The sequence below is a fragment of the Hypanus sabinus genome, chromosome 12, assembly GCF_030144855.1.
Source record: "Hypanus sabinus isolate sHypSab1 chromosome 12, sHypSab1.hap1, whole genome shotgun sequence".
Taxonomy (NCBI): Eukaryota; Metazoa; Chordata; class Chondrichthyes; order Myliobatiformes; family Dasyatidae; genus Hypanus; species Hypanus sabinus.
The window spans coordinates 61799134-62846316 of record NC_082717.1 but is presented as its reverse complement, the minus strand read 5'-3'; the positions used below and the strand labels follow the sequence as shown (position 1 = coordinate 62846316).

Below are 1047183 nucleotides of genomic sequence, written 5' to 3'. Positions count from 1 at the left end.
GTAAGCACCTTGACTTATTACTAAATGGTCTGAAATGGTATAAATTGATATATCAGTGCACTGTTTGTAAATCAATACCATTACTTGAAAATCTGTCGGCTTGTTGCTCTTACTGTTTGCAGAAGAGAAACTTACAATTCTGGTTCCTTATTATCCAAACAATCTTCCAAACTAGGAAGTTCACCTTATGTAGTTTGAATAGCCTCTGAAATTTCTTTTGTTATTTGCCTTAGCTTTGGATCTTTGGACTGTTGAAACCTAACATTTCTTTTGGCAATTAAAATTCTTTTTTTTAAATAGCAGGACTTTGATAAATGATGGTCATGGTGATGCCAAGAACTGACTGAACTGGTCTCATCAGTGTGATTCAGACTCAGGTTTATAGACTTGAACTGCGCGAGTTCTCTGACTGTGAACTGCAGCTAAACAGATGATTGTGGTGAACCAAATTCTCCAGTATTATTGGGTGAAGTTGTTATCAATGCAGGAATTTGACAAGAACGTTTGAATGTCAGGTTTTACAAGTTCAAAAGTTTTGACTGACTTTGTTCATCTGCACAAACCTAGCTTGCGGGGCGCAATCCAAAAAGGCACCAGAACTGCAATGCAAGAATAAGTTCTTTAATGAAATCCTGTACTTTCTGGCTGCCTCACCCTGTTTCTGGCTCCTTGTCACTAGTATGTCTGATGGCCTTAGATCAAAATAATCTTTCTGTTTCTGCACAGCATCTTTAAACAAGACATCCTTGGTCTTGCATGGCATGCAAAATTTTGTAAGCATGCCAAATACTTCTGGCCCAAATTTTGTAAGGGGTATTGCAGTTTTATACTCACATTTCCACAGCAATTTGGAACACCGACTACTTCAGCATTTAGGAAATCATTCACTTTAAAATACATGCCCACTTTTATTCAATGTATGAGTTGAATGCTTCTCAAGCATGCTTGGCAAGGTGCTGCCAAGACTCTCAATTTGAAAATTTTTAAAAAATCTGTAGATGCTGGAAACCTATAATAAAAACAGAAAATGTCAGGAACAGTGAGCAGTTCAGGCAGCATCTGTAGAAGGAGAAACAGTTAATATTTCAGGGACTTTTCAGTACAGACAACCCCTAATTTATGGCAGTTTAGGTCATGAAAATTTTACCCTACAGAATTCCCAAGAATTTTGAGATGTAAAATGAAAATTCACTCATGAATGTAGGAAGAATGTTTTTCTTCTACTCTCATTTCTTGACACATTACAAAATGACATAGCTTTGTGTTGCAGTAAAATTGGGGGGGGGGGGGTGCTGCATTTTTTAGGAAGATTGTTTGTATCACATTGTATCACAAATGATGATACAAAAAAACTCTGCATGGGCAGCCATATTGCGCAGTCCCATTCAGCACTGACACAACTAATTTGGCATAGAGAAAGTACTGTATATCCATGGATCAACACTGTTTTCCTTCCATCCGCATGTTGTTGTGATTACACCCTCATTGCAACATCCTAAATATTCTGATTTGGTTCTATAAACTCACCTTATAAACTTGCCATGTGAGAATCATTAATAATTTACAATACACTCAATGAACCCTCATCACCAATTTGTAATAACAGTGAGACTTAGGAAATATATAGGGGACTATTCTCAAAATAGCACGCAAGTTATTTGTATGTTGAGTTACAAAGCTCTTGCTACAAAATGAACATCTGTGAAACTGTTACATCGTTGAGAAGTATCCATACCACATGACTTTGCCGTCCAATGGAATCACAACACAAATATGCAGATAGACACAGAGAAAAGAGCGTGTTCCATGCTTAAAGAGGCATAATATACTGAACCAGTCAGTGTTCAATATAGGTCTGTGTCCACATAGGTAGCAAGCAAAGAAGGGCTGGTCCAATTAAGATGTATGCAGCAGATATTTGGATGAATGAGAGGACACTGGAATACTTAAGTCCAGTGGTTCAAAAACAAGGATAAGTGTTTCAGCAACAGATGGGCTGAGGCAAATACGTAGACAATTGATACTCCAAAGGTGTATGAAACCAATCAGTTAAGGATTAAATAAGACGCCACAGTTGCAAACGATTGAGTTCAAATTTAGATCACTTACATGGAACTCCTGGTTAGTTTGTTGTTAATTTTTATTTTATTTATTTGGAGATACAGGCCCTTCTGGCCCAACAACCCACACCACTTAGCAGCCCACCTATTTAACTCCAGCCTAAATTACTGGACAATTTACAATGACCTGCTAACCGCTGTGTCTTTGGACTGTGGGAGGAAAGCGGAGCACCCAGGGGAAACCCACACAGTCACGGGGAAAACATACACAGAGAAAGCCAGAATTAGAGTCCAAACTCTGCAGTACCTCGAGCTGTAATAGTGTCTCACTAACTGCCACACTACCATCGTACTTTCGAGAGTTAAATATCCTGTCTGCTTTTTATATGAATATTTTATTCCCAATCATTTTATGTAAAACTTTTCACCCCATTTTCTTTTTCATCCCAGGAATAAGATTTAATTCCTTCCCTTCTCACAGAACATAAAATAGTACAACTCAGGAACAGGCCCTTTCAATCAATAGGTACATTTAATGTCAGAGAAATGTATACAATATACATCCTGAAATTCTTTTTCTTTGCAAACATCCACAAAAGCAGAGGAGTGCCCTGAAGAATGAATGCCAGTTAAATGTTAGAACCCCAAAGCCCCCCTACTCCCCCTCCCAACATAAGCAGCAGAAAAGCAACAATACCTCCCCCCAACACCAACAAAAAGTTTTGGCGCCCCCACCAAGCACTCAAGCGTGCATGATGTTGTGGTGAACTAATTAAGCTAGTAAGTAAATACCTAATTTCTTCTACCTACACATTGTCCATATCCCTCCATCTTCCGCACACCCATGTTCAGACTGGTGTGCCTAAGAGCCTTTTAAACTTATCAATTATATGTCCCTTTACTATCACCACACGCTGTGCATTTCAGGCAGCCGCTACTTTCTGCATAAAAGGTTTGCCTTGCACATCTCTCTTGTACTTGCCTCCTCTCACGGTACATGCATGACCTCTAGTATTAGATATTTCAATCATGGGAAAAAAGATGCTGGCTCTATCTGTTGGTTGGTTGTTGTATCCAACAATGACAGGGTGTACAGGAGAGTTTTTAAAGTGGGAAAGCCGTACACAGGCGCAATTCCACTCTCTTGACCTCGGAACTCCAGTGGTACTAACAGTCTTCACTAATTGGGGTCTTCCTTGGCTGCAGTAGCTGACCATGGATTCTTCTGTGCCAGTTGCTCCCCACGAAGCGTTGTAGAACCACCTTCCTAGCTTTTGGATCTCACCTGCCCAGTCCACTGGAGCTGTCCTCACATGCTAGGACGGGCGTGTTCCCATGTCGCCAGGGTATGAGACCCACTGGCTACCCTCACCTGGCTTAGCCCATTTGTTAAATCAGTGTACCGGGGTGTGGCCAGTGTTGCATGTAAACAGGTACATGGTGCCACAGGTGAGAGCCCAGTGTCCAGTGGGGACCAAAGGTGAGTGAGATGCCCCAGAATAGAACAATAAGCCCCTTCACCAGAGGTGCTACCCCACTCTGGATACTCCATACATCCCCTGTGCTATCTGTGCCTTTCAGAATCTTATATCTCCCAACAGCTCCAGAGAAAACAGGCCAGGTTTGTCCAAACTCTCCTTACACTGCATGCCCTCTAATCTCGGCAGCATCCTGGTAAACCTCCTCTGCACCCTCTCCAAAGCCTCCATTTCCTTCATAATGCTATAATCCAGATGTGGCTTAACACGAGTTTTATAAAGCTGAAACATAAAGCTCAATATCTCAACTAATAAAAACGAGCACGCGATGAACATTCTTTAGCACACCGGAGCAGCCTCTTTCAGGGAGCCATGGATATGCACCTCAAGATCCCTCTACACATCAACACTGTTAAAAGTCTTGCCATTAACAGTGTACTGTCCTTTTATAATTGACCTCCCAAGTTTGGTTTAGATTAGCAGGATGTGGATGTCACCGGGAATGGCACCATTCATTACACATCCTCTTTGCCCCTGAACTGAGAAACAGTCAACTACACTGATGTATCTAGAGTCACATCGAGATAAGTACAGCAGAGTTAATTTCCTGAAGGACATTAAGGACTCAGATGGGATTTTACAACAATTCAATGTTCCATGCTGAGCTTGTCTGAGATTAAACTTCCAAAATTATTTATATTGAAATTAAATTCCCCAGTTGTCACGGTACTACTCAAATTCACATTTCTGGATGAATGGTCCACAACCTCAATGCTTCCATTCTGTTTAGGACCCTGAATATCAACAGTTGCTCTCACAAATTCCCCCTTTTTAACGATATACTGTACAGTAAACGATTTTATTTCTCAAGTAAAAGAAAATCAAACAATGAATTATAAACTGACATTGGCCTTGAGTGGAAACCATGTCATTGACCAGAAAGAGATCAAATTCATCATGGATTAACATGAGATCAATCAAAAGGATTTTAGTTTACTGCTTAGGTAAATCAATATTGTATTAGTACTTCATTTAGTATTTTAAACTTAAATATATTATGCAGTTTCTGAATAAATTTACAGGAGATTTTCAATAGACATTTTTTGGCATATTGAAAAACAGTAATGAAACCTTCAGGCTCAAAATGATCACCCGATCCTACAAGTATAAAATGTTTTAGACGATGACTCGTATTACATAGAAAATATATATTATGAAATCAGATATTTGAGTTTTCATCACTCTTGAAATACGTGCATTTTTAATAATAGAAATACATTGACCTAAATCTCCCTACAATAGCCCAAATCTTTTCTGGAAATGAGTTAAGATTTTATCATAAAGACCATGAGTTCTAAACATCAATTGACAGCAGAAGGAACTAACAAGTAAGCCAAGAATTCTGCCAGTTTCTGAATCCGATTGCACTCCACAACTGAACATCAGTTGAGAAGTTAAGACTGCAACCCATAGAATCTAAGACTGTAACTTTAAAGTTAAAAGTTTCCTTTAACCTTATGGAGCCAACTTGACCCTTATAATTTCAGGCATTTCCATAAATTCTTCAATATCCATCTGCCATGTCAGAAATGTCAGTTTGAAATAAAATAGTACAGTATGCATGATAGTAGCACAGAAAGCAGTCAACCATAATCTTCTGAGAAAGTATTTTGGTGCTGTTTTAAAAATTAGTTTCATATAATGTTTATCAATGAACCAATTTCCATCTTTCTCCTCTTTTTTTGAAGGGAGAGACTTTTACCAGATTACAATTATTGAAGGAACTGTTGGACCATTTTCCTTGCTCTTGACTTGGTATTGCAAATGAATCTTATATTGTTTTTCATTAATAAATATAAACATGCAATTTTCCTTCAGATCTTAATACTGAGTGGAAGGAGCAGAACAGACTTTGTCTGGCTTGTTCTTTATAGGTCCAAGATCCCTAACCATTTTTCTTTCTGAGTTCAACTAATTTGTCAAATCTGAGAAATTCTCGCTTTGCAAATATAGGGTCACATCAAATGGTGTAGCGATATACATAGTATTCAAGGATGTAGATAAAAAGTGCAAGAAGATCATACTTTTGAGATACTCTAAAAAGATAAATATTTTGAATGTTACAACAGACACCCATTTTATATGAACTCTTATTTGTGAGAACCATTAAGGTTCGGTTAGTTCGTGTGCTCCACAATCAGCTTTGCCTTCTGAGGATGACTGCCTTTAGCAGAATTAATTTCATCATTTAAAGCAAGTTAGGATCTGTCAGGATTTCCTCTAATAACCATCCCACCACAACCCCTCAAACAGTGCAGTACATTTTACTTTTTGAGACATTTAGATAATTATATTATCAAGACAAAGTATTTTGTTTCATAAAGAATGATAAGATTTTAAAAGGATTTGAACAATATCAATGATTACAGTGGAATCTCTAGCAGGAGTTGCTGCATACATAAGTAAATAACATATATGGAGTCAATAATTAAAGTTTCTTTATTGAAGGCAGTCAACTCCCAACTAATAACTGTGGCTGGTACAATGTTTCAAAATACATACTATTTTGTATATTTTATATTTAATAAATACATCAGATTCATATAACTAACATTACGTTGGTTCCCCTTATAAATGTAATAAACCCTTATGAACTATTGGTCATTATATAATCAACTACTTATTGTACCAAAATTAATACTCATGGAGATATGTATACACACAGTTATAAATCTAATCTGACATAAACTGACTCAGGTTTTGAGTATTCTCAACTACAGAACTTTACATATAAGCTGCTCTTCGTATCCCTTAAACGTCTGATAATTTCAGAAGCTCATTTTTCCAGATAAACCTAATGTACAGCTGATCATGCATCATGTTCTGCAGTTGTTTTCCTTACATAAATGTCTCCATAACAATGTATAATCATAAATATATTGTATTACATAATCAAAACATAAGATATTTCCATTAAACTTAGCTGGAGCTCATGACAATGATAACGTAGCCACAGTTATGTACGTATTGTATTTAGCACATTGCTGAATACCATGAATTCAATCACTTCAATTTCTACTTGGCTGCTTCTTGAAGTCCTCCTTTTATATCATTTGACATCCTGTCTCCTACTCTGACTTCTTGTACACACTGGACTTTTCATCTTTCCTGCTGTCCATTTTGATGCTACAAAGTCATTCAGCCTGACTCTCTCGCCAGTGTGTCTCCAAAGCTCTCAATTTTGTCAACGTTATTTTCAGAATCTCTTGTCATGCTCTAACAAGGCTGTATTGGGCCGATATCAGTAAATCCATACCTATTATGACATTCCTGATAGGCTCTTCAGAGATTTTCAACTGCCTGTACAATGCCTCTATTAGAGTATCTCACTTGAGTCAGTCCTTTCGGCAACAGTGATGCAGTGAGTAAAGCCACTACATCAGAGTACTAGAGACCCAGGCCCGGTCTGATGCTGTCTGTGTGGAGTCTGCACATTCTCCCTGTGGCTGCATCAGTCTCCTCTGGGTATCCTGCTTTCACATCCCAAAGGTGTGTGGGTTGGCAGGTTAGTGATGGAACGGAGGGCAGGTGATGAAAATGAGGGGATAATAACAAATGGGAGTAATGTGGGTGAGATTCAAATAAGTGGAAGGTTAATGGTTGGTGAGGACTCAGTGGTACTGTAAGTTCCTCCCCGTGCTCACTCAGTTTCATCCTCCTCATTAATATTGTCTGTGCCAGGCTCCCTACAGCACAATGCCAGATCCCCTACAGCGCAATGCCAGACCCCCTACAGCACTATGCCAGGCTCCCCGCAGCGCTATGCCAGGCTCCCTGCAGCGCAATGCCAGATCCCCTACAGCGCAATGCCAGGCTCCCTACAGCGCAATGCCAGACCCCCTACAGCACTATGCCAGGCTCCCCGCAGCGCTATGCCAGGCTCCCTGCAGCGCAATGCCAGATCCCCTACGGCGCAATGCCAGGCTCCCTACAGCGCAATGCCAGATCCCCTACAGCGCAATGTCAGATCCCCTACAGCACTATGCCAGGCTCCCTACAGCACAATGCCAGATCCCCTACAGCGCAATGCCAGACCCCCTACAGCACTATGCCAGGCTCCCCGCAGCGCTATGCCAGGCTCCCTGCAGCGCAATGCCAGATCCCCTACAGCGCAATGCCAGACCCCCTACAGCACTATGCCAGGCTCCCTACAGCGCTATGCCAGGCTCCCTACAGCGCAATGCCAGATCCCCTACAGCGCAATGCCAGACCCCCTACAGCACTATGCCAGGCTCCCCGCAGCGCTATGCCAGGCTCCCTGCAGCGCAATGCCAGATCCCCTACAGCGCAATGCCAGACCCCCTACAACACTATGCCAGGCTCCCCACAGCGCTATGCCAGGCTCCCTGCAGCGCTATGCCAGATCCCCTACAGCGCTATGCCAGGCTCCCCACAGCGCTATGCCAGGCTCCCCACAGCGCCATGCCAGACTCCCTACAGCGCTATGCCAGATCCCCTACAGCGCAATGCCAGACCCCCTACAGCACTATGCCAGGCTCCCCGCAGCGCTATGCCAGGCTCCCTGCAGCACTATGCCAGGCTCCCTACAACGTTATGCCAGACGTCCTACTGCACTATACCAGGACTCCCCACAGCGCTATGCCAGGCTCCCTACAGTGCTATGCCAGGTTCCTTACAGTGCTATGCCAGGACTCCCTACAGCGCTATGCCAGGACTCCCCACAGTGCAATGCCAGGCTCCCCACAGCACTGTGCCAGGCTCCTTACAGCGCTATGCCAGGCTCCCCACAGCACTGTGCCAGGCTCCCCACAGCGCTATGCCAGGCTCTCCACAGCGCTATGCCAGGCCTTTTCCCTTGTTTGTGGATTTTCTGATTGGCACGTAATATCTGGACTCTCTGGTGAATCAGCTCTCACATACCATGTAGCCAGATAATTAAATCTTCTAAATTGCTTTCTATTGTTTTAGACTTGGGCTGTTTATTACAGAATGACATTCACCCTGGTCTGATTTCAAGACCAGCTTGTTGCCTTGCTTTACAGGTTTGTTTCTCAACCTCGTGGTGACCTCTATCAATACTCTGCAATCAACACCTTCTGCCGTCGTAACTCACTGCCATCACAATCTAACGTACGCTTCACTTGCAAAACAACATTGAGGTAGGCACAAGCTCAACCCTCACTAGCAGAGACCAGAACAACCAACACTGCAAATCCATCGTTTGAAGCAGGCTTTTGATATTCTCTTGATTTTATACAATATATGTTCTCTGTTAATACTGACAACTTGTATTACAATCCCACTTTTGGGTACATCATATTCCCATTTAGTGCCACATGGTTTCAGCATAGCCTTTTGCTCCAGATTAGTCAACTCTTTCTCCATCTCCTTAGTATGCAGACTTTGTATGCATTGTTCAGACAATTGCCCAACCTTCACTCAGGAAGGTCTAACTTCGAGTTGCTTAGCTCCCTCTCCAGTAACTTTGCACATTTCTGTTCAGGTTCTAATTGGCTAATTACATTGCACTCTCTTCCGGGTTCTGCTTTCTGCTGCTGACTCTGGCAGCAGTGGGCCAGGAAAACGATTTCTCAGTTTTGTGAATGTTTTGTTGGAGCTGTAATCACTCTGGTCTGCCATTTTCTGTGGGTATTGAACCCATTGGCGTATCTCTAGCCCACCTAACAACTGATTAGTTTGGGTCTACACTGTACCTGATAGCACATACATCTCTTCATGACCCAGTGCTGATTGATATTGACACACACCCTCAACCTGATCTGTGCCTGTGAACACTGATGTACCCTCAGACCAATCATAATGATAGGTAAATGGTCACCAGAAACCTAATAGTTTACTTTCTACATAACTCAGAGTCTCTCTGTAGGTATAGGTGCCCAATACCATTTGCTCTCTCTCAATGGAAGGTGTTAATGTATTATTCACACATATCCTGACCTGGAAGAGACCAACATGAATCAGTTAGTATGCTTATCATTGATTTAATGAGATGGCATTAAATAAACTGTCCTTACTATACATTGTGTAATGGATTTTACACAATGATGATTCCAGGCTATAAATGATATCCCAGGAAACATACATACCCAAATTCACTAGAGTATGCATGAGGCAAATGGAAAATCAGATTCAGAATTGGAATCAAATTCAGAATCAGGATCAGATTTAATATCACTGACATATGTCACAAAATTTGTTGTTTTCACAGCAGCAGTACAATACAATACATAGTAATAAAAACTGTAAATTACAGTGTGTGTGTGTGTGTGTGTGTGTATATATATATATATATATATATATAATAGTTATATTACTAAGTAGTGCAGAAAATGGTGAGTTAATGTTCACGGGTTCAATGTCCATTCAGAAATCGGATGGCAGAGGGTAAGAAGCTGTTCCTGAATTGTTGAGTGTGTGCATTCAGGCTCCTGTACCTCCGCCCTGATGGTAACAATGAGAAGAGGGTATGTCCCAAAATGGTGGATGCCACCTTTTTGAGGCATTGCTGCTTGAAGATGTCCTGGATACTGGGGAGGCTAGTGCCCATGTTGGAACTGACTGAGTTCACAACTTTCTGCAGCTTTTTTCATCCCTATGAAATAGCCCCTCCCATGTAAGATGGTGACGCAGCCAGTTAGAAAGCTCTCCACAGTACATCTATAGAATTTTTTATGTCTTTGGTGACATAACAAATCTCTTCAAACTCTTAATGAAATATAGCTGCTGTTGTGCTTTCTTTGTAACTGCATCGATATATTGGTTACAGGATAGATCCTTGACATGCAAGATGTTGACATGCAAGAACTTGGAATTGCTCACTTTTCCACTTCTGATCCCTCTATGAGGGTTGGTGTCTGTTCCCTCGACTTACGCTTTCTGAAGTCCACAATCAGTTCTTTGCTCTGACATTGAGCGCAAGGTTATTGCTGTGACTCCACTTAGCTAGCTGATATATCTTGCTTCTGTACGTCTTCTCGTCACCAACAATAGTTGTGTCATCAACAAGCTTATAGATGACATTTGAGCTGTGCCTAGCCACACAGTATGGATGCAATTGCTTTCTTCAGGGGTTACACCTCAGTGAAAAGTGTCCTACCCTTTTAAAATTACATACAGCACAGGGCCTGCTGGAATCAGCATTCTGAACCTGGGTGGCCCATCTTTAACAACCACTTTATCTCACCAAGCCTGTTTGTGATGACAACTGACTTGGCAACCATGCTGCTTTCACCATTTCTGTGGGCTCATTCCATACTTGCACCTTAGATGCACACCCCAGGTGAAAACTGCCTTAACTAGTTAAGTCCCTTCTCCATTTTAGGCGCTATTTTGCATGGTGCTTCAAATTGTCTGTCATATCAAAAGTAATTTTGTCTAAATCTTTTCATTTGACAGCCTGCATATTAAACATTCGGTGTTCAATGTCAAATGGTCAGGAAATTATATACTTATTCCCATGGTCGTCAACTTGACCATATATATAACAGCCATTTCCTCTCTTCATTGATTGATCACATCAAACTTGTGATATTTAAAAATCTTGAATAGCTTTGAATTAAAATATTCTTTCAAGGTTTTTACAATATCCCAACTTGAGATCTCCTCTGTGGGGTTCATGATGCTCAAAGACTCAACACCATGTTATTCATCCATACCAGCGGCAAAGTTTTCTTTTTTTCATGCGTTGCTCAATTTTGTAACCTTCTCGTCATCATTCCCTGCTTTCAGAACATTTCCACTCAGGGCAAATGCTGAGATAGTTCATATCTTTCAAGCTCTCTGATCTCTCTGCCACAGCAACTGCATGGAGAATCCAATCTGTATTAACTGTGCACAAGTAGCAAATTTTCAAACACAACACCAACATAACATTTGTAAACTCACTGGTTGTCGCTGTTTCCAAATTACTAGGCAAAGAAAAGAAACAGATCATCAGATCTCACCAACAGCAATGTCTGATGTAACAATGCAATCAAGGGCACATTACAGCGAACTCTCAACTTTTAAAGGTGTATTCACTTGCATGTACACTAAATCAACAAACTCCCCCAAAGTCAAAAAGGGACTTAAATTGTCTGGGTACAATTTCCATTACTTCACAAAGGACAATCACTTCCTTCATGCAGTGTCTTGAGCAATCCTCTAGCCACAGTTAATTTATTACCATGATAGTCTAAAGACAATTTATTAAATGAGCTGGAAAAATTGTACATGGATTTCCACACTTTGCTTGTCATACGATTGCTTAGAGTTCTTTGCCTTCTGGCCAAATGTTATCTGTATCAACTTTTATATAGCTGGCTTTGACATATTGGGGTTAAATACTCAACAGCGGTCCATATACAAGCTTCCATCATCCCTTTTATTTGAAAGTTCTCTTTTGGGACACTGGCTTCAATAATAAATATCTTTGCACTGATGGGAGAGGAATACATTGGGCTGGGATTAAAATCTTGAAAATCAAAACCCTGCTCTAATGTTAACAGCAGTGACACTTCTGTTAAAAGGAGTCAGAGACTAACTTGAGATTTAAAAGTTTTAACCCAATTACATCATCAGTTCAGCAACTTAATGTCAAACTAGAGAGGGCATTGCTGTTTGCTGCAAAGCAGCGGCGTCTAAGTGGGAGGAGTCAATTGTTCTGAAGAAACCCCGTAAAGTTTGAAAGTGTCCACCTCTTTGAATAATCTGAGGACTTCAAGAAACAGTATTTATCCCCAATGTACGTGAGATCCTTGGACTTTTCAAGTCCAGATCTCAGATCCTGCACAGCAAAAGAATATTCAGTCTTCCAGCAAAAGGATTACTGGCAGTTCTTCATGATGGAGCCAGCTTTCCTGATCCAACCAATATCCAGGGATCTGGTTGTGTTCTCCTGATGCCACATTCTTATATTACTAAGTTGTGAATTTGCAAAGCTACCATGCTGGACTCCAGGAAATCATCGAATGTAACATTGTCATTAATGCTCTTTGACATCCCAATCTATATGGACATGTCACTTGAAGCTAAATATTTTAACTGATATTTTTCCATTCCTAATAATAATTGAGGTCAATAGCTAAATTGCCACTAAAGTTGGGGAGTTATTGACTATAAATCACACATATATTAGTGATCTGCCCTAGTACATTGTGTGCTCGGTCTGTGCCATAACACATTGTGAGTCCAGAACTGAGGATGACTCCCCAAATAGAGAAACAGGCAATCAATTGTAATTTCACAATTATGTAAATATCAGAAAATCACCTCACAAGATGTTGGCCTTAAGTGAAAATAATTGAGAAAAACATTATTATTGAAGTCATCTTCAAGCAGCAGTAAAAGTGGTCAGTATATGAAGCTGAATGTGAACTTTATAATTCTACTACCATTTTTTTCTTAAATAATAGAATGTAACAGGCTATTTCCACATCTGTTTTTAACAGTTGCATTAATGGTGGTGGGAGGCCAGTGAAGAGTGCTGTGTGTGCATCCAATTATGCATGCATGAAGCTCCGCTTTCCCCAATTTCATAAAAATGTGAACAGCTTGTGAAAACTAACCACCTTTCCTCTGCGTTAAAAATACAGGCTTTTAAAGGCCTTTCATGAGGTATAGTAACTACATCTTTTCTTTCTGCTTTGTTTAATTTTTGCCTTTTTTATTTTTGAATTTCCTGTCATTTTACTACTCCATTTTCTGTTCATCATTAATTCTCTCATTCATTGCCTGCCAGTCTGTAAGCAATATGGTCGGACTGCTGTCAATATAAGAGTCCCTTGCTTGGTGGAGGGGATTGTTCCTGTGCCAATCTCACCCAAACTCAACAGCGCAAGTTTGGACATAAGAGAAGTGTGCTTGGTGTGTAAACACATCTTCCATACTTTCTGTACAGGCTCTTTGTTATCTAATAGAAACCTGATCGATGATAGCATTAAAGTAAGCATTTCCTGATTTAAGCTGCACCTTTAGACAACGTTTTATGCAGGAACAAAATCTTCTGTCAAGTTCCTTGAGCTATGTGCTTCATGTTGTGGAATAATCTAGTTTGTGACAACACATTATTTTCAAACCAGGGTTCTAATTGTTTCTTTATCTGGCAATATTTTTAAATTGGACAAAATGTGTTCAAAATATAGCTAAATGAAAATCATATCTGAAAAATAACTAGAATTACTTTTTATTTACTAGTGAGTGGTAATACAGTAAATAAATTGGCTATAATGTAATAATTTTTGCAATGCAGCAGACCAAAGAGAAAGGTAATCCAGTCCCCCTGGTGGTGATATTCCAAAACTTTATTTTCTACCAATTATTTTCTGACAATTTTCTCATCTTCTCTGAGTGTACTGATTTATTGCTGGAAAATTGCTCTTCAGATCTAAGGGCCTAAAAATATTAAACAAGGAGTAAAAAGAGAGGTGGGTCAAGTCAGGCAGTTGACATGGCACAAATGTACGGAAAATGGACGATTTGCATAACTCATGCATATAAAGTGTTTTACATCTTTATGCCTGCTATTTCCTGTTGCGTTCCCGCCCATCAGGAAATTAGATTGGGCACATCTTGTCACAATTTACTCAAATGCAAGTTTTCCATTTGGTATTTTCTTGGACATGATGATGTCATCAATACATGTACTGTAGCTATATAAGCTGCAGAATCTGGATAAAAAGGTTGGCCTTACATAAGTAACTTTCAATAAAAGTCACACTGAAATTAGTGAACTGTGTTTGAATGAAACCACTCCCTCCTTGAACAATTAAGTTAAATATCACCAGAAGTTGAATGGAAAAATAGATTCTAATATATTAACTCAGAATAAAATTTAAGCATTATGCTATTAGTGAATTGTATGTGAATTAATGTTATGGCTTTTAATATGTAAAAAAGTCTTCTCTCATTTTTGTTGAAAATATTGTTGCCAACAGCCTTCTGTTAAGATTGAGAGATCAGTGCACAGTTATCCCCACTTTCTACCTCCCATCCCATTTTTTGCTATTCTGTTTCCAGACTTGTGGCAATCATGGACATATTGGCAACCCACTTCTCATTGATCAGCTGTGAGCCTAGCACCAACTCTTGTCTGTAAAATACATGGGCTGGATGTTAAAATTAGTTAAAAGGAGCAAACTGTGATAACCATTTCTTAGAGAAGGTATATCTCAATTTTATGAATTTTTAGTGACATCCAATTTGGGGATAACAAGATACACAACATCTTTTAATGCATCAAATGTACCCAAAGTTTAAATTGTTTGGAATAATGGTTATTTACCAAGGAAAATAATTGCAATTTTGGGCTAAAATTTGATAAAGGAGATTCTAGAAGGGTTGCAAGCACATACGATAGATCAATCAACTGAAGCAGATGGGCTGCATTCTTGATTGCCAAGAGAATTAAAGATGGAAGTTACGGAGGAATTGGCCATAATGTTCCAGATATCTGAAACTGTGCAAATACTCCCTCAGGACTGGAGAACTTACGAGGTTACATCATGATCAAAAGGCATAAATGCAGCAAATGTGATTGATGAAATTGATCCTATCCAGGGATGGGGTTAGCAATCATCAGGAGAAGGATCAATGGTTAGAGAAACCTCGCATGGATGTTCAGAATCAGAATCAGAATCAGGTTCACTATCACTGGCATGTGACGTGAAATTTGTTAACTTAGCAGCAGCGGTTCAATATAATCTAGCAGAGGGAGAGAAAAAAATAATAATAATAAAATAAAACATAATAATAAATAAACAAGAAAATCAATTATGTCTATTGAATAGATTTTTTTAAAATGTGCAAAAAACAGAAATACTGTATACTAAAAAGAGTGAGGTAGTGTTCATGGGTTCAATGTCCAGTTAGGAATCGGATGGCAAAGGGGAAGAAGCTGTTCCTGAATCGCTGAGTGTGTGCCTTCAGGCTTCTGTACCTCCTACCTGATGGTAATAGTGAGAAAAGGGCATGCCCTGGGTGCTGGAGGTCCTTAATAAAGGACACTGCCTTTCTGAGACACCTAAAGATGTCCTGAATACTTTGTAGGCTCATGTACAAGATGGAACTGGCTAGATTTACAACCTTCTGCAGCTTCTTTCGGTCCTGTGCAGTAGCCCCTCCATACCAGACAGCGATGCAGCCTGTCAGAATGCTCTCCACAGTACAACTATAGAGGTTTTTGAGTGTATTTGTAGACATACCAAATCTCTTCAAATTCCTAATAAAGTATAGCCACTATCTTGCCTTCTTTATGACTACATCAATATGTTCAAAAGTCAAATTGTATTCAAGTAACATGACCAAGGTTTTTGTGATGTAACACAGAGGGCAACGTGGTTCCAAAAGGCATTTTATATAGGGCTGCATATTGGCCATCATCAAGACTGAAGCACGTGGAATAAGAGAGACAGGAACAGCATTGATTAAAAATGAATTTAGTGACAAGACAAAGATGAGTACAATCAGTCACAGATCACAGAAACTGGCTATTGGGTCCAAGCTGATAATCAGTAATTATCAAAACTAATCCCATTTTTCGACACTCAGCCCGTAACTTACTATTCCTTGTTATTTTAACTAAATTCTTCCTAAACGTTGTGAGAGTGCCTGCCTCCATTACCTCTTCGGGCAATGGCAGTAAACGGGTTTTGTTTTCAACAGGAGGGAAGTGGACAGTGCTTTTCTTCAGGTTCTTTGCTCTCGTGAGGATAAAGCAATGACTTGAATGGGGCAATTTTCAAAATTGCAGATTCACAAAAAGAAGCTTTGTGAACTCTGAGGACCAGAGTGGTGGAATTTATAGAGATATAGACAGGCTAGTGAAATGACTGGGGGCAGTGCCAGATGAAATTTAATGCAGAAAAATATGATGCATTGCATTTCCATGGGCAGAACAGGGAGAGGTAATTAACAATTCTTAAAGAAGAGAGATCTGCAGGTACATATGGATAATTGTTGAATGTGGCAGGACAACCTGAAAAAGCAACTGAAAAATCACACAGGATCCTGGACTTTATAACTTAGCGGCCCATAGGATAAGAGCAAGGAAGCCATGATGAACTTTTATAAAGCACTCATTCAGTTACAACTGCAGTAATGCCTTTGGTCCAGTCACTACACTTCAGAACAGGTGGAAAAACTTTTGAGGAGAAATTTATTAAAATAATTCCAGGAATGAGGGACTTTAGTTCTGTGATAGACTGAAGAAAGTGAGAGGCAATAGAACTATTGAGAATCATAAAGGATCGAGATAGAGTAGAAAGAGAGAAACTGTGCCCATTGATGAAGTGACAAGCACCAGAATAACAATGAATAACTGAAGGTTTATTTTTAATCACATTAAATGATCAGGTCTGGAATACACTACTGGGTAATTTTATGGATTATGTTCAGTCATGACTTTCAAAATGGAACCAGATAAATACTTGAAAGGAAAAAGTTCCCTTCAACAGAATCAGGCCATGTGACCTCCTTTTCCTCTGCAGCTTGACCATTATTCTGTAATTCCTAAGGCTTGGTTGGGCTAGCTAACAGCAATCCTGCTTCTGGTTCAGAAGGTGTACGTTCATGCTCCTGGACAGGATGCTGGCATTTCATCTGTGCTGATAACTCAATGGACAGTAGATATCCAATAAAAATGAATACCTGGGACTTTGTTGTTACCAGTCTGGCAGATTCTCCAGACTACTCTAATTATTACAAGAAAACACATTCATTCACATAATATAAATATTACACAGTGTAGAGTATTATAATTTTTCTAGTGAGGAGTGTGAGGAATGGAGTTTCAAGGAAGCAAAGCAACCAGGCTTCTGGTATGTGAGAGGAAGCAGGGGAACTGGGCCATGATGTGTTTATGTGGAAATCAGGCCCTAGCGAGCTTAAAAAGGAGTGCAAGAAACATTAATTGGTGAGCCAAATGCCAAACAATTCGGATTTCTGAAAAACTGGATAATGTATTTATGGAGTTTTACTGTAGGACTAAAGGATTGTTGCCAGCTCTCGGAAGTGATATAAAACAAAGGCTTTTAGATTAAGAAGATATCACAGCATGGCCCGAGATTATCATCATAAAGTCAAAGAGCACCACAGAAAATGTCTATGCCAAACTATTATAGTGCCTAGTCCCATCAACCCACACCTGTCCATATCACTCAGAAATGGAACTGGCATCCACCACTTCCCCGGCATCTCATTCCACACTCTCACCACCATCTGAATGAAGTAGATCCCCTTCAGGTTCCCCTTAAATGCAAGATTCTTCTTTTTTGTCCTGTATTACCTCTTCAAGAATGAGCTGTAATAGTGAGTGTCAGGATGCAGTTCCATTATGCCAGTGCAGGTAATCGAACTCTCTTTTGCAGAGACAGCTAGACCAAGCTAAGGAACAGGGTTCTGTAGACATTTTCCTCTACCTAATTCGGAACGTTGGAGATCATTGTAACAGCAGTATCACTGACCAGCTTATTAATGAAGCACAAAAGATGCCTTACATTTGGAGGGTCACTCATCTGTGTGTGGTGGGGGTGGGGTGGTGTATAGGATCTGGAGTCAAACCGCAGTTTAAATTGCTGCAACAAACAAACCGGGAGTGAAACGTGCCTGGAACCTGTTTAAATCCGTTTTAATGTTTGTATCACAGGGGAGGACAGCTAATCTGTTTGCAAGAACTAGTTTGAGATAGTACCATGAAAATGTCTGTTTCATTTTCAAGAGTAGATTTATTTTGAAAACAACTGTTGACTTGATTTTCCTGGCTAGGGGAGCTTGGCAGATGAGAGTAAATAAGTTGAAATTGAATCACCAGGCAGCCATTGTCTGGTGAGCCACTAAAGGAGGGAAACTTCTTCCAGGTCCAACAATCTTACCCTGTAAATCCCAACCTCATTCCTGTAGTCTATCCTCTCTTCCCAAACTCCAATTTGGTCCCAACTCTGGCAACTGAAAAATGCCAGAGTAACTAATTTCGTTAATCTAACCCATGATCTGGACTCCATGTTAGACCCAGACATCTGATCTCTTCTTAACCCACCACTTTTTCAAAGACACTTCAGACTTCTTGTTACTCACAGGTTTTATTTACAGCCCATAGAACAGATTTACTGCCTTCCAAGACCTCAGTACGTCCATAGTCTTCCTAAAGCTTAGAACCCAATTTTAAGGATGCCTGTAATTAGATATGCGGGAAATATGTTTCACTGAGTTACTCTGACCTTCTGCCTGCCCCCATCAAAAATATACAAACAGTTCAAGGGTTTTTCTTTCACTTTAGATAATCCATCATTCAGTTGGTTCTGTGGCATCTCTCCATTCCACTAGCTCACCAAACCGAACCCCAGACAAATTTTCTCTCTGGTCTTGCGCTGTACTCACATTTTACTCTAGTGAATTTAATCTACTAATCTCATGTCATCCATGAACTTCCACAACTTTTCTCAGTTTAAGCAGGCTAAATCCCAATAACATTCAGACTAGAGGGCCTATGATTAGCAGCACCAAGCAGATATCGGTGCTGGGTTAATTGTTGTTGTTTGTCATTTATATAAGCAATTTTGATGAGAATGTACAAGGCATGGTTAATAAGTTTGTAGATGACACATTTTGGCAAGTCAAACCAAGGTAGGACTACTACAGTGAACAGTGGGGCCCTGGGGAGTACTGTGCAGCAGAGGGACATTGGAACAAGTACATAGTTCCCCAAAAGTGGGGTTACTGGTAGGCTGGGTAGTGAAGAAGGCATTTGGCACATTGGCTTTCATTAGTCAGGGCACTGATTTTTGGAGTTGGGATATTATGTTGCAGTTGTCCAAGATGTTAGTGAGGCTGCTCCTGCAATATTGTGTACAATTTTGGTTACCCAGTAATAAGACGGATGTCATTAAAATGGGAAGAGTGCAAGGAAGGTTTATGAAAATGTTGCCAGGACTTAAGATCCTGAATTACAGGGAAATATTGGGCAGCTAGGACTTTATTTCTGGGAGCATAGGAGGCTGAGCGGTTGTATAAAATTAGGGTGATGTGTAAATGGAGCAAACTGCCAGAGGATGTGGTTCAGGCAGCGACAACAACAACATGTAAAAGACGTTTGTACAGGTACGTAGACAGGAAGGTTTAAGTTCAAAATTATTACCATTGGTGTGCACATGCAGGTATAAATGCTGTGAAAAATTTGCTTTTTATCAGTAGCAGCAGCACAGTGCATTACAAATATGACAAACATAAAGTTAAATTAACATATATTGTACATAACATACACAACTAAATAAACATGGCACCAGTGCAAGTTGAAAAAAAGAAAAATAAATATAGTCGGACATTGTGTGAGGGTTCTTAGGTTGGTTCAAGAACCAAAATGAAGTGGGAGAGAAGCTGTTGTTGAACCTTGAAGTATGGGTCTTCATGCCCTCTCGAAGAGGACATGCTGGGATGGTTCAAATTCCTGATGATGATATGGGCTAAATACAGTCAAGAAGGACGAGCTTAGACGGCCATCTTGGTCAGCATGGATGAGTTGGGCTGACAGGCCTGTTGCCGTGCTGTATTACTCTGACTTTAAAACAAATTCCTATGATCTCTCACTGGATTTTATGCCAAAAATAATTTAAGTTGTGGCCATTACCTACAGATTACTGGGCTTGTTTACTGAAAGTAATAATTTGTCCTCTTACATACTCTGTCATAACCTCTCATCTTCTTACAAATCTCCATCAGGTCACCTTAACCTTCACTATTACAAATAACAGCGTTTCAGTCCCTTGTCATTTCAGTCACTTAGCTGGGTTACCTCCTCTATCTCCTCGATCAAGCATTTATATTTTCCCTGAACCATGATGCCTGGAAATTGTCCACAATACAGTATTGCAGTTGATCTTTAACAAATGATTTAGAAAGTTTTAACATGATCTGCTTACATCTCTATTCCATAATGAATAGTGATCAAACATCTCTATTCTATGTTTCTATTTCTTAAATAACAAGTAATCCTTATACTTTTTAAAGTCACATCATAAAACACTTTGTCTCCATTAAGGGCCATCAAGGTCTTGTTGATCGCCTGTACTTTTCAAAATGGTACCATCGTGTACTCACTGTCTATATTACCCCTCCCAAAGAGCATCACAGCATGTCAGCTCTCTTGAAATCTCCCTGTGCCTTTCCATCCTATCTATGATCCCCTGAAGGTTATAACAGTGCTCAAAGTTGTTTATCATGTTAAGTTTCACATCCTTTGCAAACTGCAAAATGTGGTTCTCTGCACCTAATTCTATATTGTTTAGAAATCATGGATACAAATATGTAAGAAAATAAGAGTTGGAGATGGCCCTCTATCCCCTCAAACCTGCCCCACCGTTCAATGTAATCATGGCTGATCCATGCTGGCCTCAACTCCTCCTCTTCGCCAGTTCCTCATAATTTTGGGGCGGCATGGTAGCATAGTGGTTAGCACAATGCTTTACAGTACAGGCAACCCTGGTTCAATTCCCGCCACTGCCTGTAAGGAGTTTGTATGTTCTCCCTGTGATGCAAACATTTCCTGTTTCCTCCCACAGTCTGAGGATGTACCAGTTGGTAGGCTGATTGGTCATTGCGAAATTATCCAGTGATTGGGCTAGCATTGAACTGGGAGATTGCTGGGTGGTGTGGCTCAGAGGGCCTTGAACCCCAATAACCAAACAAACAATCCCTAATTTCTTATTCAAGCAAATATTTATCTATCAATATGTATATTTAATAATTTGGCATCCACCACCCTTAGGAACAGGTAATTCCAAATATTCATTATCCTCTGGGGTAAGAAATTTCTACACACCTTAGTTTTAAATTACCTGCTCCTTATTTTATGGCTCTATCCCGTTGTCTGCAACTCTCCCATTAGTGGAAACATCTCAACATCTAACCTGTCAAGCCACCTTAGAATTGTGCATGTCACCCCTCATTCTTCCAAACTCCAAGGTATACAGGCTCAAACTGTCAAGTCCCCCTCACCCCAGGGATGAGTCCTGATGTATCTTCTTTGGAGACTCTCCAATGCTACTATATACATTTTTTAGGTAAGAATACCAAAAGTGTGCAACTGTAACTTCTCAATTTTTAAACTCCAACCGTTTGCAATAAAATTCACTATTCTGTTTGGTTTTTTGTTGGACCTGTCTGACAACTTTATGTGATTCATGCATTGGAACATCTAGATCTCTTCAAACTTATCTCATTTGCAGTCTCTATACTTTCAGATAAGATTGCACCTTTTAATTCCTCCTCTCAAAAGTACATGACTTCTCACTTCCTTGATTTAAACTCCATTTGCCAGTTTTCTTTTGCCCTGTCAATCAATCTATCTCCATTCCATTGCAGAATCACATTTCAATGTGTCCTTCCACCTATTTTCATAGCATCGGCAAACTTGGAAATATTACGTTACTTTTGCCTAGTTATTAACGTAAATAGCAAATAATTGGAGCGGTTGGAAAGTACTTTCAATGAGGTCTCAAGGATAGCGTTTGAAGGGGACACATTAGCCACGTATAAAAGCCGTGGATGGGAGAGATTTCAAGAACGATGGGACTAACACAGGCAGCTGGGACAAGCTCACTGAGCAACACGTTCAGCTTTGAGTTGGGCTAAAGACCCAGTCTCCATGCTCTATGACTCTGTGACTCTGGGGGTGTGAATTCATAGGATCCAGGTTAACAATTTGGTAAAAATTCCAGCAGAATGAAAGGTAGCAACTTTGACATTATCGTTCAAGAAAGTGGGACAGTGAAAAGGAGCAAAAGACAGCACTTCATCTTAGCATTTGAAACCTGTTTAAAGTGACGAATTAAATTAAATAAAACCTTTTATTGTTGTTAAGATTCATTAAGTAAATGTTCATTAACTTGAATTGGATTAAAGATAGGCTTTGCAGAAGAAGCCAGAGACTAGTTGTAGATGGTTGCCTCTCCGACTGGAGGCCTGTGACTAGTTGTGTGCCACAGAAATTGGTGCTAAATCTCTTTCTGTTTGTTGTCTAAATCAACAATCTGGATAATAATGTAGTAAGCCAAATTTTTGGATGACAGTAAGATTGGGGATGTCATCAAGACTATCAAAGCTTGCAGGAAGATCTGGACCAGCTAGAAAAAGGGCAGATGGAATTTAATGCAGACAAGTGTGAGTTATTGCACTTTGGAAGGACCAACCAGGGTAGTTCATATAGGGCACTGAGGAATAAGGCCATAAGACATAGGAGCAGAACTAGGTCATTCAGCCCATTGAGTCTGCTCCACCATTCCATCATGGCTGATCCTGGATCCCACTCAACCCCCATACACTTGCCTTCTCACTATATCCTTTGATACTCTGACCGATCAGGAAATGGTCAACTTCCGCCTTAGATATACCCACGGAATTGGCCTCTTCCACAGTCTGTGCAGAGCATTCCACAGATTCACCACACTCTGGCAAAAAAAAAGTCCTCCTTTCCTCCATTCTAAAAGCTTGCCCCTCAGTTTTGAGGCTGAGCCCTCTAGTTCTGGATAACCCCACCATAGGAAACACCCTCTCCACATCCACACTATCTAGTCCTTTCAACATTTGGTAGGTTTCAGTGAGATTCCCCCGCAGTCTTCTAAATTACAGTGAGTACAGGTCCAAAGATGCCAAATGCTGTTCATATGTTAACACCTTCATTCCCAGAATCATCCTTGTGTACCTCCTCTAGAGTCTTTCCAATGACAACACATCCTTTCTGAGATATGGGACCCAAAACTGAAACAAATGCCTATATTGCATTTGCCTTCTTTACCACAGACTCAACCTGCGAATTAACCTTCTGGGAGTCTTGCACGAGGATCCCTAAGTCCCTCTGCACCTCTGATGTTTGAACCTTCTCTCCATTTAGGTAATAGTCTGCACTATTGTTCCTTTTACCAAAATGCATTATCATACATTGCCCAACACTGTATTCCATCTGCCAATTTTTGCCCATATTTCCAATTTGTCTAAGTCCTGCTGCAATCGCATTGCTTCCTTAGCACTATCTACCCCTCCACCTATCTTCGTATCATCAGCAAATTTTTACCATTAATTCCATTATCCAGATCATTGGCAAACAAAGTGAAAAATAGCTGCCCCAATACTGAATCCTGAGGAACACCACTAGTCACTAGCAGTCAACTAGAAAAGGCCCCTTTTATTCCCACTCATTGCCTCCTGCCTGTCACCCATTCCTTTATTCATACCAGTATCTTTCTTGTAATGCCATAGGATTTTATCTTGTTAAGCAGCCTCATGTGTGGCACTTTATCAAATGCCCTCTGACAATCCAAGTAAATGACATCCACTACCTCTTCTTTGTCTACCCTGCTTGTTACTTCCTTGAAGAACTCTAACAGATCTGTCAGGTAAGATTTCCCTTTACAGAAACCATGCTGACTTTGACTTATTTTATCATTAATCTTCCTTTCTTTTTCCTTACTCCATTCTTAAGGAGTGGAGTGACATGTGCAATTTTCCAGTCCTCTGGGACCATGCCAGAATCAAGTGATTCTTGAAAGATCATAACCAATGCATCTGTTATCTCTTCAGCAACCTCCCTCAGAACTCCGGGACGTAGTACATCTGGTCCAGGTAACTTAGCCACCTTAACATCTTTCAGTTTGTGCCTAGCACGCTTTCACACTATCCTTTGTTATAGCAATGGCACTTACTCCTGATCTCTGACACTCACAGACCTCTGGCACAATGAAGACTGATGCAAAGTACCAATTTAGTTCATCTGTCATTTATTTGGCCCCCATTACTACCTCACCAGCATCATTTTCCAGAGGTCCAATATCAACTCTCACCTCCCTTTTACTCGCTGTATAACTGAAAAACTTTTAAAATCCTGCTTTATATTCATTGGCTAGTTTGCTCTCATATTTAATCTTTTCCCTTCTTATAGCTTTTAAAATTGCATTTTGTTAGAGTTTAAAGGCTTCCCAATCATTCAACTTCCCACTCACTTTTGCCACCTTATATGCCCTTTCCTTGGCTTTTACGCTCAGAAGTCAGTCATGGTTGCCTACTCCTGCCATTTCAGAACAACTTCTGTGGGACATATCTATTCTTCACCTTGTGAACTATTCCCAGAAACTTCAGCTACCTCTGCTCTGCCATCATCCCCGCCAGTATCCTCCTCCAATCCACCTGGGCAAGCTCTTCTCTCATGCCTCTGTAATTCCTTTTATTCCTTTGCGACATAACAGAGATATCTGGGAATACTGATCCATAATTCCTTGAAAGTGGAGTCACAGGCGGATAGAGTTGTAAAAAAAAGTTTTAGGCACATTGGTCTTCATAAATCAATGTATTAAATAGAGGAATTGGGATGTCATGTTGAAATTGTATCATATGCTGGTGAGGCATAATTTGGAATATTATGACCAATTTTGTTCACCTTCCTACAGGAAAGATGTAAATAATATTAAAAGGGTGCAGAGAACATTTACAAGGATGTTGCCAGAACTTGAGGATATGAGTTGTAGGGAAAGGTTGAACAGGTTAGGACTTTATTCCCTAGAACCTAGAAGACTGAGAGGAATTCTATAGATGTATACAAAATTATGAGGGGGTGTAGATGGGGCAAATGCAAGCAGGCTTTTTCCTCTGAGATTGGGTGAGACTAGAACTAGAGGGCATGGATTAAGGGTGAAAGGTGAAAAGTTTAAGGGGAACATGAGGGGGAACTTTTTCACTCAAGAAGGCATGGAACTGCCAATGCAAGTGGTGGATGAGGGGTCGATTACAACATATATGAAAAATTTGGATAGGTACATGGATGGGAGGGGTATGGAGGGCTACAGTCTGGGTGCAGGTCAATGGAACTAGGCAGATTAATAGTTTGCCACAGACTAGATGGGCCAAAGGGCCTGTTTCTGTGCGTTAGTATTCTATGACTCTATGACTTTAACTCTGGGAGAACTCTACATAAGTAAATAGAGACAGTTCTGCAATATGAAAGAAAAGTTGACTTGACAAATTAAATAAGAGTTTTTGAGTATAGAATAAACAGAGCAAGAGTACATGTGATTTATCTGGATGAGAAAGACCATGTGAATGTAAGACACAGGAGTAAAAGTTAGGCCATTTTTCCATCAAGCCACTAATTTATTGTTATCATCTTCATTTTCCCACCATCTCCCCATAACCTTTAACTCATACTGTATTACCAAGAAATAGCCAAGAAATAACTTACATTTTCATAGAGTCATTCACCATCTCAGGGAGTTCAAAACACCTTCTTAAATTCTTCTGGTAAAGGTGGCACCTGTGTAAAATGTTCCTTTGGTTGACATCTCCTGGATAGATTATGAAACCATATATTTCACTTCTTTTTGTCTTTTACTTTGTTTTTCATCTTGAATGTAATTCTGGAACTGTTGGAAACCTGTGATTTGCAGTTTGGAGATCGTTTGGGTGTTTCAGCACTCTGCAGTCTCTGAGGGGATTCCAGGAGGCAGAGGCAGTGTGCAGGAACCTCATGGCAAGAAGGCTGCAAGCTGATGTTTGACTCCATTTTCCTGTTTAAAGTGATGAGTGAGATTGAAGTGCTGGCTGCCTACCGTTTTTTATCGCTGGGAGAATCACTCTGCTGCCAGAGAGGGGAGACTGCTTTTTTATCACTGGCGAGATCACTCTGCAACACATATTGCTCTGCTATGGAGAGGGAGAATATTGCCCAGGTTTTCTGTGTTTTGGATGTGGACTTGGACTGTGGACTTATTTTCTGTCTTATGGTTTTTTTTTGTATTCTTTATTTTTTGCCAATCTTTCTCTTCCTTTTGTGTGCAGGGGAGAGAATTTGGGGGTCGATGTGCCTGTTCTGTTTTTGTTCATTTATTTTTGCAGGGAGGAGGGATTTGGCGGTTGATAATCATGCTGCCTTTCTTTTTTTTCTTGGCTATCCGGAGAAGAAGAATTTCAGAGTTGTGTACTTCGATAATAAATGAACCTTTGAACCTATCTCCTTTTATTTATTCTGCAACACGCAAGGAAGAAACTATGATTTTCCTTGGAAGTGATTGCCATTATAGTATCATTATATTCACCTTTCTGGAAAACTGTCTCTCTGAAGTTACTTCCATTTATTAAGATCTGTCTGAAGGTGAGATACACTATATTGCCCTCTCACATACTGTTTCAACCAACATGTAGACGCTAAGGCCTGACAAGCCCTGAACATTGGAGATCTCACGTCACTATGATAAGGAAAGCACCGTGGGAGGAGGCAATCTGTGGTCATCTTCTTCAGGTTGACAATTTGATTGGTCAAAAGCACCTGGAAGTACAAAGCTGGATGTAGCAGCTATCAATGGATATTCTGTAGGTTGTTCTGGGTACCCTGCTAGCTTTCATCAACTTCTATTAGATCACTATTGATCTATATTTTAATTGAACATGTGCCTGCCTCGATCCTTTGCCCGTCAAGCCTCTTAAAAGAAAATCTGACCTGTATTTCTTCACTAGTTGGTGACCATATATGGATTGACAATTAGTTTTGTCTGGTAAGTGATTTGAAAATGGATAGCTAAATTGCTTAAACTGTATCAAACTTTAAAACTTCTCAGGAATACAAGTAATTTGTTTGGACATCTTTAAACGGCGATAAGTGTAAATAGGAAGCTGGGAAAGGAGTCCCATGGACACTTTAATGCAGGGGTTCCCAAACTTTTTTAATGTCATAGACCCCTACCAATAACCAAGGGGTCTATGGACTTTAATGCTATACATGTTGTTTTTGAGTTTTGAATGCCTGAATTATGGACACTGCTCCATATGATTGAGCTCCATATCATTATTAAATTTGGAAGTCCAACATGTGTATATATTTTTGTTCATAAGAATGGCAGAAATAGCTTTCTCTCTGTTACCACATTAAATAATTATTCTTTCTTATTAGTCTTAGTTGTTTTGATGTAATTTATTATGAAACTGTTGGGGTATGGTTACCACAAAGTGATCTTTGTATATTTTCTGACTTAGGCACAAAATCAACTGTATAAAGTAAACCTTTTCATTGCTCAGTCTTGGCTACAGCTTCATTAATGGGAAAACAAGCAGCCCAAATATGATAATCCTCATTTTATATTAGTCAAACAGCCTTTTGAAACCCAAAATAAATGATAAATGTTTCATCCCTCCCAGCTGTTGTTTCACAAAACTTTGCAGAAATGTCACAGTCAAAACCAAAAGTAATGCTTATGTGACCATATCATAAGTGCTCATGTGGACTGAGTCACATTGAAAGAGTAGCACATTTTCACTCTGGAAGCCAGATCACAAGAACACTCTGGAGACAAATTTTTGGCAGTGTATCACAGAGCATGTGAACTTGTTCTCGAGACTGTAGGAGTTGGAAAGAAATTCACGGTTGAACAGTGTGCCAAAAATTTGGCAGAAATATTACTGTAAAGTAAGAGTAAAATGTGTATGTGCAGTGGTATTTTTATAAAGATTTAAACAGAGATGCCACTTTCACATTAGACAAATTTAAAAAGGGTAAATTACGCATTAATATGGACTTAAAAGGAAATAAACAAAATTGATTAAATAAAAGCTGTTTTAAAATATTGAAACAATAAATAATAATTTTAATACCTCTAATTCTGCTTTAATACAAAACGTAGGATCAGAAAGTAATTGGCTGGAACAATGGTGGACTCCTCAGACTGAGAGAAATGCAATTCTCATTGAAAAAAATGTACTGATTGTTCACAAGGAACGTCTTAAAGGTGGTCAGCCCAAAGAAAGAGAATTCATCGAAAGCTGTATCATATTCTATCATCATTTCTTGCACAGTTTGCTCCAATGTGCTCTCTTTTCAAAGCAAGGAAGCAATCATTTATTGTAATGTTAAGTTGGGGCACAACAGTTACAACTGCACAAGCCATCACCATACAAAACCAAAGTAAACTCAAGTAAAAATTCAGATAGCTTGAGTGAAAATTCAGTTGCACAATGCAGTTTTCAGTGCCATGAGTCTACATTCTGGCACAAACTTGACTGTGAGCCACAGTGGTAGGTTATACTATGTCTGCATATTTGATCATACTTTTTGAACATGCCTCATCAAGATAATGCAACAGTTTGGGACAGCTTTCCTGAAGTGAAAACTTTTGCTTATTAACAAAAGTTGTTATTGCACTGGGTCTTTGGTCATCAAAGACAGTTGTAATGCACTCAACCATCCACCATCACCTCTTGGGTGCTCGAAGCCTGCATCTTTCTCCCACTCCACAACACCTCAACACTCCCTCTCCTCTGGTGCCATCAACTCTCTTCTCCCTTCTGATCCCAGCTCTAATCTATGCTGTCTTTGCTATTCCCTCTGACCTTCCCCAGTCTGAGGCAGAACGTTCTGTCCTTAGCAAAGGCCTTACTTTTGTCGGCCTTTGCCTGTGCCTCAGCAAGTTCCGTGCCTGCAGTGACACCGAGCTCTTCTTCCATTGCCTCTGTCTCTGAGCCCATTTCTTTGGCAGGAATTCCACAACCTGCACTGATGACCCCATCCTCTCATCTCCAACCCTTCTCTTCTTCTTGGACACCCCGCTCTGGCTCTCTGCCTGTTCTGGATCTTTTCATCTTAAATTGCCAACAAGACATCAACTGTCTCAACTTCAGCACTCCTCTCTCCTCCTTGAAGCTTGCCTCCTCTGAACACACTGCCCTTCACTATCTCCACACCAGTCCCAACCCAAAGACAAAGAGCTGTTATAGTGTGGTGGACTGACCTCTACCTTGCAGAGGACAGACAGCAACTCTCAGACGCCTCCCCATACCTCCCCCTTGAAGAGGACACCACTCCAGACCATCGGAAAACTGTCCCCAACTCCATCACTGACCTCATCCGCTCTGGAGAACTCCCCACCACTGCCTCTAAGCTCACAGTTCTTTTACCTTCCACTACAAACTTCTTATTCCTACCCAAGATCTACAAACTGGACTGTCCAGGGAGACCCACTGTCTGTGCCTGCTCCTGCTCCACTGAACTCATGTCCTCATACCTTGACTTGCTTCTGTCCCGTTTGATTCAGTCCCTTCCCACCTACATCCTCGACACTTCTCATGCTCAGGATCTTCTCAGTAACTTTCAGTTCCCTGGCCCTGACTGCCTCATTTTCACCACGGTAGTCCAGTCCTTATACACTTCTAACCCCCCATCAAGAAGGCCTTATAGTTCTCCATTTCTTTCTCAAAAAACGAACCAACCAGTTCCCCTCCTCCATCTGGCCGAACTGGTCCTCACCCTCAACAATTTTTTTTTGCTCCTCCTACTTTCTCCAGACTTTAGGCATAGCCATGGGCACCCACAGGGGCTCCAGCTATGCCTGCCTTTTCGCTGGCTACGTAGAACAGTCCATGCTCCAAGCCTTCCCTGGTAATGCTCCCCAACTCTTTTTCCACTACTTTGACGACTGCATTGGTGCTACTTCATACATCCATGCTGAGCTCACCAAACACATCAACTTTGCCACTAACTTTGACCCTGAATTTAAATTCACTTGCTCCATTTCTGACACTTCCCTCTCCTTTCTCAATCTCTCTGCCTCCATCTCTGGAGATAAACTGGCGATTGACATCTTTTATAAACCTACCAATTCCCATGTCCTACTTGATGATCTCTCTTCCCACCCTATCTCCTGTAAATTTGCCTTTTCTCAGTCCCTTCATCTCTGCTGCCTTCCTTTCTAGGACATCAGAGATTTTCTTCAAAGTACAGGGTTTTCCTTCCTCCACCATTGATGCTGCTCTCTCCTCCATTTCTTGAACATCCACACTCATCCTATCTTCCCACTGCCTTAACAGTGATAGAGTTCCTCATTCATTCCTACCAGCCCATGAGCGTCCTCATCCAAAGCATCATTCTTCACAACTTCTGGCATTTCCAAAAGGATCCTACCACCAATATATCTTTACCAACCCCCCCACTCTCTGTTTTTTGTAGAGATTGCTCCCTCTGTGATTCCCATCCATTTGTCCCTCTCCATTAACCTCCCTCCCAGCCCTTATCCCTGTAAGCAGTTGAGGTGCTACACCTGCCCATTCACCTCCTCCATCACTTCCTCTCAGGGTTTCAAACAGTCTTTCTAGATGATGCCATGCTTCACCTTTGAACCTGCTGGGGTCGCCTATTGTGTCCACTGCTCCCAATGTGGCCTCTGCATTGGTGAGACCCATTGTAAATTGAGGGACTGCTTCATCAAGCACCTCTGTTCCATCCACCAAAAGTAGAACTTCCCAGTGGCCAAGCATTTTAATTCTGATTCCCATTCCCATCCCAATATGTTGGTTCATGGTCTCTTCTTGTTCTATGATGAGGCCACTCTCAGGGCGGAGGAGCAACACCTTATATTACATCTGGCTATCCTCCAAACTGATGGCATGAATATCAATTTCTCCATCTAGTAAAAAAATAACTCCCTCCCCCCCCTCTCTTATTCTATTCCCCACTTTGGCCTCTTACTTCTTCTCACTTGCCTATCACCTCCCTCTGGGTCCCCACCTCCTTCCCTTCTTCCTTTACTATTAAGGTACCTTCCTCTCCAGTCCTTTACCTTTCCTACCCACCTGGCTTCACCTATCACCTTCTAGCTATCCTCTTACTCTTCCACCCACCTTTTTATTCTGGAGTCTTCCCCCTTTCTTTCCAGTCCTGAAGGAGGGTCTTGGCCTGAAACATCGACTGTTTATTCATTTCCACAGAATCTGCTTGACCTGCTGAGTTTCATCAGGACTTTGTGTGTGTTGCTTTGTAATTGCACTTGGTCTTGGGTGTAGGTGAGGGCAAGGGTTCTTCATCAAAGAAGGGAGAAGGGGAGAATGGTTCTTATGAAGACAGTCCATTCCCAGGAGGCTTTGGGAGCAGAACACCTGGTAGGGGCCGTCTGCAGAGAGTTACATTTGGGGCTGTGATTTTTCAAAGGCTTGGAAAAAGATCTGTAGCAATGGGAGGTCCAACTATACACTGAGTTCTGGACTACTTTGTCAGTGTTGGTGAAGATTGCTGGTAGACAAGTAAAGTAATGTGCCTTAATGGCAACTGCCCAGTGGCTCAGACATTCATCATGATGATGTGTTTTGAGAAGCAGGTCAAGTCACATATTAACTTCAGCCTTCCAGACAACCTCAACCTATTGCAATTCACCTACTGCTGAAACAAGTCTACAGCGGATGCCATCTCCCTGGCCATACACTCATCTCTGGAGCATCTGGACAGTAAAGACACTTACATTAGACAATTGTTTATTGACTACAACTTTGCCTTCAGTGCTGTAATTCCAAGCAAACTCATCACCAAATGCTGAAACCTGGCAGTCAACACCTCCCTCTGCAACTAGACCCTCAAGTTCCTGACCAACAGTCCATAAGCAGTAAGGACAGGCAGCAACATATTCACTATGATTATTCTCAACGCTGGTGTTCCACATCTCCCTGCTCTACTCCCCATATACTCATGACAGATTCCACTCTAACTCCATATATAAATTTGCAGATGATACCACTGGAGTGAGCATTACCTCAAATAACAATGAACCAGAGTACATGAAGGAGATCAAGATCGTAATAACAGAGTATCGTGACAACAGCATCTTCCTTCCCTTTCTTCCATGTCCACTGTCCTCTCCTAGCAGGTTTTTTTTTCTCCAGTTCTTTATCTTTTCTACCTATCCTCTCCCAGCTTCTTTGATTATTCCCAAGACCTACCAACTTGAATTCCTTCCCCTCCCACCAACTTCTTTATTTTGGCTTCTGCCCCCTTACTTTCCAGTCTTGATGCAGGGTCTTAGTCTGAAACATCAACTATTTATTTCCTTCCACAGCTGCTGCCTGACCTATGGAGTTCCTCCAGCAGTTTGTGTGTGTTGCTTGAGATTTCCAGCATCTGCAAAATCTCGTGTTTATGATGACATTCTTTTCCCCGATGTCAGCAAAACAAAAGAGGTGCCATTGACCTCAGGATAGGGCTCAGTGCACATGCTCTTGTCTACATTAATGATATTGAGGTTGAGAAGATTAAGAGCTTCAAGTTCCTTGGAGTGAACATCATCAACAGCCTATCATGGTCCAACCACGTTGATGTCTTGTTCAAGAAAGCTCACTAATGTCTCTACTTTCTCAAAAGCAAAATAAATGTGGCATGTTCCTGTTGACCTTTAACAATTTTCATCAATGTACCATAGAAAGCATTCTAAATGGATGCACAACGGTTTGTTATTGCAACTGCTCTGCACGTGATTGCAAAGAACTGTGGCGCATCACAGAAATACCCTCCCCTCCATGGATCCTGCCTGTACTTCTCACAGCCTCAGTAAAGCAACCAGTACAATCAGACAGCCCACCTACTCCAGACTCTTCTCCCCTATCCCAGCATGTACAACCAACTCAGGGACACCTATCCTGTTATAGGACTGTTGCATGGTTCCCTAGTACAATAAGATAGACCCTTAACCATATATCTATCTTGTTCTGATCTTGCACCTTATTTTTCACCTGCACTACACTTTCTCTGTAGCTTTTAAACTTTATTGTGCATTTTGTTATTGTTTTACCTTGTAATACCTCAATGCACTGTGTAATCGATGAATTGATCTATGTGACAAATATGGAAAATAAGCTTTTCACTGTACATATAACAATGATAAACCAATTCCATTTCCAGCCTATGGAAATGGAATTTCCACTTTTCATAGTCTGCAGCTTTCCAAGTTACCTATAACATCACAAATTCTCTCCTCTCCAGAGAGAGGTCTTGATCTCCACCTCCCTCTGTTGAACAAAGCCCAGGCACATGAATTTGGGAAGCTTTCCGTAGGTGATTCCACACTGGACATGGACTTCTGAACCACATTTTTATGATCAAAGCTCTGTAGCTGGACACTCTGTGTGACTCATTCTGGGTCAGTCAGCTGTGCCAGCTGAAGCTCAGTCACCATACCAGTCAGAGTGACATTCCACCCATCACTACCAACGACAGTCCATATGTCCCCAGCTACCCTCATCAGCCTACTACACATTTTGCCCAATATATCCACATCATCCCCGGAAAATGGATTACATCTACAGCCACAAAATTATTTATGGAAATTGCCACGAGGCCCTTAATTTTCATTTGTTTGCCTGAACCCACGAGGAGGTACCCTGCAGTATTCTCTGCATAATGACAGCACAATCTTTATCCACTGTGCAGCAGCAGGAAGAAGGAAGATTTTCATGCGGGGATACCATTGTCGTCGCTCACAGATTCAGGCATACAGCTTTAGGTCAGAGTGTTGATTATTCACAACTGTTGTTACTGGTGTACATGTTCAGTAAAAAATGTAGTGGCTGTGGGCTTTCTTGCTATGTTCACAGGTTTTAACCACATTTTTGTGGTCATTATTTTTTTTTCACTGGCACTGGAATGCACAGAAAATATAAGCAGGCTCCTCAAGCTTGCCCTGCGATTCAATATGATCATGATCAATTTGCTTCAGGCCTCAATCGCTTTTAGTCCTTGGCACATTACTCCTGTCACTGACCTCTCTGATTCTCTCCTGCTGGCTCCGCCCTTCTGGGACCACAAGAAATGCAGAATCTTACTCCTTTTGCTCAGCTCTTCAGCTATGTTGTTGAAGTCAGTGTCTGTAAAATGGAATGTGTGCTTCCAGGTCTGTTTTAGCATCTCTGAGTACAAAATGCTCCCCCTCATGCTGTTACTTCCAATCACGGCTGGACTTAATGATTACTGATCATTTAAGAGGTACAGGCATGATGTCGATCAGCACTGGTTAATTCTACTTGTTACATGAGATTTATAAAATTATTCTTGAAACTATGCATTATGACTTTGGAACAAAGCAGCTTTGTGCCCCAAGCAGTGCTATCTTAGTGCATGCTTTTGTGTTATTGAATTTCGACACCTTCTGGTCAAATAAGAATTAAGGTACACAAGGGAATGTACAGGTACCGGTGATGATGTAGAACAAGCAGTGTAGAGACTGATAATGTTCAAGTGCAGAAGTCAGTTCTGTCCTGCTCTCATGAGAAAGATTGACTCAATGTGCTTCCTATTGGACAATGTCAGAACACAGAGCCTTTGTTAAATGACTCCGTGTTTCCTTACTTTCTGTACATGCAGAATGGAAGCGGATATATATAATTTGGTAAGCTGTACTTGACCTTGCCTCAATTGCAGAATGCTGGAGATAATCATAAAGGAAGGATTCAGAGAACTCAAACCTGCTTTACATTTACAGAGATCAGCTGAGATCACTTCCAGTTGTTTCATGTGTACAGTAGTCACCTGACATTTGTACTTTAAAGGATGAAATATCCAAGAACAGCAAGCCTGAATCAAGGACTTGCTGTCCCATGTAGTGGTTGAAACGCATATTATTGATCGGTTTAGGGAGACTCGATGCAGGCGGGACTGTAAAAGAATAAAAGAATGCAGGATCAAATTGGAAAAAAAGGTTATTTATAAAAAGATCATTCTCTAGCAATGGACATCACTGGTAAAGCTGGCAACTGTGGAGCATTTATAATGAAGCAACTGAATGTCTTGCCAGGCCACGTCAGTCATCAGTTAATAATCAGCCGTGCTGCTGCATGTCTTCATTCACCTATAGGCCAGAATGAGTAAACACTACAGGGTTTCTTCCTTGAAAGATCTGGACCACTGTGCAAACTCACTGTTTACGCTGACTGCATGCTGCCTCTCTCCTCTTTTCGATATGGAGGGTTGGTCAAACTGCCCCTTGTACCGCAGAGGTGTCCTATAAAGTGGAACTGGCTCTGTGCTCCCTCCCATTGTCAAAAGCTTTTGGAATATGCATTTGTAGATAGACAGATATGCATTAACAGTCAGAAACAGTTTAAAACTGTGTAAAGCGATTGATATAATTTACAAAAAGGTTTCAAACATTAAAAAATTACAACTTCTTAAATATTAAGAAATATTTAAAGATATTAAAATAATGTGAAAGCAGAAACCCCCTAAGCAATGGCACAAGAACACAAGAAAATTCATGCAGGAATAGGCCCCAGGCTATCTCACCATTCAATATGATCATGGGTGTTTTATGCTGTCCTCAAGTTCTCTTCTGTGTCTGTACCCCATAACCCTCAATTCTTCAATTTTCAATTATTTATTTATCTCCACTTAAATATATATTTGAGTACTTGGCCTCCACCATCCTCAAGGGCAGTGAATTCCAGAAAGTCAATTCCCTCTGACAGAAGAAATCTCTACACACCTCAGTTTTAAATGACTGGCTTTTTCATTTATACCTACAATTCCTTCTTGTGGCTCTCCCACTAGTGGTGACATCTGTGCATCTACCCTGTCAAGTCCCCTCAGGATATCATGTGTTTTAATACGTCACCCTCATTCTTCTCAACTTCAAGGAATACAGACTGTCAGCAACCTCATTAAAAGTGAATGGGACTTGATGTGATGCACCTTCTTCTCAGCATCCCAGTCCTTTGGGGCTGGACTCAGTGTTGAGCCTGGTATGGGATGAAAGGTCACTTAAGCCTGCATCTGACTTTCTTGTTTGACCATTCATGCTTAAAACTCTGAGACATATTGAGCTGTGGACTGCACATATAGCTGCTGGAAAAGGTGGACTAGAACCAGTCCAGAGCAATAAAGGTTTTCACAACAATCCAACAGCTCTTTATTTGCCTTTACAGATATAATTCATTATTTCACATTTTTAGAGTTTCTTGAAAAGTAAATTCAGATTCTCAAATCACCATCCAGGATTTTGAATTAATTTTTTTTGGATTATTACCTGAACTTTTGGATTAGCAACATACAAATGAAGCTTGTGTAGAGTATTAACCCAGTTTACAGATCAGTTGAACTCAAAGACCTGAGCTTTAAATATTTTGTATTGTCAGTGATAGTTCCTAGTTATATTTCATGTTTTTAATGACATAGGTTTCCATCTGGCCCATCCAAGTCCATACTAGCACTCAAAGCAATCCCATTAATCACATTCTGCCATTTATTTCTCTGTAATCTATACTCTCACACATGGCTATCAGTTCCACTCTGATTCCCATGCCACTCTCTGAGGCTGGGAGCAATTTGAGATGTTTGAGGAATGAGGACCTCCCAGGGAAAACCACATATTCTCAGGGAGAATATGCAAATTCCACATAGACTCTGAAGAGCCCAATATGGAGTGATGAGACAGTGGCACTACCTATGTTGCCCATAGTCTATTGGAATCGGTTTTCCATTTTTCTTAAATTTTATAATGACCATTCTTTGTACTCCTCTTCTGTTTGAAATATTGCTTTTGAATACATTCATTCTGTGAAATTGAAACTTTCCTGTGCTATTTAAGACTGTAAGACATAGGAGCAGAATTGGACACCTTGGCCCATCGAGTCCATTGCTTCACAACCTTAATTCAACAAGGCTAGATCACCCTTATCTTGTCCTTCACGTGACTGGCCTGCTACGAGTCTTAGCCGTTGTAACAGATAATATACCTTGTTATTTTCATTTCCCACTTTGAATTGAGAATTGGTGAATCTGTGGAATTCTCTGCCACAGGAAACAGTTGAGGCCAGTTCATTGGCTATATTTAAGAGGAAGTTAGATATGGCCCTTGTGGCTAAAGGGATCAGGGGGTATGGAGAGAAAGCAGGTACAGGGTTCTGAGTTGGATGATCAGCCATGATCATACTGAATGGTAGTGCGGGCTCGAAGGACCGAATGGCCTACTCCTGCACCTATTTTCTATGTTTCTATGAGAGACTCAGAATAATGATAAGGATATATAAAAACTTTCATTAACATTATGTTTTAATGTTGTTCCACTGTTTACGTGCCTCTTTTGTCTAATCAATTAAAACAACTCCCCAAATTCCCCCAGGCATCTCTCTGTTGCAAAATAACGCCCCTCCTGTCTTGGCAGAAAGACATCCAATGTGCCATTCTAACTGTAACTTCTGGTTACTCAGGCCCACTGTGGAAAGTGGGTCATTGGGATTGGCTCCCTGTATTTTCCTTTCTGAGTCTGGCTCCTGTTATCCAATGGCACATTCAGAGACTCACCTCTTTGAAGCTTTGCAAATCTATTGGTTCCTAATGTTTTCCCCGCTAAGAGTTTGTCTGGTCAGAGGGGAGTTGTATATCTCTAGTTGGCTGAAAATCTGTACGGTAAAAGTGCCTAAAGTAACTGATCGAGGTTGCGAATTCATATCCTGTAATGACTAGACTGAGACTGTGAAAGCTTATTTCACTTCTGACTATCTGCTATTAGAAAAGGTTACCTGACAGGGGATTGTCTTTGAACTCAAGTTTATTGAGACATGCAGAGGAAGCATTAAGAGAATATTAACAGGCTTTACTCTCCCTCTTCTCCTCCCCCCTACTTCAATTATGTAACATATGCACCTGAGGAATTCTGTAAAAATATACATAATATACAAAAAGCTAACATTTGAAACTCAGAAGGAAAATTAGGAAATTGCTTTTATTCTTTCCATCCACCCATTTCCACAGTAGCCTCCACTGTGGCTCTTCCCAGAGTAATTACTGGAAATATAGCCAGAGGCTATTGCCCTAAACCAAAATAAAGGGTGGCTGTGCGGAGAACTTCAATTTATTTCCCCAAAGGCAACAACTATTTGAGAGTCTAAAAAAAAACACAAGTGTAGCATGCAGCGTAAAGTATTAACAAATATATAATGTACATGTCACCACACCCTTTTACATACCAACTCGATCATTTGTCGCAAATAGTAATTTAATGATTTAATGGCAATTTCCTGACATCAGCCTGCTTCAGTAATGTGTGGGTGAATGAGGTCCATGATCCATTGCAAAGCAAATGGTTACCTAATTGCTCTTATCCTGGCCTTGGTTGTAGGCCTGGCTTTGGCATAGGCTCTAGTTTCACCAGTAAGTGACTGTTTTATATTAGGATGTTAGTATTTTAGGTGCTTGACATTAGCAGCTTCGTGACTCCTGAATCAGAAGGCTGTGGGTTAGATTCCGTTTTAGAGATACAGGCCAACATTCAAAGTGGATTAGTGAAGGAGAGCTGCATTTTTGAAGTTTTCTTCTTTTGGGGTCAAATGAAATGGACGTCCCACTCGTCCTTGCAGGAAGACGTGTCAAAGAAGATCAAGAAGCTCTTCTGGGACTCCATTCATGTCCCAATGAATGCACAAAGCTACCGATAGCATTACTTACATTATTGCTGTTATGGCCCTTATACATATAACCTTGTCTCTGCCTCTTAGCAAAGGCAGACAGCAATGATCAAATCTGATAAAGCAACGTCAATATACACTCAGAGGCTACTTTATTAAGTACCTACTGTACCTAATGAAGTGGCCACTAAGTGTATGTTCATGATCGTCTGGTGCTGTAGCCCATCCACTTCAAACTTTGACATGTGCATTCAGAGATGCTGCTCTGCACACCACTGCTGTAATGTGTGGTTACCTGAGTTACTGTTGTCTTCCTGTCAACTTGAACCAGTCTGACCTTTCAAGGAGTTTTCACCCCCGGAACTGCTGCTCAGTGGATGTTTTTTTTTTGCTTCTCACTGCATTCTCTATAAACTCTGGAGACTGTTGTGTGTGAAAATCCTGGGAGATCAATAGTTTCTGAGATACTCAAGCCAGCTGTTCTGGTGCCAACAATCATTCTACAGTCAAAATCACTTCAATCCTATATCTGATGTTTGGTCAGAACAACAACTGAATCCCTTGACCACGTCTGCAATGCTTTTATACGTAGAAATGCTGCAACATGATTGGCTGATTAGAATTTTCACTAATGAGCAAGTGTACAGGCGTACTTAGTAAAGTAGACGTTGAATGTATATTTCTAAATCTGTTCCAGGATGACCATCATTCTGACTTTGAAACATAGTCTGAAACAGGTGTAGATTCAGATTTCACCTATAGGGAGAAGGACTGTCGATGTTTCGGGCCGAGACTCTTCGTCAGGACTAACTGAAAGGAAAGACAGTAAGAGATTTGAAAGTAGGAGGGGGAGGTCCAAAATGATAGGAGAAGACTGAAGGGGGTGGGGTGGAGCTGAAAGCCGGAAAGGTAATTGGTAAAAGGGATACAGAGCTGGAGAAAGGAAAGGATCATGGGACGGGAGGCCTCGGGAGAAAGAAAGGGGGAGGGGAGCACCAGAGGGAGATGGAGAACAAGCAGGGTGATGGGCAGAAAGAGAGAAAAAAAAGGAGGGGGAAATAAACTAAATATATCAGGGATGGGGTAAGAAGGGGAGGAGGGGCTTTAACAGAAGTTAGAGAAGTCAATGTTCAGGCCATCAGGTTGGAGGCTACCCAGCCGGTATATAAGGTGTTGTTCCTCCAACCTGAGTGTGGCTTCATCTTGACAGTAGAGGAGTCCATGGGCCTCCCATCCCATGATCCTTTCCCTTCTCCAGCTCTGTATCCCTTTTACCAATTACCTTTCCGGCTCTCAGCTCCACCCCTCCCCCTTCGGTCTTCTCCTATCATGTTGCATTTTCCCCTCCCCCTCCTACTTTCAAATCTCTTGCTATCTTTCCTTTCAGTTAGTCCTGACGAAGAGTTAGCCCAAAACATCGACAGTGCTTCTCCCTATAGATGCTGCCTGGTCTGCTGCATTCCACCAGCATTTTTTGTGTGTTCCTTGAATTTCCAGCATCTGCAGATTCAAATTTATTGTATTTCTCACCTATACCTTGAAATATACAGTGAAAATGTTATTTGTGTTAACAACCAACACACCCGAAGGATGTGCTAGGGCAGTTCGCAAGTGGTGTAACAGGAAGTGTTTCTATCTCCCAGTTCAACAGAAAAGGTTCAGTACCAGCCCCCACTACTGTTCGTCACTTGGTAAATCACAGAATAACACAGTACAAGAGAGTGGGGGGGGGGGGTAGAAATTATTGTGGTTGGCAGACAGGAAGCAAAGAGTGGGAGTAAACGGGACCTTTTCAGAATGGCAGGCAGTGACTAGTGGGGTAACGCAAGGCTCAGTGCTGGGACCCCAGTTGTTTACTATATATATTAATGATTTAGACGAGGGAATTAAATGCAGCATCTCCAAGTTTGCGGATGACACGAAGCTGGGCGGTGGTGTTAGCTGTGAGGAGGATGCTAAGAGGATGCAGGGTGACTTGGATAGGTTAGGTGAGTGGGCAAATTCATGGCAGATGCAATTTAATGTGGATAAATGTGAGGTTACCCACTTTGGTTGCAAGAACAGGGAAACAGATTATTATCTGAACAGTGGCCGATTAGGAAAAGGGGAGGTGCAATGAGACCTGGGTGTCATTGTACACCAGTCATTGAAGGTGGGCATGCAGGTACAGCAGGCGGTGAAAAAAACAAATGGTATGTTGGCATTCATAGCTAAAGGATTTGAGTACAGGAGCAGGGAGATTCTACTGCAGTTGTACACGGCCTTGGTGAGACCGCACCTAGAGTATTGTGTGCAGTTTTGGTCCCCTAATCTGAGGAAAGACATTCTTGCCATAGGAGTACAGAGAAGGTTCACCAGATTGATTCCTGGGATGGCAGGACCTTCATTTGAAGAAAGACTGGATCGACTAGGCTTATACTCACTAGAATTTAGAAGATTGGGAGGGGGGGGGAAGCTTATTGAAACGTATAAAATTCTAAAGGGATTGGACAGGCTAGATGCAGGAAGATTGTTTCCAATGTTGGGGAAGTCCAGAACAAGGGGTCACAGTTTAAGGATAAAGGGGAAGCCTTTTAGGACAGAGATGAGGAAAAACTTCTTCACACAGAGAGTGGTGAATCTGTGGAATTCCCTGCCACAGGAAACAGTTGAGGCCAGTTCATTGGCTATATTTAAGAGGAAGTTAGATATGGCCCTTGTGGCTAAAGGGATCAGGGGGTATGGAGAGAAAGCAGGTACAGGGTTTTGAGCTGTATGATCAGCCATGATCATACTGAATGGCGGTGCAGGCTCGAAGGGCTGATTGGCCTACTCCTGCACCTATTTTCTATGTTTCTATGTTAGAGAAATCGATGTTCACGTCGCCAGGAAATGCTGCTTGTTGTGGACAGAAGGACAGATCTTTGCTTTAACAGCAGGGATTCCTGGTGGCCAACCATCTTAATTCCAATGCCATTCCAATTCTGACCTGTCCCTCCATGGCTCCCTCTGCTGCCATGATGAGGCCACTCCCAAGCTGGGGGAGATACACCTTATACTCTGTCTGGTTAGTCTCCACCCTGCCAGCATACACATTGATTTCTCTAACTTCTAGTGATTTCTTCCCCATCCGCTCCTTTTTTTCAGTCCCCATTCTGGCTCCCCCTTACCTCTTTCCTTCTCCTCACCTGCCTATCACCTCCCTCTGGTGCCGGGGTTCCTAACCTCTTTTATGCCATTAAGCAAGGAGTCCATGGACCCCAGGTTAAGAATCCCTGCTCTGATGCCCCTCCTCCTTCGCTTTCTCCCAAGGTCCACTCTCCTCTCCTATCAGATTCCTTCCTTTTCAGCCCTATAAATTACCCCCCAATCACTTTCCAGCTTTTCACTTCATTCCTGGCTTCACCTATCACCTACCAGCTTGTACATCTTCCCCTCCCCCCACCCGCATCTTCTTATTCGGGATTCTTCCCCTTCCTTTTCGGTCCTGGCGAAGGGTCTCAGCCTGAAACGTCAGCACTTTAATCATTTCTGTAGATGCTGCCTGACCTACTGAGTTCCTGTAGCATTTTGTGTGTGTCTCTGGATTTCCAGCATCTGCAGCATCTTTGTGTTTACAACGAAAACTGATTACAATACTCCAAATGCAGCCTCAGCATTTGTACAATTTTAACATAGCCTCCCAACTTCTATACTCAATGTTTGACTGGTGAAGGCTAATTTTACTTCTTCACCCTTCCTACCTGTGACTCCATGTTAATTGGTAACTGTTACTTACCTGATGTGGGTGGGTGGTGAGTAAATCAGGTTGGAGTTTACGAATACATGTGAGAGAATGGGTTGCCAAGAGATCAGTGTGGTAGTAGCCTGATGGGATTGCTCTGAGAACTAGTATAGACTCAGTGTGTAGAGTGGCCTCCTTTGGTCTCTAAAGAAAATATCAAGTTTGAGAAATATTGTCATTCCTACATCCTGGAATATCACCCCTGACAGCACCGAGGGAGTATCTTCACCTGAGGTCTGCAGTAGCTCAAGGAAGTGATTAATCACCATCTATTGAAGGCCGTTTGGGGTGGATAGTAAATGCTTACAATGGAGTGATACTCAGATCCTGGAATGAGAACATAAGAAACCTGGTGCCAGCTCTATGGGTTTTTAAATTAGGGTCTAGAACAGTGGTTCTCAACGTGGGGCATACACCCCACAGGGGGGTAATTTGATTTTTAAGGGGGGCAATTCGAGAATGAGTTATTAACAGTGAATTTTTTCTAGTAAGTCTCTGTGAGTATGAGTGTGTGTGCAAGTTAATACATATGTGTATATACAGTATGCATACATAAAAATACTTGTGTGTATGTACATGTGTAATTGCGTATGTACTGTATATATAGTATATCGCCATCATTACCACCATCAAATGGCTTTCATAATTAAATTAATGAATTGACTGATGTAGGAAGGAACGAATGAACAAGTCCAAACGAGTAAGAAACTCGTACGAGGTCACGCCAATGCTGCTTTTTGCAGTAGCTTTCGGTTCTTGGTGGTGTGAAGGTGTGTACATTGCATCATCTCTTTTAAACGGTGTATCTGTCTTTGTATGCTGTAGAAACGAATCGGCATCGCTTTATCTATCTATTTATTTATTTATTTATTATTTTAATATCACTTAATGTTCTTTTTTTTACTATTTCTTAGTAATTTCTTCCTCAGAACTTTAACAGTCCTTTGGTTCTTTTATTTTTCTCTTTCATTAATGCCATGTTCTTTGGAAGCTTGTTTAAACCAAGTTAATGGTCTTTTAGGCTTCCTCCAGGTGAATAAGAGTTCACTTTTTGAATAATAAGGATTATATATCACCACAGGGGGCATCAGGATTTTAGAGGTGATTAGGTGGGGCATGGGCAAAAAAAGGTTGGGAACCACTGGTCTAGAAGAAACTGTAGAATAGTATTCTACAGTAGTTTCAGAGGAAAATTATTTTATGTTAGTTGCGTTATGTAGTCATACAATTTATTGTTGTGGTTCAGTCGATAGGGTTTTCATGTCAAGATGCGGAAGTGGATTCTGTGCAGTGCAGATACTGCTGCTGCCCAGATTGGGACCCAGCTGGGTTTGAACTCAGGACCTCCTGCCTTGAAGTCCAGTTCTGATGCCACTACACCACCAGCCGCCACATAAGATACAGTACAGTTAGTAAAATTAGCTGCACCTATATTCAGATTTTTAGGAAGGGAATTACACAGCCAAAAAAGACAGACAGACAAATCTAAGTCAAAGTAAAGAAAATTTACACCAGCCCTGACGTTTCACGAGGCAAACATGTTGCTAATGTGCTGTGTTGTTATGTTTAAAGCACCCAACAGAGGGAGCATAATGGAACAGGTGTTAGGCTACATCAGAAGAAAGTAACGTGATCTATAAGTTATGGAATTACTTGGTAGCAGGAGAGGGAAACCTCAAAGGAATTGAGCATGAGCAGGCTGGAGAGTAGTGCAGACCAACTGATATGTATCATATTAATCACACGTTCCATCATTCAGACTGTATGTTATTTCAATATATCCATATCATTGATTGATTATAAGTGCTTAATAGTTCATGTAATGACAATACAGTGACTAAGTGTGCTACATGCTTAAAGTGCCCTATCATTCATAGAATTAAGAACCAGGTTTAGCATTCACAGTAATCAAACAGCAGTATTCCCAAAGCACCTACCATCATGTCACTCTCTGACATTATAAAGCAGAGAAGATACTGTAACCTTCCAACAATTAATTATTCGTGCAATGAGAAAACATGGCATTCTGGTGATAAAAAAAATAACAGCATTAGGATTGATGAGGAGCCAAAAGGAAGAGCTCCTGAATGTAATTACAGTGCTGTATACAAATACAAATTATTCTGTAACACTGTAATAGAATGGTATTGAAACATGAAACCTGATTGATCCAACTGGTATATATTGATTCTTTAATTTCAATTGATTCAAATCCTATTGATAATTCTTAATTGTAACACGATCCTCGCTTTGATCGTAAATTTAGGGATATTGCACAACTGCACAGCTCTCTCTGTGGGATGGCTTTTTCATCTTTGTGCTCGACCTCTTGCAGTCAGTAGTATATATAAACAATATTTCTATTCTGCTCTATGCCTGTCTTTTTAATCATATCATCTCAATCTTCACTATAATAACTTTCAAAACATTCATGTGCTTTTCACAACAGGTGTAACCCAGTAAATCTCTATCGCATCAATATCCTTCCTGGAGCTCAGTGTCTAAAAAAAATGCCATACTTTAATTCTTCCTCAGGTTTTATATTACACAACATTTTATATCTCTTGCCATAAAACTTACTTTTCTAAGTCTTTAAAAATCACCTTTTCTACTTAGTGGGTATCTTTATAGCAGCTCCAAACCCAAAATCCCTTTCCTTTTACTCAACTGCCAACTTTTCTGCGTTTTAGAACTCACTTGCCTTCATAATCAGAACTGCTGAAAGTGGTGTCACTGACAGGGAAGCAGTAGCTATGGCATCTCTAGTTATGGTGTCACTGGGTATGATCATAATCATAATAGGAACCCTCATGTCTCCTCTCCATCTCAGGGTTCTTGCCAGGCTAAATTCCAAGTGCTGACACAATAAGCTTTAACCTGCACAGAAAGATCTATATACAAGAAGAGAACCGTTAGTGTATTCTACTTTAAGACAAATTAATAGGGACTATGAGGAAATAGCTTTCAGCAGTGATGTGCATGATAGGGCACAGGAGAGGTTGATGTGCAGACATGTTTTCAAGCAATAGTGGGTAAGGAAAGGCAAGTATTTCTATTAGAAGTAAGGCAACCACAACAAAGGACATTCCTACAACCAGTACAACAGGATAGTTTGCAGATGATGGGTCTGAGCCTCCCAAATTCTTCAGTACCTAAAAGTTGGCTGAGAAATGCCCTACCCCCACTAATTCCTCAGCTTGGGAAATTCTTGAAAATAGTAGTAGACGCTACGTGGCTTCTGCAGATATTCTAAATTTCAATGGTATCACGAGCTGTATGATTTTTGTTGAAATTAATGGAAACAAATACCAGATAGGATATAAAGTGATCTTTTTACTTATTGCCAATTCTTATCACACCCATCTATCACCAATTTTATCCCCATCATCTTAAACTCATGTTCACTAAAATTACTGGAGGGAAAGAACAGAGTTAATCCGATGGCTATAAAACTGAGGAATTTGATTACCATCAAATGTTGTTATATTTTTGGAAAAATAAACACATGCAGTTAATAGCTTTTTGGAATTCTGCAGCTACCCTGATAGCCAACAATATTCCTTTCTGAATCTGCTGTTTTCTATGTTCTTGTTTTATATTGAGACGATAACGAATCCATCTTTGTAAATAGCTTATTTTCTGGAGAAGAGCACACAATAATTGCAACAATTGTTAATCAGGAAGCTCTTTCATTAATAAATATTGTCAATGGTATTTTATTTTATTGAGGCTACAGCAGATATATAAAAATAATAGAAATAAAAGTGAGTAAAAGGTATGCAATAATTAGAGGATGATAATGTCTATAAAACACTCAAACTTCACTGAGGACTGCTAATGTCCTCTGAAACCTTCAATTAAATTAAAGCCTAATTACTTGCATTATTGTTTCCATCTCCCCAGTGATTCCCATTCTCCCCAATTAGAATGATATGGGATTGATTCCCTACAAAGAGCTTCAATGGGCTTTTAATTAATTAGGTGTTTGCCTACATAATAACAGTCACTGCAAATCACAGTAATTTATTTTGTGATTCGTTTTAATGCACATTTGAGACATGACAATACACATAAAAGCAAATCCTTTTATTGGCCAATAACCTTCAAAAATAGTTAAGATGCTCTACTTTACATAAATTTCAACTTTTCCCACTCTAATTGTCTTGATTCCTTTCCTGAAGGGGCAGTCCCATAGGTCCAAGCTTCCCTCCTTCATCTTCTACAACTGCTCTTCACGTGTATGCTTAAACAGGATCTGTGATGCTAAGGGGCATCACGAGTTCAGTACTCGCACATTTCCCACCAGCAGTCGATGAGTAGAGATCAGGAGTCTTAAATTTTCCCTCCATTCCTATGGGTCCTAACATCAATTATAACCCTTCTGTTTGCCCATGAGAAGTCAATCAACTGAGCATGGATTCTGAATTTAGGTTGGATTCCTTACAATTGTTTATGCATTTACTGAATAGGCCATGAAAGGAACACACCAATGTTCTTTGAAAAATACATGGACATATTTTCCAATCCCAAACCCTGCACTTGAAAATATTAGATGTATAGGAAGACCATATACTCATAACAACTTTAATTAATCTAGAACTATTAACATAGAAAGAAAAATGCTTTGTTAAAATATAAAAACAGGATTACGTGAAATTGCCCCTTCAAACTGATCCTCGTCTGTAACTTCCTTCCTCTGCTGGTTCCAACCATCAGCCCTTGGAACATAATTGTCACACCACAACTCCGAGAGAATAGCATGCTGATAGCCTTCCGTTCACATTTGACCTTACATCAGCCTCCAACTCTATCAACCCAGAGGAATCATGAAGAATTCTTATCATATTTGCTTTTCTTCGGATGTTAATATCCATTCTATGTCTGCTGCGTTATGGTTCTAACCAGTAAGTTCATTACAGATTCTATGTGAACTGGGATCGAAAAATAATTTGTCAACTGACCACCTTTCTTCTTCATCCTCCTTGCTATTACAGAGGACCTCACTTCTAGGAAGTTTCCAGCTGAAGTACAGAATGAGTTGAAAATAGTTGAACATTTGTTGCTTTCACTCTACATCAAGATTGTCCCAACCTCAGTTATCGTTTTAGAGTACACGCGACTTGAATATGTGTGTAATCATAGACTAAGTTCCAGACGATCATTGACTCCTTCACTGAAAGGCACAAAGGCATAGACTTTGCAGCAACAACCAAAAGCCAAAACCCTCCCCTGCCATACAATTCAGATTCATGACAAAACCCTGGAAAATGTTGATCATTTGATAGGGTAGTTAAGAAAGCCTATGGGATGCTAGGCTTCATTAACAGGGGGATTGAATTCAAGAGTAGAGAGGTCATGTTGCAACTCTACAAATCTCTGGTGAGACCGCACTTAAGAGTATTGTGTTCAATTCTGGTCACTTCATCGTAGGAAGGATGAGGAAGCTATGGAGAGGGTGCAGAGGAGATTTACCAGGATGTTGCCTGGTTTGGAGAACAAGTCATATGAAGCAAGGTTAGCAGAGCTGGAACTTTTCTCTTTGGAGCGTAGAAGAATAAGAGGGGACTTGATAGAGGTCTACAAGATTATGAGAGGCATAGATAGGGTGGATAGTCAGTACCTGTTTCCCAGGGCACCAATAGCAAACACCAGAGGGCACAAAATTAAGGGAGGGAAGTTTAGGGGCGACATCAGGGGTAAGTTTTTTACACAGAGGGTTGTGAGTGCCTGGAATGACTTGCCAGGGATGGTGGTGGAGGCTAAAACATTACGGGTATTTAAGAACCTCTTGGACAGGCACATGGATGAAAGACAAATGGAGGGTTATGGGGTAGTGTGGGTTTAGTACTTTTTTTTAAAGGATTATATGGGTCGGCACAACATGGAGGGCTGAAGGGCCTGTACTGTGCTGTAGTGTTCTATGGTTCTATTTTCCATATCTTGGGCACCACCACTCAGCAAAGGCAGATATCAATGACAAAACTTATTGAAGGAATGGCAGCATATGCCTAAGACACACCATTTGACTCGAAAATTTATTGCAGCTTGTCCATTGGTGTTGGGTCAAAATCATGGAACATCCTCCTGAACAATATTATGAGAGTACCTTCACCAGAACTGCAGTGGTTTGAGGCATTAGCTCTCCATCACCTTCTCAGAGCCAATTAAGGATGGGCAATATATTCTGGTCTTGCTGAAAAATGAATAAATAAAAGTCAGAATGGTGCTTAATTTAGACTTGGAGAGCAGATGTTAGTGCTTCTCTGTCCTTGGTCTCTGCATTCTTGTTAGTGATAGACTGGAAAATTGCAAGGTGCTGTTAGAGATGGACAAGCTTGTAACTTCATGAATTTTGTACATGATATGTGCAGTAGTCCTTTTGCTGGTAATGAAGGGACTGAATATTTGGTGGGATGGGTGGGGTACTATTCAAATGGGTTGCTTCATCCTGAATGGTCATAAGTCATCCAGTGTGAAAATTGGATTGCCATTAATAATCATTTACGCTCATCCTACATTATTTACCCTGCACTCACATTGAACTCTTGAGATTACATAGACATTGTGGACAACTTATAGAGGTCAATTAACCTACCATGCTACATGTTTTTGGGATGAGAGAGGAGACCAGAGCACCTGAGGTAAATTGTGTAAACTCTACACAGAGAGAACCAGAGATTAAGACTAAAGCTGGTCGCTGGATGTGTGGGGCAGCAGTTATATTGTCTGGAGCTTTAAAGAACAAACTGATGGAGGAATTCAGTGGCTCAGGCAGCATCTGTGCAGGAAAGTAGACAGTCAAAACTTTGTATTGAGATCCTTCATTGGGACCCTTTCAGATTCACCATCTGCAGTCTCTGCTATCTCCATCTCTACCATCTGCATCACTTTGCATTATATCAAGATTATTATGAGTTGTTGGAGTTGTACTCATACAAATAAATGGAGAGTGAGATACACCTTGTGGCTGGAAAACTTCTGGGGTATCAGAAGGTGAGCCACCTTCTCCGGAGTATCCAATCTCTGACCTGATTTCATAATGCCATGTTTATGCGTTGATCTACCCCATCAAAGATTTACAAATGATTATTTTTCCAGTGAGATCACGGTGAGCTTTTTTGAACATGAGACTATGGGCCTCACTCACTCTCCTCATTCTCCCTTCATACAGCCTCATCTCTGGAGTCAATCCAATGTCGAGAAAATAAACGACAGGAACTGGAAAGAGTATTAAAAGGAAAACAACAAGGAAGAATTAAACACCTATTTAGACAAAGGAAAATCAAAGAGTGCAAGATAGAATTACAAAACCAGTACTTATACCTGAAGCACAGTATTTATAAAATCTTGTGACAGAATTCATTCTGCAGTTTGAGAGAGAGAGAAGCTAAAATCGAATGTATTGGTATTACAGTAGCGTAAAGGCATGAGAGAGGGACTGGCCCCAATGTTGATGGGAAGGGGACACTAGCAAGGATGACAGTAGAACAGCAATGGCTAGAGTTTCTGGGAGCAATTTGGAAAACAAAGGATAGATTCATCCCAAAAAAGAAGAGGAATTTTAAAGGGAGTATGATGCAATCGTGGCTGGCAAGGAAAGTCAAAGACAGCATAAAAGAAAAAGGGAGGTTATACATTTTAGGAAAAATTAGTGGAAAGCTAGATGACTGGGAAGTTTTTAAAACCAACAAAAAGTAACTGAAAAAGCAATAGGAGAGAAAAGATAAAATATGAAGGTGAGCTAGCCAATAATATAAAATAGTACAGTATATCAGAAGTTTTTTTTAGATATATAAAGAGTAAAAGAGAGGCAAAAGAGGCACAGGCATTCAAGTCTGGTGACCAAGAAAGTTTTTCAAGGTACAGGTCCAATCTCTGGAAAGCCATCTCACAGGCAAAATGTCAAATCTGGAATAAACAAATCAATGTAGGATGCTCGACAGTTGTGGCAGAGTTTGAATGCTATCACTTCTTATAAAGTGACATAGGCGACAACAGGACTTCACTTTCAAATGAGCTCAATGCCTTCAATGCTTACTTTGACCATCAAAACATGGAGGAACCATCATAAAATCCCATAGCCACTGATGAAACTATGATTTCAATCTTCAAGGCCAATGTACCAGCAGCCTTCAGGAGGGTTAACCCATGAAAAGCATTTGGCCCAGATGGGGTAACTGACAAAGTACTAAAAACTTGTGTTGACCAGCTGGATGGAGTGTTCACTGAGATCTTTAACCTCTCTCTTCAGCAATCTGAGGTACCAAACTGCTTCAAATAGGCTTCAATTGTACTGGTGCCCAAGAGCATAGTGACCTGCATCAATGACTATAGAAACATAGAAAATAGGTGCAGGAGTAGGCCATTTGGCCCCTCGAGCCTGCACAGCCATTCAGTATGATCATGGCTGATCATCCAACTCAGAACCCTGTACCTGCTTTCTCTCCATACCCCCTGATCCCTTTAGCCACAAGGGCCATATCTAACTTCCTCTTAAATATAGCCAATGAACCGGCCTCAACTGTTTTCTGTGGCAGGGAATTCCACAGATTCACTACTCTCTGTGTGAAGAAGTTTTTCCTCATCTCAGTCCTAAAAGGCTTCCCCATTATCCTTAAACTGTGACCCCTCGTTCTAGACTTCCCCAACATCGGAAACAATCTTCCTGCATCTAGCCTGTCCAATCCCTTTAGAATTTTATACGTTTCAATAAGATCCCCCCTCAATCTTCTAAATTCCAGTGAGTATAAGCCTGGTTGATCCAGTCTTTATTCATATGAAAGTCCTGCCATCCCAGGAATCAATCTGGTGAACTTTCTCTGTACTCCCTCTATGGCAAGAATGTCTTTCCTCAGATTAGGGGACCAAAACTGCACACAATACTCTAGGTGCAGTCTCACCAAGGCCTTGTACAACTGCAGTAGAACCTCCCAGCTCCTGTACTCAAATCCTTTTGCTATGAATGCCAACATACCATTTGCCTTTTTCACTGCCTGCTGTACCTGCATGCCCACCTTCAATGACTGGTGTACAATGACACCCAGGTCTTGTTGCATCTCCCCTTTTCCTAATCGTCTACCGTTCAGATAATAATCTGTTTTCCTGTTCTTGCAACCAAAGTGGATAACCTGACATTTATCCACATTAAATTGCATCTGCCATGAATTTGCCCACTCACCTAACCTATCCAAGTCACCCTGCATCCTCTTAGCATCCTCCTCACAGCTAACACCACCGCCCAGCTTCGTGTCATCCGCAAACTTGGAGATGCTGCATTTAATTCCCTCGTCTAAATCATTAATATATATTGTAAACAACTGGGGTCCCAGCACTGAGCCTTGCGGTACCCCACCAGTCACTGCCTGCCATTCTGAAAAGGTTCCGTTTACTCCCACTCTTTGCTTCCTGTCTGCCAACCAATTCTCTATCCACATCAATACCATACTCCCAATACCGTGTGCTTTAAGTTTGCACACTAATCTCCTGTGTGGGACCTTGTCAAAAGCCTTTTGAAAATCTAAATATACCAAATTCACTGGCTCTCCCCTATCCACTCTACTAGTTACATCTTCAAAAAATTCTATAAGATTCGTCAGACATGATTTTCCTTTCACAAATCCATGCTGACTTTGTCCGATGATTTCACCTCTTTCCAAATGTGCTGTTATCACATCTTTGATAACCGACTCTAGCATTTTCCCCACCACCGATGTCAGACTAACCGGTCTATAATTCCCTGGTTTCTCTCTCCCTTCTTTTTTAAAAAGTGGGGTTACATTAGCCACCCTCCAATCCTCAGGAACTCATCCAGAATCTAAGGAGTTTTGAAAAATTATCACTAATGCATCCACTATTTCTTGGGCTACTTCCTTAAGCATTCTGGGATGCAGACCATCTGGCCCTGAGGATTTATCTGCCTTTAATCCCTTCAATTTACCTAACACCACTTCCCTACTAACATGTATTTCCCTCAGTTCCTCCATCTCACTAGACCCTTGGTCCCTTACTATTTCCGGAAGATTATTTATGTCCTCCTTAGTGAAGACAGAACCAAAGTAGTTATTCAATTGGTCTGCCATGTCTTTGTTCCCTATGATCAATTCATCTGTTTCTGACTGTAAAAGACCTACATTTGTCTTGACCAATCTTTTTCTTTTCATGTATCTATAAAAGCTTTTACAGTCAGTTTATATGTTCCCTGCCAGCTTTCTCTCATAATCTTTTCTCCCTTTCCTAATTAAGCCCTTTGTCTTCCTCTGCTGGTCTCTGAATTTCTCCCAGTCCTCAGGTGTGCCGCTTTTTTTTTTGCTAATTTATATGTTTCTTCTTTGGACTTGATACTATCCCTAATTTCCCTTGTCAGCCACGGGTGCACTACCTTCCCTGGTTTATTCTTTTTCCAAACTGGGATGAACAATTGTTGTAGTTCATCCATGCGATCTTTAAATGCTTGCCATTGCATATCCACCATCAACCCTTTAAGTATCATTTGCCAGTCAATCTTAGCTAATTCACGTCTCATACCTTCAAAGTTACCCTTCTTTAAGTTCAGAACCTTTGTTTCTGAATTAACTATGTCACTCTCCATCTTAATGAAGAATTCCACACTATTATGGTCACTCTTACCCAAGGGGCCTCACATGACAAGATTGCTAACTAACCCTTCCTCATTGCTCAATACCCAATCTAGAATGGCCTGCTCTCTAGTTGGTTTCTCAACAGGTTGGTTCTGAAAACCATCCCGCATACATTCCAAGAAATCCTATTCCTCAGCACCCTTACCAATTTGGTTCACCCAATCTATATGTAGATTGAAGTCACCCATTATAACTACTGTTCCTTTATTACACTCATTTCTAATTTCCTGTTTAATGCCATCCCCAACCTCACTATTACTGTTAGGTGGCCTGTACACAACTCCCACCAGCGTTTTCTGCCCCTTAGTGTTACGCAGCTCTACCCATATCGATTCCACATCCTCCAGGCTAATGTCCTTCCTTCCTATTGTGTTAATCTCCTCTCTAAACAGCAATGCTACCCCACCTCCTTTTCTTTCTTGTCTATCCTTCCTGAATATTGAATATCCCTGGATGTTGAGCTCCCATCCTTGGTCACCCTGGAGCCATGTCTCTGTGATCCCAACTATATCATATTCATTAATAACTATCTGCACATTCAATTCATCCACCTTGTTACGAATGCTCCTCGCATTGACACACAAAGCCTTCAGGCTTGTTTCTACAACACTCTTAGCCCTTATACAATTATGTTGAAAAGTGGCTCTTTTTGCTTTTTGCCCTGGATTTGCCTGCCTGCCACTTTTACTTTTCACCTTACTACTTTTTGCTTCTACCCTCATTTTACACCCCCTACTATCGCCCAGCAGTACTTACATCCACAGTGATGAAGTGTTTTGAGATGTTGGTAATGAAACTTATCAACTGCTACATGAGAAGCGACTTAGATCCACTCCAATTTGCCTACTGGAGCACCAGGCCCACTTCACTGCTATCTGATTGGCTTTTCACTCAACCTTGGAACATCTGGACCATAAAGATGCATACATCAGGATGCTCTTAATTGATTACAGCTCAGCACTCAATACCATTATCCACTCAAAATGAATCAATAAGCTTCAAGACCTTGGCCTCAATAACTCCTTCTGCAATTGGATCCTTGATTTCCTTACTTGCAGACCCCAGTCTGTTTGGATTGGCAACAACATCTCCTCCATGATCTCCATCAGCAAAAGTGCAGCACAAGCTGTGCACATAGCCCCCTGATCTGCTTGTTTTACACTTATGACTGTGTGGCTAAACACAGCTCCAATGTCATATTTAAATTTGCTGACAACACCACTGCCGTAGACAAAATCAAAGGTGGTGATGAATCAGCATATAGGAGGGAGATTGAAAATCTGGTTGAGTGGTCCCACAACAACAAACTCTTACTGAATGTGAGCAAGACCAAGGAGCTGATTACTGACTTCAGGAAGAGGCAACCAGAGGTCCATGAGGCAGTCCTCATCAGAGGATCAGAAATGGAGAGGGCACCTTCATGAAACTTCTTCACAGGAAAGCAGCATCCATCATCAGGGATCCTCACAACACAGAACATGCTCTCTTTTTGCCACTGCCATCAGGAAGAAGGTACAGGGGCCTCAGGACTCACAACTCTGGGTTCAGGAACAGTTATTACCCCTCAGCCATCAAGCTCTTGAACCAGAGGAGATAACTTCACTCAATTTCACTTGCCACATCATTGAAATGTTCCCAAACCAATGGACTCTCTTTCAAGGATTCTTCATCTCATGTTCTCAATATTTATTGCTTATTTATTTATAATTATTATTATTTCTTTTTGTATTTGCACAGTTGGTATCTTCTGTACTCTTACACTCAAGTTGGGCAGTTTTTCATTGATTATTAATATTATGGTTATTATTCTATAGATTTATTGAGTATTTCCACAAGAAAATGAATCTCAGGGTTGTCTATGGTGACATAGATGTACTTTGATAAAACATGTAATTTGAACTTTGGAAAATGGTGCTGGAGAGATAGTAATGTGGAACAAAGAACTGGCAGACGAATGAAATTTGTATTTTGTATTATTGTTTGCTGTGGAAGACACCAGCAACATGCTAGAAATTTGAGAGTGTCAGGAGGCAGAAGTGAGTGTCGTAAGGAGAAGTTGCTCGGAAAGTTGAAAAGTCACCTTGACCAAATGGACTTCTCCCCATGATTCCTTTAAGAATGTCCAGATTCTGGAATACTTCCAGAGTACTGGAAAATCACAAATGGCACTCCACATTTTATGAAGTGAGGGAGGCAAAGGACAGGAAATTATAGACCTGTGAGCCCGATTTCAGTGGCTGGCAAGAGGAAAATTGCAAATATTATTCTGTATTTACACAGTAGAGATAAACAGCCATTAATTGCTGGATTCAAGCAAACTATAGACATCCAAGTGACAAAATGACTCAGTATTTGGACAAGCACAAGCTGATCAAAGAAAGTCAGCACAAATTTGTGAAAGAATAGTAAACTAAAAACTGCTGCCTGTGCCCTAACTAATCGCACATCATCCCTCTGTTCTGGGTCCAACAGTATCTCAATTTTACATTCTGATTCTTGTATTCAGTTCCCTCCAGCATCTCATCTCTTCCGTTCTCTTATAGTAACAACCCAGATCCTCCAAGATCTCTGATTTTGATTTATTGCAAGTGCCTTATTGTATTGCTTCAATATTGACAACCATACTCTTACTTCCTTTGGTTTAAGGCCTGGAATTTTCTTCCTAAATCTGTCTCTTCATCCACTTAATTCCACTATGATATTCATTCTCTCTTTAACAAACTTTTGGTCAATTGCCTGAGTACCTCTTCATGTTTTATGCCAAATTTCATGTGATATTGATATTATAATATACTTTATGTTAAGCATATTGTAGAAATAAAGTTTAAACTTTAATTCCATCTACTCTCACATTCACAGTCCCTGTGCTTTCATCGTCACATTACCTATCCATCTCTGCACTTACTATTGATGATAAGCAACACATGAAAATGAATTGCTCATGACACATAGCATTCAGGCGCCATTTGTAACATTCTTAATTCAATGTGCTAAGTCAAACTGACCATGGCCAATCCAAACTTGAGCTGAGCCTGATGACAAAATTTGTTTGATACCTGATCCATACATGGAGTCAAGTTTCATCGGGATGCTACTGGGTAGCCAGCTTCTGATCTGTTGGTTGTCAATATTATAGCCACGGACAGAAGCTCTTCCAGTAAGAATATTGAGCGAAGGACCTAAACATATTGATTATATCACAAGTAGATATGTGAAAATCTGATATGTGATTGTGGTGGTGAAAATATTCAGGGAAGTCATAAAATACAGGGGAAATATAAATATGAATTGTAATACAAAGCAAGGGAATAATCATTATCTGCAAACATTACAGAAACTCAGAGCCATTCACATTCCTCCACATTACTTGTTTACCAATCAGTAATAAATTCCTCTCCTGCACTTTAATTTGTTCAGGTCATTTGCAATAAACCGGTTTTCATGCAAGCTCACTTCACACCTGGCTCAGGCTTGAATTGCTCCATCAGCAGTCTCATAAATCGCTAGCATGTGACTGTCTGTGGTAATATAAATAATCCTTTAGTCAGCTTTCACCTTACTGCGGAACTACTTCTAGTCTCTCCTTTCTTCTTTCAACCTGTATCTGTCTTTTGATTCACCTTCATTTCCTGTTTCTTTCACAATTAATTCTGCCATTATTTTATTACATTTCTTTCAAATAAACCGACAGAATATCCTCCTAATATCATGGAGCATTTTGATATTCAGCACAATTTAAAAATATTTTACGCACATGAACTACAGTTAAAAATTTGCGATTCACCAGAATTTGAAAGAAGGCAAGACCTTTTCACCTGGCAACCTGGCAGTTCTATTTTAGACTGCATTTAACGCTAATTAAAATGAAGAACTTGTGAAAACACATAAAAAGCAACATTGGTGTATAAGTATTAGAAAAATAAGAGTTTTAAGATATTCATAATTTAACTGATTGTGCAAGAAACGGGCACACAGACAAGAATTCTTCAAAAGACTTGGCTGAGACGGTAGACTGGCAACAAGGGACTCTGCAGGTCAGCTAATCAATCTGTCCGGAGCTGGATGATCTCATTGGTGATAGTCCTGCTTCTAATCAATGTCTAGTGACCTCTGCTGGAAAGTACATGCACACAACTGTCAAGTGGGGCAGATCCAGGCCAAGCTGAGGGATCTCATTATAGAAATTGTTAATATCTGAAGCCCAGAGTTCATTGAGTGGAAACAAAAACCTGCTTTGTGAAGGTCGCCGAAAGTGCTGGACGCAAGTTGCTGACTTCTGGAGAAAATAGGGGGATAAAAATAACAACCAATACAATTGAACATGTAGGTGATGGAAGTTTCTGAGGTTTTGTGGTAAAATAAATTTCTTTTTGCAGCTTGGTACATACAGATCAAATTTAGTTTATTGAATTTTCATTTACCTTGGTCTTGTGTGTGAGATTATTCTCAGCATTTCTGACCTGGGGCTCAGGCACTTGTTCTGTGATGATTCTTACTGAAGTTCAAAGTGAATTTATTACCTAAGTACATATATGTCACCACATGCTACCCTGAGATTCATTTTCCTGTGGACATTCACAGTAAGTACAAAGAAATAGAGTGGAATCAATTAAATACCATATACAGCAAGACAAACAAACAACCAATGTGCAAAAGACAACTACGAAAATACAAAAAGAAAAAAAATAATAAATAAGCGATAAAAATCGAGAATATGAAATGAAGAGTCCTTGAAAGTGAGTCCCACAGGTTGTGGGAACACTTCAATATTGGGGTGAGTGAAGTTGAGGGAATTTATCTCGTCTGGTTCAAGAGCCTGATGGTTGAGGAATAATAACTGTTTCTGAAACTGGTGGTGTGGGTCCCAAGGCTCTGGTACCACCTCCCTGATGGCAGCAGTGTGAAGAGAGAATGGACTGTGTCCTTGACGAAGGATGCTGCTTTCCTGCGACAATGCTTTTTGTAGATGTGCTCAATGGTGGGGAGCACTTTCCCTAGGAAGGACTGTGCTGTATCCACTACCTTTTGTAGGCTTTACCATTCAAAGGCACTTGTGTTTCCATACCAGGCCGTGATGCAATTAGTCAGCATCTATAGCAGTTTGTCAAAGTTTTAGATGGCATGCTGAATCTTCACAAACTTCGAAGAGTTTCCAGTAGCTTCCAGTAGAAGTGGTAGAAGCAGGTTTGGTGTTGTCACTTAAAGTAAAATTGGATAGGTATATGGACAGGATAGGAATGAAGGGTTATGGGCTGAGTGCGGGTTGGTGGGACTAGGTGAGAGTAAGTGTTTGGCATGGACTAGAAGGGCTGAGATGGCCTGTTTTAACGCTATAATTGTTATATGGTTGTAAGAAGTTTGCTTTCTTTGTAATGGGACTTATCTGCTGGACCCAGGACAGATCCCTTGAAATGACACCAAGGAATTTAAAGTTGCTGACCCTCTCCAACTCTGCGCTCCAGATGACGATTGGCTCATGGACCTCGGGTTTCTTCATCCTGATGTCAATAATCAGCTCTTTGGTTTTGCTGAACAACGAAGATACAGGTACAGAATTCAGTTGTCTATAGTGAAGGTCCCTATGCACAAAAATCCTGCTAAATAACACAGGGGCTACTGAATCGCTAAAGGTGTCATATTCCAGCTAAAACAATAAAATTAAGTCCATGACTTCATTTCAGGTGAGTGTAAACAGTTTCTGCGCTGCTTGAGGAAAAATAATGAGATTTCCTCATGACCTGACCTGACCTGGAATTTTTGCTTAACTATTATCACTGAAACAGGTTTTCAGGTTATTTATCTATTTAATGTTGACAAATTGGTTCCCATATTGACCTATATACCATGATCTAGTTTCAAAAGTAATTAACTGATGTGAATCAGAATCGGACTCTGATTTACTGATTTTAGATAAAACATGAAAATCCAGGCAGCGTCTGTGGTGAGTAAAACAGAGTTAGCATTTCAGGTCAGTGACCTTTCACTGGAAAAATGAACAGATTACTGTGCTGCAGCTTGAAGATAGGTGGTCCAGTTGACAGAACAAAGGGACTGTCTGTGGTAGGATGTTGACCATTGTTGTCCTGGTGACACAATTGCTTTTGGTGTGACTGTATTGATCATAACTGACCTACCTGGGACAGCTTAAAGAGAAGGAGATGAATGAGGGTGGAGAGAGACACATAGACAGAGACAAGTGTGGAACGCAAAACACAGCCAACACTGAAAATCTGAAATAACAGTGAATAGCAAAAAAACCTTCAATAGATCAAGAGACATCTGCAGAGAAGGAAAAACAGAACTAATTTTACAGGTGGATGACCTTTCATAAGAACGATCAGTTTTGACATCAGTAGAAAGGGAGGTGATCTGAAGTTGTTGATTTCAATACTGAGTTGCAAAGGTTGCAAAGTGTGCACATAGCAGATGGAATCAAAGCTACAGGATGGAACCAGACCTTTTTACCTGAGTTATGTTGACCATCAACCAACCACTTACATTAATCCCATCTTCATCTTCCCCCTGGATTCCAGTCTAGGAGCAATTTAAGATAGCCAGATAACGTAACGGCATGTTTTTGGGATGGGGAGGAAACCGGGACATCAGGAGTAAACCCATATGCTCACAGGCAGAAGGTTCTAAGTCCCAAGATCAGGATTCAACTAGGGTCACTGGCACTGTTGGGTAGTGGGCCTACTAGCTGTGACACTCTGCTGCCATGAGCTTATGTTTCTCTTTGTAAGAGGCCAAAAAAGCTCTGAAAGGAAGTGGGACAGAGAATTAAAGTGAAAGGAGAATGGAACACAGGGCTGTCCTGGTGGACTGATGGTAGTGTTTTGCAAAGCGATCTCTTTATCTGCATTTTATTTTCCCCACTCTGAGACTAGAACCATAAGAAAGGAGTACAATGCACTGGACTGGAAGAACGTTGCATCTCCTGTGGTTGCTTTGAATGTGCTGAAAGGAGGACTGTGACGAAAGAGTGAACCAGGAGTTAGAAACGGAATAGTCCCTATGAAACACTGAAAGTTGAGGGAAAATGTGTCTGCTGATAGAAATGACAGAGGATAATAGAATGACTACAGAAGCTGATAGGATGAAAGCAGAGCATTTCCAGCATTCCAATTTAGTTCAGGTTTCCAGCAACCGTTGTCATCCATATCTCACAGTTCCAGCATCTCCCTGGAGTGGACACTGAGTCTGAGTCCTGTTTTGATGCAGGGTCCTTGATCTGAATTGTTAATGCTGATTTTCTTCTGCTGAATGACACTTTCATTGAGTATCTCCAGCATTTTTTGTGCTGATCCACAGAATGGTGGTTCAGCTCCATCTGGAAGAGTGGTGTTCACAATGCTGCACTAACCTTAGAGGGGCAGTGGCACAGATTCCACAAAGGATAGCAGGGATAAAAGTTTAAATTACAAGGACAAGTTGTAAATACAAGGTTTATATTCCCTTGAGCATTAGGGCAGAATTAATTAATCAGTTTAAAGGGTTTGAAGGATTTGACAAGTTGAATGGGATAATCTGAAACAGAAGGCCATAAATGTAAAATTGGAACTTGACGAATTCATTCAGTCATTCTCATAGAATATCACAGCTTAGAAACAGGCCACAAACAAGAGAAAATCTGCAGATGCTGGAAGTACCAGCAACACACACAAAATGCTGGAGGAACTCAGCAGGCCAGGGAACATCTATGGAAAAAAAGTACATTGATGTTTTGTGCCGAAACCCTTTGGCAGGACTGAAATAGGACAGTCAGTTCCTCACCAACCATCAGGACAGTAATCTCATTTTATTGTCTCCACATTCTCCTCAATTTCTGCCAGGTTCAATCACTCACCTACCCAATGACGAATTAATCAACCAACCTGCACAGCTTTGGAATGTGGGGGGAAACTCCGGCGTTCACAGGAAGCTGCTGCAGAGTGACAAGCAGCACCTGCTGAACTCAGGTTGCCAGAGACACCAGGAAGCAGTTACACTGTGCGAGTTCAAGAGTGATGTTGAAAAGCAAAGGAAATATGACATCCTCTGCAGAAAAAAAAAGCTGTGGAGGAAAGACATATTGTTTTGTAAGAGTAGTTTCATACACAAGGAAGGTCGATGAAATTTAAGTAGAACAGGTTTAAGAGGATGACTAACTTACCTCTGCTCCTTTGCACTAAAGCTACAAGCTCTGGCAAGTTGCAGGAGGTTGGGTTGGTTAAAACCTGAATTGCAACACAAAGGTCCATTTAACACCTGTGGAGACAGCACCTGTTGCATTTCAAAAGGAAACAGATTTTCCCATTAAAATAAGATTTTCCACTAAGTAATTTACAGATTTAATAACCACTTTTCAAATTGTTTGTTATTATTACTGGAATCTCTGAGATGCCTGGATAGAAAAGAATTATTTTGAAGTACAGTTGCATCTCAGAGTTTTCATTTATTTCATCTCCATTAAATTCACCCTTTACCTTCCTCTTGAATGGGCAAGATCTGTGTAAGGATCACAATGATTTTTATACCACAATTATCTCTTGATTAAAAGAGCATTTATCCTTAATCTGTAGTTTTTTATTGCATATCAAAGGGGTTGTCTTGAAAATAATAAGCTCTGAAAACAAATGGTACAGAAATTTTATTGAGTGAAAGTTAATAAAAGTAATGGATGTAACATACACTACACGTTACATATAATAAGCTTGAATGCATTTCATTGTAAGTTTTATATGGCTATAGGTGAGGCTTCCCCATCAATGTCATTATATCAAAGGGATTTCATAATAGCTAACAAAAAGAAAAATTACAGCTAACCCCAAGCCCCAACTCTGCCTAGGTTTGAGTCAGAGTGTTAGACTGTCTTGAGATTGTCATCCAAACTGATAGATAGTTCAGTGCTGCCTTGGTATGGGTTAGAAATACACAAGGGGTGAGGTGCACACAGCCTCTGTCTGTTAACATTGTCTCAGATCACATGCAGTATTCCTGCTGCCTGCTTATTATCAATGCTTTTGAATGGAGCAGCACTGCCCTTGTTGACGACCATAGCTCCACATCTGTTTTAGGAGGCAGGCACTGGAGTTCCCTGCCATGACTTCAATGCAGTTAGCACCACTTAAAGGAGAAGCGCATTCTCGGTGCGGAAGGAGGTTTAATGAAGAAGTGGTTACTAGATGTCCTGATTTACCCCTCGGTGTGTTTTATTGATTTAGCTCAGGCAATTGACAATTGATAGGCAATGTTTATGGGTAGAGATGGCAGAGGAGCTTATTCCAGGGTTTGACACAATGCCAGAAAACATCCTGGAACTGTCTAGATAATAATACTGCTCTTTTACCTCGTTCATCTCCAGTCACAATATTCCCAAATAAGTTTACCATGGCATCTTCATACTCCTTTCTTACATTTACTTTACACTTACTCTCACTAAAGTGTTTCCACTACCTGCCATTCCTCTTTGCTTTCTTTCACACTAAATGCTAATTCTTGTCCCTCTTCACCACTGGCACTGAAGAAATGGACATGTGGACTCCTCCCAAAGAGACAGTTTCATGCAATAAGACTCTGTCAAATGGTGCCACCACGTCTACTAATCCAGAAATGTCTGTATATGTTATGAATTGAATTGAATTGACTTTATTACTTACATCCTTCATATACGTAAGGAGTAAAAATCTTTACGTTATATCTCCATCTAAATGTTTTATGTGCAATTTATAGTAATTTATAATAAATATGTACAACAGGATAGTCAATATAACATAGAAATACTGTAGCATCAACATGAATTAATCAGTCCGATGGCCTGGTGGAAGAAGCTGTCCCACAGCCTGTTGGTCCTGGCTTTTATGCTGCAGTACCATTTCCCAGATGGTAGCAGCTGGTACAGTTTGTGGTTGGGGTGACTCAGGTCTCCAATGATCCTTTGGGCCTTTTTACACACCTGTCTCTGTAAATGCCCTAAATAGTGGGAAGTTCACAACTACAGGTGCGCTGGGCTGTCCGCACCACTCTCTGCAGAGTCCTGTAATTGAGTGAAGTACAGTTCCCATACCAGGCAGTGATGCAGCCAGTTAGGATGTTCTCAATTGTGCCCCTGTAGAAAGTTCTTAGAATCTGGGGGCCCTCTCCAAACTTCTTCAACCGTCTGAGGTGAAAGAGGCACTGTCGTGCCTTTTACACCACACAGTCGGTATGTACAGACCATGTGAGATCCTCAATGATGTTTATACTGAGGATGTTAAGTCAAGTCATTGGATGTAAACCTGCAAAGGCTACAGATATCAGAGGACAAGACCATAAACTACCTATGTTGCAGAGAAATGGATGTTGCCTTTGTGTTTAGTTTTCTGAAAAAAGTTAATGGATATTTTTCCCCGTACATCAGATAGTCCATCAAAAAACTTGCATCACTATTAAAGAATGTGGAGAATTCATGGCTCTACATGTTTTACACAGATAATGTGGTGAGGTAGTGCTGGGGTAGTACTGTGGCTTCACTGTTCCTGGGTCCCAGGTTTGACCCTGATCTCAGGTGCTGTCTGTAAGGAACTTGTTTGTTCTCCTGGTGATTGTGTGGATTCCTCCAAGGTGTTCTGGTTTCCTCTGACATAAACTCTGGGAGGATAATTGGCTTTTGTAAATGATCCCTTATTGTAGGTTAATGGCAGATGAACCAAAGGAGAGTTGGTGGGCATGCCTTCACCAAACAAGGAGGCCATATGGTCCATACTAATCCCATTAGTTTCACTACCTCTCTTCTTACTCCCCGAACTCCTCCAATTTGTTCTCAATTATACAGTCCCTATCAACCTGCCATGGAATGCAACCCGGCAATTCTCGCAGCTGCCACTTGAGTTCTTTTTTTAAAAAGGCGGTATGGTGTTTTAGACCTTCAATTTAGATCTTCCTTTCACTCACCCTTTGTTCTTCCATAGAGCTGTAGGAGCGCTGAAGTACCTGGACGATTTAGGAGAGGCACCTGCTGTCACTTCTCAGGTGGATGAATTATCTGCACCACCATTGGTTAGTGCCTAACTTTGGTTAGTGTCCTAACCAAAGTGTTAAATCTGGCTGGGCCTATGCCACACTCAAAGCCAACTGCGATTTGAGGTTGCCCTCAAATTTTATTGAAGTGTGTAACTCAGCACAGCTTTCCCAATCCCAGTAAAGGAAGAGTTTCTTAGTTCTTGCCATTACCTAAGGATCATCACGTGTGAATGTCAAGTGTATGTCCGGTTAGCTGCACTTCTTTAAATATTGTTGGTAATTGATCCTTCCTGCTGACCACTAGACGTGTGCTATCATTGGCTCTGGGGTAATCCAAAATGTGGAAAAGAGGACCACACATAATATTGGATCCTAATTCAAATAACTTTGACATGTGCTCCTGAGATGCCCAATCCAACGTGGCAATGAGAACATGTCATACATGAAAACAGGTTTCTTTCTCAATTTGTTGTTTTAGTAGTCTTGCTGTATCCAAAGAAGTTGCAGCTTTTGTTTTAATGTAGAAAGAGTAATAATACTTTGGAATGTTCTCAGAACAGCTTCATAAATCTTGTGCTAATCAGGATGATGATGGACAAGTTTAATTGTCATTCTCAAGTCAGATCCAACATTGACTAAATGCAATTTAAAGATGACTTCATTTTGGAAGAAAGAGACATAGATAGATAGGTTGGGCAAGGGTGTGGCAGATGGAGTACAATATTGGCAAATGGAAGGTTCACTTATTTTGGAAGGAAAACTAGAAGATAAGATTATTATTTACATGGTGAAAAATTGCTGTTGTGCAGAGGGCCTTGGGAGTGCTTGTGCATGAATTGCAGAAGAGTGGTTGGCAGGTGCAACAGGTTATCAAGAAGACAACTAAAATGTAGGCCTTCATTGCCAGAGGGATTGAGCTTAAGAGCAGGGAATATATGTTGCAACTGTACAGGGTATTGGTGAGGCCACACATGGAGAATTGTATGCAATTCTGGTCTTCTTGAGGAAAGATACACTGGCTTTGGAGGTGGTGTAGAGGAGATACATAAAGTTGATTCTGGAGATGAAGGAGTTAACCTATGAGGAACGATCGAGTCACCTGGGACTATACTTGCTGAAATTCAGAAGATGAGAGGAGATCTTACAGAAACATCAAATTATGAAAAGGATAGATAAGATAGAGGCAGAGAAGTTGTTTCCATTGATAACTGAGAAGAGAACTAGGGGACATTGACAAGATTCGTGGGAATAGATTCAGGACGGAGATGAGGAGAAACTCCATTTCCCAGAAAATGGTGAATCTGTGGCGTCCTCTGCCCAGGGAAGAAGTAGAGACTACCTCATTAAATATACTTAAGACACATTTAGATGGATTTTTGCATAGCAGGGCAATTAAGAGTACAGAGAAAAGGCAGATAGGTGGAGCTGAGTCCACGGTCAGATCAGCCATGATCTTATTGAATGGCAGAGCAGGCACAATGGGCCAGGTGGTCCACTCCTGCTCTTATTTCTTGTGATCTTTTAGATAGCACCTACTTGGATCTCCAAAGACATCACAAAGAACTTCACATTCCAGTAACTTATTGTAAAATGCAGCAACTTTTTAGACCAGAATACAACAGTTTTACACACAACAACATTCTAATAGTGGGCAAGGAGTGAATCATCTTTTCTTGGTGGTCAGAGAAATATTGACCGAGGCACCAGAATTCCTTTATTCCTTTAAGTAACGCAACAAACATTTTGAAGAATATTAATTTGTGACAGTGGTTTAACTCAAAGCATTGAACCACTGCCAAAGATTAGTATTCATAACTTGCTACTGAAGACATTTGGATGTCTTTGATATATGACTCAATGAATATCACCTCTGAGAAGGCAACATTCACTTGTTATTCAATTGCAATATCTACTTAGGTCAGTGTTAAAATTCTGGCCTGGGACTTGGATCTGATTTCTAAATCAGATTCAAGAAAGTTACAAAGACAAGCTAATGCTTCTAATTACTTGCATTAATTTTAGTCTCATAACTTCATTAGTATGATTTCCTTTTTCTTCCCAATTATCCTAGTGAGCGTTTGTGTGAGACTGGCAAGTTGTAAAGCAGATTTGAAAAGTTGTGGACAATTCTGTAATGTCTTGTACTTATTTGGTACTGGAATGAGTCTATGTAAATTAGTTAAAATCAAACAGACGAATTCCAACAAATGTTGAAATACAGCCCCTACAGAATTTAATTACAACACTCCAATACTTTTATCTGTGTCTTCAGTATGAAATATCCTAAAATGATTAATGAACAATATGTAAATTGTTCACTTCATTTTTCCCTAATGCTGGTAATATTACCAATATTAGCCTCAAAATTAGATTCCACAGTGCTCACTCTTGAGATATCAATCAGAAAAAATTCAGACAAATCAGAAGTAGATCATTTCCCGAAGAAATCTCAGTAATTGTGAAATTGAACAAGGTCCTTCGATATGTGATCCACGTTAAAGTATCTGATGTCATCGGTGGCTAACATAACTTGGGATTCAAGGCTTCATAGTTTGACCGTCTTGGAACAAACTCATATAGATAGGAGCACATTTTGCTAGTTTATTGCTATTTAGAAGCACACACTGCTGATATTGGATGACCTCAGCAGGTAGATTCAGAACTGCCACCAGGTTGCTCTGACGTTCAATCATGACTGATTTTACTTTAACCTCATTCCTCTGCCTTCTCGCTGTAGTTCTTAACTCCTTTACCAGTCAATAACTTATCAATCTCTGCACGCAGTGGCTTGGCCTCCACAGCCTCTGTGACAAGTTCCACAGATTCACCACCCTATGTCTGAAGAAATTCTTCCTCATCTCCATTTTAAAGGGATGTCCCCTTATTCTGAGGCATTGCTCCAGCATTTCTCAATTGGGTTACACATTTTATGGATTTATTGGTAATGATATCACTACAGTGGTACCATTTCAGGAGGCTTTGTGATGGCACTATGCATTCTAAATACAACAATGTTTTAGCACATCAAAATAGGTGCAAAGCAATTTCTAGTTAACTAATCTGATTTGCCTGATAGTTGTTCTTTGCAATGGGCAACAGAGCTACTTTGCATTCATCTCCTGTTTTCGCTGTCAAGTGGAAGACAAACACTTCCTCAAGGTGTTCTGCAAACTGCAATGACCCAGGAGAAATGGAATTCCTCTTCCTCAACCGGAAGAATAGGGGGTTACAAGCAGAAAGCAAACTGTAGAGGAAAAGGGCATCCATTCAGACTGGCACAAGGTTGCAAGAGGACCATTGCTGAAATCATTATTATATACTACTGATGTTCACAATGAAGACCTCAGAATCAAAACTGGCACCACCAACTTGGGGGAAGTAGTTAAACAGTGAGGGTCTGAAACAAAATACAAGAAGACTCTAATAAATTATATACAATTGGCAAATGATTTCAACAGTAATGAATGAGGTGTTACACTTAGGCACTGACATATTATTTAGAAGATAGGGATTTCAAGAGCTGCAATAAAAGTTAACAAACACTTCGGTTTATTTCCAGAGTGATGCAATAGAGAAATTATGCAAAGTGCATAGAATCTTACATTACACTAAGTACTGTGCACAGCTCTGGTTGGCATGTTAGAAAGAAGGCAAGAAGGCGCTGGAGAGACTGTAAAGGAAGATTTACAAGGATGAAACCAAAACTGTGAGATCATATTACTGTGAAAGAATAAAAAGATCAGATTTTTTAACTCTGAAAGAGAGATGGCTAATGGATAACCCACTGTAAGTTTTAATTTGTGGCAGAAGGCACATCACTAAATAAGCTGGATGAAGAAATCACAAGTCTTGCTTGACTTGCAAAGAATGCTGAGCTTGCTACTGCAGCTTTAGGATGGAATAGTATTTAAGGTGAAGTGGATAATCAAATGAGGGAGAGGGAATAGAGGGCTCTACAATTAGAAATAAAAACAGAAAACATCTGTTGAGGCACTGCAGTTAGAATCAGCTGAGGAATAATGGGAAGATTGGGGAGGCTGTATGGACTGTTCCACGCTGTAGATTTATGTAATCAGGTTCTGGAAACAGTTGTCTTATATTCAGAATCAGGTTTATTATCACCGGAATATGTCAAGAAATGTGTAAACGTAGCAGCAGCAGTACAATCCAATACATGATAATATTAAAAAAAGTAAATCAATTACGGAATTATATATATGTGTGTGTATTAAATAGTTAAATTAAAAAGTGTAAAAACAGAAATAATAAAAAAAAGTGAGGCAGTGTTCATGGGTTCAATGTTCATTTAGAAATTGGAAGGCAGAGGGGAAGAAACTGTTCCTGAATTGCTGAGTGTGTGCCTTCAGGCTTCTGTACCTCCTACCTGACAGTAACAATGGGAAGAGGACATGTCCTGGGTGATGTGGTTTGTAATAATGGACATCACCTTTCTGAGGTACTGCTCCTTGAAGATGTCTTATATATTACAGAGGCTAGTACCCAAGATGGAACTGACTAATTTTACAGCTTCTGGTAGCTTCTTTAGATCCTGTGCAGTCGTGCCACCGCCTTCCCATACCAGACAGTGATGTGGCCTGTCTGAATGCTCTCCACAGTTACATCTGTAGAAGTTTTTGAGTGTTTTAGATGACAAGCCAAATCTCCTCAATCTCCTAATGAAATCTCGTTGCTGCATTTTTGTCTTTATAGTTGCATCAGTATGTTGGGACCAGGTAGATCCTCAGAGATCTTGACATCCAGGAACTTGAAATTGCTTGCTCTCTCCACTTCTGATCCCTCTATGAGGATCAGTTTGTGTTCCCTTGTCCAACCCTTCCTGTAGGCCACAATCAACTCTTTGGTCTCACTGACATTGAGTGCAAGGTTGTTGCTGCAATACCACTCAACTAGCTGGTATTACTTGCTCCTGTACGCCCTCTCGTCTCCATCTGAGTTTCGGCCAACAATGGTTGTATGATCAGCAATGGTATTTGAGCTATGCCTAGCCACACCGTCATGGTTATAGAGAGAGTAGAGCAGTGGGTTAAACAGACATCCCTGAGATGCGTCAGTGTTGATCATCAGTGAGGAGGAGATATTATTAGAAATCCACACAGATTGTGGTCTTCCGGTTAGGGAGTTGAGGATTTATTTGCAGAGGGAGGTACAGGGGCCCAGGTTTTGTAGGTTATCGATCAGGACTGTGCGAGTGCTGAGCTTTAGTCTCGAACAGCATCCTGACATAGGTTTGTGTTGTCTAGGTGACCTAAGGCAAGTGAAGGGCCATTGAGATTGCGTCTGCCATTGACCTATTGCGGCAAAAGGCAAATTACAGTGGGTCCAGCTCCTTGCTGAAGCAGGAATTGATTCTAGCTATAACCAAACTCTCGGAGCATTTCATCACCGTAGATGTGAGTGCTACTGGGTGATAGCTATTATGGTAGCTCACATTATTCTTTTTAGGCTCTGCTATAATTATTGCCTTTTTGAAGCAGGTGGGAATTTCTGAGCATAACAGTGACAGGTTGAAAATGTCCTTGAGTACACCCTCCAGTTGGTTGGCATAGGTTTTCAGAGCCTTACAAGGTACTCCACTGGGCCTGCCTCCTTGTGAGGGTTCACTCTTTTTAAAGACAGTCTAACATCAGCCTCAGATCACAGGAACATCAGGTGCAGCAGGCATCTTCTCAGCTGTAGATATATTCTCCCTTTCAAAGCAAGCATAAAATATATTATGCTCATCATATGAAGCATCTCTCCTGTTCATGCTACTGGGTTTTGTTTTGTAGGATGTAATGTCCTGCAAACCCTACCAGAGTTGACGTGCATCTGATGTCACCTCCAACCTCGCTTGGAATTGTCTCTTCACTCTTCAAGTGGCCCTCCACAAATCATACCTGGTTTTCTTGTACAGACCTGGGTCGCCAAATTAATTGGCAGAGACCTAGCCCTCAGCAGATGATGAACCTCCTGGTTCATCCATGGCTTTTGGTTTGGGAAAGCACAGCAAGTTTTCGTAGGCATACAGGTTTTAATGAAGTCAGTATCAATGGCAGCATACTCAGCTAGATTCGAAGATGATGCCCTGAATACAGTCCAGACCATCGATTCAAAGCAGTCCTGTAAGTGCTCCTGTCAGTACCCTTGTCAGTACCTTCTTGGTCCTCACTGCTGGTGCTGCAGTCTTTAGTCTCTGCCTGTACTCAGGGAGTAGAAGTACAGCCAGATGATCAGACTTTCCGAAGTGAAGGCATGGAATAGCACGGTAGACGTTCTTGATGGTGGTGTAACAGTAGTCCTGTGTGTTGTTTTCTCTAATACTACAAGTGATTTGTTGTTGATTATTATTTAGTGGCCTGGTTAAAATCCCCCAGGATGAAGGGGAAGGCATCCGGACGTGCTGTTTAGTGATGTTGATCACATCGTTCAGATCACATTCAGATATGTTGCTGTCAAGTTGGGAAATGAATAATCCAACAAGGATTGATGAGAAGTTCTGGGTAAAAGTGAGACCAGAATTAGAGGTCATAGGTTAAGGGTGAAAGGTGAAATACTTAAGGGGAACTTTTCACTCGGAAGGTGATGCAAGTGTGGAACAAGCTCCTAGTTGAAGTGATAGATAAAAGTTTGATTGCAACATCCAGAAGATGTTTGGATAAGTACATACATAGATGGTTGGGTTATGGAGGGCTATGTTCCTGGTGCGGGTCAATGGGAACAGGCGGAATAACAGTTCAGCATGAACAAGGTAGGGTGCAGAGTTTCGTGCTGCAGTGCTCTATGACTCTATGAACACAATGAAACAAAGGGTTTAAGATTTTTAATTTCACCACCAGTGATCCTTCTTCCCACAGCAGCAGAATGTTTCAATGCAGATTCCTGCTAACTCAATGTCAAGCAGAAAGCAGATTAGTTACCATGAATAATGTAGCAGATGTCTCAGGTCCAGAGCACCCATGGCAGCTTGCACAGCCACTTCACGCCTTCTTGAAAGGGGCAGGCTCATTAATTCCTGTACGATGTCGGCAGCACCTCTTTGCACATGCCCATCTCCTTAACAGGATGTGTTAGCCTGCATTGCCCACTCTTAGGTCCATGGTACCTAGACACACTCCCCCAGCTTTTCAATATTGCTGGATCCCATGTTTGCTATAGCTGGTACATGCTACTTCTGAAATTATTCATGCTTAAAATATGCCAATGTGACTAGCATTGGTTCTTCCCAAACACTAAAGTTCTTGCACAAGATTTGCACATTAAAGTCCACATTAATGGAGCAAGCTTTCTCTAGTCTCTCCACTGCACCATCTGATTTTTGTAGGTGATTGAGTTTCTATGCTGATGTCTTCAGACAAATTTCCAATCAGTGCTGCTTTTATAAGCATTAATGAATATCTTGGAGTTATATGAATTAATGATCCTGCCCTTTTCAACTCATTAGGTAAACTGTTTCAAACTCTTGGCAATTAATGTGGCAACTGCATCTGATTTGTAAAAATGTTGGTGAATTAGATTAGGAGAACAGGTTGGATAAACTTGGCTTGCATTTGTTTTGGCTTAGTGCAGAGGCTGCCATTGACCAGTACCGCTAAGCAAGTGGACTGTGGGCCTAGGTTGGGAAACCCTGGTTTAGTGGATTGAGGATTGAGCTCATCAGGTTTTTACAAAAAAAAATAGCACAGGCGTTCCAAAAACTATTTTCTCTAGTAAGGAATCAAGAACAAAGAAACAAGACATTTGAAACACAAGCAAGTTCATTCAGGAGAAAAGTCAGGGAGCATTCCGTCACAGAGGCTTGTAGAAATCACTCTCTCGCAATGAGCTATTGCTCCAGGGTCGTTTGGAGCTTTCTCGGCTGGGATTAATAGATTTTTCTTTGGTAAAGAGACCAGGAGCAAAGGAAAGAAAGAGGTTGAGGTGCAAACCAGCTGTGATCTAATTGAAGGATGGAACTACCCTAAAGCACAGCACAGATTCCTCATGTTCATTATACCCCGCTGTTCAAAACAACACCTCTCACGATGAACTGAAACAATTTCCCATTAATCACCGGTGTTTATTGATTGATATCACTCATCTGCTAGTAAAGGTCATTCTTGTTAATGATGTGAGACAACTTATTTAAAGCATTTAAAGTCCATTTTTAAGAGGTTTTCTGAATCATTGTGGGAATATAATCCACATTATGAAAATAATTTGGGTCTTCTATTACAACCATCCAATAGCCTCACAGCACCATTAAAGTAAACCTGTTTGCATTCCGATATTAGCTTTAAAAAACACATTGGAATTGTAAAATTAACAAGATCACTATTTGTCATTGCTAAGGTACTGAAGGTGTGCAGTGTCACTGCTACCAGGCCCAATAAACTCCTCATAAATACAAAGTACACTGCAGATGCTATGGTCAAATCAATACGTACAAACAAGCTGGATGAACTCAGCAGGTCGGGCAGCATCCGTTGAAATGAGCAGTCAACATTTCGGGCCGGGACCCTTCATCAGCACTGACGAAGGGTCTCAGCCGGAAAAGTTGACTGCTCGTTTCAATGGATGCTGCCCGACCTGCTGAGTTCATCCAGCTTGTTTGTACCAATAAACTCCTTACAGTCTTTCATGAGGAGTGAGCTGTGTGGCAGTGGTGGAACAAAATTAGCAGAGTGAAAAGTATTAAAATTTCTATCAAGGACTGCAGGGCATCTCCCTCCCACTCCTTTAACTCCTGGGATATGAAGAGTATAGTTTTATCGCTCCTGCCTTCCTGTTCCTAGCAAGTATACATATTGGAACATTCTGGTGGCTAATGCTGAGCATGAATAAGGTTGCTTTTGACACTGGTACTATTTCTAAGAGAAATTGTTGACTGCAGTCTGGAGCTGGACTCTGGGTATATTATTGGCTCTGACCCAGGAGGACTGGGGTCAATTGTAATTTCCTTTCTCCTACTGCACTATCAGCGATTTCAGCACAGGCAAAGGTTTGACCTCAAGGACCTCCTACACAGGGATTACATATTTCCACCGAGAGCAAAGAGATGATTGAATAGTTTGGGGTTTGTGATCAGCAAGATGTTTGTCTTTTACCTTAAAAAATGCCTTCAAGAATTTATTGATACATGCGGCATGAAACTCCTCTTTTCCAAAGTCAATGTCATCAGACATTCATTCAAAGGATTTCCTGGTACATAGCAACTGTGATGTGATCAAGCTGATGTGTTGCCAACTGCACAAATTTTTTTGCAGGTAGGAGGAAATATTATATTTAGCAAACATTTTAGGCATTGATAAATAAAGCTAGGAACATAGATACCTGAAATAACAAAAGCAAGTTTTAAAAATAAAAATTCTATATGTTTAAAAAATATATATTTTAAAAATTACTGTCAACAAATAATACTTCTCACATGTGATGTTAGTTTATTTGAACTAGACTATTTACTAAACACATTTACTATTGACAGCATTGTTAAAAAGGTATATGCTCAGACAAAACTAATATTTTTACAACATGTGCTGAGGCAAAACTAGTTAGTCAGTGAGCTTGGTCCGATATTGCCACAACACCACTTGCAACAGGAACACAGACAGATTTCCATCTATAGTAATGTGTTTTTCAATAGTGTGCCTGATTTACTGAATTTTGTCAATTCAGCTGATTTCTTTGATTGCCGTGGAAATTGTTGCAAACATTGGAGATCTTGTGAACTGCAATTGACTTACTTGGACACAGAGTGAGGCCATTGGCTCATTAGGTCTATTGCATCTCCCAGATGAATAATCAGATCAGTGCCTGATCTCTCTACTTACCTCCCTACGGTCCTGCAATTTGTTCTCTCTCACATATCCATCAGCTCCCCTTTAATTCTTTATCTACTTATCTACACTCTGGTTAATTAAGCTACCAGCCATTTTCTGGGATGTGAGAGGAGAGGAGCATGCCGAGGGAATATAGTCACATGGTGAATGTACAAACTTCACATGTTCAGCACCCCAGGAGACGTTTACACTGTGTCCCTGGAGCTTTGAGCCAGTGGCGCCAACTGCTGCACCAGCACGATACCTGGGCTGCTGGAATGGGTGGAAGAGTGAAGGATGAAATATACTGCAGAGATATGTTGTGTTTATTTTGTTAGGAAGAACAAAAATAAGACAAAATAAAACAGAGGGTGTATTTCTACAGTGGGTATCAGGAGGATCTGGGGATATGTGCATATATGGGGATATACATTGGAAGTGACAGAACAGGCGGACAAAACTCTAATGCATCAAGGCCAAAGGAGATTTTTGGCTTTATAGATCGAGGCACTGGGTGCAAGAGAAAAGATGCGATGATGAAACTTTATAAAAACACTCCATGATTTAGGAACAGTATTGTGTTTAAAAAAAATTTCAGGGATGAGGAATGTAGGTTTGAGGATAAATTACATGAACTTCAACTGAGGAGCTGCCATCAGATCCGACTGGTGTATTCAGCATCATGGAGGACGGAGAGAGATGAAAAAGAAAGGAAATGTTCACACTGGAAGAGGGTTACAAGCAAGGAAGCATAGGATAGAGGTGAATGGCAAAAGAAAAAAAAAAGTGGCAAGAGGATTATTTTTTCAATGAATGTTTCGGATCTGGATTGTATTGCAGCATTTAAAAGACAAGTTGGAGAAGTATCTAAAACAGACAATTTTGTAATGCTATGGGGAGAGGAGACAGTGCTAGCAGAAAGCCAACACTTGATGGGCAGTATGGCCTCCTTCCCATTGTGATCTTACCATCCTGTAAAGCAAACCTGAATTACTGCATGGTTTGTAATTTGTGTTATACTGTGCATGCACAGTTACTGCCTAATTAAAATAAACTGCAAACTCTGGGTCAATTAACTTTAAAATAACTAAACCCATGATATCTGAAGTAAAGAACGTATACAGGTACATTCTTACAAACACTCCTCCAAATCTATCCAGCAAAACTATAATTTTAATGTTTTTGTATACACCAGATGGCGCTGTGCAGTGCATGGGAAGATGCTAAAAGGGAGTTGTCAATAATGCAATCACCGGTGTTCCAAATCACCAAAGCAAAGTTCAGTCAGTAATTCAACTGTCTACTTACTTTTCAACTCCTTTCCATTAACCATCTGCTCCAGTGCTCCGTGTAGAAACAATGCCTTTAATTATGACCCAGAATCCCTTAATACTTTGTATTTGGGAAAGGAAGAGAAAGGATATTTATCAAATGTATCAACTGTTCTTTGGAAGAAATTCCATGGCTATTTTTAACAATAGCATCAATTTATTTTGCCACAGCTATAGAAATATCATGTAAAGAAATAACTTAAATATGAAATAGAGAAAGATTAAAATGGCAATATTATAGCATTCATTGGAAAACCATGAATTTGTGAACCTGGTGAAACTGAGGACACTACCATAATGAGAATCGCTGAGATCTGAAAGCCCAGGTAAATCCTGTGTGATGTGTGATTCATGTTGGATGTCACTGCAGGCCTCTGTTCCGAGCACAGCAAGACAGATCTGGCCTTTTGTGCAGAAGCAGTCAATCACAATACGGGAATTTTACTCAACCATATACAACCTTGAATTAAGGGGAGGACATACCATTTCATGGAATCCAGTCCTGGGAGTTGGCATGGGTAGGACTCTGGTAAGATATTTGCCTTTGTGTGGCTCTCTCTTATGACCCTGGCATTGTAACCTGGTCACAAATTGTCCTGCTTGGCCAATTATTGAAAGTATGCACACCCACCTGATTGTGAACCACATTTGAACTTGAGCCCAGTCCTCTTCAACCCACAAACTAAACCATCACCATTCCCCTGTTAAGAGCAGGGCCCCAGCCAAACATTATGATCTCCAGTATGCCTAGTAATATCCCATTCCTGATCACTCACTGGAGCCCCTCCACCAAACCCTGCACTGATCTCCAGTCTGAAACACACCCTCAACCTTAAGGTGGGCCCACCATCATACTCATCTCCATCACTAGGATCTTGCTTTGCTCACACTGACCAGATCACTAAGCACAACTTTTTCATCCCGTTCACACAGTTTACCAGTCATAAACACCGACCATCACCAGGTCCAATCTATATAAAACAGAAGACGTTGGAGAAGAATTAGGCCATTCAGCTCATTGAGTCTGCTCTGCCTTTCCATCATGGCTGATTTATTTGAAGAGCCTTCACTTCAAGAGGACTAGAATATAAAAATGAGGATATAATTCTGAGACCTTACATAGCAATGGTGAGGCCTCACTTTGAGAATTGTGAGGTGTTCTGCGCCCCTTATTTCAAAAGGACACGCTGAAACTGGAGAGGATTCAAAGGAGATTCACAAAAATGATTCCAGGATTGAACAGCTTGTCATATGAAGAGTGTTTGATGGCTCTGGGCCTGTATTCACTAGAATTCAGAAGAATGAGGGATGACCTAATAGAAACTTATCGAATGGTGAAAGGCCTTGATAGAGTGGATGTGGAGAGGATGTTTCCTGTGATGGGACAGTCTAAGAACAGAGGACACAGCCTCAGAATAGAGGGGCATCCTTTTAGACTAGAGATGAAGAGGAATTTCTTTAGCCAGAGAGTGGTGAATCTGTGATGTTCATTGCCACAGGCAGCTGTGGAGGCCAAGTCTTTATGTATATTTAAGGCAGAGGTTGATAGATTCTTGATAGATCAGGGCATGAAGGGATACGGGGAGAAGTTGGGAGATTGAGGCTGAGAGGAAAATTGGATCGGCCATGATGAAATGACAGAGCAGGTGATAGGCTAAGTGGCCTAATTCTGCTCCTATACCCTATGGTCTTATTATCCCTCTCAACCCCATTCTCCTGCCTTCTGTCCTTTGCCTTTACTAATCAGGAACCTCTCAACTTCAACTTTAAATATACCCAATGACTTGGCCTTTCTATGGCAATGAATTTCACAAATTCACCAGCCTCTTGGATGCCTGATTTGGACTTACAGTAGTGTCATTAAGAAGGCAACTTGTGCGAGGAGCTCCAATCGAAATCTTCAAATATTCCTGTTTTAGAGTGCTACAGCTGAAATACACAGCTACAGCCATGGACAATACTGTAAACAACATTGTTTTAATGCTCTTAAAAAATCCTATTGCTACTCAAAGTTGACGAATCTTGGACGACATTCTCCGGTCGCAAGTGCAGTTCCCCTTCCAGACAGCAGAAGAAAGGATGCCATACTGGATTAAAAATTAGTTCATGGAGATGAGTGTTCCAACCTCCACTACCATCTATTTTGCCGGCAAATTAGAGTCTTTGGAAAATAGAATCAAAGACCTCAGAGTAAGATTGCTGTGCCAGAGGGACATCAGGGACTGTTGTATTTTTTGTTTCGCAGAGACTTGGTATTTCCTGCCATTCCCGACTCTGTGATACAGCTCGCAAGCTTCAGGATTCACCATTAAGATAGGATTGCTGAGTCTTTCAAAGGCAGTGACGGTGGATTATGGTTTGTCATTAAGTTCTTGTGGTGCACAAACATGGCAGTTCTGTCCCAGTCCTGCTCCAACGACCTGGAACATCTAGTGATCAAGTGTCGTCCATTTTACCTGCTGCAGGGGTTTTCAGCCACCATTTTGGTAGCAATGTGCCTCTGTCAAACAGGCTCTAGATGAACTGAGTAACATAATCAATAGGCATGAAACAATGCATCTTGATGCCTGCCCCATCATTTTGGGAGATTTTAACCAGACCAGCTTGAAAAAGTCTCTAAATAATATGACTAACATATCACTTGTGGAACCAGAGGAGCCAACACACTGGACCACTGTTATACTACCACCAAAAGCACTTACCATGCTATCCCACGCCCACACATCGGGAAGTCTGATCACCATTTCTACTCCCTGAGTATAGGTGGAGACTGAAGACTGCAGCACCAATAGAGAGGACCAATTAAAAAATGGACAAGGGAGGTAGAGGAGTGCTTACAGGATTGCTTTGCATTGATCGACTGAACAGTATTCAGGGATTCATCTTCAAGTCTGCATGAGTATGCCACAGTTGCCAAATACTTCTGTAACTCCCTGGGTCGCCTCAGGCTCGCTCAGCTCGTTCTTGTCTAGGGGGAGCAGCCTTCGGCCCCGCCAAACTGGGTAATCAGCTGGTGTGGATGCTGTGTGATGTCCCCGCCTCGCCCAAAACCAGACAGTACACCATATGCGATTAAATGAGTACAATTTATAAAGGTTACTATAACTAAGTGATTAATAACGATACAGTATATATGAAGAGAAAATTAAAGAAAAGGCGCCAAACTTATCAAAGTCCAAACCACTTCGTGCACAACCGTTGGAGGTCAATTACTGATGTCTTCTGGCCACCATTCGATCCCCTCCGAACTCCTTGACTCGCAGCTCAGGACCCTCCGAACTCCTCGACTCTCCAAACAGCTCAGGACCCTCCGAGTGGTCAACCAAGCACATCTAGCTTCATCCCCCCCCCCCTCGGAGAATCTCCCAGCCTCGGACCCCCCTTTGGGGTCCGATCCTCGCCCAGCTTAGAGCATTGCGTCCTCTCTCTCGACCCCCTCGCGCCGATCTGCCCAAAAGCCTGTTAACAAAAGTTTACAGACTCAGAAGAAAGAACATTAATCCCCATTTGGTTTACAAAGGAATACCATTCTCGTTATCAGTAAATTAGCATTCCTGCTAGTTAACAAAAGGAAACCCTTTCCCAACAGTAACAAAGAAAAAAAAAGAAACCCCTTTACACTTCATTAAAACTTATGTGGCTGAGTGTGTGCCTACGAGAACATACCGTAATACCCAAATCAGAAGCAGTGGATGATGCAAGGGATTCAAAGTCTGCTGATGGTTGCACCTGTGGCATTCAAGTCTGGTGATCCAGGACTATACAAGAAGGCCAGGTACAGTGGAGCACTCTCAGGAGCAAAAGAACAGTTCTGATTGAAGTTAGAGTTAGAATCGGATGCCTGTCAGCTCTGGCAGGGTTGGCAGGCCATTACTTCCTCCAAAGCAAAACCTAGCATCATGAAAGGCAGCGATGCTTCACTCCCAGACGAGCTTTCACCTCACTCTCCACTTTTCTGTTGCCAGGACCACTGTCCAGGTACATCATCTGACCATCAGGCTGACCACTGACCCTGTTCATTGCCCTCCAATCACTGGCCCCTCTGACTGTTGAGCTGCATCCCCTTCCCCAAACCGTGTTCCAACAAAACAAACAAACGAGTTTTTGCATACCGCAGTCTGAATTGCTTGGAGGGAGAGAAAGTTTAAAACCAGCAAGCGGGAACATCAGCAGTCCTGAGGAGATATCAGATTGCACATAATTAGGCAATTGGTCAGGGCCAATGAAAGAAAGTTAGGTTTAAGTGAAATGGCCACTGTAGGAGTGGCTATTGTGTGAGTGGGCCGGTGTTAGAGGGTGTGTTGAGTCTTTGGTTCATCAAGGCTTTGGCGAGGAGAGATGGGTAGATTTTTAAAAATTATTTATTCATTCTTTATTTCTTATAGCACATTTAGAGCAGAGGGGGAAGTCAGACAGGATGGTGGAATGCTTCTCTTGCAGATGTGGGGAGACAGGGAGGCATCCAGTGTTGCTGATGACCACACCTGCAAGAAGTGCATCCAGCTGCAGCTTCGAACAGACCATGTTAAGGAGTCAGAGCTGGCACTGGATTAACTCTGGATTATTCAGGATACTGAGGGGTTGATAGACAGGGTATGCAGGGAGGTAGGTAGTTGCACCCAAGGTGCAAGACACAGCTAACTGGGTGACCCCCAGGAGGGAGAAGGGGAATAGGCAGCCAGTGCAGGGTACCCTGTGGCCATTCCCCTCATCAACAGCTATACTGCTTTGCATACCGTTGGGAGTGGCCTAGCAGAAGAGAGCCATGGCGGTCAGGTCTTTGGCACTGAATTTGGCTCTGTGGCTCAGAAGTGAAGAGTGGAGAAGAGATGAGCTGTGGTGATGGGGCATTCAATGTTTAGGGGAACAGAAAGGAGGTTTCTGTGGATGAGAATGAGATTCCCAGATGGATTATTGCCCCTTGGGTGCCAGGGTCAGGGACATCTTGGATCAAGTCCACAGCATTCCTAAGTAGGAGGGTGAGCATCCAGAGGTCATGGTCCACGTCGGTACCAAGACATGGGTGACGAGGTCTTGCAAAGTGAGTTCAGGGAGTTAGATGCTAAAGTAGAGGGCAGGACCTCCAGGGCCGTGACCGGATTGCTACTCATGTCACATTCTAGTGAGGTCAGAAATAGGAAGATCATACAGTTTAACACGTGGCTATGGAATTTGTGTAGGAGGGAGCAGCACACTGGGCTCTCTTCCAGGGAAGGAAGCATTTATACATAAGAGACTGTTTGCACCTGAACTGGAGGGGGACTAATATCCTAATAGGAAGTTTTGCTAATTCTGCACAGGGATGGGGGGCAGGGTTTAAACTAGAGTTGGAGGTGGATGGGAAGCAGAGCACCAGAGCAGACAGAGGAGTGGATGTAGAAAAAGATGTTGTTAAGCCTACACACAAAGTCAGGAATTGAAAGGTTGAACATGGTGGGACTAATGTTCTGAACTACGCATATTTCAACACAAGGACTATTACAGGAAAGGCAAAAGAGCTTAAGGCATGGATCACCATGCTGAGTTATGACATTGGAGCCATTAGTGAGACTTGGCTGCAGGAGGGGCAGGACAGGCAGCTCAATATTCCGGGGCTCCATTGTTTCAGATGTGATGGAGCAGGAGGGGCTAAAGGGGGAGGGGTGCCATTACTAGTTGAGGAAAATGTCACAGCAGTACTCAGTCACATCATACAAGAGAGCTTATCAATGAGGTTTTGGGTGTAGAATTGAGGAATGACCACGTTAATGGGATTGTATTACAGACCAACCAAAGGCCCATGGGATTTAGAGAAGCAAATTTGTAGAGAGATCACAGACTATTGCAAGAAACATAAGGTTGTGATATTAGGTGATTTTAACTTTCCACACATTGACTCCTATACCGTAAAAGGGCTAAATGGGAAAGAGTTTCAGAATGTTTCCTTAATCAGTGCACAGAAGTTCCAACTAGAGAGAGTGCAATACAGGAGTTCACGTAGGGGAAGATTTTACATTTAGTGATCATAATGTCATTAGTTTCAAGGTAATTATGGAAAATGATAGGTCTGATCGGGTTGAGATTCTAAATTGGAGAAAGGCCAATTTTGATGCTATCAGAAGGAATCTGGCACGTGTGGATTGGAACAGGTTGTTTTCTGGTCAATGTGCATTTGGTAAGAGAGCTCAAGTTAAAAGGACCATGAAGGAAAAGTAATCAAAATATGATTGAACTCACTCTGAAAACTGAGAATGAGAAGCAAAGTCAGATATGTCAGTATTACAGTAGAGTAAAGGGAATTACAGATGCACAAGAGAGGAGTTGGACAAAATTGCATAGAAAAGAACACTGGCAGGGGTGATGGCAGAGCAGCAATGGCTGGAATTTCTGGAAGCAATTCAGAAAACACAGGATCCATACATCCCAAAGAGGAAGAAGTACTCTAAAGGCAAAGTGACACAACTGTGGCTAACAAGAGAAGTCAAAGCCAACATAAAAGCCGAAGAGATGGCATAAAATAGAACAAAAATTAGTGGCAAGTTAAAGAATTGAGAAGCTTTTAAAAACCAACAGAAGGCTATGACAAAAAATTATTAAGAAGGAAAAGATAGAATATAAAAGTAAGCTAGCCAATAATATTAAAAAGGATACAAGAAGTTTCTTCAGATACATAAAGTGTAACAGAGAGGTGATGATGGATATTGGTCCACAGGAAAAAAATGCTGGAGAGGTAGTAATGGGGACAGGGAGATGGTCGGTGAGCAAAATAAGTATTTTGCATCAGCCTTCACTGTTGTAGACACTAGCAATATAGTGAAAGTTCCAGAATGTCGGGGGTCAGAAGTGTGTGAAGTTGCCATTACAAAGGAGTAAGTTCTAGGTAAGCTGAAAAGTCTGAAGATAGATAAATCACCTGGACCAGGTGGTGTCAACTGCAGGGTTCTGAAGAAGGTGGGTGAAGAGATTGTGGAATCATTAGTAATGATCTTTCAAGAATTACCAGATTCTGGAATGGTTCTGGAAGACTAGAAAATTGCAACTGTCACTCCACTCTTCAAGAAGGGAGAGAGGCAGAAGAAAGGAAATTATAGGCCAGTTAGTCTGACTTCAGTGGTTGGGAAGATGTTGGAGTCGATTGTTAAGGATGTAGTTTTGGGGTACTTGGAGGCACATGGTAAAATAGGCTGAAGTCAGCATGGTCTCCTCAAGGGAAAATCTTGCCTGACAAATCTGTTGGAATTCTCTGAAGAACTAACAAGCAGGATTGACAAAGGAGAATCAGTTGATACTATGTTCTTGGATTTTCAGAAGGCCTTTGACAAGGTGCCACACTTGAGGCTACTTAACAAGCTAAGAGCCCATGGTAATATAGGAAAGATACTAGCATAGATAAAACAGCAGTTCATTGACAGGAGGCGAAGAGTGGGGAAAAAGAGGCCTTTTTGGTGGAGGAGAGGCATAGTGCAGTTGTGGCGACTGAAGATTTAAAATGGACTATATTTGTTTGTCTGTGTTTTTACTAATCTATATGGGCATGCATCTGTGAGGACTGGTCCTCAAAGCCGCTGATTTGGCCAGTGGAAACTGAGGGCCGGGCCTCAATGTCCTGGTGTTACTTAACGGGCTTTGAGACTCTTTTTGTGATCTGGTGTGTGTTTATTGTGTGTGACAGTTGGTACTGTGTCTTTACATCTTGACCCTGTAGTAATGCTGTCTCATTTGGCTGGATTCGTGAGTATTCATGTATGGCTAAATCACAGTTCATCTTGAATTGAATTGAAAACGGTGAAACATCTTGATAAAGTTGATGTGGAGAGGGTGTTTCCTATGATGGGAAAGTCTAGGACCAGAGGGTGCAGCCTCAGAATAGAGGGGCGTTCTTTTAGAACAGAGTTGCCGAGGAATTTCGTTAGCCAGAGTGGTGAATCTGTGGAATTCATTGCCACAAGCAGCTGTGGAGGCCAAGTCTGTACAAATATTTAAGGCAGAGGTTGATAGATTTTTGATTGGTCAAGGCAAAAGGGGATACAGGGAGGCAGGAGACTGGGGCTGAGACGAACAAAGGATCAGCCATGATGAAATGGCAGAGCAGACTCGATGGGCCAAATGGCCTAATTATGTCTCCTACATCTTATGATCTTATGTAAGTGGGAGGCCTTCAAAAGTGAAATTTTGAGAATATAGAGTTTGTATGCTCTTATCAGAAAAAAGGCAAGGGTAACAGGCTTAGGAAACCTTGGTTTTTGAGAGATATTAGGGCCCTAGTTAAGAAAAAGAATGTGGTACATAGCAGGTATAGGCGGGAGGAACAAATGAGGTGCTTGAGGAGTATAAGAAATGCAAGAGAACACAAGGAGGAAATAGGGAGGGCTAAAAGAACACATCAGATTGCTCTAGCTGACAAGGTGAAATAGAATCCTAAGGGCTTCTACAGATATAATCAGAGCAAAAGAATGGAAAGGCACAAATTTGGTCTTCTGGAAGGTCAGCTTGCTAACCTATGTGTGGAGCCATATGAAATGAAATGAAGGAGGTCTTATGCATTTTATGCATCTGTATTTACTTGGGATATGGACACAGTCTATAGATGTGAGGCAATATAGCAGTGAGGCTGGATTCAGAACCATTTATTATCACCAACATGTGTTGTGAAATTTGTTAACTTGGCAGTAGCCATTCAATGCAACACATAATATCGAAGGAAAAAAATAATACAGTAAATAAATCAATTCCGGTATGTGTATATTGAATAGATTAAAAATCGTGCAAAAACAGAAACAATACATATTTAAGAAGTGAGGTAGTGTACACGGGTTCAATGTCCATTTAGGAATTGAAGGCAGAGGGGAAGAAGCTGTTCCTGAATTGCTGAGTGTGTGCCTTCAGGCTTCTGTACCTCTTACCTAAGAAAAGGGCATGTCCTGGGTGTTGAGGGTCCTTAATAATGGACGCTGCCTTTCTGAGACACTGCTCTTTGAAGATGTCCTGGGTACTTTGTAGGCTACTACCCAAGATGGAGGCAACTAAATTTTTTGACGCTCTGCAGCTTCTTTCAGTCCTGTGCAGTAGCATTCCCCCCCCACCTCCGCAATGCCATGGAACCCCTACAGATGCTAGAGGAGGAGGTGCTTGCTGACATGAGGCAAATCAGGATGGATAAGTTCCCAGGGCCTGACAAGGTGTTCCCTTGGACCCTGTGGGAGGCAAGTACAGAAACTGCAGGGGCCCTAGCAGAGACATTTAAAACATCCTTAGACACAGGTGAGGTGTTGGAAAATTGGACATTCACTAATGTTGTTCCACTGTTTAAAAAACACTCTAAAAATAAACCAGGAAATTATAGGCTGATGAGCCTGACATCAGCAGAGGGAAAGTTATTGGAGGTATTCTAAGGGACTGGATATACAAGTACTTGGATAGACTGGGACTGATTCAGGATAGCCAACATGGCTTTGTGTGTAGTTATTCATGTTTAACCAATTTTATAGAGTTTTTGAGGAAGTTATCAGGAAAGTTGATGAAGGTAAGCGAGTGGACCTTGTCTACATGGACATCAGCAAGGCCTCTGACACACTCTCGCATGGGAGGTTGATTAAGAAGGTTCAGTCGCTTGGATTGGACATCAGCTTTGTGGGAGAAGCCAGAGAGTGGTCATAGATGGTTGTCTCTGACTGGAGACCAGTGATTAGTTGTGTGCCGAGGGATTGGTGCTTGGTCTGTTGTTGTTTATCATCTGTATCAATGAACGTAGTAAACTGGATCAGCAAATTTGTGGATGACACCAAGATTGGGGGTGTAGTGGACAGCGAGGAAAACTGTCAAAGCTTGCAGCAGGATCTGGACCAACTGGAAAAATGAGTGGAAAAATAGCACCTGGAATATAATGTACTGAAGTGTGAGGAGTTACACTTTGTGAGGGTCAACCAGGGTAGGTCTTACACGATCAGCAAAAGAGCAATGAGGAGTGCAGTAGAACAGAGGGATCTGGGAATACAGATTCATAGTTCCTTGAAAATGGTGTCACAGGAATGTTTTTGGCACATTGGCTTTCATAAATCAATGTATTGAATATAGGAGATGGGATGTTATGTTGAATTGTACAAGATGTTGGTGAGGCCTATTTGGAGTATTGTGTTCAGTTTTGGTCACCCACCTACAGGAAAGAGGTCAATAAGATTGAAAGCGTGCAGAGGAATTTTACAGGATGTTGCTGGGACTTGAGGAACAGAATTATAGGAAAAAGTTGAATAGGTTCAGACTTTATTCTGTAGAACATAGAAGATTGACGTGAGATTTGGTAGAATTATACAAAATTTGAGGGGTATGGATGTGGTAAACACAAGCAAGCTTTTTCCACAGAGGTTGGGTGAGACTAGTACTAGAGGTCATGGGTTAAGTGTGAAAGGTGAAACATTTAAGGGGAACACAAGGAGAAACTTCTTCACTCAGGGAGTGGTGAGAATGTGGAATGAACTTCCAGTAAAAGTCATGGACACAAGGTTAATTTCAATATTGAAGAGAAATTTAGATGGCAGGCGATGGCAGGAGTATGGAGGCTATGGTCTGGGTGCAGTTCAATGGGATTAGGCAGATTATTGGTTCAGCACGCACGGGCTGTACTCAAGGACCTGCTTCTGTGCTGCAGTGCTCATTGACTATGACTAATAGAATTTAGAAACATAGGAAACCTACAGCACAATACAAACCCACGCAACCAACGCGAGAAAAAGAACAAGTTATGCAAACAATAAATAAAAGCAAACTAACAATCTACATAATATGAGCTGCAGAGTGCTGATGGGTGCAGGCTGTGTAACAGTTTCCTGCTCAGAGCAATGGTTGGTCCGTGCATCAGAGAGAATATTGCAACACACACACACACACACACACACACACACACACACACACACACACACACACACACACACACACACACACACACACACACACACACACACACACACACACACACACACACACACACACACACACAAATCAGGCATCCAACCCCTCAACCCCCATCATAAACCTGACCAGAACCGCATTACAAGTCAATCACTGGCTCCCTCTCTTGTGTCTCACATCACAAGCCCAATGTCAGGGGTAAGTGTTTTTTTAATGCAGAGAGTGGTGAGTGTGTGGAATGGGATGCCAGCAATGGTGGTGGAGGCAGATACGATAGGGTCTTTGAGGAGACTCCTGGACAGGTACGTGGAGCTCAGAAATATAGAGGGCTATGGGTAACCCTAGGTAATTTCTAAGGTAAGGACATGTTCGGCACTTGTATTGTGCTGCAGGTTTTCTATGTTTCTACAAGGGACTGCAGATGCTGGAACATGGAGCGCAAAAACACCAAGCAGTCAAAATAACTCAGAGGTCCAGACATCATCTACAGAGGCAAAGGGATAGTTGATGTTATAGTCTGATATTAGGACTGAGAGTCTAAAGGGGTGATAAGCGGTGATCTAGGGGGTTTGGGGAAGGGTGAGGTTGGTGCTGACTAATGATAGGTGGATCCAGATGAGGAGAGTTTGATAGGCAGATGGACCCAGGTGGGAGAGGGCAGGGTGGACATAACGTCCAAGGTTGGAAGGTGATTGGTGGAGGCCATAAAGGGCTGCAGATATGGAATCTGACCAAAAACAGGTGATGAGTGGAACCAGATGGTAGGCACATTGGAACAATGGCAGGGTATTCGGGAACGAAGGGGGTGTGGGGGAGTGGGAGAGTGGGGGAGCAGGGGAGTAAAGATGTAAAGAAACTATGCAACAGGGTGTGTACAAAAGGACCTGGGTGGATCAGAGAAGAGAGGGATGACTAGAGTACAAATGGGTTACCTGAAATTCAGGAATTGAAAGTGGATTCCATCAGGTTGTTGCCTACCCGGGCAGAATCTGAGCTGCTGCTCTGCTTTATGAGCTTGGTTTCACCCTGGCAGTGGAGGAGAACAAGGAAGGGAAGGTCAGTGTGGGAATGAGAGGAGGAGTTGGAATGGCAGGCAGCTGGGAGCTCAGGATGACCACTGTAAATGGAACACAAGTGCCCTGTGAACTGGTGACTTGGTCTTGCTAACGTAGTGGAGACATCTTTGAGAGCACTGAATGCAGTTGACGAGGTTGAGGGAAATGTGTGTGGATCTCTGCCTCACCCGAGTCTCTGGCTCAGGCAGTGAGGGAGGAGGTGTAGGAACAAGAGATGCATCTTCTGCCATTGCAGGGGAAGGGACGGGTAGGTGGAGAGGAATATGTGGACCACAGCATCATGGAGAGAGTGGTCCCTGTTGAAGGCAGGTAGGCATGGGGAAGGAAAGATGTGGCTGGAAGTAGAATCAAGGTGCAGCTGGTAGAAATGATGAGAATGATGTTCTGGAGTTAGAGGCTGGTCAGCTGAAAAGTGAGGACCAAGAGACTATTGTTGTTCTATCTGAAGGGAGGAAGTCTGGAAAATGGATACAGGTGAAGCATCACAAGACTGATACTAATTTAAAAGTGTTTAATCGGATGTGAACTTCAATAGAGCGATTATCAGTTGATTTCATTTGGCAGTCTGGTAGATTTAGTGTCAGTATTCCTGATACCATGACACCATTTTGGGCTGATAATAACTTAACTGAGTGAATTTAACTTTTGGGAACTGAAGTCAGAAATGTGAATCATTAATCCTGGTCCCTGATTGCACTTCCAATAGCATAACCACTATGCTACAATTCCCCTTAAATCCTGAACAAAGATAATGGAGTAGAAATTAGTCTGGCTGCTAGTGCTGAAAGAATGATTTTTTCCCCCTCAGTGCTAAGCAATCCAATCTTGTTAGTGACCATTTCCAAGCAAATTCATGCAAATTGCGAAATTGGACCAGGCAGCTCCAGTCACGATCCATGTCAGCACATCCACCATTTCCCCAGCACCAGGCACACACCTAATGATATCAATTATCTGCAAAGCACATTTCAACACCATGTGACATAAATTGGAGCTCCCAGCTCCAGGAAACGACTGTCATTGAACTGTCATCAAATAACAAGGAGTGCAATGCACTGTGATCTTCATTTAGACATCATTTAAAGTGCCTCTCTGCTGACATCAGAGCAGTTTGTAAGGCAGCTCCAGACCTGATTGTAGGCTGAAGAAACTTAAAAGTCCACAGAATGTATTCACATCAACACAAAATGGTTGTTGAAAAATTAAACTTCAGAGGAAATTGTGAATGCCTCAATTGGCATAATGGAAAATGAGACTGCTGATGGAAAGTGTTGGGCGTTAACTGCAGGCAATCCAGACGGTGTTGGGGAATCTGACAGCCAGGGACACAATAAAGCACGGGTGGGAAGACTTCATCCACTGAGAGTTTTCAGAGACACAATATCTTATTTTAACCTCTCCAAAGAGCATTGTTGATGCAATCTCAGACTATTAAAGACTGTAATTACTGTGACACACACATTCTGTGGGAAGACCTTCAGATGTGTTCTCAAGCCTGAGCTGCTTTCACTCTTAAGGTTATGAACATAGAACATAGCAACAGCACAGACCCTTCAGCCCCCGATGTTGTACTGACCCTCTAACTTATGTTAATTCTCAAATTCCTGGTCGGAGTCATTCCAGATGACCACCACTCCCCTCTGCCACATCTCAGAGTTGGTACACACTGTGCCATTGGAGGCCACCCAGGATTAGGCATGATGGCATGACATTGTGTACTTCGAGTAACACATGGCATTACTTACACAGGGATTGCTGACATCCCCAAGGTCAAGGCTGTCATTACTGTACCAAATGTCCCACGAGCGCTTCTAGAGCTCCTCTATTCCTTTGACACTTAGGCAGCTGTTACTTGTGGCAAGAACTTTCTCATGCCAATGTCTTGTTTCCTGGGGGCTCACATAATCCCTTCATTCTTTACCAGAGCATGCTAAAATGAGGGATGCATCTTTGGAGGTAAGAGCTACCTACTGCTGTTAATACCTCTAACACTTATATGCATTCCCACCACTCACACAGTCAAAGAATTACACAGCACAGAAACAGGCCCTCTGGCCCAAGTGGTCCATGAAACCAAGAGATCCTTCGAGGCTCATTTCATTTGCCAGTGTTTGGACCTTAACCTTCTAAATCTTAGTATTTCATGAACCTGCCCAACTGTCTTTTAAAGTTGTTATTGTACCTGGTTCAATCACTTCCTCAAGCAGCTTATTCCACACACTATAGATACATACACAAGGTTGTCATGGCCGGAGTGGTGGTGGGGATAAGCTCCCAGTACCAATAAAGTGCTCCAAATGATGTGCGACTCTAAAAGCTTCTGACAACCAAGTCCAACTCTTGGCCTTCACATGTGGCTTAGCTACTAGGCCTGGCAGTACTGTTTCTATCGACAAGAGAAGGGGCAAAGGTGGACCACTGGTGCCTCAAAACCAGTTGCTTCAGCAAGGTGGGGCTCGTCAGCCTTGGATGGCAGCCAGCCTAGAAGAAAGAAAACTCCGATTTTAAACCCCCTCTGCCATACGGCCATACCCACCCATGGGAAAGGCTTCGGGAGTAAACTCCAAGGGAGAAATCTGGAGCTGGGGTCTGTAGGGCAGTTTTGATGTTCTTTACAACTTCACTCTGGCAACCTCTGCGATGACACTGGTGCCAAGCTGTATTGGCGCTTGCCCTTCCCTTGGACGACATCAGTGACGTGGAGAGGGGGAGCCACTGCATGGGCAGCAGCTGGTTCTTCAAATCTTCCTGCCCAGGCTTATGCCCTGAAGAGGACACAGTCCACAAGAGGTGCAAACCCATGATACCCTGGGATCAACAGCTGCTTACTACTAGATACATACCATTTATCTTGTCTATACCCCTCATGATTTCTCACACCTCTATTAGATCATCTCTCAGTCTCCTATGCTCCAAAGAATAAAATCTTACCCTGTCCACCCTCCCCAACTACTCTCAAATCCTGGCAACATCCTTGTAAGTAATTTCTCCACTCTTTCTAGTTAATAATGTCTTTCCTATAATGGAGTGCCCAAAACAGAACACAGTACTCTTGGTGTGCTCACCAGCATCCTGTGTAACTGCAGCATAACCTCCACTGCAATCAGAATCAGATTTAACAACGCTGGCGAATGTTGTGAAATTCGTTAATTTAATGGCAGCAGTACAACAAAATCCATGATAGATAAATAAATATAGACAGAATAAAACTGAATTACAGTAAGCATATATGTGTGATGAGAATGCCATCTGGCTGCTGAAGATGTGGTTCCTTTGGTCCCAGAGGGTGGGTGATGGTGAAGAATTCACTGCAGCTTATGCCAAATTGATGTTCAGACATGATTGTTGTTTTCTGAATGCTGCATAACTTGGTTAGAACTGGGCACAAGCAGTGTCTGTGGAAAATTAGCCAGGAGACCAGGGGCATGAGATTCAAGAGATGCAAGATGACGACCTGCAATAGCAAGACTCTAAGAAAGAAAACCCATTGGAAACTCATGAGCTGCATTGTCACTCCCGGAAGAGCAGGGAGGCAATGCCCGGGTGTGCTCCTCCAGCTTTCTGTTGGATTAAGAACTAAGTGTAATTTTTCTTATAGTTTAACCATCTTTGTTTGCTTATATGTTTGTATAATCACCTGCTTGCAAATGCTTGGCTGATTTTCAGTAATTTCTTTGTCTGCAACTTGGTCTCACAATAAAGTGAACTCTCATTGGCTGTACACGTGAAAAGAATTTTCTTATCTTTCTAGTTTGAACTCATTTTCAGTATAAATTTGACCATGAGCTGGTTTTGTTTTCTTTGTCTTCTTACTTAGTTTTTATTTACAGTAGAGTGAGTTGGTTACTGTTCTCTTTTTTATTATGAACACCTTATAAAAGGCTGTTATCTCAAGATTTATATATCATTCTTTGAGAGGGAGTAGATAAAGTCAGTATTACAGTAGAATAAAGGGAATTACAGAGGCAGGAGAGAGGAGCTGTCCAAAGTTGATTGGAAGGGGACACCAGCAAGGATGATGGCAGAACAGCAATAGCTGGAGTTTCTGGGTACAAATCTGAAGCTATTGGATAGATACATTCCAAAGGTGAAAAAGTATTCTAAAGCAAGGATGAGGTAACTGTGGCTGACAATGGAATACAAAAGGAAAAGAGAGGGCATATAATATAGCAAAAACTAGTGGGAAGTTAGAGGATTGGGAAGCTTTTATAAACCAACAGAGGACAACTAAAAACACCATTAGGGGAGAAAAGATGAAGGTAAGCAAGCCAATAATATAAAAAAGAATATCAAATGTTTATTTAAGATGTATAAAGAGTAAAAGAGAGGTGAGGGTGGACATCAGACAACTGAAAAATGACACTGGGGAGGTAGTAATGAGGGACAAAGAACTGGAAGACAAACTTTCAAGTATTTTGCATCAGTCTTCACTGTGGATGACACTAGCCATATGCCAGGAATTTGAGATTGTCAGGGGGTAGAAGTGAGCTTAATTGCTATTACCAAGGAGAAGGTGCTTGGGAAGCTGAAAAGTCTGAAGATAGATATGCCACCTGACTCAGGTGGACTATATCCCGGGGTTCTGAAAGAGGTAGCTGAAGAGACTGTAGAGGCGTTAGAAGCATTTTTCAAGAATCGCGAGATTCTGGAATCGTTCCGGACAACTGGAAAACTGCAAATATCACTCCACTCTTTAAGAAGACTGGGAGACAGAAGAAAGGAAATAGGTCAGTTAACCTGACTTCAGTGATTGTGAAAACGTTGCAGTCCATTGTTAAGGATGAGTTTTGGGGTACTTGGAGGCACGTGATAAATTAGGCCTAAATCAGTATGGTCTCCTTAAAGGGAAATCTTGCCTGACAAATCAGTTGGAATTCTTTAAGGAAATAACAGGCAGGATAGACAAAGAAGAGTCAGTGTATGTTGTTTACTTTGATTTTCAGAAGGACCACGGTACCAAACATGAGGCTGCTTAACAAGGTAAGAACCCACGGTATTACAGAAAAGACATTAGCATTGATAGAAGATTGGCTGATGGGAAGGAGGCAAAGAGTGGGCATAAAGGGGGCCTATTCTGTTTGACTGCTGGTGACGGGTGATGATCTGCAGGGGTTGGGGCTGCCACTGCTCCATTTCATGTTGTATGTCAATGTTTCAGGTGATTGAATTGATGGCTTTTTGGTCAAGTCTGTGGATAGGTGGAAAGGCAGATAGTGTGAAGAAGAAGGTATTCTGCAGAAGGACTTAGACAGATGAGGACAATGGGCAAGAAAGTGGCAGATGGGATATAGTGTAGGGAAGTGTATGCTCATGCATGTTGGCAAAAGGATAAAGGCAGAGACTATTTTCTAAATATGGATAAAATTCAAAAATCAGAGGTGCAAAGGGGCTTGGGAGTCCTGCAGGATTCTCTAAAGGTTAACTTGCAGGCTGAGTTGGTGGTAAGGCAATGTTAGCATTCATTTCAAGAGGAGTAGAAACAAATATCACTGTGATGATTGTACGCTCTAGTATCAATTGTTTGGTGACAATGAAGTATTTGTATCGTATTTTGTAATACTGTGAATTTATAAGGTATTGGTTAGACCGCACTTGGTGTATTGTGAGCAGTTTTGCACCCCTACCTGGAGTGGGTCCAGAGGAGATCCCTGAGAATGATTCCAAGAAGTAAAGGGTTAACATATGAGGAACATTTCATGGTTCTGGGCCTGTACTTGTTTAGTACAGTAAGGTAAACAGCTTAGTAGGGTAAACAGCTTTAAGTTCCTTGGCATCTACATCACCGAGGGCCTCATGTAGTTTGTACACACCAGCTGTGTGGTGAAAAAGGCATAACAGCACCTCTTTCACCTCAGACAGTTGAAGAAGTTTGGTGTGGGCGCCCAAATCCCAAGAACTTCCTACAGGAACACAACTGAGAGCATCCTCACCGGCTGCATCACTGCCTGGTATGGGAACTGTACCTCCCTTAATCTCAGGATTCTGCAGAGAGTGGTGTGGACAGCCCAGTGCATCTGTGGTTAGCCCAGTGCATCTGTGGTTGTGTACTTTCCATGATTCAGAACATTTACAAAGACAGGTGTGAGAAAAGAACCCAAAGGATCATTGGGGACCCGTCACCCCAACCACAATCTGTTCCAGCAGCTACCATCCGGGTTACGGTACCACAGCACAGTGCAGGACCAACAGGCTCCAGGACAGCTTCTTCCACCAGGCCATCAGACTGATTAACTCACACTGATTTGAGTGTATTTCTATGTTACATTGACTGTTCTATTTATTATAAATTCCTAAGATTGCACTTTTCACATTTAGGCAGGGATGTAATGAAAAGATTTTTACTCCTCAGGTATGTGAAGGATGTAAGAAATAAGGTCAATTCAATTCAAATCTCCTTGAAAATATATTGAATATTGAACATATAGAATGGAAGAAGAGAGAATGTTTCCTATAGTGGGTGTGTCTAGGATTAGAGAATGCAGCCTCACAATGGAGGAATACCCACTTAGAACAGAGATGAGGAAGAATTCCTTTAGCTAGAGGGTTGTGAATCTGCAGAATTCATCGTCACAGTCAGCTATGGAGGCTAAGTCATTGGGTTTCTTGATTAATAGGTTCTTGATTAATCTGGGCATCAAAGGTTACAGGGAGATGGCAGGAGAATGGGGTAGAGAATAAATCAGCCATGATGGAATGCTGGAGCAGGATTGATGGACTGAATGGCCTAATTCTGCTCCTATGTTGTATGGTCTTGTGATCTAACAATCAACAGTTGAGAGCAACAGTGGTGAATCCCCACCAGATCTCCTTCACCTGGTACCAGACTGCCACTTGCACTTGCCCAGAGTGTCTTGTCTAACCCCAGTTGTCTTGTAGTGTCTGTCTCCAGGGTGGAGTGAGAGCTGTCCAGTTCCCCACTCTGTAACCCAGACTTATGGTGGGTGTTAATAGAAAGGGGGACCTCCTCATTCCTTGCAAAGACAAAACAGAAGAGAGATGCATGTACTCATTATGCCCAACCCTTCTGCTGATGCAGCAGCATAGTGTTCATGCTACCCCCAGGGTACAAACACCAGACTTATGGACACACGTACATATGGTCCCAGCTCCCATAATGTTACCAGATTAAAAGTCTGACATGCATACACATGTTTATTCTTACAAATGACAGAGCTAAATTTTCTCTGTCCACTTTTAGTAATTTATTTTTCATATCAGTCTTTTGTACTTTTGATTGCATTCATTACAATTCTGTGGAAGTATAGTTACAACATTGAATGATTTTTGTGTATTTTCTGACTTATGGACATCAGTAAAAACTGATTCAGTTTGTTACCCAGGAATGCCTGCAGTGATAAACATGCACACTTTAATCAATTCAAAGGAAAGCACTGGGTCACAGTAACAAGTTGTAAATGACCATACTGGATTTTGTGCAGCTCTTGCCTATGAGAGCCTCTTATTATGCAGCCTGGTAAGCCCCAGTACTCCAGATGGCACTGCTAACTTTGGCTTCCCTCTCATTCCTTGCAGTTATAACCTAAATGGGGGAGATCAAGTACATTAATTAACCAACACTACCCCCCCACCACTCCAACATAGATCCATAATCGCTCCTAGCATCTACCATGATTAGAGTACATCAATGCCTGACCTGGTCCTACATGGGTGGAGAATACACTTTATCTTTCATCAATATCACAATCCTTCTGAAAGACCCAATTTGCACCACTGTTGTATGCAAATAAAAAATGTTTTAGAGCATCAAAGATGGTGAAATCCAATTTTTAGACACTAGTTTCACTGACCATTGTCTTTCTTTTACCAGATGTTTCTCAATCCCAAATGATTTCTGAAAGATGAATCAGAGTTTCTTGAATTTTGGAGAATTGGAGAATATACTGCATATATTATATTATAATATAATATTACAAATTATTTATATATATAAATAAAATTTTATGGACCCTTGGGCCCATAATGTTATACCAACCTTTTAACCTACTCTAAGATCAATCTAACCCTTTATTCCAATTTAACCCTCCACTTTTCCATCATCTTGGTGCCTATAGAAGAGTTTCTTAAATGTCTCTAATGTATTTGCCTCTGCTACAAACCCTGGTGGTGCATTCCACACACCCACCACTCTCTATGTAAAAACCTTACCTCTGACATCTGTCTATATTTTCTTCCAATCAGCTTAAAATCGTGTCCCTCTCCTTCCTTCCTTATTTCTTTATGGATTCCCGGACATTCAGATTTACTTGCTGTTTTTGCACTTACTTGGTGAAACATGGCGTAACCTTTTCATGTCAGTCGATATTCCTTTTCCAATCAAATAGATTAAAACTGAGACATAAACCTGATTTACCGTTTTCTGGCCTATCTAGCAACAGTTGTCAAAACATTTATCTCACCCCACTCCCAGTAGCACTTAACTTTTTATTGTTATCTTTTACTCTCTTTCTAAATTAAAATTGTAACTTTTCTTGCCACTTACGTACCTTTACTACACTCCTGTCAGGGTTTTGGTATTGAATAAAAACATCCTTCAACATTACTGACAAATCCAGATTGTCAGGAACATTTCTACGAAGTGGCTTGAACAATTTAATTGAATTGCCTTCCCCTCCCTGTTAATTGTTTTATTGATGGCAATCTTGCCAACATTGGCATTTTCCCTTCTGCTGAGTGTTCATTGGCAGGTGACCTATCTGTTCCAGCAATCAGCAGCATTTCATTCACAGTTATGCTTTAACATTTTTGTTGTTATTTGAGATGATCATGAGCACATATTCACAAATGCTTTGTGATGAAATGTTATGTCAAGTCTGATTGACACACACTAATAAAACTATTTCATGATTTTTAATTTACGATGCTGGCTTCTGTCATAAATGTGAGGAATCACAGATAAGTTGACATTGAAGGGTGACTAAAATAGTTGCAACAATCAGTACGGACTACAGATAGGAACAGCACATAATAACACAAATCACACTGACAGAGCTGCCTATTCCAAAGAGAGCACTTGACTGGCAACTGTGTGCCACGACATGTTCCGGATTTCTCCAGATGAGGTGTGGAGGGCAGTATTCTGAGATGTACTGGAAGGTGTCCGAGCTGCTGCTGGGTTCACCATTGGGTCTGGTGACAGAACATTTCTATGCTCAACATGGAATCTGGATGAACTTGTTCCCTATCCTTTTAAGTATACTGATACCGGTTCTGTGGAAAAAGTTACTTGGTTGCTTATTCTTTTTCAGATCGGGGAATTGCCCATCCCTGAATAGCCTTTGAGGTGTTGGAGGTTTCTTGGACTGTTTCTGGACAAGGAGCTCCAGGATGTGGACCCAGCAATGATAACGGACTGGTAATACTGAAGTTTATATGGCATGTGATGAGAGGGAACCTGTTGGTGGCGCTGTTCCTATGGGCCTAATGCCTGGTATGTCTTGGTGGTGAAGGTTGCAGGTTTTGTTGATGCCATTATCAGAATAGGCTGGGTGAGTAACTGCACCACACTTTGTAGATGGTGCATACTGTACCCAATCTGCACTGATGGAGACGGGAAAGAAAATTCTGGGTTGTGGAGCTTGTTCCCAGTTAGTCTTTACAATGCCTCCTGAGATGGTGATGTGCCTCTCCTGTGAGATGTGGCAGACTTGGGGGATCACCCCTCTCCCGCAGAGTCACATCTGTCAGAAGTGCTTGCGGCTGGGTGATCTGGAAGACCGTGTGAGGAATCTGGAGCAGCAGCTGGATGACCTTCGACTCATAAGGGAGAATGAGGCAGTCATAGATGAGAGCTACAGGGAGGTAGTCACACCTAGGCTGCCAGAAGCAGGTCGTTGGGTGATAGTCAGAGGGGGGAAAGCGAAGGTGAATAGACAGGTAGTGCAGAGCACCCCTGTAGCCATTCCCATGAATAATGTTTACCATCCTGGATGCTGTTGGTGAGGACGACTGACCAGGTGTGAGCCACAGTGGCAGGGCCTCTGGCACTGAGTCTGACCCTGTGGTGCAGAAGGGTGGGATGGAGAAGAGGAGAGCTGTCGTCATTGGAGACTCTATAGTCAGGGGAGCAGACAGGAGATTTTGTGGACGTGAGAAAGACACCCGCATGGTTTGTTGCCTCCCGGGTGCCAGGGTCCGGGGATGTCTCTGACTGGGTGCATGACATCTTGGTATGAGAGGGAAAGCAACCAGAAGTCGTGATACATGTTGGTAGCAATGACATAGGCAGGAAGAGAGATGAGGTCCTGAAGTGTGAGTTTTGGGAACTAGGCAGAAGGCTGAAGAACAGGACCTCAAGGGTGGTGTTCTTAGGATTGCTCTCAGTACCACGTGATAGTGATGGTAAGAATTGGAGGAGTTGATGCAGCGGGCAGGGTTTTAGATTTTTGGATCATTGGGATCTCTTCTGGGGAAGGTGGGACCTGTACAGATTGGATGGGTTGCACCTGAACTCGAAGGGGAGCAATATCCTTGCAGGTAGGTTTGCTAGCATGATTCAAGAGGGTTTAAACTAATTTGCAAGGGGGTTGGCACCTGGAGTGATAGAGCAGTGAAAAAAGTGCATGGAGTAAAGCCAGATCTGACATATAGAGAGGCTTTGAGGAAAGAGAAGCAGAATAACGGGTGTAAAGGTAGTAAGGTAGAAGGGCTGAAGTGTGTGTACTTCAATGCAAGAAGTATCAGGAACAAAGGTGATGAACTGAGAGCTTGGATACATACATGGAATTATGATGTAGTGGCCATTACAGAGACTTGGCTGACACCAGGGCAGGAATGGATTCTCAATATTCCTGGATTTCAGTCCTTTAAAAGGGATAGAGAGGGGGGAGAAAGGGGAGGAGGGGTGGCATTACTGGTCAGGGATACTATTATAGCTAAAGAAAGGGTGGGTAATGTAGCAGGATCCTCTTTTGAGTCAGTATGGGTGGAAGTCAGGACAGGAAGGGAGCAGTTACTCTACTGGGGATATTCTATAGGCCCCCTGGTAGCAGCAGAGATACTGAGGAGCAGTTTGGGAGGCAGACTTTGGAAAGGTGCAAAAATAACAGGGTTGTTATCATGGGTGACTTTAACTTCCCTAATATTGATTGGCATTTGATTAGTTCCAAGGGTTTGGATGGGGCAGAGTTTGTTAAGTGTGTCCAGGATGGATTCCTGTCACAGTATGTTGACAGGCCGACTAGGGGGAATGCCATACTAGATCTAGTATTAGGTAATGAACTGGGTCAGGTCACAGATCTCTCAGTGGGTGAGCATCTGGGGGACAGTGATCACCGCTCCCTGGCCTTTAACATTATCATGGAAAAGGATAGAATCAGAGAGGACAGGAAAATTTTTTACTGGGGAAGGGCAAATTATGAGGCTATAAGGCTAGAACTTGTGGGTGTGAATTGGGATGATGTTTTTGCAGGGAAATGTACTATGGACATGTGGTTGATGTTTAAGGATCGTTTGCAGGATGTTAGGGATAAATTTGTCCTGGTGAGGAAGATAAAGAATGGTAGGGTGAAGGAACCATGGGTGACAAGTGAGGTGGAAAACCTAGTCAGGTCTTAGAAGGCAGCATACATGAGGTTTAGGAAGCAAGGAGCAGATGGGTCTATTGAGGAATATAGGGTAGCAAGAAAGGAGCTTAAGAAGGGGCTGAGAAGAGCAAGAGCATGAGAAGGCCTTGGCGAGTAGGGTAAAGGAAAACCCCAAGGCATTCTTCAATTATGTGAAGAACAAAAGGATGACAGGAGTGAAAGTAGGACTGGTTAGAGATAAAGGTGTGAAGATGTGCCTGGAGGCTGTGGAAGTGAGCGAGGTCTTCAATGAATACTTCTCTTCGGTATTCACCAATGAGAGGCAACCAGATGACGATGAGGACAAAATGTGTGAGGTTGATGGTTCTGGAGCATGTTATAATTAAGGGAGAGGAGGTGTTGGAGTTGTTAAAATACATTAGGACAGTTAAGTCCCCGGGACCTGATGGAATATTCCCCAGGCTGCTCCACAAGGCAAGGGAAGAGATTGCTGAGCTTCTGGATAGGATCTTTATGTCCTCGTTGTCCACGGGAATGGTACCAGAGGATTGGAGGGAGGTGAATGTTGTCCCCTTGTTCAAAAAAGGTAGTAGGGATGGTCTGGGTAATTATAGACCAGTGAGCCTTACATCTGTGGTGGGAAAGCTGTTGGAAAAGGTTCTTAGAGATAGGATCTATGGGCATTTAGAGAATCATGGTCTGATCAGGGACAGTCAGTATGGCTTTGTAAAGGGCAGATCATGTTTAACAAGCCTGATAGAGTTCTTCGAGGAGGTGATCAGGCATATAGATGAGGGTAGTGCAGTGGATGTGATCTACGTGGATTTTAGTAAAGCATTTGACAAGATTCCACACAATAGGCTTATTCAGAAAATCAGAAGGCTTGGATCCAGGGAAGTTTGGCCAGGTGGATTCAGAATTGGCTTGCCTGCAGAAGGCAGAGGGTCATGGTGGAGGGAGTACATTCAGATTGGAGGGTTGTGACTAGTGGTGTCCACAAAGATCTGTTCTGGGACGTCTACTTTTCGTGATTTTTATTAACAACCTGGATGTGGGGGTAGAAGGTTGGGTTGGCAAGTTTGCAGAGGACACAAAGGTTGGTAGTGTTGTAGATAGTGTAGGGGATTGTCAAAGATTGCAGAGAGACATTCATAGGATGCAGAAGTGGGCTGAGAAATGGCAGATGGAGTTCAACCTGGAGAAGTGTGAGGGGGTACACTTCGGAAGGACAAACTCCAAGGCAGAGTACAAAGTGAATGGCAGGATACTTGGAAGTGTGGAGGAGCAGAGGGATCTGGGGATACATGTCCAGAGATCCCTGAAAGTTGCCTCACAGGTAGACAGGGTAGTTAAGAAAGCTTATGGAGTGTTAGCTTTCATAAGTTGAAGGATAGAGTTTAAGAGTCGCGATGTAACGATGCAGCTCTATAAAACTCTGGTTAGACCACACTTGGAGTACTGTGTCCAGTTCTGGTCGCCTCACTTTAGGAAGGATGTGGACGTATTGGAAAGGGTACAGAGGAGATTTTCCAGGATGCTGCCTGGTTTAGAGAGTATGGATTATGATCAGAGATTTAGGGAGCTAGGGCTTTACTCTTTGGAGAGAAGGAGGATGAGAGGAGACATGATAGAGGTGTACAAGATATTAAGTGGAATAGACAGAGTGGACAGCCAGCGCCTCTTCCCCAGGGCACCACTGCTCAATACAAGAGGACCTGGCTTTAAGGTAAGGGGAGGGAAGTTCAAGGGGGATATTAGCGGAAGGTTTTTTACTCAGAGAGTGGTTGGTGCGTGGACTGCACTGCCTGAGTCAGTGGTGGAGGCAGATACACTAGTGAAATTTAAGAGTCTACTAGACAGGAAAATGGAGGAATTTAAGGTGGGGGTTTATATGGGAGGCAGGGTTTGAGAGTTGGCACAACATTGTGGGCCAAAGGGCCTGTAATGTGCTGTACTATTCTATGTTCTATGTACCAGTCAAGCAAGCTGCTTTGTCTTGGACGGTGCTGAGCTTCTTGGGTGTTATTGGTATTGTTGCTGTTGCACTTATCTAGGGTTTTTGGAGTGGATTCCTTCAAGCTCCCCTGGGGTATTAGGAAGTAAGTAATTCATCATGGGATACTCAGCCTCCGAGATGATCTTGTAGCCATAGTATCCATGAGGTCTGATTACCCCATGAGTACTGAGTTTCTGATTAATGGTGCCCTCCAGGATGTTGATGATGAGAAACGGGGAAGCTAATGTGACTGAAAATGAAGGTTATGTAGTGAGATTCCCTCTTGTTGGAGATGGTTGTGACTTGTCAGTGTTGCAATGGAATCACCAGTAACATCTGTATTTCTGATCTTGTGATGAAAGGAAGGTCATTGATGAAGATGGTGATGATGCTCAAGCCCAGGACCCTGTCCGAGGAACTTGGGGCTGGGAGGTTTGACCTCCAACAACTACTGTCATCACCCTTCATGTGAGATATGACTCAACTCATTGGAGTTTTGGTTTCAATTTCGTAAGTTTTTTACTCTGAAAAACTTTTTTCTTGATAGCCCTATCTTACTTAACTTTTTTTTTAAACCTTCTTTAACAGATCAAGCTTTTAACATATGGAAAAGGAAAGGTATAATATGTTTTCGTGATCTTTTTTCTGAAGGTAGTTTGATGTCTTTTGACCAACTTTCCAACAAATTTAAGTTACCTAAATCTAATTTTTTTAGATATTTACAAATTAGAAATTTTTTATATAAGGTTTTACCATCCTTTCCCAATTCAACTTTGATAGATTTTTCAGATATGATTTTTACTTTGAATCCCTGTCAGAAGGGATTAGTGGCTCTTACTTATAATATGATTATGAAGATACAACCAGAGGTATCGGGTAGAATTAAACAAGAGTGGGAAAAAGAACTTCAATATAATATTTCAACAGAAAAATGGGAAAAAATTTTACAAATGGTTAATTCTTCTTCTATATGTGCTAAACATGCTTTAATACAATTTAAGGTCGTACATAGAGCTCATATGTCTAAAGATAAGCTTGCTCGATTTTATTCTCATATTAGCCTTCAATGTGACAGATGTCATTCAGATGTGTCCTCATTGACCCACATGTTTTGGTCATGTCCTACCTTACATAACTATTGGAAGGACATATTTGCTACCATTTCCTCAATTTGGAATACTGATTTACAACCTCATTTTATCACTGCAATTTTTGGTATACCAAATGAGGATGGTATTCAGTTTTCCCCTTCAATTAGACGAATGATCGCCTTTGTAACATTAATGGCCAGAAGGTCTATATTACAAAATTGGAAAGAAGTAAATCCTCCTACCACGTTTCAGTGGTTCTCTCAAACTATCTCTTGTCTGAGCTTAGAAAAAATTAGAAGTACTATTTTCGATTCATCAATTAAATTTGAAGAAACTTGGGGACCGTTCATTCGACACTTTCATATGAATTAATTTGGCCTCTTCCAGACCTTTTCTCTTTTTATTCTTGTTCTGGTATGGAGTTCCGGAGTTTTTGACACTATCATATACATATAAACTATTATTATTGCCCATGTTAGTTTAGGTTTATTTTTTTTAATATACATTTTTTCTTGCATTTTTATATATTTTTTTCTTTTGATGACTATTCTTATTCTTTTTCATGTATAATCAATATTGGTTTGATTGATTATTGTATGATTTTTTTTGCTGATATTTTAATAAGATATTGTTATCTTATTACTAATTTAACTTTAAGTCTAATGTATTCATAACCTATTTGATACAATATTATGTTATGTTTTTTTATATATGAAATTTAATAAAAAGATTGAAAAGAAATCATTGGAGTTGTTTCCTTTCAATGTCCATTGACTTCAACTGCACCGGAGCTCGGTGATGCCACTCTCGGTGAAATATAATCAAAGACAGTCACTGCCACCTCAAAGTAATTTCATTTTTTGAAATCATTGAGTAGCTTTAAAACATTTCTGAACAGGACCCATTTAAAAACTCTGAAAAAGCTTTTGCCAGTGGTGAACTGTGGGGCCTCAATGAGATACTCTGAGGCTGACCTGCTGTTTGGAGCCCGTTTCACCCTGCCTGGCCCTCCTTCTTCATTTGGAAAATATACAGATGAACTGAAATCGCCAGAAGTCCAACATGATTCAGCCCAAGTTGTCTTTTTTTCTCAAAGGGAGATTTGGGATGATTTGTGATTTCACAAAGTTTCAACCTGGAATGTATTCATGGTTCTCTAAGAAATAATGATGAATGAGCTTCTAACAAGTGTTTTTTTTATATTTACTTTGGATCTTTTCCCATTGGTCTGCTGTAAGGAAGGATCATAGTTCTGTTAAACCTGCAATGATTTACAAAGACCCAATGTGGTGTGGAGTTGTTTATCACAGTGTTCTATTGCACTTCTAATGACTCCAATCCAATAAAGAGTGAAAATAAGGTGGAAAGATTGCTGACTAACAACCATCTACTGGTTTAATTATGTAAGAACCTGTTCACTCAAATAAGTGTCACAGAACCTCACTGCAGGAGAGATTACGAAGAGCACTTATGCTAATAAGCTTGAATGCACGATAAAAATGTGGAAATGACAGCAGAACAATAGAATTAAAATAGCTTGTAAATTGTGTCATCTGTCACATCCAGGCAGAACGGTAACTGGGTGTGCATCTCATTGCCCACAGAATTTGTGCATTCCATCAAGGTAATGTTGATGCCAAAGGTTATATTGGCATGTACTGTGAGAAATGATGATGAAATTTATTTTCATTCTCAGGACGTGAGTGTTGCTGGCAAGAGAAGCATTTATTGCCCAATCCTGGCTGCCCTTCAGATGGTGACGGTGAGTCATTTTAATTGCTCTCATCTATGTAGTGAATGTACCACTCATGTAATTGAGTTGGAAATTCCAAAAATTGCATTCAATAACTGAGGAAGAAGTGATATATTCCCAAATCAAGATGTTATGTCTCTTGGAGAGTAACTTGGATGTGGTGATATTCCCACTGACCTGCTGCCCTGTTGTATTTCTAAATAGTCGATATTGTTGGTTTAGCAGATGCTGCTATAAATACCTTTAGGCATTGCTTCAGTGAGCTTTGTGTGTAACATATTCTGCAGCCACAATATCCCAGTGGTGGATGATTTACACCACTGGATCAGAATAAGAATCAGGTTTAATATCACTGGCATATGCCATGAAATTTGTTGTCTTGCGGCAGCAGTACATTGCACTACTAAATAAAAAGCACTATAAATCACAATAAGAAATATAAAGTTAAATTAAGTAAGTCATCCAGAAAGGGAGGGGGAAATAGTCAGGTAGTGTGTTTAGGTTCATTGACCATTCAGAAAAATGTTCCTAAAAATGCTGAGTGTGTGTATTCAGGGCCCTGTACCTTCCCCTTCATGGTAGCAATGAGAAGCGGGCATGTCCTGGGTGATGGGGATCCTAAATGATGGATGCTGACTTTTTGAGTCATCAGCTTTGAAGATGTCCTCGATACTGGGGAAGCGAGTGCTCATAATAGGGTTGGGTGAGTTTGCAACTTTCAGCAGCTTTTTCCAATCCTGTGCGAAGGCCCCTCCATACTGGAGAGCAATGCAACCAGTTAGAATGCTCTCTGTGGTACATCCGTAGAAATTTGCTGGAGTCTTTGGTGACATAGCAAATCTCCTCGAACTCCTAATGAAAAATAGCCTCTGATATGACTTCTTTGTAATTGCATCAGTACGTTGGGCTCAGGGTAGACATTCAGAAATATTGACAGCCAGGAACTCGAAGCTGCTCACCCTTTCCACTGCCTATCATTCAATGAGGACTGGAGGGTGTTCTCTCAACTTCTCCATCCTGAAGTCCACAATCAATTCCTTGGTCTTACTGACATTGCATTCAAGGTTGTTGCTGTAACACCATTTAACCAGCTGATCTATCTCACTCCTGTATCCCTCCTTGTCACCATCTGAAATTCTGCAAACAATAGTTGAATCATTGGCAAATTAATAGATGGTGTTTGAGCTGTGTCTAGCCACACAGTCATGGTTAGGAGTGAGCACAGCAGTGGGCTAAGCACACATCCTGGAAGTGCGCCTGTGCAGATTGTCAGTGAGGAGGAGATGTTATTTCTGATCTGCACTGACTGTGGTTTCCCAGTGAAGAAGTCAAGGTTCCAGATGCAGAGGGAGGTACAGAGGCCCAGGCTTTGGAGCTTGTTTAGTATTGAGGATATGATTGTGTTTTAATTAGTGAACAGCAGCCTGACACAGGTATTGCTATTTTCCAGGTGATCCAAGGCCAAGTGGATAGCCAGTGAGATTGCATCCACTGTAGACCTATTGTGGCGATAGGCCAGTCACAGTGGATCAATGTCCTTGCTTGGACAGGAGTTGATTCTGGCCATGACCAGGCTCTCAAACACTTTATCACAGTAGATGTGAGTGCAAACGGGAAATGGTTTTTGAGGCAGTTCACCCTGCTCTTCTTGGACACTGCTATGATTGTTGCCCTTTTTGCAGTAGGTGGGAACCATCAACTGCAGCGGTGAGAGATTGAAGATGCCCTTGAATACCCCTGCCAGTTGGTTGGCAAAGGCTTTAAATTCCGTATCAGGTACATGACCAGGGCCTGAGGCCTTGCAAAGGTTCACGCTCTTGAAAGATGTTCAGACGTCGGCCTCCAAGACAGAGATCACAAGGTCACCAGATACTGTATAGTTTTATCCTCCCTTCCAAAAGTGCATATGAAAGATGTTGAGCTCATCTGGAGCTCATCTCATCTGGCATCACAAGCATTCATGATATTAGGTTTTGCCTTGTAGGAAGCAACTCGTACTTGAGCTGACATGCATTCGATTCCATCACTGACTTCAACTGGAATTGTTTTTCTTTCCTCTTAAAAAGTCTTTTGTCGGTCACACTGGGCTTCTTGTACAGCTCTGCTTTACTGATCTTAAATGCTGCAGATCTAGCCCTCAGCTGACTGTGAATCTCTTGGTTTATGGTTTGGGTATGTCCGGTATGTTGGCAAGGCACACACTCATCCACACAGATCTCGATGAAGCCGGTAATGACTGTGGCATATTCATTCAGATTCGAAAATGAATCCTGGAATATTGTCCAGTCCACCGATTCAAAGCAGTCCTGTGCGCGCTCCTCTGCCTCACTTGACCATACCTTTGTGGTCCTCACCACTGGTACAGTGATCCTCGGTCTCTGTCTGTGTGCTGGAAGCAGGAGTACAGCCAGCTGATTGGACTGTCCAAAGAGTGTGTGGGGAATGGCAAGATGGGGGAAGCATTCTTGATGGTGGTGAAACAGTGGTCAAGTGTATTGGCTCCGCTGGTTCTGCAGGTGATATGCTGGTGGTAGTTGTTCAAGTTGGCTTGATATCATGGTATTGTCACTGGATATCATATAAAAATCATGAGATAAGCAGACTGGTCAAATGTCAGAGTGACAGGAATGACTGGGAAATGGTCATTTTTGAGGGACATTCTGAGGAAAATGTAATTTTCAACTGTGTAATTCCATGCCAGAGCGGTGTTGTGCAAGTGAATTTTCAGGCCCTAATACCTTAATAGTAAAATTATGGCTTTTAATTGCTGAAATTAGCTGTCATCACAATGTGCCATAGAACAGGGTTCCTTTTGAACCTCGGGAAGACAACAGCTAATCTATTGCTTATTTAGTCCAGAACAGCTGGACAATAACATTGGAATGAAACAGATTAAGATGCATCTAATGAAAAGGAACTTCCATTTCCTTAAAAATGCAGTAACATCCCTGTCAGTTTTGAAGTTGTACATTTAGATTTAGGAGGATAACAAATACTTCACATTACCTTTGCAAGTTGAACATTAAGATAAATTTTCAAATATATAGACAAAGCAATATGAGCAGTAATAGCTCTGGAGATATTACATCTTTTTTTATCTACTTGGTAATTTCATGGCATGAAAGAGCTTGGAATAGAATGCCTGCTTCTACAGTCTGGTATCAGCCTAATACAGTTAGGATGCAGCATCCTAATACAGCTCCCCCCACCACTTGTAAGGAGTTTGTATGTCCTCCCCGTGACCTTGTGGGTTTCCTCCAGGTGCTGCGGTTTCCTCCCACAATCCAAAGACATACAGGTTGGTCGGTTAGTTGGTCATTGTAAGTTATCCTGTGATTAGGGTGGGGTTAAATCATGAGATCGCTGGGCGGCATGGCTCAAAGGGCCCGAAAGGCCTACTCCATGCTGTATCGGAACAAGAAGGCAGCAGGAGAGCACCTAAGGATTTCCAGCAGATTTTGAGTTTTTGGGGGAAGAGAGAGGACAGACTGCACAGGCGCATGACGTCAGCCAGTTGAGAGCAAACAGTTTAAAAAGAAGGCAGCCATATCCAGCGGGCAGCGGAGTGCGAGGCAGCAGAGTGAAAGGGCTTTGGCTGAACGGGCTTCGGCGGTAACGGGACGAGGTGAGGCAGTTGTTGATTGCAAAAGGAGGTAGTATGTGTGTGAGGCCGGTTTTCTGTGGTCGGTGTCAGATGTGGGAGGTCCTGGAGTCTCCTAGCATCCTGGACGGCCACATCTGCACCCGGTGCATCGAGATGCAACTCCTAAGGGACCATGTTAGGGAACTGGAGATGCAGCTTGATGACCTTCATCTGATCAGGGAGAGTGAGGAGGTGATAGAAAGGAGCTACAGGCAGGTGGTCACTCCAGGGCCACGGGGGATAGAGAAATGGGTCACAGTCAGGAGAGGGAAGGGGAAGAGTCAGGTACTAGAGAGTACCCCTGTGGCTGTACCACTTGACAATAAGTACTCCTGTTTGCGTACTGTTGGGGGGGGACAGCCTACCTGGGGGAAGCAACAGTGGCCGTGCCTCTGGCACAGAGTCCGGCCCTGTAGCTCAGAAGGGTAGGGAAAGGAAGAGGAAGGCAGTAGTGATAGGGGACTCTATAGTCAGGGGGGTCAGATAGGTGATTCTGTGGATGCAGGACAGAAACTCGGATGGTAGTTTGCCTCCCAGGTGCCAGGTTCTGGGATGTTTCTGATCGCGTCCAAGATATCCTGTGGTGGGAGGGAGAACAGCTTGAGGTTGTGGTACATATTGGTACCAATGACATAGGTAGGAAAAGGGAAGAGGTCCTGAAAGAAGACTACAGGGAGTTAAGAAGGAATTTGAAAAGCAGGACCTCAAAGGTAGTAATCTTTGCCTGTGCCACACAACAGTGAGAATAGGAATAGAATGAGGTGGAGGATAAATTCGTGGCTGAGGGAATGGAGCAGGGGGCAGGGATCCAGATTTCTGGATCATTGGAACCTCTTTTGGGGCGGGTGTGACCTGTACAAAAAGGACAGGTTGTACTTGAATCCGAGCTCGTGGGCGGGCATGTTTGATAGAGCTGTTGGGGAGGGTTTAAACTAGTTTGGTGGGGGGTGGGAATCAGAATGTGAGTGCAGGGATTAAGGTAGAAGGACAAGGGCATGATGTGAAAGAGCTCTGAGTTGATGAGGAAGGACAGGCAGGGGTCGAAACATAATTGCAGCCAGTTAAAGGGGTTGAAATGTGTCTATTTCAATGCTAGGAGTGTTAGGAACAAGGAGGATGAACTTAGAGCATGGATTAGTACATGGAACTATGATATTGTGGCCGTTACTGAAACTTGGTTGGAGGAAGGGCAGGATTGGATGATGCAGGTCCCAGGGTTCAGGTGTTTTAAAAGGAATAGGATGGGAGGTAGAAAAGGGGGGGGGGAGTGGCATTGCTGGTCAGGGATAGTATCACGGCTATAGAAAGGGAGGACGCTGCAGAGGGAATGTCCATAGTCTGGGTGGAAGTCAGAAATAGGAAGGGATCAATCACTGTGCTGGGAGTAGTCTACAGGCCCCCAAATAGCCCTCGGGACACCGAGGAGCCGATAAGTAGGCAGATTTTAGAATGGTGCAGGAAATACAGGGTAGTAGTTATGGGTGATTTCAACTTCCTTCATATTGACTGGCACCTCCTGAGTGCAAGGGGGATAGATGGGGCTGAATTTGTCAGGTGTGTTCAAGAAGGATTCCTGACACAGTATGTGGACCGGCCGACGAGAGGAGAGGCCATACTGGATCTAGTTCTGGGTAATGAGCCTGGTCAGGTGACAGACCTCTTGGTGGGGCAGCATTTTGGTGAGAGTGACCACAACTCCCTTAGCTTCAGCATAGCTATGGAAAAGGATAAAATCAGACAAAATGGTAAAGTGCTTAACTGGGGAAGGGCTAACTTTGAAGGGATGTGGCAGGAACTAGCAAGAGCAAATTGGAAACAGATGTTCAAAGGAGAAAGCACAGAAGTAATGTGGGAGAAGTTTAGGGACCACTTGAGCTGGGTTCAGGATAGGTTTGTCCCACTGAGGCAAGGAAAAAATGGTAGGAAAAGGGAACTGTGGCTGACGAAACATGTGAGGCAACTCGTCAAGAGGAAAAAGGAAGCATATGTTAGATATGAGAAGCAGGAAGTAGGAGGGGCTCATGAGAAATATAGGGTAGCCAGGAAGGAGCTAAGAAAAGGACTTAGGAGAGCTCGAAGGGGACATGAGAGGGCCTTGGCATGTAGGATTAAGGAGCACTCCAAGGCGTTCTATGCATATGTGAAGGATAGGAGGATGATGAGAACAAAGGTGGGACCACTAAAGGATAAAGAGGGCAACGTGCCTGGAGGCAGAGGAGGTTGGGGAGGCCCTAAATGAATACTTTACTTAAGTATTCACAAGTGAAAAGCATCTTGATCAGGGTGAGGTCGAAATAGAGCAGGCCTGTGTGCTGGACAATGTGGAGATTACGGAAGAAGTGCTGGATCTTCATAAAAACATCAAGATTGATAAATCCCCAGGGCCGGATATGATACACCCCAGGTTGTTGTGGGAATTGAGAGAAGAGATCGCTGGAGCATTAGCTGTGATCTTTGAATCCTCTTTGGCTACAGGGGAAGTGCTGGAGGACTGGAGAATGGCAAATGTAGTTCCCTTGTTTAAAAAAGGCAATAGGGAGAAACCTGGGAACTACAGACCGGTGAGTCTTACATCAGTGGTCTGCAAACTACTGGAAAGGATTCTTAAGGATAGGATCTACGAGCATTTGGAGAAGTATAGTCTACTCATGGATAGTCAACATGGTTTTGTGAAGGGAAGATCATGCCTCATGTGCCTGATTGAGTTTTTTGAAGAGGTAACAGAAGAAATTGATGAGGGTGGATGTGGTCTACATGGACTTTAGCAAGGTATTTGACAAGGTCCCTCAGAGACTCATCCAGAAAGTCATGAGGCATGGGATAAGTGGAACCTTGGCTGTTTGGTTAAAAAATTGGTTTAAAGAAAGAAAGCAGAGGGTAGTTGTGGAAGGAAAGTATTCTGCCTGGAGGTCAGTGACTAGTGGAGTGCCACAGGGATCTGTTCTGGGACCCCTGCTATTTGTGATTTTTATAAATGACCTGGGTGTAAAGGCGGAAGGATGGGTGAGTAAGTTTGCAGATGACACAAAGATTGGAGGAGTTGTGGATGGAGCTGCAGGTTGTCAAAGATTACAAGAGGATATTGACAGCCTGCAGCGTTGGGCAGAAAAATGGCGGATGGAGTTCAATCTGGATAAGTGTGAGGTGATGCATTTTGGAAGAACAAACCAGAAGACTGAGAACAGGATTAATGGTCAGTTACTTAAGAGTGTGGATGAACAAAGGGACCTTGGGGTTCAAATCCATACATCCCTAAAGGTCGCTGCATAGGTTAATAGGGTAGTTAAGAAGACCCCTGGGATGCTAGGCTTCATTAACGGGGGATTGAGTTCAAGAGTAGAGAGGTCATGTTGCAACTCTACAAATCTCTGGTGAGACCGCACTTAGAGTATTGTGTTCAGTTCTGGTCACCTCATTATAGGAAGGATGTGGAAGCTTTGGAGAGGGTGCAGAGGAGATTTACCTGGTTTGGAGAACAAGTCATATGAAGCAAAGTTAGCAGAGCTGGGACTTTTCTCTTTGGAGCGTAGAAGAATGAGAGGGGAATTGATAGAGGTCTACAAGATTATGAGAGGCATAGATAGGGTGGATAGTCAGTACATGTTTCCCAGGGCACCAATAGAAAACACCAGAGGGCATATGTACAAAATTAAGGGAGGGAAGTTTAGGGGAGACATCAGGGGTAGGTTTTTTTTACACAGAGGGTTGTGAGTGCCTGGAATGACTTGTCAGGGGTGGTGGTGGAGACTAAAACATTAGTGGTATTTAAGAACCTGTTGGACAGGCACATGGATGAAAGAAAAATAGAGTGCTATGGGGTAGTGTGGGTTTAGTACTTTTTTTTAAGGATTATATGGGAGGCACAACATGGAGGGCTGAAGGGCCTGTACTGTGCTGTAATGTTCTATGGTTCTATCTCAACAAATAAAAGATAAATAGATGAATGTAATTTTGGTTGAGGATATTGTTTTGTTTACCCTGCTAATGGATTTGGAGGAATTTGTGGCAGAAGTATTGTTGGGATCTCTCCTGAGCCATGTGGAGCATTCTGTAGATGGTCCATACCTCTGATGAAGAACTTGCTGCCTGAATTGCCCTAATTTTGAAGTCCTAATGTTCAAGTATATTTCTCCTCAGATGGCCAATCGCTGTGGCACTATACTGAAGGCAAAGGTAGATTTAATCATTGATATTTGTCTGCATTGAAAGGTGGCTTTCCCAAAAGCCGTTAACATTTTCCGGTCTTTTGACGTTGACTTGAGAGTTGTAAAGTAGGGGCAGTTTGGTAGAGGATCTTAGTTTTGCATGTTTTGGGTGTAAAATTGACTCACTCATATTTTTCAAAGCAGAGTTGATAATGCCTTTGATTTTGGCCTCCAAGCATATGCCATTGCCATCTATGTACCATAATTCAGTAATGTTAGACAGGAAGGTGGAGGAATTGATGCCGTTTGTTCACAAGCTTGGATTTGGAACGAAAACTGCACTGACCGAAGGATTTCCCATTGGTCCTATAATTAAGTTCCAATCCAGTGGAAAGTTTATTGCAGATCAGACAAGGCACTGCAACAACAAAGAGAAATAAAATGTTGGAGCAATCAAACTGCCTAGCTTGGCATCAGTTGCATAGAGGATGTTGAGGAGCTCTTACAGAAGCCACTTGATATGGTTCCATGCTAAGAGGTTATTAAACAACACGAGAGAATAGAAACTGCATGGTTTCATAATTATTATGAAATGAGAGTTCGAACCCAGGGATCACAGAAACGTTCTCTGATTGATGGGATGAGGCAACTGTGTTCATTAGGAATCTACAATAGAACCTGAGCTATTCACAATATATTTGATGATAAAGGCTCAGAGATTTGCATGTCCAAGCTGCACTGCAAATACCATAGACAGCATAAATAGGTCCTTAAGTGAGATTTGAGGAGATTCCGTATGTTACCAAAAATCAAGCAAGTGTCTATAAATGTACTATGGTGAGCATTTTGACTGATTGCTGTTGTGTCTGTGCACAACTATGTATCAATTAAATAAAAGGATGCATGTGGGAGATGGCTTTAATTGGTGTGTTCACGTTGCAGCACAAAAGAGAGACAGAACAATGCACATGTGTAGACAACAGCATATGCATAGACAATAGATCAATATGTAGTGCTAAGGGGTCCTTGCTCTAAAAGAAATAGATCCATCTACACCCTATCCTCGTTATATGTGGGGGATATGTTCCTTGCAGTTGACGCATAATGTGAAAATGCATAATGTGAATAATTATTTAAATGGAGAAAATACAGATGCATTCCAGAGGGCTTCCTGAATATGTTTTATCTGTAATTTATTCACATTTTCAGACCAATACGACTCAAAAGCAGTACCACAAGGCAACATTCGTATTATATTTTATCAATTTAAGGTAACATTCAATGTAATAAATCATAGAAAGTTAACATACTAGGGTGTACAGTACTCACCAACAGTGGCAGTGTTACACAGGGGTGATGGAGGAGAACCCAAGTGCAGGACACTGGCATGTTGACTCAGTTGGGGAGACTGGCGTAGACCTGAACGTAGAGCAGGAAACCAGCGGGATCTTGACAAGGAGATGGGATTCACAGGAAAGTTCTAGAAACTAGAGCAGAACTTAGAACTAACGGTTTTAATCGGAACAGGGAACCAAGTATCACACGAGAATTGACCAATGAACTGGCAACCTGTGGTAGAGTCGTCCTCGCATTTATTTCCCAGTCTCTGATGAAAGCCAGGTATACGATTATTGGGTAACTAGCAGCAATTGACTGAAATTGGGGCATGATCAGGGAGAAAGAAGTGTTAAAGGGGAACGGCCAACCGGAACCAGGACAGGCAGGTGTGTTCGCTCTGGGAGATGAGTGGTTGTTGTGGTGTCGAGCTGCTTTTTATGGATAAGGTGGATGGTTGTGGTGTTGGGATCATATCAAGCACAGCAAGGGGTGAAGGAAGACTCACAGAACTCTTAGAACTGCCAGCAGCAGGAGTTGACACTGGTTTGAAGAAAATGGTGAGGGTTGTTTGCTTGGCAACATTTTGTTTTTCAGCATAAATTTGCTTGTAGGGAAGAAGGATTGATGGCAGGGAGCAACTGAAATGCTGACTCCGTCCTAAACTTGGGTCCATGTTCATCGCCATTTGTGCCAAGTGTTCCGACTTGCACCATTCCCTCACTGTTGGTAAACTCCTGGGATTTTCAAAATTCTCTGTTGCTTATAGCATCTGAGAGATAGTTCGCTGTCAAAAAAAATGCCTTGAATGTGGATCACACCTTGGTCGAGTGGTTGAATCAGCGATGTTGTGTTAGGTGGCAGGAAACGCACTGTTATGTTAGGGTGAATGCTGTCCAAATGTTTAGGATGGGCTGGCACATTGTCAAGCAACAAAAGAACTTTAAAGGTAAGATTCTGTTCCCGGCAGTAGCGTCCCAGAGCTGTGTTACCTTCAGCTGATGCTGCGCTGTTTATAATTTCCAGCTTTTTTTCAATTATTAAAGCGGTTCTCTGCCGCTCGGCTGATGGCCCAGGACATGACATTAGAGGTGGTTGCCTTCATTGGTATAACCTCTGGCCACTTTGAATGAGCATCCACAGCAATCAGAAACATGGAGTCCAGGAATGGCCCAGCAAGGTCAATATGGACTCTTTGCCATGGTGAAGATGGTCACTCCCATGGTATGACAGTGCCCATGGGGGTGCATTTTGAACTTTTTGGCATCCCGAACAGCTTTCAGCCAAATCTTCAGTCTGTTTATCTATTCCCAGCCACCACACGTAGCTCTGGGTGAGAATCTTTATCTTGACTGTACCAGGTGTTTTTCATGCAGATTTTCTAACACTCTGGTGCACAGTTCAGAGGGAACCACAACACGAGATACACACATCAGCATTCTTTGACATATGTACAGTTGGTCTTGTTTCGCTGAAAACTGGAAGCATAGGGTTACTATGAACTGGCCATCCTTGCATGGTGATTTCATAGACTTTTGACAATGTTGGGTCATTCCTTGTTTCACTTTGTATTTTGCAATTTGTTTCCGCCAATGCAGTATGGAACACTTCTGCTGGGTCATAGAATGAAGACTTCTCTTCTTCAGTTGCCAACAGTCGAAGACATGACAAGCCATCAGCATTGCTGGATTGTTTGGTATCTTTGAACTCTATGTCATACAGTTGAGCTCTTCGGAATACTGCCAACATTGTAACCAGGTGGCAGACGTTATTGGAATTCCTTTCCTGGGATTGAAAATGGACACTAGGGACTGGTGATCTGTCACTAGTGTAAACTTCTGTCTGTAGAGGTAGTGGTGAAACTTCCCAATTCCCCATACGTGGCTAAGGACCTCTTAATTGATTGGTGCTTAGTTCTATTCTGCGCTCGTCAGTGATATTGAAGCAAACACAATCGTGAGTTCAGATCCATCTTTCATAGTGTGTAACAAAATGGCTCCAATGTCTTAAGGGGATGCACTGCATTCCAGTCTGATGGGCAGGGATGGGTCATAATGGGTGAGCAGTTCATCAGATGTTATTAGTTTTTTTGTTTCCGGGAATGATTTTTCACATCTTTCTGACTATTCCCACTTTGCTCTGGTCTGTAACAGTGTGCTCAATGGATGCAGTATTGTAGCAATGTTTGGTAGAAAGCAGTGGTTGTAGATTACAAGGCCCAAGTATGACATGAGTTAGGGCACATTATCCAGTTTGGGTGCCTGTAGCACTGCTTCAATCTCCTCTTGTGACTTACATGAGCCATGCTTGTCAAAGACATGCCCACAAAATGAGATTTCATTCTTGAAAAACTCACATTGCTCTCTCTTTGCATGCTTTACCAAGGTTCTTCAGGTGCCCTCATCATTCTAGCCAGTCACAACGATGTCAACAAGGTAACACTGTGTTGTTGGGATACCTCGGAACACTTGGTCCATTGCTCTTCGCCAAATTTGCTGGAGCTGATGTGATGTCAAAGATGAGACAATTATACTGGAATAGTCCCTTGTGAGTGTTGATTGAGAGGAACTTCCTGCTTGCCTCCTCAATCTCTATCTGCAGATAGGCTTGTGACATGCCAATCTTTGGAAAGCTCTCTCCACCTGCCAAAGCTGCAAAAATGCCTTCTATTCATTTCTGGGGATACAGCACTGTACACAGCACTGGGTTGATGCTCACCTTGAAATCCCTACATATGTGATTGGCTCTGGCCTTCCCTTTCTTGGTCACTGGGACAATGGGCATGGCCCAATTGCTCTGCTCAACATTGAAGAAAATTCCAGATGCTTCCAAGCTCTGCAGTTCAGCATCCACTTTAGGACATAGTGTGTCGTGTCGATAAACACTGGACATGCTTGATAGAATCTTGGTGTTGCTTTTTCATCCAGTTCAATTCTGGCCTTCATGCCTTTGAGTTTATCGAACCCTTTTCAAACACTCTCTTATTAGTATTAAGCAGCTGTGCCAGTTTCTGGTTAGTGCTACCATTTGGGCTGCCTTTGCCTGTTGATGTCACACTGAGAGCTTTGACTGAGTGCCAGTCTAGTTGGATTTTTCTCAAACACTTACACCCGAAAAGTGCTGGCCCTCCATTTCTCAATGCATAGAGCTCTAACTGCTGTGTTTGGCCTCCATGTGTCACAGTTATTTTCAGTTTGTGTTAGGGAGACACTTTCCACCTGTGTAAGTTTTAGCATCATAGAGGTCTTCTCTAATGGTATCTTAGAAAACAGTCTGTTGTTGTCAGCCTCTGGAATTACGGACAAAGCTGACCTTGTATACAGCTCCATTTTCAGCTTTATACCAGACACATCTGTCATGATCCTGATGATTTTGAGATCTGCTTCAGTTATGCTATGCAGTTCAGGCATGACAATTCATATTTGTCAGACTTTATGTTGTCTGATTCTGTTTTATAATCAGTAACTTTATATATCTGCATAGTCTTGTGTTTGAGACTTCACTCAGTTGTGCTTTTCTCTGCCTTGTACGTTTGCTTTATGTGACCTTGTCTGCGATACTTTCTGTAGACTTTTTCTTTGAACCAATAGTCATCTGCATCTTGCGAAGATTTGCCACATCGATACCATCCTTGTCTTTTTGTACTACTCAGGAATAATTTGTGCATTTCACATTCTAACCTCCTTTTCTGTAGCACTGTTGCATCCTTTGCTGCAGTTTCTAACAATATTGAAATGGTTAATATCCATCCTAATTTTTGGTCTCTTCCGGGCAGTAGCCTCTTTTGTGTGCTTTGACTGTGCATGCCACATACATGTCTGTCTCTTAATGCATCAGAAAGTCCACCTCCAAAGCCACACTACTGGGAAAGTTTGCGCAGTTCTGCGAAGTATTCAGTAATGCTTTCATTGTTTAACTGGTTCTTTTGTAAAATCTAAATCTCTCAGCTATTACCAGTGGTTTAGGGCTCAAGTGAATTTGTAAGATTGTAACAGTTTTGTTGAATGTCAGGTACAAAAACTTGAAGTCTTACACTCAATATTTTAGGAAATGCATCTTCCCCTCTGCTGTCAGACATCAGAATGGCCCACGAACCCATGAACACTACCTCATTATTCCCCTTTTGTACTGTTTATTTATTTATCTTCATTGTAACATAATTATTTTTATGTCTTGCACTGTACCACTGCCAAGAAAAAACAAAAGATTTTCCAACAAATATCAGAGATAATAAACCTGATTCTGATTCTGTCAGGAATGGGGAGGTGATATTCTACGGCATTGGAAACATATGTTACTATTTACATAATTACTGGAATTTCTGAATTGGGAGTTTAAAAACTGAGGTTGGTATTAATTTGGAAAGTTTAGTTAATACATAGGAAAACTAACAAAATTTGAAAACATTTGCTGAAGGGACAACTAAAAGGAGCATTTTCAATTTTGGGAAGTATAAGTTGTTAAGTTTAAGTGAAAATATGTATGAATGTGAAATTTAGTTTTGAAGAGTACGGGAGTACAGTGTGCAGTTCCGGTCTCCATACTTGAGAGAGGAGGTTCACCAAGTTGATTCCAGAGATGAAGGGCTTAACCTATTAGGAGCAATCGAGTTGCCTGGGACTATACTCTCTGGAATTCAGAAGAATGAGAGGGGATCTTATAGAAGCATACAACACTTTGAAAGGGATAGGTAAGATAGAAGCAGGAAAACTGGTAGGTGAGACTAGAACTAGGGGACATTGCCTCAAGATTCAGGGGAGAAGATTTAGGACAGAGTTGAGGAGAAACTGTTTTTCCCAGAGATTGGTGAATCTGTGGAATTCTCTGCCCAGGGAAGCAGTGGATGCTTCTTCACTAAATATATTTAAGAAACAGTTAGATAGATTTTTACATAGCAGGGGAACTAAGAGTTGTGGGGAAAAGGCAGGTAGGTGGAGCTGAGTTTACGGACAGATCATTCATGATCTTATTGAATGGCGGGGCAGGCTCGATGGGCCTGATAGCCTACTCCTGATCCTATTTCTTATGTTCTTATGTGAGAGGCTGGTGGAGCAAATATAATAAAATTAAAATTGCTGGAGGCAGTTAGCAAGTCAGGCAACAGTAGTGGATTGAAAAAGAGTTCTTGTTTTAGATCAATCACTTTTCATTGATAATATTTCAAAACTAGTTTTGTAATTCTGGCATCTGATATCCTTCGCCTTGTCTTGGTTGTTATTTTGATAGCAGTGTGGACTCACCTGTTTTAAAATGATCATTGCCTCTGTTGAAAAGCAAGAACTATGTTTAGAATCTTCATGTTCCTCATGCACCCAATAAAAGGCTTTTTTTGCGAATCAAACCCACTCTTTCTAATGATTTGAGTCCAACAGCTATCACATAATCATTTGAGATATACAAATATTCAGGGGAAATTACTTTAATAGATCCCTGCCACTCCATCTTCTGACTTTCAGCACTGGTTTTGTGAGCATATTTATATTTGGGCTCTCTGTACAGATTTGAATGAGTACCCAGGCTCCTGCCAAGGTGTTTTGTTTAACTGCTGCAATAACTGCCCAGTGAAACTTCAGTGAATCACTTAAGTTGCAATGATGACCAATAGCATTGTTTGAATAAGCAGAGCATCAGTGAGCAGGAGGCAAATATAAGCTCCTAATAGAAGAATCTGACAACAGAATTATTACTCCTACCAAACAAATAGGGATGAACGACAGTAGTTTTATTCTTGGCAAACAGATTCCTGAAAAATAATCTATAATATACTTCCATTTTTGGCACTTTAGGAATCATGGACAGAAAAATCTCAAAATGTGTACACCATTATGTAATTTGGTTTGTGTTTCATAACGTAATTGTAATTTACTTAAATGTTGCTTCTCAAATTTACACTGGCGATAGAAACAATAGGAGGCGATGCTCTAATCTCAGTCAGTGCATACGGTATCAGCCTAAAAATCTGAGGCTCCAAGCCCTTGCATTCTGTGATCTATGTAATGATCTGAACTGGAAGTGCCTGCAGCATTTAAGTTTGTTGGCCTGCTGTGTAGTAGACTCCGCAAGGTCTGGATTTTATGTAGATTAGGTGGACATTGCCCTGGCAACTCCCAGGAAATTGTCTCAACTTTTGTGGCTGTTGAACATTTCTTTCTGGTGTGCTGATGATGGCATCCATCTGTCTCGAAGGACAATGGAGCATGCGCAGTGGTTCAGTCTGTTGAAGCGCTGCCACACCTGCTTTGGTTGCACAGTCCAATTTTGGAGCAGCAGGTCTTGCTGCAGTTGTTGTGCCAGCCCGTGGACGTGCTGATGGTGGTGCTTCCCTTAGCTGCCTGTTCCCCTCTCTCTCTCTCCCCCTCTCTCCCTCCCTCCCCCCCTTCCCACTGCTCTTCTATCTTCTGCTCGCTCCTCTTTACACCTGCCTTGATGATCTGTCTCCAGCTGCTGAGGTCAGCTACAATGACTTCCCAGGTTGTTTGGCCAATGTCTCCTGCTTTCGTATCACACATACAGATATCTCTATAATGCAGGGCTGGTCTTCCAGACCGGCGGCAAGCTCCCCGTACAATATGGGGTCCTCCATGTGGCTGACGTGATCAAGCGACATTGAGTGAGGAGGGTGAGCATGCATGTGATGCAGGCTTGTTCTAGAATGTCCTTGCTTGGAACGCGATCCTTCCATGTGATGCCCAGGATTCCTCTGAGGCAGCGAAGGTGGAATGTGTTTAGGCTGCGGTCTAGGTGAGAGTAGCTCGTCCACGTTTCACTGCCCTGCAGGAGTGCGTTGAGCCTGGGAGACCTTCATCTTGGTATTCTTGGTCAGCATGGAAGTCTCCCAGACTTTTGTTGCCAGGTGAGATATTGTTGTTGATGTTCTGCTGATCTGCTTGTTGTGTTTGACGTTGAGGGAGAGGTTGCTTGAGACAGTGGAGCTGAGGCGGGTGTGCTCACCCACCATGTTGCAGGTGTAGTTGGCTATGCAGATGTTTGGTAACTTGTTGACATCTTGCTACATGACGGTTGTCTTCTTGAGGCTGATAGTCAAACCAAGGTCTCTGCAGGCAAGTGCGAAGCAGTTGATGAGTCTATGGAGGGCTTCCTCTGAGTCTGAGATCAGGGCGGCAGCGTCTGCAAACAGCAACTCCCTTCCCAGTACCAGCTGCACCTTGGCCTTTGCTCTTGGACGTGCAAGGTTGAACAGCCTGCCGTCACTTCTGGTGTGGAGGCGTACACTGTCTTCTGATGAACTGAAGGCATGGAACAGCAGCAGGGAGAAGAGCGTAGGTGCCAATATGCAGCCCTGCTTCACACGGCTCCTAATTAGGAGGGATTCAAGGATGAGCCATCAAACTGGACAGTGCCTTGCATGTTTTTGTGGAAAGATATGATCATCTTGAGGAGATTGTGGGGACATCCAATCTTTTGGAGCAGTGTGAAGAAGTCCTTTCTGCTTTCAGGTCGAAGGCCTTTGTCAGGTCGATGAAGGCAATGTACAATGTCTCTGCTCTTGGCATTTCTTTTGGAGCTGGTGTACTGAGAAGATCATGTCAATCGTTAACTGTCCCATTTAGAACCCGCGCTGTGATTCTGGGTATACGTGAGCAGTCAGTACTTGCAGCCTGTTGTGTACCACACGAGCAAATATCTTGCCGATGATGCTGAGAACTGAGATGCCTTGGTCATTACTGCAGTCAGTACGGTCACCTTGGTTCTTATAGATGGTGACAAGGATAGAGTTGCACATGTCCAGAGGTTCTGACCACACTGGAAGAGAAGCTCATGCATCTGGTGTAGCAAAGCAGACGTCTTACCAGCCTTTCTGGTGTCAAGTGGCATACCGTCTTTTCCAGGAACCTTAACTCTTCCGTGGCAATTGATTACTTTACTGAGTTCGTCAACAGACGGCAACTGGTCAAGTTCTTCCATGACAGGCAGACTCAGGATGCTTTCGAGTGTGACATCTGTGATGACATTCTCTCTTGGGTACGGTCCTGGTAGTGTTCAGCTCATCTTTCCATCTGTTTTCCACGCATAATGATGACATTGCCAGTGGAGGATTTGAGAGGAGTGGTCTTTGAGTCGGTTGGTCCGAGGGCCTTCCTTATGCCCTCATACGTGCTGCAGATGTTGCTGGAGTCAGCAGAGCATTGGATGCTCAGTCAGAGGTTCAGCCAGTGGTCATCGGCACAGCGATGAGCGAAACTCTGGGCATCACCCCCGGCTTTCTTGAGAACAATGAGAGACTTCTCGGAAGGGTCCTTCTTGTGCTGGATGAGGGCTCGTCATTTTGCTTCTATGACAGGCTCTAGATCTGCGATTCCAGCTCTGAACCAGTCTGGGTTTTGCCTGCCAAAGGTAGTCATGGTTGTGCTGTGGACAATGTCACGGAGGTGACTCTCTCTCTGTTCGATGCTCCTTGCAGGGAGGTTCTGGAGAGCTTGCTGGTGGTGTTGGCAGAGATTGGGGAGAGAGGTTCTGGCGATGTTGATGCGTGAATAGTGGATTTGTCCGGGCTGGTGATGCACTTTACTGCTGACAAGGGAGACGTTGGTGAACAGTCAGCACTGTGGTAGCTGTGAGTGTTGGAGGTACAGTTTAGTGATCTTCTCCTTGTGATGACAAGGTCCAGCAAGGTGCCAGTGATGAGATCTAGGGTGCCACCAGGACTCTCAATGGTGTGGTTTGGTTGAGAAGAACGTGTTGGTTATGCAGTGGTCACAGTAGGAGTAAAGCTCTTGTAGCCTCCGTCTGTCTTGCCAATGACAAAATGTCCAGTGCAGCTAGGCCAGGAGTCGTGGTCAAATCCCACTTGGGCTTTGAAGTCTCTGAGTAGGTACAGGTGGCCTTTTGATGGTGGAGTCGAGGTCTTTTTAGAACTGGTCCTTCATTTCCGCAGTGGCACAGAGGGCTGGTGCACAGATGCTCAGACCGTTCACTGTGTTGGAGGAAGTGGTAAGGTGGAGAGACAGAATGTGCTCTGTGCCTCTGGATGGGGGTTCCTGTGAGGAAAGCACCGCAAGTCCAGTGCAATGCCGCCATGGTCCATCTGGTTTCTTGCCCGGCCTGGAGAAGGCGTTGTCCTGTTCTCTGAGGCTGCAGTCTGAGAGGAGCCTGGTCTCCAACACTGCAGCAATGTCACTGACCTCACGGTCGATGATGGCCGTCTTCCTGTTGTTCATGTCATTGGAGAGGCCATGCCACGTGGTCCTGATGTTCCAACCTGCCAATCGTAGGATTGGAGATTTGTTATATTTTCTTCTTGGCTGTTCTTTGCCTGGTACGAGGTTGGCAGTCTGCTTGCCAAGTTGATCCTCTGAGCTCCAAGCACCCATTGAAACAGGTCAGCACCTTAATAGCTGGGGGCTGCCCAGCTTGAGGTGGGTGGTAGCTGACCAGTGGGACACAAAGATCCCTACTACCATCGTAGACAGTCCATAATGCCCGTTACCTATGCCAATCGGTGAGGGTTTATCAGTCGTAACTGCTGCCTCTCGTGTTGGTTCTGTTGCTGAGAACAGTGGCACAGGAGGGACCTCTCCAGGGTACAGAAGGCATAGAGATCTTGGGATGCCAGTTGTCTAGATCCCCCCTCTTGGCCTCACCAGTGTAGTCCAAAGGAAAGTGAAGCAGTGTTGGCACCCACCTTGGCTGAGGGAGCTGCCAGAAGGATGGTTGATGCACCATCAATAACTCACACTGAGACGTAAGGCGAGATATCGGCTTTTATTGACTGGAAGAAGAAACCAGGAGTGAGTGTCCATCATACTATGTCCTGGAGACTGAGGCCGAGCGTCAGGCCTCAGATCGCCTTTATACAGGGGCCTGCGGGAGGAGCCACAGGAGCATTCAGCAGGGGGCGTGTCCAGACAGGCACATAGTTCACCACATTCACCCCCCCTTTGTTTGAAAGAGTCCCCATGCGGCGAAGTTTCTTACAAGTCAAGTCTATCAGGTGGTCGAATCTGTCGCTGCGATCTACGTAGCACCGGCTGTGATCGCATGGATGCCGGCGACATTGGTGATTGCACAGGGGACGGAGGTTGCGCTTGTTCCTGCCCACTAGGCGCCGGTGATCCCTCACGCCTGGTATAAATGCGTACGAAACGCCCGGTATACAAGTGTCGTGAGGAGTCTGTGTAGGGCCTGGTGAGTACGGTGTCACCTCTGGTGCAGGGTTCATAGTTACCGGAGAGCCTTCAGGGTAGTGGTCTGCTGCACCTGCGGGTGCCAGGTCGCGGATGGAGACCGTGTCCTCCCGCCCATCAGGTAAGACCACGTAAGCATACTGGGGGTTCGCATGTAGAAGGTGAACCCTCTCTACCAGCGGGGAGTATTTATTGCTCCTCACATGTTTCCGGAGCAGCACTGGCCCCGGGGATGTCAGCCAAACTGGTAGGGTGGTCCCAGTGACAGACTTCCTGGGAAAAGAGAATAGGCGTTCGTGAGGGGTGGCATTGGTGGACGTACATAACAGAGAGCGGATAGAGTGCAGTGCCTCAGGGAGGACCTCCTGCCATCGAGAGACCGGCAACCCTTTTGACTTAAGGGCTAAAAGTGTGGCCTTCCACACTGTGGCATTCTCCCTCTCCACCTGGCCATTACCCCGGGGATTATAACTCGTGGTCCAACTGGTAGCAATGCCCCTAGCTAGCAAGTACTGGCGCAGCTCCTCACTCATAAAGGAGGACCCTCTATCGCTGTGGATATAGCAGGGATACCCGAACAGAGTGAAGAGCTGGCGCAGGGCTTTTATGACGGACGTGGCAGTGGTGTCGGGGCAGGGGATGGCAAAGGGGAACCATAAGTACTCGTCAATAACACTGAGAAAATAGACATTGGGGTCAGTGGAGGGAAGGGGGCCCTTAAAGTCAACACTCAGTCGTTCAAAAGGGCGGGTGGCCTTGACAAGTTGTGCCGTGTCAGGACGGTAGAAGTGCGGTTTGCACTCAGCGCAAATTTGGCAGTCCCTGGTCATCGTCCTGATGTCCTCCAGGGAGTATGGCAGGTTCCGAGCTTTCACAAAATGGTAAAATCGGGTGACCCCCGGATGGCAAAGTTGTGCATGAAGGGTGTACAGCTGGTCAAGCTGTGTGCTAGCACATGTTCCCCGGGATAGGGCATCAGGGGGCTCATTGAGTCTGCCAGGCCGGTACAGGATATCATAGGTGTAGGTGGAGAGTTCTATTCTCCACCGCAAAATCTTATCATTTTTGATTTTACCCCGCTGTTGGTTGCTGAACAGGAACGCAACCGAGCGCTGGTCGGTCAGCAAGGTGAACCTTTTGCTGGTGAGATAGTGCCTCCAGTGCCTAACAGCCTCCACTATGGCCTGGGCTTCTTTCTCCACCGCGGAGTGCCGAATTTCAGAGCCTTGGAGGGTGCGAGAAAAGGATGCTACTGGTCTGCCTTCCTGATTGAGGGTAGCAGCCAGAGCAAAATCGGAGGCATCACACTCCACTTGGAAGGGAGCGGTCTCGTCCACGGCATGCATCGTAGCTTTGGCAATGTCCTCTTTATTGCAGCTGAAGGCCGCGCGGGCCTCAGCAGAGAGGGGAAACGAGGTAGACTTGACCAGGGGGCGTGCCTTGTCTGCGTACTGGGGGACCCATTGGGCGTAATAGGAAAAAAAACCCAGGCACCGTCTGAGGGCCTTGAGAGTGGTGGGAAGAGGGAGTTCTAACAGGGGGCGCATACGTTCGGGATCAGGGCCAATAACCCCGTTTTCCACAACATACCCAAGTATAGCAAGGCGGGTGGTTCCAAACACACACTTGTCCCTGTTATAAGTAAGGTTCAGAGCTGCGGCCACTTGGAGAAACCGTTGGAGGTTGGCGTCGTGATCTGGCCTGTTGTGACCACAGATGGTGATGTTATCCAGATAGGGAAATGTGGCCTGCAGTTGGTACTGGTCCACCATCCGGTCCATTTCCCTCTGGAAGACAGAGACACCATTCGTGACACCGAAAGGGACGCGCAGGAAGTGATAGACACTGAGACGTAAGGCGAGATATCGGCTTTTATTGACTGGAAGAAGGAACCAGGAGTGAGTGTCCATCATACTATGCCCTGGAGACTGAGGCCGAGTGTCAGGCCTCAGATCGCCTTTATACAGGGGCCTGTGGGAGGAGCCACAGGAGCAGTCAGCAGGGGGCGTGTCCAGACAGGCACATAGTTCACCACATTGGTGAATGAGGTTTTGCCACCTTAGGGGCTCCACTCCAGATTTTCTGTCTGGGTTTACTCCTGTAGCCTTTATCTCTCACAAGGCTGCCCACAAAGCAGTAGGGCTATTTACCCATAGCTGGGGAACTGGCGTGTCTTCGCACTGGTGGGCTTATGTGCTCCATGTGCAGGGGCCAAACTTCCTCTGTCCTCTGTAGCTCAGCCCAAGTCTGAAGGGTACAGTGTTCAGTTTCCTTATGCCACCAACGAAGAGGCTTGCTGTTGAGAGGCTATGTACTGGCATGGACAGACTTATGCAGTCAGCTCTCCTTTTTGTGAGGCTGCTAGTCGGCGGTGGAAGCTGGAAATGAGAGTGACAAGCACTACCCACTGCACTAGACGTGTCACAACGACCATTTGACCCATATTTCTGGTGCAAAACTCACCAAATGACCAAAACGCCATGCAACATGCAAATATTTGTCTGCTATGACTTTTTTTTAAGCTTGTTAGTTTGGAAAAGAAACATTAGTATTTTGGACTGTATAGCACCTGTTCATTTACAAGCTACATGATCCAATTTTGATTTTATCCCAAGTATATTACGCTGGAAGTAACTTCTGGATGAAATTGCAGGAAATGAAGATCAGGCACTCATGGGCGTAATCCATGCCTGGCAACAACCCACACCGAGAACATCACCGGAGAGGCAAAGGCCATTTCTGTCCTCAATATAAGCTGGCTGAGAAAGCACAGCTCTGCTTCTGTGATGGAATGGTTTCAGCTGTGCCTGGATCTTGCGATGCCAGTCTGTTCTTCTTCTTGCTGATGGAGTGGAGGGACCTGACTGATCACTTTCAGCTATGATGACTTCTCACGAAATCCAAAGTCCACAGGGTGCACTGAAATGGAAGTGAGTGATTTTCCCAGCAGCCTCTGAGGGGTGATGCTGCATACAGAACTCTCTCCCTCCGTCCGGCTGGACATGCAGGGAAGGTGGGGAGCTCTAAAGCAGCAAGCAAAGACCAACCCATCAGACTCGAGTCCACCCCACAATCTTCACAGGCACCACCTCGTGCTGCACAATGCATTCCTAAATATACTTTCCTTGAGGCAATGCTACTTTACAGGACCAAAGATTGGTTAGGATTCTGAATTCTTTGAAGTGTTGTTAAACCTATTTGTAGGCACGTTATCTAAGGCTGTCACCTCACAATTTCCTCACCAAAGGAACGTAGCCTGTCTCAGTTGTGTCCACTGATTGGCTGCTCAGCGCTGCATCAGAAAGCTCACACAGGAACTGATCACATCGACTTTGATTTCATAAAGGAGTATGTCATGTCACTGGTACTGGGACCTGGGAGTACTTTGGCTTCTCATCAGCATCGGTTGATAGTAAGCACACTCACATCCTGAACTCTTAATAATCTGGAAACTTTTATGAAGAGAAAAGTTTTTCACTCCCTCCATGAGCAGATTGTTGTCAATCACAAGAAGAGTTTTGTGGTTGTGAATATTGCTCAAACTGAAAGAGTCTACAATAACAGATATTTTCAGCAGCTGACATTGCCCAGGGGGCTGGATCATGAGGGACAAGAGCAATTCCACTTTCCTGGCTACTCACAGCCGTGTGTTTTCCAATGACAACAGCTGAGCCTCTCAAGCATCAGGAAAGTGCCACTGATCTCCCGAAGATAGGTTTTATTTGCCAGCATAAGTCTGGTGGCACTTAGTAGATGAGTAGATACAGTCACCTGCTGTTCAATGTTGCAAGACAGCTGCTGCTTCCGAAAGAAGAGGTGCCTCAGGTCCACGAGGCACCGAGTGGAGAGCAACAACAGCAAGAGCAGCAGTAGGTTCCTGCCCAGCATTCAAAGCCAAGTTGCCCCACTGATTTGAAGAAGCAGACACTGGCCATCAAGGGTATTGAAAGAAAGGCTTTCATAAGAAGCTGGCAAAATGAAAACTTCCCTCCGCTGGACAACACTGGTGAGCAAGGAGCTTGTAGGGTATCTGTTTTAGTCGGTGAGCAATTGATGACATGCAGTAGCTCTCGGTTCATGGAGAATGGCGAGCTCCTCTCGCACCTGGAGGATTACAATCAGCTCATGAGAGTAGCAAGCTTCTCACAAGTAGCACCTTTCTGCTCAGAGGCAGCTTCAAGCTGCTTCCATTTGGCAGAGAGCAATCCTCCAAAGGATCCGATTGAAATGGAATAAAAGCAGAAAGACTTCATACTGTCTCAATGTGCAACAGCTGGCACCTGTAGCAGTAGATAACAGGATGTTGCTGAGTTCTTGCAGAGAAATGTTCATGGCCTCTGGAACTTCATGCCTCTGCAGCACCCCGAGAGGGAGAATCTCAGGCATTTGGCCAGTATTTGGTCTGACTGTGTGTGAATCATCTCTGTGGGCAACATTACCAACCTTTGTCACATGGGAGTATGTCAAAGGACTGTAAAGCTGTTTAATTTAACCAGAGTAAAGCAAAATGGATCAAATTAGGATATCGTTGAATTTACAAGGAAGTAATCCATTTAAAGAAGAGAAGTGGTAAAGGAAAGAGTATATGTGGCATGTTCAAGTGGCTTTGACTGTTAATCAAGCAGTCCTGGGCTGCATAAGGATTCCATTCCTTTGAAAAGCCCATAAACTGGTTTCCCTGGAAGTCGGAAACATCTTTCTTTATAGTAACTCATATCATATCACAATATATACACTCACTATAATTATTTTTATTTCAATGAATCATCACCTAACACTACCCATAATTAAACTAATGGAATATATATGGTACCTGTCAATAAAGAATACAACATTATAATATTATTGCTATTATTATTATTAATACCAGTTTGAAAAATACTTTTAAAGTGCATGGTTAAATATGTGTAAATTCGAATTTCCACAAGTCAGGTCATTCATAACCCAAGCAGTCCCTGTATTACAAGCACATTATAGCACACTATAAAATGAAAGAGTTGACATTTATTGGTTCTTTACCCACAACTAATAGCAGGGAGAATCCTTTGAATCTTTCTTAATGGAGCTAAAATTGTTAGCAGGTAATTGCAATTTTGCGGTTTGAATTATTGGTGGAATCCAGGAATCCAGCCTGAGGGAACATCCACTACATGAGAGAGGTAACGTGAGAAAATTGCATGCAGATGTGCATAGATACAGAGCCGCTTCAGGAAGGTTATAATGTGGGATGACCAGTAGTAGAAAGTACATAGAGTGAAGTGTGAGACACAATGCAGGGGAGGGATTGTCTGGGCATGAAAGATGTTGCAAGAATTGTTGATGACAACGTGAGCAGCTGAACATTTGCCCTATATATGTTGACTGGAAAATCATCTCCACAAACAGTGTATAATGGGCACAGCTAGTGGAACTGTTACTTCACAGTACCAGATATCTGACCTTGGGTGCACAGCCTCCTTATACCTCTTGGGTTTCCTTCACAGCGTAACTTGGAATGCCTGCCAAAGATTGGCAATCAATCTCGGGCAGGTGCAATGTATTTTGTGATGTTGCTGCCCAATGAAACTTGCTGGATGACTCTCATGGAAAGTGGACAGCTGAAAGAACCAAGACTAAAATAATATGGATTTCACTGTAGCAGACCAGAAGATGTTATGTTGCATTACTTCAGATGGAACTGATAAAGGACACTGAGATAAAATCATGAAGATTAACTTAAGGCAAAAAAATCACCTCTGTTACACAATTCACAGCTCCATTGTTCATGGAAGTGGGAAACCTGAAGTGAACGAGAGCATTGGAAAGCAGCTGAAGGAAACTAAAAAATAAGGACAGACCGTGACTGTTAATAGCTGGAGAAACAGGCCTAAATTAAGCTAATGTCACACGTGTCAGAAGCCAGTGGTGACTCAGCACACAGCAGCCCTACCTCAACAGGCTTAAGGACAGCTTCCCTGCAGTTATATAGCTGTGGAATGGTTCCCGGTATGATGAAGATGGACTCTTTGCTTCTTATGACCTTACTCTCTATCTGCACTGTGCTTTCTTTATAGCTATTGTACTTTATTCTGCATTCTGTTATTGTTTTACCTTACTACCTCAAAAGTAACAATTGAACTATATGAATGAATGCAAGAAAAAGCTTTTCACTGCATCTTGACACACGGGATCAAAATAAACCAGTTCCAGTTCTAATTCATACATGGTGCCCCATTTTGGAGGAACTGGTATAACCTGAGGAAAACGACCAAAGAAGCTGCATTAATGGAAGCAGACGTGGAGATGCTGCTCATCAACAGGCCATGAGAGACTGTTCCAAATTTAGAAGTACTCTCTGTTGATCCGTATCCTGAAAACATGACAAAAATATAAAGCACAACGACTCAACACTTAATTTGAATGCTTAGTTTCTATTTTATAGAAAATAATATAGTACAGCACAGCACAGGCCCTTTAGCCCATAATGCTGTGCCACCCTCTTAACCTTTGTAAGATCAACCTAACCCTTTACCGCCCACACAGCTCTCCATTCCTCATTCATCCACGGTAGCACAGTGGTTAGTGCAACGCTTTATAGTACAGGCAACCAGGGTTCAATTCCCGCCGAAGCCTGTGAGGAGACTATATGTTCTCCCCATTACTGCGCGGGTTTCCTCAAGGTGCTCTGGTTTCGGTTAGTCGGTTAATTGATCATCGTAAATTGTCTTATGACTAGGCCAGGATTGCAGAGCAGCACAGCTCGAGGGGCCGAAAAGGCCTTTCTCTCGCTGTATCTCAATAAATAAATAAAATCAATAACAGCCTCAGACACTATCCCTGACAGTGTGTTCTGTGCACTTATCTCTCCCTCTGACATCCATCCTACTCTTTCATTCCATCACCTAACAGTATGCCTTTGATATAATTTTGAAGAAGGCGGGCCAGCAGCTTTACTTCATTAGGAGTTTGAAGAGATTAGGCATGCTACCAAAGACGCTCACAAGTTTCTGCAGATGTGTGATGGAGAACTTTCTGACCAGTCACACTGCATATGGTATGGAGACTCCAGTGCACAGGAAGCTGTAGACTCAGCCAGCTCCACCACAGTGTAATCCTTCCAGCCGTTGGGGACATCTTCAAAAAGGCGGCATCCTTTACTGAGGACCAAAACCACTTGGGACATGCCCGCTTTGTGTTAATAGCATTGGAGAGGAGGTTCTGATGACTGAAGACCCACACTGTACAATTTAGGAAGTTTTTTTCCCTTCACTGTCAGATTTCTGAAAGGTCCATGAACACTGCCCTGTTATTCCTTTAATTGCACTATTTATTTATTTTGTAATTTACTGCAATATTCTGCTGCAAAACAACACAAGACCATCAGAAACAGGAGCAGAATTAGGCCATTCAGCCCATTGAATCTGCTCTGCCATTCCATTATGGCTAATTCCAGATCCAAGTCAACCCCATACACCTGCCTTCTTGCCATATCCTTTGATGCCCTGACCGATCAGGAAGCTATCAACTTCTGCCTTAAATATACCCACGGACTTGGCTTTCACTGCAGTCTGTGGCAGAGCATTCCAAAGATTCACTACTCTTTGGCTAAAAAAAGTCCTCCTTTCCTCCATTCTAAAAGCTTGCCCCTCAGTTTTGAGGCTGAGCCCTCTAGTTCTGGATACCCCCACCCGAGGAAACATCCTCTCCACGTCCACCCTATCTAGTCTTTTCAACATTTGATAGGTTTCAGTGAGATACCTGATGCACCATCGTTAACTCACTCTGAGACGTAAAGGTGAGATATCGGCTTTTATTGACTGGAAGAAGGAACAAGCAGTGAGTGACCACCATACTACATCCTGGAGACTGAGAGGCTGGGCTCAGGCCTTGATCGCCTTTATACAGGGGTCTGTGGGAGGAGCCACAGGAGCAGTCAGCAGGGGGGTGTGTCCAGACAGGTATATGTAGTTCACCACAATACCCCCGCATTGTTTAAAATTCCAGGGAGTACAGGCCCAAAGCTCCCAAACGCTCCTCATATGTTAACCCCTTCATTCCCAGGATCATCCTCGTGAACCTCCTCTCGACTCTCTCCAATAACAACACATCCTTTCTGAGCTATGGGGCCAAAAACTGTTGGCATACTCCAAGTACAGCCTGATTAGTGTCTTACAAAGGCTCAGCATTATCTCTTTGCTCAAAAGAGATTCTGCAGATGCAGGACATCCAGAGTTACACACACAAAATGCTGGAGGAACCCAGCTGGTCAGGCCACATCCCTGGAAAAGATAAAGCAGTTGTCGTTTCAGGCTAAGACCTTTCAGGGCCCACAGGTGCTAATGAAGGGTCTTGGCCCGAAAAGTCGTTGAATGTTTATTCCTTTAAAATAGGTGCTGCTTGACCTGCTGAGTTCCTCCAGAATTTTGTGTGTTACAACATTCCTAATGCTTCCAAAGTATTTAACTAGCTGTAAATTGCTTTGAGACCTCTGAAAAATGATGTAATGTGCTAAAGAAATTCAAGTCCCTCTAAACAATGATTGGTAATGTTAACAGTCTGTGCAAAATTCACAAAAATATTAATGAATTCTCCCCCTATGAAGTGAATTGGCAGCATAAGAAATTAGATTTATTTTAAAGAAAGGAAGTTTTGCTAGGTCCCCAAACAGTAGTGATTTCATCAGTTGTAGTAAAAATTTAAATGCTCATGAAATATAGGTAATACAGTAATCACATGAGACTTTAGTCTACATGTAGACTGGCAAAAAAACCTGTAATATGGTGAAGATAAATTCATGCAGTGCTAAAGAGGTGGCCCCAGGAACAGAACATTGAAGAACCAATGCAAATACAAAAGTAGATATTTCTTGCTGTAATTAGATTGGAATCAGTGAGAACATATCTGTGAAATTGTGTAGAGCTCTGACTTCACAACAGCCAGATAAAGGGAATGTTACAAACATTCATCAGATTGGGATTGAGTGGTGGGGGTGGGGTGGCCTTGTCATACGAGGAAAAGATGATGCACACTGGCCCTGAAGTCTCTTGAGTTTAGGAGAAAGAGAGGTGCTCTCAATAAAACATACAACATTCTTACAGGGCTTGACCGGGGAGCTGCACAGATGGAGTTTTCCCTGGTTTTAGTGTGTGGAATGAGAGATAGCAGTCTCAAAATAAGGGATTAGCCATTCAGGAGGAGAAATTTCTTTTTGTAAATCTTTGGAATACTTAACTCATGTTTTTGGAGGCTAAGGCACTGAGTGTATTCAAAGAAGAGATGAACAAACTTAAAATAATAGGGAAGTCAAGGGATATAGGACTAGGGCTGTAAAGTGACACTGAGGTAAAAGACTGACCAGGTCCTATAGAATGGCAGAACTGGTGGTTGAAGTACACATTCCCACATGTGGGAGTGACACACAGTTCATTGGAGAAGCTTGGCAGGAGGCCCAGACTTGTTTGGGTAAGCATGACTCCTGCCAAAAGCTCTCCAGGCGTGTCCTGGGTCAATCAGCCGAGAGGATACATTGAAGTGCGTAAATTGAAAAATACAACAGAGCAGCGCATGCGATTCATTGAAGCATGTTTTCTAACTGATGGCAATGCTCTGGAAAAGATGTAATGATGGTGATGCTGTGAAAAATGACTGCACAAAATAAGCCCATCACCCTGGCAACAAGGCTGATCCAATTGTAAATTATTTCAATTTTCTGTAGAGGTAAATTTGAAAGACAAATGGGCCAAAGCACTTCTCGACATATAAAAGGTTGAAACTGGATTATTCAATGTCTGTGCTGTTGGCATAAGCAATCTATATTTTCAAGCACTGAGGCCTGTTTTGCAACTACTGCAGTAGGGAAATGTATCATGTTTGCGCTCTTTTTAAGGTTCAAAAGTGTTAATAAGTTTCTTCACCAACTATCAGTCCAAATGCCCGAACCCAAAGTGAACCGTAAAGGGCAATCTGCTTGGTAGTTTCATCAGAAGTCCATTGAACTAGAAATTGTGAATTTTTGGTATCATTTCTTGACATTACTGATCTATTGTATTTATCTAAAGCTGTGCCTCATCTGATATCTATGGATGTTGGGGAATGGAAAGTGATCTGAAATTGGATCAAACAGCACCAACTTCACATGAAAATATCAATATACTTTCTGCCAATTACTACGAGATGCTCCCTTACACATCCATGCTTGAGCTATTGCTTCCTTTTCTTGACATTGCAACTTCAATCTCAGAGGATAAATTAGTGACTATTTAGGCCACCCAGACTTTCTATTATCCTTATATCTCCTTCTGCCCTGTTTCAGCAAGGAATCCATTCCATTCTCCTAGTTTATGTATCATCTGCTCTGATGATGAGATTTTCCAAACTAGTGCCTTTAAGATGTCATCCTTAACATGGATTCCTCTTAAATATAACTGACAAAGCTCTCAGCCATTTCTCCTCTATTTCTGCTCTTACCCTTTCTCCTCTGGTCCAGAACAAAGATACAGTTTCCCTTGTCTTAATTTCCCTACCACCAGCCTCAGTGGATTATCCTCCATAAACTCTGCCACAATTCCACTGGAACTCCACTGCCTGATGTATCACCCTCCTCCCACCATCACTTCTGAGTAATCCACAAGGACCTGATACTCTCTTCCATTTCCACCAATTACTCCCCTCCTCACTGCATTTTCCCATTACCTTGTCTATTTAACCTTCCAGCTAAGTAACAAGTCACTTCCAAAATCTTCCAGTTCATTACCGTACACTCACATCTGGCTATATGATCTGCTCTCCACTGTAGAAACTGAACACAGGTTGGGCCTGGGTTCAAACTGGGCCTCTGTCAAGACTGCATTGTCTGTATGGTGTTTGCATGTTCTCTCTGTGACTGTGTGGTTGTCTCTGGGTTCTCTGGCTTCCTCCCACATCGAAAAGGTGTAGGTTAGATACCCAAAGTAAATTCACCCTCGCATGAAGGTGTGTGGTAAAATCTGAGGGGATCTGATGGGAATATGGGAGAATAGACTGGAATGAGGTAAGTATGGATAGGAGTTTTGTGGTAGTTGTGGACACAGTGAGCTGAAAGGCCAGTTTCTCTACACGTTGCTTTGTAGCTGGAAAGCCTTCCTGAGTTTCAGGTCACCTGTCACTTTAGTCCTCGTTGCATCCCCTCTCTGAGCTCCTTGTCTTTTGCTTTTCAGGTGATGCCCAATGTAACCACAAGGAGCAGCACATCATAATTAGTCTGGGAACATTACTACCCTCGGGACTTAATATTCGGCTTGCGATTTAATGTAAACACTTTTTCATATATGTCTTCATAGTTGTACTTATTCTTTCAATTTGTTTATTTTTCATATATTTTGCCTCCATATGTCTTTTTTTTAAGTATTTGTTACCTTGGCAACTTTGGTCTGCACCCTATTACAGACACTTCCTCTGGTCTCTTCGCCCTCCCCCCCCCTTTGCAGTTTTAAACACCCTTGTTTTTCCACTTTTCTAGTTCTAATGAAGGGTCCTTGACCTGATATATCTACTCTATTTCTCTTCTTACTGATGATGCTCAACCTGCTGAGAGGTTTGTCTATTTTCTATTTTTGTTTCCAGCATTTGCAGTTTTTCGTCCCCATTTGACAATGGGCTGACCCACTAAGCAACAAATATTAAAGTAAGCATGATCTTATGGATTTCTGGCTGAAATTATGTTGTCCTCTTTCATACTGGGTGGAGGTGTGGGTGGAGGGATAGGGATTGTGAAGAATTTGGAGACATAACAGCTTCCTTATCTTTTCACATATTTCCCTCTACCTTGACTGTGACTCAGATTCACCAGTTCTGCTCTTGTAACCCACAAATTCAGATTTATTTGTACTCCATGCTACAGCTCCCTCTTGGACTTCAGGCTTTGTGCCGGGTCATTACTGGAAAGGGGAAGGGGAAGGGGAAGGGCCCTCTGACAGGAACCAGAGTTGATCTTTTTTAGTCATTCCAGCTGGTCTGCTTCGCTCAGTAAATTTATTACCACTGTGGGGAAAAATAATTAAACTGGAGGAATCTAAGCTATCCTGATATTTTTAAGCTTTGTATCTGCAATTTCTGCATTTTTGTAGCACTTCACAGATGGTAGCGGGTCATCTGCTCTAAGTCTCTGCAGGAGGTTCTGTTGTAGTGGGCGGCTGAGGAAGCAGACACAGGCATGGAGACTTGACACGGAGACGGATTTGGACATGACTTGGACTTGGAGCCAGGACTTGACTTGGACATGAAGCCTTGACTGGACACAAAACATTGACTGGACACAGAACCTCGACTGGGACTGATACTCGGAGCCTTGACTTGGACTGGGACTCGGGGAGACAGAATACCCAACTCTGAGTAGCGGCAAACAGCTGAATCTACTCAGCTGGAAAACGAGACGACTAAACCAAACAACAACAGACAACACACTTCTAGACATGGAGCAGCTCATGAAGTGGCAAACGGCTGGCAATTACTTAGCTGGACACAAAGAGACAGAATTCCCACTCAGAGTAGTGGCAAATGGCCAGACCTACTCAGCTGGAAACGAGATGACTAAAACAAACAACAACAGACAATTCTTATCACGGCTCGGAGCAGCGGCAAACAGCCGGCAAAACTCAGCTGGACACAAAACAACAAAGACAATCGACGATAGTCCATTCGTATCTCGACTCTGGGTAGCACATGAAGTGGCAAATGGCCAGCAAAACTCTGCTGGACGGCAGGCTTTCGACTTGACCCAGGAACAATGGATGGCAAACTCTCAACTCAAGCCGGGAACTGTGAACGGCAGGCTCTCGACTCATTCTCGGCAACCAGGAACAACACAGCTGCACTGCTGAGGTGACGAGCCAGCAGCAAGTGGACGTAAGCCGGCGGCCTTATGCTGACCCGTTTGAATAAGGATTGGGTGCCCTAATCAAGGAGCCCAGTGGAACACGGAGAAAAGGAAATTAACTGAAACAAAGAGTCATCGGACCGGACCATGACAGGTTCTTCACTCTCTCTGCAGTGCTGCTTCCCCATAACTCTACATTGGAACCCCTATCCAGATAACAGGTGAATTACCTCAAAGTCAGTGGACCTACAGTCTTATACTTGTAATTAAGCTGCATAATATTTGTTCCATGGATGTTACTTTAAGTGTATGGCTGAGATTAGCACTTCTCTCAGTTGAGCCACATTTCCACATTGGACTGCATTACAACTTCAATGTGTAATATTTACCAGTCACAAGTAACTGCAGTTTTAAAAAGTCACATATTTATAATGAAGAACAAATCATGCAAGATTGCACATTTGGCTCCATGATGTGTTTATATTTGGTGGAAACAAACTGAAAGAAAAGTCAATCCAATGGGTAGTTTAGTCTAAGAGGAATGGAGGATTAAACTAAAGCATTTCTGGATTTCCTGCATAGAGCTCTGAAGAACAATAAGGAAAATAACTGTTGGCCTTCGGGTGAGGACACAGCAGACTGACTGCTGTCTTTGCAGGCCAGGTGTACAAGTACCCACCGAGAGTCACAATGAGATAAAACGATAAAAATGGCTTGGTGGTCAAATGTGTTCTGTTTTAGCATTATCTCAGTTTCTGACCCATTTTGACCACATTTTACAGAGCTGTAAAATGTGAATTAATTCAATTTATTCTATGTATATTCCCAAAGTTGAATAGGTACACACCACCCAAGATACAGTAGATTGTTTCCTACTGACGTTCTACAGACTGTTTCCAGCGGACTTTTTTTGTTGTCTACCAAGCACCTGGAATCGATTCTTCACGCAGCAAATTATTTGGCCCAGCTACCTATCAAGTAATTCTGCATATTACATTAAAAGTTCCAACTTGGTTTTTAACTAAATATTTTTCTTTGTGATCATTTATCTATCAGCAGAATAAAGGAAAGTGGATACACTACACACCATCATTTTGGGGTGAATGATGTTCGTCCCTTCTCCACAAAATCTTGCAGCTGTCCAACCATCTTCCCCTACAATTTCTATTTGAGAGCCATGTCTAGACATTTTGATTCATCTTGTCTTCTCCCTGCCTTTTTCAAAATTTCCTGTTGTCTTGTGCTACAGACTAAACACCCAATTTTCTGAAATAATATCACAAACAACTGTTCTGCAATTTAACATCTATGAAGTAATTTGAAATACTTGCTTATGATCCCATTTGACAACAGCAGATGCAGGAAGGCATCAATTTTTTGACATTTTTAGTGAAAAATGAGAATTAAAAGTACTTGAGTCAATTTTTCTTGCCTTACCACATCTGCAGTTAAGTAAAGTGAGCACCTAACTTCTGTCAAAAGTAACTGTTGACAACGCTTTTGACTCCTGTTGATTACTCAATACAAAAACCTTTGTGTAAATTGCACATTGGCAGAAGCCCAAACAAACAGCTATAAAATTATGACAGACTACAATGAAACAATTTTTAAGATAAATATGTTTGAACAGCACAGATAATAGTTCTGAACTTCTGGGCAATCTTAGAGTTTTACAAGGGATTCAGTGCTGATTAGTGGTAAGTTGTTATCAACTGGCATATTCCACTGAAAATAAGAAATTGGTCAGACAGCACTTGGAGAATTGTTCTGCATTCCTTATTGAAGAGGAGCTTCACAAGAATGATCCTGGGAATGAAAGGGTTAATGTATGAGTAGCATTTGAAGGCTCTGGGCCTGTACTTGTTGGTGTTTAGAAGAATGAGGAGGATCTCAATGAAGCCAATCGAAAATTGAAAGGCCTAGATAGAGAGAGTGAATGTGGAGAGGATGTTTCGTCTCATAGGGGAGTCTAGGAGCAGAGAGTACAGCCTTAGATTAGAGGGATGTCCTTTAGAACAGAGGTGAGAAGGAATTTCTTTAGCCAAAGAGTAGTGTATCTCTGGAATTCATTGCCTCCGACAGCAGTGGGGGCCAAGTCGTTGGGTATATCCAAAGTGAGGTTAGTAGGTTCTTGATTAGTAAGGCTATGGGGAGAAGGAAAGAGAAGGGAGTCAGGAATAATAAATCAGCCATGATGTAATAGCAGAGCAGACTTGATGGGCCAAGTGGCCTAATACTGCTTCAATGTATCATGGTCTGAAATGAATGAGGTTTGTCAAGTAAAGACTGTTGGGTACCAATTAAAATCAAACCAAGGCTCTTTGAATCACAATGACTGAAAAACCACTGTATTCAGTGATAGCAATGAAATATTATTAAAATTAATATTACTTGTAATTCTGAAAGAAGCCATTTTTGACTATTGTTAGCATATCCAGGTGGTTTGTTTTGCTCATTGAATTTAAACTATACTTTTTTTTATGATACTATGGAAATAAAAGTAAATCAGAGAAATTTATCAGGGTCTATTACCTTTAAGTTTGGCATTTGGATCTTGTCTTCCATTCTGTAGCCTTCAAAGACACTAGTGGGTCACTTGCTGCAAGTCTCTGCAAAAGGGTCCTAAAAGCCCATACACGAAGTTGGAAACTGTGCCCAATTGCCTTCCTCCTTGATGTTGTATCCCTGGACCTGAGGAAGTGCTTGGTATGCTATGGTGTTTTCCCTGTAACTCCAGAAATGAACAAGTCAAATCACAACTGGTTGCTGTCTATAGAGAGCAGAGAATAGTTGTTTATTCAGGCACAGTTAGCATTTGATTGGCTTCTCTCAAGAGAATAAAATGACATTTTTGTCTGAAAGATCTACAGATTCCTAACCAATATGTTACTCAGAGTAATACATTGAACTGATAGATTTACATTAAGCATGTAATCCTGCTTTACAGTAACTAATTTTCCAGTGTGTTATGTAGTAAGCTAAATGGCCCAGAAGTTGTTCTGCACCATGGTGATGTGCTCAGTGGTTGCAGAAATGGCAAGCTAATGCCTACCTTGGTTATTGCAGATTTCAATGGCATCTGAAGCCTTGAGCTTGGGTACTGTAGCTGTCAGCGATCAAAGCAAGATTCTGAGTCTGAGGGTTGGATTTGGGCAGGGAAAGAGGAGAGGTGACAGCCTGAATGGGGGAATAAATGTTGGGTGTGCGCGAAAAACATCCAGGAGTCAAGGGGATCGAGGATCTGAAAGCAAGACTGGAATTAGGGGAGATTCTGCAGCAACTGGTTAGAGTGGGGATCAAGGCCTCCATCTTGGGCCTTGGCTGGTTGGTGGGAGAGAGGGAGGTCATGGACCTTGACCAGTCAGGATGGGTTCAAGAGATGGGATAGAATGGGTGGTCAGGAGTGATATCAATGGGACAAAACCAAGATTAGTATATTGTTAGTCAGATTAGAATGGAAAGATAGGAGTTGGGGAGAGGTGTAAGGACAGTGGTCGGTGCAATATTCATCAGTAGCTCTGAAGGTTTGAAGACAAGCATCCGACTTACCTTAGTATATCCCAATCCAGTGACCACTCTGAGGGTATGATTGCTCTGGGAGTACCCTTTTATGATCACTCCTGGGCAAAATTGTTCTAATTCCCAAATTTATGTTCCAAAAACCAAACCATACTAGAATGATGTGAAAATATGTCAGGTGTGGAAGGGTGAATTGTACTTCAAAGTGGGTGGTCACGAATTCTCAGTGGTGAGATTCAACCCTAAAATAGGGATAACCACATTCTATTCTGAAAAAGTAAATTTCATACTTGGATGCTTACTCAGAAAAGCTGGTTCCCGACTTGTAGGAACAGGAGTTTTCCCACTGACATGCTCACAAAGAGCTATCTTCAGATTGTCAGACACATGGCAGCTGCATCCCAGTTTCTTGGAGGTGAAGCTGACAAATTTTGGCTTGCAGAGAAGGGAAAGCTGGTGCTATATTGGTAAATAAGTGCTTATCATGTACATAAATCAAGTACCAAATCATACCCTTTTCTTTCCAGTCCTGATGATGATAGGTCTTGCCCCAAAATGTCGACAGCTTGTTTCCCCTTCTTAGATGCTAACTGACTTGTTGCATTCCTCCAGCCCCGTGTATATGTGTTGCTCAAGTACCACATGTCTGCAACAGGCTCTCACCCAGAAACAGCAAAAATTCGATACTGTCTGACTTCTCAAGTAGTAACCCAGGAATGGCTACTCTCATCTCTTTGGAAAAAGCAGGCAGATCTTTCCACATTCTGTAGAGCTGGGAGGTGGGCGATTACATCTCTTGGCCTCAGAGCACTATCTTAACCCATCTCTAAAGGAGGCAACTGACCCAAATTGGTGGTACAGTAAGCAGTCTCTGGAGCTGTAAAAGGGATGGTAGCCCACTGTACAATTTACAAGGCTGATGACCCGCTTCCTGCTGAGTCTCAATCCTGCAGTCTGTGTGCATCCTGAGGATGCACCGTAACTTATAATTGCAATAAGAGGTCATGTTGAATTCTTGGGCAATGTTTCTTTACATCAGAATTAGAATCATGTTTAATATGTTACTAGTGGCAGTGGTACATTGCAATATATAATAATAAAAACTGTAAATTACAGTAAGTATATGTATGTGTGTATATATATATATATATATATACCTTCTTACTGTAATATATATAAAATAAGTTAAGAGATTTTAAAAAAGTAGTGAGATAATGTTCATGGATTCAATATCCACTCAGTAGTTGGATCGCAGAGGGGAAGAAGCTATTCTTCAAACATTGAGTGTGTGTCTTCAGGCTCCTGTACCTTCTCCCTGATGCTGGTAGTGAGCAGAGTGCCTGTCCTGGGTGATGTGGGTCCTTAATGATGGATGCTGCCCTTTTGCGGCATTGTACTTTTGAAGATATCATTGATGCTGGGAAGCTAGTGCCTAAGGTGGAGCTGACTGAGTTTACAACTTACTGCAGCTTATTTCAACCTTCTGCAGTAAACCACCCCCCATACCAGATGGTGCTGCAGCCAGTTAAAATGTTCTCCATGGTATACCTGTAGAAGTTTGAGAGTCTTTAGTGACATACTAAGTCTCCTCAAACTCCTAATGAAAGCTGTCATGCTTTCTTTGCAACTACATCAATATGCGGGGCCCAGGATAGATCCTCAGGGATACTGACAGCCAGAAATTTGAGTTTGCTCACCCTTTCCATTTCTGATCCCTCGATGAGGACTGGTGTCCTCGTCTTACCCTTTCAGAAGTTCACGTTCAATTCTTTGGTCTCACTGACATTGAGCGCAAGGTTGTTGCTGCGGCACCACTCAACCAGCTGATCTATCTCATTCCGTACATGTCCTTGTCACCATCTGAAACTCTGTCAACAATAGTTGTGTCATCAGCAGATTTATAGATGGTGTTTATGCTGTGCCGAGCCACATAGTCATGGGTGTAGAGACAGTAGGGCAGTGGGCTAAGCATACACATCATTGAGGTGTACCAGCGTTGATGGTCAGCCAGGTTGAGATGTTATTTCCAATCTGCTCATACTATGGTCTTCCAGTGAGGAAGTTGACGACCCAGTTGCAGAGGGAGGTACGGAGGCCTAGGTTTTGGAGCTTTCTGATCAGAACTGTAGGGATGATTGTGTTAAATGCTGAGGTGTAATCAATAGACAGTAGCCTGACATAAGTAATAATATTGTGCAGGTGATCCAAAAACCACCTATCTTAAAGGCTTAGACAAAATCTCACATCTAAGCTGGAAAGCATTTCTTATTGATATCAGCTACAGTAAATTTGCTGTTGCAATTTGAGCATGGTTGTTCTTAAGCCAACCGTACGTATTGAAGAGAGTTCTGAGGACCAATGGTAAATTTTTTCTCCTAATGGTCTACTTGCTTTTCATGAATTTGCTTTTGAGTAGCATATTCTAACCTATCTTGATAACCCAATTTTTGAAAATTTGACTGGGTGGGTTGACATTAGTGGGAGTGATGGTATGTCATTGACCTTGAGGTTAAATTCTATTGTTGGGCTGGTAGTTAAAGTGCTCTTGATCAATTTAAAGTTTGACTTCTTGACAATTATTATTGCAGCACAACTCCACTGCATTTGGAAATATGTTAGAAGAGCTACTTAACTGCCTATAATTTTGGCCATTAGTCTCTGTGGTATCCTGTGAAGTGCTGAGAATGATTCACATTTGTACCACCTATTCATGCCCTGTTAATTACAGATACAGTAATCATTAAATATAAATGCTATTTCAGCACCATTCCTGTAATTTATGGATTTTTATTCAGCTTTCCCCCATCTTCAGTTTTCCACTTATACCTTTAATGAAATCCTGTAAGTTTCCTGGTATTCACAACAGGAATTAGCAACTTCAGTGGACTGAGAAGATTTCAGTGGCGGTGCATTTACAGACTAGTTGCAAAACTTGAAAGATTAGAACTCATTTTTATTTTGACACTTAAACTTCCAAAATTTGTCTGCATATTTGTGAAACAAATTAACTGATGGATGTCAGATTGAACAAGTTGTCTAGTGAACAGTTTTAGGAAGTGTGTAGAAAATGACATCAATCACGGTGTGTGTGTTACTATCTTGGAGATCAGTGTTCCAAAGAATGCTCTGTCCCTTCCCTGCCACATCTCATTAACTTCACTCAGCTGAACACAGGGAGAACCCATAACTGGCACTGCTAATGGGTGAGCTGTAGACTTTCTACTGGTTACTGTTGCAGCTTCACAAATTCTCATTGCTTTCTATAATTGTTAATGTCTTTGAAAAGTGTTTTGGCTGGTGCAAAAGGGTAATGTGGCATAGCAGCTGAAAGTCCAAAGGCCTGGATTAATAACCTTGAATTCAAATCTCTCCACAGCAGGTTGGGAGAAGTCTGGAAGATACTTCCCGAATACAGAGCACTGAAATACAGCCTGTATGACTGTACCATAGCACACAGAACAGGAATGGAGAAATAGTTCCTAGAATCACATGAACACATTACGTTTGCTGACCACAGAAGGAGTGCAATAGCAAACTGATAGAAAGTACACTTTATATCAATGTCAAGAAATAAAAAGGAAACAAAAGGATAGATGCATTTCCACTGCACTTTTCATCATCTTAGGATGCTTCAGAGTGCTTTACAGCCACTGAAATACTTCTAAATTGCTGTCATTGTTGTTACATTAGAAGGGCAGCAGACAATCTGGCCAGGCAAACTCAAAAATAGCAAAGAGAAAGTGACCAGATGATCTGTTGTCGTGACATTTATTGAGTGATACATATTGGCCAAGTGTGAATAAATCAATAGCAGCAAAATGAGCTGATTTTGTTCTTTCTACTCTATTACTTTTTTCCATATGGGTCCTAATTTGGGTGTTATGCTAGTGTAGCTGTGATAGCATCACCTTAACCACTCAGGGTGTCAGAGTTCAGAGTTCAATTCCACTCGGAGTGTCAGAGTTCGGAGTTCAGTTCCAATGTCACTTGTAAGGAGTCTGTATGTCCTCCTCAGGGAATGCGTGGGTTTCCTCCGGGTGCTCCAGTTTCCTCCCACAGTCCAAAGATGTACCAGTTAGTAAGTTAATTGGTCATTGTAAATTCTCCCCTGAGTAGGCGAGGGTTAAATTGGGCGGTGTGACTCCAAAGGACAGAAAGTCCTATTCCATGCAATATCCCAATGAATAAATAAATAATTCATGCACAGTTTTCATCATAAATTGCCCTGGAACACTCGAAACATTGAATAATGTTGTGTGGATGTAAAACAGATGCATACCTGGTGATGTCAATCCTCAAGCAATGCTCATGTGATGCTTTGCTTAACCATGTTATATGCCTAAATGCATTTATCTTAGTGCAAGCATCTCACTCCCCCGTGCACTACCTAAAGAGATCATTTAATTCCTTCTTCATTCTCAGGACACAGATTTCAATGATGCAGATTCAGTGAGACTTTTCAGGAGTTCAAGGAGAATTTATTTCATTTTACTGACTGTGCTGAAGTAAAGTTTCTTCCACAACATATCTTCATTCCCCTCCCACCCCCAAACCTGGTGCGACCATAAAACATAAGAGCAGAATTAGACCATTCCGTCCATCAAGTCTGCTCTGCCGTTCCATCCTGGCTGATTTAATAATCCTCTCAACCCTTTTGTCCTGCTTTCTGCCTGTAAACATTTACACCCTGATTAACTAATAACCTATCAACCTCTGCTTTAAATATATAGAGTCATAGAGCCATAGAATAGTACATCGCAGAAACAGGCCCTTTGGCCCATCTAATCCATGCCAAGCTATTTAAACTGCCTTTTCCCATCAACCTGCACAGGGAGCACAGCCCTCCATTCCCGCACCATCCATGTACCTATCCAAACTTCTCTTAAACGTTGAAACTGAGCTCGCATGCACCTCTTGCACTGACAACTCGCTCCACACTCTCACAATCCAATATCCAATGACTTCACCTACAAAGCCTTCTTTGTCTTTGAATTCCACAGACTTACCACCCTCTGGATAAAGAAATTCCACCTCATATTTGTTCTAAAAGGACATTCCTCTATTCTCAGGCTATACCCTTTAGTCCGAGACTCATCCACTATAGAAAACATTCTCTCCACATCCACTCTATCTAGGCCTTTCAATATTCGTTAAGTTTCAGTGAGATTCCACCCCCCATTCTTCTAAACTCTAGAGAATACCATCAAACGCTCTTTATATGGTAACCCTTTAATTCCCTTAATCATTCTTGTAAACCTCCTCTGCACACCTCCATTGCCAGCATATCTTTTCTTAGATAAGGGGGCCAAAACTGCTCACAACATTCAAACAGTGAACTGACCAGTGCCTTATAAGTTTCAGCATTTCATACTTGCTTTTATACTCTAGTCCTCTCAAAATGAATGCTAATATTGCATCTGCCTTCCTTACCATTGATTCAACCTGCAAGTTAACCTTTAGGGAATCCCGCACAAGGACTCCCAAATCCCTTTGAACCTCGGATTTTTAAATTTTCTCCCTATTTAGAAAATAATCGACACCTTTATTCCTTCTACTAAAATGCATTACAACACACTTCCTACACTATATTCTGAAGGCTGGAGGAGCCTATACTGTGCCATTTCACAATAGTAAGTAAATAAACAGATCTGCTACTTCCTTGACAATTCTTCCAAGCTAGCTAAGTCTCCTTCTGCAAACTCCCTGCTTCTTTAACTTTATCTGTCCCTCCACCTTTCTCTTTATCAATCACAAACTTGGCCACAAAGCTATCAATTCCATCATCCAATCATTGACATGTAACGTGAAAATAAGCGGTCCTAATTCCAACCCCTGAGGAACATCACTAGTCACCAGCAGCCAACTAGAAAAGGCCTCCTTTTTCCCACTCTTTCTCTCCTGCCTGTCAGTGAACGTTCTATCTATACTAGTATCTTTCCTGTAATACCATGGGCTCTTATCTTGATAAGCAGCCTCACATGTGGCACCTTGTCAAAGGCCTTCCAAAATCCAAGTAAACTACATCCACTGACTCTCCATTGTTTATCCTGCCTGATATTTCCTCAAAGAATTCCAACAGATTTGTCAGGTAAAATTTCCTTGAAGGAAACCATGCTGACTTTGCCTTATTTTATCATGCGCTTCCAAGTACTCTAAAACATCATCCTTAATAATTGACTTTAACATCTTCACAAACACTAAAGTCAGGCTAACTGGCTTATCATTTCCTTTTTTCTGCATGCCTCCCTTTTTAATGTATGGACTGACATTTGCAATTTTCCAGTCTTCTGGAACCATTCCAGAATCTAGTGATACTCAAAGTTCAAAGTAAATTTGTTATCAAATTACATACAAGGGGTGATTGATACATTTGTGGCCTAAGGGAGAAGGAGTCAATTTTAGAAAACCTAGCACATTTATTTTTCAACATAGTCCCCTCCTACATTTACACACTTAGTCCAGCGGTCGTGGAGCATATGGATCTTGGACCTCCAGAAAGTGTCCACAGATGGGTGATTGATAAGTTTGTGGCCTAAGGTAGAAGGAGATGTTATTAATTTCAAACTTTCTGTATAATCACTCAAAGAATTGACTTGTATGTGCATGTAACGAGAGCTGTGTAAGTCATTTCCTTCTACATTGGGCCACAAACTTATCAATCACCCCTGCTGTGGACGCTTTCTGGAGGTCCAAGATCCGTATGCTCCACAACCACTGGTGTGACTAAGTGTGTAAATGTAGGAGGGGACTATGTTGAAAAATAAATGTGCTAGCTTTTCTAAAATTGACTCCTTCTAATTTAGGCCACAAACTTATCAATCACCCCTCGTATATGTCACCATAAGAACCCTGAGCTTCATTTTCTTGCAGGCATTAGGGAAACACAATGGAATCAAAGAAAGACCACTCCCAAACAATGTGCAAAAGGCAAAAAAACTGTGCCAACACAAAAAGGGAAAAAATAATCATAACAATAAATAAATAAGCAATAAATATTGAGAACATGAAATGAAGTGAGTCCATAGGTTGCGGGGACAGTTCATTGATGGGGTGAGTGAAGTTGAGTGATTCTTCAATGATCATTAATAATGCCTTCACAATCTCTTCAGCTCCCTCCCTGGGATGTAGTCTACCTGGTTCAGGTGATTTATCTAACTTCAGACCATTTGGGTCATAAGCACCACTGTGCGTTTGGCGGTGAAGGTCACAGTAGCCTTGAACCTATTACCTCTCACCCCCTCCCATCTCCCCAGGTCATTGCAGATGGAGGCAGTACATGTAAATCTCACGCCTAGGTTCTAGCACTATGTTGCATTTGTGACCTGGTAGAAGCGCTCTATTCAAGGCAAGTTGAATCCATCTCCTGTTCCTCAGGTACAGTACTTCACAGATAATCAGGCTCCTTAATGTTCAGGGGGCCATCAACTGCATGTGTGGCTTGTGAGTAGATATGTGAACCTAAACTGTTCACTCATAGAATGTTAGTTCATCAGTTATTGTAATTTATAGTCATTTTTATGCTTTGCATTGTCCTGCTGCCACAAACCAACACATTTCATTATGTATTAGTGACAAGAAAACTGATTCTGAACCTACAAATACTGTAAATGAATGGGATTATGCTGAGGTGCCAATTATGAAGTGCATCAGCTCCATGGCTCTATAAGTAGTGGAATATCTCTGGAATTAAATTGTGCACAAAGAACAGAACGATCAGATGTGCCTGAATCTGACCTTTAGCGTTTGCTGCTGATGGCGTACAGGTCTTGAACAAGTTGGTGCCCCTAATTCAGAGAGCTAGAATCTCTCTCTTGAGCATAATCTACCCATTAGCCTATTACAGTCACGCCCCAAGATACACAATGACTTCCAGCAGTGAGCATTGCCACTTTATAAGTGCAGACAAGGTTTCAATCTGTTTCAGCTGCTGCATTGCCTTGGTGAAATAACTGTATACTTCTGCGCACTAATGGGAAAAGTAGTTTGATTGGCGGTGGTTAAATGCTATAATTATTTCATGTGGGGGAGGGGGAAGCACATACATTTTGTATGAGACCAGCACAAATCATGGGGTTTGCTCCGTGCCATTTTGGTGTATCTTTTCTGAAGCAAATAGATTTCAGGGCCTCACAATTCCCTGTGTTCTTTATCTTTTCTATTTAAGCCTTTACTACTTGTATTGAGCCTGGCTTTACAGCTTTTATTTTAGAGAAAAAAGAGCCTTCATTATTAATAGTACAGTACTCATTTAAAATAAGCCAACACTGACATCTGATGTACTTTGATGGATTTTCTGGTGCGTTTTGAATGGCTCTGAGGCAATTATTTACTCAAGTACTCAGTAATAATAGCCCTCTAAATGGAATGGCTTTCATTAGCTCTTTTCTGAAATAGAGGGCAGGATGCCTTCGGAAATGGGAGGATCTTGGCTCCTGATAAGAACTTGACTTCTGTCAGCTTGCTGTTGACTCAGACTTTATTTACACTGGTGCCAGTTATTTTAGGGAAATCCATGTCTGTTCCCCATCCCCCTCTCCCCATCTACAACTGTGACACTTCCTACAGAATAAAAAGCTTCCAAATATTTGAACTTTTACATTAAATTAATGCAAGTCATCTATTGTACCTCCCAGGCCTTAAACGAGTAACACCTGCAGGCAGTTCCTGAGCCAGAGGACAGACATGAATCATTTCCTCAGCCAAGTAAATAACTAGAATGTCCTAATCATACCTCTGTGGCCAATTCAGCCTCCGGGGAAACCAGCTTCAGGTGCTTACCTCGTAAGTAATGGCAAGCTGCAGGTTTGGGAAGAAGAGAACTGGTGATAATGACACCTGCTGTGTCTGGGAAACACACCTGCTCTTTGTACCCTTAACAGTCAGGTTTGAAATTTAGCTTGAATTGGTGGATGAGGGAGCACTGAAGACTTCAGAACGTAACTGCTGACCGATTTGTCAAATGGATCCTTCAAAAGGGACTGTTCCGGTTTAATTTACATGTTTCGGTGACCTGACATTTGTTTTCATCAACTGCCTAGAAATTTGTTAAAAAAAGCTTCAGACTTGACGAGCAACTAACGACTGAGTTCCTTCAATAAAACATCAGCAAATAATGGTGGGCGTGTTGACTAACAGTACCCATGATCTCTGAGCTAGAAATTTGATCCCAAAACAAAAAATAATGCTGAGCTGTTGAAGATTGGGTTGGTCCACTTCTACTGTAGCAGCTGCTAGGATATTCACCTCTTCAGTTCTGAGTGCGATTTCTCTTCTATCAAGCAAACTGTGTCAAAAATATGACAAGTATGTACATGTGCGCCTATCAATTGATTGGTCGATAGATCGATAGTGGTCTTCTATGTACGGACATTTGTCTTTGCCAAACTTTCGCTTCCCTCTAACAGGAAGGAACATACTCGCCCTGCACTCTCCCTATCTCATTTGCCAGATTCTCTTTACCTGTTAATCTTTCTCAATCAAATGCCGTCAAAATTAGCCTTGCCAACTTATGGACCAATCCTATCTTTTCCCATAACTATTTAAAAGCTATAAAATTATCATCACTGCTCCCTCAGTGCCCACCTCCTATCCCACACAGGCATTTCAGCCACTCTCCCAGCTTCATTTTGCAAGAGGAAGTCCAATATTACTCCAGATATATGTTGTTTGCGGACCTTTACAAAGGCACTTTGCAAATTCTTCAGCAGTATGGCAGTCCCAGTCAGTGCATTAGCAAAGTTAAAATTACTTACTATTAAAACCCTGTTTGCAACCTCCTATCATATTTGCTCATCTAATTGCCACTGACTATTGAGCAGACTTGGAGTTCAATCCCATTATTTTTAAGTTCTCTCCATAAAGGCTCAGTGGATGATTTCTTAGGATGTCCTCTCCCAGCACTACTAAGAATTTCTCCTGAATCAAAAATGCAAATCTCGCCTCTCTTGCCTCCATCTCTATCATGGGCGCACCATCTATATCTCTTTGAACATTGAGCTGCAGTCTTCCTCATTCTTGGAACAAGGGAAATTATTGGGTGTTGGTTAGTAGCATGCACTTGATAAAAAAAGATGAATACATTTTTCCTTGGAAAAGGTTATTAACAGAGGGATCAGCAGCAACAGTAGTAGATGTTGCAGCTATTTAGTGTTAATTGTTAAACATTATGCTTGTTTTGGCTTTCTCTGAACTGATTATTCCAACAGTCTTCTGAGCAGCTTCCTACATCCTGCGAACATGAAATGAGCCAAAATTCAGCAGCATGTGAACTAACTTTCACCAAGGCCCATTCATCCATTGCTTTCAGATCCTCAGTGGCTTCTGTTTGCATGTACTCCATTTTTACAAATTTTCCCAGTCTGGCCAGTTAGCCCCCCTCTGTGTTGATCACTCAACGAATGGCCACCTTGCCTTCGCCTGTCTGGAACTGAAACTTTGGAATACCATCCAAAACTCATCCAAACCTCTTAAAGGTAGAAATCGAGCTCACATGCACCACCCGTGCTGGAAGCTCATTCCACACTGAGACGACCCTGAGTGAAGAAGTTTTCCCTCATGTTCCCCTTAACGTTTTCACATTTCACCCTTAACCCATGATCTCTAGTTACAGTCACACCCAACCTCGGAGGAAAAAACCTGCTTGAATTACCCTATCTATACCCCTCATAATTTGGAATACCACTATCAAATCTCCTCCACCACTCTCACCTGCCTTGATCTCTTGAAGGACATCCCCGAGAAGCAACCATGATGTAGCATCCAGACTCCAGGCTCTGCTGCAGAAGCAGCTAACCAGCCTCGGAGGAAAAAACCTGCTTGAATTACCCTATCTATACCCCTCATAATTTGGAATACCACTATCAAATCTCCTCCACCACTCTCACCTGCCTTGATCTCTTGAAGGACATCCCCGAGAAGCAACCATGATGTAGCATCCAGATCCCAGGCTCTGCTGCAGAAGCAGCTAACCAGCCTGGGCGTTGCATGGGCAGTTCCACAATAGTTCTGCATATTGACGTTCAAAGAGACCTCCAGGGTGTCACCACAGTCAAAGAGTGGTGGAGACTGCAGCAATGGGGGTGACAGTGGAGCAGGTGAAGGTTGAATTAGACCCAAGCCAATTGCAAGGAGCAGAGGTAGGAGTAGACCTGGGGGAACTTGAGCTACAGGTAGAGAATGAATCCTTGACTTAGTCTGAGGAGCAGTGGAAGAAGATGTGGGACAGATGGTCAGTGATTAGTTGATGATTATTACAGCTTTTATTGTCCCTCTCTAAATTAGAGCACTAGATACAATTATGTGCTGGGAATTATTAGAACATAGAAAACCTACAGCACAATACAGGCCCTTCAGCCCACAAAGTTGTGCTGAACATGTCCCTACCTTAGAAATTACTAGGCTTACCTACAGCCCTCTATTTTACAAAGCTCCATGTATCTATCTAAAAGTATCTTAAAAGACCCTATCGTATCCGCCTCCGCCACCGTTGCTGGCAGCCCATTCCACGCACTCACCACTCTCTGAGTAAAAAACTTACCCCTGACATCTCCTCTGCACCTACTCCCCAGCACCTTAAACCTGTGTCCTCTTGTGGCAACTATTTCAGCCCTGGGAAAAAAGCCTCTGACTATGCACATGATCAGTGCCTCTCATCATCTTACACACCTCTACCAGGTCACTTCTCATCCTCCATTGCTCCAAGGAGAAAAGGCCGAGTTCACTCAACCTATTCTCATAAGGCATTCTCATAAGTGGTTGTTCTTTTATTGAATTAAAGATCTAATTAATAAAATTAAATTAATGATCAGCTATACAAACAAAATGTTGGAGGAACTCAACATCTTAGGACAGAGCACAAAAGCAGCATCTCCATGTCAAACAAGAGAAAATCTGCAGATGCTGAAAATCAGAGCAACACACACAAAATGCTGGAGGAACTCAGCAGGCCAGACAGCATCTATGGAAAAGAGTACAGTCGATGTTTCAGTTCTGCCCAACTCCCTTCTCTCTTTTACCGTTCACTCTGGTTTTCCTCTCACCCCTGCCTTGCCTGGAACCTTCACTCTATCCAACACAAAAGGCAAGATACTCTGTTGGCTACACATTTCAATTTGACTTCCCAGATGGGCAGGTCCACTGGTGTCATCAGGAAAGACTTAAAATGGTCTGGTAGGGACAGGAGAATTTGAGAGTTTAAGAGGGAAAACAAAGCTGTAATGGAAGGCACAGGATCAGTAAGCAGTTTGAGAAGATGTGTAGAAATGAATGCAAGATAAACAATAATGAAGACAGTATTACTTACTAGTATTCACAGTGAAATACAGAATCAGCAAATGCAGTATAGACCTGTCAAAGGTTAGAAGAAGACAAAAATGCAGACAAATGTCTGAAAAATACAAAAACAACTGGGGGCGTAAAAGAGAAAGATTTCAACTATTTGAAAATTGATTCAATCTTGGAGAATGAACAAGAGGCCGATGTTAGACTGTCTTTAAAGAGAGTGAACCCTCACAGGGCGGAAGGTCCCGACGGAGTACCTGGTAAGGCTCTGAAAACCTGTGCCAACCAACTAGCGGGAGTATTCAAGGACATTTTCAATCTCTCACTGCTACGGGCAGAAGTTCCCACTTGCTTCAAAAAGGCAACAATCATATCAATGCCTAAGAAGAATAATGTGGGCTGCCTTAATACCTAGCACCTGGTAGCACTCACATCGACAGTGATGAAATGCTTTGAGAGGTTGGTTATGACTAGACTGAACTCCTGCCTCAGCGAGGACCTGGACCCACTGCAATTTGCCTGTCACCACAATAGGTCAACACCAGATGCAATCTCAATGGCTCTCCACGTGGCTTTAGACCACCTAGACAACTCAAACACCCATGTCAGGATGCTGTTCATCGACTATAGCTCAGCATTTAATACCATCATTCCCACAATCCTGATTGAGAAGTTGCAGAACGTGGGTCTCAGTACCTCCCTCTGCAATTGGATCCTCAACTTCCTAATTGGAAGACCACAATCTTTGTGGATTGGTGATAACATCTCCTCCTCTCCTACGATCAACACTGGCGCACCTCAGGGGTGTTTGCTTAGCACACTGCTCTACTCTCTGAATACACATGACTGTGTGGCTAGGCATAGCTCAAGTACCATCTATAAATTTGCTGATGATACAACCATTGTTGGTAGAATCTCAGGTGGTGACGAGAGGGCGTACAGGAGTGAGATATGCCAACTAGTGGAGTGGTGCTGCAGCAACAACCTGGCATTCAACATCATTAAGATGAAAGAGCTGATTGTGGACTTCAGGAAGGGTAAGACAAAGGAGCACATACCAATCCTCATAGAGGGATCAGAAGTGGAGAGAGTGAGCAACTTCAAGTTCCTGGGTGTCAAGATCTCTGAGGATCTAACCTGGTCCCAACATATCGATGTAGTTATAAAGAAAGCAAGACAGTGGCTATACTTCATTAGAAGAGATTTGGCATGTCAACAAATACACTCAAAAACTTCTATAGTTGTACTGTGGAGAGCATTCTGATAGGCTGTATCGCTGTCTGGTATGGAGGAGCTACTGCACAGGACTGAAAGAAGCTGCAGAAGGTTGTAAATCTAGTCAGCTCCATCTTTGGCACTAGCCTATAACGTACCCAGGACATCTTTAGGGAGCAGTGTCTCAGAAAGGCAGCATCCATTATTAAGGACCTCCAGCACTCAGGGCATGTCCTTTTCTCACTGTTACCATCAGGTAGGAGGTACAGAAGCCTGAAGGCACCCACTCAGTGATTCAGGAACAGCTTCTTTTCCTCTGCCATCTGATTCCTAAATGAACATTGAAGCTTTGGACACTACCTCGCTTTTTTAATATTCAGTATTTCTGTTTTTGCACATTCTTTTAAATCTATTCAATATACACAATTGATTTACTTGTTTATTTATTATTGTTTTATTTTATTTTATTTATTATTTTTTTTTTCTCTCTCTGCTCGATTATGTATTGCATTGAACTGCTGCTGTTAAGTTAACAAATTTCACATCACATGCCAGTGATAATAAACCTGATTCTGATTCTGATTCTGAGGAGGTAAGAGTGCGAAATTATTTTGGTCAAAGTGGTCATATTTGCATAGCTATGGAGAAAGACAAAGACAGAACAAAAGTAAAAATGTGGAACTGTACAGCATAGGTAAGGCCTTTTAATCCACTTTTTCTGCAATATCGAAACTAATCCTATGTTTCTGCAGATAATCTGCACACTTCCATTCTCTTCCTGCTGATGTGTCTGTCTAAATGCCACTTCTACCTTGTTCCCAAATATGCTATTCCTGGCAGCATGTCCCTGGCATCCTCCACTCTGTGTAAAAACATTCTTCTTCTCACATTCAACCGAGTCCATCTTGTATTTGACATTTCTACCCAAGGACAAAGAGTCTGACTATGCATCTTTCCTATGGCTCTCGTAACTTTATATAACTCTAACAGGTTATCCCTCCATCTCCAAAGCTCCTGAGAAAACAATCCAAGTTTGTTCAACCTCTCCTGATAGCTAAAACTCTCTAACCAAGGCAGCATCCTGGTACATCTCTTCTGCACTCTCTCCAAAGCCTCCACATTCTTCCTATAGTATGGCAAACAGAACTGCACATGATACTTCAAATGTGGTCTAACCAAAATTATCTAAAACTGCCACATAACCCTTTATGCTCAATGCCCCAAACAATAAAGGCTACCACACTGTATGCCTTCTTTACCGCCCTATCACCTTGGGCTACCACTTTAAAGGAGCTATAGACTTGCAATGTAAGATCTCTCTGTATATTTTCCCTAAGAGTCCTGCCATTCAATGTACATTTTCCCCTGAGATTCGACCTTGCAAAATGCATCTCCTCACAACTACCTAGTCTGCTACTTCTCCCTCCAAATTTTCAACTGATCAATATTCTGTTGTATCCTTTGGCAACATTCTTCACAATCCAAAACTCCACCAATTCTTGTGTTACTTGTAAACTTACTAATCATGCTACATTTTCATCCAGATCATTAATATATATTTCAAACAGAGATCCCAGAAGGAATTAATGCAGAACACCACTGGTCACAGTCTTCCAGGCAGAGAAATACCTGTCTACCACTAACCCCACCACTCCCCTCTCCACCCCCATCTTCTGTGATCAAGCTAACTTTGAATCCAATTTACCAACTCACCATGGTCACTTCACCTCCTGGATGATTCCATCCGGGGTGGGAGGGGATAAGATATGGCAAGTTAATGTTGCAGCAATATACAGAAGTGAAGACTGAAATTTTAAAAATTAGGGAAGCAAAGAAAATCCATGAAAAAAACAAAGAAACAAAAAACCCTCAGAAAACAATACATTGAAAACAAGGGAATAGTTTATTGCATGTTGCTGGAACAACATTCAATCTGAATTGAGACTATTTAGAGAGGGGTTTACCTCAAAGACATCTCCACCAAATGTGTCAAGAGCAGCGTGTGACAAAATGGTGCATTATTTGATGTGACTGCCAAAATGTCAAGCAGAGAAGAGTCTGATTTGCTATTACACAATCCATGATCATGTGAAGAACTACTCATGTCCTTCAAAGCAGGTAAAAAACGTCAGGGAGCCTTGTTGCTGCATCCTATATTCACTCTTAATCGTGCACAGTGTTTTCAATCCAGGCTTTACTGTTGAATCTGGAGATGAGACTACAGATGCTGTCATCTGAAGCAAAAACACCAGATCCCGACAGTTTTGCTTTTTTTTACTGTTGAACTTGATGAGGTGTTAATTATTACTTCATGACTGTCTTCACAGACATTGCAATTAAGCAGGAGGAGCAGGCAATATTGGATGAGATAAACATGGTGAGAAAGGAAACGCTATGAGGTTCAGAATCTTTGAAAGTAAATACATTGCCAGACTTGTATAAAATGTACGGCAGACTCTTAAGGAAAACAAAAGAAGGAAAAGAGGCTCTGACCATCACTTTCCAGTCCTCTTGTGGAAGGCTCTTAACATGACCCTCTTGTTTAAAAAGAAAGAATTATAGGCTTATGAGCTCAATATCAAGAGCAGCTTTTTTTTCAGCTGGCAGACACCTGTGAGGAGGCAACTATATTCCTTCTTGCTATAGATAGATTGGTTTTTGACTCATGCTTCATCCACTCAAGTCTAACAGTGAATTCACTCATTTTATAGCCGAAACTGATCAGGTTCACCGAGTTCCACAGCCTCAAACGATATTCGTGGTTCTAAACAGGATGTGCACAGAATTCCTTTAAACTAACACAGACACATTGCTCACATCTAAGTGTGATTTGGCTCATTCTCTTGGAGTTGCTGGAACTATGTGTTCCTGAAACATTTCGAGACTACACAGAAGGAATAAGCTGCCACAGGGACTCACACTGTTTTGTTTGTCCCAGTCTATGTGAAAATTAATGTCTCTCATTATAATCACACTGATTTACCAAAATGCTCCACTGATCTCTGTGTTTATGCACTCTCCTAATTTATCACTGCTGTCAGGGTTCATGTAGTTGGCTCCCAACAAATTCTTGCATAATTTTTGTTCCTTAGTTTTTACCCAGTGAATTTTCATTGCTTATAGATTGTCGCAATATCCCTTTTTAATTTATGCCATTACAGTCTCTTAGTGTATCCTTCCCTGGTTTCCAGGGCCCCTTTCCTTTCTAGCGATTTGAATTGATTTGGCATGTCAGCAAATACACTCAGAGACTTCTATGGTTGTACCGTGGAGAGCATTCTGACAGGCTGTCTGATATGGAGGGGCTACTGCACAGGACCGAAAGAAGCTGCAGCAGGTTGTAAATCTAGTCAACTCCATCTTGGGCACTAGCCTACAAAGTACCCAAGACATCTTCAAGGAGAGGTGTCTCAGAAAGGCAGTGTTCATTATTAAGGACCTCCAACAGCCAGGGCATGCTCTTTTCTCACTGTTACCATCAGGTAAGAGGTACAGAAGCCTGAAGGTACACGTTCAGTGGTTCAGGAACAGCTTCTTTCCCTCTGCCATCTGATTCCTGAATGGACTTTGAAACTTTGGACACTCCCTCACTTTTTTCAATGCACAGTATTTCTGTTTTTACACATTTTAAAAAATTTATTCAATAGACATAATTGCTTTACTTGTTTATTATTTATCTATCTATTTATTTATTATGGACTTGTTTTAAATTTTATTTATTATTTATTAATAGATAATCGATATTATCTATCTATTTATTTATTATTTTTTTCTCTCTCTGCTAGATTATGTATTGCATTGAACTGCTGCTATTAAGTTAACAGATTTCACGTCACTTGCCGATGATAAACCTGATTCTGATTCTGATAAAGGACTAATTACCTGGAATGTTTAATTCAGTCACACTACAAGGTCTTCCACTTGAGCGCTTGAACCTGTAAAGATAATGAACATGCTAGTCTTCAGGATTTAATGTTACCATTGGATCTTCAGCAGTCCTACAGGTTACAACCTGCCTGATTTTAAAATCCCTGGCATGTCCAGTCAAATATATATGAATTTTGCCAAATTAATCTTTTTTATTAAATGGCAGATTTCCAAATGAATTTTGAGGAAACTCCAATTTGTAACACTATATCGGCAAGCTGAAGGACCTCTCTGACGTAGAACAATAACCATGTCATGAGAATTGTTCTACAATGAAGGACTTGTATCTTTAAGAATAACAAAAACAAGCAGAAAGTCTTACCTTATTGATTATGTCACCTATATTTTTCATATTTATGTAATGTAGCTGTTAAAAATAGCACTTGCAGGAAAAATGGTTTGAATATGTATAACAATCCAATAATAGCTAAGTCAGAAAGGTTAGGAATATGGACTGAAGATGAAGGGGACCTCTGACAGCTCCATGCACACTTTTACATCGAAATCAAAAGAAACCTTGCATCCTGGCTCATGAGAATCTTTCCCTTCCCTTTTTTGGCTATTTAAACTACTTTATCTTTTTTCTGTGGATTTATAAGTTTTCTCATAAAAGCATAAAGATTCTACAAGTAAAAGCAGGATAGCACCTGTGCCTGCTGTGAAATGGTTAGCACTAACGGGTTCCTCCTATTTGTTCATTGCTGGAAGAAGGGCAACACAAATAGGGGAACAGCTTTGGTGAACCACGTGACAGCGTGCCCCTTCTCAAGATCACCCACTTGAATATCCACATCAACCTCCTTTTCTACAGGCACAGCATACTTTTAGTAATTGGAACCTTTCCAATGATTGCTCTTAGAGCCATACAGTCAGTTGATTCTTTAGTGCCTTCTTGAATACTTGACAAATTTCAGTTCCTCATTCAACACCTCTCCCTTTGTTACTTCAGTCTTTAGCATCTCATTTACACTTTCAAGAGCAACCATACACCCAACTCTCCATTGCCTTGCAAATTCAGTTTTCACTGTTGCATTTCATTTTGAGCAATCTCAGATATTTTGATCCAATAATTTTTTTCAAATTTATCATATCCCTTACTTGTTCTTTTTTCAAGAACAAGAATACCAAGAACATGAAGTCTTAAGCGACAGACAGTACAAAAAACAGGCCATTCGGCCCACATCTTCTATCATTTATCCCACATCCTTCTGGTGTTTGAACTGTACAGCTAAATATTTCTTAAATGCCATGAGTGTTCCTGTCTTCAAAGGCCCAGATTTCACTCATGCCTTTCGGTGAAATCTCCACTAAATCTCCAGAGTTTTCTGCTTATTGACCCCTTGTTTCTCACTATCTACTCCATCTATGCTCCTCAAAATTCTGTGTAGATCAATCGGGCTTTCCCACTTCATCTCAGGAAACCTCCTGGTGAACATCTGCTGCACTTTCCCCAGCAAATCGCATCTTTCCTCTCATATTGCATCCAGAACTGTACAGAGTGCTCAAGCTGTGGCACAACTAATGTTTTATATAGTTGAATGATAACCTCCCTAATTCTATACACTTCTGATAAAGGCAAGGGTCCCCTATGCTTTATTACCTATCCCTGCTGCTGAATTCAGGGGCCCTTGGATATGCATAGTGCATTAGTTATGGCATCCCATATCTCCTTATAGCATAAAAGGAAGCCACTTTTATCAACTCTCTCACCTACCCAAAGGTAGAGTTGCAGAGTACTGCATTATGTAAATAAGCCCTCAGCTTAACCCATCCATGCTAAAATGGTTGACCACCCCAGTTAGTCCCATTTGCCCATGCTTGGCCCACAGTTCTCTGAACAATTCCTAACTATGAACCTGGCTAAATGTCTTTTAAATGTTGCCATTGTACCCATGTCTACCACTTCCTTGTTCCAGCTACATAGCACCTTGTGTGGGTGAAGTTGTCTTGAAAATTTTCCCCTTTCACTAGAAATCTGAAATCACCAATGATTATTGCCCAGTTACACTCACATCCACCATGATGAAGTGCTCTGAGGTTGGTCATGGCCAGAATCAACTACCTAAGCAAAGGCCTGGTCTCACAGCAATTTGCCCATCACCACAATAGGTCTACAATGGATGCAGTCTCACTCGCTCTCCACTTAGCCTTGGATCACCTGGACAACAGCAATACCTACGTCAGACGGCTGTTTATAAATTGCAGGTCAGCTTTCAACACAATCATATCCTCACTTCTAATCAACAAGCTCCAAAGCCTAGGCCTCTGTACCTCTCTCTGCCAGGCTATCTCATCAGGAGACCACAGTCAGTGTGGATTGGAAATCAATCTCCTCCTTGTTGACAATCAACACTAGTGCACCTCAAAGATATGCTTAGACTACTCTGCTACCCTCTGTATATTTATGACTGTGTGGCTAGGCACAGCTCAAATGCCATCTACTGTATAAATATGCTGATGACAAGATTATTGTTGGCAGAATTTCAGATGGTGATGAGAAGGTATACAGGACTGAGACAGATTAGTTGATAGACTGGTGTCACAGAAACAAACTTGTATTTAATGTCAGTAAGACCAAGAAACTGATTAGACCATAAGAGAATAAGACATAGAAACAGAATTAGACCACTCAGCCCATCAAGTCTGCTCTGTTATTCCATCATTGCTTATTTATTATCCCTCTCAACCCCATTCTCCTGCCTTCTCTCCATAACCTTTGACACAGATTAATAAAGAACCTATCAACCTCCGCTTTAAATATACTCAATGACTTGGACTCCACAACTGTCTGTGGCAATGAATTCCACAGATTCACCACCCTCTGGTTAAAGAAATTCCTCCTCATCTCTGTTCTAAATGGACACCCCTCTATTCTGAGGCTGTGCCCACCAGCCCTAGACTCACCCACATCCACTCTACCTAGGCCTTTCAATATTCAAAAGCTTTCAATGAGATCTCCCCTCATTCTTCTAAACTCCAGCAAGTTCAAGCCCAGAGTCATCAATCGCTCCTCATACATCAACCCTTTCATTGCCAAATCATTCTAGTGAACCTCTTCTGGACTGTCTCCAATGCCAACATATCTTTCATTTGTAAAGGGGCCCAAGACTACTCACAGTGCCCTATGCAACCTGACCAATGCCTTAGAAAGACTCAGCATTACATCCTTGTTCCTGTGTTCTAGTTCTCTCAAAATAAATGCTAACATTGCATTTGACTTCCTCACTACCAACTCAACCTGCAGGCTAATCTTTACGGCATCCTGCACTGGGACTTCAATGGCCCTTTGCCCCTCTGATTTTAGATCAATACATTTAGAAAATAGTTCATGTTTTTAATCCTTCTATAAAAGTGCATGACCATACACTTCCCTACACTATATTCCATCTGCCACTTTTTTGCCCATTTTCCCAATCTGAGTCCTTCTCCAGACTCTCTGCTTCCTTAGCACTGCCTTCTCCTCCACCTATCTTTGTATCATCTGCAAATTTGGCCTCAAAGCCATCACTTCAATCACATAACGTGAAAGAAGCTGTCCCAATACCAACCCCTGCAGAATGCAAATCGTCAGCAGCAGTCTACCAAAATAGGCCCCTTCTATTCCCACTCATGCCTATGGCCAGTCAGCCAATCTTCTATACGTGCTCGTATCTTGTCTGTAATACCATGGATTCTAATCTTGTCAATTTTGTATCAAATTGGCTTGCTCACCCTGGATCTCATGTAACCTTCCAGATTACACAGAATCTTGTCAGAGGTCTTGCTTAAATCCATATTGATAATGTCTGCCGTCCTGCCCACTAATTTTGACTTTGAAGAGGTGAGCAAGTGACATTGTGAGATATGGTTTCCCATGCACAAAGCCTTGTGACCATCTCTAATCAATCCTTACTTTTCCTCTCTTGGAATACCTTACAGTAACATTCCCACCACTGATGCGAGGCTCACCAGTCGGTGGCCCCCTGGTTTGTCATTGCCCTTTTAAATAGAAAGCTTGCTGGACCTAACTGTCTCGGTATTTATCACAACTCATCCACCTCTATGTATTTGGATATGGGATGGAAGTGAAGCACGTGAGGCAATTACGGGGAGGGCATGCAAACCCTACACTGGCAGCCTGGGTCTTTGAAACTGTGCAGCATTAGATCCATCAGTTTCCCCCCTGTGTCAACATGCACACTGAGGCCTGTTACACTGAACTATGAAAGAATCACTTTCCTTGTTTTTTTGCTGGTTTGCTGAGAAAATCACTCACTTCTGGCACCAATCAAATTCATAAAACCATAAATATCTGTACTTTCCGCACCCTTATTAGCCAAGTGCTCATTGATGTTCTCAAATGTCACCCATTTTAGTGCACAATATAATTGCTAAAAGTGAAACTTTATGAGAAAGCCACAGAATATTAAAAAAAAATCATTTTAGATTTCTGGATAGTTCACCGGGTTTTTTGAAAGATTTTTAGTTTCTGTCTTCTCTTACTAATTAGATACAGTTTGATATTCTTGATGTAGCACTTTAATTCTATATGAAGAAATACAATTTTTAACCTCTTGTTTATGTATTTTATCAATCACAAAAAACATATTAGTGAGTGTGAACCCATCCATACTTACATGTAGTTGGTTCACTGAATGGAAATGTGGATGCCTTCTGTTCCACCTGCTCCCAGACCACTCAGGGTTGCCATGGCAATCTTTGGTGGGCTCCTTCACCACCACCTATCACATTCATATTGGAATGCCTGAGTTTCTCGGTTATTGAAATTTGACATTTTTCAACCAGCCACCTGCTTTTCACATTGTCTTCAAAATGATAGAAACTAGTTTAGTCCAGAGTTCAGGTAAAGGCTGCCCCGTTAGACCTGGCATCTGCCCAACACTCACCAGTAAGTTGTAGCCATAACCTCCCATCATTTCATCTTTTTGTCAACAGGCCAATCAGATCATGATTGAATCCAGCAGACTCCCCGTGATGGACCCTCCACCACTTAAGACTCAGCGGCTGTGGGAAGGGATCATGTGACCAGCTCTCCCAATCCTGAGATTAGCAATTCCAACATCCTCAATGCCCACAAGTAAATGTTGTCATTGATCCACTACACCAACAACTGTAAGTGGGATTCAGTCAACAGAATCAACAAATTGGCAGCCCTTGGACTGCAATAAAATGATTATATCTGAACTAAGTGTAGTGTATTTAATGGTTCAAATACATTTAAGTAATATTGTCAATATTACTCATCAACATTCAGGGCCCCAGACAGTCCTTCCAGGTGAGGTGACACTTCACCTGTGAGTCGGCTGGTGTGGTATACTGCGTCCGGCGCTCCCGGTGTGGCCTTTTATATACTGGTGAGACCCGACGCAGACTGGGAGACTGTTTCACTGAACACCTACGCTCGGTCCGCCAGAGAAAGCAGGATATCCCAGTGGCCACACATTTTAATTCCACGTCCCATTCCCATTCTGATATGTCTATCCATGGCCTCCTCTATTGTCAAAATGAATCGAAACTCAGGTTGGAGGAACAACACCTTATATACCGGCTGGGTAGCCTCCAACCTGATGGCATGAACATTGACTTCTCTAATTTCTGTTAATGCCCCTCCTCCCCTTCTTACCCCATCCCTGACATATTTAGTTGTTTGCCTGTTCTCCATCTCCCTCTGGTGCTCCCCCCACTTTCTTACTCCTGAGGCCTCCTGTCATTGATCCTTTCCCTTCTCCAGCTCTGTATCACTTTCGCCAATTGCTTTTCCAGCTCTTAGCTTCATCCCACCCCCTCCGGTCTACTCCTATCATTTCGCATTTTCCCCTCCCTCTCCTACTTTCAAATCTCTTACTATCTTTCCTTTCGGTTAGTCCTGACGAAGGGTCTCGGCCTGAAACGTCGACAGCACTTCTCCCTATAGATGCTGTCTGGCCTGCTGTGTTCCACCAGCATTTTGTGTGTGTTGTTGTTTGAATTTCCAGCATCTGCAGATTTCCTCGTGTTTGTCAATATTTTGTTTGATTAAGCCTTCTTTGTTTGTTACCCAGTCCTGCCGAAGGGTTTTGGCCCGAAATATCGACTATACTTTTTTCCATAGATGCTGCCTGGCTGCTGAGTTCCTCTGGCATTTTGGGTGTGTTGCTCGGATTTCCGGCATCCACGGATTTTCTCTTGTTTGCTTTTTGTTTGTTGCATAATTCATTACGGGTTAGATGTAAGAAGTATGTGAATGGCATATATAATTTTGTTACCATATCATATGTGTTCGCCTCACAAAAGCAAAATTAAGTAGACATGTTTTCCAGGGCTCCCATGTTTCTCTTTTGATTAATTTCTGGGGTTACAAAACATAACAGTGTCACTGAGGGAGTTTTAAAATGAACCTGAGATGGCTACCTACCATAAGGTTTATCTACCACAAAGTGTGAGAAAGTTTGTGAACCCTGTAGAACTTTCCCTACTTCTGCATAAATATGACCTAAAACGTGATCAGATTTTCATGTAAGTCCTAAAACCAGATAAAGAGAACCCAATTAAATAAATAATACAAAATGTGATACTTGTTCATTTATTTATTGAAAAAAATGATCCAATATTACATGTATTTGTTGGAAAAAGTATGTGAACCTCTGGGGTAATGCCTTCTACAAAAGCTATTTGGAGTCCGGTGTTTTAAACAATGAGTTGAAATTGGAGGTGTCGGTTGTAGAGGTGCCCTGCCTGATAAAAAAGACACACAAAGTCAAGTTACTGACAGAGACTGCTGTTTTCAAGAAAGATTTGTTTATGTGCACCTTGCCTTGATCGAAAAATCTTTCAGAGGTCCTTAGAAGAAGAATTGTAGAAATGCATGAAGCTGAAGAGGGCTAAAAAGCATTTCTGAAGACCTGAGTGTTCATCAGTCCACAGCAAGAGAAATTGTCTCTGAATGGAGGAAATTTAGTACAGTTGCTACTTTCCCCAGGAATGGACATCCTGCAAAGAGCACAATGTGCAATGGTGAAGGAAGCAAAAAAGAACCCAAGGGTAACAGCTCAAGACCTGCAGAAATCTTTAGAACTTGTTTGTGTATCCATTACAAGAAAAACACTGAACGAGAATGGTGTTCATGGAAGGACACCACAGAGGAAATCAGTGCTCTACAAAAAAAAACATTGCTGCATGTCTCAAGTTTTCAAGTCTGAAGCGGGATAATATGGCTTTGGTTCAAACAGGGCTTTAGCAAGAACAGGCAGAGGCAAGGTAAGTGGGTAAGTTCATTCCTTATTTCTTAATTAAATCTTGAGAGACTAGAGGGTATATCTGCAGAGCCAGTGTTCTGTTCTGGGAATCAGATGTGGGATTTCCAGGAGATTCCAGCCTCTCCAGTGGCTAGCTCCGTACCAGGTGCATCAAGATGCAGCTCCTAAGGGACTGCATTAGGGAACTGCGGCTGCAGCTCGATAACTTTCGGCTTGTTAGGGAGAGTGGGGAGGTGATAGACAGGAGCTACAGGGAGGTAGTCACTCCAAGGCTACAGGAGACAAATAAATGGGTGACTGTCAGGAGAGGGAAGGGAGAACGTCAGATAATGGAGAGCACCTCTTTGGTTGCCCCCCTCAAAAATAAGTACTCCATTTTGAATACTGTTGGGGTTTTGTATTATTAATTTAATTGGGTTCTCTTTATCTGGTTTTTGGACTTACATGAAAATCTGATCACGTTTTAGGTCATATTTATGCAGAAACAGGGAAAGTTCTACAGGGTTCACAGACTTTCTCACACTTTTTGGCGGGGGGGGGGGGGAGCAACAGCGATCATGGTTCTGGCACTGAGGCCGGCCCTGTGGCTCAGAAAGGTAGGGAACTGAAGATGCTGAAAGCAGTACAGTCTGAGGGACAGACAGGCGATTCTGTGGACACAAAAAGGAAACACAGATGGTAGTTTGCCTCATAGGTGCCAAGGTTCACTATGTTTCTGGATGCGTCCACAATATCTTGAAAAGGAAGGGTTAACAGACAGAAGTCATGATACATATTGGTACCAAGGACTTAAGAAGAGAAAGGTTGGAGGTCCTGAAAAACGAATACAGGGAGTTATGGAAGGAAGCTGAGAAGCAGGACCTCAAAGGTAGAAATCTCGGGATTGCTGCCTGTGCAATGCAACAGAGAAGATCTGAATAGAATGAGGTGGCAGAAAAATGTGAGGCTGAAGAATTGGAGCGGGGGGGTGCAGGGATTCAGGTTTCTGGATAATTGGGACCTCTTCTGGGGCAGATGTGACCTGTACAACTCACATGCATCAGCATTACAATGGAATAAAGGGAGTTATAGAGGCACGAGAGAGGAGCTTGCCCAGGTGGATTGGAGAAGGATACTGGTGGGGATGACGGCAGAGCAGAGATGGCTGAAGTTACTGGGAATAGTTCACAAGGCACAGGATAGCTATGTCTCACAAAGGAAGAAATTCTCAAAAGTCAGGGTTAGGCCATTATGGCTGACAACAGAAGTTAAGGACTGCTGAGGAAAGCACATATAAGGTAGCAAAAGTAAATGGGAAGTTGGATGATTGTGAAGCTTTTAAAATTCAACAAAAGGCAACTAAAAAAGCTCTAAGAAGAGAAAAGATTAAATATGAAGGCAGACTAGCCAATAATATAAAGCAGGATACCAAAAGATTTTTTTTCAGTTAAATAAAGATAAGAGGGAGATGAGAGTTGATATTGGACCACTGGAAAATGATGTTGGTGAGGTAGTAATGGGGGATGAAGAAATGGCAGATGAACTTGATGGGTACTTTGCATCTGTCTTTACTGTGGAAGACACTAGCAGTGTGCCAGAGGTCCGTGAGTGTCAGGATACACGGGTGAGTGCCATTGCTATTATAAAGGAAAAAGTGCTAAGCAAACTGAAAGGTCTGAAGGTGGATAAATCACCTGGGCCAGATGGGCTACATCCCAGAGTCCTGAGAGAGGTTGCTGAAGAGATAAGGGATGCATTGGTCATGATCTTTCAAGAATTACTTAATTCTGGCATGGTAACAGAGGACTGGAAAATTTCAAATGTCACTCCACTCTTTTAAGAAGGGAGGAAGGCAAAAGAAAGGAAATTATAGGCCAGTTGGCCTAACCTCAGTGGTTGGGAAAGTCTTGGAGTCTATTATTAAGGATGAGGGTTTGAGATGCTTGGAGACCAATGATGAAATAAGTCATAGTCAGCATTATTTCTGTTAGGGGAATCTTGCCTGACAACTCTGTTAGAGTTCTTTGAGGAAGTAACAAGCAGATTGGACAAAGGAGAGGAAGTGGATTTCATTTAGTTGGATTACAGAAAGTGTTACAGGAAGCATATTGGCAATGATAGTGGAATGGCTGACAGGCAGGAGGGAGTGAGTTGGAAAAAAGGGGGTCTTTTCTGGTTGGCTGCCATTGACTAGTGGTGTTCCTCAGTGGTCAGTATTGGGACAGCTACTTGTTTACATTTCACATTGTTTGTCAGTTATTTAGAAAATGGAATTGATGGCTTTCTGGCAAAGTTTGTGGATGGTACTAAGATAGGTGGAGGGGTAGGTAGTGCTGAGGAAGCAATGCAATTGCAGCAGGACTTTTGAGGGGTGATTGATAAGTTCATGGCCTAAGATAGAAGGAGTCAATCTTAGAAAACCTAGCACATTTAGTTTTCAACATAGTCCCCTCCTACATGTACACACTTAGTCCAGTGGTCGTGGAGCATACGGATCCCTTCTTTGTAGAAGTGATCCACAGCAGGGGTGATTGATAAGTTCGTGGCCTAAGGTAGAAGAAGTTATTAACTTCAAGCTCTGCATAATCACTCAAAGAGTTGAACTGCATGTGCATGTAACAAGAGCGTCTTGGACCTCCAGAAAGTGTCCACAGCAGGGGTGATTGATGTTCATGGCTTAAGGTAGAAGGAAATGAGTTATACAGCTCTCTTTGCATGCACGTGCAGTTCAACTCTGAGTAAAAATGCAGAAAATTTGAAGTTAATAACATCTCCTACCTTAGGCCACAAACTTATCAATCCCCCATGCTGTGGACCACTTCTGGAGGTCCAAGACACAGACTTCCACAAAGAAGGGATCTGCATGCTCCAAGACTGCTGGACTAAGTCTGTAAATGTAGGAAAAATAAATGTGCTGGGTTTTCTAAAACTGACTCCTTCTACCCTAGGCCACGAACTTATCAACCACTCCTTGTAGGTAAATTGGAAGAATGGGCAAAAAAGTGGCAGATAGAATATAGTGCTGGGAAATGTATGATAATGCATTTTGGTAAAAGGAACAACAGTGCAGACTATTATCTAATTGGGGAGAAGGTTCAAACATCAGAGGTGCAGAGGGACTTAGGAGTCATTGTACAGGGTTAACTTACAGATTGAGTCTGTGGTAAAGAAGGCAAACGCAGTGTTGGCTTTTATTTCAAGGGGATAGAATATAAAAGCAGGGGAGCTAATGCTGAGCCTTTATAAGACACTAGTCAGGCTGCACTTGGAGTATTGTCAACAGTTTTGGGCCCCATATCTCAGAAAGGATGTGTTGTTATTGGAGAGAGTCCAGAGGAGGTTCTTGAGCTTGATTCCAGGAATGAAAGAGTTAATATATGAGGAGCATTTAACAACATTGGGCCTGTACTCACTGGAATTTAGAAGAATGTGGCAGGGATCTCATGGAAACCTACTGAATGTTGAAAGGATTAGATAAGGTGGATGTGGAGAGGATCCAAAACTGGAGGGAACAGCCTCAAAATTGAGGGGTGACCCTTTAGAACAGAGGCAAGGAGGGATTTTTCAGCCAGAGAGTAATGAATCTGTGGAATGCTCTGCCACAGGCTGTGGTGGAGGCCAAGTCCATGGGTATATTTAAGGCAAAAGTTGATAGTTTCCTGTTCATTCAAGGCATCAAAGGATATGTTGAGAAGGCATTTGGGGTTTAGTGGGATCTGGGATCAGCCATAATGGTGGAGCAGACTTGATGGGCTGAATGGCCTAATCCTGCTCCTATGTCTTATGGTCTTAACAGATGACCTGGATGTTCTACAACTCTTCAGGGACAACGTTCTGTGGACAGGTGAGATAAAAGTTGAACTTTTTGACAGAGTGTACATTATTATGTTTGGAGGAAAATGGACACTGCACACCAACACCAAACCTTCATCCTAACTGTGAAACATGGTAGAGGGAGCATCATGGTTTGGGTCTGCTTTGCTGCCTCAGGGCCTGGTCAGCTTGCAATCTTTGAAGGAACAATAAATTTAAAATTGTATCAAGACATTTTACAGGAGAATGTCAGGTTAGCAGTCCGTCACCTGAAGCTTAATAGAAGCTGGATAGTGCAACAAGACAATGATACGAAAGACAAGAGTAAATTAACAACAGAATAGTTTAAAAAGAAGAAAATTTATGTTGGAAATGCTGAGTCAAAGTCCAGACCTTAATCCTACAGAAATGTGGAAGGACCTGAAGCAAGCAGTTCATGCAAGGAAGCCCACCAACATCACAGAGCTGAAGCAGTTTTGAAAGGAGTAATGGCCAAAGATTCCTCCAAGCCAATGTGCAGGACTGATCAACAGTTACTGGAAATGTTTGGTCGAAGTCATTGCTGTACAAGGTGGTCACATCAGTTACTAACTTCAATAGTTCACATACTTTTTCCAACAAATACATGTAATATTGGATTATTTTTCTCAATAAATAAATGAACAAGTATCATGTTTTTGTGTTATTTATTTATTTATTTGGGTTCCCTTTATCTAGGTTTAGGATTTGCATGAAGATCCAGTCACATTTTAGGTCACATTTTTGCAGAAGTAAAGAAAATTCTACAGGGTTCACAGACTTTCTAGCACCACTGCAACTGTTGAAGTGCAGCGAGACATTCAAGTTTTAAAAATGCGCAGCGCACTTTTTTCTTTGCAAGCAGAGAGAGAGACATTAGAGTTGAAAAGAAGGCATAAAATGGATGAAATTCATGGGTTCATAAACAATAAGTACTGGGTGTAAATAATAAAAAAACTGAAACGACTGACTACATCAGAAAGATAGACATGTTTGATTGCACAATAGACAACTGGATGATGTTTACTGATTGAATTGAGCAGTATTTTGAAGAAAATGAAATAGCCAGTGAGAAATCAGTACCAGTTTTGCTGAGTGTGGTTGGTGGAAAAGCATACAGTTTGCTTAGAAGTTTAGCTGCTCCAACCAAACCAGCTGAAATGAACTTTGATTTTAGATTTTCCAAGCATTGTCAGTTCAGTGATGGGCTTAATGATACACTGAATGATTGTTTTGTTTGTGGAATCTTACAGAAAGCATTCAGAAACGGCATCTAACTGAAGCATGGCTTACATTTAAAAGCGCTGGGATGAACTTGCCCTCGATGGGGGTTGTCTTGATTGAGAGTTGTTGTACCATCCAAGTTGAGAGCTAAAGTGTTGGAGGAGCTACATGCCAGTTATCTAGGTGTTGTCAAAATGAAAGTGTTGGCTTGAAGCTTTGTCTGGTGACCAGGGATAAATCAGCAGATCAAGCAGATTGCCATCCACTGTTCAGGATGCCAACACGTCCAGAAGATGCCAAGAGCAATGCCACTCCATCTCTAGGAATGCCCTTCCTTCCCCTGGCAGAAGGTTCATGTGGAATATGCCAGGCCATTCATGGGCACAGATTTCTTGGCAGTAGAGGATGCAGCTACAAAGTGGCCAGTAGTGTTCCCAATAGCCTCCACTACAGCCTCGCACACTGTTCTAGTGTTGAGAGGCCTCTTGTCAAGGATTGGTGTTGCAGAATATCACAATGCAGCACACTCCACCAGCAACACCTCACCTGCTGTGCTGTTCCTGGGCCTTCCCTTGCGCTTATGCTTGGCTCTCCTCAAACCCAATCCCAGAAGGAGTATGGAGGACAAACAGCCAAGACAAATCGAGGGGTCCTCAAACAAAGAGGTTCAGTGTTTCACTCCTGGTCATGCAGTCCCTGCAAGGAACTACAGAAGTGATCAAAAGTGGGTACTTGGAAAGATTAAGGACAGAACTGGACCACTCTCCTACACAGTGCAGAGAGCATCTGATGTCATCTGGAGATGCCCCATCAATCAGTTGAGGAGAGCAGAGACAAATGTTAAAGAAGGGTGTCTGAGCAGTCAGAACCACTTCCTGCAGTCCCAGAGTCAACTCTTACAACTACCATGGAGAAGGCCTCAGAATCTGAGGTTGTTTCACGGCACAGATCTCTCTTGCAAAGTAGAGTAACCCCACCCTCCACCCCCATCAGGAAGGACGTTATTCATAAGAGTAAATCCTCCACAGCAAGTAAATCTTTAGGCCTGAATTGGACAATTTGAACATTTACTCTGCTGTGGATGTCTATATCGTAGTTGTATTATATAGTGTACTGTATGTGTACTGTATATCTAAAAATGACCAGAGAGCAATACCGTACATATCTGAGCTGAGATGCATTCTATATTGAGTTGAAGTTTACAGCTAAGCAGCGAGAAGTTTTGTGTATTTAATGCTCCTGTAATATTGTAAATATATTGTTTGATTAAATTATTGTTTGTTTACATAATTATGGGTTATATATAAGAGGTACATGAAAGGCATATGTCATTATGCCACTCTGTCAAACGTGAGCGTTTCACTGAAGTAAAAAGAAACTCTTTTTACTTCACATTTTCCTGGGCTCTTGTGTTTTCCTTTTGATTAATTTCTGGAGTTATAAAACATAACACTAAGTATTAAACCAGCTCTGACTATTTATTTCAGCAATTACTTCAGTAAAAATTCACAACATCATGTGACAGATTTGCATGAATGTTCACCATGGGAACCAGAAATGTCTATAATAAAAACAAATTATCAATTCAATGTATGGCAGATTGCTTGCCATATCTAACTCTTTTGAAGGACTAACTTTCCACAGGAGGGTGAAATAATAATTTTATGGACTATCTTGGTCTAAATCCAAAGCTGTTGCAGCATTCTCACATGAACAGATAGGCTCCTTTGTGTGTAATGTAAAATCAGCAGGAAAAGCTATGAAATAGTTAACATAAAATAAGTTTAATGGGGTTCATTAATGTTGATTTAATTAAGCAGATTGCATTTCATATAAGCTAAAACTGCATTCAAGTGTGTATCTTGCAGCACCAAGCCAGTGATCCTGTATCTTTCTGGGGTCTGTCTAAACTGAAGACCTCCTGATATTCAGCAAGGCAGGTGTACTAAACATTCTTGGCAGAGCATGGATCACTAGAAGAGAAGGGCACTGCTAGCATGAGGGCTGGGCGATTCAGATGTCAGTAATGTGACGTGGAATATTGATGGTTTAGCCATCATCAGGAGTCCACATGCCTCTCAACTGTAAAACAGAGGTACTTAGAGGCATTTTTCTAGGTATGACAATAGAGTCCTATTTTTGTAAAGTTTCCTTTTATCTTTTTTATTTGACTACAACTGAAACCCATCTTCCAGAGACAGGAATTTAGCAAGTCTGAGTTTAACCATTAACTTTAAATTGTCACTGTCTGTTCTGAAAAATATTATTTTAAGAGATATTGTACTTATTCTCCTGACCCTGTGTGACTTATTCCTTCTTCATTGGTAATGCTTTCTGCTGATGTTAACAGATTCCCATTTGTAGCTTTTTAATATTAGCTCGAACCCAAGTTTTGTCTCTCAGCAAATCAGAGTACCCAACCTGGTTACTGAGAACCATCTTTCTCTGGCATCTTGTAAATAACAAGATGAGAAGTACATTTGACATTGTTAAGTGATGAGCATTCCCATTTTCTTGCAGATAGCTGAAGGCACTAGCAAAGAAATAGGAAGTTATTCTATTTAAATATTTATCCAATAGGGAAGTTGTAGTCCCAACTTGGAGAACGGGTTGTAGCATTCACCATTTTACTATTAATGAAAATGTAATAAGAATGCGTAATTTCAACATTTATACAACACAGACAAATGACAAAGCTCATAGATATCATTGTATAGTTAAGTTACCTGAAAATATCTATTAAATTGATTCCAAGAGTATCTAATAAAGATTTTAAAAGGATGTTTGGTCTTGATTACTTACATTTTCCAGGGTTTGGTATTGAATCCAAGGTAGATGAAAGTGAATGATTCAAGCTGTTTGAAAGGGACATGGTTAAAATTAGTGTCAACAAATTCCTAACTCAGTCAAAAGGAGCAATCATAAAAAAACCTGAAAACCTGCAAACAGTAAGTTTCAGTCAAAACACTGCTGTGAACAGCAGACCAATTCATAGGTTTGGACAGAGGGAACACTTCAGTGGTTGGGCCACGGGAGTGTTTGCAGCTTTGTTCTTTACTCAGCTGCTCCACACCTGTCTGGAGGTGTCTGAACATATCAAACAAGTGCTCATTGCCAGGTAATGAAACTGTCCTCCTTGAGAGTAAATATTTAGTCATGAAATCAACACACAAAGTAAAGCAATACTTCAAAATAGTGAGTAGTGTGTTTACATATTGATACTGGAATGGTCATTATTTTAAGTTTAATGCACATTTTTTCTGCAATTTGCTTGTTACTTTATCTTTTTCACCACTTGCTTTTGTCACATGAAACTATTCCAGGGTGTGAACAAATTGCTGCAGATGTAGTAAGTCACGGGTAAATGTGTAATGGCAATACCAAGACCATGTTTGCTTCTAATTTTTCCTCACTCACTCTGGTTTTCAAAGGGAACATGGTAAAATTTGGGAAGAAGGGAGAGAATGGTTACTTCTTAAGTAATTCTGCTTGCATAAAATTCCTATATGTACTTTAACACAAACCTGTGTTATCCAATCTTGATAACTTAAACCACTTGATGTTATTAGATAACACTAGAATCTTATAATTGTTTAACAATTATATCATTCATAAGTTGATTCTTTTGGCAATGTAGCTTAATACAATAATCCTTCCTCTTTGCAAATATACAAAAAGGGACCCTTGTGAAAAAGCAAGGAATTAAATAAATTGAATAGAGTTGGCACAATTGGTTGGATGAAGAACTTCTGTGCTCAATCATTGTGTGAATTTAAACAGATGGAAAATATGGGAGATTACTTTTGATAACTTAATGTACATAGTGGGTGGGTAAGACTCATCATGTGTATAGATCAAAACTGTTCAAGCATTAAAATAATCAGTTATAAAAGCAAGTCAATGGACAGTCAGATGCATTCTAAGAAGTTGGCAAAAACATTGTGTTGTGGCGACCCATTTCCTGGCACATCCGAACCGGCTCACAATTACATAGCCTACGGGGGTTTGCGAGCACAGAGCTTTGGAGCCTCTGCGCCACGGGGAGCAGGTTGAGGAAGGCTTAAAAATGAGGCTGAGGATTTTGAATAAAGTTTTTCCTTCGACTGCAGTTACCGACTCCATGTCGTAATTTTAGCGCTGCATGTAGCACACCACTACAATTGGTGACCCCGACGGTCCAAACGATTTTTGGACCAGAAATGACCGACGCCGCCTCTGTTCATGCGGTTTCGTTGAAACTGCCGGGTTTCTGGACACAGCGACCGAACCTATGGTTCCAGCAAGCCGAAGCCCAATTCCACGTTCGCCAGATCACCTCAGAAGACACCCGCTACTACTACGTGGTGAGCTCTCTCCACCAGGACACAGCGCCCCAGGAGTTCGTACAGTCGCCCCCGGTAGACGGCAAGTACACGGAATTCAAAGCCCTGCTCCTCAGGACTTTCGGACTCTCACGGCGCGAGCAGACTGCCCGTTTACTGCACCTGGATGGCTTGGGAGACAGACCTCCATCGGCTTTAATGAATGAGATGTTGTCTCTGGCCGGAGGACACAAGCCCTCCCTCATGTTTGAGCAGGCGTTCCTGGAGCAGCTGCCCGAGGACATACGCCTGCTGCTGTCCGACGCGGATTTCAGTGACCCCCCGGAAGGTGGCAGCCCAGGCGGACTTGCTGTGGAACGCCAAAAAGGTGAGCGGGGCGTCCATCGCACGGATCTCCCAGCCACGCTCCCAGCAGCAAAGCAGTCCAGGCCCAGCCGCAGAGCCCGCCAACCCCAGGGGCAGGGGTGGGGGGCCCAACCAACACTGGTGCTTCTACCACCAGCGGTGGGGTGCAGAAGCCCGCCATTGTCGCCCGCCCTGCAAGTTCCCGGGAAACGCCAGGGCCAGCCGCCGCTGATGGCTACGGCGGCTGGCCATCGGGATAGCCTCCTGTATGTGTGGGATAGAAGGTCGGGACGCCGGTTTTTGGTCGATACTGGTGCCGAGGTCAGCGTTTTACCTCTGACCAGTTATGACACCCGCAGCAGGGCACTGGGTCCCCCCCTGAGGGCCGTGAACGGTAGCACAGTAAGGACCTATGGCACCCGTCAGGTGCAGCTACAGTTCGGCTCCAGCCCGTTCACGTGGGACTTTACACTGGCTGCCGTAGCCCAACCGCTTCTGGGTGCGGATTTTTTGCGGGCTCATAGCCTACTGGTCGACCTGCCCAGGAAGAGACTGGTACACGCCGAGACCTTTCAGACGTTCTCCCTGGGTGCAGCCCAGTTGCCAGCCCCTCACCTCGGCTCCATCACGCTGTCCGACAACGACTTCACCAGGGTCCTGGCGGATTTCCCATCGGTTCTGGCACCGCAGTTCACAGCGGCCATGCCCCGACACGGCGTACAGCACCACATCCCGACCCAGGGACCACCCCTCCACGCCTGCGCTCGGCGGCTTCCCCCGGACAAGCTCTGACTGGCGAAGGAGGAGTTCCAGAGGATGGAGGAATTGGGGATCATCCGGCAGTCCGACAGCCCATGGGCCTCCCCCCTGCACACGGTGCCCAAAGCGACGGGAGGCTGGAGACCGTGCGGCAACTACCGCAGGCTGAATGAGGCTACCACTCCGGAACGCTACCCTGTGCCACACATTCAGGACTTTGCAGCAAACCTGCACGGCGCACGGATCTTCTCCAAGGTAGACCTCATCCGAGGGTACCATCAAATCCCGATGCATCCTGATAACGTCCCCAAAATGGCTCTCATCACCCCGTTTGGCCTTTTCCTCCGCATGCCGTTCGGCCTGAAGAATGCCGCACAGACGTTCCAGTGGCTAATGGACACGGTGGGACGGGACCTGGACTTCGCGTTCATCTATTTGGATGACATCCTCATAGCCAGCAGCAGTCGTCAGGAGCACCTGTCCCACCTCCGTTAACTCTGCGCCCGACTGAGTGAGTACGGTCTTACAATCAACCCGCCAAATGCCAGTTTGGACTCGATGCCATTGACTTCCTGGGCCACAGGATTACTAAAGACGGAGCAAGCCCTCTGCCCGCTAAGGTAGATGCAGTCCGCCACTTCCCCCGACCCACCACGATCAAAGGCCTTCAGGAATTCGTAGGTATGGTCAATTTCTACCACCGCTTCCTCCCTTCAGCTGCCCGGATCATGCGCCCCCTGTTCGCCCTGATGTTGGTTCCGAGCAAGGACATTACCTGGGACGAGGAGTCCGCTGCCGCTTTCGTTCAAACGAGGGAAGCTTTGGCGAATGCCGCAATGCTAGTACATCCCAGAATGGACGCCCCTACCGCCCTCACAGTGGACGCATCTAACATGGCAGTCGGTGGGGTGCTGGAGCAACTCATCGCAGGTCGCTGGCAACCCCTGGCGTTTCTCAGCAAACACCTGCGGCCACCCGAGCTCAAGTACAGTGCTTTCGACCGGGAACTGTTGGCGCTCTACCTGGCAATCCGGCATTTCAGGTACTTCCTAGAAGGTCGGCCCTTCACCGCGTTCACGGACCACAAACCGCTTACCTTTGCGTTTACAAAAGCGTCCGACCCCTGGTCGTCCCGCCAGCAACGCCACCCATCCTACATCTCTGAATACACGACGGATGTCCGGCACGTCTCGGGTAAGGACAATGTCGTGGCTGATGTGCTCTCTCGCCCTACCGTTCATGCCCTTTCCCAAGGGGTAGACTTTGAGGCACTGGCAGAGGCACAGCAGGCAGATGAGGAGATTCCGAGTTACAGAACCGCAGTCTCCGGTTTGCAGCTCCAGGACCTCCCCGTAGGCCCGGGTGAGAGGACCCTACTCTGTGACGTCGCCACCGGCCAGCCCCGTCCAGTCGTCCCGACAGTCTGGCGGCGCCGTGCTTTCGACTCCATTCATAACTTGGCGCATCCCTCCATCCGGACGACTGTCCGGATGGTTTCCAGCAGGTTCGTTTGGCATGGACTCCGCAAACAGGTCAGTGAATTGGCCAAAACGTGCATGCACTGCCAGACGGCCAAGGTGCAGCGGCACACCAAAGCCCCAACGCAGCAGTTCCATCCCGCCCACCGGCGTTTCGACCACATTCATGTGGATATCGTGGGCCCCCCTGCCAGTGTCGCACGGAGCGCGGCACCTCCTGACTATCGTGGACCGGTTCACAAGATGGCCAGAGGCGGTCCCGCTCACCGACACCACCTCCGAATCTTGCGCCCGAGCCCTGATCACCACCTGGATATCTCGCTTTGGTGTACCGGCCCACATTACCTCCGACAGAGGCGCCCAGTTCACCTCCAGCCTGTGGTCAGCTATGGCCAGCCTTTTGGGGACTCAGCTGCACCACACAACTGCCTACCACCCACAGTCGAACAGGCTAGTGGAGCGTTTCCACCGTCACCTGAAGTCGGCCCTCATGGCCCGCCTGCGAGGAGCCAACTGGGTGGACGAGCTTCCCTGGGTCCTACTCGGCATCTGCACAGCGCCCAAGGACGACCTGCACGCCTCGTTGGCCGAGTTGGTATACGGCGCGCCCCTGGTCGTCCCCGGGGAGTTCCTACCAGCCCCAAGGGGGTAAGATGAAGATCCCGCAGCAGTCCTGGGCAGACTACGCGAGAAGCTCGGTAACCTGGCCCCCATACCCACTTCACAGCACGGGCGGCACCCGACCTGCGTACCCAAAGACTTGCAGAACTGTAAGTTTGTGTTTGTACGACGGGGCGGGATTCGGCCACCGCTGCAGCAGCCATACGAGGGGCCGTTTATGGTGCTTCGGAACAACGGGTCCACGTTCGTGCTGGACGTTGGGGGGAAAGAGGAGGTTTTCACAGTGGATCGCCTCAAACCGGCCCATGTGGACCTGGCGCAACCGGCCGAGTTTCCGGCACCTCGGCGCAGAGGCCGACCTCCCAAGCAGGTTCCGGCCCAGACTGTGGACATTGGGGGGTGTATCGCCGGTTCTGTGGGGGGGTTATGTGGCGACCCATTTCCTGGCACATCCGAACCGGCTCACAATTAGATAGCCTGCAGGGGTTTGCGAGCACAGAGCTTTGGAGCCTCTGCGCCACGGGGGGCAGGTTGAGGGAGGCTTAAAAGTGAGGCTGAGGATTTCGAATAAAGTTTTTCCTTCGACTGCAGTTACCGACTCCGTGTCGTAATTTTAGCGCTGCATGTAGCACACCGCTACAGTGTTCAAAATGAACTAAAAATTACGGGTTCATAGTATCTCATGAAATACCAACAATTAATTTATTATATGGGTATCTGAAACTTATTCTTAAAGATGTTAACCCAATGTTTTCCAACTCTTTTTAGCTCAACGCCCTCCTAAAGCAAATGCTTGCAAATGCCCCTCTTACTTGCCAATTTCAATCAAGATGGTGCCTCCGTATAACACTCCTTTGGTTGACATCTTCTGGATAGATCACGAAACCATTTTTTCCACTTCTTTTATGTCCTTAATGTTTGTTTCTCATCTTGAATGTGATTCCGGAACTATCAGAGTATGTGTTTTGCTGTTTGGAAATCATTTGGATGCTTCAGTGCTCCACGGTGTGGAAGAGGCAGTGTGATTGAACCTCGTGGCGAGCAGGCTGCAGGATGGTGCGTGAGCCAATGTTTGACCCCATTTCGCTGATCCCATTGTTCACCAATTAAAGCGACAAGGGAGTGAAACATCAAGGTGAGTGCAGAAGTTGGGAGATCATTTCGGTGTTCCAGTGCTCTGCAGTCTTCGAGAGGATTCCAAGAGGCAGCTTGCACAAACCTTGTAATGGACAGCCTGAAGGATGGGGGCAAATGTTTGGCTCCATTGCACCGAGTAAAGCTCCCATTATTCGCTGATTAAAATGATGAGGGAAATTGAAGCATTGAAGCAAGTGCAGAGGGTGAGCGCTGGCTGCCTGCCTTTCTGAGCTGAGTCCAGGCCTGGAGACCATTGCCCATGTTTTTTTGAGTTTTGGATTTGGACTTTGGACTATAGACTATATCTTACTGTCTTGTAGTTTTTATATTCTGTGTTTTTTTTGCCCAATCTTGTTTTTTTGTGGAGGGGCAGGGGAATTTGATCCGTTTCGTTTGTTTTTTATGTGTGGGAGGAGGGATTTAGAGGTTGATGTGCCTCTTTCAACAGGGTATGAGGATGAAAATGCAATGAAGAGCAGTTTGGCTCTGCTCTAAAGACCAAGACTCTTCATATGACAGTGTAGCCACATACCACAAAAGCCAACATTTTTGCCTTTTCATCATTCTGAACCGATAATTCCTTTTTGCAAGCTATTTTCCTGTTCTTCCATCTTACAAAGAAATGAGTTAAGTAGCCAGTTTGGAATTTCCAGATCATTGAAACGTTTGAATTAATTCTGAAAATCCTTCTTCAGTGACTGTAGGTGTAAGCAGTACTCTTGCAAATCACCATACTTACCATGCAGGGTAACTGTGAGAACATTCTTCTCCTAATGTTTTGCTTGCTTTTCCAATTTTACAATAAAAGAGGACACAACACATTTTGTCTGGATTAAATTGAAATTCTCACCCTACAGTTTCATATTTGGAATACTCATTTTGTTATACAGATCAAAATGTATACCACATCTCCACTTAGAAGTTCAATCTTGTTTCCCAAGTTCTTGCTGACTTTGAGCAAAATTTCAACCACAGTGTCAGTGTCGAAAACATCAAAGAAACATCTTAAGCAGCTGAGGTCTGCAGCATGAAGAAGCAGGTGTTTGAACTTTTCATCATTATCCTAGCATAACGTGGGAAATATAGTTAATGATCTTTAATTTTGCTGATAGCAGAAATTATAAGAGTCATGCTTGGAAAAAAATTGCTGACTGATGTTTTTGGCTCCAAGATATTTGTGATAAATTACACAATCGACTGCAAACAGACTTGGAATTTCTTTTTTCACAAATGCCACTAAACCAGCATGGTGATCTCTCATATGTAGTGCTCCATCTGTTGCACAAGAAATCATGTTCCTAATCGGAATACTTTTATCCTCAATATAGCTATTCATAGATTGATTCTCTGTAAATAATTGTTTTTAACTTTTTGCAAAAGAGAACACCTTCATAATCTTTTCCATTTTTGACAAACCGGACATATGCCATTAGCAATGCCTTATTGTCTTGCATAGTGGACTCATCTAGTTGTATCAGAAATTCTTTTTTTTGTGGTTCTGTGCATAGTTGATATCAGTGTCTTCACTCATTTCATCAATACAATGAGCTACAGAGTTATTACTCAGGGGAATTGATTTTAAAATACTGGTATCTATTTTGAGAACAGTGGTGAGCACTTCTGATGCAGCAGGCATTATTAATCTTTCACCAATTGTATGAGATTTTCCACACTTTTCTATCATTTTGGAAATGCTATCAAGGTAATTTTTAGTTTTCTTGGCAAATAACTCAAGTTTGCAACGCTTTTCAAATGCTTCTTTCATCTTCTAGAACTGAGTAATACCTTAACTAGCCTTTTCAGGGTGTCTTTTATGGAAGTGTTCCTGTAATCTTGATGGTTTCATAGCTTCATTAGACAGTACAGTATTACAAATAAGATGCATGGGGTGTTGCTGATCTGAGGGAATGGAATAAAACTGAACTCCAGGTATGTACCATTGTATTGATACACTTTCTGTAATTTCTGTTTCTTGGCAGGATTATACTGTAATTCAAGGCGTCACTACCTTCAGATTCATAGAGATTGTGCCATAGGTATTTATCCATCATTAATGGGGCTAAATTAAAATAAAAAGTTAACACAAACTGGGAATGCCTATCAGCTGTTGACAATAGCAGCCAGTTGACATGGTTGGTCAGGTCTCATGCCTCAATTTAAGGTGTGCCTACCACCCTTCCCTCCCAAGAATCTTGAATACTCCTTGATGATTTCTATTTCTCCTAATGCCCTCTTAGGACACGTAACCTCCCCCTTAGGGTACAGCCACCATTAGGATTCACATTAGGATAAACCATCTCATGCTTTTGTAGCAGATAAGAGTTTCTTGTAAATTTGTTCTTGAAGTAACAAGGCACTTTTTAAAGAATGTGTAGGAAAGTTTATAAGGATTTTCACTCCCAAATTCATGTCCAATCTTAATATGTACAGCAGAGTTCATAAAACATTGGGAAACTAGTCCTGGAAGCTCAAGGCCATATTTAAATTCAGTCAAGTTGACTAGTCACTTTTGACTAAATGAACATCCTGTATATTGTATTGCAATCATAATTGTTTCTCTCAATAAATTTCTGAAAAAATATTGACATAAACATTGAAACAAAACTGATATAATGTTTATGTTCAAACAGATAAAATATTTTATTAACAGGATTGAGATTAAGTCACTCTCAAGTTACCAGATATTTTCATAAATATTTTTATGTACAGATAACCTGCAAGGAACTCCTTATAGTTCGTGACTTGATGAAGGAGAAGGATTATTATAAAGTTATACAGAAGCCTTTTTAGTTACCCATTCCTTTTGTCTGTCAGTGACTTGTCTGCACAGGTCATCACCTGTTTGGTGCTTGCCTTCAGATTCGACCAGCTCGGCAAGGATTAAGCAGCCATCTGCAGGAAGTGCAGTCGACTGCCCTGCAGCACCAACTGTCGGGAGCTGCATTTCAGAAAGTAATTGTTGTCTGCACATAAACAAAACTCCACTTATCTCTCTTGCAGTGCAAATGAGAGTCCTGTGAAGCACACTGCTCCCACACTCTGTGCTGTGCACAACATAATGGGGATCCTGCCGTTGACTGCAGCCTACAGCTGCTTTGTTTAGAGATGTCTTTTCAGTGTCTATTATGATGAACAGTATAAGCAGCCAATTTTACCTGTCTTTTAATTTTTTTCTTTCAATGTGATATTTTCCCACTGTAAAACACTTTAAGGTTTGTACTGCATCTTGCATGACAAATCCATGCAAAGTCTCAATTGATACCAGAAGCACTGGGAATCCTGACACATTATTCCACGCACAGTGAGCATCCCAGTGTCACATATACTGTCATTATTCACAGTAGTTGGAAACTGGGTCGCCTGCAGCTGATTTCGCCACTGGATAAAATGGTTTAATACCAGTGGTGTATTCATTAGACTATGTGGTACAATTTAGTGCTTTATAAAACCATTTAAATCTTAGATGGGACATCATAAAATTGTCAATTGGCACATTCTTACCCCTGATCCTCCCCTCCTCACCCCCAGCAAACCTTCACGCAATGTGGAAAGGTTTGCTTGCAAAAACCAAAATGGTTTGGTATGAAAATTAAAAAAAAAAATCTGCAGCTGATAGAAATTTGAAATAAAAACAGAAAATGCTGGAAACTGAGGTGAGGCAGCATCTGCAAAAACAGTTAATATTATTGTATAAGGTTGAACTGGGACAGAGAGGAAACAATCTTGAATTAAACCAATGGGACAAAATTAATATCGGAATCAAAATAGGTAATACATTCTCAAAAGCAACACACACAAAGTGCTAGACAGGCAGCATCTATAGAAATGAATAAGCAGTCGATATTTCAGGCCGAGACCAGGACCTAGGAGGAAGGGGAAAGATGCCAAAACAAAAAGGTTGGGGAGGGGAAAGAGGCTAACTGGAAGATGATAGGTAAAGCCTGGTGGGTGGGAAAGGATAAGGGCTGAAGAAGAAAGAATATGATAGGAGAGGGGAGTGGACCATGGGAGAAAGGGAAGAAATAGGCAGATGAGAAGAGGTCAGAGGTCAGAGTGGGGAAGAGTAGAGTGTTTATTTTTACCGGAAGAAGAAATCGATATTCATGTCATCACATTGGAGGCTACCCAGATGGAATACAAGGTGTTGCTCCTCCACCCTGAGGGTGGCCTCATCTTGGCAGAAGAAGAGGTCATGGCTTGACATGTCGGAATGGGAATGGGAATCAGAATTAAAATGCTCGGCCACCAGGAAGTTCCACTTATGGCAGATGGAAGGGAGGTGCTCGACAAAGCGTTCCCCAATATACAGGTCTCTTAATATAGAGGAGGCCACATTGGGAGCACCGGATACAATTGATGACCACAGCAGATTCGTAGGTGAAGTGTTGCTTCAACTGGAAGGACTGCTTTGGACCCTGAATGGAGGTGAGGGATAATTAGATTTTTGAAGCTTGATATTTGATTCATTAAGTTGTATATGAGCAGTATAAGGTAATAAAACAATGTGCTTCGGCATTCTTACTGTGGTTGCACAGTTTACCATTTTCAAGATTTTTTGTGGGTTTTCAGATTTGTTGCATAAATATGAAAATTGTTTTTATTTACAGCTTAATCATTCCGACAAGACAATTCAGCATATCAAATTCACCTTTTTCATATTCTGTTCTACCCAGTGCATGCTTGTAAAGTGAAGTGCATCTGACTCATAATGAGAAAAAAATGAAATTAATTTTCTTTTCAAAGGAGATTTTTGAAGCAATATTAAAAAAAATCCTCAACACATGGGCATTGAAGACAGGAGCATTCTTAATTTCCCGGGAACTTTCTGGTGAGCCATTGCCATGTGTGATGCAGGTATTCCCTCAGCTCTTCTAGGCAGGGACTCCCAGGATTTTGACTCATTTATCAGTCAGTATAAAAGTTGTGAACATATTTAAAATGTGTAAGTGATGAATGATACCCAGAGGGGATGGAAATTCTGAGTTGACTGTACATTTAAAGGCCACATTAATAAATTATCTGGGACATAACTTCCCAGAAATACCCCAAGTCTTCGTCAGTTTTGGACTTCGATGTGGCAGAAGGCTTCTTCACTAAGATACTAGAGGGCTGCTATCAAACAGACCTTTGGAGATAATGAGTTGCCATATTCATGCCCCTCCTTTCAGATCTCCTTAACAATATCCTGTCGAGATGGTGAGAGAAAAACGGGTTTCCCATTTGTGCACCTCCTACACAGTCTGATGGTGCATGGAGATGAAAGGAAGCGCTGGGGGCAAAGAATAGAACTGGAAAAGTGTCTCACCTGCAAAATAAACATTAATCATTGTAATGTCTGATCAAGGAAACCACATCTAAGGAAAGAGGAAAACCATCAGCATTAAATATATCATCCAAAGGAAGAAGCAGATGAAAGGGTGATTTTGGTAAAAGCCAGAAACCCGACACTTAAGGAATGTGCCTGGTGCCAAATTTAACAACTGAACTCTCTTGGAGGCTGTGCACAATCTGTAGGGGGCCACTTACACCTCTTTATTTTAGGCAAAGTCAGTAAATTGATGCTGATGGCCATTTTCACTTATTCAATCGATTTGCAGTGTAATGAAACAGGCTGTGCCGGATGTTTCTTTTCAAGGAAACTTACCTCTAAAAGAGTGGTTGATCATTCAGTCAGGTCCCTGATCACTTCTGTTATAACAGTTCTGAAGGCAAAGATAAAGGCAGATGTGATCGCACCTGGAATGCTGGCATCCACACTACTTCATTACTTGAGTCAGGCTATTAAATATAATCACATCTGCAACGGTGACCTGTTTATGCTTTATGAAGATAATTATTGTGTAATTTTGACATTTCTGAACCCACTTCCCAGAGAGGATTCGTACAAGCGCTGTTCCATTTACGCCTATAGAGATTATGGAACGTTTCAATGGTTCTGCAAGTCATTTGACTTGAAACATTAACTGTTTCCCACCCCACAGATGTTACCATTTCAGCTTTTTCAGTTTTTATCCCAATTCAACCCTGAACCATACAGAGAGCATTAGATTTTCTGAAAGAATTACAAAGTCCTCCATTCTTTCACTTTGCCTCTGCAGGCTGTTTGATAAATGTAGAACCCTTGGCCTGTACAATAAACACCTTTATCATATTATTTCTAATATCGTCTCAATTTACTTCCCTGTACTCTTTATCTATTGATCTGCTTAGCCTAACATAGATGTATTTTGGTTGGTGCCCTTGCACTCTGAAATATGGTTGGAATAGCTTCTTTGTCCTGTTTGGGGTACTTTCACAGTTGGAAGCCACATTAGGGGGCCAAATAGGACCAAATGCTTGCATGACCCCTCCCTGAAATGAGGCTGTTGCAAAATCTCAGTCCTGTTCAAGTGGTGCCAGTCATATCTGTTACATAGTGAGCCTGAGGCTGATGTAAGCAAAGAAAGGAATCTTGTGATGTTGGGCTGCCACCACCTACTTCCTTGCCTGCATCCTGAATTGCCTTAGCTCTATAATTTGAAGGGCTGTTCCCCGATACACTTACGAATTGGAAGGTTGACAAGTTTGCTGCTGAATTCCATTAGGTTTCTGTGGTTACGCACAACCTTTTTCCTTAAAAGCAGACAAAACACAGCTACAGCGAGGAAGGATCCAGAGCACAACATAAATCAGCCTTGCCTGAGTCCATATCAAAATAGAAAACGGGTAAGGTCAAAAGGCATTTTAATTTGTTGGGACAATAAGCCCTTCACAACATTATCAACTGAAAAGTTTTAAAGCAATATAGAAAAGCAAGTGTGAAGTACAAGAAAGATTTTGCCTTGTGGTTTTATGCTCAATTAATATTACAGCAATATTTTTGAGCACACTGCTTGTGCATTTAATACATGATAGACTCCACAAATGGGTAATGTTAGGATGCCATCTTCTGCAGCCTTGAGAAATATCTACTTCAATGAGCAATGGATATGGGCGACTGCAATCATTTTACCAGTTCTTCAATGCAGCAGACAGAGCAAAGTTGAAACAAAGCAACAACCCTTTCAGAGCCGCTGTCATCAATGCTTCACCTTATGTGTTTGTGCAAAAGATACAGAGAATACATTTAATTATAACAGAGACCTTCTTCAACCAATGGAGTCCACCTCGCCTTTCTAATACAGCACAAGAGTATAATTCCAGACTTACTTCCGGTTGCTCTGTTTAATTGGTTCTCATTGCCCTCTTTAACTGTAAGCAAGCACTAATCTCTGTGCTGTATCATGATTCTGTAGTTGCAGACATGCCTTCTGCAATTCCACTATCACCAATCAAAATCAAGTAACAAATTGCAATATAACCAGAGCTCTGATATACTAAAAGAACAAAATAATCTGTACATCTGGAAAGAAACTGCGATATTTTAACTGCTATTCCTAAAGGCGATTAATAAAGAAACAATAACTTTAATCCTTTCATTGCTCTTTGCTTCATTTTGTTTCATTTCTTAGCAGAGATTGATTCCATGTAGAAAGCAGACTTTTTTTTTACAGAAATGGCCAGCATTTCTAATTTATTCCTCAAATCCTGAAAAGGGTGAAAAACTGCCTAAATTTCTAAAATCCTTAGTTTCCATGATAATTATGATTTACAGCCAACTGTGACAAATATTATAATGGTAAATTTGAAGAATATTGCAAAATAATGATTGACAAAATAGTTAAGGGTTACAGGGGTGGGAGAATGGGGTTGAAAAAGAATTAGACCTGGTTGAATGGCAGAACAGACTTGATGGACAGAATAGCCTAAATCTGCTCTTGTATCTTATGGTCATATACAAATACAGTAAACTGTGACAGGACGAATAAATATTTTGTTGTTTTGAATTCTTTCAGAGGTCACTTATCATAAATGAACTGAATATAATTAAGAAATAGCAACTAAATATGGAAGTAAATGAAATATATGATTTATTTTCTATTACAGTTATCTTCAGAGCCAATCAGATTACTGGTAGATTATATTAGTTAAGATATTAAATAATAAGAAAAGCATTTTATATAATAATGACTTCATTCAGAATATTAAAATTTTTGTTTGCTTAGAGCAATTTGATATTGAATTTAAAAAGATCTCAATCTCTTCTTTTACTGCCTATTAGACAACCAAAGGATATATGATTAACATAATATGACCCATCTTCACCAGTACACCTCAGATAGCAGATTGCATTTACTAAAATACTTCAAGGTGAACAGGAGAATCATTATTGTTTCAGTGAATAGAGAATCTTAGGGCAATTCAAGGTTATTTACATCAATATATTGCATTTATAATTGGTACAATGATCTTTTAATGCTCTACCATTTAAATATTATGGATTTTTTACATTGTATAGTATCTTCAAAATTATAATTTGTGTTGTGTTCTTTATACGTACTGTGGGCTACTCATAAAGACACATACAGTATTCTGGAAGAACTTAACTAGAACTTCTATTTAACAGCAAACAGCAACCACGTTTTAACATACAAGCTTCTAGATCATTCTGTCAGTTCTGCACATGCTCATAGCTCCGTCCAATCACGTTCTTACACATGGCATGTGATATCACCACAATTTGGAAGGAAAGGAAGCTATTCGACAATGGCAAACACTCCAGCCTTGTGAACATGCTATGCTGGGGTCAGAAAGGGTGGCAATACTTGCGAGTTTGCTCCCAACACATCCTAAAAGTGCAAACTATACATGTTAGTGTAAATATTGATGTACAGTACATGTGATAAATATAATAATAAAAAAATCTGAATCTGAACCCATTTTTGAAAAGATGTTTAATATTCCTGTTTAAAAAATTTCCTTTAGATTGTTCACAAAGTTTTAGAGGATTGCTGGGGCGAGGGTGGTACCTGCAGAAATTGGGCAAGGGCACTGTGCTGATTGGTTAATATGTGTTTGACTATTTAGGTAGGGCACAGATTTTCAGCTGGGGCTAACTCTACTGCTGCTTTAGCAGGGGGACCAGTTTCATGAGCAGCTAACACCAATTCAAAGACATGTATTGTGACTACATTGGTGAGGGGAATTGGGGATGGTCAAGATAATTATGGAGGTGTTTGTGATTTAGAAGAATCATAGCATACCACAGAATAAAAGAGGCTCCATGACTTTTGAAACACTCTGTTGGAAGACATGGTGAGGTGGAAAGAGTCCCGGAGACTCTCCAGGTATACACTTTGAAAGAGTGTGAGGAGACAGCTGGGTTTTAAATCCCAAGGATCTGATTGAAACACAACTCTTCAATGCACCACAGCTTATCAGATTCCAGACATCATCTCAGGAAAAATGGATGTTGACATTCAATGGAACATCACACACCTCCCAGGTGAACATTAACCAAAAGCTGAACATATACATCTTGTAATTACTAGAGTAAGTGGTTCACTGGACATTTTATGGGAAGTGGCCCATTCCTCACACCCAATAGTCTACACGCAAACCTATTTTCCACCTAACAGAAGTGGATTTGTTGAAACAAGCAGGAATTTCAAATGAACAAAATCATTTGATTTGGCACTTCACTCACAGTCCAGATATCCACACCAATGAGTCTATCATGGATAGAGGGCACACTATCTACAAGATGAACTGTTAATTTTTGGGGAGAAAACAAGGGCAGTAAGTGCTAAGAATAGTTTTGCCTTCAAATACACTTCCAAGTCTATTGGAAGTCTTGACATCATCACTGAAGGAAGTGCTTCTGCCAAACAAACAAATAAAACACCCAATGTATCCTGTGCTCATATTGCTGAATGTAATATTGAGATCCTTTCTAACATCAATTCTCTACATTTTAACTGACATCCTAAGCTAAATTCTGATGAAATATTTAGGCATTAATTACCAAAAATACACTTTGCTTTAAAGAACTGGGTCATAGAGGTAAAGAGGTCCAAAACTGGTATTTGCAGACACATTCAAGGATCCTAAATGAAAAGCCCATGTTGGAATTTCAAATAGCATCAATTTAACAAATGACGTGATAAGCCTGACTGGGCATTGGTATCAATTGGGTAGCAGTGAGTTGGCAGCCCATTTTACATCCTATTTTTACTTCCATTGATTTGGATGGAATTACAGAATCCTTTAAGTGTGACATTCAAATTACCTTTAAACCTGACATTCAAATATGAAGAAGAATATAATGTAAGAAAAGCTTTTGAATCTACTGTTGGGCACGGGAAAAGGGAATGGAACAAATAAATGTTGTCGGGGATTATCACTGCCACAAGCATGACATGTATCATATCTACTTTATGTAAATTGATATGATTTCTTTATTGATTTACAGAACATCATATGATTCAATTGAAAATGATTTGCAGACAGCTAACTCATAATCTCAGGGTACATCCCAGAAACATTACATATGAATTACTTTGACATTTTGTTTCTACATAATGGAGGTTCACAAAAATGATTTCAGGATTGAATGGCTTGTTTTATGGCTTTGGGCCTGTATTTATTGGAATTCAGAAGATCGAGGGGTGACCTGATTGAAACCTACTGAATGGCAAAAGGCCTTGATTGAGTTTGATGTGGAGAGGATGTTTCCTATGGCAGGAGAGTCTAGGACCAGATGACCCAGCCTCAGAATAGAGGGGCATCCTTTTAGAATGGAGTTGAGGAAGAATTTCTTTAGCCAGAGAGTGGTGAATCTGTGGAATTGTTTGTGACAGGCAGCTATGGAGGCCAAGTCTTTATGTACATTTAAGGGAGGGGCTGATAGATTCTTGATAGTCAGGGCATGAAGAGATATAGGGAGAAGGCAGGAGATCAGGGCCAAGAGGAAAAATGGATCAGCCATGATGAAATGGCAAAGTGGACATGATGGGCCAAATAGCCTAATTCTGCTCCTATATCTTATGGCCTTTTAACTGTTAAGCTTCCAAATAACTTTAAATTCAAAAAGTTGCTGATGCTTGAAATCGGAAGCAAAAACAGAAACACCTAGCAGGTCAGGATAAAGAAACCGAGTTAATGCTTCAGGTATGAGACTTTCTGAATTCTGATGAAGGACCTGGGCCTGAAACGTTTTTCTGTTTCTCTTTCCACAGTTGCTGAGTTTTTTCTGTGTTTTCTGTTTTCATTCAAGTTACACTGTGGTACTCTATTCAATATGGAGAAGTATTGATACATCAGCTGAGGGCAGACGGTAATTGATAATCAACAGGAAGTTTCCTACCCCATATCTGACCTATGCTGGGAGCTTTACAGGGTCAATGCCAAGGGCTCTCAGGCTCATTCACTCCATCCTCTCCAACAACCAACAAAGTCAGGATGCACAACTGCTTCTTCCTCCCCAACACGGGTGCTCCCGAGTGCTGTGAGCTAAGCCCATTGCTATACATTCTGCTCGCACATGACTGCACGACAAATACCCGAGTAATCACATTGTTAAATTCACTGATGACACGACAGTGATGGGGCTCATCACCAACAATGATGAGATGGTCTACAGAAAGGAGGTGGAAGAGCTCAAGGTCTGGTACCAGGCAAATAATCTCTTTCTCAATGTCAACAAGACAAAGGAGATGGTATTGACTTTGGGAGAACTTGTACAGTACCACTCTCACCCCTCTTTACTTTGGCAGCACAGCAGTGGATACTGCAAGAAGTTACAAGTTCCTGGGAGTGCACATCTCACCCAAATTCTCATGGTCACAGAACACATTCTATGCAATCAGGAAAGATCACCAAATCCTCTACTTTTTAAGGACACTGAAGAGAGCTGGACTATGCACATCTGTACTCATGTCATTCTACAGATATGCAGTTGAGAGCATCCTAACATTCTGTATCGCTGCATGGTATAGAAACTGCACTATGGAGGACAGGAAGGCTCTACAGCGAGAAGTTAAACCGCTCAATGCATCAGCGTACCAGCCTACCCACAATATTGGACATATGTACAGAAAGTTTCTGAAAAAGGGCCAGTAGTATCCGATGTACCATCAATAACTCTCGGAGACTGGAAGTGAACGATAGGCTTTTATTAACAGCAAAAAGGGAGCATGACATGTCGAAGACTGAGGGAGGAGCAGTGCCCCAATCGCCTTTATACAGGGGTCTGTGGGAGGAGCCACAGGAGCAGTCAGCAGAGGGGCGTGCCCAGACAGGTTTACATAGTTTACCACAGTATCATAAAGGATCCACCCACCCTTTTTATCCCTGCCCTCATTAGGGAGGAGGCTATGTAGCATCCATGTTAGGACCAGCAGACTCAAAAACAAGCAGTAAGGCTGATCAACCTCCCCGCACCCCACCCCCATCACTATTATTTTATCATTTCCTGTCAGAGTCACCTTATGCACAGACACTCCAGTAATGCCTCACATCAAATTATGGACATACAATCAATGTATATAAGCTATCTTATGTATTTATATTTCTTGATGTGTTTTTATTATTGTGTTCTTTATCTTATTGCTTTTGTGCTGCAATAGATTGTGAGTAATAATGATTTTTCCTTTACTCTTGTGTACTTGAAATGACATTAAACAATCTTGAATTCTTGAGGCTCCCTGACCTTCCATGGCCAGTGACTAATGGACTCTTAGCTGTCTGGCTACCTGTTTTCTCTGTCTCATTACTTTTCTAATGAAAAATGTTCATTAAATGGAAATCATCTGCTTTTGCAGTCAGTCATGGAGCCATAGGGTTCACGGCCGACCTCAGAGAAAGTTGCCAACAAGTCCTGCTGTCACTTCAAGAGGGATTCCAGCTTTTCCCATGGGGGTTGCTGTCAGTGAGATTTCCCATACTTAATCAGTGATGTCAGCAAGCAGGCTGAGTCACAGAGCAAAACAGAAAATAAAAAGCATAATATTTATTTCATATCTATTTTACAGAAACTAAATAAATAAAACATAAAACTGACAATACATACCATTGGGGGAAATGGAATGATAGTATGCAAGGCAGTATTTTAAAAGACACAGTTTTGAAATAACGAGTGGTAAGAAGTTACACATTTAAAGCTAGTTTATAGGGCCACGCAAAGATACTGCACCTTGTAAAATCAGTTTCTTATGAGATCATTGAGTTCTGAAAAGTATGCTGGAGAGGAAAATCTATAAATGAGAATAGATGAGCTGGGAATTACTCACAACAACTTCTAGATGTCTGTACTTCTCTACAAATGTGCTAATTCCAAAGTTGTGAGTTTCACCGTGAAGTAATGAAAATACAACCACAAAGTCCCAGCTATTGTTTTAATGCCCCTACAATTTTCTCCCGGGTTGCTGGCGCCAGCATCTGGGAGATTATTCTTTCTTTCCTGAAGGGGTAGTAACCATACACCTGCCTTTCATAGGCCTTTCAGCTAAGTCTGATCTTTGCAGTTAAAGGAGCAGCTCATGTGAAAAATGTAGGGCTTGTCATCCTTACTGAAGGATAATTTTAACCACCGCCTGACAGTCAGATTAGCAGGTTAGAATTTGCTCTAATTTTTCTCCTATGAATAAAAGGTTAAATGTGAGGATAAACAAAAAATAGATTTTTATGTGCTGAAGAAGAGGAGGCCCCAGGAGCAATATTCTATCACACCCTAGGCCAATGGCATCATGGTTTTGTGTGCTAAAACACATGCAGTCTATTAGATCGGCCACAACAATCCGGTAGGTTAGTTTAAGAGGGGGTAAGGGGTGTGGAATAGGAGTCATGGGCATCAAAGAGAGGGGTAATAGGAGGAAATGGACTTCTGACAACAGTCAGAAGGAATTAGTGAATTTGCTATGTAATTAGGTTGCGGGGGAGGATACAATTGGTTAAGGATTGGAGCTGAGACTGGGCATTAGTAGCAAGGACAGGGAGTGGAAAAGGAAGATTCTTAAAGAACCTCTGTGTCATAAGATCAATGCCCTGGGCATCCTGGCCACAGACCTGGTAAGCATAGTCTTCGCTGAAGGAGGTTAGTTTAAGATGACAAAATCACTTTTACATCCAAGGTCTCCAAACAGTAAGGGCTTCTTGGTGTGAGTGGCATGTGCATCTGGTGAACATTGAATGAGCAAAGGAAGTTTATGTAAATGACATCAGGATATGCAGACCATGCCCACTGACACTAGGGTCAGATTCAGATTTATTTATCACATGTACAGCAAACATACAGTGAAATGCTTTGTTTGTGTTAACACCCAGCACCCTGAAGATGTACTGAGATCAGTCTGCATGTGTCACCACATATTCTGGTGCCAAAATAACATGCCCATAATGTTCAACATCATAACGACCATACATAACACAGAACAACACAAGACAACACAGTAAGTTAAGTCCCTTTCCGACTCCCCACCTCCCTCACACACATAAGCCTCTAATCCCAGGATAGACCACCTCGAGATCGCCAAGCCTTGACCCTGGACTTTCAGTCTCACAGACGTCCTGCCTCCAACATCCATTCTCTAGCCTGGACTCGCTCTCTACCTCGTCTTTGACCTTTCGGGCTTTTTACATCTGAACTCACCAAGCTCTGGACTTTGGCCTTTGCCCTCCAGACTTCACTGACCTCTGGGTATTGATCCCAGGACTTGCTAATTATGGGTTTCATGATTTGGCCTTTGGGCCTCAATCCTGGGACTCATCAAACACAGGTTTGGCCTACGAGCCTCAACTGCCGGACTTGCCAATCCCAGGTTTGATCTTTTTGCCTCAACCCCAGGACTCACCAGTCACAAGTTTGACCAAGAGGCCTTGACCCCAGGACTCAACAATCAATGCTGCCTGTATTCCTTCCTCAGTGTTTAACTTTGCTCTTCTTCATCCATATGAGGGTTACAAATGCATTTCAGGTCCACCAGTAGCATGTGGAACAGATGCATCATGGTATCATGCTAGCACTGCCAATTTGGACTCAGCTCTACAGCTGATGACTTTTATTGCATTAATTAGTAGGCCTAACCACCGCTTACAAATGAAAAGAGATCGTGAAATGAAGGAGAAATAGGATGCAGGGAGGGGGACAGGGACAGGGAGGGGGACAAGGACAAGGAGAGGGAGAGGGACGGGGACAGGGAGAGGGAGGGGGAGGGAGGGAGAGGGAAAGGGAGAGGGAAAGGGAAGGGGACAAGGACAGGGAGGGGTACAGGGAGGGGGACAGGGACAGGGAGGGGTACAGGGACAAGGGTGGGGACAGGGAGGGGGACAGTGACAGGGACGGGGAGAGGGAGGGGGACAGGGAGAGAGATGGAGATGGGGACAGGGTGGGGGAGGGGGACAGGGACAGGGGTGCTGCCATCTCCATACAGAGCTGAATAAAAGACTGAAATTGATAAATAACTTGCAAAGAGCAGCCAGCAAGTTTGGGACATGACCATTTAAATGGAATTCTTAAATCTACATGGAAATATGCCTTTTATCCTCATGGTATGATCTAATATATACAATACTGTGCAAAATTCTTAGGCACCCAGCACCCTAGCTCTATGTGTATACACACACACACACAGACAGACAGACACACACACGCACACACACACACACACACTCTTTTGCACAGTCATGTAAATCACTTCTATTTGATCGATTAATCACAAGGTTGTATACAGTTTACATTCTTTGATAATAAACGTACTTTGAACTTCAAACTTTGTTGATGGTAGAATCACTATAAGTTTAAAATTAACTCATGAGGTCACCTTTAATGAAATAAGTCAGAAGGTCAACTTGCCAAATTTTAGTCAGTCACAGTGCGTCACTTAAAGTACCTGATATAATAATTTCAGTGAATGAAGTATTTTAATTTGTTAATGATGAGCTCAGCATGTGCTAGCTTCACCTTCAGGGATACATGTCTGCTCTCTGGCAGATAATCCTGTGTCTAATTCTGGATGCATTTTGTACCAAGTAATTTCAGAACAAATTTTATTTTTCCATTTCATCATATCCCTATAGGTACAAAGTACAAAAAAATGATTACTACAAAAGATGAACATATTTTAAAGAAACAGAAACTAATATGTTAATTCACATTAGAATAAAAAAGGGAAGATATTGCATTTCTGGCATTTAATTCATTGCAGAGCATTAAACAAGTCAGATAAAATGATCTCCAACTGGTTTATAAGTGGAATGATTTATTGGTTTTTCTATAAAGGAGATTATAGAAATTGAAATTTAAGAATATTAGCTGTAGTGTCTTGTTTCTCATTTTCATTGTAAAATAGAAATTCTAAGAGGATCCAAAAGGAAGTTTATAAAATTACTGTGGGCCTTAGTTAAAATAATTCAGACAAATGTTGAATAAAATGTTTGGAGGTGGAATGGCAAAGGTTTATAGTCAATGGGGATTTTAGTGAGGGTATCTACCATGGGGTTCTGCAGGGCTCTTATTTATAAAAATTACTGGTGTCTTGAATGATAAAAGGTAATGAGGTTGTAAATTCCAGGATGATGCTTATAGATTTGATGGATGTAAAGATAACAAATGGAATTCAGACAAAAACGCTGGAGGCAAAGTACTTGTGGAGGGCAAATAAAGTAAGGGAATAAATGAAAAACAGTGAGGTATGAAAAGGAGTGGACGAACGAAGGCATACTTTTAATACCTCAGTGTTTATCATTTACCCCTAAGTACAAGTCTATGAAGGTAGCAGAACAATGATTCAGATGGTTGTGAAAAAGACACAAGGGAGACTTGTCTTTATTGATCAAGGCACTGCTTATAAGAGCAGTGAGGCTTTGCTAGAGCTGTAGAAAGCATTAGTTATACAGTTCTGGTCACCACAGGAGAACGTATACATTTTCAGTCACCACTGTGAGGGTAGAGAGGGAATTCTGATGAAGTATGGTTATTAGGAGTGACTGCCTAGACCGGGAATAGTTTCTTTGGAACAAAGGAGATGGAGGGGAAATTGGATTTGGTGTGTATAAAATTATGAGAGATATGGAGAGCAGTGCTTACTGTGAATTCTGAAAAAAGCATTTCATTTAACAAGTGGTAGAATCAAAAACTCTATCTGAAGGGACAGACTTGATAGAGGTATTTAAAATTATGAGGGGGATAGATAGAGTTGACGTGGATAGGCTTTTTCCATTGAGAGTAGGGGAGATTCAAACAAGAGGACATGAGTTGAGAGGTACGGGGCAAAAGTTTAGGGGTCACACGAGGGGGAATTTCTTTACTCAGAGAGTGGTAGCTGTGTGGAACGAGCTTCCAGTAGAAGTGGTAGAGGCAGGTTTGGTATTGTCATTTAAAGTAAAATTGGATAGGTAAATGGACAGAAAAGGAATGGAGGGTTATGGGCTGAGTGCGGGTTGGTGGGATCAGGTGAGAGTAAGTATTCGGCATGGACTAGAAGGGCCGAGATGGCATGTTTCCGTGCTGTAATTGTTATTTGGCTATATGATAGTGGATGAAGAAACTCTCAGCATATGTAAAAACATCTGAATACTATAGCTCCACTTCAAATAACATAATTCCAAACAAACCCATCTCCAAACTCCTTACCCGGGACCCAACACAACCCTTTCCAATTAGATCCTTGACTTCCTGACAATCAGACCAAAGTTAGCAAGGAAAGGCAGTAACATCACTGCCATGATTATCCTCAACAAAAAATCCCACAAGACTGCACCCTCAGCTCCCTATTTCACTCTCTATATTCTCACAACTGCCTGGTCACATTCTCTACAAACTCCATCTGCAAGATTGCAAGTGAAACCATGGTAATGGACAAATCTCAGATAACAATGAGTTGGAGTAGAGGAAGGAGATAGAGGGCCTGCTTACATCAATGGCATTGAGATCAATAAGATCAAGAGCTTCAAGTTGCTAGGATGAACATCACTAATAGCTGGTCCTGGTCCATCCATGTTGAGACCATGTGTAATAAAGTTCAGCAGCACCTCTACTTCCTCAGGAGGCTAAGGAAATTTGACATGCCCTCACCAAATTTTACAGATGCAACATAGAAAGCACTCTATCTGGACACGGCACAGGTTGGTATGGCAATTGCTCTGCCCGAGACTTCAAAAAACTGCAGAAAGTTGTGAACCCAGCTTAGCAGATCAGGGAAAACATCCTCCAGTCAAGGGATTTTGTCGACACTTCATTCTGCCTCAGTAAAACAGCCAAATTTATCGAAGACCTTACAAACCCCAGATATTCTCTCTCGCCCACTCCTACCCCGCTGCCAAGCAAAAGCCGAAAAGCATGTGAACCAAGCTAAAGGGTGCTGATGAAAGGTCTCAGCTGAAACGTTGACTGTTTATTTCCCTTCACAGGTTTTGCCTAACCTGCTGAGTCCCTCCAGCATTCTCTGGGTGCTTCAAGGTCAGCTTCCCTCCTGCTGTTAGAAAGCTATTGGACGTTCCCTTAGTTCAATAAGGCGGACTCCTGACCTCACAATCTACTTCGTTATGCCCTTGCACCTTATTGTCTATTGTGCACAGCACTTTCTCTGTAACTGCAACACAATTCTACATTCTGTTATTGTTGGCCCTAGTGTGTTGGTGAGTGGTAATATCTAGGGGTAGTTGGTGGGAAATTGGAGAGAATAAAATGGGATTAGTCTCTGGTTAGTGTACATGGCTGATTAATGGTTGGTTTTAACTTGGTATGCCAAAGATCCATGCTGTACATCTCTATAACCTCGGCTAAAGCTGGTGCAGCTGAGAGAGTGCTGCTCTGTCTGAGGTCTATCATTCAGATGAGGCATTTTAGCAAGGGTCAGTTTCTCTTTCCAGTGGAATTTTCCAAGTAGAAGCAGAGGATGAAGGTCTATCAGATGTCCTATCTGATTTATTTTTGAAATAATATCAGTTGTCAGAAAAGCCTGTGCTGTCTACCATGATTTTTATCCCTAACACAATGAAATATTTTTTTTCTGTACAACTGAACTGAAAAAAAATCATACCATGGCCAAAAATACTATTCTCATGTCAATTGTATTTAGTTTGGGGTAGGAATAAGAAGCATGAACATCACAATCAAATGACCTACCACATGCAGTGGTTAGAAGAACACAGTTGTAAACTCATATTTTAAGGTTCATTCAGTTCTGTCTGAAGGCAGTAAATAGTCATGGCAGCTGGAAAGGAGACGTGCCAGATCGTCATTGTAAAAGAACTGCATGATGCAATAATAAATCATTCAGAGTATAAAGTTCTAGATTTATTTCTGACTGTTTTCAAGCAGCTGATCCCTGGGAACATAGATCAGGGCATAGTTTCCATATTTGAAGAGGCAGAACTACCTCTGTAAATATACTCACAGTAAAGGTCAGACTGAAGGGAGAAAAGCCAGAAATAATGGGCTCTTTTCACACAATGAAATATATTTGATTTACTGCCACATCTTTTTCTGTGCAGTTCAAGGCACCATTTCCATTCATAAAAAAAGGCTTCCTATTAACCAAAATACTTAAATTATGAACATAGTTATCTGGAAGGCAATTTGACACATGCTGAATAACAACCTGGGGTACACTAAAAATAACTCTTCAGCTGCTGGCCAAATAGCATAAATCAACAATTCTTTTCCCATTCAAAGATGCTGCTCAACTCATTGAGTTCCTCCAGCAGATTGTTACAACAGTCAGAAGAGTAAGTACATCCTATTTAATTTGAAGATTTGTTATAAAAGAAAATATACTGAATATCTCAAAATTACTTTATATTTATAAGTAATTACTTATAAATATAAGTAATAAAAATTACTTATATTACTTTTGGTAACTTTACTTGGAATAGTCTATCCATATTACACATAAGATGTTCATGTTTAAAATACCAGGGCAGATAAAGTGATCAGAATTGCTTTTGGAAAAATATCCACCACTTAAAGCTCCACACAAAATGGGTACATCAGTAACATAGAAACATAGAAAATAGGTGCAGGAGTAGGCCATTCGGCCCCTCGAGCCTGCACCGCCATTCAGTATGATCATGACTGATCATCCAACTGAGAACCCTGTATCTGCTTTCTCTCCATACCCCCTGATCCCTTTAGCCACAAGGGCCATATCTAACTTCCTCTTAAATATAGCCAATGAACTGGCCTCAACTGTTTCCTGTGGCAGAGAATTCCACAGATTCACCACTCTCTGTGTGAAGACGTTTTTCCTCATCTCGGTCCTAAAAGGCTTCCCCTTTATCCTTAAACTGTGACCCCTCATTCTGGACTTCCCCAACATCGGAAACAATCTTCCTGCATCTAGCCTGTCCAATCCCTTTAGAATTTTATACGTTTCAATAAGATCCCCCCTCAATCTTCTAAATTCCAGTGAGTATAAGCCTAGTGGATCCAGTCTTTCTTCATATGAAAGTCCTGCCATCCCAGGAATCAATCTGGTGAACCTTCTCTGCACTCCCTCTATGGCAAGAATGTCTTTCCTCAGATTAGGGGACCAAAACTGCACACAATACTCTAGGTGCGGTCTCACCAAGGCCTTGTACAACTGCAGTAGAACCTCCCTGCTCCTGTACTCAAATCCTTTTGCTATGAATGCCAACATACCATTTGCCTTTTTCACTGCCTGCTGTACCTGCATGCCCACCTTCAATGACTGGTGTACAATGACACCCAGGTCTCGTTGCATCTCCCCTTTTCCTAATCGGCTACCGTTCAGATAATAATCTGTTTTCCTGTTCTTGCAACCAAAGTGGATAACCTCACATTTATCCACATTAAATTGCATCTGCCATGAATTTGCCCACTCGCCTAACCTATCCAAGTCACCCTGCATCCTCTTAGCATCCTCCTTACAGCTATCACCGCCGCCCAGCTTCGTGTCATCCGCAAACTTGGAGATGCTGTACTTAATTCCCTCGTCTAAATCATTAATATATATTGTAAACAACTGAGGTCCCAGCACTGAGCCTTGTGGTACCCCACTAGTCACTGCCTGCCATTCCCGTTTACTCCCACTCTTTGCTTCCTGTCTGCCAACCAATTCTCTATCCACATCAATACCATACCCCCAATACCGTGTGCTTTAAGTTTGCACACTAATCTCCTGTGTGAGACCTTGTCAAAAGCCTTTTGAAAATCTAAATATACCACATCCACTGGCTTCCCCATCCACTCTACTAGTTACATCTTCAAAAAATTCTATAAGATTCGTCAGACATGATTTTCCTTTCACAAATCCATGCTGACTTTGTCCGATGATTTCACCTCTTTCCAAATGTGCTGTTATCACATCTTTGATAACCGACTATAGCATTTTCCCCACCAGCGATGTCAGACTAACCGGTCTATAGTTCCCCGGTTTCTCTCTCGCTCCTTTTTTAAAAAGTGGGGTTACATTAGCCACCCTCCAATCCTCAGGAACTAATCCAGAATCACTAATTATCACTAATGCATCCACTATTTCTTGGGCTACTTCCTTAAGCACTCTGGGATGCAGACCATCTAGCCCTGGGGATTTATCTGCCTTCAATCCCTTCAATTTACCTAACACCACTTCCCTACTAACATGTATTTCCCTTGGCTCCTCCATCTCACTAGACCCTCGGTCCCTTACTATTTCTGGAAGATTATTTATGTCCTCCTTAGTGAAGACAGAACCAAAGTAGTTATTCAATTGGTCTGCCATGTCTTTGTTCTCTATGATCAATTCACCTGTTTCTGACTGTAAAGGACCTACATTTGTCTTGACCAATCTTTTTCTTTTCACGTATCTATAAAAGCTTTTACAGTCAGTTTTTATGTTCCCTGCCAGCTTTCTCTCATCTTTTTTCCCTTTCCTAATTAAGCCTTTTGTCTTCCTCTGCTGGTCTGAATTTCTCCCAGTCCTCAGGTGTGCCGCTTTTTTTTGCTAATTTATATGTTTCTTCTTTGGACTTGATACTAGCCCTAATTTCCCTTGTCAGCCACGGGTGCACTACCTTCCCTGGTTTATTCTTTTTCCAAACTGGGATGAACAATTGTTGTAGTTCATCCATGTGATCTTTAAATGCTTGCCATTGCATATCCATCATCAACCCTTTAAGTATCATTTGCCAGTCAATCTTAGCTAATTCACGTCTCATACCTTCAAAGTTACCCTTCTTTAAGTTCAGAACCTTTGTTTCTGAATTAACTATGTCACTCTCCATCTTAATGAAGAATTCCACCATATTATGGTCACTCTTACCCAAGGAGCCTCGCACGACAAGTTTGCTAACTAACCCTTCCTCATTTCTCAATATCCAATCTAGAATGGCCTGCTCTCTAGTTGGTTCCTCAACATGTTGGTTCAGAAAACCATCCCGCATACATTCCAAGAAATCCTCTTCCTCAGCTCCATTACCAATTTGGTTCACCCAATCTATATGTAGAATGATGTCACCCATTATAACTAATGTTCTTTATTGCACACATTTCTAATTTCCTGTTTAATGCCATCCCCAACCTCATTACTACTGTTAGGTGGCCTGTACACAATTCCCACCAGCGTTTTCTGCCCCTTAGTGTTATGCTGCTCTACCCATATTGATTCCACATCCTCCAGGCTAATGTCTTTCCTTTCTATTGCGTTAATCTCCTCTCTAACCAGCAATGCTACCCCACCTCCTTTTCTTTCCTGTCTATCCCTCCTGAATATTGAATATCTCTGGATGTTGTGCTCCCATCCTTGGTCACCCTGGAGCCATGTCTCTGTGATCCCAACTATATCATATTCATTAATAACTATCTGCACATTCAATTCATCCACCTTGTTACGAATGCTCCTCGCATTGACACACAAAGCCTTCAGGCTAGTTTCTACAACACTCTTAGCCCTTATACAATTATAGTGAAAAGTGGCTCTTTTTGCTTTTTGCCCTGGATTTGCCTGCCTGCCACTTTTACTTTTCACCTTACTACTTTTTGCTTCTACCCTCATCTTACACCCCTCTGTCTCTCTGCACTTGTTCCCATCCCCCTGCCACATTAGTTTAAAGCTTCCTGAACAGCAGTAGCAAACGCTCCCCCTAGGACATTGGTTCCAGTCCAGCCCAGGTGCAGACCATCCTGTTTATACCAGTCCCACCTCCCCCAGAACTAGTTCCAATGCCCCAGAAATTTGAATCCCTACCCTTTGCACCATTTTTCAAGCCACGTATTCATCTGAAATATCCTCCTATTTCTACTCTGACTAGCACGTGGCACTGGTAGTAATCCAGAGATTATTACCTTTGTGGTCCTACTTTTTAGTTTATCTCCTAACTCCCTAAATTCACCTTGTAGAACCTCATCCTGTTTTTTTACCTATATTGTTGGTACCTACGTGCACCAAGACCATTGGCTGTTCACCCTCCCATTCCAGAATGTCCTGCAGCCGCTCAGAGACATCCTTGACCCTTGCACCAGGGAGGCAACATACCATCCTGGAGTCTCGTTTGCAGCCACAGAAACGCCTATCTATTCTCCTTACAATCGAATCCCCTATCACTATAGCTCTCCCACTCCTTTTCCTTCCCTCCTGTGCCGCTGAGCCACCCATGGTGCAATGAACTTGGCTGCTGCTGCCTTCCCCTGATGAGATATCTCCCCCAACAGTATCCAAAACAGTATATCTGTTTAGGAGGGAGATGACCTCAGGGGACTCCTGCACTACCTGCCTACCGCTACGCTGTCTAGTGGCCACCCCTTCCCTTTTGGCCTGTGTAGCCTTTACCTGCGGTGTGGCCAACTCACTGAACGTGCTATTCACGACTTTCTCAGCATCGCGGATGCTCCAGTATGAATCCAATATGCTCCAGACACTCAATGCGGTCTGCCAGAAGCTGCAGTTGGACACACTTCCTGCACACATAGTCGTCAAGGACACTGGAAGTATCCCTGATTTCCTACATGCTGCAGGTTGAACAAACCACGGGGCCGGTCTCAGCTGCTATGACCTACCCAATACTTGCCTCAACTTTGAAACTTGCTCCTTTTAAAGGAACTTACCCGGCCTTACCCCACTAGGAGTGAAGCTCATCCTCAGCCTCTTCTCGTCAAAGTAACAAACAGGTACAGAAGTTTACTTAATTCCTATTTTTCAATAACAAATCTTTCAATATTTATATCAATCCTGACTGAAATTGAAGGAGATTTACAAGGATGTTGCCTGAATTGGGGAGCATGCCTTATGAAAATAGATTGAGTGAGCTTGGCCTTTTCTCCTTGGAGCGAAGGAGGACGAGAGGTGACCTGATAGAGGTGTATAAGATGATGAGAGGCATTGATCGTGTGGATAGCCAGAGGCTTTTTCCCAGGGTTGAAGTGGCTAACACAGTTTTAAGGGGCTTGAAAGCAGGTACAGAGGAGATGTCAGGGTTAAGTTTTTTACACAGAGAGTGGTGAGTGCATGGAATGAGCTGCTGGTGACTGTGGTGGAGGTGGTTATGATAGGGTCTTTTAAGAGACTTAGATAGGTACATGGAGAAAAATAGAGGGCTATGGGTAACCCTAGGTAATTTCTGAAGTAAGTACATGTTTGGCACGGCATTGTGGGCTGAAGGGCCTGGATTTGCTGTAGGTTTTCTATGTTTTACATTCTATTCTTTATTATTTCTATTGTTTACTCTCTCCAATAGCAGAAAAAAAGCATGTCTTTTAGAAACTGCAAACCTTAAACTACCAGACTTAATGAGATGATGCAATAACAGACTAAATCTGGTTAACTGCATTGCCTCTTGGGTGTCTGAATGGACAAAAGTAAACGATGTAAGCTGTTAAGAAGAAAACAACATGGTTTGCAGTTCTTAATACATCCTCAGCTCCTTCGACCTCACACTGGTGTAATGACAAAACCTATTGACTGCCACTTTACTGTTGCTCAGGAAAATCTCTCATTGTTAGTAGACACTAATTTACCTATCTCTGGTTACTGCCAAAATTATTATTTTGTGGAGAGAAAGAAGTGATTTTTTTTGCAGATCAAAATCCAGATTTCTTTTCTCAGCATCATTATTGCCTATAATGAATAAACCTGTATATAGCATCCTGCTTTAACAAGTTATAAAAATGTCTGATGTAAATATCGTTTTGAGTGAAGGTCAGAATTTCAGAATATTCTATTATAATTCATGCTTTCCTCAGACATACTGTACCTTCTTGTCCTCCTACATTCTTTATATCTGCTGTAAAGTTGGAACATTTAAAGTTCACTGTAGATATTGCCTAATCCGCTCATCTACTGAGCACATAATCCGGATTAAAATCCTGAAGTATAGAAGAGTGCTGTATTGGTCACTCGGTTGATGTTGCAGTACAGCAGAAAAATACATTTTCATGTTCTTAAATAAATGATTGAATCTCACTCTCTGAAGAAAGCAGGAGGCTCTTCCAACATTCAACCCTTATCGGTAAAAACAAATTGACATTGAATTTCCACTGTGATTTACAACTTTGGGAAATGTGACTGAACTCATCAGAAATGGAGGGCTTTGTCTGCATTGTTTCTTCCATATTTTCAGAATTTCAGTCAGCATTTTGTAAAATGAGGTCTTGAGACCAAGTTCAAAAGGAGGCACTTGTGCTAGAGAATTCTTTTATAGGCAGGCCCCACTACCCCACCTCTCCATGGGATGTGGCTCAGAATTTGGGATTGGACCCCATGTGCTGAGACATTCCAGCTGCTGGAAGGCCAAAAATGAAATGTGTTTGGAGAATGTGGATGGATCAATGCTGGCAAGTGAACATTGAAGACAAAGGCAGGACTGCATTCACCCCCATACACAAATAGCTGAGAATACATTGCCACAGGTGGCTGTGGAGGCCAACTCTTTACAAATACATACTGTGTTTAAGGTGGAGATTGATAGATTCTTGATTGGACAGGGCAGGAAGGGACACAGGAAAAAGGCAGGAAACTGGAGCTGAGAGGAAAATTGGATCATCCGTGATAAAATGGTGGAGAAGACTCAATGGGCCAAATGGCCCAATTCTACTCATACCTTGTGGTCTTATGACCTAATACTGCAAGAATTTTCAATGTAGTCTTAAGATTAGGTCTAGGGGCTATGTTGTGGGGCATAAGATAACTAGAGCTGGAGCTGCCCCATCCCCAGTGATAGTTGTTGCTTGGATGGGGTGACAAGGGGTTTCCAAAGATGTAACTGGATCTGTGTAAGTTAGATCCATATAATGATAATGATCACGCTAGAATGTAACAAATAATCTCTTCCTTTCTCTACCGCAAACCATCTTTTATAGCCTCCTCTATCCTGCTTCTTGTCCCTGTTGAGATCAGTGAGGTCTGCCAGTATCCTCCAACTCAATTACTGGAGATTGTTGCTAAATATTCCCAGCTGTGGCTTCCTGCCTTTCACTCACACCCCCTGGCTCCTGGCCACTCTGTTTATTTGGCCAGCTTCAGCTTGTGAGAAAAGGTTTCATGAAGGGATTCAGGGTTCCTCACCAGTTGTCAGCATTTCTCGTCCTCCCCTCAAATTTCAGGACTGATCTGCCGTAATAACATTCTTAATCTACTCTCATATTGTAGCTGCTTTTGTCATCACCATGAGCATTGAAACTCATTCCCAGCACAAGTGTGGCTTGTAATCACTGACTCTTCCACAAAAAATGGCACTATTTATAAGCATGTTCTTTTGGTAAAAGTGGTCCTCTTACCTATCCCAGGCAAAGGGCTGCTTCACCTTCTTTGGGTACATGTGTGTGAATTCTGCTCAAACTACACCTATTCTCCTCAAAATGCTTATCCCAGTCAGAAGGCAGCAAAGTGATTTACAGTTCTGAAACCTTAAGTAGTATACATTTAAGTGCTTTTAAGTTACTTGTACTTAGATTAAGTTATTGAAATTAAATGGATGGAATATAAAAGTTTCCCATTTTCTGGGGTTTCTAAGTTCAAAGATGCACTGATACAAATCTTAATACAAACATAAGACTTCTCATATGAAGAGTGTTTGATGGCTCAGGGCCTGTATTCATTGGAATTCAGAAAAATGAAGGGTGACATCATTGAAACCTATCCAATGGTGAAAGATCTTGAAAGAGTGGAAGTGGAGAGGGTGTTTCATATAGTGGGAGAGCTGAAGGCCAGAGAACACAGCCTCAGAATAACGGAGATGCCGAGGAATTTCTTTAGCCAGAAAATGGTGAATCTGTGGAATTCTTTGCCACAGGCAGCTGTGGAGGCCAAGCCTTTATGTATATTTAAGGCAGAGATTGATAGATTCTTGATTAGTCAAGGCATGAAGGGATACAGGGAGAAGGCAGGAGACTGGGGCTGAGAGAAAAAAAGGATCAGCCATGATGAAATGGCAGAACAGAATTGATTGGCCAAATGGCCTAATTCTGCTCCAATTTCTTATGGTCTGTAACATTTCTTGAGAAACTTGTCAACTGTTTTTCTATTTAACCACTCAGTGAAACACTCTCCTTTGCCTGCTTGTATGGTCCATTTTCCCTTTTTTTGGCTCCAATGTACAGGACAACTAAGTCTTATTTAACACATTCTCTAGTACAGCACCAGCCCAGTATTTAAATTTGCTGACGGTACCATCGTTAGCGGTAGTGTGCACAAAAATGAGACAGACCGTATGAAAGAAATCAAGAACCTTACCGCAGGGTGTCAAAACAACAACTAAGATCTTAATATCAGCAGGAGTTGGTTGCTAACCTAAGAGGTCATGAAGGGGGACACGGGTGATTAAGACCCTGTCCTCATCAAAAGAGCTGCCATAGAGATATCTGACAACTTCAACTCCCGTGCATCCATGTCAGCAGCAATCTCTGATGGGTTGCATCTCAGCCTGGCATGGCAGTTCTTTTGTTTTTGACGGACTGAACCTACAGAGAGTGGTAAACACTACTGAGTTCATCACACGCTTGTCACTTCCTTCTACTGAGCCCATCCTTGCGACGTGTTGCTTCAGGAAGGCTATAAGTATGGTCAAGGTTGGCTGCCACCCTGGATGCTCTATTCTCTCTGTTCAATCTTCTTGGAAACAATCCCTGTCCTCAATACATGAATACATGAAAACCCACGCATCTGGACTTAATAACAGTTGCTTCATCTCTGTTATCAGACTTCCGAACCTCTTTCACACCCTCCTTTCCCAGAGGTGTTGCCAACACTCTCGGACTCTCGTCTCAGTTATTCTGTTATTGTCACTTCAGAAACTTTTTTTCGCATCCCTTCTGATTTCATAGCACTCACTGCTGTGATTAATTCATTATTACCATGTATAGTGTTTCCTCGATGAACAATTAAATTCTCTGCATTCTGGTGTATACGACAATAAACTCATCGAATATATATATAATAATCTAACTCCTCTTCCTACACAGGTACTAATCATTTTGAAGTACAGTTCCGTTTTCCGTGAAAAACAATCATCTCACACCATGCCTTTCGTTCACATGGCAGGCCAATCTAATCGTTCTGAGGTGACATCACAGCCATGTTTGACCCAGTTTTCAGCAGCCTTCCTCAGAAAGTTGTTGACGAGTTGGGGAATAGAAACATTAGCTTCCTGGATGGGGATTGCCTGACTAGCTGCTGCATTTTTCCTTCTGTCCTAATTGAAACCAGAAAATCAGATAACCAAGCTTGGTCTAAATATCTATAGTATCTTAGATAAACTATGGGAAACATTTCTGGACATGTGTTTAATTGACTGAGTTCTCCCTGTAAATTTCTAAGTGCATTATTTAAAAGAAAACTTCATGTGGTTTGGGACAGTCATTAAAGATGAGTTCATCTTTGGAACTGAGAGCTACTCTTCCTGACAAGGCTCAAAATGATGATGATGACAACCATATATTTGAAAAGATCTCCTAAACTTACAGACGTATTCTGTGTTTTCATTAATATATGAGACTAATTCTAACTTTTAACCTTAAGAATTTGTTAAATCATTAAAGATGCATTTGTTCTGTTCCCACCTGATCAGTAACATATTTTATTACAGTTCACAGTTTTAAGAGTTGATATTTTAAAGTTTAATATCTTTGTGTGTTTGTTCAACGCTCAACATTTAAATTTAATGCAGTTGAACTTTATTGCTAAATTCAAAATAAATAAAATGAAGACATCCTCTGAATTCTAAAAGGTTCTGCAGTTGGAAAAACATTTGTCTGACAGTCTTCTTAAATGTCTGGATTGAAGGACTTTAGTTATGGGGAGAGATTGGACAGGGTGGGCTTCTTTTCACTGGAATGAAGGAGACTGTACAGCAACTTGACAGAAGTATGCATGATCGTGAGAGGCAGAGATAGGGTAGGGTGACAAATTTTTTTCCTCTTGTAGGGATATCAAAAACAAGAAGGTATAGATTTAAGGTGAGAGGACAGAGTTTTAAAGGGATCTGAGAGGAATCTTTTCAACACAGAGAACGATTTATATCAGGAATACTCTGCCAGTGGAGGCAAAGGATTGAGATACAGTTGACACATTTATAAGACATTTAGATGGACAGTTATTATAAGTAAGGCAAAAGAATAGAAGTTGGTGTGGGCCTCTGTGCTGTAAAACCCTATGCCTCTTTATCTACATACTATCTAAATTAAAAGTATTATATATGAATGCACAAAGTATAATGGATTAAAAGTATTATATATGAATGCACGAAGTATAAGAAATAAAGTGGATGAGCTTGAAGCTCAGTTGGAAGTTGATGTTGTATGATGTATGATGTATGTAAGTTGTATGATGTTGCAGGAATAAAAGAGACATGGCTGCAAGAGGACCAGGGCTGGGAAATGAATATTCAAGGTACACATCCTATCGAAAGAAGTTACGAAGAAGAAGTTACGAGGAATGTTGACGACGGTAAGGCAGTGGATGTAGTCTATATGGACTTCAGCAAAGCCTTTGACAAAGTTCCACATGGAAGGTTAGTTAAGAAGGTTCAGTCGTTAGTTATTAATGCTGGAATAATAAAATGGATTCAACAGTGGCTAGATGGGAGATGCCCGAGGCCGGTGACTAGCGGGGTGCCTCAGGGATCTGTTTTGGGCCCAATGTTGTTTGTAATATACATAAATGATCTGGATGATGGGGTGGTAAATTGGATTAGTAAGTATGCCGATGATACTAAGGTAGGAGGTGTTGTGGATAACGAGGTAGGTTTTCAAAGCTTGCAGGGAGATTTATGCCGGTTAGAAGAATGGGCTGAACATTGGCAGATGGAGTTTAATGCTGAGAAGTGTGAGGTTCTACATTTTGGCAGGAATAATCCAAATAGAACATACAGGGTAAATGGTAGGGCATTGAGGAATGCAGTGGAACAGAGAGATCTAGGAATAACAGTGCATAGTTCCCTGAAGGTGGAGTCTCATGTAGATAGGGTGGTGAAGAAGGCTTTTGGAACGCTGGCCTTTATAAATCAAAGCATTGAGTACAGAAGTTGGGATGTAATGTTATAATTGTACTAGGCATTGGTAAGGCCAAATTTGGAATATTATGTACAGTTCTGGTCACCAAATCATAGGAAAGATATCAATAAATTAGAGAGAGTACAGAGAAGATTTACTAGAATGTTACCTGGGTTTCAGCACCTAAGTTACAGGGAAAGTTTGAACAAGTTAGGTCTCTATTCATTGGAGCGTAGAAGGTTGAGGGGGGATTTGATCGAGGTATTTAAAATTTTGAAAGGGATAGATAGATACAGTGAATAAGCTGTTTCCATTGAGAGTAGGGGAGATTCAAATGAGAGGACATGATTTGAGAGTTAGGGGGCAGAAGTTTAAGGGAAACACGAGGGGGTATTTCTTTACTCAGAGAGTGATAGCTGTGTGGAATGAGCTTCCTGTAGAAGTAGTAGAGGCCAGTTCAGTTGTGTCATTTAAGGTAAAATTGGATAGGTATATGGACAGGAAAGGAGTGGAGGGTTATGGGCTGAGTGCGGGTAGGTGGGACTAGGTGAGATTAAGAGTTCGGCACGGACTAGGAGGGCCGAGATGGCCTGTTTCCGTGCTGTGATTGTTATATGGTTATATGGTTATATGAAAGGACAGACAGTTGGGCAGAGGGGGTGGTGTGGCTCTGCTGGTGAGGAATGAAATGCAGTCCCTTGTGAGGGGTGACATAGAATCAGGAGATGTGGAGTCAGTATGGATAGAACTGAGAAATTGTAAGGGCAAAAAGACCCTAATGGGATTTATCTATAGGCCCCCAAATAGTAGCCTGGATATAGGGTGCAAGTTGAATCAAGAGCTAAAATTAGCATGTTGCAAAGGTAATACTACGGTTGTAATTTCAACATGCAGGTAGACTGGGAAAATCAGGTTGGTACTGGACCCCAAGAAAGGGAGTTTGTGGAGTGCCTCCGAGATGGATTCTTAGTGCAGCTTGTACTGGAGCCTACCAGGGAGAAGGCAATTCTAGATTCAGTGTTGTGCAATGAACCGGATTTGATAAGGGAACTCAAGGTAAAGGAGCCATTAGGAGGTAGTGACCATGATATGTTAAGTTTTAATCTACAATTTGAGAGGGAGAAAGGAAAATTGGAAGTGTCAGTATTACAGTTGAACAAAGGGGACTATGGAGCCATGAGGGAGGAGCTAGCCAAAGTTGACTGGAAGGATACCCTAGCAGGGATGACAGTGGAACAAAAGTGGCAGCTATTTCTGGGAATAATACAGAAGGTGCAGGATCAGTTCATTCCAAAGAGGAAGAAAGTTTCTAAGGGGAGTAGGGGGCGACTGTGGCTAACAAGGGAAGTCAAGGACAGTATAAAAATAAAAGAGAAGAAGTATAACAGCAAAGATGAGCAGGAAGCCAGAGGATTGTAAAACTTTTAAAGAGCAACAGAAGATTACTAAAAAGGGGAGAAAAGATGAGGTACGAAGGTAAGCTAGCCAAGAATATTAAGGAGGATAGTAAAAGCTTCTTTAGGTATGTGAAGAGGAAAAAGTTAGTTAAGACCAAAGTTGGGCCCTTGAAGGCAGAAACAGGTGAATTTATTATGGGGAACAAGGAAATGGCAAATGAGTTGAACAGGTACTTTGGATCTGTCTTCACTAGGGAGGACACAGACAATCTCCCAGATGTAATAGTGGCCAGAGGACCTTGGGTAACGGAGGAACTGAAGGAAATTCACATTGGGCAGAAAATGTTGTTGGGTAGACTGATGGGACTGAAGGCTGATAAATCCCCAGGGCCTGATGGTCTGCATCCCAGGGTACTTAAGTAGATGGCTCTAGAAATCATGGAAGCATTGGTAATCATTTTCCAATGTTCTACAGATTCAGGATCAGTTCCTGAGGATTGGAGGATAGCTAATGTTATCCCACTTTTTAAGAAAGGAGGGAGAGAGAAAACAGGGAATTATAGACCAGTTAGCCTGACATCAGTGGTGGGGAAGATGCTGGAGTCAATTATAAAAGATGAAATAACTGCACATTTGGATAACAGTTATAGGGTCAGTCCGAGTCAGCATGGATTTACGAAGGGGAAATCATGCTTGACTAATCTTCTGGAATTTTTTGAGGATGTAACTATGAAAATGGACAAGGGAGAGGCAGTGGATGTAGTATCCCTGGAGTTTCAGAAAGCCTTTGTTAAGGTCCCACATAGGAAATTAGTGGGCAAAATTAAAGCACATGGCATTGGGGGCAGGGTACTCACATGGATAGAAAATTGGTTGGCAGACAGGAAACAGAGTAGGGATTAACAGGTCCTTTTCAGAATGGCAGGTAGTGACTAGTGGGGTACTGCAAGGCTCGGTGCTGGGACCGCAGCTATTTACAACATACATTAATGATTTAGATGAAGGGAGTAAAAGTAACATAGCAATTTTACAGATGGCACAAAGCTGGGTGGCAGTGTGAAATATGAGGAGGATGTTGGGAGAATGCAGGGTGATTTGGACTGGTTGGGTGAGTGGGCAGTTGCATGGCAGATGCAGTTTAATGTGGATAAATGAGAGGTTATCCACTTTAGTGGCAAGAACAGGAAGGCAGATTACTATCTGAATGGTGTCAAGGTAGGAAAAGGGGAAGTTCAACGAGATCTAGGTGTCCTTGTTCATCAGTCTCTGAAAATAAGCATGCAGGTACAGCAGGCAGTGAAGAAAGCTAATGGCATGTTGGCCTTCATAACAAGGGGAGTTGAGTATAGGAGAAAAGAGGTCCTTCTGCATTTGTACAGGGCCCTGGTGAGACCACACCTGGAGTATTGTGTTCAGTTTTGGTCTCCAAATTTGTGGAAGGACATTCTTGCTATTGAGGGAGTGCAGTGTAGGTTCACAAAGTTAATTCCCAGGATGGCAGGACTGTCATATGTTGAAAGACTGGAGCGAATGGGCTTGTATACACTGGAATTTAGAAGGATGAGAGGGGATCTGATTAAAACATATAAGATTATTAAGGGATTAGACACGCTAGAGGTAGGAAAAATGTTCCCGATGTTAGGGGAGTCCAGAACCAGAGGCCACAGTTTAAGAGTAAGGGGTAGGTCATTTCGAACAGAGTTGAGGAAAAACTTTTTCACCCAGAGAGTTGTGGACCTATGGAATGCTCTGCCTCCGAAGGCAGTGGAGGCCAATTCTCTGGATGCTTTCAAGAAAGAGTTAGATAGAGCTATTAAAGATAGCGGAGTCAAGGGATATGGGGAGAAGGCAGGAACGGGGGACTGATTGTGGACGATCAGCCATGATCATATTGAATGGCGGTGCTGGCTCTAAGGGCCGAATGGCCTACTCCTGCACCTATTGTCTATCTCAAGATACAAACTGATCTTCAGGCAATGTTGCTGGCTGCAGTTTACCAGGAACATCTTAGGAACAAACAGGATTCTAAGTGTCCAGATTGTTGGCCATGGATGGCTCACTTGCATTTAACCACTGGCTTCACCATTCAAACAAAATCCCGTTTCTCATCCAGATATTTATTTAGAGATACAGCATCTGGCCCACCAAACCCAGCTGCCCAGCAACCCACCCTAGTCAAAGGACAATTTACAATGAGTGATTAACATACTAACCAGTGCATCTTTGGACCGTGGGAGAAAATGGAGCATCTGGAGGAAACACTCGCGCATACGGGAAGAATGTAAGAACTGTCTTACAGAGGACACTGGAATTGAACTCTGAAGTCTGATCCCCCAAGCTGTAATAGCGTCTTGCTAACCGCTACACTACCGTGGCACCCCAGATCTTCAGTGATGTTTGGTCCAGAAGGGGAACACACAAACCACTTAAATCTCACACTATAGATAATATTTTAGTTATTATTTCATAATCTTTGTTGAAAGGGAGGGATTGGCTAGGAGCTGAAACATGATGCCTCAAAGACTAAATAGACCAAAAAAACACCAATAAAAAAATCACAAGAGGTGATCGAGTTTTCAGGTCTAAGTTCTGCATCAGCTCTGACTGTGCAGAGGGAAGTTGGCCAGTAAATAGAAGTGAAAGGGAAGGGTGAGATTGTGGGTTGTTGATGATCGGTAGAATCGGGTAAGGGACAGATGGAACCTGGTGGGAGAAGCTGATAACTGTAAGTAACAAGTTGTACAGTCAGGGCACATGGATGGAAAAGATGAATAATGAAACATCTGAATTCAACCATAATATTTATGATGTAGACTGGGTGTATGTGCGAATGGCCCATCAGCTCCACTCTTGACATTGACAGAGGAATGGTGACTTTAAGAACATGATAGAAAGTGATGATAGGACTTCACCAGAGCTGAAACCAAGATCTCCAAGTATGTAAACAACAACACACACAAAATGCTGGTAGAGCACAGCAGGCCAGGCAGCATCAATAGGGAGAAGCGCTGTCGATGTTTCGGGCTGAGACCCTTCGTCAGGTCTCGGCCCGAAATGTCGACAGCGCTTCTCCCTATAGATGCTGCCTGGCCTGCTGTGTTCCACTAGCATTTTGTGTGTGTTGTTGTTTGAATTTCCAGCATCTGCAGATTTCCTCGTGTTTGCTCTCCGAGTATGTCGTTTGGTAGGAAGAAAACAATCAGTTCATTTAATGACAACAATAACTAATCATTGTGAGTACAAAATTGACAGCAAGTTTGGATCGGTGACTAAATGCTTAGGCAAAGAGTTGTGATTTAAGGGCTGCCTTTAGGGGGGATGAAACACTGGTGAAATGAATTCCAGGGAGGGAAGTCCTGAATTTAGGGCCCAGTTGGCTAAAGGCACCAATGATTCGTTGAAGAAAGTCTCACATGCAAGACAGAATCTGAAATGGAGGATCAAAGTTTTTAGTGTCTCGAGTAACTGAACAATTGAATACAGTGATTGGGAATTTTAAGTTTAAACCATTAAAAGACTAAGAACCAATGCACACCAGAAACAAAGAATAATGAATGAACAAATTTGCTGCAAATAAAGATGCAGAATATAGGTTGCTGACTGAAGCAATTTAGGAAGGGTAGAAGAATGAAGGCAGCTACATTCATGTGGGCACTTGGCTGTACGTAAGTGTTTTTTGCCCATTGGATGCATATCAATGAAAATGTACAAGTAAACATGTCACAACGTTGATCAATATAATAGGCAAAGAGCATTAACATTTTACAGTAACCTTCAAAAAGAAACAAGGGAGATAGATATGTGAAAGTGGTAATCATATATTTATATAACTGTAATTAAAGATGATAATTGATTATTTGTAAGTGCCTACATGAACAGCAAGTGTCAGGCTAAATGGTTCATTTCCTGAACCCAAATAAAAGACCATCCAAATCAAGATGCCCTTGGAAGAAGCACAGACTGGGAGAATCTTAATATATTGCTATAATTAAATTGTCTATTCTCAAGGCTACTGATGTCATGAATATTCAAGGAAAGCTGCAGGCCATCATTTTTTGGAATAATTAAAATGATTCTTTCAGTTACTTGAACCCTCAAATTTCTTGAATGCATGACCCCATCAGGCGTTCTGTTGAATCCCGAGCTTAGATTTAGTTTTCACACAGCTACGATGCCCTGCTATCTGACAATGATTCCCATATAAAAACCTACTTTCTGATCTCATCAAGATACTTTCCCTAACCTCTTGCCAAATGGGATATTCTGCTAATCTGATTTAAACAGAGGACAATTTTCTATCTATACACTTCAAGCAGATATGTAATCTTCAATCAGAGCAATTTCTAACAGCTTTTGGTTTGTGATAAACACTGCTGGATAATTTATCCCATATCAAATGCTCCTTAATATTTGGCCTTCTGATACATTATGAAACTGCTCATTTAACCTCAATTAGATATCAGCATTGATTAAATCCAAGCGGTACATGCAAAATGCTGGAGGAACTCAGCAGGCCAGGCAGCATCTATTGAAAAGAGTTCAATCAATGTTTCGGGCTGAGACTCTTCAGAAGGACTGGAGGAAAAAAATGTGAGGAGTAGATTTAAAAGGTGGGCGAGGGGTGGGAGAAAGACAAGGTGATAGGTGGACTGGAGGGGAGAGGGGTGGGAGAAAGACAAGGTGATAGGTGGACTGGAGGGGAGAGGGGTGGGAGAAACACAAGGTGATAGGTGGACTGGAGGGGAGAGGGGTGGGAGAAACACAAGGTGATAGGTGGACTGGAGGGGAGAGGGGTGGGAGAAACACAAGGTGATAGGTGGACTGGAGGGGAGAGGGGTGGGAGAAACACAAGGTGATAGGTGGACTGGAGGGGAGAGGGGTGGGAGAAACACAAGGTGATAGGTGGACTGGAGGGGAGAGGGGTGGGAGAAACACAAGGTGATAGGTGGACTGGAGGGGAGAGGGGTGGGAGAAACACAAGGTGATAGGTGGACTGGAGGGGAGAGGGGTGGGAGAAACACAAGGTGATAGGTGGACTGGGGGGACTGTTGTGTGCAACAGGTATTTGACCGATGCTTCAGATCTGAGCCAATTACGTGATATTCCACAGTATGAGTACAAGAATGAATACACCGGTGATGGGGAAGTGAGTTCTCCATACTGAATTTACAAGTGATGTGTGCAAATGGAGCTCAAGGTGAGATGGCATAAATAGGGTCATCAGGAATTTCAGTAACATAGAGAAGTTTCATATGAAGTTGTGAAAGAACAAATTACAGCGCTCCCTGAGCAAAACAAACCCCTAGGATTAGAATTTGGAAGCTGTGACGAGATAATGGATACCCAGCGATCTGTCTGTTCAGTGGATATCGGGAGCACCAATGAAATATTGAAGGATTGCTAAGTTACTGGGCATTGAGGAGGAGAGCTATAGAGTCACTGGGATTCAGAAGAAGGGATACTGGCACACAGGAGATCCAGGGAAGGGGTTGCTGAAACACAAGGTATCCAAGGGGGAGGGCTGCCTAGACACTCTCAGGCGGGAGAGTTGAGGAGAGTCAACATATCTGGAGGGCAGGTATGAGAGTAAAGATCAGGAAGGCAGTAGAGGCAACACTTACAGCTACCTACCCAACTTCCAATAAGCAGCTGTGAGAGGGTGGCCAGAAGGACTTTGTTGACCCAAAAACCGAGACTGTGGGGAGGAGATCCTATGTGTGAGCTTCTGTCTCCAACAAACCCAGCCTACCATGAACACAGCCCAAATCCAGTTTCCTATTCTTGGAACACACAATCCTGCCAAAGGGTCTTGGCCCGAAATGTTGACTGTATTCTTTGGCCTACTGAGTTCCTCCAGCATTTTGCGTGTGTTGCTTGGATTTCCAGCATCTGCAGAATTTCTCTTGTTCCTTATTCTTGGTCCTGCTGAAGGGTCTCGGCCCGAAACGTTGACTGTACTCTTTTCCATAGGTTCTGCCTGGCTTGCTGAGTTCATCCAGTGTTTTGTGTGAGATCCTTATTCTTGGGATGCACTGTCAATAATATTAAAAAACAGCTAATTTGTTAGGATTGCAGACTTGTAATATCCTGCTCACAAAGTGACCCTTCTGAGAGACACAATGAAATTTTACAATTTTACACTTTCCCTGTACTGTGCAGTGAAGTAGAGATTATTATGCAGATTAACTGACGAATGACTAATGACCAAGAAAATTAAAATACCAGACTTTTATTTTTGAATTGGCACTGTTGAATGTGAAAGAGTTCTGGTCAGCTCACAATGCAGAAATGAAACCATTGTGCAAGTTGCATGATCAGTAATCTGGCTTGGACTGTGATCATGGTGTCATGGAAGGCTGGGGTGGCTTTGATGGGAAGTCCACAAGCTACATGGTTCCAAATGGAGGAAAATAGTGGGAGTCCCCACTATTAATGCCAGGGAAATAAAACAGTCTGCTTGCTTGTTCAGCCAACTTGACAGTTGACGGTTGAGATCCAGAGCATCTTGCACAAGTTTGCGGAGGCAGACAGAATATTTCAAACCCTGAAAACTACAGGCCATTTATGTCTTTCAGGCAGGGAACCACATATGCAGATCGACAAATGAACCTTGAGTACAGAGGAAGTAATAGAGATTATGGAAGAATACACGCTAAGTGGCATTTACACTACAGACGATGACAGGAGAGGAGACTGCAGTGTATTTAAACACAGGAAGCTTGGATGACAAGATATTGTAATTAGTCAAAAAGAAAAAGGAAGCATATGTAAGGCTTAGGAAACAAATCGGACAAGACCCTTGAAGAATATAAAGAAAGCAGAAAATATTTAAAGAAAGAAATTAGGCAGGCTAAAATAGGCCATGACATGACTTTGGCAAGTCAGATTAAGAAGAACCTCAAGGATAGTATACTACACATATACTCAGAAGCTGAATGTGGCCAGCAAAGGGTATAGGTCCATGAAAGGACAAAAGGGGGGGGGGGGATTTATACCAGAAGAAGTAGGTGGAGTCCTCAGCAAATACTTCACTTCAATACTTACCAAGGAGAAAGACATGGATCTTGATGACATTTGGGAGGTTGGTATGTTAATATTCTAAGGCATGTTGATATTGAAGAGGAGGAAGCATTAAGTGTTGTGAAAAATATAGAACATAGAATAGTACAGCACAGTGCAGGCCCTTCGGCCCAAAATGTTGTGCCGACCCTTAAACCCTGCCTCCCATATAACCCTCCACCTTAAATTCCTCCATATACCTGTCTAGTAGTTTCTTAAATTTCACTAGTGTATCTGCCTCCACCACTGTCATAGGCAGTGCATTCCATGCACCAACCACCCATTGAGTAAAAAACCTTCCTCTAATATCTCCCTTGAACTTCCCACCCCTTACCTTAAAGCTTTAAAGCCATGTCCTCTTTTGCTACCCTGGGGAAGAGGTGCTCTATCTATTCCTTTTAATATCTTGTATACCTCTATCATGTCTCCTCTCATCCTTCTTCTCTTCAAAGAGTAAAGCCCTAGCTCCCTTAATCTCTGATCATAATGCATACTCTCTAAACCAGGCAGCATCCTGGAAAATCTCCTCTGTACCCTTTCCAATGCTTCCATATCCATCCTACAGTGAGGCAACCAGAACTGGACACAATACTCCAAATACTGTGATAGTGAAATGGATAAGACCCCAGGGCCTGATAGGAACTACTTTTGGATACTGACAGTGGCAAGTTTGGATAATGACAAAGATCTTTACATTTTGAATTATTTACAGGCAAGATGCCAAAAGCCTGGATAATAGTCCATGCCCTTCCTATGTTTAAAAAGGGCAAGAGGGACAAACTAGGATATTTTTGGTCAGTGATGGTAGGGAAATTACTGGAGAAGGTTCTCAGGGACAATGTTTACTTGAATTTGGAAAAGCACAGACTTATTAGTGATAGTCAGCATGACCTTGTGTTGTGGAGGTATTGGCTCATGAATTTAATTGAGTTTTTCAGGCAGGGACAAAGATAATTGGTGAGGGCAGGGCAATAGATATTGTATGCACAGACCTTCGTAAAGGATTTGACAGGATCTCTCATGAATAGGCTGCTTCAGGGATCCACAGGGAGCTGGCAAATTGGGTCAAAAATGTCATAGAAGACAGAGGGGAGTGATAGTGGAGATTTTTTCTGACAGGAGATCCATGAACAGTGGTGTTCCACAAGGATCAATGCTGGCACCTCTATTGTTCATGATATAATTGAAAGTAGTCTCATTGCTAAGTTTGTGGATGACACAAAATATCAAGGAATATTGTCAAAGCATATAGCAGGCCATAGAATAGTTGGAAACTCGGGAAGGGATTGCTGGCCAGAAAAATGACAGACAGAGTTTAATCTTCACAAGGATAAGGTCCTGCCAGAGGGTTTCAGCCCAAAACGTCGACAGTACTTTCTTCCATAGATGCTGCCTGGCCTGCTGAGTTCCTCCAGCATTTTGTGTGTGATGATTGGATTTCCAGCATCTGCAGACTTTGATTTGCTTTGGAAGGTCAAACGCAAGAGAGAAGAATACAGTAAACAGTAGGACCCTTTAGGACATTGATATACAATGGATGCAGATTTGTAGCTCCCTCAAAGTGGAAAAAAGGTGAATAAAGTGGCAAAGAAGGAGTATGACATGTTTGCTTTCATCAGTCAGTGCGTTGAGTATAAAAGTTGGGAAGTTGGGAAGTCTTACTTTGAGAGTAGAAGCATTAGAATTCTGTAGATCAGAACACCGGGATGTGTAACAAAAACAAGAAATGCTGGAAAGTCAGAGAACATCAAAGGGAAAAGAAACAGACTGCTCTGGGTCTGTAGCCCTTTGAATGAACTGGGAAAGAGAGATACAAGCAGACTGTCAGGAGGAGGGAAAGTGCTGAGGAATGTGTAGAACAAAGGGACTGTGAGGTAGGATGAGATGAAATGCTTTTGTGAGTACATTGGGCTGTTGCTAGGCTTGTGTAATGAGTTGTTAATGGTGGGGTTTCCAGTGCACTGGAGAAGATGTTCGAAAGCAGGTAGGCCAACATCTACAATTGTTCTTTGAATTTTGGTACCAGAATTTTAATGTCTCAGAGAAATTTTGTCAGATTATCCCAAATCTGACAATTTTATTTGAACCATTACAATGGTACTTCTGAGTGAAATCCACATGGAATTGGTCTAGTTTGGAATGAGGCTGCTAGGTTTTAGCCAATTCCGCCAGGCTGGAATAATATGACGATAATAATTCCTCCAGGACCTCAAATGGATTGGACATGTTACAAGAAGAATGATAGCAATAGACTCAGGATCTGGACTAGGTCAAAGATACGGAGACTGATGAAGCCTGCTCTGCAATGCAGACACTGCAGCCAGCAGATCCAGACCAAATAAGGCACTTTTGAGAAGGTTTACTGTTGAAAATCTCAGATATGTTGACTTTTACCCCTCTCTTTTGTGTATTAAATGTTGGTCTTTTATTTTCATTCCTTTGTTTTCCCTAACAGGGTTCTTTTGGGTTTCTTGTTTTGTGGCTACCTGTGAGCAAGCAAATATCAAAGTTGTATACATCCTTTGATAATAAATGAATCTTGAATATCAAGACAGATAATCAATAGCTTGGGCAGAACTGAGTTTTCAGGAAAGTTAAAAATAAAGCTGCAAATGTAGAAAATCTGAAATTAAAACAGAATGCAGTAGCTCTGCTGAGATTATAATAAATCTGTGGGAATGGACACAGGGTTAACAGCTCAGCTCTGTGACCCTTTGTCAGAACTAGGGAAGAGAGAAAACAAGCTAATTTTCAGGAGCAGTAAGATGGAGGGAGGGATGTGGAGGGCCTATGTGAGAACATATGAGTTATATCAGGCATGGTCAACAGGCCAGAGCATGCTAACGAAAAGAGAAAAACTGAGACAAAATCACAGATAGCGGTCTGACAGAAATGGCCATATCTGACACAGACAGAAAGAAAGAGCTAGCTACCTGAAGTGGAGAATTGAATGCTAGGTCTGGAAGGCTATGAGGAACACAGAGAAAATAAGGTCTTGTTCTTCTCTGTAACTGTGCAAGGGGCAACAAGCAAGTAGGTCAGAGTGGAAATGGGACAAAATAGCTGGCAACAGGAAGTTCAGGGTCAACCATGCGGACTAAATACAAGTTCTCCATAAAGTGATCAAACAATCTGGACTTGATTTCTATAATGCAGATGAGATCACATTACTTACACCAGGCTGGAAGAAATGCAAGAGGATGGCTGCTTCACCTGGGAAAGCTGTGACCCTGGGTGGCAGGAAGAGACAAGGTGAAAGTACAGGTGTTATATGTCCTGGGTAAGTAAGATTCAAATTCAGATTTATTTATCATATGTACCTGTCAACGTATAGCAAAATGAATCATTTGCCTCAACAACCAATCTAGTTCAAATTCAAGTTTAATTGCCTTTTAACCATACACATGAAATTTGTAATGGGCAGAGCTGAGCTGCGGAGAATTAAAAACAAAGCTGCAGATTTTGGAAATCTGAATTTAGAACAGAGAATCAATACAAATGAGGCACTTGAGGAGTATAAGAAATGCATGCAAGCACTTAGGAAGGAAATCAGGAGGGCTAAAAGAAGGCATGTGGTTGTTCTATAGACAAGGTGAAGGAGAATCCTAAAGGCTTCTATAGATATATTAAGAGCATAAGGATAGCAAGGCACAAAATTAATGCTCTAGAATATCAGAATGGTAATCTATGTGTGAAGCCGAAAGAGATGGGGGCGATCTTAGAAAAGATTTTTTGCACCTATATTTACTCAGGAGATGGACAGGGGCAGCAATGTCATAGACCCGATACAGGTTACAGAGGAGGCCGCATTTGCTGTTTTGAGGCAAATTAGGATGGATAAATCCCCAGGGCCTGACAATGTGTTCCCTTGAACTCTGTGGAATGCTAGTGCAGAAATTGCAGGGACCCCAGCAGAGATATTTAAAACATCCTTAGACACGGGTGAGGTGCTGGAGATTGAAGGATTGCTATTATTGTTCCATTGTTGAAGAAAGGCTCTGAGAATAAGCCAGGAAATTACAGGCTGGTAACATGACATCAGTAGTGGGAAAGTTATTGGAAGGTATTCTAAGGGACTGGATATATGAGTATTTGGACAGACAAAGACTGATTAGGGATAGTCAACATAGCTTTGTGTGTGGAAGGTAATGTCTAACCAAACTTATAGAGTTTTTCAGGGAAGTTACCAGGAAAGTTGATGAAGGCAAGGCAATGGATGTTGTCTACATGGACTTTAGTAAGGCCTTTGACAAAGTCCTACACAGGAGATTGTCAAAGACCTTGCTAAGGTCCGTGCTAGAGACCTTGATAAATGTTCAGTTGCTTGGCGTTCAAGATGAGGTAGTAAATTGGATTAGAAATTGGCTTTGTGGAAGAAGCCAGAGAGTGGTAGTACATGGTTGCCTCTCTGACTGGAGGCTGTGTGTGCTACAGTGCTGGGTCTGTTGTTGTTTTGTCATCTACAATCAATGATCTGGGTGAAAATGTCGTAAACTGGATTAGCGAATGTGTGGATGACACCAAGATTGTGAGTGTAGTGGACAGTGAGGAAGATATCAAAGCTTGCAGCAGGATCTGAACCAACTGGTAAAATGAGCTGAAAAATGGCAAATGAAATATAAAAGAGATAAGTGTGAGGTTTTGCATTTTGGAAGGACCAACCAGAGTAGGTCTTACATGGTGAGTAGCAGGGTACTCAGAAGTGCGGTAGATAGGGTCATAAAGAAAGTTATTGGCATATTGGCCTTCATAAATCAATGGGATAAATTAATGTACAGGAGTTGGGATGTTATGTTGAAATTGTATACGATGTTGGTGAGGCCTAATTTAGAGGACTGTGTGTAGCTTTGGTCACCTACCTACAGGAAATATGTTAATAAGATTGAAAGATTGCAGACAAAACTTACAAGGATATTGCCAGGACTGGAGGAGCTGAGTTATAGAAAAGTTTCAATAGGTTAAGACTGTATTCCCTTGAATGTAGAAGACTGAGGGGAGATTTGACAGCGCTGTATAAAAAGATGATGGGTATAGATAGGATAAATGAAGCAGGCTTTTTCCACTGAGGGTGGATGAGACCAGAACTAGTGGTCATGGGTTAAGGGTGAAAGATGAAATGTTTAAGGGGAATATGAGGGGGACCATTTTCACTCAGAGTGTGGTGAAGGTGTGGAATGAGCAGCCTGTGCAAGTGTTGGATGCGGGTTTGATTTCACCATTTAGAGAAATTTGAATAGGTACTGGATGGTAGGGGTATGGAAGGCTATGGAGCCAGTCAATCGGACAAAGCAAATTAATGACTCAGCACAGATTAGATAGGCCGAAGGATCTATTTCTGTGCTGTAGATTTGTATGACTCTATGGCTCTATGAATACAGTTAAACAAAGCAGTGTTCCTCTGGGCCCAAGCTGTAAAACATGGTACCATCAGCACACAGCACATAACACACAATACACAGCACACAACACACAGCAAATAGCACACAACACACAGCACACAACACAATACACAGCACACAGCACACACTAAACACACAGCACACAGCAAACAGCATACAACACACAACACAATACACAGCAGACAGCAAACAGCACACAACACACAACATGCATTGTGGATAATGAAGTAGGTTTTCAAAGCTTGCAGAGAGATTTAGGCCAGTTAGGAGAGTGGGCTGAAAGATGGCAGATGGAGTAAGTGTGAGGTGCTACATTTTGGTAGGAATAATCAAAGTAGGACATACATGGTAAATGGTAGGGCATTGAAGAATGCAGTAGAACAGAGTGATCTAGGAATAATGGTGCACAGTTCCCTGAAGGTGGAATTTCATGTGGATAGGGTGGTGAAGAAAGCTTTTGGTATGCTGGCCTTTATAAATCAGAGCCTTGAGTATAGGAGTTGGGATGTAATGTTAAAATTGTACAAGGCATTGGTAAGGCCGAATTTGGAGTATTGTGTACAGTTCTGGTCACTGAATTAGAGGAAAGATGTCAACGAAATAGAGAGAGTACAGAGAAGATTTACTAGAATGTTACCTGGGTTTCAGCACCTAAGTTACAGAGGAAGGTTGAACAAGTTAGGTCTTTATTCTTTGGAGCGTAGAAGGTTGAGGGGGACTTGATAGAGGTATTTAAAATTATGAGGGGGATAGATAGAGTTGACGTGGATAGGCTTTTTCCATTGAGAGTAGGGGGAGATTCAAACAAGAGGACATGAGTTGAGAGTTAGGGGGCAAATGTTTAGGGGTAACACAAGGGGGAACTTCTTTACTCAGAGAGTGGTAGTTGTGTGGAACGAGCTTCCAGTAGAAGTGGCAGAGGCAGGTTCAGTATTGTCATCTAAAGTAAAATTGGATGGGTATATGGACAGGAAAGGAATGGAGGTTTATGAGCTGAGTGCAGGTTGGTGTGACTAGGTGAGAGTAAGCGCTCGGCATGGACTAGAAGGGCTGTTTCCGTGCTGTAATTGTTATATGGTTATAATACACAGCAAGTAGCACATAGCACATGTAGTTGCAATAGCAGAAAAACAAACATGCATTCTCAAAAAAATACAGTACAGTACTGTGCAAAGGTCTTCAGCATACAGTATATGTATAGCTAGCGTGCCTAAGGCTTTTACACAGTACTGTACATTGGTTTGAATAGGAAGGTACCAGGGAAATAGAAGTAAGAGTACTTAGCTCAGTATTATTGAGTGTTATTTGGAACTAAAAAGACATAATATACACTATACTGTATACTGTCTCTGTGTACCCATGACTGAGTCACCACCCAGCTCCAATCTGCTAACTAAATTTGCTGATGACACTGCACTGATTGGCCTAATTTCAAATAACAATGAGGCAGCCTACAGAGAAGTCATCACCCTGACACAGTGGTGTCAAGAAAACAACCTCTCCCTCAATGTCGCAAAAACAAAGTAGCTGGTTGTGGATTACAGGAGGAATGGAGATAGGCCAACCCCTATTGACATCAATGGATCTGAGGTTGAGAGGGTGAACAGCTTTAGGTTACTCGGCATAAATATCACCAAAGATCTCACTGGTCTGTACATACCAGCTGTGTGGTGAAAAACACACAATAGTGTCCCTTTCACCTCAGACGGTTGAAAAAGTTTGACATCAGTCCCCAAATCCTAAGGACTTTCTATAGGAACACAATTGAGAGCATCCTGACTGGCTGCATCACTGCCTGGTACAGGAACTGTACTTCCCTCAGTCGCAGGACTTTGCAGAGAGTGGTGCAGACAGCCCAGTGCATCTGCAGATGTGAACTTCCCACTATTCAGGACATTTACAAAGACAGGTGTGCATAAAGGGCCCAAAGGATTATTGGGGACTTGAATCATCCCAACCACAAACTGTTCCAGCTGCTACCATTTGAGAAATGGTACCGCAGCATAAAAGCCAGGGCTGACAGCTTCTTCCACCAGGCCATTAAACTGATTAATTCATGCGGATACAATTGTATTTCTATGCAATATTGACTGTCCTGGTGTACATACTATTTATTACAAATTACTATAAATTGCACATTGCACTTTCAGATGGAGGTGTGATTAAAGATTTTCACTCGTCATGAATGTGAAGTATGTAAGACATAAAGTCAATTCAATTCAATGATATAGTCCAAGTTGCTGAGTGGCATGGCCTGCAGATTGACGGTGCATGGGATGTTGTCCTGGTCCAGCATGTCTTTCACCAAGCGAACACTGGAGGGCAGCACTGATGGGAGGAGTTTCAGCATGCCCACAGACGCTTCTGCTCTTTCACACTGTCTCCAGCATATCCTTGGCATGGACGCCTGGTCTACATAGCAACCAAGGCAATGCAGCTCCCTCGCCATTGGTCTCACCAATGAACCGGTGAATCGGACCTGCAGGCCATGCTACTCAGGAACTTGGTCTATATTACTAATGTCCAACAGGACTTTGCAACATAAAAAATTAGATCACAATGCGCCTGCGGATGTGCTGGAGCAGCCCACAGTTATACAACACATTCCATCACCAACATAGTGTGCTCTCTGCTCAGTCGAACAACTCAGAACACAACAAGCAATAAAACAGCAACAGGGAAACAAACCCCTTTCCTCCTTACCCCTCCCCACACACTTAAGATGGAGACAGAAGAGCAGACCAGGGGAGCTGAGGGTAAGAGGTGAGGCAGGACCACATTCGATTTAGTGAAGTCTGAATGAAACATGGACATGGTGAGGCTTTCAACAGCAGATGAGCTGAGGCCCTAGCTCATGCCATCAAATGAAACAACAGTGTTACAAGTGGCATGATTCAAAGTTAGACATTACCAAAGAGGACAGAGTCAATGGTCAGGGCATGGAGCTTGTGGTGGGGAGCAATGATAATATTTTTTTCATTTAATGACATTTTTATTTATTCAGTGGTAGATATCAATCAGTCTGTCAGGTTGGAAATACAGGGCAGTTAGACATATGGTGTTGAGGTGGACCAGATTTTTTGGTGATGTTCTTTAATATCACAAATGAAATGGGGCCCAAGAAGATCCACAGCTCACAGTGAGGAGAGGGAGCAGCAAAAGAAGTGAACAAACAGAACCCCCTGGCTGTGAGTGGTGCGATTCAGAACATAGCAAGGAGAGGGAAGAAGGGAGGAGAGGTGCTGGAGGAAGCAGATGTGCTCATCTGTGTGTGTTGTTACAGAAAGAACGGGAAGAATGAAGGGAGCCATGTTTCCATGGTCATGGTCATGGTCTCATGGGATTTCATCTGCAACTTTGGCAAAGCTGTCAGAACTCTGACAAACTGAAGGGATTCAGATATGGAAATGTTGGAAAGAGGCACAGGTTTGGGAAACATCTCTTTAAATGACTTCCTTTTAGTGACACCAAAAGAGTCCATTCTACCATCAATCCCATATAAATTACACATTCCATCAGTATCATTCCCAATCTCTTTATTTTCTTAAGACCCTACAACTTATCCCCTCACACATGCTCACAGTGATTTTTTTTTGTCACTTATACATTCCAGAGAAGCCAGTAAGCCTGTTTTGGATATGGGAGGGAACTGGAGCACACGACAGGAACCCAGGCAGTCCCAGGGAATGTAAATTCCACATGGAAACACTGGGCTCAGGACTGAACACAGCTCTTCAGAGCAAGCTGGTGATAAGGTAATGATCTGTGGGGAAAAAAAGAGGGTCAAGGCTGCAGAGTTTTGATGAGGGTTGTTGATGATAGATTTGAGGGGTCAAGTCAAATTCATTTTCACGGGCACTAGTTCAATGAAGTACAGGGAGAATGAAAAACTTGCTTGTTGCAGCATCTCACACACCACACACACACACACACACACACACACACACACACACACACACCACACACACACACACACCACACACACACACACACACACACACACACACACACACACACACACACACACACACACACACACACACACACCTGCCTCTTGAGGAAACAAGTAATTCACCAAGATATATTAACAGTGGGGCCAATAAAGGAAGCTGCATCATCAGCACAAGCTTTGAAATAAACAGAAAATTACTTCATCACTGGCAGTCCACTCCCTACAGAGTTTCCAAGTTTAGCTCCAAAACATGTTTAACTTTACCAGTAGTCAGAGGATATAATTTAGTAACAAACTCAGAAGACAATCATGACTCCTTTGAATAGCTAGCTGGTGGGGGCAGTCACTCTTTCATTCTTTTTTAAAGCTGAGTTCCACTCTGTGAGGTTAACACAGGGAATTAACAGAAGTGTTGCACTCAAAAGCAAAGTGGAAGTGCTCTTTCACTCAGATCGGCATCACATTCTGCCAGCTCTGCAAGGTGCATGGAGCTGGTAGGGGGCAATGGTCAGACTCTGCTTTCCTCTCATCAGAACAATACCTTACACTCTCAGTGTTAAATTGCTACATGTTTGAAAATTAAGACCCTTTGCTGAAAATAGTCCCCATTACAAACCTGGTATTACTTCTGGTAGAAATTTCTGAGAGCAAAAATTTGAATGGGATGTTGTGATGGTCTGGGAAAAATTCAATGGAAAACTCTTCTCAATAGCTGTGGACAGTGCTGAAATTTCACAGCATTGCTAGGTTACAAAAAAGATTTTATTAAAACGCTGTTCCATCTAACTCCCTAGCATCATTACTGAGTTACAAAAAATGATTTTTTTAAAAATGTTATTTCTTCCAACTTGCCAGCATCATTACCTGCATTGTTATGATTTCTTCTGTAAACAAGAAAACATCCTGATTGTAATTAACGCAACTGTTTTTACAGGAAATAGATCTCTGCAAGTCCTTTAAACTTTTGCTGAATTTCTCTATTATTTCCCTTTAGAAACATAACTCTTGAACTCTTCCTTTTAATGCTTATCCTGGCTATTAGTCTGCAAATCTTTTATACTTCAGTGAAATTATACAACAATGTTCCCTTCTTACTCCTAATTTCTTCAATTTCAACTTATGCTTCCTGGTTTTTGAACCTTTCACCATAGTAACCAGTGTTCTTCAATTCATTTTGTCTTTTAGTTGAACAACAACCTTGAAAAGTTCAAGTGGGTCAATATGAAACCAGCTATTTATAAAGAAAGCATTCAATTGTAGTATTCTGAGGTTGAGAGTTCAAATTTAGCCCACACTAACAGGCTGAGAGTCTCCACTGTTCTCTGTGTATTAGAACTCTGTGTGAAAGGTGTTTGTGATGGCCTCAGTTCAGTTCCTTGCAGGCATGGGCTGAGAATTTTTCCTGTAAAAGTGTGTTGAAATTGTTTCAGTTTCAGCACCAATGAACATCATGCTGGAGTGAACTAATCCATGGGCTTAATGGAAACTATACAACTCACAGCGACTACACTTCAGAACCAAGGTTATCTGAACCTCTGTAGTCAAGGTGCAGGATTCAGATCATGTTTGTTCAAGGGTTGAGTTCCCTGCCATTCCTCAAATCTGTCAGGGCAACATTGGAGGAGTTGGACCTTACACTCCACACCTGTAAGGCAATGCTCCTCAACTGACTGGTCCACACTACATGACATACCCCTGCTGTAACAAAAGCTTCCACTGAGACCCTGGAAATCATGGACTTTCCTGTTTCTCAGGAGTCAGCTCTCAATGAAAGTATGACATCGATGAAATTCACCTGCGCCAACAACGATTGCCTGATTTAGAAGAAGGGTGTTTGAAGATCGAGACCTCAGATCTGGCACAAAACCCATGATCTACTGAGTAGCAGAGGTCTGTGTTCTGCCATTTGCTCTGACTGCTGGACAACTTATACAGGTCACATAAAAACACTGGGATTTATCACCAATAGACTTGCCACAAAATCTTCCAAATTCACTGTGAGAAACAGCAAACCAAATCTCAGTTTTGTTTCTGGTGCCATCAACCCCAACACAGATTGCACTCTGTTGACTCCACGAGGCAGACTTTGACATTTGTGTAGCTGATACCAGATTCAAGAAACAGATACTACAGTCTGACTATTGTCACGGGGAATTGCCAGGTAGATAGAGGGAAAAAAAAATCAAAGCTGTGCTTAAATCCTCTTTGCAAGGTCTCTTGTTGTTCCTGGGAACCTCTGTCCCATGACTGCTGAAAGAGGAGAAGGAGTATTCTGGGTGTTACTGAGAATCTCATGTCCCTGCTACAGGAGCTTACAGAAGCCCTGTGTTAAAGCACACCACCTCCCAAATGGTATCTCTCTCTATCCCATTAGTACCTTCTGCTCCAGCTGTGAAGAATCTGCAGATCCCACATTAATTACATCAGTCTCCTAAAACCTAAAGAACGAAAGGAGAATTCTTTCTGCAGCTGGGGTACTGCCAAAGAAGGCAAAGAAGTCATACATACACAATACTGGCATTGTTTATGAACACATGATTTTCTTTTGTGAACAGCCAGTCAGAAGTGGCAATAATGTAAAGTGTAGTTTGGCATAAACAAATATATTTGAGGGAGGGACCAAAAATCTCATCACTAGTTGTCTTGAGATAATTAGACACTGCTTCTTAATAATGATACTATTCACCTGTGTTTAAAATAGCCACAGTGTTAAAAATACACAGTGTACTTTGAGATAAGTTTTAGATAAAACAACTGAATACTTCTGATTGTGATTATAATAAAAGGCAGAAATCTCTTGAAAATCACATGAAAATTCTAAAATCAACTCACTACTCAGTCGGTTGGGGTGCCACAGTAGGGTAGCAGTTAGCATGGGTGTGCTGCCTGTAAGAGGTTTGTCCCATGAAGCACTTGGGTTTCTCCTATATGCTCCAGTTTCCTTCCACATTCCAAAGACATACTAACAGGTTCATTGGTCATTGTCCTGTGAATTGACCTGTAAATAGGTGGGTTGCTGGGCGGTGAAGCTTGTTGTTTTGAAAGGGGCTTTTCCGCACAGTAGTACCAAATAAATAATAAATAAATAAACAGAAGTAAGTTTTCAGACTGTGCTCTTTGTGAAAGCCTTTTTGTTTCCATAAGACCATAAGATATACTGTAGGAGAAGAATTAGGCCATTTAGCTCATCGAGTCTGCTCTGCCATTTCATCATGGTTGATCCAATTATCCTCTCAGTCCTAATCTCCAGCCTTCTCCCTCTATTCCTTCATGCCCTGACCAATCAAGAATCTAACAACCTCTCCCTTAAATATATCTTAAGACTTGGCCTCCACAGCTGTCTGTGGCGAAGAATTCCACAGATTCACCACTCTATAGCTAAAGAAATTCCTTCTCATCTCTGTTCTAAAAGGATGCCCCTCTATTCTGAGGCTGTGTTGTCTGATCGTAGACTCTCCCATCGTAGGAAACATCCTTTCCACAACCACTCCATCAGGGCCTTTCAGCATTCGATAAGTTTTAATGAGGTCTCCCCACATTCTTCTGAATTCTAGTGAATACAGGCCCAGAGCCATCAAACACTCTTCATATGATAAACCATTCAATCCTGGAATCATTTTTGTGAACCTCCTTTGAACCCTCTTCAGTTTCAGCACATCCTGTCTAAGAGAAGGGACCCAAAACTACTCACAGTACTCCAAGTGAGGCCTCACCAGTGCTTTATGAAGTCTCAACATTACAACTTTGCTTTTATATTTGAGTCTTCTTGAAATGGATGCTAACATCACATTTGCCTTCCTCACCACAGACTCAATCAGCAAATTAACCTTGAGAGAATCCTATACAGGGACTCCCAAGACCTTTTGTACCTCAGTTTTTTGTATTTTCTCTTCATTTAGAAAATAGTCAACTCTTTCATTTCTTCTACCAAAGTACATGACCATACGCTTCCTAACACTGTATTCCATCTTCCATTTCTTCACCCATTCTCCTAATCTTTCTCAATTCTTCTATAGCATCTCTACTTCCTCAAAACTATCTGCCTCTCCACCTATCTTTACATTGTTTGCAAACTTTGCAACAAAGCCACAAATTCCACATTCAAATCATTATCATATAATGTAAGAAGAAGCGGTCCCAACACAGATCCCTTTGGAACACCACTCTTCACCTGCAGCCAACCAGAAAAGACTCCCTTTATTCCCACACTTTGTCTCCTGCCAATCAGCCACTGCTTTATCCATGCTAGTCTTTCCTGCAATATCATGGGCTTGTCGCTTGTTAAGCAGCCTTATGTGTGGCACCTTACCATGTTGACTAGGGCCTATTTTGTCATATACCTCCAAGTACCCTGAGACCTCATCCTTAATAATCGTCTCCAACATCTTCCCAACCACCAAGGTTAGTCTAACTGGCCTATAGTTTCCTTTCTTCTACCTCTCTCCCTTCTTAAAGAGTGGAGTGACATCTGCAATTTTCCAGTCTTCCAGATCCATTCCAGAATCTAGTGATTCTTGAAAGATCATTACTAATGCTTCCCAAATGTCTTCAGCCACCTCTTTTAGAACACTGGGGTGTACACCATCTGGTCCAGGTGACTTATCTACCTTCAGACCTTCCACTTTCTCAAGAACGTTCTCTCTAGTAATGGTAACTTCACACACTTCATGACCATTGATACCTGGAATGTTCACCATACTGCTAATGTCTTCCACAGTGAAGACTGATGCAAAATACTTAATCAGTTCATTCGCCATTTTCTTGACCCCGTTACTACCTTTCCGGCAAAGTTTCCAGTGGTCCGATATCCACTCTCGCCTCTCTTTTACACTTTACGTATCTGAAGAAACTTTTGGTGTTCTCTTTAATATTACTGGCTAGCTTACATTTGTATTTCATCTTTCCCCTCTTAATTAATTTTTATTAGTTGCCTTCTATTGGCTTTTAAAAGCTTCCAAATCCTCTAATGTCCCACTAATTTTTGCTCAATTATATGGTCACTCTTTGGATTTTATGTTGGCTTTGACTTCTCGTTAGCCATGGCTGTGTCATCTTGCCTTTAGAGCACTTCTTCCTCTTTGAGATGTATATATCTTGTTCCATCTGAATTGCTTCCAGAAGTTCCAGCCATTGATGCTCTGCCATCGATCCTGCCAGTGTTCTTTTCCATTCAATTCTGACCAACTTCTCTCTCAGGCCTCTGTAATTTCCTCAAATCCACTGTAATACTGATACATCTGGCTTTAGCTTCACCTTCTCAGATTTCAGGGTGAATTTGATCATATTATAATCACTTGCCCTGAGGGTTCCTTTATCTTTAGCTCTCTAATCAATTCTGGTTCATTGCACAATACCCAATCCAGAATAGCTGATCCCCTAGTGGGCTCAACCACGAGCTGCTCTAAAAAGCCATCTCATAGGCACCCTGGAAATGCCCCCCTCCTGAAACCAGCACCAACCTGATTTTCCCAATCTACCTGCATATTGAAATCCCCCATAATTACTGTATTGTTTCATGTTAGTGGGAGTTGATACCATGGGATCTTTAAAGGGAGTTCTCCAAATGAGGAATACCATATTTCTTCCCCTTATTGAGGTTGGGCACATACATACATTAAATACATTCAAAGAAGAGCAATGGCATGACCCAGGTGATCAGGAAACTTGATGACAGATGCTGCCTCCTCTAGATGCTCTCGATTTTGGAGGACTGTGCCCATGCTGCTTTGCAGCATCTTAGCATCACGTGTTTGCTTGAGAATCATATTCTTATAATTGAATACTGTCCTTTTAATATGCATATCACAGATTCTACAGTGTCATTTCCAACTTGTACCACACACTAGTCTTCAGCAGCTTCAGATCTGTGGCAAAACCCCTGACTGCAGCTGCTATACTTAACAGTTGCACAATGATAATGGAATCTGGCGCTTATGCTGTTCAAGGTCTTATCTTCTGATCTGGCACTAGCCAGCAGCTTTTGCCAACATGTATAGTATGTCATAGCATCTTTAGAAATGAGGAAAATGGGTTTCTTCTTTTCTTCTACAATGTTTTTTTGTGTGACAAGTGTTCCTTCTTTTCTATGTACTAGATGGACAATTTCATTTCAACATTGAAGCTAAGGGATCAGCTTTGCCTATCTCAACCTTAATGTTGGGTTTAATCTAATGTGGCAGGGGGTGGGAACTGGAATGATAGAGCTGAGGATGGAGTTGTCAGTAAAACGTAGATGTTGTGTATATGAGAGTGTCAGGAAGGACAGGCAGATATTAAGACAAAGCTGAATGTCAATAGGGTGAGTTGGAGTGTAATGTGGGGCAAATTGAAAAGGATGATGAATACAGGACTGAAGGAGTTATATTTTGAATGCACATCGTCAACAGAATAAGATAGATGAGCTCGTCGCGCACTTGGAGATTGGCAGGTATGACACTGTGGGCATCACTGAGTCGTGGCTGAAAGATCATCGTTGTGAGCTTAACGTCCAAGGATATAACTTGTATCAAAAGGACAGACAGGTTGTTGGATGGGGTGGGGTGGCTCTGTTGGTAACAAATGAAATCAAAACCTTTGAGACAGGTGACACAGGATCAGATGATGTAGAATACTTGTGGGTAGAATTAAGAATCTGCAAGGGTAAAAAGACCCTAATGGGAGTTATATACAGGTCTTCAAATAGTAACTAGGGTATGGGATACAAATTACAGTGGGAGGTAGAAAGGGCAATGTTCTGATAGTAATGGAGGATTTCAATTTGCAGATAGATTTGGAATATTGGGTTGGTGCTGGATTCCAAGAGAGGGAATTTGTAGAATGCCTACAAGATGGCTTTTTTGACCCCCTGGTGGTTGAGCCCACTGGGAGAATGGCAATTCTGGACTGGGTTTTGTGAAATGAACCAGATTTGATTAGGGAGCTCAAGGTAAAGGAAATCTTATGAGGCAGTGATCATAATATGGTGGAATTCACTGTACAGTTTGAGAGGGAGAAGATAAATTCAGATGTATCAGTATTACAATGGAATAAAGGAAATTACAGAGGCATGAGAGAGGAGCAGGCCAAAGTTGATTGGAAGGATGATGGCAGAACAATAATGGTTGGAGTTTCTGAGGGCAAGACAGAAGGTGCAAGATAGATACATCCCAAAGACGAAGATGTACTTTAAAGGGAAGATGAGGCAACTGTGGCTGACAAATGAAGTCAAAGACAGCATAAATGTAAAAGGGAGGGCATATAATATAACAAAAATTCGTGGGAAGTTAGAGGATTAGGAAAATTTTAAAAACCAACAAAAGGCAACTAATTTAGCCATAAGGAGAGAAAAGATCAAATACAAAGGTAACAAACACAACGCTGGAAGAACTCAGCAGGTCAGGCAGCATCCGTGGGAAAAGAGTAGCCAACGTTTTGAGCCGATGAAGGATCTCAGCCGAAACATTGGCTACTCTTTTCTCACGGATGCTGCCTGACCTGCTGAGTTCTTGCAGCGTTGTGTTCGTTACCTTTGATCCACAGCATCTGCAGTCGTATTTTTGTGTTTTAAATACAAAGGTAAGCTAGCCAATAATACAAAAGAGGATATCAAAAGGTTTTTTTTTCAAATACACAGCACTGTGCTAATTCACGAGACCATATGACCATAAGATATAGGAGCAGAAGTAGACCATTCAGCACATCGAGTCTGCTCCGCCATTCAATCATGGGCTGATCCAATTCTTCCAGTCATCCCCACTACCCTGCTTTCACCCCATACCCTTTGATGCACTGCCTAATCAAGAACATATCTATCTTTGCCTTAAATACACCCAATGACTTGGCCTCCACAGCTGCTTGAGGCAACAAATTCCACAGATTTGCCACTCTCTGACTAAAGTAATTTCTCCACATCTGAGTACAATAAGTACATAGAAACATAGAAAACCTAGAGCACAATACAGGTCCTTCGGCCCACATAGCTGTGCCAAACATGTCCTTACCTTAGAACTACCTAGGCTTTCTCATAGCCCTCTATTTTTCTAAGCTCCATGTACCTATCCAGGAGTCTCTTGAAAGACCCTATCGTTTCCGCCTCCACCGCTGCCTTCGGCAGCCCATTCAACGCACTCACCGCTCTCTGCCTAAAAAAACTTCCCCCTGACATCTCCTTTGTACCTACTTCCAAGCATCTTAAAACTATGCCTTCTCGAGCTAGCCCGGGAAAAAGCTTCTGACCATCCATATGATCAATGCCTCTCATTATCTTGTATCCTCTGTCAGGTCACCTCTCATCCTCCGTCTCTCCAGGGAGAAAAGGCCAAGTTCACTCAACCTATTCTCATAAGGCATGCTCCTCAATCCAGGCAACATCCTTATAAATCTCCTCTGCATCCTTTCTATGGTTTCCACGTCCTTCCTGTAGTGAGGCGACCAGAATTCAGCACAGTACTCCAAGTGGGGTCAGACCAGGGTCCTATATAGCCGCATCATTACCTCTCAGCTCTTAAACTCAATCCCACGTTTGATGAAAGCCAATGCACTGTATGCCTTCTTAACCACAGAGTCAACCTGTGTAGCAGCTTTGAGTGTCCTATGGACTCAGACCCCAACATCCTTCTGATCCTCCACACTTCCAAGAGACTATTTTTCTATGATAGGTTCTTGATTAGCCAGGGCATCAAAGGGTATGGGGTGAAAGCAGGGGAGTGGGGAAGACTGGAAGAATTGGATCAGCCCATGATTGAATGGCGGAGCAGACTCAATGGGCTGAACGGACTACTTCTGTTCCTATATCTTATGGTCTTATGGTCTTATGGTCTATTTTCTGGTTGGCTGCTGGTGATGAGTAGTGTGTCACAGGAGTCTCTGTTGTGACCAATTTTTTTTTACGTTATATGTCATTGATTTGGATGATGGAATTGATGGCTTTGTTGTAAAGTTTGCAAATGATATGAAGATCGTTGGAGGGGCAGGTAGTTTTGAGGAAATTGAGAGGCTACAAGACTTTGACAGATTAGGACAACGGGCAAAGTAATGGCAGATGGAATACAGTGTTGAGAAGTGTATGGTCATGCACTTTGGTAGAAGAAATGAAGGAGGTGACTATTTTCTAAATGGAGAGAAAATGCAAAAAATTGAGGTGTCAAGGCATTTGAGAGCCCTTGTGCAGGATTTTGAGTCTGTGGTGAGGAAGGCAAATACAATGTTAGAACTCATTTCAAGAGGACTAGAATATAAAAGCAAGCAAAGATAATGTTGAGACTTTGTAAAGAACTGGTGAGGCCTCACTTGGAGTACTGTGAGCAGTTTTGGGCCCCTTATCTTAGAAAGGATGTGTTGAAACTGGTGAGGGTTCAGAAGAGTTTCATGAAAATGGTTCCAGGATGAAACAGCTTGTCGTATGAAGAGTGTTTAATGGCTCTGGGCCTGAACTCACTGGAATTCAGAAGAATGAGGAATGAGGTAATTGAATGGTGATGGAGTGGATAGAGTGATAGAGTGGATGTGTCCAATAGTAGATTTAAGACCGAGGATACAGCCTTAGAATAGAGGGGCATCCTTTTAGAACAGAGATGTGGAGGGATTTCTTTAGCCAGAGGGTGGTGAATCTGTGGAATTCTTTGCCACAGGCACTGTGGAAGCCAAGACTTTATGTAGATGTAAGGCAGGGGTTGATAGATTCTTGATTGGTCAGGGAATGAAGGGATATAGGGAGAAGGCAGGAGACGGGGGCTGAGAGGAATAATGGATCAGCCAAGATGAAATGGCAGAGCAGACTTGAAGGGCCAAAAGGCCCAATTCCACTCCTATATGTTACGGTATTATGGTCTTATAGGTGGCTGTGGAGGCCAAGTCATTGAGTAAATTTAAAGTGGAGATTGATAGATTCTTGATTAATCACGTCATCAAAGATTGCAGAGAGGAGGCAGGAGAATGGGGTTGAGAGGGATAATAAACAGCCATAACGGAGTCACCTAATTTTGCTCCTATGTAATATAGTCTTATGTTCTTAATGTTGTGACAACGCTGTATGAAACTTTTCATACTTGCACAGTGACACAAGTTTGAAAATTTAAATCTGGGAAATCCAAGTTGATTTCAGAAAACCAGAGCTACAAAAGGAGAAATAAAACAATATTTCATGAAAGTCATATAATATCCACTTTTGAAACCTGGTTATTATCATCCTATTTTTGTTATCATTTATAGTCATGGCAATGTTCAATGTGGAAACATTTAATTAAAGCACTCACGTTTGAACAGCTTTCACCCTATGCTTCTCACTGTGGGGAATCATTTAAACATTTGTCATCATCCTTTGACTAGAATAAACTTACATCAAAAGAATCACATCAGCTCTTAGTGGACTGAATGGAACTGCCTTGCAAAGGTGTCATCCTATATAGATCACATGGTAAGCATCAAGCGCAGGATGCTAAGTAGGAAGAAGTGCCAGAGAATTGCTGTTTTGCCTGGAAGGATTCTTGGATAGCAAGAAGAGACAAAGCAAAGTGCAGGCACTACATTTCCCATGTTTGTTGGGGAAAGTGCTGTGAGAAGTCAAATGGTTGGTAGAGGTGGAAGAATAACCAGAGAGTGATGAAGGGACTGAGAACAGGAGATTGAGATGTTTGGTGAAATTTTGTTGAAAGTGGCTCTATAAATGACTGTTGAATGTGGAGGCTGGTGGTGTGGAAGGTGAGAAGGGAAGGAACCATTTCTCATTCAGTCTGGTAGGAAGGGAGTAAAAATAGAGATGGAGGTGATAGTGCAGCTTTGGCTCTGACCCTGTTAACTCTGGTAGATAGGAATCTATGGTTAAGGATGAAAAAGTCTTAGGGCACTGATGTGGAAAATCTCATCATCAGAGCAAGTAGAGTAGAGATGGAGAAAGTGAGAGCATGGAATGGAATCCTCATAGGAAGCAGAGTGAGACAAGGTGTGTTTAAGATAGCCATGGTTGTGAATTAATTAAAAGAAAAATAACTGACCGTGGCCAGTTATTGGACACTGGGCAAATCAATTAACTTAGCACAGATAAAACTGGGATAAAACTGGATTGTTTTCCCATTCACCCTGAATATTTCATTATTGGCCATTTAACCACAGGAACATCACCTCAAGAAAATAATGTCTCATTTTGATAAATGAGGAGCTCTTATTAAATAAGATTCCTGTTTCAAATTTTATGATGATTGCATCATTAACTGAGGAGAGAAAATCCAATTCAGAAGATGTTCCATACACTTATGATTTGCAATTAATTCAGAACAGTTTGTTAACTAGGAAACACAAAATGCTGGCAGAACTCAGCAGGCCAGACAGCATCTATGGGAGGAGGTAATAACGACGTTTCGGGTTGAAACCCTTCATCAGGAGTGAAGTAACATGGGATGGTCGAGGGGGGATAAGAAGTGGGGGGAGGGATAAAGTAGAGAGCTGGGAAGTGATAGGCTGGAGGGAAATGGGCTGGGGGAAGGTGGAGAATTATGGGAAATAAAAGAGAAAGAAATGCAGGGCTGGGGGGAGATTGTAGTGAGGGGGGAAAAAGAGAGAGAAAGAGAACCGGACTAAAATAATAGATAGGGATGGGGGTAAGGGTGGGGGACAGGGGTATCAACGGAGGTCAGTGAGTTGGATGTTCATGCCGGCAGGAAGGAAGCTACCTAGGCGGGAGATAAGGTGTTGCTCCATCGACCTGCGTGTGGCCTCATCTTGACGGTAGAGGAGGCCATGAACAGACATGTCGGAGTGGGAGTGGTCTGTGGAATTGAAGTGTTTGGCCACAGTGAGATCGTGCCACTGCTGGAGGACTGAGCGCCGGTGTTTGGCAAAACGGTCCCCAGTCTGCGGCGGGTCTCCCCAATGTATAAATGGCCACATCGGGTGCACCGGATACAGTGTATCACCCCAGTTGACTCACAGGTGAAGTGGTGCCTCACCTGAAAGGACTGTCTGGGGCCTGGGATGGTGGTGAGGGAAGAAGTGTGGGGGCAGGTGTAGCACTTCTTCCGTTTGCAGGGATGAGTGACCGGAGGGAGGTCCGTGGGGAGGGATGGGGGGGATGAATGGACAAGGGAGTTGCTTAGGGAGCGATCCCTGCGGAGAGCCGAGAGTGGGGGGGGGGGGAGGGGAAGATGTGGTTGGTGGTGGGATCACGTAGGGGTGGCGGAAGTTACGGAGGATTATACGTTGGATCTGTAGGCTAGTAGCGTGATAAGTGAGGACCAGGGGGACTCCATCCCTGGTGGGCTGGCGGGGGGATGGGGTGAGGGCGGAGGTGCGTAAAATACAGGAGACGCGATGGAGGGCAGAGTTGATAGTGGATAAAGGGAAGCCCCTTTCTTTAAAAAAGGAAGACATCTCCTTTGTCCTAGAATGAAAGGCCTCATCCTGAGAGCAGATGCGGCGGAGGCAGAGGAATTGAGTGAAAGGGATAGCAATTTTGCAGGAGACAGGGTGGGAGCAGGAATAGTCTAGGTAGCTGTGCGAGTTAGTAGGTTTGTAGTAGACGTCAGTGTCTCCAGAGATAGAAACAGAAAGATCTAGAAAGGGGAGGGAGGTGTTGGAAATAGACCAGGTGAATTTGAGGTGAATTTGATAACTAGGAATAGCTTTTAATATCCCTAACATATACGGAACACCAGTGCAGTACCTCCTTCAGTTTAATTTGAAGTACCTGCTAATGTCAAAGAATAGACCATATTTTGCTGCATTATTCAATAGAATCTGCTGTTAGTGAGACTTGTTGAATTTTTTTTTGTAAATTGTCTGCACAACAAGCTATTGAAAGTGTGAGCTGGTATCAGTGCAATGAGCATCAAAAGCCATCGAGTGTCTGAGTGACCAGTTGTGCAGTTCCTTGCCTGATCGGTTGAGCTGAGAAGAAAGTGTAGATTGGAGTGTGTGAAAGATAGGCAGGACTGAAACAGGGAAAACAAAAGAGACAGAAAGGGAACAAAAATATTTCAATATGTAATTCTACAGCAAAATCTGAAACCTTACACACCAAGCCACTCGGTTTAACTTCCAGTGCCTTTGAGAGAGATTGGCACCAGATAATGTTTATGTGTTGTTTAAAAGGATAATCAGACTAAGATGGACATGTTCACAAAGATGAAGACTGTTACAGGAAGGTAATAAAATAACTGACTAGCTGAGGCTGAGGTCTTGATCTCTTCCCCTTGTCCTGAGCTTTCTGTGAACCGGGCCCAGCAGATCCACATCTGAATCAAACATCATCTTCTGAGATTTTAAAAAGAATCAATACAGTATTATTTTCTGACTATTTGTAATCTATTACTCCAGACCAAAAGATCTTTCAACATGGATGAAATTGAGTTGGAGGCCATAAAGGCTGACTTTGTGTCATTTCTTTATTCATATACATTGAATTAATTGGAGCTTTACCCAAGTCAACCAGAAGCTGAGCAGTGTTATGTTTTGATGTACAAACTAGCTGGATGAACTCAGCAGGTTGGGCAGCATCCGTTGAAATGAGCAGTCCAGTCCATGAGCAGTGTTATGTTTAGCCTGTACAAATTAACTTATACCTTCTCCCTCATTACTTATCCCTGCAAGCAGAACAAAAGCCATGCCTACCCCTACACCTTCTCCCTCACTACCATTCAGGCCCCCAAGTAGTCCTTTTAGGTGAGGCGACACATCACCTGCGAGTCTGTTGGGGCCATCAACTGCATCTGGTGCTCCTGGTATTGCCTCCTGATCCAGTGAGACATGATTTAGATTGAGAGACCAATTTGCCGAGCACCTACTCTCCACTTGCCAGAAAAATCAGAATCTCCTCGTGGCAACCCATTTCGATTCTCACTATTCCTATTCTGACAAGTCAGTCCATGGCCTTATCTACTGCTGCAATGAGGACTCACTTAGGTTTGAAGGAGCAACACCTCATATTCCGAATGGATAGCATCCAACCTGATGGCATGAACATCAATTTCTCAAATTTCCAGCAATGGTCCCCCAGACCTCTCCTTCACCATTCCCCATCCCTGCTTCCTTCTCTCACCTTATCTCCCATTACCTCCTTGTGGTGCTCCTCCCCCTTTTTTCCATGGCTTTCTGTCCTTACCTATCAGATTCCCCCTTTCTTCAGCCCTTTATTTATTTCACCAATCAACTTCTTTATTTATTTCACCAATCAACTTCCCAGCTCTTTTCCCAACTTCCCAACCCTCTCCCAACTTCCCAACCCTCTCCCAGTTTCACCTGTCACCTACCACCTTGTACTTCTTTCCAAACCCCAACGTCTTACGCTGACTTTTCATCTTCCTCTCCAGTCCTGATGAAGCATCTCAGCCTGAAATGTTGACTGTTTACTCTTTTCCATAGACACTGCCTGACTATGTATCCACTGTTTCTCCAGCATTTTGTGTGTGCTGTTTTGGAAATCAGCAGATTTTCTTGTGTTTGTAACCAGGAGTGTGATTTCGATTTGTCAGGAGATTCAGTACCACATTGCCTGGGATGGAGCATTTTAGTTATGAAGAGAAGCTTGAGAGGCTAACACGAGGAAATCTGCAGATGCTGGAAATTCAAGCAACACACTCAGGTTGGAGGAACAACATCTTATATACTGGCTGTGTAGCCTCCAACCTGATGGCATAAACATTGACTTCTCTAACTTCCGTTAATGCCCCTCCTCCCCTTCTTACTCCATCCCTGATATATTTTGCTTTTATCCTCCCTCCTCCTTTTTTTTCTCTCTTTCTGCCCATCTCTCTGCCTGTTCTCCATCTCCCTCTAGTGCTCCCCTCCCCCTTTCTTTCTCCCTGGGCCTCCCATCCCATGATCCTTTCCCTTCTCCAGCTCTGTATCCCTTTTGCCAATCACCCTTCCGGCTCTCAGTTCCACCCCACCCCCTCCGGTCTTCTCCTATCATTTCAGATTTTCCCCTCCCCCTCCTACTTTCAAATCTCTTACTATCTTTCCTTTCAGATAGTCCTGACGAAGGGTCTCAGCCTGAAATGTTGACTGTACTTCTTCCTATAGAAGCTGCCTGGCCTGCTGCGTTCCACCAGCATTTTGTGTCTGCAGCTTGAGAGGCTAGGTCAGTTTTCCTTGGGGTGGAGAATGTTAAGAGAGGACATAATTGAGGTTGGTAAAGTTATGAGGTGTTAAGATAGGGTAGAATGCAAGAATCTTTTCCTCTTATCAGAAGTGAATAAAATGAGAGGACATAGACTTAGAGATTCAAAGGGTACTTGAGGAGGTGAGGAGGAACTTTTTCATCCAGAGACTGGTGAGTACAAAGATTGCTTTGCTGGAGAGAGTGGTGGAAGTATATTTCCTGTCAAAATTTAAGAGTTGTCTAAATGAGCACTTGGAACACCTAGAAATTGAAGGATACAGTGCAAATGATGAAAGGGAGGGTTAATATGGATGGGAACCTACTGGTCAGCATGACTATGCTAGGTTGAATGGCCTGATTCCATGCTGCGCATGCAGTACCTCGATCACTCTACCTTCGGATCTACAAGACTACTGCTGGGTTCATGCTCATAACTGCAAAATAGATCCTTAGCCCTTCTGCATCCATTTAGTTTTCATTGTGTGAAGGCTACTGCAGTGAACTTCTTTTGATGATCTTTAAACTACATGACCACAGATATAATTCACTTTTAGTATTATTTATGTTCAAGTCATTGGTACCGACACATTGTCATAGACAGGTCAAACTGCTGGGATTAACACAGTGATTCTCCCACCTTTGACATCAGCTCTCAAAAGGTTGCAACTGCATATTCTACCATGACAAGTTGCAAAATTAGGTCAATACATCTGTTAATATATCAAAAGTTTCAAAAACATATAAAAATCCTTCAAAGATAGAGATATACCATCTTTTTACATTACTTGAATTACTGCAATGAATGGGATGGGCATGAAACGTTCCCTTATAACCACAAAAAGGAATATAATTTTAATAAGTACAGCAATCTCTTCAACTCTTTTGTCCCAACAACAACAGTAGTAAATCATTAACACAAGAAAGTCTGCAAATGCTGGAAATCCAAAGCAACACACACACAAAAAAATGCTGGAGAAACTCAACAGGTCAGGCAGTATCCGATGCAGCAAATGAATAGATAGTGTACGTTTCGGGCTGAGACCCCTCTTCAGGACAACAGCAGTAGATTGTTTAGGCCAATTTAGGTGATAGTATTCTAATGTGCTGATTAGGAGGGTCTGGTTAATGGTTGCACAACTCATCCACTCCACATGTAGTAACAGCTCTCTACTTCACTCTTAAGTAAATATTTTTGATGGTGTCTTATAGCAACCCCTGGAAAGATTGCTGTTCAGGCTGAGTGCAAAGGTGGTTTTCCTGGCTCCACTCAACCAGCATCAGCAAGGCTTAGGGCTCAGCTGCCTTGATAAAGGAATCTGCAGAAGGCGTTTCAACTCCATGTGTATGTTTATTTGGCTAAGTACCTATCTCATGCATGGCCCTAAGCTCTCTTTCTTCCTGGCTTCAACAATACCATGGAGTGCGCATCTTACATCAAATACTTAATGCACTGACTGCTTAGGAGCTGTTTCTCTTCTTGTTTTAGTTGTATTGCTGCCAACATCATCTTCACTGAAGTTCTGAGAATATAAGAGATCTAATCATTGCAGACATCCCGGATGCTCTTCACCCTTTTGCCAATGTGCTCTCATTATTCTTTGAGACCAATTTCTGATCTTCAAGGTGAGGTCCCCCAGATGGAATTAGTTTTGAACATTACAACGCAATGGGAAATCCTGGGGGAAATTGTTTGGGCTATCTGTGTGAGCAGAATGGCTACCTCTCCACGTTTCAATCAGTCATTAGATTCATAACCTTGATGACAGGTATGGTAAATAGAACTGAAAACATGAAGTAAAAGCTTTCCTTATTAATCTATGGCATTGTTAGCTTCAGATGAGCAATATTCATAAAGGAATGGTTAAGTGCCTACCTGCATTTATGATATTCATTGTTAATCTTCCACATTTATCAGCCAAGTTTTATTATTTATGGAGCTACTACCCGACTTACATAACAAATTCCTTGCAGCTCTGTGAACTGTTGCTAAACACTGACATCCATTTCAACACAATATTTGAAATGTAACAGTGTAGAACAGAAAGGAAATGGTGAGATCATGTTGAATTATATTTCAAACAAATTGGAGCTGTCAATGATTTGGAATACTCTTGAGATGAGCACCATAATAATGAATCTTGGCACCTTTGCAAGAAAGACACAACAGCTAACATGAGGACTGTATCCTTTGTATTATTGTATAATACCTGACCCATCAATTAATATAATAGACAGTGACATCGTGATTACGGCTTCAATTTAGAGACTAGTCACACAGGTCAGGATTTTAAAAAATAATTCCTAGAAAGAACTTAGTGCAGCATGCTGTTTTCTAATCCCTTTTTGGATTGCCCATTGGATTGCTAGTGGGATCTCAAATGCAGGTTTAATTTTGGTATCAAGCATCAAAGCAATTTTTTAACAGGTGGATGCTGGATCAATCCCTTCCTGGATTGCATTAAGCTTTCAGTATTTGTTACTTATTTGAATATCCAACAGACTTTAGTTAACCCCTGAACTTTATACTATTTTCCATATGTGGAATTACATTCAGGAGAGTCTGTGTTACTCCTGAGACTGCCAATCTTGTGGAACCAATTTCATTTATGATATGTGGTAAATTCCTCATGGAAAAATCAGCAAAGACATCTGCAGATCCTTCAATATTCCAGATAAAAATCTATTTCTAGTCAATGGAAGGCACTTCCATTTGAGGTAGAAGAGGGGGTGGTAAAAGTTTCTACAACTAAAAATTGGAAATATGGCATTTTATCTCTTGACAATTTGTGAAAAATTGCTGGTTAGGGTTATCTAAAATGTTTTGTTGCAACATTTAATAATAAAAATGTAGAATCTTAAAAGATTTACAAAACACTTTTGAACAATTAAATTATTCAAGTAAATGGAATTACTGAAAACAGCGTAACTCAACAACGCTGAAGTCAGAGGATCTGTCAAGTAAAGGGGCAACAGATGTTACTTTTGTTTAAATGATCTGATGATAACTCAAGTTGCTTGATAAATATAATGGCTGGAAAAGGTTGTCTGAAGTGGACCCTGATCTTTTTAATGCAAGGGTTCACCACTGCAAAATTCTATGGCAAATGCATCAAATGGCTGTGAGTATTTAGTTCATATTGAAACCAGTCCTCCAGTAGTGTAGTAAGCAGGGAATGTCAAGGAGTTCATGGGAACAAGTCAAAGATAAGAGGTCATGGACCAAAAATATAACCCTGTTTCTCATTCTTTATATGGCAGCTATCACAGTGAGCACTGGTAATGACTGAACCCAGGTGCGAGGAATGGCAGACTCCTATGTCGAGATGGAAACTAAAGGTTATACGTAGGAATTCCAACAGAGTATCGGTGGCACAACCAAGCAACACTGCGAGACAAGTGATCTGAGCTAATCAGGAGTCCAACTTAAATGATCACAGAAAGCAGAAAACCCATGCAAGTCACAATTAACTTGACAAGATCAAACAGAAAGCATGAAGGCTTAATGACTCCAGCTAAGACAACAATTAGTAAACACAGGTGCTGGAGAAACGCAGAAGCCCAACTCTCCGCAGCACACTGCAGAGGTGACGAGAGATATATTTTAGGGTAGGGCAAAAGATGTTGTCTGCTTGGATTTTAGTAAGACTTTTGACAAAGTCTCTCATGGGAGGTTAATCCAGAAGATTAAGATGCATGGGATCCATGGAAAACTGGCTGTTTTGATTCAGAACTGGCTTGCACATAGACAGAGGGTTGTGGTTGAAGGGACTTATTTGAGCTGGAGGTCTGTAATTAGTTGTGGTCCACAGGGATCTGTGCTGGGACCTCTGGATGAAAATGTTTATGGGTGGGTTAGTAAATTTGCAGATGATTACTTTCTGGGCCTTTGACAAGGTGCCACACATGAGGCTGCTTAACAAGATACAAGCTCATGGTATTAGCATGGGAAAGATACTAGCATGGGTAAAGCAGTGGCTGATTGGCAGGAGACAAAGAATGGGAATAAAGGAATTATTTTCCGGTCGGTTACCAGTAACTAGTAGTGTTCCATAGGGATCTGTGTTGGAACTGACTCTTTTTACATTGTATGTCAATGATTTGGAGGTTGGAATTAATGGCTATGTTGCAAAGTTTGCAGTTAATACAAAGACAGGTGGAGGGGCAGGTAGTTTTGAGGAAATAGAGAGGCTACAAAAGGATCAGGAAAACGGGTAAAGAAGTGGCAACACACACAAAATGCTGGTGGAACGCAGCAGGACAGGCAGCATCTATAGGGAGAAGCACCTTTGACATTTCGGGCCGAGACCCTTCATCAGGACTAACTGAAAGGAAAGATAGTAAGAGATTTGAAAGTAGGAGGGGAGGGGAAAATGTGATGCACCATCAATAACTCACTCTGAGACGTAAGGCGAGATATTGGCTTTTATTGACTGGAAGAAGGAACAAGCAGTGAGTGACCACCATACTAAATCCTGGAGACTGAGAGGTCGAGCTCAGGCCTTGATCGCCTTTATACGGGGGTCTGTGGGAGGAGCCACAGGAGCAGTCAGCAGGGGGCGTGTCCAGACAGGTCTATGTAGTTCACCACAAAATGCGAAATGATAGAAAACCGGAGGGGGTGGGGTGAAGCTAAGAGCTGGAAAGGTGATTGGCAAAAGGGATACACAGCTGGAGAAGGGAAAGGATCATGGGACAGGAGGCCTAGGGAGAAAGAAAGGGGGAGAGGAGCACCAGAGGGAGATGGAGAACAGTAGAGGAGGCCCATAGATAGGCATATCAGAATGGGAATGGGACGTGGAATTAAAACGTGTGGCCACTGGGAGATCCTGCTTTCTCTAGCGGACAGAGCACAGGTGTTCAGTGAAATGGTCTCCTGGTCTCCCCTACTGTCAATATGAAGCCACACCTAATTTGGAACAACAACACCTTATATACCAGCATATATACCAGCGTTCCACCAGCATTTTGTGTGTTTTGCTTGAATTTCCAGCATCCGTAGATTTCCTCATGTTTGTTAAAGAAGTGGCAGATGGACTACAGTGTCAAGAAGTGTATGGTCATGCACTTTGGTAGAAGAAATGAAATAAGCAGAGAGAAAATACAAAAATTTGAGTTGCAAAGGGATTTGGGAGTCGTTATGCAGGACTCCCTAAAGGGTAATTTGCAGGTTGAGTCTGTGGTGAAGAAGGCAAATGCGATATTAAATTCATTTCAAGAGGACTAGACTATAAAAACAAGGATGGAATGCTGAGGCTTCATAAAGCACTGGTGAGGACTTACTTGGACCTCTTAATCTTAGAAAGGATGTGCTGAAACCGGAGAGGATTCAAAGGAGGTTCACGAAAATGATTCCAGGATTAAATGGCTTGCTATATAAAGACCGTTTGATGGCTCTGGGCCTGTATTCACTGGAATTCAGCAGAAGGAGGGGTCACCTAATTGGAACCTATCGAATGGTGATGGAGTGGATGTGGAGAGCATGTTTCCTATTGTGGTAGTGCTTAAGACCAAAGGACACAGCTATAGAATAGAAGGCCGTCCTTTTAGACAAGAGGTAAGGAGGAATTTTTTTAGCCAGAGACTAGTGAAGGAATATGGGGAGAAGGCAGGAGACTGGGGGTGAGAGGAAAAATAGATTAGCCATGATGAAATGACGGAACAAACTCAAATGGTCAAATAGCCTAATTCTGCTCCTACATCTTATGACATCAAGATTGATGGAATTTTGGAAGCTTTTAGCAGATATTTAGATAGGCACACAGATGTAAGGAAAATAGAGGGATATGCACCTGGTATAGGTAGGAGAGATTAGGGTTTGGATGTTTTTGATTTGTTTTTTAGCTGGGTTGGCTCAATGTTATGGGCTGAATGGCCTGTTCCTGTACTGTTCTACTGTTCTATGTACTATGTTTGAAGTATATATCTATCTATATATAAATATACATATATATATATGTGTGTGTGTGTGTGTGTGTGTGTGTGTGTGTGTGTGTGTGTGAGTGTATGTCACCAGTTACAGCCCTGAGACTGATTTTCCTGTGGGCTTATTCAGCAAATCTAGAGAGTAGTAACTATAACAGGATCAATGCAAGATCAAGTAGAGTGTAGAAGACAAGAAAATAAGAACATGAGTTAACAAGATGAAGAGACCTTAAAGTGAGATCATTAGTTGTGGGATCATTTCAAAGGATGGGCAAGTGAGTGTAATTATCGCCATTTGTGCAAGAGCCTGATGATTGTGGGGTAGTAACTGTTCTTGATCTTAGTAGTCCTAAGTCCTAAGGCTTTTGTACCTTCTACCTGATGGCAGCAGAGAGAAAAAAGCATGGTGGGGTTCTCTGATAATGGAAGCTGCTTTCCTACAACAACATTTCAAGTAGATATTCTCAATGAGTGGAAGGGCTTTACCTGTAAAGGACTGGGCTGAATCTGTAACCTTTTGTAGGATTTTCCATTCAAGGGCATTGGTGTTGCTATAACAGGCCTTGATGCAGCCAATCAATACACTCCCCACTACACATCCATAGATATTAGTCAAAGTTTTAGATGTCATGCCGAATCTCTGAGACTACAAAGGAAGTAGACGCACTACAGTGTTTTCTTCACAATTTCTGGGTCCAGAACAGAAATAGTAACACCCAGGTATTTAAAATGGCTAATCCTCTCCACCTCTGATCCTCTGATGAGGACTCGCTCATAGAACTTTGGTTTCCCTCTCTTGAAGTCTACAAGCAGCTCCTTGGTCTTGTGTGACACCACTCAGCCAAATTTTCAATCTCTCTCCTGCTTACTGATTCATTGCCACCTTTGATTTGGCCCTCAACAGTGGTGTCATCAGCAAACTAGAATATGGTATTGGAGCTATGCTTAGCTCCACAGTCATAGATGTAAAGCAAGGAGCTAAGCACACAGCCCTCTGGTGCACCTGTGCTGACGGAGATCATGGAGATGTTGTCGCCAATCCAAAGTGACTGGGGTCTACAAGTGAAGAAAGCAAAGCCAATTTCTTGGAGTTTGTTTTTTAGTTTTGAGGGGATGATGGTATTTGATGGTGAGCTGTAATCGATAAAGAGCATCCTGATGTATGTATCTTTGCTGTCCAGATGTTCTAGGATTGAGTGAAGAGCCAATAAGATGACATTTGCTGTGGACTTGTTGCTCTGGTTGGAAAATTGGAGCAGATCCAAGTCACGCCTCGGGCAGGAGTTGATATGTTTCATCACCAACCTCCCAAAACACTTCATCACTGTGGACGTAAATGCAACTGGGTGATAGTCACCACACTCTTCTCACCGGTATAATCGAAGCCTGCTGGAAACAGGTGACTACCTCAGACTGTCGAAGCGAAAGGTTAAGGATCTCAATGAACACACCAGCCAGTTGGTTAGCACAGGTCTTTAGTACATGGCTATTAGAAGTCTGAAACAGACTTGATGCTCGAGACAGGGCTGGAAAATTTGAAATAGACCATATAACTTGGGAACACTGTGAATATACATAACTTGGGGACATTGTGCATATAATTCAGGAGCTTTATGCATATAACTTGGAAGCATTGCACATGGCTTGGAAGCATTGAATACCATGGGAGACCTTACAAACTTGGTTGATCCAGAGGACCTCAGAGAAAATCTTGAACGTAGACCGGAGAAGCTCGGAACATAGACTTGGGGCATAAACTGAATAAAGAAAGCATTCCTTCCTCCAGCCGACCAATGTCCAAACCACTGTTGTACCACCGCTGGGTCCATTGGAATGGCTAAGTTCTTCTGTCATGGCGATGCTGGCAATGACTGAACCAAGGTGCGGGGGAACAGCAGACTCTATGTGGTGAACTACATATACCTGTCTGGACACGCCCCCCCCCCCCCCCCCCCCGCTGACTGCTCCTGTGGCTCCTCCCACAGACCCCTGTATAAAGGTGATTGGAGGCACTGCTCCTCCCTCAGTCTCCAGGATGTTGTGTGGTGGGCTCTTGGTGCTGACGGTGCTTTCTTCCAGCTAATAATGCTTTCTTCCAGCTAATTAAAGCCTATCTCAACTCATGTCTCCGAGAGTTATTGATGGTGCATCACTCTATCACAGTGAGCACTGGCAATGACTGATCTGAGGTGCAGAGGGACAGCAGACTCCCATGTAGAGAAGGAAACAAGAGGTTATACACAGGAAAATCGGTGGCACATCCGAGCAACACTGTTAGACACATTATTCTCAAGGGAAGAAGTCTGCAATCCAAACTAACCAAGTGTCCAAATTAAATAATCATAGGAAGTGGAAAAATCATGCCTGTCACAATTAACTTGACGAGATTAAACAGAAAGCACAAGATTTAACAACACTTGCTCATACAATAATCAGTGAACACAGGTGCTCGAGAAACCCAAAGCTCAACACTCAATGGCACGCCGCAGAGCTTTATGACAGGCACCTGATCTATTGTATATTTCCAATATTGTTTATATTTATGATGTAATAATGCCCATTTTTAGGTTCACAAAATCTTTCCATTAACTTCACAGGTCAAGTTATTTCCCAATATTTGAGAACTGATTACAAAAAAAATGACTCCCCATAACTTATATCCTTCCTTTTCCAAACCTTCCTTGACTGTATTTATTACTCTTCAATACACTATGCACATAATTTTCCCCATATTTCCCTTTATACAGCTGAAAGGACAGAAGATTCTAAGCTGTAGCATCCCAATTTACTCCTGACTGGTAATAAACTGCTTCCTGGTAGCATCCACAACTATTCTAAAGTGTGTGTGAGTTGGTGCTGAGCAAGGGAAGCAGCAACAGTGGACGAGTAGAAGGTAGGCAGAAGTGGGGAGATGCTGCTGGTTATGTGTGGTAAAGCAATAACCTTTTGGGAAAGTTTAATATCTCTGGGAAGCTCAAGTAGTTCTAGTAAAAGGGGAGGGTGGAAATTGGTATCATTGATACAGTCATCCAATCTCTTTATAGTTCAGTGTCAAATTTTCTTTGATAAAACTAATATGAACTACTTTGTGCCATCTTTTTGTGTTCAAACTGTTACATATAAGCCAAGTTTGTGTTCTTGAATGAAAAATCCATTCATACACAATTTTCTATCAAGCATATATTATTGTATTTGGCATGGAACTTGCTGAAAAGTACAAACTGAACTTTCATGCTTCAAAAATTAATTCGGTTTTCTTGAATGCCTTTAATTGTTTAAAGGTGTTGAGAATTCCTTTTAAATTTTAATTTTTTAGATTATCAACATTTCAGAATAATTCTTTAAAAATTCTTCACTGTTTCATTGATTTTGTTTGCGCTTTGAGTGTTTCTGAGTAGCGGTGCTTGCTTTAGCTAACTGAGAGATTCCCTAGCAACACACACAAAATGCTGGGGGAACTCAGCAGGTTAGGCTGCAGCTCTGGAGGGGAATGAATAGTCAACTTATCAGGTCAAGACCTTTAATTGGGACTGGAGAGGAAAAGGAATGAAGCTAGAATAAGAAGTGTTGGGTGGGCAGAAAGAGGAGTATAAACTGGCAGGTGACACCTGGTGAAGGTGTAGTTGGGGAATGATGTGAGAAGCTGGGAGGTGATAGGTGGAAGAGATAAAGGGCTGAAGAAGGCGTAATCTGATAGGAGAGGACAGTGGAACATAGAATAAAGGGAAGGAGGTTGGGAACTGGAGGGAGAGAATGAATAGATCTCAAGGGTAGGGGAGGAGAAAGTAAGACATGAGAGGACCACCACTGTCTTCTTTCAGTGTGTGTTCTGAGTCATTGCATAATTACATCATTCACATTCCAGCTGTGATGATGGGTTCAGCATATACCAATCAATCAATACTGGCACTGAAGGAAATTTCTGGCCCATGGTATCATACAGAGTCTGGGACTCAGTACAAATGACAGCATTTTCCACCATTTGGATCGTCACTTTACATAAAGATCAGCAGTCATTATTCCTGTGCTCTTATAGCTTGCTGTAGGGATCAAGACCCATTTTGGTGGGCTAACAGTAAGTGCAAATATTTGACCAATGTTATCATGCAAAACCAAGGGAAAGTGGCACTGTTAGATGAAGTGTTCAAAGAACTCCTGTCTTAAACAAAATGCTGGTGAATTCAATAGGTCAGGTACTATCTGTGACGGGAAACAGATAACCAAATTAGGGCACCAATGTAGCAATACAGTTAGCGCAATGCTCTTACAGTCGGAGTTCGGAATTCAATTCTATAATGACTTTGTATTTTCTCCCTGTGATTGTGTGGGTTTCCTCCCACAGCCCAAAGACATACCAGTTAATAGGTATAGTAAATTGTCCTGTGATTAAGCTATTGTTAAGTAGATGGGTTGTTTGGCAGAGTGGCTCGTTGAGCCAGAAGGCCTGTTCCTTGCTCTATCTCTGGATAAATAGATAAAAATATCTTGGGTTGAGACCTTTCATTTCTCCTGTCTGCCAGGGGGTGTAAAAGACCCCGTCATACTAATTCATTGAAGAATACTGAAACTATTCCAAGGTCAAAAGCAGAAAATTACTCAAATGCTGCATGGGTCAGGCAGTATCTGTGGAGTGATAGCAATTGGCTTAATATTTCTTGTCAATGGCCCTTCACAATAATTGGAAAGCAAAGGAAATAAAAGCATGTTTTATGTTGTAGAGAAGAGAGAATATCTGTGGTAGTGTGGAGAGCTGAGATTGGACTGTACCCTATCATAGACATTCCCTTTGTCTTTGTCCTCTCAATCCAACTCCCCACTTGTTTGGTCACATTTCCAGTTCTAGCGGAAGGTCAATAATTTGAACTGTTGACGCTTGTTTCTCATTATTCTTGATAATGTTCAACTTCTGTTCAGTCAGTAGAACATGTATTGTGATTAAGTTTTAGTACCCTAGATCATTTTACATTTCATTCAGCATCTTTCATTATTAGTGGTTGGAGAACTTCATCTTCCACCAAATGTAATTCACGCCAATTAAAACTAGACAAAACCTGAATTACATGGCAGTTAAAAGAATCTGGTTTATGGTAGTTGCTGCAATGCTTGTTTTGCACATTTTTACACAAAGAATTCATCAGGTTTCTAGCTCTGTACTGAAAAAGCTTCATGAAATTTCATATAAACTGGAATCTGCCACAGTGCATGAGGTGGAACATTTTTCAGAGAAAAGATTAAAGATTGTTCTCACTGAAAGTATTCGGGTATTGATTTGATTGGTATGATCTTTTGGCAATCAGATATGAGCATGCATTTACTTAGGAGACAGCTACCAAAGTCTCTCACCCCAGAATTCCATTCCTACACATATCCACCTTTATGTCGCTTGTTCCATCTTGAAGGCATTTTGTAAAACCTCAGCCTTTAACAAAATACTTAGTCACCAGCCCCCTCGACCTCCATGGCCCAGAATCAATCTTTGTTTCACTCCTTTGAAGTGCTTTGGAGTGTTTTGCTACATTATATTAAAGGGAAGTGTATTAAAGACATCAACTAGGTTCTCAAACTCGCATGTGAATGTTTCCTGCAAATATCTTCTCGTGCTTGGCTGTTTAAAACAAAACTACCCAAGGAGCTGATCCGAGCTTTGCTTTCCAGTTCAGTAAGCAGTCGGTGGGATGGAGTAGGTGCAAGATAATATCGAGAAATTAATATATGGCTCTTAAAATGCCATTTCAAGGAACTTTTTAAGATAATGGATTTGAAAAGATATGAAAATCACTCTGCATGAACTTAAGACTCATTCCTTATCCACTATTGCAGAACTTTTCTGGTGTGTACATAGGGTTCTAAAGAGGCGCAGCTACTAAAACTGCTGCCTCCCAGCATCAGAGCTCTGGGCTCAGTCTTGACCTTGAGTTATATCTGTGTGCAGTTTGCATATTCTCCCTCACTGCATAGATTTTCTAAGTGTGCTCCAATATCCCCCCACATCCTGAAGCCATGCAGGTTGTAGGTTAATTGGCCACTGTGAGTTGTGTGGGTGAGTGGTAGAATCTGGGAGGAATTGATGAGAATGTGGAGAGAATAGAAGCAAATGGAATTCATGCGGAATCACAATAGATAGGTTGCTACTGCACTATAGAGTGGTTGGCTTGTTTCTGTTCTGTATCTCTGTATCGCTCTGTGAAGTAGGAACAGGAATATGCATTTGACCAGGGCTCATCTTCTTCAAACACCTTTTTCCTCCAACATCCCCATGTCCTTTTATTCCTTTAGCATCTGTTTATCAGTTATTCTCTTCCATTTGTTCATAGCGAGCGAATCAGAGGGAACAGAATTTATGTCCAGAGCCCAAAGCTTAGAAATGATCCATTCTTTCTCATCAGTTTTGGGGTGGTGCTTAACGTGAAATTTCATTTTTTAAAAACTGATTATCCACCAATTTTGAGATGGAAAAGGGCATAAGAGAGCCAGTTGATAAGCAGGATCCCAATGTTTTGCTGGGTTATTCTTCAGCATGTTATCCTTTTCCAATTTTCACTCATTTGCAGTTCTTCTAGCCTGCTTCAAGGGAGGCACCAATTGTAACTTTGAGGTTTTATAGCCTTAGTCGGAGTACTGGTGACTCAACAAATCATCAAATAGATCAGCAGGCAATCCTTACGTTGCAGACTTCACCTCACTCTATTTGCACCTTTGTGGGAGGAACCTCACTTTGTGGGGTTTTAAACTCCCTATACCGATGACCTTGCTGGTGAACATGCAGTCTCTGGTGAATAAAATCGATGATCTCAGAGTTAGGGCGCTGAATCAGAGGAATATTAGGACCGTGTGTGTCCTTTGGTTCATGGAATCCTGGTCAACCCCTTCCGTACCGGATGCAGCGATTCAGATTGACGGGTTTACTATACACTGTCAGGACAGATCTATAGTCTCTCAAAAGCAGAGGTGGAGGAGTATGCCTCATGATCAACTCTTATTGGTGCACAAATATATCAGTGCTGTCCCAGATCTGCTCACCAGACCTGGAATATCCAGCAGTAAAATATCCTCCTTTTTATCTACCATGCGAGTTCTCCGGGGTCATTCTGGTAGCAGTTTTCATTCCACCTCAGGCAGGCTTTAGATGATCTGAGCAATAGGATCAACATGCACAACACAGCGCACCCTAACACTTTCACCATTGTTTTGGGAGATTTTAACAAGGCCAGTCTGAGAAAATCACAAAGCGATTACCATCAACAGATCACTTGCAATACCAGAGGAAACAACACATTGGACTAGTGCTACACCACCATCAAGAACGCCTACAGTGTTATTCCACACCCTCACTTCGGGAAGTCTGATCACCTGGCTGTACTTCTATTCCCTGAGTAGAGGCAGAGACTGAAGACTGCAGCACCAGTCGTGTGGACCAAGAAGGTTTGGACAAGGGAAGCACAGGAATGCTTACAGGACTGCTTTGAATCGGTACACTGGACTGGATTCAGGGATTCATCTTTAAATTTGGATGAATATGCTGCAGTTGTTACTGACTTCAGCAAAGACTACAAAGACTTACTGTGCATTCCCAAACCAAAAGCTATGGATGAACCAGGAGGTATGTCATCTGCTGAAGGCTAGGTCTGTGGCATTCAAGTCTGGCAACCCAGGTCTGTAGCAGAAAACCAGGTATGATTTGCAGAGATCTACTTCAAGGGTGAAGAGACAATTTCGAACGAGGTTGGAGGCAATATCAGGTGCACAGCAACTCTGGCACGGACAGCAAGACATTACTTCCTACAAAGCGAAACCCAATAGTATGAATGGCAGCAATGTTTCACTACCAGATGAACTCAACGTCTTTCTATGCCCACATTGAAAGGGAGAACACAACTACAGATGTGAAGATTCCTGCTGCACCTGATGACCCTGTGATCTCTGTCTCAGAGGCCGATGTTAGGCTGTCTTAAAGAGAGTGAACCCTCGCAAGGCAGAAGGTCCTGATGGATTACCTGGTAAGATTCTGAAAACCTGAGCCAACAAACTGGCAGGAGTATTCAAGGACATTTTCAACCGCTCACTGCTACGGGCAGAAGCTCCCACTTGCTTCAAAAAGGCAACAATTACACCAGTGCCAAAGAAGAATAATGTGGGCTGCCTTAATGATTATCACCCAGTAGCACTCACAACGACAGCGATGAAATGCTTTGAGAGGTTGGTTACGACTAGACTAAACTCCTGCCTCAGCGAGGACCTGGACCCACTGCAATTTGCCTATTGCCACAATAGGTCAATGGCAGATGCAATCTCAATGGCTCTCCATAGGGCTTTAGATCACTTAGACAACACAAACACCCATGTCAGGATGCCGTTCATCAACTATAGCTCAGCATTTAATACCATCATTCCCACAATCCTGATTGAGAAGTTGCAGAACCTGGGCCTCTGTACCTCCCTCTGCAACTGGATCCTCGACTTCCTAACCAGAAGACCACAATCTGTGCTGTTTGGTGGTAACATATCCTCCTCACTGACGATCAACACTGGCGCACCTCAGGGGTGTGTGCTTAGCCCACGGCTCTACTCTCTGTATACATGACTACGTGGCTATGCACAGCTCAAATACCATCAGTAAATTTGCTGACGATACAACCATTGTTGGTAGAGTCTCAGGTGCTGACGAGAGTGCGCACGGGAATGAGATATGCCAACTAGTGGAGTGGTACCGCAGCAACAACCTGGCACTCAGCATCAGTAAGATGAAAGAGCTGATTGTAGACTTCAGGAAGGGTAAGATGAAGGAACACATACCAATCCTCATAGAGGGATCAGAAGTGGAGAGAGTGAACATCTTCAAGTTCCTGGGGTCAAGATCTCTGAGGATTTAACCTGGTCCCAACATATCGATGTAGTTATAAAGTAGGCAAGACAGTGGCTATACTTTACTAGGAGTTTGAAGAGATTTGGTATGTCAACAAATACACTCAAAAACTTCTATAGTTGTACTGTGGAGAGCATTCTGACAGGCTGCATCACTGTCTGGTATGGAGGGGCTACTGCACAGGACCGAAAGAAGCTACAGAGGGTTGTAAATCTAGTCAACTCCATCTTGGGTACCAGCCTATAAAGTACCCAGGACATCTTTAGGGAACGGTGTCTCAGAAAGGCAGCGTCTGTTATTAAGGACGTCCAGCACCCAGGGCATGCCCTTTTCTCACTGTTACCATCAGATAGGAGATACAGAAGCCTGAAGGCACACACTCAGCGATTCAGGAACAGCTACTTCCCCTCTGCCATCCGATTCCTAAATGGACATTGAAGCTTTGGACACTACCTCACTCTTTTTAATATACAGTATTTCTGTTTTTGCACATTTTAAAAATCCATTCAATATACATAATTGATTTACTTGTTTACTTACTATTATGTTTTATTTTTTTTCTCTCTCTCTGCTAGATTATGTATTGCATTGAACTGCTGCTGCTAATTTAACAAATTTCACATCACATGCCGGTGATAATAAACCTGATTCTGATTCTGAACAGGGCTGCTGAATAGTACTAGGTCCCCACTGCACTTGATTCTTTTACCCCCAGGGGCAATACAGCTGACAATAACCTCACATTTGCAGCCATTACTTTGAGAATTATAAACCTCACAAATGGTATGGCCTGGAGGACCATTTGGTCCGTTGAGGTTATGTTGACTTCCTCATTGCTACATTCCCTCCAATCTTCTCCTATGATCCCAAGTGCTCTTCGAATTCCCTTTTGAAAGCTCTGATTATTTCCACCTCTATTACAGGCAGTGGGTTCCAGACAATAACTACTTTCAGCGTGTCCTTCAAGATGCCTGTCTATTTTCAAGGATCAGCAGAAAAAGCCCTAATTGCCCTTCAGAGGGGCTGCCTCATCCATATGTTCTGGACCAAAATAATCAGGGCACTGTGTTCCTGCAAACTCTTCAAAATTGCACTATTTGGTCTACATTTGCCTAGAAATTGGATTTTGCTGTATGCCACGATTGGCCACATTATCCAAAGTTAGTTTTTTTCTGGAATGGTGCATAATAAATAATCATTTAACTTCTATCTGGGTGACAGTGTGCTGTTGTGGAACTGAACACAGAGACTGGATAGTTCCAGTCTCAATCTGCAGTTACCCTCCTGACCTTTTCCCAGCCCCAGACTTGTACCTAATGATATCTATCACCACATGAAACATGTTGTAGTCCATTCTTACAAACACCGGAGCCCAGGCTCCAGTCAAAATCATCAATGAGTAATCACAGGAAAACTAGGAGCATAGCTGGTTAACATGAGAACCTACTAACTTGAAAGGAGGCCAGATTCAGAAAATACCGCAGCTCCACTATTGGAGAGTATTTGTTAAGTGTGGCTCAGTGATAACAACACTGATTGTCGGAAGCCTCAGGAAAGGTACCACAGACAACTGAAAAAGGTCAGAGATGACAGCACAGGAGACACAGAAATGTCCATCAGTGAGGACCCTGTACACAGAGAGTCTTTCAAGACACCAGATGGTACCCTCTAAGGCAGTACTAAGAAAAAAACAGTGTCAGTCTGTTAGATGACCTTTTCCTGTCTGCATTATACTCCTTCTGAAGCTGAAGACAACATTAACTCTCAGCTTACTGGCTACTGGATTATCCAAAGTGACTACTACATCTCTGTCAAATTTCTTTCTTTGCTTTAGAAAAGTAACCAAAGCCAGGAACTCCTGGAGGAATACTGATAGATTTCCAGGAAGTGAAGGTTCTATACTGGGGTCTGGCCTATCTCAACATTCCTAGCTTCAGATGATGGCAGGCAGGCTTTGAGGCTTCCCTAACAAATCTGGATCCTGCAGGAATAGGAATAGAAAAGTTTCCTAATCCCTAAATATCTAAGTCATTGTGGAGCATGGGAAGATCCTTATGATGCCCAATGCAATATTTTCCAACAGCTCCCATGTCTCCTTTATCCTTGGGGAGTCTGCTCAGACTGTCCTGTGAGATCGGTCATAGGCAAGCCTCTCCTTCTGTGGGTCTGACAACCTGATCACACTCCAACTACAGCACAGATACAATGTGCAGGTGTGTGAATTTTGGCAGAGAACACCACCAGGTCCTAAAGATGAGACTCTGTTATCTTCATCAGTCTGAGATGCACTGCCATACAAGCCAAGTGGATACGGAGATCTCACTGGAGAATGGAGCTACTGTGTGACATGACAAACAGAAAGCAAAAGTCAGCACTTGATGGCGTGCAACCAAGAGGGGCAGGACATGCAGAAGTTCAATAGAAGCTGGAGCACTATCAGTGACGTGAAGTGTATGTTCCTGCTCTTCAATCTGAGTTCAGGAGGGATGGGTTTAAGCAGTACCCTGTGAGAGATGTTTCTTCTGGATAGCCCCAATGAAAGCCGAGTGACCCTTTCCACACTTCAATATTTTCCACCATCACAAGACACCAGCAAGTAGCCAAGAGAGTGTATTCCATCACATCCTGCTTTGCCAGTGCACTGCTTAAAATAAATCCATAAATTCATCCCTGCTTGCTTCAATGTCTTACTACAACATCTCTGTTCTTCCTGATGAACAGGCCTTGTTTAAACAAGACACACAAAATTCTGGAGGAGCTCAGCAGGCCAGGCAACATCTGTGGAAAAAAGTAGTCGGCGTTTCGGGTGTGTTGCATTTTGTGTGTGCTGCTCAGATTTCCAGCACCTGCAGATTTTCTCTTGTTTGGGCCTTGTTTAAAAGCAGTCCAACCCTACAGAATACACTTTTCTCAGAGGAATTCCTCTCTGCTGCTGTTAGCAATAATCAACAGCTTTTATACTTTAGCTTGCTGAATAACACTTGCAGTTAATATTCACAATAGTTAATGGAGTTAAAGGTGACGTGTATCTCTGATTGGCCAGGGAAATGCATTGAAGAGCCTTGCTACTTTGCAAGTCAAGGAGATCTGCACGTTCAGAGATGTGAAAACCCAATGCAACTCTGAGTGAGGTTCACTTTAACTCATTGAACTCATTATCCTTTCCAAGATTTAACAATGTGGAAAAAATAATGATGCCCAAATGGTGGGCACACAACATTTCATATCTGTTCATATCAACAGTGATTGTTGCATGCCATGCTCAAGCAAACATCTTTGCCTCATGCTAACTCACTTGTTCCCGTCAGCTTGAATCTCAATCATAATACGGGGTTTCTAGGCAACAGATGTTAATATCCTTCAGCCACACACAAGACACCCTCTCTTAGAGATTGCCCTGTAAAGTACAGAAAGAGTACACCAAGCAGGACAGTAGAATTGTGCAGTGGGAAACAACTTCACCTTTTCAGGCCATGCTCATTCACTGCCGATGATATGGCAGAATGGCAATGAATTAACCATCATTTGCTATGCTGCTTTATTGCAAGTGTTTTCATTGGAAATGTGCCCGTCACTGCCTGATGTAAATTAAGGGTGAGATAACCTGATATGGCATCCTGACTTAACAGGTATCACAAGGGTGAACAACAGTGCAAGCTGCCAGACCAGTAAATCCTCTTTGCCTACATACTGTAAGGTGCTATATCGCCAAAGTGAGAACATATTTGAGTGTTACATATACAGGTAAATCAATTGCAATGGTGTCGAATTAAATAACACATACAATGGAAAAGGGAATCAAGGACACATGCCATTCTGCAGATGCTGGAAATTCAGAACAACACACTCAAGATGCTGGAGGAACTCACTAGGTCAGGCAGCATGTATGCTGGAGAACAAACAGTCAAAGTTTTGGGCTGAGACCCTTCTTTGGGATGGGAAAGGAAGGAAGTCGAAGCCAGAATAAGAAGATGAAGGGAGAGAAAGGAGTACAAGCTGGCAGGTGACAGCTGAGACCAGGTGAGTGGGTGGGGCAGGGGGATAGAGCGAGAAGCTGGAAGGTGATAGGTGGTAAAGCTAAACACTTTGATCTCTAAAATTGTCAGCTGCCATTTTTAAAGCTTGGCAAAAAAGAAGAGGTCCCCAGCTTAGGAGGTGAATATCCACCTGATTCCTTTTGAGTTCCTGCTGCTGCCCATTATGATCTACAAAGCTGTTTCCAAAGATCTGCCCCAGCCCAATTAGAGGGGCAGACTGGGATAAATAGGGGTGGGTCACATGAGTTGCCAGTGGTATCAGGATGATGATCAATGTTCATAAGCTACAGTCCATGCCACCTCTCCAGGGACCAACCAGACGGTCAATTGTGCATTAAATATTTCAACCTTCAGAGAAGGACTGGGCCTGATAGAGAGGTCCCACATCACAGAGGCCTGGTGTCTAGGGTTGTCACTCCCCTTCATCCTATGCAATCTGAGTAGGATTCTTCTCCAAATGAAGAGGTGTGACAGTTGAGATACTTTTGTCTTCCTTCAAAAGAAGAGACGTGTTCACTGATGCCATTATCGCTGTTTGATTAGTTGAACACTTGCTCATCAATTGCATCTGCCCACTTTTTGTAAGGTTACCAAATTGCTTTAGTAGAGACTCTCTCTGAAGGAAGCAACTTGAGTCACTTCCACCTTCCAGGATATTCTTGTGCTTATCTAACTGCTTTGCCGTCTCTTGTTGTGAACGACAGAACTTCTGTCCTGGCATGTAGCTTACTGTGAGTACGTTAATGCCCTTGATAAAATCTACCAGCTGCTCCTTTTCCCTTGCAGCCCCTCACACCTCCATTGCAGTGATACTGTGCTGCTGGGAAAGCAGACCAGCAAAGTGTCAGTCAGCTGCACTGTGCTTACTGTGGTGCCATTAGAATCTGCAGGCTGCATTGCAGCACTTAGTTCTAAATGTGTGTCACATTACCACAATTGCACATTTTTTTGAACAATTTCACCATTTTTGGGTAACCTAGTGCAGTGTTAATCGTTCCATGGAGGCGTGCCATTTCATACTTCTCCATCCATTGGCTTTTAGCCTCCCATTCTGCTGGCTTACCGCCCATTACAGCTTCTTCACTGTTTATATCATGTTTCCAAACTTTATGAACAAACAGATTAGAAAATTTTATTCTCAACTTCGTTATTTAGTCCACTAATATTTATATCCCCAAAGTCTCAAAAGTACCTAAAAAAAACTTAGCATTGACAACTAAGTCAATAGTAGTGACTAACAGTATGGTAGTATGATAAAGGTAATAAAGTTTTAACAAGGCATTCATTTTCTTGGGGCTCCAGGAATAAGCAAAAAACATCACAACTCACATCAGACCGTACTCGCCCATTACCACAATGCTCAGTGACTGATATTGTCTGCTAACTGAGCAATATCTTTGTTTTAAAATTTCACAATCAGTCACATTAAAATGCCTAGAGCATTTTTTAAAGAAGAAGTACTGAGATTTGAAACACACAATGGAATTTATGGATGAAACAAATTTTCTGAAGGTACTGTATGTTAACATAACACCTTAATGCAATAAAGCATCTCAAAGGACTTTATTAGTGTGCCTTGATACATTAACAATTTGAAACATTGTTCTACCTTGGGAGCAGAACTTTAACATCGCTATAAACTGTTCAGAGCTAAAGACTAAATTGCTGAACACCTCATATTACTTTCATGATGGAAATCCACATAGTAGATTTGAAAGCACAAACTGCATTTATCTGCGGCATCTCAGCCTTATACGCTATGATGTATATTGGTGATAATCTGACTATAATTACTATAGCTGTTTCCAGTGGTTTGTATCCTGGACTTCTCTATGAAAATGAGATGTAAACTCAAGGTTCTGGATCTTCAACACACCATTCTCTCCTAAAATCTTCTTCAAAAGAACCCAGAAACTATGATTTCTGTACGGTAACAATCCAATTCATTATCCCAGCAGAGACAGCCATTGGATTGTTCTGCAATCTATAGATACATTCTATTTCCCAATCCCAAGTAGAGCCATAGAGTCATACAGCAGGGAAATGTGCTTTTGTCCAAATGATCCATACCCACCAAGATTCCCATCGAAGCTAGGAGTGTCGACAAAAATCAACACCAGTGTAGTTACATTGTAATTACATACAATTTATTCCACCTACAAACAAAATGGTGACATTGTATATATAAGAAAAAGCCCCACCTGAAAATGTAATAATGTACAACTTAGCATGTAATATATATGGCGAACTTAGCCTTTAATAGTGATATTTCTCTAATGAATTAAGGACCTCCTATACCTGCACCTGCCCCCCCCCCCCAGAATTCACCCTCGCAGACAATGTCAAATGAGCAGAGGCCTGCAAAACCCAGCCGAACCTACTCCTGCCTTCACAGGCAGGAATAACAGTCAATGTCAGAAGGTCTAGAGGTGGGTGGCTGTCTCCTCCGCGGGGGTTGTGCCACTTCCACTGGAGGATCCAGGTCCAACTGGGCAGGCTTGAGACGATCCACAGAAACACTGTTCGGGATACCTCCAAAGTCCAGTGTAAAAAACTTACCCCCACTTCCAACAGGCCCAACATGACCCACAGCAGTCTGTCCACTCAACAACTGTCAAGGAGGCACGCATGGAGAGCGGCTTTAATTGAATGGTGGAACCACCCGAACAGACCGTTGGCCTGAGGGTGATAAGCCGTGGTCTGGTTCAGTTTGACCCCCAGATCATGGGCAACTGCACACCAAAGCGTCCCTCGGTCTGAAGAGATATCTGATGGGATGCCAAACTGAGCAATCAATGACCCAACGAATGCTCGTACCACCTCCACGGCTGAAATGGACAACAGTGGCACTGCTTCTGGCCAGTGTGTGGTCCTATCAATGATAGTGAGGAGGTGAGTAAATCTGCAGGATGTGGACATTGGACCAACCAAGTCCACATTCATGTGGTCGAAATGCCACTAAGGGATTGCAAAAGGAGCCTTGGCAAGTCAAAGCACCTTCGCACTTTGATACGCCAAACAAGCACAAGCCCAGTCCCTGACGTTCTTCTTACACCCGTGCCACACAAGCTTTTCTGTCACCAGTTTCTGCGATGCCCTTTGACTGCATTGAAGATGTGCCCCCACCAACTCGCTGGCACAATCAACCTGGGTCGCCCTGTTGACACATCACACACTGGTGAAACACCACTGTCGCTGAAAGCAACGTCCACCAATTCCAACCCTGAGTCTGCCTGCATGCTCAGGTCCGAAACCTGGTCTGCTGCCATTTGAGCGTAGTCCACACCCAAATAGACAGCACCAGTGAAGGATCAGGAAAGGCAGTCAGCCATGAGGTTATGCTTCTCTGCGACATGCTGGATGTCCGTGGTGAACGCTGAAATAAAAGAAAGATGGCGCTGCCGTTGAGCAGACCAAGGTTCAGAGTCCTTAGCCATGGCAAATGTTAGAGGCTTACGATCCACAAAAGCCATTAACAAACGGCGCTCTAGGAGAAAACGAAAATGCCGCAGTGCCAAGCTTATGGTTGAATGTGCTGTACTTGCAACAGGGGCAAAACTGATGGCTAAAAAAGGCAAGAGGCTGCCAAATGCTGTCGACCATCTGCTCATGCAATGCGCCGGCCGTGCAATCCAACACGTCTGTGGTGAGAGCAAGCAGCGTGTCTGTGAGGAGGTGTGCCAACAGCATTGCGTTAGACAATGCCTGTTTAGTGTCCATGAACGTTTTGGACCTTTCCTCTGCCCAGTCCATGACGTGCTTGGCAGCTTTGCCCTTAAGGGCCTCATAGAGGGGGTGCATGATAACTGTGATAAAAATTCACCATGCCCAAAAACTCCAGCAGGGCCTTAATGGTGACTGGCTGAGGGAAGCACTTAAAGGCCTCAACTTTAGCCAGCGGGGAACTGCCCCTGCTGCACTGACACTGTGTCTGAGGAAATTGATCACGGTCAGTCCAAACTGGCACTTTGCCGGATTGATGATAAGACTGTGCTGACTAAGGCATTCAAAAAGGATTCTCAAGTGTAAGACATCTTTGTCCCTCGAAGAGCTGGCTACCAAAATGCCATCAAGGTAAACAAACAGGAAAGGCAAATCCCTGAGAACACTGACAATGAGGCGCTGAAATGTCTGGGCCACATTCTTCAGCACGAATGGCATTCAAAGGAACTCAAACAAACCAAACGGTGTAATAACAGCAGTCTTAGGAATGTCACCCGGATGGACAGGGTCCTGGTGATAACCGTGAATGAGGTCCACCTTCGAGAAAATAATTTTCCCTGCCAGGTGGGCAGAGAAATCCTGGATGTGTGGGATTGTGTATCGGTCAGGGGTCGTGGCATCAATGAGGCAGCGGTAATATCCACGTGCATGCCACCCGCCCCCTGGTTTTTGCACAATGCTGAGAGAGGAAGCCCACGGACTACTGGACCACCTGACAGTGCCAGGGCACTCCATTGTGTCAAACTCAGCCTTGGCGGCAGCAGCTTCTCCAGATCGAGGCACCTGGCGTGGGCGTGAACAAGTGGGCCGGTGGCAAGGATCTGGTGCTCCACCCCATGTTTAGCAGTGGAGGAGGAGAAAGTGGCCTCGGTCAGGCCTGGGAACTTAACGAGGAGGCGGATGAAGTTGTCGGAGGCGGAAAGGGCGCTGGACAACTTGGAGGTTCCGGTGTCGCTGAGTGTGCTGGAGAGGGAGTAGAAAGTCTCTGTGTTGACAAGGCGCCAGTTCAGGGCATCAACTAGAAGGCTGTTGGCACAGAGGAAGTCAGCCCTCAGCAAGGGTGTAGACAATGCCACCAACACAAAATTCCAGTGGAACTTCTGCCCACTGAAGCACAATGCCATGTCAGGCTTACCAAAAGTCCAGATGGTGCTGCCACTTGCAACCTCAAGAGATGCTCCATATTCCCCAGTTTGTATGTCCAAGTTAGACGTGCGCAGGATGCTCATCTGAGTGCCTGTGTCACAAAGGAAATAGAGTCTGAAACAAACAACAAATTGCCTGACCTGCTGATGCCCATAGCAGCTAACGGGCACTGGTGGTTCCTTTTCCTGGCTCCTTGAACCTACATGTTGGGCAGCACTACTTAGCTCTCAGGCCAAACCTCACATGGTAGAAACACAGGGCGCGAGAGCATCGTTGAGCTGCAGTGATTGTCGTCCAACCGCATGGTCTCACAGGCCCTCTTGGTGATGGAAAACACCTTGTCAGCCTCTCTGGTAGAGCCCGGAGGTCTTTGAGGAGACAGCCAGCCAGAGCCAACTGCACCTCACCTGGCGGTTGTTGCAGGAAAAGCTCTCTGAAGATGAAACAGAACTAATGTCCACCAAGGAGGGACAACATGTGGCCCATCAACTGCAACAGCTTGGAGTCGCCTAAGCCGGGCAGTGAGAGGAGTCAATGGGTGAGTTCAGCTCAGAAAGTCTGAAAGTCTCTAGAAGGAGTTGTTTAAGAATCTCGTACCCGACAACTTCCAGGGCGTGCTGCAGGATGCTCATCGCCTTAGGGCTATCTAACGCTGTGACAACATAAAATACTCCATGTCGTTTTGTGAGATTCCCCACACTGCGAACTGGGCTTCTGTTTGAGCAAACCAAATGGTGATATGTTCCTGACAGAATTCAGGGAGCTTGAGAGCAACGGCATTTGCAGTCATGATTGTAAAATGAGCAAAATCACTCAAGAATCTTCCAGAGAAGCATCGGGCATCCTATATATAAATAAGGAAAAAGCCCACCTCCAAAATGTAATAACATACAATGTAACACGAAACACACACGGCATACTTAACCCTTAACAGTCTGGGTGAATCTGCCTAATGAAATTAAGGAGACCCTACTCTTGTCCCGTTTGCCTGCACTTGGCTCATATCCCTCAAAACCTATGCTATCCATTGTATCGGTACAAGTGCCTTTAAAATGTTTTCAATGTATCTGCCTCAACCACTTTTTCTGGCAGATCATTCCGTTTTTGACCACCCCATGAGTGAAAATGTTGCCCCTCAGATTCAATTTAAATTCCTCCTCTCCCACTTTAAATCTATGTGCTCCAATGCATGATTCCATGAATCTGGAAAAAAGACTATACATAATCAACCCTAATAATCCCCGTTAATGTCTTTAAACACTTCTGTAAGATCACTCCTAACTTTCCTGTACTTCAATGAGAAAAGCCCATATCTACCCAACCTCTCCATAACTAAAGTCCCTTGATTCCCAGCAACATCTTTGTAAATCTCCTCTGCAGGTTTTTCAGCTGATGGCATCTTTGTTATACAGGGTGGACAAAAAAGAACACAACATTTCAAATCCAAATGCAGCCTCATTAGCATCTTGTACAAGTGCAACACAAAATCAGATTTCTATACTCAGTGCCCTGTCTGAAGAAGGTCAGCAAGAGAAAAGACTTCTTCACTCTGTCTAATTGTGATGTCACTTTAAGGGAACCATGCACTCGTACTCCCAGGTCCTTCAACAACAATATTCATATCGAACCATTTACTTCAGTATTTTTGCCTCACATTGAAGAGATATTAAAAATCTAACAAATTATTGAAGGCTATCATTGACTTCCAGACATTTTAGATGGCTGTGATGTTACTCCCGTCAGCTGGTGAAGGATAATAGAAAATGAAGGCTTGACAGAGTCAGCTATAAAGACAGAGACAGGGAAAAAGATTAACAAGAGTGTTCTAACACCACAAAGTTTATCCAAGTCTTTTTTTGTATTTGTTGGTTCATTTAGATTGAAACTCCACTGAAAAGATCGTTCCAGAACTCAGTCCATGCATTGGAAACTCATGTTTGTAATTGTCAAGCCTTTTCCATTTAAATAGCTCCTACTAACTGCAATCTCTTTAGTCATGAATTCATATTTCTCAAAAAATGTTCAGGAACCCCTTGAACTCTGTCTTTGTAATTGGAGGATTCAGTGAAGATGAAGGTACAATTCTAGGGCAGGTCTCCATAAATAAAGAGGAGGTACTTGATGTCTTAACAAGCTTAAAGGTGGAGAAATCTCCAGGACGAGGTGAGATTCATCTCAGTCAGCTTTGGGAGAAAGGGAAGAGATAGCTGAGGCTCCGGCTGAGATTTTTAAATCTTCATTGGCCACAAGAGAGTGCATAGATGACTGGATGACAGCATATATAATTCCCCCTATTCAAAAAAGGCTGCAGGGAAAAGCCTTCCTATTTATAAAACTAACATCAAAAGTAGGAAAGTCATTAGAAAAAATTCTGAAAGACAGGGTTAATGATCAGGAGGAAAGGTAGGGACTAGTTTGAGAAAGCCAGCGAAATCTTAGCTGACAAACTTGATTTTTTTGTAGAGGAAGCAAACTTTATTAACAGAGGCAGGCAGAAGATGTGGTTTACTTGGATAATTCCCATATGGGTGACTGGTCCAAAAGGTTAGGGGCATGAGATCCAGGGAAAGATGATAGATTGGCTCTGACACTGACTTGGCAACAGGTGACAGAGGTGATGTTAGAAGGCTGATTTTGTGATTGGATTTCTAAAAAATGATTCAGGTAAGGTTTATTCCTTCTAAGATCACTCAGTGGGCTTGGGCCCCTCTGGGCTTGCTTTCCTGTTAATCACCCAGATTGTCAAATGTGTGCTGCATGGCAAACAACATTACTGTTGCACATAAAATACCTTTCATACACTGACACAACGTTCACACAGAAGGATGGAATTTGAAAACACATTTTGTTGAACATACCATGAAACCTGATCACCATCAGCAATTGTTTGCACTTTAGTTCAATCACCAGCACATAACAGCACTCTATGGAATTGATTTTCTAGACCAATGTGTCACATTGAGTTACGTGCCTCATATATTCCATGTCATATCTTTGATCTTGACTGTGCAATTGTGGACAGAGATTATGTGACCAGGTGTTTTCCCCACAGGAAAGGAAGGTGAAATTGGGTCAGATCTTTTATCTGCCTCCTAACAAGAAACGTCATTGGACAATGGGAACTACACATTAACTGGCCACTTACAGAGGAAGATACAGAAAATGTGATGCATATTGAGGATTGTTCACATTGAAGTTCTACCACAATTATTTGGAATCAGAAATGCTATTAGTCACGAAATAATTAGTGTAGTGTTTGTTGGTTGGGCAGTATTGGTATCAAGTTGAATCTGTGTGGGCATGAATATTTGTTATTCAAGTTATATAGGGAGGTGTGCTACCATGACACTTAATACTGTCTGCAGTGCTTATTTTACACCAGCATTCCAGATTATAGCTAATGCCATCTGTATGAGGGGCCATAGAAAGTGAACAGTCAATAACTTGTGGTTTTGGATGCTCTTCAGGATGTTGTCTTGAATAGAGTTTTTTCAAACTTCTCCAAGTGTGTTAAGTTAGCAGGTTAAGAAATCCAGAACAGGAGTGCTCCATTCTTCTCAAGGGGCAGTGTGACGGCAGAATGTGGAGAGAGCACAGGGGGCTGGAAGTGAGAGGAAAGGCAGGGAGGTGAAGGGTGTTCAGTAACGAGGATGTACCGGGAGGAAAGCCTCCTTGGTAAGTCATAGTGAGAAATAAGGTCTGGGGCTTCCAACATTCAATATAAAAGTCATGTGGTACTCAAGGTTGAAATCATTTGGGTTTCAGTTCTCAAAGAAGGAGATACTTATTGAAAGGCAAAAAGGGTGTGGGAGAGTGTACTATGAGGTGAGATACAGAGGTCTTTCTGAAATTCAGCTGCTTCCCATCTGGAACCATCACTATCTACCTTATTCCCAGATGGGAAAACTGGAAGCAGAGGTCTACAGCCTTGACACGTCGAGAGTGCAATCCAATGTAAAATTGTGCCAGTGTGTGAACCACACTCATCCCTACCTGCTTCCTTTCCCTCAGTTACATTGTGGGATTGTAAAAATGGCCCCATATTCCAAGTGGAAAGACTGAAAATGGCAGAAGAATCATGGAGGAATTTTTTGGATGCAATTATAATATCTTCTAATAAGACTGCACTGCCAGATCAAGTTCAAACCAAATTAAGTTCGCTGATGACATAGCAGTGGTTGGTCTTGTCAACAACAACGACAAGTCACAGAGGAGGAAGGGCATTTGGAGAATGGTGTGAGAACAACTTGAGTCTCAACGTGGACAAAATCAAGAAGATAATGGTGGACCTTAGGAAGGTGCAGTTGACCCTTCCTCACTGCACATACATGGCTCCTCTGTGGAGAGAGAGAGAGGAGCACAAATTCCTGGGAGTGCACCGAAACGTCGATCTCACCTGGCCGTTCAACGCCACCTGCTTGGTCAAGAAGCCACAGCAGTATTTCCACTTCCTGAGGGGATTGAGGTGAGTGAGGCTTCTACCCCCCCCCCCCACCCTCCAGTCTCACCAATTTTTACAGGAACACCATTGAGAGTGTCCTGTCCAGCCACATCACCTTCTGGTACGGGAATTGCAGGGCATCTGAACACAAGTTGGTACAAAGGATTGTGAGGACAATTGAGAGGATCATCAAGGTGTCTCTTCCTCCCATTAGAGATACTTAGCAGGAGTGCTGCATTCCCATCCATCCAATAATCTCTTTGACCACCCCCCCCCACCGCCACCATCAAGTAGGAGGCACTGTAACATTAGGACAAGAACTGGCATGATGAGGTACAGGTTCTTTCTCCCAGGACATAAGACTATTGAATTCTCTGCCACCATCCAGCTCTCATCACACAGGAAGTGCCAGCAGACCTTAAGCCATAGGAACAGAATTAAGCCATTTTTGACCCATCGAGCCTGCTCTGCAATTCAATCATTTGGATTTCAATTCTCAAAGAAGGAGATGGCTGATCCTTTCTTTTTCCTTCCTGATCCCCACTTCCCAGCCTTCTCCCTGTAACCTTTGATGCTATGGCCAATCAAGAACCTATCAATCTTTGCTTTAAGTACACCCAACGCCTGGCCCCTACCGCTGCCTGTGTAACAAAATCCACAAATCCAGTATCCTCTGGCTAAAGAAATTTCTCCACATACTGGTGGCAATGTTACTATATGTGCTATGTATGTGAGATATATGCACTGTATTGTGCACTTCTTTCCAGAGAAACATTGTTTCATTTAGCAGTATACATGTGTATGGTTGAATGACAATAAACAAAACCTTCAATTGAGAGATACTTTACAATGGATGTAATTTGGGGAACTAATGGGTTCTTTCATGGTAAAACAGTGTCATTTGTATCATAAATGATTTCCACTTATTCAATATTCTCTATATTCTAGAAATTCCTTAATCTTTTAAACCATTATCATTAAGTACTTAACCACTTTAGGCCACTACCTGGTTGTTGGTGGCTAAACAGGTCCAATTTAAGAAATGCCTGTCTATTATATTGTATTAATATCCACTGGTTTTAAACTGAATGCAGCTGTGTCAGAAACCCCTTTCCAGGGATTCATCAAACAGGTGTATTATCCCTTACATGGAAATGCCAGTTTCAGTTATGGACCCAGGGTACTTACTTACTTATTTACTTCCACCATTATGGCTTGGGTTTTTAGGCTCAGGATCTTGCCACATTGTGAGAACAAATGTACACTTTAGGTAATGTTGTGTCCAATCAATAGAGGACACTTTGGGAGCCCTCTGTCTGCCTTGAGGGATTCAGAAATACCAGGAAAACTGGGGCCACAGTGCAAACACGACCAAAATTGAGCGTGTTTACTCTTTTCCGTCAATGCCGCCTGGCCTGCTGAGTTTGTATTTTGTATGTGTTGCTTGGATTTTCAGCATCTGCAGATTTTCTCTTTTTTTGTTATCTGATTCTGATGTGGCCTTGTCTGCACCTACATTTAATGAGATTAAAGTTGATGAAGCAGATATTATTCATATAATCTGTAGTGCTTTTATTTCCATTTAAAAATGGATTGTCAAATAGCAAGCAGAACCACCACAGTCTGAAAGGCATGTAGATTGCTCTCTCTAAGTTCTTCTTGTCAAAAAACACTTTATTCTTCAACAATCAATATTAAATATTTACTGGAATGGTAAGCAGCAACATGTAAGGGGATGATTGCTGTTATGGAAAGCCGGACCTTCATGTGAAGAAACTTAATTTGAGTCCTGGTGTAGTCAGTGTGAAGATGCATTAATCCTGAGGCCAATTCATTATTCATAATGCACCAGCTGCACTTGCAAACAAGGACAAGGGAAGAGTATCTTTCCATGCAGCTTCACTGGGAGCTTGCGGGGTTAGGCTGTGGATTAAAACATTCATCTATAGTAAAAAAGTTTGTACAGAACCAAAAATTAATAAGATTCATATTAAAAACAAAAAATGGTGAAAACCCACAGTGGAAACGATGGATTGGAAAAGGTTATGCTTAGAAAAATAGGTTGCACAGTGCTTGATTTCTCAGTGCTCAGTGAATCTACTCCAAGTGAATTGCATTAACAATCATTGGATGATACTGTGACACCCCTGAAGTTGGACAGGGAACTTCTGATCAGGATGCATGCTATCATCTGTGGAGCCAGAGGATCCAACATACTTGACCACTGTTATTCCACCATCAAGAACGGTTTCCATGTCATCCCACACCCACACTTTGGAAGGTCCGATCACCTGCCTGTACTTCTACTCCCAGTGCATTGGCAGAGACTAAAGACTGCAGCACCAGTGGTGAACAGCAAGAAGGTATGGTCAAAGGAGATGGAGGAGCACTTACAAGACTGCTTTGAGTCAGTGGACTGGACAATACTCAGGAATTCATCTTCGAATTTGAATGAATGTGCCACTGTTGTCATTGATTTCATCATGACCTATGTGGATGAATGTGTGCTTTTGAGAACATTGTGGACATACCCAAACTAAAAGCCGTGGATGAACCAAGAGATTTGTATGTAGCCTGCTGAGGGCTAGATCATTGGCATTCAAGACAGGTATGTCCAGAACTGTACAAGAAGTCCAGGTACAGCCTAAGAACTAAAAAAAAAACAATTCCAATTGAGATTAGACAGGGAATCGGATGTACTTTAGCTCTGGAAGGGTATGCAGACCATTACTTCCTACAAAGCTAAACCTAACATCATGAATGGCTGTGATGCTTCACTCCCAGATGAGCTCAACCTCTCAAAACATGCTTTGAAAGGGAGAATAAAAATACACTTGTGTGAATCCCTGCAACATCTGGGATCTCTGAAAACCTGTGCCAACCAACTGTCTGGAGTGTTCCAGGACATCTTCAATCCCTCACTGCTGCAGGTTGAGGTTCCCACTTGCTTCAAAAAGGTGACCATCATATAAGTGTCCAAGCAGAGCAGTGTGGGCTGCCTCAATGACTATCACTCTGTGGCACTCATATCTACTGTGATGAGGTGCTTTGAGAGGTTGTTCATGGCCAGGTTCAACTCTTGCCTAAGCAAGGACTTGGACCTGCTGCAATTTGCCTTTCGCCACAATAGGCAATACAAGCTCACTGGATCTCCACTTGGCCCTGGATCACCTGGACCATAGTAATATCTATGTCAGGCTGCCGTTTATTGATTACAGCTCAGCATTCAACACAGTCATTACCTCAGTTTTAATCAATATGCTCCAAAACATGGGCCCCTGCAAATGGATCCTTAACATCCTCACTGGGAGACCTCAGTCTGTGAGGATCAGAAATAGCATCTCCTCCTCACTGACAATCAACACTGGCACACCTCAAGGGTCCATGATTAGCTCACTGCTCTATTCTCTCTACACCCACAACTGTGTGGCTAGGCACAGCTCAACGTCAACTTTAAGTTTGCTGATGACACAACTATTGTTGGCAGGATTTCAGGAGGCGTACAGGAGTGACACAGATCAGCTGGTTGAGAAGTGACACAACAACAACCTTCTGCGCAACATCAGTAAGACCAAGGAATGGATTGAGGACTTCATGAAGGGAGAGTACCAGTCCTCATTGAGGGATCATCAGTGGAAAGGGAGAGCATTTTCAAGTTCCTGGGTGTCAACATCTCTGAAGATCTATCCTGAGCCCAATACGTTGATGCAATTACAAAGAAGGCACGAAAGTGGCTATATTTCATTAGGAGTTTGATGAGATGTCACCACTGACACTTGCAAATTTCTGCAGATGTACCATGAAGAGCATTCTAACTGGTTGTATAACCATCTGTTTTGGAAGAATCACTGCAGAGAATTGGAAAAAAGCTGCAGAAAGTTCTGAATTCAGTCAGCTCCATGTTGGGCACCAGCCTCCCCAGCATTGATTCCATTTTTAAAAGGTGATCCCTCAAAAAGGTGACATCCATCATTGGGGACCTCCATGCCCTCTTCTCATTGCTACCATCAAGGAGGAGGTACAGGAGCCTGAAGATACAGTCAATGTTTCAGAAAAGAGCTTCTTCCCCTTCACCATTAGATTCCTGAATGGAAAATGAATTAACCCATGAACACTACCTCACTATTTTTTCTCCTCTCTTTTTGCATTACTTATTTGATTTGATATATATATGTAACTCTTATTGTAATTTAGAGTTTTTTATTATGTTGAAATGTGCTGCTGCCACTTAACAACAATTTCATGACATATGCCAATGATATTTCACCTGCTTCTGATTCTGAACTGAGTGATATCCCATTGCAGTGCACCTTTGATCTCCCTCCAAACGAAACTGCATCTCCCACAAAACACACAACCTGCTCAGATCTGCTCATGTTCTCTGTTATACTTCGATGTTTTGATTACAGCATTGGATGCATGTATTCTGATGGTCGAAGTACTTGTGCAAAAATTGTTCCTTCCTCTATCAGGGAATATTGTGACTACTTTCTGCACCTGCATACAATATTCTGTCTCACTAATCAGCCCAAAACTCGCAGTGGTCTGGGGTTATTTGCAGCACAGGACTCTTCAGGGCAGATGGACAACATGGGGAAGGGGAGCCACACACAATGAATCAACTCTGCCCTCTATTTTGCCTCACTGCCTTGCCACTTCTATATTGTTCCATGGCCATGGGTCTTTAAGGTGACTAACTTTTTCTGTGCATTGTTCAGCAAAGATACGGCAATCATGATGTATTGTATCTCTGCATCTCCCACACTCCTCTGTGGTAAGAACTTGGACAAATGCTTCCCAATTTTACAAGGATAAACTGGCACTAGTGTGTAGTGTAACAAGTTACTGGCATACCTCAATGGGTCCAATCCAATTTTTGGGCATTTAGGTTTCACTAATGCCCTTTCATTCAGTGCAGTAGATGTTGGAAGTGAACAGCTTTCAAGTCATTGTGAAGTTGGGGAGGGGCCAGTGAAGGAACTAAAGAAAGTGAAAAATCAGTGATATAGCAGCCAACCAAGTGACCACCAATGTTGCAAATGTGACAGGCCAACTCTGGTGATAATAGGGCAACGTATTGATAAAGAGATTGCAAAATGTCATGAGAAAGTGGGACTGGAGTTACAATCACTCAGGTCTGAATTTTTAGTGGGCGGAAGATGGTCATGGTGATAGAGAAAGGTTGGGAAGGAAAATGAGGTGTAAGGGGGGAGTGGAAGATTTAAAAGGGTTGAATTTTAATGTAACGACTTTCTAGGCACCTGACTGACTACATGTGGAAAATGCTGAAATACGTGTAGCACTCTATGAGTGGCCTTAATTTTGACACCTTACAGTCGACTTCATTAGTGGGCCTGATTTCAACTCTACCTCCCTGGATGAGCAGCTGGGCGAAATAGAGACCTTGGAGGAAACACCAGGAACAAAATGCTGTATGCTGACATGGAAAAGGAATGGTTGGACTTTGCCAAGGAGATTAGCAGTGGCAGCTCCTGAACCTAATGAAGAATGTGCTTAAAAATCTCAGGATAAGAAGGAAAAGTGAGATCCATCACATATTGTTCATAAACTCAAGAGATTCTGCAGGTTCCAGAGACCCGGAGCAACACGGAGAAAATCCTGGAATAAATCGAAAAGTCGAGACTCACTTAGGGAGGGGAATAAAGAGTTGATGATTTGGATAGAGACCCTTCATTAGGACTGGAAAGGAAGGGAGAAGAGGCCAAAATAAGAAGGTGAGGGGAGAGGATGAAGTTAAAGCTGGAAGCTGAATTGTGAGGTGAGATGAGGAGGAAGATGTATACATTGGGGAGAGAGAATGAAGTGAGAAGCTAGAAGGTGACATGATGAAGTCAGCATGAGCATTATCAGAATACCCTTACTCTGTTCTCCTGGGGCCCCTCCAGAGTCATCTCACCCCAACCCACCTCATTGCTAAAGGGTCCCTCTCTAGTCATGAACTCACTTGCACTCCTGTTTATTTATTCAGCAGTGACTCTCAAATTCCATATTATTCAATATTCCTCTCGTGGACACTCTCAATAAATTTTCCTGCATCCTTTGGGTCAGCTTACTTGTTATTCCTAAACCATTTTGAGCCCATCTTGCAGGTGAATGGAGTGTAAGACTGACGGCCAGAGGTAGCCCTCCACAGAACTGTCACGTCATACCGATGAAGGAGGCTGGACTGGTGACATGCAATTGACAATATATCAGAAAGCACGAGATGGGCCTGTCCCCCAAACGTATGGCAGAATGGCTTTCCTGGCAGACACATAGCAGAGATCATTCAGTAGGATGACTGATGAGTCTGGATGGAACTGTCAGCTACTTACAATGGGCTGGACTTCTGGGGTGTGTAAGTATAGAGCATACTGGAGGTTTGGTCTTATCTTGACCTCATCAGTCCTAAGTCACTGTAAAAACACAAGCCGGGATTGGATGACTCTATGTCTGGTTCTCCTAGTCATGACTAGTGCAGAGAGCCAACCTTCAACAAAAAGTGAAGTCACGAACAACATAAAAAACAGAAAACATGTGGGATAGAATCAGAGTCAACATTTCAGGCCATGACTGGCAAGACTAAAACAGCTCAACACAATGAGCTGTCAGTGGGCCGTCTGGAGGCTCTGCGGGCGAGGGCTTAGTTTCTGTTGCCAGAGGCTAGTTGCCACTTGAACCTTGTTTCACTACAAGGAAAAGCTCAATGGCATATCCTCAATATCTTTGGGAATGATGCTCCCACTGGTAAGTTCACAGGGGCTACACCAGATAGTGTGCTGAGTCTCACCCAGCCCAGCATATTTATTTTCTCATGTTTCATATCAGAGTTCCTTCCATCTATGCCAGCTTTGAAACATCCAATCAGTCAGATTCGTCCAGTTACTTCCCTGGAACTCATTCTCTCTCACATGCCCATCAACTCTGCTAACCTCCAGAGTTCTCCCACAAGGGGTGATTGACATGTCCTTAGATGCAAGAGGAAATTGGAGCACACAGGAGAAATCCAAGCAGTCACTGGAAGAACATGCAAACTCCACATGATGCAGAAACTGGGTACTTGGGAGCTGCTTTACATACTACACATCTGTGTCTCCCCAGTAGTAATTTATGTATGATGACATAAATATGGTGGCATTAAGCGTTCTTTTATCTCCCAAAAGGTCTTTATATATCCCGTGGGAGATATTTAACCCCTCTCCCCTTCCCCTCTAGGAAGACAGTAAATCCAGTCTGGAGTTGACTCCCTTTGAAGAGCTGTCATCATCTCAAGGAGACTTAACACCAGCTAAGATTCTTGCAAATTGGCATCAGACTAAAGGAAATCTTACAACTATAAAGTGTCTTTTATGTCCTCAAAGCACATTACTGTAAATGGAGTAAACATTGAACCATTGCCACTGTTGCAATATACAGTGTGAGCTCCATCAAAGTGCTATGCTAATTACCGGATGGTTTGATATTTTGTATTTCAAAGATAAGCTTTATGAAAAGAGATGTATACAGAAAATACAATACAATCAGTATATTTTTCTCCTTACTTTCAGTGTGTACCTTCGATTCCAATTCTTCCTTACCAAGAGTTTGTGTTGGAGGTACCTAGTATATGTGTTCTTAATAAAGACAAACAGCATGGGTAAAAACACAAGCATGTATTAATTTACAGAACACTCCAGTCATGGATTCAGCCGACACCTGCTCGTGTGACCAGCTCGCCAACTTCACTTCCGGTCCTGGGTGAACCGCCCATGTTGCACACTAGAAACTGAAGTTCTTTATTCTGTACGCACATAATAACACAGTACCAACACTCATTGCATCCCTTAATATGAGACCTGGCATGAGTCAGTTGGCAGCATTCTCATCTCTTTGTACCTAAATACCAACAAGTTTCAGGCAGACCAAACTGCACCTTTTCACCAAGCTGACGAATTTTCAGCAACATTTCATGTTTGCCCCAGTAAGCATCCCGTGGAATCCCCTGTCGATCAGAGAGTCCTCTCTTAGGCGTCTATAGGAACGACTATTGCATTATTTTCCAGGCATGTCAAATGCACAGCGCACAAAAAAGATCATTTCGTCTTGAGGGCTGTGTGAATGTGGACTAGCCTCCAACCATACAGGAAGAATGTGACAGGGAGGGTCTCTGTCACTGCCAAACAAGAGAGGTCTCAGAGCTTGTGGGTGAGTTTAGGCAGTCAGGTGTTGTTCTGTAAAATGTCAACAGTCTGCTCAGGGAACCAATCTACAGGATCCAGCGTGTCCTTGTCCCACAGGGCTTACAGGATGTTCTAAGCTGACCATAGCCTGATGGACTTATGGTCAAAGATGCTTATCTGCAGACAGATTTCTTTACAAAGGACAGATATTTCCACAAGGTCCCACTATTTCACAACAATATCAGGACAGGCGGGACCTCAGCAGATAGTGACCTGAGTTGATTTTGCATTTCATTTCTAAGCACTGCTTGCCATATCCACACACAAAGCTGGTCACCAAGATAAGTCAAATTTGGATATGCCTCCGTGGATAGGCCTCTTTTTCCTGGAGACCCATCAGATTCACTCCATCTCGGGTCTCCAGATGAAACACAAGATGGCTCAGCTGATACCACACTGCAGCACTGTGAGGTATGTTGCTCAGGAGCTGAAGGTAACTCCACTGCTCTTCTTCAATACACCGGTACTTTACTTCTGCCTGAGAACACCAGTGCCACCCCTATTTAACACCGCATCAATCAACTGGCATTTAATCTGTGCATAATTACACTTGCTTTAGGCAATACATGAGAGAGGATTCTTCCTGCCCTAAATGTAACTTTAACACACAGCATCAGTGATATGGCTGAAGCTGAATTGCTTGAATACTTATGCCGATAACTAAGCACAGATATTCCAAAAATATAAACAATGCATTCAAGCGCAAAAGAAAGAAACGGGCTGTTTCTTTTTATAAACTGCAGTGGATTCTTCAATTGCAGTGCATCATCTGACTACCATGATTTACAACTTCATTTTCTATTCATTACAACATAAACAATATTATGCAGTATATTCCAGACAAATTGTTATAACATAGGAAATGGAATTAAGTACATAGGATAGTAACATTTTCCAGTTAGTTTCCTACCCCTCACCCCACCTTTCTATTCTGGCATTTTCCCCCTTCCTTCTCAGTCCTGATGAAGGGTCTCAGCTCGAAACGTCGACTGTTTATTCATTTTCGTAGAACCTGCCTGACCTGCTGAGTTCCTCCAGCATTTAATGTGCATTGCTTTGGATTTCCAGCATCTGCAGACTTACTTGTGTTTAGTATAAACATGTGGCTATCGGGAAGAATCAAAAGATTAGAGTATTTTCTAGAAGTTGGAAAGTTGTACAATGAGGTCAAGATATGTTGAACAAGAGTAATTGAGTTACCCTACATGACCAAACCAATAATTTGTCCGTCTATCACGAACACAAATCACCAGCCCATTATCCAAGTGCTGATATCATGAGCAGATTTGATAAGATAGGTGCTGTGAAAATGCTTCCACACTGTCATTGAACAAAACTAGGGATCATAGATATAGTAAAATTAATTCAAAAAGGAATTCAGGTGAAGTTCTTTATCCAGAAATTAGCTGGTGTAGAACTCAAACCAAAAGCTTTTGTTAAGGGTTGAAAGATGCCCCAGATCATACTACTACCTCACAGACCCAGTGATCTGAGTTGATTCTGAGATTGTGTGGAGATAGCATTTCCCCCTGTGACCTTTGAGTGCTCTCACATTCCAATGATATGCAGGTAGGTAGATCAGTTAATTACTGTCGATTGCCCCTTGTGTAGTTGATCGGCATGGAAGGAGAGTAAGGTATATGCCATCCATGGCAGAATGGGATTCGTGCAATGCTTCGGAGGCCAGCATTGACTTGAAGGCTGAGTGGTCCTTTCTAGAGTTTTGCAGTATGGAGAAAGAACAGTATCTGTATCAACCATCAAACACTTGTTTATATTAATCCTACACTAATCCCATTTTATTTTCCCCATATTCCCATTAATTGGCTCCAGATACAACTGCTCACCTACACACTGAGGGCAAGTTACAGTGGTCTATTATGTTGCCAACATGCATGACTTTCAGATATGGAAGAAATCCCATATGTTCATAGGGAAAACATGCAAACTTCACATGGACAGCCTCTGAATTCAGATTCAAACTCTGGTTCCTGAAGCTGAGAGGCAGAAGCTCTCCCAGCTGCTCCACAGTGCTATCCTGTGATTACATGCTGTACATACAATATAATTCTATGCAATAAACTAGGAGAGTTCTTTCACCTTGACCTTCCTGGGTTTCTGTGGGTGAGGAGCTTTTCTACATTGAAACAGATGATCTTAAGGTCATTTTTTAGTCCAATCAGCTGGACTGTGTAATTTTTATTTTATTTTATAAATAAACTCAGAAAATGAGGCAAATTATACATTGATAGAAAATAATTATGTATATGAAGGAAATATTTCATTTAAAAGCTGGAAAATGATTTTATATTAAATTCATGAGAGTGACTTTCAGAACTCACTCATCTTCCCTCATACAGGATTCACCTTCATTTACAAGCCTTTGAGGTTGGCCTCTGAGTATTCTCCAGAAAAGTCAAAGGAAATGGAACTGAATACAAATGAAATCAGAACAAAACGAACTGATGGCTTGGTGGGTAAATGTAGCACAGTGGCTGTGGAGGCAGGGTTATATTGATAGCAGATATGCAAAAAATGCAACAGCAGGGGAATGGGAAAAGGAATTGAAAGGACAAAGCAATGAATTCAATTAAAAAGGGGAGAAGCAAAGCAAGTAATTTCCAATTTAAAGCATGAGGTAAAGAAAAGGGCACCTTGTGGAGCTTTTCAATTAGCTGTCCTGACCAGGGCAATAAAATATTGATATAGCTCTCAAATGGTCATCCATTCTTTGGGGAGAGTTTTATCTTTAAAACCAATGGAAATAAATGTATGTGCAGAGGTGGCTACAACCAGTGGCTGACATTCAGAAACGCATATAGTGCCAGCAATCAAAGACAGACTTCTGCCCCCACAGGTCTTCCAAGGCTGAAGGACTCTGACCCACAGAAATAGTTTCTGCAGGATCAATTGATTGTGAGCTACCACCTGCAGAAAATGTCAATCAGTTTCTGAAAGGTTGATGGTGAAATCTGTAAAGCCCATGAAAAGCACTCAGAGAATCGAGCCTATGCACATGGCGTCAGTTTACTTCATTGTCAGAAGGGCTTTTTTTTGGTCTTGTACCTTGTGCAAAAAGACAAGAACTTAGAACTCACAAATCACACACCAGATGCTACTAATTTACTGAATACCATAGTCTTGCAGAATGAATCATTGCTGATTGCTATCAGGACAGGGGCTCTTAAAGGGGAGTTGACCCCTCAGTCGCACCATTGCCTGAGTGATTGAGTCTGTGGTTCAGCACTGAGTGATGCCTGCAAAGGGATGGGAGCAGGCTCCCAGGTTCACAGATGCTGACCTGGTCATTTTGGTCGATAAGGTCTATACCCATTGTCGGAGGATGTATGCAAGAAGCCATAAAAGTGAGACCCTTTCACTTTGAGAGCAAATGAAGGAATTTACAGTGCACCTGGCTGCAGAGCGAAAAGTTTCATTGTCTCACTCTTCTGGTCAAAGTTCATGGAATTGGCCACAAATCCCATTTTATAATACAGGAATTATCATACACTACACCCTTCACATCTCTCAGGTCTCAAATACACATGCTGCTGTTCAAATATGCCATCAATTTCATTCGTATAGACAGAACATGCTCATGAGTACTTTGGCTTCTCTTTTGCAGGAGAAGACTGCTCATAGGCAGACAGCCAGTGTGGAACCCCTGTAATCTGAAACACTTTTATCATTTAAAAAGTGTTCCTGCAAACAATGACCCTACAACCAGGCAATAGTGCCCAGAGGAGGACCAGAAACCATAGTACCTGACCATAGACCCAAAGCATTACATACCTGTTAGCAAAAATATTTCTACTGTATCTGCTTTCCATTATACTTTGCCTCCATTTTCCAATTACACCCTGTTCTTGACTTACAATCATCATCCTCTAGCTGAACCTACCATTTCACCTCTCCCTACTGCATCCAGTGGGTTAGAAAGGTTGAAGGCATTTTGTCAGTGCACTCCTATTCCTAATAACTTTTCACTGACTATGTAAACCAAAGGCAGAATCTCCCTTACAGAGAAGCAAGGGATACTGCAGATGCTGGAGTCTGGAGTGAAAAAATAAATGACTGGAGGAACTTGGTGGGTCAATCAGCATCTGTGGAGAGCATGAAATTGTCAATGTTTTGGGTCGAAGCTCTGCATCAGGACTGAGAGTAGAGAGGGAAGATAAGCAGTATAACGAGGAGGGGGAAGGGTGAGACAGGATAGGTGGACCAAGGAAGGGTGAAGGACAGTGGGCAGAAGGAGTCAGGTAGGGGGAGGAGAGGTGGTGGAGAGCTGAGAGACGAAGGCTAGTGGATGTATGGTGGAAGCAGACAAGGAAACAGATAGAAATATGGGGGGGTGAAGGTGGATTCAGATGTTGGAGGGCAATAAGCCTTCCATTTCTGTTCCCTTTCCCATTTTCCCCTAGAGACTCGCACCACTCGTTTTATTTTCCTCTGCCGTCCGTCTATTACCCACATAACTCACCATTGGATCCACTCTCCCATCTAGTTCAATATGCCAGGTAGGGGGAGGAGAAGGGAGTGGGGAGTTGAGAGATGGAGGCTGGTGGAAGCAGACAACAAATAGATAGAGATTTGGGGGGAGGGAAGGGTGAGGTGGAAACAGAGGCTGAAGGGTGATAAGCTTCCCTCTTCTGTTCCTTTTCCCATTCTCTCCTACAGTCTCACACTACTTGTTTCATTTTCCTCTGCCTCTATCCATCTATTACCCACATAACTCATCCATTGGACCTACTCTCCCATCTCATTCGGTATGCGCTTCAGCTGTTCCTTCATGGCTCCCATTATCACCTCCCTTCCTTATCACACTCCAGCAATGTGCTGTCTCCACCTTCACTCTTTTCTTCCCACCTTCTGGCTCCATCTGCATTTACCTATCACCCATCTGCTTCTGTTTTCAAGCTCCCCTCCTCCAACTGCTTCCATCTGACCGTCATCCTTCACCTCTCCTCACTCCACCTACCAGACAAATCCCCCTTTCCTTTCCCACTTTGAACTGGATACTTTCCCTTTCCACTCTCAGTGCTGATGCAAGGCCTTGACCTGAAGTGTTGACAACTTTTTGCGCCCTCTTCCACCACAGCCCACCCCACCCCACCCAAGATGCTGCTCAATGTGCTGAGTTCCTTGAGTGGTTTGTATCCTTCTCCTTTCTTACAGGGAAGTGGCAGCCCTCGCTATTATCACCGGGAGTAAACTAAATGGGTCTTTTTTATCTTCAGACCCATCAGGCAGAAGACAATTTGGTCCAGTGGAATGGAAGGCCAGCAGGAACATCGATTCCAATCAGCAAACACTGAATTGTGAAGTGCCGATGGTTTGAATCTGTGCCTAATGCTACAGTTACTAGCATGTTTCACTCATGGCTCATTTCCAATTTCCCACAGTAAAACATGAACCAATATTACAGTCACTTACTGTAAAAGAAACCATCTTGGTCCCCCAGAGAATCATATAAATAACAAACATGGTAAAGATTTTATTCAAATCAAATGATTCATCAGTATTATGGAATGAATGTCAGCACTGGCCCTCATTGGGTGTTAATTATTGAATATATTTAAATATATGGACCAAAAAATGCTCCCAGATATATTAGGAGACCTAACATAAGTTTAATGCTTTTAAGCTTTGCTCTCTTTCTCTTTCATAATTCATCATGAATTAATTGTACATTTATTTCTCAAGATTCAAGAATATTAAAAAAGCAATATTTATTTTAGGCATACATACAAAAATAAATATGATTCAACATTGAGTAATATTTATACACGAGTTTTAAAAGTAACTTTCCCTATGGACATTATTTTGTATTCTGTGTGTTTCCTCACTCATACAATCACATAGTTTTTCTTCAGTATTTTTGTATAATTCATTCCAGTAAGTCACTTCCTAGTATTGCCAAGATACTTACAATTTGCCCTGTCCACTCTTGATGGATTTGTTCTAACATTTATGAGAATCCAGATTTCTGAAGAGTGTAAGAGTGGATCTGTTGAACAGCTTCTATCATTTATCAGTTGCCATCCCTCCGGGCTCTGTCCTTGGCCTACTTTCTTTTGTACCGTACATAAATGATTTCCCTAACGTTTGATCCAGAGCTAGTGCCTTTAGACTTACAGATGACGTTGTGTGATTTTTCATCTCTATGTTACGCTGGGCACCTTCTCAAATGGAATGTCATATTTCTCAGTGAAAGCTTTCTCCTATTTGCCTTATCGAAAGAAATAACAATGCCCACAATAAATGATTTAAGTTGCCTGCTGAGTCTTTGAAAATTTATATAAATCCTTTCACAAAATTTTCAGACTTTATACCATATAGTGAAATTCTGTAAAATCAACTTGCTCTAGATATTTTTGACTTGTGTTCCAGACTATTTTTGTAGGAATGTCCTTACTTCCAATGACCTTGGAAGTATTTATACTTGGCGCTATACAAGTGTAAAATGCTGTGGTGCCTGATATAATGAACACACAGTCCATTTCAGATTAGTTCAGCAATTGGTTCGATTTTGCATTTCCATGGTACATTTGCCCATTGGTTAAGTTGCAAAGAAGCTGTAATAATTTTGAAATCCTTGTATTACTTCATGCTAATGGCAATGATTTATTTTTATCAAATTAAATATATCATTTTTATCAGCTTCTGAGACCTTGTAGCTTGCTCAAAGGGTTAAACTGCTGTCTCTTGGCTGCATGCTCTAAACTTCACCTTGCAATTATAATTTTCAAATGCTTTCATAAGCCTAGACCTGATTAATAAATTAATTACCTTATTAATAACTCACACGTCGTTCATCTGTTCATATTACAAAATTAGATCCAGCTCCAGCCTTAATTGCCTTCTTTCTAAAGTGTATAATAATAATTATAGAAAAATTAACCTTTACATCTTTTACTGCTGGTCTCTGGGACTCACTGCCCACTGGCATCAAGCCACTTCCATCTTTATCAATATTTAATGTTCCATACTGGTCACTGTTCAAATCCATATGCAATGATGATTGCGCTTTTGGCGCTTTTCCCATGCCGTTTAGTCTGCTTTATCAGCCCGCTCCATTTGTACCTGGCCTATAGTATTTTACTGGCTTTGAATTGTGCTTTGTTTATGTGCCAGTCATGTTCTCTCTAATGTTGCCAACAAAGGCTTGGTGTAATTTATTTGTTTTCTGCTAAATGGAGCTATCCTTTGGAAACTTTCACATAAATCAACAGGATATTGTTGCCAAGGGAGAAGTGTTGACAGTGGAGCACACGAATACGTGTCAGACAACTTTCTGACTGTCAGAACATGGCCCCCTGTTGTGGGCTGCACTCCACTCAGATACTTCCAGTATGATTAGTTATGCCAGTTGCCAGCTGAGCTGCTAAATTTCCTCACTCACGGTGAACTGCATCAATATGAATTGTACTTTACATAGAGCTTATAGACAATGAAATTGCTTGGCATGAGAGGGGACTGTAAATCATTGGCAGATTATATTTTGAATTGTTTGGGAAGCAGCCATCCAGTGGCTGAAGTACCTTTCCCTGAATTCCAGTGAGAATTCTGTCCTCCAGAGACACAATGAGCATAGTCTTTAACACAAAACTCCAAAGTAAAATATTGGGAGCAGAACTAGCCATTATTCAGGAGCTTTTTCAACCTTATTAAAGCCTTTGACTCCATTAACTGGGAGTGAGTGAAGTTCTCCATTTCTCAATGGAATGTGTGGTGAACTATGTGCCTGTCTGGACACGCCCCCTGCTGACTGCTCCTGTGGCTCCTCCCACAGGCCCCTGTATAAAGGCGATCTGAGGCCTGACGCTCGGCCTCAGTCTCCAGGACATAGTATGATGGACACTCACTCCTGGTTCCTTCTTCCAGTCAATAAAAGCCGATATCTCGCCTTACGTCTCAGTGTGAGTTATTGATGGTGCATCAGAATGCAAGCCATAATTCTATTGAAGAGATCTACAAAAGAGCTACTCTCTGTGAAGAGCAATATCAACAAAGGCTATTGCATTGCTGTGATACTTTTTTCAGTGTTTCTTGCTGCCTTGCTGCACCTCTACTCTGCATCTTACTGGGAGAGAAGTTAATCATTAAAACAAGTGGAAGACTGTTCAGCCTCTGTGACTACACTCCAGAACCAAGGTCATCCCAACCCCAAAGTCAAGCTGTAACATGCTTAAAACATTTGTGTTTGATGATGGTTAAAGGCCATGTCCCAAGCCATCATCAACTCGTTCACTGAAACATCCGAGAGGATGGCCTTACAGCTGACATTGGTGAGTCAAGGTTCTCTAATAACCTAACCCAACTGTATGGCACTGACTCCCAGAGAAAAGGTCCGTAGTGAGAACTTGGAAAATGTGGGCTATTTCTCACAACTTGGTGGCTATCTCTAGTAAAGAAATTCACAATAATCTTCTATGATTGATTGATTGTTTAATGATCAATATCTTAATCATGGTGAAAACTCAGCAGTTGGATCTGTCCGCTTACATGCTTCAAGACCTAGATTATCCATAGCAGGCATCTTAATGTGCATTCTAATGAAGTAACACACAAAGTGATGGAGGAACTCAGTAATTCAGGTTGCATCTATGGAGGGAAATTGGCAGTCAATATTTCAGGTTGAAATCCTTTATCTGGACTAGTCTATGGAACCAATGAAGCCCCCCAGTCTGATTCTAGGATGTGGTCACATTATGAGTATTTAAACACTAAGGGTACTGCATGTCAAGATTCCACTGGTCCCCAATGTTGAGAAATTGATGCATCATCTATCCCTTGTAGGTAAGCTTCTAGAGAGAAACAGCTTTAGAAAATGTTAATCAGCCAGTGGTTTGGACAAAATGTCCTTGGGGTCCACTGGAGAAAAAGAAATATTGAAGCCTCTGGAATATTCCCCCGAGCAAACTGCCAGAGTAATTTGATAGAATACCTGATTGTCAGAACATTCCAACAAGAACCAAGACTTTGTTGGCTGGAAGTGAGATGTTCTTTTTCTATCATATCCTTCACACACAGCATAAGACTCAAAGAAAATGCAAGCTGCTGCTGTAATGGGATGAAACTGTAGTCCATCTCCTGCAGGGATGAGTATTTGCCAAGGTCATGAATAGGATATAATGGTCTTTGTTTAGGTTTATTATCATCAAAGGCACCTCTCCAATGCTTACCAATCCATTTTCCCTCCCACACCGACAACCTCCCTAAAGCTCTTTCCGTTGCAAAGCATGTAAAGGAAAGGCCTTTCAGTGCACCATGGGAATTAGTTTCATTTATAACTTCAAATACCTTTGTCTTCGCAAGCTATAGATATGCAGTGGGAACAGATGAAGAAATGTTCCCTGTCCATGGTCACATCACCACATTTACAGAGGGTGAAGAATTTTCAGGCAAGCAAAATTGATTGGCACTTATTCATAATTATCTCATCACTAATAGGTTGCTTATGATGTTAATTACAAAGCTCAACTTTCTGGAGCAGTAATATTGTGCAAGTACCAGAAATATTGCAGCATCATGAAACACAGAGAGGTAGGGACAAAATATTGCTTCCACATGATTGTAATAGTGCAGGATTGGAACTTTGGATGCCAGGATTTCCCAAGCTTCTGAGAGCTTATGAATAAAATTAACTTGAAAGCACAGTGCCATGTAATGGGGATTTAAGATTTGCCAGGAAAGTCAGGCAAGAAATACTGAAGGTGCTGTCCTGGGTGCCTCAATGTACGACACTTTTGTCCTCCAAGTGCCTTTGTCTGACCTCAAGTTGTGCAGTGTCTGGAGTGGTCTGGCTGGGAAGTACACATTTTAACATGGGTGGAGGAAGCCTGGGCTGGCTGACTGCTTGCTAGCACTGATGGCACTGTTGGACTGTGACAGTGAGATCAGAAATGCTGGGCAGAGCTCGTGGGGTCATTGTCACTACCTAGGAAGGTGTTAGGTGCTGTGTTAATTCAAATTGCTGAATACTTGAATAAAGGAAGAATTTGAGGTTGTTGAGATTGATCATCTCAGTCCGAGATAACCTAGTTATCTTCTGTTGTTTCAGCTGGTCAGAAGTGGGCATGTTTGCGGATGATTGAAGCAGTTAATTCCTGCATACTGCAAGATTTAGGCAATATTTGGGCATAGCCTGAGAAGCTGCAAATAACATTCAGGCCACAAACGTGCCACATGGTGATTACTTCCAAAAGTAAGAGTCCAGTCCTGGATATTTGATGGCATTACACTGAATTGCACGGCATTGCCATCCTGTTCATTATTGATGAGAAATTCAAGCAGACCACCCACATACAAAGCAACACACACAAAATGCTGGAGGAACTCAGCAAGTCAGCATCTATGGAGGGTTCTTCCATATCTATGCTGAGTTCCTCTAGCATTTCGTGTGTATTTCCAAACATTTCTAGCAGCTACAGTATCTTTGTGCTTATGGTCAGTCACATAGTGTAGCTCTGAGAGAAGGTCAGAGGCTGTGTATCATGTGACAACTGACTAACTTACTGACATCCTGAAACTTTTCCACTATTTACAAGACACGAATCAGGCGTGTGATAGTGTACTTAGTGTACTTTCCATTAGTCTAGATGAATTTAGCTCCAACTACAGTCAAGAAATCAACACTGATAAGAACAAACCAGTTCGTTTGATTGGTTTTTCATCCAACACTGTAATTATCCATTTCCTTCACTAGCAGTCCAAAGTGGCTGCAATGTGTATAAACTACAGACTCCACTCCAAATAACTGTCCAATCCATCCCAATTTCATCTCCCAAACAGCAAACAGTTCCACCAAGGACAAGGGCAACAGACGCAAGGGAACACCACCATCTTGGGTTTCCCTTCCGAGTCACATTCACTGTCACTGGGTGTTCTCCTTACCCACAGCACTGTGGGAGTAACTTCACCAGAAGGACTGCAGTTCCTTTAGATGGTTTAATGGAAATTAGATAGGCAAAAATTGTTAGCTTTATCAGATCCTAAAAATTTGTGACTTCTGTATACGTCATTTATGCTATAACTTAGGGAAAAAACGGTCTTTTTCATTTCTAGATCTTTGCTTTCTGTTTAAAAACATTGAAAGCTTTGCATGAGTGTCATGGGGTGGGGTGGAGAGAAAAAGGTCACCATCACATTTCCTGAAATTATGTCCATATAACTTGCTTAATGAAACAAAAAAATGTAGCTTAAACTAATTAGTTTCATCTTACATGTATTTCAAGTCCATGCTTGCTAATAGCTAAACTCCACATAAATCAAAATTCTTTCAAGGATTCTTAACAAGATGAAGAGACCCTGATGAAGGGTTTCAGACCGAAATGTTGACTGTACTCTTTTCCTTGACAGATGCTGTCTGTCCTGCTGAATTATCCTGGCATTGTGTGTGTGTGTGTTGTTTGAATTTCCAGCATCTGCAGACTTTCTCTTGTTTGGGAAAAGAGGCACAAGTTTCAGCTATAGTTTAAAGCTTCGGCATTCTTGACATATCTGTGGCAGCTTTGGGCCATTTAGGATCAAAATAGAATGCTTCTAACAATGAGTCACAGAACTGAGAATCCAGGTTTTCTGACATGAAAACATGAAAGGGTAAAATGGCTTTAAAGTCAAAGTTTTGATGTTGTAAAGAATTATGACCTAGAAATTCAGGAAAGAAGTGCTGATTTTCCAGCACAAATCTGAAAATTGTTCATCTTGATGGTGGAATGTGCAGAATGTGCAGGAAACTTCATCCAAGTAGGCTGCTTTAACATATTACACAATGGGGCTCTCTTCCACCCCACACCCTCCCCCCCCCAACTGTGCTAGCTCAAACCACTTGATGAAACTCTAGGCTACACCATCCAATCACACCCTACTTTTTTCAGCTTGTACCTCCAAGTTTGCTGCATCCCCTGCTTTGTCTCCCACAACAATGAGTTCTGAACTTTTGGTTGGCATACAGGGCAATGACCCTTTTACATACATTCAATGACACTGAAGATCTTCAAAATCTATGCATAGCTACTGTTCCAATTCTACTGAAGCAGTGAACACATCACGGCTATGTTAACATGATAAAATGCAAGAACTATTATAATAAATATTCTAATTATGACCTACTGTGTTTCAATTCTGTGCATCTGTCAAAACCCAATTTCAAAATTACTTCACATTCCTTTTTGTTGATATCAAGCTCCAATCCAAGTTCCTTAAATTATTTTTATGCTTTGTTCCATCTGAGGGACTGATACACCCTCATAATGGAGACCTTCAAGACTCTGGCTGCTCACTGTAAGAGGTAATTGCAAAAAACAGCAGATGCCTCATGTCCAAAATACAAGCAAAAAATGCTGAAATGTAACACCAGATCAGGCAGCACCCTGTAGACAGAAAAGGAGCTCACAGTTTGGCTTCACAAGTTTTCATAAATCTTCCGTGTGCAGATACTGCTTGACCTGCTGAATATTTCTGCCATGTACTGTTTTTAATTGGTTAGCTGAAAATTTATATTAAAAAATAATGAGTAAGAGCTTATTAAGTAAGAGTAAACTTATTTTAATTTTATACCCTAATAACAGTAATTAGTTATTAGCATCATGTAAATGTACTAGGCTGATCCATATTTTTCACTTTATGTGAAGCACACATTTTTTTTGTCAGATACATGAACTGCCAATGATCAAGTAACTGTTCAACAATGAGCTGCCAATGGCCATTTTTGGATTGGAACCTTGTTCAAAACTTCAGTTGTGTTTTGTCCTCAAGACCTCTACAGAACTTGAGCCTGGTGACTAACAGTTAAGTACTTAGCTTGTGTGCCTAAGTACAGCTCCAACCCATATGAAAGTTTGTTGATGACACCACTGTTGTAGACTGCATCAAAGGTGGTGATGAGTCAGCATGAGACTGAATATTTGGCTGAGTGGTATAATAACGACAACCTTTCACTTAATGTCAATAAGACCAAGGAACTGATAGTAGATTTCAGAAGAGGGAAACTGGAGGTCCATGAGACAGTAATCATCATCAGAGGATCAGAGGTGCAGAAAGTCAGTGACTTTAAATTTCTGGGTGCTACTATCTCAGAAGACCTGTCCTGCACCCATCATATAAATATAATTACCAAGAAAGCACAACAGTGCCTCTACTTCCTCAAGAGTCTGCAGAGATTTGGCATGTCATCAAAAAACTTGGAAAACTTCTATAGATGTGTGGTGGAAAGTGTGCTGACTGGCTGCATCACGGCCTGGTATGAGACACCATTGCCATTGAGTGGAAAATCCTACAAAAGGTAGTGGATTCAGCCCAGTACATCTTGGGTAAAACCTTTCCAATCTTTGAGCACATCCACATGAAACTTTGTTGTTTTAAAGCAACATCCATCATCAAAGATTCTCACCACCAGGTTCAAGAACACAAGAACAGTTACTGCCCTCAACCATCAAGCTCTTGAACAAAAGGGGATTACTATACTCATTTAAGGACTCTTATATTTTGTTGTGACATGTTTGTTATTTATTGATATTTATTTATTATCTGCATTTGCTCAGTTTGTTTACAGTTTTACAGTTCTTGATACTTACAGTTTACAAATCCTGTTTACAGTTATTGTTCTATAAATTAACCAAGTATGCCTGCAGAAAAAGAATCTCAGGGTTGCATGTGGTGACGTGCATGTACTCTGATAATAAATTTTACTTTGAACTTTGATGGTCTAGGACAGGGTTGTGGGTGGGGACCAAATGTTCAGAGTCCCACATTGAAAGACACCTGTAGACTAGTGATTGATTTTCATGGAGGGAAACATTGGAGCTTTGTAAAAAGTGATCAAGGCTCAGGTGGAAGGAGGGGTTGATATTGGAGTCATATGATAAAAGGACAGTTGGGGTGGAAGCATTGGAGACTTGTGACGAAACGTTTGAGTACGGGATGGTGACAAAAGATAAGCCAACATTACTGCACCTTGGGCAGCCCAGTGGTCCAGTAGTTGATGCTAGTGCTGCATTCCCCAGTGCCCTAGGTTCAAACTTGACCTTTGATGCTGTCTTTGTGGAGTTTGTGCATTCTAGGAACCTTTGGGTTTTTCCCCTGGTGCTTGCATTTCCTTGCACAAGCTAATGACATGCAAGATGGTAGGTTGTTGATTGGCTGAAAGGGAGAGAGGTGAGAAAGAATGGTTACAGGAAAATAACTGGGAGAATGAGACTGATGAAAATGCTCTCAAAATTGTCAGCAACTCAGAGGGCCAAACAACCTCCTTCACTGTTATAAAAAATATGAAAATATAATTATAAAAATAGATGCCCTTCCTACAACAGAAATATATCCACTATACAAGAGTAAATCACTTCAAAAATGCCCAGCTAAATTTCTGCAGTGATATGAAACGATACTGGAAATGGACATCACTTGTGAAAAATCAATTTTCAATCACCTATCACAGAAAAAAATAGTGTTCCATGATCAAATTTATATCCAATGTCTCTTTTCCTTCCCGACCACTTGTTAAGGCAGTTACATTGAGTGATTAGAAACATCCCAGAGGAGCTCCATTAATTTTCATGGACTAGACTGGGAATTGATTTGAAGCTGAGTGATTCCAGGAAAGCATTTCACCAGTTTTGTTATCTGCCTCACTGATGAGAATTCACCCACATTATATGCAGATCATCGTCAGATCACTATAATCACATCATACCCTAATACTGTCATAATTTACAAAAGTATTTAATTAAGCTATGTATGATAAAACCCTTATTAAGAAAGCTGCAATATTATACAAGTGATAGTCTAACCAAATGTTTCTCAATTTGCAGTGTCTAGTTGATTTCAGTTCAAAAAGTTGACTTCAGGTACATATACAGATGGAATTTTGGTTTGTTTTATATAACTAAACTCTTCATTGATCTGCAACATTTTCATTATATGAGATAGCACGTATCAAAACATATTTAAAAATAATGTATAATTTGAATTTTAATTCCACCTACTCTTGACACTACTGTGTTGTAATCTGTCAAGATGCTGATGCTATCACATGTAATCATAGTAACTTTTAAAATTGATTTATGAGTAGTGTAAGTGAATGCACAAATTTTTCCTGCCCCCTTACTCCACTGCAAATGATCATCGAAGTTCTTCTATCTCAAGAACTTACAACTTACACATTAAATGTCAACCAAAGAATTAGTTATCAGTTACATGAGCAATTTTAGATCTGATGATCAAAGACTTTAGCCAAAGAAGTCGGCTATAAAGAACATCTCAAGTTTGAAAATAAAAGAAATGAAAGTTGGACTCAGCAGAAAATTTAAGAATTTGAGAACTTAAGGGCTTTTGCATCTGATAATATGGTTGTGAGAAATTCTTGGCTTTAACGGCATTGAAATTGAGAATGACTGGTCAGCCTGCTTGCTGCCTCTTGTCTTTCTTTGAGTCTACTTGGCTGAGTTTCCTGGGCTCCCTCCAGCCTTACTCTTTGGCTTGTATATTTCCCCGTCACTCTTCTGTCTCTCTGCATGCCATCTTTGTTTACTGTGTCTATGAGATCCATCATTTGCTCTTTTGATCTAACTCTCACTAACCTGCTAACAATATTTTCAGACTTCCATGACGGCCAACAATGCTAATTGCTCACAACCGCCCATAGTCACCTCACTCCTCAATAATTCAACCTTTGACCTATCTGTGCCTGAACTGCTGATCACAATCCTCCCTCATCCGTCCAAAGTTCTTGAACATACCGCAGTTTCAGAAATCGCTGTCATCAGACTTCTGTCTTTGCTACAGTACTGAAATGGCTACAAATAAAAACCACTAATTTTATCTTTTGTGATGGCTTCAAAGCACAACGTTTGCAATCTCTGACACAGCTTATCTTCCATTTATTTCACAAACTCAACATAGGGAAAATGCTAGTAATGATAACAACAACATCAAACTAATAGAGCACTGCAAATAACTGTAAAGGTAAAATAAAATTTATAACTGTTGTCAACTAATATGGAAACAATTCAGCATTTTATCAGCTTTACTTTGTGGTGCTCAAGATCGTGTTTCTGGTTTGAACTTGTTTATTACTTAATATCATTTTACAGTCCTAGAGACATACAACATGGAAACAAGCCTTTCAGCCCAACTCATTCCTGTTGACCAAGATGTTGACATAAGCTAATCCCATTTACATGCATTTGGCCCATATCCCTCTAAACCTTTGCTGTTCATGTACCTGTCTAAATGTCTGTTATTATGCATGTCCTCTGAAAGCTCTTTCCATATACACACTACCCTCTGTGCGAAAAACTTGTCTCTCTGATCCCCTCCAATTCTTTCTCCTCTCAATTATGACCTACACCCTCTGGTTTTAAACTCAGCTGTCCTGGGAAAAAGACTACCTATGCCCCTTGTAATTTTATAAACTTCTAAAATGTTACCCCTCAGCTCCGTCACCCGAGGAAAAACAGTCCCAGTGTATCCAATCTCTTAACACAAGACCTGTCATCCAGGCAGTACCTTAGTAAAACTTTACTGCACTCTCTTACTTATTTTATCACATTCCTCAATACTGTGACAATTAGAACTGCACAGAATACTCAGAATGAATAATTATTTCATCAATATTCACAAATAAATCAATCTTGTGGTTGAAGAATTCAGTGAAGGCGTAGGTGAAAATCCAATGCAGGTCTCCATAAATAAAAAGGAGGTACTCGATGCAACACACACAAAACGCTGGAGGAACTCAGCAGGCCAGGCAGCATCTATGGAAAACTGTGAACAGTCGATGCTTTGAGCTGAGACACTTCATCAAGACTGGCCTGAATTGTTGACCTTTTACTCTTTTCCATAATTGCTGCCTGAACTGCTAAGTTCCTCCAGCATTTTGCGTGTGTTGCTTTGGATTTCCAGTATCAGCAGATTTTCTCATGTTTGGAAGTACTCAATACCTGGGCAGGTTTAAACCCCCAGGGCTAGATGAGATTTTTTTCTCAGTCTGACACAAGGAAGGTACCAGATGATTGGAGGGCAGCAAACAAGGTCTTCCTTTTCAAGAAAGCAGGAGAAAGCCTGGTAACTAGAGTCCTGTGAGCCTGACATCAGTAATAGGGAAGATACTAGAAACAATTCCAAGGTAGAGGATTAATCATTATTTGTAAGGGTAGGGACTTTAACAAGCCCAGTTCCTGTGTGATCAATTTGATTGAATTCTTTGAAGAGGCAATAAAGTGTGAGCATGAGGATATGAGAGTCAATATAATTTGCAAGATTCTTGAAGGTGGCATAACAGGTTAACGATATAGCTAGAAAGGCATCTGGGATACTGCCCTTAAGCAATACACACAAAATGCTTTAGGAACTCAACAAGTCAGGCAGGATCAAAGGAGGGAAATAAACAGTTGTTTCAGGCCAAGACCTTTCAGGAAGATTGGAAATTTAGGAGGAACAATACAGAACAAGAAGGTGGAGGGAAGTTGGCAGGTGATAGGTGATGGGGTGGGGGTGATAAAGTAAGAAACTGGGAGGTGATAGGTGGAAAAGGTCAGGGATTGAAGAAGGAGGAATCTTATAGGCGAGGACAGTGAACCATAGGAAAAATGGATTGAGGAAGGGCACCAGAGGGAGGTGATGAAAAGAAGAGAAGGGGTGAGAGGGAAAAAAGAATGGGGAGTGAAGAAAGAGAGTATGAAAAGGGGGAGAAATTATCAGAAGTGAGAAAAATCAATGTTCATGCCATCAAATTGGAGAGGCTGCCCAGAAAGAATATAAAGTGTTGGTTCTCCAACCTGTGTGATCTCATCATCACAGTAGATGAGGTCATGGGCCAACATTTCGAAATGGGAATGGGACATCAAGTTGAAATGGGTGGACATCAGGAAATCTTGCCTTCAGTGGCAGTCAGAGCAAAGGTGCTTGACGAAGCAGTCTCCTAATTTACAATGGGTCTCAGCAAAGTCAAGGAGGCCATACTTGGAGCACTGGAGTCGATGACCCCAACAGACTCGCTGATGAAGTGTGTCACTTCACCTGGAAGGACTGTATGGGGACTTGAATGGTGGTGAAGGAGGTGGTGCAGTGGCAGTTGTAGCACATCCCACTTGCAGACATTAGTACCAGGAGGGAGATCAGTAGACAGGGGAGTCACACCATCTCTGTACTGCATTCCTAGCTCTCATGCAGATAGCCTTGTGGTCAGCATAATTGAGATTGACAAACCAGAGCAGACCTTTTCATCAATTAAATTAAGATCAGAAGTGGATGTAACCAGCCACAAAAATGCAGCTATTGTTAATTCTGGATCTCTGTCCATTTAGTGCACCACTTAATTACCTGCTCAGGTTTTCAAGTGACGGTGGAAGTGGATTCATTGTTACATAGTTCAAATCATACAATATGACATGATTTAAATGTACAATTTTCCAGACATTGTACAGCAATTGCCTGAAGTCATAAACATTTCTTATTGATTTTTGATCTCTTCTCAAAGACACTCAGTTGCTTCCGAGGCTTTGTGGCAAATGCTCTGGTGTATTCACCTGTTTAGAGTGTCAACAATATTTGCACAAAGCATTGTGCAATGAGATTCCTCCTTATGGGCTTTGAAAGAACTAAAGGATATGCACAAGGATACGCAGCAGGTCAAGCTGCACTAGAGGCATTCAGTGAGGTTGCCTAGCAACAAACCCACATACACAACCACAAGCACATGGATTTGTCAGTGGAGCTCTGCTTGCAGATAATCCAAATCATTGGCAATGAGTTCTGTCTGGGGCTGGGGCTCAATGGTGATAGTACTCTAAGGACACCTGTAGGTAATGTATACTATAGCACTGATGCTGCCTGCAGCAATACGATCAGCTACAGGTTGAGTTAATCTCTTTCTTATTCTTTCACTAACTCCATTTCATCGGGCATCAGGTACGGACTGGAGGACCATGTCACATAATACACACCTGATTTCCAAACTCCAAGTATGTTCTGCCAGAAACACCCTTGTCTAATCTTCTGGAAATATTGCACCTTTGTTAAATCTACTTTAAACATATTTTTGTTTTGTCAGCTCTAATTAGGCTTGACAGCTGCTCCACATTTCAGAAATTAAACTCACATTGTCAATCCAAAATTGTCAATACAGCAATGGCTAGGTAATTAAGTTATTACAACACCATCCAACTTACATTTAATCAAAGGCTCCATTGGAAAAGTTGTTCCCTCTTGCCAAATGGTGAATAATTTTGTGTCGTGTCTTCAAGACTTAGAATAGTTAACTGTATACTACCAAGCATATTAAGGAATTGATCTTTTTGATAGGAATAGAGGCAGGTCTTTTGGTCAAATTGCTTCCAGTCAAGATGTCAGTGAGGTGCCATTTTCGTCAAAAGTTAGTGTGCTATTTTTAAGTTTGTAGGGATGGCTTTGGGGACAGAGAGGGTAGTTGGGGGTCAGATTAGTGTTAAATGTGGATTAGTTAGAGGTCAGTGATGTTGATGGATGATGAAGAACATCTGTGGATGTCGGGCTGTCCCAGGATCAAATATCCATGTGAGTCAGAGGCATGAGGAGGCACGAGGGTCAGGCAGTCATAGAGCTCGGAGTTCTGGGTTTTGTTATTGGCCAGTCTGGGGGTCGATGCCAAAGACCACATAAAGTCGATTGGAAGTTCAGAAGTTGAAGCCCGATGGCTGAAGCCTAGAGAATGGAGCCCTGTCCTGGAGTTGGAAGACCCTTTGTGGGTGGAAGGGAAGAAAGGGGCCTGTTTTGCTGTTTGTGGTATTCTCTCTTTTTGTGTTTTGTGTTGTTCTGCACACTCACACAAAGAATTTCCCTGTATATTTCAATGTACATGTGATAAATTAATGAATCTGGTTCCAAGGTTATCCAAAATGTCTTCCACCATTTGTGCAAAAAGTACTTCTTCATCATACTCATGAGTCATCAAGCTTTATTCATGATATCCACCTTTGCCCTTCACTCCTCACCAGAATAAATTGTTTCCATGTATCTACCTTATTAGCTCTGATTACCATTTTAAATACCTTGACAAGACAACCATCAATCTCCAAACTCAAAGGACTACAAACCAAGTGTGTGCAACTTACTTCCATTAATTATTCTAATGGGCCTAGCAACTTCATTCCTTGCTGTCATATGATCATAGACATAGGAGCAGAATTAGGCCATTCTGCGCATCGACTTTGCACTGCCATTCAGTCACCGCTGATTTATTTTTCCTCTCAAACCTGCTCTGCTGCCTTCTTCCACAGATTACCTCCATGTTCACTCCAATATATAATCTTAATCCACTGACCGGCTCTTAGAGTGCAAGCAAGGGTTCCGGTATCATTGAGGATTTGCATCAGATGGTGAGTTGGGTTTGAAATTAATGAATTTTAGTATTGGTTGTTTCTTTAGCATTGTTTGTAAGACCAGAATGTGAGAATCCAGAGCCTCTTCAGCCTCTCCTGGCAAGTTCAACAGAAGCAATTTTTGAAGACAAATTTTTGAATTTGTGATTCGGCATGGTGAGAGTAAGCAGTCGGCACGGACTAGAAGGGCCAAGATGGCCTGTTTCCGTGCTGTGATTATTATATGGTTATAAGACAGGCGGACAAGATTAGATGCTCCTCCAACCAGCTTTCAGATTAATTTTCCACATATGCCCAAAATAGCAAGCGTGCCCAGCATTTATTTTTGAATATATTGACTCTTCCAAATACTAACAAACAAACCTCAGAATTTATGCTAGTTGAGCAATTCTTTGTACAGTAATTTTAAAAAGGTTAATAGGTTCAGATCTTACTTCTCCATGTAGCCAGATGTACTTTATCACCACACTTCAAACTCAAGGAAAGAATTGGCATTAATATTGCTCGTTAAAATAAGTTTGGAGATATAAGAAAAGTAATTTCTATATATCTTAGAAATTACTAATACAAGACATTAATCAATCACTGATTTTTTTTTCTTTTTGATAAAGAAATAAACTTTAAAACACTTAAGGAGGCTATACATAATTCAGTATGGAAGATATTTCATCAGCTGACCTGTAAGTGTATTTTTCGGCTCATTAATGTGTGTGTATTTGATTTTTCAGATATGTAATGATTCTGCAGATGAAGAAGAAAAGTGTCATTTTTTAATAGAACAGTTAAAGCATCGGGTTTGTGATATGCTGTACAAACAAAACACTAAATGGGAACATTTTTTTTAAAAATGAGGTGAGAATTCCTCATATGCAGCAATATCTTAAACAAATATATTAATATTTCCTTTTTAGCAAAATCAGATAGATCCAGGGCTGTGTGCTCAGTCCACTGCTGTTCACTCTGCTGACCCACAACTGTGCTGCAACACACAGCTCGAACCACATCATCAAGTTTGCCGATGACACGACCGTGGTGGGTCTCATCAGCAAGAATGACGAGTCAGCATACAGAGAGGAGGTGCAGCGGCTAACGGACTGGTACAGTGCCAACAACCTGTCTCTTAATGTGAACAAAACAAAAGAGATGGTTGTTGACTTCAGGAGGGCACGGAGCAACCACTCCAATCTGAACATCAACGGCTCCTCAGTAGAGATCGTTAAGAGCACCAAATTTCTTGGTGTTCACCTGGTCCCTCAACACCAGCTCCATAGCAAAGAAAGCCTAGCAGTGTCTCTACTTTCTGCGAAGGCTGAGGAAAGTCCATCTCCCACCCCCCATCCTCATCACATTCTACAGGGGACGTATTGAAAATACCCTGAGCAGCTGCATCACTGCCTGGTTCGGAAATGACACCATCTCGGATCGCAAGACCTTGCAGCGGATAGTGAGGTCAGCTGAGAAGATCATCAGGGTCTCTCTTCCCGCCATCACAGACATTTACACTACACGCTGCTTCCACAAAGCAAACAGCGTTATGAAGGACCCCACGCACCCCTCATACAAACTCTTCTCCCTCCTGCCATCTGGGAAAAGGCACCGAAGAATTCGGGCTCGCATGACCAGACTATGTAACTGTTTCTTCCCCCAAGCTATCAGACTCCTCAATACTCAGAGGCTGGACTGACACCTTACTGCCCTATTACTTTGTTTATTGTTTATTGTAATGCCTGCACTGTTTTTGTGCACATTATGCAGTGCTGTGTGGGTCTGTAGTCTAGTGTAGTTTTTTTTCTGTGTTGTTTTTTCTGTAGTTCAGTCTAGTTTTTGTACTGTGTCATATAACACCATGGTCCTGAAAAAACATTTGTCTCATTTTTACATGTATTATACCAGCAGATATGGTCGAAATGACAATAAAAAGTGACTTGACTAACTTCAGTTTCAGTTCCAGGCAGTATATCTACAAGTTTCAATTCAAATTCAAAAATTATATATGTACTATTTAACTCTTCTTATGACAATTCTCCAACATCACAACCCTTTAACAAAGTATATCTCATTTAGTACATGGAAAGTCAATTCACAAGCTTGTAAAAAACTTGACCAAATGCCTTGGTATAATTTTGCAGAACTAATTCCCGACTACACAGTAGGGATTTTGGACACTGGTCTCTACCAATATTGTCTCGTTATAGCTACTGCATGTTATAGCTGTAGCTTCAATAAATCTTTTATTGCTATTGTCTCTCCTCCAGGGGTTTCAGCTTGAGGGTTTCAAGTTAGAAGGGTAAAGGTATTCACTACTAATTCCACTCTTAACAGTCATGTCTTCAGCTTCTAATCATTGCTGTGTTTCTCTCCTTATCTGTCCTGTGTCCAACCCACCCCTCCCTTGCATAGAGCTTTTTCTCCCAAATTCTTTTTTTTTTAAATCAGTAAACGTTGTTTTCATCTGTCCGCAGGTAGAACTTTCTAACATTACAATTTTGGGTTTAATTAACCTGGGTTACATTATCTTATTCCAAGATCAGTTATTTGAGAGTGATCTCCTCATTCACTCTGTGGGCTGCCTAATGATGAGTAACTTGACTTCAATGGTGCAAATATTATTTTATGTGCTATATGTGCTATATGCACTGTGTTTTGCACCTCGATCAATGAGGAATATTGTTTTGTTTAGCTGTATATATGTGTACAGTTGAATGACAATAAACTTGAACCTGATTGAGGATTAGCAGTTGAAAGGATGAGCAGCTTCAAGTTCCTGGGCGTCAATATCAGAAACTTTCCTTCATCAGACCCTGAGGTGATTTGGTATGTCCAAAGGCGCCAGCAAATTTTTATAATGCGTGATGGAGAGCATTCTGACTGGTATGGAGCCTCAAATGCACAAGAGACTGCAGGCAGCTATGGGCTCAGCCAGCTCCATCAAAAGCACAACCACCCCAAACCATCCAGCACCTCCTCAAGGGGTGGCCTCTCAAGAAGGTGGAATCCATCATTAAGCATCCTCATCAGCCATGGCAAAGCCTCTTCTTATTACAAACACCACGGAGAACATATAGGAGCATGAAGACCCTCACTCAATGATTCAGTAAGAGCTTCTTTCCCTCTGTAGCAGATTTTTGGAATGGCCCTTGAATGCATGAACATATCATTATTCCTTTTTTTGCATCACTTGTGTTTTGTAACGTATAGATTTTATGGCTTGCATTGTACTGCTGCCACAAAACACCAAATTTTATGTCCTATTTCAGTGGTGATAAATCTGTTTCTGATATTCAGAGCCTTAAAACTTTCAACTGCTGATGTTAGCTGCTTCATCAATACTCTCCCTTCAATCATAACATTAGAAGTCAGGACTGATTATTACTCAATGTACAACACCATTTAGGACTGGTTAGATAATTAGGTAGTCACGTGAAAGTGCGGCAAGATCTGGATGCAAAAAGTCTGGGCAACTAAAACATGCACATGCACACGCACACACACACCATGCAATGACAATATCCAACAAGAGAAAATCCAGCTACACCCCCTGACATTCAATGGCATTACCACCTCTGTATCTCCCACTATTAATATCCTGGACACTACCATTGATCAGAAGCTGAACTGAATGCTGTATAAACAGTGTGGCTACAAGAGCAGGTCAAAGCTAGAAACCTTGTTGTAGGTAATTCATCTCCTAACTCCACCAAAACCTGTCTACCACCAACAAGGCTCAGATCAAGGCGCGATGATTTAGATTTAGACTTGCCTGGTTAAGTGCTGCTTTAACAACACTAAAAAACTTGACACCATATAGGACATAATAGCCGTTTGACAGACACCTCCTTCACAAGCGATCACTCAGTTCAGCACCAATTTATTAGAAATTTGTACAACCTACAGTATGTACTAATCAACTCACTGAGACACTTTGGACAGCACCTTCCAAACCCACAACCTCTGCAAGCTAGAAGGAAAAGCATGAGAACACCACCTCCTGGAAGTTCTCACACCACCCTGACTTGGGAAATATATCACCATTCCTTCATCGTGACTGAGTCAAAATCCTTGAACTCTCTCCTAAACACCTCAAAGACTACAGCGATCAAGCAGTTTCCTACCACCTTCACAAGAGGAATGAGGGCCAGGCAATTAAATGCTCACATCTCTTCAAATCAAAATACCGCTTCAGAGTCGATGACAATGGGATTCAAATATTTCCAGAGTTACAGTGAATGTCCAGAGCAGACCCCACAAAATTACAAGTTCAAGATTGCCTTCCCAATGCCACTGTCTCAGCTCTGACAAAGAAAATGGCTGTGGTTGTATCAATGGGAGCTGTGAATGCAAGATACATTGGTTTTCTACTCACCGTAGAACCCATCCAATTTTCACTTGGTTTATTTCCACATGAGGCTGTTGATCTGAACTGTCAGGTTATCGTGCAGGCGGCAAAGGTGAAAATTATTTGCTGTGAAGTTAAATATTTGTCAAAAAAGTCTTAAAGAACATGCTTGAGATTACTTAAAGCTAGGTGAACAAATTATAGCTGATGTGGAAAAGCAGTAACTCAAATAGAGCAAGGGAACTAGCAATCCTTCCCCGGAAGATTGAAAGGGTACGAATTATACCTCAATGCCTATGTACTTTATTTTCAGAACTTTTTGTGTTTTTATATGAAAAACATAGTTATGCCATGGCTATTAGAATTTCAACAATGTTTCCTTTAATAGAAAAATTCCTTCTGTTCTGTTCCAATACTGTCCTTCATTCTGTACCTCAGAAGGGTTATACCAGTGTGAATTCTTCCACTCTGTATAATAGCCATATTACTGTTTCTCTGGAAAGATTGCCAATTTAATGCTAATTAGAACCAAATTAAGGCTAGGCTCAGGGGTATGCTTATGCCCATTAGAAACTAGATTAAAGTGACCCAAATTAATTTTGTTCAGGATCGTAACAACCACCAGACAGAAGAAATTTTCATTCCATCGTTAAGAAACTTGAACCCAAATCTGAACCGGGAGTGAGAAAAAAAACAAGATTTAAATTCCTCAAATGTCCTTTTATCTCCTGGCACAAGTAAAATCCAAGCAGATCATGAAAGTGTAAATGTAACGGAGGTAAATAAACAGAAAACCACATTGTCATACAGAAATAGAAAATTAAGGGAAACATTTTAAAACCTGTTCAAAAGAGTTCAGGAGAAATATATTTTGATGAAAATCTAAAAACAACCCGTTCAGTACTATTGGTGAACAAAGAAACAGAGAAAAAGTATGCAGTAAATATAAGACAGACAAACAATTGCAAAGAGATGAGGGAAAAGGTTGAAAACTTTTGTGAAAGTATGACATGAAATTAAAGAACAGCATTAGCTAAAGTAAATTATTTCACAGTCACATAACTAACAAAAGGACAATCAGGATAGATTTCCTAAATGTAGAAACATAATAGTAATGATGGGGACAAAAATAGTGTGTATATGACATTAGAAAGGAAACAAAAATTCAGGACATTTAACATAGTAAGATAAAAATAACTGGTAAACTAGTTCAAAAAGATGAGAAGTCCCTGCTGTGGAAGGATTATATTTGTGTTGACAAAGAGAAGTTTGGAAAGAGACAGAAGGCGGACTACTGTTACAAATTCATTAGGTAGTGACATAATATTTTATTGTTGACAATATAAGAAATAAGCATAAAGCAAGCTAAAATATGAAACAAAGAAGGGAGTTAAGGGTAGTTACTTAGATCGGTGACAGGCAAAAAGAGGTGCAAACAGCGATTGATGTTGGGGCATTGTGACACATTAACATAAATAATTTGGATATAAGAGTTACAACTAAAATGATATGATGTGCAAATTTAGAAATTAAAACCATCAGGAAACACCAAAAGCTCAAAGATTCTTTTTTCTATAAATGTCTAGACTGAAGGATGCCGTTATGAATTATAAATAAGGTTGGCCTACAGAGATACTTTATCATGTGAGTGAAAGTAAAATTAGAAGACAAAAATGTCAGCTGATCATAAACACAGTTGAAAAAGAATTCAGGAGAAATGCCTTTATTCGAATAATGTTTAGAACACGCAACTTCTTCCTGCAACAAAAACTTAACCAGATAAAATAGTGTCTGGTATCCTTTGGCAGCTTTGGGCTGGACTCACTGGAATTTAGAAGAATGTGTGGGGATCTTATTGAAACCTACCAAATGTTGAAAGGACTAGATAAAGTGGATGTGGAGAGGATGTTCCCTCTGATGAGGTTATCCAGAACTAGAGGGCACAGTCTCGAAACTGAGGTGCGACCTTTTAGAACAGATGTAAGGAGGAATTCTTTTAGCCAAAGAGTGGTGAATCTGCAGAATGCTCTGCTTGAGAATGCGGTGGAAGCCAAGTTCATGAGTATACTTAAAGCAGAAGTTGACAGGTTCCTGATTGGTCAGAGTATTAAGGGATATAGTAAGACGGCAGGTGTGATGAAATGGCAGAGTGGGCTTGATGGGTTGAATGGCCTGATTCTGCTCCTAAGCCTTATGGGGTCATGGCTTTATGGTTTTCTAAATTCAAAGTAAATTTATTATTAAAGTACATATACGTCATCATATACTACCCTGAGACTCATTTTCATGTGGGCATTCACAGTAAGCACAAAGAAACACAAAAATCAATGAAAAAGTGCACACAGTGGACAACCGATGTGCAAAAGACTATAAATTGTACAATACAAAAAGAAGAAAAAAATAATAACGACAACAAAGTGAGCTAATATTTTCACACACCTTCTATATACGGACATTGGAAATTATATGCTTCTTCATCAGTTAAGCAAAAGCAATTAATTCAAATAGTAGAACTATTTTTCAAAAGATATAAACATGAATTTTGACTGGATAATTGCAGAACATTAAACACAAAGAAAGGCGCAATAGAGCTAATAGAATATAAAACAGAGCAGCAGGATACAATACAACCGATGGATGAATATGAAACATGTAAGTATCTGGGATATCAACAAGCAAATAAAATAGATCCTATTGTGATAAAGGAAAATCCTTTGACAGAATTTACCTCAAGGCTTAAGAAAATCTGCCAAACAGAGCTCAACAGTAAAAATATAACAAAGGCAATGAACATTTTTGCTGTACCAATATTAACATATTCTTTTGGCATAATATCTTGGTCTAAAACTGATCTGGAAAAATTATAAAGAAAAATAAATGAAATGACAAATTTCAGAAAACATTATGTATATTCAAATGGGCTTAGGTTTACACTACCTAGGACAGAAGGGGGAAGGCGAATAGCAAACATTAAAAATCTACACAACAGTTAGTAAAGATATATTTTCATCAACAAAAATAAGAATCAGCACTCCACGGGAGCATATGCAATTCTGATGAGAAGTACACACCACTAAACTTAACTGAGAGCACAACCCAGAAAAATGAAGACCTGATCACTACTGAAGAAAAGGGTGACCCTCCATGGAAGTCATCCCCATGATCTGAGCACAAGATGTTGACAAGGAAGCACCAAATGTCTGGCTCAGAGCTGGAGATTTTTCCCCTGAAATAGAAATATTCCTTGTGGTGATACAGGACCAGGTGGTTAACACATAAATATTAAAAATATATAATGAAAGACTATCAAATTAAAGATGATAAATACAGAAAATGCAGAAAAAAATAGAAACAATCCAACATTATAGGATCCTGTAGCAGTTTAACACAATCTGATTACTTACGTACACACAAACAAATGGCAAACATCATTCAGCAAAATCTTGCTTTAAAATGCACTCATAAATTAAATTACTCCTTACTATAAATACAAGCCTGAGCCAGAATACCACAAAATATATTATGACCAATCAGCTATTACAGATAGGACAAGCCATAAAAACGATTCGGATATAATAATACAGAATAAACAAGCAAGAACAACTTACTTTATAGATATAGCCATTCCAAGCACACGTAACTTACAAAAATAAATAAGTAAGAAACACCAGAAATGTAGAATGTAAGAAGTAGAAATCTACAGCACATTACAGGCCCTTCAGCCCACAATGTTGTGCAGATCAGGTAACCTACTCTAGAAACTGCCTTGAATTACCCTACCACATAGCCCTCTATTTTTCTAAGCTCCATATACCTATCTAAGAGTCTCTTAAAAGACCCCATTGTATCCTCCTCTACCACCTTTGCTGGCAGTGCACTCTATGCACCCACCACTCTGTGTGAAAAACTTACCTCTGATATTCCCCTTGTGTCTACTTCCAAGCACCTTAAAACAATGCCCTCTTGTGATAGCCATTTCAAGAAAGAGTACCTCCATTACATCCTCAGTCTCCATGCACACATCTCCACTATCACTCCTGATTGGTTGATTCTCGTACGGCTCATCCTCTTGCTCTTCAAACTTGTAGAATGCTTTGGGGTTTTCCTTAATCTTGCTCGCCAAGGTCTTCTCATGGTCCCTTCTAGTTCTAATTTTCTTCTTAATCTCCTTCAATATGCTGATTTAAAAGGGGAAATTAAAAGACTTTGGAACATGAACAAGGTACACATTGTCCTGATAGTAATATCTACAACTGGTATCATCCCAAAGGCATTGTACAATAGCATTAAATAACTAGGGCTACAGGTAAAATCGATGTAAATCTTCAGAAAGCCATGATACTAAGCACCACTAGTATAGTCTGAAAGTTCCTAACAATTGACAAATGAGTGTGCTTGGCTATGCTTGTACCTCAGGTTTTACCTGCTTGAGCTCAGAAAAAATAAATAAAAATAATCATAGTAATATTAATAATAATAATAATAATAATAATAATAATAATAATAATAATAAAATAACCAGTTACATTAAAATTCATAAATAATAAATATTGAGAGAATGAATTGTAGAGTACTTGAAAGCAAGTCCATAGATTGTGAAATCAGTTCAGTGTTGGGGTGAGTGAAGTTATCCATGCTGGTTCAGGAGCCTGATGATTGATGGGTAATAACTGTTTCTGAACCTGGTGGTGCGAGACCTAAGACTCTTGTAACTCCATCCTGATGGCAGCAGCGAGAAGGGAGTATGGCCTGGATGGTAGGGGTCCTTGATGATCGTGTTGCTTTCCTGCAACAGCATGCCTTGTAGAGGTACCCAATGATAGGGAGGGCTTTGTTTGTGAAGGACTGAGCTGTATCCACTACTTTTTGTAGGATTCTCCATTCAAAGGCATTGATGTCTGCATGCCAGGCCATGATGCAATCTGTCAATATACTCTCCACTGTGCATCTGCAGATGTTTGTCAAAGTTTTAGATGACATGCTGAATCTTCACAAACTTCTATGAAAGTAAAGACATTGCTGTGCCTTCATTGTAATGGCACTTGCATGCTGGACATAGGACAGATCCTCTGAAATTATAATGCTGATGAATTTCAAGTTACTGACTGACCCTCTCCACTTCTGATCCCTGGTTTCCTCTTCTGTAGGCGATAATCAACTCTTTGGTTTTGCTGATGTTGAGTGAAAGGTTGCTGTGGCACCATTCAGCCAGATTTTCCATCTCCCTATTATATGTTGACTTAAATATGGAGCCATACTTAGCCTCGCATGTATAAGTATAAAGCAAGTAGAGCAGGGGATTAAGTATAAAGCCTTGAGGTGCATCTGTGCTGATGATAACTGGGGGATGGTAGATGTTGTTGCCAATCTGAACTGGGAAACAATCTAATAAAAAGTGACAGAAGCCACAGAATGAAACTTAGACAGTTCACTAATTTTAAAACATCCTCTTAAACAGGGTAAAGAAAATTGAGGAGACAAGCTGTAGAAACAGCGCGGTTTAGGGAGGGAAATTTAAAGTTTAGGACCTACTCTTCAATGGTGAATCAATTAAATTTCCGCTTGCACTGGAGCGCTGAGATGGATCATCATTGAATTGGAGGAGACAGACAAATAGGGAGGCTAAGAGATATGAAGAGATAACACTATGGAGTATTCTTAAAGCTAGTTGAGAATTGTGTAATTAGTGTTTTCAGACCAGAAGCTAATGAAGGTCAGTGTGTGAACAGATTCAGTGAGAATTGGGATACAGGCAGCAGAGGTTTGAATGAGCTCAGAAGAGTTGTAATAGAAGGTCAGATACTTGAAATGCAAAGTGACAAATTTGGGATAGTGAAAGGATCACAAGTAGCAGAGATAATGGTAAAACTGAGTTCCACCAATATACAAAAGAAACCTTTGCCCTTGTGAATTCTGCCCCTACGTGACTGGGCCAGGTATTTTGAATACCGAGAATGGAAAAATCATGGAAATCCAAAAATCCTAATTAAAAAAACAAAATTACTTTAAAAAGAAATAATTCATCACGGACATTAATTAAAGTAATACTATTTGGTAAGATGAAGTACAGTTTTAAAATAAACAGGCAGTTAAAATTGCAAATAAAAACAGATTCAAATTCATTTGCAACACAAAACAAAGTTGATAACATTTCAATAATTAAAAGATGAATTAAATCTTCTCGTAAAGTATATATAAATGAACTCCATGAATATGATTAAAAATCTTGTATCCAAGGTGCATGAATAACTTGATACATTTGGAACACAGTCTTAAAATACTATTTTTGAAGTTCATTTCGGGTGTTCCAATTCCACAGGAAAAAAATGCTTACTGTTCAGATTTGTCTGTTAAATTACCCATTAAATTATCCCAACTGATTTAACTGAACAAATGAAGGTATCATTTATTCAGCAAGAAAGCAAAACTGAACAGTTTGTCATCTCAGCTTGGTTTTCAAAATCACTATTCACTACTGAGAAAATAATGCAGAATCAACTCAATTGTTGCAACAATTCTTTACAAGCTTTCACTTTCCATTCAAAAGAATGTATATGGAAGCAATGGAACTTTTTCCAAAGTTCAAAGTGCCAAGTAAATTTATTATCAAAGTATATACATGTCACTCTACACAACCCTGAGAAACATTTTCTTGCAGGCATTCACAGTAAATACCAAGAAACACAATAGAATCAGTGAAAAACTGCATACAACAAATGGACAACCAATGTACAGAAAACAACACACTGCAAATACTAAAACAAAATAATAATTAATAAATATACAGTAAATATCATGAAGATGTGATGGAGTGCCCTTGAAAGTAAGTCCATGAGTTGTGGGAATAGTTCTGTGTCGAGATAAGTGAAGTTGAGTAAAGTTATCCTCTCTGGTTCTGGAACCTGATGGTTGAGGAGTGATAGCTATTCCTGAACCTGGTGATGTGGGTCCTGAGGATTCTGTACTTCTGCAGCAGTGACAAGGAAGCATTGCTGGATAGTGGGGTTCTTTGATGCTGAATGCTGCTTTCTTGCAACAGCACTCCTTGCAGATGTGCTCTATCCGTGATGGACTGTGCTGCATGCAGTACTTTTCGTAGGATTTTCCATTCAAAGGCACTGGAGTTTCCATTCCAGGCCATGATGCAACTAGTCAATATACTCTCCACCACACATCTATATAACTTTGTTAAAGTTTTAGATGACATTCTGAATCTTTGCAAACTCGTACGAAAGTAGAGGCTCTGCTGTGCTTTTGTTTTCGCAATGGCAGTTACTTGCTGGGCCCAGGACAGATCCTCTGATATGATAATGCCAAGGAATTGAAAGTTGCTGACCCTCTCCACCTCTGATCCCCTGATGAGGACTGCCTCATGGATCTCCAGTCCCCTTCTCCTAAAGTCAACAATCAGCTCTTTGGTTTTGCAGACACTGAATGAGAAGTTGTTGTTGTGGCACTTTTCAATCTCCTTCCTATATGCTAATTCATCACCACCTTTCATATGGCCAACAACAATTCACATCATCAGCAAACTTAAATATGGCTTTGGAGCTGTGTTTAGCCTCGTAGTCATAAGTATAAAGTGAGTGGAGCAGGGGACTAAGCACTTGTGCACCTGCGCTGATGGTGATCATGGAGATATTTTGACAGACATCAAAAATACTTAATCTGGTTTACAACAAGGGCCCATATGAGGGTTTCAGCAAAAGACAAGTTCAGACAAAGGCAACATAATGAAATGTTATAGAGATAGGAAAAATATTGCATGATGCTTTAGCTATTTAGTCTGAGGTCATCTAGGTCAACGTGACAATAAAATTGCAAATGGTCTGATTCAAGCACACACAATCATTAGTGGGAAGAATGGAGCTAACAGGAAGAAATCATAGTTTAGTGGAGAGACTGAAATGAATCAAATGGATTTTCCTGGCACTGGCCAGTGAATCCTGTTGAAATACCCAGCATTCAGCCATTTTAATGGCAGACAGCCATTGATTAATGTGCACCCACTCTAAGTTCGATACTTACTGACCAATGCTGTATCTAGCAGAATTCTCCATTGCTCAACTTGATATTAAATGCAGGACTGAACCCCAGTCTGAGTGAGATTTTGTTGGTGTAATATAGGGGAATTGACACTCTGATCCCGTATCCAGAGTTCTTGATCATTTTCAACAGGAATTATAACCTTGGGAGCAGAAAAGAAAAGGTAAGAAAAGCAACTTTTCAAAGGTATTTTAATTTTAGTTTAATGCTTTTAATTGTTTCAAATGTTTTAACAACATTAACTATATAGTTTTAACTATATTTTCTTCTGTTTCATTTTCCTTCAGTTTAACTAACTCAATTTTGTTTAATGTCAAACACATTTAAAATGGAATTAAAGCATTACCATAGTTTTACCTTAAGATCAAACTGTCCCACCTCCGTCAGCTCTACTCCCGCCTGAGTGATTTCGGCCTCACGATCAACCCGGCCAAATGCCAGTTCAGTCTCGATACCATCGACTTCCTGGGCCACAGGATTACCAAAGACGGGGCAACGCCTCTGCCCGCCAAGGTAGACACGATCCGCCACTTTGCCCGGCCCAACACGGTCAAAGGCTTACAGGAGTTCGTTGGTATGGTGAACTTCTACCACCGTTTCCTCCCCTCAGCAGCCCGTATCATGCGCCGTTTGTACACCCTGATGTCGGGTAAAGGCAAGGACATTACTTGGGACAAGGAGGCCGTGGCCGCTTTCCTTAAAGCCAAGGAAGCCTTGGCAGATGCCGCGATGCTGGTGCACCCCAGAGCGGACGTTCCGACCGCACTCACGGTTGACGCATCCGACACAGCAGTCAATGGGGTGCTGGAGCAGCTCATTGAGGGGTGCTGGCAACCCTTGGCGTTCTTCAGCAAGCACCTACGACCAACCAAACTCAAGTACAGTGCTTTCAACTGGGAGCTGTTGGTACTGTATCTGGCAATCCGGCATTTCAGGTACTTCTTAGAAAGCAGGCCGTTCACAGCGTTCACGGACCACAAACCGTTGACCTTCGCGTTCATGAAGGTGTCCGATCCCTGGTTGGCTCGCCAGCAGCGACATCTGTCCTGCATCTCCGAGTACACGACGGACATCCAGCATGTCTCAGGAAAGGACAACGTTGTGGCGGACGCACTCTCCAGACCAGCTGTCCAGGCCCTGTCCCTGGGGGTGGACTATGCAGCACTGGCGGAGGCACAGCAGGCAGACGACGAGATGCCCAGCTACAGGACTGCAGTCTCAGGTTTGCAGCTGCAAGACTTTCTCGTAGGCCCAGGTGAGAGGACCCTCCTGTGTGACGTGGCTACTGGCCAACCTCGCCCCATCATTCTGGCAGCCTGGAGGCTGCGAGTTTTCGGCTCCATACACGGTTTGGCGCACCCATCTATCAGGACAACCGTCCGGCTGGTCTCCAGCAAGTTCACGTGGCACGGACTTCACAAGCAGGTCAGTGAATGGGCCAGAACGTGCGCACAGTGCCAAACAGCCAAGGTGCAGCGGCACACTAAAGCCCTGCCACAGCAGTTCAAACCCACCCACCGGAGGTTCGACCACATTCATGTGGATATCGTGGGCTCCCTACAAGTGTCCCGAGGAGCACGGTACCTCCTAATTATGGTAGACTGGTTCATGAGGTGGTCAGAGGCGGTCCCGCTCACCGACACATATGCTGATTCCTGCGCCCGAGCACTGATCACAACCTGGGTAGCACGCTTCAGGGTACTGGCCCACATTACCTCCGACAGAGGCACCCAGTTCACCTCCAGCTTGTGGTCAGCCTGCTGGGAAGCAGCTACACCACACTACTGCCCACAGTCAAACAGACTAGTGGAACGCTTCCACCATCACTTGAAGTCAGCTCTCATGGCCTGCCTGAGAGGACCTAACTGGGTGGACGAGCTTCCCTGGGTCCTGCTTAGAATTTGCACAGCGCCCAAAGAGGATCTGCATGCCTCGTCAGACGAGTTGGTGTACGGCGCACCCCTGGCCGTCCCGGGAGAGTTCATACCAGCCCCAAGGGGGCAAGAGGAAGAACCCGCAGCAGTCCTGGACAGACTATGTGAAAGGCTCGGCAACCTGGCCCCCGTACCGACTTCACAGCACGGACGGACCCCGACCCATGTACCCAAAGACCTGCAGGACTGTAAGTTTGTGTTTGTATGAAAGGGCAGTCACCGGGCACCGCTACAGCGGCCGTATGAGGGGCCGTTCAAGGTGATCAACAACAACGGGTCCACATACGTTCTGGATATTGGGGGGGAAAAGGAGGTTTTCACGGTTGACCAACTCAAACCAGCCCAAGTGGACGGTGCAGCCGGTCGAGGTTCAGGCACCGCGGCGCAGAGGCTGATCCAGACTGTGGACACTGGGGGGTGTATCGCCGGTTCTGGGGGGGGGGGGGGTTATGTGGCGACCCACTTTCTGCACAGGTGAACCGGCTCACAAATAGCCAGCACGCAGGGGGAGACTTTGGTAATGCACCTCTGATGTCATTTCCACCCGGAGAGGGCGGGCGCTAGGGATTAAATGCCAGCGCCGCGAAGTTTGAATAAACTAGTCTCGAAACAACTTACCGATTGCGTGTCGTTATTACAGCGCTGTGTGTAGCACATCGCTACAGTGGGCCAGTTTAAGGCAATCTACCGAAATACATTCAGGTTTAAACTCTTATCTATGCTAAAGTTCTTTTCTTTCCGTTCTAAAATGTGGAACGGACCATCATAAGGGGGCCTCAGGGGAAGCTGGTTTGCAGCATGGCAGACAAAAACAAGTGAGATGGAATGTAGGTCAACAGGTACCTTAGAGTGCTATATGCCATGAACTGAATTTACAGAGGAAGGTGGAACGCTGTTGAGAGGCTGACCAGGTGGTTCTGGCATCAGGAATGAAATCACCTGGCAACTCAGCCACGGGTGACTGCAGGTCCTCTTTTAGAGCAGTTCTGAGCCCCAGCGGGTCCCATGGGAGCCGGTCAGGGAAGTCCACAGACTGGCCTTTAAAGTGCGGTGAAACCACTCACTCCCTGGCCAGAGGAAATATCAGATGGGGATGCCAAACTGAGCAACCCAGGTGCTGATGAACGCCTGAGACATGTCTGCGGCTGCCATTGATGCTAAAGGGACAACCTCTGGCCACCTGGTGGTACAGTCCACCGCGGTAAGGAGGTGCATGAAACTGCACGAGGGGGGAAAGGGCCAATAAGGACCACATTAATGTGGTCAAACCACTGCTCAGGGACATCAACAGGTGCCAGTGGTGCCTGAACTGGACAGTTAATTTTTGCCTGCTGTCACTCCACACAAGCTGCAGACCAATCACACACGTCCTTTCTGAGGCTGTGCCACACAAACTTGAGTTCAACCCATTTCTGTGAGGCCTTCCAGCTTGGATGTGAGAATCGAAAACAGTCCATCTCCAGTTCGTGTGCACAACGGGGCGAGGGGAACTGTGAGACATCGCACAGGAGAGAAACTCCAGCCTCCTTGAACTTAATGTTAGCCAGCTGCAGGCCTGACTGCTGTTCGGTGAACCTGGATCTCTGGGTCAGTAACTTGGTCGGCTGCCATAATCAACCCCGATATTTATGGCCTCAGCGGCTGGCCATGAGAAGCAATTGGCCACGGCACTATTCTTCCCCTTGATATGTTATATATCCGTTGTGAAATAGGCCAAGTGGTGTTGCTGCCACGCAGACCAAGGGTCAGACATTTTGGCCATTATGTGCACAAGGGGTTTGTGGTCAATGAACACTGTGAAATGGTGACCCTCAAGAAGAAAAGGAAAATGGCGGCCATCAAGAAGCTCATGATCAAATGTGCTGTAGTTCCTTTCAGGGGGACGGAGCTCCTGAATGAAAAAGGAAAGCAGCTGCCCCATGCCTCCGACCAGCTGTGTCCAGCATCCACAGCATAGTCCGAGGCATCTATTGTGATGGCCATGGGTGCTTTGGGGAATAGGTGCACCAGTAGAGCACCATATCATCAAATGCCTTGGTCATGTCTGCTGACCAGTCAAGCACTTGATTAGGGGTATTAACTTTAAGTTCACTACAGAGGGGGAGTAAAAGTTCAGCACCTCGCAGAATGAAGCTGTGATAGAAATTCACCATGCCTAAAAACTCCCATAGTTTTCTTTGTACAACAGGGCAGTAGGAAATCCATAGTAGCAGCTACCTTTGAAAGAGGGGGTTTTGAACCTGCTGTGGAGATACGATGGCCAATAAGGTCAATGGTTGACAACCCAAACTAGTATTTAGCAGGGTTAATAATCAAACCGCATTGGTTTAAGCACTCAAAAAGTATGCAGAGATGAGATATGTGTTTGGATTTGGACACACCGGTGACAAATATGTCATCAATATGTAAACAATATGTAAACAAAAAGAAAACCTAAGTCTCTAATTTAGAATCCATCAACCATTGAAAAGTCTACTGCGTTTTTCAGTCCAAATGGCTTGCACAAAAACTCAAAAAGGCCAAACAGGGTTATCATAGCTGTTTTGGGAATGTCCTCCGAGCACACAGGCACCTGATGCTAGCCCCTAACTAGACTAACTTTGGAAAAAGTTAACTTTCTGGCTGAATGTGCCAAAAAGTCTTGGATGTGTGGCATCAGGCAACGAATAGGTGTGGTGGCCTCGTTAGGGTGTCAGTAATCACCATATGGAGGGGTGAAACCCAAGGGGCTATTCGATCGGCGTATAATTCTGAGTCTTTCTAACTTGGCAAACTCAGCCTTCTGCAGTTGCCAGCTTTTCTGGGTCCAGTTTATGCATGTAGGCATGAACTAGCAGGCCAGTTGAGGGGATGTGGTGCTCGAACCCATGTTTTGTGACTGTCATGGAGAATATGGGCTTGGTGAGGTCTGGGAATTCGCCCAGAAGTTGAGTAAACTGAAATGCAATGATGCATGCGCACAGCAGAGTCGTTGTGGGGAACTTACTGGGGGAGTAGGGTAAAGACCCAAAGTCCTTAAGATCGACGAACAGTCCTTGGGCACACAGAAAATCTGCACGAGCAGAGGTCTAGCCAGGACGAAGTCCCATGTGTAAAGTTGCCCACTGTGTAGGTTTTCACAAATAAATCAAAGTGAGCTGTTTTATATTTAATGAAACCCGTAACACATTTACTGACCTCCAGAACCTGAACACAAAAGGACGCTAAAAACCTTTTTTGTAAAATACATCATCATGTCAGACCAGCCTCTTAAAGCAAAACCCCAAGTCAACGTCGGTGGTTGTGAATTACGTACAGTTTTCTCAATTATGTTACCCTACACAGCCACCCCCCAGAATTCACTAAAATCAGCTTTGTGAGCTGTCTGGAGATTGGACTAGCTCCCCGGCTCAGGTCCTGCATTCCATGGGTGAGAGCGCCTCTGGCTCGTGCACAGGTGCGTTGATACACTCATGGTCATGTTGTGACGCCAGGGGCATTGCAGTAGAATACACCATATCTTGGAAGGCTGGTCTAAGAGAATCTACCGAAATACATTCAGGTAAAAGTCTTTTCTCCCCATTCCAAAACACCAACAGGCCAGTTCAGGGGACCTTAGGGGATGTTGGTGTGCATCATGGCAGACATGTAGGTCCACAGAAACCCAGGAATCCTGAATGCCATGATGGGAAGCAGGAATAGGTGAAAAGGAATTGAATTTACTGAGGGCTGTTGAGAGGCTGGCCAAATGGTCGTAGCAGGAATGAAATCATCTGGCACTTCTAACGGCTGCCTATATATCAGTACAGCCACAGATAACTGCAGGTCCTCTTTTGCATCAGTTCTGAGACCCTGCAGGACCCATGGGAGCCCATCATGGCAAAAGCCCTCAGAGCAGCTGTTCAGATAGGCCATTGGACTGCAGGTGATACACCACGGTACATTGTATGCTAACACTGAGGTTCTGGGCCATCACAACCCAGAGGTCTGAAATGAATTGGGCACTGTGGTCAAAGGAAATATCAGATGGGGTTCACAACTAATATCAGGTGCTGATGAATGCCCGAGCCACATCTGTGGCCGCTGTTGATGCTAGAGGGATGACCTCTGGCCACCTGGTTGTACAGTCCACCATGGTAAGAAGGTGCAAGAAACTGTGGGGGGGGTGCAGAGGACCAACAATGTCCTGCATGCAGACTATTAGCCATTTTATCAAGCTCCCTATAATCGATCAAGGTTGCATTAGCAAGGACTACGTGAAATGAATCAGGCATTTGCTGCATGAAGAGTTCTTTAAAAATAAAACAAGGATTGTAGTTTCCCAAGAGAGACAGCATGTAGTCCATTAGCTCTGAAGGCATACCTTTGCCGAGACTGGGTAAGGAGAGGAACCATTTGGTTTGCACAGACTCCAATAATCCAGAAGTCTGTAAAAGATGAATTTTCAGTGATTGGTACTTCTTGTGTTCAAACAGATTCACCACTCTCACAGCCACAGAATTGCTGAGCAACACTAACTACCATATAGAAATATTTGGAATTGTTGGCAGAGATTTCTTGCAGAGCGAACTGGGCCTCCACGTATACGAACCAAGTGACAGCATCTTGCTCCCAAATCTCCGGCAGTTTCAAAACAACTGCGTTGTCCAGTATATTCAATAACTCCGGAATCATCCTACAGCATCAGCATCACCAATGTAGGTTTCCGCAGATAAACTGAAGCAAGGTGTTTTATGTTTAATGAAACTCATAACACAGTTTATTGAACTCCCAAAACCTATACAACAAAAGTGCGAGAATAACCTTTTACACAATAACATCATTACACCAGACCAGCCTCTTAAAGCAAAACCCCAACTCAATGTTGGTAGTTGTGAATTATGTACATTTCTCCCAACTACATTACCCTACAAAACCAATATTCTCTAGGGACAGGGTGACAGTCCATTGCCTCTCAAGGCACTGTTGAACTTGCTGCCTTTTGCAACCTGACCAGGTGAGTGTAGGCAGACAGAAGTTGCAGGACAATGCACTGGGTCTAAACAGAACTGGTTCGATGTTCATGCTTGGTTTTCCCTTTAATCTTTAGAGAAAATTGCTGCTCTACTGGTAAGGAATTTGGGACAAGGGGAAGGTTTCTCTGAATCAAAATCCTACACACTCATAAAATGAGTTTGATTTGTTACTCTAAACAAAATCAATTGGAAGATAAAGTAAATGAATAGATGAAGTAAATAAAGTGGATAATGAAATTGATTGCTGTGTTTCTTTGGAGAGAAGGAGTAGATTTGCTTAAACAAAATTAAGTTTTAATTGAAAAACAAACATTCTAGGATAGCAACACACACAAAAGGCTGGAGGAACTCAGCAGGCCAGCCAACATCTATGGAAAAGAGTACAGTTGATGTTTTGGACTATTACAGAGTGTTGTTAGCGTTATTTAAAATGTTATAATCACTCTGAGCCCTATCTTGCTACCCACCAATGACCCAGTTATCCCACTGCTCCCAATTCAGGTTTCCAGCAATTCACAATGCAAACATTTCGAGTGAAGAAAAGAATCTGTCAGAGAGTGCACAATGCATATTTTCATTCTTTATTAAGTTTTGACCTCACAGATTCTAACTTCAACAAAAAGTAGTGGGATTTTAACTTGGTAGTAAGATGTAGGAAATCATTCAATGAAGTGAGACACCCCAAGTGGCTACACTGTGAGAAGATGAAATTTCAGTTAATTGTTTTCTGAGTGGGAAGAAAGGAAAATTGGGTACATTGAAAGAGCTACCTGTTTATTTCAAGAAGGAGAAAACCACCAGCCAAAGTATGGAATGTATACCACAGACCTGTATTCCTTCTTACATTGAAAGAACATCGATCAATGTCTTATTAACTGTTGCTGGAAATGGATGTTGGCAAAAATCTCATTGATACAGTGACAGGGAGCTGAATAATTTTGTTTTTTGCTATCTTGGAAATGATCATGAAGGGAATATAAACAGTTTCAGTTCTGGCACTTGGTAAAAGATTCATGTCAAATGCAGTTTACTGCAGTAAGCTGACCATTAACTGCACAGATAAAAAGCCTATACTGAAAACAACATTAATTGTTGGCTTCTAATGCTACAAGAAAACATACAATATGTTCTTCATTGGTTTGGATTTTATCTATTTGATAAAAGGTCTTTAAGTGGTATGTTGGTGATCCAAATCTTCAAAAATTACTATCTTCCAAGACAGGAGACTGAATTTCTACCTGTTGGTTGGTAACTATTCCAGTAAAAACTCTGTTACATTCCAGTGTTTCACTTCATTTGGCACTGGTGTCAGGACTCATTGTCAGTGACTAGTCCTTATTGCTGAGCATCCAAGGTAGCTCAACTGAAAATAGAACACCAGGATTGTTAACTGAAGCACTGATCTGCAGGATGTGCTGTTCAAGGTACACGTCAGCTGACAACAAGGAAGTGAACTCTTTTGTTATTGGCATTGCCCAACACCAAGGGGAAGATTGCAGTACTGTACTTGCAAAATCAGGTTCTATCTCTGATGGCTGCTATTATTATTATTCTCAACTAATCCACATTATTTTATTTCACTTCACTGTCTCTACAATGTTAAACTAGTCAGAATTAATTTAACATCGAAAGAATACTTCAGGTTAAGTGAATATTTTCTTCGGTGTGTGTGTGTGTGTGTGTGTGTGTGTGTGTGTGTGTGTGTGTGTGTGTGTGTGTGTGTGTGTGTGTGTGTGTGTGTGTGTGTGTGTGTGTGTGTGTGTGTGTGTGTGTGTAAATTCTAAACATCTTTATGATGAACAGCAATATTTTTAGGGAAGATTGTTCTTACCATAATCGATCAAAAGACAAAATTAATCTGGTGTTTAGTTTACATCTAAATAATTGTCCAAGAATCTCAGTTAGATTTATTGGATCACTGGTGACGTTGGTTGACAAAAACTTCACTCGGTTCTGCCGTTTCTGCCAGTGAGAACCTCCCTAGCAACGAGGCCCTGAAAGAACTTCCATATTGAGTGAAAGCAGCTGAACAATCCTAGTTACAAAAGAGAAATCTGTTTGGCCGCCGACCAAGTTCCACTATCTGACTGAGCCAAAACTGCCCATCACGACATTCAAAGGACTTCAGAATATTTTAGCAAAACTTAAAAACCTTCAGAAAAATTCCAAAGTTTCTAAAAACAAATGCAGTAAAAGAAAAAAAATAAATACTTTAAACACTAAAAGACATAAACATCTGAATACGTGCTCAAATACTTTAATGCATAATTAAGAACTGTAAAGAAATCTAAATTACACATTAAAGACATTTTTCAAAAAGATTTATAGTAGCCTTTTTCTAAACCAAAAGCCCATTTTTGGTCTGTTTAAAGTTAAAAACACTTGCCTGAGGCTTCTGCAGCTTTCCTTTCAATTTAAAGCAAGTTGAAGAGGAAATGTCCACTTTCTGAGACTGGGTACAGAATTCCTGGGTGAGTCCATAATTTCCCAAAGTTACTGTTCCAACATTGAAGACTCGCAGACAGCGATTTACAGATTTTCACATTCACGTGCAAAAATGCATAATTACTATCAATCACATAAAGTTGTTGAGTGCTGTGAGCATTGTCAGCCATTACCTGCAAAACCCGAACCTTTGTTCTCCTGATAGGAACTGGATGAACTGGATGAGTTGCTGCATGTGTTTCCATCACTTGCTAATTTTCTTTCTTGCAAATGCAGTTGTTTGTTTTTCTGGAAAATGGTTGAGACCACGTTGTTCTAGATCCCTGATATGTGTAAATTTTCCGTTGGGTCTTTGTTTGGATAAAAAGTTTATCCACTCCTTTTAAAGTCAATGGGAATAGTTCTGACTGAGGCCAGGATTTTCTAGCCATACTACTGATTATACAAATGCAGACTGAAAACTAATTCAAAATTTTTCAGAATTGCTTCAGAAGGCTAAACAGAAAAACTGATTTAACCATTAATTAATTTAAAATTTGATGCATCTGTGCAACTCAGAATGCCAGGTTTATGCTCAGGAAGAACTCAACATCCAAAAACCTCTAAATCAGGTGTTCCCAACCCTTTTTATGCCATGGACTGTTTCTAATAACTGAGGGATCTGTGGACCTCAAGTTAGGAATCCCTGCTCTAAATGAATAACTTAAGGCAGAGAATGGCTGCTCTAGATGGTTGAAATGGGAGGTGTCTGACAGAACAATTGTGCAGGAGGCAAGAAAGTCGCAAAGGTGTTTCATCCGTAACAGATCATTTGCACTTACAGATCATGCTTTATCACTTCTACCCAATGCATTGTTGTAATGATTTGATCTGTATAAATGACAAGATTTTCACTGTACCTCGGTACAGGTGACAGTAATAAACCAACTTACCAATCTAATTTACCCCTATCTCTTTCTAACATTTATCTGAACACTCCGAAGTCTTCTCAGTGAAGACCAATATTCCCTCTCTCCTTCATCACTACCTTACTGTGTCAGCAGTAAATGAGATATATCACTGAAACTTTTACTTTAACTTACTGATTGTCCAGATACTTATTTATATTATTTCACAAACTGCATTCGCTTTTCACATTTGTCTGCACAGAACTGTAAAATCAAAAGCAATTGAATTCCCCCTTCTGAGAAACATTTCCATTTAGTTCCAACATGTGACTTGAATACCTATTTGCTTGTTTCATTAATTCTCTGCCTCACAATAGTTCTGCATTCCTCCTCTGTTCTAATATAAATTTGATGAAAAGAGCATCTGCATTTTAGTCACTAAAATGTTCTAGACTCAGCAATGACTTCAACAAGTTGGTACATTGATTCTGTCATTCTTATTTATTTTCCCTCTAGACTTCTGATTCTTTCCTTAACCAATAGCCGACTATTTTGCTGTGCATCACCATCTCTCCCTTCTTTAACTCTTTCATGGACCTTTTGTATTTACACCTTAAAAAAAAACTACTAAAACAGAATGGATATTGGATCACTATCAGACCCCAGAGTTTTGAAAGATGTTCAAACATTAACAGCAAAGTGAATTCAACACAAATACAAAGAATTGTTATCTCACAAATATCAATGAAAAGTAAACTGAAACAAGTTTGAAGGATTACTCAGTGGAATTCATATCCTCTGCTAGTGCTTTCAGCTTCTCCAAAACAATTTTTTTTAAATGTGCCTTCATCTTCGGATATTGTTCAAGTGTTTCATTAAAGTCTGTCTTTGAAATTGTATAGAATTTACATGGTGTTATAGCTGTTACTGTGGCTTCCCTCTTCACATCAGTTAGAATGCTCATTTCTGTAAAAGTAGAGATGAAAACAAAGAAGAAAGAGCTTGGAATTGGAATCAAACAAAAAATTAAAATGACTGATCAGATGCCCAGATGAGATGACATGCCTGGAGCTAATGTTGGGCAAGTCTGGACTAACATAGAAGCCTGAAGACAGAAACAAAAGTGAAATGGAGAATTAAAATAACAGACAACTGGACCTTCAGGGTCACCCTTGAAGACTGAACAGAGGCGGTAAGCAAGGCATCACCCAATCTGTGTTTCGTTCTCCAATGCAATGGAGGCAATATTGCAAGCATTGAATGCAATTCTCTAAGTTGGAAGAAGAGTAATCACATTGCTATTTCACCATGAAGAACTGTACGGGACCCTGGATGGTGGACATGGAAGAGGGAAATGGACAAGAGTTGCATCTCGTGCAGTTGCACAGAAAATTTTGAGAAAAGGGGAGGTATCTGGTGGTTGAACTTAGAACCCTGTTGAAGGTAACAAAAGGATGGGTTATCAGATGTGGTGGTTAGTAGAGGAGAATGTGAGGGAACCTTATCTTTATTATGTTTGGAAGGAAAGTAGTGAATTCAGAATTGAGGGAAATAGAAAAGTCATGGTTGGGAGTCTTCTCAGCATTAAAGGGAAGGAAAGAAATGATGAAGGTAAAACAAAAACATTGAATTAGAAAATCGCATCAGGAGGAATTGGGAGAATTGAATGAAATCTTTCCAGGAAGCAAGATAGGAAGAGGTTGTGTTTAGATAACTGAGGGAACTAGTGTCTTTATTATGGAAATTGATTACCAACTTATTCCAAGGCTGAGTTTGGAGATTGGCAAAATCTTCAAACCTGCTTACAAGATCATTATTGTTGTGGCTCAACAAAAGGCCCCATCTCTCTCCCCAAATCAGAAAGTAGCAGAGAAGAGGCTTCAGCTTCATTCCCCTAAAATATATTTTGAGCTGAACATGAAGCTGATATCTTCTTATCTGTTTTAGCTTTTGTGTCAATTTCTTTGTCCTCACCCTAGACTATAGATACTTCCACTCAGCTCCAGAATTCCCAATCTAAATAGAACCCTCTCAATAAACACTAACCCTCTTAATATTATCTGTTACCAACTGCCAACATAACATGGCTCTCTGAGTTTTTTTCCACAATCTTACCCATCCACTATCCTCAGAACTTTAAATCACTTTGTTCACTAGGGACCAAGTCTGATATCTTCATGAAAGGGTGGTGCTGTTGTGATTTTTCAAAGCGATCTCCACCTTGCAGAAACTCTCAGATACTTTTTCATTTCTCAGACCTGACCATGATCTTTCCATTGAATATCAGATCATTTTCTCCCAAACAGCAACTGACCTTACTTCCTCAGGAAACCTCTTCATAACCTTTAGCCTCATAGCCCACAGTTCTGCACACCCCATTTCTCCTTCCTAGAATTCACAATCAGGAATGCATGCTGTTGTCACAGAAAAAATATTTCTTCCTACCTTGACTGTCCTTTTTCATTTTTCTTCCAGTCCCTTTCCACTTACATTCATGACACCTCTGAGGTTCCCCATCAGTTAAGTTTCCAGTTTCCTGATCTCAACAGGAATCGCTATGGACGTCTTATCACTTTACACCTTCACTCCTTACCAAGATAATCTGAGGCTCCTTTACTTAATTCTTGAACAGGAACCCATCTAATCTCATAGAAATAGAATCTAGAGCAGATTAGCCCATCCAGTCTTTATAGCCTGCTCTGCCATTCTATACGTTCTTGCATTGAACAGCTTTTTCAACTCTACTTATCGTTCCCAGATCAATAGTGTATCTACAGGAATTTTCATGGGGCCAAGCTTTGCCTGTTTTTTCACTGGACAACAGAAAAAAATTCTTGCTTCAGTTTTATTAGACAAGAAAGACTGGTTCCTGCGCTCATTCAAAACTTAAACATTTTCTCTATCTTTGCTGTTAATTTCTATTTTGCTTTCAAATTCACTGGTCCACTAATCCTTCCTTTCCTTATTTTGACAACTTCATTTGGATCTTAAGATTAGCAACCAATTTCATTAAAAGCCAACGGACTCACAATTATTTTAATCATTTCTCCATTCCGCTTGCTTTCTGTATGGACTCCATAACATTCTCCCAGTTTGTTCATCTTCATTATTTTCACTGAGTTGAGATTTTCCACTTCAGTACCTTTAAGATGTCCTGATGTAGAGTCACAGCCCAAAAAGTCAACCAATCTAATCCCTCCACAGATGCTGCTTGGCCCAATGAATTTTTCCAACAGTTTGTTTTTGGTCCATGTTACATCTGTAGTTACATTAACAGACTTCTAGCACCTTAAATCGGTGAGTTGTTTGGAATGTCTCCCTTCTCACTGAGACGGGGACACCTTTTTCCTTCCTTAAGGGGGGGAGGGAGGGAGGGAGGGAGGGGGAAGAGAGAGAGAGAGAGAGAGAGAGAGAGAGAGAGAGACAGAGGGAGGGAGAGGGAGAGGGAGGGAGAGAGAGAGAGAGAGAGAGAGAGAGAGAGAGAGAGAGAAGGAGAGAGAGAGACACACACTATGGTATGCTGAATTACCAGGTGAATGAGTAGTCTTTGGGGTACTGCAAGTCTGTGTATTTTTGATGTTTTGCTGCACGCTTGAGTGCTTGGTTGGGGAGGGATGCCATTGCTTTTTTGTTGGTGGGGGAGGTGTTCATTGCTTTGTTGCTACTTATGCATGGGAGGGGGAGGTGGGGATGTTTGCAGTTCTAACATTTAACTGCCATTCATTCCTTGGGGCACTGCTCTGTTTTTGTGGATGTTTGCAAAGAAAAAGAATTGCAGGATATATATTGTATAGATTTCTCTGACATTAAATGCACCTATTGAAATGTATTGCAGGTCCTTTCAGATGTTTTCCTTTTGCTGTTGTCATCACTTGACTGATACCATGGATGACAGCACTCTCAACTGTTTTACCATGTCTTTGTTTTCATCAACTCTCCTCCCAGACGGAATAAAGTAAAGCTTCCACTTGCCCTCATCTTCTGTATCACCAGCTTCCACATTCTTTCTTGACAAAACAACAACTCACTTGCTGTTGCAAGGACGTGGCTGGGGATGAACCCAAGTGCAGGACACAGACGCAGAGACAGAGTTGGGAGGCATTATGAGATAGGTCTCCAGGAGTGCCTTTACACATAGAAGAGTCAACCAACGAACTGGCAGCTCCTTGTTGTGATTCTAGGGTTTTTATCCTGCATTTACTGTTGGAAAGCAGGTGTGTGTAATTAGTGGAACTGGGAATGATCGGAAAGTAGACAAGGGGATTGAGGCCCAGTTACTGAAGTAATAGCAAGGTGGGGAATTGCCAGACGAGACCATGACACTTGCACTCTTCCACTTAGAAGTATTACATTCAGTACTTGTAATATTATTTCTTCTGTACTGGAGAGACTGGGTACAGATTTGATGACCCTGAACTTCCCCATCCCACTCCTATTCTGACCTTTCTGTCTTAACCCGTTACATTACTCCAGTAATGTCCAGTGTAAGCACATCATCTTCCATCTGGGGCAACTGACAGCCTTTAGGATTCAATATTGAATTTAACAATTATAACAGAAAATACTTGAAACACTCACCAGATCAGAAATAGAGTAAATATTTTAGGTTTCACTTTCTACTAGTATAGTCCAAGACACTACATGTTTCCATTGTTTTCTGCTTTTACAGCATTAACAGTTTTTTTAAAATTGAATTTTACATAACCGCCCTTTTTCTTTCTCAGGAGAGGCATCTGTACATCAGTGCAGATACAACTCTGCCTTTTTCTTTCAGTCTTTCTATTTCCATCATTCCTGCTTGCCTCTGCAACTCAATATTTCTCCAGCTCAGACTAGAAACATCAGCTCCTCATAGATACTGCTTGAGTTGCCTGGTGCTTCCAACATTTTCAATTTTTGCTCAGAAATTCAACCTCATACAGTAATGCAAAACACATTTTATAGGATACACAACTAGTTGTATTCTGTCTTTAAAGTTTATTTCTTTAACCTTGTGTTTTTCACTAGGAATAACATTTAAGCAATATTTGCCTCTCATTCTTAACTTCATTGCCAATCTTCAACAATCAGTTTCTCTGTTTTACATGTGATTAGATAGATAGATACTTTATTGATCCTAAAGGAAATTACAGTGTCAGTGGTATTACAAGTGCACAGAAATACAAATATAAGAAAAGAAATAAAAATAAGTTACCTCAAACAGTCTAACAGGAGGGGGTTATCACTTCCACAGCTATAGGTTGACTCATTATAGAGGCTAATGGCTGAGGGTAAGAATGACCTCATATAGTGCTCTTTGGAGCAGCGCAATTGTCTTCATCTATAACTAAAAGTGCTCATCTATTCAGCCAAGGTGGTATGCAGAGGACAAGAAACATAGTAGGGAATTGCCAGGATTTTCCGTAAGGTCCTTTGTTCTACCACATCCTCCAGTGTGTCCAGTTTGACTCCTATAACAGAGCCAACCTTTCTAATCAGTTTATTGAGCTTTTTGACATCACCCGTGTTGACACCACCACATAGAAGATTGGACTGGCGTCAACAGACTGGTAGAACATGGGAAGGAGAGGCCTGCATAGTCCAAAGGACTTCAGTCTCTTTTACATATCATTTGTAATCTTCTGCTGCACTCCACCTGTCCTTTTTCCTTAATTACACTAAATACAGTAAATATTTTCAGAATTAAGTTTATCTAATAAAGAAATTAATTTGCAGTTAAATTGTCTGAGTTGACCTAAAGAAATGTAAGGTGTTACTTGAACACAAATTGTTTCAATCTTTATTTTCTCTACTTTAAACACAGGCAGCAGCCTTGTGCAGGAAATGCAAGTTAAATTTTATAAAAGAGGTTCTTGTCTGGAAGTGACTATGCTCTCTAATATTTTCTAGCAGATATGTCAAATGAGCTTTATGAATATGATCATTGTTAACTAATAGCACTATTGTTTATGTTCAATAACCTGCTAGCAAGTTTGAGACTTTTGGGTTTGTAGAAAATACTGTTGCGTCACCAATGTGCAAAATGTATTTTAGGCCTGCAACTTGGATTTGCAAGGTTTCTTATTTTGCTTATGCGTGACCACTATCAAATCAAATTTCACTTCCAAAATGTTTAAGTAGGACACCTTTCTTTCTAATTTAGCATGAAACATTTGGAGGCACATTTGATTAGTTGTTGTTCATGTTGGGTCTAGGTTGAGAAATTAGTCTATTAGTAACAATTATACCAGTGCCCGGAGGACCACAATCTGTACGTGATGCACCATTAATAACTCTCGGAGACGTGAGGTGAGAGATAGGTTTTTATTAGCTGGAGGAGAAAGCACTATCAGCAGCAATAGACCATTGCACAACATCCTGGAGACTGAGGGAGGAGCAGTGCCTCCAATCGCCTTTATACAGGGGTCTGTGGGAGGAGCCACAGGAGCAGTCAGCAGAGGGCGTGTCCAGACAGGTCTATGTAGTTCACTACAGTACGGATCAGAAGTAACATCCCCACTTCACTGACAATCAACACTGGCACACTTCAGGGATGTGTGCTTAGCTCACTGCTCTACTCTCTCTGCACACATGACTGTGTGGTGTGGCACAGTTCAAATGCCATCTATAAATTTGCTGACAATACAACTATTGTTAACAGAATTTCAGATGGTGATGAGAGGGTATTCTGGAGCGAGATGTATCAGCTAGTTGAGCGGTGTTGCAGCAACAACCTTGCACTTGATGTAAGAAAGACCAAAGAAATGGTTGTGGACTTCAGAAACGGTGATACACTAGTCCTCGTAAGGGATCAAAAGTGAAAAGGGTGAGCAATTTCAAGTTCCTGGGAGTCAAGATCTGTGAGGATCTAATCTGGACCCAACGTATCTTTGCAGCTACAAAGAAAGCATGACAGTGACTATATTTCATTTGGAGTTTGAGGAGATTTGGTATGTCACCAAAAACATTTGTAAATTTCTACAAATGTACCGTGGAGAACATTCTAACTAGCTGCATCACTGTTTGGTATGGGGTTGGGCTACTGCACAGGAACAAAATAAGCTGCAGAGAGCTGTAAAATTAGTCAGCTCCATCACGGGCACTGGCCTCCATAGTATCCGGGACATCTTCATGGAGCAATGCCTCAAAAAAGCGGTGTCCATCACCCCCATCACCCAGGGAATGCCTTGCACTCATTGTTACCATTAGGTAGGAGGTACAGAAGCCTGTATCACACACTCAGCGATTCAGGAACAACTTCTTCCCCCTGCCAACTGACTTCTGAATGGACAGTGAACCCATGAGCATTGCCTCACTACTTTTTTATTTCTATTTTTGCACTACTTATATTTAACTACTAGTTAAATATATATGTGTACTTACAGTAAATATATATACACACTCGCATGTATATATGTACTTACTGTAATTCATAGTTTTTTTCTATTATTATGTATTGCATAGTACTGCTGCTGTAAAGTCTATAATTTTCACGATCTATCACAATGATATTAAATCTGATTCCGATTCTGATAGGAAAAAGGTTCCCTCTCTCGATGCCCATACTTACAAATTAGAATTGGAAATCCCTGATCACAATTTCTGAAGGTCCTGCACACCAGTAAAAACAGAATACTAACCACAATGTGACAATCATAATAAAAAAGAATGAACTATCAGATAGTTTATTTTTTACAAACCTATGCAACCGGATTTAAGATTAGAAATTTAGTCTTCCACTCTGGGAAAACGGATTCAAATATAGCCCAGGTAAAGAGAGGAATTCTTCAGTGTGTGTCAGCCTTTACAAATCTCTGGGAGATGTAACATTTTAAATTAATCTGTAGTAGATTTGGCCCAAGTATAAAGATACTTCAATTTAACTGTTTCTTTGACAATCATACAAGTTGTGACAGCATATAAATTAATCACAATATAACTTCAGAATTAAAGTTTTAATTAATATTTTTGAGTTATTATTATACACTGGCTTATTCCAATATATTTGTATGTTGGTTCTTGGCGTTATGCTGAACAATATGTGACAGTCAAAAATAAGAACTATCAATAAACTGCAGTAAAGAGTTATTAATATGGGTAAATGCTACTGAGCACTTGTTTAGTGAACAGTTTCTGCAGATGAACCCCTGAAGACAGAAATGTCTGACCAGGCACTGTAATCTTTGTGGGAAATATTCAGGGAGTGAGAGGTACAGATTATATTGGACTAATTGATATTCCTGCCTGAAGTGTTTGATGTGGCAGGCGTGTGAAGAGATTGTCAAAAAGAACTGCAGGGGCCAGCAAGATATTACAAAAAAGATGTCAGATCTGAAGAATCTGCTAAGGTAAGCTAATAACACCACATTGCATTATAAGCATTGCTACAAATAGATATGCAAGATTAACATTTTAATACTTTTATTTGGGAAGACTGGAAGAAGACAGGGTTGACCATTTGCAAAGCTGTCATAGAAGAACTAGGACATGGAATGATTTATTTGGAAGAGAACACTTCCCATTAGGATACCTGCTATTGTTACGATTAGAAAGTGTACATGACAACCCAAATGCAGACCAACACTTTTTAAATCAAAACCATATAAAATACGGTATACATTTTCAATTTGTAATATCTTGTATGTGTCTCAAACTGCAGTTGCAGCATCATGTCCTGATTACTTTCAGTATTTCTGTAATATCATTTGAAATAGAACAATTCAAGGCTCCACGATGAAACCATTTTGTAAACAACAGACCCAGAATGTATTGATGGAATAACGTTTATGAAACTGGACACTTTCTATATAGTTTTCATGCCATGTAATTTCTATTTGGAGTTAATGGAATGTTCTTTGTTTTGTGTTGTGGGAACTCTGAGAGACCTCCAGTCTGCACAAAATGCATCGAGCTGCAGCTCCTTAGAGACTATGTTAAGGAACTGGTGCTGCAGCTCGATGACCTTCGGCTCATACAGGTTAATGAGGAGATGATAGGAGTTACAGGAAGGTAGTCACCCCGAGGTTGCAGGAGGCAGGTACCTGGGTGACAGTCAGGGTGGAGAAAGGGAACAGACAGCTAGTGCAGAGTATCCCTGTAGCTGTTCCCCTCAATAAAAGGTAGACTGCTTTGGATACTGTTTGGGGTGGGGGTTGTCCAGAAGGCAAGGGGAGAGAAGAAAACTGCAGTAGTGAAAGGCGATTCCTTAGTCAGGGGAGCAGACAGAAGATTCTATGGACATGAAGAGAAACGTGGATAGATAATATTTGTCTCCCAGGTGCCAGGGTCAGCAATGTCTCAGATAAGGTCCACAGCAATCTAAAGGTGGAGAGTAAGCAGTCAGAAGTCGTGGTACACCTTGGTACCAACAACGTAGGTAGGAAAAGGCAGGAGTTCTTTAAGAGAGAATATAGGGAGTTAGGTAGAAAGCTGAAAAGCAGGATCTCCAGAGCAGTAATCTCTGGATTGCTGCCTGTACCATAGGCAAGTGAAGGTAAGAATAGGATGAATTGGCAGATGAATGTGTGGCTGAGGAATTGGTGCAGGTCTCTGGATAATTGGGATCTCTTCTGGGGAAGGTAAGGCCAGTTCAAAATGGATGGGTTACACCGAACCTGAGGGGAAAGTATCTTTGCAGATAGATTTGCTGGAGCTTTTGGGGAAGATTTAAACTAATTTGGCAGGGGATGGGAACCAGAGTGATCAGGTTGAAGATGGAACAGTTGGTAGACAAGTTGATGCAGTGTGTAATGGGACTGTGAGGAAGGACAGACAGGTGAAAGGGCAAAATTGCAGCCAATAGGATGAGCTGGTGTAACATGGGGGCAAAGTTGAAAAAGTTGATGTATACAGGACTGAAGATCTTATATTTGAATGCACACAGTACAAGGAATAAGGCACAGTAGATGGTCGTTTTGCACAGTTAGAGATAGGCAGTGCAGCATTGTAGGCATCGCTGAGTGGTGGCTGAAAGAAGATCATAGCTGGGAGCTTAACATCCAAGGATACACTTTGTAACAAAAGGTAGATGGAGGGGATGGGATGGCTCTGTTAATAAAAAATGAAATCAAATCCTTAGAAAGAGATGACAGTTCATCATCACTGGAAGATGTAGAACACTTATGGGTAGAGTTAAGACACTGCAAGGGTAAAAAAAAGGGCATGATGGCAGTTATATAAAGGCCTCTGACTAGTGGCCAGGATGTGGAATACAAATTACAATGAGAAATAGAAAAGCCATGTTAAAAGGGCAACATTATGATTGTATAGGGGATTTCAAAATGCAGGATGACTGGGAAAATCAGGTTAGTGCAGGATCTCAACAGAGGGAATTTGTAGAATGCCTATGAGATCGCTTTATGGAGCTCCTCGTGGTTGAGCCCACTAGGGAAAAGGCAATTCTAGATTGGGTATTGTAGAATGTCAGTTTTGATTATGGAGCTTAAGGTAAAAGAACCCTGGGAGAGAGTCATCATAATATGATAGAATTCACCCTGCAGTTGGGTGGGTGGGGGGGAGTTGGGAAGATAAAGTCAGATGTATCAATATTGCAATGGAGTAAAGGGAATTACAGAAGCGTGAATGAGGAGAAGGCCAAAGTTGATTTGAAGGGGGCACTAGCAGGGATGATGGCAAAACAACAATGGCTGCAATTTCCAGGGGCAATTTGGAAGGTGCAGAATAGATACATCACAAAGATGAACAATTATTCTAAAGGGAGAGTGAGGCAGCCCTGTGTGACAAGGGAAGTCAAAGTCAGCATAAAAGAAAAAGAGAGTGACAGTAAAAACTAGTGGGAAGCTAGAGAATTGGGAAGCTTTTAAAAACCAACAGAAGGCAGGTAAAAAGGCATCAGAAGAGAAAAAATGCAATATGAAGATAAGGTAGCCAATAATATAAAAGAGGATACCAGAAGTTTTTTTTCAGATATATGCAGTAAAGAGTAAAAGAGAGGAAAGAGTGGATATTGGACCACTGGAAAATTAAGCTGGAGAGGTTGTAATTGGGGTCAAAGAAATGGCGGACGAACTGAATCTGAACTTTGCACCATTCTTCACTGTAGAAGACACTAGCTGTATGATAGAAATTCAAGCATATCAGGGGGCATAAGTAAGTGTAGTTGCTATTACTAAGAGAAAGGAGTTTGGGAAGTTGAAAGGTCTTAAGGTAGATAAGTCACTTGGACCAGATGGACTACACCACAGGGTTCTGAAAGAGGTGGCTGAAGTGATTCTGGAGGCATTAGTCATGATCTTTCAAGAATCCCTAGATTCTGAAATGGTTCTGGAGGATTGGAAAACTGCAAAAGTCACTTCACTCTTTAAGAAGAGAAGAGGGCAGAAGGAAGGAAATTATAGGCCAGTTCAAGTGTTTGGGAAGATGTTGGTCTATTATTAAGGATGAGGTTTCGGGGGTACTTAGAAGCACATGAAAAAGCAGATCAAAGTCAGCATGGTTTCCTTGAGAGGAAATCTTGCCTGACAAATCTGTTGGAGATCTTTGAGAAAATAACAGGAAGGATAGACAGAGGAGAGTCAGTGAATGTTGCTTAATTGGATTCTCAGAAGACCTTTGATAAGGTGCCACACAAAGCTGCATAACAAAATAAGAGCCCATGGTATCATAGGAAAGATACCAGCATGGACAGAAAATTGGCTGACTGGTAGGAGGCAAAGAGTGGGAATAAAGGGGGCCTGTTCTGGTTGGCTGCCAGAGATTAGTGGGGTTTCTCAGGGGTCGGTGTTGACCACTTTTTTCATGTTATATTTCAATGATTTGTACGACAGAATTGACAGCTTTGTGGCCAAGTTTACAGACCCACAGCCTGTGATTCAGAGACATGATGCCACTGATTGAGTCTTAGCTGTACAGATGAAAGGTGCAGTAACTGTTCCATCCTTCCAAAACAGTTTAGTCCACCAATTATTTCAAGGCTGTGCAAATAATGGGATGTCTATTTCTGCAGGTACGTGCAGAGAGTCTGCAGAAGGACTTAGACAGATTGGGAGAATGAACAAAGAAGTATCAGATGGTATAAAATGTAGGGAAGTGTATGGTCATGGACTTTGATAGAAGTAATACAAGAGTAGTTTCTTTTTGAAATGGGTAGAAAATTCAAAACACAGAGGTGCAAAGGAGCTTGTGTGTCTTCATGCAGGATTTCCTAAAAGTTAACTTGACAGTAAGGAAGGCAAATGCAATGCATTCTTTTCAAGAAAACTAGATTAAAAGAGCAAGAATGTAATGCTGAGGCTTTATAAGGCATTAGACTGCATTATTTGCAGTTTTGGGCCCCTTATTTCAGAAAAGATATGCTGTCATTGGAGAGGGTCCAGGCACGTTTCACAAGAATGATTCTGAGAATAAAAGGTTTAACAAATGACGAGCGCTTGATGGCTCTGGGCTTACACTCACTGGAGTTTAGAAGAATGAGCAGGATCTGATTGAAACATTTTGAATATTGAGAAGCCTCGATAGGGTGAATGTAGGGAGGGTATTTCCTACAGTGAGTGAGTCTAGGACCAGAGGGCACAGCCTCAGAATAGCGGGATGTCCATTTAGAAAAGAGATGAAGAGGAATTTCTTTAGCCAGAGAGTGGTGAAAGCAAGGAATTCACTGCTACAGATAGCTGTGGAAATCACATCATTGAGTATACATATTTAAAGCAGAGGTTGTTTGGCTCTTAATTACTCAGGGCATCAAAGGTTATCGAGAGAATGCGGGAGAATGGGATTGAGAGAGATAATAAATTAACTATGATGGAATGGTGGAGCAAACTCAATGAGACTGAATGTTGAATGTCCTAATTCTGCTCCTATGTCTTCTGGTTTTATCACAGAAAGCATCATGAATAAAAACATAGCTTAATCCTGATCAAATGTCAGCTGTGCCTCAGTTAGTAGCATTCTTGCCTGAATATGTTATTGCGTTCCAGTGCCATTCTAGACATTTGAATGACTTAGACAAAATAAGAGAGTGGGGAAAGAATTGGCAGATGGAATAGAGTGTCCGAAAGTGTATGGTCATGCACTTTGGTAGAAGAAATGAAAGGGTCGACTGTTTTCTAAATGGAGAGTAAATACAAAAAACTGAGGCATAAAGTGCCTTGGGAGTTCTTGTGCAGGATTTCCTAAAGGTTAACTTGCTGTTTGAGTCTGTGGTAAGGAAGGTAAGTGCATGTAAGCATTCATTTCAGGAGGAGTCCCTGTGTAGGATTCTCTCAAGGTTAATTTGCTGATTGAGTCTGTGGTGAGGAAGGCAAATGTGATATTAGCATTCATTTCAAGAGGATGAGAATATAAAAGCAAGGATGTAATGTTGAGACTTTATAAAGCACTGGTGAGGCCTCACTTGGAGTATTGTGAACAGTTTTGGGCCCCTTAGAAAGGATGTGCTGAAACTGGAGAAGGTTCAAAGGAGGTTCATGAAAATGTTTCGAGGATTGAATGGCTTGCCATATGAAGAGTGCTCGATGGCTCTGGGTCTGTATTCACTAGAATTCAGAAGAATGAGACCTTATTGAAACCTATCGCATGGTGAAAGGCCTTGACAGTGAATATGGAGAGGATGTTTCCTATGGTGGGAGAATCAGACCCGAGGACACAGCCTCAGAAAAGAGGGGCATCCTTTCAGAAAAAAGATGAGAAGGAATTTCTTTAGCCAGAGAGTGATGAATCTGTGGAATTCTTTGCCACAGGCAGCTGTGGAGACCAAGTCTTTATGTATATTTAAGGCAGAGGTTGATAGATTCTTGATTGGTCAGGGCATGAAGGGATACAGGGAGAAGGTTTAAAATAGGGGCTGAGAGGAAAATTGGATCAGTCATGATGAAATGGTGGAGCAGACTCGATGAGCTAAATGGCCTAATGGTCAAATGGTAATACTGAGGAGATGTTATGCTATTGTAGGTATAATATTTCAGATGAGATATTAAAAAAGGCTCTTATAAGTGAATGGAATAGGTCCTTGGCTCAGTTCTAAACACAAACACCTATGTCAGAATGTTGTTCATTGACTATAGCTCAACATTTAATACCATCATTCCCACAATCCTGATTGAGAAGTTGCAGAACCTGGGCCTTCTGTACCTCCCACTGCAATTGGATCCTCACCTTCCTAACCCGAAGACCGCCGTCTGTGCGGATTGGTGATAACATATCCTCATCGTTGATGATCAATGTTGGTGCACCTCAGGGGTGTGTGCTTAGCCCACTGCTTTACTCTCTATATACACATGACTGTATAAATTTGCTGATGATACAACCATTGTTGGTAGAATCTCAGATGGTGATGAGAGGGCATACAGGAGTGAGATATGTCAACTAGTAGAGTGGTGCTGCAGTAATAACCTGGCACTCAATGTCAGCAAGATGAAAGAGCTGATTGTGGACTTCAGGAAGGGTAAGACAAAGGTACAGATAACAATCCTCATAGAGGGATCAGAAGTGGCGAGAGTGAGCAGTTTTAAGTTCCTGGTCCCAACATATCGATGTCATTATAAAGAAGGCAAGACAGTGGATATACTTTATTAGGAGTTTGAAGAGATTTGGCTCGTCAACGAATACATTCAAAAACTTCTATAGATGTACTGTGGAAAGTATTCTGCCAGGCTGCATCACTGTCTCATATGGGTGGGGGGGGGGGGTGCTACTGCACAGGACCAAAAGAAGCAGCAGAGGGTTGTAAATCTAGTCAGCTCCATCTTGGGTACTTGCCTACAAAGTACCCAGGACATCTTCAGGGAGCAGTGTCTGACAAAAGCATTGTCCATTATTAAGAACCTCCAGCACCCAGGGCATGCCCTTTTCTCACTGTTACCATCAGGTAGGAGGTACAGAAGCCTGAAGGCACACACTCAGCCATTCAGGAACAGCTTCTTCCCCTCTGCCATCCAATTCCTAAATGGACATTGAACCCTTGGAAGCTACCTCACTTTTTAAATATACAGATTTTCTGTTTTTGCATGTTTTAATTTATTCAATACATGTATACTGTAATTGATTTACTTATTTAATATTTTTATTCTCTTCTATATTATGTATTGCATTGAACTGCTGCTGGTAAGTTAACAAATTTCATGTCACATGCCGTTGATAATAAACCTGATTCTGATAAAGAAGAGTAGAGAAGATATCCCTTTTTTTTGCCAGAATGCATCCCTCTTTCAGTTATCTTATCACTATAACATTTCTGTTTTTGGGAGCTGGTAGTGGTCAAATTAGCTACAGCGTTCCCTGCATGAAAACAGTATTGCATTTCAAAATAACTCTATAAATGAGAAAGTAGAGGTTTTGCTACATTCTTTCATCCATTACAAGGATTTCCCAGTGTGCTTTCCATACAATTATCTATGTTGATTTTTTTTTTCTGTTGTAGTGCAAGGAAAAGAAGGACAGTCTTCATGTAGAAGCCGAACTCAAATGCAAGCCTACAGTTACAACTTCGAGTAATGGAGTCATAGACCAAAACAGCACTGAAGTGGGCCTTTCAGGCCAACTGGTCCATGCTGACCAGAATTCCCAGCTAAGCTAACTTGTATACCTCTATTTGACCCATGTACCCCAAAACATTTCCTATCCAAGTATCATTGAAATATTGTTAATGTACCTGTCTCTACCACTTTCTCTTGCAGCTCATTCCATACACTGGCCATATTCTAGGTGAACATTTTGTTTTTGGTTCCCAATAAGTCTCTTCCCTCTCAACATAAACCTAATTCTTGATTCCCTGGCCTTGGAGAAAAGACTGTCTGCACTGACCTTATATATGCTCCTCATGATTTTATACATCACTGTAAGCTGGTGCATATGTGATGCTATTAAAGCTCAGGGTGTCAGAGTTCAGAAGTTCAAATCTGACATCCTCTGTGAGGAGTCTGTACATCCTTCCCAGAGAACGCATCGGTTTTCTCCAGGTCCTCTGATTTCCTCCCATAGTCCAAAAATGTACAGGTTAACAGGTTAATTGGTCATTGTAAATGGTCCCATGATTAGACTAGGATATTATGCAGTATTTTGTCTCATTCTAGGATTGGCAGAAAGATATTTTGACCTGTTTATTCCTCAGTGGAAAAATTGTATTTACATCACATTTTCACAACCTCAAGCCATCCCAAATTGCTTTACAACCAAAACAAATACAGTAGTAATGCTACAAAATAAGGCAGCCAATTGTCAGATGGTAAATTGGCACTCATCCATGTTGAACATCATCTGAAAGGTGCACTGAGAAAAACAAGCACACTGGAAATGGACTTCAATATCAGTTGCCAAGAGCACAGAATCTACCCATAAATATAAAACTGAGAATGTCAATGATAATATTCAATTGAAAAATAAATTGGATTATAAAAATAGTACGTAAAATAATTATGCTTTTGTTAACTAGTATGGCATAAGTTAGAAGACTATTAAGGATCATTTAAGACTAATAATTATCAAATTGTGGTCAAGACATTTTAAAATATAACTTTTTAAAATAGGCATACTAATCTAATTGAGTTCACCTGTTGAATGGAGCTTTCAACTGCCAGTTCTTTGCCTCCATCACATCCAGGAAGGAACAGAATATCGCCAGACTCCAGACCGCAGTCCCTGCTGCCTCAGCTCAAGACATTGACTTGATCAGATGATTCCAGTCCCCAGATCCTGCCATCTATAACTCTGGTTCCAACAGCCGTGGATGCCTTGAGGCCATAGATACCTCCAGCTCCAACAACTCTGAACAGCTCCAGACTGGATCCCACTGTTGCCAACTCCAGCTCCAATGACCCTTGTTGCTTTCAAACCACAAATTATGTTTCTTCCAGCTCTGGCTCTAGCCCTGACCGACCACCCCTAGACTTTTCCAACTGCCACTGAACCCCTGGGCTCCACTGCCCCCACCATTACTTCCCAACCCCAAGTCTGTCAGGCTCCCTCGTCACCTCTTGGGTCCTTAGAGACACCATCTTCCTCTCACACTACTTTTTCTGAACAAAACAACGCTTCCCTTTCCTCTGATGCCACCAACTCTCTTCCTCCCTCTGATCCCAGCTCTAATCTTTGCCATGTCTTCACCATTTCCTCTGACCTTCCCCTCTTTGAGGTCGAATGTTTTGTCTTCAGCAAGTGCCTTAGGTTTGTCCCCCTTTGCCCGCATCCCAGGAGTTCCATGCCCACCATGAAGCTGAGCTGTAATGTTGCTTCTGTCTCCGAGCCCACTTCTGTGGCAAGAATTCTCCACCCCCAACCAATGACCCTTTCTTCCATCTCCAACCCTCTTTGTCTCTTGCACTCCCCACTATGGTTCTCGGCCTGCTCTGAATCTTTTCATCTCTAAATTCCAATGAGACATCAACCAGCTCAACTTCAGCCCTTCTATCTCCTCTTCCAACTGAGTACACTGCCCTCCACTCTCTCCACACTAATCCGAACCATCAAGTCTGCAGACAAAGAGGGTGCTGTTGTGATGCGTTGGTCTAACCTCTACCTTGCTAAAGCCAAGTGGCAACTCTCAGCCACCTCCTCTTACTTATCTTTTCAAAACAACCCTGCTCAGGTCTTTCAGAAAATTGTCTCCAACACATTCACCAACCTCATCCACTCTGGAGATCTCTCATCCACAACCACCAACCTCATAGTTACTTTACCACACACTACTAGATTCTACCTTCACAAGATCCACAAACCTACCTGCCTGGGTAGGGCCATTGTTTCTCCCTGAATAGTGTTTGCCTCACTGAAATTGTGTCCTCATACATTGGGTCCATTTTATCCCCCTTGGTTCAGTTCCTCCCCACCTAGTAAATGCATGACATGACCTTGATCTCCTGAACAACCCAGATGGTGCTGGAGAACCATCAAGATGTTCTGCACTCTATATACAATACTCCTAAGTGCACCTCTTTTGAATGACGATCATTGCAACTGCAGCATGTAATTTCCCTTTAAGCAACGTACTTTCAAATCAAGTAAATGATCTACAGATTTCACGATCTTCTGAAGGACTCAGCAGACCAAGCTGGTAAGGAACCTTTAAGCACATGAAGGTTCATCACCATGGCTGGAAGTGAGGCAGAAGAGATCCAAGACAGGCTGAAACACAGAGGGATGTGGCTCCTTCTACCCAACATCTTGTTAGCAAAGGTGCAGTCGCTGGAGAACAAAATTGAGGACCTGAGGGCAAGATCGCTGTTTCAGAAGGAAATGAGAGATTGTCGAGTTTGAATGAGATGTGGCTTTCTTCCAGCATGCCAGATACAGTGATCAGACCCAAAGGCTTCTCGATTCACAGAATGTACCAAACTGCTGATTCAGAAAAGGCAAAAGGTGGAAGTGTGTGTTTCATGATAAACCTTCAGTGGTGATCCGATGTGGCTACTTTGTTGAACTCATATTTCCCCGACCTTGAACACCTAATGGTCAAATGCCATCCATTCTATTTACTTAGGGAGTCCTCCTGCATAATCCTGACTGCAGTTTACATACCATCGGCAGCTTACTGTAATCAAGTGCTTGAAATACTGCATGATGCCATCTCCAAAGATGAAACAGTCCATCCTGACACATTTCAAATCATAGTTGGAGACTTCAACCAAGCTTGTTTGAAAAAACCCTACCCAATTACCATCAGAATATAACCTGTATCATCAGAGGTTCTCCCAATACACGAGACCACAGTTATATTAAGATAAGGAATGCCTACTGTTCCATGACCAGGCTGTATTTCAGTAAATCTGATCACTTGCCTGTCCTTCTCCTACCTGCACACAGGCAGACACTAAGGAACAAAGGTCCAGAGATTAGGACAAAAAGAGGTGGTTGTGGAAAGCAAAGGAGCAGCTATAGGATTGCTTTGAGTCGGTCGACTGGACCATGTTCAAGGACTCTTCTGAGTATCTGAATGAAAACACTATGGTTGTCACAGACTTTATTAAAACAGTTGTAGATGAATATGTCCCCTCAAAATCATTCAGTCTTCTCCAACCTGAAGCCCTGGATGAGCCATGAAATCCACAGTCTGCTGGGGAAGATCAGAGGCATTCAAGTCCGACAACCAAAATAGTTATAAGAGTTCCAGGTACAATCTCTGGAGAGCCATCTCACAGGTAAGGTGGCAATTTCGTCCTAAACCTGAATCAACAAAGAATGCTCAACAATTGTGGCAGGGCGTAAATATGTTCAGTTCTTATAAGATTAAATCAAGCAATATAGGTGACAGCAGGACTTCACTTCCAGTTGAGCTCAATGCCTTCTATGCTCACTTTGACTGTCAAAACACAGAGGAACCATCATTAACTCCTATAGCCACTGATGATCCTGTTATTTCAGTCTCTGAGACTGTCTTGCAGAAGTGTGAATCCATGAAAAGCATCTGACCTAGATGGGGAATCTGGCCATGCACTAAAGACCTGTGCTGATCAACTGGCTGGAGTGGTCACTTCGATCTTTAACCTCTCGCTTCAGCAGATTGAGGTACCCATCTGCTTCAGGCAGGTTTCAATTATACTGGTGCCCAAGAAGAGGGCAGTGAGCTTTCTCAATGACTAACATCCAGTAGCATATCCACTGTGTTGAAGTGTTTTGAGAAATTGGTGATGGAAAATGTCAACTCCAGCCTGAGAAGCAACTTGGATACGCTCCAATTTGCTTACCAGAGCAACAGGTCCATAGCAGATGCGATATCATTGGCTCTTCACTCTACCCTAGAACATTTGGACAGCAAATGTGCATACATCAGAATGTTCTTTATTGACTACAGCATGGCATTCAATATCGTCATCCCCTCTAAACTAATCAATCAACTCCAAGACCATGGCCTCAATACCTCCTCGTGCAATTGGACCCTCGATTTCCTCATTTAGAGACCTTGGTCAGTTCAGATAAGCAAGAACATCTCCTCCCACAGGTGCACCATAAATTATGTGGTTAGCCCCCTGCTCTACTTGTTTTATATCTATGATTCATTCAGCCCATTGAGTCCTCTCCACCATTCCATCATGCCTGATCCTGGATCCCACTCAACCCCATGCACCTGCCTTCTCACCATATCCTTTGATGCCCTGACTGATCCGAAAGTGATCAACTTCCACCTTAAATATACTTGCCCTCACCACATTCTCTGACAGGCTATTCCAAAGATTTGTTACTCACTGGCTAAAAAACTTCCTCCTTACCTCTGTTCCCAAGGGCTGCCTGTTAATTTTGAGGCTGTGCCCTCTAGTTCCGGATACTCCCACCAGAGAAAACATCCTCTCCACATCCGCCCTATGTAGTCCTTTTCAACATTTGGTAGGTTTCAATGAGATTCCTCCACATTCTTCTAAATTCCAGTGTGTACACTCCTGTTAACTTCTTCATTCCTGGAATCATCCTTCTGAACCTCCTCTGGCCTCTCTCCAAAAACAACACATCCTCTCTGAGATATGGGGCCTAAAACTGTTGACAACACTCCAAGTGCAGCCTGACTAGTGTCTTATAGAGCCTCAGCATTATCTGCTTACTTTTATATTCTATTCCCCTTGAAATAAATGTCAACATTGCATATGCCTTCTTTACCACAGACTCAACCTGTAAATTAACCTTCTGGGAGTCTTGCACAAGGACTCCTAAGTCCCTCTGCACCTCTAATGTTTGAACCTTCTCTCCATTTAGCTAATAGTCTGCACCATTGTTCCTTTTACCAAAATGCATTATCGTACATTTCTCAACACTGCATTCCATCTGCCACTTTTTTTTGCCATAGTTCCAATTAGTCAAAGTTCTGCTGCAACCACTTTGCTTCCTCAACACTATCTACCCTCCACCTATCTTCGTATCATCTGCAAACTTTGCCACAAAGCTACCAATTCCATTATCCAATTCATTGAAAAACAACATGAAAAGTAATAGTCCCAATACTGACCCCTGAGGAACATCACTGGTCACTGGCAGCCAACTAGAAAAGAACCCTTTTATTCCCTGCCTCCTACCTGTCAGCCACTCTTCTATCCATGCCAGTGTCTTTCCTGTAACACCATAGGATTTTACCTTGTTAAGCAGCCTCACGTGTGGCACCTTATCAAATGCCTTCTAAAAATCCAAGTAAATGACATCCATTGCCTCTCCTTTGTCCACTATCCTCAAAGATTTGTCAGGCAAGATTTCCCTTTTCAGAAACCATGCTGATTTTGACTTATTTTATCATTAGTCTTCAAGCATCCCAAAACATTATCCTTAAGAATAGACTCCAACACTTTCCCAACCACTGAGTCAATTGACCAGGCTAACTGGTCAATCATTTCCTTTCTTTTGCCTTCTTCCCTTCTTAAAGAATAGTGTGACATTTGCATTCTTGCAGTCCTCCGGGACCATGCCAGAAACAAGTGATGCTTGAAAGGTCATTACCAATGCATCAATTATCTCTTCAGCAACCTCTCGCAGGACTCTGGGATGTTGTCCATCTGGGACAGGTGGACTATCCACCTTAAGACCACTGAGCTTGCCTTGCACTTTTTCCTTTGTAATAGCAATGGCACTCACTCCAGCTCCCTGACACTCACAGACCTCTAGCACACTGCTAGTGTCTTCCATAGTGATGACAGATGCAAAGTACCCATTAAGTTCATCTGCCGTTTCTTTGTCCCCCATTACTACCTCACCAGCATCATTTTTCAGTGGTCCAATATCAACTCTCACCTCCGACTCATTATATAACTGAAAAAATATTTGGTATCCTGCTTTATATTACTGGTTGGTCTGCCCCAATAGTTCATCTTTTTCTTATAGCTTTTTAGTTGCCTCTTGTAGACATCCCACCTCTCCCGGAAGTTCTGGGAGACTCCCGCGTATTGATAGCAGCTCCCTGTTGCCCACAAACTATATACAATATCCCAGAAATTAACTTTTTTGAGAGTGAGCGAGAGACAGAGACAGAGAGAGACGAAGGGAGCGAGTGACAGATGTAGTGACAGAGTGACAGAGAGAGCATCCTGATTGGTCTCTCTTTGTGCTAAGTAGACCTATCAGTTTTCTCTGTGGACGGGCTTTCCAGTCGATCTCTCTCTCCCTCTCTCTCTATTTCATTGTCCATCAGTTCAGTTCAGTTTAGTCTCCTGCAGCACCATGGCAGACTGTTCCAAAGAAAAAAAATATAAAACGTACTTCACCCCAGACTACATTAAAGTGTACCCCTGCCTAATAGGGGTCAAAAATAGCGACAGTGTCGCTCGATGCTCTGTTTGCAACAGTGATTTTTCTATTGCTCATGGTGGGTTAAATGGCTGTAAAAGACATGTTGAAGTGATTCTAACAGGTGTCATTTGTTCATTAGCATAGCTAACGTTATTTAAACTAGCTGGCTAGCTGCTAAGGAGCTACTCTATTGATCTCTATTTGGCAGAGAGATTTCCAAATGTGATCAAGACAGATGCAAGAGAACAGCTCCACTTGGAAGTCCTGGATTATGTCTCAACTAACCTTGAAGGACTGGTACTGAACGACAAAAGTTTGCCAGTTGATGAGTTCTGGGGGAAGCAGTCCAAAGTAAAACCTGTGAGCACAGGGCAGTTGAGATTCAAAGAGCTCTGCCAGTTGATGAAGCTGCTTTTGGTGCTGCCAAATTCTAATTGTGATGTAGAAAGGGCATTCAGCATTATGCGTCACATTAAGACAGAATTCAGAAGTCAGCTGTCTCACAAAACACTTGTGAATCTGATGTCTTGCAAAGTTAACAAATTCATGAGGTTGAGACTTCCGGCAAAATGCTCAAATCTGCCAAGCAAGCCACATCACAGTACAAGGAAAGTTTGCAAAAGAAATAGAAAAGCTACTTGTATTAGCATTTAGCTATTAGCATTGAGACTGCAAACAAAATACTCAACAAGGAATATATATACATGTGTGTGTGTGTAAATAGTTTCAATATGTGATCAAATAAATTGTTGTGTTCTTTCATCATCAAATGTCCTGTGTATATACACCTTTGGAGGGGTAGTGGTGCTACCTCCCTGAAAGGAGTTTTTGCAAGGTGGAATGTCAGCTCTTGCTGGATTTTTAAAAGCTTCCCAATCATCCAACTTCCCATTCACTTTTTCTACCTCATATACCCTTCCCTTGGCTTTCAAGCAGTCCTGAACTTACTTTGTCACCCACAGTTGCTTACCTCTGTCATTTGAGAACTTCTTCCTCTGTAGGACATATCTATCCTGCACCTTGTGAACTATACCAGAAACTTTAGCAATCTCTGCTCTTCCATCATCCCTGCCTGCATCCTTCCCCAATCTCCTCTCTCATGCCTTTGCTGAAGAGTAAATGTTTGGCTGAAGAGTAGGAGCAGAGGGCAGGGATTCAGGTTTCTGCAAAATTGGGACTTCTTCAGGGGCAGGTGGAACCTGTACAAAAGGGAAGGGTTGCAGTTGAATCCAAGGGGGACCAATATTCTTGCAGGCAGGTTTAATAGAGCTTTTGGGAGTGGTTTAACCTGATATGGCAGGGAAGGGGAACCATTATGAAAGAGTTGATGATGAGCCAACAGGTTTACAAATAGATGATGGGTGTAACATGAATATAAGGAAGGACAAGCCAATGATTGGATACAAATGCAGACAGAGCAAAGAGTTAAGTTGTACCACAGAGGCAAAATTCAAAATGGCAAAGAATGCAGGACTGAAGGTACTGTATTTAAATGCAGATAGCATTCAGAATACGGTGGATGAACCCATGGCGCATTTAGAGATTGGTCAGTGTGAGGTTGTGAGCATTAGAGTCATGGCTGAAAGAAGACCATAGTTGGGAGCTGAAGATCAAAGGATATACTTTGTACTGAAAGGACAGGCAGGAAGGCATAGTCGGTGGTGTGGATCTGTTGGTAAGAGATGGAATTACATACTTATAAAGAGGTGACATAGGGTTAGACAATATTGAATCTGCAAGGGTAAAAAAAAATAATGGGAATCATATATAGGCCCCCAAATAGTAGGGTTGAGATGGCAAAGGGAGCTGGAAAAGGCATGTAATAAGGGTAATGACACAATTATAACAGGGGACTTCAAAATGCACGGGGATCAGAAAAATTAGATTGGTGTTGGATCACAAGAGAGAGAATTTGTTTAATACCACCGAGATGGTGTTTCAGAGCAGCTTGTGCTTGAGCCTACTCAGAGCAAAGCTATCTCAAATTGGGTGCTGTGTAATACCCCAGATCTTTGGGAGCTTAATGTAAAGAAACCCTTAGGATTTACCCAACACCTTATTCTATTCCTATCTTAACTGTTTGTCTGGCAGAGGCAGCAATCCCAATATTACTACCTTTGAGGTCCTGTTTCTCAGCTTCCTTCCTAACTTCCTGTATTCTTTTTTCAGGACTTACTCTCTTTTCCTTCCTGTGATATTGGTACCAATATGTACTAAGACCTCTGGCTATTCACCCTCCCTTTTCTGGATATTGTGGACATATGCAGAAACATCTCAGACCCTGGCACCTGGGAGGCAAGCTATCATTTTTGTGTCCACAGAATCACCTGTCTCCTGACTATAGAGTCCTCTATTTCTGCTGCCATTCTCATCAGTTCCCTACCCTTCTGATCCACAGGGCCAGACTCAGTGCTGGGGGCACAGCTGCTGTTGCTTCTCCCAGGTAGGTCATCTCCCTCAACAGTACTCAAAATAGAGTACTTATTGTTGAGGGGGATGGCCACAGGGGGTGCTTTCCACCATCTGACATTCTCCCTTTCCTCTCCTGACAGTCACCCATTTACCGGTCTCCTGTAGCCTTGGTGTGACTACCTCCCTGTAGCTACTGTCTTTCCTCTGCTTCACTTTCCCTAACAAGCTGAAGGTCATTGAGCTGCATCTCCAGTTCCCTAACACTGTCTCTAAGGAGCTGCAGCTCAATGCCCTTGCTTAGATGTGGCCAGCGGGGAGGCTGGGTCTACTGGAAATCCCACATCTGACACCCAGACCAAAACACTGGCCCTGCAGACACACTCTCCAGAGTTGAATAAGAAGTAAGGAATGAACTTACCTAGCTGCCTGCTGCTCTCACTGAAATCCCGTTGAGCCACAGCCTTACTACTCTGACTCTGACAACAAACACTCCAACGTTGGCCTCTCCGCTTGGCGGTGCCTCTCTCTTACTGGGTGCTACACCTGACCACTCATCTCCTCACTCAGCTCAGTAAAGTCCTTTCAGGTGAGGCACCACTCACATTCAAATCTGTGAAAAGGTGAAAAGTTTAAGGGGAACATGAGGGGAAACTTCTTCCCTCAGAGGGTCGTGAGAGTGTGAAATGAGCTGCCATGCAAGTGGTGGATGTGAGCTCAATTTCAATGTGTAAGAAAAGTTTGGATAAGTGTGTGGAGGGCTATGGTGCTGGTGCAGGTTAATGGAAGTTAAATAGCTTGGCACAGACTAGATGGACTGAGGAGCCTCTTTCTGAGCTGTACTTTTCTATGACTCTATGTTGGGGTCAGAAGCTGTATCCAGTGCTCCCGGTGTGGCCTCCTTTAGATTAGTGAGACCTGACATGGAATGGAGAACCATTTTGTCAAGTGCCTGAGCTCCGTCCGAATACATTGGAATTCCATGGTGGCCAACCCTTTCAATTCCTATCCCCATTCTCATTTCAACATGTTGGTCTGTAGACTCCTCTTCTGCCATAATGAGGACCCTCTCAGGCTGGAGAAGCAACACCTTATATTCCATCTGGGTAGTGTCCAACCTGATGGTATGAACATTGATTTCTCCAACTTCTGGTATTTTCCCCTCCCCTTCCCTCTTCTTTATTTCTCCACTATGGCTTCTTACCTCTTCTCCTCAATTGCCTATCTATCACCTTCCCCTGCTGCTCCTCCTCCTTCCTGTTCTCCCAAGTCCACTCTTCTCTCCTACCAGATTCCTCCTTCTCCAGCTTTCGCCTTTTCCACATCATCTCTCAGCTTCTCACTTCTTCCCCTCACCCACCCACCTGGCTTCTCCTTTCACCTTCTAGCTATCCTCCTCCCACACCCCCCCCCTCATTTTTTTTATTCTGTCCTCTTCCTTTCCACTCCTGATGAAGGACCTTGACCTGAAACGTCAACTGTTTATTCATTTCCATAGATGCTGCCTGACCTGCTGAGTTCTGCTAGGACTGTGTGTGTGTCTTGTTCTGGTAATTATCCAAAGATAATCAAAGCATCAGAAAGTACTCTATGGGCTTATTGTCTGTGTTTTCAATAGCAATATAGAAACAGATTTAAGTTCTCAAACAGGTCCACCAATGAGAACAAGGAAGACCTGTACCTTCATCCACATTCTTTAGCTACTATCGATCAATACCAGATCTAAAAATTATAAACGGAGCCTAACAGAGATATCGACACATGTCATCTTCTGTATGAAAAACTATTTAAATCTTATAGGGAAATAGTTTGGATGAAATTTGTTTATTGGTATACAGTCCAAAGAACGACAAATTACAAGTTTTCAGTAAAATGCCAAGTAACATATAATCCATAGATCAGATGCAAAACAAAAACCTAAACTGAAAGTTATCAGAGAAATTGTAATGCCAATGATTACTTAAATTTGCTCCAACTCAGAGCTATCTTGTCCTTTACACAAAGCTGGATATGGTTAAAAAGATTAAGTCAAGATTTTACCATAAAACATAAGATATAGGAACAGAATTAGGCTAAAAAAATTCCTCACCTCCATTCTAAAAGGACGTGCCTCCATTCTGAGGCTGTGTCCTCTGATCTTAGACTCCTCCAACATAAAAAGCATCCTCTCCACATCCGCTCTATCGAGGCCTTTCAACATTCAATAAGTTTCAATGAGGTCATACCTCATCGTTCTGATCTCCAGTGAGTAAAGGCCCAGAGCCATCAGACGCTCTTCATTTGACATGCTTTCCAATCTCAGAATCAATTTTGTAAATTTCTTTTGAATGCTCTCCAGTTTCAGCACCTCTAAGATAAGGTGCCCAAAACTGCTCTAAGTACCCCAAAGTGAGTGCTTTATAAAGCCTCAAAATTACATCCTTGCTTTTATACTCTAGTCCTCTAGAAATGAATGCTAACATCACATTTACCTTCCTCACCACCGACTCAACCTGCAAATTAACTTTTAGGAAATCTTACATGAGGACTCCCAAGTTCCTTTGCTCTTCAGATTTTTGAATTTTCTATTTAGAAAATAGTCAACCCTTTTATTTCTTCTACTAAAGCACACAAGCATACACTTCCTGACACTGTATTCCATCTTCCACTTCTTCTCCTAATCTGGCTAATTCCTTCTGTAGCCTGTCTGCTTCTGCAACACTACCTGCCCCTGCAACTATCTTTGTATCACCCACAATCCTGGCCACAAAGCCATCAATTCTGTCATCCAAGTTATTAACATTATATAATGTAAAAATAAGTGGTCCTAACACGGAACCCTATGCAACACCACTAGTCACTAGCAGCCAACCAGAAAAGACTCTCTCTGTTGCCACTCTTTGCCTCCTGCCAATCAGCTACTGCTTTACCCATGCTAGTATTTTTCTGTAATACCAAGGGCTCTTAAGTTGTTCAGCAGCCTCGTGTGTGGCACCTTGACAAAGGCCTTCTGAAAATCATGTACACAAAATCAACCAATTCTCCTTTGTCTATCCTGCTTGCTATTTCTTCAAAGAATTTCGAACAGATTTGTCAGGCAAGATTTTCCCTTGAGGAATCCATGCTGACTATGGCCTATTTTATCGTGTGCCTTCAAGTACCCTGAAACCACATCCTTAACAATTGACTCCAACATCTTCCCGATCACTGAGATCAGACTAACTGGCCTATAATTTCCATTCTTTTGCCTTCCTCTCTTCTTGAAGAGTGGAGTAACATTTGCAATTTTCTATTCCCCTGGAACCATGCTCGAATTAATTGATTCTTAAAAGATTATTACTAATGCCTCCACAATCTCTTCAGCCACCTCTTTCAGATTCCTGGGGTGTAGACCATCAGGTCTAGGTTACTTACCTATCTAGATCAGTTTCCAGCGGTCCAATATCTACTCTCACCACCTCTCTTTTATAGATTATGTTCTGAAGAAACTTTTGATATCCTCTTTAATGTTATTGGCTAGCTTACCTTTGTATTCCATCTTTTCCTTCTAAATTACTTTTTTAGCTGCCTTGTTGGTTTTTAAAAGCTTGCAAATCCTCTAACTTCCCATTAATCTATGCTCTATTATAAGATTTCTCTTTGGCTTTTATATTGGCTTTGACTTCTCTTGTTAGCCACAATTGTGTCATCCTGCCTTTAGAATACTTACTCCTTTTTGGGATGTACATATCCTGCACCTTCTGAATTGCTTCCAGAAACTTTAGCCATTGCTGCTCTGCCGTCATCCCTGACAGTGTTCTTTTCCAGTCAATTAAGGCCAACTCTTCTCTCATGCCTCTGTAATTCCCTTTACTCTACTGTGATACTGATACATCTAATTTTAGTTTTTCCTTCTCAAATTGCAGGGTGAATTCTATTATTATCACTTGCTCTGAAGGGTCCCTTTCCCTTATACTCGCTACTCAGTTCTGGTTCATTGCACAACACCTAGTCCAGAAGAGCCGATCTCCTAGTGGGCTCAACCATGAGCTGCTTTAAAAAGCTGTCTCATAGGCATTCTGGAAATTCCCCCTCTTGGGATCCAGCACCAACCAGATTTTCCCCAATCTACTTGCATATTGAAATCTTCCATGACTATTGTAACATTGCTCTTTTGGCATGTATTTTCTATCTCCTGCTGTAATTTATAGCCCATGTTCTTACTACTGTTTGGGCATCAGTATATAACAGTATATGAGTGGTGATAGATAAGCTCCTGGCCTAAGGTAGAAGGAGTCAATTTTAGAAAACCTAGCACATTTATTTTTCAACATAGATCCTTCCTACATTTACAAACTTCGTCCAGCAGTCGTGGAGCATACGGATTTTGGACCTCCAGAAGGTGTCCACAGCAGGGTGATAGATAAGTTTGTGGCCCAAGGTAGAAGGAGATGAGCTATACAGCTCTCATTACATGCATGTGCAGTTCAACTCTTTGAGTGATTATGCAGAAAGTTTGAAGTTAATAACTCATCGGGGTGATTGATAAGTTCATGGCCTAAGATAGAAGATGAGTTATTAACTTCAAGCTTTCTACATAATCACTCAAAGAGTTGAACTGCACATGCATGTAACAAGAGCTGTATAACTCACCTCCTTCTACCTTAGGCCAAGAATTTATCAATCACCCATCTGTGGACACTTTCTGGAGGTCTAAGATCCGTACACTCTGTGACCGCTGGATTGAGCTTGTAAATGTAGGAGGGGTCTATGTTGGAAAATAAACGTGCTAGGTTTTCTAGAATTGACTCCTTCTACCTTAGGCCACGAACTTATCAATCACCACTTGTATGTCAGGGTCTTTTTCGTATTGCAATTTCTTAGCTCCACCCACAATGACTCAATACCTTCTGACCTTATGTCACCTCTTTCTAATGATTTGATTTAATTTTTTTACCAATAGAGCCACATCAAACTCTGGCCCACTCAAAACAATGGCTGTGCCACTTGCACTTACTTTTTAAAGATTTGCCCATTCTAAAGTATCCCACTCAGTGATTAGTCACAGTCCAACTCCGAGAAATTGTCGTGAAGTTCTGCCACTTGATCTTGAGTGCAGACCTGATTGAAGAGGGGTAGTAAATTTTCAACATGTACTATCAAAGCTAAAAATCTACAAAAAAGAAAATGCTATTGATCCTTAGTTTTGTATATATCTGAATGACCAGTCAAAGTTGAGAGAGGTGTAAACATAACGACAGTTAAACTTCAAAGTACTGGATGTATAAAGGAATTACTAGTGCACGCAATACCTAGGGGTTAAGAATGCCAGGACTTTATCCCAACTTCTACATATTTGGAAGTAAGTAAGTGTGTTAATAGGATTAACATTTATTTTATTGTTCTGGTTTTCTTTTGATGAATTATTATACCTAACTATTTTAAGCAGATTTTTTTGTGTTACATTTGAGCAGTCTTATCTGGAACAGCACAATCTTTATATTTAATTAAAATACATAAAAAGGCAGAATTACTTTCTTCACATTTAAAACTGATTCTTTTTACCTCCTATTTTATATAACACAATGTCATATAAAAATCTGTATGTAATATGCATTAAAAGTTTATTAAATACATTACCGATCTTGAATTGTGATGACAATGGAATTGTTTGGAGTTATTACTCTGAAGTTGACAGAAGATTCAGGAATGTGGAAAACTTGAAGTTGTTGCCTACTTCCGACAATATGTGCAACGGGATTCAAGGAACAAAGTGGCAACTATATATAGTTACGAAGATGAAAAAGTTGTTTTCATCCTCTTGTCTTTCCCAAGCAACTGTTTTCTATACACAAACAAACATAGCTTTCAAACTTGATCAGCATGTCTTCGCAATTAGAAATTTCCTCCTTAAGACTGTTCTGGCTGACCTTAAAGGACTGGTATATTTTTTATTAATATTAATTATCCTATTTGCACAGGCATTGCCTTCCCTTCTATGTGCTTTTTAATGTTAATCTATGCAAGGATAGATTTCTGCACATATATCCATAGCAAAGACAATAAGACATTTATATTGTAACATAGACACTAAGTAAATGAAAGGTGATCAAAGTTGTAGGTGAGTCTTAAGGAAGGTCAGAAGGGTGAGATAAAAGGTGAAAATGCACAATCCTTGGGAATAAAATCACAGTGGACAAAAAGATCTCATGACAATTCCCCACTTATATTGTGACTTTCATAATATCAGGCCTCTACTCGAGGAGGCCAAATTATCTCAACCCATATTTCAGAATGTCACCAGCACTCCTACTCCCAGGGCCTGATACCTGCCTTTCAGCTTCTTCGAGGTCTGTTTGTTCTCTCTTGGCCATTTCTGCAATCTGTAGCCTTCCTCTTTGCTGCTGGTGGTGCTTGTATTCCTTCCACCAATCCCAGACCAATCTATCCTTATAATAAACATTGCAAACAATCACATCCCTAGAAAATAGAACAACGATCTGCTGTGTAATAAGGGATGCATTGAAAAAAATGCTAGTTCATGACTGTTAAAACACTCCTCAAATGTGACTTGAATGATCCAGTTACAGTCAGCAGTCTTGTCCTGGTTTTAGCGTTACAATATTTCATTGTTTTTACTACAGTTGTTATGTACAATACTGTTGTAGTGTACAAATGTAGGAAATTGCAAGAACTGCTAAATATGTTAGTACTTTTGACCAAACAAAACTTTACCCAAAGCAACACAGACTGACAAAGGAAAATTGTTGTATGCAATTTGCAATGTGCCATATCACTACCTCTTTAGCATTCAGATGATACAGTGGTACTCTACAGTAGGTCCGGGGATTTAAATCCCTGTTATTTGTTATTGACTATGGGCTATTGGCATTTAACATTTCTACTAGACACCTTCTGAGACTCAGAATTTTAGTTGAGCCCACAGAAAATGGCAGAAAGCCTGCTGTGCTGGGTCTCCAATATGTCTGGGTTTTCTAACCTGACCAGCAACAGGTTGTAGCTCTGATTAAAAGTTCCTGACACGTAATGTATGGGCATATAAAGTAAACCATGTACTGTCCCACTACCCTTCAAGCTTTGGGGAGATCAGAACAGAGGAGTGCCAGAGGGCATCTTGTTGGTGTTATTTCACTATCTGTGGTCCATGGTCGCTGACTCTATCTGCTGAAGAATCTCAGAAGAACACTGAGAGAAATTTTCAGCCTTTACATAATGGCTTATGGAAACTAACATCAGTCGCATTTGTGCATTCAGTAAGTCATAGCACTTAACATAATGGCTAACATGTTGTATCACTGATGAAAGGCAATAAAGTTTCCTTCAACTGAAATGCCAGACATTGATCAAATCCATGTTATCAACAACAGATCAGTTTCCATCTCTTCTAGCTGCAAGCTTTTGTGTTCCAAGGCTGCACATTTATAGTAAGTGTCAGGTCAGTGCCTTCTTTGTCACTGTCTGTTCACTCAGTCATGAACACATTATCAGTTATGAGTTCTTGACTATCTGAAAGAGTTAAGGTAGAAAAGTCAGATTATCCTTATACCATCTGAAGCCTTTAAATCTGAAGAATTCATAGGATGAAAGGGAAATGGTTTCTGAGGAAGATAAAATATGAACATACTGTCCAGTATCCAATGATCTCAGTGATCTAATCAAATTCATTGACAATGGGGACTACAGTTGTCAGCATTTTACTTTCAGGCCACTGAGTCATGGATATTGGCATTGTTTCAGGTCAGTTGTCACTGTAACCGTTATTGATTTTGACCATTTCCCGACCCCCCCCCCCCCCACCCCCCACCCCGAAGTGTAAAGCACACTTTATGTGGCTAGGCACAGCTCAAACACTATCTATAAATTTGCTGATGACAAAACTATTGTTGGCAGAATTTCAGACTATGACAAGAAGCCACACAGGAGTGAGACAGGTCAGCTGGTTGAGCAGTGTCGCAACAACAACCTTGCACTCTAGGTCTGTAAGACCAAGAAATTGATTGTGGACTTCAGGAAAGGGAAGTCAGGGCAGCACACACCAGTCCTCATCGAGGGATCAGAAGTGGCAAGGGTGAGCAGCTTCAAGTTCCTGGGTGTCAACATCTCTGAGACTCTATCCTGAGCCCAACATATTGATACAAGTGCCAAGAAGGCATAACAGCGGCTCTTTTTTAATAGGAGTCTGAGAAGAATTGGTACTGTACATCACCAAAGACACTCACAAATTTCTACAGATGTACTGTGCAGAGCATTCTAGTTGTCTGGTATGGAGGGGCCACTGCACAAGATTGGAAAAAGCTGCAGCAAGTTGTAAACACAGCCAGCTTCAGCTCCATTATGGACACTAGCCTCCAACATCCAGGACATCTTCAAAAGGTGGCACCCATCATTAAGGACCCCCATCACCCAAGACATGCCCTCTTCTCATAGCTACCATCAAATAGGAGGTACAGGAGCCTGAAGACACACACTCAATATTTCAGGAACAGCTTCTTGCCCTTCTCCATCAGATTTCTGAATAGACAATGAAGCCATGAACACTATCTCAGTATTTTTATTCCCTCGCTTTTTGCACTACTTATTCCAGGTGAGGCAACACTTAACTTGCGAATCTGCTGAGACTGTCTATTACATACAGTGCTCACGATGCAGCCTCCTCTACACTGGTGAGAGCCATTGTAAATCGAGTGACGACTTCATTGAGCACCTCCATACCATCCGCCACAAGTGGGACCTCCTGGTGGCCAAACATTTTAATTCAGATTCCCATTCTTGTTTGACGTGTCAGTTCATGCCGCTCTTGTGCCCAGATGAGGTAACTCTCAGGATGGAGGAGGAACTCTTTATATTCCATCTGAGTATCCTCCAACCAGTTGGCAAGAATATCAGTTTTGCCTTCCAGTGAACCAATTCCCCACTCCGACCTTTTACTTCTTCTCACCTGCCTGTTACTTCCCCCAGATCACCTCCTTCTTCACTTTCTCCTTTAGGCCACTTTCCTCTCCTATCAGATTCCTTCTTCTCCAGCCCTTTACCTTTCCCACCCACCTGGTTTCACCTATCACTCTCCAGTTCGCCCCTTTCCCCTCCCTCCACATTTTTATCCTGACATCTTCCACCTTCCTTCTCAGTCCTCAAGAACGGTCTTTGCCTGAAACATCAATTATCTATTCATTTCCATAGATGCTGCCTGACCTGCTGTGTTCCTCCAGCATTTTTGTATGTGTTACTTTAGGTTTCCAGCATCTGCATACTTTAATGCTGGTGGAACGCAGCAGGCCAGGCAGCATCTATAGGAAGATGTACAGTCGACGTTTCAGGCCGAGACCCTTCGTCAGGACTCGGCCTAAAACGTCGACTGTACTTCTTCCTACAGATGCTGCCTAGCCGGTTGCGTTCCACCAGCATTTTGTGTGTGTTGCTTGAATTTCCAGCATCTGCAGATTTCCTTGGGTCTGCATACTTTCTCATTTTTACTTATTTATGTTTTTACATATACTCTCTGTAATTTATAGTTTTTAATATTATGTACTGCTGCTGCAAAACAGAAAATTTCACAATGCCAGTAATATAAAACCTGATTCTGATTCGTTCTCCCGCCACTCAAAAGTTCACTCCATCATTCCAAACCTGTAGAGTGTCTTCCCAATACTTAATGAAGGAAGTAAGTCCCTCCCATTCGAGAGGTGCTAGTATGCATTAATCTGTAAAAACAAGCTTCCACTGCAAGACATTCATGAGCATACTGTAGATCTTCAGGATACAGGCTAGGGCAATAACTAGGTTTGTTAGTGCTGCTTGAATGGATGCTCATCATGATTCTAGACTGTTCCACAGCAACGGCAGCACACTAATCTGAAAACATGGGGGTGTTTGCAAAACCTATAGGGAAATACGCTTTTAAAATTCTTTCTTATGAAATATTGAGAAGTGCCAGAAATGAATGTTCTAGTGGTAAAATGTTAGGTGCAGAAATGCTGTCTTTGGCGTAGGATCAGAATTAAATGAACTTCAATTAGAACAACCCAGTTCAAGTGAGCTTAATCAATGTTTGTAAAAGTAGCCTGTGACTCAGTAAATGTAAAAGTGAGAATAGTTTTACTCAATTAAATAAGAGTATCACACAAATTAAATTCTGGATTGCAAAACATATTGTAAATGTTAAAATTACAAACTACAAGACTTTCTCCTTTTCAGATCAATAAATTCTAGAGTGGGTGGAATATTCTACTGTAAATTAGTAGTTAAAACAATGTGTATTGCTTTAAATCAAGATTAAATACAGAAACAAAGTCCTGCCAGCATGTCTGTAGTCATCTGGAATGATTAATTCTTTTCGATATAGATTGAATTAATTTGAGTATGTCTGTGGAGCTGCTGTCAGGACACACTTTTCTCTGTTCATCTGTCCTCGGGTTCCTTTCTGCTAAATTTAAAATGAAGCTGAACTGTAATGCTGCATGGCAGATAGTGGATCATTGCTTTGATAAACATCTAAAATGCTAATGAACTGAGGCTGCAGCTTGAATTCACGAACAACTGACTTAACACAAAGCTTCAAAAATGCATACCAAATAAAAAAAATCCTACAGTCTACTTTGTTTTCAATATGACATTTTCCCTTAAAAACATATTTGCACATCAAACAGAAGTGGCTTGAAACTGATGAGGTTTCAGATTGCTCTACTTGGCATGCAAATCATATCAGGAGCTCTCATTAGCATAAATGCATGAGCAACTCTAAATGCTTTTAATTTCCAATCTCAGCCTACACAGAAGTAATTTGTCAATGTCAGAGTGAAATTCTGAACCAAAAAAAAGGAGCAAGATTCCACAGTAAATTGGAATCATACAAATTTCGGATTTGTTAATTGACTGATGCCTCAGTTCAATCAGCTGCCTTGAAGGTGTAAATAATTCAATGTAACGTTGGAAATAAGTGTGATGTGGATTTGGAATGGTGCATTAGCATTCACTGTTGCAGTGACTATTACTGCAACATTCTGAAACTAAATTCCAATTTGCATTATCTTACCCAATTCAAATGCTGTAGGAAATAGCTGACTTGTTTTTTTTTAAATATGTAGCAACACATTTTTTAAGTAACAAGACAATTTACCACTACAATTTCACACATATACTTCCATGCATTTACTACTGTTTTATATATTTATATATCTGATATCCAAAGCATTTACCTTTTTGAAATAAAACATTCAAACAACGATAAATTATGCACACAGGCAATAAATGCATAATTGAAATAATTGCCAATAATTATCTGCCATAAAGACTTTTGAAATCCTTGCTGGTTATTCTCATATATTTTGCCCGGTCCTGAAGGAGTGCATCCCAAGATGCTAAAATGGGTGGTGATTGCAGAGGGGTTATGAATGTCCTCCACAATAAAAAGCTCTTGCCAGATGACTGAGGAATGGTGATTATGACATTCTTCATCAAAAATGGGTGTTTGCACACAGGTTTCGTAGTTTCATGTTTGTGATCAGCATAATTTTGGAAACAGAAAAGATCAACGGGCACTTGGGGCTTTGAGTCAATTATGAGTCAACATGGATTTATTAAAGGCCAATCGTGTCTGATTAACCTGAATAAATTTTTAACTGAGTGAACAGTAAAGTTAGCTGTTGGAAATGCAATGGATGTCTTCTGTATAGATTTTCAGAGGACATGCATAACGGTTAGCAAAAACGGAGATGATGGAAATGAGCAAGTCAATAGAAAAGACTGGCTCAATGACAGACGGCAAGAAGTTGGGTTAAATGCATATTTTTCACACTGCATGATGACAGGAAATGGTGTTCCTCAGCAAGCCAATGCTAGGACCACAGCTATTTTCAATATGTACTAATGATTTGGCTATAAGTGTAGAGGATAGCATTTCCATATTTGAAAAAAGTCACTAAACTTGGCAGTACGGCATTCAACAAGGAAGAAAAGAGAAAGTGGCAGATGAAATTCAGCAAAATATGAAATGATACACTTCAACAGAAAGAATGTGTAAAACCTAGACTATTATGCACAGTTCTAAAGCATATGCAGGAACAGAGAGATTTGGGTGTGAAAATCTTTGAGAGGTGCAAGACATGTTGAGAATCTAGCCAAGAACGCACATAGACAAAAACCCAGCTTTATAAATTGAAGCATGAATACAAAATGTGGAGAGATTGTGTTTAACTTTTATAAAACCTCATTTCTGCCACTACCAGAGTGTTATGTCTAGTTTTGGTCGCCCGACTTTGGAAAGAACGTGAAGCTTAGAGGGAAGGTGCAAAACACATTTCAGAATCAGAACTAAGTTTGTTGTCACTCACGTAAGCCGTGAAATTTGTTGTTTTGTGGCAGCAGCACAGTGCAGGTGTAACAAATTCCTATAAGTTAAAATAAAAATAAATAGTCAACAAGAGGACCAGCAAGGTAGCATTCATGGGCTGTTCAGAAATCTGATTGCAGAAGAAGCTGTTCCTAAAACATTGAGTGTGGGTCTTCAAGTTCCTGTACCTCCTCCATGATGATAGTACTGAGAAGAGGGCATGGCCTGGATGGTGAGGGTCCTGAATACTGGATGTCACCTTCTTGAGGCACCATCTTTAGAGGATGTCTTGCTGGTGAGGAGGTTTGAGCTCATGATGCAGATGGCTGAGTCTACAACTCTTTGAAGCCTCTTATGATTCTGTGCATTGGTGTAAGACAGTGATGCAACCAGTCAGAATGCTCTTCACAGTACATCTGTAGAAATTTGCGAGAGTCTTTGACAACACTCAATCTCCTCAAATTCATTACGGAGTATAGCCTTTGGTGTGCCCTTGTCATGATTGCATCCATATGGTGTGCCCAGGATCGATCCTCTGAGTTATTGATGCACAAGAACTTGGAACTGCTCACTCTTTCCATTAGTAACCCCTCAATGAGGATTGGTAAGTGGACTTCCTAAAGTCCACAATTAGTTCCTTGGTCTTGCTCATGGTGAGTGCAAGGTTGTTGTTGTGACATCACTTGATCAACTGATATATTTTGCTCCAGAACACTTCCTTGTCATCATCTGAGATTCTGTCATCAATGGTGGTGTCATCAGCAAATTTATAGATGGCATTTGAGCTGTTCCTAGCCACACAGTCATGAGTGTGTCTCTAGAAGAGCAGTAGTCTAAGCATGAGGTGCACCACTGTTGATTATCAGCAAAACAGAGATGTTATCAGAAACCCGTACTAGCCAAGAATTCAGTTGCAGAGGGAGGTCCTGGTTTTGAAGCTTGTAGATTGTACTGAGTGGATGATGGTGTTGAACACTGAGCTGTAATCAAAAAACAACAGTCTGATATAGGTACTGTTGTTATCCAGGAAGTCCAAAACCCAGTGGCAAGCCAATGACATTGTGTCTGCTACAGACCTGTTGTGGCAACACACAAAGTGCAGTGTGTCCAATTACTTGCTCAGGCATGAGTTAATTCTAGCCATCGCCAACTCCATAAATAGATTTGAAGTGGAGAGAATGAACAATTTCCAATTGCTGGGTGTCAATATCTCTGAGGATCTAACCTGGACCCAACCTATCGATGCAGCCACTATATTTCATCGGGAGTTTGAGGAGTTTTGATTTGTCACCTAACTGTGGAGAGCATTTTGACCGGCTGCATCATCATCATCATCTGGTATGCAGGGGGAGGGGGTTGGGGAGACCACTGCACAGGATTGAAGTAAGCTGCAGAGAGTTACTAAATTAGTAAGCTCCATCATGGGTACTAGCCTCCATAGTATCCAACCCAGAATTCTACAAGAAGTCCAAGCATAAACTATGGAAGGCTCTTCAAGGAGTGGTGCTTCCGAAAAGCAGCTTCCATCATCAAGGACCCACACCACCCATTCTCATTGTTACCATCAGGAAGGAGGTATAGAAGCCTGAAAGCACACACTCAGAGATTCAAGAACAGCTTCCTCCCCTCTGACATACAATTCCTAAATGGACATTGAACCCTTGAACACTACTGAAGCAAGGTTTGAGACACGTTATCAAACTGGATTGAGAACTGAGCACAAAACGCTACACGAAATCACTAGTAGGGTTTATGATTGAGCACTGAACATCTGTTCAGGTTCTCTTTAAATACTCAATTGTTGGCACCCAAAACATGATTACCAATTATCCAGACTGTCCTGATTCCTTAAAGGGGCTGCAACAGCTATCTGTACTCTGGAGCTGTGTGATTGGGAGTGTCTCGTAACAATTCTTCCTTTCAAAGCCTGCATAAAAGGCATTGAGCTCACTGGGGAGCAAAACATCACTGCCAAATATGCTGTTAGGGTTCGCCTTATAGGAAGTAAAGGCTTGCAAACACTGCCAGAGCTGACGTGCATCCATTGTCTCTAACTTCCCAGGGAATTGCCATTTCAATCTCATGATGGCCTTCCATAGTTCGTGCTTGGACTTCTTGTAGAATTCTGGATCACTGGCCTAAAACATCACAGATTTGGCTCTCAGAAGGCTGCAAATCTCCTGAGTAATCCACAGGTCCTGGTATAGTATAGCTAAGTTTGTAAATTGGAATTGGGGTAAGCCAGTCAGTGCTTCATATCTGCTCCCTCATTCACTATGATCAAAACTATTCATCTACTTCACCATGTTGTTCCTGGTTTCTTCCCATATCGATTGATCTCATTCATACTAAAAAATAAATCTGCATCCTTCTTGGATATATTTAATGATTTTTCCTCTGCTGCCTTCTGTGTTAAAGAATTCCAAAGGTTCATCATCCCAAGAGTGAATAAATTTCTTTTGATTTCCATTCTAAATCGTAGTGACTTCTGCTTCTCAGCTATCATGAACATCTGTCTAAATTTTATTGGTTCCTATGACACCTCTTTCTTCTAAATCCAATCCTTCCTTCCTTGCACATTTGTCTTGCAATCTGAGGAGTTACCCTAGTAAATTCTCTTTATAAGATCATAACTGCACACACACTCCAGATGGGGTTTCATCAAGAGCCTGTGCAGCTGCAGTGCACTCTCCATCCAGTAATCAAATTTTCATTCATTGAAGGCAAAAATACTACTTGCTTTTCTAAATGCTCATTGCAGTTGAATGCTGGCTGTCAGTGACTGGTAAACAAAGGCACCCAATAGATCTTACTAACTTTCTAAATCTATCATCATTCAGATTATAATTGCCCTTTCCATTTTTAATACTGCAACTGATCCTGTCTGTATCATATGCCAACCTTGCATCCACCTCAAAGTTCACATTCAAATCCCCCTCCCTGCCAACTACTTTTGCACCATCTGCAAACTTGGAAATATTACAATTTCCCCATCCAAGTCACCAGTATGTATTATGAATAGTTAATACCCCAAATCCACATGCACTAATTTTGCACACAAATCTTTATTAAAGCATATACATTAATGATCTTGATGATGGGGCGGTAAATTGGATTACTAAGTATGCAGATGATACTAAGGTAGGTGGCGCTGTGGATAATGAAGAGGGTTTTCAAAGCTTGCAGAAAGATTTAGGCCAGTTAGAAGAGTGGGCTGAACGATGGCAGATGGAGTTTAATGCTGGTAAGTGTGAGGTGCTACATTTTGGTAGGAATAATCAAAATAGGACATACATGGTAAATGGTAGGGCATTGAAGAATGCAGTCGAACAGAGTGATCTAGGAATAATGGTGCATAGTTCCCTGAAGGTGGAATCTCATGTGGACAGGGTGATGAAGAAAGCTTTTGGTATGCTGGCCTTTATAAATCAGAGCACTGAGTATAGGAGTTGGGATGTAATGTTAAAATTATACAAGGCATTGATAAGGCCGAATTTGGAGTATTGTGTACAGTTCTGGTCACCGAATTATAGGAAAGATGTCGACAAAATATAGAGAGAGTACAGAGAAGATTTACTAGAATGTTACCTGGGTTTCAGCACCTAAGTTACAGAGACAGGTTGAACAGGTTAGGTCTTTATTCTTTGGAGCATAGAAGGTTGAGGGGGAACTTGATAGAGGTATTTAAAATTATGAGGGGGATAGATAGAGTTCACATGAATAGGCTTTTTCCATTGAGAGTAAGGGGAGACTCAAACAAGAGGACATGGGTTGAGAGTTAGGGGGCAAAAGTTTAAGGGTAACACAAGGGGGAATTTCTTTACTCAGAGAGTGGTAGTTGTGTGGAATGAGCTTCCAGTAGAACTGGTAGAGGCAGGTTTGGTATTGTCAGTTAAAGTAAAATTGGATAGGTATATGGACAGGAAAGGAATGGAGGGTTATGGGCTGAGTGCAGGTCAGTGGGACTAGGTGAGAGTAAGCGTTCAGCATGAACTAGAAGGGCCGAGATGGCCTGTTTCCATGCTGTAATTGTTATATGGTTATATAGTTATAAGATATGTAACCTGGGGTCATCAGGAGTTTCAGGTCTTTCAACATTAGACATCCTCGCCCAAAGACCTAGCCACTGTTGATCAGCCCCAGCTTATGTTTTTTTTCCATGGACCAAGATAATGAAAAATGTACCGCTTTGAATGTTAGGGTGCTGGTATGAGGGCAGTGGGAAAATTGTCCCTCTTGTGCTTGTTGATCCCATTACTGGAGATTCAGTGTCACTCGACCCTGCCACATTGATCTGGCCCAAGCCTTCATCAACCTGGTTCAACACTACTTGCCTTTATAAACCTGGTATGCATTGGAACACATCATCAGTGATGTTACCTGGGGTCATCGGGTCATTTGACATCAGACACCTTTGCCCAGGTAATACAGCCAGGGATATATAAAAGTTAACATATGAGAAGCATTTGATAGCACTGAGCCTCTACTCACTGGAGTCTAGAAGAATCGGGGGAAATCTCTTTGAAACCTACTGAATGTTGAAAGGCCTAGATAAAGTGAACATGGACAGAATGTTTCCATAATGAGAGAGTCCAGGACCAGATGGCACAAACTCAAAATACAAAGATGTTCCTTAAGAACATATTTGTGGAGGAATTTCTTTCGCCAGAAGGTGGAGAATCTGTGGCGCTCAATGCCACAGAGTGCTGCAGGGGCCGTTTTTAGGTATATTTAAAGCAGAAGTTGATGGGTTCTTGATTATAAGGGTATCACAGGATATGGGGAGAAAACAGGAAAATGGGGTTGAGAGGGAAAATAAATCAGCTATGATTGAATGGTGGAGCAGACTTGATTGGCTGAATGGCCTAATTCTGCTCCTATGTCATATGCTATGATTGATATTGTACAGATATTACAGAGGTAATATTAAAAGTGTACTAAATTTGTATGCACACACATATACCTAGTCATGATAATCCAGTCTACTTTGTAGCACACATGATGCAGTCACCAATTGTGGTACTATGTTAACTGAGAACCATTACCAGACAGCTACAGATGACAGAGATAATCAAGATCTGAAAACAGACCATTAACCTGCCCTCCACTAAGGTACGAGGACTGCCAGTGGCAAAATGGATACAAATCTGTTTTCCTTTCTCGGGAAGAGAACAATCATCTTCCCATCTTTGCCACACTGTTAACACCTCAGTTGTATGTCAGCTGCTGTTCAGGTCAGGATAGAACACTATGAATCTGGACCCTCTTATGTTCAAGTTGCTCCAGGTTTAACTTCTAAACAAGTCAGCAGTCATCCACCAGTCACACAATAGCAATGAACACATCTTCAGAATTATGCACAATGGACTGGCGTCAGAATAATTAGTTACCTTTGTATCGAGTATGCCATTACATCACAATCTTGTTCACAATAAATTTGGACTGGAATATCCACCTTGTGGTACATTTACTTTTGTTTTGTGTCAAAATGAACTATGATAGTCATTGATAAAGGAACAGTAATGTATGAAATGTTGATGAAGAGAGAACTGGGATTATGGATCTTTGAAATATACTCACTCGGTCTTCATGAGGAGATGTATTAAAATAGGCTGCTTTAGTTAGCTCCTCATTTACTTTTTGTACATTTTGTTTTTCCTATTTATGCAATTCAGCTATTCATGACATTGCTGATGACATTATGACACCACACACTTCTGATAGTTAGCAAATAACTATCATGAAAAGATTTCTGTTAAGTACAATCTGCTTCCTCCCGAACCGAGGTACTCTTTTGTGACACCAATACTCTGCTGCAGTTTAAGTGGAAGCATAGTTTTCATTTTCTGCACGATGCCTGTTTGTGAGTGCTGTGTGCACCAGTCATCAATCATCTCCACAACAGGTGTCCACTTGCTACCGTTCGATTTGCTTTGGTCATTCAAATGCAGTTGGTACAGCAGACTGCTATAGAATGAAGACATCACGACAACAGATAGGATAACAGGCACAGGCCTGTATGATTTGTTGTTTATAGTGACAGATCAGATAGAGGGAAATCAGAATATCTTTTGGTTCTCGTTTCACATTATTGATACGCAAAGCTTGCAAAGTGACGTGCATGCAACAACTAACACTGGAATGCCTTCAATCCCTGCAAAGACATAAATTCCTACCCCTAACTGTTTATGAAAAGGAAAAATAAGCAAATTTGACTTAAAATAATGGTGGCCTTCCTAACATAACAAGTGGCTTAGGTAACCAAGTTCTTTGCCATGGTCATCCTTACACCACATTAAGTGCCACTATTTAAATTACCTAATTTGGAATTTTAAGTCTTGGTCATCTACCTACAGGAAAGATGTCAATAAATTTGAAAGAGTACAGAAAAAAATTTACAAGGATGTTGTCAGGACGTGCGGACCTGAGTTATAGGGAAAGGTTGAACAGATTAGGACTTTAGTCCTTAGAAAAATGAGGGGCGATTTGATGGCGGTATATAAAATTATGAGCGGTAAAATTATAGGGTAAATGTTAGCAGGATTTTTCCACTGAGCAACACACACAAAATGCCAAAAGAACTAGCAGGTTAGGCTGCGTCTATAGAAATAATATTTCAGGCTGAGACCTTCTTCAGGACTAGAAAAGAAGGAGGAAGATGCTGGAATAAAAAAGGTGGTGGGGTGGGGAGGAGAAGCAGGACCAGCTATGTGATAGGTGAAGCCAGGTGGGTAGGAAAGGTAAAGGGCTGGAGAGGAAAGAATCTGATAGGAGAGGAGAGTGGACCATCGGAGTAAGGGAAGGAAGAGGAGCACCAAAGGGAGGTGATAGGCAGGTGAGAAGCAGTAAGAGGCCAGGGTGGGGAAGATATGAAGAGGAGAGGGAGGGGAGTGGGAGGTAATTTTTTTTATTGTAAGGGGAAACCAATTTTCATGCCATCAGGTTGAAGGCTACCCAGACAGAATATAAGGTGTTCCTCCTCCACCCTGAGGGTAGCCTCATCTTGGCACAAGAGGAGGCCGTGGATCAACATGTTGGAATGGGAATGGGCATCAGAATTAAATTGTTTGGCCATTGTGAAGTTCCGCTTCTGGCGGATTGAGCGGAGGTGCTTGATGAAACGGTCCCTGCAATTTATGATGGGTCTCACCAATGTAGAGGAGACCGCATCAGGAGCACCAAACACAATAGATGACCCAAGCAGATTCATAAGAGAAGCACTGTCTCACCTGGAAGGACTGTTTGGGACCCTGAATGGAGGTGAGGGAAGAGGTAAGCAGGCAGGTATAGCACTTCAGTTATTTGCAGGGATAAGTACCAGGAGGGAGATTAGTGGGGAGGGATGAATGGACAAGGAAATCTCGGAGGGGGAGGGGGTTGGAGGTAAAGGTATGTTTGGTGGTAGGAGGTTGTGACAAATGTTGTATTGGATACTGAGACTCATGGGGTGGTAGGTAAGGAAAAGAAGAACTCTGTCACTGTTAAGGCTGTGGGAAGAGGGGGTAAGGGTGGATGTTCAGGAAATGGAGGAGATGCAGGTGAGGGCAGCATCAATGATGGAGAAAGGGAAGCACCGGTCTTTGCAGAAGGACAATGTCTCTGACGTCTTGGAAAGGAAAGCCACATCCTGGAAACAAATGCAGTGGAGACAAAGGAACTGAGAAAAGGGAATAGCATTTTTACAGGAGACAGGGTGAGAAGACGAGTAGTCAAGATAACCATAGGGATCAGTAAGTCAATAAAAGATGTAAGTTGACAGTTTGTCTTCCAAAGATGGCGTCAGAGAGGTGTCAGAAATGGATCAAGTGAATTTAAGGGCAGGGTGAAAGTTAGAGGCAAAGTTGATGAAATTGATGAGCTCAGCATAGGTGCATGAAGGAGCACTATTGCAGTCATCAATGTAGTGGAGGAAGAGTTAAGGAGGATTACTGGGAAAGGCTTGGAACATGGACTGTTCAACGGGAAAGGCTTGGAACATGGACTATTCTACGTAGACAACAAATAAGCAGGCATATCTGGGGCCCTGTGGGTGCCCATGGCAACTCCTTGAGACCTAAGAAAGTGGAAGGAGCCGAAGGAAAAATTGGTGAGGGTGAGGACCAGTTCTTCCATATGGAGGTGGGTGGTAGTGGAGGGAAATGGTTGGTTCTTTTATTGAGAAAGAAGCAGAGAGCTTTAAGGCCTTCTTGATGGGGGATAGACATGTATGGGACTGGAAATCCATGGTAAAAATGAGGTAGTCAAGGTTAGAGATTTGAAAGTTACTGTGGAGAACAAGAGTATTAGATGTGTCATGGATGTAGGTGTGAAGGGACTGAATCAAGGTGGATAGAATGGAGTAGAGGTATGAGGACACAAGTTCAGTAGAGCAGGAGCAGGCAGAGGCAATGGGCCTACCTGAATAGTCAGGAGGTAGAAGAAAGCAGTGTGGGGTGTGTGAACTATGAGTTTGGTGGCAGCAAATAGGAGTTCTCCAGAGTTGATGGAGACAGTTTTCTGATAGCCCAGAGTGTGGTCCTCTTCAGGGGCCAGCTTTGAGGAGGTGTCTGAGAGTTGCTGCCTGGTCTCAGCAAGGTAGAGGCCATGTGTTCTATCAGAGATTGAGGCTGCTGAAATGGTCACACTACAACTGTATGCCGTTTGTGAGTTTGATGGTAAGGTTGGGATTGGTGCGGAGAGAGTGGATGGCAATGCATTCCGAGGAGTTAATGTTCGAGGAGGAGAGAGGAGGACTGAAGTCAAGATGGTTGATGTCTCATCAGCAATTCAAGATGAAAAGATCCAGCACAGGCAGAGAACCAGAACATGGTGTTCGAGAAAGGGTGGGGGGGGGGGGGTGTTGGAGATGGGAGAAGGAGTCATCAATGTAGCATGTGGAATTCTTACCAAAGAAGTGGGCTCAGGGACGGAGGTGACAGAAGAAAAACTAGGCATTGTGGCAGATGTAGAACTCACTGAGGTACAGTCGAAGGATGACAAAGGTAAGGCCCTTGCAGAGGACAGAATGTTCCACCTCAGAGAGGGGAAGGTCGGAAGGAACAGTGAAAACATGGCAAGGATTAAGGATCAGAGGAAGGAAGAGGTTTGGTGGTGCCAGAGGAGAAAGGAGGGTTTGGGTGTTCAGGGAATGTAGGTTGGAGGAAGATGGAGGCTCCGAGGACCCAAAAGTGACGGTGGAGCCTGAGAGACACAGAGTCAGAGAGTTGTGGTGGGGGAAAGGGCTGGATGAGATCAAAACCGGAGATCATAGGTTAAGCGTGAAAAGTGAAATGTTTAAGGAAACATGAGGGGAAACTTCTTCAGAAGGTGTGAGAGCTTAGGATAAGCTGCCAGTGCAAGTGGTGAATACAGGTTCGTTTTCAACATCTAAGAGAAATTTGGGTAGGTACATGGAAGAGAAGGATATGGAGGGCTATGGTCCGAATACAGGTCGATAGAATTAGGCAGAATAACAGTATGGCACAGACTACAAGGGCCAAAGGGCCATTTTCTGTGCTGTAGTTTTCTATCGGAGATTGAGGCTGCTGAAATGGCTGATATTGGTGGCAATGTCCTTGTTGATACACAAGGATTCCAAGGTGCACTGAGATTCATATAAATGCATTGTTCACAGAAAACGCACAGACCGGCACCCTATCTCCTCATTCCTCCAGCAGATTTTGCTCCTGCATGTCCTCATTACTCATTCTCCCAGCCACAACATAACATTTCATCCCAGGCAACTGATTGCTCAGAAAACTGGTTAATAAAAGTGGCTGCAGCAACTGCCTCACCAGCCTTTGTGGGTTTCTGCAACTTGAATTACCTTAATAAACCATTAAAAACTTTGATTTTGGAAGTTATTATACAAAGGTACATTTTTTTAAGTTGGATATTTAAAACTTAAAACAAATAGGTTGGTGAGTAGAGCTCTCTACAGGAGGAGTCTTTACCTTGAGCCAACATTCAATGCATGTGAATTGAAAATTTGCACATTGCATAACAGAACCTCTCCTTTCAACAATTTTGAACTTTTATAGTTATCATTACTGAGAGTTTTTTTCTGTTTAATTAACTATCTGAATATAATTTCCACTGGCTGCTGTTCTTAGATTTGGACTTGTGTCTCCAGATCCAAATTAGACCTATGGATTACTTGTCCAATGACAAATCACGTAGCTACCATACTCACTTTAATGAGTTCATGTACATTCATTTTAAATAGCAAAGAAATAATAGTGCCAGACAATGGAATAAGTTTAATAGTCTCATCGAACACCGCATGACATCATTCAGCAGTTAATAAATCAGTCGCAGGCTATACATCATCTCGGTAGCTTGTGCTGGCTGAGCTGAGAGCTGTCTCTTCTGCATGGAAAGGTGCAGGATGTAGTGTGACACTACAGATCTCACAACCATCTAATGAATATCGCATGACTCCTTCAAAGCAGCCCAGCAAGTGAAGCTGTTGATTTAGCATACCAGGTATATGTCAGAGGGGAAAAGCAAGGACAAAAATTCCATTACATTCCCTATCCTCACCAACCACCAACAAAACACAAAGAGTTTATGAATGCTGCTGTGCATGTTCTCAATGCCTCTCAAAAAGCTGGTTTACTTCAATTTCTGCCTGAGCCTGCAGTGGCCAGAATGTTTTCAGCAAGCTCCCTCATCTGCAACAAGCATTTTATGGCATATACCCACCCAGCTTTTCTCTGTTAATATATGAGGCTTCTGCCTTAGAACTATGACTCCAGGCTCTGCTGAGTACTATGCTGGACCCTACAGAAGTGTGCCTCAACAGTTTTAGATTTTTTTTCTTTAGGTAATACTCTAAAATATATGGCATGTTAGTACCTGAGCTAATGTGAGCAAAATGAAATGGCATATCTTCCTCAACATTTAGTCTGAGTCTATGTATAATATCCAGCTTGGTTGTACTTCCTGGTTATTGGAATATCCTAGATGCTGTATAATATATGTACCACATACAACTCAGAGATACTATTTCCTATGGACATACTCAGCAAATCTATCGAATAGTAACTATAACAGGATCCATGAAAGCGAGCAGAGTGCAGAAGGTAACAGACTATGCAAACGCAAATATAAATAAATATCAATAAATAACCAGAACATGAAATAACAAGATAAAGAGTGCTTCAATTGAGATCATTGGTTGTGGGATCATCTCAATGGATGGGCATGTGAGTGTTGCTATCCCCTTTTGCTCAAGAGCTTGGTGGTTGAGGGTTAGTAGCTGTTCTTGAACCTGGTGTTGCAAGTCCTGAGGTTCTTGTATCTTCTACCTGATGGCAGCAGCAAAAAAAGAGCATGGCCTGAGTGGTGTGGATCTGTAATGATGCATGCTACTTTCTATGGAATGCTTACTATCTGGGAAAGATGCATGTATTAATAGGGAAGTGAAATGTGAAAATAAGGATCATGTAAGAGGCTAGTGTAATCTCCACAGGATTGATTCAGCCTGCGGTTATCCAAGACCACTGCCCTCGTGATAACAAGAGCACATCTCTCCTTTCTGCTACCTTTGGCTACATGGTATGTTCACCTGCAAGAGATTTATGCTGTGGTGATGGTACTGGCAATCAAACATTACAGATTCAGAGCATTCCCAAAGCAATATTGTTAAATTAACTACCTCAGCTGCTTTCTGATATGAAGTGGGTACATTTCCTCATAATTGTAGAATATTCATTTGTAGCTCCTCAGGTAATCAAGCTGCTAGATTTCATTTGGACTGGCAAGTGACATTTAAACCAACCATGTTCCACAGTCTAAGTACTTTTTCTTGATACCCCTACAAACAACAATGTGTTCATTTACAATTGGTCTTAAATTTAAGTGGTCTATATAGGTAGGGTATTAGAAATAGGGCATTCTACAGCATGAATCTCATTTTCAAATTACCAGCATGGCTCAAGAAATTCTCATCACTTGCCTGGACAAATGTAGCTCTGACAACATCATAATCCAAGACAAAGCTACCTGCACGTAATCTGTCCTTAAGTTCAGCATGAGTGTCATATAAAAACGCCTAGCAGTTACTTACCAAGGCTTTTTTAATGGTACCGCCCAAACCTGGCCTTTAACTTCCAGACTGACAAGAAAGCCACTGCCATAAAGTCCCATTCTAAGTCCTCATTTCCTAACTTGATATTAATTGCTGCTTATTTATCATGACTGAAACTACTCATAGAAGAACAGAGTGGGGTATATTCACCAAAAGAAAATGGCTGTTTGATGTCACATTCACTCACATCTTGCCTTGATATCAAGGGTAGCTGCTTTCTGAAGAGTGTTATAAAATACTTAGGTAAATATAAAGTACTGCTAGAGTGAAGGAACTACTAGCCTTTAGATTATGGGGTAATTTAAATCTGCTGCTGATGTCTACATCAACTCATGGGTATCACGTTTGGAATTACAGCAAACCAGGAATGAAAATTAACAATTTTAATGATTAAGGAAGATTGTATCCAATACTTAATATTAATAGACAAGTTGAAATGCACTACATTTTAAAAAAGATTTTTTAAAATTTGGAGATACAGCACAGTAACATGCCCTTCCAGCCCAATGATCTCGGGCCATCCAATTGCATCCATGTGACCGATTAGCATATTAACCCCTCTGTCTTTATGAGAGACAACAGGAGCACCCAGAGGAAATCATTGCAGTCATGTGGAGAATGTAAATACATACTGCAGGCTCTGCCACGCTAACCGCCAAACTGCCTTGCTTTTTTTGTGTGTAAAAGAAGAATTATAATGATGTATGTAAAGTTACATTTTAAGGACAAAGTGTTGACAAAGTCTGGCTTGGCCTCATGCAGCAAAGCAAATATTTTAATGATTTTTATGATATTCTCCTCAATTCACCTGACATACCAGTGGAAATGACCATGAAGTATCACAGCTGGTAGAGAAGGGCTGAATCACCGATACCTGTGTCTGGATTTACAAGTTAGATATTAAGTTACAGAAATCCCAAAAGTTACCATCATAGTCATAGCTTCAAGTTAGTTTTGCTGATATTGAAACTACATAATTTAGGTCACTATTCTGAGTACCATGACAGCTTTAATTATAGTTATTGTATCACTTTTAGCCTAAATTACAACTTTTTTGAATCAATTAATATATTTTGGCAGGTTTATAATGTAATCACGTAAACTTACTTTGATAATTTTTCAAGCAAAAGCTAAATGTAACTGCAAGAAATGGTTTCATTCGATATTTTAAAATAATTCCCATGAACTTCAAAAAACAAGTATTTTGAATGTTTTAAAATACAATGTAATAAGTTCACACACAGATGAATATTGTAATACTGAAATCTAGGTATTTACTGCAGTCATCATCTGTGGAGCCCCTTTCATAGATTCATGTCGTGAATATTAACTTTTGATATCATCATGAATATTGACAACAGTACCAATACATTTGTCACAAGTGTTGAAATGGTCATTTATGGTATGCAAGCCATTTCAAACCTTTTCATGATAGATTAATAAATAGAAATATGCCTTTTTCTCTCATCATCCAAGTTTCTACTGGATTTATAAGTAATTATTCATCATCAAACTCTGACCCACATTAATGTCCTTGCAATTTTCATTTCTGGCAGAAATACACAAAAATAAATGAAGCAGTAATGCATCTGATGTCACCATATGCACCATTTTTCTATCATTATCCCATCACTTATGTTCAATGGTAATCATACCCATTTTTAGATTGCTAGGATATGAAAAAGAGCAGAAATTAAATTTTTAAAAACATGTATTTCAGTATTGTGCAGAAAATATAAATTGTCAATGGTTCATTTGATCCAATGAAGAATTAATATTTTCTATTTCTTCATACTGTTTCAACTGTTTATTATGTATTCCATTTCCCTTTTAAATTTGATAGAACAATGTGAGTTTGTTCTTGCTGCACACATAACAATTATTAAAATTTAACATTTCTCATAAGTACCAACTGAATGGAAATCACTGACAGATAACCTGGAAAAGTAGGGACTAGCAGAGAAGAGCAAGCGCCTTTCAAAGAAAGGACTGACCACGTTTAAAGAACTTGAGTTTTGTCATGAGGTAACTGTGAAGATGGTTGATGGCAATGTAATTGATATTGTAGATTTGACTTTCAAGAGGTATTCTGCTCTTTCGATCTGCTCGTTAAACTGAATTGTACAGAGGAAAAGGCTTTTGAAGTCAATGAGCAATGAATACTGTTTCTTGGTAGAGCATGAGCCGATGTCAAATCTAGATCTTCAAATACCCTTTTATTCAATTGACTAAAGGATGTGCTGGCACATTGAATGCGATGGTGAAAATGTTATTGATGCGTAGCTTTTCTGAGAGGCGACTCCTGGGATATCGGAAGTGGTCCATATTTTCCTGTAAATCTCTCCTTGCACTTACTTAAGTATCTCCAGAGCAATACCATCCTTTCAGAGAGGCCAATGTGTGGAAAATGGTGTTTTCAATTGTTCTGGCATCATTACAACATTCAATGCTTAATTAGTTGGATAGAGATTTAGATTCATGTTTCAAACACTGAGTTTGAATCCTGTCATCGCATCTGGGGATTTAACTGAGTTCAATTAATTAAATGAAAATCCAGAACTAAAAAACAATTGCCATTAATGTTAACAGGAAAATCAGTGGATTATTGTAAAATCCCAGTTGGTTTTGTAAGATATTTTGATATTTCTCCCTTGTGTTGTTTTCCCTTGAGTGTTGAAGGATGATGGGAGACCTGACAGAGGCTTTTAATTATGTGAGGCATAGATCGGGCAGACAGTCAGAACAGCTCAGAACCATCAAACAGAGTGCCCATGCTATTAAGGTTAAAGAGGGGAATTTTAAAGACAACATGAGGGGAAATTTTTTTAATGCTGAGAATGGTAGGTTCCTCGAATGAGTTACCAAGGGTAGTGGAAGCAGGCAGTTTATTGGAGGTTAAGAGGGTTTTAGATAAACATGTGGATATAAAGGGAATGGATAGAAATGGATAATACACAGGAGGATACTTATTATAAACTGATAACAAGACTGACACAACTTTGTGGACTGAATAACCTGTCCAATGCAGTACTATTTTACATTCTGAGTAAATTGGTTCAACTTACTTGGTTGAACTTACATGTGACTTTAGATCCAAGATGATGTTTGACTCTCAACTGGCACTTGAAATGGTGGCCTTGCAAGCCAGTTATTTGGGTTGCATCTTTTAAAAAACTTTGACATTCTGTGATGCTCCTTAAATATCCTTCATTTTAAAATAGTACTCTGTTACCTAAGCTCTTAAATCAAGCATAGTGAATCCTAAGGTATCAAGAATGTTTACTCTTTTCCAATTTGATTCTTTCTGCTACCCACCCTACCCCCAGTGCTATTCTACAAGAGTACCGCCCCATTACCCAAAGGCAGCAAGTTTCTTTTCTCAAACCAACTCCAGCAGCACTTTATCTCATCACAAAAATGGCACTTATTCTTTGTTGTAAATAGCTTAAGATCTTGGGACAAATTCCAAAGCAATTTTCCTTTAAATTATAAACTAAGCATTTAAAATGCAACTGTTTCAATGCAGGTTATCCCATTACTAAAGTCGGGAGTTCCCTACACAAAGCCCAAATCAGGTTAAGAGTTTTCAGAAGATAGTTAGGCAAGCACCTTGTAGTAGTAGTAGTAGTAAAAGGATCTTGGTACTTCAGAATACAGTAATGTGTCAAATCATGTCAAGAAATACAAGCAGTAAAATGCCTGCATTTCATTTCATGACATTTACACACTTAGTCCAGCGGTCGTGGAGCATACGGATCTTGGACCTCTAGAAAGTGTCCACAGCAGGGGTGATTTATAAGTTCGCGGCCCAAGGTAGAAGGAAATGACTTACACAGCTCTCGTTACATGCACATACAAGTCAATTCTTTGAGTGATTATACAGAAAGTTTGAAATTAATAACATCTCCTTCTACCTTAGGCCACAAAACTTATCAATCACCCATCTGTGGACACTTTCTGGAGGTCCAAGATCCGTATGCTCCACGACCGCTGGACTAAGTGTGTAAATGTAGGAGGGGACTATGTTGAAAAATAAGTATGCTAGGTTTTCTAAAATTAACTCCTTCTACCTTAGGCTACAAACATATCAATCACCCTCATATTCTGGCCCTTGATACACAAAATAAACATTTTATTTCAGTTTCACGAGGAAATCTGCAGATGCTGGAAATTCAAGCAACACACACAAAATGTTGGTGGAACACAGCAGGCCAGGCAGCATCTATAGGAAGAAGCACTGTCGACGTTTCCGGCTGGGACCCTCGTTCCACCAACATTTTGTGCGTGTTGCTTTTATTTCAATTTTGTCAGTTCATCCTTTGGCCACAAGATGGAAACAATGTTCTAACAATGAAAACTGATTGATCACATTTTTGTTAAAAAAAAGAATCTGTTTTGACAATATTAAAGAATCTGTTGATGATCCCGTATAAAAACAGCTCCCCAGCCAAATAAAACAGTTGCCTGATACACATCTTTCCTTAACAAACTGAACAAGTCATTGAAAGAAATCAATCAGTCTTCATGTGAAACATCACTATAAAAGTTTGTTCACTGTTTAGTATGAACATAATAACAGGACACATATTAGACAGCCAGTGTGATTTGATGAAAGGGAATTCGTGTTTAAAAATCTATTTGTTTTTCTGAGAATATAATGGTAAAGTGGAACTAGCAATATTGACATGGATAACTGTTATTGATAAGATGCCAGTAAAGAGATTGTGATATGAAAAAAAGGCAAATAGTTCTGGCATTGTATAGCATGAAACAAGAATTTGTTAAAGAAAATATAATACATGGGTTACATTCATTTTGGCAAGTTACAAAGAAAACACATTATAGAAAGACGACTTTAACCCAACCAGTCAATAGCCGCATTCTTGCTTCATTTGAACTTTGAACCATTTTCCCCTGTTTTACCTAATTAAAGCACCTTGTTTTCACCCTTTGGTCTTGAATGTTTATTTTATGTTTTTTATTTATACTTGATGTCCCACTTAATACTTGTTTTTAAGTAGAATGCAGTTCGAATTGCAAACACAAATTTTATACGTTGCTTAAAAAAAAGTATCCATTGTGCCATTAAAAGTAACTTTTTAAATACATTTTTCTTAGTGTCCTGCCATTTATTGTTCCAATCCAGAATGTATTTGGCTTGATATATGAGTCTGCTGCTGAAACAAGCAGCTATATGGTCTGGGATTAAGTATGCAGAAGGCAACGCCTGTGCCAAGATGGAGGGCAGAGACACCAGAAATAGGAAGTCAGATGATCCACCCTTGCAGAAGAGGTCTCATCTTGCAGTATCATGTTTTCAGAAGGCACTTCCCCCAAATGTCAGCCTTAATCACTCTAAATAGTAGCTTCTAACTCTCTGCATGAAAAAAAGTCATTGGAACTTCCTGTGTTATTTATTGTAAACTTCATTACATAGAAGGCCTAGAACTTTGTACTTCTTTACAAGTGAAAATGGTGTTTCTATGTTCAAAGTTCCAAGTTAATTTATTATCAAAGTATGTATATGTCATTTTCTTGCTGCCATTTGGAGTTGATGCAAACAAAGACAGCAGAATCAAGGAAAAAAACGACACACAAACAAACACCGACAATTAACCAATATGCAAAAAAACAAACTGTATAAATACAGAAAGAAGAATAAATAAATAAATAAATAAATAGATAGATAGATAGATAGATATTGATAACATCAGTTGCTGAGTCCTTGAAAGTGAGTCCATAGGTTGTGGAATCAGTTTAGTATTGAGGTGAGTGAAGTTATCCACGCTGATTCAGGAACCTTATGGTTGAAGGGTAATAACTGTCCCTGAACCTGGTGGTGTGGATCCTTAGGCTCCTTTGCCTTCTTTCAAATGGCAGTAGCCTGGATGATGGATGATGCATTCTGGTGACAACTCTCCTTCTGGATGTGCTCATTGGTGAGGAGAGCTTTTCCTGTAATGGTCTTGGGTGTATCCACTATTTTTTATAGGCTTTTCTGTTCGTGGGCATTGGTGTCTCCATACCAGGCCATCATGTAACCAGTCAGGATACTCTGAACTGCATATCTGTAGAAGTTTGCCAAAGTTTTAAATGACTTACTGAATCTGCACAAACTTCTAAGGAAGTTGAAGCAACGCTATGCCTTCTTTGTAATGGAACTGATGACACTGTAACACACACAACACGCTGGAGGAATTCAGCAGGTCGGGCAGCATCTGTGGAAACAAACAGTTAACGTTTCAGGCCAAGACCCTTCGTCAGGACGTTTTTCGGTTTGTTTCCATGGATGCTGCTCGACCTGCTGAGATCCTCCAGCATGTTGTGTGTGTTGCTTTGACCCCAGCCTCTGCAGCGTATTTTGTGTTTACTGATTACCCTGTGATCTCTGTCTTAGAAGCCAATGTAAGAACATCTTTCAAGAGGGTGAACACTCACAAGGTGCCAGGCCATGATGGTCTACCTCATAGGGCTCTGAAAACTTCTACCAACCAACTGGCAGTTGGTTCAGGGACATCATCAATCTCTCACTGCTCCAGTCAGAGGTTCCCACCTGCTTCAAAAGGACAACAATCATACCAGTGCCCAAAAAGAGCAGGGTGAGTTATCCCAACAAGAATCATCCAGTTGCACTCATATCTACTGTGATAAAATGTTTTGACAGGTTGATTATGGCTAGAATCAATTAGCACTGCAATATGTCTATCGCCACAGTAGGTCTACAGCAGATGCAAGTTCATCGGTTCTTCACTCGGCCTTGATCACTTGGACAATAGTAATATCTATGTCAGGCTGCTGTTTACTGATTGCCGCTCAGTGTTCAACACAGTGACGCCCTCAGTTCTAATCAATAAGCTCCAAAACCTGGGCATCTGCACCTCCATCTACAACTGGATCCTTGACTTCCCCACTGGGAGACCACAGTCTGTGTGGATAAGAAATATCATCTCCTCCTTGCTGACAATCAACACTGGTGCACCTCAAGTGGTTAGCCCACTACTCTACTCTCTCTACACCCACAGCTGTGTGGCTAGGCACAACTTAAATGCCATCTATAAATTTACTGATTACACAACTACAGTTGGCAGTATATCAGATGGTGACGAGGAGGTATACAGGAGAAAGACAGGTCACCTGGTTGAGTGGAGTTGCAACAACAATCTTACACTTGATATCAGTAAGACCAAGGAATTGATTGTGGACTTTAGGAAGGGGAAGCCCACAGAATATACACCATCATCAGCAAGGGATCAGCAGTGGAAAGGGTGAACAGTTTCAAGATACTGGGTGTCAACACCAACTGAACATCTCTGCTAGAACCAACATACTGATGAACTTACAAAGAAAGCATGTCAGCAGCTATATTTTATTAGGATTTTGAGGAGACTTGGTATGTCACCAAAGACACTCACAAATTTCTGCAGATGTGCCGTGGAAAGCATTCTAGTTGGTTGGATCGCCATCTCATATGCAGAAGCCTATGCACAGGATCGGCAAAAGAATCAGAATCAGACTTTAATCGCCAAGTACCTGTGCACATACAAGGAATTTACTTCCGGCAGATGTTGTCTCTCTGCTCATAACAATAATAATGATAAATATAAATGAAAATATATATTATACATACAGGTAGTGCAATCCAAGTAATAGTTAGCCGACAGTTAACCGGCAGTTAACTGTTCAGCAAAGTGACCGCAGTAGGGAAAAAACTTCTCCAGTGCCTATTAGTCTTAGTCTGGAGGGATCTGAAGCGCCTACCAGACGGAAGCAGTTCAAACAGTCCGTGCGCAGGATGGAAGGAGTCCTTTATGATGTTCCCCGCCCTCTTCTTCAACCTGGAAGAGTACAGGTCCACAATAGAGGGCAGGGAGGCTCCAATGATGCGCTCGGCAGTCCTCACTGTGCGCTGTAGTCTGGTTCTATCCTGCTTGGTGGTAAACTCAGCCAGCTCCTTCATAGGACCAGAGGCTGCAAGTAAGGAAATCGATGATCCAGCTGCACAAGTAGCTATTGAGGCCTAGGACTTAGATCTTACTGATTAGTTTTGACAATTGAAGTGAATTGACTTTATTTCTTACATCCTTCACAAACATGAGGAGTAAAAATCTTTATGTAACTTCTCCACCTAAGTGTGCAATGTGAAATCATAGTAATTCCTAATAATTTATGATAAATAGAACAGTCAATGTAACATAGAAATGCACTGAAATCAACGGTGGAAGAAGCTGTCCCAGAGCCTGTTGGTCCTGGTTTTAATGCTGCGGTACCATTTCCTGGATGGTAGCAGCTGGAACAGACTGTGACTGGGGTGGCTCGGGTCCTGACTTTGTAAATGTCCTGAATCATGGGAAGTTCACAACTACAGATGTGCTGGGCTGTCCACACCACTCTCTACAGAATCCTGCGATTAAGGGAGGTACAGTTCCCGTACCAGAGAGGATCATAGTACTGAATGCAGAGCTGGAGTCAATGAATAGCATCCCGTTGTATGCACCTTCACTGTCCAGATGTCCATGGCTGTCTGAAGAGCCAATGAAATGGCATCTGCTTTTGACCTGTTGTGACAATAGTGAAAGTGGAGCAGATCCATGTACTTCTCAAGCAGGATTTGATAATGTTTCATGACCAACCTCTCCAAGAACTTCAGAACAGTTGATGTAAGTGCTACAAGATGATAGTCATTGAGGCTGGTTACCATGTTCTTCTTGAGCACCGGTATGAATGAAGACAGCTCGAAGGACCAGGGTATGAAAGACTGCCGAAATGAGAAGTTAAAGATGCCAGTAAACACTCCAGCTAGTTAATTGGCTCAGGTCTTCAGTACTTGCTTACAGTACTCATTCTGTTTTTTCTCTATCAAAACCTTCCATGCATTAAAAAAAACATTGGGCCTTTCTCCCGGCCTTCGCTTTCCAAGAAACCAGTTTGTCCATTTTTTTATAATCTCTTTCTGATTTCATCTTTGTAAATCTTTGCTCTTTACGTGTTCTCCGCTCCTTCAATATATTTTTTACAAAGACATCCAGAATTCTATGAGACATGCTCAATATAATTTGTTCAATACAGATCCCAACCATCTGGAATTAAAGTTTATTCATTGTTTTGTCTTTTTTAGTTATGACTTTATTAATCTGTGTTACTACTTGCTGTGATTTATGCATACCTTGATCAAATTTGTTTATTTTTCTATATTCAAGCACCAAGCATTCATGAATTAAGTGATAAAACCTGATAAGAGCATATGAAATAGTATTTTGACTAGGCCTCTCCATCATTCAAAAGATGTTTGGCTTCAGCTTCATTTTCCTGCCCAATTCCTCAAACTCTTTATTTACCTGTATTCTAAAATTCTATCCCTGCCTTGAATATAATCAGCTTCAACAGCATTACAACTTCCTGGAAGATCTTTTTTCTTCATCTCAGCATTGAGTAGAGTTGGAGTCCAAGCCGTTTATTTCTTAGGTACAAGAGGAAGCACCCTTACAGCTAAGAGGTAAGGGCCCTGCTCCCCAGCTCTACTTAGAAACCTCTACTTAGATCAATTGTTTAATAGTTGAATGTATGTAATATATTATTCACAACCACACAAGACATATTTTCATGCAATATTTTCTCTCTTTTCTTGAATCATTTTTTTTTACTTTCTACTAAGCTTCTGAAGATTTGTAGAACATATTGCTGCTACTATATAGCATAGTTAGCACAGTCCTGTTGGGAATTAATTTCTGGGCATAAGTAAATCATAAATACTATGGAATGTGAATGTAGCAAGGATCACAAGTGATAAAATAATGCACTTTTCACTGGGGCAGATCTTACACTGCCCCGAGATTGCTGGCTCTTTAGAGCAATGTTTCCTTCAGCATGGTTCAGAGAGTGGATGTCCAGCTCCCAGAACATTGGCAAAGCCCAAGTCATCACTGGGCATCTTCTGGCACAAGCACAGCTCTGATAGTTCTGAGTTTTATCAGCTGTAAAGCAGCTGTTAAAATTGAATATATGAATTCATATTCAAAATAGCTCAGAATCCATTTAAAATACAAATGGTTAATATTTGCTTATAATTTAGAAATTAAGATACTAAAAACACATTTTACTAAACACTAAAATGACTGAAGGCATTTAAACTAATTTAATGGATTTCAATAAAAGCTTTACTTATTTTTCCCCCCTGTTGTTAATTTCTCCCTTTTATTTCAGTAACCCTGCTGAACTTTTACCAAGCAGGTGAATTTCTCAGCCTAACAGCTGGGAATTCTGTGGAAATTCACTTAATTCCATTGGATTCCATGATTGGTATAGCACAGGTTCTCCATGGCTGGTGCTTTGCTGAGCAAAATGCTCCACTTCAGCCTTCATTCAAGAATAGCCCTGCTATGTGCAGCTAGGTCCACACAGATCTACCTCATTGTACCAGATAAAGCTGAGTATCTACCAGTTCCAAGCAATTATATTCACTTTGTTTATAACTCATTTTCAATTGCTACAAATGTTATCACATGCATCTATCATGCTGGAAGATATGTTCAAAGTTTCTGACCTACCTCCCAAAAATGCTCCATCTGTCAACTTCTTTGAAAATGTATATCCTTCCATGAGCATTGTACCTTTCTCAATAAACAGCATATAGTTTCCAACTGCACCTTTGCAGAAAAAGACCTCACCACATGGAGAAATGTGGAATTTTAGTTTACTGAGCAAGGCTATCATGAAGTTCTGATCACAATCTTTGAAAAAAGGAACATTTTCCACCAGGCTACTGTAGTTATGATGGATTACTTCCTGGAATATACAACAAGAACAATAATTTTATTGTCTGTAAAATAATTAATTAGTGGTTTGCATTTGATATGTATGGAATTCTGAGAATACTTGTGTTCTTGTCTATCCCTGCTTTGTCCATGAAGAAATTGAATATTATCATACAATATAAAATATTATGTTATCAGATATTATCATGGTATATTGTCCATGAAGAAATGATAAATGGTATATGGTAAATCATTCAATGAAGCATCAATAATCAACAATAGTGATAATAATTGCTTTTATAGAGTTCTCGTAATATGGTAAAACATACCATTGCACATCATAGGGATTGTCAGACAAAATTTCGTACTGAAATACCAATAAACAATAGGACAGCAATTAACATCTATAACTTTAGTGAATAATCAAAGTGCATATCTCATTAAAGACTAGAAAATTAAGGAATTTTAAGGATAAGGAAATTACGTAAAGAAAGGCAGTCAAATCAAACAAAGAGAAGGAAGAATAGATTAAGATGAAAGGTAGAAAAGTATCAGGAAGACAAAGAAAAGATATTAACAACTCTACAACAAATGACTACATGCAGAAATGTGCCAGTTAAGATTGGCCAGCACTGCCTTAAGAGTGACCACCTAATAAAAGGGAATTTCACTGTTAGTTAAGCTCTGAATTCCTTCTACCTCTGCAATGTAATTAGTGTGCAGTAATTGGTCTTCAGCATTTTTTAAAAAATTGAAGTTAGGAGGAAGACATCATTTGTGAAAACTGAATGCTGGAATATCAAGTTCCTAAAATTCATAATTTGTGCCACATTATATCTTCTGTTGAACTTGCTGGTTCAGTTCCATATTAACAAGAACATATTTCATGAATTCAAGTAGAATTATCCAATAAAGAACCAAGCTCTATCAAACATATTAATTGTTTTTACAGTTCATCAATTACCTGTCTAAGTGACTCTGAAAGCTCCCCTAGGATAACTGCTTCATCAAACCACTTCCCTTTAAATTGCTGGGCTAGCTGATTTAAGACTTTCAATCGAAGTTCCGTAGGTATATGACGATGACGCAAGAATTCCTTATACTCATGGATCTAAAACAAATGTTAAAAGATAAATGTCATGAAAGTCTGAACAGAGAACTTGCTTTTTCTAATGAAAAACATTTAATAAACGGTGGTTTTCACAATGTAACTTCTCCGTCATACGAGAAAGCACAACTCCTTCGGATTTAATTATTAGAATACTCCAAAAGCAAGCATGTTCCTTTTTGCTAAGTACTGCATTCCAAATTTATTACTACCCTTTATTCAAATCTCCATCAGTCTTTTGTGATCTGAAAAGTATCATGAAAAATTATGCAGAAGAAATTAATTTGCTGCAATCTAAAAACCATGCTTTGGTTATAAAGTGAGGAATTTCAAAAGAGCACTTTTAAAGCAACATTGTTACCTCATCATTAAAACCAATTTAAATTTATGCTTCTATTCAAACCCCAAATGCTAAAATTAGTTACTTGAAATACACAATGTAATAAAATTAATGTTCCTTACTCATCTGAAAACTCTAAATCTTGTCAGTAATAATTACCAAATGATTGGCAAGAAATATATTTTTCAAGAACAAGATTAAATTACACCAATCTATATAAGGATATTTGCTCACCAGCAGGTCCAGCAGCACTTACGTCATATCACCACTGAAATTGAATACTGTTAATCATTTGGGCACAAGTGAGGTTCCCAAATTAAACACAAATCACTGTTCATTTATAGCTGCATTATCATGTTGTAAAAATCCTCTATCTAATAACAGTGTGAGAATACCATCCCCATAAAAACAGTCAAACACAAAGGCTATGGAATAAATTGCCTCAGTTATTTTTCCATACAAGCCATCCCAGTAAAGATTTTCCTGGGTGGAATGGGGATGAGGGTGTGGGCTTGGAGCAGGTAGAAGTGTGACTTATGATGGGAACATCAGGAGATAGTGACAAGAATAGTTTTCATGATTGGGCAGTGATCTGGGAAAGGGAATATAATGTGGGAAATGTGGATGGAGAAATCAGGTACAAGTCTAGATAGATATAGTATCATGTATACATAAATTTTATATAACATATAAAAAGTGGCATAGATAGAGTGGATAACCAGATACTTTTATCCCAGGGCTGAAATGGCTAATCCAAGGGGGCATAATTTTAAGGTGATTGGAGGAAAGTATATGGGGGATGTAAGAGATAGGTTTTTTACATATAGAGTGGTGGGTGCATGGAACATAGTGGTGGCGGTAGTGGCAGATACACTAGGGGCATTTAAGATATTTAGACTGACACATGGATGTAGAATATGGAGGGCTCTGCAGGAGGGAAGCAGGTTAAAAGGTCAGCACAGCAACGTGGGCTGAAGAGCGTGTACACTGCTGTAGTGTTTTATGTTACATATTTACTTATGCCAACTTTGGACAATTGTCCTCAGGACTAGTAACATCAAAGGTTATGGGGAAAAGGCAGGAGAATGGGGTTAAGAAGGATAATAAATCAGCCATTATGGAATGGTGAGCACTTGATGGGCCAAATGGCCTAGTCTTTGTACTATGTCGTACGGTTTACAGCCTCTGTGGCCCAGTACCACCATAAAATGTTGATCTTCTGATTGTCAAAACAACAATGAATAGATAACATACTGCATGTAGTAATTTCTTTTAAAAAATTTTTTTTGCTCATCATAACAAAACTTTCAATTTCCAGATAGATTTACATTTACATTTCTTCCCCTCACTATCAGAACACTTCCATCAAAATATAGACAACACCACAACATCCTACACAAAAGCCCTTATTAGTATAGCAGACAGGTTTACATCTACATACTGCAGAAAAGGTTGCCATGTTTCATGAAAACTATTTGTTTTTGAGTGTACCATATGTTTCAAAAAGTCCAAGGGAACGTATTCTATGATTAATTTATGCCAACCAAAAAGTCCAAGGGCCTTATCAGTTTCCAACAAATGTTCCTCCTCGCACAAAAAGTCAGGATGTTAAGAAGTTTTTTCTGATGTGCATTAATAATACGACTGCTGGGTAAGCCTAAGAGTAAAGACACTGGGTCCAGTTCAAGCTCCACCTTCAGAATCTTTTTCATTTCACCCAAAATATCATTCCAGCATGCCTGAAGTTTGGGACAAGTCCAAAAACAGTGGGTGAAAGTTCCAGTATTTACTTTTACATTTAGAACACATCGGAGAAACCCCCGTTTTAAGTTTTGAGAGATGATCTGGAGTCAAATGGGCTCTATGCAGAAATTTGAGTTGCAATGCTTTAGTTCTATTACAAACTGAAATCTTTGCATTATCACAGATGTCTTCCCATGTTTCAGCTGTAATTTCTACTCGCAGCTCTCACTCCCAGACCCTTCCCAGCTGCTCAGCCTCTCCTCAAGAACATTCCTTTAGGATGCTGTAAAAAGTACTAATGGAGACTTCACCCTTAGAACAAAACATCCTTTTTTCTATGTCAGAACTATAGAAATCAGTTAACAATGATGTTTTTACTGTATATAATCTCTTATCTGAAAGAAACAAAGAAGATCCTTGCTGGGTGTGTTAAATTTCTGTACAACTTGACCAAAAGACATCATCGTTCCTTCATCAAACAAATCTCCTAGATGGAAAATACCCTTAGAAATCCAAAGTTTAAATCCAGAATCCATTATGCCAGGCTGAAAATCTGGACTGCCAGTTATTGGAGTGAAGGGTGATATTTTCACTGCGTTGTCCTCAAATTGTCGCACCGCCCTCTAAGCCCTGACTGTATTAATTGTTATTGGATTGCGACAATATTCCTTAACTAGTTTCATCTTATTGAGGAAAAGCAAATTAATAAGAGGGCATTTTGCTTCAATGTCCAGTCCAATTGAGGAGGAGTCTCTGCAAACCCAGTCAACCACACATAAGCCAAAAAGGAACTTCACTGATATTTTTTGATGTTTGGAAAACCTGGACTACTGGGAAGCTGGTACTTAGACATTTTAATACAGGGTCTTTTTTTGTTCCAGATGAAAGAAACAAACCAGCCATTTATTTTTTTAAGTACTTGTTGGGTAAAAATGACTGGAATCATTCATATTGGGTAGAGCAGATGAGGAAGAATGTTCTTTTTGAGCAAGGATATTCCGCCAAGCCAGGAAATGGGAAGAGTGCTCCATCACTCAAGATCCTGTTTGATTTTGTCAAATAACCATGTAAAGTTTGAACAATTGATCAAACGTAGGTGTGATAAATATGCCTAAGTAAACAAAACCTGTCTGCTACCATTTTAAGGGGAAAACACCCTGAGTGTCAGGTACCTGCTGCAGATTCCCCAGAGGCATAGCCTCTGATTTAGTAAAGTTGATTTTATAACTTGAAAAGGTGCTAAATGTATTGATGCATTGTATAAGGTGGTGCACTGATATAGCAGGATTTGATAAGAAAATTAGAACATCATCCACATACAATATAATTTTATGTGACTTTAGTCCTATGTCTGGAGCAGATATCTTGGGGTCTTGTCGAATAGCCTCAGCCAATGGCTCGATCACAAGTGTGAAAAGTAGTGGTGATAAAGGGCAGCCCTACTGGCTGCCCTCTCAGAATACTAAAATTATCCGACATAATACCATTAGTGAGAATCGCAGCCAAAGGGTCATTATAAAGAACCTTCACCTACTTAATAAAATTATTGCCCAAACCAAATCGTTCTAAAGTGGAAAAAAGATATGGCCATTCGACACGATCAAAGGCCTTTTCTGCACCTAAGGAAACCACCGAGCCGTCCACTGCTTGTTGCTGACATGCCTGATTCACGTTAAGTAATCTTCTGATATTGTTAGATGATCTATGGCCTTTTACAAAACCCATTTGATCCTCTTATGATAAAAGGTAACACAGTTTCTGATTGCAAAGCTAAGGTTTTAGATAAGATTTTAAAGTCAACATTTAATAATGAAATAGGCCTGTAGGAGGCACAATCTTCAGGGCTCTTTCCTTTCTTAAGAATTAGGGAAATATTAGCTTCTCTCAGCGATGGTGGGAGGAGACCACAATTAAGTGCATGATTGAACATGTTTAGCATAGGCTCTGATGATAACCCTGTGAGCTCTTTATAGTTGTGAGTCCATAAGGACCAGGGGCCTTCCCACTATGGAGCTGTCCCACAGCTTCCTGTGTCTCATGTATAGATAACGGAGCATTGAGTAGGGACTCTTGTTCAGAAGAAATGCCTAGAAGATCTAAATTCCTGAAAAAGGACTCCATCCTAGATTGTCCATCATTACATTGCTCAGGTTGATACAGTTTAGAATAAAAATTCTTAAACACGACATTAATCATTTTAGAATTACTAGTGAGGGCTCCTGTCCCATCTCTAATTGAAGCAATAGTCTGAGAAGCAATTTTCTTTCTAGCTAAATAAGCCAAACATCTACCTAGTTTTTCACCATGTTCAAACAATCATTTAGCAAATATCAATTTTCTTTTGGCTGCTTGCGTAAGTAAAGAGTTTAGTATACAGCATAGGGCTGTGATATTCTGTAACTTGGCTGCAGAAGGCTTATTAATATAATCCTTTTCAGCTGCCGCAAGCCTTGTTTCCACTAGGTGCTGCTGTTCCGCAGCTTGTTGCTTCTTACTAGCAGAGTAGGAGATAATTAATCCCCTTGCATAGGCCTTAGTGGTTTCCCAGAGCATCGATGGACTACAAGCTGATTTGGAATTAATAGATAGGGAAGTTTGGAATTATGAAGTAAAGAACAGTAGTCTATAAATTTATTATCTTTTAGAATAAAAGGATTTAGCCTCATCTAGATCATGCTGAATTATCTTTGGGCTTAATATTTAAATATACTGCTACATGGTCAGAAATAGTGATATTTCCAATTATGCAGGATACAATTAAATCTAGGAGCATTTTGGGGGTTAACAAAAAGTCTATTCTGGTGCAACACTTGTGTGGATTAGAAAAAAATGTGAAGTGCTTGTCTGAGGGATGTAACAACCTCCAGACATCCACAAGTTCTAGTTCTCCACATAAGCCCATGATTTGTTTGGACTGTGAGGAGAGCAATAAGGAACCACTGGACACTCTGTCCATCAATGGGTCCATGAGACAATTAAAATCCCCACCTACAATAATGTTTTGTATTGAAGAGATTGTAAATTTGGAAAAAGCATGTGTTAGGAATTTGAGAGGGTGGGCTGGAGGGCAGTAAACATCGAGCATACCATATTCCTCTCCATATATTGAAGCCTTAACAATCACAAATTTCCCATACTTATCCTTAATGCAGTCTAATAACTTAAAAGTTAAGTTCTTCCTAATTAAAATGGTCACCCCCACTACTCCTGATATAAAAATATGGAAAACAGTCTTGATGAAATCCACTCTGTTGCAGTTTTAGATGTTCTTTATCATTTAAATGTGTCTCCTACAATAAGGCTATATCCACCGTTTCCTTTTTCTGGTTTAGTAGGATTTTCTTTCTCTTGATTGGTGAATGACTCCCCTTAATGTTCCAAGTGCACAATTTTAATATATTACTGATCACAACCCTTTATAACAATCATGTGACTCCGGAGGAGAAGAAACCTGACTTAAGATCAGCTGGGCAGCAATAAGTAAATAAAAAAACACACACAAAAACAAAGTGCCAACAGCGCTGAACAACAGGACTTACCCCACACTTAAAGGGGATATCTGAACCTTCTCTAGCACCCCATATTCTGCCCCACTGTTAATATGGCATTTAACACAATCAAAAATGAAAACAGGGCATAATTTATCAATCCACTGATTTGTTACCGTCATGTTTAAACTCCTTCAGGGTGGAGCAGCACTGCTAATTTAAACAAATAATGAAACTGTATTAATCAAAACAAACACGTTACCCATCCTATAAGATATCTTGCCATCACGTAATGAAAAGGTAAAATAAAACAACCATTGAACATGTTATCATCCATAACATATATATATATCCATATACATTCTTTAGACCAATATATCCACAAAAGTTTTAGCTTTGCCAGGAGAATCAAATATCTTGGTGGTCCCGTTGTAGGTGATTTTCAGCACCGCTGGGTATAGCATAAAGTACTGGATTCCGGACTCTCTTAGCTGCTTCTTTACCTGGTCGAATTCCTCGCACTACCAAGTAACGGCTGTCAAAAAGTCTTGAAAAAACATAAGCCTGGATCCCTCATGTACTAAAGCCTGGGCATCAGACCTGCGGCATCTCGAAGCCTCCATCTCTCTTTCTTATCACTGAAATTATGGAACTGCGTGAGGACAGGTCGAGGGCGTTGGCCTGGGCCCAGTTTTGACATCAGCGTACGGTGAGCTCTTTCCACTTTAATGCATCTGGTCTTGGTTTCCAAATCAAGGAAATTAGGCAACCAGCCCTCAAAAAGCTTCGCTGGTTGGCTGCCTTCTGTACCTTCAGGTAGACTGATGATTCGTATGTCCCTTCTCCTACCTCTGTTCTCAAGATCATCAATATAGTCAGACAGGCTTTGAACTTGCTTTTCTAGAGCCCGGACACGGCTTTGGGCCTGATCGGTTATAGTTTCTACCTTGGCCTCAGTCATTCTTGTATCAAGATTTTGAAGATCCAGTGTGTGGTTTTGGAGTGTCGGAGAGAGTGGAGCCAGCTTCTCGTCGATCATTTTGGATATGTTCTCCGTAACTTCCTGAATTACTTGACGAAAAGCAGGGTCCAACGTATTAGCATCAGCCCTCGGCAAGCCCTCTGTGCAGTCTATCTTGGCTGCCTTTTTGGTACCTTTCGATGGCATGGTGTTGAAGCAGCTCAAAAAAAATACTCATCAATGTTCATGTCATTAAATCTGACACTTGGGCATTTAAAAAAAAAGTTGAAATGGATAGGTTTATATGCAAAATTATCAGTGTTGCAGTGCTGAGCTCAGCAAAGCAGACCTTTCACTGTGCTGTCATCTTGAAAACCCCGCATGTAGTAATTTCAATACTGCCATACTTCCACAAACAAAAAATAACAATTAGTACAGCAACTACCATTTCGGGGCAACGTTAGCAATCTTTGTATCTCACCCTCATAGTTATGTTACATTGTATAGTGCTTTCCACTGGAGTAAACAATTTGCCTGGAAAAACAACCAATGTAGTTCGCAAGGTCCTGGAGACTAAGATAGAGAGGAATCATGAGTTCCTCTGTATAATGATCCAGGAAGCCCTCCTGGAAGGAAACAGCAACCAAATTGATATTGTTCAGAGAAGCTCTAAAGGCATGAATACAATGCCAGAAGGCATGGTAAAGGTCAGTAACAACATGGTCAAATCTGAACTCCCAACAATGCATTTTCAGCCTTGAATATTTCTCCAGAAAAATAAATTGCCTTGACACAGTCTCAAAAAAGGTCATCGTGGCTGGAACCCAATATTCAAATTCTCCATTTCCAAATCTGTATGCTACTTTCCAAGCATCATAACTGCACTTCATAGATTGTACATTGTGCAAAGTTCTCAAATCTGCAGATAGTTGTATCACCAAAGAGCACATTATACAATATGAATATACTTGCCTCTCTGCTGAAGAACAATCTGCCATATAACATCTGCCGGTGGCAGCCAATGGTGGAACAGGCTTATATCCAGTTTCACAGCCACTGAAGAAGAAACACGGAGATACCTGAAGATGGTAGCAAACTCAAATGTGATCCACTTTCTCATACTTCACTTCACCTCATCTCAAAATCTTTGCTGACTGTCAAGCTTCAGAAAGATAATACATTTAACCCTTATTTAAGCACCACTCCCTCATTACAGCTCCATTCTTGTGCTTTCTTTCTCCTTTCAGATAGTTAACATACAAGGCAGGTAGTAGTAGACAAGCATAGAAAGTAAAGGAGAATACACGCCATCCGTTGATCTGAGAGTCATCAGTTTAAGAAACTGGCACGTCATGTTTTGTTGAAGTTAGCAGAGGCAGGATCTGCACATCTGGGGGAGAAAGTGCAAACCTCACAATGGGCCACACCCAGATACATAGCAGATCTCCAAGGTTAAAAGGCCTTTGGCATGTTGAAACAATACAGGTTAGGAAAGTCATTTCCATCAGAGTACTACTTATGGACTGCAGTTCCATTTTCACTACCATAATTCCAAGCAAACTCCTCTCCAAACTTCACCCTTGGACTCTACTCCTCCCTTTGCATCTGGATCCTTCACTCCCGATCAAGTATACTGCGACAAGTAAAGATAAGTAGCAAAAGCTCTGCCATGATTAAGTTCAACACTTGTGCCCCACAAAACTATGTCCTCAGTCCCCTGCTTTACTCCTCATACACTCATGATGGGTAGATTCTGCTCTATATTCAAGTTTGCAGATGACACCACCATAGTAGGCTGACTTTCAAATAACATTGAGTCAGAGAGGAGGTTGGAACTAGAAAGTTTAGTGGCATAGTTTATACTTATGACTGTAAAGCTAAGCACAGCTCCAATGTTATATACCGTATATGTTTGCTGATGACACAACAGTTGTTGACTGAATCAAAGGTGGTGACAAATCAGTATATAGGAGGGAGATTAAAAATCTGGCTGAATGGTGCCACAACAACAACCTTTCACTCAAAGTCAGCAAGACCAAGGAGCCGATTATTGACCAGGAGGAGGAAACTAGAGGTCCATGAGGCAGTCCTCATCAGGGGATCAGAAGTGGAGAGGGTTAGTAACTGTGAATTCCTTGGTGTCAGAGGATCTGTCCTGGGCCCTGCATGTAAGTGCAATTATGAAGAAAGCTCCTCTTCTTCCTTAAATATTTGTGAAGAATTGGCATGAGGTCAGAAACTGTGACAAATTTCTATAGATGTGTGATGGAGGGTGTACTGACTGGTTGCATCATGGACTGGTATGGAAGCACCAATGCCCTTGAATGGAAAATCGTACAAAGAGAGTAGATACGGTTCAGTCCATCACAGGTAAAGCCCTCCCCGTCATTGTGCACATCTATACAGAGCGCTCATCAAGCATCCCTACCACTCAGGATATGCTCTTTTCTCACCGCTGCTATCAGGAAGAAGGCACAGGAGCCTTAAGACCCACAGCACCAGGTTCGGGAACAGTTGTTACCCCTCAACCATCAGGCTTTTGAATCAAAGGGGGTGACTTTATTCAGCTTCACTTGCCCCATAATTGAAACGTTCCAATGAACTCACTTTTAAGGACTCTTCATCTCATGTTCTCGAGGTTTATTGTTTATTTACTTATTTTTCTCTTTTGCATTTGCACAAAGTCCTTTGCACATTAGTTGCTTGTCCATCTTGTTGGATGTGGTCTCTAATTGATTCTATTGTCCTTCTTGTATTTACTAATTATACCTCAGGGTTGTATATGGTGATATATATGTACTTTGATAATAAATTTACTTTGAACTTTGGTGTCACGACGAAGCAAAGGAGCTGGTTATTGATTTCAGGAAGGGGGGCAGTGCACATGCCCTTGTTTAGATCAACGGTGGTGAGGTTGAAAGTCTTAAGAGCTTCAAGTTCATAGGAGTGAACATCATCAATAGGTTGTCTTGGTCTGACCATGTGGATGCAATGGGCAAGAAATTACACCTGTGCCACTACTTCCTCAGGATGTTGCTATAGGCTCTCACCAAGTTTTGTCAATGCTCCATAGAAAGCATCTGCATAGAATTGTGTATACAGCTCAGCATATCACAGCAACCAGCAGCTCCCTCAAGGACTCTGACTATACTTCTCACTACCTTGGTAAAGAGGCCAGCGTAATTAAGGACCCCATCCATCCCAGACATTCTCCCTTCTCACTGAACAGAAGATAAGAGATCATGAAAGCACATGCTAAAAGATACAAAAGCCTGAAAGTGTGTACCAACAGGCTCAAGAACACATTCTATTTATTTGTTATAGGACTATTGAGGGTCCCCTTATACAACAAGATGGACTCTTCACCTCTTTATGGCCTTGTACCTTATTGTCTGCCTGCACTATATTTTTTCTGTAATTGTAATACATTATTCTGCATTTTGTTATTGCTTTCCTTCTGTAGTACCTCAATGTACTGATGTGATGAAGTGACCTGTATGGATAGCATGCAAAATAAAGTTCACCAACCTTGGTACATGTAACAGTAATTAGCAACTTTAGATCAGTAACTTCAGCATAATGATAGGGTCTAAAGATGGGTTTGGTCAGGCTGGGTTGCATTAACCTGCAGTCTGGGAATGGGGAAAAGATAACCCAGGTTCTATGTCTCCAAAGGTCCAATCAAGATAGGTTTTGCTGCACAGCATCCAGGGACAACCAGAAGGCAGCTCTGAATATGTGCAACAAGTAATTCTTGTGACACCATGTGTAAATGTTGCTGATTGCTAAGGCACAAAGATACTATTACTCAGTCACTCCATAGAACCCCTGTGGACCTGAATATCAGCAAAGTTTGTCAACTGCCAGAAGACAGATCGCTGGACTATCAAGACATCCTTACATCCATCCAATAATGGAATCCATTGTCATATGATGGCAGTTTGAGTACTGACAGTAGAAATCAGACCTCCCACTGCAGCTAGTTTCTCCTACTTGGAAATGAAAGCTAGGACTTCAACCTTTAGTTACTGTACATTGTTCAGAAGAAGCAGTCGTTGGCATGTTATTGGCCACCAACTTCTGAATATAAACTATGAGCTCCTGGCGAAGCCATAGGCAAAATCGCAGTTTGATTTTCCAGGTCAGTTTCAATTCACTTAATTCATTTAAAAAATACTTTCAACATGTTTTTGAAACAACAACAGTACCTTTTCTTTGTAAGCACGTCTACTTGAATCAGAATTGGCAACCACTGATGTGACTTGAGCTAACAGCACAGCATACATGATAGACCCAGTTAACATGCTGAGGTTTAGAATCCAGATTTCAGAAAATCCTAAAACCAAAAAAAGTATTTTAAGAGGACTCAGTAATTATGACAGTAACAAACGCAGGTTAATTGAAAAAACATAATAGTAGATATAATTAAATTTGATCCAAAAATTAAGACTTTTAAAATCATTCATGATTCATTACCAGATGATTCTGTGAACAATTATACATCTGTACAGATTGTCTGTGTAGCTGGTGTTTCCTCAAGATGCATATCCCACCAACAAAGGCAGAACTGGAGAGTAGAGCAAAACCCCTCAGTTTACAAAAGAACAACTGGAGTTTAACTGACTAAAATCACATTCCTTACAACTATGCAGTAATGAAATGCTTCATACCACTTGTTCAGCAGGGATTATGATTTCCTTTATAGCACAGAATCAAAACTATCTGAAACTGAAAAACATAAATTCCAATATACACTAGTCCCAATTGTAAGCCAAGGTTTATTATTCCATAAAATTGCTCCAAAGTATTATGGAACTGGGACGGCTATCTGATTACCAAATTCAATCCTGGACTAGTTTGATTCTATATCTTTATTGCTTGCTGTACCATTCTGAAAAAAAAACTTGGGTTCTCAAAGGAAGATATAAAGTTCAAGAATCTTAATTTTGCCCTGCCTTTTATGCAATTGACTATGTTCAATCCACCCATTGGAAATTGCTTTTTTCCATCTAAAATTCCACAAAGTTTGTTCATGCTTTAATAAGAAAGCATTTTCTGCTCAAAGGAGAACAACCCTGTCTTCTATTACCATTCCTAAATTGTACAAGAATGATGGTGAGCCAATTCCTTCAGCCTCTGCAATCTGTCATAAGCTGAACAATTACAAAAAAGGAAAGGCAATGTATCGCCAAGGCATGATGTAACTTGAATTGATGGTACTCTCATCAATTCAAGAGTGGAGTGACATTTGCAACTTTCCATTCCTCTGGCACCCTGCCAGAGTCCAATGATTTTTGAAAGATCATTACTAATGTGTCCACAATTGTTACTGTTACCTCTTTCAGAATGCCAGGGTGCAGTTCATCTGACCCGGGTGACTTATGTACCCTTTGGTCATTCAGCTTTTTGAGCACCTTCTCTCTTGTAATAGTAACTGCACTCACTTCTCTTTCCTCGCACCCTTCAAAGCTGGCAGACTGCTAGTGTCTTCCACTGTGAAGACTGATGCAATATACTCATTTAGTTCATCTGCCATCTCTTTGGCCCCTGTTATTATTTCTCCGATCTCATTTTCTAGTGGTCTTATATCCACTGTCATCTCTCTTATTTTTTACATACTTGAAAAGCTTTTACTATCCACTTTGATATTGTTTGCTAGCTTGTTTTCATATTTCATCTTTTCCCCCCTAAAGGTTCTTTTAGTTGCTCTCTGTAGGGTTTTAAAAGTTTCGCAATCCTATGTCTTTCCCACTAATTTCTGCTCTATTGTATGTCTTATCTTTTGATTTTACATTAGCTTTGACTTCCCTTGTCTGCCATGGTTGTACTATTTTTTTCATTCGATTATTTCTTCATTTTTGGAATACATCTATCCTGCACCTTCCTAGTTTTTCCCAGAAACTCATGCCATTGCTGCTCTGCTGTCATCCCTGCCAGCATCTCCCTCCATTTTACTTTGGCCAACTCCTCTCTCGTACCACTGTAATTTCCTTTACTCCACTGAAATTCTGCTATGTCAAACTTTCTCCCTATCAAATTTCAAGTTGAACTCAATCATATTGTGATCACTGCTTCCTAAGGGTTCCTTTACCTTAAGCTCCCTATTTACCTCCAGTTTATTGCATAACATCCATTCCAGTATAGCTGATCTCCTAGTAAACTCAACAACAAACTGCTCTAAAAAGCCATCTCATAGGCACTCAACAAATTCACTCTCGTGGGATCCATTTCCAACCTGATTTGTTGAAATCTCCCATGAGATTCAGTGATGGCCACAATGTCATTCCCAACAATCTGTAAAAGTGCAACAAGGCCATCTGTCTTATTTCTTATATTCCATTCAATAAGATATAACACTTTGAGTGCTGTATTTGCTACCTTTTTTGATTCTGCATCCCTAATGAACTGATACTCACCCTGCTGGCAGCAATTATGACCTATCATCTGCCTGTCCTTCCTGACAGTCTGACTGCATGCTCTCTTTGCTTTTTTACCATCCATCCTATCCAGAGTCCCTTCAGTCCATTCCCACCCTCCTGTCAAATTAGTTTAAACTGTCCCCAACAGCTCCAGCAAATCTGCCAACAAAGATACTGGTTCATCTCAGGTTAAGGTGCAACCTGTCATTTCTGAACAGGTCATACCTCCCAACAGGAAGCATACTTGCACAACAGTTCCACACAGAAGCCTTAGTTCCCACACCACCATATTGATGGAGCAGTTATTACCCTTCTCTGAACCTGGTGGTGTGAGAACGAAGGCTTCTGCACCTCTTTCCTAATGGCAGCAACATGAAGAGAGCATGGCCTGTATGGTGGGGGAGGGGGGGGGGGGTCCTTGATGATGGATCCAGCTTTTTGTGGCAGTGCTCCTTGTAGATGTGCTCAGTGGTGGGAAGGACTTTTCCTGAGGTGGACTGGGCTGTATTCACCACTTTTTATAGGCTTTCCATTCTTGGGCATTGATGTTTCCATACCAGCTTGCGATGCAACTAGTCAGAATACTCTCCACTGTACATCTATAGAAACTTGTCTAAAGTTTTAGATGACATGCCAAATCTGTGCAAACCTCTAAGAAACTACAGGGACTACTGTGCCTTCTCTTTATAGCACTTAAGTGATAATCCTCTGAAATGATAATGCCAAGGAATTTTAAATTACTGACCCTCTGCAACTCCACTGAAGCTTTAAGCCAGAGATTTTGAAACCACTGCTACTCCTAAATCATTTACCTTTGACACCATTTTCCAAAAGGATTAATACATGAAGATCCAAAAACTAACAATTTTACAAAACTACATAATTACATTCACAAAAATGCTCAGTTTCATATTTGAAGAAAAAGTTGATTTGCATAAGATTATATACCAAGCACTTGCCAAACAAAATATAAACAGCTGGAGGAACTCATTTGTGTAGGAAAGGAATTGTTGATGTTTTGAACTCTGCATCAGAACTGTCAGTGAAAGGGGATGATAGCCAGTAAAAGGGGAGAAGGGAAAGATTGAAACTGGGGCCAATAGGTAATAGAGGGTCCAAGGAGAGGTAAAAGATGTTGGCCAGATGGAACCCCATGTGGAGGGTGATGCACCATCAATAACTCTCTCTAAGACATGAAGTCGAGATATCAGCTTTTATTGACTGGAAGAAAGAACAAGCAGTAGTTGACCACCATACTACATCCTGGAGACTGAGGGCCGGGCTCAGGCCTCAATCGCCTTTATACAGGGGTCTGTGGAAGGAGCCACAGTCAGTGGGAGGGGCCACAGGGGCAGTCAGCAGGGGGCATGTCCAGACAGGTATATGTAGTTCACCACAGAGGGGAAGGATGTAGTTGGGATTCAGAAGTAGGGGGTGATTTATGGGAGCAGACAAGGGAGTAAAAAAGAAGCAAAGTGGCATTAGGTGGTGAGGGAAGGGTGGGGGTGGAGACAGGTGCTGGACAGTTAGAAGCAGGAACACTAAGGCTACCAATCTTTAGGAGATTGCACATGACTTTGATAGTAGCATTTCACTAAGTGACCTCTCTCAACATTTACCAGTTAAATGGATGAGTAACGATGAAAGGATGGTGTAATAGTAAGCACTGGGGTGAGGTGAAGGGGTGGAATGTGTGGGTAGTTGGTGCATTGAACTAGAAGTGGGAGGGGAATGATAATAGGTAATGACGAAGGGGAATGGGAAAAAGAACAAAAATAGGAGAAATGGGGGTGGATCGAAAGGCAAGAAATAGGAGAAAGCAGGAGAAAAGGGTTACCTGAAATTGTAAAATTCAATATTAAACCCTTTGGGTTGTAGAAAACTGAGGCAGAATATGAAGTGTTGTTTTTTCATTCAATAAACTTGCCCTGCCTGCAGCTTTATCTAAATACTGCATATAGTTAGCACTATCTGCACAGGTCATGTATTTTCAGGGGACTAGCAGTACCAAAAGGCATTATAAACCCGTTATGTTCACCTGCTTACTTAATATCACAATATAATGTCCATTATGCATAAAATAATATAGTTGCTGCCTGACCCATTGAGTTTCTTCAGCACTTCTTTGTTGTCCAAATTACAGCAGCAGAGTCTCTTCTGTTTGTTGAGACTGCAATTTATTCCCACCAGCTCAGAAGGTGCAGCAAATTGTCAACCTAGATTTAATCTTGGGTGGTGTATGAAACCATAACCTTAATTTGAATATAAGCGTGTTGCAAGCAAACATTTAATGGCAAAATACAGTATTTTCTTTATCCAAGAAAATGCCCATTTTTTAACAAATAATGTAAAATCCAGCACTGAAAGTTGATAACTATGTGTTTGAAAACTTAAAAGTGAGTAGGAAATACACCAGGAAAGCTGCACTCCGTTTGCTCAGTACTATCAACTTTGATCAACGGTTGTATTGAAATCCTTACAGAAATTCAATGAGTTGATAACTCTGAATGATTACATGAAATTGTAGCTATATAGATGATTTACTTTGTCAAATCCCTGTTGTACGCAGCTCTTCATGCAATTATTTTGGAGATGTCCAGAATTATTTATAAAAATATTTTATGTTAGGAGCAAAAGGAAATAAATTTATTTTTCAGTTTCTCTAAAATCATTGTTTTCAGAGTCATAGATACTGTCACTGTAAACTTTCTCAGTTATCATAAGTTGCTTGTTTTTCTTGATTACTGATATGAAAGGATTCAAAAATACAAGCTTTTTACCTTGAGGAATCTGGAGAGCTGCATAATCAAGACACATCATGTGACTCATAGCCCTGAAAATAGCAAACGTATATTGCATTCTTATGGATTCATTCTGTGCAGGGAATTAATAAATGCATTTTCAAATGTTAAATATTGTTCACTTATTGGTTTAGGAAAAATGTTCACACAGAAATAAATATAATGTTATCGGTATTCTGGCTCCTCTAATGCAACTCTTTCAAAAGCTTTAATGTCAAATGGAATTACTGCAAAACAAAGTACCCAATGAAAACCCTAACTTACCAACAAACATTATAGAATCCCAATGTCTGCATCAAGATAGATTTGGAAAATGCAAGAGCATTGCAGTTAATTCTTCCTTAATTTTACAACTTCAGAAGAACTAGAGAAAAGATAGGAAGTTGCACTGCAAGGAGCTCAAAAGGCTGTCCAGAGCAACTGCCTCAAGTTTCTGAAATCTAAAGCTGCTTTATTGTTTAAAAACCGTGAGACAGTTCAGCTTTGAATTATTTTTAATAGAAAGTAATTTCCAAATGGAAGGTTAAATATTCCCATTCTGAAATTGTTTCCAACTTTGAACTGCTAGGGTTTTAGCTGAGAGGTTAAGTAAACTTGAAAAAGAGAAAAGTGATCCTAAGAAACAATTTTCTGACACTCAAGGTAACTTTTAATGCAAGATTACATTTCTTATTGTTGCATATTATAGAATATACAAATGTACAAATCAAGAACAGGCCCTTTGGCTTACCATGTTTGTGCCGACCATAATGCCAATTCAAACTAATCCCATCTGCCTGCTCATAGTCGATACCCCTCCACCCTCTGCCTGTTCATGTGTCTGTGTAATTGCCTCTTCAACACTGCATCACATCTGCTTTCACTATCTTCCTAAACAGCATATTCCAGGAACCTACGTCCTTGTGTAAAAAGCTTGCCTTTAAATTTTCCCTCACACACGATAAAGCATTGCATGTTGGTACTTAATATCTTTGGAAAAAGACTGAGTACAATATTGATGCCTCTCATAATTTTATACACACTTATCAGGTCTCAGTCTCCAATACTCCAGCGAAAACAATCTAACTTATCCAATCTCTTCTTATACCTAACACACTCTAATCCAGATGCCATCATGTTTAACCTCATCTGCACCCTCTCCAAAGCCTCTATATCCTTCCTATAAAGTATTAAGCCATTGCACGTAATACTCTAAATGTGGCATAACCGAAAGTGTTATATAGCTGCAATAATGCTTGCCACTTTTCACACTCAACACTGGACGAGTGAAGGCAAGCATACCTCCCCATCTACCTCCCCATCTACTTGTGATACCATTTTCAGATAACAATGGACTTATATCCCAAGATCTGAACGTGCATTAATACTCCCTAAGATGTGAATTTAAATCATGTGCAGTTTTCCCATCCTTATTCCTAAATGATTTGCATACCGCTGCATCCTTTGACAACCTTCCTCACCATCCACAACTTCACCAATTTTGTGTCATCTGCAAACCTACTAACCCACTCATCTACATTTTATTTCAAGTCATTTGTATACTTCATAAACAACCAGGAATGCAGCACTGATCGTTCAAGTAAACCACTTCATTATTACTCTTTATCCTCTATGACAAATCCAATTTTGAATTTAATCTACCAAAGCTCCATTAATTCCATCTGTCTTGATCACCGGAATCCACCTATCAAACTCTGTCAAATGTTTTACTAAAGTCCATGTATAACACACCTACTGCCCTACCATGGTCATCTTTATCAATTCTTCAAAAACTCAAATCAAATTTGTAAAACATAATCTACCATGCACAAAGCCATACTGGTTATCCAGGCTCTAATTTCATATGCCTGACCTGTAATAGTCCTTGCATTGAAATGTATACTCTTCAATTCATCAGTCCCACCACCTTCATTAGCCTTGCTCTGAGAGACTTTATACTCCTGAATTTTAAAGTGATTCAGAACAAAACAAACTGATCATGATTGCACATGACTTTTATGCTTGGAATGCAAAAGATAATTAAGAATCTAGTTAAAAACTGGCAATGGCCCATCACTAGGTTTATTGCACCCATGTATAAATGTGAATAGTGCTCCAGGACTGGCACTCAGTTATTGTTACTCTTAAATAAAAATTCAGGAAATAATAAGACAGGAAGGCTAAAATAGATTATGCCTAAAGGAGGGTACAAACATTGTGAAGATTCAACCCAGTCCAATCAGCACACCGAAGCTGCATTGCCTGTTATGATTATGATTTCAGCATTCTGTCACACTTAATTCAACATTGCTTCCTTTATCACTGTAGGGGTTACAATGTTGTGAATAATGAGCCCCTGATTAAACCTGCTTGCACTGTTTATGATCAATCTCAAAGTCCAGATGCATTATGACAGCACCTGTTAGTCTAATCTTTCTAGTAATTATTGGAAGTTAGTTGGAAGCTTTTGTACGTTTCAGGGTGAGCTTCATGATTTTTTGATGTTATACTGTGAGAACGATAGGTATGAGGAGAGATATCTTCATCTCCATGGACCTTCCACTGTATTTCAGGAATATCTAGGTAAGAAGTTGAGACCATTCCAGAGATTAACACCTGGTGTCAGAATTGCATAAGCAGATCCCAACAGGCATCCAATACCACATTACATATCTATTGCCAACCAGTAAGTATAAATTTTCCTCCAAATCCTTTGCACAATAAAGGCATTGGAATGTGAAAATGAAGAATTTAAAACCTACCAGATAACTAAGGATGTGAAGCTTAACTAGATTATAAGATTAATGCACATCTTACCACAAGACCTTGGATAGTCACCCAATTCTTTTCTGGAAATCCTTGTAGCATCACTATTAGAAACTGTAAACAGGCATTCCAGTGACAGAAGAGAATAGCAACAACAAACCAGTAAACTAAGTGCAATACTCTTGTCATACCCATATCCCAGTCATGTATCTGCAGAAAATTTAAAGTGATTAGAAATTTACTTTCATGGAAATAGTGCTTTATTTCCAAAGCATTTCATATTTAATCAATTATCAAAGTAGCAGCCATTCTGCACATATGAAATAATAAAATAAAAAATTTCGATGGGTATCTCAGCCATTCAAGCCTACTCTTGCAGATCACTGCTAATCTGTGTCTCAACACTGTTTACTTGGTTTTGGTTACTGTACTCAATATCCTCACCTTATAAACTTCAAGCAAATATGGTATTGAAAATTCCAGTTGGCAATGCAACTTTATTATTTTTATCTCTCATTTTGCCTATCAATCTATTACCCTTTTGTTGTTACATTTTGTCTTTGTCTTCTATATTCCAAGCAATTGTCACACATTATACAACCGACTTAAATGTCTTTGTTGCAAGATTAGCTCCAATTTCCTGTACTTGATTTTTTCGAATTAATATCTTCAGGTACTTACCAAATACTTTCCTGACGCTTACTTCATATATCCCCATTCATCACCTCAAAACAGTCAGATATCACCGGGACATCAAAATAGAATGAAAGGACTGACTAAACACTTTTTTGCTTGTTTATCGACATTATTTAACAGATTGTTGAGGTAACTCTTCTTCAAACATAGATATTTCAGTTGGTAGAAAAAAGCCTCAGGTTTAGTAACACTCACTTCATTACTACATCATACTTTTAGTAGTGCTTGAATTGGCTTAAATTATGGGCTTCAGTAGCAAAGTAGCTAAGTTACTGGATGGGAGTTAGATTTGTTGGACAATGGTCTGAATCCAGCTCTATCAGTTGCAGATTTTTAGAGAAATTAAATAAGCTTTTTTTTGTAAAACTAGTGACAATAATGGTGACAATAAAAGAAAATCTATTTAGTTCACTAAAAATCCTCAGAAAAGTAAAGAAAATATGCCAAGCTTATTCAAACCACTTAGTGTTATTAACTCTTAACTCCTCAGTTTTAGAGCAGTGGGAGGGAACAATTTATGCAACCTTTGCAGGAATGTCCATTTCTCAGGAATAAATAAGAACAAACAAAATATTGCCACGTTCTGTTGTGATATTGATTTATGAAGGCATATCCAACCAAAGCAAATGAGGACTGCTGGTCTTTAAATGATTTAATGAATAAAAATAGGGATCAAACATTAGAAAATTATCTAAGACCCATTCCATCCCTCTGCACTTTTGGTTTCACCCATTTATCTCCATTCTGGATGGAGGTGCAGTGATGGTGAGTAGATTGCCCTAACTTTCCATTACATTAACCTCCCTATTCAATGGATCGCTTTTCACAATCACCAAATATATCTTTCTGTCTCCTCCCTTTTAGTTTTATGGAGTTATCATTCCCTTAACAAAACCCTGGATCACTCCTCAATCAAAGTCAATACTTTCTCCTCTTCAAAAAAATTCAAGCCTGGTCATCAGCATTGATAGAAGAAAAAAGCTATTTGACCTACTTAATTAAAAAAGACTCTTACCTCTTTCCAGTACTGCATATAGCGCAGAAGGTTTGAGGAACGCAATAAACATAGTAAACTCACTATTCTTGTTAGCTTAATGATACGAACTAATCGAGAAGTAGCATATCCTAATTCAGGCACATCAAGACCACCGGCATACTTTTAAAGCAAACACATGTTAATACTCCAACAGGAATTAATCTTAATACCCGATTGAATGCCCAATGGATACATCGGTCCAGAAGTTGTTTGAGCAATAGCTGCCGTTAGTTAAACTTGGCCTCTTGCCTGAAGAATTTAATTTGTTTGCAAATTGGTTAAGGTGCAAGCTGATAGTTTCAAAATTCCAAAACTGTAGAGATTGAAGAAATATGAAATTAGCAGTGCACAGACTAAACAAATAAGAACACAAGAATCAAGAGCAGGAGCCAGTTAATCAGCCCCTCTAGTCTCCTCCACCATTTAGAAAGATCATGGCTGTTCTAATCTTAGCCTCAAGATTCAACATTCAAGGTTGTTTAACACAGGTGTAAAGGAGAACAAAATAATTGTTTCTCCGGATCTGTTGTAGCACAAAAATATAAATGAAGAAAACAATAATAAAAACACAATAAATATGTGAGATAGCTTACATACTGTACATAGATTGATTGTATGCCTTTAGAGTGATGCCAGGCACTATGTTGGGGATGTGGAAGGGTGGGTTAGTGGGTGGAGGAGTTGATCAGCCTTAGGGAAAGTAACTGCTTTTGAGTCTGGTAACCCTAGAATGGATGCTATGTAACCTTCTCCCTGATGGGAGTGGGACAAGCAGTCCATGAACAGGGTGGGTGGGATTCTTCGTGGTGTTTCTGGCCCTTGTCTGGAACCTTTCTGTACATAAGATGGATAGACTGGTACTAATGATGCATTAGGCAGTTCTGATTACCCATCTCAGAGCTTTCTTCTTCGTTACACTGCGGTTTCGGTACCAAATTGTTAGGAGGCTCTCCACTGCGCATCTGAAGAATGACACATGCATAGACGTGCAATGTCCAGATCTCTTCAGTCTCCTCAGAAAACAGAGGCATTGATGAGCTTTCCTCAGTGTGTAGAATGTGTTCGGGAACCATGTGAGGTGATGTGAGATGTTCAGTCCCAGTAGTTTGAAACTGCTTTGCCACTGATGTAAAGAGGGGTGTGAATGGTGTGAGTTTGCAAGTTCTCCTGAAGTTGATTACCATCTCCTCTGTCTTGTTGACATTGAGGAAAAGATTATTTGTGTGACACAAGGACTCAAGCTCTTCCACTTGCTCTCTGGAGGCCATCTCCATGCCCCTGCTGGCAGCCCAAATGGTTTTATTCTTTTAGAGGTAAAGTAACTGTCCAAAAATTACTGAACTCTATCCACCAGGTATATAGAATAACCGTAGTCACGCTGATATGCAGCGAGTGAAACCAACACACTGAGTCGAGCAGGGCCTGGTTGAACTGTTTACTCTTTCAATCCGCACATGCTTCAGTGCCCACCCCCAGCCTCCACCGCCCTTTGTGGGGCAGAAGTGATGTTGGCTTCTGGGCCAAGTTCTGCCCCGCACTCAGAGCCCTCACGGCTGCCGCTGGCTATGGACTTGCCCGCGACTGTTGGAGCCGGTTCGCTTGCCGCATGTGGGTGAGCCGCCACATGACCACCGCCCCCCCCCCCCCCCCCAGAACCCCAGAACCAGCGCTAGGAGGCGCAGAGTCCACAGCCTGCACACCGTCAGTTCCTTTAGATGGCCAGCCTCGTCGTCCTGGGGGTGGCACCGCAACCGGGCGTTCAAGGTCTAGATGTGCCGGTTTGAGACGGTCAAAGGTATAAGTCTCTTCACGACCGCCAATGTCAAGAACGCAGGCCGTCCCATTATGGACCACCTTGTAGGGTCCTTTGTATGGTTGCTGCAGGGTTGGTCTGTGTGCGCCTCGGTGAACGAAAACATACTTGCTCCGTTGTAGGTCCTTGGGCACGAAAGTGGGTGTTGTTCCGTGATGGGATGTCGGGACTGGGGCAAGTGTTCCAAGCCACTCCCAGAGTTTAGTTAGGACCGCCGTAGGTGAGTCCTCCTGGCCACGGGGTGCTGGCACAAACTCACCGGGAACTGTGAGCGGGGCACTGTAAACAAGTTCAGCCAATGATGTGGCCAGGTCCTCCTTGGGTGCTGTGCGGATGCCAAGCAGCACCCAGGGGAGTTCATCAACCCAGTCTGGCCCTCGGAGGCATGCCATCAGGGCTGATTTCAAGTGCCTGTGGAAACGTTCCACCAGGCCGTTGGACCGCGGGTGGTAAGCAGTTGTTTAGTGGAGCTGGGTTCCAAGGAGTTGTGCCAGTGCAGACCACAAAGCCGATGTGAACTGCACACCCCTGTCTGAAGTGACGTGGGCTGGGAGTCTGAACCGGGCCACCCAGGTGGTAATCAGGGCTCTGGCGCATGTCTCCGTGGCCGTGTCAGCAAGTGGGACAGCTTCTGATCACCTCATGAACCTGTCCACCATGGTGAACAGTTATCTCGCTCCTCTCGAAACCGGCAGTGGGCCCACCATGTCCACGTGGACATGTTCAAACCTCCTATGTGTCGGCTGGAAGGGTTGCAGTGGGACCCTCACGTGCCTCTGGATTTTGGAGGTTTGACGTGTCCTGGCCCAGTGCCCGACCTGCTTGTGTAGACCGTGCCACACAAACCTGTCTGTGATCAGCCAGATGGTCGCCCAGATGGAAGGGTAGGCTAAACCGTGCAAGGTGTCGAAAACGTGGCGCCTCCAAACGGTCGGGACAATGGGCCGAGGTTGCCCAGTGGACACATTGCAAAGGAGCTCAGTACCTTTGGGCCCAATGGGTATGTCTTTGAGGCGGAGTCCCGAGACTGCAGTTTGGTACGCCGACATCTCGCTGTCCAGTCTTTGCGCCTTAGCTAACACTGCATAATCCACCCCCGGAGACAGAGAGTGCACTGATTGGATGGATGTGCGTGACAGTGTGTTGGCTACCATGTTGCTCTTCCCAGAGATGAGCTTGATTGTGGTGGTAAACTCCAAGATGTACGACAGGTGGCATTGCTGGTGGCCCTACCATAGGTCCGACACTTTGGCAAACGCAAATGTGTGGGGCTTGTGGTCTGTGAAGACCGTGAGCTCCCTCCCTTCCAGGAACTACCTGAAGTGCCGGATGGCAAGGTACAGGGCCAGCAGCTTCCTGTTGAAAGCACTGTTCTTCAGTTCCGGGGGTCGTAGGTGAGGGCTGACAAAAGCGGGCGGCTTCCACTGGCCTGCAATGAGCTGCTCGAGCATGCTGTTAAATGCCATGTTGGAGACATCCACAGTGAGGGCAGTGGGGACGTCGACCCGGGGGTGGACCAGGAGCATGGCGTTTGCTAGCTTGTTCTTGGCTTGTTCAAAAGCCACTGTCACTTCCTCTGTCCAGGTGACCTCTTTGACCTTGCCGGACATCAAGCCGAAAAGGGACCGCATGATCCGGGCCACTGAGGGCATGAAATGGTGGTCAAAGTTAAACATCCCAACAAATTCCTGCAGGCCTTTAACAGTGTTGGGTCTGGCGAATTGGCGGATGGCTTCAACTTTTGCTGGAAGGGGCACAGCTCCATGGCGGTCGATCCAGTGTCCCAAGAAGTCAATGGCGGGTAGGTCGAACTGGCACTTGGCGGGGTTGATAGCCAGGCTGTAATCGCTTAGGCAGCGGCAGTGCAGGCGTAAATGTGCTAGATGTTCCTGGCAGGAATGGCTGGCAATAAGTATATCATCCAGCTAGATGAACAGAAAATCCAGACCTCGCCCTACTGCGTCCATCAGGCGCTGGAACGTCTGTGTCGCGTTTTTGAGCCCGAGCGGCATCCTGAGGAACTTGAACAAGTCAAAGGGGGTAATGAGGGCCATCTTGGGTACATCGTCCGGGTGGACTGGGATCTGATGATACCCTTGGACCAGGTCAATCTTCAAAAAGATGCACGCCCCTTGCAGGTTGACTGTAAAGTCCTGAATGTGCTGTACTGAATAGCGATCGGACGTGATGGCTTCGTTCAGCCTCCTATAGTCACGGCACGGTCTCCACCCTCCCACGGACTTGGGTACCATATGGAGTGGTGAGGCCCACGGGCTGTCGGAACGCCGCACAATCCCCATCTCCTCCATCTTCTTGAATTCCTCTTTCGCGAGGTGGAGCTTGTCGGGCAGTAGCCTGCAGGCCCGGGCATAGAGGGGAGGTCCCTGTGTGGGGATGTGGTGCATAACGCTGTGCTTGGGGTCTGTTGAGGAAAACTGCAGCGTGATGATAGATGGGAACTCCCATCTAGATGAGACATCAAGAAATAGTTAAGTGCTGGATATAGATAGTCTAGGAAACAGAGAGCATCTTGAATGTGGTACTGAAGATCTGCATGTTTATGCTTTTGGACAAGCTATTTCAGTAAAGTTACAGCACTGGCACTTACCCACCAATGTGAAAATTGCCAAGGTATCTTATGTTCATAAAACATAAAAAAGGACAAATACTAATTAATTATTGTTTAAACAGCCTACTGTCAGAAAAGTGATAGAAAAAGTAATCAACATTGCTATCATATCGTACTCAAGAATGTTTAACATGGGTTTTGGCAAGACCAGTCAGCTCCAGATCTTATCATAACTGAGAATTAATCTCTCAAGGTGAATGTGATTGCCCTTGACAGCAATCCAACAATTGACTGAATGTGGGATAAAGAATACTGAGCAAAACAGATGCTGGTGGGCATCAAACAGGAAAACATTCCAGTGGTTGGGGTCATACCTTCAAACAGGAAGATAGTTGTGGTTGTTGAAGACAATCATCAGAGCCCCAGGATGTCTGTGCAACAGCAGCGTCACAGCAGCATCCTGGGTTCAATCATCTTCAGCTACTTCATCAATGACCTTCCTCCCAAATCAGCTAATAGTCACACAGTGCTGAGTTCCATTTGTTACGAATGTGAAGCAACTCTGAGGGGCCGAAGGGTACAAAGTCGCCCCCTCCTTTTTGAGAATCGCAAGACCACTATTATTTCGGGTCTGGGACCCAGGAAATGAGAGAGAGACACCCAGAATACACAAGGTTTGGAATATGTCCTGACATCAGCGGAACGGAACCACTGATAATGGCCATTGTCTCTTGGAGACGGAATTGTGTATTGAGTTCTGTACTATTCATTGAAACCTCTCAGGGGACAACCAGAGTGGGCTGGTTAAGGGATTGCATCATCCCAACCTGATTGACATCTGAGACCCCGTGAGTAAAGATAAAAGAGGGGTCTGGGGAACACGCCTTTAGACGCACCAGGAGAAGCGCTAGAAATCCCGTGACAGCGTTTTATAGCAAAAGCCGGTGGGGGCTCATGTGCATCCTCCCTTGCCTGGGGTGGCAGGCTCACCACGGAAGAACGGTTTAGCTAAAGGAGAGGTCACAATTGAATGGCCACGACAACGAGATACCTGACGGATCGAAATCATAAAGGAAGGTTGGAAAAAAACCCGCCGCGGTAACTGTTCCCATCCCATCTCGCTCTCTCTCTCCAACAATTGCAACACAGCGGTCCCCAACGGCTGCAGCCTGTATGAACTGAACAAACTATATATTTCCATCGGACAATACATTATCCCCTAGACAACAATAGAGCTTATTTCTTATTGATTACTATTATTATACCCGCACTTTTAGATTTAGTATTGATGACGTATATTATCTGTATATTTGCATTGATATTATTTTTGTGTATTTTTACTAATAAATACTGTTAAAAATAGTATCATCAGACTTCAACGGACGTCTCTATCTTTGCTGATATGTGTCCCAGTTATGGGGTTCGTAACACATTCACAACTCCTCATGGAATAAAGCAACCCATGGCTGTAGGCAACATCGAGGATTTGAGTAAATAAGTAGGAGGTTACAATTACGTCTGCAATATGAGAGAGTCTAATCACCAATTCTTCACATTCATTGGTACTACCATCTCTTATTCGCTTAGTATCGATATCTTGAATCACCAGTGAATAGCAATTGAAGTGAATCAGGATGAAGAGCAGATCAGGGACTGCATATCTTCTGATGAAAATCTCACCCTTGACAACTTAGGGCCTTTTCACAATCAACAAGGCACAACAAGAAACTTTGATTGAATACTCTCCTTTTGCCTGGATGAATACAAGGTTTAAAGTTCAAAAATACATTAATTATCAAAGTATGTATACTATATACAAACTTGAGATTCATCTCCCTACAGGCAACCACAAAACAATAAAACCCAATAGAACTCATTTAAGAAGAGCACCGTCAAACACCCAATGTGCAAATAAAGGACAAGTTGTGCAAACAATAAAGAGTAAGCAAATAATATTCAGAACTAAAGTTCAAGAAAGTGAGTTCACAGCTGCGAAGCTAAACACTGCAGCTGTCCAGGAGCCCAATAGTTGCAGGCCACAGCCTCAGTTCAGTGCAAAGAGTAAACCTTGCCAAGCAGCGAGCTGAACACCAGCCTGTTCCTCACCTCTGGCCCTGACACCCTGACCTTTTCAACTGACCTGGTGCTTAATTCAGCCAAACGTAAGCTCGTCTCAGTTCTGTTGCTTTGAATTGGCTCCATGTCTGCTCCTACAATGGCTAAACACTGGCTCGTTCCTCACTCTCGAGCCCGGGCCCAGACCCTGCCACTTGAATTAGGCCTGTACATGCCACACTGCAACCGTCCTGCATCTTCGAGACTTCACCTCACACCACAAAAATGCCAGGTCGCACAGGCGGTTCAGAAGCTCAACTCCAAGAGAGAAGCTATAGGCTATTGATTGCAGTTATATTTTTCCAGAAAATAATGTGATTAATAGAGGAATCAGACAATACCAACAAACCTCAAGAAGCATGACACCATTCAGAACAATGCCATCTGCTTAGCTGATGCCTATCAACCACCCAAATTATTCATGGAAACTGAAAAAGCAGGACCTCAGGGGTAGTAATCTCTCGGTTGCTGCCTGTGCCATGTGCCACTGAGAGTATCAATAGATGATATGGCAAATTAATGTGTGACAGAAGAATTGGTCCAGGGAGCAGGGTTTGAGATTTGTGGATCATTGAGATCTCTTCTGGGGACAGATTACATTTGAGACAGACCTATGTCTTTGCAGGCAGGTGTGCTTGAGTTGTTGGGGAGAGTTTAAATAAGGTTGCTATGGGGATGGGAACCAGAGTGTTAGGTCAGATAGTGGAGCACTTGGTGAAAAGGTGGATACGGAGACTTAATGGTCTTAATGTACTTAATGTACGGAGCAGAATGGTACGGAGACTGAGAACAAGGATTGGCAGTGGATAAGTGCAGTCAGTTGGGTGGGTTGAAATGTGTTTAATGCAAAAAGCATACAGAACATGGTATGAACAGCACATAGATCAGTACATGGAATTACAATGTTGTGACCATAACCAAGATTTCACTGTCATAAGGATAGGATTGGCTGCTTAATGTTCCGGGGTTTAGTTGTTTCAAAAGGGATAGGGAGTAAGGTAAAAGGGGAGTCAGGGAGGTGGAATTGCTAATCAAGGGTAGAATCATAGCTGCAGAAAGGGAGGATGACATGGAGGGGTGATGCGAGTCAGTGTGGGTGAAAGTCAAAAAGGATGCATTCACTCTATTGGGATTATTCTGGAGTTGCCCCAGTAGCAACAGAGACACTGAAGAGCAAATAAGTTGGCAGATTTTGGAAAGTGCAAAAATAACAAGAGTTGTTATCATGGAAGACTTCAACTTCTCTAATATTGATTGGTACCTCCTTACTGCAAAAAGTTTAGATAGGACAGAATATGTTAGTTGTGTCCAGGAAAGATTCCTGACGCCATATGTGGACAGGCCAACTAGAGGAGAGGCCATAGTAGATCTAGTACTAGGTAATGAACCTGGCTAGGTGACAGATCTCTTGGTGGGCGAGTACTCAGGAATAGTGACAGTAATTCTCTGACCTTCAGCACAGCCATGGATAGGAGCAGAATGGTACGGGAAAGTATTTAATTGGTGGAGTATTTAATTCCAAAACTAAATCCTGAAAACCTAAACTGAAATAGCATTTAATCTGAAAGTATTATTCTGACAGCGATACACTGAAATTTGCTATTTCAGTGCAGAAGACTGCGTTGCTGCAAAATGTTACATAATTCAAAGTCTTGTAAGTACCATTATACAGATTTATATTATCATTATTCATGAATTTTATAAAATACTAGACAATGGGGTGACCCGATGGGGCACCCTTTGAGAGAAAGGTAGTGCAGTCTGATGTGACCAGAATGAACATTAAATTTTCTTGAATGCTATTGGTATTGCTTTGCTCTGGAAATTGAAGAAAAAAACCCAGTTTATTAAAGAAGAAAGACACGTAGCAAGGCAAATACAGCTCCTCCTCGTTTAATGAAGGACACTTCTGATGGCATCATTTCTGGTTGATCTGGCACCCTTGTGCCTCTCGTTGTCATTCTGGAGACATGCAGTCCTCTCATGTGCCATCTCTTCATCTCTTCTGCTGTTTGTTCTTCATCTCTGATCTTGGAGACGTGCATTTCTCAGCTCCTTTGTCTCTTCCTCTCTCCTCCTTCTGAGCCTGTTGTTGCCATTTTGGTGATGTGCATGCTTCTCCTCCTGTCTCTTTTTCTCTCATCTTTTTTGTCCTGACTCTTTGATCCTGGAGTCGTGCGGCTCTGGCCTCATCCGATTCTTGTTCTCTCCCTCTCCTTGCTGCTTCCCGATGATGTTCAGCATCATCTCTTGTCCATAATGTCCCCCTTTTCTTTCCATGCAGCATAACTAGGCTGACCATATTTTTTTTACCCTAATGCTGGATAGAAGATGTGAAGGAAGCTGATTGTTCTTGATGATGTGGTTGGCACTCTCCTAAATGGACATGATATAGTCACCACTGTCCTTTGACTGCGGCAAAGAGTTTTCTGGGGGGTCCCGAAGTATGTCATTACAGGTTACAGGATGTTATGTCATGCTTAAATTTAGAGAAGATCCAATGTTCTGTTTTTCAATCTAATCAAGATTTTTATACATTGTGGGGGCCATTTTTGAGTTATTTTCAAAACCTTTGATTTGTTGTAAGAGTACAGATGGGGGCTAATAATATATTTTATTATATGATAAGGTTTTTTTCCCTTTTCTCTTGCTTTTCCGAACAGCTCTGACTTTGGTAGTGGGTTTAGATTTTTCTTCTGTATAGCAAAATTATTATTATATTTCAATATTATGATTTAATTTTTATGAATACTGGGATTTGTGATTGTAACTGTATTTTTAATACAATGTATTTGGTACTGTTTTTGGACATAATATATATATCTTCTTGTACTCTGTATTCCTTTAAGCAGAAACCAATAAAAATATTGAAAGAGAAGAACGTCATAACAATAAGATTTAATGATCTCTTATTGATGAGTGGCAGTTAGATCTGTCCCAATCCTGCACATGCTGATGGTGATATGTGACCACTCGAAATAGAGCTGCCCTGCCCTTTTGCTCCGGTTGGTGTCGCTGCTGAGGCTGGTCGTGCACATGCGTCATGGTGTCGTGTCCCAATTTCCATGATGGCGGATCGGCTCTCCGGTGAAAGCCAGTCTGTTGATTTTGGCGAATGAGCAATTTTATACAAATATATAACCCTGAACTTTGCCTGCATTCTGTAAGTTAGCACATTTTAAGTCAATTTAGCCAAAAAAAAGTGCTGCTGTAATGCACTGTTTGTGCTAATTGGAGGTTGCAAACAGACAGGGCATGAGAGTTTTAATAGTACATAGATATTCCTGATTTCAATTAGTTCCAGGATTAAGAATCATTCAAGCAAAATTGCTCCAATGGGTCCCATCTTTAGAATAAAATCAACTTTCTGCCTATTAACTTGGATCTTATGGTAAAATATCAACTATTAAAGAACTTTGAAGATTTTAAATGAATTGTTATTAGATAGCAGATATCAGCATTCAAGCAATAATGCCATCTTTTGTTTGGCCACATAAAAATATAGCCAAACTTGTAAAGAGCAAAAGAAGTAAATTACTTTGAGTTTAAAATCAAACTTAAAGTCATATCAAACTATCCTACTTCAAATTATAGGTTAAAGCAAGGTCTCACAAAAATGTATAACTTACTTTTACAATGAGAAACACATAGTCAACAGGCATCAGAGCAAGGAGATCCACAATAAACCATGTTTTCAGATAATGGTTTCTGATTTTCTTTCGATCCAATATAACAACCTATTTATGTAAAAGAAGAGGCAATGAAATTTAAAATTGTGACTTTTTCCAATCAACTAACAAAATCAAACAAAACAATGGCAGATGTTTCACAAAATTTCACAAGGTAAATGTACCAATACACAGACTTTACACTCAAGTTGTTCATCTCTAAACAACACTCCTTCCAAAAGTAAACTTTAGCAGAAAAAAAATTGTCTACTATAGTCTATATCAAAATAAAGTTAATCTGTAATTCATCATCTTTGGACCATTTGCATGCAGAAATAGAAAATGTTCTGTAGGTCAGATAGCAGACTTAATGTCTTAGGCCAATAACTTTTCACAAGAACTCATTTAGGTTTTGCATTTAGGACTGCGGGCCCAGCTGGAGGGCTGAAACAGATAGACCCATCAATCTTCAAAATCAACAAACATAGAAGCAATGAAAACCAATACACAGGGTGACGGTGACCTAAGATAAATAAATATGGCCAAATTTATTAGTTTTTTTTCTAGTAATCTGTTTGAATTTGGTTGGTTCACCTTCAGAGACTACCTTATATATAAAGGCCATCCCAGGGAATTAACAGGGTCTGTTATGAACAAATACCCATATCAATTTTATCCGTAAGTCAGAAAATGCACAAAATTACTCTATAAGATAACCATACCTCTCCAGTACTGTAATAAGTTGCATCAAAAACACAAAAATTTAAAAGAAAAAACAACTAGCTGAAGTGATGAAAGCAGAAACTGCAAACATATGCATGTACTTTTGATATTTGAATTGAATAATATTAAGGGAGCTTGTTCATCTCTACAGGTGTCTGTAACTCAGATGCTTGTAATAGAGGACAGCCTGTATTTGGTGCTTGGGACTATTCTGGAGTTATGTGAATATAGCAGATATTAATTCAAACAAAACAAAACTTCAATTCTGATTGTAAATATAAAGAATTTCAGGAGGCTTGCAATAAGCCTTCTTTTTGTAAATTGTAATCAGTAAATTGAAGTAAATAAAAAATTGGCTGCTCCACAGACTAAGAGATTGCATATGACAATGGGTTTGTGTTAATTGGCCTGTGTCAATCCAGGCAACAGTGCTAAATTATTTGTACCATTCTGTGACTTGAGTGCTAACTCGCCAGACTGACATTGTCACTTAGCACGTCAAACATGGTCACAGGTATAGGCACTCAACAGTTTTTGTGTATTTACCATACTTGTGTACTCAGAGACAGCCCTGACAACATTACTTTTGGGTGTCTGGCTCTCTGTCATCAAAAGGTTTTAGAATATTTGTGTTGATTTGTTTCTCCCAAAGGCGTTTCGACCTTCAGAGGTATCTTATCAATTACAATATGTTTCCACTATGTATTTCAAAGGAACCATCTGTCGACCCGAAGTATTGAAGTAAACAATGTCATTGTAACTATTGAAATTGTATTGAACCATCTACTGTTACCTTTGATCTTAAGGGTATAAAATGTGATGTACCTTTGGGGTTCAGAGCCTCTACCGAGAGTGTCTCCAGATTGATACTTGTTGTACAGAATAATGATTTCTATGTCACCAACTTTAGTGTCTCTCTGCTGACTTTGATGACAGTCCTAAAATCTCTTTGGTCCCATTTACCTGCTTTTGGTAAATTCATGTTGCTGCAGTAATCATGTGCATGTCCAAATATCTTTTAAACATTATAATTGTACCTGCCTCTGCCACCTCTTCTGGAACAAGAAATATGGCCCCATGTACAAATATTATGTTGACCAAATATCAGAAGTATGAATCTAAATGCAATTATCCTAGCACTTGGGAAAATTTCAAAATCAATTATAAGACCATAAGGCAGAGGAGTAACATTAGACTGTTTGGCCCATCAAGCCTGTTCCACTCATCGATCATGGCTGATTTATTGTACTTCTCAACCCTTACCTTCTCTCCATAATCTTTGACAAATCAAGAAGCTATCAAGCTCCACTTTAAATATCCCCAATAACTTGACCTCCACAGTCATCTGTGGCAATAAGTTCCAAAGATTCTCTAACCTGTGGCCAAACAAATCCCTCCTTATCCCTATGTTAAATAGATGTCATTCTTTTCTGAGACTGTGCCTTCTGGTGTTAGACTCCTACATTATAGGAAATACCCATTCCACATTCACTCTATCTCAGCCTTACAATATTCCAATAGGTTTCAATTGGATCCCCTCCTCATTCTTCTAAACTCCAGTCAGAACAGGCCCAGAGACATCAAACGCTCCTCATACGTTAACCCTTTCATTCCGGAATCATTCTTGTGAACCTCCCCTGGACTCTCTCCAATGCTAGCATATCCTTTTGAGATAAGGGGGACAATCCTTCAAGTATGATCTGACCAGCGACCAATCTGGATATTGGAACTTTTGAGAGGAGGGGATTTCTCTCAGGCCCTCTGCCCAAGTAGAAAAGGGAGCAGCCAGTTGTTACAGTGAAAAAAAAGTGTTGGCCACCAACAAATTTGCATTTAGGACTGATTTGCAAGAGCAAATTAAAGGAAGGGGTAAGCTCAGTGACCATTGTCACAGTGGCCATTGTCTTGAGTCAAAAGGGCAATATTACAATATTCATGGGGAATTTCAATATACAGGTAGATTGGGAAAAATCAGGTTGGTGCTGTATTCCAGGAGGGGACATTTCTAGAGTCTACCAGATGGCTTTTCAGAGCAGCTCGTGGTTGAGCCCATGGGGGATCAGCTCTTCGGGATCAGATGTTGTGCAATGAACCAGAATTAATTAGAGAGCTAAAGATAAAAGAACCTTCATAATATGATCAAATTCATCCTGAAATTTGAGGAGGAGCTACAGGAGATTTGAGGAGATGTACCAGTATTACAGTGGAGTAAAGGAAACTACAGATCCATGAGAGATGAGTTGACCAGAGTTGATTGGAAAAGAACACTGGCAGGGATGATGGAAGAGAAGCAATGCCTGGAAATTCTGAAAGCAATTCCAGAAATCCTTGCTGAAATCCATATACACTACATCTACTGTTCTACCTTCACCAATGTGTTTAGTCACATCCTCAAAAAATTCATTCAGGCTCATAAAGCACGAGCTGCCTTGACAAAGCCATCGCTAATCATATCATGCCTCTCCAAATGTTCATAAATCCTGCCTCTCAGGATCTTCCCCATCAATTTATCAGCCACTGAAGTAATACTCACTGGTCTATAATTTCCTGGGCTACCTCAACTCACCTTCTTGAATAAGGGAACATCCACAACCCTCCAATCCTCCAGAACCTCTCCCGTCCCCATTGATAATGCAAAGATCATCGCTAGAGGCTCAGCAATCTCCTCCCTTGCCTCCCACAGTAGCCTGGGGAACATCTCGTCCAGTCCCAGCTATTTATCCAACAATGCTTTCCAAAATGCTTCCTCTTTCTTAATATCTACATGCCCAAGTTTTTCAGTCCACTGTAAGTCATCCCTACAATCGCCAAGATCCTTTTCTGTAGTGAATACTGAAATAAAGTACTCATTAAGTACCTCTGCTATCTCCTCCGGTTCCATACACACTTCTCCACTGTCACACTTGATTGGTCCTTTTCTCTCACATCTTATCCTCTTGCTCTACACATACTTGTAGAATGCCTTGGGGTTTTCCTTAATCCTGCTTGCCAAGGCCTTCTCATGGCCCCTTCTGGCTCTCCTAATTTCATTCTTAAGCTCCTTCCTGCTAGCCTTATAAACTTCCAGACCTCTATCATAACCAAGTTTTTTTGAACCTTTCGTAAGTTCTTTTTTACTTCTTGACTAGATTTATAACAGCCTTTGTACACCACAGTTCCTGTACCCTACCATCCTTTCCCTGTCTCATTGGAACATACCTATGCAGAACCTCATGCAAATAACCCCTGAACATTTGCCACATTTCTTCTGTACGTTTCTCTGAGAACATTTGTTCCCAATTTATGTTTCCAAATTCCTGCCTGATATTTCCCCTTACTCCAATTAAACGCTTTCCTAACTTGTCTGTTCCTATCACTCTCCAATGCTATGGTAAAAGGAGATAGAATTGTGATCACTATCTCCAAAATGCTCTCCCACTGAGAGCTGACACCTGACCAGGTTCATTTCCCAATACCAGATCAAGTAAGCCTCACCTCTTGTAGGTTTACCTACATATTGTGTCAAGATACCTTCCTGAACACACCTAACAAACTCTACCCCATCTAAACCCCTCGCTCCAGGGAGATGCCAATCGATACTTGAGAAATTAAAATCTCCTACCACACCAACCCTGTTATTATTACACCTTTCCAGAATCTGTCTCCCTATCTGCTCCTCGATGTCCCTGTTACTATTGGGTGGTCTATAAAAAACACCCAGTAAATTTATTGACCTCTTCCTTTTCCTAACTTCCACCCACAGAGATTCTGTAGACAATCTCTCCATAACTTCCACCTTTTCTGCAGCCGTGATCTCTGATGCCTTGCCCTCACCTCTTTTGCCTCCCTCCCTGTCCTTTCTGAAACATCTAAAACCTGACACTTGAAGTAACAATTCCTGCCTTGGACCATCCAAGTCTTTGTAATGGCCACAATATCATAGCTCCAAGTACTAATCTATGCTCTAAGTTCATCTGCTTTGTTCATAATACTCCTTGCATTAAAATAGATACATCTCAAACCATCGGTCTGAGCGCATCCCTTCTCTATCACCTGCCTATCCTCCATCTCACACTCTCCAAGCTTTCTCCATTTGTGAGCCAACCGCCTCTTCCTCTGTCACTTCAGTTCAGTTCCCACCCCCCAGCAATTCTAGTTTAAACTCTCCCCAATAGTCTAGGCAAACCTCCCCGCCAGGAGGAAGGATGGAGCCAACAGAAGGACTTAGTCAGATTGGGAGACTGGGCAAAGTAGTGGCAGATGTAATAGGGAAATGTATGGTCATGCACTTTTGTAGAAGGACTAAAGGCATAGACTATTTTCTAAATGGGGAGAAAATTCAAAAATCTTAAGTGCAAAGGGACTTAGGAACCCTCATGCAGGATTCCCTGAAGGCTAATTTGTAGGTTAAGTCTGTGGTAAGGAAAGCAAATGCAATGTTAGGATTCAATTTGAGAGGACTATAATATAAAAGCAAGGATGTAATGTTGGGTCTTTATAAGACCATAAGATATAGGAGCAGAATTAGGTCATTTGGCTGATCCAATTTTGCTCTCAGCCCAAATCTCCTGGTTTCTCCCTGTAACACTTCATACCTTGACCAATCAAGAATCTATCAACATTTGTCTTAAATATACATAAAGACTTGCCCTCCACAGCTGCCTATGGCAAAGAATTCCACAGATTCGCCACTCTCTGGCAAAAGAAATTCCTCCTCATCTCCATTCTGAAAGCAAGCCAACTCTATTCTGATGCTTTGTCAATAGACAATAGACACTAGACAATAGGTGCAAGAGTCGGCCATTCAGCCCTTCTAGCCAGAACCACCATTCACTGTGATCATGGCTGATCATACACAATCAGTACCCCGTTCCTGCCCTCTCCCCATATCCCTCAACCCTGTTATCTACAAGAGCTCTATCTAACTCTCTTTTGAATGCATCCAGAGACTTGGCCTCCACTGCCCTCCGGGGCAGAGCATTCCACATATCCACCACTCTCTGGGTGAAAAAGTTTTTCTGCATCTCAGTTCTAAATGGCCTACCCCTTATTCTTAAACTGTGGCCTCTGGTTCTGGACTCACCCATCAGCGGGAACATGCTTCCTGCCTCCAGCGTGTCCAATCCCTTAATAATCATATGTTTCAATCAGATCCCCTCTCATCCTTCTAAATTCCAGTGTATACAAGTCCAGTTCCTCCAATCTTTCAACATATGACAGTCCCGCCATTCCAGGAATTAACCTTGTGAACCTACGCAACACTCCCTCAATAGCAAGAATGTCCTTCCTCAAATTTGGAGACCAAAACTGCACACAATACTCCAGGTGGGGTCTCACCAGGGCCCTGTACAGCTGCAGAAGGACCTCTTTACTCCTATACTCAATTCCTCTTGTTATAAAGGCCAGCATGCCATTAGCTTTCTTCACTGCCTATTGTACCTGCATGCTTGCTTTCATTAACTGATGTACAAGAACACCTAGATCTCGTTGTACTTCCCCTTTTCCTAACTTGACTCCATTTAGATAGTAATCTGCCTTCCTGTTCTTGCCATCAAAGTGGATAACCTCACATTTATCCACATTAAACTGCATCTGCCATACATTTGCCCACTCACCCAACCTGTCCAAGTCACCCTGCATTCTCATAACATCTTCCTGACATTTCACACTGCCACCCAGCTTTGTGTCATCAGCAAATTTGCTAATGTTATTTTTAATCCCTTCATCTAAATCATTAATGTATATTGTAAACAGCTGCGATACCAGCACCGAACCTTGCGGTACGCCACTGGTCACAGCCTGCCATTCCGAAAGGGACCCGTTAATCACTACTCTTTGCTTCCTGTCAGCCAGTCAATTTTCAATCCATGTCAGCCCCCAATACCATGTGCCCTAATTTTGCCCACTAATCTCCTATGTGGGACTTTATCAAAAGCTTTCTGGAAGTCCAGGTACACTACATCCACTGGCTCTCCCTTGTCCATTTTCATAGTTACATCCTCAAAAAACTCCAGAAGATTAGTCAAGCACGATTTTCCCTTCATAAATCCATGCTGACTCAGACTGATCCTTCTACTGCTATCCCTTCAAACTTTCCCCTTCACCCTTAACCCATGACCTCTGGTTTTTTTCTCCCCTGGCCTCAGTGGAAAAAGCCTGCATTCACTCTATCTACACCCATCATAATTTTATATACCTCTATCAAGTCTCCCCTCATTCTTCTACGCTCCCGGGAATAAAGTCCTAACCTATTCAACCTTTCTCTGTAACTCAGTTTCTCAAGTCCCAGCAACATCCTTGTAAACCTTCTCTGCACTCTTTCAACCTTATTAATATCCTTCCTGTAATTTGTTGACCAAAACTGCACACAATACTCCAAATTCAGCCTCACCAATGCCTTATACAACCTCACCATAACATTCCAACTCTTATACTCAGTACTTTGATTTATAAAGGCCAATGTACCAGAAGCTCTCTTTACGACCCTATCTACCTGTGATGCCACTTTTAGGGAATTTTGTATCTGTATTCCCAGATCCCTCTATTCTACTGCACTCCTCAGTGCCCTACCATTTACCTTGTATGCTCTACCTTGTTTTTTCCTTCCAAAGTGCAATACCTCACACTTGTATGACTACAGCACCAGGCCCACCAATCTCTAACTGCGCTACAAGATCATCTATCTTATTCCGTATGCTGCATACATTCATATATAATGCCTTCAGTCCTGTATTCATCACCCTTTTTGATTTTGTCCCCATGTTACTCTTCAAATTATCCCACTGATGGCAATTTTGCCCTATTATCTGCATATCCTTCCTTACATTCTCACTACATACTGCATCTACTTGTACACCAACTACCCCATCCTCAGCCCTTTTACTCCAGTTTCTATTCCTGTCAAAGTAGTTGAAACCCTCCCCAACAGTTCTGGCAAATCTACCTGCAAGGATATTGTTCCACCTTATGTTTAGGTGTATCCTGTCCTTCTTGTGCAGGTCAGACCTTCCCCAGAAGAGACCCGAATGATCCAAAAATCTGAAAGCCTTCATTCCTGCACCAATTCCTCAGCCATGTATTTATCTGCCAAATCTTGCTATTCTTATCTTCACTGGCACAAGCAGTAATCCAGAGATTACTAACCTGTAAGTCCTGCTTTTCAGCTTTTTACCTAATTCCCAATATTATCTCTTCAGGACCTCCTCTCTTTTCCTTTCTATGTCATTGGTACCAAGATTTCCCACTTTAGAATACTGTGGGCCTGATCTGAAACATCCCTGACCCTGGCACCTAGGAGACAATCTATCATCTGGGTGTCTCTTTCATATCCATAGAATCTTCCATCTGCTCCTCCAACTATGTAATCTCATCACCACTGCATTCCTCTTCTCCTCCATTCTCTTCTGAACCACAGAGCTCGACTGTCACTGTGGTTTCCCCCTGGTGGATCTCCCTCCCAACAGTATTCAAGAGGTAAGAGGAAGGGGTGGAGCATGATGGCAAGTGATAGATGGATCCAGGTAGGGAGATATAAAAGACAGATGGAGAAGGAAAGAAGATTAGTAGCAATAGAGGCTGGGAGGTGACTGGTGAAGGCACAAAGGACATAGAATGTAACCTGAATGAGGGACTTCAATGTCTTCTATTCAGATTTGGTTTGGCAGAATCACTATCAACCAAGCTGGCTTAGCCCTGAATGATAAAACTGCCAAACTGGATGCAAGCTAGGTATTGAGTGAACTAATATGAAAGGTAAGCAACCTTACTTCTTTCATCCTCACCAATCTATCTGGTACAGAATAGTCTGCCCAGGATAGTAAGAGTTGAATCCAGATTTCCTGTGGAAACAACATCCATTTTAACAGCAAGAATATTGTGCTGAGTGGATTGATTAAAAACCAATGTCAATAATGGGTCAGAATGAGCACATGGCCCATTAATAGCAGCAAAAATGCACTCCCTGGTGCATTATCATTCATTGTATGTCCTACGCTTATTTGACTTTCCAAATGCCTCACCTAAGACTTAACTGTATTAAAATCCATTTGCCTCTTCTCAGCCTACTACTCCAGTGAATCAAAATTCCCTTGTAATCTATGATTGTCTTTTTCACAATCAACAACACATCTGCACCACACCTTCGAGTTTATTGCTAAGTCATTTTTTATTATTCCTGTGGTTTGGAATTATTATACAAATGGCTCATGAATGACCATAGGCTCTCTGTAAGGAACATGTAACACTGATCATAGGAGTTTTAATTTGTGTGATTGTATCTATTTCTCTACATCTCAAATTGCATCACATTTGATGAATTCATCAATTAAAGTTCCACTGAGGAAATTTTGGATTGGATTTAAATTATAATTTGCAAGTACGTTACAATTATCTTAACAAGAATTGACATTTTAAGAACTATGACACAAAGGTAATAATAATTAAAAGTACACAATTAAAGAAAAATATGTTAGTTTAAATATTTTATTTCATTATTTCTCTAAGCAATTTTCTATGAATATTTTAAAATTTTATTCATACCTCCAGCTTTTCATCTACGTATCCAATGTAGAAACTTAATATCAGATCAATCATAGCCATAACATCAGATAATACAATGTACAAGATCCAAACAACTCCTGCATAAATAGGCTCAGTGAAGAAACTGACTCCAAGCGGAATTATGATGAAATTTACAAACATCAAAACCATCATTGTAAGCAGCCAATTCTGTCTGCAACAAAAAAGGTTAAAAGATTTACTTTAGTGCAAAGAAAGTTTCAAATCATATACAGTAGATTCTCTCAAAAATGTAGAACATATTTTTCCGACTTACTTTGATCATAACTCTTTAAATTTTAAGATGGCTGTGAACAAGGATAAGGATAGACCTGTTGGGAGATTTGGTGGGCCTTAAACCCCAGTAAGACAGGGACATGCCTGACCTATCACATGAAGTCAGCTCTGGCAGACTGGGCAGATATGATCAATAGTGATTGATTGAAGTGGCCAATGACCAGGAAAGTGATTCTTTAAAGCTTCATGGAGAGTGTGCATGACAAGAAGTCATAGACATATGGTGCAGTCAAGGAAGACCCCTAGTTTGTGATGACTACTTGCACCACTGGACCCAGACTTCCGAGATTGAGAGAGTGGAGCTGCCCTAGTGCAGTGGCTTTTCCACTTTGAAAACTCTCCCACATAGTTCTGTCACTGATGGATATGATGGACAACCACAGTGGGAGAATATTAAACTGCGTAGAGCAACAGCTTTTTCTGGGCAAATCCACGTTTGACATATAGAAGGTGTCTAAAGGCCAAATACACAGAGTACAGGACAGGTATGTTCTAGTAAGAAGGAAGGAAAGACAAAGATGACAAGGTGAGCATACCTTTGATTACAAGTAAATCTGGCTGAGAAGAGTAAGGAAGCACATGTAAGTTTTCGGAAACTAAGATTGATTGGAGCCCTTAAGCATGATAAAGAAGCTAGAAAAGAACTCAAGAAAGAATGAAGAGAGCGAGGATGGCCCATGTAAAGTCCTTGGCAGGAAGAATTAAAGAGAATCTCAAAGCATTACATCAAGAGCAAGTAGATAACGAGTGAGAGGATAGGACCACTCAATGATAAAGAAAGAAATGTGTTTGAAGGCAGAACTTTATGCTAGTATTTGCCAAAGAGAAGGATGTTGAGGACAGTGAGGTCAGTGAGGAGCATGTTAATATGCTAAAGCATTTTGAAATAAACAAAGAGGTGGCTTTGATCCCTTAAAGAACATTAAGATGAATAAGTTCCTAAACTCTAGTGGGATGTACCCCAGGTTATTATGAGAAACAAAGATGACAATTCTGGTTGTTGACCATGATCTCTATGTCTTCTCTAACTACAGGCAAGGTCACAAAGGACTAGCAAGTAGCTAATTTTCCATCGTTCAAGAAGAGACATAGGGGTAGTCCTGGAATCAGTAGACTAGTGAGTCTCATACCAGTGGTAGGGAAGCTATTGAAGGGGATTCTTAGGGACAGGATTCATGAGAACTTGAAAATCCATAGCCTAATTATGGACAGTCTGCATGACTTTGTGTGGGGCAAGTTGTGTCTTACTTCCTTGATTGAATATTTCAAGGAGTTGATAAAGATGGAGATGTAAATGAGTTCTTTGTGAATTTTAGTAAGATATTTGATAAAGTCCCTTGTTGTAGGCACATTAAGGAGATTAAGGTGCATGGGTTCCACGGTGAACTGGCAGTTTGGATTCCGAATTGCCTGTTGGGTAATGATCGACGGGACTTATTCCTGCTGGAATTCAGTGATTAAGGGTGTACTGCAGGGTTCTGTATGAGGCCCTCTGCTGACTTGAATAAAATATGGATGAGTAGATCAGTAAGTTCACAGGTGATACAAAGAATAGATAGTGCAGAGGATATAGATCAGCTGCAGAAACGGGCAGAGAAATGGCAGTTGAATTTTAAAATGTGAAGAGCTGCACTTCATAAGATCACATATAAAGGGATCCTTAAATGTTTTGATGTGTAGAGTAGTGGTCACCAACCCGTCGATCACGATCGACTGGTCGATCTTTGAGACTTTCCCAGTAGATCCCAAAAAAAAATACAATCTCAGTTGAGAGATTGTTTCCGGGTTGCGGGGTTTTAGTTCTGTTCTTTCTGCCCAGTGCACATGCGTGTAGCTCCCCCACACTACACAGTGTAATTCAGTGGTCCCAAACCACCCGGCCACAAGGAAGCAATATGAGTCAGCTGCACCTTTCCTCATTCCATCACACCCGCTGTTGAACTTGAATGCACACGAGGTCATCAGTTGCCTAAACGCAGTGACATCCCTGTGCCAGGGATCATTGGTTGGCTTCAGGTAACCGGCGGCCTTGTGCGGCCGGCGCGAAGTGCTGTTGGTACTGGCCTGGAGCGCGGACAAATGGGCGCCGCCTCTGAACCTGTTTACCACACCTAATGCTCGTGGGAAACCTGGTGCTAAAATATTCACAGAGGACCTAATTCGGGCTCAGGGTTTTGTAAGTAGCAGAGCAGCTACCTCGCTGCGATCTACTGAAAGTCATCCCTCCAGCCAAACCTTTGTCGGCTGATAGATCCTACAAGGGGGGCGGGTGTGCCCTGTTGCACTCCTCGCTTGGTCGGTCACTCTCTCTGGACTGCGACTGCTGCGGCCCCGGCACAGGGACCTCTGGCCCTGTCCTTGTCCTCTCACCCCACCCATGACCAGCCACACCTGGCCAAGACGTCTGGCGGCGGGCGACCGGAAACCTGGAGTTCAGGCTCAGAGGCTGTCTAATGAGGCAATGAGGTCCTCAAAACTGCTTCAGTACACTGAGTCCAAACACCCTGCACTTAGAGACAAACCTGTTGAGTTTTTTCCAGCAGAAAAAACGTGAGCAAGCAGGACAGAAGCTAAGTGCCGAGAGCCGCGAAAACTAAATTGTGGAATAGATTTAACATAAGGAACCTGCTTCGAGTATCGCTGTATTCCGGTCGTGTTTAACACCGCCACCCCACCCCACCCCCCCACCGTTGGCCAGTCTGCAAGAATATTGTCAATCTTTAACCGGTCCGCGGTGCAAAAAAGGGTGGTGACCCCTGGTGTTTATACATTATTTTTACTTCTGGGTTGCAAAGTTTAACTTCCAGTCTTTTCTGCCCCGGTGTGCATGCGTGTAATTAATTGATCTGGGGTCAATCTTGCCTTTCACTAAGGCCGAGGTAGGGGATCTTGGGATTAAAAAGGTTGGTGACCACTAGCGCCGAGGAATCATGGGGCCCAAGTCCATTGTTCCCTGAAGGTGGCTACTCAGGTTGACAGTGTATAGCATACATGCCTTTGTTAGTCAAGGCACGGAGTTAAGAAGTTAAGTTTCTGCTTTACAAAATCAATGGTTAGGCTGCATCTGCAATAGTATTGCATTCAGTTCTGGATGCACCAGTGTAGAAAGGATAAGGGCATGGAATAAGTTTACTGGAATGCTGCCTGAAGTTGAAGGCATGTGCTATATGGAGAGATTGGACAAAGTTAGATTGTTTATTTTGGAGGAACGGAGCTTGAGGGGAGACCTGATAAAAATATAAGAATAAATTATAACAATAAAATCATAATAAATTATAAATAAAATAATAAATTATAAGAATTAAAAGCATTAACAGAGTAGATAGTCAGTATCTTTCTCTCCCATGGTTGAAATGTCTAATACTTGTTGTCATGCATTTCAGGTGAGAGGGGATAAGTTCAAAGGAGATATGTGGAGCAAGTTTTGATTTTACCAAGAGAGGTGTGGATGCCTGGAAGGTTCTGTAGGGGTGGTAGCAGAGACAAATATGACAGAAGCATTCAAGAGACTCATAACTAGGCGTATGAATATGCAAAGTACAGAATATATGGGCTGTCAGTAAGCAGAAGGACTTAGTAGAGCTAGGCATTTAATTACTACTTTAATTAGTTTGGCCCAACGGCACTGGCTGAAGGACCCATTCCTGTGCTCTACGTCTATGTTCTACATTTAGAAAAACATAGTCCATTTTATTGTAGTTATGAAGCACCTTTTTTTTTACAATTCTTCTAATTTTGAAAAATGTACTTTGCATTTTTATCTAGAAAAAGATACTGGGCTGGCAATACATTTCGATGTTAAAGATATTCTATGTGGCAAAGTTAGGTTTTCAGAAGACCACAAAATGAGTAACAGGAAAAGGAATACTCCATTCAGGCCTTCAAGCTTACTCTGCCATCTAATAAGTTGATCTGACATTCCTTGTCCAATTTCCTAAACTTTCTCAATAACTCTTGATTTCCTTACTGATTCAAAAGACTCTCAGCTACTTGAAAGAAGAAAGTCTTCCTATCTCAGACTTAAATGTGCACCCCTTTACTTTAAGGGAATGCATCTTGTATGAGGGGAACATCTTCTCAGGCTTTATCTTGTTGACAAGAATGTTAAACACTTCAAAAAAAAACCTTCTTATTCTGCTAAGCTCCCTTAAATAGTCCTAAATCTTTATTCGTAGGACAACTCCTCAATACCAGCTTTATCCAGGCAGAACTTCTTTGAGCCACCTCCAATGGAATAAACCTTCCTTAAATAAAATTGTTCACAGTACTTTGGTAATATACATTTTGGACAAAACCACATATGCCAGCCATCAGAAACACAACCAGTATGGTAAAATTGATGTTCTTGCTGTGGCCTCAACACCACACTGAGAGTCACCATTACTTCAAATTTTTTTCCTGTTGGAGCTATAAAGGAACCTTGAAGCATAACCTGAGACTTGCTATGACACCTCATCAAGGCTGAACCAACTCTTGAGTAAAGTTTGTTCGGTAAATTCTCTACAAAATTTTCCTGAAGTATGAGTGCCGCTTTCCTCTTTACCATCTACCCTGAAATTCACTTGGAGAAGGGAAGTGGTTGGTGATCAGCACCTTGAAGTAGGGCACTTTGAACTGAACGAAAAATGAGTAGCGGTCACAAGCCAGGTAGCACCAGGTATTCCAGAGGGTTAAGAGGATGACAAATAAAAGAAAACATGCATCTTGTGGGGAGTTCCAAACATCTCCCCTCCTTTTGAATTTCCCTCCAGGACCTTCAGTAGCAAATCCAAGAGACCTTACATTCTCACACTGGATTACTGAAGCACCCTGCAAAGAACAATTCCAAGCCAGCTAGCACACTCCACATCTTCTGTGACAGTAAGTACAAAGAGTCCATATACAGTACATCTACTCTCTGGTAAATAAAATACATACAGTCTCTGGTAAATAACTTAGGGATAAGAAGTGGAAAGAGTGAGTAATTTCAAGTTCAAGGGTTTCAAGATCTTAGAGGATCTAACCTCGTCCCAATATATCAATGCAGCTATAAAAAATGCAAGACAGCGGCTATATTTCATTAGGAGTCTGAGGAGATTTGGTTTGTCACCTAAAACACTTGAAAACTTCTGCAGATGTACCATGGAGAGCATTCTAACAGACTGCATCACTGTCTGGTATGGAGGGGCTTCTACTGCATAGGATCGAAAGAGGATACAGAAGGTTATAAAATTAGTCAGCTCCATCTTGGGTATTAGCCTCCACAGTATCCAAATATCTTCAAGGAGCAGTGCCTCAGAAAGGTGGCGTTCATTATTAAGGATCTGCATCACCCAGGACATGCACTCTTCACATTATTACTGTCGGGAAGGAGGTACAGAAGTCTGAAGGCACACACTCATTGACTCAGGAAAAGCTTTTTCCCCTCTGCCATCCAATTCTTAAATTGAACCATGAACACTACCTTACTTTTTAAATATTATTTCTGTTTATGCATTATTTTCAATTTAACTATTTAATATATGTATATACTTAATGCAATCGATTTACTCATTTTTTTTCTATATAATGGTGTATTGCATTGTACTGCTGCTGGTAAGTTAACAAACTTCACAATGTGTGCCGGTGATATTAAACCTGATTCTGATTCTAATATGTTTGCATAAAAACTATACCTTATCCACACTAACTGCCAGCCTGCACATTTCCAGAATACATCACCAGATGTTAAAACTTTTACTTCCAAACTAGACCAACTTATGAGCAATACATCATTTAGTACTACCAGAATGCTTTTGAAGTGTGAATTCCTATGTTAAATATTAATTCCCTTCTCACTCCTGCCATGATCCTGCTTTGCCATAAACAAATATTGGTTTTGTCAGCAACTCCCACATCACTTCAATAAATAATTTAAAAAAGGTACTCTTATTTTGGGTCAAATTATTCTTGCAAAGAACGAAGTATACTAGTGAACATGTTCAGTAAAATATATGCCTCTGATCCAATGAGAAAGGACATAACGTTGGATGTGGTTGCAGAATAAGATCAGGCTGGTGAACCATATGTCAAAGGCAGAATACGAGCTAAGATTAAATAAGGTCTTAATTATTAACACAGAGGAGCAAGGGGAAACTTAAAGCAGGACCTAAAATGCAAGAGGGCTGATTTCAAAGGGATGAGAGGTAACCAAGTCAAGAAAAGTGTAAGCAAAGATTGGAAAATAAGACCATAGCATAATAAGTAAGTTTTAAAGAGAACAAGCTAGTCAAATTGCTTCAAGAGGAAAGAAGTAAGATACCATTTAATCTCCAATATTCCAAAAAGATTCCCCAGAACAATTCGGGAAAATGATGATAAGCATTCAGAGAAGTTCAAATTGAGGAAAAGCAAGATTAGATCTGTTGAAGGCAAATAGCATTTGATTGAATCTGTTTGGATTTTTTTATGCATGAGATGTTATCAGTTTGGAATTACACTAAGAGGTTGATAAAATGTGACACTAGAGGCTGGGTTGCAAAATTAATGAAAATGGAATTAAGGGATTAATAGTAGCATGGATGGGAAATTGATGTAAAGGCAGAACACTTGGAAATAATGTACTAGTAACCAGTTTGCTTCCATAGTAGAGCAATGACAGTTTGTACAGTTGTTGGATGAATGAGTAGACGTGGTTGATAAAATTGAACAGCGGGATGTACCACATTACAGATTTAATTTAAAAAAATACAAATTAATTAGCACAGATCTAAAGAATGTACAAGGAGATGAGCCCTAGAGCACATGGCATAAGACCCTGAAAATGGCAGGTCATGTTGAGAGATTGTTTAGTAACACATAACAGAATATAAATGGATGAAACCTGATAGAACATTCCTTAGGCTAGAACTGGGGCACTGTGTCTAATTTGGTATACCACTTCCAACATGTAGTATGGAAATAATTTAGCAGGATGGTTCCAGGGATTTCATCCATAAGGTGAGATCAGAGAAGTTGGGGTTGCTGCCTTGGATCAAAGGGAGCAGTGAGGGGATTTGACAGAGGTGTATAAGATCATGACTGGTTTACATATTGTAGGTAAAAACAGCTGTTTTGGGAAGTTTGATGCCCAAGGGAAAAGAAAATTAAAATATGAGGCAAAATGTACAAGTGGGAAAAGCATGTGCAAAACTCATGTTACAGAGAAAGTAATCATGAAAGAAAATCACTGTTTGAAAGGATAGTAGAACCAGTATCATTCAGTACATTCTAGAGGGAACTAGATGGACAATGAAAGAGAATAATTTGCAGCATATGGAGAATCCAGAAAAATAGTGCTGATATGATCTTTTTCTGCAAACTGTCCTCCTCTATCGCCGAAATTATGGGTTTAGGATGCATATGTTTGAATAGCACAGCAAAGTAACTGTAGTAAATGGCATACAATGAAGCCATGTATACTGATAGTGGGGTGCTTTGTACTAGGTAATGTTTAACTTCTTGAAAGTAAGCACCATATCTGTAAAGAAGGCTGACTTTCTTCTGGTACTAAAACCATCAGAAGCTCTTGGTTTATCCCTCTTATTCTGCTAAAAATAGCTATACACTATTTCATGATTGCCTTCACTAAATCTCAACTATTAGACAGCACTATTTGAAATAAAAAAACAGGTCCAGAACTTACAAAAAGATTAAACGAAGTAGCACAGCACCAAGAAGAATTGATCAGATATGGGCATCACTAGCAAAGCCAACATTTATAGTAGTACCTATCAGCTCTCTGTCAGTCAGCCACAATTGGAAGATACCTTTATTATGCTATTACTTCAGGATTTAGACTCAATGAAGTAATGGCAATAAATATCTAAGTTTGAATGGTGAATCAGAATCAGGTTCATTGTCAGATTTATTGTTATGAAATTTGTTGTTTTGCACAGCAGTACAGTGTAATACAAAGAAATTACTGAAGTTACAATAAGAAATATACAAAAATGGCAAAACATTGAGCATATGCCCTCAGGCTCGAGACGTCTTACTTGATGATAGTAATGAGGGCATGTCCTGGATAGTGAAGGTCCTTAATAATGGACGCTGCCTTCTTGAGGCATCGCCTTTTGAAGATGTCCTTGTTGGTGGAATGTTCCTTGATGGAGCTGATTGAATCTACAACTATTTCCAATCCTACGCATTGGAGCCTCCATATCAGGCAGTGCTGAAGCCAATCAGAATGCTCTCACAGCCAAGCAAACACTGGAGGGCAGCACTAAAACCTCCGGCAAGGACTTCGACACTTCTCTCCTGGGCAGCTGCAAACAGGCGATATTGTGTCCTAAGGCCTAGTCCTCATTACAACATAGGCCACACAGCTCCCACTATTCCACAATAAACTAGGAAACTAGACTTGCAGCATTCTACATTACCAATGTCCAACAGGGCCTTGCAATCACAAGGAAAGTGATTAATACAGGCACTTGCTGTTAGACTACACACTGCCTTCACGCATCAACACTAATGCCTCTCCAACAACACAGCCCACACTAAATCCAATTTCTCCACCAATGAACAACTCGCTGATAGGGTAGATATGAAGTACTTTAAGGCCTTAATGTCCAGCAGGGTCTTGTGATGGTGAAAAATACATGTAAAAAAAAAGACAATAACATCTTTGTTTGGTCCCTTAGAAGCAGCCGTGCCTGAGCGCACCACCATTTTACCAAATGCAAGTGCTTCTTGACAATATCACCAACATTTTTTGTCATTTCTGCTGTTGGTTAAGGTGATCAATGAGCTAGTAATGAGAATCAGAGTCAGAATCATGTTTAACATTTTGTGAAATTTGTTAACTTTGCGGCCGCAGTACAATGCAATACAGGCGGTAGAATTTATTCATTGTGCTTTTTGCTAGCAGGACATTAGTCAGGTGAAAAGGTCTTGGACAAAGCATCCTGCTTAACTATTGGTCTATCAACTACCCTAAACATTCACTCCCTCTGTTACTAGCACATAAAATGTAGCTCAGTTACTCTCCCAAATCACTGACAACACCTCTCACACACTGATCATTATCATCAAGAAGCACAAGAACAGAATGCTTTTTGTACATGACTACCTGCAGGTTCCCTCCAAGTTACACACTATGCTCTTCAATCTTCACTGCCACCTTCTGTTACACTGGTACTAAATCCAGGTACTATCTATCCCCACACTGCAGTGGTTCAAGAAGGCAGTTCACACCTGTCTCCTCAGGAGTAACATGCTCATCTTGCTGGCAATACACAGATTGCAAAAATGAATTAAGAAACTTGGTTGCCATTGGTGTAATAATTCTATTGCAACAGCTTGGTTAGAGCAAAGCTGCTTCAGGATATTGTCTAATCCTAATGCCCTATCCCTGTTCAGTGCCCTCCAATATCTCCTGCAATCATTTGGTATGAATTAAATCAGTTTTCTGAAGAGAAAGATCTCAGATCATCCATACACAACTCATGGAAGCATATGCGTATATTTTAGCTTGGTCTATAGCATTCATGCTTTTAAAATTACTCCTTCTATTAGTTGCCAAGTTCTCCATCATCATTCATGACTGAATGTAACCAAACTGCAGGGCTATGATCCAACCCACTTAGCTCTATCTGTTGCAGGTAATTTTTGTTCCTAAGCTTGGCTACGTGGCTAACTTTCACCACCCTTAGGCACACCTGGTCTTACCCATCTGCACTCATTATTGAGCCAGGATTGATTAGCCCAGCCTGTCTGTAATACTGGAGTGAGAGAAATGCCAGGCTATATAATTGCTGATTTAGTTGCTGGGTGGCCAAGGCTCAGGGTCATGAAGGAAACTCAGTTGGAACATTCAGCATTCACAACACTGGATTTAAAACTCTCCAGGCAGGTTGTGAGGAGATGATCTTCAAGTAGCCTTATCTAGCAATGAAGAAGGTTAAAGACAAACTTGTTAGTGTGGAAATATATAACATTCAAATAGGAAGCAACTGATGGCCAACAACATGGCCACAGCTAATTGAATGCAGGTGCTGTGAACTGGTCACCTGGTGTGCACTTGGTCTTAATGATATTTTTAAGGGCACATTGAAAGATGATGCTTTTGGAAATACATGCAAATCTTTGTTTCACCTGGAAGAGTTCTTGAATGGTGGCAGAATAGGAGGTGCAGAACAACTGCTGCAACTCCTGCAGCAAGTGGTGAGTGATGAGCAGACCAGGGAATCATAAAGAGATTGAACCCTGCAGAAGGATGGAGGGGAGAGTGGGAAAGAAAACTGCCAGTGAAATTCCTCTGCTGCTTGAGGAAATGACAAAATATGATGTGAGACACATGTTTATGACGTGAAAAGCAAAGACCAAGATAATTATTGCTATTCTATTTAGAGGGGGAGGTGTTAGAGCTAAAATGTGGGAAATGGAGGCTCCATCAAAAAGGAGAACATTTCAGATCAAGAAACCTGAGACCAGAATATGTTAGGTGCTGTTATTTCTGTATTGGGGAAAAGGAGAACAAATTGTCCACTTTTTTTTACATGGTGGGATAGAATGTATGAACAGAGCAGGGTTCATAGCTTAGTTCCCATTTTAAAAATCATACTTGCCACAGTCAGTTTACATTTCCATGTTTTCTTAATCTAGAAACATATGGCTGAGGGAAGATGGTAAAAGGACTAGATTCAGTTTCTTCAATTTTTTTTGTATATTTTTCCCATTTCTTCACAGCACATCAGGAAAATATCAAACCACATTGGATGCTGAGGAGATTTACTTTAATCCTTTGAGGGAAAAAACCTCTGTGATGTTGCAGTATCGGAAGATCCGGGTTGTTTCCTTTTGACCAGAAATACATCAAAAGTTAGATTTAATGGGGATATTCTTTAATGTTTTTAAAACAATCTATGATCATTCAGAACTGGAAGTGAATCAAGTTCAAGGCAATGAGCAACAGAACAAGAGGCAAGATTATTTGTTTTACTAAAGCACAGTGGAATAACATGTTTTCGAACAAACAGGTTCTAAAGTAATTTTAAGATAATCAGATTGATCAAGAAACAGCCACTGATAGGCAGATGTCTTATGATTCAGATTTCAACAACACTGATAAAGTTATAAAATTTCATTTGCAGTTAGCTTGTGGGGATTGTCTTTCAACTGTTGCATTTCACGTGGGGAAGATTATCCTGTAAACCAAACTTAGGATCCCAATAAGAATAAAAATACAAGATGGTATGTTGGCTTAATGACTGCAGCTTCAGTTGGCGCTGATGAGAAAACGTGGTCTCTGATTTTGAAAGTGTACAATTTGCAGCCGAGTTAGTCTCCTCTCTTTTCCATCTCCTCAGAACAACTCTCCAAAACCTGCTGAATCCCAGTTGGGGTTTCTACCTTTAAGATGAAAATCACTCCTGCTCTTACTTAAACGTGCCATTAGGATGAATAACAAACTCATCGGTGCGAGCTGTTTTCGAATGATCTTTTCGCATCGACGCCGCGGGGCCAGTGTTGAGTCCCGTTTTCAGCTGGGGAGTCGTTGTTTCTTTCCGGTGGGCTTCGGCCGGGCTTTTCCTGGCCTCGTTGGACCTGTGAGCTACCTGACCCTGACCTTCCACACGCGCATTCTCCAACTGCTCCTCCATAGCTGGCAAGCGCCAAAGTCACGGCGACCTGATTTACACTATTTCAGATGGGACGTCTTTATCAGAAGGAAAGGTAAAGCAGTTATATAACGATCCCGACCTGTATTCACCACATTCAAACTCCTAGGCGCGCGACGTCACTGCCCATGGTAACTGTGGCCCGAGATGGAGAGCTTTAGGGTTTAGTAATTTTCCTTCAAGTTAGTATTCGATTCTTTTCCCAAAGTCGTCGCTGAATTTTCTGTTTCTAGTCTTGCCAGTAGTACGTACCGGATCATTACTTCTCTCTGCTTTAAGTTTTTTTTAATGCATTCTCCCCCGTAATGTGAGATTTGTTGTCTGATATTAAGGTCCTCCGCCAGTGGGAGTACGCTTTATTCGTCTTGGTCCCTCGTGGTTTTGAATATTCCAAGCATTTAAAAAATATTGTCTGCTTTAAGAAGAACAGTTCTACGTCTCTGCTTAGATGACACAGCTGAAGCCCCCTATACCTGAAGCCATTGTGGATTTCTATCCATTTGTGAAAACAGCATTGGTAAGAGTGGATGATTGTCTATGTTATTTCTTTTTGCCTCTTTAGGCTATTTGCTTTGTTAGGTAGGTAAAATAAACCAAAACAATTAGCAACTGTTATTTTGACACATTGATCCTGAAGTCACGAGGTGTTAAAATACATTCTTGCAATCACACTTCAAGTATTAAGTAACACACACAAAATGCTGGTGGAAAGCAGCAGGCCAGGCAGCATCTATAGGAAGAAGCACAGTCGATGTTTTGGGCCGAGACCCTTCGTCAGGACTAACTGAAAAGAAAGAAGAGTTTTGAAATGGGGAGGGGGAAATCCGAAATGATAGGAGAAGTGATGCACCATCAATAACTCTCTCTGAGACGTAAAGGTGAGATATCGGCTTTCATTGACTGGAAGAAGGAACAAGCAGTGAGTGACCACCATACTACATCCTGGAGACTGAGAAGCTGGGCTCAGACCTCAATCACCTTTTATACAGGGGTCTGTGGGAGGAGCCACAGGAGCAGTCATCAGGGGGCATGTCCAGACAGGTCTATGTAGTTCACCACAAGAAGACAGGAGGGAGAGGGATAAAGCTAAGAGCTGGAAAGTTGATTGGCAAAAGGGATACAAGGCTGGAGAAGGGTGAGTATCATAGGATGGAAGGCCAAGGGAGAAAGAAAGGGGGAGGGGAGCACCAGCGGGAGATGGAGAGCAGGCAAGCAGTGATCGTGAGAGGTGCAGAGAGAGAGGAAAAAAGGGGGGTAATAAATAAGGGATGGGGTAAGAAGGGGAGGAGGGGCATTAACGGAAGTCGAAGAAATCAATGATTTCTCTAACTTCCGTTAATGAACGTTGATTTCTCTAACTTCTGTTAATGCTCCTCCTCCCCGTCTTACTCCATCCCTTATTTATTTATTTGTTTGTTTGATTGTTTATTTATTTATTAATTCATTATTCCCCCTTTCTCTTTCTCCCCTCTACCCCATTCACAATCACTCCTTCCCTGCTTCCTTCTCCAGCTTTGTGTCCCTTTTGCCAATCAACTTTCCAGCTCTTAGCTTCATCCCTCCCCCTCCTGTCTTCTCCTATCATTTCAGATCTCCCCCTCCTATTTTCAAATCTCTTACTATCTTTCCTTTCAGTTAGTCCTGGCGAAGGGTCTTAGCCCGAAACGTCGACAGTGCTTCTCCCTATAGATGCTGCCTGGCCTGCTGCATTCCACCAGCATTTTGTGTGTTGCTTGAATTTCCAGCATCTGCAGATTTCCTCATGTTAAAGTATTAAGTGCCACTATCATGACCCTCCTCAAATTTCCAAACACCACACACACAATCAAATCAGCTTTGGGGTAATGCAGATGGTTTGGAATCAGAATGCAAAAAGCAGTAAATACCTGTCTGATATTTGATTAAAAATGTGCTAATATAGTCGTTGGATGCACAGTAACTCTTCATCTCATTCTCATTTTGACCTATCTGTGTGTGGTTTCCTAAACTGCTATAACAAATCTCATTGTAAGTTTGAGATACGTCTTCCTGAGTCCTGATAAAGGGTCCCAACCTGAAACATTGACTATATCTCTCCATAGATTTTGCTTGACTTGCTGAGTTCCTCTTTGGTTTTGTGGGTATTGCTCAAGATTTCCAGTCTGTGGATTCGCTTGTATCACACAGATGTCCATGCACATTATAACCTTCTGGATCTGGGTCCCAAGTTAAAAGCCAGCAGAAAATCCCCACATCTAATTTTTTTGTCCCACCTGTCTTTAATGCACATCCTTAGCTACTCCAGTTTTACAAACTACCATTCTCATATGGTATGGGAAGAATCATGTATTCAAACCCCAGACTTGTAGTATAGAAACAAGCTGACACAAGTAATTTCTAGAGTAAAGTGGGAAGAACCAATCTAGTTGCAACGTTTCCTGTCATATCAGGTCTTAAATTAACAGCTCTTAATGGGAGCTTCTGCTCATAGTGAAGCTAAATTTCTTGACTTAAACAATTTTGGCAGAATGTATGAGGGAGCTGTTTGATAGTTTGGAAACCCACCAAAACTCATTTAAACAAACAGAGATTAAAGATTATCCTGTCAGCACTTTTCAATTCTTTTTAACGACAGCCTCATTGGCAATACTGTTTTAATTCATGCCAGGCATTGTAAAAGCAATTCCATTTGGCAGGTATCCAAACAGCATCTACTACTTGTGTAGTAAGACTATAGATTGCAATGATACCGATTGGAAATTAAAACATGTTTTTATGCACATATCAAACAAGCAAGTGATCTTTACCTAGGTGTCAATGATCTTCAACTGGGTACTTGGTCCTGACACTTAACCCGGCAAATAAAACACAACATCAGTCACACGTATAATGACTACACAAGTTGTGCTCCTCACATATCTTCTTGGAACATAAATTTTTGACACAATATTTGAAAGTTCTTCATTGATAAATCACAGTTATGACTCCAATGTATATGTAAAATTCTTAAAAATCTTTTATTTTTTTTCTACAAACAAAAAAAACAGCACATCCACAAAAACCATGACCTTAACAAAATCAAATTAAATATTGAGCTGCAAAACGGAGAAAAATATAAAGGCAAAAGTAACCATACACAGCAGAGGTGTACCACACCAATAAACCCCAGTCCTCATCCCGTAAGAAAGTCCAATACAGGGCCCCATATCCTTTCAAAAATGTAAAATTCTAATGTGTAGTTGTTCACATATTGTAGAGCAATCTCCAAACCTTAGTCAGAACCCAACTAGTTATTAGTATTAAAGAAAACACAACAAAGGGAATGAAATACAAATTTTAGACAAAGTGTTTGGATGTCACTAAAATATCTGTAATAAAAGTTATCAACATGTGCAACAAAGTTAGAAGTATTTTGAGTTTTTTGGGGTGCAGTAAAAAAAAACGATGTAAATCCATTAAGGTTATCTGATTGTTTGAAAATCCTAATGGCTTGGGTTTTTATGGCTCACTGGGATATGATTTTCATGCCCTCTTGAAAACACTGGGGTCCTTGGTTCTGCACTTGAGCTCATTTCCCATGCTCACATTAAAGTCTCTAGGACTGAAAAGAAAGAGGGAGACAGCCAGCATATAAAAGGGTGTGGAGCAAGAGCTGGCGGGATAGCTGAATTTGTGTGAGAGAGGGGCAGGTAAGTGAGGTAGGGAAGTGGGAATGATGTAAGAAGCAGAGAGGTAATATGTAGAAGTACAAAAGGCTAAAGAAAATGGAATCTGATATGAGAGGACAGTGTAGTGAAGGAGGTGAGTTGAGATGCAGAACCAAAGGGAGGAAGGTGTGGGTGATGTGTAGATCAAGAGGGGAGGGGAAAGAGAAAAGGTATTGGGGTTGATGGGGTAAGTGAAAACAAATGGGGGGGAGAAGAGAGTGGTATCAGAAGTTGGAGAAATCAATTTTCATGTCTTCAAGGCGAAATATGAGGTGCGGTTTCTCTTTTTTTTCCAATCTTTTTATTGTTACCAAGATAATGGATATACATAGTGTTGGTACATAATTGTTAAAATTACATTGCCAACCGAAAACATACATAATTACATATTCAGTTAGTGCAAAGGAAATAAACCTCGCATGGATGTTCAAAATACAAATGTAAAGTTAACAAAAAAGAAAAAAATTGAGTTATCCAAAAAGACAAAAAATAGAGAAAAAACCAAAAAAGAAAAAAAAAACAAAAAATATATATACTCCCCAAATAAAACTAACCTAATCAATACTAAACTAAGATAAAAAGAAAAAAAAACAGAAATAAGAAAGAGAAACATGGGCTGTTTATAACATCGAAAAATAAACAGGATCATTAGTGTCGCCAGCTCCGAACCTCCCTACGTATATTAACACAGAAATAGGTTTTGAAAGAGGTCAACTCACATCATATGAAAGTGTTGAATAAAAGGTCTCCAAGTCTGATCAAATTTTGGTCATTTGATTTTGAAAACTAAAGGTATTTCACGATTTTGTGATTTATTTTTGGATAATTGTTATATGTCATTTGAACAATTATCTAATAAATATATTTTACCTAGATCTCATTTTTTTAGATATTTACAAGTTAGAAACTTTTTAAATACTGTCCTTCCTACTTTCCCGAATATATACTCAACGGATAATTTGGAAAAATTTTTAGATTTAAATCCTTTGCAGAAAGGTGCAATAGCATCTATTTATAATATAATTATGAAAATTTGTTCAGATGTATCTAATAAAATTAGAAATGATTGGGAAAGGGAACTTAAGCTTACTTTACCTACCGAAAAATGGGGAAAAATTTTTTCAATTAGTTAATTCATCGTCTATATATGTTAAACATTTGTTGATACAATTCGAAGTAGTGCATAGGGCTCACATGTCTAAAGATAAATTAGCTCACTATTACTCTCATATAAGTCCAATGTGTGACAGATGTCATTCTGAGACTGCTTCTTTAACTCATATGATTTGGTTGTGCTGTTTCTCTAATCTGTGTTAGGCTTCATTTGGCAGTAGAGGAGGTCATGTTCATGTGGGAATAGGAAGTGGAATTAAAGTGGCTGGTCACTTGGGTCTTGTTGATATAATACCCTGAGAGCTATACGTGATAAATGACACCTGTGTATTCACAAGTGCAGTACAGTTTCACCTGAAAGGTCTTTTTAATGCCCTAAGTGATGGGGAGGGAGGATGTGTAGCAATAAGTATAACACTTATAGTAAGTATAGTAAGTAAACATTATAAGTATAACATTTGCAGGGAGAAGAATTAGTGGGGAGGAATAAGCAGACAAAGGAGTCACTAAGAGAGCTATTCCTTTGAAGGGAAGGGAAAAGAAGGTTGTCTGCTGGTGTAATTGCATTGGAGATGCCAGAGTTGTGGAGAATGATAATTTGGATATGGGGGCTGTTGGGGTGATAGGTGAGGAGAAAGAAGACTTTATTCATTTCATTTCTGGGGGGGAGGGAGTGAGGGCAGACTGAGAAAAGGAGTGGGTAGGGCCCCACCGATAGTGAGGGATGGAGCCCTGTTTTCTACTCAGATATCATGAGAACAGTTGCAGCAGAGATGGAGGATCTGAGTGAAGAAGTAGCATCCTTGCAAATGACAGGGTGGGAAGAGGTGCTGTCGAGGTAAATAAATTAATTTGTAGAAAATGTTGGTGGATAATCTGTCTCCTGAGATAGAGTTCAAGAAGGGGAGAGAGGTATTGGACCTGGACCAAGTACATTTGAAGGCTGGATGGAAGTTGATTGTGAACTTGATGAGATCGACTAGTTCCACGTGGGGCACCAGTGCAGTTATCAATGTAGCAGAGAAATATTTGAGAGTGTTGCCAGAGCAGGTTTGGAACATGGATTGCTCCACCTATCCAACAAAAAGGCCCATGCAAGTTCCCCAGTTATACCTGCACCCTTGGTCTGGAGAGAGTGCAAAAAGCCAAAAGAGGAGTTGCTGAGTGTGAGTACTAGTTATGTCAGAATTGTGTCTGTTGTCCAGAGAGATGTGGAGTCCTTCCTGATGGGGGATAGAATTATACAGGGACTGGGCATCTGTGATGAAAAGGAGGGTGTCAAGGCCAGAGAACTGAAAATCGTTGAAGTGGTGAAAAGCATGTGAAGTGTTGTGGATGTAGCTAGGAAAGGACTGAACCAGGAAGGACAAGATGGCGTCAGGATATGAGGATATAAGTTCAGTGGGGCAGAAGCCGGCATAAACAATGGACCTACCAGGGCAGTTAGGTTTTTGGATCATGGGTAGGAGGCTTAAGGATCAATGAGACTGGAGACTGCATACAGAAGATTTTTAGAGGTTTTGGTGTGGGAATACATTTCCCTGCTATAAATAAAAGTCATAGTTCATAACTTGTCAATAAAAATAAGTAACAAATACACAGCAGTTCTTAATTATAATTGAAAACACCAATGTATAAGTCACTTGAAGTGTAGGGTTCTCTTCTATATTGTAATAGCATTACTTATTGAAAAGTCAGTCCAAACAGGGCTTTGGTACTGCTGAAACAATGAAGTAATGCTGCAAATGTTTTTTTAATATTTTGGCTGATTCTAAAAGCAGCAGGAAAGCCCTTTACAAATATTCTAAGGGTATTCTGACTTTGAGGCAAAATTAGATTATTTTTAATATATTCTTGCAGAAATACACTCAAAATGAAACATGGTCAATTATTATAAATTGAATCTAATTATTGGTTTTTGTCATTCAATTGAAAACCTTCAGAAAATTTTGCTCAGTTCTAGTTATCCAGTTACCTGAAGGATTGGTTGGACTAAACTTGGAAGGTTGGGTCATTAATTCAGAGATTTAGTGGTGTGGTGAAATTCTGAGAATTGAGTTTGTTTCTTCTAGGCTCTGGATATAAATAAACAGATGTAATTGAAGGAATCATTAAAATGCTAAAGCTGAGAAATGGTATAATGAAATAACCGAATCTGAACTAAAATTGCAAAACAGCTGTTAAGTACAAAATAGACAAAAGTGTATCTTTTTTCCACAATTATGAAATAATTAGCTATCAGAAGTACTGACTTGAGCACTGCAAGCTTCTGTGGTGTGCCATAGAGCTTTGGGCTTCTCGGTTTCTCCAGCACCTGTGCTTAATAATTGTTGTCTTAAACCCTCATGCTTTGTTTAATTTTGTCAAGTTAATTGTGACTTGCTCGGGTTTTCTGCTTTCTATAAATATTTATTGTGGACTCCTGTTTAGTACTCTTCACGGAGTCCTTGTGTTTAGAACTATTTGTCAAGTAGTGTCACTTGGTCGTGCCACCGATTTTGTTGAAATTCCTCTGTATAACGTCTCATTTCCATCTCTGCATGGGAGTCTGCCATTCATTCACTACTTGGTTTAATCGTTTTCAGCGCACACCATGACAGGTCTCTGCAATCAATGGACCTAGCAGAGGTGCAACAGTGGCTTGAACATCAGTCCGCTGGAGGCGAGGGTGCCTGCTTTACTCAGTTCGAATCCCAAGTGTACATTCTGAATGCCCCAAGTCTACGTTTGGAGCTTCTCCAGTCTTGTTCAAGATTTTTTTCAAGGTTCTCTGGGTTGACAAAGTTTTTTGGGTGTCCCTTGTTTCCAACTTATATGTAACATTCTTTCTCATTTTTTCTTGTGTGTGTGGGGAAGGAGGAGGCCAATTTCATAGTGCTTTTGTTTTTTTAATATGAGGAGAGGGGTTTTTGGAGGCTAATGTTGTTGCATTTTGTGTGGAGGTAGGAGGGTGGTGGTGGGGGGGGGGCGGTTGATGATCATGTTGCTGTTCTTCTTTGTGCATGATTGGGGGTTTGCTGTTTCTGAACTTACTTCCCTGGTTTTATGACTAGCTGGAGAAGAAAAATCTCAGAGTTGTATGCTGCATACACACTTTGATGATAAATGAATCTTCAAACCTTTATTTTGAATTTTCCAGTCCGGTCTCAAGAGCTTCAGATCTGACTTGGGTTTTTTCAGCCTCATCCTGAGGTTATCAGGGCTCCCTGGGCTGTCAGGTGCCAGTCTTGGGGAGGGAGGTATTCACAGGAGCTCAGTGGTGTGCTGTTGAGAATTGGGCTTCTGGGTTTCTCCAGCACCTGTATTTACTCCTTATTGTCTTAACTAGAGTCATTAAGCCCTCATGCTTTCTGTTTAATCTTGTCAAGTTAATTGTGACTCACATGAGTTTTCAACTTCTGTGATTATTTAATGTAGATTCCTGTTTAGAGCTCATTGTGGAGTCCTTGTGTTTAGAACTATTTCTCAAGTAGTGTCGCTTGGATGTTCTGTTGGAATTTCTAAGTAGAACCTCTTGTTTCCATCTCTACATGGGAGTCTGCTGTTCCTCGCACCTGGGTTCATTTGTTGCCAGTACATTTATGATAAGTACATCATGTTAAACTGAATTTTCCCTTTCAAAACAGAATTAAAAGCAAAAAATATGAATTTCTAACTTCACCATCTGAGGTACTCAGGCAGGTCAAATAATTGCTTATTGCAGAACTTACTCACATTTCATTCCCCTAAATTAAAAAGCCTAGAAGGCAAAGCTGGATATGATTCCCAAAACCTCTCTGGCATATACAAATGAGAATAGGTAATATACAGAATATAACGTTTGGAGAGCCCACTTACCCCACTGATAAATTGTACATGTATCATTTTATTGTGGAAATGAGCTACACTGAATCCCTACTGACACAAAGCTTGAGCTTAAGTTAATATAAAAATTCTTGTTGAGATGCTCTGAGCAAAATGACCTTTGCTATCTTAGTCTTTGATAGGGTACTTGAGCAATGGCTTAATTTCTAAGTTTCTGTATTCTCCAAGTGTGTACAGTTTCAACAACAATTTTGAATCGTTCAGAAAACCCATTTTGGAAAATGTTAAATGCAAAAGAAAAATGAAAGTAACTTCGGCATTTTCAATAGTGATTTAAAAAAAAACATTTTAAAAGGCAATGTAGTCTCCACATAATATTATACCAGGAGGGGGGCACAACTCTATTTCATAACTGCAAAGCATTCATTATGAATGTATGCTAATTCAGCCATACAAATTTTTCTAGAACTTTCCAAAGTATCCACAATCCATAAAACAAATTTTCCATAAATACGTATTTACATTTAAATTGCTCACTATGGCCTGTGTAGTCACTCTATAAATGCCAAAATTGTTTCAATATATTATTTTAATTAGTAAAGGATGTGACAGGGTAATTCAAAGACCCAGAATAACAATAAAAAAACCTCACAAAGAAAAGAAAATCAAAAGATATGGTAAAGGTTAAGATGTTAAGAAGGATCTTAAAGGAAGAGAAACAGATGGAAAGGCAGAAAAGTTTATAATTTCTCAGCATGAAGATGGCTGAAGGCATGGCAACTAACAATATCACACAGCAAGTGCAGAATGCTCAGGAGGGCAAAGTAGAAAAGAAAGGAATTTTTTTAGTATGGAGGCATGGGTATGGTGCATTTTTAAAGCTATTAGAAATCAGTAAAAAAGCTAGGGCAAGGCAATGGAAGGATTCAAACATTAAATGCAATTAACTGTAAAGTATAATTTAGAAAACTAGGTCTGAATAATGCACAGATTCAGCAGCAAACTATTTTGATTGTAATCTAAAATAATGTCCCTCATTGTTACCTAATGTTTTGATATTAGCCCTATCACCCCCATTTCCCTGGCCCTTTTGCTTTCATTCCCCAGTACACACAGACTCTCAAACAAAAGCAACGAACAAAGTCAGGGGACAAAACATCTTGAGAGGATCATTTATTCACACTTTGTGGGAACTTATTGGAAGTGACTGTGTAAAATACTCAAAGGTAAACAAATTTGGTTTTGTCTGGTGAGTGTTGCTTCAAGCAAAAAAAAGGAATAAAGTGAGTCATTCTGAATAAACTCTTCTCGGGCTTCCAGCCAAGTAATCAATACCCGTATCTGGCGAAAAGACCAAGATGAGTTTATTCGTTATATAAGCTTGGAAAGAACCTGATCCTTTTTTTTGAGTCATTCTGGATTTTGTTTTAACACAAAATGGACACTGAGGTAAGACTTTATCTGATTCTATTTTAAAGCACAGGACATTGAAGTTAGAGGACAGCGACTGATGAAAGCACATTGGAGGAACATTATTGTTTTCACTTACCTTGTTACAAATATATCATGGACTTGTAGTGGGAATTCTAGTGAAAAAATAAAATTTTTAATTTTACAACTTTCCATCTTTAATTTAAAATGTGATCAGCTTCCTAATATTTACTGGGGACTTAGACAACTAAATTCTGCACTGATTACAAGTTCCATAATTCCTAAAGATGCAAAGACTTTGTACTAATATGGTCACCCATGACAAAAGTTTCATTGTAATTCCTACTTTTAACATTATGAATAGTAAGTTTGTGGATGGCCCAAAAGGTGGGATATTTAGGTTGGCATTTAAGTAAGGAAGGCATAGAAGGACACGGGCCTAGTGTAGGTAAAAGGAATTGGGGCAGATGGGTAAAAAAGATGAAGTGGGCTGAAGGACCTGTTTCTGTGCTGTACCACTCCATGACAATGACATTGTATTAAATGATAATTGGAAAAACAAGCATTATCATATAGACAATCATAATGAAGTCATCTGTTTTTAATTGATAAGCACACAAGCATATTTCATAACAAATGATATCACATGACTTGACTTACACTTGCACAGATGGAACAACTAGAAAATATGTCTTTTAAATTTGACAGCAGTCTGTCATCTGCTGAATGGTGTAAAATTTGTTTGTAGACCTGTTTGTAAAAGTGTGTCATCAAAACTGGATTATGAACAGCTTGTGTATTCATGTATGAAGCTCAAAACATTGACTTTTTTTACCTAAAGATGAGAATGTAACTGAGCAGTCGTAGCACTTTACTCCCTACAGCATAATTTTAGTAATACGAATGCCATACTAACCTACAGAACCTATCCCACTTAACAACTTCAACATTCTTGTGGCCTTCAGCCAGAGGCTGGTGAATTTGTGGAATGTATTATCGCAGACTGCTGTGGAGGCCAGGTTGTTGGGTGTACTTACGGCAGAACTTGATAGGTTCTTGATTGGACATGGTATTAAAGGTTATGGGGAGACCAGGGAATGGAGCTGAGGAGGGGAAAAAAGCCATGACTGAATGGCGGAGCAAACTCGATGGGGCAAATGACCTAATTCTGTTCCTGTGTTTTACAGTTGTATGGTCCTATTTCAGAATAATATTTGAAAATTTTGTTTTAGCTGTTGCAAATATAAGGAACTAAATATTGAGTCTTCAATTCCACTTCAAAAAAAGCGAATCTTTCGTAAGAATAAAATGATTAAAGTGTTATCCAAATGGCAGACACTGTCTGATGTGTTCTTGCTAAATGTACCTACTCTGAATTTCCTGGAAACTTCATTTGCTAGGGATGAATAAAAACATGTATGTTAGACAGGTAAAGATGAAACTACAATTCCCAGAATGCACTTTGAATACTGCTACAGTTTAAGCCACAACCATTAGTTTTGGGTGGAGAGCAAACAAGACACCAATTGTAAGGGAGCAAAGAGCAGGTTAGTACAGCAGCTCAACAGCATCAATGGCAAACTGGCTTGTGAATGAAGCTCCAAAGCTCACCATATTAGTAAGTTTCATGTTTGTATTTTTAAATTGACAAATATATCTTTAGTATAAAATCGATGCTATAAAATTTTGTGTTTTAAACAATTTATTCACAAAATATGCAGAAATTTCATTGCACTACATTAGTATTTAATTAGTTTGACAACATAACTGCTCACATCTGTTTAGGAAAACTATTTCAGATAGAATATAAAGCTACAAACCAAACTAAGAAATGCACGTAAGTTACTGAAAAATAAAAGCTATGTGTTCACATCTTTTTAGACAGTATTATATCCAGTTGTCCTTTATTTGCTTCAACAAATTGCGTACAATTTGAAGCTAATTGCTAGCATCTCATAATGAGAAATACTTAATAGATTAAGCATAATTGACTAAAATCTTCTTTACTGTAATTTTCTTACTACTCACAATTAGCCAGTGAAAATAATTAAGATTACGTCACATAATATTGTATGTCATTATTTTAAATCTGTGGAGTAAAAACTATTTTTCTTGCAGTTGATGTGGTTGGGAGTCAATACTTTTCTATTTGGCTACACTTTCTACCTGTATGAGTATGGGGAAGCCTATATTTATACACGTGCACTTCTTGGAGTAAGTAAAACTTTGCTGAAATTTAATTATCTTTAAAATTACTTGCATTTTATGAGTAAGCTAGAGGTATCTTTCTGATCTTTCCTATTAGTCCGCACTAGCTTGGTCAAGAGCATCTGCCACATGTCTCAACTTAAACTGTTTCCTGATACTGCTGCCAATCAGTCGCAATCTCATTTCATTCCTGAGAGGATCATGCAATGTATGTGCTATTTCATTAAGGTATCCTGGGGTTAATACTAGATGTATTTTTACCCGTTACCTATGTTATTGTTAAAATTAGTTATCACTTCATCTGTAATGATATCCATTTAAATGTTCGAGTGTGAGAAATTCAATATGATGTCTTATACCTTTTTAAGTGTTTTATTTTGGTTGTAATGCTAAGAAATTATTAAAGCTGAATTGTACAAACTAATTGGACTAATTTGTAAGTTAAGAGAGTCAGTTAACAACAAAGTTAACAAACAAGAAAGAACTCTTATCTGAATAATATCTTACATACTCTGAAATGGCTGAAATGCTTTCCTCTGTTCTAGAAAGAGATTTTGCTTTTCCTTTGTGTGAACTCCAATCATCCTTTTACATCCCAGTGTAAAGGTAATGTGCAGTAAATAATCTGCTGGAAGAACTCAGTGGATTGAGCAGCAATTGACTGAGAAAAGGAATTGCCAATATTGTGGGTTGAAATCCTGCATCAGGATAATTCCTTTGCACCCACAGGTGCTCCTCAACAGACAGAGTTCTTCTGGCAGATGGTTACTCCACATTCTTGCATCTATAGTCTCTTGTGCCTCCGTTTAAAAAAAAAAGATATGGATTACACTACATTCAAAAGAAATTCCTTAAAAATGTATCCTTCATGTACTAAAGTGTCAGCTTGGATGATCTGCTTAAGTACCTGGTGTGGTGCTTGAATACATTGCCTCCAACTTTGAGGAACAGGAGAATGTAAAGCTGATAGTGGTCATGTCAAATATTTTCATAAATTATTCAGTTCCAGTTTATAATTAACCCTTTCAATATGTAAGAACAATGCAATGCCTGAAGACCAAATGCCTTCTATGTAAAGATGAGTCTGTCACTCAAAAAATACCCAGTGTTTCACAAGTGCTACATCCACCATTAATCTATCTACATACATCTAGATGCAGTGTATAACTCAACTTAGCAAAGTGTAAAAAGTACCATTTCTGTTCCTAGATGCAGTAGAAAAAGTCATAAACACCTGTAGGTAGGAATTCAATAGTTTTGCTCCATCCATTGTAATGCTTAAATTCACTTTTAATAAGTGGCAAGACAAATAAAATCTAAAGCGCTCTCCAAAACTGGTTGCTGGTTGCTGTAACATTAGAAATGGCAATATGACTTTTTCTTCTCCAAATGAACATGGTTGTCTTACCAAAAAATTATTGGAAATTAAGCTGCAGTAACTTTTTGATGACACAACTATGTCCATCATGTTATTCTATGTAATATTCATAAAATGGATGCCAAATTACTTAATTTTCTTTAAGAGTGTGAGAGGTAGATTAGAAAATTATAGATCTCCTGATTTACTTCCTAATTTGGAGCAGTTAATAGAATAGTTTGTTAAAGTGAGGATGATAGCTCTTAGACAAATTTAAGCTGATTATTGGTACTCTCTAGTCTTGATATGAACAACTAATGTTTAATAAAATTAACTGAAATTTTACCTGAGTAATTAATGTAGTGATGGGGTACTACCTGATCTGCTGAATATTTTCTGGTAGAAGATCTTTGAATATTATTTATGTGAACTCCCAGAAGACTCTGTAAGCTAGCTAAGTGAAGCAACTTGTTGACTCGAGCAGAGAACTGATTAGAAGTGCAACAAAAGATGGAGATAATACATCAAAATTGTCAGCATGTGTGTAGTAAAGGATTCATGCTGGATCTCAACTCATTTTCTTTACAAATAATTTAGATGAATGAACAAGGAGCAAAATAACTGGGTTTATTAATGACACCAAGTTTGATGGTACTGAAATTACAAAGGGATATCATCAGAATAATTCTGTAGGTAAAATTGTTATAGACAGACTTCAATATTAAAACAATTGGGAGACTACCCACCTTAGATCTGAGAAATATTGAAGTATTTTGTTGATGGGAGGTGTGAGGAACTCAGGAGGAACACAAAAACTTAGTTTTAAATCTAGAAATCTTTGTGCAATAAGGCCATAGACCATCCAGGGTCACCTTCAAATGGGAAGTTTCCTTAAAAGGCTTGGTAACGATTAAAGTGCAAGCTTTTACTGTCTGCACTTTGGGGAAGCCAGCATTACATGCAAAAAATAACTGCCCCAGTCCCTGTGTTTTTCTCTCCTTGCAAAGGGACTTGAGTGACATTTGCCACTCAGACTGAGATGTAATGAGATCAACTGAAGTAACCTGGAATAATCCAAAGGTTCAGAAGTGTGATTGTAACTTCATTCTCCAAAGGCAAAGCAGTTCCAGTGAACATGTTTGTTTATAGGTGTCAGTTAGGGAGAAGACAGCAGTTTGAATGTTTTAAATAGTGAAGTTTCCAGGGAATCGGTGTTAATAAAATGTGGCTGTTCTGTGAATAGATAAGAACTTTCTTTTTTTTTACAGGCCAATGAAGTGATAATCTCACTGCAGATGCAGTATTCATGTTGCACTAGTTTTGGGGGGATTTTACACTGGAAGTACTCTGAATACCACTCTGAAGTCAGATAAAAATTCAGCTGAATTTTCTGAAAGTCACTAATGCACCCAGAAGAGTCCATATGATTATAATACCCCCAAGTTAAGCCAGTATTTAATTTTATCATTTTGAGCAATGTATTCCAATTGGCTAATTTCTGTTTGGGCTTCTTACCCCAGTCTTGTAGAAGTAATATTCGAAGGCAGCTGGATAAAAACATTGGATTTCATCAAGTTGTTGCCTACATGATAATCCTACAGACAGGTGAGGTACTTGACAATTACCAAAAAATTCATTTGTACGTGTACTAAATAGGTGCTGTAATAATGAATTACAACCTGAATTAAAATGATTTGCTGGTGTTGGTTTGTTTGTTATCTTGAAACTTGGTCCTATTGCCCATGTGCTTCTCCTCTCCCTGCATTATTCAATTGCTGTTTAAAAAAAAAACACTCACTTCTGATGCATTACCTGTCACAGTTCTGAACTTTGTCAATGATTTGTTGCATTAGTAATAAAATCCAATAGCATTTATTCAATACTTATGGCATTTATAGTGAGGTAGGCGTGGAGCAGGGAAGATACAGAAACAAGAATTACAGATCCTCGTTTGGAGTAAGAGCAATACAGCATGGATTTGGGTGGATGTAGATAGGCTGAGTGAGCTAGGACATTTTCAGGATGAGAGAAGACTTGTGTTATGGATTCAGCAACAATAAATATATGAGTCAGGCAGGGGTTTTTATAACCAATAACATGTTTATTAAACACTGAAAAACAAACCCCCAGAAGTACACAAATCACTAACGTAACCGGAAATTCGCTGCTGTGCAGCAGCTTAAACGGCTCTTAAAGCGATGTTGCAAAAACAGTTCTTCAAAGTAGTATTGCAAAAGTTCAAAGTGCTTACAGTCCATTAAAGGGAGAGACTTTTTAAGACGATTCAAATTCTCTTTCACATCGTGTTGCTTCGGTTCCCAAATCGAACTTTTCCCACGAAGAATTTACGGAGATGGACAAATGAAACGGCTTAAAGGCACTGACCTTTCTGCTATTTCACAGGGATTAACACGAGAACAATCAATGAATTCCTTCTGAGTAAGGATCAAACAAGGTCAAACCTGTTTCACCATTGAAATCGACTTCCCTCAATCTTTTAACTCCCGAACTCCGATCTTCACTCTCCACTGATTCTCAACTAGCAGTATTATAAAGGAACTGCTGGCAATGACCTTTTAAACTTTAGGCATTAAATAAAACTTCATCCTTCAACTAAACTGCGTCATAACATTAAATCACGCAGTGGCATGAACACAACATGGCAAATCCAGCCACGAACTGGCCCTCCTCACAGGGAGGGGTCCTCCTTTTATACCCTGTTTTAAAAAAACTGTCAAGTGACCTCTACTGGTGGGAAAATGATGTCACTCCACCATCACAAGACCATTACCTCAAGTCCAGTATAAGCTTCAACACCTGTCACGTGACAAGTACACCATTGTCACACTTGATAGAGGTGTACAAGAAAATAAGAGGCATAGATCGAGTGGATAGCCAGGGATGTTTTCCAAGAGCCTGATACAAGTGGCCATAATTTTAAGTTGATTGAAGGAAAAGGGAGGGGGGGGGGAATATCAGAGGTAAGTTCTTAACACAGAAAATGGTAGGTGTGTGGAAAGCCCTGCCACGAGTGGTGGTAAAACAAGATACATTAGGGACATTTAAAAAGGCTCTTCAATAGGCACATAATGATAGAAAAATGAGAAGTTAATAGGAGGGAAGCTGGAACATTCTGTGTACAAAAGTGTGCTGTGAAGTATGTTGGGTGTATGGAGCTGTATCTTTTCAAGATTACGAAGTCTGCTGTAGTATGAAGCAAATCAGAGTGCCATAATTATTCCTTTAAGGGAAATTTGCAAATTGAGCAATGCTAATAAACAAGTATCTAGGTGTCTGTCTTCTTCTCAGAGGTTACTTTGACTTTGCAACAAGAAATCTGGGATGGATTGTTTTTAAACCATTAGACCGTTGTGTACGTCTATTTCAGTTTAACTACCAAAAAAGATGTAAATAAAATATTTGTTTTCCATCATTTAGTTATTCATATAATTGCTCATCTGTTCAATATTGAACGATACCATGAAAGCTATTCACCTGCTGCCAGAAACTTACTGACCCGGCTTTCTAGTATTGGGACAAACTCCAGTGAAAGTTACCTCAACCCCATCAGAACATATGACACGGTACGTTGACTCAAATTTCTACAACTTTATCACTCATTCAATTAAATGGCATCTTAATTTCTCTTACAGTCTTGTTTCTGCCCTTTATTCACAAATATAGATTACTCGTTTTAAGTTTATTGTGCAGCATCTGTGCAGAGTAATATTAAAACTAGTTTTACAAACATTTGTATCTAATTATCAAATTAATGATAAGATTAGCTGATAGAAACAGTATGTGACCTCTGCTGGATTTTGCAATACTGTTAGATCCTTGTTTCATGAAACTGATAATGAGTTGATTTACTTTAGCAAAGCGTTTTAGCAAAGTAAAGTCTTTTAAAAGTTTATAGTTGTGTAACTTTCATCTACATCTAACTTTTCTGAAGTGTCAGAATTTATCCAGAAGTAAATTTTCTATCAGTGACACGGATAAAGATGTTTCAAATCACTTTGTCAGTTACAGATTTCTATAAATTTAATAGAAATTGTAATCAATTTGTTACAGAGTTTTAACAATCCTACGATCAATGAAGGACTAATTATGAAAGTATTATCATAGAATAAAATGTATTGCTTTTGCTTCTTTGCATTTTCTGGGAATAAACTAAGTTTAAAATGGTGAATCTGAATTATATTCAGTGATGCTTCAAACTGAATTGCATTTCTAAATTCTCTTGAAAAGGTGAACAAATGAAATAGAGATCAGTTGAAAAAGTCAATCGTCCTCATTAAAACCAGAAACACTCGGGGGGGGGGGGGGTACTCTGCATCTTTGCACCAGAAGGCAGTTAAAGTTTCAGTTCTTTGTGACCTATCAATAGAACTAAGAAAGATAGACATGCCCAGCAGGCAAGTCTTCCTTTTTACGTTTGTAAAAAGGAAAAAGAAATAGCAGTCTTGATATAAACAGAAAGAAAGAGCAATTTATCTGAAGTTGGAGAGATCACCATCAATTCCAGCAGCTGCAGTGTGCCAGTAGAAAGGTGAGGTGGTATCCCTCAGGCTTGCATTAAGCTCACTGTAGCAGTGTTGGAGGCCATAGGATGGTGAGAATTGGAGTGTAAGCTTTGAGCCACTCCTGCTGACTGAGCACAGTGTTTTGCATTTGGTTTCTCCAGTGTAGAGAGGGCCACATTGTGAACGCTGAATGTATTAGGTTAGATTGGAAGAAGTGAAAGTGAATCACTGCTTCACCTGGAAACTGTTATTACTAGTTTATAGGAGAAATATATATAAAACTGTTATTATAGGAGAACAGTTGGACAGATAGGTATTACCTGGAAACTCTTTTTACTAGATTATAGGAGAAATATATATAGAGCTGTTATTATAGAAGAAAAGATGGACAGATAGATATTACATTTCTTCTGGTTGTATGGGGAAATGCCATGCACTGGTTAGTGGAAAAAGAAGAGTAAATTATGAGTCAGTAGAAATAGAAAAGTAAAGGGAGTGATCCCTTCAATAAGCTGTGAGGGGAGAGAAGACAAGATGTGTGTGATAGTGAAATCATGTTGGGACTGGTGGAAATTGCGAAGGATGATCTGTTGAATGCATAAACTGCTGGAGTAGAAGGTATTATCCAGGGAAACTCAATTCTTGTGCTGTTCAGGAAGAGAGGGGTTGAGAGTAGATATACAGGTAATAGGTGAGATCTGGTCAAGGGCTCATCCGCTGTGGTACAGTGGAAGTCACAGATGAGGCAGAAGACTTTACAGAGGGACCTGTGGAGAATGTCTCTTTGTTGGACCAAATGTGGTGAGGATGAAGGAACTGAGAGAATTGAATGGAGACCTTTTTGGACTTGTGGAGGAAGAAGAATAACCAAGGCAGCTATGGGAGTATCTGAACTAGGCAAATGGCTGGTGGAGGAGAACTCCTTGGGCATTTGTTCAAGGAAGAAACAAAAGGGTCTCTGATCTCTTGATATGGGATGGAGGTGTTTCTAGGGGGTTATACGTACATGGTGAGATGAACCATTTAGGATCGAGGACTTGGAAACTGTCAAAGCAGACAATGGATTTGAAGTGTTACAGATGTAATTGGGAAAGGACTGGACCAGGGAGAGAAAGAATGGAGTCAAGGTAGGGAGATGTATATTCAGTGGATGGTAGGTTAGAGTAAGGGAAGGAAATAGAAAAATCAAGGTTATCATTGTCCTGGTGACAGTTAGCAATGAATAGATTAATTAATGTATAAAGCCAGAGGAAATAATCCAGGTGAACTGAGACAGCAGAAAGGATCCATAGTCTGGAAAATGAAATGTTTATTGTTACTCTTTCTTAGACATAACTTACTTCTTTCTTCTCAGTGCCAGGAAGTCTCCCAGACTTGAAATGATAACTCTTTCTCTTCCCACAGACTCTGCCCAATTTACTGAGTCTTTACACAAATAAGAGAAAATCTGAAGAATCTGGAAATCTGAGCAACACACAAAATGCTGGAGGCACTCAGCAGGCCAGGCAGCATCTGTGGGTACAGTCAATGTTTCAGGCTAAGACCCGTTTTCAGGACTGGAGAAAAAATGCTGAGGAGTAGATTTAAAAGGTGGGGGAGGGGAGAGAGAAACACAAGGTGATAGGTGAAACCTGAAGGGAGAGGGATGGAGTAAAGAGCTGGGAAATTGATTGGTGCAAAAGATGCAGGGTTGGAGGAGGGGGAGTCTGACAGGAGAGGACAGAAGGGCCTACCAGGGGTAAGGTTCCTCTTGTCCTCACCTACCACCCTACCAGCCTCCACTTCCAGCACATATTTCTTCACAACTTCCACCATCTCTAACGGGATCCCACCACCAAGCACATCTTTCCCTCCCCTTCACTTTCTTGCTTTCAGCAGAGATCACTCCCTAAGCGACTCCCTTGTCCATTCGTCCCTCCTGGTACTTATCCTTGCAAGCAGAACAAGTGCTTCACCTGCCCCTTAACCTCCTCCCTCACTATCATTCAGGTCCCCAACAGTCCTTCCAGATGAGGTGATAGTTCACATGTGAGTCTGTTGGAGTTATATACTGTATCTCGTGCACCCGGTGTGGCCTCCTTTATATTGGCGAGGCCCAACATAGATTGGGAGACTGCTTTGCTGAGCATCTATGCTCTGCTGCCAGAGAAAGCAGTTTCTCCCAGTAACCACCCATTTTAATTCCACTTTGCATTCCCATTCCGATATGTTTATCCACGGCATCCTCTCCTGTTGTGATGAGGCCACACTCAGGTTGGAGGAACAACACCTAATATTCTGTCTGGGTAGCCTCCAACCTAATGGCGTGAACATCGATGTCTCAAACTTCCAGTAATGCCCACCCCCCCATTCACCATTCCCCATCCCCTTTTCCCTCTCTCACCTCACCTCCTTGCCTGCCCATTGCCTCCCTCTGGAGCTCCTCCCCCCTTTTCTTTCTTCATGGCCTTCTGTCCTCATATCAGACTCCCCCTTATCCAGCCCTGTGTCTCTTTCACTAATCTACTTTATCTACTAATCTACTCTAACCCTCCATCCCTCCCCCTTTAGGTTTCACCTATCATTTTGTGTTTCTCTTTTCCCTTCCCCCACCTTTTAAATGTATTCCTCATCTTTTTTTCTCTCCAGTCCTGCCGAAGGGTCCCGATCCAAAATATCGACTGTACTCTTTCCCGTAGATGCTGCCTGGCCTGCTGAGTTCTTCCAGCATTTTATGTGCGTTACTGAGTCTTAACTCCATTTCCCACTTTTTTTTAGATGTCCAGCTATCTGTAGTTTTTTTTTAATCTTTAAGGTACTGGATTAACAAATTAAATAGCAGAATAGTATTAAGGGGCCATATACTGTTTGCCTGGCAAATGTTTGTTTCTAATTTCTTGTGTTTTTACTATAAGTTTCATCAAATAAAATTGTGTAATTTCAAATGTATCTTATTACATAAGGTATTTAGCTTGAAAAAGATAGAAATTGTTACTTACAATAGGTGATTTTTGCCCATATTCATTGAATCCTCTATTAATTTCTAGAACCCTACAAAAGAACTTCTACGTAGCACAGCAGGAGTGACTGGCATCATCATTACTGTGACTCTTGTTCTGATGGCAACTTCATCTGCACAGATTATTATGAGGTCATTTTATGAAGTGTTTTGGTTTGCACATCATCTCTTCATTATCTTCTTTATTGGTCTCATCATTCATGGTTCGGGGTAAATGCATTTTCTACTTATTAAAATATGCGAGCATCTGACATGAATTGTCTACTTATTTATAGTTAATGAACAATGCGGGATGCAATTATAATTATAAATAAATCTTTACTACAGTTAAATTCATGCACAAAAATATGTTCATAGTACAATTAGATAATGCAAATTATGTATCTGTACATAAAAGCTTATTAGTTTATTTATAGTACTGGGAGAGTTGTTTTGATAAATGCATCTTCAAGAAAAATGTGTACTGTGATGTCTACTGGGGTGATCTGGCTGCAACCAGCAGTTGCAAGGAGAAAAGGTAAAGGCAAAACCCTGCTATAAATTCAGAGTGATAGCTGTCACTACATCAATCCCTGAACTCTACGTAGAGTCTGATGAAGAAACCTGGTGGTGATGAGATTCCAAACATGAAAGGAAGTGCACCTCTGTGACATGGGTGTGGCATGGATTGCAATCCAATTCATTTTAAAGAGGATTTCCAACCAGGAGATTAGGAAGAAATTTTAGATATTTATTGTTGACCTATTAGTTTTAATTTTACTGGTCTTTAAATATTTTGCATTTACAATGATAATATATTGTTATTTTAAAATATAAAATAATTATTTTAACATAAGCACATTCTGGGTGTAAATTGCGCTGCATTCTAAACACAGTGTTGTTAACATATTTACATAGAGGTAATCTTGTCCATAACAATTATAACTTGTTGAAAAACTCAGCATCTATAACATTGAGTACAATTTGGTAAAACATAAATAGCCTGGATCTTAACTTGAAGGTCAGAATTAAAGAGTTCTATCTGATAGGTCTCTTTGACGTTTCTCCCTGGAGCACACTGCTGCTTGAGGGAGATCACAGATATTCCCTGCTCTGGGAAAAGACAACTCATTTCCTTCTGCTTTGACCAACAGCAAGAGCAGTTGGATTCACAGAATTTGAGGACTTCCTAATTATGCAGGTGTTTTTAGGGCACTTGGTCAAAATCTGAAATTGCTCTTACCATTTTACTGTTCCTTCCAATTTTAAATCACCTTAGTAATGCCTTGCTAATCCTGATTTGGAAAGACCAGTACATGAAGGGGTTTCTGTTCAGAGTGATACTTAAGTTAACAAGCCATCAAAAGTAGTATTGTTCACTCTTAAGGGAAGGAATTCTGTGGTTTAATGTAAATGATCAAAATACTATTTAATTCTTTTCAACAAGTACTGTTTTATTTTCAAGGGGAAGAAAAGTTATGAGGAAAATATTGTTATACTAAGGAAGAATTAAGCAGTTATCCATGATTGTTTTATGGATGAAGTCATTTACAAAACCTGATTCATCTATTTCTATCAAGACTTGGGAAATACAGAAACCAAGTATTAAACAAAAAATATTACTGGAGAAGTTGCTGAGCTTGCAAGCTAATAATAGCAAGGACCAAGTTATTTACATTCCAGGGGTTTGAAAGAGATGGCTTTAGACATAATAAACATTTTTTATCATCTTCCAAAGTTCTACGGATTCTTGAATTGTCCTGGCTGGCAGTAAATATGATCCTCCCATGTTAGAACTAATGGAGACTTACTAACTTGTTAGCCTAATATCAGTGATATAGAAAATACTGAATGCTCTGTTCAGTCTATAGGAATAAAACATCTTGGGAAAAAAAAGGTAAGGATTGTGCAGAGACAACTATGATTTTCAAAGGAAAATCATCTTTAATGAATATGCTGGAGTTTTATTTTGAGAAGATTACTGGCAGAATAGTTGAGGAATGTGGTGTATTTGGATTTTCCAAAAACCGGTTCATCTTTGAAATTAGGAAAGACAGAATTTGGGATAATGTATTGATATGAATTGAGAATTGCTTATTGACAGAAAGCAAAATGTGTGAATAGTTTGTTCTCAGGTTGGCAGGAAGTGAATGCAAAGAGGCTTTAGAGGAATATGGGCAAGTTGAGTGGATGGCAGATAGAATATAAATGAAAAAATGAGGTACACATAGCAGAAAAACTGAGTATTTATCCAATGGTGAAAGGTGAGGGGGTACTGATGTTTTAAAGGACCTTGATGTGGTTGTGCATAAATCATTGTAAAGCAGCTTAAGCAGCTATATTGTCCTTATTTTCAAGAAGATTTTAATACAGGGCTATAAATTCTTACTGTTTTGGGCCAAGAGAGGCATACTTGACATTTGATCTCCCTGCCTAATAAAGACGTGCTTGCCATTGAGAATATGCGGTGAAGAATCGGTAGGTTGGTTCTACGAATGGCTGCATGAGGAGAGATTGAGTACAGATGTAATGCAATCTCTAGAGTTTAGATAAGAGGTGATCTCATTAAAACCTACAGAATTCTTAAGGGCATTAGAAGGCAAAATACAAGGAAGATGCTTTCTCCGGCCAAGGAACCTAGGAGCAAAGATCACACCTTCAAAGTAAGGGCTAAGCTATTTAGGAGTAAAGCAATATAAAATTTCCTCTCTCAGACAGCAGTGAAACTTAGAAATTCTCTACTCCATCGGGCTGAGGAAGCTTGGTTATTGTGTGCGTTAAAAACACAGATCAACAGAGTTCTGGATATCAAGAAAATCAAGGGATGAGGGGATAGGATCAAAAGATGTTGCTGAAATATAATATCCGTCATGACGCTAATAAATAATGGAGCTGGTTCAAAAAGCTGGATTGTCTGTTTCTGTTCCTATTTCTTGTGTTCTGATATGGACATTGCTTTACCACAGCACCCAATAGAAATTATACTATTATGTTATTAGTATGTAAGTCAGTTGGTAATTTATGAATTTCCTTCACAAAAATAATTAATTTACCTGCATTAAAAATAGTTAACCTAACCTTCAGCTAAATGTGTTTGGTGTCAATAATAATAAAATGCATTAATAAGAAAATCCTGTAGTTAACAGTGGTTGAAGTAATTTTAAAAATTTTGGGAGTCGTGCATCAATATTTTAAAACATAGTAATTAGTTTTGAGTTCTACAATACTTATAAAGAGTAAATAATTAAATTAGTCATCCTGTGATATAGGCGAATTGTTCGTGGACAAACTTCTCAGAGTCTTCAGAACCACAATGTTACGTACTGCAGGGACCATCATGAAGAATGGGGAGACATTCCAGAATGTCCTTTACCACAATTTTCTGGAAATGAGCCAGTGGTAAGTTTATGTCTTTTAAATCATGGATCAGTGTTGATAGATCTTTGTTTTGGATTTGTTAGAAAGGTCCTTTGGTCTGTATGATACTAACATTGTGCAATTGTTTGCCTCAAAAGTTTTGAGAACATAATCCACTTCAGTGGACAGGGCAGGAAAATCAGCCATAAAGTGCTGACTTGTCCAGTGCTTCTTTGACTAATACTCATAAACCAAGCTGGGTTTGATAACAAAACATTGGATTTTCTTGATAATCTCCACACATTACCTTATTTATTCTTGTTTTTATATACAATTTTTGACAGTATTTGAACTCACAACTTCTAGATTACTAGCTAACTACTGTAACTTATTTACTGAGGTATACAAGTTAGTGTTGGTGCGTGGCCAAAAGGTTAGGGCATTGGTCTTGTGATCTGAAGGTTGCTAGTTCAAGCCTCAGCTAAAGCAGCGTGTTGTGTCCTTGAGCAAGGCACTTAACCACACATTGCTCTGCGACGACACCGGTATACCGAGCTGTATCGGCCCTTGTCCTTCCCTTGGACAACATTGGTGGCATGGAGAGGGGAGACTTGCAGCATGGGCAACTGCCGGTCTCCCATACAACCCTGCCCTGGAAACTTTCCAAGGCGCAAATCCATGGTCTCGAGACTAATGGATGCTGATTTATTTATGCAAAGTAGAAATACAGAACGTCTTCATTTGCCTTAATTATGAAATATTTGTAGTTTAAATACTTAGAGCAAGGAGTTTAGATGGGGTGGAGTTTGTTAGATGTGTTCAGCAAGGTTTCCTGACACAATAGACAAGAGGAGAGGCTGTACTTGATCTGATATTGGGAAATGAACCTGATCAGGTGTCAGCTCTCTCAGTGGGAGAGCATTTTGGAGATAGTGATCACAATTCTGTCTCTTTTACCATAGCATTGGAGAGGGATAGGAACAGACAAGTTAGGAAAGTGTTTCATTGGAGTAAGGGGAAATACGAAGCTATCAGGCAGGAACTTGGAAGCATAAATTGGGAACAGATATTCTCAGGGAAATGTATGGCAGAAATGTGGCAAATGTTCAGGGGATATTTGTGTGGCGTCCTAAATATGTATGTCCCAATGAGACAGGGAAAGGATGGTAGGGTATAGGAACCGTAGTGTACAAAGGCTGTTGAAAATCTAGTCACCAAGAAAAGTAAAGCTTACGAAAGGTTCAAAAAACTAGGTAATGATAGATTATGAGGTTAGATTATATAGCCAGCAGGATGGAGTTTAAGAATGAAATTAGGAGAGCCAGAAGGGGCCATGAGAAGGATTTGGTGAGCAGGATTAAGGAAAACCCCGATGCATTCTACAAGTATATGAAGAACAAGAGGATAAGATGTGAGAGAATAGGACCTATCAAGTGTGATATGGAACCGGAGGAAATAGCAGAGGTACCTAATGAATACTTTGCTTCAGTATTCACTACGGAAAAGGATCTTGGCGATTGTAGCAATGATTTACAGAGGATTGAAAAGCTTGAGCATGTAGATACTAAGAAAGAGGATGTGCTGGAGCTTTGGAAATCATCAAGTTGGATAAGTCTCTGGGACCAGACGAGATACACCCCAGGCTACTGTGGGAGGTGAGGGAGGAGATTGCTGAGCTTCTAGCAATGATTTTTGCATCATTAATGGGGACGGGAGGGGTTCTGCAGGATGGGAGGGTTACAGATGTTGTTCCCTTATTCAAGAAACGGAGTAGAAATAGCCCAGGAAATTATAGACCAGTGAATCTTACTTCAGTGGTTGGTAAGTTGATGGAAAAAATTCGGACAGGCAGGATTTGTGAACGTTTGGAGAGGCATAATATGATTAGGAATAATCAGAATGGCTTTGTCAAAGGCAGGTCCTGTTTTAAAGCCTGATTGAATTTTTTGAGGATGTGATTAAACACATTGATGAAGGTAGAGCAGTAGATGTAGTGTATATGGATTTCAGCAAGGCATTTGACAAAGTACCCCATGCAAGGCTTATTGAGAAAGTAAGGAGGCATGGGATCCAAGGGGATATTGCTTTGTGAATCCAGAATTAGCTTGCTCACAGAAGGCAAAGAGTGGTTGTAGACGGGTCATATTCTGCATGGAGTTCGGTGACCAGTGGTGTGCCTCAGGGATCTGTTCTGGGACCCCTTCTCTTCATGATTTTTATAAATGACCTGGATGAGGAAGTGGAGGGATTGGTTAGTAAATTTTCTCACGACACAGAGGTTGAGGGTGTTGTGGATAGTGTAGAGAGCTGTCAGAGGTTACAATGAGACATTCCTAGGATGCAAAACTAGGCTGAGAAGTGGCAGATGGAGTTCAACCCAGATAAGTGTGAGGTGGTTCATTTTGTTAGGTCAAATATGATGGCAGAATATAGTATTAATGGTAAGACTCTTGGCAGTGTGGAGAATCAGAGGGATTAATGGAGTCTGAGTCCATAGGACACTTAAAGCTGCTGCACAGGTTGGCTCTGGTTAAGAAGGCATACGGTGCATTGGCCTTCATCAACTGTGGGATTGAGTGTAAGATCTGAGAGGTGATGTTACAGCTGTATAGGACCCTGGTCAGACCCCACTTTGAGTAATGTGCTCAGTTCTGGCCAACTCACTACAGGAAGGGTGTGGAAACTATAGAAAGGGTGCAGAGGAAATTTACAAGGATGTTGCCTGGATTGGGGAGCATGCTCTATGAGAGGTTGAATGAACTTGGCCTTTTCTTGAAGCAACAGAGGATGAGAGGTGACCTGATAGAGGTGTATAAAATTATGAGAGGCATTGATCGTGTGGATAGTCAGAGGCTTTTTCCCAGGGCTGAAATGGCTAACACGAGAGGGCACAGTTTTAGGGTGCTTGGAAGTAGGTACAGAAGAGATGTCAGGGCTAAGTTTCTTATGCAGAGAGTAGTGACTGTGTGGAATGGGCTGCTGGCGAAGGTGGTGGAGGCAGAAACGATAGGGTCTTTTAAGAGACTCCTGGATAGGTACATGGAGCTTAGAAAATTAGAGGGCTATGGGTAACCCTAGATAATTTCTGAAGTAAGTACATGTTTGGCACAGCATTGTGGGCCAAGGGGTTTGCATTGTGCTGTAGGTTTTCTATGTTTCTATTGCTACCTTATACATTAGCTGCAACATTGTGCATTATTTTGTCACCTTACTTTAGAAGGCATTTGAATCAGTCCAAAAGAGGTACACTGCAATAATTCCTGGGGTGAGATGTTGGTCCCATCAGAAATGGCTAAAGAAATTAGATCCATATTTCTTGCAGTTTGAAAGAATAATTTTTATTATTGGATTCGAGTAATTTAAAACTGATTTGTGTCTGAACTTCTTGCAGAGAGTGGCAAGGCTCTGGAATTCTCTTCCTCAGAGAATTGTGGAGGCTACGTCATTGGGGATATGCAAAGAAGAAATACAGTATATTCTCAGCAATCTGGCATTCCAGGGAATGGAGGGTAGTTGTTATGTGAAAATTGATCAAGCATAAACATTACAAGAATTCTATCGTAAGCCTTTATATGAAGTGACTAATCTTCAAAGAGCAGGTTGTTACTGAAGCCTATAGCTGCAAGTAAATAATCTAAAATATCTTTTCACTTATTTTTCATGGTGCTTGAAATAAATCTTCATGTTTGAGACAATTTGCATAAAAATAAATTGCTTAACATTTTAGAAATTTTTGACACTTGTATGAGAATTCCAGATACATAAATATCAGGTACATTTTTGAAAGATCAGTGAATTAATGGCTGTGAGGAATTAGCATAGAAGAGGAGGTAAGGCCTGGGCCAAGTCATTGATGATACTGAATGGTAAGAAAGGATGAAGGGATTGGGTAGCTTACTTCTGCTCCAGTTCTCCTATATACTATGTTAACTGCAGATTTCAGACCTCTGAGTCATTTTGCCAAAGTTCATCAGAAACAGTTGTATTTCTAAAACCAGTGTAAAAACCTTCACCATTTTGCCAAGGGCCCACCTTCATACCACTTTGCACATCAACTCAACCTTTAGTAGCATAAAGCCTTCATTTTCTTTGCATTTAATTTTATTCTATTAATTAGCACCTGTTCATGTTCTTATTTTTGCATTCCATGCCAGCTTTTTGTTTGCTTTTTGTTCAGTCAATGAAGTGTGAAAGAGAGCCGAGAGTAGATATTGGACCACTGGAAAATGATGCTGGACAGGTATTAATGGGGGACAATGAAGTAGCAGACCAACTGAATAAGTATTTTGTATCAGTCTTCACAGTGGACAAAACTAGCAGTATGGTGGAAGTCCAGGTGTCAGAGGGCATGAAGAGTGTGAAGTTACCCTAACTAGAGAGAAGGTTGGTTATTTGGAAACTGAAAGGTCTGGAGGTAGATAAGCCACCTGGACCAGATGGTTACACCCCAGAGTGCTGAAAAAGGTGGCTGAAGAGATGGTAAAGGCATGAGTAATTATCTTTAAAGAATTCGGTTCAAGACTAGGTTCTGGAGTGGTTCCAGAAGACTGGAAAATTGCAAATGTCACTCCACTCTTCAAGAAGGGAGAAAGGCAGAAGAAAGGAAACTATAGGCCAGTTAGTCTGCCCTCAGTGCTTGGGAAGATGTTGGAGTTGATTATTAAGGATGTGGTCTCAGGGTACTTAGAGGCACATGATAAAATAGGCTGTACTCAGTATGGTTTCCTCAAGGAAAATTCCTTTCGGACAAGTCTTTTGGAATTCTTTGAAGAAATAACAAGCAGGGTAGACAAAGGAGAATCAGTTAATGTTGTGTATTTGGATTTTCAGAAGGCTTTTGACAACATGCCACACATGAGGCTGCTTAACAAGCTACAAACCCACGGTATTACAGGAAACATTCCAGCATGGATAAAGCAGAGGCTGATTGGCAGGAATTAAAGAGTGAGAATAAAGGGAGCCTTTTCCAACTAGCTGTCGGTGACTTGTGGTGTTCCACAGGGGTCTGTGTTGGGCCAGTTTCTTTTTGCGTTGTATGTCAATGAATTGGATGATGGAATTGATGGCTTTAATGCAAAGTTTGCAGGCGATATGAAGACAGGTGGAGGGGCAGGGAGTTTTGAGGAAGTAAAGCGGCTACAGAAGGACTTAGATTTGTAGAAGGGGAAAGGAAATGACAGATGGAATATAATGTTGGGAAGTGTATGGTTGATGCACCATCAATAACTCTCTCTGAGACGTAAAGGCGAGATATCGGCTTTTATTGACTGGAAGAAGGAACAAGCAGTGGTTGACCACCATACTGCATCCTGGAGACAGAAGGGCTGGGCTCAGACCTCAACCGCCTTTATACAGGGGTCTGTGGGAGGAGCCACAGGAGCAGTCAGCAGGGAGCGTGTCCAGACAGGTATATGTAGTTCACCACAATGGTCATGTACTTTGGTTAAAGAAATGAAAGGGCTGGCTATTTTCTGAATGGAGAGAAAATACAAAAAACTGAGATGCAAAGGGACTTGGTGCAGGATTCCCTAAAGGTTAATTTGCAGGTTTTGTCTGGTGAAGAAGGCAATTGCAATATTAGCATTCATTTCAAGGAGAAAGAATGTTGAGAGTTAATAAAGCATTGGTGAGGTCTCATGTGGAGTATAGTGAGCAGTTATCTCAGAAAGGATGTGCTAAAACTGGAGACGGTTCATAGCCAGTTCACAAAAATGATTCCAGGATTGAATAGCTTGTCATATTGAAGAGCATTTGATGGCTCTGGGCCTGTACTCATTAGAATTCAGAAGAATGGGGGATGACCTCATTGAAATCTATTAAATGGGGTAAAGCTTTGATAGAATGGATGTGCAGAGGATGTATCCTGTGGTGGGATAGTCTAAGACCAGAAGACACAGATTTGGACTAGAGAGGCGTCCTTTTGGAACAGAATTGAGGAGGAATTTCTTTTGCCAGAGAGTGGTGAATCTGTGGAATTCTTTGTCACAAGCAGCTATGGAGGTCATGTCTTTATGTATGTTTAAGGCAAAGGTTTTTTAGATTCTTGATTGGTCAGGTCGTGAAGGGATACAGGGAGAAGGCAGGAGATTGGTGCTGAGAGGAAAATTGGATCAGATGATGAAATGGCAGAACAGACTCGATGAGCCAAATGGCCTATTTCGTCTCCTATATCTTATGGTCTAAATAGAGATACGTTGAGTCTGTGCAATGTGGATTGCATGGTTGAAGAACTGGCTTTTACAAAGGTGTATTAGGGGTGTCTTAGGAACAGAGAGAGTTGAGGAAGTGCCCATTTTCTTTTTAGTCCTTTACCATTTTTTCTATTTTATCATATTCCTTCCATCGTTAAAGTAAAAATCTATTGGGCACGAACGCACAGGAGGACTTTGAAATTGAGAGTATCTGTGTTGTGGCCTACGTTTCTGTCAAGGAGAGTTGATTAGCTTCATCAGTGTGCAACGTCAGGATACATACTGAGATAAAGAACTTGCTTGAGATCAAAAACAGTGCACTTCATATCTGGTTCTTCAGCTCCATATTAGGCTTTAACTGCCACATCTGCCATGGCCCCACTTATTTGAATAGTCTCACTGACCTGCAGAGAAAAAAGGATGAAGATCAGTGCTTTTGTTTGCTTTCACTTCGTTTATATTAACTAATATTAACATTAATTAATTTTAATGAATTCTATCTGTTTATGATATTTAATTTTAGAAATAATTTCATGTTCTTCAATTGTTCATCATAGTCTGTGATCCTTTCAGACAGAGGGGGGAAACCTTCAGGGCAAGAAAGGCCTCAGGGCAGTCCAGGGTCAGGCTCTGCTGCCCGAGTCCAGTTGGATGGGTCTGCTCCATTCCATGCAGAGTGACACCTGCAGAAGTTCGGGTTCCTTGAACCTCTAAAGTTAAGTGTGATGATAGGATGAATGTGGGAGTACCATCCGAGCAAGATGGGATGTCTGGAATGTGATGCCCCTGATTATTCCAGTGTTATTTGAGCACTTTTCAGCGTAAATTGCCTCCTAACAATGCGTTTCGATAATGTATCACTACTAGCCTACCATGAAGGTAATTTCTGGCCCAGCCTTTACCGTGTACTTTGTAGAGTTTGACTTCTATGTATCCTATTTAATTAAAAGCGCAAAACCAAATACTTTTCAGGATGGCTCCTGGACAATCGGAGAGAAATGAGGCATTCTGTCTCTGTTGACCATTTAAAAGCCTTTTACTGCATTTGAATAATTTTATGTACTTTTTTTCAGAGCTGGAAGTGGGTTTTGGGTCCAATCTTTCTATATATTTGTGAAAGACTGATTCGATTTTTCAGATCCCAGCAAAAAGTAGTGATTACAAAGGTAAACTTTAATTTGCAACATCTTCATTTTTTTCTGGCATACTTACGTATAAACTTGTAAAACTTTTGTCCTCAGAAATTGTCTTAACGCACTCATTGATTCTCGATACTTGATCTTCTCTTCAGTAGGCATCCTTTTAAAATTTATTTTTAGCAGGCAGACTAAGAAATGGTAGGTCCATTGCAGCTGATGGCAAATGGTTTATTAAGTAGTTCCATGATTGATGGGTGTTACTTCTGGATTCTGAAATGGCAGAATGTTACAAGGTGTAACTGCAGTGTTACTGATATTGACAGATTACCGTTCTTGGATGAATGAATCTTGGCCATAGTTTAACCAGTACATTAAGTAGTGAGATAGTAAACATGCATTTGTAAACCAAATTATTCAGTTCACCATCAAAGCTGAGAGCAAAAATGAAGATGTGGTAAATCAGGAAGTAAATCAAAGGTAAACCTCTACAGTGATTCTTATAAAACTGAGAATTGTTACATCTCTGAGAACAGGTGAACTCATTGACTTTGCTGTGAGAACCCATAAACTCAATATATCAACATTAAGCATAATATTCATTTCTTTACTGGATAGGTGATCATACATCCCTCCAAAGTTCTTGAGCTCCAGATGAAAAAGCAAGGCTTTAAGATGAAGCCTGGTCAATACATCTTTCTGCATTGTCCTTCGATATCTCACTTTGAATGGCATCCATTCACATTAACTTCAGCATCTGATGAGGAACACTTTAGTATCCATGTTAAAGTACTGGGAGACTGGACAAGTGCTCTGTATGATGCCTGTGGAGCTAATCTGAAAGGATTTCGGGAACCATGGAAGATGCCAAGGTTTACATTTTGAGATTTTCTGAATGTATCTTGTTGGTATCATTTAATATAATTGATGAAAATTTAACACATTAAGTAAATATTAAGTTCTAAGCTCCACTTCCCTTTTATTTGATGAACATGTTAACTTAATCTGTAAACAATTTTCTTGTCGTTCATCTGCTGCTGAAACTCTCATTCATTTTGACTTGACCGTATCAATGGATTTCTCAACAGTTTCCCACATTGTATTCCATAAGGGTCATTTTAAAACACCACTGAAACATCAACTCTGTGCTTGTTGATAACATCTAATATATTGAAATGTTTTCTTTGTTAACTTCTTTCTTGTTTTCAAGTCCATCCAAGATCTCACTTAGCAGTTTTTCTATAATTCTCCCCCCCCCCCTTTCATCTCATAACCATCCTGTGCCAAAAATCTGGAATAAAATAGAATATGTGGAGCACCTACTTTCAGTCTGCATGAGTGACACTCTGGTTCAAATATCTAGCACTTTAATTTATCATCCCACTCACATTCTGGCTGAGGAAGAGTACCTTGTCTTTCATCTGGGCACATTGCAGTTATCTCCATTCAATACTGCATTTTCCAACTTGCTCATTTTTTTGTTGGCTGTATCAAAACTGTCTATTTCTGCCTGTCACAAACGAGAAAATCTGTCGATGCTGGAAATTCGAGCAACAAACACAAAATGCTGGAGGAAATCAGAAGGCCAGGCAGTATCTATGGGGAAGAAAAGTCCTGCTGAAGGGTTTCGGCCCAAAATGTTGACTGTACTTTTTTCCATAGATGCTGCCTGGCCTGCTCTGTGTGTGTGTGTGTGTTTCCACCTGTTGTCATTTTGGCTTTATATTTCTTAATGTTTCCTTATAGTCTGGCCTGCTGGCCATGTCTGGCAGCCTCGATATTAACAGCACATGAGATGGACAATCAAAACGTGCTGTAACTGCACTCTCTGACCCTATCAGGAATATTCTTTCTGTTTTACTTGTCTTTTTCACCTGAAAAATAACTTGGTTTTCTCTCTTTCCTAGTTCTGACAACTTTAAGTGTTTCTCTTTTCACAGACATTTCCTGACCTGCTGAGTGTTTTCAGCATTTTCAAATTTTAACCTTTTAGAAAAAAAACTTCCAAATGGTACAACACAGGAGAGTGACTTAGGGTGTTCTCTTTCCTCAAAAGGTAACTGTTCAGTGATATACATGTCAGGGAAGATATCTTTTGTAGACATTTCAATGCCTAACACTCTTTGTGCTATACTTTACAGAGATTGTGTTACTTCAAACTATTATTAGCTGTTTTGATCTTGAGTTATTCCATGTTACATAATCAAGTTTACCTTTATTTAAATTTTTTTAAAAGCTGGACATGGTAAATCAGACATTTGTGTGAAGAGAAACAGAATCTTAATGCAGGGTCTTCATCTTGAAACATTAACTGTTTCTCTTTGCATGGATTCTTCCAAACAGGCGAGGGTGTCCAGAGCTTTACATTTTTATGTCAGGTTTCCAGCATTTGCAGCTTTTTGCCTCTTATGTAAAAGAGTCCGTTTAATATGGAATTGTATCAGAAGTTTGAAAAATGTTTTATGATAAATCCTTGTTAAAGTAACTGAAGATGAAGTGTTCCAGATAGCAATGGTGAAATTGGGGTTTCCATACACTTAAAGGCTCCAAGCTATTATGAAAAATATTTGATATGCTTTACAGAGTGGCAGTCGATGGTCCTTTTGGAACTGCCAGTATTGATGTGTTCTGTTATGAAGTGAGTGTGCTGATTGCTGCGGGAATTGGAGTAACCCCCTTTGCTTCTATATTGAAATCAATTTGGTTTAAGTACAGTCACCAGACTGTGATGACTAAAGTAAGACGGGTGAGTTTTGTGAATGCCTTTTTTTTTCCATTTGAAAAGCATACTGAGAATATTATACAAATCCTCATGATAACACTGTGACTGAATAGTGGCCATTCAAAGGAATTGGGTAGTAGTCACTCATGGTATGCAAAGAAAACATTCTAAATGGAAAATGTGTACTAATTAATAATGAACAATAAAGTCAAGTATTATGAGCTTGTACTACCATAGTCACAATGATATTTTGAGGAAAATGAGTTAATTCTGATAGATATGAAGCACAAGGAAATTATTTTTGAATAAACATAGAAAACTGGAAAGTAATGTCATGAAGGAAACATAATGGAAGTTTTTTTTAATGTCTTGAATAATTTTAATGCATTTCTTTCTTTCCTACAATTGCTAAATGCATGAGGGAAGGTTCTGTTCCCCTCTTAATCAATTTTCCTTTTTGATAGTTTTGAAGTTTATATTAATGCATTTCTATTATAAAATAAAGGTCTACTTCTATTGGATTTGCCGAGATACTCATTCATTTGAATGGTTTGCTGATCTTCTACATTCTCTGGAAATGCAAATGATGAAGATAGGGAAGAGTCAGTTCCTAAGTTATCATATTTTTCTCACAGGCTGGGATGATTGTCAAGTGAGTGAGAATTTATTGTTCCACTTTCATAACTTTTCAACAAATGTTCTCTCTGAAGATTAGTTTCCTCATGTTTATGACCTAATTGAACAGCTTTTATATAAATAATTTCAATCATACCACTTCATGTTTATATGGACCAAATTCTAATCACTTTTCTGCTTCTCTCTGATTGCAAGAATATTCTTTTAAATCTCTTGTTTTACTTTGGTTCTAACTCTATTCTCATCATTCCTCTCTCCCATCTCCATATGATGCATCCACTTAATTCCTTCTTTTTTCATTAATCTGATTCAAATGATTACATTTTGCTTCACGTTGACTTTCTGAAACTGGTTACATCAAAGTTAACCTAAGGTTTAATGTTTTTGTTAATAATTGTGTACAGAAGGATATTGCACAAGAGAAGGATCAATCGATCAAATGAGGATGGCATGGTAGAGTAAGTTAGTGCAATGCTTTATAGCCCCAGTGATCTAGATTCAAGTTCCGCTGCTAAGTATAAAAAGTTTGTACATTCTCCCCATGACTGTGTGGGTTTCCTCAAGGTGATCTGCTTTCCTCCCATGTTCCAAAGATGTTGGGGTTAGTAAATAGTAAGCACGCTATGGTAGCGCTGGAAGCATGGCGACACATGTCCCCAGTTTATCATTGGACTCTTTAGGTCATTGACGTAAGACAATACATTTCACTGTGTGTTTCATTATTTCAATGTACATGTGACAAATAAAGCTAATCTTTAATCTATGTTTTTTCACCCCAAAACACATCGTTACCATATGCATTCTCCTGATCTTTAAATGCATTGAAAATCTCTTGGGAAGTAATAAGAACATGTCCAAATGTAAAATTAACCATAAGTTGCTGTGGAACAAGTTTTGACCAGAAACACGTGGATTAGGAATGAATGGAGATTAAAGATCCATGATTTTTAGATTTGGAGCTCAACTTTGAACCTAAGCGGCCAAGCTTGATATTCAATCAACAAATTTAGTAGATGGATATTTAGATGTTGGTAATAAATCAACATAGTGAATATGGGATTTAAGAATTGCAAGCTTGGGAACTACGTGAAATGAACCTAAATCTGAATTATATTTAATGTTGTGCTAGGGCTATATGGTTTAATATTTTTGTTAATAACTTGATAAAGAAAAAATACGCTGTAAAATGTAAAACTGCAGAAAATTAGTTTTATAGTGGACTGATTATTGTTTCCTTATAGGCTGCCCATATTGCTTTGCATTATGGAGAGAATGAAGATGTAATCACTGGACTGAAACAGAAGACTTTCTATGGTAGACCAAACTGGAACAATGAATTCAAGTACATCGCTGATGATAACCCTGGGTAAGGCCTTTCATGTCCTGATGCTTCGTTAATTATAATAATTTGAATGTTTAATAATTATTATGATTTTTATAGGGTTGATCACATTTTGTAATCTACATGACAATCAAAATGCAGCATTATAAGAGTTTTTGTACAAACAATGTGGATTTGTAAATAGGAAAAGACACTACACTGTCATCATGTAAAGTGACAATGAGTGGATACATACTTCAACTAATTTCTGTCAAGCTAGATAGGTATCTTATGGATAGGGGAATCAAGGGATATGGGGACAAAGCAGGAACCGGGTATTGATAGTAGATGATCAGCCATGATCTCAAAATGGCAGTGCAGACTCGAAGGGCCAAATGGTCTACTTCTGCATCTATTGTCTATTGTCTATAAATTGATAAATGGAACCTATATTTCCATGAGGTCCAGCATAAAATAGAAATCACCATTTGTAAAATAGTGATCAACCTCAAACTCTGTTACCAAGGATCAGATTGGTTATAAATTGCTTTTTGATAATAGAACAAAAGGACAGAGAGATTCTATTTAAACACACAAAAGGAGAAAATAAAACTGTCTCTATTTTCAAAGATTCAATTTTGTTTTCTGTAATATTTTTAAAATATGTAACTGCTATTTTGATTTCTTGCTCTAGTTGTGTATTTTACTTATATCCATTCTCACAAACACGTAAGAATACTGATGCTTTAAAAAAATAATAAAATAACCAATAATCTCTGAATTGCAAAAAATACTCTGGTAGATTTCAGATGAAAAACCAATTGCCCTCAAGGTATTTAAAAATTGGGCTTGTGAATAGGATGATCTTCTTTCTATCGTGAAATGAGTGCAACATTCTGAATCCTGTTCCCAGTGCATACAATGTCATTGCACAAAATCTCCTGTCGTTAGGAAAAAACTAACCATAAGATAATGATCACAGTAACAAAAGAAATATTTGATGCTTGTGCTTCTTTGTGCTTTGGGATTAGGAGATGGCTTTGGAACGGAATTCCTGCATCTTACTCAACCCCTATTTTGAGTGTTATTACTAGAATTCTTCTTTCTGTCTCACTCTCTCACTCACACACACCTCTCAGATTAAAATACATGTGGGAAGCTGAGGCGAAGCCATATTAGCGACAAATGATGATGTCTGTGATAGTGGCAACCTGTTATACTATTAATTTGTAGGAACAAGTCAGAATCTGTTTCGTGGAAAATGGGTAGCAATGCAACTTTGAGAGTGAGGTTTTCTGAGGATGAAGTGTTTTAATGTACAGTCAGGTTCAGCACTTTTCTTTCTGTCTTGGGAATGTCATGTCATATCGGAGATATCCAGAGCTACTTTTTTTATGTTCTGGAGAACAGAATAAAAGATATTGTCATATTATGCATTCTATCCCAGAGTCTGAATTATGTTTGCAGTTAAACAATACATACTATTTGACAGCAAGTGGTATTATTTATTAAATATTTGTTTTAGAAAATGTCCTTTTATATGGAATATCCCTAGAATTTAAGAAAATGTTGCTTGTTATTAAAGGAAATAATGTTCTTATTTGCCAATAATTATCAATCACATGAGGAGAAATTATAGCTGACTTTGAACTATCCCTGGTTACACTGTTTTCAGCCTAGAAGCAGCCTTGTTTAATGGATCAGCTTAAATACATTGTTCATTTATGTTAAGGTCACTGATCTGGATTATTACTTTTCCATGAAAGTTATGTAGTAACAGGATGTAAGTGAGTGTGAGGTGGTACAGCTTGATCGAAAGAATAAGGAGAACTCTTGAATAGTAAGAGTATATGGAGAAATGTGAGAGGACAGAAAACAAGAGCACTTGTTGGATATATGCACAAAACTGCTGAAAGGAGAGCCAGAATAACTATTTTAAAAAGCAATTTATTCAGTCTCACAGGCATGGAACTGAAAGGCAGGGAGGTTATGTGAAAATAACAAGCTTGTCAGGCATTATGCTTTTTATAATGTGCCTCCGGGATATCTTCCTTTTTCTTTGGCTATAGCATCCATAGTTGATAGAATCTCTAAATAAAATAACATACTTCTAATTCAATTAACACTGAGAACATGAGTTGCAGAGTCCTTGAAAGTGAGTTACAGGTTGTGGAATCAGTTCAGGGTTGAAATGAGCTAAGTTATCCATGCTACTTCAGGAGCCTGATGGTTGAAGAGTAAGATATGTTCCTAAACCTGGTATTGGTCCCAAGGCTTCTGTACTTCCTCCTCAATGGAAGCAGTGAGAAGAGAGCAGGGCCTAGATCAGGGGTGGGCAAACTTTTTGACTTGTGGGCCACAAAGGGTTCTAAAATTTGACAGGGGGGCTGGACCAGGAGCAGATGGACGGAGTGTATTGGTAATACACCTCATAAGAGAAAATAAAATATCATGGGATATTATATTCTTTAAAAACTGCCACAGTCTCTTGGCATATCAGGCATACAGCAGTTGATCAGTGTTCGGTAAAAAGATATTTAGTTGTCCACTCCTTATTAAACACCCGACATTCTCTATCCACTTTTCTTTCCTTAGCTCCACTCATCTTTACAGAAGGGGTGAGAGGTTGTAGCGGTGTGCTACACACAGCGCTAGAGTTATGACAGGGAGTCGGTAACTGCAGTCGAAGGAAAAACTTTATTCGAAATCTTCAGCCTCACTTTTAAGCCTCCCTCAACCTGCCCCCCCGTGGCGCAGAGGCTCCAAAGCTCTGTGCTCGCAAATCCCCGCAGGCTATCTTCCTTAGCCGGTTCGGATGTGCCAGGAAATGGGTCGCCACAAGAAAAGAAAGGCAGTACATGCTGGAGGAAGTACAGGATAATTACTGAAAATCTGAAACAAAAAAAATATACCTAGCAGATGGGGCAGCATCTGTGGAGAAATGTTTTTTTAAAAACTGCACTTACAGAGATAATAATACATAAAACAGAATGAACTTTGACACAAACAGGAAAGACCTTCACACCTATTACCTAGATGACTCCAGAACCATTGTACCTCTTGGACGACTTGGTTTGCACCTTGACATAGACATTCCCTCATTTCTATTTACCACTCCCATTTCTGCAATTTTAGGTATGTTTGTTTTCTCACTTGTCCAGTACTGATGAAGGTTCATGACCTAAAATGTTAAATGTGCTACCATTTCAATAGAATGCTGCCCAAGCTGCTGTGTATTTCAAACACTTTAAGCTTCTGTACAATCTTGCATTTCTAGAGACCTTGAAGTTCTAATGTCCATCTTCTTAAAGCCTTGAACAAACTTCAATAAAATGTTCCCAAGGATGATATCAGAACTAAGAGTATACATGTACCAGGGGCACTTCTGACCAGAAAAAAAGATATTGCATTGTATAAAGGATTTTGTAAAATGGGCACAATTATAGGCAAATCCAAAATTAGATGATATAAAGATAAGAAAGTATTAATAAATCCAATTGGAAATTTATAGAAATTTTATTTTTTCCAAAAACTAAGAGAATTTTGGAACAGGGAGAGGTTAACACAACCAGCATAGCTGCCTTTAAAGAGAAGCAAATTAAGTACATCAAAGGAAGAAATCGAAGAGTACATCTGAAAACAGATTTGGATTGATCATAGAAGACAGAGGGTACTGATAGAGGGGTGTTTTTTTTTCTGATTGGAGATCTGAGACCAGTACTGCTCCGCAAGGATTGGCAATGAGTCATCTGTTATTTGCGATATCTGAATGGTGGTCTGATTAATAAGTTTGCAGACTACATGAATATTGGTGGTGCTGTGGATAATCAAATGACATAGCAGAATATACAGTAGATCAGTTGGAAATTTGACAGTAGAAATGGCAGGTGGTGGTTCATCCAGACAAGTGTTAAGTTTGGGAGATCAAATGCAAGAGAAGTATGCTGTAAATGGAAGGACCCTTCAGAGCATTAATATAAATTGGAATCTTGGAATGGAAGTCCATAGCTCTCTGAAAGTAGCAACTCAAGTGGATCGGGTGGTGAAAAAGGCATAAGCATGCTTGCCTTTATCAATTGGAACATTGAATATAAAAGCTGTAAAGATAAATTGCAAATTTGTTAAACTTCAGGCCACTTTTTGGAGTATTATGTACAGTTCTAGTCACCATACTATAGGAGGGATGTGGAAGCTTTGGAGAGGTTTCAATCTTGTGCAGTAACACCACACCCCATACCAGACGGTGATGCAGCCAGTCAGAATGCTCTCCACAGTATGTTTGTAGAAGTTTCAAAGTGTATTAGTTGACATAACAAATCTCCTCAAACTCCTAATGAAATATAGCCGCTATCTTGCCTTCGTTATAGCTGTATCAATATGTTAAATTGCTCACTCTCTCCACTTCTGATCCCTCTCTGAGGATTAGCTTGTGTTCCCTCATCTTACCCTTCCTGAAGTCCACAATCAGCTCTCTGGTCATGCTGATGTTGGGTGTAAAATTGTTACTGCGACACCACTCAATTAATTGGTATACCTTGTTCCTCTATCCCCTTTTGTCACCATCTGAAATTCTGCTAACAATGGTTGTATCATCAGCAAATTTATACATACTGTTTGAGCTATGCCTAGCCACACAGTCATGGGTGTAGAAAGAGCAGAGCAGTGGGCTAAGCACACACTTCTGCAGAGCACCAGTGAGTGAGGTGGAGATGTTATTTCCAATCTGCACAGATTGCGGTCTTCTCGTTAGGAAGTCAAAGATAACTACCTCCCCAACTCCCCACAACACAAAAATTTTCTTCTCCCCTGTCCCATGGGCAGGAGATACAAAAGTCTTCCATGTAATTGTCTGTATTGCACTTTTTCTTTCTATAACACTTTACTCTGCACTGTTATTGTTGTCCCTAATATTACCTCAAAACACCGTTGCAATGAAATGATTGATATACATGGAATGCAAAACAAAACTTTTCACTGTGCCTCAGAACATGTGACCATAATGAAGTCAACAATAATAGTAATGACAAACATGAAGCATGGAGCAGAGAGATATGTGCAGCATAGTTTTGCTTGGATATTGCTCAGCACAGACAGGGTGGTCTGAACTTCCTGTTCCTGCACAGTATAGAATTAGAATCAGGTTATTATCACTGACATTCAGTACATTATGAAATTTGTCATTTTGTTGCAGAGCAGTGCAAGACTTAAACATTACCACACAAGTTACAAAAATAAATAAGCTCTTCTCCGAGATGTTGACACCCGGGAACTTGAACTGCTCACCAATTCTACTGCTGACCTGTCAATGAGGGCTGGTGTGTGTTCTCCTAACTTCCCTTTTCTGAAGTCCACAATCAGTTCCCAGGTATTGCTGATAGTGAGTGTTGAGTTGTTGTTATGACGCCACTTAACCATCTGATTTATCTTACGCCATCTTGTTGCCATCTTAGATTGTCAGCAACAATGTTGTCATTGGCAAATGTATAGATGGTGTGGAAGTTCTGCCTAGCCACTTCATTATGAGTATATAGTGAGCAGAGCACAATTAGTTAAGCACACATCCTTGAAATAAGTCTGTTGATTGTCATTAAGGAGGTGTTACTATTGATCTGCACTGACTGTGTCTGTCTGTGATTGCTATTCTATGTTCCATGTTTGATATGGTAGTCAAGCAGGCATGAACATGCACTTGTGTAGCTTTAAAATCTGTATTGGTCTGTTGAGAATGGCAGGGGTGGAATGGAAGCTGTGTAGGTAGTTTATACAGTTTGTTCTCTTTAATATTAACAGCTGTGTGCATCACCTGTTCTATGCTATACTTGATACGTCTCAGAATAGAACCCTACCATAAGCTTGAATTGAATGTGGTGCATTCAGTCATATAATTAGTTACAGGATGTTTCCTATGATCCAGCTGAATCTCACTCAACAGGAACTATAGTCCAAGGTTTAATGTAGCAAAGAAAGGACCAGACAGTGTATTTTTTCATTGACTTTATACTTGATAGATAACTGGTGCTATTCTGTATGAAACAAGTGATTGTATTCTGATGGCAGCTGGGTGCAATGATGTACTGGGCTGCTCTTGCAAGTCTTTTTTGTAATATTTCAGCAACTCGCCTTTAATAGTTTCTGATCTGAAAGTACAACTTTGAATGCCAGCCATAGAAGAATACAAGATGCCTTTGTTCTGAATTGTCTTTAACTGCCTTTTACACAGGTCCAGCATTGGTGTGTTCTTCTGTGGACCTAAAGACCTTTCTAATGTCCTGCATAAAATGTGTAATTACTATTCGTCTCTTAATCCCCATGGTGTTCAGTTCTACTACAATAAAGAGAACATCTAGAATGAACCCAGCTTTTAAGAAGTGATTATTCTCCAGGTTGGCTTAAATCCATACAGCTAAACTATATGATCTCTGCCGTTCGTTGATGGCATTGCAATAAGATTAAAAATACAGAAATGTGACAATTGTATTATGTGTGCTATGTTACATAAGTGCATTTAAGCTTTTTAAAATTGGAACAATACTATGAATATGCATAAATAAGTATACAATAAAAATCTCAAAAATGATTTTAAAACTGGCCTTTTCCTTTCTCTGGTATAAATATGACTTATCAGAACATAATTGCTGGTATCACACTTCTCTAATCAAATATTGCTAAATGAAGTTGAGAGATTCTATGTGTTCAAAGTCTACCCAGACTCTCCAGTGATGTAGTTGATGCTGTCACCTCCATTAATGTAGCAGGATATTATATACATACTAAAAATGTTTATATACTTTAATAAATATTGACATATTAAATAAAGTTGTATCATGAGTAGCATTTTTTTGTTAAAATATGAGTGGCTAATACCAGACTTAGGGCTCTAGATGATATACCAAGTTAAGATGCAGCTTGCATCCTGAACTCCAAATCTGACTTTGACTCATTCACTACTTACATTTTGGTAGCTGATAAAATATTGCAGTGGGACTGGAGCATTCTCCTGCTCAAACTCTTTGTTAAGAGCACCAAACTTCTTGGTGTTCATCTGGTTCACCTGGTCCCTCAAGGCCAGCTCCATAGCAAAGAAAGCCCAACAGCATCTCTACTTTCTGCAAAGGCTGAAGAAAGTCCATCTCCCACCCCCCATCCTCATCACATTCTACAGGGGTTGTATTGAGAGCATCCTGAGCAGCTGCATCACTGTCTGGTTTGGAAATTGCACCATCACGGTTCGCAAGACCCTGCAGCGAATAGTGAGGTCAGCTGAGAAGATCATCGGGGGTCTCTCTTCCTGCCATTACAGACATTTACACTACACGCTGCATCCGCAAAGCAAACAGTATTATGAAGTACCCCACGCACCCCTCATACAAACTCTTCTCCTTTCTGCTGTTTGGGAAAAGGCACCGAAGCATTCGGGCTCTCTCGACCAGACTATGTAACAGTTTCTTTCCCCAAGCTATCAGACTCCTCAATACCCAGAGCCTGGACTGACACCTTATTGCCCTATTGTCTTGTGTATTATTTATTATAATACCTGCACTGTTTTGTGCACTGTATGCAGTCCTGGGTAGGTCTGTAGTCTAGTTTTTTTTCTGTTGTTTTTTACATAGTTCAGTGTAGTTTTTGTACTGTGTCATGTAACACCATGGTCCTGAAAAAATGTCTCATTTTTACTATATACTGTACCAGCAGTTATGGTCGAAATGACTATAAAAAGTGACTTGACTTGACTTACCTTTACTCTTGAATAGAGCTGCCTAAAAAAAGGTTATAAAATTTAGTCCTGAAATTTTCTGTTGACATAGCCTCTACAGTTTTGTGCAAATAAATATTTGCTGACATCATCCCTGAATAATCTAACTGTAATTTTAAGATTATGACTAATGGGCCCATTGTTCTGAACTCTCCTACTTGAGGAAATAGCTTATTTGTATCACCCAAAACGTCGACAGCACTTCTCCCTATGGATGCTGCCTGGCCTGCTGTGTTCTACCAGCATTTTGTGTGTGTTGTTGTTTGAATTTCCAGCATCTGCAGATTTCCTCGTATTGTCAAAAGTACCTTGATCATCTCATTTCTATTCGTATACTTAAGCACATGCAACTGGCCCTAAATTAATCCCCATTAGCTGTGTCATTATGAAGAATCTGCACTACCCTCAACAGCTTGAGCTTTTTTAGATGTGTTTAGCCCAGAACTGTGTTTCAGATGAAATCTGATTATAAGACTGTGGAACAATATTCACCTTTTTCTATTTTCACCCGCATGGAATGTAAGATAATATCACTAATCTAAATTATGTATTTTGCCTTATTGCAATTTCTGTAACTGGGCAATTAAAATTTAAGAAAAAACCCTTTCTATGGTTCTTGTACTTTGCCATTTTGAATTCCACCTGCTACAGTTTTGCCCACTATCAATGTCCCTTTGCAATTTAAAATTTATTTGTCCCGTTGAAATTTCACATATGACAACAGTGACTAAAGTTCAAATACAAGTAATTGGCCATTATAAACACAAGAAAATCTACAGATGCTGAAAATCCAAAGCAACACACAGAAAATGCTGGAGGAACTCAGTGGGTCAGGCAGCATCAACAGAAAAGAAAAGATAGTTGGTGTTTTGGGCTGAGACCCTTCTTCAGGTCTGAGAAGGAAGGGGGAAGATGCCACGATTAAAAGGTGGGATGAGGAAAACAAGACTAGCAGGAAGGTGATAGGCGAAGCCAGGTGGGTGGGAAAGGTCCAAGGCAGGAGAAGACAGAATCTGATAGGTGAGGAGAGTACCACGGGAGAATGGGAAGGAAGAGGGGACCAGGGGGGAAGTAATCTAACCTTCAATGGGAACCACTTGAAAACCGACGTACTAAACTATGGTTATTCTCCATTTTCAAAGTTCACAACATCACTCCATCATACATCCAAATTCGTCACAGGGTCAAGTTCAACTTGACAGCAAACTGGACCTTACATACTGGAAACCCCTTCATTCAACAAGATTTTCTACCAGTACTCACTCTACCCAAGATCAACAAGAGAGTGGAATCTTCTGCCACCAGACCTGTGCAGTATTTCTGACATTAATATTTTTAAAGATAGACTCACTCAAATAAATTTAGGGGATCTAGGCAAAAAAGCTCACTTTACAATTTAACTCTCAAGCCATTCACACTGACTACGCGTTATAACAGCCATCCGGCAGTGCTTGCGCAGTAGCAAGCAGAATAGGTGAGAAGAGGTAAGAGTTAGGGTGGGATACCGAAGTCATGGGGGAGGGAGAATTGTTTAATGGAAGGAGAAATTGATATTCATACTGTCAAGTGTTGCTCCTCCACCCTGAGGGTGGCTTCATCTTGGCATGAAAGGAGGCCATGGTCCAACATGTTGGAACGGGAATCAGAATTAAAATGTTTGGCCAGCAGGAAGTCCTGGTTGTGGTGGATAATGGTGGAGATGCTCAATGAAGGGATTCCCCAATTTTCGAATTGACAGATTGGTTGAGATTATCTCCAGAGATGGAAACAGATCGAGAAAGGGGAGGAGGGTTTCAGCGATGGACCAAGTGAATTTAAGGACAGGATAGAAGACAATTATACATTTTGAGATGCCGTGAGTATTGTTAGATTTGTTTTGGGATACTCCTTAGAATATTTATTATAGTTTTTTTTAAACTAATGTCAGTTGCAGTGCCTGGCTTGCTCTGAATACTAGACTTCAGAGCATTAAATATAGCCAAAAGTCCTGTGCCCACTCAGGATTCATGCAAATTTACAGCAAAGAGGGAAGACTTGGGTCATTATATCAACATTGGACTTCGATATAATCCCACTTCCCAGCTATTGAGACCCAGCATCCAAGTGATGACGATACTCAATGAAATTCAACAAATCATCAGATTCCTGGTACTTTTACACATCCTGAACTGCACACCTGAAGCTTTAAGAAACTAACTACAAAGGCTCTGGAACAGAAGTGTTAAACCTAATTGGTCCTTACTATTCTATTTTTCATTTTGGTTGTTGATTCTGTATGCTAATTGTTTTCTGAGCAAATGCAATGTAGTTGAGTAATGACTCTCAATTGTTTATTTGCATATCTCTTAATGTTGCTAACGGCATGATATATAGAATGAGATATCTACTTAGTAGATGTAGCACTACAATTCCAATCCAGCTTAATCATTGATAAGGTCATAGAGGCTGATATTTGCAGAAGTTACGAGAGAGAAGTTAAAATGAGAAATGAAACAGATGAGATTAATACAGAACCATAATTCCTTGAAAGTGACATCACAGGATTTGAAAAGAGAAGCACATTGGTGTTGTATATTTAATAGGTTTGAATAGGTACATTTAATGGCAGAGAAATGTGTACAATATACCGTATTTCTATGTTACATTGACTGTTCTGTTTATTATAAATTACAATACTATGATTGCACATTGCGCATTTAAACGGAGACGTAACGTAAAATTTTTACTCCTCGTGTTTGAAGGATGTAAGAAATAAAGTCAGTTCAATATAATCGACATTCAGCAGCGAGCAGGGTTGCCAGTTTTTCTCGTCTACACTCTCCTCTTGCTCGTAATGATGAGCGTGGTACTTGGAGAGGAAAGGTGTCAAGGGATAGTGGCCTAGTTCAGACGATCGGGATTCGTGTACCTCGGCATCGTGGTTGGCATGACAACGTGAGTCATGACAAAGTGTCTGTTTCTGTGCTGTATGCTTCTGATTCTATAGTTTTCCTCACGGGATCTGCCATACAGTTATAGTACTGTAAAATTACAAATTGTCCAGGGAAAAATAAAACGCTAAGCCATACGCACTTCACACCAACCATTGCGAAAGTGCAAAATCACCAAAACCCGCCTCCCCCACCACTGCACATGCGCCCTGGTACTCCCGCCCATCGACGCAGTCTGAGGCTGTGATTGGACAGTGTTGTCATTGCCCTTTGATCTGACTGGCCAGCGATATTGACAGTCAGTAGCGTTCTAACTGCGGATAAAATGGCTGATCGGTAATTGTTGCACGCTTCTGCAATCAAAGTTTGTGTACGGTTTGTGGTGAATTTTAGTTTGGGGCTGAGTGCCGGTTAAAACACAATTCATTCGGCCTTCGTGATGGGTTGTATTGCTTGGTGAGAGGGTGGTGATCTTATCCCCTCTTTGGCAGCGAGCGGAGCGGCTGCAGCATGGAGTAGGTGGTGGCGAGTTCGGTTTTGTCAAAAATGTTCCAAGGGAGGGTTCTTGGGCAAAGAACAATTGAGGAGACCATGAATGATGGGGAGTAGTGAGACCCGAGGAAAAGAGATACTGAGTGGTTGCAACTGTGAACATTGAGAGGAAGAGGACTGGGATTGTGGGCATTGAATAAGGAGCGTTGTTGGGGAAATAATTGGGGTTGGAATATGTATAGTGTGGAAAAGCATGGGAGTGGAAGCAATTATACTGGATGTGGAATGAAAATCCAGAAGATTAGGACACTCGAGGAGAGGAAATGATGATGGCAATAGGTATGAAAGAATGGACCCCAGAGGGGCTAGAGGAGTCTGTGCTGGTAGGAACACGGTGGCTGGAGTTGAGGCATTGCAAATGGGTTGAGTGCATTGGTGAGGAAGTGCACTGAGTGCTTTGAAGACTTTTGATTAAAGATTTTGAATCTTAAAAGGCAGCAAAAGGTAATCTTTCATTTTAAAGAGACATGGAATTTGGAAGGGAAGCTGTTCATGATAAACCATGGCTGAAGTGTTCTGTAGGAATTATGTCAAAGCTTTGAGGAGGTTTCACTCATAGTTAAATTTGACACTTACCTGCGTTCCACGTGATTTCAATCAAGCTATATACAGACTTAATATCTGACATCTTCTTGCTGAGTTGTAAGGCATTACCTTTGTGTGAAGTGGACAGGCAATCAAAGCTGCCAGCCCAAAATTGAGCATCAGTAAGCTGTTGAAAACTGAACATCAGCAACATATGCAGTATTCCTCCATCTTATAATTATGTCATGAAGTCAAACTTACTAAAGTGGAGAGTTGAAGATATCTAAGATAAAGTATGATTTCATTAAAAAAAAATGCCAGGGCTCTCCACGACTGATTAAAAATAGTAAAGCTCTGCACTATTTTCACACTTGCTCCAGAATCTGGTGGCTATAGTAGATAAATTTCCAGGCTCTACTGGGATCTAGCCATATGTATTAAGGGAAGATATTGCTAGGGTTCTGCCTGAGTTGTTTGCATTTTTGTTTTGTCACAGCTAAGGTAAACAGCAGGGAAAAGCCTTGAAGCTACAGCCCAGTGAACTGTATGTTAATGGTAAGGAAATTGTTGGAGAAGAGTCTGAGGGATGGATTTATGTTCTTTGGAAAAGCAGGGACTGATTAGGAAGAGTCATGGTATTCTTCAGGGAAGATCATGTCTCACAAATCTGATTAAATCTTTTGAGGAAACTGATGAAGGTGGTGCATTATTAACCACAGTAACACTTTTGACAAAGTTCTGCATAGTAGGCAGAGTTAAGACACAAGGGATTGAGGTGTGTTTACAAACTGGATCCAAAATCGTCTTTGTGATAGGCATAGTGTTGTGGTGGATGACTGTTTCTCTGTCTGGAAGTCAGAAAAAAAAAGTAGAGCGCACAAGGATTGGTGCTGGTACCTTTGATATTTGTAGCAGATATAAATAATTTATATGAGAACATAAGAAATAGGAGCAGGAGTAGGCCATCTGGCCCATCGAGCCTGAGTGGAAAAGTAATCTACAGTGTTGGGTGTTGATGTGGAAGGAATAACAGATCTAAAATCAGCAAGGGCTAGTACTTAAGAAATGGGAGCAGAGTAGGCCTTCTGGCCTGTCGAGTCTGCTCCGCCTTTCAATAAGATAATAGCTGATCTAGCTGTGGACTCATCTCCACCTACTTGCCTTTTCCCCATAACCCCTAATTCCCCTACTATGCAAAAATCTATCCAACCTTGTCTTAAGTATATTCACTGAGGTAGCTTCCACTGCTTCATTGGACAGAGATTTCCACAGACTCGCCACTCTCTGGGAGAAGCATTTTTTCCTAATTTCCGTTGTAAATCTACTCTCCGAATCTTGAGGCTATGTCCCCTAGATCTAGTCTCACCTACCAGTGGAAACAACTTCCCTGCCTCTATCTTATCTATCCCTTTCATGATTTTATATGTTTCTATAAGATCTCTCATTTTTCTGAACTCCAGTGAGTATAGTCCCAGGCGATTCAATCTCTTCTCATAGTCTGACCCCCCTCGTCTCTGGAATCAACCTGGTGAACTTCCTCTGCACTGCTTCCAAAGCCATTATATTCTTCAAGTAAGGGGACCAGAACTGCATGCAGTACTCCAGGTATGACCCAACCAGTACCCTGTATCTTTGCAACAAAACCTCCCTGCTCTTAAATTCAATCACTCCAGCAATGAAGGCCAACATTCCATTTGGCTTGGGTTTGAACCTAAGTGCTCTGATTTGTAAATTTGCAGAATACGTGAAACTTAGTGGAGTTGTTTATAGTGAAGAAGGTTGTTGAGGGATAAGGCTGGACATTAGATTAGCTGGAAGGTTGGGCAGCTGGTAGCAGCTGGAACTTAATCCTGACAAGTGTGAGATGATGCTCTTTGGAAGACAAATTATGGTAGGTTATTGTAGAGTAAATGGCAGTGAAGTTGCAGAGTAAGTTCATAGCTCATGGAATTTGATGCAGGTGGATCAGAGAATCACTCCCGAGACTCAGGTCGAGTCACTCCGTGGTTTGGGACATTTTACAACTGTACAAAACTTTTGTTAGAGCACAGAATATTTTGTAAAGTTCTGGTCACCAGACTAAAACACATGGTTGCAATAGAGAGTGCAGAAGCAATTCATCAGGATGTTGCTGGGGATGGAGGAATATAGTTATCAGTAGAGGTTGAATAGATTAGATTTATTCTCTCTGGAGTATAGAATTCTGAGGTATAATCTTCTAACATGAAAGGGATAGATAGTCTTCCTTAGGGCAGGGAGTCTAGATCTAGAGGGCATAGGTTTTAAGGTGAGAGGGCAAAGAATAAGGGAATCTGAGAGAAATTTTTCACAGAAGGTGATGGTGGTCTGAAATGAACTGCCGTAGTTGGTAGAAGCAGACATAATTATAACTCAGAAAAACATTTGGACAGGTGCTTGGGGAGGAACGATGTAAGAGACATGGGTGTAAAACTGGCAAATGGGATTAATATTGCTCGGCATCATGGTGGACATGGATGAGGTGGACTGTGCTTTATAGTGTTTTTTGAACTAATCCGAAGATGAGTTTGTTGTATTTTAGAGCCTCCAATCTTTTAGAGTTCATTGTGTGAATATGGAGTTTCAGTCCAAAGTGGCAAGGTCACAATCTTACAGTTTTCAGCAAATATATTCACCCCACTTGATGTTCAGAAATAGGAGAATAGGGTTAAGGGATAATAAGTCAGTCATGATGGAATGGTGGAACAGTCTCAATAATCCCAATGGCCTAACTCTACTCCTGTGTCTTTGGGAAACAGTATAAATAGAATACAGTAGAGCCTAACAGAAACACAAATGTGGTACTGCTGCTTTGTGTTTTCTGTTGAACTGTTTTAGTATGGCTGTGACACTGGAATTTATCCAATAATGTAGATTTTCAGGTGTGTTGAGACACAAAATGGTTCAAATCCAGCTATTGAATTACTCCCCAGTCTGTGTCTCAATCATCAACCTGATGATGAAAGGACTCAAGTGACACCAATCTTCCTGGCAGTGTTCAATGAAGTACTTTCTGCACAACCTAATCACAGCCCTAATCCAGAAATGATGGGCTGCATTTGTTGTGAAAATAATGAGATTAACAGCACATTCCATTGCAGGTGTGCACTGAAAATTCAGGATCTATCCATTTATTAATGGGAATAATCTGCCAAGCAGCATTTCTGTAACTGCAAATTACCTTCTCCAGTATAAAATCTATTTAACTGTGGTTCATAAGGAATGTTTTAGTAAAGAAGTTAACTCCTTTCTACCTTTTTTATAGAGTTATATATAATTACAACACAGAAACAGGTCCTTCTGTCATGTTGTCCTTGCCAGGCCATTTAAACTGTCTACTCCCTTTGACCTGCACTGGGACCAAAGCCATCCATGTACCTATCCAAACTTCTCTTAAGCTTTGAAATTGAATTCACATGCACCACTTGCAATGGCAGTTCGTTCCACACTCCGACGACCCTCTGAGTGAGGAAGTTTTCCCTCATGTTCCCCTTAAACTTCTCACCTTTCACCCTTAACCCATGACCTCTAGTTGTAATTCCACCCAACCTCAGTGGAAAAAGCCTGCTTGTTCTATACTCTATACCCCTCATGACTTTGTATACCTTGGTCAAACCTGCCCTCAATCTTTTATGTTCTAATGAATAAGTCATAATGTTTTCAATCTTTCCTTATAACTCAGGTCCTCCAGTCTCAGCACTATTCTTGTAAATTTTCTCTGTACTCTCTCAACTTTGTTTACATTTTTCCTGTCAGTAGGTGATCAGAACTGCACATGATACCCCAAATTTGGCCTCACTAACATCTTGTACCACTTCAGCGTTATGTCCCATATCCTGTATTCAAATACTTGGATTTATAAAGCACAGTTTGTCATAAGCTATCTTTATAACTGTATTTACCTGTATTGCCACTTTTAATGAATTATGGACCTGTATTCCCAGATCCCTTTGTTCTACCACAATCCCCAGTGCCCTACTGTTCACTGTGTAAGACCTACCTTCTTGATACTACCAAAGTAAAACACCGCTCACTTGACTGCATTTAATTCCACCTGCCATTTTTCCAGCTGGTCCAAATCCTGTTGCAAGTTCTGATGGCCTTCCTTAGTGTCACCTGTGGAGGTGCTGATCCAGTTTACCACATTAATATCCAGATCATTGATATAGACAGCAAACAACAATGGACCCAACACCCATCCCTGTGGCACTCCATTAGTCCCAGGCCTCCAGTCAGAGAGGGAACTATTTAGTACCACTCTGGCTTCTCCCACAAACCCAATGTTTAATTCAATCTTCCAACCTCATCTTGAATGCCGAGCAACTGAACCTAATTGACTGTGCTTCCAGGTTTGACCTTGTCAAGTGCCTTGCTTAAGTCCATGTAGACCACATCCACAGCCTTGCCTTCATCAACTTTCCTGGTAACTTCCTATATGATTGGTTAGACATGACCTACCACACATGAAGCTATGCTAACTATCCTTAATTGGTTCATATCTATCCAAACATTTGTATATCAAGTCTCCTGGAACACCTACTTTCCCACAACTGATGTCAGACTCACTGGCCTATAATTTCCTGGCTTTTGTTTCGAGCCTTTTTTAAATAGTGGAACAATATTGCATTTCAACATCCAATCCTCTGGTACCTCCCTGTCTCTACTGATGATTTCAATATATCTGCCAGGGCCCCTGCAATTTCTGCACTTACCTTCTATAGGGTATGAGAGAACATCTTGTCAGGCCCTGGGCATTTATCCACCTTAGTTTGCCTCGAGACGTAAGCACTTCCTCCTCTGATATCTGTATGGGATCCATGACCTCGCTGCTAGTTTGCCTCACTTCTGTAGACACTGTTCATTTGCCAAACATGTCCATGCAAAAAGTTCATTTAAGATCTCCCACATCTCTTTTGGCATGGATTACCTTTGTGATCTTCCAGAGGATCATTTTTGTCCCTTGCAATCCTTTTGGTCTTGACATATCTGTAGAATCTCTGAGGATTCTTTTCACCTCTACGAGAGCAACTTAATGCTTTCTTTTAACCCTCCTGATTTACTTTTTAAGTGCTCCTTAAACACCTCATTTGTTCCGACCTGCTATGCGTTTTTCTTTTATTAACTGGGGCCTCAATATCTCTTGAAAACTAAACTTAGCTGCTCTTGATTCATTAATTTCCAAATTTTTTTTCTTGTAGCTCAAGAAAAAGATGGCTTGTATGTGGCATTGTGTTACTTGAATATGAATACCCTTCAAGGAACAATTTTATATAGAAAATTGGGGGGGGGGGGGGGTGTTGCAGTTGGTGGTGGAGAGAGTCGGCAGCTTTTAGTTCCTGGCTGTTAACTGATGTCATGGGCCCAGCACATAGATGCAATCAGAAGGAAAGTATATTGGCATGTTTTATTTCTTGGGAGGTTAATGAAGTTCAGGTGATCATCAGACACTCTTTAACAAATGTTTACATATGTACTGTTGAATGTATCCTGACTGGGTTGGACCGTGGTCTGCAGACAGTACTAGAGTCTGCCCAGTACGTCAAGGGCTCTTCCCTCCCTACCACTGGTAGTATCTACAGGAGGTGCTGCCTCAAGAAGGTTACAACAATCGGTAAAGATTCCCAACATCTGACCCACACAGTCTTTTCATAGCTGCCTTTGGGGAGGGTGTACAGAAACCTGAAGTCCCACACCACCAGGATCAAGATCAGCTACTTTCCTTCAGCCATTCAGTTATTGAACCAACCTGTAAAACTCTAAACACTTCAATTATTTTGCACTAAAATGGAATTTTTGTTCTTATTAACAAAGTTTATGATTTATGTTTAATTTGTTTTTCATATGAATGCTGCTTATGATGTTCTGTGACTGTGACGTTGCGCCAGGTAGATTTTTCATTGCACCTGTGCATGTTTTTTTGTACATGACAATAAAATTCGATCTGCGTAAATTTTAAAAAAATAGTGATGTCACTTCCAACAGTTTATTTCCTTAATTTTCTAGCATACATTTTTACTGTCTGTTTAGTTCAGTTATTTGGGATGTGTGCACATTAAGTAGTCATTGAATTCTTTTGAACGCACTTTGTTCTTTTCCCAGATGATTCCTTTCTTTTGCGAGGAACTGTTATCAGTTGTGAAATTTCAATAGCTCTGAATGTAAAACCATAAGATACAGGAGCAGAATTAGGCCATTTGGCCCATTGAGTCCTCTTCACCATCGAATCATGACTGATTTTATTTCCCAACCCCATACTCCTGTCTTCCTCCGATAACCCTGAAGCAACTTAGCAATTAAGAATATATCAAACTCTTATCACTAATAAACCAAATGACAGCACTCAGCACCCTCTAGCAACAAATTCCACATATCAACCAACCATTGGCTGAAGATAGTCTCATCTCAGTTTTAAAGGGAAGTGTCTTTATTCTGAGATTCTTCTGATCCCAGACTCTCTAGCTAATGGAAGCAACCACTCCATGTCCACTCTGTCTAGGATTTTCAGTATTTGGTAGGGTTAAATATGAAGGCATCCCTGCTTCCACCCCAACCATCCTCTGAACTCCCAGGGCAGGCCCAGAACCATCAAATGCTGTTCATATCTGAAGTCTGTCATTTCTGGGATCCTTCTCATGAACCTTTAAAGCAACAACTGTAATGAGCACATCTCGTGGAATATTGGTACCAGGATAATTTACTGGGAAAAGCTGTGGTTTGTTACTGCTCAATTAAGTGTCACAAAATGAGCACTAGTGTACAGGTCCATTTCCAAGGAAATGTGACTTATGGTATGGAAAAGAATGAAAATGTTATGTTATTTTAAGTATGTCTGTTAAGCAGCATCTGTTGAAAGAGAAAAACTGCTAATATCCAAGGTTGGAAGTAGTTTTAGAACTGGGAAGGAGTAGGTCCCTTCTACCTAACCTGCTGGTCAATTAGATTGTGGCTGATCTTTTACCTCAGTAGTACCTGGTTTTTAATTATATAATCTAAGGGACTGTGATTTTGGCCCAAACTTAGATGCTAAACATTGCTTTAGGGACTGTAACTGAAAGCATTCTAGTGGAAATTTTGAATTTAGTAAGATTTCCTTGTGTTTTTCATTAATCTAGGAGTAAGGATATTGGACCATGGCTGCAAGAGGAAAAATCCTTTCTTTCCGTTTGCCTCCTCTTCCAACTATTGGAGAAATTATCAAATTGTATAATTTGAGAGCAGAAAAGCAGCTTTCTCAGAATTTCCTGTTGGATTTAAGATTGACAGGTAAGCATGGGTTTTAAATTTTAGTTTTAAGTTATCTCTCTTAACAGCTCAGGGATGTGCATCTTCCTGCTTTTATGTCTACAATGGAGACATTGTACAGTATTTTGATAAATTAATTTGTTCAGTGATATTGCACCTTAGGTAATTTGTGGAGTTAATATGTGTATAAACATTCAAAAGTGAAATTGCAAAAGGGCTTAATGTGCACTGATTTATATCAACTTGATTGGTTTTACGATTCTCCTTAAATGTCAGTGGCACTGTATCTCAAACCAACCTGTTGATAAGCAATTCAAATGACTTGAGTGAAATTTTGCCGAGTTTTTGCAACTTTCATTAATTGTCTGACACAAATAACAAATTAGTTCTTTGAGGAAACCACCTGTAGGAGATATCTTGCAAAGTTTCTGTCCTGAATAAAATTCATGCTTATTTTTCCATGAATTTAATTTTTCTCATTAGTGGAATGAATAAGTCATTGAATTTGAGTGCTACGTATGATTGGTCACTGCTAGAATTGTTTACTGGCAAAACACTGATATATATAAATTCTCTTTGAATAATGTCAGCTGAATCTACATTATTTAAAACTTCATATCAGTTTCATGTCAAAAGTATTTCTTTAGATGTGATTTATCATTTTCTGTTTTAGAACAATGGCTTCATTACTTCCTGTTTTGTCAGGTATTATCCATCTTGAAATCAGACAAGCATGGTAAAAGTTTATATCAGCAAGTGTTTAACTGAATTGGGAAAATATCTTAAAGTTTCAGTATTTTCATTTATTAGGATTTTTAAAAAAATGAGAAATGAATTGTTTTCCTCAAATTATATTCTATGTCCGAATGTAAAAAGTTTTATTGATTCAGAACACATTTTTATAACTGTAAAATTTGAAGATATACTAAGTGGTAATAATGATCTAGGATAATTGAATTATTTATTTTGCTCTATTTTAAATTTGAATGTGTGAGTCAAAACACAAGTGATAAGTGTGCATATTAAGAGTAGTTTATTGGTTTTCCTTAAATTTCACTTGTCTTCTTTGTTCCACTATTGTCTTTCTTTCTGTTACAAATCTCTGTGTCCAGTTTTACAATGTAAGCAGTAGAGAAATGTTTTGTATAGTAATTCCACCCATCAGTCCAGGTTACTTGCTGTGTCAGATTTGTTTCCACTAATTAACTTCAGATTCTCAAATGTAGTTTGAGTATAAAGCAGACCACTGTGCTATTTATGAATTTAAAGGCACAACTCCTGTCTTTACAACAGAGATAGAATTATTTCTGCAGATTGTGGTTCATTATTTCTGCTGCAAATTCCAGCTTCACCTGGAAGCTATTTATGGCCATGAATTTCTGAACATTGTGCTATGGAATGCTAAGGTATCATGCAAACTTTGGTTGCCTGCGGAAAAGAATGTTTGAAGATTCAGATTGAATGCCAACCCTACCATATAACTTTCTGAAGTGCAGTGATCTCCCACCTTTCTGCATGTTTCAGGGTCAAGGATCTCTTATAGAAGTGCCTTGGAGAAGCAGCCTCAATGATTTCACAAAATCCTTCAAATCCACCAGTGGATTAGGTGAATTGGCATTGGTGCTCTTTCCCATGTCATTGTCCTCAGATTTGAAGCTATGAGCACAAGCTCTGTCAGCTTCAATAGGTGGCCCACTCTGTCCATAGGTCTGATACCGGACTCCCAAAACTATTAGCTCTAATGTGGCAAGCATTCTAAAGAAGACTGAGAAGCAGTTTTAATAATCTTCTCATAGATGTCTTGAAAAAATATTTTTTAAAAATATGAAAAATGGAATCCTTGACCTGATTCTGCTGAGATGGACAGAGAAGTACTTGAACACTGCTTGAGTCTCTCTCTCAGGAGCACATGGAGTTTAAGTGCAGACAGTGGGATAATCCAGTCAAATCTCTCTTCTGCCCTGTCCTTTTGATATTCAACATGATTCTCACTTCAATTCATGTGCATTACTACATGGAAGTTAAAAATGTACTGCTGGTCACATTTTACAGTGGAGATAAGGAATTAAGTGATATGAATATTGATGCCTTGGAACATATTCACATTATAGAGGAGGATGTGTTGCTGGTCTTAAAGCATTATTACACAGACAAATCCTGGGCCTGGTCAGATGTATCCTAAGACGTTGTGGGAAACTGGGTATGAAATTGCAGGACACTGGCCAGAGATATTTATGTGAGGTACTGGATTACTGCCTAAAGCTACTAATATTGGAATTTTTTAAATGCTGTTTCAGTGGTTGGTAAATTGATGGAGAAGATCCTGAGAGGCAGGATTTATGAACATTTGGAGAGGCGTAATATGATTAGGAATAATCAGCATGGCTTTGTCAAAGGCAAGTCATGCCTTATGAGCCTGATTGAATTTTTTGAGAATGTGACTCAACACGTTGATGAAGGTAGAGCAGTGGATGCAGTGTATATGGATTTCAGCAAGGCTTATTGAAAAAAGTAAGGAGGCATGGGATCCAAGAGGCCCTTGCTTTGTGGATCAGAATTGACTTGCTCACAGAAGGCAAAGAGTGGTTATAGATGGGTCATACTCTGCTTAGAGGTCGGTGACTAATGGTGTGTCTCAGGGATTTGTTCGTAATTTTTATAAATGACCTGGATGAGGAAGTGCAGAGATGGGTTAGTAAATTTGCTAATGGTATAAGAGTTGGTGGTGTTGTGGATAGTGTGGAGGGCTGTCAGAGGTTACAGCGGGTCATCGATAGGGTGCAAAACTGGGCTGAGAAGTGGCAGATGGAGTTGAACCCAGATAAGTGTGAGGTGGTTCATTTTGGTAGGTCAAATATGATAGCAGAATATAGTATTAATGGTAAGACTCTTGGCAGTGTGGAGGATCAGAGGGATCTTGGGGTCCAAGTTCATAGGACGCTCAAAGCAGCTGCGCAGATTGACTCAGTGGTTAAGAAGGCGTACGGTGTATTGGCCTTCACCAACTGTGGGATTGAGTTTAAGAGCTGAGAGGTAATGTTACAGCTATATAGGACCCTGGTCAGACCCCACTTTGAGTAATGTGCTCAGTTCTGGTCACTTTACTACAGGGAGGATGTGGAAATTATAGAAAGGGTACAGAGGAAATTTACAAGGATGTTGCCTGGATTGGGGAGCATGCCCTATGAGAATAGGTTGAGTGAACCATAGAACATTACAGCACAGTAACAGGCCTTTTGGCCCTTCTTGGCTGTGCCGAACCATTTTTCTGCCTAGTCCCACTGACCTGCACCTGGACAATATCCCTCCATACACCTCTCATCCATGTACCTGACCAAGTTTTTCTTAAATGTTAAAAGTGAGCTCGCATTTACCACTTCATCTGGCAGCTCATTCCATACTCCCACCACTCTCTGTGTGAAGAAGCCCCCCCATGTTCCCTTTAAACTTTTCTCCCTTCACCCTTAACCCATGACCTCTGGTTTTTTTCCTCCCCTGGCCTCCGTGGAAAAAGCCTGCTTGCATTCACTCTATCTACACCCATCATAATTTTATATACCTCTATCAAATCTCCCCTCATTCTTCTACTCTCCAGGGAATAAAGTCCTAACCTATTCAACCTTTCTTGGTAACTCAGTTTCTCAAGTCCCGGCAACATCTTTGCAAACCTTCTGTGCACTCTTTCAACCTTATTAATATCCTTCCTGTAATTCGGTGACCAAAACTGAACACAATACTCGAAATTTGGCGTCACTGATGCCTTATACAACCTCACCATTAACATTCCAACTCTTATACTCAATACTTTGATTTAGGTTTTCTGTGTTTCTGTGTTCCTGTTTTCATGAACAATGCAGACTTGAAAGCTCAATTTTAATTAACAAAATAGATGTTTGTTATGAGGGGTGTTAGTTGTGTCTCTTACTTGATCTTGTTTTGTAAGATGTTGTTTTCTGGGGGTGGGAAGTTGCTTCTTTGCTTTTTGGATCTGAATAGAAGTGAGCAAATTTTCTTCTGTGCTCTGTAATTTTTGTGATGGAGATGGGTAAATAAAGCTAACTTTCTCTAATTGCATGTGTCACAAAGACCAAATCTTGAAGGTGTGGGTATTGTAGTTTACCTCATTAGTTAGATGCTTTCATCGTGCAGTTGTGTTGTTTCTGGTAAAATGTTGGTTATGCAGCCTGATAATTGGGAATCTGGTGTTGCATGGTACCAACTGTGGTTTATTATTTAAAGGTTGACTTAGGAAAGGAATGGCACTGATAAAGGTGAAGGCTGAAGCAAAGTCTGATATGAAAGAGAATTTTTAAAAATTGGACTAATGGTCAAAAAATACAAAGTAAAAATTTAAATTTTTGACTCAGAGTTGAAATTTGGTCCTTTAAAGATTGCAATTTTTGATTGGTATTTCATTATTAATCGAGTTTTGTTACACTGTATTTGTAAAAGTAAGCATGATCCTTTTGTGCTAAGTTTAATTTACATATAGTATGTAGTTCTGTCAAATCTTTGAAAATAATGAGATGTAGGGGAAGGGTGAAAATAAGCTGTTGCTTTCACAAGGCTCATTGTGGAGCTTGCAACTAACATAGAAGTGATTTTTCTTCTTTTCCACAAATTTACGTGTGGTGTATTGATAAGGTTAAGTAAATAGTGTTAAAGTTACTGATATGTGGTGAGCAAATTCCAAAGCCACAAATTAATCTTTGGAGTATCAATAAATGAACCACTGCATCTGCTCAGTTTTTTTCATTTAATGTCTTAGAATAGAAACATAACATCTAAAGTTGAGTTTGACCAGAAAACAAAAGACCAGATAAAAAATGTTTTTCAAATTTGCTTGTATGTATTTTTTGTGTGATCTTGTGCCGATGTATTACACAGCTCAGCTATAAAAGATGATAAAAGATTGGACTGAATGACAATGTGAAAGTTACATCCATACAACTTTTATTTAATTGGTTGTTTAATAATATTCATTTTATGACATTGGGATTAAATATGAATATTATTTTGATCAACACCAAAATGTCCCTTTCAGATAAGATAGTTCAGCAAGCTGGCAATTTAAGGAACTCGTACGTCTGTGAAGTGGGCCCAGGACCAGGAGGCATCACTCGATCAATTCTCAATTCTGGTGTTGCAGAGCTGCTTGTGGTGGAGAAAGATACCAGATTTCTTCCTGGCTTAGAGGTAACATGCAATTTTAAAATGACTTGTAATAAAATGAAGGAATGCTGTGTCCATGATATAGAAACTTTCAAATGAAACCTGATAAAACTATCAGCACAAATCCCTTCTAAGATTGTGTAGTTAACTCAGTGACATGCAGTTTAAATGATGATGGAAATCCAAACTGGGAGGTGTTGCCTGAACTCTGGAAACAGATGGAATAAATAAGATCCTTAATGGTGCCCACCAGAAAGATGAGTGTTTGATAAAGCATTACTAACTTTGGATAAATATTAAGTCTTCTGACCAAACTGATCCAACCATTAAATAATATGGGCAATATTCTGATTCTTCCAGTCTATTTCCACAAAATTCTATAGCTAACAACTAGGGAAAACAACGTGAATGTTAAATTGTGTTCACATGTGCAGTACTTTAGATGGACTTACTTCTTTTTCTGTTAGTGTCAAGTTATGTTGAGGTTGTAATGCTTGCTTCAGGTTTTGCAATGTAAGTTATTTTGGAATATATTGATAAAGGACCATTTTGTTTATATAGTTGCTGGCTGAAGCAGCACCTGGGAAAATGCGCATTGTGCATGGAGACATTCTGACCTATAAAATGGAAAGGGCTTTTCCAAAAGAATTACAAAATGAATGGGAAAATGGTAAGCTCTTTCTGGTAATATGATGTTATATTGTTAACTTGACAATTATGTTATCAGTCCTGAGATTTGTACTTTAAATATTGTGCATGATGAAAGAATATTGAAAATGAATTCTGAATGCTAACTGGTATCATTGGCTCAATGGATGCCTTGCTGATTCTCAGCAATTGAGATACTCAATTTTTTCTGAGACTGGTTATTGACTTGCAGGTTGAGTAACTTCCTTTTCGTATTCAGTTTCATTCTCAAATTTTTAATTATGCTTTTAGTACAATTTTTATTTTTTAAAATACAGTAATGATTTCAGAAGTGTTTTCAAATATTTGTCAAGGAATCTTAAAATATGAACACAAAACACTTGAATTCCTCTGTTGTTATATTAAGTTACCCTATGTCAGATATTGCAGATATAAATTCAGTTTTCTAATTACTATAAATCAGTGTATCTGCTTCATTAAAAATATCTTGTCAAGATTAAAACAGATTTAAATGCATAAAATGACCTATTATAGAACACTTGTAAATCTAATCACCAATGAGAGGGAACTTGATGACAGTGAGGACAATATGAGTGAAGTTGATGGAGTATGTTAATATTAATGGAGAAGAGGTGTTGGAGTTGTTAAGATATGTTAGGATGGATAAGTCCCTGGGGCCTGACGGAATATTCCCCAGGCTGCTCCACAAGGCGAGGGAAGAGATTGCTGAGCCTCTGGCTAGGATCTTTATGTCCTTGTTGTCCATGGGAATGGTACCGGAGGATTGGAGGGAGGTGAATGTTGTCCCCTTGTTCAAAAAAGATAGTAGGAATAGTCAGGGTAATTATAGACCAATGAGCCTTATGTCTGTGGTGGGAAAGCTATTGGAAAAGATTCTTAGAGATAGAACCTGTGGGCTTTTAGAGAACCATGGTCTGATCAGGGACAGTCAGCATGGCTTTGTGAAGGGCAGATAGTGTCTAACAAACCTCATAGAGTTCTTTGAGGAGGTGACCAGGTATATAGATGAGGGTAGTGCAGTGAATGTGATCTACATGGATTTTAGTAAGGCATTTGACAAGGTTCCACATGGTAGGCTTATTCAGAAAGTCAGAAGGCATGGGATCCAGGGAAGTTTGACCAGGTGGATTCAGAATTGGCTTGCCTGCAGAAGGCAGAGGGTCGTGGTGGAGGGAGTACATTCAGATTGGAGGGTTGTGACTAGTGGTGTCCCACAAGGATCTGTTCTGGGACGTCTACCTTTCGTGATTTTTATTAACGACCTGGATGTGGGGCTAGAAGAGTGAGTTGGCAAGTTTGCAGACAACACAAAGGTTGGTGGTGGTGTGAATAGTGTAGAGGATTGTTGAAGATTGCAGAGAGACATTGATAGGATGCAGAAGGGGACTGAGAAGTGGCAGATGAAGTTCAACCTGGAGACGTGTGAGGTGGTACACTTTGGAAGGACAAACTCCAAGGCAGAGTACAAAGTAAATGGCAGGATATTTGGAAAGGTGAAGGAGCAGAGGGATCTGGGGGTACATGTCCACAGATCCCTGAAAGTTGCCTCACAGGTAGATAGGCTAGTTAAGAAAGCTTATGGAGTATTAGCTTTCATAAGTCAAGGCATAGAGTTTAAGAGTTGCGGGGTGATGATGTAGCTCTATAAAACTCTGGTTAGGCCACTATAGGAAGGATGTGGAAGCATTGGAAAGGGTACAGAGGAGATTTACCAGGATGCTGTCTGGTTTAGAGAGTATGCATTATGATCAGAGATTAAGGGAGCTAGGACTTTACTCTCTGGAGAGAAGGAGAATGAGAGGAGACATGATAGAGGTATACAAGATATTAAGAGGAATAGATAGAGTGGACAGCCAGCGCCTCTTCCCCAGGGCACCACTGCTCAATACAAGAGGACATGGCTTTAAGGTAAGGAGAGGAAAGTTCAAGGGGGATAATAGAGGAAGGATTTTTACTCAGAGAGTAGTTGGTGCATGGAATGCACTGCCTGAGACAGTGGTGGAAGCAGATACACTAGTGAAATTTAAGAGACTACTAGACAAGTATATGGAGGAATTTAATGTGGAGAGTTATATGGGAGGCAGGGTTTAAGGGTCGGCACAGCATTGTGGGCCGAAGGGCCTGTACTATGCTCTAGTGTTCTATGTTCTTTAAACAGTGCAGTTATAGAATCCAGTAATGAGAAAGTACAAAGGGCCTCAGTCCAAAATGTTGAATGTTTCCTTAGATGCTGCCTAGCCTGCTGAGTTCCAGCATTTTGTATGTGTTGCCTGGGTTTACAGCATCTGCAAATTTTCTCTTGTATGTGAAATAGTGATCCTGTTTGCTTTTGGCTTTGCAAAACATAGAAAGAGGACCCTGAGCAGCCTAACTCTCACTAAATCTAACCTTCTGATTTTCTGCCTGTGCCACGTGACAGTGAGAATAGGAATAGAGTGAGGTGAAGGATAAATGTGTGGCTGAGGGATTGGAGCAGGGGGCAGAGATTCAGATTTCTGGAACATTGGGACCTCTTTTGGGGTGGGTGTGACCTGTACAAAAAGGACGGGTTGTACTTGAATCCCAGGGGGGACCAATATCCTGGTGGGCAAGTTTGATAGAGCTGTTGGGAGGGTTTAAACTAGTTTGGCAGGGGGCTGGGAATCCGAATGTGGGTGCAGGGATTAAGGTAGAAGGACAAGGGCATGATGCTAAGAGTTCTGAGTTGATGAAGGACAGACAAGGGACAAAACATAATTGTAGCTAGTTAAAGAGGTTGAAATGTGTCTGTTTCAATGCTAGGAGTATTAGGAACAAGGAGGATGAACTTAGAGCATGGATTAGTATGTGGAACTACGATATTGTGGCCGTTACTGAAACTTGGTTGGAGGGAGGGCAGGATTGGATGATGCAGATCCCGGGGTTCAGGAGTTTTAAAAGGAAAAGGATGGGAGGTAGAAAAGGGAGGGGGAGTGGCATTGCTGGTCAGGGATAGTATCATGGCTATAGAAAGGGAGGATGCTGCAGACAGAGTGTTCACTGAGTCAGTTGGGTGGAAGTCAGAAATAGGAAAGGATCAATCACTGTGCTGGGAGTAGTCTACAGGCCCCTAAATAGCCCTCGGGACACCGAGGAGCAGATAAGTAGGCAGGTTTTAGAATGGTGCGCAAAATACAGGGTAGTAGTTATGGGTGATTTCAACTTCTGTCACATTGACTGGCACCTCCTGAGTGCAAGGGGGATAGATGGGGCTGAATTTGTCAGGTGTGTTCAAGAAGGATTCCTGACACAGTATGTGGACCGGCCGACAGAGGAGAGGTTATACTGGATCTAGTTCTGGGTAATGAACCTGGTCAGGTGACAGACCTCTTGGTGGGGGAGCATTTTGGTGAGAGTGACCACAACTCCCTTAGCTTCAGCATAGCTATGGAAAAGGATAAAATCAGACAAAATGGTAAAGTGCTTAACTGGGGAAGGGCTAACTTTAAAGGGGTGAGGCAGGATCTAGGGAGAGTAAATTGACTTCAGTAAGGCCTTTGACAAGGTTCCGCACGGAAGGTTAGTTAGGAAGGTTCAATCGTTAGGTATTAATATTGAGGTAGTAAAATGGATTCAACAGTGGCTGGATGGTAGATGCCAGAGAGTAGTGGTGGATAACTGTTTGTCAGATTGGAGGCCAGTGACTAGTGGTGTGCCTCGAGGATCTGTACTGGGTCCAATGTTGCTTGTCATATACATTAATGATCTGAATGATGGGGTGGTAAATTGGATTAGTAAGTATGCAGATGATACTAAAGTAGGTGGCGTTGTGGATAATGAAGCTCTCTTCAAAGCTTGCAAGGAGATTTAGGCCAGTTAGAAGAGTGGGCTGAACGATGGCAGATGGAATTTACTGCTGATAAGTGTGAGGTGCTACATTTTGGTAGGAATAATCCAAATAGAACATGCATGGTAAATGGTAGGGCATTGAAGAATGCAGAAGAACAGAGTGATCAAGGAATAATGGTGCATAGTTCCCTGAAGGTGGAATTTCATGTGGATAGGGTGGTGAAGAAAGCTTTTGGTATGCTGGCCTTTATAAATCAAAGCATTGAGTATAAGAGTTGGGATGTAATGTTAAAATTGTACAAGGCATTGGTAAGGCCAAATTTGGAGTACTGTGTACAGTTCTGGTCACCAAATTATAGGAAAGATGTCAACAAAATAGAGAGAGTACAGAGAAAATTTACTAGAATGTTACCTGGGTTTCAGCACCTAAGTTACAGGGAAAGGTTGAACAAGTTAGGTCTTTATTCTTTGGAGCATAGAAGGTTGAGGGGGGACTTGATAGAGGTATTTAAAATTATGAGGGGGATAGATAGAGTTGACGTGGATAGGCAATTTTCAATTAAGCATAGGGGAGATTCAAACAAGAAGACATGAGTTGAGAGTTAGGGGGCAGAAGTTTAGGGGTAACACAAGGGGGAACTTCTTTACTTAGAGAGTGGTAGCTGTGTGGAACAAGCTTCCAGTAGAAGTGGTAGAGGCAGGTTCGGTATTGTCATTTAAAGTACAATTGGATAGGTATATGGACAGGAAAGGAATGGAGGGTTATGGGCTTAGTGCAGGTTGGTGGGACTAGGTGACAGTAAGTGTTCCGCATGGACTAGAAGGGCCGAGATGGACTGTTTCTGTGCTGTAATTTTTATATGGTTATATGTTTAAATTGGAAACAGATGTTCAAAGGGGAAAGCGCAGAAGTAATGTAGGAGTTTAGGGACCACTTGAACTGGGTTCAGGATAGGTTTGTCCCACTGAGGCAAGGAAAAAAATGGTAGGAAAAGGGAACCATGGCTGATGAAACATGTGAGGCAACTTGTCAAGAGGAAAAAGGAAGCATATGTTATAAGAAGCAGGAAGTAGGAGGGGCTCATGAGAAATATAGGGTAGCCAGGAAGGAGCTAAAAAAAGGACTTATGAGAGCTCGAAGGGGACATGAGAAGGCCTTGGCATGTAGGATTAAGGAAAACCCCAGTGCGTTCTATGCGTATGTGAAGAACAGGAGGATGACGAGAACAAACATGGGACCACTAAAGGATAAAGAGGGCAACATGTACCTGGAGGCAGAGGAGGTTGGGGAGGTCCTAAATGAAAACTTTGCTTAAGTATTCACAAGTGAAAAGCATCCTGATCAGTGTGAGGTCGAAATAGAGCAGGCCTGTGTGCTGGACAATGTGGAGATTACGGAAGAAGAAGAAGTGGATCTTCTGAAAAACATCAAGATTGATAAATCCCCAGGGCCAGATATGATACACCCCAGGTTGTTGTGTGAATTGAGAGAAGAGATCGCTGGGGCATTAGCTATGATCTTTGGCTACAGGGGAAGTGCCGGAGGACAGGAGAATGGCAAATGTAGTTCCCTTGTTAAAAAAAGGTAATGGGGAGAAACCTGGGAACTATAGACCGGTGAGTCTTACATCGGTGGTCTGCAAACTACTGGAAAGGATTCTTAAGGATAGAATCTACGAGCATTTGGAGAAGTACAGTCTACTCATGGATAGTCAGCATGGCTTTGTGAAGGGAAGATCGTGCCTCACGAGCCTGATTGAGTTTTTTGAAGAAGTAACAAAAGAAATTAGGGTTATGGGGTAGTGTGGGTTTAGTACTTTTTTTAAGGATTATATGGGTCGGCACAACATGGAGGGCTGAAGGGCCTGTACTGTGCTGTAACGTTCTATAGTTCTTCCTATCACTCAAAATTGTTCATTGCTTAGGTACCTTATGGGGCTATTATTCTATCAGATTACAAAATTGGAGGAGAATGAGATGCATAATATTTCCATTTATCATGTCAGTTTGTAGGGAGTTGGGGCAGAGTTAAGCTTAATTGTACATGCTGACAATCTGTGTGATTATAAACAACCATTCTAGATGTATTAATTATAACTTGTAGTCAAAAGCTCAGTTTCATGGCTGCATTACAGACTAGGGCAGGGGTCAGCAACCTTTACCACTGAAAGAGCCACTTGGACCCGTTTCCCACAGAAAAGAAAACACTGGGAGCCGCAAAACCCGTTTGACATTTAAAATGAAATAACACTGCATACAACGTTTTGTTTTGCCTTTATGCTATGTATAAACAAACTACAATGTGTTGCATTTATGAAATTGATGAACTCCTGCAGAGAAAACGAAATTACATTTCTGCATGCAACAAAAACATTTTGAACTCCGAAAAAAAGAGGTTGGGTTGAAGGTTACTTTTAAGTAAAATACTCAATGTCTATTTGAGTTCTTCTTGTATTTATGAAAAACGCCAAACTTAAATTTGCCGCCAGCAGCAAACCAAAAATAACGTCAGCCAGCTGTCAACCTGAAAAATAAAAGGACTATTTCACTGAACAATGAAAACATATGAATATACGTAAAATAATAGGCAATTAAAATATTTATCATACTTGGTCAGGTTGACTCACACCTGACAATGCAGTCGTATTCAGTAGGGATGGATCGATGCTTAGGGGAGTGACCGGGAAGGATAATGTGTTTTTTTCCTCTCTGAACTCACAGAAGCGCTTCCCAAACGATGTTTGCATTGCGATGATTGCAGAATGTAAATACTCCGAATTTATCATGTCGTGACCTTGTTTGAACTCTCTCAAATTGGGGAAGTGAGACAATGTGCCTTTCTGTAAATCTCTGGCAAGCAACGTCAACTTGCGCTCGAATGCCAAAACATCCTCCAACATGTGCAGGGCTGTACGTCCTTACCCCGTTGAAGAGCTGTGTTCAGCATGTTCAGGTGCGCTGTCATGTCTACCATGAAGTGTAGCTTTTCCAGCCACTCTGGCTGTTCCAGCTCAGGAAAGTTGAGCCCTTTGCTGCCCAGGAAAGTTTCCACTTCTTCCAGACACGCGACAAAGCGTTTCAGCACCTCCCCTCTGGACAGCCAGCGATAAAAACACGTTGTAGCGGTGTGCTACACGCAGTCAGTAAACTGCAGTCAAAGATAGCTTTATTCGAACTAAACAGCCTTGCTTTTAAGCCTCCCTCAACCCGCCCCCCATGGGCGCGGATGCTGCAAAAGACACGTACTCACAAACCCCCGTAGGCTATCTCCCTTAGCCTGAACGCTGGCTAATTGTGAGCCGGTTCGGATGTGTCAGGAAATGGGTCGCCACAACGTCTTATTTAGATTGTACAAGATCACCATAATCTTCAAATTTAGATTTACATTTCAAAAACTAACAAACTAACATAAAATACATTTTAATTAAATACTGACCATGTAGCGGTGTGCTACACGCAGCGCTAAAATTACGACACGGAGTCGGTAACCGCCGTCGAAGGAAAAAACTTTATTCGAAATCTTCAGCCTCACTTTTAAGCCTCCCTCAACCTGCCCCCCCATGGCGCAGAGGCTCCAAAGCTCTGTGCTCGCAAACCCCTGTAGGCTGTCTAATTGTGAGCCGGTTTGGATGTGCCAGGAAAAGGGTCGCCACAACCAATTATTTCCCAAAGCAACAGGGAGCCGCAGCATAGACGTAAAAGAGCCACATGTGGCTCCGGAGCCGCGGGTTGCCGACCCCCGGACTAGGGTCTCAATGTTTAATCTATTCTCCCAGGGGTGCACACATTGCTACTCTGGTGGGAGTTAAATTGTTCCCTTTTTCGATTGTAATACTGTTGTTGATTTAATCCTCAATCATTGAAAAATATCTTGTATTTACATAACAAGTTGACAAATCAAGGATATCATTGGGAGGAATTTCCGAAGTATAGTCACAGTTGTAATTTAGGGAAACCTCTGGCCAGAATGGAACCAAGTAGTCCTTTCCAAATAACTGAATTCCTGATGTTCAGATATCATTTCAGCTATTGCTAGAGAATCACCTGCAGTGGATTCTTCCGCATCTTTTACCCTAAATCTCTCCTTGGATTTCTCCCTACTGTTCTACCATTTATGTTCAGTCTCTTTCTAGTAACATATAATCACAAAATACCAAATTCCAAGAACATGCTCTCTGTACCAAGTTCTATCTCTCAGCCCAGTATTTGAACAGGCTTTGAAAATTAAAGGAATAATGATACATTCAGAATCAGATTTATTATCAGTGAAATTTGTTGTTTTGCAGCAGCAGTTACACTGCAGTACATAAAGAATTACTATAAGTTATGATAAGAAATATAAAAAAAAGTCAGGCAACAAGTAAGGTGGTATTTCATGGTCCATTCAGAAATCTAATGGCAGAGGGAAGAAACTGATGAGCAGAGGGCATGTCTTGGATGGCAAGGGTCCTTGACAGATGCAGCTTTCTTGATGCTTTGCCTGTTCAGGATGTCCTCCATGGGAAGGCTGGTGCCCATGATGGGGCTGGCTGAGTTTACAACACTAGAGCTTTTTCCAATCCTGTGTGTTGGTGCTTCCATCCCAAACGGTGATGCAACCAAATAAAATGCCCTTCATTATATATCTTTAGAAATTTTCTAGTCTTTGGTGACATATCAAATCTCCTTAAACTCCCACTGAAATATAGTTGCTGTTGTGCCTCCTTCATAATTGCATCAATAAGTTGTACCCAGGATAGATCTTCAGTGATGTTGACACACCAGAGCTTGAATCTGCTCACCCCACTGCTGACACCCCCCCATGATGACTGATATGTGTTCTCCTGACTTCTCCCTCCTGCAGTGCACAATCAGTTCCTTGCTCTTACTAACATTGAGTGCAGCATTGTTGTTGTGACACCACTCAAGTAGCTAATCTATCTCACTCCTGTATGCCTCCTCACCATCATCTTGAGTTTCTGCAAACAACAGTTGAGTCATTGTTGAATTTATAGATGGTGTTTGAGTTGTTGCTAGCTCCACAGTCATAGGTGCAGAGAGAGTAGAGTAGTGGGTTAAGCACACGTCATTGAGTGCAGCAGCGTTATTTGTCAGAAAGGAGGAGGTGACTGTAGTCCCTTGGTGAGGAAATCAAGAATCCAGTTAGTATAGAGGCTCAAATTTTAAAACTTGTTGATTAGTACTGAAGGGATCATCATCATTATGTGCTGTGTCATTTGATGTGGGCGATCATGGTCTTCCATTTCTGTTTAATCTGAGGAGTTTTATTAAGCCCTCCAAAACTTCTGTCTGTCCATCCCTTGATGTAACAGATGATTGTCATGCACCGTCGACTACAACTTCTTCCATTAATTTTTCCCAACATTGCAAAATGTAAGAGCTTTTCTTTCCTCGGTGTGTCCCCAAAATTCCAGCTACCATTTCTGGATTGATGATATCAGCTCTCTACTTATTCTGACTTTTTGCTACTCTTCTTCATTTGTTACTCTGTCTTTCCATGATACTTTCATCATTCTTTGCCAAAACCAGATTTCTGCAGCTTCAAGTCTTCCCTCGTGTTGCTTTGATATTGTCCAACATTCGCCTCCATATGCTAGTGTGGAATAAATGTAGCACTGCAGCACGCTTTAGTTTTGTACTCAAAGAAATTATGTTATTCTTTTGTGCCTTGCTCTAACGTGCATTTAGCAATTCCAATCCTCCTCATTAGCCCTACTGTCAGATGTTATTGTGCTCCCTAAGTACTTGAACTTCCATGTTTGTTTAATTATTCTTGTTGCCCACTTTCAGTTTACATTTCAGTATTTCTTTCTGCTTTGTGACAACCATACAATCTGAGGGGATAATGACGTTGACAACCCAACCAAGTAAAATTATGTAGATTAGAGTGTGTAAGCTGTTTAAAATAAGAGTGCATTGAAATTTCTGGAATTCCAGTAATGGAAATTCTTTTTAAAACAGTGAATATGGACTTCCAGTCTCAGTTTTTATATAATATGAAATGACGGCAGTTATATTTCACAAGAATTGTAAAAATGTCTTTGTATGAGTTGACTTTTTGGGCATTTTTGGTTTTTTGATGTGTTTGTTTAATAAAATTGAACTTGGTGGAATTCAGCATTTCTTTCGTCAAAATACTAGTTACTCATTCATGTTCATCTGTTAATATGTTTTAGTTGACCAAGTGAAGGAGTAAAGTGCTGCACTATATTGTTCACAGAATAATGGGATAGAACCATAGAACATTACAGCACAGAAACAGGCTTTTTGGCCCTTCTTGGCTGTGCTGAAGCAATAATTTACCTACTACCAATGACAAACTTATCAGCCTATAATTTCCCGGATTACTTTTAGAGCCTTTTTTAAACAACGGAACAACATGAGCTATCCACCAGCACCTCACCCGTAGATACTGCCATTTTAAATATATCTGCCAGGGCCCCTGCAATTTCAAAACTCGTCTCCTTCAAGGTCCGAGGGAATACCCTGTCAGGTCCTGGGAATTTATCTACTCTGATGTTCCTTAAGATAGCAAACACCTCCTCCTCTTCAATCTGTATAGGTTCCATGACCTCACTACTTGCTTGGCTTATTTCCATTGACTCCATGCCAGTTTCCTTAGTAATTACAGACGCAAAAAAAACATTTAAGATCTCCGCCATTTCTTTTGGTTCCAAACATAGCCAACCACTCTGATCTTTAAGAGGACAAATTTTATCCCTTTTTATACTTTTGCTCTTAATATACCTGTAGAAGCTCTTTGGATTGTCCCTCACCTTGACTGCCAAAGCTACCTCATGTCTTCTTTTAGCCCTCCTGATTTCTTTCTTGTTTTTTTTTTGCACTTTTTATACTCCTCAAGTACCTTATTTGCTCCTTGTTTCCTATACATGTCATACATCTCTCTCTTCTTATTTATCAGAGTTTCAATATCCCGAGAGAACCAAAGTTCCTTATCCTTGTTCACTTTGCCTTTAATCCTGACAGGAACATACAAACTCTGCACTCTCAAAGTTTCTCCTTTGAAGGCCTCCCACTCACCAACAACATCCTTGCCAGAGAACAGCCTGTCCCAATCCACGATTTTTAGATCCTTTCTCATTTCTTCAAATTTGGCCTTTTTCCAGTTTAGAACCTCAACCCGAGGACCAGATCTATCTTTATCCATGATCATGTTGAAACTAATGGTGTTATGATCACTGGAACCAAAGTGTTCCCCTACACACACTTTCGTCACCTATCCTAACTTGTTTCCTAATAAGAGATCTAATATTGCATCCTCTCTAGTCATTACCTCTATATATTGATTTAGAAAACTTTCCTCAACACATTTTACAAACTCTCACCCATTTAGACCTTTAACAGTATGGGAGTCCCAATCAATATGTGGGAAAATTAAAATCTCCTACTATCACAACTTTATGTTTCCTGCATTTGTCTGCTATCCCTCTGCAGATTTGCTCTTCCAATTCTCGCTGACTATTGGGTGGTCTATAATACAGCCCCATTAATGTGGTCATACCTTTTCTGTTTCTCAGCTTCACCCATATGGCCTCCGTAGACAAGCCCTCTAATCTGTCCTGCCTGAGCACTGCTGTAACATTTTCCCTGACTAGCAATGCTAACCCCCACCCTTCATCAAAGTTTAAAATGATTTTATTATTAAGCTAAAGATTATTATCAAACATCATAAATCCAAGAAAGCTGTTTACCAAAAACAGAAGACGTCAAATGGGAGAAATGATTTGTACAAACATTTTTAAGATTGGAACCAGAGAATCATATCAGGAAGTGAGGGGATTGAGAGGAAGGGAGATGTCATGATCAGTAAATCTGCAAGGAAGGCCAGCCAGGAGCAAGATAATAGATACAATGGGATGGACAGGTGAAGTGTGTTGACTTTAATTCCTGAAGTATTAAGGATAAGGCTGAAGAATTGAGGGCATAAATCAATACATAGAACTGTGATGTTATACCCATCACAGAGACTTCATGGTAAGAGAAATAAGAGTGGATATTCAGTATTTCAGGGTTTCAATGGGGGGGGGGGGGGTGGAGAGAGAGAGAGAGAGAGACTAATTTGTGCTTTTAATCAGTTCCAATCAGAGCTTTACTCGGGACATTATGGAGGGCTCATCGTCTGAGTCCATATGTATAGAACTCAAAAATAAGAAAAATACAATCACTCTAACACGAGGAAATCTGCAGATGCTGGAAATTCAAGCAACATACATTAAATGCTGGTGGAACGCAGCAGGCCAGGTAGTGCTTATAGGAAGAAGTACAGTCGATGTTTCGGGCCAAGACCCTGATGTAGTCCTGGCAAAGGGTCTTGGCCTGAAACGTCAACTGTTCTCTGATGGTGTTATACTATACATCCCAATAGCCAGCAGGACATTAAGGAAGAGGTATGCAGGCAGATTTGGGAAAGGTTTAAAACCAACATGGTCATTGTGAGTGACTTCAATTTCCTCAATATCGACTGGGACCTCCTTTGTGCGTGATGTTTGGACAGGAAGAACTTGTTAGATACATCCAGGAGAGTTTCTTGTATCAATATGTTGATAGTCCAATAACAGCAGGGGTCATACTGGAGCTGGTGTTGGATAATGAGTCTGGACTGCTGACTGGCATTTCAAGTGGGAGAAAATTTAGGGAATAGTGATCACAATTGCTTAAGTTTTAAGATGGCTATAAATGTAGATTTAGTGGGAGAGTATTAAATTGGAGCAGGGCAACTCATGAACATATCAAGCATGAGAGCAGTTGGGGAAAAAGCAGTTTTTGGACAAGTCCACATCTGACATGTGAGGCTGCTTAAGATTCAGTATTCTTTATTGTCATTCTTCAGTACCCAAATGTAAAGGAGAACAAATGGATTATTGCCCCAGATCTGATGTAGCATAAAAACACGATAAGCAGGGTATACACAAGATTAGCTTGTATACATAAACTGATTACATACACGTGAAGAGAGGCTAGGTACAGGAGTACCTGTACGTAAGGTGACTGACAGAAAATGATAAAGCAACAAAGTGACTTTGCCAAGAGGAATTCTAGGGAGCAACAGGGCATATGTAAACTATGTCAGTGTAGGTATGAGGTGTGGAGTGTAAACGTAAAAAGGCAGTGTATGAGAGGATGAAGGGTGCTGAGTGGCTGTGGAGAAGAATGGCTGATATGTATGGAGTGATGGTCGGGTAGGTTAATGGGTGGAGGTGTTGATCAGCCTGGTAGCTAAGGGCAGGGTTTCCCAACCTTGGGTTCAAGGCATGAAGAAGGTTGAGAACCCCTAGCTTAGGGAAAGTAACTGCTTTTGAGCCTAGTAGTCCTGGCGTGGATGCTACAGAGCCACCTGCACAAACTACAGGACAGGTATGTTCCAATAAGAAGGAAGGACAAAGATAATAAAGCAAGGGAAGCTTGGAGTTTGAGAGAGGCGGTGAAATTAGTAAGAAGAGGGAAGCTTATGTGAGGTTTAGAAAGTTAAGATCAAGTGGAGCCCTGGAGGATGATCAAGTAGCTAGAAGAGAATTCAGAGAGCCAGAAGGGTCCATGAAAAATCCTTGGCGGGTAGGATGAAGAGAGTACCAGGGCATTCTATACACACTTCAAGAGCAAGAGGATAATTCGGGAGGGTAGGGCCACTTGAGATGGGGAAAGATATAGGTGAGATTCTAAATGAGTACTCTGCATCATTATTTACCAAGGACAGTGATGTGGAGGATAGTGAGATCAGTGTGGAGTGTGTAAAGAAGATGTGTGGCATGCTTGCTTTAGTCAAGGCACTGAGTTCAAGAATTGGGAAGTACTATTGCAGCTTTCTAAAACTTTGGTTGAGCTTCATTTTGGTGTATTGCATTCAATTCTGGTCTCCCCATTACAGGAAGGATCTGGAGGCTTTAGAGAGGGTATAGAACAGTTACCGAACAGTTGCCTGGATTAGAGTGCGTGTGCTGTAAGAAGTGTGCTGATTTAACCCTAGCCTAATTACGGGAAGATTTACAATGACCAATTAACCTACTAACTAGTACATATTTGGATTGTGGGAGAAACTAGAGAAAACCTACACATTCCATTGGGAAGACGTACAGATTCCTAACAGATGATGTCGGAATTAGACTCTGAGCTTAGATGCCCCAACATCTGCTACACTACACTAGCCTCTAACATGTTTACCATGGAGGCTTTTAAGAGGCTCTTAGAGACGTGAATGTACAGGAAGTGGAGGAATATGGATCTTATATAGGTGGAAGAGATTAATTTAGTTGAATTATTTCAAGAAATGTTGAGAGGTCTTCTAAAAGGGTTAATGTCTCATCTCCATTCCTCTACTTACTTGAAGAATTTAGATCATCCAATTTATATTAATATGAGATGTAAACAAAAAAGCTTTTAGATGGCAGGGTCAGGAGGTGAGGCAGTGTGTGATGAACATTTTCACCATCCTGCATTTAATTTGAGATTCCCAGTGTCAATGATTTTTAGTTCCATTAATATTTTAGTGTTCTGATTTATTTTTCAAGAAATATTCTTGACCATTCCAGAAATTTTGGAGGGTTTGGAGGGATATGGCCCAGGTGCAGGTCAGTGGGACTAGGCAGAAAAATGGTTCAGCACAGCCAAGAAGGGCCAAAAAGCCTGTTTCTGTGCTGTAATGTTCTATGGTTCTAAAAAAAAGTATTGTGATTCTATCCAGACAGCTTTTGTATAGAGACTTCAGCAAGGAGCAGTTTTATCACGAATGAAGCAGATGCCAATTAGTATAGACTTTTCTTTGATTTTTCCAAGGGCATAGTCAAATATTTAAGTGAAATTGGTGGTATTTGTCGATGTGATGTATATTGGCAGATAAAATTCAGAGTGGAACAGTGTGAAGTTAGATAGTTAAGAAACTCTGCATTTAGGATTTGGTTATGTTCCATTTCAGAATCAATTTGTTCCATCAGGAAGGAGATCTTTTTGTGGGAATGAGTACTTCCCAGCTCTACTACTATTAATGTGTTTCCAGTTCTAAGAAATCACTTCAGGATTCAACTTTCAGACAATGTATGAGCAATGCTAATTTACCAACTTTACCAGTGATGAAGGTACAAAATAAAAGGCTTTCATTAGACTTTCCATCATTGGTGAAGATTGTTAATTGGTGATAAATAATTTCATTTTCACTCTTTTTAGTACGTGGTTAATGAAGTTGATTATCTGGATCTTGGCTCTATTCACTGATACACCCTTTGTTTTCTTTTTGCATTGATAGGATTACCAAATGTGCACATTATCGGTAACCTTCCTTTCAGTGTTTCAACACCACTCGTTATTAAGTGGTTGGAAAATATTGCAAATCATGATGGACCCTTTGTCTTTGGGAGAACACAGATGACCTTAACTTTTCAAAAGGAGGTTGCAGAGGTAAGGTTTTTGATTTTTGCTTTGCAGTGTTTTTTATTAATGCTCATACTAACTATGTCCTATGTATATCCTTTTTATTCTATTATGTCATCTTCAGATTACTCTGGCTTTCATCCTCTTTCAGTTAAGATATGTTCTTGTTAATCTCTGTGCCATTTTTGGCGACTCTCTATCACTCCTCTCTCATATTTTAGCCTTCTTTATTTAATTCCATACCAGTTACTCTTCTGTCCATGTGCTTCCTTTATTTTTACTCCTCTTGGTTAGTTAGTTTGTTCTTCAAGTATCTGCCAACATTTTCAAATCTCCCCTAAACACATTGCTGTTGTACGTCCTTGTTACTCCAGAAACACTTGCCAAACCTTTGGACAACAAAGACAAATGTAGCATGTGCAAAGTGACACACACAAAATACTAGGTAAGCTCTGCAGGTCGGGCAGCATCTGTGGATGGGAATAAACAGTCAATATTTCAGGCCAAAGCCCTTCATCAGGACTCAATCCAGATGATGTGCAGGTCTCACTCCATTCAAATTGGAAGCTTACCATCTGAGTTTAAGTCTCAGAATTCCCTACCCAATATTGCTATGCTCAAGAGAAGAGGAAGACATTCCTGTATCATAAATTTTCTCTGACTTGAATTTAGTAGTTTGTTTGAGCAGTTGGGGAAAGGAATAACTGCTGCCAGCATCTGATTTTACTTAAGTGAGACACAAATGTAGGGGACACATTTCAGATTTATCTAGTTATAACATAAAATCACTATTTCTGTTCACACAAGCAAGAAGCTATGCCTTCAGATATTAGATTTTGAAATTTCTTTTTACAGCGTCTCACAGCAAGTACCAGCAGTAGGCAAAGAAGCAGATTGTCCATAATGGCTCAGTATTTATGTAATGTGAAAAGCTGTTTTACAATTCCAGGAAGAGCGTTTGTTCCAAAGCCCAAGGTAAAATACTTTTGCTATTGTTTTAGTAAAGAATCTCGGATGTATGATTGCATTTTGTGCACTACTTGTCTTGATATGATCAATATAAATGGCATTCATTAAAACTAGCTCCAAGACAGCATTATGGATGGCTGAATGTAAAAGTATGTTTATAATTTGTTTTCACTAGCACCTGTGGCTCAGAAGGAGCCTGTTTAGCCTTTTGTGCCAGTTCAATGAAAAGTTGTCCATTAAGGACTGTACCCTAGTTTTTTGTCCATAACATGACAAATTATTTCCTTCAAATACATGTCAAATTGGTTTTTGAAAATGTGCACGAGATTCAATGGATAAACTTTTTTTAAGTAGTACATCCTAAGGTAATTGTTCTATGCCAGTTTTTGCCAGAGTTTATTTTGTTAATTATTGTAAATTTATGACATCTTGATACAGACCCATTTGACAAAAGGAAGAGTCTCTCCCTACTTGTTCTATCTAAACTTCTCACAATATTGAACAGCTAGGTTCGGTTTCCTTTTGATCCTTCCAGCTCTGAGGACAATTCTATCTTCTTTCCTCTATTGAGGTCTCTAACTCTGGGAGTAGTTCTGGAAAATTTTCTCAATTTTTCCCAAAAATGTTGTGCCCAGAAATGTCCAGGGTGTTTTTAATACTTCAGGTTTTTTAGTTTTTTGTCCTCATTTATAAATCTAAGTCTCCCATATGTTTTCTGAACTACTTCCTCAACTTCAGTGTTACTCTCAAGCACTTGCTTCCTGTTAATTGGGACAGCTGTTTATTTGGGACAACTCTTACAGAACAAAAACTAAATTGAGAAAATAGCTGGGATTCCTTTTTTGGGGACACTATGCTGCTTAATTGGGGCAGGAAGATATCTAGCTCCTATATGCCTTTCATTCTTACTACTTTCTGAGCTTTTCTGCTTTGACTGAAGTGTTTTCCAGTTTTGCCACTGGATCATCTTAAGGTTTTTTAAGCTTTTAAAGAAACTGATCAGTGGTCTTGATTTCCTACTTTATGGTAATATGCATTGCTTCAGAATGTGTACAGTATTGACTTCTAGTTCTCGTATTTGTCACTGATGAAGTCATCTCCAATCTTGATACAGCTCATTTTTGAAGGGATGTGGTTTTTATCCCTGTAATTTTCCCATGAGAATGTTGTTAGCGTATGAGTTGTCGGTCTAAACTACTATTATCTTGTACTGTTAGTTTAACATAGCTTATTAGTAAATTACATAATACTGTCTTGTTGCTTATTTGATGGAAGTGAGAACAGTACTGGAGATAAATAGATAAACTCTTCAGTCTGTGCAAAAAGAATCTTGCAAAATAAATCTGCAACCATGGGGAAAAGCAAGAACTGAAAAAGAAGAGCAATTACATTAAGAAAGAATGTGAAACAGTAAGATGTCAAGAGGCAGGCTTTATTATTGTACATTGAGGGAAGGAAGTAGAATGTCTGAATTGGTAGGAAGGGCAGGATGAGATGTTATATTAGTGTGCTGCTGATTATTTTCCAATCTTTTTATCCCTAGCATTTGCTTCATTTTTATGAACATAATTGTATTAAAATACTGTGGTGGAATTATAGTGGATTCATTTTAATTGGGACCACTACATTTTGGCCCAATGAGGTGGATGCCCCAGTTAGCTGAATTTTCATGGAAATAGTAAAAAAGTTATTTAAAAAAAAACAAAACTGAGTAACAAAACTCAAAATACACTGCAGATGCTGGGGTCAAAGCAACATGCTGGAGGAACTCAGCAGGTCAGGCAGCACCTGTGGAAATGAACAGTTTTTCCACGGATGCTGCCCGACCTCCTGAGTTCCTCCAGCGTGTTGATACTGAATAACAAATTGTGTATTTAAAAGAAATGCAAAACAAATTAGAACACAATCAATACCACCACAGTACTATAAAATGGTGTTTTAGTTTCTAATAATTACGGTATCGTCTTCTCTTGAGTGACTGTAAGTTATCAAAATTAGCGCAGACAGTAGTGCAGATAAGAGACTGCCTTCATGCAATGCTTTTGACAATTGCATCCTTCAAATCTTCATTTTCATGATAACATTCAAGATGATTGTTGATACCTTCAAATTCTTCATAGTTCCTAACTTGTTGAAGTGGTGAAATTGTTTCATTTTCACTGCTGACCATTTCTGGCATCTTCAAGCTTGAATGTTTAAAACCGCAGTGAGCAAAACAGTTCTGAGTTGTCTTACTGCTAATTTCTCACCAGCTGTTAGTGACAAAGATCATTGTGTTTTACATACAAACACACGCAACTGATGATATTTAAAAACTGTTCACTTGAAGCGCGGTACAGTGTCTAATGGCCACATACAAGTGCATATGACTAATGCTGTTTCGAAACTATTTGTTAACAGTATGCTATCCCAGTTAACGGAATAGTGTTCCAGTAAATGAAGGGAATCCAGGCTATTTCTCTGATTTGTTTTTGTTCTTTAAGATTTATCTCAAATAAGTGGCTGTCACAATTAACTGGAATCCATTGTATTTGGTAATTTTCTAGCTCCAAGCTGTCAGCAAATTATGAAGGAATGTTTAAATCTGTTTTATAGCTAGTTTCCAAGTTTATTCCAGTAAAATGGAAGGTTTTGCTGTCTGACTGTGACACAGTGTAAACATGAAATATACTTCTGAGGAAGTACTACCAAACCTGATGAGGTCCAATCTCCTTTCCTCAGTTCTCTGTGGAATACAGTATCAGACCATGCCTCTTGCACAGAAAAAACTTCACAACTCAAAGGTGCATCCCAATCTGGATGAAATCCTTTGTATACTTCTGATTTTTGGAGACCACTGCTTGACCTGAACAAAATTGCAAATTTGAAACTGCTGCCTGAAAAGCAGGCCCCAGACCCAAGCAGAATATGCCATTTCGGGGACATTGCCTCAAGATTCAGGGGAGAAAATTTCGGATGGAGATGAGGAGAAACTTTTTCCCAGAGAGTGGTGAATCTGTGAAATTCTTTGCCCAGGGAGGCAGTTGAGGTTTCTTCTCTAAATATATTTAAGATACAGTTAGGTAGATTTTTACATAGTAGTGGAAATAAGGGTTATTGGGAAAAGGCAAATAGATGGATTTGAGTTTATGGATCGATCAGCCATGATCTTATTGAATGGCGGGGCAGGCTCGATGGGCCAGATGGCGTACTCCTGCTCCTATTTCTTATGTTCTTATATTTACTTCTGTGCTGAGTATCAAACCCTAGTGCTGACATTTGGGGGGGGGGGGGGGGGTGGTGGTTATCTTGATACAGTGCTTGAAGATAAGCTTTGTAAGACTGTCAAAATTCCCCATTCACTCCCCTTGCTGAGTCTCACACCCTGCTGTTGACGCTGAGTTAAATTTGAAATCAATACCTCCCATCGTGGATTAATCACCTCATTTACTCTCTCATCTGTATCAAATTAAACTGACCTAGATAAACCACTCGGCCAAATGGGTACAATTTTGTTCAATCCAATATGAACTTGAATGTTCCAGCAGAACGGTTATCTGACCTGAACCTGGAACATGCAGTCAGGTCTTTTCTAGTCTGTTTTGATAGGCAAGCCCTAAAAGGCACTACTCAGCATGTCAGGCAGTTTTAGAGAAGAAAGGGAAAGAATATGTGTTTCAAGTTGATTAACGGTTATTGCCTTCAGACTGTGCTTAAACATTGCTTTGGTCTTGTGAAGTATGGGCACGGATTGCTTTGTTTGTTGAGGAACTGCACATGGAATAGGACAATCAACAGCAAAGATGCCCAGTTTTCATTTAGCAGTGGAAGGTCATTGATGAAACAAATAATGGAATTGATATCCTGGGGCAGGGATAATTGACCTTCAAGAATGATAGTCAATCTTCCTTAGTACAGGGTGTGACTGCTAGCAATGTGTTTTCCACTCTGATGCTCATTGGCTTGAGTTTTTATATATCTCATGGATTTCACATTTGATCAAATGGTATGTTCATCGCTAAGACAGGCATACAACATGGAAACAGGCCCTGTTGTTCAACTCATCGATGCCATTTAGGTTGTCCACTGAGTTAGTCCTACTGTCCACATTTAACCCATGCCTTCTAAACCTATCCAAGTACTTCTCTAGATGTCTTTAAATGTTGTTAATCTGCTCACTCTTTCTTGCAGCTCATTCCAAATGCACACCACTTTTTTAAAAAAAATTTTTTTGCTCAACATAACAAAACTTTCAATTTCCAGATAGATTTACATTTACATTTCTTCCCCTCACTATCAGAACACTTTCATCAAAATATAGACTTCACCACAACATCCTATACAAAAGCCCTTATTAGTATAGCAGACAGGTTTACATCTACATACTGCAGAAAAGGTTGACATGTTTTATGACAACTATTTGTTTTTGAGTGTACCATACATGTCAAAAAGTCCAAAGGAATGTATTCCATGATTAATTTATGCCAACCAAAAAGTCCAGGGGCCTTATCGGATATCCAACAAAGTAAAATGTTCTTCCTCGCACAAAAAGTCAGGATGTTAAGAAGTTTTTTCTGATATGCATTAATAATACGACTGCTGGGTAAGCCTAAGAGTAAAGACACTGGGTCCAGTTCAAGCTCCACTTTCAGAATCTTTTCCATTTCACCCAAAATATCATTCCAGTATGCCTGAAGTTTGGGACAAGTCCAAAAACAGTGGGTGAAAGTTCCAGTATTTACTTTTACATTTAGAACATATTGGAGAAACCCTTGTCTTAAGTTTCGAGAGATGATTTGGTCAGATGGGCTCTATGCAGAGTTTTGAGTTGCAATGCTTCAGTTCTATTACAAACTGAAATTGAGGGGTCCCTGCAAACCCAGTCAGCCCCACATAAGATAATAATGAACTTAATTGATATTTTTTGAAGTCTGGAAAATCCAGACCCCTAGACTACTGGGAAGCTGTAACTTAGACATTTTAAAACAGGGTCTTTTTTTGTTCCAGATGAAAGAAACAAACCAGCCATTATTTTTTTAAAGTATTTGTTGGGTAAAAATGACTGGAATTATTCATATTAGGTAGAGCAGACAAGGAAGAATGTTCATTTTTAACAAGGATATTCAGCCAAGCCAAGAAATGGGAAGAATGCTCCATTGCTCAAGATCCTGTTTGATTTTGTTAAATAATTGTGTAAAGTTAGCTTTGAACAATTGATCAAATGTAGGTGTGATAAATATGCCTAAGTAAACAAAACCTGTCTGTGACCATCTAAAGGGGAAAACACCCTGGGTGTCAGATACCTGCTGCAGATTCCCCAGAGGCATAGCCTCTGATTTAATAGAGTTGATTTTATAACCTAAAAAGGCACTAAATGAATTGATGCATTGTATAAGTTGGTGCACTGACATAGCAGGGTTTGATAAGAAAATTAGAACATCATCCGCATACAATGTAATTTTATGTGACTTTAGTCCTATGTCTGGAGCAGATATCTTGGGGTCTCGCCGAATAGCCTCAGCCAATGGCTCGATCACTGGTGTGAAATGTCATGGTGATAAAGGGCAGCCCTGCTGGCTACCCCTCAAATCCTAAAATTATCCGACCTCACCATTAGTGAGAATTGCAGCCAAAGGGTCATTATAAAGAACCTTCACCCACTTAATAAAATTATTGCCTAAACCAGTAACAATTAATACCATCAGGGCTTGAGGGCAGTGCGACAAATTGAGGGCAATGCAGCGAAAATATCACCCTTTACTCGATCTTCTTCGTTTCAGATAAGAGATTATATACAGAAAAAAACATTATTAACTGATTTCTATAGTTCTGACATAGAAAAGAGGGTATTTTGTTCTAAGGATGAAGTCTCCATTAAGTACTTTTTACAGCATCCATAGGGAATGTTCCTGTGGAGAGGCTGAGTAGCAACACTCCACTTTAAGAATGAAGAACCTGCTCCCGATGTTCCATTTAAATGTGTTGTCTCTTAAGGTGATGCCCTTTTAGTTTTGGACTCTCTCCCTGGGAAACAGACAACATGTTTTCACCTTGTCCTTCCTGATTTTGTATATCTTTGTCAGATCACCTCTCAAGCTTCTGCATTCTATGGAATAAAGTCCTACTCTATACACAACTCTATTTAGAATTCAGTTGTCTAATTCCAGACAACATCTTGGTAAATCTTTTGTGCCCTCTTTCAAATTTAATAACATCTTTCCTATAGCTGGGTGACCAAAACTGTACACAAAACTCACCAACATCTGATTTAACTACAAAGTAAGCTTCCCAACTTCTCTACTCAGTGCCCTAACCGATGAAGGTCAAAATGCCAAACACCACCTTCAGCACCTTATCTACCTGTGACACTGTAACTCTTTAAAATGTATCTTTGGCTCATGTTTGGATTAAGCGTGTGATGAGCTCTGAAGTGAAACAGTCCTGGCAAAAGCTTTCCTGTTTATTAATCAATAGGTTATTGGTGAGTTCCTTGATTGCAATATCAGTGAGAGTTAAAGCAGTGGTTAGCTAGTTCGTTATTATCTTGCCTTTTGTGAACAGAGTTTGGCTGGCCAGTGCTTCAAGTTGTTGGATAGATGCCAGTGTTATTAATGAATTGGAACAAAATGCCATTTTTCACAACACTGATCATTGGTAAACATTTGTAGCAAGCAGACACAGACACCCGGCTGCTGTCTGTTGATACGGAAAACAATTCTTCAGTCCGTGAAAAGAGGACCCATGGTATTTTATGTGTGCAACCATGAACTACAAGGTCCAAGATCTGGTTGATATCTTGGTAGTTTTGGAAGCTCAAGGGATACACCAAAACCAGCCATATTTGACCAACCCACAATATGGCGCCTTAAAGAACAGTCAAAGGTTGCACAAAATTCTCCACTTAGGAGTGTCGTTTTGCAAAAAGCCTTTGGATGAAACTGTGGTTACGAGATGTGTGATTATATCACAAACTGTTGTGGTCACCCATTGGGTTGGTTGCAAAACGAAACTGTTAATTGTAATGCTAGGCTATTATCAAGTGCCACCCATGGAGTAGAGCAAACTGGATCCTCATTTGAACTATAGCTTCCCTTTAAATTGTAGATGAGCGGTGTTTCATTCTTGGGTTCAGACTGATTTCCTGCGTTTGGCTTAATGTGCATTTGGCTTCATAAATGTTGCATAGTATTGATGTCTGCTCTGCATGTAATCATTTGCACAGAAATATATATTTAAATTTGTTTGCTTGGGCAAGAATCAACGGGTGATTGTTATTATAGTAATGAATTTCTCCTTCTAAGATTTCCTGGTTACCATTTTATATTGTGAACCTCTTGCTTTTCCTTTCCCAACAAGGGTAAACACTTTGTCATTTTGATAAAAACAGTTATTAATTTTAATAACCTGTATTGTGTTGCACTCTTGACTATTTTCAGGATTAATCAGGCCAACCTGTTCATCCTTTACTGATATTATGTTTGGATAATTTTTGCAACCAGCCCAGTGCCTCAGTATGGGTTTCACCAGTAATAATCCTTGCACTCACATGATCGAAACAAGGTTCCATAGAAAGTCTTTATTTTTGCAAGGTGCCATCTACTTCAAATTATATAAAGTATGATATATGTATATTCATTTAAGGGAGTAATTTTATTTTCATTTAATGTGTAATGAAATAGTTTTGCAGGATCCTTTATTTAAGTAGCATTGCACTTATTTTAGTAGTACTTTTATTTAGTAGTACTTGTGTTACAATGCCCTCAGATTAATATTTTATATGTCACTAGAAACAAATATTTGTTATTTGTACTAATCCAAACCATGGCTTTTGACCTATTTGTTTGGCCTGCTTTCTCTTTTTTGCTTTTGGAACTTTCATGTGTAACATGAAATATAGTGCATTTAAATCAGTTCTCCAATTTTTGAAACTTACCGACAAACTTTTATTAGAGTTTAGACTGTTACACACTTATTACAAGAGTTGATACTAAATGACTTCTACATGCAAGTCTTCAATGCATACAACGGGTAAACTCCCAGGTAAACTGAGCGAACAATATTTTTGATCGTTTTCCAAACAGCTAATCTTGTGACATGGCTACTCATGTTCTTTTCACACGTAATCTTGCAGGGAATATTCTGTTTTGTGTCCTAAAGACAAAGGTTCAGGGAAATGCTCTCTTTTTGAGAGAGTGATGTTTTCTCTTTCTGGTTCCTTACTGCAGGATGTACAGAAAATTACCCCTGAAATTAAAGAGCACCCTGAAGAAATGCAGCCAACATATATTGCTCCTCCGGTTTCATATCTATTTTCTTCTGAGATACTTGGTTTGACGTAGTGGCTTAGTAGCTCAGCTGTGAAGCAGGACAGTGGAACTAGACATGTTACACTAGCAGTAATGAAACAGACACCTCCTGCAACAGCAGCACAATGTTTTGTATGATTATTTCCTCCCCATCTTATGCACTTCATGCCAGGCAAGGCAATGCTGATCCCCAGCAAGAGTGTTACACATGACAGAATCATCATAACTTTGAAAACTTGAATATATACAGGCTGGGAAAAGATGGAGAAGTTAAACGTGCAGCTGAAGAGCCCTGTACTGTACCATGTGCAGTCCATCCAGAGACCTTGCATGTGTGTTGTCGCAGAGATGATATTTGAATTTGCTGAGGTATTTATTTTCCAGTTTGGCATCCCTGTGGTTGCAAGTATTCCTAGGAAAGCAAATAAAGACAAAGAGAGAGCAACAGTCTGCAGTGCTGCTGAAGCCATTGTATTGTATCTAGACTCCAGTTCTCAATAGAAGGGAACAGAATTAATCGGGCTTTTCCTCTGTTCTGCTGAAGAGAATAATAGTTGTCACAAAATGTGGATTAAAGCTTCAGTTACATGAAAAAATATGATTGTATTTAATAGAAATCAAAATCCTTACCTGTAGAAATTGTATCCAGCTTTGCAGTGATTAATTGTGAATAGGTTCAGTAATACTGCACTGGCAGAGGTTCTAAGCTCAGCTGCCTACATGACAATGAATTTACAAATTAGGGGGAATAGATCAATTCATGTGACATCACTAATTTCCTTGGCAACGAGGCTGCCTGCTTTGAAAATACAAATTTGGCCAGTGTAACAAACTGTTTAGTTTATGATCTGAACTCTTTTCAAGTTTGACAATCTGATAATGACTGTCCATTTATAATGTACTATTGAGATATTTTGTCTTGTCTTTTAAATGTGTGGAAGCTGCATTATTTTTGTTTGTATTTTTTAGTTGTAAATGCAAGAAAATAGGAGCAGGACAAGGCCACCAGTCTGTTTGCTATGTAATACAATCATGGCTAATCTATGCTGCCAAAACTCATCAAAATTTCAAATATTTGTCCCTCACCACCTTAAGTATATGTAATATGGCCAGTAGAAACCACAGCTTTGCTTATTATACGAGCCATATATCTATTTTCGGTCTTTTGGAGCCACGTATCAATTTTCTGTCTGTATTGTATCTGTGGGGCATATGAGGATCATTGGTCATGTAGTTTGGGGTGTGGTAGAAACAAATGAGTATTGTTTTGTATGTATGCTTTGTCCTAGTTGTTCAGTGTAATCTAGTTGAGAGAGGCAGCGGAATGATTTTTTTGTTGACCGCTTACTACGCTTATTGGAATTTGGTTTAATCACTATTAATACACTATTGGAATGCTAATTTAGTTCAACCACTTGCTACGCTAATTAGAACACTATTGGAACGCCAATTTAGTTTGACCGCTTAGTTAAACTAATCGGGATGTTATTGGAATGCTAACTTGAGAGCTAACTTAGCTTAAATACGTTAGTTCAATTGCTATCTTCATTACTTCACTAATTGGAATGTTATATCGTTAATATAGTTTTGTTACTTTTTCATCTCTACAAGGTCTTTGTCTTTGTAATAAAATATCAAAAGTACCCTTTTTGACTTTGGAACTTTGAAGTGCGTCATGCTGTGTCGATTTCCTGGCTTAGTCTCTCAATGGTTTTGGTTTGTTTTTAAGTAATCCATTACACTGCTATCTGGATGGAGTGAATATTGAGAATGAAGTTAGTTTCATCTATCACTACTTTGCATAATCTTCAGAATGAGTGCAGAATCTAGGTGATTGGAGAAGAATCATTTATTTTATACTAACACTTTTATTTGGGTAGGTGAGACTTCTTCAGCTAGCTGTCATACATTAGAAAGAATGTGAAGACTTTGCAGAAGGTACAGCTGAATTTTGTTAGAATGGTGTTATGATCTTTTTATATATTCAAGGGATGTGCACTTCACAAGCTGGTTCAGCATTTAATTCCCCTGGAGAAGGTGGTGAAGAGCTTCTTGAACCTCAGCAGTCCTTAAAGTGTTGGTATACTTACAGTGTTGTTAGGGAGAGAGCTCCAGGATTTTGATCCAGCCGTGGTGAAGATATGGTGACGTGTTTCCGAGTCAGGGTGGTGTGTGGTTTGGGAGTTAACTTTCAGGTGATGGTGTTTGCATGTTACTGCTGCCCTTGTTCCAGCTGGTAGAGACTGTGAGTTTGGAAGATGGTATCTAAGGAGTCTTGGTGAGTTGTTGCAGTGCATCCTGTAAATAGTACAAACTGCTGCTTCTGTACATTGGTGGTGGAGTGAGTAGATGATTATGAATGAAATGGTTGTCAAATGGATGCATATCTTCTGTGTGATGGTGAGTTTCTTAATTGCTGATGCTGCATTCATTCAGCCAAGTAGAAAATATTCCATCATGCTTCTGACTTGACCCTTGTAATTGATACTGGGCTTTGAAGGGTTCCTAGGTAAGTATCTCACCACAGGATTCCCAGCCTCTGACATTGTGGCTACTTTAGTTCAGTTTCTGGTCGGTGGTAACCCACAGCATATTGATTGCAGTAGTAATGCCAGGCAGTGATAGCTGGAATTTCTCTTGTTGATTATTGCCATTGCATAGCACTTGTGTAGCTAGATAATGACAAATATTCCACCTATCATTCCAGACCTTGATATTGTCCAGGTTTATTGTATTTGGTTCTGGACTGCTCCATTCTATGAAAACTTTCAAATGGTGCTGTATCTTGTGGAATCGTTAGTGAACATCCCAACTTCTGACCTTTTGATTGAAGGAATGTTATTGATGAAGCAGACGAAGATGGTTAGGTCTTGACATTACCCTGAGGAATTTCTGCAGAGATGCCCTGTGGCTGAGGTAACTGACCACCAGTCACCACAGCTACCTTCCTTTGTGCTAGGTATGATTCCAACCAGCAGTGGGTTCCCCAATTCTCTTTGATTCTAGTTTAGCCAGGGCTCCGTGATGTTCAATCAAGTGCTACCTTGAAGTTGAGGGCACTCACTTACATATCACCTCTGGGGTTTGGATCTTTTGTACATAATATCGTCTCCACAGCCCCGCAGAAATCAAATGTAGATTGAGTAAATCATTTGCAGAATAACTCTATTCAATGTTCTGGGACCATCCTGAATTTCTAGTCACATCATTTTAATGAACTGTTGCACACCACTCTCCCTGTTTTCTCCCTCTATCCCTCTTTTCTCTTCAAATCTGTAACTTAAAACACTATTGCTTTTTCACTTTTTCGGTTTTAATAAAAGTTACTTGACCTCAAACGTCATCTCTCTTTACCTCTCCCTGTCTAACTTGCTGGGCGCTACTAACATCTTCTGCTTTTGTTTTGGAATTCTGATCCCTATCCCCCTTCTTTATTTTGTGGGAAAACAAATCCATCTTCTTTCTGATTTAATAACTGAAATACTGCATCCTTTATGCATTCCAAGGATTCTTCTTGAGCATAATAGCACAGCAAATACCACAGTTCCCAAGGAAATGTTGGATTGTGAGTAGCAGGAGAAAGAATTCAAAAAAAGAGATCAGGGCAGTCAGGACTTTCTGAGCGCCACAGTTCCTAAGGAGCTGTTGGATTGTGAGTAGCAGGAGAGAGACTTCCAAAGAAGAGAATCAGGGCAGTTGGGACATTATGCACAGCACAGTTTCCAAGGAGACATTGGATTTTGTGTAATTTGGCAAGGGCTAATAAAAATAAGCTAGGTTTCAGCAGAGTGGTCATTGTATGAGCAGGCCATTGTTAGAGTGGAGAGTTCAGGCTTTGACTCAAGAGACTTAGGCGGGAAGGGGTGAAGGCTGTAGATGTTTTTTTTATTGTTCAATTTTCTTTTTTTTTTAATTGCACAGTTAGAGCAGTGGAGATGCCAGGCAGAACAGTAGAAAGCTCCTCTTGTGAAGTGATGCAGGGAGGCCTCAAGTGTCCCTGATGACTACACCTCTAAGAAATGCATCCAGCTGCAACTCTTCTATAGACTATATTAAGGAATTTGTGCTGGAGCTGGATGAACTCCAGATCATTCAGGAGGCTAAGGGTTTGATGGACAGTCAGGAGGGGGAAAACAGTTAGGCAGCCAGTGCAATACCCCTGTAGCCATTCCCCTCAATAACAGGTATACTACTTTGTATACTGTTGATAGGAGGAGGAGTGGAAGATGACCTAGCAGAGGAAAGTCACAACGGCCAGTCTCTGGAACTGAGTCTGGCTCTGCGGTTCAAGCAAAGGGAGAGAAGAGGCGAGCTGTAGTGATAGGGGATTCATTGGTTAGGGGAACAAACAGGAGATTCTGTAAATCAGAACAAGATTCCTGGATGGTATGTTGCTTCCTGAGTGCCAGGGTCAGGGACAGCTTGGATTGAGTCCATAGCATTCTTAGTGCGAGGGTGAGCAGCCAGAGGCTATCGTCCACATCAGTACCAATGACAAAGTGAGGAATGGGGACAAGATCCTGCAAATTGAGTTTAGGGAGTTAGGTACTAAGTTAACGAACAGAACCTCTAGGGTTGTGATGATTGCTACCTGTGTGACTTGCTAGTGAGGCTAGAAATAGGAAGATTGTACAGTTTAACATGTGGTTAAGGAAGTAGTGTAGGAGGGAGGGCTTCATATTTTTGGACCACTGGGCTCTTACAGGGAAGATGGGACCTGTACATATGGGACAGTTTACACCTGAACTAGAGGGGGACAAATATCCTTGCAGGAAGGTTTGCTCATGCTGCAGAATTACAGGGGGATGGGAACCAGAGTGCCAGATCAAGAGTGATGCTGGGGAAAGATGTTGTTAAGCTTACATAAGTCAGGAATTGAAAGGTTGAGTATGGTGGACTAATGTTCTGAGATGTATATTTCAATGCATAGAATATTGTAGGAAAAACGAGCTTTGTCATGGATCAGCACATGGAATTATTACATTGTGGCCATTAGTGAAACTTGGTTGTAAGAGGGGCAAGACAAGCAGCTTAGTGTTCCAGGACTCCATTGTTTTACACATGATAGAGTGGGAGGAATGCATTACTGGTCAGGGAAAATATCACAGCAGTGCTCAGACAAGACACGTTAGAGAACTCGTCTACTCAGGCTATATGCGTGGAACTGAGGAATAAGAAAGCGGTGACTGCGTTAATGAGATTATATAGACCATCCAGCAGTCAGTGGGATTTAGAGGAGTAAATTCATAGAAAGATCACCGACTGTTGCAAGAAACATAAGGTTATGATAGTACGTGATTTTAAATTTCCATAAATTTAAAATTTTAGACTCCCAAACTGTAAAAGGACTGGATGGGATGAAAAAAAATCCATATATTGCTTGGGAGTCCCAAGCAATAAAAGGGCTAGGTGGGATAGAGTTTGTCAAATGTGTTCAGGGAAGTTTTCTTAATCAATACATAGAGGTCCTAACTAGAGAGAATGCAATACTAGATCTCCTATTTGGGAATGAGACAGGGTAAGTGACAAAAGTTTGTGTAGGGGATACTTTGAATCTAGTGATGATATTGCCATGAGTTTCAATATAATAATGCTGAAAGATAGGTCTGGTCCTTGGGTTGAGATTCTAAATTGGAAAAAGGCCAATTTTGAATGCATCAGAATGGATCTGGCAGGTGTGGGTTTGGACAGGTTTTCTGGCAAAGGTGTACGTGCTAACTGAAAAGTTTTCAATAGCTAATGTTGTTCCATTGTTCAAGATAGGAGCCAGGTATGATGCTGGAAACTACAGACTGTGAGCCTCACAATAGTGGTAGAATGTTACTGGAGAGAATTCTTAGGGATGGGATTTATGAGCATTTGGAAAACCATGATCTAATTGGGGAGAGCCAGCTTTGCTTTGTTCGGTGCAAACTAACTTCATTCAGTGTCTTGGATGTGATAAGAGTGATAAATAAAGCTATGGATCAGAATCAGATGTCATGAAATTTGTTGTTTTGCAGCAGCAGTATATTGCAATACATAATAATAAGTAATGCAAAGAAGAGAGGGAAAAATACTGAGGTAGTGTTCATGGGTTCATTGTCCGTTCAAAAATCAGATGGTGGAAGGAAATTAGTTGTCCCTGATGTCCTGGGTGGTGGGGGTCATTAATGATCAAAGGCATTGCTCCTTGAAGGTGTTCTGGATGCTGGGGAGGCTAGTGCCCATGATTGAACTGGCTGAACTTAACACTTTTCTCAGTTTTTCGGCAGTGGCTTTTCCTTACCAAATGGTGATGCAACTGCAAGTGTTTTTGGTTACATACCAATTCTCCTCGAACTCCTAATGAAATTTAACCACTGTTGTGCCTTCTTTTTAATTGCATCGATATATTCAGCATTGGATCTTCAGAGATGTTGACACCCAGGAACCTGAAACTGCTCACTACATGTTGTTCTTGTTGCCTATGTGGATCTTAGTAAGGCATTTGACAAAGTTCCTTTGGGAGGCTAATACAGAAGATTAATTTGCATAGAATCAATAGTGAACTGGCCATTGGGATTCAGAACTGACTTGCCCATAGAAGACAAAAGGTGGTGGTGAAAGGGACATATTCTTGTTAGGGGTCTCTGATTAGTGGTGTTCCACTGGGACCTCTGCTGTTTGTGATGTCTACACATTACCTGGATGAACATATAAATAGGTGGGTTAGTAAGTTTGCAAATGATGCAAAGATTGGTGGTGCTATTGATAGCATAGAAAACTGGCAAAAAAAAATACAGTAGAATTTAAGAGAAATTTCGATAGGTACACGGATAGGAGGCCTGTGGTCCGGGTTCAGGTCAATGGGCTGGGTAGATTAGTAGTTCAGCACGGACTGGATGAGTTGAAGGGCCTGTTCCTGTGCTGTAGTGTTCTGGGTAGTAGAGCTGTTGTCTCACAGCTCCACCCAAGACTATTTATTCCTGACCTCCAGCGGACCTACGTGTAGATTGTCTGATTTCCTCACACATCCAAATGACTTGCAAATTAGTAGGTTAATAGGTCACTGTAAATTGCCCTAACGTGTTGGTAAACAGTAGAATTTCGTGGTAGTTGATGGGAATGTGGAATGAAGAGAGGAATTAGTGCAAATGGGTGCAGACTCAGTCGGTCAAAGGGGATATTATATGCTCTGTGGCTTATGTTGCCACTAAATATGGGAAGCCGATTTGATTCAGTATCCTAGCCGTAGTGTAACAAATGCTGTACTCGGGTTCAACACAACCTATATGTTCTATACACAATGTAAGTGTCTTTTACAAATCCTCCAACTCTCACAGTTATATTGATTGTCGCCCTGTCATTTGTAAAAATACTATTCCCTTCTCTCAATTCCTCTGCCTCCACTGCATCTCTTCTTAGGAAGATATTTTCCATTCCAGAACATCCAAAATGTTCTCATTTTTCTTCAGAAAGTGACATTTCCCTCCTCATCATAAATGATGCTACCCTCACCCACATTCCCTTCATTTCTCACACGTCTGCTCTCAAACCATCAGTTCCACACCCCTGTTCTCCACTGACATAATAGGGATAAGGTTCCCTTTGTCCCCATGTACAATTCCCCATATCCAGCACATTATTCTCACAACTCCCACCATCTCCAGCAGGATCCTACCCACCAGATATTTCTTTACACCCCCCCCCCCAAACTTTTCACAGATAAGTCCAGATAAGTCCTTATCCATTCACCCCACTCCACAGATTTCCTCCTGGCACACATCTCTGCAAGCATGACAAGTGCTACACCTGCCCCTACTGTTCACTGGCATTCAGTGCCCCAACCACTCCTCCAGGTTCTGGCGAGACTGCTGAGATCATTTATTGTATCTATGCTCCAAGCGTGATCTCCTTTGTCAGTGAGACTCGATGCATATTGGGGTACTGCTTCGTGAGCACCTTCTCTCTGTCTGCCACAACAGCCAGGATCTCACAATGGCCACCCATTCCTCCGGCAACATGTCTGTCCTTGGCTGTCTCTACTGCCACAATGAGGCGAGACACAGGTTGGAGGAGCAACAGCTCCTATTCCATATGGGTAGTCTCCAACCTAATGGCATGAACATTGATTTCTCTATCTTCCTGTAACCACTCCCTTCTATTTCCCTGCCTGCCTTTTTATTTTTCTCCCATTCTGATTACCTTTTCTCCCCCTTCTCTTCTGTTCAACTGGTCATCACTTGCTTCTGGTTCCCCTCCTCCTTCCCTTTCTTTCATGGTCCACTATCCCGCTCCAATCAGATTCCTTTACCTTTTCCATCGATTACCTCCTGTTTCCCACATCATTTCACCCATCACCTTTCCCCCTCACCTGAACTCGTCTATCACCTGCCAGCTTGTACTCCCATCTTATTCTGGCTTCTGCTTCCCTTCCTTTCCAGTCCCGATGAAGGGTATTGGCCCAAAACGTTAATTTTTATTCCCCTCCATTGATGCTCCACAGCCTGCTGAGTTCCTCCACCACTTTGTGTGTCCTCCATCTGTTCTAATTTTCTGGTAATAGTTGTTCAGGATTGTGCAGGGTGGAGAAATGAAGTAAAATTAACTGGTTAAGTTGGGCCAAAATAATTGATTTAATAATTCCAAGTCTTTTCATGATTTTTGTTTCTTTTTAAATTTGTTTTCTTCATTTGCAGAGATTTAAAATTATGCAGTTGACTGTTAAAGAACTGAGGACATTTTGAATTGTTTTCTGCTGGGCAGAAAGGTTGAATCTGTCTTAGGTCAGGTCCATTTCTGGAAACATTAAATACATGGCACTCGATTGGGAAGTAGTGATTTACTACGTGCTTCTCTGGGACCTACACTAGATACTGAAAACAAATATACAGCAAGAGGATTTGAGTGCAAGAACAAGAAATATACGTGACTATCATGAGAACACACTAGCAGTACTGTGTGATTTTTGCCTCCTTGTGGGACAGCATATGAGGGGAAATTAAGTCAACTAGGTTTGTATTCACCCATGCTAAGAATGTGGGGGGGGGGGGGGCTAGTTAAAACATATTAACATTCCTTAGGGTGTCTGGCATGAAGTGTCACAGGTTGAGAAATTTCCTTATTTGGAGAATGATATATCTATGGAATTCTTTATCACAAGTTCTGTAGAGACCAATATAGCTGAATATTTTTGAGGAGTTAATAAATTTATAGACATGAAAGACATCAGATGAGAGCAGGTCAATGATATTAAGAGAGATGATCTATTGAATATTGGAGCAGGTTCAGTAGTCATTTGGTCTATGTTTTGATGCTTTTGTAGATAATCTGATTGTATTATTTTCCTTTTGCACCAGTAACTCCATGTTAAATCTAAGCTTTGTTTCCAGGTTGATGTAGGAGTTGTACATCTGACTCCGCTTGAGACACCACAGATTAAGCAGCCGTTCAAACTTGTGGAAAAGGTCGTGAGATGTGCCTTCAGCTTTAGGAGAAAGCACTGCCACCGAGGAGTTGAGTAAGTTAGAGACAGGTTATCGCTGTTTGTTTTTGTGAAGTGAGAAATTTTGATCACATATAGACACAATTGATACTTTTGCACATTTGTTTGTTCAAAACTGAATCAGAATCTTTTTAATGCTGCAATTAACAGTAGAAATGATGCCTACTTATTTGAGAACTGTACTACTTTCTCCTTACTTTCCAGTCCTTGTGAAGGTCTTAGCCCAAAACATTGGTTGTTTATTCCCCCAGCATAGATGCTGACTAACCTATTGTGTTCCTCTAGCAGTTTTTGTGGATGTTACTTTTGAATTCCATCATCTGCAGAATCTCTTACGTTACCCATATTTAGCCTTGTTTTGCTCTCAATGACCCATTTGCAAGCTACTTTGCACACATGGAAATGTACTGTAGAAAGGACTTTAGTCAGGACCAATGTTAAGATGCTTGAACATAGTTCTCAAAGGGATTTATTTATTATAAATGTATTTATCAAATGCTCACCTGGTCTGGTAGCATCTATGGAAAATTATTGTTTCAAGTTGATTATTTTTCATTAGATTCTGAGGTAAGGTAATTGGCAATAGTATTAACTTGTTGCTCTTTCATGGGTCTGGCTGTTTTCAGCATCAGGAGCTTCATAAATCAATGTATCGAGTACAAGAGATAGGATGTTATTTTGAAGTTGCCCAAGATGCTGGTGAGGCCTAACTTGGAGTATTGTGTGCAGTTTTGGTTACCTATCAACAAGAAAGAATACGGAGAACTTACAAGGATGTTACCGGGTCTGGGGAAACTGAGTTATAACGAAAGAATGGGAGGAGATTTAATAGGCATATAGATGGGGTAAATGCAAGCAGGCTTTTTCCACAGAGGTTGGGTGGGACTACAGTCAGAGGTCATGGGTTAAGGTGAAAAGTTTAAGAGGAACATGAGGGGAAAACTTCTTCACTCAAGAGGGTTGTGAGAATGGGGAACAAGCTGCCACCACAAGTGGTTCATGGAAGTTCTGTTTGGATAAGTACATGGATGGTTGAGGTATGGCTCAGGATGGGAGTAAGCAGTTTAAATGCTTCAGCATGGACTAAATGGGGTAAAGGACTTGTTTCAGTGCTGTACTCCTCTATGATGACTCTAAACAGTATTTGCATTAGTCTTTTAAACAAGTTTTTAATTGTTTAAATTGCAAAATACCTTAACTTGGGAAGTATAGTTGGTTTTAAGATTTGTTTGAGTAATTGTCGTTTAGTATGTTCTGAGTTTTTAGCAGCAACAAAATAATAGAGAATTACATTTTGAAATCTTTGCTTTTTCTAGAACTTTATTTCCTGAAGCTCAACGAGCACAGCTAACAGAACGGATGTTTTATACTGCTGATGTCGACCCCACACTCTGCCCAACTCAACTTTCGATACCTCAGTTTAGAAATCTTTGCAATGTATATAGCCAGCTTTGCAACGAGAATGTGGATCTTTTTTCTTATAACTACAGAGAAGAATTAAAACAAAAGCGGCTTCTTCGTAAAAACAAATCTCAATGGGGTGAAGATTGCTAACATTGGACATCGGGCCTTTGAAGTGCAGGTACTGAAAATTAACAATAGCTTTGGTCAACAACACACACACAAAATGCTGGTGGAACACAGCATCTATAGGGAGAAGTGCTGTCGCCGTTTAGGGCTGAGACCCTTCGACAGGAGCTTTCGTCCTAGGTTTTTATGACAGGAAAGAATCTGGTAAAAGTGATTGGCAGTTAATGCCCTTGTGTGTGTTTTTTTAATTTAAATAATACACCTTTTTAATCTCATGTGCATTCCATGAGTTTTTCCCTCATGGTAAAGCACTGAAATGATAAACTGGTTTGCAAGCTGAGGTTTTAAAAAAGACACTTGATCCAAATGACTGACCATGGCAGATAATCAACTTATCTTTTTAATTGGATCTAAACATGTGGGTATAATGTGTTTTGACAATAATATTTTGTTTTAAAGACATCGAAAGGAAATGAATTAGAGAGCTTCTTGAATACAATATGCATATTTATTTAACATTGAAGTACTTCCTGCATGTTTAATGTCAAGTAGTCATTCACCAGAATATAAAATATAACCCATTAAAACCAATATTACAATGCAGTGTGTAAAATTACAATATACACAACCTCCAGTTTTTATAGACAAAAGAAATTAAGATGCCTAAATAGAAGAATGCTAGCATTAAGAGGCATATATCTTACTAAAGCCTGGAGTGCTGAACATAATGTTAAATAAGTGGAGCCCTGTGTTAGGCTACCAAAGGATAACTTTGCCAAAATTGATTAAACAAAAGACACACATACCATATTTAGAAACTTAAAACAAGACACAATGGAACAAATTCCTTTGATAATTCTGGTGCTAATGTAAACCATTATTTTCCATCTATAAATAAAATTAAGATTTACAGCCTATTATTAAAATAAGCAATTTTACTTTTATTGAAAATATTACTTTTGGTGTTCAATACCTGCCTTATTTGCAAATCTACATATAAAACTAGTGTCTTATAGAAACCAAACAACTTTATTATCCATAATGGATAATAAATAATTGACTTCTGTACTTAATATTTTCTTGAACGAAAATGTTTTAAACATCTACATTTGAGGCTGATCGTGGTCTTAGTGCAGATGGCATTAAGACAAACTAAACATTGCTTTCCTTTATTATGCTTCTCAAGTCTTTAATCTTAAAATCAACTGGACAAAACAGCACAACTTGTCTGAAGAAAAGACAAAATAAACTAACTTCAATTTCTGGTAAACTCCAAAGCCTGAATTGGGCACTGCTTCCTACAAACTAAGGCTTCCCATTACTTTCAATGTTTTCATAAAAGCAATCTTCATTAACTACAGAAGTCAGGCTCTGTATGCTAAATTCCCTCTCCAGCACAGAATTCAAATCAATATTTTGCCCATCAGATTGACTATCCAGAGATCGGTTATGCTTATGCATCACTAACAGATCCCCTTTGTTCTTCTTTGTACTTGTACTTTTTCTTTTGATGGGACAAAAGTGACCTCGCGTTAACCCAAGATGATCTGTTTGTTCTACCTCTTTTTGTTGACTTGATAGCTGCTCCAAGGCAGCTTTAGTATCAATCTGCATTTTTTCAAATTGTACCTCAATTTCATTTGTTGAAGACTCATTCTTGGATTCACACAAGTCATCTTCATCACTTAAAATGTCTGATTCCTTTACTTCACCTTCCTGGGCACTGTGTTCCCTCTTTGTGCATGATAGACTGCTGTGTTCCAGGCCACTCTCTGAGGTATGGCAGCCACTGCTTAAAGTTCCACTGCTCAGGCTACATTCATCTGAATCAGTGTTGCGTCTCTCAGAATCCTGACACCAAATAGCCGGGGAACGTTTGGCTAACCTTGATGCTCGATTTGAAGCTGGAGTAAAGAAATAATGAAATATAATTATTGATTACCCATGAATGTAAAGCAGGATATGAGCTAAGTTGAATTTTAGAACAACATGCATCGTAATTTGAGAGACTTCTCGTATCTATTGCATTTACTGAACCTTGGAAGCCTGACTCAACATTGATTTGAATATTTAACCTTCTTATGCTGAGGATAAAAGTAGTAGATTGCAGAAAAATCTAAAACCATTGTTGGAACACTTTCAACACACAGAGCATTCCTCAAGCAACATCTGTACAGCAGATGCAAAGGTAATTTTAATCCCAGTATTCAAGGAAGTGTGATTAGAAGACATAATTAAGCACAATTTCTTTTTTTTAAACAGAAGGGCCAAGAATTTGGCAGTTTATCTAGAGTCTTACCAATTTTGGCAGAGGATGGCACTCTGTTTCTTAGAGGAATCAAATGTTCTCTGTTAAATTTTTCAAGTGGTCCTTCTGACTTGGTCATATGCCGACGAACATTTTCCCTCAGAATTGAACGTATCACTTTAATGATATTTGTTTTACTCTCAGGATCACTGCAGATATAAAGGAGTTAAAATAAATAACTATTGTTGCAGAAATATATATATAAGACTACATTTTCAAAGTATTTTGGATTTACATGGTCAGCAGGAGGTCTTGTCAGTTTGCATGTTAACAAAGTGTTCTGTTGCAGGACTTATGTAGAAATCTTTACCAAAGGTAAAACTTAGTGGCTGCAAAGAAAAATGTAGGGGTTGACATTTGGCAACTTTTATAAAACATATAATTAAACTGTCTATGTTAGACTAACTTAAGACCTTGAATTGAATCCATTTTCTTGGCCCGATTAAAAGATTAAAGCTAGGATATTTTGGAACAGGAGGAAGCTGAAGAAAGAATTGTTTAGGTGTATTTATCTTAAAAAGAAGTCAGTAATCTAGGAAAAAACATTTTAAAATAACTTGCCATTGCAGGATTAAAGAGGACAATGATTCTTTCATTTGGAGAGTAGAATCAGTCTAGTTAATGTGTTAAATGCACTTGCTCTGAAGAAAATGCAGCTTTGTACATGATTTGCATTGGTTTCTGAAAACATTACTACCGCCAAGGGGGCATGGATAATCTTTGATCTGAGGTAGACTCAAAAGGAAGGGAGCCTGTATGCAAGAACTTTATCCATTCTGATCTCCCTCTCCCCAAATAATTTCAGTGATTGAAGTTACCTGCTACATAGTTGAAATATTGTTTCAGGTCGTCCTTCTATTTCAGATTTGGTGTGGATTAATTCCCAGATGCAGTTAGTATCTGTCCCTGAACCAAAAGACAATGATCATTCTAGGAGCATGTAGCTGATTTTTAAAAAGCCTTAACAGTCCCATGATTAGAACTATGTAATAAACTGTTTGCTAGGTAGTTCAGTTTATATAGTATTAGCCGGTTATCAAAATAGAAATCTATTGGTAGCATTTCCATTCACCATTGAATGTTCTAAAATTAAGCTCTAGGATGTTAGAGTAAGAACAGCAATGGGATTAAATGAACTTACTTATATTGGTACAAGATAGTAGCAATCAAAGGAAATTGATTATGTATGCCATTAGATACCCACTAACAGGTTATGAGAAACTGTAGATTACCTTGTAATCTTTATTTTTGGATCTTATTGTGGACAGTGAACATATGTGAATGGGGAAGGGGGCCTAAATGTGTTGCAGGTTTGCAGAATAGATGATGCCTGACTGGCAACCCATTTCACAATGAGTTCAATTTTCTTCTCTTGACTTTTGCTGTCCCTGAAGACCAGTTTCTCCCCATACTTTATGTATCCGTCATACCCGACATAGAAATAAATATCTTAGAACCACTGCATTGGAGGTTAACACTACACTCAACTCTTGACTACTGTGTTTGTGCCTGTGTAACAACGATGACAATACAGGTGTTGAATATTCTCCACTACAAACCGCTAATGCAGCACTGTGTTTGTTTAACAGAAATCTGGGAGGGCCCAGGTACCAGACTGGGTTTGTGGCAGATGGTGAGAAAATCAATTTATCCTGCCCATTAAGAATGAACAAATCACTGAGAGGCATTGTTGACCACCTTGAGCAACAGATCTGTACTCTACCACATAACCCAGGATATCCTTCAGGCTTCAGCCGCCCAGCTGGAATGATACTGTTACAAGAACATCCCAGGAGTAGCAGCATATATTATCTAAAAATAGGCTGCTAACCTTTTGGATCTACAATATGGGACTACAGAGAAATTTAACATGCTAAGGAATCCAGAAAAGCTACACAGGTTGGATTGTTGAAATCCTGTTGTTTTCCTTGATGAGTGATAATTGGAAGGAGGCTGCTTCACCACCAGTTTTTGCCCTAGTGATTTGTAGAACTTATCAGTGTAAAAATCATGATCATAGTGCTTGCATCAATCCTGAGACAGAAGAACAGAGTGGATGATTCCTTACAATCTGCTTAAAGCCAGTTTGAATAAACAGCCATTTTAGACTGAGATCGTTCTTCAGGACTGAAGAAAGGTCTCGGCTCAAAACATCAACTGTTTATTCATTTCCATAGATGCTGCCTGACCTGCTGAGTTCCTTCAGCATTTTAGGTGTGTTTCTTTGGATTTCCAATATCTGCAGTGTCTCTTGTATTTGATTGTATCTGTAGGATATCAAATAATGAGAAAGCCAATGTAATAACTGGAATGCTAACAACTGGCTAGTTGTAGTGTAGAAATCATCCACTTCATTTTATCATAGTGGTATTAGCTGAGAAATAACTAAATGAAAGATAAACATGAGGAAATCTGCGGATGCTGGAAATTCAAGCATCACACACAAAATGCTGGTGGAGCATAGCAGGCCAGGCAGCATCTATAGGGAGAAGCACTGTTGACATTTCGGGCCAAGACCCTTCGTCAGGACTAACTGAAAGGAAGGATAGTAAGAGATTTGAAAGTAGGAGGGAAAATGCGAAATGATAGGAGAAGACCAGAGGGGGTGGGGTGAAGCTGAGCGCCGGAAAGGTGATTGGCAAAAGGGATACAGAGCTGGAGAAGGGAAAGGATCATGGGACGGGAGGCCTAGGGGGAAAAAAAGGAGGAGGGGAGCACCAGAGGGAGATGGAGAACAGGCAGAGTGAGAGAGAAAGAAAAAAAAAGGGAGGGGGAAAAAAATTAAATATGTCAGGGATAGGGTAAGAAGGGGAGGACGGGAATTACCGGAATTTAGAGAAGTCAATGTTCATGCCATCAGGTTGGAGGCTACCTAGCTGGTATATAATGTGTTGTTCCTCCAGCCTGAGTGTGGCTTCATCTTGACAGTAGAGGAGGCCATGGATAGGCATATCAGAATGGGAATGGGACGTGGAATTAAAATGTGTGGCCACTGGGAGATCCTGCTTTCTCTGGCAGACAGAGCGTAGGTATTCAGCGAAACGGTCTCCCAGTCTGCGTCGGGTCTCACCAATATATAAAAGGCCATACCGGGAGCACCGGACGCAGTATACCACACCAGCCCACTCACAGGTGAAGTGTTGCCTCACCTGGAAGGACACTGACTTCTCTAACTTCTGTTAATGCCCCTCCTCCCCTTCTTATCCTATCCCTGACATATTTAATTTTTTCCCCCCTCCCTTTTTTTTCTTTCTCTCTCACTCTGCCTGTTCTCCATCTCCCTCTGGTGCTCCCCTCCTCCTTTCTTTCCCCTTAGGCCTCCCGTCCCATGATCCTTTCCCTTCTCCAGCTCTGAATCACTTTTGCCAATCACCTTTCTGGCTCTCAGCTTCACCCCACCCCCTCCAGTCTTCTCCTATCATTTCGCATTTTCCCCTCCCCTCCTACTTTCAAATCTCTTACTATCTTTCCTTTCAGTTAGTCCTGACGAAGGGTCTCAGCTCGAAACATCGACAGTGCTTCTTCCTATAGATGCTGCCTGGTCTGCTATGTTCCACCAACAACTAATGAAAGATCATGGTTTAGTATAGAATACCTTACAATGCAATTTAAATGGTAGATTTTAAAATCTGAAAAGGATCTGTAGAAGTGCTCAAAAATGTTGAGTGTTTGGATGGTACTGTCTTAATCCAATTCGTCATCAGCACACAAATTCATTCTATTTATATTAAAATTGAATTACCTGCAGCATTTCCCATCCGGACCTGAAGAGCTGATAGTGGAATCAGCCATTTGAATTTAAACTGATCAGTATCACCATAGATACAAGTGGAACGTGGTACTGTTCCCTAGAATTAGAACAGGTTTCAGGAGTCAAATGTTTGAAATACAAAAAAAATACTTTTCTGTAATCAAACCAGGCCAATTTCTTCACTCAAGTCACTTACTGTTTTTTTCTTAAGCTTGTAAATTTCCTTGTAGACCAATATGATGGCTCGTCTAAAAACTAAAGAAAAAAATACATGTCAGTTGGAAAGCTATGGGCAATGTGATCGAGGAATTCCTAGTAAGTGTGAATCATAAGCTTGCATTGATCAAGCCTCTCTGTCCTTTGTACACACCACTCGTCGCTACAACTAGTCTTTGGATCGGCCCTGACTGACTGAAAGAATAGGAGAAAAAGTCAAATTAGGTGCAAGCAAAGTTACAGTTCTCACTACTAACCCAAAAAAAAAACAGCAGGCAAACTTTAATTATTATTTCTTGCAGATTTTTAATTGTCATTGTCTCTTTTATACTCAGCATGGACATTCATCTTATGTCCACCTCTCCTTTTTATCAGCAGCTTTAATCTCTTAGCTCTTCATTTTGAAGAAAAAACATCCACCCAAATACAGAATGATTCCTGCATTTGCTGTTTAACTCTCAAATGAATGTTGGATCAAGGCACATTTTGAACTCTTTCTGAAGTGTCTTTTTTTTTAAAAAATAAAATGTATTATTCCTCAGATCACTCGGTGATTCAATGGGAAAGAGGATGCTGCACACAGATGAGGAAAATTCAATGTAAAAGACTACAATTGTAACAAATATGGTGCCCCCTGACTGGAAAAGTAGTTTTCAGTGTTGGGAGTTGTGGTGGGTATTCATGTGGAAGGAATAACAAATCTAAAACTAGAAAAGGCAAGTCATTTCTCCCCAAAATATACACATTGTGTTTGGATAGAATTGGACTTCTCATCAAAAAATTTATCGGTATTCTGTGTTCAGATTTATAAAGTATGCTCTCCTTTGATAGCAAACAGCTGCCAAAATAAGTTAGGAGTCCAAGGGATAGAACATAGAACAATACAGCATAGTACAGGCCCTTCGGGTCACAATGTTGTGCCGACACTTAAACCTTGCCTCCCATATATCCCTTATATCCCTCCTATACCTGTCTGGTAGTCTCCTAAATTTCACTAGTGTATCTGCACCAACCACCTGAATGAAAAACCTTCTTCTAATATTCCCCCTTGAACTTCCCTCTCCTTACTTTAAAGCCACGTCCTCTTGTATTGAGCAGTGGTGCCCTGGGGAAGAGGCGCTGGCTGTCCACTCTTATCTGTTCCTATCAATGTCTCTCTGCAATCTTTGACAATCCTCTACACTATCCACAAAACCACCAACCTTTGTGTTATCTGCAAATTTGCCAACCTACCCTTCTACCCACACATCCAGGTCGTTAATAAAAATCACAAAAAGTAGAGGTCCCAGAATCGATCCTTGTGGGACACCACTAGTCACAATCCTCCCTCCACCATGACCCTCTGCTTTCTGCAGGCAAGCCAATTCTGGATCTACCTGGTCAAACTTCCCTCGATCCCATGTCTTCTGACTTTCTGAATAAGCCTACCATGTGGAACCTTGTCAAATGCCTTACTAAAATTCATGTAGATCACATTCACTGCACTACCTTCATCTATATACCTGGTCACCTCCTCAAAGAACTCTATGACGCTTGTTAGACACCATCTGCCCTTCACAAAGCCATACTGCCTGTCCCTGATCAGACCATGATTCTCTAAATGCCTACAGATCCTGTCTCTAAGAATCTTTTCCAACAGCTTTCCCACCACAGACGTAGGGCTCACTGGTCTATAATTACTCGGACTATCCCTACTACCTTTTTTGAACAAGGGTACAACATTTGCCTACCTCCAATCCTCCGGTACCATTCCCGTGGACAACGAGGACATAAAGATCCTAGCCTGAGGCTCAGCAATCTCTTCCCTCGCCTTGTGGAGCAGCCTGGGAAATATTCTGTCAGGCCTCAGGGACTTATCTGTCCTAATGTATTTTAACAACTCCAACACTTAATATCAACATGCTCCAAAACATCAACCTCACCCATATTGTCCTCACCGTCATCAAGTTCCCTCTCATTGATGAATACCAATGAGAAGTATTCATTGAGGACCTCGCTCACTTCCACAGCCTCCGGCACATCTTCCCACCTTTGTCTCTAATCGGTCCTATCTTCATCCTTTTGTTCTTCACATAATTGAAGAATACCTTTGGGTTTTCCTTTACCCTGCTGGCCAAGGCCTTCTCATGCCCCCTTCTTTCTCTCCTCAGCCCCTTTCTTGCTAACCTATATTCCTCAATCACCCCATCTGCTCCTTGCTTTCTAAACCTCATGTACGTTGCCTTCTTCCATCTGACGAGATTCTCCACCTCACTTGTCACCCATGGTTCCTTCACCCTACCATTCTTTATCTTTCTCACTGGGACAGATTTATCCCTGACATCTTGCAAGAGATCTCTAAACATCGACCACATGTCCATTAGCACATTTCCCTGCAAAAACATCATCCCAATTCACACCCGCAAGTTCTAGCCTTATAGCCTCATGATTTGCCCTTCCCCAATAAAAAAATTTCCTGTCCACTCTGATTCTATATTTTTACATGATAATGCTAAAGGCCAGAGAGTGGTGGTCACTGTCCCCCAGATGCTCACCCAGTGATCTGTGACCTGACCCAGTTCGTTAACCTAATACTAGATCTAGTATGGCATTCCCCCTAGTTGGCCTGTCAACGTACTGTGACAGGAATCCATCCTGGACACACTTAACAATCTCTGCCCTGTTTAAACCATTGGATCTAATCAGGTGCCAATCAATATTAGAGAAGTTAAAGTCACCCATGATAACAACCCTGTTGTTCTTGCACCTTTCCAAAATCTGCCTCCCAACCTGCTCCTCGGTATCTCTGCTGCTAACGGGGGCCTGTAGAGTACTCCCAGTAGAGTAACTGCTCCCTTCCTGTTCCTGACTTCCACCCATACTGACTCAAAAAAGGATCATACTACATTACCCACCCTTTCTGTAGCTGTAATAGTATCCCTGACCAGTAATGCTACCCCTCCTCCCCTTTTTCCCCATTCCTGCCCTGGTCTCTCTAATGGCCACTACATCATAATTCCATGTATGAATCCAAGCTCTTAGTTCATCACCTTTGTTCCTGATGCTTCTTGCATTGAAGTACACACACTTTAGTCCTTGTACCTTACTACCCTTACGCCCTTTATTCTGTTTCTCTTTCCTCAAAGCCTCTTGATATGTTAGATCTGGCTTTACTCCATGCACTACACTTGCAGCTCTCTCATGCATGACCTTTATCCTGCTCCACCTCGACATCTGCTCTAATCTGCTCTGCGCCATCTGGTTCTCTTCCCCCCCCCCCCCCCATAAATCTAGTTTAAACCCTGGAGCAGCACTACCAAACCTTCCCAAAAGGATGTTAGTCCTCCTTCAGTTCAGGTGCAATCCATCCCGTTGGAAGAGGTCCCATTTTCCCTGGAACATGACGCCCTCCCTCCTGCACCAACTCCTTAACCAGGTATTTAGCTGCATTATCTTCCTATTTCTAGCCTCACTAGCACGTGGCACGGGTAGCAATCCTGAGATTGCAACCCTGGAGGTCCTGTCCTTCAACTTTGCACCTAACTCGCTAAGTTCTCTTTGCAGGATAACTGTTTGTCAGGTTGGAGGCCGGTGACTAGTGGTGTGCCTCACTGGGTCCAATGTTGTTTGTCATATACATTAATGATCTGGATGATGGGGTGGTAAATTGGATTAGTAATTATGCAGATGATACTAAGATAGGTGGCATTGTGGATGATGAAGTAGGCTTTCAAAACTTGCAACGAGATTTAGGCCAGTTAGAAGAATGGGCTGAACGATGGCAGATGGAGTTTAATCCTGATAAGTGTGAGGTTCTACATTTTGGTAGGACTAATCAAAATAGGGCATACATGGTAAATGGTAGGGCATTGAAGAATGCAGTAGAACAGAGTGATCTAGGAATAATGGTGCACAGTTCCCTGAAGGTGGAATCTCATGTGGATAGGGTGGTGAAGACAGCTTTTGATATGCTGGCCTTTATAAAACAAAGCATTGAGTGTAGGAGTTGGGATGTAATGTTAAAATTGTACAAGGCATTGGTAAGGCCGAATTTGGAGTATTGTGTACAGTTCTGGTCACCGAATTATAGGAATGATGTCAACAAAATAGAGAGAGTACAGAGAAGATTTACTGGAATGTTACCTGGGTTTCAGCACCTAAGTTAGAGGGAAAGGTTGAACAAGTTAGGTCTTTATTCTTTGGAGCGTAGAAGGTTGAGGGGGGACTTGATAGAGGTATTTAAAATTATGAGGGGGATAGATAGAGTTGACGTGGATAGGCTTTTTCCATTGAGAGTAGGGGAGATTCAAGCAAGAGGACATGAGTTGAAAGGGGGCAAAAGTTTAGGGGTAACACGAGGGGGAACTTCTTTACTCAGAGAGTGGTAGCTGTGTGGAACGAGCTTCCAGTAGAAGTGGTAGAGGAAGGTTCAATATTGTCATTTAAAAAAAAATTGGATAGGTATATGGACAGGAAAGGAATGGAGGGTTATGGGCTGAGATGCGTGCTGTAATTGTTATACGGTTATATAAGAAAAACCACTGTTGCATCTTCAGTTCTTGGAGCCATCTGCCAGTATGAGAATTGTTGATTCATACCTCATTGGAAATGTGAAGCTCTTGCTTACTAAATTTAGAATAGCAAAGTCAACTCCCATCCATTTCTGCCCCGCCCCTCCAGTGTGGCACTCACCAAATACAGTCAGTTCAGGATCTTTTCTCATTCGATTCAGAGATGGGAAAGGGTTTAACCAAATTACAGAAGAGTACAACAAAAGCTCTCCCATTGAAAGTTCTGTGACCTAAAAGAAAATGAGGGAATTTAAGTTGCAGTACAGAAATCTTTGTTAAAAAGAGCAAAACATTATCTTGGTGAGTTAGATTCATTGTTCCGATTGTATTTTGTAATATCAGGTTTAAAGAAAGCTAAATTTTTCCAAGTGTTAATAAGTTTGAATTCAGCCATTTGTATTGTCAGCCTTTAATATAACTCTGCCACAGAAGGTTGTGAATGATTATCTGTGTATGCTTATCTGTTAGAAGTGGTAGAGGCAGGTTCGATTTTGTCATTTAAAAAAAAATTGGATAGGTATATGGACAGGAAAGAAATGGAAGGTTATGGGCTGAGTGCAGGTAGGTGGGACTTGGTTAGAGTAGGCGTTTGGCACGGACTGGAAGGGCCGAGATGGCATGTTTCCACGCTGTAGTTGTTATATGGTTATATTCAGGGCTGGCATAAACACACAAAGCGCTAGGCTGAAACGCACAGTCAATGTTTTGGATCAAGACCCTTCATCTGGACTGGATTTTTACTGAGGGCCAAAGGTCATGAATGTCAAGGTGGGAAAGTGAATTTAATGCTGGGACTTTGCCTTGTCCTTGTTATATCACTCAAGTGGATAAAGAGTGTAATAGGGAATCACTTATGATTGTTATTTTTGTAAACACTGCACTAAAACATAGAATATAAGTAAAGTATCTCTTAGTGTAGCTATATTGTTCATTGAAAAATAGTACCACAGTTGTGTAAAGCTCAGTCTCCTAGGCAAAGCATAACCAAGGAAACTAAACTTAAGTCATGTATCAACCAGATAATTAATGCAGAACTATAAATTTAACCACTAAGCTAGAGTTTGACAGCACAGAAACAGGCTTTTTCACCCATGCTGACCATCAAATCCCACTTACCAGCACTTGCTCCCCAGCCTTCTTTACTTTGGCAATTCAGGTGCTTATTCAAATAGTTCCTCAGTACCTGTTTCCGTCATCATTGTCTTAGGCAAGCATTGCAACCATTCTGTGGTGAGAAGATTGCCCAACCTTCCCTAAAATTACACCCATTAATTTTAGGTACTTTTATGGGAAAAATTTCCTACTCACTGCTCTGTGCCCTTTTATACATCTCTCTCTGTCTCCTCCACTTCAATGAAAAAACAGACCATCCAGTCTAGTGGCTCATCCCTGGCACCACCATGTTGAATGAAAATATAAAAGACTGCAATCTGGAGGGACTCAGCATTGACATTTTGTTTCCTCACAGTGAAGGTGCTCAACCTGTTGTTTTTTTTTCAGCAAATTGCAGGTGGCATCATATTGAATCTCCTTTTCACCCTCTCCAGTGTAAAACACTGGGTGAGACTTAACCTGTGTCTTATAAAATTGTACCATAACCTCATATTTATATGCCACTGAATGTATCTTACCTTTTACCACCCATTGGGAACCTTGAACTTGTTCCCTACCATTTGTTATGTATTCTTACGCCCATTAATTATCTAAAGGCCTTTACATTGTACTTAAAAAGTCCATCTGTCATTGCTCTGCTCATCTTGCCCACTGATTAATGTAAATGACGCTGAGAGGCTTGCAAGTCATTCTAACTGCTGATCTTTGCTTTATGCCACTAAACTTTTCAGATAAAAGTTTCGTTTAATTACAGTTCCTAATGATTGAATTCAAAAGACAGGCTCAGTTTAAAATGTTACTGCCAGTACAATCCTTGCAGATCAGGAAGATCTCAGGTTTGATACCTTGTTCATGATGTATTTTGGTTGACCAGACCACTGGTAAATATGTGATGATTAGGCTCAGGTTAATAAAAGACAGGATTCATAATTGTGATGTACTAATCTACTTGTGGGTACAATTACAACTTTAAAAGACACTTAAATATATGGATAGGAAAGGTTTAAGAATGGGACTAGCTGAGGCAGACAACTTGGTTGGCTTGAACATGGATGGGTTGGTCTGAAGGACTTTTTTTCTGTGCATATGGCTCTGGGAAAAAACTGCATACTCCAAGGTGTGTGATTGACATAATACTTTACTGCATTGACTTCTACAAAATGTAAACACTTATTTCCAGCTTATATAGCAGTGAGTTTTGTGACAATAGAGGGAGGAATTCTTGAAGCATGAACCAAAATATTCAAGAGAAGGCCTAGAAAACAATAAACATCTAAGCAAAAGGTTTTACCTCTTTCTTCGTTCCAGGCTGTTCTGCAATCAGCTGATCAAAGACAGTTCCATAATCCTCATAGATTTTCTGCATCTCATTGATGTGACTAGCAACTTTCTCCATTGCCTTCAGTGTTTCTGTGATTAAAAATAAAATATTCAGCAAAGTCACAATTATCATATATCGTTTTTAAAATATTTTGTGTTTGCCATGCCTCTTAAATGACTGATGGTTTTTCATTATTTGAGACTGCAACGAACAAGGGATGTAGGGTGCATATCTCAGGAAACAGACCCTTCTGGAGAAGGAAGTGGTACAGAAATGCAACATGATTTACTTTTCCATTGACTTCAATGGAATAGAAACATCAGGAGCTGTATGTTTGCCTACATTAGATTTGGCAACAATCAGGCAAAGCTCCTGCAAAGCACAGTAACTTAAAACTTGCTGTTTTTTTGAAAGATCCATTAACAATATTGCTTACTAATTTCCCAGTTTGGGTCTGCACCAGTTTCTATAAGAATGCATTGGTTCGATAAAAATTATCTTAAATGATGGAAGATTGGAGGGTGATATAAAATTCACGCTTGAAACTCAACATTTAAAGTGTTATTAAAATTATATATTTAAAGATAACAATTCATCTCCCATCATATTCTTAGACTGTTGGAATTGTTTTCACTTTGACAGAAGATATTTTAGTCTTCAAAAAATTAAATGTTGGCATAAATACATCTACAGTTGATGGGCTGTCCAGAGGGGAGATCCATTACTCCTTGTAACTAAGGTATTTCAACAACATTCATGGTGCTTAAAATAAAGGACACTCAACATCTTCAAACAGACTTTTGTGCTCAGCCTGTAAATGTTCCACCTCTTCCTAGTGTCAAATCATTGTGTCCCTTTGATGCCATACTTGTTCAAACTCTGCTTGTTCTGGAATTCAGCTGTCTTATCCATTCTTACCTACATACAGTGGCCACTTTGTTAGGTACACTTGCTCGTAATGCAAATATCTGATCAACAAATTGTGGCAGCAACCCAATGCATAAAACCATGCAGATGTGGTCAAGATGTTCAGTCGTTGTTCAGACAAAATATCAGAAAGGGGAACAAATGTGATCTAATTGACTTTGACTGTAGAATAATTACTGGTAGCAAATGGTGGTTTGAGTTTCTCGGAAAGTGCCAGTCTCCTGGGGATTTTCACTTGTAATAGTCTCTAGCATTTTACTTCAGATAAATACTGTGAGGTACATTCAGCTAATCAAGCCAGTCATATCCCTACATTAAGTTTCCTCAGATTAAAATGATGAAAGTTTGGAATTTTAAAAAATCTCTTCAATAATTAAATTAACCAGTTTAAGCTTTTAATAGACACTTTGAGATTCAAACCATTGTAAAACAAGAAAGCATTGGAACTTCATCTCTTGTAATTGAATGCCTTAAAAATTTAATATCCAGTTTAATGAGGGCTCCGGAAGCACCCCTACCATGCCACAAAACACTGCAGGCACCTTCCACTCTTTCATTACTTAGACAAATCTATCCACTAGCAAGAAAATTATGATTTGGTCATACACCAAATGTGTACCTACATACCTACCATCGCTGGGAATATTAAAAAAAAAATGCTTCTGAATGAAACCAACCTACTCCTTTGTGAAAGATAATTGTGTCTTCATTTTTGGCAAGCTTTCAGTACTAACCTGTTAGATGATAGTGCTCTTCACTCTCTGCATCAGTTAGAGATACTAGCTCTTTCAGTAGTAACGGATATTTCAAAACTCTCTGCACAGGCTTAATTAGATAAGATTCCAAGGTAAAAGAATGTTGCTTTGTTGGATTTCGTGCATCCAAAAATTCTTTAAAGGCTTTGTCAGTTTTAGCTGGAATTCAACAGAAGAAAATAAACTTTTTGACAATACACAGAGGAAAAAAAGTGAGACACAGCACAGGTTTGTTTAAAAAGACGATTTGAACAGAAATACTGAAGAATGATATCAAGCACACAAACAGCAACTTTATAGAAAAGATCTACTTTATGAATGCATTGGCTGATTATTTTGATACTGTTTACAAAATGTTTTATAACAATATTATGAATACTCATTTTTCATTTAAATTTCAGTGTAATACAAATGTGAATAATTTACATAAATATAATTATCAGTCACTATTGTTACAGTTTTCAAACTTTACTGCATCTTCCCACAACACTGACAGTGTTTTTAAAATAGTTGCTATGTGCTGAAATGATAAAAGACACTGTACAAATGCATGTTTATTTTCCTCAGTTTCTTTACAGGGATGAGAAACATTCATGAACACTGAATTAATCTGTTAACATCACATTCATCATGGTAAAAAAATTACTAATGAAGGTCTCTATATAAAAAAAAACATTTTTTTTTAATAATGTTCAGTTTTGCACAATGCCAAGTTATTGCTGGGATCACAATGAACTCCCCACTGTAAGTGACTAAGCTGGACCAGTACATTCTTTTCCAAGTGAATTTCCATGCCATTTCTCCCACTGGCACTGAAAACTGAGCTCAGCAGTTGCTGTTATCTCCATTAACACTCATGGGCAAAATTGAGTCACACATTTTGCATATTTCTCAAACTAGAGCATTGTAAATTAGGTTTCTCGTGGCTGGTGCCAGTACAGAACCTTTAAGCACAATTTCTGCTATGTCACTACCTCTCAGTACCCATGATTTAGCATAAAGTTAGTATCATGAATATGGTGGCAAAGGCAAAGCCAGGAAGATCTATCTGAAATTTAAGGCATTAATTCAATTAACATTGAATTAAGACAAGTCAACTTCTTCTCGGGCCTCCAGCTGGGTACATCTTGATTTTAATGGACGTATCAATGACAAACTGCAATTTTCATCAGGGATGATGCTGAGGCATGTCTTGTCTGATGGTATATATATCCCTGTCATCTGTCCCTCCAGATTGGTTAGTTCTCATCCAATCAAGTTTTCACTATCCTACCTTGTTTACAAGCGAATCTCAGTTTTTACTTGGAGTGAGAACTTAGTCTTTGTTGAGATTCTTTTTCTTTTTCTCTGGTTTTATTTCAATAGCTTCCTTTTGGCAGTCCCAAAAGCCACAGCAGTTTTGTGTTGTTGAAATCAATCTTTTGGCCATGCTATGTTCTGCTACCTCTGATTTCTCCAGGTAACACTTTGTGCTCCTTTACGCAGGTTTCCACTGTGTCAATATACACTAATCTGGCCGATGTACGCTGCTCCGCGTTCACAGGGAATCCTGTAAATGCCAGCTGTCCTGAGTACCAGGTCATCTTTGACCCTCATGAGCTGTGATTTAAGCCTCCTTATGGGCTTGTGGATGGTATTAATCTAGTATTTCTTCAGGATCCTAGTGATCCTTCCAGAAACCTTGGAAATATAGGGAAGACAAGTGGTAACGACTGGTTCCTCGTCGTTGTTAGATTTCCTGGTTTTTCCGTTGGCCCAATTAATTTCCTTGACCTTGTAGCCATTCTATAATGACATCATGTGTAATCATCTTACTTTCTTGTGGGAACTCCCTAGGTCCAAAATAGCTTTTAGAAGGTTTCTGTGCCATGCAAATGGCTTTTGGGACTGTCTGGTGAAGGAAGCCATTAAAATAAAACTAGAGAATTTTTTTTAAACAAAGACAAAAGTCTTGCTATAAGCAAGAACATGAATTCAATTGTAAACAAGATGGTTCAGCAGAAACCTGATTGGTTGAGGACTAACCAATCAGGAGGGACGGATTACGGGTATAAATACCACCAGACTAGATGTGCCTAGCTAGACATCATCCCTGATGAAAATGACAGTGTTTGTCATCAAAACGTCAGTTCAAATTGATACCTGTATCCAATTGGGACCCTGAGAAGAGTTTATTCATTATATACATGGGAAAGCATTAGTTCCTTTTTCATTGACTTACAACCAGTGTAAATGGCTGGGATTCCAAGCATGCTCCTGTATGGCTGATTGATTCTTTGAACAGTGCAGGAGTGAAGTACAATGAAGAAATCATCATCTTACTTCCTGGTTATCCTTTCAGATGCACCAGCAGTATTCCCTGATTTCATTCAATTGCTGTAGGACTACAGCACAGGAACAGAGCAAGTTATATTTTAAACTTGAATTGTTTAATGATTTTCATTGTTTAAAATTATAAATGCAATCAAACTAATGCTTCTGAGTGTCAGGGTCATTTGAAAACATTATTAAAATGATAACTCTCATTGGCAGCAAAGCCAGAGCTAAGGCACAACACCTAACAACAAGCACCTACTTTTCTTGGTTCTGGGACCAGTGAGAAATGCCTTTCAGCCCTTATAAAACAATGGGGTATGCACACAATCTTCTGTATGGGGCCCCACTCGGGCAAAAAAGATCAGTGCTTATTCATCGCCATAAACTCAACTAAATTCAGTCATACTATAACAATGAATAATATGCAGCATGAGCCAGTGTTGCAGTTAAACCCCACATGAACTCAATTGTTTAATTAAAATCTATTGTTAACATATTTATACCTTACCTCTTTCCAAAACTTTCTGGGCCTTTCTGTGGTTTGCACAAAAACCACTGTAAAGTTTGAAGTGATCAGCATAATACAAGAATGAACCACCCAGGGAAAACAAGAGTTTCTGAAATGGAAACAAATCAATTTAATATTAGGTGAAAACTGCCCAATTATCCTTCCAACAGAAGGTATGAAACAATGATTCTATCCACACATTGTCATGCACAAAAATGGATCAAAGAAACAGATTTAGAAAAATTGCTCCTTTAATTTAGACTTTAGTAAACCAGGAGGACACTTGAATGCAAGAAATGAAAATGACTTCACTTTTCCTCTGCCTTTCTGAAGCTATGAGCTGCTGTTGTGACATATTTGAGGATTAAAGAACTAGCTCTCTGAAATCCTGACAAGTAGCAACATCTAGATGCAAGTACAGTGTTGAAAATATATTTTGCCAGACTACTTACAGTCTAAACATGGACAAAACTTATAATAATCATTATGTGAGGCAAGAATAATGAACTCCTTAAAAGCTGGGTTGCATTATGCAAATGACCGCATAATTTCAGGTCCATTCATAACTCCTCAGATAATGGAGGCGTCTATGCCCAGCTATACTAAGATCTGGGGCATATTCATATTTGGTAGTAACAAATGTACCATTTTCACAATGTAAGTGAATTGGTTACCCCCAACAAGCCCCTTTTATAGCAAGTCCAAACCAACAGCAAGCTGGAGATTAAGTTGCAAACGTCACATAAAAATTATGGCTACAAGAGCAGCTGAGAAGTTGATAATTGTGCAGCAAGCATTCTTACTCCTTATAAACCTTTCCACCCACAAGGTATATTTGTCCAGATGAGTGCAGCTCCAAAAAACTCACGCCATCTCAGGAAATGCAGCCCATTTGACTGGTACCTCTAAATCAACCCCCCCCCCCCACCACCACCACCACCACCAAAAGTCATCCTTTCAATACTAGTATAAGCTTCATTGATTGCATATCCTAAACTTGCAATTCAGCACAAGGGATGTTTTTTAGTTCTTCCACAAGTCACACATCATTCTACCTTGAAAATATATCCCTATTTCTTTTTTCCTAGTTTGATCAAAATCCAGGAATCATCAACCATCACACACCAGCATCGTCACGACATGGATTCAAGAAGGGGCTTCCAACAAACTCTTAAAAGCATTTCGTGTTAGGTGATAAATAGATGCCTATACCCAATAGAAATCACACCTCCTTCCATACATCAACATATCTATAAAACTCAGTATACCATTGCACTCTTGCATGTATACTTGTGAACAGGAACTATGGGCAAAATTAAGTAAGAGCATGGATTCCTGTCACCATATAAAAAGTGACTTCTAGTGTTCTTAATAACTTCAGAGTTTTCTCCAGATCCAAAGTACTACATCTGAGCTGGACATAAAAGGAGACTACTTTATTATCAGAATGAAGAGTGAAATCAGACTGTACCATAGCCACTTAATGCAACAATTTGCACAGCAGAGTACAGATGATACAGTTTTTAGTAGATGATAAGGACTATAATGATAATTCACACACAGACTAGATACTCCAATGTTTCTTTAGTTCTTAATTATAAATACTCTGTTGAGTATTAGTTGAAGGGCCTAATATAACTATTCATGCTTTGTTGACAAGAGTCAGCACAGGTTATTATCAAATGATATAACTATTTTAAACTTAATTTTTTTCTTATTATGTGTGCAATGTAATTCCCTCACATACTTTAAATTGGGATGGAGTCTCTAGCTTGTTGAAGTCAGGTGATAAGGCAATACCATCCTCAAGTGTCTGCAGAAACATCTTCTGAAACTGGAGCATTTCTGGCAGGCTCCCAAAGAGCGACTCCATCTGCAAGAACAAGGAACTAGCAGAAGTCTTGTACTCGGTTGCATGTAAGTACTCATTACTATCATTTGTCTGAGCATCAGAGCCACAGGAAATACAAATCAAACTACAGGATGCATAAATGCTTCATCAAGATTGCACATAGGATTCACATTAACCTTAATTAGCAGCAGATTTTTACTTGTGGCTGTCATGACCACAGTCAGCAACAAAAGGGAAACAAAGTTAACTAGCAACCAGCATAATGAACTGCAAACTAAATAATGGAATTAAGGCATCGAATATCACTGAATTAAAATGTTCACCAGAAAAAATAATCTAGATGCATTTCAACAACGTGGCTGACTTGAAAAAAAAATCACACTAGCAAACAATTTCTAAGATATAACCGAAATAACCCCTGCTGAATTCATAGGGAAGGGCAATCTATATTTCTATCTACAATGTTTCATATTAATGCGTACCCCTAAATTTGGTCCTGTGAATTTACATCAGTCATCCTGGTGCTTAATTGTTTAAAATGTATTTACTTGTGCCTAACTGCTTATGCCCAGTGTTAAATTATTTGCTTCTCGCACCCTCATCCATTTGCTAGAGATCACCTTAAAAGCATCAGGTGGCCATACCAAAGGAAATGATTAATTTGAATAGCTTGTGGTCAAGAATCACACAAAGGTTAAATTGCAGCCACAGTAAAATAGTTTGGGAAGCAAACCTTTAACAGTTAAGGGGTGAATGGTTAGTCAGATTCACTAGAATATTGCCCCGGTGTCAGATTGGTGTGTGAGAGCAGCTCGAGTATTGGGGAAGGAGGGAGCTGTTCGGAAGGGGTGGGCTCTACTTGAACCATGCTGGCACCCAGGAGTGAGCACAACAGATTGGAAAAGTATGAATAAAGTAAATGAGAACGCGAGTGCAGGAGAGTTTACTGAAGTCTCCAGAATAAAACAAAACAGAACATTTAGAATGTGATTAGATTCTAACTTCAAGTCAAATTTGACAAGAGGGGTGGTGAATATAGAACTGAAGGTGTTATATCTTAATTCATGCAGAATACAAAGCAAGGTAGGCTGGTTATCCTGACTTCAGTGTTTATTAAGATTTTAGAGTCCATTATTAAGGATGAGGGTTTGGGATATTTGAAGGAACACAATAAAATAGGCTGAAGTCAGCATGGTTTCCTTAAGGAAAAATCTTGTCTGACAAACCTGTTGGAATACTTTGGGGAAGTAGCAGACAGTACTGACAAGAGGAGAGTCAGTGGATATTGCTTATTTGGATTTTCAGAAAGGTTTTGACAAGATGTTGCATGTGTGGCTGGTAAACAAGATAGGTGCCCATGGTATTACAAGAAAGGTACCAGCATGTGTACAAGGTTGATTGATTGACTGACTGACAGGAGGCAAAAAGTAGGAATAAAATTGGTATTTTCAAGTTGGCTACCAGTAACAATTGATGATCCTTATAGATTGGAAAGGATTAATGTATAAGGGGTGTTTGATGGCTCTGGGCTTGTACTCACTGGAGTTTAGAAAAATGGGGAAGGGAGGTGAATCTCACTAAACATTGAAAGGCCTGAATAAAGTGGGCATGGAGAGGATGTTTCCAATTCTGGGAGTGTCAAGGGACAGGGGCTCAGACTCAGAATAAAAGGACGTTCCTTTAAAATTGAGACAAAGAGGGAGTTCTTTAGGTAGACTGCTGTGGAGACCAAGTCATTAGGATTATTAAAACTGGAATATATAGGTTCCTGATTAATAAGGACATCAAAATTTATGGGGAAAAGGCAAGAGAACAGGGTGAGAGGGAAAATAACTCAGCTATGATCAAATGGCAGTGCGGACATGATGGGCCAAATGGCATAATTCTGCTCCTGTGTCTTATGGTCTTACTTATAATAATGTACAGAGAATGCTGTCAAAGGATGCAATCATTCAACTGCTAAAAATTTATTTTGCATCTTTGTCCACAACAGGTTTCACTAAAGTTACATTTATATTAAAGATTTTGTCAAATTGATTTACTACATCACTCTAAAAATACACTCATGAAAATCACCATATAGTTTCACAAATAAGTTTTGAAGACAATCAGATTCACAGTTGACCACAGAAGCACCTGAAACAGTCAGCTAAGGCTTCCTTTGGGCTTGTATTGTTCTGAGTTTGAAATGCAACTAGGTGCAGACTAAAATAAGGTGGTCCCAATAAACAAGAAAACAATGACTAAAGCTTGCACAATCTTGAAAGATGTGACGCGATTAGCCTTAACACCCTTTTTTAAATGTAGCCATCACTCAAGATCTACAGTCACGCATTGAAAACCTATGTGTAAATATAGATTACTGTGAAATTCTTTAGTAGGATTTGGGCCTACAGGCCATGTACTTTTCTCTGCACGGTCTGAGCAATTGTGAAATACCAGATGTCTGAATATAAATGGTCAAATTTCATACCTCATCTTGTGTAAGGAAGGTCTCATTTTGCAAGGGATCCAGATAAACTTCGAACAGACGGCTCAAATCCTTCAAAAGACAAATGTTCCATTACCCTTTACTCAGCTTTAGGGTGATAAGTTATTTGACAGAACGTTCATACATTCTATTATTACTTAAGTAGATTTATTAAAAAAATAAGGGTGGCTTCAAACAAACCTGTAGCATTCAGTCATAATGTACAATTCATTGCATCTCTAACTACAAAAAATGAATACTGATCCTACTTTCAATGAAGAAATACTACTAACGCTTTCAGAATTGCTGACTTTGATGATTGATAAGTTCGTGGCCTAAGGTAGAAGGAGTCAATTTCAGAAAACCTAGCACATTTATTTTCCAACATAGTCCCCTCCTACATTTACACACTTAGACCATCTTGGATCTTGGACCTCCAGAAAGTGTCCACAGATGGGTGATTGATAAGTCTGTGGTCTAAGGTAGAAGGAGATGAGTTATACAGCTCTCATTACATGCACATGCAGTTCAACTCTTTGAGTGATTATGCAGAAAGTTTGAAGTTAATAACATCTCGTCGTAGCTTAGGCCACGAACTTATCAATCACCCTGATGAGTTATCAACAGGTGAGATATTAACTTCAAACTTTCTGCATAATCACTCAAAGAGTTGACCTGCATGTGCATGTAATGAGAGCTGTATAACTCATCTCCTTCTACCTTAGGCCACAAACTTATCAATCACCCCTGCTGTGGACACTTTCTGGAGGTCCAAGATCCATATGCTCAACGACTGCTGGACTAAGTGTGTAAATGTAGGAGGGGACTATGTTGGAAAATAAATGTGCTAGTTTTTCTAAAATTGACTCCTACCTTAGGCCACAAATGTATCAATCACCCCTCATATGTAGCAATATTACAGCAATTTGGAAATCACTCCAGTTATAAGCTGAAAGTAAAAATATTACATTGGATTTCATATTTTTCCAGCAACAATTAATGTATACTTATTGTTTACAACATGGAATTCAGAAAGGATTGGGTTCCAAAGATTTCCTAAAAACATTTGAAAAATGGACTCCATCAATCCTTGACCAGTGTTGTTTTAAAAATGGGTATTGAGCTCAAATACAACCAAATAAATTGGATGATGGATTACCTTTACTGCTGCAGTTTGGACAAAAACTTGAAAACACAAAATAAATCTTGTAATTTTACTCAAGCCATGAAAAGAATGATTCAATTAATGCTCCAAGATTGGCAAAATGGTACACGCAAGACCAAATCTAATTTAGGACTGAGCCTTGTTATTGAGCAGAAGACATTTAATTCTGAATGACTTAAGATGCTCAACACAACCAGTTTGGGATGTTTAAACAGTCAAAGTTCTATTTCAAACTTCAGTCACTTTGAATGCCCAAAATGAAAACCTTTAAAATGGGATCTGAAATAACATTTCTTAAAATGAATGTTTGTTCTTAGCCTGAACAGCCCTTAACCATCAGGCTCTTGAACAAAATTGAGATCTATTGAGATGAGCGATCTCACTTTAAGGATTCTTTACATTGTTATTTCATGCTCTCATTACTTACTGATATTTAGTTATATTTACATTTGCACAGTTTGTTGTATGCTTTACCTGCTCTTTTATTGATCCTGTCTATTAGTTACTATTCTAAAGATTTACTGAGTAAGCCTGCAGGAAAAATAATCTTAGGGTTGAATGTGGTGACATGTATGTATTCTGATAATAAATTTAACTTTGACTTTGTTTAAGGCTTTTTCTGTATATTAGCATATCATCCATTAGAGTTATTAGCATTTTCCCAATTAAACTGCACACTTTGCAAGCAGCAAGATCATGATCTCATTTTGTTCACTTTAGGAAATTAATGAATACTTAAGTGGTAATGTGTGAAAATTTGAGTACAAATTAAAACACACCAACATTGAAACAATCATCTTCTTTGCAGCAAGTCAAAATCAAAAAATGAGGAACTAAGTCTCATCTTAGCTGGAAGATAGAAGTTTAAATGCATGATGTGAGAAATTCTGAACAAAATGCAACAAGTCAGGCAATTCCACAGTTTTCTCCCTCTTGCTACTGAGAAACAGGAAACGTGGGCAGTAAGATTTAAGGAGTAAGACATTCCACTATTTTTCAGGATGCTAGTTGAAAAATCTCAGGCAATGATTTCAGCTTCCAAGACATTGAGAACAGGAGGTAGTTATGGTGATAAATCACAAGGGAAGGGGTATCCTGCAGTGAGGAATTGAATGGAAAAACAAATTAGATACAGACTACTGAACTTTAATAAAGTATGAATATGGATATCTTTGAAGTACAAGGAATGGGCAGAAACAGAAAATACAAATTGAAATTAAGAAGCAAAATGAAAAAGAAATAGAAATTTTAATTGAAAGAATCAAAATATAGAGAAGGCATAAGAACAATGCAACAGAGGTGATGCAGTACACAAGGCAGAGGGAAAAATTAAAATACTTGTTTAAAAAATAAAGAAAAAAATAGTCAAGTAAATCATATGCATTTTATTTGAGTATCGTGACAAAACAATGAATAGCCATGCATGATTACAAATCAGATTAAATTATGGGATGCAGATGTAAAAACCACAAAAGTAAAACTCAAGTAGTTTATAACAACTGCCTGAATCCCAAAATGAAAATACTATCATATAATGATTCACAGGTGTTTAAAAACACCTATTACATTGCACCAGCATAAACAGCCCTGTGTAGCTGATGAGTGATGCCAACTGCAATAAACCATAGTCAACCTGCAAGTATATTACATTAATTTGCACATAGCTCATGCCACTGTATTTTTACGATAAGTTATTTGATGTGGGATAGTAATTTAAATGCTTTTTGATTACTAGATATCTTTAATCAAAGTATCAGATCTAACATGCAAGGCTGAATTGGAAAACAGACACTTGGCTACACAATGAACTAGAGAAAAGCAGATGAAGACGACCACCTCCAATTGTCCTGCTGAAGGGACGGCTGTACATGTTCCATAGATGCTGCCTGGCCTGATGAGTTCCTCCAGCATTTTGTGTGTGTTGCTCGGATGTCCAGCATCTGCAGACTTTCTCTTGTTTGTCACCTCCAATTGTGGAGACTCTGCTTTTAAATCCAGTCCTAGCTTTCTGAGGTCATGTTTCTATTTCACTCAGATGTATTCGATTGGAATTAACAGTTCTTTATTGTGTGGAAAGCTTCTATCCTTGAACTATCTCTCAACCTCATTTAATTGGACAGGTTTGCTGGTTGCATCAAAGCTTTGTAGTTAGGTAAGGATTGATATAAGTGCATTTGTTCCTGAAAGCTCAGTTTTCTTGTTTCATGACAAATCAGTGTATATGTAGTACTTTTCACTAACATTAACATTTTGCCTATCATATTTCATCCAGGTGGAGAAATAGTTAGCCAATTTGCTTGAGAGGCATTCTGGAGTAACTATCATTAGCTTCATGGTATCTGTAAAATTATCCTTTAATTGTCCTTCAGAAGAATGGCTGACTGGCAGGAAGCAAAGAGTTGGAACAAAGGAGGCCTTTTCGTGTTGGCTGCCGGTGACTAGTGGTGCTATGCATGGTTCGGTGTTGGGATCACCCCTTTCCATATTATATGTCAATGATTTGGATGACAGAATTGGTGGGTTTGTGATCAAGTTTGCTGACGATACAACAATAGGTGAAGGACCAGTTAGTGTTGAGGAAGCAGGGAGACTGCAGAAGGACTTAGATTGGGAGAATGAGCAAAGAAGTGGCAGGTAGAATACAGTGTAATATACAGTGGTGGCTAGAAAGTTAGTGAATCCTGTAGAATTTTCTCTATTTCTGCATAAATATGACCTAAAATGGGATCAGATCTTCATGCAAGTTCTAAAACTAGACAAAGAGAACCCAATTAAATAAATAACACAAAAAAAACTATACTTGTTTATTTATTTATTGAGAATATTGTTCCAATATTACTTTTTTTTTGTTGGAAAAAGTATGGGAACCTTTGCTTTCAGTAACTGGTGTGGACCCCCCCCCCCCCGCCCCGTACAGCAATAACTTTAACCATATGTTTCCAATAACTGGTGATCAATTCCGCACATTGGCTTGGAGGGATTTTAGACCATTTCTCCATACAAAGCTGTTTCAGTTCATCAATATTTCTGGGATACCTTGCATGAACAGCCCTCTTCAGGTCAAGCCACAGCATCTCAATTGGGTTAAGATCTAGATTCTGACTTGGCCATTTCAAAGCACAAAGTTTCTACTTTTTAAACTTTCTATTGTTGATTTACTCTTGTGTTTCAGATCATTGTCTTGTTGCATCATCCAACTTCAATTAAGCTTCAGGTGACGTACCACTACCCTAATATTCTCCTGTAAAATGTCATGATACAATTTGAATTTCATTGTTCCATCAACGATTGCAAGCTGTCCAGGTCCTGATGCAACCCAACCCATGATGTTCCTTCCACCATGCTTCATAGGTGTTATGAGGTTTTGGGGTTGGTGTGCAGTGCACTTTTTCCTCAACACATAGCAGTCTGCATTTCGGTCAATAAGTTCAACTTTTGTCCCATCTGTCCACAGAACATCGTCCCAGAAGTGCTGTAGAACATTCGGGTGGTCTTTTGCAAACTTAAGATGTGCAGCAATGTTTTTTTTGGAGAGCAGTGGTTTGCTCCATGGTGTCCTTCCAAGAACACCATTCTTGTTCAGTGCTTTTATTATAGTGGACACATGAACAAAGACTTTCGCATGTTATAGAGATTTCTACAGTCTTTTGCTGTTATGCTTGGGTTCTCTTTTACCTCCTTCAGCATGTGCTTTTGATGTGAACTTTGCAGGATATCCACCCCTAGCGAGAGTAGCAACAGTACTGAGTTTCTTCCATTTGTAGACATTTTCACTTACTGTGTACTGATGAACACTCAGATCTTTAGAAATGCTTTTGTAGCCTTTTCCAGCTTGATGCATCTCCTCAATTCTTCTTCTAAGGTCTTCTGCAAGTTGTTTTGATCAAGGCAAGGTGCACATAAACAGATTTTTCATGAGAAGAGCAGGATCTATCAGTAATCTGACTTGGTGTGTCTTTTTTTATTGGACAGGACACCTCTACAACCCACACCTCCAATCTCAATTCATTGATTAGAACACCTGACTCAAAATAGCTTTCATAGAAGGCATTACCCCAGAGGTTCACATACTTTTTCCAACAAATGTGTGTAATATTGGATTATTTTCTCACTAAATAAATGAGCAAGTATAATGTTATTTTGTATTATTTATTTAATTGGGCTCTCTTCATCTAATTTTAGGACATAGGAAGATCTGATCACATTTTAGGTCATATTTATGCAGAAATGGAGAAAATTCTACAGGATTCACAAACATTCTAGCACCACTATATGATTGTGCACTTTGATAGAAAGATTAAGGGTGGACTATTTTCTAAACAGGAAGAAATTTCAAAACTCTGAGGCGCAAAGGGAGTTATGAGTCCTTATGCAGGATTTCTTTAAAGGTTAACTTGCAGGTTGAGTCAGTGGTGAGGAAGGCAAATGCAATGTTAACATTCAAGAGGACTAGAATATAAAAGTAAGCATGTAATGCTGAGGCTATATAGGGCATTGGTCAGACCATGCTTGGAGTATTGTAAGCAGATTTGGGGCCCCTTATCTAAGAAAAGTTGTGCTGGCATTGGAAAGGGTCCAGGAGGTTCCTGAATCTGTCGGTTGTGCAAGCATTTCAATGCTGGGGCAAGCCTTGTGCCGATGGTGACCCTGGAGGAGATGTTGTTGCCAATCCAAACTGACTGGGATCCGCAAGTGAGGAAATCTAGGATATAATTGCACAAGGGAGTACTGAGGCCAAGGCTTTGAAGCTTATTGATTAGTTTTGAGGGAATGATGGAATTGAATGCTGAGCTATAGTCGATAAAGAGTATCCTGAGGTATGCATCTTTGTTGTCCAGATGTTTCAGGATTGAGTGAAAAGCCAGTGAGATGGTATCTACTGTGGACATGTTGCTCCAGTAGGCAAATTAGAGTGGATACAAGTCATCGCCAACCTCTCAAACCACTTCATTACTGTGGATGTAAGTGCTACTGCATGATAGTCATTGAAGCAGATCATTGCTCTTCTCGAGCACCGGTATAATTGAAGCCTGCTTGAATCAGGGTGGTACTTCAGACTGCCAAAGCGAAAGGTTAAGGGCTCAGTAAACAGACCAGCTCGATGCTCAGCACAAGTCTTTAGTACTTGACTAGGTACCCCATCAGGGCTGAACGCTTTTTGTGGGTTCAGTATCCTGAAGGCTGTTCACCCATTGGCTTCAAACACTAAAATCACAGGATCATCAGGGAAAGTGAGAGTTTCTGACGGTTCTTACATGTTTTGATATTCAAAGTTAGCTTAGACACACTGAGCTCATCTGGAAGCGAAGCCCCGCTTCATTTAATTTCATAAGAGGGGATCTTATTCAAGTCTTGCCACATCTGCCGAGCATCCTTTAATGATTCATGTTTGATCCAGAATTGCCACTTCATACAGAGATTGTACCCAGACCTCTTGTAACTTTCTTAGTTAGCAAATGTTGGATCTCATGGTTCATCCAGGGCTTCTAGTTGGGGAAGACTCTGAATGATTTAGTGAAGTCACACACGTCTACAAAAGTTTTAATAAAGTCTGTTACAACTATGGTGTATTTATTCAGATGAACCCTTGAACACAGCCGAGTCCGCCGACTCGAAGCCATCCTGGAGTCATCCCTCTGCCTCCCACAATCATCTCTTTGTTGTCCTGGTCTCTGGCACTTTGCTCTTTAGCCTCTGCCTATACGCAGGTAGGAGAAGGACAACAGATTGATCAGATTTCCCAAAATGTGGACTGGACATAGAATGGTCAGCATTTCTTATCTTAGTATAACCATGGTCTAGTATGCTGGGATTGCTGGTGCTACAGGTCATATGCTGATGGTAATTGAGCAGGGTTTTCTTCATACAAACCTGGTTGAAGTCTCTGTGTATGATCTGAAATGCATCAGGACGGACACTGCGTTATGCAATATCACGAGCGCTTGATTATAGTTGGCCGGTGGTGGTATATAAGCTGCAGTCAGGATCATGGATGAATACTCCCTAGGTAAATAGAGCAGGTGGTATTTGACTGTTAGGTGTTCCAAGTTGGACGAGTTCAACAAAACCGCCACATTGGAGCACCACCAAGAGTTAATCATGAGCACAAACCTCCTTTTGCCTTTTCCGAATCAGCAGTTCAACCCATTCTGTAAATCAAGAAGCCTTCAGGTCTGATCACTGTATTTGGCGTGCTGGAGAAAGCCACATCTCAGTCAAGCATAGAATATAACAGGCTCTCATTTCTTTCCGCAACAGCAATCTTGCCCTCAGATCCTCCATTTGTTCTTCAGCAACTGCATGTTTGCCAACAAGATGCTGGGTAGAGGAGGCCTGATCCCTCTGCATTGCAGCCTGTCTTGTAGTCCCCCATCCCCTCCTGCCTCGCTTCTGGCCATGGTGATGTACCTTCATCCTCCTAAAAGTGCCATACCTGTCCGGTCCACTGAGTCTTTCAGGTAATTGTGAGATCTGTAGTTCGTTAAGTTGATTTAAAAGGACATTGCTTAGAGGGAAGTTACATGCTGCAGACTGTGGTGAGAGTAATTCGAAAGAGGTAGATTTAAGAATATTTAGAACTATTGTCTGCAGCCCATGGAACATTGCCAATGATCCTGTTGATCTTCCCCACTGCAGTGTGGGAGTCTAGGTCCGTAGAACAGAGATGAGAAGGAGCTTCTTTAACCAGAAGGTAGTGAATCTGTGGAATTCAGTGCACAATTGACTATGAAGGCCAAGTCATTGGGTACATTTAGAGTGGTGGTTGATGGGTTCTTGATTAGTCAGGGCATCAAAGGTTACAGGGAGAAGGCAGGAGAATAGGGTTGAGAGAGAAAGGATCAGCAATGATGAAATGGTGAAGCAGACTCAGAGTCATAGAAAAATACAGTGCAGAAACAGGCTCTTGGCCCATCTAGTCTGTGCTGAACATTTTCAACTGCCTACTCCTACTCCATAGCCCTCATACCCCTGCCATCCACACTTCCCTTAAACATTGAAATCAAACTTCAATGCAGCACTTGGGCTGGCAGCTCGAATGGCCTAATTCTGCTCCTATATCTTACCGTCTACTATCTTCTCTTTCTTTTGTATTTCACATCTGTCTTGATATTCAAATGTTTGATTAGTAGATTAACAGCACAAAATAATTACAAAAGAGATGTCTGTCCACTTCTGACTCCCCCATGCCAGTGTGAATCTAATGATATGCATAACATTCAATATAAAATCCACTGTAACATGGTTTTCCTTGGTTATTCACTAGCTTCCCCATTCTTTTGTTTATTTTTACTTTCAATTTGCTGATCAAAGGCTGGCTCTTCTCTTTGTTTTTGTCAGTCATTCATTATTTTTATTCTTATTACATTTACAATTATACTTTATGCCAGATAATCAATTTTGGGATTACAGACAAAAATTTAAAAACATCTTTTCCCATATCCTGTATTCTATTTCTGCATACCGAGGGATAAATGTGTTTCTGACACTCAATACTGTGATTATCATTGACTGATACATACAGTACCTTCACTCTACCCAATAAAACTAATGAATACTGACTTCCTCTCTCGGCTCAAGAATCAAAAGAATTTCTCTCACCAATCTTCAGATCAAATACTGATATTTTTGTAAATCCCCTTAACAAGAATAATTGTATGGTTTAACCTTCAATTTTACAAAAATTTTGATTATTGATAATATTGCAAGTGACAGAAGATTTCAATTCTTCTTTATAGCTCACTCCCCAGAGATCAGCGTATCCCATCTGGAGTAAGTAAACGCATTCCCCTCAAGATGGCTGCCCAATTTAGAATTAAATTACTTGCTCAGCTATACTGCTCTTTAAATGATAAAATCTCATGGGCTTTGTGTCAGGATTTATATTATCCAGCTGCGAAGCTGTATTAGTTCAAACATCGACAGGCGAACGCTTCAATCATGGACTTTCACCACATGTTGCACCCCAGTTACAAATGTTCACTGGAACAGAAACAGCTATAGTCTCAGATAATACAAATATTAATCAAACAGACCAAAATATCACATGCCTTCATTAAATATTGCCCTGTTCAATCTATATAATGAAATTACAAATCTGAAAGGTCAAAAATAGGCACATCTAAAGAAAAAATGTAATACCAAATAAAAAAGGCTCAGTAAAATCAATCTAGATAGATTGTGGTGCAACAGACATGCACTTGATCTTTGCCGTTCCCAATATACTGAGGCTCTTCACAGCTAGACCACAGTCAATCATGCTACTTGAGCCTCTCTCTGGGTTTATCTGGGTTCAATGAATATACCAGCTCTGGTGTTTGGATGTTTGGAAGGTATATAACCATAATTACATCGTCTGATAAGATATTGTGTAACAACCAATCTAATTAGAAATTAGGTATTCTTGCCAAGGCATTAGTTGGAACACCACAAAATGATTCAGTATATTTGGACAAGGGAGTGGCAAGAGCTGCTTTTCCATTCCTATCACAATTCAGGAGTTCCTACAGTAAAATACATTATGGAAAATAAAATTGAGATCAAATGTAATTACCTTCAATATTAAATAGTTTTCTAACCGTCTGTTGAAGAATGGGGAAATCAATGAAATACTCCAATAAAGAACTGGATCTCAGCAGATATTAGAGCAGGGTGATAATTTCAAGAAAAATGGTAAAGAGCAAACTATTTTACAAAGTTTAGTAAAATTTAATTTCATTAACAGCAATATATGCATTGCATATATTTAACCTCCCCACATACCTTTACATAGGACTTCTCTGTGTCTATCAGTTCATGAATCACTTTCCGAAGTCTCTCTGCATCAGAAAGATGCCGTGCCAGTGGCCGAAGAGGCTGATCAAGGCTCTCCTTCTGCCCAGCCATATCAGTAGGATGCAGTTCATGTAAACTTCGACAGAATGTGCTAACCTGCTCTGCACTCTGGAGGAAGGAATAAAAATAAAGGTGAACAAACCCAAGTTACAGGCTCACTACCCGAATTTTCTGAACTGTACATTCCAGTTATATTGAAGTGATATAGATCTGCATTACAAGGAGATACTTATTCTATGAAACCCTTCTCAAATGAGAAAAAGTTTGATTAAATGAAAATGGAGTAGCAACGTCGAGGAAATCATATGAACTCTGCTAATTTAGGTGATCCTGAGCAAGGTGTATCTGAGACATAGCAGCCAAAAGATTTCCTGCTTCACTGTCATTCAAACACCCCAGCTGAAAATGAAGGTGCAGGACTGGATCTACTTTATTGCTGCCCTTTCTGCTGTGGAATAGCCTAACAAAACAATCACGCATTGAATAATAGGAAGGCACACGGGGTACAAATATAGAGTAATCAACATCTTCCAAATAAGATAGGAGAGGAAAGAAAAATAGTGCGCTCGTCTTTGAAAAGCTGTGTTTAATTTCAATGAAAATCTATGCCCTACTAATCAGCTTTTCAGTGGAATAAATATCTCATATTCCTTAATCCTTCAATTCCAGTTGTAGTTTTAATTCAGAAATGATAACCAAATACAGTCTATCCAAACTTCTTCGATTAAAATAGGGAATAAACAGTGATTCTCATTAATTACTTGGTACCTTTCATTTCTTACATAAAGCAACAATGATTCTTTTGGCTTTTTAATACATCTTGCATTCTCTGCACCAAATATTCAATAAAAAATACCTGGGTGAGAATTGGGCCCCAGCCTCTAAATATCCACATTGGTTTCTCACTGTTTCACTCCACTTCAAAGACAAAGACAATCAACTGCATACACAGCAGAGTGTGGGGAAGCACACTGTAGCTCACCACGCCCTGTCTAACAATGCCCATGGGACCAAAGTCTTTTGCATAACAAAAAGGTACATCTCCCTGAATACTGAATAAAATGTAAAATAGAACCAAATTCATATTATAGAGAGCTAAAAGACTTGTCCTTTATATTCCTGTTTATAATCTCATGCATATTTTAATTATGCTGCTAAGACTATTACTGATATTAACGAAATAGCAATATCTAAATATATCCCTCAATTTAGCTGAACTTCTGTATTATTCAAATGCAGAACTAGAGATTTTTCAAATAACTTTGCAGATGGAAACTAAGTGACCCTGAAATGACATTGTTCAGGACATGATTTCCCATTTCTGTCTGCAAACAGCTCCTACTCTCAAGAGATATGCATAGGACCTCCAGATCATTTTGATACTAGCAATGTTAGTAAGACCAATGTCACCCAAGTTGTATGCATTGGAGTCTTTAGCCTTGTGGGATTTCATGTGGATAATACAGGCAAAGTAGTGTCGGAAAGTGCTAAGGTAGGCAGATAATGTTTGAAGGGTGAATTTCGTGATAATGTTGGCTCATTCACTAATACACAAACAAGGACCCTACCAACAAGTTATACAAAACTGTTTTCAGTGAAGGTCCACAGAAGACACTTGATAAGATGGACAATTTCTCATATCTTTGCTCTAAGTGATACTACACATGAGGAAATTCATCATTACCTTCGGTGTGCCAACACATCTAGCCATCTGAAAAAAAAAGATTTGATGACCAAAACATCAAATGCAGGAAAAAACTCACTGTCTACCAGTCGGCTGTGGTCTTGGCCCTCTTTAATATTTCTAAGGCAATGGAAATCCCACTGGAGGCATCACAAAGCACTGGATGTCACCAGTTTTCTCTGCCAACTTCTTTGTATCCAATGATAGGATAGGCTAATCCTCCTCTTCCAGGCCAAATCCCAGCATCAAAGCAATAATTATTTTCGCTCTTAAGTAAACATCTCTTTTGCCTGCCCAACATCAGATGCCTAAAACAGATGCACTGTTCTGAGCTTTTTCACTGAAAGAGATTATGAGGGTGACACAGTAAAGTTTCAAGGCCTTTGCAAAACATCCTTTGAAAAAATAGTGCAGCATGGGATTTTTGTGACCATACGAATCGGAAAGGTTCATACAGGGCATTGCTTCGAACACCGGGTACATGCATTGGAAGCACACAGCGTCACAAACTCCCTACTTGGCCAGAATCATACAGAATACTTCAGGCTATTTGACCCAATTCAACCACACCCAAAATTAGTAGGCAGTCTTGCATATTAACCCCATTGCTAAGCAATTGATCCATAGTCCTTTATGCCTGACAGGAGTTCCCAACCTGGGGTCTACAGAGCCCCTCGGTTAATGGTTGGGGAGGGGTACATGACAGAAGAAGGGTTGGGAAACCCTCATCTAGACTCTTTAGTAAACATTGTCCGCAACCCAGCAACAATGACAGTATATTCCAGGCTTACACTCTCTGGATGAAGAAAGCTCCAATCATCTCTATCAGAATTGTTCCCAGTATTTTCCCCACCACTGACATCAGGCTCACAGGTCCATAGTTACCTGACTTTTCCCCATTACTTTTTTGAAAATGGAGACTTCAGTTTCTTCCAGCAAAGATTTTTAAAAAATCTTAGGCAGAGCCCCAGCTTTACTATCATAGCAGCTTAAGGTAAATCACAACCATTCCTAGATGGTTTTCCACTTTTAAACCCGCCAAGGCTTTGAATACCTCCTCTTTATTGATGGAGAGCTACTCTAGACCTTTACTGACTCCATCACAAAATTCTCCAATGACAATCTTTATTTACATTTTGATACTGAAGGAAAATATTAATTTAGGGCTTTGCCTGTACCTTGTGGCTCCATACACATTGATCCCATTGCCCTTAATGGACTTGACTTTTACCAGATTGTTATTTATCTATCTATCTATCTATCTATTTAGTTATTTATTTATTTATTTAGAGAGCCAGTGGGAATAGGCCCTTCCGCCCCTTTAAGCTGGGCAGCCTGCAACCCCTAATCTAACCACCAGACAATTTACAATCACCGATTAACCTACTAACTGGTATGTCTTTGGACTGTGGGAGGATACCAGAACATCTGGAGAAATTCCTGAGACTCCATACAAGTGTCTTTCACAAACACAGAAATCCTTTAGATTTACCTAATTTCTGTCCACTGCTGATTCTCATGACCCTTCCTTGCCTTTCTAATTTTTTTTTCTTAAAGCCACAAGGCATAGCAGCAGTATTAGGACATTCAAACCATCGAGTCTACTCCACAATTTCTTCATGGTTGATTTATTTTCCTTCTCAATCCTACTTTCCTGCCTTCTCCCCGTAATCTTAGACACACTTCCTAATCAACATCCACTTAAATATATCCAATGATTTGTTATCCACAGCCACCTTGTGACAATGAATTCCACCTTCTCACCACCTTTTGGTTTAAGAAATTCCTCCTATTTTTGTTCTGAAGGGCTGATCTTCAATTCTGAGGATGTGCCTTTGGGTCCTACACATTCTCACTAATGGAAACATCTACTCCATGTCCACTCTATCTAGACCTTTTAATAATTGGTATGTTTTAATGAGATCCTCCCCCATTATTCTAGTAAACTCCAGTGATTACAGGCCTAGAGCTATCAAACACTCTTCGCATGTTAACTCTTTCATTCCTGTAAATCTCCTCTGGACCATCTCCAAAGTCAGCACATTCTTTCTTACATGTGGGGTCCAAAATTACTCACAATACTCTATATGTGGTCCAACCAATGCCTTATAAATCCTCAGCATTACATCTTTGTCTTGATATTCTTGTCCATGAGTGTTTACATTGTATTTGGTTTCCTTACTATTGACTCCCAGGCCCTTTTGCACATCCGATTTCAGAATTTTCTACCCTTATAGAAAATAGTCAACACCTTTATTCCTTCTTCCAAAGTGAATCAGATTCAATTAATATCACTGGCATATATCGTGAAATTTCTTCACTTTTATGGCAGTACAATGAAATACATGGTAAATAAATATCAAGAAAAAAACTGAGTTACATTAAATAAGTTAAAATAAGTAGCACAAAATAATATAAATAAAAAGGTAGTGAGGTAGTGTTCATGAGTCGAAAGTCGATTTAGAAATCGGAAGGCAGAGGGAAAGAAGCTGCTCCTGAATCACTGACAGTGTGTCTTCAGGCTTCTGTACCTCCTTCCCAGCATTAAGAGTGATGAGGGTATGCTCTGGGTGCTGGGGAACCTTAATGATGGAACTGCCTGTCTGAGGCACCGCTCTTTGAAGATGTCTCGGATACGACGGAGGCTGGTACCCATGATGGAGCTGTCTAATTTTACAAGCTCCTGCAACTAATTTCGAACTTGTGCAGTAGCCCCACCCCCCAAACCAGTCAGAATGCTCTCTATGATACATTTGTAGAAGTTTGAGTGTTTTAGTTGATGAACCACATCTCCTCAAACTCCTAATGAAATATGGCATACACTTGTCCATATAGCATAATAACCATACATTTCCCTATGCTGTCTATTCCATCTATCCCTCCCTACATTATTCATACACTAGATGGGCCTCCACTGTTACTAGTCCCTTATAAGTATCACATTTCTATTTTTCTCTTTATCTAACCCTCAGAATCCCTCAACATCCAGGATTTCTTCTATTTGTTTTCCCTGGCCTTTACCCTTACAGTAGTGGTCACCAACTCGTCGATCATGATCGACTGGTTGATCTTGGAGACTTTCCCATTAGATCCCGGAAAAAAAGAAAAATAAATACACAAATACTGTTGAGATATTTTTTCCAGATTGCGGGGTTTTAATTCCGTTCTTTCTGCCCAGTGCACATGCGTGTAGCTCCCCCCACCCCTCCGCACTACACAGTATACTTCAGTAGTCCCCAACCACTGGGCCGGAGGAAACAATATGAGTCAGCTGCACCTTTCCTCATTCCCTGTCACGCTCACTGTTGAACTTGAATAAATGCGAGGACATTACCCAAGCGCGTCAGGGATCACTGGTTGGCCTCAGGTGACTGGCCGACGGGAAGTGCCGATACTACCGGCCCAGAGTGTGGACAGACGGGCGCTGCCTCTGAACCTGTTCAGCACACTGAATGTTCATGGGAACCCAGTGCTAAAATATTCACAGACCTCATTCGGGCTCAAGGTTTCATATGCAGCAGGGCAGCTACCTCGCTGTGATTTAGTGAAACAAACTTTTGTTAGCCCATAGATCCTACAAGGGGGGCGGGCGTGCGCCCTAATGCACTCCTCACTCGGTCGGTCGCTTTCTCTCGGGACTGCGACCACTGCGGTCCCGGTATGGGAACAGATGCACCTGGCCAAGGCAGCGAGTGGGAGGCTGGCGTTCAGGCCCGGAGGCTGTCTAATGAGGCAATGAAACCCTCAAAACTGCTATGGTACCCTGAGTCCAAGCACACCGCACTGAAAGACAAACCCGTTCAGTTTTTTTCCAGCGGTAAAAACGTGAGCAAACGGGACAGCAGCTGAGACACATCAACTAAATTGCGGAATAGACTGGACATAAGGAACCTGCTTCAAGTATTGCTGTATTCCCATTGCGTTTAACAACCCCCCCCCCCCCCCCACCCCACCTCCGGCCAGTCCGCAAGAATATTGTCAATATTAAACCAGTCTGCGGTGCAAAAAAAAGGGTGGTGACCCCTGGTGTTTATACATTATTTCTACTTCCGGGTTGCAGGGGTTTACTTCCGGTCTTTTCTGCCCCGGTGAGCATGCGTGTAATTAATAGATTTGGAGTCAATCTTGCCTTTTACTGAGGTAGGGGATCTTGGGCTTAAAAAGCTTGGTGACCACTACCTTACAGGAATAGGTTAGCATTGAGCGCCTGCTATTTCTCCTTCATGTGCTTCCCACTGAGCAGACGTAGACCTAACTACAAGTAGATGATCCTTTGCAAAGTCCTCTCTTATGTTTATCAATTTGGCCTTTCTCCAGTCTCAGACCTTTATTGCTGGTCCATCCATACATAGCCTTTTCCATAATAACATCAAAATATACAGTTATCGTCACAACCTCCAAAATAATCTCCCACTGATACTCCTTCCACCTGATCGGCCACAGTCCCTGAAATAAAGCCCAGTAGTGCTCCTTCCTTCATTGGTCTATTTACATACTGTTTCAAGAAGCTCAGCTGAACACCTCAGAAGATCCATGCCTTCTGAACCTTTAACGCTAAGGCATCACAGTTAATATTTAGGGAAATTGAAATCCTCCAATATAAATCTTATTTTTATTGAATCATTATTATTTTTTCTGTTCATATCTGTTCCTGTGCTGACTTGTTTGGTGGTTTGCAACCAAGTGAGAACATCTTTTTGTTTTTAATGTCTATCCATATGGCCCTATTTGAGGAGTTTTCAATCATATCCTCCCTCAAAAGAGTTTTGACCAACAGTGTAATACTTCCCTGCCCATCCTTTAACCATGCCTCCATGACAATATTGTAGATTCCCATGCTAATTAGAGTTAATCTTCTTCGTACTGAAAGAAGTGCAATTTAGCTTTGAATCCCATGGACTTGTTCTGCCTACTGGGTTTACCCTAGGTGGTTGTCCATCTCCATGTGAACAGCTACTCTAAATCTTTCCCCTGCCAACTAAGTTTAAACATTGCCCAACAACATGAGCAAACATGGAGGGGGTTTGGTCCCACCCAGCTTGTAAAGGTCTCACTTCCCCCAGAAACAGTCCTGTTGATCCAGGAACCTCCTGCACCATTCCTTGAGCCAGGCGTTCACCTGGCCTGTCCTGCTAACCCAATATTTATTAGCTTGTGGCACTGGAATCAATCCAGAATTACAACCTATGAGGCCCTATTCTTGGCTACCTGGCCTCCTAAATGCATGTTGCAGGACCTCATCCCTTCTCCCATGCATGTAATCACTAACTACATGTTCTATCACCTCTGGCTATACATCCTCCACTTTGGGAATGTCCCATAGCCTCTCCTAGATACCCTTGGTCATAGCACCTGGGAGGCCACTGATTTGGAGTCACTTTTCTAGCCCAGAAGCACCAGTCTGCAGTATTGACAATAAAATTCCCAACCACTACTACTCTTCTGTTCAAGGATATGTGGAAGGATGCCCACTGGTCTGCAACTGCAGTCTCCCCTGGGAGGCCAATAACCACCCTGCTCCCCTGCTTCCATGTTATCCAGAACAACGTATCTATTGTGTCTGGTATTTCCATCAACTGTGAAGTCCATGGTTCCACATTGGCTTCATCAGTTACCTCAGAACACATAGAACTGGAATGGGCATCAGCCTCCATCTAGGAACCAACGTAGATAAGAGTGCAAGTATATTTCATATCGATTTCCATCAGCTGCCCTCTGCAAAAAAACCCAAAATCTTGACCAACCAGCTATAATCAAAAGTTAGAGAATGATTATGAACAAGTTAACCGCCATATATCCCTAAAGAACATAGAGTAGAACTGTCTTGTGTGCAGGACATGAAAGTTAATGCATCACATGTATTTGACTTTGTTTATAAAATTTAGCTCCTTTAAGCAATAGTTGATTTTTATCGGCAATATTCCAGTAACTCTGGCTGAGAAGTGATTCAATATTATTATATTACTTGTGATACTCACTCCCCAAGTAGCAGACACAACACTGACCCTTGTGGAACAACACTAGTCACTGGCGGCCAACCAGAAAACATCCCCTTTATTCCCAAACCCAAATCACTCACATATGTTAAAAACAGCAAGGGTCCCCGCACCAATCTCTGTGAACCACCACTAGACACAGGCATCCATTTACAAAAACAGCCCTCTGCCAACACCCTCTGGCTCCAATTGCCAAGCCAATTTTGGATTCGACTTGTCCTGGATCACATGGGTTCTAACCTTTAGCACTAGCATCCCATTTGAGATCTAATCGAAAATCTTACCAAAGTTCATGTTAACCATACGTACTGAACTGTCTTTATCAACACATTTATCAAAAAAATTCAGTGGATTGGTTGGAAAGACTGCCCTGGAGTGAAAGAGGTGGGGAATGGTATTGGGCGGGGGGGGGGGGGGGGGGAGTCAGAAACAGGAAGGGAGCAATCACACAATTGCGAGTATTAACTCATCTTCCCATAGGGGAATGTAAACCATATCAGTTTTACTTATTTGTGAATATCCTTGATACTATAGAATTTTGATCTAAGTACATCGTAGGTTATACTCTATTTTATTGATAAATGGCTTTCACTGAGCATGAAGATAAACTTCTGAGAAACAACGCAGCCTCTTGCAGCTCATTTATCTCATTAATTGGTAGTAGATGAATCCTTGTGCAGATATGATCTAGTCAGTGCAGCTGAGGGTGAAGTAAGGTTTATCAGTACTGATCATTACCAGGTGCTCTATAATATTGGCAGGTGCTTCGTCCATCTGCGATTTTCAAGATATATGGCAAAATAATTATTTCATTTCCTATTACTGTAACTGCAATTACTTCAACTTTATTGACCCAGTGACATTGATTCTCAATGTTTTTATGTCAGTTAAGATGCAGTGTGCATGTCTGGAACCTAAAATTAAAGTGAAAGAAGAAATATGTTAACCTTTCTTCTAAATTAAATTCAGGACTGGTAGCAATTACGTTGATATGCTGTTATGGCACGGCTGTGTAGGTCAACCTTCTGTAATTACCACTCATGAACTACGACACTACAAAATCTCACTACTGACTTCAAAACAAATGGACGATCTTACTCTGGCTCACGTTTTGTCTTATTTTGTTATACAAGGCATAGCTAATATTGGCATTACATAGATATTTAGTAAATTGTAGCACATTACATTTATTCGAACTGTTACACCCTGCGTCCTTTTTAAATCATTCAAGATGACAGTTTTTAGTTTCCTATACTGATGCTTTTCATAATTTTCTGGTTTGCCTCCCTGCTGATTTTTAAGCCATAAATGAGCACCGACTCTCCCCCCCCCCACCCCCCCACAGCGTACCTTGTTACATTACTGTGAATGGCATGCACTTCTCTGATACCCACTCCCACCTTAGAATGTTTGTTGTCATTTAGTCCCCTCCTCCAAAAGAAACCCAAGTATGATCCTGTCCTGACAAATAATTGGACCAAGTCAAAAACACAACTTTTTGCATTTATATGGTCATCTCAAGTGTGTAAAATATCCTAAGGCAGTTTGCAAATCAAACAAAATTGATCAAATATGGGGTTTAAGGAATATCTTCACAGAGGATAGGGAGGTGGAATATTTTTGCCGAAGTTCAGAGCATCTAGTGCTGTGGGCACCTCTACAGCAGAGGAGTGAAGGCGTGCAGGGGCCGACACCGGAGAGGTGAAGCTATTATAGCTGCTTTTGGCTGAGGTGGGAGTAGGATGAAACCATGGAGTGGGACAGAATTTTAAAACTGTTATATTGCTTAAAACTGAGTTGAAAAGGCCAGTGAATACAGTGACATCTTGTAATGAGGTGCCAGTGAAACTTGGGTAGGGTTATATATCCAGCTTTGGACTGGACTGCACAGATCCAGTTGTCAGTGGGCTCTGCTTGGGAATATTCACAATAGTGACCTGGAGGCGAGGTGCTGATGCATGGAGCTCCCAGTCTATGCAGGCTGATCTTCCACAAGGTTGTCCTCACTTACACCCATGACCATGGATGCTCAGACAAGTACCTGCACTGCTTTCAAAGTCACAATTATCCTGGCTCTCAAATCCCCGCAGGCCATTTTGGTTTATCTACTGCACTGTAGGTCAATAAAAGCTCTTTAACAGTAAACTCAGAATCTTTCGATCATGCAACATTTGCACTCACACAGAAGCTTTTTTTTTGCAGAAAGTTGCACTCTACCACAGTGCTGTTTACATAGGTAACTGGGGCTTGATTCAAAGCCGTAGTGCAAAGTGAGAGCTCGGAAGTATGAATTTTTTTGCCATGGAACTTAACACTGAAGTAATGCAAATGATGCGCAACAAAGAATATGGCAAACGTGCTTGCATATCTCCAAAGCTCTCACTTCTCTACTAGGCTGACAGCAATGGAGCTAGACTGAGCACAATGCATTTTACTTAATGGATTTAGATCGGGGTTCCCAAACCTTTTTTATGCGATGGACCTATATCATTAAGCAAGGGGTCCATGGACCCCAGGCTGAGAACCTCCGATTTAGATAAATGGATTCTGCAGCTTTGTCCTTGTATCTGATAAATGACATGCAATCATAATCTGCAGTATATCTTTATGTAATGTTTCCTTTGAACTATGCACACAGTATCTGTGGTTTTAAGGAACTAAATTTTCATTTTTCTGGTTAGATTATGTTTAATTGAGGCAATATAGCAAAACAAAAGTGATAATGAATTACACTGTTAAGGATGCACTGCCTGACAATTTGGTGGAAAACAGGATTAGAACCAAAATAAGGAAGGGTATGAAATTTGTGCTGGGAGTTGGCACAGAGATAGGGATTGGTGGTGGGGGAGGAGGAAGAAATGTGTGGGAATTCAACAACAGAGAGAATTAACTAATGTAATAAGATGCACAGAAGTGAAGGAATGAATGGACTATGCAGTAGAATTCTGTGCCTTTCTATTTTACTGCTTTAAGTCACCATCTCCGTGACAGGTGAATTCATTTGAGCTACTGTCGATTGTGGTCACAGGTGCACACACGTATAGCATGACTTTTACGGTACTCGACGAGTTTTAGGCCAGAGATACAGCTGCTCTTTGCAAATTCCAGTTACTTACATGATTTTATTTTATTAAAGCCAGTTTTTATTTTCTTTATGGAATGTAACTTTTCTCCATGGAACATTGATAAAGGCAGATTCAATTATAGTAAACAAGCCCAGTGAGCAAGCGTTAAGCTGAAGATCTTACCCATACAATATCTTGAGTAAAGCAGAGAGACCACAATACCCAACTAAGCAAACATACTGTTCTTGTGTTACCTAACAATCTTGATAATATCAAGATGCATCAATGACCGATGCTATTTGATTCCACAAACAGAACATTTTCAGTTTATGTTTCATCAACAATATTGCAATTATCGTTCTCCAAAACCAACTTAGCGCACTAGCAATTTGGAAAAGGCTTTTTTGCAAGGCAGATGAAAAAAAACTCCAAGCAAATCATATATTAAACAAGAGTTGACTTTTTAATCCCTTTCCTTTAGCTGCCTTAAAATTCCATTAACCATTCCTGTATTCCTTTGATAAACACAAACACTTTGAAATTCAACTTAACTTTCAGCCAGTTCCAAACCATGTACTGTGCATTTTGAAGCATCTGTAAGACTGCAGCTGAAATTACAGCTGTTATGTTAGCCAAATAAAAGCATGCTTTTAAAATCTAGCTAAAAGGTTATGTCCAAAGTGTTGCAGTAATTGCGGGCATTAGTCTCAGAAGGACATACATTCTTTCACTGTGTTATGTTAAAGAAGTCCCATTTGTTGACTGGAACTAGATGATTTTTTCATTTATTTCAAATGTAACTTTGTTGGAAACAATCGGCATTAAAGATATAAAAGAAATGTTTTTATGGCATAGAATTGAGTTTCCAAGGGAAGGAAATAAGCATTTGAGCATAAACAATCCAATTCACAATTGCAAATTTTGAAGTCAATTAAGAGTGAACACTGCTTGAAATTAATATCACCTTTTCTATAATAAATGTTCTATTTTTCTCAGTAACATGAACTGCTTTAACATTAAGATCTTCAGTGCATTTTTGGCCCAGAAATTATATGCCACTTCTTGTGAAAGGCAATCTAGGTGCTGAAAAAATCTGACTGTATTTAGAATACACAGCTGTAAGTATTGCAGTTTTTATTTATTTTATTTTTATGCCTTTATTTATTTATTAAAATAAATAAAGACATGACATTTTGAATCGTGAAAACATCAGTTCAATCATGCACTAAAGGAAATAACCCATCTGCCAATGGAAAATCTGTACACGTTGCCTGAATAGAAAATCTGATTTCAGGAGAAATGTATGATGCGGATGGTTAATCATGGGAAAGAATAATTGCCTTCTCCTGGAGAACAGAAAACCGGTACAGTACTTGAAGTCAAAATTAGACAAGTTTGCACGTGTGTACTTGAAGACTTGTGGTATTTACATCTGCTGGGAAACCTAGAAAAACCAAAAACAGAGACATAGAAGCATAGAAAACCTACAGCAAAATACAGGCCCTTCGGCCCACAAAGCCGTGCCAAACATGTCCTTACCTTAGAACTACCTAGGCTTAATCATAGCCCTCCATTTTCCTAAACTCAATGTATCCATCCAGGAGTCTCTTAAAAGACTCTATTGCTTCCACCTCTACCACTGCCGCTGGCAGCCCATTCCACGCAGTCATTACTCTCTACGTAAAAAACTTACCCCTGACATCTCCTCTGTACCTACTTCCAAGCACCTTAAAACAGTGCCCTCTCATGTTAGCCATTTCAGCCTTGTGAAAAAACCTCTATCGACACAATCAATGCCTCTCATTACCTTGTACACATCTATCAGGTCACCTCTCAACCTCTCTCGCTCCAAGGAGAAAAGGCCGAGTTCACTCAACCTATTCTCCTAAGGCAGGGGTCGGCAACATTTACCACTGAAAGAGTCAATATGGACCCATTTCCCACAGAAAAGAAAACACTGGGAGCCACAAAACCCGTTTGACATTTAAAATGAAATAACACTGCATACAACGGTTTTTTTTTGCCTTTATGCTATGTATAAACAAACTATAATGTGTTGCATTTATGAAATTGATGAACTCCTGCAGAGAAAACGATATTACATTTCTGCATGCAACAAAAACATTTTGAACTCTGGAAAAAAAGACATTGGGTTGAAGTTACTCCATAGGTAGCCTACCTTGGATCGAAGAATTAAAAGAAGGCACACACTGGCGGGTGTCAGGCATTGGCAGTGGTGATGTATATTAATAGCGATAAAAAACATGTTGTAGCAGTGTGCTACACGCAGCGCTAAAATAAAGACACTGCAGTCAAAGGTAACTTTATTCGAACAAAACAGCCTTGCTTTAAAGCCTCCCTCAACCCGTCCCCATGGGCGTGGATGCTCCAAAAGACACGTACTCACAAATCCCCGTAGGCTAGCTCCCTTAGCTGGAACAGTGGCTAATTGTGAGCCGGTTCGGATGTGCCAGGAAATGGGGTCTCCACAACGTTTTTAGATTGTACAAGATCACCATAATCTTCAAATTTCGAATTACATTTCAAAAACTAACAAACCACGGGGAGCCGCAGCACAGAGATGAAAGAGCCGCTTGCGGCTCCGGAGCCGCGGGTTGCCGACCACTGTCCTAAGGCCTGCTCCCCAATCCAGGTAACATCCTTGGAAATCTCCTCTGAACCCTTTCTACGGTTTCCACGTCCTTCCTATAGTGAGGTGACTAGAATTGAGCACAATACTCCAAGTGGGGTCTAACAAGAGTCCTATATAGCTGCGACATTACCTCTTGGTTCTTAAACTCCATCCCATGATTGATAAAGGCCAATGCACCATCTGCCTTCTTAACCACAGAGTCAACCTGCGTAACAGCTTCAAGTGTCCTATGGACTCAAATTCCATTATCCCTCTGATCCTCCACACTGCCAAAAGTCTTGCCATTAATACTATATTCTGCCATCACATTTGACCTTCCAAAATGAACCACCTCACACTTACCTGGGTTGAACTCCATCTGCCACTTCTCAGCCCAGTTTTGCATCCTATCAATGTCCCACTGTAACCTCTGACAGCCCTCCACACTATCCACAACACCCCCAACCTTTGTGTCATCAGCAAATTTACTAACCCATCCCTCCACTTCTTCATCCAGGTAAAAGAATAGGGTAAAAGTACTAAAAGTTTAAAAGGTTCTTGATTAGCCAGGGCATCAAAGGGCATGGGGTGAAAGCAGGGGAGTGGGGATGACTGGATGAAGTGAATCAGCCCATGATTGAATGGTGTAGCAGACTTGATGGGCTGAATGGTCTACTTCTGCCCCTAAATCTTATGGTCTTATGGTCTAAAATACTCCTCGCATTGAAATAGACACATCTCAAGCCACTGGTCTGAGTGTGTCCCTTCTCTATCACCTGCTTATCCTCCCTTTCGCACTGGCTGAAATTCAAAGAAGTCTGAGGTAGACAAGAACTTGAATGGTTCCTAGCTATTAAGATTATTAGACAGTATTTCTAAGCATTTAAGAAGAGCAAAGGTTAGTGGAATTCAGGGAATGGCAGACAAGAAGAGATCAGTTGGAGAAGTGCAGAGAGAAGCAGTATGCAGCTAGCATACTTGATGCTCTTTTATGGAAGGATGGGGAAGAGTAGGATTCTTGCTCCTCATGCTGGAAAAGCCTACGGTTGTTGATCTTATGCCTATTTTCTTCAGCTCCCAGGCTTCCCAAATCCGGTGAAATAAATATTAAAGCTACTAAATCCATTTTGCTGACTGAGCCTGACGTTCCATTTACACATTACAAATAGCTCAACTATCAGTAGGGGGCCAAAGTCACTCCCAGCCCTAATAAATGCAGCATTTAAAGTTGCCAGAGTTATAGGATCATAAAAAATTATGACATTATGGCTTTTTAACCCATTGCACCTATACTGGGCTATTTAGAGGGATCTTGCTAATCCTTCTTTCCAATAAAGCCTTCATAGTCCTGCAGGTCAGGGCTTTTCAAAATACACATATCAATATCTTATAAATGTGGTGATCATTTTCATCTCCACCACCATTCCGCTGTGAATTTCATACTGGACCAATCTCTGGTGAAAAAAAGGCTTTTCCTTTCCCCTCTTAACCTTCTATCAATTACTTCCAACCTATGCACATGATTTGAGACCTCTGATAAACAAAATGAATCCTTCCTGTTATTTCTTGTAGGTCTTCAATTTATTTTTGTTTGTTTTAAACTTCAAAGCTCCACTCAGCCTCAGTTTCAAAGAAAACCAACCAGGCATATTTAATCTTTCCTCATTACTATGAGTTTCTAATCCTGGTAACATCCTCCTTAATCTCCTCTACAGCCCTTCCAGTGTAATCATATCGTTTCTGTAACATGATCAGAATTATGTGCAATGCTTAAGCTGTGACCCAACCAGTGTTGCATTCAGTTCTAGCATCATTTTCCTGATCGAATAATCTATATATTGTATATCTAATATATCTATAGCATATACATTATTATATCCTGTTCCTTTGCCAGTAAAGGAAAGCATCTCATCGATTTGTTTATTCTTAACAATTTCATTAACTGGTCCTATCTTTCAGGATCTGAAGACAGACAGACAGACAGACAGACACACACACACACACGAACAATTCCTCCATGCTTTTTGATATCTTTTTTCCTTTGCTTTGCTGTGTAACATTTTTCTGGGTTAAATTCAATTTGCCGTTTTCTGTCCAACTGACAAGATCATATACATCTTCCGTAAGTTTAAAGTTCTCTTCCTCGCAATTAACCACACAGCAGCTATTGCAACATTCGTCTTGCCTTTTATAACCATTTAGCTTCAGAAGTACAATTGAAAACAGTGGTGAACACTGTAACCAGAGACAAGGAGCAATGTTTGTTGCTTCTATCACACAGATACAGAGAACAAATGTGAAATGATTGTCTCACACATCAACATATATTTTCCCCCTTTAAGGTGCATGGAAGAAAGGATTTACTCTAAATTATTCAAGGTTAGTATCCTTAGTATAGTGCTAAGCTGAATTGAGTATTAAGAACTAAGAAACAGGATTAGATTGGGTCAGATCTAATATTAGCAATGAAGAGAGATTTGGCTGAGTCATCAGCAAAAGCAATTTAAAAAATGGCTCATTTTACAAAATGTGACCATTACTAATGCAATCACCATTACTGCATTGCCCGAATTACTTTTGACAAAGTAGTGCGCAACATGTAGAGTGGGGAATACGCAGATGGTGGTGTTCATGCACCCTCTGCAATTGACCTTTGGTGACGGGATCAGAAATTCAGAAAATGCAATTAGAGAAGACAAGGTAAGCAAGGGAAGTGCACACTGTGGGTGGTTCACTTGGCAGTCATAGCGCAACAGTGACGGAAGGAAGCAAAGTTTAGCATGGTGAAGGTGTGCGCATCAATGTGTTGCTTTGTCCTAGTTGCTGTTGAGCTCCATGAGTTGTTGGTTCTGCACTCATCCAGGTGACTTATATTACACTCCTGATTTGTGCCTTGAAGATAAAGCACAGGCTTTGGAGTGACTGGAAGTGAGTCACTTGACACAGCAAATCAACTGAGTAACAGATCTCAATGTTGCCAGATCACTCATGTTCCTACTGTCGTCTTGCCAGCATCTTTTAAGACCATTATTCAGACACATTCTCTTTCTAGTTGTCTTTTTGGTAACAAAAATTGCCTATGTACTGCCTGAACTTGGAGACAATAGGGAAAGTTATGAATAAAGGCCAGCGCAGCATCGTGGGCCAAAGGGCCTTTACTGTGCTGTCATGTTTTATGTCCTGTGCTGAATAACCATGCCACTGACTGGATTGACAAAACAAATGCAACTCTTAGATGTGTATCATGAAACACTTCACTCTGTAACAAAGCATACCTCTTCCTCAAACACAAACATAGGGGACTTGGCTAAATACAATGTTATGTCCAAGTTTAGGTGCTCTCATATGGTGGGTGAAATTGAGGCAAAGACTAAGGTGAAGAGAGACCGAAAAAGATATTCTAATTTGAAGTGCCTTTGTTTCCCAAAGAGGTTGAATGTGTTGGACTGAGTTTATCAAAATGCATAAAACAATAAAGGTGTCCCTGTTAAAGGAAGTTACTATAATTGACCTCACCATAAGGAAGCAAAAACAGCCGAGGTTGTGCCTTTCTTGAACTACGCCTATGAATCCTGCAATAAACGTCCAGAGTCTGGAATTTGGCCCAAGTTCTAACTACATTATGAAAATGAAGACTGCAAATTCTGCAATACCAGGCACCAGACCATCTTCTGTGTCTCTGTCCATCCAATCCACCCTCTGCAAAACAAACCAATCATACCCCTGAACTACAATGCACAACTGGATGTGAATTTCAAAAGCACTCCACAGACATGATTCAACAGCCAATTTAAATGTTAATTTATAAGGTATACTAACTGTTTATGCAGGTCAAGTTGTGGTCCACTGCCTTATAAGAGAAAGGATATTTCAATTTAATGCAGTTCTGACCACTTTATCCATTGATCAGCTATATCAGTTTCTCAGCCATCCACTCAAAATTAAAGTACTGCCAATACTTAATAACTATGATTATGAACAAGGTAGCAGGGTTGGAACTGGCATTCACGTGTCCATTCCCAAGAACGATTCAAATCTGAACTGTTTGTAAATTGCCAATAAGCAGAAAGAGCATGTGGGACAGGATCCCAGAAATAGCTGTGAGAGGAGAGTGTGGGAAGAGTGTGTGTGACTCAGTGAGTGAGTGAGCCTGCTCAGCACGATCCAGCCCTCTGGTCCCCCACCTCCCAAACAGCCATTGTTCGGTATGGGGCATCCATTTGAAACCAGAGAGAACCTGTATGCTAATGTCTTCAAGTGGTGGGAATAAAAAAAAACAATTCTAAGTAAAATTCTATATTATGTATCAAAATTACAACAAATGCAGAAACAACTTTGAAAATACTGAAATAAAATTCCAATGCAAATTCTGACTGGGGTACATTATAATTATTGCATTCTCTTTTGCTCTATCAAAATTACAGTTACTCAGAATCAGATTTATTATCACTGACATGTGAAATTTGTTGGTTTATGGCAGCAGTACAGTGCAAAAACATAAAAATTATAAAATAATGCAAAATGGCTGCATGGTTCTCAACCATCCTAGATTACCATTAAATTAAACACTAGCAAGATTTACCAACACAGAGACATCAACTCCTTAAATGGCTTTAAAAATGTCTGTCTTAATGTTATTGAGACAGACTTTCTTGCAGAATGCAGACATAATTCATATATATTCACCTTATTCAACATTTTTTTCTGCTAAGATGCAGTATGGACCCTTGTCCCATCTTGCTGCAAAATTAGATATCCAACTACCTCTTTGCTCATAAGTATAAATTTTACTTCTGTACAAATTAACACTGCCTCACCCTGTTCTGCTGTAATATCACACGCCACAAAAACAACACAGGAAACACATGAAATAAATGAAAGCATATTGTAGAGAGGTGTCTAAAGTAACAACTCGGTCATGGCAATAGGCTCATGTTTGTAAAGAGACATATGAACACATTTAGAAACCTACTTTTATGCAGAGCAGGGTTGGTAGCTAAATACCCTTCAGAAAAACAATCAGGAAATCTGCATATCAGCAGCTGCTAATTTGTGAGTAAAATTAAACCTGAAGGCAATTTAATTGCTTTTTTAGTTAATTAATATTTTGTTAAACATTATTTCAACAGTGTTGAGACATGTTCTCACCTGTGTTACTATTCAAAGGTCCATTATCAAACAGAGAAAAAAAACTCTCAGCTGCATAGTCTGTCTGGCTGGATCCAAAAAGTCATCTAACATCCACCGTGTTTTCTTATGGATTGATTGCAAAGACAGTCACTGAACATAAACAAAATTAAAAATTGCAGCATAACAAGAACTTCCTCCTTGCACACTCCACTGCCCATAATAGGAAATGGGTTGCTGACAGATTGCCTCAAACACAAATAAGCTTCCCTTTTGTCATGTTTAATATGTGTCAGGATGCTACACAGTGTGTGCAACTTTGTTAGCTTGCGGTCATTAAAATAATTTTGGATTACATACACCAATCCGGAGCCTTGATGTACATTTAACCGAGCTGATGCATTCAGGTCACCCAAAGCAACTCTATTTTTATTATTTGCCCCACGTTCTGTTAAACAAGTGCGATCCTGCTCCGACAGCAAATTCTAATTGTACTCATTGCTCGAAGGCTCTACCAGTGGAGCTGACAAAGCCCAAGTTTGGCTTTGACAGTAATAGGTGCTTTCAAATGATAATGATACACGAAATTACACAGCACTCAGTGGCAGCACTACAGTCAGAAACTACCACACAGCTGCAACTCATCAAAATAGGTTTTATTTGGATTGCATGTGAGAATCCAAATTAGCAGCTCTCTTCCGCCTTTCCTTTCCCGCCCTCTTCTCTCTCTGTGACACTCCCCTTTTTGGTTCTTTGGCTCTTTTGCTTCAGAAAATAAATAGTGAAAGACCATTTATAATGGTACTAGTAACCTTTAGCCTATTCATTGGAAGGGTGCTGATGCCCACTGTAAGTGTCTGCAGTTTCCAGAATGGTCTCACCAGTGACCTCAAAAACCACAGAACTGAAGCGGAAGTGTGGTGTGTGGCTATGTGGTTAAGGCACTGGACTGGTGATCTGAAGGTCGTGAGTTTGAGTCCCAGCCAAGGTAGCGTGTTGTGTCCTTGAGCAAGGCACTTAACCGCACACTGCTCCAGTCCAGTGAAAATGGGTACCAGCAAAATGCTGGGGGGTTAACCTCACGATAGACTGGCGTCCTATCCGGGGGGGGCAGATAGTCGTCTTGTACTCTCAGTTGCTTCACGCCACAGAAACCAGCATAACCACTGGCCTGACAGGCTCAGGCCAGATTTCAAACTTTAGCTGAAATGGGTCACCCTGCCTAAGAGCAGGGACATTCCCAAAAAGCGATGAAAAGCTTCAAATTGCATTAGCTGAGGGAACCTCAGTAAGGACGAGATGGTCGCGTAGCGGTTAGTGCAACGCTTCACAGCACCAGCGATCCGGCTTGAATTCCTGCCGCTATCTATAAGAACTTGTACATTCTCTCCATGACCTTGCAGATTTCCTCCTGCTGTTCCAGTTTCCTCCCACATTCCACAAAGACTTGCGTTACTAAGTTGTGGGCAGACGCCTGGATCATTTGCAGACTGCATCAACACATCCTTGAACTGTGTTGGTCATTGATGCAAACAATACAGTTCACTGTATGTTTGGATGCTTGTGTGACAAATAAATCTGATCTTCTCTAATCTGAGTTTATAATACCCTTGCTAAACTGTCAGTACAGAAAAATCTTCTTTAATAAACAATTTTACCAATCCCAATAATTACTACCACCCAAAGTTGCACACAAAACTAACACTACTATGTTGTTATTTTGTCAATGTCACTGCATCTAATCCTGGAGCTCTCTCCCTAATAGCACTGTGGAATTATGTTCACCAGAGGACTGTCGCCTTTCAAGCAGCACCCCACTATCACATTTGTAAAGGCATTTATGAATGGACAATAAATACTGGGCTTGCGGAAGAAAATCATCCGAGCTTTGGACGTTTAATGACTCCAAAGTAGCAAAATCTGGATATAAAGTCAACTTCAATAATTGCAAGGCATCAAAATAAAACCTGGAAATATTCATGTTAGGTGGCACCTGTGTCAACATTGTTGTATCATATATCTTTCATCAGAACTGAAAAGTTGGGGGTAAGGCAAACATTAAGATGCAGAAACAGATGAAAGGGAGTAAATACCAAAAAATGAGACAAGCAGCGACTGAACAACAAACATAATGGTAGTGTTAGCTGAATGAGAATACTAAAGATCGGAGAATGATAAAAGATGTGTATGGCAGTAAGGGAAGATGGAGAAGGTGAAGGAATCTTCCAATTACCATTAGTAGGAGAGAGGAAAAAAATCTAACATTGGAAACACAATTAAGTTTGGGATGGCTAATAACGGTTATTGAATTCAATGTTTTGTTTCATAGGATGTTTGTTACAGCAGTTGCAGTTCACACCTGCATCTTTATTGATTGGATGCAGGATTTAGTATTAAATTGAGAGGGTCAGATGGCTCCAAGTTTGTTCATAGTCTATGATACAGAAACTCAACTAAGCCAAAGCATCCTAGAGACCTGTATTCAGTAAAGCAAACAACCACAATTTCTGCTCCTGATTGCTTACCGAAGCTGCAGTTTGCTGAAAAAGTTTGATATTGTTTAAGATTGAAACATTCATCAATCAGTTTGAGGGCACAGTTCACGTTACATCTGACCTCTAGTAATCAAAATCTTTTTGGAGGGATTGTGGTTGGAGAGAGTTAACAAACAGAAACATCACATTCAATGATCGAGCTATTTGGATTCAGAAAACCTTACAGAATAAAACAAAGACTCTGCTCTCTTTATGAAAGGAAGCAACGAGAATATTGTTAGTTAGAACAATTTCTTTCCTAAGGTACTTCTCATGTGAACATGAGCATTTAAAGACACTCATGTCAAGAGGTGAATGGGAAACTAGACAAGTATAAACCACAGCAAAAAGCAAGGAATTGAAACGAGGAATACTTAAATGCCTTCTGGAAGTATTCAAATTCCCCATGCTCACATCAACATTTACCCCTGCAAATGCTAAGTATAAATTGGAGCAGTAATCTTAATAATCAATTTGATTCAAATATGCTACCAGGAAAATGAAATAAACAATGAATCCTCACATATTAATCACAGTCCACCACGGTATCAGTTCAAAGTTTCGACTTAAACTTGGCTTTGTCAGTGGTATTTGAAGCCGTCGACTTACCTTTAGAAACGCTTCTGTATTTTCAGCCTGATACTGCGACTCCATATAGTCTGTTGTGGCACTTTTTTTAATAGCTGGTACTGCCGGTACACTAGTGAAGTCTGAAATACATTCAAGAGTCAAACATTTTCCATGTAAAATCTCTCCCAGTTCTATATTTAGCTTAACTGTTCATTTAATACAATGCTGATACCCCTCACAATTCAGACTATTAATAATAATTATTTAGAACAAGTTATTAAATAAAGATTGAAGACAAATGATATTCTAAGAGTCAGCAATAAAATATATCAAGTGGAGGAGGAAGTTCGTGCATATTGAATGAATTTTTCAATTAGTCACACATTTACTGTATTTGAAATATGAGGAAAATTAAAAATGGCAATCATTACATGACTGTACCAACCAGTTGAGCATGTATAAAAGATAAAAATTCAGTCCATATGCTATAGACATAACCATAATGAAGCATTGTGTCTTTGTGATAGACCTTCACTCCAGTTTGCATAAATAGTTTTTTGCTTAAATGGCTCCAGTCAGCATTAGACCAGTACTTAGTTATATACAAATGTCGAGCAATCTTATTCAGTTATCTCTGTGCAGAAGTACACAAAGATCGCTGCTTGGCTGCACCTTCTGATATAAACTAACATTCATTTGACTCCTTCAAACACAACAATTGTTAGATAGATTTAAGTAGGCTGGAAGTTATACTTTATCTGAGATAATGACAAAAGTGGCAGATTCATTTAACCTATAAAATGTTCCACATTGTTTAAACACATCAGAACTAAGAGGCATATGCATGATATATCTGCCTTACCTACTGTGTGTGGGCAAATGGGTACTTTTTTGTTCAACATCTATTTCCACTTACTTGCATGCAGATACTAGACAGATAACAGAATGGTAGGCTCACCACTTGGTGAGCTAGCCAATTGGATAGAAAATCGGCTTAGTAGAAAGAGTCAGAGGGTGGTAGTGGAGGTTTTGTTTAAATTGGAGGCCTGTGAACAATGGTGGGCAATGAAGATTTATCCTAAGTCCACTGTTATTTGTCTTCATCTTCTTCCTCTATTTCCAGCAGTTTAGACGCATCTAGGCATATTACTGCCCTCCGCAGGGTGTACAATTAATTACAGAATTTCAAGAAACTCAAGTTCTCAAATATAGTCGCACATAGAAACAGAATAATAAACTTCTCAATCAGACAGTGGTTCTCTTGGTGGCCAAACAAAGATTTAACAGAAAAATAAAATACATTTATGTCAGACAGCCTCTTGAACAATATTCTTCTTTCAATTTTGTATTGATTACAACTCAAAACATGCTGAACTGTCTCTGGACTACCACAGTCACATAATCCAGTAGGATGTCTTCCTATTATCTTGAAGTAATAGTTTAGCCCACAATGCCCCAACCTAAGTCTTGCTAATTTCACCATATCTCTATGATTTAAGGAGTAGTAGCTGAGACCTTTTTAACCAGAGGGTGACTAGAAAAGAAATGCCTTCCCTTTAATTCATTTTCCAAATCCTCTTGCCATTTCTTCTCTACGCCTTTTTTTATCCTACTTCTCAATTCTCCTCTGCCTAGGGGTATTCTAATTCCTACTTGCCCGTTCAGTAAGGAAGAATTTGCAATGCCATCCACAATTTAATTTCCCTCCACCCCAGCATTCCCAGGTATACATGTAAGTCTAACTTCACAACCCATTTTCCCTACTTTAAACAAAACTAAGAGAATTTCAATAACTATGTCAGGACGAGCTTTTGATGTATTCCCTTTTATAGCCTCTAAGGCAGCAGCAGAATCTGAACAGATGACAACCCGGCATGGTCGAGAGTCTTCTATCCACCGTAAGGCCCAGAGGATTGCTAATAATTCTGTTGCAAAGACAGAAACACCATCTGAAACCCAGTGACCAATCTCAACTCCAAGTGAGACACGGACATCCCAAATCCTGCCTCACTGCTCTCTGGGTCCACTGAGACATCAGTAAAAATCTTCAGATAAGATCCCCATTTATTACTTAAATATTCATTTACGATCGACGCTGTTGAAATTGCTCTGCTTCCTTGAAGCTGAAAAAGGAGGAATAGGTCTACTTCTGGTTCTGGCAAAAGCCAAAAAGGAATGGGTGGGCAAGCAAATTTGGTCAGCTATGTCTTCCTCAATCAGTTTCAATCTCACAGCCCAGATATTAACCAAATCTAAAAATGGATATCTTTTAATTTTATTTTGACACTCCAACGTCTCCTGCACTTTATTTGTCATCTATAGATGCGAATGCAGGTGACATAATTAGTAAACTGGATGACATCAGATATGGTGGCATAGTGGACAGTAAATAAAGTTACAACATGATCTGGATTAACATGGACAGTGAACCAAGGAATGGCAAATAGAATTTAACATGCACAAGTGCAAAGTGTTGCATCTTGGCAAGTTAAATCATAGCAGAACTTGTACAGATAATAGTCCCCTGAGGGGACAATGTTTTGCGAGTTTGCCTTCTTTGGTCAGTGCACTAATGAGAGCTGGGATATTGCACTTCAGTGCGATCACGTTTGGAGTCCTGTGTGCAATTCTGGTTATCTGGCTACAGGAAGACTATGATTAAGTTCTAAAATGTGCAGAACAAGGATGTTACTAAAGCTGGAGGGCTTCAGACATGAGGAGTCTGGATAGGCTGGAACTTCTTCCCTGAAGCATTGGAGTTGACCTTATAAGGAGATATAAAACATCAAGGGGCAAAGACATAGTGAATGGTCACAGTCTTTATCCCCATGGTAGATACATCTCGAGGAAAGAATTTTACAGTGAGAGGGGATCCTGAGAGCAGATGTGGTGGAGGAATTGAGAAAAGAGGACAGTTTTTTTGCTCTCAGAATAATGTTCTTCATTCCAGAACTAAGGAGATGTCCTCCTTCTTCAAAGCAAAGAGCTTCCCATCTCCCACCATCAAAGCTGCCCTCACCTGCATCTCTTCCATTTTGCAAGTCTCCCCCCATTCCATCCCCCCGCTACCCCACGAAGGATAGGGCTCCTCTTGTCCACACCTACCATCCCACCAGCCTCCGTGTCCAGCACATAATTCTCCCCAACTTCTGGCATCTCCAGCAGGATCACACCACCACACATCTTTCCCTCCCCCCCCCCAACTTTATGCTTTCCACAGGGTTGCTCCTAATACAACTCCCTTGTCCATTTGTCCCTCCCCACTGATCACCCCCCCAGGCACTTATCCTTTCAAGTGGAACAAATGCTACACCTGCCCCATTCAGGGTCCCAAATAGTCCTTCCAGGAGAGGCGACATTTCACCTGTAAGTCTGTTGGCGTTGTATACTGCGTCCGGTGCTCCAGGTGCACATCGCTGAGACTCAATGTAGGTTGTGAGATTGCTTCACTGAGCACCTACACTCCATCTGCCAGAAAAAGTGGGATCTCCCAGTGGCCAGCCATTGTAATTCCACTTCTCATTCCCATTCCGATATGTCAGTCCATGGCCTCCTCTACCTCCACGATGAGGCTGCCCTCAGGGTGGAGAAGCAACACCTTATATTCCATCTGGGTAGCCTCCAATCTGATGGCATGAAATTCGATTTCTCGAACTTCCAGTAATGGCCCCCCACCTTCTCCTTCACTATTCCTCATTCCCTTTTTCCTCACTCATCTTATCTTCTTACCTGTCCATCACCTCCCTACCATGGCCTTCTGTCGTTTCCTATTGGTTCCTCCTTCTCCAGCTCTTCATCTCTTTCACCAATCAACTTCGCAGCTCTTTACTTCACTCGGTTGGCTGGTGACACAATGAGATCAGCACCGGGCTCGAGAACAGCAGTTCACAAGTTCGATCCAGTGACAGACCGCTCCAGAGCACGCTCTCCATCCGTGCCAGGTTGATGTTCAGCTCATAACTCAACCTCAGAAAAAAACACTGCCACCTCCAGTTTAAATTTCCATGCAGAATATTGTGGAGGATCAAATACCCAAACCCAAAACCACCCCTCCCCCTCTTAGGTTTCACCTATCACCTACCACCTTGTACTTCCTCCTTCTCTCCCCCAACTTCTTATGCCGACTCTCAACTTCCTTTCCAGTCCAGATGAAGGGTCTCAACCTGAAACGTCCAGTGTTTACTCTTTTCCATAGATGCTGCCTGGCCTGCTAAGTTCCTCCAGCATTTTGTGTGTGTTGCTTGGATTTCCAGCATCTGCATATTTTCTCTTGTTTGTGACCAGATATAATTAATAATTGTGAAATTCTTGTACATATAAAGATAACATTGTCAGCTATTGCTTGTTACTGAAATGTAGAATGGGCCTGAACGACTTATTATATCAATAATTCAAGGGAAAGCATAAGATGGTGGTTTAAACATTGAACCCTGAATCATTCCTTGTATGAGGTAAATATAATCCTTTAAATGTACATCATTGCACTTTCGTAGCGTGACTCGGCTTACAATTACTGTTTTTCTAGTTAAAAGTTGAGAAACTCACCAGGAAGGAAATGGTTGTCAACAAACTCCTCCAGCAGTTTTGATTGGTCAGGAGGAAGTGGAGTTATCTGAATTAATGAGTCATTAATTTCTGTTGTTCTTTGGTTCCAGTCTGAAGAAAATCTCCTGACAGTAAGTATTAAGTGATTTTCTGCAAACAAGGATTCAATACTTCTATGGTGTAGATTTGTAACCACTTCTCCGTTTATTATTAAAATTTCATCTCCGACTCTTGCACCTAACAGAAAAAAGAAAACATAATTCAGGGTGTCACCCAAATCATCAAATTGATCTTAACATCAGGCTGCCAATGAAGCTACCACAAATAATTGTTTTACTTCATATTTTTCCACCTATTTTTAAGTAACTTTTACTGAAATGATTAATATTATTAATAATAGCATAATCATTATGCCATAGAAACTGAGGTATACATACTGTGTACTGAATTCATTTATGTAAAAATTTTGCTCGTGTTGCCCCATGAACACACAGGATTTTTATTTCCTTCTAGCCTCAGTTTCTTGCAGACCTCTAACATGCCACAGGAACAGTATTGAAGATGTAAGCACTTGATAACTGTCTCAGAAACTGTTCATTCAAAGAATGAAAAAAATACCACAAACTACAGTAAGCCTCTGATCATCTGCTATCAGAGTGCCAGTGAGGCCTATGTGCGCGGCTGGAGCTGGGAACTGGGGTCAGGAACATAGCTAGGATTGTGCAGGCCCCAGCTGTGGCTGGAACTGGGGTCTGCAGTGGTTTTTCTGACCAGTTGTCTATTTCCAACCCCTTTAAACACAATGATTCAGTGAAAGAATTATTATACAGAAAAAATAAAATAAGATTGTGTTGGTGAATTAATAGCAGTAACATCTGGTAGTCCAGAAAACCTTTCAACCCAACTCCATCAAAGTCTTGAGGCTGCTGGATTATTTTAACTTTTACTGTATAATTAGCATGCAGTGTCTCTCTTTTGGAATCTTATTCCAGACACTGATCTTCAGCAAACTGTTCCACTGTGAGAGCATTGCAGCCAGTGGTCACCTCATTCACAAATCATAGTACATCTGGTTCTGTACTCTCTTTAAGGTATTGCAGGACAGGTACCACCAGTGGAATCTCTGATGGAGGCACTGAACTATAAACACAAAGTGTGTCATATCACAGTACTGAATGTAGCCATTTTCCCAAACACAGTACTTCTCATGGATAAAGGCAGTCAATAATACCTTGTTTATCGGCCAGTCCACCAGGAAGCACGTCACTCACAAACAGAGAATTGTGCTGCTGCTTTCCGTCTACTTGACCAGCCACAGCGAAACCTTGTAAACAGGAGAATGAGTAAAATATCCACGTTAGAAATAATTGCTCCTCTATGATATTGCACTTCAGGTATAAACAGTACATGCCAGGATGCTGCCATTCTGACAATATGAACAGATCATTCCCAAGCTAGCAAGTTAGTAGGAATATATTATATAAATTTTATAGGATTTCTTAGTCATAAACTATATCCCACAATATATAAAATAAGCTTCTTTGGAATGATGTAGATGACCAGGATTTCAACAACTCCAAATCTTCCAATACAGCAACCATAGTTTACCTAATAAACTGGAACCATAAAGAAAAGTAAATGGCTTTCCGAAACCAAAAGAAAATGTACCTGATGAGAATAATTTGGCAATGAAAGGAAGTTACAGTGAGAATATGAAGCATTTCAACAACCATTTCCATCTTTGGACTCATTGCTTATAGATTGAAATACATTCCAAAGATTTACAACCACATAGAGTAATAATACTCTTCCAAGGCAGAACAGGGATGACGGGGTTAATTTCTGTCAGCCATACCTGCTGGCCACATTTGCTGAAAATGAACAAAATTAATCAGCAAGGACTCAGCTCCCCCTGCTGTCTTTCCATCCTCAGGTTCCAGACCAATAACAAGCTCAATCTGGGACATAACAAGTGCAAGTACCAGACTAAGCCCATGCTCACATCCAACCCAATAAAGGACCAGGTGCTCGGGAACACTATTTTAAGCTGTTACCATTTCTGCCACAGCCTCCTTCCTAAATTTATTCTCATTAAATATGGCTCCCATGGCTATGGTTCGATTACTTGACCAATAGCCAGGGGACTGAGACACAGAAGCAGAAATCTGTGCTCAAATCTCACTACGACAGCTGGGGAATTTGGAAAAATAAAAGAAGTGTTAGAGATGGCAACCATGACACTCCTGAATTTCTGTAAAAAAAAATTCTGGTTCACCACTACCCCTTAGGGAAGAAACCCCACCAAGCCTATTCAAGTTGTGATTCCACACCCACCAACATGGTTGACTGCATTCTCCATTCAAGGGCTCATCAGGAGGCGCAACAAATACCAGCAGCAATGATATTCCCCTCCTGAGATTGAGAACTTGGAACTCCCAGATCAAATGAATAAATGATTTTTTTGTTTAAGAAGGTGAACAGTGAGGAAATATGTACAGATAACTAACTTAGGGAGATATGTGCCCTGAAATCAAATTGCAAACAGGCAGATTTCTGAGGAACAGCACCAGCTTTTACCACCCTTTCCTGGAATGACATTCAGCAGTACAGTCAGTGTTTAGCAGTAGGATATCAGGAACACTAACAGGGAAATAATATATTGTATTCTCTTCCTCGGCTCACTTATAAATAACAAACTTAATTTAAAGGAGTCCACATAAAAAGGCCTGTGAGCATATGCAGATATATAGTCTATTCTGAATCACATGCAAGAGCTTTCCTCTCCTATCATTCATTTATAAAAATTTAGGTTACATATACAGTATTGTCATTCCTGTATAATTGCAGTTTTGGCCAAATTTGAAAAAAAAAAGCCATTTCTGTTATTTTGGATATCCCGTAACATGTCCAATTAATCATAAAAAATCAGTCACGTCACTATTCAATTATTTACATTAGAACATCTGCTCTTCTAATTAAAGAGAAAAACGAACATGATCAAAGCTCAAGAAAGCATATGATCTGATGATTCCGACATGAATCAGTCCAGAACACCTGCCAAGAAACTGTTTCTACCTCAGCATCCTTTTGTTCTCTAACCAAAGATACTTTTGATCACCTCTCAAATACAGACAATGATAATCAAAGACACTCTACCCTGAAGTAATCATCAACGGCAAATATTAAGCGCTCCAATAAAGACTTTTTTTCCCTTGCCTAAGCAGATCACTCCTTCTGGGAATGAACAGAATATTAGGGCAACAACAGCATTGCACGTTACCCCTATGAACAAATCAGGGACTTCAAATCACAAGCAATTGCTCATCACTATGATAGACTCAGAACTTCAATCTCAGTGAGGAAGATTATAGAAGCTTTATCAAATTAATCACAACACAATGTATTATCATCCACATTTTGCTGACTGCAATTTAAATTTGTTTCCACTTTACCGAAGTGTGTAAAAGAGTAACTAAACAGTGAACATGTGGGGGAAATGGTTTAGTTGGCTCACTATGTGTTTTGGAATTGTGGCATTCTGAACTTGCCAGATTTTGGGATAGTCAACGGAAGATTTTTGCCTGTTTCAACTACTTAGAGCTAATTGTGGTTCTATTATGAAATATAAGCTTCCAAGTAAGTTTGCCTTGTGATACTAACACCAGAGTGGAGAAGGATGGATAATTCTCTTGTCAATTAAACTCACTGAAGTGACAGCAATTTTTTTATTATATTCGGCAATTATATTCACATAATTTGTAAGCACTCTCTCTCTCTGCATTTTCCTGGAGATGTTGGAGTGATTTTTGTTACATTTATTCTTTAACAGTACATTTCTGAATAACCTGCCTCAGCTTGCAGAAAAAAACTGCTTAACATAAACCATACATTGGTACTGCCAATAAATATTTGGAAATTCCCTGTTAAAGCATGATGAAATGATAAATGGAGACAAAGCTAACCATCTATAAGTTGGGATATGAGCTCATATAATAACAGCAATTAAACTTAAAAGGATTTCTTCATGTCCAGAGGAAGTGAAAGGATCAGATGTCTTCTGCTCTCTTTCTGAGAGAGCAATGTTAGTTATAAGCCAAAACAGCAGTATTTTGGATTCTGTGTTTGCCAATGGTAAGTAAAACATTAAGTTCAGTCTAGTGTCTCAAATGGGAACTGACAATGGTGGAGAGAGACAGTGTGTCATACAGTTTCTCCTCAACTGCAGCCAACCCCATTTCTGTCTTTTATTCTCTCCCCATCCTTACGGCACATTTCAAAGCATCTCTCTGACCTCTCTTGGCTCTGATGTAAGGTTACCTGCAATATCAACTATGTTTCTCTCCCAAGAGATGCTGCCTGGCCTGCTGAACATTCCTCACGGCTTCTGTTTCTATTTCGGATTTCCAGCATCTTCACGATGCTATTTCTACATTGTCTCAGTCGTGACCAGGCAACAAAAAATTTGTATGGAGCAAGGAACGACAGTAATTCCTGACAGCATTATTAATGTACAGTGCCTTATAAAAACTATTCATCCCCTGAGAAGTTTTCATGTTTTATTGTTTTACAACATTGAATCGCACTGGATATGATTGGCTTTTTTTTTGACACTGAAAGACTCTTCAGAATCAGATTTATTATCACCGGCATGTGATGTGAAATTTGTTAACTTAGCAGCAGCAGTTCAATGCAATTCATAATCTAGCAGAGAGAAAAAATAAATAAATTAATATATAAACAAGTAAATCAATTACATATATATTGAATAGATTAAAAAAACATACAAAAACAGAAGTACTGTAATATTTTAATAAGTGAGGTAGTGTCCAAAGCTTCAATGTCCATTTAGGAATTGGATGGCAGAGGGGAAGAAGCTGTTCCTGAATCGCTGAGTGTGTCTCTTCAGGCTTCTGTACCTCCTACCTAATGGTAACAGTGAGAAAAGGCATGCCCTGGGTGCTGGAGGTCCTTAATAATGGACACTACCTTTCTGAGACACTGCTCCCTAAAGATATCCTGGGTACTTTGTAGGCAAGTAGCCAAGATGGAGCTGACCAGATTTATAACCCTCTGCTGCTTCTTTTGGTCATGTCCAGTAGCCTCTCCATACCAGACAGTGATGCAGCCTGTCAGAATGCTCTCCATGGTACAACCAGAGAGGTATTTGAGTGTATTTGTTGACATGCCAAATCACGTCAAATTCCTAAAAAAGTATAGCCTCTGTTTTGCCTTCTTTATAACTACATCGATATGTTGGGACCAGGTTAGATCCTCAGAGATCTTTACACCCAGGAGCTTGAAGCTGCTCACTCTCTTCTTCTGATCCCTCTATGAGGATTAGTATTTGTTCCTTCGTCTTACTCTTCCTGAAATCCACAATCAGCTCTTTCATCTTACTGACGTTGAATGCCAGGTTGTTGCTGTGGCACCACTCCACTAGTTGGCATATCTCACTCCTGTACCTACCACCTACTATCCCACCAACCTCCGGATCCAGCATATTATCCTCCGCAACTTCCGTCACTTTCAACAGGATCCCATCACTAAGCACATCTTTCCCTCTCTGCTTTTCGCATGGATCATTCCCTCCACGACTGCCTGGTCCAAACGTCCCTCCCCACAGATCTCCCACCTGGTACTTCTCCCTGCAAGCGTAAGTGCTACACCTGTCCCTACACCTCCTCTCTTACCACCATTCAGGGCCCAAACAGTCCATCCAGGTGAGGCAACACTTCACTTGTGAGTCTGTTGGGGTCATCTATTGCATCTGGTGCTCCCGATGCAGTTTCCTCTACATCGGCGAGACCTGATGCAGATTGGGGGACCGATTTGTTGAGCACCTCTGCTCCGTCCGCCACAACAGACAGGATCTCCCAGTTGCCACCCACTTCAACTCTGCTTCACATTTCCAATCGGATATGTCCATACATGGCCTCCTCTACTGCCATGAGGCCAAACTCAGGATGGAGGAGCAACACCTCATATACAGTCTGGGTAGTCTCCAGCCCCTTGGTATGAACATCGAATTCTTCAACTTCCAGCAATTCCCTCCCTCCCCCTTCCACCATCCCAATTTCACAATGCCTCCTCTTCTAGCTGCCTATCACCTATCATGATTCTGCTTTCTTCTACTACCCATAGTGCTTTCCCCTTAGATTCCTTCTTCACCTCTCCTGCCTATCCCTTCCCTTACCCCACCCCTTGATCTTTCCTCTGATTGTTTTTTCACCTGGCACCTTCCACCCTCCCCCCACCTTCTTCATAGGGCCCCTGCTCCCTCCTCCTTCAGTCCTGACGGAGGGTCTCAGCCCGAAATGTTGACTGCTCATTTCAACCAATGCTGCCCGACCTGCTGAGTTCATCCAGCTTGTTTGTACATGTTGATCTCACTCCTGTATGCTCTCTTGTCACCACCTGTGATTCTACCAATAATGGTTGTATCATCAGCAAATTTACAGATAGTATTTGAGCTCTGCCAAGCCACACAGTCATGGGTATATAGAGAGTAGCACAGTGGGCTAAGTACACACCCATGAGGTGCGCCAGTGTTGATAGTCAGCGAGGAGAATATGTTATCACCAAAATGCACAGATTGTGGTCTTCTGGTTAGGAAGTCGAAGATCCAATTGCAGAGGGGGGTACAGAGGCCCAGGTTCTGTAACTTCTCAATCAGGATTGTGGGAATGATGGTATTAAATGCTGAGCTATAGTCGATGAACAGCATCCTGTTGTAGGTGTTTGTGTTGTCCAGGTGGTCTAAAGCATTGTGAAGAGCCATTGAGATTGCATCTGCTGTTGACCTACTGTGGCGATAGGCAAATTACAATGGGTTCAGGTCCGTGCCGAGGCAGGAGTTCAGTCTAGTCATGACCAACTGACAACGCATTTCATCACTGTCGATGTGAGTGCTACCGGGCGATAGTCATTCAGGCAGCTCACATTATTCTTCTTAGGCACTGGTATAATTGTTGCCTTTTTGAAGCAAGTGGGATCTTCTGCCCGAAGCAGTGAGAGGTTGGAAATGTCCTTGAATACTCCTGCTAGTTGGTTGGCACAGGTTTTCAGAGCCTTGCCAGGTAATCCATTGGGACCTTCTGCCTTGTGAGGGTTCACTCTCTTTAAAGACAACCTAACATTGGCCTCTGAGACAGAGATCACAGGGTCATCGAGTGCAGCAGGGATCTTCACAGCTGTAGTTGTAATCTCCCTTTCAAAGTGTCCATAGAAGGCATTGAGTTCATTTGGTAGTGAAGCACCGCTGCCATTCATGCTATTGGGTTTTGCTTTGTAGGAAGTAATGTCTTGCAGACCCTGCCAGAGTTACCATGCATTCGATGCCACCTCTAACCTCGTTCGGAATTATTTCTTCACCCTTGAAATGGCCCTCTGCAAATCATACCTGGTTTTCTGGTACAGGCCTGGGTCACCAAACTTGAATGCCACAAATCTAGCCTTCAGCAAACAACGTTCATCCACGACTTTTGGTTTGGGAATGTACAGCAAGTCTTTGAAGGCACACACTCATCCGCACAGGTTTTAACGAAGTCAGTAAAAACAGGTTTGAAGATGAATCCCTGAATACAGTTTAGTCCACTGATTTAAACAGACCTGTAGGAGCTCCTGTGCTTCCCTTGTCCAATCCTTCTTTGTCGTCACTGCTGGTGCTGCAGTCTTCAGTCTCTGCCGATACTCAGGGACAGCCAGGTGATCAGACTTCCCTAAGTGAGGGTGTGGAATAGCACGGTAGGCATTCTTGATGGTGGTTTAGCAATAGTCTAGTGTGTTGTTTCCTCTGGTATTGCAAGTGATCTGTTGATGATAGTTGCTTAGTGATTTTTTTTCAGACTGTCAAAGTGACAGTCTATTCTTCAAAATGAAAACAGATCTCTGCAAAGTGATCTAAATAAATATAAAATACAAAATAATTGATTGAATAAATTATTCCCCCCCCCCCCAAGTCAGTATATATAGTCTTGAGTATGTGTGGATAGGTCTCTATCAGCTTTGCACATCTGGACACTGCAACTTTTTCCCCATTCTTCCTTACAAAACTGTTCAAGCTCTGTCAGATTGCATGGAGATCACGAGTGAACAGCCCATTTCAAGTCCAGCCACAAATTCTCAGTCGGATTGAGGTCTGGATTCTAACTTGGCTGTTCTGTGTTGTATTTATGCTATTCCTGCGTAACTCTGACTTTATGGTTGGGTCATCGTCTTGATGGAAAACAAATCTTCTCGCAAGTCACAGTTCTTTTGCAGACTGCATCAGGTTTTCCTCCCGGATTTCCTGTATTTTGCTGCATTCATTTTACCCTTCACCTTCACAGGCCTGCTGTAGTGAAGCATGATGCAGCCCCCACCGTACTTCAGGTAGGGATGGTCTGTTTTTGATAATGTGCAGTGTTTGGTCTAATGGCCAAAAAGCTCAGCCTTAGTTTCAACAGGCCATTTATTGGGCCTTCTTCCAGCTGACTTCAAGAGTTTCTCACGTGCCTTCTGGCAAACTGGCTGTGATTTCATGTGAATTTTTTTCAACACTGGCTTTCTCTTTGCCACTCTCGCATAAAGCTCCGACTGGTGAAGCACCTGGGCAACAGCTGTTGTGTGCACAGTCTTTCCCATCTCAGCCACTGTAGTCTGTAACTCCTCCAGTGTTGTCATCGGTCTCTTGGTGGCCTCCCTCAGTAGTCTCCATCTTGCACAGTCACTAAGTTTTTGAGGACAGCTTGCTTTAGGCAGATTTATAGCTATGCCGTATTCTTTCCATTTCTTGATGATTAACTTAACTGTACACCAAGGGATATTCAGTGACTTGGAAATTTTCTTGTATCCATCTCCTCACTTGTTCTTTTCAATAACATTTTCACGGAGTTGCTTAGAGTGTTCAATTGTCTTCATGGGGTAGTTTTTGCCAGGATACTGACTGACCAGCAGTTGGACCTTCCAGATACAGGTATACTTTTACTACAATCAATTGAAACATCTTGACTACATACAGGTTTCCAAAAACAGATCTCTATTTAACTAATTATTTGACTTCTAAAACCAATTGGCTGCCCCAGTGATAATGTGATATGTCCTATTAAAGGAGAGTGAATACTTATGCAATCAACTGTTTTGTTTTATATTTGTAATTAAGTTATATCACTTTGCAGAGATCTCTTTTCACTTTGACACAAGAGTCTTTTTCTGTTGATCAATGTCAAAAAAGCCAAATTAAATCCACTGTGATTCAATGTTGTAAAACAATAAAACATGAAAACTTCCGAGGGGTGAATACTTTTTACAGCCACTGCATATCCCATACAGAGAGTAAGGAAGAAAAGCAATATGTAAAGGGGGTTTCTTCTTTTTTCTTTGTTACTGTGTATGTAATCAAAATGGCTTCTTTATTTTGTTAAAAGCAGGAATGCTTCTTTGTTGTGAGAGAGTGCTGGAAGCTTGTTTGGGTTAAAATTTACTGATAACGAGAATTGTATTCCTTTGTAAACCAATTGGGATTAATGTTGTTCTTTCTTCTGAGTCTGGAAGCTATTGTTGGCGGGCTTTTGGGGAGATCAGCGCGAGGGGCTGTCAGCTGGGTGAGGAACGGACCCCAGGCGAGGGAGGGGGAATCCAAGGCCAGGAGGTACCCTGAGGAGAGGAGATGAAGCTAGATGTGCTTGGTTGACCACTTCGGATGGTCCTAAGCTGCGAGTCGAGGAGTTCGGAGGGGATCGAATGGTGGCCAGAAGACTTCAGTAATCGAGCTCCAATGGTTGTGCACAAAGTGGTTTGGACTTTGATAAGTTTGGCGCCTTTTCTTTTTTTTTCCATATATACTATATCGTTATTAATCACTTAGTTATAGTAACCTTTATAAATTGTACTCATTTAATCACATATGGTGTACTGTCTGTTTTTGGGCGAGGCGGGGACATCACACAGCATCCACACCAGCTGATTACCCAGTTTGGCGGGGCCTAAGGCTGCTCCCCGTAGACGAAACGAGCTGAGCGAGCCTGAGGCGACCCAGGGGGTTACAAATACCTGAATGTAGGGAGTGCAGTAGTAACGGCACCCTCTAACAGGACGGGAAATAATTAGTTGTGTTATATTTTGTAACTCCAAAACATTAAATTAATTCAAAAGATGACACAGGAGTCCAAAATGCCAGTCTAATTTCACGTTTCACTGTAAGCGAGGCACACCCGTATCATGTGGTAGCATCACATGATGTATGCAATTCAAGTATTTTTATATATAACAATGAATTTTATATAAACTACAAAGAATGCTTAATCAATCAATATATGTACACGATTACTGAAATATTAAACACACAACAGGTTGCACAAGTTTCTATGCAAGAAGAGGGAAGTAAAAAGGGGAAAGGCTTGCAGATTCTACAAAGGGCCAAAGGGCCTGGGGTAAGAAGAGAGTGTTTTACGACGAAAAAATTAATATATGTCAACCAAGATTACACCCCCCCCCCACCGCAGTCCTGCAGAAACAGAAAGAATACCCTGAAGTAAAGTGAGTACTAAAGCAAAACAAGATTAGATTTCAAACTCCATACCCTGCTAAACTTCGAGTGTTTTATGACAATGGGACGCGGTTGTACCAGACGATGGAAGAGGCGACTACAGACATGAAGGCCAGAGGGTTGTCCGTTAGCGTCACCAAAACGAGGGAAAGCCTGACTGAGGAATTATTCCGCTCCACTTGGGAAATAGTGCGAGAACCGAGAAGGCAGGAGACGGGAGGAGGCTGAGAGAAATATATCAGCAAGAGACCGGGAGTTTCCCAAACACAGTCCTCACCCCCTTCAGAAGAGCCATAAGGTTTGGCTAACTTTAAAAATGTTGAGAAGCTAAACAGAAGCAAAAGTAGACGGTGATATACCTATCTCAAGAAATACTTATTATAATGTGGATTTTATATTACTTAGTTGTTATTCGTTATTCTCTCACTTACTCCTTTTTACCCACCAAAATGAGAATATATATGTGTGTATGTAATGTGTGTGTGTATGAATGTATATATGTGTGTGTGTGTATATATATATATATATATATATATATATATATATATATATATATATATATATATATATATATATATATATATAGGAGTACACAGGGAAATCTTTTCTGTGTTATGGATTTGTTCACTGACTTTTATGAATACTGCATTGGGGGCCCTCAACTCACAAGTAGGAGGGGTTATCCCCCACAGCTAGACATTTCCTCTAGCTCAACGCAGGGTCATCTACTAGAGACCTCAGCCTTGGGATCACACGTTTGTTGCCATTTTTGTTGTTATTTGCATTTCTTGGTTCTTATTTGTTCAGGGTGTAGATCGATTAAGTTTTATTCTAATTTCAATGGTACATTGACAGATAAATACAGACGGCTAAGGACAAGGTAAAATTCATTTCTTTTAATGTCAATGGGCTATAAAATCCAATCAAACGTAAGAGAATTTTATCCAATTTGGAACAATTTGATTCATACTGAGAAAAATGGTTTAACTACATAATGCCTCATAGGCCTGATTTTATTCTCACAAATCAATGAATCTGTTGTAAAAAAAAAGATCACTCCCGACTTGTACATAGTTCTTTCCTTTTGCTTGTTTTTTTTTCCACTCTTTTATATAAGTGTATACCCCAGATAAATACTTCGTGGATATTTGTGATATATATGATTATATGTACAATGTCTGAAATGTACAATGGAAATGTTTGTTTGATGATGAACTTCAATAAATAAAAATAAATTATAAAAAAAGCAAAGAGTAATGAAATTTTAAAAGTGGTGAATATGCAAGGCAAAATTGGTTCTAATAGGACCAGTGAAGAAATTAAAAATGGAGCTTGAATAAACTGTTAATAGTTGTAGCCGAACTATTAACTGGGCAAAACAAAAGTAAGAACAGTGAGAGTGATTTGAAACTGCCATACTAAGGCTACGTCCACACACCAGATAAATCCGTAACTGAAGCTTTTTCTCTTCGTTTTTACCCTCTGTCCACAGTAAAACGGCGTTTTTGTCCCCCGAAACTGGAGCTTTTCAGAAACGCTTTCCAGGGTGTGTAATTTTGAAAACGCTGCTCGGGCAGATCAGTGTGGATGGGGTAACCAGAGAAATCTGAAAATGCTGTCAGACAACAGCACGCCATTTCATTGTTTTCTTGAATGCAACCTAACAATTTCAGAACAGATGGCAACGAGACTGAAGCCAGAAGAGTTAGAAATGTACTCACCAAATACTTTGACACATAACTTACTTAATAAGTATACTCACTTTGCCCTGTTTTCTGTCCTTGCTTGTATGAAGGTTGTTTACCTATTTATGCAAGTACTTCTCTGACAATAGATGTATAACAGCCAAGAGTAACATTGTATGGAAATACAAGATAACACTGATGCAGACATGTTTTATACATTTAACAAGGTGCTTTATTCATGCAACAGAGTGAGTCAGTTTTTCAAATGACTGCAAATGATGGAATGGAATTTAAAGCAAAAACAAACTGCTGGGTAGTCAGTTGCTCAAGCTTCTGTTCAGTTGCACAAGAACAGATACAAGTGTGTATTGCAAATGAGTGTCTTAATTTTAACTCCATTATTAAAAGCGACAATTGATGGATTCCAGAACCCACAGAACAACCACTAATATGGAAATTGTAATATCAATAGCACTTAGGCTGATAAACACCAATATCTCCAGAGATAAATTTCAAGGTTTCCACTACACTCTGGATTATCCAATGATTTGCATTTCTAAACTCACTTTGAACATAATTTCTTAAATTTATCTTTTTTTGTTCTCCACAATGGCAAATTATTTAAGAATTAGCATATTACTGGTCATAAATTTACAAGTTAAATTTACGCAATGGAATTTGCATTCCCAGTAATACATTATTGATATAACTAAATTCAGGAAGTTCAGCTTTCTATTAACTTTCTTGTAACCTCAAAACAGTGCAAAACAAAACTAAGAGTAAGAAGCTGCTTTTGTTACTGTGGTGAATGAAACAGAAGAAAATGCAAAGTCATCACTTACCAAAAGCAGTTTCAGATCCTTGCCTTTTAAGATGCATATGGTAAATATTCATGGTGACAATTTCTATTTCATCAAACAACTGCAACAATAAAGAAGATAGATTTATCATTCCACATTACTCCTAAAAGCTATGCAACAAGTCACTATAGACAAATGTTTTTGAAAAGTTTTGTTTTTTTTAAACAAGACATCCCAATTTTTCAATATCATTTTCTACAGTTGAGAAGAGTTGACTAGATTTTATAAGAAGTAAACAGGGGTTATCATGCTTTTCACGATGTTATAAATCAGTAATCTTTAAAGGGACTGCAGAAAGGAAAAGCCTTGGGCTTAGAGGTGATTATAAAAAACTGAAGCGAAGAGAAGTCTAGATGAAAGAAGATAAAGAGGAGGAGGATTAAAAGGATAGATTTTTGTAGTAGACAACCAGGAAGAAACAGGATAATCTATTGCTAGAGATGACCTGACTAAATGTAGCAAATATAAGATTTAATCTGACAAAGATAACCCTACAGGAAAACCAGTGAAGGAGGATGAATTAAAAATAAGGTCCTGAAACGAAATTAATTCAATGAATACAATGAATGATGATGATAACCATATTTTCATGGTGGTACGGAAAGGGCAAAATCCAGACTGAAGGAATGTCTGATTAATCAAAAAGTTACATTCTATAAATCTGTATTAACAATTCATTTAATTCCTTAATACAAAGTTACCCAATTTCAGCCAATCAACTACAGGCAGTCCCCGGGTTACATATGAGTTCCGCTCTTGAGTCCGTATTTAAGTCGGATTTGTAGATAAGTCGGAACAAGTAAATCCTGTATTATTTAGCATCAGTTAGTCAAACGTTTGTCTTAGCATATAGTATATATTTTACCTTTCTATGCATATAAAACACTTAAGAAATGTATGTATTCCAATAATTAAACCACTGCGTTGCTTAGTAATAATTGTAGCTTTCATTGGGGCAGAGCTTTTCACATGCTCCATTATTCTCACTTTATCTATTATCCTTTAAAACTGTTCCGATTGTTGACTGACTGTAGTCTAACACTTTTCTAATGACCGATGGCATTTCACCTCTTTCCAAACGCTTTATTATTTACACTTCCTGTCAATGGAACAGAAACATTGCGGACGTCTGGTCTCGAGCTCCGTCGGCTCCCGAGGTTCGCTGGGTCCTAAGGACCACCGCACTGTGACAGGCTGAATGGGACAAGAGGGGGCTGTGCTGGGTTTGGGTATTTGATCCTCCACAATATTCTGCATGGGAATTTAAACTGGAGGTGGCAGTGCTTTTTTTAACGAGGTCATGTTGCGAGCTCGATATCAACCCAGCACAGGAGCAGTCTGTCACTGGATTGAACTCGGAAACCTCCGTTCTCCAGCCCACGTTGATCTCACTGCGCCACCAGCCGACCGGAGGGGGGGGGCGGGGTCAGGGTGAATCTTACTAAGAAAATTTAAAGACAAATACAAAGTTAACACTCAACACAGTGTCAACGGCAAAGACTTAAAATGGCAGATGACATTCTCCTTCCTCAGTTTGTAAGTACAAGTTGTCCGTAAGTCAGACGTTCGTAACTCGGGGAATACCTGTATTAGCTTCAATGCCACAGTGAACCACAAGTTTCTTTCCCTCAGTTTTTGGCATTCTAAAACTAAAAGGAGGAGGACTCAGTTTTGACTCTGTGAGTCAAAAGACTATGATTCAATTTGCATTCAAGTTCTTTAGCATGTTATCAAGCCTTACAGTTCAATGCTGTGCTGTTTCGTTGAACATGTTTTTGATAAGATACTTAACAAAAAGTACCTCTGGAAAGTCAGGGGAGGAACAAATAAAACATTTATCACATAACCAATACCACCATAAAATTATCAGCTTGTCATTCTACCCAACTTGTGATTCAAGAATGTGGAGATCCAGAATTAACAGCCACATTTGCCTGTAGAACCCTGACACACCACAATGATGCAATATGGCAAGTTGCAATTTTTTCTTTCCTCTTGATTAGTCTTTATTATATTTTTACCATAAAGTGCTGCGGATGCATGAAAATATCAAAAAAGATTATCTTGACAAATGATTTATAAAATATTAACGGAGAATGGCTAGACAGCCATTGACATTCATAGAATGATACCTTTGTAGCATGATAAGTATCTTCAAGAGGGGGACAAAATATTTTTCTGTAAAATATTATGCCAAGTATTACCTGGTCCTGTATGTAGTCCAATCGATTAGGAATGTAATATTCCATATTTTTGTGTACCATTCTTCTGAGACGAACATTGTAATGAACTGGATTCAGCTGTTTCATCTGCATGAGAAAGGGGCATTTATTAATATGTCTTCACTGTCAAAAATTCATAATAAAAATTTGAAATAATCAGGCCCAAGAAATTTCAGTTCTTTACACTGCCCAAATTGCAAAGGGAAGTGACAGTGAATCAGGAAATCTTGTGTTATGTTACCAAGGCATGAAATACCCCATAAAATAAATCAGGTCTTTACCATATGATACGAGTTTGCCGTGGCACAAGCTGATTGCTCTTGCTACTACATCACAATAAAATTCAGAGTGCTTAACAGATTGAATTTTGGAGCTTGCATGGGCTTCTGCTGCTCCATTTTTTTTTAAAAAAAGGAAAAGTACATGCTCCAGAATAGCAAGTATGAAATCTGACACAGTGAGAGTGAAAAGGAACAAAGCCTCCCTCCTCAAGATTCTGTACTCAATGCCCCACCAGTGGAACTTCCATTAATCTCATAGAAAGTTCCTTCAAAGATCCCTCTTCTTTTCCCAAAAGCATTTACTTTCAGAAGAGCTTATTAGGGTTTCAGGACTTTTAGCAGCAATATTATGAACTAGCAGAGCAGCTAATCACATTAAAGAATTCAAAAAAAAAAACAAGAGACCAAAAAAAGCACGCTATTGTCAGATTTTCTAGCTATTTTGTGGATCTAACTCATGAGATTAAGGTGGCATAATGTTCACAAAACATAAAGTTAGTACCTTTTTTAATTGGTCATAGTCTTACTAAGAATTATGACATGACATGCCCCTTACACAATGAAATAAAACGTAATCTGAGCACCTCATGGCAAGATTACTTTGGGAATCCTTAAACTTTCATCACTCCTCTCATAAAACACATGGTCCTGCTGCAAAACAGTCCATGGAAAGGATCAAAATCATCAACCAATTCATATTTCTGAATTACTCTGTGCTTAAAAAACATGGTTGCTGTTATTTTATCAGATCATGACAGTGACTGCTGATAGTTTCTCTGTCACTTTAATTGCCAAGTCTGGGTAATCATTCCAACAGGAACACACCCTACATCTTTTTAAGGACTGAAATTCAACTTTGACAGGTTTGAGAATGTAGACTAATGGATGCTTTGCTTAACTTCTGTGACCAAAGAGGAATTTCTTCCACATTTAGTCAACAAAATTCAGTGGTCAATGTGAACTGGCACTTGCTTTTCATGGTGCCTTCACAGTTCGTCACTCAACCATTCATAGTTTAATCAGATTATTGCCGCAAAATAAAAGGTAAAACTGAAGAAATAATTTAATCAATTGTCTCCAAAATAAAAAAGGGAGCAAGTCAAAAATTAATTTCTCAATAAGGCAGTGAGAGTTTTACTCTTTTGTTGAATAATGTGAACATCCACATAATTAATAACTTTCTCAGGACACAAAATGTAGCACACAAACTCTTCATGGGATGACTGTCCTTTTGGCAATGGCAATTACCCAAACAATCTCACTCATGCAGTCAGAATAGCATAGGGAACACACAAAATGACATGCTCTCCAAACACTCACCAGAGTTGAATGGCAAGAATGAGATAGTCAGCTCGGAAGTAGTAGATAGTAGAAATCACTGAGAAAACTATGGAGGTGTCCTTGTAACACTGGTTGATAATTGGTCAGAAGGTAGGAAGAGATAGATTAAGAATAACAGGAAAATACTCTCACTGGTAGGATTTGACAAGCGATGTTACCTGGTATTTGTATTAGAATTCTGTACTCAAATTTATACAATAAATAAGACCAGGACAAAGGGGCAGAAAATTGTACAAGTTTCCAGACTGATTTAAAGTTTGTGGCCACAATATATGGGAACAATATATATTTAGGAATTCAGGAAAAAATGGAAATACAGAGCAGGCTGGTCAGCATCTGAAATGAGAGAAGCCTGGTTAATGTTACCAACGTAGATTCCAACTAGAACATTGTACACAAAAAATTAACTTCTTCCAATTAATCTGATGTTGTATCTTACATATGTTAAAACATTGTGGTAGATCGTGCCAAAATCTTAGTATTCTTTGGATCAATAATCTTCCAGATTCATTTATATGGATAATTTTTATATTGATGAGATCTGATTTTCGATATATTCTCTATTTCTATCCTGATAATCTCTAACAAAATCTTAAGGACTTCAACAAAGTTAACTAACAAACCTCTTTTTTAAAATCAATTGAAGACTTAAAGACTTACTTGTTCTTATTACTAAACCACATTTAAATTATCATCTTAAATTAGAACCATGCAGTTGTACTCTAAAAGGTCTAATCAAGGTTCCTTACAAGTTTGTCATGAACTCTTTTCCAATTATAACCCATCAGAATTCCCTGGTTTCCTTTTATTATCATGGGGGAAAATGTCTTGTTGATTGTTATAGTTGGACAAACAAAGAGTTTTGTCAATACCTCACTGAAACTGATTGGAGCTATCTGTGGCTTCCTTATACTTCCCAACAAGTGCAAAACTTCACACAAAACAACATTAAAACTTATTTGAAAACTATAAGCTTGCTGAAGCTCTCTTTAATTTTATTGAATTCTTTCTCAGTATTAACCTTCAATTTGATTCAGTCCAATTCTTACAAGCTATTTGTTTGTTCTATTTATATTGTGTTCAATAATTTGCTAATACTATTTCTATTTCATGATTTTTGGTTGATTTTCCCCTATTTTCCTCTTGGGTATTTTTACTTCTTTCAAGCATGGTTATGTTTGTCATCTCACCTTTCTACCAAGGACACTCTTCACTTCCTCCCTTTCTGAAATATGCTTTCATTTTTAGTTAATTTGGGTACTTTAGCAGAAACCGCATTTTCTTGAGGTGCATTGGTCCTTTTTCTAAATAATCTGCACAACTTAGTTGTCTTGTTTGGCATTTTAAACTTATTTTTTGCACTTATTTTGAACATTATGATTTCCATTGTAAAATTATCTGCTCTGCCAATTTAGTTCATTCCCCATTAGTCGGTGAAACTGTGATTCCACTTTTGCTTATATACATAGGGCAAGAGATTTAATTTCATTTTCTCCTTTGTCCACATCTTTCTGGTTTTCTTAGCCTCATATGGGTATCATTCACAGCAGGATTGTACCATCAGTGCTGTCAGTGCCTAATGGGGAAAAATTGCTGATAAGATATGAATGATGGCAAAGCAGAGGCTTTTTAATAAAGAAATTAAGCAATAATTCCAGCGATATCTTAGGTGATCGGTTACAATTGTACCTTCCCATAGTTACAGTTTGGTAGCCTTAATTGTGATTTAGAGGACCAGGTCCAGAAGTTGAAGTTTAATGAATTGAATTTAACAAACCATCCCATGATCTAAATGATCAAAACACTAGACAGCTATAATGGTTTTGGTGTGACATACTTTATCAGGCATATGACGGAAGTCATAGAGTCTTAGAAAAATACAGCACAGAAAAAGGCACTTTGGCCCATCTAGTCCATGTGAAACCACTGGAACTGTCTACTTCCATTGACCTGCACCAGGACCATAGCCCTACCATTCATGTACCTTTCTAAACTTAGCTTCAATGTTGAAATTGAGGCTGCATGCACCACTTGTGCTGGCAGCTCATTCCATACTCTCAGGATCCTCAGAGTGAGGAAGTTTCCCCTCACGTTCCCTTTAACACTTTTCACCTTTCACCCATGACATCCAGTTATAGTCCCATACAACCTCAATGGAAAAGCCTGCTTGCACTTACCTCTCAAAACCATTCATAATTTTGAATACCTCTATCAAATCTTCTCTCAACCTTCTGCATTCCAAGGAATAAAGTCCTAACCTTTTAACTCAGGTCTTCCAGACCTGGCAACGTCCTTGTAAACTTTCTCTGTACTCTTTCAATAATATTTGCATCTTTCCTGTAGGTAGGTGACCAAAATTGCACACAATACTCCAGATTAGGCCTCACCAATGAATTGTCCAACTTCAGTATAACATCCTACCTTCTGTACTTAATGCTTTGATATGTGGAGTCAAATGTGCCAAAAGCTTTTACGACACTCTACCTGCACCACCACTTTCAATGAATTATGGGCTGTTTTCCCAGGTCATTTTGTTCCATCGCACTCCTTTGTGCCCTGTCGTACACTGGGTAAGACCTACCCAGGTTGGTCCTACTGGAGTGTAACACCTTGCACTTGTCTGCATTAAATTCCATCTGCCATCTTTCAATCCAATCTTCCAGCTGGTCCAGATCCCACTGTAAGCCTTGATAGTCTTCCTTGCTGTTCACTACTCCTCCAATCTTGGAGTCCTCCGCAAAGTTGCTGATCCAGTTCACCACATTATCATCCAGATCATTGAAATTGATGACAAACAACAATGGAGCCAGTCCCAATCCCTGCAGTCCTCCACTAGACACAGGACTCCAGTCAGTGAAGCAACCATCTACTATCACTCTCTGGCTTCTCCCACAAAGACAATGTCTAATCTCAACTTGAATACCAAGCGACTCAACTTCCTTGGTCAACTTCGCATGTGGAACCTTGTCAAGTGCCTTCTGAAAATCCATGCAGACAACATCCACTGCCTTGCTTTCATCAAATTTCCTGGTAACTTCCTCAAAAATCTCTGTAAGATTGATTAGACATGACCTGTCACGCATGAAGCCATGCTTTATCGGTCTGTGTCTATCTAAAGACTCATATCCAGTCCCTTAGAATACCTTCCAATAACCTTCCCACTACTGATATCTGGTTTACCACTCTATAATTTCCTGGTTTATTTTTAGAGCCTTTGGTAAACAGCGGAACAACATTGGCTATCCTCTGATCTTTAGGCACCTCTCCTGTCACTAAGATGATTTAAGTATCTCTGCTAGGGCCCCGGCAATTTCTGCACTTTCCTCCTGAGTGTTCTGAGGGAACACCTTATCAGACCTTGGGGAATTATCCACCCTAATCTGTCTTAAGACAGCAAAGACCTCCTCCTCTGTAATCTGTGTAGGGTCCATGAAGTTGATGCCACCTTTCCTCACTTCCAGAGACTCCATGTCCTTCTCCTCTGTCTGGACAAATTATTGATTTCAGTTTTTCTGTGAGCATTCACAATACTAGCATTAGGTTTTTTTTTTACAACTCTAAGACTGTAAGTCTTTGTGCATATCTTGCGTGCAGCCCTTAAAGTAAACTACAGCCCATATCAAAAATCAATGTCATAATCTACCATAATACGAGCCTTGTAATTTAAGAGATTGGAGCTCTTTTGCTAAGGCTACAGAACTATTGCAATTCATTTTAATTCAGGAAATAATGGAGTTGAGAAGTTGAATTTCCTGCTCTATTCCATTTGGTTCAGCAACAAAAACTATTTTGACACATTTTAACAGATCAATACTGTACGCCAATTCATTTTAGCCAAAAAAGAAAAACAATTGAAAGGGAAGAAACAATCAGTAATGAAGGGCCCATTAAATTTTTAAAAAATTATCAGATATAGCATTTATAATAATATGCAGTGTCACACTGAGAACTAACATAGCGTGGTTAATTGATTTGAATTGCTACCTGCATAAAAGGTCATTCCAATTCTTTCACGTTAGGTTATAATGCAAATGATTGCTCTAAACAGTTCATGACATTCTTTGCAATACCACTATACTATCGGACATATTCTGTCATCAACAGATTTTGTCAAAGCAGAACTTGTGGCAATTCATGAATGACAGTTTACAGAAAATTGAACAGCAGCAGATATATCACTATCCATCACAACAGGAATGATTGCTGGCTGTGCAGATTATAGATGCTACAAAAGCTGAATGCCAAACAAATTATACAAAAGTTTCAGCCTTGCAATTGATTGACAGAAGCATGTTTCCTGAAAAACAAGAGGTAGTTTTGCTTTTTAACTACCTTTCTCTTTTCAATTTAGGTTCTTTCCCTTCTTATCTCTTCCTGTCTCTCTTGTAGAGGTTGCAGTTTGCCCAATGCCTAATGCCCGTTCCTCAATACAAGATTAAACTAGGCAGGCACATAGATGGGCAAGGAGGGAGAAGTGGAAGATATCAGTCGAATGAAGAGTAAAGATTTGGATAATTCTGTTGCAAATCGTATTGTAAATCTAAATCTCCAAGCAATGCAATCTCAAAACCATTTTATATACATACGCGAGAAAGATGCTGGAATTCCAAAGCTGAGTTCCTCCAGCATTATGTGTGTGTTGCATATTATGTACATGGTAGCTAAGGTCAAACTACTCAAACAGCTTAAATACTGTTAAGCTATGTGAGCATCCAAATGTCACCAGGACAACAATTACAAAAGAAGTCAGCATCCAGTTATCCTAATGAAAAACAGTGCAATTCAATGAAAATCTGGTGCAACAAACACCTATTTTTATGATCAGTCATGTCCACTATGCCTGTTAATATGAATCAACAAAACTGCACTACTGAATACCCCTGAATAATTTCATCTGAGGACAACAGAATAACCTTATTCCTGCTCAAGTCCAATATATTCTAATACGTGCTGTCAGAAGCAAGAATCTCAGGAGGCCGCTTAACCAGTGGTTAGGATCTCTTCTATACAAGGGCAAACCAACTAGTTCCACTTTACCACACTCTCACCAATGACAAAGGAACTCTGGTGTCTCAGATCACTAATCCTCAGCTTAACTAGTAAACCCTGCAAAGATCACTCAATTCAGTAATAGAACACTGGGATTTTAATAACTAGTGCGTTTCATAGATCTTCAGGCATGATTGCTTTCCCACAATATGCCTCTAGTTCAATACACAGATAATACAAACGACACAGGTACAAAATGCAAATGATGAAAGTAGCAAGATTCTGAGCATTGATAAACTTTAATAAAGATAGATCAGAGAATAGACATAATTATACCACAATCATAAGTAAATGATGGACTATCAAGTTTGTGCCACTGTCTGTCAGGATACTAATAGCAATCAGTAGCCACCTTAACTCCTTTCTCTTCTGACATCCATTCTTCCCCCAGCACCTAACTTACCCCATCAATCCTGCCAACCAAATTGATTTTAGTAGTATTAATGGTGTCAAGTTTGTAGAGGACTGAAAGACAATTCAAACACAATTACTTAAACTAAGTATTCAGAATGTCCAGCAGAAATGACACCGAGCACAAATCAACTAATTATACCACCTTACAGACCTAACCAGTCAATGGTTTCACTGCTTTTATGAAGTTATTTTATGTTGCTTCACTCAGAGTTGGCACCCTATCTATTGTGGTGTAAAATCAAACAAGTGGCTATCACTCCTGAAAACTTTTAAAGGAAATGCATTTTAAAAATCTGATCAGATTTGCTGCTGGATTGAACTAGCTCACGTTACTTTTTTGGTTGATGGAATGCAAGTTCTTGCCAACTTCAAAAGGCAAGAGGATTCTTAAAATAGGCATAAATATGGATACAATTTGTGCTTAAATATGAATTCCATTCAAAGCAGAAACTCTCGCCCCTTCTTTGTCAAAGTACTGAATGTGGTAATAGCTCATTTGCCAAAATTGATCTTGCTATTAGCCATCAAGGACAACTGACCAGAAATTGCTGCCAACATTTGGTTGTCATTATGGGGTGACTAAGTCCCCCTTGATCAATGAGAAGAGTTATCTGACTGAACAGCAGGACTTTATTCTGACTTAGAGGAATGTCGTAGAAATGACAATAAGGTAATATCTCATAAGTAAATCACACAAGCAGCAAAGCGCAGACCACAACATTACATCTGAAGAGTGGAGAACACAAGTGAAAACTCAATATCGCTCTGGCACATTCAGGCACATTTTTTGTAAACTTGGCAAGCTCATTTAAAAGCAGTTTTTCTCCTGAAAGTACAATACCTTGCAAGCCGCAGTGAGTACATCCTCCACGGTCTGATCTGCTTTAATGGCTATGATCGCTGCTTGGTTGTCAGGGAAGCAGACGCGAGCAGTACTCTCTGAAGGACAGTCCCAGGCTGACGCTGGAAAGTGGACACTCAAAGATCCATCAGGCTCGGGCTGAAATAATATCAATTAACTACAAGTTAATTGTTAAAGTGTGGTTAACCCCTAAAACATCTCCATGTTTGCTTTAAACTTATTTATTTTGGGTTTTTATAATTAAAAATTTTCTGAAAAATTAGATTCCTTTGGTGAATTTTACAACTAATTAATATGATATAAAGACAATTTTTTTTCTATATATATTCTGCAAGATTAAAATTGTAAAGGTTTGAATATGCAGTTTAGCAAGATATTTCCAGCAACCTACCAAGGACCCAATATGGCATCAAATGGAAAGCGATTCTAATTTGGAATTCACATATTACTTCAGTATCACCCTTTTTATCACATTCACATTTGCTTCCAACTGAAATTTCATTCATTGTCAATTGTTAAGTATTATTGATAAAGTTCCAAAAATTATTAGAAAATTAGAAAGTAGAAAACATGAGCAACACACAAAATGCTGGAGGAACTCAGCAGGCCAGGCAGCATCTCATATCGTCATACCTCGACTCTGTTTTATCCCCCCGGTTCAGTCTCTTCCTCCCTACATCCATTACACCTCTCCCGCTCTTGATCTTTTCAAGGGTTTCAAGTTCCCTGGCCTCATCACCTTATTTTTACTATATATATTCAGCCCCTCTATACCTCCATCCCCCACCAGGAAGGCCTTAAGGCTCTCTGTTTTTTTTCCAGACACCAGACCCCTCCACCACCACTCTCCTTTGTCTACTCCTTTGTCCTCACTCTCAATAATCTCTCTTTTGGCTCCTCCCACTTCCTTCAAACAAACGGAGTAGCCATGGGCACTCACACGAGTCCCAGCTATGCCTGCCTGTTTGTCAGCTTTGTGGAACAGTCCCGCACTTTTCCTACGCTATATTGACGACTGCATCGGCGCTGCTTCCTACATCCACTTTGCCTCCAACTTCCACTCTGCCCTCAAATTCACCTCCCTTTGCTTTCTCGATCTCACTGTCTCTATCTCCGGAAACAGCTTATCCACTGATGTCCGTTACAAACCCACAAACTCTCACAGCTACCTGGAATATACCTTATCCCACCCTACTACTTAAGAAAACACCATCCCCTTTTCTCAATTCCTCCGTCTCTGCCGCATCTGCTCTCAAGATGAGGCCTTTCATTCTAGAACGAAGGAGATCTCCTCCTTTTTCAAAGACTAGGGCTTCCCTTTCTCCACCATGAACACTGCCCTCAAATGAATCTCTTCCATTTCACACGTCTACTCTTACCCCATTCTCCCACCAAGAACAGGTTTCCTCGTGTTCACATCTAACACCCCACCAACCTACACGTTCAGCACATAATTCTCCAAAACTTCTGCCACCTCCAATGGGATCCCAACCCCACTTTCTCCCCCCCCCCCTTTCAGCGGTGATCGCTCCCTATACAACTCCCTTATCCATTTGTCCCTCTCCACTGATCTCCCTCCTGGCACTTGCAAGGAGAACAAGTGCTACACATGCCCCAACACCTCCTCCTTCACTACCATTCAGGGCCCCAAACAGTCTTTCCAGGTGAGGCCACACTTCAACTGTGAGTCTGTTGGGGTCATATACTGTGTTCTGTGGTCCCCGTGTGCTCTCATGTATGTAGGTGAGATCCAACGTAGATTGGGAGATTGCTTCACCGAGCATCTCCACTCCATCTGCCAGAAAAAGCGGGATCTACCAGTGACCACCGATTTTAATTCCACTTCCCATTCTCATTCTGATATATCCATCCACTGCCTTGATGAGGCCACACTTAGGCTAGAGGAACAACAGCTTATGTTCCATTTGGGTAGCCTCCAATCGATGGCATGAACATTAATTTCTCAAACTTCCGGTAATGCCCCCCACAAAGACCCCTGCTTCCCCATTTCCCATCCTCTTTACCCTCTCTCGGCTCACCTCCTTGTCAACCCATCGCCTCCCTCTGGTGCTCCTTCTTCCTTTTTCTTTCTTCCATGGCCCTCTGTCTCTTTCACCAATCAACTTCCCAGCTTTTTACTTCAGCCCTCCCCTCCAGGTTTCACCTATCACCTTGTATTTTTCTCTCTCTCTTACCTGCAACTTTTAAATCTACTCCCTAGCTTTTTACTCCAGTCCTACTGAAGGGTTTCGGCCCGAAATGTTGACTGTACTTTTTTCCATAGGTGGTGCCTGGCCTGCTGAGTTCCTCCAGCATTTTGTGTGTGTTGCAGAACTTCACATATACATTGACAACACTCTGCACTGTCTCTCTTGATCTGCTGTCACCTCCAAATAGTCGATGTGTCTTTGGGTGTGGAAACATACTCAGCAATACTGAGCACAGGAAAACATGGCTTTGGTTCTGAGGAGCTACCCAAGAGCATTGACGAGGGCAGGGGGGTAGACATTGTTTGCACTGACTTCAGTAAGGCCATTGTTAACAATCCACATGGTAGGATGGTCCTGAAGATTGGAACACATGGGATACAGCACAATCTACTAAACTGGCACGAGGTAGGAAGCAAAGGGTGTTGATGGAAGCTTCTTTTTCCAGTTTGGAGGCCTGAAAACCAGTGATGTGCTTTATTGTTTGTTACATAAATTCATGATTTGGATGAGAATGTAGGCAGCATGATTAAAAGTTTGCAAACTACAGAAAATTGGTGGTATAGTAGAGAGTGAAGATTAATTGGGAAAGTAAGCAAAGGAATGGTGAATGCAATTTAACTCAACTAAATGCAAAGTGATGCATTTTGGGAAGTTGAACCACAATGGGATACACAATAAATAGCAGGGCCCTGAAGAATGTTGTTGAACTGAGCCCTTGGTTTACAAGTATATCTGCAAGCAGGCAGAATGCATGCTTGTCGTCTTCAACTAAGGCACTGAGTCTTATTGGGACATCACGCTACAGCTGCTCATTAGGGTAACTTTGTTTTTCCACACAATGGTTTGCTGGTATCTGGAATGAACTATTAGGTGGGGAGGGGGCAAGGGGAATGGAGCCAGGAACAGTAACGGCATTTAATAAGCATCTGGACAGGTGCTTGGATTTATGCATCAATGTAACTGTTGTGATTTAATTCACAAGTAACTTATTCTAATACTTGTCAAAAGTATATCCCCTCTTGGAATCTGTGTTGCAGCTTGAAAACTTCTTTTGATGTACAAGATAAAAGGAGCCCTGGTTCTCTTATTAAACATGTATTTATCTTTACAGGACCTGACATCTGGTTATAAGAACCAAGACAAATTCAGTCAAGAAAAATAGTTTGGCACACACACAAACAAATGCATGAAGGCTTAAAATTCAGACTTCCATAAACTGAAAAGGTGTCTGATCAAATGCAAAAACCCCTCATTGTATAGACTTCAAAGACTTGCTCTACAATTAAAGGCAGAAGTGTGCCAGGGTTTATACATAGGTCACCTTTTATTCTCCCACTTCCAAAATATTACAGAAAGAAATCTTGCTGTGTATTAGTCCCTACTAAAAGAGAGCATAGAGGAGGGAATGATCTTGAGGACAGGTGTCCAGTTTTTGTGTGCTCATAACACATGATGGAAGCTGGTGAGAGGCCATGCACCACATGACTACAGTCCAAGCTGGAAGTCACCCTGTGTAGATGCCATAGCTTATTAAAATCAGAAATTACAAATAACCAGGCATTTTGTTGTGTGTAACTGAAATCTAAAAACCCTGTAGAAATTCACGAAGTGCACATATTGAGAATCCCTCTTCATCAAAAGAGTAGTTGTATGGCAGACTCGGGTCACGAGTTGCTCCCCTTTAAGAAAATGGAAGAGAGAATGCTACACCAGTCTACAGGTACAATGGAAAGGTAAGAGTCCTTAGACTTCCGCTCCTGACTATCTTGTTGGTGAATATAGAGTCTCTGGAAAATACAGCTGAAGACCTAGAGCAAGATTGCAAAACAAGAGGGACATCAGGAACTGTTGTGCATTTTGCTTCATGGCAACATGGCTATTCCCCCCCACTTTGGACACAGTGCTGCAGCTCGAGGGCTTCACCACTCTCCACAAAACAGGGTAGCTCAGTCTTTTAAGGCAGAGGAGTTGGACTGTGCTTCATGATTAACTCATCACGTTGCATGAACTTGGTTCTGTTCAGTTGTGCTCAACCAACCTGTAACATCCAGCGGAATGTTGTCCATTTTATCTGCCAAGAGAGTTTTCTGTAACCACCCTGGTAGCGGTGTACATTCCACCTCAGGTGGACATTGGAGGAACTGAGCAATGTTATCAGCAGGGTCAAAACTGCACACCCTCATGCCTTCTCTATCATTGCAGGAAATTTCAACCAGGCCAGCTTGACGATGTCTCTGAACAGCAACCCTCAACATATCACCTGTGGAACCAGTGGACCCAACACACTTGACCACTGCTACCAATGGGTGTTTCTCGGAATGGCAGGTGGTGACTAGTGGGGTGCCAAAGGGCTCAGTATTGGGACCACAGCTGTTTACCATTTACGTCAACGATTTGGATGAAGGCATAAAAAATAACATCAGCAAATTTGCTGATGATACTAAGCTGGGTGGCAGTGTGACATGTGATGAGGATGTTAGGAGAATTCAGGATGACTTGGATAGGCTGGGTGAGTGGGCAGATACTTGGCAGATGGCGTTTAATGTGAATAAGTGTAAGAACAGGAAGGCAGATTATTATCTGAACGGTGTAGAGTTGGGTAAGGGAGAAATACAAAGAGATCTTGGAGTCCTTGTTCATCAGTCACTGAAGGTGAATGAGCAAGTGCAGCAGGCAGTGAAGAAGGCTAATGGAATGTTGGCCTTTATTACAAAGGGAATTGAGTACAAGAGCAAGGAAATCCTCTTGCATTTGTACAGAGCCGTGGTGAGACCACACCTGGAGTATTGTGTACAGTTTTGGTCTCCAGGGTTAAGGAAGGACATCCTGGCTGTAGAGGGAGTGCAGCGTAGATTCACGAGGTTAATTCCTGGGATGTCCGGACTGTCTTACGCAGAGCAGTTAGAGAGACTGGGCTTGTACACGCTGGAATTTTGAGAGGGGATCTGATTGAAACATATAAGATTATTAAGGGATTGGACAAGATAGAGGCAGGAAATATGTTCCAGATGCTGGGAGAGTCCAGTACCAGAGGGCATGGTTTGAGAATAAGGGGTAGGTCATTTAGGACAGAATTAAGGTAAAACTTCTTCTCCCAGAGAGTTGTGGGGGTCTGGAATGCACTGCCTCGGAAGGTAGTGGAGGCCAATTCTCTGGATGCTTTCAAGAAGGAGCTAGATAGGTATCTTATGGATAGGGGAATCAAGGGATATGGGGACAAGGCAGGAACCGGGTATTCATAGTAATTGATCAGCCATGATCTCAAAATGGCGGTGCAGGCTCGAAGGGCCGAATGGTCTACTTCTGCACCTATTGTCTATTGTTATATCACCATCAAGAATGTGTACCATGCCATCCCATGCCCACTCTTTGGAAAGTCCAATCACCTGGCTGTACTTCTACTCCCAGCATATAGACAGAGATTAAAGAGCAGTGGTGAGCATACTGGACCCAAACCAAAAGCCATGGATGAACCAGGAGATTCATAGTATTGATGGCTATAACTGTGGCATTCAAAAATGGTGTTCCACAAGAAGTCCAGGCACAACCTACAGAAGACAATTTTAAAGGCAAAAAACAATTCTAAACAATATTAGAGAGGGAATCAGATGTATGTCTACTCTGGTAGGGTTTGCAGGCAATTACTTCCTAAAAAGCAAAATTTAACATCATGAATGGCTGTGACACTTCACTCACAGATGAGCTCAATGCCTTTTATGCATGCTGTGTGACTGAGAATACAATTAGACCTGTGCAAATCCTTGTAGCATCTTGTGACCCTGTGACCTCTGTCTCGGAGGCTGATGGCAAAATATCTTTCAAGAAGGTGAACCCTCATACAGCATCAGGCCCTGATGCTGTACCTGGTAGAGCTCTGAAAACCCATGCCAACCAACTGTCTGGAGTGTTCAAAGACATCTTCAATTTCTCACTGCTGCAGCTGGAGGTTACCACCTACTTCAAAAGGATAACTACCATACCAGTGCCCAACAAGAGCAGAGTGAGCTCCCTCAATGTCTATCGCCTAGCTTGCACATCTACTGTGATGAAATTATTTGAGAGGTTGACCATAGCTACAAACAACTCCTGCCTAAGCAAGGACCTGGACCCACTGCAATTTGCCTATCGCCACAGCGGATGCAATCTCACTGGCTCTCCACTCGCCTTGGGTGATCTGGACAATAGCAATACCTACATCAGGTTGCTGTGCACTGATTGCTGCTCAGTATTCAACACAGTGACACTTCCGTTCTAATCAATAAGCTCCAAATCCCAGGCCTCTGTACCTCCCTCTGCAACCGGATCCTTGCCTTCTCATTGGGAGAGATCGGAAAAAACATCTCCACTTCCCTGACAATCAACACCACCAAACCTCAAGGAGTGCAATGTGTTGCATTTTCGAAAGTCAAATCAAGACAGGACTTTCACAGTGAACAGGGCCCTTGGGAGTGTTGTAGAGCAGAGGGACCTTCAAGTTCAGGTACATGGTTCTGCAAAAGTGGAGCCACAGGGAGACAGTGTGATTAAGGTGGATTTTGAACACTGGCCTTCATCAGTCAGAACAATGAATATGAAAGTCGGGAGTTCATGGTACAGTTGTACAAGATGCTGGTGAGGCAGACTTGGGAGTATTGTGCTTAGTTTCTAGTCATCCTGTTATCAGAAAGGTACCATTAAGCTGGACAAGAGTGCTAAAATGATTTAAAGGATGTTATCAGAACCTGAGTGATCGTGTTTTAGGGTGGCATTGGACTTTATTCCTTGAAGTATAGGAGACTGAGAGGTGATCTGAAAGAGGTGTATAAAATCATGATGGGATAAATCGGATGAATGCACTCAGTCCTTCTCCCCAGGTTAGGAAAACAAGAACAACAGAGCATAGGTTAAGCTGAGATGGGAAAGATTTAATAGGAATTTACATGGCAACTCATTCTTTACACAAAGAATGGAATGAACTGCCAGAAGAAGTGATTGAGTCAGGTACAGTAACAGTGAATTGAATTGACTTTATTACATAAATCCTTCATATACATGAGTAAAAATCTTTATGTTACATCTCCATCTAAATGTGCAATTTATAGTAATTTATAATAAATAGTAGGTACAACAGGATAGTCAATATAACATAGAAATACAGTTGCATCAGCATGAATTAATCAGCCTGATGGCCTGGTGGAGGAAGCAGTCCCGGAGCCCATTGGTCCTGGTTTTTATGCTGCGGTACCGTTTCCCAGATGGTAGCAACTGGAACAGTTTGTGGTTGGGGCAACTCGGGTCCCCAATGATCTTTGTAAGTGTCTTTGTAAGTGTCCTGAATAGTGGGAAGTTGGAGAGGTACATGTGTAGGAGAGATTTAGAAAGCCGTGGGTTAACTGTGGGCAGATGGGACTGAACTAGATGGACATTTTGGGTGTATGGAGCAGATGAGCCAAGGCGCTTGTTTGCATGTTGTATGACTCCATGACTCCGTTACAAGTTGGGAGCTTTGACAGGTGGGGTCACTGTGAAGGACCCAGCTGTTCACGATCTATCTCAATGATTACAGGCTTGAGGTAATTCAAGAGGTTGAAATGTAATTTTTCCAACTGCCGATTTTGCAAAACAGTTTGGCAGTGTCGGTCACCTTTGCCACTCACCATGGTTGAGGCTGATCCCACACCTCAGCACCACATTCCTGCACCAACACCTTCATCGTTATATTCTACCAACAGCAAATCTTCTTGTATTAAATGTACAATTTTTGGTCTCCCTAAATGCTTGTTATATTTCCATCTTAAATTTCAGTGACGTGTTTACAAGGACACCATGACCCTCAGTCCCTCACCATTTAAAATACATGTTGCCTTCACCTTTTACCAAAGTGAATGACCAAGCTGCCCATTTCATTTGATCCATATCAATCCCACAAAGCCTCTTTGCTTCCTCCTCACAGCACATATTGTCATCCAGCCTTATATAATCAAAAGTTCCAGTTATATTACACTTGGCCTGCTTGTCCATATGCAAGCAGCTTGGTAGGGTCATGGCGCAGTACTAAAATAATCAGACCAGTAATCCAGAAGAAGGCCCATTAAAACTAAAATTGAGTTAACAGACTAGAACAGGCATGGGCAAACTATGGCCCACGGGCCATATGCGGCCCGTTAAGCTTTTTAATCCAGCCCGCAGAACTTGATGAAATTATATTAATAAACCTTGTTAACGTTTTTCCCCCGCAATTCTGCTGTTTTCCCAACAGATGACGCACTCTATATACATTGACCTTTGTTGAGGTGCAGCGTATTACTCCACATTTGCGCTTTACTCTTTGTTTGGCTCGACCTATTTGTGTGAACAGGCGTTCAGCGTCATGAACATCAACAAAGCCAGCCACAGATCCAAGTTAACTGACCAACACCTCAGATCCATCCTGAGAATCGCCACAACTTTGATGCACTGGCTAAAAAGGGAGACCAACAACACTGTTCCCACTGAAATTAAAAATAAGTTTCTTCGTTGTGTTATGTAAAAAATGCATTTGAAAATATTTTTTTCAATAAGCCTTACATGTTACATGTCATTTCTGTTAAGTGATGGACATGAGTAGTGCGCAGGTGCACGTACGTTCTCAAAATAAAAAATGCGCTCCAGATCAAATAACGCGCTCCGCATACTGGCGCGCTATCACTGTTCTGTCTTTGTGCTGGTCGTTGTTGAGTTTTGGCACAGGGGTCAATTGAATAAGAAGGAGCAGGACAAGTAGACCTGCATCTCCTACCGTTTTTGAAATAAAGACAGGCAGGAGGAGAGTGATGATGATAATATCTTGAAGGATAACAGAATTTTCAGTGCTTTAAAATAATAACTATTACTATTAAAAAAAAGCTGTATTTTCTTCATTTAATTTTCAGTGTTTTAAAAGTCATTTCAATAAATAGCTAAATACCATGGGACTTCAAAGACAGATATTTTGTTGTAGTGCATTTGTTCATTTTCAATTGAAATTAAAGCACATGTTTTCGACATATCCCATGATATTTTATTTTCTCTTATGAGGTGTATTACCAAAACACTCCATCCATCTGCTCCTGGTCCGGCCCCCCTGTCAAATTTTAGAACCCTTTGTGGCCCACAAGTCAAAAAGTTTGCCCACCACGGACTAGAATGTGGAATTTAAGAAAAATCATGACAAACTACTGGACTGTTGTAAAATCCCATCTAGCTCAATCATAGAACATAGAAATCTACAGCACATTACAGGCCGTTCGGCCCACAATGTTGTGCTGACCACGTAACCTGCTCTAGAAACTGTCTAGAATTTCCCTAGTGCATAGCCCTCTATTTTTCTAAGCTCCATGTATCTATCAAAGAGGCTCTTAAAAGACCCTATTGAATCTGCTACCACCACCACCGCCGGCAGTGCATTCCACACACCCACCACTCTTTGTGTGAGAAACTTACCCCTGACATCCCCTTGGTACCTATTTCCAAGCACCTTAAAACTATGACCCCTCTTGTTAGCCATTTCAGCCCTGGAAAAAGGTCTCTGGCTATCCACGCGATCAATGCCCCTGTTCTTCAATGAAAGAAATCGGCAATCCTTGTTGATCTGACCCATGTACGATTCCAGCAACCTGCCTCCTCAAAGGCAATCAGGAATGGTTAGCAGTGCCAACATCCCGTCAACAAGCCACAGTGATGTAACAGTTAATGCAAATGTGTGTGGGTTTCCCCCAGATACTCCAGGTTCCTTCCACAAGCCAAAGACACAGTTTTTGGTCAGTTATATGGTGATCGTAAATTGCCCTGTGGTTAGGTTAGGGTTAAATCGGGGTTGTCAGGGTTTGCTGAGGGTCACTACTCGAAGGGCAGGAAGGGCTAACTCCACACTGTGTCACTAAATGAATAAGCAAATCACAACCAATACAATGATGGTCATGGAATTCACCCAGAAACTGACCAAGTGCTACCTTGTGAGATTTACTCTGTGAAGCATTACAATTTCAACTTTCGATGAGGTGCAGTACACTGTAACTCAAATGACAAAATTTCACAGTTTACTTATTGTAATTTCTGTGCTTGGATGAGTAGATGTATAATTGCTAGCTTCCATGCCTTACAAAATAACTATGTTTTCATCAGTTTAGATACCATATGCTTGCTTATCCAGAAATGAAATGATAAGCAGTCCAACAGTTCAGAGACAGATGAAGGATTTAAATCAGTGGTGCAGGCAAGTGGGTTAAAGAAAAAGACTGTTGCTTCTCTGTGCAGGGCATTGTCAAGAGGCAGCATGCAGGAGTGAAACAACCAGGGACCAAACATCCTGTAGAAACAGCAGACCAAATGAATGTCAGAGAATGGAGAGACAGGTGAGGAGATACACTGAAAGCCACTGCCAACGATTCTCTGTTGTACCAGAGCAGTTAGAAATGTAATCAGGTCAGTGCATTTGCTCCAATATGAACAATGGGGGAGAGGGACCTAGGTTAACATGGTCAACTACTTCAAAAGGCTACAAGGTTGCATTAGATTTGTGATTGTCATTATTTCTTCAAAGCAGGTAACTGGAATACAATGAACAAAGTTCATCACCTGAAAAGTTGACTGTTTCTTTATCCACAGATACTGTCTAATCTGCTGAACATTTCCAGCAACTGCTGTTTTATATAACAACCATAACCTCACTGTTTTAGCTAAAAACAATCATTTTGTTCCAGGAATATTGAGTTACTCATAATGATCACAACAGGTGATAAATACACAGTGCAGCCATTATAAAAGTTTAAAAAGTCTATTAAACAAATCACTTGCTAAATTCTTAGTATATACAAGTAAATGCAACTCTTAAGGTATTACTCAATTATTTATGTTCCAAATCGTAAGACATACCTGCATAATTGATGGTCGCTTTTCCTTCCCTTTTCTTCCCAGATCATCCAATCCCTTTAACGAAGAAAATATACCCTTTTTACTTCTTATTCGCTGAGACAGGGACAGTGTTCTTTTCCTGAGTGTCGCTTCATCTCTGGAACAATTCTTCAAAAAGAAAAGAGACAATAAGAAAATGTGCAGATGCTGGAGATCATTCCATAGATGCTGCCTGGCCAGCTGAGTTCCTCCAGCACTTTGAGTGTGAGACAATACAATACAATATTTCACTTTCAATATCACTACAGAATAACTTGCTTCTTTCATACTGCAATGAACCCAGTCAGAATGCTTGCCATGGTATATCAGCAAAATTTGCTGAAGTCTCTGGTGATACACAAAATAAACCTCTTCAAACTCCTCATAAAATCTAGCTGCTGGCATGCCTTTTTCATAAGAGCAGAGTGAGCAGATTGTTGGTGAAAAGCACAGTTTACTAGCAGATCTGTTCCACATAAAACATTATACGTTCAATTCTACAATGTTATTCCATGATTACGGCAAGGATAGTACTAAACAAGCAAACAGCTGGCTGTGGAAATATCAACTGAACAAGATTTTAAACGACGCTTACCAGAGCATGAAATGAAGAGACAGAGAAGATGCCCAGCCTGCTTAGTGCCAGCTTGGAAGGCCGGCTGGCTGCTGCAAGGAGACTCTTGGGATTAGGCAGTTCACCTCCCTGTAGGCTGGCCAGGTAACAGCGCATCCGAAACAGATCCACATTAAACTTCTCCAGGTTCTGCTCCCACTGCTGGATCTGATTTTAAAGCATTCAATGGATTAGTTATCACATGTTTCAATTCACAGAACAATTTATTTATTTGCATTTACAGTGGGTTCCGGTCAATTGGGACACATCAGGACCAGTACATTTTGACTTAATTAAGTATCTGCCCAATTAGCCGAAGTTTCGTGGAAATAGTTAGAAGATATAAAAAAGACAAACTACCATTTAACTGAGTAACACATTATATATTTAAGTGAAATACAGAACAAATATGAACACTATCAATAATACGACAGTACCATAAAACTCTGGTCCAGTGCCTAAATACTGTCAATGGAGGAATTCACTCAGTAGAACGGTACGCTGTCACATTCTTTTGATCAACCGTAAATGGGAATATCAGCACAGACACCTACTGTAGGATAATTGATTGCCTTCATACAATGCTATCAATGATTATTTCCCCCAAATCTTCATTTTCATTGTAACATTCAAGAACATTGTCAATACCTTCAAATTCTTTGTAGTTCCTAACTTGTTGGAAGTAGTGAAATGGTTTCATTTTCATTCCAGGCCGTTTCTAGCATCTCCAAGTCTGAATGCTTGAAACCACAGTGTGAAAAAGTTCCGAATTCTCTTACTGTTTATTTCTTGCAAACTATCAGTGACAGACATTGCTTTTTGAGCAAAAACACATGCAACTGATGCTATTTAAAAACTGTTTGCTCTGAACACGATGCAGTGTCTAACAGCACACAAGTGACAATAGATAGAAACCGTTCAGCAACAGTCTCCTGCCCCAATTAAGCAGCACAGTGTCCCAAAAAACCAAAGGAATCCTGGCTAGTTTTTAATATTAGTTTTTTTTAAGAGTTGTCACAAATAAGTAACTGCAGTCATGAACAAGTGTCTCAGCCCAAAACGTTGACTGTTTATTCATCTCCATGGAGGATAATAAACCTGACTTGCTGAGTTTCTCCAGAATTTTGTGTGTGCTGCTCAGGTTCACGGATGGCCCAATTAACTGGAATCCACTCTGCTTGTCAAAATAATTCCTTCACTGAAATGAATTTGCAAAACTTGGTCAAACTCAGAGATTCCAAAATATTTTCAGCAACTCCTAAAATCCTTTCTTTGTAGCAATCAAACTATCAGATGTCAACACAACTTTAATGGCTAGTAAACATGTCTTGGATCTACTAAATAACCCTGATCATCAGTTGCTTACCAAAATGCATGTTTGACAAATGGTAATAATATAACTATTAATGCAAGCCTGCTTTGCACTGGTAAAGATGGTCATCCAATCCAAATATTCAGTCCCTCCCCCATTGGTGCACCAAACTACAAAATGCTATTGATTAACTGCATAGCAGCATCTTGCCAAGGCTTCTGCAACAGTACTTCCAATGAAGTAGACAACTAGAAAATTACAAAATTACAACAAGACACATACAAAATGCAGGAGGAACTCGGCAGGCCAGGCAATACCTAAATGCTGCCTGGTCTGCTCAGTTCCTCCAGTGTTTTGTGTGTGTTGCCCAGGTTTCCAGCATCTGCCAACTTTCTCTTGATTGGAGCTCAGAAATTATGTCTAACATCGTTGGTGGCGTAAAGTGATGCATTTGAATTCATTATTCCTGCCAAAATAAAACGAGCAGGGCTTTAATGAAACATTTTCTTTGTCCTAAATTGCTCCTAGGTCATGCAGTTCTGCTGCTGTTAAGAACAGTAAGGTATGACAAACTTCTTCTATCAATTCCCAACAAGTCACAAACTGCCTTTTGCCCAACAGCTACACCTGCAGTACAGTCCCCATGAAGCAGGTAAAATGACACAATAAGTGATTGAACTGAGAGGTATTTTTTGGATGCTGCTGTTGTCATGGAGACTGCTGACTGGAAAACTAGAAGAGCTTTCTGCTCTTCAGCTATTATAGAATCATTGTTCAACACTACCTGCGGCCTAGGGCCTTACCAATCTCTTCACCCTAAATACAGGAACAATTCCTTCTTCAGCACCACTTTTTAAAGTGCTCCCAAGATAAAATCACTCATTTGGTTGGTAGACTCAAGCAATCAACCAATGATGAGCTCAGAGTTGTAGAAAGAATAGAGGAAGAAGTCATTTCTAGAACTGTTTTCACACAATTGTTGTGACATCGAGCATCTGGTTCCAATGATAATTGAGACAGGAACCATGTGATTTCCCCCAAAAACCATCCCTGATAAGGGTGACCAATGGGAAATCATTACCAGCTTTATGCTGAAATTCACTCACATCTATCGTAATATCCCACCTGCAAAGTTTGCACTCAATATCAAGCCTCTTGCAATCATAAATGCCAACCACAAAATATTTCAATTTCTATCTACAATGGATGATATATTTTAAAAAGGAATATGCTGCAAGAAAGAATAAACAGAAAATTTATCTTGAAAAGCAAAAGAGGTCTGTAGCTATATAAGCCAATGCACCTCTAAACAGTATACTTCCTTTTTTTGTCTCTATACAACAGATCTAGACAATTCAGTCAGATTCTTGCATCCAAATATGCAATAGTTTATAAAAATAAAGCAAAACAACTTTACATTAAAAACAGAAAAAAGTTGTAACTTTAGAGATTATTTCAATGTCTGCCTTATAATTAAGCAATAACCAAAATTATAAATTTACTACAATCGCCAAGAAATGAAAACCTGTTGCTGTCTGGTATCAAATCCTTTTAAAATGGCAATGTATTGCATTTTGTTGAACAATTAATTAGGGAATATGTGGATTACTGGAAAGACAAACATTAGTTGCTCAACTGCCTATAAATGAAGTAGTTGATCGATCATTTCTGTGTGCAGTAAAGAGCCAGTCATATTGCTACAGGCCTACAGTTACTTACAAAGTAAGCTGTGTGCAGCCAAATCAGGCATGAATTAACCAAGTAAAGCTTTTAAGCAAATAGCAGTTTCATAATATTTATTTTGATATTTAAAATTTAAATTAAATTCCTCGGATGCAATGCTGGGGTTTCAACTCGTATCTCTGGCTCATTAATCCATGGATAAGGCACAAAATTGTAAAGGATAAACCAGTCAATGGTTTACTGAATGTCAGATTTCAAGGCTTAAAGTGCAAAGGTTTTGTATTTAGCATCAATTTACAAAAAGCACAGAGCTTTTATTTCACACTGGAGATATCAATGGAATTAATATTCCACTTCGTGTATCACTGGTTTAAAACCAGGAGACAAATGAGTTCCCAAAAATGCATTCATTCACTGCCAACTGCTGCAGATTACTTATTCTCAACTGAACCAGTAGATGGAGCTGCCCAATGATCAATATTTAGTCTCTATTTCTAGATAGTCTCTAACGACCACCTGCACACTGAATTTTCAACAACGATACCTGGCATATGTGACAGGGTATCAAGGGCATTATTGACTACACAAAGAAAAACTGTGCCTCTCCCCGACATTCTGAAAAACACCGAGCAGCCACTAACAGACGTGAGAAGGACTCTACGGAGAGTCACACCTGGACCAAACAACACACCAGGCCGAGTACTCAGGGAGTGTGCACACCAGCTCACTGACATCTTCAACACTTCACTTGTCCAGGCTGCTGTCCCTACATGTCAAATCAGCTACCATTATCTCTGTACCAATGAACTCTACACCTTCAAAACTAAATTATACCACCTGACAGAGATGGTGCAGACACATATCAAAAAGTCCATTCCTGCCACACTGGACATGCACTAATGTGCTTACCAACAGAACCACTCTACAACAAATGTCATCTGCCATTCACCCAGTCCAGACATACCAACAAAACAAAGGCACTTATGTCAGAATTCTGTTTCCAGATTTCAGTTCGGCTTTGACCTTTGTCCCACAGATGCTGCTGAACAAACTCCTATTCTTCAGTCTAAATAACTGGTTGTTGGACTTTGTAACCAACAGATCTCAGACACTCAGGCTGCACAATCACTCCTCCCTCTCTACCATCCTCAACATGGATGCCCCCAGGGCTGTGTGCTGAGCCCATTATTGTAGACTTTGTTCATGTATGACTGCATGCCCAAATAGCCCAGTTATCACTTTGTCAAGTTTGTTGCAGACATGACACTGGAGTGGGGCTCATCACCAACAACGATGAGACCACTTACAGAGAGGAGGTAGAAAAGCTCAAGGCTGACTGCCAGGCAAATAACCTCTTCCTCAATGTCAACATGACAAAGGAGACTGTTACCGATTTTAGGGGTAATTGCACCACTCACAGCCTTCTTACATTGCCAGTACGTCAGTGGACACTGTGAGCAGTTTCAGACTCCTGCGAGTACACATCTCATCCAACCATTCATGGTCCCATAATTGGGAAAGCTCACCAAAGCCTCAACTTTCTGAGGAGGCTGAAGAGAGATGGATTATGTACATACATGCTCAAGTCCTTTTACAAATGTTCAGTAGAGAGCATCTTAACAGGAAGAATCCATAACAAGGAGTCAAAACTCAAAACTGTCCAACACGTCACCAGCACCAGCCTACCCACCATAAAGGACATATGATACTGTACAAAAGTCTGAGGTGCATGTATACAGCTAGGGTGCTTAAAACTTCCGCACAGGACCGGACTTGATAATGTGGAGCAGAGAGCAAGTTTGTAAACCTGGCGGGAGCAAAGGATGTTGGGAATCGCGAGGGTGGAATGCTGAGGGAGGGGTGTGGGACAGGTGGCAGAACAGGAGTACTGGGGCAGGGGGAGGGGAGACGAGGGTGGGGGCAAGGTGTGGACACACCCAACCTGAGAGACCAGGTAAGGTCATTTGATTCCGAACGGTTGGTTTATTGATCGTTACAGAATGTCTCTCTGGTGCTTCCCACTCCCTCCCCCTTTTCCCAACGATGATTCCCCTCTCCCTTCCTCCTTCCCACTCTCAGTCCACGATAGAGACCCATATTTAAATCAGGATTATCACTCACGTCATAAAATTTGGTTTTCTCTGTGGCAGCAATGCAGTGCAATACATAAAATTACCACAGTACTGTGCAAAAGTCTCAGGCATGCCAGTTATATATATGTGGCTGCGACATTTGCACAGAACTGTACAGTGCTTAGAAAAAGTATTCATTCATCCTCCTCAGAAGTTTGCATGTTTTATTGTTTTACAACATTGAATCACAGTGGATTTAATTTGGCTTTTTTGACATTGATCAACAGAAAAAGACTTTCGTGTCAAAGTGAAAACAGATCTCTAAAAGTGATCTAAATAATTACAAATATAAAACACAAAATAATTGGTTGCATAAGTATTCACCCCCTTTAAATTGACACACCAAATCACCATTGTTACAGCCAATTGGTTTTAGAAGTCACATATTAGTTAAATGGAGGTCACCTGTGTGCAGTCAAGGTGTTTCAATTATTGTAGTAAAAATACACCTGTAACTGGAAGGTTCAACTGCTGGTGAGTCAGTATCCTGGCAAAAACTACACCACGAAGACAAATGAACACTCCAAGCAACTCAGTGAAAAGGTTACTGAAAAGCACAGGTCAGGAGGTCAATCCAGGGAAATTTCCAAGTCACTGAATATCTGTCAGAGTGCAGTCAAGTCAATCATCAAGAAATGGAAAGAATATGGCACAACTGTAAATCTGCTTAGAGCAGGCCGTTCTCAAAAACTGAGTGACCGTGCAAAGAGGGGGCGAGTAACCGAGGCCACCCAAGAGCCCCATGACTACTGTGGAGGAATGAGAAGCTTCAGTGGCTGAGATGGGAGAGACTGCACATATAAAAACTGGGTGCTTCACCAGTCACAGCTTTATGGGAGGGTGGCAAAGAGAAAGCCACTGTTGAAGAAAGCTCACATGAAATCTCAGCTAGAGTTTGCCAGAAGGCATGTGGGAGACTCTGAAGTCAGCTAGAAGGTTCTATGGTCTGATAAAACCAAAATTGAGCTTTTTGGCTATCAGACTAAACACTATGTAAGCCAAACACTGCACATCATCGGAAAAAAAACACCACCCCTTACCATGAAGCATGGCATTGGCTGCATCATGCTGTGGGATGCTTCACTGCAGAAGGCCTTGGAAGGCTTGAGAAGGTAAAGGGTAAAATGAATGGAGTAAAATACAGGGAACCCCTAGAGGAAAACCTAATGCAGTCTGCACGAGAAATGCCACTTGGGAGAAGATGTGTCTTCCAGCAAGAAACTGACCCCAAGTATAAAGCAAAAGCTACACAGGACTGACTTAAAAACAACAAAGTTAATGTCATGGAGTGGCCAAGTCAGAGCCCAGACTTCAATCTAATTGAGAATTGGTGGCTGGACTTGAAAGGGCTGTTCACTCATGATCCCCATGCAATCTGACAGAGCTTGAGCAGTTTTGTAAAGATGAATGGGGAAAATTGCAGTGTCCGGATGTGCAAAGCTGATAGAGACCTAGCCACACAAACTCAAGGCTGTAAGTGCTGCCAAAGGGGCATCTTACTAAATATTGACTTAAAAGGGGTGAATACTTGTGCAATCAATTATTGTGTTTTATATTTGTAATTATTTAGATCATTAGATCACTTTGTTTTCAATTTGACACAAGAGTCTTTTTCAGTTGATCAGTGTCAAAAATGCCAAATTCAATCCACTGTGATTCAATGTTGTGAAACAATAAAACTTCTATAGGCACTGTATATACAGTAATGTGCCAGAAAATGGCTGGGAACATCATGAAGGATCTCACCCACCCTGCTCATAGACCATTTATGCCATTCCCATCAGGCAGGAGGCAATGTGGGATCCATGCCAGGATCCCAAGGGGAACAGAATATAAAAGCAAGGAGATAATGCTGAGCCTTATATAAGACACTAGTCGGATTGCACTTGGAGTATGCCAACAGTTTTGGGACCCATATGTCAGAAAGAATGTGTTGTTTTTGAAGAGAGTGCAGAGCAGGTTCACCAGAATTATTCCAGGAATGAAGGGGTTAACATACAAACAGCTTTTGGCATCTTTGGACCTGTACTCGCTGCAAGTTAGAAGAATGCGGGGGATCACATTGAAACCTACCGAATGCTAAAAGGACTCGATAGGGTGGATGTCGAGAGGATGTTTCTTATGGTGGGGGTATCCATAATTAGAGGGCACAGCCTCAAAATTGAGGGGCGACCTTTTAGAACAGAGGTAAAAATAAATTGTTTTTAGCCAGAGAGTGGTGAATCTGTGGAATGCTCTGCCACAAACAGCAGTGGAGGCCATGTCCATGGGTATATTTAAGGTAGAAGTTGACAGCTTCCTGATTGGTCAGGGCATCAAAGGATATGGTGAGAAGGGGGTTGAGTGGGATCCAGGATCAGCCATGGTGGATTAGCAGCACAGACTTGATGGGCAGAATGGCCTAATTCTGCTCCTGTGTCTTACGGTCTTACGGATGTTAAACAATCCTAAATCATAAGCTCCAATAATAACCAAATGATATAGTGACTTTGATTTGAAATGTATTTATCCCATTTCCAGAACATAATATTTCTTCATCTGGAGATGTAATTTGCTCTTTCCAGATTCAGATGCGAATTACTGCTTCATACAACAGATAAAGAAACATCGATCAAGCAAAATGTCGTGAGTAACTCTCGGGAAATATTTTGAAAGGTAGAGTATATAATGTGATGTTATGTTCTTTTTTTTAAATAAAAATTTGTAGTTTTGCTTTAAACTTTATTTCCCAACATTTCTGAAATTAGCATGCTTCATCTGCATGTATTTAGCCATGTTGCCATAGTTTTGGATTCTTTAAATGACATACCATTTACATGCCTCTTTCGGTCCTCAACACAGAGAATGAAAGCAGCCCTGACTGTGTTCGTACATGCAAAATTCATATTTTATAAAAAGTCACTTTGGAGTTCAAATCAAACTGTACAAAGTTTTAAAATATGTTCTGCCACAGTAGTAACTGTACACAGAGAAGCATTTAAATAGATTTCATTGCATCCTGCATCCCTCTAGTCTCTGTCATGGGGGAGATCTAATCTGAATGCAAGTCTTTTTAGCAGCACATTGGCAGACTTGCTAATCACATCTAAAGCAATTAAGTTTCTTTTTTTTTTAAATGTCAAGATGCTAGAAGCTTTAATTCAAACTGATCATCATATGGAGGGTTGCTGAAATGCAAATGCAGAGCAGCTCTGCCTACCCCTATACCAGCTCCACAGTAGCTTGATGTTGGGAGGCCTGCACAACAAGAAACATCAAGTGGGATACTTTAAAAGTTCCTGTAACATCTGAAAACTCTCTGGAACCAATTTCAGATGTTAGACCAGGACAGGCACTTTTTAGGGCAGTTCCAGTCTACAGGCTCCACTAACGAGCTTTATATTCCTTTATATTTTTGATTAATTGAGAAGTTGAAAGATTTTAGAGGTATCTTCCACCACCTCGCCACACGCCCTCCCCAAACTAGTAACTATCTCTTCAGGGAAACAACAGCGTCACCATGCAACGGTTTGTTCTAGCAAGGCACATAAAGACATCATTCATAACGCTGCGGGATATTATGTCTATATCCATGGCAAAGAAGGTATATGGAAAAATAGCTGACTCAATGAATGCAAATAATACATCTACTTTTTCCTTTAGCAGAAAAATCCACTCTTTATTTTTGTTATGCTTAGCTCCAACCTGAGTTGTTAACATGCTCAAAATAACATTTAAATTTGAATGTAAAATGCATTTTCTTTTTAACCAATCCAGATGTACTGAATGAGTCACAGGATACAGCAGCATACTCTCCCATAATACAAAACAGATTGCTGAGAATGCAGCGAAATTGTACATTTGATAAATTAGCCTCAAACACAGTGTGCGAGGAGAAAGGAAAACAATACAAGCCATTCTATCTCTTGTGCTTGCACCCCAGTCCAGTTAGGTTATGGCTAATCTGTTACAGTAAATGCAACATTAACTTTTGAATCTGGTATTTCTCACATTACAGAGGATTCCATCAAGCTGACTGTAGGTTCATGAGAGATCTACAGGAATTTGGGAATTCTGATTTATAAAGCTATTAAGCTTTTTTCTAGTTTGCAGTATTCAACACTGGATCTCACAGATGCTAGAGCAATTTCTTATAAATATTTTGGATATAGCTACTTATTAAGGACCCATTCTAACCATATTTTATTTAGACTTAACCACAGAAACAGTTGCTAGGATCCAAAAGAAATGCATATGAGATCCAAGAGAGGGAATGCAGAGGACCTGCTCCAGTTCATTGAACAGAACTGCACTATTCTGGTGTAATTAATGGATGGTTCTACAATATTAAAAAATCCTGGGTATTATCTGTAATCATTGGATCATTTCTCGATCATTACATTTCAAAAAGTAGTTCAGAAATGAAAACTTACTCAATATTCATTTTCATTGTTTGAATTGGCACATGACATTAATAGAAGAATCCTGCAGAACACATACTGTGGCAAAGATTCTTTCCAGCTGGAAAAATAGGCTGAAAAATGGCAGATGGAACTTAATGCAGGCAAGTGTGCGCTGTTGCACTTTGGGAGGGCCAGTCAAGGTAGGACTCGCATGGTGAGCGGCAGGGCGCTGAGGAGTGCGGAAGAACAGAGGGACCTGGGAATACAGGTCCATAATTCCTTCAAAGTAGTATCACAGGTAGATAGGGTCGTGAAGAAAGCTTTTGGCACAATGGCCTTCATAAATCAAAGTACTGAGTACAGGAGTTGAGATTTATGTTGCAGTTGTACAAAACATTTGGAGTGTTGGGTGCAGTATTGTTCACTTACTTACTGTAACGATGTCAATAAGATTGAAAGAGTGCAGAGAAAATTTACAAGGCTGTTCTCAGGAGTTGAGGACCTGAGTTTTTGGGAAAGGTTGAATACGTTAGGACTCTTTTCCCTAGAATGTAGGAGAACGAGGGAAGATTTGACAGAGGTATATAAAATTATGAGAGGTATAGATAGGGTAAATGAAAGCAAACTTTTTTAACAGAGGTTGGGCAAGACAAGAACAAGAGGTCATTGGCTAAGGGTGAAAGGTGAAATGTTAAAGTGGAACATGAGGGGAATTTCTTCACTCAGAGGGCAATGAAAGTATGGAATGAACTGCCAGTGTAAGTCGTGGGTTCAGGTTCGATTTATTTGGATAGGTATATAGATATGAGGGGTATGGAGGGCTATGAACCAGGTGCAGGTCGATGGGTCTAGGCAGATTAATAGTTTGACTAGTTGAGGCGAAGGGCCTGTTTCTGTGCTGTTGTGTTCAACGACTCTCTGGTTGGAATGGAAGATAATTTATTCTTTGGTGATGATAGGTTTACTGATAACCACCAGAGCATTTCTCTGAACAGAATTCAGGAAGACAGAACTTTTAAAAGACCATATTGAAGTGACATAAGTGGAATTGGGAAGAGGAAGGGAGTGTACAGAAAGGAGTTATGAATAAACTAAGTGGGTAAGAATATGGCACATGCAATCATTATAGAAAATATAGATAAAAAATGTACTTGAGCATTTACTGCAATTATAAAGGACCTTGGTATGATTGCATCAGGTGTCCTGGGTACAGTTTTGATCCCCTTACCCATAAAAATATTTGCTAGACTGCTTCAAGGCTTTTCCTCGATAAATAAAATAAATTGTAGACTAGAACTGCAATGTCTGGTATTCAGAAGAATGCCTGGAAATCTAATGGAAATTTGCAAATTTCTTCCAGGGCTCAATATAGTGAACGTAGAAGGGATGTTTTCCCTACCGGAGGCATCTAGAACAGTGCTCACAGCCTCTAAGAAAGCAATGGTTGCAGTTAGGATTGAGAAATATACACATTTCTTCACTTAGGTGCACAAATACTCTTTCTCCCACAGGATTGTGAAGGGCCAAACTGAATTTATTTGTTACACACATTGAGATATATAGGGGTAGTGCAGTAAAGTAGCCTTGAGCTGAAGGTCAGTTGTGGTTCTGATGAATGGCAATTCAGTCTCAAAGGCAAAATGGCACATTTCTGCTCTTATTTCTGTTTTGTTTTTAAATTGGCTTACTGTGTTTTGTAATGGAAGGTAACAGGACAATCAAGAACAACCAGGCATTTACTAAAACAGATTGATCTGTTTGTTTCTGTATTCTTTGGAGTTTAGAAGAATTAGGGGAGATCTTAGTCAAACAAATAAAATCCTACAGGGTTTGTCTGGGTAAATATTAAAATAGAAACATAAAAACATAGAAAACCTACAGCACAATACAGGCCCTTCGGCCCACAAAGTTGTGCCGAACATGTCCCTACCTTAGAAATTACTAGGCTTACATATAGCCCTCTATTATTCTAAGCTCCATGTACCTATCCAAAAGTCTTTTAAAAGACCCTATTGTATCTGTCTCCAACACCGTCACTGGCAGCCCATTCCACGCACTCACCACTCTTTGCGTAAAAAACTTACCTCTGATATCCCCTCTGTACCTACTCCCCAGCACCTTAAACCCGTGTCCTCTTGTAGCAACCATTTCAGCCCTGGGAAAAAGCCTCTGACTATCCACATGATCAATGCCTCTCATCATCTTATACACCTCTATCAGGTCACCTCTCGTCCTCCGTCACTCCAAGGAGAAAAGACCGAGTTCACTCAACCTATTCTCATAAGGCATGCTCCCCAATGCTTGTAAATCTCCTCTGCACCCTTTCTATGGCTTCCACATCCTTCCTGTAGTGAGGCGACCAGAACTGAGAACAGTACTCCAAGTGGGGTCTGACCAGGGTCATATAGAGCAGCAACATTACCTCTCGGCTCCTAAATTCAATTCATTTGAGGGAGAACAAAGGCACAAAGCTACAAAGTAAGAGGTCAGTCATTTCTGGGTGGCAAATATCCAGAATCCTCTGCCCAAGCGTGGTGGTGGTGGTAGTTGCCAAATGATTAAATGCATCTAAGAAGAGATGGTTCAATATTTGAAAGATCAGAAAACAACTGGCACAGAATGAATTGAGGTCAGCATAGATCAGCCATCACACACAAAATGCTGGTGGAACCCTTCGTCAGGACTCAGCACGAAACGTCGACAGTGCTTCTTATAGATGCTGCCTGGCCTGCTGTGTTCCACCAGCATTTTGTGTGTGTTGCTTGAATTTCCAGCATCTGCAGGTTTCCTCGTGTTTGATAGATCAGCCATGACAGGGAAGGCTTGATGCACTCCTATTTCCTTGTGATTTGAAGTCTATGAGAAAAGTAGTCATATAGTGCAGTTTCAAAATACAAATGCTTTACAAATCAAGCATTCTATTTCTAAAATAACTTTTACTTTTGCCAAATAAACTGCAAATATCTTGTTATTTTAATGAGAAATAACCCAAATATTGGATTAAAATTTAGCTACTTTCCCTCTTTCAGGCATGTTTTGTTATTTGGGTATTATTTCAGGTGATTCAGAGACATCCCCACATTATTTGGGAGGACCCATTTTATGAAGGTCAATTCACAAAGGGAAGTGAAATTTGAAGTTTGATGATAATTGAATATTTTCCTGTTTCAAAATTTGATTGTTCTCAGTTAGAAGTTCATCTTGCAGCTGTTACGTTTGTACCTCCAAAACATAAAAACTAATTAAAAGGGAACCATGGAGCTGGGAATAACTTGTGTACATTCTTTGTTTTACTTTAAGCGAGGCACACACTTATGATATGGTGGTATCACGGAGTACGTAATACACACATCTTTGACAGGTGAAACGTGGTTGTTGGCAATCTCAGGCTCTGGAGCTTCCTCCTTGGTGGGTTTAGGAGTTGATCCTCGGACTACAGGAAGTGGTTCTGACAGCTCTGGATACCTTTCTTCTGGACGTGTTGGCATCCTGAACAGTGCATGGCAAGCTTCACTGGACGATGTGCATCATAATGTACGAGTACAGTGGCTGATGTCACCATTTCACTTTCTTTTTGGAAAGCCACCTCACACTGCTTTGTCTATTGCCATTTCTTCCTGATCTGTAGTCATGAGTTCAAAAGTTAGAGCACAGTGGCCAGATTTGACAGGAACCTGTCACAGTAATTGAAACATCCTAAAAAGGACCGTGACTGTGACACGCCCTTTGGCCTTAGGGCATCCACTACTGCTTGAATTTTCTCAGCAGACTTGTGTAATCCTTGTGTGTCAATAGTGTGACCACAGTGTCGCTTGGTTTAAGGAATTCACACAGCACGTCATGCTCTGAGCCCACAGTCTAATCCTTTCAACAGTCTTAGAATTTTGGAGCTGTTCCTTGTCATCCTTGTACCAGCCCTTTATAGTGATAAAGCATCTGTTGAGTGTTTATAATGAGATACACCTTGGACTTCTCTTCCATCACCATCTACAGGTAGGCCTCAGCTAAGTCCATTTGCTGAAATGCTTCTCTCCAGAGAGATATGTAAAGATATCCTCTATCCTGGGCAGAGGATATTGATCTACTTTCAGCACTGGATTAATGGTGATCTTGAAATCACCACAGATCCAAACAGACCCACTCTTCTTGGCGACTGGGACCACTGGAGTTGCTCATGGTCTCTGCTCATCTTTGGACAGAATTCCTTCAGCCTCCTTGTAATCTAACTCACCTGAGGCATGTGACATTTTTATTTAACACTATTTTACTTTGAAACTGTATGTTTGAGTTTTCCCAATGCCATTCTTGAAGATTGCTGTAGGCATCATCCAGTACTTTTCATAATTTACTTTCAGTTGACTATTTCAGGGGATGTGGCATGCAAATAGCAGTTGGCTCTCCAATCAAGATGTAGTTGTTTCAGCCAATCACAGTCCCACAATGCTGGCGCTCCTGGTTTTACTACATACAAGCCCAGTCTGGCTTGTTGGTTGTTGCATTTCACTGTTATGGATGTATTCCCTTCAGGATTTATCCAATCTCCAGTATAAGCTGGATATCTGCAGGGTTTCAGTACAGTATCTTTGAAATGCCAAACCCATTTTGTGGAATGACTGAAACAGCTGGGCTAGTGTCCAAATCCGTTTTAATGAATTTCCTGTTCACTTCTGGTGTAAGCCATTTTGAATGTCTATTGTTAAGATTTTCCACTGTAAATCTCAAGGCTGTCCAGTCCTGTGTCACTTTCATCACTACCAAATTTTTCATCAACAGCATACAGCGAAGTATTCTTTTTGAAGCTGTAATTTGACTTTTTCTCTTATTCTCTTCTCTGTGCAGTCCGCTTAATTTCAGTCTGCCTTATATGTGTCCTACTTAGTTGCATTTTTTGCATTTCATCTTTAAAACTGTATTGGCCTGATGTATGTTATCCCCTGCCACAATGGCAATGCAATTTGTTCAGCCAAGCAGGCCTCCATTTAGATGCTATAATTTTATTCACGGGTCACTTTCATTCTTGAATGCAACTCAATTGCATCCCTGTCTGCTGTTTCCATTGATACAATAATTTCAATGACTCTTTTAAATGTAGGTTATGCTTCAGTTAGGAACCGTTTTTGAATGCTTTCTTACACGACTCCACAAGCTAAACAATTTGACAATGCTCAGACAACTTCTTCAATTCAGCCACGTATGTTGAAAAGGACTCCACTTTCTTTTGGTTATACTTATGAAACCTAAAGTGTTCTGCAATTGACAATGGTTTTGGATCTAAATGTTACTGCATCAGAAAAATTGTCACTTGTTTTTCATTGGCTATTTAATTTGCTTCAAAATACTGCTCAATTCACTTAGTATGCAACATCCAGTTAATTTTTGTGCAATCAAATGCATCTATCTTTCCAATGTAGCCAACCATTTTAAGAGTCAAGATTCAATTTATACATTCAAAGAATGTATAAATTATACATCTTGAGATTTGCTTCCCTACAGGTAGCCACAAAGCAAGAAACACAAAATAACTCAATTAAAAAAAAAATTCTCTGACCACAGCTTTGCACTTTGCTCATCTCAACTTTTATCTTCGCAATCTTTCAGCCAATGTTTCAGATCTCATTTAGGACAAAATCGAATCTCAACTCCATTTGAATTATCTTGGCCAAAAGTGTGCACTGGTTTTTGACTTCTCCATTATGAGAAACAAGCCTTTCTTGTTTATCGAATCCAGGTTTTTCAATTTTACACCATCATTCCAAACAACCCCAGCCAGCTAGTTTCTAATTTATTGAAAGACTTCACCAACTCAGTAATTCCTCGATGCGGTCACATTTTTGCTGTCATCTGGTGACCAACAAATTCTGATACAAGTTCCCTGTTCTGATATTATTTACATCAGTCATAAAAGCAAGCATCTCTTAATTTTCACAGCTTCACTACTTTGGAGGTCTGTTTGTCTAGATGTTCGGTTTCTTATGTTATGAATGTACCACAGCTCTGAGGGGTCGAAGGAGCAGGAGCAGCCCCCTCCTTCCGGAGAATCGCAAGATCGCTATTAATTCGGGTCTCAGACCCAGGAAGTGAGAGACAATGCAACGGTTTTGGCCATTGTTCTTAGAGGCACCTGTGTGACGTGCATGTCCCTGCTACGTGAAAGCTACCATGGATATGGACACCCTCGGGCAATGTGGGGGTGGGGATTGCATCACCCTACTTTGATGGACATCTACAACTCTGCAAGTCAAGATAAAAGGGGACTGCAGGAGGCAGTACCCCAGCGACGCACTAGAAGGACACCATCACTCAGTGCTCCCCTGGCTGGAAGCCACTCAATGCCACATGTGCTCCTAACTCCTTTGCCTGGGGAGCGGGTGGCTGATAATACCGAGAAGGACTTTTAACTAACAACGGGGAAACAACGTTCCCCTGATTTTACGGAGTGGCTTCATAAAGACCCAGGCAAGTTTTTTTTCGTTTTTCACCGATCCCTCTAAAACACGTGAAACCCAGCGATTCCCCGAAAGGCTAAAGTCTGCAGACTTCTGAGTGACTTTTACATTTCCAACAGACAATATATTATCCCCTAGACAACAGTCGAGATTACTTCTTAATGATGATTATTACTATACCCTCGCTTTAGATTGAGTATTGATGACGTGCATTATCTGAATGTTTGTATTAACCTTACTTTTGTGCCCCTTTATAAATAAAAACTTTTGAAAATAGTGACATCAGACTTCAACGGACCTCTCTATCTTTGCTGGTAAGTTATCCGGTTACGGGATACGTAACACTTATCATTTATTATGCATTTCCCTAAGGTTGTGTACCCACTACTTTGAATGGCATTTACTATTTTTCTTAACCTGCCTGAACATTACATTCGATAGCTTCTTGCTTCTTGTAACTAACAACTTGTTTCTTCACTGTTAACCACATTACCAATACACATTTATAACAGCACACAGTATATATAAAGTTTCTCTGTTCCCAGAGAACAATAAGGTTTAAGTATACCTGATTTTCAATTGCCTTCCTGTTTTTGGGATCATTTACAATGGACAGCTGCAACTCTGCCATTTTCTTCATTTTTCCATCCATATCAATTTTTTGCATTAAGCTTTTAGTTTCATTTTTTAATAGCTTGACAGTATCTTCCTTGCCATGCTGCTTTGCAAACACCGATGCACACGCAGAGTGTATTGCTGTTATCCAATTTTCAAGATCAGTTTGGCTTGTAGCCTGAAAATCGAACCAGAGAACAATTAAAACATAGAATATCAGTGTCGTGTAAACAACTGAAAATAATCCTTCAAAAATTCTGATGTTAAGATTAAAATGAAATTTAGATGTGCTGCAGAAAGCACTAAGGGCAATGACCATTTTGTTGTAAAATGTTATAAAACAGTGTACTGAGGTTATGGATACCACCGAGCAATGAAGATATTGGTTCCTGAATAATTCTGTCTGTATATTATGTAGTTTGGGTTGCTGATCATGGAAATCACCATGAAATTTTCCTTACATGCTCCATTTTTTAAAAATTAACTTTATTGTTATTTCAATTCATAATTCAAGACAATTAAAACTTTGCCTACGATGTAAGCTAAAAATTTCTGCATCTTTTCCAGCCATGACTAAGCATGCTTAGGCAGGGAGGATGCTGCATGACAGGATAGAAAGCCTATAAATTTCCATGATTTCAATATTTGAGGTAGGTGTTTTCTCAGAATCGCCAACGCCAAGATTAAGGAAGACATTGGTCCACAAATTAAACAGGTCAATGACAGGCAGTTCGAAGACTTTCCAGTGAGACTGGAGAAGATCACATGGAAGGCATTCATAGATGATGTTAAAAATTTGTACTCAGACACTAAGTACAAATGAAAATCATCAATAAAACATTTTGGCTTAGTTGAACTTTTCCAGAGTGTCAGCACTATTATCAATTAAACATATTATATTCAATAAAAGTTAATTTCTTGTTTCTCAAAATTCATACGTGATACAAGTAGTCTGAAATTATATTTGTGTTCAACTTCAAGCAGTCTATCATAAACCAAAAAACTAGAAAAAAATTTGTTGTCCAATCTATTCACATAATTCAAGACAACTAATATGTCATTGCACTTCATTCATTGGGAGATGGTAGACAGAAGATTGAATGAAACCATGAGAAATGGTCGTCCTAATTTTTTGTTCTGTTTTACAGTTTAATAATCATTTGTTACCTTGTCAGATCTTTCTCAAGTTCAATAAAACCAGAATGTTATTGCTCGTACAAAGAGTGTATTCAATTCATTTATCCTGTCATTTGGAAAATGCAGTTTAACATAAAACCCTGTTAATTTTTTTATTGATATACAAGACCAGATTTTCATTTAGCCTCCCTAGGTTTTGTTTGCAACATGACTATTAATTATGAACATCAGCATTTCTCACTTCTCATGATTTTAATTATGATACCCATGGAACACCTTGGGCCACTGAAAGGGGTGTGTGATTGTTATATTCCAGGAATTTTGAATTATTTGGCTTTGCATTTGCCAGTCTAGCTGATCTCATTTTCATAGGTTCCCATTTATAGACTAATTAAGATTAGTCTTTAGTAAATAACAATAAAAACCTGAAATAGGACAACATCCCCGAAGGCATTACTAAGACAGAACACATTCTCTTTCTTGGGATGTTCAGGTACAGGCTGCACAATGCTATCCTCAGCGAACAAGGCGTATCTAGGCACACTGCTCTGCTCCATGAAGTTTTTCCCATTGGCCTCATAAAATAAGAGAGTACAACCTTTAAAAGGGAAAGCAAAAAAAAAGCATTAATTAAAATGCTATTCCAACATTTTTGATGAAGAGAACAACAGTATGGAGTTTTGATTTATTCATCTTTTTCTAGGTTAGATCCTCCTCTTCCATGACAGTAAAGTTTTAAACAGGTTCCCTTCAAAATTCTTGTAGACTTGCATCCAGAACTCAGTAACCACAACATTTACATTAATAGTAATTATTTCTTCTTATCAAAAGTAAATTGACCGAAGTAGCTGAAGTGTTTTCTGGTACCCATTAGTAGTGAATGATAATAATATAGATATATCTCTGTTCTAAATGATGTGTTACATGTACTACTTTACCCAGATGCCTTGCATGACTTATGTAGGGAGGTGTGCCATGAGTTAACAGCACCTTTAACATTTAATCTGATCCCATAATTGGTAGGTTTATCCCTTCTATATCATATAACAATGACAAAATATCCACATGGAGATCGAGATCAAACACTTGACTAAAACATAAGGTATATTTTAAAAAGCAATTACGTGCCAGATTTATAGGTCAAGGTTGCTCCAGTGGAAAGTCTAGCTGGTTCAATGAATTGATGGACTGATCCGGCAAAGCCAAAAGGTTTTAAGAAAGGCAAACTAATTTTCAACTAACTGCTGATTTTTGAAGAGATTATTTAATAGGTAGATAAGGCAATGTCAATGAATATTATGAAGATGAACTTCCAGAAGGCATAATGTTTGATATTACAAACTACTGGCAAAAATAACACAGCATAGTACTTAAAACAGCCTTTCAACTAAGACGGAAACAGGAGATACTGTGAGGATATAAAGACAATAATCTAATTGGTAGGACACAATAAATGACGTGCATGCAGCTCTTTTCAGATCCTCAGATTTATCCTGTATTTATGAATGATTTGAATGCAGTACAAGTTCAGACAAGTTATATAAAAACAGAAATATACGATTCAATCTACTGGTAATGTAAATAAGTACCAATATATTATTTTTCCAATTGTGCAACAAAGTTCAGATTCATGATCCAGGAGACCTACAAAAGCTACATTTTGCAATACCCAAACAGAGTTCATAACTATTTCTCAAACTTCTGGTAATGCCCCTTCACCATTTCCTATCCCCTTTTCCCTCTCTCACCTTATCTTCCTGCCCACCCATTGCCTCCCTCTGGTACTCCTCCCCACTTTTCTTTCTTCCATGGCCTTCTGCCTCTTTCACCAATCAATTTCCCAGCTCTTTACTTCATCCCCTCCCCCTTCAGGTTTCACCTATCACCTTGTGTTTCTCTCTCACCCCCCCCCCTTTTAAATCTACTCCTCAGCAATTTTTCTCCAGTCCTATCGAAGGGTTTCGTCCCAAAATGGCGACTGTACTGTTTTCGAGATGCTGCTGAGGTCCTCAATCATTTTGTGTGTGTTGCTCGGATTTCCGGCATCTGCAGATTTTTGCTAGTTTGTGTTCAAATCCAAAATATGACATTATATTCCAAAAGGTATGCTATCTTATCAATAAAACAACAAAGTAGATATCCCACTATTTGTCACTTCATCTGCTTAACGTGTACTTGATGTTGCTCTTGAAGAAGTACACGATACTTCACAAATCAACCAACTGATTCCAATAGCATGGAAACCACAACGACTGGAACTGATGGATTTGTTGCAGCCTTCATCCACCTTCATAGCCGTTGAGTTTGAAGTAATTTTGTCCGCCTGTTCCACCGTTGAGGTCTTGGTTGGATTGTTCTTTGTCAGGGACCTCACCCTCGACCTTACCACCATGGGTGACCCTACCAGGAGCATAGCTCCAGACGGCATCGCTCTTGGGATCTCAGGACCACACAAGCTTCCCCACCATGACAAGGTGACAATCCACAGAAAATCTTCTGGTAACTAGTATTTAAATATGACAATATCTCCGTTTAAATTCCTATGATCTTCAGATCTTCATGGCTGGCATCCTGTCCAGTTTAGCAAGGATGCTTGCAGCAAGAGCCTTGACATTTGTTACTTTGCCGAAGCTTAGTGATCACAAAGGATTTATCGTTTAGCTTTCCATATCACCACCATCCAAGAAAAATATTATCATGTAATATTTCAAGTCTAGTGCTGGGCTTATAAACCTTTACTTACACAAACGCTAAAGCAATATACTTACTGCTGTCAGTCAAATACACATATTTAAATTACATTAATTCTCTTAGGCTCACTTTTAACACTTAAGAAAAACTTAGAAAGGTACATGGATGAGAGGTGTATGGAGGGATATGGTCTAGGTGCAGGTCAGTGGGACTAGGCAGAAAAATGGTTCGGCACAGCCAAGAAGGGCCAAAAGGCCCATTTCTGTGCTGTAATGTTCTATGGTTCTAGTGTAATGTGATAGATTTAAGGTGCTCTTACCATTCAGCCATTTATATGACTACAATCACAATTAATTAGATGTAAACTATAGTTCAGTTAAATTAATAATTATTCAACCATTTTCCATTCATGTGTAAATATGACACTTCATTCAGAAATTAATGTTCAGAGAGTCCCAACTGCAATGTGCTAAATCTGGATTTTAATGGTTACCTTTAAGAGAAACCCAATACTGTCGCCACTTTCTGCGAGGTGCGAGTTCCAACTTCCTTTCCTTCTGATGTGTAACAAGAGGTTTGAAAGACAACCAACCAGCCTTTCGTACACATCCTTGTTCTTTTTCAAACAACAAATCCAGCTGCTCTAAAGAGCTGAAGGAATCGCTGCTGGTTTCCTCACTTCCTGTGGAGGGGTCCCTGATATCCACAGATACATGACCCGTTTCCAGCTCGCGCATGAAGTTTTCATAAATGCTCTGTCTCAGGGCATCATTGCCCACTGCACTGGCGGAGTTACTTCTGGGAGGTAAAGTATAGCTGAAGCCTGGGGACCACAATGAGCACGAGATCTGTGAAGGAGAGCTGTTGTCTGCAGTCACTCCATCAATTCCACTGTCACAATACTCATTTACATCCTTGGATCTTGAGTCCTGAAAAATTGAAAAGATATTTGAAAATTATTTCTGAAGCTTATTTCAGAAAGTTAAACAAGTCTTATTCATCACAGTACAGGAGTCCATTTCAGCCTTGTAATAGTTGTAGATATCAATTAATTTGAAGCATATTTGAAGTGATCTATCGTAAAAACTCTGACATCAAAACACTGTTCTTGCAATAACATGTACATTACTTGTTAATTTACAAATGCACCTTCAGGCTGTCATCAAATAGAACAGTTCCTCACCTGTAACTTCCTCTTCTTTCTTGTCAGGCTGCCAGTCCACGCACTTAAGCGCCGCATTCGACTTTTTAAGGCAGCTCGTGAGGATCCATCCTCAGAAAAGTGCCTAGGTTTTCGACACGGGAGTGTATAGGAGGAATACTGCACGGGACCTTGGTCTTCCTCATCAGATGGCACATTAATGCATTTGGAAAAGTCATTCTCAAACAATTTGCTGGTGTTTAAGCCTGCTGTGTTTCTGGTATGAAGTGAAAAATCATTTTCTGAGGGCATGCAATGTCCCACCCCTGTGTCACTGTACATTGCTTGAAGAGAATAGAGGGATGACTTTTGGAAGAGTTGTTCGTCATTTGGTAAAATGCTTTCGTGATTACGCGTCTCAGTAGTTCTCAAAGTAGTGTACGCGTTATCAAATTCATTGGTATATGCACGGTGACCCCACTGCAATTCAGACCAGGAATATTCAGAGCTTAATGAGCTACCCTTGCTCGATTTTAATCTCTCCTCATCAAGTGGAAGACCCTGGTCCATTACACATTCTTTACTGGTGTCAATCTGCAGCTCATTTTGCTTGCCAGTACCCGATTCCATAGCAGAGGAGTACCTCAGCAGCTGAACTGGCCCTGGGGGATCGTGGCAGGTTGGGTTGTTGCTACTATTGCCAGCACCACTGTGAAACTCCACCCTTATGTTGCTGTCAAATCGTCCCAGTGTTTTGATGAGAACCTTTGGACTGTATTCTCCTTCTGGTTTCTTTGACTGGGTTATGTTTTCCAGAAACCCATGCCCATTTAAGACAGAGCCATTGCATTCCAGACTTTTGCTCAGACCATCTGTTTTGTCAAGAATGCAAGGAAAATTGTTCCCAGATAATAAAACAGATTCATTGCTACAGTCACGTTTCTGCACATGACTGAGGTGACATCTGCTATGAGTGTTGCTATTGCTCATCACTAAAGAGTCACATTGCCGTGAAACCGGGAAACGTGGGTTATTTTTATGCTGGGAAAGGCAGTTCCTGCCCAGTGACCTTGCTTTATAACTTATGCTGTTGCCACCATGACCCCAACCAAAGGAAGATCGAGACTTTTCCTCCTTAACGTGGACACTCCGAATTTTGAGGGCACATGTCTTCTGCCTGCTGACAGGCATCGACTTCCCCTCAGTGTTGTTGCCTTTAGTTCCTTGCAGGTTATACTGGCTGTCCGAATTCCCCATCTTGCACTGAAAAAGGAAAAAAGGGGCAATTAGGGGCTCATCAGTAAAACAGCAATTACAATCAATGCAGATGGCTTTGTTTTCACTATTTCATACAATATAGTTTTAAACAATCTTCCATTAAATTCTAAATTCAGGGATAGTATTTCATTATTAATGGTTAAATCAAGTTTGTACAGTAAAATTGTTTTTCAATATCAATGAAACCAGCTTTGCATGAAAAACATGCATGGAGAAAATGATGTAAATGTTACCAGAGGTTTAGTCATGCTTTATGGTATGCAAAGGAACATTCTTAGGAGAGTCTATTTACAAGACACACAATTACATATAATTTTATAGATTAGCTTTCTTCACATTTCGCAACTCCAGTTTCTGACTCAAAAGCCAGGTGTTCATCACTGCCCCATAACTACTGAAAACCATATAAACACATCCATCTGGTATACATCTTGACAACGGATGTTTTCTATCCGCACTGTGATTTCCTGTTGTCACTATTCTTTTTGATTGAAAGGTTTTATGCCTTTTATAATAGAGCAAACGATTAAAATTAGATTGTGTAGATTTTTAAGCATATCCAGTGAACACCTTCACATGTCGTCATTAAAGCTGTTGCCTGAAGAAATCAACCAAACACAGATTCCAATCTAAACAGACAACTGAACACACAATGTTGATGTTACGCTGGAGGTCTATAAGACATTCGTGAGGCCGGATTTGGAGTTTGAAGTGCACAAATTACAGCAAAATTATCAATAAACATGAAAGATTACAGACTTGACGACCTGGGTTATAGGGAAAATTTGAATAGGTTAGGACTTTATTTCCTGGAGCACAGGGGAATGAGGGGAGATTTGATAGAGGTATGCAAAATGATGAGGGGTATTGACTGGGCAAATGCTTGCAGTTTGGGTGAGACTAGAACAATTGGTCATAGTTTCAGGGTGAAAGGTGAAATATTTAAGGGGAATCAAAGGGTGGTGCGAGTGTGGGGCAAGCTGCCAGCGGAAGTGGTAGATTAGAGTAACATTTTAACATTTAAGAGAAGTTTTGATGAGATTCAGACTCGGATTCACTTATTTATCACCCATACATCAAAACATAACACGTTCCAACACCATCACAGCATGCCCACAGTGTTCAGTAGAACAACACAGAACACAACGAAACAGACCATAGAGCAAGAAAATAACAACAAAACACGTCCTGTTCCTCTCCTACCCACTCGCACACACACACTGTCCTCCGGCCTCAGCGGAATCGTGGATTTGCTGACATTGGCCTTTGACTTGCCCACTGGACTTGCAGACTCAGGGCTTTGGCCATCAGATCTCCACTTTCAGACACTGATCTTCAGTTTTGACCCAGGACTCAGTGATGACAAAGAATGAGGACCCCCGATGATTGCCCCCAATCTCCAGACTCACCGATGACCAGAACCCTAAATGCTCGGCCACCAACTCCAGACTTGCCAACTCACGTACCGAGGGAGTCATTGGCCCTCGAGGCTCAGGCCCGCACAGCACTCCAATCCCAGATCCTTCATCCCTGCAGGTCTGCCGGCCCAACATCTGACCACCGATGCCCTTCGGCACATCTCCATGTTGCTGTTCACCCAATGCAGAGCAGGGGCCTAGACGCTGGCCTGACCTCTAAACACTAATCTGATCTTTAGCTGTTCCTTATTCCTATCCCTTAACCCTAACCTGACCCCTATCTTCCCTCTTTGTTCCCCAAACCATCCCAACAAACCTAATAAAAAACCAAAGTCACCCGAGCCATGACTGCAGCTCAGCGCCACCTCGACTGGAACCTGTGGGTTCCTGAGATGAGATGTGGGGCAGAGAGGGCTATGGTCCAGGTTAGATGGGACTAGACAAAAGACTAGGCCAGCATGGACTGGATGCGCCAAAAGCCTGTTTCTGTGCATAGTAGTCTATGCTTTTATCCCCAAATAGCATTATGTCAGATTACTCAAGATTCTATGACTCCAGTACAATCAAGTCTTTAGTTGCACTGACTCAGCTGATTTTTCAGATAATCAGATGTTATACTATTAATATTCCAACATATAATTATTTCAGGTTTTAAAAAGATATTGGACAATAACACCCCAGTAAATTTGGTAAGTTTCAAAAGACCTGGCCATCCAAAACAGATGAGTTCAGGTTATTGGCGAGTGGAAATTGCAAACTTCACCTGATAAACGACGTGCAAAGTTGGAAGGTTAATAAGCTGCTGTAAGTTCCACTTGCATTGCAAAGGAGTGGCAGAATAGATGATAGAGAAATTAGTATGGTGAAAACTTCCTTCTAATTTGTTCTGAACGGACAAACACCTCACTTTGAGGCTGTGACCCCCAGTTCAAGACACGCCAGCCAAGAAAAACATCATCTATGCATCCATGGTGTCAATTCCTTTATGAATTTTGTACATTTTTATTGCCCTAAATTCAACAGATACTGGGTCAGTCTGCCTAATGTCTCCTCAAGCAACAAAACTGTCATCTTAAGAACTAATCTGGTGAAATTCACTGCACTCCCTTTTGTCACCAGTGCATCTTTCTAAGGGGAGGGTGAATTGAATAGAAGTGTATATAATGTTCTAAAAGTAGTCTCACTATGGCCTTGATGAATGAACCAGGATGTTTCTTATCCAATGCCCTTTAGAAGCCAACGTACCACTTGACTTTCTAATCTCTTGCTGTAGCTGCATCATAACCTTCAATGATCTGTGTCCAAGGACAACTCAACTTCCTCTGAATACCAACACTATTCAATCCCACGCCATTTTTTAAAAAGTTTCCCTTGCTAGCTTTTTTATTCCAACATGGATGACATCATATTTACCTGATGTCTGCAGTATTCCTAATTTCCACTCATTTTCATTTCCTGGCCGGGGTTAACTCTGGGAGTGGTCTGGTTGCTCACCTCACTGCTCTGCTCCAGATGTAAGCTGTTTCAAGACAAGTTGAGCGGGTCTGAAATTTTTTTTTTCCCCAAATATCCTTTTCTTTAAGATCCAAAACAAAAATTACTGCAACTATTTAGTATATCAGTCAATGTTGGCAGAATAAAGGAAAATAGTGATGTTTCAAGAATATCCCTTCATCAGAACTACACCTTACACACAATCTGGCCTACAGAAATTTCCACCTGCCTAATTTTCCACTCTCTGAAATTTGCACCTGTGATGCATCAAAAAGACACCGACAGTTTTATTCAACTTGTTTTAAGACATGTCACTGTTCAGATTTGCATTGATAGTACACCAAATGGAATTTGCTGATCGCAAGTGCTGTGTAGACCAAGCTTTGCCTTTTGCCAGTGATGGAAAAGGGAATGTGGGATGCCACCCAGGCTTCCACAATTAATTAATTAAGTTTACTGTTTCCATTGAAACTAACTGAAGAGGACACAAGATAAAATGTGGGGTCATGTATCTTTCCCCCTTTTAGCGCTCTACAGCAGAAAAACAGAAATCAGATGAAAGCAAGACAACCAACCATGCAAAATGAAAAACTGTGAAACTAAGGAAAGTTCATTAACCCAATAAAATTAAACCTGTTCTTCTGTGCATAGATCTTGCCTGTCGTGCCAAATATTTCCTCTGTTTTTCTATTAACATAATGGATGGGCATAATAACTTCAGCATCAATAACTAAACCCAATTCATTTGACCCAGAATTCTACACAGAAGTACAGTTTCTGCCAGTACCCTCTCAGGAATTTCAATTTCCTCTTGTTCCAAAAACAATGGAATTATTAATAACACTGGTTCTCTTTCAGGTTTCATACTATTTGCATCTCTATTTCTATCATTTTCCTATTAATAGAACTCAGCAATAACATTTTTGAACAAGTATGGCAAATGGTCTGTTGCAAAGTTACTCTGATGCAACATATAGCTGGTCGATGATACTCAAATACAACTATATTAACCTTTTCACTCTCCATTATCTCCCATCCATTCTGCCACATAGAATATCAGCACACAGCATTCCAATACTTCGGCTGTGATTACTTGTACCCAAGGCATTCGAGCCAGCTCCTGCTACATGGGAACACGTGCATTCAACAATTATTAGACAAGAAATTTACTAGAAACAATGGTCATATTTTCTGTTCCTGATAAAGGGTAAGGTAAAAACGTCTCTTCCAGTGAAAGCAGTGAATACAGGGAAAATAACCCGGTTTGAATTAGCATCCTTTCCAGACCACACAACTTTGCTGACCAGCTGTAAAACATGCAGTTCTCCAGCCCTCCTCTCAGTAGTTGTTTGTAATTAATTTTGAGATTGAAAGATTACCTTTTAGATTGGAAATGAGCATGCAAGTATTTATGCTTTAATATAATCTTGCAATGCAATGCATATAGAAAATCCAAGTGACAGCAGATGGAGCAATCAAGAACAATCTGCTGAAGCAAGTCAGCAGGTCAAGCAGAGTCTGTGTACTTAAACGCCAAAACTGCTCTGTTTTGGGTTGAAACCCTACATTATGGTTGCTGCTGGGGCCTGACCTTAATTGCCAACTATTCCTTTGTCCCCACAGATGCTCTATCTGTTGATTTTCTTTGCACATTATTTGTTGCTACATATAGTGATCAAACATTGATGATGAAGAACAACGTTCATACTAATACAATTATTTCACCTGCTTTTTAAGATTTGGGAATAAAAAAATTCCTCAATCCTGATACTCTAGGATTGATTATTTTGGATTTGGGCATGATTTTCTGGAATTTATTGATTTCAAAGCTGAACATATCCCTGAGATCCAAAGAGACCCAGCTCGAACATTCAAACCCATTCCATTAATGATTCAAGGCACCATTGAGGATTTTTTTAAAGTCACAACCAGCCTGTTTGCAATTTGATTTGTCGGTTAAAGAAACAAAATAACCCAAATAGCGAAGTTGTGAATCACTATAATTTACTGAAAATGAAAGCAATGCTTCAATGGTCAAAGGTGACCTCATGCTTAATCATCGATTGTAATCTGCTCTATTCAACAAAGGTTTACTCCAAATAAATTTTTTGAATACGTGTCAGTTTAAATCAAATGTTGTCTGCAAGAAATTTATATTTTCCTTACACAATTAAAACACAAGGCTGTGGCAGGTCTATAGCTAATAGTAGCCACCAAGGCAAGTGGGATTACAATATGTTACAAAAGTCTGCTCTGTAGTCCTCTAACTCACTGGTTCTTAACTTGTTTCTGCTTCTGGCCCACTTGCGACTTTCACTTACCTCCATTAGTTGCTAATTTTTTTTTGTTCAACTGTAATAATTACAGGGTATTCTAATATTCAGTCATTATTTAAGTTTAACAGGCTATGGGTATTATTATATATTAAGTATAATGTTACTGGTGTATATGGAAAATAAAACAATTTCAATGCTCTGAATAGAACAACATATATCATATTCTTCCAAACAGCAATGAAAAAGTGTTTAATATTGTTACTTTGGGTATTCAGTGAGATCTTTGGGACTAGTGCAAACCAGTGAGTTTTTGAATATCTGGTTGCAACTTGATTAAAGATAATCGAAGGTCACCTCTTTTCACAGCCTCAAGATGGTTACAAGCTTATGATAGCAGATGAAGAGCTTGACAAGAACCACATTCAACTAGATAAGAGGTGGAAATTCTAATTTTTAAAAAAAAAACAACTTTGATTTCTCTCAGAGTTGTTGAATAAGGATCTAGTGCTTAGAGTGAGACCTTCAACTTTGTTAAAATTCTTTTTCTCTAGTTTTATTTCAATGGCTTCCTTCACCAAGCTGTCCCAGAAGCCAACTGCATGGCACAGTAAGAACTGGAATTTGATTGTAAACAAGGTGGGACAGCCAAAACCTGATTGGATTAGTACTAACCAATCAGGAGGGAAGGGTGACAGGGGTATATATACCACCAGACTACACCTGCCCAGGCAACATCCCTAACAAAGATGGGAGAGTTTCTCAACCAAACATCCATTAAAATATAAACCTGTACCCTGCTGGAAGCCAGAGAAGAACTTATTTGTCATTTTAAATAACACTAGTCATCCAGACATTTTGCTGACTGTGTTTGAATTTTGCTTGAGCTGTTATATCACGCTGCAGCTCAATAAGACATTGTTGTGATGTGGTGTCAACATTATTCACATTCACCCCAAATGAATCCACCAGTTAATCTGGAAAATGAATCCCCAGCAGGTGTCTGAACTGAAATTACATATCAGTGTGCACTTGTTTCAAATGATCAAGATATTCAATCAGATCATCATCTTCCAATTCTGTTTTGAGTGGCAGGTGAAGGAAATGGCATGAAATCGTGACGTCCAATACCACTGCTGAAAGGTCCAAGTTTTCCAAGGAGCCCAGTGGACTGTCCTCTGGGGTGTGAACAGTGATTCACGTGTGGTCAAGTAGGAGCAGAGGTAACAATTGACATACTGCACCACACCCACACACACACAGGCTAAGTGGTACAGCTGCCTAATTGGCATCATCTAGCATAATCCCCTATTTATTTCATTCAGAATTGCAATTAATTTACATATATTAATTATTTTTTATTTATGTATTTTAGCAATGTCAACATTTACATAGTGAACTTATCATGCCCATTCAGAAGCTCCTGTGGCTCCCAGTTTCTTGTATCCTACGAAATCCAGCATGGCTCCCTGGGGAGGGGCACATGGCCCACGTTGAGAACCATGCTAAGTGGTAAACTTCCTGCACCCTCCCCCAACCTATACTAAGACTGTTAACCTTTTAACTCAAACAAAAGATCAGTGTAGTGTACAACTGGCACACTTCCCTAAAATCTTTGGATGTGTCTGTAAATTGATAGACATGGGTAGCAGAAAGCTGCAATGCATCTGGTGAGTATTCAATGTCTCATATGGGCTTCCTGGGAGGGAAAAAGAGTTTCTACACATACTATTGCTTTAATTAATTCATACAAATTAAACTGCACAGTTCAGATGTGTGTCATGTCGAAAGAACAGCTTTATACCACTTTTAAGTTCAATGTTATATGAGTCACATGGCTGTTTACCACATTAATTTTCCACTGCTATGTTTAGTCTCAACACAACCTAATCACTGGGGCCTTGCAGTGAACTTGATATATTTAATAGGCACATTAAAACTTACACCACGTATGTCTGATTCAAATCTAATACTTGCTATTCCACAATCCTAAGGAAGAGTGGAGCAATCATCAGTTCTTTCTGACAAAGAGAATAAAAATACGTATTTCCAACAAGCTTCTTCAACATAATGTAGCTGATATTCACCTATAGTTTAAAAGATTTCTATATCAAGAACAAACTTTTCAACTTCTTGTATTTTAATTAATATTACTAACATCCAGTTGGTTCATGCTTGAGTTGCTTAGAAATACTGAACAGTTCAGGCAAAAGCTTAATGATGCTGATATTTCTTTGTAGTTCAGCAACAGGAATTTTGCTTTGCTTTGGATCCCAAGTTCCTATCACAGGTCAACAAATTTTGCATTCCCAGAAGTGGGTCGAGTCTCCGCCATTTCAAATTAAACAGGCAAATGCATTAGAATGACTGTTGCATCCATGGAAATGAGACGCTAGAACTGTTTAATCAGCCGTTATCTCCAACATTAGATAATTCTTATATCAATTAAAATGGACTGTCCTTTCTTTAAAACAGCCTCAATACCATAAAAAGTGAGAAAAAAAGATGCTTTAAAGTGTGATATGTAAAAGCAGAGCCTGATTATATGTGAGCTGTAAAAGCAAATCCACACCTCCAACTGATCAAAAAAGACAGAAGAGTGATTTTGAATTTAGTATGTCACCCATTTCAGAATTAATTTCACATCAGGGACATAATGGCATAGCCTTGCCATGATGTGGATTTTTATCTCGTACATTCAGCTCAAGTATTATACTTTAGAGAGACAATGTAATCAATGTCTTCCTGCTGAGTTATCTTCAGATTTGAAATACTAATTCCCATGTAGTGTACAAATCCCACTATTCAACAGTCCATGTGGTCACACTTCTTGTACTACGAGTTTTAATAATTTAATTAAATTTTCTCCTAAATCATCATTCTGGTTCCTTTCATCTAACAGTTGACCAACTCCATCAAGTTTTGGCATTGTTACCTATTTTAAACAGTGTAATATCTCAGGAAAATAGCGATATAACCAACACCTCAAGCAAATACCACAGCCAATGAGTCATTAGCATTTTCCCAAAATGGGTTGAAACATAGATCATATTTTCCTTTTGTTATTTATACCCAACTCATCCCCAGATTCTTGATATAAAGAAGACATCATCCACCATAACTTGCCAGCTTTGATTCTTCTTTCTTGTGAACTGAAGATGACCATATACGGCAGATGTTTAACACTGGGGCACACAGAACAGCCAGGGATGTCAAGATGTGTAGAATGATGATCAATGCCACTAGTTGTTTCATACATGGATGACTAATAACCACATTGTAAGAAGTCACAGCACTCTCAAGATGAGGCAGTCAGTTATGTGGAGTGATATTCAGAATGTTTTGAAATCCATTAAGAAACTGATTGAGATGGGGGTAAGGGTTAGGGGGTAGAAGGATGAGGACTGACAAGGAAAATGACTGTCTCAACAGAACAAGCAAGCAGCATATGAGACTGAACGATAAAGATGTAATAAAGTCACTTATTTGTATAATTAATGCTGATCGATTGCCAAGTAACACAACAAACCTCCACAAGGATTGTAATATTCAACATACATGCAAATGAATGGGCATGAGTTATTTTTAAACCTAATTACAGCTCTGGAAGAATGAATCAATTCTCAGATATTGATGCACTTTACTGTAGTCAGACTCCTGATGATGTACATTCATCCACCTAGAAGGATTACCAAGTTCTATTTCCATATGTTACTTCATACTTCAGATTTTCAATTCCAGTTTTGAAGCTATGACTATTCAACATCCATTAGTGATATAAACTCTATCACCTTCTTAAATGAATGTCCTGGAATTAGTCCAACAACTGCCCCCTCCCAAACATCTTCTGGTCACGCACAGCATTCTGAAATGCACAGAACAGTACAGCACAGGAACAGGACCTTTTGCCTATGCTGTTTTGCAAAACTAATTGAACTACTGATTTATGTTGAACTAAACTAATCCTTTGCGCTTACACAACGTCCATATCCCTCCATCTCTGCACATCCATGTCTTTCTTACGAATCTTTTGAACACTTCTATCATATTTGCCTGCACCACCACCCATCAGCACATTCCAGGCATCCACCACAGTGTAAAAATCCTACCCCACACATCTCCTTTCAATTTAAACCCTCTCATCTTAAATAAATGGCCTCTAATATTAGATATTTCAATAATGGGCAAAAAAGACACTGGCAGTTTACTCTTTCTATGCCTCACAATCTTATAAATTCTGGCACGAGAACATACGACTTCAGGATTGAAGGACGTCCTGTCAGAAGTGAGGTGTGGAGAAATTACTTTCGTCAGAGGGTGGTAAATCTGTGGAATTTGCTGCCACATGCAGCTGTAGAGGCCAAGTCATTGGGTGTATTTAAGGCACAGATAGATAGGTTCTTCATTAGCCACAGCATCAAAGGGTATGGGGTGAAAGCAAGGGGAGTGGGGATGACTGGAAGAATTGGATCACCCCATGATCGAATGGCAGAGCAGATTAGATGGGCCGAATGACCTACTTCTGCTCCTCTATCTTATGGTTTTATGGCCTAAGTCTCAACCAGATCTCCCTTCATGCTCCACTGCTCCAGAGATAGCAACCCCAGATTATCCAAACTCTCCTTCCAGCGCATTACCTCTAATCTAGGGAGCATTCTGATAAACATCTTATGCACAGCTCGAAAGCCTCCACATCCTTTCTATAATGGAGCAACCAGAATTAGATATAACACTCTAAACGTGGCCTGATGAGCATTCACAAAGCTGCAACATAACTTCCGGGCTCTTGATCTCAATGTCCCAATGCCTTCTTTACCATCATATCAACCACCACAGTCACCTTCAGGAAGCTATGCACTTGGGCACCAAGATCCCTCCCCTCTGTACATAAACACTTACGGGCCTGGCAATTAATAGTGTTCTGCTCCTTCACAACAGATCTCCCTAACTGCAAGGCATCACTATATATATATATATATATATCAAGACATCCTTTGGTTTATTGTGCTTTCTGCAGTTGCACCCATCACATATTTGCTCTAATTGTATTCTAATATGCTTTTTCTGCTCAAGTATTTATCTAACCTTTTCTTTACTTCTGTGAGAGGCTTGGACTCAACATTCACTTGTCATAATATAATCAATCCTCTCATAGCCACTTCCATTATGTTCTACACACTAATCAAAATTCAGGCTTTTTAAAAATCCAATTCAGCGTAAATCCTTCCCCACTTTCTCCAAAACACTTGTCAAAGTTTTGAATACTTCTTTTGAATTCATCCATTTTATCCAAATGTCAACCCAATTTTGTAAACTCGGTGTTGTTGGCCAACAGTGTGTTCTGTAATAGCTGAATCTTCTTCGCACAATTCAATTCATATTCAATTCAAACTTACATTTATTATCAAAGAATGTATAACCTTGAGATTTTTTTGCTTATAGGTAGCCACAAAACAAGAAACCTGAAAGAACCCAATTAAAGAAGAAAAATAAAATACCAGCCCCCGATGCACAAGAGAAAGGAGGAAAAAACACAAGTCGTGTAAACAATAGCAGCGAACAACATCCCAAACTAAACTGATACCCATATCATAACATTCTGTGCTAACTGTCCTTTGCATAAACAACTCTTTCTCTTGACCTGAATGCAGTGAAAAATCATATTTAAGAACATTACTCACTGAAACACCAAGTCAGCCAATGAGGTGGGACTACACAACATTTCATAGCAAAGTAAACATGTACAGAAAATAAAGAACTACTTAAAGTGCAGAAAGATCCTGTCCCAATATATTTTAAAGGTTAGTTAACTATGAATTGTGTATATAATCAGTATCGATCATTTAGAACAATTTGGTCACCAATTCAGTCATCACTCTTTAAAGCTAGAAACTAAATGAGGTTGCCAAGGCAACATCCAAACTACAGTTTACAGATCAGGCAACTCATAGTTCCATTTTTTTGTTTACATGGCAGGATATCTTCTGGTTCATTGTGGTTGCAAGGTTTGATGTCACTGCACATGCCAAGTAATCTCAGAGCACAGTACACCACGTGTATGGAAATGGGAGCAATAGTTTCAGCCTTGGACCTTTGCTCAAACCACAAATGGTCCATGCCCATAAGTATAAAAAAAACCCCTTATTGATTGTTTTTTTTGGATAGTTTACAGCATCATGGGCAGACATTCTTGTGAGAAGTCAAATGAAAATTTACATCTCAATCTTTTTTAGGAAAGAAAACACATACAAAATGCTGGAGGAACTCAGCAGGTCAGGCAGCATTTATGGAGAGAAGTAAATGGTCGATGTTTTGGGTGGGGAAGAAGGTGGGGGGAGGAGTAGGACAAGCTGGCAATTGATAGGAGAAACTAAGTGAGGTAGGAAAGAAAATATGCAGAAAAGAGGGAAGATTGGGGGAATGAATTTGAGAGAGGACCATGGAGGGTGAAGGAATGGCAACAATGATGGGGCAACTCAGTTCAGGGGGGAAATCACAAATTAGCCATCTTGCACGGTCAAAAAATACACTCATTTGGGAGACAACGGTCAAATTTGGAGAGAAAAATGAGGTGAGAGTTTGGCCAGGTGGAGGGGCAAGGATTTAGTTTTGAGGAGCAGCAGTGATAACAGTTTCCAAATATTACTAGTATAACAAATTGACATCTAGCTCAACCCAAGAGAATAGATTTACATGCAGGCTAATGGGAATGTTCTGAGAGTCAGCATAGACTGGGCTGTGTGGCCTCTGTGTTCTAAGTAATAGAACTTGAGAAATAACTGGCATCTTTTAAACCAGATGCACATAATGCACATAAATGTTTGTGTCCAAGGCACAGAGAGAGCACCTGGCCTCTTTCTTGATATACAATGTCCTGAAAAAAATTCTGAACTGTTTACAAGTGTAATCCCTCACTCCCCAGAATGATCTTTTTGCGTGACCTTGTAGACCATGCAACCTAAATAATCAATCAAGACAGCGATCTTGGGATAGATTACAGAATATTGGAAACATCCAGCCTGAGGACAAGAATGTTTCACCGATGGTCAAGGATACAAGAGAATGCCATAACGTTTTCCCGAATCTCTCTCTCTCACACACACACACACACAGACACACAAAGCATTTGCTCAACTGTCGGTTCGATATATAATATTGTTGCTAGCCATGCAACACTTTCTCACTAATTACTGTAAGTGGACAATTTCATCTTACCTTGTACCTTCGAAGGTGAAGGTGTCCCTTTCTCTTAGGAACACATCTGCTATGAGCATCAAAGTGTATGCAGCTGCAATTCATCATTTCTCCTGTAAACACAATGTGAGGCCAAAATCTAAAATGATTCTTTCTAGTTGATGAAGGACAGCTCTACTGAATGTTAACGAGAAAAGCTTCCACTGAGGTTCTGACTAATCCCACGAAAGTACCTCCCACTCAGCTTGTGCAGAGAAAGTCCGTGAATCCCAGCAATATGATTGCATCAAAAAATTGTGACACTGCAGACCAATGGGTCAGAGACAGTTTGATACGTCCAAAGAAATACACAGCTGGAGTTAGCCTGCAACTGACAGGCACTCAGGTGGAAAGTGAGTGAAGTTCAGTCAAAGTAGACTAAAGACTGACAATGAATTCAGGAAACTTTTAATCGCAGTCATGTATGACAGTACAGAAGTTTATCTTGTTTAGATACCTTGAAATGCTGCCCAAATTTTAAGTGGCACAGTGAACATATTCAAATTATAGCACTTTAGAAATTGGTTAGGTAAGAACAGAATCTCCCTCCCTTTCTCTACTACCTTTCATATTTGTGATCTAGAAGAGACTACAATTCTCACATAATCTGCCCGACTGGCTTCAAATAAGAAATTTGCAATAGCAAAGGGCATTTCCAGTTGGGTGTAATTTAAACAACATACAAATTGAAACCCACATTGGGATATTTCCTTAGGGAGCAATCCCAGCTTTGCATGTGTACTCAGCACACAGTCTCTGCAGGAACTGTCAAGCTGAATTATATATTGAAAATATGGAGGATACAGAATTCTCTACGATGGCACATTACTCAAAACCAAATATATGACCTGAAGTCTCTCACATAGAATGATAAGAATTCGTCAGACTTACTGATCTGTTCGTGGGCTGTGTACTACTTTTAAGAATGTAGTACACACTTGACACGATTCAAATTGACACAGCTGAACAAAGAACAAAATAATTGCATCTGGTGCTCACTCCTCTACATCGGCGAGACCCAACGCAGATTCGTCGAGCACCTTCGCTCCTTCCGTCACAATAGACAGGACCTCCCGGTTGCCACCCACTTCAACTCTGCCTCTCATTCCCATCTAGAAATGTCCATACATGGCCTCCTCTACTGCCATGACGAGGCCAAACTCAGGTTGGAGGAGCAACACCTCATCTACCGTCTGGGTAGCCTCCAGCCTGGTGGTATGAACATCGAATTCTCCAATTTCCGGTAATTCCCTCCCCCTCCCCCCATCCTAGGTCCCTCTCTGCCCCTCTCCCCTTTCAACTTTCTGCTCCTTTCTCTCTACAGTTCTTTCATGCTTATCCCCTCCCCCCTTTATCCTTCCTCTGATTGGTTTTCCACCTGGCACCTCTAGCCCTTCCCCTCCCCTATCTCTATTACTGGGCTTCGGCCCTCACTTACCCCCCCCCCCCCATTCCTGATGAAGGGTCTCGGCCCAAAACGTTGGCTACTCTTTTCTCACGGATGCTGCCTGACCTACTGAGTTCTTCCAGCATCGTGTACGTATTCAAAGAACAAAATAATCCTGTCCAGAGGCTTTTGGATATTCATTCTTACCCCTAATGTGAATCCTTGGTTTTCCGCAAGAAGAGATCCAACTCTCGAGCTCAGAAAGCACTGATTCGAAGTGCTTTGCTGCTGGACTAGTGAGTAATGCACACAGCTCAACTGCTAAATGCTGGAAAACTTTCTGCACTGAATGTATTTTCATTAGTTACACCCTGTGTTCAAATTTTTCCACTGGTAGAGTGAGAGAGAGAGAGAGCGAGAGAGCAAGCATAAAATACAGGCCAACCGAAGTGGTTTTCCATCACTCGCCTCAAATGATTCCCCCAGACAGCTTGCCATAATGTCTCACAGTCCTCAGGGAATACTCGTATGACTGGGCTGTTGTATGACCCTGCATTCCTGAATTACCACGAGAGCTCAACCAGGAAAGCTTTCAGAGTCCTAACTGAACAGCACTTCAGAGACTTCTGCTGTTCTGTATTTTGTGTTCAAAAGTCATTTGTATCCCTGCAGGTTGAACTCATTTCCACACACACAAATCTTCAATAGACACGTTTTTTTAAAAATAGAAGCAAAATCGCTCTCAGTCGCAAACAAAGGTGTGGTTCATGTCCAAAAAGTTGTTCATTTACATATTGAAGTGCAATCTCAATTAGATTCTAAATAAGTTTTATAATCTATTTCTGTGATTTTTTTTTCCACCACACAGACTTTTTAAAGATGGAATTTCTAAGTATTTTAAGAATTTAAGAGCACTTTTCAAAACAAAATTAGACTATTTCTAAAAATAGATTTTCCTTCTGCTGACAGAGCACCAAGGTTCACTGCCAAAGCACTGCTCCACATTCAAGAAAAGCTGTAAGGAACGATGGCAGAGCTGCTGGATGGAACTGTTGCCTTAAGTGCTGGAGAGACCTGGGTTCAATTCTGACCTTGGAGGATGCCTGGGTAGAATTTGTAGATTCCCCATGATCCTGGGGATTTTTTCTGGGTTCTGTAACTCCCTCCCACATCCCAAATTCAAACGGGATGGGAGGTAAATTTCCCTTGTTTGTATTTGAGTTGCAGAATCTGGCCAGGCAGTCCCCAAGGTCAGAACTGAATCCACCCAGGTAGAACCTGGGGAGATTTGATCAGAACGTGAAGAAGGGGAAAACTGGATTAGTGTGCAATTTCTATAAACAGGTGATTGATGGTCAGTGTGGACTCAGCCCGAAGATCGAATGGAAGGCCAGAAATTGAGGCTTGATAGTCAAGAGGCCAAGTCCACTTGGAAATCAAAAGCCCTACATCTGCAAATGTTAAATGTATAAAACATGCCTGCATCAGTGTTATCTTGTATTTCCACACAATGTTACATTAGGCTGTTACACATCTATTGTCAGAGAAGTACTTGCATAAATAGGTAAACCACCTTCATACGAGCAAGGACAGAAAACAGGACAAAGTGACTATACTTACTTATTCAGTAAGCTAAGGGTCAAAGTATTTGCTGAGTACATTTCTAACTCTTCTGGCTTCAGTCTTGTTGCCGTCTGTTCTGAAATTGCTAAGTTGCATTCAAGAAAACAATGAAATGCCGCTATCTGTTCCAGCACATCATGACAGCGTTTTTAGAAATCTCCAATTACCCTGTCCACATGACTCTGCCCAATCAATGCTTTCATATTTACACATTCTGGAGGGTGTTTTAGAAAATCTCTGTTTTCAGGGGAGAACAACACCATTTCTGCGTGGACAGAGGGTCAAAGCGAAGAGAAAAGGCTTCAAGTTATGGATTTATCCGGTCTAGTGTGGACATAGCCTCAGTTAAACCCAGTGTACACGTGCTCAGATGAATATAAATGAATAATGCCTCCCCCCACTCCACCCCAGTGGTGTTGCCTGCGTAAGGTGTAGTGCACCTGCTCCCACTAACCCATGTTTTCATCCCAAACTGTCCCTTGGGTTTTTTGGGGCCATTTTGCTGTCTGCAACTGATGAAACAGTGTCTGAGTGAAAATAAATGAAACTGTTTGGAATGCCTGTGTCCTGAATCCTTGTTTTTTTGAGTTATAAACCAGTAGAGCACACCAACTGAAGGGATTATTTTGATAAGCCAAGCTAGCGATTGTTGGGGTGTTTAAATGGTACATTCCCAAGACCTGCAGAACAGGAGAGTGAAGTATATGAACTACCGGGAAAACTAGACCAAGGACAGAATGAAGAGGAGTGACTAATGAAACAAAGAGGCAAGGTTAGCAGGAGAATTTGCAATGCCAACCTGTTCTGTCACAACACCCCCTTCCCCCCACCACAAGGTAGACAATCAGGAGAGATAGCCTGCCTTATGACGGATGTTGAAATGGAACGGTTGTAGAGGCAGGTACCATCTCATGATATGTGCTATGCGGTCTTTCAGGGACTGGATCCAGAAGAGTGCTTTGTACTTGGTCTCCGGAATGGAACAGGTAATACTGGAAGCTCTCCAAGTCCTATTTTAAAGCAGGAGTGGAATACCGTGTCTCCCGTGGTAGCAGCTTCCAACTGTTGAGAAGGAAGCTCTCAAACTGCAAGAGCACTGTCAGATTTTGCTGGGTGGAGTGGGCGCTTCAGAAACAAATAGGTGCTCTGGGATTGGTCTTCGTAAGTTAGCCCATAGTCTTGGAGGTTTTGCCCAAACTACTCTAGAATTGGTGGTAACCTTGGCTAATGCAGAAGGAATGCCCCCACTCCATAATGGCCTTTACAATGCTGTCACTTACCTTGATCATCGTTACAACCTTTACTTTGCTTCAGCACCCTTTTATTAATAAATTATTAACAGCAGTGTAACTACTGAATAAATCAGTATACCCCTCACCTCCATCAGCACAGGAACAGACCCTTTGGCCCATTATGTCTGTGATGTTAATCCAACCCAGTCTGCATATGGTCTATATCCCTCCATCCCCTGCCTATTCACCTCCCTGTCAAAATGCCCCTTAGATATTGCTGCTGTATCTACGCTGATCACTTCCACGTTCTAGCCATTTACAACTCGGGGAATCAATTGTCTTGCAAATCTCCATTAAACTTCCCCCTCTTCACTTTCTAGACCTAGGCTCTTCTGGAATTTGAAATTTCTACCCTGGGAAAAAAAATATTCTGCCGATCTAACCTATCTTTGCCTCAAGAGGAAAAAGACACACATTTGCTCACATTCCCATGAACCTCTTTGTCAACCCTTTCCAAAGCCTTTGCATCCTCCCTGTAAAGCAGTGACCAGAACTTCACACAATACTTCAAATATGGCCCGGCTAAAGTTTTAGGTTACTGCATCATGATTTCCCGATTTTTAATACTCAACGCCCCAACTGATGAAGGCAATTACACCATGTGCCTTCTCTAGCACCCTATCTACTTCTGTTCTCACTTGCTGGGAGCAATGGACTTGGATCCCACTGTGCATCAAATCTCCTAAGGGTCCTGCCATTTACTGTATACTTCTCTCATATTTGATCTCCAAAATGCAGCACCTCACTTGTTTGGATCGAACTCCATCTGCCATTTTCTGCTCAAATTTCCAACTGATCTACGTTCTGATAATCCTTTAGCAAATTTCCTACAACCGACCACAACTCTGAAAAGTTTTGTCTCTTCTGAAAACTTACTCATTCTCCTTATATTTTCAGCCGAATTATTTATAACTACAAACAACAGAGGTGGCATCACCAATCCTCATGGAACACCACGGGTCACAAACCCCCTCCACCACAACCCACCATCTTCTACGACCAAACTAATATTATCAAAACTTTATACACCTTCACCTTCGATCAGTCCTGTGGGACTTTATCAAAAACTTTACTAAAACCCATTTATCACCCACACCAATCATCCTTGTTATCTCTTCAAAGAACTCAAATCAATTTTGGAAGAGATCACCTCCCCTGCATAAAACCAAGCCTGTCCCACCAATAAATCAATGACTTTTGAGACTGAGTAATATTCACATGTACAAATTAAATCCTAAAACTTTCAAAAGTGTGACTTCAATTAATAATTATCTTTCACAACTCTGTATCCTCCACATATTTAATACCTAACACAGTTTGACAGGTCCTAAGGATACTACATGCCAGAACAACATGTAAGGACTCCAACATAGTACTGTTCAACCACCTTCTAAACTGGAGACTACCCAGTATCCTAATTCTCACAAAGTACCATTCACCCAGCTCATTGATCCACATTGTGCCCTGTTTAAATAATGTCTCAAATTTTAAACATTTCTTCTTCTCTTTCAAATCCCTCCAAAGGTCACACAATTCCCTCTGTGATTTCTCTGACCTGCAGTATTCCAATATCTGTGCCTTTCTCCATTTCTCATTTATATTACAGTACAGATCTGTCACTCCATCACAAGCAATCACATCTTCTATCACCAAGGCTTCACGCACTCAAATTTCCCTCTTAATATCCATCTCCTCCCTTCCCTTTCAGTCTATCTTCACAAAATGTAAACGTAGTTCTTGCATTTAGGTAATGAGACCTTCATTTAACAATTACAGTAAGCTTTGATTCAGAGCAAGAAAGCTATGGGTAAACGGCTAAGGATTTCTGGGGTGAAGGTAGTTTTACTATTTGGGGTAAAAGAGAGGCAAGACCACGCAAGGCACTTGACGTCAGCCAGTAGAGCGGGAAAGGTTGAAAAAGAAGACCGCCATATCCAGTGAGCAGCGGAGTGAGAGGGAGGAAGAATGATAGGGCATTGGCTCAACGGGCTTAGGTGGTAACGGAACAAGGCGAGATAGGTTTACCTGTGTTAATTGCAGAAAGGAAGTAGTATGTGTGTGAGGCCAGTTTTCTGTGGTCGGTGTCAGATATGGGAGATTCTGGAGTCTCCCAGCCTCCCGTATGGCCATATCTGCACCCGGTGTGTCGAGCTGCAGCTCCTAAGGGACTGGAGTTAGGGAACTGGAGATGCAGCTCGATGACCTTCGTCTGGTCAGGGAGAGCGAGGAGGTGACAGGAAGAAGTTATAGGCAGATGGTCACCCCGGGGCCGTGGGAGGCAGACAAGTGGGTCACTGTCAGAAGAGGGAAGGGGAAGAGTCAGGTACTAGAAAGTACTCCTGTGACTGTACCACTTGACAATAAGTACTCCTGTTTGAGTACTGTTGGGGGGGACAGCCTACCTGGGGGAAGCAACAGTGGCCGTGCCTCTGGCACAGAGTCTGGCCCTGTGGCTCAGAACGGTAGGGGACAGAAGAAGAAGGCAGTAGCGATAGGAGACTCGATAGTTAGGGGGTCAGACAGGCGATTCAGTGAATGCAGGGAAGAAACTCAGATGGTAGTTTGCCTCCCAGGTGTTTCAAATCGTGTCCAAGATATCCTGCACTGGGAGGGAGAACAGCCAGAGGTTGTGGTACATATTGGTATCAATGACATAGGGTAGGAAAAGAGAGGAGGTCCTGAAAAAAGACTGCAGGGAGTTAGGAAGGAAGTTGAGAAGCAGGACCAAAGGTAGTAATCTCGGGATTACTGCCTGTGCCACGCGACAATGAGTATAGGTTTAGAATGAAGTGGAGGATAAATGCATAGTTGACAGATTTGAGCGGGGGGGGGGGGGGGCAGGGATTCAGATTTTTGGATCATTGGGGCCTCTTTTGGGGCAGGTGTGATCTGTACAAAAAGGACAGGTTGCACTTGAATCTCAAGGGGACCAACATCCTGGTGGGGAGGTTTGCTAAGGCTATTGGGGAGAGTTTAAACTAGAATTGTTGTGGGGTAGGAACCGAACTGAAGAGATTGGGGAAGAAGTGGTTGGCTCACAAATAGAGAAAGCTTGTAGACAGTGCGAGAGGGAGGATAGGCAGGTGATAGAGAAAGGACGTGTTCAGACCGAAGGCTTGAGATGTGTCTATTTTAATACAAGGAGTATTGTGAACAAAGCAGATGAGCTCAGAGCGTGGATCAGTACTTGGAGATATGATGTGGTAGCCATTAGAGACTTGAATGGCTCAGAGACAGGAATGGTTACTTCAACTGCCAGTTTTCGATATTTCAGAAAGGACAGGGAGGGAGACAAAAGAGGTGGGAGCATGGCACTGGTGATCAGAGATAGAGTCATGGCTGCAGAAAAGGGAGACGCCATGGAGGGGTTGTCTACGGAGTCTCTGAGGGTGGAGGCTAGAAACAGGAAGGGGTCAATAACTTTACTGGGTGTTTTTTATAGGCCACCAAATAGTAACAGGGACATTGAGGGGCAAATAGGGAAACAGATCCTGGAAAGGTGTAATAATAAGAGTCGTCATGATGGGAGATTTTAATTTACCAAATATCGATTGGCATCTCCCTAGAGCAAGGGGTTTAGATGGGGTAGAGTTTGTTAGGTGTGTTCAGGAAGTTTTCTTAACACAATATGCAGGTAAGCCTACAAAAGGAGAGGCTGTACTTGATCTAGTATTGGGAAATGAACCTGGTCAGGTGTCAGATCTCTCAGTGGGAGAACATTTTGGAGATAGTGATCACAATTCTATCTCCTTTACAAGAGCATTGGAGAGAGATAGGAATAGACAAGTTAGAAAAGCATTTAATTGGAGTAAAGGGAATTATGAGGGTATCAGGCAGGAAATTGGAAGCTTAAATTGGAAACAGATGTTCTCAGGGAAAAATACGGAAGAAATGTGGCAAATGTTCAGGGGATATTTGTGTGAAGTTCTGCATAGGTACATTCCAATGAGACAGGGAAGTTATAGTAAGGTACAGGAATTATGGTGTATAAAGGCTGTAATAAATCTAGTCAAGAAGAAAAGCTTACAAAAGTTTCGGAGAGCTAGATAATGTTAGAGATCTATAAGATTATAAAGCTAACAGGAAGGAGCTTAAGGAAGAAATTAGGAGAGCCAGAAGGGGCCATGAGAAGGCCTTTGCGGGCAGGATTAAGGAAAACCCCAAGGCATTCTACAAGTATGTGAAGAGCAAGAGGATAAGACGTGAAAGAACAGGACCTATCAAGTGTGACAGTGGGAAAGAGTGTATGGAACCGGAGGAAATAGCAGAGGTACTTAATGAATACTTTACTTCATTATTCACTATGGAAAAGGATCTTGTTGATCGTAGTGATGATTTGCAGCAGACTGAAAACCTTGAGCATATAGATATTAAGAAAGAAAATGTGCTGAAGTTTTTGGAAAGCATCAAGTTGGATAAGTCACCAAGACTGGATGAGATGTACCCCAGGCTACTTAGGAGGTGAGGGAGGAGATTGCTGAGCCTCTGGTGATGATCTTTGCACCATCCATAGGGACCGGAGATGTTCCGGAGGATTTGAGGGTTGCGGATGTCGTTCCTTTATTCAAGAAAGGGAGTCGAGATTGCCCAGGAAATTATAGACCAGTGAGTCTTACCTCAGGGGTTGGTAAGTTGATGGAGAAGATCCTGAGAGGCAGGATTTATGAACATTTGGAGAGGTGCAATATGATTAGGAATAGTCAGTATGACTTTGTCAAGGGCAGATGGTGCCTTACGAGCCTGACTGAATTTTTTGAGGATGTGACTAAACACATTGATGAAGGAAGGGCAGTAGATGTAGTGTATATGGATTTCAGCAACACATTTGATAAGGTACCCCATGCAAGGTTTATTAAGAAAGTAAGGAGGCATGGGATCCAAGGGGGCATTGCTTTGTGGATCCAGAACTGGCTTGCCCACAGAAGGCAAAGCGTGGTTGAAGACGGGTCATATTCTGTCTGGGGGTCAGTGCCTCAGGGATCTGTTCTGGGACCCTTACTCTTTGTGATTTTTATAAATGACCTGGATGAGGAAATGGAGGGATGGGTTAGTAAGTTTGCTGCTGACACAAAGATTGAAGGTGTTATGGATAGTGTGGAGGACTGTCAGAGGTTACTGCGGGACATTGATAGGATGCAAAACTGGGCTGAGATGTGGCAGATGGAGTTCAACCCAGATAAGTGTGAGATGGTTCACTTTGGTAGGTCAAATATGATCGCAGAACATAGTATTAATGGTAAGACTCTTGGCAGTGTGGAGGATGAGATGATCTTGGTGTCCGAGTCCATAGGACGTTCAAACCAGCTGCACAGGTTGACTCTATGGTTAAGAAAGCGTACGGTGTATTGGTCTTCATCAATCATGGAATTGAATTTAGCAGCTGAGAGGTAATGGTGCAGTTATATAGGACCCTGGGACCCTGGTCAGACTCCACTTGGAGTACTGTGCTCAGTTCTGGTCGCCTCACTACAGGAAGGATGTGGAAGCCATAGAAAGGGTGCAGAGAAGATTTACAAGGACATTGCCTGGATTGGGGAGCATGCCTTGTGAGAATAGGTTGAGTGAACTCGGCCTTTTCTCCTTGCAGCGACAGAGGATGAGAGGTGACCTGATAGAGGTGTATAAGATGATGAGAGGTATTGATTGTGTGGATAGTCAGAGGCTTTTTCCCAGGGCTGAAATGGTTGCCTCAAGAAGACACAGGTTTAAGGTGCTGGGGAGAAGGTACAGAGGAGATGTCAGGGGTGAGCTTTTTCTTAGAGAGTGGCGAGTGTGTGGAATACTTTTGGATAGGTACATAGAGCTTAGAAAAATAGAGGGATATGGGTAAGCCTAGTACTTTCTAAGATAGGGACATGCTTGGCACAACTTAGTGGGCTGAAGGGCCTGTATTGTGCTGTAGGTTTTCTATGTTTCTAAGCCTGTATTTGCTGAAGTTACAAGAATGAAAAAGACCTGATGGAATTTTAAAGGGTTTATGGGACTCAAAAAGGTTTAAAGTAGAGAGGATGCTTCTTTAGGGAAAAGACTAAGATGCAGGGGCATTATCTCAGAACAGGGAAAATCCATTTGAACAGAAATGAGAAGTTCCTTCACACAGAAAGCAGTGAATCGCTGACATTCTCTATCCTAGAGGGCTCCACTCACTGAGTTTGTACAGAGGTTGATACAGGAACAAAAAGACATGAAAGGGAAGGGTGCCAGAAATTGCTGTTGATAGAGGGGAACTTCCCTAATCCCGATGTCCAATGACCTATTCTTGCCCCAATTTGTTATTAATAGTTTATTAATGCAGGTTTTGGGAAGCAAAGTGAAGACTGAATGGTGACTTGCTTTCCTGGAGTCAATGGTGGAACTGGGGAGATTTTATGCAATTAAAGACTTAGATATGCAGTACAGTGTTGTTATTAGTGGTATGTGGGGAAGAGGCTGGATGAGAAGGGCTGTCAGGTAAATCAGGCTGAAATATTATGAAAGCACTGGGGTGGGGAGGAGAACAAAGACAATGGCAGACAAAAAGCAGAGGGCTCTTTCAAGGGCCCTTTTTGAATGAGGTTGGAGGCAACATTGGATTTACAACTCTGGCAGGGTTTGCAACACATTACTTCCTAAAAAGCAAAACTCAATAGCATTAATGGCAGTGACCAGATGAACTCCGCGCCCTCTAAAAGGAAAACACAACTACAGCTGCACCTGACAACCCTATGATCTCTGTCTCAGAGGCCGATGTTAGACTGTCTTTAAAGGAAGTGAACCCTCGCAAGGTGGAAGATCCCAATGGAGTACCTGGTAAGGATCTGAAAACCTGAGCCAACCAACTGGTGGGAGTATTCAAGGACATTTTCAACCTCTCACTGCTACAGGCAGAAGTTCCCACTTGCTTCAAAAAGGCCATAATTACACCAGTGCCTAAGAAGAATAATGTGGGCTGCCTTAATGACTACTGTCTGGTAGCACTCACGTCGACAGTGATGAAAAGCTTTGAGAGGTAGGTCGTGATTAAACTGAACTCCTGCCTCAGCGAGGACCTGGACCCATTGCAATTTGCCTATCGCCACATAGATCATCGGCAGACGCAATCTCAATGGCTCTCCATGTGGCTTTAGACCATCTGGACAACACAAACACCTACGTCAGGATGCTGTTCAGCTACTATAGCTCAGCATTTAATACCATCATTCCCACAATCCTGATAGACAAGTTACAGAACCTGGGCCTCTGTACCTCCCTCTGCAATTGGATCATCGACTTCCTAACTGGAAGACACAATCTGTGCGGATTGTTGATTAACACCTCCTCCTCACTGATGATCAACACTGGTGCACCTCAGGGGTGTGTACTTAGCCCACTGCTCTATTCTCTCTGTACTCATGTATGTGTGGCTAGGCATAGCTCAAATATCATGATAAAATTTGCTGATGATACAACTATTGTTGGTAGAATCTCAGACGGAGATGACAGGACTCCCAGGAGCGAGATATACCGACTAGTGGAGTGGTGTCACAGCAACAACCTGGCACTCAACGTCAGTAAGGCGAAAGAGCTGATTGTGGACTTCAGGAAGGGTAAGATGAAGGAACACATACCAATCCTCAGAGGGATCAGAAGTGGAGAGAGAGAGAGCAGTTTCCAGTTCCTGGGTGTCAAGATCTCTGAGGATCTAACCTGGTCCCAACATATTGATACAGTTATAAAGAAGACAAGACAGTGACTATTCTTAATAAGAAGTTTGAAGAGACTTGGTATGTCAACAAATATACTCAAAAACTTCTATAGATGTACTGTAGGCAGCATTCTGACAGGCTGCACTACTGGAGGGCTACTGCACAGGACTGAAAGAAGCTGCAGAGGGTTGTAAATTTAGTCGGCTCCATCTTGAGTACTAGCCTACAAAGTACCCAGGACATCTTCAAGGAGAAATGTCTCAGAAAAGCAGCATCCATTCTTAAGGACCTCCAGGGCATGCCCTTTTTCTGTTCGCATCAGGTTGGAGGTACAGAAGCCTGAAGGCTTCTGATTCAGGAACCCATGAACACTACCTCACTTTTTTTACTATATATTATTTCTGCTTTTTGCACGATGTTAATCTATTCAATATACGTATACGATAATTGATTTACTTGTTTATTTTTTTTCTTCTTCTTCCATATTGTGTATTGCATTGACCTTCCTCTGCTAAGTTAACAAATTTCACGATATATGCCAGTGATAATAAACCTGATTCTGAAAAAGCAGAATTTCATTTTGAACAGGGCAGGTTGTCAGGAGTCTGCTGGAAATTCAGCCTGCATGTTTGTTGCCGGATACCCGGATCTATTTTCTTCCACAGCTTACGATATGGGCCCAATGATCATATATCCTCACCCGTTGCACGAGACTCATAGCAGACTGCCAGACTTTAGACACTTTTCATTCTCTGGGTTGCAAACAATTGCTGTCATAGCCCCACAAATCGTCGCCCCGCTGCATGCTTCACTTCTGCAGCTCTCCAGAGGCAGATGGCAAGGATTATTCTTCTCCATTTGGATCAATGGTTGAATTGTTGTGCATGTCGCAGAGAATAAAGGCAGAACAGCCTAGACAGTTTATAAAGTACACCCATTGTACATGTGCAGACTGTAATCAACAAAACAATTTCCCCCAAAAAAGGCATAGCTGCAAGCTTTTAAAAATATATTGATTCAAAACTCAAATACACATGGAGACACATTTACTATGGCAATTAATACAGAATCTGTGCATGAAAAGATTGCATCAACGTCAGAACAAACACTTTAAAACCAAATGTGGTACATTAAAAGTTCACCTTCTTGTGTGCTGGCTTACTTTATTTAAAAAAAATATTCTGAGTTGTTCCAATCCTAATGATTCATATATACTTTGAACAAATAAGCAATCAAATTAGGCTGATGTGGTGCAACTAATTTTTCACAGCTATGATGTTATCAACACTCTACACTTCAGATCATATTGTCAACAAATACTTATTGTACTTGCAATTCCTACAATGCATTAGCAAATACCTTCAGTTGATCTGTGAAACTGCAGTATAGAAAGCTCACCAGTAGGGGATGCACGATCATAACAAGCTAGCAAAAAATTATAATCGTGCAGTTGTACAAGATAAGAAAAGTTGATCACAAAAATAAAATCTTTCTCCATCATGATGAACATTCTGATTCAAAGTGTTGTGATTGACTTTCACCCAGATATGTTCTTCAGTTCAGCATCAAGTATTAACCAACCTACCACTATAGAAGTAATTAGAGAGGATTTGAGCTCATTTGGAAAGGCATTGCTTGCTTAGGGACAGTCAGCATGAGTTTGTGCAGGGTGGATCATGCCTTACAGACAGAGTTTGACTGAGGAGGTGATAGGGACGTTTGATGATGGTATGGCAGTAGACGTTACCTGCTTGTACCTTTGTAAGGCATCAAGGTCCCTCACAGTAGGTTGATTCAGAAGACGTATGAGATCCAGACTGAATTGCAACTTTGGGTTGGGAATTGGTTGCTCATATAAGACAGAGAGGAGGGGTGAACAGCTGTTATTCGGGCTGGACACTTTAGGCCAGTGTTGTTCTGCAAGGATCAATACTGGGAATTGCATTGTTTGCAATATATATCAATAGATAACTTGAATGAAACATCAGCAAGACAAAGGAGTTGATTCAGGAATCTATCTGTCTTGTATTGTGCCCAGCACACTGTGGCTCTACTTTATTAGGAAATTGAGGGGAATTGGGATGTCAATATATCAGGTATTCTGACCGGCCACACTGCAGCCTGCTGTGAAGGCTCCAATGCACAGGATCACAAAAGGCTGCAACTTGTAGACTCATCACAGCAAAACCCTTCCCACCAGAGGACATCTTCAAGAGGCAGTGCCTCAAGAATGTGCCATCCATCATTAAAAGACTCTCACTATCCAGGAAATATCCTTTCCTCATTACTCCATCAGGGAGGAGGAACAGAAGCTCACACTCAATGATTCAGGAACAGCTTCCTCCCCCTCCATCATCATTGGATTTCTGAATGGTCCATGAAACCATGAAGACTGGCGCACTGCTTCTCTTTCTCCCATGGTCCGTACTCCTCCGTTATCAGATTCCTTCTTCTCCAGCCCTTTTTCTTTCCCACTCGCCTGGCTTCACTTATCACCTTCCACCTGGTCCTTCTTCCCTTCCCCCCAACTTTATATTCTGGCGGCTTCCCCCTTCCCATCCAGTCCAGAAGAAGGGTCTTGGCCTGAGACTTCGACGGTTTATTCATTTTCATGGATGCTACCTGACCTGCTGAGTTCCTCCAGCATTTTTTTGTGTGTTGCTTTGAATTTCCAGCATCTGCAGAATCTCTTCTATTTATCCCTATTTTGTCTATTTTGTAATTTTACACTTTTCCACTGAACTGCTGCAGCACAACAGATTTTGTTATGCAAGATAGCAACAATGAATCATGATTCTGAGAATGTATAGTAGATTGTAGATGACACCAAGTTTGTTGGAGTTGTTCACAGCATAAAGAATACAGTGGGATGTCGATGAATTACAGATATGGACAGAAAAATGGCCAATGGAGTTAAATCCAGGCATTTTGGGAGGTCAAATGAAAGGAGCAAGTATACAGTTAATAGTTGGTCCCCTAATAGAATTGCTCCATTGTTCAATAGATCTGCCTATGCAAGTGGCTAAAGTGGTAAAAGGGGCAAATAGCACGCTGGCCTTTGTTGGTACAACGGTAAGGAAGTTGTAAGCAGCTATTTAAAACTTTAGACTTTCGAAGTGGTTTGCGCAATTCTGATCACCTCCTCAGAGGAAGGACATGGAGACGGATGGAAGGATGTTGAAGAGATTTCCCAGGATGCTGTCTGGATTAATGGGAATGAGCTGTAAAACTGGACAAACTTTAATTGCTCTCCCCAGAACATTGGAGGCTCAGGAGAGACCAGTCAGAGAATTTGAGAGGTGCAACCTGGGTGGACAGTCAGAACCATTTCTCCATGTTGAACCCCAGAGCACATGCTTTTAAGGTGATGAGGGAAGAGGGGAGGAGGGGAAGAGATTTTATTATATAGAGATGGTAAGGGTCTGGAATGGATTACCAGTAGTAGTGGATGCAGGCAGTTTGCTGGAGTTACTGAATCTTTTAGCTAGACATGTGAATATGATGGGAATGGTGGATACACCAGAAGAGGACATTTAGTATAAACTGACATCAAGATCAGTACAACACAAAGGGTGCAAGGGCCTGTCCAGTGCTACATTAAACCTCTTCTGCATGCTCACCAGGCCTCCAATCATGGGCTGACCAGAATTAAACAGACAGACTGGGTTTGTTTCCCTGGAGAGAGGGTGGCAAAGGAGTGGCCTGATAGAGGTGCGCAAATTTAAAACAGTGTAGATGATCAAAGCACTTAAGAAGCTTTGAGATTAATTTATTTGAGTCGCCAAAGCATAAAAGGCTAAGGACCTTCAGAGTGGGTAAATGGGATTAGTATAGATGGTCAGCATAGACATGATGGGCTGAAGGGCCTACTTTTGAGACTCCACAACTATAACACAATGGGACAGGTGGCCTGTCTAAAATCTTGTCACGACTAACCAGGCACCACTTGTTATGTGCTTGTTAAGATCAGGTTGGGTGACTTTTTGAATGCAGAATACAACAGATATCAATAGGTTTCAATAGGTACATTTAATGTCATCTTTATTACCAATAGACCCATCACAATAATTTTGAATTAGATACTATGTCCCCACAGGTTCTCTTTATCTTTCTCCACAGGCTTACATGAACTGCTCAACTGCAAACTTGCAAGATATTCAACTGCAAGATATACAGATATAAGATAATTAAATCTTTTTTTGTCCTTGGTTCTGATCAATTTTAAAACACATCAAAAACGCAGTATTACAAACGTCTTTTTGTAAAAGCAACAGGCAATACTAGCTGATACTCTGAGTGCAGTGCTTAGAAATGTAATGATCATCTAACAGTGAGCAACACACACAAAATGCTGGAGGAAATCAGTAGGCCAGGCAACATTACGGAGATGAATAAACATTTAACATTTTGGGCTGAGAACCCTTCATCAGGACTGGAAAGGAAGGAACAGAAACCAGAATAAGGTGGTGGTGGGAGGGAAGGGAAGGAGTATAAGCTGGCAGTTGATAGGTGAAGCCGGGTGAAGGAGGGGCTGAAGTAAGAAGCTGGCAGGTGATAGGCGGAAGAGGTAAAATGCCACAGAAGGAGGAATCCGATAGAAGAGGACAGTGGACCATAGAAAAAAGCAAAGGAGAAAGGGAGCAAAATGTTGGTGATGAGCAGGTGAGGAGAAGGGGTGAGAGGGCAACCAGAATGGGGAACGGAAAAAGAGAGGAAGGAAGGATAAGAAATCACTGGAAGTTAGAGAAAGCCATCAATCAGGCTGAGGGCTATTCCTGCAATCTGAGTCTGGCCTCATCATGGCAGTATTGGAAATCAAATTGAAATGGATAGCCACTGGGAGATCCTGCCTTTTGTGGTGGACAGAGCAAAGGTACTTGACAACGTGGTCCCTCAATCTGCATCAAGTCTCATTGATGTCGAGGAAGTACCAGATATAGTAGACAGCCCCAACAGATTTGCAAGTGAGCTGTCATCTCACCTGGATGGACAGTTTGGGGCCCTGAATGGTGGTGAGGGAGTCACACTTGCAGGGGTAAGTGCCAGGAGGGAGATCAATGAGAAGAAATGAGTAAACAAAAGAGTTAGTTACACAGAGGTTGTTCCCTACGGAAAGTGGAGGGCAGGGGAGGGGGAATGGGAGGGAGGAAAAAAGATGTTTAGTGGTAAAATCTGTTGGAGGTGCCAGAGGCTATGGAGGAATGATGTGTAGTATATGGAGGCTGGTGGACTGGTAGGTAAGGACAAGGGGAACCCTACCCCTGTTATAACAGCAGGAGGATAGAGTGAGGGTAGGTGTGCAGGAAATGCAGATGAGGGCAGCATCAATTGTTGGGGAAGGGAAACACTTTTAAAAAAAAAACAAAGTGGCTATCTCAGATGTCCAAGAATGGAAAACCTCAGCCTTATAACAAATGTGGCAGAGACAGAAGGAAATAGCACATGTACATGTGACAGTGTGGGAGGAAGTATAGCCAAATAACTGCGAGAGTAAGTGGGTTTGTAAAAGATGTCAGTGATCTTGCTGTCTCTAGCAATGGAGAAAAGGTAGTGAAAAGTGTCTGAGATGGACTAAGTAAATTTCAACCATTTTATTGTTGCTTGATTCAAATTCATCTGCCACCAGATTAACACTCATCACTTTACTGAACCATTTGGAAACCAAGGAACTAACATTGATTGATGCTGAATTGCAAACGTTACTCAGTAGTGGTACTGTAGCGGTGTGCTACAAACAGCGCTAAAATTACGACACGGAGTCGGTAACTGCAGTCGAAGGAAAAACTTTATTCGAAAACTTCAGCCTCACTTTTAAGCCTCTGTCAACCGGCCCCCCATGGCGAAGAGGCTCCAAAGCTCTGTGCTCGCAAACCCCCGTAGGCTATCTAATTGTGAGTCGGTTCGCATACGCTAGGAAAAGAGCCGCCACATAACCCCCCCCCAGAACCGGCGATACACCCCCCAATGTCCACAGCCAGGGCCAGAACCTGCTTGGGAGGTCGGCCTCTGCGCCGAGGCGCCGGAAACTCGGCCGGTTGCGCCAGGTCCACATGGGCCGGCTTGAGGCGGTCCACCGTGAAAACCTCCTCCTTCCCCCCAACGTCCAGCACGAACGTGGACCCGTTGTTCCGGAGCACCGTAAACGGCCCCTCGTATGGCCGCTGCAGCGGTGGCCGATGCCCGCCCCTTCGTACAAACACAAACTTACAGTTCCGTAGGTCTTTGGGTACGCAGGTCGGGTGCCGCCCATGCTGTGAAGTGGGTATGGGGGCCAGGTTACCGAGCTTCTCGCGAAGTCTGCCCAGGACTGCAGCGGGTTCTTCCTCTTGCCCCCTCGGGGCTGGTAGGAACTCCCCGGGGACGGCCAGGGGCGCGCCGTATACCAACTCGGCCGACGAGGCGTGCAGGTCGTCCTTGGGCGCTGTGCGGATGCCGAGAAGGACCCAGGGAAGCTCGTCCGCCCAGTTGGCTCCTCGCAGGCGGGCCATGAGGGCCGACTTCAGGTGACGGTGGAAACGCTCCACTAGCCCGTTCGACTGTGGGTGGTAGGCAGTGGTGTGGTGCAGCTGAGTCCCCAAAAGGCTGGCCATAGCTGACCACAGGCTGGAGGTGAACTGGGCGCCTCTGTCGGAGGTAATGTGGGCTGGTACACCAAAGCGGGATATCCAGGTGGCGATCAGGGCTCGGGCGCAAGATTCGGAGGTGGTGTCGGTGAGCGGGACCGCCTCTGGCCATCTTGTGAACCGGTCCACGATAGTCAGGAGGTAACGCGCTCCGCGCGACACTGGCAGGGGGCCCACAATATCCACATGAATGTGGTCGAAACGCCGGTGGGCGGGATGGAACTGCTGCGGTGGGGCTTTGGTGTGCCGCTGAACCTTGGCCGTCTGGCAGTGCATGCACGTCCTGGCCCATTCACTGACCTGTTTGCGGAGTCCGTGCCAAACGAACCTGCTGGAAACCATCCGGACAGTTGTCCGGATGGAGGGATGCGCCAAGTTATGAATGGAGTCGAAAACACGTCGCCGCCAGGCTGCGGGGACGACCGGACGGGGCTGGTTGGTGGCGACGTCACAGAGTAGGGTCCTCTCACCTGGGCCCACGGGGAAGTCCTGGAGCTGCAAACCAGAGACTGCAGTCCTGTAACTCGGAATCTCCTCATCTACCTGCTGTGCCTCTGCCAGTGCCTCAAAGTCTACCCCTTGGGAAAGGGCATGAACGGTAGGGCGAGAGAGCGCATCCGCCACGACATTGTCCTTACCCGAGACGTGCCGGACATCCGTAGTGTATTCAGAGATGTAGGACAGGTGGCGTTGCTGGCGGGATGACCAGGGGTCGGATGCCTTCGTAAACGCAAAGGTAAGCGGTTTGTGGTCCGTGAACGCGGTGAAGGGCCGACCTTCTAGGAAGTACCTGAAATGCCGGATTGCCAGGTAGAGCGCCAACAGTTCCCGGTCAAAAGCACTGTACTTGAGCTCGGGTGGCCGCAGGTGTTTGCTGAAAAACGCCAGGGGTTGCCAGCGACCTGCGATGAGCTGCTCCAGCACCCCACCGACTGCCGTGTTTGATGCGTCCACTGTGAGGGCGGTAGGGGTGTCCATTCTGGGATGTACTAGCATTGCGGCGTCAGCCAAAGCTTCCTTCGTTTGAACGAAAGCGGCGGCGGACTCCTCGTCCCAGGTAATGTCCTTGCTCGGACCCGACATCAGGGCGAACAGGGGGCGCATGATCCGGGCAGCTGAAGGGAGGAAGCGGCGGTAGAAATTGACCATACCTACGAATTCCTGAAGGCCTTTGACCGTGGTGGGTCGGGGGAAGTGGCGGACCGCATCTACCTTAGCGGGCAGAGGGGTTGCCCCGTCTTTAGTAATCCTGTGGCCCAGGAAGTCAATGGTATCAAGTCCGAACTGGCATTTGGCAGGGTTGATTGTAAGACCGTACTCACTCAGTCGGGCGCAGAGTTGACGGAGGTGGGACAGATGCTCCTGACGACTGCTGCTGGCTATGAGGATGTCATCCAAATAGATGAACGCGAAGTCCAGGTCCCGTCCCACCGCGTCCATTAACCGCTGGAACGTCTGTGCGGCATTCTTCAGGCCGAACGGCATGCGGAGGAACTCGAAGAGGCCAAACGGGGTGATGAGAGCCGTCTTGGGGACGTCGTCAGGATGCATCGGGATTTGATGGTACCCTCGGACAAGGTCGACCTTGGAGAAGATCCGGGCGCCGTGCAGGTTTGCCGCAAAGTCCTGAATGTGCGGCACAGGGTAGCGGTCCGGTGTGGTAGCCTCGTTCAGCCTGCGGTAGTCGCCGCACGGTCTCCAGCCCCCCGTCGCTTTGGGCACCATGTGCAGGGGGGAAGCCCAGGGGCTGTCGGACCGCCGGATGATCCCCAATTCCTCCATTCTCTGGAACTCCTCCTTCGCCAGTCGGAGCTTGTCCGGGGGAAGCCGCCGAGCACGGGCATGGAGGGGTGGTCCCTGTGTCGGGATGTGGTGCTGTACGCCGTGCCTGGGCATGGCTGCTGTGAACTGCGGTGCCAGAACCGATGGGAACTCCGCCAGGACCCTGGTGAAGTCGTTGTCGGACAGCGTGATGGAGCCGAGGTGAGGGGCTGGCAACTGGGCCGCGCCCAGGGAGAACGTCTGAAAGGTCTCGGCGTGTACCAGTCTCTTCCTGGGCAGGTCAACCAGCAGGCTGTGAGCTCGCAAAAAATCCGCACCCAGAAGCGGTTGGGCTACGGCGGCCAGTGTGAAGTCCCACGTGAACTGGCTGGGGCCGAACTGTAGCTGCACCTGACGGGTGCCATAGGTCCTTACTGTGCTGCCATTCACGGCCCTCAGGGGGGGACCCGGTGCCCTGCTGCGAGTGTCGTAACTTGTCGGAGGTAAAACGCTGACCTCAGCCCCAGTATCGACCAAAAAGCGGCGTCCCGACCTGCTATCCCACACATACAGGAGGCTATCCCGATGGCCAGCCGCCGTAGCCATCAGCGGCGGCTGGCCCTGGCGTTTCCCGGGAACTTGCAGGGCGGGCGGCAACGGCGGGCTTCTGCGCCCCACCGCTGGTGGTAGAAGCACCAGTGGTCATTGGGCCGGGGGTTAGTGGGCTCTGCGGCCGGGCCTGGACTAGTTTGCTGCCGGGAGCGTGGCTGGGTGATCTGTGCGATGGACGCCCCGCTCACCTTTTTGGCGTTCCACAGCAAGTCCGCCCGGGCTGCCACCTTCCGGGGGTCACTGAAATCCGCGTCGGACAGCAGCAGGCGTATGTCCTCGGGCAGCTGCTCCAGGAATGCCTGCTCAAACATGAGGCCTGTGTGTCCCTCGGCCAGAGACAACATCTCATTCATTAAAGCCGATGGAGGTCTGTCGCCCAAGCCATCCAGGTGCAGTAAACGGGCAGCCCGCTCGCGCCGTGAGAGTCCGAAAATCCTGAGGAGCAGGGCTTTGAATTCCGTGTACTTGCCGTCTGTCGGGGGCGACTGTACGAACTCCGCGACCTGGGCAGCTGTGTCCTGGTCGAGGGAGCCCACCACGTAGTAGTAGCGGGTGTCTTCTGAGGTGATCCGGCGAACGTGGAATTGGGCTTCGGCTTGCTGGAACCATAGGTCCGGGCGCTGTGTCCAGAAACCCGGCAGTTTCAACGAAACCGCATGAACAGAGGCGGCGTCGGTCATTTCTGGTCCAAAAATCGTTTGGACCGTCGGGGTCACCAATTGTAGCGGTGTGCTACAAACAGCGCTAAAATTACGACACGGAGTCGGTAACTGCAGTCGAAGGAAAAACTTTATTCGAAAACTTCAGCCTCACTTTTAAGCCTCTGTCAACCGGCCCCCCATGGCGAAGAGGCTCCAAAGCTCTGTGCTCGCAAACCCCCGTAGGCTATCTAATTGTGAGTCGGTTCGCATACGCTAGGAAAAGAGCCGCCACAGTACCACTGCCTCCATAACTGATTGTTCTGGCTTCAAAGTGCATCCAAAAGATTTGAGCACATAATTCTTTTTCCGGCATTTCAGTGTTGTTCAGAAGCAGCACCAAATTATTTAAATGAACTGTTAAATCAAGATCTCATTTGCCTCTTAGATGATGCAAAACATGACACTGTTCTGAATCATGGAAATTCTCATGCAGATAACATCAGTCTTTAACATCATGACTTTGCAAGACCCCACAGTCAGCAAACTAGCGGCCACATTTTCCCACAATACAACATAATTAAAACATGTTGGTCATCCTGGCACTTAAATGCGACTCAGTATAAATGAAAGTACTTTCTTTGGGCACCTACTTGCATCAGACTATTTTTGTGAACAGACTATTCCCAGAGATACTGCACATTTAAACAAGTGACAAACCAAACTGCATCTAAACTTTGTCATGTTCTTATGAATGAATTGCAACATATATACAGATCTGATGAGAATTATGTATTTTTGTAACAAAGCCACACACTTGAACTAATATCTTGAGACATACAAGAGTTTAAGGGATTAAACAATACTTTCAACCAGCTGGAGAACCGAGAATTCAGAGTAGTCATTTCAGGGCAAGGGATCAGCTTACATGAGGAAATATTCTTTTACAAAGAGCTGTGAATTCTCTGTCTCAAAGGCTCAGCTGTTAAGTGCATTCATGGATACATCCCACTGAAGGTAAATAATCTAATTTCTCCGTAGTTCCTTTCTTACCTTAACTTCACAAGGGATGTCTATCCTGAAATCAGGAAAGTAAACCAGGAAACCACTTCTCATACCCCATCTTTCCAACAGTATATGACGCACTGCAGCATTTAACATCATTCCGTTTTCAGCCTTTGCTCCCCTCACGTTGAGACCCATTTTTTCTCAAAGCTTCCCTCTAGTTCAGCAGCTGAGACTGGAGTCAGCAGGGGTGAGGTAATTTTACAGGAAGTCTATCACCTGTCTGTAAATTTTTCCCATGAATAGACTTTGTAATGCAGCAATGTCAATTTAAAATCTAAATCAATGACTATCAGAGCAGTATAAACTTTTTTTCAAAAAAAAAACTTGGTTATTCTACCTAAAATTCATATGGTGGTAATTCAGGAATGAAAGAATTCCTTAATTTGCTTTGTAGCTCCATTACCAAGTTTGAAATCAAAAGAAAATCTGAAAACGGATGGTTTTTTTCACGTAACCAATATCCCCATAGGAGTTAAAGCACTAGCATATTAATAAGGACACAGGTGCCATGTTATTAATGCACAGCAGGCAGCTTTTAGCCACTCATTAACTGATTCAGTGTTCTTAAAGCAATAACTAAGTGTAATATATTTATATAATCAAAAGTTAATCAGATGATGGAGACAGACAGTCTGTCCTAATGATTTCATGTTAAGACTTTTTGCACACCATTATCATTCACTTACTTATTCTATATCTGAAAGATCAACCAGAGGTTTTATTTCAAGGGTAAGCAAAATATAATGATTTTTCCCAGAAGATCTTTGTAAAAAGTATTTGAGTATTATCCAAAGAAGATCTGGTTAAAATACAGGAAGCATTGTGTAAGTAGGTGTGGGTTGGATTCAGTGGAAAAGACAAAATGCAGTTAAAAATATACTTTAAAACACACTCATAAACTTACAAAAATGAACTACCACAGTGATGCACCATCAATAACTCTCTCGGAGACGTGAGGCGAGATATAGGCTTTTATTGGCTGGAAGAAAGAACAAGCAGCAAGTGACCGCCATGCTACATCCTGGAGACTGAGGCCAGGGCTGTGCCTCCAATCGCCTTTATACTGGGGTCTGTGGGAGGAGCCACAGGAGCAGTCAGCGGGGGGGGCATGTCCAGACAGGTATATGTAGTTCACCACACACAGATTCAGTAATTCCGTATTCATAACTAAAAAGGCATTTCTTCAAATAAAAGCAAACCAGATTCTCAGTCATCCATCTACAAGCTGTCCACTTTTAAGTTGATCAAACTTCATAACTAAATAGTTTAATGATTCGCTTTAGTGTTACAAAATCTACTCGAGCCCTCTTTGTGGCTTAACTCAATGTCTGCACTTACACTTCAATCACAAAAGCAAATGACACAATCCCCCTACACAGCAAAACAAGGTTGTGTTAATTCCAATGTTACAATGGAGGCAACCCAACCCTGAGGAACTGTTCACAACTTTTTATTTTACACTCAGTTTACATAGCATACATGTAATTGAAATGACCAATGTTTGGATTTAATCTTGGAAACATAAGCACTGATAAAACTTTGAAGGAGCTATTTCTGTAACAGCAACATATTTTTCTGTTATAATGTTGACTAGGCCATATCCTATTTTGACCAACCAGAGAAGATACCTCTGTCTGAGGACAAGTAAGCTATGCCTTCCACAGGCAAAATTAAACAAATCCAGTACCCAAGCACAGACACAAGGTTACAGGGAGATGGATTTTGATCCATTTGTTCAATTGCAAGAATCCTATTGGCAATTTAACATTAGAGCTAATACAGTTGTTCCCTGAAGGTAGATAACGGATATGATCAGGGAAAATTTTACATGCAGTAAATGATTCAGAAACTAACAGTTCTCTTCTGGTGCTGAAGTCATCAGAAACTGAAAACATTCCTTAGAGTGTGCAACAAATGCCCTTCCTTCAGGTGGGGAAGTTTAGTCTTAGACACGTTTTCCAGCACTGACATTTGTGTTCACAACTTGTGCCAAACACCTGCAACCTGAGAAATTTAACCCTCTGCCAGGTGGTTGTGCAGAAGTAGTACAACTGGAAAGGTAGTACTTAATAATGCCTGAGTAGGTGCAGGTAATGAAATCCAAGCTGGATTACTTTAAGAAGCTTTTACCAAATGTGGTTAGCAAACTGAAGTACATCAACTAGATGTTACATGCAAACCATTATCCAAAGAGAATGTTGATTAATAACACCATATGAAGCCAGCATTAAAAATTACCTTCAATTAATTGATTGATTAAAACTGCAGGTAAAACCAACTACTCCACAAATTGCCAGTTAAATAGACAAAGCACATTTCTGTAATACACTCCCTAATATTCTGAATAATAGTGGATTGCTTTGATTTATGCCAAGTTTATGCATGGAAGCTTCAGCACAATCTCAACTTGGAAAATGTCTGCAAGTTCTGCCACAGTTTACAGAAGTTTACAGTTTACAGGCACAGTTAATGAAAATTAAAGTGCCTGTAAAAAAGTATTCACCCCCCCCCCCCCTCGAGTGTTCATGTTTAGTTGTTTTACAACATTGCATCACAGTGGATTTAATTTGGCTTTTTTTTATTGTGAAAGACTCTTTGTCAAAGTGAAAAGAGATCTTTATGAAATTATTTAAATTAATTATGAACATTAAACACATAATACTTGATTGTATAGGTATTCATCTGCTCCAGGTCAGTGTTTAGCAGATACACCTTTGGCAGCTTTGAGTGTGTGTGGATAGGTCTCTATCAGCTTTGCACATCTGGACGCTGCAATTTTTCCCCATTCATCCTTATAAAACTGCTCAAGCTCTGTCAGATTGCATGGATAGATCGTGAGTGAATGGCCCTCTTCAAGTCCAAACACAAATTCTGAACTGGACTGAGGTCTGGACTCTGACTTGGCCACTCCAGGACATTAACTTTATTATTTTTAAGCCATTCCTGTGTAGCTTTGGCTTTATGCTTGGGGTCATTGTCTTGCTGGAAAACGAATCTTCTCCCAAGTCACAGTTCTCTTGCAGACTGCATCAGGTTTTTCTCCAAGATTCCCAGTATTTTGCTGAATTCATTTTACCCTCCACCTTCACAAGCCTTCCAGGGCTGCTGCAGTGAAGTATCCCCACAGCACGATGCAGCCACCACCATGATTCACGGCAGGGATTAGTGTGTTTTTGATTCTGTGCGATGTTTGGCTGACACGAAACACAGCATTTAGTTTGATGGCCAAAAAACTTTATTTTGGTTTCATTGGACCATAGAACCTTCTTCCAACTGACTTCAGGCTCTCCCACGTGCCTTCTGGCAAACTCTAGCCAAGATTTCACGTGAGCTTTTTTCAACAGTGGCTTTCTCTTTGCCACCCTCCCATAAAGCTGTGACTGGTGAAGCACCCGGGCAACAGTTGTTGTATGCACAGTCTTGTAACTCCTCCTGAGTTGTCACAGGTCTCTTGGTGGCCTTTCTCACTAGTCCCCTTCTCACAGGGTCACTCAGTTTTTGAGGACGGCCTGCTCTAGGCAGGTTTACAGTGGTGTCATATTCCAAAAGATATTCATTGACTTGGAAAGATTCTTGTATGCATCTCCTGACTTGCACTTTTCAATAATCTCTTCGTGGAATTGCTTGGAGTGTTCTTTTGTCTTTATTGTGTAGTTTTTGCCAGGATGCTGACTCGCCTGCAGTTGGACTTCCAGATACAGGTGCATTTTTACTGATCAATTCAAACACCTTGACTGCACAGTCTCCAAAAACAGATCTCTATTTAACTAATAATATGACTTCTAAAACCAATTGGCCGAACCAGTGATGTTTCAGTGTGTCATATTTAAGGGGATGAACACTTATGCAATCAATTACTTTGTGTTTTATATTTGAAATTAATTTACATCACTTTATAGAGATCTGTTTTCATTTTGTCACGCAAGAGTCGTTTTCTGTTTATCTGTGCCAAAAAAAGCTAAATTAAATCCACTGTGATTCAATGTTGTAAAATAATAAAACATGAATACTTCCGGGGGGGGGGGGGGGGGGGGGGGGGTTGAATACTTTTTATACACACTGAAATTAGTACATAAGAGAAAATCACAAATTTATAATTGCAAAAACTTTGCTTTGAACAGAAAGTCTTAAATAATCTCCTAATTCATATACTATGAATGGACTGGACTATCCGACTTGTACTTCTCAGAAAGTTTCTCGTTAGTATCTTTGCCCATCGATGGAAAATTAATAGGCCCAAGGATCATTCGGTGGTGAACAGACATCACACAGGCTCATTCCTTTACAATTGGTGAGAGCCTGGAAAACGGTGGATACATGTAGCATTGATAGCGAATGCCCTGTATTTTCAAAGAAGTTAAATTCCGTTGTGTGCTAAACTGGGGGGAGGGGGGTCTAACTAATACAGTATTACATATCCCGTAACTGGATAACTTACCAGCAAAGATAGAGAGGTCTATCGTTGAAGTCTGATGTCACTATTTTCAAACGTTTTTATTTATAAAGGGACACAAAAGTAAGGTTAATACAAACATTCAGATAATGCACGTCGTCAATACTCAATCTAAAGCGCGGGTATGGTAATAATCATCATTAAGAAGTAATCTCGGCTGTTGTCTAGGGGATAATATATTGTCCGTTGGAAATATAAAAGTCACTCAGAAGTCTGCAGGCTTCAGCCTTTTGGGAATCGCTGGGTTTCACGTGGTGCGACAGAGAGAGAGAGGGTGAGAAAAGTAAAGACTTGCCGGGTCTTTATGAAGCATCCGTTGAATCAGGAGAGCGTTGGTTCCCCGTTGTGAGTTCAAAGTCCTTTTCGGTGTTATCAGCCACCCGCTCCCCAGGCAAGGGAGAACGGAACGCACGTGGCTTTGTAGGGCTTCCCGCTAGCACGGGAGCGCTGAGTGATGGTGTCCTTCTGGTGCGTCGCTGGGGTACTGCCTCCTGCAGTCCCCTTTTATCTTGACTTGCAGAGTTGTAGATGTCCATCAACGTAGGGTGATGCAATCCCCACCCCCACATTGCCCGAGGGTGTCCATATCCATGGTAGCTGTCACGTAGCAGGGACATGCACCTCACACAGGTGTCTCCAAGAACAATGGCCAAAACCGTTGCATTGTCTCTCATTTCCTGGGTCCGAGACCCGAATTAATAGTGATCTTGCGATTCTCCAGAAGGAGGGGGCTGCTCCTGCCCATTCGGCCCCTCAGAGCTGTGGTACATTCATAACAACAGAAGCTAGGATACAATGGCAAAGGTTTATAGAAACAGTTGTAAGCACAAGAAAACAGGAGAAGCAGGTCAACTCAGCTGCTCAAGTTTGCCAAACCCTTCACCATGAGCATGGCTGATTTATGCTGGGTACACCTCCTCATAGATGCCAGTCCTCCACAACCTTCACTCAGTTCATTTATTTATCCATTCCAATATTCAATATTATCTGATCACCAGGCTTCCGTCACCCTCCACAGCAGAAAATTCTGAAGATTCACTGCCCGTCAGAGAAGTTTCTAAGCACCATAGTTTGAATGGACGAGCCCACATCGCTTTCTTTGCAACTCTCCCACAAGTAAGGAAAAAAATCTCTTCAGCTTCTTTATGAATTTATTTGTGTGAATAAGGTTACTCCTGATCATTCTAAACTCCAATGAATACAGGCCCAAATTGCCTTTCCTCTTTTTTTTGATTCATAAATCAAGTTACCTCTGCAAGTCTAAACATAACCTGCCTTCCCGACCTTGGAACATTTTGGGTTTTGTAGATGGAGGAGAGTTTCAGAAAAGCCTTGAAAACTGCAGAGACAACAGATTGTTTGCCCTTGTGGGAGAATCTAAAACTAGGAATTTCTGTTTAAAGATAATTGCCTGTCCACAATACAGAAATGCAGTGTGTTTGTTTTCTCAAAAGGCATAGTAAGTTGGAGTTCTATTCCACAGAGGAGAGTAGAAGTAGAATTTTATGGATGTTTAAGTCAGAGTTAGAAAAATTCTTCATAATTCTTCATAAGTGAAAGGTTACCATATGCCGAAAGGCATTTGAAATTGAGAATGCCATCAGATCAGCTGTGATATCAAATGATGGAGCAGGTTCAAGAGGCCCAGTGGCCTATTCCTGCTTCAGATTTCCAGTCTTTACGTTTTGTCCGTTAATTTGGTCATCAAATTACACCCAAGATACTCGATGAAAGATTTTGCTTTGATATGGAAAACTTGCACAACCTGAATAATTTACAGTGAAAGTATTTTTAAACAAAAAGGAGGAGCAAACTTCCAGTCTGGTGTTAATGGTCAGTTTTAAGTAATAACCAATTGCAAAGATGTCATTTATGACAAGTGGAATGGGACTTTTGCATCACCTGAGGATAGAACTTTGGTTTAATGGCCTATCCAAAAGAACAGAAAATCATTAACATAATGCAAAATTCATCCACATCATGTACATCTGTAGATCAAATAAACATGGCTAGCTCCATCCTGTATAAGAAACTGAACATATTTGGTACATGATCGAAAAAGCTTGCTTTTGCATTTGAGTTGACAGCCACTTACATTTGAGAAAAATTCTTCAACTGCAAATGATTTGAACATCCTGTCATAATGAAAAGCACTACATAAACACAAGCTACACATATCTGCAATTGCAAGACACAAGGGTGTATAGTTCTGTAATTTCCTTCCTATCACTATGCCCCAGCTCGCCAAACCTTCAGCAATCAGTTGTTCACATAGCTTTGGGAAAGAGCCCTGCTCTATAATATAGGGACCCATGGGTAAACAGGTATTATTGCAAGTTACCGGAAAGGATTTCCTGTTGTTGATGCAAGACTTAGTTTCAGAACTTGGCATGTAATCAATATTTTCAATAAGTTGAGACTGACCTCCGAATTTAAAAAGTGATATTTGTTTATCTAGTTCAGCAGTACTCACAAAGAAAAACATTAAAACCTTATTCACAAAGTCTGCCAGCTACCCAGAGAGCAAATGGACAATCTAGCATTGCATAAATAATATGGGAGGTGATGCAATGAAAAAATCAAAATCTCAAAAAAGTCATTCCTGTTCAGTCAATGGGTCCCTCATTTCACGCCTAATGTGGAAAGACAATGAATAGATGAAGCACGATCTATGTTTCTTTGTAATATAATTGATATTCAATGGCACACTTTTTAATATTTTACTCCTCTGGCAATTGGTCAGGTAGAATTGGTGTTGAGCCACACAAAGCACAGACCCTTGCTCAGTTCTTTCACTATTGTTACTGGACCACAGCCAATATTGTAACGGGAAGTTAACAATGGAGCAGCCATGCTTGCCCACTCCTGATAACTAGTTACTGGCTATGTTTTACAGTGAGGGTCAATGGATAAGGCTCAGAATCAATCACCTACAGTTGAAGAACTGGCAATGATTAATTAATATGGATGATTAGCAAATACAGATGAATCGTATCAAGATAATCAATGCATAACTTTCTCAACAGAAGAATTACTTAATTTTGAACAAAAACAGTACAAGTCGCACTGATATTCCAAATATTCTTAAAGATAAAATTAGTAGCAGCTTGAACTAAACAAAGCAAGTTCTAACAACACACACAAAATGCTGGAGGAATTCAGCAGGCCAAGCAGCTTCTAGGAAAAGAGTACAGTTGATGTTTAGGGCCAAAACCCTTCGGCAGGGCTTGAGAATAAACTAGGGACTAGATTTAAAAGGTGGGCGGGAGGGGAAGGTGAAACCTGGAGGGGGAAGGATGAAGTAAAGAGCAGGGAAGTTGATTGGTGAAAGAGACAGAAGATTATGGAAGAAAAGGAGGGAGGAGCACCAGAGGAGATGAGGTGAGGGGGGAAAGGGGATGGGAAATGGTGAAGGGGGGGCATTACTGGAAGTTTGAGAAATCGATATTCATTCCATCAGGTTGGAGGCTACCCGAAAGGAATATAAGGTGTTGTTCCTCCAACCTAAGTGTGGCCTCATCACAACAGTGAAAGAACCATGGACAGACATATTGGAATGGGAATGCGAAGTGGAAATAAAATGGGTGGCCACTGGGAGATCCGGCATGTTCTGGTGGATGGGGCGTAGGCGCAAGACGAAGCAGTCTCCCAATCTACGCTGGGTCTCACCGATCCGGTGGAGGAATAACACCTTATATTCTGTTTGGGTAGCCTCCAACTTGATGGCATGAACATTGGTTTCTCAGACTAGTTTGGCAGAAAGTAAGGAATCAGTGCAGGGCAGAAAGTGGAGCAATTGAGGGGAGGGTAGATGTCATGACCATTAAGAACAGGCTGGAGCAAGGTAATGGGGGCAATGGAATAACCTGGTGGAGGTAATATTTTAATGTTAGAAGTATGAAGTGTGCTCCTTTTTCCACAGCAGAGTCCCAAAAAAAACAAGGAAAAGTGTAAGCTGCTGACATTTTGCTCAGTAAGAAGGCCAAGTCATTGGGTGTACTTAAGGCAGAGATAGATATGTTCTTGATCAGCCAGGGCATCAAAGGGTATGGGGAGAAGGCAGGGGAGTGGGGACGACTGGAAGAATTGGATCAGCCCATGATTGAATGGCGGAGCAGACTCGAAGGGCTGAATGGCCTACCTCTGCTCCTATGTTTTATGGTCTTATAGTACCTAGTTGAACCATCTTTCAGTTATCTTTGCCAGTTGTCTTTTTTTGGATAAGTCTCTATTAGCTTTGCACTATGTGATGGAGCAAGATCTGCCCATTCCTCCTTTACAAAACTGCTCAAGCTGGGCCAGGTTACTTGGCAAGCGGCAGTGATCAGCAATCCTGAGGTCTTGCCAGAGATGTTCAATTGAGTTAAGTCAGGACTCTGGCTGGGCCACTTAAGGAGATCAATTTTCTTTATTTGAAATAACTCCATGGTTGCTTTGGCAGTGTGCTTTGGATCATTACCCTGCTGAAAAACTTCCTCCACAGATTAAGCTTTCTGGCAAAGGCTAACTGGTTTTTATCCACCATCTCTCTATATTTAGCAGCTCTCACCTTCCCATCAATCCTGACCAAATTTTATCCCTGCTGCTGAAAAGCATCCTTGGAGCATGATGCGACCTCCACCTTACTTTACAGTAAGGATGGTGTTATCAGGCTGATGCACAATATTAAGGTTTATGTCACATGTGCCGCTTAGTGTTGAGGACAAAATGTTCCGCTTTAGTCTCATTCGGCCACAAGACCTTCTTCCACATCTCCTAAGTGACTCTTTGCAAAGTCTTGGCGGGCAAGCATATGCAATTTTTTTTTAAAGCAGTACGTGGCATAATCTAATACTGTGATTCAGCCAGGTCCTGAAGGACTGGTAAGTAACTAACAGAAACAGGGATAAGCCATGTCTCAAGTTATTAGATTCTTGAGAATGGGGCTTATGAGCATTTTGGATAACAATGGCCAAATTAGGGACAGTCAGCATAGAATTGTACGGGGCAAGTCATGTTTTACTAACTTGAATGAATTTTGAGGAAGTGATGAAGGTAGAGATCTAGAAAAGTTCACATGGATTTTATCAAGGCATATCGCCTATGGCTGTAAGGAGTTTGTACATTCGCCTTGTGAGCGAGTAGGTTTCCTCCCACAGTCCAAAAACATATTGGTGGGTAGTTTAGGAGAAATGCTGTATTACGGCAGCAGTGCATTGCAAGACATAAGAAAAAATATCTATAAATTACAATACATAAAAAATATTAAGTTAAATAAGTAGTGCACAAAAAAAGAGCAAAAACAAATTTTTTAAAAAAGTGAGATAACATACATGGGTTCATGGCTCATTCAGAAATCTGATGGCAGAGGGGAAGATGCTGTTCCTGAAACATTGAGTTTGTTTTTTCTGGCTTCTGTACCTCTTCTTTGATGGTAGCAATGAGAAAGGATATGCCCTGCATGATGGGCATCCTAAATAATGGATGCCACCTTTCTGAGCAATCACCTTTTGAAGATGTTGTTGATGCTGCCGAGGCTAGGGCCCATGATGCAGCTGGCCGAGTTTACAACTTTCTGCAGCTTTTTCCCAGCTCCATGCAGTGCTTTCCCAATACCAGACAGTGATGCAACCAGTTAGAATGCTCTCTATGGTATATTTGTAGAAATTGGCGAGTCTTTTGGTGACGTACCAAGTCTCTTCAAATTCCAACTGAAATATAGCTGCTGCTGTGCCTTCTTTGCAATTGCATCCGTTTGTTGGCCAGATTTTCACAGACATTGACTGCCATGGATTTGAAGCTGCTCACCCTTTCCACTGCTTGTCCCTCAATAAGGACTGGTGTGCATTTTCTTGACTTCCTCTTCCTGAAGTCCATCATCAATTCCTTGATCTTACTGATATTGAGAGCAAGGCTGTTGTGACCTAGGGTAGGATTATACTGAAAGCTGAGCTGTAATTGATGTCGATATTGCTGTTGTCTAGCTGTGTAAGGTTGAGTGGAAAACCAGTGAGACTGTATCCACTATTGATCTATTGTGGTGATACATAAATTGCAGCAAATCATGATCTTGCTTTGACAAAAGTTGATTCCAGCCATGACCAACTTCATCAAAGCATTTCATCACAGTAGATTGTGTGCAACTGGGTGACAGTCGTTTAAGTACTCTGTCCTTCTTATGATTGTCGCCCTTTTGAAGCAGGTGAGAGATTGCTGATGTCCTTGAACAGTCCCATCAATTGTCTGGCACAGTTTCAGTGCCAACCAGATACACCACCGCAGCCTGATGCCCTGCAAGGGTTCTCCCTCCAAGACAGAGATCACAGGGTCACCAGACGCTGCGGGGATTCGCGCAGGTGTAGTTTTATTCTCCCTTTCAAAGCGTGCGTAAGAGGATTGAGTTCATCTGAGAGTGAAGCATCACTGCCATTCATGACATTGGGTTTCACCTTGCAGGAAGTAATGGCCTGCAAATCCTGCCAGTGCTGATGTACATCCGATTCTATCTAACTTCCATTGGAAATGTTTGTCACTGCTAAAATAGCTTTCCATGGGTTGTACCTGGACTTTTTGTATAGTTCTGGATCACTGGTCTTGAATACCACACATCTAGCCCTCAGCAGACTACAAGTTTCCTGGTTCAGTATAGCTTTTGGTTTGGGCTTGTCTGGTACATTCTCGAAGGCACAAACTCATCCAACACAGGTCTTGATGAAGCTGGTGACAACTATGGCGTATTCATTCAGACTCAAAGATGAATCCCTGGATATTGTCAAATCCACCAACTCAAAGCAGTTCTGTAAGTGCTCCTCTCTGCCTCCGTTGACCATACTTCATGGTGCTGCAGTCCCTGCATTTTAATCGTACCTTCATTCTGGCTCATTGTCCACGTTTCCTTTTTCTTAAAGGGGTAATACACTCGGGCCTGAGTCTGCAGTCCAGGATCCAACAATTTTGAGTATAAGTAGATTCTTTTAAACATCTGCAAACGATTTTGCTTACATTGCTGTGAGAGTGGATTTCAGCTGCGGTAGTCCTGAATGGGAATATTTGACCATTCCCGTCAGAGCTGAGTGCAGAGTCACCACTTATTGCCACTATCTTGTGTAGCCCAATTTATAAGTTTTTATTTTTACACACACAGTGTTGGGTGCCTTAAATGCTCTGCCAGGGTTGGTGATTGAGGCAAATACAAAGAGGACACGGTATAGGCAGAAAGGATTAGTGTATTTGGGCATGTGATAACTAACTTAATTAGTTATTTTGAGCCAAAGGGCCTGATCCTACGATATACTGCTCCATGTTCTCCAAAATTTTAAATTCCTGTGTATACTCAAATCTGAAGGAATAGTTAACTGATTGCTCCTTAAAAGACTTGCTTTAGGAAACATCTCATAGCTGTTACTGTGCAGAACAGAACATGTTCAGTTTTTTTTTTATCATTTGGTGCTCACAACTCACCAGACTTTGCCATGTGGAAACTATCAGAATGGACATCGATTTCATCCATTGGAGACTGCATCATTAGCCAAAGTGAAGCCCAAAGCACTCCTTCAATCTCACGCTGACAATGTAATACTGTTAAACAAACAGCCTGAAGGTGTCCACATTAAATTACACCATATGCCTTTGAACAGACAGTATGTGGTTGAAAACATCTGGCACCTGCTCACATTTCCCAAACAAAAATTGCCACTGATCACCACGCTTCAGAGCATCAGTATTTTCAGAACTCAGACAGCAACGCTGCAATGGTTTGCAAAGGGAAAATGAAAAGATTTTACAAAGAGAGACTGTGATTTCCCATTCTGAAAGAACCAGAGAACTACTTTCTCAGTTAAAGACTACTAATGAGGTACCTAATGATCTTTAAAACAAATGAGGAAGCTGGATGATTTTCTCTCCTGTCAATATTGTTCATCATTTCCGCATCTAAAAGCTTAGCTATAATTTCTCTTTAAATTGGTGGAGGAGGGGTGTGACAAACAAGGGAATGACTGATGGTCAATAGAATTAACAAGTGACAAGAAATGGCAGTTCCCAGTGGAGTTCCCACACTCTCCACCTAGAATAAAATTATACACAGAGATGCAATTTGCCTTTCTTTGCATTATAAATATCTATATTTCATATATATGAAGCTTAGATTACAGTTTAGTACAAAATGACAACATTTTAGTGACTTCAAGATATATGTTAAATTATGGGCGTCTTTAAAAAGTGTCTTTGCATCCGCCCTGATGAAATATCCAGACTTAGTTCAACCATACAAAGAATTCCACCTTTCTCATTCTGGGTTAGAGAACATGGAGTTGTAATCCTCGCAAAGGCCAATCAATGACTGTGCATCCCAGGCAAGTGTGGTGCATACTTCCCTCCTAAAATGAACTAAATTACCCTCCTTTGGGTGAAAAAAAATAAAAACCTCAGACGATGGGGCTACATTCTATATTGCCATGGGCAATACTTTGCTTCACTTCCATCCTCCAGCCAGCATCATTACCTGAAGCAAATTATTTTAACAGCATACTAATACTACGGTAGTTTAGTGTCTGTGAAATTAATGTCTTGCCATAGTAAATTTGCTGTGATTGACAAAACCAATTCCCAACGTTTTCTATTTCATATCATTTCAATATCAATCATGCTTGTGGAATCAAGTCTCAATTTGCAGGATGGAGCAAATTAAAATGGATACCTAAGTGTTTTTCTGTAGTATTCCTTCAACTGAAACTAAGGTGACATCAGCAAGTGTAAAACAAATACTTCAAGGTAAGAACCAGATTTCTATTCATTCAATTAACATCATGGAAACAAAATACAATTATTCCATTTGTCTAATACGAAGCATTTAGCAACATCAGCATTCCACCACAAACAGAGGGACTGCTTCCACCTCAGGAAAAGAATGCAATTGAGTATTCATGCTGTGACATGAATTCAGGATTCATTACAAACTGAGTACAATTAATCAAATGCCTCTCCAGTTAAGAACTCAAAAGAGTAGTAAGCAAATTTTCTGCATTGGGGAAAGGGTTTTCACAGATCTTCTTTGATCTGAATTGAGGAATTCTCTCACCTTAAACTTGCAGAAATGGAAGTTAGGGACATGGTAACGTGTATGTTTATTTTACCACAATTTATTCTAAATCATTTTGGAATTGAAGAGTACAAGAAATCAGACTTTAATTCATCGGTTACCTGGTAACTGGAAGATCCTATTGTTGGGGAGCATCTGGATTGAGTTAATCCCCATACTAGCTTGAGCATTTTGTCTAAAAATCATGAGTCTTTCAACTGCTTGCATGGATCTCCAAAGGACATAACACTTATGAAAACCAGGTACTGTATCATATTACTATTTTTCTGGATTATTATTATTACAACTGCAGTGCTGGTTTTTGGCTCCTTTTTTTAAAGTTACTTCATTGCAAGTGCCTTGAACAACACTATAGCTCCACTGCAAAGTCCAGAAGGCTCAAGCACTGGATCGACACAAGAAGCCACTGCTGGAGCCTCCAAAGACACATACAGGCCCAAGGGGAAGTTGATTTGTGATGCCAAATGAACAGGTGTAGCTCATGCAATGTGTTCAAATTGTGGTCCAAGACCACTAGTGACACCATAGGTGCATCAATCCTGGCCCCAAAAATGCTGTCCCTTCTGGTATATTCTTAATGCTCAATTTTCATTGGTGCTGCATGCAAGCACCTTGTAATAGCCCCAACAAACAATGACATAGCTTTAATATTTTAAATTAGCTCATTGATTTCATTTCCAATTTATGAATCTGCCTGTGAATTTGAATACATTAACCAGGGCTGTTTGCATTGTTGATGTTTGAACTGTGCCACAAGTTCAGGAAATCAGAAATCACAGTAAATTTGATTTGGGTTGGAACTATAGTTTGTATTTCTGTTCCCCACAGTTTCAGTAAATGAATTGGTTCTAATGCGCGAATCCCAGTAAATTATAACCCACTTATATCCCAATTCTGCAGTGCAAAACAAACCTCATGTATTTAAAATTCTTGGGCAATGCAATACATAGGCAACCGTTCCACTTCATTCCCGAGTTCGCCAAGTCACTGGTGTAAGCAGAAACAGAACAAGAGCTGTAGACCAAAGCATTTTTCTGAATGAATAGATTCCATCAGATTATTACACAATTATTCAATCATTATTTATGGTTTATACTTAATCACTTGAATGGTACAAGTGGAAAAAGTTTACAATTTAATTTAATAGAACTTTATGTCACTTACTTGCTGCCAGAACTATCCCAGTGATAGTCAGATGCACCTGCTTGCACATTGCTCATTTAACAAGGTACATTCGAAATAAAGGGCAGAAGCTAGTACCATTGACCAGTGTTAAAACATGCTACAAGTTGTCAAGCAAAATGAACAATTCATGAGCGTATCGACCTTTAAACCATAGCAAAATATCATATCAATAACAAAATAAAAATTAAGAAATCACCAGAAATAAAGATTTAAAAGAAATAAAAAAATATTCCTTTACATATTTTCCTAATGGCTTATCACAATGCTCACAACCTGAAGGGAATATGACAGTATCTTCATGAGTTTAAATTTTTCTTTTGCTTAGGGCATGCATTTACACACCTATGGCATTTGATGAAGAAAATTCACATAAATCTGTTGACACCACCCTACTGGTGGTTTGCAGTCTGCATGCGTGTGCAGGTTGGAACTGAAATCAGGATGAAAGGAGGTTTCAAGTGGGATCTCTCCTTAACAAGTATAGAAACTATGAATCTGCTGTTTACCTGGATTCAGAAGCAATAGAATTGAAACCCAAATTTTGCTGCGGACTGCTACAAAATTTATAGTCGTTAGCTTTCACATAAAATGCCTAATTGGCATCATCAGGTTTTCAGAGGTAAAACTCCAGAATGCACATAGTTGAAGACAAGATGTGGCTTGAAAATTATGGTGACACCCTGTTTAGGTTTCCAAAGGAGGCACTGGGAGAGGAACTAATGAATGGATAATTCCTGCAGAACTGTAATCCAGCATAAGCTAGGGTGTGGAATGAGTCTGGAGAGCAGAAGAGGTACAAATGATTTGAATTCTTCAGCACCTGGCTATACTAAGTAATTGGTAAGCCATGTTTCAGCCGATGATATTGACGTGACCTGACAGCCAGCTATTTTGCTGCACTTCAATTAAATACAACCCTTCCAAAATGTGCCAGAATTTCCTTCAAAAGTAACCGTTAATCATTCGCTGCATCGAGAATCCAACTTCTGTGTTTAGTTTAATTATGTGTATATCTAATATAGAACTGTCACGTGCATCAAGCAATGGTTCAGAATTTTTCATTGCTGAATAATGAATAACACAACCAGGGAATTAGGTGCACTTGGGGAGTAGCATTGAATTTAAGCTGCAGATAATGACTGAATTAATAAACAGATTTAACTCTGAGTTTTCAGTCATGGGGTGAATGGAGAGCAAACACCACATAGACCTTTTATCCATGAAGAGCTTGGTTACCTTTTATTTTAGAAGCCGCTTCCCACTGAGATACCCAGCTAGGATATCAGAATAAGATCCTGAAAGCAGATTCAGTGTTACTCATTAGCATTTTCTGTTTAGGGGGATCATAACATATTGTTTAAGGTTAATAAAATTTGCTCTTTTTCTTGTAAATAATATTAAATACAGCAACTGGAGTTAGGGAGCTCCATTTAATGTTTATTTTGAAATAATTCAAAACTAATCTTTATCACTTCTTCCTTTCAGAATAGGAAATTTTGATGCAGTCAAGGAAAATTTCAAAACTGTTGATTATATTTAAAACCAAACAACTGAATTCATGGCTTGATATTTCCAAACATGAAAACATGAGGGGTGGGGGGAGCGGGGAGCTGGATTAGAATTAGTACCCAACGAATGCTAACAACTGATTAAGCTATGTGCGCAAGAAAGCATGGCACTGAAAATCTGCAACGCTTTCCTCAGTCCATTAATTCCATATCATAGTTACCAATAAAAGCAGCATTGCTTACATAATCCTTATCATAAAATGGACGTTGTAAAATGTTGTTCAAATCAAATTTACCAAAGGGCAGATTCTTCTTTCCTACAAACCACCACTGGTGACTCTGCCCTTCGGCAACTCTCTGTCAAACCCTTTCCACATTTCTCTTCCTGTTGTACATTTCTCCTACGGCACTGCACAAACTGCTGATTAGATCCTTCCTGTTTAGGCTACTCAATGCCCAGTGTGCTGTTTTCATATTTAAATATTGCCTAATAACATAGGGGGCAGCACTCATTGACACACAGCAGTTCTGATCCCTCACTTATTTCCTTTCTTACTCAACTCTCCTACCACCCATCAGCACTCAAGGCAATTTACACCGGTCAATTAATGACCAGCATGTTCTTATGAGGTGGGAGGTAACCTGAGCTACATTGTAAACATGCAAACTCCACACAGGCAGCACGAGAGATCTGCATGAAACCCAGGGTTGTTGTATCACTGTGTCATCTTGCTAATAGGTCTCCCCATCTCCTTCAAATTCATCACTGCTTATCTGAAGGCAAAATCCGTATTTTTCTATGTTTGTAAATCTTTATCATGTTGCCCATCTAGTATTTTCTTCTCCAGAATACTTGAATGTCATTTGTTTACCAAAGTCCATAATTTTATTTACTGGAATTCAACATTTCAGCCTGTTCAAGCAAACTCCTCAGCAAGAATATAAAAATAAATTTCCAACTGATATTCTATATTCTCAACCTTTCTGCAGCATTTGGCACAGTTGATCTCAACATTCACCCAATTCCCCTTCCCACTTCATGACCTTTAGCCTACAGTAACAACCTCTATTTTGCCCTTCTTTAGAAGAAAGCACAGCATCTATTTCCTCAAATGGACAATATCCAACTCTGCCACATCATTTACATCTGAGCCTCCTCATTTTTTTCTAAACCATATACTTTATTCAAAGGAGAAAGATAAAGTTCCACCATTCTTCCTGCAGGCAGCCACAGAACAAGGAAACACCGTGGAACCCATTCAAAAAAATATCAAACACCCAATGCGCTAAAAAAGAACAAATCGCACAAAAGACAAAAAGCAAGCAGACAGCACATGGAATATCAACACAAGGAAAATCAAACTCATTATTCTGTTTCTCCATCAAAAAATTCATTCCAAGCTGCCAGAATGACCCCATGCTCTGAGAAACTTGTATTACTCTTTGAAGTGAGCTTTTAACCACATAGCCATGCCAAAGTTACTTTCAGCTCTATAACATTCCCCAATTTACACCACTCCATAAACCCACTTCTGAAACTTAGGCTAACAAGCGTAAATGTGGCACTTTCCCCATTCATTTATTGCTGCTTCTAGTACTTACAGCTCTGAAGCACATCTTGAGGACTTCCCTGTTCTATTCTCTCATCTAACATTCTGTTTTCCATGTCCTAAAAGGCACTGACCATCTACCATCTACTCATTCTTGCAGCTCTACTCTGGCTCCCATTTAAGGCCATTTAAAAAAACCTCATCCTGGTTTTCAAATGCCTCCTCTTTCCCAATTCCTGTCTATCTCAAATCCTAGCACTACCTTGCTTCTGTCTATTCACGTGCTCCTTTCTTATAACTCCCAGTTTTGCACATTTTCATCTCCAATTGGCTTCCTAGTGGAGATAATCTACAGGACAAATGGGAAACTATTCAATGTCTATATTTTTTTACTCCAGAACTAAGTTCACTCCAATCTTGATTGGAAACCTGCACTGTTTTGGGAGCAAATGTGCATGTGAATATTTGGAGTCAAGCTCCAACTCATAATCAATTTTTTTGCTAAAGATCAGCCCTTATACTTAACAACCACTAGACAAAACACCTGCAAGTACAAGCTTTTACCGGAAGGATTCACATCTGACCTTTTTCTATTCTTACTTTATATTTCAGCATCCGCAATTGTTTCACTTTTTGAACTGTAACACATGTAATATAAATAAAAACCTTGAGACACTGTTTGTTCAAAGTTGAAAGCTCATAGTAAATTATCGAGGCACATACACATGTTTACACTATCTTGACTTTCATTTGCTTGCAAGCATTTACAGGGGAAAAACAAAATACAAAAGAATTTTACGAAGAACTACACATAAATGAAGACCAACACACCAAATATGGAAATGGAGAGAAACTGTGCAAATAAATATAGTACCGAGAACATGATTTATAAGTGAGTCTGCAAATCGTAAAATCAGTTCAGAGTGAAGTTAAAGATTCAAGGTACATTTGTTGTTAAGAAGTACATATAGAACTCTGAATAAGTCTTCTTGCAGGCAGCCACAGAACAAGGAAACACTGTGGAACCCATTCAAAAAAATATCAAACACCCAACGCGCTAAAAAAGAACAAATGGCACAAAAGACAAAAAGCAAGCCCACAGCACATGGAATATCAAACATCAAACCAGAAGTATTCAGCTCAGTTTACTGTTGCACTGCTAGCCCACTGCAGGCCGGAAAGCAAAGCATTCTTCACTGAAGCACCTCAGACTGCATCGTTAGCCCCAATCAAGCCACTCAAAAATAGCAAAAAAAATGTAGCCAGAATCCAGGAACACATGCAACATGAACTCCAAAGTCCCCAGCCTCTCCGATCAATCCTTGCAACGTGGATCCCAAGACCCCTGCACTTTCGTTCGGCAGCAGCTAACGATAGGGAGAAGAAGACTGATCAAATGCTGGCAGATTGTGCCAAGCACTTGCCTGTCCTCCATTTTCATCCTTGTAAGCAGCAACCTTGCATGACACCTCAATTGGAGAAAAGCAATGGAGTTGATAATGGGCTCACACCTTTAATGCTTCAAATGGAGGGAAGCAATGTCTTCAGGCTGCACACTCTGGATTTCTTCAGAGACAGCAAAGCACCACATCGCTCAATCAGTCCATCAAAATGTTCATTACAGGCTCCAGTCGCACGCAGCTTGAGAACCATACCTGAAAGCACAAGTAGTGAACGTAGCAGCTTCCCGAAATGTCTGCAGAGAGTCACTGTTGGTTGAATTGCTCGCTGGCACCATCTTGAAAATCCATGTCCGTTCAAGAGCCTGATGGGCATAGGGTATAACTGCTCCTTACCCTCTGGTGTGGGACCTAAGGTTTCTGTATCTTCTACCTGGTGGCAGGAGTGAGAAGAGGACATAGTCTGGATCCATCCAAGTTGTGGAGCATCAAATTCCTGTGTCCAATAGAGATACCCATTTCTGCAATATATGCTCATGCCTTGATATCAACATGAAGTGATTTTAATATTAACTAACATCTGAATGAATAACAAACATATAATCTATTTTTCTTATATGAGATTTTATTATCAATTTACACTCTTTATCATGAGAAATGATTAAATACCCCATACCAGTGTCTACCAATGATTCTCATAACCAGGCTCAGGGAGAATTTGCACATCTTATTCTCACACTGTGCAAGGGTGAAGTACCACACTCCAGAAATATCGCAAGTGTGGTCTTCCTTCGGATGAGGTGAATAAAGTAGATGCATTAATCTCCCCTTTCCTAAGCAATGGCAATAAGCATTTAATTGTATTCAACTCTCAGCATGCAAATGAAGTAGATTATGTTCAGTTTTCAGTGTTTCAGCAACTTTACTCTAAACACTTCTATTTTAAAACAGCAAAGCATACAAACATAAGCCATTATCCTCGGAATTTAACTACTGAACTTCAGAAACTCTTCACATTTTAGGCAACTGAAATAAAACACACTCCTCAGTTCGCAGTTACTATTCAAGAACCAACCTATTCTCAGCTGACGAGAGATGAAAGTACAGAAATAGATCGCAGCCAGCAAAACAAGGCAATAAATTCACCCTATTTGCTTAGCATGATGCTTTGTATATTTATCTTAATTACATTTAATGAATTTTGGATGTGTCCGATGCCATGGACAGGAAAATTGAGTCAGAGTAATACAGCACAGAAACAGGTTCTTAGGCCAAACTGCTCCATGCCAACCAAAATTCTCATCTAAATTAGTCCCACTTGCCTGCGTTTGACCCACATCCATTTCAATCTTTCCTATTAACATATCTGACCAAGAGTCTTTTAACTGGTGTGAATGTACCTGCTTGATTCATTCCCTCTGGCAACTTGTTCCATATATCGATTACCATCTTCATGAACATTCTGCCCCACTTGTTACAAATAAATCTCTCCCCTCTCACTTCATCGATGCCTCCTAGCGCTTGATTTTCCAACCCTGAGAAAAGGACCCTTACCTATGCCCCTCTGTATAAGTGACATTAATTTGAGTGCTCTGCCAGATGGCAAACGATATTCTGTTTTGCCACCTGTCAGAAGACTCCCGAGGAGATTCATGACTTCACTTAGCAAATGCAAGCCAATGAAAATCGAGGTACAAATTGTCAACTGGATAACCTATGCAACTTCCTCAAAAACGCGAATTGAATTTTGAGCCACATCGGTTTCAGGATCAGTGTTGGAAAGATCACAAACGTCATGAATATCTTTCAGTGACATCTTTATAGCTAGTCAAATTGGCCCATATTAAAATACAAATTCATCACTGCTTAGGAATATCATTCAAAAATTAAGCTGGATCTTGAGGGCTTCTCTTTGGTCTTTTGATTTGGCTATTATTTCAAACAATTGTGAGGGTTTATTCTGCCTTCTAGCTCTTGCAATTACAAAAGGCATTAAAATAATTGCATTCGATGCTGCAATGCAATATTTACAAAGAATTCTTGCAAGTACCTCTAGCTTACATGGATGATGACCAACAGAGCAAATCTGAACAATTTGCAATTCAATATTCAACTCAAACCTATTTGGTGTAAAGTTAAACGAACCACTTAAGGTCACCTCCTTGTAGTGAAAATAACAAATGTTTAAAAAAAATCAGACACCTGAAACAACGGCTACAAGTGCCTGCATATAATTCTGCTGTACAATAAAATATGGATATGAAATTGTTGCTTTTAAACCTGGATACGAGCGAATGGACAAAACAGAAGAAAAGCTTTTAATCCTGCCAGTGAATCAGGCAGCTAAGATTCTATAATCTACTGGGCAGTGGAGCATGGAGGGGAGAATCTTCATGAAAATTGAGAGAGTTGGGATTGACAATGGGCTAAGCTGTGTACCACAGATTCACTCAGTGGCCACTTTATTAGGTTCATCTGCTTTAATCAGCCAATCGTGTGGCAGCAGCTCAACGCATCAAGGCACGGAGGCATGGTCAATAGATCAGGTATTCAGAACAAACATCAGAATGGAGAAGAAGTGTGATTTAAGTGACTTTGACCACAGAATGATTGTTGGTGCCAGACAGGATGATTTGAGACTCTCAGAAACTGCTGATCACCTGGGATTTTCATGCACAACTGTCTTTAGAGTTTACAGAGAATGGTGTGGAAAAACAAAAAACAATCCAGTGAGCAGCAGTTAAGTGGGTGAAAACACCTTGAGGAGAGAGGGCAGAAGACAATGCGCAGACTGGTTCAATCTGACAGAAAGACAACAGTAACTCAAATAACCACACATCACAAACGAAGACCATCTCTGAATGTGCAACACATTGAACCCTGAATTGGATGGGCTACAGCAGCAAAAGACCACAAACACACAGAAATACACTCAGTGGCTGCCTTATTAGGTACAGGAGGTACCTAATAAAGTGGCCAAAGATGGTCACAAAACACCACATCTTTCTGGCAATCTGAAGTCGACTGAATACTATAACTGAATATACTGATTACTGTATATAATCTGTTCTTGAACCAGCTCTAACCCGACAGAGTTTTCTGGGGGGAAGATATGGACCCAGCAATATTATTGCATTCCAATTAGAACACCAGAAATAGGCAGCACTAAAGTGGAGAAAGGTCAGATACACCTGCAAGAGTCAGAGCTTCCCTGCAAAATCTGGGCCATTCACTTGACCACAATCTACAACCTCAACAGAAGAGTGGAGAACAGGTCATCAATGCATCAAATTACTTACTTTCCTTAAACTGCTAGGTTGTTGACTTCACATTATGTTACACCAACTGGGGCTAAGACTGCTGGTTGCCCAAATGTCACAGCCTAAACTAATCATCAGAAATCATATTTGTTTTCTCAGACAGAAGAAGGGCTCATTCTCAAATTCATGAGAACTCAAATTCATTGAGAAATGAGATTTCTCAAATTCAAAATATTTCCAAGGTTTTAAGAAATTTTATAAGTAATGATTCCACCCTTTACTTTTCTATGACAACTTATAATTACTACATGGCAAAATATTTATAAATTATACATATTCTACATCTAGTTCAAATAAGGCACTGAAGGAATCAACATTAATTGATACTCAGAAAAAATGAAAGCCCTTGAGAAATTGGAGTTAAAGACAGGAAAGCTGAGGGTAATGCCTGAAGTGACCCAGATGTCGAGGTTTTTATCTGCTCCACCAAGGGATTTAAACAGTAGGACAATTCAGAGTGGGCGGGCACCTTTCATCTGAGTTCGGGAGGAGGATGTGCAGACTCAGGAGGGCAGTATAGTGTTTTGAGGAGAATGGAATGGAGTGGTGGGAGACAAGGGCATGCCTTCAGTACTTTATTGCTATGGACCTCACAGTAATTTGCCTCTTCACAATGGAATAATCCACCTCTTCATATACAGTGATTTATCCATAATGAAAAGCAAACACACCTGAGTCTTATTTGGCTCTGTCACGATTCTCCCATTTTACGGCACTGACATTATTTAACCAACCACACAAGTCTTCCCCCATTATGGCTAAATGTTGAATTGTGCCTTGAATTGCAACATAACTCCACTACCCAATATTCCTAACTGTAGCAGTACACTTGAGACACAAAATCTCAATTACCAGTTTGGCAGTTACAATAAACATAAATGTTCTTCCTTTTCACATTTACTCTTTCAAAGCTGGTAAAAAAAATAGCAAGTCTATCTGAACTGCATAATGAATAGTTGCATTAATGTCTCTGCATAAAGTTTCCAAACTGGTCCAGTGTCATATTTAACTTCTTACATTTCAATGAGTTTGTGCATAAAATGCCTTCATGATGGAGCAACTTTGCTTACAGGCATGCTCTTCAATCTTACACTGCTCAATGATTCAAATGCTTTCTGAGACTCTTCCAGTCAAGATGTCGCCTAGCTGCAGATCTGCTTGAGATCGTGTCTCAGGTTGAGTTAGGTTTTTAAGTTTGTAGGGATGGTTCTGGGGACAGAGAGGGGGAGTTGGGGGTCAGGTCCTGGCTTAGGGATATGGATGTGGGGAATTATTGGTTAGATTAGAGGGATGTGGAGCAGTTAGAAATCAGGCCTCTGCTCCACACATGGTACAGTGATCTGAACATGCAGACAGTGAACATCTTGGCATCCACTCGGCGATCAAGGACCAGACGTGGAAGTGTGACAAAGGACATAAGTGGGTGTCGGGCTCTCTCAGATCAGGGGATCCCGGGATTAAATGCCCATGTGAGGAGTCCTGGAGTTCGAGTTCCCATCATTGTCTAGTCCGGGATCAATACTGAAGATTGATCATAAATCTGGAATTTGAATCCGATTTGCTCTTATTGTGTCTGTTTTGTTGCGTTCTGCGCTGTTCTGCCGAGTATTGAGAGCATGCTATATTGGCGTCAGCATGTGTGATAACACTGACGGACTGCCACAGCGCATCCTTGGCAGAATTCACTGTATGTGTCACATGTCCACGTGTACGTGAGAAATAAATCTGAATCTGAGCAGAATCTGAACCCAGTTTTATTAAACTTGTTTAATTATACTGCAATATTTGGGTCTTACTAAGCATTACTTTGTTTACTGTTAATTTATTACCTGTAAAGCTGCAGATACACAGAAGTACCAGGCTGAGAACAAAAGATTAACAAAAAAAAATCAAGAAACTTTATATGAAGTCAAATTTGGTAAAAAGCAGCAACTGTCATCTACAATTGTCATTCCAGCATCTGCAGAAACTCATGTTTATAATTGTCACCTGCATTTGAAATTGGGTTTTCAAACTGCCAGCCACATTGTCTCGAGTACTGAGGATCCACATTTCATAGGGCATCAGGTAAAAGTATTATATTTACAACCATGTGTGATAACACTGGTGAACTGCCACAGCACATCCTTGTCCGAATTCACTGTATGTGTCACATGTCCACGTGTACGTGAGAAATAAATCTGAATCTGAGCAGAATCTGAACCCAGTTTCATTAAAATTGTTTAATTATACTGCAATACTAAGTTGCTGCTGGTGGACCTGAGGAGGGCTAAGGCACCGGTGACCCCTGTTTCCATCCAAGGGGTCCGTGTGGACATGGTGGAGGATTACAAATACCTGGGGATACGAATGGACAATAAACTGGACTGGTCAAAGAACACTGAGGCTGTCTACAAGAAGGGTCAGAGCCGTCTCTATTTCCTGAGGAGACCGACGTCCTTTAACATCTGCCGGACAATGTTCTACGAGGCTGTGGTGGCCAGTGCTATCATGTTTGCTGTTGTGTGCTGGGGCAGCAGGCTGAGGGTAGCAGACACCAACAGAATCAACAAACTCATTCGTAAGGCCAGTGATGTTGTGAGGGTGGAACTGGACTCTCTGACGGGGGTGTCTGAAAAGAGGATGCTGTCCAAGTTGCATGCCATCTTGGAGAATGACTGCCATCCACTCCATAATGTACTGGTTAGGCACAGGAGTACATTCAGCCAGAGACTCATTCCACCGAGATACAACACTGAGTGTCATAGGAAGTCATTCCTGCCTGTGGCCATCAAACTTTACAACTCCTCCCTCGGAGTGTCAGACACCCTGAGCCAATAGGCTGGTCCTGGACTTATTTCCACTTGGCATGATTAACTTATTATTTAATTATTTGTGGTTTTATATTGCTGTATTTCTTCACTATTCTTGGTTGATGCGGCTGTAATGAAACCCAATTTCCCTCAAGATCAATAAAGTATGTCTGTCTGTCTGATCAATTCTTCTCATCCAAATGAAGAGAACTTGTCTGTTAGCAATTGTTGCTGCATTTACTGGCTGCCAACTGGAAACTAGAGTCAGCTGTTAGGATTTCCTACCTAAAGCTTTGTTGCTGCTTTGCCCTATACAAAGCGAGCTCAAAAGGAGAACATAAACTTACAGATACACTGATAGAAGTCTGGTCATCACACTGAGAAGTAAAGAATATTCACATAGCTGGAGACAAATGAGACAGCAGATGCTGAAATCTGCAGCAACACAGCAGGTCAGGCAGCATCTGTGGGAGAAATGGACAGTCGATGTTTTGCCTTCACCTGGGCTGGTAAATGTTTACATATCCCATGCATTCTGAGGGAGATATTACCATGCTTCTAACGTCAAGGAAGAAGGTTGCGGAAAAAACTCAAATTAATCTCTCAGGATTTGAGGAAATAATTGCTTCGAATATATTGGTCTAAAATTCAGAATTGTGCACTGCTAACATGTGTATTTATTCCGAATACACATCAGAAAAGCACTTGCACATGGCATTATACAGAAAGCTCTTTTTAAATGCACAGCGACATCACCAGTTTTCACATTGCAAGTTTCCACAGCTATGATAGCCATCACTCCTTGAAGTTTATTCAAAGACTCCCCAAAAACAAAAGAACAAGTTTCTTTTTACCAACAATAATCACTCTATTCAACATGACTTAAGTTCTCCATATCTAAAGGAAATCATGTTTATGAATATTTGTTTCTACCCATATGAAACAAGCTCATTTATGATTAAAGTTGATGTACCAGAAAGCCACTTTTAAGTTAGAGGTGTCGATAATTGAACCTCCAAGAGCTATTCACTTGATACTTCAACATACAAAGTGGGAAGCATCACATGGAATTGTATGACAATAATCTTCAAACCTACCTTCACTAGGTAATACATTGAATATATACAGTGGATTGTGGTCAATTAGGCCATTGGTTAATTGTGGCGACTTATTAGGGACAACACGTAACAAAAACAAATCGAGAAAATTGTCAGGATTCCTTTCGCTTACTTGGGGCAGGACAATGTTGCTGAACAGTTTCTAACTTGCATCAGTCACATTAAAGTGGCCATTAAAGAGCGTCAATGAGCGAACAGTTTTTAAAATAATGTCAGTTATGTGTGTCTGTGTTAAAAAAAAGATTACTTTTTGTCACTGATGTTGCCGAGAAATAGGCAGTAAGCTAACTCCTGACAGTTTCACACACTAAAACTTTGGCTCACTGGGGCAGCCGTTTAATTGGGTCAAAATGTACTAGTTCTGATGAATCCCAATTAACAAGAATCCACTATTTTTTTTGTGAAGTGAAAGAAGAATTGCACAAAAAGATGGGAATTTGTCTGTCCAGCCACAAGCTGGGACATTACGAGTGTGTAACCACACTGTTAAGTTGAGAGCATGGTGTTTCTAGATGCCAAAATCATCCATCTGTGTAGCAATTCAAAAAAAACTGAGTGGTGCACATTTGGAAAAGACATCTGCAATAACAACCCTCACAAATTGCCTGCCAAATAAAAGAAAATGATATTCAAATATTTGAAGAGCATTTTAAACATACCTCATTCCCAACGCTAACTGCTGAATCAAAAGTTGTTCACACCACAGAAACACTTTCATCTCCCACTGGTGCTTTGATGAACAAAATATTCAAATACTTGGTGAAATCGTTATTCAAACTCACAACTTACTTTCCTGGCAAAATCTATACTCTCCCATTGTTTTAATTAAATAGCCATTTTAAATATGTTAGACTTCCTGTAAGGGCTCTGTGTTTGGAGGTTAAATTTCCAAAATCTTAAACCTCTTAGCTATTCAAGAGAGTACCGATATTACAGGAAAATTCTTACTACAAACAAAAACATTCAGCACTCAGGGTTTTCACATCCAAAAGAGGAACCATTTAGCCTCAAACTGTATTAAATATTTTTTAACTATCATATTGAAAATGTTGGAAGGAACTCTGTCTGTTGCCCTAGCGTGTTTTCACTTTGCCAAGTATCTGTCCAGCCTGTACACGCTGATCAGGTGCACAGTAATTAAAATTCTCCTGTACTAATGACAAACAGGAAATTTCTTCCCAGATCAGCTCAAGGGAATGAGTTAACCAGTTAAAAATAGTACCAGTGTTGCTTTCCCTTTTTCCTTGCAATACAACTAGAGTGAGACCTACCTATTGATAGAACAATGTATGCACATCATTGTAAGATAATCATTGCCCACAGCTGCTTGGCATTTGGCACCAAGCAGCAGCAAGCATCAGGCTATTTCAATTAAGGCAAGAGATGCAAATAGTCTGCTATGCTGCCACTTACAAAAGAGCCCTTCAAAAGGGAGAAACTGGAAAGAAAATTAAAGAAGGGTGCGTCACAAATACAAATTTCATGCATCTGCCCAGCATTCTAATGACCAATTATTCAATGGCCAATTAAAAAGTCATTAGAAGAGAATAGCAGGTGCTTCTCAGTAAGTGAGCGAACAGTTTTGTCTTAATGAACAAAAATGCAAAAGCCACACATTCTGCTGGGGTTCCACCAAACAAAAAGTTAATGGTCTGTATTCACAAATGTTAGTGCTAATTTAAACACATTTCAACTTGTCACCAGGAGTGAGCATTACGCTGCCTGAATCAATTTAAGCACAAGAAATACTCACGTCATTTACACTGTGATGAGAATTTACATAAATTAAGAGGTTTCTCAAAAGAAACGATTTTCAATGATACAAAGGACAAGTACTTTTTTAAAAAGGTTCAAAATTTGCAATAACTTGTTACTTTTCATTTTTAAGAGTAGGTTTTGCTATTTCCCTTATTACAAAGCTAGTTGTTTAATTAAAAAAGCATTGCCCTACGGAAAACCCTGGTTTTGGTAGAAAGAAATGTGGAAGTGGTTTCTCATAAACAAATGATAATTAGCAAACACAATTAAAAGGTGCTTGCTAACAGACTATCTTTGTTAATGGTGCCACTGTGCATACAGCCATGTTCTTCACTAAGTCATAAATACAAACCTATGCTACCTATTCCATTATCTATATATTCTAGCAATTCTATTCATAACAGAAAGGGTCTATGCCCAAATACAGAAATTATTTCCTTGGAATTTAACAATAAAACTGCTTACTTCATTAGATCAAATAATCCAGATAGAATCTATGCTGGACTTCCCGCTGAATGGGAAGTTGCTTATTTGGGACAACTCTTAAACAATAAAAACTAATTGAGAAAGTAGCCAGGATTCCTTTTGATTATTTGGGACACTGTGTTGCTTAATTGGGGCAGGAGACTGTTGGTGAAGTTTCAGATAAATGCACTTGTGTGGCCATTACGCACGTTACGCCATGCTTAGAGCAGACAGTTTTTTTTAAAGCGTCAGTTGTATGAGCTTGTGTTCAAAAAGCAGTGATTTTGTTGACTTCATCAAGTTAAAAACTACAATGTATTTGAAGGTACCTTGAATGTTACAATGAAAATGAAGATTGGGGGATGCAATTGTCAAGAGTGTTGTATGAAAACAGTCCAATGGCTACACTCGATGTCTGTGCTGTTTTGTTCCTTTTACAGTCAGCCAAAAGATCACAACAGATGAATTCATCCATCGATAACTATTAGGAATTAATGCAGTTTTATAATACTGCAGAGGCATGGATAATGTTCTAATTGGTTCTGTATTCCATTTAAATACATAAATTTATCACTCAGTTGGATGGTTTATACCTCTAATTATTTCCATGAAATTTCAGCTAATTGGGCCAGAAATTACTGGCCCCAATGTGTGCCAATTAACTTGAATCCTCTGTATTCACACCAGCAACATTTTACTTTAAAATAAAAATACTGTATTCTCTCCATTCTCTGCTCCCATGATGAGGAGTGTATGTTAAATGTAGAAATCTGCAGCTCCTACATTAGGCCCCTACAGTCAGAGCAACTGCTTCAACTGAAGGAAATTACCTCATGAAGGAATTCCACAGCAATTTTAAGTGAATACATTTCCTGAAATAATATTTGCCTGACGGTTATGCAAAGATCAACTCATGCAAATTGTACACTGATGGAAGAAACCCAGAGGGAATTGAAACAAAAAGTTCAAGGGCTGTTAGAGCAATCACAAATGAATTTGGGACTCTAGTTTTACTGCGTTGCCTTCGCCTGAAACAAAGCACTCAAATATTGACCTGCACCTGGACATTACTTATTGATTGGATCCTTCCATCTTTGTAACAACAAAAGATGACTTGAAGATATTGCAAATTGCACACAGTGAATATGTCTGGAGGCTGTTTATTCCACTTGGATGAAAGCCACAATAAGCCACAGACTTCTAAACTGTATTCTGCCAATGACTGGCTCCTCATTGTTGTGTATTTAATATTTCAGTAATATTGTAAACACATTGTTTGATTAAGCATTCTTTGTTTAAATAATTCACATGGGTTATATGCAAAAAGTTCGTGATGGCATACATCATTACACTACCATGCCTTAAGTATGTGCCTTTCTAAAAGTAAAACAAAGAGTAGACGCATTATTCTGGGCTCAGTGTTTTTCTTTCAATTAGTTTTATTTTTTGGAATTACAAAACTTAACAGTGGCAACGAAGAAGTTTTAAACACAGCACTTTTTTTTTGGAAGGGGCAGTCAAGTTTTAAAAAGGCAAAAAACAGATGTAATTCATACTTTAGTGCATATCGGTGATGATAATAAATTTTTAAAAAGTGGAAATGGCTACCTATATCAGAAAGATTGCACAGGAGATAACTGGATATTGTACACTGAGCAAATTGAACAATATTTTGAAGCAAATGAAGTAGCCAATAAGAAATGAGTGACTGCTTTGCTGAGTGTACAGGTAGAGGAGCATACAGTTTGAGTAGAAGGTTAACTGCTCCAACAAAAACAGCCAAAATGAACATTGCTGGAACACTTGGAACCAAAACCATTGTTGACTGCAGAATGCTTTATGATTTTATAAGTGGAATCAGAAGGAAAGGGAATCCATTTCAGCATATGTGGCTGAACTGGAGAGATTTCTTAAGCATTGCCAGTTCAATAACAGGCTTAATGATGCACTGAGAGATCATTTATTTTGTGGAATCTTTCAAGAATGCATTGTAAAACAATACACAACTGAGGCACAACACACTTCAAAGTGCAGTTTAAATCACTGTATCAGTGGAACCCCCATCCAGAGACACAACTGAATTGCATTCAGGAATGAAAGTGAGTATGAACTAAATAGCAACCTCTAAACAAAATCCTGCCCGGCCAAACAAATTGTGTTATTGTTGTAGCAGAGGCTCACGTATACTAGACCAATGCAGGCTTAAATGTAATACTTGCAGAAAATACAATAAAGTAGGACACATACATAGAGCATGTCAGGCAGTCAAAAGTAATTGGACTGCACAGGGAAAAGAAAAAGCTAAAATGTCAAGTTGCAATTTCAAAAGACTGCCTAATCTGCAGGCTGTTGATATAATATTTGATAACAATGAGAATGACACAGGACTGAGATTTACAATGTGAAAAATAACAATAAACAAGCAATATAGCATACACCTCCACTACAGCCTCAAATGTTGTTGATGTGTTGAGGAGCTTCTTCTCAAGGACTGGTGTTCCAGAACACTTAGTCAAGGACAATGGACCACAGTTTGTGCAGAAAAATTCAGTCATTCCTGAAAATGAAAGGAATAAGACATACTACATCTGCACAGTATCACCCAGCTACAGGTGGCTTGGTGGAAAGGTTTGCTCAGAGTCTAAAGAATGCCTTGCAAGTAACATCAGCAGAACACATTATGGTGACACTGAATCAGAAGCTCACCAATTTCCTCCTTGCATATTGCAATGCAATACACTCCACAACCAACAGCTCACCAGCTATGTGGTTCCTGGGCTATTCCTTGTGCTCATACTGGGATCTCCAATCTGAGGAATATGCAGTACAAACAGCTGAGACAAATGAGGAGATCCCTAAACAAGGAGATTCGATGTTTCACTCTTGGACAAGCGGTCCTGCCAAGAGACTACAGAGGTGATCAAAAGTGGCTACTTAGAATGCTTAAGGACAGAACTAGGCCACTCTCCTACACAGTGTGTCTGATGTCATCTGGAGATGACACATTGATCAGTTGAGGAGAGCAGAGTCAATTGGTCTCTTTTTGACATAAAATAATTCAATTGTTTACAATTGTTCATGTTATGCCAGTGTCAGTGTTTTTGAAATAAAAACCTCTGTACTACTAACATATGCATTAAATGACATTTTACAGATGTGGTACAAGTAATGATAGAGATTATGTCCCAGGAAGCAGATAGCACTGGGTCATTTTGTATTGTGTGACTCTTGCATAATTTATAGAGAAACTACAGAAGACTCACTATTATACGAATCATGCTTATAGACATTAGGTTGGTATATTACTTCATGTGATATGTATCTGATCTCTCAAAATGAAGGGTTGTCACAAGGCAAAAATTAACAGCTGAACTATATTGTTCTTTCTTCTAGTTGTAAAATTATAACAAATTCAATCAACTCTGATGCAAATCTATCTTTCAGCTGCTGACTGGACTGCTGGAAATTGCCAATATTTTCTAATTTAACTTTACTTTCTGGCATCAAAGCCATTTAAAAAAAATTCAAAACTGACACTTGCTATATCCACTACAAACACCTCCCCCTTCCTGCACCCTACCCCCAACTAAAACCCAATGAAAGGCTGCAAAAGGCAAGGCTGAATAATAGGAACAGGATGCAGTTAGCATTTTTGCCATTTCTGGTATCACGTTTTAGATGGAAAATTATAACTACAAAACTCGAGACTAAAAACCCCAGGGTAAAACACTAGTGTAATCTACAACAGCTGTCAAGGAAAAGGGTCTACAGTCTTTGATTTCTAACTGTAAATGTGAACAGCAGTGTTTGAAGCTATTGCTTCATATCACTAATTCAGGGGCATTTAAACATGATCGAAATGAACAAAAAGACTGGAACAGATGCCTGGCTGTTAAGAAACCCTCAACCCATGGAAAAACTTGTAAGTAAATCTCCACCTACCAACTGAAAGTGACTGGTGGACAATTATGACTGTTCATTTAATTAGAAGGTTGATGGATTTCATATCCCTGGAGAACATGATGTTCTTATAATTATTTCCTAACTGGTCTATATCAGGTTGAATGAAAGCCCTATCTGAACTCCAATCCTCTTTCGCCCCTTAGGACTTTTACTTGGCAATACTTTGAAGTATGGCAATTATCCAATAATACCTTGCACATGCAGATATTACAGAAAACCAAGAATACATCTGGCAGAGTAGAAGCACCTCAACAGTAAATGGTCGGGGGAGAGTTGCACACAACTGCTTAGAAAATTATGGACATAGTAAAAGGGAAGGAGAGTGCATGAGAGTTACATAAGTCTCTAGAATAAATAAAAAGACAAAATTTTAGAAAGGAATAACAATTTAACTACCAGTAACATGAAAACAGAATTGAAAAGGGTGATGAATACAGGACTGAAGGTGTTATATTTGAATGCACACAGTATATGGAATAAAGCAGATGATCTTGCAGAGCAGTTAAGTCATGGCTGAAAGATAATTTTAGCTGGGAACTAACATCCAAGGATACACATCACATCGAAAGGTCAGGCAGGCGGTTAGAGACTGTGGGGTGGCTTTGTTGATATAAAAAAAAATGAAATCAAACCATTGGAAAAAAATGACATAGGATCAAAGGATGTAGAACTCTTGTGGGTAGGATTAAGAAACTGTAAGGATAAAAATGCCCTGATGGGAGTTACAGTAGCCATAATGTGGGGTAAAAATTACAACAGGAAATAGGAAAGGCTTGTAAAAAGGGCAATGTTCCTATGGTCATGAGGGATTTCAGTATGCAGATAGACTGGGAAAATCAAAATGGAGTTTGTAGAATGCCTATGAGGTGGCTATTTACAGCAACATATTTGAGCCCACTAGGGAAAAGGCAATTCTGGATTGGGTGTTGTAATGAATTAGATTTTATTAGGGAGCTTAATGTAATGGAACCCTTAGGAGACTGGGAGAGAATTCACTCTGTAGCTTGACAAGGAGAAACTAAAATCTGATGTACCACTGTTACAGTTGAGTGAAGGTATGAGAGAGGAGCTGGCGAAATTGATTGGATGGGGACAGGAGCAGGGATAACAGTAGAGCAGCAGTGGACATTCAACCACTGGAAAGTGACACTACAGAGATAGAAACAAGAAAAAAAAGTAAGATGAACTCACTAAGTATTTTGAGCTAATCTTCACTGTGGATGACACCAGCCATATTCCAGAAATTCAAGAGTGTCAGGGGACCGAAGTGAGTGTAGTTGCTATTACTAAGAAGGTGCTTCGGAAGCTGAAATGTCTGAAGGCAGACAGGCACCTAGACCTCTTAGACTGCACACCAGGGTTTTGAAAGAGGTAGCTGAATAGATTGTAGTGACACGTCAGGACACACAAGATTCTGGAATGTTTCCAGAATGGAGAAATTCCGAAGTCCCTTATTAAGGATGAGGTTTCGGGGTACTTGGAGGCACACGATTAAATAGGCTGAAATCAGCATGGTTTCCTTCATGGGAAAACTTGTCTGACAAATTTGTTGGAACTCTTTGAGGGAATAACAAGCAGTATAGAGAACACAGAGTCGGTGTTGTTTACTTGGATTTTCAGATGGTATTTGACGAGGTGCTGCCCATGAGGCTTCTAAACAAGAGTCCATGGTATTAAAGGAAAGATCCAAGCATAAAGAAAAGATTGGTTGGCTGACACAAGGCAAAGAGAGGGAATAAAGGAGGCCTTTACTGGTTGGTCACCAGTAACGACTGGTTTTCCTCAGGGTCAGTGGTGTGCCCACTACCTTTCATCTTATATGTTAATGAGGTGGATGATGTCATTGTGGCCAAGTCTGTGAATAGGTGGAGGGTCAGGTAGTGTTGATGAAGCAGGGTATCTGCAGAAAGACTTGGACAGATTAGGAGAACGAGTGAAGAAGAGGCAGATGAAATACAGTGTACATCCATGCACTTTGGTAGGAGGAACAAAGGCGTAAACTATTTTTTAAATGGGGAGCAAATTCAGAAATCAAAGATGCAAAGGACTTGGAAGTTGTAGTGTAGAATTACTTAAGAGTTAACCTGCAGGTTGAGTTGGTAGTAAGAAAGGCTAATGCAATGTTAACGTTCATTTCAAGAGGACAAAAATATAAAATCAAGGATGTAAAGCTGATGTTTTACAAGGCATTGGTCAGACTGCACTTGGAGCACCGAGAGCATTTGTGGATCCCTTACCCAAGGAGAGATGTGCTGGCATTGGATATGATCCAGAGGTGGTTTACGGGAACTATCCCAGGAATGCAAGAGTGAATGTATGAGAAGCTTTGGTCCTGTACTCACTGGAGTATAGAACTATGATGGGGGGATGAGGAGGAATTTCTTTAGCCATAGGGTGGGGAATCTGTGGAATTCAATGCCTCAGGTAGCTGTGGAGGCCAAGTCATTGAGTATATTTAAAGTGGAGGTTGATAGTTCTTATGTTTTGTAACTCCAAAACAAAAAAAACAATTGAAAGGAAAACACAGAGCCAGGAGATAACTGGTATACATTCTTAGTTTTCACTTTTAGTGAAGCACATATGTATAATGCTGTGGCATAATGACACACGTACTTCGTATATATAACCGTAATGAATACTTATGCAAAGAAGGTCTAATCAAATATATTTACAAAATTACTCAAATATTACAGATATTAAAAAAACAACAATAGGTCCTTGATTAATAAGGACAAAGGTTATGGGGAGAAAGCAGGAGAACATGGTTGAGGGGGATAATAAATTGGCCATAAATGAATGGCAGAGTTTGATGGGCCAAATGGCCTAATCGTGCTCATGTCTGATTGCCCATCATTTTGCAATGATAGCCATGTGATACTGACAAGAATCATATTGAAGGATCTGGCTTTAATCCTCCTGGCTCTTGTACGTGGTTTTAAAAAACTCAGGCTAAGATTAGTTGACCAAAAAACAGACTGATAATTGAAACTTTTAGTCCATATGGTTCTATAATCTGTGTTGAATTTCTCTGCATAACTGCAGAGTAAGACACTTAAAGACTCTGAGAAAGTACCAAATAAGATGACAAACCTAAAACAAAAAAAGAAAAGATTAGAAGAAACTAAAAGAAATCGATCTTAGCTGAATTATATGGTACCTTGTTGAGAAAGCACCTGGATTAGAATACCACGTACAGGTCTGATCACTCTACCCTAGGACATACATACTTACAATTTAGGGAATACCACTGAGATTGGTTGAACTGACATTTGGGTTTGGAGGATGAGGTAGGGGAGGACGGTGCTATCCATCCTAAATGGAGAGATTAAGCCAAGAAAGAGTGGTAATTTCACACCTGTCTCATAGTGATGGTGTAGATTAGAATCAGAGCAGGGTCCAGATAAAGGGTCTCAGCCCACAACGTCCACTGTTTACTCTTTTCCACAGATGCTGCTGGCCTGCTGAGATCCTCCAGCATTTTGACAGAATAAGTGCTGCTTTTGTAAGAGATCAGCCACAGTCTTGTTGATTAGTAGAACAAGTATGTAGGGCAAAATGACCTATTCTTGCTTCTAAAGCTAACAATAAATAAAAACCCAAACTGTTATCCATTTGTGAAACTGGAAGGTGAGAAATACCCACATATCATTTGGGGGAAGCAAGCTCAAACTCCAGTTTGTAGGAAAGACACTGGTGTATATATTTAATCACAAAGAACACATTCTAAATATCAAAGGTCAAGGTGTTAAGCACCATCTTCCAAGTTCCAAGCAGAGAGAATTGTCCACTTTACAAAGAGTTACCAAACACTTGCTTTCTTGCTGTACGACTAAATGTGTTGCAACTGAAGTCATAGTAAACACAATGATACCTTAAATCAGTTACCCAAGGGGGCGGTTACATGTCCTAAGGGGGTACTAGGGAAATAAAAGTTGTCGGGGGGGGGGGAGGGGAGCAGCTAACGGCACCTTAACATGAGGCACAAGATCTGATCAACTATTTCTGAAAAGAAGGACAAGGCACTGGAACGCAGGAAGAACTGTAGCTCTGCAGGTGGTGAGCACTCGTCGTCACAACCCGCCTGAAACTCGGCAATCTCATCCAACCTCACCAACCAAACAGACATTATCAGGGACGCATAAATTAGCAACCAGGGTGCCCAACAGTTCCCCTTGACTCACAGCATGAAATGAGTTAATGGAATTTAACTGTTGGTAAACCCTCTTAACTTTCTCTGCAGAAAACAGCTTGTGCAGTGATACAGTCCTGGCTGGAATCAAAAGGTGAAATAGAGCCAGTGAACCTGCTGACCCCTCGAGGTGTTCAAAACGCCCTCAGCTTCACAAGTGTGGTCAAGAACCATCTTTGGGGACTGAGCCTTTACGTGATTGGTTAACCGTGCTAACTGGAATAGTATAAAAGCAGCTTGCCAAACACCAGCTCTATCCACACTGAAGGCTGATTTATACTTGTGCGTCGCATCGACACTGTAGGTACCACATACCCTACACCGTAGGGTGACGTGCACCTGTCCAGAAAAGTTACTCACGCGTCTTGGTGACGCAGACCGCATCAACTGTGATTGGTCTGCTTGGTAGCATCGCACTTCCTCCTACATATTTCCGATTGCTTCTCCACCACGTCTGTAGGCTGTGCGTACACCGATGCGAAATAGATGAACCAAATCGTCAAATCTACCTGCCGATATGCGAAAATGTTTGAAATGCATTTCTTCGTCCATGTATCTCACAAAGAGACTCAACACAGTGGAATAAAAACCCCACCGCCAACTAGCGTTTTGGCACAAACCAACGCACGCTCACTACGGCATAGAGCAACACAGAAGTGAAAATCAGGGCTACGGTGTATGCACAAGTATAAATTAGCCTTTACACTCAGATACCAGTTTGAATCCTTGTCAACGTAATTTTTGCTGTTGTGATTGCTTTCATCTTCACCTCACTGTTCCTTTGCGTGCCTCTACCATTGTTCCATCAATTCACGGCTGTCATCAACATCCGACAGACATTCCCAGTTGGTGTTAATTTTAATTTAGCCCTGTTAATGATGGATAAGTACATACAGTGTGATCTCTAGGAGTCTGAAGGCAGTGAAGCCTTGAATTCTAATCCTGCCAAGAATCAGAAACCACAGAAAGTGCATCAGTACAATATCACATACCCTGAGGATGGTTTTATTCTGTTCCTGCCAGATCAGTGATGCCCCATGCGTCTTATTTGTAATACTGTACTGTGCAATGAAGCAACAAAACCATCAAGATTGCACGAACACTTCTGTAAAAGACACCCTGAATAGGCTACTTATGGTGTTACTCAGCTCCCAAAGATGAAAGAAGCATTTGGAAAACATTGCGCACTCAAGTCATTTGCCAAGAAAGCTAAAAATGACTTTGATCGTGGTCTCATTGCTTCTTGTAACATTACCAAAATGATAGCAAAGTGTGGAAAATAAAAGATTAATAATTCCTGCTGTATAAGAAGTGATCACCGTTCTCAAAATAGATACCAATATTTTAAAATCAATTCCTGTGTTATAGCTCATCATACAGACGAAGTAAGTGAAAACAATGAGTATCAAATAAGAGCTGCAAAAAACAGAATTTGGGATACAAATGGATGTCAACTGTGCGAGACAATGAAGCATTATTGCTAGTGGCACATGTACTGTTTATCAAAGGTGGAAAAGTTTGTGAAGAGGTTCTCTTTTGTAAAAAGAGAAAACAAATATCAACAGAGTCAACAGAGAAACAATCTATGATGAACTCAAAACGTACATCCAGGATAAAACTATTCTGATTAGGAACATGATTTCTAGTGCAACAGATGGAGCACCATAAATGACAGGTTGCCATGATGGTTTAGTGGCATTTCTGAAGAAAGAAATTACAAGCCTCTTTGTAATCTATTGTGGAATTCATTGTCAACATCTCACAGCCAAAAACCTCAGCCAACATCTTTTTTCAAGCATGATTCTTTACAATACTTACTATCAACAAAATTAAAACTCATCTATTGAATAGCAGAACATTTCACCAGTTATGCCAAGATAACAATGAAGAGTTTGAACACTTGCTTCTTCACACTGAAGTGCGTAGGCTGTCAAAAGGGCTGCTGCTTAAAGCATTTCTTTGATCTTTCTGATATTGTGGTTGAATTTTTTCTCAATGTCAACAAGAGCTTGGGAAACAAGATTGAACTTCTAAGTGGAGATGTAGCATACCTAATGATCTCAATGACAAAGTGAACATTCTAAATATGAAACTGCAGGTGAGAATTTCAATTTAAACCAGGCAAAAAATGCAGTGTCCGCTTTTATCAAAAATTTGGAAATACCTCAGCAAAACATTTGGAGATGAGTGTTCTCACGGTTTCCCTGCATGGAAAGTATGGGACTCTCTTTCATAGATGGTGATTTGCATGAGTACTGCTTACATCCGGAGTCACTGAAGGATTTTCAGAATCGATTCAAGGATTTGAACAATCCGGAAATTCTGGACTGGGTAATTAACCCATTTCTTTGCAAGGTAGAACAGAAAGAGAGCTTGCAAGAAGAAATTATCGAAATTCAGGATGATAAAGAAGCAAAAATGCTTTTCAAAAATGTCGGGCTTTGTGGTACGTGGTTAGACTGTATTATGAAGTTTCCTGGTCTTTGGAGGAGAGCCAAACTGCTCTTCATTGTATTTCCATCCTCCTACCTTGTTGAAGGAGGCTTCAGTGCAGTGAACCACATACTCTCAAAAAACAGAAACTGCTTGGTCATTTTTACACATGGGGACTTAAGGCTTTTGCTGTCACAACTTGAACCAGATATTTCAACTCTTGATAAAACCATCAAGCTCAAGGATCACATTGATATCGAAGCTGTTGTACAGTGCTCATGTACTGTGTAAGCTAGGTTTAAAGACAAATAAAAATTTAAAACAGAATCATTTTTCTCATGTTAGCATATGGTAGACATGTTTTTACAATGGGGGTGCTGGAAAGTATATTGTGCTTAAGAGGGGCATTGGCGTGTATGAGGTTGCTTTAGGAAGATGTTGGGCTAAAGGAGGTTGGGAAACACTACCTTAAATGATTGTAGGACTGTAACAGACTGCAGTAACACTAATCCTCTATTTCACCTGTACATCTGGCACAGTGCCTCCAAACATCAAGAGGAAATTAATTGGTGAAAATAAATACCTGAATTTAGATTAATGCCAGCCATTATTTGCATATTAAGGAACACACCCATGTGTTAATAACAGCTCTTTGTCGTCTTTTACTTTGTTCCAGGTAGTCCCTCAGGACAAAGGCTGACCTGCTCCTATTCTGCTTTTGTAGATCTGGAGATGCCTGATGAGACTAATGTGTGAACCACAGACGCTTCCCTAGATGGGGTAGGAAGTGGAGAACAAGGTAGGTAAACAGACAATTTAAGAGTGAATCCTCCGTCCACCCCTTATAAAGGCTACTGTGTGATCTCAAATCTGCTCCTGAATGCTCTGCTTCAATCAGTGATTGTTGATGTTCCCTGATATCAGTGGCATTGTATTTCAACACAGCACTGAACTGCAACCTCCACTGAGTTGTGGCTCAGAATTAGTAGTTTTGTCTATTGGCTTTTTAGTTTGGGGAACAGAGAGGGGAGTTAGGGGTCAAGTTAGGGATGTGGGATAATTAGATGTCAAGCTGGAGTCCAATTCTCCTCTCCACGTTGAAAGGTTAGTGGCATTGGCAGACTAAGCCAGATTATCCAGCTGGATATTGGGGCAGCAGGTGCCACAACCCGCCATCCCCACCCCACAGATCAGCACGTAGTTGGCAGGTTCTGCAGTCAGAGCTCTGTAGGACAGGAGGAGAAAGTTCTGCTGACCCGCTGTTACCACTGAGAGCAGAATTCAAGGCCTGATGATCGGGGTCTCAACATTGGTGAGTGCAGAGTTCAAGGTCTGGTGTTCGGTGATCAGTGGGTTCTTACGGCTGACGCTGTGGGTTGAACTGGAAGTTAGAGCCTGTTGGGTGAAGCCCACGTCTGCAAATCTCTGCTAGTCCACTGGGAAAGTTGAAGCGCAATGTCTGTGAGCCTGAATCCAGTTCCGAGTCTCTGGGGTTGGAGTACTGTGTACACACATAGAGAGGGAGGGAGGGAGGAATGTGGCTTGTTTTGCTGTTGTTCCTTCATTGCTTGTTGTGTTCTGTGTTGTTCTGCCGAACATGGTGAGCACTTACGTTGGTGCGGAACAAGTGTCGACACCTGTGGGCTGCCCCACCACCCTCTTGGTTGTGTTGATTGTTAACACAAAGGATGCTGTTCACTATATGCATCGATGTACATTTGATAAAGAAACATGAATCATAATTTGTCAAAGAGCTTTGATATATCTTTAAACGTTTTCTCGACCCACCTGAGAATCTTTTCCTGTGACAGGGTTCAGAAAAGAGGGTCAGTTTTTGGGAGCCTGGTGTCACACACATGATAACATCGCCTGTCCAGCCAAAGAAACTCTGTGTAAATGGGCTTCATTTGTGGTGATTTTGCTCTTTGAGAGGCTGGCAAAGCCAATTTACTTAGCAATCCAGTGAATTTGAAAGATTTTGTGGAGACAGTGTATCTTTACAGGGTGGTATCTTTACAGGGCCCTGAGGGCCCGCTCTTATCTTGGGATCAGGCAGACATTGATCACTGCGCAGCCAGTCCACCATGAATTCTGAAGTCTTCTGAAAAATAAAACAATCAACCAATAGGTTGTGCTGGCACATTGAATGTGATGACAAAACATTTCACAGACTTTTAATTGCCTTCACCTTTAAGATGGGTCCAAATATTTTAACCTCAGATGACCCACATCACATGGTACTTCTCAGCTACCTCCTCTCAACAGTTGTATGAACTTCTTCTAGAGGCATCATGAATATTATCTTCACTGTGACAAAAGTTTGTAACCGATAGCACTATTGACCACATCATTGGGTTCTGCTACAATCATCCCCTCTGACTATGAAGTTAGGAAAAAACTGGCAACTGCCCCAGAGTTCACAGTACAATACATTATATGGCAGACCCTGGGCAGACTGTCATGGATCAACTTTCTGATGCATTTACACAACAGACAATTGTATCCATTAGGAAAAACAAGCCATAAATTATCTCCTAAACTCCTGCAGAACTAAAATAAGCTTTGGCAACCCCACACCATATAAAATAATGGGACAGGCCACACTGGTGAGTTGCAGACAAGTTGCAAGGTTCATTCTGCTCTTAAATCCGCAAAGTGGTTTCACTCATTTTTTTTTAAACACACTGATCTACTTCTGCAGATTTCCAATGCCATTTCTAGAGCCCGTTGTCAGTGATTAATGACTCAGTGTTTCCACGTTCACCTGAATGGTGAAATGTTTTGGACTATTAGACTGGGCTTTCTTCGCCCAAAAGGTATAACCACTGAAAAAGGTGGAACAAGGTTATTCAAATTCAAAGTAAATTTGTTTTCAAAGTTCACATATATAACCATATACAACCGTGAGGTTCGTTTTCATGCAGGCATACTCAGTCGTCCAAAAACCATAATAGAATCAATGAAAGACTGTACCCGACAGGACAGACAAACAACCAATGTGCAAGATGACAAACTGCAAATACAAAAAGGGAAAAAATAATTATAAAACATAAGCAATGAACAGAGAACATGAAATCATGAGTCTTTGAAAGTGAGTGATTTGGTTGTGTGAATAGTGCAGTGATGGGGCAAATGAAATTGAGTGAAGTTTCCCCACTGTTTCAAGAGGGGTAATAGCTGTTCCTGAACCAAGAGGTGTGGGTCCTGTGTCTTCTGTACATTCTTCATGATGGCAGCAGCAAGAAGAGAGCATGATTTGGGTAGAGGAGATTGCTGATGATGGATGGTGCTTTTTCTGCAACAGCACACTGTACAGGTGCTCAATGGAGTGGAGGGTTTTACTCATGATGGACTGGGTCATATCCACTACTTTTTGAGGGACTTTCCATTCAAAGGCATTGACATTCCCATACCAGGCTGTGAGTCAACCAGTCAGTATGGATATTTGTCAAAGTTTTACATGTCATGATGAATCTTCAGAAACTTCCAAGGAAGTAGAGGTGTTGCTGTGCTTTCTTTGTAATTGCACTTACATGCTGGGCCGAAGACAGGTCCTTCGAAATAATAACACCTAGGAACTTACAGTTGCTAAACCTCTCTACCTCTCATCCTCTGATGAGGACTGGCTTATGGACCTCTGGTTTCCTCCGCCTAGTCAATAATCAGCTCCTTGATCATGCTAACACTGAGTGAGAAGTTGTTGTTGTGGCACCACTCAGCCAGATTTTCAAACTCCTTCCTCTACGCCAAACTGCATTATCAGCTGTGTGCCACCTTGGTCTGGCAGATGATATACACTTGTCTTGCACAACAGGGATGATTTCCAAAAGACTCTTCATTCATATATAGACACTCAAAAAAAAATCTGTTTATTTTCCTGGATTTTAAGCTCTGTTTCAAAATAGTAGGCATTTCTACTTTTGACAGATTAAAGAAATAATAGTTTTATTTGTCAATGCACATTGAAACATACAGCGAAGATACAGTCAACAGCCAACATAGTCCAGGATGTGCTGGGGGCAACCCACAAGTGTTGCTATCCATCTGACACAAACTTAACTTGCCCACAACTTACTAACTCATACACCTTTTGAAATGCGGGAGGGAACCCAGGGATTTATTAGTTGCTGAATTACGGACCCTCTTTATCAGGAATGGTGCGCCTTTCCCTACATTGTTTTATCATTTCAAATCTTTGGGAACCTAAACATATGCAGAAGAAACAGAATTCCGCAGTACAAACCTTCTGCCAACAGATGCAGCAAGATCACAGAGGGTCCATTTGACCCCAGTAAGCAACACAAGGATCCTTTCTCTGCTTGAATTCCTAAATCCCAAACAGAAAATTGTAGAATCCTTATGTTTAGCCACTGAAGAATGAAAAGCGCTATAGCAAGGAATTCCTTTTTAAATAAGAGTCACAGTAAACCTCAAGTTATATCAAAATACCAAATAAAGTTCATGTCACAAATGACTAACACATGCAACTTTTAAAAACAGTCTGCTGGCTATAAATAGAAATTCTTTTACATGTTTCTGAACACTATTGGAATACATCAGTTCAATAGTTCAAAATCCATTTTAGCATAATTATTGCATTGGCACACAGTGATTACTTGTTGCTTGTTGAAAACATCCTTGTCAGTATGAATGGAGCAGCTATTAAACTGATAATACAATCAGTCAACTCTGTGGGTGCGGCACGATGAAAGAAAAAAAACTTAAGAAAACTTCAACTTCACGTAATGAAAGGGGCACTTAGGGGAGCAGTTCTAGAACAGGCAAGGTTGACTTGCTCTTCAGTCTTGGCGATTTACTTGAACACGTTTTGTCACATGTGAGGAGACATTGTCAGTGCACTGTTAATTGTGGTGCTTCCTCTGAATGCTTGGCCTTTATATACTTTTCAATCAGTGGACTGGACATCATTTCCGAAACTCAATTATGTTGTGGGGAAGAAACCTTGTTGTTGATTGGTTGTGTGGCAAACTTTGTGCGCTGTAGCCTGGAATTTTGCCTGAATTGGCTCATAAATGGGATTGGGGTCTATGTGTTAAGCAGTATATAAAGGACACAATAATCACCATGTCTCTTTGCAAGGTAACAAAACGTTTGCAAGTAAATTACCAAGATCCGAAGACAACTCAACCCAACCACCAACCATCTTCTGAGTTATGGAAGCACTAAAATTTGCATGCCTTCATAAACCAGTTGCTAGAACTAGGAATGTAAAGGCATCAAGATGATACTAAATTTAAAGAATTACATTTGTAGACTTCAGAAGTTTACCAGCATCAACAGATTCAATATGCATCATTACAAAGTATTTTAGTAGTTATTAGCAGTTTGTGCACTGTCACAAAAATACTAAAAATGTTAGCAAAACATACCGTGATTTATTGCACTTCTCAATAAATCCTTTTACGCATTTGGTTACATTTACAAACAATCAAAGGAGACACGTCAATAAAGGGTTATACTTATAATGATATGCAATAATCAGAAATATATCAAATATACCAAAATATAATCTATTTAACATTACTTTTAAGGACTTGTGTTGACTTGTTTTTTTGCAGAAAGCTCAGTTTGTTACAGGACTTTTTGGGTTTTCAATTTAAGTGTTTAATTAAACTCCCAAAATGTGCAATTGTACAAAAACCTGAAACTGAACAAAAACACATTGCCTGTTTTGGAAGATCTGTTTAGGTAGGATTAATCTGATTGGTTAGAATCTCAAGCACAACCATAAAATGTGAATCCATTATTTTAATTTCATTGGTCATATGCATTCCAGTGAAGGTAAATAAATAGGCAAAAATCAATTTAATTGCAGCTGTTGGCCAAAAAAAACATTAAATTTTTGGAACTTCCCTTTAAAAATTAGTTTTCTCATCTATATTGAAGAGTCAAATTTTAGATCAGCAAATCTTATACAAAATATTTCCATAACCTACACCTGTCACATGCATGTTCTTTAACATTGAAGTATTTCACACAGTAGAGGGATCTCAATTACTCAACAAATAGACAGGTAGAAACAAATAACAAGGGATCATGTTCAAAGTAGGGAAAATACTTCTTTGTTAGAAATTTTTAACTTCTATAATTTTTTTAAAAATGAGAACATTGAAACAATGTGAAATATGTTGCTTGCCTCAATGACTAACACTGCGTGCAGATGGCAGCCCACAAGTGTTGCTGTGCAAACAAATTAGCAACCTGGACGTCTTTTGTATGTGGGATATGTGGGAAGAATCCAGAGCACATGGACAACACCCATGCGGTTACAGAGATAACGTACCAGAGACAGCAGCAGGACTTAAACCCCAATCTTCCAATTGTTATAAAGTGCAACGTTAAATATGTTTGATTTGGCAAAGGAAACAAAAGTAAGGTAGTATTTTCAAAATGGCATGCATACAGTAATTTGCTTTGCAGCTTCATAGAAATTCAGTTATTCTGAGAAACTATTTACTACAATTATCATACTGGAAACTTCTAGAATGGGAAGCAAGTAAAGCACAAGAAGCCAAATGCACTGACTGAAACTTAAAATAAAATTGCTTGAACATATTTTTTTACTGGAGGCAATCACCACAGTTATTTTCCTACATTCGGACTGTTAGCAATGCAACTAGCTGCTGGGAAATTCCTGAGTATTCATAACGAAGCCTGAACTGTTCTCAAAAAGGAATAAACAAACAGGTTCTTCTCCAAGGGAATAGACAAGAAAATGTCAATATAACTCTAGAAGATACCAAACAAAAATGACAATATTTGGGTAATATACAGGACAGTTGATAGGATTAAGTGACAAAGAAACATAGAACAGATTGAGTAAACAGACAAAACTCATACAGATTTCAATGAAAGCAAATGTGAGGTCAGTAACTTTTCAAGAACAGACATGGGTATCAATTAAATGGTTAAAGCTGCCAAGCAAAAGAGATTTCCAAGTGATTTAGGGGTTCTGTACACATGAACATATAGCAGTTAGGTACGAAATATAAAGGAAGCTCTAATGAAATATTAGTCATTGCATTGAAGTGCTAGAATATATTGGAAAAAGAAGCTCTGTTCATGTATAGTTTCGGACAATAGCATTATAATAGATATGAATTTCGAACATGTGCAATACAATATTATAATGGTGTGAAGGATCAATACTTACAAAAGCTAGTGGGCATGTGGAAGATTAATTGATAGTGATATAGAAGCTCCTGAAAGGAAGTAACACAGCAGCATAATGAGGGTGACCATACAACATCTTGAAAGGGGACAGATCATTTAAGTTACTCTACAGCTGCTCTTTTGATTCCTTTCAGAATCCAAAAAATACCACAAACTGATTCATGCACCACCCCCATTTCCCCTTTCACTGGCAGGAAGATTTGGAATTTAATTTAGTACATTAAAATGAATGTTTGCTCATTCAGCGGTGAGTCTGGAAAGCAAAAGTCTAAATACATGATTCAATAGGATATGGAGCCAAAGGTCTATAAAAAAATGGATGTCATGATCTCACTGACTGAGAGAATATGCCCAAAACACTGAATGGATCTGACCAGATCTTAAACCAAAATACTGGAGGTACACATCAATGCAGGCAACAGCTAGAGACAAAACTGAACAGTTGATATTGCCAAATGAGGCCCTTCATCAGATCTCAGCCTGAAACATTGACTGTTCATTTTCCTCCATAGTTGCTGCTTGCATTGCTAAGTTCCTCCAGGTCGGTCTCAGTTTCTCTCTCTCCCCCTCCCTCTTCCCTCCCTCCGTCTCTGAGTGTGTGTCAATCCATACACCAACATCAATGATCTACTCCTAAAAAACCACCACTTTAGATTAGTCAATTCACCAGAAATCAAGTCTGAACATTCATTGTTGCCTTAGTCTACAGAACCTTTGGATTATACCTGACCCAAGACCAACCCAGGGAATTTTGCCAAGACCCAACTCTATGTCAAATGTCAAAAAAATTACAAGTCCTTGTGCTTGGCTTAGTTTGTGTGTCTTACTGGCTCAGCAGTAAATGCACTAATCCTCAGTACGGTGGGTGTAGTGAGGCTCACTGAAGTTTGCAGGAAAGCCCTAAACAAACTGGAGTTGCGGATGCTGCCCACTCTCCTGGCAATTGTCCAGCCAAGCCGGGAAGGAACAGGTTCAAGTTACAACTCCAAGAACGTAGGCTCAGGAGAGAAATCTTACAGTTGGGTCCTGAGTAAACATCCATTTCAGTGGGACCTCAAATGCACAACCTCAGAAGCTGGCATCTGCCAGAAACTGGGACTCTATTCAGCAACAAATATTCCAGAAGATATCAAAGGATGTGACGAGTGATTATCTGATGTGAAGAGATCTGATCGTTAGGCAGACAAAGGAAAAATTAGTTTAAAGTGAAAGCAAAGAATAACAAACAAATTATATGCAAAGTGAGTAACATTAAGTGAACTAATTTACACTTCAAAATTTCAAAACATCATTAAAGCATGTATTTTGATTTTGATTCTGCAGCATCTAAGTATTATTTGGCAAGAACGGCTTTGTTAATCACACAATCACCATCCTTCCAGTTTTAGACAAGCAGTTTGCAGAATGCCTTCAATTGTCCAGCTAATTACATCAGTAAAGTGGATTGCCCCATACCTGATCAGTTGGTTTTTAAACCGTTCTTCCTTCAGTAACACACAGCTTTAAAAATAAAACCATGTAGCTACTACACAAGTCTGTACTGTTATTAATTATAGAAATAGATTTCAACTTTATGTTTGAATTACATGAGAAAAAAAAATTGTGGATGTAGTTCCTGGCAGATTAATCCCTTAGCAAAGATTATATACTCCATTTAATATAATTGTCCAGATAAAATGTAATTACTATTTGTCACAAAGATGTATGAATTATTTTTCTCACTTTTCATGCCATCAAATTATCCCAGAAATTGTGGGTTTACTTTTGGTTCAGCTTTGTTACAGAATGACTTAAATAGCTCATTGTAACATTTTAAAGTTAAATTTCAGCAAGAAGATATTGGCCCTAATAAAAAAAAGACTGACAGCTTAAAACATTTTGAAACAAATACTGAGTCACTGTATTCAACAGGGAACATTTAAATGAAGGTTATTTATAATTGCAAATATTTAGTTCTGCAAACAGGACAACCTGGGGAGGGTGGAGGGCTGATAACATACTTCAACAAACTTTTCAGCGGAAAGCCATTTGATATCAGATGCAAATTTGTTATCTTAGAAACCACACCAACCAACCATTGATTAAAATATAAAAGGATATGGGAACATTTAAATCTGCTAGGCACATGGAGACTAAAATTTTATAATGCATGTCAAATTACTAAACTTAAGTAGTTCATGGCTTTGATGATACAATATGTCTACTTCATCAAAGCATTCCCTCACACTGAGAGCAAGGACAAAATTTTCAACACCACTGACAAGATGATTACCTTAATGGAAGTGGAGCCAGACTTCTTTCTCACACCCACATGATTCACTGATGACTCTAAAAGGTAAACACACAAATCAGATTACAGCTCATACTTTACTGGATCTGAAACCAAAACATTTACCCCAAAAAACGTAGTATACAGCTTTATTCCTGACTTGAATCTCCCTCCAAAAGAGAAGTTTGTACTGTAGTGGGAATCTTGCTGATTATTTTTAAATCAAGTTAGGCAATCTCAGCTCTGTTAATAGAAAAGGAAAGATCGGAGTCACCAGATGAAAGCCGAATTTGGCATGACTACATAATGCTATTCCCTCCACGACAATACAGGGCCAATATTGTTTCAATTCTCAACAAAGAACAACCAAATGGGAGAAAATTATTTAAGACTGCTGGCACCACTAGACCACCAAATTATTTCTGTAACAATATATACTCATTTCCCTTTTAGAACTAAAATGGATTTTATTTTTACTCTTGCTTCAGCCTAGGAATCATTTTACCCAAATTCTCCTTTTGGTTGATAATTCATTAATCAATAATTTCATCTTATTTATTCATTTTGAGCTCTCCAAATTTTTCCTCCACCCTAACTGGCTCAAAATCCCTTCACCCATTACCTGTACACTGAAGTTAAAAGAAAGAATCTGATAAAATACTTTTAAAATTAAATGTTAACAATATTATGCATGCTGTTGATGGTAGTATCCTAAGGAATATATGTGAAAAGCATCACCGCCCCTCAACTCCTGGTGCATTAGAGACTACATTTGAATTACCCTGTGATATTTTTCAGTTACATCTAAACAGCTGGTGCTAATTTGATGTTGCAGATCATGATCTCCACACAAAAGGTTGAAGCAAGTCTGCAAGGTTCCTCAAGTCTAAGGCAAATGTCCCTAACTCCACCCCCTCAACTCAGCTCATACTCCTACCAGTTCTTTTCACAGACATCCATCTGGTCAATATAGACAGAGACTCATGAATCAGTATAGCTCAGCAGTAGTTGCAGGTGACCAACTGTTTGAGCCAATGGGGGTGATGTAAATCAGCCTGCACACCAGCTCAGGCTCACTAAAATCAATATGCTAGTGAGGTGACAATAAAATGAGGTACTGAATTAACAAGGAAAGAAAAAGCATAACGCTTCCAGCAAGTTTTTTTTCCAATTAAGAACAAATATTATGGTGCTTAAAATAAACATTGCTTGAGGAGTCATATTTTCATTCAAAGCCAACAGCTTAAGCTTACACTTTTCTTGTGAAATAAGAGCATCAGGAATTGGACTGAACTTTGAGTTAGCTTGCCAAGTATAATCTGGCACCTATAAAACCCAAACAGTTTCAACTCAATTCAATTTGATATCGTCCCACGATAAAAGATGCAGTTTGAAGTTCAGTCATCAGTGACAATTCTATTTTGTTACTGCCTGGTAAGCTACTTGCCAAGTGCAATAGGATACTCCGCACACCATAAAGGGTTAAGATAAAAGGTTTAGCAAGCACATTGTTAATTGATCTTACTATGAAACTTTTGACTCAAGCTTCAATCATTCCTGTTGGGAAGCAGTAATTGTAACCAATTCAGTCGTGTTTAATATGATCAAAACACTGATATTTGACAAAAAACGTCTGAAGCACAGACTTTCAGGACAGTGCTCATTTGTTCGGTGTACCAAGGCAAGACACAGTCCAGACTTATTCTAAAACTTCAGCATTTCCTGTAATGTTGAGCCATAAAAAAAAAGTAATCTTTACTACAAAAATAAAAGTACTGCACAGCGAAGTATAAAACTACATAGTATTCTGAAAAATCAAACTGCCCTGCAGTAAACTCTGGTCTGATTGAACAACTGATACTTAAAGATCTCCTATAATATAAATATATCCAAGCAACTGTAAGAAATGCTACTTTTTAAGATACCGTTCATTCAACAGTTGCAGTTTAGTGAAAAATATGTCAAAGGCTAAATTAAGCTGTTTTCCCATGAAATCCAACCAGGATGCCAACAGCTGAAAAACCTCCAACACTTTTTCTCCAGGGGTGATATTTATTTAGCTTTAAAACAGGAAGTTCCCACCACAGCTGATGAGTTGTGCCCATCCCCTCTCTGCTGCACACAGCAATCAGTATACAAAAGTCAAAAGATTTCATCATTTAACAGCAAGAAATGAAAACCATTGTTGGACAAAATTAATTACAAAGAAAGAGCAAGGTTAATGCTACTATGGATCAGAATGTTTTTCATCAGTAGTACAGATCTGTATTAATTAACTAATTTTAGCTAAAATTTAAACAACCAATCTGTAGTTAAATAACCTATCAGAGCAACTTCTGCAATGTCAGCCAACAGCATTTACAATTTATGAAAAAGTTGGTTTACAGTTTCAACCTGTAAAATGTTATGTTACAGATAACTTTGCTCAGATTTTAGAGGCTGCATTGATCTGATTTCCCTTTCCTCATAATTTTCAAAGTTCAAAGTAAGTATACGTTACCATGTACAACCTTAAGATTCAATTCCTTACATACACTCCAAGTAGAATTTTATGAAAAACTATATATAAAGACTGATAAACATTAATGTGCAAAAGAAGGCATGCTGCACAAATGAAAAAATGCCGAGGCCATGAGATGTAAAGAAACCTTGAAAGTGAGTCTGTAGATTGTAGAATTAGTTCAGAATAACAGTGATGCTGATCAACAAGGGTGCCTGATGGTTGTAAAGTAACAACGGTTCCTGAACCTGATGCGAGACCAAAGCTACTTGACGGTAACAGTGAGAAGAGGCCATGACCCGGATGGCGGGGTCTTTGATGATAGATGGGTTTTCTCGCGGCAGCACTCCTTGTAATGGTATGCAATGGTGGTGAGGGCATTTCCTGTGATGGGACTCAGTTGTATCCACTACTTTTTGTAGCCTTTTCCATTCATGGGTATTGGTGTTTCCATTATGCAGCCAGTTAGGATACTCTCCACTGTGTCTCTACAGAAGTTTGTCAGAGTTTTTGTTTTCTTTTCATGCAAGAACCTAGCTCTTCTCTACCATTATTCATTATGCACTGCCTGGGTCCTCTCAGGAAGTCTCTGGGTTATTTTGAATAAAAGGCACTTCACTGAAGAAAGATAATCTCAAATGTTCTAATTTCAATTATGTTTCTCTACTTCCTCTCCTGTAAATTCTACTGCTCACCAAATTTGAAATCAACACTGTTTTCAAATTACTTCATGGTCTCATACACTGCTATTGTAATAAATTCAAGGCCACAAAAAAAATCCTGCATTTATATAGCACCTTAAAATTGTAAGAATACTTCTGCAGGGGAATTTTGAATGATGAGACAATTTGACCTTGCTGCATGAGATCATGTGGGAGGTGACCAAATAATTGTCAACTTGAATTGTGAGATGCTTTTTAGCCAAGTCAAATTGTTATTTTTTTTAAATTTATTGAACAATGGAAAGATTGTTTCATTGGGCCTCCCACAATGTATTTGATGTGGAACTTAAGTCTGTATATTACCCACTAGGATGTGGTAAACCAGTCTATAAATGCATACACAAGAACACAATTCTAAATTACACAATTTCTAATGACATCCATTCACACTGCAGTAACACATCAGAGAACAAGAATTAATAGCTACAGTTCAACTCCATTCTCAAAACCACAGACATACACGGTCAGGTGAGTCCTATGTATACACACAAATACAGATATAAAGTACCAACAGTGACAATACCTCCACTGGTACCAGAATCAGATATGTACCCTTGCCAGATTCAAAAACTAATTAACTTCACAGCAAAGTAATTACTTCACAGAATGTCTATCTGCTTCTTCAGTTTTTAAAAAAAATTAGATTCTTCAATCCACACCTCAAAAGCACCTTTAATGCATTGCTGATGTGCATTCTCAAGGGTAAGGAGCAATGAGTGGATGAGATTTTGCAAGATACTTGCAGAACATCTGCAGCAAAAGATATCAAAGTAATATCAGATATCATTTCTGCAATAAATTAAAACAAAAAAAATGACAGAATAAGTAACATCTCTTGTGGTTATTAATCTGTAGGTAATGGAAATTTCCACTGCAAATATCTTAATGCTAAGGTGTCCTTCAGAACTAAATTTTCACTAGTTTTTGGTATGATTGTCCTATTTTTGCGGTGGGCTAAGAGATTTCAAAAAAACTCCAGCAGACACCAACTCAGAGTATGCAAAAATCTGTAAATGATCAACACAGAAACACTACTTCGAATGACCTCAGCAGCTTTGTAGCATTTTAGTGCCATTACAAGTATCACAGTCTCTAATTTACCTTCAGTTATGTCACTAATCTGCGACTTGTTCCTGCTGCTACACATAAACATCGTCAAGACTGTACGAACAGGAGGCTTGGCAGGGAGAGCACCTAGAAAGTATTGCCTAACAATTTGACAAATTCTAACTTTACCTGAAAATTGTCTATATTGTTAGTAAGATTATATAAATCAATGGTAATTAAATCACAAATTTAAATTTGCTTTAAATTGTGAGCTCAATATTAAAATACCAGAAGTAAATGCTCCAACTACCAAAAGCTGTTTTTGGAAAAGGATTTACACTTACGAATGTTACATTGCCCTTTCAATGTCAACTTTGTTATACTCTGTGGCTTCCACATATGCTCCTTGTATTATCAATTCAATAATTGAAAGATGGTCCGTTGACAATTACAGTACAAATTTATGAGTACTGGACAATATTTACCCACATTTCATGCACAAAGTGTATAATAACGTACAAATAGTGGTTTATGCAATCTGAATGGTTATTTTAACTCACCATTCAAGCTGCTTCTAAAGCGTGCCAGTGGAATGTGTATACAGTGTGCGTGGAAGCTTCAGTTGCAGTGATAAGCCCTTTCATCTCTTTCTCATACCCCACCCACCCAGTTATCCCCAAAGGTAACAATACCATCCTGGAAGTAACTGCAGGAGACTTTGCATAGATGGCAGTTATTTATTCAAATGGTAAGTCAGCACCCTATGAAAAGTTTGTGCGTTTACAGCATGGCTCCCGTCCTTACTAAGCTTTCACCTTCTCCCATTATCAATAGAGAAAAGCAAGTACTGTGGTGACCCACTTCCTAGCGCACTCGAACCGGCTCACAAAGCGGCGCCCGCTGGCATTGAGGCCGGTCCCAAAGAGGGCGCCAAACCTGCTTCACCAGCAAGAGGAAAAGCCCACACGTGGGACGGGACTGTGAATACGCGTCCCCCTACAGCATTCCCGCCCAGGGAGGGCGGGATCAGGAAGGCTTTAAAGCGAGGCCCCGAAGTTCGAATAAATCTCTTTTGTAACTGCAGCTCACCAACTCCATGTCGTTATTGCAGCGCTGCGTGTAGCACACCACTACAGTATCACCATTTATAGCTGATATTGCATTCTTCACAAGAAAGCGGGAGATTAATTATATGACGTACCACGGGTCGACCACTATTCCACATTGGGTGCTAAATATAAACTTTTGCTTGCTTGCAAAGCTTGTCTCTCCTGTTTGCTGTTGATCGACCAGATATTACTGCAGGTGGCTCTGGATCATAACTAAACCGGCAGTGCAAATCCATCAACAATTAGGTGCACTCCAGCTTCCTAATAAATATTTGCATCCAAGTGTGATACAAGATGCTGGAAATGCCATAGAGCCACAACCCAATAATGGTTAAAATTCATGGATAATAAGACAAAGTAGTGCATTTTTTTCATCATTTTCAGAGCAAGCCCTGCACAGCTTAGGACATGTGGCTCAAGTAGATAAAAAAGTTACAAAAAAAAAGTGAATAAACTTGCAATTTTAAAGTCATGGCACAAAACAAGTTATAAGCATAAACATTAAAATAAAGAGAATTTCTTATACAATATTTCTACAAAGGCATGAATTGCTTATTTCTACCACTTTTAAAACATTAATTTTACTGATGAGTTAAAAAAGCAAACATTCACTTTCATTGCTTTTAAACAATAGTCCAAAATGGCCATGCAGTTCCGTAACGGAAGCTAGCACTTGGAACTTACAATTTCTCATTGAAGTATTAGTGACTTTTGTGCACAGGACCATTAATAAGCTTTTAGAATACATCAAATGCACACCTGTCATTTTTGTGTGTCAGCTTTCATGACAAAATGCAAGTTAATTTACCCTTTCCAAGTGCTCTTAACCACAAAGATTAAAACTTTGCGGTTTAAGATGCAAGGTGGCAGACTAATAGCACCTGATGGATAGTGTCACACCAATAAGTGATTATGAAGCCAATTTGGCAAACTGAAGATCTGAGTATCCTCTTTCCTGCTCCTTCACGGAAAACAATAGGAATTTCCCAACACTATACAGCACCTCCAGATAGGCCCAGTAAAACATCCTCCAAACAAAGACTTGCTGCCACTTCTTCAAGATTCCAGCTGCAGGTCTTGCCTTACATGCCACTGCTACTTTGAAAGAGTAAAAACACAATAAAGTATGAAAACAGGGGAATTCACTGAGACAGGAAGACCTGTACAGAGCAAATAAGCTAATGTGTGCTCAGGTCATTGCAACAGAGTGCTCTCTTACAAGAGCCCTGTACATGCATGCATTCACAAATGGTGAACACATGGGGGCAGGGGTACATACACAACCCACAAGAACACAATCCCAACAATGTGCTGAATGCCTCCAGTGGCATTGTCCTCCATCCCCTCCATCCCAACAATGTGCTGAGTGCCTCTAGGGGCATTGTCCTCCAGTGAACAGCACGCTCCCCGAATCCTGTCAACCCAAAATATGGCTTGCACTTGGCTGTGTCTTCCACAACTTAACTCTGTATGGGGAGGGGGAGATGCAGACCATAAATTTTAAGACATAGATGCAGAATTCGGCCCATGATAGCTGATATACTATCCCTCTCAACTCCATCCTTCTGCCTTCTCCCTGTAGCCTTTGATGCCCTGACGAACTAAGAACCTATCAACCTCTGCTTTAAATATACTCGCTGACTTGACCTCCACAGCTGTCCATGGCATTGAATTCTACAGATCCACCACCCTCTGGATAAAGAGTTCCTCCTCATCTCCTTACATTCTGGTTCTAAACTCAATCATTATACGAAACATCCTCTCTACATCCACTTTATTTAGGCCTTTCAATATTTGATAGGTTTCAATGAGATCCACTCTCATTCCTCTTCTAAACTCCAGCAAGCACAGGCACAGAGCCATCAAACAGTCCTCATACGTTAAAACATTTCTTTCTCCCCTTTTGTTTTGTGCAGACCAAAAACTACTGACATATTGAAAATACTCATATTAAAGAGCATACAAATTGACCCAGGTCAGATGACATTTGGAGTACTGTAGCAATTCTGGGATCCATATCTAAGAATGGATGTGCTGGAATTGGACAGGGTCCAGAGGAGGTTTACAAGAATGGTCCCAGGAATGAAAGGGTTAACATACAAGGAGCTTTTGATGACTCTGGGCCTGTACTCGCTGGAGTTCGGAAGAATTGGGGGAATCTAACAAGCACTGAAATGCCTTGATACAGTGGACACAAAGGGAGTATTTCCTATCGAGGAAAAGTCTAAGACCTGAAGGCAGAGCCTCGGAAAAGAAGGATGTCCCTTTATATCAGAAATCAGAAAAATTTCATTGGCCAAAGGGTGGTGAATCAATGGAATTCGTTGCCATAGATAGCTCTAGAGACCGTCATTGGGTATATTTAAATTAAATATGGATAGGTTCTTGATTAGTATAGGCATCAAAGGTTTAGGGAGAATGGTGTTGAGGATAGAAATAAGCCAGTCAAGATCGAATGGCTGATCGGAACAATGGGCCAATTCTGCTGTAATGGCTTATGGTCTTGTATATTTTAAAGCATTTCTCAACTTAGCGATAATTATAAAACAATGTTTTATTGTATTCACTAATAACTGGGTACACATTGGTTTAATTATGCTCGTGAAGCAGTTTGATATTGTAACAAAGAAAGGACAGATAGCTCTCAGGAATGGAAGCCTTACATAACCAACTGACTGCCTGTAATGTCAGCTCCCTCAAGGCACCAACATTCAGAAACAAAAACAATAAACTTGCATTAATCTATGCTTTGTATAAAGAGATATCTAATTTTCCTCCTTGGAGGATTTGGTGGACACGTTAAACAATAAATTGTTCTTCTGAATAACATGCTTACATATGCAGCTGCTGATTACTCATAAAGTACATTGTTGTCCATCTCAACTAGATCTCCCAATAGGCTTTCAGACAAAGCCATCCATTAATATCAATGACGTTTCAATGTTCTCATGCACTTGCTTCTTTGTTGTGGTCCACTTCCAATTATGGATAGTATAATAATTACATTGTGTGCCTCTGCTTCCCTACAGTATTGCACACAGCAGTATTAAGAGACATAGATGTCAATCAAACAGATGCAGTCTGGATAACTTTGATAAAGTTTCGCTGCAGGCAAACAAAATATCCACTGTGCAAACACTAACCTCCTTAGCTGTCAATTATAACTAAGGCAATTGATAACACTCCTGCAGTGATAGTTATAAATATATTTTCCACAGGTCAGATGGGATCAACACATAGGGAAAATTCACTGCCACCAGCCTACAAAACCCAACAAAAGGAAAGGAAATAATCTCCATGTAATCAAAGCAATTGAGTTCATGAGTACAACTACCCAATAATTTTCAACAAGTGAAGCAGGATGGCAGAAAAAGAGTTAGAGTGAAAACGTTTCTAAAAGAGATGTGCTGGAATAAGATAATAACACTTTCTGAAGGAGTACTTCCTTCAGAAGCTCCAGCCTGCCAGATTTGGCTCTTAATAATTCATCTGTGCATAAACCACTACGTGCAAGATTTAATGAAATTCTGCTGATGAAATCCTGAAAAGCCATTGTTTTCCACTACAGAATTCATCATCCTCAGACACTTCCTTCCTGCTGTTTCTGTATTTGTGTACATCTCAACCAGGGTTAAGGATTTGTGAGCTAATCCATTGATTTGGGTGTAAATCTCATAGCTGACACTCTGGTGCTGAAATGAACAACAATGCACCATCCAGTGTTCCATTAAAAGAAATGCTAAAATGAGGAACATCTTATCCCCTGACCAAGTGTTACCGTTCAACTAACATATTATGTTTCTTATCACATGCCTGTTTGTGTAAAGTTGCACATTTCCCACATGATAATTGTGACTGCACGTCAGTACCAGAGACAAAGACACACGGCAAGATTTTCCTGAATGGTGTGAGTCGGTCAATGATGCTGAAACTATGGCTATGGTAACTGAAGTGATTCCAATATCTGTGGAGCTATCTGCTTAATAGATTTATGAGGCTCCAATTTCTTCTGAAATTACTCCATTTCCACAAAAGGTTTATTGAAAGTGAGGTGCAACATTGCAGCAAATAATATTCAGACTGTTGGGGCAAAGGTGCAAACTTGCTTGAAGCTGGTCTTCACTGAGAATGGTTAGCATCTCAACAAGGTAGAGATAAATTTTGAAGTTGGTGTTTCATGGTCCCTCTCAAATGATAGAGAGAAAGACCAGAGTAATTAAAGGAACTTATATAGTAGCTAGTGTTGCTTGCTACATTTTTCTTGGAGTTGTCATATGATGAAGATCTTGTCCATTGTGCCTCTAGATGGACAGAATGCAATCTAATTTACAAAATAGCTCTTTGGCTACAAGGAGAACATGATGGATGAGTATAGATGGCAACTTTCATTTTGGTAGACAGCAGGGAGATCACAGCCAGACTCATCTCCTTGCTCATTATGGTCATGATTATGGAGTCTCCAGGGTCCCTTCCATCTCTCAAAATGCCAGGGACTTGTGATCACGGATTTGTGCCTGAAGTTCCTTCCTGTCAAATTTTAGGATTACACAGGGAAATCACCTATGCTCAATACTTTGTTATTTCTAGGTTGAGAAATGGCCCCCTTGACTTCTGTCAAACTCTAGCCCACACAGTTTGTGTCAAATATATATTTCTGTCAAGTTCCTTATTGCTAATTTTTTAAGATTTCACAATTTTCCTTCTCTCACCTTAAGTCTGTCCTCTAGGAAAAATACTTTTTACTATCCACTCTATCTACTGTATGCCCTCTTAAATTTCTACACTATCAGGTTACCCCTCAGTCTCCCATGCTCCTCAGAAAACAATACGTTTGTCCAACCTCTCCTTACAGCTAGTATTCTCTGAACTAGGCAACATTCTAGTTAAGAGAGTATTGACATTAAGATAAACCTCTTTTGTACCCTATCCCAAATTTCTACATCCTTCCTGTAATTTGTCAACTAGAACTACATGCCATACTCCAAATCTAAGTTTGAAGTTGAATGTAAATTTATTATCAAAGTAGATTATGTCACCATATAATACGCTGAAATTTATTTTCTTGTGGGCATTCACAGTAAAACAAAGAAATACAATGAAATCACTGAAAAACTACCAAGACTGACAAACAATGTGCAAAAGACAAAAATGCTCACATAAAAATAAATAAATAGAAAAATAAAGCAAGCAAGCCAAAGACACACTTTGTAGAGTCCATAGGTCCAAAGTGAGACCACAGGTTGTGAAATCAGCTCAGAGTTGAGGTGAATTAAGTTGAAGAGCCTGATAATCGACTGGTAAATACCATTCCTGAACCTGGTGGTACGGCACCCAAGTCTCCTGCACTGCTCTCCTGATGGCAGAAGTGCGAAGTGAGTATGGCCTGAATGGTGGGGGTCCTTTATATTGAATGCTGATTTTTTATGGCAGTGCTCATTGTAAATGTGCTCAGGTGAGAAGGGCTTTTCCTGTGATGGACTGGGCTATATCTATGTCTTTTGTAGGCTTTTCCATTCTTGGGCATCAGTGTTTCCATACCAGGCCATGATGCAACCAGTCAAAATACTCTCCACTGTACATCTAGAGAAGTTTGTCAAAACTATAGATGTGGCCTAATCACACATTTATAGAATTGCAACATGATGCCCCAAACTTTAACATTAAAGGCCCCAACAGACCATGGATTTTCTTTTCAGGAGTCCTGACAAAGGGTCTTGGCCAAAAGAATCGAATGTTTACTCATTTCTCTCAATGCTGCCTGGCCTGCTGAGCTCCCTCTGCAATTTGTGTGTGTTGCTTGGATTTCCAGCATCTGCAGATTTCCTCTTCTTTATGGATTTTCTCTTACTGCCTATCTACTTATGGGAGTTAAGGACTTGCACTGTAAGATCCCTTAGTACAGGGGTCAGTGCTCCAAGGATCAGCCTGCCAAAGGGAAGCACGTTGAATGCTTTACTGAAGTTCACGTACACAACCACCACTGCCCGTCTTCATCAATCCTTTTAATCAACTCCTCAAAAAAACTCCATCAAGATTGTAGGACATGACTTCCCTCACACAAGCCTTGCTGATCATCTCTAACAAGTCCACGCCTTCCCAAACACATGTAATTAGCATTTAATTAGCTCTTCAAACTTTTTGTCATACTCTTCAAAATAGATGCCAATGATAATGGATTTCAGGACCGTTCATAAAACGTGAATACCTTAGCTCCTCACAGATGACTCACGGCCTGTGCTAGAAGAGTAAACTATGGTTTGCTGTTGGGGGGTGGGGGTGACACATGGGAGAAGAAGTACCAGTCCGGTTCCTATCCCCCTGCCAAATTAGCTTAAACCCACCCAAACAACTCTAGCCAACTCGCCTGCAAGGATATAGGGTTCAGGTGTAACCCGTCCCAGTGTACAGGTCATCCCTTCCCCAGAAGAGATCCCAATGATGCATAAATTTGAACCCCTGCCCCCTGCACCGGTTCCTCAGCCACACAATCACCTGCCAAATCATCCTATTCTTATCCTCAATGGCACGTTGAGGTCCTGGGGGTCCTGCTTCTCAGCTTCCTAACTAGTTACATAAAATCTCTCTTCAGGACCCCCTCACCTATCATTGGTCCCAATATGTAACAAGACTTCTGGCTGCTCACCCTTGTCCTTGAGAATGCTGTGGACAAGACCCGAGACTTCCCTGATCCTGGCACCAGGGAGGCAGCATTCCATCCAGGTGTCTCGAGCGTGCCCACAGAGCCTCACCTGTTCCTCTGACAAAAGAATCTATTAACACTGCAGTCCTCTTCACCTCTCTGCTCTTCTGAGCCACAGCACTAGAGTCAGTGCCAGAGACCCGGCCACTGTGGCTCCCCCCGGTAGGTCGTTCCCCTCAATAGGGTTTAAAGTTGTATATTGAGGAGAGTGGCCACAGGTATTCTCGGCACTGGCTGTGCATTTCTCCTCCTGCTCCTGACAGTCACACAGCAACCCATCTCCTACAAACTAGGCTAACTACATCCCTGTAGTTCCTGTTTATTACCTCCTCATTCCCCCCCTATGAGGCGAAGGTCATTGAACTGCAGTTCGGTACCCCTGGTGCAGAAATGTACATCCAGGGGTCTGCCAGACTTCCCACGTACCACACGGAGCACAGAACACTGCCTCTGCTGCCAATCACACTATAATACACTGTACTACTTGCATGATCATGTAAACTGCAGGTGCAGTATTTGGACTGCAGAGGTTTTCTTGATGTCTTGAGCTTGTCAATAGAAACCCATGCTCAAGTATTTCATTAAGGACCTACTGAAGTTAATGATCCTCCTCCCACTACTGAAAGATTGCATCCCTTCCCACCCTGGTGAAAACAGACCAGGAGAATCAACTTAATTCCTTTTGGGATGTAGATCAAGACTTCTTCAACGTGAAGTGGAAGTCCTCCTTGGCTCTGAAGCTTCCATGGAGCTTGTGCTGCTGCCTGGAGCATGGTGAAGGGTGATGAGACAGTCGCTGATTTGACAGGGGGAAGATGCTGAGAGATCCCAATGGTACATACTTGATGGCAAAGGGATTCCTCCTCCGGTTTACCCGTCCAGATAATAGGGCACCCAGCACCTTGTTACTTAATCTGTTCATTTCCTGCCCAACACGTCTCTCTCAGAACAGTTATGTCGATGTCAATGCCACTGGATTAGTGGAAGCCAGGATAGCATAACGCTATGACAGCACATGTCAGAGTTCAGATCTCACTTCCAATGTTGTCTGTAAGGAGTTTGCACTTTCCTCACCATGAATGCGTGGGTTTCCTCCTACGTTGCAAATATGGCTAGTAGGTTAATTGGTGGTTGTAAATTGATCTGCAATTAGGTTAGGGTTAAGTAGCTGAGTTTCTGGCCGTACAGGTTCATTCATTGGAGCAGAAGGGTCTGTTCTACACTGTATCATATAACCATATAACAATCACAGCACGGAAACAGGCCATCTCGGCTCTCCTAGTCCATGCCGAACTCTTAATCTCACCTAGTCCCACCTACCCGCACTCAGCCCATAACCCTCCACTCCTTTCCTGTCCATATACCTATCCAATTTTACCTTAAATGACACAACTGAGCTGGCCTCTACTACTTCTACAGGAAGCTCATTCCACACAGCTATCACTCTCTGAGTAAAGAAATACCCCCTCGTGTTTCCCTTAAACTTCTGCCCCTTAACTCTCAAATCATGTCCTCTTGTTTGAATCTCCCCTACTCTCAATGGAAACAGCCTATTCACGTCAACTCTATCTATCCTTCTCAAAATTGTAAATACCTCGATCAAATCCCCCCTCAACCTTCTACGCTCCAATGAATAGAGACCTAACTTGTTCAACCTTTCTCTGTAACTTAAGTGCTGAAACCCAGGTAACATCCTAGTAAATCGTCTCTGCACTCTCTCTAATTTATTGATATCTTTCCTATAATTCGGTGACCAGAACTGTATACAATATTCCAAATTTGGCCTTACCAATGCCTGGCACAATTTTAACATTACATCCCAACTTCTGTACTCAATGCTTTGATTTATAAAGGCCAGCGTTCCAAAAGCCTTCTTCACCACCCTATCTACATGAGACTCCACCTTCAGGGAACTATGCACTGTTATTCCTAGATCTCTCTGTTCCTCTGCATTCCTCAATGCCCTACCATTTACCCTGTATGTTCTATTTGGATTATTCCTGCCAAAATGTAGAACCTCACACTTCTCAGCATTAAACTCCATCTGCCAACGTTCAGCCCATTCTTCTAACCGGCATAAATCTCCCTGCAAGCTTTGAAAACCCACCTCATTATCCACAACACCTCCTACCTTAGTATCATCGGCATACTTACTAATCCAATTTACCACCCCATCATCCAGATCATTTATGTATATTACAAACAACATTGGGCCCAAAACAGATCCCTGAGGTACCCCGCTAGTCACCAGCCTCCATCCCGATAAACAATTATCCACCACTACTCTCTGGCATCTCCCATCTAGCCACTGTTGAATCCATTTTATTACTCCAGCATTAATACCTAACGACTGAACCTTCTTAACTAACCTTCCATGTGGAACTTTGTCAAAGGCTTTGCTGAAGTCCATATAGACTACATCCACTGCCTTACCCTCGTCAACATTCCTCGTAACTTCTTCAAAAAATTCAATAAGGTTTGTCAAACATGACCTTCCACGCACAAATCCATGCTGGCTACTCCTAATCAGATCCTGTCTATCCAGATAATTATTAATACTATCTCTAATAATACTTTCCATTAATTTACCCGCCACTGATGTCAAACTGACAGGTCTATAATTGCTAGGCTTACTTCTAGAACCCTTTTTAAACAATGGAACCACATGAGCAATACGCCAATCCTCCGGCACAATCCCCGTTTCTAATGACATCTTAAAGATCTCCATCAGAGCTCCTGCTATCTCTACACAAACTTCCCTCAATGTCCTGGGGAATATCCTGTCAGGACCCGGAGATTTATCCACTTTTAAATTTCTTAAAAGTGCCAGTACTTCCACCTCTTTAATTGTCATAGGTTCCATAACTTCCTTACTTGTTTCCCACACCTTACACAATTCAATATCCTTCTCCTTAGTGAATACTGAAGAGAAGAAATCGTTCAAAATCTCTCCCATCTCCCTCGGCTCCACACATAGCTGACCACTCTGATTCTCTAAGGGGCCAATTTTAATCCCTCACTATCCTCTTGCTTTTAATATAACTGTAGAAACCTTTTGGATTTACTTTCACCTTATTTGCCAAACCAACCTCGTATCTTCTTTTAGCTTTTCTAATCTCTTTCTTAAGATTCCTTTTACATTCTTTATATTCCTCGAGCAATTCCTTTACTCCATGCTGCCTATATCTATTGTAGACATCCCTCTTTTTCTGAACCAAATTTCTAATATCCCTTGAAAACCATGGTGCTTTCAAACCTTTAACCTTTCCTTTCAAACTAACAGGAACATAAAGATTCTGTATCCTCATAATTTCACCCTTAAATGACCTCCATTTCTCTATTACATCCTTCCCATAAAACAACTTGACCCAATCCACTCTCTCTAAATCCCTTCGCATCTCCTCAAAGTTAGCCTTTCTCCAATCAAAAATCTCAACTCTAGGTCCAGTCCTGTCCTTCTCCATAATTATATTGAAGCTGATGCTATTGTGATCACTGGACCCGAAGTGCTCCCCAACACATACATCTGTCAGCTGACCTATCGCACTCCCTGACAGGAGATCCAACACTGCCCCATCTCTAGTCGGTACTTCTATGTATTGTTGCAAAAAACTATCCTGCACACATTTCACAAACTCTAATCCATCCAGCCCTTTTACAGAATGAGCTTCCCAGTCTACGTGTGGAAAATTAAATTCTCCCACAATCACCACCTTATGTTTACTACAAATATCTGCTATCTCCTTACACATTTGCTCCTCCAACTCACGCTCTCCATTAGGTGGCCTATAATACACTCCTATCAGTGTTACTACACCCTTCCCATTCCTCAATTCCACCCTAATAGCCTCCCTAGAGGAGCTCTCTAATCTATCCTTCCAAAGCACCGCCATAAGATTTTCTCGGACAAGCAATGCAACACCTCCTCCTCTGGCCCCTCCTACTCTATCACACCTGAAGCAACTAAATCCAGGAATATTTAGTTGCCAATCACACCCTTCCTGCAACCATGTTTCACTAATAGCTACAACATCATAATTCCAGGTATCAATCCACGCTTTAAGCTCATCCACCTTTCTAGCAATGCTCCTAGCATTAAAATAGATACATTTAAGATACTCTCCACCTCCTCCTCTCTTTTCATCCCTAACAGTGCATTCAAATTTATTATCCTTTTCTTTCTTCTCCCCTACATCTTCGGGCTGAGCGCATCCCCTTCTCCATCACCTGCCTTTCCTCCCTCACACACTGTCTATTTACTTGCTCTACTGGTGAACTAACCTCCCCTCCCATAGTTTCCTCAAACTGATTCCCGCGCCCCCCCCATCTTACTAGTTTAAAGTCTGCCCTGTAGCCCTAGCAAACCTCCCCGCTAGGATATTGATCCCCCCAGGATTCAAGTGTAACCCGTCCTTCTTGAACAGGTCACGCCTGCCCCAGAAGAGGTCCCAATGATCCAGAAACTTGAATCCCTGCCCCCTGCACCAATCCCACAGCCACACATTCATCCTCCACCTAATTCCATTTCTACTCTCACTGTCACGTGGCATAGGCAGTAATCCCAAGATTACTACCTTTGCGGTCCTTCTTAACTGCCTTCCTAACTCCCTATACTCACGTTTCAGGACCTCTTCCCCTTTCCTACCTATGTCATTGGTACCTACATGTACCACGACCTCTGGCTCCTCACCCTCCCACTTCAGGATATCTTGGACGCGATCAGAAACGTCCCGAACCCTGGCACCAGGGAGGCAAATTACCATCCGGGACTCCTGATCACCTCCACAGAACCGCCTGTCTGAACCCGACTATCGAGTCCCCTATTACTATGGTCCTCTTTCTTCTATCCCTACCCTTCTGAGCTACAGGGCCGTCCTCTGTGCCAGAGGCCCGGCCACTGTCACTTCCACCAGGTAGGCTGTTCCCCCCAACAGTACTCAAACATGAGTACTTATTGTCAAGAGGTACAGTCGCTGGGGTACTCTCTAGTACCTGCCTCTTCCCCTTCCTGACCGTGACCCACCTATCTGCCTCCCGTGGCCCCCGAGTGACCACCTGCCTGTAACTCCTCTCTATCACCTCCTCACTCTCCCTGACCAGGTGAAGGTCATCGAGCTGCAGCTCCAGTTCCCTAACTCGGTCCTTCAGGAGCTGCAGTTCGGCGCACCTGGCGCAGATGTGGACGTCCGGGAGGCTTAGAGACTCCAGGACCTCCCACATCCGACACCGAGAACAACAAGCTGCCCTCACACTCATATTTCCCATATAACTGAAAATAACAAGAACTAAAAGATAAGCCTACTGTGCCCTCTTCCGCCTTAGCCCTCTGAGCCCAAGCCCTACACTCCGCTGCCCACAAACGAAGCTGCCCACTTCCTAAGGCTGCGTTCTTTTTATACCTTCCCGCCTTCCTAGGCCTCCTTCACGCGCCTGCGCAGTCCTGCCTCTCACAACTCCGATCTGAAACTCAATTGGACAATTTGAAAATGGCCGCCGCCGCACTTCCTCTCAAAGCCTCGCTGTCCTCTTCCAAAAGAGAAGAGATAATCACTAACTTAAGAAAATTAAAATAAATAATTTTTTAAAAAAGCCATGATAACAGGGGCAAGTTTCATGTCTGTCACTGTTGGGATTGTCCATGAAGATCACTAGGGCCCTGCATTTCACTCCAGCTTCAAGTTCAGACAACTCCAGTAGTCAATATGCAAATGACACTTGCAATCTCATGCACTTGTAAGATCAAGCTGCAGGGAATACTCTATTTATTAACCAAAAGATGGCATTGAGAATCGAGTCCACAGATCAAGGGTTTCCACAATGAAGTCCACGGACTCGTCAGTTAATGGCAAGTCTACATGGTATGAGTGTTGGGAACCCCTGCCAGAGAGTCAAAGTTGTTTTCATCTGTATTCTTGCTCACACCAGGAGGTGTTGATTGCTCAAACCTTCAGTAATCAGTGTTCTATGTTTGAATTAAACCATGTACTTTTCTTCCCACATCTCAAATGCTTCTTTGAATCCTAATTCTCGAACCAGTTCAATAACCACTGTTCCTTCTATGTTGCCCACACAGCGTCTGAGACGTTCCCATCCATAGAGCCTCTGTTGGTGTGAAGCTGCAATTTTCTTTTATATAGTGTTAATATAATTTCAAAATCACGCTAATATAACTTTGAAATCTATGTTAATTAATTGCAGGTCATTTTACAGTTATATTATGTGTTAATATAGTCCATAAATTTTCTAAATAATGAACATACTACAGCCTTTGCTTTGAAGCATTTTTGAACTTCAACGTACTTACATTGTAACAATATTCTAACTAGAAATACTGGCAAATTGCAACAATAAACAATCTTACTAATCGAAGTAAGATGGCTATCAAGACATTTTGCTGTTACTGCTTTAATGAGGAATTATGAAGTTTTAATCCAGTATTGCAAAGAGCAAACAAGAGAAAATCTGCAGATGCTGGAAATTCAAGCAACACACACAAAATGCTGGAGGAACTCAGCAGGCCAGGCAGCATCTGGAGAAAAAAATACAGTCGACGTTTCAGGAGGACAAGTTCATGACAGTAACGATCCAATCGACAACTCCAGCCAGAAGACCAATTCACAATATCAAGTAGCAATAACTGTCCTTAACGTAGAAGATCAGACACTCCTTTGAAAATTCCTTCAGAAAGTTGTTTGAACGCAATTGAAGCACAGGAGAATGCAAAAGCAAAACTTCACAAATTATGATCACAGTATCTTAGCAATACTATTTACTGCAGTGAAGAAGTGACACATCTGCTCGCATCTATATGTTCTGACATTGCTGCATCTATTATTCAATTGGAATAATTGTATCAATCGGATAATACATTTCTTGATGATAAGTTTAGAAAATGGCAAGCTATTCACTGTTACTATTGCAAACACAACCAAATTTTTAATTCGGAAAACAGAACGTTGTACAACTGACAAAAAGTACACTGCTATGAATATGAACTATGACAAAAGCACCACCTCAAAAAAAAATGTAACAGTACTGTGAATTCAAATTTGTTTCTGTGGAAGTTAAGACTGGTTTAATTAAGACATTCACTGATGGTAAACTATGTTGGAGAGTTGACAATTTTTGTTGACATCATTAGAACATCCCAATTCTAGTGCTGACTATGAATGTGGATTCAGGCTTATGAATTCAATCAAATGTAAACCCAGAAACAGACTAGAAGTGGAACAGTCGGATGATCTACTGAGGATTAAAATGGATCTTTCAACTGGATGTGAAATTAATCTGGACAGTGTTTAAAGACAATGGATTTCTAATAAAGTCAGACAAGAAAAAGTTCACAAAACTTGAAAAGCTTTCATTGCTGTACTGTCTTTCATTATACCCTTCCATTAATAAATCAAGAAGTATGTCATATTTCAATTTTCATTCTAAATATTCATAATATACATATTACAAACAAAACATTTAAAGTACTGCTCAGTTTTCAGGCTGCGTCAAAACTTCCTGCTCAGATCGATGGTTGGTCCTCGCAGCTGTTCAAAAAAGGTTAGAGGGAACATTGTCAATAACCCCCTGTAAACTTTCTCCCAATTCTCATTGTGCTTAGTTTTCTTTTTAAGCACCATAAGGTGCTTTAATGTCTCATTTAACAATGCTTGAGAAGAATCATCTAAAAGTATGCGTACACAGGACACAACTTTGACAGACAATAATAAAAGAAAATTCAAACTATCGTCCAGCCTGAATTTCCATTTGGCTTTAGCAGGACTTGAAATTCTGAAGACAGATTACCATTGTACTTCTAGCGAATAGAGTTACTCAACAGTTTCCTGAGAGTTCCTAGCATACCTTCAAAAATATCCTATATCCTGTAAATCGATCCATGCAGTTTTTTTTTTACAAAGACCAGAATCTGACTATTTTGGTGACTGCAGTCCTGTATTGTCAGAAGGCAAGTGCTCAAAATGCTCCATACAAATATACCATATTCCACTAAATTCTTAGGAGATTCGCCAAACCATATAGATAAATTTGACAAGATTACATTTTTATGTCAAACATTGATAAGCTTCAATTTAACTTTCTAGAGTTTGATTTGTGTAAAATATTTCTATAGTTAAGAATGCAAGTTTTTTTTACAAGCACTTCAGTAACTGTTAACAAAGGGCTTGAAATTTACTTTTGCATGTCACCTTTTTCTTTTGTCAGTGTATCTTTACTGACGAATAATGAATCAAAGCTGATCTGACTGTTTTGTATACATTTTTAATTTTTTTGTATGAATACAAATGTGAATACAAAGTACATTAAGTCCCCAAACCCATGAATTCCACACCAACCATCAACCATCCATTTACACTAATCCTAAATTAATCTCACTTTTTAAAAAAAAATCCAGCTACTCCCAGATTTAACCATTTATTTATATACCGTGGGTAATTTAAATGGCCAGTTAACTTATCAACCCACATATCTTTGGGATGTTGTAGGAAGTCAGAAAACGGGAGGAAATTCACACAGTCATAGAGAGAGTGAGTAGGACTGACACCAGCCAAAGTCAGATCTGCCATCACATCTCCTTAACAGTATAGTGAGTCCACCATCACATATCAAACTGTGCAACTATATTTAAATTTGACAGCAAAATATAAATACCAAAAAGTTGATTTTTCACACGGTAGTTAAGTAAATAGAAAAATATTGTCAAGCCCGTACAGAGAAAAAGAGTTTAACTGATTTTATTTGGAGCAGCACTGAAAGGATTCAGATTAACTTCATGTCATGACTATGAACAGGAGCTAGAACCTCCTGCACTCGTTGATATTTGCCACCACCACTTGACTGAAAGGTGAATAGAACAGGACTGGATTTCATTTGCGGTAACTCTCCACCCCTCCCCCAAAATCATAAAGGATGGCTGGTTCAAATAGGTGACTGCCATCTGTTGATAGTTTCCTCGGCTAGAAGTTAACACCCTCTGGAGACAAAGTCGGATGAAAGCTGTTCAAGAGAGAAAGGGATTAAATTTTTTTTTTACAAACCAATACAACCTGACGTAGTGCTGAGATAATTTTATTTCTCTTTGGAGATTTTAATGCCTTAATCATGCAATAGTGTTTGATAAAATGTAGAGAAACACCAATACCAGCACACAACAGGGATATGTACACTCTCTCTTTGATTACAAATGCATTTCCCCAATACAGAACAACCCTCAACATATGCTACAGCAGTGTGGTTTTCAATCTCCAAGCCAACTACATTGTTCTTTAAGTGTGTATTCTTAAACATTCACCATAGCAAAGTTTCAGATAGCCATAGATTTTCTTTCAGTTATTCAAATCCAGGAAGGATATAATTGCTCCAAATTTTTTTAACACCCAAAATAAAACAGACTTTAATCAGAGTCAAACACATCAGCATGGTTGAGTGTTGCACCATAGTAGAAAGGGCCATTCTATTTCTCACACTTCCACTCTCCCCAGAGCAAAGGGCGGGTTCCTCTCCTCACTTTTCAAGCCACCAGCCTTCAGATTCAATGGCGTTTCCTCCACAAATGCTACTGCCAACAAGATGACATGCTACCAAGTATTTTGACAAATCTTGAAGAAAATGGGGAATAAAGAAAAAAAAATTCCAGTCATTGGAGAGATCCTTATCAAAAAGGTTTATGGTTGCAGAGCAATCATTCAGCCCTGCAAGAATTCCTCTGGGTGGTATCATAGGTCCAACCATATTCAATTGATTCAATGACTTCCCTTTTATTATTATAGGATTAAAAGTGGTGATGTTTACAATCTCTTAAATAAGACTATCAGACTCAGGAGCAGAATTAGGCCACTCAGCCCATCAAGTTTGATCCACTACTCCATCATGGCTGATTTATTTTCCCTCTCAGCCTTACTCTCCTGCCTTTTTCCAGTAACCTTTTTGGCAGCCTTACTAATGAAGAATCGGACAATGTCCACTTTAAATGTACCCATGACACGGTCTCCACAGCTGCCTGTGGCATGTGTATCAGTATAGATACACATGCCGAAATACCAATGCAACACCCAGGCTTCAGCAAGGTGGCAAGTAGCATTGACACTACACAAGTGTCACAGAGCCGTCCCTCACCTCCCCAAGGACAGCCAAATCACTTTCATTACATTCACTGATCAGAAATGCAACTGGAGCATCTGGACTATAGAACATTCTGGCAACCTTGCAATGATCAACCAGCTGCCTACCTATTTGAGGTTACCTCAAAGTTTAATGAAATACTGATCACTGGCTAAGATGAGCACAGCTAATAAGGCTACATTAACTCCATACTTCCTAAGACAAAGCAACTTTATAACTGATTTATTACCCAATGAAAAGCTATAGTGGCAGTCTCACCAACACTCACGAATATATCCAGGGAGGACTTGTACTGGCTGCAGTGCGGTACATCTATAAGATATACTGAGGAATATGATAGCTTCTTCAAAAGCAAATCAGCAGCTTCCATTACAAGCATTAAGTCCCCTTTGAAGCTCTTCTCCTAAGTCACGGGTCACTGAACCTTAGATATACCTGTTATTTCTACATCATTCCTGCATTGCTGTACACAAAACACTGTGCTAAAGAAAACTTCATCGCACAGAGTGCAGTATTTTAAGCAACTCAGCTTCTCCTGTCAATGACTACTGATATTTCCAGTAACACCTATATCCTTCAGAAGAAATCAACTTTTCAAAATTCATTCAAGATGTTCTCTGTCAAGGCAAGAATGATGGCACTCAAATGGAAATCTATCATGTTCACTTATATAGTGATTTCTATCCCACTCACTGAAACAAAAATAGAAAATTCCATAAAAACACGCATGACCAGGGAGCACCCAAAGCACAAAATCCAATGCAAAGGGCAATTAAATCCATTATTGGGATTATTATTCCAGAAAATAAGATTCCCATTAACTCAATTTGCTTTTTCTTCATATTCATGATACTCTGCAGTATGAAGGATACAAAGCTATTCTGAAATTGTTTTAATATTAATGCCTGGAAAACCAAGGATTTTTTTTGAAAACAGTACACAGTGACCTGCCAGACTACCCAAAGCCCTGGAGATCTAGTAGGCCTGGCTATAGGCCCAGAAAAGGCATTCCAGCACCATTTGTAAATTTAGAGGTGAATGGGACAATTCAAATATTTTATTTCATAATATTAACCCTGATGAGTTTTGAGAATATTAGTTAGCCTAAAGAGAGACCAGAACATTTTCTGGTAGAGAAAAACCTTACTACCCAGACTTGCTATATACAATTATAAACTGCAACAGCTAGAAAGAATTAGGTTTTAAAACCAGAACAGACCTTAACGTGCCAAACTTTGAATTGTTTGGTTGGGAATAACATTTTGATTTGATATTTCTTTAAGATTTACAACACTGTATTTGTCTGATCTGCAGAAGATACAGAAAGTTATGATGCACATGCGCTACAAATTATTTTACTTAACATAAGTTTCTTGAGAGTTTTGAACCTCTGAGATACTTACTGGTGTTAAATGAACATTTGTGTTTGCCTTGGGTGGCAGGGTGAAGACACATCTCTACTAAAAGAGGTATAAAGTGCTCCTTCCCTCCATTAGGTAGGTAGGCGAGGGTGTAGGTCACCCTTGGGCAAGGTGAAGCACCTGTTTAGCTCCCAGTCAGGGTCACATGAGGCCATGGGAGCAGGTGGTGGATAATCTTATGAGGCAGATAATCTCTGATAATGGTTGAGGTCACCCAACTTGCAAAGACACTGCCCAGAAGGCTGTGGAAAAACAATTCTGTAGAAAAATTTGCCAAGACCAATCATAGTCATGAATAGACCTTGATCAACCACATCACATGACACGGCACATAATGATGATGATGCTGAAGACATCTTTACCTATTTAGTTAGCAACAATTTAAAACTTCTTGGCCTTTTGCCCATTTTCTCAATATTCATGAATAACGGCCATGATGGATAAAAAAAAATCAAGAGCTCAATACAGTAAGCAGTAGAGTTGAAAGCAATAAAGCTTGTCTATTCAGCTTCAATAACTGAAACAAGGAAGCTGCTGGGCTGGATGGAGACTCGGTGCCGAATGAGCTATCAGTAATACAAACCCAACAGATCTTCAATATTAGGTTTAAAACTTTCAATTATCCCAATTTGAACTGTGAGAGAGTGTCAATTTGAATATCTGCCACATTTTTCTTGACATCAGCCCCAAATACCTCACCTGTTCTTTGGCAGAGAGCAGTGGTAACAGTTTCTCTCCATGCACTTCCTTAAGTCACTGAATAGCTCAAACAGATGGCCCCCAAGTTTCTGCATTTATAGTGTACAATTTCGGTCTGGAAAAGCACCAAAATATTTTGTTTAGGTTTACCTAAAAGATAACAGAATTTATTTGGAAAAAATGGCTGCATTCATCTAAGTTTTGAGAACGACATCTATCAAACCAATTATAAAGTAAAACACAGAAAATGGATGGCATTCCTTTGTTAGATTGTCACAATAATGGTGCACTTAAAATGTTTATTTTAAGTGCCTTTAATGTTCCTTTGTTAGATTGTCACAATAATGGTCCACTTAAAATGTTTATAGCCACCACATGTACAGAACAAAAGCTTAGAACTGGGAGTGACCTAATAGCTCAGATCATGATCAGTGTGGTAAGACATTCCCTTTGGGGAATTCCTATGGTTATAAGACAAGGACAACTTCACTGGTGTACTAAAATTAAAAGAAGAATTCACCGTCAGACTTAAGAATTTTCTTTTAGACAGAGAGTAGTGAATCTGTGGAATTCAGTGTTATAGATGGCTTTGAAAGCCAAGTCACTGGGTATATTTGAAGTGGAGGTTGCTAGATCCTTGATTCATCAGGGCATGAAAGATTACAGGGAGAAGGCCAGTACATATATATTAAGATTCAATTGCACTTAATATTCTCTCATGGAAAAGTAGAAATACAGAAGTCTCCCATTTAACAGCCTAACCATTAACCAGGAGCTGTCTCCTTCTGCAAAAACCACAGAACTTCTCCAGTTAACTGCCTATAATCCTATTTCATAGAAAAATGATCCCAGATGCAACCTTTTAAAAGTCCATCCCTCTCTCAGTCATCAGGAGAGGTTCATCAATGGCAGCTAGCTTGCTCAAGTTTCTCTCTTCCAACTCCATTGCCACACCCTTAAAGCAGTGACACAGTGCTCTACCATCAGAATCATTTTACAGCCTGTTCCAGTGCAGCTACTCACTGTTATCAGAGTTCAATAACAATGCAGTGGAACCAGAAGACACAGACTTTACGAACTGTACAAAATTGCATGCCATAAATATCAAAAATAAAACAAATTATCCCAAGAAGTTAGTCAATTTTTTACCCCACCCTCATATTCAACAATAAAGTTGGGTCATGATTCACAAATGATTATTATGGCCTTTTCCGGTAAAAATGGCAGCTTTGTCATGCCAATTTCCTCTTAAAAAAACTTCAACAGATGCATTCCCATTGGTGAAACCAGAAACAATTCTCTAAATTGCAAATTAGCATCCATAAAACCATACTGTAATAAAACTAATTGTCAACAAAATATTGCCTACAAATGTATGTTAAGATGCACCATTAGGATAATATGACATGAATTTTCTCTTATTTTACCTATTTTGTTCCAAAAACTACTTCTTAAAAACATAAGTCAAAATTTCCAGATATAAGATAATGGTTTTCAAAAAGGAAGTGAAAGAATACATGCATGTGTGTACCTATTGGATCAAATGGCAGAAACAAGACAGGAGTGAATTGAAACACCATTTAATTTCTTTCAAACACTATTAATTAGCTTGCATCATAAGTGAAGTGATGGCTAAACAATGGGAACATTGATGTGTTTCTGGCACTGAAAGTAAAGGTTCAGACCAGGTCTACCATGGTTTTTAATTTCACTACTCAGTCAGATTGGCCGAGATCAATTTTTGCTACTTATATGATTCACATATATGTACATTGATAATAAATCTACTTTGAACAGTCATTTACACCCAATTAATCATGGTCTCTAACATACCACAGACAATCCTCATCTTTCCCTCGCTACAACTTTGAAGACATTGTTGTCTCAACCTTTCCAGTTCTGGTGCAGGTTCATTAACCTAAACATTAACTGTGTTCCTCTTTCCATTATGATGCTCATCCTGAGCATTTCCTGCCCTTATTTGTCAACTGCAGCAATTTGCTTCTCAATTGAAGCCTCCTTCTTAACATGCAACGGAACAAGAAACCCAAAATTACGCATTTCATAAACGCAAAAATCAACAACAAAAAACTCTGATTCACAAGTACTTCACACTTTGAAAGCTATCCAGTAAGTGGCACTTCCGTTGGGGAACAAATGTTACATTGAAACATAATAATTCAATTGTCAGGATTACTCTTCAATTTGTTTTTACACATTTGATTGAAACGATCTCTTCTCCAATCACCCTCCAGGGTACAAACCGGTTACAATAAACCTGACATTGCTCTCAGCACCGACCACAGGAGAAATCTTCCACACAGAGCCAATTCTGGTGTGCCTGACCTCTCAGTCGGTGTGCAAAACCAGGACAGTTAAATAACTTAGCTTCTCATGAATGAGATTTTATTTTGCTAAATAATATTGCGTGATTTTACAATGTAGTCAAAAGCTCAGACAGAAATTTGATCACTAAAAGCATTGAAAACTTAATACAAACATCTTTTATTCATCAAACTTAATCTCAAAACTTCACAGAAACCTGGAATTCCTAAAGCTAGAGCATTTCTAAGTGATTGCAGAATCTTCAGGATGTAATACCATTCATTAAAGCTTCACCACATGAATATTATTCATTAAAGACAACAAATATTTAATAGTAAGCAGAAACAATGAGGAATTTTAAAAATCTGTTGCAATACCTACCTGAAACATTTTTTTTTAAAAGCAACACATTTAAGAATAGCTATGACAAAAAAATATTTTATTTCTGTTGACTCGTACATCCATTTTCCACCGGCATTCCCACCATCTGTCCTCCTTTAACCCTTTCTACTGCAACTACTCGGTTCTGCCTGCCCAGGCCTTCTGCCTCCAAGATACATCTTACACCAAGACCTCATGATTATAGATTTCACCTGGGCATTTAATCTAAAATTCATGCTCTGCACAATTCTACTTCTACATTCCTCTTAAGGGAATCAACTCATTCATCGCAATGATTCAGTCCTTCTGGAGTGCTCTGGTAAATCAACACTTTACATCTGTTTCTAATATTCCCATTTGCTCACATTTTGATTACTTTAACTGATGTATTTTTAAAGAGTTCTGGCTAGGGAATAATCACAATGAACATTTTTCTAAACAACTATGAATCTATCCTCTCAGATAATTGGCTCGAATCAAGTATATTTATCACCATCCTACTAAACATGAAAGAATGAAACCTGAGTGCCGACAGCCAAGTTAGCTAATAATATGGAAATAAAATGCAGTATATAAAATTAGATAGGATTTGAAATGTCGTACCATTTACTAGGAAAGAGGAGACATGAAGAATGGGAGACAAAGATATGGAGTTAGAAAAAAACACAAGGCTTCAGAGGACTTTGAAGAGCAAAGGAAAGGTTAAACAAGATCAAGCATTTCAGAATGCTCAGATTGAGAGTTGTAGGGCCGAGTCTGTAAAGTGATTATTAAACAACATGACTTTTAATTGATTAAAGTGGAACTAGGATATCAACTGACAATCAACCATGCCAGATTAGAGGGGCTCAATGCAGGTTAGTATGTGGGTGAATTGAATATACTTGGCTATATTGGAATTTGTGAACAGCTTGATGTGGGCTTGAACCGTGTTCAGTGTCAGGTAGGAAATGAAGATTCTACAGCCAGTTCAGGTGGGGAAATAGAAACAGCAACAGGATGAGAAGTTTCTGCAGAAAACAAAATTATTCATCTTTAGCCTTGCCAGTGCTGACCACAGGAGAGTGCTGCTTAATCCAGAAAAGAACTGCAGAATGTAGTGTGTGTAAAGAAGCTGGCAAATACAATACTTTACTGATAATGCAGCTGAAGACAGCACAGTCAAAGGACTAAAGAGTAGGAATGATATCAAGGAGCAGGCACAAATAAGTTGAATTCAGGACCATGAGAAGACCTGGCATCACAAGAGAAAGTAATGAATAACCAAGCACTATAAAGTACTATGTTAAAAATACTTGATACAGTTTACTAATACTTGCTACTTTTACTGAATACTCTCAGAATGGTTACTTTTTAATTATTGAACTAAATTTAGAAAGCTGACAATATATGCAGTGACATTACAAAAGATCAATAAAAAGCAGTAATGTCAGTAGCTATTTTATTTTTTCTCTCTCTCTGCTAGATTATGTATCACATTGAACTGGGGCTGCTAAGTTAAAAAATTTCACGCCACATGCTGGTGATAATAAACCTGATTCTGGTCTTCGACTCAGCCACATTGGAAACATCCTTTCCACATCCACTCTATCTCAGCCTTTCAATATTTAGTCAGTTTCATTGTGCTCTTCCCTCATTCTTCTGAAGTCCAGCAGGTAGATCCATCAAATGCTCTTCATATGTTAACATCGTACACCTCTTCTAGACCCTCTTCAATGACAACACATCCTTCCTTAGATACGGACCTCCAAACTACTCATAACACTCCAAATACAGTCTGACGAGCCGGCTGAGCAAAGTTCAAAACTGAAGAATAAGAAACAATCTTAAACACGAAATGTTAAAAGTTTACAATGCAAACTACACTATGCAAAATTATATCTATGAAATTTTAATTGTAAAAAGAAAAATTGCTTGATTTTAACAGATTTGACTGCTAAAGTTGGATGCGCACTACCGCAAAATAAAATTGTCCGTAACTATTAATAAGAATATCAGTGCACTGAACCTAGTGGCTTACGATTAAGTAATAGACCATATTTGCAATTCAAACTATCTTTTTTTTTTAATTGTCTGTCTTTCTGTGTCAGCTCCCAAATGCTGAACTTCTACCCAAGCCCACACATGATCTCAGCAAATGGCCACACTCTTACCGCACTGCATCTCCACAGTAAGAGCAGATTCTGTTTAGTTTTCCCAAATTCCCAAGTCCAGGAAGTTGTTCAGGAAGCACTGTCAATGAAAGCTGGTCAGCCGGGAACTGTGCTCTTGAAATGCATGTACACAGTGCTACATACTTCCTCTAGAAAGATGGACAGCAGAGTTACTAAACATTTGAAAGAAAGATCAAATTCTTTTAGCACCAACTCAGTGGGGTGTAGAGTTAACTAGATCCAATGATAGTAAGAAATCAAACTGCACAGATGAGGTTAGATGATAAAAGGTAGGAAGCTGGCTCTATTGAACATGCAAATTAGATGGCCACAAAGTTTGCCCATTGTTGTAAACACTTTGTGATAAAGTGGAAGGGCCTTTCAGCCCAAATGTACGAGATGCATGGAGGTAATCGCAGTGACAGATAAGAGGGGAATGAAAGTTGGAATTAGAACACTACTTTAAAAGACACCTTAAAAAAGGTGACATAAAAACTTCTCAAATAATTGAAGGACAAATTGTGAGTTGCAGTTGCAGGATAGATCAACCACAATCCTACTGAACAGCACCTATTCAGGAAAATCCTACACACTAATAGCTGTTTGCTGTGTGGGTGTGTCTAGGACACATTATATTTCTTTATGGAACTGAAGTGACAGATGTTCAAAGATCAAATTTCAAAGTAAATTTATTTTCAAAGTACACATATGTCACCATATACAACCCCAAGATTCATTTCCTTGTGGGCATACTCGATAAATCCATAATAGAATATTGACCATAATAGAATCAATGAGAGACCACATCAACTTTGGGGTTCTACCAGTGTGCAAAGAACAACAAACGATACAAATACAAAAGAAAGAGATAATAATAAATAAACAAACAATAGATTTTGAGAACACAAGATGAAAAGTCCTTGAAAGCGAGTCCATTGGTTGTGGGAACATTTCAAAGTTATACCCTTTGATTCAAGAGCCTAATAGTTGAGGAATAATAACTGTTCCTGAACCTGGTGTTGTGCATCCTGAGGCCCCTGTACCTTCCTCCTGATGGCAGCAGTGGGAAGAGACCATTGGGCTCCCTGATGATGGATGCTACTTTCCTGCAATAACACTGTGTAGATGTGTTCAATGGAGGGAAGGCTTTACCTGTGATGGACTGGACTGTATCCACTACTTTTTGTAGGATTTTCTGTTCAAGGATATTGGTGTATCCAGACCAGTACATGATGAAACCAAACAATATACTCTCCATCACACATCTATAGATGTTTGTCAGAGTTTTAGATGTCATGCTGAATCTTCACAAACTCCTAAGGTAGTAGATGTGTTGCTGTGCTTTCTTCAAAATTTCAGTTAAGTATTGGGCCCAGGACAGGTCCTCTGAAATGATAACACAGGAGTTTAACATTGTTAACCCTCTCCACCTTTGATGTTCATGGACTTCTGGTTCCTCCTCCTGAAGTCAATAATCAGCTCTTTGAACTTACTGATACTGAGCAAGAAGTTATTAAGGCTGCGGGATCAGACGGCATCCCAGGGCGGGTACTCAAAATGTGCGTGACACAATTGGCAAATGTTTGTAAACACTTTTAATCTCTCCCTCTCCCAGTGTAGAATGCCCTCCTGCTTCAAAACATCCACCGCTATCCCTGTACCTAAAATGCTCAAGGTAACGTGTCTGAATGACTGGTGTCCTGTTGCACTCACCACAATAATAAGCAAATGTTTTGAAAGGCTAGTCAAAGACTACACCTGCAGCATGCTGCCATCCACACTGGACACCCTACAATTCACCTACCAACACAACCAAAGTCATCACCCTGACACAGTGGTGTCAAGAAAACAACCTCTTCCTCAATGTCACAAAAACAAAGGAGCTGGTTGTGGACTACAGGAGGACTGGAGACAGGCTAACCCCTATTGACATCAATGGATCTGGGGTTGAGAGGGTGAACAGTTTCAAGCTCCTTGGCATCCACATCACCGAGGATCTCGTGTGGTCTATACATACCAGCGCCTCTCTCACCTCCGACGGTTGAAGTTCGGTATGAGTCCCCAAATCCTAAGTATTTTCTAAGGGCACAATTGAGAGCATCCTGACTGGCTGCATCACTGCCTGGTGTGGGAACTGTACTTCTCTCAATCACAGGACTCTGCAGAGAGTTGTGTGGACGGCCCAGCACATCTGTGGATATGAACTTCCCACTATTCAGGACATTTACAGCAATAGGTGTGTAAAAAGGGCACGAAGGATCATTGGGGACCTGAATCACCCGAACCACAAACTGTCATGGCTGCTGCCATCCGGGAAATGATACTGCAGCATTAAAGCCAGGACCAACAGGCTCCTGGACAGCTTCTTCCCCCAGGCCATCGGACTGATTGACTTACGCTGATACAATAGTATTTTTAAGCTATAATGTCTGTTCTATTTTATATCTAACTGTACATATTATTTATTACAAATTACTATAATTTGCATATTGCACATTCAGCAGGGACATAATGAAAAGATTTTTACTCCTCAAGCATGTGAAGGATACAAGAAATAAAGTCAATTCAATATTGAGTGAATGAGTGTAAACTCCAGAGATTGTTGGGCATGAAAATCCTAACAGATCAGCAGATTCTGAGACCCTCAAACCACCCGGTCTGGCACCAACAATCATTCCATGGTCAGTCTCTCAGATCACATTTATTCCCTATTCTGATGTTTGATTTGAAAAATCACTCAACCTCTTGACCATTTCTGCTTGCTTTCATGCACTGTGTTCCTGCCACATGATTGGCTGACTAGATACTTGCTTTATCAAGGTGTATAGGTATACCTAACAAAGCGGTCACAGTGTATTTTTGTTGTTTCACAAGGAAAGCTAAAAGAAAATGACACACAAATGGTTAGCTTATTTCGGATTCAGAATCATTTGTCATGTACACCAAAGGTACAGAGGAGATGTCAGGAGTAAGTTTTATTTTACGCAGAGAGTGGTGAGTGCGTGGAACGGGCTGCCAGTGACTGTAGTGGAGGCAGAAATGATAAGGTCTTTTATGAGACTCCTGGATGGATACATGGAGCTTAGCAAGATAGAGGGCTTATGGCTAAGCCTAGGTAGTTCGAAGGTAAGGACATGTTCGGCACAGCAATGTAGGCCGAAGGGCCTGTATTGTGCTGTAGGTTTTCTATGTTTCTCAAGTGCAATTAAATTCCATGCTCAATTGAATCTCTCACAGCATGATAATAAATTCAATAATCAATAAAGCAACCAGCACAAAATCATGCGAAGACTGGTGCAGTCTGAAGTAGTGCTAAAAGACTGTCCTTTAAGACAGTTTTAAAGAGAGTGAACCCTTGCAAGGCAGAAGGTCCCAATGGATTACCTGGTAAGGCTTTGAAAACCTGTGCCAACCAACTAGCAGGAGCATTCAAGGATATTTTCAACTTCTCACTGCTACGGGCAGAAATTCCCACTTGCTTCAAAAAGGCAACAATCGTATCAGTGCCCAAGAAGAATAATGTGGGCTGCCTTAATGACTAGCACCTGGTAGCACTCACATCGACAGTGATGAAATCCTTTGAGAGGTTGGTTATGATTAGACTGAACTCCTGCCTCAGTAAGGACCTGGACCCATTGCAATTTGCCTATTGCCACAATAGGTCAACGGCAGACGCAATCTCAATGGCTCTCCACGTGGCTTTACACCAGTTAGGTCTCTGTACCTCCCTCTGCAATTTCCTAACTGGAAGACCACAGTCTGTGCGGATTGGTGATAACATATTCTCCTCGCTGACGACTGAAACTGGTGAACCTCAGGGGTGTGTGCTTAGCCCACTGCTCTACTCTCTGTATACACATGACTGTGTAGCCAGGCATAGCTCAAACACCATCTATAAATTTGCTGACAATACAACCATTATTGGTAGAATCTCAGGTGGTGACAAGAGGGCATACAGGAGTGAGATATGCCAACTAGTGGAATGGTGCCGCAGCAACAACCTGGCACTCAACATCAGTAAGATGAAAGAGCTGATTGTAGACTTCAGGAAGGGTAAGATGAAGGAACACATACCAAGCCTCAGAGGGATCAGAAGTAGAGAGAGTGAGCAGCTTCAAGTTCCTCGGTGTCAAGATCTCTGAGGATCTAACCTGGTTCCAACATATCAATGTAACCATATAACCTTATAACAATTACAGCACGGAAACAGGCCATCTCGGCCCTTCTAGTCCGTGCCGAACATAGTCCCACCGACTTGCACTCAGCCCATAACCCTTCATTCCTTTCCTGTCCATATACCTGTAGTTATAAAGAAGGCAAGACAGTGGCCATACTTTATTAGGAGTTTGAAGAGATTTGGCATATCAACAAATGGACTCAAAAACTTCTACAGTTGTACCATGGAGAGCATTCTGCCAGGCTGCATCAATGTCTGGTCTGGGGGTGGGGGAAGCAGCTACTGCACAGGATCAAAAGAAGCTGCAGAAGGTTGTAAATCTAGTCAGCTCCATCTTAGGTACTAGCCTACAAAGTACCCAGGACATCTTTAGGGGGCAGTGTCTCAGAAAGGCAGCACCCATTATTAAGGACCTCCAGCACCCAGGGCATGCCCTTTTCTCACTGTTACCATCAGGTAAGAGGTACAGAAGCCTGAAGGCACACACTCAGCGATTCAGGAACAGCTTCTTTTCCTCTGCTATCCGATTCCTAAATGGATATTGAAGCTTTGGACACCACCTCACTTTTTTTTAAATATGCAGTATTTCTGTTTTTGCAGGTATTTTTAAAAATCTATTTAATATACATAATTGATTTATTTGTTTATTTATTACGTTTTATTTTATTATTTTTTTCTCAGTCTCTCTGCTAGATTATGTATCACATTGAACTGGGGCTGCTAAGTTAACAAATTTCACATCACATGCCGGTGATAATGAACCTGATTCTGAAAAGACAATAATGCAATAACCAAGAGGTAGAATTAAAGAGTACGAGAACCTGGCATTACCATTGCAAGGGGGGTTCTGAAAGAGCAGTTGGTTCAGATGCCGTACAAAAAAAGAGAAAAGAACTGTTCTCAAGACTGGACGTTTGGACTTTCAAGCTCCTTTATCATCTCCCAGAGCGTAGAAGAATTAAAAGGAAATGACCGGGCCACCCTTGGCAATACTGTGAGCCTTGCTGAAACAAAGCACCATGAAGACGGACTTGATGAAAAGTAACAAGCCCACTGTGAACTCGCTGTCTTTCCTACTGTGGAATGTACATCTGTGGACATTTGAGTGAATCCTCTTTGACAAGACAAATCTACTCAGATGCCTAAGAAAATACAAACACAGATGTGTCTTTCTGAATCACTGCATCGTTGTGAAACAACCGGGTGAGGGATGGTGATATGTATTCCTGGGCTGTGCCACAAGGCACAGTCACATGCTAGAGTAATGAACTATTGAGCTTGGTTGTGCAGAGTTTATGCTCATCCACGTAGAGCTGGGCTTCCCAGCCAGGGGTCCACTGACCCCTTGGTTAACTGCAAGGCTCCATTGCATAAAAAGGTAGGGGCCCCTGAGAGACTGCCGTTCGTGAAGCAGATTTTAAAATCTTATTTTCCAATTCAAGCTTACATTCGGTAAATATGCAACATCACACCAGTATTATGACATTTTTAAAAAACAATTGGGACTTAAAATGCTATACTGTTTTCAGATACACGTTAACATTTAGCTTTTATAAAATGGGCCAGTTTTGGAAGCCCTCGAGCTATTTTCATAATGTGTTTCAGATGTACTGTCCTGATTGCAATGATGAACACCTCTGCTTTGAGGATCTTGACCTCAGCTGGCAACAGCGACTGCTGTCAGAGTCTCTTCCTCTCCCACAGTTCCCACCACAGACACCTCACTTGGCAACCAACCTGAGCAAATCCTCATCACCAAGTTATAAAAGGAAACCCCTACAGTCTTATAAAAGCAATATTATTATATTATCAAATGTAGTGAACCGATATTTATAGAAAAATACACATCTCTCTCTATACATTGAGGAACATAAACTCCTGTGGAATTTATTTGGAGCTATGGTTGTAATTCCAGTCAGAGCTCAAGTGATGGTATTAGCTCAGTAAGAGAATATCTACAATGCCCGATACTGGAACTAGAGAATCCGGGATTTTCCAGATGGTTCCCAAATCAGGACAGAGTAAGGTCTTGGCAGGGGAGCTCTCCTCGACAACTTACATTCAGCTCCCAGTGGAGAGGTGGGGACAAGATACGAGTCAACATGTCTACAGCCGATTGCTCCACACTGGATAGTACTTGTGTGCCATCATCACGCAAACAAAAAAATGAACTTTACCATCTACTTAGAAAAGCAAAGTAGAATAGGAGAGGAGTGAAAGTATGTTAAAGTTACCTGGGGTAGAGGAAATGATGAAACGAATGATACTGGCAGCGTGCCACTATTCTCATTTATGGAAGGAAGGATTCAAATAGCTGGCAGGCAGCTTTTCAAACTAACCAACATTACTTAACTTGGCACCAGGTTTAAATTATGAGTCTTCACAGACAGCACTACACAATGTTTCAATGAAAATTTGGTAGAAAGCACATGTAACCTAAAACTTACATTAATTTCTAAACCAAATATAAAACATCTTCCCATTCAGAAATCAAATGCTCTTTGGCAGCAATGTATAAGAGTGGATTTTAAAACTAGTACTGCATACCATAACTGCTTTTAAAAAAGAAATAGGGTTAGAATCTATTACATAAAATAGCAACTGCCTGAAATGAATACAAGGACTTAGTCAAACAATTCATAAACAGTGACATGCATCTCTACAAGACATGGATTAAATATTTTTGTTGGTGCTGATCAATTTATTTGCTAGTGTTTGTGTCAAATGGAAGCAAACAACTTATTTATCCTGCTATCCAGCTACGTGATTGACTGATGTACCACTGCACAGAAGATGCCCTTGTTTCCTCCAATTCCTTCATGTTTACAAAGAAAGCCATTCAGCCCAATGTATCTGTGCCTGCCCTTCGAAATTTCAAAACTTTTAAACTTTAATTTCCTTTATTAAATTCTTTAGAATGGTGAGCTCCACTTTTAAAACACATCCTTCAAGCCCTGAACAATAGAGGAAGGAGGTCACAGTCCTCATGCCTCCCCCATCATTCAATATCACAGCTGCTTTTTTTTTCTACCAGTTCCCTATATCCCTCAATCTTTCAACTATTTATCTATCTCCACCTTAAATTTACCGACCGATCTGACCCCCACCACTGAAGGGCAGTGAATTCCAAGGTTCATAGTCTCTCAGAGATATTTTTCCCTCTTTAAAAACACACCTCAGTTTTACATGACTGGCCTCTTCTACTCTATTCAGAGTGAAGCCTTCTTGGTCAGTCCTTATAACCGTCTTGCACTCCCGGTTTCTTTCTAGAGTTTTCCCTTCTCCACCATCCCTCAAAGACATTCTTCCGGCAAAATCAGAAAAATCAGAAGCCAGGCTTATTTAGTGATTCAGTTTCACCATCACGTCCATTTGGAATGTTGCATCTTGAGAAGGGACACACAATTTGTCCTACCACTTCAGTGAACTTGTCGCTGAGAACCTGGGTTTGGACAATACATCATCAACCAAACTCTTTAAAGAGCCAGCTTTTCAATCCTGGGCTTGCTGCAGCACCTGCTACAACCCACCCTTGATGAGCTCACAGGTGTGTCTAATCCTGAATCTCCTTTAAAATTGCACTATATAGATCTGATATTCCCTTTTTATTAATTCAGACAAAATGCACCACTCTGCATAAAATTACACTCAAAATTTGTCCATTGATTAATACAAGCTGCTAATTTATCTCCATGTGGTATTTTAAGTAATCAGACCCACCCTTCCATAAACAAGGTGATTCCTACTAAGCTTTTCAAATACATAATACTCTTCTTTCCCTTCCATTTCTTCCCTAAAGCCACATCTAATCATCTCGCGTACTGACTTCTGATCCAATTCTATGGGTTTTGAGGTGATGGCAAGGCCAACGTGTAACCAAAAGGCACTGCTGCTGGTCAGGTAGTGAGTACTTTACGGGAGAGACACATGCATGTTTAAGCTGCAAATACTCGATAATCCTGAAAGATCCACGTATGCCATGATCATTTGAGAATCCCGAGATCTCTTGCACTCTCTCCGCCCACCACCCTACATCTCCCCTCCACAACAGAAAGTGGAAACCCAGAAGGCTGACAGAACTTCTGTTTATACCGAAGCACAAAAACTTGCAAGTGAAACACTGTTGCAGTAATCAACGTTCTAAAATTACATTACCAAGGATATATAATTTCTAAATATTTCAGACACTAAAATTGTTTTATAATATTATCAATGGTATCTACATTGTTACTTCAGTTCTGAACCACTCTTTAAATAACATCAATTTATATTTTGTGATGAGGTTAAATTCAAAGAATTAGTTTGTAACACTTTAACTTTGCAATAGTTTTGTTACCTAGGAACATCTCGACCACAGTAAAACATATGCTTGGCTGCTGTTTATTGATCACAGCTCAGCGTTCAAGGCCATCATCTCCCTCAGTATAAATCACTAAACTTCAACCTTGGGTCTCTTTAGGCCCTTCTGCAACTAGATTCTAGCTTCCTTATCGGGAGACCACAGTCAGTAAAGATTGGTTACATCATCTTCTCCTTTCTGACAGTCAAAACAAGTGTACCTCGAAGATGCATGCTTAGCCTACAGGTCTGCTCCCTACACCCGCAAATGTGTGGCTAAGCACAGCTCAAACATCATCTGTCAATTTTCAGATAACACCACTGTTGTTGGCAGAATTTGAGATGTACAGGAGTGAGATAGATCAGCTGGTTGAGTGGTGTCGCAACTGCAACATTGCACTTACCGTCAGCAGGACCAAGGAACTGATTGTGGATTTCAGAAAGGGGAAATCAGGAGAACACACACCAGTCCTCATTGAAGTGAAAAGGGTGAGCAGCTTTAAGATCCTGCATTTAAGAGAGGATCTATCCTTGGCACGACACACTGAAGCAATCATGAAGAAGGCACACCAGCTCTTCCATTTTGTTTGGAGTTTGAGATTTGCTAGATCACCAAAGACTCCGGTAAATTTCTACAGATGTACACCGGAGAGCTGGTTGCATCAGCACCCGGTATGGAATATTCAATGCACAAGATCAAGAGTGTTGTAAACTCAGCCAGTTTCACCACAGCCACAATTCTCCTTGCCATCCTGTGCATCTTTGGAAGCAGTGCCTCAGCAAGGCAGTATACATCACTAAGGATTCTCACCATCCTGGACATGACCTCTTCTTGTTATTACCGTCAAGAAAGAGGTTCAGGAGTCAGAAAAGTTCAGTGATTTGCGGGCTGCTCTACTCTTCCATCAGAGCGCTCGATGGTCTGCAAACCCTTCATTGCCCCATTTTTGTACTATTTATTTTGCAATTTATAGCAATTTTGTCCTTGTATTGTACTGTTGCTGCAGTGAATGAATTTCATGCCACATTAGACAGTGATAATAAACCTGATTCAGATTAAATTAAAATATCCCACATTGAGAAATGGATATACAGATATAGTGCTTTTGTAATGTCAATTTTATTTGGCGCTACCAACTTCAGCATTGCACAGATACTTGACAACTAATCCATGACAGCAACAGAATTACATCAGAGTATGTGAAACACACAGACTGGGAATATCATTACTGCTCACACAAGAGCTCCAATAATAAACATCTCTGAACTTACATGGGTGGATTCATATTACTATAACTTATCCATAGTAACCATTTTATCCAAAAAAAACAAGGTTTCAATAACAAACCTAATATGCATAGTAATTGCTGTACATCAAAGGTGCTAAGCAACCATAAACATTGGCAGCAGTATTCAAAAGGCTTATGTAAGCATTGCATCCAATTACATTTCTCACCTTTACTACTCAGCAAGTGTTTAATTTTTGTGAATGACTCCACTAGATTATAAACATGTGCAAGTGTGCTTCATATGGGAAAGTTCAGTCATTGTCCAGTACATTCCATAAAATGCAATCGCTTCTCACTTCAGAAACAACAGAACTGATTCTCACCATTCCACACATTACAAACTGGATCCTCCTGAACAGGACAAGACTTCACTTGGAAGCATTGTGCCTGTGCACAGCTCCACTTCATTAGGAAGGCAGTAAAGCTGACACTCCCAATTTTAAATCCTCTCTGTCTCAAAATCACCACTCAGCCCATGAATAAAAGCTCATCACAAAACAAGCCAGAGTTGATGCACAATATTGCTCTCTGCCATCCAACTTCTACAATTCTCATGTGAGAAAAGTTTCCTGATGCAGTACCTCAGGATTGAGGATGACCTGTTTTCACCAAGAGAACAATGTGACTGTGTAAATTTCCACTAATGTTTGCTGGTCATTGCACACCAACTACAAGGGCTTAGCACAGCTGGACCTAGGTCCAATAGTAAGGAGAACCAAGACAATTACAGGCTAGGTTATTCTACACAGACTCCCTTCCAGGTATGTACAAACATACTCTTGACCACAATGCCCCTAAACACAAAGACTTCATCTTCCACGCATTCTCTTCTTTTCTCTTCCTCCCTCAGATTGCTTCCACCATTGCTCACACTCTACTCCCTTTCTCTTCACTCACCTCCTCCTCCTTATTCAACCCTTTCCCCCTTCCTCCTCCTCTTAAATCCCAGCATCTCTCTGCTCCCCCAATCTCCAGCTGCTCACTTACTTCAAGAGAAAGGTCACCAATGAATCTCTTCAGAAGGTCACCCCCAACAGATCTCAACAAGCACACCACACAAAACCTGCAGCCATGCCCAGAACCAAGACACCTTCAAGAAAGAGTAAGGAGAACCTGCCACTCTGATGTTGCCCAACGATAAAAAGCTGGGTCTTAACATGCAGTTTCTCAGTGGACAGGAACAGATCCATCCTGCAAGAATGGGCCACCTTTTCAAGAGTCACAAATAATGAATCTCGGGTCAGGGTCTGGCAGCAGGCACTTTCCAATCTTCTGGAAATCTCTGTCACTCCCATGTTCCTTCTTCACTCTCCAGGTTCTTCCCTTAAACCATTCTTTTCTTATTTTTTATCATGTCTAGCACACAGTTCAACTACTTCATTGTACCCAATCAACCAACCACCTACCTTCTGCACAACTGTCCCACTGCCCTGGTCCCCTTTCTCCTGCTCTTGTTCTCCACTCCCATGGTGACTCTTGCCCCTTTCTATAATCCTGATAATATCACTGCACCCCAGTACTTATCATCTTGGCCCTAGACTTAACTGGACAAGGCATATTTTAATATGCCTTGTTTTGAACTTTATCACTATATTTATTGGAAGTGAAAAATTTTTAGAGCCATCTGCAGCCTTGTCAGTAATAGAACAACTTTAAGGTTTGAAAAATATATAATCATCTTAAATAATATGAGCCAAAGGGTACAAAGAGTATTATAAAGGGGAAAAGATGAGAAAAAAAGTTGGAAAAGGAAAAACTATGTTTTAATTCTAGTAACACACACAAAATGCTGGTGGAATGCAGCAGGCCTGGCAGCATCTATAGGAAGAAGTACAGCTGATGTTTCAGGCCGAGACCTTTTGTCAGGACTAACTGAAAGAAGAGATAGTGAGAGATTTGAAAGTGGGAGGGGGAGGGAGAGATCCAAAATGATAGAGGACAGGAGGGGGTGGGGTGAAGCTAAGAGTTGGAAAGGTGATTGGCAAAAGGGATACAGAGTTGGAGCAGGGGGAGGATCATGGGACGGGAGGCCTAGAGAGAAAGAAAGGGGGAGGGGAGCACCAGAGGGAGATGGAGAGCAGGCAAGGAGTGATTGTGAGAAGGATAGAGAGAGAAAAATAAGGGAAAGGGTAAGAAGGGGAGGAGGGGTATTAACAGGAGTTAGAGAAATCAATGTTCATGCCATCAGGTTGGAGGCTACCCAGCTAGAATATAAGGTGTTGTTCCTCCAACCTAAGTATGACTTCAACTTGATAGTAGAGGAGGCCATGGATTGACATATCAGAATGGGAATGCGAATTCTAATGATTTCTTCACCCATTTTATCCCAGAACTATTTGAATTGCTTTCTGAAAATTCTGATGGTTTGCCATCTGTTTCACCAAGTGATATTTGCCAATTTTTACTGACTCAGTGGACTCTATTACACACTCTGCCTTCACTGAGAAGTTTATTAGAACTTGTATATCACATCCAAGCATCTGTAAAGTCAGCATCAGTACCTAATAAATACCTCTACTCTGCAAAACAGTGGAGAGTTTATTTGGCAATTAATGCTCAAATACAAGTTTTTTGAAGTTCCCAGAAGTGATGTACTGACTACAGAATGGAGCAAATTAAGGCACTTTGCATTTCACAACTATGCTTCCTCACCACAGGCAGCTGGAAGATATTTATGAATAATTGAGCATGTACATTCAAGTCAATGATTTTTGGCAGTAATATTTGAGCTGTAGTATTGTAATACAGAAAATGAAAATGAAATTCACATGAAATTGTTGATGACTAACAGCAAAAGGTTTGCAAATAGTAAATACAATTTGGTTCCCAAATGAATGATTTTTAAAAAAAAACACAAATTTGACTTTAATTCACTAACATGCTTGATCAGCTACAGAATACTGGGTAATCCCAATTACTCGTGTGAATTTGAAGCTGACAAAATGAAGAATGCTTCAACTTTAACTCCTCTGCAACGTCCTTTTCCCGACAACACAGAAGCATTCAATTTTGCCAGGTGTTTGATTTTTTTCTGTACTTTGAAGTAATTGAACATAAAAACCATGGCAAAATTATCTTACTAATCCTGGAGTCACACTGTGAAATGGCAGAGTCCAAAAAATGTTCTTTGAAAGTTTACTCACATTACAAATTAAATATCACAAAAAGCAATTGTTGAATAAAACAGAAGATACATAACTACAGTACAAACTAGAACATACCTATGCTGATTCCTGCAAGTTAATTGAGAATCTATTATTAATTAGCTGTTAAACATCCACCATAAATAACCCAAGATGAAATCTGGGCAATAGTCAATTGTGCAACATCAGAGTAGGTTTTCTTATCTACGTATCCAGATACTTTTTCCTTTCAAATACAAAGCCTCAGTCCAGACAGAACCTGGAGAGTCTCTATGAACGGGATCGAATAATAGTTTGTTAATTGGTTTGATTGGACAAAATCAGTCGACATTAATCACATCAATTTCCCACACAATCATTCTAGTTTTGGTAACTGACAAGTGCCTGAATTTTCAACACAAGGTTTAAAAGGAAAGTGAACCAATGGTTTATCATCAGATTTAGAATCTCACAAATCAGAAGACTATTTAATACAAGTCAGTTTTCATTTTCTGGAGAAATATCAGATAGTTCAACAAGATACAGAGATAAAATGGAACTGTCGTTAAACTATGAACTAAAAAGGTTGGTCTCTGCTGAATAGACAAACTTTGAAGAATTGAGTTTTATTTTTCCTTTTCAAGGTTTCTTAAAGAAAGGTTGAGAAAAAAAATCAATAACTGAAGGCACAGAACCAAAAAGGGGATCAAGATGAACAGAGTAAAAATGGATGGCCAGAGCATAAATAATGAAAGATTAAAAAGGAGAGTGAGCATGGAACTCTAGCATTAATTGGAGTACAAGCGGTAGGAAACCAGACTAATAATTTGCTATTGATGTAGTGATAACAACACCAGAGGAATGTATAAAGTCAATCTGCAATAGTTATGACAAGGAGGAAAATGACAAATGAAATGGGCAACTACAAAACTAAGTTTAGGAGATGGAACAGTGCCATTTATCCATGTTACAAAGATAATCTGGAGGTCTTGAAACCCATGGAGGTGGATTAATCTGCAGCGCCTGATCCAGTGCACCCTTGGATGTTACTGAAGCACTTAATAGAAAACGTATTCGGAATTAGAAGGCTGTGAGTGAACGGCTAAGGATTTCCGGAGCGAAGGCAGTTTTACTACTCCCGAGTAGTCAAAGAGAGTAGTCAAAGAGAGACAAGACTGCGCAGGCACATGACTTCAGCCAATAGAACGTGAAAAGTTTAAAAAGACTGCCATATCCAGCAGGCAGCAGAGCAGTAGGGCTTTGGCTCAACGGGCTTAGGCGGTAACGAGGACAGGTAGGTTTACCTGTGTTAATTGCGGAAAGGAAGTAGTATGTGTGTGAGGCCGGTGTTCTTTGCTCGGTATCAGATGTGGGAGGTCCTGGAGTCTCCCAGCCTCCCAGACAGCCATATCCGCACCCAGTGTATCAAGCTGCAGCTCCTAAGGGACCATGTTAGGGAACTGGAGATGCAGCTCGATGACCTTCGTCTTGTCAGGGAGATCGAGGAGGTGATAGAGAGGAGTTACACGCAGGTGGTCACATCAGGGCCACGGGAGACAGACAAATGGGTCACAGGAGAGGGAAGGGGAAGAGTCAGGTACTAGAGAGTACCCCTGTGGCTGTACCCCTTGACTCCTGTTTGAGTACTGTTGGGGTGGACAGCCTACCTGGGGGAAGCAACAGTGGTTGCGCCTCTGGCACTGAGTCTGGTCCTGTGGCTCAGAAGGGTAGGGAAAGGAAGAGGATGGCAGCAGTAATAGGGGACTCTACAGTTAGTGGGGGGGTCAGACAGGCGAGTCTGTGGACACAGGAAAGAAACTTGGATGGTAGTTTGCCTCGTAGGTGCCAGGGTCTGGGATGTTTCTGATTGCATCCAAGATATCCTGCGGTGGGAGGGAGAACAGCCAGAGATCACGGTACATATTGCAACCAATGACATAGGTAGGAAAAGGGAAGAGGTCCTGAAAAAAGACTACAGGGAGTTAGGAAGGAAGTTGAGAAGCAGGACCGCAAAGGTGGTAATCTCGGGATTACTGCCTATGCCACACGACAATGAGTATAGGAATAGAATGAGGTGGAGGATAAATGCGTGGCTGAGGATTGGAGCAGGGGGCAGGCTTTCAGATTTCTGGATCATTGGGACCTCTTTTGGGGCAGGTGGGACCTGTACAAAAAGGACAGGTTGCACTTGAATCTGAGAGGGACCAATATCCTGGCGGGGAGGTTTGCTAAGGCTACTGGGGAGAGTTTAAACTAGAATTATGGGGGGGGGGGGGGGGGGTGGGAACCAAACTGAAGAGACTGGGGAAAAGGCTATTGGCTCACAAGTAGAGAAAGCTTGGAGACAGTGTTTGGAGGGAGGATAGGCAGGTGATAGAGAAGGGACGCATTCAGACCGACGGTTTGAGATGTGTCTATTTTAACGCAAGGAGTATTGTGAACAAAGCGGATGAGCTTAGAGCGTGGATCAGCACACGGAGCTATGATCTAGTGGCCATTACAGAGACTTGGATGGCTCAGGGACAGGAATGGTTACTACAAGTGCCGGGTTTCAGATGTTTCAGAAAGGACAGGGAGGGAGGCAAAAGAGATGGGGGTGTGGCACTGTTGATCAAAGAAACAGATCCTGGAAAGGTGTAATAAAAAGAGTTGTCGGGATGGAAGATTTTAATTTCCCAACTATCGATTGGCATCTCCCTCGAGCAAGGGGTTTAGATGGGGTGGAGTTTGTTACGTGTGTTTAGGAAGGTTTCTTGACACAATATGTAGACAAGCCTACAAGAGGAGAGACTGTACTTGGTATTGGGAAATGAACCTGGTCAGGTGTCAGATCTCCCAGTGAGAGATAGGAATAGACAAGTTAGAAAAGCATTTAATTGGAGTAAGGAAAATTATGAGGCTATAAGGAAGGAAATTGGAAGCTTAAATTGAAAAGATGTTCTCAGGGAAAAGTACGGAAGAAATGTGGCAAATATTCAGGGGATATTTGTACGGAGTTCTACATAGGTACATTCCAATCAGACAGGGAAGTTATGGTAGGGTACAGGAACTGTGGGGTACAAAAGCTGTAATAAATCTAGTCAAGAAGGTTCAGAGAGCTAGGTAATGTTAGGGATCTAGAAGATTATAAGGCTAACAGGACGGAGCTTAAAAAGGAAATTATGAGAGCCAGAAGGGGCCATGAGAAGGCCTTGGCAGGGAGGATTAAGGAAAACCCCAAGGCATTCTACAAGTACGTGAAGAGCAAGAGGATAAGACGTGAAAGAATAGGACCTATCAAGTGTGACAGCGGGAAATAGCAGAGCTATTTCATGAATATTTTACTTCAGTATTCACTAGGGAAAAGATGGTGCAGCTTTTGGAAAGCATCAAGTTGGATAAGTAGCTGGGACTGAATGAGATGTACCCCAGGCTACAGTGGGAGGAGAGCGAGGAGATTGCTGAGCCTCTGGCAGTGATCTTTGAATCATCAATGGGGACGGGAGAGGTTCCGGAGGATAGGACGGTTGCAGATGTTGTTCCTTTATTCGAGAAAGGGAGTAGAGATAGCCCAGGAAATTATAGGCCAGCGAGTCTTACCACAGTGGTTGGTAAGTTGATGGAGAAGATCCTGAGAGGCAGGAATTATGAACATTTGGAGAGGTATACTATGATTAGGAATAATCAGCATGACTATTCCTGATCATATTATACCTCTCACCACTGGTCACTGATCTCCATATTCTGCATGGAGGTTGGTGACCAGTGGAGTGCCTCAGGGATCTGTTCTGGGACCCTTACTCTTCGTGATTTTTATAAATGACCTGGATGAAGAAGTGGAGGGATGGGTTAGTAAGTTTGCTAATGACACAAAAGTTGGAGGCGTTGTGGATAGTGTGGAGGGCTGCCAGTGGTTACAGCGGGACATTGATAGAAATCAAAACTGGGCTGAGAAGTGGCAGATGGAGTTCAACCCAGATAAGTGTGAAGTGGTTCATTTTGGTAGGTCAAATATGATGGCAGAATATAGTATTAATGGTAAGACTCTTGGCAGTATGGAGGATCAGAGGGATCTTGGGGTGAGAGTCCATAAGACACTCAAAGCAGCTGCACAGGTTGACTCTGGTTAAGAAGGCGCATGCTGTCTTGGCCTTCATTTATCATGGAATTGAATGTAGGAGCCAAGAGGTAATGTTGCAGCTGTATAGGACCCTGGTCAGACCCCACTTGGAGTACTGTGCTCAGTTCTGGTCACCTCACTACAGGAAGGATGTGGAAGACATAGAAAGTGTGGAGAGGAGATCTACAAGGATGTTGCCTGGATTGGGGAGAATGCCTTACAAAAACAGTGAGTGAACTCAGCCTTTTCTCCTTGGAGTGACAAAGGACGAGAGGTGACCTGATAGAGGTGTACAAGATGATGAGAGGCACTGATCGTGTGGCTAGTCAGAGGCTTCTTCCCCAGGGCTGAAATAGTTGCCACAACAGAACACAGGTTTAAGGTGCTGGGGAGTCAGGGATAATGAGGAGATGTCAGGGGTGTTTTTTTCACTCACCCGAGTGGTGAGTGCGTGGAATGGGCTGCCGGCAACGGTGGTGGAGGCGGATATAATAGGATCTTTTAAGAGACTTTTGGATAGGTACATGGAGCTTAAAAATAGTGGGCTAAGGGTAAGCCTAGTAATTTCTAAGGTAGGGACATTTTTGGCACAACTTTGTGGGCTGAAGGGCTATATTGTGCTGTAGGTTTTCTGTTTCTATGTATATGAGTGCAGTAAATCATGGAGAAGATACCATGATTTCACCAGGAATGGAGGTCTTTAATTACAAGCAGAGTGTGAATATGCTGGGATGATTCTCACAGGAGACTGAAATTTATAAAAATGCTGGGCATACTCAGAGCCTTTTTCCAAGGACAGGGCATAGGTAAAAGCGAAATTGTGAGTTTGTGGTGAAAGAGTACTTCCTTAGAAAGTAAGAGGTATGAGGAAGAAACTGCCCAACAAGTGCAGTAAAGGCAGATACAATCAAGAGATTTTATAAAGCATTTGGCCAAGAACATGCACATATGGAAACAGAGGGATGTGGGTCAATTGCTGTAAAATGGGATTTGTGCAGTTTAGGTCAATGGATGGATTAGTCTGAAGGGCCTGTTTCATTGTTGTATTACTCCAAGTGATGCAGGAGATTGCTTTGGCCCTGCCAGAGATTTTTGCTGAGATTAGACATGGATGAGGTGCCAGAAGATTGGATGATAGCTAACACGGAGTCTTTATTTAAGAAAGTTAACAGCAATAACTCAGGCTACTGCAAGCCAGCGAGCCTCTTGTCTATTAAAAAGGTCTCTGAGAGACAGGATTTATTTGTAGTCCGAGAGGCAAGGACTGATTAGGGAATAGTCAGCATAGCTTTGTTTGTGGGAGATCAGTTTGATTCAGTTTCTATTGAAAAGGGTGACCAAAGGATTGATGCAGGCAAAGTGGATACTGTCAACGTGAACTTTAACAAGGCTTTTTCACAAAGCCCCACAAGGGTTGCAATACACAGGATCCAGAGCCGATACAAAATTGTCTTGGTGGTATAAAGCAGAAGGTGTGAGAAACATCTGCAGAAGTTGGAAATCCAAGCAACGCACACAAAATGCTGGAGGAACTCAGCAGGCCAGGCAGCATTTATGGAAAAGAGTAAGCAGTCGACGTTTTGGACGTTTATGTTAGCGGAGGGTTGGATTTCAGATTGAAGCCTATGACCAGCAATGTGTCAGATTTCATCCTGAGTCCCTCTTTTCTGCCATGTATACTAATGATCAGGATGAGAGTGTAGGTGGCTTATAAATCAACTATAAAAGTGGGCAAGTGAATAGAAGATAGAATACAACTCAGACAAATGTGGAGTGATGCACGTTGACAAGTTAAACCTGGGCAAAAATACACAATGGCAGAGTCCTGGGGAGTGCCGTTGAGCAGAGAGACTTTGGTGTTCCAGTATACTGTTCCCTGAAAGCAGAAACACAGATAGACAATGTGTTGCATGCTTGCCTTCGTTGCATACAAGAATGAGACATATTATAGTTGTACAAAACGTTCGCTGGGCCACACTAGGAGAATGGTGCGCAGTTCTGGTTGTCACACTTGAAAGCTAGAGGGTGCAGAAAGAAGTCATAGAATTGCTGCCCTAATTTAAGGGGAGGCAAGTAATGGTTTTTCCATTGAGAGTAGTTGCTATCTGGAATGAGCTGCCAGAAGTAGTTGTGGCAGAGGCATGTGGAATTATTGCAGGCAAGTGGGTTAAGCGTGATGGTCGGCATAGACAATGGATTGGACGGCTTGTTTTTACGACTCTAATATTAATCAAAAATGAAAGAATGGGCTCCAGTATGGCTCAAGTATTATGTTTGGAATACATTCATGGACTATTCTATGAAGTCTCTGAAGTTGAAGTTGACTTATTATAGACTAATTATTGTACTGAATAAAAACAACATCAAATATAGATCTCAAGGCTCAACAATTGCAGTGGTATATACACAAGGGTCTTTAGCAAACACAGATTTAGGCAATTTTCAAAGTAATGCAAAATTATTTCACTCTTCGTCTTCCAGAGAGACACAATGAATTTACATAAATCTAAGACAGACAACATTGGCAAAATACAGCTTCTGATCTGTTTGATTTCAAAAACATTGAGAATAGTAAGTCCCAAATTAATCATGCCATACTTTTAAATTACATTCTGTTAATATTACCACAGGAAGTTTTCTAACTGTAAACATCAGGTAATTTATAAAATATAATTATATGTCACTGAAGTTTATCACCTTAACCTGTAACTCCCTATTGTATCAAGAGGATTGGAAATCAACATGAAAAACATCTCCATATTGTTCTTTATACTGAAGGCAAATAGGAATTTTAAGGAATTCAAGGAAAGAAGTTCGCATCTTGGAAAGCAGCGCAAAATGTTTGCCGACTATATTGTTCTGCCTCTTCTATGTATTATATGGACCAAAATAGCTTCTTACAAACTAAATTTCAAGGAATGTGAAAATAAACACAAAAACTACAAGTGCTTGGGAAGGCACAGGCAGCATTCCATACAAGGCAAAAAAATCTGCTCATGCAGCTCATAAAATATGTAGAATCTTGCAGTGGTGGCAATTACCTCTAAATTTAAACCACTTTGAAAAATCTATATTGTTGTGAAATTTAAACAAAATTCAAGGGTCACCTGCCAAATCTAACCACGTCAGTCTCTCGGCTGTCAGAAATGTAATCCTAGAGTCAGAGTCTTTACCGCACACTTGCTGCACTGGTCTTCAGATAAGAAAAACAAAATTGTGCACAATACTCCAGCTCTTATCATGTTAAGCCCGTTAATGCAAATTGTCTTCTGAACAGCCCACTGCAACTTAATAGCTTTCTCCCAGAAACTCGGCTATTGGTGAGGTAGGAATGCCTGAACTGGGCAGCATGTTTCTCCCACTCAAATTGTGTGGACTCTTGACAAAATAGATGAAGTTCTATTCTTGGTTCCATTCAGAAACCAGCTTCTCCATTTTGAATGGCCATAGCCAAGGGCTTGTACTCATAAGCTGGTGGCATCTTACCCTCTTTCTCTCAATGAGGCTTTCAAAGAATACTTCTACTGATCACCAGCCATAACTGAGTTCAGAATGTGTTTTGGCAGCCTGATTGGTCGTGAAAACAATGAAGCCTGTCCAAAGCAGGATCTCAGTCAAAGGTCGCAGTCTCAGTAAGAGTGATCAGCTATATAGCACTGAGGGAGAAGAAACTTCTATTCCCCGACTGGTAGAATGAAGGGCCAATTAATTCAAGACCAAGTTCATCATTTTAGGGCCTCATTAGTGGGATTGTCAGATCTGACAAAGAACGTCAGTTTGCTCATTCCATGAGTGGATTTGAAGTATTTTCAGGAGGTGCCATTGGTAATACCACTCCTGCCCCTTGGTCAGTCCACATCTCAAAAACATGTTGAAGAACATGGAATACTTTTGCATAGTAGACTAGAAGCTTTTTACTCAGTTTAATGTCTTTATCTTCAAATAATTTCATATCCTGTTTTTTTTAAAATCTCCTGTCCCCTTTCTGTTTTGTTGAGCGAGGGCAGGGATTGCTTGTGGGGATGAGTCAATGTACTGTTAGTTATTTGTGTGGGGGAGGGGTCAATATCCTGTCAGTTATTTGTGGGGGGGAGGGAGGGGTTGTTTGGGGTGATGTTCTTGTTCCATTTAGTGTGGGGAGGCGGTTCATCCTTTCTCTCTGAACAACTTTCATGTTCTTTCTTTGTTTCGTGGCTCTCGGGAGAAGACAAATTTCAAAGTTGTATATGGATACATGTTTTGATAATAAATGGGCCTTCGAAATAACTTAGCAGAGACTGCTAAAGACTGATGATGGTGAATGTCATCATCTGTCCATACTCAGAGGTGGCTCCAAAGATAAGGTGTCGTCATGCACTGACGTTCAGAACTATTCTCCTGTATGCTTCAGTGCCTGAATTAATGACTAAAGTTCAGCCTCCAAGCACTCACATTTGTAACTGCTGTCTGTCTGCATACTGCCGCTTGATGACTAAAGCTGGAGTCGCATTGACTCTGGAATTGAAGCAGAGATTGAATGGTCCCCCATTTGTCCTGTGGATTATCTCTACTCCAGTACAACATTGCACTGCACAAAGAAAAATTGGGAGAAGTCTTGGAGTGACAATGCAACCATGCCCGACACCAGCTTGCTCAAACAATGGGTCTGAAATGGACCCTCTGTTTAAGGCTGTGTTTCAACAGGCAGAATGTGTAACAATCCTTCTCATTTGATGAGTCAAAGACCCTGTATTGTGGTTGACATTGCTGCGTTTATTTCTGAATTGGGCCATCTTGCACCCTCATCCATGGGCAGCAACAGTTAGGAAGTGAAACTGCACACTGGGGCTTTATCATACAAGGATGAAAGCAAGAGTCGAGACATTCTGTTCAAATTATGTAGAGGCCTGGTGAGACCACCTCTGGAATGGCATATTCACAACCCCTTCTGTAGCAACTGAAGCTTCACCAGATTGATTATAGGGGTGGCAGATCTGTCACAGACGGAAAGATTAAGGACACTGGTGGACCTGTACTCTCTAGAGCTTAGAAGCAGTGATCACCTTGAAGTTTACAAAATTCATCTGGAGCTTGAATTCTAAAAGGGTGTGCAGTTGTAACTCGGGTGTCCACACCCAGGGAGTTACAGCCTCAAGATGGTAGGTTGGCTACTCAGGACAGACAAGAGAAGACATTTCTTCACCCCCTAGAATGGCAATACTCTGGAATTCTCTACACAAGAGGTTTACTCACTGAATATACATGAGCCAGTGAACAATAGATTTTCACATATTGGGGTATATGAGGTTTACAGTAGAATGTTGTGCATGGTAGCAGATCAGCCATGATCTCACTATATAGTGAGGGAGGCAAAAGGACGAGAGGCCTGATCGTCTTTGCTGAATACATGGTCAACTAACTTGACCAGATGAAACAACCATCAAGAGTAAAACAAAAATAGCAGTTGAAAGTTCTCTAACTAAATTAAGACATTGGGAAAATGGAAAAAAAAATTCTTCACCTCTATTACAATGCAAGTAATCAAAGCAGTACACAATTGAAAATAGAGATCTTGTAAAAGGGGTGAGGAAGCATCTTGCTACACCAATTGGTTTCGTGGGATATCATTTGCATTGTTGCCACTTACGAAGCAGAACTTCAAAAGTATTTAAACTGATATGGTTAATCAGCAATTGTAGAAGATGGTCATTATTCTTCAATAGCTAGATACGCACCCCAGAATTAATTACAGTTTAAATTAGCACATGAAACCCCTGATCCATATTGGCAGACATACAAGTCTGATCAACCCTGATGTTAACTCTAACGACTAAGTTAGTATACAACATTTAAAAAAAATTGGACAGCAAATATACAGCTGCAAAAAGAGATGAGAACTCTGTATTTCTCACAATTAATAAAGCAGCAGCTTTGGTTTACAGGTGTTCCATTCAGTTTGTATTTCTCTGGTAATTACAAGGGTGCCTCTTGTACGATTAAGTAATTGATAGCTCTGGCAACTATGTGTTCATTTGAGATTACTCTTTCACCCAGCCACATGTAAGGTTTGACACTCTGAAACCAACGTTAAAACTTTATTCAGGTTTTTTTAATATATAAATCAAAATCAGGTTCAACCAGAAAGAATAAAATGACATGACACAAAGGAATGCACAAACTGTGAGGTAAATAAAAATTGGATTTTATCAACAATCCAAACTGATTTTCTATACCAACAGTTACTGGAAGCTACTAAGTTATTGCCCTTCAGCTCTCTTCAGGTTTAGTTTCCTAGAGATTTAAAGATAAATTTATACTCAGTTAATTTTGTTCATTTAAAACAATAAGAAAAAGAATTGAACATCTGTACACTTCAGATGTAAACTATGTTGTCATAGAATGCTACAACAAACAGCAAACAAAAGGTGCAGGACAGACGCAAGTCGATTTAGTCTACGTTAACCTAATTATGCTGACATGCACAAGAATGTTAATTGAGTATCTTTTTTTGAAAAAGAAGCATGTCAGGTTCAATCAAAAATATAATGATGTTTTAAAATTACAAACACACACCATCATTAGTGTTTGGAGCACTGCTGGCTAATGCAAGGCTCAGGCAAGAACCGTCTTCAGGGACCATCAGAATGAACAGAATACAGTTCTGACTTGACTGAGGGATTCTGTTGTTCTGCTGTGTTAATGTAATTGCTGGACAAAATGAACAGCATCAAGTAGTTAATGGTTAATGGTTACTAAAATCTTCCAAGGATTATTCTGGTACTACTTCTCCAAAACAATTAATTTCTAATATTAAATTGCACAAGCAATAAGAATCCTTTTTGCTAACACATCTTCCTCAATTGCTAAAGTAAACTGAGTGCTAATACATACTGAATTGAGGGAGAGGCAGAGATAGCTGTGATGCCAAGTTGGAGTTCTGTTGGTCACTTCAGGCAAATGCAGGAACCTGTCCAACCGTAACATCAGACAGAAAATCTGCATGTACTTGCTCCACAGTACTGCAAAGAACAGGAAATCCAAGTTTAATATAGCAATCTACTGGTGCCTTTGAGCAGCACCAAGAGTGAACATATTACAGGAAAGAAATCAGCATAGATGTAAACGATTTATTGTAAGATGATTTTCTGGAAGAGATCAAGTGCAATAATTAGACACGGTCCACAGCTCTTTGCCAAATCAGTAACACACTATCACACCAAGGAATAAATGTTGTTGCAAAGTATCTATACACAAACAATTTATTTTGCTTCCTGTTTGACACTGAAGCAAGCATTAGAAAAACATTGGACTCTACAATGCAAAACAATTAAAGTAAAGCAACATAAACTCTATTTAGTGGTCCAAGTGAAATACATTTTTATTAATAATTCAGGGAAATTTACATTTGATAAAAAATTGTTTTTAGTGTGACTTTTAAGGAATTATGGAAAAAGGCAGGAAATCAAATACTATTTTTGAAGTCTGTCCACATTTCCTGCTTTATCTAAGAAAACTCTGGACCTATACTTTAAAACAAAATGAGAAACCATGAAAGATCTACAATAACCTTCCAATAACACAGAATTAATAGTTTATGAAACATCACCTTAATGAACCAAGATTGCAATCTACTTCCTACTGGAAGCTGTGAGATGAGCCATTAGCACCTTTAACTGGCCCATCAGCCAATCATTATGAATGCAATGCCCTAGCACCAGCAAGTTATTCACTACAGAATCCTGAAGCACCAAGAGGTCAATTCGAAACATGATACCTTTGTTGGTGCTATCTAATTGCCCTGTCTTTTCCGATTTCAGAACTTTGTAACTTTACTCTCCAACACCATTTTCTTTTTAGAAAAGTTACTATTGAAACTGACTTAAAAATGTTCCTAAAAGCTCATGTATGTTTTCTAAATAAAGCTCAAGGAAAAGAACGCCACAAATGCTTCATTAATATCTTCAGCAAGATCAGATAATTTTGGAAATGATAATCAGATATCTTAGATTTTGGCTGAGTTGCAATGCTCACACTTGGAAAAGCACAGCGTTACAATTCAAAACCCCAACAGGAGATATCCAAGGAAAGCTTGTGCACACTATCTTTCAAATTTAGCTTTGCATCTAGATTGATATAGAAGATACCCTGGTATTTTTCACCATAGATTGGCAGAGATTTTTCAGTACCCTCGGCATCAGTTATCCTGTCATCAACATCACCAACAGATAAGGTACCACTTTGTTAATGTTGTTTGTGGCATTTGCTTTGTGCTAATAAACCAACACATTCCGGACAATTCTTTCATTAGTTGCAATTAAATTTAAACTTAATGATGGAGCTGACAGTCAGTAAGATCAAACCAAATCAGAACTACAGTGAGGCCTGAGTAAGGGTGAGGAAGCTGAGAGGGGAAGGAAACAGAAGCCTATTGTCATCTGAATTGAGGATGATTTAATTCCATTCCATTTATATAAATTCTGATGCTTCTGATGAGGGAATTGCCGATTCATTCAGCTGGATGCCAAGATAGTCAGATCAGTTGTTAAGTAGTGCCCTCCTACTGCTGTTTTATGCTCAGATTTTTGGTGCTTCTGGTACTTGAACCTGGGGTTCTCAATCGCTCTTCCTCCAATTTAAATGGTCAAGGACCAGCTATTCTCAGGAGTCTGTGGGTACTTACAAACAGCATGACATTTTAGAGTAGAAAAGCAGCAATTTTTTTTAATGACCCTTTGGCAGAGGCAGCAACAGTCTGATCAATCCAGGTCTTCCACCCCCCCCCCCCCCCACCAACATCTCACTGCAAGACCTCAACATGTCACATGTAATGAAGTTTGTACAATTTGAAAAGTAATTCTGGTGTGCTGGACTGATAATACCACCAAATACCCAACCTGAAAATTCAATTCGTAGATTAAAAATGCATTCAGAACTCAATGGTATTTTGGAAATTTTCTCAGCTAATGCAATATACTCATAAGTACAATACAGCAAATTTCAACTTTATAATATCTCTACATTGATTTTTTTGGGGAAAAGAGGAAAAAATTGTTGGAAAAAAATGTTACCCCTGAAAATTTCAGAATATTAAATCCAAGTGCAATTAAAATTGTTTTGAGTGTAGCACTTTATTTCCAGTCACATCAATATCAGAGAATTTGGATTTCCTCCAGGTGTCACTTATTACCAAGCTTTTGAATGAAATATTCATCTGCAGTCTTTGTGGGTTTTGAGGAATTTGGGCTGAACACAGGAAATCGGGCGATCTGGGTAGGTACAGGGCTGGCATGGTGTTGTTGGGCCAAAAGGCATGGATCCATTCTTTATCACTCTATGATGCCAATTGTCCCTTTTGCATTTAGCAAACCACTTAGGAAATAATAAGCTAAACGAGTTATGTTTTCTAACTTCAAAAATTTAAACTAACTCAAAGGAAGACACGTGTGTCTGAAATGTGAGTCTAACATTGTGCTTACTTTAAGTGAGGTGCACATATATCATGTGGTAACATGATGACATATGCAATTATACATATAACCCGTAATAAATTATTTAAACAAACAGTGCTTAATTGAAGAACTTTTTATTTATTTTTTATATATATATATATATATATACACACACACACACATAAACACAATTACTTAAATATTAAATACACAACACTCCTCCCTGCTTAGCTATAAATGCCAACTCAATATAAAAGGCATCTCAACTCTATATGCAGTATATTACTAAACCACCATCCACAGCACAGTAAATTCTAAACTGTCTCATTCAGGCCTAAAGATTTAATTACTGTGGAGGCTTTCTTACTCTTGTTGGGTAACATCTTTCCTGAAAAGGGGGTTCACTGGAGTACTTGCTTATTAATCCTTCTATCGCTCCCTTTACATTCTGATCTCTCCTCTTGGTTTCTGCATCCGAAACATCATCTGATGAATCCTCTATTTTCATACCTCCACTGACTCCTTTCTTTTTCACCTTCCATTCATCCAGCTTGGTTTGGTCTTTCCATCTACTTTGACGAGCAACTTTTAGTCTCTTCATTGAAGTTCATGCAATAACCTTAATGCAAGCAGAGTAAGATTCTGGTTCTTTGTACTCACAAAAGTTGAATGCTTGCAAATTTCCTGAGGCTCCTTGAATTCTCTTCCAGCTTAAAACCAAAGCACATTTCACACGTAAATCCTTGGTGACGTTGAACGTTGAACACATGTAAAGCTGTTGTAGTTGGACCTCTGCTTTAGTCACTTCCATGTTCCTTCTGAGCAGCGTGGTCTTTCCTTGGTCCAATACGCTTTCCATCCAGAGGCAAAGAGGCACCAATACCTGTTTGCCCTCTATTGGGCAATGCTGCATGGTGTTCTGCATGGAGACAGTTGTGGCATCATCTAGTACCTTTCTTAATTGGATTTCCTTTGACTCTGTTACAGGGAATGTGATATGTCAACAGCAGATGGACCTCTAATCAAGCTGTAGTAGTCTCAAACAATCACAACCCCACAATGCTGGTCCTGCTGTTTTCACCACATTCAAGCTCAGTGTGGCTTGTTGGTTGCTTCATTCCCACAGGAATCATCTTTTCTCCAGTATAAGTTCTTAGCTGGATATCTGCAGGTTTCAGTTTAGTATCTTTGAAATGCCATTCAAATTCACTTTGTGGAATGACGAACAGTTGAGCCAGTGACCAGTTACATTTTAATTAATTTACCATTCACTTCTGGAGTAAGTCATGTTGCTTGTCTAATGTTAACTTTCACTCTGCAAATCTTTAGGCTACACAGTCCTGTTTCACTCCCATCATTATCAGATTTTTCATCAACAGCATGCAGATTACTGCTGCTTTTGAAACTCCAACTTGACTTTTTAGCTTTTTATCTTCCCTGTGCAGTCCATCTATTTTTGTCTGCCTGACATGCTCTTTGTATTTGTCCTACTTTGCATTTTCCGCAAGTTTTGCCTTTAAAAATCTGCATTAGTCTGGTGTATATGAGCTCCTGTCACAATGGTTCAGCCGGGCTGGTTTCTGTTTAGATGTTTCAGCTTTGTTCACTCACTTTCATTCCTGACTGTAACTCAATTGCAAATCTGTCTGCTCTTTCCATAGATACAATTTCATCTGCTCTTTTGAATCCAAATTGTGCCTCAGTTGGGATCCGCTTTTGAATACTTTCTTTTAAGATTCCACTGAACAATTTCTCAGTGCATCATCAAGCCTATCATCGACCTGACAATGCTCAATCTCTTCAATTCAGCCATGTAGGCTGAAATGGACACCCCTTCTTTTTGACTCTAAAGCATTCTGCAATCAACAATGGTTTCAGCTCTAAATGATCCTGCATACTTTGACAACATCAGCAACACTCACTTCTGCTGGTTTGGTTAGAACAGTCAAACTTTGAAACAAACTGTATACCTTTAATTACAATGCACTCAGCAAAATTGGTACTCATTTCTCATTGGCTATTTCATTTGCTTCAAAATACTGTCACTGAGCCAGTTAGCTCATGAATTAAAACATGCCAATATTTCCAATGTAGCCAGCCATTTCTGCTCTTTTATTTAATAATTATCACCTGGTACTCATTCTTTATGAACCAGTGAACTCTTCTGTTTTCTGACTTTTTTTTTAAACTCAATTCTGTCTTCCCTTCCGAAGAACACACGTTGCACCGCTTGACCATCTCTGCTTGTGCTGGGCTGCATTTTTACTCACCATTTCTCACCGTGCTTTTCGTTTGAACGCCTCGCTGTGCTTCAACAGGTCGGTAACAATCTCGGGTTTGTGTAAAAAGTACCTCATTGCCACTGTTATATCTTGTAACTTCAAAATATTAAAACTAATTCAAAGGAAGACATGGGAGTCCGAACAGTCAGTCTAACCTTGTGCTTACTTTAAGCGAGATGCATGCAGCACCTGGTAGCATGACAATGAATGTAATTCACGTCTTTATATATATGTAGAACCCAAAATGAATTATTTAACCGAACAAGAATGAAAACTGCAAGATTATACAAATATTAAATATACAACAAACCACATAACCAATGACAAGACAGTTTCCACTCTTTACTCCTGTAGTCGGGTGACTATTCTCTCAGTACAAGACTTCAAGCAGCTCTCAGGAAGCTGTATTTTTTGTTGACAAGCAAGCTCTTCTCCTGCTGCCTCACCCAGCTGAATCACTTTGCATGAAATGAAGAAACTTAGCAAAGCGCTTCTGCCAGCTATTCGCACTCAAAAGATGACATGGACATAAACCAGGAGCCACTGGGTAAAAATTACCATCCAAGCCTTTATGAAAGAAAGGAATAAATTTGTAACATTCTATATACAAGGGCATTTCTTTCAGTGGTGAACAGAGGAACAACAAATGAATACAATGCAGGAATGTTAGAACTAATTTTGCAGTTTCCTCCCAGTATTATAAATTGATACAATTAAAAAAGCATTTTAAGATAGTCCAGGTTAATATCACGTGTTCCTGCTAGTAAGTATTCTGTGCTTAAAGAAGATGTACTTAAAAAGTCAGTGTGATGGATGTATTACAACTTCCTTTAGACTGGTTAAAATTAACTGCATTTTCCCTTGCGTAAATGGGCTTGATGGCTCAGCCAATGTCAACTTATTTATGTAATCGAATATTAGTCCAGATGCCTGAGGGAAGGAGTTAAATGAATGCAGGATGCTTCCCCTGAGAGAGAAGAATTTAATATAGAAGTCAAAAGTGAACTGGCAGCAATGAACTGGGAATCGAGCACTCCACTGGAGTGCTAGGACAAGCATTCATCACTGATGTGTAAACTGGTAGTTGTCATTCCATTTGTCTGGGCACAGAGAAACAAAGCACACAGCGCAGGTGATTAGAAGGCAGAAATATTTACAGGTCAATGATCAACACAACTTGATGTGTACGGAGATAATGAAGAATGTGCAGCTGATAGCACTTGATGCATCTACTTTGCTGAGAGTGGTGTGTATGGAAATCACAGAACAGTTACAGGAGAACTCCATCCCAAACCAGATTGGACAGATGTACTGATATAGTAAAATGCAAACTCACAATGTGAAACATTGTTGAATAAAGGATTGCCTATTATGTGTAAAACTTCTTATGCTATCAATTCTGAATATTCTGCCAAAACAACAGATTTATTGCAAATCTTTGTTGTGCCTCTTTGACTGAGATTCTAATGAAACACTGGAATTTTCAAGTTTGCACTGCAATTTGAATTCTACCTTTATTAATATTCAAGCATTTTGATGTTTTCTACACAAGCCTGACACTCACTGGAAAATGCTTATTAATTCACCTTTCCATTCTTCACCCTGTTCCATAATGCTAGCTTCACCACAATTAAACAGATTTCCAAACAAGATACAAATGAAGAGGAAAGATCTGTCCTTGCCCTGCAACAATTAAAATTATGTGCAAGAATACTTTTGCTTGCCTTGGTCATTTACCTCACCCCATCCGGAACAGATGTAGCACCATATCCACAGGTATCTCCTGGGTAGCTTGCAAAGCTTAATCTCTTAAAATGTATTTTGGCCTGATCTGCATTTCAGTTTCAATTTATGTAAAATCTCAGTTCAAGTACAATTTTGTTATGTTGGGAGTGTAAAGAATGTATACATTCTTTAAGAATGCTTGGATTCTGGTGTCAAATGAAACAAGAAATGTGTGATCCAAGATTGCTTTAAAAATACAGGATCACAACAGCAGAACTTAAGCCAAAAGAATAGGCCACAACAAAAACAATTTAGCAGTGAGTTGCACTGAACACAAAAACAACTTTTGAAATTAATTCCATTTGTTCCCGAGTTTTGTTCAATGCTGAATTACATAACAGAAAGAACTGAAACTGCAGTGGACCAAGAGGATAATAAAACAATTTGAAAGGATAAAGGAAAGGGTAAACAAAAGCAGATAAAATTAGTGTTGAGAAATATTAACTGCCAAATGTCAGGGAAAAAGAGTGAGGAGAGGTAATATAAACTCAAGACATAAATATGAAAAGGATGCTGATACAGAGGAAATCCAAGGAGCAAACATGCATAAATCATTGTGACAAGCAATACTAATTGAAAGTTAAAATAATAGGCAGAGAGAGGTGAAGTAATAAAAGGAAGTTAATGGTAAACATTTATAACACACTAGGTGCCGTGTAGAAATCAGAGTGTAGTTATAGGCAGTGAGATTTGCTAGAATTGGACAAGCTGAGGTTATTCTTCATGGAGCAGAACAGAATGAAAGACGTCATTTAAATCATGAAGAGAACAGGCAGAAGTGTCCAGAATCAAAATAACAAGTGAACCAAATGCTATGGAAGGACTTCTCTCTAATTTTAATTGAAACAAGTGGTTAGGTCCAGAATGCATAGCCAGGGCTATTAATGGAAGTAGATTCGTTCGATCAATAGACACAGAATGCTGGGTCAAGCAACATCTTAGGAGTGAAATGGATAGTTGATGTTTCAGGGCAAGACCTTTAGTCAGGCCTGAAGAGGGCAGAATTCAAAATGAAAGGGTGGAGGGAGAGGGAGGAACACAAGTAGGCAGGTGAAAGGGTGGGAGTGAAAATGATGGGAGAAGCTGGGAGATGATTAAGTGGAAGTGTCAAGGGCTGATAGGGGAAAGTCAGTTTAAAAAAAAGCTGGGGAACCACAGGAAGGAAAAGCTGTGGGTGATGAGGAGGGAGCGGTAAAAGAGGTAAAGGGGCCAGAGGGATAAGATAAAGAGCAGGGAAGAGGGAAACAGAGTGAGCAGAATGGAATTTAAGAGAAATCAGTGATGAATCTGGCCTCATTGGGGCAGCAGAGGAGGCTGTAGAGAACATGTCCATGTGGGAATGAGAAGAAGAATTCAAATGGGTGCCAACCAGGAGGTCCTGGCTGTTACAGCAGGAAAAGCAAAGATGTTTGACATTTCAGTCATGGCAATCAAAGGGAAATGTGTAAGTAAAGAAATCTCTGGAAGTATGACAAATAATAAAGGAGATTGCTGTCATATAGCGCTTGCACAGACTTGAGGAGCTGAATGATGTTCCCAAGCTGAAAACTTCACATTTGAATAGAAGTTTTTTTTCAATTCCAGATAAAGTTTGAACCTCACTTGCCAGCTTAGGTTATATCCCCTGATGGCTAGGGTTCTGCAGGAATAGCAAAGGCTTTAACATCACTACCCCTCCATACAAACAGATCTTCATGAGACCTTTATACAAATCTGAACACTTTCTTGCAGATCTATAGTTAGAAATACTGACCATCTTATCCTTTTCACAGGCCCTGGTCAGACCACATCTGGAGTTCAACCCATCACATCTTGGAAAGATATTAGTGGTCTTGGGAGGAGAGGAACATCAGTTCAAAACTCCGAGGACTGCTGTCTCTGACACTGTGAGGCACTAAGCCTAGTACCTACACTAATGTGCTACCCTATAATTCTTAGGTTATTTGCCATAACTTTAAAATTAGAACCAGATACAAAAAAATAAAAATGTATATTAAATCTAAAATTCATAAAAATATCAATGTACAAGAATACAAAGAGCATGAAGTCAAGGAAAATGACAGTGTATTGAATTAAGAGGCACACACATGACGTGCTTCTGTTCTAAGCACTGAAATTATATCTTCACATTCCAAGTGCTGAGATTAGTTAACTCACCACAAATTTGGCGTCAAACCCAAGACTTTTCTTCATATGCTTCAATATTGCACCATATGGGCTATTTAGAGAGAGCCCCAACACCTATTCATTCTCTCTACTGGCGAGGTGATGGGATGCTAACGAGGTATTCAAATGCACAAAATCCATCTGAGTCACTCTGTCTCAAAACACAGACCCACACAACTGCGAGTATTAATGCTCACCGATTCTCTGCTCATTAATTAGGCAAGACTCATTGGTTTAGCATTCTGTCAACAGTATTAAGCCTTATTCGTCCAAAGTTGAGCGATGAATCGTAACAACGTTCACGAAGAAAACATGTTAAAAGGAATTATCTTAACTTTGATAGAAATATTTGAAGAGTTGTACTGAATTTCCCGACAACTGCTATACATACACACACACACCTATCAAATAATAAAAAATGCAGGCCCGATAGACTTAAGAGTTTCAGTTTAAAACGTATTTTACAAGACATTATTTTATTTCAAAATTAGAACATAGGGTGCACCCGAAACAAAGAATGTCACGGTCCTTCTGATCTTTTACGGAAGTTTCAAACTGCACTTTTTAAAAAAAACCTCAATTTAAAAAAAACATTTAAAAATAAACAGCATGTCGGCGAGATCATTCCTACACCACCCAAGACTGTAATATAGATCTAATTGGAATAATGTGTCCTGATGTACTGCCACGTTCTTCAGAGTAGGAATTTCCTCTCGGCACGCACCATACAGACCGCTGTCACTACATCACTGTCCCTGGCTCCGGTCCGTCCACTCCACCACTTTCAAACACACTTCAGACTTAACGCCGTCTCTTTTTTTCTCCATCCCGCACATTCACAACCATTCAAAACAAAGTGCTGGTAAAACTTGATAGGGCATTCCAAGCAGCGCAGAGAGAGAGAAAGAGAGAAAACAGCTCTTTAGAAAAATAAACCGCACGAACGAGTAGGAACTGTTTTCCACCAAACACCGATATGATTTCAGCCCGACAGTTCTGTGAAAACAGAGCATCGCATCTTAAAATACCGGAGGAGCAAGGGAGAGCTCCCATCCCCCACAGCCGCTGCCCCTTCGCCAGGTAACGGCTCGGTTTCCGCTGCCCCCTCCCTGGGCACACACTTGGCGTCACTTTCAAGCAGTTACTCTGCTCCTTGCTGAAGGTAAACAACGTGCCGCAGCCCGGGGAGGGGGTCGAGTACACAGTAACTAACCTTCTCGGAGACACCCCTCCCCAAACAAAGCGGCTCCGCCTGAAACTCGCCAAGACTGTTTGTCGTAATTAGGCATTGATGACCAGGCTGGCTGGCAAACGACGGAATCTCCGAAAGTTTGAAGGATTGAACAAAACAATGCACAACTTCCTGAGGAGCATGGAGACTGGCAGCCGCCTGGAAAGGAACAGTGGAGTGGCAACAAAGGGAGCTTTTGAAAGCAACAAAGTCAGGGCGCTGCGGTAACAAATCTGGTGTCAAACTTACCAGCTGCCGAAAGAAACTTGCAGACTTTCACCGAGGGACAGATATGAGAGGCACCTTTTCCCTTTCTTTCCTTTCACGTAAGGATGGAATACATGCCTCACTCAGTCGTACAGTAGGTGTCCCAATGTGTACGCCCAGCCATTCACTACCGGCCTGATTTTTTACCCCATACTCGCCAAAACTTCCCCCGACAATGAGTTCACGGTAGCCCCGGCACGCGAGCGCATGTCCACATGCTCATTGGTAGCTCTTAACTGTCCATCATCCGAACTTGCTCTCCCATTTGTTTGAATTGCCCTCATTCCCGCCCTCCCTACGTATAACGTCAAGCACTGAGAACTGCAGCTGAGTTTTCTCGCATATGAAGTGTTGCGGATTCTTGGGTGTTACTGTATTTCAAATCAATGGCGATTCATTGTACCGTGGGAAGATGGGCTGAACCCGTTATTAGGTGCCATTACCAGCGTTTTCTCACCTTTCTTGTTGTTTAAATCTCCACCCCACCCTTTATCAGCATATTCTTTTGTCCTCTATAATTGTTTATACAGGTTCTGCCGGACCGTCAGTTATACAAATTGACACCTTTATCCGGTAGTTTGCATATCTTAAACTACCTTTGTGAAAGCACTTTTGTGATAAGTGCGCCTTTTTATTGTACCCCTCACGTTTTAATTCCACAACAACGCACACACCAAGTGCTGCAGGAACTCAGCAGGTCAGGCAGCCTCTATGGAAATGAAAAAACAGTCGACGCTTCGGCCGAGACTCTTCTTCAGGACGGGAAAGGAAGGGGGAAGACACCAGAATAAAAAGGTGGGGGGAGAGAAAGGAGGACCAGCAAGAAGGTGATAGGTGAAACTAGATGGGTGGAAAAAGGGCTAGAAAAGAAGCTGAAAGGAGAGGGATGTGGACGATGGGGGAAAGGCCTTGTGTCCATTATTAAGGACGTCCAGCACCCAGGGCATGCCTTTTTCTCACTGTTACTATCAGGTAGGAGATACATAAGCCTGCAGGCACACACTCAGTGATTCAGGAACAGTTTCTTCCCCTCTGCCAGCTGATTCCTAAATGGACATTGAACTATTGTACAGTACCTCCCTTTTAAAATATATATTGTTTTTGCACGATTTTATATCTATTCAATATACGTATACTACTGTACTTGATTTACTTTATTATTTTGTTTTTTTCTTCTATATTATGTATTGCATTGAACTGCTGCCGCTAAGTTAACAAATTTCAGGACACATGCCGGTGATAATAAACCTGATTCTGATTCTAGTTCTGAAGAGGCACCAGCGTGAGGTGATAGGCAGGTGAGAAGAAGAGGTAAGAGGCCAAAGTGGGAAAAAAAGAAGAGAGAGGGGGGAGGGAAATGAAGATTATGGGGAGGAGAAATCGATGTTCATGCCATCAGGTTGGAGGCTACCTAGATGGAATATGAGGAGATGCTCCCCCATCCTGAGCGTGGCAAAAGAGAAGGCCATGGACTGACAATATCGGAACGGGAATGGGGATAAGAATTAAAATGGTTGTCCACGAGATATTTCCTCTTTTGGCGGACGGAGCAGAGGTGCTCGACGTTCGCCAAAAGTGGAATTTCCCAGCACCAATCAAACTTGTTTGAACAGCCCTCATCTAGTTCTAACATTTGATGAAAATTCCCAGTTCTGAGGAAGGATAGCAGACCTGAAGCACCACTTTTGAGCAGATGGTGCCAGGCCTGCTGAGGTTTTCCAGCATTTTCTGTTGTTTTTAATTCCAACATGTGTTGGTTTTGTTTCACATTTACACCCAATGTTCTCAAGCAGTCCCACAAGTATCGGTTACATTGCACTGTGATGGTTTGTGAGGTGACTGGGAAGGCCAATGTGGGAACTGCAGAACTTTCCACAGATGGTCCAGGAGCCGCCTGACACGATGCCTGGTTGCATTCCATGTTCTCCACATGAATAATGAAGCACTTCTATCTCCAATGCATCATCTGCCCCTAGAACCTTTGATAAAATAGCAAGAAAAAATGTTATTTCAATGCATTAAGACGAGAAAGGAGTGATGTGGATATGACATTCACTGAGTGACAAGAAATAACCACCAGCGATAGGTGAAAGTTTTTCACATTGTTGCTGATAGTCGAGAGTCGCAATTTTTTATCGGCAAAAACGATTGTAGCAGATATATATTCAGCCATAAAATAGAAAGTAATGGACAAAAGAAATGAAAGAAAGAATAAGCCATCTTGATCTTGTGCCTGCTCTACCATTCATTGCCATGGAGTTCTATGGGTGGAAGCAGGCCTTTTGGCTCCACTGGTTCATGCAGTCCAAGATAACCCATCACACTAATTCCATTTGCCAGTGTTTGACCCATATTCTTCAAGACCTTTCTGATCCAGGTACTTCTCCAACTATGAGGAAATCTGCAGATGCTGGAAATTCAAACAACACACACAAAATGCTGGTGGAACACAGCAGGCCAGGCAGCATCTATAGGGAGAAGCACTGTCGACTTTTCAGGCCAAGACCCTTCGTCAGGACTAACCGAAAGGAAAGATAGTAAAGAGATTTGAAAGTAGAGGGGGGAGGGGGAAATGCGAAATGATAGGAGTAGACCGGAGGGGATGGGATGAAGCTAAAAGCTGGAAAGGTGATTGGCGAAAGTGATACAGAGCTGGAGAAGGGAAAGGATCATGGGACGGGAGGCCTCAGGAGAAAGAAAGCGGGGGGGGGGGGGAGGGGGGGGAGCACCAGAGGGAGATGGAGAACAGGCAAACAACTAAATATGTCAGGAATGGGGTAAGGAGAGGAGGAGGGGCATTAACGGAAGTTAGAGAAGTCAATGTTCAAAACTTCTCCAACTATCTTTTAAAAGTTGTCATTGTGCCTGCCTCAACTACTTCTTCTGGCAGCCAATTGCACATAGATATTATGTGTTTAAAAAAAAGTTGACCCTCAAATTCCTCTTAAATCTTTCCCTCTCACCTTATACCTCTGCTGTCTAGTTCATAATTCCCAGCTCTGAGAAAAAGATTGTGCATTTACCCTATCTCTGACCCTCGTGATTTCCTACATCTCAAGAAGATCTCTGCTCAGTCTCCTCTGCTCTACGCGATAGTGTCCTAGTCTGTCTAACTTAGTCCCTCAAGTCCTGGCAGCATCCTTGTAACTCTTTTCAGTTTAATAAAATCCTTCTATTGCAGGGCAATCAAAACTGAACAAAGTACTCCAAGCGTAGACTTGTCTGTGTCCTGTACAACTACATAATGACATCCCTACTTTTATGCTCACTACCCTGACTAATGAAGGCCAGCATACCAAAGGCCTGTTCTTCAATTTGTCTTCTACTGAATCCACACTTTCTGAACCATGTACTTGTCCTCCAAGGACCCCCTGTTGTACAGCAGGAGCATGCAAAAGTCCTCCTTGGATTTGATTTTACAAAATACAATACCCCACACATATCCGAATTAAACTCAATTTATCATTCCTCAGCCCACTTACTCAATTAATGAAGATACCCCTGTAATTTTTGCAAACTTTCATTCTCCACTATACTATCTATTTTAATGTCATCTGCAAACATACCAATCATGCCTTGTATGTTTTTATCCACATCATTGATATAAATAATAAACAAAAACCAGCAAGCCCTGAAGCCCACTAGTCACAGGCCTCCAGTCCAAGAAACCTACCTTCACCAGCAAGTCAATTATGTATCCAATTAGCCAGCTCTCCTTGGATTCCATGTCAACTTTCCTCCCAGTGCAAGCTACGAGGACCCCTGTAAAAGGCCTTGTAAAACATGTCTACTACCCTCATCTATATTTTTGATCACATCATCAAAAAAATCTCAGTCAAGTTCATAAGACATGATCACCCATGCAAAGCAGCATGCTGACTATTCCTAATCCACACCAGTCTTTCCAGATGAATGTATATCTTATCCCTCAGAAGCCTCTCCAGCAACTTACCTGTCACAGTTGTTAGACATATTGGCCTAAAGTTCCTAGATTTTTCTTTTCATCCATTCGGAAATAAAGGCTATATTTGCTACCCTACAGAATATTGGCATCTCACCCATGGCTAACGATGATGCAAATGACTCAGTCAGGGTCCCACAATTTCTCCTCTTGCCTCCCAGTGTTTTTGAAAATATCTGGTTAGCCTCTGGAGATTTGTCTACCTTCACTCCTTTTAAGACATCCAGCACCTCCTCTACTGTAATGTAGATTATCCCCAAGACCTTCCAATTTACAATTCCTTCTTCTAAAGTCTTCATGTCTTTCTCCACAGTAAAAACAGAAGAGAATTCTTTCTTGAGGACCTCACCCACCTCCTGCTGCTCCAAACAATGACGTCCTCTTTGACCTTTGAGGGGCCCTATTTTCTCTCCCTAGTTACTCTTTTTCTGTTAGCATGTGTATAAAAGTACAAAGGATTTTCCTTAATCTTCTTTGCTAAAGCTATTTCATGCTTCCTTTTTGCCCCCTTTATTTTCTTCTGGAGTACACTCTTGCATCCATTCTTCCCCTCTAGATAGTCACTTGATCGCTATTACCTATACCTTAACTACGTTTCTGTTGCTTTCCTGATCAGGGTCACAATACCTCCTGTCTTTCACTAGCAGAAAATGCAGAACGAGATCTCTCTATATCACCTTTAAAAGTCTCCCTCTTGCCTGTGGTCCGCAAACAACTCACTCCAGTCAACCTTTGCAAACTTTTGTTTCCTCCCATCAAAATTTGTCTTGCCACAATTTAAAACTTGAACTTGTGCACCAGTTCTGTTCCTTAACATAATTACTGTATTGAAAAGCTAATTGAACTATGGTCACTGGTCCCAAAGTACATCCCTACTGTCACCTCAGTCTCTTGCTCAGCCCTATTACCCAATAGGATATTGAACTTTCCCCTCTATATATATTGCTGAAAAGAGCAGACTTAGCAAATTTTACCCCATTTAAGCCCTAATGAGTATGACAGTTACATCCTTTCTCTGCACAACTTCCCTTGAATATTTGTTCTTTTAATTCCCATTCACTATTTGGCGGTCTACAGTACAATCCTAACAATGTGATCATCCCCTTATTTTGCAGCTCTATCCATAGGAAAACCAATTAATATGATTATAATTGATCCTTTACATCAGTGCCAATTTCCCATCCAAAGGGCAGGTAAATTCTTCAAAATACCAACAATACAATGGTGAAGTCTGTAGAAGCATGGCAGACAACTTCTATTTAGACACATTTTAATTGAGGACCAATATGGAAACATGGATTAGTGCAAAAGACACAAATTTGAAATTGTTATTAGAACAAACAGACATTGGTGTCTGTTAAAAGTAACAATGTCTTTCTGTTCATTCATCCATAACAATGTGTATAAAAAACCATATGCATTACACGTTTTAATAAAACATAAAAGCGACGGGATCTTGGTTATCTTATCCATCACAAGTTAGGAATTATCTGAACTTATGTTGCTAACTCAAGGCACTGTATTTTTGGAAAGGTGCAAAGGGTTTAAGAAAGGGTGCAGATACAATTTACCAGGATGTTTCGAAGGATTGCTTAAGAGGAGAACTTGGTTAAGGGATTGTTTTCTCTGAAACAATGAAAGGCAAGGGCTAGCGGAAGTTTTCCAGATGATCTGACATTTATATGCAATAACTGGAGAAAAAAGTGTCCTTCTCAAGTCATTTCCAGAATATCTAGAGCAGAGATGAGAATATCTTTTACTCAGAGATCTAGATGGTGACTTAACAGAAGATTAACTTGCCATATTCAATGGCCATGGATCAAAATAGGTTCATAACCTTTAAGTAATGCAGAAACCGGTCTCAACAGTGTCTCTGTGGGACTCGCCCTCTTACATATGTTGCATGTCTTTTGTTGTCCCTGTATATTTCAGCAACCTCTGTACATACTTAAGTCATACATCTGCAAGAAACAAAACTAATTAGCAGGCTGTATGAGCCAAACAGAGGGTAGTGGAACCTGTTTGGCAAATGAGTTTCAGATTCAGTTCCTATAGATGGTACATTAGAAACGTTGTGTTATGTGAAATAATTCCTAGGTCAGAGAGATGATAATAGCCCACAGCGAACTTCTCAAAACTTCACTATAAGCTAAAAGGGACATTTACTATATTTGTATTTTCCTTGATTTCAAAAGTCATCATTAACACAATATATAGCAGTTACACTGAATAATATAACATTAGTCTAAATTATGAAAATTCGATTAAGAAAAGAGTTCTATGTACTTCTCTGCATCTTTGAGAAGTCATTTTCTTGTAAACCTAGGATGATAAGATGGCCTCTGGATCTCCTGATCAGTCTTGTTATGATCTTGCATCTAATTGTTTACTTGTACTGCACTTTCTCTGTAGCTGTTAAACTTATTTTGCAATCTATTATTGTTTTACCTTGTACTACTTTAATGCATTGTACAATGATATGATTTGTATGAATTGTGCTCAAGGCAAGCTTTTCACAGTATATTGTTTGGGTACCTCATACATGTGGAGCAGAATCGATGGGTCAAATGGCCTAATTTAGTTCCTATGTATTATGGTCTTTAGAGACAATAATAAACCATTTCCAATTCAAATGTCTCAAAACACATTCAGAAATGTAAGCCAAGCTCATCATTATTAGGACTCTTCCCAGTGATGATGTTTCCTCAGCTTCACAAATCGCTCACTCCAGTTTAATACTATCACATTTTACCTACCCATTTTAATTATAAATAAAATCACTCTTTCTTTCTCTTCCATTGTGACAGTATTTGTTCTGTTCTGTATTCCATCAGCTGTTTAACGATGTTACACCAAAGCAACATTTCTTTAAGTTATCTGAGAACTTAATCAACATAGATAACAGAAACATCAAAGAAATATAACTTTGCCTCAAGGGTGGCTATAGCTTTGATCATGACTGGTAGATATTGTTCAAACAATATAAACTCCATATTAGAGCAGGAGGAGTTGTCAATGAATAAATCTCATTGAGATTGACAGAAGATGGGGCATCCCTAATGAGTTACTGATTCAAGTTAAGTGGTCTTCAAATAATCATTACGCGTTACAAAGTCATCTGTGCAGTATTCTGCATCCAGAGCTTCCAGAAAGGATGACAATTTACAGAGGTGCTGCACTCCAGCACCCTACCCCCTACCATCCTCCAAATTATAGCAAGTCAAAAGGAAGTGCTTTTAAGTGTACATAATGCATCAGAAAAGACTAGCTGCTTTATTTAAACACAGTGCTGGAAATCTTGAGGAACACACACAAAATGCTGAAGAAACTCAACAAGTCAGGCAGCATCTATGGACAGAAATAAACAGTCGATGTTTTGGGCCAGGACCCTTCATCAGGACTGCTTTATCTAGCCTGTCAATATGGTTTGATAAGTGCACACCATTAAAACTACAAACAAAATGCTTTTCGAAAGCTTCTTAATTTCCGAAAGTTTTTTATAAATCCTCTGATTTACTGTCAACTCCTCAACACCCATGCTAACCAATTTGATCTGTGTTACAAATAGGCCACACTACCTATTTCCTTCCCAAAAGGTCTATTTAGACTATAAGACATAGGAGCAGAATTAAACCATATGGCCCATTGAGTCTGCTCTGCAACTTAGCAATGCTCAATTGCAACACCACATATTGCATTGCAATCTGTGAGCTAAATACTCGCAAACTCTCTGCTCAACAGCACAACATCATTATAACACACAGTTGTCCCGATCTATAGTTCCATTTCATCCTTTGCCTCTTTATAGAAAACGCTGCCTGACCAGATGTACATTTGCTACATTTTCTGTTTCCTGTACCTACATTATGAATTCTAAGATCAATTAAAGATCAATTTTACAGGACTTATATGTGAAAGGAATTTGGTTTAGAAGTTCTGAAAACAAATGATTCCATTTACAGTTCTTTAGGTAAAAAATAGAATATGTTTTCATTTTTACTTAATCCAAGCATAATTTACATGGCAGTGTGCATTGCTACAAAAATAAAATTTATAAATTAAGACATACTGTACAATACAGGCTTAATACTTGTGTACAGATTCTGAGTTGGAAACATTTACGGGATCTATCTCTGGAGAGGTTCCACAATTGTATGGCAATATTTTTGAGTTGCCATGTGAATCCATTCAGTTGACCATCTGGTGATTGAGTGAAGCAGAGAACTGACCAGAATATTCTCCATATGCTTACAGTCAATCTGCATGGCTAACTAGGCCCAAATATATTGCCTTAGTGTTGGAGTCTGACAAAATTATTGTGTGTTTTACAAAATGCATATGTTATTACACTTCCTCCAATCTTGTGAACAGTCTCTGGTTGCCTCCAGGTCACTGGGATCCACAAATTTTAGCTCTTATTAGGTTGGTACTTTTACTCTTGCATGTGCAAAGACAGATGACTTCTGCTAGTTTTCCACAGGTTGAAACTAGCTCTTTTCAGTGTGTATTCTGCCACATTTCTTCCAGAGGACCCTTGGACTCACTGCTACCTCCATGCTTTGTCTTCACATTCATCTACCATATTGGAAACCATGACGCGTTCGCCCCAGGAGTGATAGTGACACTATTAGATGTAAACAAATTACCTGTGAAAATAAGAAAAAAGTATAAATTCATTATATTTTTAAAGCTTTTTGACATTTCTTTAAGATGAAACTTATGAACTATATCTCTCTTTAACTTTAGGTATATTAATGTAGGAAAAGAAATTACTTTATATATTGTCAGATACAATACAACAAATACTTAAGTGTTAAAACACCGCAATGAACTTCAGCAGCATCACCAGCCGAAACATGGTTGCTTAAGTTGAAATTAATACAATCTTTATTAAAAACATAGATTTTGGGCGACATATTGGCGCAGCTAATAGAGCTACTCCTCAGCTTCCATTCCCCTAGCCCCCACACAGATCTGATTATTTTCTGCAGAGTCTATCCAACATGTCATCACCAGATATGCATCCTCCCTTCCTATTTCATCATTCCATTGGGTCTATTCCCTTCAGTACAACCCGATTCACTCCAGTTCCACTTCAACCTTCCCTCCGTTGCCACTGTAACTTCATGCCATCCATTCATCAGGATACAAAAATGGCTGTGAATCCAAACCTGTCGTTGGAAGACTAATGAGCTGTAGTTCAGAAGCTAATGCTCCATGAATTATCCTTGCATCTGTTCCATTACAGTTCTCACATTGTTATTTACTCAACAATGTGGAAAACTACCCAGATATGAAAGGTTCACAACATACAGGACAAGTCAAGTGCAACTAATTATCACCCAGTCAATTGCTCTCAACCAAATTAGCAAAGTGATGGAATGTGTTGATGCAGTTAATGTACTTGCCACTGTTCAACACAAACAAAATGCTGGGGAACTCAGCAAGCCAGACAGCATCTATGGAAAAAAGTACAGTCGACATTTTGGGCTGAGACCTTTCGGCAGTACGGATGCTTAGTACGGATTTTTATCAGACCCAAACATCATCACGGTTTTACACCGAAGATGGACTCCAAAGCTGGATTCCAAAGAAGCGGTAAGAGTGATTGCTGTAAACCTTGAAAACCGAAACAAAAGGTCGTCATCAAAGAGAAAATACTTCATATGTTGTGGTAAAACATTTGCACAGAGGAAAATGGTTACATTTGTTGGAGGTCACTGATTCCAGCCCCATAACATTAGCCCAGGAGTTCCCCAGGGCAGTACCCCAAGAGAAGCTACCGACAGCTGGAAATCATTGTCCTTCATTTTTGCAGGGGTTTAGAAGTTGTGATGTTGACTGATAAAAGTACAATGTTCAATTTCACACATAACTTTTTCACAAGTTTACCTGAAGCAAGACCCAGGCTGTTCAAAGGTTCATTTTATTGTCAAAGTATGTATGCAGAATACAACTCTGAGATTTGTTTTCTCCAGAAAACCTTAGAAGTAGTTGAAAGAAAGACATCAATCCCCCCAATCCTCACAAGCAAAGAAAAAGAAGCAAAAACTCACAAACCCCAAATGCCCCAACACATACCTTGTACCTACAAAACCAACATATCGCCCCCTTGGAGAAACAACAAGAACATCAAACCCCAAACCTCCAGCCCACCAGTTGGCTACAAGAAAGAATGGGTGAAAACATGAAAAAACGTAGAACTGAAAGAGACCAATATGAACTACAGTCCAATCCATATATCTCAAAATCTCAGAAAAAGTCAAGTAAAATTCAAGCCATGATTGTCTGCAATATGATAGTCTAACCACTTACATTTGAAGTTCAATGGAATTGTCAAGTCCCTCATCTCCATTATCAGAGCTCACCATTGCTCAGAAATTTAACTGTATCTGCCACATGTATATTGAGAGACAAACTCAAGAAAATCTGCAGATGCTGGAAATATCCCCCTCCCCCTTCTCTCAGTTTCAATTATCACCCCCCCCCCATTTCAACTATCACCCCCTTACCCCTCTCCTGATTTCAACTACCGCCAGTGCTTCTCCTTCCCTTTCTTCCATGGCCTTCTACCCTTTCCTACCAGCTTCCCTCTTCTCCAGCCTTTTATCTTTTTCACCAATCAACTTCCCAGCTCTTTACTTCACCCCTCCCCTCCTACTGGTTTCAAGTATCACCTACCACCTTGTGCATTTTTCTCCCCTTCTCCCACCTTCTTACTCTGACCAGTCATCTTTTTCCCAGTCTAGATGAAGGGCCTTGGCTAGAAATGTTGACTGTTTACTCTTTTCCATAGATGCTGCCTGGCCTGCTGAGTTCCTCCAGCATTTTGTATGCATTACATAAAATATTGTGACTCTGGGAACCAGTCACAGGTGATCTATTTGAACAGTATTTCCTTAACACTCAGTTGAAATATTGAGCTTCAATGTTATGAGATACTACTTTGGAAACATTATTAAGGATAGTATAGTATCTTTCATATCCTTGAGATGCCCCAAACATTTTTACTGTTAATTAGAACAATATTTTGTAGTGTTGGTAGCAGTCAAAATGCAAACAATTATGTCACAAAAGCAGCAAAGAGATGAATAACAACTTAAATGTTTTAATGGTGTTGGCTGTGTGAATAAGATACTCAAGGAATACCATGGAATCTTTCATGTCCACCTTAGAGTAGATATACCTCATTTTAAATTTATCTGAAGAACAGATGCTCAGGCTGTGCAGCTTTCTCCAAGTCTGCACTGAAATCGCTTCCAAACCGTGCAATTTATTGGCAAGAATGCTACTGCTGAGCCAAAGTTGACATTATGCATCATATCCTTGAATTATAGCAATAATTTCCACATAGTGACAAAGGCTTTCAATGTTAACATGGATCGCTTGATCAACTTTACAGGCCACTGCAGACAACGAGACTGGCACAACTTAACTTTTGTTTACCGACTGCACCGTTGCCAGATAAAACACGTGTGATTTCTAAATTTCCTCAATTCTAGTGAAAGGTCAGTTTTGTTTCTTTCTCCAGTGATGCTACCTGAACTTCTGAGAATTTCCAGCAACAGTTTGTTTTCCACTCCATGCAATACTCTCAGAATCCAGTTGCAGAATTCAGATCACATGCAGCTCATTTACTAACTAGAAGGACTGATTGTGCAACAATAGACACAAAGAAAGTCACAACTCTGGCCTCCAAGATTTGTACATCCATAAACCACAATAGATTTTATTTTATCAAAGCAGCTGCCTGAACTTCACTTTTTATTTCACTCTGCATCAGTAATCACTACGTGCTACTTGACTGCACATACAAATAGCATGAAAGGAGAACTTTTCATGAATTCTTTCCCTGGATGCCTTTGAGGCATCAGGCACAAGACATGAGATAGTACTGCAACTGGGTTGAATGAACCTGGATAAAAGTTGCAGATAATTAACATTAAGGTATGGAAGATTTAGCCTCTCGCACTGTAATTGGACGTGACAGCACTGGATTGAGGGTCTGCTGCTATTTTTGGTGCCAGAAACACCAGCATTAGTAAACACAAAGTACACTGCAGATGCTGTGGTCAAATCAAGACGTACAAAAAGGCTGGATGAACTCAGCAGGTTGGGCAGCATCTGTTGAAAGGAGCAGTCAACGTCCTGACGAAGGGTCTCAGCCTGAAATGTTGACTGCTCCTTTCAATGGATGCTGCCTGACCTGCTGAGTTCATCCAGACTTTTTGTACGTCTTGACCAGTATTAGTAGAACTGGGCAACCAAATATTCTGATAGAAATTGGATTCCATAGTTTAATTGCTGTGATAGGAAAATAGGTCAGATTAAGTTCCCAATAACCTGGGTTCCAAAGACATTTAAAATATATCTACCCCACTGGGTAACACAAGACACACGAGTAGAATGAGGCCTTTGGCCCATCGAATCTGCTCCGCTATTCAATCATGGCCGATCCTTTTCTCCCTCCTCAGCCCCACTCCTCAGACTTCTCCCCATAACCTTTGAAGACAGCTGGTTACCCCTCACATGTGGAAATGGACGACCTAATGTTTTGATTTTGTCAAAAAAAAAAGACAGTGCAGTGAGACACTTACAAACTTATCTGAATTATCTAGTTACTTCATCAAGCTACACAAGCCCTTCAAGAATAAGACAACTGCTATCACTTCTGCAGGAAGTCCTGTCAAGAAATAAGCATCTTGCATTGATAATGGTTTCTTTGGGGAAAAAAAGAAAATAAAAACAACCAACCAAAGTAAAACAAATACTTACCCTGTCAGCACCATCCTTAACCCACTGAAAGCTCATTTACTTTAGACCATACTGGGGGCGATTTTTTAAATTGGCAATGTTCTTGCAAAATTCTGCCCGGAAGTAGGAACAGGATGGTTCTTGTGTGCCTGCACTGTCCCTCCTATCCAGCCACAGATAGCCAGGTGAAGTGGGTTCAATCTGCTCCATTCCCAGAGTCATCTGTGTTTCCTTCAGAGATGTGGAAGGTCACTCCCGAGGAACCTCTGATGCATTACTCAAGAAGGAGGAGCTATTTCAATGGATTATTGACAGAGTGGAGCAGAAAAAGTTTGCTACTGATAACATCAGTGAGCACTGCTGCAGACCCGAGGCTCAGGTCCACCGGTGTAGCTTGGTAGTGATGCTGGAGGAAGGCAGGGGGGAGGCGATCTGTTTGGAATAGAGCAATACGTACCACAAGGGCAGATATCAAAACAGCCACAAGAACTCAATAATGCAAGAAAATGGGAGCAGGAGCAGGCCACCTGACCCGTATGATCACAACTGATCTGTGGTGACTTCAAATTCTCTTCTTTGCCAGTTTCCAGTAACCACAATTCCATAATCTTTCAAATATTTATCAATATCTGATTTAAACACATCGAATGGCCTAGCCTCCCCTATCTCTGGGAGCAAAGAATTCCAGAGATTCACTAACCTCAAGGAGAAGTTTCTATGCTCCTCTGTTTTAAATGGCAGGCTCCTTACATCATTACACAGTGCTTTGCGGTAGAAGAAGGTAAAACAATTAACAGAATGCAGAATGAAGTGTAACAGAGAAAATGCAGTACTGGTAAATACTGTAAATAAGGTGCAAGATCATGAGAGTTCACCTTAGTGTACTAGGGAACCATTCAATAGTCTGATAATAGTGGGTAAGAGTATTCTTGAACCGTTCAGATTTTTGTATCTACTGACTGATGAGAGAGGGGAGAAGAGAGAATTTCTGGGGTGAGTGGGGCCTTTGATTAGGCTGGCTGCTTTACTGAGGCAGTGAGAAGTATAGACAAGTTCCATGGAGTATTTGCTATCAATTCCTTTAATCTTTTTAAACACCACAATTACCCCATAAGTGTCTAAACCTTTTCTTCCAAAAGACTTCCTGTGCATTATATCCTTCTCTGTCAACTCCCTATGCCCCAGCAAACTCTGTGAACTGAACTGAAGGTGAATCATAAATGGGCAAATTCTAAAAACTCCACTTCATCTGCTGTCAAGTGGTCTTTATGGAGATTGGCACATTGGATAGGTAGCAGAGGTACAGCCTGAACTAGAGGTAGATATGTAAATTCCAGAGCACCTTCTGCAGAACTCAGAACATTTCTCTTCAAGTTCTCTCTCTGACCTTATAGTACATAGAGTAAGAGCATTAGAGACAGCCATTGAGCCTGCTCCGCTATTCAATATAATCATGACTGATCTGAAACTTCAATGCAGGTATATTATCTGCTGTTGTCACCAAACTGCAATACCTGTGGAGAAATTTTGTCCAGCATTCTAATTAATCAGGTGGAAGGTATTGTGAATTGGTTGCTTATTCCCCTGACCCTTTTACCCCTCCTATAACTCCATTTAAAGAACTTACCACCTTGGAGAGCAGGCCTTAATTCTGAATGGAAGGTCCAAACAGGAGGAGTTGTATCAAACTTGTGCCACTATCAATGCAACCTTGAAAGAGATGATGGTGACATTGGTGGAGGGCAGGGTAGGGTGGTGGTGCTAACTCCCAGGGCTGCCTCATCTTTGTCTTGCCAGGGGTCAACAGGACCAACTAAACCAAGGGAAAGTGATTTGGGCTACTTTGATGATCAGTCTGCAGTACTTCTATTGGTTAAGTTGCTTCATGCCTAACATGACATCCAATTGGATTAGGTTCCTACTCTGGGAAATAGTGGAACATGAATAGGCTGTCACTGATTTGAGACCTGAAAATAGACACAGCAGGGATTCAGGCAATCAATGCACAGAATTTGTGTACAAATTTTGTTTGTTTCCCAGCAGGAGCAGAAAAAATGTAAGAATCACTCCACTTGTCAATTTTACTCTTTTTTAACACCTAATCAAGGTCATCCTTCCACCAGAAAAAATTATTTCAGACTAAATGATTAAAAATGGGAAAACTAAAAGCTCTCTGCCACGAGGAAGTAAAGTTTGCAGTCTCGTGTGTCAAGTAAAACCCTCATGCAACCTAAAACATTGGTTTTTGTATCAATGTCCTTAGTCTTTGATTGTGGATGTTGGCCGCTCTCTTGTGGTTGTTAAGGGCTCCTTGACTACTGCACTTGAACAAGAAGGCTTTTAACAGGCTGAACACAAAATTCTTAAGGCCCACTGTGAGAACAGTGCTTGTTTGAGAGGGTGAGATAATGGCATGGAACTGGACCTTTTTAACAGAGTTGTGAGATGCAAGGCCCAGGCAATTTTTGGCTTCATTGTGATTCAGAAGTCAGGTGGAACCACTTAGCTGGAAACAGTCTGGCTGCCTCTTGGTGTCAAATCTGCCACAAAAACCTACACAAAGAGTCGGCAGACCCTGGTCCTTCCCTCACCTACCATAGCAAGGCTCATTCTTGTAAATCCATCATGTGGTCTTCTCCCACCTCACATTCACAGGCCAAAGCCTGAATTGGTCTACTCATACAAGGATTAGAAGTTCAAAGCACTCTGACTTCATGTTAGTTGTCTTTAAATTGCAAAATCAATGTGTCATGTCTGCCAAGTGTATTAATAAATTAAAGATATGATTTTGAGCACTGGATGGTGGTATGGAGGATGAGCAGGCTAGTTTTATTCCAATAAAATGTTATTTATAAATGTCAATCTTTGATTCTGAGAACACTTGCATCATCTATCTGTTAATGCTGTGTAATGAATGACTGGAATTTCATTTATTTATCACGTGTATACTGAAACATACAGTGAAATGCATCTTTTGCGGTAACAAGCAACACATCTAAGGATATGCTAGGACAGCCCATTAGTGTCACCACACATTCCAGTGCCAATTTCCATGGCCACAACATTCAGCGGAAAGACACAAGCAGAACAAGAAAAACAACAGGAAACACAGGAAAACAAGCCCCTTACCCACCCACTCACACACACAGACATGCCTCCATATGACAGGCTGCCACTAGCCTCCAATCTTTGGCCCTAGACTTGCAGACTCGCAGTCATTGGATCTCAGTCTACCTCCCAGGACTCGCAAATCACAGGACTTTAACTTTCGGGCCTCGGCTTCTGGATGTGTTAGTCATGGGACTGTGACCTTCGCGCCTTGAACCCAGGTCTTGCTGATCACAGGACTCTGACCTTTGGGCCTTGACTTCAGCCCTCTGACCTGAAACTAGTTGACCTAGGGACCACTGGCCTTCAATCATGAAATGCCCCAACCTGGGCTTTGAACACTACCTCCTGTCCCCAAATTTTCATTTACTGCCCCTGACCTTTAACTCCCCTCTTCCCTGTCCCTAACCTCCCACGCTGTCCCTAAAATCATCCTTACAGACCTAAGAAACAGCTAAGTCTGAGCCACAGCTTTGAAGGTCATTACAGCTCAGCGCCATCTTAACCAGAACACACACAAAATGCTGGAGGAGTTCAGCAGGTAAGGCAGCATCGATGGAGCACGAAGAGAAGTCAAGTTCCCCAGCCCGCCACTTCTACATCCTGCTTTTACAAAGGTATTTGGTCTTCGCATTAACAGCACACCACGAGTGGAACCATTTGGTAATAGCCTCATATGTAACTTTAGGCATGAAAAGTGTTTCTTTTGAATGACTTTACTGATAAATACCTTTGGCAAGGTTATGACAGTGTACGAGGTATGTTTAAAAGCAGCAGGCAGCTCAACATTTTGCTGTTCTTTCAATGGAAAGGCACTGAAATTGAAGAGTGAGGTAACCATTCTACATGCTGGTTTATTGCACGAGGTTCCCTTCACTGTAACAGCCTTTTCAGTTGGGCACTGCCAAAATTGGTTATAATGATCCATATTTATATATATAATATTCACTGGAAATTAATGAGATTCATTTTAATAATTAAAACAGAGTGAATCGTTGGATATTAATACTTTTAAATGAGTTGAAGTCTCAAGGACTTCATGAGGTTAACAGGTAAGATTTGTATTTCTTTCTGAGTAATGTATTTTGAAAAATATTCAGCTCAAACTAACAGAGGACAGCATTCTTCATGGTTCATTCTAGTTGAAAATGGTTTCTCTGGCCAGTATGTTCCATTGCCTACACTGGTGCTCCCTACTTCCAGCACATACAATAGGATAGGTCCAGATCTATGAGCAAATTACAGGAGGTAGTGGAAAGCTTCAGGAGGCAGTTTGATAAGGTGGGCAGAAAGACCTCAGAGGGAAGAGAGGGAGCCAAAGGGTTTGGGGCTGGGAGTGGTGGAATGAGGAGGAGGAGCCAGATGAAAGTGGAATGGAATGGGAAGGGGGGGAGCCAGAGAAAGAACAAAAGTGAGGGAGGGAAGGAAGGATAGGGAGGAGTGGTAGAAGAGAGAAGAAGATTGCAAAGAGAGGGAAGGAGAAGTGGAGGAAAGGAAGAAAGAAGAAAGAGTAGTGGATCAGGGTGGCAATAGTCCTCTATTGGATGGGTTGCCATGTATTTAAAGAAAAATTAGCTGTTCCATATGAAATGTGACACCCTTTTCCTGAATAACATTCCTGACTGGAACATAACAAATTCTGAACTTTATGATTCCGCTACGGGTTAACTCAACAGACACCATTGGGTTTGCAAAGGCTTTGCATTCACCGGAAAGCATTCCTGGCTTGCTGCCAACCACCAAAACAGCAAAAATGCTTCCAGCAGGTACTTCTGGAAACTACTGGAATCTTTTGCAATAAAATTAATTAAGCTCCACCCACAGCCACCCCTTTTGAAATGCAATGCAACACAATGCATCAGTCTCTCAGTATGAGAGGATACTTGTCTCTTTTTGATTGTATTCAGTGGTCTAAAGCAGGGAAGAACAGAGAGAAAGTGAAGCAGTAGTGTGATGATACTGAACAACACTGAAATAGTAGAAATGGATTAGGTCAGAGACCATTCTATCTCAAACCTTTTCTGGTGTTCTGTGCAGCTATGACCGATCGATACCACAACCACAGGTGTTATTGGTGTTGGTTTTTATTTTCCTCAAGAGTTTTTGAGGGAGAAGGAGTTCCAGATTTCTCCTATACTACATAGGAATACTTCAGAAATTAACCCATACAACTACTTTCTCTTGTGCAGACCTAGATAATACATATCTAGAGTTCTTGGTCCTGGCAAATGTGCACAGATTTTGTGTTGTATCAGATACTTCCACTAAACATTTCTTTTGATTATTCAGTTTTACCCATATATCCTCAAACTGCTGGCCACTGTGGACATATGTGTGTGTGTGTGTGTGTGTGTGTGTGTGTGTGTGTGTGTGTGTGTGTGTGTGTGTGTGTGTGTGTGTGTGTGTGTGTGTGTATGTGTGTATATATATATATATAGAAAGATTCTAGGAAAAAGGCCAGCAATATCATGAAAGATTTCACCCATCCTGTTCATGGACTGTTTGTCCCAGGGAGGAGGCTACGTAACATCCATGCTAAGACAACCAGTCTTAAAATCAGTTACTTTTCCTGAGCAGTGAGGCAGATCAACACCTCCACCCACTAACCCACCCCACCACTACTACTCTATTGTTTCCTGTCAGTCCCTTAATGTACAGGTACTGTGGTACCTTGCATCACTTTATGTATGCACAATCAACCCATGTATATAAGTTTTATGTATTTATTACATTTTATAATTATTGTGTTCTTTTTCTTATTGTTTTTTTTTGTGCTGTAGCATATCCGGAGTAACAATTATCTTCTCTCCTTCACATATGCGTACTGGAAATGACATTAACTAATCATGAGTCTTGAATCTTGAACATTTCCATCCAGTTTACTTTAGACAATTCACGTGTCATCACTCTAAAGACAGCCTTATCTAAATTTAAATTTAAATTTGATTGTGATTCAAACTATCTCTCTCAAAACCTAATATTGAATTTAATCCTGTCATGTCAGGTTTAGTCACATGTTCCACTGATAAAAGGTTGTTAAATAATACCAGCCATTTGCCTGTTGCTAGATGTAGTATGGTGTGACATACCAATTGAGGTAAGGAACTGACTTACAAATATCCAAGAAATTTGCTATGACAAACAAGAGAAAATCTGCAGATGCTGGAATATTCTGCTTTGCAGTCTGTGAACGTTGGGCTCTAATATAATCTAAAATTGTATATTATATAAAAGTTTCACAGTAAATGATTGTCCAGCCTGTTTGTCTGATATTAATACAATAATATACAGACCATAATATATTCACTGAGCCTTGTAATTTCTAAGGTTAGCAAAAAAAAAAGAAAAAGTGCTAAAATCCACCCAGATGCCTTTAGGTGATCAAAGCTAATTCAGGAAATTACACAAAACGGCGTTCGGAGTGTTTTGCTCTTTAAGATGAGTGGTGTATTGTTGTTGCAGTGGTGAACTGGTACAGAATCCCACACTTGCTCTCCCCAAAACCTACATCTCTTCCCATGCAATCTTGAGCCATCAGAGGCCCATTTTGTTGCTTTTAAATGTCTTTGATTAACAGACATTTAAAAATCTTTGACATAGATTTAAATGGTTTTTAAAAATTAAAACATTTTTGAAACTAAAAGCAAATTTATTGAAAATACATCAATTATTGTTAATTAGAAGCATAAATATACAGAAAATTAAACATAAGCTGAGCCAAACTTACCTTGTTAATTAAGGTCAGTGACCCCATTCCAATGAAATTGCCATGCTAGGCGCATCAGCTTTTGTTGCTGTAAAGTTTCGTGGTCAGATATTAGACCATAATTCCATAAGACGTAGGAGCAGATAGCCCATCAAGTCTGCTCCGCCATTTCATCACGGCTGATCCATTTGCCTCTCAACTTCCTTCTCCCGATAACCTTTCAGATCCTGACTAAGAGCCTATAAACCTTCGCCCTAAATACACTCAATGACCTGGCATTCACAGCTGCCTGTGGCAACGAATTCCACAGGTTTACCACTAGCTGGTTAAAGAAGTTCCTCCTCATCTTCATTCTAAATAGACATCCCTCTATTCTAAGGCTGTGCCCTCTAATCCTAGACTCCTCCACCATTGGAAACATCCTCTCCACATACACTCTATCTAGATTTCATGAGATACCCCCTCATTCTTCTCAACTCCAGTGAGAAAAGGCCCGGAGTAACCAATTGCTCCTCATATAAGAAGGCTTTCATTCCCAGAATCATTCTCATGAACCTTCTCTGAACCATTTCCAATGTCAGCACATCCTTTTTAAAATAAGGGACCCAGAACTGCTCACAATACTCCAGGTGAGGCCTGACCAATGCCTTATACAGCTTCAGCATTACATCCTTGCTTTTATATTCTAGTCCTCTCGAAATGAATGCTAACATTGCAATTGCCTTCCTTACCACTGACTGAACTTTCATATTAACCTGTAGAGAATTTTGCACGATTCCCGTCCCTTCAGATTTTTGAATTTTCTCCTGTTTAGAAAATATTCTATGTTTTTATTTCTTCTACCAAAGTTCACGACCGTACATTGAAACTTCTCCCATTCTCCTAATCTGTCCAAGCCCTTCTGCAGTCTCCCTGCTTCCTCCACCTGTCTTCATATTGTACACAAACTTGGCCATAAAGCCATCAATACCATAATTCAAATCACTTACATACAACTTAAAAAGTGGTCCCAACACCAACCTCTGTGGAACACTACTAGTAAGACAACTAGAAAAGGCTCCCTTTATTCCCACTCTGCCTCCTGCCAATCAGCCACTGCTTTACCCATGCTAGTATCTTCTCTGTAAAACTATCAGCTCTTAAGTCATTAAGCGACCTTCTGAAAATACAAGTACACAACATCCACTGATTCTCCATGTCTATCCTGCTTGTTATTTCTCCAAACTATTCCAACAGATTTGTAAGGCAAGATCTCCTCTGATGGAAACCATACTGATTTTGGCCTATTTTATCATGTGCCTCCAAATACTCCAAAACTACATCCTTAACAATTGACTCCAAAACCACATCCTTAATAATCTACTCCAACATCTTCCCAAACACTGAGGTCAGGCTAACTGGTCTATAATTTCCTTTCTTCTGCCTCCCTCACTTCTTGGAAGAGTGGAATGACATTTTCAATTTTCCAGTCCTCCGGAACCATTCCAGAATCTAATGATTCTTGAAAGATTACTGATCTCTCCACAATCTCTTCAGCTACCTCTTTCAGAACCCTGGGGTGTAGTCCATTTGGTCCAGCTGGCTTATCAACCTTCAGACCTTTCATTTTCCCCAAGCACCTCCTCCTTGTAATAACAACTGTACTCATTTCTGTTACTTCCTTGGCCCCCATTGCCACCTCTCCAGCATCATTTCCCAGCAGTCTAATATCTACCTTTGCCTCTCTTTTACTCCTTGCATATCTGGAAAAACTTCTGGTATCCACTTTGGTATTGTTATCTAGTTTACCTTCAAATTTCATTGTTTACTCCCTTATGGCTTTTTAGTTGCCTTCTGTTAGTTTTAAAAAGTTTCCCAATCCTGTAACGTCCCCTTAAAATTTTCTCTATTACATGCCCTCTATTTTGCCTTTATGTCAGTTTGAGCTTCCCTTGTCAGCCATGGTTACACCATCCTGCCTTTAGATTACCAGTTCTCCTTCAGGAAAAATCTATCCAGCACCTTCTGAATTGCTCCCAGAAACTCCAGCTTTCTGACAGCTTCACTGCACACTGCCCCCTTCAGTCAACTTTTGCCATCTGCTCTTTCATGTCTCAGTAATCCCTTTACTCCATGTAATACTGACACATCTGACTTTAACTTCTCACTCTCAAGTTGCAGGGTGAATTCAATCGTATTATGATTATGGTCTTCTTGGGTTCCTTTACCTTAATGCCCCTAATCAAAACCGGTTCCTTACACAACATCCAATAGTTGATCCCCAAGAAGGCTCAAACTACTCTGAAAAGCTATCTTGTAGGCATTCTCCATGGGATCCAGCACCAACTTGATTTTCCCAATCAACCTCCATATTGAAATTCTCTATGACTATCATATCATTGCCCTTTTGACATGCCTTTTTGATCTTCCATTGTAATTTGTAGTCCACATCCTGGCCACTGCCCATTTAGTCCATACTGAAACTATTTAAACTGCTTACTCCCATCGGCCTGCACTCTATACCTCTACCATTCTTGGATCTATTCAAGCTTCTCCTAAATGTTGAAATTGAGCTCGCATGCACACTTGTGCTGGCAGCTCATTCCACATTTCCACAATCTTCTTAGTGAAGAAGTTTCTTTTCAGTTTCCCCTTAAACTTTTCACCTTTCACCCTTAAACCACGACCTCTGTAGTCTCACCCAACTTCTCAGTGGAAAAGCCTGCTTGCATTTATCCTATCTATACCCCTCATAACTTTGTATACCTCTATCAAAACTCCTGTCAATCTTTTACATTCGAAAGAATAAATTCTTAACCTATTCAATCTTTCCTTATAACTGAGGTCCAAGAGACCCAGCAACATCTTTGTAACTTTTCTCTGGACTCATTCAACCTTATTTACATCTTTCTTGTAGGTCGGTGACCAATACTCCAAATTAGGTCTCACCAATGTCTTATACAATTTCAAAATAACATCCCATCTCCTGTATTCAATCCATTAATTTATGAAGGCCAATATACCAGAAGCTTTCTTTGCAACCCTGTCTAATTTTGATGACACTTTCAATGAACCGTGGACCTGTATTCCCAGATTCCTTTGTTCTACCACACTCCTCAGTGCTCTACCATTCACTGTGTAAGACCAACCCTGGTTAGTTCTACCGAAGAGCAACACTCACACTTGCCTGCATTAAATTCCACCTGCCTTTTTTCAGCCCATATTTCCAGCTGATGCAGATCTCCCTGCAAGCCATGATAGCTTTCTTTGCTGTCCACTACACTCCCAATCTTGGTGTCATCAGCAAATTTGCTGATCTAGTCAACCACATTGTCATCCAGATCATTGATATAGATGACAAACAACAACAGCACCGATCCCTGAGGCACACTACTAGTCACAGGCCTCCAGTCAGAGAGGGAACCATCTATCATCACTCTCTGGCTTCTCTGCAAAGCCAAGGTCTAATCTAATATACTACCTGGTCTTGAATGCCAAGCCACTGAACTTTGACCAACCTCCCATGCTGGACCGTGTCAAATACCTTGCTAAAGTAGACAACATCTAATGCCTTGCCTTCACCCACTTTCCTGGAATCTTCCTGAAAAATTCTGTAAGATTGGTTAAACATGACCTACCATGGCACAAAGCCATGTTGACTATCCTTAACCAATCCATGGCTATCCAAATCCTAATATATCCGGTCACTTAGAATACCTTCCAATAACTTTCCCACAACTGATGTCAGACTCACCAGCTTATAATTTCCTGGTTTATGTTTGGAGCCTTTCTTAAACAGTGGAACAACATTGGTCATCCTCCAAATTCTTGGTACTTCTCCTGTCATTAAGGATGATTACAATATCTCTGCTAGGGGCCAGGCAATTTCTGCACTTGCCTTCCGTAGGGTCTGAGGGAGCAACGTGCAGGCCGTCGGGATTTATCCACCCTGATTTGCCTCAGGATAGCAAACACCTCCTCCTCTGTAATTGTATAAGGTCCATGAAGGTCTGATGGCTCTTTGCCCTACTTTTAAAGATTCTGTGTCCCTCTCCTGAGTAAATATAGATGCAATAAAGTATTTAAGATCTTCCCCATCTACTTTGGATCCACACTGGATTACCATTCTGATCTTCCAGGGGACCAATTTTGTCCCTTGCAATCCTTTTGCTCTGAACATATCTGTAGAATCTCTTAGGATTTTCCTTCACCTTGTCTACTGGAGAAACTTCATGCCTTTTCTCAGTCTTCCTGGCTTCTTTCTTAAATGTTCTCTTGCATTCCTTATACTCCATAAGCACCTCATTTTTAACAACCTGCCTATACCTGCTATGCACCTATTTTTCTTAACCAGGGCCTCAGTATCTCTTGAACACCAAGGTTCCCTACACTTGTTATCTTTACTTTTTATTCCAACAGGCACATATAAGCTTTGTACTTTCAAAATTTCACTTTTGAAGGCCTCTCAGTTACCAACTACACCTTTGCCAGAAAACAGTCTGTCCCAATCCAAACTTACCAGATCATTTCTGATACCATCAAAACTGGCCTTTCTCCAATTTAGACTCAGCCTGTGGACCAGACCTATCTTCTTGCATACTTACTTTGAAACTAATAGCACTGTGATCACTAGATGCAACGTGTTCCCCTACACAAACTTATGTTACCTGCCCTGCCTCATTCCCTAATAGCAGATCCAGTTGGGTCTTCTACGTACTGATTAAAGAAACTTTCCAGAACATACTTGATAAACTCTATCCCATCTAGTCCCTTTACAGTATGGGATTCCCAGTCACTATGTGGAAAGTTAAAATCACCTACTATAACAAGCTTATGTTTCTTGCAACAGTCTGTGATCTCTCCACAAATTTGTTTTTCTAAATCCCTAGGACTGCTGGGTGGTCTGTAGTATAGCCCCATTAATGTGGTTGTACCTTTCTTATTTCTCAATTCCATCCATAATGCCACACTAGTTGAGTTCACCAGTCTGTCCTGACAGACAACTGCTGTGACATTTTCCCTGATTAGTAACACGACCCCTGTTCTGTCATGTTTAATACAATGGAACCCTGGAACAGTGAGTTGCCAGTCCTACCCCTCCTGCAACCAAGTATCACTAATGTCTACAATACAGTATCATAATTACAGGTGTTGATCCATGCCTTGAGCTCATCTGCCTTCTCTACGATACTTCTTGCATGGAAATATATTCAGCTCAAGACACTAGTGCGCCACGCTCAACCTTTTGATTCCAACCTCTCCACTAACTGTTCTGGCACTCTGGTTCCCATCCCTTTGCAACTTCAGTTTAGATTCTACATCTTCCAAACCAAATTCATTGCTAAGAATTTGACTTTTAACCAACAGAGCCAACCCACCCTCTCTGCATACCTGCCTGTCCTTTTGATACAATGTGTATTCTTGGATATTAAGCTACCAACTATAATCTTCTTTAAACCACAACTGAGTAATACCAACAACATTATACCTGGCAATATCTAACTATAGTACAAGATCATCTACTTTATTCCATGTACTGCGTGCATTCAAGTATAACACCTTCAGTCCTGTATCTGTCAGTCTTTTCAATTTTGTCCCCCTTTTACACTGCAACTCACCCTACTGACACTGAGTGCAATTTTGCCCTATCATTTGGCCTGTCTTCCCTGACATTCTCACAACACAGTGCTTATTCTTGTAAACCAGCAGCCCTATCACTCCAGTTCTCATCTCTCCGCCAAATTAGTTTAAACCCTTCCCAAAGGCTCTTGCAAACTTGCCCAAAAGGATATTGTTTTCATAGAAACATAGAAAATCTACAGCACAATATAGGCCCTTTGGCCCACAAAGTTGTGCAGAACATGTCCCTACCAAAAGTCTCTTAAAAGACCCTATTATATCCGCCTCCACCACTGTTGCCAGCAGCCCATTCCATGTACTCACCACTCTCTGAGTAAAAAACTTACCCCTGACATCTCCTCTGTACCTACTCACCAGCACCTTAAACCTGTGTCCTCTTGTGGCAACCATTTCAGCCCTGGAAAAAAGCCTTTAACTATCCACACGATCAATGCCTCCCATCATCTTATATACCTCTATCAGGTCACCTCTCATCCTCCGTCGCACCAAGGGGAAAAGGCCGAGTTCACTCAACCTGTTTCATAAGGCATGCTCCCCAATCCAGGCAACATCCTTATAAATCTCCTCTGCACCCTTTCTACGGCTTCCACATCCTTCCTGTAGTGAGGCAACCAGAACTGAGCACAGTACTCCAAGTGGGGTCTGACCAGGGTTCTATATAGCTGAAACATTACCTCTTATCTCCTAAATTCAATTCCATGATTAATGAAGGCCAATACACTGTATGCCTTCTTAACCACAGAGTCAATCTATGCAGCTGCTTTGAGGGTCCTATGGGCTCAGACCCCAAGATCCCTTTGATCCTCCATACTGCCAAGAGTCTTACCATTAATACTATATTCTGCCATCATACTTGACCTACCAAAATGAACCACTTCACACTTATTTGGGTTGAACTCCAGCTGCCACTTCTCAGCCCAATTTTGCATCCTATCAATGTCCAGCTGTAACCTCTGAGAGCCCTCCACACTATCCACAACACCTCCAAGCTTTATGTCATCAGCAAACTTACTAACCCATCCCTTCACTTCCTCATCCAGGTCATTTATAAAAATCACGAAGAGTAAGGGTCTGAGAACAGATTCCTGAGGTACACCACTGGTCACTGACCTCCAGGCAGAATATGACCCATCTACAATCACTCTTTGCCTTCTGTGGGCAAGCCAGTTCTAGATCCACAAAGCAATGTCCCCTTGGATCCCATGCCTCGTTACGTTCTCAATAAGCCTTGCATGGGGTACCTTATCAAATGCCTTGCTGAAATCCATATGAACTACATCTATTGCTCTTCCTTCATCAACGTGTTTAGTTTCATCTTCAAAAAATTCAATCAGGCTCGTAACGCACAACCTGCCCTTGACAAAGCCATGCTGACTATATCTAATCATATTATGCCTCACCAAATGTTCATAAATCCTGCCTCTCAGGACCTTCTCCATCAACTTACCAGCCAGTGAAGTAAGACTCACTGACCTATAATTTCCTGGGCTACCTGTACTTCCTTTCTTGAATAAAGGAACAACATCCGCATCCCTCCTATCCTCCGGAACCTCTCCCGTCCCCAATGATGATCCAAAGATCATTGCCAGAGGCTCAGCAATCACCTCCCTCGCCTCTCACTGTAGCCTGGGGTACATCTCATCGGTCCCGGCCACTTATCCAACTTGATGCTTTCCAAAAGCTCCAGCACATTCTCTTTCTTAACATCTACATGTTCAAGCATTTCAGTCTGCTGCAAGTCAGCCCTACAATCGCCAAGATCCTTTTCCATAGTGAATACTGCAGTAAAGTACTCATTAAGAATCACTGCTATCTCCTCCGGTTCCATAAACACTTTCCCCCTGTCACACTTATTCTTTCATGTCTTACACTCTTGCTCTTCACATACTTGTAGAATGCCTTGGGATTTTCCTTAATCCTGTCCGCAAAGGCCTTCTTATGTCCCCTTCTTGCTCTTCTAATTTCCTTTTTAGGTTCCTTCCTGTTAGCCTTATAATCTTCTAGATCTCTAACATTACCTAGCTCTCTGAACCATTTGTAAGCTTTTTTCTTCTTGACTAGATTACAGCCTTCGTACACCACGGTTCCTGTATCCTACCATAACTTCCCTGTCTCATTGGAACGTACCTATGCAGAAGTCCACACAAATATCCCCTGAACATTTGCCACCTATCTTCCGTACTTTTCCCCGAGAACATCTGTTCCCAATTTAAGCTTGATAGCCTCATAATTCCCCTTACTCCAATTAAACACTTTTTAACTTGTCTGTTACTATCTCTCTCTCCAATGCTATTATAAAGGAGATAGAATTTTGATCTAGAAATCTGACACCTGATCAAGTACAGTCTCTCCTCTTGTGGGTTTATCTACATATTGTGTCAAGAAACCTTCCTGAACACACCAAACAAACTCCACCCCATCTAAACCTCTTGCTCTAGGGAGATGCCAATTGATATTTGGGAAATTAAAATCCCTCATTACAACAACTCTGTTATTATTACACCTTTCCAGGATCTGTTTCCCTATCTGCTCCTCGATATCCCTGTTACTATTGGGCGGCCTATAAAAAACACCCAGTAAAGTTATTGACCCCTTCTTGTTCCTAACCTCCACCCACAGAGACTCCGTAGACAATCCCTCCATGGTGTCCACCTTTTCTGCATCTGTGACACTATCTCTGATCAACAGTACCACACCTCCACCTCTTTTGCCTCCCTCCCTGTCCTTTCTGAAACATCTAAAACCTGGCACTAGAAGTAACCATTCCTGTCCCTGAGCCATCCAATTCTCTGTAATGGCCACCTTGTCATATCTCCAAGTGCTGATCCACACCCTAAGCTCATCCCTTTGTTCACAATACTCCTTGCGTTAAAATAGACAAATCTCAAACCGTCGGTCTGAATGCATCCCTTCTCTATCACCTGCCTCTCCTCCCTCTCGCACTGTCTCCCAGCTTTCTCTATTTGTGAGCCAACCACCTCTTCCCCAGTCTCTTCAGGTTGGTTCCCACCCCCCAACAATTCTAGTTTAAACTCTCCCCAGTAGCCTTAGCAAACTTCCCCACCAGGATATTAGTCCCCCTGGGATTCAAGTGCAACCCATCCTCTTTGTACAGGTCACACCTGCCCCAAAAAAGATCCCAATGATCCAGAAATCTGAATCCCTGCCCCCTGCTCCATTCCCTCAGCCATACACTTATCCTGCACCTCATCCGATTCCTATACTCACTGTTGCATCACCAGGCAGTAATCCCAGGATTACTACCTTTGTAGTCCTGCTTCTCAATTTCCTTCCTAACTCCCTGTAGTCTTTTTTCAGGACCTCTTCCTTTTTCCTACTTATGTCGTTGGTCCCAATATGTACCACGACCTCTGGCTGTTCTCCCTCCCACTGCTGGATATCATGGATGCAATCTGAAACATCCCAGACCCTGGCACCTGGGAGGCAAACTACCATCCGAGTTTCATCCCTGCGTCCTTAGAATCGCCTGTCTAACCCCCTAACTATAGAGTCCCCTATCATTACTGCCTTCCTCTTCCCCTCCCTACCCTTCTGAGCCACAGGGCCAGAGGCATGGCCACTGTTGCTTACCCCAGGTAGGATGTCCACCCCAAAGTACTCAATCAGGGGTGCTTATTGTCAAGAGAGCCACAGTGGTACTCTCTAGTACCTGACTCATCCCGTTCCCTCTCCTGACTGTTACCCACTTGTCTGTCTCCTGTGGCCCAGGTGTGACCACCTTTCTATCACTTCCTCGCTCTCCCTGACCAGACCAAGGTCATCGAGCTGCATTTCCAATGCCCAAACTCGGTCCCTTAGGAGCTGCAGCTCGACACACTGGGTGCAGATGTGGTTGTCCCGGAGGCTGGGTGACTCCAGGACCTCCCACATCTGACACCGAGGACAGAAAACCGGCCTCACACACATACTACCTTCCTTTCTGCAATTAACACAGGTAAACCTACCTCGCCTCGGTTTGCCCTTAGGTTCAGGTGTAACCCATCCATTCTGTGCAGGTCATAGAATAGAATAGTACAGCACCATTAGATTTACCAGGATGCTGCCTGGTTTAGAGAGTATGGATTATGATCAGAGATTAAGGGAGCTAGGGTTTTACCCTTTGGAGAGAAGGAGGATGAGAGGAGACATGATAGAGGTGTACAAGATATTAAGAGGAATAGATAGAGTGGATAGTCAGCGCCTCTTTCTCAGGGGACCACTGCTCAGTACAAGAGGACATGGCTTTAAGGTAAGGGGAGGGAAGTTCAAGGGGGATATTAGAGGAAGGTTTTTTACTCAGAGAGTGGTTGGTTCGTGGAATGCACTGCCTGAGTCAGTGGTGGAGGCAGATACAGATCCCAATAATCCAAAAATCTGAAACCCCACTCCCTGCACCAGTTTCTCAGCCACACATTCATCTGCTAACTCATCCTGTCCTTACAGGCAGCAGCCCACAGTTTGCTAACTTGGAGGTTGTTTATCAGCTTTCTACCTAGCTCCTTAAATTCTCTTTTCAATACATCCTCGCTTCTTCTACCTATGTCAAGACTTCTGGCTGCTCATCCTCCCCTTTGGCATGTTACGGACCCAATCACTATGTCCCTAACCCTGGCACCTGGGTGGCAACAAACCATCTGGGTGTCTCTATCGTATCCACAGAATCTTGAGCCTACTCCTCAAACTACGGAATCCCCATCATTTTTGCAGTTCTCATTTTCCCTCTTCCCTTCTGAGCCAGTGTCAGACTCAGTGCCAGAGACCCAGCTACGTCACCCCCCCGGTAGGTCGCACCCCCCCGAACAGTATCCAAAACAGTTTATTATTATTTAGGGGAATGGGCACAGGGCTAATCTACTCAGCCCATTTCTCTTCCTTCTGCATTTTCCTGCCGCCTGCAACTTAGGGATGATTACTTCAATGTAGCTCCTTTCTATCATCTCCTCAGTTTCCCATATGAGCTGAAGGTCATCGAGCTGCAGCTCCAGTTCCTTGATAAGTTCTCACAGGAACTTGTCAAGAAACTGGTTTGCTGAGATTTAAAAATTCTCAGATTTTCATTTAAGTTTCAAAATTTTCCATTGAATAGGGCTAAATGCAGAACATAGGAACGTTTCTCCATTAAAAAAATGTTGAAAGAATACTCATATTGTTGGACAAGTGCATGTGTGAGTAATATGGATGCAAATTATTATTGTCACCTTGGAAACTAAAAAGTAAAACTTTGCCTTGAGTAACTCTTTCCACTATCAATTACAATATAAATTTTCATTTAATCCAGATGTTTGCATGGTAAGTTAACTTATCAGTAACAGTTGAATAAACACTCAACCTGTAATTTTTACCTCAGGGCCATGTTTCTCCCTCAAACTCTGAATGTACATTCTGTGGATGTACACCTGCTCGTTAATGCAACAATCGAATCAGCTAATCATGTGACAGCATCTCAATGCATAAAAGCATGATGACATGGTCAAGAGTTTCAGTTGTTGTTCACACCAAACATCAGAGGGGCGAGAAATGTGACTTTGACCATCATTTGAAAATCTCAGAAACAGCTGATCTCCTGGGATTTTCACACACAAGTCTCTAGAATTTACGGAAAATGGTGCAAAAACATTTAATTGTTCAAAATTGCACTAAAGAATGACTTAATATAAGGTCTTGCCTAAGCACATTGAAGGAACAGGACAACCTTGTCCACTGAACTGGTTTTACCTGTACAGGTGACAAGGTTTCTATGCAGCTGGTACTTGGCACACCATCCTGGAGGTGGCTGGCGGGCTTTGTTGATGACAATTGCCAGTTAGCCACTATTGTGAGAATAGCTCCTGTGACACACTCTGTGCACAAGCCTGTCATATTAATTGCAACCATCCTCTCAGCTCAGAACATCTTGTAACACCTTTGAGCAACGGAATGGGGTGCCTGGTTAGACATGCATATCTGAACCCCTGTCCCCTGCCCCCCACAATTCTTTCTATACCTCTCCACTGCAGTGTATAGAAACAGAAGTCTACAAGTAGTCTGTCCTAGATTAATTTTATCAATGTCGACTGTTCATTTCCCTCCAAGCATGTCTCCTGATCTGCTGAGTTCCTCCAGTAATTTCATTTCGTAATGAATTTCTTTTCGTATGTTGCTCCAAATTTCCAGTATCTGCAGTCTATCTTGAGTCTCTAATATCAGAAAATGCTGGAAGTGTTTGGTAGATGAGACAGCATCCTTCATGGAAAAAGAAAGTTGTATAATTTCTCAGGGAAAGGTTAGAAATGAAATATTTTTTACATTTCATAAAGGCCCATGACAAAACAATTGCTGGTATTCAAGATCGTTTAATGTTATTTCTCATACACAAGTGTAAAGGAAAACAAAATAAATGTTACTCCAATTCAATGCAGCACAAACAAAATACACAATAAGAGCACAATAAATATAAATACATAAATAACTTATATACATAGATTGATTGTATGTCCATAAAGTGACGCTAGGCACCGGAGTGTCTGTAAATTGACAGGAAATGATAAAGTAGTGGTGATGGTTGGTTGGGGGGGGGTTGCGTGTGGTGAGGTGGGTTAGTGAATGGAGGTGTTGATTGGCCTTACTGCTTGGGGAAAGTAACTGCTTTTGAGCATGGTGGTCCTGGTGTGGGAGCTATGTAGCCTTCTCTCTGATTAGAATGGGACATACTGTTCATGAGCAGGGTGGATGGGATCATTCATGATGTTACTGGCCCTTTTCTGTATATATCTCCTTGATGGCAGCTAGGCTAGTGTCAGTGATGCACTGGGCAGTTCTTAGTACCCATTGTAGAACCTTCTTGTCTGCCACAGTGCAGTTTCTGTACCATGCAGTGATGCAGCTTGTTAGGATGCCCTTACTATGCATTTGTAAATTGACGTGAGTATAGATTCACATAGTCCAGCTCTCTTCAGCCTCCTCAAAACGTAGAGAGAGGCATTGGTGAGCTTTCCTGATTGTGTAAGATGTATTCTGAGACCATGAGAGGCTGTGCGAGATGTGGACTCCCAGGTGTTTGAAACTGATTGAGTTTCTACTGCTGTGCTGCTGATGTCGAAAGTGAGTGGTGTAAGTTCTCCTGAAGTCAATAACCATCTCCTTTGTTGTGTTGACATTCAGGAAGAAGTCCAGGCCTCGAGCTCTTCCACCTCCTCTCTGTAGGCCATCCCATCAATGTTGGTGATGCGTCCCACCACTGTTGAGTCATCGGTGAACTTGACAATGTGATTACTTGGATGTTGGGCCGTGCAGTCATGTTTGGGCAGAGTGTACACCAATGGGCTCAGCAAATAGGCCTGGAAGTCAGCCATAATGGGGAGGGAGGAGCAGTTGAGCATTCTGACTATCTGATGGGAACTCAAACACCCATGCATGACATACCATGCATTTTTGCAGTTGAACCATTTAACACTGACATAACACATTGAAATGAAATGTTATTTGCCATCATTGGTGAAAATCAAGCACCAGTTTGCAGAAACATTGTTTTCCCAGCCAGTGGTTATCCCTTAGCCTGATGAAAGAGCTTTGATCTTTAATATAGCTCCATTCTTCCATCCATAGATGCTGTCTGCCCTGATGAATATTTTCAGCAACTTTGACTTTATCACTAAAAGCTGTCTACACATTGCCACCTTTATGTTTTTGGTTCCATGCTGTGTACTAAGTTAGTCATTGCCCAGAGGTTTGTGAATTATTAACTATTACAGCATATTTGATGTCTAAAATTTCCCAGTTCTGATGAAAGGTCATCAATCTGAAAAGTTCAATCCATTTTCCCTTCACAGATGCTGTCTGGTCAGTTAGAACACAGAACATAGAACAGTACAGCACAGGAACATGCCCTTTGGCTCACTATGTTGTGCCAAACCAAATGGACAACTAAACTTATCTCTTTTACCTACACTATGTCCATATCCTTTCATTTTCCTCACTTTCATGTTCCTATTTCAATGTCTCTTAAAGATCTTTAATGTTTCTGCCTTTACCGCCAGCCCAGGTTGTGCATTCCAGACACCCACTACTCTCTGTGTAAAGCAACTTCCCCTCAGTACTCCTTTGAAATTACCTCTCTTACCTTAAATGCATGCCTTCTGGCAATAGATTTCTCAATCCTTGGAAAAAGATATTGTCTGACTACTCTATGCTTTTCATTATCTTATAAACCTCTATCAGATCCTCCCTCATCCTTTGCTACTCCAGAGAAAACAATCCAAAGTTGCCAACCTCTCATTATAGCTCATGCCCTCTGATCCAGGCAACATCCTGGTGAACCTCTGCAAAGCCTCACCAACCTCTCTGTAGTGGGGCGACCAGATGTGACCCAAGTCAAATTTTATAAAGCTGCAACATAACTTCCTGACTTTTGAACTCAATGGCTTGACTAATAAAAGCAACCCTGCCATATGCTTTCTTAACTACCCTATCAACCTGTGCAGCCACTTCCAGGGAGCTGGAAACTTGGACCCCAAGTTCCCGTTGCTCATCAACATTGTTAAGGATTTTGGCATTAACAGTGTACTATCTCTTTGTATTTGACCTACTGAGGTGCAACATTTCACATCTGACTAGGTTAATCTCCATCTACCATTTCTCAGTCCATATCTGCAACTAATCCATATTCCATTGTATTCTTTACTAGTCTTCCATGTTATCCATACCACCATCAAACCGTGTATCATCCACAAAATTACTCATCCACCCATCTGCATTTCCATCCCAGTTATCTATATACTTCATAAACAGCAGAGAACCCGGTATTAGCCTGCAGAACACCACTAATCAGAGACCTCCAGCATGAATAAGTCCTTTTGACCATGACTCCCTGTCTCCTATGGGCAACTTGGTTCTGAATCCAAATGGCCCATTCACCATGGATCCCATACAACTTAATCTTCTGGATGAGCCTCCCATGAGGGAGCTTGGCAAATTGCCCTGCACAAAGCTATGCTGGCTCTCCCTAATTAGGCTTGAGTCAGGACTGCATTTTTTTTTGTTTATGACATTATTTAAAGATGGAGAGCTGGTGTTTCAACATAATGTAAGTTATGCACAACTGCCAACCTTACCAATGACACATACATTAATTCACTGTTAGTGTATCTTTCCCTTGTTTGGAAATTAGCTGTAACATTAACCCAAGGTACAACAGTGACTGCATTTCAAGAAGAACCTATTGGTTAGAAATGGCTTAACATCTTCCTGGGTGGTAATAATGCACAATATTTTGAGGTGAAAAAAACGGCATAAAATTACTCAAAATGCTTAATATTCTCAGGATATAATCTGCTGTCAACAGTACCATCAGTCCTAATGGAGTGACATAATGTAAGGTACTTAGTCTGCAGAAGACCCATTAAAACCCATTATGTTGGAGGATCACTTTTCAGATATTATGCTTGCTTGAACACCAATAACATTTACCATAGACCAAGTTTCTCTTTTATCAGGCACATGAAGAAGAGTTTCTTCTTTTCTGTAGTAATCACTTTTTGGATTGTTTTGCATCAAGCAGAGAGAATGATTGCCCATATTCCTTTTTAATTACTATCTAACATAAGGAAATATACAAAACACCTACTTTAATTACAAACTTGTGAGTAGAAGGAATGTCATTTGGTTAACAAATGTATTAATTGTGATGTAAAACAGACATCAGCCTGCTTTTATCTCCCAAAGTTGTCCTTTGAAATCAGAATACTTTACAGTAATTGGACCGCTGCTGCCACCTGGTGATTTTCCATGGTACTTTAGTTTGGATCTCAGGAAACTTGAATGAAATTTCACTGAACAGTTGTGTGATTGAGAATGTAAAATTGATATTGTCTTAAGATGCATTCCCAAAAGGATAAAATTTGGATGAGTATGACTGACTGCAGAAATAATTAAGTGCCTGGAAATAAATAATTTAAAAGTGAGCAACGTTCATGGGGTCATTCTCACAGCACAGTAATCAATAGAGCAACCGAAAAGGTGTAACAGAAATAGTACATATCCAGAGACATCATTGCATTCACACAAGATAAAATACATTCAGTATCATTATGCAATAGACTATGTGATAACAGGAATAACGTAAAATAAGAAAATTGTGTTACAAGAGGCGAGGAAGTCAGGAATTCAGTACTGATTGTTATGCTTTTATGAGATCCAAATACATTTAGTGTATAAACATATGATACAACTGGGCCAGGCTGCAGACATGTGGCATTAATTCTAATTATTTTAAAGGGGAGCACCATTTTTGATTATATTACTGCACAAAGGATTATTTAAGGGATTGGCATTTATTAAATGAGAACATTGAGATTTAAATATATTAAGATGCCCTTTGTTAATTTTACTCTATGTTTAGGTAAACAAAATAACTTTAAAATCTACTTATTCATTTGATATGTATGATGTTGGCATTTATATTTACTGTCCATCCCTATTATTCTACCTTGAATTCTTAAAGCATCTGTGGCAGTGGCATGCCCACAAAATAACTGCATTTATTTTGAGGTATATATAAATGTTAAGAAAAGTATTCATGACCCATATATGCACCAGATGTATAAACAAATTAGGAGCAAGTTTAGGCCACTCAGTCCCACAATCTTGCTCCACCATTTAATAAAATCATGGCTGATCTGACTGTAATCTTACCTCAGCATTCCTGCCTACCCCTATAACTTTTCAGCTCTTTGCTCATCAAGAATCTGTCTACCACTGCCTGAAAATATTCAGACTCTGCTTCCAAAGCTATTTGAAGAGGAGAGTTTGAAAGACACATTGAAAGAAAATAAAATGTTGCCTCATCTCTATCTGAAATGGGAGATTGCTACCTTTTAACCAGTGACCAGGATGCAATATTGCTACCTCTCTTCATGGTCATTCCTGTCCTAGTCCAACCACTTAGATGTTACAGCCAAGGAAGTTCAGCCATGCCTCTGTTTGCTCAGGAGGATAAAGAACTTCTGCATGTCCCCTTTGACACTCACCAACTTTAATCAATTAACAACAGAAAGCACCCTGTGTGGATGCATTGTGCTTAGTATGGTAGCTGCTCTGCCTGTGACCTCAAGAAACAGCTGACAGTTATGGACAGAGCTCAGCACATCATGGAAACCAGCCTCCCCTCCGTAGACTCTGTCTGTGCTACTCGCTGCCCCAGTAAAGCAAAGACCCCACCTACACCTGACATTCTCTCTCCCCCCGTCACCCCCCACCCACCGGGCAGAAAATACAAACACCTGAAAGCACATATCACCAGGCTCAAGGACTACTTCTATCCCATTGTTATAGGACTACTAAATAGTTCCCTACTATAAGTTGAAATCTTGATTTTACAATGTACCTTGTTATGATACTGCATCCCATTGTCTACCTGTACTTCCTTTGCAGCTACTATGTTTTATTCTGCATTCTGTTATTGTTTTAACTCGATGCACTATGTAATGATCTGTATGAACAGTATGCAAGGCAAGCTGTATTCATTACATACACTGTATCTCACTACTCGACAATAATAACGCAATTCTAATGCAGTTATGAAAAGAATCCGTTCTCACAAAAACTATGAAGAAGCCTGAGTCATCATAAATGACAGATGGTAAGACAAAGCAGTGACTTTTTGGCACATGCTTTGATGTGGCGCTGTATATGTGCAACATAGTCTACATCAGGTCAGAAATGTGGATTCTCACAATCTCACTACAAAATGCTCAATTCTACTTGCATCTTCTCAGCAAAGGTGGCAACCCACAACTGGATGCCGATAAGTGATAAGTAACATTTGTGCCACAGAGTCATAGAATTGACTCTGTCATAGAATAGATGGGAACAAGTCATTTGGCCCAACTTGTCCATGCTGGCCACTGGGCACCTCCATCTGTTATAGTCCCATTTCTCAGCATTTACCCTGTAGCCTCCTATGCCATAATGATTCAAATGACTCCTTCTCTTTCTCTGGCATCAGTCAGTAACACCATCATGTCCACAGTGGCCACTTGCATGATTTCCAAGATGGTGCATGAGAGCACAACATTTGGCCTTTGTTTATCAGTCACATCGCTAACAAGACAGTATCTAACCACCCTACCCAACTACCAGTCACTCCTTGTCATTCAATAACATTACTATTGAAGACCCAACACCAACATCCTGGAATCACAATGACCAGAACATCAACTGGATCAGCAAGATATAAATAGAACAGTAGGTTGGTGCTGAATATCCCGCAGTAAGTGACTGACACCCACAAGCATTTCACATCTTCAAGGATCAAGTCAAGAGAGTGATGAAATGCAGCTTGAACAACACAATATAACAGATTTATTTTGCACTGATTGTGATATTTGTGACATTGTGTCATTGTGAAAAATGAGATAGTAGATATTTAGTATTACACACAAAATGCTGGACCTGAAGGGTCACAGCCCAAAATGTTGACTGTACTCTTTTCCAAAGATGCTGCCTGGCCTGCTGAGTTCCTCCAGCATTTTGTGTGTGTTGCTCAGATTTCCATTTGCTCAATTTCAAGTTCAAGTTCAAATTCAGATCATTGTCATTCAACTGTATACATATATACTGCCAAATGAAACAATAAAACAAGGTGCACAACAACACAGTGCGTATAACTCACACACATATACATAAAGTAATATTACTGCTAGCAAATTAACAAATAAAAAGGGATTTGTGTATTTAAAAAGCAAGCAGCATAACGCTATTGGTGCTTCATGTGTGATGAGACCTGGATGGTGACAGGGAGTTCAGTGGTCTTACAGCCTGGGCGAAGAGGCTGTTTCCCACCCTTACAGTTCTTGTTATAGTGCTACAGTATCACTTGCCTGATGGTAGAGGGTCAAAGAGATTGTTGGACAGAATGAAGGGATCATCGACAATGCTAGAGGCCCTGTGTACATAGTGCTCCTGATAAATATCTATAATGGGTGAAAGAGAGACCCTGACCATCCTCTCGGCAGTCCTTGCAATCCTTTGTACGGACTTGTGGTCAGATGTCTTGCAATTCCCATACCAGCTGGTCAGGACACTCTTGAAAACTTAATGCTCCTCACTCTCTCTATGAAGAAGCCATGTATATGTAATGAGGAGCAGCTAGCCTGCACCTTCCTAAAGTCCACAATCATCTCTTTGGTTGTGTCCACGTTTACACTCCAGTTGTTATGCTTGCATCATTATGCAATGCTCCTCAGACAGGATGAAGAGATCATTACTCCCCAACACCATTCGGCTCTACAATTCAACCACCGGGGGCAAGACATGTTAAAGTGCCGGGGTTAGGACTGAGCTTAAGTTACCACTCAATGTACTTTAGTAAACTATTTAAGAACTTTTTAAAAGCTATTTATTAATGCTTTTTGGGAGGGTGATTTTAGATGCATATCATATTTATACTGAGTTAAATACTGTATGTAATTAGTTTTGCTACAATAAGTGTATGGAACACTGGAAAAATGTTGAATTTCCCCTTGGGGATGAATAAAGTATCTATCTATCTATCTATCTATCTATCTATTTAATCAGTCATTCTACCTCCTCTCTGTATGCCTTCTCGTCATCATTGTTGATGAAGTCAACCACTGTTGTGTCATCAGCGCTTCTATGCCTTGGCAATGCGTATTTCTTTCAATTCTATTTACCAGAGAACTCTGCTCGCTTAGTAAATAAGCAACAAATTGGTTAGAGACAATTTAGTTTTGATTGCTAGATTGTTAACCAAAATGAGCACTTCTCTCTAGTGAGCTGCAATCATCTTTATCTGCCATGCAAATATTTAAGCATATGCACCCCAGAGAATTTAGGAAGGTGCCAGATGAAAATAACCAATTATTGTGTCTACACATTCTAGTTTTGCTATGTGTGTGTGTGTATAAATATATATAAAACATACCAATCTTACACTTTATCTCAGGAAAAAGTGAACGTTCTGGGGCTTTCCCTCTTTGACATCAATGGAAGTGAATTCTGGTAGTGGTGTATAACTGGTAACTGTAACTATATTGGGTGTTTTGTATTTCTGACAAATTTCAAGATTAGAAAGCATTGACAAAAGTAACAGCAGTCAAATATCTACCTGAAATACTAGTAAAAATGCAAGACCAAATTAAAGAAATTGCATAAATTGTTATAATATGTACTGAAATAAATAAAACAAGATAATGGCCAATTATCTGATGAACATTGAATTTTTTTTTACTGGTTTTAATAGTTTCCCGTGTACCTTTAATGAAAAGCTGATCACTTAATTTTGCTCATGTAGTTATCCTCAAAAATATGGATGTTGTTGCTTTTAATCCAAAGATGAGAAAACCTGCAGATGCTGGAAATCTAGGCAACACACACAAAATGCTGGAGGAACTCAGCAGGCCAGGCAGCATTTATGGAAAAGAGTAAACAGTCGATGTTTCAGGCTGAGGCCCTACATCAGTCCTGGATGAAGGGTCTCAGCTCAGAACATCAACTGTTTGCTCTTTTCCATAGATGTTGCCTGGCCTCCAGTATTTCTTTTAATATTCTGTTTGCAATAGGAGGAACTGATTCTTGAAAATTTCCACCATTAGCATTAATGCATAAGAAATGCAGTCCCCACTCCTTTATTTATGCATTCAATTGGAACTAGCTTTTCTCAGTTCCTCTTTGCCAATTACATGTAGCTTGAAGTGTGGCCTTTGCATCCTGGCACTGATGATGCCCAGGAAGTTCACCCAAAGGGAAAGTTTCAATGGTGCTTTCAAAGCCTCTCTGAAGAAACATAATATTCTCCATGCGTCATAAGAATCCCTGGTATATGACTGCTTAAAATAGAGGAGCATTTAAAATACCCTTGGGAAGCTTGAGCCCATTTGTCAGGAGCACAGAGGCTTGTTGTAAACAGCAGGTGAGAATCACCTTTCCAACCTATAACAGAATCTGCAGTTTGTACACCGACCTCATCAGTTGCCCTAATTCCCGGACAGCTGGAGTGAAAGCAAGTCACTCATGATACTGGGTGGTTGCTTATGAAGCCTCTTCCTGGAGAACCTCCCACAAGAACAGCCAAGAATAGGCACTTCTCTTACTCGGGAGTGAGAGACTGACAAGCAAAAGCCTTCAACTTAAACACAGCACTATGAAAGGCCAACACTTTGGCCTCCAAAACCTTCCAAGGTATGTTCACCACCAGTTAGTATGACAAGCAAGATGCTAATGTTGTGTCCAGTGATGATGGCAAAGAGCTACATGTTACATTTGATTTCTCCTGTTGCAAAAAATTAAATTGCTTAAAAGATATGGAGCATATATCTGCAGGTGTAAGGTGGCTCCAATGCCCAGGATCAAAAGATGCTGCAACAAGTTGTAGACTTAGCCAGCGCCACCATGGTTTCAAATCTCCCCATCATTAAGGAGATTCTCAAAAGGCTATCCCTCAGGAAGTCCACATCTTTCATTAGGGATCTTTGTCTTTCGGGACATGCCATTTCTCACTGCCTGAAGATGCACATTCCATGTTTTAGGAACAGCTTCTTCCCCTCCACGATCAGATTTCTTAACAGTCCATGAACACTACCTCATTATTCCTATTTTGCACTACTTATTTATTTCTTATTGTAACTTATAGTAATGTATGTTCTTGCACTGTAGTGCTGACACAAAGCAACATATTTCATGACATAGGATTGGATGAAAGGGGTATGGACAGCTATGGTTCAGTTAGATGGGATGAGGTAGAAACCAAGCCAGCATGGACTAGATGGGCTGAAGGGCCCATTTCTTTGCTGTAGTGCTCTATGATTATATGACTCTATACATAAGCGATAATAAATCTGATTTGCAGGCCAGACAGCATCAATGGAAAACAGTAAACCGTCGATGTTTCAGGCTGACACCCTTCACCAGCCTTTTGTGTGTGTTGCTTGAATTTTCAGCATACGCAGATTTTCTCATCTTCATAACTCTGATTCTAGTTGACTGTGCATTCTAGCCAGCCTCTATTCCCTTGTAGAAGAGGGAAAACAAACCAACAATCAAAAGTCGCTGACATTCTGCAAAACAATTCCCCATGTACGTCCTTTACTAAACTTGCTTTCAGTTAATGACATGCTGAAGCAGACACAGAAAAATTAAGTGCTACGATACAGAGATTTCTAATTATAGACTCTAGTGATACAAAGGAAATGCAAGAGTGATGCCAAGATAGCATACATATTTAATTATAAAACTGCACAATTAGTGTGATTGGTTACAGATCATGGAAACAGCCCTCCAGCATCGTTGACACGGAGGTACAGTTAATGGAACTACTGTCTCACTGCCCCTCAGATTTTACTACATATTATAGAGTTCACACGTGGGGGACAATCTACTGTAGCCAATTGTCCGATCAACCTTTGGAATGTAGAAGGTAAATGGAGCGGCCGGAGGGAAGTCATGTGGTCAGAAAGAGAATGTGAGAAGTCCACACAGTTAGCACTGGAGGTGAAGATTGAACCCCAACTGCTGGCACAGTGAGGCAGTAGTGCTACCAGCTGTGCAGTTGTGCTGTCCCAGTTATACTCACAGAGAAATAACAACTCTCCACTTTTAGAACAAGGTTCAACTCATTCAGCTAGCACTGTGAAATGAATGGGGCGTGTGTTCCAGGCAAAAGAACAAAGAGCAAATTGCAAAGTTATTAGCACATGAAATGTGTGGGGTTGAGAGTTAAGAACAAGGATATACAATAAGAACAAAGATCAACTTTATTTAATATATATTTACATATACATTAGGAACTTGCTGTGGCATGTTCATCAGAGTGCAACATTAAACAAAAACAACAAATAATTATAAAGAATTGTATAGAAAAACCTAATAAAGTTGGAGGTTGAAGGATGGATATAGAATAAAATATGCATAAATCAATACCAGCATGTATTTACATTGTGACACTATTAAAATGTGGCTTAAAGTGCCTAGAGTGCAGTGCAGTGACAGGGGTCATAGATAGAGGGGTGGGGGTGAACTAGAATGGTTGATCAGATTAAGTGCCTGGGGGGGGCGGGGGGGGGGGGGAAGAATCTTTAAAAATGTCATGGTTTATGTTTTAATAGCCTTTTAGAGTTTTCCAGAAGGGAGGTTTTGGAAACGGCTGTTTGCAGGGTCAGTAGGGTCCACAAGGATCCTGAACACATACAAGTCCTGCAGTGATGGTAGAATGCAGCCAAACAGTTCCCTGTAGTTTTTGCATATTGTGAGAGAATGCCTCTTCAAACTGGACAGTAACAGCTGATGTAACGATGCTGTCTGTGATGGCAGTGTAGAATTATACCAATATGTCCGTCCTGGGGAAGACAACCTCTGCCGAGCCTATTCAGATATTGGTTTAAATAGTAACCAAACAGGAAAGGAAAACAAGGGACAAACCAACTGAGGGAGGGCATAAATGGTTAAGAACTGAGATAACAGTGAAAAAAAATATATGAAAGTAACTGCTATTAATTAAAAAGGTGTATTTATTTCTTATTGTTTTATTTGTTTTTTATATTGCACTGTTCCACTGTCACAAACCAACATATTTCACACGTCAGTGACATTAAACCTAATTTTGATTCTGAGTCTAAAGATCTAAGCTTTCATTCAACATTGCAATACAATATTTGAAAAAGGGAATTGAAGAATATATTGGGAGGAACCAGAAATAATATGGATTATAAAGACATCAGAAAGGTCAGGAGTGGAATTAACATTGCAGACTAATATATATTTAGGAAAAATAGAGAGGGTTATTAAAGAAACTGAAGTTGAATGGGATAACATAAAACCAGTAGAAAAAAGTGATAATCAGTGAAGTGGTAGAATGCATCCAGAAAAGCATAAAAGTTATGGAAGGAGCAATCAGATTAATATGGTTCCAGACCATCACATCAAAGTAAGGAAGGAAAAGAAAGAAGAAATATGCAGATAAATTGTGCAAACAACCTGGACAAGCTACCTTGAAATTAATTGTTGAGATGGAGTAGGTAAAGAGCAAAAGGAATCCACTTTCTACAATTGTATTGAATATCTTTCTGTCAGAATAAATGACTGAGGGCAAGATTTGCTACTGGATCTAGGACTGCAGAACAAAGCAGAACAAATTTTAAGTAGTGATAAAAATGCAAAGTGCTTTAAAAGAAAATTGATAGAATAAAGGTACAGACATTACATGTAGCCACTGGGTTCTGGATTGTAAATAGTCAAAACTATATTTCTGAAATAAGTGAGGATATAAAACGTAGCCAACAGTATCTTCTGCAGAGTAATAGTTGAGTAGGACCATATATCTCACTGCTATTACTAACTAGAGATACATTACTTTGAGACCAATGCTTACAACAGAGAAGTTTTCATAAGGTTTTGGAATTTGCAAACTATGCTGCTGTAGTTCATGTGACTACAATAACAATATTACATTGCAAAACTACACTAGTGTTGATATACTTTCAGTTTATCATTAAGCATGTATTTCATTTTATTGATTACTTTCACTTGCAATCATATGACCTTGATCATGACAGTTTAAAGATCTGAGAAAGCTTTGATTGAAAAATGACATTTCTACTCCTTTTCAATTATAACAAAAATTAGCTTCTAAGGACAAAACATTAGCAATGTGGCAGGAACAGGTGCTGGGCTCAGCACACCTGCTGGCCAATATCCAACAACCCTGCATATCATGGACAAGGTTCAAAAGTGATGTTGCATTTAATCTGTGATCTTAAAGTATTTTTTATTCATAGCATTGTCACAGTGAAATTATGTTGCTGTGGATTCTATAACTATCTCACACTGTAGCCACAATCCACTGGGATTGGCCGTTAGTCAAGAAGCTGCATTATCTTGAATGGTGTTAAGAATCTTGAATTCTGTTTTAGAATGATCATAAACATGAGAAAAGCCACAGATACTGGAAATCCAAATGCTGGGTCCTGATGAAGGGTCTTGGCCGAAACACCGACTGTTTATTCTTTTCCATAGACGCTGCCTGGCTGCTGAGTTTGTCCAGCATTTAGTGTGTGTTGCTCTGTTTTAGAAGGAATCATCTAGACACGTAGAGAAAATTCTATTATGCTCCTGACTTGTAGATAAGGAATGGCTTTCATTCCCAGCTACTGGATTTAATGTGTAGTTCAACAGCAAAGTGCAGCAGGGTAATGCCCACAGATCTCAGTCAGTACTTCCCTGTTTGGAAGATATAGGTTTCTCTGCAAATTCTGTCCCATTGTTTTTGTGATTTAGACAAATGAAGAGTAACAATAAAGCTTTGCTGCTGAGCTATTTGTGGAGTGTAGTAGCTGAGAATGAAAGCCATTTTCACTATCTATGAGCTTTTGTAGTGTAATCGACTTCAAGAAAAGGTGCTCAGACCCCTCCTCGTTGAAGATGGCTTTTGCCTGGCACAAGTGATATCTGCAGTCCAAACCTGATGGTTGTGCACATTCTACTATCTGGGAAAAGGATTTTTATCTAAGGAACTGTGAATTAAGGTGAAGCTTGTCTAAAGGATGACAAGTTTTAGCTATATCTTCAAAATTTTAACTTCCTTAATATTGATGGGGACTAAGTACGCGGTAAGAGAGTAGATGAGGCAGAATTTGCTAAGTGAGTCCAGGAAGGTTTTCTGAAACGTTACGTAAATGGCTCTACTAGAGATGGGGCTGCACTTTAAGAAATGAAGCTGAGCAAGTGGTCAATGTGTCAGTGGGGGAGCATTTTGGGACTATAATTATATCAGTTTGAAGATGATTATGGAAAAAAATAGGTCTGGTTCTCAAGCTGAAGTCCTAAATCAAGGCTAGGCAAATCTTGATGGGATCATATAGAAACTCTTGAAAGTACATTGGGCAAGGTTGTTTGTATGTACAGAGACATTGATGAACAGAAGACTTTCAAAAGTGAGATAGAAAGAGTTCAGGGAAGCATATTCCTGTTCCCTACAGAACAGTGGTTCCCTACCTGGGGTTCATGAACCCCAATACTTAATGTTATTGGTTCATGGCATAAAAATGGTTGTGAACTCCTGTGTTAGAGTGAAGAGTAAGGCTGCATGATTAAGGAACCTTGGTTGACAAGTGATATTAAGAATCTGGTCGGGAAATAGGAGGTCAATACCAGAGATAGGCAGCCAGGATTAAGCACATCCTTTGAGTACAAGGTATGTCAGAGAAAGATAAGGAGGTCAATAAATGGTCTTGAGATATCTCTGGCAGATGAAATAAAGGAGAATTCATAAATACAAGAGATTCTGCAGATATTGGAAATCCTGAACAACATGCACAAAATGCAGGCAGTATTTATGGAGGGGAATAAATAGCCTATGTTTTGGGCCAAGACCCTTTATTACAACTGGAAAAGGGGTCAGAAGCTAGAATAAGGTGGGGAGGAGAAAGAATATAAGCTGGAAGCAAGTAAGTGAGACTAGGTGAAGGGGAAGGTGGGTGGAGGATCAAGAAACTGGGAGGTGATAGCTGCAAGAGGTCAAGGACTGAAAAAGGAGGAAAATAAAAGGAGAGACAGTGGACCATGGAAAAAGGGGAAGGAGGAGGGAAATTAGAAGACTTTTGCTCTGTAGCCATAAAAGGCAGGATTTCTCAGTAGCACACACAAAATGCTGGAGGAACTCAGAAAATGTTGAGTTCCTCCAGCATTTTGTATGTGTTGCTTGGATTTCTATCATCTGCAGATTTTCTCTTGTTTGTGACGGATCTCCTGGTGCTACGCATTTCAGATTTTTTCTCCCATTCCCATTTTGACACGTCTGTCATTGGCCTTCTCCATTGCACTGGTGAGGCAGAACTCAGGTTGTAGGAGCAACACCTCATATTCCATCTGAGTAGGCATCAACCTGATGGCACAAACACTCATTTTTCAAACTTCCAGAAGTTACTTCCCTCTTCTTTCTTTTCCCTTTCTCCATTCTGCTTCCCTTTCACTCCTTCCAATCTCCTCATCTGCCCAACACTTTCCCACGGTTCCCCTCCTCTTCAATGGTCCGCTGTCCTATTTGATTCCTTCTCTTTCAGCCTCATACTTCTTCCATGTATCACCTCCCATCTTCTTACTTCATCCCCACACCCCCACCCCCAGCTCACCTTCCACTGGCACCCACCTTCCCCTTCATCTGGTCTCACTCATAACCTGCCAAATGGTATTCTGTCCCCTCCCCCATCTTATTACAGCTCTGTCCCTTGTTTTTCCAGCCGAATGAGGCCTGAAATGTTGACTGTTTATACTCCTCCATAGATGCTGCCTGAGTTACTTCAGCATTTAGTGTGCATTGCTAAAGGACAATTCAGAATGATTCTCTGCATATATTAAGAGCAAAAGGTAGCTCAGGAGATAACTGGTGTCCTTAAGGCTCAATGTGATGATTAATGTTTGCAAATACAGGAATGGGAGAGTTTTTAAAATATTTCTTGTCTATATGATGGACATTGAAGCCAGTGAATTCAGAGGAGATCGCAGTAATATCCATGAACATTACCAGGAAGATGTTGGAGACATTGAAACACATAAAGGTGCATACATCCTCAAGGCTTGACTAGGAGTATCCTTGGATGTTTTGGGGAACAAGGGAGAAGGTTGCTGGGTCCCTGACAGTGATTTTTTTAGTCAGAGATGAGATACTGAAACACAGAAAAGAAAACATACAGCACAATACAGGCCCTTCGACCCACAAAGCTATGCTCAACAGGTCCCTACCTTGGAACTACCTAGGCTTTGCCCATAGCCCTCTATTCTTCTAAGCTCCAGGAGTCTCTTAAAAGACCCTATTGCTTCCGCCTCTGCTGGCAGCCCGTTCCACGTACTCACCACTCTCAGCGTAAAAAACTTAAGCCTGACATCTCCTTTGTACCTACTTCCAAGCACCTCAAAACTATGCCCTCTCATGCTAACCATTTCAGCCCTGGGGAAAAGCCTCTGACTATCCACACGATCAATGTCTCTCATTATCTTGTACATCCCTATCAAGTCATCTCTCATCCTCCGTCGTTCCAAGGAGAAAAGGCCGAGTTCACTCAACCTATTCTCATAAGGCATGCTCCGCAATCCAGGCAACATCCTTGTAAATCTCCTCTGTACCCTTTCTATGGTTTCCACGTCCTTCCTATAGTGAGGCGACCAGAACTGAGCACAGTAGTCCAAGTGGGGTTTGACCAGGGTCCTATATAGCTGCAACATTACCTCTTGGCTCTTAAACTCAATCACACGATTGATGAAGTCCAATGCACCATATGCTTTCTTAACCACAGAGTCAACCTGCGTAGCAGCTTTGAGTGTCCTATGGACTTGGACCCCAAGATCCCTCTGATCCTCCACTTCCAAGAGTCTTACATTAATACTATATTCTGCCGTCTTATTAAACTAATCAAAATGAACCATCTCACACTTGTCTGGGTTAAACTCCATCTGCTACTTCTCAGCCCAGCTTTGTAGCCTATCAATATCCCACTGTAACCTCTGACAGCCCTCCACACTATTCACAACACACTCAACTTTTGTGTCATCAGCAAATTTACTAACCCATCTCTCCACTTCCTCATCCAGGTCATTTATAAAAATCACAAAGATTTGGGTCCCAGAACAGATTCCTGAGGCACACCACTTGTCAACGGCCTCCATGCAACCTTCTACAACCACTCTTTGCCTTCTGTGGGCAAGCCAGTTCTGGATCCACAAAGCAATGTCCCCTTGGATCCCATGACTCCTTACTTTCTCAGTAAGCCTTGCATGGGGTACCTTATCAAATGCCTTGCTGAAATCCATATACACTTCATCTACGGCTCACCTTCATCAACGTGCTTAGTCACATCCTCAAAAAATTCAATCAGGCTCGTAACGCACGACCTGCCCTTGACAAAGCCATGCTGACTATCCCTAATCATATTAAGCCTCTCCAAATGTTCATAAATCCTGCCTCTCAGGATCTTCTCTATCAACTTACTGAAGTAAGACTCACTAGCCTATAATTTCCTGGGCTATCCCTACTCCCTTGCTTGAATAAGGGAACAACATTCGCAACCCTCCAATCCTCCGGAACCTCTCCCGTCCTCATTGATGATGCACAGATCACTGCCAGAGGCTTTCCATTGTCACACTTGATTAGTCCGATTCTCTGGTCTTATCCTCTTGCTCTTCACATACCTGTAGAATGCCTTGGGGTTTCCCTTAATCCTGACCGCCAAGGCCTTCTCATGGCCCTTTCTGGCTCTCCTAATTTCATTCTTAAGCTTCTTCCTGCTATCTTATAATCTTCTAGATTCATATAATTACCTAGTTTTTGGAACCTTTCATAAGCTCTTTTTCTTGGGACTAGATTTACAATAGCCTTTGTGCACCACAGATCTTGTACCTACCATCCTTTCTATGTCTCATTAGAACATACCTATTCGGAGCCCTATGCAAACATTCCCTGAACATTTGCCACGTTTCTTTTGTACATTTCCCTGAGAACATCTGTTTCCAATTTATGCTTCCAAGCTCCTGCCTGATAGACTCAAACTTCCCCTTACTCCAATGTTTCCCTAACTTGTCTGTTCCTGTCCCTCTCCAATGCTATGGTAAAGGAGATAGAATTGTGATCACTATCCCCAAAATGCTCTACCACTGACAGACCTGACACCTGACCAGGTTCATTTCCCAATACCAGATCAAGTACAGCCTCTCCTCTTGTAGACTTATCTACATATTGTGTCAAGAAACCTTCCTGAACACACCTAACAAACTCCACTCCATCTGAACTCCTCACTCTAGGGAGATGCCAATCAATATTTGGGAAATTAAAATTTCCCACCATTACAACCCTTATTATTACTCCTTTCCAGAATCTTTCTCCTTATCTGCTCCTCAATGTCCCTGTAACTATTGGTTGGTCTATAAAAAACACCCAGTAGAGTTATTGATCCCTTCCTATTCCTAACTTCCACCCACAGAGACTCCATAGACAACCCCTCCATGACTTCCTCCTTTTCTGCAGCCGTGACATTATCCCTGGTCAACAGTGCCATGCCCCCACCTCTTTTTCCTCCCTCCCTATCCTTTCTGAAACATCTAAAGCCTGGCCCTTGAAGTAGCCATTCCTGCCCCAAGTCTCTGTAATGTCCACAACATCATAGCTCCAAGTGCTGATCCACGCTCTAAGCTCATCCACTTTATTCATGATACTCCTCACATTAAAATAGACACATCTCAAACCATCAGACCGAGCGCGTCCTTTCTCTATCACCTGCTTATCCTTCCTTTCGCACTGTCTCCAATTTGTGAGCCAACCTCCCTTTCCTCTGTCACTTCAGTTTGGTTTCTACCCCGCCCCCCCAGCTATTCTAGTTTAAATTCTCCCCAATAGCCTTCGTGAACCTTCCTGCCAGGATATTGGTCCCCCTCAGATTCAATTGTAACCCGTCCTTTTTGCATAGGTCACACCTGCCCCAGAAGAGGTCCCAATGATCCAGAAATCTGAATCCCTGCCCCCTGCTCCAATTCCTCAGCCATACATTTATCCTCCACCTCATTCTATTCCTATACTCACTGTCATGTGGCACAGGCAAAGATTACTACCTTTGAGGTCCTGCTTCTCAACTTCTTTCCTAACTCCCTGTAGTCTTTTTTCAGGACCTCCTCCCTTTTCCTACCTATGTCATCGGTACCAGTATGTACCATGACCTCTGGCTGTTCTTCCTCCCACTTCAAGATATCGTGGATGCAGTCAGAAACATCCTGGGCTCTGGCACCTGGGAGGCAAACTACCATCTGCGTTTCTTTCCTGCGTCCACAGAATCGCCTATCTGACCCCCTAACTATAGAGTCCCCTATCACTGCTGCCATCCTCTTCCTTTCCCTACCCATCTGAGCCACAGGGCCAGGCTGTGCCAGACGTGCAACCACTGTTGCTTCCCCCAGGTAGGCTGTTCCCCCCCGCCCCCCAACAGCACTCAAACAGGAATACTTTTTGTTAAGGGGACAGCCACTGGGGTACTCTCTTTGTACTTTCTTCTTGCCCTTCCCTCTCCTGACTGTTACCTAATTCTCTGTCTCCTGTGGTCCAGGGGTGACTACCTGCCTAAAGCTCCTCTGTATCACCTCCTCATTCTCCCTGACCAGACAAAGGTCATCGAGCTGCATCTCCAGTTCCCTAACACGGTCTCTAAAGAGCTGCAGCTTGACACACCTGGTGTAGATGTGGTTGTCCAGGAGGCCGGGAGTCTCTAAGACTTCCCACATCTGATACCAAGCACAGAAAACCAACCTCACACACATACTCTATGTCTTTATTTTAAACAGATAACCTACAATGCCTCGACCCTTTATTGCCGAAGCCCCATTGAGCCAGACTTTCTACTCTGTTGCCCACTTTGTAAATCTGTCCTCCTTTTAAACTCTTCCCGCTGTTCTCACAGGCTGACCTGCACACGCTTGCGCAGTTGTGCCCTGTTCAAACTGCTGAAGAAATAACCATCACCTTCTCAACTCTGTTCGCTTTTAAACTCTTCCCGCTGTTCTCACTGGCCGACATCCATGCGCTTGCTGGATGTTACCCAGTGTTGTACTAAGTAGGGAACTACAGGCCAGTGACACATCAGTGGGAACATTATTGGTGAGGATTTTGAGGGACAGGACTTTTTTGGCATTTGAACATGCAAGAAATAATCAGGGACAGTCAGTATGGCTTTGTAGTGTGGGAAATAAAATCTCACAAATTTGACTGAATTTTTTGAAGAGGTGATCAAGGGGATTAAGAGGTTCTGTTTGCATCGCACAATGGACTGGTCCAGAAGATTAGAAGGCACGAAATCCAGGGTGAGTTAGCAAATTGGCAGAGAGTAGAAGTGGAGTGTTATTTTTCGGATCAGAGGCCTGCGACTAGTTGTGTGCCACAAGAATCAGTGTTGGGTCCTCTGTTGTTTGTCATATATATTAATGATTCAGATGAGAATGTAGGCAGCATGATTAATACATTTGCAGATAATTCCAAAGTTGCTGGTATGGTGACCATTGAAGAACATTGCCTAAGGTTACGACAAAGAAATTAACAAGGAAATTAGGCAAGGCAATGGCAGATGGACTGGGACACATACAAACTGATACATGGGAAGTTAAAGCAGGGCAGAAAATACACAATAAAAAGCAGGGCCATGGGGAGAGTTGATGAACACAAAGACCTTGGTGTGCAAGTACATAGTTCCTTTAAAATGGAAACACAGGTAGATAGGGCGGTGAGGAAGGTATATGAGGTGTTTGCCTTTATCAACTGAGGCACTGAATATAGCTATTGGGACATCAATTTATAGCTGCACAAAACATTGGTTAGGCTGCACTTGGAGTATTGTGTACATTTCTTGGTAGCACACCTCAGGAAGGGCAAAATTAAGCTTGAGACAGAATGGAAAAGATTCACAATGACATTGCCTGGATTGGAGACTGGATAGGTTGTGTCTGTTTTCCCCAGGGTGAAGGAGGCTGAGAGGTGACGTGGCAGAGGTATGTAAAATTATAAGCATAGATAGGACAAATAGCCAGTGTCTGTTTCCTACAGTAAGGGTATCCAACACTAGAAGCCATAGGTTTATGGTGACAAGGGGCAAAGTTTAAAGAGGATCTGAGGGATATATCTTCCATGAAAAGAATAGCTGCCATCTGGAAAGAGCTGCCAGAGGTGGTGGTAGAAAAAGAACCATAACAATATCGAAGAGGCATCTGGACAGGTACATGAATGAACAAGACATATGAGGTTATGGAATTAATATAATATGGAAGATAGGCATGATGATCGGCACAAATGCTGTGGGCCAGTGTGCCTGTATGACTATGATTCTGTTATTACAGTAATTAACAATGATCACATTGTTAAAAGAAAAGGACAAAGTTAATTTTTTATTAGAAGTTTAGTTTCTATTGTTTATTCAACATAGTTCAAAGGGGAGGCAAACACTGAAATGCCAAATCATCATCACAAACAGCAGAGTAGCACTACTGGATCATCAACATCAGGATATGCGAGTTCAGCCACATATCTAACACATGCTTGAAGCTGCTACGTTCCTTGCACTTCAACAACAGTGAGCTTAACTTGCTTGAATGTAATAAGAATATTGAAATCGGGCCCATTGAATAAAGCAGAAGTAAGTGAAGACCTGCAGCTGTTCACATATGGAAGAAGTTTGTACTTAGTTTTCCCAGATTCCTTGTTGTTCTCTTCCTGATAGAATAAAAATTCAATATGGTAGGGCCTGGTGCAGCACCTGGGCTATGTGTGAAATAATGTTGTCATGTGATCAGCCAAAATAAACCAAATTCTAAAAATGGCAGCAAAGTTCAAATCAGCTGTCAAACTTGTCAAAGGCTTTGGCTTCTTCTGAATGTTCCTAATCTTCAGAATTTAAAAACTAAAAATCAACCAAATATTTTTGAAATTGCTATTTTAAAATAATTTTAAAGATTACACACTAATAGATAATTTGAAACATTAAGGCCATCATAATTCATAACAAGTAGTCACTATACCCTTTTCATGTGCAATCATTCTTCTCCATACAAATGAACATGTTATTTCTGTGGCAGGTTGCAGATTCTCCAATGCAAATACTTGGGAATACAGTAAGTTATGTTCTGCTACTGGACTTCATGTGTAGTTCAGCATTGGAAGCACAGGAAAATCACTGGTAGATCCCAAATAACAAGTTTGGGATTTCCCCATTTGGAAGATTTGGGTTAATGCCAGCAACTCTACACGGAACTGCTGGCAGTTCCTGGCAAAATCTTGCCCATTGATTTTGTGATTAAGCAAATGACGATGTAGCAATAAAACTCTGCTTGCAATGTTTACACATTGTGATTTAAAAGTGTTTATTTCATCAACATTGTAATAGGGTCTTTTACAACTCTAACAAAACAATCACTGCTTAATTAACACAAACCTCCTATGCAATTAATTGTCAATAGAGATTTCACAAGCAGCTATTTTCAGTGCAGCAATCAAAATTACCAATTTACAAAATAATGTTTATTTGAGAAAGATGGAAATTTTAACTTTGATAATCCATTCAGAAGTAGCAATGTGTATTGTAAGATCTAACTTGTGCTATAATATATTTATATAGCAGCAAATACTACTTAAACAAAATCAGTATACGGTAATTAAATCAAATTGAAAATGTTGGAAATATTCAGCAGGTCAAGCAGCAACTGTGAAAAGAAAGACAGAGGTAATGTTTTAAATTCTTTAAACTTTCATTAAAGTTAAATACAAGTATTAAGTTGCAGAGAAACGGCAGGGATTGTTGAGAATAAAAAAAGTCTTTCACAGGGTGGATACTTGGAAAGAAGGTCCCAATGGTGAAGATGCTCACTGAAAGAGGATGCTTAAATAACAAATGTAATGTGGAGGAGGTACAAATAGGAACAGATCAATGAAAATTGAAATATCAAATGAGGGGAATGAAAAGGAGAGGGAAAAATGCACAAATGTTAGAAAACTGATGTTCACAGATAGAATGGCTAAATATCTGCTGAATTCAAATTTGAGTCCTGAAATCCTAATTGAAAAATGAGGTTCAGTCCCTTGAATTTACTTAGTCTCTATGGAATGGTGTAGGAAGTCAGAATGAGAGTGGAATGAAAAAATAAAAAGATAGTCAACTGGAAGCTCAGGGTCATCCTTGCAACTGACCAGTCACCCAATTTGAATTTGACTTCTGCAGGGTAGAGAAGACTACACCACCATGGCCAGATGCAGTAACTTGGAAGAAGTGAAAAGGGTAGGTGCTGCATCTTTTGCAGTTACATAAAAATGGAGTAGAGCATTTCATCCTTCCCTCCTACTACAATCTGAAAGATAATGGCTGTTCCTCCTCAATCGCAACACTTCCTTGCATCAGACTTGTATCCCTTTCTTCATGTTTCATCCATTTATCACCACATTCAGTGGCTAAGCTCCCACAACCCTGTTGGGTAGCACATTCCCAAGATTCACTCTCCTCTGGCTGAAGACATTTCTTCTCCTCTGCAACTTGAATGGTTAACCCCTTATTCTGAGACAATACCTCCAGTTCTGGACATCCTGTCCAGGAGAAACATCCTATTTGTATCTACCCTGTCAGGCCCAGGAAAAATTTTATTCCGCTGCTGCCTCATATCCCCAAGGACCTACGTTTGATACTGATCTTGGATGCTGTTGACAGTGAACATTTTGAATGAGACAGTGTGGGTGTCTGCTGTGTTCTCTGTTTTACTCTCATGATCCAAATGTGTGCTGGTAGGCTAAATGGCTTTTTCAGAAATCAACCCCCACCTATGGGAGGGTATGAGGAAAAGGGGAGTTGACAGGTATGAAGAAGAATAAATTGCAGGGCTACCGAGTAATGAGGAGGAAATATGGGATTGATCAACTAGGAGTCCAACAGGCTAAAGGGTCGCTTTCTGTGTTATGATCCAGTCTGCTTAACTTTCCCCCCTATGTCCCAGGCAATAATTTGATGAACCTACAGTCTTCCATCACAAGTATATCCTTCCTTACATAGGTAGACTCATTCGCAACATTCCAGGTGTTCTCTCATTTGAGCTTTGTTTTATTGCAGGAAAATCTCACTATCTTTGTACTCAAATTTTCTTGCAATACACCTTTAACATATTGTCTACCTTCGTAATTGCTTGTTTGATCAGCTTGTAGCTTTCAGTAATTTGCATAGAAGAATATCCAGCTCCATTTGAACACCAACAATTGGTAATTTTGCTGCAGAAAACTTACTATTTTTTCTATCAAAATGGATGATTTCCCTTTTTTCTATATTATATTCTATCCATCATGTTCCTGTTCATCACTTAGTCTATCTAGATTCTCCTTAAGTCTCTTTACATCTACCTTTGAAACCTGGATATTTTACTCTTGCTCTTCTCACCCAAGTCACTGATATAGATCGTAAACATTTGGGTCCCAGCATTAATCCCTGCAGAACACCACTAGTCACCGTTTCTCACCAGAAATTACCTGTTTATTCTCACTTCCTGTTTTCTGTGAACCAATTCTCAATCTATGTCACTAATCCCAAATTCCTTTTGCTCTAATTTTAAATTACCCCTTCTATTATATCTCATCAAAGGCCTTCTGTAACATTAAATATATCATTTGCACTGGGTTACCTTTATCTATTTTGCTGGCCACAACTTCTAAAAACTTGGGCTGCTTTGTCAAAGATGATTTCCTGTATTTAAATTTATATAACTCTAATAAAACCTATTATTATTTTCTAAATACCTTAATAATTGGTTCTTATATTTTCCCTCTCTATTCTTTCTTAATTAGAAAGGTTTCATTTGTTAGCAATCCATCCAGAAGGCAACCAAGGCATCTACTATTATTGCCATCAGGGGTTCCCAACCTGGGATCCACGGACCCTTGCTTAATGGTGTTGGTCCATGGCATGAAAAAGGTTCGGAACCCCTGACCTCCATTAGCATCTGCATCAAAACAAAGAGATGTGGGTTATCAGGTCCTGGGGATTTATCAGCTTTCAGTTACATTTATTTCTCCAGTACTTTGCTTTTCCACTATTTTTATTTCAGCTCATTATTTCTAAACATGTGGTTCTCCACTTTTTCTGATTTTTTTTTTGTAATTTGTTCCACCAAAGACAGACCAAGGATGGGAACATGTAGTTCCCAAAATAACACCTTCTGTTTCAATCTGAAATGCATCCACAATAACTTAAATGATTTTTGTCTTTTTTATATATATTGAACTTATTATTCTGTACTACTAAGTTTATTCATAGAATACTCATGTATACACTTTCCTCCAGCATTCTGACCCTCCTTTCACCAAATTCTGTTTTTGTTTCCCGAACCTTGGGCTTACTGCGCTTCTGCCAATACAATTTTTCTTTGATCTAATTCATCTTTAACCTGTCTTGTAAGCCACAGATGAACTTCTTTTCCTGTTGGCTATTTGCACCTGTAGGATATATATTGTCACAAACATGATATATTTCTTTAATGTTATCCTTTGCTCGTCACACACTATTGCACTATTTTAGTATTAGGAAGCCCACTGCTTCAATGAAATGTTTGGTCAAAATGGAAGACAAATCATCAGTGCATTATGAGAACTCATACTGTGACTGTAAACCTAGTGATCAATGTTAAAGAAATATGAGGAAAACTGAGAATCTAATCTTTAAAATTGTGTTTTCAGCTGTTAACTAACATATATCTCTGGACAACATTTCCTTCAATAAAATGTCAAAGGCTAATTTTAAAGATTGATTTGACTGCACCCATTTCACGTTTTCTGAAATGCAAGCTTCTGTCTACTGCCGCTTCACATTCTATCTTCATGCTTAGGTTATTACAAAATCACTGAGTGATGTACATACTTCTGGATTGAACTCGATAATCATAAATCTGTGACTGAAAGGCCACTCAGAAAATCGTTACACACTCCATAAGACATAGGAGCAGAAATTTTGGCCCATTGAGTTTGTTCTGCCATTCGATCATGGCTGACAACTTATCTTTGGATTCTTCTATTAGAATTGTCTTGTTACTGAGTAGTCAATTTCGATCGTTTCACATTCATATTTGTGTGATTGAAAAAAAAAGTAAGAAACTAGGAAATGAGTAAGTGACTAGACTTGTCACTGAACTATCCCATTGTAATATAAAGTATACTTTCAGTTACCCTGAAGGCTTTTATTCCTGCTTTCTTGCCTGGCAGAACCACGTGAACGTTTACAGCAATACCTTCTGCTCCATCCCCTTTGACTGAGAGGCAAAGTACAGCTCCAATGTCATATTTAAGTTTGCTGATGACAGCATGGTTGGCCAAATTGAAGATGGTGACAAATCAGCATATAGGAGGGAGATTGAAAATCTCACTGAATGTTGCAACAGCACTTCTCACTCAATGTCAGCAAAACCTAAGAGCTGATAATTGACTATAGGAGGAGGAAATTGGAGGTCCATGAGCCAATTGTCATCAGGGAATCAGAGGTGGAGAGGGTCAGTAACTTTAAATTCCTTGGCAATATCATTTCTGTCCTGAGTATAGCATATAAGTGATATTACAAAAAAGGCACTTCTCTACTTAGAAGTTTGCGAAGATCCAGCTCGTCACCTGAAACTGACAAACCTATAGATGCACGGTGGAGAGTATACTGACTGGTTACATCACGTCTTAGTATTGAAACACCAATGCCCTTGAATGGAAAAGCCTACAAAAAGGACTGGATATAGTCCAGTCCAAAACAGGAAAAGCCCTCTTCACCACTGAGCACATCCTACAAGGAATGCTGTGCAGAAAAGCAGCATCTATCATCAAGGACCCCTACCATCTAGGCCAAGCTCACTTTTTGCTGCTCCCATTAAGGAGGTACAGGAGCCTTAGGACCACTCTCTCAGGTTCTGGAAGTTATTACCCTTCAACTGTCGGGCTCCTGAACCAGATTGGATAACTTCATTCACCTTAATGCTGAACTGACTCCACAACCTATGGGCTCACTTTCAAGGATTGGTTGTTTGTCCGTCTTTGTTTATGTAGACACAAAGTACACTGCAGATGCTGTGGTCAAATCAACACATACGATAAGCTGGAAGAACTCAGCATGTCGGGCAGCATTCGTGGAAATGAGCAGTCAACGTTTCGGGCCAAGACCCTTCATCATCTGTTTATGTGTAGCTTTTCATTGATTCTATTGCTTTTCTTTGTAACTACTGTGAATCTCCGGAAGAAAATCTCAGTAAAATATGGTGGTAAATACCTGTATGTACTTTGATATTAAATTTACTTTGAACTTGTTGAACTGGAGGCAATTGTCTAATAAACTCCACTAACCTCTTATCCTGCTTTGAAATTATAATCTTGAATTATACTTGGTATATAATTTATTATATCTCACCCTTTAACCTCCTTGCTATGCTTTAAATTTCAGTTTCCAATCTTCATCAGTCAGTTTAGGACCAGTCCTACTGACATCTGCAAGTTTTCCCATAAAATGCATGGTTTTATTCTAGAATGTTGATCTGTGTATTGTACAGACATTATACCAATGGAAAAGTAAATGTGATACTCCACAACACCGAATGACCATTATAACAGCAAATCCACTCAGACATGTTAAAAATTGAGTTATTAACAACTAGCAGCAATTCCTACTTGTATTTCTTTTGTGAATGTAATTTCCAGACCTAAACCACTGCATATTGAAATAATTAAAAATGCACTCCTCGGTTTTTATGCCTCCAATATGGAGTCTACCAACTCACTGCTTGGTGATCAAGATACCACCAATGTGGAGATCATATGCAGACTTCAGTAGAACAGAAGATTAGATTCTCTGTATCTTTTTTTCTGTCATTCTACAGATATGCAGCAGAGCATCCTAACGTGTTGCATCACTGTATGGATGGAAATTGCACTGTAGCAAGACAGAATGGCTCTCAAACGGGTATTCAAAACTACCCAACGCATCATGGGCACCAGCCTACCAGTCATCAAGGATATACAGTTGCAAGAAGAAGTTTTTGAACCCTTTGCAATTACCTGGTTTTCTCCATTAATTACTCAGTGGTCTGATCTTCATCTAAGTCACAACAATAGAGAAACACAATCTGCCTCAGCTACACAATTTAAACAATCACAGTCTAGGTTCAAAAAAGTATGTGAACCTCTGGGGTAATGCCTTCTAAAAAAGCTATTTGGAGCCAGGAGCTATTTTGAGATTGGAGATGTGGGTTGTAGAGCTGCCCTGCCCAATAAAAACACACACACAGTCAGGTTACTGACAGAGCCTGCTCTTCTCAAGAAAGATCTGTATCTGGGCACCAAAATAACTTGCAGAAGACTTCAGAAGAATTGTAGAGATACACGAAGCTGGAAAAGGCTACAAAAGCATTTCTGAAGACTTGAGTGTTCATCAATCCACAGAAAGAAAAGTTGTCTACAAATGGAGGAAATTCAGTAGTTGCTACTCTCCCTACGAGCGGGTGCCCTGCAAAGATCACACCAAGAGCACAACATACAATGCTGAATGAGGTAAAAATGAACCCAAGGGTTAAAATAAAAGACCTGCAAAAATCTCTAGAACTTGCTAATGTCTGTTCATGCATCTACTATAAGAAAAACACTGAACAAGAATGGCGTTCATGGAAGGACAACACAGAGGTAACTACTGCTCTCCAAAAAAAAATTGCTGTGTCTCTTAAGTGTGCAAAAGACCACATGGATGTTTCACAATGCTTCTGAGACAATATTCTGTGGACAGATGAACAAAAGTTAAACTTCTTGGCAGAAATGCATACCACTATGTTTGGAGGAAAAAGGGCACTGCACACCAAAGCCAAAATTCATCCCATGGTGGAAAGAGCATCATGATTTGGGCTGATTTGCTGCCTCAGGACCTGGACAGCTTGCAATTGTTGATGGAGCAATGAATTCAAAATCGCATGAAGACAGTTTACAGGAGAATGTTAGGAGAGTGGTCCATGACCTGAAGCTTAATATAAGTTGGATGATGCAACAACAGGATATCAACAGCAAAATGGTTTAAAAGAAGAAAATTTGTGGTTTGGAATGGCCAAGTCAGAGTCCAGACCTTATTAAGATGCTGTGGCATGACCTAGAGAGGGCTGTTCATGCAAGATATCCCAGAAATATCAATGAACTTAAACAGTTTTGTATGGAGAAACGGTCCAAAATTTCTCCTTGCTGTTTGTCCCACTTTCATCAGGGAGGTGGTTATATAACATCCATGCCAGGACCACCAGATTCAAAAACAGTTATTTTCACCGAGCTTGATCAACACTTTGACCCATTAACCCACCCCACTACTACTACTATTTCATTTTCTGTCAGTCACCATATGCACAGACACTCCTGCTCCTCGCATCACCTTATGGATAGATCTATTTAAATTTATTGTATTTTTAAAAATTATTCTGTTCTTTATCTTGTTGTTTTCCTTTGTGCTGCATCAGATTCGGAGCAACAATTATTTCATTCTCATTTTAACTGTGTACTGGAAATGACATTAAACAATCTTGAATATTTAAGTTCTTCAGTAAAAACATGGCAGCTTTCATGTTCAAAGTATTATCAAACAGCTGGATGTTAATTATCCAGTATAAGCATTTGTTTCTTTCAATGGATCTCAGATATGGAATACAAGTGGCACAGTAGCATAATAGTTAGCACAACGCTTTACAGTGCCAGCTTTAAGATTGGGGTTAGTTTCCTGCCACTGTCTGCAAGAAGTGTGTACGTTCTCCCCTTGACTGTGTGGATTCCTCTGGATGCTCCGGTTTCCTCCCACATTCCAACAACACACAGTTAGGATTAATGAGTTGTGGGCACGTTGGTGCTGGAAGCGTGGCAACACTTGAGGGCTACTGAGCACAATCTCTGCTGATTTAATTTGATGCAAACACAACATTTCACTCTATCTTTCAATGTACATGTGACAAATAAAGCTAATCTTTATCTCTCTTCAATCTTTAGATACTAGTTTTCTGGATTGGACTGGTATAGGTCGACCAATGAATTTGTGTCACACCTGGTCATATAACTTTGTTGGATACCCAGCATTTAAGATAATTTCACCCACCTTCACCATCACTTTGCTCTAAAGCAACATATGGTATTAACATTAACTTTTGACACAAAAAACTACTAATGCTGGAATCTGGAGCAAAAGAAACTGACTGAGGAATGTACCTTGTCAGGCAGTATTTGCACAGGCAAAGAGATGGTTGATGTTTCATATCAAGACTGAGCTGCTTAGATGGTCTACCAAACCTAACAATTGAAACTTATCTGGTCTGACAAGCATATTGCTCAGTTTATCTGAACAATCAACTGCAATGTTAAATTGATCATGACTGTTAAGTGAGGTACTAAACCTTGGTGGGCCTTTTGAGTGCTGGCAAAATCTTCTTGTGAATCATTCAACTTCTTTCATTAGACAGTAGCAAGCACACTGACATTAATGAGAGAACGATAATTGCTGCCTATGCAAGTGTGTATAGTCCAGCACAAAAAGCTCCAGATATAATGAGCATCTGATTTTCTTCCCCCCACACCCCCAGAAGTCTACCTAGTAGCCCTTTTATGTATGTATAGGTGAATAATGACTCCTCTTTTCAAAGGCTCAGAATTTAAAAAACTCTCCAGGGTACACAGCTTTCTGGCTTATTTAGCAAGAAGTGCTTCATAAAGAATAATCAGATTTGTGGAAATGAGAATCATACTGTCAACTGTATTCATATTAGCTGTTTCTAACTTTATGACCATTTTTGGATGTCTGTACACACCAAAAATTCTCAGCTACCTTCAACTATAAATCTTATGTCTGTGACCTCCTATCAATGGGTAATTAAGTGGCTAAGAGGAACCTAACTGGTTCTTCATAATTTTATAGATTATTAAATCTCTTCTCCTGAAAATATTACAAATCCAATCTATGAAATCCCTTCCTCTTAGCCAAGACTGTTTGTTCTTGGCACACCTCTCATGAATCACCTCTTTAACTACTTCAGTGGCAACACAATTTTACTCTTCTGTGGTGACCAGAAGTGTGCAAAGTAGAAACATACAAAAACATACAGCACAATACAGGCCCTTCGGCCCACAAAGCTGTGCCAAACACGTCTCTACCTTAGAACTACCTAGGCTTTACCCATAGCCCTCTATTTTTCAAAGCTCCATGTAGCCATCCAGGAGTCTCTTGAAAGACCCTATCGTTTCCGCCTCCACCACTGCCGCCGGCAGCCCATTCCACGCACTCACCACTCTCTGCATAAAAAAACTTACCCCTGACGTCTCCTCTGTACCTACTTCCAAGTATTCCAGGTTGTAGCAATTGTTTTCTGCAGTCCTGGCATAAACTTGCTGCACTTATGTTCTGCATCTTAACCAATAAAAACAAGCAGTTCAAAGGTGTTCTTTACCAACTTTTATTCAAAACTTCTATCTTCATGGAATTCTGAAATACATCCCAAGATACCACTCTTCTTCTACATTTCTAAATCTTCTCATTTTGAATTTCATTGCCTTTTTGCTTTCCCAAATCATTACTTCACATTTCACTGATCGTGCAATTCTATTTACCGCTTTTCTGTTGACCTGAACAACCTATTGATATCTTTTGCAGTCAAAGCTCTCTTGCTTATTTGCAATCACATACTCAACTTCGGTATCATCTGCACACTGACTAATACATAAATCACGGATAAATCAAAAACAAATAACCAGAAGTGGAAACGGCTCATCTTGAAACATATTTAATATCTAAGTTAGACTGCATCCTCAAACGATATCTATGCCTATTTTCCCTAATGGATCCTCACTTTTGAGTATTAAGGTATTTAATAATTTGGGAAAATTAGAAATGACAGATGATAAGTTCAGAGCTAAACTAAACATTAAACTAAAATAACATTTTATTGGAACAATAAACACTCAGTGGCCACTTTATTTGGCACACTTATACAACTGCTTGCTATTGCAAATGTGCAATAAGCCAATCATGTGGCAGCAACTCAATGTAGACAAGATCAAGATGTGCAATTGTTCAGACCAGACATCAGAATGGGGAACAAATGTGATCTAAGTCACTTCAGACCATGGTTGTTGGTGCCAAACAAGGTGGTTTGAGCTTCAGAGAAAATGGTGCAAAAACAAATTCAGCCAGTGAGTGGCAGTTTTGTGGGCAAAAATCACCTCATTAATGAGAGAGGTCAGAGGAGAATGCCTAGACTGGTTCAAGCTGACAGGAAGGTAACAGTAACTCAAAAGAAAAACATGTCATAACAGTGATACACAGAAGAACATCTTTTAATGCACAACATGCCAAACCTCAAAGTGGATAGGTTAAAGCAGCAGAAGACCAGGAACATACAATCAATGACCACTTTGTTACGTACAGGAGTTATCAAATACTGTTGTACAGTGGCCACTGAGCATATTCATGAGCTGAGAAACAGACAAGTTATCCTATTGGAAGATATTCCATTAGTATTGTTACTTATTCACTTTATATCCGTGTTCAGCTTTGCATTGCTAGTGATGTAGCACATCACTCCAAATCACTAAGTGAGACAGTGTTAGAAGCAAATTGAGAAAACCATCAGCTGATGTATTTGTATTAAGTATTTAGCTAAGGTGGTAAAGACGACATATAGATAACATGCTTGCCTTTACTGGTAGGTGCGTTAAACACAAGAATAAGGAAGTCATGCGGTGGATATCTAAACTTTAGTAAGACCATACTTGGTGTATTGTATTCAGTTCTGATCACCCATTATATTGAGGATACGAAGAACGTGGAAAGGATACAGATTTATCCCAATACTGTTTGGATTAGAGGAAAGGTTGGACATACTTGGGTTGTTCTTCCTAGAGTGCCAGTCCCTGAGGGGAGTCCTCAGAGGTTTTTAAAATTATAAGAGGTATAGATAGGGTAGAATCTTTTCTCAAGGGTAGAAATGTCAAATACCAGAGAACATGCTTTTAAGATTAGAGGGATAAGTTTAAAGGTGACATGAAGGACAAGTCTTTTTAAAATGCAGGGAGTGGTGGATGCCTAGAAAGGGTTATCAGGGATAGTAGTAGAAACGTGCAGGTTGATGGGATTAAGAAGGTTTTAGATAGATAAATATATAGAGAATGTATAGATATGCAAATTACACAGCAAGAGGACAATTAGTATAAATTGGCATCAAAATTAGCACACTGTAAACTGAATTACCTGCTCATTGCTGTACTATGTTTAAAATTTGCTGTTTTTTCCCCAGAAAATGATTTGACATTTCGGTATAAGTTCTAGTCAAACTAATTCCTTAAGACTGTGCATATAACAAAGTACAGAACATATTGGATGGCAACATACTGTAACTGCTATATTACTCTGACAGGTATTTCTAATTTTATAACTTTTACTGTGATATGAAAGAAATCCTGATTTCAAAATAAACTAAATGTAGCATATCACAAACTAATCCTCAGGAATGTGCTTTGCCAAGATTGGAACCTAAAGCTCAAGCCTTGTTCACTGAAAGGTGATGATTCCATTTAGCTTTCTAGATCATATTAGAGGGCAATGAGATTGAATACAAGTCAGGTCAGTTCATCATAGCAGGTTTCCTCTCCTGAAGGAAGTTTGTAAATCAGTAATGGTTTAATAATTTTCATGGATATTTAATTTAAATATTTGGAAATAAAATATTCAATCTCAGACAACAAAAATGGAACTTGAACTTGGGTTCTTTGCATTACTAATTTAGGTCTCAGAAATATTGCTTACCACTGATGAAGACAACTCTTTCATAGATACACATCTTTCATCCAGTCATGTTTACAGAAAGAAAAAAAAATCAGAAATTAAGAGTAAAGACAATGACCTGATGCATATCTCCAAAGATCATAAGTTTAAATAAAAAGGTTTTAAAAATAGCTCTTGGCACATTGGCTTTCATAAGTCAATATAATGAGTGCAGAAGATGGGATGTTATGTTTAAGTTGTATAAGATGTTAGTGAGGCCTAATTTTAAGTATTATGCACAGTTTTGGTTACCTACCTACAGGAAAGATGTAAATAACACTGAAAGAGTAGAGGGAAAATTTACAAGGATGTTACTGGGACTTGAGGGTCTGAATTATAGGAAGATTGAAACTGTTAGGACTTTATTCCTGGGAATGTAGAATATTGAGAGATTCGAGAGAGATATCCAAAATTACGATGAGTATGCATGGAGTAAATGTAAGTAGGCTTTTTCCACTAAGATTGGGTGAGACAACAACTAGAGGTTACGGGTTAAGGATGACACGGGAAATATTTAAGGGGAACATAAGAAGAAACTTTTTCACTCAGACGGTTGTGAGTGGGAAATGAGCTGCCAGTGCAAGTAGTGCATGTGAGCTCGATTTCAATATTTAAGAGAAGTTTGGATAGGTAAATAGATGGGAGGGGTATGGAGGGCTTTGGTACGGGTGCAGGTCAACGGCAGTAGGTAATTTAAATGGTTTGGCACAGATTAGATGGGCCTGTTTTTGTGCTGTACTTTTCTATGACTATAAATAGCAACTCTGCTTCTGTCAGCTTTATTGATGCAAAGTTTGGGGCATTTCTGCATCATGACAAAACTTAGATGAACAGTATCTTAAAAAAATCAGTTTGAGTTAACATTAACCCATTAATCCTCTTAATCATATGGATTTCAGCTTTTGTACAATCTCATGAACAAATTACTTCCATCTTGCTCTACTTATGCTTCTGTTGAGCATACAGTGTCAGTGGACACAAATTTTCAACAGTGATAATCTGGAGAACTGAGTATGAATGTAACCAAGTGAATCATGTAGACAATCAGGGAATTTAAGCATGGTGAGCTATGGGGAGAATTCAGGAGACCAACAACTAAAAGAAGAATGATAGAGTTCAGATGCTGCTGTGTCAGTTATCAACAGTCTGGCAGGAATGCCTGCAGTACTACTACAGTACTGCAAAGGTGGGGAAAAATCAGCTTATAGGAGGGAGATTGAAAATCTGGTTCAGTGGTGCCTCAACAACCTCTCATTGAATGTTAACAAAAGCTAATTATTGACTACAGGAAGCAAACAGAAGTGGAGAGGATCAGTAGTTTTAAATTCCACGGTGTTAGCATTTAGAGAATATGTCCTGGGACTCTCACAAAACTGTAATCACAAAGAAGGCACAGCAGCACCTTTTATTTCTTAGAAGTTTGCACAGATTCAGCACGTCACCATAAAGTTTGACAACTGTAGACGCCCAGTGGAGAGTATCCTCACTATTGCATCATTGGAAACACCAATACCCAAGAAAGGAAAAGAGATAAAGATTAGCTTTCTTTGGCATATGTACATCAAAACCTAGTAAAAAATGTCATTTATGACAGTGACCAACACAATCGGAGGATGTGCTGGGGCAGTCTGCAAGTGTCGTGATATTCTGGCATCAACATTGCATGCCCATACTAATTCTTCTGCCTTTTGAAATGTGGGAGGAAACTGCAGCATCTGGCAGAAACCCACGCTGCCAGAGGGAGAACGTACAGACCCCATACTGACAGCAGCATGAGTTAAACCCTGACTGCTGACACTGGAATGCTGCACCATGAAAAGCCTACAGAAAATGGTGGATTCAGCCCAGTCCATCACAGGTAAAGCTCCCCCCACCACTGGGTACGTTTACATGGGGTACTACCACAAGAAGGCATCAACCTTCTTCTCACTACTATCAGTGGGCAGGAGGTACAGAAGCCACACACCAGGGTCAGGAAGTTATTAACTTGCAAGCATCAGGCTTCTGACCTAGCATGGATAACTTCATTCACCATCACTCTGAACTAATTCTACAACCTACAGACTTATATTCTAGGACTCCTTGCAACTTGTGTGTGCAGTATTATTTTTATTTGCAGTTTGTCTTCTTTTGCCCAATGGTTGTTTATCAGTTTTTGTCTGTTTATGTAGGTTCTTGCAATGTTCTGAAATTATATTTGTATTTTTCCTTTAAATTCCTGCAAGAAAATGAATCTCAAGGTAATATATAGTAACATATATACACTTTGATAGTAAATTTATTTTGAACTTCGAGATTTGGTATGTCACCAAAAAGACTTTTGCAAATTGGTAAGCATTCTGACTGGTTGCTTTCTCACATCTTGGGTATGGAGGTTCCAGAATCACAAAAGGCTGAACAGGGTTGTAGTTTAAGCTAGTCCATCACAGGCATCTTCAAGAGCCAGTGCCTCAAGGGAATGGCCTCCAGCATCAAGGACCCTAACTACATTGAACAGGCCCTCAATCAGGGAGGTGATACAGGAGCCCGAAGACCTATATACTCAACGATTCAGAAACAGCTTCTTCCTCTCCACCATTATATTTTTGAACAGCTCATTACTCCTTTTTGTACTAATTATTTTGTAATCTATAGCAATTTTATGTTTCGTATTGAACTGTTGCTACAAATGAACAAATTTAAAGAAATTTGGCTTGTCTCCTAAAACCCTCACTAATTTTTATAGATGCACCGTAGAAAGCATTCTTCTAGGGTGCATCACAACCTGATATGGAAGTTGTCCTGTCCAAGACCGGAAGAAGCTGCAGAAGATCGTGAACATAGCCCAGCGCATCACACAAACCAATCTTCCGTCCTTGGACTCACTTTACACTGCACGCTGTCGGAGCAGTGCTGCCAGGATAATCAAGGACACGACCCACCCAGCCAACACACTTTCTGTCCCTCTTCCCTCCGGGAGAAGGTTTAAGAGCTTGAAGACTTGTACGGCCAGATTTGAGAACAGCTTTTTTCCAACTGTGATAAGACTGCTGAACGGATCCTGACCAGGATCTGGGCCGTACCTTCCAAATATACGGACCTGTCTATCTCGGGTTTTTTTTAGCACTACATTACTTTCCTTTTTCTATTTTTTTACTTATGATTTATAATTTAAATTTTTATCATATTTACTATTGATTTGTACTCCAGGGAGCGCAAAGCGCAGAATCAAATATCGCTGTGATGATCGTATCTCTAGTATCAATTGTTTGGCGATAATAAAGTATAAATTCATGTCATATATTGTAAATAATAAACTCTATCCTAATAATTCCTGCAACATGCTGAAAGGAGATGCAATGTAACTTAAATGTGTCTAAAGTGAAGTCAGTTGATCCTTCAACTTTCATTGAAAGCTTGATCTGCACTATGGAATCTGAACCATCGTCCATTAATGAGTCTTTGTAGGTCCTGGCCTGGACATTGTAAAGTCTGAACACTTGCCCTTTTATACAGGCTTTTGGTTGTATTAGACATTCATTTTAGAACCTTACTGATTTACTTTCAATTTCTTTAATGTAGTGGCGTTGACATTCTCAGCACCACTACAAAAAAAAATCAGCAGGGCAGAATGAGTCATAAAATGCTTCAGCTCAGAAAGAGGCCATTTGTACCTGTGCCAACTATCCAACTTCCCAGAGCTTTGTGCATTTCACAATTAATTCCCCTTTTGAAAGTTAATGTTGAATCTATCTCCATCATCTTTTGACAGTAAGCCCCAAATTGTCGTAACTGAACAAAAAAAATCAGCAATATTAATGAAATTGGAGAAAATACACCAAAAGGTTGCAGTGTTACATTAGAGATGTGCCAACATGTTTTCAGTTACATAATCAATCCCAAAAAGTTACTTTATTTTTTGTATTTCTCCCCCCTCCCCATCCTGTTCCCAGTTCTACCTTAGTTTGATGAATGTGGAACCTAATCTGTGCAGTATTCTCGGAGGGCAATCTTGAAAGACCTATTATTATTAACTGTTCCGTGTAAAAACATTTTACTTTATAATATCACTTGACAATTCTTTGACAGTTATTCCTTATATTATCCCAGCTGTATGTTTTCATAGGACCAATTTTTTCCCGCAAGGGTTCCAAGCTCTGCATGTTTTCAACACTTCCACTCCAGGTTGCATACTTTTTCCCAATGTTAGTAATAATAATTTATATACACAGATAGGAATTGACCCATTTTCAGTATGCTGGATTGTCCTAGTTTTCTTTGTGAATATCAAAGATTAACTTTGTACGCCCAAGTTAAATTGTGTTCCCATAAATTAGTACGCATTGCCAGATACTGATATTAACAGATCTCAAGTGTTCTGACCTAGTATTTATTTACATGAACAGAAGTAATCATTTGTTTTTACACCTATGCTTAACATAGAAAATGTCCCAAGGCACTTCAGTGACATATTATCAAACAAATTTGTCATATAGGAAGTAAAATTACAGGTGAGCTGAAATATGGTCCATGTTTTGTAATGCCTTAAATGCTGGGAAGATTAGGGACAGAATTTCTGAGTTTAGGACCCTAATTTGCAAGCATGGGAATGACTGGGAGACAAGCTCTGGCAAATACTCAATGAATGAAATACACCAGTGAGAAATGTTAGCAAGTGTAAGGGTAGGGCCTTATGATTTAGAGCATATCTTAGATATTCAATCTCTAAATTTCATATGGTAGGTATTTCTTAGTTCTTATATTAAATATGGAGCAGCAACATCCACTCCAACATACACACAGATTATAAGAATGACTGAATGCTTTCTCAATACAGATATTGACAGTATAAAGCGGAACTGTTTTTGAGCATTTCAGTTTATCCATGTTAACAACTTGTACCCAATTTCCAATTGCTCACTATGTTCTAACCCACAAATTTTGTATTGCTCGAAAAGAACGGATTGTTTTTAAGTTCCTGAATGAGTATTAAAGTCTGCAAACAATAATTGAGAGCAATATTTTATTAATAAAACTCCAATGCTATAATACATTTTGCTTTACAGAAATTTAACACTATTGTAAATATTATAAATATAAGTCAACAGTAACAGAATCAGTTCTAATTAATGATAAACAATTACATATTGTTAAACACATAGCAGTGCTGTGATAGGAATTTCAGTGTCTGGTAGTTAAATGATATTGCCTTATTAAGTCTGCTTGTATGGATACTCAAATTTAAATTTGGCTGGTATTCTGAAAAAAAAACATTTTGAACTTTGTAATGCTAAAATAAAGTTCTGATTAATTTGCCATCTATATAATTATTTATTATGTAATGAGTTTTTAAAATGTAAATATATTAAAAAATCTATTCTAATTAAGGGTACTACCAGAATTTACAAACTCTTTGAATTCTCATTTCTTATACTTATACTTGTGTTCAACTTTCAAAATCAATAATGCATCCTGAAAATGAGAGAAGAGGAGACTAACTTGCCTGCCAATCACATGGATGGATATGGAGTTGTACAGAATTTTACAAATACTGTAGAACTTTCAATGTCCTCTCTCCTATGCCTATGATGTCACACAATTACTCAATGTTGGATACGATCTTTACTCAAATGTTTTATTGGAAAAGCAATTAATTTGGAATTATGTTTTATGGCAAACCTTTATGCACTTCATTCCTCATATTTAGTTTCCTGTTCAATGCAGAACAGTTGGAATGAGGAAGTCAGCAGCAATACCCACACTTGCTGATTCTCCAGCACATGGCACCACTTGTATTATTTTGGTTTTGTTACCATATAGGTTACCAGCAAACATTTCCTCATTGGTAGCACACTGGACTTTTTAGGAGAAAATTCTCACTCTCTGCAGATCAGCACACAAGTTACAAAACATCTGATTATAGAATGCACTGGAGGTGAAAATTAAACCCAATTTATTGGTAACCAATTCACTGGAAAATTGTGCGACACTGCGCTCACACCCATTTTTCTCAAAAGTCTCACATCAGATGTTTTGCTAGTTGTATTAAGTAAAACTAACAGGAGAGATGTTAATCACAAAAATATAATAAATGTTAAAATGTAACAATACTATCACAATCTCATCATGCACTGACCAACACCCTCCACTAGTCAATGAGAAATAATTACCCTCTTCAGAAGATAAAAGTATTTCTATTTGATGCACATTTTGGGACCAGATGATCACTTCTTTGAGAACTGATAATTTTAGTGTTTTAGGAGTCAGAGAGTACTGAGGACAATGAGTAAAATAAAAACGGGGGAGAATGAAAAAAAAGAGCATAAATGACCAAGTTTTAAAATGACTCTTAAAGCTGCAAATATTACAAGATGGTGATAAGAAAAGTTCTGAAATCCACAAAACACAAGCATAATGAGCCACTTTTATGTAAACAATGCAGCAACTGAATTACTTTTATTCAGTTGCTCGCACTCTGTCGATAGCTACCGATAAACACAGTAAAACCTGAGAAGACGCTGTGCTAGATTTTACACAAATATCTTGAAGAACAGTAGTGTGAAAATATTATGACACTTTGAATCATGATATCACAATTCTACTGAAATAGTTATGTTATTTAGCAGCAAATGTTTAAACCCTGCTTGGAGCTTGAATGTCAGACACAAAAATAAGAAGGCCCTCTGGATTCCTCACATCCCTGGCAAAAGAAATATTTAAAAAGGTACTACTTAATGCATTCTAATTTCATTAGGCAGTCATGTATAACTAGAACTTTTTATAAACACTCAAATTAAAGATTAAGAATGCAAATGATTGGGACACAATAGTACTAACACTTCTCATTTATGTCAGCAAAAGCAGCACAGCATACTAACTTGGACATGCTAAACTCAACAACAAATTAGAAATACTCAACAAAACAATGAATTACTATTAGAGATAATCATTAATTGAAGTTATTTCAATTTTTTCAAGTTATTTCAATTTTTTGTTCAGTAAATTAAACCGATTAATAAAGCTGCCCTGCTTTTACAATTAGCTCCATCATTTTAGTGACTTTAAGACACAGAAGCAGAATTAGGCCATTTGATTCATTGAATCTACTTGCTATTCCATCATGGCTGATTTATTATCCCTCTCAAACCCATTCTCTTGCCTTCTCCCTGTAACCTTTGAAACCCTTATTTATTAAGGATCTATCAATCTCCACGTTAAACATACCCGATGACTTGGCCTCCAGAGCCAACTGTGGCAATGAATTCCACATATTCACCATCCTTTGGTTAAAAAAAATCCTCCACATCTCTGTTCCATTCTAGGCCTCTGGTCCGAGACTCCCTCACAAAAGGAAACATTCTCTCCAGATCCACTCGATCTCGTCCTTTCAGTATTCAATAGGTTTCAATGAGATTCCGCACCCCCCCAAAATTCTTCTAAAGTCCAGTGAGTACAGGCCAAGAGTCAAAGTTAACCCTTTATTGCCATGGATCATTCTCATAAACCTCCTCTGGACTTTTTCCAATGCTAGTACATCCTGGAAACCAGTCTCCCCTCTATAAATATCTACACTTCTTGCACCCTTAGTAAGGCAGTCAGCATAGCAAAGATCCCACCACTCCAGACATTCTCTCTTCACCACCCTCCCATATTCTTGATTATGTTTCATTTACTTACATATTGGCAATGAAAGTTATATTACCTTTACATATCTAGTGGTATCTAAAGGCAGGAGTTTTCCAGTTAGTGGAACGCAAGTTAGGAGTAGGTCATTCCGTCTACTTAATGATGCGTTCTTTCACTGAGTGCTACAAAGGCCATCCTCCATATGCTTGCATTGACACTGTATCCTTTTACTACCTTGACAAACAAAATTCATGCAGATTAAAATTGTAGGAAAGAGGTTGACTAGTTAATAAATCTTTGGATCAGGATGTTATCTGATCTTTCTTAACATGCTTGTGAAATGTCTTCAATTGTCCTCAGTTTCTTTCCATGTAATATTTTCAAGGTTCTCTGCCCTACTCATCTCTTCCCTGGGATTCCTTTCATCTTTAACTTCCAACCATTAACAATGCATATTAGCGCACCACCATCCATTTCTAGTACCTCCAGCACAATATCATGTTTAAGGTCATCACATTGTGGTTCTCTCGTAATCAGCACCAGCATCCCCTCTTCTTCCCACCACACCTTCAATGCTACCTTTAGTGATAAAACCTCTTCCCTTCTTGTCATGTAGGGTTCCCGACAGTTTCCAGGATACTTGTTTGGAATTACTATTCTTCATTCCGTATATTCTGAGACCAAACAGATTTTGATTCAGAGTTGCTGAAGGATACAGCATGTTACCAGGATCTTTGGCCCTCTGAATTCATGCTTACAACCATCAATTTGCACTAAACTGAGGTTTTTCCCATTTTTATTCTCCTTGCATTCTCAAGTCTCCTCAAATTCCACCACTCACCTGCACACTATGGACAATTAACAGTTGCTATTTAACCTACCAACTAGCACATCTTTTGGATGTAAAGAAGCCAAAGTACTTGGAGGAAACCTACACAGTCACAGGAAGAATGTGCAAACTCTGTACATAGTACGCAACATTAGGATTGGACCCAGGTCCATAGTTCACCCAGTGGACCATAGAAAAAAGGAAAAGTGGAAAGATTCCAGAGGGAGGTGATGGGCAGGTGAAGAGAGTTGAGAGGGGAACCAGAACTCGAAATGGAAAGAGAGAGAAGGGGGAAAGAGAAGCAACTGGAAGTTAGAGAAATTGATGCTCATGCCATCATCCTTCAACTCAAGCGTGGACTCATTGTGACAGTAGAGGAGGCCTTAGACTGATCTGTTAGAATGGGAAGTTGAATTGAAATGGGTGGCTACTGTGAAATCCTGCTTTGTGAAAAGTGTTTGTTGAAGCGGTCTCCCTGACCAACATCATGTCTAACCGGTAACAAGGAAACCAAACCAGAAACATTGAATACAGATTATTCCAACAGACTCGCAGGTGAAGTGTTGTCTAACTTGAAAGGACTGTTTGGGGTCCTGAATGGTGGTGAGGAAGGTGGTGTCAGGCCAGGTATAGCATTTGTCACATTTGCATTATAAGTCCCAGAAGGGAGATCAGTATGGAGGAACAAGCGGACAAAGGAGTCATGTAAAAATGATCCCATATGTAAAGTGGGGGAGGGGAAGAGTAATGGGAAGAAAAGATGCGCTTAGTGGTTGGATGCCATTGTTGATGGTGGAAGGAAGGAAAATGTTTTGCTGGATCATTATCTTTGAAAGATGTGCCCAAAAAACTTGGCTTTGTACTCCTGTAAAAGTTTACTACAGCAAGATTATTGTGGAACTCTAACTTGCAGACTACTATCCCAAATATAATGCTCAAAATTTGTCCTTTACCATGTGGTGAATTGTTCCTGTAAACATTTGTTAAAATAAATTGATTAAGCTCTAGAAATCTTCTGCCATTAGGGGGCGATAATATTGCATCCAATCCAAATAGAGCTTCTTTTGCACAAGGATAGAAAGTCAGTACTGCAAGCAATTTGGGTAATCTTTCACACTGCCGTTTATGACTATAGTGTGCCAGTGTAGCCTCACTGAACTGAAAAGCAAATCCAGGAGTTTTAACTGACTCTGGACTACCTAAAATATCTATAACTTCTCCCACACAACCACACTTAAGAAATTTTACTGCACAAGGAAATGAAATGATATATGAAGCAGTGGATTAGTGTATTTTTCTTGATAAGCAATTGCTATTGGAGATACTTGTATCTTCATATAATGACCAGCCTTAATTTCTGAAATAACATACCAACTACCCAAAGGCACTCTGATGCCAGAAAATGTATTTGTAAATGTATATGGCAACTAAAATAATGTCCCAAGTCAGGTAAACAGAGAAAACATTATGCTGGTCCTTCTGTAAAGTATTTGAAAATATGCCAATACTGCATAGCAGTCATTCTGTGCTAATAGATGTTGTATTAGACAAAGCACAGATAAGGTTGGGAAGAACATAAGCAAAAAAAACCACAACACAATTATCCTGAAGGAAATAATTCCCAAAATATGCAAGGGGATTAAAAATGTTGCCTACATCTTACAAACTAATACAATATGGAGGTGAAAAAAGGTTCATATATCAAGTGCAAAAAAGGATGTAGGTACACAAAGTGGGCAAGTAATATAGAAAAGTCAGAACTTAAAGACCCATGTACCACAACCATGGTCTATTCAGTCTTTCAATGTATCTACATCCTTGTGGCATCTGCAAACACTATCTACCATCTGATACCTCTCTAGCATTGCATTATAAAGCAGGGTTATCTCTGAACTACTTAAGAACTTCTTACAATAGATCTCTTCCTGCCATCGGACAACATGTAACCCACTGCCAAAAAACGAGTCTTGGTCTCATCATCAATCTGCTCCTGGCAAAAATCACGTGAAATTAAGTTCCATTTGAATGCTCTCAGACCAAAGGCATGGATACCATTTAAGCAAACAGGTTCTTTCAAACTGAGCTTTTCATATTCTCTCAATCTCAGAAGTTGGCTATTTTCCCTGCCTCAAATCATTTGCTCACTGCAGTAAAACACCGAAGATGAGCTCCAACCTTGCCCATTTTAATACTTACCTGGAAAAAAATTCTAAAATTCCAGTGTTTATCCAAGAGATCAAAACCTTGTTAACTATGACTTATTCTTTTTGATCCACATTAGTCCTATTGCTCAGATAATTCTGCTTTAGAGTTCTCCTTTTCACGTTCACATCTGTCCAAGGCTTTGTTCCTCTTTATGATGTTAAGTTTTGGAGACCACCCCCCCCCCCCCCCACCTGCTCACAATCCCTAAACTTAGGTCTCTCATGCCTTAAGCTGCTGGGTTCAAAGGTCAAAAGGCATTCCTAAACCTTTCTCCTCCTCAAACCTGCTGTATCACTGAATTATTTGTTTATTTGTCCTAATCTCTCTGATATATTCGTCCAGAAATTCTTCAAGAGAGCTTGATGTTTTATTATGTGATAGATAATTAAGTAAAGACAAGATGTGGTCAAAAAGAATGGATTTCTATTTTAGATGGGCAATAAGTTTTTTCAATGCCAGGAAGTAAGAACCCAAGAAAGGGCAGTGAGGTTTGGTGTCCAAATACTGAAATCATTAGAAGTCAATCAAAAGCAAAAGAAAAAGAGTGCAGGCTTTTACAAGAGGGTTGACATACAATTGAAAAAGTTCATCATACAGAGCTTTAGAGTATGAAAATCAGTTTTAGACAACCAAATTTGAGAAAGGCATCAAAAATGAGTTACAAGGAAAGGCTGTATAAGCTGGGACTCCTTTCCTAGTGAGCTGAAGGGTGACTTTATAAGAGGTATATAAATTCATGAGGAATATAGATAAATTGGATGGTCATAGTCTTTTTCCAAGAGAAGGAGATACAAAAAAAGTGTACGAAAACAAGGTGAGAAAGGGAAAGACTTAAGAGGGATCTGTGGGGAAGCTTTTCATTACAGATGGTGATGGGTATATGGAATGAGCTATCACAGGAAGCTACACAGTGGGCACAATTATAGTTAGAAAAGGATAAAAGGGATATAGACCAAGCACAGGCAGGTGGGACCAGCACAGATAGACATCCTGGTTACCATGAAAATTTGGGCATAGGGGCTTGTATGCGTGGTGTTCAACTCTGCAATTCTACGCAATTTTAAAATTTTTTTGACGTACAACCATCAATCTGAAATGTATCCACAAATGTTATCTGACTAGCTGAATATTCCTTGCAGTTTCTGCTTTTCTTTGAGAATTTATTGGGTTGGTGCTGGCACAGCAGGTTTAACAGTGATAGTTGGAGTTAAAAATCTAAATTATGGCAACAGAGTGTATGAACTTTGTAATACTGAGTATTCAGGTGTCAAGGTTATCCAGTTAAACATGTTAAAATTATTAAAAGGGATGCAATAATTTTATTCACGTATTTAGAATGAGAACAATAGATTTTTATTTTGAAGTCTTTGAAAGTGGGAAATGGAACTAAGGCACAGATTAATCAAAATATTTTAAACGGCTTAAGCAGATCAAGGGAATACAATGTATGTTCTTACATACATATCAAATTCACTAACATTCAAGGTTATGTGAAATATAATAATCTGTGTTCAAACATGCACGGTATGAAACTATCAATTTCTGCTGAACATTTGAGATTATACCGGAATACAGTGGGCATTAGTCCCATGTCTAAGTTATCAACAGCTCAAAATCCCTCCCCAAACACTCTTAGCTCCAATTGTTTCTCTTATAACTGTCTTTTTACTAAGCTGTGCTCATCACTCCTGTCTCCTTTAATTTGTTGTTAGCCTTTAACTGAGGGTGCTCCTTTCATCTTTTATCAAACTGAAGGTGATAACACAAATGTCAGTTGTGATTCGAACTGGTAAACTTCCAATGCACGAAATTGATAATCTGTAGAAATGTTAAAATATGAATTTACTTTTATACAATACTCTTCCAGGACTATTTAAGAATAATTAGCAATATGGGTAAAAAGTATTAACTTTTCAGAGCATGCATAGGCTTCTGTGTTATTATTTGTAAAAGGCCAGTGCAAAATCAATTTAATAAAGTTTCTATTTATACGTAAAATTGCTCCAAAAGTCACAACTGATAGAAAATTAATGGAAGAGAATGATGTAAGGTGATATCAAACTATGTGAAACTGCACCTGCATAATTTGGATACTCAAGACCATTAGTGAAGTTTTGCAAACAAAACTCAAAGTTGAAACAATTAACTTATGGTGGGATTTACACAATATGCAACTTTATCAGTCAGCATAGTTAATTTGAGATATTGTGACCATTAATGAGATTGAAGTCAAGCACATCAAATTTGATGGTATTTGTTCTGGTCTTATAAAACATATCTTCATGTACAACTGTTTTGATTTATAGCAGAATTATTAATTTGAACCATTTTGAAAAGGTTATATCAACTACCTAAGTAATGACACTAGTATCATCCAGAAGAAAGGATAGAAAACACAAACACTACTAAACCTTGATTTGTAACTAACCACTCAGTGCTACAGCTGTACTTTTTCTCTCCCTATTATTGTTGAGCATTCATACTCCAAAGACAGCGTTACACAGGAATAAACCTATTATATCAGTTAAATTATTTAATTTGCCCACGTTGGGAATGCAGATAAAAGCCATCTTTTGAGGGTAAGCAGGGATTAATATTAAAGTAATGAGTTCTATTTCTAGTGTTTTCACCTGCTGAATGTTTTCAGAATGCTTCACATTAAAGGAAAAGAAACTAGTCATAAAAGAGTAGAAAACAGAGGTTATATATGGAAAACAAAACAAAGATGCTGCTAAATGGAAATAGCAAGGAGTAAGATGGTAACATTGAGTGACTGAGAAAGTATACAGCATCAATAAAACTAGACACCAAAGACAGAGTGAAGATCAAGAAGAAGTGAGAGACACACTAAAGCCACTTTATTAGGCATAGGAATGGAACCCATGGTGGTCTTCTGCTGCTGTGGCCCCTTCACATCAAAGTTTGACATTTTGTGTGTTCAGATATGCTCTTCTGTACGCCACTGTTGTAACACGTGGTTATTTAATTTACTGTCACTTGAACCAGCCTGGCTATTCTCCTTTAACCTTTCATTAAAAAGCCATTTTCACCCACAGAACTGCTGTTCATTGGCTGCTTTTCATTTTGCCCACTATTTTCTGTCAACTCTAGAGACTACTGTGCATGAAAATTCCAGAATATCAGCAGCTTTCGAGTACTCATACCACCCAGTCTGAAACCAACAATCATTCTACAGTCAATGAGATCACATTTCTTTCCTATTCTGATATTTAGTCTAACAACAACTGAGCCTCTTGCTTTTATGCACCGAGTGGCTGCCTCATGATTAGCTGATTACATATTTGCTTTAACAAGCAGATGTATAGGTATACCTAACAAAGTGGCCACTGAGTGTACACTGAAGTGTGTAAAGTTAGATCTGCAGGAGTTGCATGTCTGGAGATCAACATGGCAGTGTGAAATAAGGAAGATGACGAGGACAGTCAAAGGCAGTATTATGAGTAATAGAGATCGTGGAGAATCAGTAAAGTGAAGATCAAGCACAAACTGCTGGAGGAACTCAGCAGGCTAAGCAACATTTATGGAGAGGAATGAACAATTGACATTTTGGGCAGAGATCCTACATCAGGACTAGATTTCCAGCATTTGCAGAATCTCTAGATTTTAGTGAGGATATTACATTCCACTATGGAACTAGGGGTGCATTGGACAATGGGGAGGACTATCATGGCTTGCAGCAGGATCTGGACCAGCAGGAAAAATGCAGATGGAATTTAATGCAGACGTGCGAGATGTCACTTCAGCAGGGCCAATCAGGGTAGGTCTTACACAGTGATGGTAGGGCACTGAGGAGTGCTGTAATACAAAGATATCTAAGAATACAGATCTATAATTCATTGAAAATGGTGTCACAGGGTCATAAAGAAAGCTTTTGGCACATTGATCTTTATGCAGGGCATAGGATATTACGTTGAAGTTTTTAAGACATTGCTAATTTGGAGTATATTGTGTGCAGTTTTGGTCATCTACCTACAGGAAAGATGTAAATAAGGTTGAAAGATTGAACAGGTTAGAACTTTAATCCTTGCAATGTCAAAGATTGAGAGGAGATTTGATAGTGGTATGCAAAATTATCAAAGGTATAGATAGGGTAAATGCAAACTGGCTTTCTCCACTGAGGTTGGGTGGGACTACAACTAGAGGTCATGGGGTGAAAGGTAAAAAGTTTAAGGGGAGCATGAGGGGAAACTCCTTCACTCAGGTGGTTGTGATAGTGTGGAATGAGCTGCCAACATTTCAATGTTTAGGAGAAGTTTGGATAGGTACACAGATGGTAGTGGTATGGAGGGCTACAGTTCCTGTCACATGCTAGAAATCCAAGTAATACACACAAAATGCAGGAGGAACTCAGCAGGACAGCCAGGCAGCACCTATAGAAAAGAGTACAGTCAATGTTTTGACCCGAGACTTTTCAGCAAAAATCCAGTCCTAATATAGGGTCTCTGCCTGAAATTCCAATTCTTCAGTCCTCATCATAAATATTGTTTAGCCTACTAATTTTTTCCAGTAGTTTGTGCTTTCTCCATCTTTCTGACTTTCCAGGATCTCTATTACTCATAATACTGCCTTTGACTGTCCTGTTGAAGGGTCTCGGCCCAAAACATTAACTGTACTCTTTTTACATAGATGCCTGATCTGCTGATTTCCTCCAGCATTTTGTGTGTGTGACTATAGTCCCTATGCAGGTTGATGGAAGTAGGCAGTTCAAATGTTTCAGCACAGACCTGTTGGGCCAAAGGGTCTATGGCTCTATGAAGAAGGTTGGTATGGGAAGAGAAAGTCAAAAGGCTAGACTATACACTCTATATGATGTCCATTCCAAATACCAAGCAGATCTTTCTCACAACATTTACACTATTTGCAAAGTACTTAATGAGTAACACAACAAAGTAGTTTACAAGACCATCCAGTCTTCTTCTTAACAGAATCCCAAACCAGGCTCAGATGTTCTAGATACTTCCCTGTTCTCTTATCACCTTCCCTTATAATCCCCTCTCTATCTGCTGTTAATTTAGTGACCTAACATCACTAAAATCACCCTCTGAATCAGAGTCAGAGTCATAGAGCTTTACAACACAGAAATAGGCCCTTTGGCTCATTTAGTCATGCTATTATTCTGCCTTAGTCCATCAACCCGCACCCGGACCACAGTCCTCCCATGTATTTCCCCAAACTTCTCACAAATATCTGCATCTTACACCGGAAGTTCCTTGCACACGCACACAGCAAAATTAACCTTTCTGATCTCAGATTAACAATATTAACCCTTGGTTCCTTAAGGCAGTTATAGCCAGGGAGAGTATTGGGACCAAGCTCCAAATACCCATTAAATGCTCCCAATGGATTGCGCCTCAAATAGCCTCTGACAACCAAGTCCAGCCCCTGGCCTTTACATGTGGCTTAGCCACTAAGCTCAGTGGAACAGTTTCCACTGACAGGAGAGGGGGAAAAGACAGCTCACTGGCATCTTAAAACCAGCTGCTTTGGGCAGATGGGGCTCATCAGCCATGGTTGGCAGCTCACCTAGGGTAAGGAAAACTCTGATCTCAAACCTCCACTGCCTTGCAGCTAGACCCACTCATAGAGAAGGCTTCAGGAGTAAACCACGATGGAAAAATCCGGAGCTGGAGTCCCTAGGGCAATTGTACATTGAGTTCAATGTTGACTGGCAATTCCTGCAATGCTGTTGGTACCTAACTGTATTGGTCTCTGCCATCCTTTAGGTTCATCAGATGTGTGGAGAGGGGGACCTTGTTCTCTGTATCGTACTGCCCAGACTTGCATATCTAGACAGGTAGAATGCAATATTCATGGTCAACTCTGACTGATTGAGGCTCTCAATCTGAATCCAAGGACCAAACCTAACCTTCGCTATTATAACTCTTGAAACTAATGGCATTATGATCACTAGATCAAAAGTGTTTCTCTACACACACTGCCCTGTCTCGTTCCCTAATAGAACTTCATTCTTTGGAGTGGAAATTTTAATCAATTATAAAACGGCTTTAATTACACACTTTAATTATCAGCATAATTTAACTTGTTTAACTGCAGAACAGTTCCAGTCTACAAGCAAAAACAAAATTCCAAATATAGTTTACAAAACCATTTCCCTCTCCATCCTTTTTATTCTTGATGAAAGTAAAATGGCCCAACAGCAGTTGCTTGGAATAATTAGCAGATGGTATTCTGGCAGTTCATTAGAGTGATATCCTCAACAATGAAAGTAAGAATTGTTTTTGGAGAAAAGCATTACTTACGTAATTCATCAAGAACAACTCTGGATTTTTATTGATCTCTATGTTATCTGACTGTTTTATTTAATAAAAACCCATTTAAATTTCAGTAACAATTTGGATATTAAAGATTCAACTATGAAAGAATAGGAACTTTCAAATATTATAAATCTATGATCAGCTGGATGTTAGAGGAAACAGACGGATAGTCAAGTTACCCCGTTTTATGTACAGTGGATTCTGGTTATTTGGGCCATCCGTTAATTTGGGACATTGCCACTTAATTGACTGTTGCCAGTTCTTAACTAGCATTAGTTGCGTGGCTGTTAAACACTATGCCTTGCTTAGAGCAAACAGTTTTTAAATTACATCATTGTGTGTGTTAGTGTTGAAAAAAGTGATTTTTGGCGAGAAATAAGTGGTAAGATAATTTGAAACTGTTTTGCTCACCACTGTTTCAAGCAGTCAGGCTCAGAGCTGCTGGAAATGGCCAGGAATAAAACTGAAAGGATTTCATTAGTACAACAATTTAGGAATTACAAAGTAATTGAAGGTATTGGCAATCATCCTGAATGTTACAATGAAAATGAAAATTTGGAGAATGCAATCACCTAAAGCATTGTCTGAAGGCAGTTCATTATCTGCACTCGGTGTCTGCAGTAATCTTGTTCAATACTCAATCTAAAGAACATGGCAGATGAATTCCTCCGTTAGTAACTATTAGGAACCAGTATAGTTTTATTGTACTGAAGTAGTATTGGTAATGTTCTAATTTGATCTGTACTCCATTTATATACATAAATTGTTGCTCAGGTAAATGGTATTTTGTAATTTTTATACCTTTTAACTATTTCTATCAAACTTCTGCTAACTGGGGCAGTCACTTTATTAAGCCAAAATATACTAGTCCCAATTAACCGCAATCCACTGTATTTGATTTGGGTGCTGATTCTTATGCTTGCAACAAACTATTTCCAATAAATTAACAGCTGCAAGTGAGCAGCTGCCATGAATTAATCTTATTAAAGAATTAATTCTAGCAAAAATGTGCTATACAAGAGATTTGCAATAATATTTTACTACAAAATCTTAAACTCTGAATTGTTTACCCTACTGGATTATTAAGCTTACAATATATATGTAACGTCAGTCATATTACAAGGGCTATCAATGATTTAGAGAAATTACTCTCTTGTACATGACATATCTTGCAATAATTATTTAAGAAGCAAAAGCACTGCTTGTATATCATGGGTATTTCTGATAAATCTTGCTGCAGTTTAAGTATATATAAGTCCAAATTATAAATACACAAGGATGTAAACAATAATTATGCCATTAAATAAAGCACAGCTAATGCTCTCCAATTATTTTACTGTCTTTTCCCATTTCCCCTGATTGCAGAATTGATTTATTCAAAATATTCAACATCATCATATCAGTTGCTTATTTCTTAACTTTGAAGTCATGCATCATAATCAGAAAATCCTGTAAAGGATAACAGATTATAATGCAGGGTTATGACAAAAATGTAAAATTGAAAATGTTAGAATGGTAGCAAAATAAAAATCTCCTCAAATCTGGGTAGGATCAGAGCAGTTCTATTGTCTTCCGTTATTGCTCCATTTTCTAATATGTTATTTTTCTTTTCTTTTAAATCACATATTGTAATCATTGCCTTCATATGACACTTATGACTTTTGCTCATCAATATTCAGCAAATGTATATAGTTCTGAATTTTTTTAATGCTGTATATAATGAATTGTATTATGACTGAGACACTAGACTAAATTACTTGGTCCTAAATTAACAGGATGCTGTGCCCCCATACACCTTAAAATATTGTTCTCGACTCAATTGCTAGTTAACTTTCTCCTCAGTGTGAAGGCTCTTCAACTTGTACCTTACCACTCTACGTGCTCTAACATGCTATCCAAAGCAATTCTTTGATAACACGTGAAAACTTGAACTGCTTTGATGAATAGTTATTTTATTACTTTTGCTAAGCACAATAAAAAGGCTCAATAAGCACTCTCCAAATACATTTAAGCAAAAGCTTTAACTACAGCGCTGAACTCTACATGACAGGGCATGCTATTCTTAACCTTTTTTGAAACATAAAAATACCTACTTAACAAGTAGTGTTTAATTATTAGAAAAGAACAGTAAATACAAAAGGATACTAAATGACTAGCAACAAAATTAAATCTTCAAACAATAACCAATTAATTGGAAATAATAACTCTGGAAATATTTACAAAGAAAACTGACAATTTGCCAATCTATTTTTACAAATTAAATACATTGTTAGAACAAAAAGCTCCGGCTTCCAACAAAAATACTAACATAAATAATCACTTATCTCCTATTTTTGCTACGTAGGGTAAATTTGGCTTGTGGTATTAACATGCATCAATGAGCTAGCTTTTAATCTGCATGAACTCCTTTAAAATCTTACTGATTTGTGCATGAAGCTGATTCAGATATTAAAAAAAATGACATTTTACAAAAGCATCCAAATTGTGAGGGTATGTCATCAACCATTACTGCTGAACGTATTACAAAACTATGACAACTGAGTTGGAACAGGATTTGACTAAATTTCTTGAAGACTCTTGATGCTGTTCTATCATACTGGCATTAGCTTTCTCAGAACATAACCATTAAACATTTTACTTTTTACAATCAACTCTGAAACATGCTGGTCATAACTAAACAATGTATTTTACCATCCTCTTCTAAACATGACTAAATAACTTAAGAACAAAAAAAAAAATCAGATTCCACAATTCCAGTTCATTTTGACAGAGTTGTCATATATTGGCAAATGAACCACTAGATGGTGGAACAGACTTAATAGGCCAAATGGCCTAAATTCTGCTCATGTCTCATAGAGGGTTTTATTAAAGCTAGTACCTCGTCAAGGAAATGATATCCATCTGATGGATAACCATGGTGTAGCAGAGACAATGGATTAATCCAAGGGCCAGCAAATCCCATGTTCTTCGAAGATACATGGAAGAAAAATAGGATTGGCAAAAGAAAGGAAATTCTAATGATTCAGGACTCCTACAATACAAAATAGTTTTGTACTCCTGACACCATTCCTAATTATGTATTTTTACTGCATCTCCAGATGCCAAATTAAATATTGTATGCAGTTTTTGATGGCATCTTCCTTTATCAAAGAAAACAGATAAACTGAAGATCACAACATTATCAAACAAACGTTTTATTAGCATCTAAAAACAGAATGCACCCAACATTCAAATGATTTTTTTTCCAGCCATTACTTACTGCAGTACGAGGGACAAATCACAAACATTTATTTTGGGGATTAACAGAGACCAGACTATAAGAGGATTTTAAAATGTCTTTTTACAAACAGAAAGTATTACAATTTTTTCTACACCTCAGTACTGCACTGCTCACTGTGAATGGGCTAGGCGCTTGCTGTCAACAGGATAAAATCTAAAACAAAAACTCATTTTCATCAAAGCATTAAATTTAAATATTGTAGCAGCTTCAGAGGATGGAAAAATGCTGATTATGCCCTATTTTTCAAGTATTACTGTAACCACCGATAGTCCATCCCAGCTGTAACAGCTACAAGTTTACCTTTCTTCCATAGGAAGGTCAATTTAAAATTTTTTTTGGCAAGCTATTATAATCTTTCTCAAATTAGAAGAAATGTGGGAGTTCTGGCTTCTAAGCGTGAAAAAAAAATGTCATTACCTACCGTGTTCAACTAAAGAACAACAGTCTGTACAGGTCAGTTGTACACATTAACTTCAGTTATTAGAGTGAAAGATGTACATCGGATTAAATTCTGTCTTGCAGACAACAGTGACTTTTCTCAAGATCCAGTCAATCATTTTATCCACTGCAGAGATGACCACCTATACAAATTGTCATAGTATGTGGCATTATGTCCCTTCAGTATCAGTGTTTTCTGTTACAGGTTGATTTTCTAATTCATCCTTCTCACTTTCATCTGATGAAGATGCAAGACTCACAGATACTTCTGCGTTGTTGTTTGCAAGCTCCTTGTTTGGCGGCTGGCTGTCTGTTTCTGAGAAATCACCATTTACACGGGGCCTATCATCAGATTTTTCACTATCAGTGGTCCCTTGATAATAGTCAAACCTATGCCGTGGAGGAACCCAATGATCTTGCTCTCTATCTCTCCCATAACGGCTGCCATTTACATCTCGGCGAAAGCCAAAATCACGGTCATCACGATCTCTCTGACGTTCCCAAGGCCTGCTGCGGTCATCAAAATCTCTGTGTGTTTCTTGATCAAAACCTCGGCTCCACATTGGGCCACTTCTGCCATCAAATCTGAAATTTCTTCCGCCAAACCTTTCGTGATCATCATGAAAATTTTTAGGCCCACCAAAGGGCACACCACGGCGCTCACGTTCATCAAAATCTCTTGAGCCCCATCTTTGGTCAGGACCAAAACCAAATTGATCACGTCTGCCGAGATTGTCTCTATTATCAACTGGTGGGAACCGATAATCTCGGTCACCTTCTTGTTGTATGTTGTCTCGCTGAAAAGCATTATCATTTCCAGCATTACGTCTTTCTTCTCCTGTACCATGGCTTGAATTTCTGCTGCTCTCAACACTAGGGACTCCGGATCTTGTGAATGTACCTTCAAGCCTATTGAAAGAATTTCCTGGTGGAAAAGGAGCTCTGGTTCCTGACTGAAGAGGACCATCAATTGATACTGAAGGGGGCATGTTTGGCTGAGGTGGTATCAGCAATGGAAACCGTTGCCCTGGTGAGGGCGGCATCAATCCAGGGCGTACGTCCAAAGGGAGCACTCCAGGTAGCCTTGATCCAGCCATGCTTGGTGGAGGAAAAGTTGGTGGTCCTGGTGCAGGTGTTGAAGGCTGCATACCCAGAACAGACCCACTTGATACAGCACTTTGAGCTCCTGCAACAGTAAGAAGTTGCAATAAATAGCGTAGTCAAGTGTACACAATCACATTCCATTATTACAGTTACCAAACCGAATATCCCTCATTTACTATAGCCAACATTTAAAATGACAAAGCATTCCCTTCACAAGTCCTTTAATACCAATTCAACTTGCCTCCAGAAATACCACTAAGAACTAGCCATGTTGCATGAAAATGGGAAAAAAATAAAACTGCAGATGCTAGACTCTGGAACAAAACCAGAGATATGCTAGAAAAAGAATCAGCCAGTCAGCATCTGTGGAAAGAGAAAACAGTCGATGCTCCTCAAAACGTGGGGAGGGTGGGGTGGGGGGGTAAACAGTTTAAAGCCAGAGAGATGGGTGGGAAGAGAAATAAAGTCTAAGACAGATCAGTTCATAAGGAATTGACTATTATCAAGAATAAGGATGATAATGGGCAGCAACAAGAAAGCAGTTTAACCAAAGCTGGAGAATTGTGGAAGGTTGCAAGATGCATTATCCTTCCAGATAATGTTAGGCCTTATTATAACAAGAAATAAGCAACAAGAAACTCAGGAGCACCCACATGAACTGAATGCAGGTTCCTCACGAAGTAATCACCCAATCTGCATTTGTTTTTTCTAATGTAAAGGAGACTAAACACAATGAAAACACTATATGAAGTTCAAGTGCATCACTACCTCACCAGAAAGACTGTTTAGGCCAATAAATGATAGGAAAAGATGAATGGATAAGTGCTGGAAATCCATCACTCCCTGCACTTTGGAAAATCCTGTGCCACTGGAGGAGATGCACACCTGTCCAGTTCACCTCCACTTCCACTATGCAGGAGACAAAACTATCATTCCAGATGAAGCAGCGATTCTCTTGCATTTTATTCAATTTTGTCTATTACTGCATTCCATGCATGCAATGTGGTCTATACTCTGGAAAAACCAGATGTACATAGATTGGGTGATCACTTGACAGAGAACTTGTGGTCAGTCCATGATTATGAGCTTCCTTGTCTGCTGATTCCTCCACTTCTATAGTGAGGCCCAACATAAACTAGAAGACCATTTTATCTTCTGTCTAGGCACTTTGCAACTCTGAATTCTCAAACTTCTGGCAAACTGCTCTCATAATTTTCCATGGTTATGTCCCTTTCTCACTTTGTCTCTTTAAAAAGAATAGACACTTGATGTCTCAATCTCCATGTGATCATTTGTCTAATGCCTCATTTCACCACCAGATCTGCTTTTAACTCATAAACCCTTCGCTCTCACCACCCCCCTTCTGAGGAAGGACTGCAGACCTCTTTCAACAAATGCTGCCTGACTGGCCAAGTCTTGTTTTTATCAATATTATATAACACTGTTGTATATTTGGAAAGGCAGGGGCTGATTGGGGATAGTCAGCAAGGCTTAGTGGACTGCTGCCTGGACTGGAAAGTTTTTGAGATCCGATAGGCTGGGGCTGTTTTCCCTGGAGTGAAGAAAGCTAAGAACTGACCTTACAAAGTTTCATAAAATCAGAAGATACAAACTTTTCCCCAAGGTGAGGGCAGGGTTCTAAAATTAGATGGTAAAGGTTTAAGGTGAAAAAAGGAAATATTTAGAATGAATCTGAGGAGGTAGCTTGTTCCCCTACACAGTACATGGGTAGATGGGTACATGGAACAAGTTGCCAGAGGAAGTGGTAGAGGTGTGTATAATTACAAAGTTTAAAATATATCTGTACGTGCATATGAAGACAAATGGACAAATCTAGACAAAAGCCTAGATAGGAACCATGGTCAGCATGGAAGGGCCCTGTCTATTTTGTATGGAAACAGGCCCTTCAGCCTGATTCCATAAATATTCCAACTGAATTTACATACCTGGTACAGACGTGGATGTTGTAGCAACTGATGATGTCTGGTTGCCTGTACGTGATGCTGCCAGATCCTTTGATCTACTTGGACCAGTCGAGAGAGGCTGTGCACCAACTGGATTAAACAAACTCCCTGGTGGGATATTAGGAGTTGGGAGACTGCTGTGGCCTATTTGTGAAAGGAGACTTCCAAACGAGGAATCCTTTGCACTCTCTTGAGTGTTTGAGAGAGGCGGACAAACTAGAGCTGAAGAATAATTGTTTTGCAGTTATTCACCAAAATTTTGAATTAAAATATTTAGCTCCATGAGAATGCATTCAGCTCCAACGTATTTTGTTTTTAACAAATAAAACTGCAATGAATCACAATCCAAATCTACTTTGTCTTTCAGACATATTTTTAGTTAGCATTATACAATTGGGCATTATCAGTCATTAAAACTGTAATAATACAGAGCAACCTTAGCTTTAAACTTAATTATACTCACAGGTCTGTACTGGTGGAATTGAAGGTCCAACAACTGGAGGTGGAACAGGGGGAGGTGGTAAGTAACCTGCATGCAAGATTAAAGAGAGCCCTTCAGCTTTGCATGTTATGATTTATTTTGTCTTCAGATCAAGTCCCATTTCAAATGAGTATAAAAATCAAAACTAACAAACCAGTTATATAACAAAGGGACCAGTGGGTCAGAGGCCCACCTGATATATTTGATATAAAAATCATGACAATTATGAAAAAGAGAGGAATTACCCTTTATTTTCTGGCTATCCAACCATTGTCAAACACTTTAGGTAGTAACTAATAGTGCAGCACTTGCATTATCTTGATTCCAAGTAGAGTAACTATCTTTTTAAATTAAATCAAAAACAGTCAACATCATTAATGTAACTAAATCAAAGTAAAACCCTAAAAATAATAATGTGCATTAAAGGGCATGATTTATTAAAAATATAAACCAAATGGCAGTAACAAATATCAACTGTGTTAGTTTTGAATAGATATTCTTTGTTGATGGACAAAGTCTCAGTACAAAACACTTGCAAACAATTTATACTTTGGAAGGGGAGACAAGCATTTTTAAGGACATAATATTCTCCAACTCACATCCTGTTAAAATCTTCTAAAATATATACATCTACACAGAAAACCTTATGATTGCAATTCTTGATCACCATCATTGCCAATTTCCAAACATAGTTAAATACCTTTATGTTAGAAGATATTTTTGTATTGTAAGTGGCACCTTAGCACATGGAAACGGCTATTTTGTGGGAATATAAAATTCCCTCACAATAAAGCCTCCAACCCCAGAAGTGCCATAGATTGGAAAATGCTGGAATATTCCAAGAAAACTCATCTCCAAAATCCTAAAACTGAACTCAACACCTTCCTTTGCAACTGGATCCTTGACTTACTGACCAACAGGTTACAATCAGTAAAGATAAGCAGCAACACCTCCAGCACAATTATTTCCAAAATTGGCAACCCTGAGGTTGCATCCTCAGCCCCTGACTTTATTCTATGTGCACTCTTCTCATGGTTAGATTCTGCTTTAACTCCATTCACAATCTTGCAGATGATATTATCCTATCAACTGTCTACATCAGAAGTACAGAGGTTGAGACAGTTGAGAGGTTTAAGTTCCTAGGAGTGAACATCACCAATGGCCTGTTCTGATTCAATCACGTAGACAGTATAACCAAGAAAACTCATCAATGCCTCTACTTCCACAGGAGGTTAAAGAAATCTGGCATGTCCCCTTTGGCCCTCAGCAATTTTTTCGATGTACCATAGAAAGCAACAATCAACTCTCAGGAACGGAACTCTCTTGTAACCTGGAGAAGGCATGCTCACTCTTTTGTTCTATTATTTATCTTTCAATGATCAGCCAAATAAACAAGTTTTCATTCATTGTTGATGGTCAAAGCAGTTCACATACCACGCCCCCTACTGTGATTATACACCAGCTGATTTCCTTTCAGAAGATTGACAACTAATATTTTTTTGAAGTTGTATACAATCAAAATATTAAAAATATTTTTTTAAATTCCAGTGCAATACAGAAAAACTACATAAATTCATGCAATGCTGATTCTGCTACCAAACCACACCAAAGCTTTGTCTAAAAGGTATCAAATATTCTAAAAGATTAAACATTAACATGATCAAAATTATGTAGCAAATTAGACTCTTAAATTTAAAAAAAATTATATAAAGTAGCTCTAAGTGTACTTTGATTATTAAAAAGTCATTTAAAACAAAGTGGAAGAGGTTTAAAACAGTACCGACCATTTATTATTGAAGCAGCATTCACAGTTGGACCAGCACCATAATATGGATACTCCCCCCCCCCCTTTTCATGAGTTAACTGTTAACCTCAATCATGAGTGTAAATTGACATATCTTTAATACACTTGAAAATATAAATACTGAGAAAGCAAAAGCAAAGTAGATTAGAATTTAATTTCAACAAGTTTAATTCAGGGACCCAAATCTGTAAGAGAGTAAAAAGAGCTTAGCCAGTACCTGGAGGAGGCTGTGAAGGATTGAAAGTATGCCTTAAGAATGGAGGTGGTGGAATAGCTGGGTTGAAGCCTGGTGGAGGTATGGGCATTGACACAGGAAACGCAGGTGGCTGTACCATACTAATTGCTGAAACTGTTGGAGTCACTGGCATCTGAAAACCAATTACAATTCATTGTATAAAGAATTATCCATGTCTAGCCCACTTAAAACACTCAAAGTTCATATCCTTGAAGATTGTGTAAACATCGCATTTGAAAACTGCAAAACAGATTGAATATATCAACTTTGGTTCCTTATTTTCCCTTTATATTTCCATATATGATGAAGATACTAAACACACAAGATTGTGTTTTTACTTGTGGCAAACATGGGCCCTAACATCTTAAATAATAAAGTGATAAGTTTATTCAGTAATCATGTTATAGGCGAATAAATTGAGTTGAGGCGATGTACATTTAATTAATATTCATGTTTTACCCTCTGACCTTATACACAATGACTGAAATTAGGTTCTCAAATTTAATTTCTTTCGAAACACTTTCACAGTCTAAAGCAGGGGGAAAAAATGGTTATCCTCAATGCAGTGAATTTCGTACAAGTACTGTATTTTAATATCAAAGGCCATATGGAGAAACAAGGAGAAATTTTGTTTCATGTCCTTCACATCAACAAAATTTCAAAACTTAATTTACAAAGCTTGCTCCAACTTATCACGCATCACTTTATACAGATGCATGTTAAGTTTTCTTCTGAAAGAAAAAAACATTTTTATAAAGAATGGTGTGCATTTAAAATGTCAGTTTTATAAGGAGCATTTTAACCCAATTGTGGATTCAAGTTTCACTCCAAAATTTTGAACTCAATTACCCAGTACAGTGTTTAAGGAATATTGCTGCTTTTAACTTTTGATGTCATCTTTTGGATCAAAAATTAAAAAGAGATCCATGACACTACTTCCAACATAATCAAAGTATTCAGAATGGTGGCCTGAATAATATTTATCCCTCAAAAAGCATTGCTGAAGTACAGAATATTTGTCTGTCATCACATATTACTTTCAGGGTAGGATTTGCTCAGCTTTTTGGAGTTCAACGCAAATCAGAAAATGCATCAACTTAAAATTGCCACGGGCCATACAAGTATCAGGAAAGGTCAAATATAAATCTAAGTTTTTTTCTCTTCCTGTAATAAATTACAGTTGACTCGGAGCAGATTCCCATCCAAAAGACAACATATTAGATAGCCCAATGCAACCACAGCTCATATTAAGCTAGTACTTCAATCAAAATCTCTCAGATTATCCACTATCAGATCAATTTCAGTAACTTGATTCCCTAAGATCCAAATGGAAACCTGGTGACATACAGAATAAACTAATTTTATATGCATAATTACTTAAATTCTTAAAATGAAAGAAAATATGATGGTTGGAAATTGTACATGGTAATCATTTTATACAAGTATCATCAGTAACAGGAGAAACTAACCTATAATTTTGAAGGATCAGTGAAAGTATGAAGTTTCACTTACTTGTGGAATAAACTTTATATCATCCATTTGCTTCTGCTACAAAGAGGAACCAAAAAAACATTTTTTTTTACTGAAGGACTGATAAGACTACACATTGTTAAGAGTAATTTCTTAAAATTAAATAATGCTATTACTTGAACAGGCAGTATAGTGACAGGTTGAGTGAATGTCTCTCCCTCCGAAGTTTGTTGAGTGTTATCAGTAGTTACAGGTTGGGACACATTCTCCTTTACAGACTCAGAACTCCTAGATTCCCACTCTGAAATAGAATATCAGAATGTTATTGTTAACAACTTGTCAACAGAATGTCATGCTGTAAACACAAGATTTTATAAACTGAATAGTATTTGTGGAGATAGAAAAAAAAGGGTTACATTTCAGATTAATGACCTTTCATGACAACTGTCAAACATTTGAAATAGAACATACTAAATGTTTGGATAGGAAAAAAAAGACAGCATGGCTTTAAGGAAGATCTGTGATTGAACGAAGACCAAGAATAACTAGCAAATGGAAATCCTGTTGGAGAAGCAAAAACTTCTTCAAGGTAGGTATTCTTGGAAGTGAAGGGTCAGTGAATTATAGGCAAAATATGTTAACGTTTTTTAGCAGTCAAGCCTCAGCTGAAGAGGAATAGGAATATTTACTGTAGACTAGATTTGCTATCAAGGAAATGAAGGTGAAATGGAAGGGTAGAAAAAACAGAGGAACTGCCTTAATATTAAATTTGAGGATTTGGGCTCTCAACAGTAGAACTTAAGAAACAAGTAGCACAGAAGATAAAGACAGACTCTGACTTCAAAAAGCAAGCCAGGCACAATTTTGCATTTTCCCCCCAAAGAATTGCTAATTTGCATATTAAATGAGCAAGTCTTTGATGGCAAAACATACTTTTAAAGCTACATATACAGTTAAAGCCATGATCTCAGATGTTTTATGTAAAAGCAAAAACAAAACCCCAAAAATCCTGTAGTTGCTGGGAATCTAAATTAGTGCAATGTTGTAGATGCTCTGAAAAATCAAACAGCATCTCCAGTGAAAGAAATAAACTTAACATTTCAAGTTGACAAAGTAGAGAAAATCTGCAAATGCTGGAAATCCAATCAACACACAGAAAATGCTGGAGGAACTCAGCAGGTGGGGCTGAAACTCTTCAGCAGGCCTGGAAGAAAAAGGCTGAGTAGTAGATTTAAATGGTGGGGGAAGGGGAGAGAGGATCACCAGGTGAAAGGTGAAACCTGGAGGGGGAGGGATGAAGTAAAGAGCTGGGAAGTTGATTGGTGAGATGAGGTGAGAGAGCAAAAGGGGATGAGAAATGGAGAGGGGGAGGAGGCATTACTGGAAGTTTGAGAAATCAATGCTCATGTCACCAGGTTGGAGGCTACCCAATTGGAATATAAGGTATTGTAAGGTGTTGTTCCTCCAAGCTCAGTGTGTCCTCATCAAACAGTGGAGGAGGCCATGGGTGGACATATCAGAATGGGAATGGGAAGTGGAATTAAAATGGGTGGCCACTGGGAGTTCCCGCTTGTTAGACAGAGTGTAGATGCTCGGTGAAGTGGTCTCCCAATATACGTCAGGTATCACTGATGTACAGGATGCCACACCAGGAGCACCAAACACAGTAAATGACCCCAACAGACTCACAGGTGAAGTGTTGCCTCACCTGGAAGGACTATTTAAGACCCTGGATGGTAGTGAGCGAGGTGTAGGGGCAGGTGTAGCATTTGTTCCACTTGCAAGAATAAGTGCCAGGTGAGTGATCCGTGGGGAGGGAAAGATGTGCTTGGTGGTGGGATCCTGCTGGAGGTGGTGGAAAGATATGGTAACAGCAGACATGTTATTTCAGAAATGGAAGAGATGCGGTTGTGGGCAGAATTGATGGTGACAACCTGACAGAGTAACTTCTTATTCACCACTAATGTAGCCTGATCATCCAGCATTTTCTGTTTTCATTCTTTATGAATAAGGTTTCATTCTTGTTTGGAAAATATTTAAAAAAAAAACTGTCCTAGCTTCAAAATGGCAACTGGGATATTGCTACAGGTATATTGTCTCGTGTTTTAATGTCAGGAAACTTAATGAGCTTAAAAGAATTTTGGTGCACTTGATAGAGTACAATTTCCTCAAACGGAACAATACACCAAGGAGACCATGTAATTTAACAAAATATTTCGGACAATGGAGCAGTTTTTTAAATACGGTTAAAATAATGGATAATCTCATTTGAAATATGCAGTTTAATAAACTTTCCACACCTGATTCTACCAATTTCACAGGTACACCATAGGACCCAAGTGAGTCCACACCTGGAATACCGTGTACAATTTTAGTCTTATCTCCCCACTGCCCCTCAAACAAAAAAATATACTTATTTAAAGGGACTATACCAGAGACTGACAACATCTGTTCCAACAACCACAGATGTTTCACATAAAGAGAGATTTGAGTAAGCGAGACCTCTATTCATTAGAATACTGAAGCCCTGAGTCAACCAACTGGTGAGAGTGTTCAAGGACATCTTCAATCTCTCAATGCTGCAGTTGGGAGGTTCCCACTTGCTTTAAAAAGGGGACAAACATACCAGTGCCCAAGAAGAGCAGAGCGAGCAACCTCAATGATTATCATCTAGTGGAACTCACATCTACTGTGATTTTTAATCTTTGAAGAGCTTTGAGGCTACTATCAATTCTGCTTCCGCAAAGAACTGGACCATTGCAATAGGTCTACAATGGCTACAATCTCACTGTCTCTCCACTTGTCCTTGGATCACCTAGACAATAGTAATACCCACGTCACACTGCTGTTTATTGACTACAGCTCAGCGTTCAACACTACAATACTCTTAATATTAATCAACAATTTTAGGCCTCTGTATTTCCCTCTACAACTGGATCCTTGACTTCCTCATTGGAAGATTATGGTAAGTGTGAATTGAAATAACATCTTCTCTGAACTGATAATCAACACTGGCAGACTTTAAGGATGCATGTTGAGCTCACTGCTCCACTCTCTCTACGTGCACAACCATACGGTTAGGCACAATTCAAACACCATCTATAAATTTGCCAATGATACAACTATTGTTGGCAGAATTTCAGATGGTGACAAGAAGGTGTACAGCAGTGTGACAGATCAACATCCATAAGACTAAGGAACTGATTGTGAACTTCAAGAAGGGGAAGTTGAGGGAATACACACGACAGCTCATCAAGGAATCAGCAGTAGAAAGGGTGAGCAATTTCAAGTTCCTGGGTTTCAACATCTCTGAAGATCCATCTTGGATCCAACATGTTGATGCAATTACAAAAAAGACAAGCTATATTTTATTAGGAATTTGTGCAGATTTGGTATGTCACCAAAGACGTGCAAGTTTCTACAGATGTACTGTGGAGAACATTTAACTAGTTACAAAACCATTGGGTATGGAGGAGCCCACAAGATTGGAAAAAGCTGTAGAAAGTTGAAAACTCATTCAGCTCCATGGCTAAGGACTCTCATCAACTAGGACATACCTTTGCTCATTGCTACCATCAAGGAGGGAGCCTGAAGACACACACTCAATGTTTTAAAACAGCTTCTTACTCTCCATCAGATTTCTGAATGAACAATGAACCCAAGTACACTATATCACTAATTTGATTTCTTTTTGTGCTCTTTTTACACTACTTATTTCATTTACATTTGAATATCTATTTCTTATTGTAATTTATAATGTATTATGTTTTGCAATGTACTGCTTAAAGCTTTAAGAGTTGTTGGCATGACTGTCTATAGAAGTACAGTTAAGCAACAAATTTGATGACATATCCCAGTGATATTGAACCTAATCTGAGTTTAGTATGACAGGTGGCATTGCTTAAAGAAAGATGTGTAAAAACTCAAAATGGTAGACACAGCCTGTTTTCCCAAATGATAAAATTATAATTTGTGGTCAGTGTCAGAAATAAGGGACACATTATTCAGGACTGACATTAAGAACTTCTTGTGAAAAGGTAACAAATCTTTACTTCTCTACTCAGAAGTACTGTGGAGGCTCAGTCATTGATGGATACCAAGGCTGATAGTTTGGATATTTAAGGAACCAACGTATATTGACGCAGCAGTAAATAAGATTAGTTTTCATTTTACTGAATGCCAGAGCAGGATCAAGGGACTGACTGGCCTATTCCTGCCGGTTCTTATGCCTTTCTCTCTCTCGTAGAGGAGACTTAAAAAGCTTAAAATTATGAACCTCAATTTCAAAAGCTCCTTTGTTTTCAGTTTGACAAGTAGTCTTAACTTTACAAGTAGTCATGTTTCTTTAATCTCCTGTGGCCCTATTAATCTGATAAATTTACATGTCTATGGTCTTCTAATTCTGGCTTCTTGATCATTCTGTAATTTAAATGTACTTACTATTGACAGTCAAGCCTACAACTCTTAAAACTCAAGCTTTGAAATTCTACCTCTTATCCTCTCTACATGTTCTAAGATATTGATTTAAGCTGATGTGGCAAACTTACTCATTTTTACTTGATTTACATTCAGAGAGTTTTGCATCAAAGGCAATTTGTGAACAGAATCAGTTAACAACTTTTGTGACATATTGTAAATAGAATTATTATTGTTGTAAAAGTCCAGATGAACAGCATTATTGCACAATCTTCTGACCTATATCCTAAAACTGAAATCTCCAAGGAGAATTCAAATCTATAAGAGTAATTAAGATGCCAAATGGAGACTTAGGTAAAACCAAAAGCTGCTAAAATTATTTCTCCTATGCACTCACATCCTATGAACTATTAAACTGCAGATCACCTATGGCATGAATAGTCAATGAGAAATGAAAGATTTGGTAAACTAATTTGAGAATTTAATCAATTCTCATTAAAACTCATTTCATATTTATTTCCAATTACTGCTTACCAATATTCTTTGGGACATTAGTTGTTTTTTTTGCTGCACCTTATTAATATTTAGATTCTTTTTCTAAACCTATCTTATTTGAGATTGGTTTTTGTGTGACGGGTTTTGTGTGGTTTATTATGGGTGAGAGATTGACCAAAATCAAAAACGGGTTTTCAATTGGTCAGATGGTATAAATGGCTCAATCACAGCAACACATCAGCTTAAGAAGGTGTCAGAATCAGAAAGTTAAATTTGTGCCTTAGTGCTTTGGAGAATGATGCCAAACTGTTACCTAGAATAGAGACAACAAAATTGTCTAAGAGGTTATATCATATCAACACACACCTAGATCGGTTATACAGGCTTATTTTAATAAAGAAATTCATAATATATGCATCAACAGATGAAATGGAAACCCAAAGAAAATACAACTTTTTTTCAAATAAATATCTAACATATTTAATAACCACTATGAAACAAGAGTTAGCCCATACCATTATTAACAGTTTCTTGGTCGATCATGCCTCCTTCAGAGAAGCCTTCTAAATCATCTAATTTTAATTTTTCCCAGGGTATATATGTGACTCCAAGGTCAACATCCCAGAATTGCTTATATTCAGGTTTCACACCTTTGTTTAAAGCCCAAGCAATCTGCAGCAAATGATAAAGAGATTAGACCATATTAGACCAAATATAATTCAAAACAATAGCTATATTATATATGAAGTTTATCATTGTGTTTTGTGATTCTTTTCTTCAATTGGATAACCACTAATTACATTTCTATCTACTCAAAAAAATATTCCTGGACCAAAACAAAATTTATCTTTGGCCTTCTAATACCATTCCCTGACAGGATATATTAATTCAAATGGAACACGAAGGAAGCAGTGAAGTCTAAACTTTGAAGCAATGAGTAAATCTAAGTGGTCTGCATTGTTTTGGAATAAAGCCAAAATTATGACTAATTACAAGTTAGAAGATTTGGAGAGACAAATCAGCATAAAATGTTGCAGTATTTCAGGTAGTTTTAATTTTGAGGTTCAATAGGTATTAAAGGTGTTAACAAGTCACTTTACACCTCATTGCAAATATCTATTACTCTATGAGGTGGTCCTAAAGGATGTGCAGAAAAAAAGGGACTTCATTATATATTCATGAGTGGCCAGTTAGCAAACACAAAAATCCTTGGATTTCATAATCAGGAGTACAAAATCATTTTACAAAATACAGTCAAAATTAGGGAGGCTAGCACATCAGAGATACAAAAATTGAGTTAAATCTGTAGGGAGCAAATGGTCAAGCTTTGTTCTCCTGAGGGCTGGAGAACACATGAAGTGAAGAGGGGGTGAAACTCAAAGAGGAAACACTTAAATAATCAGTTGATAATTAAGGGTTCTCTCTCTTCAAATACTGTCCCACAAGGAGGGAATTCAGTCAAATTAATGGAAAGGGATCAAGGAAGCACTGTCAAGAGTCATGAACTACAAGACACTGCAAGAGGGCTTTAAGAAAATAGAAAATAAAACACAGAAATGTGTCAGTTCTGTGAGAGAGTTGGGAGGAATTGCAAATATTTTCTAAGTTAGTTGCAATTCAAGGTGAAGCAGCTAATTAAAGGATTCAGTCTTTAAAAAATAAGTTCATGAACTCAGCGTGCTTATGCTGGAGAGCGCACAAGAGAAACAGGCAGCAAATCCATTCAAGCAAAGAACTATTATCTTCAAAATAAACACTGTCCTTCTACAAAATATCTACTTCTTCCCTGCTGCATTCCTCAGCCTCAGCAAATTTATTTTTCTATGTCACATGTAATGGGTTTACCACTGGAATACAAAGTTTGCACTGGAAACTGCAAAGTTTTGTCCTTTTTGTGGGGACCCATTACATAAATTCAAACAACTTTTCTCTTTGCTTTCTCATAAATGAACACTCCCACAAATCAAGTCTCATTACAGTGAAAATCAGAGCAATAAAAATTCATTGTGCTTTTATAGTGATTTCAATAAATACACTGAAACTTTTTGTGACTTACAGCTCACAGCATGAGCCAAAGCAGGTATCTCCATGAATAATCTGATGTTTATTTAGAACTCACAAATACCTTAATAATTTTGGACCCCATTTTAAAGGATCCAGTGCTTAATTTTTGAAGAGCACGAAAAGCATCTTGTCGATGAACCATGCAGACATATGCACACCCTCGTGGAGGTATCATCTTAAAGAAAAATTTAGCAATTGTTATAAAATATATCTTTATGCAAAGTAGTAATAGTACACACATTTCTCAAATAGTGATATCGCATTAAAGGGTATTGTCATTTTGCCTTTTTCAATTATGAAGTTTATTCATTCTGACTGAATCTATGCTTAACCGCCCATATTTAAATACCAAATACACATCTACCTGGAATTTGTTCTATAGATTAGACTAATACTAATTTAAAATCTTATGTATAAACTAAAACACAATGAAGTTTAATCTACTTAATTTAGGTCAAAATTCTGAGTTTTCTGAGTTTTAGGAGGTAAAGTGGCAATTTCCTGTTATAGATTGACTTGCAAAAGTTATGCGATCCAGATGTTTCAAAGCAAAATGAACAAGGCTTTAAAATTTCAATTCCTGCATTGCTACCTTAAGAAAGCCACACGTGGTTAATTCTTAATCACAAGTTATTGATAACGACAGGCTAAAGAGCCACAAGAGAGACATTTTGTGAATTCTCATTTATATTTTAATAATTTCAACAAACTTCAATAGGCCAAGTACACATTGAGTGCACTGCAGCACAGAAACAAGCCCTTAGGCCCACTGAGTCCATGGTGGCCTGTTTCTCTGTCTAGTCCTGTACCCGGACGGTAGCTCTCCATACCTTTTCATCCATCTACTTATCCAAACTTAACTTACAGCTGGAAGAAAGAGTTTGTGAATCCTTGCAATTACTTGTTTTTTTTTGCATTAATTCCTCAAAATGTGGTCTGATCTTCATCTACGTCACAATAACAGACACACACAAAAACATTTGTACAATCAGTACTGAGTACACCATTTAAACAATCACAGTTTAGGTTCTGAAATGTATGTGAACCTCTTAAGGTAATGCCTTCTACAGAAACTATTTGGAGACAGGTGTTGCAATCAATGAGATGAGATTGAAGGTGTGGGCTGTACAAGTGTCCTGCACTATAAAACAATAGACAAGGTCATATTACTGACTGAGCTTGCACTTCCAAATAAAGATCTGCATGTGCACAATGCCTCGATCAAAACAACTTTCAGAGAACTTTGAAGAAGGATTGTAGAGAAGCATGAAGCTGGAAAAGGCTACAAAAGCATTTCTAAAGACTTGTGTATTCGTCAGACCATAGTAAGAGGAAGTGTCTTCAAATGAAGGAAATTAAGTACTGTTGCTACTCTCCTTAGGAGTGGATATCCTGTGAAGAACACACAAAGAGCACAATGTGCAATACTGAAGGAGGCGAATAAGAACCCAAGGGTTTCTGAAAAAGACCTGCAGAAATCTCTTGAAATTGCTAAAAGTCTCTGTTCTTGAGTCCACTCTAAGAAAAACACTGAACAAGAATGGTATTCATGGAAAGACGCCACAGAGGAAACTAGTGTTCTCCAGAAACAAAACATTGCCACACATCTCAAGTTTGATAAAGACCACCTATATTCCACATGCTTCTGGGACAATGTCTGGAGGGAAAAGGGCACTGCACACCAACACCAAAACTCATCCAAACCGTTAAGCATGGTGGAAGGCGCATCATGCTTTGGCACTGCTTTGCTGTCTCAGGGCCTGGAGAGCTTGCAATCATTGAAGAAACAATGAATTCAAAACTGTATCAAGACATTTTACAGGAGAATGTCAAGGTAGTGGTCCATCACCTGAAGCTTAATAGAAGTTAGATGATGCAACAGGACAATAATCAAAAACACAAGAGCAAATCAACAACAGAATTGTTTGAAAAGAAGAAAATTTGTTTTCTGGAATGGCCAAGTCAGAGTCCGGACCTTAACCCAACTGAGATACTGTGGCATGACCTGAAGAGCACTGTGAATGCAAGATATCCCAGAAACATACTTTTTCCAGCACAGACTGTGAATGATTAAACAATGTGTTCAATAAAGACATGAAGGGGGACGTCATGTGATGACGTAGGCTTGAGACGCTGGAACCCAGCTCTCCCGTAAAAAATCAATAAATTAATGTCTAAATAAAGAAAAGTTAGTCAATACTTTCTAAAAGTTACTTATAAACTACTCCGGATTGTTTCAAGTTATGCCTCACAAACAGAAGATGAAGAAAACTACTACCGTGAAAGCAACCCAAGTTGGAACAGAATCAAGGCCCACTTCTGCCAAAGAACCGCGGGCTCAGGTACATGATACCGCCGGCGATACAGAACAGGAAACTGCGGCAACATCGACCATTTCTAAAGGAAAAGATCAACGAGAACTGCGCAAGCGTGAAGGAAGGAGCATGTGCAAACGGGAGCAACCAGAACTACAAATCCCAGTTACGACTGAAACCGAAAGTGAAAGTGAATCTGAGAGAGAGTCAGATTCTCTGGAAAAATCAGATGAAGATAGAGGCAAAAGTCTTTCTGGAAAGATGGAAAAGACTTTGATGCAAATAATGCGTAAATTAGAAAAATTAAACGCGTTAAAAGTAATCAAAAGAAAAATGGCAAATATGGAGATGATGTTTGATAAAATGACAAAAAGACAGGAAAAAATGGAAAAGAGAACTATAGATTTGGAAACTACAACGGAAGACATAGTTGAAAGAATGAATAAAACGGAAGATGATACGACTGCCTGGACATCAGAAAGAAAACAATTTATGGAAAAAATTGATAAGCTTGAAAATTTTAGTAGACGAAACAATATTAAAATTGTTGGACTTAAAGAAGATGTAGAAGGAGAAGATCCAATAATTTTTTTTTCAAAAATGGATCCCTGAGAAATTGGAAATGGAAGAAGATACTCTAATTGAGATCGAAAGGGCTCATAGAGCCTTAAGGCCAAGATCTCAAGCTGATCAAAATCCACGATCAATTTTGATAAGATGCTTAAGATACCAAGATAAAGAAAAGATCCTGAAGGTGGCTGCCCAACGTGCCAAAAAGAGAAACGGGCCATTGATGATAGCAAGGAAGGCAGTTCTTTTTTATCCTGATATAAGTTATAACCTTTTGAAGAGAAAGAAGGAATTTAACCCAGCGAAAAATGTCTTATGGGAAAAGGGTTATAAATTTATAATGCGTCACCCAGCAACGCTGATAATTTTTTTGGAGGAGGGAAAAAGAAGATTTTTTAATGATTATCAAGAAACGGAGGAGTTCACACAAAAACTTCCATCTATTCGCTAATTATACATAGAGACTTCCAAGCGTGATGGATTAAAGATGAAGATAGAGACAGTGAATGGAAGTGATGGACATTTAAGGATGATACAGGGGAGAAAAGCAAAATTTCAGAAATAATAATTGAGAATAGTATTTTTTCTTATATATATATATATATATATACTTTTTTATGTTGCGGGGGGGCTGGGGAGCTTTGGATCGGTTACTGCGGGATTCACGTGTGTGATCATAACGACTGCCATGACCCGTACAACAGAGGGGGGTAATGTTGTGTTCCTTTTTTTTCACAACATTAGTAGGGGTATATTTTGTTTTTTTTCTTTATACTCTATTTTTCTTCTATCTTTCTGCCTGGATGATTGATGGGGACACACATAGCAACATGGAGAATTTTAAAAAGATTTCCCAAGAAACCACGAAAGTTGAAAGATTAGGTATTATTATAGCTTGGAGTAACATAATTAAAAATAATGACTAATTTACTGAATTTTTTAAGTTTTAATGTTAATGGGCTTAATGGACCGGTAAAAAGAAAAAGAATTCTAACATACATTAAAAAAATGAAAACAGATATAGCTTTTTTACAAGAAACACATTTAACAGACAAAGAACATCAGAAATTAAAAAGAGACTGGGTTGGAAATGTTATTGCAGCTTCATTTAATTCAAAGGGGAGAGGATTTGCAATTTTGGTTAATAAAAATTTACCAATTAAAATACAAAACGTATTAATTGATTCGGCAGGGAGATATGTAATTATACATTGTCAATTTTTTTCAAAACAATGGACTCTTATGAATATTTATGCACCAAATGAAAATGATGTAAAATTTATACAAGAGGTCTTTTTGAATTTGGCTAATGCATATGACAAAATATTAATAGGTGGAGATGTTAACTTTTGTCTAGATCCAGTTTTAGATAGATCAAAAAGGTGGTCACAAAATCAAAAGTAGTAAAATTAACTCTATCATTGATGAAAGATTTAAACTTGATTGATATATGGAGAAGAATTAATCCAAAAGAAAGAGATTACTCATTTTATTCAAATAGACATAAAACATTCAAGGATCATTTCTTCCTATTATCAACGAATATTCAAGATAGAATGAAAAATGTGGAATATAAAGTGAGAATATTGTCAGATCATTCTCGTTTGATAATGACAGATAAAGAGGAATCAATTTATAGATGGAGATTTAATTCAATGTTACTAAAACGTCAAGATATTTGTGATTTTATGAAAAAGCAGATTCAGTTCTTTTTAGATACAAATTCACATTCAGTTGATGATAAATTCATATTGTGGGAAGCAATGAAGGCATACTTGAGAAGTCAGATAGTAAGTTATACTTCTAAAATTAAGGAATATATGATAGAAATAGATCAATTGGAAAGAGATTACAAAATCAGAAAAAGAATCTCAAAGAAATATGACAGAAGAAAAATGAAGACAACTTATTAATAAGAAGTTAGAATATAATACGCTCCAGACATATTGAACAGAAAAAGCAATTATGAGAACTAAAGAGAGATATTATGAACTAGGTGAAAGATCACATAAGGTCCTTGCATGGCAGTTAAAAACAGACCAGACTTCGAAAACAATAAATGCAATTTGAACAAAAGTAAATAAAATTACTTATAAATCTTTAGAAATTAATGAAACTTTTAAGAATTTTTATTCTGAGTTGTATAAATCAGAATCACAAAATGATAATGTCAAGATAGAAAGATTTTTATCACAAATAACTCATCCAAAATTAAATATGGAAGAACAGAAGGGATTAGATATGCCTTTTACATTGAAAGAGGTCGAAGAAGCTCTAGGATCACTTCAAAGTAATAAATCTCCAGGAGAAGATGGTTTTCCACCTGAATTTTATAAAAAGTTTAAGGATTTATTAATTCCTCCTTTTATGGAGTTAATACATCAAGCGGAAAGAACGCATAAACTTCCAGAATCTTTTTCGACAGCTATTTTAATAGTATTGCCAAAAAAAGATAAGAGATCTTTTAAAGCCAGCATCATATAGACCTATTTCTTTATTAAACACTGATTATAAAATAATAGCAAAAATCTTATCTAACAGATTATCTAAATACTTACCAAAATTAGTACATATGGATCAAACAGGATTTATTAAAAACAGACAATCGGCAGATAATGTAACTCGGTTATTTAGTATAATTCATTTGGCACAAAAGAGGGAGGAAATGAGTGTGGCAGTTGCTTTGCATGCAGAAAAAGCATTTGATAGATTGGAATGGGATTTAAAGTATTGGAAAAATATGGATTAGAAGTATCTTTTATAAAATGGATTAAAACCTTAAATATTAATCCCAAAGCTAAAGTAGTGACAAATGGTCAAATTTCAACACCATTTCAGCTAACAAGGTCAACTAGGCAAGGTTGTCCATTATCACCTGCTTTATTCGTGTTGGCGATAGAACCATTAGCTGAATTAATTAGAATGGACCCAGATATTAAGGGTTTTAGAGTTAATCAGGAAGAATATAAGATTACAATGGATAATCAACTTTTATATAATTGGTTTCAAAAAGGGATTAGATATATAGGAGATTGTTTTGAAGGAGGTATATTAATGTCATTTGATCAATTAAAGAATAAATACTCTGTTTTGTTACTTCCAACTAAGAGCTTATTTAAGAGAAAAATTAGGTCAAACAATGTTATTGCCGAAATCTAATGAAATAGAAACTTTAATTCAAAAAGGAAAGATTAAAAAATTTATTTCTTATATGTATAACTTGATTCAAAAACAGGCAATTAAACAAGGAGTCCATCAGTCAAGACAAAAATGGGAAAGTGACTTGAATATTAAAATTGAAGAAACAAATTGGTCAAGACTATGTCTTGATAGTATGACAAATACAATAAATGTCCGGTTAAGATTAGTGCAATATAATTTTTTACATCAATTATATATTACACCACAAAAAATAAATAAATTAAACCCAAATTTATCCGATCAGTGTTTCCGATGTAAACAAGACATCGGTACTTTTCACATTCTACTTGGTCATGTTCTAAAATTCAACCTTTTTGGACAAATTTAAGAGTTTTATTGGAACACAACTTCCACATAATCCAATATTATTTTTACTGGGCGACATTGAAGGGATAAAACCGAAACCCAAATTGAATAAATATCAGAAAGAATTTATAAAAATTGCATTGGCAGTAGCCAAAAAGGCTATTGCAGTTACTTGGAAATCGGATATATACTTAAGTATAGATCGTTGGAAGAAGGAAATTTATGGCTGTATTCCACTTGAAAAAATTACCTACAATTTAAGAGATAAATATGAAACATTTTTGAAAATTTGGCGCTCTTATTTACGAGACAGGATTAAATATATAGGTGCTCCGAAGATGAAATAATTGGTTATTTGGGGAAATAAATAAATAAATATACTGAAGTTATTATGAACTCCATGGAGCATATGGGGATCTTCAGATATCCAGGCACTCTTTCTTTCTTATATAGGGATGTTAGGGGGGGAGGGGTTAAGGGGAGGGGGGTAGGGTATATATATATATTTTTTCTTTTTTTTCTCATATATTTTCTTTTATTTCTGTAATTATTTGAAAACTCAATAAAAAGTTTAATAAAAAAACAATAAAATTCAATATGTTTTATTTTAAAAAAAAGACATGAAAAGAAAATAATGAAGAAAACCAGGAAATTATAAAGGGTTCACGAACTTTTTCTTGAAACTGTAAATGTCACAATTGAACCACTTCCTATGGCATCTTATTCCACACTCACACCACCATCATGACCTCTAGATCTAGTCTTACTCAAACTGAGATGAAGTTTCAAAAATATCTAACAGGTATTAAACTGCCAGAACTTATTTATACAATACCACAACTAACAAATACTCACATTTATGGATTCAATCTGACCAAATTCCTCAAAGAGATTTGTTATATCTTGTTGTGTTGCCTTTTTGTCCACCTGACCAACCCATAGTGTAGTACTGCATACTAAAGAATGAAATAAAGAAAAAATTACACATCCATAATGAAATTAATCAATCTCACAACATTTTTCATGAAAGCAGGTGACGACAAACTAAAATATATCATAACTAGTGTTGTACTTGCTGTAATTGTGAAAAGAAACACTTGCACTGTTACACGGCATTTTCAGAACCTCCAGTTCCTGCAAACCTTTATAGTCGATTAAGCAGTTGAAAATCACTGCAAATTATCTAGAAACTTAGCAACTTAAGTAAGACCTTACAACTTGATAATGGCAGATAAATTATTCTGATGCTGATTGAGGAATGAACATGGAATAAGGCAAAGAGAATGTCATCCCACTAAGTCCCAAAGCCTGTGTCTTTTTCCCCAATGAAACTACCATGCTATTTAAAAAATCCCAAGACAGACATTGCATATGACTTTAATATCCTATCTGTTAACAGGACAGCTAGAGCTAAACTCTCACCGTGACCTAATCACTGTTTTGGCCAAACCTTCAGCATATAATGTACTGTACACTCTCATCTTTCAGTGTATGTTCATTATTGATCCATTTTTTACTTTCCCCCTAAAAGCCATACTTTTCCACTTATCCAGCAAAATACCATTGGCACTATCATGCTCCTTACACTGTCATTAGCTTGAACTATTTTAAAATGCTCACAGCTCTCTTTATGCCAACTCTACTTTTACATCATTGGTAATCTTTGATGTCCCTCTTGTTAGGTCTCTTTACTGAAAAACTTGCTTTTAGGATTGGAAATTGTGGGGAATTATGGAGAAAATCTCAAACTTGTTGGGCGCTCTTCTTTGGCAATTCCCCATTTGTGCTCTGACATTAGATTTCTTGAGAACTTGTTGTAATTTTCCTGCAGCTACACAAGAGATCCTACTCACTGAACCTAGTTCCTAGCGGAGAAAAAAAGAGCCAGTTTATCAGTTTTATTGATAAAGAATGGCTACAAGGGATGCAAGCCTAATTAACTTGCTAAGACACTCCCTAGGTAAACATACAATGTAGTTCACATGTGACTACCAATTTAAGAAACATCCGAATCATTCAGAAATTAAAACATTAACAATGATCATAAGCCACACATTCATGATTATAGTCTTAGCATTTCAATTATAAAATCATTACAACAGAAATATGGACTGATGTTACATGCTCCAAACTGGCATTGCACAGAAAGTAAAACTTACAGGCAGGAAACCAGAAACCCAAACAAAAATGCCAAAAATAGCTCAGGGTGCAGGGTAAAGTGAGAAAACAGGTCAAGATAAAAAAATATTTCATATCAATGATCTTTTATCAGAGCCAAGTGAAGTTAGAAAAATAAATACAAGAAATTCCACTGATCCTGAGCAACACACAAAATGCTGGAAGAACTTAGCAAGCTAGGCAGCACCAATAGGGGGAAATAAACAGTGTTTCAGGCTAAGAATCTTCATCAGGACTGGAAAAGAAGGGGCAGAAGCCAAAATAAGAATCTGCGGGTAACAGAAGGAATACAAGATGGCAGATGATAGGTAAAGTGCAGGGAAGTTGTGGGGGAGAGAACAAAGAATTAAAGATAGAATAACAGATCAGATAGGGAGATAAAGGGCGGTTAATTGCTTTTACCCTTCTTTCTCAGCAAGTACCACCATTATGAGTATTGCCTTAGTTACCTTCAACATTCCCCTTCTCTGCAATTTACAATGTGTTAAACTTTTGCCATTTCTGATAAAAGTCTACTCTCTTGACAGACAATTATTCGTTTTTATAGTTTCATAATAAATAATTCACCTGATGATACCTAATTACATAACAGTCACTGGGTTAAGAAACTATTTTAATTGTGTTATTTTTGGCTAATTAAGCCTTCAATTTGAACACTGTTTACTGATTTACTCATTTCTGTATCAAGGCATTGCATTGAAGCAATTCATTCATTTATAGCACAGCTTAAGTGAACTTAGAAAATTTCAATTTACAATGGTGCTTTCTTGCACTGCAAGCAATTATGCTCAAAATCATACAGTGAGGGAAAGCAAGGGCTTTCTGAACTCCAGAAAAAGATGAAACACAATTATTTCTCTGCATATTGCACAAACAGTAAGGAAATTATTGGCTTTTGAGAAACAGACACCTAATTACTCTGATACAGTATTGGCTGCAAATGCAAACTGGTATGTTTTAGTGTTCTCCTGATCTAAAGGCACTAAAGCTTAAAAAAAACGCTCTGCAGTCAAAAATGTAAGGAAATTAATACTTTGGTTGTCACATACCACTAAGGGTCTTTGATCGAACAGGAGGTAGACCCTTTTTCTGGCGTTCTTTTTCACGTTCTCTTGCTCTTCTTTCACTAGAATACGAACGCGATGATTTTCTTTTTCTCTCTTTTGATCTTGACCGTGAACGTTTCCGATGCTTACGTTTACGAGACCCTGACCGTGATCTGGACCTTTTCTTTCGTGGTGACCTAATTTGTAACATTTGTACAAGACATTTGTAACATTAAAATTTTTACTTGCAAAGAACTATCTAAAATATATACTAAGCAATATTTGAAATTAAATGCCTTGAACATGAATATCAAATACTCTACCTTGAACGGGATCTTGACCGTGTTCTCGATCTCGAGCGCACTAAAGGTTTCTTTTCTTCATGCTGAAATATTTCTTCTTCAATGAGGTCTTGACCATCAGGTGCATCAATATCCATATCCTTAATGACCCAAGAAAACAATAAGAACAAAAACAATATAAATTAATAAACAAATATGGATTAAATATAGCTTCTCTGACCTGGGCCACATGAAGAAAATCAACTATTGTGAAAATCATAAAAAATGCACTAGACACACTGATGATTCTCTTGTTGTAAGCACTACATATACTTTTCTTGTATTAGCCTGACTGTACATTTGAGTACATTTGCAGTGCTCATATTTTAAAATGATTATTATGGACTACTGCAAAACCAAAATTTCTTCATATATCTAACAATAGTATTTATCTGAATCTATATGATCTTTCTCCAATTTCTTTAAAACAGAAAGGCCAAATAATATTCTCTTCAAAATAGCATTTACGAAGTACAGATGTCCCAAGGCTCTGCAGCCATTGGGGTACCTTGAATGTTGATACATGGTTTATTACCTGACAGTTATCTAGAAGTGGTCATCTTCCCTTCATTTAAAGCTTACTGCATACAACCCAGTACTGCCAGGCTTTCTCTCATCAGAGCAATAAGTTACCAGACTAGTACCAATTGCAAGGTAATAAATTCACTAGGGATTCATCGTCCATGTAATTTATAATGTATTTGGGATATAGGGGTTTGTGCTTTGTGGTCAAGATGGCATTCTGCTTTTAGCTCTTTCTGAAACTTATTTTTGGCTCTCATATCTTTGATTTTTTTTATGGCTAAAACCCAATTGCCTAGACCTTTCAGGTCATTATAATATGCTGTGAGACCTATACAGAAATTTAGAAAGGACCTGAATAAACAAAGATCAACATTTAATAAGTGCCTACTTGTTCTATGTCACAGCAAGTAAATAAAAAGGTTCACTTGTAATCTTTAAAACATTAACTAGACTTTAAAGCTAAATTGTGAAAAAAATCACTCTTACAAATAAGAAAATAATCAGTGATATTTAAACAACAACACACAAAATGTAGGTAGAACACAGCAGGCCAGGCAGCATCTATAGGGAGAAGCGCTGTTGATGGTTCGGGCCGAGAGCCTTCGTCAGGACAGTCGAGTGAGTGATATTTAACATTTCCAGCATGAACTCATTTCACATAATGAACTAATAACTTTTCCCTTAAAATGTTCAAAATGTGCTATTTTGAGAAGGCTGCAAATTATAAAGTCAAATCAGTTTCCTTACTGAGGAAACACTTCAGAAGACCGAGTAGCCCAGCTAGCTGACGTGCTGACAGATGTATTCAACATCTCCCTGGAACTGTTAATTGGCCCCTCAGTTTTTAAGATGGCAACCATCCATCATTCCAGTACCAAAGAAAGTGACAGTAGCCTACCTAAAAGACTATCATCCTGTGGCATTAGCTATTATGAAATGTTTTGAGCAGCTGGTATTTGAGCACATTAAAGCCTTTCTCCCAATTATGTTGGATCCCTTCCAGTTCGCTTATCACTCAAATCGATCCACTAATGATGCCATTGCCTCTGCTCTCCACTCTGTCCTGTCCCACCTGGAAAACTGGATCTCATATACCAGGTTGCTATTTATAGACTTCAGTTTGGTGTTTAACACCATCATACCCAAGAAAAACTGGTTGGGAAACTGCCCTCGCTGGGTCCCTCCTCTGTAACTGGTTCCGGACTTCAACAGAAAGGCCACACTCAGTCTGTGTGGGCAACAACGTTTCTAGTCCCATTTCGTTAAGCGGCTGTTGGTCTGACGTGAGAATAGCAACCTAAGTCTGAACGTGAAGATAATCAAGAAATGATTGTGGATGTTAGGAAGATGCTAATGAACCATCCCCTTCTGTGTGGATCCTCTGTAGAAAGAGTTAAGTTTACCAAGTTCCTGGGAATTCACATCATGGACAACTGCGCCTGGTTGCTCTCAATCACCTCCCTGAATACAAAGGCACAGCAACACCACTTCCTGAGGAGATTGAGGCAAGTGACACCACCCCCCCCACCCCCAACCATCTTAACTGAATTTTACAGGAGTACTGTTGAGAGCATTTTGACAAGCTGCACCTCCATTTGGTATGGGAGCAGCAGAACATCGGTCCCTACAAAGGACTGTGAGAATAGCCGAGAGAGTCATAGCAGTTACCCTGCCATCCATTAGGGACATTATGCAGGGCCCTTAGTATAATCAAGGATCCCATCCATCAATTCGGCCTCCTCTTTGACATTTTACCATCAAGCAGGAGACTCCAATGTATAGAGACAAGAATGGCTAAGATGGGAAACAGCATCTTCCCTCAGGCCACGAAGCTTCTGAACTCTGTGCTGCATCGCATTCTTAGTGCCAGCAGATAATCTGTACTGTACTCTACAGTATTCAATTTATGTACTTTATTTATGTGCAATTCATTTGTACGTTTAATTCTTAGTTTCCTAAGTTATTGTACGTTGCTCTACAATCTAGTCCAGAGAAACATCCCGTTTGGTGGTATACATGTAGAAGTTTAAATGACAATAAACTTGACTTGACTTGAGCATGGAATGACTAACCGTTGAGAATAACTAACATTGTGATCAACACGCTTCAAACAATGTATGCTATTATCAAGTTAGCTAACCTTTTGGCTATATTTAAGAAAGGGCGCAGGAAAGCCAGGGAAATACGGGCTGGTGAATGTAACATCAGTGGTGGGAAAGTTACTGGAAGGGATTCTGAGACAGGATCTATATTCATTTGAAAAGGCAAGGACAAGTTAGATGTAGTCAGCTTGTTTTGACTGTTAACAATCATATGGTGAATAGTCACAATCTTTTCCCCAGGGTCAGGGATGTCCAAAACTAAAGGGCACTGGTTTAAGGTGAGGGGGAAGATTTGAAGGTAATCTAGGGTGGTAGTTTTATCCATAGGGAGTGGTAAGTACATGGAATTAGTTGTCAGAGAAAGTGACAGAGGCAGAGATAGTTAAAACATTTAAAAGACATTTAGACAGGTACATTGAACAGAAAGGGTTGGAGAGATATGGACCAAATGGATGCAGATGGGACTAACTCAAGTAGGTAACATGGTTCGCATGGACGAGTTGGTGAAGGGTTTGTTTATGAGTTGTGTAACTCTAATTCTAAGAATGAGCTTAAAAACGTTTGAAGCGTACTACATAATGAGGCTCAGGAAAGGAAAAGGCAGCAGGATTGGTTGGGATTCATCCAGAAAACTTATAAAACTACGTCTTTTTTTCTCAAGAATTTAACAGAGATGAAATTAACTTTTCACAACTCATTCCAATGATCCCCCCACTTTTTTCCCCCAAATAACCCAGTATGGTGCATGATGATATAGCTACATTCAATTACCACATTTTTAATTTGGCACTTTTGTTAGACCAGCTATCTTACTCTGTTGTAACAAAAGTAGGCCTCAAAACTTAAACAAATACAAGATAACCACTCCACAATTAACTGACGCTAATAAAGCTTATGATACTTTTTAGTTTGGATATAGTGTATTAAAGTATAACACACAATTTATATTACTTATAATTTCAGGTTAAAAAATAGAAACTCCATAGCAAGACTGAAAATATGTTTACAATCTCAGACAGTACAAAACAAACACAACATATTCTTTTCTCTTCTACCTGCTGCTGTTGCTCAAGTGGATCCTCTACTCTTACTTCCTGCTCTTGTTGCTGATGGTGAGTGCTCCCCTGAGATGGAGTGGCTGATTGTTCGGATCCAAAAGTTACCTCTTGACTATCCAATGCAGCATTCTACAAAATGAAGCATTTCACAATTATACATCTGAAGAAAACTGTGCTCATTGTCCATTACTATCCAAGCACTACACACTCATATGTAGCTATTTACTGGAATAACAGCTTGTGCATGTTTTGCAAACTGCTGGCTACATTTAAAGAACAAATTTCTGACACCACTGTGGTGTATACAGGATTAATATATTTCAAACAGCCAATAAGCATAAACTTATACATATATCATTCTAGAATTACCAAAACGTCAATATGAGAGAATGGAATTTTCCTTCCTATTCTATCCAGGTGAGTTAGGATGTATTATTAATTGCAAAATTGCGAAGATTAGAATGATAAATTGCATTTACTTGCAAGCATAATGCACAGCCAATAGAAACACAACATTTGCAGACTACGACTTCAAATACTAATTAAAAATACTATCAATCAGGTGCAGGGGAATCGCAGTTGGTACTGCAAATTATTTTCTCATCTGTAACATATCAAAAGTTTTAGAAAGTTTTAGTGTTGATTCGTGCGAAAATTGCTGCAAGAATGCCTCAAATATAAACTCAACCATTAAAACAGATGCAACCGCCAATAGTATTTGGCTTGAGAGCTAAAACTAGCAAATGAAGTGATCTCTGCTTTATGGATTATAGACAACTATTTGGCAGCGATGTAAAAAAAATGACAAGTAGGATTTTGGTTCTGATGGCATAGATGTTTTACCTAGCAAAACATTATCGTATGAAACAGTGGAAAATTTGTCTATTTATATTTAGCATTCCATGCACTATTAAAAGCTGTCCACACACAAAATAAAACTACTGACTGTTTCAAGAAAAATATTGGCAAGATAACCTAATATTTCTTCACTTAAGAGTTTTTCCTGTAGTCATCACAACTGAAGCAGTTTACAAACTTTTTTTTAAAAAACCAGAGTATCCAAGAGTTTACTAGCCTATACAAGAACATGCTGATACTATTAACAATGAATCTTCATGCCTCTGCATGTACCTGCTGTGTCTGTTGTTGCTCCATCAGCTGCTGCTGAAGCTGCTCAAAGTTTTGCTGCTGGAACTGCTCAGCCAGCTGCTGAAAAAGTGATGTGTTCATGGTCTCAGTTACAAGAGGTCTGCAAGTCAAAGAAGTAACCTTTTATCAAATAGATGCAATCAACAGTACTTCTCTAAGAGGCGCTAGCAAAAATTAACAGTTAACTGAGTGGCATATACAGTGCTTTCAAAATAGAACATAGAACCATAGAACACTACAGCACAGAAAATAACAGTATATCTGAACATTTCATCTGTATTTAAATCAGACAGCAATTTTACAAATATGTACATCAGGATATACATGCTTATCATCAGAATTATACCAAGGGACGTTACTTTCTTCTTCAGATGATGAAAATTAAAAACTCTAGTTTTGTTAAAATCATTCACTAGTTTGCTCTGACCTGAAATTATTGCTCAGAACTAGTATTCCCTAGTATTTTTAATACACAAAAATACTTGCAACTTGGTTGCTAATTCCAAGATTGAACTGATATTATAAATTAGAAGTATCAGCTGCTTTGTGGGTGAATGCCTTAAAAATAAGTCTCAGTATGATTTTGAAAACATTTTGCAGTGACCCACTGAAAATATTATGCACGGTTCCATCTGCTTCATGGCTCCTGATTATTACAAACAATTCAGCAGCACAAACAATTGAAGGGATAGATTCTCTGCTTCCTCTGGGAACTGAACTATGGTATCAAATAATGATCTAAAGAAGAAGAGAGAACTGAATTTACACATTGAAGCCAACATGTTACTATCCTTGAACACAAAATGCTACAGGCTGACACAGTACTTTACTTAATTTATCATACCATAACTTTTCTTTGTAGAAATGCTAAGGAGACAGAGATAAGAATTTTAATAATGAGCTATTTAATACTGATCAGCTGTGAAATGGCTTTCTTACTTCAGCTTTTTCTTCTGTGATACTTTACTTAAAAACCAAATATATTATCACATATTATTAGTTTTATAACTAGAAGCAGAAATGATTAAATGTAAATAATTAAGTTCCAACTGACAAAATGGAACTTCAATTGCAAATTCATATTCAATTAAACAGACGTAGCAGAACCTCATGTCATAGCAAGAAAATAAAGCATGACGACTCCCAAGGTTACTGTTACCTCATATGACCTGACTTGCAGAAATCTGTCTTTACACAAATTTCCCCATAACTAAGCATTTTATGATGTGGGAAAGCAAGTTACAGAAATGCAAATATCTTCAAAAGTTGGGGAATAGGTATAGCAGCTGATAAATTCAAAAGAAAACCAATCTTCAAAAAAAAAACAAAAGGTTTACACATAACCTCTCTGATGTTATCAAACATATAGCTTTTTTTAAGAATGCAGCTGCTGGTTCACAGGAGAACATACCAGATTTGTTTAGGAAACTGACAATGGAAGTCTCTTCTATTATTTTTCATCAAACAACATACCATCCATTGATTCCTCCAGATCATCAAAATTAGCCACTGGATGTGGGATGTCCTGATTATTCTTACTGTCGCTAACACATAAAGCACTGTAGTAATTTTATTGTATTACACTGTACTGGTGCCACACACAGACAAAAATTTCATGACTTAAATGAATGACGATAAACTTGATTCTGATATGGGTCTCTATTGTAGACTGATTGTGGAAAGGGGGTAGGGGTACAGGAATCATGTTTGGGAAAAGGGAAAGGAGAATGGAGGGTGTGGGAAGAGAGACATTCTGTAATGATCAATAAACCAATTATGGTTACAATCTATAGCTGTACTCAGCTGGAAGCCTGAGAAGAGTTTATTTGCCACATATGCCTGGAAAGCAGTAGATCCTTTTACAACAAACCAATTGTTTGGAATCAAATGACCTTGCTAGTGTCTCAGGGCTGGGTGTACCTGCACCCGCATCAACCCACCCCAGCACTCCATCCAAGCTAACCCCACCATCCTTTGCTACCGTCAGATTTACAAACTCATTCTTTGCTCTACGTTGCCAAATTTAGTACTGTGTAACAGAATTAAACATCCTACTACAGTGCCTATAAAAAGCATTCACCCCTCTTGAAAGTTTTCATGTTTTATTGTTTTATAACATTGAACCACAGCAGATTTAATTTGGCTTTTTTGACACTGATTGAAAGAAAAACACTCTTTCCTGTCAAAGTGAAAATAGATCCCTACAAAGTGGTCTAAATCCATTACAAATATATTAACATAAAAAATAACTGACAGCACAAGTATTCACCCCCTTTAATATGACACACCAAATCATCACTGCTGCAGTCAATTAGTTTTACAAGTCACATAATTAGTTAAGGTATTTTAGCTATATATAAGTATGCGGGCAAGGTGTTTCAACTGATTGTAGTAAAAATATACCTGTATCAAGAAGGTCCAACTGCTGGTGAGTCAGTATCCTGGCAAAAACTACACCATGAAGACAAAAGAACAGTCCAAGCAGCTCCGCAAAAGATTATTAAAAAGCACAAGTCAGGAGATGGATACAAGAAGATTTCCAAATTACTGAATATCCCTTGGAGTACAGTTGTCAATCATCCAGAGATGGAAAGAATATGGCACAGTTGTAAATCTGCCTAGAACAGGCCATTCCCAAAAACTGATTAACCATGCAAGAAGGGGACTAGTGAGGGAGTCCACCAAGAGAGCTATGGCAACTCTGGACGAGTTACAAACTTCAGTGGCTGAGATATGAGAGACTGCACTTGCAGCTGTTGCCCAGGTGCTTCACCAGTCACAGCTTTATGGGAGAGTAGCAAAGAAAAAGCCACTATTTAAAAAAACTCACATGAAATTACGACTAGTTTGCCAGAAGGCATGTGAGACTCTGAAGTCAGCTGGAAGGAAGTTCAATGGTTTGATGAAACCAAAATTGAGCCTTTTGGCAATCAGACTAAACATCATGTTTGGCATAAGCCAAACAATGATATCATCAGAAACACACTGTGAAGCCTGGTGTTGGCTGCATCACACTGTGGTGATGCTTCACTGCAGCAGGCCCTGGAAAGGTAGAGAGTAAAATGAATGCAGCAAAATACAGGGAATCCTGGAGGAAAACCTGATGCAGTCTGCAAGAGAACTGCGACTTGGGAGGAGATTTGTTTTCCAGCAAAGCAATGCCCCAAGCATTAAGCCAAAGCTGCACAGGAATAGCGTAAAAACTTAAGTTAATGTTTTAGAGTGGTCAAGTCAGAATCCAGATCCAAATCCAATTAAGAATTTGTGGCAGGACTCAAAAAGAACTATTCACTTATGATCCCGATGCAATCTGACAGAGCTTGAGCAGTTTTGTAAAGAAGAATGGGGAAAAATTGCAGTGTCCAGATGTGCAATGCTGATAGAGACCTATCCACACAGGCTCAAGGCTGTAATTGCTGCCAAAGGTGCATCTACTAAATACCGACTTGAAGACAGTGAACATTTGTGCATCAATTATTTTGTGTTTTATTTTTGTAATTTAGATCACTTTGTAGAGATCTGTTTTCACTTTGACCACGTGTCTTTTTCTGTTGATCAGTGTCAAGTAAATTAAATCCACTGTGCTACAATGTTGCAAAACAATAAAACATGAAAACTTCTGGAGGGTGGGGTGAGTGAATATTTTTTGTGTGTGTCTATACACACACACACACACACACACAAGTGCCCAAGCTTTTGTACAATTCTGTATAAATGTTCATGTTAATTGACCTTCACTAAGATAGTTTGACTTTCAGAAAAATTAGTTCTTTGGCTGTTCTCAGGGACAGAACCTAGTGTAACATGGGAACTTCCTGTAGTTCGTCTTGCATCAAAAAATCTGAAATCTGTAAAAAAAAAACTGTGCTTCACTTTTATTTTAAATAAATCTTTCCCAAAATATTAATTCCAAATATGCATAAAACATTCATTTTCATTCCACTGCATCCCTAATTTCTCTACATAACAAAATGAAAAGACTGCATTCTGTCCCAGGATTCACAGAAGAAATACACCAATATACAATTGGGGGGGAATAAAGTATATGAATGAAAAATATTCTTACAGCTGGGATGTAGATGTTTCTTTCTTAGCTTCATCTGAAGGATCATGCTCTTCATCATATTCAAATCTATCTAGGAGTTTCTGCAATAAATTATACGTTAAAATTGGTATTTCTCAACCAGTTGCTTTGATAGTGTTTGACCACACAGTTCTGTTAATGCATACACTTTGTTTGGATTCCAATAGGTATTTCCTACAGAAGCAGAGATTTCTTCAATTCTATTAAAGTGCATAGTTTGCCACAGGCTTCTTTACCCCAAATACAGTCTGCTTCTTTGATACTTAGTCATAAGAACAGTCCTTTTAGTTAATGTCTGTCCCTACAGCACCACGAAAGGCCCTAAACAACTTTTCCAGGTGAGGCAATTATTCACATGCAAACACCTCAGCTTTATTTATTACATCTGGTGCTCCTGATGTGATTTCCCTTCATAATGGTGCCACTCGGCACAAACTGAGTGACCACTGCATGAAACACCTATGCTCTGTCCTCCATGGCCATCCAGACTTCCAAGTTGCTAGCTGCTTTAATTCAATTTCCCATTCCCACACCAAAAGATTTCCTTGGCTTCCTCCACTGCCATGGTGAGGCTAAATAGAAACAAGTGCAAAATCACCTCATATTCCACCAATGTAATCTCAATTTCTCCAACTTCCCCTGTTCCTTTTTTCCTCTCCTCATAATCCATCCAATTCTTTACGTATTCATCCATTCTAACATTTACTGCATTGGTCCATCATCTACACATTCCTCCCACTGGTGTCCTTCCCCACAGTCCCAACTGCCCTCCACAGCTCCCTCACTTGATTCATTACTCCACTTACCTCTACTATTAGATTCAATCATCTTCAGCCCTTTGTTGCCTCCACCTATCACCTCCCAACTTCTGTCACTATTTACACTCCCTCTTTCATCTGATTATCCCTCCTTATCCAGATCCATCTGTCATGTGCTAGCTGCTGCCCCACCCTTTCCCTCCACCTTTTTCTACCAGTTAACTCCCCTTTACCTTTCAGTCCAGGTGAAAGTGTCCCTCTACTGACATGGGCTGGCACATTCAATTTCCCTCCCACCTTGTGTGCACATCCATGTAGACCATCTCTATGGCCTAATGTATTCTATGTTAATCCCATTTATCAGAACTTGCTCAACAATGCACAGTAAATAAATCAGCATTTCCTTCTGCCTCTGGAGAAAGCAGCACTACCATCTTCTTACATCAAATAAATTGCACATCTGAACTGAGAGAAAGAGCTAGTTTGGCAAGTGCTACAAGATATAGTTCATGAATTTCTAGCCAAACTGGAACTTTCAAGCAATTACAACTCTTGATGCATTGCAAAATTACAATATGGATATTTTTATACATGCCAATTAAGCTGTTATACAATATAACAGAGTAAAATTAGATAGACACTGCTACTTCAAAGGAGAATGGTAACCATCTTCATAGTGTACTTATTCAGTTGTGGTCTCAAAGCGCATATAGTACCTCGAAAAAGTATTCCACCCCCAACTCTTTGTTCACATAAATGAGTTTTACAACCAGGAATTTTGAATAATTTAACTGAGGATTTTAACTTGTGAATCACATGCTCCTTTTTTTCACAGTAGAACACAAACACAGGGAAAATTGTAAAGCATGAAAAACTAAAAATTCAAAAAGTGAAATGTCAGCATTTGAAAAGTATTTATCCCTCCCCTTTGCTTAGTACTTAGCTGAACCACCTCTCATTTCTATTACAGCCAGTAGTCATTTTGGACAAGTCTCTATTAGCTTTGCACAATATGATGGAGCAAGATTTGTCTATTCTTCCTTTCAAAATTGCTCAAGCTGTACTAAGTTAGTTGGGGAACAGCAGTTGAGAGGAAACTTAAGGTCTTGCCAGAGATGTTCAATTAGATTAAGGTCAGGACTCTGACCGGGCCACCCAAGGACATGAACTGTCTTCATTTGAAGCACGGTTACTCTGGTAGTGTTCTTTGGGTTGTTGTCCTGCTGAAAGCCAAAGCTTCTCCTCAGTTTAAGGCTAGAAGGTTTTTAAGATACAATCTCTTTGTATTTAGCAGCATTCATTTTTCCATCAATCCTGACCAGATTTCCAGTCCCTGCTACTGAAAAGCAACCCCATTGAATGATGCTACATCCACCATACTTTACAGTAGTGGTCACCAACCTTTTCAAGCCCAAGATCCCCTACCTCATCCTTAGTGAAAGGCAAGATTGACTCCAAATCTATTAGTTACACGCATGCGCACCGAGGCAGAAAAGACCAGAAATAAAACCCCGCAACCCAGAAGTAGAAATAATGTAAAAACACCAGGGGTCACCACCCTTTTTCACACCGCAGACCGGTTTAATATTGACATTATTCTTGTGGACCGGCTGATGGGGGTGGGGGTGGGTGGGTGTTAAACTTGACGGGAATCCAGCGATACTGGAAGCAGGTTCCTTATGTCCAGTCTATTCCACAATTTAGTTGACATGGCTCTCAGCTGCTGTCCCACTTGCTCATGTTCTTCCGCTGGAAAAAAACTTAACGGGTTTGTCTTTCAGTGCGGGGTGCTTGGACTCAGGGTACTGAAACAGTTTCGAGGGCTTCATTGCCTCATTAGACAGCCTCCAAGCCTGAAATCCAGCCTCCCGCTCGCCACCATGGCCAGGTGCATCTGTTCCCGTACCAGGGCTGCAGCGGTTGCAGTCCCGAGAGAGAGCGACCGACCGAGCGAGGAGTGGGTTAGGATGTGCGCCCGTCCCCCCTTGTAGGATCTATTGGCCGACAAAAGTTTGTTTCAGTAAATCACAGCGAGGTAGCTGCTCTGCTGCTTATGAAACCCTGAGCCCGAATCAGGTTTGTGAATATTTTAGCACTGGGTTCCCATGAACATTCAGTGTGCTGAACAGGTTCAGAGGCAGCGCCCGTCTGTCCACACTCTGGGCCGGTAGTATCGGCACTTCCCGCCGGCCGGTTACCCGAGGCCAATCAGTGAACCCTGATGCGCTTGGGTAAGGACCTCGCATGTATTCAAGTTCAACAGTGAGCGTGACAGGGATTGAGGAAAGGTGCAGCTGACTCATATTGTTTCCTTGCGGCCTGGTGGTTGGGGACCACTGAATTACACTGTGTAGTGCGGGGGAGCTACACGCATGCGCACTGGGCAGAAAGAACGGAACTAAAACCCCACAACCTGGAAACAATCTCTCAACAGTATTTGTGTATTTATTTTACTTTTTTTCTGGGATCTAATGGGAAAGTCTCCAAGATCGACCAGTCGATTGTGATCGACGGGTTGGCAACCACTACTCTACAGTATGGATGGTGTTACCTGGCTGTGGCGCAGTATCAGATTCACACCACAAGTACTACTTAATGTTGAGGCCAAAAAGTTCCATTTAGTCTCATCTAACACCAAGACCTTCTTCCACAACGTTACAGTACCCTTTAACTGACAATTGCAAAGTTGTTACGGGCAAGGATATGTTTTGTTTTTTTTAAAGCCAGGGCTTCTTCCTTAATACTTCCATCAATACTCTTTCCCTATCTTTTTCAGTTTGATCTTACAAAAAAAAAGAATCCCAGAAATTTGTTTGCGAGGCAACATTGAAAAATTTGTTTATGGGTAACCGTGATGTTGCTATGTCTACAGGGCATAGACTAATAAAATGATAAGCACATTTTTTTCATGTTAAACTGATAAAATTGCATGAATCTGTGAACATCTTGGATGAAGACTATAAAGAGACAAAACTGATGACCTGTAATCACAGACTCCCAAGCTAAAGGAAACAACATCCTCTGAGTTTCAAAATCCTCTATTAAACCTTTCTGGCTTTTCAGTTTCAGAAAAAATTGTCTCAGTCTTTCAACTCCCTCTCATAATTACAGCTTTCAATCTCTGCTATCCTTTCAATTAATCTACAACTATGGCTTTAAATATATCAAGTTTCCAAAATACACACTGGACCATGACTTCGCTGCCTCAACTACTGCAGACATAAAAACATTAACAGATATCAGATGAGCATACAAATCAGCTAAAGTAAAAATCAGCAGGACAAATTGGAATCAACACACAAAATCTGCTGGTGGAACTCAGCAAAGACAGGTACCATCAATGGAGGGAAATAATCAGTTGACTTTTCAGACTGAGATCCTTCATCTGGACTAGATATAAGGGGAAGGAAGCCAGAAAAAAGGTGGTGGTGAGAAGGGATGGAGTACAAGCTGGCAGCCATAGGTGAAACTAAGTGGAGGGGGTTATGTTTGGGCAGGGATGGGATATAAAAGAAGTTGGGAGGTGATAGGTGGAAAGAAGTGAAGGGCTGAAAAAGGAATCCAATAGGAGAGGACAATGGACTTTGGAAGAAAGGGAAAGAAGGAGGCCACCATAGGGAGGTACTGGTAAGAGGCGAACCAGAATGGGGAATGGAAATAGAGAAGGTGGGGGTGGGAGAAGAAATTACCAAAGAATAGATAAATCAATGTTCATGCTATCAAGAAAGATAAGGTATTTCTAAAAAACAAACAGGAATTGTGGCTTATAAACAGAGCCACAGAATAAGAATGTTTCTATAAATGTTATAAACTATTAGTTAGACCCAATTAGAATGCTTAGTTGTGAAAATATTTTAAAGTCATAGCTTCTGAGTATGATGTAGTAGAGTAATAAATGAATCTCTACATCCATATTTTGCGAAGAGAATGGAGAAACTAATTTTAAATTCTTCATAAAAATCACAATTTAATTTCAAAATATTGAAAAAAAATGATTTACAGAATAACAAGAATAGATTCAGATTCAGAATTATTTACACACATGGTGAAATGTATCATTTGTGTTCACAATCAACACACTAAAGGATTTGCTGGGGCAGTCTACTACTGTTGTCACATTCTCCAATGTAGCACGTCTACAACTTACTAACCCTAACTCATATCTTTGGAATATGGAAGGAAACCCATATGGTCACAGAGAGGATATACAGGCCTGCTGAACTCCTCCAGCATTTTGTGTATGTTAAGTACAAATATTTTATTATTTACAAAATTCTTCTTTTGGTAAATATATGTTAGTCCAGTGTAACATAATTAGATGCATGTTGTTTTATACTAGTTCTGAAATGCAATTTTATTACTGTACCTTGTTAAAGTTAAGTCGAGGTTCCAATGGGTTGAGAGTATTTGCTGTTGCCGCTGCTGTCAGCTGCGCTGTGAGCGCCTGGAGTTGGACAACAAGCCCAGCATCAAGAGCCTGAAGTAGAGATGGCTGAGGTTTCTGTTGCTGCATCTGAAGATTCTGTACCAACTGCTGGAGCTTTACACAAAGTGAAGATAACAATATTAATTATATACAATATTGAATCTACATCAGAAACATGGCTGACATTGGAAAAAGTGTTAATAAAGTTGACAGCCAGATTCTACTAAAATCAGTTAGGAGTGGGCTGTTTGGCACTGCCACCTCAAAGACCTGACTATATCCTGACCTTGGGCACTCAATGAGTGGAGCTTCCCACATCCTATCTGTGATCTCACTGGTTTCATCTGGGTACTTGTTTCCTCCCACATCCTAAAAATATGATTGTAAATTAATTCACTGTTGTAAACACTGAAATATAAGTTAATGGTAAAAAGAGTAAAGGGCAGTTGATGAGGATATGAGAGAACAAATAATGCAAAGGAAGGGGAGAGAGGGGGGAGAGAAGTGGGAGTGAGAGAAGGGGAGGGGAAAGGAGGAAGAGAAGGGGAGGAGAGGGGGAGAGGGAGAGCGGGGGAGCAAGGGGGAGGAGGGGACAAACACTATTTGTATTTCAGTGTACTGCAAGACTGGGAACAAAATACTATACTTTGCAAATGTCAGCACCTCAAACTTGAATATCTACAGACTTAGCCTGAAATGCACTTAATATTCTTATTTTAAAAGTGTCTTGTTTTCAACACAGTAAATAAGCTTCACCAATTAAGAAAGTGCAAATATTGCAATATTTACTTGGTTTCCAGTTTTGTCACCCACCCTAGCACAGAATAAAAAGGAGTACCAATTGTTTAACTGCTGTATACCTAATTACAACTGTGCAAAGTTGCAAGCACTGGGGTCAGTATGCAAACTAGCCGAGACTAAGAGTTTCCAACCATTCAACTATTTCCCTAAATAAGCAGATACAATCATTTATATTTCAGTGCATGCATCAGGGACACAGAATCCAGGAACTGTACAGGATGGAAACAGATCATTTGGCTTACTTGCCCATACGAAACAGTGGGCACCAATCCATCTGATTTTCATCTCCCAGATCCTGGTCCAATGCTTTCTATGCCTAAACAAATCAAGTGCTCCACTAGAAAGTTTTTAAATGCTTCCAACTTCAACTTGATGACATCAAGTTAAGTTTTCTCATTAAAAGCAGGATCCAAATGCATGTTAACTAATTTTAATGAATCAGTTGTGATGGAATTGGAATTGATTAAAGCACAGTAGAATTAACAATGTTATACCTGTTGGCCTTGGGGACTCTGAAGAAGTTGCGCAACAGCAGCAATTGTATCAGAGTTAGAAAGCTGAGAGATGGAGGCCCATGCATCAGGTAAATTCTGCACCACGTTAGCTGGAGTGGCAGGTGTGGCTGGCGTTCCTAGAAAATTAAGTATATACTACTATACAAATTGTAAAGTTTACAGTTCCTGTTAAAAATATTTGTAAAGCTAACAATATCACAGTACATATATGAAATGCACTAAATGCATCACCCACAACCATAAATAGAGAACTATCAGCAACCTTTGACAACGCAGTTTCCAATGTACCATTGCAAATGCACCCTTAGTTTTACAGATCTGATTGAAAAATTTTTTTTTTAAATTTGGAGATCGAGCACAGCAAAGAGCCCTTGGCTCTTAATCAATTAATCTACTAACCCAGGCATCTCTGGAATGTAGGAGCAAACTGAAGCACCTGGAGGGAACTGACACGACCACAGGGAAAACATAAAAACTCTTTAACAGTCAGCAAAGGTGTCTGGGATGTCACCTATTTAGGAAGCTTGGAACTTCTTAACTGCAAGGATTTGGATAAGCAAATATATTGGGGAGGAAAAGCATTACAAAAAGGCAAAAAAAAACTGATGTCAACAACTACCAACTCACTTACTGCAGACAAAAAAAACTTTATGATGATTGCAAAAATAAAACATATCCACTAAGATGCAAGTTAAAAACCACTGAGCATGTGACTATTTTTCTAACAGTGCAATAACTAGACTTTCATTTGATCAAACTACACTTAGATAGAAATTTAGACGTGGTAATTTCATGCATGAAACTCTTTAAAACTAACTTTATCAAATTTTAACCTTAAATACCAACAAATACTTCTGCACACACCAACTGCATTGCATTTTATACTCAAATCATATTCAATTTGAATATGCCTTTAAATTTTAAAGCTCCCAAAAAAACCAACCAGATAAATTTTAGTGGTCGGTTGAAGGATAAACATTAAGCAAAATATTATGAAAATCCTTCTGCTACTTTTAAATAATGTACTCAGATTGGGCAGTACAAAGAATTGGGCAATCCTTTTACTTCTAACTGAACTGTCGGCCTTGGGTAATGCATGCCAATGGATTTGAGGCAACAAAACTTGTGTCTTCATGGCTAATATACTGTCAAGAAACTATATTGTAAGAACTTTTCAGACCACTCGGGTAATTGCTTCATTCAAACAGGAGTTTGGGGCTGAGAGGAAAAATAGATTAGCTATGATGAAACGGCAGAGCAGACTCGATGGGCCAAATGGTCTAATTCTTTTCCTATATCTTATGGTTATGGTTGGACATTCAACCTTTCTATTCCATTACTCATTTAGATGATGACTGATTTGTATCTCACTTTGAGCCTGTGCTTTGGTTTGGTAACCATGAATATTCTTGCCTAACAAAAATGTATTAACCTAGTTAGACCTGTTTAATTAACTGAACTTCAACTGTCATACGGTGAAAGTTCAGATTCCCACATCTTTTTTATAAAGAAATCTTATTACTATCACTCCTACATAGCCTATAACTAATTTCATAGTTATTCCCTTTGTTCTGGAATTGCTCGCTTACTGTTTACCCTGTCAAATCTCATTAGGAGTTCTTTTAGATCACTCCAATTTTTCTATGCTAAAGGTAACAGAAGCTCAATGTATGAGCATAAAAAAATTGCAGGTGCTGGAAATACAAAACAAAATTTCTGGGAAAACTCAGGTTTAACAGCATCTACGAAAAGAGAAACAGTCAATGTTTTGGGTCTGCAGTCCTTCATTCTCTCTCTATATACACATGATCACATGCTTTCAACATGTCCCTTTCTTTACTCCCTACATTCTAAACTATTCTTAACTGCTACTCACTACCAGTACTCTATGCGAGGGCAAGCACCATATTCTAATATTTTTCAGCTTCACACAGAACTTTTTGTGATACCTAATATTGAAGAACTAAAGTGTCCTAGGTTGACACTCCTAACTTCTACAAAGCAAAGCAGTCTTTTCCTAGCAAGACTGATGAACAAGCATGACAAGAGATAGGAAAGAATATAAAACTTTTGTACTGATACCATGGTGAAGTAATCTTACAAGGAAACAATTTACACAATGCCAAAACCAACAAAGCCACTAGATTTTCTTTTAAATAGTTGATGGAGATTCACAAGTGTAGCATGTTGTGCCAACAGTTATTCATATTAGAATGACTCTTGTTTCCAATTCTGTTGGGAGTTAGCCAGATTCAGTCAATTGTGAAGAGACTGCTGTAGTTGGTTGAGATCAATATTCCCATCGATAGCAATTTAATCAAATCAATCTAATCCAAGGTTTTTCCAGTATCTACAAAGTTTTAGAAATGCATACATTCCTGAATTTGAGCAAGAATACAGTTAAGGTTGGCTCCAAGTTTCCACTAACATTTGTTACTCATGGCACCAAGAGCTTGCTGCCAACCATGGAACTGTACCTCAGCATAAATCATTGCATTCACAAGTGTACCAATAAGTGAAAATTTAATATTACTTACAATAACTATGCACAAAAATAATTTATCTCTTCTTTCATTTGTGTTACACCTTTGTGCGCACACACACACACACACACACACACAGAGCGTGTTCACTGTTGTCTTGATCTGGTTGTGGTTTTTCTGGTCAACCATCTAGATCATCTTCTTCCATGCACAAAATGTCTGTTTTCCATGTACTTATCAAGTTCTTAGGTATCTGCAGTTATTATCTTTTTAACTGATTGCACACTAACATGAGTTAAGTTGGAAGCCATTTCTGAAGTCCACCAGGACGAGGAATCAAATATGACTAAAGAAATTAGCGCTGCTGAAAGGCTGCAAGAGAAATACTTGGTTCAAAGCATGAAAACACAGTACAGAAGTATGTTTTTTTTGTTTACAGCATCGCTGATACAATTTGTTGTTTTTTGGATAACCACACATTGACTTACAAGAAACTGAAGAGAACTGAATGACAAAATCAGGGACCAAGAGCGAAGGATTGATTAGCACTGATTTAAGAGTGAACCTCAAAGTATTTTTTATAAAAAGGCATGTCATATCCCTAATATTTAAAGATTCAAGATTGTTTAATATCATTTCCAGTATATATGTGCAAAGGAGAATGAAACAATTATTAACCTGGAGCACAGTAAAAAAAAAACACAAGAAGATAAAGATTTTAAAAAGCCACAATAAATAAAAATACACAAGATTGCTTATGGACTATTTGTATGTCCATAAAGTGATGTTAGCCACAGGAGAGTCTGTACATAACATGCCTCTGAGAAGAAATGATTAAGTAGTGATAGTGTGGTATGGGGAGGGGGTTGGGTTAGTGAGTGTAGTGTTGATCAGCCATACTACTTGGGGAAAGTAACAGTTTTTGAGTCTGATGGTCCTAGCATGGATGCTACATTGCCTCTTCCCTAATGAGAGGAGGGACAAACAGTCCATGAGCAGAGTGGTGCAATCCTTCATGATTTTATTAGCCCTTCCCCCACACTTTTCAGTAAACATGTCCTTGATGGTGGGTAGGCCGGTGCCATTAATGAGTTGGACAGATTGACTACCTGTTGTAGAGCCTTCCTCTCTGCCACAGGGCAGTTTTTGTACCATGCAGTGCTGCAGCATGTTAGGATGCTCTCAACTGCACATCTGTAGAAGGACGTGTGTATAGATGTGTATGGTCCAGCTCTCTTCAGTATCATCAGACAGTAAAGGCAAATAGAGAAAATGTCAAAGATCAATTGACCAAAATAGTCAGTAGCACCTATCTATTGCTCAAACATATGACTAATATCAATGAGATACTTGGGCACAACTAGTCTTCACACCCAATTAAATAATTACAGATCATGTTAATGTCACGTACATCACAGCACAACATTTTCATGTTTACATGAAAGACTAGTCCAGAAAGTCAGATCACTTGGAATCCAGAGTGTGCTAACCAATATGATACTAAACTGGCTCGGTGGAAGAGTCAGAAGGTTGCAGTAGAGGGTTGGATGTTTTTCCAAACTGTAGGTCTAGGACCAATGGTGTGCCACAGGGATTGGTGGTGAATCCACTGTTGTTCGTCATCTGCATTAGCAATGTGAATGAGAAATAGTTGGCATGGTTACTAAGTTTACAGTTGATATCAAAAGTTGTGGTATAATGGACAGTGATCAATTAGCAGAGTGGGCCAAAGAATAGCAAATAGAATTTAACTGGGCGCTAAGGTAGTAAAGTGGTTAGCAGCATGTTATTACAGCTCGAGATGTTCTGATGTTCAATTCCAGTACTGTTCTGTAAGTAATCTCTGTGCATTCTCCTTGTGAAATGCATGGGTTTTCTAAAGTGCTCTGGTTTCCTCTCACAGTCCAAAGACGTTTTGGGTAGGTTAATTAGTCATTGTAATTTTCCCGTGATTAGGTCAGAGTTAATCTGGGATGTGGAGTTGCTGGGGTGGCATGGCTCACAGGACTGGAAAGACCTACTCCATGCTGTACTGCTAAATAAAATAAAACTTGGACAAGTGCAAGGTATTGCATTTTGGCAAGTTAAACCAGGGCTGGACTTGCACAGTAAATGGTTGGGCCCTGGAGCATATTGTAGAACAGAGATGTGGTGGTACATGGTTCTCTGAAAGCAGAAACACAGGCACAATGTATTGGTAAAGAAGGCATTTGGTATGTTTGTCTTCCTAAGTCAGGTCACTGAGTAAAGGAATGGTGATGTTGATTTAAACATCAACATTTGAAAGGCACTTCGACAATATTTGGATAAGACAGGTTTAGAAAGACATGGGCCAAAGGCTCATGGGACTGGCTTAGGGAGACAACTTGGGACAGTTTGGGTGCAGGGCTTTTTTCTGTGCCATAGAACTGTGACTCCACTCCTCAGCATCACTCATTGCCAACTTTCCCTAGTTTTGCTGAAACTAGAGACTGCAGATGCTTGAATCCGGAGCAAAAAAAGGCAAACCCCTACAGTCACTCAGCAATTAGAGCAGCATCTGTGGAGGGCACAGGAGAATTTCCTACAAACATACTGTTCTAATTCCTATTGGGGTTGGGGGGGGTGGGGGTCAGTGGTACTTAATAATATCTTTGGGAGATCAATAAGTTAGCAATTTTGTTCCAGTTGCACACTTGTACAATTCTGAATTTGACCAAAATAATGTTTCTTTTCCATTTTCATTTTTAGAATCTTTTTATTGGTCCGTAATCATCAACAGCTATAAAATGATACAAAACTTTAACCAATTAATATGTATACAATTAATAGAGCTGAAGAGAAGAAAAAACTGATCTTGAAATATAAAAATGGAAAAAAAAATTATATATAGGAAAAAAAGAACCCCATCTAAGAAAAAAAACACTAATTATAAAAAAAACCCATTAGGAATCAACCCCCTAGAGCAATACATTTGACCATCTTCTAAAAATATAAAAAAGTCATCAACCATCATTATATATAAATAAAAATAAAATTGGAAGGAAATAATGTTTCTCCCAGAACTATCATTTCTGATTCTGGAAGCTGAAGGCGAATAGTGTTGTTGCCCCAATACAATTACAAGAAAAGGTTTGTGAACCCTTTTGCAACTACCTAGCTTTCTACATTAATTACTCATAAAATGTGGTCTGGTCTTCATCTAAGTCACAAACACAATCTGCTTAAAATAATAAACGAACAACTGTACTTCTTGTCAATATTGAGTACACCATTTGAACAATCGCCATCTAGGTTCTAAAAAGTATGTGAAGCTCTAGGGTACTACCATTTACAAAAGCTCTTTAGAGTCAGGTGTTCCAATCTATGAGATGAGATTCAAGGTGTGGATTGTACAGGTGCCCTTGCCCTATATAAAAAAAAAGGCACACTAAGTCAGGTTACCAACAGAGCCTACAAGAAAGATCTGTTTATGTGCACCATGCCTTGATCCAAAAAACTTTCAGAGGATCTTATGAGCAGATTTGTAAAGATGAATGAAGCTGGAAAGGCTACAAAAGCATTTCCAAAGACTTATCAGACTACAGTAAGAGAAATCGTCTGCAAATGGAAGAAATTCAATACTACTGTTACTCTCCTAAGGAATGGGTGTCCTGCAAAGATCATACCAAAAGCACAACATGCAATGCTGAAGGGGGTGAAAAAATCCCCAAGGATAACAGCAAAGGACCTGCAGAAAAACACTGAATATGAATGGTGTTCATGAAAGGACACGATAGAGGAAACCACTATCCTCCCAAAAATAAAAGACATTGCTGCACATCTCAAGTTTGCAAAAGACCACCTGGATGTTCCACAATGCCTTTGGGACAATATTGTATGGACAGATGAGACAAACATTGAAGTTTCTTGCAGAAATGCACACTGCTATGTTTGGAGGAAAAAGGGCACTGCACACCAACATCAAAACCCCATCCCAACAGCATCATGGTTAGGGGCTGCTTTACTGCCTCAGTCTGGACAGCTTGCAATTGTTGAGGGACCAATGAATTCAAAATTGCATCAAGACATTTTACAGGAGGATGTCAGCATAGCAATCACCTGAAGCTTCATACAAGTTGGATGATGCAACAACCAAAGATCCGAAACACAAGATTAAGTCAACAACAGAATGGTTTAAAAAGAGAAATTGTGATTTGGAATGGCCAAGTCAGATTCCAAACCTTAACCCAATGGAGATGCCGTGGCATGACCTAAAGAGGAATGTTCATGCAAGGTATCCCAGAAATATCAATGAACTGAAACAGTTTTGTATGCAGGGATGGCCTAAAATTTCTCATCGCTGTTGTGCAAGTCTGATCAGGAACTACAGGAAACATTTGGTGTAGGTTATTGCTGCTAAAGGAGGTTCTACCAGTTATTAAATAGAAGGGTTCACATAGTTTTTCCAGCCTGCACAGTGAATGATTAAACAAATTGTTCAATAAAGACATGAAAACTACAATTGTTTGTGTGTTCTTGGGTTAGGCAGATTGTGTTTATCCATTACTATGACAGGTGAAGATCATACAGAAAACCAGGTAATTACAAAGGGTGCACATACTTTTTCTTGCAACTGTATTTTTCATTTTGCTATTGTGTTATATTATGAATTTGAGGGAACAGAAGACCATCTTAAAGATCAGTATATATGGAGACTTACAGTGAGGTCTTAAAAGAATATTTATCATCCATATTTACAGTGAAGGACGTGGAAGTTAGAGAGTTCAGGGGAGGGATAAGTGATATCCTGGAACATAATCAGCATTACAAAGAAAGTAGTGCTGGAGGTCTGAAGGCACAAACGTGGATAAATCCCTAGGATCTGACCAAACATATCTCACAATGTTTTGGGAAGCAAGGGAGGAAATTGTTAAGAGCCCTGGTAGAGACTTTTCATCAGCCACAAGTAAGAAACCATAAGATGTGAGAATATACGAAGTGATTTTTATCTAAGAAGGACAGCAGGGATAAGCAAGGGAACTACAGGCTGCTGAGCTATACATGAATATGAAAGTTATTGGAAGGGATTTGAATACACAGGATTTATTTGAATTCAGAAAGAAAAGGACTGACTAGGAGTTTGCCAGCATGGTCTTGTGTGTGGGAAATCATGTCTCACAAATCTGAGTGAGTTTTTTTTGACAAGGTGGCCATGAAAATTGATGAGAACAGAGCAGCAAATTTCATCCACAGAGCCTTTAATAAGGCCCCACAAGTTAGGCTGGTCTGGAAAGTTATATCACATGGTATCCAGGGTAAGCTAGTCAACTGGGTGGCAGTGGAGGGTTGTAATGAACACCGTGAATGGTGTTACTGAATAGAGACCTTGGTGTACTAGGAAATGGCTCCCCGAAAATGTGAACCCAGGCAGACAAGGTTGAGAGGAGAGGGCATCGCATGCTTGTCTTCATCACCTGAGAATTAAATGTTTGTTAGACCACTTTTGGAAAATTGAGTGTTCTGAATTCCACTCTACAAGATGAATGTTGTTAAGAAAGAGTGCAGACAAGATTCACAAGGATGTTGCTTGGACTGAGGGCTTGAGTTACAAGGAGAGATTTGATAGGCAAGCTTTCTTTTCCCAGAAGTGAAGACTAAGAGGTAACACAAAAGGTATACAAAATTGAGACCCCTAGATAGAATGGATAGTCAAGTGTTTGTTTCCCATGGTAAGGGTGCCTAAAGCTAGAGGACAGAGGTCTAAAGTGGATCTGGGAGGTAAACACAAAGAGTAGCTAGTATCTAGAATGAGCTGCCAGAGGACTGGTGAAGGAGGCAGGGACAATATTAACCTTTATGATGAATTTGGACAAGTGACTGAATGAACAAGACATTGAGGGTTACGGAATTAATGTAGACAAGCTGGATTAGTATAGAATATGCATGATGGTCAGTATGGATGTGGTGACCTAATTGACCTGTTTGCATACTGTACAATGAAAATACTCAACACTGGGGACCAAGCATTCTGATTGTCTGGTATTTCACCCATCACTATAATCAGTCATTCCCTTCAGCACCAGTGCATCATTGCGAGGGTCTATACCATTTAAAAACACTGCAGTTTATCACATCAGCTACTTTCACAACCCAGCTTCTACCTTGAAGAACGATAGGTACAGATGATACATAGAAACACTGTCACCAAGCTGCACACTATTCTATCTCCATTCCTTCACCTCCACTGTGTCCAAAGCCTGGAACTCCCCAGCCAAAACCATTAAGTAGTACCTCCACCAAGCAGATTGCAGTGCAACCTGGTGGCTCAGCAACCCCTTCTCAGTGGCATTAAAGGTTGGGAATATATTGCCAGCCTTGCCAGAGCACAGACCCTGAAAAGTAAATACAAATATCGTTCTCTTCTGGTTAAGGTGCTAAAATTGTCAATCCCTTTTCTCAGCGGAGAAAAAAAAATAAGCTGGTAAGATGAAAAACAACTGAATTTGACCACAGAGATAGCTAGATCTCATACTGGATGGTAATCTTATTTTTAAACTAGAAGATTGGGAGTTGACGCCTTATTTTGTGGACATGGGGAAACGGACTGATAACTCCAGTGTAGTAAAGCTTCAGTGTATTAAATCTCTGAGAAATATAACTAAATTCAGCTTTTGTTATAAAAAATGACTGTTGTTGGCAAAAACGTATCACCTGAGCAGCAACACAGACAAAGTGCTGTTGAAACTCAGCAGGTCAGGCAGTATTGATGGAGATAAACAGTCAATGTATTGGGCTGAGTAGACCCTTCATCAAGTCTGGAAAGGAAGAAGGATGAAGCCAGAATAAGGTGTGGGGGGGGGGGGAGAGGAGGAACGAGTACAAGCTGGCAGGTGATGGGTGAAACAAAATGAAGAAGAAGGCGGTGGGTAGGTAGGAGAAGAGGAATTGAAGAAGCTGGGAGCTGATTGGCAGAAAAGGTAAAAGGTTAAAGGAGGAGGAATCTGATAGGGTTGGACAGTGGACCATAGGACAAAGGGAAGGAGGAGGGGCATCAGAGGGAGGCGATGGGCAGGTGAGTAAAGACAGGGTAAGGGGAAGCCAGGATGAGGAATGGAAAAAGAGAAGGTGGAGGGGGAATTACCCTAAGTTGGAGTAATTGATGTTCATCCCATCAGGTTGGAGGATGCCTCATATTAAATATGAGGTGTTGCTCCTCCACGTGTGAGAAAGAAGTTGTAATATACTATTAGATTTGGTCAATGCTATTCAGTTTCTGAAATTCTTTTATCAATGGAGAAAAACACACAAAATTTTGTGCCCTCCTCAGCAATGCTTAATGAGTTACAGAATTCTGCACTGTTTTACTTGGAGCAATGTGGATGGTTGGCCTGCATTCATACCGAGTTATTAAAGAAATTAACACCATCTTAAAAGATCTATTTAACAAAATTGCTTATTTGGAAAAGTTTAAAAGCTTGCACTGTGCCTTTGTCAGTAATTTTATGTGACTTACTTTTGTCAGCATATTTAACACTTAGCAATGTGTATAATATATCCTAACTACATTGTCCTACACAGAAAACTTAACAGGTACTTTGCAGCAACAGAGATTTTGAAGGAATTTATCAAAAGAGAGCAAAGATGTACCAGTTTAGGAAGCAAGTTTGAAAGGTTGAAAGGCTAACCATATTGGTGACACAGGAAAGAACCTTTTAAGGGATTCAAATAATGCAATTCACAGAGCTCAAAAGATTGCAAAATACTTCCACCAAATCAGGACAACAAGAGTGCACAGAACTTTATGGTTTTCAATGTTAAAGCAAAGATAAAGGAATTACCAAAATAAAGAGATTCACCAACTTTAGCAATAAAGTCAACAAGAAGTGGAATGAAAATCTAAACACCAAGGAAATCATAGATATAACATGCTTCTTTCAACCATACTAGAAATCTTTTTTTTTGAGTAGAGGATGACATTTTGATGACATCATCTATGTTTGGAAAAGAATTAGTCAGAGTAGTCTTGCATTCCAGCTCCTCCATTTCAAAAGAAATAAGTTCAGCTTATCAAGTTTTTTCTGAGTTAAAACCATCAGTATCATTACTCTTCTAACACTCTATTGAAAAATTGACAGTAGTACTCCAAATATATAGTTGTTAAAAATGGGCAATCATAGCTTATTTAGCATTAGTTGCTGCTTAGTCGGTAACATCCGCTCCTCTGAGTTAGAAAGCTGTTTCAAAGCAATTGAGTACACCGATATAGCCTAAAACAATGAAAGTGCTGTAATTTAGAGGAGGTATTAAATTAAGAGTTTGATGGAGGGAAAGGATAACCTCATTTCTTGTATATGTTGATTCTATCTGCTATAGCTTTGTGAATTCTCCTAATCAGTTTGACACTTCCATCATATCTGACAAAGGGTCTTAAATCAAAACATAAATCCTGTTTCTCTTTCCAGTTTCTCTGTTCTCCGGTTTGTTGATTCTTTTCAGCATTTTGCTTTTATTTCAGTTTTCTAAAATCTGCAGTTTTAATTATTTTTCTTGATTAATGTTGTTTTATATTTCTGACCAAATTACTAATGTCCATCAGTATTTGTGCTATCGGCAAACCTGGATATATGGCTCTCTGTGTTATCGAATTAATAAATGTAGTGAATACTTGCTGCAATAAGCATATTTAGAGGGTCGATACTTGTTTCCTTTATGTACTTCACTCTGCCTTGAATTTCATATTTTTTAAATTAACATCTTATGTAAAAGTAATTTGTTCTTGAATTATTATACATGTCATTAAGTTTACGTTAATGGTTGTTAGACAAGTCAGATTTTCAACTTACTTTCTCTTGCATAAATAATGCAAACTCACAAAATTACTAAACCAAAAAATACTCTAAAACGTTTAGAAAACACCTACATTTTCCTCACATTTCCTCAAAAATCATGAAGTATTAAGAGATTTAGATAAGGTGAGTGATATTTTTGAAATAAAAAGCTTTTGCTTATCTTAACTTTAATGAATCCAGCACTAGATGCTATCTGCTAGAACTTCAGGGCTCAGCATTTTTTGAATCCATTTTAATATCAAAAGTGTTCCACATTGGACTCTATTCAAAGACTCATTATCAATGATTGTAAGAGGCAACCTAAACTGGAACTTGCATTATGAGGCAAGAAAAATACCTTCACAGCTACAATACAAGAGTACTCTAAGATTGAGGCATAAGGGTCGTCTATAATTGAGGAACTGTGATAATAAAATACTATGGTTCCATGAAACAAGTAAATAAATTTGATTTCTTTTTGTAAAAACAATGAAACTTCTAAACCAATATAACTATTAAAGCTATAAATGCACAGCAAGAACCATTTGGAATACTGAAATCGATACTAAATCTTTCCACTTTTGCTTTTAAATTACTTAGAAGTTTGACTGTGCTTCAGGTGAACCCCTCTAATTTCTCATATGCCTTCTGTGATATTCTGCTTGCTGGAATTTCTTTGATGTGCCTCAGGATATTTTATACTGTTACAGGCACTATATAAATGCAAGTTAATATCTTGGCTGATCTTTGTCTCATCTCAGTTTATCCACCTTAGTTTCCAGTTTTCCCTGATACTCTTACTTCGGAAAAATGACCATCAGCTTGAAATATTAATTGATCCAGCCTTTGAGGAGAATTCCAGTTTTAAAACATTTTCTTCATTTTAGAGTAGGCCCTTTCAGCCACAGCGCCTCCAGCAACACCCAACAAATTCAATTAACCCAAACCTAATCATGGAGAAATTACAATGACCAATTAACCTACATGGTATGTCTTCAGACTATGGGAACAAACCAGAGGACCCAGGGAAAACCCATGCGTTCCATGAGTGTACGTACAGAGACTCTGCTACAGTACAGCACCAGAATTGAACTCCAAACTCCAGACGTCTCGAGAGGTAATAGCATGGTGACAACTACAACACTATCATGAGGTAACTTTTCAAAAAAGACTTTCTAATTTTAAGATTACATCCTGATGTTCTTCATATACGCAACTGAACAAAATTTTATGATTTTTTTTTATTAGAACTATGAACTATGTACAAGGAAATTCAAAATTGTTCATTGTTTAATACATCAGGTGGCATTATCAATTTGGAGAATCCATACAGTATCACATCCAAATTCAAAACAGATTTTTTTGTGAGCTGTGGTATCTAGAAAGCACTGCATTATTTGAAGCAGAAACTGCTTAGTTTTGCACACCTTCATAAAGATACCTGAATGCTTATAGATCCATGCACCACCTTTTTAATGAGTTTCGTGTATGAAATACCCAAATACTCCAGTATTCTTATTCCCTTACATTTAACAAAATAACCCAAATATGAACCAAACTCAAAGTGACTCTCAAAATTCAGGCATATTTATGTACAAGAGGGGATATAAATGCCTGTCTAGCCAGGCATTTATATACAGTGGTATGCAAAAGTTTGGGCACCCCGGTCAAAATTTCTGCTACTGTGAACAGTTAAGCGAGTAAAAAATGACCTGATTTCCAAAAGGCATAAAGTTAAAGATGACACATTTCTTTAATAGTTTAAGCAAGATTACTTTTTTATTTCCATCTTTTACAGTGTCAAAATAACAAAAAGGGAAAAACACCTGAAGCAAAAGTTTGGGCACCCTGCATGGTCAGTACTTAGTAACTCCCCCTTTGGCAAGTATCACAGCTTGTAAACGCTTTCTGTAGCCAATTCTGTAGTCTTTCAATTCTTGTTTGGGGGATTTTCACCCATTCTTCCTTGCAAAAGGCTCCTAGTTCTGTGAGATTCTTGGGCCGTCTTGCATGCACTGCTCTTTTGAGGTCTATCCACAGATTTTTGATAATGTTTCGGTCAGGGGACTGTGAGGGCCATAGCAAAACCTTCAGCTTGCACCTCTTCAGGTAGTCCATTGTGGATTTTTAGGTGTGTTTAGAATCATTATCCTGTTGTAGAAGCCATCCTCTTTTCATTTTCAGCTTTTTTACAGACGGTGTGATGTTTGCTTCCAGAATTTGCTAGTATTTAATTGAATTAATTCTTCCCTCTACCAGTGAAATGTTCCCCGTGCCACTGGCTTCAACATAAGCCTAAAGCATGATCAATCCACCCCCGTGCTCAATGGTTGGAGAGGTGTTCTTTTCATGAAATTCTGCACTCTTTTTTCTCCAAACATACCTTTGCTAATTGTGGGCAAAAAGTTCTACTTTAACTTCATCAGTCCACAGGACTTGTTTCCAAAATGCATCAGGCTTGTTTAGATGTTTCTTTGCAAACTTCTGACGCTGAATTTTATGGTGAGGACGCAGGAAAGGTTTTCTTCTGATGACTGTTCTATGTTATATTTGTTATATCTGTTATATTTGTGCAGGTATTGCTGCACAGTAGAACACTGCACAACCACTCCAGAGTCTGCTAAATCTTCCTGAAGTTCTTTTGCAGTCAAACGGGGGTTTTGATTTGCCTTTCCAGCAATCCTATGAGCAGTTCCCTCCGAAAGTTCTCTTCATCTTCCAGACGTCAACTTGACCTCCACCATTCCTGTTAACTGTCATTTCTTAATTACATCAGTGAACTGAAGAAACGGCTACCTGAAAATGCTTTGCTATCTTCTTATAGTCTTCTCCTGCTTTGTGGGCATCATTTATTTTAATTTTCAGAATGTTAGGCAGCTGCTTAGAGGAGCACATGGCTGCTGACTGTTGGGACAAGGTTTGGAGAGTCAGGGTATTTATAAAGCTTTGAAATTTGCATCACCTGGCCTTCCCTCAGGATGACTGTGAATAAGCCATAGCCCTAATAAGCTAATTAAGGTCTGAGATCTTGGTAAAAGTTATCTTGAGAGCTGAAATCCCTTGGGGCACCCAAACTTTTGCATGGTGATCCTTTCCTTGCTTTCCCCACTCTGAAGTTGTACAAAACAGTACACTAATCTTGCTTATAATGTTGAAAAGGATGTTTCATCTTTAACTTTATGACTTTTGGTGATCAGTTCATCTTCTAATCACTTAACTATTCACATTAACAGAAATTTTGACCAGGGGTCAAACTTTTGCATGCCACTGTATACCTTGTGAGATATATATAAAACAAGAAAATATTTGCAAAATTCTGGTTCAAACTTATTGTAGTCACTATCAAGATTGTTTTGATAGAAACAAAAATTAGTTGAAGCTGCTCTACAATGTCAATTTAATTAGTCAAATTGTCAACTTCGCACTTACAAGCCAATGAAAAGTTGTTATGCACTAAACTTGTATTTTCATAAAATTTGTATCGTAAATAACACTAATCTTGTTTTTACATGTTCTCATTATTTATTACTATTTATTTATATTTGTCTTCTGCACTTCAGTTGATCTTTCTTTGATCCAGTTGTTACTATTCTATAGATTTGCTGAGTATGACAGATGGAAAATTAATCTCAGGGTTGTAGATGTACTTAGATAATTTTAAACTTATGTAACATCCTGGGAAAGGTTTCATTGCTAACGTAATGGTCTTTCTGGAAAGCAGTATTTGAGTCATGGTTAGAGATAACGGGTGCCTTGGAATGTGAGCCGTCCAATGAAGGGAGTGCGCTTTCGTGTTGTGTGCCTGACACTGAGGTGAACTGGGTCTTTTGTTTGGTAGGAGATGAAGGAAGACAATGCCGGAGAGAAGAGGTCATAGGACTCGACCTGGGGAGCAGGGTCATGTTTCGACCAAGCCCAGGGAGATTGAAGGAGGATCGGCGAAGGGAAAACAGTGAGCTCCAACTTGTGCACATTAGACTGTTTAATTAAAATGGGGCCTTCTGTGTTTTTATTTGCTTTTTCTTTACCAATCCTTTAGTCAAATTAGAAATTGTTAAATTGTATGTGGTGCACTGTCTGTAATTTCACGATACTTATTTGTAAAGGGTAACAAATCACTCAGCATCCACACAAATGGGGTTTGGGGTGAGCTTGCACCTCAATTTCAGACATTTGGCGGGGTCAGAGACTGTCTTCCCCAGACTTACGCAGTTGACAGAACCAGAGTGTTTCACTTAAATAATTATTAAGTAAACTCAACAAATCCCCTGTCCTTCATTTGGCTTGCTTTTAATGACACAAGTCCAATTTCCTTGACTAGGTTGTAATACAATTGGTGTTCTAAAGAGATACAGCCATGAAATTATGAAATGAGAAAGCAATTGTTATTTCTGGTCAATAAAAATACTCAGAAGCAGGAGTTCTATTTTGTGAAATAAAAGGTAGAGGTATACAGGATTAGTCACATATTGTAAGACTTCACATTTTATTATACAGTAGGTATATTAGACACCATCCAATCAAATCCTGTATTCTTACACCCTTACACTAAACAAAATATCCCAATGTGCACCGAAGTCAAAGTGAATTGCACAATTCAGCCATATTATGTACAAGAGAGGAAATAAATGAGGTATATAGTATACTTTTTAAACACACTGTCCAAGTGAGTTCACTATGAACTCTATTTCACACTATTTCTGCAAGAATGGGAATTGTAAGATTGACTAGCTTTATTTGTCACATATACGAAGTATACAGTGAAATCTGCTGTTTGCGTCAAATCAAATCAGCGAGGATTGTGCTGAGCAACCCACAAGTGTCACCATTCTTCTGGTGCTAACACAGCATGAACCTTTAACCACAATTCTTTGGAATGTGAGAGGAAACTGGAGCACCCGGACGAAACCTTCAGTCACTGGGAGAACAAACTCCTTACAGGCAATGATGGGAATTGAATCCCGATCAGTGAACGCTGGTGTATACATACACACACATCAGTTAGGCTGGCTTTACTATAGGCAATGGAAACCAAGATTACAAGTGCATGCAAAAACTGGCAGCATTAGATTCAAGTTCCAAATTACTTTGATTTCCACTTAATCAATAAATATTAATTTGTGCTGCTGCTGCTGTAAGACTGCTACCTGGTGTGTTGCTGCTCACAGTTGCTGCAGTACTGGCAATAGCAGGGGTAACAGAGGGCGGTGGAATCCCTGTTGCCAAATCCAGAAGTGGCTGTATGACCTCACTTTTGAATACACCATTCTTCTGCCACAGGTTCAGTACCCGCACCACTTTGCTCTGTAAAATACACATTGATTGATTATTAGATTAAATAGTCAACTGACAGCTTCACATCTCATACACATTGAAATATGAGCAAATTCTTTTTTTAAAAAGATGAACCAAAACCATTGATAAAGTTTGGAATTTTTATCTTAAAGAAACTTGTTATAGATCAGTAAAACTGTCATGTCCTTCCTTTGGTTTGTTTGAATTGCTGTTTTTGTGGAGGTTGAGGAAGGGGGGAAAAAGCTATGCTGCAGAACCGAATGAAGAGCCTCCTGAATGATCAGATCAGGAAATTAAAAACCTTTGCACACTGGTTTATAAGAGAATTCTGTTTGTTGTAACCAAATCTGTTCTGCAAGTCTTACATGGTTAACACCAAAATCCAAATCCACACTAAAAAAAAGTGTTTTTGGGTGCTGAGGTAATATGACTTCTATCCTGTCATTGGCCTTCTGAGAAACTATTAGCCCTACAAAAAAATAATTCAAGTATAAAAGCAATTTAAAGTTTGCCCGTTGGAGAACAAGTAAGACCACTGCCATTAAAGGTGGAAACACAAGAGATTCTGCTAGATGCTCAAAATCCAGAGCAACACATTCAAAATGCTGAAAGAATTCAGCAGGTCAGGCAGCATGTATGGAAATGAATAAACAAGTTGACAATTCAGGCTGAGACCCTTTCTCAGGACTGGACAAGGAGGAAGATGCTAGAATAAACAGTTGGGGGGGGGGGTGGGGGAAGAGGGAATGAAGGACCAGCTAGAAGGTAACAAATAAAGCTAGGTAGGTGGGAAAGGCAAAGGACTGGAGAAGGAGGAATCTGATAGAAGGGAGTGGACCACGTGAGAAAGGGAAGGAGTGACACCAGGAGGAGGTGATAGGCAGGTGAAAAGAAGAGGTAAGAGGACAAATAGAAGATGAAAGGGGGTGGGGAAGAAATGGCATCAGATTGGAGGCTACCTATATGGAATGAGGTTATGTTTGTCCACCAGGAATGGCCTCATTGTGGCAAAACAGGAGGCTATGCATCAATATGTCGGAATGGGAATGAGAATTGGAATTAAAATGATTGGGCACCAAGAAATCGCACTTTCAGGTGAATAGAGCAGAGGTGCTTGACAAATCAGATGCCCAGTTTATATCGGGTCTTAACAATGTAGTGGCGGCTGCATTGGGAACAGCGGATACAATAGGTGATCCCAACTGATTCTCAGGTGAAGTGTTGCCTCATCTGCAAGACAGTTTGGGGCCCTGAGTGGAAGTAAAGGGGGAGGTGAATAGGTAGGTACAGCACTTCTGCCACTGGTTTATGTGCCAGGAAGGAGATTAGCGGGGAGGGACAAATGGACAAGGGTATAATTGAGGAAGTGATCCCTGCGTAACAGTTAAGATGTGTTTAGTGATAGGATCCCGTTGAAAGATGGCAGAAGTTGCGAGAATTATGTGGTGGATGTGAAGGCTCATAGGGTGGTAGGTGAGGACAAGAGGAAGTTGATCTGAGGGAACAAGATGATTTGGTGAGCATGGATGACTGGGAGGTGGAGGAGATGCAGGTAACAGCAGCATCAATAGTGGCAGAAAGGAAGGCTGAATCCTGGGAACAAATGCAGTAGAAATTAAGGAACTTAAAAAATAGATTGGCATTTGTGCAGGAGACAGGGTGGGAAGAGGTAGTCAAGATAACTATGGGAATTAGCAGGTTTCTAAAAGATGTTGGTCAACAGTTTGTCTCCAGAGATGGAGACAGATCAAGAAAGGGGAGGGAGGTGTCAGAAATGGACCAAGTGAATTTGTTGAAGTACAATTGGAGAGTTGCGGAGAATTACCCAGGAAGGCTTGGAACACGGACTGTTCTACATAGCCAATGAAAAGGCAGGCATATCTGAGATCCACGTGGGTGTTCATGGCTACTCTGTGTGTTTCAAGCAAGTACAAGGAGCCAAAAGAGAAATTGTTGAGAGTGAGAAACAGCTCTGTAGACGGGGGTGGGGGGGTGGTGACAGAGGGGAATAGATTGGGTCTTTTGTTGAGAAAGAAGAAGAGAGCTTTAAAGGTACAAGTCACACTCCTTCAATGTCTTACAGAATAAAAGCATTATTTGACATTGAACTGAGCAACACACAACAGGAAAAGTTCCAGTTTCAAAATTATTATGTACTGAGTAAGCTGACTATGTTTAAGCATGATACAATAAAAAGAGTTGGGATGATAGCAAGTAGAAAATATCTAACTAGTCCTTCCTTGCTATGTCTGACTACTGCCAGAGACTGCATTAATGGAGTTACAGCAAGTTAAGCTTTTATAGGTAACTTGACTGGAGAAGGTGCAGAAGATACATATGAATATATAATTAAACATAATTCAGTTAAAAAAATGGAAACCCTTAAAATCAGTTTCAGATATTACAGATATAGAAATAATAGAATCCAAATACAAAATACCTAAATGTATCACTCATAAGGAATAATTAAGTAGACAAAATTCATGCATTTATGGACAAATGTGAATAAAAGAGAGAACCTGGCAACTCAGTAATGTTACATTGGGATCCTAGAACATTTGTAAGGTTGCACAAGGCAGGAAGGCATTTTGATTTAGTAAGTTAATCCTTGCCAGACACAGCAGCATTACAACTGAAAGTTGGACAGACATTAATAGAAATGTATGTGTAACTGCGTGACAATTATTGTCAACAATGACAAGAGGGAAACTTTTAAAAAACTTGTAAAATATTATTCCACACAGATATGGTTTAGCAATAACAGTTCAATTTGACCAACATTAAACTGTGTGAAGTCTCCAAGAACTGACTTTAGGTTGAGTATGCCCACATGTGGTCAGAGGTACTATGAAACTAAGAAAACTGTTGGTTTTCCAACTCCACAGACAGCAAATGATAAGACATTTCCTTTCCATTTCTTTAACAACCTCTAACTTTCTCTTAGGACTGCTAGAAGAGTGAAAAACTATGGGAGCCTAGTGGAACTATAGGAATATTGCATAGTCCTAACAAAATTTCCACTTTACTAAAGAGTCCTATATCTGGTGCATTTTGACAAAATAAAAGTTGATTCAATACTGATATCAGTGTCATCAACTAGAATTTGGAATAGAAGTGAGCTTTAATTACTTCTTTAAAATATAGGATTTAATATGAAGCTACACAGCAGATGAAGCAGAAAAATGTCAAGTTGTTGAAATGTTGGTTATCTAAATAACTAGCGTTGAATGTATCTACTTTTATGCTGGAACAAATTCACTACACGGCATTAAGTTTTACAACTATGTAATACCCACAAACATTTATCTGATAGTCAAAATATACAGATCCTGGGGGGGAATAAATGCATATACAGTTGCAAGTAAAAAGTTTGTGAACCCTTTGCAATTACTTGGCTTTCTGCATTAATTACTCATAAAATGTAGTCTGATTTTCATTTAAGTCACAATAGCAGACAAATACAATCTGCCTAAACTAATAACAAATGTTAGTTTTCACATCTTTATTGAAAACATTCTTTCATCATTTACAGTCTAGGCTGGAAAAAGTATGCAAACCCTTGTACTTAGTAACTGGCTAAACCTCCTTTAGCAGTAATAACATCCACCAAATGTTTCCTGTAGCTGCTGATCATACTTGAACAACAGCAAGGAGGAATTTTAAACCATTCCTCTATACAAACTGTTCTGGTTAATCAATATTTCTGGGATACCTTGCATGAACAGCCCTCTCTGGGTCATGCCACAGCAACTCCATTGGGTTAAAGTCTGGGCCCTGACTTGGCCATTCCAAAAACACAAAGTTTCTTCTTTTTAAACCATTCTGTTGTTGGTTTGCTCTTGTGTTTTGGATCATTGTTTTTTTTTGCATCATTCAGCTTTTATTAGGTGATTGGACTTCTGTAAAAATGTTTTGATACTATTTTGAATTCATTGTTCCCTCAATGATTGCAAGCTGTCCAGGCCCTGAAGAAGCAAAGCAACCCCAAGTCATGATGCTCCTTCCACCATGCTTCACAGATAGGATGAGGTTTTGGTGTGCAGTGCCCTTTTTCCTCCAAACGTAGCAGTGTGCATTTCTGCCAAAAAGTTCAATGTCTGTCTCATCTGTCTACAGACCATTGTCCAAGCAGCACTGTGGAACATCCAGGTGGTCCTTTGCAAATTTAAGACGTACAGCAATGTTTTTTTTTGAGAGAGCAGTGGTTTCCTTCGTGATGTCCATCCATGAACACCATTTTTATTCAGTGTTTATAAGTTATAAGTTCAGTTATAAGTTAGATACGGCCCTTGTGGCTAAAGGGATCAGGGGGTAAGGAGAGAAAGCAGGTACAGGGTTCTGAGTTGGATGATCAGCCATGATCATACAATGGCGGTGCAGGCTCGAAGGGGCAAATGGCCTACTCCTGCACCTATTTTCTATGTTTGTCTTATAGTGGACACATGAATAGAGACTTTAGCAAGTTCTCAAGATTTCCCCAGCTCTTTTGCTGTTACCCTTTGTTAAAGTACGAGAAGAAGTACAATTGTTTTAGTGGGCTATTATTTTAGGCAGATTCTGTTTGTCTATTACTGTGACTTAGATGAAGATTAGACCTCATTTTATGAGTAATTAATGCAGAAAAACAGGTATTTGCAAAGGACACATACAAAATGCTAGAGGAACTCAGCAGGCCAGGCAGTATCTGTGGAACAAGTACAGTCAACATTTCCGGCTGAGACCATTTGGCAAAGGGTTCACAAACCTTTTCTTGCAACTGTACACACAGTAAAGAAACTGGTTCCTATGAATTGGAGAAGGGGAAATGTTGGTAATGTTATTGATCTTAAGTTTTCAAATTCATGGTGTGAGCTAAAGGATCTATCAAAAATTGTGCTTCCCCATTCTTGCTTGGTTTGAGAAAATGAAAAGTAATTAGCTGCATGTGTTATTCAAATTTATAGATGAAAGTTTTGGAGTTTTTGAAGTATTAAATACTAGCTTTAAGAGGGAAGGATTAAAATGGTTTTGGCTTGTTCAGTACATAAACCTTTATTTGGTTGCTTCACTCAGGAATCTTCTAGGTTTTATTCCCAAATTCAATAGAATAATTGAAGTTAAAGCAGGCAAAAACAGAAAATAAGTATGCTGTAAATCCCGGTGTATAAGCTGAGAATTTTGCCCTAAATCTTGGTCCTAAAATTAGGGAGTCAGCTTATACAGAGGGTCCAATTTTGAAAAAACAAATACACGGAAGACAGGTCGTATTTATTGGCTGTTTTTGAGTCAATTTCATTCCACTGTCGAAGCATGAATTCTTTGAATGGCTTGTTTAAGCTCACATCTCGTGGCTGGAGCACGGACATCAAACCACCGGGGATGACTGCAATGTCCGTATTTTCAGCTTTCAATGCTGCTTTTGTCTCACCTGACAAATGCGCTTTGAACATGTCCCAGACAAGTAGTGACTTTTCCTTCCTGAAACCTTTGGGACGTCAATGCCACATCTCTTTAACCCACTTCAAGCAACCTGCTTTGTCCATCCAGCAGCATTCTTGAATGTAAACAACACCCCACAGGAATTTTCTGAGCAATCTTTGTTTTTTGTCTCAACACAAGATTACGTCTATTCATAAATTGGGTGCACCAACTTCGCATAGCTTTGAAATTTTCGCTGACCTCACTGTCTTTTTCAGCCCATTTTGACGCTTGAGCTCGAATAATTTCTCTGGTAACAATGTATCCAGATGATTGCTGGTGATTCACCCACTTTACAACTTTTCCTTCAAGTTCCGGCCACTGGCATGGTTTCCCGCAGTTTGCACATTATGTCTTTGGCATTTCCCTCAAAATGTCATCTGCCTTTCTCCACTCTCTCACTTGTTTCTCAATTACACTAAATTTCTTAGCAGCTGCAGAATTATTCGTTCCTTTAGCAAAATCAACAACTTTCAGCTTGAAGCAAGCATCATATCGCATTCGTTTTAATCTTTTGTACATGGTGGTCACAAACTCAATACTGAGTACCATTGGGAACCTAATCCAAAACTTCCTTCCCTGATTTATTTATTAAGAATTTGCTTATAACGCTCTACAATGTGTAGGCTTATTTTCTTAGCAGGTACTGGTTCACTAAATTTCCAGGTTCCGGATCCAGCAAAGCTGAGTACTGGCATGTGAGATCTTGTGATCTTTTCTGGTTAAATCAAAAACCTCTACAAAAGGGGTCGGCTTATACAAAGGTAACATGAAAAAGTCACTTTTTAAAATCTTGAAAATGGGGGTCGGTTTATACATCGAAATTTACAGTAAACCCAGAAGCTCTGTACAGCTATATACAATGACACAAACACAAGCCACATCTAAGGTGGAATTTAAATTTCAGTCTTCATGAAGTACAAGAGGAGTTTTACAAATTTCACTCCTAGAATTCATTTATATTGAATTCCAAGACAAAATACTTCTGCACATGAGCAAAACTAAAAAGTGTCTGCTTCTTTAATTTTAACTGTGGAAAGGAATATTGCTTAACTTCTTCAGTTAAGAAGAAGGAAATAGTACAACAGTCAACAATCCAGTTTACAGTTTGCCCTTGATCTAGTTAATTTGCAGATTTTTAATCTTCAGAATTCTGGCTGCAGCTTTTATTGTTCCCAATGACAGTACCTTTTATGCATTTAACTACCACCTTACTACTAATATGTGATAATCAATGCTTCCTTGTGGCATGCAATTTATTTTCTGATAATTCTACCTGAAATGATCTCCATTAATACATAAGGAACTCACTATGGATGTCAGGAATGTGTAGACAAACCCCCCCCCCCCCCCCCCTGTGAGTACATGCTCCTCCTTAGAGAGTTAAATACACCAAATTCCTGGGAGTTCACGTCACAGATGACCTCACCTAGCCCTTAATATCATTTTCCTGTACAAGAAGGCACAGCAGCGCCTCCACCCACCCCCCAACTTACATTTTACCTGAGCACCATTTAGAGCGTCCCAACAAGTTGCATCTCCATCTGGTATGGGAGCAGTCGAGCGATGGGACCAGAAAGAAGTCCCTACAAAGGACTGTGGGAACTGCTGAGAGGATCATAGGGGTCTCCCTACCATCCATCTGGGACATTTATCAGGAGCAATGCAAAACAGGGCCCTTAATATTAGTAATGATCCCACCCATCCTACTCAGCATCCTCTGACTTTCTACCATCAGGCAGGAGATTACAATGCATAAAAACAACAACAGTCAGGATGAGAATGTTTCTTCTCCTAGGCCATGAAAGTTCTCAACTCACAGCCACACTGTATTCAAAGTGTTACTTAATCTGCTCCATACCTTCCAATATTTAAGGTTAATGCACTTTATTTTTTTATTTATGTGTGATTCATCTGTAGATTTTATTCCAATTCATCGTGTGTAAAGTGTACTTCTGGTTCGAAGAAACTTTGTCTCATTTCTATACACATTACATGGTTATATACATGTATATAGTTAAATGACAATAAATTTGACTTGAACTTGATTGTAGGCCACCTTTAAAGAGACACTGCATTTTTATACTGCTCAATCTGGACTGATTAATACAGGAACAGCAGTAAGTATACCAGTACTAAAGACATCAGCAAACTTTTGCTTTATAGTCTTCAACAGCTTCTAGCATAATATTATATTATTCCAATTATAACAGTAATGAATTACTTTGGAAGAGTTAGCTTGGTAATTTTTTTTTTACAAAATCAAGCATGAGGCACCACCTCCCACGTTGCCAAAGAACCTTCTGACATGAGCATTCATATTGATGACACTCATCATATTTCAATGGAACTAATGAAAGGGTCTTTTAAGAGACTTTTGGGAAAGGTAAATGGAGCTTAGAAAAATAGAGGGCTATGGATAAGCCTAGTCATTTCTAAGGTAGGGGCATGTTCGGCACAACTTCGTGGACCGAAAGGTCTGTATTGTGCTGTAGATTTTCTATGTTTTTCTATGTTTCTATGAAATGTCATTAGCCTAGAGGGTCTAGAATAAACTAGAGTACCTGAAGGTAGATTAAGTCACCTGGTCCTGATGGGATGCATCCCAGGGTACTGAGGGAATTTTCGGAGGTTAGAGTAGATGCATTGGTAATCATTTACCAAAACTCTCTAGACTCTGGGCAGGTCCTGGCGGATTGGAAGATGGCAAATGTCATGCCACATCAAGGATGTAGGCAAAAGACGGGCAGCTATAGGCCAGTTACCTTAACATCTGTAGGAGGAAGATTCCTGAAGCTGTTATTAAGGAAGAAGTAGCGAAACATTTAGAAAGAAAGGGTTCCATTAGACAGACACAGCATGGATTCAGAAAGGGCAGGTCTTGTTTGACAAACTTACTGGAGTTCTTTGAGGACACAGTGAGTGCAGTGGATAGACAGGAACAGGTGGATGTCATCTACTTGGATTTCCAGAAGGTGTTCGATAAGGTGCCGCACAAGAGGCTTATAAATAAGCTAAGGATGCATGGAGTTGGAGGAAATGTATTGGCATGGGTAGCGGATTGGTTAACCAATAGAAGGCAGAGAGTTGATATAAATGGGTGTTTCTCCAGTTGGTAGTCGGTGGTGAGTGGGGTGCTGCAGGGGTCGATGCTGGGCCCGCAGCTGTTTACCACTTACATTGGTGATTTGGAAGCAGGGAGTGAGTGCAGCTTGGCAAAATTTGCTGATGACTCTAAACTGAGTGGAATAACAAATTGTACAGATGTGGAGAGTCTGCAGAGGGATACGGATAGGTTAGGTGAGTGGGCCAAGGACTGGCTGAGGGAATACATCGTTGGTAAATGTGAGATCATCCACTTTGAAAGGAATAATAGAAGTGCAGAGGCACTTGGGAGTGTTTGTTCATGAATTACAAGAAGTTGGCTTGCAGGTACAACAAGCTATTAAGAAGGCAAACAGAATGTTGGTATTTATTGCTAGAGGGACTGAATTCAAGAGCAGGGAGTTCATGCTGCAACTATACAGGGTACTGGCGAGGCTGCCCCTGGAATAGTGTGCAGTTCTGGTCTCCATACTTGAGAAAGGATATACTGGCTTTGGAAGCAGTTCAGAGGAGGTTCACCAGGTTGATTCCAGAGATGAAGGGGTTAACCTATTAGGAGAGATTGAGTCGCCTAGGACTATACTCTCTGGAATTCAGAAGAATAAGAGGGGATCTTATAGAAATATACAACATTTTGAAAGGGATAGATAAGATAGTAGAAAAATTGTTTCCATTGGTAGGTGAGACTAGAACTAGGGGACATTGCTTCAAGGTTCAGGGCAGAGGATTTAGGATGGAGATGAGGAGAAACTGTTTTTTCCTCAGAGAGCAGGGAATCTGTGGAATTCCTTGCCCAAGGAAACAGTTGAGGAGTCTTCACCAAATATATTTAAGATACAGTTAGATAGATTTTTACATAGTCGGGGAATTAAGGGTTATGGGGAAAAGGCATGTAGATGGAGTTGAGTTTACCGAAAGATCAGCCGTGATCTTATTGAATGGTGGGGCAGGCTCGATGGGCCGGATGGCCTACTCCTACTTCTTAAGTTCTTATGTCTGAAATACTAATTTCTATAATTGCCAAAGATTCCCAGCATCAGTATGCCTCTGTTGAGAGCAGAACAATGAGAAAAAATGTTCTTTGTCAGAAAAGTAACTATTCCCGCAGCCTTCATTGCAAATAATAGTGAAGACATTGTTGGGAAATTAGAGTGTATCCAAACCTTCTGAAAACATCATCGGGTAAAGTAGTATGTCACTGATCAAGAGAACCCAGGTTTGATCATATAAAAATAAAAAGAAATATTAGATTTGTCGTTTACATGAATAAACTCAGTGTAAAATTTAATGTCAGCATATTAAGTTAGTGTGTTAACAATGCATAAGTTACTCTTATGGTGGATTTCACACCAACATATCTTATACCAGTCAGTGTATTTGCATAGTTTCAGCAGTATGTAGCCACTTTATTTCAAAGGTGCAAATAAGCAGTAGAGGTTAGAGTTTAAAGCTTATTGTCAATTTTGGCAGAAAGTGGGGAGTTGAGGGAAGCAAAAACATTATAATTTAGCCCCATGAATACTTCAAATGTTCAGTTTATAAACAGTGAGCATTATCCACTATCTAGTATTAAACAGAAATTGTATCCTGAGACTGCAGTGTATCAGGAATCATGGTCAATTTTTGAAGGGGAAGGTGGAAACAAATTTGAATGTCTAGCTAAAATTAATTTTGATTTTCTCATGAATACATATATGAATGATCAAAGTCCAGTTCAAAAGCAAAACAGTCCACTTTCTCAGTCAGTCATCCTTTTACTTTTTTGCCTCAATCCCACTTAACTGTGCTTGGCTTTCTCCACTATTCAAAGGACAACTATCTTTTGATTAGACCTTCAACAACTGCCAGAATAATTCTGACAGTACCATCCTCACAGCCACTTTATATTTTAGTACCTGACCCATTACCATCCATGCCGAGAGGCTCAAAACTACTCACAATACTCCAAGTTGGTCTGACCAATGCCTTACAAAGTCTCAGCACTACATCCTTGCTCTTATATTCTAATCCTCTCAAAATTAATGCTAACATTGCATTTGCCTTCCTTACCACTGACTCAACCAGCAAGTTAAGCTTCAGGGAATCTTGCACAAGCACTCCCAAGTCCTTTTGCAACTCTTAAGTTTGAACTTTATTCCCATTTAGAAAATACTCTGTCTGTATTCCTTCTGCCAAAATACATGACCTTACACTTCCTTACACTATATTCCATCTGCCACTTTTGTCCATTCCTTTTTTGAATCATCCACAAATTTAACCACAAAACCATCAAATCAATCATCCAAATCATTAACATATACTATTAAAAAAGCAGTCCCAACACAGACCTCTGCAGAGCACTACTAGTCACTGACAGCCAACTAAAAAAGGCCCCCTTTATTCCTACGCTTTACCACCTGCCATTCAGCCAGTATACTATGCATGCTACAAAACACACAAAACGCTGGTGGAACACAGCAGGCCAGGCAGCATCTACAGTGAGAAGCACTGTTGACGTTTCTGGCCGAGACCCTTCGTCAGGACTGCTATGCATACTAGTATCTTTTCTATAATACTACGGGCTTGTAGATGTTAAGCTACCTCATATGAGGCACCTTGTCAAAGGCCTTCTGAAAATCCAAAGACAAAAGGTCCATTAATTCTCCTTTGTCTATCCTGCTTGTTACTTCCTCATAGAATTCCAATGGATTTTTCAGGCAAAATTTTCCCTTAAGGAAACCATGCTGGCTTTGACCTATTTTATCATGTGCCTCTAAGTACCCTGAAACCTCATCATAATGGACTGCAACATTTTCCCAACCAGTGAAGTCAGGCTAACTTTGCCTCTCTCATACCTTTATAATTCCCTTTACGCCACTGTAATACTTATACATCTGACTTTAGCTTCTCCCTCTCAAACTGTAGAGTGAATTCTATAATATTATGATCACTGACTCCTAGGGAATCCTTTACTTTAAGATCCCTAATCAAATCTGATTCATTACAGAACATCCAATCCAGAATTCCTTTCCCCTAGTGGGTTCAACCACAAGCTGCCCTAAAAAGCTATTCTCATTGGCATTTTACAAATTCCCTCTCTTGGGATCCAGCACCAAACTAATTTTCCCATTCTACCTGCATACTGAAATACCCCATCCCCATGACTATTGCAGCATTGCCCTTATTACATGCCTTTTCTATCTCCCATTGTAAATTGATTATCAAGTTAAAGGATATGGAGGGGTTGGAGTGGGTGCAGGATGCTTCCTAGGTTTGTCAGTACTGTCAAAAAAAAACTGGACAAAATGATTTATTCTCGAGTGTAGGGAGCTGATGGGGAACCCGACAGAAATAAATAAAATGATGGCAGGCATAGAAAGGGTAGATAGTCAATCAGTTTTCTAGGATGAAAGAGTCAAACATGAAAGGACAGAGTTTTAAAGTGAAAGGGCGGAATTGAAAAGGAGATCTGAGAAGCAAGTTTATTTTAAAATACAGAGAGGCATTTGCTGGAACTTGCAGGCAGGGGAATTGGTGCAAACAAATATGATAACAGCATTTACAGAGTATCTAGACAGGCAGATGAACAGGCAAGGAATATATGGATATGGACCTTGTGAACGCAGATGGGATTAAGTTAGATTGGCATCACGGTCAGTGCAGACATCACTTGACAACATGTATGTCCCTGTGCCATACTGTTTTATGTTCTATTCTGAGTATGCATTTATATTTTTTCACCCCATTTTCACTGATCTCCTACTTACTTTACCTTTTCTATCTCTGACCAGTTAATTGTCTGCAAAATTCAATTACTCTAAACAAATTTGATTAAATTTTAAAAATTCAACCACCGAAGCTAGTTCCATTGCAAATATGAATTAGCCCGCATTGTTCACTTAAAAAAAGTAAAGTTCGTGCTGGATTTATTCATCTCAGAACCTAATTAATATGCTTCTTCAAAAGAAACCAAACTTCTTAGTTACAATGTGTTAAATCAATGTAATAATTAACTCTGTATAATACATTAGAAAGATTGGAGGCAAAACACATACCTTGTCATCAGCAGGACATTTGTACAAGTTCTGGAAAGTTGTATTGATGTTCTTGCAAAATCTGGGAGCAAACACATCCTTTTCTGGACCAAACTGATGACGGGACTGGCGCACAATTGAGTCGATAACATACAGCCCTGGGACTTTGTATTCTGGTTTACACTGTAAATATATATTTAAATACAAATGAAGTACTTCAACAAGGTTATGACTTATTTACCTTGGAACTTTATAGCTACCTTTGCTACTGACTTGTGACCCATTGCACTGCATCCTGAGCAGCATAATGTAGGTTGAAGCCCACAATTCCCCATCTGTCATGTAATCACTTTTGTTTGTGCTGTCTAGGTTGTGCTAGCTTAATTTCTTTTGATATGGAACAAAAAAAAATAACGAAATGCTCACAACTGCCAGATTTGAAGCAGAATATTCACATCACTCAAAACACCTCCAATCCATCCCTTGGACAAAACTTGTAAAGTATCTTTTAAAAGCACAGTCTTTCACACTTCTGCACTGAAGAACAGAAATATTCCATATAGTCAGTGCTACTGCCGACTATTTTGTTCTCATGACATTTCCTCCAACTGACATTGTCATTCCAAAAATCAGAAATTCTGTGTTCCTATGTGCTCCCACTTCAATACATAATTATTCTATTCTCTAAGTAAAAATCCCACACCACCTAACAAATTGATTAGCAGAACAAGTGATGATACGAAAATTTTTTAAAATGCTAGGAATGCCCAGCAGAACAGGCAGCATCTGTGGAAAGAAAAACAGAGTTAACTTTTCAGTGAGATATCTTTAATCCGAATTGACACAAAAGAAACATTAGTAAATTGAACATATAAGGAAGGAGGAACAAAAGGTCTGTGATAGGAGAGGTAGAAGGAATTAAATGACAGATTATGCAAAGGTGATGATGCAGAAAGAGGGGTATAAAAACACTGTTGGGTTTATAGAGATTTTCAAAAAAGAAAATGAAAAACTGGTATAAGAGGCTGCTCAGTCAACAGAGTTGAGAGGCACTTGCAGGATGAAGTGCTCACAGGAGGAAGCACAGCTGGTGTATCTGTTGATTTATTCTGTGTGATGGATACAAGCCTGTGCCCAGAAGTGAAACTGGAGTTTGAGTATGGGATGAAAGTGAAATGGACGATGTGAAAAGCCAGTGGGTGGTGGTAGTGGAAAAGAGAAGATGAAAAGTTAAAGATAGTGAAATTTTAGTATAAGCAAAACCTGGAAATGGCACCACAGCAATCAATGTGCCTGAAAGTAACAACAGAAAAGATCTGTATAGCATTAAAACAAAGAATGCTCAACGTAGTACATAATTTTTTTTCACAAAATTCACCAAAATAAACCAAGCATGGACCCAGATTAAACAAAACGGTTGCTCAAACTGGTAGAGATGGCAGCCATGGATGGATTCTAATTTAATCAGCAGTCAAGAGAAAACAGATTCCTGACAGTCCTCAGTCATTCTGAAGCTTGGGAGAGGTGTGGACATTCATATTGAAAATGAGATTTTAGTGTCCGGAAAGAAATAGCAAAGATGAAAGTTTGAAATTGTTCTGTGAGGAAAAGATTAACATTTTGGACCTTGGGAAGATAATAACTTGGATGATCACATGCATGGAGAATGCCGAAGGAAGACCGTCAGAGGTCACAACAATCTAGCATTCAATGGTTGAATCAAAATCTGGGTAAAGTAGTAGAAAGTTTTAGAAAATAGCATCTCTACTTTGTGGAAGCAAAATACCTATCAGAAAACAGCAAAACTTTTATCAACAGGTATCATGACAATCCTAGCATTGGACCACAATGGGAAAAAAAAACATGTTCAGGGGAAAGAGAGCAAAAGTGGATAGAAGTTTGCAGTGAAAAAAATGTATAAGTTCCATTGAAGTTCAGATTTAAAGGGAGTCACACAGTGAAAGGAAATAGTGGAGTTGGCCTCCTGGTAGAAGAAATGGGTATAAAAATAAGAGTTCAGTATTCATTGGGACTACACTGGAAGTTTATTGGGACAGGGCCTGAAGATGAGGAATCCACGGATTGTGAGGATTGACCATCTTTAGTCAGAGGAAGATCAATACTGATGGTTAAAATCATGATTAAAATTTGAGATTTAAATCATTGAAGAGGGTCAGAGGGAAATGGAAACAAAAAGAGATCTTAAGTCTATGATTACTGACATTGCTACCAATAATATCACAGCAGCTTTGAGATACAGCAAGCTAATGCTGCTGAAAGCAGTAAAGGTAAGCAAGATAAAAGAAATATGCAGAAAACCTGATGGACAAAAAGAATTCTTCAAGTAGGACATTACTAGGATAAAAGAAAAATTATGTATTTATATAAACCATGCCCAATGCAAATGTGAAAATATGAAATTAAAAAGAATTGCTGACAGCCCTTGGGTCAACTAACACCTCGAGAGAGGGAAGCAGAATTAATGCTTCAGACTTTTCATCTGAACCAGTTAAAGCTCAAGACACTAAAATTCAAGGAAGTTGGAAGATAGAAAAATAGGCAACACAAATAAAGCCATATTTGTGAAGCATTTGTATAAGAGCAACTTGATTATTTGATTGCAATGGCAATGATTTAAATTAATTTTCTTCTCATTTAAATATAGGATTTCTCAGAGCAGAGCCAACAGGTTACTTTTTTTCTTTTTCAATTAAAATGCAAATACAGAATTTGGAAATTTAGCAATTTTCTACTATTTCCTTATTCTTCCACCTGCCAATTTTTCCCCTTTTGTTTTAATCCTGCTATCTGTGACATTTTGGTACCTACCCTTAATATATATTTTTTTGTTTCTTGCATTTTGCTCAATGATAGTCCAACTTCAAATCACAAGATATAAAGAGAGGAAGATTGCACTGACAGCAAGAGAGTAGTTCTGTCTATTCAAAGCTTCATCATGGGGAAAGATTGCCAAGGCCAGACAGGAAAGATTGCCAAGGCCAGAAAGGACAGAAAACTGCCCTGAAGAAATGCAATATTCCCACTGACCCCTGAAAATCTCTATCCCATTCCATTCAAAGTGAAAGATCAGCTTTTGGAAAGGTAATTGAGAACACAAACACATGCAACAGCAGCATCAATACAAATGGTAAAAGATGTAGACAGCCTGTTGAACTATCCACCTCTCTGCTATCAGCCCCCACCACCTCATCTGCATAAAGATGGCAAGACAGTGGCTATACTTCATTAAGAGTTTGAAGAGATTTGGCAACAAATACACTCAAAAACTTCTGTTGTTGTACCGTGAAGAGCATTCTAACAGGCTGCATCACTGTCTGATATGGAGGGGCTACTGCACAGGACTGAAAGAGGTGGCAGAAGGTTGTAAATCTAGTTAGCTCCATCTTGGGCACTAGCCTACAAAGTACCCAGGACATCTTTAGCGAGTGGTGTCTCAGAAAGGCAGTGTCCATTATTGAGGACGTTGAGCTCCCAAGGGATGCCCTTTTCTCACTGTTACTATAAAGGTAGGAGATACAGATGCCTGAAGGCACACACTCAGCGATTCAGGAACAGCTTCTCCCCCTTTGCCATTCAATTCCTAAATGGACATTGAAGTATCTCTGTTTTTTAAAAATCTATTCAATACACACAATTGATCTTCTTGTTTATTTATGATGTTTTATTTTATTATTCTCTTATTTCTCTCTCTGCTAGATTATGTATTGCATTGAACTGCTGCTGCTAATTTAACAAACTTCACGTCTCATGCTGGTAATAATAAATCTGATTCTGATTTCAGCACTGGGCTAGAGGCAGTTTCATCCTAATGAGCAAAAGAGATGTATTTTGTGTTGCATCCTACCCCTTTTTATGAGTTAAAGCTGGCATGTTTAAGCAAGGCCACATTCCTATGAGTGCACAGGCAAACAATGTATTATAGCATTTACTTTGTTCAATATTATTGCTAATTAGTATCAGTTAAATACGTTGTTTATTTAAAATTATTTCAATATATTCAAAGTTTTAAAAAAATATCTAATTATCAGAGACACCGAAAAATAATTAAACAATTTTTTTTTAAACACAGCAAACTGTCAAAAAACTACTGGGACAATCCTTCCTCACTACCAAAAAGGTAGTGCCCCAAACAGTCCTTCCAGATGAGGCAACACTTCACCTGAAGTCTGTTGGGGGTCATTTACTGTGTTCGGTGCTCCCAGTGTGGCCTCATTGTATAATCGGTGAGATCCAACGTAGATTGAGAGACCATTTTGCCAAGCATCTACACTCTGTCTGCCAGAAGAAGCAGGATCTCCCAGCGACCACTCATTTTAATTCCACCTTCCATTCCCATATGTTCATCCATGGCCTCCTCCACTTTCGGAATAAGGCCACACTTACATTGGAAAAACAACACCTTATATTCCATTTGGGTAGCCTCGAACCTGATGGCATGAACATCAATTTTTCACATTTCCAGTAATGTCTCCTCATTTCACCATTTCCCATCCCCTTGTTCCCCTCTCTCATGTTATCTCTTTGCCAGCTGATCACCTCCCTCTGGTGCTCCCCACCACCTTTTCTTTCATCCATGGCCTTCTGTTTCTTTCACCAATCAACTTCCTCACTCTTTGCTTCATCCCTCCCCCTCCAAGTTTCATCTATCGCCTGATGTTTCTCTCTCTCCTCCCCCCCCCCCCTTTCAAATCTACTCCTCAGCTTTTTTTCCAGTCCTACCGAAGGGTTTCAGCTTGAAACATTGACTGTTCATTTTGTCATAGACACTGCCTGGCCTGCCGAGTCCCTCTAACATTTTTGAGTGTGTTGTTAAGACAACCAGTGGGACATGATAGCTCTCTCTGAGGGACTGTTCTGACAACAAACTATGAAGTGTGATTTAGACAACTGGGCCTCAAAAGCTAAATGCAGCCATGGGAATACCACAGAAAGCGAGACTGAATAACCATTTAGATCAAGCCCAATCTGGTGTTAACTGAAGGAGCTTCATCACAATGAAGGGGTTATACAATTCCAAAACTATAAAACAGAGCCGTTATACCTTAAAGCTGCCAAAAGGATAAGCTAACTGCACACAAATTCATGGAAATTATAAAATAGGAAGCCTCAGATTTCCAAGACAAAGGAAGCCGATATTGAAAAAGCACTACACAACAAGGAAGAAAAATATGCAAAATTTATTTTGATGGAAAACTTATGTTTATTAATTGACTATTTCACAACCTCAATAGCCCCAAAATGGCTTTACTCAGCAAATCAATTTCTGGCTTGTATTCACTGTTATGATATAGGAAAATTAGTAGCTCAACTAGGTAATCTCAAAATATGATAATGACCAAATAATCCATTTTATTGATACTAATTGACAGATTAACATTGGTTGGGATATCAAGGAAACCTTCTGCTCGATAAATGGGACAAGTGGGGGCTGTGCTGGGTTTGGGTATTTGATCCTCCACAATATTCCATGTGGGAATTTAAACTGGAGGTGGCAGTATTTTTTTTTAACGAGGTCGAGTTGCAAGCTTGACATCAACCTGGCACGGATAGTACAGGAGTCACTGGATGGATATCAACCCAGCACGGGAGCTGTCTGTGACTGGATCGAACTCGGGAACCTCTGTTCTCCAGCCCGGCGCCGATTTCATTGCGCCACCAGCCCACCGAAACTGGGGGGGGGGTGATGGGGTCAGGGTGAATCTTGCTAAGAAAAATTTAAGCCAAATACAAAGTTACACACTCAACACAGTGTCAACAGCAACGACTTAAAATGGCAGATGGCGTCACGATCTGACTTAAAATGGCAGGCGGCGTTCTCCTCCCTCAGTTCGTAAGTACGAGTTAGCCGTAAGTTGGACGTTCGTAACTCGGGGACTACCTGTATCTACTGCTTGCTCTTTGAACTGATTGAGAAGTTAATTCTTGGATAACAAACAAAATTATCACAACTTCCAATTAAAACAAAACATTTTTAAGTGAAGAATACATAATTGATTAAAAAAAACTATAGCAAATTTAAAAGGAATTTAAGACTCATTAAATCTTGAAATTCTTCAGTAAGAGAATTGCAATCCATACATTAAATGAGCTTGCTTTAAAAGGCTAGATTATGGATTTATAAACAAATGATTTGCACTTACAGCAGTTGATTACACTTTCTGGGGGCATCATAGTAAGATAATTGAAAGTACCTTGGATTCCAATCAATTCACATCTACAAGGTCACAGAGAAGATGCTGGAAGGTAGAACCAGTCAACAGCTCTATTGGAGACCCAATGCTGACACAAAGGGTAAAATAGCCTCTTCTGTGGTGTAAACAATCTACGATTTCACTTGATTTTATTGTTCAAGTCAGCAACTGTGTAGCCCATGCAGTACACCAACTTCAGGACACCATATTAAACTAAACGCAAACAAAATTCCAAAGTTGCTTTCAGTGAATTGACAGCAAATGTCCGGTAGTTACAAGCACTAAACAGGGGCTAAAGCATCAGGGTATAATTGCCTCTAATACAGCTTGTAGGATCACAGGACCTCAATTTTGTGACCCTACAAATCATCTGCAGTGGAAACTCCAAGTTCCAACTCTACTCCACAGATCTACCAATCACTTGCCCTTTGATCAAAAATTCAAAATTTGCACGATTGAATTCAAGTAAAATATCTAAGGAGATTTAATACACATGGAATTAATGTACCTGCTTAAGACAGTACCCATTTATCAATTGCTCTTGTAGCTAAATGAATGCATATTGATTTCACTAACTTATGTGATAAATTTGTAATAATTGAATTTTATTTTCAAGATTTTCCATGAAAATTTGTTGTGATTTGCTTGGGTGAACACTATCTTAATATATTTTATTGAGTATAATAATTTTCTATTTGATAGAGCAGGACTGATAGCAATATCACGTTTTGAATCTGCTATTAAGCTAAAAATACCTAGCAAATGAAAGTAATCTTTTTCCGGGTCTCTTAAAGAAATTTAACCATTTGCCTAAAGACAGCATGCAAACAGTAATTTTTCTTTTCAGATATTGGAATTTGGTTGGCAAAGCTTTTTGCAACAACTTACTATCAATTGAAAACACATCCAGAAAAATGACAACAAAATGTTTTGGGATGCACAATGAGCCAACAAATTGCCCATGTCCTGGATGTCACGAGCATACTAAATGGTTAAAAAATGTTAGAGGGCTGCATCACAAAAAACAAACAAAATAATATTATTTCCTGAACCACCAGATTCAGGAACAGTTACTAGCTCTCAATAACTAGACTCGTGAGACAGAGGGGATAACTTCACTCGCCCCAACATTGAAATGTTTCCACAGCTCACTTCCAAGGACTCATCTCATGTTCTCAATATTTGTTGTTATTTCTTACTTTTTGTATGTAGTGCCCTGGTTAAGATTTCTACTGTTAGCTGTGAGGTATTTTTATTTTAGAAGTTTTCTGCAAACACAGTGTGTCCTATTAGTAAACTTCACACACTAATGTTTTAGCTTCCACTAAAGGAGCCATTTTGTCCAACTGAGGAATGTTGTGTCAGACAACTGGACTTGTCTTGGTACGTGTTGTAACTTGCTGCCCAGTGGGATATGATGAAAGATTCGAGAGAGCTGACTAGGATCAGATTTCTGAAGGACAGTCGTCTGATTTGGGGCCTTTTGGCAGGGGCTATGGAGCAGGGTACAAAGGAAGATGCTCACAGAATGCCATTCAAAGGAGAGACCCAATTGTAAGATATGCTTTGTGCACACAAATAGTTCCAAGGAGGAAGTCCCAATCCTCGAGTTAGCCAGTTTGTTTAAGATGGTCTTCAAGGGAAGTTCAAACTGTGGCTGGTGTCCTTCACACAGCACCTGGGTTCAGCATGTAAGTAATCAATAATGAGCTCCAATGTTTATGCACAGATTTGGACTAGTTTAACTGTAAAGGGCTCTTTTACTTTTCTTTTTCTGTTAACTGTTTGTTAAAATTAAAATATTGGTGAATACAGTTCCTTTGTAATTTTATTCTGTTATTTTTCTGACAAATGATAATTTTGCATGGGACAGTATATACACAGCATTCACTACAATTCACATTCCTCCCAAGAAAATTCCAACTTTCCCATTTGGTTGAACCCAAATCACACCAACCCTAAATATGTGTTGCTTGTGGAAGGTGGCCTTCTCACCGCTGAGTCACGTGGCTGTTAGCAGAGTTAGCTAACTAGCCAGGTTTGTATACAGTTTGCATACATGTAACCCAGTGAGGGTTACATGTATCTGCACAGTTTGTTGTCATTTGCACACTAGTTGAACTCTCAGTTGGTGCGTCTTTCATTGATTCTATTATGGATTTAGAATATTCCTGCAAGAAGCTGAATCTCAGGTTTGCATATGGTGACATATGTACTTCTATAATAAATTTACTTTGAACTTTGATATTGTTACTTGCATTTATGTTCAAGCAACATCAAAGATCCCCACCAGCCAGCCATGCTGCCTTTTTGCAATTACCTTCAAGTAGGAGGTAGTGGAGCCACATTCTACATCCCAGGCTCAGGAACAGCTACTTCCTTTCAACTACTGATTCTTCAACCAACTGGCAAAACACTAATTATGAGTTTGTTCTAATTATGCTTTCTTGTAGTTTGTTTTTCTTGCGAATGCTGGTTATACGTGGCTTAAGATGGAACTGATGACTCTCAGCAACTTTTGGCTGGTGACTAACAAAACAAAGAAAGCAACTAAACACTTTGTTAAACACACTTTTTCCCGACAAACAATCATTGCAAGTATTAGTCTATAACTTCCTTTTGGACTTGGAGGCAAACTGACGTGGCATTCCCGAGGCAAGGCAAGCTGGTGAGCCCAACACTGAGAGCACAGAAGAGAATGAAAGGTCAGGTAAAGTCTGAATTGAAGTCACAGAATCCAGGCCGCAGTGTGTGTGAATGCACTGAACACAATGCTCAGATAAAGATTTACAGGCCAAATCGAGGCAGCAAAGTCCGGCATATTCACACAGCAGAAGCCGTTGTTCAGATGGAGATTTACATATTGGGCCGGATTGAAAAGGTCAATGTCAAGGCCCAAGGCAAGATACAGGCCAATTCAGATCACTGGTGGAAGTGGCAGAACCCGATGTTCAGATGGAGAGTTAAGCTCTAGGCCAGATTGAAAATGTCAGGAGTAGAGGCCCCGGGCAAATGGGGTCCAGTTCAGATTGCTGCTCCATGGTGTTTACTCGGCTCTGTGCAGGCTTCAGTTCAAAAACGCTACTTGCTTGTGATTACTGTTTGCATGATTTATTTTCATTGCACATTGGGTGTTCAATGGTGTTTTTTTAAATGGATTATTTTATTTCTTTTACAGGCTCTTTTTTATGGGCATGATGTGGTTTTTATTCTCTGCACATTGAGTGTTACACAGTCATGTGTTTGTATATATACACAAACACATTCCCCCCCCCCCCCCCCCTTTTAGGTGTCTTTGGTTCAAGGCTGCCTGTTAGGAGACAAATTTTCAAGGGTATATAATGTATACATTGATAATTAAATATGCTTTGAACTTTGTTAGGTGCTGTGATGCTGCTACAAGTTTTTCACTGCACCTGTTCAGACGTGTACTTGGTAATATAACAATAACTGTGACTTACTTAGTAGTGTAAATGCAATAACTGGCTTAATAGTTGACACAGCTGCGGGACATATAATTAGTCTGTCAGTCTCCCCAACAGATCCTGAATTCACATTTTCCTTAGGGAAACATCTTCACAGTATGTATTCCCTCAAAATTACCTCTCATTCTTTAAACAAAACTCCTGACAGAAGTGGATCATTCTGATCAACTCCCTTATTCCAATAACTAGTGTACCTTCATTGTCTCAAATCAAATATATCATATAAATAGTGTTCAAAATTGATAAATGACCAGTTCCTCTACCCAGTTCACAATGACCTGCCACAATTCCACCCCCCCAAATTCCTGGTTGCTGCTTGGATTTGTTCTCCAATTATTAGAACCTGATCTAGAGAAGTAATTTGAATGAACCACAACAGCAGACTCTGCTCAGAATGAGATTATTCAACTAAAGGATTTTATGTCTTTTACTCAAAAATTCATTAAACTTTCAAGTAAAATTGTCAAAATACACTGAAATTAAATGTTAGATCTATCTTGCCACAACTACAGCAGCATTTTGTTTCTTCTGTAAACTAACATATACAAATACTTGAAAAATATTTACAATGGCCTTCACAGATTTGTTTCCATAAAATATACATAAGACAGCATGACACCTATACAATAACAGATAAAAGTTCACCATATGTGTGTAGGCATTACACAGAAAGGCATGCACGTATGTACACAGGACACATGCACATAAGCAAATATGTATGCATACATACAAATGTGCATATTCACAGAAAACCTTTGATCTTCAAGTAATAAATTTTCAGCTATAGCCCAAACATGAGAAAATCTGTAGTTGCTGGAAATCCAAAGCAACATAGACAAAATTCTGGAGGGACTCAGCAGGCCAGACTGCATCTACGTAAAAGACTAAAGTGTCGACGTTTCAGGCCAAGACACTTCATCAGGACTGCTGAAGGGTCCTGATGAAACGTCTTGGCCCAAAATATTGACCGTTTACTCTATTCCAAAGATGCTGCCTAGCTTGCTGAGTTCCTACTGCAGTTTGTATATGTTGTTCAAGCCAGTAATGATCTGGCCATCTCAAATGATGAATTTTGACTGAGAAAGAATGAGGATAGAAAAGGAAATACATTAAATTACTTGCAAATTCAGATACAATTGAAAAGATTATACTTAGAACAAATAAAGAAAATTTATTTGCCAAAGATTGAATTACATTTTTGTGAGAATGAGATATCACTGCTTCAATCGCTTCTTTACTCAACTGGAGAGATTCAAAGGCACTGCAGTAATGAAGTCCCAACACTTAAGATATTTTCACTTTTATATCCTGGTCCTAACTTTAATGGCAAATTTGCTAATTAATATACAAATACAAGCAGCAATTCCCTGAAATTCAGTTTAGAGTTTAGGAGCCAACTTCTTTTTCCAATGGCAGTGGCACAATATGTCCAGAAAGTTCCAGAATTCATATTAAACCTGTTGCTGTTTGGGAGGCAAAATCTGGTTAAAATTACTGTTACACTTGCTGATGTTAAAGAGCAACATCCCAGGATGTATCTCAGCATCACAGTCAAGGTAGAAGACAGGATGTGCCAAGATTGTTGTAAGAATAATTTTTCTATCAATCCAAAGTAGCATAATCATTCATTTAAGATGAATCACATTTCTGAAAATGCTTAACGGATATTTATCAGAAAGTATAGTGAAGCTATTTTTGGTTTATCTTTGTACATCGGTAATTAACTATATGCTAAATTTTTCAAACCCTGCAAGAGCTGTTCAAGAACAAGTTTTCGGAAGAAATAAACTACTGAATATTTTCACATGACCAAGGCTGAAGGATCTTTGATTCTTCCTTAATTCATAAGCATACCAACAATATTCAATTAATTTCTTCAAAACAAAATACAGTATTTCAAGTATGTTCCAAATGCTGGTATATTGAGGATATTCCAAAGATGAAAGGAACCAATTCAATAATTTTAATCTGCAGCTTTATTTTTGATGTCAGGTCAACAAAATTGTAAGAATCAAATAATCTCTCAAAATTCAAAGCCCAATTGCCGAGAAATAATAGAAATAGGCAGTCTGTTTTTTTTAGCCAAAGCAGTAGTATCTCCTGTCATTTTCTTAATAGCTCTTTTGCAATACAACCTTGGAAAGTTCTATCACTTGAAAAGTGTAATTACAATTGGTTCCCATAAATTTACAACTAGCAATGCAGTACAGATTCAGTTTTGGAAATAACTGCAGAAGGCCATATGTGGTAGGAACAAGTGTAGACTTTTCCGCCCTTACCTCATAACCATACTTTTCCTTAGGTGATTAGAAATCCACCTTAGGCTTAAGTATTCAGAAAGACTGAATACCAAGGAGTTTGAAAGAACCACAAATCCCGAGAGGAAAAAAAAACTAGCAGTTTTAAATAATGCCTCTTTATTCTGAGATCATTTGCTCTAGGTCTTGACTCTCCCAAGAAACACTGTCAGCATTTACCCTGTCTAGCCCCTCCATATTACAAGAAACTCGTCTCTCATTCTTCCAAGCTCCAATTTGTGGTCGTAATCTGTTCAACCTTTCCTAGTGGGACTATCCTTCCAAACTGAAAATCATCCTAGTAAACCTTAGTTAAACTGCCTTCAATTAATCTTCTAAATGGGAGACCAAAACCACAGCCCTCTAGATTGATTTCACAAGTGCCTCATTTGAACATAAAAAGACTTACCTACTTTTATTATTTAGCCTTCTTGCATTAAAGTGCCAACATTCCATTAGTCTTCCTTATTAACAGCTACATCTTTGCGTTAACATTCTTTGCCATGTGTAGCTTTTCTTTATTTAAATACTGTTCTTTTGTTCTTTCTTCCAAATGAACTTCACATTCTGTAGCATTTGCCAACTTCTTGCTAGTCACTTAACCTGGCAATACTTTTCAAAAACTATTTTTATCATCCTGCCTTCCCACTTGTATCCGCATTGTCACAAGTTCTTCAGTGAAAAATCACTTCTTATCCCTACTGAATGCTTCCTGTTAACCAATTGTCTATCCACACCAATGAAAATCAAAAACATGCATCCCTTTTTACCATTTAATCTCTTGTAAGGCACTTGGTTGAACACCACACATAAGTCCAAATATATTTACTACTTCTTAAATACTTAGGATGAGCCTTCCTCAAAAACTAACAGATACAAATTCTCCTTCAGGAAGTAAGGCTAACTCAATTGGATTATGGTTTTCCAAGCATGTTTCATTCCATCAATTTCAAACAACAAATGACAGGTTGATCTTTTTTTTATAAACTCCCTCCATTTTTGAATAAAATTGCAGTTTTCCAATTCTCCAGCACTTCTAAGGACTTTCAAACTGTAGCTTATGCATCCACGTTCTTATTACATAAGCCAAGGAAATACATGCCATCTAGCCCAATGGATTCCTCAGCCTTTAGCAACCTTTCCAATGATGGTCATGGTACTTTATTTACCCCAAAATGGTCAGATGCTCATAACATCTTTTGAATTAAAGACTGATTTAAAATATTTCTTTAAGACATCTGACATTTTCACTTTGCCTGTAATGAATTTTCCCCAGTCTCCTTTTCAAAGGGGCCTTTGTTCACTGGAACCTCTTCCTTCATTTTCCAAATAATTAATGCAGCTCTTAGCTGTTTTTAACATGTCATTAGTTTGCACTCAGTCCACTGCCTTTTTTTTGTTCTCCTTTGCTGAATTCTAAATTTATCTCAATCTTCATGTCCTTTTGCTTACTTATACATTTTCCTTTAGGCTAAATTCATCTTTTTAACTAACATGATTATCCACATTAGTTTGTCTTCCTGCAAAAATTTGGAAGAGAAGCACACTTGATTCCAGCAACTGCACAAGAGCTCTTTCAGTAATCATGCCTCAGCTGGAATGGGATTGAAATTCCTTCCTTGGGTTTTTTAATAGACGGACCAAACACTGGAATTAGTATATCTTATTAACACAAAATTTGAACATAAACGCAGAATCATGGCCTTTAAATTAAGCATGCTAATGGCGTGGTTTAAAATAGTCAAGCCTCTTGGATCATATTAAAAGTTCCAAAAGCAGATGTTTTTAATCCTAAAATGCCTAAATGTTCACATTTGAACAGCTAAACAACAAAAAGATTGCCTATATCCACACATTACAGTACCAATAACACAGGTCCAATCCTGACCTCTGGTGCTATTTTTGAAGAGTTTGCATGTGCTCCCTTTGACTGCACAAGATTTCTCCCAAGTTGTTTAACTTATATCAAATTCCAAAGATCTGATGGTTTCTAAGTGCATTAGACAATGTAAACTGCCCCTACAATGTAGTTTGCATGGAAGAACAACTGGTCTGTAAGCCAGCATTGATTTGATGGGCAAAAATTGTCTTCTTCCTTCCTCTGAGCAACACTATAGAGTTGCAATCAGCAGGAAATAAATAATGTAAACACAATATGGGCAATCTATTGGCACTTAGCAAATGGATGCATACCATGTGGATGAAATCTGAACCTGCTGCATTGCCACTGCTGGGCAGTACCTCCCCCTGCTCCAGAAAAGACTACGTACTTGCAATCAACCTGAAATGTTAGCTTGATTTCTCCTCTCATAGATGTTACTGGATCTACTATTTCCAAGATTTTGCTGTTATTAAATTTGCAATATCTGTAGTTTTTTTTAAAAATCTTACTTTCGAGTTGATCACCCACCTTTTACAGGCCCAAGGAACACAGATTTAGACTAGTTAGAAGCTTGTAAAGCACACTTCAAAGCTATTTAAATTTAAACTAAAGCCTTGTAAGCCTTTTAAAGCCTCCAAGATAGGCAGAAGACTTCTTTTGTTCAACTAAATCAATACATTATTATCAGATACTTGGAATATCCAGAAGCAATACAACACCCAATGGACAGATTAGACATTTTCTAAACCAGTTTAAGCGGCCCATTGGAATACGATATGCATTAAAAACTGGTGAATACAATTATACAGTAAACTTACATGTGAACAATAATAAAAGAAATAACTGCTAGAGGAAGGTGCTGTCTGTGGAGTGAAATAGACAGTTGACATTTTGGGTTGAAACCCTTCATCTGGTTCATATGAAGTGCCTTGATTTAAAACATCAATTGTCCATTTCCTTCCACAGATACTATCTGACCCACTGAGTTCCTGAGTTTTGTTTTGCTCCAAATTCCAACATTTCTAGTCTCGAGTCAAGAACAATGCATTTTCAATAAATCTCCATGTAAGGCTGAAGATAGATTCATAAAAGTAATATATTAGCCTGTGTAAAATGAATCAGATATGGGATAACAACATTTTATGCCATCGAGCCTGTATCATTCTATAAGATTGTGGCTAATCTTTTAAGTCAAAAAATCATTTTTCTTATCTCAATATTCTTTAATACCCTCCAAAAAATCTATCAAACCCAATTTTGAAAGCAACTGAGCCTCCATGGGACTCTAGTGAATTTTAAAGGTTCAATCCTGAATGCGAATTCTCCCATTTTAATCTTAGATGGTTTTCCTCACATTCAGATTGTTACATGCCAGTCCAAGACCCCTTAGGCAGAAGAAATATCCACCCTGTTGAGCATTCTAAGAAAGCAGTGAAAAGAATTTAACAGGCAACCAGTGCCTTTGTAATATTCTCTAATCACATCATTTACTTGTACGAGGTTGGATGAATATTAGGAGATCCAAAGAGAAATCTGACTCTTTTGCCAACTTGAATGCTCACAGATCGCAACAACAGAACCAATATGATGAAAGGAAAAGCAAAAAAATGGCAGAGTATAATGTATTTTATAGCCAGTTAATAAACAGAACACTACCGTGCACTCTGATCAAGTGTCTTTGGTCAGAGCTTGACTTTTTCTCTCTGTTTTAGACAACTCTGGAAAAAGTGACGATCCCAGCTACTCTGATGGGTTTAAATGGAGCACAGGTTAAGAAATCAACTGAATAATATGAAGGTCAAAATAGGGATAAATTATGCATGCCAATGAGTTACAACTATTTACAAATACAAATTACCGAGCAAGTTGGAAGTTCTTCCTTTGTGAGAATGTCTTTCAGAAGAAATTCCAGCTGGAATAGCGAGTGCCGAATTTTAAAAAAACTTATGAGGGTAATGTTGTCAATATTTGACTATCTTCTACAGAAGATCTTCTCAAACCACTCCAGATGGTTAAAACCAGAACATTTCTCATCATGACCCTGCCTCCCAATTACTGACCGCATCTACATGAAACATTGCCATAGAAAAGCAGAATCCATCATTAATGTTCCTCACACCCAGGCCATGCTCTTTCTTGCTGTTGCCATCAGTAGAAGGGGTACAAGTGCCTCAGGATTCAAACCACCAGTTTCAAGAACAGTTACCCCCCACCCCCCAACCAAAAGGCTTTAACAAAAAGGTCAGGGTCTTGTTATTTCATGCTCGTTATTTATTCCTACTTATTTATCACCTACATTTACAGTTTGTTTATAGTTCCTAATGTTACCAGTTATTGTTCTATAGATTTGCTAAGTCTGCCCGTAGAAGAAAGAATCTAAGGGTTGTATGTGGTGAGATATATATACTCTGATAATAAATATTACTTTGAACTTTGTTTCTCTTTTTTGAGTTTGTCTCAGATCTCACAGCTGCAAGGTAGAATGTGAAAATATCTGAGATTGAAGCTCCAAACACTGAACGTGGGATAAGCTTGATGAAACAGTTGCTCTTTCTCTACGTGTCAGAGTTGTATGTTTATAAAAACCATAGCCAATAAACAGCAAGAGTTGATTTCTGTCCCCTCACTGAGATCCATTCCTCTCTGCAGGATCACTGCAGAATTCCCGCAACTAATTCATTTGGCTGAGATCCTAAACAGTACAAAGAACAAAAGCACAAAACTAAATGGAGAATTAGTTTGAGGAATATGAAAGAAAGTCTAAACCATACTGACAGTGATTTAACAAAGGAATCAGTTGATTCAGATTTGAAACATTGCAAGCATCCCTATCAGCAATGGAAAATGGTTAGTATATTTTGCCAAATGCCCAATGTGAAAATAGACATTACAATACTGTCCAGATCCACAAACATTTTAAATCAAATGATTAAAAAAACAATTATGTAAATGCAAAGGGAAAGTCCAGATCCATCATATTGGTACAGCAAGTTCTGAATCTGTGAAAACAATTTCATCTCATGACCAACGCACATGTTGAAATGAAAAATAAAGAATCAAAATCAAAATAATGTCTAAAAATGTCTTAAAAAAACCAACATGTTGCCTCAAGATGAAATCAATACAGGCAGTCCCCGGGTTACAAACAAGTTCCATTCCTGAGTCCATCTTTAAGTTGGATTTGTACGCAAGTCGGAATAGATACATCCAGTATTACTTAGCATCAGTTAGTATATAGCATATATTTTACCTTTCTATGCATATAAAACACTTCAGAAACATATGTATTTCAATAAATAAACCACTGCATTGCTTAGTAATAATTGTAGCTTTCATTGGGGCAGGGCCTTTCACATGCTCCATTATTCTCACTTTATCCTTTAAAATCGTTCCAATCATTGACCGACTGTAGCCTAACACTTTTCCAATGACCAATGGCATTTCACCTCTTTCCAATCACTATATTATTTTCACTTTATTTTCAATCGTGATCGTTTTCTGTCAACGGACCAGAAACACTGCGGATTCAGCAGCAGCTGCGGGCGGCGGGTCTGGAGCACCCTGGGTCCTAAAGTCCACCTGCACTGAGACAGGTTAAATGGGACAAGTGGGGTCGGTGCTGACTGGAAAAGGGGGGATCAGGGTGAATCTTGCTCAGAAAAATTTAAGCCAAATACAAAGTTACACCAAGACATAGAAAATGCTGGTGGATGCCAGGCAGCATCTATAGGGAGAAGCGCTGTCAACATTTCAGGCCGAGACCCTTCGTCAGGACTAACTGAAAGGAAAGATAGTAAGAGATTTGAAAGTAGGGGCGGGGGGAATGCGAAATGATAGGAGAAGACTGGAGGGGGGTGGGGTGAAGCTGAGAGACAGACAGGTGATTGGCAAAAGGGATACTGAGCTAGAGAAGGAAAAGGATCATGGGACGGGAGACCTAGGGAGAAAGAAAGGGGGAGTGGAGAACAGGCAGAGTGATGGGCAGAGAGTGAGATTAAAAGGGGGGGGGAAACTAAATATATCAGGGATGGGGTAAGAAGGGGAGGGGACACACTCAACACAGTGTTAACAGCAACATGATCCGACTTAAAATGGCGGACGGTATACATAGGCTTTATGGCAGGTCGCTCTTAAGTACGAGTTGTTCGTAACTCGGACATTCATAACTCGGGGACTGCCTGTATACATTAAAAAAAATTTCACTTACAGTAATAGGATCTACCAATATAAAACATCTGCTTAAACATTTGAGATTTGCATGTCAATCATAAAGAAAATGCTTACCCTTTGAATAAACTTTTCCACACTCTGTACCACATGTTTGTAGAACTGCAATATAAAAAGAAAAAAAAATTAAATTGTTGTAAATAGTTGGAGAAGTTAATAAGCCAGAAAACACAAAAACAGAAGTGATGCTAAAATCATATAAAGCACTCATTTGATCTAATTTATGGTATCGCAGATTAAAAAGTTGCAAAGTAGATTAATGGAGTCATTCCAAGCTCAAGGTTAACTTGTGGCTCAACTGGACAAGTAAGGGTTATGCTCCTTATGGCAGGAAATCATGAAGTTTTGATAAAGGTTACCTTAAATTACAAAAGACTTTTTTTTTCAAAAAGTAGCTGGTGGGAGGGATGGGGGGAGGAGGAGGAGAATTGATCTTTACCACTAGCACTGCATACACCCAGAAGTATCAGATGGTTGTATTCATTTTTATATTTTAGCTCCACTGATTTCAATGAAACTCAAACAAGAAGCAAGGACAATTAATGGCTGATGCAATGCCATCCATTGGTAGGGGTTCCCAATCTGGGATTCACGGACCCCTCAATTAATGGCAAGGGATGCACGGCATTTTAAAAAACAGTTGGGAGCCCCAGATTTAAGGCAAATACCTAAAGATGAATTTCTCCTGCTACTGTTTCTGATGGCTGACTGGTATACAACCAGAGGACATGCATTTAAAGAGACTAGTAAGAACCAGAAGTGGCTTGAGATAAATTATTTTATACTAAGCAAGCGTTTAGGATTAACAAGCTCTGCTTGACTGGGTTTTAGGAACAGATTTTACACTGGACATTGAACAATGAATTGGCTATATAATGGAAAAGAAAACTGTAGTGGGCCTATGAAAAAGCAGCTATTAATGAGCCACAAAGAACTGCTAGTGTCTTTACTTGCTTGAATGTTTAAGGAGATGCAACATGTTACTGAAGATTAACAAACTTCAACAGATGTATAGTTGAAAGCATTCTGATTGGTTGCACAACTTCAATGCACAGGAATACAAAGGATACCGAGAGTAGCGGACTTAGCCAGTTCCATCTCAGGTACAGCTCTCTCCAGCTAAAGAACATTTACAACAAGCAACGCTGTAGGAAGGTAACATCCATCACTAAGGACCCCCATGTTCCAGATCATGCTTACTGCTTCCATTAGGCAGGAAGAACCACACTAGAAGGTCCACACTTCGAGTTTCAGTTACAGATTCTTCCCCACTCTCTAAAGGTGTGGATACAATCCAATTCATTGTAGGAAATTTCCATAAATTTGTAGTAACATACCACGTTCCTGCTGCAAAAAACTAATATTCATGATATTTCCATTTCATGGATTGATATGTATGCCCTTGACAAACTTGAACTTGATATTCTTCAAAAAATTACATAAAAACTTTTCTTAGGGTCAAATGGCTCTTTCCTAAGCAATGGGAACGCAACAACAAATTCTAGCTCACAAAAAGCAGCAGAACATAGCAGAAACCTATGCTAAGTTGTTCTTGATATCTGCAAAGGCACTGTATCGCAATAAGTGAAATAAGGTAAGGGAATACAAAGCTAAATCAAGTAAAGGATTGAACAGGATAACAATTATTTCATTAAATATTGTATCATATCCAACAATTTCTCTCCCATTTTGCAAACATTGAAGATATGTACATACAAATATGCATTTGAAACACCAAGTGAGATAAATTTATGGCAGCAGTTATGTTCTGCCATGTGCACTTGAAACCCCCTTTTACTGGACATCTTTGGGAACACACTCGTCAGCCCCTCGCTACAAGCCACTGGACTCAGTAGTGACAAAACCACCTTTCTCAAATTCCATACTTCTAGGGTAGGTATGACTTGGGTCCCACTAGACCAGGAAGTTGGGACGTTCCAGCCACCTACACTCCATGCTGAGCAAATACTGTGTAAATACTGCCCACTTGCAATTATCCACTGGCAGGAAATAACAGATCGTACATTGCATACAATTATAAAGGTACATTTATGTCAACATAATCAGTTATTAAAGAAAGAAAAAATAAAAGGGCCTATTATAATTAAAACGGTCAAATCTGCACCAGGTTGGAGCTCAGAAAGCTGAATGTGTCCTTTTATTCACAGTGCCAACTCCAATTTACCGATCGCTGGTAGAACTCCATTGAATTTCACATTCCAGTTGCATCAAATCTTACGTTCTGTTCTCTTGACCTGCTCTCTCCACCTCCTGCCAAAAAGACCTTGATCCACCCCAGCTCCACTCCACCCAGCTTTCTCTCGAACCTTCATCCAATTCCACCATCCTGACTGGTTGACCCGACATTCGTAAGCAGATCACCATATCCCCCTTATCTTTAATGGTAACCCAAACACTAACAGCAGAACACACTACTCCTACAGAAAACCATTAAATGAACTATCTTACAACGTTAGCAGTAAAATCTCACTACACACTCCCCCCCACCAAAAATAGCCATATCCTCATGACTTTGACATATCTCACTAGGGGAATAGACACAACACTCTTTTCCCCCAGCGCATCACAGGTCATCCTATCTGGGGCTTTCCAGACTCTTCTTGACCTCCTTGTCCCATCTTTGGCTTCTTCAACCCCAAGCACTCCTTGGGATCTTTCCAGTCTACATGCGGATGCCTCTCCCAGTCTAATACTCTTGTTTTCTGGCAACTCAGGAGTATCCCCCGTCACTTGACTGAGCTCAGCTTCATCCCCAATTACTTGGGAGCCCAGCTTCCCTTCATTGTCTAGCATCGGTTCTGCCTGTCCATTGCTAGTCCTGCACTGCTACATCCAAGTCAGCATGGGGAGGTTCAGGAATCTCTTCATCAATTATTGGGGAGTTTGCATAAGGTAATGTATACCACACCCCATTTCTTCATCCTCTGAGTCCGTACAGCATTCAGTGGTTCAGTCCCTTTCAGGCATCTCCACTCATTGCCTTTCTGTTCTCCCACTTTGGTGCAGAGTCTTCCTACTAGATGCAGGGTCACCATACACCTCCTGCCCTTAAGGGAAAAGGTGACTCCGATGGAGAATTCTGACAGGCCAATTCTTGTCTTCTGGCTTCACTCAGAAAATTGGGACATGTAGCATCTGACTCTCCACTACACAAGGCGTAGCCACCCAGCAGTCAGCCAACTTATGCTTCCTTGGTAGTACCAAATTCCTTATTAAAACTGTCAACAGGCATCAGTTGGGAGAACCTAATCTTTTGATAATATCTCCTCTTGTTTCCTTGATTCTGCTTGGTAACAGAGACCTCTGCTAGTTCATAAACCTTTTGCAGATCCTTCCTCATGCCACACATACTTAAAGATAGGTCTTCTGTGGCAAGTCTTCCCCACTAGTCCCAAAATAGATCTACAGGCAATGTTACTTCATGCTTGAACATCAAATAGTATGGTGAGTATCCAGTAGCTTCATTCTGTGTACAGTTGTAGCAGTGGACAAAATGTCCAATGTGCTGACTTTATTTGTTCTTCCTGATATCCAGGGTTCCAAGCATGTCTAGAAATGTCTGGTTGAACCTCTCAGGTTGGGGGTGGGGTCTTCAAGTTCAAGCATGCCAAGTAACTCCATATATGAGCCTACTCTCAAAAATCCCTTCCCTGATCACTGTGTATCTGTCTTAGAAGGCCATAATGAATGAAGTACTTTTCTCATAACACTTTGGCTGTCCTCTGATCCTTTGTAGGGAAGATTTGAGCATATCTGGCGTAGTGATAACCGAGACATTCGCAGCATGGCTGGAATCAGGCTCTACGGAGAGGAAACAAAGGGGCCCCACACTCTGTAAATGGGATAAAGAAGTGACCCTTGCAGGCAGCGGAATACATTGCATTCATGACTTACAGTACTCTTCAACCTCAGGCTTCATTTGGGGCCAGTAGAATCGATCTCAGACCAATCCATAGGTCTTGTCAAACCCCAAATGACCCAAATCATCAACTGACTTCAACACAATCCTCTGATGCTTCTCAAGCAAAATCAACTGGGAATGCCGAGGCCTGTCTGGAGGAGACATGACCCTGCATAGAACCTGGTTCCTCAACTCCAGTTTGTTCCATTTTCTCATCAGTTAGTGTATGGTAGGATATTTTGTCTTTTCAACTTGGATCATATTCCCTTCTGCAACAGCTGACCAAACAGTAACAATACAAGGATCATCTCCCTGAGCTGCAGCAACTTCCCCAGGATTCAAGCAGGCCAGTGCATCCTCAATCCATGGAACAGTATACTGGTCAGGGACCATTGGTTCAGTGTCCAATAGTCAACACACATTCATACCTTCCCATGCTTCTTCTTCCTCATCATCACTATGGGTGATGCATAGGGACTCCGTGACGCAGTGATATGCCCAGCTTCCTTTTGTTTCAGTAGATATTGCCGAACATCCTCCACCTCTGCTGGTGTTAATTGTCGAGACCTTTCTCTCACTTGGTGTGCAGCGTACTGTTGGAATAATCCACATCGATCGTGCCAGTAGAGAAGGCAGCTTTGAGCTTTAATATCTTCTCCATCAGTCTCCTTTTCCAACTCTCAGGTACTGGGAGTCAAAGTTAAAAGACTTGGCTGTCAACTTTCCCAATCCAGGAGATTGTCTCTCTCCTGATTTTCTCACAGGAAAGCTGGACATTACTGTCACTGGAAAAAGATGAGTCATCAGCATCCCCAGCCTGATGGTGACCTCTTTCTCTGAGGTGTTCCTGACAACCACTGTCATCCTGTTTACATGTACACCTGACAGGTTCTGCAGTTCAGGCATCATTACCCTACAGCAGGTAAGCGTGACTCCTCTTCATGGTCTCCTGGAGCGTCCATCAGGAGGGCACTGGTATCAGGCATTCCAGGAAATTTGGAGCTTCCCATCACACTAGCTCAGGCATGGGCAAACTATGGCCCATGGGCCATATGCCGCCCGTTAAGCTTTTTAATCTGGCCTACAGAACTTGATGAAATTATATTAATAAACCTTGTTAACGTTTTTCCCCGCAATTCTGGCGTTTTCCCAATAGATGACGCACTCTATATACATTTGTGGCGACCCATTTCCTGGCACATCCGAACCGGCTCACAATTAGCCAGCGTTCCGGCGAAGGGAGATAGCCTGCGGGGATTTGCGAGCACAGAGCTTTGGAGCCTCTGCGCCACGGGGGGCAGGTTGAGGGAGGCTTAAAAGTGAGGCTGGGGATTTCGAATAAAGTTTTTTTCTTCGACTGCAGTTACCGACTCCGTGTCGTAATTTTAGCGCTGCATGTAGCACACCGCTACACATTGACCTTTGTTGAGGTGCAGCGTATTACTCCACATTTGCGCTTTACTCTTTGTTCGGCTCGACCTATTTGTGTGAACAGGCGTTCAGCGTCATGAACATCAACAAAGCCAGCCACAGATCCAAGTTAACTGACCAACACCTCAGATCCATCCTGAGAATCGCCACAACAAAACTAAATCCAGACTTTGATGCACTGGCTAAAAAGGGAGACCAACAACACTGTTCACACTGAAATTAAAAATAAGTTTCTTCGTTGTGTTAGGTAAAAAATGCATTTGAAAATATTTTTTTCAATAAGCCTTACATGTTACATGTCATTTCTGTTAAGTGATGGACATGAGTAGTGCGCAGGTGCACGTACGTTCTCAAAATAAAAAATGCGCTTCAGATCAAATAACGCGCTCCGCATACTGGCGCACTGTCACTGTTCTGTCTTTGTGCTGGTCGTTGTTGAGTTTTGGCACAGGGGACAATTGAATAAGAAGGAGCAGCACAAGTAGACCTGCATCTCCTACCATTTTTGAAATAAAGACAGGCAGGAGGAGAGTGATGATGATAATATCTTGAAGGATAACAGAATTTTCAGTGCTTTAAAATAATAACTGTTACTATTAAAAAAAAGCTGTATTTTATTCATTTAATTTTCAGTGTTTTAAAAGTCATTTCAATAAATAGCTAAATACCATGGGACTTCAAAGACAGATATTTTGTTGTAGTGCATTTGTTCATTTTCAATTGAAATTAAAGCACATGTTTTCTACATATCCCATGATATTTTATTTTCTCTTATGAGGTGTATTATCAAAACACTCCGTCCATCTGCTCCTGGTCTGGCCCCCCTGTCAAATTTTAGAACCCTCTGTGGCCCACAAGTCAAAAAGTTTGCCCACCCCTGCACTAGCTAGTCCATAACACTGATTTGTGTCCATCATCCGGCCTAAGATGAGCTTGCACTTTCTCAAAAACAGCTCTAAACACTGGGAACTCTCTCCAATTCTCTCCTTTCAGGCTCCCCGCTCCCACTGGCTTCTCACAATAGGAGTACTTGTTCCTACAAAAATGGAAGCTTCACCCTTCTCAACCAGTTCTGGACAGACCAACACTAACATATCAAAGGCTTCAGTTACTCAGTGTCACATTTTCCTCTTCACTTACTTCTCTGATCAGCTCAATAAATGAGGGAGGGGGATGCAGCCTCCTACAAGACATTTGGAGGCGTAAAGCAATATGTCACATGACTGTGTGCCCTTCGGCATTTGGTCTATCCTTAAATGATTCATATCAGCCAGCTGAATAGCCCTTTTTACGGTGCAAACAAAGCAGCTGCCTAGCCAAAAAATGTAGGCAAAAGTTTCTCCCCTTTCTCCTGGAACATATGCCTGAACCTCATCATAAGCTCCATTAAGCTTCCCATCATGTCAAAAATGCTTTCTAATGCTTGCACGTATCCCACAGAAGTGACCAATGGATTCTCTGCCTTTAAGGACCTCACCACCTCAGCACCCGGAACTTTTAGACTTTCTACCAGTCACTGCCTTTTCATATTTGAACACTGCCACTCATCCAGCAACTGAGATGTCTGCTCCGCCCAAGTCTCATATTCCTCCACCCCTTGGGGGGGGAGGGGGGCGGGCTTCAGTCTTGGGAACATTTTCAATCTACGATAAATTTGACTCTCTACCAGTGCACTTCGACATTTATCCAGCAGGCCTGTAATTGTCGATACCAAATCAGAGATTTCACCTCTTGCTGAGGACTCATTAGACCTTTGACATCAGATAACTCCTTCCTCTCACTCCGCAGAAACGAGAGCAACTTGTCTTTAATAACTCCACCTCAGCTACAAGAAACTCTTCTTCCAAATCTGAGCCCTCACCTACACTCTCTTCTCTAAAAGCATGTATGGCCCAAGGCCCCATCTCTCCAGGTGCCCAATTGTATCAGGGAGATCCATTTCCATCTTATCATTGCTAGTCAGAACTAAAACAACATCTTAGCCTGCTGTTTGCTCAAACCGCTGTTCCGTGAGCATAATTTTCTCTAATAATGGAAAAGAACTTAAAACTCTAATCAGCAATTAATCTGGGCCGTGGATATTCACCCCACTCAGAAGACAAGCATTAGTTACGGGTAATCTCTTTGAATCACACCTAAACCTACACCCCTGCAGCATCCACATTCATGTATCTTCATCACTTTCCCAGACACTAGTTTAACACAGGCTTAAACACACAAACCACTTAATCAATTCTTACAGCATTTACACAATACAGGTGGCCCCCATTTTTCAAACGTTTGCTTTACGACAACTTGCTGTTACGAAATTGACCTACATTAGTACCTGTTTTCGCTAACCAAAGAGGATTTTCACTTTTACGAAAAAAAGATTTCCGCTTTATAAGTGTATTTACCGGGAGAAAGACTACCATGACCATAAAGCCTTGTGCGGGCAGTTGTGTGCGTGTGTGTACATGCTGATTTTTCTCCAAATCGATTTTGGCTTGCTGTCTTCCTGATTTTGATAAGTGAAACTACACCGTACATACAATATTTCTACTTTATCTAGGCTGTATATTTATATCATTCCTGCTTTTACTATATGTTCATGTAATTTTAGATTTTTTTTTTATTTGGTATGATTTGGTAGGTTATTTTTTGGATCTGGGAATGCTCAAAAAATTTTCCCATATAAATTAATGGTAATTGCTTCTTCGCTTTATGACATTTCGGCTTACAAACAGTTTCATAGGAACGCTCTACCTTTGGACAGTGGGGGAAACCTGTATTCAGCAAATCAAATCTCGAACAACAGCCGCCACAATGAAACCACATTTTACTGGGTGTCTCTGGAAACACAACTTGTTAGCCCCTTGCTAATAAGCCACTGGACTCAGTGTGAGAAAACCACCTTTCTCGAACTCTGTATGTCTAGTTTTGGTATGACTTGGGTCCCACCAGACCGGGAAGTTGGGATATTTCAACTACCCAGACAACGATCAGAGCGAATACTGTTTAACTACTGCCCACTTGCAATTATCCATCAGAAAGAAGTAACAGATCATACACTGAATACAATTATAAAGGTGTGTTTATGAATGTCAACTTAATCAAACAGTTATTAAAGAGAAAAAAAATAAAAACATCCATTAGAACAATCAATGTGCACCAGCTCGGAGCTCAAATCTTCCAAAATCTGTATGTGTTCTTTTTACTCACAGTACCAACTCCTATTCGCCGATCACCAGAAGAACTTCCCAGCTTGGATTCCACTGAATTGTCATTCCAGTTGCATTGAATCCTATAGCCAGTTCTCTCCTCTCTCCATCATCTTCTCTCTAGATCTCTCATCTAAAAGACCTCAACTCACCCCGGTGTCTGTCACAAAACCTCTCTGCCCAGCTTTCTCGCGAATCTTCTCCCAATTCCACCATCCTGACTGGCTGACCTGACATTCCTAAGCTGAACATCACAACATCTTAGCTTCAAGAGTAACCCAAACAAATACACTACTTCAACAGAAAACCATTAAATGAACCAACCTATAATATCAGCAGTAAAATCTTAATCAGGGCGTAACACATAGCTGACAGGAATAGGACCCTGGCATAAACAGAGGAGGACTTGCAAATGTCCACATTAGTCCACAATGTGACTACAATTAGTCCACAATAGATGATCCACAATCATCCTTACTGCTTTCAGTGTTTTGACTGTTCTCAGGAATGGCTTTTTAATGTTTTACTATTGCTACACAGCCAATGACATCATTCCGTCAGCACATTTTTTCAGTCATGTGGCCAACGGGATAGACCATGCTTCAGGCTTTACATGCCCACCTGAGTTAAGTCAGAGGATTTCCACCAATGAGGCTGCCTCCTGTCTTGCAAGTTAAGACCTTCTCTTCACTTTCCACAACATGGATCAAATCTAATCATCTTTCTTCTTTCTCCAAATGGAATTACACTGAATTCCATCTCCTAGAACACTGTTTAAGAATCTCAACCTTTATTTCATGCTTGTCTGAAATTGCAACTGCCCACTGTCCTGAGGACCCCTTTCCTCACTTCACCATTGACAATCTGAGATTTTCTTTTAAACCTCCATGAAGATCAAATTTCCATTTTGTCTATAAAAGATGTAATGGACTCTGCTTCAACCAATCACTGAGTGATCAGCAGAAATCAATACACAGTTCAACAACTTCATTCCGCAAAGAGCTCGACAGCTTTCATACACACTTTGAAAGAGAGAATAGCATGACATCAGTGCTTATCCCTACAGCATCTGGCAAACCTGGGATCTCGGTCTTAGAGGCTAACATCCAAAAATCCTGCAAAAGGGTGAACCCTTGCAAGCATCAGCCCCCAATGGAGTACCTGGCTGGAGGATTCAAGGACGTCTTCAACCTTCCACTGCTGATGAAGGTTCCCAAAACTGCTTTTAAACAGCAGCAAAGTTCAAAGTAAATTTATTATCAAGGTACATACATGTCACTGTACACAAGGTTGAGATTTGTTTTCTTATTGGCATACTCAGTAAATGCAAGAACCATAATAGAATCAATGAAAGACTGCACACAACAGGGCAAACAAACAACCAATGTGCAAAAGACAACAACTGGCCACCACTGCCGGTAAGAAATTTGTGTGTTACCGCCATAAATATATAGGTTTCTTCTGGGTGCTCCTGTTTCCTTTCACAGTCCACAGTCCAAAGGTAGGTTAATTGGTCATTGTAAATTGTCACATAATTAGGCCATGGTTAGACTGGAGGTTGCTAGGCAGTGCAGCTTGAAGGGCCAGAAGGGCCTATTTCGCACTGTATTTCAATAAATATGAGGGAATAAATAAATAAACAATAAATATCGAGAACATGTGATGAAAAGTCCTTGAAAGTGAAACCATCAATTGTGGGAACAGGTCAATGATGCGGCAATTGAAGTTGAATAAAGTTATCCCCACTGGTTCAAGAGCTTGGTGGTCAAAGGGTAATAACTGCTCCTGAACCTAGTAGTGTGAGCCCAGAGGTTCCTGTACCACCTTCTCGACGCCAGCAATGAGAAATGAGCATGATAGATGCTGCTTTCCTCCATGTAGATATGCTCAAGGTTGAGGAGGGCTTTACCCATAATAGACTGGGCCCTGTGCAATACATTTTGTAGGGGTTTCCATTCAAGGGTATTGACGTTTCCACACCAGGTTGTGATGCAACCAGTCCATTTACTTTTCACCACACATAAAAGTTCTTCATAGTATTAGATGTCATGCTGAATCTTCAGAAACTTCTAAGGAAGTAGAGGCACTGTTATGTTTTCTTCATTATGGAACTTACATGCTAGATCCAGGACAAGTTCTCCAAAATAATAACTGAAGAATTTAAAGTGGCTAACCCTCTCCATTTAGATTCCTCAGTGAGGACTGGCTCATGAACTTCCAATTTCCTCCTCCTGTATTCAATAGTTATCTCCTTGGTTTTACAGACATTTGAGTGAGAGGTGACACCACTCAGCAAGCTTTTCAATCTCCCTCCTATACGCTGATTTGTCAACACCTTTGATTCAGCCTACGACAGTAGTGTTGTCAGCAAACTTGAATACGGCATTGGAGCTCTGCTTAGCCAGAGTCACAAGTGTAAAATGAGTAGAGCAGGGGGCTAAGCACGTGGCCTTGTAGTGCATCTACAAGGTGATTGCAAACATGTTGTTGCCAATACAAACTGATTAGGGTCTGCAAGTAAGGAAACTGAGGATCCAATTGCACAAGGAGTTACTGAGTCTAAGGTCTTGAAGCTTATTGAATTATTTATGAGGGAATGATAGTACTGAATGCCAAGCTGTAATCGATAAAGAGCATCCTGAGGTATGCACCTTTGCTCTCTAAATGTTCCTAGGGTTGAGTGAAGAACTAATGAAATGGCATGTCATTTACCTGTTGCGCCTGTAGGCAAATTAACGCAGATATGTTTCATCACCTATTTCTCAACACTTCATCACAGTGGAGTTAAGTGCTACTGGTTAACAGTCATCGATGTAAGTTACATTCTTCTTAGGCACCGATGACTGAGGCTGACTCGAAGCAGGTGGGTACCTCAGACTGCTGAAGCAAGAGGTTAAAGATATCAGTGAACACTCCAGCCAGTTGTTCAGCACAGGTCTTTAGTACTTGGTCAGGCACCCTGAACATGGTCCAGTCCACAAAGCAATTCTGTAGCCTCCTGCGGCCTTCTCATTGTTGTCCTAATCTCTGCAGCCTTGAGTTTTAGCCTCTACCTGTATGCAAATAGGAGAAGGACAGCCAAGTGATCAGATTTCCCAAAATGTGCCCTGGGCTTGGAACAGTAAGCACTCTTTATTGTAGTATAGCAGGGGTCCAGTGTTTTGGGACCTCTGGTGCTACAGGTTATATGCCAATGGTAATTGGGCAGAGATTTCTTAAAACAGGCTTTGCTGAAGTCCCGACTATAACTTGAAATGATCTGGGGTTTTTCTGTTCCTTTTTTGGCGAAAGCAGCATGCAGTATCTCAAGCGCCTGAATACAGTCAGGCGATGGTGGTATACAAGCTGCGGTCAGGATCACAGAGAACTCTCTTGGTAAATAGAACAATTGACACTTGATTGTTAGGTGTTCAAGGTCAAGGGAATACGAGTATATTGACGGACCACAGAGTTTATCATAAAACATATATCCCCACCTTTTACTTTTCCAAGTCAGGAGTTCAGTCTATCCCGTGTAACAGGAAGCCTGATCACCTGATCTACAATGCTGGGAGTAAGCCACGTCTCGGTAAAACACAGAACACAACTTCTCATTTCCCTTTTGATACTGCAAACTTGCCCTCAGGTCCTCAAACTTGTTCTCCAGTGACTGCACATTTGTTAACAAGATGCTGGGCAATGGGTCTCATTCCTCTGTGTTTCAGCCTAGCAAGGTGTCCAGTGCCCAAGAAGAGCGGGGCAAGTTGCCTCAATGACCATCACCCAATACCACTCACATCTACCATAATGAAGTGCAAGAGGTTGGTTATTGCAAGAGCTCCTGTCTGAGCAAGGAGCAGGACCTGCTGCAATCTGCCTGCAAAAGACACAATCGCACTGGTTCTCCATTCTACAGCACCTAGGCACCCACAAGACATATCGGACTACTGTCTATCAATTATTGCTCCGCATTCAACACCATTCCCTCAGTACTAATAACTAAGCTTCAAATCTTGGGCTACTATACCAGAGTCATTGACTTTATTGGGAAACTAGTCAGTTTAGATTGATGAAACACCTCTTCACTATCAACACAGGTACACCTCAAAGATATGTGCACAACCTACTGCTCTACTCTCATAACTGTGTGGAAAGGCACAACTCAAACAGCATCTGTAAATTTGCCAATGACACCACTGTTATTGGTAGAATGAGGTGGCTTACAGGAGCAAGACAGATTGAGTGGTTGAGTGGCATCACAACAACAATGCAAGGAATTTCAGGAAGCAGATGTTGGAAGAACATACACTAGACCTCATTGACGGGTCAGCAGTGGAAAGGATAAGCAGCTTCAAGTTCCTGTGTGTGAACAGCTCCAAAGATCTAGCCTGTGCCCAACACATCAATACAATCAAGAAAAAGACTTGCCAAAGGCTCTGCTTCATTAGGAAGTTGAGATTTCAGAGCTGCATGCTCAGCCTGCTGCTGTTCACAATGCTAACACACAACAGTACTGCTAGATTCTGCTCTGACAACATGGTGGTTGGCCTTATCAACAGTAATGAGCTGGCATACAGAGAGGAGGTAGAACAGCTTGTGGACTGGTGTGACACAACTTGAATCTCAATGTGGATAAGACTAAAGAGGTGATTGTAGACTTCAGGAGAGTGCAGGCTGACCACTCCCTACTGCACATTAATGGCTTCTCCACACAGAGTCAAGAGTGCAAGCTTGTTGGAGTGCACATCATAGGTGATTTCACTTGGTCCCTCAACACCACCTCTTTAGTCAAGAAAGCACAGTAGTGCCCCCACTTCCTGAGGAAACTGAGGCAAGCAAGGCCTGCTATCCCCATTCTCCCAGAACACCACTGAGTGTCCAAATCAGCTGTACCATTACCTAGCACGGAAATAGGACTCATTTGACCACGACCTTGCAAGAGATTGTGAGGACTGCTGAAAGATTCATCGGAAGTCTCTCTCCATTCCAACCCCCTCCCATCCACTTTGTATACCAGAAGTGCTGCGTTCCCAGAGCCCTCAGCATTATCAATTACCTCTCCCATTCATCCCGTATGTTTGGCTACATACCATTAGACAGTACAAGAACAAGGACTGGATAACAGCTTCTTCCCCCAAGTTGAGACTTCTGAACACCCTGCTGCCCCCCAGTTCACATTATTTAGGACGGGGGTCGGCAACCTGCGGCTCCCGAGCCATTTGTGGCTCTTTCACCTCTGTGCTGCGGCTCCCTGTGGCTTTGGGAAATAAATGGTCAGTATTTAATTAAAATGTATTTTATGTTAGTTTGTTAGCTTTTGAAATGTAATTCTAAATTTGAAGATTATGGTGATCTTGTACAATGTAAGTGTGGCGACACATTTTCTGACACATCCGAAACGGCTCTCAATTAGCCAGCATTCCGGCTAAGGGAGATTGCCTACGGGGGTTTGTGAGTACGTGTCTTTTGCAGCATCTGCGTCCATGGGGGCTGGGTTGAGGGAGGCTTAGAAGCAAGGCTGTTTAGTTCGAATAAAGTTATTCGACTGCAGTTTACTGACTGCCTGAACACACCGCTGCAACGTGTTTTTATCGCTATTAATATACGTCACCACTGCCAATACCTGACACCCGCCAGTGCGCGATTTCTTTAATTTTTCGATCCAAGGTAAGCCAACTATGGAGAATTCTAAAAAAAGAAAAGTGACTGAAGAAAACAGAACGTTTAATGATACGTGGACAGATTCATTTGCTTTCACTGTTGACGAGACTGGTTTACCGGTATGCTTAATATGCAATGAGAAACTAGCAAACAACAAAAAGTCAAATGTCGCAAGGCATTTCCAGAGTAAACACGCAGCCTTTGCTCAAAAATATCCGGATGGAGATGAGAGAAAAAAAGCCGTTTCGGAACTGATGCGGAAGGTTGATCTGAGCAAAAATCATTTCCAGAAATGGATGAAGTCAAGAAAATCAACGACATACGCCAGTTATATTGCCGCTCAGGAAATAGTCAGGCACGGGAAGCAGTTTACAGATGGTGAATATATAAAAGAATCTTTCATTAAGATTTCAGAACATCTATTCACGGACTTTAAAAACAAGAGTGAAATTGTGCAGAAAATCAGGGATATGCCCCTCTCTGCAAAGACTGTCAAAGACAGAACCATAAAAATGGCAGAAGACATCACAAGACAGCAAATTAAAGACATCAATTCAGCTGTGGCCTACTCGATTGCCTGTGACGAGTCTAAAGACAAAGGCGATATTGAACAAATAGCGTTGTTCTGCCGGTATGTAAACTCTGCCGGGCCACAGGAAGAACTGATTGAGTTGATACCTCTAAAAGACCAAACACGGGGGGAGGACATCTGTGAGGCTGTCTTGAATTGTTTAAGAGCCAAAGGAATAAAGACCACCCATCTGGTGTCAGTAGCTACTGATGGGGCTCCGAATATGACGGGAACGCACAAGGGATTTGTGGCTTTACTGCAGAAGTCGCTGGACAGAAAGCTGCTGACTTTTCACTGCATCTTGCACCAAGAGGCACTGTGCGCTCAAACATTTCCTCCGGAATGCACAGAAGTAATGGATGTTGTCATTCAGATTGTCAATAAAATAATGGCAAAAAGTTTAAATCACCGTCAATTCCGTTTGTTACTGGACGAGATGGAAAGCGCATATTCTGATCTCCTGCTGCACAACAAAGTCCGGTGGCTGTCCAAAGGGGAGGTGCTGAAACGCTTTGTCGCGTGTCTGGAAGAAGTGAAAACTTTCCTGGGCAGCAAAGGGCTCAACTTTCCTGAGCTGGAACAGCCAGGGTGGCTGGAAAAGCTACACTTCATGGTAGACATGACAGCGCACCTGAACACGCTGAACACAGCTCTTCAGGGGAAAGGACGCACAGCCCTGCACATGTTGGAGGATGTCTTGGCATTCGAGCGCAAGTTGACAGTGCTTGCCAGAGATTTACAGAAAGGCACTTTGTCTCACTTCCCCAATTTGAGAGAGTTCAAACAAGGTCACGACATGATAATTTCGGAGTATTTACATTCTGCAATCATCGCAATGCAAACATCGTTTGGGAAACGCTTCTGTGAGTTCAGAGAGGAAAAAAACACATTATCCTTCCCGGTCACTCCCTTAAGCATCGATCCTTCCCTACTGAATACGACTGCATTGGCAGGTGTGAGTCAACCTGATCTTGAGATGGAACTGGCCGACATAGCCGACAAAGACATATGGGTGTCCAAGTTTAGACGCTTGACAGCAGACCTTGAAGATGTTGCCCGTCAGAAGGCCGTTCTTGCTCAGAATCACAAATGGAGTGATATTGAAAACCTTCCAAATCCGGACCAACTTGTGTTTGAAACATGGAATGCTGTGCCCGACATTTATGTAAACATGAAAAAGTATGCGCTTGGAGTCCTGTCGATCTTTGGATCCACATATGTATGTGAGCAGGTGTTCTCCAACATGAACTTTATTAAAAACAAACATCGCGCACGCCTCACAGATGACAGCTTGCGATCCTGTGTAAAGATGAAGGTGACGTCATACAGCCCTGATGTGCAGACGCTGTGCGCTGAGGTCCAGGAGCAGAAATCCCATTAACCAAGTATGATAAATATTTTAATTGCCTATTATTTTATGTATATTCATATTTTTTCATTGTTCAGTGAAATAGTCCTTTTATTTTTCAGGCTGACAGCTGGCTGATGTTATTTTTGGTTTGCTGCTGGCGGAAAATTTAAGTTCGGCGTTTTTCATAAATACAAGAAGGACTCAAATAGACATTGAGTATTTTACTTAAAAGTAACTTTCAACCCAACCTCTTTTTTTCGGAGTTCAAAATGTTTTTGTTGCATGCAGAAATGTAATTTCGTTTTCTCTGCAGGAGTTCATCAATTTCATAAATGCAACACATTATAGTTTGTTTATACATAGCATAAAGGCAAAAAAAACGTTGTATGCAGTGTTATTTCATTTTAAATGTCAAACGGGTTTTGCGGCTCCCAGTGTTTTCTTTTCTGTGGGAAACGGGTCCAAGTGGCTCTTTCAGTGGTAAAGGTTGCTGACCCCTGATTTAGGAGAATGCCAGTAGCATCAAACTGTTGCATATTTAACCACATAAGCATTTTATGTCAAGTATTACATCTGCGGATTTTTTTAAATTTTCTCTTACTATTACCGTGTTAATTTTATTTTACGTTCTCCATGTGATAAATGTACTGTGTTTTGCACCTAGTCCCAGAGGAACAGTGTTTTGTTTAGCAGTATGCATCTGTATGGTTGAACAACTATGACCTATGACTGCATTGCCGAATCAAAAGTTATTGATGAATCAGCGTATAGGAGGGAGATTAAAAATCTGGCTGAACGGTGCCTGAACAACAACCTCTTATTCAATGTCAGCATGACCAAGGAGCTGATTATTGACTTCAGGAGAACGAAACCAGAGACAACAATCTGATCCAGAGTAGATTCAAAACCCGGGCTCCAACTAGCATGACACCTCCAAAGTGTCAATTGTGCAATCTCCAACTCCTGCCTGGGTATTCATGTGCTGCCCCCTTCCCTCACATGTCCGCAATCCCTTCTCTCTCAGGTTTCACCACCAGCTCGTGGGCCTTTGGAAAATCCATCTTCCCCCTCACCCCACTATCCCTAAATGCCCCAAATTTCCCTTCTCATCAGACACAACCAACCCTCTTCCCCCTTCCAATCAGAGGTCTCATCCCTGCTGGATTTTCACTATTCAATCCAACTTTCCCTTATGAGGCAGAATGTTCTGACCTTAGTAAGGGGCTCCCCTTTGTCCCCCACTCTCATGCCCAAGTGAATTCCACACCTGCCACAACACTGAGTTCTTCTTCTGCCACCTCCGCCTCAGAGCCCATTTCTTTGGAAAGGACCCTCCACCTCACACCAATGTCACCTTCTCCCATTTTCAACCCTCCTTCTCTTCCAGGACACTCCACTCTGGTCTCCTGTCCATTCTGAACCTTTTCATTGCCAACTATTGACAGGATATCAACCACACAGATTTCAACACTCCTCTCTCCAATTCCAACCTCACTCCTCCCAAACGCTTTGCTCTCCACTCCCTCCGCACCAATCCTAACCTCACCAAACCCGCGGACAAGGGAGGTGCTGTAGTAGTCTGGCGTACTGACCTCTACCTTACTGAGGCCCAGCACCAACTCTTAGACACCTCCTGAGAGCATCCACTGCTACCAAACACATAGCTCCCACACCCCCCACCCCATTTCTACCTTCTACCCAAGATCCACAAGCCAGCTTGTCCAGGTAGACCCACTGTTTCAGCTTGTTCCTTCCTCATTTAACTCATATTTGCATTCCTCAACTCTGTTTTATCCCCCTCCCTACTTCAGTCCCTTCCTACCTATATACATGATGATACTTCATCTTATTTTTACTATGCATGTCCAGTATCTATATACCTCCACCCCCCACCAGGAAGGCCTCAAAGCTCCGTTTCTTTCTGGACACCAGACCTAACCAGTTCCTCTCTACCACCACTCTCCTCTGCCCAGTGGAACATGTCCTCACTTTCAATAATTTCAAACTTCTATAGATGTGTAGTGGAGAGCATACTAAACAGTCTGGTAAGGAAACACCAATGCCCTTGAACAGAATAATCCTACAAAAAGTAGTGGATACAGGCAAGTCCATCATGGGTAAAGCCCTCCCCCCACATCTACATGAAACAATGCCGCAGGAAAACAGCATCCATCATCAGGAACTCCCAGTACAGGTGTCTGCCGCTTTACGTAAGTTCTCTTTACACCACTTCGTTTTTACAAAAGACCTACATTAGTACCTATTTTCGCTAACTGAAAGAAATCCGAAGAGGATTTTCGCTTTAATGATAAAAGGCGCCCGCTTTAAACTTGTGTTTACCCTGAGAAAGTCTACCATGACCGTGAAGCCTTGGGCGGGCAGGTGTGTGCATGTGCCAATTTTTTTTCTCTACAAATCAGTTTTTGGCTAAATCTTCCCGATTCTGGTAAATGAAACTATACTGTACATGCATTATTTCTACTTTATATAGGCTGTGTATTTATCATATCATTCGTGCTTTTATGTTAGTGTTATTTTAGATTTTATGTGTTATTTGGTATGATTTGGTAGGTTATTAGGTCTGGGAACACTCAAAAATTTTTCCCATATAAATTAATGGTACTTGCTTCTTCGCTTTACAGCATTTCGGCTTACAAAAGGTTCCATAGGAACGCTCTACTTTCGGATAGCGGGGAAAGCCTGTACCCAGGGCATGCTCTCTTCTCACTGCTGCCATTAGGAAGGTGGTACAGGAACATTAGGACAAACACCACCAAGTTCAATAACAGTTACTTCCCCTCAACTATCATCAGACTCTTGAACCCCAAAGGGGATAACTTCACCTGCCCCATCATTAGACCAATTAAACATCCCTGTACTTTCTATTGATAATCGAAAGCAGTTGGATCAACCTATTTCTTATGAGGAAATTGCCGAGGCTGTACATTCATTGCACTCCAGGTCCTGATGGATTTTCTGGAGAATTTTACAAGGGGTTTTCCTCATTGCTCATTTACGTTCTGTCTTTTCAGATTCCTTTAAGTTGGGTAGGCTGCCACAATCTTTTTATGAAGCTTCCATTTCGCTTATTCTTAAAAAAAATAAGAACCCAACTGAATGCTCTTCATATAGACCAATTTCCTTACTTAATTTTGATACTAAAATTCTATCCAAAGTTCTGGCTTGTAGGCTTGAAAATAGTTTACCATCTATCGTATCTGATGATCAGACTGGATTTATTAAAAATCGCTATTCCTATTTTAATATTCATCATTTACTGAATGTTATGTACTCTCCTTCTAAACAGATATCAGAATGTGTGATATCCTTAGACGCTGAGAAAGCTTTTGATTGAGTTGAATGGAATTACTTATTTAAAACCTTAGAAAAATTTAACTTTGGGCCCCGATTTCATTCAATGGATTAAATTACTTTATTTATCTCCCACTGCTCGGGTTCTTACTAACTTTCAGAATTCTAAACCTTTTAAACTCCAACATGGAACCAGCCAAGGATGTCCTTTGGGCCCTTTGCTCTGGCTTTAGAACCCTTAGCTATTGCTTTTTCAGAATCTAGTGATATCACTGTTATTTTAAGGAGAGGTACTCCCACAAAGTTTCACTCTATGCTGATGATCTATTGCTTTTTATTTCTAACGCTGAGACCTTGTTACCTCCTATGTTTTCTTTACTTTCCTGTTTTAACCAATTTTCAGGATATAAATTGAATTTTTCCCCTTGAAAAATCTGGTATCAATTAATACTAACCCTCCTTTTAAAATTGTAAGAAATCAATTTACCTATTTGTGTGGAACAATTACTAAGAATTATAAACACCTACTTAAAGAAAATTTTCTTACTCTATTGATTTATGTGAAAAGAACACCGTCAAACTGGTTACTCCTCACTCTACCGTTGATTGGTCGAATTAACTCTATTAAGATGAATATCCTGCCTAAATTAATATACCTTTTCCAAGCCTTACCCATTTTTATTCCTAACTCCTTTTTTGATTCCTTTGATTCAATTCTATCTTCGTATGTATGGAAAAGCATTCTCAATTAAATAAAGTTCACTTTGGAACAGTTAAAAAGAATGGAGGTTTAGCTTTACCAAATTTTAGGTTTCATTACTGGGCAGTCAATATACAAAATCTTACGTTTTGTTCATATTACATTAACTGTGAGGACTGTCCAGTATGGGTCTCTTTAGAAGCTAACTTAAAAAAATTTCTATTATTTCTCTTCTCGGATCCTCACTTCCTTTATCTTTAAATAAACTAACTGACAATTTGGTAGTTAAACATACTTTGAGGATCTGGTTACAATTTAGAAAATACTTTGGTTTATCAAGATTTTCACTTTCTAGTCCCATTTTTTCTAACTGGTTTTTTAAACCTTCTTTAACCGATGTAGTTTTTAATAGAATGGCAAAGATTGGGTATTAAATGCTTCCAAGATCTGTTTGTTGGAGGAATTCTCTCTTCATTTGAGCAACTGTCTGCTACATATAGCTTACTAAAAACCCACTTTTTTTGATATCTAAAAATTAGAGACTTTCTGTGATCTCAATTGCATACATTTTCTATGAGTCCTGATAAAAACTTATTAGATCTAATTTCTAATTTGAAACCTTTTCATAATGGTTCAATATCCAATATTTATGGTATATTGCTGGGAATAAGAGGGGCTCTTTTAGACATAATTAAAAATGTCTGGGAACAAGATTTACAGATTTCAATTTGAGGAGACTTGGAATGAAATTTTTAAATTGATTAACACTTCATCACTATGTGCTCGTCACTCCCTCTTACAATTTAAAGTGGTCTACAGGGCCCACATGTCCAAAGACAAACTATCTCATTTTTATTCAGATATATCTCCCTATTGCAAAAGATGTAACAATGGAGAGGCTTCACTAATCCATGTGTTTTGGACATGTCCGAGTCTTGAAAAATACTGTTAAGTATTCCTAACCCTTTGACTGCCTTGTTTGGTATTGTTGCAGAAAAAGGCATAACTTTGGAGACATCTGATTTGCATAAATTGGCTTCCATTTCTCTTATAGCTAGGAGGGCGGTGTTGCTTAAATGGAAGGATGCTGCTCCGCCTTTTTACGCTCAATTATGTGATGTTATGTCATGCTTAAATTTAGAGAAGATCTGTTTTTCAATTCCTGATTCTAACCAAGACTTCCAAACACTGTGTGGACCATTCTTAAACTACTTTCAAAACCTTTGATTTGATGTTAAAGTACAGATGTTGGCTAGTAACATAAATCACTATGAGATTAGGATCTTGTTTTTCGTCTTTCTTTACCAAATAGCTTCAACTTTGGTATTAGGCTTAGATTATTTTTTATAATAAAATTATTACCATTCAAATAAAAATTTAATTAATGTACGTGTTTGATTATGAATATAGGATATTTCGATTGCAAGTGTGTTTTAAATATAATGTATTCAATACTATTCTATCTTTTTTTGATTCATAATATATATCCTCATGTACTCTGTATTCTTCTATGTGAAAATTAACAGAAATATTGAAAAGAGAAATGTCTCTGCAACCAACTGGATTCGCTTTCAAGGACCCTTCATCTCATGTTCTCAATAATTATTGTTTATTTATTTATATTTTGATTTTGCAGTTTGTGTTTTGCACCTTGTTTGAATGCCCAAGTTGGTGCAGTCTTTCACTGATTCTGTAATGGTTATCATTCTATAGACTTATTGAGTATACCCACAAGAAACTGAATCTCAGGATTGTATATAGTGACATACATGTACTTTGATAATAAACTTTGAACTTGAATATGAGATTTTCTGCAAGGCCAACAGGTTCAGGAATCCTTGATTATCCAGGAATATTGAGGTCCTAGTTTAAAAAAGGTGCCTATCAGCACTCTGCTTTGGACCAACTAGACCAGGGGTCAGCAACCCGTGGCTCCGGAGCCGCATGCGACTCTTTCATCTCTGTGCTGCGGCTCCCTGTGGCTTTGGAAAATAAATTATGAGTATTTAATTAAAATGTATTTTATGTTCGTTTTTGAAATGTAATTCTAAATTTGAAGATTATGGTGATCTTGTACAATCTAAATAAAACGTATTTTTTGTCGCTATTAATATACGTCACCACTGCCAATGCCTGACACCCGCCAGTGCGCGATTTCTTTAATTTTTCGATCCAAGGTAAGCTAACAATGGAGAATTCTAAAAAAAGAAAAGTGACTGAAGAAAACAGAACGTTTAATGATACGTGGGCAGATTCATTTGCTTTCACTGCTGACGAGACTGATTTACCGGTATGCTTAATATGCAATGAGAAACTAGCAAACAACCAAAAGTCAAAAGTCGCAAGACATTTCCAGAATAAACACGCAGCCTCTGCTCAAAAATATCTGGATGGAGATGAGAGAAAAAAAGCCGTTTCGGAACTGATGCGGAAGGTTGATCTGAGCAAAAAATCATTTCAAGAAGTGGATGATGTCTGGAAAATCAACGACATATGCTAGTTTTGTTGCCGCTCAGGAAATAGTCAGGCACGGGAAGCAGTTTACAGATGGTGAATATATAAAAGAATCTTTCATTAAGATTTCAGAACATCTATTCATGGACTTTAAAAACGAGTGAAATTGTGCAGAAAATCAGGGATATGCCCCTCTCTGCAAAGACTGTCAAAGACAGAACCATAAAAATGGCAGAAGACATCACAAGACAGTAAATTAAAGACATCAATTCAGCTGTGGCCTACTTGATTGCCTGTGACGAGTCTAAAGACAAAGGTGATATTGAACAAATAGCGCTGTTCTGCCGGTAATGTAAACTCTGCTTGGAATCCTGTCGATCTTTGGATCCACATATGTATGTGAGCAGGTGTTCGCCAACATGAACTTTATTAAAAACAAACATCGCGCATGCCTCACAGATGACAGCTTGCGATCCTGTGTAAAGATGAAGGTGACATCACACAGCCCTGATGTGCAGACGCTGTGCATTGAGGTCCAGGAGCAGAAATCCCATTAACCAAGTATGATAAATATTTTAATTGCCTATTATTTTACATATATTCATATTTTTTCATTGTTCAGTGAAATAGTCCTTTTATTTTTCAGGTTGACAGCTGGCTGACGTTATTTTTGGTTTGCTGCTGGCGGACAATTTAAGTTCGGCGTTTTTCATAAATACAAGGACTCAGATAGACATTGAGTATTTTACCTAAAAGTAACCTTCAACCCAACATCTTTTTTTCAGAGTTCAAAAAGTTTTTGTTGCATGCAGAAATGTAATTTCGTTTTCTCTGCAGGAGTTCATCGATTTCATAAATGCAACACATTATAGTTTGTTTATACATAGCATAAAGGCAAAAAAAACGTATGCAGTGTTACTTCATTTTAAATGTCAAATGGGTTTTGTGGCTCCCAGTGTTTTCTTTTCTGTGGGAAACGGGTCCAAATGGCTCTTTGTGGTAAGGTTGCCGAACCCTGAACTAGACAATCTGCATGGCATACAGCAGGCTATCAACTGCAGCTCAGCAACCAACACCATACCTTCTGTATTGATCATCAAGCTCCAAAACCTACACCTCTAACTCCCTCCACCAATGGATTCTTGACTTCCTCATCGGGACATCAGACAATGCAGATCGGAAATAATACTTCATCCTCGCTGACGACCAACACATGCAGTTCTCAAGGATGTGTGTTTAGCCTGCTGCTCTATTCTCCAACAAGAGAAAACCTGCAGGTGCTGGAAATCTGAGTAACATACACTAAATGCTGGAGGAACTCAGCAGGCCAGGCAGCATTTTATGTGTGTTGTTCTATTCCCTCTAGGCATAACTCAAATGCCCTCTAGTCATCAGGAGGTGTACATATTTGGTTGAGTGGCATTGCAACACAATCTTGCATGTAATATCAGTAAGACCAAGGGACTGACTGTGGGCATCAAGTAGTAGTAGCCAGGAAAGCACACACCAGTTCCCATCAAGGGGTCAGAAGTGTAAAGGGTGAGCAGTTTCAAGTTCCTTGGTATGAACATCTCTGAAGATCTATCCTGGGTCAAACATATTAATACAATTATGAAGGTGGCACACCACCAGTATATTTTATTTGGAGCTTGAGAAGATTTGGTAGGTCACTAAATACTCTAGTGATTCTGTACAGCCGTAATACGGACAGCATTGTGACTGACTGCATCACTATGTAGTACGGAGGCACAAAGCACAGGACCGCAAAAGCTTCAAAGGGCTGTAAACACCAAGCTCTATCATGGGAACTAGCCTTGTCATCACGGAGGACATCTTTAAAATTCAATGCCTCAAGAAGATAGCATCCACTGTTAGGTCTGCTCACCACCCAGGACATGCCGTTTTCTCATTACTACCATCAAGGAGATGGTACTGGAGTCTGAAGACATGAAGTCAATGTTTTAGGAACAGCTTCTTCCCCTCTGCCATCAGTTTTTTGAATAGTCCATGAACATTTCACTATTTTTGCATTACATTTTTGTATACATTTCTTATTGTAACTTAGTTTTTTAAAAAAATGTATTGCTGCTGCAAACAAATTTCTTAACATGTTAGTGATAATAAACCTGATTCTATTCGGTTATGATCAAATGAGATGCTTGAACAGTACAAGCAATGCAAGAGAACACCAAGAGAGAAAGCAGGAAGGCTAAGAGGGCATGAGGTTTTTTTGACTGATGAAGTGAAAGGAAATTCCAAGGGCATCTAGGGCAATAAAAGGAGCAAAAGGACAGCAAGAAACAAATAGGTCCTCTTGAAGATCAGTGTTTTTCATCTATGCATGAAGCTGAAAGAGATGGAGATCTTAAAATTTTTTTCTCATCTGTATTTACTCGGGACACAGGAACAGAGACTAGAACTCAGGCAAAGGAGTAGTGAGATCATGGACTATATCCAGATTACAGAAGTGGAGGTGCTTGAGGTGAATTAGGGTGATAAATCCAGACAAGACGTTTCCTTCGACCTTGCAAAAGGCTTGTGCAGAAATTGCAGGGGCCCCAGCAGAGATCTTTAAAACCTTAGCTGCAGCAACCTCTTTGGGTCCAACTAAAAGTGTAATCATTTGTCCTTTACATCTTTTTTTCCCCCCATGATCACAAGATGCTACTGGATGTTTAGAACATCAAGTACTGCAGGTCCACCCACTAATGAATTGCTGGACAGCGATGGAACTGGGCTGGTTACATACTGTTGTTGTGCAGAGGCAGTGCACAGTCCAACAAACAATGCAAATACTTGTCTTGCATTGTTTATATTGTGATCAAAAGACCCTAATGGATATTGGTAATGTAGATTATTGCAGGTCTGGTTCATTGGCGAGACTGATGGCGGGGGAGATGCACTGCCTCAGTTGTTGCGTGGACTAGGCTCTCATGCCAGGGAACTCACCTGCTGCAGCCACCCCAGGAAGGATATGTCAAAGGCAGTGGAACCATTGGAATAGGTGCTGGGTTAGGAGTTGGTCCCTCCTGCTGCTGCCTTCCAGTATTCGCTCAGTGAAAGACAGGCTAAATAGTGTTCCTCTGTGGCCTCACTCGTGCATGATGAGGACGAGTTTGTTTTTGCACAAACATACCTCCAGGCCAGCATCCCATGCATCATCAATCTACAGGCCATGCCACCCAGGGACTCAGGCTATATTTTTCTGTTGTAACTGTGTTTTTCTGCTATTGTAACTGTACATGGTGTGTGAAACTGGTGGTGCTGTATATTGCATCTCTGCCCCAGATGAACACTGTTTCGTTTGGCTGTATTCATACATATGGTAGAATGACAATGAAAGTTGAACTTGGGTGAGCTGCCAGAATTTCGGAGGATAGCTAATATTGTTCCATTGTTTAAGAAAGGCTCTAAGAATTTGCTGGGAAATTATAGGATGGTGAGCCTGATGTCAGTCATGGGTAAATTAGTGAAGGTATTCCAAGGGATGGGCTATTAAGTATTTAGATTGACAAGGCATGATAGAGACAGTCAACATGGAGGTCATGTCTAACCAGTCTTAAAAGTTTTTTTGAGGGTTTCAAGAAGGCTGAAGTAACAATGGTTGTTTACATGGGCCTTAGCAAGGCCACATGGGAGCTGGACCAGAAGGATCAGTTGCTTAGCTTTCAGGATGGAGTAGCCAAATGGGTTGGACATTGGCTTAGTGGAAGAACAGTGGTTGTAGATGGTAGTCCTTCCGACTTGTGGCTTGGGTGTGTCTCAGGGATCAATGCTGGGTCCATTGGCATTTATCGTTTCTATTAATGATTTAGATTACAATATAAACTTCATTAACAAATTTGTAGATGACACCATGATTAGTGGCATAGTGGAAAGAAAGGATGGCCAAAGATAAAGTTTTTCACCTTGGAAGGACAAACCAGGATAAGACATACACAGGGAATGGTAGGGCACTGAGGTGTGCGATAGAATAAAGGGACCTGGGAGTACAGATCCAAAATTTCTTCCAAGTGGCATGACAGGTAGATAGGATCATAAAAAGAGCTTTTGGCACATTGATCTTCATAAATCAAGGCACTGAGTGTAGGAGTTGAGAAGTTTTGTTGAAGTTGTTTGAGACACTGGTGAGGCTGAGTATGTGTGCAGTTTTGGTCACCTACCTACAAGAAAGACATGAATAAGCTTGGGAAAATCAGAGAGAAAATTTACATGGATGTCATCGAGACTTGTGACCCGAGTTCTGGGAAAGATTAAATAGGTTAGGAATTTATTCCCTGGACTGCAGGACATCTTATGAAAGGTATATAAAATTATGATGGGTAGAGATTACGTGAATGCTTGCATGCTTTTTCCTCCTCAGACTGAGCAAGACTAGTCCATCAACAAACAGCATACCTGATCAAATATCAGAACAGGATGAGATATGAAGCTAGATATACCATCCAAATGTTTTTCCCCCAATTAAGAACATTGAAAAAAATTGTTCTCTATTTGTAGAGATGAGTCTGCTAACAACAGATTTCTTTAACTGAGAACACATTGCTGAGGCAGTCTCAGAAACTGGGAAACCAAAAGGCACCCAACTTCAGACAAAAATTATGACTCCACCAGGCCTCTCCTTTTCTAACAAAGATGCTATTTTCAACAATATACACAATTACACTATATTAACAACTGTAGAGCTGAATGGTTTGATGTCACCGCCTCCCCACTGATAACTCAAACAAATCAAACTTTATCAGAAGCCATCATCACCAACTTTAACTTCACAACGCTTTACAGTCGAGCAACAAGGAGCACATGCAATTTTAAATACTTTTGTTTTTATGATATCAATACTGTGAATAATAAACACATCAACTGTTCTGAACTGATAACTTAAACCTATTCAAAACAAAATAAAAATAAACTGGTGTTCAGCTCTTATGTTTAAAACTTAAACTACTTAGATGTTTTATGTGGTGGATTTATAAGGATTCCATAGAACCACCTATGAAAATTAAGGCTTTAATGACCCAGTGGTCCCTCAAGTGTAACCAGGAATGGCAGCACTCAGATGCCTGTTAAAACTAATATAACCTTCCATATTACATCAACAGGTATGTGTAATGCAAATTTTTTTTCATTTAAAAAGCTACATTTTTTTTACTATTAAATTATTATGTTAGTAAATGGACTTAACTTCCCATTAATAGCATCACTAATATATTTAATTGACAATACAAAACAGATTTGTTTGGATATTCCTCTAGAAAACTGCTGATAAAAAGTATTTGCTTACATACATTATGTCTTCTAAGAACTAATATTATGTTGTTTTCCTTACCTTTTCTTCTGCCTGCCTGCTTTATTAGCCCAAAATTATAATTAATGAATTTAGATACAAAGATCCCTCCAAAACTCATTTCATTCAAAGCAGTTACATTAAACCCAAAAGATGTGGATTGAAAATAACGAAGTAGAGAAGACATTAAAAGGGTTATATCATCCTGACAGCGATGGAAGAAGGGAGAAGAAAGAATGTCCAAGGCGACTGAGGTCTTTAATTAAGATGGCAGTGAGAAGTATCAACAAAGTCCATAGAGGAGAGGTTCGTTTCCATGATGTGCTGATCTGCGTCTACAACTCTTGCAGTCACGTGCAGAGCAGTTGTCATCTCAAGCTGTGATGCATTTTTGGCGCATTGATAACAATTGGCCAGGATTGACATGGACTCGCAAAATTCCTTTAGTCTCCTGAAGCCTTCACTTGGTGGTGACATCAACTGGTTAGACCAGGACAGACCACTGGTGATGTTCATACCTAAAAACTTGAAGCTCTCAACCTCAATACCATTGATGTAGACAAGAGCCGGTGCACAATCCTACCCCTCCTGAAACCAATGACCTGCAGAGATGTGCTACACACAGCGCTGAAATAATGACACGCAGTCGGTAAGTCATTTCGAGACTAGTTTTTTCAAACTTTGTGGTGCTGGCATTTAATCCCTAGCACCCGCCCTCTCCGGGCGGAAATGACATCAGACATGCATTACCAAAGTCTCTCCCCACACGCTGGCCATTTGTGAGCCGGTTCGCCGGCGCAGAAAGTGGGTCGCCACAGACCAGCTTTTTTGTTTTGCTGACATTGACAGAAAGGTGGTTATCATGACATCATATTGCTAAGTTCTCTATCTCCTTCCTGTTTTGACTCATGGGTATTTTAGATATGGCTCAGTATGGTGGCATCATTTGCATACTTGTAAATGAAGTTAGAGCTGAATCTGGCCCTGCAGTCTTGAGTGCAGACAATAGAGCAGGCATCTAAGGACACAACTTTGTGAAGCACCACTGTTTAGAACATTTGTGGTGAAGGTGTTGCTGCATATCCGCAATGACTGCAGACAGTAGTCATGATATGGGACTGACTGGCTGCAGGGATGTAACTCACTGACCTATGGGTAAAATAGAGGTGCAGCATTTGTGAGTGGGAGGGAGAGGGTGGAAGAGAATGGGATTTTTACACATCTGATGGCTACATGACTTCATCTTATGCCGAATAATTCCATGATTCTTTCAAATTTGGTGACCAAAAACATTAAAAACATGGCAATTAATTTGGATATTTCAAGTAAGGGGCTAGGATAATGACCGAGGGGGGTAGTATTTCAGATTTATAAGCCAGTGAGGCAAGGAAAAGAATTCTTTCCATAATTCCAGGCCCAAAATTCAGTGTGAAGACCCAAATCTATGGAATTCCCAGGTTTACAGTGTGAAAGATGGTAATGGGGCGAAGTTCCCACTAGCTATTAAATGCTCCCAATGGCTTGCATCTCAAACAGCCTCTGATAACCAAGTTCAGCTCCTGGCCTTTATGCATGGCTTAGCTACTAAGACTGGCAGAACCTCTTGTACAGACAGAAGGGGCAAAGGCAGGTTACTGGCATCTTAAGATCAGTTCTGTTGGGCAGATGGGGTTCGCCAGCCATGGTTGGCAGCTCATTTAGGAGCAGGAAAATTCTGATCTCAAACCTCTACTGCCTTGCAGTTATACCCAGTTAGAGTGGGGAGAAGAAATATTGAGTTTGGAGTCTCTAAAGCAGTTGAGTTCAACACTGACAGACAACTTCTGTAATGCTGCTGATGCCAAATTGTTCTGGTCTGACATTTCCTTTGGATTCATCAGCTGCAATACTGTTGGTGCCAAACTGTTTTGGTCTTTGACATTTCCTTTGGATTCATCCGCCGCTACATGGGCAACATTCTGTCTCCATATCGTACTGGCCTGGTTTGTGTACCGGTTTCCGCATCACATAGACAGATGGGACGCAATATCCATAGTCTACCCGACCAACGGACAGCCTCAAAAGGACAGAATAGCAACTAAAAGTTAAAGGACAGACTAAACTTAAACCCTTTTTAATTGTAAGGACTTGAATCATGGAAACTCATGGGCTAATCAATGAAACATTGAAGGAGGATGCCCACTAGCAAATCCCTGCATGACAACCCTGTGCTACACCCAGTATCAAAGCTATCTCAAGCAAGTGCTCACGACCCATTGGCATAAGGATATTAACATTCTATCCTGTGGTATTTTTTTAAATTTTGCTTAACTGGACCTGTCTAGTGACTGCTGTGAAAGACAGTTGACTGGAGGGAATAGACCCCAACAGGCTGTCATGTGCTAGCTACTCATGGTAGCAGTCCACAACACTGTTTCAACATGTTGGAGACATCCATTAACGGCTATGAAAGGGCAACAAAGATACTCCCAGAACCTGCAAGAGTAGGGACACAAGGCGGCTCAATGACTGATAACACAGCTACAGACCTAGAAATGGAATCTGCCATGAATAAAGAGCACTGCACAAGAGACCACCAAAATAGCAGTAGCAGTAGTAGGACATAAACATCAGGTATGCATCTGTGGGTGGGGGAAAGTAACGTCAGAAAAGGGTCTAAAGATCCATCACGAAGGAAAGGATGCTTGAGGGAGCAGAGACAGGGACCTCACATTGATCAGACACAAAGCAAAGTTTGCTGAACATCAGCACCCCTATCACTGATGGAAACCATCAACAAACAGCAACTTGATGAAAAATTTGGAACAATTAAAAGGAACAGCAGAAAAGAAGTTGAATGCAATGGGAGACATGATCCACTGCTGGGAAAAAAGTGGAACTTTGAAAACAACAAAGCAGGAACTGGAAAAAATTCACACTGCCTTCAAAAGGCAGAAACATATGATCATTCCATCAGACATCCCACCAATTCAGTTCCCCATCTACCACCTGGATTCTGACCCTCTAAAATGGAGAGAAGTGGAGAAGGTAGTCCCATGGGCAAGAACTGCAATTGCTCCCTAGGCCTAATGGAGTACCATACAGAGCTTATAATAATGCACCAGACATCTTACAGTTTCCCTAGATGCTCATGAGGATAGTATGGCAGAGACAAAGAACATTTAGAGCATGGTGAAGGAATCCTGATTCCAAAAGAAAACGATGCAGAGAACAGTTTCGACCCATTTGCCTTTGATGGGAAAATAGCAAAGAGGCTGGCCAACTATCTGGAATGAAACAACAACGTTAATACATTTGTACAGAAAGCAAGAATTCCAGGATTCTCCGGGTGTTTGGAACATACAAGCATAATATGGTACCAGATCCAAGCAGCTAAGGACAAAGGAAATCTCTATGTGATCTTCCTGGACCTTGCCAATGCACTCAGCTCAACTCTCCATGCACTCCTTTGCGAAGCATTTGACTTCTTCCAGATACCAGAGCCCTTCACAATGCTGGTGAAGTTGCACTTTCAAGACCTGCAATTGTGCTTCATAACAGCAGTTTTTAACCACAGCATGGTAAAGACTAGAAGTAGGCATTATGGCAGGTTGCACTGTATCACCCCTGGCCTTCACATTGGCCATGAAGGTCATTATCAGGGCTTCAAGATGGATGGTAGTTGGTGAAAGAACAAGTGCTGGACTTCATCTTTCCCTATTAGGGCGTACATGGACAATACAACACTAACCACTACTGCAGCATGCACCAAGCAAGCGACTACTTGTAAAGCTGCATGAAAACATCAAGTGGGCTAATATGAAAATCAAACCCAGAAAGTTACAAAGCATCTCCATAGTCAAGTAAATGCTGAAAGACAAAGTGTTTCATTGTTGATGACCCTATTCCAACAATGTCTGAACAGTCTGTCAAAAGCTTGGGTAGATGGTACCATGCCAGCCTCACTGACAAAACAGCAAGTGCAGAAACTAAAGCAATACATCACTGATGGCCTGGATAATATCGAAAAGACCATGCTGCCTTGAAAACTGAAGCTCTGGTGCTTACAGTTTGGACTCCTACCCTGGGTGATGTGGCCACTCACTGTCTATGAGCTCCCACTAACAGCCATGAAGAAGCTCGAGTGAACCATCAAGTCATTCGTAAAGAAGTGGCTCGGCATCCCAAGGTTTATCAGTAACACCAGTCTCTATAGTAGAGTCTCTAACTGGCCTTAAAGAGGAATTCAAGCGTTCCAACATGCATCTACAAGTGACCCTCAAAGACTCTCGTGACAAGACCATCAGTAACGCTGCAAAGACTTTATCAGCTGGGCAGAAACAGACCCCAGCTGATAAGGTACAGCGAGCAACAGCAGCATTTAAGCATAGAGGCATTATGGGGCAAGTCCAACAGGGCAGTGGCAGCAAGTGGACCCACCTAGCACAAGGCACAATTCCAGAGCGAAGGAAGATGGTTGCCAAGGAAGTACAGCCAACAAGAAGAGTCAGACAGAAGTGCAAAGACTATCTCTCTGGCTAAGCAGGGGCAATGAATGAGGTCATACAGGAGATGGAAGTAGACTGAGCTTTCTCAGAGTTACATATGATGTGCTTCTCTCACAGAAAAAGACACCAGTGAGGACCCAACTTGTGCCTAATTCTGGCAACCCTCAAGCACATCTTGGCAAGCTGAAAAACCAGCCTCACACAAGGCAGATGCACATGGTGTCTGAAGAGCCTGGCAACAACAATCAAGACCAAGAGGATAACAACCAACTACCTGGCCCCTAGAACGACTAACGCTCTTGACACCAGCAGCATTTGACCAGGAGGGAGGGAAAAGACCAACTAATTCCCCCTACTAAGCCAGAAACAGGACAGATGAACATGGCCCGTGACTGGAAAATACTGGTGGATGTCAATAAACAACTCACCTTTCCAATGGAAAGTGCTATCACTAAACTTAGGCCAGACTTGGTTCTTTGGTCCTATTCATTACAGATCGCCTGCATCATGGAACGCTCAGCCCTAGGGAGGATTCAGTGGCTGAAGCAAGAGGCTATGCAATTCAGATCCAGCAGCTGAAGCTCAATGATGGGGCTGAAAAACTAAAGTTTGCCCTCTGGAAGGGGATTTATAGCCACAACCAGCATGAAATTGCTAAAGGAGCCGGATATCTATGGTCAGACTCTACGGCAAACCATCAGAGCCAGCAGAAAGAGCATTAACAGCTTTGGATCAAACGAAAAGACCGCTCTTAGGCTCCAAGATAGCATCAAGAGTGGGGGTGGGGGTTGAATCTGGGACACCAGAAGTCATCATTAATCCCTCCAGCAATGTAGTGGGCTAATTGATGAACCTTCAAGAAAGGAGGGTGCCCGTTTGAAAACCCCTGCTTGTCAACCCTGTGCACTCCCAACATCAAGGCAGTCTCGAGCATGTGCTCAAGACCCATTGGCACAAGGGATATTAACATCTTACTGTGTGTTTTTTGATTTTATAGCAGATAGTTCAATTTACACATTTGGAAAGTAGGATATGTGGCAATGCAAGGCAACAGTGACAACTACTGAGTTTAAACAAAAATTTAGAAAGAGCTAAAGCTAAGTAAATCACACTCTGCATTTATTTTGTCAGAAAAGGTTTAGTTAACCATTAACAGAAGATAGGAATATTAAATTATATTGCAGCAAGACTTTAAAAGATTTTGTTTTAAAACAAAAATTCTTTAACTTTTAAGATTTACCTTAATTGACTTGATGGCAGCCTTGGTCACCTGGTTCATTTTAGCCCTGGAGATAGGTGGTTTATACTCATTTAAAGAGTACAGCTAAAAAGGAAGACAATAATGTTTAAGTATTGTGAAATCGATGTGCTTCACCAAATACATGAGCATTTTGATACTAGTGCATTATATATATAAAAAAAATCAGTATAGAGTACTTAAATTTTAAGCAGAAACAGTAAGAAAAATAAGAATTGCTGGTACACTGTAAGGAACTGAGGCAACTATTTAACACGGCAGTGCTCCTTCAATAGACTAGTATGAATGTGAGGTGCCAGATTACACAAACCTAAAGAAAAAGTAAACAATAAAGCTAATACCAGCTGCTAATACACAAAACCTTCGACAGATTAATGACTTTACATACAGTGCCTATAAAAAGTATTCACCCCCTCTCCAAAGTTTTCATATTTTATTTTTTTTGCAACATTGACGTGATATAAAGCCAAATTAAATTCACTATGATTCAAAGTGAAAACAGATCTCTGGAAAGTGATCTAATTAGAAATATACAAAGCAAAATAATTGACTGCACAAGTATTCACCCCCCCCCCCCCTTAACATGACACAGCAAATCATCACTGGTGTAGCCAATTGGCTTTAGAAGTCATATAATTAGTCAAATGTTGATTTGTTTTTGGAATTTTGTGAGTAGTCAAGGTTTTTCAATTGATTTTATAAAAAATACACAGGTCTCTGGAAGGTCCAACTGATGGAAGTCAGTATCCTAGCAGAACTGCACCATGAAATCAAAAGAACACTCCAAGCAACTTCACAAAAAGGTTATTGAAAAGCAGAAGTCAGGAGATGGATTACAAGAATATTTCCAAGTCACTAAATATCCCTTGGTTAATCATCATGAAATGGAAAGACTATGGCATAGCTGTAAATCTGCCCAGAGTAGGATGACCATGAAGAGACCCATGACAATTCTGGAGGAGTTACAAGCTTCAGTGGCCAAGATGACAGACTGCACATAGGACAACTGTTGGCCAGGTGAGTCAATATCACAGCTTTACGGGAGAGTGGCAGAGAGAAAACCACTGCTGGAAAAAAAACCTGCATGAAATCTTGGCCAGAGTTTGCCAGAAGGCATGTGGGAGACTCTGAAGTTAGCTGAAAGAAAGTTTTATGGTCTGATGAAAGCATAACAGAGCTTTCTGGCCATTAGACTAAGCACTGTGTTTGCCACAAGCTGAACACCGCACATAATCAAAAACACACCATCGCTACCGTGAAGTGTGGTGGTGGCTGCATCATGCTGTGGAGTTGCTTCACTGCAGCAGGCCCTGGAAGCCTTGTGAAAGTAGCGGGTAAAATTAATGCAGCAAAATACAGGAAATCCTAGAAGAAAACCTTTTGCAGTCTGCAAGAGAACTGCGACTTGGGCGAAGATCTGTTTTCCAGCAAGACAATACCCCAAGCATAAAGCCAAAGCTACACAGGAATGGCTTAATGACAACAAAGTTAATGTCCTGGAGTGGCCAAGTCAGAGTCCTGACCTCAATCAATTGAGAATTTGTGGCTGGACTTGAAAAGGCCTGCTCACTCATGATCTTCATGCAATCTGACAGAGCTTGAGCAGTTCTGTCAAGAACAGGGAAAAATTGCAATGTTCAGATGTGCAAAGCTAATGAGAGACCTATCCACACAGACTCAAGGCTGTTATTGCTGCCAAAGATGCACCCAAGTACTGACTTGAAGGGGATGAATACTATGCAATCAGTTATTTTGCGTCTTATACTTGCAACTAATCTCGAACATTTTTGTAGATTTGTTCTCAAGCTGACACAAAAAGAGCCTTTGTGCTTTTTCTGTTGATCAGTGTCAACAAAACCAAATTAAATCCACTGTGATTCAATGTTGTAAAGCAATAAAACGTGAAAACTTCTGGGCGGGGGGGGGGGGGAGAAATACTTTTTATAGGCACTATATGTAAAGCAAGAACAAACAATGAATTTCTGTGCTATTGAAGCAAGTATTTTCATTTTTTACATTTACACTTCAAGTTAAACTAAGAAAAAAGGGATAAGGAAATTACACTGTTTAATGCCAGAGAATAAATGACAATAATTGAACTTTGTTTGCAGACACCCATCTTCCTCTGTCAACAAATGATATTTCAAAAGTGTTTTTTTCAAAAAATGTACAGAACCAGATGAACAAGATCCAACATCCCTGATAAGGATAGCACTAATATAGCCTTGAATGTCAACATTCTAATAATAAGCATAAGAGCTATTACATTTAGCTGGAGATCAGGCATTTAAACAAAGAACAGAGGGAAATGGCAGCTGTAACAGCTAAATCTCTTCAAAACGGTACAAATATTTGTAAAAAAAATCAGTATTGCATGCAGAGGTAAGTAAGTGATATTATATCACTTTCAATCATACATTACAGGTATATATGTAGGATTATATATGTAACATTCCTCTGGACCACAGTGCACCCACAGAACATATCATACACTCCCAATAATGGACGTAGATTAGAATTTCATTGAATTATTACTTCTCTTTGAAGATCAGGCAACGCATTATCAATAAGACTAACAAGTCAACAGCTCCAAAAACACTCCTCATAATACAAATGTGAAATTGGTTTTATCTTTCAATGCATTCTGTACAAGAAAAATCCTATGCAATACCTGGATCAAGTAACTTGCCAATCCATAACCATCATATAAGCATATAACAATTACAGCATGGAAACAGGCCACCTCGGCCCTTCTAGTCCGTGCTGAGCGCTTACTCTCACCTAGTCCCACTGACCCACACTCAGCCCATAACCCTCCATTCCTTTCCTCTCCAAATACCTATCCAATTTTACTTTAAATGACAATACCGAACCTGCCTCTACCACTTCTACTGGAAGCTCGTTCCACACAGCTACCACTCTGAGTGAAGAAATTCCCCCTTGTGTTACCCTTAAACTTTTGTCCCCCAACTCTCAACTCATGTCCTCGTTTGAATCTCCCCTACTCTCAAAGGAAAAAGCCTATCCACGTCAACTCTATCTAACCCCCTCTTAATTTTAAATACCTCTATCAAGTCCCCCCTCAACTTTCTACGGTCCAAAGAATAAAGACGTAACTTGTTCAACCTTTCTCTGTAACTTAGGTGCTGAAACCCAGGTAACATTCTAGTAAATCTTTTCTGTACTCTATTTTGTTGACATCTTTCCTATAATTCGGTGACCAGAACTGTACACAATACCCCAAATTCGGCCTTACCAATGCCTTGTACAATTTTAACATTACATCCCTACTCCTATACTCAATGCCCTGATTTATAAAGGCCAGCATACCTAAAGCTTTCTTCACCACCCTATCCACATGAGATTCCACCTTCAGGGAACTATGCACCATTACTCCTAGATCACTCTGTTCTACTGCATTCTTCAATGCCCTACCATTTACCTTATATGTCCTATTTGGAATATTCCTACCAAAATGTAGCATCTCACACTTATCAGCATTAAACTCCATCTGCCATCTTTCAGCCCACTCTTCTAACTGGCCTAAATCTCTCTGCAAGCTTTGAAAACCTACTTCATTATCCACAACGCCACCTACCTTAGTATCATCTGCATACTTACTAATCCAATTTAGCGCCCCATCATCCAGATCATTAATGTATATGACAAACAACATTGGACCCAGTACAGATCCCTGAGGCTCACCACCAGTCACCAGCCTCCAACCTGACAAACAGTTATCCACCGCTACCCTCTGGCATCTCCCATCCAGCCACTGTTGACTCCATTTCACTACTTCAATACTAATACCCAACGATTGAACCTTCTCAACTAACCTTCTGTGTGGAACCCTGTCAAAGGCCTCACTGAAGTTCGCATAGACAATATACACTGCTTTACCCTTGTCAACTTTCCTCGTAACCTCTTCAAAAAATTTAGTAAGATTTGTCAAACATGACCTTCCACACACAAATCCATGCTGACTGTTCCTAATCAGACCCTGTCTATCCAGATAATTATATATACCATCTCTAAGAATACTTTCCATTAATTTACCCACCACTGACTTCAAATTGACAGGCCTATAATTGCTAGGTTTACTCTTAGAACCCTTTTTAAACAATGGAACAACATGAGCAATATGCCAATCCTCCAGCAACATCCCCCTTTCTAATGACATTTGAAATATTTCTGTCAGAGCCCCTGCTATTTCTACACTAACTTCTCTCAAAGTCCTAGGGAATATCCTGTCAGGAGCCGGAGTTTTATCCACTTTTATATTCCTTAAAAGCGCCAGTACTTCTTCCTCTTTAATCGTCAAAGTTTCCTTAACTTCCCTACTTATTTCCCCTTACCTTACACAATTCAATATCCTTCTCCTTAGTGAACACCGAAGAAAAGAAATTGTTCAAAATCGCCCCCATCTCTTTCGGCTCCACACATAGCTGTCCACTTTGATTCTCTAAGGGACCAATTTTATCCCTCACTATCCTTTTGCTATTAATATAACTGTAGAAACCTTTCAGATTTATTTTCACCTTACTTGCCAAAGCAACCTCGTATCTTCTTTTAGCTTTTCTAATTTCTTTCTTAAGATTCTTCTTACATTCTTTATATTCCTCCAGCACCTCATTTACTCCATGCTGTCTATATTTATTGTAGATATCTCTCTTTTTCCTAACCAAGTTTCCAATATCCCTTGAAAACCATGGCTGTCTCAAAATTTTAACCTTTCATTTCAACCTAGTAGGAACATAAAGATGCTGTACCCTCAAAATTTCACCTTTAAATGACCTCCATTTCTCTATTACATCCTTCCCATAAAACAAATTGTCCTAATCCACTCCTTCTAAATCCTTTCAGGTCTCCTCAAAGTTAAGCTTTCTCCAATCAAAAATCTCAACCCTGGGTCCAGTCCTATCCTTTTTCATAATTATATTGAAACTAATGGCATTGTGATCACTGAACCCGAAGTGCTCCCCAACACATACCTTTGTCACCTGACCTATTTCATTCCCTAACAGGAGATCCAACCCTGCCCCTTCTCTAGTCGGTACTTCTATGTATTACTACAAAAACCTATCCTGCACACATTTTACAAACTCTAAACCATCCATCCCTTTTAAAATATGGGCTTCCCAGTCTGTGTGTGGAAAATTTAAATCTCCCACAATCACAACCTTGTGATTACTACAAATATCTGCCATCTCCTCGAAAATTTGCTCCTCCAATTCTCACTCCCCATTAGGTGGTCTATAATACACCCCTATAAGTGTTACTACACCTTTCCCATTCCTCAATTCCACCCAAATAGCCTACCTAGACGAGCCCTCTAATCTATCCCGCCAGAACACCGCTGTAATATGTTCTCTGACAAGCAACACAACACCTCCCCCTCTTGTCCCTCAATTCTATCACACCCGAAGCAACGAAATCCGAGAATATTTAGTTGCCAATCACACCCCTCCTGCAACTATGTTTCACTAATAGCTACATCATCATATTTCCAGGTATCAATCCATGCTTTAAGCTCATCCACCTTTCTTACAATGCTCCTAGCATTAAAATAAATGCATTTAAGAAATTCTCCACCTCTTCCTCTCCATTTATCTCTAACAGTACAAAGAACTTTACTGTCTTCTTTTTCTTCCTTCTCCCATACACCTGTTCCTACACTCTGGTTTCCCCTCCCCCCCTTGTATCTAGTTTAAATCCACTGGAGCCTCTCTAGCAAACCTACCTGCAAGAATATTTGTCCCCCTCCAGTACAGATGTAAACCGTCCTGCTGGAACAGGTCCCACCTTCCCTGGAAAACTGCCCAATTATCTATAAATCTGAAGCCCTCCCTCCTGCAACCATGTCTTCAGCACGTGTTGATCTGCACTATTTTACTATTTCTAAACCCACCTGCACGTGGCACTGGTAGCAATCCTGAGATTGCTATCCTGGAGGTCCTGTCCTTTAACTTGGCACCTAGCTCCCTAAACTCACCTATCAGGACCTCCTCACTCATCCTACTCACATCATTGGTCCCTACATGGACCACGACATCCCGCTGCTCACCCTCCCTCTTGAGATCGGGGATATCGCGGACCCTGGCACCAGGGAGGCAACAGACCATCCGGGATTCTCCATCTCTTCCACAGAACCTCTTATCTGTACCCCCTAATTATCGAATCTCCTATCACTACGGCTCTCCTCTTTTCCCTCCTTCCCTTCTGAACTGAGGGTCCAGTCTCGGTGCCAGAGATGCAACCACTGCAACTTGTCCCTGGTAGATCATCCCCACCAACAATATCCAAAACGGTATACTTATTGTTGCTAGGAACAGCCACAGGGGTGCTCTGCTCTTCCTGTCTATTCCCCTTCCCTCTCCTGACAGTCACCCAACTACCTGTCTCTTGACTCCTAGGGGTGACTATCTCCATGAAACTCCTGTCTATTTCTGCCTCCCAAATGATCTGAAGTTCATCCAGCTCCAGCTCCCTAACACGGTTTGTCAGGAGCTGCAGCTGGATGCACCTTTTGCAGGAGTAGTCATCAGGGACAATTGTGCTCGCCCTGACTTCCCACATACTGTAAACAGAGCACTCAACTGCCCTAACTACTGCCTCCATTACCTACTCCTAAGCTAATTAGATTAATTAAAGGAGCTTACCCAGCCTTACCTTACCTGGAGTGAAGCTCGTACTCAGCCTCTGCTCGCTTTTTAAATTCCCCCACTGATCTCAGAGGCCGACCTTCACACGCCTGCGCAGTCTAGCCTCTTTGCCCCAGTTTAAGAAAAGCTTCTCTCCAAGCTTCTTTTACCTCTTCCCTCTCCACCTCTTGCTTCGATTTAAATTTTTTTTAATTAATAGAGCCACAAAGAAATCCTCTTACAGGAAGCTGAATCTGAAACTACAAACGCATCCTAATGATCCATTCTTGAAATTCTAGTCAATGTTCATGTAAAAATCTTTCAATGATTAAGACTAAGAGGGAATACTTGTTTATAAACCTATTATTACAAAATTGTGAGTTAGACTACCCCTTATTAATTCAGCCAAGAAACACAGTTGTTAAGTTACTTCCATTTTTAACGTGAGTTGTATTTCTTTATATAAAAAGGTCAGGCACAACACTACAACTGAACAAGAGAACAGCAATATGGTCAGTAATGGTACTGGATAATCTGCAGAGACAAAAATTCTCCTTCCATCGACTCTTGTATATGGGGTTACAAAGCTTCTCAGAAGTTTATTGCATTTTATATATATGTACAATTAATTTTACTAACACAATGCAATGGTGAAAAAAACTTTAAAAAATTAATTTCTATCCTAGTTATTTAGTTACAGTACTATTTATACAATGGCTTCTGTGACAGTTGCTTCTACCTCTCCATCACACTGGATTATTCCGTGACCTGGGCAGTCTGATTAGTGGATTGTATGAACATGGGCTGGATAATGTCCTGCCTGGCTGGCCTGGTGACCTGTTGAATCTGGTACAGCTGCTGCCCATCAGTAAACTGGTCGCATTGTTGCTGCTGCTAACCCTGTTGAACTTCTGCTTGACCAACCTGCAGTGGATTGCCTGGGTAAGGGTTTGGATCTGTCCCTGTACCACTTGTGCTCCAGATACAAGCTGAGCCAAACGAATATACTGCAGCTGCCCAGCATTCAACTGCACTGGTATCTGTGTATCAGTCAACACAGTCCGTTATGGAACTATATACAGCTCTTCCAATTGGAAGATCCAGAAGCTTCAGGTGGACCACAAATCCTCATCCATTAAGTTTATTAACTTCCAGTGACATACTGACAACAACCTTGAAAGGTTCCTGGTACATGACACTTCAAGTATAGTAATCTGCATTATCAAGCTATTAGCAATGAACGGGAGAAATCTCAAGCATCTTCTGTTAAGGCAAACTCAACCAAATCTCTCCACAAAGATAGCAAACAAACTGAAAGAGCCACTCTAAGGTCTCTTCTCACCACTATTCAACCTGCATCCTGGTGTCTATTGGTCAATTTAGATGATAAAATATTCCATCAAATGGCATGGCCAATAAAATATTTGTTCAGGCCCACTTTTTCATTTTCCTATGGGTCCCCAATATCATTTCTTGATAAGTACTGTTAGATTGCTTTGAAATCAATGATATTCCTGCCTTCTTAAACTTGACAGAATACATTCAGGTCATTCTAAGAAAAACTCAACTAAGTCTACACATTTATTTTGATAGACTTAAGCGTTACAGCACTGAAGTGAATAGAGAACATCAAAAAAGTGCATTTAAATGCAACTGACAGCTTTCAAATAAAACTGAGATAAAGCACTACCCATTGATTGGAAATCTCAATGGTTCAGCAACTGAGATTGGGCCCCCAGCAACTGAGATGCTGGGGGCCCAATTTCCAAACTCCATTTGACATTCCTAGACCCAGACTCCCAGGCTTCCTCTGACATGCTGGCATCAAATACAAGAATAACAATGCATTGTCATATGAACACTAGATTATATTTAGTATGTATCAGTGGTAATATTGCTAAACTGTAATTTTAGTTCCAATTGTGCACATATTTAAAATTTTAATTACTCTTAATCATGAAGTGAATCTTTCATTTTAAGCAATTTATCTTGTATCAAACTACAAATCATATCACCCAGATTCAATTGCCAGCATAGACTTAAATCAGAGCACTGGAGTAGGTACAACATACTTTCTAGTCACAAGGCCAAAAAAGGGGGGTGAAAAACAACAATTCCTGGTCCTTACTGGTAGCAGTAAGATGCACTAGTTTTATGTACATACTTCATAAACAATTTGTATCAATCTATAGTCTTACCACTGCAAAAATTCAAAGATGAATGGGGAGGTGACAAGGTACTGGGAAATGACCTTCAATTTTTGAATATACAGTAGTTTGGAATAAATGGCTTCAAAATGGGGATATTACCATAAGAGAAAGGGAAACAAGAATAAGTAGGCCATTTTTTCCTCCTTATACTATACAGCAGAATTGAGTCATAAATTCATCTGTATTTCTTGTTCACAGCCAACATTTTACAACACAAAGTTCAACAAATGTATCACAAACAAAAACTCCAGAGAGCGTGCACTTAGAATGAAAAAAATTCAGCAGCCAAAAGTTTACATTCAAGTGGTTTAGTTTACTCATAATTGAATCCTCATTAAACATGCTTTGCTCCTTCCTAGTAATGCCTTGCTGAAGTCTAACCTGCCATTGAATTAATTCTATTTCCACCCCAATAGGTCAGAAAAGAGAAAAAATACAATTAGAATCCTTATTTTGCAATACCCTAGGCTAAAGTCTGCCCCTTAAGGTTTACTAACATATCTTCAACAGAACTCCAATAATCTTCAAATATTCACTTTATTTCACATCAAGTAAACTGTTAGATACACCCTTTGCCATTTCAGAAAATTGTGAAAAAGCAGTACTTAGTTGCACAACTTTACAGAATGGAAGTATGTAAATCTGGACTGATAGTCTACCATAATTAGGGAAAATACTGCATTTGCAGAAATGCTATTCTGCAAATGGAAAAACCTCAAAGTTGTGATGGGTAGTCAAAGACTTTATGGTCCATTCAGAGAATAATTCTTCTGCTTTCCTTTCTTCAAAATAAATTACTGATCATTTATGAAATGGGACAAAATGGCTTTTACGCTTGCATATATAGACAGCCACTATTTATTGACGTGGTCTGAAATGTTACAGCAATGTGAAACTATATTCTCTAAGCACAACTTTTATTTACTTTTGCTTTATTACCTTGAATAGCAGAAAAATCATAGTCAGGGTGTCAAAGGCTAGAGGAGTAGGTAGTAGAATAATAAGAGGGATAATAAACCAGCCATGATGGAATGGTGGGGCAGACTTGATGGGCCAAATGACCCAGTTCTGTTCCTAGGTCTTAAGATCTAAATGGTTTATTCTGATACTTTCTCATGAACATCAATTTTAGGTAATGCATCAAATCTCCTTTAACTGGAAGTGTGTATTTGTCAAAGCAGCCCACCAATATATTAAGATACTATCTCTGAATTCAGATGGAATTTGGAAAGAGGAATCAGCAACATTGACATGAGAAATAAATACAAAAGAGGATTCCCTACAGACAAATAATATTAGAGGAGGTTGCCCAAGACCAGTCGTGATAAAGTAGCAAATAAAGTTACAGTGAAACTTTTTGCAGGAACAGACTAGAGCAGAGAGATTTCAAAACTCAGATTGGAGAAACTGACAGATCAAGTTCCAAAAGTTTAACTTCTTCAGTGCATTGGGAATGCCTTTTTGAACCATATCGAGACAGGACCATATTAACAATGAACCACAAGCCAGCCAGAGTCAATAACATGATACAATTCGTTCCAAGAAAGGGAGATGAATGGATTACCAATATTTTAGATGTAGATTACCAATATTTTAGATGTAGTTAAAGTAGATTATGGAAGATGATACAGGAACTGGCTATAGCAAGAAAAGTAGATAATAGAACCAAGGTTCAAAGACCCATTTGATACATTACCAAGTTGACGTGGATCTTATCTTTAGGTTGGGGCAGATAAATAATCAAAACAATTCCTTTATTTGAACCCAAAAGTGAAAATGGATGGTAGGAAAGATAACAGAAACTTAAAGACTAAAAGGAAAAACAGCTTGAAACTGAAAATATGAATAATCTGCAGTTGAAGATCAATTAAATTCAATTTTTAAAATTACTATGTCTTGTAATTTTAAAAACTGCTTGATAAATTACTGTAGATAAACCCTACTCTCTTAATTATGGCAAAGCACGTTTAATTGATGTAGCCAGCTAAACACGCTGGCAAATTCCATGAGATTCTGTGGCATAACACCATCATTCGTTAACAATTTAGACTTGTAAATAGGAATGTTGTTTCAAATTTTGCAGCTGACATTAAAATAATTGGGCTTGGGAAGGAGTGGACAGTGCAGATAAAAATGAATTGCAATTTGTAAAAAGAAAGTTGAACAAAATACAAATGGTAATGCACAGTTGTTACTGGACCAATAATCCAGAAACTGGATTACTAATTCAGATACCCAAGTTTATAGCTCACAACAGCAATGGAATTAGAATTCAGTTAAAATGAAATTTTAAGTCAGAAACTATTAATAATTATAGGCCTACTGCCAAAAAATGTTTCACTAATATTCTTTAAGGAAAGAAACCTATGATTCTTACTCCAGTGAATCCATAGATCTTACTCCAAACCTACCACTGTGATTCTTAACAGTCTTCAACTGGCTAAGCAAGTTAAGGATGACAAATAAATAACCTTGCCAATGAAGCACAGTTCCATGAAATAAATCAAGATAACATTAATACTCCAGAAAAAGGATAAAATTGACAGACTAAATTTAATACCTGTGTGAGGTGGTACCAATTGGTAGGGACAATTAAGATACAGATTTGTAAAGCAAGGCTTTAAATATTGAAGGTGCACACACTCGCAAATCACTAACATTGACAAAAAAAAATGCCAATAGGAAACAAACCAATAGTTGGATTTGTCAAACTTATATCAAACCTTGGTCAGCTTATACTTGAGACTTGTGCACTGATTTTGTGTTCCCATTATAATCAGAGAATCAGCAAGTTTAAAAAGTCATAATTCAATAAGGACTTTTAAGAGAAAATCCTTAACCCAAAGAACAGCAAGAATGTGGAATCTATAGCCACAGGGAATAAATAACACAAATAGCATTAATGCATTTAACAGTATAAAGGGATGGATGAATATGAAAAATGGATGACAGTGGCAACAACGGCCAGATGGGCCAAATGGTCTGTAGATTTCAGGCAATGCAATACACCCAACTCCAAAAGAGCAAAAGATCCACTTTTGTAACAACCCTTGTCAATTAGACCATTATCAAACTCAAAGGAGTACCTACACATTGTATCAGGAGACGATACTCATACCAAATAGCTAGTTTGTATCCATTTTCGCAAGTAGAGAATGAGGATAAAAGCCTAATTACATCAGTGGATGAGTGGGGAATCAAACCAGATAAAGTAGGTTTAATAGTAATGGAAAAAACAATGAGACTAATAGACAAATCAGCAGGACTTCTGGTTTCCACCATGATGGTAATTTTTTTTCTACTTTTATTTCTCACAATTCAGCAATTGCTCCCCCCCACACACACACAAAAAGAATTTGGCATTTTATCATTCTTTATATAGGAAAGAAAGGACAGAATGAACAAGAAGTTATAAGCTTATTGGCCTGCTGGTGGCTATTAGAAAGTTAGCAGTGACAAAGTGGTTCGTTGGATGAATCAATACATCACAGATAAAGCATGGATTTTGCTGAAGCACTAGGCTAACGGTATAAACTCCACTGAAGTTTCTAAATCACAAATATCTATGAATTTTAATTAGATGGATTTCCACAAAGCAATCACTAAAGCTCTACAGAGCAATCTTGAAAAATTAGATAAATCTTAAAGAGAAAATATTTATTCTATTAAGGGTTATTAAGAATGCAGCATTGGATTTCACAGCTAGACCTTTCACAATTGATATAAAAGTCATGGATGTTTAGAACTGCCACTCATGTTAAAAGGCTGAGGATGGATCAACTGAAATTTTCAAAATTGTGAGTTACTGATGCAAGGGTAGCAGTGATGGCAATGAACTACAGAGATCACACACAAGTTAATTGGAAGATTAACAAAGCTGGAGAGGAGGAATGGCCTTTATTAAAAGCCTCAAAACTGATACCATATGCAACACACTTCCTGGAAAAAGGGAAAAAGAAATCAAGTCAAAGCATTCTCCTGCAAGTCCCAAAATTAATTTAGTGTAGTGTGGCCACAATTTACCTACCTTAACCAAGCACAGTAGAGGGAATCCTCAATTCACTGGTTTGGATACTTTCAGATGTTAATGCATCTTAATAACCTCAAATAATATTCTGGACAGAATATTTATCAGTATAGAAAACACCAATAAACAGTTTCGATGCTGTAAAATATTTAACTTCCTCAGTGTGAAAGCTACTGAGAACATATAATTGCACTGATTATTTAGAAATTATATGCACTGTTCTGTTGCTGATTAATCTGTCTCGCTACTTTTTCATACTACACCGTGCCCCTGTGTAATGGCGGTTCAGGAAATTGCAATTCACCCCTATGGAACTCACAAATCACTGCCAAAAAAATTAAGATTAGAAAGATATCAAAATTCACTCTTAATTTATCTGAAAATAAACACAAAATGAAAAAAAAACTAATTCTGTCATTTTTGTCAAAGGTCCTGTAACTGAAAATAACAATTTTGAAAGATTTTTTGGAGAGCAATCCCTCTGAATTAGAGGCAATGTACCGTATGTTGCAAGCTTTAAGCCCATTTTTCAAATAAAAACCATGCCACCTGCAATAAATCTTACCATGCTCATACCAGACCACCTGTAAAGATTTTAAAAACTAAGACATCACAGAACTGGATTTATATGAAATGGCATCTATGAATGAAATAAAGCAACACAAGCAACCTAAAATTTCCCTTTCCATTGAAATACTCAAGTTAAATTTCAATTTTGTTGTAGCACTTATACCCTTTGCTTTCTAGATTAGGTCTGCTAGAAAGGCGTATCTATATGTGTGTATACTGCTATATTGCTCCATAAGATCGAGCATAAAAAAATGTATATGGCTAAGTTATCATACTGAACTATATCATAGAATGTTTCAACACAAAAAAAACATGCATGACAAATGATAAAATTCTGACATATAACCACATGACTATGTTCAAACTAACAATTTAAGCCAAGAAACCTGCACATAGTGGACCTAGTTAGTCACTACAAAAGAACCGCTCCGTTATCACTCACAGTACCCAGAGATATTGATAAGAAAGGATTAGCAACATCTCTGAATGTGGATATTGCCACTAGTGAAGAATTGAACTCTCCAGATTTCAATAATAAACCATGTGGACTCCAAAGAAATCATCAAAAAGAGCCTATTATCAAAATAAAATCCCGGAACAGATGCACTCCATATCCAGATGCACAATGGATGATAAATACACTTCATGTCCGTGTTCAATACTTGCCACAAAACTTCCAGAAATGTGTATATTATTTACACAAAGAGGCAGGGTGATGAAAAGTTGTAAGACATTTTGTTAACGATTCAGCCTCAAGATCACAAGTGTACTAACTACGACTTATGTACTTAAATGTATTCTGTAAGGCCACAAATCCTTCACAATACTCAAAAGTTTTGTAAAGGATTTGTGGCCTTATTATAGAACTCATTTCAAAAGAAAAATCAGAAGAACTTACTCCTTTTGGATTACACCATATTCAAATGTACTGAAACTTTTCAATGACCATTTTGCCCACTGTGATCAGAAATCAGAAACGCTGATGCTTTGGCATATGGCTCACACATTAGTACAGAATCTAAGCCAAAGTCAGTAATTCAGCCAGAGTGCGCAGCCAGAGCTGGGGTTGGATGTGTGACTTAAGATGGGATTTGGGTCTGGAACATCTGGGGTCAAAATTATGTATAGAAGCCAAGAGTCCAGTATAACCCCCCATTCTATTTAAACACCAGGATCATTAGAAGGTGTAAAAAAATATATTATTAAAATTAGTGTGTATAGATATTAATATTAACTAAAGAAACAGCTAATAGTCCAGAAAATGCTAGTCCAGCACCTTAGTTCCACTAGTGCTGGAGCATCAGGGTTTTACTATAGAAACTATTACTCCTTCTACCAAAGGCAAGTAATCATTTCTTGTACAGATCATAAACATCATCGACGTTTCCCACCTTCAGCTAAGGTAACTTAAGAAAATTATTAAATGGTGTTCATGCCTGGGGTCCTACAGTTAGGTTACCCAAGAACTTGAACTTCTTTTTAAAGTTGTTAAAGTTGTCAATTTGTGTAGAACACTCCAAGTTTCTCCAAACTCCTTGACGAGGGAGAAAAGCATATAAAGATTAAGCTTTTTAAAACAAAATTAAACTTCGAAAGATACACAAATCTGTACTAATAATTATTTTATCTGATAATGTCCATCGACCTTTTCCCCACATTAATTCCAAACGTATATGTTCTTAAAATTTTGATACTTTGACATCTTCCATCTACCGTTATGTTCTGCTCACTCACCGAGCTGAGAACACAAAACAGGCCCATTAATTCTGTCGTAGCTACAAAACCACGCGAAAATAGTGGAGATAAAAATGCAATATTCCTCGGTTCTTCTAGCTACTTTTAAGTGAACAGCAGTGGCTGAAACCGTCGAATAAAAACAGAAGACGCTCCAAAGTCAGTCAAATGCTTGGGCTGCAGGGTTCAGAAGGGCCTTTCCTTGCACGGAAGCAGAGCGGGGTAGCCGAAGAGGCGGCCCTCTTCCCGGGCAGCCGGCGAATGCGAGCGCGGGGTTGGGTGGTGGTGGTGGTGGTGGGGGGGGGGGGGGGGGAAGAGGGAGATAAGCACACTCAGTGTAAATGCGCAGATTAGGCCCTGTGCAAAGAGGCGCCGTTAACGGCTCCCTAAACCCCTTGACTGTCCTCAGCCTCAGCAGCATATTTCCGTTAAGGGAAGAAGCGAGGCCCGGCGTCCCTGATCAGGAGGGCGGAGGTGGTGACAGAGGGCAGCCGTTCCTACTCAAGGCCGCGGCCTGCTACCACCATGGGGGCTGCTGTATTTTTTTTCTCCCCCAGCAGTGCAGCGACGCGCTTCGTGGGGCCTGTGGCCGAGGCCGGGGCCACCAACCGTCGTCAAACACCTCCCCCCCCCCCCATCCTTCCTCCCCATCAACTGCAGCTCATACCGACCTCGTTATTAAAGGCTTTGACGGCCTCCATGGCTCGGCGTTTCGCTCGCTCCGTTCGGGTGACTCCTAAACGGGGAAAGGAGGCAGGCAAGGAAGTGTGGGCTCGCAGGCTGGAGTCGGATGACCGGGGCAGGAGCTGAACTTTCGGCGCGGAGTCAAATGCCGCAACGGCCGCGCTTCACCCTCATATCACCGCGGTGCAGCAAAGCAGCCAATATGGCGGCGGGCGCAGCGAGCCAGAGCGTCCGCACGGTCCCGCACCCGCACCCGAATCCGCATCCAGAGACACCTACCGGAAAGCGGCTGCAAGCGCAGCGCCGCCGTCCCGTCCCGTCCCGTCCCGTCCTCCGCAGCGAAAGTCGGCAACGCGCCTGCATGGCAGCGGCTGGAGTCTGCAAGCGCCTTTCGCCCCTCAGAAACCCTCAAATGCTCTGCAAGCACTCCAGGGAAGTGGGGGAAACAACGCAGCCAGACGCGTACAGCTGTCAAACGAATAGGCGACCCAATAATCTGTATTTTTCAGTGACTTCGAATAAGGAAAGAATTGACCAGGATATCTTTTCACGGGATCAGTAAAACACGAGGGTCTGAATTAATGTCGCCCGTAATGTTACCCTCAGAAGTTCAGCTTGCATTTTTATACACTTTTTATAGACAACCCAGTGTAGTATGAACAGAGGTCTTTACACGTGAGACTATTATAAACGTTCTGCATACAAAGTTACAACTAATGTCTCTGATTCATTTCTGTATCAATAATTTAGAAAGTTTCTTTAAAAAATGATGGAAGACTGAGAACTACATGGGCTCGAAAAATCAGCTCCGTTTGGTGGTGTTGAGCACATCAGCAGCAGTATGTTGTTTGTACTGTCTTCAAAATTAAATCCTTTGACTTCAATGGTACTGAAATTCAGCGAGAGGAATGGTTTTGCGGGATATGGGTCAAACGCCACCAAATGAGACTAAACTAACTTAGATGACCTCTTGGTCAGCATAGATGAGTTGAGCTGAAGGACCTGTGCCCATGCTGTATGTCTCTCTCCATGATTCATGTCGTTACCGCATAGTCTTTCTCCTGCAACGAAGCAAACAGGCATTTGCAGACGAAAAACTTTAAAGTATGGTATCTCCATTTGATTGAGTCCGGAGAGATCTTGGTGCTGATTTACTGCTATCGTTATTTTGGAATTTGGTCATGTAGTTTGGCTTCATTATAAAAGTTAGCTTTTGGTGAGGATTCTCCATTCATAGCTGAAACTTAGAAGAAGAATTGAGGTAGTGAAAAAAAATTCATCATGAAAACCAGCCTCTCCGACAATGATTTTCGGGAAAGCAGCCAACATAATCAAGTACCCCTCCCACTCTAGTCATTTTCTCTTCTCACGTCAGGCAGGAGATACAAAAGTTTGAGAGCATGTTCCACCAGACTCAAAAACAGCTTCTATTCCGGTGTTACAAGACTCGCGAACAACCCCTCATACGCTAAGTGATGAATCTTGTATCTCATCGTTATCCTTGCACTTTTTTTTTGTCGACCTGCACTGCATTTTCTTTTTGCTGTAATACTATATTCTGCGCTCCTTTCTTTTAACTGTCTTGATATGCTTATGCATGGCACACTCTGCGTGGATGGAATGCAAACAAAAGCTTTTCATTGAATCTTGATATATGTGACATAATAAACCAATACTAATACAAACACTAGTAGTGAAATTCCATGGAACCATAGACTTAAGAAACATTTGAAAAACTCATCCTCATACCTCTGCCATTGAAATTACCATGACGGAAATGAGAAGAAACACATGGCAACTCATGATCAACATTTCATTATCTACATGTGTGGCACAGATAATATAATTCTATTACATTGCCAGTGACCCGGGTTCAATTCCACTGTTGTCTGTAAGGAGTTTGTATGTTCTGCTCATGTGTTTATTGATCATATGGGATATAAAATAAATAATCTATCAACTATATTTAATAATTGATTTCACTTCTTTTCCTAAACTCTCTTTTCTATAAATTTTGTGGTTATCATGCAAATTCAACTGAATTTAAACATATCATTCTTGATATTAATTATGTTTTATGGCCTTTTTCCAATCGCAAGGTTTAAATTCTGTATATTTTTGCCATGTATTAGCTCTCACACTAAGCAATGCCATCTATGGGATCTGGTATAATTGATTCTTTCATAAACTGAGGAACTGCTTTGATTTGCTGATTATCAAGAATATGCAGTTGCTTCAACAGATGCATGTCTAGGAATCAGATTGTTGGTTTTTTTGGTTGATTTGTAGCACATAGTGCATTTGTATCAAATTGGATCACCCAAAGAGATCACAAAATTGGTTAAAAAAAAAGAAACAAAGATGCAACAAATGGTTTCTACTTTGAATCATGTTAAAATCAAGGTTTTAACTTCAAGGCTCCTTCAGAAAGTAAGGAGGCAGGGATCCAGAATTGGCTCACCCACAGAAGGCAAAGGGTGGTTGTAGATGGTTCATATCCTGCATGGAGGTCGGTGACCAGTGGTGTGCCTCAGGGATCTGTTCTGGGATTTTTATAAATGACCTGGATGAAGAAGTAGAAGGATGGGTTAGTAAGTTTGCTGATGACACAAAGATTGGGGGTGTTGTGGATAGTCTGGAGGGTTATCAGAGGTTACAGCGGGACATCGATAGGATGCAGAACTGAGCTGAGAAGTTGCAAATGAACTTCAACCCAGATAAGTGTGAAGTGGTTCATTTTGGTTGGTAAAATATGAAGATAGAATATAATATTAATGGTAAGACTCTTGGCAGTGTGGAAGATCTGAGAGATCTTGGGGTCCATGTCCATAGGACATTCAAAGCTGCTGCGCAGGTTGACAGTGTTGTTAAGAAGGCGTATGGTATGATGGCATTCATCAACCGTGGGATTGAGTTCTAGAGCCCTGAGGTAACATATACAAGACCTTGGTCAGACCCCACTTGGAGGACTGTGTTCAGTTCTGGTCACCTCACTACAGAAAGGATGTGGATACTACAGAGAGAGTGCAGAGGAGATTTACAAGGATATTGTCTGGATTGGAGGGTGTAACTTATGAGAATAGGTTGACTGAACTTGGCCTTTTCTCCCTGGAGCAATGGAGGATGAGAGGTGACCTGACAGAGGTGTATAAGGTGATGAGGAGCATTGATTATGTGGATAGCCAGAGGCTTTCCCCAGGGCTGAAATGCCTAACACAAGGAGGCATTGTTTTAAGGTAAACACGAGGAAATCTGCAGTTGCTGGAAATTCAAACAACAACACACAAAATGCTGGTGGAACACAGCAGACCAGGCAGCATCTATGAGGGGAAGCACTGTCGACATTTCGAGCCGAGACCCTTCGTCAGTCCTGATGTCAGTCTCGGCCCAAAATGTCGACAGTGCTTCTCCTTATGGATGCTGCCTGGCCTGCTGTGTTCCACCGGCATTTTGTGTGTATTGATTGTTTTAAGGTGCTTGAAAATTAGTACCAAGGGGATGTCAGGGGTAAGTTTTTCACACAGAGAGTGGTGGGTGCGTGGAATGCACTCCTGGTGATGGTGGTGGAAGTGGATACAATAGGGTCTTTTAAGAGTCTCTTAGATAGGTACATGGAGCTTAGAAAAATAGAGGGCTTTACACTAGGGAAATTCTAGGCAGTTTCTAGAGTAGGTTACATGGTCAGCACAACATTGTGGGCCGAAGGTCCTATAATGTGCTGTAGATTTCTATGTTCATGACAGATGTAAGTCCTGCAGGAGCAGTAAAATTGTAATGCTATATGCCGTTGTGAAGCTGTTGATGGAGAGAAAGCAGTATGACACAGCAAAATGGGGAAGAGAAAAACAAAGAGGAGCCTTTCTTCTCAATCAGGGCCAGTTATTCTCCTGGTGTTGACAGTCACACCAAGTACCACATTTGCATTATTTATAGAATTATCATAAAGTCAAATAAAACATTAATTTATTATTAGCTGAATTTTGGAAAAATACATTTATTATTAGTTTGTCTTCTGTTTGCAGACTTCAGAATGTGTATGAGCAGTCTTCAGTGAGATTTGGAGGAAACATATTCTGTGGTACTTGCTGTGTGGCTGGTGGTATAACTAAACTGCAGAAGTACCAGCTCTGCGCAGGTGAATTTGGACACAGAAGTGTCCAGCTAATTTCTCTATGGATATGATTTCATTTGGAAATAACTTGGAGCATATTAACACCTAGACTGAAATGCTTTTATGTATGATTTACACTGAAACTGGGTGCTACAAATCCCACCACTGGGCTCATTTGTGAGGAAGCAGATGCATAGAAGAGCAATCACTGCCAAATTAATTAGTTGATCTGTGTTGTGTTGGACTCAGCCTGGACCTGTACTTGAAGTTACTTTGATGTTAATCCAGCATGCAAATGCGAAAATGGGCTTTCTTCAATTGTTGGTTGTTCTATAATGGAATATAAAATACTGGAAGGCCCCAGCAGCATTTGTAGGAAGAGAGGTATACCTGGAATGTTAATTCTGTTGTTTAATCTTCTCAGTTTCTGTCTGACTGCTGATGAATTCCAACTTTATGGTTTTATTTCATATTTTCAGCATCTGCAATATTGTGTGTTTGAATTTTATTTTATTTTCTATTGTATGCTTTGTATGTAAATTCCCCTATTACACCCTATAATTTCTCCAAAAGGTTGTTATGAAAAATCACAACTTCTCAATGGGTGTTTAATTTTAAACACAAGAATACAAAGGTTTGAATTCCTGGTATAACAAAGTAATTGAAATAGCCTAAAATCATACCCACAGCTTCCATCTTTGGAGAATTCTCAATTCCATCCCCAGAAAGTTTCAAGGTTCAAGGTCTATTTATTACCACAGTATGTATGCAGTATATATCTCTGAGATTCGTCTTCTCCAATCACGTATGAAACAAAGAAAACCATGGAAGCCATTCAAAGAAAAGTATCAACCCCTGCACCCCACGCACAGTAAAAGCAAATAGTGCAAGTGGCAACAAGAACATCAAACCCAACCCCATGTGCAAAAAAAAATCAACTTGTACAAATAGCAATAAGATCATCAACCCTTCCATGCGCAAATGGCAAGAACATCAACACCCTCCCCAAGTGCAAAGACCAAACAAAATGTGCAAACAGTGAGAAGACAGAATGGGCTAAAACACAGAATACAAAAATAGAAAACTGAAAGAGTCCAACTGAACTGCTGTCCAATTGATAAATCGCAGGGCCAGAACTTCAGTAGCACCCTCTGAGAGTATCAAGGGGGAGAGAGAGAGAGAGAGTGACCACTCCTCCCTCAAGAGCAATAAGCAAGAGACCATCACACGCAGGTACTTCCCTCCAGCAGTGGCAACTGAGTGGCTGGTCCACTGCGCCAAACACGCGCCTTCCTCACTTGCCTTGATGATTTCAATCTTCCTTGGCACTTTAGTCAGCAAGATTGGCAAGAAATGGAGCCGATCATAAGCTCAAGCCCCATCTCTAAGGTTCGGGGCCTAAAGGCCGCTCACCTCTTGGAATCTTCTCAGAGACAGCAAAGCACCAGTTTGCTCAGTCAATCTTCAAACTTCAGGTTCCAACAGCACCAAAATACATTTAAAATAAAAAGAAGACATTAAAGAAGAGAAAGAAATGGTTCTGTGGACTCTTTGGAAGATGTTGGCCAAGGTAGTGTTGCTTGCTGGCACCATCTTGACCAAAGAGGCATTTACAGTGGATTCTGGTTAATTGTGACACATTAAAACCAGTACATTTTTGGCCGAATTAAACAGCTGTCCCAATTAGCTGAAGTTTCATGGAAGTAGTTAAAAATGTATAAAAAAGGCAAATTACCATTTAACTGAATAAATTATGTACTTAAATGAAATACAGAATGATTTAGGACACTAACAATGCTACCACACTATTATAAAACTGTGTATTCATGAGTTATCGACAGGAATTCATCCAATGTCTAGGGAGGGGTAGCACCTCTGGTGAGTGGACATGTGTCCGTTCTGGGACAGTACACTCACCTTTAGTCCCTGGTAGACCCCACTCAACACCCAACTGTGGCTGCAGGTAGCTGTCTGCACGTATCTGTGGCCACACCACGGTACACCAACCCAACAGACAGGTGAGGGGAGCCAGCGGATCACGTACCCCAGTGAAATAGGGACATGCCTGGCCTTGCATGTGAAATCAACTCTGGCAGACTGAGTTCCAATGACCAAGAAGGGGTTCTGCAATGCATTATGGAAAGTGAAGAGCATGACAAAGAGTCATGCAACCAAGGAAGACCCAAGTTTGTGAGGACTACTCATAGCACTGGACCTGGACTTCCAAAGTCAAGAGAGTGGAGCTGTCCTACTGCAAATGCCTTTACACTTTCAAAACTTCCCAGCCCATGTTTTACTGTCATTGTCAGATACAATGGACAACCAACGTGCTGCCAGGTTCTTTTGATTGACTGTAAATAAACAAAATTAGTGCAGACACCTAGAGCAGATAATAGATTGCCTTTCTGCAATACTTCTGACAATTGTATCTTCCAAATCTTCATTTTCATTGTAACATTCAAGGTGATTGCCAATACCTTCAAATTCTTCCTGGTTCCTAACTTGCTGAAGCAGTGAAATCATTTTCCCTCCTGGCCATTTCTGTCATCTCGAAGCCTGAATGCTTGAAATCACAGTGAGCAAAACCATTCTAAATTGTCTTACTGATTATTTCTCACCAACTGTCAATGACAAAGATTACAGTTTTTTTTAACACAATTGCACACAACTGATGCGATTTAAAAACTGTCCACTCTAAGCATGGCTAGACAAGTTCATGCGACTGATGCCAGTTAGAAACTGTTCAGCAACAGTCTCCAGACACAATTAAGCAGCATAGTGTCCTAAATAAACAAAGGGAATCCTGGCCATCTTCTCGATTATTTTTGTTCTGTGAGGGTTATCCCAAATAAGTGGCTGCCCCAATTAACCGATGAACCAATTAACCAGAATCCACTGTATTAATCAGCTTTAGTGTGTAAAATTCTTGCAACATTACCATTTTAATATTTTTAAAATTTTTTTCAAGGAAACCTTCTGTGATGAGCACAAAGCTTTGGAGAAAATTCGGATTTTATGCTGCATTGGTGCCTTAAGCTAGAGCCACATTGAATACCAAAAATCCATTAGGTTTGTTTCTGTGAAAGTTGTGAAATCACCCAAAAGGGCATAAATATATGCAATTTTTGTAAACTCAGATTCCTTGATGCATGTGCAAATGACATAGCTTTGTGTTATGGAAATTCAGAACATGAACCATTTGGTTTAGCAATGCCCTCCTCATATTCTGCTTATCATCCACAAAACTGAGGGAAGTGGGTGCAGTTAATGGTTATATACACTTGTGAGAAATAACTCTGGTCTGTCTTAGTGTCTGAGATGTCATCTTCTCCTCAATGAAATTGAAATAAATGAAATTATCAATCAATATAGTGCCTGGGTGAGTATTCTTAAATTACAATGAGCAGCAAGATGGAAGACCTGGAAGAGAACCATAGTGATTGCTTCAGAAGATGCTGCAGCTAGGAGTCTGGGAATCAATGTGACCTTGAACTCCACTGAAAGCTGTCTAGATACAGCAGCATATTGCATGTCACAGTGATGAAGGAAAACCTGATCCTGTGAATTGTTCTTCAGAAATGTGTGTGCATAATGTCATGTGGGGTTAGGGTCTTCACAGATGGGTATGCCTTTGCCTTGCCTCATGAAAACTTCAAACCTTCCTGAGTGGTCTGTCATGGCTATATGGTATCTCCAGTTGTGAAGCACTGTCAGCAGTGTTAGTTACTCTGAAAACACAAAAAATAAATATCTCAGCAATTAAGTGCTGGTGAAAACATTCACTGTGGCACACATAGTGGATTTTGGAAGGTGTTTGAAGAACCTATTTTCAAATCTTAAAGCTATATTGTCGAATCTCCCCACATCAGCAGTCTTCCAATGGACTCCGAGTTCATGACTGTTCAACAATGATCATAAATTGCAGCATTTCACCTGGTATTGATCTCTAGGACAATCTAGTGCTTGGTTAACTCAATTAACCTGCGATTTACTATGCAATCCAGTTCCTGTGCGTGTATCTTCATTCTGACAATATGTATCTCTTTACATTGCTCAGCACAGTTCAAACATTTTAATGTCTTTAACTGCAACATTAATGTAGAATATATACCTTGATATAATCTTTGGAGACACAGGTGATTGCAGGTGGAATCTAAAGCAACACACAATATATCAGAGGTCTGTAATCAGGCATCATCCGTGGAGTGAAAGGGATAGTCAACATTTTGCATTGAGACCCTTTGTTTGGATTAATGATGATCATCCTGATGAAGGATCTTTACAAAAACATCAACCATTCCTTTCCCTCCATGGATGCTGCCTGACCTGCTGAGATGCTTCAGCATCTTGTGTGTCGATATAATAATTATTATCCTTTTCATTTTGTGCTGTTTCCATAGTTACCATGTTGTCAGAATCACAGCTGAATGGTGTTTGACATCATTATAATACTGAATTGCTTCATGAGGTACACAATGTGGTATGGTCTCATCCAGTGGCATATGGGATAAATATTCAATAGGAAGGAGGTACAGAAGCCTGAAGGCACACACTCACTGATTCAGGAACATCTTCTTCCCCACTGCCAGCCAACTTCTGAATGGACGTCGAACCCACGAACACGACTTCACTACTTTTTTATCTACACTTACTGTAATTCACAGTTTTTTTCTCTCTCTATTATTATGTATTGGGTTGTACTGCTGCTGCAAAGTTAATATATTTCATGACATATGCCAGTGACATTAAATCTGATTCTGAAAGCTTTCATTATAACCGCAGAATCAAAGTGGAGTCATGCATTGTCTGTGGATATTTTCAACAACCATCCCAAACTCTGGCTATTCAATGCATTTCTTAGTCTTTACAATATCACAGCAGCACAGTAGCATATTGATTTCATAAATACAGAAAAAGAAATGGGAATGAGTCTGATGAGAAGAGGAGTGTATAATTAATACTGTAGTTGCTTGAAGAAGTTTAAATATTTGTATGTGAAATAAGAGGAGAAAAATATAATTGATAGATATTTATTGTGTGCTTCCAGGGACTGGGTAAAAAGACAAATAGGAGATGAAGAATTTGATATAGATTTGAACAGGCAATCTCACTCAGTGATACACAAAGTGGAAGTCAAAAGTTTCATCTTATAAACCAATAAGCAGGGAATAGAAATAAGGAAGCAACCTGTACTGAGAAATGTCGTGTTGGGTCAGGTGAGAAATTAAAATGTCAATAATCATAAATCCTAGTATCCTTCCAACTTCTGAATTAGCTCATTCAGGTGATGGGTAGTGAGGGAATCAGCCAATCAATTCACCCTTGAAAATGGACCAATCACTTAACTGTTCTAACGAGTCTGTGTACTTGAAGTGCCCTCTCCCTTCATGCACTGACTGGTTAGTTTCAAGGCCACACTCTTCCTATCATCTGATGGAAGATGAGAACAGATACACACCAGGAGAAGCACTGGTACTTTTCCAGAAAGCACCAGGAAAATCTGTTAATCTTCACAATGACCAGAGTTTCCAACTCCTGAGGCACAATGCCATCCTGTTATATTCCACAGACTGCTTCCTCTGTTCACCCACCCTCATGTCTTCCTCCCACCTCCCATAATCTCTCTGGCACATTCTCATTAATGAATTTTTCTTGACCGTCTATTTATCCAGACTTCTACATTAAATCCTCCAATAATACTTATTCAGTCCATCTCATCACTGCTTTTCTTTTATTGCTCCACCTTTGATGACCTCTTTTGGACTACTTCCTCTCTGCTCTCCATGTCTCTGAGGATGCAATTGAAGTTAAAATGTATTTATTTAAGTGACTGATTCATTTTGCAGCTACTGGAGCTGCTGCAATGGAAACAGTTGCAACTAAGTAGACACTTGCTTTTAAAATAGCATATGAAGTAAACCAGGTCAATCCTTTAATGCTGTCATTTGGTGAGCATTGACACGGGAGTCTCCCCACCATTTCAAAGAGGGCATTGTCTCATGCTGCACATCAGTCACAATTTTGCATGGAAGCTCCAAAATTAAATTCAGTGAGCTTAACAATGTGCACAGAATTGTTATTTAAGTCAGGTCAGATGCTCAGTTTAAGAATGCATCAAAACTGCAATATATAGATAAATCCTTTAATGCAATGATGCATTTGCTAAGTTCCCTAGCTCTTTGATTCCCTGTGTCAAGCTTGTAACTTTTACTAGTTCAATGACTGTGGATTGAAATAATCCTCCAATTTCTCCAGTAATTCACTGAATGAAATAACTGTCTTTGGCTTTCTGCAGAGCAACCAGAGTAATAAAGCTGTGATATAGCTCAGATTCTGCCTCCAACAATAAAATAACCTTCTTGCACTCTCTTATGTCAGTAGTCTGCATATGGCCATTTTCTGTCTGTGTCTGGGTCACCATTTTATCTTATTGTCTATACCAGGGGTCAGCAACCTTTACCACTGAAAGAGCCACTTGGACCCGTTTCCCACAGAAAAGAAAACACTGGGAGCCGCAAAACCCGTTTGACATTTAAAATGAAATAACACTGCATACAACGTTTTGTTTTGCCTTTATGCTATGTATAAACAAACTATAATGTGTTGCATTTATGAAATTGATGAACTCCTGCAGAGAAAACGAAATTACATTTCTGCATGCAACAAAAACATGTTGACCTCCGAAAAAAAGACGTTGGGTTGAAGGTTACTTTTAAGTAAAATACTCAACGTCTATTTGAGTCCTTCTTGTATTTATGAAAAACGCCAAACTTAAATTTGCCGCCAGCAGCAAACCAAAAATAACGTCAGCCAGCTGTCAACCTGAAAAATAAAAGGACTATTTCACTGAACAATGAAAGCATATGAATATACGTAAAATAATAGGCAATTAAAATATTTATCATCCTTGTTCAGGTTGACTCACACCTGACAATGCAGTCGTATTCAGTAGGGATGGATCGATGCTTAGGGGAGTGACCAGGAAGGATAATGTGTTTTTTTTTCCTCTCTGAACTCCCAGAAGCGTTTCCCAAATGATGTTTGCATTGCGATGATTGCCCAATGTAAATACACCGAATTTATCATGTCGTGACCTTTTCTGAACTCTCTCAAATTGGGGAAGTGAGACAATGTGCCTTTCTGTAAATCTCTGGCAAGCAACGTCAACTTGCGCTCGAATGCCAAAACATCCTCCGACATGTGCAGGGCTGTACGTCTTTACCCCGTTGAAGAGCTGTGTTCAGCGTGTTCAGGTGCGCTGTTATGTCTACCATGACGTGTAGCTTTGCCAGCCACTCTGGCTGTTCCAGCTCAGGAAAGGTGGGCCCTTTGCTGCCCAGGAAAGTTTTCACTTCTTCCAGACACGCGACAAAGCGTTTCAGCACCTCCCCTCTGGACAGCTAGCGATAAAAACACGTTGTAGCGGTGTGCTACACGCAGTCAGTAAACTGCAGTCAAAGATAGCTTTATTCGAACTAAACAGCCTTGCTTTTAAGCCTCCCTCAACCCGCCCCCCCATGGGCGCGGATGCTGCAAAAGACACGTACTCACAAACCCCCGTAGGCTATCTCCCTTAGCCTGAACGCTGGCTAATTGTGAGCCGGTTCGGATGTGTCAGGAAATGGGTCGCCACAAAGTCTTATTTAGATTGTACAAGATCACCATAATCTTCAAATTTAGATTTACATTTCAAAAACTAACAAACTAACATAAAATACATTTTAATTAAATACTGACCATGTAGCGGTGTGCTACACGCAGCGCTAAAATTACGACATGGAGTCGGTAACTGCAGTCGAAGGAAAAAACTTTATTCGAAATCTTCAGCCTCACTTTTAAGCCTCCCTCAACCTGCCCCCCATGGCGCAGAGGCTCCAAAGCTCTGTGCTCGCAAACCCCCGTAGGCTATCTAATTGTGAGTCGGTTCGGATGTGCCAGGAAAAGGGTCGCCACAACCAATTATTTCACAAAGCAACAGGGAGCCGCAGCACAGACGTAAAAGAGCCACATGCGGCTCCGGAGCCGCGGGTTGCCGACCCCCGGTCTATACCATGTTGAACTCTCTGCAGTGTTTTAATTTCTCCAATTTTTAATTCTTCTGTGCTCTCTCCAGTTACTGATGTCTCTTTGCCTCTCAGAGCACTAGTGACTATTGATTTTGTTACTTCTGATGCTTGACTGTTAAATGCAAGCTTCTGACTTACCGTACACCAAACTTGACGTCACAGCATTCCCCCAGTTCTGCAGCTTTTTGCTTATGTTTACTGCCTTTGACTGGTTCTTTACATATCTTCTTCAACCATACCACCTCCTTTTTCTGACTCTGATGTATATTGATTGATTTTCTGCTTTGTTGGGAGAGGACTATTGTTGAGCGTGTGCATATCACATTAAATACCCTCTGGAAAACATCAGGAACTTCAAAACGTGTTAACTCTTTATTAAGGACATTTGATTAAGGATTTATCACATATATGTCTACTTCATTATATCACATGCATGCATATGTACTTATCTACTAATTGAACAATAGGGCAACACTTAGATTTTTATTTCAAAATTAATATCAAATGTCTTTTAAATTTGATTTTGAAACCATAAGACATAAGAGTAGAATAAGGCCATTTGGCCCATTGAGTCTGCTCTGCCATTTCATCATGACTGATCCAATTTTCCTCTTAGCCCCAATCTCCTGCCTTCCCCACTTTGCTTCATGCCCTGATCTATCAACTTCTGCCTTAAATATGCATAAAGACTCCACAGCTCCACATGCCTCCACAGTTTCCTGTGGCAAAGAATTCATCACTCTGGCTAAAGAAATTCTTCCTAATCTTCATTCTAAAAGGAATGCCCTCTATTCTGAGGCTGTGTGTTCTGATCTCAGATTCTCCTAACGTCCTCCCCACATCTACTCTACCAAGGCCTTTTACCATTTGATAGATTTCAATTAGGTTACCCCATCATTCTTCTGAATTCTAGTGAAAACAGGCCCAGAGCTATTAAATGCTCTTCATACAATAAACCATTCAATCCTGGAATCATTTTTGTGAGCCTCATTTGAGTCCTTCCTAGTTTCAGCACATCCTTTCTGAGATAAGGGGTGTAAACCTGCTTATGATACTCCATGTGAGGCCTCACCAGTGCTCTATATAAAGTCTCAACATTACATCCATGCTTTTACATTCTAGTCCTCTTGAAATGAATGCTAACATTGCATTGGCCTTCCTCACCACACACTCAATCTGCGAATTAACCTTTAAGGAATCCTGCACAATGACTCCCAAGTCCCTTTGCACTTCAGTTTTTGTACTTTCTCTGTTTACTGTAGAGTCAATTCTTTCATTTCTTCTGCCAAAGTGCATGACCATACATTTCCTGACACTGTATTCCATCTGCCATTTCTCCTAATCTGTCTAAGTCCTTCTGTAGCCTCTCTACTTCTTCAAAACTACCTGCCCCTCCACCTATCTTCATATCATCTGCAAACTTTGCAACAAAGCCATCAGCCTAATCATTGACATATAACATAAAAAGAATCGGTCCCAACACAGAACCCCACAGAACACCACTAGTCACCAGCAGCCAACCAGAAAAAGCTCCTTTTATTTTCAATCTTTGCCTCCTACCAATCAGCCACTGCTTTATCCATGCTAGAGTCTTTCTTGTAGCTTGTAGAGCAGCCTCATGAGTGGAACTTTGTCAAAGGCCTTTTGAAAATCTAAGTACACAACATTAACTGATTCTCTTTTGACTACCCTGCATGTTATTTCTTCAAAGAATTTAGACAGATTTGTCAGCAAGATTTTCCCTCGAGGAAAACATAATGCCTATGGCCTATCTTATTATGTGCCTCTCAGTACTCTGAGACCTCATCATTAATAATCAACTCCAAGATCTTCACAACCACTGAGGTCAGACTAATTGGCCTACAGTTTCCTTTCTTCTGCCTCTCTCCCTTCTTGAACAGTGGAATGGCGTTTGCAATTTTCCAGTCTTCCGGAACCATTCCAAAACCTAATGATTCTTGAAATATCTTTACTAATGCCTCCATGATCTCTTCAGCTACCTCTTTCAGAACACTGGGGAGTACACCATCTAGTCCAAGTAACCTTTCAGCTTCCGCTTAGTTATGGTAACTTCACACACATCATGCCCCTGTCACCTGCAACTTCCACCATATTGCTAGTGTCTTCCACTAAGTACTTATTCAGTCCATCTGCCATTTTCTTGTCTCCCATTACTATTTCTCCAGCTTCTTTTTCCAGCATTCGATATCCACTCTTGCCTCTTTTCAATTTATGCATCTGAAGAAACCTTTGGTATCCTCTTTAATATTACTGGCTAGCTTGCTTTCATATTCAATCTTAAACTTCTTAATGATTTTTTAGTTGCCTTCTCTTGTTTTCAAAAAGCTTCCCAGCCCTCTAATTTCCCACTAATTTTTGCTCGATAAGATGGTCTCTGTTTGACTTTTATGTTAGCTTTGACTTCTCTTGTTAGCCACGGTTGTGTCACCTTGCCTTTAGAATACTTCTTCCTCTTTGGGATGTATATATCCTGTGCCTTCCGAATTGCTTCCAGAAATCTCTGCCAGTGTTCTCTTCCAATCAATCTGTCCAACTCCTCTCGCTGGCCTCTGTAATTCTCTTTACTCCACTCTAATACTGATACATCTGACTTTAGCTTCTCCTTCTCAAATTTCAGGATGAATTTGATCATAATATGATCACTTGCCCTTCTTTGACCTTAAGTTCTCTAATCAATTCTGGTTCATTGCACAACACCCAATCCAGAATAGCTGATCCCCTAGTGGGCTCAAACATGAGCTGCTCTTAAAAGCATTTCATAGGCTCTCCAGAAATTCCCCCTTGTGGAAACAAGCACCATTCCGATTTTTCCAATCTACCTGCATAATTGAAATCCCCTATGACTATTGTAATGTTGCCCTTTTAGCATTATTTTCTATCTTCCATTGTAATTTGTAGGCCACATCCTTACTATTTGGGGGTCGGTTTAAAACTCCCGTCAGGATCTTTTCACCCTTGCAGATCCTGATCTCTATCCACAATGACTCTATCCAATCCTTCTGACCCTATGTCACCTCTTTCTAATGATTTAATTTCATGTTTTACCAATAGAGCAATGCCACCCCTCTGCCTTGCTGCCTCTCTTTTTGATACAACGGTTATCCTTGGACATTAAGCTCCCAGCTATAATCTCTCAGCCATGATTCACTGATGCCTACAACATCATACCTGCCCATCTGCAACTGTGCTGCAAGTTCACCTACATTATTCTGTGTACCGTGCACATTCAAATACAACACCTTCAGTCCTGCATTCCCCTTTTTGATTTTGTTTGCCTTTTTCATTGCAACTCATCCTGTTGACTGCAATTTTGCCCTATCAACAGCCTCTCCTCACCACATGTTGCCTCTGTTTGTAAACGAGCTACCTCATCACCATCATCCGCCTTTCCTACAATGCTTCTTGCATTGAAATATGTGCAGCTCAGGACACTAGTCGCACCACATTCAACCTTTTGATTCCTAACTTTGTCTGAGGTCTTACCAACATGTTACCTAATGCTTTGGCACTCTGGTTCCCATCCCTCTGCAACTCTAGTTTAAACCCAATTGTGCAACATTCACAAACCTTTCCGCTAGGATATTAGTGCCCCTCCAGTTCAGGTGCAAACCACCCCTTCTGTACAGGTTCTGCCTTCCCTGGTAGAGAGCCCATTGATCCAAAAATCTTATGCCCTCCCTTCTACACCAACTTCCTAGCCACATATAATCTTCCTTGTTCTGGCCTCTCTAGCACGTGGCATGGGTAGCAATACTGAGATCACAATCCTTGAGGTCCTGCCCTTTAACTTAGCACCTACCGCCCTGAACTCTCAGTGCAGAACCTCGTCACTCATCTTACCCACATCATTGGTACCTACATGGACGACGACGTCTGGCTGTTCACCCTCCTGCTTAAGTGTGCCGAGGACTCAATTTGAGATATTTCAACATGCCACCTGGGAATCTTGTTCTCACCCACAGAATCTCCTGTCCATTCCCCTCACTAATGAATCCCCTAACGCCACAGCATGCCTCTTCTTCCCCCCCTTCCCTTCTGATTCACACTCAGTACCAGAGACCTGACCACTATGACTTTCCTCTGTTAGAAATAGGATCTAGTGCTTTCCCAGTGAATATGATGAATAAATCTTCTTGGGCTTGCAGCTGGGTACAGGTATCGATTACAACTGATGTTTTGATGACCAACTCTGCCATCTTCATCAGGGATGGTAGGTCATCCCCCTGACAGTACCCAAGGTGATAGACCTGTTATTGAGCGGGTTAGCCACAGGGGTACTCTGCACTGAGTCCTCAACCCCTTTCTCCTTCTTCATTGTCACCCAGTTTCATGTGTCCTGTACCTTGGGTGTAACTACCTCTCTACATGTCCTATCTATCACTCTGTCAGCCTCCTGAATGATCCGGAGTTCGTCCAGTTTCAGCTCCAGCTCCTTGATGCGGTTTGTCGGAAGCTGCAGCTGGATGCACCTCACAGTTGTGGTCATCAGGAACACTGCAAGTCTCTTGGCCTCCCCACATGCCACAAAGGAAACAGTTCATTATCTTGCCTGGCACCTCTACTGTCCTAGCTGAGCAGATATGAAGAAGGGGAAAAATTGATCTTTTCCTTCCTTTGCTTTCTCTGAGTGAAGCCTCTCTTCAGTGAAGCCCCGAAGAGCTAAAGCCTTAAAGATCACCACTCTGAGCATGTCCACTCAGACATGTCCACTGCCACGATGGCCACTGTGCTTGGCCCTACCTTTCACTAGTTTGCTCTAACTAATCAATCCCAAATGCTGATTGGTCGCTGGTCAAAGCTCTTTCTTGCTGCCGTGACCAGTTCCTGCCTTTTATCCTGGGGCAGTGGACCTGATTAAAGTCCCCTCCTCTCCAGACTTCTGATGTTTGGATTGGCTGCCGGTCAAAACTCTTTTTGTAAGAGCCTGCTGTTCTTACTTTGTCTGGGCCTACATATGATTTCTGTCCTGTAGTAGTTGACTTATACTGCTTCTGTAGATACTGCATCTGGCTTGCCAACTCCCTTAAAATATTTTAAGTTTGGGTTGAGTTGTGTGGGGGTGAAAGTCACTTGACTTGTGATGGAGTGCAGCAACTAAACCAGCAGCCTTCCATTAACAAAACAGTGAAAAGAATTAATCCAGTGCCTGCTGAGAACTAGCCCCTGTCTGAATTGTCACAGCATTGAAATTTTATCTGAATGTCTTTTAACTGAACATCAAATCCACTTTGATGATAAAAATGACTGGTTTTCAAACAACTGGAGATTGAACTTGTATCTGAATGCAGTCAGTATGTTTCCATAACGCTGTTTTTCACATATTCTTGGGCCCAAGAATTCATGGATTTACAGGCTCCCCGCAGTCATGTTTGTAGACACGGTACTGACTTTTGAATATGTACTGATCTCACTCAGCTGCACCTCTACACACTCTACTGGTGCTCGCATGATGTGGCTCATTGACATCCACTCTCAGGGGAAATCACATCGAGCAGACTGAACCCATTACCTTAATCCCTGACTAGTAGACTGGATTCTTGCTGTTGTTCCTAGCCATCCCCCAACTAGGTACTGTACTAGAGTGAACAAACTGTTCAAATCTAAGAGATGCTGACATTCCTGAGTTGGAGAGATTGTTGTACAGGGACTCTGCAAATCTACTGCTCCTTGTTTCCTACTCCTTCCCTACTTCTTCTTCATTCCATTATCTCTTTTCTACTTACAATGCTGTAGATATCAATTTATATTTCTTATCTTGCTCTGCCATAACCTAACCCATGCCACATTCTCATGTTAGGTAGCCATGACCTGAAATCTTCTCAGTCAGAGAAGAAAGAGTAAGGATAAACTGTGGACAAAGAACAATTTTACTTGATCTTACCCTTGGTGTCACCCACCCAGATATTGAAAACACATGGGCTAAAGGGTGGGGAGGGGGTGTGGAGGACCAGCACTGGGAAGCACACCAGAATACGTGAAAGGATAAGGAAGGTATTACTCTTCTACTAGAAATGCAGCAGAATGAGGATTAAATTAATCAAATCTGTGAGAGAAGTTTGATGGACATGGACACCAAGATCTTTCATGAGTGAAAAGCCCATCCCCAATGACATCTAATTGGGCAAAGTGCTTTGCACAGAGCTTGAAGCCCATCCTTTCTTAGATGGGACTCACACCCACAAGTGCTGCTTTTGTAGCACAAAGCACTATTTGATGTTTGATTCCATTACAGTGAAAAACTTTGATATATATATATATATCTATCTCAGAGTACCTCCTGCTTGAAAAGACAAGACTATTAACATGATGGTTTTGTGTACTACTGTTCAAAACTATTTACAGTGCACAAAACATTCTCCAATAGTTTAGCAGGACATCAGGGTGCCAATGCTGAAAAATAGTAGTGGCTCTATGGAACTGGTACCGAGCAAGTCAAACTGATGAGTCTGAAGCTCAGAGCCACTTGAAATTATCCTCCATTTGAAGATCATTGGCCTTCCATCTCTTTACTTAAGCTATCTGGAAAAACCTCTATGTTACACCCATAAAACAAGCACCAAGTGAATGAACAGCAGTTAACGCTGAATTTTAATATGTGTATTTATGTTGTTGGAATATAATGATGGTCAATGATAAGGATAGGTAAGTAATGTGATACTATTGGAAATGAGGTGATGTGGTGAATGGCATCACTAAAAAATAACTCACCATGAGACGAGGAAAACTGGGTTCCACGGTGGTGTAGTGGTTAGCGCGACACTATTACAGCTCAGGTCATTCCAGAGTTCAGAGTTCAATTCTGGTGCCATTCTTTAAGTAGTTTCTGTAAGTCCTCCCTGTGGATGCATGGGTTTTCTCCAGATCCTCCATTCCATGCCCCCCACCCCACCGCTAACTGTTCAAAAATGTGCCAGGCAGGTTAATTGGTCATTGTAAATTGTCCCATGATTGGGTTAGAATTAATTGGTTTGTTGTGGACTGCTGGGACAGTGTAGCTCTAAGGACTGGAAGGCCTACTCTGTGGTGTATAAATAAAATTCAGTGTGTAGCTTTTACGCCAGATTCTCCTCCATATCTGATCAGTTTATTCTTCCTTTCATGTATACTTCACAAGGAGCCTTGTTGGGGCAAAACAAACGAAAGCGAGTCCATGAACCATATTTGCAATATAAACAAAAACCTAATCTCTTTAAAGCAACTAAAATTTTAAGTGTAGGAAACCTCTACCAACACAAATGCATGTGCAAATGGAAAAAATAAGTTGACCCTAACTTTTATGACCTCATAATGCGATCATCCTCCATTAGGAAAGACAAGGAGGGTGAGTAGTCCATACCACCCTTGAACTTGTGCTGAGATCCAATAAGATCAAGGCTGAAGACACCTTTTCCACAGAGTCTCCACATCCCTTATTTACTTTGTACCTCAAGGGCTCAGTCTTGTTTATGCCAAAGCAACCACAACTCTCTGTGCTAGAGAATTAATAGCATTCACAACCCTCTGCAGATTAAAGACATTCTTCTCATTCTAGTTCTAGACGGATAACTTTCCACACTGATAATATAACTCCGAGATCAAAACTCTTTTAATGTCTGTCCTGTCAATCCTTCTTGTGATATGCACAGTTGCATGAAGTTAAGTTGAGGTGTCAAGGTATTGTATGGGTTTGAGATGACTGCTATGCCAGTGATTGCATGAGATGTGTTACACATTGTCTGATAGCATCTCACAGCTCTGTATGGTTGCCAGTGGTCAGCAGGTGGCAACAGCTGTAGTGTAGTGAAACCTGTCCATCCTGTGTCACATCTACTTCCTGCCCCACTAAAAGCCCAAGTTGAATAGGAATCAGAGAAAAAAACGGTATAAAAGGATCAAAGTGATTGGGCCATATTGATTGTGATAGATAAAATAATTAAAATTGTGAGGCTCTGTGATAATTACAAGGTCATGTTCAGGAACGATATCTGTGAGCAGAATGTGCTAAAGCATGGCTTCTTGTTAAACAACTTCTGAATTTTGCATATGCACAACTCAAAAGTGACCAAAATAGTTAATAATATTTACTAATAATATCTCCTGCCTGATGGTAGCTGTGAAAAGATGGTATGATGGTGAAGGTCTTAACTCTGCCTTCTTGAGGCAGTGCCTCCTGTAGATGCTGCTGATGGTGGGAGGGATGAGCCCATGATATATGACCAGTCTTCTACTCTTTGCAGCTTCTTGTGTCCCTGTGCATTTGAATTGCCTCACCAGACCATCATGCAATCAGTCAGGATACTTTCAACAGTATAGCTATAGATGTTTGTTAGTGTATTCAACGACAAGCTTTAATCTTCCAAGAAAATAAAGATGCTTCCTTATGGTTGCATTTTCCTACTGGGCTCAGGACAGGCCAACTGATGCATTAACATCCAAGAATTTAAGTTGCTGTTCCTCCCCATTGCTGATTCCCCCAATGTAGACTGGTGCATATTTGCCTCCCTCTCCTTCTTCCTGAAGTCAACAATCATTTTGTTGCTTTGGTTGACCTTGAGCAAGAGGTTATTGCAGCACCAGTCCACCAGGTATCCTGTCACGCTCCAGTGAGGTGACGCATCGGCACCTGCTACATTCATTCCTCTAAATAGCAGAACTACTTTTCTCTCTCTCTCTCCAGGTTTAGTCACTCCTCTTTCTGAGCAGTCTTACATACTTCTGATGCTAGTTATTACAAAATTGTGGAGATATGGTTAACATATCGAGTGACATTGTGCATATTTTCTGACACTTGGGCAAAATCAACTGAAGGATGTGTGTAAAATGGCATCTGTTCATTAGCTGGGGATAGTCAGGCTCAGAAACATGAGAATGCGTCTGAACAGATTTCATTCTTGTGAATGGTGCATAGCACACAGAACAGTGTAGCACAGTAAAAGTTTGTTGGTTCACAAACTTGTGCCAACCCTTTAACCTACTCCAAGCTTATTCTTTCCTTCTCACAAAGGCCTCCATTTATCTTTCATCCATGTGCCTATATGAAAGTCTCTTAAATTTCCCAAATGTATTGCCCCTACTACCACCCCGGCAGTGTGTTACATGCATTTACTGTTGTGCATTTAATATTTCAGTAATATTTGAATAATATTGTGAATATATTGTTTAATTAAACTTTTTTTGCTTAAATAATTCATTATAGGTTACATGTACAAGTAAATGAATGGCATATGTCAACATGCCACTACGTCATATGTGCACATTTTGCTAAAGTAAAAACAAAACATACATATATGCATTCTGAACTCCCTTGTTTTTCTTTCAATTAGCTTTAACGTTTTGGAGTTAAATGAAAATGCATACCCGTGAGCTAGATTGTGGAAGCTGAAGGAATTCTTTCCAAGGTCAAATGGTGCCCGTGAGCTTCACCAGTGGACCCTGTAGCTAAGAAGAATGGGTCTGTGAGGATTTGTGATGGTTTTAAGGTCACCATCAACCCAATACTGAAAGTTGATCAATACCCTCTGCCCAGGATAGAGGATACCTTTGCAAACCTTTCTGGAGCAAAACACTTCAGCAAAGTAGACTTTGCTGAGGCCTATGTACAGATGGAGATGAAAGAAGGCTCGAAGTGTTTCTCATTATAAGTATTCACAAAGGGTTTTATTGCTATGCAGTAATAGGCAGAAAGTTTTGGACAAGGTGCTGAAAAGGGCTTCAGGGCCTATGTGTTACCTGGATGACATCATTGTTACTGGTATGGATGACAAGGACCATCTCCAAAATTTCAAGGCAGTGTTAAAAAGATTAGAAGATTATGGTCTCAGGGCATAACACAAATGTGAATTCTTTAAACTGAGTATCACTTTCTGTGGTCACACTTTTGACACACAAGGATTACATAAACCTCCTGAGAAAATTCAAGCGGTGGTGGATACCCCAAGGCCAAAGGATGTGTCACAGTTGTGCTCCATTTTAGGATTTGTCAATTACTGTAACAGGCTCATGTCAAACCTGGCCAATGTGCACCACTTCTTGAACTCATTACTATAGATCAGGAAGAAATGGCAATGGACAAAGCAGTGTCAGGTGGCTTTCAAAAAGGGAATGGAAATGGTGACATCAGACACTGTACTCACACATTCTGATCTACATCGTCCAATGAAGCTTGCCTGTGACACCTCATCTTTTGGGATAGGTGCAATCATGTTGCATGTCATGAATGATGGATGGGAATGTCCCATAGCCTTTGCATCATGTTGCCTTACTGCTGCAGAGAAGTACATTGGAGTCCATTTTCAATCCACAGAAGTGTGTTTCACTAACAGCAGCTGCACAAATGCAGAGAGGGACACAAATACAAGATCAAGTTCAAGAGGATGACTAATCATGGAAATGCTGATGATTGTCCTTATTTACCCTTAGGAAAGGAAATATGTGAAAAATTTACAAAAGAGGACACTCCTCTTGACATATTCTCCATAATGAATTGAATTGACTTTATTTCTTACATCCTTCACAAACATGAGGAATAAAAATAAAAATGTTACGTATCCATCTAAATGTGCCATGTGCAATCATAGTGATTTATAATAATTTATAATAAATAGAACAGTCAATGTAATATAGAGTACACTCAAATCTGCGTGAGTTCATCAGTCCTATGGCCTGGTGGAAGAAGCTGTCCTGGAGCCTGTGTGTCCTGGCTTTTATGCTGCAGTACCGTTTCCTGGATGGTAGCAGCTGGAATAGATTGTGGTTGGGATGACTTGGGTCCCCAATGATCCTATGGCCCTTTTTACACATCTGTCCTTGTAAATGTCTCGAATCATGGGAAGTTCACAACTACAGGTGCACTGGGCTGTCCGTATCACTCTCTGCAGAGTCCAGCGATTAAGGGAGGTACAATTCCTGTAGCAGGCAGTGATGCATTCAGTCAGTATGTTCTCAATTGTGCCCCTGTAGAAAGTTCTTAGGATTTGGGGGTCCACACCAAACTTCCTCAACTGTCTGAGATGAAAGAGGTGCTGCTTTGCCTTTTTCACCACACAGCTGGTGTGTACAGATCACGTGAAGTCCTCGGTGATGTGGATGCTGAGGAACTTAAAGCTGTTTACCCTCTCAACCCCAGATCCATTGATGTCAATAGGGCTTAGCCCATCTCCATTTCTCCTGTAATCCACAACCAGCTCCTTTGTTTTTGCGACATTGAGGGAGAGGTTGTTTTCTTGACACCACCGTGTCAGAGAGATGACACAGTGGTCCCCTATAATAATCTCCCTATTATGGCAGAGTTGATGCACAGGGAAACCAGAAAGATTCTGAACACTGTTTCAGGTCTACATGGCAATCTAAAATGGCTGGAAGGAGCACTTACCTCTCACTCTCCTTCAGTCCAAAGAGAAAAGTCCTACCTCACTCAGCCTTTCCTCATACAGGACATGCTTTCTCATCCAGGCAGCTTCCTGGTACATTTCTTCTGTAAACTCTCTAAAGCTTCCACATCCTTCTTATAAGGAGACCAGATCCGAACACAATAAAGATATTCTGCATCCTTTTGAATAGTTCAGTGAAATTTTCTTTTTCTAAGTCAAATCTGTGATAATTTTACAGTGTGATGTTCTGAAATTGCGGAACAAACAAGTTTCAGTTGTGAATCGTGTTTATGGCCATACTCAGAGTTTGGTCAGAGTCAAAGATTTGAACAGATGAAGAGCCAGAACCTTCTTTGAATGATTGAAAAGCAAAATTGACAGCTGCTGGAAATCAACAAGACAGATGGTATTTCTCTCTGCAGATGCTGCCTGAGCAGTTGCAGCATTTTCCATACTGACAGGTGAGTTATCGGACAATCAAGGCTACTTAATACAGGGCAGGCATGTAGTAAAACCAAAGGTATTAACAGAGTTTAGTGCTGAACACATGGAGATTGTAGCCATTAAGCAAATTGGGTAGAATTTTATATACATACTAGGTTTGGATTGTGATTGGAAAATCTGATTAAATAGTGCACCATTTATCAGGTCAGTATCTGTGAAAGCTCAGCTGTAAAACAGGATATGGTAAACCACAGAACATAGAAATCTACATCACATTACAGGCCCTTTGGCCCACAATGTTGTGTCGACCATGTAACCGACCATGTAAGAAGTCTTTTCAATAAGTGTTTTTAGATTTCTGTGAAAAAAGATGTGAGATTTGTCGAGATTTTGAGAGTCAATCAAAATGGATGGAAGTTAAACTTAAGGGAATACAATATACAGTACATTAGATAAGCTAGGAGCAACTTTACAAGTTATGGTGAAAATTGCATTATTAAATGTACCTCGTCAATCATCTGGCATCCAATGGAGCAGGTAAATAGTCAGTCAGATTACTTAAGATGCTTTAAAGACGTATTCCAAAAAATTTCAAACGTTAGCATGAAAAACCATTTGGCAAATTTCTTTTTAAAATATGGAACTACTTCACATAATACTGCAGGGTATATACTGGCAGAGTCTATCATGAAAAGGAGGTTATGGATGAAGCAGTTGAGTTCAATACAACCAAATCAAAGTGACAGGGTGGAAATCACTACTATAGATGCACAGTGGAGAGTTAACTGACTGATTATATTATGGCCTGAATAGAAATGAATATGAAAATAGAATATGAACAGAAAAGCCAAGAAGTGGTGGACATAGCCTAGTTCCTCACGGGCAAAGCCCTCCCCACCACTGAGCACATCAACTAGGAGGACTGCCACAAGAAAGTATCGTCCTTCATCAAAGACCCCACCAGCTAGGCCATGCTCTCTTCTTACTGCTGCCATTGAGAAGGAGGTACAGGAGTCAGAGGTCCCATGCCACCAGGTAGGAACAGTTATTACCCTGCAATCATCAAGCTCTAAAACCAGTGTGGATAACTTCACTCACCTCAGCTCCAAACTAATTCCATAACCTATGGAGCAAACACGAGGAAATCTGCAGTTGCTGGAATTTCAAACAACACACACAAAATGCTGGTGGAACACAGCAGGCCAGGCAGCATCTATAGGGAGAAGCACTGTTGACGTTTCGGGCCGAGACCCTTCGTCAGGACTAACTGAAAGGAGAGATACAAAGAGATTTGAAAGTAGTGGGGGGAGGGGGAAATGCGAAATGATAGGAGAAGACTGGAGGGGGTGGGATGAAGCTAAGAGCTGGAAAGGTGATTGGCGAAAGTGATACAGAGCTGGAGAAGGGAAAGGATCATGGGACGGGAGGCCTCGGGAGAAAGGGGGGAGCACCAGAGGGAGATAGAGGACAGGCAGGGTGATGGGCAGAGAGAGAGAGAAAGAAAAAAAACAAACAACTAATTATGTCAGGGATGGGGTAAGAAGGGGAGGAGGGGCATTTACGGAAGTTAGAGAAGTCCCTGTTCATGCCATCAGGTTGGAGGCTACCCAGCCAGTATATAAGGTGTTGTTCCTCCAACCTGAGTGTGGATTCATCTTGACAGTAGAGGAGGCCATGGATAGACATATCAGAATGGGAACGGGATGTGGAATTAAAATGTGTGGCCACTGGGAAATCCTGCTTTCTCTGGCGGACTGAGCATAGGTGTTCAGCGAAATGGTCTCCCGGTCTGCGTTGGGTCTCACCAATATATAAAAGGCCACACCGGGAGCACCGGACGCAGTATACCACACCAGCCGACTCACAGGTGAAGTATCGCCTCACCTGGAAGGACTGTCTGGGGCTCTGAATGGTGGTGCGGGAGTAAGTGTCTCATTTTTCCCTTTCTAGTCCCATTCTTTGTAATTATTTTTTTCTTCCTTCTACTACTGATAAAGTTTTTATAGAATGGAATAGATTGGGTATATGACAACTTTTGGATTTATTTGTTGATGGGAACTTAGCGTCATTTGAGCAGTTGTCCATCAAATTTGGTTTACCCCAAACTCATTTTTATGGTTACCTTCAGATTAGAGATTTCCTGCGTTCTCAATTGGCTACCTTTCCTTCAAGTTCGGATAAGAATCTCTTAGATGATATTTTAAATTTGAAACCTTTTTTTGATGGATCAATCTCTATTATATAAAATAAACTGCTTGTCTTTAAGCAGCTTTCTTTACATAATATTAGGCAAGCTTGGGAGCATGATCTGAATATGCAAATCTCTGATGAAGATTGGAATGCCATTTTGAAATTAGTGAATAAGTCATCTTTTTGTGCTAGCCATTTTTTGGTACAATTTAAAGTGGTACATAGGTACTATTTGTCTGAAGATAGATTATCCCGTTTTTATTCTGATATTTCTCCAACTTGTGACAAACTTAATTCAGCCAATGCTTCATTAATTCATATGTTTTGGTTATGTCCCAGCTTAGAAAAATTTTGGAAAGATATATTTTCTACTTTTTCTCAACTTTTTAACACTAACTTTGAACCTAATCCTCTTACTGCTCTCTTTGGTATTCTCAGAACTCAAGATATAACTTTAAATCCCTCAGACTTGTATGTTCCAGCTTTTATCTCACTTACGGCGAGAAGACAGATTTTGCTTAAGTGGAAAGAAGCAGTCTCTCCTACTCAAATGCAGTGGTTAGAAGACATTATGACTCATCTTAGTTTGGAGAAGATTCGGTATTCTATTTCTAATTCAGTACAGTACTTTTATACGACATGGGGTCCTTTTAAAAACTACTACTCTAACTTGTGAAAGTTTTTTTTTCTACGGAGATGTTATTAATTATGTTATTCTTTGTTAACAACTTAGCGACACTTTTTAAAAAAATATTTTTTTCCTTGTTCTTACCCATTGGCTTTCTTGGTAGTGGCTAGATTTTTTATATATATATAAAATTCCTAATGTACACTCTTTATAAATTTGCAGTATTAGTAATCATTATCGGAGTACTATATACACGTATGTTACTCAGTCCTATACAGTTCAATTTTTCTATTGTCTGTATTCTGTTAGTAATTTCTTCATATATATACTCTGTATTTGTTATATATTCTTGTATACATTAATAAACATATTGAAAGAGACCCAATGCAGACTGGGAGACCGTTTCGCTGAACACCTACGCTCGGTCCGTCAGAGAAAGCAGGATCTCCCAGTGGCCACACATTTTAATTCCACGTCCCATTCCCATTCTGATATGTCTATCCATGGCCTCCTCTACTCTCAAGATGAATCCACACTCAGGTTGGAGGAACAACACCTTATATACCGGCTGGGTAGCCTCCAACCTGATGGCATGAACATGGACTTCTCTAACTTCCGTAAATGCCCCTCCTCCCCTTCTTACCCCATCCCTGACATATTTAGTTGTTTGTTTGGTTTTTTTCTTTCTCTCTCTCTGCCCATCACCCTGCCTGTTCTCCATCTCCCTCTGGTGCTCCCCCCTCCCCATTTCTTTCTTTCTCCCGAGGCCTCCTGTCCCATGATCCTTTCCCTTCTCCAGCTCTGTATTACTTTCGCCAATCACCTTTCCAGCTCTTAGCTTCATCCCACCCCCTCCGGTCTTCTCCTATCATTTCGCATTTCCCCCTCCCCCCACTACTTTCAAATCTCTTTGTATCTCTCCTTTCAGTTAGTCCTGACGAAGGGTCTCGGCCCGAAACGTCGACAGTGCTTCTCCTTATAGATGCTGCCTGGCCTGCTGTGTTCCACCAGCATTTTGTGTGTGTTGCCATAACCTATGGACTCACTTTCAAGGACTTTTGAAAGATATAATCATGTTCTCAGTATTATTTACTGTATTTACTTATAATTTTCATTTGCATATTTTGTCCTCTTTTGCTAATTGATTGGCAGTTTCTATGTAGTTTTTCATTAATTCTGTTGTATTTCTCTGTTCTACTGTGAATGTCTGTAAGAAAATGAATCAAGGTAGAATGGTATCATAAACATACTTTGATAATAATTTAACTTTGAAATTTAAGGCAAGGGTGTCAGACACATAATTTCAATATGGTTCCAGACCCAACAGACAGGTTAATAGTCATGCTAAATTTTGAAACACCTGAACAAAATGAAGTCAAATAAACAGGAAATTGAATTTATTGTTGTTTGTAGTACCAAGTGATATTGCATTCAAACTGCTGGCAAAATAAGGAGGGTACACCTGTATCATATGGTCCCACTGAGATAGATATCTATTTAACGTTGATTATAACTGCATTGAAAAACAATTGTACTTAGTGGTTGTGTCTTATTTTCTGTAATTTATTTCTTTATTGAAGTTCATCATCGAACTAACATTTCCATAAGATGTATTTCAGACATTGTACATATATATCATATAACCATATATATCACAAATCTTCACAAAGTATTTATCTGAGGTATACACTTATAGAAAAGAGTGGAAAGAAAAAACAAGCAAAAGGAAAGAACTATGTACAAGTAGGAAGTGATCTTTTTTTTACAACAGATTTATTGATTTGTGAGAATAAAATCGGGCCTATGAGGCATTATGTAGTTAAACCATTTTTCCCAGTATGAATCAAATTGTTCCAGCTTATGATTAACAGATGCTGTTATCTTCTCCATTTTGTAAATGTCCATTGTAATTTCCATCCATGTATTTAAAGTTGGGCTCTCCTGTGATAACTATTTCCTAGTAAGAGTCTTTTTACCATCCACCAACAGTATATTCATTAAATATTTATCTCTTTTCAACCATTCTTGAGGTATATATCCAAAATAACCTTTTCAATGCATTAGGTACACCTCGGCACCAGGAGGTGTATCTTAACAGGAAGTCGCACATTTCAATTAATGGGATATTGTTTGCAAGGAATTACAGCAAATGACCCCAGTATGCATCTTATTTTCTGAAACAGATTCCACGACAATGCCACAATTATCAGAATCCTCAGAAAGATAAACGTCTTTGAAAACAACCAGTAAATTTCAGATGATGCATCTTTTAAAGGAACAGTTCTGCTGAACATCTTTGTTCAAGCAGGTCAGGAATGTGATAGTTTCTTCAGAAGTGAAGAGCTTAGACCTTTGAGAGGACTAAATATTATTTGCAAATCTTTAGTGAGCGTTTTAGTGAGACTAAATCTATGGCTCACTGGTTAAATTGAAAATGAACTATAATTTTTCCATATTTGGACATTAAGTATTTGATTAGATGACATTTACATGTTGTGCCTGCACTGTAGCCAGATATGAAAGCCTGAAGAACCACTCCTAAGAGTTGTAGGACTCCAAACATATATAGTTTGATTGCTTTTGTCTTGTAAATTAACCATGATATGCTTTGTAACTTCAAAACATTAAACTAATTCAGATTAATCCTGTAATACAGGTCCAACTTCAAGTTTACTTATTTTTACACACAACCTGTAATTAAATATTTAAACAACCAAGAAAGCTTAACAGAACAATATATGTACAAGATTATTCAAATATTACTTAAATATTAAATACACAACACTCCTCCCTGCTTAGCTATAAACTGCAACTCAATATAGAATGCATCTCAACTATATACACAATATACTATACAACTACTATATGGACATCCACAGCACAGTAAATTCTAAACGGTCTTATTTAGGCCTAAAGTTAATCATTGTGGAGGATTTCTTACTCTTCTGGGATTACATCTTTCCTGACGGGGGGATTACTCTGCTTGGCAGGTGAGACTTGCAGCTGTGAACCACTCTCAGACTCTGTGGTGGTTGTAGGATTTGAGTCTGAGACTGAGGAAATGGCTCTGACAGCAGTAGCCATTTCTTCTTTTTCCTTTTTCTTCTTCTAGATTGTTCATCTTGATCATGGGAAGGTGCATTTAGTCCACAGGAGCATTCACTTATTAATCCTTCTATCGCTCCCTTTACGATCTGATCTCTCCTCTTGGTTTCTGCATCCACATCATCTGACAAATCCTCTGTTTTTCTGTTTCCACGGACCCCTTTCTTTTTGGCCTTTCATTCATCCAGCTGGGCTTTGGTCTTTGCATCTACTTTTATAAGCAGTTTTTGTCTCCCACTTGATGTTCATGCAATAACTTTGATGCACAGAGAGTAGATCTGGTCCTTTATACTCACAAAAACTGAATGTGTGCAACTTTCCTGAAGCTCCTTGATATCTCTTACAGCTTAAAACCAAGCTGCATTTTGCAAGTAACTGCCTGATTAACATATCAGAATCTTTCTTAGATATGTTGCCAACAAAACTGTTGTCACTTTTCTTTCCTCACTTTCATGCTTCCTCTGAGGAGCATGGTCCTTCCTGGGTTCAATATGCTTTCTAGCCAGAGGCACAGAGGTTAGCACCACCACCTGTTTGGTCTCCTTTGGGAAATGGTTCATGGTGGTCAGCATGGAGACAGTCGTGGAAACATCCAGTACCTTTCATAATTCACTTTCAGTTGCAGGGGATCTGGCATGCAAACTGTGGCTTGATCTCCAAACAAGTTGTAGTTGTTTCAACCAATCACATCCCCACAATGCTGGTTCTCCTGTTTTTCCACATATAAGCTCAATGTGGCTAGCTAGTTGTTGTATTTCATTGTTACAGATGTCATTTGCATAGGAGTTAACTTTTCTACAGTATAAGTTCATAGTTCGATATTCGCAGGCTTCACTTCAGTTCAGTGTCTTTGAAATGCTGTTTAAACTCATTTTTTGTAATGACTGAAACAGCTGAACGAGTCTGCCGTAAGCCATATTGCTGGCCTATTGCTAGTTTTCACATTGTAAATCTCAAGGCTACACAGTCCTGAGTCACTCTCATCATCATCAGATTTTTCATCAACAGCATGCAGATTGGTGCTCTTTTTGTAGCTGTAACTTGACTTCTTAGCTTTTTCTCATCCCTGTGCAGTCCATTTATTTTTGTCTGCCTGACATGCTCTTTGTATGTGTTCTGTTTTAATGTATGTTCTGCAAGTTTCATCTTTAAACCTGCATTTGTTTGGTGAATGTGAGCCTCTGCCATAATGGTAACACAATTTATTTGTCCCAACCAGTTTCTGTTTAGATGTTGCAATTTTGTTCACAATCACTTTCACTCCCAGCTGCAACTCAATTGCAACTCTATCTGTGGTTTCCATTGAAACAGCAATTTCAATGACTCTCTTAAATGTCCGAAGTTCAAAATCAAAGTAAGATTTATAATAAGAGTATGACATACAACTCTGAGATTCTTTTTCTGTGGGCAAACTTAGCAAATCTATAGAACAGTAACTGTAAATTGTAAACACCAGGAACTGTTAACTGTAAACAATCTGCGCAAATGCAGATATAAATAAATAGCAATAAATAACAAGCATAAAATAATATAACAGAGTCCTTAAGTGAGTGTAGCTATTCTGCTTTGTTCAAGAGCCTGATGGTTGAGAGATAGTAACTGTTCTTGAACCTGATGGTGCGAGTGGTTAGCACAATGCTTTACTGTACCAGCAACCCAGGTTCAATTCCCATCACTGCCTGTAAGGAGTTTGTATGTTCTCCCCAGGACCGTGTGGGTTTCCTCTGGGTGCTCTGGTTTTCTCCCACACTCCAAAGGTGTACTGGTTGGTAGGTTAATTTGTCATTGTAAATTATCTCGTGATTAGGCCAGGATTAAAATCAGAGGATTACTGGGTCGAGCAGCTCAAAGGGCCGGAAGGCCGACTCTGTGTTATATGTCAATAAATAAACAAACAAACACCAATGCGCTTAGCAAAATTGGTACTTGTTTTTCATTGGCTATTTCATTTGCTTCAAAATATTGTTGAAATAGCTCAATATACATATTTCAGTTATTTTTTTTGTGTCATCAAATGCATCAATTTTTCCAATGTAGTCAGCCATTTCTACTCATTTTATTATGATTATTATCACCTGGTACTCACGCTTTATGAACCCATGAATTCTTCCATTTTATGCCTATTTAAAAAAAAACTCCATTGTGTCTTCCTTTCTAAAGAATACGCTAAGCTGCTTTTTATTTAAACTCAGTTGTCTCTGCATGTGCTGGGCTGTTTTTATAAAAAAAATTTGACCACTTTAGTTCAAAAGTCTCACTGTACTTCAAACAGGTTGATAGGAGTCTCAGCTTCATTTTAAAAATAGCTCATCACCAGTGTATCTTGTGTAACTTCATAACAATAAACTAATTCAAAAGAAGACAGGGAGTCTGAAAATGTGGGTCTGTGGCGACCCATTTCCTGGCACATCCGAACCGGCTCACAATTAGATAGCCTACGGGGGTTTGCGAGCACAGAGCTTTGGAGCCTCTGCGCCACGGGGGGCAGGTTGAGGGAGGCTTAAAAGTGAGGCTGAAGATTTCGAATAAAGTTTTTCCTTCGACTGCAGTTACTGACTCCGTGTCGTAATTTTAGCGCTGCATGTAGCACACCGCTACAATTGGTGACCCCGACGGTTCAAATGATTTTTGGACCAGAAATGACTGACGCCGCCTCTGTTCATGCAGTTTCGTTGAAACTGCCGGGTTTCTGGACACAGCGACCGAACCTATGGTTCCAGCAAGCCGAAGCCCAATTCCACGTTCACCAGATCACCTCAGAAGACACCCGCTACTACTACGTGGTGAGCTCCCTCGACCAGGACACAGCGGCCCAGGTCGCGGAGTTCGTACAGTCGCCCCCGGCGGACGGCAAGTACACGGAATTCAAAGCCCTGCTCCTCAGGACTTTCGGACTCTCACGGCGCGAGCGGGCTGCCCGTTTACTGCACCTGGATGGCTTGGGCGACAGACCTCCATCGGCTTTAATGAATGAGATGTTGTCTCTGGCCGGAGGACACAAGCCCTCTCTCATGTTTGAGCAGGCATTCCTGGAGCAGCTGCCCGAGGACATACGCCTGCTGCTGTCCGATGCGGATTTCAGTGACCCCCGGAAGGTGGCAGCCCGGGTGGACTTGCTGTGGAACGCCAAAAAGGTGAGCGGGGCGACCATCGCACGGATCGCCCAGCCAAGGTCCCGGCAGCAAACCAGTCCAGGCCCGGCCGCAGAGCCTGCCAACCCCCGGCCCAATGAACACTGGGGCTTCTACCACCAGCGGTGGGGCGCAGAAGCCCACCGTTGTCGCCCGCCCTGCAAGTTCCCGGGAAACGCCAGGGTCAGCCGCCGCTGATGGCTACGGCAGCTGGCCATCGGGATAGCCTCCTGTATGTGTGGGATAGAAGGTCGGGACGCCGGTTACTGGTGCTGAGATCAGCGTTTTACCTCCGACGAGTTACGACACCCGCAGCAGGGCAACGGGTCCCCGCCTGAGGGCCGTGAACGGCAGCACAGTAAGGACCTATGGCACCCATCAGGTGCAGCTACAGTTCGGCTCCAGCCAGTTCACGTGGGACTTTACACTGGCTGCCGTAGCCCAACCGCTTCTGGGTGCGGATTTTTTGCGGGCTCACAGCCTACTGGTCGACCTGCCCAGGAAGAGACTGGTACACGCCGAGACCTTTCAGACGTTCTCCCTGGGTGCAGCCCAATTGCCAGCCCCTCACCTCGG

The 1047183-nt window shown here is 40.5% G+C and overlaps 4 protein-coding genes across 15 annotated transcripts; 2 read left to right on the top strand and 2 right to left on the bottom strand.

Moving 5' to 3' along the window:
- Positions 1 to 432848: 432848 nt before the first annotated feature.
- Positions 432849 to 475209, top strand: LOC132402386 (NADPH oxidase 3-like). Its single transcript, XM_059985244.1, has 13 exons — positions 432849 to 432917; positions 444553 to 444648; positions 444740 to 444850; positions 447520 to 447604; positions 449438 to 449583; positions 453549 to 453730; positions 456769 to 456898; positions 464121 to 464213; positions 464802 to 465055; positions 466767 to 466929; positions 467411 to 467557; positions 468783 to 468907; positions 475083 to 475209. Exons 1-13 carry the CDS (start codon positions 432849 to 432851, stop codon positions 475207 to 475209), a joined length of 1728 nt encoding a protein of 575 aa, XP_059841227.1.
- Positions 475210 to 479821: 4612 nt separating this feature from the next.
- On the top strand, positions 479822 to 534017 carry tfb1m (transcription factor B1, mitochondrial). 3 transcript variants are annotated; one of them, XM_059986070.1, is made up of 9 exons: positions 479822 to 479881; positions 487753 to 487903; positions 492927 to 493078; positions 493616 to 493724; positions 508788 to 508939; positions 509768 to 509887; positions 527520 to 527647; positions 528949 to 529214; positions 533060 to 534017. In XM_059986070.1, exons 2-8 carry the CDS (start codon positions 487771 to 487773, stop codon positions 529184 to 529186), a joined length of 1032 nt encoding a protein of 343 aa, XP_059842053.1. In that variant the 5' UTR covers positions 479822 to 479881; positions 487753 to 487770; the 3' UTR covers positions 529187 to 529214; positions 533060 to 534017. The 3 variants fall into 3 exon arrangements, with proteins under 3 accessions (XP_059842053.1, XP_059842052.1, XP_059842051.1); XM_059986069.1 differs by having other exon boundaries at positions 479852 to 479915; XM_059986068.1 differs by having other exon boundaries at positions 479863 to 479920.
- LOC132402935 (rho guanine nucleotide exchange factor TIAM2) lies at positions 529187 to 792758 on the bottom strand. Of its 8 annotated transcripts, none has more exons than XM_059986063.1 (27): positions 792284 to 792758; positions 728933 to 728988; positions 721255 to 721567; positions 643932 to 645152; positions 643242 to 643677; positions 640483 to 640655; positions 638874 to 639098; positions 622333 to 622518; positions 621720 to 621866; positions 610618 to 610776; positions 602674 to 602778; positions 600452 to 600530; positions 588631 to 588723; positions 587400 to 587636; positions 582894 to 582994; positions 561175 to 561354; positions 551253 to 551321; positions 548675 to 548800; positions 546928 to 547036; positions 544083 to 544262; positions 542392 to 542510; positions 540109 to 540217; positions 535418 to 535476; positions 535213 to 535318; positions 532289 to 532376; positions 531462 to 531619; positions 529187 to 531066 (listed from the first exon to the last, which is right to left on the bottom strand). In XM_059986063.1, exons 4-27 carry the CDS (start codon positions 645144 to 645146, stop codon positions 530468 to 530470), a joined length of 5058 nt encoding a protein of 1685 aa, XP_059842046.1. In that variant the 5' UTR covers positions 645147 to 645152; positions 721255 to 721567; positions 728933 to 728988; positions 792284 to 792758; the 3' UTR covers positions 529187 to 530467. The 8 variants fall into 8 exon arrangements, with proteins under 8 accessions (XP_059842046.1, XP_059842043.1, XP_059842044.1 ...); XM_059986060.1 differs by lacking the exon at positions 721255 to 721567 and adding an exon at positions 657568 to 657659; XM_059986061.1 differs by lacking the exon at positions 721255 to 721567.
- A 4782-nt stretch (positions 792759 to 797540) lies between these two features.
- Positions 797541 to 1013803, bottom strand: scaf8 (SR-related CTD-associated factor 8). 3 transcript variants are annotated; one of them, XR_009515130.1, is made up of 22 exons: positions 1013551 to 1013802; positions 997680 to 997763; positions 964142 to 964186; positions 946003 to 946164; positions 933259 to 933415; positions 916819 to 916955; positions 915464 to 915637; positions 910322 to 910401; positions 906238 to 906355; positions 905104 to 905235; positions 901404 to 901522; positions 901084 to 901277; positions 898712 to 898812; positions 891526 to 891639; positions 889916 to 890072; positions 884666 to 884790; positions 884532 to 884567; positions 883002 to 883152; positions 880963 to 881028; positions 880482 to 880721; positions 877415 to 878617; positions 797541 to 800908 (listed from the first exon to the last, which is right to left on the bottom strand). XR_009515130.1 is itself a non-coding variant. In XM_059986057.1 (21 exons), exons 1-21 carry the CDS (start codon positions 1013578 to 1013580, stop codon positions 877602 to 877604), a joined length of 3438 nt encoding a protein of 1145 aa, XP_059842040.1. In that variant the 5' UTR covers positions 1013581 to 1013802; the 3' UTR covers positions 876892 to 877601. The 3 variants fall into 3 exon arrangements, 2 of the variants coding, with proteins under 2 accessions (XP_059842040.1, XP_059842041.1); XM_059986057.1 differs by lacking the exon at positions 797541 to 800908 and having other exon boundaries at positions 876892 to 878617; XM_059986058.1 differs by lacking the exons at positions 797541 to 800908; positions 884532 to 884567 and having other exon boundaries at positions 876892 to 878617; positions 1013551 to 1013803.
- Positions 1013804 to 1047183: the final 33380 nt, after the last annotated feature.

Excerpts from the sequence above, each read along its gene's own strand:
- LOC132402386 (XM_059985244.1), top strand. The coding sequence starts at position 432,849 with ATGACACAGCTGAAGCCCCCTATACCTGAAGCCATTGTGGATTTCTAT. Across the intron at positions 449,584-453,548 it reads CCATCAGAACATATGACACG|AACCCTACAAAAGAACTTCT; the intron begins GTACGTTGACTC and ends ATTAATTTCTAG. Across the intron at positions 466,930-467,410 it reads TGATGACTAAAGTAAGACGG|GTCTACTTCTATTGGATTTG; the intron begins GTGAGTTTTGTG and ends TATAAAATAAAG.
- tfb1m (XM_059986070.1), top strand. The coding sequence starts at position 487,771 with ATGGCTGCAAGAGGAAAAATCCTTTCTTTCCGTTTGCCTCCTCTTCCA. Across the intron at positions 487,904-492,926 it reads GTTGGATTTAAGATTGACAG|ATAAGATAGTTCAGCAAGCT; the intron begins GTAAGCATGGGT and ends TGTCCCTTTCAG. Across the intron at positions 509,888-527,519 it reads CGTTTGTTCCAAAGCCCAAG|GTTGATGTAGGAGTTGTACA; the intron begins GTAAAATACTTT and ends CTTTGTTTCCAG.
- LOC132402935 (XM_059986059.1), bottom strand. The coding sequence starts at position 680,349 with ATGATGTTAAATGCTGCAGTGCGTCATATACTGTTGGAAAGATGGGGT. Across the intron at positions 643,678-643,931 it reads GAAAGAAGAGGAAGTTACAG|GACTCAAGATCCAAGGATGT; the intron begins GTGAGGAACTGT and ends TCAATTTTTCAG. Across the intron at positions 532,377-535,212 it reads CCGGATGGGAAATGCTGCAG|GGACAGATACTAACTGCATC; the intron begins GTAATTCAATTT and ends CTTTTGGTTCAG.
- scaf8 (XM_059986057.1), bottom strand. The coding sequence starts at position 1,013,580 with ATGGAGGCCGTCAAAGCCTTTAATAACGAG. Across the intron at positions 964,187-997,679 it reads CTGCCATCAAGTCAATTAAG|TTCTACAAACATGTGGTACA; the intron begins GTAAATCTTAAA and ends TTTATATTGCAG. Across the intron at positions 906,356-910,321 it reads GAAACATCTACATCCCAGCT|ACCTCTTGTAACTGAGACCA; the intron begins GTAAGAATATTT and ends TTTGACTTGCAG.